We start from the raw sequence: 1,153,433 nt of genomic DNA, 5'->3' as shown, positions 1-1,153,433 counted from the left end.
ACAGATAGTTTTGACCTTCACTCGACTATTTGCTAATAGTATTTTGAATTATAACAAGATTTTTTTCCCTCCTCTTTTTGTTATCTGTCCATGGGGGCAAACGAAGAGATGCCTACTGTTTAGAGGTTTATAGACTAAAATTTCACTTTAAAAAGCCTGTATCTATTATGGAAGATTTAAGGATGGCAATCTGAATGTTTGGAGGAGCTCACCTGTAAATTACTAAATACTACTTGTGAATATAGTATACCACAGTGTCAATGGTAGTAGGTGACTTTTTGTCTGCCTGTGAAAGTCTGGCCAGTATTGTTCTTAGGAAGGAACAACAGCAATTAAAATCTGTCATAAAGTTTGTTTGGTATGGAAGTTATTTTTAAATGGAAAACAAAGAGTGGGTCTGGAAGGCAATATTGGACTCCCAGGTCTCTCTGACAGAGAGGTGGCTATGCACTGTGGAGGTGGTTATTAAAATCATATAGGGAGAAGGGATTTCTGGGAACTAAAAGACTTTGGTAAAACTTTTGCAGAGAGATTGATGCTTTCCATTTTGTCCACTGCCACCTTGTCCTATGAGCTCTCCAACTACATGCACTACGTACTTTTCCCTATGTTGCTGCTGTTTGTCCTTCATTCTTGAAGAGGGCCATGACATCAGGAAGGTGAAGTCATGACATGCAAGTGAATTGGATTTAAGTGAGGCAGGGCTATGCAAATTCACCAGCCTCACTTTCACCTCCAGAGCCATCTGGGTCCCGTGGCCAGATATAGATCAGGACAAATGGATTTGGCCCACAATCCAGTGGGGAACCTTGGTCTTTTGAAGCTAAGGTTTTTAACAGGTCTCAATTGTACTGGGTCAAAGCCTAGTCAGCGATTAAGGTTTAAGAAGAAAAGAGGCAAAGAATGGTGTCTTTAAAAAAATTGGACCTGGGAGGGGAAGATCCTTAGGATTTCTGGTCAAAACAGAAACAGGTGCTACCTACATTCATTCTGAGCCAATCAGAGCCCAAACAATGATCAAACATTGGTCTAGGATCTATTATTGTCCAGTCAACGAAAGCTAGAGTGATTTTGACAGCCCCGTGATTTGGGGTTAAGGCTAGTCTTTAAGAGAAAAAGGAAAAAAAAGTTTGAAAGATTAAAAATGTATATTCCCTTTGGGCAGAGCACCAGCAGGTAAGGGCCTGATACCCTGTGTGGGTAGAGGGAAAGAACTAAGAAAGAAAGAGAAGAAAGGAAGGAAGGAAGGAAGGAAGGAAGGAGGAAAGCTGTGCTGCCCAACTGGCCAGTTCCAGTTTGGTCCCCAGTGGGTAGCTCCTTTTCTACTCACAGAGGTTGCTGTTTGCCCTTTGTTCTCAAAGAGAACCATAACATCAGGAAGGTGATTCCATGACTTTTTTCCTATGTGTTTGAGAGGAAATGTGGTCTGGTGGGAAGATCTCTACACTAGGGGTCAAGAGAATGGGGTAATAGGGGCAGCAGGGTGGCGCAGTGAATAGAGCACCAGCCCTGGAGTCAGGAAGACCTGAGTTCAAATCCAGCCTCAGACATTTGACACACTTACTAGCTATGAGACCTTGGGCAAGTCGCTTAACCCCAATTGCCCTGCCTTCCCTCCTCCGAAAAAAAGGAGAATGGGGTTATAGTTGTGTGAACCCGAGTTTCAGTTTCTTTATCTGTCAAACAGGTATAATAATAGCTGCCTAGCAACCTCTCAGGATTGATGTGAGAGTCAAATGTGATATAACATTCCCCGTAAGGGCAAGCATGGAATAAGGAGGTGATAGTCCTGGCCTGGTCAGACCACATTGGTCTATATGGAATGTACATGAATTGCATGTGGTTTTGGGATTTCATTTTATACATATTGATAAAATGAAACATGAGCAAAGGTGAATGATCAGGATTGAGAGGGGATTGAGTTTTAAACTTAATTGGGGATTTTTAGATTAAGAAGAGGAGAGAACATGAGAGTTGTCCATATTTTTGGAGGATTGTCATGTAGATAAAGCACAGGGCCTGGAGTCAGGAAGACTCTTGTGGCTGAGGTCAAACCCAGCTTCAGACACTTACTAGCTGTGTGATCCCAGACAAGTCATTTAACCCTATTTGCCTCAGTTTACCTCATCTATAAAATAAGCTGGAGAAGGAAATGGCAAAACACCTCAGTATTTTGCCAAGAAAACTCCAAATGTGCTCACAAAGACAAATGACTGAAAAACAATAATCCTTACCAGGATTATATTCAAGAGCCTCTAAAGTTGGTTCAGTGCTCTAAATCTATGATCCTATGAGACTACAGTAAGCACCTCCAGATATCTCTAACAGATACATAATGACCCTTCTCTGATTTAATCCAGTCTCACTAAAATTATTTTAAATCTATTAAAAAACAACAACAACACATGCCACTACATTTTTTGTCAGTGTGTTTGTTAGAGAAATAGATCATTTCCTGAGGTGGAGCCAAGATGGCACAGTAAAGGCAGTGACTCTCCTGAGCTCTTCCTCAAACCCCTCCAAATACCTTTAAAAATGACTAAACAAATTCTAGAGCAGCAGAACGCACAAAAAGATGAAGTGAAACAAATTTCCAACCCAAGACAGGAAGGTTGGCAGGAAAGATCTGTTGTACCAGGGTAAGAGAACAGTACAGTTCAGTGCAGGCCATGTCAGCACAGCCCCAGCCCCAGCAAACCAGGAGCAGGAGTGACTGAATCAGCAATAGCAGCAGCAATTTCCTCCAGAATGTTCAGCCCACAGACAGTAAGGAGGTCGAACAACTGATCAGAAGGAGATTACAGAGGTCTTTTTACCAGCACTGAGGCAGGACTCTGTTGCTTTGCCCATATTTTAATCCAGGTCCTGGCTGGCAGTCCCAGGGCAAGGAGGAGCACTAGTATAGCAGAGCTTGCAACCACAGTGGAGGGGGAACCCTCTCACAGTTCTAGGGCACAAAAGAGTGCTTGTGGTCACTCACAGACCAGAGCACAGGACAGGAGAGTAGTACATATCTCTTCTTAAATCATGCCACCTTGAAAGAACTGAAAACTCACAGGTCCCTAGATGTATCTCTGAAAACAGCTGCACAAATCCCCTGAAACTTGGGACAGTGCACCCTCCACCCTGGAAGCAGATCCCTACTTTAACAAAGACTTAAAAGTCAACTAATAGTCTTGGAAAATGAGCAAACAATGAAAAAAAACTCTGACTATTGAAAGTTACTACGGTGAGAAGGAAGATCTGAACACACACTCAGAAGAAGACAACAAAGTCCAAACTCCTGCATCTGAAGTCTCCAAAAAATGAGTTGGTCTCAGGCCATAGAAGAACTCAAAAAGGATTTTGACAATGAAGTTAGAGAGGTAGAGGAAAAATTAGGAAGAGAAATGAGAGTGATGCAAGAAAGTCTGAAAAACAAATCAGCAGCTTGGTAAAGGAGACACAAAAAAGTACTGAATAAAATAACACCTTAAAAAACAGGCTAAACCAAATGACAAAAAAGGTACAAAAACCCAAAGAGGAGAAGAATGCCTTAAAAAGAAGAATTGGCCAAGTGGAAAAGGAGGTCCAAAAGCTCACTGAAGAAAATGGTTTCTTAAAAATTAGAATGGAGAAAATGGAAGCTAAGAACTTTATGAGAAATCAAGAAACAACAAAACAAAACAAAAAGAATGGAAAAATAGAAAACAATGTGAAATATCTTATTGGGAAAAAAAACAACCTGGAAAATAGATCCAGGAGAGAAAAATGAAAAATTATTGGACTACCTGCAAGCCACGATCAAAAAAAAAAAGCCTAGACATTATCTTTTAAGAAATTATCAAGGAAGAATGGCTTGATATTCTAAAACCAGAGAGTAAAAGAGAAATTGAAAGAATCTATCAATTACCTCCTGAAAGAGATCTCCAAAAGAAAATTATGAGGAACACTATAGTCAAATTGCAGAGCTCCCAAGTCAAGGTGAAAATATTACAAGCACCCAGAAAAAAACAATTCAAGTATCGTGGAGCCGCAGTCAGGATAACACAAGATTTATCAGCTTCTACATTAAAGGACAGGAGGACTTGGAATATGATATTCAGTAGGGTGAAGGAGCTAGGATTACAACCAAGAATCACCTACCCAGCAAAACTGAGCATAATCTTTCAGGGGAAAATTGGACATTCAATGAGACTGAGGACTGAAAGATGAAAAGACCAGAGCTGAATAGAAAATTTGACTTTCAAATACAAGACTCAAGAGAAGCATAAAAGGTAAACAGGAAAGGCAAATCACAAGGAACTTAATAAGGTTAAATTGTTTACATTCTTACATGGGAAGATTATAGCTGTAACTCCTAAGACCTTTCTCATCATTAGGGTAGTTAGAAAGAGCATATATATAGACAGAGGGCACAGGTGTCAGTTGCATATGAAAAAATGATATCTAAAAAATAAAATTAAGGGGTTGTAGTAGCAAATTAGATTTAAAGATCTTTCCCACCCATTAATAGGCCATGTGACCTGCTTATGTCACAGGAAGTCTATGTCACATGTGGTGGGAGGACCTTCCTGACAGGAAAAGGAAGTGATATCACAGGAAATGGAGACAGAGAGAGAGAGACAGAGAGAGAGAGAGAGAGAGAGAGAGAGAGAGAGAGAGAGACAGAGAGACAGAGAGACAGAGAGAGAGAGAACAGTTACGGATGCTGTCATGATAGTTAGAGTTGAACAGGCTGACTTAGCTGTACTGCAAGTTTGTTCAGCAGGGGGTCAGAGAGGTTTTGGGATGGAGAGGCTCCATGTTGTGATATTATGTATGGAATGTTTTACTGCTGTGATAGACTGGATAAATGTTTGGTGGGATGTGGTTCTCTGGTGTCTGAATAAATGGTTTACTTCTTCTGCCTTCTATGTGGAGAGTCTCGTATACTTTGTGATACAGAACCACATAGGTGTTTTGACAATTATCATCTACGTTGTTATTATTGCCTTACTGATACAGGGGTGAGAGAGAGGAATGTACTAGGAGAAAGAGAAAGGGAGAGATAGAATGGGGTAAAATATCTCACATAGAAGAGATAAGAAAAAGCTTTTACCGTGGAGAGGAAGAGTGGGGGAGGTGAGAGAGAGTAAGTGAACATTATTCTCATCAAAGTTGGCTCAAAGTGGGAATAACATACACATTTAATTGGATATAGGGATCTATCTTACTTACCCTACAGGAAAGTAGGTGGGGAAAGGGATAAGAGAAAGTGGATGATAGAAGGGAGGGCAGTTTGGGGAAAGGGGTAATCAGAAGCAAAACACTTTTGAGGAGGGACAGGGCAAAAAGGGAGAGAGAGAATAGAATAAACTGGGGAAGGATGGAGGTAAATACAATTAGCAATAATAACTGTGAAAAAAAAATTTTGAAGCAAGTTTCTCTGATAAAGGCCTCATGTCTGAAATACATGGAAAACTGAGTCAAATGTATCAAAATAAAAGCCATTCTCCAACTGATAAATGATTAAAAGATATGATCAATTTTCAGATGAAGTAATCAAAGTTATCTAGAAACATACAAAAAAATACTCTAACTCATTATTGATTGGAGAAATGCAAATTAAAACAATTCTGAGGTATTACCTCATACCTTTTAGATTGGCTAGTAGTACAGAAAAGGGGGAAAATGAGACTTTAATGCACTATGGGTAGAGTTGTGAACTGATTCAACCATTCTGTAGAGCAATTTTGAATTATGCCCAAAGGACTATAAAACTAAAACACCTTTGACCTAACAATACCACTACTAGGTCTTTATACCAAAAGAGATTAAAAAAAAAACAAAAAGGAAAAGAACCTTTATATACAAAAATATTTATAGCAGCTCTTTTCTTGGGGTAAAGAATTAGAAGAATTAGGGAATGGCTGAACAATTGTGGTATGTGATTTTGCTATTGTACTATAAGACACGATGAGCAGGATGTTCTCAGAAAAACCTGGAAAGACTTGTATGTGTTGATATAAAATGAAACGTACTGTGTACAAAGTAACCACAATATTGTAAGCTGATCATCCATGAATGACTTAGCTATTCTCAGCAAGATGCTTCAAAACAACTCTAAATGACTAAAGATGAAAAAATGCTATGCAAAGAAAGGACTGGTGGTGTCTGAATACAGATTAAAGCATACTTTTTTTTAAAAAAAAACACTTTTTCTTGATTTTTTTTCTTACCTATATTTTCTTTCACAACATGACTATTAAGAATATGTTTTGCATAACTAAACCTATACAGTATAAACTATAATCTATATGGAACTGCTTACCTTCTCAATGGGGGTGGGATGGGGAAGGAGGAAGGGAGAGAATTTGAAACTCAAAGTTTTAAAAACAAACATTAAATTTTGCTTTACACATAGCTGGGGAAAAATGAAATACTAAACAAAAGCTTTAAATAAAAGAATAAAAAAGAAATAAATCATATGGAAATGAAATCCCTTTCCAAGAAATCATAAAGCACATGAATTTATAGAATTCTAGGATTTAGAGAAGAAAAGGATCCTAATGACCCATCTAGTCCAATTCTCTTATTTTACACATAAGACACTGAGACACAAAGGGGGCCATGCTTGCTCAAGCTCAAGTAGGTAGTAAGAGGCAGAAGCAAGATTCAAACCCAAGTCTAGTAACAGCATCATGGTTAGTTCCTACCTTAATGTATTTCCCTACTCCCTACCCAGATCCCCTATTCCTGGGAAACACAGCAAGCCATAATTTTGCAAGCTTCTTGAGGGACACAGACAAGGCTAGGCCAGGTAGATGAATAATTGGAACGTTATGGATCTCCTTGACAAGTAGAAAGACATGGCAGCCAAGGGAAACATTGGTTTAGAATACAGACTCATTTGCAAACAGAACTGTAACTAGCAGTTTTTGAGTCATAGGAAAGAAAAGTAACAAAAAATCTGCCTAGGGCAAACACAACACAAAACACACATTCATATTCTGCTGGAGGATGGTGGGCCAACAGGCTAAATGAGAGCTCACTTGGGATATAGCTTCCAACATGCACAATCTGGTAGTTTCCTATCTTAACAAATTATTCTCGCTAACTAGGTGCTAATCTAAGTTTTTCCTGTGTTGATGGACCACATATTCTATCCATACTTTCTAAATTTCAGCATACTGGGATAAAGCCCCTCTCTTATTCTACCCTAGTTATGGCTCTTTTTGCAAAACCTTATTAGGAAAGATGCTGGATAATTATGAACAGAACAACCTTGTTTTATTTTGAAATTTTAATTTTATATTTTTAATGAACAAAATTTTTCTCTCCCTCTCACCTTTCTACTTCCACTGGAAAAAGAAAAAAAATAAAAACCCTTTAAAAATAAGCATTGTCTAACAAAACAAATTACCGTGTTGTCTGTGTCTAAAAATTGTCATGTCTCTTTCTGTAGCCTTGGTCTATCACCTCCTCTGGAATCATGGTTGGCCACTGTGTTGATCAGAGTTCTTAAGTCTTTCAAAGTTGTTTTTCTTTACAGTGTTCTTGTCATTATATAACTTGTTCTGATTCTGCTCTCTTTACTCCATATCAGTTATAGAAGTCTTCCCAGGTTTTTCTAAGTCATCCATTTTGTCATTTCTTATAGCACAACCTTTCATTACATTCACATACCATGGGACCACCTTGGTTTCTAGTTCATTGCCCTTACAAAAAGAACTGTGCTAAATATTCTTTGAATATAAGGATCTTTTCCCTCTTTCTTTGATCTCTTTGGGTATATAGGCCTAATATTTTTATTGCTAAGTCATATGGTATGCCTAATTTAGTAACTTTGGGGGCACAGTCCCAAATTGCTTTCCAGAGTGGCTAGAAAAATTCTCAGCTCCACCAATAGTGTATTTGCATGATTTCCCATAGCCCCTCTGAAATTTGTTGTAAGGTATGTGTTATCATGCAGATTATGTGTACGTCCACATAGGTTTATCAAAATGCAACTTACAGTGAGAGAAATGAATTACACACATCATCTTTTCATGTAGGAATGTAAACAAAACAGTTCAACTTTAGTAAGTCCCTTATGATTTCTCTTTCTTGTTTACCCTTTCATGCTTCTCTTGATTCTTTTTTTGATTTTTTTATTTAATTTATTTAATATATTTAGCTTTCAGCACTGATTTTCACAAGAATTTGAATTACGAATTTTCTCCCCATTTCTACCCTCCCACCCACTCCAAGATGGTGTATATTCTGGTTACCCCGTTCCCCAGTCAGCCCTCCCTTCTGTCACCCCACTCCCCTCCCATCCCGTTTTCCCTTCCTTTCTTGTAGGGCAAGATAAATTTCTATCCCCCATTGCCTGTGTATCTTATTTCCTAGGTGCATGCAAAAAGTTTTTTTTGTTTTTGAACATCTGTTTTTAAAACTTTGAGTTCCAAATTCTCTCCCCTCTTCCCTCCTCACCCACCCTCCCTAAGAAGGCAAGGAATTCAACATAGGCCACATGCGTATCATTATGTAAAACCATTCCACAATACTCATGTTGTGAAAGACTAACTATATTTTGCTCCTTCCTAACCTATTCCCCTTTATTGAATTTTCTCCCTTGACCCTGTCCCTTTTCGAAAGTATTTGTTTTTGATTACCTCCTCCCCCCGTCTGCCCTCCCTACTATCATCCCCCCTTTTTTATCTTCTTCCTCCTACTTTCCTGTGGGGTAAGATACCCAGTTGAGTGTGTATGGTATTCCCTCCTCAGGTCAAATCTGATGAAAGCAAGATTCACTCATTCCCCCTCTCACCTTCCCCTCTCTTCCCTTCCTACAAAACTGCTTTTTCTTGCCACTTTTATGTGAGATAATTTACCCCATTCTATCTCTCCCTTTCTCCCTCTCTCAATATATTCCTCTCTCATCCCTTAGTTTGATTTTATTTTTAGATATCATCCCTTCATATTCAACTCACCCTGTGCCCTTTGTGTATATGTATATACACGTACATATATACATACACACACACACACATATATACATACACACACACACACACACACACATATATATATATATGCATATTCCCTTCAGCTACCCTAATATTGAGGTCTCATGAATCATACACATCATCTTTCCAAGTAGGAATGTAAACAAAACAGTTCAACTTTAGTAAGTCCCTTGCAATTTCTTTTTCTTGTTCTTTTTCTTGATTACCCTTTCATGCTTCTCTTGATTCTTGTGTTTGAAAGTCAAATTTTCTATTCAGCTCTGGTCTTTTCACAGAGAAACCTTGAAAGCCCTCTATTTTACTGAAAATCCATTTTTTGCCTTGGAGCATGATACTCAGTTTTGCTGGGTAAGTGATTCTTGGTTTTAATCCTAGCTCCATTGACCTCGAATATAATATTCCAAGCCCTTTGATCCCTTAATGTAGAAGCTGCTAAATCTTCTGTTATTCTGATTGTGTTTCCACAACACTCAAATTGTTTCTTTCTGGCTACTTACAGTATTTTCTCCTTGACCTGGAAGCTCTGGAATTTGGCGACAATATTTCTAGGAGTTTTCTTTTTGGGATCTTTTTCAGGAAGTGATGAGTTGATTCTTTCAATTTCTATTTTACCCTCTGGCTCTAGAATATCAGGGCAGTTCTCCTCGATAATTTCCTTTAAGATGATGTCTAGGCTCTTTTATTTGATCATGGCTTTCAAGTAGTCCAATAATTTTTAAATTCTCTCTCCTGGAACTATTTTCCAGGTCAGTGGTTTTTCCAATGAGATATTTCACATTGTCTTCCATTTTTTCATTCCTTTGGTTCTGTTTTATAATATCTTGATTTCTCATAAAGTCACTAGTTCCACTTGCTCCAATCTAATTTTTAAGGTAGTATTTTCTTCCGTGGTCTTTTGGACCTCCTTTTCCATTTGGCTAATTCTGCCTTTCAAGGCATTCTTCACCGCATTGGCTTCTTGGAGCTCTTTCGACATTTGAGTTAGTCTGTTTTTAAGGTGTTATTTTCTTCAGCATTTTTTGGGTCTCCTTTAGTCAGTCATTGACTTGTTTTTCATGGTTTTCTCACATCACTCTCATTTCTCTTCCCAATTTTTCCTCTGCTTCTCTAACTTGCTTTTCCAAATCCTTTTTGAGCTCTTCCATGGCCTGAGACCAGTTCATGTTTTTCTTGGAGGCTTTTGATATAGGCTCTTTGACTTTGTTAACTTCTTCTCGCTGTATGTTTTGGTCTTCTTTGTCACCAAAGAAAAATTCCAAAGTCTGAGTCTGAATATGAGTCTGTTTTTGTTGCCTGGCCATGTTCCCAGCCAACTTACTTGACCCTTGAGTTTTTCGTCAGGGTATGACTGCTTATACAGTATAGAATACTTTGTCCCAAGCTTGAGGGGTTGTGCTGTTGTTTTCAGAGCTATTTCTACACAGCAAACTCTGCCACACCAGCACTCCTCCTCCCCCCAGAACCGTCAACGCAGACCAGACTCAGATCTAAGCTGGCTGCGCACTCCTGCTCAGATCTGCCACTTAATTCTTCCTACCAAGTGGGCCTGGGGCTGGAAGCAACTGCAGCTGTATCTGCATCACCTCTGCTGCCCTCAGGGCAGTGGCCAAACCAGGAACTCCTTTCACTCTGTCCCCAGCAGCTTTTCCCACTAACCTTCTCTGTTGTCTTTGGTGTTTGTGGGTTGAGAAGTCTGGTAACTGCCACAGCTCACTGATTCAGGGCTCTAGGGCCTGTTCTGTCTGGCTCCGGGTCTGGTTGGTCCAAGCTCAGCTCATGCTGGGCTCTGCTCCGCTCCCAGTTCCATGTGGTAGACCTTACCCCTCGACCAACCAGGCTGTCCTGGGCTGGAGTCCTGCTTCTGTCTGCTATTTCGTGGGTTCTGCAGTTCTAGAATTTGTTCTGAGCCATTTTTTATAGGTGTTTGGAGGGACCTGGTGGGGAGCTCATGCAAGTCCCTGCTTTCCAGCTGCCATCTTTGAAATGCTTGTTAAATTGGATTGAATACTGATCACAGAACAGGCATGATTATCTCTATTTTACAGATGAGGAAACTGAAGCTCAATGAAGCTCTGACTAGCCCAAGGTCACCCAGGTAGTCAGTGGCAAAGTTGGAACTAGAAGCAGGTGTCCTATCTCCTATCCCAAAGTTCTTTCCAATGTCATACATTGTCCCTCAAGCCCTAGCTATTTGGGGGAGATGGTGAAGGGACCAGTTTGAGTGAAGCAGAAGGTGTCTGTAGGAGAGTCCTTTCTGTTGTGGCCCCTCCTGGCTGTGGCCAATGGAGGGAGCAACTGACTACAGCTAGAAGATCTTGTCAGGTTCCAAACCCAAAGACCAGAATAAATGCTTTGGAACACAGCAAGTGGTAGTGAGATGATCCAAAGCCCAGAACAGCTGTAAGAGATAGGCTGCAAATAGGAAACACTGTTTACTCAAATGCACAGATCATAAGGGGAAGAGATAAAGGAGCAGAATTCCACTGGTATTAGAGACTTATTATTCATTGCATACAGGCAAGGCCTTTGTTGCCATGTGTGGGTCTCAGCATTACATTTCCCTGGTGTTATTCAAAACTTTTATGTACATTTCCTACTGGCTCTAACTGGGTTTGAGGGAAATAAATAAGGGGGAAAGTTCTTGAAGGTTCTTGAAATCTAAATGCCAATGAAAATACTAGCATCTGCAGAGAATTGGAATGACAGCCCTGGTACTCAGTAAACTGGTTAGTGTTGTTAGATAGAAACAGACAGTGAAAACTAGTAACTGAGTGCCTGCAGCTGGCTAACCTTCACCCAGAGCCTCCATGTCCATACTGACTTGTGAGTGGTCCAACTAAAGATTTGTTGGCCCCTCTGGCCATCTTATAAAGAGAGGCTCTCTGGCCTCCCCTCCTCCCTAATCCCGTTGCCACTACCCAATTATAGTCCCTAATTTCTACTGATTTATATTATTTCCTTCACTGTCTCCCTCTTGCAATCCATCCTTCACACCACTTATAGAATAATCTTTCTTGTGCATAAATCTGGTGATGTCATTCCTTTGTTCAAAAGTCATCAGTTAAGGCCCTGTTACCATGAGGCAACTAAGTGGTATAGGAGATAGAGCTCTGGACTTGGTTTCATGAATACCTAAGTTTGATATTCAGGGACTTAATGGCAATGTAACTCTAGATAAGTTGCTTAACCTCTCAGCCTCAGTGTCCTCATCTGTTAAAATGAAGATAATAATATCCACTCCATAGGGTTGTTGTAAGGATCAAATTAGATATAAGTAAAGCACCGTGTAGACTTTAGAGTAATATATAAATGTCATTTATTATTATTATCCCAATTGTTACCTATCAAGTAAAATTTGAACTCCTTTGCCAGGCACTCGAGACACTCTACAATCTAATACTAATTCACTTTGGAAATCTTAAAGCACTATAAAAATGTGAACCACTCTTACTACCACTGCTTCTGCTGCTGTTGCTGCTGCTGCTGCTGCTACTATTACTACTACTGCTACTACTACCACCACCACCACTATACTACTACTACTACTACTACTACTACTACCACCCACCACCACTACTATACTACCACCACCACCACCACTATTATATGACTATTCCTGCTACTTCCATCTTTCTGGTCTTATTAGTCACATCTGTGACACTGCACTGTAGCCAAAGGGGTCTGCTTTGCCTCTCAAAGTAGCCGTTCTTTCCAATCTTTATGACTTTGCTCAAACTGTTCTCTCTGCCTGGAAAGTGTTATACCCCCCTCTTAGTCTTCTAAACCCATTCTGAAAAGTCTAACTTGAATGTCACATATTCTGGAAAGCCTTCAATGATCTCTCCATCAGGAATAACCAAAATTTCCCTCTGTGTCTTGCATGTCTCAATGGCTCTAATCACATTTAAAAGAATTAGAAGACCCACTTTGCATTGAAAGAGACCGCTAGGACCTTCTTGTCAAACCTGGATAAAATCCTCTTTACAACATTCCTGAAAAGTGAATGCCCAGATTTCATTGAAAGCTCAAGAGTAGCAACCCATTACAATATGAAACAGTCTATTATACTTTTGGTCAAATCTAGTTGTCAGGAAGTTTTTATTTTTATCCGGTCTGATTTTTTTCTCTCTAATACAGTACCTAGTATAAGTGCTTAATAAACATTTGCTGACCAATAGAATTGCAATATTACAAAAGAAGCAGGGGCAGCTAGGTGGCACAGTGAACAGAGCACCTGCCCTGGATTCAGGAGGACCTGAGTTCACATCCAGGCTCAGACACTTGACACTTACTAGCTGTGTGACCTTGGGCAAATCACTTAACCTTAATTGCCTTGCCTTCCCCACCTCCAAAAACAAAATAAAACAGAACAGAAAACCAAAAGAAGCAAATGTAATATATTACAGCAGAAAGGGCCCCGGCATTGTAGTCAGAAGACTTAGGTTTAAATCCCACTACTAGTTGAATTAATTTCAATAATTAACATATATGTGCCAAAAGGGTATAACATCTAAACACTTGAAGGAAAATAAAATAAATTGCAAGCAGAAATAGACAATAAAATTTATAGTAGGGGACCTCAGTATACCCCTTTCAGTCCTAGATAAATCTAACAACAACAACATCAACATACCCAAGAAATAAATGAATAGAATAGAATTTTTTTAAAAAATCACACATGATAGTCCTCTGGCAATAACTGAATGGTAAGAGAAAGGAGTTTGCATATTTCTTGGCTATACATTACATCTTTACAAAAACTGATTGTGTCTTAGGACATAAAAACTTCAGAAAGTTCCAGAAAAGCAGAAATATTATCCACATCATTTACTGACAACAATGCAATAAATTTTTTTGTTGTTCTTGTTCAGTCATGTGTGAATCTTCATGATCCCATTTTGGGGTTTTCTTGGCAAAGATACTGGAATGATTTGCCATATCCTTCTCCAACTCATTTTACAGATGTGGAACTGAGGCAAACAGGGTTAAGTGACTTGTCCAGGGTCACACAGCTAGAAAGTTTCTGATGCCAGATTTGAACTCAGGAAGATGAGTCTTCCTGACTCCAGGCCCAGCACTCTATCCACTGCCCCACCTAGCTGCACTGACAATAAGAATTATAAGTAAACGATGACTGAAAAAAAGTATTTTAAAAAATCAACTGGAGACCAAATAATTTAATCCTAAATAATTGGTACATCAAAAAACAAATCAAAGAAATGATAGATCATTTGATTTAAGGTAATGACAATAATGAGACAACATACCAAATTTTTGGGATACAGCCAAAACAGTCCTTACAGGGAAAAGGACCTCAGAGATAATTTCTAAAATTCCTTGCAGATCTATGGCCCTAGTACTAATCCTGACTTCCAGGAAAGATGGCCCTAATCTGAAAGAGGGTTTGATTTTAAAGAAGATGGAAGAAAACAAAGAAAATAATGGAGGAGGTCTGCTTATTACCATTGGCCAGACAAAGATGGACAAAATAGAAAATTTGACAGAAAATAATTATTTTCAAATAAATCACTGTTGACAAGTTTTCAAGGTGCTAGTGGCTGTCCTCTAAGTATTTTCTCCATCTTCTTCCTTCATGCACTGTCTATGAGCCCCAGGGGAAGCATAGACGACCACCTCCTATAAAGGCCTCTTCTGCCTCATATATTTCATTCCCTGCTATAATAGCTCAGTGTTTGTTCAGTCTTTTAGTCAGCTCTGATATGTTCCATAGTCACATTTTAATATGGAAATTTGTACTGAATAGAAGACAACATTATAAAAAATTATTCTTTGCCTTTTAAAAGCAGGGAGGGCTGCTTGAATCACAAAAGGAAGCAAATTAGGATAGGATTTCTTTAAGTAATCCAGTAAACTCCAATTTCCAGTGTTTTAATATGAACATCCCCAAAAATAAACTAGAATGTTGTGAATGTCAAGGTTCTTCTGTAGTACATTGTGGAGATGATACCCCTAACACTTCATTTGAATTTTCTTATTTGGAAAGAACAATAATGAGTGAGCTTGCTCCAATTATACATTCAAGAACATTCCCCCAGACGTAAAAGGAAGATCTCAATGCCAAAGTGATTGTTATTGATTTATTTTATTTTGTTCATCATGCTCTAATATCACCTGAAGGAAGAAAGGGCGCATTAACTTAATTTAGAAATGTGTAATAAACGGTCTCTAGAATAAATCTCTTGATTTTCAGGGAGAACAAGGAAACACGTGGCTATGTGCAAATAGCACTGGATTTGGTGTTAAAGGATCTGGGTTCAAATCCCAGTTCAGTTACCAGCTCAGCTATTCTGCTACCCATGTAAACTTCAACAATTAGTTCATTATCTCTAAGCCTCAGGTTCCTCTTTTATAAAATGAGGATAAATTCATGTGAGCTCTGTCACAGGAAAATTCCAGCCTGATTCAATGAGTACTTATTAAGCACGTTTTATGAATAATAGCTCTATGACTAAGCTATAGACTCAAAATCCTAAAAGTCCTCATTTTGGAACCTCTAGTGGGAGTCAAATTAAGTCAACAAGCATGTATTAAGTACTCTTTATGTGCCAAGCATTTCACCGAGTCAATAGACAGACCTTAGCCTCAAAGGATCACAATCTAACGGTGGAGACAAAATGCAAGCTTTCACAGGCATCTGACAAACTGTATCTATGTATAAACAAGCTATATACAGAATAACCTGGAGGTAATCTAAGAGGAAAAGCACTAGCATTGAGGAGGAAGGGCTTCTTACAAAAGGTGGGATTTAAGCTAAATCTTGAAGTAAGCCAGGGAAGCAAGTGGATATGAGAAGGGAGAATATTCCTGGCATGGTAGAGAACCAATGAAAATGCTCAGAGTGAGGAGGTACAGTATCTTGTATGAGGAACAGCAAGAAAGCCAATGTCATTGGATTCCAGAGTATTTGGAGGAGAATAAACAGTAAGAAAACTAAAAAAGTAGGAAAGAGCCAGGTTGCAAAGAGCTTTAAAATCCAAACAGGATTTTAAATTTGATTCTCTGGGATATTACCTATTATAATGTAATATATTACCTGTAGGTCATAGAAAGTGTCTGGAGTTTATGAATAGGGGTTGACATGGTGACACGTATGAGTAAAATCAGCTTGACAGCTGTGTGGAGAACAGATGGGAGTAGGGAAGAATTGAGGCAGAGAGAAAAAACCAGTAGGCTATTACAACAGTCCAATCATATGGTAAAGAGGGCACCAGAATAGAGAAATGGAGGTGTTGTGAAGGTAAAAGTGACAAGACTTAGCAACAGATTTTATATAGGGGATATGATAGAATGAGGAGTCAAGGTGATGAGGGCACAGTCTCTGGGAACTCCCTTGAATCTGGAATACAGTCTCTGGGAGCCCTCTTGAACTGTCTTTGAATCTTCCAACTAGATCTGGCCTTCCCCTAAGGCCACAAGCCTCACATTATCATTAGGCCCAAATCTCTACCTAAACCTTGCCCTCTATTGTTACTATAGATATGCATGCCTTCAGCTACTTCCAACCCTTAATTCCATTCTCTTGGTTCCTAGACTCTGACCTCACCTGGTCCTCCTTAGACTCCTTCTCAAGACCCTCCCTAAACCTCTCCTCTAGTCACCCCTCAATCCCTCCTACAATCTTTGTGTATATAATCTCCATCTTGCCTCCATGAAGGTGCTCAGGTTCAATCTAGCTCAGCTCAGATTCAATCTAGCTCAGCTCAGATTGAATCTGGCCCGCTTGTGAAAACAGGTGTCACAAAGGGTGGGATTTCTTAAGAAATTATTCATTATGGTGAATCCCTAATAAACCTTGTCTTTTCCCTTGGCTGAGAAGGCTTGAGTCGAATTCTTTCAGCAGGACCTGGTGTGTTGATATTTTGGGGTCACGAGCACCCCCAGAAACCTATGGTTCCCTTAACCATCATCATTTTTTTCTTTTTTTTTTAAAATTATTTAATATATTTAGTTTTCAGCATTGATTTTCATGAAAGTTTGAATTACAAATTTTTTCCCCATTTCTATCCTCCCCCCACTCCAAGATGGCATATATTCTGGTTGCCCCATTCTCCAGTCAGCCCTCCCATCTGTCACCCCACTCTCTTCCCATCCCCCTTTCCCTTCTTCTCTTGCAGGGCAAGATAAATTTCTATGCCCCATTGCCTGTGTATCATATTTCCTAGTTGCATGCAAAAACTTTTTTGTTGTTGTTGTTGTTTTAGAACGTCTGTTTTTAAAACTTTGAGTTCCAAATTCTCTCCCCTCTTCCCTCCTCACCCACCCTCCCTAAGAAGGCAAGGAATTCAACATAGGCCACATGTGTATCATTATGTAAAACCCTTCCATAATACTCATGTTGTGAAAGATTAACTATGTTTTGCTCCTTCCTAACCTATACCCCTTTATTGAATTTTCTCCCTTGACCCTGTCCCTTTTCGAAAGTATTTGTTTTTGATTACCTCCTCCCCCCATCTGCCCTCCCTACTATCATCCCCCCTTTTTTATCTTCTTCCTCCTTCTTTCTTGTGGGGTAAGATACCCAATTGAGTGTGTATGGTATTCCCTCCTCAGGTCAAATCCAATGAGAGCAAGATTTATTCATTCTCCCTCACCTGCCCCCTCTTCCCTTCCTACAGAACCACTTTTTCTTGCCACTTTGATGCGAGATAATTTACCCCATTCTATCTCTTCCTTTCTCCCTCTCTCAATATATTCCTCTCTCATCCCTTAAATTGATTTTATTTTTTTAGATATCATCCCTTCATATTCAACTCACCCTGTGCGTGTGTGTGTGTGTGTATATATATATATATATATACACATACATATATATATATATATATATATATATATACACACACACATATATATATACATCTATACATACATAGACACACACATATGTATATATATGTATACACACACATATATATGCATATTCCTTTCAGCTACTATGATATTGAGGTCTCATGAATCATACACATCATCTTTCCATGTAGGAATGTAAACAAAACAGTTCAACATTAGTAAGTCCCTTATGATTTCTCTTTCTTGTTTACCTTTTCATGCTTCTCTTGATTCTTATGTTTGAAAGTCAAATTTTCTATTCAGCTCTGGTCTTTTCACTGAGAAAGCTTGAAAGTCCTCTATTTTCTTGAAAATCCATATTTTGCCTTGGAGCATGATACTCAGGTTTGCTGGATAGGTGATTCTTGGTTTTAATCCTAGCTCCATTGACCTCCAGAATATCATATTCCAAGCCCTTTGGTCCCTTAATGTGTAAGCTGCCAGATCCTGTATTATCCTGATTGTTTTTCCACAATATTCAAATTGTTTCTTTCTGGCTGCTTGCAGTATTTTCTCCTTGACCTGGGAGCTCTGGACTTTGACGACAATGTTCCTAGGAGTTTTCTTTTTGGGATCTATTTGAGGAGGCAATCTGTGGATTCTTTCAATTTCTATTTTACCCTCTGGCTCTAGAATATCAGGGCAATTCTCCTTGATAATTTCTTGAAAGATGATATCTAGGCTCTTTTTTTGATCATGGCTTTCAGGTAGTCCAATAATTTTTAAATTATCTCTCCTGGATCTATTTTCCAGGTCAGTGGTTTTTTCAATGAGATATTTCACATTGTCTTCCATTTTTTCATTCCTTTGGCTCTGTTTTATAATATCTTGATTTCTCATAAAGTTGCTAGCTTCCACTTGCTCCAATCTCATTTTTAGGGTAGTATTTTCTTCAGTGGTCTTTTGGACCTCCTTTTCCATTTGGCTAATTCTGCCTTTCGATGCATTCTTCTCCTCATTGGCTTTTTGGAGCTCTTTTGCCATTTGAGTTAGTCTATTTTTTAAAGTGTTGTTTTCTTCAATATTTTTTTCAGTATTTTTTTTGGGTCTCCTTTAGCAAGTCATTGACTTGTTTTTCATGGTTTTCTTGCATCATTCTCATTCCTCATCCCAATTTTTCCTCTACTTCCCTAACTTGCTTTTCCAACTCCTTTTTGAGCTCTTCCATGGCCCGAGACCAGTTCATGTTTTTCTTGGAGGCTTTTGGTGTAGGCTCTTGCACTTTGTTGACTTCTTCAGGCCATATGTTTTGGTCTTCTTTGTCACCAAAGAAACAATCCAAAGTCTGAGACTGAATCTGGGTGCGTTTTCACTGCCTGGTCATGTTCCCAGCCAACTTACTTGGCCCTTGAGTTTTTCGTCAGGGTATGACTGCTTGTAGAGCAAAGAGTACTTTGTTCCAAACTTGAGGGGATGCGCTGTTGATTTCAGAGCTATTTCTATATAGCCAGCTCTGCCACCCCAGCACTCCTCCTTCCTCAAAAACAACCAACCTGGACCTGATGCAAATCTTCAGCAGGCTCTTCACTCCTGCTCTGACCTGCCACTTAATTCCTCCCACCACATGGGCCTGGGGCTGGAAGTAACTGCAGCTGTAGTTCTGTAGCTGCACCTCCCCCACTGCCCCTGGGGCAGTGACTGAACTGTGAACTCTATCCCCCACAGCTTTTCCCACTAACCTTCTCTGTTGTCTTTGGTGTTTGTGGGTTGAGAAGTCTGGTAAGTGCCACAGCTCTCTGATTCAGGGTGCTAGGTCCTGTTCTGCCCGGCTCCTGGTCTGGCTGGTCCTGTTGCCTCCCATGCTGAGCTCTGCTCCCCTCCACTCTGGGTGCGATAGATCTCATCCAGCAACCATCCAGGCTGTCCTGGGTTGGATCCCTGCTTCCCTCTGCTATTTTGTGGGTTCTGCAGTTCTAGAATTTGTTCAGAGCCATTTTTTATAGGTGTTTGGAGGGACGTGGTGGGGAGCTCATGCAAGTCCCTGCTTTCCAGCCGCCATCTTGGCTCCACCCATGTTTTTCTTTTAACCTCTTCAAAGGAAGACATCTAGGCTGTGAGTATCAGTGACTGGGATTATGTTGATGCCCTTGACAGTAAGACAAAAGTTATGAAGAGAGATGAGTTCTGGAGGAAAGCTAATTGATTCAATTTGGAACATGTTGAGCTTAAGATGGCTATAGGACATCCAGTCTAAGATATCCAATAAGAAATTGGAGATAGGACACTAGAGTTTGTAAGAGAAGTTAGGGCTGGACAAATAGATCTCAGAATCACTTGCACAGAGATGATAGTTAGCATCACCATCATGACATCACCAAATGAAATAGTATAGTGAGGGAAGTGGGCTCAGGACAGAAACTTGTGGCACTCCCAGGATTAGTTAGCATGACCTGGTTGAAGATCCAGAAAAGGAGACTGAGAAAGATCAATCAGGCAGTTAGAAGGAAAACCAGAAGAAAGAAATGTCACAAAATGTCACAAAAATCTAGAAAGAAAAGAGTTTCAAGGAGACAAGAGTGATTGATGGTGTCCAAGCCTGTAGAGTCAAGAAGGATGAGAATTGAGAAAAGGTTATTACGTTTAGCAATTAAATGATTAATGATAACTTTGGAGAGAATATTTTCACTGGAATGATAAAACTGGAAGCCAGACTTCAGAGAGTTAAGAAAAAAGTGAGAGGAAAAGAAATTAAAGACATCAGTTCTAGATGGCTTTCTCAAAGAGTTTATCCAGGAAGAGGAGGAAGGATATATAGGATGACAGTTAGTAAGATGAAAGGATCAAGTAAGGTTTTTTTTAGGGTGAAGAAGACATGGATATGTATGTAGGCAGCAAGGAAGAAGCCAGTAAACAGGGAGAAATTGAAGATGAATGAGAGAATAGGGATGATAGAGGCAGCTAGTTGGCTCAGTGTATAGAGCAATAGGCTTGGAGTCAGGAAGACCTGAGTTCAAAACTAGCCTCAGCCCACTTAAAAGCTGTGTTCCTGGGCAAGTCACTTAACTTCTGTTTGCTTTAATACACTGGAGAAAGAAGTGGAGAACCACCCCAATATCTTTGCCAAAAAAACCCCATAGACAGTATGGTCCATGAGGTCATGAAGAGTCAGACACTACTGACAAACAAGAAGGGATGATTGAGGGGGCCATCTGTGGAGAAGACAGAAAGTAATAGAATCATTTGTGCATGTAGTGAGATTTGCTATGGCAAGGTGAAGGGCCAGTTTTTCATGTAAGACAGGGATGAAGGATCAGATGGGGGTGGGAGAAAGAGAACTGAGTGATTTGAGATGGGAAAGAGAAAAGAGTAAGCTGTCAGCAAAAGGAATCAATTTGTGTATGTGGGTGCATGCCTGTGCATGTGTGTGTGTGTGTGTGTGTGTGTGTGTGTGTGTGTGTGTGTAATAGAAGTCAAGGTTTTTAGCTTAGAGGGTGGGGAAAGGTGGAGGCATGGGAGTTTTGATGGAGAATGAAAAGGTTTGAAAAGGCTGCTGAGGTGAGAAAGACAGACAATAGATTAGTAAAGTATAAAAGGATTGCCTTTAGGACTGTTAGAACTGAAATGAGATTACATAACATACATTTGTAGTGAACTAGGCAGGATGGTTTTGTGATTATCTACAACTTCCTTCAGCAGCAGGAGAACAGGAGGGAAGGTCAGAATAACCCAAGGTGAGGGCTCGCACTCCAATAAACAAAAACAATGGCTGTGCTACTTAAAATCCTCAAAGGTCTCATTCTTGAATCTACAATAAGAGGAAATGGCCTGCCTGTTCCGGATCTCTGAAAAAAACAAGATGCCTGCAGGGACCTTCCCAGAGATCTAGAAACAAGTCTAGAAATCCTTGCACTGAAAGAGACCTGAAGAGCTTATCACACTCCTCCTACTATCTTTAGGCAAGTGGCCAATCTCAAGAAAGTGAAACCATACTTATGGGGCACATGAAACCTCAAAGAGGACAACCTGCCTTCCCCTCCCCACCCAAAAAAAACCGGTGCCCTTTCTTGGGATTATAAAGGCAGGTGTTTAATAAGCTTTAGAAAAATATGGGGGAGAGACTTCCAGGAGCCAAGATAGCAGAGTAAGCACTAAGTCACTATTACTTTCATTTTTTGATTTCTTAAAACAACAAGAAGAAGCAGAAAATAATGCCCCAGGAAAAATTCTGGAACAGCAGAGCCAGCAGAAAGATGGAGTGGAGCAGTCTCTTAGCCCAGGAAATTTGGAGGATCAGTAATAAAGGTCTATTTCACTAAGGGAAAAGGGGAGCACATTTCAGGGCAGGAAGTAACCCAATAAACCAGCGGCAAACCCCACCTCAGCAAACTAGTGGGAGATTCTAAGGTCCTGGGTGGTGGAGCAGGCAAATGTCAATACCTTAGCATAGCCAGGGGAACTGGCAGATTCTAGCTCAGAGTGTGCCAGCACAGCCCTGGGCTGGCAGGAGTCCTCCAACAGCAGACCTCCCCCTGCTTCAGCATAGCCCCAGGTGGGTGGGCAGGCATCCTCCAAAGCTGAACCTCCCAGTGCTTCAGCACAGAGTGGGGGAAACACAGAAAAACCCCACCTGGCCTCAGCACACAACAGACACACCACTAGAACACCAGCTTAGCACCAGGTAAACTGCCTGACCCATAGAGCCCCTAGCTGCCAGCACCTGAGGCTCCAATATTCCAGAAGGCAAAGGAGCGTGTATTACAACCAAGGATCAACTGCCCAGCAAAATTGGACATAATCTTTCAGGGGAGGAGATGGACATTCAGTGAAATAGGAGACTTGAAAAGACCAGAGCTCAACTGAAAATTTGATCTTCAAATACAAGATTCAAGAGAAGCATAAAAAGGTAAACAGGAAAGAAAAAAAAATAACATGCTATTCAATTAGGGTAAACTGCTTACATCCTTACATGGGAAGATGATATTTGTAACTCTTGAGAATTGTATCTTTATTATGATATTTAGAAGGGAGTGAAGAAGACAGAGGGTGTCGATATAAGTTGACTTAGATGTGATGATAAAAAAATTAATTAAGGATTGTACTGGGAGAAGAGGAAAGGAGGAGACGGAGAAAGGTAAATTACATTATATGAAGAGATGCAAAGACCTATTACAGTAGAAAGTAAGAAAGAAAGAAGGGAAGGAGGCGAGCATTGTTTGAAATTACTTTCAACAGATTTGGCTCAAAGATGGAATAACATACACACTCAGTTGGGTAGAGAAATCTATCTTACATTATACGAAGTAGGAGGGGAAAGGGGAAAGAAAAGGGAGGGGTGGATAGAAGAAAGGGAAGAAGTAGCAAGGGAAAGGGGGAAAAAGGGAGGGGGGCTGATAGAAGGGAAAGGTGATTGAGGGAGATGGTATTGATTGTAGCAAATGAGGTAAAGGGGAAAAAAAGAGAGAAAAGCATAAATGGGGATGAGGGAGAAATAGGATAGAGAGAAAGACATAGATAGTAATCAAAACTGTGAATGTGAATGGGATAAAGTCTCCCATAAAAGGGAGCAGATAGCAGAATGGATCAAAAATATAATCCTACAATATGGTGTTTACAAGAAATACATTTGAAGCAGAAAAATAGACACAGAGTAGGGTGGGAGCAAAATATACTATGCTTCAGCTGAAGTAAAAAAAACAGGGTTAGCAATCCTGATCTCAGACAAAGTTAAAGCAAAAATAGATCTAATTAAAAGAGAAGAAAGGAAACTACATCCTGCTAAAAGGTACCAAAGACAATAAAGTAATTTGAACACTAAATATATATCCACCAAGTGGTACAGCATCCAAATTCTTAGGGGAGATGTTAAGTGAGTTACAGGAAGAAACAGACAGCAAAACTTTCCTAGTAGAAGACCTCAACCTCCCCCTCTCAGAATTAGATAAATCTAACCACAAAATAAACAAGAAAAAAGTTAAGGAGATGAATAGAATTTTAGAAAAGCTAGATATGGTAGACCTCTGGAGAAAACTGAATGGAGATAGAAAGAAATATACCTTTTTCTCAGTGGGACATGGCACATACACAAAAATTGTCCATATACTAGGACATAAAAACCTCACAATTCAGTGCAGAAAGGCATAAATATTAAATGGATCTTTTCGGATCACAGTACAATAAAAATTACATGTAATAAAGGGCCATGGAAAGATAGAGCAAAGATGAGTTGGAAACTAAATAATATAATCCCCCAAAATAAGTGGGTCAAACAACAAATCACAGAAACAATCAATAAATTCATCCAAGAGAATGACAATAATGAGACATTATACCAAAACTTATGAGATGCAGCCAAAGCAGTTCTTAGAGGAAATTTTATATCTCTAAATGCTTATATGAATAAAATAGAGAAAGAGAAGACCAATGAATTGGGCATGCAACTGAAAAAACTAGAGAAAGAACAAATAGAAAACCCACAATTAAATTAGAAATACTGAAAACCGAAGGAGAAATTAACAAAATTGAATCAAGTAAACTATTGGACTAATAAATAAAACTAAGAGGTGGTTTTATGAAAAAATCAATAAAATTGATAAAACTTTGGTCAATTTGATTTAAAAAAAAAAAGAAGAAAACCAAATTACCAGTATCAAAAATGAAAAGGATAAGTTCACCTCCAATGAAGAGGAAATTAAAACAATAATTATGAATTATTTTGCCCAATTGTATGCCCATAAATTTGACAATCTTTGGGAAATGGGTGAATATTTACAAAAATATAAATTGCCCAGGTTAACAGAAGGGGAAACAAAAAACCTAAATAACCCCATCTGAGAAAAAAAAGAAATTGAGCAAGCTATCAATGAACTCCTTAGGAAAAAATCTCCAGGGCCACATGGTTTTACATGTGAATTCTATCAAACATTTAAAGAACAATTAATTCCCATACTTTATAAATTATTTGGGAAAATAGGCAAAGGAGTCCTACCAAATTCTTTTTATGACACAAATATGGAACTAATACCTAAACCAGGAAGAGTCAGAACAGAGAAAGAAAATTATAGACCAATTTCCCTAATGAATATTGATGCAAAAATTTTAATAAAATAGTAGCAAAAAGATTGCAGCAACTTATCATGAGAATAATACACTATGACCAGGCAGGATTTATTCCAGAAATGCAAGGCTGGTTCAATATTAGGGAAACCATCAGTCTAATTGATCATATCAACAACAAAACTAGCAGAAATTATATGATTATCTCAATAGATGCAGAAAAAACTTTTGATAAAATACAACACCCATTCCTATTAAAAACACTAGAAAACACAGGAATAAACAGAGTCTTCCTTAAAATCATAAGTATCATCTACCTAAAACCATCAGCAAGCATTATTTGTAATGGGGATAAGCTACATGTATTTCCAATAAGATTGGGGTTGAAACAAGGTGTAGTATTCATGTGATAGAAGAACTTCCACACCCATTCAATAAGACTCAGGTGGGCCTAGATGGGAAAATATGATTATATCTTTGTTTGCAGGTAGGCCTAATGCCCCTACTTACTAGGTGCTAAGCCAATGTGGGTGTGAAGCCCTCAGGACCATAAGGGGAGTTGCTAAGACAAGAGCCAATGATATGTGCACTGAGTTCTAGCCAATCGGATGTTGGCTAGGACTGTATGAAAGGAGAGAGCAGAATTGAAGAAGAGAATTGAAGAGGAGAAGAGAATTGAAGAGGAACAGAACTGAGAGCAGCAGAACAAAGAGTAGCAGAACTGAGAGCAGCAGGACTGAGAGCAGCAGGACTGAGAGGCACAGAACTGAGAGGAAGGCAGTGAGGCAGCAGACATCAGGAGAGCAATGAAGAACAGACATTGAAAGAACCAGCATCAGCAGAGCTGCAGAAGAGAGTGCTCAGCAGAGAGTTAGGATTCATGTGTGATTGTTTACAGGAAGGCCCTAGCAGGGAGAAGGTTACAGGATGACTTGGTTCCTTGTTATAATACTGTGTTATAATTTCCATGTCACTACATTGAGGTGGGTTTACTGGTTTTGGAATATAATTGCTATTATATTGATTTGGGGGTATCGGTTCTCAGATTTTATCTTCTGGAGTCTAAATAAATGTTATACTTCCTCTGCCTTCTACATAGAAAGTTTTTCATACTTTGCAATTCCAAACCATTTAGGGATGTTCATGGTCACCTGCAAGGTCATGAATCTTGCCTTAATGATATATAAGGATGTCCATTATCACTCCTATTATTCAATTTGGTCCTAGAAATGTTAGCTTTAGCAATAAGAGAAGAAAAAGAAATTGAAGGAATTAGAACAGGCAAAGAAGAAACTAAGTTATCACTCTTTGCAGATGATATGATGATTTACTTAGAGAATCCTAGAGAATCGAGTAAAAAACTACTTGAAATAATAAATAACTTTAGCAAAGTTGCAGGATAGAAAATAAACTCACTTAAATCCTTGGCATTCCCATGTATTACTAACAAAGCTCAACAGCAAGAGATAGAAAGAGAAATTCAATTTAAAGTTACTGTAGACACTATAAAATATTTGGGAGTCTACCTGCCAAGACAAACCCAGGACCTATATGAACACAATTACAAAACACTTTTCACAAAAATAAAGTCAGATCTAAATATATGGAAAACCATCAGTGTCTCATGGTTAGGCTGAGCTAATATAATAAAATGACAATTTTACCAAAATTAATTTACTTATTCAGTGCCATACCAAACAAGCTACCAAAAATATTTTACAGAGATGGATAAAATAATAGCAAAATTCATCTGGAAGAACAAAAGTTCCAGAATATCAAGGGGATTAATGGAAAGAAATGCTAGGGAAGGTGGCCTAGCCATACCATATATTAAACTGTATTACAATGCAGCAGTCATCAAAACTACTTGGTACTGGCTAAGAAACAGAGTGGTGAATCAGTGGAATAGGATAGGTACACAAGATGCAGTAGTCAATGACTATGGCAATCTACCCTTTGATGAACCCAAACAGTCCAGCTTCTGGGTTAAGAATTCACTATTCCACAAAAACTGCTGGGAGAATTGGAAAATAGTATGGCAGAAACTGGGTATAAACCAACATTTTACACCACATACCAAAATAAAGTCAAAATGGGGTCATGATTTAGGAATAAAGGCTGATACTATAAGCAATTTGGGAGCCCAAGGAATAGTTTACCTGTCAGGTTTATGGAGAAGAGAAGAATTCATGACCAAACCAATAGAGAGTGTTACAAAATGTAAAATGGATAATTTTGAATGTTAAAGTGAAAAGTTCTTGTACAAACAAAGCCAATGCAACAAAGTTTGGGAAGGAAGCAAAAAACTGGGAATCTTTACAACCAGTGTCTCTGACAAAGGCCTCATATCTAAAATATACAGGGAACTGAGTCAAATTTGTAGGAATACAAGTCATCTTCCAATTGAGAAATGATCAAAGGATATGAACAGGCAGCTTTCAGAGGAAGAAATTAAAGATGTCCATAGTCACATGAAAAAATGCTCTAAATCACTATTGATTAGAGAAAGCAAATCAAAACAACTCTTAAGTACCACATCTCTCCTGTCAGATTGGCTAACATGACAAAACAGAAAATCATAAATGCTGGAGAGGATGTAGGAAAATTAGAACATTGTTACATTGTTGGTGGAGTTGTGAACTGATCCAGCCATTCTGGAGAGCAATTTGGAATTATGCCCAGCTATAAAAATATGCTTACCCTTTGAGCCAGCAATACCACTTCTAGGGCTATATGCCAAAGAGATCACACAAATGGGAAACGGACCAGTATATACAAAAATATTTATAGCAGCTCTTTTTGTGGTAGCAAAGAACTGGAAATCAAGGGGATGCCCATCAATTGGGGAATGCCTAAACAAATTGTGATATGTGAAATGTGGTGGAATACAATTGTGCTATAAGAAATGAGGAGTAGAAGGACTTCATGATAACCTGGAAAGACATATATGAAGTGATTCTTAGTGAGGGAAGCAGAACCAGGAGAACATTATGCACAATTACAGATACATGGTATCTTTAAGGACTAACTTTGATAGACTTGACTCCTCTCATCAATGCAAGGTTCAAAGACAGCTCCAAAAGACTCATGATGGAAAAAAGCTATACACACCCAAAGAAAGAATTACAGAGTCTGAATGCAGACTGAGACAAACTATTTGCTCTCTTTTTTCCTTCTTTTATACTCAAAGACAAACATTTCAATGTAGAATCACAGAATATTAGAGCTGGAATAGAACATCTACTCCAACTTCCTTATGACAGATGAGGAAACTGAGCTCAAGGTTAATTGATTTGCCTGAGGTCACACAGATAATAAATAGGAGAAGTAGGATTTTTAACTCTGACCCTTGAACTCTAAATCCAGTGCTCCCTTTCCATAAAATGTTGCCTCAGTGAACACAAGACTTTGGAATCATCGATTAAATATATGCCTAGCAATGAGTAAGTACTTAATAGATTCTTAACCATTCATTTATTCCTACTTACCCACTGGCCACTTAATTGCAGTTGGGATAGTGGGGCAGAATTGGAATATTGAAGACAGGTTCTTATAACCAACCAACACAGAGATAATCCAGGCAATCTTCATTATTTGATCATCTTTGCTATTGAGTGTTAATTAATATGCTAATGATTTATCAGTAAGGCATTATAGAAAGAACATTATGCTTGAAGTTAGGAGACCTGCCTTTCACTGCTAGTGCAAACTTTGACAAGTCACTTAATCTCTCTGAGCTATAATTTACTTGTCTATAAAATGGGAATAGTATTTTCATGACCCCAGGTAATTGTGGCTGCTTTTGGAAGGTAGAGGAATATTTCACAGAAATGCCATATTGGTCTGATGTTCAAAACAATAGGCCTTGATTACAGGCACACTTTAACTAGTAACAAGGAGGACACATGGTCCAAAAAGACATCTAGGCATGGGCAGGAGCAATCACAGACAACCAAAGATGGGTCCATCAAGGATATATCTAAGGAAGTTATCACTGAAGTTTTAGGCTCAAAAATCTTAGGTTACAATAAGTAGGGGAAAGTAGTCCTAGGAGAGACAGGCCTCTGGGCAGTATCTCAGTCTGAGCCCTCTGTAGGGCTGTGGAAAGCTCTTATTATTCTTTCTAGTTGGTATGCAGGTACATAGGTCCTTTGTCCTTCACATATCAGGGCAGCTCATCAATACAGGTGTGGCCCAAAGGCGGATCTATAGGGTCTTGAATAAACATGTCCTATTAGTTTCCCACCTCTGATCTTATAGGCAGGAAAGTGCCATGGATTGGCTAATGAGGCCTCTGTGGTACCCTGGGAGTGGGAAATTATTAAATATTAAATTTCAGCTCACATTTTGTTCAGGAAGAGAAAATAACATCTACATCTAAAAGGGTATATAAGTCTTCTGAACTTATAAAGAAATAAGAGGACTAGGGGACAGGATGAAGGAGGGACTTTTAGAAAGGTGTGTAGATTAAGAGTTAGGAAAGTGGAGAGAGAGAATGAAGGAGGGCCTCATAGGGGGTAGGTAGAATAATGAATAGGAAGGTAAGGGGAAAGGATAACATACTAGAGATAGAATAAAAAGAAGGGCTGAAAAGGATAATAGTGAATAAAAATAAGATGGAGGGAAATTCACAAACAGTAGTTATAACTTTGAATGTGAATGGGATGAACTCACCCATAAAATGGAAATGGATAACAGAATGGATTAAAAATCAGAATCCAAAAATATATTTATTACAAGAAACACATTTAAGAATGAGAGACATTAAGTTTTCTAGAAAAAGGGCAGGCTGGAGGAAGTATAGTATAGGGAAATAAAGGTTGAGTTTGGAGTCAGAGGACCTGGGTTCTAATCCTGACTCTGTGACTTATTGTATCACTTGGGGCAACTTTATTTAACCTCTCTAAGCTTCGTTCTTTTTATTTGTCCAATGAAGGGGTTGGACTAGATGACTTTTAAGATGTCTTACAGCTCTAAATCTGTTATCTTATGGGATATGTCTAGAACAGCAGCAGCCTATCACACATTTGTTTCATGCAGTCAATCAAACTATCAGCTAGCATTTATTAAGTACCTACTATGTACCAGGCACCATATTTAGGAAAAGGAACATCTACATCTAAAAGGGTGTAAAAGTCTTCTAAACTTATAAAGAAATAAGAGGACTAGGGGACAGGATAACAGAGGGACTTTTAGAAAGGTGTGTAGATTAAGATTTAGGAAAGTGGGGAGAGAGAATAAGGGAGGGACTCATAGGGGGTGGGTAGAATAAGGAGTAGGGGGGGGGGGTAAGGGGAAAGGATAACATACCAGAGATAGGATAAAAAGAAAGGCTGAAAAGGATAATAGTGAATAAAAATAAGATGGAGGGAAATTCACAAAGAGTAGTTCTAAGCACTAGGGATACAAAAGAAGGCAAAAGTCTACTTCCTGCTCTCATGGAGCTCATGGTCTAATGATGGAAACAACATGCAAACAACTATCGCTAACAAGAAATAGAGAGGATAAATTGGGGTAGTCTCAGAGGGGGGCACTAAGACTAAGAAGGACTAGTAAAGGTTTCTTGCAGAAGTTAGGAATTTAGTTGAAACTTGAAGGGAGCCCAGGAAGCCAGGAAGAGGAAAGAAGGAGAGAGAGCATTTCAGGTCAGGCATGGAGTACAGTCAGTTAAAATGCTTAGAGTTCGGAAATGGAGTTCCAAGGCATCGGGATATGGAATGTCCAATGCAAGCAATGATGAAGAGGCTAGTGTCACTGGATCACAGAGGATGTGGAGTAAAGTGTAAGAAAATTAGAAAAGTAGGAAGGAATCAGATTATGAAGGTCTTCAAAAGACAGAGGATTTTATATTCAATCTTGGAGGCAAAAAGAAGCCAGTGGAATTTTTGAATAGAGAGACAACATGGCCAGATCTTTGCTTCAGGAAGATCACTTTGACAACAAGTGGAGGCTGGACTTGGAGTGGGGCAGGAAGTATTATTGCGAGAGAAGTGCTTTTTAAATCTTTTACCTTTTATCTTTTTAAAATAATTGTGAAGTAGAATCATCATCCTAATTATCACCACTAAAATTTACATTCCTTTGGGCAGAGAACCTGCAAATAAGGGTATGATGCCCTATGTGGACAGAGGGAAGAGAAGGGAAAAAAAAGACAGGAAGGAAGATAGAAAGGAAGGAAGGAAAGAAGATGAAGGAAGGAAGGAAGGAAGAAGGAAGAAACAAACTGTGTTGTCCAATTGGCCAGTCCCAGTTGGGTCGTCAGTGGGGCAGCTCACACAGAGGTTGTTGTTTGTCCCTTGTTCTGGAAGAAGACCGTGACATCAGGGAGGTGATGCCATGACATGCAAGTGAATTGGCTAAAACGTCATAAGATATCTTGGGGTTTACTGGATAGATTTTTTTTCTTAAGGACCATGCCTTAAACTCAAATCACTCCGACTCTCATTGATTGGTCAAAAACAGGTCCCAAGCCAAGCCCCACTTGGTCACTGTTTGGGCCTTGATTGGCCCAGAGTGAATGTAAATAGCAATTGTTTCTGTTTTGGCCAGAAACCTTGAGCTACTTCCCCTCCCAGATTGATTGGTTTTTTGACTAGGTAAAAAAGACCATTCTCTGCCTCATTTCTTCCCTAGCCTTAATCACCGAATGGGTGTTATCTCAGTCAAACCTGTTAAAGACCTTAGCTTCAAAAGGCCAACGTCTCCCACCTCATCCAGGGCCATCTCCAGTTGTCTTGACTTATATCTGGCCACTGGACCCAGATGGCTCTGGAGGAGAGAGTGAGGCTGGTGACACTGCACAGTCCTCCCTCACTTAAATCCAATTCACTTGCAAGTCATAGCACCACCTTCCCAATGTCATGGTCCTTTTTGAGAATGAAGGACAAACAAGAATATCATCACTATAACAATCTCATGCCTCCACAGCAGGGACTGCAGGGGGATTTAGAGGAAAAGATAAAATAAATGACATCCTTATATAAGATGTTTCATCTCAGTCTAAGCTCAGGCTCTCATCTATGTTTCTGGTCTAGACTCTCCTCCCTTGATGACTTTCTCAGTGTGTCTCCACCTTGCCAAACAAATGGCTGAAAACTATAGTATTCCATTCCCTGTGAGTTGATGCTTATGATGCAGAACAGCTGAATAGCCTGATTTTTTTCATAACTTTGACCTGTTATGCTGCCATCATCTTGACCCAGACTCAAACTCAAACAGCCATGTACTATCTCTCTCTCCTGTTCAGCTCTTCCTTATGGAAGGAGGTTATTAATCACAATTCCTCTCACTTTGACTTTTCTAAAATGCTTTCACACTGATTCTCTCATTAGAGCATCTCAGTAGCCCTGTGAAGCAGGGATTATTATCTACTTATCAAATCAAAATGAAACCAAGGTTCAAAGAAGTAAGTATCTCATCCAGCAGCATCTGACTAGTTAAACACAAAAGGACAAGCACCCAGCCTCCTGACTCCCAAGGCAGGACTCTTTTCTATAGAGCTTGTGTTTCTGCTTATTATCAGGCTTTGAAAATATATGTCTTGATCATTTAGCCCTAACCAGAAACTGAGATTTGATCCAGGCCATAGACAGAGAGCTCACTCTAGTCATAGACTGAACTATGGCCCGAAGCTGAACTCTGACCATGATGCTAGACTGATCCCTGGACATAGGCAAGCCTCTGACCTCAGTCCAATACTGACCACCACTCTCTTCAGCCCTCTTGTGATCATATTGGACATAGGGAACTTGGATGAAAAAATATGAATACACCATGGAAACAATTTTTCATGGATTTAGAGCTAGAAGGGACATTAGAAGCAATCTTGACCATTTTACAGATGAAGAAACTGAGGTCTGTTGAAGTGAAGTGACCTACCCACACTCCCACAGGCAGTAAGCGATAGTGGCAGGATTTGAACCCAGAGTCAGTACACTCTCTACTGTACCACACATATTAACCAGGTAGTTGTCAAATATTCACTAAGGCTTCCTCAAGTTCTCAGGCTGAGTGCCATAGGTTTAGAAGGAAAGGAGAAAAGGCAGTTTCTGCGTCTTAGCAGCTACATAATGAAACACACACTCTCTCTCTCTCTCTCTCTCTCTCTCTCTCTCTCTCTCTCTCTGTCTGTCTGTCTCTGTCTGTCTCTCTCAATACATACCACCACTGTGGAGCACCACCAGCTTTGCCTCCAGTCACAGGCTGGATAGCTCCCATATACCCACTGGTGTCATTCAGTGTCCAGCCCAAAGTGCCCTACAATCCTCTAAGAAGATCGATAGCCACAAAGACTATCATCATGTCCTTTAATCTCCATGAATAAGCCAAAATGAGCAAGAGGCAGGCTTTTCATTCCTAGTGGGCATTTCTTTAAGCTGCAGGATTTAACATATTTCAGCACTGCATCCTGCCAGAAACCATGGAAAGAGATGTGAAAGGGGCAGAGTGGTCAATTCAGAACAGAATATATTGTGCAGGGAAGGGGAAGCCGTTGAATAATATTCACATCTGTCTTCAAAAAGTATGGAATGATTCCATTTGTAAAACCAATCAGACTTCAAATATTGAAAACAAAGCCAGTTGGAATAATTTCTTCTTATAGTCTTGTCCTGGACTGAAATGAAATGAAGAAAGGCAAAGCAGTACTTCACATGCCAGATAAAACATTACTTTGTGAAAGTAGTTTCATTTTTCAAAGTCCAAGAGCCTCCCATGTTCATGTTTGAATTATTCTCAAGCTGTAAATTAAACCCCAAAGACGAGTACAGCATAGCTATGTATTTTACAGAGCTGCAGGTCAGAAGCCTGGGAGCAGGCTGGGAAGTGGGGTTGTATTCTCAATCAATTCTTCACCCTGGAAAAGCCATTCTTCAAGATAAAGCAAAGCACACCCCAAACCAAGGAGAAATCTGAGCCTTTGGAGAGCTGGCCCCTCTTAGCTATTACAAGCTTTCTGGTAAAAAGGAAAGGCATGGTCAAAGAAGAACTGAGAAAATGTACCCCCTGCTCCTCTTTGCAGAGACGAGGAACTGTAGGAGTGGAATTGCATATACTGTCAGACAAGTTTAATATGCTTTTCCATCTTTCTTTTTAGCTGCCTTTTTATTCTTATTTTAAAATTATTGTTAAAAGAGATGGTCTTCTGGGTAAATACGAGGGGACTGATATATTTGGAAATGACAGTGATATAAAAAGTAAAAGATATCAATACAAATTTTTGGACCAAATTTGTGATTTCAATGTTGTAGGAAACTCAGGTAAGGATACCTCCTTTGGCAATGTATATTTCTTTCTATTCTGTGGCTTATAGTTTTAGGTGCCTGGGATAGTGAAAAGTTAACTGACTTGCCAAAATTTACCCCAGGAAATCTTAATATCTTATTTTTCAAAACTTTAATTTTTGAGATTTACTTATTTTAAAATAAATGCGATCTGAATTTTTTTTAAAGAAAAGGATGGCAGACTAGATATTTTCTCTGATCCCCGTGACTCCTCACCCTCTCCAAAACAGAAATTATTCACCAAAGAAGAAGCAACTTCAGCTGTTTTCATGTCCTAGGACATTTGGATTCCAAAAGGAGGTTACATTTTTTTTAAGCAACCTACCCAGGAACTGAAGCTCCCTGACCTTGAGCTCACTGAAAACTCTTCTTTCACCTTCCATGCAAGTGACATCAAAACCATATTCACAGACCCAAGGACACAACAGCATCGGCTTATGTCAAAACCCACCCTTGTACCCTGCTCCCCCCACCCCACCCCACCTCTTTCCAGGGCCATAAAGATCCCACTTTCAGGATGCAGGAGTTTGCTTAGGTCTTGGCAGCCAGTTTGGCCACAGCCCTTCAGGAGCAAAAGTCTGTTGGGGCTGTATCCTAGAAGCACCAGCTCTGCAAAGCTCTGAATTGTGGGTACTGGAGAAAGCATGCTCTGAACTGCTAATGCCAGGCCAGAGAACTAAGGAACAGAGGGAGTGGAATAGATCACCAGGACAGGACACCCTGCATGTAGGCAATATTGTAGTACTCCACCAAACCTGAAGGAAGGAGCATGGAATCCAGCTGGATTCTGATCACCCAAAAGTCAACTGGGGCAGAGACCTCAGCTGGTGAATTTGAATTGCTCAGTGTTGAAGGAAGCTGAGACACTTTGAGATCTAGCCCCCAAGGAAACCACAATTAGAGAAGAGGGAGTCAGGAAGTAAATGATAAAGAAAATAAGGGGAAGACTGGAAATCCCAAAGATTTTAGGATGAAGAAATTTCGAAGACTTTGAACATAAACAGATAAATCAGTGGTAAAAACAGTAATAACTGAAGGAAATATGGCCTCCAGACCTAGTAAATGAGTTCAGACATCTATGAATTAACACTGCAGAATAAAAGAAAACAATGTGACAGTGGATGAGACAGAGGACCCTGTAGAATTTGAGGAGAACTTGGAACAACACCATAATATTTATGAGTGGTTTAAAAGCGAATAAAAACAATGAGACCATAATTTGTGTCCTGCACAGCAAAAACAATGAGCAGAATGGGAAAACTTGAACCTGCAAAGGCAAACCTCACTAAAGAAACGAGAGAGAGAGAGAGAGAGAGAGAGAGAGAGAGAGAGAGAGCGCGAGAGAGCGCAACAGTTTGAGAATGCAAATATCTAGAAGTCAAGGACAACCTAGAAGAAGAGAAGCAAAAAAAAAATAAATAAATAAAAACATTTTGCAAACAAAAATTCAGATTCAAAGACAGGATTGGAAGAGACAATCCAGTGATTATAGGTCTCCTAGGAGAACATGACAAGACAAAGAATCTTAACACGACGATGAAGGAAATAACGGAAGAAAACTGCCTAGAATTTGTGAATGTAGGAAATGAAATCCAAATTAAGAGAACTGACAGATAACCTCTAAGTGGGGCAGGGTGGTGGTGGGGGAGAGACAAGGCTGCAAACAGCAAGACACATGGTGGTTAAATTTTACAATTCAATTCAGAAGCAACAAATTCTGTAAGCCATCAGGAGAAAGACCATCAAATATAAAGGAAAGAATATTCAAATAATCCAAGACTATTCCACACTCATTAGAAAGAGGAGGAGGGAATGGAACCACATGTTTAGAAGAGTATTAGAACTCAGGATACTGCCTAAGGTAACCTATCCTGCAAATCTGAGCTTAGCCATATAGGACAAAAGATGGACATTCAATAATTAAGAAGTTTGAAATATAGTTAGAAATGTAGCCAGAACTGAAGAGGTTATTTGCTTCTTAAACACCCCAAACAACAGAATTGCAAGAGAAGTGAATAAATTCAGACAGCAATATCAACAGAGCAACAACTTCCCTTCTAGAAGGTGCTCAGTGTCTTCATCTGTACAATGGGAATCCCATTATAGAACTGCTGCAATAGCCTCTAGTTTGTCTCTGTGCCTCTACTCTCTCCAGCCTCCAATACATCCTCCACTCAACTACCCACATGATATTAGTAAAGCACAGCTCTGATTGTGTCGCTCCCTTGCTCAAACAACTTCAGTGGCACCCTACTTCCTCAAGGAAAAAAAATAAGAGCAAAACCTTGGCCATATGGCTCCGATCTATCTTTCCAAACAGATTTCAGACGTCTCCGCTCCTCTACCCCACCCACCATATACTCTCTGTTCTAGCCAAAGGGGGTACTTGCTATGCTCCAAACACTACACTCTATCTCCTTCCTTCATGTTTGGCTATCCTGCATGCCTGCAACCATCTCCCTTCTCACTTCTAATTCTTTATAATTCCTTTCATTCAAGGCTCATCTCAAGTACAACCTCTTACACTAGGACTTTACTAAGGGTTCCTCTCTCCACTCAGTAATCAGTGAGTAACCCATGACTATGTATTTGATTTTTATATACTGTATATTTGTCTTATTTGTGTACATGTCCCTTTCTGCCCCAGCAAAATAAAAGCTCCTTGAGGTCAGGGACTATTTCGTTTTTTTGCCTTGTTGTTGTTGTTTGTCCTTGATTCTCGAAGAGAACCGTGATCTCAGGAAGGCGATGCCATGACTTACAAGTGAATTGGATTTAAATGAGGGACAGCTGTGCAAAGTTACCAGCCTCACTCTCTCCTCCAGAGCCATCTGGGTCTAGTGTTAAGATAGAGATCAAAACATCTGGAGATGGCCCTGGATGCAGAGGTCAGGGGAGTTTAGCATTAGCTAAATCTCCCTCTTCTCTGAAATAAACAAAGGAGAGTCAAACATGCACACGTACACACAGTTTGTTTAAATTCAACAGGATATTAAGTGAGGATCAGAGGGGGTTAAGTTAGGAGAGAGAATAATTGAGGGGAGAGAACAATCTTGAGTAAGACGAACTTGCTGATCATGAAGGAGAGGATTAGAAGGGGGGAAGAAGAAAAAATGAAATAGAATCTAAGGGGGCACCTCAGATTGCCTCTCAGACAGCTGGGGAATAGCCAAACAAATCGTGGTATTAGAAGGTAATAGAATATTATTGAACTGTAAAAAATGAAAGGAAAAATTTCAGAGAATCCTTGGTAGAGTCGAAAAATAGTAACAGGAATAGTAATAATAAATTAACAACTGTTAGAGTTTATATGCTGCCCATTGTGTGCCAAGCACTGTGCCAAGTGCTTTACAAATACTATCTCATTTGATCCTTACAACAACCCCACGAGGTAGGCGCCATTATCATCCTCATTTTACCATTGAGCAAACTGAAGTAAACAAGTCTTCCTGACTGCAAGTCGAGTGCTAATATCCACTGTGCCATCTAGCTGCCCATAACTGATAATATAGATCAACACAGAGTGAAATGAGCAGAACCAGAACTATTTATGCACTATGCCTGGTACACAGGAGGTGCTAAATAAATGCTTACTGAGTGACTTTGAATTAAACTGTTATCTCATCTTTATTCACTCGGTTTTGTTTGTGTAGGTGGTTAGACTGACTTCTTCTGAGTGACTATAGATCTTGCAGGGGGTACCCTATAGCATTCCTGAGCTCAAGGCAGTCAGCACAATATCATTAACAAATTGTAATTTGCTCAGATTATGACATGATATTGTCCAGGTGGCCCATTGAGTTAGTCCATCAGCATATAAATCTTGGACAGGCCAAACAGATGGACAATGAGCAGGGTCCAGAATTGAATGAGAGGAAGAGAACAGGCTGGATTGCTGTTGGGAAATAGTAGAGTACTTTCAATGATCCCAATATGCTTCCTGCTACAAAAGCCCATTTTTAATGGCAATTTTCTTTCAATCATGATGTACACCTGTGAAATCAATTCAAATTCAATCTGTATTAAGCATCTGGTCTGTGCAAGGCACTGTGTTATATGTGAGGGGATGCTAAGGGAAAAATAAAATGATCCCTGCTCTGAAAGAGCTTACATTGTGCTGGGACAGAGGGTGCGATGTGGAAAGTGACAAAGAAAATAACAAGATATTTTGAGGAGGGAGTGAGAACTCACAAGTGGGAGGGATCAAGAAAAGGTTTGGTTTAAATGTGGCAATTGAACTAAACCCTGAAGTAAGTGAAGGCCTCTAAGAGGCAGAGGAAAGGAGAGCATGCATTCCAGGCCTGTAGTCTAGCCAGAATGCAGATGCTTTAATTCCAAGTCCAAGCTCCTTGTTATACCACACAAAATTCTATCCAGCTTTGTAGTTCTAGTCCACCAGCACACAAGGGAGAAAGAGTCAGTGTGGTACATGTGGGTAAATCTCTGAGATCCAGGCAGGCCTGTGCTGCTGCCACTAGAGATCAAAAGAAGTTGACAGAGGTTGCAACAAGTCCTTCAGCTGCCTCCTCCGCAGAGACCCTAGATTAAGCATGTATCTCATAAGACAAAGAGATGCCAGCAAACGTTATATTGTAGTCAAGGCTACTTGAAGTCCCAGGTGACTGTATTTAAAGTATTGACTAGGCCCTCATGGCCTGCCACTCAGTCACCATTGCAGAGGAAGAACATTGCAGAGATATAGGAGCTAAAACAAAACTTTTTCCTTTCCCCATCATATGCTCTAATTTTGACTCGTTTGAGAACACATCCACCTACGGATTACAATATCTTGGGAATATAGAGGATTGTGTACCTACTAAAGACTAGAACCCACAGAATTTAGAATGGTTTAAACGTCTGGACGTTCTGAAGGTGTTCTAAGCTCTCATGGTCAGAGCAGACAATGACAGAGACTCATACTATTTCTAGATGATGTTTCCATCCCTCAAATGAGGCTTTGCCTGTAAGCAACTCTCCCTTTCCTATCATATAGGTTGGTTTGGTAGGGAGGGAATGTGCATCAGTCAGCTCACAAGAGATATGTATCCAGAACAGCAATCTCCATGGTAACACTGGATGTACCCATCTCTGAGATTAATGATTTTGTGGACCCAGTTACATCAATCAATAAACCAATAAACATCCATTTATTAAGCCTCTACTATGTTCCAGGAGCTAAGAATATAAAGGATACAAGAAAAGAAAAAAAGAAACAGTCCATTCCCTCAGGAAGTTTATATTCTATCATGGTAGATAATATGTGAGTATATACAAAATAAATATATTCAAAAATTGGGGTGGGCCTAGGAACTGTGGGGATAAGAAGGGACATCGGATTGTCAGTAGCATTTGAACTTAGCTTTGAAGAAATCTAGGAATTCCCAGAAGCAAATGTGAGGAGGAAATACATTTTAGGTAGAGGGGACAGCCCGAAGGTAGGGACATAGGAGATGGACCGTTGTGTATGAGAAACAGCAAGATGGCCAGCTCAGCTGTATCAAAGCATTTGCCACAATGAGTATGATAAGGCTGGAGGGGTAGGGAGGAGCCAGGTTGTGAAAAGCTTTCAATGCCAAATAGAGGATTTTGTATTTGATTCCAGAGGTGATAGGGGCAGCTGGAATTTCTTCAGAATGAGAATGACAGGGCCAGACCTTTGCTTTGAAAATATCACTTTGGCAGCCATGTGGAGGATGTACTCAACAGAGTAGAGGCTTGAGGTAGGGAAAGCAATTAGGGGCTATTGTCGTAATCCATGTGAATGATGATAAAGACTCTAATTAAGGTGGTGGCCATGTGTGAGTGGAAAGAAAGTGATAAATGAGAAAGATGTTGTGGAGATAGAAACAACAAGATTTGGCCACTGACTATATATGGCAGGTGAGGAAGAGTAAAGAGTTGAGGATGACTCTGGTTTTGAACCTGGGTAACTAGAAGGACAATGGTACCCTCAACAGGAATAGGTAAGTGTTTGAAAGATGGTTGGTTTTGGGGAGAGGGAAAGATACTGGTAAAGTTCGATATGGGATATTCAGCTAGAAATGTCCAGTAGGCAGCTAGTGATGCAGTACTGAAGAATGGATACATGACTTTGGGAGTCATCTGCTTAGAAATGATGAGGTTATTAAAAAGGGAAAGGGAGAGAAAAGGAGTTGGCCCAGGGCAGGGCCTTTGGGTACACTTGAATTGAGAGGGGAGGAAGGAGGAAGTGAGTGATGGATGGTAAAGGAGACCAATGAACAAGTGGCCAAACAGATGAGAGAAGTGAGAATGAACAGTGTCATGAACACTGACAGGAGATGATAAAATTGCCCAAACAATCTTCCCAAGGCACAAGACTGACAATATCACTCCTCTACTCAAAAAAATTTCAATGATTCCCCATTGCGTCTATGAAATCCAATTAAAGGGTGTTGACCACGGAGGGTTCTACCTAAGGGGTTTGGGGCCTTGCTTTTCCTCCTCCTTTTCATTTCCATGAGAGACCACATGGCCTTGGGAGTTTCTACTCCAGGCTCATGATACTCTGTGTGTCTGGATCCACTCAGAAGCATAGTTCGTTAGTGCCTCCCCACCCCCCACCACTTCTACTAGTCAGCCAAAGGAATACAGTTCAAAATAAAGCAGTTAAAAAAATAACAGCATTATTCAGGAGTCTATAAGGGCATATAAATAGATAGATACACAGATACATAGATACATAGGTAGATACATAGATATACACATGCACATATACACACATATACACATATATTTATATAGATATATACATTTCTATATATATACACGCACACATACACATACACACATACGCACACATACATATACACACACACATATAATAAAGGCACTATTAAACCCCAGCAGAGTGCTGCATGGGGATTCCACAAAGGGAGAAAATCTGTTCTCTAATTTTAAGTCCATTCTTGCCAGGAATCTGGTATGTGCAAGAGGAAAGCATGCCCCCTGTTTAGAGACATATTTTATACTAACTCTTCTTACCATACAACCTTGGTAAATATCCTTTAAAAAAGAGAATTCAGTCTGGCTGTCTAATCATTAATGAGGAACATACCAGATTGGGGCTTCTGAGTGACAGTACAAAAATTCTAACCCTTCATTGTTATTTGTAGAATCCTGAGGCAATGGTCCAGTAGTCAGACTTCTGTTGACCCAGTCTTCCATTGCTTGTGGAAGTTGAGGCAATATCCCCAGAAGGGCCGGTACCCAAGTATTATTATCCCTTATTTATAGATGAAGAAAGGAAAGCATTCCATAGGTCACATAGCAACAAATTCTAGAGCTGTATTCATACCCAATTCTCCTGACTCCCAGTACAATGTTTCTTTCACTATACTATGAAACATCTCCAAGCTTTCTTAGATATGTCCTTCTAATAAGCACGTATTTTATGCATATGGATAAACAAACAGACTGTGGGCTTGTTACTTTACAGGGATGGGGCATTGGGTTCTATTTTTATACTGTCTATTGAGAATACTATTAAAAAACTGTGATGGGGGAAGGAATTAATAAAACATGACAAAAGAAACTACCAATACAACACGATCACCACCAATTTACACCCCAATCCCACAGGCAGTGCAGCCTGAAGCTGACCCCAGGAGAAAGAAAAATGGGGCTATTATCTGTAGTTAGTACATGCTGTTTTTCTTCAGATATAGAGGAGAGTTAACACTTGCCCAGAAATAATAGCGTTTTCTAATTGCAAATAAAATCACTGCTGCTTGTGCCCTCCTATTCTCCCTTCCTCCCTCTTCCTTCTTCTCAAACAACATGTGAAAGCTCAGGCTCTGACTACTGTCAAAACTAAGGCCCTTTATCAGGAGCAGACTAGAAGGCTTGTTCCATCCATCCATCCAACCAACAACAGAGTAACTGGGGTGTTTTTTAAACCAGACCCATTATTTCATTACTATAAGGAACTCCTGGCAAGTAAACTCCATCTACCAATGTAGAAATGCCTATTCTGCAAGGTGCAGAAAGACTGAGAACCTAATTGACTTGCCCAGGGTGAAACGGTCAGTGTGAGCCAGAGGTGCTTGAACCCAGGAATTCCTGACTCTCATTGACTTTTTCTGTCTTTTGAAGTAAAAATAGCTTCCATTATAGAATATAGACTATATAGACATAGATATAGAATATAGAGTAGCTGACAATATAGAACTTCAAAGTTTGTGACATACTTTATAAGTATTTTGTCATTTGATCCTTGCCACAGTCTAAGAGGTAGGTATTACAAGTCATATCATCCCCATTTTACAGATAAGGCTACTGACCCTCAGAGAAATTAAGTGACTTTTCCATGGGAGAGGCAGCGGATAGAGCATGGGGCTTGGAGACAGCAAGACCTGGGCTTAAATCTGGCCTTGTGACCCTGGGTAAGTCATTAACCTCTGCATGCCTCATTTTCCTCAATTGAAAATGGGAATAATAGTAGCACTACCCTCCAAGGGTTGTTGTGAGGATTAAATGAGATAATATTTATAGAGTGTGTAGCATAGTGCCTGGAACATAGTAGGTGCTTAATAAATCTTTGTTCTCTCTCCCTCTCCCTCTCCCTCTCTTTCCCCACCCTCTCTGTCTCTCTCCCCACCCCTCCTTCCCTCTCTCTCTTTCTCCCTCCCTCATTCCCATGGTAACACGACCAGTAAATAAGCATCAGAGGTGAGATGTGAGCACAAGTTTTGTTGTTGTTGCTGCTCAGTTGTTTCATCATGTCTGATTCTCCATGACCCCATTTGGGGTTTTCTTGGTAAAGATAGTGGAGCAGTTTACCATTGCCTTCTACAACTCATTTTACAGATGAGGAAACTGAGGCAAATAGGGTTAAGTTACTTAATGTTACGGCAATCAGACTTTTCCCTGTTCTTCCCTTCAGGGATGCTAAGACTGTCAAATCTCTCCTTTGTTTCAATTGATGGGAAACGTTTTGCTCTCTTTGTTTTGGAGTATTTCTCAGCACTGAGGCAATCAGGAGTCATTGACTTGTCTATGATGTGATGCTGGGGATGGGAACTTTCTCACACCCAGCATGGGTGAGGTCAGAGCCCTCAGAGCTCCGAACAGGATATAATTGAGGGGAGCTTTGTGTTTGACTTTTGGGGCTCACTCTTGGTAGGAGTGTAGGAGTGTTGAGACTCTGGGCAAGCTGTTGTAACCGCCCCCCGGCTTTGATAACCCAGATATTGGTGCTTCTCTGGTCACTACGAATTGTGATTTGGATCAGACAAGGTCTGTCTTTTGTTGTTTGTAATTTCTGTTTGCATTTGCCTTGAAGTTCAGGGGGCTGATCTTTTCCCCCTGAACTAAGTGAATGATATAAGTACGTTTGATTAAACTGAAATTGTTAACCCCTTAAAGTTGCTTTCCTTAGAAAAGCAGATCGAAGAATCTGTGTTAGCAGCCCTTCTGTGTGCTGGTTGTTATTGGTCTTACACAGACACAGAAGCTGCTACCTGAATTGTTGCTACACTTGCCCAGGGTGGATCACACAGCTAGTAAGTATCTGAGACCACATTTGAACTCAGGGAGATGAACTTTCCTGATTCTAAACCCAGTGCTCTATCCACTGCACCACCTACCTGCTTCGTCCCTACCCTTGAACATAAGTTTTATAGATTTGCAATCCAGAATTCCATGCACTATGCCCTTATGCATAGGAGGTAAGTACAGCACTGCAGAGAGTGATCTGACTACAAATCTAGCACCTACCCACTAACAAACGTCTAGCAATTGGCCACATTGAGGCAGGGAAATCAAAGAACAGAATATTGTTCAATAAGATGCTAAGAGACCCTGGATGGCTACATCAGCGTAGAAATTGGTTGTTAAGGATATTTGATTCAGTAGCCATCTGGAGATGTGGGTTTAAGACTATGCCTACATATAATTATGATAAAAGGTGACATATACAGTTAGATTTCCATCTAACTTCACCCCTGCATTAAAAATCTGAGCCTTGTTCAAGGAGCTGATGCTAACACAGTGTCACAGGGGCAACTTCCAAGGCTCAGTATACTGAAGGGAGGAGGGACGTGATTGATGGTGATGGGGGGGGAGTTCCCATTATTCAAGGCCCAGGGAGTTGGAGAGTTTGCATGAGGATGAACAAATAAATATCTCTAGTGTCCTTTCTCCGACAATTCCCTGCATCTCTAAACATGAAGAATGTTTACTCTGGGCAGGTCAGCAACAACTCACTGACAAAAAAATAGGGAGAGGCCTTTAAAAGCTGAGTCAGAGAAGAGAAATGGATAATGTAGGTATCCATGAAGCATTCCCTGATGTTCTAAGTCAGTAAGAACCTTTTCCCTTTAACTTCAAATAGCACTTTGTCATCCTTCTCTAAAATTGTTACTCTGTATAGTATTTATTTGTATTTATATCTTCTCTTACTAGACTATAAACTTGGTGAGGTTTAATATGTATAAATTTTGTTATTTTAATATATACAAATATACACACGCATGTACTTTGTGTCTTTCAAAACCCAATAATGTGCTCTGTATACATTAGGCCCTTAATAAGAATAATTTGAAATTTTAGCCAACTCTGGGGCATTTTGCATTGACTTTCTCAAATGAAGGAAAGAATGTTAATTCTATGTGGTTCAGCTATGCGAAAGAAGGAGGTGATATGAGAGTGTAGAGAGGAGAAACATTCTTCATACTGTCTTCGAGAAGCACTTGTGGTGTCAGATTTTCTTGGGGACCTTCAGCAGACATGAGAAGAGAAACATACGGACTCTGGAAGCAGCAGACACAAAGGGGAAGTCAACTCAACATGACCCTATTATCTCAGCTCTTCTGCCTATTGACTTCAGGGAATTTATATTTAGGTAAGATTGGGACTCCTTTCTCTTGGTTTGAGCACAGAGATCTCACTCTTGGCAGAAGAGCTTACTTACTTTGTGTGTTTTCTTGTATATTGTAATCTGTATAAATTATCTGATTTCTGTTTGCTATTTGTTCAGATAATGGGATTGTTATATTCACTATTTGTGATGGACTTTTGTGTGATTTGCATTTGGTGGGAAGTGTCAAAGGTGAGTAAAAATTAAGAGCTACCCCTTAAAAGGATAGCAACAAGGAAAGCTAATAGCTTGTTATTTTGAACCTAAAAATCATGCCTCTAGATGAGCAATATTTTTGGGGTGCAGATATAATTTCTGTTTAATACACCTCTCTCAAAGGAAAGCCTCATGCTTTCCCCTTCTCCTGCTTTCCTCAAGACAGGAAGCTCAGTGTTTGTTGGAGAGGGGTAGAAAAGATTCCAGAGATATCTACCAATTCCTACATTTATCATAAAATCTTATATGATCTTACTGGAAAGTACTATCCCGTTCTTATATTGATATTTAATTCATTGAAAGGGACAAGAAAAGAAAAATTTGGGGAATTTGGGGGAAAATACATAGAGAAAAGCAGCTAGAGACAGTTCAGAGGACCTGAGAGGAAAATAGTCCCTTAGATAAAAGTAATGACAGAACCAAAGTTAATACTTTTGCTTGAAGGCAAAAACACTGACTGAGAGTAGAGATGATTGAAGTGTATTGTTTTCCACTAGCTAATTTGACTAAGATTGTTTTTAAAACTTGAAAGCTTAATTACTGGGAAACTCTGAATCAAAGAACTCCTCTGGAACTATATAACTATTGTATAATAACTAGTTGTGACAGATATCTGACAAATCTGTGAATTTTAGGTTTTTCAACCTAAGTTGGGGATAGAACACTACTAATAAAGAGACTCTGATTTAAGGCATTAGACAATATAGAGAATAAAAAGTCCAATATCAGAAGCCAGATTAGAATATAGAGTCAAAAAAATTTTTTAAAGAAGATTGAGTTAGTGATGAAAAAAACCGAGTGGAGGAGAAACAAATAAGAAAAACCACTTACAGAAGGCAGGACATTGAAGACCAAAAAACAAAACACAGAAGCCCCAAAGCTGAGAAACCTAGGAGCTGGGGAACTAGCAGCAGCTGGGACCAGCTTCCTGCTGATAGGCAGGCTCTGTGGTTGATGTGGGGAACTGATGTGATTGGAGGACAGCACTGCTATCTGAAAGAGCTGATTAAAGAAAAGGAGAATCCTCTGCTATGGGTAAAGAGCTGACTAGGAAAAGATTGTCTTGCACTCTGGTATCATCTGTAGTGTCAAAGAGGGAAACCCTCTCAGAAGCTTGCCTACATTTTATCCTTTACTGCCTTCTGTGTCTCAAGAGAGGGAGATTCTCTAAAGCCTATAGAGAGCAAAACCTAAATAGCATTACAGATCCCAGGATTAAAGGGAACTGTTTTTCACTTAATGCTATGCTGCCTCAGCATTTAGCCAAGGGAGAAGACCCAGGAAGCTCTGTATACTTTTGGCTTAAGTTGGCCATTAGCTAAAAGAGCTTTAACACTGTTTCAGTAGCCCAAGAGTAGGAAAGAAGTAGCTTCAGTCAGCAGGAAACCTGAGAGGTCCATGAAACAGGTGGCATGTGACACATATGGTTCTCTAAAGGACCCATACGCATCTAGTCCAGAGCAGTGGGTTACCCTGAGTACATGAATTTCCCTACACGTATTCCTCACTGCTAGGTTTCTGTGTGTGCCCACTCTCCCCACCCCACCCTCATGGACCCTATGTTCTTGTGGGAGAGAATGGCCCAGGTTTATGGCTAGACTGTTATTCTGATTATTTCTGTTTTTGCCTTCTACCAAGTAAATACTATGTTGTGATTATTATTGCTTTTTTCCTTCTCATTCAGTAAATATTTCATGGCATTATCATAAGTGATTTTTGTAAATAGCAAAAACATGTATGAAGCTACAATTGTGAGTGTAGATACATAATTCTCCCATGCCAGAGTTATCCCTATGAACCTGACAGCATATGTAGAGAGACAAGAAATCATTGCAAATGATGTCAGATATTGCATAGCAATCCAAATACTATCGTTCCTCAGGCTGTAGGAAGTATAAACAAGAGAGCATTCCATGGTATTGGTAGTACTGATTTCATGGGCTAGTGGGGGTAGAGAGTGGAAAATGGCAGTGGACATGGAAGGCTTCCTCTGGGAGGGACATTTAGACAGTGAAGGGTGAGCAGAATTTGGATTTTATAATGTAAGTCCCCTAAGAAACAGGGACTATGTTCAGGAATGGAAGACTTGATGGACACTGAGAGACCGTGTGATGCAGTAAGAAGTAAGTCAGAAGACCTCATTTTTTCCCCAAATTTTCTTCCAGCACTCTCATTGATAGGGAGAATTATAGAAAGCAAAAGGTGATAGATTTGGAATCAGAGGATCTAGGTATGAGTCCTGCCTCTCCCACTACCTGTGTTGTTTCTGTTCTGTCATTTTCATCATGTCTGACTCTTTGTAACTCCTTTTTGGAGGTTTTCTTGGCAAAGATCCTGGAGTGGTTTGCCATTTCCTTCTCCAGCTCATTTTACAGGTGAGGGACTGAGGCAAACAGGGTTGAATGACTTGCCCAGGATCACACAACCAGTAAGCATCTGAGGCCAGTTTTAAACTCATGAAGATAAGTCTTCCTGATTCTAAGCGCAGTGCTCTATCCACTGGACCACCTAGCTGCTCTCACTACCTGCGTGGTCTTAGGTAAATTACTTAACTCTCTGTGTTGTATCTTCCTCTTCTGTAAAATGAGGAGGTTGGAATAGATGACATTCAAAGTCCTTTCCATCTCTAAATTTCTGATTCTACAATCCTATGAACTGATTTCAAATCATAGCTCTACTTCTTTCTACCTATATGACCTTGAATAAATCAATTTACCTCTCTGGGCCTCAATTTCCTCATATAAATTAAGGGCTTAGATGAAATAGCCTTGAAGTTTATGGTTTTTGGAATTGAGATGTGACCAAAGAATTGTGACAAAGACCATCAAGTGTGTAGCATTTGGATGGTGTATGTCCTTTAAGGGTTTTCAGCTCAAGGATAGCTATGTCAGGGTAATCAAGCTGTGTAAGTCTGCCTTAAGACAAAGTCCTGGGAAGTACACATCACAGAAAGAGAAAAACTCATTTTTTACAAAATGGCATTCCTGGAACTCAGCGTCCTACAGGTCCTCAAACCGATAGACTCAGAGGAAAATACATGTTACTTTCTACAAACTGACTGTGACACATCAAAACCTTCTAATCTCCCAACTAGTAAAAGCGAAATTAAGTAACCACATAAAAGTGATGAGATTGCTGTCCTTTCAGCTCTTGGAACAACTTTAAAGCTTCCTGCAAGTGAGGAGCAAGATTGGCTGAGTCTTGAATACATTTTGCAGCTACATCTGCGGCTCTTGGGCTCATGTGAAACAGACCAGCATTTCCTTGGCCACAGAAAGAGAGGTGAGGGCAGCTAGTTGGTGTCAGCACTAGTCAGTCTCTTTGTGAATCTATCAATAAGGGTCCGGTTCTGACCTGAAAAAGCTGGGAATTAACAAACTGATTTGCCTTATGAAGCAAAAACACTTCAATATAACATATTGCTTTGGGGAAAAAATGTTTTAAAAGGTGTTTCTCCTTCTTCTGAATTCTACATTACTTCTTGGGAAAATCCATTGGTGCTAAGAGCATTTTAAAAAAAACAAAACGTGATTTTAAAAAAAATCTCAAGCATGTACAATGGAGAATTCATGTGTAAGCATAATGAAATAATTTCTGTGGAAACATCATAAAGATTCTACAGGACTTCTACAGGACTTCTACAGGACACAGATACCACTCCCTGAAGATCACCCTCATTTTGGTACTATGCTGGTGTATTAGAGGCAAAATGGAAAGAGAGCCAACCTTAGAACTAGAAAGATCTGGGTACACGTATGTCATGTGCTATTGTGTGATCCTGGGTAGCTCACTTAATATCTCAGTCAGTGAACACTTTATTTTTTCCCCACTTAATAGTATTTTATTTTTTCCAATTATATGTAAAGATAGTTTTCAACATTCACTTTTACAAGATTTTGAGTTCCAAATTTTTTCTCCCTCCCTTCCTCCCCAAGAGGGCAAGTAATCTGATGTACGCTATACATGTGTAACAACAATGTGGCTAGCAGCTACTGTGGCTATGTAAGACCAACAACAAAAGCACATGGAAGGGCTGCCAATACAAGTTCTTTGATCTGCTTCTCTAAGGAAAGCAACTTTTAAGGGGTTAACAATCTCACTTTGATCAAATGTACATATATCATTCACTTAGTTCAGGAGGAAAAGCCAGCACCCTAAACTTCAGGCCAAACACAAACAGAAACAATATAAACAGAGCAAATAACACAATTCAACAGACAGGCTTTGTCTGATCAAGACTTCACATACATAGTTACCAAAAAGAGAAGCACCAACATCTGGGTTTTTTCAAACCTGGGGAGGGGCACTCCAGTGGCTACCCAGAGTCTCCACATCAACAGTCTTACAGTGAGTGAAAGCCCCAAACAAAATGCTAACCTCTGAGTTTGTATACCCTTCTTAGGGCCTGAAGGCTTCACACCTAATCAGCAAAAGAATGTGGGCCTGGGGCTTTGCACCTAGTAAGACTTAATCAAAGGCACTTGATTACTTTAGCATTCTAAAAGAGAAAACAGTAAAAAAGAAAAGTCCCACCTTAATTAATATTGCAATATGTACAATCATGTTAAACATATTTCCACTTTAGTCATGTTGTGAAAGAAGAATCAGAACAAAAGGGGAAAACCGTGAGGAAGAAAAAAAAGAGAGAAAATGGGATGCTTTGATCTGGATTCAGACTCTGTAGTTCTTTCTCTGGATGTAGACAGCATTTTTCATCACAAGTCTTCTGGAATTGTCATAGGGAAAGACAGAATGATAAAATATTATAATAAAATAATTTCAGAGTTCATGATCATGGAAGTGGAACAATTGTGGGCAATGATAGCAAGATCAAGGGTATGGCCATCTCTGGATGAAGCTAAAGAAAAAAAAAGAAGAGTAGGTCATGTGTGTTGTTTAGGCAGAGTAGAAGAGCAGGTCATGGGAATTGATCAGATTGTGGAACTAGAAGTTAGGGTAGTTGAGGAAGCATTAATATATATGTCAAAGTCCCCCAGTATGATAGCAGGAGTTGGAATGGAGAGAAAGCTCTGTAAACTCAAATAAACCAAGCACTGAATTCATTGAGGAAGAAAGGAGAATGTCTTGGGGGTCCATAGGTAATGCACATCAGGATCTGGATTCTTTGATTAATTTGGACAGCAGGAATCTCAAAGGAAGAGAGGTTGCCGAGTAACAATGGTAGAGAGAGAATCTGGAAATGGCAATGAGGAGAAAGGAGTATTCTGACCGCCCTACCACAACTGATGAGTTGTGAGCAACCATCACTAGAAAGAGTCACAAGGAATGCAGTGTGATCAGAAATAATCTAGGTCCAAATGAAAGCCAGAGGATGGAAGGAGTGAGAAGAAAAGTTTTAAAATTGGAAAGAAGTGAATGGGAAGGATTTAACAGGTAGATGGGGGTGCAGATAAGGGTTTATAATTGGCAGGTGGGGTTCAGAATCACTGGGATGGGGAGAATATGAGACTCTTGGGAGTATGTTAACAATTAAGGAATGAATCTAGGGTATTGGCATAGATAAAGGTCCATTGACGGATGCATAGGATTAGATTGCTCAAGCTCCTTCTTTAAGGTCTAACTTCAGGCAGATAGTGATGTGATGTCCTATGAGGTCCCAGAAAGGTCATTTCACTGGAAGCAAGAGTAGGCATTTGACCTAGGGACAACCAGTAAGAGGCACGAAGTGTCATCGTGAGGTGGGCTGGCTGAAGAAGAGTTTGAGTGGTCTGGTCAAGAAATGGCCTCTGGACTTCTGGAGAAGGTCCTGATTTGGACTGGAACAGAAGCCATGTGTCAGGTAACTGGAATACTGGGTGCTAGGAAAGCCCCCACTGTGAAGTCTGTGCCAGGGCTAGTTCAGTGTACTGGGAGGGCCCTAGGTTGAAGACAGAGATCTCTAAGAAGGTGTCTGGGATGCTGATGACACAAGGTACTAGGCAACTGAGTTCTCTGATGAACAGTACAACTGGTCCCTCGTTTTATGGGATTCATTGGTCTAGTAGTTCTGGGACTAGGAAGGGACTTTGATCAAAGAGGTTAGGCTAGACATTAGAAACATTAGCTGTGAAAATATGTTTAATATGAACGTATATGTAAAGCCTATATCAGACTGCATGCACACACAGAAGCAATTCTGCTCTAATGTGATATATCTTTGGTATGCAAAATTGACCAATAAAAAGCACAGAACTTACCGGGAAAATGGGTTTAGCTACATGATGCTCAGAAACTTGGTCAGTGACACACTTTTTAAAGATAGAAAAATAATAACAATTGTAGCATTTTTAATACATGTTAAATGGTTAAGACACACATAAATACTGTAGAAAATAGTAGTTGATAATCAGAGTGGACTAAAAGAGGAAGTTTGGCAAGCTAAAACTCTTGGCCTTGGGCTGGAGGCACTGGTTGAAGCAAATGTTGAAAACTAAAAATTAATTAATTAATAGTTTTTAAAAAGAAACATTAGCTTGCTAGATATAGAAAGACACATTAGCATGCCTTGAACTGAAGGTTCAGGGATGATCTTGGTCAGAGTCTTGCCTCAGATTTTGGGCAGTAACTCCTCACCTGAGAAGTGTGGCTGTGAACCTTCCAGTGTAAGAAAAGAAAAAGAAGTTTGGCTCCCCACAGCCTGTATTTGACACCTTGGGTCTGAGAATCTTTTCTGCTATTGCCTCTTTGATGTGACTGTGAGCCATATCCCAGTCTGCCCAGAGAGGACAAAGCATCTTGAAAATTCCATCAGCACTTGGTAGGTCACCTGAAGGTTTGAGGAATAACCAGTGTTCCTAGCTCAGAACGTGAGGCTTGTGGAGGTAATTGAGATGTATTTACAAAGCCTATCTGGGAAATGATACTTACCAAATGCCTAGTTTTATTTAATGCCTTCCTCCCTGAATTAGGGCAAAGACAAATTCAAAGGGCAAGGGGAAGCTAGAATAGAGAGACTGGCAAAGATAAAATGTGGCATTTTCAAGAGATCATGGTTAATGGGCCAGCTGTGAGCATTAATCGAGCCCAAAATTTCATCATAAACCCAACTCATGCAGAGGGCTCAGCAAGCTTTAGTTATCCTCCCTCACCATTCCCCAGCTCCCTATTCAAAGCCTAGGATCTAGGGAATAGAACTAGATCTAGCTATGAGAAACTCTGAAATATGTTTTCATTAATTCAATTCCAATCTAATGCAAAAAGAATTTTTAGGTGCCTACTATGAGCAAGACACTGACACCCAACAACCATTTATTATTTTAAAATTTAGTTCATCTTGTTTCGACATTTTTCAACAAACACCCATAAAGTAAAGACTGAATTGAATTTCACCCAAAGGACAATGGAAAGCCACATTATAAATAAAGAATTATGATGGAGAAGTGCACTAAAGGATACCACCAGTGAAATGTATTACACACACGTGCGCGCGCGCACACACACGCACACAGAGAAGCAATTCTGCTCTAATGTGATATATCTTTGGTATGCAAAATTGACCAGTAAAAAGCACAGAACCTACCAGGAAAACGGGTTTAGCTACACGATGCTCAGAAATTTGGTCAGTGACACATTTTTTAAAAGATAGGAAAATAATAAAAATGGTAGCATTTTTTATACATGTTATAAGGTTATATGGTTATATGGTTAAGAAACACATAAATACTGTAGAAAATAGTAGTTGATAATCAGAGCGGACTACAAGGGGAAGTTTGGCAAGCTAAAACTCTTGGCCTTGGGCTGGAGGCACTGGTTGAAGTATGTGGGGGATGAAGTAGATATTTAGGAATGGCGGTGGTGCAGACCAGCCCTTCTCTATTCACAGCTCCTTCTGCACTAGGAGATACACAATAAATATAGCAATTTACCATGACACAAACTGAAGTTTTCTTGTAGAAGTGGGTGTTGGAAGGGTTGCAACTTATGATATATTGTGAAATGATGCATTTTCTTGATATTTCTTTCAGAAGAAATTGCACAGAAGCAAACTTGAAATTCAAATTATGCTCAAAATATTATATAATATATCAATCATGTTGGAATAAATTTACACTTCATAACAGAACTGACTTAGATAATCATAAGTAAAGAGGAAGGGGATGAACAATAAACAGTTTATATTCTTCATTTGTATCTTTAAGATCTCAAGTAGAAGTAAATGCAGCCTAGGGCACATTGCCCTGTTCCCCAAAGGGGAAGGAAGAATGGACAAGCATCCCACAAGATGGGCCGAGTGAAAAGGCCTTCACTGAGTCAAGCGTCTTTACTTCCTCTTTTCCCACTGGAAGAGTTATAGCCACATTCCTCAGATGAAGAGCAACTGGCAAAAATCCCTGGATGGGGGCAGCTAGGTGGCTCAGTGAATAGAGCACAGGCCTTGGAGTCAACAGGACCTGAGTTCAAATCCAACCTCAGACACTTGACACTTACTAGCTATGTGACCTTGGGCAAGTAACTTAACCCCAATTGCCTTGCCTCCCCCCTCCAAAAAAAGTCCTTGGATGGACAGTTTGGGATTTCTATCATGAGAGGGCAAACCCACATCCAAGTATTTGAGACTTGATTGTCAGTAAGAACATATCCTTTAGCTTTGATAAGGACAAACTTTTATGAGGATCTATTGTGCGCAAAGAGCTTGATGGCTAGGTACAGATAGATAGGCAGAGAGGAAAGTGAAATGAGAAAGTTTTCCTGCCTGAGGGGGCTCATAGACAAGCAGGGGATGGAATGTGGGAACTGACAGACTAAAAGTAATACGAAGTAGAAAGGCAAAGGGCAGAATGGTGCTGGTAAGTGTTTAACAACTGAATCTCCAGAAAAAAATTTACCCGCAAAACACATTTTAAAGTTTAATCTGTGTTGACATTTTTCCAGAACTTTCTAAAGTCTAGATAATTAACAAAACAATAAATCAAGCCCCAATTTATAGTGTTTCTCCTTTCCAAGGTGAAAAGAAAAATTGGATGAGTGGGCTCCAGCATACCATTGGATAAGGGCCTTAAGAAATGTAATATAAATTGTATTCTTTTCACACTCGACTCTGCCCTGATACTGTCTTCTAGTCCTGACCTTGTTCTCCCTCTCACCAAGTCTCTGTGCATCAGGGAGTCCAGGGCACTCATTCCCAGTATGTGTTCACCTCACACCCAGAAGTTCACCAGTTTATATCAATTTTTCCCAGTAGGCATATGAGTATCCTATTTGTGGGCCCTGGGTGGCAAGGGAATATCAGGGAGTGGAGAGAGTCAGCTTCCAAACTCTGTATATTTTTTTTAAAAAATGGAGAAACTGCTGACACTCTGTGGGGGGAGGGGAGGCCCTTGGGGTGAGACAAACTCAAAATAAACCAACTTATATTTTGCTTTCCAGCCCCAAAGGAGAAGAGAGAAAATTGCTACTCAATTATAATTATAATTTCACAGACCAGGACCCAACTGAACTCTCCCAACATTCCCTTCCAAACAACTTCTATAATTACACTGGTAGAAGAATTTTTAATCTATCAACAACACTGCCTTAAGTACCCATGGGGTGTCTAGCCCTGTGCTAGGTGCCTTTGGAAGAGGCCAAGAAAGAAGAGACTTTAAGAGGAAAATACTCATGAAAAAGCGGAGAGCGAGCAAATATGGGACAATGATCAAGTGATAAAACTTTCTGAGAAGTCAGAGATTAATAACAGTGTAATAATAGCTCACTTAACAGTATGATAATACTTTACAGTAGCACTTTACAGTTTGCGAAGCGCTGTTCTCTCATTACCTTTATATACACTGTAGGTATCTTGTGTTCACCTAGATAGTTATGTGTTACCGCCATTATTAGAAAGAACAGTCTGAAATCTAGGAGTCTGTTTTTGCCTTTCTTTTGTGTCTCTAGTGTTTAGCAGAGCACCTGAAACATAATAAGCACTCAAAGATGATGGTTGACTGATTCACTGAGAGACTGACTCTCACTAACCCTGTGAGAGGCACTTAGAGGCAAAATGGAGAGAGTGTTGGGTCTGGAGTCGGGAAGACTTGAGTTCAAATCCAGCCTTAAACACGTACTAGCTGGGTGACCCTGAGCGAGTCACTTAACCTTTGTACGCCTCAGTTTCCTCATCTATAAAATGGGACCAATAACGGCAGGTTGTTCTGAAGATCAAAGGAGATAATATTTGTGCTATGCTTAGCAAAGTGCCAGGCATGTAGATGCTCAATCAACACTTATTCCCTGTGAAGGAGTATGAATAGTATGATGACCATTTTACAGATTAATAAACTGAAGCTCAGAGAGGGAACTCTCCAAGGTCAGTCATGTGGCTATCGGGAAAGTTCTGAGAGAGGCAGAATTAGGATGACAGGGTGCAGGCTGAGACCCAACTGAACTCTCTCAATATTCCCCTCCGAATAACTTTAAGAAATGCCTCAAATCAAATTTTGGAGGAGCAGAGCCAATTAAAGGGCAAAGGGAGACATTTATGCAGCCTTGGACAACTAGGGAGATTTGTCAGGAGAGATCCATGGCACCGGGGTGGGTCCAGGTCCAGAGCTTGGTGGAGCCTTGGAGGAGGCCAGGACAGCAGCAGCTTTGGGAGCTCTCAGGCCAGAGACAGTAAGAGGGTCAGACACCTGGTCAGAAAGAGATTACAAGGGACTCTTTGCTGGCACTGGGTGCAGCTGGTGATGATTGACAATTGTATTGCCTGAGAGAAGTTCTGGGCTATAACCCAGTTCTAGAGTAGAGACTTGTAATTGTGATCAGTCACAAGGGAGAAAGGGCTCTGGCCACATTTCCAGGGCCAAAAGAAGTGCTAGCACTTGTGGCTGCAGGGAAACATGGGTCCTTCCTGGGTAAAGACCAGAGCACAGACCACACCTCTCCCAGAATAACACCACCTTGGAAGCATCCAAAACTTGCAGACCCCCAGAACTAACTCCAAAAACAGCAGCACAAAAAAACCTGAAGCTTGGGACATTGCCTCCCCATGCCCAGGTGGGCAGAGCCTAACTTTAACATAAATTTCAAAGTTAAGAACTAGGTTGGGGAAATGAACATACAACAACAACAACAAAAGAACTTGACCACAAAAAACCGTTGCTGTGGCAAGGAAGACGAAGATTTAAACTTAGAAGAAGACAACAACGTGAAAATAGCTACAACCAAAACCTCAAAGAAAAATGTTAATTGGACTCAAGGCCAGCAAGAATTCCTCAAAAAGTTAAAGAAAGAGATAAGAGTGGTAGAGGAAAAAAATGGAAAAAGTAGTAAGAGTGAGGCAAGAAAATTATGAAAAGAGAATTATCATCTCAGCAAAAGAGGTACAAAAATACTAAGAAAGTAACACCTTAAAAACAGAATTGACTAAAGGAAAAAAGAGGCTCAGTAAAGCTTGTAATGCCTTAAAAATTAGAACTGGGCAGTTCTAATTCCAGTGGAAGCTGATGATTCCATTAGACATCAAGAAAAATTAAAACAAAGTCAAAAGAATAAAAAAATAGAAGAAAATGTGAACTAACTCATTGGTAAAACAACTGACCTGGAAAATAGATCAAGTAGATATCATTTAAGAATTGTTAGACTACTTGAAAACCATGATCAAAAAAAGAGCCTAAACATCATATTTCAAGATATCATCAAGGAAATCTGCCCCAATATCTTAGTTCCAGAGGGTAAAATAGTAATAAAAAGGATCCACCAATCATGTCCCAAAAGACACCCCTCAGGAATATTATAGCCAAATTGCAGAGATCCCTGGTCAAGGAAGAAATATTGCAAACAGCCAGAAAGAAACATTTCAAATGTCATGGAGCTACAGTCAGAATCATGCAAGATTCAGCAGCTTGCATGTTAAAGGAACAGAGGACTTAAAATATGATATTCTAGAATAGAAAGAAGCTATAACCAAGAATAACCTACCCAGCAAAACTGAGTATAATTCTTCAAAGGAAAAAATGGATATCTAATGCAATAGAGGATTTTCAAGCATTCCTAATGAAAAGACAAGAGTTGAATAGAAAATCTGACATTCAAACAAAAGACTCAAGAGAAGCATAAAAAGGTAAATCAAAGATTAATCATAAGGGATTCAATAAAGTTAAACTGTTTAATTCCTGTATGGGAAGATGATACATGTAACTCCTAAGAATTTTGTCATCTTGAGGGCAGTTAGAAAGAGTCTACAGAGACAGGGAGTATGGGTATGAGTTGATTACGTTGGGATGATCTCTTTTTAAAAAAAGAAAAAAATGAAGGAGCGAGAAAGAGGGATGTACTGGGAGAAGGGGGAAAGGAGAAATAAAATGGGGAAATTTTTTTCACATGAAAGACATGTGTAAAGAAAAGCTTTTATAGTGGAGGGGGGAATGGGTTGGGGAGATGGTGGGCAATGCTTGAATCTCACTCTCATTGGAATTGGTTTAAAGAGGGAAGAACATATGTACACATTCAGCTGCATTTTACCTTGTCCTATAAGGAAGTAAAAAGAGAAGGGATAAGAGATGAGTGGAGGATAATAAAAGGGAAGACAAGGCAGAGGTCAGAAGCAAAACAGACTTTTAAGGAGGGACTGAAGAGAGAGAGAGAGAGAGAGAGAGAGAGAGAGAGAGAGAGAGAGAGAGAGGGAGGGAGAGAGAGAGAGAGAAGGATTAACAGAATGGAGAAAATACACAGTTAATAATCATAATTGTGGATGTGAATGTGACGAGCTAACCCATAAACCAAAAACAGATAGCAGAATGGATTAGAAATCAGACTCTAAGAGACACTTTGAGATTCAGGAATGTGTTTTTGGCTTTCTTTCATACCTCCAGGACTTAGCAGAGCACCTGGAACAAAACAAGTACTCAGAAATGATTGTTGACTGACTGACTCTCAATAACCTTGTGAGGGGCACCTAGGGCCAAAATGAAGGCAGTACTGGACCTGCTATTTACACCGACCAAATTCATAGATCAGTAACTACCCTTTCCCCTGGATGGACTGTGTATAAATGAAGAGAATATAGATGTTCTTTAATTGAAAAAAAATGTATTTTATTGAAATTGGGACCAGACTGTCCTGAAGAATTCAAGAAGGCTAGGAAGTATAAATACTGAAATTATGGGTCAATTACCTTTGACCTGGTAAATTTGCTTCCTTTTTAGTCAAATCTAAAATATGCCTAGAGCTGCCTCCACAGCACTGTCTATAGATAAAGTGACCATATTTTCCTCTGCCAAAATCTCTGGCCTGACAAAGACCTTTTGCAAAACCTTGTTAACAGTATACTTTCTTGAAAAATAAATTTGAAAGATTTAACTTTGGCCAATTCAGTGGCCAACAACAATTCCAGAGAATTGATGAGGAAACATGCTACCATCCCATGACAGAGAAGTGAGAGACTCAGGGTGCATAATGAGACATTTTTTAGACATGATCAACATTCAAATTTGTTTTGCTTCACTATGTCTATTTGTTATAAAGTTTTTCTTTTTCTTTTTTTTTAAATTGGGGGTAGAGGGAAGTGGGAAGGAAAGAAAATAGATTTTTCTTAATTGAAAAAAATTTAAATATACTTTCTATTCTTGAAATTGAGACCAGACTGTCCCAGAGAATTCAGGATGTGGGAGGTGTGTATACTGCAATTGTGGGTCTAGTTCCATTAGCCTTGTAAATTTCCATAGAAGTTCATCGCCTCATTGCTTTTTAGTCTCTCATCTGTACTTCATTCTTCTTCCCAATTTCCTTCTCTTTCCCCACTTCAATCATTAGTCAATGTTTGACTTTACTGTTGTCCATATACCCTGGGAGGTGATTATACTGCCTAAAGTAAAGTGACTGATTGACCTTTAGAAATGTCAGTAGCTGTAGGCAAGAGCTGTGTGGGCTCCATCACCAGGTGTCTCTGGGCCAAGAAAGCAAATCTTCTCCTTAATCCTATCATTAGCAAGACATAAACTTACAAAGGGGATCTCTGAGCTCAGCAGTGGCCACATGCAGCTGCCAAATATTGGCAGGACTCTGGAAGAATAAGGGTCCCAAACATCCCAGGCATTTTAACAAACTTTAGATGCAAAATAGTCTTGTTTTTATTGGAAAATAAGTTTTATTGATGAGAAACAGTGCAGCATTGTGTATTGAGGAAGGTTTACCTTGGAGTCTGAGAGACCCGCTTTCAAGTTCTGTCTCTGACTTATGTGATCCTGGGTAAGTCTCTTAAATTCTCTATTGTGCCAGATAAGTCTGTAACAGTTAAACCACAGAGCTGGTTTGCTTTAATAGAAAGTTTCCTCTACAAGAATTTCCTACTTAGACAAAAATCACTGTACTCAAGACAAAGAAAAATCACCAATATAATGCCTTTTGTTCTTATATCATTGAGCCTTTACTGGATGTATCTCTACTCTCCCCAGAATTGCAACTTCTCTAGTAACAAAGAAAAAAGTTTAGCAACAACAACAAATATAGTGACCCTCTGACATCTCTAGAACATTCTGGCCTCATAGTCCCTGACCTCTCAACCAAGGGGTTTTTTCACTCTCTTTTATAAGATCTTTTTCGGTGTTAATAGCTATGCAGAATTTAACTTCCTTTTCAGGATCTTTTCCTTTACATTGTGCTAATAATTCTCGTGACTATTGCTCTTCTGATACATCTTATTTTATTCTGTATCAGTTCGTACAAACCTCTGAATTTTTCATATTGGTCACTTATTATTGCAAAATAATATTCTATAACATTGTTATACCAGAGTTTTTCACCCATTTCTCCACTTTGTTTCTTGTTACAATTAGATTTTAAGTTCCATGTGGGCAAGGATTGTCCTTTGCCTCTTTTTATAACCTCAGTACATTGCCTGGCACAGTCAGCACTTAACAAATGTTAACAAATGTCCAGTTCCCTTGTAGCACAAAAAATGCTTCTATGAATATTTGAGGCCTACATCAGAACTTTCTGGGGTTTTCATTGTTGTTGGCTGTTGTTTTATTTCCTTGAGGTATAAACCTAGCAGTGGCATAATTGGGTTAAAGGATATGAGCAGTTTAATTTCTTTTCATTCATATTTACAAACTGTTTTCAGATGAATTGGTTAATTTAGAGGTTTGTCAACAGTGTATTCGTGTGCCTGTCTTTCCATATCCTCGCCATCATTGACAGGTTGGTTGTTTTTTGTTTCTTTTTTTTTTAAATCAAAAGTGAAATATGCAGTAGGATTTGGAATGGAAGTTCTTAAAAACACATTTCTTTGGTATCTTTTGTTTTTCTATCACTTAGATTTCCAAGTGTATCCTCCCTTCTGCCCAATTAAATAAATCCCTTTCAGAAAGCCTTCCATTTTGATAAAGAATTGTTAAAAGACAAAAAAAAAAAGTCTAGCAAAATGAACTAGCATATCAAAAGAAGTCTAATTTTATATTCAGTATTTTACACTTATTCCTTCTCCCTCTTATCACTACTTCTGAAAAGAAATCAAGAGAGGTATCTTCTACTTCTTTAGGGGCAAGCTTGCTCATAATTCACCACATTCAGCTTTTACTATTTTTGCTGTTGTGTTTTCCTGGTTCTGCTTATTCCTTTTGCATCAGTTTGTATGTTTTTCCATCCTTGGAATTCATCATTTTTTTGCTCCTTGATGTTCCTTTTGTTCCTTAATATTCTATTTGGTCCTCTTTGAGAACAAAGGATAAAAAACAACAACATATGGTACAACATTTGTGTACCATAATTTGTTGAAACACCCCCCAATCATCAGGTACTTACTTTATATCCAGACTTTTGTTACCACAAGAAGTGATGCCTTAAATATTTTGGTGGATATGGAGCCTTTCTTTGTCACTGACTTCTGGAGAGTATAAACCTAACAGTGGAGAATATAAACCTAACTCTAGATCAAAGGACTTGGAAATTTTTGTCACCCTATATTTCAAAACTGCTTTCTAGAATGGTTGGACCACCAACAAATAATGCATTGCTATGCACAACTTTAAGTACCCATAGGGGTTATTTCTATCCTATTATGGTTATGGCCTTGGGTGATCATATATGGAAAACTCTGAATTTACCATAGACCAACAATGGTTGTTGTCCTTCGTTCTTGAAGAGGACCAAAATGGCATCACTAAGCTTGAGTCAAGATTTAATGTGTCCAACTGTGGCTGATCAGGCCAATATGAGCTTGGAACGCTCTACCACAGGTTGGGCACAAATAGCCCATGTGAATATTTGGGGTGGATATTGCAAACTTGTACATCCTACATTTCCTTGGAGCTGTTTCAATTCTGCTTTGCTCATAGAGCACAGCACCTTCTCTGACATGGGCACGCCATGTTGAGCAGTCATGTGCCAATGTCTCCCATGTCATACGATCAATTCCAAAGCTCTTGAGAGAGACCTTGAGAGTATCCTTGTGTCACTTCTTCTCACCACCATGTGAATGCTTGCCCTGTGTGAGTTCTCCATAAAATAGTCTTTTTGGCAAGCATATGTTTTGCTTTCAAACAACTTGGCCAGCCCATCAGAGTTGCGCTCTCTGAAGCACAGTTCGAATACTTGGCAGTTTAGTTAAAGTAAGGACCTCAATGTCTGCTACCTTATCCTGCTAGGTGATCTTCTGAATCTTCTTAAAACAATTCAAATGGAAGCAGGTCAGTTTCCTGGCATGGTGCTGGTATGCTGTCCAGGTTTCACAGGCATACAGAGATGAGGTCAGCACCAAAGCTCAGTAGACCTTCAGTTTGTTAGTCAGTCTAATACCTCTTCTCTCCCATACTTTCCTTTGGAGTCTCCCAAACACTGAGCTAGCTCTGGCAATGTGTGTATCAACCTCATTATCAATCCTGGAAAGTACACTACCAAGGTAAGTGAACTTGTCCACAGCTCTCAATACTTCTCCATTTGCTGTAACTGATGTTTCCATGTATGGATGGTGTGGTGGTGGCTGCGGCAGCACTTGTATTTTCTTGGTGTTAATTGTTAAGCCAAAATTAGCACAAGCAGCAGAGAATTGATCCATACTTTGTTGCATCTGAGCTTCAGAGGCTGCATTGAGTGCACAATCATCTGCAAACAGAAAATCATGCATTGACACACCCTCCACTTTGGTCTTGGCTTGTAGCCTTTTCAAGCTGAAGAATTTACCATCAGTGCAGTAACTGACCTTGATGCTTTGTTCATCCTCATTGAAAGCATTACACAGCATGGCTGAAAACATCATGCTAAAAAGTGTGGGAGCAAGGACACACCTTGTTTCACTCCATTGGTGACTGGGAAGGCACAAGAGGATTGTCCGTTATCTAGAACCTGGGCAAGCACGCTGTCATGAAATTGATGTACAATGCTGATGAACTTCTCCCAGCAATCAAATTTTGACATAATTTTCCATCAGCCCTCATGACTAACGGTATTAAAGGCCTTGGTCAGATCTTCAACCATTGTGTACAGATCTCTGCTCTGCTCCTGGCATTTCTCCTGGAGCTGTTAGGCAGCAAACACCATTATCCTTGGCCCTTTCTGAAGCCACACTGGCTCTCAGGTAGATGACCAGCTTCCAGGTGAAGGATCAGCCTGTTAAGGAGGACTCTGGCAAGAATTTTGCCAGCAATGACTAACAGAGGGACTCCCCTGTGATTGTCACAAGATAATCTCTTTCCTTTTCCTTTACAGAGAGGGACAATGGAGGCATCCTTGAACTCCTGGGGGATAACCTCCTCTCGTCATACAACCTGGAAAATTTCTATTAGTTTTTATGTGAGCAATGAACTCCCTACCTTGTAAATCTCAGCTGGAATAGAATCAGCACCAGGTAGAAAGTAGAGCAACAATATATTATAGCCAAAAGAGGAGTGAATTTGATGACTTAAGCTCTGAAATTAAATTAACAATTTTTAGATTAGGAAAAGGCCCAAGCAAGTGCTATAGGAAAATCTGAAAATTTCAGCAAAGAGAATATCAATTTTATTTGGAGAGTCATGGAAAAGTGGCACCTGAGCAGGGACTTGAAGGAAGAGAAGAATTTCAACAGGCAACATGTTGCTCACAAGAACAAACTCCCCCAAATATTTAGCTGTTAAGCATTTATTAAAATAGTCATTTATGGGGGAATATGATGTAATACAGGACTGCTAGGTGGTGCAGTGGATACAGTGCCATGCCTGGAGTCAGGAAGACCTGAGTTCAAATCCAGCCTCACATACTTACTAGCTGTGTGACCCAGGGTAACTCACTTAACCTTGTTTGCCTTAGCTGCCTCATCTATAAAAAATGAGCTGGAGAAGGAAATGGCAAACCACCCCAGTATCTTTACCAAGAAAATCCCAAGTGGGGTCAGGAAGAGCTGGAAATGACTGAACAACAACAATGATGATACTATACAGAGGAAGGATGAGATTTTTGTTTGGTGGGGAGGGCTCATAACCATGACTTTATTGAAAACGTTTTCTACCAGTCTAGATTAGCCTCCAACCCTAAATTCACAGGATCTAGTGTTGCCTGGAACTCTGTGAGGTTGTGACTCGCCTGGGGTCACACAGTCTGTGTCAGAGGCGGGATGTGATCACAGGTCCTACTCAGATTAGGAAACAGGCTTTCTATCTTTTTTTTTCCCACTCTGCCTCTCAGGAAAAAGGAACTTAAGGTTAGAATCCCAGGGTTCAGAGCTGGAAGGGACTTCAGAGGTCATCCAAGTCCAACTCTCATGTTTTATACAGAAGAGAACTGAAGCAAAGAGAGTAGAAAAAACTTGCCCCAAGGTCACACAAGTAGTAAACCAAAAGACTGGGACAAAAATTCAGCTTTTCTGACTCTAAAGGCAAGTTTGATGCCTCTATTCCAAGTCTTTTATTTCAGAAAGATGAACAAATATGTTATCTCTCTATTGTGTTCCTTTTGAGTGAGTAGCAACTATTCAAACACATTAAAGAGGAATTGTAGCAATCTTTGGTTTCTAAGTAAATGCTATCTGTGATGAACAATGAAAATCAATTATATTTGCTGACTTCTCGTGTAGCATGACTACTGCACTTCTGAAAAGCTAGCTGTTGTAATAAAGAAAAAAATTTATTTATATATATACACACATATGTATGTATATAAATATATGTATTTATATATTTATATGTGTGTATATATGTATATATACACATATATGTGTATATATATATGTGTATATATATACATACATTATATATATATATATATATATATATATATATATATATATATATATATATATTTTTAAAGCCTTTCTCCAATAGGCTGAGTCTATCTCTAGTCATGGCCTCTCTTCTAGAGCATCACCCTCTCTCCTTCTTCTGGAACCTGCTAGGTTAAAAAATGTCCATACAACCTCCTCCTCCTCCTCTTCCTCCTCCTCCTTAGGAAGACCTAAGTTCAAACCGAATCTCAGATATTTAGTCGCTATAGGACCCAGGATGAGTCATTTAACCTGTTTGCCTCAGTTTCTTCAACTGTAAATGCGTAGAATAACAGTACCTACTTCCCAGGGTTGCTGTGAGGACCCAATGAGGTAATATTAGTAAGGTATTTATGACAGTGTTGTTTTATTACATTTATTACATGTTGTTGGTGTTGAGCTGTTTCAGTTGTGCGTGACTCTTCACGACCCCATTTGGAGTTTTCTTGGCAAAGACACTGGAGTGGTTTGCCATTTCCTTTTCCAGCTCATTTTTTATAGATGAGGAAGCTAAGGCAAACAAGGTTAAGTGAGTTACCCTGGGTCACACAGCTAGTAAGTATGTGAGGCCGGATTTGAACTCAGGTTCTCCTGACTCCAGGCCTGGCACTCTATCCGCTGTGCTACCTAGCTGCCCACCTGGCACATAATATGTACTTAATCAATGCCTGTTTGCTTTCTTTGTCAGCCTTTATGCATTAAATCAAAAGTCCTACTCATGAAATGAAATCTAGTCCTTCCTTGTGTGAGGCATGTTTTCCTCAGGCACTGAGCAGGGAAAAGTCAATATAACATAAGGTAAAAAAGTTTCACATGTGCCAGACAGCCTCTTGGTGAGGCATTGGGGTGTCTTCTTTCAGAAGGCTATTTACCTAGAGGTGTTCTTTTCCCCCAACCAGAGCACTAGGGCACTTCAGTCAATATATCATGAGGATGTATGGATTGAGATATTTAATTTTTTTTCCTTGGGGGTGGAGGTGGAAACCACCAGGATGGATAGGGGAAGGCTTCATCACTTTTATGCTCAAGGGAAAGATTGGTGGCTTAACTGGCATTTTATCAACCGTAATTCTCTATCCATCAACCCTTCTGGGATCCTTGAGTAAGAAAATGATTGATTTCCCTAATGATATTTCCCTGCAAGATTCTGTGCTCCTTCTAGTTTGTTATTTAGCATATTTTATTATATGCCAATTATTGGTAATTCCTATGCTCTCTGTTACCCAAAATATTTGATTAACTGCGCCATTCCCAGCACCCAGCATGGTGCCTCTCACAAAGTAGGTGTTTGCCTATGTGCTTATTTAATTAACTTGAATTGAATCCCCAACCGTGCCAGATGGCAAGAGACTTTAGTCAATTAGTTGCCTAACTAATATTTATTCAGCACCATTTACAATCTAGTGACACTGGCCTCCTTGTTGTTCCTCATGCAAGGTACTCCATCTTCCAATCCATGCCCTTTTACCCCCTGCCTGGGACTCTCTTCCTCTTTATCTCTCCCTCCAAACCTAATGTGCTTCCTTCTAGTCTCAACTAAAGTCTCACCTTTGGCAAAAAAAAAACCCTTTCCCCTTCCTCCTTAATCTTAGTGCCTTCCCTCTGAGATTACCCCCAAGTAATCCTGTATATATTTTGTTGTACATAGTTGCTTTCATGTGATTTTCTCCATTGGACCATGAGCTCCTTGAGAACAGGGGCTGTCTTTTGCCATTCTTAATATCTCTAGTGTTTAGTACACTGCTGGCACATAGTAGGCTCAGTAGAACCTAGGCTCTACATCATCTTTCATTTTCTTCTACTTCGCTCCTGGCTTTGAAGAAGAGATGGCCAATTGACCTTCCTTTTTGCCAAGGCTAATACCATATTTCCCCATGTATAAGACACACACTTTTTCCAAAAATTTGGAGTCTAAAAACTGGGTGCATCTTATACAGTGGTTGTAGATTTTTTTTTACTTGTATTTCCCACTTTTTTGTGCTTGTTTTTGCACTCATTGTAGATTTTTTCACTTGCATTTCTCGCTTTTTCACGCTTGTTGTCTGTGGGCTCATTGTTTTGCATTTGTTACTAGTATATTAGGTTACATTTTGCCACGTTCTGCCCAGAAATGGCTCAGAAAAGATTTTCATACAGTGCTAAATTCAAGTTCAAAGTGATCCAGTTTGCAAAAGTGAATGGAAATTGTGCTGCTGAATGTAAGTTTGGTCCTCTTCCAACTGAGAAAACAATCTGAGACTGGCTGCGAGAAGAAGAAACCCTACTGAAAACGCCATGGCAGAAGAAGGCCAACGAGAGGCAAGTCAGCAAAATGGCCTAATTTAGAGAGGGAATTGAAGATGTAGATTGAGGGGCAAAGGGCAATTGGAATTCCTGTGTCCACAAAGATGGTTCAGCATGAGGCAAGAATTGCGGATGAAAAAGAAGTTACTGATTGGCGCTTCAGGTTCATGAAACGGAATGGACTTAACATGCATACACACACCAGACTTGCCCAAAAGATGCTTGAAAGCTATGAGCAGGTGAATAAAACTTGAGTTCCATAACTTTATGTAATACATTTTTTTTTCAAATTTCAGGCCCCAAAATTAAGATGCATCTTATGTATGGGAGCATCTTACACACGGGGAAACACGATATATCTTACTTCTTCCCTACATCCTACACCCTCTCATCTCCTGAGGACAATCATGTCTTATCAATTACTATCTCTTATCATCTAATATCTCTTCTCCTTTCCATAGCAAAACTAGAAAATCACCTGCCTTTACCTCCGCCTTCCACTCACTTCTCAACCCCTTGTAAGCTGACTTTTGGACATTGAGAATGATCTGACCTTCTGGATTTGATCATGATCTCATGATCACCAGTAATACCTTGGGGCAGCTAAGTGGCACAGTGAATAGAGAACCAGCTGGAGGGAAGAGGACCTGATTTCAAATCTGGTCTCAGACACTAGCTATGTGACCTTGGGCAAGTCACTTATCCTCGATTGCCTCAAGAAACAAATAAATTACATTCTCAGTGCTACATCTGATGGCTTTTACCATGTTCATTTCTTAGATGTCTTCTTCATAGCTGTTGACAATGTGACCTTTTTTTCCCCTAGGTATCCTCTTCTCCCTCATCTCCCCTGACGCTGCTGTCTCCTCATTCTCCTCGTAGTTGTCAAATCAGTCCCCAGTCTCCTTTTCTAGCTTCTCATCAAGCTACTTAAGCTTGGATGTTGCCCAAGCCTCTATGCTGGGCTCTCTTCTTTGGTCTCCCTAGAGTCTTTCTTAGTGATGTGATTTGTTCCCAGTAGAGTTATCATCTCTATGCAGATAACTATAAAATCTAAACCCAGTTTCTCTCCTGAACTCTAGTTCAACATTTCTACCTGTATGTTTCATCCATATGCCAAATGTACTCACATCTAAAGTAGAACTCATTATCTTCTATAAATCCATTCTTTTAAATTTATCTTTTTTGGGCACTCTCCTCCTTCCAGTCAATCAGGCTCACAGCCTTGGTCATCCTTCATATTCCTTCTCTTTCATGCCTTATCTCCCATCTAATCAGTTGCCAGGTCTTGTCAATTATACCTCCAGAACAACTTTTGCATCTCGTCCCTTCTCCCTACTTTCAGAGCTGCTAGCCTAAACCAGGCCCTTACTGCCTCTAATCTGGATTACTGCAGAAGTCTCCTAATTGGCCTCCCTGATTTGGCTCTTTCCCCTCATGAATCGACCTTATACACAGCTGCCAGAGTGATCTTCCTACATCTGACCCTGCTAATCTCTAGCTTGAAGATCTTCAGTGGTTGCCTAATACCTCTAACATAAAACACAACCTCCTCAGTTTGGCATTTAAATTCCTTCACCATCAGGTTTCAAACTGCATTTCTGGACTTATTTCATATTATTGCCATTGAGATATAGAAGTCAAACAGGCCTACTAACTTCCACCAAAGTCATTCCTCATTCCGTAAATTCACTCCTTCCTTATTGCCATCTCTTGAGGCAGCCAGGTGGCATGGTGGATAGAGTGCTGGACTTGAATTCAAATCTGCCCACTAAGACATACTCAACTATGTGACCATAGGCAAGTCTTGTAACCACTCAGCCTCAATTTCCTTGTGTGTCAAATAGGAATTACAATAGCAGATACCTCACAAGGAGGTTCCGAGGACCAAATGAGATAACACAACTAGAGTGGTTTGCAAACCTTGAAGTTATGCACACATAGACACACATATCTATGTACACACACATATGTATTATATATATATATGTTATGTTTATCATATCATTTATAAGAATTCCAGTTTCAAAAGGGCAGAAATTTCTTTCCTTTTCATCCTCATATCCCTAGTGCCTAGTACAGCTCCTGAAGTGCAGTGTGCACTTAATTGATGTTGTGAAGTTGAGTTGATTTGAGTCGAGAGAGACATCTAGGTGGGGGAATGACATTAGCAGAGGTTTCTGTGATCCCTTTGAAAGCTGCTTTACCAAAAGGGAAGTTTCTAATCTTTAATGGAGGGGGATGAAAGGTGGCCCTTCTGGACCAGAGGGTGCATAAGTGGGGAGTAATGGGAAATAAGACTGAAATTGTGAGGTGAGACCTGATGGTTAATTTTCTATATCCATCCATACACAGACACACATTGCATACTCTAGATGTGACTAATGGATCTTCCCTCAGATATGTCCTTGTATTCTCAGAGCTATGCTAAAGACTGAAAAGGCTTGGGAAATGGGATAGTAAACTAAAAGTCAGTGATCCTTTATCTGGTACATAAGGTCTCCTGATTTCCTATTTCTAATAAAATTGGATCTCTAGGAGACTTTTATGGTCTCAGCCTACTGGTACTGAGCCAGTACTGGAAGAAAAGCCTGGCCAAGGGGCATATTGGAGCCTAGGGAGACTGAGCCTACTCTTCAAAGACTGTCAGAAGAAGCCATCTGGAAAAGGGGATAGTTTAAGGAAAGTACTTTTTTAGAAAAAATTCTTTATCAATCATTGTGCCAGTTAGTCACAGACATTTCTGCAGACTCTCACATCTCCAAGAACCTTAGGCAGTTTCGTTGATCTCAGAATGACTGCACAATTCAATCCTATAAAAAGAATGTGCTGTCATCAGAGCCTATAAATCCTCCATAAGTGGGCAAATGCCTTTTTCATGGGGTTGTAAGGGACTCCCCCAGGCCTCCTTTTTTGCTCTCTGTGTAGTGGATTAACCCCAACTCCTTTAACATGTGCATCATAAAAATAGCTTTGTATTCTGGTTCAAAACTTCTGCCCATTAGACTTAGGTACAACCGGCTTCCAGGGTAACAATTCAAGTCATCCAAGCCATCTATAGAGATACACCACTACAGGGCCAAGGAGAATGTTTGGAATAGGAATTGATTGAGATCAATCCAGGAAATTTCATGGAAGATGCAGCTTGCTATATGCTTTTGTATCAAAATTCACCTGTGTAATAAAGACATCTCCCCACATGAAGGATATATAAACAACTTGATAACATTCTTCATACATTCTTCAAATGTAGCAGAATTTGTACCATGGCCGGATCACATGAGAAAAGTCATCAGAGGGTTGGAGAGAAGAGGAACCAGGGTATAGGCTCCTTTCTTCAATAATTCAATGTTTGTTTTGCATTCTAGACTCATTAAAATGGTAATATTTATGTATAAGTTGTTTAGGGAGAAATTCGGGTTTGCTTATAACTATTTATCTCCTTGATATGTGGTCACATCCAGCTCTAGGGGTTGCTAAGTTCCCTGGGAAACTCCATCATTTGATGCCCTAGGCTAAGGCTTCTCAGCCCACCCAAGTGCTAGACGTTCTATTCTTTTATTCCAGACCAACTTTTCTTCTTTCTCACCTCCAGCATTCCCTAAATGATTGCATGGCCAAAAGTTTTATGTCAGGGAGGAAGAAGCTGGACATAAAAAGGGAAACAGTGGGGAAGGGAGCTTATCATTACAGGCAGTGGAAATTAGGCAGCCAGTAACTTTCTAACTGAAGGAAACGTGGAGGGCTTCCTCTTTAGAAATTGCAGAGACCTTCTCCCTCCTCTGGAGAGCCAAAGAAAAGGAGGAGCATCTCTGAAGTGGGTCATCTAACCTGAATCTCATTCAGTTCATAGTATAAGGATCACCTTCTCTAGCTGTATCAGTACCATTGTTAGTTCTCACAGTCTTTCTGGGTGCAAGGTCTGGGAAGGAAGAAGCAATAGCTAGCATTTATAGTAATTGATAGCATTTACATAGTGCTTTTACATTTGCAAAAACTTTACAAATATTGTCTCATTTGATCCTGGCAACAACCCTTGGATATAGGTGCTATTGATGAGGTTTGGGGTTGAGGGGTGCTCGAGACCCCAAAATACCTACTCGCTGGGTCCTGCCTAATGAATTTGACTCAAGCCTTCTCAGCCAAGGAAAAACAAAGTTTATTAAGGATTTACAATATTGGGCTGTCTTAAGAAATCTCACCGGGGCGGAGCCAAGATGGCGGCTGGAAAGCAGGGACTAGCATTCGCTCCCCACTGAGTCCCTCCAAAAACCTATAAAAAAATGGCTCTGAACCAATTCTAGAACTGCAGAACCCACAAAACAGCAGAGGGAAGCAGGGCTCCAGCCCAGGACAGCCTGGATGGTCTCCGGGTGAGGTCTATCCTGCATGGAGCTGGGAGCAGAGTGGAGCGGAGCAGAGCAGAGCCCAGCGTGAGCGGCGCAGACCAACCAGACCAGGAGCCGGGCAGAGTGTGCCCTAGCACCCTGAATCAGTGAGCTGCAGCAGTTACCAGACTTCTCAATCCACAAACACCAAAGACAACAGAGAAGGTTAGTGGGAAAAGCTGCAGGAGTGGAAGGAGTTCGCGGTTCGGCTACCACCCCAGGGGCAGCGGAGGTGGGGCAGCTACAGAAGTACAGCTGCAGTTGCTTCCGGCCCCAGGCCCACCTGGTGGGAGGAATTAAGTGGCGGATCAGAGCAGGAGTGCACAGCCTGCTGAAGACCTCAGCCCAGTCCGGGTTGGGGGTTCTTCGGGAAGGAGGAGTGCTAGTGTGGCACAGCTGGCGCATCCCCCTAAGCATGGAACATAGTTCTCTTAACTCCACAAGCAGTCATAACCCACTGAAAAACTCAAGGGTCAAGTTAGTTGGCTGGGAATATGGCCAGGCAGTGAAAACGCACCCAGATTCAGTCTCAGACTTTGGATTCTTTCTTTGGTGACAAAGAAGACCAAAACATACAGACAGAAGAAGTTAACAAAGTCAAAGAGCCTACAACGAAAGCCTCCAAAAAAACATGAACTGGTTCCAGGCCATGGAAGAGCTCAAAAAGGATTTGGAGAAGCAGGTTAGAGAAGTAGAGGAAAAATTGGGAAGAGAAATGAGAAGGATGTGAGAAAACCATGAAAAACAAGTCAATGATTTGCTAAAGGAGACCCAAAAAAATACTGAAAAATATACTGAAGAAAACAACACCTTAAAAAATAGACTAACTCAAACGGCAAAAGAGCTCCAAAAAGTCAATGAGCAGAAGAATGCCTTGAAAGGCAGAATTACCCAAATGGAAAAGGAGGTCCAAAAGACCACTGAAGAAAATACTACCTTAAAAATTAGATTGGAGCAAGTGGAAGCTAGTGACTTGATGAGAAATCAAGATATTATAAAACAGAACCAAAAGAATGAAAAAATGGAAGACAATGTGAAATATCTCACTGGAAAAACCACTGACCTGGAAAATAGATCCAGGAGAGAGAATTTAAAAATTATTGGACTACCTGAAAGCCATGATCAAAAAAAGAGCCTCGATATCATCTTTCAAGAAATTATCAGGGAGAATTGCCCTGAGATCCTAGAGCCACAGGGCAAAATAGAAATTGAAAGAATACATCGATCGCCTCCTCAAAAAGATCCCAAAAAGAAAACTCCTAGGAATATTGTTGCCAAATTCCAGAGCTCCCAGATCAAGGAGAAAATACTGCAAGCAGCCAGAAAGAAACAATTTGAGTATTGTGAAAACATAATTAGAATAATCCAAGATCTGGCAGCTTCTACATTAAGAGATCAAAGGGCTTGGAATACGATATTCCAGAGGTCAATGGAGCTAGGATTAAAACCAAGAATCACCTATCCAGCAAACCTGAGTATCATGCTCCAAGGCAAAATATGGATTTTCAATAAAATAGAGGACTTTCAAGGTTTCTCCGTGAAAAGACCAGAGCTTAATAGAAAATTTTACTTTCAAACACAAGAATCAAGAGAAGCATGAAAAGGTAATCAAGAAAAAGAACAAGAAAAAGAAATTGCAAGGGACTTACTAAAGTTGAACTGTTTTGTTTACATTCCTACATGGAAAGATGATGTGTATGATTCATGAGACCTCAGTATTAGGGTAGTTGAAGGGAATATGCATATATATATGTTTATGTATATATATGGGTGAATGTGTATGTATGTATATATCTATGTGTGTATGTATATATATATGTATGTATATATATATATATATAGAGAGAGAGAGAGAGAGAGAGACAGAGAGAGAGAGAGAGAGAGAGAGAGAGAGAGAGAGAGTGGGCATAGAGTGAGTTGAAGAGGAAGGGAAGATATCTAAAAGAAATAAAATCAAATTAAGGGATGAGAGAGGAATATATTGAGAGAGGGAGATAGGGAGAGATAGAACGGGGTGGACTATCTCGCATAAAGGTGGCAAGAGGAAGCAGTTCTGTGGGAGGAGGGGAGAGGGCAGGTGAGGGGGGAATGAGTGAATCTTGCTCTCATCAGATTTGGCCTGAGGAGGGAATACCATACATACTCACTTGGGTATCTTGCCCCACAGGAAAGAAGAGGGAAGAAGATTAAAAAAAAGGGGGGATGATGGAGAAGAGGACAGATGGGAGTAGAGATAATCTAAAACAAACAGTTTCGAAAGGGGACAGGGTCAAGGGAGAAAATTCAATAAAGGGGGATGGGTTGGGAAGGGGCAAAACATAGTTAGTCTTTCACAACATGAGTATTGTGGAAGGGTTATACATAGTGATACACATGTGGCCTATGTTGAATTGCTTGACTTCTTAAGGAGGGTGGGTGGGAAGGGAAGAGGGGAGAGAATTTGGAACTCAAAGTTTTAAAAACAGATGTTCAAAAACAAAAAAAAAAGTTTTTGCATGCAACTAGAAAATAAGATACACAGGCAATGGGGCATAGAAATTTATCTTGCCCTACAAGAAAGGAAGGGAGAAAGGGATGGGATGGGAGTGGGGTGACAGAAGGGAGGGCTGACTGGGGAAAAGGGCAACCAGAATATACGCCATCTTGGAGTAGGGGGGAGGGTAGAAATGGGGAGAAAATTTGTAATTCAAACTCTTGTGAAAATCAATGCTGAAAACTAAATATATTAAATAAATAAATTAAAAAAAAGAAATCTCACCATTTGTGATGCTTGTTTTCACAAGCAGACCACATTCAATCTACTGAGCCAGATTGAATCTGAGCACCTTCATGGAGGCAAGATGAGACTTATATACAGAAAGATTGTGGAAAGGATCGAGGGTGATCTTGAGTAGTCTGGAATGACTAGAGGAGGGGTTTAGAGTGGACTGGAAGTGACTGGGGTGAGGTCAGACTCCAGGGTGGGAAATGGCTTGAAGGCTACCTGTAGATGACAGACAGTAAGAGAGCTAGGGTAACAGAACTAGGGTATAGACATTTTGATCAGGATCAAGGGTGGGAGACAGCCAGAAGGCAATCCAGAGTTAACCAGTCAGTGGAAGGCTAGGCTAGGCTATTTGGGTCTGAAAAGTCAAATCAAGTGGGAAGATTCAGGGTGGAGTTTAAGGGGGTTCCCACAGTCTAAACCTCATCATTCCCCCCCCTCAAATGAAAGGGACCCAAATTCTTTTGGCGTCCAAGGGGGTTCCCACAGTCTAAATCCCATCACTATTATTGTCCTCATTTTACAAATGAGGAAACCAAGGCTGAGTGGATGTTAGGTGACTTGATCAGGGTCACTTAGCTAGTTATAAATACCTGAGGTTGGATTTGAACTCATCTTTCCAGTTTCCCATTTCTCTTCATTTATCATGCCATCCAGCTGCCTCACAGGAAACGTGTTGCTAAAGGAGAAACAAAATACAGACTTCACATGTTTCTCTCCCTTAACATGGGGAATATGCCTGTTCCTCTCAAAATTTGCTCTTCTCTCTTGGCTTCCTCTTTTTTTCTCTCTAGAAAGTTCCTGAAACCCATCCCAGTCACCTATACATGCAGCCTCTCACATTTTCTCTCCAAAATATCCAATGCTGGGTATCCTGGAATTGTTGTACCTCACAGGGCAGGGGTTATACCAGGGGCATTTACCATAAAGGTTTCCTCTCAGAACTTTACTTTCCATTAAGATATTTGGCATCAGAGAAAGAGTACTAGATTGGGATTCAGAAGAACTGGGTTCTAGTCTTGATTCTGCCAATGATTCATTGTGTTTCCTTTGCCAAGTTGAAAACTCAAAGATGAATTCTTATCTGTCAGAGCTAGAAGCTACCACAGAGAAAATCTAGTTCAATCCCCTCCTTTTATGGATGGGGAGGTCATTTGCTCAAGATCAGATAGTGAATTTGTGACAGTGTTAGAGAGTAGATCTCAGGCCACCCAGTTTAAAATTCAGTTGTTGTTTTTTGTTTTTCTGGTTTGGACTTCAGCTTTCCAAGGTGCATTGTCTTAGCCATTTTTGTTGTTAATTTTCTTTTGTATTTAATCAAGCTCTAAATCAGTTTTCTCAGACTCCACCCCTTTGGACCTGCTTACTAAACAAAGGGTCCCCTTTCCCATCCTACTTGTGTTTTACCCTTTCCCTCATCCTGGAGATTTTGTTTTTAAATAACCTCTCAGTGGGACAAAAGAGTTTGACTTGAATAGAATGAAAACAGGGTCTAGTATTGCTGCCCAATGTGTTATTAGCCATCAAGTCTAAAAAAGCCCTAAAGGAATGAGAAGCTATGTAAGGGGAAAAGTCAGTCTTCCTATCCCACTTTAGTTCCTCCAGGAAGGTCAGGAAGCTTCTTTTATCAAGGAAATCCTGAAACTAAGACTTCACTTCAAATGGTCTAGTACCATAGATCCATTACTCAGGCCTGCTGGCCATCCTCCCTTTTCTGTATTATTCTGTTATGTGGAAGTTCCTTCTTTCCTCCCTGAGTGAGAGGGATATAATCTGTGAAGACTTCACAGGGTAAAAATATACTGGCTACTCTCTTCTCATACTTCTGGAGTGCTAAAGGAGTAGGAGAGGCTTGGAATTTAACCTTGTAGTGACTTATCTAACTTCTGGAAAGTCAGGGCCTGAAGCTGTAGGTGCCCCTCCCTTTCCCCTCTCTTGGTGCTAGAACAAGAATTTTACCAAATAGGGAGATAATGGACTACCTGTGAGCTGTTTGTTCTCTGCTCCAGGAAGCCCCCCCCCCCCCCCCGACTTCCTCATTCCTTCTCTATAGCCATATCATCACCACACGAGTAACCAAATAAAGAAAGTATGTATGGATTGGTTCAGTATTTTTCCACCTAGATTGTAAGCCTACCTCCCAGCCAATGACAAGAAGGGATAGAGGTGGGCAGGAATCTTTGCATTAAGGGTATATCTACTGCTGCATTTCCTGTGATCCTTGCCTCCCCTCACTAGTTCATCCTAGTGGAGGTGACGCCCAAATCTCGCAAGGTTTGTAAAATAATTTGTTTTGCTTCTGCCTAAAGATGCCTCTCCAATTATTTGATTTTTCTGTCTCACACATCCCTATGTCATGGATCTGGAGCTAGAATGGACCTCAGAGGTAATTTACTCCAAACTGAAGTCTGGAAGATTAAGTGACTTAGTCAAAGTCAGGCAAGTGTTAAGTTGCAAAGACAGAGTTCAAACCCAGGTCTTCCAACTTAAAAACCATGGCTTTTCTCAATACCATGTTTTCCAGCCAGTTTTCCTTTTCAGCAAGGACATTGGTTGTTACTGTGTTATACCAAGTTTTGGGAATTTGCAAAAAAGAGAATCTCAGGGTAACCTATTTGAGATTGAGTAGTGGTGGTGGTGTGGTGGTGGTGGTGGTGGTGTAGGCAATGAAGTATAAAGGATAGAGAGTAAACCAGGAAGAGTTGGGTTTGAGTCCCTCCTTTGACACATACTGACAATATTGCTCTCTCTAGATCATTTAAATCTCTCCTTGCTCTACTAGGTAGCTCTCTAAGACTCTTAAATTGCAGATAAAGTGATGAGCTTTATTAGTAGGGGGAATTTTTCACCTAGGAGTTTCCTATACTAATAAAATCCCAGGTCAGGTCCCTATCACCTAATTTTCTTTCTTTTCTGTTTTACTATTGCTTCTTTTCCTAGCTAAAAGTTTCTTTAAACCAGTGATGTCATTCTTAAATATAAAAAGAGACCACTAGACTAAATATAAGGATCCCTGCAGCTATATATTGACTTAGAACAGCACATATTAATATTGTCCATATTTTGTTGTATTGTTATTTATTTTGTTAGATATCCAAATTACATTTTAATCTGGTTGTGTACACACTTGGGAATGTGCATGGTGGCATGTTTAGCACCTCCACTTTAAATATAAGACATATCCTCCCTTGAGAGATAGTGAAGTATAATATAAAGAAGTCTGGATTTCAAGTCAGAAAACCTGGGCTCAGAAACTCTTTTTCTTATAACTAATGTAACCTTGAGCAAGTCAGCTAACCTCTGGACCTTCATTTGCTCATTCTTAGAATGAATGGGATTGACTAGATTATCTCTAAGGTACATTCTAGCTTTCAATCTATGATCCTTCCTGACAAGTTCCTTTAGCAGTTTGGATGTAAAAGTGCTCAATAGAGGAAATAAAGAAAGGAATAACAGTCATTTTTTAATCATTTAAAGGACAAAGAAAACTTGTTACAAAGAAAGCTTTGCCAAGCCTAAGGTTGGATGTATGTAAGTCTATCGGCAGGTACTCAGAAGACTTCTATGAAAGATAACTCAGTTTGTATCCGGCCGTGGTCTAAGCGACAGGTCTGTCAAGTAGAGAGATAGGAAACATGAGCCTGAAGCCATTTTGTCACATGTTTTCCTTGCCTTGTCCCATATAAAAGCCACTCTTTATAATGTGAATGCCATTGGAATGAGCTAATTGGACTGCTAACTGATGTAGCATTCTGACCCAGCTAATAGCAAGATTGAAATTTTCAGAGACATTGGGACAAATTACCTTTGGATTCTCCTGAAGCCATAAAAGCTTTTACTGTTTTGTAATTTTCCATTTTTGCTGCTGGCATATTTGCATATTGCTTAACAATTTATCTCTAGTTATTTGTCAGATATTATCCGTCTCTTGTTAATAAGTTAAGACAGCTTACATTAAGGCTTTGTAGTTCCCCTGCTTTGTTTCTGTCACTTTCAGCTCTTTGTTAGGCAGTACCTCTCCGGCAGTCATAACCCTGACTAACACTTTCAGAGAGGACACATACAAGGGTCTGCTTATCATATCTGAACTGGTATCTGAACATGCTTTTGCTGCTAGCTTCCTCCTCTTTAAAAAGAAAACAGAGCCCTAGAAACAAATGGACATAGAGTCAAGCTCCTACAGTGAAAATTATTTCAATAGGAAATCCTGGTTATATGTAAAATATGCCCTGTGGTATACTAGAGTACACAGTGTGGTATCAATAACAGTCCTGGCTCCGCCACTAACTAAGGTCACTATCAATCTATGGGTCTTAATTCCTTCCTCAGTAAATGGGAGGGTGGAACTAGAGGAACTCTAAGGTTTGTCCAGTGCTAAGTTGTATAAGTCTCTATCATTCCTATACTGGGAATCAGGACACCGAGGTTCTCATCTCACCTTTGCCACTAATTCAATCTGTGACTTTGGGAAAAGTCACACTACTTCCTCACTACGTACCTCAGTTTCCTTCTTTATAAAATGAAAGGGTTGGACTAGACAGTATCCAAAGTCTATTTCTATAGTCCTATGATTCTTTTCTCAATAGACTTATTAATTGGAGTCTAGTATTACCATAAGTTATTTGGACAATGTAGGCCAAGTTTATTTGTCTTCTGGGAGAGTATATATCCACAATATCATGAGGCTAGATATCTATATTGGTCTTTAGGATGAAAGAGGAATGCAATAAAAAGTCAGGGGGCTTGCTCGTTGAGTAACTCCAAATATATTTCCCTTCCGGGTTAACCCTCAGGTTAATATCATAAGCCCAGAAGCCTATATGGATGGGTGGGACTCACCAGAATGTCAAAAGGTTGCCCTACTAGTACCTTTAGGTTTGGTTACTTTCTGAGGGGAATCCAAACTCCTGGATGATATTAGTCCATAAGATTCTGGGGAAAGGTGAGACTTGATGGAGATAAAGGAAAATATGTTGATGGTTTAGGAGATATTGTGAATCCTTTATGTGTTTTCTACATTTTCTGTGAGGTAGAATAGAGACTGATGTATGAACCTGATATATGGATTGTCACTTTGAGTGCTGGTACAAGATATGAGATCCTTGTTACTCATGTAGATCATATTTAAAATCTCTTTCTTGGTTTCTCTGGAAATATTTAAAAAATACTATTTATCTGATCCAAACATCCTTACCAAACTTTTATGCTTCAAGGTTGGTTAGGAAGAGGACAAAAGACTTGTTTTTAGAGAAATGGATTAAGTATGTTAATCAAAACTTAGAACAAAAAGTACAAAAAGAACAAAAAGTCAAGCATATTGCCTTCCACACTCCTAAAATGATTAGGCTATTGACCCATCTATTGGCAGTTTCCTCTTTGTCCATGCCCCAGAAAAGACTGACTCAGTGACTCACTTTGTTTTTTAAAATATTGTGAAAGTATTAAGATAGTGAGCTCAGGAAATCGTTTCTTAGTTTACTCCAGAAGAATGCATGAGTGGAGTGAATAAAGAAATGGAGTACTCACCGTTAGTCAAGTCCGCAAAAATTTACTATATGTCAGGCACTGTGCTAAGCACTAGAGATAGAAAGAAAGAGAGAAAAAGAGAAAGAAAGAAAGAAAGAAAGAAGGTGAAAGAAAGAAAGAAAGGGAGAGAGAGAATGAAAGAAATTAAGGAAGGAAGGAGGAAAGAAAGGAAGGAAGGAAGGTAGGAAGGAAGGAAGGAAGGAAGGAAGGAAGGAAGGAAGAAGGAAGGAAGGAAGGAAGGAAAGAAGAAACAAAAAGTGAGCCCCTGATCTCAAGGAGCTCACAATCAAACGGGGGGATTCAACATGCAAACAAAGGTGCACAAACAAGATCTATACAGGAGGTGAGCTCAGAGTGAAGGAACTTGTATTAAGAGAGACATAGCTTCTTGAAGGAGGTAAGATTTTAACTAAGACCTGAAAGAAGCCTGGAAGTAGAAATGAGGAGGGAGAGAATTCCAAGCATGAGGGACAGCCAATGAAAAGGCATGGAATTGGGAGATTGAGTATCATGTGTAAGGAACAGCAAGAAGACCAGTGTCACCAAATTTTAGGGTATGTGAAGGAGAATAAAGTCTAAGGAGACTGAAAAGGTAAGAAGGGGCCAGGTTATGAAGGACTTTAAAAGACAAAGAGGATTTTACATTTGATCCTAGAAGCAATTGAGAGCTACTGAAGTTTATTGAAGAGGTGATATGGTTATTTTAAGAAGATAACTTTTTAAGAATGCATTTTAAGAAGATAACTTTGAGTAAAGGATGGACTGCAGTAGGGAGAAACTTGTGGCAAGGAGAACAACCAGCAGGCTATTGCAAAAGTACAGGCGTAAGGTAACTAAGGACCAGTACCAGGGTGGTGGCAGTGTCAAAGAAGAGAAGAGGGCACATACAAGAGATGTCACAAAGTTAAAATCAATCAGATTCAATAATAAATTCTATATGGGAGGTGAAAGAGAGTGAGGAGTGGAGGATGACAACTAGTTATCTTCCTGGGTAACTAGGAAGATGGTGGTAGCCTTGACAGTAATAGGGAAGATAAGAAGAAGGGAAGGTTTGAGGGGAGAGATGAGTTCACTTTGGGATGATTGAGTTGCAGATGTTTATGAGACATCCAGTCCAACAGGCAGTTGCAGGTGCAAGACTGGATGTCAAGAGAGATCTGAGAATCATCTGCACAGAGATCATAATTGAAACCATGAAAGCTAGTGTGATCACCAAGCTAAATAATCTAGAGGGAGAAAAGAGGAAGGCACTGGAAAGAGTCTTGGGTGACACCCCTAGTGAGCAGCTTTGACTTAGATGAAGATCCAGGAAAGAAGACTGAGGAGCAGTCAGATGGGTAGGAGGAGAACTGGGATTGTCCCTCTTCCCCACTCCCCCACCAAAAGAACCCCAACACAAAGTGAGAAAAGAATATCAAGGAAAAGAGTGTGGTCTATAGTGTCTAAAGCTGCAGAGAGATCAAGAAGGATGAAGACTGAGAAGAGGCCATTTGATTTGGCAAACTTAGAGATCATTGGTAAATCTGGAGAGAGCATTTTCAGTTTAATGATGAGGTTGGGAGCTAGACTATGGAGTTAAGAGGAGAGTGAGAGGAAACAAAGTAGAGGCACCAATTGTAAGTGGCTCTCAAGCCAGAAAAGCAGGGAGAGATATCTGACTATAGCTAGGGGAACCAATGCATAAAGTGAAGGTTTTTAAAGAATAGGAAAAACATGGGCTTGTTTGTAGGTATCAGGGAAGCAGCCAGTAGACAGAGAAAGGCTAAAGATTTGTGTGAGAGTGGAGTGTTGAAGCCGGCAATCTGCTGGAGAATACGGGATAGAATGGGATCAGTTGTACATGTAGAGGGGTTTATGGCTTCAGTTTTTTCAGTGAAATATGAGGCAAGGTTCTTGGTTGGGAGGGTGGAAGAAGGAAGGAAATGGCAATTTTGGAGAGAGAAAAAGAGATTTGGATAAGTTGCTCTTGTGAGTGGGATAATGAATTGATTAGGGAAGTCTAATAGATTTACTTTGCCATGGTAAGGATCCAGTTGAGATTTTGTAATATAAATTTGTAGTGGATCCAGTCAGCACAGTTTCATGATTTTCTCCAGCTTGATTCAGCAGCTCATGAATGGAAGTAAAGATAGAGGATGATGGGAGTAATCCAAAACCGAGGCTTGGCAGGACAAGATCAGCGATAGGATAAGGAAGTAAAGCTCTGGAGGGAAGAATATAGTGTCAAGTTCAACCTGTTCACCAAGTGGTCACACTAGAGAAGGGAGGAGAGTACAACCAGTGCAAGAATGATGACCTGGGAAAGAACTGAAGGGTGGAAGAATTTTGGGCCATGATGAGGACAAAGAACATTGTTAGTGCTTGTAAGGCAGAGGGAAAGATAGAATGATAAAATATTATAATCACATAAAGGAATTTCAGAACTAACGAACTTGGAAGCAGAACACTTGTGAGTGATGGTAAGAGTAAGCATGTGACCATCCCTGTATGTAGCTGAGGTAGATGGAGGAGTAGGTCATGGGAAATGAGCAAATTGAGAACCTGGGGGAATTATGGTGTTTGGGGGAAATTTATTAATATGGAATATTAACCCTGAACTTCATTTCAACATATTTTAAACTTTTCTTTGTTCCACATAAATATTATCCTATACCATCTTAGATTAAGAAGAAGTTTAGAAAGGTATGGAGAAACTATGGCAATTTGGACCTACTCTCTTTGTTAGAAATTGCTTAAATAAAAAAAATGATAAATCAAATGAAATTGTTTCTGGCAGTCATGCCTAAAATGCAGAGCACAGTAGTAATATTTTTTCCTTCAACACTCACATCTGTAGAGACCTAGACACATAGACTACATTTAGTTATCCTCTAAAAGGAAGGATTTGGGGATGGAATAGCTCCCATTATTAGGTAAGTTCTGTTCTGGGTAAGTCCAGGGATAGAGCTCTGGGTGCTGGGCCATAGGTTATTTGTAAAATGATAGTGTTTGGATTAGGTGATTTCTAATGGCTCTTCAAACTCTAAATCCTATGATTCCAAGATTTGTCCAGCTTCTATCTATTCAAGCACCTGACCACACAATTTATGCTTCAAGCACAGTGGTAGTAATTCCTTCCTGTAATAGCAGTCAGGTAGTGTACCTCAAGGGAGTACATCCCTCCTGGCTGGGCAATGAGCCATGTATTGATCCAAGGACACAGAAAGACTGGTTCTATAGTAATGAAAACACCACAATGAAAGCCAAGCTGGGGAGTCGGAACACCTGGCTCTAATGTTCACTCTATTCTTTGTCTCTTTCATAAAGCTATTTTGAAAATCAAATGAGATAAGAGATGTCTAAGTACTTTGGAAAGCATGGCTCCACTATCTCAGTCGAGGACTGGCATTATTATCATTATGCAGTTTGCATATGATGAAACCTATCGTTAGACGAGGGAATGAGAGACTGGTGAAGCGGCAGGGAGAATGCCTTGAAGCTGAGTGTTTTAGAGCTGCACAACAGAGCCATACTCAAGTTAAAGAGTTATGTTTTCAAGCATAGATGTCTAAATTCAAACTGCAGTGATGTAGTTATGGAGAATGGGTTATCGAAGGAAAAACTTGGAGCTCCTCAGAAGCTGCTTAAGAACATACTAAATTTATTCAAATCAATAAACATTTATTAAGCTCCTGCTATACTTGGGCTCTAAAGCATATGCATAAATGAACAAGATATAGTCTGTGCCCTAAAGGAGCCTATAGTTTAATGGGGATGGAATGTTGGGGAGTTTTGTTCTTAAGGAAACTTGCTTTTTTCATGAAGCTTTAGGACTGAGCTCACTAGCGATCCTACTGACTTTACTATCCTGGCCTCTTCTTTCAAACAGAGTTCAAAGTCACCCAACTTAAGTTACACGTTAAATTACTCTCTTCCCAAAAAGAATGCGTGACTCATGTTTACACTTTATGAAGGGTGTATTTGGCTTGTGAGTAGTGATTACACTATGCTGAGAATAATCATTATGTTCAGTCCTTGCCTGAGTGGGATAAGTTGGGTAGGGTGACCACACACACACACACACACACACACACACACACACTCTTTACTTCTCCTAGTCTACATTAATTCAACAACACACAAAGAATAGTTACCCACAGCTGGCTGGCTCTTAATTAAGGTGAAACTGGATTGCCATCTCCTAGTGTTCCCTACCTCGAGTTTCCCCAGGGGCACCTTTGCCAACTTTGTGTCATTCTTCCTAGATACAAAGCATAAATCTTGTGAGCAGAGCATCAGACATAGTGCCTCAGTGTTTGTGCCTTTTTATTGTAGTCTTCCTGGATTTTCAGGGGTTTATCTCTGGTCCTTACCATCTCAGGCTCTGCTACAGACTTCCTGGAGTTTTCATTGATAAGGAGCCTTTGTCTCTACTACTAGACAAATGCCTTCAAGTACTGGGACTTTTCATTTAGCTGAGGGGGCAAAAAGGATTGACCTGGTGAGTGGCAAGACTTGAACAGTATCATACTCAGCACACCTAAGACTCCCTCAACAATGCCTAAGTTTACATGGCCTTGCATCTGCAGATGGCAATTTGTTTTTTATATATACATGTATAAAATGGAGTTAGGCTCTAATAATGGGGCTGGAAAGGAGTCTCTTCAGGAATGCAAAAAGCAAATGACATCACTGCAATTTTTCTATCTATGTGTATTGGGAATCAAGATGGGTTCTTAGCACTTATTCAACCAAGTGCCCTTGAAGAGTTTGGCCTTTGTTTCCTTGATTAAATTAGGAGTCTTTGATGACCTCCTCGCCTCAAGGGAAAGCCTAGTTTACATGGGTTTGAGTGACATGTTTGTGACATCAGAGGCTTTTAGACCACATGGGTTTAAGTCACATTTTTGTGACGATTTTAGGTCACGTGGGTAAGTCACATGTGTGACTCACCTTTGACCCTGAACAAGATATATAAAGCTAGGGGTTGGCTTTCTTTTTTTGGAGCTCTGAGCCACAGTAGGAGTGGTGCGCGTGCCTCTGGGCCAGCCTTTGTCAAGCTCCTGGCTGAACTCAGATGCTGATGGTTCCTTGGTAACTATGAATTGTATTTGGTCTGTTTATAAATGTATGTTTGTAATTTGTTTGTATTTCTCTGAAGTTCAGGGTGCTGGCTTTTCCCCCTGAACTAACTGAATGATATTTGTATGTTGGATTAAAGTAAAATTGTTAACCCCTTAATACCGCTTTCCTTAGTAAAGTAGATCAAAAGAACCTGAGCTGGCAGCATTCTGTGTGCTGGTTGTTGTTGGTTTTACACAGCCACAATAGCTGTTAGCTGAATTGTTGAAACACTATGTATCTGCCATCTATTGTTGTTCAGTTGTTTCAGTCTTGTTTGACCCTTTGTGACCCAATTTGGGGTTTTCTTGGCAAAGATACTCAAGTGATTTGCCATTTCCTTCTCCAGGTCGTTCTACAGATGAGGAAGCTGAGGCAAACAGGGTTAAGTGACTTGCACAGGGTCACACAGCTAGTAAATGTCTGAGACCAGATTTGAATTCAGGAAGATGAGTCTTGCCAGGCCTGGCACTCTATCTACTGTACCATCTAGCTTCCCCATCTGCTATCTATTACAAACCCCTTTTCCTTTTATGAGAAGTCTCCAATAAAGTGGAATTTTTTTGCAGATACACACACAGGTATATGATTATGACCAACATAATGGTTATTCATGTGACCTATGGTTTTGCCACCATCTTACAAAAGTGTTTACAGCCACATACTGTGTGCAAGGGTCATACAGTAAAAGATTAAAAAGGAAGTTTACAAGGTAGCATCAGCTTTAGAGTTGAATTTTCTCCCCACGTGCCAACCTCAGGGACCTAGACTTATCTTTCTTAGCTATCTCTTCTCTCTAACTGATTGATCCATCACTCAAGAATCATTTATTGTTTTCATCTTGATGGTAGCCCATTCTGGCTCAGACTGTGGACCACAGTAAAGCAATACTTTTGAGGGTCTCAGCCTTTTTGAGTTTGCTACCTCAACTTTAATCTCTGAGTTTGGAAGGTGTTGGAGGCCAGGGTCCTTGAAAGATTGCTTCTCCTCTATTATGCCCTAGCATTCCCTCATTGATGAATCCATTCCCCTTAGTTTCAAGTATTCTTTGCTAACTTCAAAGTATTTCTCTTTTCCCAGACTCACTGACCAGGATACGGGAACATAATATTACTGCTCTCTGGATGTCTGTATAAATGAACCTTTTTTTTCATCTAGTCTCTAAGCTGTATCCTCAGGATTTAAGGCCTCTGCCTCCTTCACCCTTGTTTGAAAATCTCTGCTTGAGAGAAGGAACTATCTTGTAGAGAGAGCCTAAGAGAAATATTCTCTTTAATTCTTTCTTCTTTCTCTGTGATATTCTATTCCAGCTTAACCTGGCTGAAGAAATCTCCACCCTTTATATCCTCCCTGCCCATCCTCCTCTGGACAATCAGGATTGATTCTGTCTCTTCTACCTAGCAGACTGAAAAGAGCACTAGATTTGGTGTGATGGAAACATCAGCAGTGTTTGAGTCAGAGGACCAGAATTCAAGAAATCCACTCTGATGTTTATAAACTACTCTGATCCACAGTTTCCGTACCTACAAAATGAGGATGATAATGCACGTACTGGTCACCTCACAAAGGTGCAGTGAAGTTTCCTGGCATGCTGCTGATAGACCGTACAGGTTTCAGAGGCATACAACAGTGAAGTCAACAGAGTGGCTCTGTAGACCTTCAGCTTGGTAGGCAGCCTAATACCTCTCCTCTCTCACACTTTTCTTTGGAGCCTCCCAAATACTGAGCTAGCTCCAGCAATGCATGTGTCAACCTCATCATCTATGTGTACATTCCTGGAAAGTATACTGCCAAGCTAAGTGAACTTATTCATGGCACTCAAAATTTCTCCATTTGCTGTAACTGATGGTTCCACATATGGATGGTGTGGTTGCTGGCTGGTAAAGAATCTGTTTTCTTGGTGTTAATCATCAGACCAAAATTAGCACAAGCAGCTGAAAACCAATTCATGCTCTCTTGCGTCTCAGCTTCAGAGGCTGCACTGAATGCATAATCATCGGCAAACAGAAAGTCATGTACCAACTCTCCCTCTATTTTTGTTTTAGCCTGTAGCCTTTTCAAGTTAAATAGTTTATGGTTAGTGAGGTAGCCAACCCTGCTACTGTTTTCATCCTCATTGAAGGCATCTGAAAACATCACTGAAAACAGCATGTTAAAAAGCATGGAAGCAAGCACACAGCTTTGCTTCACTCCACTGGTGACTGGGAAAGCATAAGAGCATTATCCAGAACCCATGCAAACATGCTATTGTGAAACGATACAGATGAACTTCTCTAGGTAACCAAATTTTGCCATGCTCTTCCAGAAGCACTCACAGCCTTGGTCAGGTTGACAAACATTGTGTACAGACCTCTATTCTGCTCTCGGCATTTCTTTTGGAGTTGTTGGGAAGTAAACACGATGTTGACCATTCCTGGACCCTTTCTGAAGCTATACAGGGTGCATCCACAAAGTTTTATTGCGTTTAGGTAAGTGGAAGTCAGTGTTGGTGATAAGGAGGTCATGAGACACAGAAGTCTTCAGTAGTAAGTGGCCGTTGCTGTTGCTGTTTCTGACTCCATTCCTCCCAGCGACTCCTTGCCATGTCTGATAGTCTGTGTCTACTCTGGCATTAAAGTCACCCAGAATTACAAGCTTGTCTTCTTTCAGCACCTTGGTGATAAGAGTCTCCAGTTCTTCATAAACTTTTTCTTTGACCTTATCAGTGTTCATCACAGTGGGAGCACGTACGCTGATGATGGTGGCATGGCACTTTCCTGCAAGTGGCAATGGCATTGTCATGAGCCTGTCATTCTCTCCTTTTGGTTGGCACACAGTTTGTTGACTAGATTAGATTTCATTGTGAAACCTATGCCAGCTTCACAGCACCCCCCATCATTTCAGCCATTCCAAAAAACTGTGTATCCAGTTCTGACTCTGGCAAGCTGGCTTTACTTCGCCAGCCTTGTTTCACTCAGGGCTGCAAAACCTGATGAATTCTATCAGGACAAGAGCTGTTTATCTTTCGGGTCTCCTGGATCTCACGTTATATATAAGCATTCACACATTCCATATACCAATGGTGAGCAGAATCATCTTTGCAAAAGTTTTTTTTAATTACATTTTTTTGTGTGTGTTTCAACCACAGGTTAGGATCTCTACCTGCCAGGTAGAGGGACAGGGTTGGGTGATGCAATTTTTAGGGCGTCTTTTCTAGCCCCTTCCTCATGCCAGGAAGTGAGGAGTGTGGTCTTTCAAAAGAACTGCTCATAAACCCAGGGGCTGCTGAATCCTACTTCTGTTTCAATCCAGTGAGAAGACAATCCTATGGTCTGGGTCACCTGTGTGCAGGATTGTTACTACAGCTTCCACTGTATTCACACTTGCTGCTTTGTCACTTGCCTGTTGCCATAGGACTTTGAGGTAGATAAAAAATGGCAAAATGGTATGGGTCTTTTGATTTACACATAAATTGAATTTAAGTGAAGCAGATTTGCATGAAGTCATTGGCCTCACACTTTCTTCCAGAGTCATCAGAGTCTAGTGGAAAGACAAAAGTCAAGATGACTGATGATGGCTCGGCATGCAGTGGAACGACCTTGACATCTTCAATGTCTAACCAAGCTCTAAGTGCTCCACAGCACTTGCTTCAGTTGCCTACATGACTGTAGCACCACCCGGGAAAGCCTTCACGTGCTTGGGGTAGATACCTCCGTAACTCACTTGGTTTAAGATGCCTTGGTTACCCTCAATGTGGTTTCACCCATCTGCCAAAGCAGTTTACTGAGGTTTGGACATTATGCATGTTATAGCTTCCTGGAGCCATAGGTGAGAGTTGGGTGGCAGGTGGACACCAAAGATAGACAGCAGCCCTGAATAAGGCTCAGCAGCCCTCACACCAGAGGTACAAGACTTTCCTGAAAACTCATGTATCCCTCCATCAAAAATAAAGTTTTTGTTTCTTTGATCTGTATTTTCTTTTGCAGCTTGGCTAATATGGAAAAGTTTTCCATGACTGCAAATGTATAATCTATAACAAATTGCTTACATTTGTGGTGGGTGAAAGACAAAATGAAAGGGGTGAGGAAGGAGGGAGAGAACTAGGAACTCAAAATAAAAAAAAACATGTTAAAAATGTTTGTTTACATGTAACTGAGAAAAATATAATAAAAATTAAATGTAAAAACCAAAAAACAATAAAGTGCAAGTGAAGCTTAGAGAGATGCAGGATTCTTGGCTCTGTAGGAAGGCAGATGAGATTCAGTTTTATGCTAATAAAAACAATCCAAAGCACTTTTATGATGCTATGAAGGCTATTTATGGGTCAAAAACCTATGGTGCATCACAATTACTGAGTGCTGCTGGAACCACACTGATCCTGGAGAGATAGGCTAAGTACTTTCATAGTGTTCTCAACAGACTATCGTCAACCAATGCTGAAGCCATTGGCTGTTTAGCTCAGGTTGAAGCCAAACTCTCTCCAGCCAAAATTCTAATTGAAGAAGACATATGCAATGCCACAAGGCTTCTCTCATGTGGCAAAGTATCTGGTGTTGATTCCATCCCAGCAGAGATCTACAAGGCAGGGATCCACTGCTCATATAGAAGCCGACTGAAGGGATGGAGCCAAGATAGCAGCTGGAAAGCAGGGACTTGCATGAGCTCCCACAAGGTGCCTCCAAAAACCTATAAAAATGGCTCTGAACAAATTCTAGAACTGCAGAACCCACAAAATAGCAGAGGGAAGTAGGGATCCAGCCTAGGACAGCCTGGATGGTGGCTGGATGAGGTCTATCGCATACTGAGTGCAAGGGAGCAGAGCCCAGTGTGGGCGGCAGCAGGACCAACCAGACCAGGAGCCGGGTGGAACAGGCCCTAGAGCCCTGAATCAGTGAGCTGTGGCAGTTACCAGACTTCTCAACCCACAAACACCAAAGACAACAGAGAAGGTTAGTGGGAACAGCTGCAGGAACAGAGTGAAAAGAGTTCGTGGTTCGGCCACCACCCAGGAGGCAGTGGGGCTGGTGCAGCTATAGAACTACAGCTGCAGTTGCTTCCAGCCCCAGGCACACCTGGTGGGAGTAATTAAGTGGCGGATCAGAGTAGGAGTGCAGAGCCTGCTTAAGATTTGCGTCAGGTCCAGGTTGGTGGTTCTTGGGGAAGGAGGAATGCTGGTGTGGCAGAGCTGGCTGTATAGAAATAGCTCTGAAATCAATGGCACATCCCCTCAAGCTTGAAACAAAGTACTCTTTACTCTACAAGCAGTCATACCCCGCTGAAAAACTCAAGGGTCAAGTAAGTTGGCAGGGAACATGGCCAGGTAGCAAAAATGGACTCAGATTCAGTCTCAGACTTTGGAATCTTTCTCTGATGACAAAGAAGACCAAAACATACAGCCAGAAGAAGTCAACAAAGTCAAAAAGCCTACATCAAAAGCCTCCAAGAAAAACATGAAGTGGTCTCAGGCCATGGAAGAGCTCAAAAAGGATTTGGAAAAGCAAGTTAAAGAAGTAGAGGAAAGATTGGGATGAGAAATGAGAAGGATGTGAGAAAACCATGAAAAACAAGTCAATGACTTGCTAAAGGAGACCCAAAAAATACTGAAGAAAATATTGAAGAAAACAACACCTTAAAAAATAGACTAACTCAAATGGAAAAAGAGCTCCAAAAAGCCAATGAGGAGAAGAATGCCTTGAAAAGCAGAATTAGCCAAATGGAAAAGGAGGTCCAAAACAACACTGAAGTAAATAATACCTTAAAAATTAGATTGGAGCAAGTGGAAGCTAGTGACTTTATGAGAAATCAAGATATTATAAAACACAACCAAAGGAATGAAAAAATGGAAGACAATGTGAAATATCTCATTGGAAAAACCTCTGACCTGGAAAATAGATCCAGGAGAGATAATTAGAAATTATTGGACTACCTGAAAGCCATGATCAAAAAAAGAGCCTAGATATCATCTTTCAAGAAATTATCAAGGAGAACTGCCCTGATATTCTAGAGCCAGAGGGTAAAATAGAAATTGAAAGAATCCATAGATTGCCTCCTCAAAAAGATCCCAAAAAGAAAACTCCTAGGAATATTGTCACCAAATTCCAGAGCTCCCAGATCAAGGAGAAAATACTGCAAGCAGCCAGAAAGAAACAATTTGAGTATTGTGGAAACATAATCAGAATAACACAGGATCTAGCAGCTTCCACATTAAGGGACCGAAGGGTTTGGAATATGATATTCTGGAGGTCAATGGAGCTAGGATTAAAACCAAGAATCACCTATCCAGCAAAACTGAGTATCATGCTCCAAGGCAAAATATGGATTTTCAATAAAATAGAGGGCTTTCAAGGTTTCTCCGTGAAAAGACAAGAGCTGAATAGAAAATTTGACTTTCAAACACAAGAATCAAGAGAAGCATGAAAAGGTAATCAAGAAAAAGAACAAGAAAAAGAAATTGCAAGAGACTTACTAAAGTTGAACTGTTTTGTTTACATTCCTACTTGGAAAAATGATGTGTATGATTCATGAGACCTCAGTATCATAGTAGCTGGAAGGAATATGCATATATATGTGTATGTCTATATATACATATGTATGTCTATGTATGTATATATATATATATGTATATATATATATATAGACATAGGGCACAGGGTGAGTTGAATATGAAGGGATGATATCTAAGAAAATCAAATCAAATCAAGGGATAAGAGAGGAATATATTGAGAGAGGGAGAAAGGGAGAGATAGAATGGGGTAAATTATCTCGCATAAAAGTAGCAAGAAAAAGTGGTTCTCTGGGAAGGGGAGAGGGAGCAGGTGAGGAGGAATGAGTAAATCTTGCTCTTGTCAGATTTGACCTGAGGAGGGAATACCATACACACTCAATTGGGTATCTTACCCCACAGGAAAGGAGGAAGAAGATAAAAAAGGGGGGACGATAGAAAGGAGGGCAGACAGGGGGAGGAGTAAATCAAAAGCAAACACTTTTGAAAAGGGACAGGGTCAAGGGAGAAATTTCATTAAAGGGGGATAGCTTAGGAAGGAGCAAAACATAGTCTTTCACAACATGAGTATTGTGGAAGGGTTTTACATAATGACATGCATGTGGCCTATGTTGAATTGCTTGACTTCTTAGGGATGGTAAGCAGGGAAGGGAAAAGGGGAGAGAATATGGAACTCAAAATTTTAAAAACAGATGTTCAAAAACAAAAAACAAGTTTTTGCATGCAACTAGGAAATAAGATACACAGGCAATGGGACATGGAAATTTATCTTGCCCTACAAGAGAGGAAGGGAAAGGGGGATGGGATGGGAGTAGGGTGACAAAAGGGAGGGCTGACTGAGGAATGGGGCAACCAGAATATACTCCATCTTGGAGTGGGTGGGAGGGTAGAAATGGGGAGAAAATTCGTAATTCAAACTCTTGTGAAAATCAATGCTGAAAAGTAAATATATTAAATAAATTAAATAAAAACCAAAAAACAAACAAACAAAAAAAAGCTGACTGAAATCTTCCAGCAAGAGGAGGTTATTCCCCAAGAAATCAAAGATTTCTGCATTGTCCATCTCTACAAAGGAAAAGGAAATGGATTGTTCTGTGACAATCATGGTGGGGGGGTTCTGTCTCTTAGTCATTGCTGAAGCTTCTTGCCAGAATCTTCCTTAATAGGCTGATCCTTCACCTGGAAGCTGGTCATCTACCCAAGAGTCAGTATGGCTTCAGAAAGGACTGAGGAACAATCAACATGGCATTTGTTTCCCAACAACTCCAAAAGAAATGCCAGGAGCAGAATAGAGGTCTGTACACAATATTCATCAAACTGACCAAGATCTTTGATACTGTAAGTTGTGAGGGCTTCTGGAAGATCATGGTGAAATTTGGTTGCCTGGAGAAATTCATCAGTATTGCGTACCAGTTTCATGATGACATGCTTCCATAGGTTCTGAATAAAGGATGATCCCCTCATGCTTCCCCAGTCACTAATGCAGTGAAATAGGGCTGTGTGCTTGTTTCTATGGTTTTTAGCATGCTGTTGTAAGATGCCTTCAATGAGGATGAAAACAGCATCAAGCTCAGCTACCTCACTAACCATAAACTATTTAACTTGAAAAGGCTACAGGCTAAAACAAAAATAGAGGGAGAGTTGGTACATGACTTTCTGTTCACAGATGATTGTGCACTCATTGCAGCCTCTGAAGCTGAGACACAAGAGAGTATGAATTGGTTCTCAGCTGCTTGTGCTAATTTTGGTCTGATGATTAACATCAAGGAAACAGATTCTTTACCAGCCAGCACCACACCATCCATATGTGGAACCATCAGTTATAGCAAATGGAGAAATTTTGAATTCCGTGAATAAGTTCACTTAGCTTGGCAGTATACTTTCCAGGAATGCACACATAGATGATGAGGTTGACACATGCATTGCCAGAGTTGGCTCAGTATTTGGGAGTCTCCAAAGAAAAGTGTGAGAGGGATAGAGGTAATAGGCTGCCTACCAAGCTGAAGGTCTACAGAGCCACTGTGCTGACTTCACTGTTGTATGTCTCTGAAACCTGTACGTTCTACCAGTGGCAAACCAGAAAATTGAACCACATATACTTGAATTGTCTTCAAAAGATTTTGAAGATCACCTTGCAAGATAAGGCACCAGATACCAAAGTTCTTCATCAAGTTGTTCTGCCAAGCGTTCAAACTCTACTGCAAAGCGTGAAACCTGATGGGCTGGTCATGTAGCCTGATTGCCAAATGCATGTTTGCCTAGAAGTCTGTTTTACGCTCACACTAGGCAAGTGCTCACACAGAGGTCAGAAGAAGTGATACAAGGACCCTCTCAAGATCTCTCTGAAGAACTTTGGAATCAATTGTGAGACAAGGGAGACACTGGTCATAGGGCTGCCCAGCATGGCATACCTGTGTCAAAGAAGGCGCTGTGCTCTATGAGCAAAGCAGAATCGAAGAAGCTCAAAGGAAACATGAGATGTGCTAATCTAGGGATATCTCCATCCCAAATTTCAAATGGGTTATTTGTGCCTGACCTGCGTCTTCTGAATCTTCTGAGCTCATACTGGACTAATCAGCCACAGCTGTACAAAGTACAGCCACTGTACTTTGATCCCAATGTCACGATGTTGTTTTGGTCCTCTTCAAGTATGAAGGACAAACCACAACACAAAGAATGAAACAATCCCTAGTCACAAGAAGTTTACATTATAAGGGAGGAGACCACAAGGTGCCCAGGACTTGTAATTCTGCTCTACTCTGCCCTGATCACGATCATATCTGAACTACTATATTCAATTCTGGACCACAAATTTTAGGAAGGGCACTGCTAAGTTGGGGAAGGGTCAAAGGAAGGGCAACATAATAGTTAAGCACCTAAACATTGTCATGTAAGTATTGGTTAAAGGAATTGTAGATATTTGTTTAGCCTTAAAAAAGAGATTTATAAGGAACATGATAGCTGTCTGAAGCATTCACAGGGCTGACATGGAGAAGAGGGATTAGCCTTTTCTGCTTGGCCTCAGAGGATGGAAGTAGGAGCTGTGGGTAACCACAGCGGAGAGGCACAATTAGGCTTGATGTAATTAAGAGATTCTCAGCAATTAGAGTGTACACAACTGGAATTCCTTGCCTCAGGAATTAGCCAGTTTCTCTCAGTTGTTGCTAAGGCTGGAATTGGTTTTGTGTGTTTTGTTTTTGGTCTTTGTAGCTCAAGGCAGGGGTGTGCTAGCGTCAGCTCTGTCAGTTAAATTTTCTCTGTGAGTATTTACACCTCAGAAAGCTACAATTCAGGGCTCAGTTTACTGCCTTGTTGATTGTCTAGGCTTAAGAAAATGAAATTAAATGTTAATAGTGCAGATTAAGCTTAAAGTATGATGCTATATTCACCCACTGCACCCCTCCCAGAACTCTGGTGGTTCAATATTTACTAGTTCAAGCTGAACAAAGACTTAACAGAGAGCCTAGCATATGAACAGGGGCTTAACAAATTTTTATTAAATAGAATTGAATTGAAAGGCGAACGTCCACTTGTTGAGAACATAACAGAAGGGATTCTCTGGCAGGAGTAGATTAGACTAGATAGCCTCAGGTTCTTTCCAACCTTGAGATTCTGTGATTATGCTGCTATCATCTAGAGTGGAAAATTTCTGCCCATGGCCTTGAATGAATCCTTTAACCACAGTGTTAAGATCAGAGCTGTGGATAATTAGCACCTTAAAATTGTGAATAAAAGGTATGAGACCTCCCGTATGCACCAAAATATTTATAACAGCCTTTTTGTGACCACAAAGAATTGGAAACAAAGCAGATGTCCATTGATTGGGATATGGCTAAACAAATTACGGTCCATGAATGTAATGGAATATTACTGTGCTATAAGAAATGACTAATGTGATAAATACAGAGATGGACAGAGAGATCTACATGAAATGACACAGAGTAAAGTGAACTGAGTCAAGAAAACTATAAATGCAATAATTATAAAATATAAACAGAAAGAACAACCACAAATACAAAAAAAAGTTCAAAACCAAGCATTGCAAAATTATAGAGAACAGACATAGGTCCAAAGAAATAAGAAGGCAAATCTTCCTCCCTTCCCTTTCAACCTAACCTCTTTGATGATATCTATGATCCATGAATGTGGCACATTGCACGTATTTTCCAACTTAAAAAAATCAATTTTGCTTATTTTCCTCTTTTTCTTTTGTCTTTAAAAATATTATTTGTTATTTAGGATGGTTCTCTGGGAGGGGGAGGAGAAGGGATGCTAGAGAAAATTTTGGGTGATGTGAAAAAAAGTAAGAATTTACTTTTTAAAACAGATGGAAACACACCTCAGCCCCTAATATCTGGGACCCTTTTATTGCTGTTTCATTTCCAAGTGAAGGCAAAGAGACTGCACGCTTTGGGAATATGTACTGAGTTGTTTCAGTTAGACACCCAGAAGGAAAGCTTGCTGCCATGATGTCTCCCTCCAGGCTGTTCAGCTTCAGGAGGTCTTTCATTCCATGGCGAAGGTGGAAGGATGAGAATGTCCTCCTGGGGCATCATCTCTCAGGGCTATTCCCTTTCAGAGAGGTGCACTCCCCAGAGCCAGCTGTGTCCTACTGCTGTGATTACTAAGCACTGTCTGTCTCTAGGGAGGTTCCTACCACCCTAGAACAGGAATCTTTAGAATGAGTTTATGTATTCAGCTGGTTAAAATGACAGAGATACTGACAAGCAAGATTCCAATTTTCATTCCTCATTAGCTGCTGATGTGCCTTGGGTTTTTCCTAAGCGACTCATGCAGATCCGATGGAGGCTGATGAATGAATTTTCTGTTAGTATAAGATTAAGAGCAGGTGTGCAAATGTGTGTATGTCTACAATATTGATTCCTAAGAAATAGGTGTGGTGAATCCTGCTACAGAGGCACTCTATTCAAACAATAAAGACCCTAACACATGAAAAGGTTGTCCCTTGATAGAGCATGAAGTACCTAGCTTCTGCTTGGGGGTGGGGATGGGATGTCTCCTCTGGGCCTTGAAAATCCACAGGGCAGCACTTTTTCTAGATAAAGTGGATTTGCTCTAGTTCATTCCAGAATTTCCCCAATAGAAGAGGCTTCAGAGGCCATCTAGTCCAGCTAGGGCCTGACCCTCTAAGATATCTCCAACAAATGATCATCCAGCCTTTGCTTTAAGACCTCCAGGGAGGGGGAGACCCATACTCAGCAGCCTTTTGGAGTACTCTCATTTTCAGGAACATCAAAAGTAAATCTATCTCAGCAATTTCGACACATTAATCTTAGTTCTGTTTTTAGAAGCTGGGAAAAAACAGGTCTAAAACCCTTTCCCAATGGCAGGCCTTCAAATACTGATAGCTATAATGTCTTCCCCCTCCCCACTCTCTTCTCCAAACTAAACATCGTCACTTCTTCCAACTTCTATTCATACAGCATAATTTCCTATCCTCTCATTGATCTCCTTCCTAAAATTTGACACTAAGAACTGAATATAATACTGCAGTCGTGGGGCCCGACCACATTAGTGAAGAAGAGGACAACAAGCATTCTTTTAACGCATCCCAAAATTACATTAGCATTTTTGGGGGGTCTGCCACATTACACTGTTGATTCATTGAATTTACAATCAATCAATGGGACTTTGTTAGTTTCATTGATCGGTAAGATAGTTCCAACATGGGGAGGGAGGGCCTGTGGTTGATGTAGCGAGACTTGCCCCTTTTTAGTTATATTTTATCTGAGCATCTTTCAAGTCTGCCTGCATTTGTCATGGCCAGATGGGAAGAGGTCAGTTGTGGCCACTAAGCAAAAGCTGACAGCATTTTCCTATTATATACATAAAACAAACCTATTTATAGGATCATACAGAGGCTATCATATTACTAAGATTATGTATGATTATAACTCACATTGATTTAGAATGAGAAGAGACTTCAAACTCCTCTAATTCAACACCCATCGTTTTAGGGAACTGAATCCCAGAGAATTAAATGACTGCACAAGTAGTAAGCGACAGAACTGGGATTTGAACTCAGGTCTTCAGATTCTAATCTACTGCTTCTTCCATTACATGCCTAATGTCATCACATTTCCTTAGGAAAAACTTGAAAGATGTTCTCGTAATTAATACGATGGTCACAGAGCTCCTCACTGTAATTCTTTTAATTTCTCAGCTTTTCAGTCCCATCATTTTATATATGGGGAAAATAAGGTTCCTAAGACGTAAGTGACTTCCAAGTTCATCTAGGTAACTAGCAGCAAAGCTGAGATTTGAACATAGGTTTTAACTTGGTCGTACGATACTTGTTTAAGTGATCAAAAAAAAAACCCCGAAGGACAAGATTTTACATTTATACCTATTGAGTTTCCTCTCTGTTTAAACTCATTAAGGCTTTAAGATAGGATCATCTTTGATGATCTGTGGCAATTAGAAGATGGAAACACCTGGGGTAGAAGGAATGTCTGATAATTATCTGCTTCCATGTGCTGAACCTTTTAAGTATGATTATGTGTTGTGGAGCCCCACTGGGTTTGTAAAAGTCCAGAGGTGCTGAATTCCATTTATTATTTCTCTTCTCATTTTCTAGTTTTGTGACATAGTAGCCCTATTGAGGGGGCAGCTAGGTGGAACCAGGCCTGGAGTCAGGAATGCTTGAGTTCAGATCTGGCCTCAGACACGTACTGGCTGTGTGACCCTGGGCAAGTCACTTCACCCCGTTGCCTCAGTTTCCTCATCTGTAAATGACCTAGCTTCAGAAGGAAATGATGAACTCCAGTATCATTATGAAGAACACCCCAAAGAGGGTCACAAAGAGTCTGACATGACTGAAACCACTGAACAACAACAAGCCCTATTAAGATACAGTATGCCAAAAGTGAGGGAAGCTATAGTTCAAATGTATTCTGCCCTGGTCAGATCTCATCTGGAAGTATCACTCTCAGTTCTGAGCATGAGATTTTATAAAAGACATGGACGAGTAACAGCTCATCCAGAGAAAGATGACCAGAATCATGAAGGGAGGAGAGAGTATGCCTTAAGAGAAGCGATAGATGGACCTATGGGAACTGGCCTACAGTGAAGTTTCCTCAGACATACTAAGTTTCCATTTCTTTAAATCCACATCAGCAGTGTTAGTTCCTGATTACTAGACTTAAGTTTCAGGTTCTTCTAAATCAGGTGATTTCCCCAAAATGAGGAAACGAAACTTAAGCTGTGGGGCTCAGGATTGGTGGTTTCCCTACATGGACACAGGATATACAGATCATAAGATTGAGGCCATTACAATTTTGATTGGAAGATGCTTTCTCTGCATAATTGAGAAAATGAGCATTTGCAAACTGCACCATGGTTAGTGTATAGAGCGTAAGCTTATTGACCCAGCCAGTGGGGAAACCAAATAAGAGTGTGGTCCTGACAAGAGGGCTTAGGAATAAGAAGGGCCTGTGAGCTCTGATCAGGCGCACTCCTGGTTGCCTCTGTTTGAGCGACAGGGACTGTGCCCTTTCTCATGAGAAAGAATAAAGACCTTTTCTGATCTCTGATTCAGACCCTGGACTTTTCATTCTGGTGGTCATTGTCCCATGCAGACCTGGAGACATTTAGCCAAAACATGAGAACAAATGGCGGGTATAGGATCTTCAAGTACTTGAAAGGTTGCTAGGAATAAAATATATTAGACTTATTCTGGTTGGTCCCAGAGAGCAGAATTAGGATGAATTGAAAGAAGTTGGAGAAAAGCAGATTTGGGGGCTGCTAGATGGTGCAGTGGGAAGAGTACAGGCCCTGGAGTCAGGAGGACCTGAGTTCAAAATCAGTCTCAGACAATTGCTAGCTGTGTGACCCTGGACAAGTCACTTAACCGTGAAGGCCTTCAAAACAAAGAAAAGAAAAAGAAAGAAAAAGAAAGGAAGGAAGGAAGGAAAAAAAAAGAAAAAAGGAAGGAAGAAGGAGGGAAGGAAATAAAGAAAAAGAAAGAAAAAGAAAGAAAGAAAGAAAGGAAGAAAGGAAAGAAAGAAGGAAAGAAAAAAAGAAGGAAGGAAAGAAAAGCAGATTGGTGTAAGGAAACACCAATTAGGCCATCCAAAAGTGTAATGGGCTTCTTCTGGAGCTAGTGGGGATTCCACCGGTATAGGTCTTCCAATAAAGGCTGGATGACAACTTTTCATGATACTGTAGAAGGAATTTCTTCTTACATGTGGAAAAGGCTGAATGAACTCAGTAATCTCCTCCAACTCTAAGAATTTGTTTTTCTTTTTTTTTCTTAATTTGATTATTATTTATTTATTTAATATTTTCAGTTTTCAGCATTGATTTTCACAAGAGTTTGAATTACAAATTTTTTCCCCATTTCTACCCTCCCCCCACTCCAAGATAGCATATATTCTGATTGCCCCATTCCCCAGCCAGTCCTGCCTTCTGTCACCCCACTTCCTCCTCCCTATCCCCTTTTCCCTTACTTTCTTGTAGGGCAAAATAAATTTCTGTGCCCCATTGCCTGTATATCTTATTTCCTAGTTGCATGCAAAAACTTTTTTTTTTAACCATCTGCTTTTAAAACTTTATTTCAACAATCCGGCTAGCAGCTTCTGTGGGGGTGTAAGATCCACCCACAGCCAGCATCCAGAAAGCTGCTGGCACGCTGGGAAAGCACAGGTTCTTTTGATCTGCTTAACCAAGGAAAGCAAGGTGAAGGGATTGACAAGTTTACTTTAATCCAGCATACAGACAGTATTCAGTTAGTTCAGGGGGAAAAGTCAGCACCCTGAACTTCAGAATAAATACAAACAAATTACAAGCATCAACAGACAGACCAAATATAGATTCATTCATTTACTTCAGGGGAAGAGACCAGCACCCTGAACTTCAGAACATTCATTTAGTTCAGGGGAAAAATCCAGCACCCTGAACTTCAGAACAAAATACAAACAGATTACAAATATCAACAGACAGATCCAATACAATTCATAGTTACGAACATCTAGGTTCAGCCCCAGGAGCTCAGAACAAGGCTGGCCCAGAGTCACACACCACCACTGCTGCTGCAAAGAGCTCCAACAGAAAAGGGACTTTCAGGCTGTCTTCTCTCCTCTTATAGCGTTTTTGACATCATCAAGTGTCATCTGAATGGCCAGAGCCCAGGCTCTGGTGATTGGTTCTTGAGTTGGCCCCTCCCCTTAGGACCCTGGGAAGTTCACATCCACATAGAGTAGGTTAACACCCAATAGGGCATGGCTCTGGGGTTAACATCTTCCCTTAGCCAGCCCCATCTTGGGCCCCACCCCAGTCACCAATCTGCACCCACATAGGTTCCACACCTAATAGGGCTCTGGGCCTGGGGCCCAGCACCTAGCAAGGCTCAATGAAATACACTGAGTTACTCAAAGACAACAAAGGCCATTTTGCTTACCAACACAAACTTTGACTTCCAAATTCTCTCCCCTCTTCCCTCCACACCTACCCTCCCTAGGAAGGCAAACAATTCAACATAGGTCAGACATGTATCATGTAAAACACTTCCACAATACTCATGTGGAACTATATTTCTAACTATATTATATAACTAACTATATTTCCTTCTATCCTATCCTGTCTCCTTTTATTCAATTTTCTCCCTTGACCCTGTCCCTTTTTGAAAGTGTTTCCTTTTGATTACCTCCCCCCCCCCGATCTGCCCTCCCTGCTATCATCCCCCCTTTTTATCTCCTTCTTCCTTCTTTCCTATGGGGTAAGATACCCAATTGAGTGTGTATGTTATTCCCTCCTCAAGCCAAATCCAATGAGAGCAAGATTCACTCATTCCCCCTCACCTGCCCCCTCTTCCCTTCCTACAGAACTGCTTTTTCTTGCCACTTTTATGGGAGATAATTTACCCCATTCTATGTCTCCCTTTCTTCCTCTCTCAATATATTCCTTTCTCATCCCTTAATTTGATTTCATTTTTTTAGATATCATCCCTTCATATTCAACTCACCCTGTGCCCTCTGTCTATATATATATATATATGAATGTATGTATATTCCCTTTGGCTACCCTAATACTGAGGTCTCATGAATTATAAATATCATCTTTTCATGTAGGAAGTAGACCAAACAATTCAACTTTAGTTAAGTCCCTTATGATTTATCTTTCTTGTTTACCTTTTCATGCTTCTCTTGATTCTTGTGCTTGAAAGTCAAATTTTCTATTCAGCTCTGGTCTTTTCATGGAGAAACCTTGAAAGCCCTCTATTTTATTGAAAATCCATATTTTGCCTTGGAGCATGGTCCTCAGTTTTTCTGGGTAGGTGATTCTTGGTTTTAATCCTAGCTCCATTGACCTCGAATATCATATTCCAAGCCCTTTGATCCCTTAATGTAGAAGCTGCTAGATCTTGTGTTATCATGATTGTGTTCCACAGTACTCAAATTGTTTCTTTCTGGCTGCTTGCAGTATTTTCTCCTTGATCTGGGAGCTCTGGAATTTGGTGACAATATTCCTAAGAGTTTTCTTTTGGGGATCTTTTTGAAGAGGTGATTGGTGGATTCTTTCAATTTCTATTTTGCCGTCTGGCTCTAGAATATCAGGGCAGTTCTCCTTGATAATTTCTTGAAAGATGATATCTAGGCTCTTTTTTTGATCATGACTTTCAGGTAGTCCAATAATTTTTAAATTCTCTCTCCTGGATCTATTTTCCAGGTCAGTGGTTTTTCCAATGAGATATTTCACATTGTCTTCCATTTTTTCCATTCCTTTGGTTGTGCTTTATAATATCTTGATTTCTCATAAAGTCACCAGCTTCCACTTGCTCCACTCTAATTTTTAAGGCAGTATTTTCTTCAGTGGTCTTTTGGACCTCCTTTTCCATTTGACTAATTCTGCCTCATCGGCTTTTTGGTGCTCTTTTGCATTTGAGTTAGTCTATTTTTTAAGGTGTCATTTTCTTCAGTATATTTTTGGGGTCTCCTTTAGCCAGTCATTGACTTGTTTTTCATGGTTTTCTCACATCACTCTCATTTCTCTTCCCAATTTTTCCTCTACTTCTCTAACTTGCTTTTCTAAATCCTTTTTGAGCTCTTCCATGGCCTGAGACCAGTTCATGTTTTTCTTGGAGGCTTTTGTTGTAGGCTCTTTGACTTTGTTGACTTCTTCTGGCTGTATGTTTTGGTCTTCTTTGTCACCAAAGAAAGATTCCAAAGTCTGAGTCTGAATCTGAGTCTGTTTTCCCTGCCTGGCCATGTTCCCAGCCAACTACTTGACCCTTGAGTTTTTCGTTGGGGTGTGACTGCTTGTAGAGTAGAGAGTACTTTGTCCCAAGCTTGAGGGGTTGTGCTGTTGTTTTCAGAACTATTTCTACACAGCAAACTCTGCCACACCAATGCTCTTCCTCCCCCAAGAACCACCAACCTAGACTGTGACTCAGATCTAAGCAGGCTCTGCACTCCTGCTCTGATGCGCCACTTAATTCCTCCCACCAGGTGGGCCTCAGGCCAGAAGCAACTACAACTATAGTTCTGTAGCTGCACCACCTCTGCCGCCTCCAGGGCCGTGGCCAAACATTGAACTCTTTTCTCTCCGTCCCTGCAGTTTTTCCCATTAACCTTCTCTGTTGTCTTTGGTTTTTGTGGGTTGAGAAGTCTGATAACTGCCACAGCCCACCAATTCAGGGTGTGGTTGGTCCAGGCGCGGCCCATGCTGGGCTCAGCTCTGCTCCCCTCCCAGTTCCATGTGTGATAGACCTTACCCAGCAACCATCCAGGCTGTCCTGGGCTGAAGCCCTGCTTCCCTCTGCTGTTTCGTGGGTTCTGCAGTTTTAGAATTTGTTCAGAGCCATTTTTATAGGTGTTTGGAGGGTCCTGGGGGAGAGCTTTAGGCAAGTCCCTGCTTTGCAGCTGCCATCTTGTCTCTGTCCCCCAAGAATTTGTATTTCTATAAACTATTCATCATGCTTTGTGACTGTACTTGAATCAATGTCTCTTATTCAGATCCATAGTTATGATAAAAATGATAATAATTAATAGTTATTTAGCACTTTATGTTTTACAAAGCACTGTGTATGCATGTATATGTGATATTTAAGTGTTTATAGGCCTTTATATAAGTGTACATATTTAAAATCTCTTTAGATCCTCCTGACAACTCTGAGATAGGTGTTACTGGCATTGTTATGCCCCACTTTCCTTATGAGGTACCTGAGGCTGAGGTTAAGGATCACAGGGTAATGGAAAGGACACTGAATTTAGAGGGAGAGAACCTGGGTTCAAATCCCATCTCTGTTACTGTGTGACCTTAGACAAATTACCACTTCTCTAGACCTCAGTTTCTCATCTATAAAATGAGAGGATTACACTACGTAACCACTAGGCTCCTTGAATGGAAAACCATTTATAAATCCTCCTTTGCTATTTCATATTGCTTATGGAAATCCTCGTGTTATTTGTTTTTACATTTCAGAATAAAAATAAAACAAAAGGCTTTTATTAAGCACTTATAGTATACCAGGTACAAGGCTCAACTCTAGGAATATAAAGACAAAAGTGAGATACTATTCTTAAGGAGCTTAAGTCTGAATAGAAGGATACAACCTGGATTGGGGTTAGGAGGAGTGGCCAGAGAAGGGAGTTTTTGTCTCAGAGTCTTAGGAATGTTGAATGTGGCGCCTGCTGCTTTGGAGCTCCTGTGATCTCTTGGTCACAGGGCTGATAAATAGGGAGCTTAAGGGGGCTTCCAACCTGATTCTCACCTGGTTCAAAGTTCAACATGAGGTGATGGTAAGGTGGTATGCACCCATGATACCTGGTTAGTCCTGAGTATTTTGGAAACTTTGTCTCCTGAGGACAAAGAAATATGACTTCGGATCTCATGGTTGGAAACTAGAATTCCTGGCACTGCACTCTCCCTGTGAGAGCTTCCTGCAGCAAATGCCTGGTCCTAGTCACTGTCACATTCATGACAGATGTGCTAATGGAGAAATGAAAATACTCTTTATTCACATCTTACACATTGGAAATAAACCAGATGTGAATCTCATCTATAGGACAGAGAATTCCAGTGGGAGGCATTGGATGCACCTTCTTGCCATCAGCTTTAATAGTGTGTGTGTCTAGTTACTTTCTACTTCTGACCCACTTCAATGTGCTTTGGCATGGAAAAAACAGATTAGCACTAAAATTGCAATATAATCAAATTGCATTTTTATGGAAAGAACAGCATTTTCCTCCAAAATTCAATTTGTGTTTTTAAAAATTGCATTTGCTTTTCAAAGACTGCCTCCTCACCAAATTGATTCTTAAAAGAAATGTTGAAAGGCAATGTCATTGAAGGGAAGAAATCCTTATTCAGAGATTCCCAATCCAGCTAACTTCATAACTATGATTGACTACTCTAAGATACTTTCTCCCAAGCCAAGAACACATTTTTCTAATTGGTTCCTATTTCTTTTTTTAAAATTTTATTTCTTTTACTTTAATTTATGAAATAAAAAAGAATTTCTGTAACATAGTAGAATAATAAAAAAGATGATTGCACATGAAACTGCAAATCTATTATAATGTTAGGGAAACTAACATTGGTCTTAAATGCTGCTGCTGCTTAAGACAACAGCAAAACATGGCCCACTCCTTCTTAGTTATCCTGAGCCAATGACATAGGAAGCAGATATTCTCCACCAGATTATAAATTCCTCACTAGATTATAAACTCCTTAAAGGCACGCATTGTCTTTTGGATCTCCAGTGCTGGCACATGGAAGATGCTTAATAAATGTTTATTGATTGAGTTGTTGATATTTGGGGGACAATCTGTTAGGACAGACCTGTACAACTTGGCAGTAGGTGGGGGCCAAAATTAAAATAGGCTAAACTTCTTCGGGCAGCAGATAGGTTAGATTAGAGACAGACTGCAATGGTTGGTTGCTGCAGGTCACGTGACAAACAGGAGAATGCGCAGTGACAACCCTACATTTTTCACAAGACATCCAAAATCCTTTGGCCAGTCACAAATGACCCACAGGCCATAGGTTGTGTAGGCCCATATTAGAAGAAACACATTAGGTTCAGGTTTTGAAACTATGCAGAGAAGGGCATATGGAAACCTATGTTTCTTATGGAAAGAATCCTTGTGGGGAAGAGTCTGAGATTTATAAAACATACAGGTTGATAATGGAAGGAAATGCTAAATTTCATTTGGAGGTTAATGACAATAAAAATATGATGTCTCCCACCCAATTTCGTGGACTCCCTGAAATCTGTCCATGTACTCTTTGAGGGTCTGTGTGCACAAGGTAAGAACCCCTGAGTCCTAGGTCAATAAAGGCATATGCCATGTAGTGGACAGAGCACTGTCCTTTGAGTCAGAAAGACCAAGGTTCAAGTTTTACCTCTGATACACATTGGCTGTTTTACCCTGGACAAGTCATCTTAGGAAACTTGCAGATCTACCATTGGTAAAGGCATTGGATTGTTTAACCTATTCACATTTAAAATTATAAGAATTAGGTTTATATTTTCTCCCATCTAACTCTAAAATTGAATTTTTTTCAAGTTATTATTTTTCCTCTTTTCTGCTGTGAACATAACATTATGTTCCTCAAGTTATTTTCATCTCTTTTTTAAGGTGGCTCTCTTCCCACTGGATCTCTTCCCCTCACCCCTGATTCCCTCTTCTCATTTGTTAGCCCTTTCCCTTTAGGGTTTTGTTTATTAGTTCCCCTCTCTTGCTTTTCTCTGGCTATATATTTCTACCTCCTCTTTCTCCCTCTCAAATAGTCAGATTTTGCCTTCCTCTCCTGCAGCTGGTCCTGTTCATTAGGGTTTTTTGTTTATTTTGTTTTGTTTTTTAGTTTCATTTTTTTGGTGCCTCCTCTCCTCCCAAACAGCATTTCCTTTACTTTCTTCATTTTCCATCTTCTGTATACTCTAAACCCTCATTCTGGGATTCCTGGCTCCAATAACCATCTGGTCTCTCTCTCTTCTCTATATTCTTTATACAATCAAAGCTTCCAAGGCATCCTATTAAGGCTCTGTTCTCTAGGCACTTTCTGCCACCGCCTCTTAGAACTTATTCCATAGGATCCCCCTTCCCCCTGTGACTTACTCTTGAGGTCAATGCCAGTTATTGTAAGTGTCAGAGAAGACACTGACTGCCATGACAAGGTACCTCCCTCCTCCCCTCCTGATGAGGTTAAAGAAAAATGATGATGGTAGGGAACCATAGGTTTTTAAGGGTGCTGAAGACCCCAAAACACCAACACACTGGGTCCTCCCAAATTCATCGACTCAAGCCTTCTCAGCTAAGGAAAAAGACAAAGTTTATTAAGGATTCACCATAATGGGTTGGCTTAAGAAATCTTACCATTTGTGATGCTTGTTTTCACAAGCAGGCCACATTCAATCTGATCTAGATTGAATCTGAGTGCCTTCATGGAGGCAAGATGAGACTTCTATACAGAAAGATTGTGGGAGGGATTGAGGGGTGGTCTTGAGTAGTCTGGGATGACTAGAGGAGGGGTTTAGAGTGGACTGGGGTGACTGGGGTGAGGTCAGACTCCAGAGTGGGAAATAGCTGAAGGCTACCTGGAGATGAAAGACAACAGAAGGCTAGGGTAACCCAGCCAGAGCTAGGGTATAGATATTTTGATCAGGATCAAGGGTGGGAAGCAGGTGGACAATAGAGGACTAGGCTAGGTAGAGATTTGGGCCTAGTGATAGGGAAAGGCTTATGGTCTCGGGTGAGACCAGATCTAGTGGGAAGATTCAAGGAGAGTTGAAGGGGGTTCCCAGAGACTGTATTCCAGATTCAAGGGGGTTCCCAGAGACTGTACCCTCATCACTCCCACTGCTCTATACCTTCTCTTGTTGACCTTTTCTTCCCCCTTAAATTTGCCTGGAAATTTCTTCCTCAAGTCCATATTCTCCTACTCTTCCAGGTGCCAGATGCCCCTAAGGGTTTCAAGTCCTCCCCACTGCCCTCCCAGGACAAGTAGACTTTTCAGGCACTGAAGCCTTCAGGCCTCATCCAGTGTAAAGTCCTCATCTCCCTTCACCCATAGGAGCTTTCATCAGAAGAACCTCGTCCCACTTCCAACATAAGGCCTCCTTCATTTCTTTCCCTTTTCAATCCTTGCCTCATCTTCCTCATCCATTGAAGCCCTTGTAGGCTCTTTCTGAGCCCAGAGAGGTTACCTTCCCCTCATTGCTAGCCCTTGATTTGACCCTGGTGCATCACTCGTGTACCCTCCCAAATTGTAATACAGTCCCACAAAAATGTATTCCCCTTTAGGAAGTCCCGGGTTCTGTCAATAATGCCCCTATCCACCTTTTCACTGATGCCTTTCCCAGATTTCTGCCTTCACCCCTGTCTTGTATAAATTTAGAAAGAAATTTCTTACTGATCTTTCTGTTGTCACTGTTGATGTCTGCACTCATCCGGCTTTTCTATTATTTGGGGTGTTCAAGACATAAATATTCTCTTCAGTTATGATTTTCTTTCTTAGAAGGGCTTCAAACTCTTAATGTCCATCTTTTGTAATACATTATTCCATCCCCTCCTTATTCTACTGGGTGCAGAATAGTCTTGAATTATTTGAATCTCCTTTCCTTTGTATTTGAAGGTCTTTCTCCTGATGGATTGCAGAAATGGTTGTTTCTGAATTGAATTGTTAAATTTAACAACTATATGTCTTGGAGTTTGTAGCCTTGGGCTTTTTTCTGGTGCAATCTATAAATTCTTTCGATTGAGATTTCATTTTCTATGTTCACAAGTTCTGGGGAGCTCTATTATATTATTTCCTTCATTTTGTTAAAGTTTTTTATCTTGTCATGTTCTTCTGGTAGACCTATGATCCATAGGTTGTCTCTGTACATCCTGTCTTGAGATCTGTATGTTTTGCTTGCACATCAAACATATTTTCTTTTAATATTATTGTTTTTTGTTTCTCTTCTTCTATATGGACTTTCACTTTTGTTCATTTGCATTCCCAAACATTTGTTCTCTTTTTGTTTCTTTGGTGAGGCTTGCCATTGAAGATTCAAATTTTTCTATTCTGTTCATTATTTTTGCTATACAGGACATAAATTCTGCTCCCATAATTTTCCTTTCTCTCTTAAGTCACTTAGGAACAGCATGTTGTGGTTCCAAATTCTCTTCAACTTTCACAGGGCCCTCTGACTCATCAAGTGTTAGATAATTTTCCTTTGTTTTGTAGTATCTATTCACTGGTGCTTGCACTCATTTACTAGATCTGAAGGCCATATTTCCTTCCATTATTACTGTTTTCCCCATTGATTTATCCATTTATGTTCAAGGTCTTTGAGATTTCTTCTTTCTGAAATACTTAGTACTTTCAGTCTCTCTCCCTCTCCTTATTTTCCTTATCACTCACTTCTTGACTCTCTCCCCTCTGATTGTGGTTTCCTTGGAGGGGTGTATCTCAGAGTGTCTCAGGCACCTCCTGCATTGGATAATTTCACAGTTCACCAGGCTAGATCTCTGCCCCCACTGACTTTTGGGTGATCAGAATTGGACCTACATGAATTCTGTGCCCTTCCCTCAGGCTTGGCGTAGCACTGCTCAGCTCCCCACATGCAGAGTATCCTGTCCTGTTGACCTGTCCCACTCCCTCTATTCTTTAGTTCTTTGACCCAGCACTAACAATTCAGAACCCGCTTTCCCTGGCACCTGTAGTGCTGGTGCATCTGAATGATAGCATCTGGCAGGCTTTTGATCCTGAAGGGCTGTGGCCAAGTTGGCTATTGAGGTCCAAGAAAACTTCTATGGCACTGGAAAGAGAGAGGGGCAGAGCTGGGGTGTTGGAGTTGGTTTTGATGTAACCCTCTGTTGTGTCCTTGCATCTGCTAGTAGTCTGGGAGATGCAAGAGTAGTGCTCATTGACTCCAGGGTCAGTGATCATCAGTTTCTGGATTTGGTGGGGTTTTTTTAACCTGGCTTTGAATTGTCAATGTCCTAGACTAGGAAACAGTTGAAGTCATTTTGTCTTAGGTACATCATTTCTGTTTTAAGGAGGTTTGAGAGGTCATGGGGATCAGAGAAAATGTCTATTCCACCATCTTCTCAGGTAACGTTCGTAAGAATCTTGAACAATGAAAAGATATTATTGCAGCCTCCTGTCCCATTAGATTTTTCACTTTCTCATCAAACTTTTGGTTTACATTGTCAAACCTGGAAATAGAGACACCAAGTGAGACACTGTTGGAGAGTTTCATTTTCTTGGTGATAGGATTAATTACCTTCCTAATGCATCCAGCCTTCTTTTCTAGATCTGTACAGGTGTGTCCAGCTGGTAGGTCAGAGACTTCAAGCAGTGAAAGGTAAACTTCATAACTCTGCTATTCTACCAGGGTTTTAGCTGAAAAAGGAAGTAATAGCTGGGAGCCAGAACCAAGTTAGTTAAATAAGAGTTTCTAGGCCTTTTTCTTATGAGAACCATTCCCTCGTAAGAGTTCTTAACAAAAACACATTTTTACTGAGTGAGTCACAGGGCAAAGTGCAATAATTGAATTTTGAGTAAATGAGTCCCTAGCTGGATGGAAACACATTTGCATTCCTTTTCTTTGAAGGTTAAATTTAGTTGTCTCACACTTGTGGTGTGAGACATTGTCAAAGGCTGCTTTATGTCTGCAGAGTGCGTGAAACTAAGAAGAAGGAAGGAAGGAAGGAAGGCAGGAAGATAAAAAGCATTTTTGTATCATCTACCACATGGTAGAAGCAGCTAGGTGGTACAGTGAATAGAGTGCCAGGCCTAAAATCAGGAAGACTCATCTTTTTGAGTTCAAATCTGGCCTCAGACATTTTCTAGTTGTGTGACCCTGGGCAAGTGACTTTACCCTGTTTGCCTCAGTTCCTCATCTGTAAAACAAGCTGGTGGAGGAATCACTCCAGTATCTTTGCTAAGAAAACCCCAAATGGGGTGACGAAGAGTTAAAAATGACTGAACGATTAAACCACAACCACCACGGGCCAGGTACTGGGCTAAGTGCTTCACAATGATCTCATTTGATCTTTACAACAACTCTATGAGGTAATTACTGTTATTATCCCCATTTTACAGATAAAGAAACTGAGAAAAACAGAGGTTAAATGACTTGTGCAGGGTCCCACAGTTAGGAAGCCAGATTTGAACTCAGATTTTCCTGACTCCAGGCCCAGGCCCTGCACCATTTAGTTACTTCTGAGGACTGAGGAGCATTTAGGATCCTCAGGTCAGGGGGCCACAAGTCTTGGTGTTGATGGCCCAGAGTATCTCTAACTTTTCTTGAGAGGTGCTACAAAATTCTTAATTAAGCTACTAAACAAAAATAATGTAGGTTCACTATAATATGAAAGTAAGACACATGCCACAATGTACTCTAGGAAAGCCAATGGGCAGATTTACAGAATCATACAGTGACAGGATGGTGAAAGCTTCAAAAAGGTTGGAAATCATTGTTTTCCACATGGATGCACCCAAATCAAGGGCTTTGAAAAAGCATTGCAGTTGGAAGGGGCTTTAGAATGTGAGTTAGGAGGCCTTGGTTCTTATCACAGCTTTGTAACTAATTTGCTGTGTGACCCTGGGTAAGACACTTTCCTGTGCTGAGCCTGACTTTTCCTATCTGGAAAATGAGGACTGGATGAGAGACAATCTCTAAGGTCCCTTCCAGCTATAACACTTTGAGTTAATGAAATACCAGTGGTGGGATCTCAGAGAATGATAGAGACCCAATGAGGGAGATATTTGGGGTGAGATAAGGGGACCTATTTAGCACCTAATGAGGCAGCAGCCTGTGTCCAAGGCCATATCTAACACCAGATCACAGTGACTTCAAATGGCCCTCATGCCTGACACTCAACTTTTATATAGTTCTCTTTTATTGTTGCATAAAACATTTCTGACAGGAGGGACCCAGTGAGCTACAAGGGCATACTTCATATTGTACGTGAGAAATTTCCTAGAAGCTAACATGGACAGGAACTCCTTGCAACTGTAGACTTGTCAGAATGCATATTCCAAATGCCCATGATTCATCATTGGCATTAGAGGAAGAAATGGAAGTAAGCAAACAGAGCCCTGGGTATAGGAGAATGCTGATTAGAGGTGGCCAGTGAGCTCCTTAATGACTTCCAAGGCTGGTTTCATGGCAATGAAAAGAGACCTCTTAATCAGGTGATCTGACAACTAGGCCATTTGTCGGAGAACTTTTACTCAATCAGAAATAACTGTGGGAATAATGAAGACAAGGACTAAGGAGGGAGAATAGTATGGGATTGTGGAAAGCATTTGAGTCTAAGGATCAGCAGATCTGAGTTCAAGTTCAGTCTCTGCCATTTACTTAGTAGCTGTATGACCTTAGACACATTGTTTCCAATCTCTGGTACTCAATTTTATATAGAAAATGACAGAATTGAAATAAGTGATTGGGAGGGGGGGCAGTTGGGATTAAGTGACTTGCCCAGGGTCACACAGCTAGTATGTGTCTGAGGCTAGATTTGAACTTAGCTCTTCTTGACTCCAGGCTCAGTGATCTATCTGCTAAGCCACCTAGATGTCAGCTAACAGGAGAGGTACCACACTAGGAAGGGCAAATGTTCTAGTTTAAGAAAAAGAGAGATAACGCAGTCTACAAACTATAATCCAGTTAGTTTGACTTTGATTCCTGGGAAAATTCTAGAACAGGTCATTAAAGAGATAGCTAACAAATATCGAGAGGAAAACAGTGATTATAAAAAGCCAGCATGATTTCATCAAGAATCATTTTTACCATAAGAATAAATGGACCTTTCCTCATTGTGCTAAGTTGTTTTCATCTAAAACCAAGAGCTAGAATTATATATGATAGAGATAAACTAGAGGGTTAAGCAAAGATATCCATTCTTAACACTATTATTTGGTATATTGTGAACTATAGTATCAGGATCCAAACCATTTAAAGGAATGGTCCCACCATAACAGGAAGGTACTGAGATACCAAAGAAAGAAGCAGCATGGTTATATATGTGTATATATATATATATATATATATATACATATATATATATATATATAATATATATAAATGTGAGTGTGTGTGTGTGTGTGTACATAGATTTATTAGGATTTATTGGGGTATTTGAGGTTGTTTAGTCACAAGACCAGTCTTTGGCAGCAGAACAGTGGTAGATCTCCTTACCACTGTTAGGCCAAGCCAGATAATGTATATAAAACAGAACAAAGAAGGCATAATGCCAAGGATGGCCCAAGGTCACATTTAAGTTTTCTCATGGAATAGTTAGAGCTCTTTTGCTGTTTGCATTAAAGGTAATTTATATTAACTGTGGAGTCATAGGCCACCTTCTCATACCCTGGCCCAATCATACATATAGCAATAAGAGAAGAAAGATAAATTTTGGGAATAAGAATAGCAAAGAGAAAACAAAATTATTACTTTTTTGCACAGTTTTTGTTGAGTCGTCTAAAAATTAATTAAAGAACAGGTAATGTCACACTAACCTTGTTCCATTTTTTTACAGGATAATTAAACTCCTAGACAAGAAGAATTCTGTGGATACAATTTACCTGGAGCTAGTCAAGTTTTTAATAATGTATGCCATGCTATTCTTGTGAAGAATATGGATGGATTCATCCAGATGGCTTCCTAACTGGTTGAATGGTCAATCCCAAGGAGTAGTTGTTAATGGTTCAATTTCAATGTGGCAAAGTATCTCTGGTAGTCTATCACAGGGGTATGTGCTTAGCCCTCTGATGCTTGCCATTTTCATCAATGACTTACATAAAGGCAAACGTTGTATGACCACCAATTTGCATGTGACATAAAGCTGGGAGAGATTTTGGTAGACATAATCAAGATCCAAGAAATCAGAGCATTGGGCTGAATCTAATAAAATGAAATTTAATAGAAATATCTGTAATAGGAATTGCAGCTGGGTACAAAAATAAAGTTCGTAAGTACAAGATGGGGGCATAGATACATAACAATTGTTCTGAAAAAGATTTGAGGGATTTAGTAGATTATAAGTTTAATATGACTCGGCAGTGTGGTGTGGCAGCTAACGAAATCTTGCACTGCTTAAAGAAGAGCATAAATCCTAGGAAGAGTAAAGCGATAGTCCCTCTGTACCTCTGCCCTTGTTGGACCTAATCTGGTATGTCATGTCCATTTCTGTGTGCAAGAGTTTAAGAAAGAAATTGACAAATCAGAATGTCCAGAGAAAAACGGCTGGGATGGTGAAAAGCCTTGAGTAAAGGTTGAAGGAAATCATCATCTTTTGCCTAGATAGGGGAAGATTTCTGTGAGACATGATAGCTACCATCAAGTATTTGAAGGACTATCATGTGGATAAGCGACTGAATTGTTCTACTTGACCCCAGAGGGCAGAATTAAGAGCAATGGATAGATGTTATGAAGGGACAAATTTAAGTTTGATATCAGGGAAAGAAAACAGCAAACTTCCCAACAATTAGAGCTGTTCAGGAGTGGAATGGGCTGCCTCAAGGGCGTGATGGGTTTCCCCCTCCTTGGAGCTCTTCAAGCAAAGGCAGGATGACCAGTTGTCAGGTGTATTATAGTGGGGATTCCTTTTGGGTATAATTTGGGGGCTCTTCCATACTCAAATTCCTTGATTCTGTGATTCTGCTATTTGCTAATTCTACCATTCTAATACACAGAATATGTTATCATAATAAATATTACTAATATACTTGGGTATACTAATGGATCTGGGATCTCTATATGAATGTTTCTTCCCATGGTGTAGCCTGCAAACCATCTATCTATTCCCGCTCCTCCTGAGTGCCTCTTGTCTATTCTTTCCTCTAAATCTTCCCCAGTGTGGCCACCCAATGGGTAGAGAGACTTTCTTTGTATCTCTGACTATTGTATGGGTACCAGTGAAACATGTGAGCTGTCCATTGATTAAACAACCCATAACTACTTTAATAATGTAATAACAAAGATATGATATAATGATAAGGATAAGGAAGTTTCATTCATATGGTACATTCCTACCCATTATCTTAAGTGATCTCCACAACAGTGAGGGTGACAGGAAAGAGATCATTATTTGCATGTTACACATGGAGAAACTGAGACTCAGAAAAGGGAAGTCCAAATTTACACAGTGCAACATCAGTGGCAAACCCGAATTTAGAACCCAAGTCTTTTCACCCTCAATTTAACACTCTCCCCATTATCATGCATTGTCTTGTTAAATGGGAAGGTTACAGAGTGTAACAGGGGCCTGACCGATGGAGCCTCATCCTCTGAGTAGGAACACCATGATCTTCCTGCTGCAAGACACTGGAGAACTAGCTTCCAATGCTTGTCTCCAGTTTCCAAAGCCTTTTTCTTTCTCTGCCCTGGAGTGTCTTCTTTTCACATGTCCCAAGAATTTCTGAAACCACAACATCTCTCTTCCCCAAAGCCCTGGCACCTGGCCTTTCCCTTACTCTAGTAGGCAGCACCACCTGACCATTCAATTACCTTTACATCATCTCTCCCTCAATCTGGAGTCAGGAACACACAAAATGCTCCAGACTTGGTTGGAAGCCCAGTTACCAGAGCACTTAGAGATCTTGGAGAGACAAAACCTGGGGGATGAGAGATGTTTTTCACATGCTCTATATCATTTAGAAAAGAAAGCATGGGAAAGGGGTCCTTAACCTTTTTTTGAGATTCAATTTCTCTTCCTCTCTCCTAGTCCCTAACAGCATGTGTGTATTGCAGAGAGCTTTCCAGCATGGAGCTTTCTTGAGATGAATTCTTCTGTTCTAAACTGAATGTTACATTTAGATAATTGGCACAAAGTAAAAAACTGATGGCCACTCTTGGAAATAGCAAGAGGAGCTGGAAGAACATGCTTCCTTAGGGGAGAGAGACAAAGCTGGAGCAGAAAAAAGCATCAGAGTGCTTGCAATGCTAGAGAGAATCTATATTCTTGTTAATTATCTCAGTTTCAAGGGGGTGACCATTTCAACCTTCCCTCTGCCTTCACCTGGGGTGATCAGACAGAGAGGCAGCAGACACTTAGGGAAATGATTCAGGCTTTTGAAGGGCAAAGCATACAGCAGTCTGACTGACAAGACTGATGATGGCCAGCCATATTTCTGGGCAGGAAGAGCCACTATCAGCATTCCTGCTGTGCTAGGGAGAAAAAAGCAGGTAATTTAACTTCTGGGCAGTGCCAGGCTAGATCCTGCAGTTTTGCATTGCTTGGGTTATGTTAGCGGAGGAGGAAGCAGGGAGGGAAATTGGACATAGGATTATAGGTTCATATATTTTGAACTGGAAAGGACATTAGAAGCTTTTTAGCCTGACTTCTTTATTTTACAGATGTGGAAACTGAAGCCTGGGGAGGTGAGATGATGTGCCCAGGGTCACATAGGTAGTAAGTGGCAAAGGAAAAATTTGGAACCCCCATTATTTGACTCTCAATCGGGTGCTTTTTTACTCTACTGCCAATCTGCTTCCCCCAACCCACCCACCCCCACCCCCATCAACATACGCACACACATACACACACGCGCGCGCGCACACACACACACGCATTATCCTTTTCATATAGGAGGCTCTGTGTTAGAGAAGGAAATTTAAATTTTTCCCCTCTAGAAAGGATAGATTAGTAGATTTTTCTTCTCTGGACTTTTCCTTCTCCTGGTAGGCAACCTTCTCACACTAGGGATGCCTTCTCTTTACTCTGATTATTGTCTTTGGTCCAGACCATCACTTCACCATCATCTCCATGCTATCTCCTTTCCTGACTCTCTAGACTTCCCCACATCCGTTACAGTAGCCCTATACCCTTCACCCTCCCTACTTTCAAGTTTCCTTTTATGTGAGCTCTTCGAGGACAGAGGCTATCTTTTTGCTTGTATTTTTATTGCCATTGCTCAGCACCCTGCTTGATACCTCTCTGTCTGTCTGTCTGTCTCTCTCTCTTCTCTCTCTGTCTCTCTGTCTCTGTCTCTGTCTCTCTCTTCTCTCTCTCTCTCTTCTCTCTCTGTCTCTCTGTCTGTCTTTCTGTCTCTCTGTCTCTGTTTCTGTCTCTCTTTCTCTTTCTCTCTCTCTGTCTCTCTCTCTTCTCTCTCTCTCTCTTCTCTCTCTGTCTCTCTCTCTCTCTGTCTCCCAGGTCTTTATTTCTGAAAACAAGACTACCAGCTGAACATGGATATCTTGAAGGGACCTATTAAATTGTTTCAAACTAAGTTTGTCTTCCTCCTACACTTACTATTCCCACTAATTTTTCTCTTTCTATTGAAGACACAAGCATCTTCCCATTCTCCCAGGTTCATTACTTTTGGATTCATCTTTGACTGGGAAGTATAGAATATTTGGAAGTTAAAAACCAAGATAAGAGAGGAGATAAAAAAGTTAACACCTACCTTCTCTCAGTAAATTTAGGTTACAAGGCCTGGATGAGCTATATCCGAACGTAATGAACAACCTAGCAGATGTGACTCTGAGCTGCTATTATCAATTTGCGAAAGATTTTGGAAAATGAGAGAGGAGCTTTAGGACTAAAGAAAAGCAAATATTGTCCCAATTTTTAGAAATGAGAAGAGAATGAAGTCTACAGAGAGGCAAGCTTAACTTTGCAGTCCTGAGAGAGCCTAAAGGCCAGGACAGTATAAGAAGATGTCTGGAGATCAGTGACAAAATGAAATGAGGTAGTTAGATCTAATTAAATATTTGTATTGTGTTGTGTATGTTTTTTTCCTGTCAGCTAATTAATTTTAGGGAGAACCTAGTGGCCAGAAAAATATAAGGACATATCTGGGCATCAACAGCAAAGTGGTACAAGGTTAGTAGACCTAATAATTGTGTCTGCTTCTATCTGTAAAATAAAGGAATATTTGTCCTTTCATGAGTGGAGTTAGGTAGCCTAATGGTCAGGGAAGTATGATATTTGAGAGATCAGGTGATATTTGGAGATGGAAAGTAAAAGAAACAAGGTAGGATCAGAATCTGTTTGTGCCAACATGAGATGATTGTAAAGCACCTGGCAGAAAACTTAGTACACAGAAGGAGCCTGATAAATTCTTTGTCTTCCTCCCCCCTTCTCCCACGCCCCTTTACCTCCTCTTCCCACAACAGGTAGTAGCAGGGAATTGCTAACTACCAATTAAGGACAACTGATCAGATTAGATTTTCTTAAAGCCAAAAAGGCAAAATGAATTAGGCCTTATCTAGAAACCCCCTGCTAGACCCAGAAGGCAGTTAAACACAGATAAAGTGAATAGGAAGTTAGCCATATGGGTGAGCAAAGAGGGCCCCCAAATAGAAAACAACAAATTTATGAATATTGCTTGTAACAAATATGGACAACAGCAGAATTTTGACCTGAAGATGTGCTATGTTTCTGCTTCTCCTGGTACCACATAAAACCTCCATATGAACAAAATGCAAATTGATTTCTACCTGAGAAGAAAAAGAGGAAAGGCCAAAGAAGCACATCTCTGCTCTCTAGTTCTTCAGGAGAATGGCCAATTTTCTTTATTATTCCCAGTGTAGCATTCCCACGCTGGGACTACTCCTTCAACTTGTACTCATAGGTTGGGGCCCACAGGGGCCCAGTTAAGGAAGGCTGCTACTTCCAGATTCTAGGGTACCTCATAGATCTGTACTGTACAATAAATAAAATGTCATAATAATAAATAAACAAAACAAAAGCCAGTAGATATAAGTAGGTTAAAGCAATGATATTTACCTAGATGGTACAGTGAAAATAGTAGTTACAAAACACTACCTCCATAAGCCCAGAATGGAAACATTCTGCTCTTTGGAATGCCTATCCCATACATAACAAATCTACTTTCATCTTAAACCTTTTTCTTCCTCATTCCTCCCGTCTTCTTGTACTCACCAAGACAAAGTTTCACCATGAATCCCATTACCCCTGCCCACTCTTTCCAATACTTACCACACATTTACTCATCCCCCTGAATTGTGGTGTGGAATCCAAATACTCTTTGTTTCCCCGTTGCCACTTCCTCCAGAGGAAAACTTCTCCTCCTCTGAGGTCATTCAATCCATATTTATGAACCAATTAAGATTCTAGTAGCTGTTATCTACAGATGTCTAGGACATTCTCCTTCTCTCCACAATGAATTCAGTGCCTGGCTCACAATCTTTTTCTCCTCCCCAACTCCTGCCCTCATACTAAGGAACTTCAACATAGATATTGATTTTCCCTCAAACACCTTAATGCCTCAGTTCTTCAACTGATTTAATTCCCGTGGCTTCCTCCTCAACCTCACCTCAGCTACAGAGAGATAGTTATACCCTTGATCTTCCCATTACCCCAAAGTATCCCATTTGCATGTTCATGAACTCTGAAATTCCTTCATCTAATCACATTTTGTCATTTCCTCTTTCTCTCTGCCTTGCCTGTTCTTTGTCCTCATATTGATCTCTAATCCTTCCAACACTGAGTTTTTCCCCAGATCATCACTCTTTTCCATCTTGACCCCCAGTTGAATTTTATACCATCCTCTTCTCTTGTTTCCCTTCCCCCTTATCCTAGCACTGATCTTGTCCTGCCTTGGCAGGGCCTTCCCAGCCTTGGATTACTTCTAGCATCTGCTGCCTTCTTTCTATTCATGCGATGCTGAACAAAGCTGGAGAAAATTATGAAACTGCTGATGGCTTTCACTACAAATTTATGTTACATAATCTAAGCTGGTTCCTTATTCTTGCAAAGCAATCCTTTTAGATCTCCCTAATCAACTCACTTTTCTACTCACCACAACCATTTTTTAGACCTTTTCATCCCTCTTCAATGCCATCATGAGTACCCCTACCTTCACACTCTCAGCTGAGAATCATGTCTTGTATTTCAAAATGTGAGACCATTTGCTGAGAACTCACTCTTCTTCCCTCCTCCTCACTTCACATCTCACATCATGTCTTCTGACACTATCTCCTCCTCCATTCCTCTCTCACATAAAAAGTTGTTCCCCTCCTTGCTAAGGCAAACCACTCTACATTCACAAGTGGTCCAATTCCATCCTGTCCTCTCCAGTAGAATGCCCCATCTACCATCCCTACTGTCTCACTAATCGTCATTCTTTACCTGTCTATTGGCTCCTTTTCTAATGCCTACAAGCATGCTCTTATCTTCCCCATTGCCCCAAAACCACCACTTGATCCATTTTCACTAGCTAAAGACCTATGTCTCCTCTCTCCTAACTAGTTAAACTCCTTGAGAAGGCCATCTACAGTGGGCACCTCCACTTGCTTTCCTCTCCCTCTCTTAACTCTCTGCAGTCTGGTTTCAAGCTTCATTATTCACCTGAAAATACTCTCTCCAAAGCTACCAATGATTTCTTATTTGTCAAATCTAATAACCTTCTCAATTTTTATGCCTCTTGACCTCTTGGTAGTCTTTGAAACTTTTCAATCACCCTCTTCTCTTTGATACTCTCTTCTGTCTAGGTCTTTGTGACCTCCTTTGAGACCTCCTTCGTTCTCCTCCTCCACGTCTGACTGCTACTTCTTTATTTCCTTTTCTGGATCTTCATCTCAGCTCACTTGCTAACTATGAGTGAGTTCCTCTAATACTGTGCTCTGGGTATTCTCTTTTCTGTATATACTATTTTGCTCGGTGATTTCATTATCTCCCATGGGCTTAATTATCATATCTATGCAAATAACTTTCCAAATTACTCACCCAGCCCTGACAATTCTCCTGAATTCCAGTCTTGGACCTCCAACTGCCTATTAGAAAACTTGAATTGGATGTCCCATAGAAATCCTAAACTCAGTGCATCCCAAACTGAAACCATTACATTTTCCACCCAATCTTCCTCTCTTCCTACCTTTCCTATTATTATCAAAGGTACCACCATCCTCCCAGTTACCCAGATTCACAACCTAAGTGTCATCTTCAACGTCTCACTCTCTCTCACCCCTATATGAAAATCAGTTGTCAGTCCTGTTATTTCTACCTTTGAGATCTCTTTGGTATATACAGCCCTCTTCTCTCCTCTGACTCTGCCACTATCCTGGTGCAGACCCTCACTTGCCTCACGCCCGGACTATTGCAAAAACCTGCTTGGTTGGTCTCCCTGCCTCGCGTCTCTCCCTTCTCCAGTCCATCCTCCATTCAAAGTGATCTTTCTAAAGTTCGGGTCTGACCACATCATTCATCCTTCCTATTAATAAACTCCAATGCCTCCCTCTCACCCCCTCTTTGGTTTCTAAAGCTTTTCATAACGCGGCTTCCTCCTACCTTCTCCCCCTCCATTTTTCTTATATCTTACTCCCCTGTACATATTTTACGACCCAGTGACACTGAACTCCTTGCTTTTCCTTGTATAAGATACTCTATCTCCCAACTACGTGCCTTTTCCCTGGCTGTCCCCCCACGCTGGTAACCCTCTCCCTCCTCCTATCTACTGCCTGGTTTCCTTGGCTTCCTTGAAGACTTAGCAGAAATCCCAACTTTATAACAATCCCTCCTTCATCTTCCTTAGCATCAATGTCTTTTCTCTGAGATTATCTCCAATTTATCCTGTCCATATCTTGTTTGTACATTGTTGTTTGTATGTTGTTTACCCCCGTTAAAATGTGAGCTCCTTAAGGGCAGGAGAGATTTTTGCCTTCTTTGTATTCCCAGTGCTTAGTGTGGTCCCTGACACATAGTAGGAACTTCATAAATCCTCTTTTCCTCTGCCGTGAGTTATATTTTTTGAAGCCACTTCTGTCCTCAGACGACTGAGTTTCTGTGCCTGTGTCTGTCTAGAGAGTGTCTGTGCTCCTTCATTTATGCCTCAGACTCTCTTGAACTGACCGAGTAGCTTTGCTTCAAAGCACTATGATCACTAGAGAAAGGAGGAAAAAAAATTACTGCCCTCTGGCCTATGCACAGGAATTACCCTTCTCAAAGTTTCTTCTAGCCTGGACTTACTGTGAGTTGGTAAATCTTGCCTCTTCCAGCTCAATCAAGGAGAAACTTGTTTACATTTCATAACGTGATAAATATAGCCACATTTTTGTAATTAGTTTAACATCTCATCTGTCCTTAAGTCTTTGTGATCACATAGAGAGCAACTATCCCCCCTGCATTATGATATTCAGACTACTTTTGGTCATGTTCTATTTAAAGTCACTATCGTAAAGTGAGAAGAATACAGGCATCAGAGTCAAAAACCTGGGTTTTAAATCCTACCTCTGTTGTTTACTATCTGTGATAGTCAAGTAACTGAAATTCTCTGGGTCTGAGTTTCCTCACCTATAAAATGAAAGGTTTGACTAAATAGACTTTAAGACATCTTTCAGATCCAAATATTATCCTATGACTTATTATTTCTATACATCTTGTACTCAAGGTCAGTTGCTTTGTGTTTTACGGAATTAAGGTATTCTTTAAACGTTGCTTTTTGCTTTTCTTCTGACAAGTTTTCCTATACTTTAGCTTTTTTATAGTCCAAATCCATTATTCTTTGGAGAGATTCTTCATCATATATTCAATTTTTCCTACTTGGCAATTTATGTTTTTAAATTCTGCATTGAGAACTCTGATTTCTGTCTTAAGTTCTTAACTAATCTCTCCTTTTAACTGTGGCAATAACTCTGGCCTCATTCTTTCAGATTAAGGGTGGCTATATCTCCCTCTCAAAGTTCTAGCAGCATCCCTGAGGAGTTTGGGATATCTTTCTCTAATGTTATAGGTTCAACTCCTCATTCCAGTGTATCTCCACCCCCACTTCCACCGCTTGTCACCAATGACTAGAACCTTGGTTTGATTTAACCGATTCATATCAATTAGATTTTACAGGGTGATATTCACATTGAGGGGCAGCTAAATGGCAGAGTGAATAAAGTGCCAGACCTGGAGTCAGGAAGACTTGAGTTCAAATCCAGCCTCAGACATTTACTAGCTGTGTGACCCTGGACAAATCACTTAATCCTGTTTGCCTCAGTTTCTTCATCCGTAAAATGAGCTTGACAAGGAAATGGAGAAACATTCTGGTATTTTTGTGAAGAGAAACCTAAATGGGGTCACAAGGGGTCAAACACAACTGAAACGACTGAAGAGCAACAATTTACATTGACTATTCAGTAAGTATAGAAGTGCAAACAATTTCTCCCCAATATCTGGGTGCTGCCCCTGTACCATTGCAGGCTTAATACACTTTCTACATAGCACTGGTTCCATTTTCAGGTTCAAATTTAAGATCACTGAGGGATGAGTGCCTGTCTCAGCTGCCAGTGGACTTGGTCCTGAAGGCTTCTTGTCAATCCTTGAGGCATTGATGAACTTGCTGCAAAACCCGGCGTGGATCCCACTCCCAGACCTCCATCTCTGATCTCTTTAACCCAAAACCAAAGTACAAGTGCTGAGGCAAAGAACCGAAGCCCATCCAATATGACGCAAGCTTTGAGTTGTGCCATCAGGGGAACTGGGCTCAGTATGTGAGCAGGGTGCGGGCTGGGTTTGGGGATCAAGGTGAAATATGAGGCTAAAGTCAGGACTTACAGCTCAATCTGGACGTGGTTAACACTGGCTTTCTCTGTGAAAAGGGTCCTGGCCATATAGGGATTGGATTTTTAACTTTGGCCTCCTTACCAATAGGAACTTCTTAACTTATTGAGCTAATTGGCTCAGGTTACCTTTGGTTTGGGGGAGATCCAGATTTGCTTGACTTTGAGCTCCTGGGATATCTATACTGAGCAGTCAGATTACCTCCAATTCTTCTTAATCTCCGTGATTCCTTCATTGGCATAGCAGAGTAACAGGTCTGCTATTGAACTCTGACAACAAATATATCTTAATCTCTGGAGTTTTTTTTCTTTTTCTGGAATAAGCGGGACACCTAATGAAACAACGAACAATAATTCTAGGCTGTTCATTATTTACAGTTGCCAGGGGTCATCATTAAATTATTCATCCCTCAGTAACACGCAGTTTCTCCCTTTATTCCCAGTGCTATTTCTCCAGATGGTGCTGGCTGCCATCACTTGGGGCAATACCCATGCAGCAATTAATTGTAGCATCAGAGCAATTTCTTGTTTCTTGAAATGCACCAGCTCTCCTAGTTGAATGGTTGATTATGTTCAATAAACTCCATCACCCATGTATGGATCCCAGGATAGTATTTAAGGAAATGGAAGGGTGGGATTGAATGGAGAAGGAAACCCAAAGCCTGACTATGATGAAAATCAAAACCAGATCTTTAGATTTTGGAGGTGAAAGAGTTTCTGGGCCTCACCTAGGCAATAGATCCAATCTGTAATGGATATTAGAAGGTGGGGATGAGGTGAGCTGACATTTTTGAAGAGCTGTTTGTTTATAATTCTGGCAAGTACTCTGTCTGCCAGAGTCCAAAGTGCCAAGGGTCATCTACTCCCATCTCAGAAAGCCTAGGTCCATGGAAATACCCAGGAGTCTTTGCCTTTCTCTTCACGTTCATGATTTGACCCTGTGATCTACCTCCTCTGGCTCCCATTGTTCTGTTGATTACAAAGACAAAAGTGAAAATGGCTTCTTCCCGAGCTAGAGGCTGGGAAACAGAGCCAAGAACTAGGCTGTCCCTGTCCTCAAGGAGCTTACATCGTATTGGGTGAAAACATATGTAACATTGGTTACATTGGCCCCTATGGCCTAAAGGCCAGGGATGTTACACGTCACCACCCCAGGGTTCTCTAGGACCCTTTTAGAGATGCCATTTACTACAGTCCCCACCAATGGTGTTTCTTAAGTGTGGAGGATGAATCCCCTACAGCCTAGCTCTGTTTAACAACTATAGATTAGCTTTTGCAAAAGAAAATGAACTTCAATGCTATATCAACAAATACGTAGGGCTTAATTCTCCCTCCTATACTACGTTAGCCTCTGGGGAGAAGAAGGGTATTCGTTTCACAGCTTAGCTCAGTTCTTATAGAACACAGTCCCAGTTCCAAGACCAAAACCCACCTTAGGCTCTAGTTCCAGGCACTCTGGCTTCTCAGGGATTCCCTGCCAGGCAGGCTAACTGCAACCTCCACCTGGCGTCCTAGCTCTAAGGTTACCATGGCTCCCTGGTCTGATGCACTGGGTGGAGATAACTGCCTGGAACCTGAAAATGAGAAATTGAGAAGGATAAAAGACGCAAAAACATTCCCAGGCCTAGAGAAACCTGACAGCCACGGGTTAAAGGTAAAGACGTTCTGGGGAAGCCTCTTACACATAAGTAGGTAAATAAATACAAAGTATGTACAAAGTAATTCTAGGGCGGAAGTTCCTGAACTTATTTGGCCTGCCATGACCTTTATAAAACAACATTACTCAACAACCCCCTGGCATTCTTTAACCCTTTAATTGGGTTTTTTTTTGAAATTCAGGTAATTTAATATATTTTTTAAAAGCCATGCATCTTAAATTTAATGATTTATTGTAAATTTGTGGGGTTTTTCTGGCATTGAAATTTTGATGATACAATATTACATCAGGTAGCTATATCTTATCTTATTGTAAATAAGTCATTACACATACATATTCCTGCCCATTCATGCTGGACTTTCCAACAATGTATAACACACACACCTGCCAACATTTACTTGTTAAGACCTGTTGGTGGACTTGACTATTGATGAGTTATAACTTGGATTTTATGTGTTTGTTTGGAAAACAATGTAATCGCTCTGACTTTAACTCTGTTATACAACAGATGACACATGTATGAATGGTTTTTCAAAATTTTCTTATCTTCTCTTCTTTCCTTATGCTTCCCACTACCCCCTTATTTTTATTCAACATCCCCTAATTGCACCCGAGGCTACTACTACCCCCTTGGATTGTTCCAGAGCCACCCATGGGGCAGTATCACCCACTTTGGGAATTTATATAGGGGAATCAGGAAAGAGGGACCTGAACTGAGTTTTTTTGGAATCTATGGATTCTAAAAGGTAAAGAAGAAGAGGGAGTGCTTTCCCAGAATGGGATGAGTCTGTGCAGAGGCAAGTGGGCCTGTGTGGCTAGAACACAGATTCTGTTAAGGGGAGTAAGCCTGTGAAGGTAAGCTGGAGCCAGGTTGTGAAGTTTTCAGTTCTGGATAGAGGAGTCTGTATTTTGTCCTAGAGGCAAGAGAAGGTCACAGATGCTACTGGAGTCAGGGTGTGATATGGTCAGAACTGTTCTTCAGGAAAATCACTTTAGTTGCTAAATAGAAGGTGGCATTAGAGAGGGGAGAGGCTGGAGGCAGAGAAGAAGTGATGAGGACCTAAACCAGGATGGTCATGTCATCAGTGGAGACAGAAGGACAGGTACAAGGCAACTCGTAACAAGATGCAGTAATTGATTGAATATTGGGGAGAGGGCAAATGAGAGAGAGAGAGAGTAAGGAATCAAGGATAAAACCAATGCTGCGGGTTACTTATCAATGACCTGGGTTTCTTGAAAGATCATGGCACTTTTGAGAGTAATAGAGAAGTTAGGAAGAGGGGTAGATTTGGGGGGAAAGATATTGAAGTCCAGGAATATCTAAAGGACCTTCTTGCTCGAGTATTCTATAGTATGGATAGTTTTATTTCAGGGGAATCAGCTCTAAGGCATTTTTAGGGTTGTTTGGCTATAGGTATACATGATAAAACATTTCTCTTACCAGCAGACACTTCCAGGGATCAGGGGAATCATAGCTTCCCTAATAAGTCTTGGGACGGTCATCCTGAAATGAAACAACAAAGAACGAGTCTAGCACCACCTACCCCGCAAGGCCTTTCGTGAAGCCCATCTCCATAAAATGACTTGTATATAATTGTATGTTGCATATATTTTATATCTACTTTTATGTGTGCGTGTTGTTTCCTACAATAGAATGTAAGGTCCTCGAGGGCAGGGAGCGTTTCATTTTTGGTTTTGTATCTGCAGCTCCTAGCACAGTGCTTGATTATGATAGATACTCAATAATGTTTTGCTGATGGATTTAATTCAGGCAATGCATGAAAGCAGGAGTTTTTAACCTGGGGTCTATGAATTAGTTTAATTTTTGTTTTTATAATTGTATTTCCACTTCCTTTGTAATCATATGTATTTTAATTTTGCATTTAAAACATTATTCTGAAAATAGGTCCATAGATTTCACCAGATTGCTTAAGGTGACCATGTCACAAAAAGGCTTAAGAGGCTTTATCTTAGGAATTTTAGAGAAAGACACATCTCTGTGAGCTGAAGAGGGCAGAAAAGGTGTAACTGAAAAGATGGAGCTGGGCCTGGGCAGATAGGAGGTAGCATAGTACAGTGGGAAGAAGGCTGGATTTGCAATCCAAGGACTTGGGTGAGAATGCCAGCTATGCCACTCTATTGACTATGTGACTTTGGGCCTCAGTTTCCTCATCTGTAAAGTAAGTAGCAAATGATCCCTGAGATTCTTTCCACTTCTAAATCTCTATAATTCTATCCGTGTCCTAGAACATGGTGAAGCTAGCTAGATCCTACCCGTCACATTTTGTGTTATGCAGAAATGATGCCTTGAATCACATCCTACTAGCATTCCCTGGTCCAGGGATGACCACACAATGAAGACTCACTGATGAATCTCATCCATGCCCATGTTGAGAACATTGCCATGTGCTTGCAGTACTAAAGGAAGGGATGTGCTCAGTGACCTCTTCTGTCTCAAAGTGGGAGGGGGCAGGGTAGGGGGCAGGGTTTAAACTTCTCTAGGGTGCTCAGTGCTCAGCCTTCTCTTGTCTGCCTCTTGCTTACATTTCATTTTCAGTTGAGAGCTTTGAATATAACTGAAAACAAGACCTTTCCTGAATCCTGTGCTTAATGGCCCCTTTAATGCCAGCAAAAGTGGCCCTTCTCCTCTCTCTGTGCTGTTTCCTGTCAGCCATGGAGCATTAAACAGGTGATAAAAATTCCTTTTCAGTATGGACCACAAATTTGCCCAGAGGTGCCCAGAAGCACTTTAGCCATCCAGCATGAAATAAAAAGCTAATCAGGGAAGATTGGGCTAGATGAGCTAAGCAGGTAAACAATTAGCAGAGTTAATGTTACCTGTCTTGTCCTTCAGCACTCTGTGTTACTGAACTCAGAGGAACAGGACACCTCCTCTCCCTCCTTCACTGCCTTTTCTCCCTTCTTTTCCTCTTCTCTTTTTCTTTCCCCCCTCCCTTCCCTTCTCCCCTTCTCTATCACCCTCTCCTTTCTTTCCTCTTCCATACTCTCCTCCTCCTCTTCTCTTCCTCTTCCTTTTCTTCTCACTCCTTCTCTTTCTCCTCCCTCTCTCCCTCCTCTTCCAATCCCTATGGATTTAAGGATTAGTTAATGGACCCATCTGTGGAATCCACATAAATGGTCCAGTTTCAGGTGAATGGTTTGCCTTCTCTGTTTTTGCAAGGATGAGAAGCAGGTTACTCAGCCCACTCATTATTTCTTATAAACAGAGCCTCTCCCCCTTCCTCTCCCCTACAGTCACTTGGGAGGGAGCAGAAACTTTTTTTGTTATATTTTATTAAGATTCATTGATGGGATTAAAATAGGGCTTCACGGAATAATTAGATGGCCAAGCAAAGCTGAAAGCATTGATCTGTTTATGGGAAAGCCCCAAAGAGAAGGTCAGAACTGATACATTCACCCTAGGGCAGTCAGTCCATCAACCCCTCTGACACAAGAGTCAGGTCTGATACCTCCAAAGCAGAGCAAGGAGGGAACAAGGATGGCCTACACTCAAGAATGTAGCCAGGGAGCCTCCAGCAAAATGGTCTTCAGGCTTGTCGGGAAGGAGCTCCTTATGGTCTATTAAGAGGCTGCTCCCATCTCTTACTTGGACTTCTGAAGCCTTGTTTCAGGGAAGATCAGATAGCAATATAGTCAGGGCAGCTTTCTTAGCTGGGTAGGGAGAGGGGCATGACAGATTCTGAAGCAGAGATGGCTGCGGGGAGGGGGGATTCGTGAGGAGGGGAAAGAGGAAGGGGTTTTCCAGCCAGCCCTGAGGTCACAGACAACAACCAAATAATCAACTAGGAAACAGGGAGTTTTTAACTTGTATAAGATTCTTGATTAAGGGGAGGAGGGTGAAATAGGTGAGGAGGGTGCACTAGGTGAGGAGAGTGCACCAGGTGGCAGAGCAGAGGCGGGGCAGCAAAAGGAAGGATTAACAGGTAGGTGGAGAAGGTATGGCTAAAGATAGCCTGTTGGACAGAAAAAGATCAAGACCAAAAAGCCAGGAATTTTATGTTAGGTGTTTCCTTGGAGGTTTGTTTTTTTTTTTTACCTTTTTCCCTCCCCCCACCCCCAAACTAAAATGCATTTCAAACCAGAAGGAAATGAAAGAAACTGTAGGTACGGAGAACCAGCACTGGGATTGGAATCTCTAGCTAGGTATTGAAACCATTCATTTTCAGCCAATCTGATTTGAGATGCATGGAACGTAAATGTGCAGACTTCTCTATCATGCAACTGTGCTAGGCAAGTTTGATTTATATGTTGAGGCTGTGAGGTTTTTTTCAATTAAAAACAACCCAAGAAAAATCGTTAATTTAACTACTGTGTATTAAATTTGCATTAAAATGTCCGTTTGTCTACATTTGTATGTGAGATGTCCAAAATGTGAGCCCATGAATTCTAATTTTGAAGATCACATGCCAAATATTGCAGATAAATTTTATTTATTTGTACAATTAATTCTATGAGAACAAATAGCTCCAATTTCCATAATGGCAGATGAAACTGTCCATTGGTACCCTGGCTGCATAACAAATATCACATTCATCCTTTATCATTATGGTTTTCCATGTCATCAGAGCTGCTTTCCTGCTGTGCAGATCCACTGTGAGTTGTTCCCAGCCACTCTCCACTGGCACACCCAAGAAATTCTGAGGAAAAGATGGACCATGTCAGAATTGCTCTCCCTCTGCTGTTACACATAATGCCAAGCACTCAATCATACACCAGAGCCACCTCTTAGAAAGACAGCTTTTTAAAAATGTTTATTAATGTTCCTTTTGAACATCACTGATTTTTCAAATATTCTCCTACTAGAATTCTCCTCTGTAACAAGAAACAGAGCTAAGCAAAACAAACGATGTCAGATGGTGTATGTATGACTCATTCCATACAGATACTGCCTACACCATATCATATACATACCCCTCTCTCTACCTGTGCTTCTTTAACAGCCTATTGGTATCAATATTAGTCAATACATTGATCAGAATTCTTTTATCTTTTGGTGTTGTTTTCTTTGACATTACTAAAGTCAATACACATATATGTGCATATATATGTTTGTGTATATTTTCATAAATAAACATATACATATATAGTTCCTTTGATTCTGTTTACTTCTTTGTGCATCAGTTCATACAAGTCTTCCCAAAGTTTTCTTAATTCTTTATATTCATTATTTCTTTTGACACAATAATTTTTACATATCACAATTCATTTAGACATTAGACTCTAGTCAGTGGACACAGACTTTATTTCTAGTTTGTTTGGTTTTTTGCTACTGCGAAAAGTGCCACTATAACTATTTTGGTTTATATGGGTTAGAAAGATAGTTAGCAGTAGATATTAATTCTCTACTACTGGTTTTCTTGTCCAACTTGCATAGTCAATACCATGAAACATTTCTGAGAGCAAAGTTTTAGGGGCTGTTGGGTTGTGGAATATCTGTAGTTAGAACAAACAGCTCTGCAAATACAAGATTTGTACAGGGTAGATTAGAAAGTAAACTCAGGGGGGTGGGGCCAAGATGACCGCATGAAGACAGCGTCTTACCGGAGCTCTCTCACAAGGTCTGTCAGATTCCTATAAAAAAGTGAATTTGAGCAGATTTGAGAGAGTCAGAAACCGCGAGGAGTCTGCGTGGGGCAAATTTCCGAGCCAGGAGAGTCTGAAAGGCCAGAGGCACGAACCTGTAGGCTCGGAGAGTGCTTGGTGCGGAGCTGCTCCAGACCAAAGCGGAAGCGGCCAGCCGGGAAATCCACGTGGGAGACAGGCTGGAAGAAAGCTGGGTGCCCAAAACCGGTGGAGATCCCCAGGCCTCCCAACACAGGACGGCAGTCTGTGGAAGCGACGAGAGGCAGCGCAACGCCACTGGCCATGAAAACACTGACTACCGAGGCTTGCAGCCCAAACGTATGTAAGGCGGCTTCTTGCACTTCCAGGATACACAATGGCCAGGTAAAGAGCTCTAATCCCTCCCCTCCCCACCCAGAGAATTCCTCAGGGAAAAAAAAAAAAAAGAACTCTGGAACTGAGCAGAAAGTAGTGGGGCTTCAGTGGTCAAATAGTAGAAGTTCATTAGTCCCAGAGGGGCAGAGTCGGCAGGGGTCAACGCCAGGAGCCCAGACGTAACCTTGCTCCCCCAGGGGAAGTGCCAGACATCAGCTCAAACAACAAACAGCTGAGACCGTTGCTGAAAAGCAAGTGCTGGAGAGCACCCATAGGGAGTGAGAAGCCAGGGAACCAGACCCCTCCCCCACACCTCAGGAAACTGAGGGCTATAATTCTAGACTCACAACCCCCAGAATAAGAAAGCTGGGACAGAAAGCCCTGAGGCCCAAAGGTAGAAATTCGTTGTAAAGCCAGCAAAAGGCAAACCAACATGAAGAAGAACACAAAAAAACCGAGGACAATAGATTCTTTTTATGGAGACAGGCAGGATCAAAATACCAATATGGAAGAGAAAAGTAATGATACTATAGATCCATCTGATACCTCAAAAGATAATGTGAACTGTTCTCCAGTCCAAAAAGCATTGCTGGAAGAGCTAAAGGAGGATTTTAAAAACCAAATTAGGGAGGTAAAAGAAAACATGGAAAAAATGGAAAAGTCCCTAAAGATTAAGATTGGCAAAATGGCTACAGAGATTCAGAATCTAGAGAGAGAAAATGACACCCTGAGAGATAAAATCAACCAATTGGAAAAGGAGACTCAAAAGCAAAATGAAAACACTAACTCATTTAAAATTAGACTTGAGCAAGTGGAAGCTAATGAATCTATGAGGCATCAAGAAGTAGTAAAACAAAACATAAAGAATGAAAAAATAGAAAAAAATGTGAAATATCTGATTGGCAAAACAACTGACCTGGAAAATAGATCCAGGAGAGACAATTTAAGAGTTATTGGTCTACCGGAAATCCACGATGAAAAAAAGAGCCTTGACAGTATCTTCGATGAAATTATCAAAGACAACTGCCCAGAGGTCCTAGAACCAGAGGGCAAAATAGTCATTGAAAGAATTCACTGATCACCCCCTGAAAGAGATCTCAAACTGAAAACACCAAGAAATGTTATAGCCAAATTTCAGAGATATAAACTCAAGGAGAAAATACTGCAAGCAGCCAAAAAGAAGCACTTCAAATATCGTGGAACTACAGTCAGGATCACGCAGGATCTCTCAGCTTCCACATTAAAAGACAGGAGAAATTGGAATATGATATTCTGAAGGGCAAAGGAGCTGGGACTACAACCAAGGATCAACTACCCAGCAAAACTAAGCATAATTTTCCAGGCAAGGCGATGGACATTCAGTGAAATCAGGGAATTCCAGACCTTCCTGATGAAAAGGCCAGAACTCAATGGAAAATTTGATCTCCAAATACAAAACTCAAGAGAGACATAAAAAGGTAACCAGGGGGAAAAACCCCACAAATCTTATTAACCAATAAGGGCAGGTTGTTTACATCTTTAAGTGGGATTATATCATCTTATGTATGTTTAATACATATACATATATATATATATATATATATATATATATATATATATATATATATATAAGTCAGTCTTGAGAATGGTACAGCTATTATGACAATTGAAAGGGATATACATAGGTTGTGAATGCCTGTATAAATTAACAGATGTAAAGATATAAAATATAAGTAAGAGATGTAAAGAGAGGGCTATGAGAGAAGTGGTAAGGAGGTAGTAGAAAAGGGTAAATTACACCAATTGAAGTGGCACAAAAACATATTATAGTAAAGGGAAAGAAGGGAGGGAGAAGAGCAGTATTTGAGCTTTACTGTCATCTGATCTAGTTCAAGAAGGGAATAACATACCCTGATAAGTTTAGAAATCTAACTTGTCCTATGGGAAGTAGGAGGGGAAGGGGGGAAAAAGGGAGGGGGGTGGTCAGAAGGGAGAGGAGAAGTAACAAGTGGGAAACGGTAAGATAAGAGAGGGGAATAAAGAGGGAGGGTTAACTGAGGAAGGCGGCGGTCAAAAGCAAAACTTTGTTGAGGAGGAGAAGGGGAAAGGGAGAAATAAAAGCATAAACAGGGGGAATTAGGATGGAGAAAAAGACACAGATAGAAATCATAACCTTGAACGTGCAGGGGATGAACATTCTCACAAAACAGAAGCAGATAGCAGAATGGATTAAAAACCATAATCCTACAATATGCTGTTTACAAGAAATGCATTTGAAACAGGGGGATACACATAGGGTAAAGGTAAAAGGCTGGAGTAAAATATATTGTGCCTCAGCTAAAGTAAAAAAAAGCAGGTGTAGCAATCCTAATCTCAAACAAAGCAAAAGTAAAGATAGATTTAATTAAAAGAGATAAGAAAGGACATTATATCCTGCTAAAAGGCACCATAAACAATGAAGCAATATCATTGCTTAACATATATGCACCAAGTGGTAAGGCATACAAATTCCTAGAGGAGAGGTTAAGGGAGTTACAGGAAGAAATAGACAGCAAAATTATAATATTGGGAGACTTCAACCTCCCCCTTTCTGAACTTGATAAATCTAACCTCAAAATAAATAAGAAAAAAGTTAAGGAGGTAAACAGAATTTTAGAGAAGGCACATATGATAGACCTCTGGAGAAAACTGAATGGGGATAAAAAGGAATATACTTTCTTCCCAAAAGTACATGGCACATACTCAAAAATTGACCATGTACTAGGGCATAAAAACCTCACAATCCAGTGCAGAAAAGCAGAAGTAGTCGAAGCATCCTTTTCAGATCATGATGCAATAAGAATCATTTTTAATAAAGAACCATGGAAAAATAATCTAAAAACTAATTGGAAACTAAATAATTTAATTCTAAAGAATGAGTGGGCCAAAGAACAAATCAGAGAAACAATTAATAACTTCATTCAAGAGAATGACAATAATGAAACAACATACCAAAACTTATGGGATGCAGCAAAAGCAGTTCTTAGGGGAAGTATTATATCCCTAAATGCCTACATGAATAAAATAGGGAAAAAGGAGATCAATGATCTGGGCATAGAGTTGAAAAAGCTAGAAAAAGAACAAATTGAAAACCCCCAATTAAATACCAAATTAGAAATACTGAAAATCAAAGGAGAGATTAATAAAATTGAAACCAAGAAAACTATTGAATTAATAAATAAAACAAAGAGCTGGTTTTATGAAAAAACCAATAAAATTGACAAACCTTTGGCCAATTTGATTAAAAAAAAGAAAGAAGAAAATCAAATTACCAGTATAAAAAATGAAAAGGGTGAGGTCACCTCTAATGAAAAGGAAATCAAAAGAATAATTAGGAATTATTTTGCCCAACTGTATGCCCATAAATTTGACAACCTTAGAGATATGGATGAATATCTAAAAACATAAACTGCCCAGGCTAACAGAAAAGGAAGTGAAATTTCTTAATAACCCCATCTCAGAAAAAAGAAATTGAGCATGCCATCAATGAACTCCCTAGGAAAAAATCTCCAGGGCCAGATGGTTTTACATGTGAATTCTATCAAACATTTAAAGAACAACTAATTCCAATACTTTGTAGACTATTTGGGAAAATAGGTGAAGAAGGAGTCCTACCAAATTCTTTTTATGACACAAATATGGTACTAATACCCAAACCAGGGAGAGTCAAAACAGAGAAAGAAAGTTATAGACCAATTTCTCTAATGAATATTGATGCAAAAATTTTAAATAAAATATTAGCAAAAAGATTGCAGCAACTCATCACGAGAATAATACACTTTGACCAGGTAGGATTTATTCCAGGAATGCAAGGCTGGTTCAATATTAGGAAAACTATTAGCATAATTGACCATATCAACAACAAAACTAGCAGAAACCATATGATCATCTCAATAGACGCAGAAAAAGCCTTTGACAAAGTACAACACCCATTCCTATTAAAAACACTAGAAAGCATAGGAATAAGTGGAACCTTCCTCAAAATTATAAATAGCATCTACCCAAAACCTTTGACAAGCATTATTTGTAATGGGGATAAACTAGATGCATTCCCAATAAGATCAGGGGTGAAACAAGGATGACCATTATCACCCCTATTATTCAATTTGGTACTAGAAACATTAGCTGTAGCAATAAGAGAAGAAAAAGAAATTGAAGGAATTAGAATAGGAAAAGAAGAAACTAAATTATCACTTTTTGCAGATGATATGATGATTTATTTAGAGAATCCTAGAGAATCAAGTAAAAAACTACTTGAAATAATAAACAACTTTAGCAAAGTTGCAGGATATAAAATAAACCCACATAAATCCTCAGCATTCCTATACATTACTGACAAAGCCCAACAGCAAGAGATAGAAAGAGAAATTCCATTCAAAATTACTGAAGGCACTATAAAATATTTGGGAGTCTATTTGCCAAGACAAACCCAGGGCCTATATGAATATAACTATGAAACACTTTTCACGTGAATAAAATCAGATCTAAATAAATGGAAAAATGTCAGTTGCTCATGGTTAGGCTGAGCTAATACGATAAAAATGACAATTTTACCTAAATTAATCTATCTATTCAGTGCCATACCAATGGAACTACCAAAAATTATTTTACTGAGCTGGACAAAATAATAACAAAATTCATCTGGAAAAACAAGAGGTCTAGAATATCTAGGGTATTAATGAAAAGACATGCTAGAGAAGGTGGCTTAGCCATACCAGATATTAAACTGTACTACAGAGGAGCAGTCATCAAAACTGCCTGGTACTGGTTAAGAAACAGGGGTGTGGATCAGTGGAATAGGATAGGTACACAAGTAGGAGAAATCAACAAGTTTAGCAATCTACTCTTTGATAAGCCCAAAGAGGCCAGCTTCTGGGCTAATAATTCACTATTTCACAAAAACTGTTGGGAAAATTGGAAAATGATAGGGCAAAAACTGGGCATAGACCAATATCTTACACCATATACCAAAATAAAGTCAAAATGGGTTCATGATTTAGGAGTAAAAGCTGATACTATAAGTAATTTGGGAAAGCAAGGAATAGTTTACTTATCAGATTTATGGAAAAGTAAAGAATTCATGACCCAACAAGAGATAGAGAGCATTACAAAATGCAAAATGGATAATTTTGATTATGTCAAATTGAAATGTTTTTGTACAAAAAAAGCCAATGCAACAAAAATTAGGAGGGAAGCAGAAAATTGGGAGAAAATCTTTGCAACTAGTATCTCTGATAAAGGCCTCATTTCTAAAATATACAGGGAACTGAGCCAAATACATAGGAATACAAGTCATTCCCCAATTGAGAAATGGTCAAAGGATATGAACAGGCAGTTTTCAGAGGAAGAAATTAAAGTTATCTATAGGCATATGAAAAAATGCTCTGGATCACTACTGATTAGAGAAATGCAAATCAAAACAACTCTTAGATACCACATCTGTCCTGTCAGATTGGCTAAAATAACAAAACAGGAAAATGATAAATGCTGGAAAGGATGTGGGGAAATTGGAACATTGTTACATTGCTGGTGGAGTTGTGAGCTGATCCAGCCATTTTGGAGAGCAATTTGGAACTATGCCCAAAGGGCTATAGATATGTTCATACCCTTTGACCCAGCAATACCACTTCTAGGGTTGTATCCCAAAGAAATCACACAAGCGGGAAAAGGACCCATATGTACAAGGATATTTATAGTGGCTCTTTTTGTGGTAGCCAAGAATTGGAAATCAAAGGGATGCCCATCAATTGGGAAATGGCTGAACAAGCTGTGGTATATGAAGGTGATGGAATACTATTGTGACATAAGAAATGGGGATGATGCAGACTTCATAACAACCTGGAAAAACCTACACGACATAATGCTGAGTGAGCGGAGCAGAGCCAGGAGAACATTGTGCACAGCCACAGATATATGGATTCTGTGAGGACCAACCCTGACATACTTCACTCTTCTCAGCAACCTAAGGTGCAAGGACAACTTCAGGGGACTCACGATGGAGAATGCTATCTTCATCCAGAGAAAGAACTGTGAAGTTTGAATACAGATTGAGGCACACTACATGCTCGCCTTTTTTGCTTCTCTTTTGTTTTTATTTTTGGGTTGTTTTTTTTTTCTGGTTCTGTTTCTTCTTTCTCATGATTCATTCTATTGGTCATAATTCTTCTCCACAACTTGACTAGTGTATAAATTAATTCAATGGGAAGTTATACGTGATAGTTACATGAGATTCCATGCCATCTTGGGGTGGGAGGGGGGAGGGAGGGGAGAAAATCTGGAACTCAAAATTATGTAGAACCGTGTGTGGTAAACTAAAAATAAATAAATAAATTTAAAAAAAGAAAGTAAACTCAGAGGGAAGGCAGTATCAGTCTGGGGGAGGCATGGGGGACTAGAAGAACTTTCTTGCAGAAGATGAAATCTGATCTGAGTATTGAAAGAAGACGTGAGGAGGAGGTGAGGAAGTAACAAATTGCATGCAGTTGAGAGATGGAGTGTTGTGAGAAAGGAATAGCAAGAAAACTAGTGTAGTTGGATTGTAAAGTACATGGAGAGTGAAGGACTAGAAAGACAGGAAGGGGCTAGGTTGTTGTGAGAGATATGACTGTGGGGATTACAGGACTTCCCAGGCAGGGTCAGACCCTGAGGAAGACCCATGTGATAGCCTCTTAACACAGCTGTGGGGATAACAAGACTCCTTAGGCAGGGTCAGGAAGTAAGCCTGAGATGTACTTCCACAGCTCATAGCTTTCTTGGTTGCATAACCTTAGGAAGATCCATGTGATAGCCCACTCTCACCCAAAGAACTCAGAAACAGACTGGGCAGAGGATGGAGTTTATTACACTTCTGGCCACAGAGTGGGTGTGGTGCTCACTAGGAACAGCCACATTGCTACAGAAGCAGGAGTGAGGTTAACCAGTTCTACCCTCCTTGTCTGAGTTAAGATTAGTTTACATTCTTTATTTCCCTACATTTCCTTCTTAACTTATGTAGATTATGCAGATTACTAGGCATGGTAGTGAGGTTGCTTAACCAGGGCATGTCCCCTCAGGCTTGAACTGGTTGTCCTAGCCTACTCTTCCTCATCCCCCTGACACCAGGATGAGCATTGTCTTAGTAAGCGAGCTTCCCCACAACTACTGATTATCTCCCAATAACTTCTGTGAGAGCAAAACAAGATGCCATAATATCCCTTTTTACAGTTGTGATGGGCATTAAAAGGTAAGCGGAAGATTTTAAATTTGATCCTGGAGATAATAGGTAGTCACTGGAGTTTATGGAGTAGGGGATTGAGTAGGGACATGCTCAGATATATAAGGTGGGTTTTGTGTCCCTCTGCTTCCTTCCCTTTGCTGTACGTAACTAGGGGAACCTGAAAGACTTGGGTTGGAGTTGAAGGGATCAGTTGAAGAATTAATGTGTAATTGGACTGTCATTCACTAATTCTGAGACAATTTTTAAACATTAATATTAATTACCTACTATGTGCCAGGCACTGTACTGAAGGCTTTGCAATATTATGTCATTTGATCTTCACAACACCCCACAAGCGTACTTTCATTATCACCGTTTTATAGTCCAGGAAATTAAGACAAAAAGAGGTGAAATAGCTTGTCCAGAGTCACACAGCCAAGAAGTGTCTAAGACTGGATTTGAATTCAGGTCTTCCTGTCTCCAGGCGCAGTGCTCTCAATGGTACCTCAATGGTACCACCTCAATTCCTCTAGAGTGTTTAAAAATAAGAAAAGTCCATTGTTATTATTGGTAAGTATAAGATTGGCCTTGCAAGTGGGGATTGTTTCATTTATTTTATGCAGCACATATCCTCAGAGTTACTCTTACAGCTCCATGTTGGCTTCTCAGTACATAGTTGTCTTTCACCACTCTGAGGATCTGAAGGGGGGTGGTTTTTAGTGCTATTATTCATGAGCTCTCATCCATTGTGTTCCCCCCAACATCATCTCCTCACTATTACTTAATCAGAAGCATGCTCTCCTCTACCTGGTCCCTGGGGAGAATAGACTTCAAATTTAAAGTGGTGATTACCAAATATTCGCCTTGCCCAAGATGACTTCTAGGTGTGGCATAGCTAATAGGCAAGTCAATCTCTTACTTAAAGGATATCATAAGACAATTTTTTCCCTTCTCCCCTCCCACCTACAACATGGAGAGGCTTTACCTAAAAGAAGACAAAGTTGCCCCCAGAATCTGATGCTGTTTTGTGTTAACTACAATGGGATGGTTTGGGTAACTTTAAGTGGTTCCATTTGGACTTACCCACAATAACACAGCTACTGAAAGTCCCCACAGATACTAAGCCCATAATAACCCCTCCCTCTATGAACTGATCTGTGTAGCCTCCCATGAACGGTCCAAGGCCATAGGGTATTTTGAGGATACATCAAGCTTGGATGGCGCCGAAGGGTCTCTAGTTCCCTGGTGAAGAATTTCCTTGTACAGTCTTACTAGCACTGCCGTGGGCTGACCATCAATTGCTTTCTTGTCAACTTCATGTTTCAAGGGCCATAGCTATCCCAAACTTCTGTTCATATGTCAACAGTTGATCAATGCCCACCAGTATGATTGTGTGGAGGCAGAGACCCACAGCCAAAATCTGAAGCCATTCAGGTAGGGAATCACCTAAAAGATAGGATGTAATTGCCCCTGAGACAGGCTAAGTATAGAATATGGTAATGTTTCTTGGGTGGGAGGAAGTATGAATAAGTCCAGTCTATCAAAACCATTCCCCATTTCCTTTTGGAACTTCATCTCCTCTTTTGCAGATCCCCATCAGAAGCTGACTGCAAAGGGAATTCATCTTTATGAGGCCCTGTGGGAATAATTCCCCATCTCAGCCATCTAAAAAGGGACAAAGAGCATTCTCCATCTGGAGGGTCTAATAAATTTAGTTGACTGTAAAAAATAGGTCCTCAGAGAGTTCCCTCAGACTATGAAAGTTAGCCACTTAGAGCCTATCAGAATTGATGCAGTTAGGCCACACCCTTAGGAACTATAGCTTCTTGGTGGGGAGGGCTGGGAGTTAGCTTCCTCCTCCTGAGATAAGCCTAGAGCTTTCTTATCTTAGAGTTCCCCAATTTCTGCCCCGAGTCTGCTCTCATTCACCTGTTTCATGGCTCCAGCATCAACAGGAATAGAATCTCCGGGTCAAAGACCATAGGGTGGATGACTTGCTGGGGCTCCTCTGTCCTCGCCTCTATCAACAGAGATCAATCAATCATCAAAAAGCACTTATTAAGCAAATACTGTATACCAGACACTGTGCTAAGTGCTAGAGATAGAAAAAGAAGAGAACAGTCCTGGCCCTCAAGAAGCTTACAACTTAATGAGAGAGACAACATGAAAACAAATATATATATATATATTATATGTGTATATAATATATATATATACATACACAAATACACACACACACACACACACACACACACACACACACACATATATATATATATACACAAAGAAGCTATATTCTGAATAAAAAGGAGATAACTAACACAGGGTACCTAGGTGATGTAGTAAATAGAGCACTAGGCCTGGAGTCAGGAAGACCTGAGTTCAAATCCAACCTCAGACACTTACTAGCTGTGTGACTCTGGACCAGTTAATTTGCTCTATTTGCCTCAGTTTCCTCATCTGTAAAATGAACTAGGGAAGGAAATGGCAAACTACTCCAGTATCTTTGCCAAGAAAACCCCAAATGGGGTCACCAAGAGTCAGACACAACTGAAATGACTGAAAAATAACCACAATTAATAGAGAGAATTATGAGGAGTTAAGAAAGGCTTCCTGTAGAACAGGCCTGCATAACATATGGCCTGCCAAGAGATTTTGGGTGGCCCGTGAAAAATGTAGAGGACGTAAAAGAAAATAAAGATGTAGTGAGTGCTTTGTCTGTGTGCTGTTTAACCCACCTTCCTCTAGTCACCATTGTGCCCATCACCTAACTTGTTGGGTGGGTGGCCGCCACTGGCTCTCTCCTGTTTGTCGTATGGCCCACAGCAACCAACCATCATCAGTCTGTCTCTAGTGACGAGACCATGCCTGCACAACGGGCACCCTGTGGCTGCTGACAGCCCACAGGCTGGTTGTGGCATGCCAAAGGATTTCCTCTACTTACAAAGGATGTTTTCCTCTACATTTTTCCTGGGTTGCCTGAAATCCTTTGGCATGCTGCAAACTGCCAGAGGGCTGTAAGCGGCCCACCCTCTGCAAGTCCTGCAGGGCTGGACTAGACTGCAGCCAGAAGAAGTTTAGCCTATTTTAACTTTGGCTACTGCCTACTGCCAATTGGTGCAGGTCTTCTGTAGAAGATGGGATTTTAGTTAGGACCTAAAGAAATCCAGGGAAGCCAGTAGGTGGAGTTGAGGAGAGAAAGCATTCCAGACATAGGAGATAACCAGAGAAAATGCCTGGAGCTGAGAGATGGAGTGTCTTGTTAGTTGAATAGCCAGGTTGCTTCCCTTCACTTACATTCCTTCACAGTCATCAGCTCCATTAGTTGCCCCTTGGCTTTCATTGCAAGGTCACTAAAAGCAGAAAGCTCAGTCTCTAAATTGCTGAATGTGAGGCCCCATGCTTACACTGGCAGCTCAATTTCTGTGGGACAGTCAACAACCACCAAGGAATGCTTGACTCAGTGCTTTCTTTACTCTCCCAGGCAGCCTTCTCCATCATCCTATGAGCTTATCCCTCCATACATGATCTGGACAACCCTTACAACAGGGAGTCATGCGGTGTCCTGCTATCTGAACACTCCACTCTCATTCACAGGGCTCTTCCCACAACTCAACCATGATGTGAGCTGGGAGGCCACCTCGTCTCATTCTACAATAACTCCAAATGTTGTTTGAGAGACTTGACTCTCTTTGTTCGGGTTTGATGTTGGGAAGAAATGAGGCACTCACAATACACCATTATGCTATAGGAAATAAAGGGGATAGCTTCAGAAATATCCAGCAAGTCATGTATGAACTGATGAACAGAGAAATGAGCAGAAGGAGGAAAACAATTTATACAATAACAACAATATTGTAAAGATAAACAATTTAGAAAGACTCAGGACCTTTAATCAACACAATGACCCATCACAATTGCAAAGGACAAATGATGAAACATGCTGTCTACCTCTGGATAGAAAGTTGATGGACTGAGTGTAGATGGAAGTGACTTGGTTACACAGCTAGTAAGTGTCTGAGGCTGGATTTGAATTCAGATCTTCTAGACCCACTTCTACCCACTGTGCCACCTACCTGCCTCATTTTAGGATTTTTAAATTTTTCCTTTTGACTCCTGTAGAACTTTGGCTCTGGAGCCCTTAGTTACTTCTAGGCAAGAGACAAGAGAAAACTTGCCTCTTATTTTCCACACATTTTTCCTTCTCAAAAGTCCCTTCCCTCCATAAACAATTGCCATGTTCCCTTAAAGGTTTCAGTATTTTTCACTTTCCACACTCCTTTGGGAATCCTGTTATGAGCAGCAATAAATAGCTGTGTGAATACAGTATGTAAATAGGTGATTTGTCTTGCTGGTCTCTTCAAGCACAATTAAGGCATTCAAGTGTCTGTCCCAAGCATTCTAGGGCAGGATATGTCTAGTCAGCAGATGGAGACTTTCTCTTTTACCTTTCAAAGTCCGCATCTTTTAGCCTCTGCAGACTTCTAGCTTCTGCTGAAGGCTCTCTTGGGCACCCCCTTACAAGATCTTAGAGATCAATAGACCATAGATTCCCAAAGTGGGTGATATCACTCCACAGGGGGACTTCGGTGCAATTCGGGGAGCCTTGAATAAAAATAAGGGGTCAGTGGAGGCATAATGAAAGAAGAGAAGAAAATTTTGAAACCATCTGTACATGCTTCAGCTGTTGTGTAACAGAGTTAAAGTCAGGGTGATTACATTATTTTCCAAATAAATGCACAATATGCAAGTTATAGTCGATCAATTGTCAAGTCTGACAATAGGTCTAAACAAGCAAGTGTTGGTAGGAGAGTGTATAGCACATTGTCGGGAAGTCCAGCATGCATCGGCAGGAATATGGGAGTGTAATGACTTGTTTATAATTTGATACTATATGGTTAGGCGCAGCAATATTGAGTCATCAAAATTTCAATGCAGGAACCCCCCCCCCACAAATTTACAATAAATTATTAAATTTAAGATGCATCATTAAAAAATATATATTTCATGTTTTTTTAAATGCACAAATAAAAAAATGTCAAAGGATTAAAGAAAGTCGATTTCCAGGGATTGCTGAGTAATTTTTTTTGAAAAGGGAGTGGTAAGTCAAATCAATTTGGGAAGCTCCGATCTAGACCAACCTTACTATTTTATAAATGAGGGAATCAGGGACAAAAGAGAGGGGAAGTGACTTGCCCAAGGTCACACAGATGATACATAGTAGTGTTAGAATTCTAACCCAGCTCTTCTGACTCTAAAACCAGTGTTCTTTCTACCAAATCCATGCTGCCTAGACTACATGTCTATGCAAATGGGTTGATGTAGTTTATATCTCTAGATTTTACTCTATGTAAAATTCTAGAGTCCTAGATATTGATTAGTTTAACTTAATTTAATTTTTAGGCAGCGTAGAGGAGGGGACAAAGCACTGGATTTGGAGTCAGAAAGACTCGGGTCCAAATCCTACCCAGACACTAGCTGTGTGACCCTGACCAAATCAACATAATCTCTCTCAGGCTCACTTGCTTCTTCATCTGTAAAGTGAAGGGAATGAACATGATGGCTTCTAAGGTCCCTCCCAGCTCTAAACCTACAGCCCTATGATCCTTGAACTTCTATCTCCAAGGTGGTAAACTCTCTTTGTCTAATCATTTGTTAACCTGCTCACTCACTCACTAATCCATTCCTGAATTTATTCACTAATCTAATGTTTCATCCATTCACTCAATAAACATTTGCCAAGTACCTACTATGTGCAAAGTTTTGTTTGAGGCATTGAATCAAAAGTGTTAATCTAGCTAGAAAAGGTTGGACAACCAGACCATTAAGGTCTCTGCCAACTCCAAGATTCTGTGGTGCCACATTTGGGATTGGAGATGGAAGTCATGTCATCACTTCCCTGTTGTCATGGTCCTCTTCAAGAATGAAGGACAAACACAAATCTTAGAGAAATCATCTCTATGGGGGCTACAACTGAAACACTGTCTTCTCTTGACTTTCTCCCTATAGCAGTCCATAGGCTGATGAGTTGGAATAGATTACTTTGTGAAGTAAATGCTATCCTATTTCACTATACAGCATAGAGACCTCTGTTTAAGGGTCAAAAGAGAATTTTAAGCATAAAACTGCATAATTTTAGAGTCAGGTGCCTATGACCTATCTCGACTGGACGTTATTGTGAGATAATGTATGCAGAGGCTGAATGGCCCCATGGATAGTGTGTTGGACTTTGAGTCAGGTTCCAATCCTGTCTCTTTAGGATGTATGTTATTGTGGGTAAGTCTTAATAACACCCAGTGTACTTGTCTTCTGGGATTGTTGTGAAGCTCAAATGAACTAACATATATTAGACACTTTATAGATTTGAAAACACTGTCACAATAATCATTAGCTCTAAGAAGTCCCAGGCTAGTATGGTGCATTATCCGTGGCAGCTATCATTTTGTGGATGTGATCCAATAATGAGATCAGATATTATTTTCCCCTTTGATTTTCAAAGTGGAAAACACTTTTGCAATTTGGCATTGGGATGAAGCTAGAAAATCAGTCACAGACCCATGGGATGCTGCAGCCAAGTCCTTTTGGTGTTTCCAAATGACAACAGATAACTAAGGACTCTCAAAGTCAGAACAGGGCTTAATGGTCCCTTTTAAGCTCTCCTGGATGGAAAAGTAAATGAATGGGCTGTGTAGGAATGGAACAGTTCATTTCAAGCTTCCTGGTCTCCTCACTTGAAGTTCGATGGGGAAAAAAACACATACAACAAAAAGCTTTGAAGAGACCTGACCATCACTGGGAGAAGCCCTTTCACTGAGATCTGGAAGCATGAACCTCTACCATTGTCCCTAGACAACTTATCTACTCTGGAGACTGTTGGGCACTGCACAGAGTAATAGCTTAATAAATGTTTGTTGAATTGAATAAATTTAATTTGTACTGTGAACACAGCAAAAAAAAAACAATAAATCCTCATTCACTCATTCATTCTTTATATTAAACTAAAATCTGCTTCTATTTAACTTTAGTCTGTTGGTCCTAAATCTCTTCTTTGGACACTTGTTTCTTGAGCTACAGCATCACTTGTAGTGTCTTTTCTCCCTTTCTTTGTAAAGTGTTCCCAAGAAGCTACATATCTTCTTCCTCCACACCCCCATCTCCAACTCCTGGGCTTTGCAAATCAAGGAAGACATCATGGTAGAGGTGGTCTTTGAACTGGGCCTTGAAGAGTAGGTAGAATTTCAGTAGGTAGACCTGGGAGAATGATATTCATCTAAGAAATTATATGAACCAAAGCAAAGATTTTTTAGGGCCTCAAACGCTGCGCTCAAGAATGTGCATTTAATACTATGGCCAATGATGGTTTTTGAGCAGGGAAGTCATGTGATCTTTGTTTTGGTAAGATTAATCCGGCAGTAGGTGCAAGATGAAATCACAGAAGGAGAAGCTGGACTCAGGGAGATTGTTTAGGAAGCTATTACCACAGTTCAGATGAAGAAAGGAAGGGGAAAGAAACATTTATTAAGTACCTACTAGGTGCCAGGAACTATACTAAGTCCTCTGCAAATATTATCTCATTTGATCCTCATTACCCTGGGAGGTAGGTGCTATTATTATCCCTATTTTACAGCTGAGGAAACTGAGGCAGAGCGCAGTTAAGTGATTTGCCCAGCTTTACACAGTTAGTGTCTGAGGTCTGAACTCCAGGCCCAGTACTCCGTTTATTGTGATACCTAACTGCCTCTGATGAGAGAAAGTGAGAACCAAACCAGAGTAATGAAGAACTGAAAAGTGAGAGAGTAGGCTAAATGTCAAATCAATGAGGAACATTCCTGAAGAGAGGGACTGTAATATTTTACATCCTTTTATCCCCAGAGCAGTACACAAGCCATTCAATACCTCAATAATCCATAATTTGTTGATGTGATGATTCCTCCAATAAGGCAGACTGCAGTCCTTTTGGCAGGTGGTTGGTTGCCTTTGAGAGCTCCTCGGGATAGAAAATCCATCATCTCGCAGCCAACCTGTTGATGAGCTTAGCTAGGCTGGTCCTTGGACGAGAGAGACACAATCTGTTCCTGGGCTCTATTCAAAGCCTTCTCAGTTTGGTGGAACCCACGAGGACTTTCTTTTTTTCTTGCTTAGCCTCTGAGAAGCCAGTCATAGGATGTGAGAGGGACTGCAATAGTTTCTAGGCCAATCTACAGCCTTCTCTGGAATCCAGGATGGTCCTTACGTTGATCAGAGTTCTTAGGCTTTTCAAAGTTGTTTGTCTTTATAGTGTTAATGTGTAAAGGATTATCCTGCTTACCTCACTAATCATCAGTTCATACAATCTTACCAGTTTTCTCTGAAATGATCCCTTTCATCATTAATCCTTTCCAGCTCCAAGTCTATGAGAAAGGCAGAGAGGAGAGTAAGGCAGTGTGGTACATTAGCTGGAGTTAGATTTGGAAGTCAGGGGTATCCCAGCCTGGCCTTTGACACCTATTGGCTGTGAAACCCCTCAGTGCCCTCAAGCAACTCTTTAAGAGAGCACAATGCAGAACAATTGCTCACCTGCATAGATGGAAGGGATAACTTTGGTTTCCTAAGCCAATTAAATCATGACTACACAATCAGCACCTCCATTTCCTTTCCTCTCCCTCTTTTCTAACCTCTCTGTGGTTTACCTTCAGCCATCATCTTTCTGCTGAAAATGCCCTCTCCAAAATTACCAGTCATCTCCTGATTGCCAAATGTAATGGCCTCTTTTCAATCATCATCCTTCTTGACCTCTCTTCAGCCTTTGAAGCTGCCGATCGCTCTCTTCTATTTGATGCTTTCTTCTCTCTAAGTTTTCAGCTCTCTGATGGTTCACCTACCTGTCTGACTGTTCCTTTTCAGTCTCACCAGCTCACCTGCTAACCCTGGGCATCTCCCAAAGCTCTTTGGAGAGCACTCTTCTCTTTCCTCTATATACTTGGTGAAATCATTAACTCCCATGGATTCAATTATCATTTCTATAAAGATGATTCTGAGGTCTATTTATCCAGCCCTAGCCTCTCCAAACCTTATTTCTTGTACCTCAGACTACCTATTCGAGATCTTGAATGGTATATCCCACAGATATCTTAAACTCAATATCTCCAAAACAGAACTCATCATTTTCTCCCTTCCAACTGTGTAGGGCACCACCATCTTCTCAGTCACCCAGGCTTACAACCCAAGTGCCATCATCAAGTCCTCATCCTCTCTCACTCCTACGTCCAGTCAGTTGCCATGAACTATCATTTCTACCTTCCAAATATCTGCTGCATACATGACCTTCTCTCCTCTGACATTGTCATCACCCTGGTGCAGAACCTCATCACCCCACGCCTGGACTATTTCAATGGCCTCCTAGTCTCAAGTCTTTCTCTACCCCAGCGTACCTTCCACTCAGCTACCAAAGTGATCTTCTAAAGATTAGATCAGACCACATCATCTTTCCTACCAAAAAGACTCCAGAGGCTTCCTATTACCTTTAGGCTCCAATAAAAAAATTCTCTGCTTGGTTTTTGAAGCCCTTTATAATCTGGCCCTTCCAACTTTTCCAGTCTTACATTTTACTCCTCTCTCTGTACTCTACAATTAGGGGTGTACTGGTACCAGTTACACCAGTTCAGAGAAGCTGATTGTTAAATTTTCAGTGACAGCATTTACATCTCAGATATTAGATAAGTCAGGACTTGATTTACTGTTTTCTTGATTACTTAGACTTAAGCAAGTAGTGGAGAAAATGTTAAATTCAGATTAAACTTTTAAGTGAGTTGTGCATGTTTGTTTTTGTTTGTTTGAGAGCTGGTTAAACATTTACCAACATAAGCCTGTCTATAATCCAGTGACACCAGCCTCCTTGCAATTGCTTGCACATGACACTCCAAATCTCAGGGCCTTTTCACGGGCTATCACCCATGCCTAGAACCTCCTTCTTTTCACCTCAGCCTAGTGGCTTCCCTGACTTCCTTCAAGTCTTAGCCAAAATTCTACCTTTTGCTAGAAGCCTTTCTTAATCTTGCTGAATGTTAGTGTCTTCTCTCTGGGATTACCTCAATATTCTACACATCTTGTTTGTGTACGTGTTGTCTCTCCCATTAGAATGTGGGCTTCTTGAGAACAGGAGCTATTTAACCTTCATTTTTATCCCCAGTGCCTGGCACACAACAGGCACGCACACGTGCGCGCGCGCACACACACACACGCACACACACACACACACATACACACACACACACACACACACACACACACACACACACACACATACTCTGAAGTACTCTGCAGGTATTACTTAGATTTCACTGGTCTGTATAGGCCATATTTAGACAATCCAAGGGCATGAAGGAAGAGAGGGAATAAGCATTTTTATAGTGCCTATGTGCCATGCACTGTGCTAAGCACTTTATACATACTATAGAATTTGTTTCTCATAACTATTCTAGGAAGTAAATGCTGTTATTATCCCTATTTTACAGTTGAGGAAACTGAGGCAAATGGAAGTTAAATGATTTGACCAGGGTCATATGGTTAAGCAAACAGCCAAGGCTTGATTTTAACCCAGGTCTTCCTGACTCCAGGCCCAGCACCCTATCCATTAGGCCACTTTAAATACCTTCCTGTGAAATGCAGCAGGTCCAAAGGTGATCCTTGAGCTAGTTCTGCCTTGCAGATGTTTTGTGGTCCATAGTCTCCCCCTAACTCTCCTGAATGAGCTGGATCATTGGGTCATAGATTTAGACTGTGAAAGGATTTTAAAGGCCAGCTAGTCCAACCCCCTTATTTCGTAGGGGGAGAAACACGGATATAAACATGAAGTAAAATGTCTCAATCAAGGTCATACAGGTAGCAGGTTTTAAGAGCCAGGATTAGAACCCAGTTGATCTGACCAAGTCTCAAACTTGCCCTCTTTCTACTGCGTTGATTTGCCTTAGTAAAGAAAAGCTTGGTTTGTTTGCCATGAGGAGGAGCGCAAGTAAGCTGACTGTTTCCTGGCTGGGAGGGTCTACAAAGAGATTCTCACACTTCGAACTTCACTCCTTAGCTCCTATGATTGAATGGCTGAGCTCACACTTGAATGCTCTATACTATTCACCTTTAGGGTGTATTTTGCATTCTTGTTTGCTACTATTTCAAGAAAAAATTAATCTGGCTATATCCTACACCTAGAATGTCTTTTTATAAGACTCTTTTGTAGCTACTTAGTAAAAGGAAAAGTGTGACTGGGGCATCAGATTTGATTCAAGCTGTTCTGCTAAGTACTTGGTATGGTAAGTAAAGAGAAAAGGCTTTCCCTTCGTTCAACCACCAAAATCTGGGACTATGATTTGCCCGTCACTGGGTAATTCTAGACTGCAACTTCCCACTGCCCCAAAGGTCATTGTCCTATCATTTTCCTGATATTATGGCAGAAAAGGTAGTTTTCAGGGGGGACACATGTTTTATGGATTCCAGATGTGATATCTTTAGGACATGTCTTTTGTATTTTAAGATGCCAGCTTTTAAATGTAAGCACAATTTGTCGACTTGGGCTCCAGTTTTACAAGCACTATCTTTTCAGAGACCAAATTTGTGCAAAAAGCGATTACCCTAATGAAATACGACATTTCCTTCTATTAAATGCACATTCTCCCGGGAGAGATGCTAAAAAAAGTTAATAAAACGTCTCATGACATTTTGGGGAAGCACACCATCACATCTATAGATATTTGAAAGCAGGAGCAAAACCCCCGTGGGGTGAAAGCACTCAAGATAATTGAAACTATTAAAACTCAAAGGCAAAATGGAATACTGACTCAGCAAGGGGAGTGAGGGGAAATCCAGACTCCCCAAATACTGGTAAAGTACTTAGCTCATCTCTATGAAGAAGCAAAGGGTCATAGGATTTAGAGCTTGAGGGTACCTTAGAGATCATCTAGTCCAATGCCTCATTTTACAGATGAGAAAACTAAGGCCCTAAAAGCAGGAGTCACATGCCCAAGTTGAAGAGTAAACAGCTGAGTTTTGAATCCAGGTCTTCTAACATACTGTGGAACAGTTGAAAAAGTATTAGATGCAAAATCAAAAGACCTTGATTCAAATCTTGTCTTTAATGCTTACCATCTATATAATTGTGAGGCACAGTTGGAGAGAGTGATGGGCTTCAAGTCAGGAAAATTGGGGTTTAAATACTGCCACAGATAACTTGCAAACTGAGTGACCCTGGGCAAGTCAATAAAACTTTCTCAGCTTCATTTTCCTCCTCTGTAAAGTGAAGGGCTTAGACAAGATGATTTCAAAAGGTCAAAATCCTATGAATACCTATCCAGTTCTCCTTCTAATAAATTCAAATAATATTCACAGTTTAATTTTTAAAATGGGTTTTTATTGGTCTTTGTTGAAGTTTTTTTTCAGTTATTTTTCAGTCACATCTCACTCTTCATGACTCCATTTGGGTTTTCTTGGCAAAGATACTGGAGTGGTTTGCTATTTCCTTCTCCAGCTCATTTTACAGATGAGGAAACTGAGGCAAACAGGGTTAAGTGACTTGCCCAGGATCACACAGCTAGTAAGTAAATAAGGCTGGATTAGAATTTGGGTCTTCCTGACTCCAGGACAAGTTTCTATCTACTTTACCACCTAGCTGCTAATGTCTTTGTTTTTTTACATACTAAAATTTTCCCCGGCATTCCTTCTGTCTCTCTCCCAGAGAATCATGCCACATAACAAGAAATTTTTTTAAAGACAAAGAAAAAGAAGAAAAATTCAGCATAACATCAATACAATGAATAAGGCTGAAAATATATATAATGAAGTCATTACTTGTGTATAACCAACCATTTCAGAATGATGTGGTGGTGTCATCTACTCATAGCTTTTCAGTCAATACTTGTTCTTTGAAATTTTGAAACATTCACTTTTGATTTTATGTGTGTTGTCCTTTTCCTAATCATTGTGTATTTTATTTCCTTGCTCCTCTTACTTCATTTTGCATCAGTTCATGTAGATTTTTCCATGTTTCTCTGCATTCATCACATTCATCATTTCTTACAGCATAGTTATTTTTAAATAGTATCTTATTTTTTCCCAATTAATGTCAAGACAATTTTTAGCATTCATTTTCACAAGGTTTTGAGTTCCAAGTTTTTCTTCCTCCCCTCCCCTTTTCCAAAAATGGTAGAGAATTTGATATGTTATACATGTGCTATCATGTAAAACATATTTCCATATTAGTCACAGTTGTGAAAAAAGAAACATAAAAAGGAAAAAAATGCAAAAACAAATAAGTGAAAAAAATATACTTCAGCCCTTACATTACAGTTGTATTCCATTATATTCATATACCACAAATTATTTAGCCCATTCCCAGTGAATGGACATCTACTTTGTTTCCAATTCCTTGCTATCACAAAAAGTCACAGCTTAATTTTTCAAATTAAATTGTATTTTTTCAATTAACATGCATTTGTTTTTCTCTCCTTCCTGTTTGATTAGTGGGGATACCCCGAAGAAAAAGAAAAAAAAGGAAAACAAAACTTTCATAAGAAATATGCACAGTCAAATAAAGCAAATCCCCATACTGGACATATTTGAAAAGGTGCCTCATTCTTCATATTTAGTCTATCACTTCCTTGTCAGTAGGTGTATATAATTTTTCATCATTGATCTTCTGGAATCATGATTGATCATTTCATGGATCAGAGTTCTTAAATCTTTCAATGTTCTTGTCATTATATAAATCATTCTCCTGGTTCTGTTTACTTCAGTCTGCCTCAATTCATTTAAGTCTTTCAAGGTTTCTCTGGAACCATTTCTTTTGTAATTTCTTACAGCACAGTATTATTCCATTAGATTCATATGCCATAATTTGTTCAACGACTCCCATACTGACTAGCACCAATACTATTGGCCACATGAAAAAAATCACCGATAATTAATAAATGCAAACTGAACAACTCTGAGGGTTCTTCTCCTACCCTTCAGATTGATGTTGATTTTAAAAAAGTGGAAAATGATAAATGATTGAGGGACTGTGGGAAAATGGGTCCATTAATGTATGATTGTTGGAGCTGGGAACTGGTCCAACTGTTCTAGAAATCAATTTAGAACTATTCCCCCAAAGTTACTAAGCTGTGCATTCCCTGTGATGCAGTGATACCATCACTTACATCTACACCCCAAAGAGATTAAAGAAAGAAGACAATGACTTATATTTATAGAAATATTTATTGCAGTTCTCATGTGGTGGCATAGCTTAGTGTTTGTAGTTGGATACAAATGGGACTTGAATTTGTTAGAGAAATTCAAAAAGTAATACCCTTTCTGAACATCTGAATCTGTAGCTTTAAGCCTCTTGTTATCCTTGCTTTCTTCTTTACCTTGAGAGTTGGAAATACAGCACTGATGTTTCCACTGGAAAGCTATAAATGGACATCATCAGACTTGCTGATATTATGGAGAAATCTTCACTGTAACAGAAGTCCCACTGAGAGAGCAGCTTAGTTTCAAAGCATCTTTGGGAATCTGAAATCTTACAAAAAGAAACTAATTAATAAAGGCATGTAAAAACCATGATTGCTTTTCAATGAGCTAAGAATACCATGGTATTTTAACTGCTCTTAACAAAGGGTATTGTTTAAAAATTTCTCTCATCCATCTTAATGTAATTGGGAAGTAGTTCTGTAGAAAAATTACTGGTTCGTGATAAGTAGCATTGTTAAGTTTCATGATAGAAAAGAAATCTCAAAGAGCAAAAAGTTTTGGGAAAGCAGGGCTCATACAGCTCACTGGAAATATATTTTTTAACTGTTTAAAAACCTGACAATCTCCTAGAAAGGAACAGAAGGGCAAGCAACATGGTACAGTGGAGTAAGCAACAGAAATCACCCCAGAGTCTTTCCCTGCTGTAATCCCTCATGTTTCCCTCAGCTTTAGCATTAGCAACAAGCTCCATGGCCACGCCTGACAGTACCCATACCCCAGAATTGAGGCTTAAGGCAATGGCATTGTGAAGAACCCTTCAGTCCCTCAGGGGAGCCCCTTGGACCCCTTAAGTGGAGCATCAGTGTCAGTGGAAGCTGTGATGAGGACCCCCAGAACTTAGGAAAAGACCCTGAAGAGATCACTAAGGTTCAGACCAGTTCATTAGCTTTTGCAACCACAGTAGAAAGAAAAGCTAACCACATAAAAAGAAAGGTGAATGTTTGGCTCAACGGAGAGGACCAGGGAAGGCTCATAGTCCCTCTGTGCTATGGTCAGACCATGTGTGCCTGGACTATCGTGTTCAGGTTATACTGGAGCACCCAGTTAGAATCAGAGGACATGGGCATTTATCTGGTCTCCGCCACTTGCTCAATTTTGAATCAGAGCTCTGATACTTACTACCTCTGTGACCTCCAGCAAGTCACTGACCTTTTCTCTGCCTCATTATCTTCATCTGTAAAATGAAGGAGTTGAACTAGATGGCCTCTATTGTCCTGTCTAGCTCTATATCTACGAATGGAGAGAACAGAGGAAAAGGGTTTTGAAGGCAGACAGAAAGCATATGGATCTGGGAGAGGATGTGGGAAAGCTGAAACAAAGTTACATAGTTGGTGGAGTTGTGAACTGATCCAGCCATTCTAGAGAGCAATTTGGAACTATGCCCAAAGGGCTATAAAAAAGAGCATACCCTTTGACCCAGCAATACCACTTCTAGGGCTGTATCCCAAAGAGATCACATGAGTGGGAAAGGGACCTGTATGTACAAAAATATTTATAGCAGCTCTTTTTCGTGGTGGCAAAGAATTGGAAATCAAGGGGATGCCCATCAATTGGGGAATGGCTAAACAAGTTGTGGTATATGAATGTAATGGAATACTATTGTGCTATAAGAAATGAGGAGCAGGCGGACTTCATAATAACCTGGAAAGACATACGTGATCTAATGCTGAGTAAGGGGAGCAGAACCAGGAGAACACTATACACGATTACAGACACACGGTGTCTGTGATGACTAACATTGATAGACTTGGCTCCTCTCATCAATGCAAGGTTCTAAGACAGCTCCAAAAGACTCATTATGGAAAAAGCTATCCACATCCAGGGAAAGAATTACGGAGTCTGAATGCAGATTGAGGCAAACTATTTGCTCTCTTTTTTTTCTTTCTTTTTTGGCTCTGTTTCTTCTTTCTCATGATTCATTCCATTGGATATAATTCTTCTTTACAACTTGACTATTGTGTAAATAAGTTTAATGCAAAGGTGTATGTAGAACCTATATAGGATTACATGCTGCCTTGAAGGGGAGGGGGAGGGGGAGAAAATCTGGAACTCAAAAACTTGTGGAACTGAGTGTTGTAAACTAAAAAAAAAGAATTAAAAACATACCAAAAAAAGAAAGCATAAGGGTCAAGAAGAGTTACTCTGATTGTGAATATATTTGTAGGGAGAGGAAGAACTCTCCCTCTTTTCTCTTAGCCAACGATTTTGGAGTGGCAAAACCCAAAAAAGGATGGGGTAAAACAATTTTCCAGCTCAAGACAATTTAGAAGGTTGGCAGGAAAGGTCTTTGGCACCAGGATGAGAGTGGAGTACAATCTAGCAGAGGCTGTAATAGCAAAGACCAGGCCCCAATAAACTAGCAATAGGCCTGGGAAGCAACTGAATCAGTGGCGGCAGACCTCTCAGACCACAGATGGTAAGGAGGTTGAGCAACTGGTCCAAAGAATTTTACAAGGGGCCCTTTGCTGACACCAAGGGCAAGCCTCTGTTGCATTGCCATTAATCCAATCCAGGTTGCAGTCCTGGGTCTCAGTCCCAGGGCAAGGAGGAGCACTAGCACACAAGAGCTTGCGGCTGCAGGGGAACAGAGACCCTGGTCACTGTTGCAGTGCAGAAAAGCTTGTGGTCACTTATAGACCAGAAATAGGCCAGGAAAATAGTAAACACATCTCTAGAGCCCTAGATCGTAACACTTTGAAGAACCAAAAACTTACAAATCCCCAGAATTATCTCTGAAAACAGCTGACAAAATGGCTGAAGCTTGGGACAATGACCGCTACACCCCAGAAGCAGAGCCCCACTTTAGCATAGAGTTAAAAGTCAAAAAATAGGCTGGAAAAATGAGTGAACAACATAAAAAGATACTGACTATAGAAGGTTACTATGGTGACAGGAAAGACCAAAATACAAAGTCAGAAGAAGACAACAAAATCAAAACTGCTATATCCAAAGCCTCAAAGAAATATATGAATTGGAGGCAAGGAGGCAATGTCATTATTCTCTCAGGCCATAGAAGAGATGAAAAAGGATTTTAAAAATTAATTAAGGGAGGTAGCGGAAAAATTGGGAAGAGAAGTAGGAGTGATATAAGAAAAATCATTAAAAAAGTCAATAGTGTGATAAAGAAGGCACAAAAATTACTGAAAAACATAACACCTTAAATTACAGAGTAGGTCAAATGGTAAAAGAAGCACAAACATCCTTGAAAAGCAGAATTGGCCAAATGGAAAAAAAAACTATGCAAAAATTGAATGAAAAAAAGAACTCTTTAAAACGCAGAATTGGCCAAATGGAAAAGGAAGCACAAAAGCTCACAGAAGAAAATAATTATTTAAAAATTATAATTGGGCAAGTGGAAGCTAAGAACTTTATGAGACACCAAGAAACAATAAAGCAAAATCAAAAGACCAAAAAATTAAAGAAAATATGAATTATCTTACTGGAAAAAACAACTGACCTGGAAAATAGACCAAGTAGAGATCCTTTAAAAATTATTGGACTACCTGAAAACCATGATCAGAAAAAAAGCCTAGATATCATATTTCAAGAAATTACCAAGGAAAACTGCATTGATATTCTAGAACTGGAGACCAAAATAGAAATTGAAAGAATCTACCAATCACCTCCTGAAAGAAATCCCAAAATGACAATTCTCAGGTATTTTATAGCCAAATTTCAGAGCTCCCAGGTCAAGGAGAAAATATTGCAAGCAGCCAAAAATACCCAATTCAAATATCAAGGAGCCACAGTTAGGATAATGCAAGATTTAGCAGTTTCTACATTAAAGTATCAGATGGACTTAGAATATAATATTCTGAAAGACAAAAGGCAAAAGAGCTAGGATTACAACCATGAAGCAAAACAGTATAATCCTTCGGGGGAAAAATGGATATTCAAGGAAATAGAGGACTTTCAAGCATTCCTGATGAGAAGACAAGAACTGAATGGAAGATTTGACATTCAAATACAAGACTAAAGAGAAGCATAAAAAGGTAAATAAGAAAAAGAAATTATAAGAGATTCAATAAGGTTAAACTGTTTACATTCATACATGGCAAAAATGATACTTGTAGCTCGTAAAAACTTTCTCATTACTAAGGCAGTTAGAAGGAGTATACATAGAGTGCATACATATGAGTTGAATGTGACGGTATGATTACTAAAAAAAAAATTAAGGGGTGAGAAAGACGAATGCACTGAGAGAAAGGGAAAGGGAAAGGTTGAATGGAGAAAAGTGTCTGACACAAAAGAGGCACAAAAGAGCTTTTACAGTGAGGAGAAAAGGGTGGGGGGAAGTAAGGGGAAGTGTGTGAACCTAACCCTCATTGGAATTGGTTCAAAGAGGGATTAACATACACACTCCTGTATAGAAATCTATCTTACCCTACAGGAAATTAGAAGGGATAAAAGAAAGGGGAGTGATAGAAGGAGGGCAGATTGGGGGAGGTAAAAGTCAGAAGCAAAACACTTTTGAGGATGGAAGGAGAGAGAGTAGGATAAGCATGGAAAATAGTACGGAGGGAAATACATAGTAATCATAACCATGAAAAAAAATTTACAGCAGCTTTCTCTGATAAAGAACTCATTTCTTAAATATATAGAGAACTAACTAGAATTTATAAAAATAAGAGTCATTCCTCACTTGATAAATTGTCAAAAGATATGAACAGGCAGTTTTCAGATGAAGTAATCCAAGCTATCTATAGTTGTATGAAAAAATGCTCTATATCACTATTGATTAAAGAAATGCAAATTAAACTTACTCTGAGCTACCACCCCTACTTATCAAAGTGGCCAATATGACAGAATAGGAAAATGACAAATATTGGAGGGGATGTGGGAGTTGTGAACTGATTCAACCATTCTGGAGAACAATTCAGAACTATGCTCAAAGAGCTATAAAAATGTGCATACCCTTTGACCAAGCAATACCACTAGTAGGTCTGTATCACAAAGAGATAAAAAAAACTAAAAGGAAAATTACCTGTATCTATAGTACCTCTTTTACTAGTGGCAAAGAATTGGAAATTGAGGGAATTACTATCAATTAGGGAATGGCTGAACAAGTTGTTGTATATGATTGTGATGGAATATTATTGTGCTATAACAAATGAGCAGGATGCTTTCAGAGAAACCTGGAAAGATGTACATGAACTGATGCAAAGTGGAATGAGCAGAACCAGGAGAATATTATATACTGTAACAGCAATATTGTACAATAATCAACTGTGAGTGACTTAGCTATTCTCAGCAATACAATGATCCAAGACAATTCTGAAGGACTTATGATGAAAAATGCTGACCTTCTCTACAGAAAAAAATTGATGGAGTCTAAATGCAGATCAAAGCATACTTTTCTTTATTTTTCTTGGAGTTTTTTTGGTCAGTATTTTCTTTCATAATATGACTAACATGGAAATGTGTTTTGCATGACTACACATGTATAACCTATATCAAATTGCTTGCCTTCCCAACGAGGCAGGAAGGAGAAGGACGGAGGGAGTAAATTTGAAACTCAAAATTTTAAATGAATGTTAAAATTTGCTTTTACATATAATTGGGTTAAAGTAAAATATTAAATTAAAACAATGTTGTGGGTTCTCCCATCTTCCATACCTACTAGCTGAGTGACTTCAAGTAAGTCACTTAATCCCTTTGAGTATGTCTTTTTATCTATAAAATAGAGATAGGAATGCCTCTAGTACCTATCTCACAGGGTTGTTATAAGGAAAATTCTTTGTAAACATTAAAAATTATCTATATGATTATAATTGTTATCATCATTATTATTCTCTTACAAATATCTGAAAAGCAAAAAATCCCACTTAAACAAAATTGTAAAAATCCTGTAGTTCCAAGAGTGACAACAACAACGAGAAAAGCAGTAACACACCACACAGCTCATCTACCACTCTGCTCCTTCCTTATCTGAGGATCAGTCAGACTTCCATCATCCTCACCATCCCGAACACAAAGTTACTCAGGAGGGAAGGAGGAAAAGGACATCATAGGAATATAGACTCTGAGAGTTGAAAGGGAGTTTAGCCGCCATATAATCCAACCCCTATATTTTATAGATGTGTGAACTGATGACCAGAGAAGAAAAGTGATTTGCCCACGTTCACAGAGTGGATTAGCAGCAGGGGCAGAATTTGAATTTTGGTCTCCTAGTTCAATGGTTATCTCGTACACCAGGTTGTCATCATTGCCACTCCTTCACTTAGAAACCTGTGGTGATTTGTAGAAAGACTTGAGAGATGAAATGGGTTGCCTGTGCTGTTACAGAAAATTCATCGTTTCAACATGTGACTCCCCTTGAAGCCACAATTTACAGTGGATAGAAAAAGACACCAATTCTTAAACTCTGCTGCCAAATTTGTTATGCAACGCGGCTGGAGTGACCTCATTCTCTAGCCTCAATCCTAACTTTTCCAAGGTTAATTCACTTTAAACTTTGGAAGGAATTTTTTTTCTCTGCCTCAAATTGCTCTTGTTGCATTGACTTGTTATTCTCTGTTCTTTATTGATTTCTATAACTGGCACACTGCTAGGCCTGCAAGTCCTTTCCCCCAAGAAGCAAACCTAGAAAGATGGTATAGGATGATTGTCTCTACGGAGTTTACTTCCCATCACCTGGCAGGATGAGCCAAAAAAGACACTATTCCACTCCATTATTCAAACATATCCAATTTTCTTGGAAACTGATGATGACCTGGCTATGTTTTTGGAAATAGCAATACTCTGAACCATCTGCATGGGAAACTTGCTTTGTAGACCATCACAATGGCTGAACCGGGAATTTGCTCAGAAAATATTTCATATGATCAGTTCCAGTAGCTGTTTTGAGCTCTGAAATTGTCCAAAATCCATGTTAGGTCATAGGATTTTTAGAGCTAGGAGGAACCTTAGAGAGCCTCTATTCATACTCTCTCATTTTACAGATGAGGAAGTGAAGTCCCATAAAAGGAAAAGGATTCGTTCAAGGCCATAACAAATGGTGAGTGTGAAAACCAGGATTTGAACTCCTATACTATGCTTGCTGACTGACTTCAAAGCCAGTGCCATTCCTACTACCCAATGCGAATTGCATTTAAAACCCAGGGAGGTACGCTTTTGTATCGCCAAGGCAATATTCACAATGGTTGCTATTGTTACGAGTATGCTGGTGTGGTTCTGAATCACAAAATATAACAGACTTTCCATATAGAAGATGGAAACAAAACATTTGTTCAGATACCAGAGAACCAAATCCCCAAACCAGGAAGTCCAATCTATTCAAGCGGCAAAGAAGTTAATATACATTATCACAGCAGGGAGCACTGCCATTCCAAAGCCTTCCCCCTGCACCCCTTGCTGGGGCCTTCCCACAAACACTCACAAATCCTACCTGACTCCTTGCCTGCATCTGCTCTTTCTCTCAGCTCTAACTGCTCTGACTTCTGTTCCTTCCTGCTCTACCCTTTCCTGTTCCACTGGTTCAGCAAGTGCCTCCTACCACATGTGACTTAGGCTTCCTGTGATGTAAGCAGGTCGCATGGGCCTATTAATGGATGGGGAAGATCTTCAAATTAAGCAAAAATACATTATCAATACAGTGTCAAAAGTATTATTATCCCTGTTTTTCAGTGAAGAAAACTGAGGCTCAGACATATTAACTAACTTGCTTAGGGTCATACATCTGGTAAGTGTTGGAGTTAAGACTTGAAGACAGACCTTCCTGCTTTCAAGACCAGAGCTTTTCCGCTACAGTCAGTTGCCCAGAGTTGTAATGAAAAGAACTAAACTAAAATGGCTTTGCCCATTCTCCCATCTGTTTTCTGTTGCTTGAGATAACTTTAAAAGAAAAAAAAAACTTGAAGGACTGTTGTTCCCTTCAGGTTATAATCCATCCAGCTTTGTTCTGAGACATTCAGCCCAGAAATTGTCTGTTATCCTACCTTCCGCCGAGATGGCATATTAGGTTTTGTGACAACTCAGACACACCTCCTAACTTGTGAGTGAGCAGTCTTATATACAATGTTCTGGTGCACACTGCAAGGCTTCCCCAGGTTTAACAAGTTAGTCAATGACATCCATTTATATTTAAATGCCAGTCATCTCACACTACTTTCCCCATCACATACCATCCAAAATACAATACTTGCCATTGCCTCTACGTACCCAGTATTTCTTTATCTCCATGCTCTTACACATACTGTTCTCTAGAATGGTCATAATAGCTCGTTTCTGTGTTACTTTCCTCCCGTGAGTCATGTGACATAAGAATTGGAAGGATTATCATTTTACATTTTACAAGAGAGGAAACTGAAGTTCAGAGGGAAAGTGAATTGGCAGGACTAGAAGTGAGATCTTCTAGCTCTCTAAATCCCATGCTCTTCCTGGACCTATTGTGCTTTCCTGAAATTCCCTGTGCCTCTGTTGGAGGATTCCTCAACCCAGAGGTCCCAAGATCCTCCCAGAGAGTAATTTCTCCCACCTTGGTCCATTTGATTTAAGATAAAAAAAAAAAACAAGGGGCAAGATTAGAAGATGGAAAGTTCCATTAGAATCAGCTGATGGGGCAGTTATTTGCCAAGTGGCTTGCAATGCCAAAACCAAAAGCACACGCACACATACATGCATAGTGTTTTACACAGGCTTAGGGCTATATTACTGGCATCAAAGAGGAACATATCAGTCGAGGCTTTACTTATTTGCGAGGTTGAGTTGGAGGGATTGGACGTCAAGTGATTTGAGGGAGAATATTTTAACCAAGAGGTTAGAATATGTTTAACCCTGGGGTCTTTGGAGTTGCCAAAGATCAGGTTTATTTCAGTAGAGATATTTTCTCTATAGTTAATCTCATCAGAATATCCTGATGGGGTCAGAAATCTCAAGACAATGGAGGCCTCCTTCAACCTAGAATCAGTGGGCTTATGCTGTTATTGAATAAAATACAGACTGAGGGTCTGCCTCTGTTGACACAACTCTGTAAATCCATTTCTTTGACCTCTAAGGTTATTTTTTTTTCCAAAGAGAAAGTGTTTCCCCCAAATTCAGAGCAGACAAATTTTATCCATTTCCTCTGTATTGGGAATGCCCCTAATGGAAGAAATCTTGTCCATCCTTCAATCCTGTTCCTACCTCCTCCACCAGGGAGCCTACCCTGACATGGAAATTATCATTGGTCTTCACTTAGTATCCCTACCTATCTTATTATAATCTGTTCTGTAGTTACACAAGTATTTCACACTTGATATATCTCTACCAGATGGTAAGCTCCATGGTGTCAGGTACTGGTGCTTAACTATCTTTTTATTTTCCTCAGTGCCTGCTGGAGCACTCCACATGTTGTTGTCCAGTCATTTTTTCAGTCATGTTTGACTCTTTGTGACCCTATTTGGGGTGTTCTTGACAAAGATACTGGAATGATTTGCCATTTCCTCTTTCAGCTCATTTTACAGTTCAAGAAACTGGGACTTAAGTTGAGGGATAAGTGACTTGCCCAGGGTCGCACAGCTGGTACGTGTCTGAAGGCCAGATTTGAACTAAGGAATGATTTGTTTCTATCCACCCTGCCACCAAGCTGTCCCACTCTACACATAGTTTGAATGATTAAATGATTGAAAAGAGACTATGGAAACTAGGTGTGGAATTAAAAACTGCTACTACTGTGGGAAGCAATGTTTAACCAACCTGTCTCAGCAGGAACTCAATAAGTGATCATTATTCTGACAGTGAGAAGTCACCGCAAGCTTGGAAAGAGAGGGGCAGCAATTAGCTGACCATTACTGATATAAAGAGTAAATACAAGAGGAGAGAAGTAATCACTGAACTGAATACATTCTGAGCAATGCTCCCAACAGGTGAAAGAAAAACTTTTCAGAGTTTTAAAACTTTAACTGGCTCCTTCTTAATTTCTGTATAGCTCCCTAGTCCAATTGTATTTTTTGATTCTGAATAAAGGGGGAAAAGTTTTCATTATTTTGAAAAAGCTATTAACATATAGCTGCCTCCAAATTGAGGCTCAGACTGTGGTTACCATTTGAAGTGTTTTGAAGACAAGAATAACCCTGGAGAATAGGAAACATGAGAAACAACCTTTTTGCATTGGTGAAAGGAGAAAACCCCATATTAGAGGTGCTGTGTCTCTGGAAATGGATTTTTTTAAGTGAACAGCTGAGAAAAAGCTTTTAACATTTTAAGTATCCTTTAACCAAGTGCGCTTTTGATTTCTGTGAACTAATTTGCATATAATTAGAATACCTACAGTTCTGAAGGAAAAATATAACTCTGGTTCAGTGCTATAGAAACTCAGTACTCTGTTAGAGAGGTTCCAGGGAATGCGGCACAATGAATTAACTGGGAGAAGCCATATCAGGCATTAAAATCCACCAATATTGCACAAATCCTCTTATACATTAAAAAACAAAATAGAACAAAACGGGTATAGATAATTGGTTCTCTAGTATTCTTTATCGATAATCTAATTAGAACAAAACTTGTGAAGCAAAAAAAAATGTAAATAGCCTTCCTAAGCGAACATATTATAGCACTGACAACATGCCATCATACTAGCTTTCTTATATTTAGTGAATACAATGTATTGATGGAGTGGCACCAAGCCTCAGTGTGAGGCAGGGTGGCTCATTGAATGAAGTGGGCTCTGGTCCCAGATCTGCCACTCGCTCATTGTGTGGCCCTTCCCCTTTCTGGGCCTCAGTTTCTCATCCACAAAATATGGAGATTGTTCTAGATAATCTTTAAGGTCCCTTACAGTTCTGACAACCTAAGAATAGGTTTCTTTGTGTCTTGTGATTTTTTTTCTCTTTTGGTGATTCTCCAATGACCACTGTTAATATCTAGACGGTACAGAAATATTCTATTGAGGCACAAAAATAAATGCCTTGGAGAACTGGGGAGTGAAGAGGTTGGCTAGGCCAACCCCAATTTGTCTAAGCCATGTCTAATCCCCTAAAGGCACTGGCATATCTGGGATTATAGCAACTGGTCACATGCTGGTGAACCAGAGAGTCTTTATCTCCAGGGATGGCCCCAGAACTGAGTTGTCCTCCTTAGAAGCATCCATTCCATGGTTTGTCCCAAAGTGTAACAGGCATTCATGCAGAGGCAGTCCTGTAAGACCTGATTTGAAGTCCAGGTATAGATAGATACTTTGGAATTTTGTCACGGACAGAAATAATTTCCATAAAGTTGAGGAAGAAGGCAGATGACATAATGTTAATGACTTGCAGTGTCTTGAGAAGCACACTATAGTGTCCAAGTACAATACATCAAAATGCATCTCTCAGAGTTTACAGAGGGGGTGGTACCAAAGCTGAGTTTTGAAGGGAAGACAGTGTTCATGAGATAAGTAAGACAGAGATATTCAGACAAGAAAGTACGGGAAAATGGAGGAGGAGAGAAGAGAGAGTCAGCGGATGCTTTCCTAGAGTAAGTAGCATCTGAGTGGGGCCTTGAAGAGAGGGAAAGACTTTAAGAGACAGATGTGGGAAAAGATATGGGACAAGAAGAGTCAATTTCAGGCTCAGGAATGGCATATACACAGGCATGGAGAGGAAGAAGCCAGGATGAAGTATGAGAGATGGGAAGCAGTCTAACATGATTGGACCATGATATATGTAAGGTAGAGAAATATGAGATAAAATCACAAAGACACGTTAGAGTTAGATATGGACAACTTTAAATGCCAGAGTAAAGAGTTTATACTTTATTCACTAGGCAATGGAGAACCACCAAAAGGTTTTTTTTTAGTAGAACAGTGATGCCTATATAGAATTTAAATGGTTTCTTACACTAGCCAAGGAGAAAAGGTTTAAAAAATAAATAAATAAGCCTACCTTTGTGCTTTGGGTCATCTTTCAACCTTAGAAGTGATTCATGATTATACAAGCTAGTAAAACATCTCACAGAAATAAAAGGGCATTCCAAACCAAACCTTGTCTGAGTAACTGTGTGGCATTTTCTGGGGAGCTGTAACTATTATAGCTGGTTCATGTGAACTAAGGAGGTTCTGAGGGAAACTGACAGAAGGTTCTGAGGGAAAATGAATCATGGTGGGGAAGGAAATATACCAGGATATGCTCTATTCAAAACCACAAAAAATACAGATCCCTTAAGCGGAAAGGCACCTGAAGAGGTCATTTAGGTTAGCCCCTTGCCTTCCTTCGTGTCTGAATGATCTTTTGTTCGGTTCACAAATATTTATAGATACCTCTGAGAGGCCCAGCCCTATGCCAAGTGCTGTGGAGGCCTTTCAGTGCTCAATTAGTAGGTGCTGTTCATTGAAGTAAGAGAATATAGTGAAGAAAGAAAGGAAGGAGATAGGTCAGGGTAGTGGCATTTGGGGTTTATGGAGTTTGGGCATTTGAGAAATCATCGAACTGTGGGTCAGGTCTGAGGAGGCTGAAGCTGAGAGGAGGGAGAGGGGCTCTGGCCTAGACTTAGGGGAAATTTTCCTTAGCAAGATGGCAGAACAGGGCAGAAGCAGAGGGGCAGGTGTGGGGAAAAGATAAACTGGTTTAGGCTTGATATGTCTTTCTGAAGTTGATGACAAGTACTAGAAGGTCCTACACCCCAAAGAGTGCAAAAAAAGAAGAAAAGGACCCATATTAAATATATAGGGTATCTGAAAAGTTTTAGTACAGTTTAAGTTAAAATTACAGTAAGACTTTTGGGATGTCCTGTTTGTATATGCAGACATACATACATGTATACATGCATACATATATGTATTTTATATTTGTGTATATGTATTGTTGTATACATGTGTATACATGTATTCATATATATAGACGTATTTACATGTGTGTTGTTGTTCAGTTGTCCCATTTCTGTCTGATTCTTCATGACCCTATTTGGAGTTTTCTTTTCTTTTTTTAATTAATTTATTTTTAGTTTTTAACATCCACTTCCATAAGCTTTTGAGTTTTAAATTTTTTCCACCTCCCTCCCCTCACCCCTCCCCAAGACAGCATGCAATCTGATATAGGCTCTACATATACATTCTCATTAAACATATTTTCACATTAGTCATGTTGTATAGAAGAATTAGAACAAATAAGAGGAACAAAGAGAAAGAAAAAACAAAACAAACAAAACAAAACAAAAAAGAGAGAGCAAAGAGTATTCTTCAGTCTGCATTCAGACTCCATGGTTCTTTCACTGGATATGGATAGCATTTTCCATCATGAGTCTTTTGGAGTTGTCTTATATCCTTGCATTGCTGAGAAGAGTGAAGTCTATCAAACGTAGTCATCACACAAAATAGCTGTTATGGTGTACAAGGTTCTCTCTGTTCTGCCCGTTTCACTCAGCATCAGTTCATATAAGTCTTTCCAGGTTTTCCTGAAGTCCACCTGCTCATCATTTCTTATAGCACAATAGTATTCCATTACATTCATATACCACAACTTCTTTAGCCATTCCCCAATTGATGGGCATACCTTCAATTCCCAATTCTTGACCACCAAAAAAGAGCTACTACGAATATTTTTGTACATGTAGGTCCTTTTCCCATTTGTATGATCTCTTTGGAATATAGCCCTAGAAGTGGTATTGCTGTGTCAAAGGGTATGCACATTTTTATAGCCCTTTGGTCACAGTTTGGAGTTTTCTTGGCAAAGATATTGGAATAGTTTGCCATTTACTTCTCCAGCTCATTTTACGGATGAGGAAAGTGAAGCAAACAGGGTTAAGTGACTTATTCAGGGTCACACAGTTAGTAAGTATCTGACACCAGATTTTTAATTCAGTCTTCCTGGTTCCAGGTCCAGTGCTCTATCCACTGCACCATTTAGCTGCCCTGTATATATGTGTATGTTATATTAAAATATATATATATATATATACATATATATAGGTACATACATTATATTGCGTACATGTATAAATATAAACATATGTTATTAGTTCATTCAAGTTTTTCTGCTTTCTTTAAAATCATCCCTTTTGAGATTTCTTATGGTATAATGATATTTCATTACATTCACATGCCATAATTTATTTAGCCATTGTCCAATTGTTGGGATCCCTTTCATTTTCAGGTCTTTGCTCCCACAAGAAGAGTATACATATGTGTTTACATATCTATAAGTGCGTGTGTGTGTGTGTACACACACACACACACACACACACACACGCGCGTGTGCACGCGCTCACGCATAAAAGCAGAGTCCCCTATGCAAGGACCCTTAGAGTATGTGTTTAAGATTAAATAACTCATGATGTGCGGCAGCTCAAAATTCCCAGAAGAGTCCAGTCAGTTCAATATTTAAGGGTTCCTGGAATAATGACATATTTGCTATGGGATAGGGAATCTACCGCACTGAAATGGAATAAGGACTGACCTCAAACTGCTTGTATTTCACTGAGTGGATACAACATGAACACAGATGAGTAAGTAAAGGTAATTTGAAGGGGAGAGAGCACTAATGACGGGGAAGATCAGGAAAAGCTTCTGGGAGGACAAGGCACCTCTATCGAACCTTGAAGTACCATGAGAATGAAGAGAGTTGATTCCAGCTAAGGAAAAGGATTTATATCAAGACTAGTTTTACACAAGTCTAGTAAGACATAGTGAGTAAAGAAGAGAAATGTGAAGTAAAAGATGGGAGCCTGATTGTATAGAGGGTTTCAAATTTCAGATGTCTAGAGGTGATGAGAAGCCACTGAAACTTTGGGGCAGGGGAAGCATATTGGTCAGACTTTTACCTCAGGAAATTCGTTTTGGCAGCTATGTGAAGGATGTATGCAGTAAGGAACAAATTGGAAAGAAAAAAAAAACTAATTATAGATTAATTCAATAGTTCAAGAGATAGATGATAGAAGCCTGAGCTAAAGTGTTGGTGAGAGTGGAGAGGAGGTAGATGGATGAATGATGTTGGGCGTGTAGAATATACAAAAGTTGGTAATGGGACGCTTGGAATCAAGGATGACTCTGAAGTTATGAATCAAGCTAATGGAGAATAGTAGTGCCCTTAGTAGAAATGACAAAGTTGGGAGTTAGGGGAAAAGTCAACAGTTCTTATAATAATATTTTAACAAGGTGTCACCATTGTCACTAGCCTGGTCCTAAGTTCATAATAAGACTTAACACTAGAAAGGCTTAATTCTCCGTCCGCTCTCAACTCTCAACTCGCCTCATACATCACTAAAAAAAATGAGACCCTAAGCTAGAGGGAGGTGGGGTAGGGAGTCGTTCTTCTCCTTGCCTCTTCATATCACATCATTTAAATGCCTTCTGTACTGTCTCCTCCTTCACTCATCTTACAGAATGAGGTAGCCCTTCTCCTTGTCAACGCAACCCTCCTAGGTACACAAGGGATCTATTCTCTCTGATCTCTTCCAACAGACTACCCCCTCTGTCATTCCCTATCACACGCCTCCCTCACTTATCTTCAATCTCTCCCTGTCTACTGGAAGGCATTGGGTCCCGTTGTTGTTCAGTCTTTCGGTTGTGTTCAACTCTTCATGACCCTGCGGACAGACAGCGCACCAATACTGGGGCCTACAGCCCAGGAACACGCCTGTGTCTTTCCCATCCTCAGATGTCTCTCCTCCATTTTGTGACTAAGCTGCTTAAGAAAGCTATCTATGATTGAAGCTTCACTTCCTTGGCTCTCCCTAACTTCTGACCTTTTTATTCAACTAAAACTGCTCTCTCCAAGGTTGCTAAGATCTGCTAATTGCCAAGTCTAACAGCTTTTCCTCAATTCTTATCCCTCTTGACCTTTCCACAACCTTTGAAACTGTTGACGCTGACTCTCTTCTCTCCAGATTTCTGTGGTCACTCTGTCCTGGTTCTCCTCCTACCTCTCTGATTGCTCCTCAGTCTCTTTTGCTCTATCTCCATCCACGTCACAATGGTGAGTGTCTCCCAGGCTCTCTCTCTTGAGGCCTCTTTCCTCTCTTATTCCTCAATACCATTTCATTTATTGATCTCATCAGCTCCCATCGATTTAATTATCCTCTTTATGCTGATCATTCTCATCTACTTATCCAGTTTTAGCCTCTCTACTGACTTTTAGTCATACATCTCCACCTACTCGTTGATGTCCAAAATGGAACGTCCTATGGACATCTTGAACTCAATACATCTAAAACTGGTATTCTGGATTCGAAAAGCAAGAAAATGGCTGCTGAGGTGAAAATGATGGGGAGTTTGGAGGAAAAATGCTCCCCCTTACATTTTATGATAGAGGAGAAGAAAGCTGGCATCATCTGACATACTCCCTAGATTTCAATAGAGCAGATTTTAGAAGACTGAGAAAAATACTGGTGGAATCAAAAAGCTCTGGATTTGGCCTTGGAAGTGATTTAATAGCTGGAGTTCAGGGATTGGAGTCAGGAAGATAAGTTCAAATCCTGACTCACGCACTTGCTTACTAGAAACTAGAGTGTTGGAGGAGGGAGGGGAAATCTCCAGCATTTATAACTCATGTCAGGGTCAACTATCCCCAGTCATCTATCAGAGACAGGGCTAGAGGAATCATGGGCTCACCTTGCATAGCCTCTGATAATCTGAAGTGAGATGGCGATCAAGGGAGCGCTATAATTATGATGATACTATGTTGTAATGTTGGTGTGAGGACTTCTTAAAAGATTTCCCCATTCTAGAAGATTTGGTATCTGTAATGATGTTTGAGGGAGGAAAGAAGGAAGCAAGCAAGTATCTATTAAGCACTTAAATGTGCCAGGAACCGTGCCTAGCGCTTTACAATTATTACTTCGTTTGATCCTGACAAGAACCCTGGGAGGCAGGCGCTATTATTATTCCTTTTTTTATAGTTGAGGAAACTGGCACAAACGGAGGTGAAGTGACTTGCCCAGGGTCGTCCAGCTAATATGTTTCTTGAGGCCAGATTTGAACTCAAGTCTTTCTGACTCCAGGGCTCTCACTCTTTCTACTGTGCTTCCCAACTATGATTTGAATCATGTCATTCCTGTACATGGGCTTCCACTGTAACACTATCTAAATGCACCCTGCAGTCCAGGGGACTCCCCTCCCATAAGAGACTCTGTCACTCATTGGCTCTTCCTCTACCCTAAAGTAAACCTCTCCAATATAGCTCAGGTATGGCTCATGTCTAGACACCCTCCAAATGTGGATTTCAATGTCTTTTTTAGAAAAGGTAGTTAATGTACATATTGTATAAAAATGTAAAGCATAGAGTGACTGTTAATTTTTTCCACCATGGAAACTCCATAAGACAAAAATGGCTAACACTTGTGCATTAATATTAAAACGTAAAACATCTCAGCCCATCACACTCATCGTCCTTCCCTTGAATGGTGAAGGTCCTTTGGGTGACTGTTGAATAGATAGTTTGTAATTATCCTAGAAATTGCACAGAGACTCAAAAGGGCCAGATCTCCTAGCCAGCCAGGCATGGCCTACTCTAGCTTTTCAGAGGCAGTTTCCTCTTGGTGGTAGTCTTCTTCTCAAGGTGTGAGCTGTAATCTCCTGCTTACCATCTAGCACCCAGCTGAAGAACTGTCAAGCTGACAAGGCAGCTACCTGGGCTGAAAAAGTCCATTTCTCATGATTGATTGTCACTGAGCTATTATCAGAGAAAGAATCAGAAAGAGAGTAAGATGCTGTCTCAGCCATATCTTATCACACACAGGCTAATTGTCATTGCCGTGAGCTTCTCAGGCGCGTAACAGTTAATGCTGTCCCTCAGTCTCCTCCTTTCACACTTATTGTTGGTAATCCTGGAGAGAGAAAACTTGCATTAAGAAGAAGGGGCCAAAAGAGAAGGCTGGATAAGAGTGGGAAGCTTCTGATTTTCAGCCACCAATCATCTTTGATGTAATATAATGTAATCCCAATATAATCAAGAGTTTCTATGTCATTCCAGCAAGGTGTATTTTCCTCATTAAGGATGTGTCTACAGAATGCATACCTATCTCCTTGGAGGTGGCCCAGTCTAGCACATGAATGGTTCCTGTAATCACATCCCTATCCATGTACATCTATGTTCTAACCCAAACTCATCCTCTTTAACATTTGGAATACTTTTGTGGATGTGAGTTGAGTCATTGAACAAACTGTGGCACAAGAACCAGCACAATGAACACTGGATTGTCCAAGAAGCTAATATGAATAAATGAAACATTTGTTAAATGCTTACTATAGACAAAACATTGTGCTAAGTGTGGGAATACAATTGAAAATACATGGGCTTCCACTGTAACACTATCTAAATGTCCCCTGCGGTTCAGGGGTCCCCTATTCTTAAGAAGCTAACATTCTAATGAGGGAAACAAGACATTTAGGAGGTTTCTGAGTTTTATATAGCACATTAGAATTTGCAAAGCTTTTTGCAAATATGATCTCATTTGAGGCCCATAGGAACTTACTGAATTATGGGTCTCTATCTTACAGATGAGGAACAAAGGCTTATGAAGATTATATGACTTGCTCTTTCTCACAGAGCTAGAAAATGCTGGAGGTCTTCCTGACTTCAAGTCCAGCGGTCTTTTGACTAACAAAGCATAAGTTCAGATACCATGTCAGTAAAAAGTTCCAGAAAACTTAAATTCCTCAGTGGATTTCAGGGGTGTGTGTGTGTGTGTAAGAGAGAGAGAAAGAGAGAGAGAGGGAGGGAGAGAGAGGAAGAAAGAGAAAGAGAGAGGCAGAGGAGGGGGGAGAGGGAAGAACCGAAGGAACTTTATAAAACTTTTTTTGGGGGGGCCAAAAGCAATTACAAGAAGAACATGGTTGCACAGATTTCAATTTTAGAAATCCAGTATGTTTCTCAATTTGATTCAATTCAACAAGCATTTAATTAACATTACTGGAGCCTGTGCTAGATACCAGAGACAAAGACAATATCAAACAGTCCTTGCCCTCAAGTAGCTTTTGTTCTCAATTGGAGGGGGGAGGCATTCATACATATATATGTGTGTATGTGTGTGTATACATGCTAAAATCAGGGAAGGCATGAGCCTATTATGAAATGCAGTTTGTTAGTAATAAAGTAGGTATTTCAGAGGATATAATGTATACAGGGCATTAAACTTTGGATTAATTTTCCACTTTGTTCTTTGAAAATACATCTTTGCACTCTGAAGAGACTATATTTCAACCCACATAAATAATCATGTTTTTCACCTGGGTTTGATAAAAATTTGTATGTTGAAATGACTACTAAAGCTGTTACCGAGTATAATCTAGCCCTTGCAATGAATGAAAGGGAGAAAAGTTTTGCAATATTATTGAAGTTGTTTTGGTTTCTGAAATAGACTTGTTTTGGTCGATGCAACATTTCAGCCTCTTCTTAAAACCTTTCTTCATCACTCATTCAGGCTGACTCCCCATTTAGATTCCTGCAAGGCTGCATCAACCACCTCTCATTAGGAAACATAGGATTCACAGGCCTGAGTCTTTTCCCTGAGTAGCCTTGGGGAGACTAGAACTGTCTACATCTAAATTTAAGTCTCCTTTCCCTTAAGCCTAATGCAGCAATCCATGCTACCATCCCTCTTGACATTTCTTCTTTTTTTTCTTTCTTTCATATGACTGAGCAGAATCATTAAGTGCTGACTATTGCAGGAGATAGGGGGTTGGGCAGAGTCACTAAGCAGTGGCTATCCCTACTCTAGACTGCAATCCAGTCAAAAGCAGCACTTGTTCAGTCAACTTGATTCCTTACCTGTTCTCTTCTTTATGGAAATTGGCAAAATGAGTGTCTGCCACTTCTTGAAGGGTGGCAATGGGGTCAGAGATGTTCAATTATAGTCACTTACTAAACCTGTGGGTTTAGACCCTACATAAGTCTGTGACATTGTTTGTATTCCTGCTGAGGACACATGAAGGTTGTTGAAGGAAAGGCAGAGAGTGAGCACTTTAACTATTAAAGTTCCTTGTTGTTAATTGATATTTTACTTTTTGAATGGGAATTCATACTTTATTCACATTTTATTCTATGTTAGGAATTCTGTCTTCTGCAGATTTAGTTCTAATTACTCTATATCCAGCATATATTTCCTTGTGGGAGAGGGGTGTTGGAGGATTGTGAAGAGATTTGGAGAAAATGATTCATTTGACATCTTGCTGGTAAGTAAAACTATAAAGTGTACAGCACATGTGGTAGCTGGTATGACTCCAAGCTTGAGAATATATATTTTTAAACATGATTAAATACAGAAAAGTAGGTGTTAACATCTGGAGGAAGGGAAAGCAAGGGTTGTAGGATCATAAAATCTTTGATATAGAGCTGGATGGGAACCTTGAAGATTATCTAGTCAAATTCCCTTATTTTATAGTTGAGGAAATTCAGAGAGGTTAATTGACTAGTCCAAAATCACATAGATTATGTCTTTTACTTCTTTCATCTCTTTCAATTGATTACGAAGCACACCCCATTTCTCCTTCAGAGCACTAATGCAGAACGGTGACAGGCGTTAAGTACATAAGAAATGGATCTTGAGCTCGGTGACATTTTACATTCTAAACTCTGCCCAGTGGCTGTTGGTTCCTTCCTCCAAGTGACACATTGATTGTAGGTACATGTGGGGTGAGTATGATTGTGTTCCATATTTTGAGCTCATCATCTGTTATCACATTCTTATTGTCATCCCAGGTCCAGACAGTATCAAATTGGAACCAGTAGTGTAGAAAATATGAAGAAATCAAAAAAGACCATAGCTGTGAAATGAATCCAGCCATTACTTCCATGTTTGGTATTTCCCATCCACCCCCTCCCTCACCCTGTAAAGATTCCTTTCTCCTCCACCCGAATCCTTTGTTCAGAGGTATCCAAAACAGGAATATATCCTTTTTAAATCAGAGATGAGCTTTGATACATTTTGCTAAGTACTGATATATAGCTGGGAGTACCTCCTACTCAGAAGATGTATCTAGACACCAGTGCTGTGGGGTTGGTCATGGGGTGTGGCAGGAAGGAAGAGTGGAGGGTGATACAGACTGAGTTATATGAATACAAATGGCCATTTCATTCTTAATAGGCACTGTGTTAATATCTGTTCTTTAATATTTCAAGAGTCTCTTGCCAAGCTACAATTGTTTCCCAGCGGTTTGTGACTAATGAATGAACAAATGAATAAAAAAGTATTTAATAGTGTTACTATGTGCAAAGCAATGTGTTAAACACTAGTGATTCAAGTAGTAATATAAGATAGTCCTTACTCTCAAGGAGCTCACAGTCTGATTGGGGAGATGATTATCTATCTATCTATCTATCTATCTGTCTATCTATCTGTCTAAACACCTATTGATCGGGTTTCAGTTTCAAATCCTTGAAGGAAAGTTCTAGTAGTTTTTAAGGTGCAAAGAAGATGATAATGAATCTTCTTTAATGTCATTAACATGGATAAACTAACATGATGGTGAAACACTTGACAGCAACAGGGTCTTTGTTGGCTTCCAAGGAGATGGTGGTGGTGAGGCATATAAAATCTTTGCCAGATTTGCCAGATCTCATCTCTAAAAAGGTTGATTTCCCAGGTGCTGAGCTGGAAACAGGACTGGTTATATGGAGGACATTTCTATTCCTGCAGCTCTTGAGTTTGCCCTCCTATTGATGGCATTTCATCATCAGTCGATGGTGGTGGCAAGGATGATAGGTCCTTTCTCCACAGGGTTGTTCCCCTTGATGATATGTGTACAGACCAAGCTGGCAACACAAGAAGTAGCCTGAGGGGCACTGCTATTCCCAGGGATCTTGTGCTGGGCTATCTCCAGCAGGGTCTGAAAGATAGTGGTAATCAAGGTGGTGGCTTAATTCACCTGGCACATGCTGCCTTCTATTTCTTTTTAAAAATACCTTGCTCTATCAGCTGGGCTAGCATGCCTGTTTTGTGTGTGGCAGTTGGTGAGCAAAGGGGGTGATAGAAAGGCACCATGGTCTCAGTGGGAAGAAAATTAAGAGGAATGTAGCCAGTGTGGTTGTTTCATGTGCCAAAAACTAGTGTCATCTTAACTAAATGTATATGAATAAAGTACATAGCATAGCAATAAAAACTGTGGATTTTCCCTTGAATAATGGTCTCAAGTCTTTCTTTACTCAGCTTTTGTTCCATTCTCCTGTGACTTGATTATTATAAGAGCACCTGCATGTTAATTTTAATCAGAATAAGTAGCGATCCTTGTTTCTAGTTTTTTAAAAGTACTGAGTTCTTTTTCCGTGCTACACAAGGCATTATTTTATCCCCTGATTTTGTGCAATTGAGAAAGAAAAGCTATGATTATATTCTGAGGTCATGCTTGAAAAAAAAAACAAAACACATGCACCAGACAATAAAGAAATCACAGTTTTAAAACAAGCCATTAGATGCTTTCTTTAAAAGTTTTGAGTAAATAAAAATTATGTCATTGGAACACCTTCAGTTACAAAATGGATTCAAACAAGCTACCCCAGGTTCTAGGAAATCTGTGGGTCCAGGTATTTAACACCATAATTTATGAACCTCCACCAATACGTTTACTTTTGCCAGTGAGCCAGAAGACACAATTACTTCAAAGTAAAGGCATTTAATGAAATACCGTAGAAAGAAAAGAATAGAACACTTCCCCCATATGCCTGAGGAACATTTACACAAAAACACAAGCAACAATATGAAGAATGTACCAGGGAGTGAATTAAATATGTTGGATGGACATACACAAAGGTAATAGATATGATCAGAGTACATAGCTGGACACAAATGGGGCTAGGGCAGAAGTATCACACACGGCCCCTCAGTAGCAGAACCAGAAGAAAATGTAATTAGGAAAGATTTAAAAAAAACAAATAGAAATACAATAGAACAGAGATAATGTTAATGTGGTTTTCTTATGTATGGTTTAATGGACCTCTTTCTATTTGAGTTTGACACCACTGGGCTAGAGGACATGAGCATCCAGGACTCACATATGTAGGGACAACTCATGGCTGATACTGCTAGTGTCTTCGTTACAGTAACACCTGGTGACTTTATAATGCTCCAGCTGTGGGTGAAATATAGTCTCTACCAGGCTCATAGTCTTTTCTGGATGACATTTTGCAGTTTTATGGTGACCGCTGGGCTTCTCAGTTCATATGGTTACTTCAAGGAATTGTTTCATCAAGCACAAAGCCATGGAGCATCTTTTTACTCCTCTCTGGAGTTTCCATAGAGGAAGGAGTGGGCTATGCTATCTCTCCTTTGAGATAAAATATTACTATAGTTCTTTCAATGAAATAGCCCCTTCATATACCCAGTAGTCTGCCTAGAGAAGTCCCCTTGGCTGCTTTCGTAAAGAGAAGAATCTTAGTTGCCAGGGGTGTGAGGAAGGGAGCCTTGGCTTCTAAAAGCCATCCTCTTGGAAAATAAAACGGTCAGCCTTCTAAGTAAGTCAAGCCTACAGGCATTTAGACACATTCCCTTCTCGAAGTGGAAAAGGCAGATGAGAACAATTTGTTTCAATGGCCATAAAAGCAGCTGAAGAAAGTGCTATGGAGCACTTAGAGCTTGGTCAGATATTAAAGATAGCAAGGTCATCCACTGCATCCAGGGCTTATGCCAGTCATCCCAACTTTTATCTTGCCACCGGACTTTGATGACTCTGGAAGAGAGAGTGAGACAGATGACTTTGTGCTACTCCATCTCACTTAAATCCAATTCCCTCACAAGTCAAGATATTACCTGGTGATGTCATTTGTTCTCTTCAAAAAAAAGGAGGAACAACAGGCATTTAATTTGTCTATGAACCTAATTGTCCGCATCCTTGATTTAAGGTTAGAAAGATCCCTTTAATTTCCTTCAATTTTTAATTGCAAGTGTTGAAACCTTCAAATATCATTCTTAGGGGTCATCTTTTAGCAGACTGCCTAAGGCTGTCTACCCCATAAGGTCTTTTGGGTCTCTCAATGCAAATGTAAGAGCAGGGGAAAGGCAAAAACACCCAGGTTTAATTGTTAGGAGGTAGTGCTGTCTACTTCAATCCTGAGTCTCAAATTCTCGCCTTTGTTATGTATATGTGGCTGGTAAAAAGTCTCCCAAGCTTTGAGCCGTCCTATGTCAAATAAATCTTATTTTACCTGAAGTAATGAAAGAATAATGGGGCAATATTGCCAGTGTAAGTATTTTACCTTCATTATCTACATTATCTCATTGAATCTTTAAAGAAAAAAAAAACCAGTGAATCCTATTAGAATGATAATAGCAGACTGTTCTTTGAGGTTTGCTAAGCACTTTATAAAGGATCTCATTTTAACATTACAGCTGCTCTGTGAGGCAGGTACTGGTGGTATAATTATCTCTATTTTATAGGTGAGAAGACTGAATCTAGGAGGTTTTGTGACTTGCCCATGGTCATTCACAGAGCTATTAAGTATTCGAGGCAGGATCCAAACTCAGGACTTTTTTAAAATTATTTTTAAAATTTTATTTTGTATTTTACTTTGCCCCAGTTACAAGTAAAAACAATTTTTAACATTCATTTTTAAAACTTTCAGTTCCAAATTCTCTCCCTTCTTCCTTCCCTGACCTTCCTCATTGAGAAGGCAAGCATATGCAGTCATGTAAAACATTTCCATGTTAGTCATGTCGTGAAAGAAAACACAGACAATCCCCTCTCCAAAAAAGATAAAACCTCAAGAAAAATAAAGTAAAAAAAGTATATTTCAATCTGTATTCAGACACCATCAGTTCTTTCTTTGGGGATGGATAGCATTTTTTGTCATAAGTCCTTCAGAGTTTCTTGGATCATTGTGTTGCTGAGAATAGCTAAGTCATTCACAGCTGATCATCTTATAATATTGCTGTTACTTTGTACACAGTACATTTCACTTTGCATCAGTCTATGCAAGCCTTTCCAGGTTTTTCTGAGAGCATCCTGCTCATCATTTCTTATAGTACAATAGTATTCCACCATAATCATATTTCACAATTTGCTTAGTCATTCCCCAATTGATGAGCATCACCTCTACTTCCAGTTCTTTGCCACCAGAGAACTGCTATAAATATTTTTGTATATGTAGGTCCTTTGTTTTTTGTCTCTTTTGGGATATGGACCTAGTAGTGGTATTGCTAGGTCAAAGGGTTTCATAGCCCTTTGGGCATAGTTCCAAATTGCTCTGCAGAATGGTTAAATCAGATCACAATTCCACCAACAATGCATTAATGTCTCATTTTTCTCACATCCCCTTCAACATTTGTCATTTTTCTTTTCTACCCTATTAGCCAATCTAAGAGGTATGAGGTAGTACCTTAGAATTGTTTTAATTTGCATTTCTCCAAACAATAGTGAGTTAGAGCATTTTTTCACATGGCTATAGATAGCTTTGATTATATCATGTAAAACTGATCATATCTTTTGATTATTTATCAATTGGGGAATGGCTCTTATTTTTAAAAATTTGAATCAGTTCTCTATATACTTGAGAAATGAGACCTTTATCAGAGAAATTTGTTTAAATTTTTTTTTTTGCAGTTACTATTGCTAAGTGTACTTCCCTCCATCCTATTCTCCCTCCCCGTTTATTTTATTCTCTCTCCTTTCACTCTTTCCCTCCTCAAAAGTGTTTTGCTTCTGACTACTCCCTCCCCCAATCTGCCCTGCCTTCTATCATTCCCTCTTTTCTTATGCCCTCCCCTCTTACTTTCCTCCTACTCCTGTTCATCCGGTAGTGTAAGACAGATTTCTATACCCAATTGAGCAAGTATGTCATTCCCTCTTTGAGCCAATTCTGATGAGAATAAGGTTTACTCACTACCTCTCACTTCCTTCCTCTTTCCCTCACCATAAAAGCTTTTTGTTTTATATGAAATAATTTATCCCATTCTGCCTCTCCCTTTCCCTTTCTCCCAGTATATTCCTCTCTCATCCTTTAATTTTTTTTAGCTATCATCCCTTCCTATTCAACTCATACCTGTGCCCTATGTCTATATATACTCCTTGTAACTGCCCTAATAATGAGAAAGTTCTTATGAGTTACAAGTATCATCTTCCCGTGTAGGAACGAAACAGTTTAATCTTATTAAGTCCCTTATGATTATCCTTTCTTGTTTACCTTTCCATGATTCTCTTTTTTTTTTGCAGTTTCTTATTGATTTATTTATTTTAAGTTTTCAACATTCATTTCCACAAGATTTTGAGTTACAAATTTTCTCCCCATTTCTTCCCTCCCCCCACCCCAAGATGGCATGTTTTCTAATTGCCCCTTTCCCCAGTCTGCCCTCCCTTCTATCACCTCACACCCCCTCCCTAATTCCCTTTCTCCTTACTTTCTTGCAGGGCAAGATAGATTTCTATATCCCATTGCCTGTATATCTTATTTTCCAGTTGCATGTAAAACCAGTTTTTAACATTTGTTTTTAGAACTTTGAGTTCCAAATTTTCTCCCTTCTTTCCTCCTCACCCTCCCTCCTTGAGAAAGCAAGCAATCTGATATAGGTTATACATGTATCATCATGCAAAACACTTCCATAATAGTCATGTGATGAAAGACTAATTGTGTTTCCCTCCATCCTATCCTGTCCCCCATTAATGCAAATTTCTCCTTTGATCCTGTCCCTTTTCAAAAGTGTTTGCTTTTGACTGTGTGCTCCCCCAATCTGTCCTCCCTTCTATTGTCCCCCACTCTTGTCCCCTTCCCCCCGCTTTCCTGAGGGGTAAGATACCCAATAGAGTGCATATGTTATTCCCTCCTTAAGCCAAATTCGATGAGAGTAAGGTTCAATCGTTCTCTTTTACCTACCCCCTCTTCCCTTCCATTATAACAGTTTTTTCTTGCTTCTTTTTTGTGAGATAATTTATCCCATTCTATCTCTCCCTTTCTTCTTCTCCCAATATATTCCTCTCTCACCCCTTAATTTTATTTTTTAGGTATCATCTCTTCATATTCAACTCACCTGTGCCCTTTGTCTATATATACGTATATTCCCTTCAACTACCCTAATATTGAGAAAGGTCTCATGAGTTACAAATATCATCTTTCCATGTAGGAATATAAACAGCTTAACTTTAATAAGTCCCTTATGATTTTTCTTTCCTGTTTACCTTTTCATGCTTCTCTTGATTCTTGTATTTGAAAGTCAAATTTTCTATTCCGCTCTGGTCTTTTCATCAAGAATGCTTGAAAGTCCTTTATTTCACTGAAAATCCATTTTACCCCCAAAGTATTTGTTTCAACAATCCGACTAGCAGCTGCTGTGGGGATGTAAGATCCACCAACAACCAGCACCCAGAAAGCTGCCAGCATGCTGCAAAAGCACAGGTTCTTTTGATCTGCTTAACTAAGGAAAGCAAGGTTAAAGGGTTGACAAGCTTACTTTAATTCAGCACACAAATATCATTCACTTAGTTTGGGAGAAAAGAACAGCACACTGAACTTCAGAGCAAATTACAAATTACAAACATCAACAGACAGACCCAATACAATTCGTAGTTACCAACATCTAGGTTCAGCCCGGGAGCTCAGAACAAGGGCTGACCCAGAGTCATGCACTCCACCACTGCTGTGGGAAAGAGCTTCAAAGAAGAGAAAGCCAACCCCTGGTTTTATATCTTTTTCAGGGTCCAGGGTGAGTCACATGACCTAGAATTGTCACAAAGAGGCCACTTAAACCCACGTGGTCTAAAAGCCTCTGATGTCCCAAACATGTCACTCAAACTCATGTGTAAACTAGGCCCTCCCCTGAGTTAGCCCCACCTTGGGCCCCACCTTAGTTACCAATCCACACCCACATAGGTTTTACACCTAATAGGGATTTGGGCCTGGGGCTTAGAACCTAGTAAGGCTCAATGAAATACACAGAATTACTCAAAGGAAACAAAAGCCAACTAAGTGCTAAGAGCCCATTTTGCTTACCAATACAGTATTGTACTCAGTTTTGCTGGGTAGGCAATTCTTGATTTTAATCCTAGCTCCTTTGACCTCCAGAATATAATATTCCAAGCCGTATGATCCCTTAATGTAGAAACTTCTAGATCATGTGTTATCCTGATTGTGTTTCACAACACTCAAATTGTTCCTTTCTGGCTGCTTGCAATATTTTCTCCTTGACCTGGGAACTCTGGAATTAGGCTACAATATTCCTAGAAGTTTTCCTTTTGGGATCTTTTTCAAGAGGTAATTGGTGGATTCTTTCAATTTCTATTTGACCCTCTGGTTCTAGAATATCAGGGAAGTTTTCCTTGATAATTTCTTGAAAGATGATATCTAGGCTCTTTTTTTGATCATGGCTTTCAGGTTCTTTTATTGATCATGGCTTTCAGGCAGTCCAATAATTTTGGAATTATCTCTCCTTGGTCTATTTTCCAGGTCAGTGTTTTTTCCAATGAGATATTTCACATTGCCTTCTATTTTTTCACTCTTTTGGTTCTGTTTTATAATTTCTTGATTTCTCATAAAGGCGTTAGCTTCCATTTGCTCCATTCTAATTTTTAAGGAATTATTTTCTTCAGTGAGTTTTTGGACCTCCTTTTCCATTTGGCCAATTCTGTTTTTTAAGGCATTCTTCTCGTTATTGGCTTTTTGGACCTCTTTTGCCATTTGGGTTAGTCTATTTTTTAAGGTGTTATTTCCTTCAGTATTTTTGGGTCTCCTTTTAGCAAGCTGTTGACTAGTTTTTCATGATTTTCTTGCATCCCTTTCATTTCTTTCCCCATTTCTTATCTCTACTTTTTCTTCATTTTCAAAATCCTTTTTGAGCTCTTGCTTAGCCTGTGACCAATTCATATTTTTCTTGGAGGCTTTTGATGTAGCATCTTTGACTTTGTTGTCTTCTTCTAGCTGTATGTTTTGATCTTCTTTGTCACCAAAGTAAAATTCTATACTCTGAATATTTTTATGCTGTCTGCTCACTTTGCCAGCCATTTACTTGACTTTGGAGCTCTTTGTCAAGGTATGACTCTCCTTCCAGAGTAGAGAGTGTTCTGTTCCAAGCTTCAGGGGTTTTGTGCTGCTGTTTTCCAAGCTATTTGTAGGCACCTGTAAATTTTTAGTTCTTCTGAAGTGGTATGATCCAAGGAGAGGCATTGACTCCTCTACTGGCCTGTGCTTTGATCTCTGAGTGACCTCAAACACTCTCGTCTGCCTTGGAACTGCTAGGAGGACTCCCTCTCCACAGTCATGACAAGCTCTGCCACACCAGTGCTCCTCCTCACCCCAGGACCACCAACCAGAACTACAACCTAGATCCAAGCAGGACAAAGCAAGAGAATCTTGCCTCAGCACCAGCAAAGAGATTCCTGCACTCCTGCTCTGATCAGCCACTTGATTCCCCCCACAGTCTGTGGGCCTGGAGCTTCAGAAGCAGCTGCTGCTGTTGCTGCACCCACCTCTACAGCCCCAGGACTGGGGCTGGACCACTCCCTTCTCTCACCTAGGTCCAACAGAATTTTCCCACTGACCTGCTAAGTTGTCTTTGGCATTTGTGGGCTGAGAAGTCTGGGAACCACCACAGCTCAGTGATTCAGTGCCCTGAGCCCTGCTCCGCCAGGTTTGCTCCTGCCCGGTCTGTCTTTATATGCTTCTCCTAAGTCTTGTATTTGAAAGTCAAATTGTCTATTTAGCTCTGGTCTTTTCATCAAAAATGTTTGAAAGTCTTCTATTTCATTGAAGATCCATTTTTTCCCCTAAAGTATTTTACTCAGTTTTGCTGGGTAGGTGATTCTTGGTTATAAGTCTAGCTCCTTTGCCCTCCTGAATATCATATTTCAAGTTCTCCAATCCTTTAATGTAGAAGCAGCTAAATCTTGTGTTATCCTGACTGTAGCTTCACACTATTTGAATTGTTTCTTTCTGTCAGCTTGAAATATTTTCTCCTTGACCTAGGAACTCTGGGATTTGGCTACGATATTCCTGGCAGTTTTCATTTTGAAATCTCTTTCAGGAAGTGATAGATAGATTCTTTTAATTTCTATTTTGTCTTCTTGTTCTGGGATATCAGGGCATTTTTACTTAATAATTTCTTGAAATATGATGTCTAAGGTCTTCCTTTTCCATTTAGTCAATTCTACTTTCTAAAGAGTTGTTTTCTTCAGTGAATTTTTCTGACTCTTTTTTTCTTTTGGCCAATTCTGCTTCTTTAAGGCATTTTCCTCCTCTTTTGCTTTTTGTACCTCTTTTACCATTTGGCCTAGTCTCTTTCTTAAGGTGTTGTTTTCTTCAGTATTTTTTTGTGTCTCCTTTACCAAGATGTTGACTCATTTTTCACAATTTTATTGAATCACTCTCATTTCTCTTCCCAATTTTTCCTCCATGTCTCTTACTTGATTTTTAAAATCCTTTTTGTGCTGTTACATGGCCTGACACCAATTCATATTTTTCTTGGAGGCTTTGGATGTCGGAGCTTTGACTTCGTCTATCTTCTTCTTAGTGCGTGTTTTGATCTTCCTTGTCACTACAGTAACTTTCTATGGTCAGAATTTTTTTCTGTTTTTTACTCATTTTTCTAACCTATTTCTTGAGTTTTAACTCTTTGTTAAAGTGGGGCTGTGCTTCCAGGGTGGAGGGTGCACACTCTCAAGCTTCAGAGGTTTTATACATCTGTTTTCAGGGATACTTCTAGGGACCTGAAAGCTTTCAGTTCTTCCAAGGTGGTATGATCTCAGAAGAGGTGTGTTTACTACTCTTCTGGCCTGTGCTGTGGGCTGTGAGCAACCATAAGCACTCTTTTCTGCCTTTGAACTGTGCCAAGGGTCCCCACTCCACTGTGGCAGCAAGCTCTGGTGTGTTAGGGGACCGGGACTGCCACCCAGGACTGTGATCTCAATCCAAATTTGAGCAAAGCAACAGAGTCCTTCCTCCCTCAGTGCTAGCAAAGAGACTCCTGTAATCTCCTTCTGACCAGTTGTTTGATCCCCTTACCATCTGTGGGCTGAGAGCTCTAGAAGAAGCTGCTGTTGATGATTCAGTGACTCCCAAGGCCTGCTTCTTGGTCAGTGCTGGAGTGGCTTGAGCTGGACTATGCTTCACTCTCACCTAGTTGTGAAAGATCTTTCTTGTTAATCTTTTAAGATGTCTTTGGCTGGAAAATTATTTTACCCTGTCTTTTTCTGGGTTCTGTTGCTCCAGGAATTGTTTTAAAGGTGTTCAGATGGGTTTTGGGAAGAGTTCAGGTGAGTAGCTGCCTTTTCTCTAACACCTTGGCTCCACCTCCTCCAAACTCGTTTTGATGGAGTTTCTGCCACACTATTCAGCATTCCTATGTGGTGCAGATATTCACCTATTAATTCATTTTTAGCTTGCATTTTTGAGTATTAGATTTTCTTAAAGCATATCTTAAAGTCAAAGAAAATCTCATCACCACCACATTTACAACTTTATTAAAGACTGTGTTAAAACTAATAACTTTAGGAGTCTCTAAATTCAGGATGCAGTAATGAAGACAAACTTGTTACCATCAACAATTTACTAAGAATTTACCTCCAATAAGTTGCCATAATACCTACCCTCTTAGGTCATCTTTTGAGCAGTGGCATAAGAAGACAAGTCACAGGGAAATTGTGCTAGATGGGACTCAGATCCAAGACTGTATTCATTTTGGCTTCCCATGCCTGTTGACATTTTCTGATCATCATATGCTCACCTGGGTTTTATCCTTATCCTGTTTTCCATAGCCAGAATTAAGCATAAGATCTATGAAGGCAGAGACTTCCTCAAAATTAATTTGTAGCATCTAAAATATCCTGCATACAGTAAGGACACTAAATATTTGCTGGAGGAAAAAAAAAAGATGAAGTTCTACCTCGCCTAGCTTCCACGGTATTGTGAAAATCTAATAAGATCCTCTATGAAAAAGGTACCAGGGGTGGGGAACCTGTGGCCTCAAGGCCACATATGGCCCTGTAGGTCCTCAAGTGTGACTCTTTAATTGAATCCAAACTTCACAGAACAAATCCCAATAATAAAAGGATTTATTTTATGGAGTTTGGATTCAAAGGGCTGCATTTGAGGACCTAGAGGGCCACATGTGGCCTTGAGGCTGCAGGTTCCCCACCTCTGGTTAGACACTTGGAAGGTGATATAAGATAAGATAGTGCACTGCTTAATTTCCTCATTCTAAACATAGCAGTGCTCAATGAATCATTGGACTTAGCATTATTATTATCATTAAAGTTGCCTAAGGAATGCTTGAGAATAGTCGTTTTTCTTTTGTTTTCTTCTGCAAAGAGAGGCAGCTACATGTGGTAGAAATCATGCTAGACATAAAATCAGGACACCTGGATTCCAATCTGGCCCCTGACACATATTAGTTATGTGAACACAAGCAGATTCACTTACAGTCTCTAAGCTTGGGGTTTCTCATTTGAAAAGCAGGGGTGAGAATATCTGTGAGAAAAGTATTTTCTTAGCTTTTAAATGCCATATTAATGTGTGCTTTAATCATTCTGCACATTTAGGAAGGAAGAGATGGCATCTCATCTCTTCTAGTAGATTTCTGTCAGCACTCAGTATTTAAGTCTTAGATTGCCCATCCTTTCCCCACTCCAGCTTGGAAGGGCTCTGCTTGCTTCACAGCATGCCTTCGGACATGAACCATGAAAACGTTCCTATCTGTGTGAGGCATTTCATTTGCTGGATCACATAGTCTTACATTCCCAGCTTTGCCAATCTCTCTGGGCAATGAAAAACCTCTGAGAAAATCATGAATCTGGAACATCCTCAGAGAATCTCAGTATTAGTAAAACAGTTCAAGGTAACCATAGGAAAAACGGCCAATTTAGAGTCACAGGATCATTCATTTGTAGAGTCTCAGAATTAGATTCAGTTATCATGTAGTGAAGTCAGTACTTGAACAGAAGCACTTTTTACAACACCCCTCACATGTGGTCATCTAGATTCTGCTTAAAGATTTCTTGGAATAGGCAGCTCACCACCATCCCAAGTTCTCCAGTTGTTAAGAGGCTGTTCCTTATATCGAGGAGAAATCTACCCCTCTGCCCCTTCCACCCATAGCTCTGCCTTCTGTGGCTAAGCAGATGGCTCTTCCATATGATGGCTTTCAAAATACTTGAAGATAGTTATGTTGTCCCTCTAAATCTTCCCTTCTCCAGGTTACAACCAATTCACTAATTCTAGTTGCTCTCTTTTAGGGTATTCCCTAGCTTCATAGGATCATAGATTTAGAAGTGGAAAGGATTTTAGAGGTGCCATGATACTATTTAGAGGTGTCAAGCCTCCTAACAGCATCTTGAAAGAGGCCGTTGAATCCAATGTCATCATTTTACATAAGAGGAAATTGAATCCCCAGGGAGATTAAATGCTTTGCCCAGAGTCACATAGCTAGTAAGTGTTTGAAACAGAATCCCCAACTCTGAATCCAGCATTCTATCCACTGTACCCTGTAGGAAGGAGAGAAAAAAAGAAATAAATACGCAAGGAAGGAAATAAGCATTTATTTGTTGTTCACTTGTCTTAGCTGTGTCTGCCTCTTTGTGACCCCACTTGAGGGTTTCTTGGGAAAGATGCTGGAGTGATTTGCCATTCCTTCTCCAGCTTACTTTACAGATGAGGAAACTGAAGCAAACAGGGCTAAGCCACTTGCCCAGGATCACACAGTCAGTAAGTGTCTGAGGCTGGATTTGAACTCAGGTCTTGCTGACTCCAAGACCTGGTACTCTACCCATCGTGCCACCTAACTGCCCCTAAACGTATAGTAAAGTGCCTACTAAGTGCTTGGTGCTATGCTAAGCATGTTACATTGGATCCTCACAACTACCCTGGCAGTTTATTATTATTACCATTACCTTAAATTTGCAGAAGAGGAAATGGAGGCAGTCAGAGGGTAAGTGACTTGTCTGAGATCACACAGCTAATGTCCAAAGGTACATTTGAACTCAAGTCTTCTTGCCTCCAGGCTCAGTATCTGCTGTGGCCATCTAACTAAAGACTCCTAAGGGTTTGATAAACAAAAGACAGGATTTACTATCATTGCTGGCCAAATACATAGAAGAATATGTAAGATACTCTGCCTTTCCAGGATGTCAGTCATCTTTCTCAGCTTGTTTATAGCAAGGACTCATTGCAGAAGACCAGGGCCAGTCCTCGGAACATTAGGAAGGAGGCAAAGTCTGTCTTAGTTATTCCTCACTTGTCCTTTCTTTGTCTCCTTTGCCCTTTCTGTGTCCTGTCTCCTCTCACCTCCTACTGAGTCAATAGGATACCTCTCAGCAGAGTTAAATTTCCTCCTTTCAAAGCTTTTCTGAGATTCCCAAGAGGAAGCTGGTTTAACACTTGACCCCCTTTGAGTTTTATGACACTTTTTGTTAGTGGAGACAACTCTGCCCTAAGAACCAACCTAGAGACCTGCATTTTAATCCCAACACTTCCACTAATTTGATACATACTTGGGATGAGATCCCTTCCTTCTCTGGGTCTTAGTATTCCTTTATATCAAATTAGCAAGCTTGGCAAAATGACTTGAATGTTCCCTTCAAACTGTGGCTGTTTGGAATTCTGTGCAACAATAACAAGAAGGCCAGAATGTTACCCCAACACTGAACACGAGAAAAATGGGAGAGACAAAAGAGTGCTTGATGTGGAGGCAGAGAACTTGGGGTTGAAATCGATGCCTTCCTACCTGGGCAAATTGTTTAACTTCTTTGGACCTAGGATTCCTTGTCTATAAAATGAAGGGGCTGGGTTAAACGGCCTCAAAGTTCCCCAGACCATAATTCTATGAACCGCCTTCCTGAACCTTCCCTGTAGTTCCTTTAGTCCAGTAGCAAACGCTTCTTGACATCAACCACAAAGATTAAGGGCATGCCCTAAATATCTTGATCTTAAAATCAGTAACCTACTGACTTAATTACCCATTTGATAATGATGTTTGGTTCAAGATTTGAACAGAGACTTGACTGGTCTCTGATATTCCATTTCTGTGTGAAAGTTGGTGAAGAATATCTAGATGGAACACAGGGTCTATGTCAAAGGAAGCTGAGAATACTGACATTAGGACTCTGAGCTGAGGTCAAATAGCTGTTTTAAATTCCAATTGCATTCTGAAGCAACAGTTTACAGACACACATAGAGACAAATATACACTGATCAATCACTAAAGTCCTCCTCAGAAACTTCATCAAGGCATGGAGGAATACTTGGAATTCATAGGGGTCCTGCCAGGAAAGGGGAAGTTTTCCCAGGTCTTACCAAGCTTGAAAGACATTGAGAACTGGACAAGGGAAGGAATGTGCATCTGTAACTACATTTCCATTAGTTCATTTGCAATTTTGTTTTTTCTGAAATTGTGGTATTCCATGGTTCACAGCCATTTAACATTACTAGAATAATATGTGTGGGTTTTTTTTTTTTAAATAGGGTTGTATAGGATAAGGCAACTTGGGATGATTGAAAGTCCTGGAAAAAGATATCCCTTCTCACCAGGCCAATCCCTCTTGTGTCATACTGTGTCTTGCACTCCAGGAGTTTGCCATTTTCATCATTCCCTCTGCCTTTGATCTTAAACTTATCTCTATTCATCTACTCCTTCTCCACAAATATATCCAGCTCTCCTCAATCCCTAAAATTTTCATTTGGCCTGGTTATCCCCTCAAATTATCTTTCTATATCTCTTCTCCATTTCATGGCCAAACTTCTAGAAAAAACAGAGTTGATACTTCCATTTTGTCTTTTCCCACTCATTTATCAGTCTCTTGTAATCTGTCTTTTGAAACATATCATTAAATTGAAATTTATCTCTCTAAGGGAGTAAGGACACATTTATTAAGTCCTTACCGTGTACCACTCACCACTGCTTTGCTAAATGCTAGGAATTGCTGTTTTGTTGTTTTTTGTCTTTGGTTTTTAAAGAGGACCAGTGATATTAGGAAAGTGATCCCATGACTTGCAAGTGAATTAGATTTAAATGAGGTAGGGCTGTGCAAAGTCACCAGCCTCACTCTCTCTTCCAAAGCTGTCTGGGTCCAGTGGCAAGATATAGGTCAGGATGATTGGAGATGGCCCTGGATGCAGTGGGAGACCTTCAACTTTTTAAGCTAAGATCTTTAACAGGTCTCAGTTTCTCCAAGGCAACACCCATTCAGTGATTAAGGTTAGGTAAGAAATGAGGTAAAAAATGTCCTCTTTTACCTAGTAAAAAAAAATCAGTGTGCGAGGCGAAGTCCCTCAGGGTTTCTGGACAAAATAGAAATAATTGCTATCCATACGCACTCTGAACCATCAAAACCCAAATAATGACCAAGTGAGGCTTGCGCTGGGACCTACTGTTGGCCCATCAGTGAGAGCCAGAGAAATTTGAGTTAAAGTCATGTTCAAGTAGCTCTGTTTGAATCCCAATGGGCTTTACCAAAGCCTGGGTTTCCAATGCTTATTTCAAGAAATTGTAAATGAAACTATATGGGGCAAAAGAGTTAATTGTCCTAGTTTTTTTTAATGATAGAATAAATAAGTAGAGAAAAGGAAAAAACTCTAATCCATAAACCTCAAGATATCTTGTAAGGTTTCAGTGATCAAAATTTATATTCCTTTGGGCACAGTACCCACAGGTATGGGGTATATGGACAGAGGGAGAGGAGGGAATGGAGGGAGAAAAAGGAAGAAAGGAAGGAAGGAAGGAGGGAAGGAGAGAGGGAGGAGTGAGCAGCACTGCCCAACTGGAATTGGCCATTTGGGTCCCCAGGGGGGCAGCTCCTACTCCCCACAGATTGTTGTTTGTCCTTCCTTCTTGAAGAGGACCAATAACACCAGGAAGGTGTTGCCTTGCAAGTGAATTGGATTTAATTGAGGCAGGGCTGTGCAAAGTCACCAGCCTCACTTTCTCCTCTGGAGCCACCTGGATTCAGGACAACTGGAGATTGCCCCTGCTGGGAATACAGATACAAGTAAAAAAAAAGTCCCTGTTCTCAAAGGGTTGAACCGGGGAGGTGAAGAATGAAGGAACAATCATGGTGGCATGACTTGGAAGTCCAGTCAGGAATAGGGCCTGAGAGGTATGTGAAAGCAGACTTGTCTGGCCTCCTTCACAAAATGGGGGCTATAGGAGGAGCTCACCAAAGGGAGAAGAGGGAGGCAAATATTGCAGAAGGATATTCCAGGGTGAACAAACCTTAGGTGTCCTTTTTTTAAAATTCCTCATCTTTTGTGATCCCTCCCCCCATGACCAAAAGCATCCTAGCCCAAAAGTTTATTCATTTTGAAGCCCAACTCATTGTCCATCCACTCCACCTGTCCTAGATATATAGAATAGTTCAACTTCCATCTAATGGAATGTAGTAATCTGAGCATTATTTATGCTTCATGCACTTTTTTTTCTTCACCATGGATGATGGGGCCTATCTTTTTTTCTCTTCCCAAGGGGATACTAAGTATTTTTTTGAGGAGTTCTTTTAGTTTTCTTACCTCTGATATACAATGTGTACACTGTCTTCCGTAAAAAAGGTAGATGTGAAGAATCTGTCCGATGATAGAGAATCCCTCTGCCATTTGGACTCAGCAAAAGATGATTTTCTTGATATTGATGAATATCTTTCTGTTTTGTGTCATGCTTCATGTTGATACTGAATAGATTATTGAACAAAACTACCTCCACGATCTATTTGCCATCGGGTCTTTTGTCATTATAACATGCACATGGGAAATATTTTGTTAGAAGGCCTTTTAGTCTGTGTTTTGTTCTATCATATTTCAAAGATTTTATAAAAATCAGCAAACTGTAGATACAGGTAGTGTCATCATTACAAATGTTTACTTTAAATTCAATTCAACACACATTGATTAAGTGATCAAGGACCTACTATGTACGAGGTGCTTAATAAGACTGGGAAAATATTGGTCATTCATTTGAGCTTCCGGGTGCCTTGGATTCTGGCTATATGGTTGTTCATGTTGGATATGTTTATGTAAGTGTATTTGTTCCTGATTACACGAATCCGTTTGCATATTAAAATCACTTATGTACATGCGGACACAAACTTGGTTAAATTATAATGGTGGTTGCTGAACTTGACCACATGATACATTCTTCTTGTGTTTACATTTTGGTCAAGAAGGGCTAGTTATTCAGCTTGATGTGTATCCTTTCGGTTTTTTTTTAAATTTTTTTGGAGGCTGTGAGAGAGGAAGAATCATCAGTACAAATGAGAGCTAGTCTCAGAACCTGAGAGATATGGGTTCCACCTCTGACACATACTGGATGTGTGAGATTAGGCAAGTTACAACCTCTCAGTGCTCTAGGCAACTCTTTAAAGGTATAATTTGCAGGGAATCAACTGTACCAACCTACAGTGATATCTAAGGTTATTTCTTGATCTGGGAGTTCCCAATACTAATGAAATTACAAGCCCACTCCGTAAGTCTGTGATGTACTAAGAACCTTTCATAAGATTAGTTAAATAGGCAGGCCAGTAATTTAAGAACCATTTATTGTATCTTTCGATACCCCTCATTTCTGTTCCCAGTACCTTCCTAGTGTAGATAGTTCTTCATTATTACTACTTGAACTACTATGATAGCCTTCTAATTGGTCTTCTAAATCTCCACTTTATTCTTCCAATTCAACTTTTATGCCATTGCCAGAGTAATCTTCAAGCAGGAATCTAATCAACCCATTCCTCTGCTCAAAACTTTTTAGTGATTCCTACTTGTTTACCAAATCAACTTCATACTCTTTAGCCTGGCATTCAAGGCCGTCTAAGATTTACTGCCATTCTGTCTTTCCAGACTTATATCTTATGGTTCCCTCTCATGTCCATTATACTCCAGCCAAACTAGACTTTTCATCATGACTCATGTATGTCTTGAACTATCTCACTTCCTTGCCTCTTTTTAGTTTCTTCTCCATATTGCTTTGAGCTCCTTTGTCCCCTATATCTCTACCTGTTGAAATCTTCCCCATCTTTTAATAAACAGATCAAATACCACATCATCCATTAAGTCCTCCTAGATTCCCTTAGGTAGTATTGATCCTTCCTGGGAACTTGTATAATGCTTTATTTGCCCTTCTCATATATCTTTTAACATAGAAGTTTTCTATGCATTTGTGTATTATCTCCCTACTAGACTATAAGCTCTATGAAAGCAATGATTATGATATATCTGAAGTTTTCATCCCTCCTAGGATCTAGCATAGGGATTTGCACAAAGTAGGTGCTTAATAAATGTTTCTTGAAGTGGAAGAATGAAAGGGTCAATACAATCAAAGCTTATGTGTTAGATATTAGTTCCCAGATACATATTAGCTTATGTATGAATGCATATATTTAACTGGCAATGGATTTGACTTGATATTGTACTCACAACCTTTTTCAGATTGACAAATTATTAAAACATTTCAATTTGATGGGAAGCTTAGTTTGAATACATGGTTTTATTAAACATTGGTGATGGGTTACTTTTTTCCTTCAAAGAAAAGAAAGTCAATTCCACATTTTTCTCTGCTCTGATTTCCGATTCACATCTCATCACCCCTTCTGTCATTCCTTACCTCTCCCTCTCCACTCATTTGTTCTTGACTATTAGCAAAGTCTGACCTTATCATGTCCTCAAAAATCTCTCCTTGCTCTCATTTACTCATGGAATCATAAATCTAGAGCTGAAAGGGATGCCAGGGGCCCTCTAGTCTAATCTCCTTATTTTGTAGGTGAGGAAAATGAAGCTCAAGGAAAGTAAGTGACTTGTCCAGGGTCTCAAAGTAAGTACGTGTCAGAGATGATATTTTTGACTTCAGAGCCAGTGTTCTGTCCATTGTGCCACAGATCTTAGGTTGGCCTTAATTTCCCCCCTTTTATTAGTCTTTTTCTAGTCTGATTATGGTGCTGATTTAAATACACACACCCTAGTTGATTTGAAGCAACTTGTTTCTGTATCATTTAGGCCAAGGATTTCATTACTGATTCTTCTCTTTTCCATTCACAACTACTTTCCTAACTCCATGACTTCAAATGCACACTAATTTCATTATATTCCCTTGTATGTTCCTTTAACTTCATGGCCTTGGGAAATGTCTAGAGGCATGAATATTTTAATCATTCATATATTAACCACTTCCTCTGTGGAAAACATTGCTATCTTCTGGAAAACTACAAAACAATTTTTTTTTTTAAGATTTACAGAATGCTGCCCCAACAACAGCCTGGTGAGATAAGAACTGCAAGGACTAGGATCTCCATTTTACAGATGAGGAAACTGAGGCTTTGAGAGACATCAAGTGACTTGCCCAAAGTGGCAGCACCCAGATTTGAATCCTGCTCTCCTGATTCTGAAGTTTGGTACTCTTATACTATACCCTGTTACTTCTCCTAATCATTTGAATGCCTCATCTGTAAATTGGATAGCCTTCCCCTTAGAAATCAAAGCTTAAAATAATGATTTCAGATAAGTGTGTTGGGTGTGTAAACAGAAAATTTGCTGCCTGTCTAATGCGATTTGACTTTGCCTCTTACAGGATTAAATGAGTGCAAAAAAAATCTGCTGTTAATATTAGACTTGGAGCAAATCTTCTGTCACTTCACAGATCTTTTTAACTTAGCATAAACTTGAGCGCTATAAATACTAATAAGATGCACTGCTCTGTTGGAAGATTTACCAAAATGTTACTTGGGCAGAAAGAGGAATACTGAGTTACATGAGGTTTCAGGAAGTGTTCCTACTGCATTTCTTCCAACCTTTCACAACATCTCCTGATTTAAAGAGATTTAAGGGTGTAGTCATGAAAATTGACAGAAACCCACAGAGCCTAGCTTATAGGAGAATGCTCTGAATGAATGTTCTGAGGATACTGATGCACTGATGTCAATGTCTCCAGATTCCCTATGGGTGCCAGAAAGGGGCAGGAGAGCTGTAGGAAAACAAAAATGACCATTAGGGGACTGAACTTTCTTCTGCTGTCCTAAACTCCACATCCAATTGAATTAAAAAGTCAGGATCAGTGTTGAGGGCAGCCAGAAACCCAATGCTGGATTTTAGTCATTTTTTTTTTTTATCATCACTGCAGAGCTGGGGGGAAGGACTGAAAGATGGACCAATGAAAATTCTGCAGCTTTTTTTAAAAAGCATTGTTTGTGGATATTGATTCTACTTTATCTTAGAAACTTGTGTTTCTAGGTCACCTTTTGTAATTCATACTATCACTGTATGCATGACTTAAGAGAAGTGGTAGCTGACTTAAGCATTTGAAAGGGTAGTGGGAGAGGGAAGAGACTTGCCCCAGAAGGCAGAAGTAGGAGAAAGGAGTAGAAGTTGCAAAAAAGGAAAATTTAGGCATGGAGTTTGGACAAACTTCCTGCCAATTAGAGTTGTTCAGGGTGGAGCAGGTTACCTCATGAAGTAATGGTTTCTTCCTCACTAAAAGTCTCTGATTAAAGGCCAGATGGTCACTAGTTGGGTCCGTTGTAGAGAAGGCTCATGGTTTAGGCTGGATGCTGTCTAAGGTCTCTTCCAATGCTATGATACTTCAGACCTAGGTTTTCTGACTAAATTTAGTGCTAGTGGACTGAGCAGAGCTGTGTAAACATGTGCCAAAGGCTTCTTAAGTCTTACTCTGAGTTAGAGAGTAACCACCGGCTTCTTAACTACAGGAATCCCTGTGAACATGGGCTTTCCATTTTGATTTTCTCTTTGATGTCCTTCAGTTCAATCTTATCATTGGTTTGAGACCAAAGGCTTCAGAGGTTTTGCTCCAGAGTTCTGAGAGGAAGTTGTAGCAAACCCTACAGATTGTTCAATTCCTGATGCAGTTTCTAATTTGGGGTGTGTCTTTAAACCAATAACTGTCCAAAGAAGAAAGAAGGTAGTGTGCCTCTAAGGGTTGTCAACATACACTAGCATCTGATGAATCTTCAGAAAGGCTTGTTATCCTCACTTCATCTTTTTTTTTTCCATTCCAAGGTGACTTTTAACTCCACTTTTCCAGACCATCAAAGTCAGGCAATATCCCACTCCTGGTATTCACACCACCTCAGAGAAACATTTCCCACATATGGTTTTCAGCAAATACATTTCTGTGTGTTCTTTGGAAAGAGGAATTGAAAGGTGTAACAACAACATAGCTAGCAGCTGCTGTAGGGGTGTAAGAACCAACAAGACCAGCAACAAGAGCTGCTAGCACAGGTTCTTTGATCTGCTTTTCTAAGGAAAGCAATTTTAAGGGATTAACAATCTTACTTTAATTAAACATACATATACCATTAACTTAGGGGGAAAAGCCAGCACCCTGAACTTCAGAGCAAATACAAACAGAAATTACAAACATACACTATATAAAAAGAGCAAATAACACAAACCAATCTATCCATAGCAATACATAGTTACCAGAGAAGCACCAACATCTGGGTTTTTCCAAAGCCAGGGGACTCTTAAGAAAGGCTGCCCAGAGTCTCCTCCAGTCAAATCACACAACACTCTTCCAGTGAGTGACAGCCCCAAACATATACCCTTCTTAGGGGCAGAAAGCTTCACATCTAATCAGCAAAAGGGTGTGGGCCTGGGGCTTTGCATCTAGTAAGACTTAATCAAAAGCACTTGATCATTCTAATATTCTAAAAGAGAAAACAGTGAAAAAGCCGCACCTTAATTAATATTACAAAAGGGGATTGTTCTTTTAATTCTAATCCTCACTCACCTCTTTAAGCAGTGTAGTCTCCAGGCCTTTATTGGTCTCTGGCCCTTAATTTACATATATAGCCTTGAATCATGATTTCGAAATAAAAGGCAGAGATTTTTTTTTATGTCATTGAAATTGAATCTGGAAATAGGAGCTGTGCTCAAATGTAGGAAACAATCCTAAAACTCAGAATGATTTTTCAGACAAACCTGATCCTGATAGTGGTGACTGACTGAGTCTTATCCTCCCAGCTTTAGCCTTTGGATCTCACTCCTTCTATGAGATCTTAAGTAGAAATTCAGGAGTAAGAATAAAAACTGTCCAAAACACCTTTTTTTTCCCCACAGCTTCTCTTCCCCTTCCTTCCTCAAGTTCTTATCCTCATCTCATCTTTGGCCAACTCAGGTCTCATTTCTTACCAAAGATGAATTTGTAATGTCTTCCTCAAAAACAGCTGAAGAAAATGTCTTGTCTTGGGCCTCAGTCATTAGTCCTAGAAAAGTAAATAGTAGCAAAAGACAGAGGCTTACTCAATTTTTGTATGCCATTTGACCACTGAGGGTGGAGCAGTATAGGTCAGAGCAGTTAGAGATCATCTAATTCAACCTCTCATTTTATATGTGGGAAACTGAGGCTCAGAGAAATAAAGAGATTTGCACAAAATCACAGAGTAAGTCAGTGGAAGGGTTATGAGAACCTAGTCTCCTGACTTCTACCTAAAGCTACCTTTTTCTATGTTTTTTTCTTCAACCTGTACTTCCTTTTTCCTCTCTCAGGTCTGGCTAGGTGTCTTCAGTCTTCAGACATACCTCCCCATAAACCTGTTTCTTCCTGCAAGGGAAAGGTGGTCCAGTGGTGAGGCTCTGTTGCTAGATGGGGCAAACCCAAGGAGTCTCACTTAGCCTTATAATTTGAGGGATATTGAAAAACAGAAGCTGTTCAAGATGTTGCCCAAAGTCATTCCTCTAGGATAGACAGTGGAGGCAGCACAATGTCCCAAGAAGACCTTTGGGAAAATGCTCATTGGAAGATCTGGTAGAGCTGGTCAGATTAGCTAATTGTGACCTTGGAATGTGTAAAGATCCTGGCCTGAGGCAATCTTATTTGGGGCAGATAATTAAATGTAGAGCTGGGGAGGGCAGGGTCTGGAAGTTGAGAGACTCCAGGTGAATCCCTGAGGGGATCTCAACAGAAGATCAGAAGTGTGGTCATTTCACACTTTCCTGCTCTCAATCAGTACTTTTCCTTGGGGCCATTAAAGCTTAAAGTAGTGGAAAGAACAGTAGACTTTGAAATTATAGTTATTGGAATCCTTGTCAATTTAAAATTCAGTCTAATTTGATTCAACAAATGCTCATTAAGTACCGAAATATGGAGCAGTAGAATACATACTGGGTTTGCAGTCTGAACACTTGAGTTCAAATCCTACCTACTTCCACCACTGTTAATCATTGTGACTGCTCAAGTGACCATTTTAAAAGAAAGAAAAAACAGAAAAAAGAATCCCTGGAGTCAGAGAGTTCGTCAGGTTAACTAGACTGAGTACTACTCAAATACATCTTTTATTGATTAATTGTCCAGTAGAATTAGAAACAGGGAAAGTGGAGGATGGGAATCAAAGCAGAATAAAAGGGGAGGGGGTGAATGGATTGTATCCAAGGAAGATTTTTTTTTTAAATGTATGTATTTGTGAGGAAATCCCTTCTCTGTAGCCTGTAGATGTTTAGGAGTGCTCCTGGCCTAAGCAAGGGCCTTCCTAGAGCAGTGAAGAAGTATTCTCCTAACTTTGGTAACATCTCTCAGCAGAGGGTTTTGCAGTTAATTCAATATTTCTAAGGGTTTCATCCATATGGGTGTTTCTTCCTAGAACACAGGCTGCAATCTTTCTACTATTTTCCTGAGTCACTATAGGTGAAAAATTCATCACCTCATGGCTACCCTTCAGCTAAGAAATGCTTGACTTCTGTACTCCAAGCCTTTCTGGACTTGGTTGGTTTTGCAGAGTTTGCATGGGTCAGAGACACATAGCCTTTGGGAACCCAGAGTCGCCTCCAGACCCTGATGAGGCATTTGGTCATCCAGGGTCACCTCTAGGCCGTTGTTAAGTCATAGGAAACTCAGGGTCATCTCTAGGCCACGGTAAACAGTTGGGAATTCAGAGTCACCTCTAGGCCACGGTGAGGCATCTGAGGTCTTTAGTGGAGGTTTGAACAAAACAGGTGCTTAAAAGATACAGGATTGTTGTACTGCTGTTGGAGGACTTCAGAAGAACTGCATTGTGGTTTTGACTGAGCCATATTTACCACAGGGTCTTGAGCCAGTCCCTTCCCTTCTCTTGGACTCAATTTCCTCATATGTATAGTAGTGTGTGGAGAAAGTGGGTAGGGGGGAAGGAGTGAGGTGAGGAGAGAACTCTGGGGTCTAAGGCCCTGTTGCGGTTTTCTGATTCAGGGCGGTGGTTCACCCAGGACAGCACAACATGGGGAAACTATGCCCCAGTAGTCAATTCACACTGATGTTAGGGCAGCCACAGAGCCGAGGTACGAGTTGAACGAAACCAGAGGGCACCCAGAGAGGCACAAAGTCCGGGGGCCAGTGGACAGCGTGTAGTTCAGCTCCTGGCGAGGGGGCGGGCCTGGCCCAAGGGGCTCTTAGAAAGCTCTCTCTTCTTGCGATGCCTTTCCAAGGGAATGCTCCTGGAAATTTCTGTTCCATTCCAAGTGGCCAGGGTTTGAGGCGGGGGATTCATCGGTGTGCTTGCTTGTTGATCCAGCCGCAGGACAGCCCCCGGGTACCAGCATAGTGTACAGGTGTCAGCCGTTGGGCGGGGCCTGTTCACGGTGACGTCACGCTGCTCTGGGCCCGCCAGCAGAAATAGGGCAGCCGTCAAGCCGCGGCAGCGGCATTTTCCTCTCCAGTCGGTTTTCTGTCAGTCGACTGGCCGAGGTGAGCACCATCCTGTCTTCCTCTCCCAGCCACTGCGGGCAGCGGGTCGCGGCTCCCTGCCCAGGAGAAGCGAACCACAACAAACCCGACGCGTGCTGGAGGTGGTTCTCCTCTTCCACCTCTCTCCTCCTCTTTCTCCTCGGTCCCTCCTCCTCTCTCCCTGCTGCACATTCGTCCCGCGGCTCCTCCAGCCCTGGACGTTCCAGGTAAGAGGGGCCGCCGTGCGCGCTGCGGCTCAGCCTGGCCGAGGATTGGGGGGCTTGGAGCCGGGGCAGGAGCCAGGGCTGGGGTTTGAAAGTGCGCTTGGCTCAGCTAACGTTTTGGTTCTGCGCTCAGAGGATGCCCTCTCCCGAGTTGGGTCCTCAAGGATCAGAACCCGCCACAGGAGCCAGCTGGAGGCCACCCCCAGTCCGAGAGCGCCTTTCCTGTTAGCACCTTTGCCCTGTTAGGTGTGCGCTGGGGAGGGGGAGGGCAGGTCCGACTAGATGACCTGGCCGTGGAGCTGGGCTTACACTAAAGAGAGACTCGGAGTGGCGCCAGAGGGCTTGATCTCAGGGGTCTGGAGGCAGACGAACCCCGCGCCTGCCTGTCGCAGAGCGGCGGGAGCAATGCAATGCCCTGCAGCACCAGCTGAGTCCAGAGGCGGCTGCAGACATCGAGATCTGCTCTCCGGTCCCGGGCAGGAGGCTGATTCCGACGGGGTGGGGAGCACTAGCTGCAGAGCAGCTAAGAGACGGGATCTGGAGCTAGCAGCAGTCCCTGTATCTCCGCGGGCTTGGAGTTGCTTTAGGGTTGCTCTTTTCCTCTTTGTCCAGCGCTCTTTCCGCTTACAACTTCTCTTTGGTCTCTGTTGCTTGCTCGGAGGTAAGCAAGACTGAAAAAAGTCAGTGTAAGCCCAAGCAGGGCAGGCTCTGATTCCGCCGCGTTAGCGGTCCAGCAGAGTTTCCTCTTTAAGGCTACCTTGCAAATCTTTGCCCCAAGGTTCAGCATCCTGTTATATGGCTTCAAATCTCCCTTTTTGCCCCCTCTCTTCTCTAACCTGAGCTGGACGCCCTGTTGGGGCTAACGTGGTGTGGCGCATTAAGGGTGCCCCTCAGCTCTTCTATCAGGGCACATTCAGGGTGCCCCTCAGCTCTTTTATCAGGCTTAAGTGCAGGAAGTTTGACCTCAGAGAACAGGGATGATGTTCTCCTACCTGAGGGCCCAGGGATGCTCCTGAACCTTTTCTGAGCAGCCCAGACTAGAGCTCAGCCAAGCTAAAAGTGAGAGCTCTGAAGCACACCAGCCTTAGACCCCTGCACAACTAGCAAAAAATGGGCTTGTTTTCAGGACTATGGACTAGTATAGACTAGGACTAGGACTATAGGACTCAGGACTATAGACTAGGACTGCACACTGACCCCCCACCCCCACCCCAAGCAAACCGTTTGTTGACAAAGCCTTTAAATTGTTTGCTTGGCTTTGCATGGTTTGGTTAGTTCTAGGTACCTGAGAGGAAAGTAAAGGCAGAAGAATCGAACCTTCAAGACCTAGGTTGGGTGGCTGAGAGCTAGCTGCTGGAAATGAGCTGTCCAGATGACCTGGTGCTGGGATGCATCTGAAGCTAAGTTCCCTGCGTTTTGAACCTCTAGATGTCGCTTCTGGTGTGATTTTTTTTTTCTTCCCTCTTGGTTTACCGAAGCAAGAAGCCTGTTGCTTTAAGAAAACTTCAGAAATGACCGAAGTTCTTTCTGTATTTGCTTCTCATGCTTTTTCGCATGACTTAATTTTTGCATAAATGCTCTCCAGTTAAGTCTCCTTGTTGGAAGGGGGTTCCCTCTTGCATTTTTGCCCTTAGAAACTAGAATTTTTTTGAGATGAAAGCGATCTTAAATATTACTGTCAATAAGAAATCAAAGAAGAAATCAATAGTATAATAGTTCCTCTAAGACTTGATAGTTGTATGATCGAGGAAGGTCATTTAATCTGTCTAAGCCTCAGCTCCCCATGACATAAAATGAGAGATAATAATAATTGTAATACTTTTCATACAGGGTTGTTGTGAGGAGGAAATTAGATGACCTAAAAAAGTGCCTTGCTAACCTTAAAATGCTATATGAATGTAAGATAATATGCTGTCGAACCTAGGGCGCAGAGTGTACAAGGGACTTGCCGAAGATCCCAGAGTAGTGTTTTGTGTAGGTGACACCACATAATGGAGAGGGTTTGAATTTAGAAAACCTGTGAATTATTATCGTGGGAACTTGGGCAAGTCACTTAATCTCTCAAGGCATGGGTTTCCTCCTCTTCAAAATGACTTAGTGCCTTTAAGATCCTTTCCAGTTCTAAATTCTACAAGGTTTCCTGAGAGATGACACTGATAACACTTCAAGCCATAGAGGACCAAATGTATCTTGCCCCTCAGTTTGATCCCTCAGTTCCTAGTTGAGCTTTTAATGACTTTGAATTGGCTATCTTAATAAACTTTCTACTTAAAATGATTACTTTTAAGTATATATCTAGCTTTTTACAGATTGGTGGATGGATATCACTGCCATCCTGTATGATTCTCATAATACTCTTATGAGGTGAGCAGAAAGGGATTATGGTCTCATCATGGAGGGAAGAAAATGGGAGAGTGGAAATGACTTACATTATGTATCCAGTTTGTGATAGTCACAAGTAATAGGATTCCAGGTTAGTTCTACTAGACCACCCCCTTAGAAGCAGAATTAAGTCAAATGAAAATTTCTTGCTTTCCTTATCCATTCTTTCCCCCCAAAATCATAAAACTTCAAACCATTCTGTGCACTTGGTGAACTGTGGCTTCTAGATACTCTTTCTACTGGTTTTAAATGCAACCTTTTCCCAATCAATCCTCACAGACTCTCTCTCTCTCTCTCTTTCTCTCTCTCTCTCTCTCTCTCTCTCTGTGTGTGTGTGTGTGTGTGTGTGTGTGTGTGTGTGATTTCCATAACTCCCCCATAGAGAATTCACTCTGGGTGCTTGGTAATTCACCTTCATTCTTTTAGGAAAATGGGGTACCCAAAAAGTAACGCAAAAATGTTGACTAAGCATAATATCTTACACTGCTTATATAAGATTTTGTGATTATTTTTTGCTATTGAAAATCAATCATTTTCTTTCTGTTTTGCAAAATTAACCTTGCCTCTAGAATTAGAACATTTCTGTATGTCAATCCCACAAATTCTTCTTGGATTGAGAAAAGCTTTTACTTTCTTCCTATGCCTATGATATACAGGGAAAGCATTTTTGGGTCTTATTTTAAACTCTTACAATCATTTGCCATTCCTTTCTGCTTTCCACCTAAAGAAGGAAGGAAGAACTTCATTCTGGTCTTCTTGCAAAAATCTTTTACAAAGATCATAAGGAGAAAGTAAGCAGATTGTTCTTCCTGCTGTATTATTAGTAGGCAAGGAATCAACAGCTCTAGCTTCATAGAGTTGAAGATTCAGAACTTGGAAGCTTTCTCTTTTTGCCTAGTCCATCCCTCATCTAGATGATAAGTGAACTGAAGCCTATCAAGATGAATTATTAATCAAATATTAAAGGAAGGGCTCAAAATCAAGTTTTCTTGACTCCCTCTCCTTTGCCACCATGCCTTTCAATGGGAAGCTGAGGTTCAGAATTGTGATATCATTTTAATTGTTTAAGGCTCAAACTCTAAGTTGGAAAAGAGAGATAAGCCAAAAGTCATTCTCAAGATGTGGGGATGAGGTGGAGCCCCTCTCCACAGTGTAACCTCAGCATAATTGGAATGTCGTAGACTTAAATATTATGCATAGAATCATTTAGGCACCTCATTTATCAAATGTTGGAAGTATTAATCAAAGATTGAGTAGATAATTACTAGGAAATGCAATTTAACTTCATTATGGTTTGCTGCAAGGTTAGTCTGAAACTCTTGCCATACTTAATTTCTTTGGGATGGTATAATCATTAGAAACTTCCTGTGAAGATCGAAGGTGGAAACTAGAGGTCACTATTAGAGATTTTATTTAGCCCACATATTCCTCATTTTCTTTCCTCCTAAATAAAAATAAAAGTTGCCAGCAGTTCATCAAAATAGTGAGAAGACACCCCAACTTTCCAATTTGTGGTAGAATTGAGAAGTAAATATGGAAGAGGGAGTGGAGTCTGTTTTGGAGTGACCTTAAGTAGTAGTATCTGATTTTGGGGTATATGATGGTCTTAATTTCATGAAAAGAGCAACAAGAATATAAATTCTCAGGAACAGGTAAACTAAACTTGAAATGGAACTCTTTAAAATTTATTTTATATAAATCATTCCTAGTGCTGTGTATCATAAAAAAAGAGCATTGTACTTTGAGCCAGACAGTATAGGCTTTATTCCTGGACCTGCTCCTTTGGCTTTGGTCGCTTGTTTCCCTTCTCTGGGTCAGTTTCCCCATAAACAAAATAAGGGGGTTGAATCTTCTAACTCTAAAGCCTGTGAAAAATCTAATTGTATGGAGTCAAACTGTGGTAGCCGGTAACCCATTTTCTTGTCAGGAGCAAAATCAGTAGGGAATAGTAACATTGAGGTTTCTTTGGCTTTCTAATATAAACTCCTTGATGGCAAAGATTATTTCTTTTTGTCTGTGTATCCCCCTCACCAAGGACAATGCCTAATAAGGTACTCAATGCACATTTTGTTAAATATGGGTGCTTGTGGGTGTACGTGGTGGTATTAGAATATAAAGATTCTCACTTACCCAATGAAGGGGGGAATTAAGATAGATAGAAGAGGCTCTTTTTAAAGCTAACTCCTGAGTTTCCTCTGTGACCTCAGTTGATATCTGTTCCCTAGCTCAACACAAAGCATAAAAATGAAGGGCTGTATGAAAAACTGCTGTGGAGCACTCTGGGAGATGATGGTCCACAAATCTCAAGTGGCAGTATTTTCCTTTTATGAGTTGTCTATCATTGAGAACTTTATAGTTGTCTCGAAGAAGAAGGAACTATAAGTGTTCAATGGCTTGGGAAATAATTCTGCCTAGAATTATCATGAATCTTATTTATAATATATAATATATAGTATGGCTTAAATGTAGCATTAAAAACCCAAATTGCTTTTTGAAGGTGTTCTAGGATGTAAGGGATTACATGGGACATGATTGATGGCAGAATATCTATAGTATATATTGTTCGTTATATAGCTAAGTTGTAACAGCTAACCATATGTTAGTACATAGTGTATACTTTGTTCTTTCAGAACAACAAAAGCTCTCTGAAGGACAGTGACTTATTTCTGTCCACAGTGCCTAGTACCTTTTTTTTCTTTTTTGGTCTAGCCCTATATTTCATCTATATAATAAAAATACTTCTCCCCCAGCCCCCACCCTCATGTGAAACTACTTTTACCATATTACATTCGTACTCCATCTGTAATTTAAAGTCTTAGAGAATTTCATGGAAAACTTGAGTTTTGCCCATGGCCACACAACTAATTTGTGTTACAGGTAGGATTTTAATCCAGTCCAATAATCCCACATGCCACTTTGCATTGTCCATAATAAATACTTAATAAAAATATCTGTTGAATTGAAGCTAGGGAAAAAGAAATCAAACTTGTGATCTGGCATTTCATTGCTCTCTAGATTTTGGCTTTATGAATTTAATTTCTCCTAGGAATCTAAAAACATTTCTGGTACAAGACAGTTTTAAATCAGGTACTGGCAAACAGCTTTATCTGGGCTGGGTAGGGATTGAGAAGAAACTTCAAAGAGGCCACAAGGAGTAGATCTATTTTATGCGAACTGTATGTGACACCCAGTTGAACATAAAGACTAACCAAAGTTTTTGACGATTGTATTAAGAGGCGGAATGGATCTCTTCTGCTGAGCCATGTCAACTAAACAGTGGTCTGGCTTCTATCACATAGGGATGGGGGGTAGGGACTGAATCTGTGATTTTATTAATCTAGAGAACTCTAGGATGAGATAACATCTTGACTAATGCAGGTCAGCACCTCCTCCAATTTATATAGTAAAAGAGAATTGTGCCCCTAAAGCAATGAGAGATTAAGTAACTTGTCCTGGTTCATACAACAAATATGTCAAAGGTGCAGGTGTTTCTGGTCTGAGACCAACTCTACCCACTATGCTATGCTGTCTCTTACATATAGCTTATACATAGGAGGCATTTTAAAATGATCTGTTTGAATTGCAATGGAAAAAAATCTTGGCTTTTTAAATGAAGAAATAGAGCAAATGTTCTCGTGCCTAAAGGATACCCTTTTTCTGAGCTGGGTACTGGGACAGTTGACTTATAAGACATGATCCCTCCTCTCATGGAGCTAGGAACATGCAAGAAACAGTGTAGTCCTTAATAACATACTGTTTCAGATCTTTTTCTGCATGTTATCCAAGGACATGATTAATTAACATGCTAGTTTTATCACATTCACATGGATTTTGAACTTTGAAATTAGAATGTTTTTGATGCTAATAGTTTGTAAGGACTCTACTAACAGGAAGACTCTGCTTTAAGCCTCTGCCCCCATGCTCCATTCTCTGTCTCTTTCAATATGTCATGGTAGCCTTATCTTGTGCATCAAACCTGTTTTATGTTATGGTAATGTTTGATCATCCTGAGAAAAAAGGAAGTGAATCATTATGTTATGGAGTTAGCTTCAGGGAATGGAGGTTAAATTATTATTATTGGTCTTTTGGGGATCGATTGTAAGGTCTCCCAGTATCATTTGCAGAGGATGGCAGGCTGGAAAATTGTTCTTGAATTTTTTTCAATCACAATGCAGCCATTTTATACATTTTACCATGTAAATTAAGACATTTATAGCTTACTTCCAGTATTTGGTCACTTAGTATGTGGCAGGCACTTTTTGTATATTTTAAAAATGCCTTTAGCTTTTTAAAGCACTCTTAACACACTTTCCTTATTCTGCCCTAAAAATCATCTTGTGACTTAGTTAAAGGCAGGCATAATCATCCACTTTTACAGACGAGGAAATTGAGGAGGCCTCCAATAAAGGAAGTATCTTGCCTAAGGTTTTCTAGGTCCTCGATCCCCAGGTATCGTATGGTTATAAAATGCTCTGTTTGGCTTTTAAAGCCTTTATAACTTGACCCCTTCTGTTTTTTCTAGTCTTATACTTCATTCCCTTCCAGACACTCAATAATCCAGCAACTCTGGCCTATTCTTCTGAGTTGACCTCCTTCAAGACTTCTGCAAACAGCCTTTCCTGGTCCCTCCTCACCACCTGCTTATCCCTGCCCTTGCTGCTAGAGTCTTCCTCTGGGTTTGCATTCTATTTACACCATATATATTTTGCATCTACATAATTATTTGCATATTGTCCTCCTCTTTGGAATGTGAAGTCCTTGAGGGTAGGGACCATGTTTTTGCAATTGTGTGTAACAATGTTTTTTCCTCTGTGTGTGTGTGTGTATCCCCAGTGCTTGGTATACAGTAAGTGCTTAAGAAATGCTTGTTGACTTTGTGATTATGATTTATTCATGATTATTAGTTGAAGCTACAATATGACCACTGAGTAAGTGACCTGTTTCCCTTTCTTCAAGTGACGTGGCTTAATGGCTCTCTTATTCCTCACAGATTCAAGATAATGAAATCGAGAAGCCTTGGATCATTCTTCTTACTGCTTGAGATTTACTTGTCAACCACCCTGGGATGGATGCGCTCGGAGACAAGCAGAAGTGCTCCCCCAGATGTGGGAGGGCTGCAAAAGAAGGTATTTTGACTCAGTTACTGATTGGGAAATATTTCAAATTCTGAAATCTTTTTAGAGCTACTTTCAAATGATGTGTTTTTAGAATTGAGCAAATGGCAGAGTGACTTTTAAGCTTTCTCATCATCTTTTCCTTAGGAGGTTGGAGGCAGGGTAGATTTGAAGAGCAAACATTATAGGATAAATCCTCTTTCCCTACACCAGTTTTGAACCCTCAAAGGTGCTCAGCTTATAGATTGCATACTAGTTTTTACTCTAAACCAAAACTTTCATTCATTAATCTTTTTTTTCCTCCCACAGATAAACAAAGACCAGCTATATTAATATCAAAAAAGCCTTGAAGTGTCAGATTAATTAGAGAAACAGTCTGAATTAGTAAAGCCATTAAGGTTGTAATTCTTTTTTTAAAAAGGATATGTAGTAAAAAGAAATATCAAGAACTAACTGTACAATTGGACCTAGAGTCATAAAGACTTGACTTCACATGTAACCTCAGACACTTACCTAGCTATGTGACTGACCCTGGGCAAGTCAATTAACCTCTTCCTGCTTCAGTTTCTTCAACTGTAAAATAGGAGTAACATAGCATCTACCTCACAGGATTGTTTTGAGGATCAAATGAGATAATGTGTGTAAAGTGCTTCTTACAGTACGCAGAACATTTAGGAGGTTAATAAATGCTTATTTCCTTCCTAATCTACTTTTGATAATTAGGGAACTTGCTTTAATTAATAAATAAAATTATTAATAATTTATACATTTAACATTTTTGTGAAACACTTGAAGAGCTTATTAACAAATACTCCACTAAAACAGCTTTTACTGGGAATCCTTCCCTTCTTCAAATGATCATGAATCCCAAATTATGCAGTAAAATGTCATTGATTTGGAGACTACTCAAGGCTGTGGTGAGAGTCATCATAGTCTGAAGAACAGATCTAGCCTCAGTGAGGAAGATCTGGATTCAGGCTCTGCTTCTGACACCTACTGAGTGACCCTTGACAAATTGTTTAACTTTTTATTGCCTTAGGCAATTCTTAAGACTGTAAGTTGCCAAATAGTTGTATTTCTGCACACTTGGAATTCCTTAATACCAGTGAAATTGCAAGTCTAGGTTAAAAATTAGCATTTCTGAAGATTATAATTTAATGCCTACTTATCTATGTCAATGACTTTATAAAGGCCAAATGAAACCTTTACAACTTCAGCATGCATCTTCTTTCCTTGGTATGTGTGTCTTTTCACATGGAACACAAACCAAAAATGACTCTCCAAGGTAGTCATTCCTCCTAGGCAGAGTTAATAATGAAATAGCTAGGTCAGAAAGACTTCTGACAGAGCAGGGAGTACTCTGACAAATCTCAGGGAATACCAATTCTCCAGAAACTGAGCTTTTTAGATCCTTAGTCCTCTGGGCTAACCAAATCCTAAGGATAGCCTCCTTGCCTCCTTAAAGAGAAACAAACCAGTCTACATTAAATGAATGCTTTTTTTCCTTACAACAATGTATGGCAGGATTGTTGAATTATTTAATAAAAAGGGATGATTCTTCATTCATTATTACTTAATTGTAATATAATCCTGAACCTACAAGACTTAATCTTTGGGGAGCTTTAGGAATAATTTAATGCATACCTTCGCTGTTGAAGTTTGCATTAAATTCCTTTGTAGTGACATTAAGATTAAATAGAAATACTATGCCTTCCATTTAACTCCATGCATGTTACTTACTTAAAACTCTTTTGGAAGAATCTAGAACAATGACTTTTAATAATCATAACTCCCTCCTTCCACTCTTCCCCCTAACATGGCTTATGACTTTCAATCATAGGCTATCAAAAATCATTCATGTTTAGTGTGTAATAGTAAAGTAACAACCATAAATCTTCTGCCTGTAGGGTCTTATTAGGGCCTTATATTAAAATCACTTTTAATTAAAACATCAAAGCAGACTTTGAGTCAGGTATTAACTAGGAGTGAACTAACTGCAGTCAAGTTAATACTGTATGAATTTTTTGTTTTCTAACTTACTGTTAATGTTTTGTATCCTGAAAAGAAGGGAGGATAACTGTTCCTAAATGAGGAATTTAATAAAATTCCTCTTCTCTTGGGGGCAGCCTAATGGCCCAATGGAAAGATTACTGGGTTTGGGATAAGAAGGCTGTATGGAAGAGTATTGAAGAATAAGAAGACTTATTCTCGGGCAAATCACTTTACCTCTTATAGACTATTTTCTTAATCAAGAATTTTTAAAAATCTTTTGTGATTCCATAATCTTATTTCTTTGAATGTAGTTCATAAGACATATCCATGTAGATCTTCATTGTTTTTTTAAGGAAGAATTTTGAAAACAAATCATTTCTGAGCTGGTAAATGAAGGTTTTGGGACATGCCCCCATGTGGATTTCATGTTCAATTTACGAAAGTGTTTACCTTTCTGACTACTTATAACTACTCTTTACTAAAATGCTTTGCTTCAGCTAGATGTCAACTCAACCTCTCAAACATCTCATGAATTCCTGCTTTTGTGTCCCCTGTTTTTGCTCCCCACGTGGAATGCCTTCTCTTACTCTCTTCTCTTCTCTTTATCTTTTGTTATCTTTTAACCTATCTTTACCATTTTTGTTAAAAGCCCAGCATAGTGCTCATCTCTTCCATTCAGCCCACCTCTTCATACCCCTCTCCTTATGGCCCTAAGTCACAATGATAGGACCTTCCTTTTAATTTTTGCCACCCTTATGGAAGTGAAAGAATATATTGAACTTATACGTTTCTCCGTTAAACTGAGAGTTAGTTCCTTTAAGGCAGGAGCTAGGTGTTATATAACTTGACCTACTCTATAATACATAGTATGAAGTCCTATTTATAGCTTTTGGCCAAGTATTTAATTAATAATTATTAAGAACCAATCTCCCACTATTTGGTCATCCCTCTCCACTGTGGCAGACTATTCCTGATGTATGACCTAATTTGACGACACTGAGAATTGCAATAATGAGGAATCATTTCTTTTTGTTAAATAATTCACTGCTCCTTCTGAGCCCCCCATTGTGTTAGGAAATGCACTAATTTTACACAGACTGGGTTGGTTTTCTTTTAGGTAGGCAAGCAAGCTATCTTTGGAATTTGGTTGGGTCAGAGAGCTAGGGGTATAAAAAAGTGAAACTTGGGGAAAGTTGGTATTTTGAAGTTTGGCAGAGTTCTCATTGCCCTGGAGATTGTCTTTGTGCCCCAGTATAGCTGCCATTGGGAAACCATAGTTGTCAATGCACTGCCCAACCTGATCCAGAGGACTGATAATGAAGCATCCTATCTACCTCCTGATCAAGAGGTGAGATACACACACACACACACACTCACACACACACACACACACACACACACACACGAGAGAGAGAACAGCTAATCAGAGAATTTGGGTTTTTTTGTACTATACATATTCATTGCAAGGAATTTCTTTTCCTTTTTTTCATTGGAGGTGTGAGGAATAGAAAAAGATTTCCATTAATTAAAAAAAAAAACTTAAAAAAGAGAAAGCCTAAGTAGAGGGGAACAATACCTCTTTTGGATAATTATATTGTTTTAATCCTTTGTTTTAAGTAAAATTGTATTTATTGCATTTTAAAGACCATGAGTGTTTTATTGTATTCCATTTCTCAAGCCTGAATCACTGGATTGATCCAGAATAATTACTGAGTGAAGAGTACTGGGAGGATCAGTAGAAAGGGCAATGTATGACAGCAGTTGATTCTCCCATGCCCTATAAACAAGTATAAAACACCAACCAGTAAGCAACTAGATTAAAATGTAATTTGAAAATATTTAATGCATACCTTCGCTGTTGAAGTTTGCACTAAATTCCTTTGTAGTGACACTATGATTAAATAGAAATACTATGCCTTCCATTTAACTCCATGCATGTTACTTACTTAAACTAATGTTAGTTTAAGGTTTTCTCAGACAGTATGCATCAGGAGGGATCCTTCCTGTAAGGTTTATTGGCCCCATTGTCTATTTGAGTTTGACACCACTGCCCTATAGCATGTTCAGGCCAAGCCCTCCCTTAATTTCTTCCTTTTTTTTCTGGAGGGGGGAGGGCAGGGCAATTGGGGTTAAGTGACTTGCCCAAGGTCACACAGCTAGTAAGTGCCTCAAGTGTCTGAGGGTGCATTTGAACTCAGGTCCTCCTGACTCCAGGGCCGGTGTTCTACTCACTGCGCTACCCAGCTGCCCCAACTCCTTCCTTTTCTACGGTTCTCTCTGGAATCCTCCTCTGTTGTTAACAAACTCTTCTTCTTTCTAGATTTCTATCTTTCATATTCTTTTCCTCTGATAGTCCTCAATGAAAACTGTTTTTTTTTCCCTAAAGACCTCAATCTCTTGTCATCCGCTCTTAAGTCTGACTGCTCCTTCTCTTATCCCCTTCTAGACACACAGGGCCAGGAGCACAAATTGGCATCTTCTTTGTTTTCCACTGCCACCTTCTGACCCTCTTTTGCCATCATCACTAAGTACTCACTTATTTTAAAGTTTAATCCATCCTGCTCAGATCCTTGTTGCCATCATCCAAGGACCTCCGGCTTATACTTCTTGTACCCAGTAAATCCAGCCCTTGACTAACAATCTTCTTTCTCTATCTCTACTCCACTCCCCTTTGAATACCCTGACCTCCCAGTTCCCTAGTCTCTTCAAATCCCATTACCCCTGACCTTCTCCTACCTCAGCCATAAGCAGCAGAGATCATATCTGGTACTCTCCTTATTCCACTTCCTAACTAAATTTGCCCCAGGCACCAAAATTTCTAGTTTTGTTTGGCCAATAAAATATTCTGTAGCCAGACTGCTTTGAGAAACCCTAATCTATATTTCTGAGAATCAACAAAAAACCCTTGGAAGGATAAGCCTTCCTGAAAAACCTTCCTCTCATAGATCCTTATCTTCACTCACAGATAAATATCTTACATAGACAAACCTGTGCATAAATACATGTATAACTTCAAAAATATGATTTCCCCAGGGTGGGTATTCTTTTAACTGAAGCAAATCACAAATAGAATAATCCTCTGAGCTCATCTAGTCTAGCAAAATCTGCAGTGAAAACCTTAGCAGCTTGGTCTAGAAAATGCCATAACTTGGTCTTCACTGGCATGGTCTTTGCTTGCAAATCCAGTGTTGCCCCCACTTCATTGTGAGGTGAGGCAGGACGTAGGAGGAGGAGAGCTGTTGTAGAAGGTAGGTGAGTGAGTGTGTGCATGTGTGTATGTAGATAGGCTGGAAAATAGCTCCCAGGAACGTCTACAAATGTTGATTTACTTTGACTTATTTTCCCCTGGTAGCAATATTTTAAAAAATAATCCATTGACTAACCATCATTTTTATTTGAAAATACTTGGAAGGGATTAATAAGATTTGACTTAGCTTTTAAAGTTATTATACCAATTACTTGCATATCCTTAGGGTAAAAATGATTTAAATGACCAGTGTATTTATTCAAAGATTTGTAAAGCAATTATAGAAAATGTGAATTTTATTAAATGAATGTTTTATGTGCAAAGAGAACAGTTGAAATAGCTTGCAGGAATTTAACATTTTGATAAACACAGAGTAACAGGAATAGGACTTGTAGAAGTCCTTTTCCTTGCAGGATGTGTGTGGTATATCATGTCTTAGAATACTAATGTAGGTACAAAGAAAATGAGGTAACAACACAGAGTGCAAGACAATGGAATTTACTTGGAATTTTGCAAGATGGGTCTATGCCTGTCTCTGTGGGTATGTTGCTTAAAAAATGACACCTACCATGGCTTATTGTCAGCTTAGAATTAAGACTGTAAATGGCTTTTGATTGAGGAAAAAAACTATACCACTCTTCCCAGCTTCTTACTCTGTCCAGCTTCTTGTTCTAGCTCTACTGGGAAGAAATGTGTACTTTTGAGAGGGCTCCTCAAGTACTTTGTTTTAAGTTGCTGATGTGTGCGTGCCTGCGTGCATTGTGTGTGTGTGTGTGTGTGTGTGTGTGTGTATGTGTGTATTCATGTACCATATGAACCTATCATTTAATAGTCATTTAGGCAATATTTCTAATAGAGCACCTTTTAGAATCACAAAATTATAGAGGGGCATGTGAGAATATGTTTTAAAATGTCTTCCAAGTCTTTGAGTGATCTATTCTGTTTAATGTCCTTTGGGTGTACAGCAATATGTAATAAATATTTATTAAATATTTGCTATCCCAAGTCAAGATGTTACTTAAATTTGAAATGGAAAGCACTTAAAGTAGAGCTGTGCTCTGGATTTGCAAAGATAGAAAGGATGACTGGAGCCTCATCAGAGACTCTTAAGATGGGAGGGGCATAACCCAAATTGCCATCCAAAACAGGAATAATCTGTATGGTATCCTGGGCAGAGTATTTGATCTCTGATTCTTAAGAAAAATGCTTCAAAGGGACACAAATTTAAGTGTGTGTGTGTGTGTGTGTGTGTGTGTGTGTGTGTGTGTGTGTGTGTGCACGTGTCTTTAAGATGACTAGTAAGTTGACTATGAGTAAGCTTAGAGCATTCAAAGATTCTGAGTAGGAGAAAAAAGAAACCTTTCGTGTTCTTAAAAAGAGAAAGGGAGTCAATCTGTTATCTTTATTTATTCCTCCTACTTTGTATGTATAGAACTGGCTTTGCTGTTGGATAGATCATTAAATAACTTGCCTTTAACAGATTCTCCTCACCCATTAATCAATATATCAAATCAACATGATATCAATATCTTCTCCTCAGAGTAGTAACGGGAGTGGGTGGTATGGAGAGCAGACAGCCTGCTGTGGTGGACAAAAGGGATGGAGACAAAGACTGTAGGATACTATTGTCAGGCAGCTTCTGGGGAAGATTATTATGGGGCAGAGTAGGGGTGGGGGAAAAGAAGTGGGGGAATGAGGTAGAAGAAATTTCAGACTCCTTTATTTCTTTCCATAGCATGGAATACTTTCTCAGCTTGGTCCTCAGCCTACCACATACGCAAAAAAGGAAAAGAGCTGCGTCTCCTTTCAGACCAAGTCAGGCCATTACAATTTCATGGCATTCAGTTTCAGTTATGTTTTTGTCTTTTACATGTATACTGTAGTACTTACTGTGTCTTGTTTCCCTGGTCCTGCTTATGTCTCTTTGTTCTAGTTCATATAAGTTAGTTCACATATAGTTCATATAAGTCTGTGGTTATGTATATATATATATATATATATACACACACACACACATCATTTCTTATAGTACAGGAATAGTCCATTACATTCATGTACCATTTTTTAGTCATTTCTCAAACAATATCATCTCGCGCTAATTACAGCTCTGTCTATCTTACAAGCAGAGAGACTTATTCATTAACTTGGGAGTCTCTCCATCATATATCTTTATCCTTAGGTAGGGCCGGAATGAACAGGACTGCTTATATTTTTTTTATCTTGCTCTTTCCACTGCCTTTCCTGAAGGGCAAACTTTGCCTTTCATAGTTCCAGACTTATCTTTTCTCACAGACTGTGGTACCTGGGAGTTAGGCAGATATGACCAGGAGGTAGCTCTGGGTATCATGTCTACATATTTAATCAAGGAGGTTAAGAGTATTTCAACAATTATACAGAAAGTAACAAATATATGGAAGTAATGCATTTAAGCTCCTCCTTTCTGAAGTTGCCCACCAGTCATGACTTTAGAACTCCAGTTCCAAATGGATAAGATATCAGCATATGGGAATGTGGATATTATTCATTAACTTGAGCATGGAAGTAAATCTCTTTAAGTACATACTTAGCTCTCTGTGATTACTGTTAATTCTATGTCAGATGATACTACATTAGCTTTAATTCTGGTTTCTTAGGAAAGATAGCCATCTTATAAATGATTACGTTGCTTTGTTTCACATTGGAGGGTCTTCTTCTAGCAAAGACATGAAATTATGATGAGCGAATGCTGACTTTTAGGGTTGTAACATTGCATACAATTCAGTTCAATATAGTTTTAATGAGTTCTTGTATTCCCAGCCTTAATCTGTCTGCTGGTGTGGATGCAAGAGCGGGTGGTTGCCCTATCATAAAGTGAGCTTTTCCCTCCTGGACAGAGACAGCATTTTACAAGTACTTATTTTGTTTATGTCTTCCTTGCTCTTTCGCTTCTCTCTTCCCTCGACTAGCTTATAAATTGCCTGATGGGGCAGTAGGTAACGCACTGGACTGAAAGTCAGGAAGACTTGAGTTTGAACTGTCATTTCAATAGTTGTTTATCAGTTGTATGACCTTAGGCATATCTCATAAACTCTCATCCTCAGTTTCCTCACCTGTAAAATGACGTTAATTAAAGCACTAACCTCACAGAACTTTTATGTGATATACACACACTTATGTGTATACACACAATATATAAAAACACTTTGCAAATCTTAAAATGCTACGCAAATATTAATCTACTATTATTATTGCCTTTCCCTAGCATAGGACCTTGTGGAAAGAAATAAAAACGTTTGATGAATGAAGACATTCACAGTCCCGCCAGGAAGAGCCCTTTCTCCACTCACACGTTCCTATTAAGGCAATAGAAGACTATAAGATATTGTATATTCAAGTGTAAATAGAATATTATTACAAACTAGCCTGCAGTAAGTTCTGTTATGGGAGTGGCTATTTAAGGTTTCCAGGAATGATAGAGTTTAGATACTAAGCCAGAATTAGCAGGAATGTTAAATTTCCTGCCTCATGCAATCAGATAGGGAAGGTATGAACTACAGACACACCCACAGAAATGACCACAATATATTTAATGTAGCCTGTGTTTTAATCCTGTACCAAGTTATTCCAGTCACCAATTCCTTGTCCACAATGCCCACCCCTCCAGGGTTCACCATATCAGAGCCAGACTTCCCAGTGGATGGGCAATCAATCAAATATTTATTAAGCACTTGGGGATACAAAATGAGGCAAAGGATAGTCTTGCCCTCCAGGAGCTGCTCTCTATATTACTTGAAATAAGCAATTGGTTGAATCAAGTGATCCCTTAGCTTCAGACTCCGCTCTGGATGGGAGTCTTACATTTCCAGCCTTGTGCTAACTGCTGGTTGTGTATACAAGAGCTGGTGGTAACTGCCTTACCTCAGAGGGAGCTTTTCCCTCCTCTGGACCTAGATAGCATTTTATAAGTGCTTTTTTTGTTTGTGTCCTCCTTACTTGAGTGTTTTATTTCCCACCTCCCTCAACTAGTCTTTAAGCTGCCTGATGGCTAAAAACACTGGACTTGGAATCAGAAAGACAAGCATGAATCCTTACCCAGTTATTATTAGCTTTTCCACCCTTTATAGCTAAGAAAATATTTCATTAGAAGACCTTCTTATATACTGCTTAACCCTCTGGATGGGCTTTTCTCCTCTATTTTGAAAAATAACTCATTTAAGTTACCACCATCTCTATTCTAGTAGGCAAATAATTTACCTTTCATCAGCTGTGTAGAGATATTATGAAAACCTCTTTTGGACATCTAGAATAGGTGAGAGGTTTTGCTTTGGGGAGGTTTGTTTTAAATAGTCTCTAAGATAGTTTTGGTATTAGGCCAACTTGGGATCAGGTCTCTCTCTGGTTGGGTGACTCCCAAAATAAGTTCTCTAACTCCCAGACAAGTCCATTGTTGCAAAATATAGTTGCTGACTGACTGAATTGGTAGAAGGCATTACTTGACCAAAGATTCTCTACACTGTTGAAGTCACAGATCATACCTCTCCTCCCTATCGCTTCCCCCACAGGAAAAACTCTTATTCTGAGGGGTATATGCTGCAGTATATTCTATCTGTAATAGTAATTAACTCTAAAAGAAGTAAATAAAATTAGATATAGCAAGCTGATTCAAATGCTATTTATGTGAAGCAATGATTCAATATGACAAACTTGTAGAACGTTTTACATGTTATGCAAGAAGACTGGGTAAGTCAACTCTTCTGTTCTGGGTCTCAGTTTTCTATGTCTAGGAAAGACATAGAAAAGGAAAGAGGTGAAAAACAAAGACAGATAGATTGAATCTAAAAGAATCAAGAAGAATATACCTCTTGTTCCCTCAAGAACTTGAGGGAACAGAAACACACATAACTCAGGAACATACTTGTGGGGGGGGGGTTTGCATTTAAAATTTTTTATTTTCTTCTTTTCAATATCCTTTGAATTCAAAAGGGAGGGTAGAACTGGAAGGGATATGGGAAATGATCCATACATAATATAGGCAACATAATATAGTTGTATATCCTGTATTGAATTTCGGTATTCAGAACTTCTAATGAAACACTCTAGAAACAACCATTATCTCACTGTTTTTAGTTAAATACCCAAAACATTCATACAAGTATTTTTAAACCTTTTTTCTGAAAATATTTTATTAACTGTGCAAAATACAGATTTTGCAAAACTACTGTTGACAAGGATTTTTTTTTAACTGATAAAAGAAGGATCTCTCCTAGGCTTTTATATTCACTTTGGATGAGGATCAGCCTCTGAAAAAGGCCTTTACTTAATTTCCAGTATTGTGAATAGAGACAAATAGCAGTAGGCTGAGGGTTATCTCTTGCCCAGGCCTTTCAGATGGCTTGGATCCAGATAGCTCCCTTAGCTGTAGCTGTTAGATTTGACAGCTTTTGTTTTTAATTGAGTTTGGTCAAGATTAGGAAAAACTAATAGAATAAATAAAGTAGAAGAATCCTCTCAGCTATTCTTTGAAAACACATTCTAAAGAGGTAGTTGTGTTTATCACGGAGAAGAGAAGATTCAGGGGAGATGACAGCTGTCTTCAAGAAGGTAAAACTCAGAAATAAGTCAGTTTCAGTACTTTGAATGGAGGGGAGGGGAGCTTCCCTAGATCATCTTGGGAAGAAGTGAGTTTCCCCTCGTTGAAGAAAGGCTGGATGACCACTTGGCCATGTATATTGTAGAGGGGATTCTCATTCAGGTATGGGTTTACTTGGAATGTCTGAGGCACCTTCCTGTTCTGAGATTTAATCATTTTATGATATTATGCATTACTAGTCTTGGGTTTTTTTCCTAGTCCTTAATAGCAACTTTAAAGATAAATGTCTCCTCTACTTCTACCAGTTGTCAGGCAGAAGTGTGTATGGTTTAAAAAGGAACACGAATAACATATTTCATAACCTGCTTCAGCCATACACTGTTGACTGTCAGACTTTCCAACTTAAGTTATTCTGATAGGTCATCTCTTCCTCCTCAGATGGAAAATTCTCTATGTGTATGGTTGTCTGCTGAACAAAAGTATGTTCCTGATTTACATTGTTTCTGTTCCCTCAGGTTCTTGAGAGAGAGCAAGAGGTATAATTCTTCTGGCCTTGACTCTTTTAGCCTCAACCTGTCTGTCCTTGCTTTTCATCTCGCTCCTTTTCAGATTATTAAAAATGTGACTATTAACCCAATACTTCTCCAACTGATTGTTCTTTTATCAATCTTTCTTTGAATTACCTCTGCTTTTTCATACGTCACTTCTAAATTCCATTTTCCCCTTCTGTGGTCTTAAGAACCATTTATAGTCTCATAGCTTCAAAGCTGGAGTAGATGTTTTCTACTCCAGCTTCCTCATTTTAAATATAAGGAAACCTACTTTACCTGAGGACTCACAGGAAACAAATAGAAGAGCCAGGATTTGAATCCAGATAGTCTGAGTCCAAATCCAGTGCTCTCTTTTTTTTAACATTTAAGAAAATATTTAATTTCAATTACATGTGAATTTTTTAGCCATTGGTTTTTTAAAAATGTTTAGTTCCAAATTTTCTCCCTCCTCTCCCCTCTCGCTGAAAAGGCAAACAATTTGATATAGATAATACACGTGTGGTTATGCAAAACACATTTCCATATTAGTCATATTGTGAAAGAAAACACAGACAAAAAACCCTAAGAAAAATAAAGTTAAAAGAAAAGAGTGCTTCAATCTGCATTCAGGTTCTATCAGCTCTTTCTCTGGAGGTGGATAGCGTTTTTCAATGTGAGTCCTTCAGAATTGTCTCAGATCATTGTATTTCTGAGAACAGCTAAGTCATTCACAGTTGATCATTGCACTCTTTGTACCCATCTTTAAATAAACTTCTTTAAGTAAAATATAAATTCAGCTTGTAAGGCCCTTCGAAACCTGGACCCAGTATGTCATTTCCAGCCTAATTATATATTACTTGCCTTGTGCTCTGCAATCTAGTCAAACTATCTTTTTTTCTCTTCCCCACCAGGATAATCCATCTTTTATAAAACTCCATGCTTTTGTTCCAGCTGTCCTCATGCCTAGAAAGCATTTTCACCTCTGCCTTACAAAATCCTCTTTTTTTTTTTTTTTTTGGCTGCAAGACTTTGCTCAAGAGCTAGCTTCTAAATGAAGTCTTCACTATTTTTTTAATCTCTGAAAACTACCTTGTATTTATTTTGCATGTATTTGTTTTGCATATATTCTTTATTTACATTTATATCTGTACATATTATTTACCCTGATAGAATGTATGCTTGTTGAGGGCAGGAATTGTTTCCTTTTGTCTTTGTATCCTCGGTGCCTACACAGGCATGTAACAAACATTCACAGATAATCATTGTTAACGATGGTGTAGAGAAGATTCTTGTTCAGGGAAAGGTTGGACTAAATTTAGGCTTTTAAGGCATCTGATTCTAGATGTTCTATGCATAGGCCATAAGTAGTAACAGACAGAAGACAGTTGGCCTAAAGCACAAAGAGAAGTTCCTAGCAGGATAGAGAGCTTCTCGGTTACCTAAAAATAGGTAAAAAGTTAAATAGGGTCAGTTTTAATCAGGGTAAAATCTGGTTTTAAAATAAACATAATGTTATGTATATTCTGTCTCAAATATATATGAAATATATAGAAATATCTTCTATATGTATACATATATACATATACACATTTGTATATGCGTTGTTTTTTAGTCTTTTTCAGTCACGGTCAACTCTTCATGACCCCAATTGGGGTTTTCTTGGTAGAAATATTAGAGTGGTTTGCTGTTTCCTTCTCCAGCTTATTTTACAAATGAGGAAACTGAGGCAAACAGGGTTAAGTGACTTGAGCAGGGCCACATAAGTGTCTGAGGTGAGATTTGAACTCAGGAAGATGAATCTTCCTGTCTCTAGGCCTGACACTCTCTATCCAATGCACCACCTAGCTGCCCTTGTCAGGGTAAAATTTGATTTTAAAATTATGTAATGTTATGCATATATATGAAATAGATGAAATATCTTGTATGTGTACATATGTACACATTGTATAAATATATGTATATGTGTATATATACATAAAGGAAGAGTAAAGTAAGATTACATAAATATATATGTATGTGTATATATATATGTGTATATATGTATGTATACACACACATAAATAAAATCTTCCTTTACTCACATATCTGGTTAAATTTGCATTAAAAAAGAAAATGAAAATGTCTTCTTTAGAAAGACCCCCAGGTTTCTGTGGTATAAGATAACACTAGAATTTTAAAATTATTTTTGTGATGAAAGTTCTTTCATATAGAAATGGTGGGATATCATTGACTGTCATTCTGTCAATAAAAATTTTCTAGTGCCTAGTATGGGGCAGGCACTGTGCGAAGTGCTGGAGATACAATGAAAGGTAAAAGACAGTCTTTGCTCTTAGGGAGTTCACAGTCTAATGAGGGAGAAAACATGCCAACAACTATGTACAAATATGCACTGAATAATTTGGGAATAATCAACCAAGAAAAGGAATTAGAAAAAATAGGGACTAGAAAAGGCTTCCTGTAGAAGATGGGAGTTTAGCTGAGACTTGAAGGAATCTATGGAAGCCAAGAAGCAGAGATGAGGCGGGAGAACAGGAAGAGATTTATCACAGACCAACTAGCAGGCTATTGCAATAGTCCAGGTGTGAACTGATGAGGACCTGGATCAGTTAGCATTGTTATAGGAGAGAAGGGGGTATACAAGAGATGTTAAAATCAATAGACATATGCAACAAACAGATTGGGTGTAAGGAGTGAGAGTGAGAAGTGGACGATACCTAGGTTACAAGCTTTGGTGCCTGAGGTGTTGACTGTGTCCTTAACGGTAATAGGGAAACTTGAAGTGGAAAGTCTTTGGGGGGGAGGAGATAATGAGTGACTTTAGCGTTGGATATATTGTTTGAGATGTCTGTAGGACATCCAATTCAAGATGTCCAATGGGCAGATGGAGATGGGAGAATGGAGGTCAGCAGAATGGTTAAATCCAGATAAGCAGACTTGGGAATTCATTCTAATAAGCATTCATTAAGAGTCTAAGACAGGGGTGAGGAGCTTGTGGCCTCGAGGCCACAAGTGACCTTCTAGGTCCTTGGGTGAAGCATTTTAACTAAGTCCCAAGTTTCACAGAACAAATCCTTTTATTAAGAGAATTTGTTTTGTGAAGTTTGGATTCGGTCAAAGGCTGCACTTGAGGACCTAGAGGGCCACATGTGGCATGGAGGCCACAGGTTCCTCACCCCTAGTCCAAGAAGAATAAATAAAATGGCTTCTATCCTCAAGGAGCTTACATTTTATTGACCATGCCTCTGACATCTATTCACTTTCTTTGCCTTAACATGTCTATTCTTGAGTACTAGGTACTGGGGAGACAAAGATAAGATGAAAAATAGCACTTGCTTCCAGGGAGTTTACATTCATGTTTTCCTGCAGTTTTTGTCTGCAAACAGACAATATCTATTTTTCAAACCTAATGTTCTTAGATTTGGTTCCAACTTTACCTGATTTCAGAGTCTATCAGAGGTGTTAACTCTTTAAGGGGCCATACAGAACAAGTTCCATCCAACTCTTACCACCAAAGCATCAGGGGGTATGAGAAACATGCCTGTGGGGATCACAGGACTTCCCAGGCAGGGTCAGACTCTTAGGAAGACCCATGTAATAGCCCCTTAACATGGCTATGGAGATCACAGGACTCCCTAGGCTGGGCCAGAAAGTAAGCCTAAGATGTGTTTCCGTAGCTCATTGCTTTCTTGGTTGCATAACCATAGGAAGATCCATGTGATACCCTACTCTCACCCAAAGAACTCAGAAACAGAATGGGCAGAGGAAGGCATTTATTACACTTCTTGCCAGAGAGTGGGTGTGGCTCACTAGGAACACCCACATTGCTACAGAAGCACGAGTGAGGTTAACCAGTTAACCTCCTTGTCTGAGTTAGGGTTAGTTGACATTCTTCATTTCCCTACATTCCCTTCTTAATTTATGTGGATTATGCAGATTATGTAGGAATGGTAGGAAGGATACTTGACTGGGACCTGACCCCTCAGGTTTGAACTGGTTGTCCCAGCCTAGCCTTTCTAATCCTCCTGATGCCAGGATGGACATTGTCTTAGTAGGCAAGCTTCCCCACAGCTATTGATTATTTCCCAATAACTTCTGTGTGAGCAAAACAAGATGCCATAATATTCCTTCTTACAGGGGGCAACTAGATCTGGGCATTCTAAAACCAGGAAATACAGCAACTTGTATGGAGGTCATGATGCAACATATCCCAGGGAAGTCGTTTGGGAGCAATGACAAACTTCTTTTAGAAGGGATGGAGCTTCCAGGGTTAGACAGAACCTACAAGGTCAACCTAGAATATTGTCCAGGAAAGTACAAGGGGAAAAGGGAAGGTGAGTGGTAAGCGAGGAAGAGCCATGAGAAAGTTGGAAAGGTACTTTGGGGACCACAAATGCCAGTCTGAGAAGTATGAAATTCCTTGCCTGGAGTTCATGGTGGGGGTTGGGGGTTGTGGAGAGAAGAGAAGGAAGGATTAGAGATTTTTGAACATGGGAGGAACATGACCAGACATGAGCAAAGAAGTGGTTAGTGTGTCACTAAGGATTCCGAATGTATCTGAAAATGCAAGAAGGTGATGTGATTTAGACATCACTGTGCTCATCTCTCTCCTTAATGGAAAGAGAAGCTAGAGCTGTCAGGACCATCCTTTAGGGTTCATTACATCTCTGCTGGTAGAGACATATCTGTGCTGCCCAGCAGTCTTTCTGTACTTCCATCCCAGGTGCATCCCATCAAGGCTACTATGATGCGTTGTTGCAACCCAAACACCTGTTTGAGACCATGACATTGTCAGAGTGGCAGTGTATTTTCCTGCCACCTTGAATTATGATGAGAAGTGATGACAGACTGATGATTGTAACAGGATGAGAAGTGCAATAAAGAAGAAAGTGAAGGTTTACCTACTGAGAGAGAATTGGTAAAATGTTATATTAGCCCACAAAAGGATGAAGATTTTTTTTAAATGAAACTTGTCCAGTTCTCTTGCTAAGTCTCATTTTTAGCATTCACTGCTGGAGTAGAGAATTGATTCAGGGTATCATGGATAAAGTCATGTTTAGAGAATTACAAAGCTCTAATGGCTAATTTTCTCACCAGCAGTTGCCCAATGTATGGAAGAGAGACTGAGTGAAAGTGGGGAGAATGATTGGCTGGCTGAAGCCAGACTCTTGGTAGGGGGTTACTCTGCACTCAGACATTGTAGATTCCCTTTCCATCTATAATGTACAACATTATTCAGATACCATCCCTCCTTCCTGTGGATTGTCATGAAGCAAGGTGTACCTGTTAGGCTCTTAAACACCATTGTTGTTCAGTAATTGCATCATATGGACCATAGCACACCAGTACTGTCCATGGGGTTTTCTTGGCAAAGATACTGGAATGGTTTGCCATTTCCTTCTTGAGTGGATTAAGGCAAACAGAGGTTAAGTGACTTGCCCTAGGGTCACACAGCTAGTAAGTGTTTAATGTCTGATTTGAGCTTAGGTCTTCCTGACTTTAGGCAAAGTGCTCTATCCACTGAATCATGTAGCTGCCTCACTTTAAACACCCTATTTCCTGTTTTGTTTGGTACATGACTTAATTCTCTCTTACTAGACTTTGAGTTCTTTGAGTATTAGAATCCTACCTTCTTCATCTTTCTCACCATTTTCTCCCTATGGTGCCTAGCACAGAGGTTTCCATATAGGTTACTCAGGAAAATTTTGTTAGCTGGAGATATCTGGATAAAAGAAGCCTTCTTATAGTTTAACTATATAAAAATAACTTCTGAAATTAAATCTTAATTTAAAAAATTACTTAAAATTTTTAAATGTTTCATTTTATATTGTGTTAAGTACCTTCTCTTTATAGTAATGCATTTCTATAATTTCTTGGTGCAGAAACTCATAGTCCTGTGATATTATCAACAAACATCTACCTATTTATATCATATCCTCCAAATTGGATACTACAGAGAACAGCTACAGAGAAGGACAAAGCATTAGCCATCGAAGCATTCTGAAGTTCAAAGGACATAAAATTTATTGGAGAATTCAATAGTGGGAATCTATGGCCTTGTGTGACTACACACATAAATGTCTGAAATTTTGCTGTTGTTCAGTTGTTTCAGTCCTGTCCTGTCTTCCTGATCTCATTTGGGGTTTTCTTGGCAAAGATACTGGAGTGGTTTGCCATTTCCTTCTTCAGCTCATTTTACAGATGAGGAAACTGAGGCAAATGGGGTTAAGTGACTTACCCAGGATCACACAGCTAATAAGAATCTGCGGCTGGACTTGAACTCAGGTATTCCTGACTCCAGACCCAGCTTTCTGTCCATTATAACACCTAGCTGCCTGAAGTTTAAGTAACAAACATGAAGAACAAGGTGGTAAATTTGACCTTATAGGCATCCCTGAGATTTAGTGGGATTAAACCCATGGTTAGACTATGTCATAGCCTTTAATGATATACCTTATTCAAAACAGAACAGGTAAAATGGGTGAGGGGGAATGGTGTAGTGTATTAATAGCATGTACTAGGCTGGGTGTGGTAGCACATGCCTGTAGTACCTGCTGCTTGGAGACTGTGGATGACTTTAGGAGTTCTGAGATGCAGTGGGACTAAATTGGATCAGGGGGTCTATACCGTCTGGCACCAATATGGAGAGCTCCCGGGAATGGAAGGCCTTTAGGATGCCTAAGGAGGGATGAATCCAGGTTGGAAAAGTGGAGCAAGTTAAAGCTTCCATGCCATTGGGATCAGGCCTGGACCAGCTGCTGCATTTCCAGCCTAACTGAGGATAGGAAGACTCGGTCTCCAAGAAATAAGAAAAACAAATTGAGTATAGTTATATGAGGAAATCCAGGAACCAGAGAAGTAATTGGTTGAAGGAAAAACAGAAGTGATTTTATCATTTGGAGTATACTGTCACCCCTGAACAGAAAGAAAAACTAGATGAGAAGTGTGAAAAATAAAATACAAGCCTGGCCCCAAGGTATCATTTAATAGTGAAGGGAGACTTCAGTCATTCAGGCACACCCCTTCCCTTTCTCTCCTCCCTCTCTCCTTCTCTGTCTCCCTCTCTCTCTTCACTCTTTTTTCTTTCTTTGTCTCTGTCTCTCTTCTCTTTCTGTTTCTCTTTTTCCTTCTCTCTCTCTCTCTGTCTCTCTCTCTCTCTGTCTCTCTCTCTCTCTGTCTCTCTCTTTCTCTCTCTCTCTCTCACACACACACACACACACACACACACACACACACACACACAAGCAGAGTAGCTAATAACTTCTGGACTTGCCTTAGTGGTAATTTTTATCCTTCTAAAGGTAGAAGAAGCTACAAAGGGTTAATTCTATTATGGAACCAATTCTAAAAGGAAAAAACTGGTTGCTGAAGGGGAAATATTGGGAACCCTAGGGAAAAGTAAAAACTTTCCTCTTGGAGTTTGTGATAATCTGACATATACTCTAGGTTTCGAAAAAGCAGATTTTAAAGGGTTCAAAGGAAAGATATCTAGGAACCCATGACTAAAATGCTACAGGGATCAATCATCTAAGTAGGAATGGGAAATATGCTGCAGAGTAAAATTATGAAGATATAAAGGTAAACTGCTTCAGTTAGGTGGGGAAATAGAATTTGTCTGAAGATATAAATGTGGATGCACAGAGAACTCACTGACCAACATAGATTTTAAGAAGAAATGTGCTTAAGTGGGAAACAAAGAGGATAAATAAAAGTATGTGGTGAAATCCTATAAAAATAGTTAGAAATACCAAAGCTGGCAAAAGAAAATAAGGATAATAATATTTTTAAAGCTCTATTGGGAGATAAAAGAGGTTCAGAGAAATGGGGATACGATCTTTGCATGGGGTAGATGGAACTATGATAATTGGCAACAAAGAGAAAGCAAAACTATTCAGATATTTTATTGTTTGTCTCTTCTGCCAAGAAGGGTAAACTTTGCACTGCAAATGACAGAACAAAAATTAATAGTGGGGAATTGATCTCAAAGATGAGTACGGGTATAGTAAGAAAACATCTAGCTTTGCTTTGTTGGTTCAAATCCCTTCACCCAAATGGGAATGAAACAACTGGCTACTGTGGTTGGTAAGAACAATATCACTTTCAGTGATATTTGAAAGATCATGGAAAACAGGAAAAGTATCACAGGTTTAGAGAAGAGCAAAATATGTCGATTTTCAAAAATGAGAGAAAACAGAATCTTTACGCTAGAGGCCAGCAAATTTGGCACCAATTTCTAGGGTAAATCTAAAACAGATCATTGAAATGATGGATGGCAAATATCCAAAAAAAGAAGTGGTGGGTACAAAGAGCCAGTACAGCTTCATCAAGAACAGGTTATACCAGTTAAATCTCAGTTTCTCTTTTTGTCAGGATTACTAAATTATGAGTTGAGGAGAATACTATTTACTCAGAATATAGCAAGTTTTTAATAAAGAATTTCCAAGTTTTTGTCAAACGTAATACATATATACATACACACATATACATACATAATTAGAAAGCATTTCTTTTCTCTTCCTCCTACTCTTCATTGGGAGAAAAAAGAAAAATGGAAACCATTGCAACAAATACATTTAACCCAGCAAAACAAATTCCCACATTGGCCATGTGAGCATGAATAAATGCTCTGACTTGGCTTGGCATATTTTTGAGAATAGTGTCTAAATGTAGAGGAAAAAGGTTCTTTGCAGCGGAGCAATGGGAGCCAAACTGCAGAGAACCTGATGTGCCAAGCTAACAAGTTTGAAACTTTATGCTATAGACAATGGAATTGTTGGAATAATTTTTTATCAAGGGGATAATTTTAGAGTTGAGTTTTCAGAATATTAAACAAGGCAGCCTATGTAACTTGGATTGAAGAGTGGGGAGGAGAGAGAGACTAAAAGAAGAGGAGACTAGTTAGATGATTAGATTATAAGGGGTGCAGGCAAACTATGGCCTGAAGTCCTGTTCTTGTTTTCGTATGTGCCCAGGAGCTAAGAATGGTTTTTACATTTTAAAATGCATTAAAAATGATCAAATTTAAATTCATTAAAATTTTATCCAAACTGGTGCCTGGCCTGCTTTAGATAATAAGGGTCTGAGACTTTGAAAAAGAACAATGAACGAAAAGGACTTATCAGTTGATTAGATCTAAGATTAGAGTTAAGATCAGTGTATCCATTAAAGCATTTATTAAGCACTTGCCTTATATCAGCTACTGTGCTAACTCCTAGGGATATAAAGAAAAAGCAAAAACAGTCCCTTCCTTCAAAGAGCTTATATTGTAAAGGGAAGTAGTAGTGGTGGTCAGCGGAGAGGTTTTATGGACTGAGCAGTCACAGAGTTAAAGATGATCTTGAGTAACTAGGAAAATGTGCCATTAATGGAAACTGGGAAGTCAGGGGAATATCTGAGAGTTTATTATTCTATAAAGATGGGGTGATAGGAATGAAGGATCAGAATGTTTTTCTCACCATCTCTCACTGGGCTTTTTGTTGTCATCTCCCAACAACATCTCTTCATTATTGGCCTTCTTCCCTTCCTACTTTAAGCTCCTTTTCCCTTGTTCATCTCTAAAATTTGAAAAATAATACTCCTAGTGCTTACATGAAAGGGATGTTGACATATTTGATATCTTGAGGGAGGTTTGTAAATATTAGAATCTGTCATCATCCTCATTGTTATCCCCACCCTACTGTGTCTACTATGGGTATTTTGATGTGAGCCCATGGTGGAGGTAGGTGTTTGCGAAAGTCTTCATGTGGCAATTAGTTGACAGAAGGAAGTGACGCAAATGAACGAAATCCTCATATTGACCTCTTGGGTTGATACTGAGCCAAATACACATAATTTCCCCCTCTAGAATGCAAGCTCCTGGAGGGTAAGGAGAATTTCATTTTCATCTCTGTAGTCCCAATATTGATGACTGTGGCACTTGGAAAAGGATTAGATTTTATTGGTATAAGAAACCCTTGAATGAAGAAACATCCTCCACCAAACACAAGTGGGCACCTTCCCTGTGATTTAAAGTCTTAGAGAGTTACCTAGAGCTCTGAGAGGTTGAGTGATTAGTGGCAAGGACTTAACCAGTTCTTCTTTGCTTCAAGGCCAGCTCTCTATTGCCTAGGTCTCACTTCCCCAGGATACAGTAGGGGATTAATAAGAGTTTATTGATAGGTACCTCATAATACCAAAAATTCTATCCCCTTTTCTCCTCCTCCCGGGACACTACCTGTCTTAACCCCTTTCTCTCTTTTTCCTAAGTCTATCTTTATCAAATGTTCTTGTTTTCTTTGCATAGTAACACATAATGGCTGACATTAATGTAAGACTTGGTGGTTACACAAACATTTGACATGCATTCGCTTCATTTGATTACCCCTAGAACGATCCTATGAGGCAGGTATTAAGTGTACTGGAGAAACCTGTATAGACCATGACACTGTCCCTGTCCTCACAGAGCATGTATTCCATTGGTGGAGATTGAACATGTGCACAGATATGTCTAGCATAAGATAAGAAAAGAGCCATACAAATGGAGGAAATTTCAAGGGGGTAGAGATCAATTTTTGCTAGAATTTCTGGAATTTTGTACCTGGTACAAATTTATTTGGTGGACAGGGTAGTTTCGGTATGGTAATTCCCCTTTAAGTTTGAATTAGACTAGAGGTAGAGGACAATAGATTTGAGAAGGTTAAGGAGTTATGAGGCCAGCATGTTCAAAGGGAGAAGAGGTCTGGGTGAGAAGAACGTGAACCAAAAGGACTGAACTTCATCAGAAGTAAGGAGAGTGACCTGGAGGTCCACAGAAGACAGCAGCAAGGATGTGATTAATTCTCAGAAGAGGGCTATCTGTTGATTGGTTGTGGAAGAAGGTGGGGAGCAAATGCATTCAATGCTGTTTCTAATTCTGGGTATCAGGAAGGCTCAGCACTGAGCCTTGAAGGAAGGATTCTGAGAAGAGAATACATCTTAGATATTTTCAGAAGACCAATATATACCCCGTGTCTCTTACTTCGTTCCAAATGCATCCCATTGAAGATTCTACTTGCCTCTATTTTCCCCTGAACATCAAATCTTGAGATCTTACCTACCTTCTCCACCCTACCCCCACCCCCAACCTCCTTAGCAGGTTTTTTGCTATGGCAACAAAGATAGCTTGGAACAGTGGGCTGAAGTTAAAGAGGTGACAATGAAGAGGGATAATTCCAAATATAGATAGAAGCATGACTAGACAGCAATTCCTTTTGCAAAAAGATCCAAGGGTTTTAGTGGACTCCAAGTTCAATACTGTGAGTCACAGAAAAACAAATATAGTCTTCTACTCAGTATTTCAAGAATTGGTAATTTCATAAATATATAATTCTTAATTGACATATATAATATGTAATTCTTAATTTTTTGTTTATTAGTTTTTAATGAGTTGCTGTGATGAAGAAATCATTTGGTGACCGAACTTCTGGCAACCAACCTCTGTACTTAGGAGTCAAGCAGGTCTTTGGTTGATAGAAATAGCTCATCTCCAGGTCTGTGCTTGAATGATAAGAGACTCTATTAGAGCTCATACTCATCTAGCATAGCCTGTAAGGGCTAAGAATTGATCCTGTCATGATAAAGGCATCAGAGAAAGACTGATGGATCCTTCATTTATAGAAAGTGTCTGAACTAAGGAAGGTAATAGTGATGATGTTCTCTACCTTGGACCCACTACGTCTGCATCCGGTTTGGGCAACAACTGACAAGGTGGTTTCTTACCAGAGTGGGGCAACCAGATTGGCAACAAGATTTGGGAACCATTGTTTGAAACAACTTGGGATATTTAGTTTGGAGAAAAGAAGACTCAAAAGGGAACATGGATATATGTCTTCAGGTACTTGACTATCGTGTGGAAGAGGGATTAAACTTACTTTGCTTAGCCTCACAGGGGTCAAGTTTGATTTAAAAAAAAACAATTTATTTTATTCTGAATTTAAGAAATAAAACAAGCCTTTCCATAACATAGTAGAATAGAAAAAAGATGATTGCGCATGAAGATGCAAATCTATTATGTACGCCTTGCTATTCCGTTTAAATGTGCAATAAAGTTATCATGTAACTTCTCCCCCCCCCTTTTTTTTTCTTCAAGGAAAACCTTCCCAATGACTGGAGCCAGGGAAAAGTGAAATAGATTATATCCAATCCAATTGGGCTACTGGGTGCTCCCCATGGAGACATTCCACTTCCTCTCCTGTCTCTTTGTTCAGGCTGCCCCTTATCTCTATAATGCATTCCCTGTTCCTCTTATTATCCCTACTTTCCCTTGAAGCACAGCTCAGGTACCACCTTCTCTATGAGGGATTTCCTGATCTCTTGAAATTATTTGGAATTATTGTTGTATTTGTTTAGGGAGCTGATTTTGACAGAACAAAACCTGGATTCAGCTCCTCCTGCCTTTGGCACATACTGTGACCCTTGGCAATTCACTTATCCCCTCAGTTCTCTAGGCAAATCTAAACACTACAAATAATAGAGAAGGAACTGATTTACATTGATAGGAGTTTGCTCATCAAGAGTATTCTGTCTCAGTGAAATCACAGGTCTAGCCTATCTCCTATTACTATCTGTGTAAATATTGTATACCCACAACCGGGAGTGAGTGAGCTCTCTGAAGGCAGTCTGTTCCTGCATTCCTTCTTTCCTTTGTTCCTTCCTTCGTTCCTTCATTCCTTTGTTCATTCGTTCCTTCTTTCCTTCTTTCCTTCCTTCCTTCCTTCCTTCCTACCTTCTTCCTTGAATTGAGTATAAGGTTCTTTGTCACTAGAGGTCATCATGTAGAAACTAAATAATAATTTTTTGGCACATCAGGGGTTAAGATTTCATGACCTCTGAATTTACTCTCAAATCTACTCTTGTATAAATTTATGACAAATAGAATTTCAGATTCCAGGAGGACTTTGCTCTCTTTGGTATCCTCATGGATGGATCTTTCACAGCAGAAATATTGCTTTGTGTAGTTAAGTAGCTCTTCTCATAATAGTCTCACTTCATCAAGCTGTTGGATGGAAATGAAGGCATTAATGGAGAACCCCCTCAGGGCCTAATGTTAGATCTACTAGTTGTTAACAATTATGACACTCTGGGACATGATGATTGCTTGTTCAGAGGGAGGGAGCATGAATTCCCTCCCAAATCAAGAAGTTAATTAGTTTTTAATTCATTAGTTTATCAGACATAAAAAAACTGTAGAGTGTCTCTCTTTCATGGTATGGCTTGTGTGCAGAAAATTCTGCCTCACGAGATGAATTAATTGACTAGATGTTGATAAGGGTGTTTATTTTACTGGATGTAATTTAAGATTTAGTTGTATTCAGAACCACAACTTGGGAGCATGGAATGACTAGTGCTTTGTTCCAGGCTGCAGATCTTTCCCCTTTGTCGGCACCTTTCCACAATGTCAGGGGGAACTTTCTCCCTCCAGTGTCCATGCACTAGGTGAGCCTACTGCTACCCTGCACTTTACCCAACTCCATCCCACTGGCTTTAGGTATAGAAATAACTCTTTATCTGCTTGTATTGTAATTTTTATTGGATTTCAACATAAGTTGTCTTTTTGCTTTTTGGTGCCTTTCTATGGGCAGAGAATAACCTACCAATCAGCAAATAAACATTCATTAAGCATTATTGGGCAGTTTACAAGAACTGATGAACAGCTAGGTGGTGTAGTCTGTGAATAGAGTATTGGACTTGGATTCAGGAAGACCTGAGTTTGAATCTTGCCTCACTCATTAGCTTTGTGACCCCATGGCAAATCACTTACCCTTTCTTAGCCTCCCATTTTCTCCTCTATCAAATGGGGATGACAGTGATACCTACCTTACAAGGTTGTTATGAGAATTAAATGAGATAACACGCAGAGTGTTTTGCAAACCTTAGAGTGCTATTAAAAATGCTTGCTGGGCCTACTCTTAAGCATGAAATAGTCTTTGCCCTCAACTAGCTTATATTTTATTGACAGACAATATTTGCATATATGCAAGATAAGTATAAAATAAATACAAGGTAGTTAGAGAACAGCTGAGGGATAAGGAAAAGCTTTTTGTAGGAGTTGGGGCTTGAGATTAGTCTTGGAGGAAGTAAAGGATTATCCAAGGCAAATGAGAAGAAGCGAGTACAGCCCAGGTACTAGGGGTGGCCGCTGTGAAGACATTAAATGAAGATGGGAAATGGAATGTCTTATGAGGAATAGCAGGAGGACTTACTTGTATGGACAGTATGGGAAATGGAGCAGTATAGGGAAAAGCTAAATAGATAAAGGGCCCAATTGTGAAAGGCTTTAAAAAACCAGCAGTTTAAACTTTATCTTAAGAAAGGCAATAGAGAGCTTTTGGAATATATTTACTAGTCAGTCTATAAGGAAGAAAAGCTATGGCAAACCTGGATAGCATACTAAAAAGCAGAGACATCACCTTGTTGACAAAGGGTCCATATAGTCACAGCTATGGTTTTTCCGGTAGCAGTGTATGTCTGCGAGAGTTACACTATAAGGAAAGCTGAGTCCCACAGAATAGACACTTTCAAATTGTGGTTCTGGAGAAGACTTTTGAGAGTCCCTTGGACAGCAAGGAGGTCAAATCAATTAATATTTAGAAAAAAAATAATTGAGGCTATTTGCTGGAAAATCAAACACTGAAGCTGAAGCCTAAATACTTTGGCTACATAATGAGAAGGAGGGATTCTATGGAAAAGACCCTGGTATTGGGAAAGATTGAAGGCAAAAGGAAAAGGGGACAGCAGAGCATGAGGTGGATAGATAACGTCATGGAAACAACAAACATGAACTTGGACAGATTTTGGGAGATAGTGGAAGACAGAATGTGCTATGGTCCACAGGGTCAGAAAGAGCTGGATATGACTGAATGACTGAACAACAACCACAACAACAGTCTACAAGTGTTTTTTTTAAATGCTTACTACGTGCCAAGCACTGGGATGAGAAAGGAAGGCAAAAATAGTCCCTGCCATCAAGGAGCTCACATTCTAATGAGAGAGACAGCACATAAATGGCCCAGTACTAGGGCAGTGATATACAAACATTTTTGGTCATGCATCCCTATTAGTAAAAAATTTTGTGTGCATATTCCCAATATGTGTATGTTTACTTAGTTTTAAATTATGTACTAATACTATACGAATAGTTTTGGATATTTTAAGAAATGTTAAAAATATGAGAGAAAAATAAAATAATATTCCTCTAGTCTGTAGGGAGCCACTGCAGTTTGAGCAGGGGAGTGAAATGATCAGACTTGTCCTTTGGTCAAGTGTGATTCTGTGGAAGATGGATAAGAGAGGAAAGAAACTGAAGACAGGGAAGCCAATTAGGACCCCATTATGCAGTAGTCCCAGGGAAGAGGTGAGGAATGACTGAACTGGAGTGGTGACCATGGAAGTGGAGAGATGGAGAAGGAGTGTGAGTGAAGGGAAAACACCATGGTTGTGAACCTGTATGACTGGATGGATGGTCCTGACACAAAATGCAAAACAGTCTGTTTTGGGGAAAAGGAAATGTAATCACAATGTGTACATGCATGCTTATTCTGTGTTCCTCATGCTTTCCCACTGTAGGGAGGGCACAAGACATGGCTTACTGGTCACTGTCCTGGAGCACAGAGCCTACCGGCCACTGAGGATTATTTACCACTGAGGGATGGAGGTGATTGAATGGGGGTGAAGGTGAAGGGATAGGTTATAACTACACTGAGGGACCTACAGATTGACGATAAGATTAGAGGCAGAATATGAGTGAAGAGGAGAACTGGCACAAGTGGTTTTGTAGTTGTGTTGGGGACAAGACTACGTTGCCTTTTGGGGTGAGAATGTAGCCCATCTTCCCACTCTCTCATTGACTGATCACTTAACTCTCAGAGGTCATGCCACAGCCCTCTTACCTTTACTCCACAATTGCCAATTTGGAAATCACAGAAATGAAGGTATGACATAGTCAGATCTGTGCTTAATGAAAATGACTTTGGCAGTTTGGAGGGTCGACTGGAATTGGGAGAGGTTTGAAGAGGGAAGATCAATCGGGAGGTTGATGCCTCCAGGACGGTGTGATGAGAACTACAGCAAGGTAATACCTGTGTAAGTAATGAAAAGGGGAAAGATGCAAGAGCTGGGGAGGTAGAAACTATGGGATTTGGCAATTGACTGGATATCATTTAAAAAATCAGCATTGCTGGGGATAAAAAGAAAGGTAAAAGACAGTCCTTGCTCCTTGAGGAGCTCACAAGTTAATGGTGGCAACAATATGCAAATAATTATGTGTACAAACAAACTATACACAACAGAGTGAGGACACTAGAATTAGAGACAGATTAAGAAAGGTTTTCTATAGAAGGTATGATTTTAGCTGGGAATTGAAGGAAATCAGGGAAGCAGGAAATGGAGATGAGGAGAGCATTCCAGGAATGGGGGACAAACTGTGAAAATACCCTCAGTGGGGTGATGGAGTATCTTGTTCAAGGGACATAAAAAAGGTCAATGTGTCGCTGGATTGGTCACCCCACATGGTGAGATATAAAGTATAAGAATCCTGGAAAAGTGGAGGTGGGACTAGGTTATGGAAGGCTTTGAATGTCAAACCAGATGATTTTATATTTAATCCTGGAGATATTAGGGAACCATTAGAGTTTAATTTATTTAGTGTGTGTGGGTGACACGCTTGGACCTGCACTTTGGTGGCTAAATTGGCAATGAACTAGAGTTGAGAGATTTGTGGCAAGATGACTCACCAGCAGATGATTGCAAATAGTCCAGGAATGACTAGGCCTACAACAGGGTGGTTGCAATATCCAAGAGATGTTGCAAAGGTGAATAAAAGGCCTTGGCAAGATGTATGGTAAATCAGCCTACAAAGATTTATTATGTAGTGGGAACAGTGTCAGGCATTGGTGATACAATAAAAAGCTTAGAGAAGGTTTCTGCTCTTAAAGCGCTCACAGGCTAATGGAGAAAACAATATTCAAACTACTAAATATAAACAAGATAGATGGTTAGTGGTAAAGTGGACAGAGTTCCAGCAAAAGCTACCCTGGAGTCCCCCTGGTTTTGCCCTGGGACTTCTCTTGTTACTCTATGCTATTTTTGCTTGGTTATCTCAATAGTTACAATGGATTTAATTTTATCTTCTCAGTGTCAGTGATTCTCAGATCTATTTGTTCAGCCATAAGTTTTATCCTGACTTCCGTTCTTGCATTTCTGGCTGCTTTTGTTGGACACTTCAAAGTAGATGTTTCATAGACATCTTGAGTTCCACATGCACAAACCAGAACTCATTTCTTCTCCCTGCCAAACTTTCTCCCATTTTCTAATTTCCCCATTATTGTAATACAATCCCAGTCACCCAGGCTCACAATCATAGTGTCATCCTTGATTCCTCACACACTCTTTCCCCCTCCCCCCGCCATATCCACTTAGTTGTCAAATCCTGTCATTTCTGTCTTCATAATATCTCTACAAACCTTCCTTCCTTTAACACTGATGCTCCCCTGATGCAATCTTCAACGTTGTGCTCCTGGAGTATTACAAGAGCCTCTTGATTGGTCTCCCTGACACACATGTCCTCAGTCCACTTGGTTGTCAAGTTTACCTTCCTTAATTCCATGTCTGACCATATCATCCCACTCCAGTAGTCCCTTCCTCCCTATTATGACCAGAATCAAATATAAAGTCTGCCATTTATTTTTTTTAAATGCCTTCTTAACCTGGCCTCCTATTACTTTTCCAGGCATCTTTCACCATCATCCTCTTTATTTAGTCAAGTTAACTAGCATTTGTTAAGCACCTACTATGTATCAAGCACTATTCTAGACCTGACAAAGACAACATATAAACAATTATGTACAAACAAGATATATTCAGGATAAATCGGGTTGTCTCAGAGGGAGAAGGCAGGACTGGGAAAGGCTTCTTGCAGAAATAGGACATTAGCTGAGACTTGAAAGAAGCTGGGGAAGCCAGGAAGTAGAGATGTAGACTCAGAGCATTCCAAGCATGGGGGACAGCCAAAAAAATTCTCAAGAGTCAGGAGGTGGAGTTGAAGAGCAAGGAGGCCAGAGTCATTGGAATGCAGAGCAAACACATTGAAAGGGGAGTAAGATGTAAGAAAGTATGCCTTGGAAAGGTTGGGAGGTAGCCTGTTTTGAAACAAACAGGATTTCATATTTGATCCCGAAGCCTAAGTAACCTGAAGTCCTCAATAGTAATAGGGAAATTAGGAAGAGAGAAGGATTTGGAGGGTGGGGGATAATTGATAATTTGGACACACTGAACTTAAGATATCTGTGGGACATCTAATTTGAGATGTCTGAGATAGTTGGAGATGCAAGATTGGAAGTGCTGAGAGGGGTTTAGGGCTGGACAAGTCATTCTTAGAATCAGCCGCATAGACATAATAATTGAAACCATGAGAGCTAATGAGATCAACAGTGAAATCACCTAGACAGAAAGAAGAAGAGGTCTCATGACAGAGCCTTGGAGGACATCCATAGAAGAAGACATAGGGAGGAATATCCATCAAAAAAGCCAGAAAAAGAATAGACAGACAGGCTTCTGAAGAACCAAGAGATGGCAATGTCATGAAGTCCTCCTGAAAGTAGTATCAAGGAGAAGCGATGATCGACAGTGTCAAAGGCTCAAGAGAAAGGTGTCTATGATAATGCTGAGCTTACAAATCTGGGAAATTGGGAAGGAGTTGCCACCTTTGTCAGAAATCGGGAAATTCAGAAAAGGGGTAGATTTTTTTTTGTTTGTTTTTTTGAAAGATAATGAGAAGTGTTTTGGGTATGTTGAATTTGAGGTATCTATGACATAACCAGCTTGCAATGTCCAGTAGGCTGTTGTTGTGGACTGAAGCTCAGTAAAGACTAGGACCAAATATGTAGATATGGGACTTATCTGCATATAGATAATAATGAAGGTGATGAGTGCACCAAATGAGAGAGTATAGAGACAAAAGAATCTAAGATTTAGAGGGAGGAAGAATGGTTAGACATTTAAAAAGAGAAACAGGAAAAAGGTTCTATCATGAAACTTAGACAAGAGAGAATGCCCTGGAGGAGAGAAGATGGTTAGCCATCTGAAGGCATATACGAAGTTTCTTTAGAAAAAATTTAGTCCTTAGTCACTCTTCTTGATGCTACCCTATCCCACATTTTATTCAAGTCTGTGCTTGCCAAAAGAAGAGATTGCACAAGAAAATTATTTTGAGATCTGAATGTGAAAATGTTGAAAAAAATTCACCACACCTTTTTGTTGTTCCTCTTGACTAATTTAACTTTAAGGGGAAAAGGCATATTACAGCATCCTACTTCTCTAATTAGAGTCTATCTATATCCCCTTCTTTCCTTCATTCTTCAAGAAAATTCCTACTCATTAATTATCCAAGACATCTGGTGATTTGGTCATATTTTTTTTTTCTGGGGGCCTCTTTATTTGTTCCTAGGCCTGATGTAATTCTTTCTAGTCTTTACGACTTGTAGAGTAACACCATTTTGTCAAATGAGGTAGAAAGAGGTGATTTATTTAAGGTCACCCTTATGACCAATGATTGAGCAAATATAAAATCCAGTAAGCTGTTCAGTAGAAGTCTGAAGATAGTTTATAGCTACACAGATTTTTTTTACTTTATTTCACATTCTGCATCTGTGGATTTACGATTGTGGGTTTTGTTGTTGTTTTTTAAGTAAGGTGCTCTGTGCATCAGAGGGATAGTGTTAGAGCAGTAGAAATGATTCAGCTGCTATAAAAAAGCCCTAAGAAATCTTCCCTTTGTCCTCATAAAAATCTCTCAATTTAAAAATCTCTGGCTCGGTTATTTTAGACTTTTCCACAACATTGTGTTCTTCCAACCCCATTCATTATTAGATGGGAGAACATAAGGAGGCCAGAACTTTTTAGCTAAATCTGTCCATGCTTTAGGACCAAGATAATGAATACTGGAGCACTGCTTGTTCCTTCTCTGCAGCAGGAAATGATCTGTCCCCCGCCTTCACCTTCATATTTTTTTGTCCACTTTGCAAAGAAACAAATTGCACAGCTGTGTTAGAGGAGGCATAACTATACACAGTGTGCCTGTACTATGCACCCCATACCAACTGCTTTCTACTAGTTAATTTAGGGGAAAAGACATTAATTAAAGATGATGGCAAAGGTCGTATCACTTTGTTTGGTAGGAGCTGTGCCAGATAATGAAAGAACCAGGTTAGTGTGTGAAGCTTGTTGCAGCCTAAGTCTCAGAATTTTGTGGTTTAGTAGACATGCTGACTATCCCTGTCCCTAATTTGATGCATATTAAAACACATATTCCCATATGCAAACACATATAGCCCAAAAGTGTTCGGTTTTCTCTTTCTGTCTAGGATACAGCATCCAATTTGAATTGAATCCTCTAGGAGGTATCATTTTGCCAAAGCCAGTGGTCTCATTGGCTAATGGCTCTGGCCAGAAACTCTGGGAGTCTTCCCAGATTGGTTCTTTTGTGAAGTAAAACTAAGCCATCTTTTGCCTCAGTTTTTACCTTCTTCTTACTTAGCCTTTAATCACTGAAAGGGTGTTACCTCAGACAAACTGAGACCTGGGAAAGAACTCAGCTTCAAAAGGCCAAGGTCTCCCACTGCATCAAGGGCCATCACCAATCATACTGCCCTATGGCTCACCACTGGACTCTAATGACTCTGGAAGAGAGAGTGGGGCTGATTACTTTGCACAGCCTCGTCTTACTTAAACCCAATGCACTTGCAAGTCAAGATATCCCCCTCCTTATTTCACTGGTCCCCTTCAAGAATGAAGGATGAACAGCAACATTGGCTAGTATTTACCCAGTTTTTGTATGGTAGATCTGTGAGGCTGGAGGGGACCAGGCATCTCTATCTCCAAATTCTCTATGTCTACCTCCAAGCCCTGCTGCCTCCTGGATAATTTATTTGAGCACTTGGTTAAAGCACAGTGTCTAGAAAAGACATATTAACTTGTTACATATTAACATATTAACATGGGTCGATTTTGAATTCTTTTGTGAAGTCTCCAGACCCCTTCGCAGAATAGTGTTTTTAAACAATTGTAAACTTAAAGTTAGGAGTTAGTGAAATTTTTTTATCATTCAAGTTCATAGATGCCTTGAAATTAATCTACCTACATATAGCTCTATGGATCCTAGGTGAAGAACCTCAAGTCTAGAAAGGGAGGTGACAGTGGCAGTGTCCTTTGCCTTGGTCAGACCTCATCTGGAGCTCTGTTTCATATGGGGTACAACCTTTCGGGAAAGATATTGACAAGCTAAATATCTGCAAATACTCTGATTATGAGGGGCTTAAAGGCACTGATATTTGAGGATCAATTGGAAGATTTGGGGGTGTGGAGTCTGAAAGACTTAGGCGGACATGACAACTGTCTTTATTTAAAATACTGATGAGGGTTAATAATGTTAGCTTATATGTTTGTAGCAGCTCTTCTGAGCTCACTCTCTCAGCCTTCCATTTGCATTGCCAAGTTGAGTCCCCAAAGGGTGGCTGACAACTTCCTCTCAAGATTTTAGGGATAATTCCCAATGAATGGTAGTTTACAATTGTGTTACTCAGAGCCCTTTTGCAGTATGTTCTTCCTTAATATCAGTCCAGCCAAGTGATATCTCCTTTACGTCAATCAACCAGTTGATTTCCTCTCCTTGCTCTGCTTCCTATGCTCTAGACTTTGCTACCATTCCCCAGCTTCTCACCCTAGAAATTAGCTCAGGCCTTCTGAACTTCCCTCTACCCCGAAATTGCTCTTTGTCCATTGGTGAGTTTCTGCCAGACCCTCCATGTTGAGGGAGGTCCTAGGCCTTCATTCCTTTCCCAGCTCTGTTTCTGACCCTCTAGACTTCTTTCCCATGCCTGAGCTGCTTTCTCACGCTGGAAGTGACCTCAGTTCTGTGAATCTCCACTGTGGAACATCTCTCCACCTCTGCATCCCTCTTTTCCCATTGGTGAGTTCCTCCTTAGAACTTCAACTTTGAGGAAAAACCTTAGGCCCACCATTTTAAATTCCTCTCCCAGCTCTGTGTCTGACTGCAGATTATACCGCCATACCTTTCTCCCTTCCTTTTCAGTTTCCTTTTATGTGTTATCTTCCACTATTAGAATGTAAGTTCCCTGAGGGCCTGTCTTTCCTTTTTCATATACCTCTATCTCCGCATATATATAGACAGAGATCTATCAGTAGATATCTATAGATATAGATTTATCTCCCCTTCACTTAGCATAGTACCTGGTACATAATGCTTAATAAATGCTTGTTCATTTAAATGCCTGCTCATATTAATTACCCTTCAAAAAATATTCACTAAGAAGATATAGCAAGTACAGAAGTACAAAATATTCTCCTGAAAAACATGTGGCAGAGGTGGCTTTCACCTCTTCACAGTGGTCGGTTCAAATTATACAACAATACTGAAGCTTAATCTTTATCATGTTAAGCAGGGTGGGACTTTTTTGTTGTCTTCTCTTTTGGAATGCTAAGACAATCAAGTGCCTTTGATCAAGTCTTGCCTTTGTTTGAGTCAGAAGTCTTTGATTGGATCAAGAGTCTTTGACCTGCTTAAGCCATAGGAAGGCTTAAGTCCCATGGGTTTGAGGCCCATGTTTGTGGCACATGGTTGTGATGCTCTCTGACCCTGAACAGGGTATATAAACTCCGAGGTTAGCATTTTGCTTTGGGGCTCTCACTCACTGGAAGAGTGTTCTGTGATTTGGCCAGAAGAGACTCTGGGTAATAGATGTCAGAGCTCCCTAGCTTTGAAAACCCAGATGTTGGTGCCTCTCTCTCTGCTAACTGTTGTGACTTGGTCAGACAGATAAGAGGCCTGTCTGTTGACCTCTGTGTGTTATTTGCTCTATTTATATAACGTATGCTTGTAATTTCTGTTCATATTTTCTCTGAAGTTCAGGGTGCTGGCTTTTCCTCCTGAACCAAGTGAATGATATATGTATGTTTGACTAAGGTGAGACCTTAAAGTTTCTTTCCTTAGAAAAGCACATCAAAGAACCTGTGCTAGCAGCCCTCCTGTGTGCTGGTGTTGTTGGTCTTTCACCCCCCACAACAACTGTTAGCAACATTGTGATTACACTCTCCATTAGGGAAAGTGGGCTCAATTTCAACACAGAGGTATTGAGGCACCTGCATAGGGAATCTATTGGGCTGAGGGATACCTCCTGATCTTGCGAGTCGTTTTCTCCCTTTTCAGAATTCCCTAGCAAGTTTATTTCTGAGTATGGTCTAGCTTGTTAGAAGTCACTCCCTTGATTGTCGGGAATAGATCTTTGTTCAGCTGTTTCTAACAGGTCCTCTCAGCTGCCACGCTGGCTCTTTAAACAAAGCCAGCAGTTGCTTCCACTGGCTCTTATCTGTCTGGTGGTGGGACTTCTTCGATGGTGCTTCTGATTTCACTCAGTCACCTGGGTGGATTCAGTTTCAGAATGTTTATTCACCTAAAATCAAGAAATACGAAATTCCAAAGAAACAGTGCCACCAGTCTCAGGAGGGGCTCTCCTATCTGCAACTCAGCAATTCTTTCTTAATTAAAAGCCATTGAAGAAAACTCTGATTGAACTTTTCATATATACTCAGGTTCAACTCAGCCCTTCCTGAATCATTTGAGCTCAGCTAACCAGATGATTTTTATCATCACATAGTTACTAATGGCTCCTCAGTAAGTCTTGGCCAGAGATTGACTTCTCAAAGTTCCACAGTTTGGATTTTCAACAGGCAAATGATATGTAGCCTAAGGACTAGGACCTTATTGGTCAGTTCTCTCTTAACACTGTACATCAAGATAGAACTGAGGTTAGATTTGTCCTGCTTGGTCTCAGAGGGCAAAACTAGAACCCATGCTTGGAAGTTGCAGAGAAGTAAATTTTGGTTTTATTATTAGGAAAAACTGTCTAAAAATTAGAAGTGTCCAATAGTTGGATGGTCTGCTCTGGAGGAAATGGGTCCCCAGTTGTTGTGGATATTTTATTTTATTTCATTTTTATTTTATTAAATTTATTTATTTTTAGGTTTCAACATTCATTTCCTTAAGGTTTTGAGTTCCAAATTTTCTCCCCATCTCTCCCCTCCCCTCACCCCAAGACAGCATATAATTTAATGTAGGCTCTACATATGCATTCATATTAAACCTATTTTCACATTAGTCATGTCGTAAAAAAGAATTAGAACCAATGGGAGAAATCACAAGAAAAAAGAAACAAAGAAAAAAAAAGAGAGCAAATAGTGTGCTTCTATCTGCATTCAGACCGCATAGTTCTTCTGGATATGAACAGCATTTTCCATCATGAGTCTTTTGGAGTTGTCTTAGAACTTTGCTTTGCTAAGAAGAGACAAGTCTGTCAAAGTTAGTCATCACATGATGTGGCTGTTACTGTGTACAATGTTCTCCTGGTTCTGCTCACTTCACTCAGCATCAGTTCACATAGGTCTTTCTAGGTTTTTCTGACGTCTGCCTGCTCATCATTTCTTATAGCATATTCTAGTGCATTCAACTTGTTCAGCCATTCCCCAACTGATGGACATCCCCTCAATTTCTAATTCTTTGCCCCAACAAAAAGAGCTGCTATAAATAGTTTTATGCATGTAGGTCCTTTTCCTATTTGTATGATCTCTTTGGGATACAAACTGAGGTGTGGCATTGCCGGGTCAAAGGGTATGCACATTTTTTTTTTTAAAGGACAGCACTGAAAATTGATTTTTAATGATAAATTACAACTCGGACACAGGGTGGGTAATGGGACAAAAGCTAGATTGTCTGCGGGCTTGCATTACATTGATGGTCTGCTCAGGGTCTGGGGCTTCCAGCCCAATGCCAGGTCTTGCCAAGAAGCTCTCGGCCTTGGGTACTGGCGATCTGGGAGGGCAGCAGGGGAAGCAGCAGGGTGACTGCTTTAAAGACAGCGTTGCTGTTGTTGCTGCTGCTGCTTCTTGGTGGCGGCCTTGCTGGCCAGGCCCTTGGCCTTCTTGGTAGCTGCCAGAGCAGTTTCCTTCACCTTCTCAGCTGCTTCCTTAGCTGTTTCAACAAGTGTTTTAGAAGGAGCTCCACCCTGAAGCTTGGCCAAGGTGCACTCGAAGCCTTTGATGGTCTTGGTCACATTACTTTTGAATCTAGCTAGGCCAAATTCCTGCACAGCTCTCGAGACCCTGAACAAACTGGAGGAAACCCGGGCCTCTCATCAGATTTCAGTCCAGGGTTCACACAGTAAACACAGCTTTCCTCCACCACCATCAGCGGGGCATGTTTGATGTTCCAAGTGAAAGTGGTCATGGTCTGGTTCTGTGGTCCATGATAGAGTCTTCGAGGACGTACACTGAGTGAGCTACATTAGCAGTAAAAAAGCGTTCTGCCCAGCGGGGCATCCTGTTGGTCTTTGTTAAAAGCCACCTGGACAGCAGCTTCCGATCAGGAGTCACCTCTCGGTGCATGATGTCCTCCGTCAGCACATGCTTGCTGTAGGGGTTGGGGTAAGGCTGCCAGAGGGCAGCAAACACATGGTCCCGGGAGCTCCAGAGCGCACTCTGCCCCAGGAAATACTTCACCATCAGCCCAGTGGGGGTCGGGGTCGGGGCAATGGCATAGCATGGGGAGTAGGGGAGAGATGGGTCGCTGGGCTTGCGCTTGCTCTCCGTCACCATCCCAGAGCTACCACCGCTGTTGCCACCGCCACCATGAGGGGGTGTCCAGCCGGCCTCTTGGCTGTGTATGCACATTTTCATAGCCTTTTGGGCATAGTTCCAATTTGCTCTTCAGAAAGGTTGGATCAGTTCACAACTCCATCAACAATGCATTAGTGTTCTAATTTCCCCACATCTTCTCCAGGGTGTATCATTTTCCTGTTTTGTCATGTTAGTCAATATGATAAGTGTGAGGTGGTACCTCAAAGTTGTTTTGATTTGCATTTGTCTAATCAATAGTGATGTGAGCATTTTTTTTCATATGACTATAGATAGCTTTAATTTCTTCCTCTGAAAATTACCTGTTCATATCCTTTGACCATTTATCACTTGGGGAATGACTTATATCTTATAAATTTGACCCAATTGTCTATATATTGCTGTGGATATTTTAAGTGAAGGCTCATCACCACTTGTTAGAGAGTTTCCCCAGTACCCAGTACAGTGCCACACACTTAGTCATTGGTCAGTAAATGCTTGCTGGTTGATGTTGTAAAATGAATGCCTGCTTAAATGGATTCTGGACTGAATAAATAATCAACTCTGAAGTCCCATAATTCTGTTTATATGATCCTGATTCATTTTGTTTAATTTCATTTGCATCCCTTAATTGTGAATGTGAAGAAATTATGTTATAATTACCAACTATAAAGCCTGAGTCTAAGGTGAGTAAATAGTCACTGAACTTTGTCCTAGCAGCCCAAGTTTCAGACCATCTCAAGGCTGTAGAAATGTAAGATTTGTTTGCTAAGTGGGTTTAGATTTAGAAATGTTTGCAAGCTTCCCATTTTACCAGCATGAAACTATAGTATGTCTGCAAAGTTATGCTGTATTTGTGTTCTTATGCATAATTTTGGCATTTCGAGGCCAAGGTACTGGGATGATAAGCTGACTTACACGAGTTCTTTATACAATGTTAGAAAAGTAAGAGGTTATGTAGTCAGTCAATAAATATTTGTTAAGCTCTTACTACGTGCCGGGCACTGTAGTATAAATATAAAAAGATGTAAAAGACAGTCTCTGCCCTCAAGGAGCTCACAATCTGATGGAGAAGACAAGAAGAAAACAAAACTATACAAATAAGCTATACACAGGAGGAAGAGGAAAAAGATAAAAGAGGGAAGGTACCAGAATTAAGAGGAACACTGTCTCTATTCTTGTGCTTTTTGACTTATCGAATGCTAGCATATTTAATGTATTTCACCTTTTCTTCCTAGTTACTGGCACTCTGATCATTACTTTAACCTTCATAGTATGAGTGCCTCTTTGAGATGTCATTGAGTCCCATGCTGCTTCTGAATATCATCATCAAAGTACCATTCATTGAGGAACTCTTGACTCTTGCTGCAGGAATCCAAAGGGTGACCACACCAATGTCTTCATAGAATAGCTCTAGGTCTCTGCCCATTTTTTCCCTTACGGTGGAAGACCTCGTAGTTGAGGAGGAAGGCTGGCACACAATTCAAGAATACTCTCTCAATTATTGTCCTACCAACTGCCAACCTTGTTTCTTGGTAGTTGAAAATCTATAATAGTGTTTTGGATCATGAAGACATATTACTCAGCATTCACATTATATTGATTTAAAAATGAAGATTTTGCAGTTGAAGTATACAATAAAATTCAGTTTTATTGGACGGTAATTTTGTACTTGTTTCCCTAATATCGTAATGAATAAATAATAGATTTAGGAAGGCCGTAATGAGGAATAAAGATGTTGTATTGGTTAAATGACATTTAAAATGATTTAGCTGTCACATTCATAGAAAGGTGAATGAAAAATTTGAAATTAATTCCCTACTTCAGAAAAAACCTGATTTCTGCCATGATAAAATTAGATATTTAGTTAAAGAAATTTATAGTCATTAAGTCCTGTCTATGCACTAACTCTCATTTATAACCATCCAGTTTAAGACTTCTGCAAAAAAATGATTTCTTCCTTAGGCAGTGCATTTGAATCTTAGAGTAACTTGTTTCAGCGTACCTTAGTCAGCCACTTTCCAGCCGTGTTTTCATAGCATACTGTGAAGGCCGCACTAATTTGTATTTTGTATCAGTAACTTGCAGAACTATAGGACCCAGAGTTATTTGTGAAAGGTGTTCTTACCTTTTTTCTATTTTTCCAAAAGCATTCATTCGCTCAACTTAAAGCACAATGCAGTATCAATGGAAGATACTAATAAAAAGTTCATAGAATTTGACTTTTGTTAAATTTATTTATTCAATGCATGTTCCTTTGTTTTGGAGGGGGGAAGGCAGGGCAATTAGGGTTAAGTGACTTGCCCAAGGTCACACAGCTAGTAGTAAGTGTGTCAAGTGTCTTGAGGCTGCATTTGAACTCAGGACCCTCCTGACTCCAGGGCTGGTACTCTACTCACTGCGCCACCTAGCTACCCCCCTCAATAAATGTTTCTTGAATATCCATACTGAGTCTATATGCCAGGCAGTCATTAAGGGGTGAGCTGGGAACTGAAACAATATAAATCACCTATAGGATGATAACATATCCCATGTTTGTTGCCATTATGTTCCTTGTCTAACACAGAATACCATCTCTTTGTTCAGTCACTTCAGTGGAGCAAAAGTCTCTATTGCTTCTGTTTTTGAGTGTTTAAAACAAAAAGAAAAAACCATCTCACCGAAGTTAAGATAAAGGTCTGTTCCGTGTAGTTATAGGGGACACCCCTAAAGTATATTGTGATATTTGTGGTCAGAAACAAAAGCAAAGATGTTGGTTTATTACCATTCAATAAGCATCCTTCATCTAGTCAACCATTACTTAAAATGTAGACACCTGGTACCCGCTGCCCCTTCTGTGAGTAGCTTCTTTGTTCCACTAAGGGGGATGAGTTGCCTCCATTGTGCTATCATGTTGCATCCTCCATTGCCTCATTGTGTGTCTTGTTCTCCACACACATTTGGCCCTACAGAGTACACATTGTGAGTGCTTAGGGATTGTTGATGGTGAGAAGGAGGATTCTTTCCACATATCTTACGTAGACTTCTATGGAGGGGTAGGTATGCTGTGGAACTGTGCTGTAGTGCAGGGCTTCTTAAACATTTTCCACTTGACCCCTTGTATCAGTAATGCAATAATAACAATGTAGATGATAATTGCCAAAATGTCTATGTGGTTCTGTATCACAAACTATACGAGACTCTCCCCATAGAAGGTAGAAGAAGTAAACCATTTATTCGGACACCAGAGAACCAGATCCCACAAGCCATTTATCCAATCCATCAGAGCAGGAAAACATTCCGTACACAGTATCACAACCTGGAGCCTTGTCATCTCAAAACTCCTCTGACCCCCTGCTGGGGTCTTCCCAAAGACAAACTCACAGTGAAGCTAAGTCAGCCTGTTCAGCTCTAACTATCATGATATCATGACAGTGGCCATTAGCAGCCATAACTGCTCTCCCCTCTCTCTCTCTCTCTCTCTCTCTCTCTCTCTCTCTCTTTCTCTCTCTCTCTCTCTCTCTCTCTCTCTCTCTCTCTCTCTCTCTCAGCATTTCCTGTGACATAACTTCCTTTTCCTGTCAGGAAGCAACTCCAACCACATGGGACTTAGGCTTCCTGTGGTATAAACAGGTCACATGGCCTATTAACGGATGGAAAAGATCTTCAAATCTAAATTGCTACTACACCCCTTTTCAGTTTCAGTAACATTTGTTGGTGTTGCATGGTCTGATGGCATGCGTGGTGTAAAGTGCACATGCCTTGTGTTCAGAACCAAGGGTGCAGTGAAGTTGTGCAATACAACACTGGCAAGCACTGCCAGAAACACCTCAGATTTATTCCATTTGATTTTGAATTTATTTTTGCTTATTACTCATTCAGAAACCTTTTACTGTTGCCAGATTTTTTGCATTCCCAATATGGGGTCGTGATCCATAGTTTAAGAAGCGCTGCATGAGTGTAGAGGATTCTGGTACTGGGAGTCAGGAATCCTGAGATCTAGCCTTGGCTAATTAACTCATTTGACAAAGATGTATTAAGCACCTTCCTCATTGCAAACTCTGCAGGGGATAAAGAGATATGTAAGGTGAATCTTTGCCTAAAGGCGCTTACAGTTTGGTTTCACATTAATTAGGCTTGTGATCTGATCCTTACCACTGATCTCACCTATATCTTTTCACCTTCTTCAGGAGATTAATACCTGCTTCACTTTTCTCCAACCTTCTCATATTCAGTTGTCATCTTTGATGACTTCAATATACATGCAGAGGACCCTTTTAACATCTCTCTGTTCATCCTCTTGCCAGGAATCCTCCTTGGAAGCTTTCCCTGCTCATCCCAGCCCTGTCTTTTCCTCATAACATTCTTTACTATATTAGGTACTTGGGTGTTTCTCTTCTCCCCCAAATTAGACTATAAGCCCCTTGAGACCAGGGGCAAGATTTATAAATTTTTGTATACTCGTCTAGTACACAGTGCCTATACATAATAGGTTATTTATAAGTATGTATATGTTTATGTGTATGTGCATGCGTATATGTGTTTATATATAATACAAAGTATTATCTATCAAGCTATCTATTTATTTATTTGGATGGCGAGCTGGGAACCACCAACATACAGGGTAAATCACAGGAAAAGCTTCATTTAGTAGATGGTGTATCAACTGAGTGGGGAAGGATTTTCCTCTCACTTGGGACCAAAATGCATTTAAGTAGAGAAGGCTTTGCGGTAGAAGGTTAGGCTCAAGTGTAGAAGGGAAAAGAGAAAGCAAAGCTGTAGCTTTGCTGGGGACAGGGGTGGAGGAGAAACAGAAAGAAAGAACACCTTACTTCTCTGGAGCAAAGTAAGTTGGCGGAAAAGTAGTTTGTTTCTTTCTCTTGACAATTTCAGAGTTTATTTGTTGATCGCATGACAGCTGCTAGCCTGTGCCATAAGAGCTAATTGTGTTTGAACTGACACTGTACTTGGATATAAGCAACTTCTTAAAACACTTAGACAGCAATCTTGGCCTGTGGACTCAGGGGTCTATTCTCTGTATGGAGAGTTAATACCTCCCTAGAGCTTGTGTGAGAAACAAATGAAATGTCTAGGTTTTCCATTCTCCAACATATTAAACTGGGTCTTGCTAGGAAATCAGGAAAGGTGCTTCAAGCCTAGGGCATAACATGAGTTCTGCTTGGTGATTGGGAATTAGATCATGTGCCTCAGATTTCCCAGGGTTCTGAGAACCAAGGATGTAAGGGAGATCTGAAGATATCAGGTTCTGTAGAATCCAGGGAGAATTAAAGAGGCATTCTGGAAGTTGGCATAGCACCGTGCCCATGGAGTAAAAACAAAATGGATGAAAACAAGAATGGAGGACCTGTTCTGATGGTAGAAATGGCCATCTGCTATTAGTTTATCTAAGCTCACAAGATCAAAGGTCATTCAGTCTGTGGGACAAGGGAAGCTGAGAGACCTAGAAGACTAGGCATAGTTTATCCCAATAATACTAATTATTTATGCCAATAATACCAATTTTAAAGACAATATTGATTTTTGTAGTAACTGTTAAATTAACCTGAACCCCTAAGAAATTATAGCATGTACGATTGGATGTTTCTTAGTCTTCCATATATTATCATGTTTCTACTTGGTATAGCAGAAAGAACCATGAATTTGCAGTCAGAGTTTGGGTTTGTTTCCTGGTTCTCCAATATACAGCAGTTAGGTAACACAATGATTAGAGTCCTGGGTTCTGGAGTCAGGAAGACCTGAGTTCAAATGTGACCTCAGACACTGTCTAGCTATGTGATCCCGAGCAAGTCTCTTAATGTCTGCCTTAACATCGGTTTCCTCAATAGCACACTACCTCCCAAGGTTGTTGTGATGATCAGATGAAATATACGTAAAGTACTTAGCACAGTGCCTGGCACGTAGTAAGCACTTAATGCATGTTTGTTTCCTTCCTTACAGTATCATCTTGGATGGCTTCTTTTACTCTTTTAATTTTCTCATCTGTAAAACAAGGGGACAAGCCCCACTATGTTCAGATCTTGTGATGTAGTCAGACCATATCTGTGATTATTGCCTTCAGTTGTGAGTGTCATCGACCAGATAGAGCATGTCTACAAAAACACTGACAAGTTAAAACTAGGAAAAAATTCATCTTAGGAAAAAAAAGTGGTTTTTGTAGTTCTGTAAACATAAATACAGTCCAGGAAGACCTGAGTTGAAATCCACCTTCACTTACTAGCTGTGTGACTCTGGGAAAGTCACTTTGCCTCAGTTTCCTCAACTGCTAAATGAGGATAGTAACAGTATCTACCTCCCAAGGTTGTTGTGAGACTCAAATGAGAAAAGATTTATAAAGTGCTTAGTACAGCATCTCATGTATAGTAGGCACTATTTAATGCTCCTTCCCTGCCCTGCCCTATGCTAGATGTGGGTAGATAAAAGACAAATGACACACAGTCCCTACAGTTCAAAGGGATGGGAATAATGACAACAAGAAGCAGATGGGGCTTAAGAGAAGTACAGAGTATTGGAGTGTTGGTATGAAGAGAAAGGTATCACTTCTGGCCAGAGAAAACTTCAGGGAGAACATCATATGTCATCTGAGCCTTGAAGGATGGGTAGAATGTTAGCAAGTTAGAGAGTGAGAGATGGTGGGGAGATCTGGAAACATGTCATTCCAAGTATAATGTGAGCAGAAGCAGAGAAATAAGAAAATCTGAGTTGTGTTCAGAGAATGGCAAGTCATCTAGTTTGGATGGACCAAAGGAAATTAAGCTGTATGAACTAAAACTATAGGAGGTGGTACCCTAAGCTTCCTAAACCTTCCTTAACCTGGTCCCCTCATGTCATCTGCCAGCTGGAAAACAGCTCAAGGGCAGATTAGGCAGTTGATGTACGATCCATCTTTACTATTCTTGGTTTCCATTTTTGAGAATTTGCCTGTTTGATTTTTGTTACCTCCAAATCAATACCACAGAGCCATGCCTGATGCACACATTCCCAGCTAAGGCCAAGGTCAAACAAAGCAGCAGTTTGCCTTGTTTCACCACTCGTAATGGAAATTAGTGTCTTTTTGGCCATCTATTTAGTGCTATATTTTTCACATTTTTGTATTTTTGTTTGTAATTTTGATGTTTAAAATGGCCCCCAAGAATAGAGCTGAAATACTCTCTAGTGTTCCTAGACATAAGAAGGCTACAGTGGACTTTACAGAGAAGATATCTGTGTTAGATGAGCTTCATTCAGTCATGAGTTATAGTGCTGTTGGCCTTGAGTTCAGTGTTAATGAATGAACACTATGGAACATCGAGAATAGGAAGAGGAAAGTTGTTTGGCTGGAAAGTGCTAGAGTAAATGCCATGACCAGAGTGTTGCAGGCCCTCAACCCTGTGTTTCCTTATTTTCCTTAAGGCAGTGTTCCCAGGGATTTTATAGTACATACATACTGGAAATGAAAAAAATAATTGCTTGTAAATGTGTTGATGCTCTAAAGGAAAGGATCACCTAAGTGGCTTTCTAGAAGTAGGTCATGTCAAACCCATACATTGCCTGAACTGTTTGCCACTTTAATCATAGGGATTTAGGACATAGCACTGGGCTAGGTGAGAGCATGACTTTGCTCAGATACAATTTTCCTTAAGGTTGGAAGTTTTAATCAGTGATTAAGTCTAGGTGATGGCAGGAAGAAATTTTGATTTGTTACAGTCCCTCCAATCTATCTTCCATCTCAGCCTTTGCATTATTTTCCCCAATGCCTGGAATCCACTTCCACATCTCCCCTGCCTCTTAGAATCCCTTGTTTCCTTCAAAACTACTGCAACACGTTCTATATGAAACCTTTCTTCCCTCAATTTTGCTTTATATTTATTTTGAATATATTTTGTACACCCTTATTTATATGCATGTTTTTTCTCCTGATAGACTATAACTTGCCTTAAAGGCAAGAACTGCTTCTTTATTGTATTCCTAGCCTCAACTCTTAGCACAGTGCCTGAGTCATAGTATTTAATAAAGGCTTGTTTATTTGTTGACAAAATTATATATGTTTAATAAAAGTGAAAACATACGTTTTTTTAATCCTTTTATTTTTAATGGAATAAATATTTCCTGGTATATTCCTTGCCCTTCCCCCACCAAGAGAATATTCTAGTATGTATTTTTGTTACATGCTCAGTAGTTCAAATTTTGTTAGATGACTTGTTATAGTGTCTTAAGCTATTCACAGTTAGTGAACAGCTGAGGTCAGATATTTTCAGGGATATGGATATATGTATTATTCTTGTAGATTTCAAAACCATAAGCTCTTTTTTTCTTGCCTTGCAGGAATTTAGAAGCCTTGAAGTCACAAGAAGAAAAGGTAAGGAAGCATTTTTTTTCAGCTGTTGTGATTAGGAAGTTTTTTTCTCCAGCTAAAGACTTCAGATTTGCTGGTTGCCTCTTGTTTGAATGTCACTTAACTTTTTTGGGTAGTGCTGGTGAGCTTATGGCATTGATCTCTATAATTCTGTAAGAACTGATCTCTTGTTTGAATGTCACAACTTTTTTTGCGGGGGGGCTGGTGAGTTTATGGCATTAATCTCTATAATTCTGTAAGAACTGATCTCTTGTTTGAATGTCACATGACTTTTTTTGGGGGGCAGTGCTGGTGAACTTATGGCAGCAATCTCTATAATTCTGTAAGAACTGATCTCCAGGAGTTTTCTTTAACAATCATACTCTCTTGCCCATATTTCTAGAAACTGAACTGAGGTCTAAGGAGTCACTATTTCTGAGCAAGTTCTAGCATTGCTTGATTAGAAATTTCCTTAGTGAGTAAAGTGTCAAGCTTAACCTAGGGAGAATATTCTTGCCACGAATTTCCAGTTTGCAATTTAAGATATTTCAGTTGCTAGGAAGGTTAGGAAGCTACCACAGAAAATCTTTGTACTGAGGCTTGATGAAGCTTCTAGAAAAAAGTCAATTGAACCGGAAGGGGAGAGTTAATTGACTCTAAATTAATTTATTTTACCTCTTAAGAAAGCACAATAATGTCCTCTTTTACCCTCTATTATTGCTTCCAGGAGGACTTATTTCTCAAGGAGGAAATCACATGAGTGTTAATCCTATGCAATCTTCTGGTTGTACAAGAGGATTATTCTTGTTCATTTTAAAAAAATCCTTTTAGTCAGCAGAGAGAGAGAGAGAGAGAGTCTTACCATCATCTGTGGATTACCAGTGCATCACCCCCACTTCTTAAGCATTATGGTTATTGTGTGTGATTGTTTCTTATTATATAAGGTGTCCCAAAAGTCTTAGTACCCTAAGACAATATATAGATGTTGTGGCACAGTGGGGGAAAGTGCTAGATTTAGAGTTCAAGGACCTGGATTCAGATCCCAGCTCTGACAATCACTACTTGTAGGACCTGGAGGAAATCATTTAAATTCTTGTATCTAGAGAAAGAGAGGGTTGCACTACATGACCTAAATGCTCTTCCATCCAGCTCTGTGTGTGTGTGTGTGTGTGTGTGTGTGTGTGTGTGTGTGTGAGAGAGAGAGAGAGAGAGAGAGAGAGAGAGAGAGAGAGAGAGAAAGATAGATGAAGATTTTCCTGTTTCATTAGTTTGGATCTGTTGGTACTTGTTCTACCTCTATCCTGGGCAGTTTGGCTAGTGGCCTGTATACAGCCTTTGATTTTAACTAAAATCCATCTCTGCCTGCCATATAGCAATTGGGATCTTTTGTGGGGATCCACTGTACCTCCTGTAAAATTTCTGTCCTTCTGCTTTTAGCTCTCAAAGTTATTCTTTTTTCTAGACCTCCTCTCACTTGTATCTTGGCATGTAATACTATTTGGGTGAAGTAAAAATTGACTGGCAAAAGTAAGAGAACTGAGGCACCTCTTAGTGAGCTTTGTCCATACTACCGTACTTGCATGTCAGTAGAGTTTTTGAAATAGAAAGAAGTGGGTTATGCTTTGGTGATATCCCTACTTTCTCTTGATTCTCTTCTTCTAGCACAGTCTTAACCTCCAGGTGACACATCAGCTTGGATAATTTAGCTAAAGAATGAGAGACACTGAAAGAAGCATTCCTTGTTGGGGATGACATTTTATGGTCGAGTCCCCGACACAATAGTTGGACATAGCGATCTCGCTGGAGCAGTATCTCCTATTGGTCTTCCATTGTATAGGGCCCTGAGATAGGTCATGAGGGAGGAAAGAACATTCACAGGATTACTTTTCTAAGTTCCATCCCATAATGATCAAGAGGGGACATGGCTTACTAAGTTTGAGAAACTGACAATCATTTTTTAATTGATATTTACATTTCTATATACGTTGACACATTTTTAAAAAAAGATACAGTGAGGACATGTGTATATCCATGAAGTAGCTACCCAACCTTTTGTCTTGATCCAAGGATATTCTACAGTACAGATGAGGTGCAGCCAGGACCTGGCCATATCCTAGAGGATAAATTACTTTATATTCTGAGAGTATTCGAATGTCTAACTGCAACACTTATAAGTAAGTTTAAATAAAAATGCAAACCAAGGTTGGTACAATTCCGTTGGTACTTAGTGGTTACATTTTTATGGACTTGCCACTTACACTGGCTGTTTCTAATGACATATATTTTCCTTCTCCCTTTTTGCAGGGAAGAGGTAAAATCTGACTAACCTGAGCTGATTCGGCATTTTCCATAGTGATCCTGGATACACTTGATGTGTCACAGGAACAGCATTTGTGGTCAGACTAGTAGGCTACAAATAACTGTGAACTATCCTTTGAGGAAAGAGGTTGGGCCGTATTACTCATGGCATAGTACTGTAACTAGAGGAGCATTGTCCAAAGGGCTCCAAGCTAAAGGGATTGTATAAGGTAGAAGTAAGAAGACATACACAACAAGGGAGATGTATGACTGCTGTTATTGGTCTGATATAATTGAGTGTGTCTTTAATTTGCATCTTGTACACTGAGTGTGAAAAGCAGCATGACAGTGCACTGAGAGCAATCTTAGCAATGGAAAATACCTGGGTTCTAGTCTAACCTCTATCACATACTATGTGACCTTGGGCCAGTCACTTAACCCTATTAGTGTTCTGGGTAATTCAAAAACTAAAAGTTGCAGAGAAGTGGCTGACCTCCATTTGAGGAGGGAGATCCTTCATCTAGTGGTTCTTGCTATCAACGAAATCACAGGTCCCATCCCTATCTCTCTTTTAAGTGTAAGTTTAATCTCTTCTGAGTTCCTAAATCTTGAAGTAGAAACTTGTCTTGAATGATAGGGATCTCACAGCTGTCCTAGGAGAGAGAACACCCAGTTCCATCACTCAGGGACGCCTAAGAGGCAAGGAAGGGACCAAGCACACTTGCTGTCTTTGTCACCAAAACTCTTAAAAGAATGAGATTCAAAGGAAAATTCAGAGCTTCCAAGTCAAATCATCCTGCTTTTATGGCGTACCAACTCTCAGCACAGATTTTCAGCAAAGGGGGCCTGATGTTATATAACAGTTCCTCCTACCTGTTCCAGAGAGCATCTTTCATCTACTACTTGTTTCTGTCATGAACGTGGGAATAGACAAATCTCTCCCTTAATGTCACCAAGTCATACCATAGGCATTCTATCTAAGGTGTGTGTGAGTCTCAGAGTTCAAGGCCTTAGTTTGTGAATCTTCTCAAGTTCACAGTGCGTACTAAGAGGGGGAAAAAGTGGAGGGATGGAAGCATGAACGCATTTTCTGCCATCAAATAAAAGTAAATCATTGCAGTTTAGCAGCAAATGCCTTAGGTTAGAGGCAAATTTTATGTTTAAACTGTTCTTTCCCTAGGGTTTTGGGTTTTCTGGAGGCAGTATGATGCAGTGGAAAGTTCACTGGCCTGTGGAGTCAGGGGACCTGGGTTCAAACTCTCCCTCCATCACTTACTGCCAGTGTGGCCTTGGGTAAATCATTTGAACTCTCTGGTCCTCTGATTCCTTGTCTGTATAATCAGGGGATTGACCTAGGTGAGCCATTCTAAGTCTTCGATCCTATCATCTTCATTCTGAATTGACCCAGACCCTAAAGCGACCATGAAGCTAGGACTGAATGTCTTTGAGTATTCCAATCCACTTCCTCTTCCAGACTCCTTCAAGGGTCATCTGCAAACTTTAGAGACCCTCTCTGACCAGGGAAGTCGTTGGTTAGCTACAGAATTTCTACGTTTTTTTCACTTCTGACTTTCATAGAATGACAGAACTGTAGGTGCAGGTGGTGGACGTTCTCTTGTGAGTCATTCAAAGATGCTTCATGAGGTTGTGTGAAACATGAGTGGGTACCATTCGCAGTGGAGGAATGGTTGGTGGTGAGTCCCCAAGAAAATCTGGTAGTAGTAGTATTAGCAGGCTATTTTTCCTGTTGCTATGTTGACATGCTAGATCAATTGACAAACATTATTCAGCACCTCCTGTGCGTCAGGCACAGTGCTAGGTACGGGGGACACAGGTAGCAATCAAACAGTCTCTGCCCTCAAGGAGCTTGTATTCATTCTGTGAAGAGCACTCCTTTTCCATCTGCAGGTGTTCTTTCAGTTCAGTGCCTGACTTGTCACGAGAAGCTGTTGCTCCAAGATTTGCTGCTTTGAATAACTGGTTAACCTGGGGTATCAAGAGCTTCATTAGCACTGACAGGACGAGAGCAGCAAGAGGAGTTGAAATATTTGCCTTCTAGGGGCTTGACTTATTGCTGTAGGAACAAGAGTTTTCTCTGAGATGATAGTTGCAAGGTTCATTAAACCTTTAATTGATGGAAGTTGTTTAACAACTCTGCTCTTTCTTCATCTCATCTAAATGGCTTCTCTGCACACAAATGCAACCCAACAGACCTGTCTGGTAGGAGCCTCTCCTAATGCTGTCCAGAGTTTTTTGTTTGTTTGTTTGGGTGTTTTTTTTTAGCTTTGGAAGGTTTTCTAGGGTCTGGTAAAGGAATCTGAGAGAAAAATGAGAAATCTGCGAGATGGTAAGTAGGATGAAAGGGGTATGAAACAGGAACTGCATTTAAAAGCCTTATGTAATCTGATTATAACCTCTCTCCATACTGATTTCCTATTATTTTCCCACATATACTCTTTTTTGAGGTAATTGGGGATAAGTGACTTGCCCAGGGGCACACAGTTAGTAATTGTCTGAAGCTGAATTTGAACTCAGATCTTCCGTCCAGGGCCTGTGCTCTATCCAATTTATGACCTAGCTGCCCCTCCATATATGCTCTTTAAATTCTACCCACACTCTAGGTACCAGAGATTGAAATTCTGACATGGATCTTTCAAAGACATGCCATTAGGCTCTATGTACTCTTTATTCCCAGTAACTTCTCTGCCTTTGCCTAGGCTGTCCTCCATACCTGGGATGCTATCCTTCCTCGTCTATTCCCTCAAGACTCAAATCCATCTCCCTACTTGGGACCTCTCCTGGGGTCAACTCCAAACTACATTATTAATTAATTAATTAGTTAATAATTAATGTGAATAGACATAGTTTCCCCTCAGTAGAATGCCAGCTCTTTGAGTGCTGGGACTGCTTTATTTTTGGCTTTGTACCTTATATACTTACTAAATTTTGTCAAGGTTAATTGAGAAGCTCAATAGTTAGTTCCTTTCACAAGCAGCTGGAATCTTGTCCTTTAAGGTATTGTCTCTAAACCTCTAGTACCACCCCTCCCCCGCCCCCTACCTTCTCCAGATGTGATGAACAGTTGTGTTCTTTCTATTGCCTATTATTTTCATACCTTCTTCAACTAGCCCTAAAATCGACTCTCCTTCCCTTCTGGAGATTTGACCAAAGTCAGGGAAGCCAAGGTGAGCTTCTCCTTGTCTTAGAGCATCAGAAGTGAGAGGCCAATAGTGATTGTAATTGCCAGAAACCATCTGCCTGAAACCAATACTTTCCTCTAACTGATTCCCATCCCCCTCAATTACAGCGGCAGGGAGCCCTGCAAGCAACTGAGCAAGTGGTTACTTCAATTTTAGTTCTTGTCACCTGCCTCTCAGGAATGAGGGGTTATCTCTGAGCTATCTTGGCTGATTTTCTCTGTGATTAGGGCCTGAAAGTGTGTGGGCAGGCACCAATGCCATGTTGTTTGACCCAGCATTCCAGGAAGCTGTTCAATGTGCCATTACAGGTAGGTGCAGCCTCTGCCTTATGGTCATGCAGATCACAGCTGGGGGAGGGGTGCTGTCTCAGTTAAAGGAGAAAGGCAGAGAGTGATAGACGGGTGCAGCCAGGGTAGTTATAAGGTTTGTTCAGAGGTGTGTAAGTGCTAAACCAACCTGGCATAGCAGTACATGGGAACGTGGGAACAGAGCTCAAACCTTCCTTTCTGAAAGCACTTGGAATTAGTCTCTAATTGGCAGCTGTCTCTAATAGCCCTTTTATTGTTCTCTGCATCTGGATGAGCTGAAGCCATTAAGAATCCCATTCTGTTTACCATTAATTTTGATTTTGTTTAGCAGATGTTTCCTGGATCTCACAGTTGCTTACCTAATCTATCTTAGTATAATGTGAAGTGGCTAACTATCTTCCATGAAACAGATTAATAAACTCCCTAATTCTTCATGGGTAACATCTTTTGCTGCTGCAAATGTATGGCATTTTAAGAAGGAGGTTGTAAAATGTCCAGATTTGATGGTGCCTGGGGTGATCGAAGGACCTTTTTCAATCAAGGTTACCATCTGGGAAAATAGACTACAGCTCATTTCTGTTCCTCACTCTTACTCATTGGAACAATGCAGATACCCCCCTGTGGTCTCTGCACTAGAGTAAGTTGTGGTAGACTTCTCTCACTCCACCTTGATGTCCCCCAACCCCTAAATTCACTTAAAAAAATTTACCCTCAGTGAGTAGAGCACTGACCCTGTAGTCAGGAGGACCTGAGTTCAAATCTGGCCTCAGACACTTGACACACTTACTAACTGTGTGACCTTGGGCAAGTCACTTAACCCCAATCGCCCTGCCTCCCCCACCAAAAAAAAACACTTTACCCTCATTTCCCAGCTGACTGCTCCAGAAGCAAAGTTGTGTTCATAACCAGTTGTTACAGAATGAATCAACTAACCATATAACCCTAAAATGCTGAAGAAAAGAGGGTTTAGAGATTATCATCTAGTCCAATCTCTTTTTTTTCAGGTGGGGAAACAACATGGTATAGTGGAATGGCACTAAATTTGCTGGTGGAAAAACGAATTGCATTTATTGCAATCAGAGGACAAGGGCTTGAGTCCTATCACTTACTAACTGTGATCTTAGGAAACTCACTTATGTGAGCCTCAGTTTCTTCACCTGTAAAGTAGGCATAATAGTACTTTCACTATCTCCCTCACAGGCCCTACTGTAATGACCAAATAAGATTACAATTTATAAAGTGATGTGAATGTATTCATATACGTAAACGTTACAATAGGATTGCAAACTGTTTTTTTTACTACAGAAGAAAAGTCTCTGAGAAGTTACATTGCTTCTTTTCACCCTAGCTAGCTTACCCAGATATTTAGTAGCCAAGCATGAACTTGAACTTAGGTCACCAGACTTCCAGCCTTATAATTCTAACTATAGATAATTTGATTGGAGAATGACATTGTGGGTCCTCTTGACAAGTATTGGTAGCTGCCTATATCAGACAAACAGTATTGATATAGACCCTTTGGGCTGATTTTTGATCAATACTGGTAATGATTTTCCTCAATTCTTAAGGCATTCAAAATTATTTGGTTGATGTGTTTTGTGTGTTTAGGTATGGTTTTTGAAAGACCAGGAATGGATGGGAGTTAAAAGATAGTTCCATTGAACTCCCTCCTATTTGGACCATTTCTGGACTATGATGCCCTGCTCTGGGTGTCATGTGTTAGGGAGGATAATGACAAGTGATAGCCTATTCAGAGGAGGTTGGCCTGGATAATCAGGGAAATTGATATGTTCCCCATACCAGCACTAAGTAAAAAGACTTGGGCATATTTTTTTCCTAGAGAAGAAACAAGTCTAGGTGAGAGTACATGACAACAATATTTAAATGTCTGAGAGGCAGTTCTGAAAGTACAATTATCAGGAATAAGTATGTAAGGGATTTTAAATTGTTTGATGACTATAGAACTATAAATCAAAAAAATTCTGTTTGGCTATTGTACAGCTATCATATTGGAAAAGATGGTTTGAAAATGAAACTCAAAGCTAGTGTGACTGAGAAAAAAGTTATGCAATGCATCTCCCTGTTGGAGGTATGAGTTGGTGTAGCCTTTTTGGAAAGTAATATTGAGTTAAATGATAAGTGTTGGGGCAGCTAGGTGGCACAGTGAGTAGAGCACCGGCCCTGGAGTCAGGAGGACCTGAGTTCAAATCTGGCCTCAGACACCTGACACATGTACTAGCTGTGTGACCTTGGGCAAGTCACTTAACCTCAATTGCCCTGCCAAAAAACAAAAAAATGATAAGCGTTACAAAGCTGCTCATGTCCTTTGATCTCATTATTTCATTATTGGAACTATAGTCTAAGGATGTTTTTGAAAGGGGAAAATTCTGTTTGTATAAAAATAATTTCAGCTGCATTATTTATAGTAGTAATAATTTGGAAACAGTCCTACCGTCCAATGATTGAGGAATGGCTGGACAAATTGTGGTATTAACATGATAAAATATTTTTGTACCATTTTAAGTGACAAATATGAGGAACATGAAATTTAGAAAGATGTATGAAATGAAAAAAAAGCAAAGTTAGAAAAACAATGTACATATAGTTTCCAGCTATGTAAATAAGAGCAATAAATTCTGGAGAATTTACAGAAAACAATAGGACAAGTTTGACATTAGTCAGTATATATATATATATATATATATATATATATACATATATTTATATATTTTTTAGACTGTGATTGAGAAATTTATTTTTAGACTATCTCTTTCTGCTTCTTTTTGTGTGTTTGAAGGTTATGTTTTAGAGTAATCAAGTTTATGGTAAAAATATTTTATTGAAAGAATTGCAGTATCTGAGGGGTTGTCATGATGAAGAATGATTGGCCATGAATTAGCATTTCAGTTTTTTAAAAAGCCTATTCTCCTATGACTTCTACCCCTACTTACCCTCGTGGCAGATGGTCATGTCTAATTCATGGTTTCTGCCTACCTTTCTCTAATTTAGTATTTTTTTTTTTGCTTGGAAAATAAAAGCTTAAATGGAGGATGAATCACTATATATCATAGATGTAGAGCTAGAAGAGATGTCAGAGGCCATCTTGTCTAAACCCTTCATCTTACAGATGAGCAAATGGAGGTCTAAAAGTTAAAACACACAGTAAGCAGTAGAGGTGGCTTTTGTACCCATAAGATAGGTCAATCCAGGTGACCAATTTGTGAGTAAGGAAAGGAACTGTGGAATCACACACTTATCTTTTATTTTTTTATTTTTTAATTTAATTTAATTTAATTTTTTTTATTTTTGGTTTACAACACTTGGTTCTACATAATTTTGAGTTCCAGATTTTCTTCTCTCTCTCTCACTCTCCCTCCCCAAGACGGCACAGAATCCTGTATAACTTCCACATATAACTTCGCATTGAATTAATTTACACACTAGTCAAGTTATGGAGAAGAATTATGAGCAATGGAATGAATCATGAGAAATAAGAAACAGAACCAAAAAAAAACCCAACCCAGAAACAAAAACAAAAGAGAGAAAAAGAGAAAAGGGGAGGGGGAAGGCAAGCATGAAGTGTGCCTCAATCTGCATTCATACTTCATAGTTCTTTCTCTGGATGTAGATAGCATTCTCCATCATGAGTCCTTTGGAGTTGTCTTTGCACATTGTGTTGCTGAGAAGAGCAAAGTCTATCGGGGTTAGTCCTCACAGAATCCATATATCTGTGGTTGTGTATAGTGTTCTCCTGGCTCTGCTCTGCTCACTCAGCATTATGTCATGTAGGTTTTTCCAGGTTGTTATGAAGTCCGTATCATCCCCATTTCTTATAGCACAATAGTATTCCATTACCTTAATATACCACAGCTTGTTCAGCCATTCCCCAATTGATGGGCATCCCTTTGATTTCCAAATCTTAGCTACCACAAAAAGAGCCTCTATAAATATTTTTGTACACATGGGTCCTTTTCCCACTTGTGTGATCTCTTTGGGATATAATCCTAGAAGTGGTATTGCTGGGTCAAAGGGTATGCACATTTTTATAGCCCTTTGGGCATAGTTCCAAATTGCTCTCCAAAATGGCTGGGTCAGTTCGCAACTCCACCAGCAATGTAACAGTGTTCCAATTTTCCCACATCCTCTCCAGCATTTCTCATTTCCCTGTTTTGTTATTTTAGCCAATCTGACAGGAGAGATGGAATCACACACTTATCATAAGACTTAACTCTAATGTTGAAAACAAAGAGATACGCCGATTTTTGAGCCATGTGATTTCCACTTCCTTAGATGGCCAGCTACAGGGTATGTCAAATGAAGCTTGTCTACCCTGGAAGGTTCTATGTAAGGGGCCTAAAGTCAGATTTAAGTGGCTTAATTCTCTTTGTTGTTCTCCTCTCATCTCAGTGGAGAGAGATTGTCCACACAGATCATTTATTGAGATGATGTTTCCATAGTCTCCAAGTCAGTTGACTAGTCAATAGTCTCCAATAGTCAACTGAGAGCAAATGTTCCTAGTACTGACTCTACATTATTAAGCCAGTGCCATATGAAGGTAGATCAAGAGACGTGGTATTATAGATCTTAGGTGACCTAGTCCAACTCTCTTATTTTATAGAGGAGGAACCCCATGCTTGAGAAAGATGAAGTAACTTACCCAAGGTGGCATAGGTAATAAGTAGCTGAACTAGAATTTAAGCTCTGGTCCTAAAACTCCACGTTCAGCCACATTTTCCTACTATACCATGTTGCTTTCCTCTAGCATGTACAATGGTATCTGAACCAAGGAAGAAGAATAGGCTTTTTCTAATCTATGTTTTTGGGGCAGTGGTCACATGTGTGAATCAGTAGCAGGTGGTGGTTGTTAAAATGAAGCTGTATTAATGCAGTTATGATTCTGTTCTATGGTTATTGTCATAAAGAGTTTCCTGGGGCTTAGAGAGGTTTAAGCGACTGGCTCAGTATCAGTGAATCAGTATGTGTAAGAGATAGGTTTTCCCATCTCTAAGGATGACCCTTTGTCCACTATGCTATATTTCTTAATGGGAAGTAAGAAGTATTCATGGAGGACTAGCACTTGCTGAGCCCTTTTCAGGGCTACTCAGCTACCTTTGGTGTCTACTTGGCACCCAATTCTCACATGTGGCTCCAAGAAGCTATAGTATGCACAATGGTCACACCCCAGTAAAACCTTCTCAGCAGACAAGCTAAGCCAGGTTGAGGATGACTGGCAGGTCTCAAACCTGTCAGTGAGGTAGGGGGATGTCTGTCTACCCAAGCATGTAAAGATTTCCCCCAGGGGAATGGGTGGATGAGAACAATTTGTTCCAATATCCGTGAAGTTGGCTGAAGCAGACACTGTAGAGCACTTAGAGATGATTAAGTATCAAAGGTGCCAAAGTCATCCATTGCATCCTGACCCATTGCTGATTGTCTTGACTTTTGTCCTGCCACTGCACACTGACTGGATCTCTTTCAGAGTGAGGTTGACAACTTTGTGCAACTCTGCCTCACTTTAATGCAACTCACAGGCAAGTCAAGACACCACCCTGTGATGTCATTGGTCCTCGTTGAGAATGAACAACAGAAATTTCCTCTCCTTTCCATAGTTTTTCTGGTCTTGAATAGCTGGATATATGCATCTGCTTATGTTATAGGATATAACATTGGCGGTTTGACCCGGTGCCTCCAGACAATAAATTTAAGTGTCAGGGAGAAGAACAAAGCCTCACTGATCACTTGTTTGCCCAGTATAATGTGCCAGTAATTCTACCCTCTGATAGTTGTATGAGAGACCTTATACTTTTCATAGACTCTTAAATTTTAAATCTTCATTATCATTAGTAGTTTTTTAATCCCCATTCTACACTTCAATATATTCATCCTTGGCTACTACTCCCACTGGTACAAATAGTAGTAATGCATTATGTTTTATAATCTTGTACAAATATTTTTATAAATCCTACATAGAGGGTTTCTTCAGCTATCTGTGGTTCAAAAGGCTTCCGCTCTGAGTCTCTTGATATTTCATAGACACCAGATTAACACCTGAACTTGTTAACTTATTATTACTCATTTTTTCTCTATGCCTGGCTGACCTACTTCTCTGATCATGTTCATCCTCGTTCCTGGACTGTCCCTTCTCTGATTGTGATAGGAAGGATTATTTTTGTATTTAGGTTGGACTCCATGGCTACCAAGCACCCTTTTCAACTCTCAAATTCTGTGATATATCCTTGTCATCTCTCACATGTAAGTCATCATTAGTAAGAATCTGTAACCTACTTACCCTCACATGCATTGTTCCACTGTTCTTTGGGTGAAATTTTGATTCTTTGTTGACTCTTAGATATAGAGCATTACTGGGAAAATATTTATGCTAAAGATACATATTTGTGGGGAAAGAAAAAAGGAAAAAGAAATTTACATGGTAACTTTATTAAATTTAAAAGAAATAGCAAGTTCTATACAATAGATTTGTAGTTTCATGTACAATCATCTTTTAAAAATTATACTATGTTATGGAAATGCTTGTTTTATTCCATAAGTTTAAAATGAAATAAATAACAATTTTTTTAAAGATAGATAATTTTTGGGTGTGATAGATCAAGTTGGGTCTTTTAAAGTGCTTTTGAACTTCCCAAATGAACAACCATCAATAAATAAGCATTTGTTAAGTGTCTGTCATGTGCCAGGTGGTGTGCTAGATTCTCGGGTTAAAAGTGTTAAAGTGAGACGGTCCCTGCTTTCAAGAAGGTTACATTCTATAAAATGTGAGCCATCCTGCTCTTCTCTTCACATGATATGGGGTGTATATGGCTTGCAGTCTCTACCATTGGAAAGATAAAGAACATTGATGAGATCCAAGATTTATTTATTAAAGTATTTATTCTTGTTCTGGATGGACCTACCTCTTTTCTGGCCATGTATGCCCTGTGCAATTTCTTTTCCCTTAACAAAATAAATAGCAATATGCAATACACAATATACAATAACAAAATGCTAGCCTTTGAGTCAGGAAGAGCTAGCTTCAAGTTCAGCCTCTGACAGATGCTGTTTGTGTTAACTCTGGACAAGTTACTGAACCTCCTAGTTCCTCCAGCCAGCTCTCTTATCTTAAGTCCATGTTTGCGGAGAAAGTGCCAACCTAACTTGGTAGAGTTCTTATCCGGAAGCTGCCTACACCTACAAAATTCCAGGAGCAATCCATATCCTTGCCTTTTATCTTACCTGGACCAATAGTTAGATTCCTATGTAAGTAGGTAATTGACTTCATGCATAATTGTTCCTCATTTTAATTTTCCCATGTTTGATAAGGCTTAGTCCATTTTATCCAGAATGGTCAGAGAATGTTGTGGTTCATTAGAGTTCGTGTATATATTCTCTATGGAGTTAGAATGTCTAAAGAACTAGTATATAATATCTAGTTTTTTTCCAGTGTATGGATTATTTCATATTTTTTGCAAAGAATATATTCTCCTCCTCTAAAATTATATGATTTTATTTCATTTAATCATCACTACAACCTGAGGAGGTAGAAGAGGTTAGTATTAGTTAGATAGATAACTTTCCTTTTTAGGATCTCTGTTTCCTCATCTGTAAATGAGGGGTTAGAGTAAACGACCTCAGAGATCACCATTGTCTCTAAATCCTACAACATCTTATGATTATCCTCATTTTAAAAATTAAGAAACCCAAGTCTCAAAGGTGATACTTGGCCAGCACAGGATCTCCCAGTTACTCAGTGGCAAATCTAGTCCTTCACAATGTAACATAGGCTCCACATAAAATATACTGAATACTATGTAATGGTTTTTTAATGATTCCCCAATTTTTTCAGGACCTTATAGCAGCTCAAGGGTATTGTTACAGCTTGATTTTTTTTTCTTAGTGCTATACCTGGAAGAGGAAAATGGGCCTTTGATGTCAACATTTGGACTAAATACTCACTCACCCCATATCCCTTCTTGTCCCTGCCTCTTGCTTCACCATTCTCCCATAGTGCTGTGGGCACTCTCTTTTATAGATATATTTCTTAATTTTACATTTCTTTTGCACCACAATACTTTGTCTATACAACTAGACTGAGGTCTTTCTGAAGGCAAAGACTTGTGTTCTCTTTCTTTTTCTCATAGCATAGTGAAATCCAATATAGAATTGGGCATCCAGAAGCCCAGAAACTCATTTGTTGGTTGAAAGATATGCTTTAGGCACTTGCTTTTATAGCAAATTTCTGTTCTTTGTTTATTTGATATTTTCTTCTTTGACATAAATGTGATTACAGGGCTTTTGAGATTTGTAGTTAAGATTATGGTTAAACGGAATTTCTGAAATATTGCGGATGCTATTTTTGGCTGTTCTTTCTATTACACTTTGTTTTCCTACAAAGACTTAACTTATCTTATACCATTGTCATTGAGGTTCAGTATATCCATATCTATATTTTTGTCTATATCTCCATCTCCAACTCCATCTCTGTCACTGCCTCTGTCTCCGTCTCCATTTCTATATCTATCTCTGTCTCTATCTCTATCTCTATATCCATATCCATATCCGTATCTATTTATATCTATATTCAGATCTATATCTATATCTAGATATAGATAGATATATAAATGTGTAAAGATACATACCCACATGTATATGTAGGTAGATATAAGTGTGTATGTGTGTGCATATATATACATATGCATATACATACATATGTATATATAATATATATGTGTGTATGTATGTATGTATGGGTGTATGGGTGTGTTTGTGTGTGTGTGTATATATATAAAATCTTGCAAATCTCTCCCAAATTTTGCAATCCAGAGAAGTAGTTATAAAATTGTTTTAGACCTGGGTGTGGTGGAGTACTATGGGCAGAATACTGGGGAGAAAGTTTCTTCTTAGATTACAAGCTCCTTGAGGGCAGAGGATGTCTCATGTTTTGTTTGTATCTCTAGCACCTAGTTTAAGTAGTAAGTGCTGGCAAGGAGTACGTGCTTCATAAATTCTTGATTGATTGCAACTGGACACAGTACTTATTGGATTTGTGTATGGAAAACCACCAAGCTACCATTACACACAATGAGCTCTGAGAAAGCTTATCCTCTGTCTCCAGGGAAAAAAAAAGAGAAAAATGCGAATAATAGAAATCATCATCATCCAGGTGCCAAATTAATTTGCAACTCGAAAACCTACAGAACTCGATCAATGTCACGGGAAGAAGCTCATAGACTAGATCAGGACTTGGCAAACAAACACTGCCTGTTTTTTGATACAGCTCTAGGAGATAATTATATATACATATATATATATATATATATATATATATATATATATATATATATATATTTTTTTTTTTTTTAAATCAAATTTGTTTAATAATTTAAAACAATCGTTTTTACCTGAGTAGGCCAAATTCTGGACTAGAGTTATAGAATTTGAAGTTGGAAGAAGCCTTTTAAAATATCTACTCCATTCCTAGGGGAAGCTAAGATTGCGATGCATTGTCCTTGCCTCTGTTGTTATTTTTGTTGTTGAAGACAGAAGATGTTTGCCCCTGCAGCACACAATAGATTCTCTACTTCTTAGAAATGCAGAAACCCTGTCTTCCAACCTCGTTAAGCTGTTTGCACTGTGTGATATTCACTTGGCCTTGGCAAACTTCTGAGGTTAATTATCTAGGTTATGAAAACCATTTGTTTCTGTCTCTGCTTTGATGAATTACTTTTTACCAACTTTTCTTTATTAAGAGATGAAGTGAAGAATCTGGCTGACTTTCACTGGCCATTATTTTCTAATCCCTTTTCACTCCTTAAGAATAAATTTATCTTTCAAAGATTCAAAAGGGAATGAAAATCTCAAACAGTCTCTTCTCTACCTTTCTGTTATTGCCCATGTCAGAGTTTCTCAATGAAAGCTTTGGTCCATCTGTCTGTTCTGAGAGAAGCTAAAATGCCTGCTGGAGGCAGCAGGTGGAGGAATAAGCAGCGCTTGATGCCTCTTTTTCTCCATAATCAGTCTATACCCTGCCACCTTTCTCGGTTTGAATAGGGAAACCAAGTGCATGAGATGTGAAATCGGAGTACCAGGATTTGAATGGTGACCTCCACAAGTCTATATCCTATTCTGAAGATTGCTTTTCTGCTCTGCAAATGATGGTTTGGTTTAAATCGCCTTAAATCCCTAGATCTTTGAGCTACCTTTTCAGATAGGTGCTATGTGTAAATGGTTTTGGAATCATTTGGTGTATTTTTCCCATTATCATAAGAGTTTAACTTTTAGTGTCTTTGTCCTGTATAAACTTGTACTCGTAGAAAGTACTTTCATGTACATTGTTCCATTTTTCTGCTCCTGGTGAGCCATTGCAACCTCATGTGCTATATACACATATATATGTATATATGTATACATATATATACATATACATATACACATATATACATACATACATATACATACATACATATATATATATATATATATATATATATATATATATATATATATATATACACACTGTGAAGCTGGGTATTTTATGTACTCGGTATTGTGATGATCGGCTCTTTCCTGTCAGACACTTCCAAGAAGATGTAAGAGGTATGTGGGAATTGAAGTTCCATTTGAGGCATGGAATTACCATAGCTTCTGCTCACTGCTTAGTTTTTGTATTGAAAAATTCCTATCTTCTCTTCAGTTTCCAGAAAAGTTGTATGGGACAACACTAATCTACTCTTGATTTCTACTTGTTTGATCATGTTTGCTAAGAACATTTGCCATTTTCTAAAAGGCATACTGAGTAATAGGATGAATAAATTCCCGAAGCTGGTTAGCTCAGGTTTTTGGCGCAAGGTTTTAATTCAATTCGATAACAATAACCACAAGAAGAAGGGATATTTATATAATACTTAAATTTTGCAAAGCCCTTTACATGCATTTTCTCATTTACATAGTACTTTAGTTATCTACCTTATAACCTGTGAAATAGAAATTATAGATGTTATTGTCCACATTTTACAGATAAGTAAAGCAAAGGTCAAAGTGGTCCCAAAAGTAGTAAATGTTAAACATAGGATTCAAATCTATGTTTCCTGACTCCATGTCTAAAACAATACATTTAATATTAAGGAAGTAGAAAACACTAGCAGTGGTCTAGGCACCAAGAGAACTACTGGTTCACAAGAAATGATAAAGGAAGAATTCTGAAAGAATGTGACATGGAATTTAGCATATGATTGCACATTGTGCCAGCCAAATAGAGATAAGCAAGGATGAACTAGTAAGAGATAGGCTAATGAAGCAATAGCATCCCTAATTTTGCTAAGCACAAGGGTAAAAACAAATTGTGAAAATAATCCTTGCCCTCGAAGCGCTCACATCCTAATAGGCAGAAAATGTGTAAATTGGTACCTATAAATAGAGTAGATGAATTGTAATTTGATAGAGGTGGGCACTAGCAGCTGATGGGGAGAGAGAAAGGCCACCTGCTGAAGATAGAATTTGATCCTAGCCTTGAAGGGAGCTAGAGAAAGTAAGAGGCAGAGATAAGAAGCAAGAGTATTCCTAACCATGGGGACAACTACTTTAAAAGGCATTGAAATGGGAGATGAGGTATTATGTGAGCAATAGCAAATAGGCCGCTATAGCTGTGGTGTATGAAGGTGTCTTTCTCTGATAGGGAGGCTCTGGGAGACCATGGGTGGTATACCTAGAAAGGAAGAAGTTAAGAAGCAGGTAGCAGCAGCATTTTGGCTCAGATCCCAGGAGCAAAGTGTGATCTCGCTTCCAGCTACTAGCTCAGCATGCAAAGGAATAACCAGGGCAGAAATCCAGGACCTTAGCATGGAGTTCTGTCACGCTTTACCAGCAAAACTTCCTATCTGCCTGAGAGTGACTGTCTATTAGCAGTCTATTGTTGTTCTGACTGAAAAACAGGTTATGAACTTGCAGAGCTAGGGGTTGGGGACAGGAGCAGTCAGACTTTGCCCCAGAGTAGACAATTTTAGGAGCGCTGAAAGTTTTCTGGTCCCCAGCCTGTCCCTCACATCCTAAAATAACTCAACACTCAATAATACTTAAAGAAAGCAGCAATAGGACCAGCCTAGACCTTCCTTTCACAAGTGCTACATAGTTCAGCTCTAGAATCAAATCTGAAGTTAAGGAAGTAGGCTAAGAAGAATGAGCAAATATAAAAAAATCCCATTGTAATGAGCTACTGTGAGGTCAGGAATATTTGAGGCACAATTATAAAGGAAGAGAATGACTTCAAAACATCTACAATTTGGGCACAAACTCAACTAGAATTTCAGGAAGATATAAAGCAAGTGGAGTTAAAATATTTTGATTAATGAAATAAGGAAGGCTTGAGGAAAAATTGGAAAATAAGTGAGAACTATGGAAAAAAGAATTGGAAAAAAATTAATAGAATGGTATAAGAGGTAAAAAAAAAACTTGCTTAAGCAACAAAGGCCTTGAAAATCAGAATGGACAAAATAGAAGCAAATGGCTCTATGAGACAAATAAGCAGTATTAAAATAAGGTAAAAACACTGAAAAATTGAAGATAAAAGGAATCTCATAGCAGAAACAAATGACCTGGAAAATAGAGTTGAAAAAATAATTTAGAATCATTGCACAATAAAGAAAATCTTAGACATTCTATTTCAAGAAATCTTAAAAGAAAACTTACCAGATCTCTTAGAAGCAGAGGGCAAAGAGGAAATAGAAAGAATCTACTAGTCGTCTCCTGAAAGAAATCTCCAAAAGAAAAGTCCTGGAAATATCCTCGTCAAAATCCTCTGCGAAAGTTTCCCAGTCAAAGGAAAAATGACCAACTATGATTCCAAAGGACTGATGATGAAATATTCCTCTGATAGAAAGATGAAGGACTTCAAAATGAGACAGTTTTATTTGGACATGGCTAATGTGGGAATTTTTTTTTCCTTGACTATTCTTTGATTTGTTTTTTCTTTAGTTCTCAAGTTTGGGAGGTATTAGAGTTACTTGTGTGTGAGAACACAGATTTTTGCTGATTAAAAAAAATTAAAAAATAAAGATTTATTTTAAAAAGCCATAAAATTTGGCAAGTAAGAAATAATTGTTACCTTTGGAGAGGCAAGTTGTAGTGGAAAAATGAGGTTTGAAGCCATACTACAAAGGATTGGGAATGGGAGGATAGGAAGATGAGGACAAACTAGCGTAGACTAGTTTTATTGAGGAGTTTTGTCAGAGAAGTACAGGAGTTACATAAGCTGGTTAGAGCAAATGAGAATTATTTTTAATATTGGCAGACATAAGTACATTGGTAAGCAGCAGAAAAAGATCTGATAGATTGGGGGAGAGTAGGGATAATGGTGGGGACAATTTGCTGAAGAAGATGGGAGAGTACAGAATTAAAAGTCTATATAGAGGTATTAGCTTTAATGAGGGAGTACCACTACCTCTTTACTTCACAAAGAAGTGAAGGACGACTCTCTGGGGGGAAGATGTCTAAGTTGATTTAGGATGAGGAGTAAAGAAGAGGGAGCTGAAAATGGTGAATTTTTTTCATTGAATTATGATGGGAGTACCTTAGCAAAGTGTGTGTAGAGCTGGCGATCTGTGGGAGGCTTGAAGAGACAGGATGTAGTAGGATGAAGAGTCAATGAAGAATCAGTAGAACCATTGCTTTGCAGTACTGAGAATCCAGTTGAAATAAAAGCCAAAAATTTATGGTCAACTAAACCAATAATTTTTCTCCAGCTCCATTTAGCATCATATGAATATGAACAAAGGAAGTAGATGGTGAGAGCCGGAATTTGGTATCTGTAAATCCATATCAGGTCTGGAAATCCAAGTAATTCGGTGTCTATTATGTTTTGATGGTGATTCTGGTGTCATCTTTTCACATGAAGAACACAATTTCATACAAACTCATTTCTTCCTGCAATCCTTATTTGGTTGTAGATTTCAGAAAGTTATAGTAATAGGATAGAAAAGAAACTTGACTTAGGAACTAAAGATTTAGATGCAGCCTCTGTCATTTGCTACTGGTGTGACTGATGAGAGTTCCTTTATCTGTAGAATATGTATAATGATATTATTAAATGTGGGGAGAACTCAAAGGATTCAAGAGTAGGGTCATCCAGCAAGAAGTACCTTCAGAGATCACTTGGTCCAGTGCCTTCATTCTACAGATCAATAAACTGTGGTGTAAAGAAATCCTAAAGTATTTGCTCAGTTTATACAGGTAATTCAGTATTCTTTCTGCAGCACCACAGTATTTCCCTATTACTTCTAACATTCTTTCATCTGTGATTTACTTCTTTGTGTTAAGCTTTGTCTAGTATTTTGCTCATCATGCATATTTCTTTCCCTGCCTTGCCAGAAGTGGGAACATATGAATTTCCCAGCACCTTGTTGTAAATCTGTTTTTATCAGATCCTTTCCTCTGGGGCCAGCAAAAGGGTCTCCTGGGCACAGACCTATTTAGAACTGATACATCATGCTGGCATTTTGTGGGTAACACCCTGTAATCCAGGTGATTTTTTTTCAGTCCTAGCCAGTCTCAAATTTTTCTAGGCCTTAATATCTTGAGCCTAGGAGACTCTCCAGGTCTTCCAGTATTCTACTTGTAGCTGCTGTTACATAGAAACGTAGACATAAAGATAAGGGAAAAGCAGGCTTCAAGATAAATCCTGAACATGAAAGTTAGCGGTGGGAGGAAAATACATTTTAAACTGTTTATATTTGCTAATTTTGGCAATTATTTGCCCTCCTTTTTTGCTAGAAGTTAGAATTCAGATTGCTGTAGCTCTCCAGCTGTTCATCTGTTCTGTTTGATTTTGCCTCTCTCCTGTGAGTCATCACATATTTGGGCACGTAATGGGAGTCTTGTAGCTTAGAGAAGACTTTGATTTGATGGGGTCAGACCTAATCTCATGTTTAGAAATTTAGTTGAAAAACAGAATGAGTGGAGATTTTGAAGCCTACAAAGCTGTTATATCCCTTCTGAAGGATTTTGAATAATGATCCCTTATATTTGCATAGCATTTTAAATTTCCTCCCACTAAAGCACTTTCAAATACAATGTCTCACAACACCATTGTGAGGAGAGGCAAAGCAGGGGTTATCTCCATTGTGCAGATGAGGAAATTGAGGTTCACAGAAAAGTGACCTATGACTAGTCAGTGATATCTCTTAAACTCAAATCCAAATCTGATTTTTAGCCCTGCCCTCCTCGGGTTAAACTTTGAATCTTCTCTAAGAATAAGTTTATATTTCCAGTTTCCAAATTAAAGTTGAATGAAATCCTAAAATTCAGAGCTCTTCATTTCTCCCTTCTCACTTTCCCTCTTCAAAAAAATTAATGTGAAAGCAACTTTTTTCAGTTGTCAGTGTAATGACCCAACACCTCCTGGACTCAGAATCCTCTCAATGTGGGGGGAAATGGTAGAAGTTAATCATTTTCACACAACCTGTCTGCAGTGAGATTTAATTATCACTTGACATATTTCTTGGTTTAAAATGATGACAGCTTTAAAAAGAGAGCCAGAGAGAGATAGAGAATCAATTCATTAGCTGGTGTCAGGTACCATATTAAAGTAACCCAGAAATACAGATGATCCTAGACAGCTGACAGCATGGTGCTTCCTGACACATACAGATGTCTAAGCATCTGGACTGAGAAAAAAGAGCTGTGGTCAGGTTCTGAGAATGCCAACTTCTACCCCTCTTAGACCTTCCAGAAGGTGCTGGAGGAAATTTAATCATATCATTGGATTCTCAGATCCTATTCTAGATGCAGAAATGCTCATTCATTCTAAAGAATTTTTAATGAACACAGTAATTCGCTATGATTTTTGCTTTGAAAGCCTGAAATATCTAGATAAACTAAAGGCAATGGGAAATGTTTCTCTGTTTCTTGTGAAAATGAATGTTTTCTTTAAAATAGGGATACTGGAAAAGCAAATGTTTGATATAGGATTACTATGATATAGCTTCAGAAAATATTCTTTTCTTCTCTAGCAGTGCGGTATAGGGGAAAGTGACTGGGGAGAGAGAGGGCCTTAGTTCAAATCTCCTGTCTTGATGCTTACTGCCTAGGTGACCTTGGACAAGTCATTTAACATTCCAGGTCTCTATTTAATCCTCTGAAAAATGATGGCCCTGAGCTCCCTTCCAGCTTGAGGTTTACAGTATTTTGTCCAAAACAGCCTGGATCTCTCCTTCATCCCTAAGAAATTCTATCCTGTATCATACTGAGTGACCCCTTCAACATAAATCACATCTTATAGATTTTTAGCTATGAACTATTTTAGCCCCAGGGTAAGACAATCATAAGCAAGCTACTGATAGAGGGATATTCCTCAATAGAAATTCCTTACACCAGAGATGTCAAACATGTGACCTCCCCACCCCGAGTGTTTGCCAGAACCAGGTTAAAATGTAATTGGGAAATATCAAAATAAACAACAACACAATAACACATAGGTAATGGTAATTTGTTGTTCTCTCCATCAAAATGTTCCCACAGAACCTACAGAGAACCTTACATACAGTTTAGGGAACCCCATTTCTATTTCAGTTTGACCCCCCCTGCCCTACACCAATGGAAAAAAGTAAGCCAAATGATAATACACATAAAGGTTGAAATATAGTAAAATTTTTGGTATGCCTTAGGTATAAATAAAGAACAGTAGTATTGGAAGTAACCTGTTTCTATTTAGCCGTACCTATATTTGGACAAGGATTCCCCTCCTTGCTTAAATAGTTCTCCAATCTTTGCTTAAAGACCTCTATTGAGAAGAAAACTTCTAACCCTGTTGGCAACTCATTCCATTTTTAGATGCTTTCAATTGTTAGGAAACTTTGCCTTACTTTGAAAATTAATTTTCCTCTCTACAACTTCTACCCCATTATTCCTAGTTCTTCTCCTCTACAGAAGAAATCTAATCCCTCTTTCATATGACTTCAAATACTTGAAGACAACTGTCATTCTTCTCTTCCCTTCAGTCTTTTTTTCAAAAAAGCCCTTAACCATTCTGGACACTTCCATTTCTCTTCAGCTTATAATTTCTTTCCTAAAAATGTGGAATTCAATATAGAACTGAATATTATATCCCAAATGTGGTTAGGAGTAGGCCAGAGAAATGCAGCATGATGATCAATCCCTCAGTTCTCAACACTGTTGAGTTTCTTCCTGGGTTACACACAAGCGAGGTTGTTGGGCTCTAATTTTTACCCTCAGTAGGGGAACAATTGCAGCCTCTTACTCACACTGGAACATCCAAAGGAGGGACCAGCACTGAAGCTCAGGATATTTTGCTTTACCTTCAACTTGTACCTATTACCAAACTCAAATCCTAGAGGAGGGGATTAAGTGCCCACGATGCATTAGATCATTGCAGAGTACATAGGTAATCTCCAGAAGGTGAAACTAAGTACTTCATTGAGTACTGTAAGTCCCAATTCTATTTTTTTTTTGAATTGTTTGCTAATTCCTTAGCCCTGTCTATTAGTACCTCCACAGTCATTGCTGGGATGATTTATCTTTTTGTTTTTTGTTTTCATGGCATAGTTCTATTCTGTCACCATGTAGACATTTGTTGTCTCTACATATGCAGGGTATTCTGAGCCTCTGTCCATTCTACTTTGCAGGATACACTCAACTTGGTCCAAGTGCCTTTCCTAGCTGAATTTATACATTCTGGAAATGTTATGTCTCCTACTATATGGCCACTCTCATGATTGCTTAGCCTGATATGCCACCTGGGGGCAATTCAACTGTGCTTAGATTAGCTGGACAGGCATCATCTCATCAAACAACATAGACCTTCTGCCATCTTTCTAAATTCCATATCACAATCCAAGCTCTCCAATTTGGATTGAAAAATCACTGTTCTGAATTTTATAAACCCTTGTCTAAACTGTGCTTAAAACTAGAACTTTTATCCAGTGACTATTTCCGTAGCTCAAAATACAGAACACTCCTTTGTGCTAAAGATAAATATTTTTTAGCCTGATACAAATGTGCCCTAGCAGTCTTTTGAATCATTTCTGAAAAGCTCAAGTTTCTACCCCAAATTTTCATTTAGTAGACTCGCCTCTCATTCAGCCTTTTCTCACTCCAATAAAGAGCAGAGACAGTGTGCTCCACTATGAAAGATAAATGATTCCCTCCTCAGTGTCAATCTGAAATAAAGAAAATTGTAAAAACAGCAAAGACTATGGTCTTTTAATGGAGCCAAGGGAATTGCAATCTGGGGTTATCATGTAGCACCAAAGTGCTAGAGTGCCCAAGAGGGGATCCTCATAGGAGGCCCAAGAGGGGATCCTCATAGGAGGCCAACTGTTACTTAAGTTGTTTTACCTAACAAAGTCCATAGAGAAGACTGGGGGAAGCTGGGAGGGTGGAGGAGGAGTGACCTCTGGTCAGAGCTACAGACTTGGATTCTAGGAGCAGCAACTGGTAACTAATTGTAGGGTCAGCTGGGATCAAAGTCAGGTAGCCCCTTCTGATATCTGCATTCAACATTCTTTTTTTAAACTGGTTTTGATAGCCCTCAGAGAAGTCATAACTCTAGGACCAGGCTAGGTCAGCAGTTTCATTCAACATCAGAACATGAATATAGTGTCTAGTAACATTCCTGTGTTGTCCGGTGACTGAATTGAACAGGTACCCTTATGTTTAATGTTAAGTATACACTTATTGTGGGAGGCCATATGGTACTTAGCACCTATTTTCATATTTATGTATTGGACCTGAAGGGACCACCTTCCCCACGCCCAAGTTCCCTGCCCTCTTAGTATGCCTAATGGTATCCTTTCACATAATCATAGAATCTCAGTGATGGAGGGGCCCTCATAGGCCACGTAGTCGAATCTGTGCCTGAACAAGAATAATTCCCTCTACCATATAGCCCTAAGGTGGTTTTCCCACCTTTTCCTGAAGACCACCAATGAGAGGGTACAAATGAAATGCTCAGGCCACTTATTCTACTTTGAGATACCCCCAGTTGTTAGGAATATTTTTGTTAATATGCTACCATATAAGGCTGTGTTCTCTAAGTACCAAACAATGTACTTTTATAATATTTGGAGTGAGGAATTTGGAAGAATCTTGATTAAAGATGAAAATGGTTCTCGTAACAGCTTCTTGAGAAGTGTGTGTAAGGCATGAACTGATGCTGAGTGAAGTGAGCAGAACCAAGGGAACATTGTAACAACAACATTGTACAATAAACAACTATGATTGACTTAGCTCTTCTCAGCAATACCATTACAAGACAAAAAAAGACTCATGACTGGAGAATGTTACCTACATCCAGAGGAAGAGCTATGGAGTCTGAATAAAGATCAAAGCATACTGTTTCCACTTTTTCGTGTGTGGCTTTTCCCTTTTCTGTTTTTTTCACAACATGACTGATGTGGAAATATGTTTAACATGATTGCACATGTATAACTACATCAGATTACTTGCCACCTTGAGGAAGGGGGATGGGAGAGTGGGAGAAAAATGTGGAACTCGAAGTCTTATAAAAATGAATGTTGAAAACTATCTTTACATTTAATTAGAAAAAATAAAATACTATTTACTAAAAAAAGCATGTGTGTGTGTGTGTGTGTGCATGTATGTGTGAAAGATATCCATGATGCCTGTCCACAGAAATGTGATGATGGGTTTGATAGCTTCACCTCTCTTTGTGCATCAAACTTGATTTTCTAGGTTTATGTTTTATCTGTAAACACTCATTTGAGTTTGTCAACAAGCTTCCAACTAGGTAATTAATATTTGTGTATTATGCTCAGTTATGTCTTTAAAATTATTCGGTTGCTTTAAGCATTAAAATTATTTTAAAAGAACATTCCCATGTTTCCCTTTGAACATATGTTTGCTATATTCCATAAACCAGAATAGCTCTACTTTAGACAGTTTGGCCCCTCAGATATTAAAAAAAAAGTGGGGATAAAAAAAACACTTACTACATACTGTAAATGTGGGTTTGTTGTATATATGCACCTGACTTATCTATATCTAGTCCAGGTGGGAGGCAGGTTAGTGTAGTGGTTAGAGTGGTGGACTTAGAGGGAAGAAGATTGGGGCTCACATCCTGCCTCTGACCGGCACTTTGAGGCTATATGACTGGACAAGTTATTTAACCTATTTGCCTTCATAGTTTCCTCATCTGCCAAATATAAATATAAGAGATTTGTACTAGGTGTCCTCTAAATCACAACTCTAAATTTATCATCTTATGATCCTAACATAGAAAAAGATAGAATATAGAAAAGTAGTTAACCTATCTCATCCATGACAGAAAACTCTAAAGAGCTGATGAATGGTAGATTAGCAGTCTGTGACTGCATTATCAAGGGTGGCTAATTTTGAATTTAGACTCTGATGATAGTTTTAAGGAAAGAAATAACTCATAGATTACAGCAAGTCAGGAGTCTGAAAGTCCCTTGAATACAACTCTCTAATTTTACAAATGGGAGAACTGAGGCTGAGTAAAGTAAAAGGACTTGCCAAAAGGCATCAAACCTTGCTGCATTTGTTTTGTGATGTGTGAAATTTAGAGGCTTTGCATAGCTACTAAGCTTGTATTGTGGGAATTAATGTGTGTTGAATGACAAGTATTATTTTAACAAAATCATGGTAATTGTTTACTTTGTACATTCATTCCCCTGCCTGATTGTTTTCATGATTTCTCTGGGCTTCTCTAATTATTGCTTATTTAGTTCCCATTATTTTTTTATTAGCCTTTTCATAAAACCCATCTTTATGTTTTTCTCCTCTTGTGTTCCAGACTTGGTTAGCAGAAGCAAATGCATTGGCAAAGATTCCTTGTTTGTCATAGAGTCAATGATGCTTTGAATAGATTGTTGTGACTCTTTACTTGTTTTCTGAATGGCCAGCCCTGATAACTTGGCGGCTTTTCAAGAGAAGGATTGACTTAATGGGGCAAAGTTTTTTAAGGAAATCAGAAAATCCAAAAGTACAGAAAGAGATTGCAGCCTAAGCAGATGCTCTGTCTTGGGGGAAAGTGGGAGGGGAGCTTTTTATTCACTGTGAGGTAAATATAGGATAGTGTACTTATCTAGGCTTATACTTGGTTTGTAGAGCACAGTAAAGCTAATAACATTTAAATCACTAAAACTGTTCAGCTTCAGAAGTCTTCCAAAGTGTTTTTTTTTATTCTAAAAGTAGCCTTGTTCTAGTCAAGATGACTCCTGATTCAGTTATCCAGTGTATTATATGTACCATAATAAGAATCAGGATTCCAAAATGATCTTGGCAGTCTTAAACATTAGGCACAATAAAATCAAATTAAATTTAATTGGAATGAATGTTAAATCATAGATATACATCCAATAAATGGAATTCTGAAGAACAAGATGAGGAGGTTAGTAAACAATTCGTCTGAAAAAGACTTGAAGGTTTTGGTGGATTCCAAGCACAATGTGAATCAATAGTGTAATGTTACCACCAAAAAAACAAGTAGTGAGATATTAAGATGCGTTAAAAAAGGCACAACTTCCAGACACAAGAATATGATACTCTGTCCTGGTTAGACCACATGTTAATATTGTGTTCAACTCTGGGCAACATACAGTGTATCTAATAGAGAGTAACCAAAATAGGAAAAATGTTAGGTCCATGCCATATGAGCATTTCTTGAACTGTGGATGTTTATTTAACCTGGATAGGAGAAACTGGGGATTTCAGTATTAGCCAAATACTTCGAAAGCTGATATTTGGATGATGGATCAGATTAGTTTTGCCCTATAGAACACAACTAGGAACTGGGAATAAAAGAGTTTTTTAAAGTTTATTTAAAAAAAAAAATTTAGTTAAGGGCAGTTATTTCGCCAATATTCTACTACCCACAAACTGAACTGAAAAAAAGAAAAAATTTAAACAAATGTACTTAATTAAGCAAAGAAAATTCTCATGTCATCTGTGCCCAGAATTGTATGTATTTTGTGTTTTGTGTCTCCTCTCTGTTAACAGAAGTAGGTAGCGTACTTCATCATCATTTCCTTGGAACTGTGATTGGACATTATATTGATCAGAATTCTCAGGTTCATTATTATATAAATGGTTCTTGTTCTGCTCTCTTCATAAAATCTTCTCAGTTTTGCCTGAAACCACCCATTTCATTATTTCTTATGATGCCATGGTATTTCATTACATTTATATACCATACTTGTTTAGCCATTCTCCGATTAATGGGTACCCACTTAGTTATTAGTTTTTGGTTACTACAGAAAGAGCTGCTATAAATGTTTTTGTACATGTGAATATTTTTGCTCCCTTTTTACAATCAATTTTAGGCCTAGTATTGATATTTCTGGGTCAAAGAATATGTACAATTTATTGATATTTTGAGCATAGTTCACATTTTTTCCCAGAATAACTGGATGAATTTACAATTCTATCATAAGAGCACTAATCCTCCCCCCCCCAAAAAAATATTTATAATTTAACTTTTTTTGGTCATCTTTGCCAATCTTACTATGAGGTAGAACCTCAGAGTTGCCTTAATTTGCATTTTTCTAATTATTAGTGCTTCAAACCATTTTTATATGGTATTGATAAAGCATTTCTTCTCTTGAAAACTGCCTGTTTATATAAAACTGCATACTCTTTGACCTAGGAACATCACTATTAGACTTGTACACAGAGATCAACGAAAGCAGAAAATAACTCCTACATACAAAAATGTTTTTAACAGCTGTTTTTGTAGTTGTGAAAAATTAGAAACAGTAAAGGGATGCAAATCACCCCCCCCAATAGCTAAACATATTGTGGCATATGAACAAAATGGAATACTAGTATGCTATGAGAGATGACAAAACAGACAGTTTCGTCAAAATGGGAAAACTTATGGACAAATATTAAGTGAAATAAAAAGAAAAAATTATATAGTAACAAAATTGTAAAGTCAAATAATTTGGATGACTAAAAAATTCCAGTCAATTCAATGACCAATTATGATTCTAGAAATCTGATGAAGAAGAATGTTAATCCACTTTCTGACAGAAATGGGGTAGACTCAAGATGCAGAATAAGACACACCTTTTTGGAGCTGGCCAATGTGGGATTTTTTTTTTTTTGGCTTGACAATGCATATTTGTTATAAGGGTTTCTTTTTCACTTGCAGTGGGAGAAGAGAGATGTAGAAGGGAGGAAGTAAAAGGAATGCTTTTTAATTGGAAACAAAAGTCTTTCAGAGCATCAAAGTTGTTATAAATTTGAATAGGTTCCTTGGACTTTCATCAGAGAAATACTGCAAAGATTTTCTCTGAGTTATGTTTCCCTTCTAATTTTGACAGCACTGATTTTTTTGTCAAACCTTTTAAATTTTATATAATCCAATTAAGTCCATTTTCTATCTTATGATACTCTCTCTCTTGTTTCGTCATGAGCTTGCAGTTGATAAGTTCCAAAGAAATTAATTTAAGTTTTGATTGAAGGAAAAAAAACTTGCTAATAATTAGAACTATGCCAAAGTAGAAAGGACTATCCTAGAAGGCAGTGGCAGCTGAGTGGTGCAGTATACAGAGTGCTGTGCCTGGAGTCAGGAAGACCTGAGTTCAAATGTGGCCTAAAACATTTAGTAGCCTTGTAACTCTTGGTTGCTTCACTTTTCTCAACTGTAAAAATGGGGCTAATAAAAGCACCTACTTGTCCAGCCCTGTTGTTCCTATCACACTACGTAAATTACTTAATCCCTTTGGGTCACAGTTTCCTGTCTCTGAAATGAGAGTCTTGGATGAGATGATCTGATCATCTTAAAAGTCTCTTCCAGATCTTAATTGTAATACTATGATCATTACTGATAGCAATGCCAGTATTAGGAGATAAGTATTATGGAAAGTTGATTTTGTACTCTTTTCCTCCAGTGCTACCAGTGGATCCCTGTATGTGTTAGGAACCAGCACCCACTAGGGAGGTATGGCAGCTCATGTTGATGCACTCAAGTGGCTTAGAGCTGGAAAAGTCTTTAAAGATCATCTGGTCCAACCAACTCTTTCATTATACAGATAATGAAATTGTGAGTCACAGAGAACACAAAAAGGTAATAATTGTGAGAAACCGGGTTTTGGGGATCACTGGACTTCCCCAAATTGTGAGAACATGTGGCTTTGGGGATCACTGGACTTCCTAGGCAGGGCCAAAGTCCTGAGGAAGAAACCCGTGATAATCCCTAAGAAGGCTGTGCAAACCACAGGACTCCCAGGGGAAGGCCAAGTGGTAGCATCCCCTCTTAATCTGTGGGGATCACAGAGCTTCCTAGGGTCAGACCCTAAGAGGACCCAAGTGATGTCCCCTTAAGAAGGCTATGCAGACCACAAGGTTTCCCAAGGGAATCCAGAGTGGTAGCCCTCTTAACACCACAGTGGGGATCACAAGACACCCCAAGGCTAGATCCAGGAGTAAGCCCAGGAGGAGCTGCCGTTGCCCATTGCTTCCCTTCACTTGATCTTAGGGAGGTCCATGTGGTATGCCCCCTTCTCACCCAAAGAACTCAGGACCAGAGTGGGCAGAGGAAGGCGTTTATTACACTTCTCGCGAGAGTGGGTGTAGTGCTCATGGGAATACTCACACTGATACAGCTGCAGGAGCAGGGGTAACCATTCCCTCCACTCCTGCTAGAGTTATGGTTAGTTTACAGTCTTTGTTTTTTACATAGTTTTCCTAGGTTATACAGTTTATACAGGTAGGATAATAAGGATACAGAAGCAAAAGTGAAGTTAATTAGATTTTCCTTGTCTTAATTTAGGATTAAACGATATTCTTTTTCTTCCCCTACTTTCCCTTTTTAACATATGCAAATCAGTAGGCCGGGACTCTTGACCAAGGCCAGACCCTAGATAAGCTTGAACTGGTTCAGCCTGCTTCCTCTGACTGCCTTCTCAAAAAGCATGAGTATAAGCCTCTAACCCTCACCTGACTGACCCTGAGGCCTGATTTATGCTAAAGCTAGGGTAGAGGAGGAGGGGGAAGTATACCTTCAGTTCTGTGGAAAAAAAACTCCTCCTCCCATTTCTTACAATTATCAACTGAATCAAAAAGTTTTCAAGCTTCAACAATCCTGTGTCCTGCAGGAGAATAGAAAAGTCCTGCCAGCAGTGATTTGGGGGGAGGGTCAGGCATATCTGAGACATTCTTATCTGAAACAGTATGGTCTTGTTCAAGCCACTCCATTTTCTGGGGCCTTAGTTTCTTAATCTTTCTTCTGGGAACATTTATTTAAACAATTTATTTCAGGTATTATGAAGAAGCATTTTGCAAACCAAAAAGCACTATAGAAACATGAGCTATTAATATTATCTATTATTGTTATCCATGCCAGGGAGCAGTCAGTTGAAAAGGAGATGTGGGAGTAGTGAAGTGGGGACAGATTACTAGAGGGAGACACTGATTCTCAATAGGTATCACTGTGGAGATAGGTGGGTTTTGTAGCACCTTGAATTCCAGGTAACTGGCTGGGCTTTTAACCTTTTCCTCACCAAAAGATTCTAAATCTATCTCTGATGTGTGAAAGATTAAAAGGTTCTTTGTTGTTGTTTTTGTAAAAGTTTGCTTTAGAGAGGTCTTTGCCAGAAGCTTCTCTGGAACTTTCTCTGCTGTAAAGGGAGAGATTATGCATAGGAATACATATGCAGTTGTTGAATTCAGAAGTTAGTTCCCTATGGTAATAAGACTTTAAGTGCTAGTTTTTATTTTCCTGATAGAAAAACTGCAGACTGTTAAAGTGCTCTGTAAGTACTGTGATTAACAGCTCACTGGAATGCATTTCAATATCATTCATTGACAATGACACTATAACAAAAGAGGCTAATGGTTTTCAATTTGATCACTGAAGTTGTTTTGCAGCAAAGGGAAAGCTTCCTGGCTATGTGAAAGTGCTCTACTTTCTCTTCCCAGTTTTTCATTTTTCACTTTGATTTATTTCAAGTGTGAGTCGTAGATCTTACCTAAGTAAACCTTAGTGTTCATTCTAGCACTGTGTTCCCTGGAGACCAAAAGGCCTACTTAGAATGAAATTTCTTTTAGGTAACTCATTCAAAATGGAAACATTTCTTATCTGTCTAGGCTTGGCTGAAGAACTGACCTGGAATCCGTTTTCTAATGGTTTCAGGTCCATCCTCATTATTTTCCAGCTGTTTTGCAAACAGGAAGTGAAAGGCAACATTTATTGGGTCTATATATTAACTTAAATATGGTCTTTTCAGTGCTCTTTTCCCCTCCCCCATCCATATTCTCTGCTTATCCAGATTATATGTCTTCCTTGAAGACTAACTTGGCTATTTTAGCAGTGGAAAGAGTACAAATATTTGGAGTCAGGAGTGTGAGAAATAATCATCTTACCAAAAAAGTCCACATGGCCATCAGTGAATTAAATAAAGATTTTATTTATCATTCTCTTGGCAGAATCCACAAGAGACCAGGTGACCCAGAAGGAGACACACCCTTTCAGAGAATTACAAAGCCTTTTATCTCTTATCCTGATTCCCATTTCCCTCCCAGGTTCTCCATTGGCAGCATACAACTTCCTGAACCGCCTATTCCATGTTCTTCTCCTAGATGTGTTCCTCCTCCCCTTGTCATGCGTTGCATGTGCATTTAATTTAAGCTAGCTGCACCCTGGGGGTGTGTGGGTTAATATTAATCAGCCCATTAAGCGTGGGTACAAGTTTTTGACCTTTTACTTGATCAGAAGCTTGGTTTCTGCTAGGTCACAGCTCCAGTTGGAACTAGTTATTTCTGACTTACATTCTGTTATCTTTCCTGCAAAGCTGGAAGTGTGTGTAGATGTCACTCTTGTGGAAACAGAACTCCTCCTTCTGTTTCTCACAGGAGTATGTGGGTTTGATTTACTTCTAGGCTTGCTATTTGTGTGACAATGGAGGGCACTTCCTCTCTTCTGTACTTCACTTTGCTCACCTATGAAATGAGGATTTGCACTAATTTACTTGTTAAGATCCCTTTCTACTGAGCCTGTAAATATCAGAATTCTTGTAGTGCTACTGTTGGTTGGCTACATTCATTTTGGCATCTCCTTTATATTCCCTCTAGCCATAGAATCTCAGACCTAGAAGACTGTTTCTCAGTGCATCTCATTCATTCTTTGCTTTGATGCTCCCAGCAACAAGAAAGTGCACCATTTTGTAATTATTCTTCATGTTGTGTGTGTTAGGAAACATTCCTCGACAATGTATTGAAATAGTCCTCTTTGTAACTTCCACACATTGATCTTAGTGCTTCCTTTGCAAACCATAGATTAAAGCTAACTAACCTCTTTTCTTCAAGTTGTCACTGTAGATAGTTGAAGATGGCAATCATGTGCCCCAAGGCTTTTCTTTTCCTAGGGCATAAAATACCTTTAAACATGTTTATTGTGACAAAGTCTAGATCTTTTACTGCCCAGCTTAATTTTTCATACACTTTTTAATTTCTCAGATCCTCTCTCTGTTCAAAACTGTATAACCTAGAGATCTCTAAATAGGTCTGATTATTGCAGGATTATTACCTCTTCATTCAAAATAGTAGAATATTTATATGTACATATCACTAACTAAATACTTCCAGAGAGTCCATTAAGCCAGAGGTATGAACTAGGTATGATGAAGTCCTAAACACCTTGTTTGAATTAATTAAGTCTAATACTAGGTATAAAAAGCCTAGATCAACTTTTCAAGAAATTCTTCAAAGATAACAGATGAAAGATATCACAAGAAAGTCTATTTGGAATAGATAAAGGACTTGGTCATGCCCTCTGGGACCAGGAAGCTAGTTTGGAATTGAAGATGTGAGCAGGTGAGGATAAAAGCCTCCAGCCAAGCCCTTGAGAAGGAATTCCTTTTGAAGAGAGAGATTCAAGCTTGGCAAAGAGCCCAGTAGCTAAGTTATACTATTTCCAAGGGCAACATCATGAGGGCTCCAGGAAAACAACTTCTAGGTGCTGTGAGTCTCCCTATCCCTTGTCATGTGTGCTCTTAGGTTGAGCCCACTTTTCCTGAATTTTATGTAATTACAAGAGAGAATATTATAGATGTATGTGTATGTGTGTGTATGTTTTGTGCCAACTGCTCTTATTATAGCAACTTAGTAAATAAACTTTCCTAAAAGTTTCTTAAAAACTAGGTGACTAAAATGTATCAACTAATAATTTGAGAACCACAACATTGAGAGTTCATGCCCACTCCTTAGAGAAGAAGTACCAATCATACTTTGAAGAAGCAGCTTGCCAATGTGAACAAGGGTTGGGGGAGCAGCTTTGCAACATGCCTTATATAATCAAGATTTCATTAGTTTTTGTTTCTTCTTAGAAGTCATTTCACATTGTTGGTTCATATTGAATTTTGTTTTGCTTTTAGACATAGGGTTACTTTACATTGTGGTCTCCCTCATCTTCTTGGTGATCAATTTTAGAGCCAAAGTGCAGGAATTTATTCTAATTTTATAAAATTGGTTTTGCTTCTGGGTTTCATTCTGTTCAGATTTTTTTGGAAATATTGTTGGGGAAAGCCTGAGGAATGTGACTAATAATGGTCACCCTCTGTCAAAAAGCAGAATAATAGGAAGAGGAAGAGAAGCGAATATTCTGAAAAAGTAGGAAAGGGAAATTAGCTATATGGGATAGGCAGGGGGAGCATAAGTTAACTGTCTTGGGAGGAACTTGAGGTAATTGCTGTGTGGGATATTTGACCCTCACCAAATAATATTATTAGGAGCCATCTCAAGGTAGGAACAAAAATTGAATTTTATTCAATTCTCACAAGAATAGGGAGTCCTCTGCCAGCACAGAACAGAACCAGCAAGGGAGGCAAAGTACAAGGGACAAAGCACCAAAAATTATACCTAACACAAGAGAATTACCACCCACCTCTGACCCTTCTCACCATTGGCTGGGAGGCAGGCTTACAATCTAAGCATGAAAGCTAGACAAAGAACCAGGAAATCGAGGCACAGAAACTCCAATTCCCATTCCTTTAGTTAATGATTACAACTGAGGCGACATCTACAAATCTAAAGAAGGAGAATAGAATAGGGGGAGGGGGAGACCCTCCCCATTCTTTTACAGTACTTTTACAGTAAAGGAAAGCAGGTCACAATGACCCTATTCTTACTGAGCAAATCTTTAAGCCAGAACCAGAAGAAAGAACATAAAGTTTCAGGGTAAACTTTCCCAGAAGCTGAGCCATCAGACTCTCATGGCCTCAGAATTTTTCCACTTCCCTATTTCCCTATTTCTTGATTTTTAAACATTTCTTAGTATAGATTTAGATATATATTTATACATGTCTTCCCTGTGAAGTCTTCACATTTTATTTACCTCACACATTGCTATCGTGAGGATAACAAAGAACTCTGGTATAAGCCCTCCTTGTTAGTTAATGAGATTTTTAAAAATAGTATAGTATGGGCACTATACTGTGCCCACTTGGATAATTTTTTTCTTAATTTTTAAAGTTTTTATTTTTTTGCTGGTAATATGAACACAAAAAGAACATTTTCATATATACAGCAGAATACAAAAATAAGATTCTGTATGAAATGGTGAATCCCCATTCCATACTGCTTGCTTAGTAAAAATAAAATAAAAGTTTGTAATAGATTTTATCAATTACTTTCCAAAGGGTTTGTGTTTCCTTATGTGCACTTACCCCCTCATAATGTGTGTTATTAAAATTTTTCTAAAGTCTTTCAAAATTATTCTTTACAATATAATTGCATCAAATTTTCTCCTAGTATAGCTACTTCATTGTTGTATTTGTTATTTAAATTTAAATTTTTTTTTTAGTTCCAACTTGCATTGTAGAATACTTTAACCAATTCATAGCTCCATGATCAATTCATTATGGTAACTTTTCCACATTGTCCATTTCCATTTGTTAATTAACTTATTTTTTTTTCATTTTTTTGCAAATCTTATTGATTAGTGCTAGGTGGAACATCATAGTTGCCTTAATTTTCTTTTTTCTACTTATTAGTGATTTAGAACATTTTTTTATACACTTATTGACAGGTTGTATTTCTCTCTTTGAAAACTTGTTTTTCATATCCTTTAGTTATGTTTTCTGTTGAGAAATGGCTCTTAACATTACATTCTGAATCATTTCTTTATACATATGAAACCTTTATGCGAGAAAATTACAGCAAAGATTTCCCCAATTGCATATTTCCCTTCTAATTCTAACTGCATTAGAAAGGGCAGGATGTGATAATAAAATGGAAAGTGGATTAAAGCAGGCAGTAATGGTCAGGAGCAAAACACCCTTTTGAGAAGGGACAGGATGAAAAGAGAGAAGGGTAAACAGAAGAAAGTGCGATAGAGGTAAACATGCAGTACAACTGTGAATGTGATTGGGATGAGTTCACCTATAAACCTGAAGTGGATAGCAGAATTAACTGAAATTGCAATCCAACAACATGTTGCTTACAGGAGATACACTTGAAGCAGAAAAACACAGTGAGTTAAAATAAGAGGCTGGAGTAGAATGGATTATAGTTCAGCTGAAGTAAAAAAGTCTAGGGTAGCAATAATCTCAGACAAAGCAAAAGCAAAAAATAGACCTAATTAAAAGAAAAAATCAGGGAAACTTTTGTTCTATTGTGTCTTTCAGTCGTGTCTGACTCATCATGGCCCCATTTGGGGTTTTCTTGGCAAAGATACTGGAGTGGTTTGCCATTTCCTTCTCCAGCTCATTTTACAGATGAGGAAACTGGGGCAAACAGGGTTAAGTGGCTTGCCCAGGGTCATACAGCTAGTGGGTATCCAAGGCCAGGTTTGAACTCAGGAAGATGAGTCTTCCTGACTTCGGGTCTGGCACTCTATACACGGTAACACCCAGCTGCCCTTTCGGGGAAACTACCTTTTGGTAAAAGGTACCATAGATGACGAAATAACATCAAAAATGTTATAGCAAGTTCCTCTGATAAAGGCCTCATCTCTCATATAGGAGTTGAGTTAAATTTACAAAACTAAGAGCCAGGTTCCAATTGATAAATGGTCAAAGTATGTGAACAGACAGTTTTTGGAAGAAGAAATTAAAGATGTTGAGTCATTTCAGACTCTTCATGACAACATTTGGGGTTTTCTCAGTGAAGATACAGGAACAGTTAGCCATTTCCTTCTGCAGCTCATTTTACAGATGAGGAACTGAGGCAAACAGGGTTAAATGACTTGCCCAGGGTCACACAGCTAGCAAATTTGAACTCAAGTCCTCCTGACTCCAGGCCTGATACCCTATACCCTGCCACCTAGCTTCCCCTAAAAATAACTATTATTATATGAAAAAGTGATCTAAATCACTAACTATTAGAGAAATGAACTCTAAAACAACTCTTAACTGTCAGAAATGACAAATGCTAGAGAGGATGAAAGAAAATGAATATACTATTAATGGTTGGTAGAGTTGTGAACTGCTCCAATCATTCTCAAGAACAATTTGGAACTGCACCCAAAGGGCTGTAAAACTATGCATGGTCTTTGACCCAGTAATACCACTACTAGGTCTGTACACCAAAAAGATCAAAGAAAAAGGAGAAGGACCCATAGGTACAAAAATATTTATAACAGCTCTTTCAGTGGTAGCACAAAGAATTGGAAACAGAGGGCAAAGCCACCAAATGGGGAATGGCGGAACAAGCTATGGCCATATGAATGTGATAGAGTACTATTGTACTATAAGATATGATGAGGGAGATGGTTTTAGAAAAACAGGGGAAGACCTATATAGGAAGATGGAGAATGAAGCAAGCAGAACTAGATCACTGTATGTAGCACCTACAATATTGTAATGATCAATCCAGTATGAAAGATTTCATATGGTCAATGCAATAATCTTATCGATGCAGTGATCTGAGCCTGTTTCAAAGAAATCATGATGAAAAATGCTATTCCCCTTCATAGAGAGAACTGATGAACTCTGAGTACAAATTGAAGTATACTTTTCTCACTTTATTTTTCTTGATTTTGGGGATATGACTAATATGGAAGTATATTTTTTATGATTTCACACATATAAGTGATATAATTTTGTTTGCCTTATCAGTGAGTTGGGGAAAGGGCAGGGGGGAGGGAGAGAATTTGGAACTCGAAATTTTTAAAAAGTCTTATAAATTAAAAAAAATTAATTTCATTTAACCCAAATTATTCATTTTATCTTCTGTTATCCTGTCATTTGTTTAGTCATAATTTTTTTGTCCAAAAATATTAAGTTAATTTCTTTATAATTCCATTAATTTTGTTTATGTTGTTTTAACTTTTATGTCTAGATAATCTCTAGGTCAGCCTTTTGGAACCTATCCTGGTAAATATGCACGTTGGTAAATAAAGCATGAACTAAGCACTAAAGTGTAGCTGTTTTCCCATACCTCTGCCAGCAATTGCCATTTTCCTTTTCTGTCATCTTAGCCAGTCTGATGGTTGAGAAGTGGTGGTAACTCATTTTAATGTGCATTTCTCTAATTTTTAGTTATTTCAATATTTTTGCATATGACTATAAGATAATTTGATTTCTTTCTCTGGAAATTGCCTCATATCCTTTAACCATTTGACATTTGGGGAATGGATCCTATTTTTGTAAATTTGGTTTTATTGGTCCATGTATTTGAGAAATATGGTATCTAAGTTCTTTTTACACTGGCTGTTGGGTAATTGCCCAATAATTATTAAATTATTTTTCTTTCAGCTATTTTTCAGTTTTTTTCTCTGAAATATTTCACACTTCTATTTTTTCATTCTTTTAGTTTTGATTTTTTTTTTAATGCTTCATGGAGTCATTAGCTTGCACTTGACCAATTCTATTTTTTAAGGAGTTATTGTCTTCAGTGAGATTTTCTACATTTTTTACCATTTGGCCAATTCTGATTTTAAGGAGGTTTTTTTCAATTTTTTTCTCTCTTTTACCAAACTATTAATTCTCTTTTCATAGTTTTTTTGTATTGTTCTTATTTCTGTTCCCAGTTTTTCCTCTGCTGCTCTTATTTGTTTTTTAAAAATTATTTTTGCTCTTATCTCTCTAATTCTTTTGAGAAGTCTTGTTGAACTTGTGTCCAATATGCATTTTAATTTCAGAATTTGCTTGTAAACGTTTTCAAGTTGTCTTCTGACTTTGTCTTGGGCTTCCTTGTCAACACAGTATTTTTTTTTTTTTTGGTATGGCCAGGTTCTTTCTTTGGTTTGCTCATTTTCCCATCCTATTTTTTACTTTAGACTTGATTTTAGAATTTTGCTCTGCCCACCTCTGTCGATGGTCAGAAGATCTACCTTGATCTTCTGACTTTTATTTCCTGTTCTTTTCACAGTGAGGTATGGAGCCCTGTAAGTTTTCAGTGCTTCCAAAGTAGTATGATCTGGATAGTTGTTTTGTCACTGCTGTTTTGGTCTGCCTTCTGCTCCTTACCTAGCTAGAGCCTCTGGTCCCTTGTGACTGTAACCACTCTTTTCCTTCCTGGAACTGGTACCTGTACCTGGCTAATGGACTCTAATGCTGCCAAATGTCATCTGATCCTATATCCGGTGCTAGCACAGGGATCTCCTGAAATCTTCTTCTGATGGGGCATTTAGTCTTCTTACTATCTATGGGTGTTGGGAGCCCCCCGCTGCTGCTGCTCCATAGCTTGTGCTTTACTGTCAGCCATTCCTACCCCATAGTCTACAGACCTCTCAGAAACTGCTCAGCACTGGAAAAAGAAATGAATCATTATGAATTCTTGTAGGTTTTCTCATTGATGTCCTTATAAAAAAAGGATATGTTTACTCCACTATGCCTCACTCCCTCTTCGCTGTAAGAAAGTTGTTGAAGAGAGGAAGTTTACCTGATCCTTTTGATCTTATAAGTGAAATATGATCTTTCCTTTCAATTGTAGCTTTTCTCTTACCCTTATCTCTCCCATGATTATAGCTTTTTATTCTTTTTTCCCCCATTCCTTGTAATCTCCCTTCTTGTTCCAACATTCATGTTTGTTTTGCTTATAACTGTGTGTATATATTTTGGTGGGGATATAATAGTGTTGCATTTTCCTTTATCCTCCTCAGATTTAAGCAGGTTCATGAGATGCTTCTCTCCCCACCCCACCTTTCAACTATTTGCCTCTCTTTTCTCCACCTTTCTCCCTTTTTTATAATCCCCTGTACCTCCCACTTTGGTCTTCTAACAAACTTTGTGATTTTTACCTTTTTCTGACCCTTACAGATATGAGTGTTGTGTGAAGATATTTCTTTCTGTTTGTTACTAACATATAAATAATTGATCATCACATTCCCTTCCAAGTAAACAAATGTGTTCCTTTCTATGGGTCCTGTGTTTCCATGTCAAAATATTTGCTCAGTTCTTACTGTCATAACCAAAGTAGTCTTTTCACCTTAGAGCTTCCCTCACACCTGTAGCCTTCTCATTCTCCACTATGTGAGGGTCTTCCTCTCCCATTGATGAATTCTTCCTGTCAGGAGACTCAGTTTTGAAGATAATCTAGCCAGACTGGCCATGCCATATTCTCCTCCTGCCTATTCTTCTGATTCTCTATGGACTTTGCCTTCCTGCTTGTTCGTGGGTACTTTCTTCTCCCCGCCTCCACTTTCCAAATACCTTTTATGTCTTTTATTAGGATGTGAACTACTTGTGAGTGGGGACTTTTATTTTTCCTTAGGTTTTATCCCTAGTGCTTAGTACAAAGCTTGATACTCAGTAAGTACCTTGCTTTATCTTACCTTTTCATTTGAAATGCTTAGAAATCCTCTTCCATTAAAGGTCCACTCCCCCCCTCCCCTATTATACTTACTTTTTCCAGCTAGGGTATTGTTTGTTGTAATCTTTTACCTCTTACCTTTTGTTAATTTCCTGTTGCAAGCTCGCCTCTCTTTACTAGTACTTGCTAAGTCCTATTTGACCCTTATTGGGCCTTCTTCACACTTGAACTCCCTCTTTTTGGTTCCTTTGATCCTCCTTTGGTAATGCTGTATTTTTAGTTTTCATTTTAGAATTCCTTTTGAGTCAGATGACAGATTTGTCCTATGTTAACTAGGCATTTTTCATGTATATATTTTTGAAATATCATATCTATACTTTAAAAATAAATTTTCAGATAGTTTGATAATTCTTCGATTATCCAACATTGACTTGCTTTCCAGGTTAGTTGTTTTTATTTATCTTTCAAATATGAAAAAAAATTTATCTTTTAAAAAAATTGTTTGTTTTAATGAAAATCCATTTTGTCTCTATCCCACCCCCATTTAGAAATCAAGTAACAAAAGACTCCTTACAAACTGAGTATAACTATGGAAAATCAGCTGCCCATGTTGCAATCTGCATTGTTAGTTGTTTTTACATAATATTAATTTTCTTACATTTTTTCAATCACTTGAAATCTTTCTTATTGAGTAATTGTTTTCTCATTGGCCTCTTCTAATTTTCAGGGCATTTAGTGCCACTACCACTACTGCCACCACCACCACCACCCCCAGCTCAGTGAAGTTTTGCACTAGTTTAACTTACCAATTTTCATTACCAATCTTTTTTCCCTTGCTTCTTTTCCATTCTATATTTCTTACTTCATTTCTTTCTATAGGCTCTGGAGCCAGGTCATTTTTTTTTCCTATGAGGTTTTACTTGGACTTATTGGCATCTTCCTAACTTATGGAACTGGGGTATTTACTCCCTTCTTGTCTCTCAAAGCAAGGTATTTCCTCATGATATTGATTTGGTCAACTCATGCACCTTTGTATTTAGGTCTGGTCGTCTATGCTGACTTAGACTGACCTAAGTCTATACAATTGGATGCTGTGGCCAACCTCTCCTGGATCTTGAGTATGGTGATCCTCCTTCAAGGGACTCTGGCAATTACCTGGGACTGGGCAATGCCTGACCAATCCTACTCCAACCCCTGCCATAGGAATGTGGTATCTCCCTCTGATAAAGGCTGCCCTTGAGATTCTTCTCCCTTTCCTCTGGGCTTAAGGGCTACTTCTCCACTAGGTCTCTGACATGGGCTTCAAGTACTTCTTGGCCTTCATTTAATCTAAGAGATTGATTTTGGCTAGGCCTGTGCTAGGCCAGACCCACCTCCAGTGGATTGGTAAACTTTAGAGGCTTCTTAGTACTGTCAGTATCAAATAAACTCTTTGGGTCAAAATCTCCTCACAACCTGGCCCCTTTTTCGCTTTCTATTCTTCTTGTACATAACTTTCTTCCACTGAATCTATGGCCTAATCATATTGGCCTATTTGCTGTTTCTTGTTTTGCTTCCTCTCCATGCCTTTGTTTGGACTATGCCCCATACCTAGAATTCTCTCACTCCTAATCTCTACCTCTCTGTATCCCTTGTTTCCTTTAAGACTCAGCTAGAACATGATTTCCTATCAGAGGCTTTCCTCATTCTCCACCAGCTACTGCTAGTGTTTTGCTCTCTCAGGCTTCCTTCTATCTATTCTCTACGTAGATTTTAGGTTCCAGCTTCTGTCAGCTTTTTTTTGGGTGGGGAATGTTCTTGCTTACACATCCTACTTAGTGCAATGCCTACCATAGAATGAATTCTTAATAAATGTTAACTTATTGATTCAATAGGCCTGGAAAACAAGCTTGGAGTCAAGTTATAAAGGACTTTAAATGTCAGAGGAGAATGGCAGTAGGGAGGCACTGTTTTTTATCGAACAGGTGACATGTTCAGACCTATGTAACAATATTCCTTTTGTATCCTTACGGAGGCTTAGTTGGAGAAGGAGAGGGACAATTTAAGTCAGGTTAGAGAGGCACATTCCCCTGTCTTGTAAGGGTCAATAAAATTTTCAGGCACAGAAACAATGTGAGAAAAGATCTGAAGGAAAGACAGTTGAAGGCGTGTTCTGATGACATCAATTCCTCTATGGCTCCAGCAAACCGTAGCAACAGCCTCTGATAAATCAGGCCATGGAGAGCCTTGACCTGCTGCAGTAACACTGCTAAAGCCATTTCATTGTGTTAGATGTTACCTCAGAGAGAATTTAGGGCACTTTAAATGAAGCCTAAATACTGATGTGGTAATTAATGAGAGAAAGAGGTGCAATATTGTTTGGTAAGGGCCTTGGATAGTCAATGAGCCTCATCACCTAAGTGTTAGTCACTGACATTCTCATTAGATGATGCAATATTTAAAACTCCTCCAGGATGGTGGTTGCCTTACAGGTATTTTTTATTTCAACAATATTTTGTGCTTGTGTCTTTAAATTTTTAAAGAGTTGCAGAGAAACTGGAGAGGATACAAATAGAGAAACAAAGGCGGCAAAGGGATGGAAAATGTCTCTTGAAAGGAAAAGAGAAAAAGAATGTTAGAATTGTTTTTTTTGTTTTAAATTAAAACATTCAGGTAAAAGGAAAATTTAGTAACTGTCTTCTTGAAATAGTACCAGCAGGAACAGATGATCTCCATCTCCAAAAAAGGCTTAACAAGAGGAATTGGGTTCAGATGGCAATGATAAATGTGTTGTCAGATAGCAAAAACCATGGACAAGCTTAGGAAGGGGAATCTCGTATTCTCCCTCAGATGTGGTATGCACAAAAAATGATTACTGGTCTTAAATGGTTAATTAATTCACTTGTATAGACCCAGGCAATTGAATCAGAGGACCTCTTAAAGTATATAATAATACAGGGCCTAGTTTTCTGGTGAGATATGCCCAGGTAACAAAAGTTTTCCTATAGCTTTCGTAGGAATCTGTTTTTTTTCTGGTGATTTCATCGCTATAGGAAATTCCCTTTACCAATGCAACTTAGAAAAAAAGTGCACAGAGTGATTGTGGCTGGCCCAGGGAGACCCAGGCAGTAGGTGGAAAAACCTAGGCTTGACCCATCTCTTCCAGCATTTGCCACCAGCTCTCTATCCCATATCATGTTGGCTCTTAGAACCTTTGTGACAGTGGTTGGAATATAGGTGAAAACTATGAAACTGAATTAATTTCTCATCTGTATTTGGCCAGGATTTACTCACTTATCAGACTTTGTATACATGGTTGCTTTCCATACCACACAATGTGATACCTTTTCTTTAAAAAATAAAATCTTCCACTCTATAACCACTGATTCATGCCCTTTTCACTTTTATAAACTTTTTAAAAAACATATATGTAATTTTTTTTGATTAACATATTTTGGCATTGTTTCTCTATCTAAAGTGTCAGGAATTTTTAAACAAGACTTTGTCTAATTCACTGCACAAGAAATTTTCTATGGAGGGGTAGAGCCAAGATGGTAGAGAAGAGGCAGTGACTCCCCAAGCTTTCCCCAAATCCTCTATGAAAACCTTTAAATAATGCCATAAATAATTCCTGGAGCAGCAGAACACACAAAAGGACAGGGTGAGATAATTTTCCAGTCAAAGACAAATTAAAAGGTCAGTAGGAAACATCTGTCACACTTGGGTGAGAGTGGAGTGCAGTCCAGCACAGACCAGGGCCCTTCAAACCAGGAGCAGGTCTTGGGAGCCACTGAATCGGCAGGGGCAGTCCCTGCTTCCATAGATCTCAGCCCACAGACAGTAAGGCGGTAGAGCAACTGGTCTGAAGAACATTATAAGGGTCTCTTTGCTAGCACCTTTGCAGGACTCTGGTGCTTTGCCCATTCTCAGATTCAGGTGGCAGTCTGGGTTGCAGTCCCAGGGCAAAGAGGGGCACTAGCACACCAGAGTTTGTGGCAGCAGTGGAGAGGGAGTCCTCCTCACAGTTTCAGGGCAAAAAAGAGTGCTTGTGGTCACTCACAGACCAGAACACAGACCAGGACAATAGTAAACACATCTCACACCACCTTGGAAGAACTGAAAGCTTATAGTTCCCTAGAAGTATCTCTGAAAGCAGCTGCACAAAACTCCCAAAGCTTGAGAGCATGCACCCTCTACCCTGGAAGCAGAGTCCCACTTTAACAAAGAGTTAAAATTCCATGAAAAGGCTAGGAAAAATGACCAAATAACAGAAAAAATTCTGACCATGGAAAGTTACTATGGTGACAAGGAAAGTGAAAATGCACACTTGGAAGAAGATAACAAAGTCAAAGCTCCTACATCCAGAGCCTCCAAGAAAAATAGGAATTGGTCTCAGGCCATGGAAGAGCTCAAAGAAGATTTTGAAAATCAAGTAAGAGAGGTAGAGGAAAAATTGGAAAGAGAAGTGAGAGTGATACAGGAAAATCATGAGAAAAGATTCAACAGCTTGGTAAAAGAGACATAAAAAAATACTGAAGAAAATAACACCTTAAAAAAGAGACTAAGCCAAATGGTAAAAGAGGTACAAAAAGCCAATGAGGAGAAGAATACCTTAAAAAGCAGAATTGGCCAAGTGGAAAAATGGGAACAAAAATTCACTGAAAGAAAAACCTCCTTAAAAAGTAGAATTGGCCAAATGGAAAATGAAGTACAAAAACTCACAGAGGAAAATTCCTTAAAAATTAGAATTGAGCAAATAGAAGCTAATGACTGTATGAGAGATCAAGAAACAATAAAGCAAAAACCAAAGGATGAAAAAAATAGAAGATATGAAATATCTCATTGGAAAGAACAACTGACCTGGAAAATTGATCCAGGAACTATAATTTTAAAATTATTGGACTACCTGAAAGCAATGATCAAAAAGAGAGCTTAGGTATCATCTTTCAAGAAATTGTCAAGGAAAACTTGCCATGATATTCTAGAACCAAAGGGTAAAGTGGAATTTGAAAGGATCTACCAATCACCTCCTTTAAAAGAGATCCCAAAATGAAAACTGCAAAAGAATATTGTAGCAAAATTCCAGAGTTATCAAGTCAAGGAGAAAATACTTCAAGCAGCCAGAAAGAAACTATTCAAATATAGTGAAGCCACAGTCAGAACAACACAAAAGATTTAGCAGATTCTACATTAAAGGATCAGACGGCTTTGCAATGCGATATGCAGGAGGACAAAAGGGTTAGGATTATAACAAAGAATCACCTATCCAGAAAAACTGAGTGCAATACTTCAGGGCAAAAAATCGATATTCAACGAAATAGAGGACTTTCAAGAATTCTTTAATGAAAAGACCAGAGCTGAATTGAAAATTTGACTGTCAAATACAAGACTCAAGAGAAGCATAAAAAGGTAAACAGCAAAAGGAAATCATAAGAGACTTAATAAGGCTAAACTGTTTACATTCCTACATGGGAAGATGATACTTGTAACCTCTAAGAACTTTCCCATTATTAAGGTGGTTAGAGGGAGTGTATACAGACAGAGGGCACAGGTTTGAGTTGAATAGGAAGGGAAGATATCTAAAGTTAAAGGTTGAGAGACGAATGTACTGGGAGAAAGGGAAAAGTAGAATGGGTTAAATTATCTCATGTAGAAGAGGCAAGAAAAAGCTTTTTACAGAGGAGGGGAAAGTGAGAAGGTGAGGGAGAGCAAGTAAACTTTACTCTCATCAAAATTGACTCAAAAAAGGAGTAAGATACACACTCAAGTGGGTATAGAAATCTATCTTACCCTACAGGAAAGTAGGAGGGGAACAACGATAAGAGAAGGGGGAGGGGGTTGATAGTAGGGAGGGCAGATTGGGAGAGTTAGAACTAAAATTTTTGAGGAGGGATGGAGTAAAAGGAGAGAGATAATAGGATAAATGGTGGGCAATGGGATGGAGGGAAATATAGTTAGCAATAGTAACTGTGAATGAAATTCTGAAGGAAGTTTCTCTAACAAAGGCCTCTTTGTGTCTCAAACATATAGAGAACTGAGTCAAATTTATAAAAATGAGGCATTCCTCAATTGATAAATTATTAAAAGATAAGATCAGTTTTCAAATGAAGTAATCAAAGCTATCTATAGCCATTTGAAAAATATTCTAACTCATTATTGATTGGAAAAATGCAAACTAAACCAATTCTGAGCTTCTACCTCATACTTATTAGATTGGCTAATAGAACAGAAAAGGAAAATGACAAATGTTGGAGGGGATGTGGGGGAAATAAGACATTGATGCACTGTTGGTAGAGTTGTGAACTGATTCAGCCAGTCTGTAGAGCAATTTGGAACTATGCCCAAAGGACTATAAAACCATGCCTACCCTTTGACCTAGCAATACTGGTAGTACGTCTATATGCCAGAAAAGATCAACAAAAAAAGAAGGGAAATGGACCCTTATATGCAAAAATATTCATAGCAGCTCTTTTCTGGTGGCAAACAATTGGAAATTGAAGAGATGCTTATCAATTGGGGAATGGCTAAACAAATCGTGATATTTGATTATGATGGAAAACTATTGTGCTGTAAGAAATAATGATCAGGGTGGACTAAGAAAAACCTAGAAAGACTTCCATGAGCTGATGAGAAGTGAAATGTACTGTGTACAAAGGATCAGCAATATTGTAAGATGATTAACTGTGCATGACTTCGCTATTTTCAGCAATACAATGATCCAAGACAACTCCCAAGGGCCTGTGATGAAAAATGCTATCCATCCCCAGAGATAGTAGGGAGGGCAGATTGGGAGAAGGAGTAGTGATATGGAAAGAGACTACTGGGTTTGAAAAGTAGGTCAAGTTATTGGATAAAAAATCTGTTTGTGAACTGATTGTGTCTCAATACAGATTGAAGCATACTTTTTTTCCTTGGTTTTTTTTTTTTTTTGCTTCTCTGTTTTTTCACAACATGATCAATATGGAAATGTTTTGCATGACTACACATGTGTAACCTATGTAGAATTGCTTGCTTTCTCAATGTGGGTGTGGGAAGGGAGGAAGGGACAGAATTTGCAGCTCAAAGTTTTAAAGATGAATGTTAAAATTCATTTTTACATGTAAGTGGGGGAAAAATAAAAGTACTAAATAAAAAGCGAAATTCTAAAACAAAAATCAAAAAGTAATTTTCTGTGATCTTCCCTCTCCTGTCTTTCCCTAACCTAAAAGCAATCTTCCTCTGAACCCACTTAGCACTTTTACTTACAAAGTATTTATCTCCATCTTTGCGGTGCTATAATTATTTAATATAGAAGCAGGTCTATTAGAAGAGACCTTTGATGTTATCTAATCCAATCCTTTAATTTTTGCAAACAGGAAACTGAAGCCCAGGCAGTTGAAGAGACTTGCCTCAGGTCACGTGGCAAATTAATGGCAGGGCCAGGACTAGATTCTAGGATAATGAACTTCCCAGTTTAGGATTCTTTCCACCAAACTAGGCTGTATCGCTATGATTTCAGTGAAGTTTAAACTGATAACGTACAATAGCTACATTTTGAATTTATTGATCTTGTCATATAAAGTGAACCTCAGTCCTTCATTCACTCTGCACTTTGTGAATCATAGATTTAGACTTGGAAGTGACTTTAGAGGTTACCTAATCCAATCACCTTATTTGATGACACCATGGCTTGGATAGGTTAACAGATTTATCCAAGATCACGTACATGGTGAACTTGGATTTAAACTGAGGTCCTCTGACTCCAAATTCAGCCTTTCAACTTTACCTCACACTATGCTTGGTACTGTGGTGGTGATATAAATTAGTAAAATCTCAGGTAGTTCATAGCCCAGGAACTGAGCTGTACCGAGACCATGTACATATATCAGCTTCTTGTTTACTCTTAAGTGCTTTTATGGTCTTTTCTGTTAGCTGTGACAATTTTACTTGAGGCTTCTCTGTTACACATTCTTGCTGCTAACACCTACCTCTTCTATCTTAAGTATTCTAATTAGATCGAAAATCATATGCTCCTGACTTGTCAGGTCAAAGGAATTGTGACCCTTTTCTCTGATTGCAGGAGCCTTGGAGGAGGCTTATTCTGAATATGAATGCTTGTGTTTGCTTCTCAGGAGAAATGATTTATGTCATGTCATAAAATTCCCCATAATAAGCTCCTTTGATAGAGGGAGAAAGAAATGAGGAGGAAGTGGTGTGGAAGAGACTACGGGGTTTGAAAAGTGGTTCAAGTTATTGGATGAAAAATACTAGATAGGTGCAAAGAATTCTTATTTGCACCATTTTCTAAGAGACTGGTAAGAGGCTAGCTTAACTGGAGCAATTGGCATGTGGCTTGAGTGCAGGTAGGATTTATTTTTATTGCTAATATTAATGGAGCAAAAAAGATAGAGAAATATATGCTGGCTCCAGGAGAAGAAAGGTGGAAAGGTCAGATAAGCTGGGAGGAGGGGAAGGGGAGAAGCCAGAAAGTGAAAATGTTTGTGGCAGATAATCCTCCCTATTCACAGCACTCTTGGTCTGGACAACAAAAAAAATAATGGTTCATAACATTTCATTAAACATTAATTGACAATCAGCAGCAGTGTAGCATGATATGATGAAGTAATCCTAGGCTGAAAGTCAGAATTGAATTTTAGTGCCATCCCACAAATTACATCCTATGTGACCTTGGACAGATCTCTTCTTATTTCCTATACCTATTTTTCCTCATCTATAAAATGCAGGATGAAATATATGAGGAAAGTCACTAAAATATTAATATTGGTTGGACTACAAGTCACACTATTGAGCACGTACCCCAAGAAAATCAAAAATAGTAAAACTCCCATGTACCCTAAAATATAGCAGTATTTAAAATGAATTTTTCTACTAATACTTTTTTGTTTTTTTAATATAACCTTCATTTTTGAATATATCTCCTCTTCTTTCCCACCTAATGAGCCATTTCCTGTAACAAAGAATAAAAGAGAAAGATATATCAGTTAAGTATGAGAGCCTAAGTAGTACTATGTGCTTATATTCTCCTGTCCTCCAACCTCTGCAAAGAAAGAAGGGAGACCCATCTTCTCACAGAAGTACTTTGTGATAGATAGCAAAGAAATGGAAATTTATTGGTTTCCTGGCAGTTGGCAAGTGGTCAAAAACTTGTGCTATACAAATTGCTAATTGCAATGAAATATTACTCTGGCTTTTAAAAAGTAAGAAAAATGAAGAATTCAAGTGGGAAAACAGATTTGGGTGTATGAACTGATTCAGAGTGAAGTGGACAGAACCAACATTACAATTTACCTAATGAGAACGGAAGTGTTAATGAAAAGAACAATGGAAAGAAGCCAAACTCTTACTATGGGCAGCTAGGTAGCATTTTGGATAGAGACCTTGACCAGAATCAGGAAGACTCGAGTTCAAATGTGGTCTCATAAACTTACTAGCTATCTGACCCTGGCCAAATGACTTAACATCTGTTTGCTTCAGTTTCCTCATGTGTAAAATGTGGATAATATTAGCACCTGCCTCCCTGGGTGAAGACAGAATGAAATGATATTTGTAAAACACACTGCAAACGTTTAAGTGCTATGTAAAAGCTATGAGATAATATGTGTAAAACATATTGCAAACATTTAAGTGCCATATAAAAGCTAGCTATTGTTATCATTATTATAATATTCATTAATCTTTGCCCCAGATGACAGATGAAGAATTGCACCTCCATTCTTCCAGTAACTAGGGAATGGGGTACCATGGGTGCTGAATGTTGAACACACTGTAAGTCAAAGGTTGCTATGTTAATTAATTTTACTTCATTGTTTTATAAGAGAAGAATCAATGATGGTAGATGGGGGTATTTTTGGAAATAAGTTTGATGTAAAAATGATCAACAAGCCTCTTATTTTTTACATGAAAGCATTTAGCTGGGTGAGAGGTGAGGGTCTTTTAGCTCCAATATTCTGTGTTCTGTCATTCTGTCTCCAACCCCAAACTTCATTTAAAATATGATGCCCAATAAGACTAGCATTTTATTATCCATAGTGTCCTATTGGGGATTCTATATAAGCATTATGTACAACACAACACTGTTCCAGGCTCTGTATCTTGACAGGTACATAGTAGATAATATGTACTTGCTTGAAAAATGGATAATATTTAGAAGATTTTAGGCTTGATTTTTTTTCTTCTTCTTTACTCCTGGCTAATAAGAGATATACATAATTTTCCCCTGTCCATTTGTTCATTCCTCCTTGTCCTGAATGCAGTCAGCTAACTCTGTGCTATATAGGGATAGGCAGCAATAGCAACTTCACCTACTGTCATCTGTGGAGGGTTACAGGACAATTAATAAGAGCTGTAGATAAGTAACTACAGGAAGATTATCAAAATGGAGTAGCAATGACTCCATCTGCTGTGGCCTGGGAAGCCTGTAGGCATAGCCAACGTGGAGGACACTACAAAAAGGGAATTGGGGAAATGCAGAACTATTACTGAGGGAGATTTTCATTCAAGGAAGGTTCAGAGCATAAGTGGTCTATTCAAAGGGACAGAAATATGTTAAACTGCTAATACAAAGACCTAATACATCACAGTCTGAGGTGGGGAGATGGAGATTATTGCTAGGCATACTCACTATTAGAGGAATCTTGGTGGAGCCAAGCTGAGGCACTTGGAAACCTCTGGAAGTTCTAGGGCAGGAAGTCAGTACCATCTAGCAATTTATTTGTAATAAGTAATCTTACCAGGTGCTAAAGTCATTTGTTTCTGTAGGCTGATGAAATATAAATTCTTTAAGCACTTTCTGTATTTCTTCACTGTGAAGTTGAGTTCTAGTTGACCTCCTAGTTACCCATTAGTTTCTAGGAAGTCATACTTAACATTAATTAAAATGACGGAATCTCATTAGGATATCTGGTGAAAGTTGGTGGCTGTCACTATTTCCTGTGATAGTCTTCTCTCTGTTAATAGAATTTAAATTTCACACCCCCCATCTCTTTAGGGATGAGGTGTTCTTCTCTGTGCACCCCCTCCCCCCAATACCCTTCCCTGAACCCTCCCCCTCTACAGAAGAAGAATTACTAGAGCTCATTGTGGGACATTTTGGGTTCCAGTCATGTTATAATGTGGGGTGCACACTGACATATGAACACACAAATGCACACACATACAGCCTAATAGATACCAGGGAATATCAGAAGTGGTTGGAATTAAGTGTGTCTAATCTCAGAAGGCTTCACTGAGGAGTTCTGTTGTGGGTAGAGTACTGAAGAAGAGAATGTTAAGTGAGGAGAATACCTCAGGTGTAGATTGCAGATGTCTGGAAGATGTGTTAAAAAAAATCAGACCAGGCATGTAAGTAGCAAGGAGAAGAGATAAATTAAGTGAGAACATAGGAAGGATGTGGTCTGTCTTGTGTAATTGTTTTAGTTTAGTTGGCTTCATGGAAGGGGACTGATTGGTCTTCCCTGACATTTGAGGAGGATAATTGCTCCCACTTATTTCAGTGGCTCTTTGTAGTTTACAAGGCATTTTCCTCACAACAACTCCACGAGCTGGATCAGGGGTGGAGAACCTCAAGTTTTACAGAACAAGTCCTAATAAGAGGATTTGTTCTGTGAAGTTTGGATTTAGTCAAAGGGCTACACTTGAGGACCTAGAAGGCCACATGTGGCCTTGAGGACACAGGTTCCACACTCCTAAGCTAGCTAAATATGCCAATTTTACAGAGCTGGAGGTTGAGCTTCAGAGAAATTAAAGTTATTTGCCCAGGGTAACAAAGCTAGTAAGTAGCAGAACTGAGGCTTGAACCTAGGTCTTCTAGTTTCAGACCTAGTTATTCTTTCCACTGTTTCATGATATGATCTATTGTGGATGCCAACCAAGATGTATCATGTCTAGCTTCATTTCAGTCCCAATGTTCGTGCAGCACTTTTTTATGTAAGGAACTTTTTAAAAATTGTTGCATGTATTGATTTCCCTAAAGGTAACGCTAGCTTCTGTCTCTGCAGATACTTGAATTTGGAACCTCAGGGGCTAACCCTCATATTGTCAAGGTCATACAGAAAGTTAATGGCGGAAGGAAGACTGAAACCTTATAGTCTCTTGACTCTTGGACCCATTGCTCTTTTCTCTATATGGAAAGTATATCTCAAAGGGAAGGAAAAAATGGCCCCAGTGGACCTAATGGGCCATCTAGTCCAACCCATAACCAAAAGAGAGATGCTGGTAAGGGCCACCCAACAACTCTATTTCAATAGTCTATTTCAAGACCTCCAATAAAGGCAAAAGCACTGTCTTCCCAGTTAGTCCATTTTACTGTGGCACAGCTCTAATTGCTAGAAAGTTTTTCCTGATTCCAAGGCTAAATTTGCCCTCTGCAAAATCTACCCACTGTGCCCTACTTCTCTCCTCTAGAGACAAACAGAACAAGTGTCTCCTCTACATGATGGTCCTTTCAATATTTGAAGACATCTATAATTTTTCCCATGAGTCTTTTCTTTTCCGGGCTAAACACCTCTAATTTCTTCAGTTCATAGACTCCAAGCCCTCCATCATTTTGATTTCTTTCCTTTGGATCCACTATAATGACTTCCTTCTAAGTTGCTCAAAGCATTGGCCAGGAAGCTTATGCATTAACCCTTGTGAAATGTTCACATTGCAAACAGATGATGTAGTTGTGGTAGAAGAAGAAAATCACATCTGATTGGGTGCAGAGGATAGCTGTGTTTCTCTACATGTTTGCCGACATTCGTGTTTCCAAAAAGGACAGGTGGGTCATTTTCGGTAGATTTAGAAAGAATGACCAAATTTCTAGCTTAACAATTCCTTCTATGTGTTTTTGAACTAGCAAAAAAGCACTCCTTGTGGGCCTATGAAGACAATACTCTTAGCGACACACAGACTATCAATTTTGTCCCAATTTGCCTTTACAATGTTTTGTTTTCTCCCAACTCCCTTAGAGCAGATGATAATATCAGCACAGGGAGCTGAGTCTGTGGTTTTTCTTTTGGGGTGAAATCTATCTTTCTGAAAGGCTGTATAGCCTGTTCTGTTAGAGGAATTGGGGTATTGGTTAGGTAGTTCTAGGAATAGATTCAAGGATAATAAATTAATTGGGGGAGCTGGTAGGGATTGTCCTTTGGTAAGCATAGCCCTCCCTAGGAATATTCATGGACCTGCCAAGGGATTTTGATAGGTAATTTCTTACCATGTAACAGGTGAGGACCTTGCTCTATGTTTCCTCCCCACTTGTTCTTTCTGGGTCAGTGCCTTTAGCAAATACTCGCAGTTGTGTGCAGAATCATGGATGAAGAGTCATTTGGCAACCATTCTGATTTTTCTAGTAAGTTATTGGATAAGGTAACCACTTAGTCCTTCCCCTTAATGATTAGCTGACGTTCTTGGTTCAAAAGAGATATAGTCCATTGCTTTTATTTTATTGAGATCATCATAAGTGTTCTTATCATCAAAGCTTCTGAGACACAGGTAATAGCGCCTCTGCTCATCTGTTTTTATAAATGGACAAAGAGGGGCCTGAAAGGTTATACTACAGCTCAGCAACAAAGCAAAGGTCAATCTTTTGCCTCCCACTTCTCATAAACTGTAGAGCCCTCTCCAACCGTCTCATTGACAGCTCTCCTGAGGCTTTGAAAATCAAAAATACCCATGAACCAAGCAGTAATAGAATTGGCCCATTATTATGGCAATTGATAATAATGATAAAAATAATTATGATAATTTATCAGTTCTAGAGGGAACCTAGTATTAGCAACAGAGATGATATTTATTTCAGTCCTCCTGTGGGGAACTTTGTTAGGAAGAATGAGTTCTTTCCCAGAGGAATCTGGAATATCCATTTTCTCAGTGTGAAAGTAATAGCCTTTTGTGCAATAAGATCAAGCATTAAGTTGAACTAACCTTTTGAAAAAAAGATTTGCTTGGGACAGGTTGGTACCTTCCACCAGGAGTTTTGCTCCCTATCTGTTAGGGGATTTGTGCAGTCTATGTCAATCCAATGGAAAAAAAGAAAGTTCTGAGGTTTTTTAATGAGCCAAAAATAAAACCAAATGAATAGCAATGAATGAAGCCTGAACCCATGAAAGTAAATATTAGAGCCTGAAATGGAAAAATTGTTTGTGGTAGGGGAAAGAAAAAATTTAGTAGCAGCAGAGTTCACCTGCTTATGATACCTGGGTCCTACCTCTTTGTGCCTCTTACATTCATGGTAGAAGTGAGTCGAGATCAAATAGATTCTAAGGCAGACCTTCACAACTTGGCAGTAGGTAGGGGCCAAAATTGAAAGAAACTAAACTTCTTTGGGCCACAGATAGTTTTTAGTGCCTTACTTTCCAATTAAAGGTATAATTAATGATTAAACTATTTTGTAAATAAACCATATTCTTTAAAAAGGGAAATTTCAATTAATATCAATTAATTACACTTATTACTTAAGATTTTTATGTATCATGAAATTGCTCCTCTCAGACTAGAGACAGCCTGCCAGTGATTGGTTGCCATAGATCTGTGACAAACAGGGGAGCTTGCATAGTGTCAACCCACCCACCAAATTACATGACAGGCACAATAGTGACTAGTGGAAGGTGAGTTAAGCAGAGCATGGACAAAGCACTCATTATATCTTTACTTTCTCTCACATCCTCTACATTTTTCACAGGCCACCCAAAATCCTTTGGTGAGCGGCAAGCAGCCAGTGAGTTGTATGTTGTGCAGACCTGTTTTAAGGCAAAGAAGAAATCTAGCTGCAAAAAATCTGGTGGGTTTCTGGGTACTTGCAGGCCAGGGGAGAATGGGGCACTGTCTCATGCAGAGGACCAGTGGAATTGAGGATGGGGGTTCCTAAAGGTTTTATGGTAAGCACTTAATTAATTTTCTCTACTAAAAAGATTGTCTGATCTTTCAATTTGGATGTCTTTTCTTTGAAATCCTTATAAAATCAAATTAAAAACTTTGTCCTTGGTACTGTCAATCCCCCTTCTTGTCATTTCTTTTTTTAAAAAGAAAATTTGGAGGGAGGAAGGCAGGGAAATTGGGCTTAAGTGACTTGCCCCAGGTCACACAGCTAGTAAGTGTGTCAAATGTCTGAGGCTGGATTTGAACTCAGGTTCTCCTGACTCCAGGGCTGGTGCACTACTCACTGCACCACCTAGCTGCCCTCCCTGCCTGCCCCCCGGCCACTTCTTGTCATTTTCTAAGCATGTATCCAATAGCTTCATGGTCCCTCCCTTATTTTTACCCTCGTGCCTTCCCTGAATCTTCTCTTCTACCTAACCCATCCACTCTCCCACTTCCTTACATCTTGTGGTGGATTTTCCTATGATAGCAACTAGTAAAAGTGATAAGCTAAATCAAACAAAGGGTTCATTGGATCATACCATTTTGGAACTAGAAGCTATTTTAGAGATTATGTAAACTACCCTCCCCCTCATTGTATATGATGAATTAGAGGCTCAAGGAGAAATTATTTGTGTAAGATAACATTGGTCTTTAATTCAAGAAACATTTGTTAAGTGTCTCCTATGAGTATAGCAATTTGACTGGTGCTGGAAATACAAAACTAAAAATTGATCGATCCTCAAGTATTTTAAGTGCATACTAACCTAAGTCCAAAGAAATAGACAATCCCTATTACCAAGGAACCTGTGTTCTATTGAGGAACAGTATATCTAAAACATATAGAAGACATATGAGCTCAAATATATGCAAAGTAGTTAAATATAAGGTGCATCAAACTTTGCTAAGGATTTTAAAGAGAGTGTCTTTCTGGAGCTTCACTATGAGCCTGTGAAGTAGATAATACTCATAAAATAAACTGAAACTGAGAGAAATAAAGTGATGTGCTTAGGGTCACAGATTTAGTAAGTGCCAGAGGTGGTTTTGAACCCCAGTTTTCTGTCTTCCAAGTTTAGTGCCTTCTCCTCTACACCACACATACGGTGATGGTCTCCACAATGAAGCCAGTCCTTAAACATAAACTCACTTTGTCACTGCATCTTTAACTCAGGCTTTGAGGGCTCAGTGCTGTTTCCATACCAGAAACAGAGTAAGAGAGATTGCCAACATGTATGTTCATAAATTGGTCACTAAACGAGGTGCACTAAACACAATTATAATGATGGGGGTGATCATAAAAATAACTCCTTATGTGAGTAGATTGGGCTTTTAGTTGTTTAAAGCACTTTCCTACTGGGCTAGAGGCTAGCCCAGTGAAATTGGATTAACTACCTCTCAGCACTCAGCCTTCCATGCTCATTGGATAGCTTTGACTGGTGGATGATGATCTGTAAATACGTCAAGTAGTCATTTTTTTTCACCAGCATTAGTATTCATTCTATCGATGCTGATTGCAGATAGTTGTAGATGATTTTTTATGAGCTGTAGTAAAAATCATTTTTAGCAGTAAATTTTGTAGCAAAAAATCATTTCCCAGTGTTCCCAGTTGAACTACTTAGACACAGGTGAATGACTATGGGTGAGTAACGACAACCTTTTCCTGGCTTTTTCCCCTTTAAAATAAGGGCATTGGACTCAGTGACTTTCTAATGTTCCTTCTAGTTCTAAATTTTTGATCCTATGATTGCAAAGTGCTTAACTGCATCACTCTAACTCCTGCTGAACCATACAATCATGTAATGAAATGCTAAAAGGACTGGATTTGAAATCATATTGGTCCTATGTTCAAATCCTGCCTCTCCTACCAGTGTGCTTGTGGGGAAGGTTCTTTAACTCTTTGAAGTTAGTTCCTCATCCGTAAGACAAGGAAATTGAACTGTGTGTTCCTGAAAGTCCCTTCCCTGTCCTATGTCTACCGTCTTGTAATGTGCTGTATATGCTTATTATGCTAATTTTGCTTTTCTAATTAAACACCATGAAGGCAGAGTAGAGCTCATATGTATCTACATTGTATCTAGCTTCCCCATCTTCCCATATGTGACCAGTGTTACATATGTATAATTTTGTCAATAAACATTTTAAAAGCGATACCTTTATATATTCTGAATCCTCCCTCTACCCCATATTTTACTTATTCTTCTCTACATCTGCCCTGTTACACTGTGAGCTGCCCCTGATCATGACCCTCATCCTGTTCTTTATATTTGTTCCCCGTGTTGATCTATGGTGAGCTGTGTGCAGTAGGTAAGTATTTGAATAAGTTTGATTGAGATAGATTGGTGGATTCAAATTTCACATCACCCCAGTGGCCTGAAAGAGAGGCTTCACTCACAGAATATTATCCATTCACTTTCTTTATTACTAGCCGAACGAGGCATAATCAAATTTATTTTAACTTTCCCTTACCCCTTTTTTAAAGTTATAAAGAACAGGCAGTGTCACCTTTGAACCAGGAAGACCTGAATTAAAAGCCCACTTTTGACATATGCTGACTGTATACAGGCTCATAAATCATTTAATCTTTTGGTGTTTTATGCCAATGGTATCAAATTCAAATAGAAGTGGATACTTACAGACCACAGTGACTTAGAAAACTACAAATTAACATTTACTTGGTTGCATTTTATTATTTATTGGGTTGAACATTTTCTAATTAGATTTTAATCTGTTTTGGGGAGCTTGATGTCTATTCTAGGCGGTTCTCTGAAACCATTAGTTTCATTGGTAAAGGAATTTTTCTCATCTGAGGGTTTCTTAGACCAATAAAATCACACATCCAGGCACTATCTCTAAGGCAGGAAATCCTCTTACCTCCATTATTCCTTTTCTTGTCACATCAGTTGAGGGAAATTTGTTTCTCCTCTTCTATCCATATATTTCTGTTACCTACCCCAGGAGGTGTTTGTCCAATTTCAAGTTATGGCCTTTCCTATCTGTTTGCTTTCTGTCCTTCTTGCTTTTTATCTTGTGCCCTGGGAGAGTCTTTCATGCTGAGAATGATGGTTATGTTCCATCTGTAACTTGAGGAAATTATATGGTAGTTAAATCTCTTTTTTATCTCTACCTTCGTGAGGCACCAAGCGAATTCAGTCAAAAGTTAAAACACGTTTTTATGATGAAAATACTGTTCTTGTCAGTATTATATTTGCAGCTGATTACATAATTCCATGTTTTCCCCTGTTTAATTGCTCTTGGGGAATCTCTGCATCTGGAAATCATGGCAATTTATGGAAATTATGGAATTATGGCAAATTGTCATGTGATTATTTATATGAATTTTAAGTATAGAATGATTAAACAATGAAACTTATCGCTAGAAAAATCTTTTTTTTGAAATCCATTTCCTTAATGCATTCATATTTTATATACTGAAGGTTGAATGAGTGCTACATTTTAGTATTTGGTTGTTTCTTTAAATATGGTGCTTTATAGAATCACCCTATATTAAGAGTAGGGAAAGTTTAAGTAGGGAAAATTTGCTTACACTTCAAGAAGGTGATTCTAATATCACCGGTGCTGTTGGAGAAGGCAGTCCTCTTCTCATCTTAAGTAATTCTTGACCATCTTTTTGCTATTAGGCAATAGAGAGTGTACTCATTATGTATGTTAGAGGTCTTTCTATTATTAATTTCACATTATATGGCTATCTTTCACTACACAAATGACACATCTTTTTTTTTCTTTTTCTTCTTCATCACCATCATCGTCATCATCGTCATGATCATGGGTATCATCCTAATCACTTTAAATTTTGCAAAGTGCTTTATGTACTTTATCACTTCTGCTTCACAAAAACCCTGTTAATAGGTACTAATATTCCCATTTTGCAGATAAAGGAAAGTTTCTTTTAAATGACTTCACTAGTATGAAACAGCTAGTAGAAGTCAGAGGTAGGATTAAAATTCACTCTTTCTCTTGTAGTCCAAAATTTGAAGCATTATATTATTTTGACTCTTTTAATGATATCTCTTTTGCCACCTTCCCCTCAGAAGTGTTAATTGGCAATATTTAATAGATCACTTATACACATTGTATACCTTTCTATTGCTCCTTCATTCATCTGCAATTTTGATTCTTTTGTCTTCATCATGTTCCTTACTTAGACCTGCGAAATATCATTTTTGGTTATGGAAACTCATGAAATTGATAAAAATTCAAAGAGTTCTTCCTTTGAAATGCAAAGATGATCTTGTTCATATGAAGATGAGTAGGTCTTGAATTGTGTCTTTGACTATAACGGCAGAATACCCTGAGTCATCCACACTCTTGAAGAACAATGCTTTTGCCAATGCAGCTTTATGCTCAAGGGGCAGCATTTTCCCTTGAGGGAATTCTAAATGGTGCATACTAAAAACTGCACTTTTCCCAAATGGGTTATGAAATTCTGTGATGTAAGCAATTTAGCTGTATGGCCTCTGCCTCATACCAGAATACCATTGTAACAGAATGACCCCAAATATGGTTCAGAGGCAGCTTTACTCTGGGAAATAAAATATTAGGCAACAGAAAGAGGCCCTTCATTGTCATATCAGTAGTTAAATAAAGTAAACTCTCAACTTCAAGGCTAAAGTAAAAAAGAGTTTCTGACTTCAAAGTATAGTAGGAAAAGCACTAGACTGGAGGCACACTGGCACTGTGTGGTCATGGGAATATCCCTTCTCCCTTCTTGCCCTCGGTTTCCCCATCTGTTGAACAAGGAGTAGGAGTTGCAGGATTAAATGTCCTCTAAGGTCCTTTAAAGTTCAAAATCTGTAGTGGTCTCGTTCCTGTTCTCTGAAGCTTTTGCTTTAAGCCACAAGATATGAGTACGGTGTTTCAGGGAGCGTGATGCAGTGGAAAAGAAACTACATTTAGAATGACGGCACCTGGGCTCAAAGACTGGATTTGTTTGAAATACTGGAAACAAGCTATTTAATTTCCATGGACCTCATTTCCCTTTCCCTTATCTGTGAAATGAGGGGGTGAGCTAGGTGACTTCCTACAGAAACATGATGCAATGATTTTCTTGCTCTCTTTCTCCTCATCTCACATCATTCAGACAACTTTCTGCCCTTTTTCTTTGCCGAGGCAAAGACCTCTAAATTTATCTTTGCTGTTCTATCCTTTCCTAACTTTTTGAGAAAACTACACCTACTGCCATCTCCGCTGTTCCTCTTAATTTCTCTCTCTCCATATCTACTGGCTCTATCCCTGCATATCTCCCTTTATTTTTTTTTAAAAAGGCTCTTTTGAACCAACCAGCTCTGCAACTATTATTCAATGTCTCAACTTCTAGTTGATAACTAATAAGACAAGAATATCCTCTGACTCCACTTACACTCTTCTCACTTCTAAAATGCCTTTAACCTGGTTTTTGACTTAATCCTGCAAATAAAACTATCCTTTCAAAAGTTTCCAATGATTTATTTTTTAATTTATTGATTTTTGTCACTAAAATTTTCCATCATTATGTTCTTTTTATCCCCTCCTATAGAGCCAGCCCATATAATAACATTTTAAAGGTTGTTGTTTGTCCTTCATTCTTAAAGTGGACCATGACACCAGGGAAGTGATGCCATGATGTGCAAATGAATTGGATTTAAGGGAGGGAGGGCTGTGCAAAGTTTTAGAGATAAAAGATGAAGAAGAGAAGTCAGCAAAATTGAATAATACATTGAAGAATTCTGAAAATATTTGGATTTCAGCAAAATTGTGGACCTCCGATCTCTACAAAGGAATAATGTGAGGGTATGTTCTCATATCTACTTTGGAGTCATAATTATTCTTTGTAATTTGCAACATTCAATTTTGATTATTGCTATATTATTATTATTTCTTTGCTTATATCACTCTGCATCAGATCATATGAAATCTTTCCATGCTTCTCTATACTCATCATATTTACAATCTCTTATAGCACAGTAATATTCCATTACATTCATGTACCAAAATTCATTTAGCAAATGTCAATCAATGACATTTACTTTATTTTCAATTATTTGCTACCACAAAAAGTACTGCTAAAGATATTTTGGGGTACATGGTGAATTTCTTATCAGTGACCTCCTTTGGGGTATATGTCCAGTAACGGATTCTACAGGGCACATGGTATAGACATTTTAGTCAATTTATTTTCATTAATCTGGATAGTTTTCTGAAATTTTTTTTAGTAATTCGCAGTTCCATAAACGTTGTATTCATGTTTCTGTTTTTCCACAACCCCGCTTAGCATTGATTATTCTCATCCTTTGTGTTCTTTTTTAAATTGCAGAATGTGAGGTGAAATCTCTTTGATTTGTGTGTTTCTCTTATTTGTCATTTTTGTCAACGTGTCTTTTACATGTTTGTTAAAAGTTTGCAATTCTTCCTTTGAGAATTCTTTTCATTTATTTAGATCTCTTGGGAAATGGCTTTTGGTCATAAGTATATGTGAAGAGGCAGCTAGATGGCTCAGTGAATAGAATGCTGGGCCTGGAGTCAGGAGTACCTGAGTTCAAATTTGGCCTCAGACACTTACTAGCTGGGTGACCCTGGGCAAGTTACCTAACCCTTGTTTATCTTGCAGGCAGCTGGGTGGCTCAGTGGATAGAGGCCTGGAGTCAAAAAGATCTGAGCTCTAATCAGATCTCAGACACTTACTAGCTATGTGAACCTCGGGAAGTAAGTTAATCTGTTCTTGCTTTCATCCGCTGGAGAAGGGAATGGCAAACCTCTAGCACCTTTGTCAAGAAAACCCCATGGACAGTGTTGGTATGCTTTGGTCTACAGGATCATGAAGCATCAGCTATGGCTAAATGACTGAACCATGACGACATAATATAATGATATTATATGATGGTATGATGAGAAGTGATAATATAATGATAATAGAAAATATTAATCTCAAAGTATTATAATATATTTTGGAAACCAAGTCCTTATCTGTGAAGTATGGTGTAAATATCCACCCCCTCTTCCCTGCTTATCATGGCCATATTATTTATGTTTGTGTAGAAGCTTTTCTATTTCATATAATCAAGTTACCCATTTTATCTGTTGCAATTCCCTCTGTCCCTTATTTGGTGAAGAATATATTTCCTGCTTGTAGCTGTGAAAGGCATAGGATCTGCTTTTAATTGTTTTTAGTAGGATGATCAGGTGATATATCCATTGAGAATGTATTCTGGTGCATGGTCTAAGTTTCTGGATGAAACCTAATTTCTGCCTGCCTGTTTTGTAGTCATTTTTGCTATCATAAATAATTTATGTTCTCTGTTTTGTAAAACACTGGATTTCATTGTTTCTGATTCTCCTTTGTCTATTCTGTTCCATTCATCTATTTTACTATTTTCAAACTAGTATCAGATGGTTTTGATAACTTGATATTATTGTTCAGTCGCTCTTGACTCTTCATGACCCTGTGGACCATAGATAGTGTGCCATTACTGTCCATAAGGTTTTCTTGGCAAAGATACTGGAATGGTTTGCCATTTCCTTCTCCAGTAGATTAAAGCAAGCAAAGGTTAATGGCCGGCCCAGGGTCACACAGCCAGTAAGTATCTGAGGCCAGACTGGAACTCAGGTCTTTATGACTCCAGGCCCTGCACTCTATCCACTGAACCACCTTGCTGCTTTGCTTCTTAGCTTAGCATAGTGCCTGGCAAATGGTAAATGCTTACCAAATATTTATTTCCTTCCTCCTTCATTTATATGGTTGTCACCTATGCCTAGAATGCTTTGCCTTTTCACCTCTGCTTTTTAGTTTTCCTGACTACATTCTAAGAGAAGCTCTTCTTAGTCTTACTATTCAATAATACTTTCTCTCTGCCCCTCCCCCCTGACCCCATATTATCTGTCTGTATAAAACAAAACTAATGTGTTTCATGCTGTCTTCGCCCATTAAGAGTGTATGCTTCTTGAGACCAGAGACGCCTTTCCCCACCTTTCTTTGTTATCCACTGTGCTCATCACAATTCCTGGTACAAATAAATATTTGTTCATTGACTAATTCAAGTTTTGTAAAGAAACTTTTTACCTCTTAATCATAAATCCATTTCACAAGTGAATGTTTAGATTGATAGATGAATCAAAGAATCTCATATTCAAACTAAGAAGTGTTCCTTAGAGACCATCCAATCCAATGCCCGCATTTTCCTTATGAGGAAACCGAAGCCCATAGAATGTAAGTTATTTGCTTAGGTTTACACATGTAGTAATTCACAGAAACAGGATTTGAATTGTAGGTCTCTTGTACTGCAAAGCCTATTTTCTATTTGCAGCTGTACCAAGCTGCTTCCTTTGGGAGTCAACCAAGAGATCAGTTTCTGTTCCTTTCCCAATCTTTTGTCTGATTGTTCAATGTCTTATTCCATTTTTCATAAATCAGTTAGTTTTCCTTAGATACATTCTGTAATTTATCCTCTGGGAAACAAATCTCCAATCATATCAGCCCAGCCATTCCTTGGGGAAGCAGTCCCCATGGAATAGTGAAGAAGACTTCATTTTGTGTCAGGATCAAGCTCAGTGGAAGATGGACAGGAAGGCAGGACTGTTTGTAATTTCCAGAAGCCCCAGGAGCCCCCAGCAGGACCCAGCATATGGATATATTGGCAAGCCACATATCTTTTAAACCTGGAAACATGATTCATTTGAAACTGTTGGCACCTGCTGTAGCCCAGGAGAGATTCCGAAGCATCTGCTTTGCACTTTCTTTCTTTAAGTATTTAGTGTGTTTCCTAATATCTATTCAAAGTGACAGCCTAGTAAAATACCACTGTAGAATATGTATATCTGTATGTGTGTGTATATATGTATATACACACACATATATGTATGTATGTGTGTGTGTATTCATTCTATAGCTGTGTTCCACTTGGCTGTCTCTTTGAAGAGATTAGGAAATACGAAAAATACTTGCAGAAAAGAAGGTACAAAGAGGTGCTTTGGAATCCCTCCTGGGTTGTAGCAGGTGTCAACAGTTTAAAATAAATCATGTTCCACTTTTTTCTATCTTTGTCTCTATCTCCATATACTTATCTGTATCATTATGCCTATGTGTATACACACACACACACACACACTCTCAAACTTGCAAAAATACTCCCTGGAATAGAAAGGCAGTATGTTAGCTAGCTCAGGTTGAGTCAGAAAGGTCAGTGGAAAGGAGAGTTGTGTGTAAATATTTATTTACTCAAGCAGTGACCTCTCCAAACATTAAATGACCAAAGCAACCTTTGGTTCAAATTGATGTCCTGAGTCTTCTTTAATTTAACATCTTTGTGACTTGAAGTTTCATTTTCAAATGGTAATGTTTGACATACATTCTAATTGTGTACTCTCTTATTTTATAATTATTATGTCATCAATTTCTCTCTAATTATTTTTGAAGACAATCTGACTTGTAAGTATTTTTTACATCTCCAAAATTTCTTCCCTTAAATATCTCTCTCCCTTTTCCAGAGAGACATCTCAGATAACAAACACTATATTTAAAGAGAAAGAAGAGAAAAAGTTTTAAAAATTATCCATATAAAAAAGTCAGAAAATTTGTGAAATGGCATCACGTATTTGTGATTGAACCTGCCAGTTTTCTGAAGGAATGGGTTAGAGGTGTCTTCTCATCTATTCTTTGGATCAATTCCTGTTCTTTGTAATTTTGTAGTTTTTACTTTTGAATATTTTACGGTTATTGTTTCTATTAAACTGTTATAGTCACTGTGTATTTTTTTTTTACTTTGCTCTGCTTACTTCAGTCTGTATCAGATCATGTAAATCTTTTCAATGTTTCTCTGTATTCATCATTAATTATTTTTGAGAATGCTTTTATTTATATGTAAAAGCTATTTTAATATTCATTCTTTGTAATTCTTGAGTTCTGAATTCCTTTCCTCTTTCCCTCCCCTCCCCCATTCTTGAGAAGGCAAGTATTTTGATATGGATTGTTAATATGCAGTTATACAAAACTTTTCCATATTAACCATGTTGCAGAAGAGAACACAGAACAAAACAAAATAGGAAAAATAAAGAAAGATGTGTACTTTAATCTGCATTCAGATTCTATCAGGTCTTTTGTTGGAGGTAGATAACATTTTTCATCACAAATTGTAATATCAATTAAGTTGAGTGTCTTTAATTGAGTCTTACTAGGTGCTAAACCCCAGGCCCAAACCACTATCTACTGGGTGCTAAGCCTGTGTGGACATGAAGCCCTCAGGGTCCTAAGGAGAGGTGCTAAGACCAAAGCCAATCGTAACAGCCTAAGTTCTGGTCGCTCAGATGATGTTTGATGATGTCTGAAGCTGTATAAAAAGAGAGAACAGAATTATTTGCTTAGGGCTCTCACTCTTGGCAGTGTGCTGATGTGGAGACTCTGGGCAGCTGTAGTTGAGTCCTCCATCTTGTAAACCTGGGATGTTCAGACTTTGTTAAACTCTGGTAACTATGTATTAAGATTTGAATCAGAAAAGGTCTGTCTGTTGATGTTTGTAATTTGTTTGTATTTGCTCTGAAGCTCAGGGTTCTGGCTTTTCCCCCTGAGCTGAGTGAATGATATTTATATGTTAGATTAAAGTAAGATTTATAACCCCTTAACATTGCTTTCCTTAGTATAGCAGATGAAAAGAACCTGGGCTTGCAGCATTCTTGTTGTTGGCCTTGTATTGGTTTTTCACCCTCACAGCAGCTGCTAGCTGAATTGTTGAAACACAAGTCCAACAAGTCCCCTCCAGCATTTGTCATTTTCCTTTTCTATCATATTAGCAAATTTGTTAAGTATGAGTTGGTATCTCAGAGCTGTTTTAATTCACTTTTCTCTAATCAATAGTGATTTAGAGTATTTTATTGTGATTACAGATAGCTTGATTTCTTCTGAAAACCACCTGTTCATATCCTTTGACCATTTGGTAACTGGTCAATGCCTGTATCAGTAAGGCAAGTGTCATAATATTGATGATGACCATGAATATGCCTGTTTAGTTCTGTATTGCAGAATATAAGGCATTCTCCACATAGAAGGCAGAAGTAAAATATTTATTCGGACACCAGAGGATCAAATCCCCAAACCAAAAACTCCAATTCGATATAACAGCAATTATATACCAAAACCAATAAGCCCACTCTACCATAATAGCAAGAAACTTAAAACACAATATCATGGCAGGGAGCCAAGCCATCCCATAACCTTCCCCTCTGTTGGGGCCTTCCTGTAAACACTCACTCACAAATTCTAGCTATCTGCTTGCCTCTGTACTCTCCTCCCACAGTTCTGAGAGAGTTTGCTACCCTCAGAGTATATATATATCCTTTTTAGACCCTGAGTGATCTAATTAGCAAAAGGGTATGGGCCTTCCAGAAACAAGCCTCTCCTAATCAAGCTTCCCTTAACTAGTTCCATTTGAGACCCGTTAATGGGATTAATGGGTGGGGGAAGATCTTTAATCACATTAACACCATAATGACTTGTAGTCTTTTAATCAATTTTACTCAGTTCTCTATACATTGGAGAAATGTGGCCTTTATCACAGAAACTTGCTATAAAAATTTCCTTTAGTTTCCTGCTTTCCTCATTCATTATTTTTTAAAATAACAGTATCCCATTACATTCATGTATCACAATTTGTTTAGCTGCTCCCCAATCCTTGGACATCTACTTTGTTTCCAGTTCCTGCTTTACTACTGTGAAATTCTTTTCCTAAGAATATTCTTGGGTATATGTGGTATATATATCTTCTTATCAAAGGTCTCTTTAGTATATATGTCCAACAGTGGAATTTTGGAGTCAAAGGTAAGGATGTTTTTGTTTATTTGTAAGAGTCCGTGTGTGTGTGTGTGTCTAACTAAAATTTGTCTGTGGATCTTCCTACAACCTGTCAACACTAATTATTTAAATCTTTTTTTCATGTTTCTGAATTTGTAGGGTATACAGTACAACCTTACAGTTACTTTGATTTGCACTTCTCTTATTAGTTATTTGAAGAATTTTTCATATATGTGTGTGTATACATCATATAAATATGCTATTTCTTTATAAATCTTGTATATCAAAAAATGTTTCCCCATTTGACCACTACTGTTGCTGTCTTAAACGTATCATTTTTGTGTGAAAACATTCGCCGTTTCACAAAATCAAAGTTATCCATTTTATCTTTTGCGGTTGCTTCTCTTCATTGTTTACTTAAGAATAAATACCCACATATGATCTGCTTTTCTTCTAAGTTCTCCATTGTATAATTCTTAGTATTCATGTTCATTTGTAATCTGTTGTTACATGCTAGATAAGTTTGATCTAAGCCCAATTTCTGCTACACCGTTTTGAACTTTTTCCAGAAGTTAGAATTCTTTCCTATGTAATTTGTATTTTTAAGTTTATCAAACACTGTTATTGAATTTTGTTGTTTTCATTTTTCCCAGCTTGACTATTTCGTAAGTCTACCTTTAATTTAACCAATAACAAATGGTTTGAAAACTCCTGATTTATAATACAGTTGCAGATCTTCAGGTTCTTTCCCTCCCTCCATCTCTGTGCATTTTCCTTGTTTCCCACTTATAATCTAAATCTTTCATTTCTTCATAGGTTTTTGTCATTATTCCACCAAATTCTGTCCCGTATCCACTGGTATGTCATTAAAACTGTAAATCCTGTTTGGTAGTATTGCCCTTTTAATTTTATTGAGTTGGATGAGCCATCTCAGTCTTGAATATTCAACTAGCTATTTAAGTTCTTCATTTACTCCTTTAGGGAACACTGCAATTGATTCAACACAAGTATTTTCTGCCCTTTGATAGATTGCCGACCAAATAGTCTATGCATTTTATACTTCTTCAGAGTGATTTTTCCTTTCTAATTCCTTTAAAATTATTATTCATACAAATGCTTTTCATGTTTTGGGGTTTATTTTGTAGTCTGCAACCTTGCTGAAGTTATTAAATATTGCTTCAATTACTGTCTTTACTGATTCCATAAGGCTTTTTTGAGGCTGTCTCCCTATCTTGCTCAGACTGCAAGTGCAGCAGCCCTTCTTGTACCAAAAATTCCTCTAGTGATTGACAGCCAAGCATTGACTTGCCACACTTTTGAGCCTGGATTAGTTGCCCCAACCTAGGCATTTTGGTGGCCTCCCACTCTAGACAGGCTCAGCTTACTAGTATTGGATTTTGTGTAGATAGGCATTTGGTTTTAGACATGCCGCATGGAATGCAGACGTACTGAGCTCAGACTCTGCAATATCTGGAATTACAAGTATGTACCAGCAATTTCTCTGGGATTTTCTAATAAAACCATCATGTCATCTAATAGGGCTAGCTTTATCTAGACATAAACCATTTTATGCATTTATGTTTATATTTGCCATTGCTGGCATTTCTAGAATTATACAATAGTGATAAGAGTAAGCATTATCCCATTGCATAGGATAGTTTCTTTTTGGTTTAGGCAGATATTTTTTATGATACAAAAAGAAGAGTGTTGTGTTGGTTTTTTTTTAAGTACAGATGACTTTTCCATTTTGTTAAAGTCTTTTTGTATCCATGAATACAATCAGTTAGTTTTGCATTTTTTGTTTTTCAAATGATTAATCATATTGGTCTTAAAATATTGTAGCTTCTCTGCATCTCTCACATAAATCCAACTTAGTTATAACAAATTATTCCTTAGATATACTGTTGTCATTTCTTTGGTAGGATTTTCTTTTTAAATTTTGAATTCATATTCATTAAGGATTTTGATATTTCTTTGCTTTATCCTTTTCTGGTTTGGGCATTAGGACTGTGTTTGTATCATAAAAGGAGCTTGCTATGGTGATATCTTAATTTTTAAAAATAATTTTTGTCATATGCTATCTTTTTTGAATGACTGACAATAATAAATGACATGGCAATTTAAATTTTCAGAAAGGGAGCTAGGTGGCACAGAGAGGCAGCTTGATGCCACAGTGGGTAAGATCTGGATTTGGTGTCAAGAAGACTCAAATTTGAATCTTGCCCCCAATAAACAGTAGAGTTATGTGACAACGGGCTCTCTCAGTAACATTTGTCTTCTCTGTAAAATGAGGGAATTGGCCTTTGACTCAAAGTTCTCTTCAAGCTCTAAATCAGTGATCACATCATGCATGCTCCATTTACATTTTCTCATTAGAATCTCATAACAATTCTGTGAGGTAGAGATTAAAGGCATTATTATCCCTATTTTTATAGATGATATAACTACAACCCGAAAGGACTTCAATGTCTTGCCTATTGTTCACAACAGTTAGTAAACAAGAAGAGTGGGATTTGAACTCAGGTCTTCCTCACTCCCACATCCTGTAATGCAACCATTATGGTAATATTTATCTTTTGTCCATAATGACTAAAATGATGATATCTCTTGATCATGAGTGTATAGTCAAGTGCCCAGTTATCTAGCAACATAATTTGTTGTAAAGTAGCCAAGAATTAAGACTGAAAGAAGACTTGGAGCAGCAAAGTGTGCCCTAAATAGCACATTCTTGTCTCATCAAGTTGCTCCTTAGTCCCTCACTCCTACCTACTTAATTTTATTTTAGTTGCTAGTGTACCAAATCTGGTTCTTTTGCAGCTAGAACCATCAAAATGAAGGGTGTGTGGAGTTCTAAAAGTAGACACCTTCTGCAGTGAGAAATAAAATTCCTTTGCTGTTCTCCCTCCCCAGTGAAAAGCCATACAGAACCCATATTGTCACTCAAGAAGATATTGGCTGTCAGCTACACTGCCCTCTATATCTTTCCCCCAAGGCTGCTACTTGATTATTCAGATCAACAAATCTGACAGTTTATTTATTAAGCATCTACAATGTATAAGACACTTGGCTTCTACATCAGTGATACTCTAAATTATTGTTTTGGGGACTCCTTTACCCTCTTAAAATTTACTGTGTGACCTCAAAGTGTTTGTTTATATGGCTTATATATGTAGATATTTATCATATCAGAAATTAAAACTGATATCTTTTGAAGATACTTATTAATTCATTTAAAATAATATTAAACCCATTAATTTTACAATAAAAATTTTGTGGAAATAACTTTTCTCAACCACTATTGTGGCACTTTTTATATATTTTTGCAAATCTCTTTAATGTCTGGCTTAATACAGGACAGCTGGATTTTCTTATGTTTTTCCCTCATTTAATCTGTTGCAATGAATCTTTTGGTTGAAGTATATGAAGCAATTTTGTTCTCACATAGATATTTGGAAAAGGGGAGGAATATTTTAATAGATAAATAACACCTTACTGTTGTTAGGAAAATATTTTTGATCTCATGGCTTCTCTGTGGGAGGATGCCTCAGGAGTGTATGGATCACACATTGAGAATACTTAGTCTATATCTTAGTGCTTTTATTTCTGTCCTTTGAAATTAATGTTCAACATTATTTCATGTGTAATTTTTATTTACTTCCTTATTGTTGCTGCTCAGATAAAGATGTACCCCTTCAAAGGAGGACTTCTGTTCTTGTGTTTGTAGCACAGCACTTCCCATAGTACCTGGCACCTTGGAGGTTTGTAACTGGTGTTGCTGGTTGAATTGAATTGAATTCTAATGTAGAATGTTAATGTATCTTCATAATGGTGACTATAACAATCACAAGGCAATTATATGAATTTCTATATCCTATATGTAAAATAGAACTGAGGACTTCACATGGCAGAAACACTTTTAAAATTAGGTCTAAAAGGACAGATTCACTGAAGATAATTTATATTTAAGACTATTCACTCATTTGAAAATGCTTGTCAACATACAGGTATTTTGATCCTCTTTATCTATCTTATCCCTCTCTATCTTCTTAAATTGTCTTTGTCCCATCAAACCTATCTTTATGTCTATATCTATGCCAGATACATTTAATGTTTATTTTGCAGTTTGATGGGTATTTGGTATTGTCTACATGTATGTAGTATTCCAGTTCAGCTTTGTCCATTTGTTTTTTGGATGAGATAATCCATTAGGCTGCTTCATCAATTCTCTATTTTCAGCATGTTCTGGTAAGCTGGACTTGACAGCAGCTATAGTATCCATCACTTCCAGCTTCAGGATTAATCATGCCTTCAGATGAAATAATGTTATACTCTTTTAAGAAAAGGCAATGAGTATTATCCTTTTAAAAAAAATAAATGGGGCAGTGATGGCCAGAGGTGGCAGTGGCTGGAGATGAGCCACCAGGGCCCTCCTCCCCTGCCTCCATGGTGGCAGAAAGATGTAAGGAAAATGAAATCTCCAAAGAATTCTTCTGTTCTTGCAGCAACTTGACAGATCTAGAGGAGAGAACCTATCAGCTGTAACTGACTGCAGAGGGCCACCCACAGCAGTGAAGATGGATCTAAAGGGAAAGATGATGAATAACCGAAGTCTTTTCGAAGGGAACTGTGTACAGGTTCCCTAAACTTCATGCCATGGCAGTTTCTGTAGTTCTTCCTTTTAATGGCTTCTGTACCATTTAGAGGCAGGGTATTTTAGCTTTTGGGAATTTTGAAGAGGAAAAGAATCTGAAATCAGGAAGAAACAGCAGAATTTTTATCATTTTACAGATTTGGGGGAAAACTTCTTGGACTTCAATGGCAGCTCTACTTTAGTGCTTCATTGTGATGTGAAGGTGACCCAGGATTCTTGAAGGCTGTATGTCAGCATACCATAAGCTTTGTCCAAGTCCTACCAAGTCTGAAAGACTTTGAATATGGCCTTGTTTACATACTTAAATCTAATCTCTTCTACCTTAACTAAACTCATTGGGGCTTATTGGGGAGTTTAAGGTTCTTCAGCAACAGCAACTTTCAAAGATCATTTAGTGAAGAGCAGAGGCCATTACTGTCTTTATTGGTAGAAGGATTTGCATTGCCACAATTTGTGACTCCTTGAACTGTCTTTAGAAGAGCTTTTTCATTTCTTGGAGTTTTAAAAAATATGTCTCCAAGGAGTTAAAATTAAGTCTTTATTTTTGTCTTAAGTAATTTACAGCAATAATCTATTCGTTTAATTGATCTCTAGCAGTGATACTAAATCCTCACATTTATTTGGTACTTTAAGATGTAAGAAGCACTTTCACAACAGAGCTGTAAGGTTGGTATGGTATGAGTATTATTATTCTGCTTTGTTTGAGGAAACAGACTTAGAGCTGAACCTAGGTGTCCTGAGTCCGTGGTGTCCTGAGTCCATGACCAATGCTATTCTTACTATACCACTATATCTCTGAAGTGGTATAATGGAAACAAATGAGAAGAGTGAGTAATGAAGCTTATGTTCTGGTTCTGGCTCTACCACAAATTAGCTAAGTGATCTAGAATTCAAAAGCAAAACCTCATCTCTCTAGGTATCAGTTTCCTCTTTCGTAAAGTGAAGATTTTGGACTAAATGATGGCTATCCCTTCCAGATGAAAAATTATGTGATTTAAATGGTTCAAAATAAAGCAACTTTGAGTCACTGTCTCACAGCCATCAAACTGGCAAAAATAATTAAAAGCAATATAACTCAATGTTGGAAGTATTCTCATAGAACACTTTTGACAGCATTTTATTAATATGAAGTAGAAGTTACCAAAATAATTGTACTCTTTGACACAGTTATTTCATTGTTGAATATTGTACCCTGAAAGTGTTATAGAAAAACAATACACAAAAAGCTATTTTCATAGTATTATTATAAATCATTGCAAAAAACTCGAGAAACAAATATCAAACAATAAGAGAATAGTTAAATAAATTGTGGTACACAAATGTAGGAATTTGGTTAAGTCTCACAAGTATAAGGAGTACAAAGAAATCCATTGTGAAATAAGGCAAAATGAAAAAAGTTAAAGTAAAAATGAATGGGTGAAAAATTCTGATTTGTGGGGCCTTAGAGGGAATGACTGAAAAAAGCTCTATTTTCTGCATTGAAATTAATTTAAATGTAAACAGTTGCTAAGCAATTTAATTAGTTGTATTGTTTAATATTGTTTTTAACAAATCATTTAATTAAAAAAGTTTAAAAACTCTTTAACAATAAATTTGTTTTTTTACTTTTAGCATTCTTTTTTTTTAAAAAAAATTGAGTTCTAATTTCTTTTTCTTTCTATAGTCTTTCCCTTGATCATTTGAGAAGGCAAGCGATATGATATCAATTATACATGTATATTCTCATATTAACCAATGAGCATTATCCTAAAGTTGGCAAAAACTCTATGTACAATTCTGCTCCTTTGTGAATCTTTTCTTTCTCCATTTCTCATTAACAACAGATGGAAATTAAGAATATCTCTTTGTCTTCTGTTCTTTTTTCTTTCCTTTCTCAGTTCTGCTGTCCATATTTCTCCAGTTCTTAACCTAAAAGTTCCCCAATTAATCATATGCATATTGAAATGAACTGTTTTTTCCATTCTTTCTGAAGTTCTAGAATCTGACTATGCAAATGAACCACTGGTGCTTCAAAACAGAAGCTAGAGCAGACTTAAATTAGCAACTGTTTTCTTAGAACCCTGCAATATGTTGTTTACAAGAAACACACTTGACCCAGAAAGACACACTCAGAGCATTAAAATAATGTATTGTAGCAGAATCTATTATGATTCAGGTCTAGTAAAAAAAAAAGCGGGAGTGGCATTCGTGGTCTTAGATAAAGCAAAAACAAAAATAGTTGTAATTAAAAGAAACAGGGAAGCTACATTTTGCTAAAAGTTGTGATAGAAAATGAAGTAATGTCAATACTAAGCATATATACACCAAATGACATAACATTCAAATTGTTAAAAGAAAATTCAAATGAATTACAGAAGGAAATAGATAGTTTAACTGTTACTACTTGAAGACCTCAACTTTGCCCTCTTAGAACATGAAAAATCTAATGAATAAGATAGAGATAAATAAGAAAGGAGTTAAAAAATGAATAGAATTTTAGAGAAGTTAGATATGACAGACTTCTGGAGAAAAATCAAATGGGAATAGAAAGGAGCATACTTTTTTTGTCTCAGCTGTTTACAGCACCTTCATCTGTCTTTCCATCTATCTATCTATCTATCCACATCCATAAACATTTATTAGGGCATAAAATCCTCACAATCAAATGCAGACAAGCAGAAGTATTAAATGCACACTTTTCAGATTACAATACAATAAAAATATACCCAATTAAGGGTCACGGATACATAAATAAAAAATTAATGGAAAACCAAATAATCCTAAAGGATGAGAGGGTCAAAGAACAGGTCATATAAACATCCAGTGATTTCTTTAATGAGAATGTCCTCAATGAGACAACATACTAAATTTTATGGGATGAAGCAGTACTTAAGAGAAAATGTATATATGTAAATGTATATGTCAATAAAAGGGAGAAAAAGCAGATAAAGGAATTATGCATTAGCATGTAACTAAAAAAAACTAGAAAAAGAACAAATGAAAATTCTCCAATTAAATACCAAAATAAAATATGTTCAGGAGCTGGTTTTATTGGGAGGGGGGAGAATAAAATAAATAACCATTGGTTAATTTGATTAAAAAAAGAAACAAAATTAATAGTATCAAAAATAAAAAGGATGAATGCACCACCAATGAAGATGAAATTAAGCAATTATTTGGATGGATTTTACTAAATTATATGCCACTAAAACTGACAATCTGAGGGAAATGGGTGAAAATTTAGAAAATACAAACTACCAGATTAACAGAAGAGGAAATCTTTGAAAATCTTTGAAAAAAGAAATTGAATAAGCCATAAATGAACTCTCTAAGAAAAAATCCCCAGGACCAGTTAGATTCACAAGACAATTCTACCTAACATTTAAAAAGTTATTAATCTCAATACTGTATAAACTCTTTGATGGGACTCTTCCAAACTCCTTTTATGACAGAAATATGATTTTGATTCTAAGCCAAAGAGAGCAAAAACAGAAAAAGAACACTATAGGCCAATTTCATTAATAAAGAATGATGCAAAAAGTTTAAATTAAATACTATCCAAGGAGATTAAGGCAATATATCACCAAGATCATATACTATGTCCCAGTGGAATTTATGCCAGGAATGCAGGTTTGGTTCGTTGTTGGAAAAACTATCAGCATAACAGACCACAAAGAACAAAAACAACAAAAGTAGAGTGACTATATTAAGAGACGTAGAATAAGGTTTTCTTTTTCCTCCAAAAATACAACATTCTTTCCTATTAAGAACACTAGAAAACAGGGGCTGCTAGGTGGTGCAGTGGATAGAGAACTGGGCTTGAAGTCAGGAGGACCTGAATTCAAATACATAGTTAAACACTTACACTTACTAGCTCTTTGACCCAGAGCAAATCACTTAACTCTGATTGCTTCCCCAAAACAAACAAACAAACAAAAAACCCAAAGCAAAAAAAACCTAAAGGAAACACTAGAAAACAAAGGAATCAATAGAGCTTTCCTTAAAATGATAAGTAGTATCTATTGAAAACCAAGAGCAAGCATTTTCTGTAATGAGGATAAGCCCAAAACCTTCCCAGTAAGATCTAGGGTGGAGAAATGAGGGTCCCTTAACACTGCTATTACTCAACATTGTATTACAAATGCTAGCTATCCTGCAACTTTGCTAAAGTTGTTTATTATTTCAAGAATTTTTTTACTTGATTCTCTAAGTAAATCATCATATCATCTGCAAAAAGTCATAATTTAGTTTCTTCTTTGCCTATTCTGATTCCTTCAATTTCTTTTTCTTCTCTTATTGCTACAGCTAACATTTCTTGTACCATATTGAATAGTAGCAGTGATAATGGACATCCTTGTTTCACCCCTGATCTTATTGGGAATGCATGTAGCTTATCCCCGTTACAAATAATGCTTGTTGATGGTTTTAGGTAGATGCTATTTATAATTTTAAGGAAGGCTCCATTTATTCCTATGCTTTCTAGTGTTTTTAATAGGAACGGGTGTTGTATTTTGTCAAAGGCTTTTTCTGCACCTATTGATATAAAATAAACCCACAGAAATCCTCAGCATTCCTATACATTACTAACAAAGCCCAACAGCGAGAGATAGAAAGAGAAATTCCATTCAAAGTTACTGTAGACACTATAAAATATTTGGGAGTCTATCTGCCAAGACAAACCCAGGGCCCATATGAACATAATTATGAAACACTTTCCATGCAAATAAAGTCAGATCTAAATAAATGGAAAAATATCAGTTGCTCATGGTTAGGCTGAGCTAATATAATAAAAATGACAATTTTACCTAAATTTATCTATTCAGTGCCATGCCAATTGAACTACGAAAAAATTATTTTACATAGCTGGGTAAACAATAACAAAATTCATCTGGAAGAACAAGAGGTCTAGAATATCTAGGGTATTAATGAAAAGACATGCTAGGGAAGGTGGCCTAGCCATGCGAGATATTAAACTGTACTATAAAGCAGCAGTCATCAAAACTACCTGGTACTGGCTAAGAAACAGAGTCGTGGATCAGTAGAATAGGATAGGTACACAAGACACAGAAGTCAATGACTATAGCAATCTACTCTTTGATAAACCCAAAGAAGCCAGCTTCTGAGCTAAGAATTCACTATTTCACAAAAACTGCTGGGAAAATTGGAAAATGGTAGGGCAGAAAGTGGGCATAGACCAGTACCTTACACCATATACCAAAATAAAGTCAAAATGAGTTCACGATTTAGGAATAAAGGCTGATACTATAAGCAATTTGGGAGACCAAGGAATAGTTTATCTATCAGATTTATGGAAAAGAAAAGAATTCATAACACAAGAGATAAGAGAGCATTACAAAATGCAAAATAGATAATTTTGATTATGTAAAATTGAAATGTTTTTGTATTAAAAAAAGCCAATGCAACAAAGATTAAGAGGGAAGCAGAAAATTGGGAGAAAATCCTTACAACCAGTGTCTCTGATAAAGGCCCTATGTCTAAAATATACAGGGAACTGAGCCAAATTTATAGGAATACAAGTCATTCCCCAATTTAGAAATGGTCAAAGGATATGAACAGGCAGTTTTCAGAGGAAAAAATTAAAGATATCTATAAGCATATGAAAAAATGTTCTAAATCACTACTGATTAGAGAAATGTAAATCAAAACAACTCTTAGGTACCATGTCTCTCCTGTCAGATTGGCTAAAATGATGAAACAGAAAATGATAAGTACTGGAGAGGATGTGAGAAAATTGGAACATTGGTACATTGCTGGTGGAGTTGTGAACTGATCCAGCCATTCTGGAGAGCAATTTGGAACTATGCCCAAAGGGCTATAAAAATGTTCATACCCTTTGACCCAGCAACACCACTTCCAGGGTTGTATCCTAAAGAGATCACACAAGTGGGCAAAGGACCCATATGTACAAAGATATTTATAGCGGCTCTTTTTGTAGTAGCAAAGAATTGGAAATCAAGGGGATGCCCATCAATTGGGGAATGGCTGAACAAGTTGTGGTATATGAAGGTAATGGAATACTATTGTGCTATAAGAAAGGGGGATGATACAGACTTCATAATAAACTGGAAAAACCTACACGACATAATGCTGAGTGAGCAGAGCAGAACCAGGAAAACATTATAACAGATAGATGAATTCTGTGGTGACTAACCCTGATAGACTTTGCTCTTCTCAGCAATACAAGGTGTAAAGACAACTCCAAAGGACTCACAATAGAGAATGCTATCTACATCCAGAGAAAGAACTATGAAGTATGAATGCAGATTGAGGCACACTTCATGCTTGCCTTCCCCCCACCCTGCCTTTTTTTCTTTTTCTCTCTTTTGTTTTTGTTTCTGGGTTGGGGTTTTTTTTTTTTTTTGGTTCTGTTTCTTCTTTCTCATGATTCATTCCATTGGTCATAATTCTCCATAACTTGACTAGTGTGTAAATTAATTCAATACGAAGTTATATGTGGAAGTTATATGGGATTCCATGCCATATTGAGGAGGGAGGGGGGGAGGGAGGGAAGAAAATCTGGAACTCAAAATTATGTAGAACCAAGTGTTGTAAACTAAAAATAAAAAAAATTAAATTAAATTAGGAAAATTGTCTAATATAACAGAAAAGAGAAATGAGAAATGCCAAGGGGATGTGCAAAAATTGGGATGGTAAAGCACTTTTGGTAGAGTTGTGAAGTAATCCAACCATTCTGGGGAACAATGTAGATGTATGCCCAAAGGTTTCTAAAACTGTATACCCTTTGACTAGGCAATACCACTACTAACTCTGTATTCCAGAGATCAAAGAAAAGCTAAAAGGACCTATTAGTACAAAAATATTTATAGCAGCTCTTTTTTGTAATGGCAAAGAATTGGAAACTGAGGGAATGCCCATCAACTAGGGAATGGCTGAACAAGACATGGTATATGATTGTGATGAAATACTATTGTGCTATAGGAAATGATGAGCAGGAAGGTTTCAGAAAAACCCCGGAAGTCTTATGTGAACTGGTGTAAAGTGAAATGAACAGAAGAAGGTGAATGTTGTACCTGGTAACAACAATACTGTAGTGATTATCAACTGTGAAAGACCTGGCCATAAAATGATCCAAGATAATTCCAAAGTACTCATGTTGAAAAATGCTGTCCACTTGCCTAGCAAGAACTGATGAACTCAGAATACAAATTAACCATATTTCTTTTAAAATTTTCTTTATTATTATTATTTTATTTTGTTTGTTTTCATTTGCAATGTGGCTAACATGGAAATATAGTTTACTTGATCTCATATGTACAATCAGAATCAAATTTCTTGCCTTCTCAAGGAGGGAGGAAGTATAAGAGGAAGTGAGAGCATTTGAAACTCAAATTTTAAAAAATGATAATTAAAAATTTTACATGTAATTAGGAAACATTTAATGAAGCAGATTTTTTTTAAATGAATGTTAAATTTTAAAACATTCTAATTGGGGAGTAATTAAAGAAATATGGAATTAAAAAGTTTAAAAAAGATTTTATATTAAATATGACAGGACTTAGCACTACTTGGAAATGGATGTGATTGAAAATTGATGAGACTAAGGTGATTTAATCAAAGGATCCCTGACTTCAAGGATCTCACAAATTGGTGAGACTGTGCAGACAGCTATGTAATGTCAGAAAAATACAGTCTAAAATGAGAGAGATGATATTAACAGAAAGGCTCTAAGAGAAGCTTGGTTAGGAGTGATAAGGAAAGGCTATGAAGAGGATGGACTGGAGCAGAGAGATCTGAGACAAGCCAGAAGTCTAGGAATGAGACAATGAGGGCTTATGTCCTGCAGGTACTGTTTAGATAGAAGGGGACATATGTCAAGATTTGGTAATAAACTGCATATGTATAATGAATGAGAGTGAACAGTCAAGGAAGATATCAAGCTTCTGAGCCTGAGTCTTTTGAGGATGGTGGTATTCTTGATAGCAATTGGAAAATTGGGAAGAAAGGTGGAAGTTTTGGTAATAAGTTGTAGACATGTTGAATTTTAGATTTTTAAAATTTTGTATATTTTTCATATATATTGCCTATTATATAAAAATTATTTTAATTATGGGACATCCATTTTGAGATGTTCAATAGGCACTTCTACTTCCAAGACTGGACATCAGAAGAGAAATTAAGGCTGATAAGTAAATCTGAGAATCATCTACAAAGGGAGTACAGTATAACTCTTAGAAGAGGATAAAAAATTTTAATAAGATATTATTGAGGTAGAAATAAGAGGAAGAAGGACAGTCAATTGAGGAACACCCATTAGTGTTAGTGGGCATGAAGAGGAAGCTATAGCAAAGGAGCTTAGTCAGACAAGGTAAGAGGAGAGCCAGATGAAAGCAATTTTATAAAAATGTAGAGAGGAGAGAGTGTCTAGGAGAAGAACATGATTGACAGTGTCAAAAATATGGAGACAGCAAGAAGGATGAGTATTAAGAAGACACCATTAGATTTGACCATTAGGTCTGGCAATTAATAGATCATCAGGGGAAAACAGTTTCAGTTGAATGTTGAAGTCAGAAACTTAACTGCAGAAAGTTAAGGACCAAGTGAAAGCAGAAGTGGAAGCAAGCATTGTAGATGCTTGAGTTTTTCTTGAGTTTAGATACAAAGGATTGGAGAGGTATAGAAAGAAATAGAAAGATAAGGTAAAAGTATTTTATCTTCTCATGTTTTCTCTCTCTTATCTTCCTAGCACCTCACCTTGTGTCATAAGTCTTCATTTACGTTTTATGTCTCACCACCATCTCATTCAGTAGGATTTGAGCTTCTAGAGAGATGTAATTCTTTTCTAACCTCAGTGCCTAGCACAGTGGCTTTTTCTAATCAAATTTTTATTCAGTGAACCAAAAGCTACACACACTCTCTCTCTCTGACCTTGCTCAGAAGTGAATTTTGCAACCAGGTACTCTTGCCTTCTAAGCTACAGTTCTTTTTAACCACGGTTAGCTCCTACTGCCTTTAAAGCAAAGCCTTTGTGATTGTTTACATGGCATAAAGAAGGAAAGATTAGTTCAAATCAAAAGAATTAGTATGGACTGTGGCCTAATAGCCTCCAGCTATCAAAACTTGGAACACATGCATAATTTAACAAACATTTATTAAATACTTCTCTGTAAGGACCTATACTTGGTAAATAAAACTAATATCTAAAATTAGTAAAATATCAGGTAAATGAGTAAAAAAAAAGTCATTGGAGAAGTTTCCTCTGAGATCGTTCTCATTTCTAAGGTTCTATGTAAGAATAAGAGCCACTCCCCAGTTGATAAATGGTTATAGGCTATGAAAAGTCAGTTTTCAGAGAAAAAGATACAAACTGTTAAGTCATGTGAATCTAAATGTGATCTAAATCGCTAATAGAAAAATGAAAATGGAGGGGGGCGGAGCCAAGATGGCGGCTGGTAAGCACGGACTAGAGTGAGCTCCGTACCCGAGTCCCTCCAAAAACCTATAAAAATGGCTCTGAACCAATTCTAGAACGGCAGAACCCACAGAACAGCAGAGGGAAGCAGGGCTCCAGCCCAGGACAGCCCGGATGGTCTCTGGGTGAGCTCTATTCCACACGGAGCTGGGAGCTGGGAGCTGGGAGCTGGGAACGGAGTGGAGCAGAGCCCAGCCTGAGCAGCGTGGACGATCCAGACCAGAAACCGGGCGGAGGGGGCCCTAGCGCCCTGAATACGTGAGCGGTTACCAGACCCCTCGACCCACAAACACCAAAGACTGCGGAGAAGGTTAGTGGGAAAAGCTGCGGGAGTGGAAGGAGTTCGCGGTTCGGCTTCCAGCCCCGGGGGCAGCGGAGGTGGGGCAGCTACAGCTGTTGTTACTTCCGGCTCCAGGCCCACCTGGTGGGGGGAAATAAGTGGCGGATCACAGCAGGGGTGCACAGCCTGCCGAAGATCTGAGCCCAGTCTGGACTGGGGGTCCTTGGGGAAGGAGGAGTGCGGCTCTGACAGAGCTGGCACCTCCCCCCCAAACGTAGAACATAGAACTCTGTAATCTACAAGCAGTCATACCCCACTGAAAAACTCAAGGGTCAAGTTAGTTGGTTGGGAATATGGCCAGGACGCGAAAATGCGCCCAGATTCAGTCTCAGACTTTGGATTCTTTCTTTGGTGACAAAGAAGACCAAAACATACAGCCTAAAGAAGACAGCAAAGTCATAGAGCCTACAACCAAAGCCTCCAAGAAAAACATGAACTGGCCCCAGACCATAGAAGAACTCAAAAAGGATTTGGAAAAGCAAGTTAGAGAAGTAGAGGAAAAATTGGGAAGAGAAATAAGAAGGATGCGAGAAAACCATGAAAAACAAGTCAATGACTTGCTAAAGGAGACCCAAAAAAATACTGAAAAATACACTGAAGAAAACAACACCTTAAAAAATAGACTAACTCAAATGGCAAAAGAGCTCCAAAAAGCCAATGAGGAGAAGAATGCCTTGAAAGGCAGAATTAGCCAAATGGAAAAGGAGGTCCAAAAGGCCACTGAAGAAAATACTACTTTAAAAATTAGATTGGAGCAAGTGGAAGCTAGTGACTTTATGAGAAATCAGGATATTATAAAACAGAACCAGAGGAATGAAAAAATGGAAGACAATGTGAAATATCTCCTTGGAAAAACCACTGACCTGGAAAATAGATCCAGGAGAGATAATTTAAAAATTATTGGACTACCTGAAAGCCATGATCAAAAAAAGAGCCTAGATACCATCTTTCAGGAAATTATCAAGGAGAACTGCCCTGATATTCTAGAGCCACAGGGCAAAATAGAAATTGAAAGAATCCATCGATCGCCTCCGCAAATAGATCCCAAAAAGAAATCTCCTAGGAATATTGTTGCCAAATTCCAGAGCTCCCAGATCAAGGAGAAAATACTGCAAGCAGCCAGAAAGAAACAATTTGAATATTGTGGAAACCCAATCAGAATAACCCAAGACCTGGCAGCTTCTACATTAAGAGATCGAAGGGCTTGGAATGCGATATTCCGGAGGTCAATGGAGCTAGGATTAAAACCTAGAATCACCTGCCCAGCAAAACTGAGTATCATGTTCCAAGGCAAAATATGGATTTTCAATAAAATGGAGGACTTTCAAGCTTTCTCAGTGAAAAGACCAGAACTGAATAGAAAATTTGACTTTCAAACACAAGAATCAAGAGAAGCATGAAAAGGTAATCAAGAAACGGAAATTGCAAGGGACTTACTAAAGTTGAACTGTTTTGTTTACATTCCTACATGGAAAGATGATGAGTATGATTCATGAGACCTCAGTATTAGGGTAGTTGAAGGGAATATGCATATATATATGCATATATATATGTTTATGTATATATATAAGTGAATGTGTATGTATGCATGTATCTATGTGTATATGTATGTATGTGTATGTATGTGTATATATATATATATATATATGTAAAAGAAAGAGAGCAGACACAGGGTGAGTTGAGGATGAAGGGAAGATAGCTAAAAGAAATAAAATGAAATTAAGGGATGAGAGAGTAACTTACTGAGAGAGGGAGATAGGGAGAGATAGAATGGGGTGGATTATCTCCCATAAAGGTGGCAAGAGGAAGCAGTTCTAGGAGAGGAGGGGAGTGGGCAGGTGAGGGGGGAATGAGTGAACCTTGCTCTCATCAGATTTGGCCTGAGGGGGAATACCATACATACTCAGTTGGGTATCTTACCCCACAGGAAAGAAGAGGGAGGAAGATAAAAAAAAAATATAAAAGGCAGGGGGATGATGGAGTGGAGGGCAGATGGGGGTGGAGGTAATCAAAACAAACACTTTGGAAAGGGGACAGGGTCAAGGAAGAAAATTCAATAAAGCGGGATGGGTTGGGAAGGAGCAAAATGTAGTTAGCCTTTCACAACATGAATATTGTGGAAGGGTTATACATAATAATACATGTGTGGCCTAGGTTGAATTGCTCAACTTCTTAGGGAGGGTGGGTGGGAAGGGAAGAGGGAAGGGAATTTGGAACTCAAAGTTTTAAAATCAGATGTTCAAAAACGAAAAAACTTTTTGTATGCAACTAAAAAATAAGATACACAGGCAATGGGTCGTAGAAATGTATCTTGCCCTACAAGAAAGGAAGGGAAAAGGGAATGAGAGGGGAGGGGGGTGATAGAGGGGAGGGCTGACTGGGGAACAGGGCAACCAGAATATACGCCATCTTGGAGTGGGGGGGGAGGGCAGAAATGGGGAGAAAATTTGTAATTCAAACTGTTGTGAAAATCAATGCTGAAAACCAAATATGTTAAATAAATAAATTGCATTAAAAAAAAAAAGAAAGAAAGAAAAATGAAAATGAAAACTCAAGAGTTTCGACCGTACACCTATATTTTTTGCAAAATTTGTGAAAAGGGAGAATAACAAATTCTGGAGCGGTTGTGGGAAAACAAGTAGATTGCCGTGGTCGTGGCACTATGAATTGATCCAGCCATTCTGGAAAGCAACTTGCAACTTTAGTGAAAAAATTAATTTAATTGGGCATACCTTTTGACTCAGCAATACCTCTTCAAGGCCTATGCCATATTGTCAAATGAAGTTAAATACTCATGTGTACAAAAATGTTGATAGCAGCTCTTTTGTGGTGGCAAACAACTGAAAACTGAGGATCAATTAGGGAATAGCTGAATATGAATATGATGGAATACTATTATATTGTTAGAAGTGATGAAGGGGATGATTTCAAAAGAACCTAGGAATATTTGTATAAACTGACATAGTGAATTAGGAGAACAAATTATATGATAATGATATTGTAAATTTTTTTAAAGAGGCAGCTAGGTGATGGAGGATATAGATGCTTAACTCTGTGGTCACAAAGACCTGAATTCAAACCCAACTTTAGCTACATTGGGCAAGTCATTTAACCTTTCTCTTCTTCATTGTTTTCAACTGTAAAAAGGAGATTAATATCCACCTGTCCAGATTGTTGTGAAGGGGAAAAGGGGGATAATAATTTTTTTTCCATTGTGTGCAAACTTTAAAGCACTGTAACTGTTTAACCTTGGCAAATTACTTAACCTTGCTAAGCCTTAATCATATGTAAAATCAGGAAGATGAATTATATGACCTCTAAGATTCCTTCCAGCACTAAATCTATACTGTGAACCTATGAAATCAAATTCAGAAAAAAAACAACTTGCGAGTTTTTGTTTTTCCTAGCTTTTATGGCAACATTCTTAGTGGAGAAGAAATTCAATAGCCATCAGAAATCTTGAGTTCACAGAATCATAGAATCTTAAGTGTAAAGGACTTCATAATTCATCTAGTCCAACGTATCGTTGACCAAGAATCCTCCCTTCTAGCTTTCTTGAAAAGTGGTCTTCTAGTCTCTACTTTTTATGGTATCTATATTAATTTTTTTTATCATATTATCCTATATTCTTTTTAATAATATTTTCCCCAATTACATGTCAAGACAATTTTTAGCATTCATTTTTACAAGATTTTCAGTTCCAAATTTTCCTCCTCTCTTCCTCCCCTCCTGTTTTCTAAAAATGGTAAGCAATTTGAAATACAAGTGCTATCATGTAAAACACATTTCTCTATTAGTCTGAGTTGTAAAAGAAGAATCCTTTTCAAAAGCAAAAAAACAGAAAAAATGAATAAAATAGGTGAAAAAAAGTATGCTTCAGTCTGCATCTAGAGTTCATTAGTTCTTTCTCTGGATATGGATAGCATTTTCCTTCACGAGTCCTTTGTACTTGTCTTGGATCATTCTGTTACTGAGAAGAGCCGTCATTTATAGGTGATCATCATTGCAGTGTTGCTTATGCTGTGTACAATGTTTTCCTGGTTCTGCTCATTTCACTTTGCAGCACTCCATGCAAGTCTTTCCAGGTTTTTCTGAAATCTGCCTGTTAATCATTTCTTATTGCACAATAGTATTCCATTACATTCCTATACCACAGCTCGTTCAGCCATTCTCCAGTTGATGGGCATTCCCGCATTTTGCAATATTTTGTCACCATGAAAAGGGCTGCCATAAGTATTTTTGCACATGTAGGTCCTTTTCTCCTTTTTATGATCTTTTGGGATACAGACCTGGTAGTGGTATTGCTGGATCAAAAGGTATATGCAGTTTAGTTGTCCTTTGGTTGGGCATAGTTCCAAATTGCTCTTCAGAATGGTTGGATCAGTTCACAACTCTACTAACAGTCCATTTTGTTCCACTTTTCCCACATCCTTTCCAACATTTATCATTTTCCTTTTTTTTTTGTCATAGCCAATCTGATAGGTGTGAGGTGGTACCTCAAAGTTGTTTTAATTTGCATTTCTCTAATCAAAAATGATTTAGAGCACTTCTTCATTTGTCCACAGATAGCTTTGATTTCTTCATATGAAAACTGCCTGTTCATATCCTTTGCTAGTCTCTACTTTAAAATCTTAAATGAGGAAGAACCCACTACCTCCTGAGCTAGCCAATTTCTCTTTGAATAGCTCTAATTGTTATATATCTTTCCCCTACACCAACCTATCGGCAACTTCCCCTCACACCTAAATCTGTTTTCTGAGATTTTGACTGGCGCTAGAAGCATAATCCCACTTTAAATGATAGCCATTCAAATGCTTGAAATTAACTTTCATGGTCTCTTTCTTTTTATTTTCCAGACTCAACACTTGTACTTCCTTTATCTAATTTCATATAAGACGGTCTCTTGTAACCTCCCGTCTTTTTTGCACTTTGGACATTGTTCAGTTTACAACATCTCTTTAAAAATGCTTAGAATTGATTGCAATACTACAGAGCATGAACAACAAAAAGACCTGATCAGAATAAAAAAAACATGTAGGACTAAAAATGCTTTCACTGGGAACGCCATGCTTCTCGATGCAGCATTAGAAAATGTTAGTTGTGTTTGTGTGTGTGTATGTGGGGGTGATGACTATCATATCATATTGTTGACACATTGAGCTTTCTGATCATTAACCTCCCCCCCATTCTTTTTCAAATGCGCTTGTCTAATACTGTCTTGTAATCCAGGTACATTATGTCTGTAATATTCTCAATATTCTCCTTATCTTGCAATCTTGTAACATGTCAAAAAGTAAATTGTATTAGTCTGTAGAGACCTGGCCTGAAACCATATTGAGCTTTTTATTCCAGCATTACTCTGGACTCCTGGTAATATTTGTGTCCAGACATTTCTCTCTTCTGGGTTTACCTTTATTCCTCTAACAAGTGAAGGTGATAGATGGCATGAAGTAGGGGAGAGAGCACTCACTTATTAACCTAAAGAACTAGGTTCCAGTTCTGGAAGTGTCACTTACTTGACTTTGTGCCTTTGGTCAAGTCACTTTCTATTTTGGGATCAGAGTTTCTGAATCTGTAAAATGGGAGGGTGTTATTCCATTACTCCTCTCTACCATCTTATAAATCTCTACTTGTAGGATCATAGATTTATAGCTGAAAATCACCTAGAAGTCATGGTAATCCAACAACCACCATTTTACAAATAAGGAAACTGAAGCCCAAAGAAGTGAAGTCACAATCTACAATCAAGCTATAATGACCTCCGAGCTGTTCCATAAACGACATTACTCACCCCATCTCCATTTCTTTGAACAGATTGTCTTCCTTGTCTGGAACACAGTCCTTCCCTACCTACCTCTTAGAATCTGTAGATCTCTTCAACTCTCAGTTCAAATGCCACTTATTATATAAAACATTTTTGTGATGCCCTCAGTCTACTAGCTTCCCTATTACTTAATATGGATTTTATATTTTGCGAATGTTTTCTTTGTTTAGGGACTATTTACATTTCTAAACTTTGTTTTCCCAACGCTTATCACAGTACTTGGAACATAGTAGATGCCTATTGAATATTTATTTAATTGAATTGGGCTGTGCTTGTTATCTAGATTTTCTGACTCCAAAAGCAGGATTCTGTACATGGATATGCTGATGTGTGTACTATGTACACATATAATCATAATGCTTGGTCCATAGTTGAAACAATAAATCTCATTGCAATTCAATCAAAAGGATTCAAATCATCTTTGTTTTTATTTGTACTCTCCTGCCTATCCTATCGATGTTATGTTGTAACAACAATGTTGCTAGCAGCTGTTGTGGGAGTGAAAGACCAACAACACCAGCACACAGGAAGGCTGCTAGCACAAGTTCTTTGATCTGCTTTTCTAAGGAAAGCAACTTTAAGGGGTTCACAATCTCACTTCAATCAAACATACATATATCATTCCCTTAGTTCAGGTTCAAAGCAAATATAAACAGAAATTACAAACAGAGACAATATAAACACAGCAACCATGCACAGTTATCAACAGACAGGCCTCTAGCTGTCTGACCAAAGAATTACATAGTTACAAGAGAGAGAGGTACGCACAGCTGAGTTTTCAAAGCCAGTGGGGTCCAGTGGGTCCCCAAAGTCTCATCTGGTCAAATCATACGACACTCTTCCAATGAGTGAGAGCCCCAAGCAAAAGACTAACCTCTGAGTTTATATACCCTGTTCAGGGCGAAAGGATGTCACAACCTTACAACTCAAACCTATATGAACTAGGCTTTGCCTTGACAAAGCAGGTCATCAAAGACTCCTGATTTAATCAAAGAAACAAAGGCCAGACTCATCGAAAGCACTTGATTACCTAAGTGCTCCAAAAGAGAGAACAGTAAAAAAAAGGCCCACTTTAATTACTATTACATATGTATATTAATGAGAGAAACTCACAAGTCTTTTTGTCCTCCTCTACTAAAAGGAGACATGAGGTTCATTTTTTCACGTGCAATAATGGTCATTATAATTCTGCAGAATTTGTTTCCTTTTTCCCATTTATTTATGCTATTGTCATCATGTGAATTGTTTTCCTGGTTCACTTAACTTCAATGTTGCATCATACAAGTCTTCACGTGTTTCTCTATATTCATGGTGATGATTTTCCCCACAATTTCTTTTTTTTTGTATTTGTTCTGAACTTAAACTCCAAATACAATGAGCATTTCTATATCCATGATGAAACAGAAAAGGAATATTGTATATGAAACTGTGAGCTTCTATTAAGAGTTTTCTTTTCAAGTACATAATAAATTCAATATATAACTTATAAAAGCTGTCCTGTTGGTTTATGGTTCTTTCTTGTCTTTTATTATCTTTTCATTTGGAGTGGTAACTCTTATCCTTCACCCTCTCCCCCAACTCTCCCCGCCCTTCTCTTCTCCAAACTGATATTAATCACTTCCTACATCACAGTAATATTCAATTAGTGTCCTGTACTACAAGTCATTTAGCCATTCCCCAATCAAAGAGCTTCTATTTTCTTTTCAATTATTTGCTACTATAATAATTGCTACTATAAATAGTTGGATGTATATGGAGTCTTTTTTTCTATATTGAATCTCCTTCTTCTAACTTTGTACTTGACAGACAAGGGAACTGAGTCCCAGAATAATGAAACATTTTTGGAGCTACAGCTAGAACCCGGGTATTCTAATACCTAGGTCAGGGTTCTTTCTACTTCCCCATGTTGGCTTTTCTGCTGTTGGTTTAATTTCATTCTTTATTCCAGATTGGACTAGATGATCAATCTTTTTTTTTTTTTTGGCAAGGCAACTGAGGTTAAGTGACTTGCCCAAGGTCACACAGGTAGTACATGTGTCAAGTGTCTGAGGCCAAATTTGAACTCAGGTCCTCCTGACTACAGGGCTGGTGCTCTAATCACTGCACCACCTAGCTGCCCAGATCAATCTTTTTTTTATGTCTGACATCAAGATGACATCAAATGTCAACATAGCAGACTTTCAGGGCAATTTAAAATTGACTATATGACAAAGGCTATCTTTAGTAAATTGAGGATATAGTATTTTTCAAAGTTCTGGTGACATTGACTTTAAAATGGTCTTTAATTGTCCCAGGCAAAAAAAAATACAAATCAAAAGTTCAATAGAGAAGATATCACAATGGAAAAGTTATGTCAAGTGTGGACTCATTCTGACCTAGTCTATTTTTAAAAATGTACTCTATTTGGAGGAAGGAAACTTGGTTCAACTTATGGTTCTTTTACTTATATATGTGACCATGGACAAGTAACTTTACCCATTTCTGCAAAATGCAAATAAAAGTATTTGTGTTACTTGTCTCACAAGGATGATGGGAAGAAAATACTTTTAAAGTTTTAAAGCACTATGTAGATGTGATTTATAGGGAATAGTAATTTAATAGGGAAGAAAAAATAAAAGAAAGAAATTTACATGATAATTTTGTGTATTTGAAATGAATAGCAAGTTGTGCACAATAGATTTGCAGTTTCATGTGCAAATCATCTTTTTTATTGTACTATGTTGTGGAAATGCTTATTTTATTCCATAAATTAAATAAATTAAATTTAAAAAGAAGTTTAATTTCTTTTAGTCTCAGGCTTAGCTCTTTAGCTTTATAGTTTAGTACATCCTTTATCAGAATCTCAATTCCCACATATTTCAAATGGTGGACTTGAGTTGTATGCTTTCTGAGGTTTCATCAAGTGCTACTGTTTTTTAATTCTCTTACTCGGATTTCTAAGTCTTCAGAGATTGAAGATTGAATTCAATTGAAGATTGAAAACTTCCATGGTTAAGTCCTACATAGATTATCTTAATATATGTATGTGTTCATTTCTTCTAGGAAGGACGATTGGGATGTTTTTAGCATTTGCCTCCACATCTCAGTTTTAAAGTACACTTACATTGATAAGCCTCTTTTACAATTTAAATTAAAATGCTGGTTTCCTACACCATAGGTGGTAGGAAAGTCATAATAATAATAAATATATATATATATACATGGTACTTTTTCCCAGGAAAAAGCCTGGAGTCTGTTCACACCTATTATCTCATTTAGCCTCAGCATTTTAAATATAAAAATTTTCTGAACAGTGTCATTCAAAATAAGCAATCTGGAGCTCTTCTTAAACTATATTTACAGTTGGTGTTAAACTTTCCATTTTGGCTTTATATATAGAACTGGATTTCATTCTGTTCTTCATGCTACCCTAAGAGATCTTTCATAAAGTCCTTATCTCTATTGTACCAAAATTTGCCCATCTATACAATGATTGAATTGGATTTTGTGGTCTCTAGGGCCCCTCTGAGGTCTGATACCTATGGTTTTAAATAGTACTATCTTCTTAAGAGATAGAGATAGGAACTTGACATTTCTTTTCTTTAGGGAATTCTATTGTCAATGCAGCTTTCTACCTTCTTTGCATCTTGTGGTCTTAAGAGAGTTCCTGAGGACACTGAGGTCAAATAACTCACCCAGGGTCACATGTCAGGTGGTATTAGGGGTGGGACTTGAACACAGTTCTTCCTGAATCAACTCAGATAATATTTGTAAAGTGCTTAGCACAATTTCTGGCACAAAGTAGGTACTTAACAAATGCTTGTTTGCCTCTATTCCTTCCTTCCTTCCTACCCCCACCCCCATCCCTCACCCCCTCCTTGGCCAGCTCTTCATCATTCTATTCTGTCTCTATTATGTTTTAACATTACAGAAATTGAGACCCAGAGAAGCCGATTGTCTTGCCCTTGATAACACAGCCAAAAATCAGAAGGGATACAATGTTAATAATCTAGAACTGTTCCATCCAAGTCCTGTTAGTGTTTTACATTGAAACTGGAATCTAGGCCTCTCCCGAATCTTCCCTGTGCCTTCTTTTCTGCAGATGATGCCAGCTCAGAAGGAAGGGAGAGAGGTTAATCACATAGACCTTCCCTTGAAAGATGTTTCATGTTGGAATGATCTTTATTCCTTCCCTTAGATGGCAAGATTGCAATGTATCAGATTTCAGAATAAGGTGAATAAAAGCAAGAAGTGACCTAAATTTATCATCTTGTACTCTTTACTGTGGATAATTGTTTCTGCATACCTAATGTTTGGAGTAGGGAAAAAGCTAAGGATCATTTCTTTATATTTAGTATTGGGTGTTGTATACCGCCTGACATGGTCAGTGAAAGCCAGGAGCTATGCACTAGTGCCTGTAAAGTAGTTAAAATAATAAAAGGCGTCTAAAACCATGTCTCTTTGATAAATGGTTCAGTAACTCACAGTATGCTTCTAAATTGTTTCAAGGATATTTCTGTGCCTTAATGTCAATGAATCTTTACCTAACCTCAGTCAAGATTGCTTCACTTTTAACTTACATACATGCTTTCTGCTCTTCCCTAAATGGAGAGTCTGGAGGGCCTTTGCTGGCTCAGCTGTTTTTTTTCTTTTTTCCTTTTTTTTACATATGGCCTTGGATTCAGGTCTAGCTCTGTCAAATGAAGGGACGGGATTTCTTGTTCAGTCATTTTTCACTCATATCTAACTCTTCATGACTCCATTTGGCATTATCTTGGCAAAGTACTAGATTGCTTTGCCATTTCCTTTTCCAGTTTATTTTACAGATGAGGAACTAAGGCAAACAGAATTAAGTGACTTACCCAGGGTCACATGGCTAGTAAGCATCTGAAGCTGGATTTGGACTTGGGAAGAGTCTTCCTAATTCCCAGCCCAGTGCTCTATCCACTGTGCCACCTAGCTTCCCCAGGAATTAGACTAGATCGTCTCTATGGCCCTTCCAGTCTCTGATGTTGTGTTCTTCCATGCACCTGTCTAGGTGGAATTAAGAGATTGGATTTGGAGTCAATAATATCTAAATTCAAATCATACTTAAGCCACTTGCTACCTCTGTGTCCAAGGCAAGTCATTTAATCTCCATCTGCCTCAGTTTCCTCTTCTGTAAAATGGGGATCATAGTACTTATTTCAGGGGGTTGTTATGAGAAATCTCTGGAAATCCCAGAATGCTATGTCAACTCGCTTGTAGAAATGATAGTTGTCATCTAGTACAATTCTTCATATTTCATGTTTGATGTTTTAGTGTTCTTTCAGTCTCTGTTATCTCTTGTTCTAATGTCCCTACTTGCTCTTATTTTCTACATTTTGAGCTTTCTTTAGCTCTAACATTTTCTTGCTCAATGTTCTTAAATTCCTTTCTAGCTTTTATATGCCATGCTCTGTCTCCTCTAGCTCTAACATACTGCATTCTATGATCTCTGTTCTCTTGTAACTAGAATTCTCCTAGAATTCTTTGAATTTCTGAGAGAGATCTTCGACTTGGAAGCATCCTGAAATTCAGAGCAAAAGGGTTCCTTCCCTAACCCTCACTTGGGATTTTAGACTGTATATTGCAGATTTCCAGAATTCTTTGATTCTGTCATTATTTTTTGTCTACCTGCCTCCTGACAAAGTTTTCATGCAGTTCAAATGGATGCACAAGGAATCTTACCAGGCTTTGCTGTATCTCAGTCATCTATTTCTCACATTAAATATTTTTCTGCATACATGCTCATATACTTGTGTTATGCATTTGCTAAAGATGATAGAAGAGTCTCTTTTGTGTGACATATTAGGATCATGCCAGAATTGTGGAATTGCATTTATGTTCTAAATGACAGGCACACTGCTACCAGACCAAGGAATAGTTGAAATTGTTTAGTAGAAAAAATGCCTTCAGTTATATCAACAATAGAGGTGAAAAACCTGGCAAGTTGTTATTTGAAATGAATTTCAATTTCAGGTCCAGGCTATTCTACAGGGAGACTTGATTGAGTAATGAGGATGTTATCCTTATAATCATGGGAGTTCATGATAAAATTGTTTTGTTATAAAGCCAATTGCAAATTATCAACTACCTACTGTATTCAGTAAAAAACATTATTGATTCAGATTCAAACAAACCATACATTGTGTCAGGCATGGACTGGACATTTTCTATGGAAAAGAAGTTTGCTTGGCCAATCAATTGCAAAATCCCAGAGAGCGAAGTCTTATCTACCAATATTATTTTCTGTCATTGTGACAGCACAGTACAAAGAATGTTAGATTTGGATCAGAATATTTGGTACAGTTCTGTTATTAGCTATATCAACTTGGACATATCTCATCCTCTCTTTGAGCTGCAGTTCATTCAGTCAATCAGTTAATAAGAATTTATTTTGTGCATGCTATGTACTATACACTATGATAGGTGTTGGTCATTCAAATACAAAGAGTGATCCAATCAAAAAGAATTCTTACATCCTGTGTCCTTCTCACCATCCTGAAACTATGTCTTTATTTTTCCAGTTTATATATTGTAGTTAGTTCTCTGTAGTTACTCAAACTTCATGCTTTTTCCCCACAGTTTAATATTTTTTTTTGTCTTTTAACCCCAGCACTTAGCACAGGTGCACAAAGCAGTCCCTTAGTAAATACTAATTGATTTGAATTGTAAAGGGAGGGATGTGTATCTGTGACTGTGTCTGTGTGTAGGTGTGTGTAGGGGCATCTTAAGACATCATATTGGAAATGGAGAAATAATAAAATTGTACTTATTTTTCTCCCTAAAATTTGGCTTTGGACCTTAACCATTCATTCCAACCATAACTGCCGTCTCCAAAGTTCCTAAAGATTTCTGAGTTGCTAAATCCAATGGCCTTTTCTCAAACTTCATTCTCTTTTACCTCTGCAGCCTTTGACAGTTTTGATCTCAGTCTCTTCCTTAATGCTCTTTTCTTTACAGTTTTCTGGGACAGTGTTGTCACCTTGTTTTCCTCCTCCCTAGCTGACTAAGCTTTCTCTGTGTCTTTTCCTCATTCTTCCTCAACATCCTGACTTCTAACTGTAGGTGTCCCTCAGAGTTCTGTCCTGGGCCCTCATCTTTTCCCCCTCCATGCTACTTCACTTGGTGATATCATCAGCTCCCATGGATTTATTGCCTGCCATCACTAGGCTGATGATTCTCAAATCTACCTTACCTGCCCCAATCTCTTTCCTGACCTTCAATCTCAGATCTCCTAATGCCTTTCAGATATCTCAAACTGGATGTCTAATAGACATCTTAAGCTCAGTATGTTGAAAAGAGAAGTAATTATTGTTCCCTCTAAACCTTCTACCCCTCTCCTCCCTTGCCTACAGCGGTAGAGGGCAACACCATTCTCCCACTCCCTCAATCTCCCAACCTAGCAGTCATCCTGGATTCCTCACTATCTCTCACCTTCCATTGCCAATGACTGTTGATTTTGCATTTGCATCATCTCTCCAACGCTCCCCCATGTCTCCTCTGACACTGCCACCACTCTAATGTAGGCCCTCTGTGTTGGTAAGCAAAAATGGGCTCCTTAGCACTTAGTTCAACAAGTGCCCTTGAATAGTTTGGCTTTTGTTCCCTTTGAGTAATTCATTGAGCCTTACTAGGTGCTAAGCCCCAAGCCCAAACCCCTATTAGGTGTAAAACCTTGGTGGGTGTGGATTGGCAACTAAGGTGGGGCCCAAGGTGGGGCTAACTCCAGGGAGGGCCTAGTTTACATGTCTGGGAGAGCAGAGGCTTTTAGACCACATGGGTTTAAGTCCACCTCTTTGTGACGATTCTAGGTCACGTGGGTGAGTCGCATGTGTGACTCACCCCTGACACTGAAAAAGATATAAACCAGGGGTTGGCTGTCTGTTCTTTGAAGCTCTCTTACCCACAGTAGTGGTGGCGAGCGTGACTCTGGGCCAGCCCTTGTTCTGAGCTCCCGGGCTGAACCTAGATGTTGGTAACTATGAATCTATATATGGTCTGTCTGTTAATGTTTGTAATTTGTTTGTAATTTGCTCTCAAGTTCAGTGTGCTGGTCTCTTCCCCTGAACTAAGGGAATGATATTTGTATGCTGAATTAAAGTAAGCTTGTCAACCCCTTCACCTTGCTTTCCTTAGTTAAGCAGATCAAAAGAAGCTGTGCCATTGGCAGCTTTCTGGGTGCTGGCTGTGGGTGGATCTTACACCCCCACAGAAGCTGCTAGCCAGATTGTTGAAACACCCTCATCACCTCATACCTGGATTATTGCAGTAGTCCATTGGTGTCTGTACCTCCCTCAAGTCTCTCCCTATTGCAACCCATCAATGATGCCACCCCACAACCCCTACTCAGTAAACTGCAGTGGCTTCCTGTTGCCTCCAGGAGTAGATACAGAATATCCTTTTTAGCATTCAAAGCTCTTTATAACCTCCCCGCTCTTACCTTTCCAGCCTTCTTACACATTACTCTTTAACAGGTACTGTGTGATCCAGTGACGTTCTCAGCCTGTTCGTGCTTGGGAAAATACACTCTCCTTGGCTCTGAGCATTTTCTCAGGCTGTCCCAAATTCCTGGAAGCTCTCTTTTGTCCCCTCCTACTACTGATCTTCCTGGCTTCCATTAAGTCCCAACTAAATTCCCTCTTTGTACAGGAAGCCTTCTCCAGCCTCTTAATTCTAGTGCCTTACTTCTGTTCATTATTTTCTGTTTGTCTTCTGTAACTTACTCGATATGTTAGTTTGCGTGTTTTCTACTATATTAGATTTTAAAGTCCTGGAAGGCATGGGGATTGTCTTTTGCCTCCCCCCCACCACACCCCACCCCAAACCACCCCCCCCCCCGCCCCCACCATCTGCAGTGCTTAGCAAAGTGTCTGACATAGAACTAAATAAATGCTTATTGATATGATTGTTTGCAGCCACTACAAATTTGTTATTTTCTCTCCATTAGGCCCCCACTGCTACAGTTCAAGCATTTTATTCCTCCCTAATTAGTTTACAAATGCACTCCCCATAGCAATTGTATGAAACCTTCTTAACTTTCTGGTGTCTTCCTACAAGCACCATCCTCAGTCCCTTTCAGCCAAGAACTTTTACTGCTATTAATAAAATTGAGGACTTTCTCAAAGAGCTCCTCCTCTGCTCCTAACATTGGGATAAATACCCACACTATCTCCTCCTTGACCCCGGCCTCTGATGAAGAGCTGGTCTTCCTCCTTACCAAAATCAATTCCTCTACATGCATTTATTTTTTTCCAGTTCTTAATTCTCCTCCTTCCTTCCACACCCACTGAGACAGGCAAAAAAAAATCTGATGGCCATCAGACATATGAAGTCACGCAAAACGTTTCACATTCTCCTTGTTACATGAATTACCTGACGAATTCAGCAGATCATCCCCACTGTTATCCTTAGTCTTCTCTCTTATCACTGCAATGAGCCCTAGACAATAAACCCTGTGAACTAACCTCTAGGTCCCATTTCTTTCCCTGTTGGCTGAAAATATATCCATATTTTTAAAAAAATTTTCACTTAGTCTGACCATCCTCTCTAGCTATTTGAGAAAATCATCTAAACAATTCCTCTCTCCTTATTGTTTTGTATATGTAATTTTTATTCTCAATTTTCAATTCTTTCTCTCCTAGAATGCAAGAAAAATGATACCCATTACAAATATGTATAGTCACATAAAAAATATCCTGTATTAACCATATCCAAAAAAAATATGATTCAATTTGTTGTTGAGTCTATTGGCTCTTTTTCTGTTAGGTGAATAACATTTTTCATCATAGGATTGTTGTAGTTGCTCTCGGTTATTATGTTGATCAGTGTTACTAAGTATCCCAAAGTAATTCTCTACATGATATTGCTATATTATTGTTGTTCTCCTGTTTCTTTTTACTTTACTCTGCATCAGTTCATACATGTCTTCCCCGCTTTTGTTATTTCTTCTAGCACAATACTATTCATATACCACAACTTATTCAGCCATTTCTCAGTTGATAAACATACCCTCAGTTTCAAATTCTTTGCCATAAAAAAACAGCTGAGATAAAAAATTTTTATACATATATGTCCTTTTCCTCCTTCTCTGATCTCTTTGGAGGTGGGGGCAGGGTATAGAGCTAGTAATAGTATTGCTGAGTCAAAAGGTTATCTACCATTTAATACTTTTTGTTCATAGTCCCAAATTGCTCTCAAGAATGCTTGAACTAGTTCACAACTCCACTAACAGTACATGTGGATATCTATTTTTTTCATAGCTGCTCTGGGTTTTGTCATTTTCATTTTTTGTCATCTTGTGTAATTTGCTGGGTGTCTTACTCACCTCTAAATTATCTGTGATCTGGCTTTCAACCTGAACATTCTCAAGTCAACTAGCAATTATTAAACAGCAAGTCTGTGCCGGACATGGATGAAATATATGGGATGCAAGGAAAGGTAAACAGACCTACTCTTAACCTCAAAGCTGAATGAGTGAAGGTGCAGCCAATACTGGACAGGGTGGTCAGGTGTCCTTAGGGGGGAGCCAGGTTTTGCTAAGAGCGAGTAGATGGAAGAAGTGGAAGAGAAATAGATTTAAGAGGAAGAGACATTTGTTCCCTTTGGAAGAGGCATCCCAGAGGACACGGTGGAAGGGCTGTGTAGAGTTCACATGTATATTTGAGGTTGGAGGATTGAGGGGATGGAAATGAGGAGTCATGGGTTTGAGGTTTTCTCTCTTCAATAAGGGTGACTTCGATTTTTATATCACCTTGATCTCCCCTCTCTATCTCTTCCCCTCATCCTCACAGTCTTATATTGTATAACAAATAAAAAATTAAAGAAAAAGGAAGATGAGAAAAATTTAGAAAAGTAGTCAATATGTTGAAAAAATATGACAAACCAGGTTATATGTATGTAGACAGCTTCTCTCCCCCACTCATATACTCCTCCTAAGTTGTACTAGTGTGTTCTTTTCTTCTTGGTGACCAAATTTGTTTATAGTTTCATTCAATTCATTCATTTTTATTGCTTTGCCATCTTTAATCTTTCCATTTATATGTTTATACTCATTCATTATATTGTTTCCTGACTCTTCTCATTTTAAGTTGTATCAGTTCACGTAGGTCTCTCCAAGTTTCCCTTTAATCATCTTGTTCATTGTTGCTTATGGCACAATGATATTCTGTTATATTCAGGTACAACAATTTGTTTAGCTATTTTGCAGCATCTACTTTCCAGTTCATTACTACTCACAAAACGTGCTGTTAAAGTTATTTTAGTTTATATGGAGCCTTTCTTTCCATCATTGACTTCCAATATGCTTAGCCAAGAAATCTTTAGATCAAATGATATGGACATTTTAGTTAGTTTATATTATTCCATATTACTTTCAAAAATGGTGGCACTGATTCACAGCTCTTCTAATAAAATAGCATATATGTGCCTGTCTTTCCAAAACCCCTCCAAAATTGATTGTTCTCATCTTTTGACCTCTTTGCCATTTTAAGTATATGAAATGAATTTTCAGGATTGTTTTGATTCCTATTTATCTTATTGTTAGAGATATAAATGCTCTCTTAATAGATAAATTGCCAAGTCTTTTTATTTGTGCTTATTCTTTTTAACTTCTACAGCATCTAATACTCTTGATCATCTTTTTCTGGGTACTCTTTCCTAACTAGGTTTTCATGAAACTATTCTTTCCTAGTTTTCTTCCTCTCTACTGACCATTTTTTACCAGTTAATTTTGCTGGTTCTTTATACATGTCATGCCTTCTAACCATGGGTGAACCCCACCCCCAGCTCCTGCCAAGGCTTTCTCCTGGTCCCCCTTCAATCTATATTATTGCACTTGATGATTCCATTAGCAACCACAGCTTTAATTATTATTGGTACACATATGCTCACTGGAGCTATTTATGGAGCTCCACATCCAGCTAGAGACTAGCTATAATCTTTTTCTTGAGCTCCAGCCCTATTATCATTTCAAATTCAACATGTCTATGTCTAAAGCAGAACCTCTTGTCTTCCACCTAAAGCCCTCATGCCTCCCATCTTTCCTGTTGCTTTAGTAGGGCACCATCATATTCCCAGTCACCCAGCCTCACAACTTTCATGTAATGCTCAACTCTTAACTCTTTCTCTTTTCCACACATTGGATGCATTGCCCCATCTTCTTATTTTTGCCTTTGCAACGTATCTTCTACACTTCTCTCTCTCTCTCTCTCTCTCTCTCTCTCTCTCTCTCTCTCTCTCTCTCTCTCTTCTCTCTCTCTCATTCAGCCACAACCCTTGTTTAAGCAATAGTGTTCTAACCTGTCTTTCTTCTTTAAGTCACTCCTCACTCTAATCCATCATCCTCCCTACAACCATGGTTATTGTTCTAAAGAATAGCTTGGACCAAGTCATCTCCCTGCTCAATAAGCTCCTATTACCTCCAGAATTAAATGGTAAAAGCTCTTCATAAACTTATTTATCATAAATTTATTCCTTTTATCTATTTTAATCTATTATATCTATTCTTTTACACTTTATTCTCCTCCATGCACCTCTAAAATCTAGCTACACTTGCCTACTTGTAGCTTACTCTAGCCTGAGACACCATACTTTATTTCTGCCATTTTGTTTATTGTCTGTTATGCTGGAATACTTTACCCCTTCGATTCTTCCTTTTAGTTTCCTTGACTTTCTTCATTTCAGTGCAAATACGGAAGGAATTTTTTTCAGGTCCTCCCATCCCCAACATTTTCCTCTCTTCAATTCCGTTTAATCAACTCTCTATATCTTGTATCTCAAAGTTGTTTACATGTTATCTTCCTCCATTGGAATGTAACTTTCTTGGTTTAAAAAAAAAGACCTAAGTTTTTGTATTTATTTAATAAATGTTTGTGGTTTGACTAATGATTATCATTAAGCTCACATTCACAGCTTTTTCCAAAATGGCAGAATATTCTAGAACCTATGCTCTATTCCCTCAGGATCACCTCTGTGCCACAATTAAGTATCAGAGCAGAATTTTCAGAATGTTTTAGGAAGAACTCTTTTCTTTTGTGTTTCACTTTTAACAGGAAAACAAATCAAAAGTTATTTAGTAATCATTTTTCCTCTGTGAAGCATTTCCTGATCCTCTCAATGTTTTAATATTTTAAAAATCTGATGCCCTTTTTTACCCATCATATTCATTTCCAGATATATCATCACCCAGTAAGTCCTCTTTATAGCAATTTTTAACATTTAAAAATTCCATTTGACAGAATAGTGAAGTGTATAGAATAGACCTCATGTCAGAATACTGTTTTTTTCAAACACATACAATAATTTAGTGAGAATTACTGAGGAAGCCAATTATATTGAAATGTTATTATGCAAATATTTTTTAAAGTTTATGGATATCAAGTTAATCACTTGTGTCTTATGAGAAATTTTTTAAAGGAAAAATAATTCAATACAACTATTCACTACATCAGTCTTGTCTGACAGTATATATGAAATATTCTATATCCATACACCTCCTCCCCCAAATCTCTGCAATAACAGGAGGGACATATTGAGTCAAACTTTAGCATTACAATCTTACAACATTCAGTTTTGTTGTATTCTTTATTTACATTGTTGTATTTTATGGTATTTCACTGATAACACGCTGGATTCCAGTGGATTCCAGCTTCTAACAGGTTCACTCTTGATGTAGTCAGGAATGACAGCTTCAGAGGGGTTAATAATAAGCTTTATTCTAATTTCTCTAACACAGTATTGCTGATAATGGGCACAAATTCCTACAGCATTCCCTAATCACCCTTCTCACATGGGCCCGATGAGAAGTGGGGGCAACTACCCCGATGTTTCGATGGGGTCAATTGAGACAGACATGTCTTGTACATCCCCTAAATCCCCTCAAGCCTTGATGGTGGCTGGTCAAGGCACACACAGATTCCCCTGTGGATTTCCCATCTTGCCAACATTAAGCTCACAAGCTAACTTTAGCAATATCATCATTCTGCACAAGCGTAGAAAATATCAATTATGTCACCCCTATATCTCACAGCGCAGCCTCAGTAGAAATGTCTCTCACTACAGTTCTAAGAATTACTATCTAGGATCCTTGAAACTACTCTGGAAGTTATTATCTAACACCTGGAAACTAGACATTCTCATGGCCATGGAGCCCGAGAAACTAAACTCTAAAAGGATAACAAAATCCTCCTTACTAACAGATGGGTACATTTTATTTCTTCTGCTGCTTATTTCACTTTCCATCATTTCCCAGAAATCTTTTCACCTTTCTTTGAATTCTTAATATTCATAATTTCTTTCAGCATAATAATACTCCTATACCCATGTATCATAATTTGTTTAGCTATTTTCCAATTTATAGAGCAGTTAATTTAGTTCTTTGTTTCCACTATAAAAACACACCTATTTTCTTATAAACAATGAATGTGTTGAGAGACAGAACTTGTGATATGATGGAAACAAGGTTATGTTTGGAGCTAGAAGAGCCCGGTTTGATTCTCACCTGACATGTAGTTCTGTGGCCAAGGGTAAGTAACTTCATCTCCCCAAGTCCATTCCTGCTTGATAAATTGGGATAATAATACATGTAAGCCTCTTTCACATGGCTATTTTGTGACTCAAATAAGATAATGTATGAAAAAGATTTTGTGTAAACTTTTATTTTATTATAGGTCATTTATTATTATTTTTGAAAAAATTATTGGCTATGGATTAAATTTAAAAATGAGTGCAAAATTCACTACTTCATTGTTGCACTACATTGTTGCAATACTTTTCTTTACATTTCAGCTTATACTCCTATTGGATTGCATTTCTTTTAAGACATTCTAGAATTTGGCAGTCAATTCAACCTAACGTTTTTTTCTATCAGTCTAAAGACTATTGGCTCTAGGAAAAGCAAAAATCACTGCTTAGAAAAAGCCCCTATGCAGATTTCTGTGGGTCTAAAGATACCATTCTTTTCCTGTTTCTATTCAATTAGTGCAGATATATATTTGAATTAATGGGGAGCTGGCCCTGAGTTGAGACAGGCCTCGGTTCAAATCCAGCCTTCATAGTTGTTTTACGGGTGAAATCACCTCACCCCTCTGACCCTCCATTTGCTTACCTGTAAATTGGGAACAGTAATTCCTGCAGATCCTAAATCACAGTGTTGATAGGAAAAGGATATGAGTTAATACATGTAACGTACTTTGAAAATCTTAAAGTGTTACAACATGTTAGCTATTATTAATAATAGTATGAGTGATGATGATGATGATAGTACACAAGTGCAAACTTAAACATTCCATACTCTTTGTTTCAAGGAAGACTCCTAAATCCTTTCCATGGTCCCAAGGACAAGGTGAACTATTGTTGTAGAATTTCTTATAAATTCTGCTTTCTGGTCAGAGGGAAGGCATGAAACTGCCTAACCTGTCAGATTTTATTTGGCATCAGACTTCAATTCGACCATCAAGGGTAATATAAATGTATTGAAACTCTCAAGAAAAAGATGAAAGTAGAAGACAGCCTAAGATCCTTCTCTTGAGGAATTTGCCCTTTATGTCTTATTTGAATTGTTTTGTTTTTTTTTTTCCAAACTCTCCATTCATGGCTTTTATAACAATATTGAATAATATCTTGCATTTATTTAGTATGTTTAACACTCCTGCCCCCTTTTTTTGTCGCTCTGCAATCATCACTACAGAATAAAAAGGTTGTCTTGAATAGGACCATACAAGGACCATTTTTGCATTTTTCCTTTTTTTTAAATGGGTCACAATTGCCAAAAAATCTTATCACCAAATGACTTTTCTACTGTTGATAACCTCCTTCATTGCTTAGCCGAACTAATCTAGGTAAATAATTATGACTCTGTTGGTCGGACCATGCTCAAAGCCTTTCCAGAATAGTAGAATCTCCTTGAGCTTGTGCTCTACTGGGATAGCACTCCAACAGAGAACTGCAACACTACTTTAACAACCCTGTTTCCTATGGAAACATTTTTTGTTTGTTTTTAATCATATCTTTAATAGTAACATGCTACCATGGTTGCTATATGGCATCATAAACCTGGGAAAACAACAATCTTCAAAAAATTTAAAATAAGTATTACATAGGGGGAAGTGGAGAAGAATATGGTGGGTGTGAGAAGGCTGTAACATATGACCAATGTGGAACTAAGAAGTGAATCAGAAGTAAAATGTGTCATTAAGGAAATGTAAGGTAAATAAGAAGAAGGGTTATTCATGTGCTGAAGGCAAGGGATGAAAGAAAGACCACCACACCATTGACTAGTATATCCTAGGATGGTGTGGTCTCAGGTACTGTTACTATACTTAACACCAGGATTAGAACACTAGACATGGATGTCTCCTGGTTCAGACAGAAATATCTCACCAGCCTCTTCTTACCCCACCATTTTTGCTCTTCCTTTGGTATTAGCTAAAATTCTATTCAAGTAACAAGTTCCTTTGCCTCCACCCTTGTACTTGTGAGATGATGAAAAGCTATGAATCTCTTTGAGCCTGAGCAGGCAGAAATGAGTGAGGTATAGCGGCTATACCTTAGAAATCCTTTCATTAAGGGGATCCGTTCTGTAAAGCTTGAATTCAGTCAAAGGGCCACACTTGAGGACCTAGGGGGCCACATGTGAACTTGAGGCCACAGGTTCCCCACCCCTGGTATAGCCACTAGGAGTGGACATATATTGCAGGAGGTGCATGGGAGCAGATGAATGCCTCAGTTGCAGCCTAGGTATAAGTGCTCAGTCACTCTTGCTTACTCAGCCCAAAGAAACCCCATAAATGTATTCTCTCTGCCCAGGAAATTCAGAAAAATTAATCAATAATTCTGTGCACATTAGTGTTCCCTTCCAAAAATCTCTTTTAGCCCAATTTATCTCCCTCACTTGGCTGTTCCCAGTTCCTTCTTCTTAAGATGAATTCAAATAATAGCACACACAGTTTAGTAATCCTACCAGTTAACAACTTTATCATATTTTGCTGTTTAAGAAGAACATTTTGAAATACATAAAGGTAAAAAAAGTTTTTAAAATACAAAGGTAAGCTGTGAAGCCCTGAACCTGTCTTCTCTGGAGAGAAAGGTGTAGGAGAAAATGAGGAATCACCTGTGTGATTTGATTGCAGAAATTGTAAAAATTTTCCCAACACATTTTAATCTCAGGGCAAGTTCCTCATGGAGACTTTGCCTTAACCACTCTACCTCTTCCAACTCCACATTTTTTTTTTTCGTTTTTTCTGCTTCTCTTCTCCCTGTAAGTCCAATGTGGTCATTGAGGGAAGGGAAGCTTGTCAGCCTAAGTTATCATCTCCACCTGTCTCCAGATCAGGCCTAAACTCTTTAGGTTTGGTACTGCGGAAACACATAACACCATTTAGGAGTCAGTCAATAGTCATTCAGGGCTCAGGCATTCACTACTAGACTGTTATTCAAATGTAGCCTATACAGTCAGGAAGGTGAGCAAAGTCCCTAAGTTCAGCACAGGTTTGGTTGCCAGGATAGAAGAGTCTAGTTGCAATTCCTCTCCTATCTCTTCTGTTTGCCCTTGTCTTCTGGCATCATTCGAAAATTATATATATGTATATATATGCATATATATATATATATATATATATAGATGAATGTAGCTTTTCTAGAGTATGAAGATTCAAATTTAAATTCTCTCTCAGCTTTTATTGTTCCTTTGATATCATCTTGTGCTTGCTAAAAGACTGTTTTGCTAGGGAATACCAGCAGATGGGAACCCTTGATCCAGACCTGTTGTGGCTTGGACTTCACCTGTCTTCCAATAGGCACCATATAAGTCCACATTTTATTTTTAAATTGCCAACTTGCATAGTCTCCCATTCCAGGTAATGGTGCACACACACAGAAGGAAACTGGCTTGTTTTTCTTTTATCTAGCCAACTTCCTGCATTGTAACTCCTTTGAGTAGAACAAATAAGGTCAGATATCTTCTTCCCAGCTGAGGCATGGGAGGAGCAAATTGTCTTTAGAGTTAGGAATCACCTTGGTCCCTCAGGTTCAAGGCTCACAGAGTACAAAGTCATTGTCATCTCTCCTTGGCTTACTTGTTCCCCATGGAAGTTCTTTTACAATAGCCACTTCTCCCAGGGCTTTTGAAGAGGAGACCAGAAAAACATAAATCCCATGTTGAATATTTTACTCTGCATATACCATATGTCTCCAAAATGGAGATGGCATATTCTTCTTCTACTCTAGACCCTGGCTCTCGTGTCTGTCAGTTTCTCCTGAAACCTTTCATAAAAATAATTAATCTTAGCCTCCTTCATATACCTTTCCTAGAACCTTTGTTTCCAAACCCCATAATGGGTTTGGTATGGCTCCCAAAGTTTTAATTCCATGGAATAAAAACTTGGACAGGTATATTACTGAAGATTGCTTTTGAAGAAGGTAACATGATATGGAAGGAAATTATTTAATATGAAGTCAGAGGAGTTGAGTTGATATCCTGATGGTTAACCTTGGACAATTCACTTCATGCCCCAGGATTCCATTTTTGTCATTAGTAAATTGAGAGGTTTGTGCATGGTGACCTCAAAGGACCTTTACAGTGCTAAGTCTTTCATCCTATTATCTGTCTTACGATGGAATCACTGGGTCAAGGTCTTTGCTGTTACATTCAGCACCCTTCAAATTCAAGATACTAACAATCTAACACTTATTTTTTTCCCTCATTCCATTCTCCTCACTTTCATTAATGTCTAAAAGGGAAGAATGAATGCTTTTTTTTTAGTGTGGAATCCCATATTGTTTGCACTGTGTGAAAATAGCAAATGTAATACTGCAAAGAACAAACTCAACAAAAATACCAGCCTATGATCTGCATTTTACTTTGTTTCTTGGATTTGAAGTGCCTGGGCTGTTCTTTTTCAAATACAACTGAAGGCTTTTTCTTTGAGGAAAAGTCCAGGCATTGTTCATTAAATAGACTTCATTGAGGTCAGGAAAGTCTGCCCTCTCTGTGCTCATGCTCTATGGATTTCCAAGAACACATCCACTTTCTGTTAAGTCACCCTCTTGCTATTTCACAATTCTTAAATGAACAAGGATACTTCTCACTTTCCCATCTTAAATACCCGCCACAAATCCATCCATTACCACCGTCCTTTCTTTGCTTTTAGTCAATTAATAAATATGTGCTGTTAGTCAGTCAACAAATATGTCTCTTAGTATGTGCCAATCACTGTGGTAGGCCTTTGGATAGAATTTTTAAAATGATGCCGTCTGCATTTTACATCTGGAGTCAATCTCTTTCCTTTATATTGCTAGTCAGCTCATGGAAAATATATCCAATTCAACACCCTGACCTCTCTTATCCCTCTCTCCAGTGAGTTATTTTTACCTTAAGGTTCTGTCTTAGATATTCAGGGATGCAGTGAATAAAGCTTTATTGTTATTTCTTTTTCTCTTCTTTCCTTTTTTTTTTTTTGCTCCCAATCATCTTGAATGCCACCACACAGTGTTTTTCACTTAATTCTGTACAGTGCCAGGGCAATTTCATACAATGGAAAGGGGTTGGCTAACCATTATTGGTAAACTCCTTTAGTGGAAATTGTTACCTCAAGAGGAAATGACAGGTCTGTTACCCTCTCCAGGCCTTATTAACCTGTTCTTGAAATTCTCCTTGGCACCTTAGGTCTTGCCAACTCTATGGTCTAGCAAAATAACCACCCAAATCCCCAGATAATTTTCACTAGCTAACACCAGAGCAACAAAGGATAAAGTATTTATTTCAACAACAATATTATATTGAATTCTTTCTAATCATGTGAGAGCTGCATTATTTATGTAAAAGTCGAGGCCTGAAATATCAGAAAACAATTTGATGTCAGTGAAAATTAGCAGAAGTCTAATGATCAGATTAAATTATATATGCCCTTCTCAGACCACATCTGGAGTGTTTTCTGAAGTTCTAAACCTTTTAAGAAGGGATTTGACAAACTACAGCACATCCTAAGGAGAGCAAACAGAATGCTGACAAGACCAGATACCACACCATATGAGGATTAGTTGAAAGAATTTAACGTGGTTTCCCATGGTGAAGAGTTGGGAGAAAGGGAAAATGACATGATCACCTGCTTCAAATACCTAGAATCTCTTCCTGTGGAAGAGCATGGACATCCTCACTTGCTCAATTCAGTAGAATCAAGGTAGATTTTTGCATAGTGCCACTTTGGTAAGTGAAGTTTTCATATCCAGGTTGAAAGTTTTTGGAGCTCTTGAAATATTTTTTCAAAGTCATTCCAGTGTCTCATTCAAACAATGAGATATATCCCCACAATAGGGATAGAAATGATGTTTCTAGGGTTGCTCTTGGGATGTCGAGCTTAAAAAAATCATTGAACCCTGTTAAGCTTTCTTTGATGCCAGAATACTTGACCGGAATGAAACAAAACATTTTTGATTGGAGATTTGAAAAATTTGTTATCTCTTATGCTGGTAGATATGATCAAACATCAAAGTAGTTCTAATTTTAGTTGAATACAGATTTAATGGGGAAAGGGAAGCTTGCCAATATAATACATCATAGACTGTACTCCAAACAATATGTGAATGACTTTCTTGAGTTGTTTCCTATTATTTTCTGCTAGCATTTAGAGACAACTGTATTAAGGAATTTGTTGTTTTTAAGTGTCTTTATATTCAGTTTGAATGTGAAAGTAACATGAAAGATGTTAGTGCAATCAGCAGATCTTATTTTTGAATGGATGTACAATAATTCCTCAGGTTTCTAGCATTATAGTTTAATTACAAGCTGGATATGGCAAAATTTTGTACCTTAAAAAGCCCTTTTCTTTTTGTTCTATCTTTTCATCCTCCAGGCAAGGAATGCTGTCCTTATTTTAGAGCCTAAAACAATAAGGCAAAAAAGGGATGAGATTTCCTCCTTAATTTACTGATATAGCCAGAATTTGAATCCAGACCTCTTTTAGGTGTTCTTATCTTGCAATATAAGAATAGATCCATATTATTCAGTGGTTTCTCTTTTTTAATACTTTGTAGAAAAATATTTTCCCTATTTTTTTCCTTTTAATGCATTTATTTCTTCTTTACTTAGTAAACCTTGGCAATGGAATGGAGAAATAAAGGGGATGAACCACAAGATGATGTCTCATATCCACTGTGGAAAAATCACTTTGTATTCTTATTCAGCACTACTGAAAATTGAGAGAGCAACAGGCACATCTTTCTATATGACCTCTGAGCCCCGTGCAGCTTTTAATGAAGGCTCACCCTTTGCATCTGGTTATTCACAAACCCTGATCTTACAGCCCCAAGAGAAAAGATGGTATTGGATAGAGAGGTCACAGGCCATCTTCTAATTAGGAAGCCTCTCTCCATACCTAGACATAGGGTTAAGTTTGAAGGGACTGGTTAGTCACCAGCTGAAACAATATTAATGTTGAAGAGCAAATTACCCTAGTTATCTAACCATGTAGAAAGACACAGTTTTGCTCTGCATGAAAAATTAAAGGCTAGTCTTAATCTGATGGAAAAGTCGTTAAAAAAAAAAGATGAAACAACTTGGATGAGCTCAGCCATTGTTGATAAGGCAGATGATAAACTGCACATTTTCCAGAGTCAGAGGATCTAAATACAATCTCAAAGGGAGAACCTTAGGGAAAAAATATATGATTTCAATTGTAAGCACATTTTTGGGAATTTATCTGAGCTGCAATGAAATGGGGTTACCTTATGAAAATGCATTCTGTATTGATGCCCTTCTCTGTTAACATGCAATAGATTACTCTGTTTAGAGGCAAAGTCATCCAGGTAAGCAGACTAAGAAGCACTGATGCTACAAGGTGTCCCTAAAGTCTGGACACAGAGGAAAATTGACAGCACTGTGGAGTTATTGCATTGAGTTCATGTGAATCTTGCAAAGCACATCAACCTTTGCATCACAAATGATGGAAATCATATTGAAGATGTTATTTGCTAATGCTCCAATTAAGTAAAATGTGGTTGAAAATTTCATTCATTTCATTTCTTGAAAATATGCATTTTTGCCTATATGTCCAGACTTTGGGAACACCCTGTACATCCCCAGTAGCAACAGGATTCCAAATGAATCTAGTGTGGCCATTTGTACAGTGTCTCCATGTGTTGGCATTAAAGTAAGGGAGACAATACCTGTGGTGATGGTGGAGATATTGAAATGGTACAAAAACATGTGCCTTTCACTGCAGAAATGTAATTCCAAGAAGGAAAAATGTCAAAATTGGTGATGCAATTTAATTCTCATGTATATTAGCAAACTATCTGGGGGAAAGAACAAATGTATTTTGGCTCACGGGAATTAGAGGGAGGTACCCTGGTTCTAAGAACGTGGTCTGCAAACTGATTAAGTAAAGTTGCATGATTAGATTTGTGAAGTGAAGATCAGAAAGTGGAAACTGAGCAAGTAGTATGTTAATCCATCACTTTGTTCCTCAAGTGTCATCTCCACTGAAGTCACACAGGTACAATAATAGGAACTTTGCAGTAAGTGAAGCATGCAGTAATTTGATTTGCCTTCAGAGAGAGTTGTGATTCATGGAAACACAGAATTTTATGGTTGGAAGGGACCTAAGCAACCATTTAATCCAATCTATTATTGAAAAAGAATCCACACTAGAAAAAACCCAGCATGTACTTACCCATCCCCTGCTTGAAGCTCTCCAATGAAGGGAATTCACTAATTCCTGATCCATTCCATTCCACTTTTGTATAGCTCCAATTGCTAGGAATTTTTTTTTCTTGATACCAAGTTTTAGTAGCAAGGTCTCCAGATTCACTAGTAAGATAGCAAAGTTTATTAGTTATGTTAACTAATTTCAATCTTTTCCTCTGATAAACAGGCAATTCTCAGAAAAGGAAAGTCAGGTGCTATTGTGAACACAGGGATAGTTTGAAGAGACAATTCTGATGAACATAGATGGCCCCCTCCCTACCATTTTTGCATAGGTGGAGATACAACACTGAGTATAATGTCTTTTTTATGTTTAAGTTACTTTTGCTGACCTTTTTAAAATTATTTTAACATTTTTATGAGGGATGTCTCTGGGAATTTAAGGAATGAGAAATATATTAGGAGATAGGGGTGATTTAAGAGAAGATAATAATAGAATTTCAAGGGAAAAAGCAATGAATAGCCCAACCCATCTAGGAGAATTCAAATGGTAGTAGGTATAGTTACAGAGGATCCACACTCCATATCAGCTTAAACAACTAATGCACATCCAGTTAAAGAAGGTGACAGCAAGAAGAGTAACATTTTACGGCAGACTTTATTATAAAAAAGCTATAGCTGCTTTTGTACCAATTGAAGCTTCTCCACTCATTTATTTCAAATTCAATTAAGTTCAATAAAGAATAAGTGCTAAGGACTGGAGATACAAAGAAGAGGCAAAACAGGGTCCTTGCCCTCAAGGAGTTTACAGTCTCATAGGGGAGACAACACACAAACAAATACATACAAAGTGAGCTATATACAAGATGAACAGAGAATTACTGAAAAAAGTCACTGGAATTAATACAAGTTAGAGAAGGATTCTTATAGAAGTTGACATTATATTTGACACTTAAAGTCAGGGAGGTTAGTAGTCAGAACATATGAGTGAGAGCATTCCAGGCTTGAGAGATAGCCAGAGAAAATGCTCACAGCTGAGAGATGGGTGGTCTTCTTTGTGAAACAGCCTGTAGGCCAGTGTCACTGAATTGAAGTTTTGGTGTTTTGGAATAAGGTGAAAGAATGTATTGGAGTGGGGGGAGACCCATCAGCTTGCTATTGCAGTAATCACAATGTAACTTTATGAGGACGTGCTTTAGAATGGTGGCAGTGTCAGAGGATAAATGGGGCCATATTTAAGTGATGTTGCAAAGGTGAAATCAATGGGCCTTGGCAATAGCTTGGATATGGGGGTGGGGTGGGGAGGTTAGAGGTAATCAGAAATCCAGGATGACTTCTAGGTTAGGAGCCTAAGGGACTGGGAAGATGATATTTTTCTCTGTAGTAATAATGATGGCAGGAGGAGGGAATGGGAGTGTTTAAGTGGAATGATAATCAGTTCTGTTTGGGGCATATTTTGTTTAAGATGTCTATTAGATATTCAGTTCAAAATTTCTGAAAGGCATTTGGTATTGTGAGATTGTAGGTCAGGAGAGAGACTGGGACAGGAAAGTAGATTTGAGAATCATCTGCATAGAAACAGTAATTAAATCCACGGAAGTTGATGTGATCACCAAGTGTTGAGGACAGAATCTTGAGGGACACCCACAGTTAGAAGGTGTGATCTGGCGGATAATCTAGTGAGGCAGAGAAGGCATGTTCTGATAGGTGAGAGAGAGAGAGAGAGAGAGAGAGAGAGAGAGAGAGAGAGAGAAGAGAGAGAGAGAGAGAGAGAGAGAGAGAGAGAGAGAGAGAGACAGAGAGAGACAGAGAGAGAGAGAGGAGTATCAAGGAATTGAATGTACAGAGACATAAAGAAGAATGAGGATTGAGAAAAACCATTGGATTTAACCACTATGAGGTCGTTAATACCTTTAGAGAGAATAGTTTTAGTAGAATGATAAGATTAGAAGCCAGACTGTAAGGGTTTAAGAGAATGAGAGAAGAGAAAGTGGAAGCATCTATTTTAGTTACCCATTTTTTGGAATTTAGCTATAGAGAGCAGTGTGGTAGTTACCTGGAGTTACCTGCCCTTGTATTTTAGTAACATTTTCATGCTTTTTATTAAGAAAGAAGTTGGAGACTTGTATCTGAGAGGAAGATAGTAAAATGTTAGTAACTCATGTGCCTCTGCAAAGAATCTGACAATAATTAATGGATATTTTCTGACCTTAAGGTTTCCCAGTTTCAAAGAAAAGCTATAGTTTATAAAAAAAAAACAAGTCCTAGCTGTCATGTAATGTACAAGCTCTGCCTTCCTTATTTGATCTAACTTACCTATTTGTTAATGATTGTGTTATTGTGACCATGTAGAGTCAAAAACTATTTTTTATCTTCTCCAGGCGTTCTCTTACCTCTCTTTACCTTTTGTAAAGTTTTTGACTGATGTCGAATTATTTATTTATTTTGTTCTTTGCATACATTTGACACATTATATCACTTTAACCATTTAACTTGAGATTTCATTTGCTAATATAGGGAATATAAAATTTCTGATGTCTCTGTTTGTTGGATTACATTCTTTTTTTCATTGCCATCCATTGAGTAATGTGGATTTCAGATTTTCGGCTGCATGTACCATCTAATTATGGTTTTCTAATGACTTTGCAATGATCTTCAATATCATCATTAGCATCATTACCACCACCACTATTGTCATTATCATTTCCTACTCTTTTTCAGTGGTGTTCAAGTAGAAATCGTTTAAGCACAAGTTGTTACCTTATTTTATATAAATTTACGGATATATAAATTTATGGATCATGTGGATAAAATGGCTATTTTTCAAATTCAATAAAAATTGGGGATGTAAGATCATCTATTGTAGAGTTACTGAAAAGATCTTTGAGACAACTCTAGTAACTGCCAGAACGACAGAGATGAGATGTACCATTTGTTGTTCTCTCACATTCTTCACCTTGGTCTCTATATCTTGAATACTTTTCATGTCATATACTCTGGAAATATGAATATTTGGTGTGAAAATATCCATTAAAATTTTCTTAAATTTTGTATGGAGCAGTCGTGGGCAGCTAACATCTGTTTAATGATGCTCTGGTTGCATTGTAGTTTATTTTTTGAATTCTCAAGGATACTTTTAGTTCTGTATTTACACTGTAGGTATTTGTCATCTGTTCCTTTATAAAGGTTAGCAAACTTCTGGTACGTGTTTATGTCTATCTGATAGTGTCTTTTTAAGTATCTGGCCGCTACTGACTTTTGCTACCTTCAGTGACATATTGTGCAGTTTTCACCCCATTATTGCATAATCTACTTGGCTCAATAAATCAGGGCTCCTTAAAGATTCTATTTTTACAATTTCAGATCATAGTAACCCGATCCTTCATTGGTGTTGTAAATCACTAAAAATGAACCAACTTCTAAGGCTCAGATTTCTTTTCAACATACTGTTGTTTAAAGCTATGTGAATGTAGCCCACAGAGTAACTTGTGATTACATTCTAGTATCTTAACCCTTTCATGTGCTCTATGTTGAGATAAACCATTTTCATTTATATGGAAATTCTAGTTTCTTGAGGGCAAGGACTCTCTCTGTCTCCCTCTCTCTGTCTCTATCTCTGCCTCTGACTCTGTCTGTCTGTCTGTCTCTCTGTGCCTGTGTGTATCTGTCTGTCTCAGTCTCTGTCTCTCTCTCTCTATGAGCATTTAACCATGTCAAGTGAAAGTAAAAAGCGTTTATTAAGTATTTACTATGGCTCAGGCAATATGTTAAACACTGGGATTTCAAATGCAGGTAGAAAGAAAGAGAGTCATTCCCTCTAGGAACTTTCCAGAAGGCAGGTTCTTGGGGCTGGTAGGGCTGGACATTGCCTAGAAAAGGCTGTGCAGATGAGTCAGCAGTGCAACTTAGAGAGGAATGAAGACATAGTTGTCCTTGGCTTTTTCCTTAAAAGTGGAGGTTCTGTGAGAAACCAGCCAATTAGAGGGAGAAAATGCAAAGGAGGACCAGGGGATATCCAAGGGCAGAGGTGGAATATGCTTCCCAAGTGAAGAGTTTCTGTGCCGTGTTAGAGGACAGTCATATGGAGAAGAGTTCCCAGGGCAGCTTAGACAAGGACGTAGGCAGGGAAATATTTCATTTTTATCTTCTATCCCCATTGCCTAGAACCTAGTAAATACTTGATAAATGCTTGCTTCAAGGATTTATTGATCCATTAGGATAAACCTGTTATCAGTCTTTATGCTCGTGTTGTTTGTTGTCTTTGTTATTATCTTTTTCTCTTTTTTTTAGATGGACTTTAGATAGAAATAGTCCCAGAATTAGTTACTCTTCTGATATTTGATAGTGTTAATGATGGTGATGATTATGTTGACAACTGTGCTTGGGAGAAACATTGTTCTCAGTGGCAAAGTTTTTTGAAAGGTATAAAACCAGCAGTGTCAGTTCCTATTGTACCATTTTACTGTATTTTCAGAACTTTAATTCATTCAATCCCCCAGGCCCAGTGTGTGCAAAAACTAAATTGCAATAAGGTGTAATCTGAGCTAAGGAATTTAAGGTGGGATTTAAGCATTTTCTCCAGGTGTATTGGTCATAGCTTTTATCTCTTGCCTCGCAATTGAACTTAATATTTTCTTAAGCTAAATGATAGGAAAATTCAAGTTTGTTTGGCTTGAATTCATTTCCTAATTTATTTTAACTATTCTTATATACTTTATCTTTCCCCTCATCAAATCACTCTCTTTTCTGTTTCTTGTCAACCTATTTCCTGGTGACTTACTTTTAGGTGGTGGTGGAGGCCAGAATGATATTCTGCTTTTTCCTGTTCTCCTACTTAGAGGGTTGAAAGGTTCATTCTCAAGTAATAGTCATTTATTAATCCTTTAATATGTATCAGGAACTGGAGATACAAGGTAAAAATGGAATAGTGTCTGCCTTCAAGGAGTATACAATATATTAAAAGATGTAATATGTGCACATATATTGAATTTATAGCTATATTTCTACATAAATGTATATGGTACAAAAAAGGTGGTTTTGGAAGGTGGTAGACTCTTAAAAATTGGGAAGAGAAGGAAAGGCTTTTGTTCTGATTCTTGAAAAATACCAGGGATTCTAAGAGGTTCTAAAGGAATGTATTCCAGGCAGGGATTATTGTGCAAATGCACAGAGATAGGAAATGGGAGCTCGAGATAGGAGGAATGATAAAGGTCAGTTTCATTGTATTACTGGGAAAACGAAAGGAAATAATGTGTAATAAGGATAGAAAAGTAGAAGCTTTTAAATGCCCCCCACCCCCCACCCACCCAAGAGGAGGTTTTTATTTTACTAGAGGTGATAGAGAGCCACTGTCATTTACTGAGTATGGGAAAGGACATTGGCAGTCAATATACTTGGAATTATGGGCTAGGAGGAAGTAGCCACAGATTGTATCATTCCTAGCTCTACCAACCAAATTACATGTATGGCAATGAACAAATCTCTACTTTCTGGATATCAGTTTTCCAAATGATCAGTCAGTTCCCTTTCATGCTAAATATGTAGGATTCACTGGTTCTAAATCCAGAGTTTGCAGATAGCTCTCCTAGCCTTCTACCAGGAATGAATACTAAAGGAAATATTTACCACTTTTATTTTCTAGAAAGCAGAATCTCACAGTAAAAACTTGAAGCAGATGTGGTTCAGGAATGCAGATCCATTCCCAGGCATATTTTTTGAAGTGAAGAAGAAAAAACTGATTATGCAAACCACTCCAAATTTAATCTTCAGGTTTGTATTATCACTAGAAACCTGGGATGGAAGCATCCACAGATAATTCACACTGGCCTATTACTTATTCTTTATCTCAGTGGAATAAAGAGAAATAATTACTTTGGTGTGTCATACAAAAAGCTCCTTGTCCCTGAGACTTTGCCAGTAGCAGAAGTAAATGCTTTGAATTTCATAGAGACTAGCAGAACCCTCAAAAAATTGGCATTAAAGTTCATCACTTAGTTTGGTCCTCTACTAAGAGAACTAAATTATTTAGAGGTAAAAAAAGAGAATACCAGTAAGCCAAGACATAGAGGGGGAAAACAAAAGTAACCTGTTTTACCTACATTATAACCACTAGCATGGGTGGGTGGTTTTGTGATTTGACCTTAGAAATAGTTCCTATTGCAAAGCCTCTTTAAAGAACTAATTTTAGCAAGTAAACTATTTACAATGTTAGGCCACTCTGGAATAAACATCTTCCACTTTTTTGTAGTTTTGTATTTTAAAAAAATGATATTTCTATTAGGAAAACAGAGCAACTTCCCAATAACGTTTCCTAGAATGGGTCTGGATTGATTTATTTACTTTCTGGATTTTGCCCCTGCAATCCTCCTCCAAGTTTTGATGATGTCTGTTCCTTAGGAATCCTAATGTGGAACTAGAAGGGATGTTATTAGAAGCCATTTAGTCCAACTTCCGCATTTTTACAGATGAGGAAACTAAGGCAGATAATGGTTAAGGCATTCACCTCAGGGTTTGCATCTGGTAGGTTTCAGAGGCAGGGTTTGAATCCAGGTGTTCTTGACTCCAAAATGAGTACCGTATTTCCTCATGTATAAGATGCATACTTTTTCAAAAAATTTGGGGTCTAAAAACTGGGTGCATCTTATACAGTAGTTGTAGATTTTTTTACTTGCATTTCCCGCTTTTTCACGCTTGTTTTTCTGCTCATTGTTGCAGATTTTTTTACTTGCATTTCCTGCTTTTTTGTGCTTGTCATCTTTGCACTCATTGTTTCACATTTGTTACCAGTATATTAGCTTATGTTTTGCCACGTTCTGCCCAGAAATGGCTCAGAAAAGATTTTCATACAGTGCTGAGTTCAAGTTAAAAATGATCCAGTTTGCAAAAGTGAATGGAAGTTGTGCTGCCAAATGTAAGTTTGGTCCTCCTCCAACTGAGAAAGCAATCTGAAACTGGCTATGGGAAGAAGAAACCCTACTGAAAATGCCATGGCAGAAGAAGGCCATGAGAGGCAAGTCAGCAAAATGGCCTGATTTAGAGAGGGAATTGAAGATATGGATTGAAGAGCAAAGGACAATTGGAATTCCTGTGTCCACAAAGATGGTTCAGCATGAGGCAAGAAGAATCACTGATGGAAAAGAAGTTACTGATTTCAAAGGAGGACACAATTGGTGCTTCACGTTCATGAAACAGAATGGACTAAGCATGCGTACAAGCACCGGACTTGCCCAAAAGATTCCTGAAAGCTATGAGCAGATGAATAAAACTTGAGTTCAATAACTTTAGGTAATACATTTTTTTTTTCAAATTTTGGGCCCCAGAATTAAGGTGTGTTTTATACATGGGTATATGTGGTAATTTGTTGTTTATGGTGCTTTTCTTTGCTTTGTTCTGTACCACTCTTAGATAGTTACACTGAGAGTCCTAAAAAACCAAAGATATTAATGATGGCTATCATTGATATAATGTTTCATTATATATAAATATTACCACATTTCATTGTTGAAACAATGTGAGATATATTATTATCCTCATTTCATAGAAGAGGAAGCTAAGTCAAATGAAATGATTTGCCCAGAATTATGAGTTGGAAATGGGATTTTAACTTGGGTTTTCCTGAATCCAGATCTTCACTGACTGTGACACCTAGATACTTCTAGATTGTATGGTTTAAAGGAACCTTATAAATTTTCAATTTTTTTTCAATCCTCTTTATTTTACAGATAAAGAAAGTGAGGCACAGAAAAGTCTTGGTTCAAAGGAAATTTTGTAGAAATTAACTAACATGTAAAATGCAGGCACTTTGTCAGAACCCTTGTGTCTTCCAAGCAAGCATATGGAGGAAAATAGTGCATGGTTTCATGGCTGTGGGGTTGACCTTTTAAGGCCAGTCTTTTCCCCCAGGGTGGTAGGAGACTCCACATTAAGTAGTTCTGTAAATGTTGACTGCAGGATTGATTCTTTTAAGATAATGATCAGCCACAGTGAATAGGAACTTATTATTTGTTTACTATCCTCTAAGGAAGCTAATGAAATAGAGAACAAGTAATTTTTGAAAAACAGTCTATGCATCAGACCTTTTCATTGACCCAAGAGTCTAGAATTTTCTTTCATTATATCAACTGTTCATGGCAATTAGCTTTGTTTTCTACATTTAATAGCAGGATTGAAGAACAGGCAACAAAATTATCTGTCATGGTTTCTCTCTCCCACAAAAAAAGCCACTTAGTGTTGTGAGCCAGTTAGAAAAAAAACATCCTAGTTTCTCATTATTGTATATAGAATGTCCTTGAAAGTGATGGACAGATGAATAATAATACTTAGCTGTAAGGCATAACCAATAGCTGGGATATTCAGTTAGAAATGTAAAAACATATCAACATATGTTTGCTGGCAACAGGTCATATATGATACTTGGTAAAACTGTTAAAGCTGATTCAATTATTCAGTCAATAAATATTTATGAGGTGCCAACTATGTGCCTTTCACTGTACTTAGTTGTAGTGATAGAAGGAAAGGCAAAGGACAGTCCCTGCCCTCGAGGAGATCATCATGTAATTAATGAGACAACATACAGATAACTGTCAAAAATTTATTTATAGGATAAATTTAAGATAATCAACTGAGCAAAGGCACTAGAATTAATAGGGATAGAGGTGTAATTTTTACTCAGACTTGAATGATGCCAGGAAAGTCTTTGGGTGGTGATAAGGAATGAGGGCATTTATGGTCCACATACTGAGAGAGCTCCCAGAAGTTAATTCAATAACCATTTCTAAAATATCTACTAAATGTATATTGGCATGGAGTACTGTCACAGGTCCCAGGAATACAGAGTTAAATATGACATAGTCTTTACCCTTATGTAGCTTAAGCTATATAGTTTTATGACACTCATAGAAATAAGTGTGCTAGAAAATGGAATAGATAAATTAATTTGGGGCAGGGGAAGTTGAGTGTCAGGTTGTCTATAATCTGTAGTCATAAGAGAGTTGCCATGGGTACTGGTAGGCTAAGTGATTTCCTTATAGTATGTGTTCAAGTTAGAACATTAGCCTTTCTTACTGGGAAGTCAGCCCTTAATCTGTTATTCTATGTCTGCTTCCTTAAGTACAAAAGAGTCATACGATTGTGCAGTGTCTAATAGGGAAGGATCCCTCCTATAGCAGAAGCTGGGGAGTTTTCATGGAGTAGTTTCTACCTGTGTCTTGAAATATGAGTATAAGATCAATAGGTAGGATGAGGAGGAAGACATTTCTAAATGTAATAAAATTTCTATCCAGAAGTCCAACTAAGTACGCATTGCCTCCATGAAACCTTCCTTGAACCTCCCCACTATGCAGGAAAAATGATCTCTCCCTCCAAAAATTTCTCATTGTACTTTGGACTAGTATGCTTGTCTTTCTCTCCCATTTATTATATTTATTTGTAGGTTTATCTGCCACCCTCTGATCCTACCCATAAAATTATAACTCCCTTGAGAGTAGGACTTGTTTGTTACTTATCATATATATTCAGTATATAAGCCCAAGGTTTTGCAATTTAGATGCTGCCAAATGTTTGACAAATTGAATTTTAAAAGGGAGATTTGGGAAACTGCTAGAAGCATGTGGTATGTTTCAACTTGGGCTGGTGAATAGAATGCATGAAGGAAAGGATTAACATTGTGCAGAACGTTGATGATCTTGAATAGTATAGATACAATAGAAAAAAAAAACCCTGCTCGGAAAAAAGTTAAAGAAGTAAAGAACTTCCATTGAAGAGTTAAATGAAACAAGTATGGAAAATCAGATTTTTCAGTGGCTTCATCACAAACATGGCAAGCTGGTAGTAGATGTGCATTACTTTGGACAACCTGGAATCTTTAGGAGTCATTACCCAAATGGACAGCTATCCTGCTTTGGAGCCATATGCCCAAGAGATTTCCCTCCTCATGACAGACAATTATTGAGCACTTTGCCACTCGGGCCCCATCTGGCATAATGAATTAAGGTCTGATTCATCAGAGTTGTAAAAATGAATACTATATTAGTAATAATCAGCCTCTCTCTCCCTACTCCTTCTTTCCCCTCTGCCCATAAACATGCTTGAGCATCCTTGATTTCTGTTGTTTAGTAAGTGATGGAACCATAAGATATCATATTATGGTGAGATGTGAAAAAATATGCCTTGTGATGTTGGGGAAGATTGTAAGAACATGGCAGATTTTCTATATTAATTAAATTTCCAAAAGCTTTTTTCTTAGGATGATAGTTTTTTTCATTAGGATGATAGTTTCAGTTGGTAGGGAATTTAGAGGTCATTTTGTCTAATACATAATTTTTCCAATGTCAGAGGAATAAGTGGTAGAACTATGATTTAAATTCTGACTCCCTCTCCAGTGCTTTATTCAAGTTGTACAGAATGAACAGTGTAATTAAGTCTTAATACAGGGATGCTTAACCTTTTTTGTGTCATCAGCCCCTTTGGCAATCTAACAGAACCTGTGGCTCTCTTTATCAAAATCATGTTTTTAAATGCACAAAAGACTTAGTATCATGAAGGAAACTATGTTGTAATACAGTTGACCAAATATTTTCAAAATCAAATTCATTGACTCCATGGACACCAGGTTAAGAATCCATGGTTAGAGATTATCCTTTTGTAGGCATCAGAGGGGTTCTTCAGGTCCCTTTTAATTTGATAAAATGGTTTCCTCATTGGGGTGGTAAGAGCGGGGGCAATGGCCTACCCATAAACTTTGTTTGGTAGTTGGCAGTATGTGTGATGACCCGTGAAATCTGGAATGAGATTTTATGAATTTTGAAGGAAGAAATTTTATATGTAATTTATGCAGCCACTGCTTGTCCTTATTTGAATAAATACCCATGTGTATAATACACTTTACAGTGTGGTGTGGAATGGTCCTTCATGTGATTCAGTGAGTGACAATATCACTGGCATGTTTCATTTGCTGTGTTACCTCTCTACAGTGTAACATTGATTTTTACTTTTGAGTCTAGTCTCAATCAATAGCATTTTCCCCAAAAATGTATAAATTAAATTAGATTGACCGGGAAAGGTGATTTTTCTCAAGAAAAAAAAAATGAGAGGTCAGTCCTCTAGAGCAGGGAAAGGAATTTTGGGAGGAAACTCGGGAAGGGAAAAAGACTTTTCAGAATCTGAACTGGACAACAAACTCTACAAAATGAATGAAGAGGTTAAACTGGGTATATTTCATGAAAAGTCTTCAAGTACTTCCATGAAATTAATAAGTTTACAAAATTAAATTGCTGTGAGGGAGCAGGATAGGATTACACTCACCATACATCCAATACAATATACAGTCTTTCCCTGTAAACCCTAAAGTTTGTTAAACATATGGTCATCATCATTCCATTGATCTAGGAGCTTGAAGACCTCAAGAGTTTCCCTTGACTTCTCCTTTTTCTTTATTGCTGTTTTCAATTAGTTTCTGTCTCTCTTTGCCTCTGTCTCTCTCTGTCACTTTCTCTCCTGTACAATTGTATTATCCTCCAAATTAATGTCTCCATTTCTATTCTCACCATTTTCTTTTTTTTTAATTTAATTTATTTAATATATTTAGTTTTCAGCATTGATTTTCACAAGAGTTTGAATTACAAATTTTCTCCCCATTTCTACCCTCCTGCCCACTCCAAGATGATGTATATTCTGGTTGCCCCATTCCCCAGTCAGCCATCCCTTCTGTCACCTTCCCTCCCCACTCCCCTCAAATCCCCCTTTCCCTTCTTCTCTTGCAGGGCAAGATAAATTTCTATGCTCCATTGCCTGTGCATCTTATTTCCTAGTTGCATGCAAAAACCTTTTTTGTTTGTTTGTTTTTGAACGTCTGTTTTTAAAACTTTGAGTTCCAAATTCTCTCCTCTCTTCCCTCCCCACCCACCCTCCCTAAGAAGACAAGCAATTCAACATAGGCCACATGCGTATCATTATGTAAAACCCTTCCACAATACTCATGTTGTGAAAGACTAACTATATTTTGCTCCTTCCTAACCCATCCCCCTTTATTGAATTTTCTTCCTTGACCCTGTCCCTTTTTGAAAGTGTTTGGTTTTGTTTACCTCCTCCCCCTATCTGCCCTCCCTTCTATCATCCCCCCTTTTTTATCTTCTTCCTCCTTCTTTCCTGTGGGGTAAGATACCCAATTGAGTGTGTATGGTATTCCCTCCTCAGGTCAAATCTGATGAGAGCAAGATCCACTCATTTCTCCTCACCTGCCTGCTCTTCCCTTCCTACAGAACTGCTTTTTCTTGCCACTTTTATGCTAGATAATTTGCCCCATTCTATCTCTCCCTTTCTCCCTCTTTCAATATATTCCTGTCTCATTCCTTAATTTGATTTTATTTCTTTTAGATATCTTCCCTTCATCTTCAACTCTCCCTGTGCCCTCTCTCTCTCTCTCTCTCTCTCTCTCTCTCTCTCTCTCTCTCTCTATATATATATATATATATATATATATATATATATATGTATATATATATATATATATATATATATATGTATATATATATATATACACATATATATGTACATACACACATATATGTATATATATATACATACCCATATATATATATGCATATTCCTTTCAGCTACCCTAATACTGAGGTCTCATGAATTATACACATCATCTTTCCATGTAGGAATGTAAACAAAACAGTTCAACTTCAGTAAGTCCCTTATGATTTCTCTTTCTTGTTTACCTTCTCGTGCTTCTCTTGATTCTTGTGTTCAAAAGTCAAATTTTCTATTCAACTCTGGTTTTTTCACGGAGAAAGCTTGAAAGTCCTCTATTTTATTGAAAATCTATATTTTGCCTTGGAGCATGATACTCAGTTTTGCTGGGTAAGTGATTCTTGGTTTTAATCCTAGCTCCATTGACCTCTGGAATATCGTATTCCAAGCCCTTTGATCCCTTAATGTAGAAGCTGCTAGGTCCTGTGTTATCCTGATTGTTTTTCCACAATACTCAACTTGTTTCTTTCTGACTGCTTGCAGTATTTTCTCCTTGACCTGGGAGCTCTGGAATTTGGCGACAATATTCCTAGGAGTTTTCTTTTTGGGATCTTTTTGAGGAGGCGATCTGTGGATTCTTTCAATTTCTATTTTGCCCTCTGGCTCTAGAATATCAAGGCAGTTCTCCTTGATAATTTCTTGAAAGATGCTATCTAGGCTATTTTTTTGATCATAGCTTTCAGGTAGTCCAATAATTTTTAAATATCTCTCCTGGATCTATTTTCCAGGTCAGTGGTTTTTCCAATGAGATATTTGTCTTCCATTTTTTCATTCCTTTGGTTCTATTTTATAATATCTTGGTTTCTCATAAAGTCCCTAGCTTCCACTTGCTCCAATCTTATTTTTAAGGTCGTATTTTCTTCAGTGGTCTTTTGAACCTCCTTTTCCATTTGGGTAATTCTGCCTTTCAAGACATTTTTCTCCTCATTGGCTTTTTGGAGCTCTTCTGCCATTTGAGTTAGTCTATTTTTTAAGGTGTTGTTTTCTTCAATATTTTTTTCAGTATTTTTGGGTCTCCTTTAGCAAGTCCTTGACTTGTTTTTCATGGTTTTCTTGCATCATTCTCATTTCTCTTCTCAATCTTTCCTCTACTTCTCTAACTTGATTTTCCAAATCCTTTTTGAGCTCTTCCATGGCCTAAGACCAGTTCATGTTTTTCTTGGAGACTTTTGATGTAAGCTCTTTGACTTTGTTGACTTCTTCAGGCTGTATATTTTGATCTTATTTGTCACCAAAGAAAGATCCCAAAGTCTGAGACTGAATCTGAGTGCATTTTCGCTGCCTGGCCATGTCCCAGCCAACTTACTTGACCCTTGAGTTTTTCATGGGCATATGACTTCTTGTAGAGTAAAGAGTTCTTTGTTCCAAGCTTGAGGGGATGTGCTGTTGTTTTCCAAGCTATTTCTATACAGCCAGCTCTGGCACAGTAGCACTCCTCCTTCCCCAAGAACACCAGCCAGGACCTGACTGGGATCTTAAGCAGCCTCTGCACTCCTGCTCTGATCCGCCACTTAATTACTCCCACCATGTGGCCCTGGGGCCAGAAGCAACTGCAGCTGTAGTTCTGTAGCTGCACCACTGCAGCTTCCCCCATGGTGGTGGCTGAACTGCGAGCTCTTTTCACTCTGTGCCCCGCAGCTTTTCCCGCTAACCATCTCTTGTCTTTGGTGTTTGTGGGTTGAGAAGTCTGGTAACTCCCACAGCTCACTGATTCAGGGTGCTAGGGCCCATTCTGCCAAGCTCCTGGTCTGGTTGGTCCTGCCGCTGCCCACGCTGGGCTCCGCTGTCCTCTGCCCCTAGTTCCGTGCGCGATAGACCTCATCCAGCGACCATCCAGGCTGTCTTGGGCTGGATCCCTGCTTGCCTCTGCTATTTTGTGGGTTCTGCAGTTCTAGAATTTGTTCAGAGCCATTTTTTACAGGTTTTTGGAGGGACCTGGTGGGGAGCTTACTCAAGTCCATGCTTTCCAGTCACCATCTTGTCTCCGCCCCCTATTCTCACCCTTTTCAAACATGTTTTCCACACAACTGCCAAAACAACCTTTCAGAAGTATAGGCCTAACCATGTCATTTCCCTAGTCTAGTAGATTCACTGGTTTTCTGTTGCTTTTATTAGACAAGACCAATGATAACACAACAACACCAATAACTATCATTTATATAGTGTTTATATAAGTGGTGTACAAAGCACTTTATAAATATCATTTCATTTTGTCCTCAAACAATCCATCTTATTTGTATGAAAACTGAGGTTAAGTACCTTCCCACTGCTACTAAGTGTTTGAGACTGAATTTAAACTGCATGTAGGTCTTCTTGACTTCAAGTAGCACACTCCATCCTCTATGCCTCCTAGCTATTTACTAAACATAAACTCACTATTAAAAATCTTTAAGAATCTGCCTGTAGTCTGCCTTTTCTGATTTCTTTCACATCATTCCCTTACAAATATTCTAAATACCAGTCCAGCTGGCCTGTTTGCTTTCTTTCTCTTCCCTATTACCTCTACCTCCACTATGCCTTTGTATAAACTAGTCCATTTAATTCCTGGAATGTTTTTAACTCTTCACCTCCACTTCTTGGTATCTTTGCCACCTTTCTAGGCTCAAGATGGTGCTGCCCCTTGCATGAAGCCTTTACTGATCTTGCCAGAAGTAGTTCAATAGTACTTATTTCACATGAGCCCCTTCAAACTAAAGTAGTTTTCATTCCTGTGCATTTCAGTCTTTAGACTTAATATTCCTCTTTGCCATCTTCTTCTCTTATAAAATTTGAACTTCTAGATTCAATTTTTTGTATCACCGTTCACTTTTTTGGTCACCATTGTAGTCGTGTGTGTGAAAAAGGAGAAGCACATTTTTTCATAAATAATAAATCTGGACTGTGTATGCTGTATGTGTGTCATTGAGCCTGCTTCCTGTTAGGTCCTTATTTGAAGGCATTTAGTCTAATTGCTTCTGTTATTTTGGGAAACAAAAATGTTTTGTGTTTAGTTCACAGTGGGACGTGATTGAATGAAAGACCGTAAAACAGCACTAATTATGAGTTTTACTGGGACGTAATTCAGAGCTTTATTGATGAGACTATGACTTTTTTTATTGATCGATCCCTAGAGAATACTGCTTGGGTGCTTACTTTAATCTAATAGCTGTCAGTCTGAACAATTGATTAATAGCTTTTCCTCTAAGAGACTTATCAAATGAGATACTTTTAGTCTTCTACTCTTATTATAAATTGAGTGCTACCATTATTACCACTAGCTTACTGTTTTGGAAGACTTTAGTTTTTCTTCCCAGTTTCCCTTTGATGGCTAGAGAACCTTATTTCTAGAAAGGCATTTTAAAGAATATCTAGGTCAATGGAGTCAAACTCCAAAATGGAAACTTAAAAAAAAACACAAATTAACACTTTGTTGCACTATGTTACATATTTATTTTGTTAAAGATTTCCTGATTCCAGCCCTAAGTGGAGTTTTATAGCAAATTTGACACCTCTGATCTGGATAGTACAAGTTGTAAATATTTCCATTTTACCAATGAGGAAACCAATGATCAGATGGGTTTTATGACTTTCCTAAGGTAATATAGATGGCCAATGCCAGAGCTGAGATTCTAGGTCTTCTCGTATTAAATCTAGTGCTGTTCCTCTCTTTCATACAGCTGCTTCTAAAAGGTGGCTGCTTGATTCCTGCTTTCCCTTTCACCCTTTTCTAGTTACAGATTTGCTCCTGCCTCTTAAAACTAATTCTCTCATTCCTAGTTTCCTCATTTGGCATTTTGACTCTAAACTTTTAAATAGAATCACTCATTTTGTCTATTTGCCCTTTTTATTCTTCCTTAATGATCTCCCAAGGTTATAACAATCTTGAAAGGTTCTTGAGTTTTCTAGTTGTCCCTTTAATATTGTACTTTAAAACAAACATCCTTCCAGTAAGTGGACAGATATTAACAGGTTTCATCTGCTGTTTACTTACTCCTCCCACCCAGTTTTTAATGATATGGGAACCATCTCTTGATCTGTAGATTTGGAATAGAAAAAACCCTCATTGACATCTCCAGGTACAACATAAGGATATGTGACTGGGTAGAAGGAGATACACACATACATACGTACATGTGTGTGTGTGACCTCATTTTCCCATCTTTCTAAGAAGATTGCAGCTACATTTTGAGAGTACCTGGATCTAAATATATTTAAAACATAGTTTATACATTAAGTTATTTTTGTTGAATAGAATCAGATTGGGAGTCATGTTAGCTGGTTAACTTTAACCTGTTAATGAGGGCGCAGAAAGTCAACAGCTATGAGATTCTGAAAGTAGCTGGAAGTCTCTCTTTGGATTATTTGTTGTAGCATTGTTCAGGAACTGATTCTGTTTTTATGTTTCATTTCATTAGCATTTCTCTAATATTATCTCATTTAATTCTTATAAAACCTGTGGGAGGTAAATACTACCAATATCCTTATTTTATAGACAAAAATTCTTTGAATATTGTGGTAGGTGACAGTTATAAATTTCTCATGGTGCTCAGTCTATGTGCAATTCCAAATAGCCCTCGTGACAGCCAGATTCTTTTGTTTTCCCAGATAATCTATTTTGCTTTCTTAAATATTTATTATTTTTATTTTCCCACACAATTTAACGTTAACATTAACTTTTCCAAATGTTTTAATTACTATGATAAAATTATTTGAAGCTGATTCACATTACTTTCCCCACTTGCTATGAAATAATTGATAGGTAATTTCTAATGGCTTGTTTGTGATTGGCTTATGCTTCTGTTTTGAGTTGGACTTCACTGAGATCAGCTCTAGCTGAATTTTGGTATTGGGTGCAAATCCTCGATCTCTTGTCACTAATAATGGAAGAACGTGATCTGATTTATGAGTTCAGAAAATTAGAAATGTGAAAATTGGATTTATGTATGGTAGTCTAATAAGAAAATTAATGGTGTGTGACATAATTAAAGGAATCAGGCACATACATATGGAACACTATGGGAGTAAGACAATACATGGACAATATATATGAATAAAGATAATTATTTTTGCTCATAACATCAGATCACAATATCTTGGTTTCTTCTAATTAATAATCAAGTACCTGTTGATCTTTTATGAGGATAGTCTAGGATTTGTCTTTATTGTTTTCACATTCTGTGGTTGTTGTCAAATAAGTATTAAATATTTTTTCTTTAGTTTCAATTTTTCATTTATTATTATTTCTTATATTCAGAATGTTGTTTTTGTTTGAATTAAAGTTTTGAGCTTTTAAAAATGTTGACTAAATAAAGCAATAATATCATATTTGATATCAAAATATTCAATCTGTGTTTTAGAGAGGTAACATTAGATAAGAGTTTAGAGCCCTGAAATCAGAGTTAGCAAGCACTGCATTTAAGTCTTGCTTCTGGCATATACTGGTCTTTTCACTCTATATATGTCACTTCAACTCACAGTAATCTTTGGAAAAAAATTAAAGATTTAAAGTTGTTTAATACATCCCAAAGCTGTATTGACAAAAGGTTGTTGCTCAACAGTTGCTGTTTATACCCATGAAATCACTGTTCTGGTGGGGATAAAAAAAGAATAACCATTATATTTGCACTTCCTTTATAGTTTACAGTATACTTCCATATACATGAACCCATTTCATCCTTACTGCAGAGAGCCAACACAACATGTTAGATGCATAGTGTTGTGAAAGAGCTTAATTGCCTTACAACATGTCCAATGTATGCTTGCTGTATGACCTAGAACCGGGTGTAATGTTTCAATATTTCTCCATATTCTTCCTCAAGAAGTTCTTCTTTAATTATCTGTCTCTGAGTCTTTTGTATTAATACCAAATAGACACATTCTATCTTTTTCTGTGTTTATGAATGAGGGCGAAAATATGAGAGGTAGCCCCCTAGATGTTCTGATTAAGGTTTAGAATTATCATAAAGATACTAGAAACATCCTCCCAAATTATTATTTTTTTCCTAATTAAAAGTGAAAAGAGGGCATGATGTACTCTGTCCTCAATTTCTCAACCAAGAGAACCAGGTGGCTTGGAGAAAAATGCAAAAATTTGGCTCGACATCTAAACAATACCTGTCAGAGGCCATATATTTGCACATTCTTCTACTATCTCTCTGTTCCTTTGAGCTCCTTCATATTGACCTCCAGACATGTGACAGCAGATTCAGCAGAGGTGAGCATTCTCCTTGTGAGAAGCCTCAGACCCTTCCGAGATTCATTACCACTTCCCTTTGATCTACTTTTCTTGTCATTAGCATCCCTGGCACTGCCTTACACCTTCAAACAGACACATAATTATTTTTGAAGGCTATTATCCATGTTCAGATTTTTTGTCTCAAATATTTCCATTTTGCTTTGTCACAGACCTATTTTATGCTTTCCTTTTTTACTTACATCAGGCAGCTTTATCCATTTGCATGCATGAACTTCAGTTGTGTCTTGTGTCTAATCCATACATATCCATTATTTATCTAATTCCATTTTTTAATCCCAGACTATTGTCTGTGCCCTGATGGCTCACCAGTAGTAATGATGCTTTACATTTGTATACTCCCCTTCAATTTACAGAATTCTTCTTCCTTTGCCTTAATAGACTCCAATGAAGAACAAAAAAAGTGATATTATTTATTAGAGTCCACAATTCCTAAACCCCAATCCAAGGTTCTTATGACCGGACTAAACAGTTGAACAATAACGTAAACAACAGTTCTATATTTCTATTGTCTCATTTTCCCATTCTAATTAATCACATTGTAACTACTCCAAATTCATCAGTATAATGCAATGTTCTATAAATTAGAATAGAAGATAGGTTCCCCCCACTCATGGAAATTTTATCCTAGATGGGGAGAGAAGACTCATACATGTAAAATAATTGTGAATTATTCAAGACTGCATCCAATTGAATGTTAATTTTTGCATCAGAGTTAGATGTGATTTCACGCAGTATGAAATGGGAGTCAGAAAACTCTGGATTAAACCTTAGTCAGTGGTGAGGAACCTTGTGGCCTCTAGGCCACATTTGACCCTCTCCTCAAGTGTGGCCCTTTGACTGAATCCAAATTTCACATAAGAAATCCTTTTATTAAGAGTATTTGTTCTGTGAAGTTTGGATTCAGTCAAAGTGCTATACTTGAGGACCTAGGGAGTCTCTTCTGGCTTCCAGGCTGCAGGTTCTCCACCCCTGCTTTAAACCCTAGAGATATGCCTCTTAGAGATGAGTGGAAAGATAATTTCCATTGCTCTGCTCAGATAACTCTTTGGTTGAATGAGTTATGTTTAATTATATAATCTTTGAGGACCTTTCTAGTTCTAATGGTCTTACATGACTGTGAGTACTTTCTAGATGTAAAGGAATGGGAAGTTGTTGAATACTGGGGTAGTGAGGTATGGATTCAGGGAGGCGTGATATATCTTAATCTGGTGCTTGAAGGCTGAGGCAGAATTAGGACAGTCTAAGGGAAGAGGAGCAAAGAAAGCTTTCCAGACAAGGGGAATAACTTTAAGAAAAGCAGTGGAAGTAAGATAACTTGCCTAAAGCTAGCTATTCTCTGGAATTCTCTTTTCGTGGAATTTCTCTTATGCTGCTAATTTTTTGGTGAATTCCCAGTTACTAGAAGTCTTTTAGCAGATTGGACTACTCCCTGTCTGAGATGATGGTAAGGAATAATTTTTCAGGTATTCCTTAGATTAAGATGACCTTTGAAGTATATTTCTGATGATATAGATTCTAGGAATCTCTTTATATTATCTATCTCAATCCTGTAAGGAAAGCATAATTACTGTAACTCTTTTGCTGTAGGCTTTCTTGTGAGAAAGGTATAGGCATCTTTGGGGATTTTCTCTCTTCTTTCATTGCCTCCATTTAGAAAATCTGAGAAACTTAGTGTTTTATTCCACCAATATACTGTTACTGACTTTCCTACAAGCACACAGCTCAAAAAACCAGAGGAACGTTTTTATTTCTATGTTAAAGAAAACAACTACATCTAGTGTTGCTTAGAGAACATAATGAATGAGGAACCCTTCTATGAAAATGTGTTCCCCGTTTCACTATTCAAAACCTTCTTTACATTGGCAGGTGGCAATGCCCCCCACCCCACCACTTTTTTTAACAATTTAAACACCTAGAAAAACAAATGTCTCTCCTCTGTCAAATCTATTTTTTTCTAGGTTTGATTTATTTTTTCACTCACTTTGAGTGAAATCAGAAACTCACTCTATGTGCTTCTGGTCCAGGCAAGGCTGCCATTTGACGTTGAGACATGGTATCTCCAAAATCCAATATCCTTTCTTCCCCATGTAACTAGGAAGTCTGCTTCCCACTGGAGTGAATGCACCAGTTTTGAAACTTAAAATATGTTAATATTTCTCCCTGATAACATCTCAAGTCCCCTGTGTCTTCCTTTAGACGACTGATAGGTTTTCATTCAAATTATACTGAGCTAATTCTTTCCAGGGAATCTATGGGAAGTTGTTTTCTCCTCTAGCATTAGTGTACCCTAGGACAGTGGAGATAAAGGAAAAACAAAATTATCCCACTACATAAAATGACTTTAGAGTTTTTACCAGCTTATTCAATTTTTTTCCCTCATGCCTGTTGTGATACAGGTTATAGTACCCTATGCCATACCAGGAGTCTGAGACTCCTTAACCTTGGTTATAATGACAATGCATAACCACATGTCTTGGTTGTTGGAATGAATAGAAGACATGTCTTCTTTCTCCCCAACATTTCCATTACAATGTGGTCCATAGGAAGCTTTTCTTTACTTCTACCTGGATGACAGGTTTATCTCCTAGTACAGTGAACCACTTAGACAAAGGAATGGCAGTAAGGTGTAGAAACATAGGCTTGTGTTTTATGCTGGGCAGGGAGCATATGAAGTGTTTTCTCATTTTGCTGGGTCCTTTGATGGTAGTGAAAAGCACTTTTGCAGGTGACATTTATCTGTGGAAAACTGGCTTTGTTGCAGAAATAGTGAAATTTCTCTGAAAGGGAAAGCAATTTCTCTTGAGCAAATTGACAATTTTGACCCAAGCTGACTTTTAGTTTATTTTTTCATCCTCTGTCTTAGTACAGAAAACTCGTTGCACTGTCAGCAGAAATCAAAACCGTTTTGTTAAAGGTGAAAGGCAGAGATCCAAAACTAAATAACTCAGTTTTTAGGGCATATCTACATTATAGAATTAATACTATTACTAATAATCATACTTTAATATGTAGTGGTTTTGACATCACAATAGGGATGGCAGACAAAGTTATCACAGAGTACAGTTCTTCGTCTGACACCAGGAGATGTCGAGGGACAGTGTATCAGCCAAAGAGTCTTATGAGTGCTACGAACTTTAAAGGATTGTGAGGCATGCCTAGGATCTTTGGTTGTATGAAAAATGGATTTCCAGAAAAGTAAGCATGCCTCACCATCTTGGTATCCTGGGACAAAGCTCTATTCAACCTATGCTAATATGGCTCTCCTGAATTCCTTTGAAGGTCTTAAAAATATCAGTTTGGTTAATAATGTGGACTTCCAAAGTAGTATTATGGAATGCCATTAGCTGTTTTGGTGTTGCTGATTGAGGAAGAGGTATCTTTCATTTGTGGCTAAATCCTCAGGAGAATCTTAATGTTAGGGTTACATATTTCCCAGGGCAGTCTCTCCTTTGTACGATATGGCCTTAATAAACACCATCAATGTGAACAGGCTCCCACAACAGATCATGGACTAATAATATGCTGATTTTATAAGACCCATCAGTCTAATCTGTTGATTATTTTGATTATCAACCAGTATGGTTCCTCTTCCTCTTGGTTTCATATCATCTACAAATCTGCTAAATTTGCCTTCTTACGTAGTTTTATCTGAGCCATTGATAAAAATGTTCAACCAAGGGGCAGATAAGTGTCTCCTACCCAGTTAGTTATTTCATTCGCAAGTACTCTTTTGATCCAATCATTCAATGACTCCTGAATGAACTTGACTGTAGGATCTTTATTTCTCTACCTCACATAGTTCTATCTTGCAGATAAGAATAGATGAGGAACTTTCTCAAATGTTTTTGGCAAAATATAGGTATACTATATCCAGGGCACACACATACGAAAACATTCATAGCATCATTTGAAGTGATAGCAAGGAAAGGGAAATAAAGAAGATGCCCATCAATTTGGTGGTGGCTGAATAAACTCTGATACATTAATGTCTTATAATATTATTAAACAGTTTAAAATGGTTAATGAGAAATTCAAAAAAAGGGCAAATTTTGTGAATAGAATCTTAGGAAAATGAACAGAACCAAGAAAACAATGTACACCATAATTAAGCAAGACCAAAAAACAGCTGAAAGACTAATTAAAAATAAAGAAGGTTGATTGCAGAGTAGAGGGGAGAAAATGGACTCTCATCTTTTCTCTAGAGGTCAAAGGTATACCATTATATATGCATGACCAGTTAGTTTTAGGTAATGTGCTAGTTATTTTGCCTTTGGAAAAATATCTTTTGGAAGGGTCAGTCATCTAGGTAGGTAAGGGGGAAGGATTTTTATTTCAAAATAAGGCAGATGGAAAAACAGAAAGCATAAAAATTTTAAAGGTTTTAGGCCATGGGCAGAATAGATTTTTGAAAAAAGAATATTTGCTTGTTTTTCCCCAAGGTTCCTGCTCCACGCTGGTATAGCAGTTCCCTTGATTACAATTGTGATAAGCCACCAAAGGAGAAAATGAAGTAAACTTTGTAGACATTTCCACTGAGGTCATGCCAGTATTGTTTCTTTCTCATTGAGAACTGAAAGTATGTTGAGATAAGGTTATGAATTGTTATCGCCTTACTTCAAAAGTGCTAGGTCCCTGGGTCATTCATCCCAAGAAAATAATATTGTACTCATCATGGTCTACCTGATTTATTTCTTTTGCCTGATCAAATGACACAATAAATAATTAGTTTTCTGAAATACTTAGGTAGCAACAACATAATGTGGAGTAATGATTAAGCATATGATTGTTTATAAAAATGCCTCTATTAGAAATGCTTCTATAAATCCTAGAGGTGGCAGTTGGGTCATTAGTATGATGATGAGGTTAGGAATACAGTCCTCTTTCTTTTGTCATTGCATGGTTCCTTTTTTGGAACCTGAAACTTGATACCTAAGCCAAATGAGAGAATGAGAATGAAAACTCAAGACATATGGATCTCATTTCGAGCAGGAAGAGCAAGAGAAAGGAAATAGTGGAAGTTCATGGAGTATATGTCAAACCCCAGATGACTCAGTTGTAGCATAACACAGAATGAACACTGTCTTTGGAGACAGGTGATCTGGGTTCTAATCCTATATCTGATGATAAGATCATCTGTATTACCTTGAGGTAGGCATTTAACTAATTACTTTATTTGGAAACTGGTAGTCCTGGACCTGACAGTCTCTGAAGGCTCTTATTAATTCTAGTTGAATATTTTATTACACTTATAAATCACATAAATGGGCTTGAGTAGCAGAAAAATGGTCAGAATTGGACAATTGACCAGTTGTCAACATGAAATAGGAGCATGGTTCATGAAAAATCTGTGAGATTTAGTCTTAGAGAAACTGAGTTTGAATCCCAATTCTGCCAGGATGTAATCTCTTTTACTTTGTGTAAGTCACACAACCTATATGATCCTTAGTTTGCTCATTAATAAAATGAAGAGTTCATATTTGATAACCTCTAAGATCTAACCCAGCCCTAGGTTTACAATCTTATAATCCTATAGATCTTAAACTAATTATTTTGTTGATCATTCTTTTTAAAATAGCATTTGACTCCTTAGTGCAATGTGTTGATTTAAAGGTTTTCATCTACAAAAGATGCATGACATAAAGAGACTGATATTAAGATTATATATTTTCTAATGTATCTACTTTTAAATACATACATATATATAACCATGTATAGATACATATTTATATAACATACAGGTAAACATGTATCTATATATATATATATATCTGTATGTACATGTGTGTATGAATGTACATATATTGACACACACATACATATGTGGCAGATTTCCCCTAAAGAATTTCTACTTTACAAAATACTTCCGTATATTTGACTGAAAATATGTATCACTGTCTCTTTAACATTGCTGTTCCTCCAGTGATGGAATATGGCTACAAATAACTTTCTAATATTTCTCCAAAGCAGAAAAAGGAAAATTAGTGAAATTCACTGAGAACAACATCCATTACTAAAAGTATATGCAATCTTTCATATACACAGTCTCTCAACTCTACAAGGAAGGTAGGGAGATAAATTTTCTCACCTCATTTATTACTATAATTAGAAAACATTCATTTTCTTTCTCCTTTTTTGCATTTTGTTTCAATATTTGAATAATTCTCTTTAATTAAAAAAAAGGGTTTTTTCCTGCATTTTTCACTAATGGGGTCCTGATTCTACTGCTTCAAGTTTTCATGTGTTCTGTCATCTCCCATTAGTAATATTTATTTTCCTGATATGTAGACAATAAAATAGATTTTAAAAATAAAAATCAGTAATTTTAAAATTAAATTTAATTTTAGACAACTACAGTGTCTTTAGAGATCTATGCCTGTAGTTGTAATATCAGTTCGTGTATCACTTTTATAAGACTTATTAATCACAAGTAGCATGCTTTTTAAAAATTTTCTTTTGCTTTTGAATTTTTCTTGGCTTGCAAATTGAACAAACTGCTGAGACACTAGGAGGGGAGTATAGATGAAGAAGAGAGATTTTCGGGGCAGCTAGGTGGTGCAGTGAGTAGAGCACTGGCCCAGGAGTCAGGTGGACCTCAGTTCAAATTTGGCCTCAGACACTTGACACATTTACTAGCTGTGTGACCTTGGCCAAGTCACTTAACCCCAATAGCCTTACCTTCTCCCCTCCAAAAAAAGAAGAGAGATTTTCCTAATCTCATACGGAATGCATTATAAGAAAGAGGACAATAAGAAAACAGTGCAAATATGGAGGATGTCTGTGTCTATGAGAAGTTAGGTGGTACTGTCTGAGTTACAAGGGATGAAAGAGAAAGACATATGTACAGCTTTTCTGAGGGGAAAGAAAGTAGGTAGCTGAATGCCATATTTGGATGGAGTGTTCTCTATACAGCCCTCAGAATAAGGAATTTCTGTTATTATAGAGCTGAGTGTAGAACAGGGTATTTGATGGTGAGGAACAATAATTAGGGTCTTACCAAAATAAGAATGGAAATTTATATGAAATTAACCAATGATATGTATAGGATTTTAAGATGTTAGCTGTTTGAGAGAAGAGATAATAATAATAGAGAAACTTACTTTTTTTAAGAACACTTGGCCAATATAGAAAATGAACAGATTGTTTTCAAAGAAACAAGGAAATCTGAAGTTAGCTCAGCAAGAAAGCCAACACAAAAGCAGAGTAAGATGGAGAGAATTTTACCATTGTGTTTCACAGGAGACAGGCAATATCCTTTTCATTTCTTACTTCTAAGTGTATGGTCAAGGACAAAGCTGCTATATTGTGAAGATTCTAGGTCTTGCATCTGCTCTGTATGGGCCACCTTACTTCCAGGATACCTTATCCTCACCTAATGACCTTAATTACCTCCACTCAGATTTTTGTCTTCCTCTTTTCCTCCAAGATGAAAGGTCAGATGATACTTTGTCCTTATACTCAGAGTCACTCAGTTCCCATAGCTTCCAGACCTTTTATAGACATGTGTCAAGACATTTATATATGCCCACAGATATTGTCTCTAATCTCTGACTATACAGAGGAATTGAAAGTCATGTAATAGCATATCATTCTGAGTGTTAAAAGTGGGGACATTGCAATACACCACTTTAGGTTATGACAATTCATCAATTACAAATATCTTGTAAGACATGAATCAGGTTAGAATCAGAATCTTAATATTTTTCTTGGACTCTCTGATGACAAATCCCTATGCTACAAAAAGAGCCATCAAAGTATCCTGTAAAACTCAGCCATTAATCTTTGACTAAAGTAATACTTTTGTTTCAATAGATATCACTATTTCAAATACTTATCTCTAAGCAACTTCGAATGAAAATCTTTCAAAATGTAGAGGACATCATAAAAATATTAAGAAGGAATGATATATTAATGATGTTTTACATGAACCTACAGAGAATTGTGTTAAACCCAATGCTTTCACTGAACCACAAAAAGCAATTATTTCACTCACCTACATTATATAGGGATAAAAACTGGACCTATTAGTTGATTATTAATAGGAGTGAGTTTCAGAAAAGATATGAACCTGTATTTGTAATGAAAGTGCATTTAATATAAATGAATGACAGTGGGAAAGTGACTTCCAACTATTTCTCTTTCAAGAAAACTTTTAAACATGAGATAATAATGTTTAAATAGTTATTAAAATAATGCACAGAGAAAGAGGACTACAAGAAGTCATGATTTCATGTTGTTTGAATGATTTGCAACAGCCCTTTTGGGGGAGAAGTACAGGTGTAATTAGAGCATCGACATGTCAAATGACTTATCTAGGATCTCAGATGTGTAGTTAAAATGTCTTAGAGGTAGGATTCTAGTCAATTACTCAGGTCATTTTCAGTAAATGCTTTGACTATTTTCTCCTTAACCAGAATGGTAGCCACTCGCTCAGTAGTTTTTTTTTTTTGGATCAGTTAGGAAACTTAAGAATAAAATGGTACATCTAGAAATCTAATGTCTTCATCCCAGAGTGGATCTATCAGGGACCTGCTGCTCTCCTGTTTCTACTGGCCCTTAAGACCCAATAATTAGATTTTCATCTTGTGCATTTACATCTTGGGATTTGACTAATGCTATAAATCAGAGTCATCTGGATTTTTAAAAGTGATAGAGAAAAAGTTAATATAAATGAAAATTAAGTTTGTCATGCACATTTGTGTGTGTGTATGTGTGTGTGTGTGTGTGTGTGTGCGCGCGCGCACAGGAGGAGAGCAGATTGTAAAACATTTACTTTTAGACTGTTTTTTTAGTAGTAGGAGGCTATTGTCCATATAAGGAAAATCCCAATGATCATCTGTCAGAAAATAGGGAAGAAGTATGGTACAGAGGAAAGAACATTGGCTTTGGATTGAGAGGAACTATGTTCAATTCCCTATTCTAATGATTATGTATTTTTTGTGATTGTCCAATTTATTACCTATAAAATAAGAAATTTTGGCTCCATGATCTTGATGGTTCCTTCTAGCTCTAGACTTATGATTTTATCACCTGAAATTTAAATGCTGGTGGTGGTTAATTCCTTAACCTGAATTCAAAGTAAGCAAAATGAGACCCTCATCTACTGGTAAGTCTAGGAGTCGAAAGGGCAAATAAAGTCATATAGCCATACTGAAGGGAAAATAAATTTATTTGTGTGCTATTGTAATAGCAATTTCCTGCACTACCTACTGCTGACCTGATTTTCTTCATATAACTTATCATGCCCCCTTTAAATGCAAAGCCAATGCACAGTATTCTGTAGCATTTAACCAGACCAGTAGGAGTGCTATTTATCCATAGAAGGGATACTGATTACTGAATTTTCATTATTGGGAGGCTCAATAGTTTGTAATCTTCTTGCTCTTCAAGGCTGCTAATATGCCAGAAAATCATCCTGTTCCCTGCCTCCCAGTAACAAAGAACAACATTGACATTTAATTCATGCAATATGCCTCTAAAATGGCATGTTTTTTCCCTCCACATAGTTACAGAGTTAGTTCTCTTGTCAGCTCTCTTATGGTGGCTTTTTGCACTAAACATAGGACAGTATTCCAGATTTTGCTTCACTATACTACTTTAGCATACTGATATTGAATTGAAAAAATAAGGAAATTTCAGTTCCCTGATTTGCAGGAGGGAAGGTGGGATGGTATGAGACGAACTTGAAGATTTGTGGGCTTGGCTACCTGGTAGGAGTCGGTGGTCAGTGAACCAGAGGAATAGTTATTTTATATGAGACCAACTTGAAGATTTGTGGGCTTGGCTACCTGGTAGGAGTTGGTGGTCAGTGAACCACAGGAATAGTTATTTTGATTTTTTTGTCACACACACCCTGAGATCCCTCATCTTCTATCATGTGTGTTGCTTTGGGACTTTAGAGTTCAAAGCTTGCTTTCTCTGCTCTGGATCATAGGATCACAGGTTTAGAGGTGAACGAGATCTTAGATTATCAGCCCATTCACTCAGGTGAGTATTTTCTTAAAGTATTCACCTTTGAAAAAAATCATTATACATAATTTTTCTTCAGGAGAAAAAAGCTCAGAAATGTTCAACATGATCTGTTTCCTCTCTGAGGTTTTTATTTGGGGCAGAATTCATTCCACACCTTTCTCTTCTCTTCCCCTCACTTTGTTTACTTTTCCACCATTTCCTAGGAACCTTCTCACAATGGAAGGTTACTCTTCCCTTGTGGCCTTCTTGCCTTACAAGATCATCCTGTCCTTCTGACCCTTCCTTCTGATTGTTGAGTTTTTCCTAGAACCTCTTTTTGAGAAAATGCCCTGCATGAGTAGTCTTACTTTTTCTTTTCTTTCCCACCTCCTCTCCTGACTCTCGAGACTTCTTTTCCATCAGCCTTTTTTTTCACCCAGGGAGATGGCTTCAACCCTTTAGCCCCTACCTCCAATTTATGAGTTCCTCCTGAAATCTCCAACTTGAGGAAGTATGCAATTCAACTGTTCACTAGCATGGATTTTTCTTCCCCACCTCCTTTGAGTCCTTTTAATGGGTTGTTATTTCCCATTTGAACATAATGTCTTTGAGTGCAGGGATGTCTTTCTGTTTGCTTGTATTTGTATTCTATGTGCTTAGCATAGTGCCTGACACATAGTAAGCACTTAATGAATGCTTGTTGAATTTTGGTACCTATTCTGATAGGTATAATAACATTTTCTTGTTCTTGCATTACATTTTTCATATCTCTCCTGCAAAGGGTGATTGCTATTTAGACTTTTTAAAATAATGACCATTGTGTAAAGAGAAGACTCCATGCCTCTTTCTGCTGAAGCATGAACAAGGTGATTTTTTTTCCTCTTTGATCTTTGCTTTTGTTCCCCTTTTGCTAGTCCTATTTTGGGTGGGCTGGGGGAATGAGGGTGCAGGTGTAAAGATGGGGGAGACTAGAAATGTGATTTTATTGGCCTGTGGTATTGAACTTAACTTGTCAACCTCGAGAGTTTAGTCTAAGAAAAAGAAATTAATTAGGTTGTCCAAGTCCATGTTTTTATTTTTCTCAAGCTGATGGCATGCATGTGAAGCTGAGTCAGAGAATAAACCCATTTTTGGGTTAAGGTGCATGGACCTTTTTAACAGTGGTTGATATCACTCCCAACATCATTTTACCTCTGGACAGAGGAATCTTATCAGACCATTTCCCAACCATACCAGACTACTCCCAGTCTTATGCTATCTAGACAGAAGACTCTGTCTCCACCCAACCCTGAGCAGAACACTATGGAGCTTCTGGTACCTTTGATTAAATTACTTCTGAGCTTGTGTTGGGGTTTGACCAGGATAAAGAGACTCAATGCAGTCTCATTATTAGCAATATCATTCTGAGGAAGAAACTGAACGTTGGAAGAAGAGGGATGGGGTGAAGCTCTGAGTCTTCAAGATAATGATTACTAAGAAAAATAATTTTTCACAACCTATATGTGATTTGTTAAAGAACTAACTCAACCAAAAACAACCCCCATTGAACAGGGATCTCTCATTCTTCTGAACTACTTTTCCCAAACATACAGTTCTGTACTATTAAAATCAGAAGTTCTTTCTGCATTCTGATTTAATGTACAAGGTTGATGTGATGGTTGGTTTTTGTAGTTTTAATGAAAGTGATCATCTTTTCTGGATTCACTAAAAACAACTTTTATATCATTTCAAAGCAACATGTAAAGTTTGTGCTGTGAGTTTTGTTAGGTAAGGTGGGGGTAAGAATAAAGAACTACAGAATAAAATTAGGTACAACGCATTGCTTATCCTCAAGGAATTTATAATTTAATGAATAGTTAAGAGATTAATACAAACAAGTATCCTATAAGCCAAAATGTGTTAGGGTTAAAGGAGGAGAGAACTACATAAAGCTTTCTAGGAAAATATGATGTGGAATGGATTAATTTCATTTCTGGGAAAATCAAGGGAGGTTTTCTGGAGGAACTTGAACCTATACTTTGTATTGAACTTCAACACAGTTCCTGATACATCAAAAGCCCTTAATAAATATTTGTTTATTTCACTTGATGAGAAAGTATGAGAGAGTACATTCCCTTTACGTATTCTGCTTAAACAAATGCATAGAAGCTGGAGATGACAGTAAGAATAGAGAATGGCTGGTCTTTCTCTTTCCTAAGAACATAAAATGGGAAAGAATAACTTAAAAAGATTTTGAATGTTATGTTTAAGCCTGATTGTGTAGCTCTTTAAATGCCAGATTAAATTGACTGCATGGGATTTCATACTTTAGGAAATAGTCAGGCATTGACAACTTTTCAGCAGGGAGGTAACACCCTTGTGTTAACTTTTTTCCTCTTTGTTCCGAATTCAATTCCCAACTGGGACCTTGCATTGTGAATTGCATCATAGGTATCTGTTCCATAGGTTTCCCCTATTTTTCCATACATTTAATATAGGAGTTAATTGATTAATAGTATTGATTAATATTGTTTTGCTGCTTTTTAATGCCAGTGATTCTCCTTCTTCTTGAGACCAAAGGAATCATTGAGGAAATAGATGAAAATGTTATCTTGGTTAAGTGCACTCTCCTTTAAGTTGAAGTGCTATTGAAAAAAATATTGATAGTTGGCATCCCTATTTTGGCTCACCTAGTATCACAATGAACTTTTGAAAGGCTTTCTTTGTTTTTTCTAGTCCTCTTAAAAGTACCTCATTTCTACCTCATTTCAGAGATAGAATATTAAATAAAAGGCCAGGAACACAAAGGAAAAGTTTACACAAATGAAAGCTAGTTCTTGTGGTTTTTGGCCCCAGTGCTTTTTTCTGATGTGCTATGGGACTCTCTCCACACCAGACAGGGCCACCTGCAATCACAGAGATGTTTGTGATACCCTGGTGTTCTATGGATTTAATGAAGTCAGGTCAATTGGCAGCTGATTATAGTGGTGGTTGAGTTGCTGTCAGCAGAGAGGTTAAAAATGCTTTCTCCTTGATGCCATACCCTCCCCATGTAGTATTGCATGCAGCTAGCTACCCCTTTTTACAATCCTTTTAAAAGCTACACTTCACTCCAGGAGAGAGTGATAAATCATGAAAAAAATTGAAATTATATTTCCTCCTCTTAGCATGTCTTTCCATCCTCAAAAGTGTTATGGAAAAATGTAAGCTATAAATTCCACCTGATGCATTAATCCAGGTATTTTATTTCAAGCTTTTTACAATGGAATTTCTAGTCATATTTCTAGAGCCTTGTCATCTTATGTCCATGCTGTTCTCAGTCTGGAAGGGCACAATAGAAAGCAGATAAAGCAAAACAAGTGAACAGCGTATTCATCATTGTTTCTGAGATGCAGAACTCAACAACTACCTCAATTTCTCCCTTACCTTTGACCATGTCAATGTATTTAATGTTGTGGCTAATGTAATTTAAATCTTCAAATCAACAGATCAAAAATGGTTTTATAATTCTCTGACCCCTTTATCAGATAGTTACTAAACTAACAAATAAAATGTAACCTCCTTGAAGTCAGGGGTCTTTTTCTTTCTGTCTTTGAATCCCCTTTGTCCAGGATCTCATGGGCATTTAAGTTGAATAGAATAAATAAGGTTGAATGTCTCTAGGATTTCTCTTCTGTGAGTTATTGCAGTGAGGTTCCTAAGTCTCAGATTTTGAAACTAGAAAACCTTTTGTAAGTATGAGTACAAAATAAAAAAAAAGTGCTTTAGGCTGTAGGCTGTCAGTGTAGAAGCTGTTCTATGATATTTCATGAAGATTTGGCAATGGGAAAAGTGGAGGATCTTGGTCTGTGAATGAATTGCTTTTCTAAATGGATTTCCTGAAATTATTGTTCCATAAGTAGAAGTTGCCTTGCTCCAATCTGAAACATTGTCTATCTGTGTGTAGGAACTGGAAACATATTCCTTTTGATTAAGACCCCCTCTATATTCCTTCCATGAATCTCCCTCAGTGTCTGTTTGTGTGCTTGACACAGATTATTTTCATTTGTAGCTCTTTCTGAACTTGTTTTTGTCTCCCTAAGCATCATATGAGATTTTGGAAGGCAGGGTCTAGCCCTGTGGTCTTTTCTGTATGCCCTCAGGCTGGTCTTTGTGTGTAGTAAGAATTTAATAGATGTTTTCTTAGAATTGAACCACATTCTATGTGCCTTTCACAAGGCCATTATCTTTCCCAGAGAAAGATTGTCCAATCCCAGCCATGTTTCAATGTCTAGTTCATATGCTACCTACTCCATGCAGCTTTCCCCAATTCTCCCAAGGCTTAAGAGTGTTTTGCTCCTTTAAGCTCCCCTTTAACTTTTGTGGTCTCTTATCCTCATATAATATTATGCATACTTGTATGCCCCTGTTACTTTTGAAGCTCCCTGAGTCCAGGGATTGCACCTTAATTATGTATGGATCTATCTCATTGCCTGGCAAAATGATATGTTCATAATAGATTTTTAATAAATATGTGTTTGAATGAATAGTCAAGTTAAGAATCATGTACTAAGGGGCAGCTAGGTGGTTCAGTGAGTAGAGCACTGGCCCTGGAGTCAGGATGACCTGAGCTCAAATCCAGCCTTAGACACTGGACACACTAGCTGTGTGACCTTGGGCAAGTCACTTAACCCCAATTGCCCTGCCTTCCCCCCCTCCAAAAAACCAAACCAAAACAAAAAAAGAATCATGTACTAAAATGAGAGACTCAATGGAAATATACTCCCTTTTCACTTCTTGAATGCCCCTTTGTATTATTCCGTTTATGTGTTTTATCCCATATCCCAACCCACTCTCTGGAATGTAAAGTCCTTGAAGACAGGAACATTTTTTTTCCTTTGAATTTTGATCTTTGTGTTTCCAATACATAGCATGAGGGCCTTATCACCACATTGTTGGCGTATAATACATGTTTTTTGAATTGTTGAATATTTTGAATAGGGAAAAGATTACAAAATAATTGGAAATGATTATGGTTATCATCAATGAAAAATATAATCATTGGTAACAACCAACTCATGTAGTTCTTTACTTATATTTTAATATAAGAAAAAATAGATAAGCATTTGTAAATCATTCTCTATATCAGGTCATATTTTCCATGTTACAATTAATTGAAAGGTGTAGGGATTTTTGTTGTTCTTCAGTTGTATCTGACTCCTTATGACCTTATTTGGTGTTTTCTTGACAAAGACACTGGAATGGTTTATCATTTCTTTCTCCAGCTCATTTTATAGATGAAGAAACAGAGGAAAACAGGCTTAAGTGACTTGCCCAGGGTCACACAGCTAGTACATATCTGAGGCCAGATTTGAACTCAGGAAGATGTCTTCCTGATTCCAGGTCCAACAATCTGTCCACTGCACCACCTAGACAATATGGGATCATTTTTCTTTAAACTTTTTGTTCTTCTCCCCCTGCGCAAAAAGAGTCCCATTTATTTAAATAAATTGCGTCTTTAGTGTCTCATGTTCTCTCAAAGGTTTTTCATGTTTATTTAAGACTATATAAGATTCTTTAATTGCTGGGTACAAGTGAATAACTGAATTCTTTTTTTTTAATTTTATTTATTTAAATTTTTTTTTTATTTTGGAGGGGGGAAGTCAGGGCAATTGGGGTTAAGTGACTTGCCCAAGCTCACACAGCTAGTAAGTGTGTCAAGAGTCTGAGGCCAGATTTGAACTCAAGTCCTTCTGACTCCAGGGCTGGTGCTCTACGCCCTGTACCACCTAGCTGCCCCAATAACTTAATTCTTTGACTCTTCAGTATCAATATAAAGTAAAATCGAGGAGTTACATACTCACCAATCATGTTTGCCACTGTCATGGGAAATTTCTTATGCAAATGTCAAATGGAAGAAGGATATCTTTTAGTTGGTGAGGTTTTCAAAATCCCAGTGTGGCTGTTTTTAGAAGACTAGTATTGGTTAAAATTAGCTGAAAATTAGTATCATGCCATCTAAATGAGATCCATAGCCACTCAAAAAGAATGACCTAGCACTTCACATGAGAATAAAATGGGGGCCATAGGCAAGCATCTTGGTAAGACAACTATTTACAATTGGATGGACTCCTTATTGAAGTAGACCATCCATGTATATATCTTACTTAGCTTTCTATTAAAGATGTATTCTCTGCTTGGCCCAAAATGGAAAAGGATTGTGAGAAGGGCCTTGTCCGTATTTGTTTGTTATTTTCAAGCATCCTAAATGATCTCTCCTGTCAAGGCATATCTTTCCAAAAAGTTTTTTTTTTTCCTGAAAAGAGTCATACCTACACTGACCCAACAGGCAATTAATAGACAGATATGTAATGGCTTTTATAAGTAGTGATTTTGGAATCATTCCAGGAACGAATTGTATGCAAGATGACAAATAAACAGATACTCTCAGTGCCTGGATGAGGTACTGTACTTGTCATGTAGATATATTAAATAATGACAGATTGATATTCTTTTGTACCATTTCCCATGAAGTGCTTAAAATTCAAAGGATGGCCTCTCCTATTTTTTGATAAGCTCCATGTAGCATTTCTGGAAGAAGTTAACTAGAATTGTATGATTTGAGAAGGGCTGACTGTCTGGCTTACAATCAGCATGCGAAGAGGGTGTACCTCATCAATGAGATCATGGATCTATCAGGATATCTAAGCAATCAAATTTCATAGCACTGATGTAATTACAATACATGTTTTATTGCAAACCAATTCCAGAAAGTATTATAGGTGGAATGTGATTTTTATTTTTTAGTTGGATTTATGTTGGTTGCTAAGGTACCATATATTTTTCAGTAAATAGCTTGATAGTATCTACAATATAGTGTTTTCTATATAAGAAATTGCATTATCCTGATATAATATATTTGGGAAGACTGTATCTATTTTAGCTCTGCTTTATAAATAAGTTGGATCTTGTTGATTGAGGAAGAAATGTGAAATGTATATTGATGTGAATGATTGCTGTTTCATTCCCAACTCTGGCTGTTTTTCTACCTTGGGTCATCTCGAGGTTACTTGTAGAACTTAGTCACTTCTGCTTTCAATGAATGACAGATTTGCATCTGTCACATGTAATAATGAGAAGATTGTAGTGAAGCCTAATTGTCCTATGAACATTTTAACTTGCCCCAATTAGCCTTTGTCCTTTTTCTTTAATCATACTAATTTATTCCTGATTTGTCATTCAATGACTTGACAAGTGTTTATTTGGCTTCTACTCACAATGTAATCTGAAAAAAGTGACTTGTTAAAAAATTTATTGCCCAGATTATGATAGACTGATGTTTTAATATCGGGAGCCTGACACTGGCTGATTACAGTAGGGGTAGAGTCTTCTATTTACAGTGCCCCTTAGCTGCATATGCTGCCAGGAAACATTAACTAGAAAAAGATGGAGTGAAGGATTAGGAAAACACTTCATTATTTTCTCCCTCTATCCTTTTTCCATCTCTGTTCTCCTTATCAACAAATCCTGCTGATAAGCAGTATAGATATGCTGCTTGGAACTTTGATGCTAATTGGAACATTTGTGCTGGTCAAGCTTTCTTCCACAAATGTGTCCAGTGTGGTTAGATCAAAAAGACAATAGAAGGAAGACAGTAATCTTCTTTGGGTCCTTTTGGGAATATAGTTTCTTAAAACCTGAAAGAGCATTATCTTTGAAGTTGTATTTGATGTCATTTAGTCTCATGGATGGTAGCTAGGTGGCTCAATGAATAGAGGTACTAGGCCTGGAGTCAGCAAGACTCATCCTCCTGAGTTCAAATCTTGCCTCAGACATTTACTATAGCTGCGTTACTCTGGACAAGTAACTTAACCCTGTTTTCCTTAGTTTCTCATCTATAAAATGGCCTGGAGAAAGAAATGGCAAGCCATGCTAATATCTTTGCCAAGAAAACCCCTGAATGGGGTCATGAAGAGTCAGACATGACTGAAATCACTGAACACAAAGAGTCAGACACGACTACAAAACGACTTAACACACACCTTGTTTCATGGATCTAAATATCTTTCTCATGTGGGAACTGAGGAAAAACTTAATAACTATCTAACTAAAGTGTTCAGAACACTATCATAAGATTGTAAGAGAGATACAAACTTTAAATAAGAAATGGTTCTTAACCTATTTGACTTAGTGTCTATATTCATTTTAGATGAGTGCAGGAGGGGAGAGGAAGAGAACATCAATTTTTCTGTTGATTAAAAAAAATAAACTTAGAAACAAACCAAAAAAAGAACACAATGATTCATGTTTATTGCAGGGGAATATACCATGCATAGGCAAATACACTAAATCAGAATTCCTCATCCTCAAAAACCTGAAGAACATGGCATATATATGTAACCAGTATTATTGCTTGTCCTTTTTTCTCAAAGAGGACCATGACGTCAGGAAGGTGATGCCATGACTTGCAAGTGAATTAGATTTAAATGAGGCACAGCCATGCAAAGTCACCAGCCTCACTTTCTCCTCCAGAGCCACCTGGGTCCAGCGGCAAGATATAGATCAGGATAACTGAAGATGGGCCTGGATATATAGTGGGAGACCTTGGCCTTCTTAAGTTTAAAGTCTTTCTCAGGTCTCAGTCTGACTGAAACAATGCCAATTCCATGATTTAAGGCTAGGTAAGAAATGTGGCAAAGAACAGCCTCTTTTACCTGCAGTTGTGGTTGTAGTTTATCCTTCATTCTCAAAAAGGACCATGACATCAGGGAGATGATGACATGACTTGCAATTTACTTTGATTTGAGTGATGGAGGGCTGTGCAAAGTCACCAGCCTTACCTTCTCCTCCAAAGTCATCTGGGTCCTGTGGCCAGATAATTGATCAGGAAAATGGGCCAGCTAAATTGCTAGGTAATTTTTACCTAGCAAAAAAAAATTGACTTTTGGTGGAACATTTGAAAAGAGCAGGAGCAGATACAGGTCAGAAGTGAATGGAATCTCAAGGGATCACTGCTGGGAGACATTTGAATTTCATAAAAATCTTCCCAGCTGAGAGTGAAGCCAAGATGGTGGAGTGAAAGCAGCAACTCACCAGAGCTCTCCCATAAATTCCTTCTGGTACCTCTAAGAAGTGAATTTGAACAAATTTTAAGGTGGTGGAATCCCCTAGGAAACAGAGCATGGCAGATTTCCAGCCCAGTACAGGCCTCGAAGGTTGATGGGAAGCATCTATTCTGCTGGGATGGGAGATTGCAGATTACGCGGGCTGCGCCAGCACAGACTCTGCCATACTGGAGTTGAAGTGGGTCCAGCCCCTGTGAACTCAATCACTGATAGTTGTATTGATCCCCAAACCTCTCAGCACAGGATGAGAAAGAACTGGGTGAGACAGAAAGTGCAAGCCCTGCAGCAATGGCAACAGCTACTCCTAGGGGTATCACCCTACAGACAAGTCACATACTTGAACTTCCAGGAGCCATGATGGCAGAGTAAACTGTAAGTGCTCTCATTCCCCCCATATTGACCTTGAAAAACCTAGAGAATATTGCCGCAAGAAAAATCCTACAATAGTGGAACCCAGGGGTACAGCAGTCTTTTAGGTCAGGAGGCTAGGGAGTTCAAAGGGAAGGGTCCCTCCTATGGTGGCTAAACAGGTCCTTTGCAGAACCAGAGGTGTTCCAGCAAGTTCCCCCTCAGCAGACCAGCAGGAGATCCTGAGCCCCAGGGGGTGCAGCTGGCAAGTGCCAACACCAGGACCCCAGGCATGCCTGTGCCCAGCCAGGGGAATAGGCATGTGTGCCCACTAGTGGCTGAGCCTATCCAGACCTAGGGGAGGAGGTGACCTCCAGGGGCCAGACCACCCCTCCCCCACACCTCACTCAGCAAGCTTCAGTGTAACTCCTAGGAAACTCAGGAAGACCTGGTCTTGGCACACACCCGCCAACTCCAGCTCAGCACCAGGTGAGCTGCAGCATGATATAATTTCTGCCTGACAGAACCAGTGACTACAGCACACAAAACCAGTAACCAGGATCCTAGCTCCCACCACAAGAGGCATGGAACAGAGGCCCCTGTGCCCCAGAAGTAGAGGTCCACTTTAAAAATCAGGAAAAAGGCAACCACCATGAGTGAGAAGCAAACTAGAAAAGTAACGAACATAGAACCCTACTATGGGGACAGGGAAGATCAAAATATGAGCACAGAAGAGGACAGCATTGACACTATACACACATCTGAAAGCTCAAAAGGGAATATGAACTGGTCTCAAGGCCAAAAAGTGTTCTTGGAAGAGCTCAAGAAGGAATTTAAAAGCCAAATTAGAGAGGTAGGGAAAAAATGACCAATGATTTTAAAAATACAATTCACAAAATAAAAAAAAAATTAACTGAAGAGAACAACTTCTTAAAAAGTAAAATTGGCCAAATGGAAAAGGAGGTACAAAACATATCTGGAGAAAACAAGTGCTTAAAAGGAAAAAATTGCCAAATGGAAAAGGAGGTACAAATGATAACTGAAGAAAATGATTCATTAAAAATTAGAATTGGGCAAGTAGAAGTTAATGACTCTATGAGGCATCAAGAATTAGTCAAACAAAATCTAAAGAAAGAAAAAAATAGAATAAAATGTAAAATATCTCATTGGAAAAACAACTCACCGGGAAAAAAGATCCAGGAGAGAAAATCTAAGAATTATTGGTCTACCGGAAAGCCATGATGAAAAAAGGAGCCTGCACAGTATTTTCCAAGAAATCAGCAAGGAAAACTTCCTCGAGGTCCTAGAACCAAAGGGTAAAATAGTCATTGAAAGGATCCACCAATCACCTCCTGAAAGAGATACCAAATTAACGACACCAAGGAATATTGTAGTCAAATTCCAGAATTATCAGGTCAAGTAGAAAATTCTGCAAACAGCTAAAAAAATTTCAAATATCGAGGAACTACAGTCACGGTCGCACAGGATCTAGCAGCTTCTACATTAAAAGATCAGAAGGGTTGAAATATGATATTCCATAATGCAAGGGAGCTTGGACTACAACTGAGGATCAGTTACCCAGCAAAACTGAGAATAATCCTTCAGGCAAGGAGATGGATATTCAATGAAATAAGGGATTACCAGACCTTCCTGATGATAAGACTAGAGCTCTACAGAAAATTTTATCTTCAAATACAAGACTCAAGAAAGGCATAAAAAATTTAAACAGGAAAAAGTAGAAAAAAAAAACCTTGTTATTGAATGGGGCCAAAATGTATGGGAGGATGATACTTTTTAATTTTGATAATTGTATATTTATTACTACATGTAAAAGAGATTTACATAGATAGAGAGTGTGAGTATAAATTAACTGATGTGATGATAAATAAACTAACTAAGGGGTACAAAAGGGATTGTAATGGGAGAAGAAGAAAGGAGGAGTCAGAAAAGGGTAAATTACATCATATGAAAAGGCGCAAAAACATATTGTAATAAAGGTGAAGAAAGGAGGGAGATGAGCATTGTTTCAGCTTAGTACTAAAACACAAAAACCTCACAATCCATTGCAAAAAAGGAAGAAATAATCAGTACAACCTTTTCAGATCATGATGCAATAAAAATTATTTGTAATAAAGGGCCATGGAAAGATAGACTAAAAATTAACTGGAAACTAAATAATCTAATCCTAAAGAATGAGTAGGACAAACAAGAAATCATAGAAACAATCAATGACTTCATTCAAGAGAATGACAATAATAAGACAACATCCCAAAGCTTATGGGATGCAGAGAAAGCAGTTTTAGGGGAAATTTTGTATCTCTGAATGCTTACATGAATAAAATAAAGTGGAGACCAATAAATTGGGCATGCAATTGAAAAAGCTAGAAAAAGAACCAATTGAAAATCCCCAAATGAATACCAAATTAGAAATACTGAAAACCAAAGGAATCTTTGTTAATCTCTAATAAAATTGAAATAAAGGAAACTATTGAACTAATAAATAAAACTAAGAGCTGGTTTTATGAAAAAAAAAACCAGTAAAAATGATAAACCTTTGGTCAATTTGATTTAATAAAAGAAAGAAGAAAACCAAATTATCAGTATCAAAAATGAAAAGAGTGAATTCACCTCCAATGAAGAAGAAATTAAAACAATAATGAGGAATTATTTTGCCCAATTTTACGCTAATCTTAAGAAAAATGGATGAATATTCACAAAAACATAAATTCCCCAGATTAACAGAAGAGGAAGTAAAATACTTAAATAATCCCATCTCAGAAAAAGAAATTGAACAAACCATCAGTGGACTCCCTAGGAAAAAATCTCCAGGGCCAGATGGATTTACAAGTGAAATCAGTCAAATATTTAAAGAAGAATTAGTTCCAATACTTCCTAGACTATTTGGGAAAATAGGGGAAGAAGGAGTCCTACCAAATTTTTAGGACACAACTATGGTATTGATACCTTAACCAGGAAGAGTCAAAATAGAGAAAGAAAATGATAGACCAATTTCCCTAATGAATATAGATGCAGAAATTTTTAAATAAGACATTATCAAAAAGATTACAGCAATTTATCATGAGAATAACACACTATGACCTGGTAGATTTATTTCAGGAATGCAAGGCTGGTTCAATATTAGGAAAACTATCAGCATAATTAATCATATCAACAACAAAACTCATAGAAACCATATGATTATCTCAATAGATGAAGAGAAAGCTATTGACAAATTACAACACTCATTCCTATTAAAAACCCTAGAAATCACAGGAATAAATAGAACCTTCCTTAAACAATAAGCAGCATCTACCTAAAACCATGAGCAAGCATTATATGTAATGGGGATAAGCTAAGTGCATTTCTAATAAGATTGATTGTGAGACAAGGATATCAATTTTCACCCTTGTTATTCAATATCACACTAGTAATGTTAGCTTTAGCAATAAGAAAACAAAATTGAAGGAATTAGAATAGGCATAGAAGAAACTAAGTTATCACTTTGTGCAGATGATATGATGATATACTTAGAGAATCTGGGAGAATGAAGTAAAAAACTACGTGAAATAATAAATAACTCTAGCAAAGTTGTAGCATATAAAATAAACCCACATAAATCCTTGGCATTCCTGTATATTATTAACAAAGCCCAACAAGAGATAAAAAGAGAAATTCCATTTAAAGTTATTGTAGACATTATAAAATATTTGGGAGTCTGCCTGCCAAAATAAACCCAGGAACTATATGAACACAATTAAAAAACCCTTTTCATTCAAATAAAGTCAGATCTAAATAATTGGAAAAATATCAATTGCTCATGGTTCGGCCTGAGCTAATACAATAAAAATGATAATTTTACCTAAATTAATTTGTTTATTTAGTGCCATACCAGTTAAACCCAAAAATTATTATATAGAGCTAGAAAAAATTATAATGACATCCATCTGGAAGAACCAAAGGTCCAGAATATCAAGGTAATTAATGAAAAGAAATGCTAGGGAAGGTGTCCTGGCCATACCACATCTTAAACTGTATTATGAAGCAGCAGTCATCAAAATTACTTGGTACTGGCTAAGAAGCAGAGTGCTGGATCAGTAGAATAGGTTAGGTATACAAGACACAGTAGTCAATGACTATAGTAATCTACTGTTTGATAAACCCAATCCAGCTTCTGGGATAAGAACTCACTATTTGACAAAACTGCTGGGAAAACTGGAAAATAGCAGGGCACAGACTTGGCATAGACCAATACCTTATACCCTATACCAAAATAAAGTCAAAATGGGTTCATGATTTAGATATAAAGGCTGATTATTATTAGCAATCTGGGAAAGCAAGGAATAGTTGAACTGTCAGATTTATGGAGAAGAAAGGAATTTCTGACCAAACAAGAGATAGAGAGCGTTATGAAATGTAAATTGGACAATTTTTATTACAATAAATTGAAAAGTTTTTGTGCAAACAAAGCCAATGCAATGAAGATTAGGAGGGAAGAAGAAAATTGAGAATTTTTACAAGCAGTGTCACTGATAAAGTCCTCATTTCTAAAATATATAGAGAACTGAGTCAAATTTACAGGAATACAAGTCATTCCCCAATTGATAAATGGTTAAAGGATATGAACAGGCAGTTTTCAGAGGAAGAAATTAAAGCTATCTATAGGCATATGAAAATGCTCTAAGGCACTATTGATTTGAGAAATGCAAATCAAAACAACTCTGAGGTACCACATCTCACCTGTCAGATTGGCTAACACGACAAAACAGGAAAATTATAATGCTGGAGAAGACATGAGAAAATTGGAACACTAATGCTTTGTTGGTGGAGTTATGGACTGAACCAACCTTTCTGGAAAGCAATTTGCAACCTTGCCCAAAGGGCTATAAAAATGTGCATACCCTTTGAGCCCTTCTAGGGCTATATCCCAAAGAGATCATAGAAGTGGGAAAAGGACATTTATGTATAAAAATATTTATAGTAGCTCTTTTTGTGGTGGCAAAGAATTGGAAATCAAGTGAATGCCCATTAATTGGGGAATAACTGAACAAGTTGTGGTATATGAATGTAATGGAATGCTATTGATCTTTAAGAAACGAGGAGCTGACAGACTTCATAATAATCTAGAATGACTTATATGAACCGATGCTGAGTGAGGGGAGCAGAACAAGGAGAGCACTATACACAATTACAGACGCATTGTATCTGTGATGACTAACTTTGATAGACTTGGTTACTCTCAGCAATGAAAGGTTCTAAGACAACTCAAAAATATGCATGATGGAAAAAGTGATTCACTTATAGAAAAAGAATTAAGGAGTCTGAATGCAAATTGAAGCAAACTATTTGCTTTTTTGTTTTGTTTTTGTTTTTGTTTCTGTTTTGTTTCTTCTTTCTCCTGGTTCCTTCCATTGGTTGTAGTTCTTCTTTGCAACTTGACTTTGGGAAAACATGTTTAGTGTTAAGGTATATGTAGAGCCTATATGTGATTGCATGCCATCTTGGGTGGTGAGGGGGGAGAAGAAAGAGGGAGGGAAAATTTGAAACTCAGAAACTTGAGGAACTCAATGTTGTAAACTAAAAATAAATAAATTTAAAAGGAAAAAAAATCAATCTGGGAGGGGAAGACCCTCAGGATTTCTGGCCACAACAGAAGAAACAGTTACTAGTTACACTCCGTTATCTCCATTTGGTCCAAACAATGACTAAATGAGGTTTGGGTTGAGATCTATTGCTGGCCATTCAGTGAGAAGCAGAGTGATTTGGGTTTAAGGTATGATGCTTAAGAAAGAAATCTTGCCTGTAATCTCTGTGTGCGGTGAGACCACCCTCCAGCAATTAATTAAAAGAGTCAGAGGTTTCTCAAGGTAGAAACTGAAAACTTCTTTATTATGATCTCCCAAGAAAGGGCGTTATCACTACCGACAGCAAGTAAGTAGGGGAGGCGCAGTACAGGAAGTAAAGCATGATTATATACCATAGCATGTTTGAGCCTCCTCCCACCACTGACTTTCACCCTCATTGGTGGAGTTCAGGCTCACAATCTTGAGAGAAATCTAACCCAGGAACAAGCCAATGCAAGCTCATAAAAACATCTTTATCCTCATTTGGCGAGGCTCGTGCTGAGGTGGTAGTGGGGAGGAAGTAGGTCTGCTACCTATAAGTCAGGTGACTTCTCAGTAACTCAAGACTTAGGCCTAGCTGTCAATCAAAAGCCCCAAGCCATACTGATCCCATTCGATTTACGGAAAGGTTGAGATTTAGATTTCATGATTTCATGAGAGGTCCTCACTACTCCACTCAATTCAAAGATATCTTCTGAGATTTCAGATATCAAAATTTAGCTTCCTTTGGGCAGAGAACCCATAGTAAGGTATGATAAGTACATGGAGAGCAAAATTTGTCCTCTTCCCTTCAATTTATACCCTTCCTCTTCTGCCCCTCCACTCCTTTGCTCTAGTTGGAGTGAGAGATTTAATCAGGCACAATATTCTCCTACTCAGGAGTGAAGCAATCCTCTACCATACCCCTATTCTATTTGCATTTAGAATTCCAGTGATTGGGAAATGAATACAATTACTTATTTTTTTTAAATAGTTCAAGTCCGCCCCCCCACCCTATTCAGAGATTTCCTAAATTCCTAAACAACTCTTGAGAAGGGATTGGAATGTCTGCATTATTACCATCTTGTGGGAATTTATCTTCATCTCTTTTGTTTCCCACTACCCTCCTCTGTTTTTCTACCAGTGTACAAATATGCATTACACAATACAACATAAGAAAACAAGAGAAAGAAATCCTATGAAAATGCCTGGTGGTAATCAAGCTTAGGGAGGGCCTGTAGACTTATGTGAGAAAATGTCATTCAGTTTCCTCAGCCTCTCAGAGAGGAGCATTTGCATTGAGCCACCTTCCTTTCAGAGGTGTGATTGGAAGGAGCCACTGCTCAATTCTCAGTTCTGGCCCTTTACACAGATTAGTTGAGAAAGCTTTTTCACAGGCTGGCCAAATTCTCCTCCATACCTATTGAGGACTGGAAGGTAATTCAATTTCACGTTTCATCTCCTTCCAGGTTCAGAAGAGGGGGAAAATATCTTAGCCCTGTTATTCTCAGTGTGGAGTCCAAAGCCCCCTTCTTTCTGTATTTGTCCATGACATTTTCACTACAGTGGATGGGGATTCTACATATTGTTCCTCCCAATACCTTCTTATATTTACAAATAGTTGTACCATAAGTTTAAATAGTTTGTTATACTCACAAATATTTATAATATGAATCATCACGGGATACATTCACAGCAGAAGATCTTGTGAAAAGACTACAGGGATAAAGATTTCATGGAAAAAGTGTCATATGAGATGGTTCCTGATTTCTTGATATTACTACTTTTCTTTGTGGTACTAAAGGGTTTTCCCCCCCTAAAAATGTATTAATAAGATAGGAAAATTGAATCATTCATGTTAACATTTATACTCTGTACTTTTGAAAAAAAAATTTTCATGGCTCCTAATTATCTTTGTTTTTACTAATCTTCCCTCCCCAATGTGTTTGGCAAGCACATTAGGACTATCTAGCATTTATTTATTTCTATAAGTATTCAAGTGCCTTCCATTGGCTTGTTCACTCAAAGAAGAGCAATTTCCATTTAAATGGGATATGTTGGAAGACATGTCCTGTGAAATCTGGAAAAGCTTCCCTTGGCAGGAAATTCTATGGAATTTTTTTCATACATTGCTAAGTGCCATGTAAATGTCTTAAAAAATAAAAAAAAAAAACTCCTAAGGATGTCTAATGCCAAGACAAACAATCCATATTCTTCAACAAAGCCTCCTCAGTTAGACTCCTTGGAGGGGAGGTGGGGGAACTAGCACACATGCTTAGAATAGCTTTTGACACATACCTAATAAGCACTAAATTTTTTTTATTTGTTGTCGTCTTTGGACAGGAGGTAATGGTTTTGAGATGGACTCCCTGTTTGAAAAAAAGGACCTCTGTTTTACTTGATTACACAAAGTAAAGTCAATGCTTTCCCCACAGTGGAGAAGCTAAAAAAAAGACAGCTTGAAAAGGTAAACAGGCAAAGGGAAATTTTATATGATAGATGTGATCATACTTTTGTGAAAGTTTTAAAATTTTGATGCTTTTTGTTTTTCCATTGCACTTGTATTGAAAACAATCCTTTCCCCTTACCTACCCAGGTTGCTGTCACTTCTCAAAAGATATTTTTCCAAGAGGAAAATAACTAACATATTACCTGCAACTAACTGATCACACATATAGAATTATATACCCTTGACCCTATCTCTGTAGAGAAAACATGGAAGTCCATTTTTTATTAGATTATTTATTTTTATTTTTCAACATTCATTTTCACAAGATTTTGAGTTACAAATTTTCTAACCATCTCTCCCCTCCCCCAGCCCCAAGATGGCATGAATTCTGATTAGCCCTTTTCCCAGTCTGCCTTCCCTTCTATTGCCCTACCACCACCCCCCTTATCCTCTTCCTCCTTACTTTCTTGTAGGGCAAGATAGATTTCTATACCCCATTGCCTGTATATCATTTTGCAGGTGCATGTAAAAACAGTTTTTGACATTTGTTTTAAAACTTTGAGTTTCAAATTTTCTCTCTTCTTCCCTCCCCATGCACCCTCATTGAAGAGGCAAACAATTCCATATAGGTTATACATGTTTTGATATGCAAAACACTTCCATAATAGTCATGTTGTGAAAGACTAACTATATTTCCCTCCATCCTTTCTGGTCCCCCATTTATTCAATTTTCTCCTTTGGCCCTCTTTTCAAAAGCATTTGCTTCTGAGTACCCCCTCCCCCAATCTAACCTCCCTTCTATCTTTTAAACCCCCGTTTATCCCCTTCCCCCTACTTTTCTGAGGGGTAAGATACCCAATGAGAGTAAGGTTCACACATTGCCTTTCACCTCCCCCCTCTTCCCTTACATTATAACAGCTTTTCCTTGCCTCTTTTATGTGAGATAATTTATCCCATTCTATCTCTCCCTCTCCCCTTCTCCCAATATATTCCTCTCTCACCCCTTAATTTTATATTTAGACATTGTCCTTTCCTATTCAACTCACCCTGTACCCTCTGTCTGTATATATGTATATTACCTAAACTACCCCAATACTGAGAAAGATCTCATGAGTTATAAATATCATCTTTCCATGTAGGAATGTAAACAGTTTAACTTTAATAAGTCCCTTACGATTTCTCTTTCCTGTTTATCTTTTCATTCTTCTCTAGATTCTTTTATTTGAAAGTCAAATTTTCTATTCAGCTCTGTTCTTTTCACCGAGAATACTTGAAAGTCCTCTATTTCATTGAAAATCCATATTATGCTCTGAAGTATTATACTCAGTTTTGCCGAGTAAGTGATTCTTGGTTTTAATCCTAGCTCCTTTGACCTCCTCAATAATAGATTCCAAGCCCTTTGATCCCTTAATGTAGAAGTTGCTAGATGTTGTGTTATCCTGATAGTGTTTCCACAATACTTGAAGTGTTCTTTCTGGCTGCTTATAATATTTTCTTCTTGACCTGGAAACTCTGGAATTTGACTACACTATTCCTAGGAGTTTTTCTTTTCAGTTCTTTTTCAAGAGGCAATCGGTGGATTCTTTCAATTTCTATTTGACCCTTTGGTTCTAGAATATCAGGGCTAGTTGAAAGGTGATGTCTAGGATCTTTTTTGATCATGGCTTTCAGGTAGTCCAATAATTTTTAAATTGTCTGTCCTGAATCAGTGGTTTTTCCAATGAGATATTTCACATTGGCTATAATTTTTTCACGCTTTTTGTTCTGTTTTATAGTTTCTTGATTTCTTATAAAGTCATTAGAATCCATTTGCTCCATTCCAATTTTTAAGGAAGTATTTTCTTCAGTGATCTTTTGGAACTCCTTTTCCATTTGGCTAATTCTGCTTTCTAAGGCATTCTCCTCATTGGCCCTTTGGACCTCTTTTGCCATTTGGGTTAGCCTATTTTAAGTTGTTATTTTCTTTAGTATTTTTGGGGGGTCTCCTTTAGCAAGCTATTGACTTGTTTTTCATGATTTTCTTGCATCACTCTCATTTCTCTTTCCAATTTTTCCTTTACTTCTCTTACTTGCTTTTCCAAATCCTTTTTGAGCTCTGACATGACCTGAGACTAATTCATATTTTTCTTGGAGGCTTTTGATGTGGGTTCTTTGACTTTGTTGACTTCTCACTGTATGCTTTGATTCTCTTTGTCACCAAAGTAAGATTCTATAGTCTGAGTTTTTTACACCGTCTGCTCATAAAGTCACTAGCTTCCACTTGCTCCAATCTAATTTTTAAAGTAGTATTTTCTTCAGTGATCTTTTGGACCTCCTTTTCCATTTGGCTAATTCTGCCTTTCAAGGCATTCTTCTCCTCATTGGCTTTTTGGAGCTCTTTTGCCATTTGAGTTAGTCTATTTTTTAAGGTGTTGTTTTCTTCAGTGTATTTTTCAGTATTTTTTTGGGTCTCCTTTAGCAAGTCCTTGACTTGTTTTTCATGGTTTTCTTGCATCCTTCTCATTTCTTTTCCCAATTTTTCCTCTACTTCTCTAACTTGCTTTTCCAAATCCTTTTTGAGCTCTTCCATGGCCTGGGACCAGTTCATGTTTTTCTTGGAGGCTTTTGGTATAGGCTCTTGCACTTTGTTGACTTCTTTAGGCTGTATGTTTTGGTCTTCTTTGTCAGCAAAGAAAGAATGCAAAGTCTGAGACTGACTCTCGGTGCGTTTTCGCTGCCTGGCCATATTCCCAGCCAACTAACTCGGCCTTTGAGTTTTTCAGTGGGGTATGACTGCTTGTAGACTACAGAGTTCTATGTTCCACATTTGGGGGGGAGGGGCCCGCTCTGCCACACCAGCACTGCTCCTTCCCCAACCCCCAACCCGAACTGGGCTTAGATCTTCGGCAGGCTGTGCACCCCTGCTCTGATCCGCCACTTAATTCCTCCCACCAAGTGGGCCTGGAGCCGGAAGTAACAACAGCTGTAGCTGCCCCACCTCCGCTGCCCCCCGGGCTGGAAGCAGAACCACGAACTCCTTCTACTCCCGCAGCTTATCCCACTGACCTTCTCCGCAGTCTTTGGTGTTTGTGGGTTGAGGGGTCTGGTAACTGCCTCAGCTCACTGATCCAGGGCGCTAGGGCCCCCTCCGCCCAGCTTCTGGTCTAGATGTTCCACGCCGCTCAGACTGGGCTCTGCTCCACTCCGTTCCCAGCTCCCAGCTCCCAGCTCCGTGTGGGATAGACCTCACCCAGAAACCATCCAGGCTGTCCTGGGCTGGAGCCCTGCTTCCCTCTGCTGTTTTGTGGGTTCTGCCGTTCTAGAATTGGTTCAGAGCCATTTTTTATAGGTTTTTGGAGGGACTCGGTACCGAGCTCACTCCAGTCCCTGCTTACCAGCTGCCATCTTGGGTCCGCCCCCCAAGCACTTTTTTCTGCCTTGGAACTGTGAGGAGGACTCCCTCTCCACAGCCACTAAAAGCTCTTCCACACCAGCACTTGTCCTCACACCAGGACTGCCACCCAGGCGCAGGGCAAAGCAAGAGTATCCTGCCTCAGCACCAGCAAAGAGATCCCTGCCCCCTCATTCTGATCAGTCAGTTTATGAGCCTGGAGCTAGGGAAGCAGCCACTGCTGCTGCCACCTGGCCCAGGGCTGGGACCAGACCACACTCTTCTTTCATCTGGGTCCAACAGAGTTTTTCCATTGACCTGCTCAGTTGTCTTTGGTGTTTATGGGTTGAGAAGTCTGGAAACTGCCACAGTTGCCAGTGATTCAGTGCCCTGAGGCTTGTTCTGCCTGGTCTGCTCCAGCCTGATCTGTGCTGGCCTGATTCACACTGGTCTGTGCTCCACTCCCATGGGGAAAAAATGGGAGTCCATTTTCCCCCTCTATTCTGCAACCAGCCCTTGTCAGTAAGGTTACACAATGTTTAGCTTCTTATTAGTCTTTCAGTTTTCCTGTTTAATAATGGTGTACATTGTTTTCCTGGTTCTATTTGTTTTCCTTAGATTCTATTCATAAAAAAGTTTTCTATTTTTCTTTGAATTTCTCATTATCCATTTTAATTGTTTAATAATAGTATAATATATTAAGGTATCAAAGCTTATGTAGCCATCACCAAACTGATGAGCTTCTTCTTTATTTCCCTTTCTTTGCTATCACTTCAAATGTTTCTGTGAAATTTTTTGTACATGAATGCCCTAGGCATAGTCTATCTCTACTTTGGTGAGGCATTTGAGAAAGTTCCTCATCTATCCTTTCCTATAAGACAGAACATAGTGAGGTGGTAAAATGAGGATCCTAAAGTCAAATTCATTCAGAAGTCATTAAATGTATCAAAAGTGCTTGGGAATGAAACAACTAACTGGGAAGGAGATACTGATCTGCCCCTTTGTTTAACATTTTTATCAGTGTCTCCGAGAAAACTATGTAAGAAGGCAAATTTAACAGATTTGTAGATGATAGGAAGCCAAGAGGAGGAGGAACCATACTGGGTGATAGAATTCAAAAAGATCAACAGACTGGAATGATGGGTTTTATAAAATTAGATGAAATTCAATGTAGATAAATATTAGGCTCTATTTTGGATTAAATAAATGGTCAAATACAAAATAAGATGTTTGAAGTGATCAGATGAGATGCTAGTTCCTTAGTGAACAGCAAACTCAAAGTGAGACAGTAGCTTAACATGGATGGAACCTAACAAAATTAGTGCTGTTCTAGTCTTTAAAAGCTTTGTATTTATGAGAAGAGAGGTGAGCGTTTCTTCAGTACTCTGCTCTAGTCAGACCTAATTTTGATAACTATGTCCAATTTAAAGCTCAACATTTTAGGAGGAACATAAAGCTGCAGTATAAAAAAGGGATACAGGGTAGTGAGAGAATTAGAGAGCATACTGTGAGACTGGACATGTTTAAGTAAGAGAAATGAGGACTTTGAAGGATTTATGAGAAACATGAGAGAACTTTCTAGGCTGTCCTGGACAAGAAGGTTTAGACTTGTTTCACTTGCAGCCTTAGGGTAGAAAGATGTCTAGAAGCTGCGTTGTTGGATTTGGTGAAAGGAAGAACTCTTTCGCATTTTGTAGTGGTCAAAGGTAGAATAGGGTACCTTCAGCCCATTATAAACACATAGATGGTAAAGTTAACTTTAATTGCACATAGATAGTGACAGGTTCTCTTCCACTAGAGTACATCCAGGAGAGGGTGGATGGGACTTCTCAACACTGTTGGAGAGAAGAATGGAAGGTAAGGTCTAATTCAGAGATACTTGTCCTACCAAGTAAATCTTGGCCTTTTTTTAACCTTTCTGTACCTCCTCCAAATCAGCATGAAAGTAAATGTAATTCTAGCAATTAGCATAAATCACTTTGGGCTGAGATTGAGATCTTTGAAAAATTAATCCTTAGCAAAGAAAGAAGGTGACATAGCTTTTAAGTAAAGCACTTGGGTACTCTGGCCTCAAAGAGGAAGGATTTATGAAGTTAGAGAGGAAATTATCATCCAAAGACTCCCGTTACCAAAGATCTTAGGCTCCCCTTGCCCCCTCCCCCAAATCATTCAAAAACCAAACATTTAGCCAAGCAGATAATCAATAGAGAACATGTTGATAACACTGGAGTAGCAAAAACCTCTCAGACACCTTAAAGAAGTCTAAATATCTCTGAACAAACATCTGGTTTTTTTATAAGATTTCAAATTCTATATTTTTCTCCCTTCCTCCCTCCCTCCCTTTCCCTTTTCTGAAAATGTTAGGCAGTTTTTGATATAGTTTATACATGTGCTGTCATAGAAAAATATTTCCATATTACTCACAGTTGTCAAAAAAAGATACAGATAAAAAGGGAAAAAACATGAGAAAGAATAAAGTAAGTGAAAAAAATATACTTCAATGTGCATTCAGAGTTAATCAGCTCTTTATCTGGATATAAATAGTGTTTTCCTTCATGAGTCCTTTTTAATTGTTTTGGATCGTTGTATTGCTGGGAAGAACTGAGTCATTCACAGTTGATCATTACACCATGTTGCTGATGCTGTGTATAATGTTTTCCTGGTTCTGCTCATTTCACTTCGCATCACTTCATAAAAGTCTTTTCAAATTATTTCTGGAACAATCTGCCTGTTAATCAATTCTTATTGCACAATAGTATTCTGTTACATTCATATACTACAGCTTGTTCAGTCATTCCCCAACTGATCAACATTCACTCAGTTTGCAATATTTTGCCTCCATGAAAAGGGCTGCTATAAATGTTTTTGCACATGTAGATCCTTTCTTCTTTTTTATGATCTCATTGGGATACACACCTAGTAGTGGCATTGCTGGATCAAAGGGTATGCACAGTTTGGTTGCCCTATGGGCATAGTTCCAAACCGCGCTCCAGAATGGTTGTATCAGTTCTCACCTCTATCAACAATGCATTAATGTCCGAATTTTCCCACATTTTCTCCCACATTCATCATTTTCCTTTTCTATCACTTTAGCCAATCCGATAGGTGTGAGGTGTACCTTAGAGTTGTTTTAATTTGCATTTCTCTGATCAAAAGTGATTTAGAGACCTACTTCATATGCCTATAGATAGTTTAGATATCTTCATCTGAAAACTGCCTGTTCCTATCCTTTGATCAGTTTTCAATTGGGGAATGGCTTGTCTTTTTACAGATTGGAATCAGTTCTCTCTATATTTGAGAAATGAGGCCTTTTATCTGAGACACTTGCTGTAAAGATTGTTTCCAATCTTTCTGGTTTCCTTCTAATTTTAATTACATTTGTTTTGTTTTTACAAAAGCTTTTTAATTTTAAAAATCAATATTTTACACTTGTAATGATCTCTATCTATTGTATGGTCTTGAACTCTTCCTCTCCCCATAGATCTGAGGTAGACTATTGTTTGCTCTCCAAATTCGCTTATGGTGTCACCCTTTATGTCTAAATCATGCCAGTGGTCTGTCATAATCTAACTTTTTTAATGTTCTATTTAACTCCTTAGTTTCTTTATTTTTTGGTTAGATTTATCGAGTTCTGAGAGGGGACAGTTGAGGTCGCCCACCAGTGTAGTTTTCATATCTATTTTTTTTCTGTAACTCACTTAACTTCTCCTTTATGAATTTAGATTCTATATCACTTTGTATGTATATGTTTAGTATTGATATTGTTTCATTGACTATGGTACCTTTTAGCAAGATGCGGTGTCCTTCCTTATCTCTTTTAATTTGGTCTATTTTTGCTTTTGCTTTTTCTAAGATCAGGATTGCTACCCTTGCTTTTTTTTAAACATCAGTTGAAGCACAGTAGATTCTGCTCCAGCCCCTTCCTGTTATTCTGTATGTGTCCCTGCTTCAAGTGTATTTCCTGTAAACAACATACTTTAGGATTCTGGTTTTTGATTCACTCTGCTATCTGCTCCTGTTTTATGGGAGAATTCATCCCATTCACATTACAGTTATGGTTACTACCTGTGTATTTCCTTCCATCCTATTTTTTCTCCTGTTTGTCCTTTCTTTCTTTTCACCCTTTCCCTTTGCGCCAGTGTTTTGCTTCTGTCTACTACCTCCCCTGATCTGCCCTCCCTTCTGACAGTCCCCATTCCCTCTTCCCCCTTTCCTTGATCTCCTCCCCTCCTACTTCCCTGTTGGGTATGATAGATTTCTATATTCAACTGATTATTTATATGATTCCCTCTTTGAGCCAATACTGATAAGAGTAAGGTTCAAGCAATGCTTGGCACCCACCTTCCTATCTTCCACTCTACTGTAATATGTCTTTCCTTCCTCTTCATGTGAAATAATTTAACCCGTTCTATCCTTTCACTCCTTCTGTACCCAGTGTACTCCTCTTTCTCATCCTTTATTTTTTATGTTATTCCTTCTTATTCACCTTAATACCATAACCTGTCCATTTGTATTCCTTCTAGCTGTACTATTGTATTGCCAAGGCAATATTCACAACAGATGCTATAGCTGTGAATATAGTGACTTGGTTCTGTATAGCAAAATATAACAGACTCTCCACATAGAAGACAAAAGAAAAACAGTTATTCAGACACCAGCAAGCCCAATCCCAAAACCAGTAAGTCCAATCCATCCAAGCAGCAAAGAAGTTAATATACATTATCACAGCAGAGAATGCTTGCATTCTATAGTCTTCCTCTCCACCCCCACCCCCACTGGGGCCTTTCCACAAACATGCTCACAGCACAGCTAGCTTGCCTTTGTGTACTCCCTCCCTCAGCTCTAACTGGTCTGATCTCATTTCCTCTCAGTTCCAATAACCTCCTTCCTGCTCCACGCTTTCCTGTTCTACTTGTTCAGCAAGCTCCTCCCACCATATATGACGTAATCTTCCTGTGACATAAGCAGGTCACATAGGCCTATTAAAGGATAGGAAGATCTTCAAATATGTATTACCAATTCGCCTATTAGTGACAGAATTTTTAAGAATTACAGGTATCATCTTCCCATGTAGGGATGTAGTTTTGCTCTATTGAATCCCTTATTTTTTCCCTTTTTTATCTGTTTATGCTTCTCTTGGGTCCTGATATTGGAGGTCAAATTTTTGGTTTAGCCCTGGTCTTCTCCTTATAAAAGTTTGAAATCCTTCTATTCTATTGAATGACTATTTTTCTCTTTTACATATTATATTTAATTTTGCAAGATAGGTGACTTTTGGTTGTAGTCCTAGCTCTCTTGCCAGAGTATTGTGTTTCATGACCTCTGATCCTTTAATGTTACAGCTGCTAAGTCCTGTGTAATCCTGATTGTGGCTCATGGATATTTGAATTGTTTCTTTCTAGCCAGTTGTAGTAATTTTTCCCCTTCACCTGACAGTTCTGAAATTTAGCTATAATATTCTTTGGAGTTTTTATTTTGGAGTCTCTTTCCTGAGGTGATAGGTGGATTCTTTCAATGCCTATTTTGCCTTCTGGCTTCAGGAAATCAGGGTACTTTTCCTTGATAATTTCTTGATAGTTGCTATCCAGGTCATCCTTTTGATTATGGCTTTAGGGTAGTCCAATGATTCTGATATTGTCTCTCCTGGATCTATTTTCCAGGCCAGTTGTTTTCCCCATGAGGTCTTTTACATTTTCTCCCATTTTTTTTATTCTTTGGAATTTGTTTGATTGATTCTAAATGTCTCACAGAATCATTAGCTTCCATCTATCCAATTCTAACTTTTAAGATGTTGTTTTCTTCAATTAGCTCTTGTACTTTCTTTTCCATTTGGCCAATTGTACTCTTTAAGGAGTTGTTTTCTTCAGTATATTTTTTGCATATCCTTTTCCATTTGGCCAATTCTACATTTTAAGCAGCTTTCCAAGCTGTTGACTCTTTTGTTCATAATTCCTTTGCATCACTCTCATTTCTCTTCCCGTTTTTCTTCTACCTCTCTTATATGATTTTTAAGCTCCCTTTTTAGCTCTTCCATAAGTTCTTTCTGGTCTTGAGACTACTTCCAATTATTCTTTGTGGTTTTGCACATTGGTGTTTTGACATTGTTATCCTCTTCTGAGTTTGTGTCTTGATCTTCCTGTCACCACAATAACTTTCCATGGTCAGATTCTTTTTGCCGTTGTTGTTTTTGTTCATCTTTTAAAATTTTTTAGTCTTATTCCTTTTTAAAAAAATTTGAGCTCTGTACCAGGGTTAAAAGGGGCACTGTCTTAGGATTTTTTTTGTGCTATTTACCTGGTGTTGCCCTGAGGCCCTGGGGTACTCTCATATATGGTGCTGTGATGAGGGGCTAGGGGGTGGCTGGCACTGCTGGAGACCACAGGGATCTGGCAGCTCACCTGGTGTTGAACTGGGGTCCTAGAGGTGGTATCTGGTGTTTGCTGAGGCCTGGTGGGGTGTTTCTGCATTTCCCCAGGGCTACACAGAAGCACTGGTAGGTCTGGCCTCTGGAGGATGTCTTTTTTGCCTGGGGCTGTGCTGAAGCACATGGGGTCTGGCTGTTGAAGGATGTCTGTTTGCCCACAGCTACACTGAAGCATAAACTGGAATAATCTGCCAGTTTCCCTCCATTGATCTCAATGATAGGATGTGTCATGAAATTAAACTAACAAAACAACAACGAAAACCTCCACAGAAATTTTCAGCATAGATAACAAAGTACCTGTTGAAAGAATCTACACATCATATGGTGAGGTTCAACATGTTGCAAATTGCAAGAGATATAGAGGATTAATGTAACAATTCTAATTACAAATTATGCAAATGACTGGTCGAAAACCCTTCTAATATAAAGGAAAGAAAATTCATTTAACACAATACCATTCTACACTCATCAGAAATTGCAGAAGATAACAGAATAATGTCAGTTGCTCTATGAAACTCAATATAACCATTCATTTAAAAAATTATAGACATACAATAAAAGGCCATTGAAGCATTCCTACATGTGTGCCTTGCCCCACCATACTCCCCACACTGGACAGCAGATTATATGTTTTACAAATACCTCACACAATGAAGACCATCAAAGTTAAAGAAATACTGCAAGCAAGATGTCTCTTGTAACAATGTATTACCCTATGGAATGAGGTGGGAACCTTACAAAGAGAAATAAATCTGTGGGTTCCACTCAGAATACCACCACAGGTACCATTAAGTGACATTTTTTCTGAAACTGTATAAGAAGTTAAGGGAAAAACAGAAATTGAATGGAAAAATTGAAAGCGGAAATTTTATATTGTAACAACAAAATTGTAAAAAGTAACAACTTAGAACCTGCCAGGACAAGATAAATACAATGGCAATTAATAATTCCAGAAAACAGATGATAATCAATGAAGGTAGGAAGGGGGGAAAGCATTTATTACGAAACTATTATGTGCATGACACTGTCCTCAGTATACTGTGAATATTATCTAATTTGATCCTCATAGCAACCCTGTGATATAGGGGCTATTTTTAATCCAATTTTACATGTAAGAAAACTTTGGTTGTTGGCAAACTGAATCTCACACATTCCTAACTCCAAACCCTGAACTTGATCAATTGTACCACCAATATGTACCATGAACTGTACTATTCTTTATAGACTGGTGATTTATTAATGTTGCAAATTGGTGTTTTTTATATACCAATAAAATATAGAGAATTTACTTTGCTTGACTACGTATATGTTACAAGGAATTTTTTTTTCTTTTTTATCCAGTGAAGTGATTTCTTTTTTAATATAGAAAGGTTGCAATAATACAGTTGTGAAGTTGTGTATGCACTTTCAGATTAAGTCACTGTGTAATTGATTCTACTTAATTGGTTTACTTTTTTTTGAGACCTCATTATGTGGTAATAATTTGTAAATGTTTGTGATCTAAAATCAAAATGCATCAATAAAACTTTTAAAAATTAAGAAACAAATAAAGATGTGATGGTAGAAGAATAGACCTGAAACACCACAGACTATGATTTCTTCTTTGACCCACTCATTCTTTAAAATCAGTATATTGAGTTTCCAATTTTTAATCTGTGTTTGCATGGTCCTTTATTAAATGTAATATTTATTGCATTATGGTCTGAAAAGGAAGAATTTAATATTTCTGCTTTTCTGCATTTGACTATAAGGCTTTTATGCCCTGAAGTTGCCATGTGCTGCTGAGAAGATGGAACTTTTTAATATCAGCAAAAGTGTCTATCTAAATACAAAGTATGGTGTCATATTCATATACTAAAAGATTTCCTTATAAATAACATTAACCAGTCTCCCCAATTTCTACACAAGCTTAATATTGTTTTTTACATTCCTTTTAGCAATAAGACAAGCGAAAGAAATTAAAAGAGTAATAATATGCTGTTGAAAGGAAAATTCTTCATTTCAGCTTTCACCCCAGTTATTGAAGCAAAACTCAACACAAATAGAATTAAAAGGATTTTATTCTAAGTTTGCCAAGGCATTGAAGGGCTGATCACTGAAGATCAGCAATGGCTTCAAGATGGAGTCAGTCTTAATAGGTAGCTTTAAGACAATTCAGGTGGGTCCATCTCAGCAGAAGAGGTTGGGCCATTGCATCTCAGTTCCTCCTCAAGGTAGCAAGACAATTTCAGGTAGTGGTAGGTGACAAAGAGCAGATGATATAAAAAGCTGCAAACTTGGTGTCCCCGTCCCCACCACAACCTCCCCAACAGGAATTGATAAGTAGGGCTGGGAACAATGGAATGCTGAACCAACATAACTTTCCGCAATGCAATGATAAATGATTTACTTTGAAAGTCCTAAATAAGAAAATTAATAGATACAAAAATTAATATTTCTATATGTTTATTAAAAAATCAAAAGCCATTAATAGGAAAAGAAATCACCCTCAAAATACATATTGAATGCTTAAAATGTTTGGGCATCAATCTACCAATTCTACCAAAGGACATAATGTATTTAGGAAAACTAAATCACAAAAGTGCTACATAAAGGAATAGAGTAACTGAGATAAGAGAGCTGTAACAATATTTAGTGCTCACAGTTGAGTGGTGTATATATAATAAGACAAGAGTACCATTTTAATGTGTAATTTTTAATGTTATATAAATCTACATTCAAAAGAACTAATTTCCAGACTCAGAAAAGAATATCATAAAATTCAGTTTAAGAAATACATGATTTAGAATATCAAGTGAAATGATGGGAAAAGGTAGATTTCAAGAGGGAATAGCACTTGTGAGATTTCAAACTGTGCCACAAAGAAGAAATCATCAAAATCAGTTGTTATTGGTTAAAACATGGACAGATAATTCAAGGGCACTGAACACACTCCTCCCCTGCCAATATCACTAACATATATGTAGTCCTTACAATGTATCTTTGACTGTGCTAAGAACTTTGTAATTATCTTATATAATTATCTTATATACATATAATCTATAAGTATCTTTATATATAACATATATAATTATCTTATATAATCTTATAATTATCTATTATATATAATTATGTCTAATCATCTCATTTGATCCTCACAAGACCCTAGGGGCTATCTTTAGTGTCATTTTACAGATGAGAATATTGAAGCATACAGAGGTTGAATGACTTGCCCTTGGCTCCAGTGTTGCCTCTCTTAGGGGTGCAGGGCTCACCACCTATGTTCTACCTCCCATGTAGAGTACAGTCTGTTGGGGCCCTGCCTCTTGGGGACCAGGCCTACCTGGATTCTTCACCTGAATAAATGCCTTTCTCTAAATTGGAGGTTTCTAGGAATTCATGTGCATCTGTGAAAATGTCTAAGACCCTAGTGCCTCCTTTTCTCCTGCGTGTAATGACCTACAGTTCTGCTGCTTTGATGTTCTAATCGTTGTAGCCTGTGCATTTTCTGACATCCCATTGCATTTTAGGCAAAGCTACCTCTCTCCCTCCTACTGAATACATACTGTCTCTTCTTTCTCTCCCATATTGAAAGGAAAATTTCTTTATTTGGGCTTTTCACCATTATTAAGGAGGGAAAAATCAGAACAAAGGGAATTAAAAGGAGTTTATTATAAGCGCCTCAACGTAGGGCTGATCACTGAAGATCAGCAATACCTTCAAGGTGGGCCCAGCTTTTTAGGTAACTAACTTTAAGGCAATTCACATAGGTTCAGGTCAGCAGAAGAGGCTTAGTCCTTGCTAAGTCCTTGCACCTCACTTCCTCCCCAAGGTAGTAAGAACATGACAATGTCAGTTAGGGGTAGGTGACAAAGAGCAGGTAATTCAAAAAAGGCAACATACTTGGTGTCTCCTTCCCTTCCAGAGCCTCCACCTATACTGATTGATAAGCCAGGCTGGGAACAATGGAATGCTGAATCAACATAACTTTCAACTCCCCAGTCCTGTAAGTGTCTCTGCTCTTTAAGCTAGTCTTAAAAGCTATTGACTAAAATCTTGCATTAAGTTGGTTGTTCGTGGAGTTGAGCTGACAGGTGTGATGTTTTCCTGGTGATACTGAGCTAGGAAAAGTACTACTTCATGCTGTAATAGAGCTAATGGTGTTACACTCAGGACAGCTGCAGTTACATCTGCTGTGAAACTACCATCAATGAAACTTTATGATGCAAGAGACTGCCAACTCTTCCACTTTCAGCATATAAATGATGGCCATTGCTCATGCACTTTTTTTAACCCTGATTCTTTTGAATTATGGATGATGGACAAGGCTGGCACTGGCTTTTAGTGCTCCCCTGGGCCTGTCTTTGCTCCAAGTATATGGGGAGGCATCTGCAGGTGGGTAATGCATTGCGCATCCCTTCTATGAAGGAAATTCTCTGAGCTGTAATGCCAAATTATGGAGGTTGAGTACACCTCCCTTTTGTAGAGAGACTCAATGGAAAGGACATTTACACGTTCAGAATAGAATTACAGGCTGGTAGAGTTAGAAACAACCTTAACCACCATCTATCTTGAATCCCTTAATTTTTACTTGAAAAAGATTTTGCTCAGAGATAAGTGTGACCTGCCTAAGGTCATCCTGTGAATTAGAGGCTGAGATCAAACCTGGACCAAATGTCTTCTCAGCCCAGACAATACTTTATCTACTGTGCTGCAGGATTGCTTTTTATTGTTTCTCCAGAGGTAAAATTTAGCTAGCTATGTAGTGTTGGCCTTTTATCCTTGAGGGATCCACATATTGTTATAAGTAGAACGAAATCAACATCGGGTTTATAAAATCCACTGTGGTTCATTTTTTAGAGCTTATGTTTTGCTAAGATAGACACAGTTTGTTAATAGTGTCAGCTGCTTAAAATAGTTTATAGCTTCTAACAGTCAGCATCAGTGTCTTATCTTAGCATTGTTTCCAAGGAAAGGCATGTGTGTTGGTTCCTCCCATTAAAAGAACACTGTATTTTTTCAGTGGTTTCTTTTTTTTCCAATTGATTTTTTAAAATTTATTTTTAGTTTTCAACATTTTCACTAGTTTCTGTTGCATGACAGGGAGATAGGGTTAGCCTGAAGGGCTGCTTATCACAAATGCCTTTTCTCTCTTTTTCCCCATTAATCTGTGTGGAGGAAGTTTTTGAAGATCAGTTGTTACAAATTTTCATCGGTGAACATGAGATCAGATGAGACATATTAAAATTACTGCCTCTCTTGGCACACCCCATTACTGCAGGCGTAACATATCTTATTAATCTTTTACTATTGAATAGGCTGAAGTTGGTGTATTACTTGAGTTTAAGAGCTCTGAGCTGTAGTAGGCCTGAGGTAGATTGAGTGCCTAAAATAAGTATGGTGACAATATCATTAAGGCTTTGGAGCCAGGGTCCACCAGTTAAACAAAGGAGTGGTGACCTGGCCCAGGCCAGAAAGTTGACCGAGTAGGTAAAGCTTTCATGCTGATTAAGTTGCTTACTCTGTCCTGTGATGGACTCATGAACTTCCAGAGGTAAGCTAGGGAAACCTAATATCCTGCCTCATTCCTCCCCATCCCCTGTGAACTCTAAAATGGAAGAAAGCTCATATCCCAAAAGGGATCCTGCAATGAACTAGAATCTGATCATAGTTTACCTGCATTTATTGCCTGAGAAGAAGCTGGCAAGCTGGAGCAGTGAGACAATGTTCTCGTCTGCTCAAAAGGGAGTGGGAAAAGCTGAGGTATTTATACTTTATGGCTAAGTCAGGATTAAGGGAGAAACACAATAAATTGGGAAGTCAAGGGGTAAGTGGGAACCTAGGGAGGAGATATCTGTAAATACAATAAGTCACAAAGCAGGATATTTGCTGCTCTTTAGATAAGTCAGGAACAAAGAAGTTGACTTTTCTGTCTGAGCTGGTCAAGGCTGCTTTCAACAGTTGCAGGCATCTCTGAGCTCAGCTAAAGTTTACTTCGCAAAGGATCATTTGTATGTTAAGTGGCCCAAGGCATCAGAAGTCCGCCCGATTGGCTAGTTGTTGTGCCACTCCATTGTCTGGTTTAAGGAATCTCTAGCATATTTAATCAGTTAGTACAAGCATTACAAAGCCCATGTTCACACTCCCAATTTAAAAAAAAAAGACCCAAATTTTCATTTACTTTTAAAGCTATTTCTCAAGTATATCCAATTCTAAGGGAATTTCAAAGGATACTTGAATTAGCAACCATTTTAAGTATGATATCCAATGAAAAGCTAGGCATACAGGATCTGGCTTCAGATTCAGCAAGATCTGATTTTGTTTCTGCTTCTCATACATATGTGACCCTACAAAAGTCACAACTTCCTAATCCCCTACCCCACTCTCTTAAGACTTCCCAAGTTGCAGAACTGGTTTCCATATGCACTGATAAAGTGAATTTCCTCATTGAGAATTCCTCATAAATAATGGAATCCTAAATGTTCTCCAAAAACAAAAATCTGCCAGAAATATTAGGAAATGTGACATGATGAAAAACTATATAAATAGAAATAACATAATAGCAAAAAAAATAAGGAAAATTAAGGGGTATATTATGTTAATTCAATAATTTGAAATGATGAAAAATTTATATTTTCCCTTTGTATCCTTTTTTCCTGGGGGAATATATCACAGATTGTCCTAATTTTATACAGGTTCTCAAGCAAGTCTTATTTCCTCTTTACTAAATTTATTAATTAATTTATTGATTCAATTTATTATTATATAAAAGAAATTATAAATAATTAAATTAATTTATTTCCTAAAATTATTATTTCTATTATTATTATTATTATTTGATGTAGATATAGAAATGAGGATGGTATGGAGAAAATGGCCACTTTGGAAGAAATAGAAAGAACTATTGTCAAGCTAAGGAAGGAATTCTTCTCAGATCAATGTGGCCTGTGTACCAGCCCCAGGTCTACCCCTGACTTGCTCTATGACCAAAACTTGACCCTTTCTGGGCCTTACATCCTCTCATAGGAGAGTGTTGGTCAAGCTGGTGACTAAAGGACCTCCCAGCTTTAATGGCCAAATTTCTTTTGTTTGACTCAAGTAACAAATACCTGCTATTACCTCAGAGAGTTTAACAAATGCTTTTAAAGTCATTACGCTCCTCTGAGCCCAAGTAAACACAATTTAAGGAGTTCTTTGAAAAGCTAGAAGCAACATATGGTTTCAGCAGGAGCAAATTAGGAGAATGATATCTTTATGCTTCTTTATAATTACTGTTTACTGATAGAGATTAATTTAAAGTGCCTTCTCTCCTTGCATTTGAAGTGTGAACAAAGATAACACATTGTGCCATTGAATATCTGGAAAACAGGGTATTCTTGCCCTCACTCTGACACCTTTTCACTCAAATAGGATTTTCTCATTATCTATGGCCGGAAGGGTATGTGTGAAAAATTCTTCAATAAAAACAAATTAAAAAAAAAACAAAAGGAAGGTTTTGTAGGAATTATCTTTTTTTAAAATTTTCCACCAGATCACAAGGAATTAATAAGTCATAAAGAATATATATAGCCTTTCTGGGTCATGTAATTTTTGAAGGAAAAATACCTATATTTCTAAAAGTCTGTATGCCCTTTCACATAAATTCTCATTTAAGTCTAGATAAATGTAGGTTTCCTTGTTAATGGCTTCCCGTTTGTGTAAGAGGATTGTAAAATAATGCCTCATACCAGCTACATTGACATTTCAATAGATCCATTGCAGTTGTTGAGGAAAGTAGTGATATCAATTGGCCTTCTCAGGCTTTTGTAAAAATAAATCTTTTGTACTTTTTGTCAAGAATGAAATCAGAAAAGGAGGTATTTGCTCAGGATGGGGACATCTTTAGTGTCTCAGGTACCTATGTAAAAGAAAATACTCTCCAAGCAACTGTAGTTATTTCAAACTTCTCTGCCCTCCCTCGCCTCCCCTGCAGTGCACCCCCTTCCCCCCATTGACTCCCTGGTTGGGATGAGACTTGGTAAATTTATTGGGCAGAACTCAACCTCAATAAATACTGTTGTTATTATCCCTTTCTGACTATAAGGAAATGCAGTTAAAAAGTTTTTACAAGCCTTGTATAAATCTTTACTATAAATAAAAAACTGCCTAAAGACATATGTAATTGGGGAATAGAGCAGTACCATGGCAGCCATCTGCTCTCTTATGTAAATTATACATATTTTATAACCTTTCATCATAGGAGTTGTTTAAAGAGGTGCTTTCTCACTCCCGTTTCTTTGAAATAGTGGTGAATTAAGCAAACTTCTCTGTTAATACTAAGGTTGTGACATAATATGCATCACTTTGGGGAGTCTAAAGGAGGGCTGCATGTTTTATTAATCATTTCTTTCCAAGGAAAGGATATAAACACTTTAAATATACTCATATATCAAAGTATATGTACATCTACTTAAGTCCCATGTCAATGCCTCAAAATGCTTAATAGATAACCTTTGGTTTTTAATAGGTATTACAATCATCATACAGTCTCTGGCAAATCCAAACAAGTTGGAATAGTTTTTGACTATGGAATATTGATGCAGGGTAACTGGGCCTTCAAAGAACCAGCCTAGGTAAATTCTCAGTGCCTCACCAAAATATTTTGTGTGTTAAGGAATTTCTCAGCCTCTGTTTCTTAAGAGCCCAGGGAGAATTTTCACTAACGGCTGATTAACATGTCAGGAGATCAAATAAAATAATGTATCAAACTGAAACAAATAGACATTTCTCTGTGTGCTAAAGAACAGTGCTTAGTGGTAGGAGCTTCAGCTTCCAGAGGATACAGATTTGTCTTACATAGCTTTTTCAGGCTTCCTTAGAGTACACAGTCCATTTGCCACATTTGAATGGGCTAATGGTTTCCAGTCAGTTCCTTCAATGAAGTGTCTAGTTTCATGTCGCAAGGAGTATACATGGGGTATGTTTTTTAAAGAGTACCTTGTTCTAACCTGTTTTATTTATTCAGTATAAGGTGAATGGAAGTAATTGAGTTAGGTTTTGTTATTCAGTATATAGAAGAAAGTAGATTAGGGTCATATCACTTATTCGGCAGCAAGATAGGAGTTAATTCAGTCAAACATTACCAGGTTACTTCCTTTTCCTCCATAGAAGGAAGTTTGCTTAGATATCTCTATCCACAGCCAGGTTCCTATTTGTCTTGAGTCTGGGATGTTTGGGGAGAACTCTTCAGGCCTTATCTCAAAGATCTAGAGGGAATTCAGTTCAGTTTATTAGCTATCTATTAAGGGCCTGACATTGTGCTGAATACAGGCAACTGGCGAATGTAGTGGATAAAGTGCCAAGCCTGGAGTCAGTAATATTTGAGTTCAAAGCTGGCCTCAGACACTTGCTAGCTTGTGACACTGGGGAAGTCACTTAGCCCCTGCTGTATTTCATGGCATAATTGTCGCAGATTTTAGGCAAAATATTTTTGTGAAAAATGGAGTATGACAGTTTCGTGAAGCTATTTTTTTTTAAAAAATTGTACCGTTATTACTTAAAAATCATTTATTACTAAACCATTTTTCATGCAAGATTAGGATTCATGGAATACTTGTGAATATACATTAAAATTGGGAAGATGCAAGTCTTACCATATTGTATGACCTACTCACGGCAGCTTCTCCTGGCTGCTGGCTGGCACCCCTTGCACCTAAGGCTCTTCATTGGGTTGAGTGACAATACTGTTAGTACTGCAGAACTCTAACCAAACCATGAAAATCAGCTTTCAGAAATATATTGATAACGTGCATGTACTGAGAATTCTAGGCTCCCAGCTCACCTTGAGGGAAAGATAAATGCATATCCATATGCCATTGGGGAATATGTTGCCACTCTGTTTTCCTTTTAAGTGGCATCAGGAACAGAATTACACCACAAGACAATTACACAATGAAAGGTAATAAACTGAATTTTGGACTGGAAAAAAAACCCAAACCCCAGGGTGTGACAATTATGCGGTGAAACATGGTATTTGACTCAGTTCTTCATTTGTAAAAATGGAGACACCCTAGAGTAGGAAATGATGAACCACTCTAGTGTCATTGCCAAAGAAGAATCTGCCTTTGTAGTTTCATTGTCTTTAGTTCTCAAAGAGGACCAAGATGATATCATCATACTAGAGTCATGTTGCAGTGTGTCCAACTGGATGATCAGACCAATATGAGCTTCGAAGCCTCTACCATAGGTTGGGCACAAATAAGAAGAATCTGACATGGCTGAAAAACAAGAATTTTGCTCGATGCACTTCATAGAAAGTTTGGGAAAAATTAGATTCTCCTTGTACTTAGGAAGCTCTGAATCTTGTTGGTTAAAAAAAAGTTCACAGAAAAAAAGAAAACTAAAAAATAGCAACTGAAGTATTAATTCAAATACAATCAAGGGCAAGCATATTTGTTTTAGGGGCAGTTTGGTGGCACAGTGGATAGAGTGCTAGGCATAGAGTCAGGAAGACTCATTTTCAGGGATCAAATCTGCCTTCAGACCCTTACTAGCTTATAACCCTGGGCAAGTCATTTAACCCTGCTTGTCTCAGTTTCCTTGTCTGCAAAATGAGCTGGAGAAGGAAAGGGCAAACCACTCCATTATCTCTGCCAACAAAACCCCAAATGGGGTCATAAAGAAGAACTCTAGCTCACTTAGCCAGACACTATTAAGTAACATTTTATTTCAGTTTCTTTTTTTAAAAATTTATTTAACATATTTAGTTTTCAGCATTGATTTTTACAAGAGTTTGAATTACAAATTTTCTTCCCATTTCTACCTTCCCCTCCCACTCCAAGACGGCATATATTCTGGTTGCCTTGTTCCCCAGTCAGCCCTCCCTTCTGTCACCCCACTCCCCTCCCATCCCCTTTTCCCTTCCTTTCTTGTAGGGCAAGATAAATTTCTACGCCCCATTGCCTGTGTATCTTATTTTCTAGTTGCATGCAAAACCTTTTTTTTTGTTTTTGAACATCTGATTTTAAAACTTTGAGTTCCAAATTCTCTCCCCTCTTCCCTTCCCACCCACCCTCCCTATGAAGTCAAGCAATTCAACATAAGCCACATGTGTATCATTATGTATAACACTTCTACAATACTCATGTTGTGAAAGACTAACTATATTTTGCTCCTTCCCAACCCATCCCCCTTTATTGAATTTTCTCCGTTGACCCTGTCCGCTTTCCAAAGTGTTTGTTTTTGATTACCTCCACCCCCATCTGCCCTCCCCTCCATCATTCCCCCCCTTTTTTATCTTCTTCCCTCTTCTTTCCTGTGGGGTAAGATACCCAATTGAGTATGTATGGTATTCCCTCCTCAGGCCAAATCTGATGAGAGCAAGATTCACTCATTCCCCCCTCACCTCACCTGCCCTCTCCCCTCCTCCCACAGAACTGTTTGCTCTTGCCACATTTATGCGAGATAATCCACCCCATTCTATCTCTCCCTGTCTCCTTCTCTCAATATATTTCTCTCTCATCCCTTAATTTGAATTTATTTCTTTTAGATATCTTCCCTTCATCTTCAATTCACCCTGTGTCCGCTCTCTCTCTCTCTCTTTATGTATATATATACATATATATATATATACACACATACATATATACATACATGCACATTCACTTATATATATAAACATAAACATATATATATATACATATATATGCATATTCCTTTCAGCTACTATGATATTGAGGTCTCATGAATCATACGCATCATCTTTCTATGTAGGAATGTAAACAAAACAGTTCAACTTTAGTAAGTCCCTATGATTTCTCTTTCTTGTTTACCTTTTCATGCTTCTCTTGATTCTTGTGTTTGAAAGTCAAATTTTCTATTCAGCTCTGGTCTTTTCACTGAGAAAGCTTGAAAGTCCTTTATTTTATTGAAAATCCATATTTTGCCTTGGAGCATGATACTCAGTTTTGCTGGGTAGGTGATTCTAGGTTTTAATCCTAGCTCCATTGACCTCCGGAATATCGTATTCCAAGCCCTTTGATCTCTTAATGTAGAAGCTGCCAGATATTGGGTTATTCTGATTGTGTTTCCACAATACTCAAATTGTTTCTTTCTGGCTGCTTGCAGGATTTTCTCCTTGATCTGGGAGCTCTGGAATTTGGAGACAATATTCCTAGGAGATTTCTTTTTGAGATCTATTTGGGGAGGCGATTGGTGAATTCTTTCAATTTCTGTTTTGCCCTGTGACTCTAGAATATCAGGGCAGTTTTCCTTGATAATTTCTTGAAAGATGATATCTAAGCTCTTTTTTTGATCATGGCTTTCAGGTAGTCCAATAATTTTTAAATTATCTCTCCTGGAACTATTTTCCAGGTCAGTGGTTTTTCCAAGGAGATATTTCACATTGTCTTCCATTTTTTCATTCCTTTGGTTCTATTTTATAATATCTTGATTTCTCATAAAGTCACTAGCTTCCACTTGCTCCAATCTAATTTTTAAGGTAGTATTTTCTTCAGTGGTCCGTTGGACCTCCTTTTGCATTTGGCTAGTTCTGCCTTTCAAGGCATTCTTCTCCTCATTGGCTTTTTGGAGCTCTTTTGCCATTTGAGTTAGTCTATTTTTTAAGGTGTTGTTTTCTTCAGTGTATTTTTCAGTATTTTTTTGGATCTCCTTTAGCAAGTCATTGACTTGTTTTTCATGGTTTTCTCACATCCTTCTCATTTCTTTTCCCAATTTTTCCTCTACTTCTCTAACTTGCTTTTCCAAATCCTTTTTGAGCTCTTCCATGGCCTGGGACCAGTTCATGTTTTTCTTGGAGGCTTTTGGTGTAGGCTCTTGCACTTTGTTGACCTCTTTAGGCTGTGTGTTTTGGTCTTCTTTGTCACCAAAGAAAGAATCCAAAGTCTGAGACTGAATCTGGGTGTGTTTTCGCTGCCTGGCCATATTCCCAGCCAGCTAACTTGACCCTTGAGTTTTTCAGTGGGGTATGACTGCTTGTAGACTAAAGAGTTCTATGTTGCGCGTTTGGGGGGGATGCACCAGCTCTACCACACCAGCACTCCTCCTTCCCCAAGAACCCCCAACCTGGACTGGGCTTAGATCTTCAGCAGGCTGTGCACTCCTGCTCTGATCTGCCACTTAATTCCTCCTACCAGGTGGGCCTGGGGCCAGAAGCAACAGCAGCTGTAGCTGCCCCACCTCTGCTGACTTGGGGTTGGTGGCCGAACTGTGAACTCCTTCCACTCCCGCAGCTTTTCCCACTAACCTTCTCTGCTGTCTTTGGTGTTTGTGGGTTGAGAAGTCTGGTAACTGCTGCAGCTCACTGATTCAGGGTACTAGGGCCCGCTCCGCCAGGCTCCTGGTCTGGTTGGTCTGAGCAGCTCACGCTGGGCTCTGCTCTGCTCCACTCCCAGCTCCCAGCTCCCAGCTCCGTGTGTGATAGACCTCACCCAGAGACCATCCAGGCTGTCCTGGGCTGGAGCCCTGCTTCCCTGTGCCATTTTGTGGGTTCCGCAGTTTTAGAATTAGTTCAGAGCCATTTTTTATAGGTTTTTGGAGGAACTCGGCAGGGAGCTCACTGCTTTCCAGCTGCCATCTTGGCTCTGCCTGATTATTTCAGTTTCTAATTTTATAAGTTTGTCCAATTTGTAGAATGTTTCTCTTATGAGTTTGATACAAGAAATACACTCATGGATAGGGAACTGGACAGGATCTTAGAGACCATTTTGTCAAAGCCTCTTCTGAGGAACTGAGGCCCAGAGAGTTGAAGTGATTTTTGAAATGCCACATATGTAGTAAGTGGAAGAACCAAGACTGAAACTCACATAATTCTTAGTTCAGTTCAGTGCCCTTTCTATCCTTTCTCTGAAGGAGCCAGTGACATGTTCAAAGCATAAAATAGGTATAAATTTCCTGTGAAATCTGAGGAGTTCCTTTTGTTTTCCTCTAGGCAGTCATTTGATTTTCATTAAGAGTTATGTGTGAAGGGGCAGTGGATAGAGCACCAGCCCTGGAGTCAGGAAGACCTGAGTTCAAATCTAGTCTCAGACACTTACTAGCTATGTGACCTTGGGCAAGTCACTTAAACCTGATTACCTCCCAGGGGAGAGAGAGAGAGAGACAGAGAGAGAGAGAGAGAGAGAGAGAGAGAGAGAGAGAGAGAGAGAGAGAGAGAAAGAATGAGAGAGAATGAGTTATGTTTGATAGAAGACTGAATCACATTTTTGGTAATGCCAACATTAACAAGTCACACAATGTAGGAATGACTTGGAACATCTCTGCACCAAGGTGTAGAAGGCATGTAAAAAACCCTTTTTTTTTTTAAAAAAAATTAATTTCTTTATTAGGTAGTAAAAAAACTGATTTAAAAACAAGAGTGAAAAGCATTCAAAACTTTCCTCTTTTCACATTCCTCCCACTTGCACCCTCATACATGTCTTGGCAGTTCTCAGGATGATGGCAGATATGTACGGAAAGACCTGGGGAAGAGAGAATAAGATATTAGCTGTCATTTTCAAATCTCCTTTTTGTCTTGCGTTTCTCATTCATCACATAGCCCCAGCTCCTTCTCGCTTTCCTTCTTGTGTTCCCTTTTCTCCCCAAAACTGAGATCAATATCTTCTTGAAAAACAACCTAAATAGTCAGATACCAAGTCTGATAGAAAAATGGAAAAGAGGCAGGAGATTTGGTGTCAAGTCTTTTCAAAAGCATTGCCTGACTTCCATTAAAGTGGAAGGCTATTTTTTAAAATTTAGCATTTTGTTTTTCCTCAGTTACACGTAAAAACAATTTCTTAGATTTGTTTTTTTTTAATTTTGAATTCCAAAGTATCTCCCTCCCTTCTCATCCCCCTCATTGAGAAGGAGAAGCAATTTAATATAGTTTATACATGTGTAGTCATGCAAGATATATTTCTGTATTAGTTGTGTCATAAAAGAAAACAGAGAAAAAGAACAAGAAAAATAAAGTTAAAAAAGTATGCTTTGATCTGTAGTTAGACTCTGTCAGTTCTTTCTATGTGAATTAATAACATTTTTCATCATAAGTCCTTCACTGGATGATTATATTGCTGTGAATAGCTAATTCATCCACAATTCATCATTTTATAATATTTTAAAAAGTATTTTACTTTTCCCCAATTACATATCAAGACAATTTTTAGCAATCAATGTTACAAGATTTTGAGTTGCAAATTTTTCTCCCTCCCTCCCTCCACTCTCCTGAAAATGATAGGCAATGTGATGTGGGTTTAGTCACAGAAACAAAAGAAGAAACAGATCAAAAGGAAAAACACAAAAAAGAATGAAGTAAGTGAAAAAGTATGCTTTGATCTGTATTCAGAGTCCATCAGTTCATCATTTGGATGTGGATAGCTTTTCTTTTGTGAATCCTTTGTACTTGTCTTGGATCATTGTGTTGCTGAGAAGAGCCGAGTCATTCATAACTGATCATCACCCCATGTTGCTGATACTGTGTACAATATTTTTCTGGTTCTGCTCATTTCACTTTGCATCAGTTCATACAAGAATTTCCAGGTTTTTCTGAAATCTGCCTGTTCATCATTTCTTATTGCACAATAGTATTCTATTACACTAATATACCATAGCTTGTTCAGCCATACCCCAATTGATGGGCATCCCCTCAATTTCCAATATTTTGCCACCATGAAAAGGGCTGCTGTAAATGTTTCTGCGTATGTAGGTCCTTTTCCCTTTTTTATGATCTCTTCGGGATACAGACCTAGTAGTGGTATTGCTGGATCAAAGGTTATGCATACACATTACTTGCCCTTTGGTCATACTTCCAAAGTGCTTTCCAGAATGGTTGTATCAGTTCACAACTCCACCAATAGTGCATTGGAGTCCCAATTTTCCCACATTCTCTCCGTTCTTGTAATATTAGCCAATCTGATAGGTGTAAGGTGATGCCTCAGACTTGCTTTAATTTGCATTTCTCTATTCAAAGGTGATTTAGAGCACTTTTTTAATCATTATTTGTTTATTTAATATTTTAGTTTTCAGCATTAATTTTCACAAGAGTTTGAATTACAAATTTTCTCCCCATTTCTACCCTCCCCCCCACTTCAAGATGGCATATATTCTGATTGCCCTGTTCCCCAGTCAGCCCTCCCTTCTCTCACCCCACCCCCGCCCATGCCCATTTCCCTTACTTTCTTGTAGGGCAAGATAGATTTCTATGCCCCATTAAATGTATATCTTATTTCCTAGTTGCATGCAAAAACTTCTTTTTGAACATCTGCTTTTAAAACTTTGAGTTCCAAATTCTCTCCCCTCTTTCCTCCTCACCCACCCTCCCTAAGAAGGCAAGCAATCACACATAGGCCACATGTGTATCATTATGCAAAACCCTTCCACAATACTCATGTTGTGAAAGAGTAACTATATTTTGCTCCTTCCTATCCTATCCCCCTTTATCCAATTTTCTCCCTTGACCCTGTCCCTTTTCAAAAGTGTTTGCTTTTGATTGCCTCTTCCCCTATCTGCCCTCCCTTCTATTGTCCCCCCTTTTTATCTTATTTCCTGTGGAGTAAGATACCCAATTGAGTGTGTATGGTATTCCATCCTCAGGTCAAATCCAATGAGAGCAATATTCACGCATTCCCCCTCACCTACCCCCTCTTCCCTCCCAACAGAACTGCTTTTTTTGCCACTTTTATGCAGGATAATTTACTCCATTCTATCTCTCCTTTTCTCCCTCTCTCAATATATTCCTCTCTCCTTAGTTTAATTTTATTTTTTTTAGATATCATCCCTTCATATTCATCTCACCCTGTGCCTTCTGTCTACCCTAATACTGAGGTCTCATGAATTATACACATCATCTTTCCATGTAGGAATGTAAACAAAACAGGTCAACTTCAGTAAGTCCCTTATCATTTCACTTTCTTGTTTACCTTCTCATGCTTCTCTTGATTCTTGTGTTTGAAAGTCAAATTTTCTATTCAGCTCTGGTCTTTTCACTGAGAAAGCTTGAAAGTCCTCTATTTTACTGAAAATCCATATTTTGCTTTGGAGCATGATACTCAGTTTTGCTGGGTAGGTGATTTTTGGTTTGAATCCTAGCTCCATTGACCTCCAGCATATCATATTCCAAGCCCTTTGATCCCTCAATGTAGAAGCTGCTAGATCTCATGTTATTCTGATTGTGTTTCCACAATACTCAAATGGTTTCTTTCTGGTTGCTTACAGTATTTTCTCCTTGATCTGGGAGCTCTGGAATTTGGCAACAATATTCCTAGGAGATTTCTTTTTGGATCTTTTTCAGGAGGCGATCAGTGGATTCTTTCAATTTCTCTTTTACCCTCTGGTTCTAGAATATCAGGGCAGTTTTCCTTGATAATTTCTTGAAAGATGACATCTAGGCTCTTTTTGATCATGGCTTTCAGGTAGTCCAATAATTTTAAAATTATCACTCCTGTATCTATTTTCCAGGTCAGTGGTTTTTCCAATGAGATATTTGACATCATCTTCCATTTTTTCATTCCTTTGGTTCTGTTTTATAATATCTTAATTTCTCATAAAGTCACTAGCTTCCACTTGCTCCAATCTCATTTTTAAGGTAGTATTTTCTTCAGTGGTCTTTTGGACCTCCTTTTGCATTTGGTTAATTCTGCCTTTCAAGGCATTCTTCTCCTCAGTGGCTTTTTGGAGCTCTTTTGTTATTTGAGTTAGTCTATTTTTTAAGGTATTATTTTTTCAGTATTTTTTGGGTCTCCTTTAGCAAGCCATTGACTTGTTTTTCATGGTTTTCCCACATCACTCTCATTTCTCTTCCCAATTTTCCCTCTGCTTCTCTAACTTTCTTTTCCAAATCCTTTGTGAGCTCTTCCATGTCCTGAGACCAGTTCATGTTTTTCTTGGAGGCTTTTTTGTAGGCTCTTTGATTTTGTTGACTTCTTCTGGCTGTATGTTTTGGTCTTCTTTGTCACCAAAGAAAGATTCCAAAGTCTGAGTCTGAATCTGAGTCCATTTTCACTCCCTGGCCATGTTCCCAGCCATCTACTTGACCCTTGAGTTTTTCGTTGGGGTATGACTGCTTGTAGAGAGTCCTTTGTCCCAAGCTTGAGGGGATTCACTGTTGTTTTCAGAGCTATTTCAATACAGCAAGCTCTGCCACACCAGTGCTCCTCCTCCCTCAAGAACTGCCAACCAGGACCACGACTCAGATCTTAAGCAGGCTCTGTACTCCTGCTCTGATCAGCCACTTAATTCCTCCTACCATTTGGGCCTGGGGCCTGAAGCAACTGCAGCTGTAGTTCTGTCCTTAGAGCTGTACCACCTCCACTGCCCCTGGGCCAGTGGACAAACTGCGAACTCTTTTCACTCTGTCCCTTGCAGCTTTTCCCACTAACCTTCTTTGTTGTCTTTGGTGTTTGTGGGTTGAGATGTCTGGTAACTACCACAGCTCACTGATTCAGGGTGCTATGGCCTGTTCCACCCAGCTCCCAGTCTGGTTGGTCCTGGTGCAGCCCATGCTGGGCTCTGCTCTGCTCCCAGCTCCATGCGATAGACCCTTCCCAGTGACCATCCAGGCTTTCCTGGGCTGGAGTCCTGCTTCCCTCTGTTACTTTCTGGGTTGTGCAGCTCAGAATTTGTTCAGAGACATTTTTATAGGTTTTTGGAAGGACCTGGGGGAGAGCTCACGCAAGTTCCTGCTTTCCAGCCACCATCTTGGCTCCACGTCCCCTCTCCCCCTCCCCACCCCCGCAGAGCACTTCTTAATATGCCTGTAGATAGCTTTGATTTCTTCATTTGAAAACTGCCTGTTCATATCCTTTGACCATTTATCATTTGGGAATGGCTTGTAATCTCATGAATTTGACTCAGTTCTCTACATATTTGAGAAATAAGGCCTTTATCAGCAACACTTGCTGTAGATTTCTTCTCATCTTTCTGCTTTCCTTCTAATCTTGGCTGCATTTATTCTGTTCATACAAAAGCTTTTTAATTTCATATGATCAAAATAATCTATTTTACATTTTATAATGCTTTCTATCTCTTGTTTTTCATAAGCCTGTAATTCACTTAACTTATCCTTATGAATCTGAATGCTATACCACTTGTTGCATTAGTTTTAGTATTGACATTACTTCATTGTCTATGGTACTTTTTAGCAAGGTGTAGTTTCTTTATCTCTTTTAATTTGGTCTATTTTTGTTTTTGCTTTGTCTGAGACCAGGATTGCTACCCCTGCTTTTTTATTTCATCTTATGCATAATAAATTCTGCTCCAGCCCCTTACCTTTACTCTCTGTATGTCTCTCTGCTATGTACTTTTATTTTATGGGAGAGTTCATCCCATTCACATTCACAGTTATGATTACTAACTGTGTATTTCCCTCCATCCTATTTTTCCTTTTGTTTTTCCTTTCTCTCCTTTCACCCTTTTTCTCTTTGACAGTGTTTTGCTTCTGTCTACCACCTCCCCTGATTTGTCCTCTCTTCTGTCGGTTCCTTCCCCTTTCACTTATTCTCCATTCTTCCTACTTTCCTGTTGGGTAAGATAGATTTCTATATTCAATTGATTGTGTGTATGATTCCCTCTTTGAGCCAATACTGATGAGAGTAAGGTTTAAGCAATGCTTGTCACCTACCCTTTCATCTTCCCCTCTATTATAATATGTCTTTCCTTCCTCTTCATGTGAAGTAATTTACACCATTGTACCTCTCCCTTCCTTCTGCTCTGTATACTCCTCTTTCTCATCCCTTAATTATTTTTAAGTCCTTTCCTCCAATTTACCTTATACCCTTAACCTGTGTCTATGTATACTTCTTCTAGTTGTACTATTAGTTGTACGATTTTTAAGAATTTTAAATATCATCTTGCCATGTAAGGATGTAAACAATTCAGCTCCATTGAATCCCTTATATTTTCTTTTCCCTTTTTCCCTTTTTAGACTTCTCTTGGGTTTTGGTATTACAGATCAATTTTTTTTGTTCAATTCTGGTCTTCTTCTTATGAAAGCTTGAAATCCTTCTACTTCGTTGAATGATCATTTTTCCCTTGAAGTATCATACTTACTTGAAGTATTATACTTATATTCTTGGTTTTAGTCCTAGCTCCTTTGCCTTCCAGAATATCATGTTCTATGGCCTATGATCAGTGGTGGGATTCAAATAAACTAACAACCAGTTCTTCACGGAATTGAGCTGAGGTGCTGTCACTGACTTGGAAGGTGCGGGCCTTGCCCCCACTAACAAACTTTGCTGAACTCAACCTTAAATTAGGAACCGGTTTTCTCCAACTGGTGGGAATCAGCTGTATCCCACCAATGCCTATGATCTTTTAGTGGTGTAGCTGCTAAATCCTGTGTAATCCTGACTGTGGCTCCCTGATAGTTGAGTTGTTGCTTTCTGGCCACTAGCAGAATTTTCCTTGACCTTATAATTCTGTAATTTTGCTTTAATGTTCCTTGTAGTTTTATTTTGGGATCTCTTTCCTGAGGTGATCAATGGATTCTTTCAATGCCTATTTTGCCCTCTGGTTCCAGGATATCAAGGCAGTTTTCCTTGATAATTTCTTGAAAAATGCTGCCCAGGTCCTCATTTTGATTATGGCTTTCAGGTAGTCCAGTAATTCTCACATTGTCTCTCCTGGATTTATTTTCCAGGTCAGTTGTTTTTCCAATGAGATATTTCATATTCTCTTCTCTTTCTTCATCCTTTTGAATTTGTTTGATTGACTTTTAATGTGTCATAGAGTCATCAGCTTCCATTTGCCCAATTCAAAATTTTAAGATGTTGTTTTCCTAAGTTAGTTTTGTACTCCTTTTTCCATTTGGCCAATTGTACTTCTTAATGAGTTATTTTCTTCAGTGGATTTTTGCATCTCCTTTTCCATTTGGTCAATTCTACTTTTAAAACAGTTGTTTTTTTTTCTAAGCTATTAACTCTTTTTCATAATTCTCTTGCATCACTCTAATTTCTTTTCCCAATTTTTTCTTCTACTTCTCTCATGATTTTTAAGCTCCTTTTTGAGTTCTTCCATGAATTCTTTCAGGGCTTGAGACTGCTTCCTGTTTTTCTTTGCTGTTTTGCCCTTAGATGTTTTAACATTGTTGTCCTCTTCTGAGTTTGTGTCTTGATATTCCCTGTCACATCATAACTTTCAATTGTCAGATTCTTTTTGTTTATTTGTTTGCTTTGTTTTTGCTCATCTTTTTTGGCCTGTTTCCTTTCTTTTAAATTTGGACTTTGCATCCAGGGTGGAAAGGACACTGTCTCAGATTTTTTTGTGCCAAGGGCTATAGGCCCTGGCTGTCTACCTAGTGCTGCATTAAAATTTCCCCGAGGCCCATGGGGGACCCTTTTGCCTGTTGCTGCACTGAGGGGGTAGGCTGGGGGGGCTAGCACCACTGGAGCCTATAAGGGTCTGGCAGCTTGCCTGGTCCTGAGCTGTGGTCCTGGTGGTGGTGTCTGGTGTGTGTTGAGGCCAGTGGGGTGTTTCTGCATCTCCCCAGGCTACACTGGAGCATGTGGTGGTTTGTCTACTGGCTGATGTCTTTTTTCCTGGGGCTACGCTAAAGCAGGTGACAGTTCTCCCAGCTGGAGTCTGTCTGTTCCCCAGACTATGCTGAGGCACATGGCGGGGTCCTGGTGTTGGTCTTTGCGTGCTCCACCGCTCTAGGGCTCAGGATTTTTTTGCTGGTTTGCTGAAGTGGAGTTTTCTGCTGTCTTCCTGGGGTGCTTCCTTTCCTGGACTGTGTTTCCTTTTTACCCAAGTGAGACAGATCTTTCTTGCTGTTCTTTGAAATTCCTTTGGCTAAAACTTTGTTTCATCCCATATTTTGCTGGTTCTACTGTTCCAGGATTTGTTTGGGGCGACTGTTTTATATTTTTGGGGGAGATAAATATGGGAGGGTTATGACAATTTACTGCTTACTCCACTGTCTTGGCTCATGGAAGTTATCTCTATCACACTCTTAAGAATGACTGTTTCTTGCCACATGTTTGACAATATGCACATTAATTTTGCCCCTGGAGAAATTATAGGGTTATAAGAACAAATATGGGAAATACATGTCCCTCCTTTAGTTAAAGAGGTACAGGACTATGTGTAATGTTGCCTATCCCATCTGACTGAGCCACATGTAATATGATTGGTTTTATTAACTGTTGGGTTGGCTTTTTTGCTTTGTTGTTATTATTACCTCATTGGGCATAGATAATGGTGCTGGGTGGCAGAAAATATATCTAAAAGTGGGTCATCAGAGAACTTTTATGTCCAGAATTATAATTTTTTAAAAATACTAATAAAACTAAGAAATAGAAAGTTAATTGTGATTTCTGTCCTATCTTACACTAGGGGAAAATGAGGTTATATATCTAGGGCATTGGGGTATGGGTAGAGAATCACTCATACAATGATCATATAGTGCATAAGTCATTATGAACAAGGTCATGTTTTCCTTAGGTGAAGGAATTGGAGGTGAATGGCTCAGGAAGTGCTGTGTGCTGTGATCTAATTGAGAATTCATGCCTTTTATTTTGCTTGAACTCTCAGACAACATCCCTCTAGGCCAGGAGAGTACATGTAGATCACTCAATCCTTTCTCCATTTTTTAAAAGCAGATGTCGCTTCTTCTGTCAAAGTAAAACTGAATTGACATTTGTTTTACACACAAAAGCTTAATTGTATCAGTAAACTCCCTGGATTCTGACTCTTTGATTCTTTTCAAGAATACTAACTCTTCCTTGCTTCTATTGTAGCTCTGAGGTCGAATAGCTGGTTAGCCCTTCGGTAAGCTAGAAAGGATCACAGAGCTTGGGAATATGGAAACTAAGATTCATATGACTTTCAGACGCTTGATCCAAACCTTTGTAAGTTGATGATGAGATGTCATAATTGGTTTATAACCAGAAAATATCATTTCCCTGTTTATACAGACTCAGTGATTGACTCCATTACTTTCAAGCCACGTGACTTGAAATAAGTCAATTTGCCTATGTAGAACTTGTTTTACTAATATATAAGACAGAGATTATGTTACCTGCCTCATCTGTAAGTCACAAGCAGTTTTTAAGGTGAAGGGAAATAATTTTTGAAAGCTTTTTGTATGTGATAAACTATTTTGCCAAATTATGCACGTTTCTGTTCAGGACTCTATTTCTCAGGTTTTTTGTTTTATTTTGTTTTATTTCTTCAGTGGGATTTGTGATGAGTGGTGGTAGGCACAGGAGTAACTTGTTGAAAAACTAAACAGAATAAAGTGGTGATATCAGTCACAAAGTATTTTGAAGCCACAGTTAAAAGAATGGCCCAGGCTAGTTTACCACTCATTTTCCACTAGGAAAATGTCACTCATATAATACTGATCTAAAATGAGTATGCTTTAATATTAACAAATGTTTGTACACTTTTGTGTATCTTGGGATTTTCTCTTACATTTAGTATATATTAATGTTGTCTCAGATACTCGGTGGCTAGCACAGTAGGACTGTGTCTATTGTATCTAATTTACTTGCTTTATGTATAACTCAGCAAATTATGTGAGTATGACTACTTAATAAAATTTTCTGAAGCTTTAAAAAAATCCATTTCCACATGAAATGAAAATAAAGTTTAAAAAAGGAAGAAACCTTTCTGTATCTGAAAGACACTTTATATACAGTCTTCATATAATTAAAGCCAAAGTACTGGTCTAGTATTAGGTCAGCTAGGTGACATGGTGGATAGAATGATGGTACCTGGAGTCAGAAAGACTCATATACCTGAGTCCAAATCTGGCTGAGGCCATATTGTTTCTGAGGAAACTTAATAGCTGTGTGACCCTGGGCAAGTCACTTAACCCTGTTTGCCTCAGTTTCTTCATCTAAAATGAAATGGAGAAGGACATGGCAAACCACTCCAGTATCTTTGTCAAGAAAACCCCAAAGGTTGTCATGAAGAGTCAGACACAACTGAAAATGACTTAACAACAACAGCAGCAACAAGTTGGCTTAGAGTTATGAAACCGTCTATCTATCTTATCTTCTTTCCTTGCCACCTATACTGACTTGTTGTGGAATTCCCTCCAATTGTTGTTATGTCAACAATACTGATGATCATTATTTCATCTGTTTAGAGTTAGGATAGGTATCGGAGGTAATCTAGTCCAGGGGAGTCCAAACATTTTTGCTCATGTACTTTTATCAGTTAAAATAAAGTTGAGAGAGGAAAGGCACTAACATTAAGGGCAACTGGGAAAGGCTTCCTACAGAGGATGCTTCCTTCAAGGTAAAGAGACTGAGGCTAGAAGATTGCAGCTGGAAAGCAGGGACTTGCTTAAACTCTCTGCCAGTTCCTTCCAAACTGTAAAAAATGTCTCTGAACAAATTTTAGAGCTACAGAACCCACAAAATAACAGAGGGAAGCAGGGCTCCAGCCCGGAAAGCCTGGATGGTCCCTGGGAAGGGTTTATCGCACAGAGCTGGGAGCGGAATTGAGCACAGCCCAGCGTGGGCCATGCCAGGATCAACCAGACCGGGAGCTGGGCAGAACAGGAGTAGCACCCTGAATCGGTGAGCTGTGGCAGTTACCAGACTTCTCAACCCACAAACACCAAAGACAACAGAGAAGGTTAATGGGAAAAGCTGCAGGGACAGAGTGAAAGGAATTCACTGTAGGCTACTGCCCCAGGGGCGTAGAGGTGATGCCACTCTGGGGCTGCTTCCAGAGCTCCAGCTGCAATTGCTTCAGGCCCCAGGCCCACCTGGTGGGAGGAATTAAGGGGTGGTTCAGAGCAAGAGTGCAGAGCCTGCTTTGATCTGAATCATGGTCCCAGTGTTGGGGGGGGGGGGAAGAAATGATAAGCTTTGGCAACTGATTGGGTAAGTCAGTGAATGAAAACTCTTAGAATATGAACTTTGGACATGGGAAGGTAGTGGTACTTGTTGAATGAACTCTCTATTCAGGCCTTTGACTTGATTAAAGAGACACACTCAGCAAGGTAAAAGGATTTTATTCCACTTGCTCAGGGAGAAAAGTATTGTGAGGGCCTGCTTGATTCCAGCTGTGACCTGATTTTTATAGACAACAGTAAGTGTCTTCCATCTCCTCCTGCATCACTGATGTTTTTTGTGGCAGAGGGATTGTGAAGTTCCGTGAAAATATAAGCTGTGCTGTGCAGGGTTGTCCACGATGGCCAGGTTCTGACAAAACATGATCCACTGGAGAAGGAAATAGCAAACCACTCCAGTATCTTTGCCAAGAAAACACAATGAACAGTATTAAAATGATAAAAGATATGACACCAAAAGGTGAATTGCTCAGGTTGGAAGATGTCCAACACACTACTGGGGAAGGGTGGATGATAGACACAAGTACCTCCCATGCTAATGAAGCAACTGAACCATAGTGTGAAGGAAGCTCAGCTGCAGATGTGTCTAGAGATGAAAGGAAAGACCATGCCACGAAGATCAATATTTCATAGGAACTTGAAATGTAAGTTCTATGAACTAAGATAACCTGGATGTGGTAAAAAAGGAGATGGAAAGATTAAACATTGACATCTTGTGTGTCAGTGAACTTAAATTGATGGGAATGAGTGAATTGAATTCAGATAATGGCTACATATACTACTGTGGGTGAGAATCCCTTAGAAGAAATGTTGTAGCCCTCATAGATAATAAAAGGATGAGAAAAGCAGTAGTAGGGTATAATCTCAAAAATGACCAAATGTTATCTGTTTGAATCCAAGGCAAACCATGTAACAATATAATAATACAAGTCTACATTCCAACCATTGATGCAAAAGAGGTGACTTTTTCCTCTGTAGGTCTAAGACCTACAACAAATTTTAGAAATAATACCAAAAAAGATGTCACATTCTTCATAGGGGCTTGGAATGCTAAAGTAGTAAATCTAAGGATAATTGCAATAAAAGGAAAGTTTGGCCTTGGAATACAGAATGAGGTAGGGCAGAAGCTAATAGAATTTTGTCGTGATGACTCTTTGCTCATAGCAAATACTCCTTTTCAACAACCCAATAGGCAACTCTATATGTGGAAATCAAAAGATGGTCGATAGTAAAATCAGATTGATAACATGCTTTGCAAGAGTGGAGAAGCTCTATACGGTCAAGTAAAAGAAGACTTGGAGCTTACTATTCCTCAGATCATGAGCTTCTTCATTGCAAAATTCAGACTTAAATTGAATAAAGTAGGGAAAACCCACCATGCCATACCTATATATATATATATACCTATATGGCCTAAATAAAATCACTTATGATTATGAAGTGGAAGTGATGAATAGTTAGAGATCTGAGGAACATCTGAATCTGAATCTGAAGAACTATGTGAAGATACAAGTTTACAGTATTGTACAGAACGCAGAAACAACGAGTCATCCCAAAGAAAAGTAAGAGCAAGAAAGCAAAATGGCTATCATAGTTTATAAATAGCTGAGGAAAAGAAGGAAAGTGGAAGAAAGATTAAGGAGAAATGGAAAGATCTACCCAACTGAGTGCAGAGTACCAGAGAATAACAAGGCAAGATAAGAAGTATTTCTTAAATGAGCAATGCAAAGAAATAGAAGAAAATAGCGTAATAGGAAAGACAATATCTCTTTAACAAAATTATGTATACCAACACGGAGACATTACAAGGGGGAGGAGGGCTGTTAGTTCTGGAAACCTACTTTCATTGGGAATGGGTTCAAGAGGGAATTACATGTGTGTGTGTGTGTGTGTGTGTATACATATATATATATATATGTGTGTGTGTGTGTGTGTGTGTGTGTGTGTGTGTGTATGTCTAAAAGAGTACAAAAGTCTTCTAAATTCAGAAAGAAATAAAATGCTAGGGGAATAGGGAGAGGGGAGAGAACAAGGGTGGGATCTGTAGAGGGGAGGGTGAGGGAATAGGTTAAAAGGGGGTATAGAAGGGTGTTTAGATTTATGGGAATGGGATGATAAAGGAAGGATCCTGGGGGGTTGGTTAAGTAATAGGAGGGCAAGGTAGTGGGTAGAAGTAAAATAGAGGAGTCAGGAAGGATAGGAAATAAGAGATAAGTGCAAACATAAGAGAAAAGATCAGGAGTAGAATTTGTTAGGAAAAGTATATGTTCATATATGCATGTATGTATATATGTATGTATATATGTGTATCTATATTTATATATAAATATATCCATACTTAATTGTAACCTTGAGGGGTGGAAATGTTTGAAAAAGAACAAAGTTAAACCATGCACAGCGGACAATAAAAGAAAACTTACAAGGAAGCAAAGAAAAGATGGATAGCTCTTAACATGAGGTATAGTAATTATTATATAGGCTTTCTTGAAATGGAAATTTATTGCTATATATTTTGAATCCTCTCTTACATCCTGCTGTGCACATGACATTTTTTTTCTTTTTTAGTTTTGTATTCAAGATTTAATATTTAATTTTATATTTCTTTTCCTTTTCTTATTGTATATTTAAGTTTTAGTATTTAAGTCTGAAGTAAAAAAGATAAAAAATTATGTTTATCGAGGGAATGTTCCATGCCAAAATGGCAAAATAAAAAAACAAAAATTGTAGCAACTTACCAGAAATAGAAGAGATTAAGAAGTGGCAAGAATGCACAGAGCTATGCAAGGAAGATCTTAGCAACACTGATAAAGAGGATGGTGTAGTCACTGCGCTAGAGTCAGATGTCCTATAGAATGATGTCAAGTGTGCTTTAGGAAATGTTGTTAACAATAAAACTAGTGAATGTGCTGGAATTCCAGTTAGTTTTTTTTTTTTAAATCCTAAAAGATGCTACTGTTAAAGTGCTGTACTCAATATGCCAGAAAATTTGAAAAACTCAGCAGTGGCCACTGGATTGGAAAAAATCAATTAATGTCCCAATTTTAAAGAAAGGCAATGCCAAAGAATGTTCAAATTGCTGAACAATTGTGCTCATTTCACATGTCAGCAAGATTATGTTTAAGATTGTGGAAACCAGGCTGTGCAAACTAGGCTTCAGCAATATGTGAATGAAGAATTACCAGAGGAGAAGGCTGGTTTTTGAAGAGATGGGGAGTTAGAGACCAAATTGCCAGTATTTTGTGAATCATGGAGAAAGCAGAGAGTTTCTAGAAAAACATTTATTTCTGCTCCATTGACTACACCAAAGTCTTTGTGTGAATCACCAAAAAATGTGGCAAGTCCTTAAAGAGATAGAAGTACTAGATAATCTTACTTGTTTCCTGGGGAACCACGTGTGGGCCAAGAAGCAACAATTAGAACATGGAACAATTTACTGGTTTAAGATTGAAAAAGGAGTATGAATATAACAAAGTTGCATGTTGTCACTTTAATGCAGAGTACATCACGTGAAATGTCAAGCTGTATAAATCAAAAGCTAGAATTAAGGTTACCGGGAGAATTATCAACAGTCTCAGATATGCAGATGATACCACTCTGATGGCAGGAAGGGAAGAGGCATGAAGATGCCTCTTGATGAGGGTCAAAGAAGAGAGTATGAAATCTGGCTTGAAGCTTACATATAAAAAACACAGTTTTGGCAACTGGTCTCATTACTTCCTGGCAAATAGGAGAAGAAATGGAAGCACTGCCAGATTTTATATTCTTGGTCTCCAAGACCATTGCAGAGAGTAACTACAGCCATGAAATCAAAAGACACTTGCCTCTTGGAAAGAAAGGTGTGGCAAATTAGGAGAGTATACTAAAAAGCAGAGACATCGCTTTGCAGACAAAGATTTAGATAGTCAAAGCTATGCTTTTTCCAGTAGCAATGTAAGTCTGTGAGCTTTGGATTGTAAGGGAACCTAAGTGCCACAGAATTGACACTTTCAAATTATGGTGCTACACTTTTTCAGCAGCAAGGAGGCCAAATCAGTTGATATTGAAAGAAATTAATTCAGACTATTCACTGAAAGATCAAATACTGAAGCTGAAGCTTCTCTTTGGACACACAATGAGAGGGAGGGACTCTATGGAAAAGACCCTGATGTTTGGAAAGATTGAAGGCAAAAGGAATTAAAGGATTAGATGAATAGATGGTGTCATGGAGGTAAGGAACATGAGCTTGGAAAAACTTTAGAAGATAGCAGAGGGTAACAGGCCATGTCCTACAACAGTTTACTATTCACTCGTGAAGAATCAGAACTCAAGGCTGAACAACAAAAGTGCATCCCGTAAAGGCAAATATATTTTGATTCAATCATGCAATCATGATTAGATCAGATTATTTCAACCTTGTTGTTGTTCAGGTGTCCAAATTTCTCTAACCTATGTAGGGTTTTCTTGGCAAAGATGATGGAATTGTTTTGCCATTTCCTTCTCCATCTCATTTTACAGATGAGGGAATTTTGGCAAAGAGGGCTAAATGACTTACCCCGTGTCACACTGCTATTAAGTGTTTGAGGCTAGACTTAAACTCATGTTTTCCTGACTCCAGACCTGGCACTCTACCCACCGCACTAACTAGCTGCCCCTCGTGCTACCTCAGCTGTTTCCTAAGTGTTTCGACTGGTCTTCCTTCCACATAAAGAGATGGGGTTAGTAAGCTTGGGCTGCCACCATCTTATGCAGGCTACCTTCTTCATTTTCAAGGTTAAAAACAGGGTTTTTAAGTGGAGTTTCCTAGAGTGCTTCTGCACAATAGCTGACTTCCCACATATCCTTTACAATAATAAGGAAAGTTTGGAAGAAGGGTAAGTTTGGGGGTACAGATGATGCATTAAGATCTGTAGTACGTATTATATTCTATTAATGCCTTCTCCTTTATCTCATGCTGTCATACCCTACAACAATAAGTTCGGAGCTGTTCCTCTTATTCACTGATCCCTGCCCTGGAGAATGTTACCCTTTCTTTAAGAAAGACCTGCTAAATCAAAAAGGTTATCTAAGGGAAAGAGAAATGCAATTGAAGCAATCAATGGGTTTGGGTGAATGAATCACAGTGAAGGAATGTTGAGGTTTAAGGGCCTCCGGTGCTTTATGCTGGATACCAGTCCTATAATTGTCTGTCTAGGGAGAGGTGCGATTATAATGCAGCCTATCCTCTCCTCACCCTGATTGGGTCAGGCCCTTGTCACCCACTGATCTATTCTAACTTCTTCATTTTACAATTGAAGAAATTGATGGGTACAATAAGGCTTAGGGACTAATGTACCTAATTATCAAGCAACAGAGGTGGATCCTTTGATTTCCAATGTGACCCTCTTACCTCCATAACTGGCATCTTTTAAAAGTTATGAATATTTAACAAGGGAGAGAATAATGCCAACTTTCTGTCCTTTTCCCTCCCTTTTAGGAAAGAAAATAGAGCAAAAATCCAAAAAACAACTCTCCTCTATGAGACAGAGAGAGAGAGAGATAGAGAGAGAGAGATAGAGAGAGAGAGAGAGAGAGAGAGAGAGAGAGAGAGAGAGAGAGAGAGAGAGAGAGAGGGAGAGAGAGAAAGAGAGAGAGAGAGAGAGAGAGAGAGAGAGAGAGAGAGAGAGAGAGAGAGAGAACACAAGCTTAAGACTTTTGCCTCTCTGGTTACATAATGGATGACTAAAATCCCAAGACTTACAGAAACTTTCCAAAACACAAGGTATAATGCTTTAGAGAAAAAAAAACCAGCTTTTAAAGCTGTGCAAGTGCTTTCTACTCCCCGTGAAAGGTCACTTATTCATCCAATTGATGAATGGTTTTCTGGTGCACAGGATATAGAAGCAACAGTGGGAAAAATCACCTTTCAAAAGAAAGATAGAAATAAATGCATTTTAAAAGCAGTCATTTATTAATTACACCTAGGCAAGAAAACAGTCAGGAAATTCTCCTGGTATAAGATCCTTTGAGAGAGAAGTTAAATAAAAAGATTAGAGAATGTTATTACAAGGTAGCTGGTGCATTATGGGTAAAGGGGGGAGGAGACTAGGCATTTATTAGACACCTACTATGTGTCAGATACCATATTGAGCATTTTACAAGTGTAAGCTTATTTTACCCTCTCATCCCTGTCTGCATATCAATGCTACTCATTTTACATTTTAGGAAACTGAGTTAGAACAAATCACTTGCCCTAGGTCACACAGCTAATAATTGTCTGAGCCTATACTTGAACTCAAGTATTATCGATTCCTAGTACATCACTGTTCACTGGTGAAATGATATTTGCTGTTTAGGAACCTTTCCATGATTTTATTCTGTAGCAAATCTATGACCACAAGGCCAAGTTCTGTGGCTGGTTTCTTGGAATCTCTTGTTCATTATTTAAGATAAGTGCTAGAGGTTATATAGTGATCATCTGAGGTAAGTAAAGTTGAAACCTCAGGGCCCCTGAGTATCCAGTCTAGTGCTCTTACCGCTGCAACTGTGAGCCTCGTGTTGTATACCCACGGATTTGTACTTAGAAAGTGAAGAAGGCTTAGCTGGTGATGAGCAGCAAGGTGAAGTTATGTTCAGAATAAATGACAAACAACCAGGATGTCTCTAGTTTAATACCGGTTTCCTAGGATAATCTTCATTTTACAAGCCCCACTCTTCCCCTTTTTGGAAGAGGGAAATTTATGTCTGATTGAGCAGGGAAATGCCACAGGATTTCTCTCTTTGGGTCCTCTTGGATAAGATGGAGAAATAGAACCTGAAATGATAGTATCATTACATAGATAGTATCATTATATATAGATAAGAATTTAATGGAATGACCCAGTTAAATTCATTAATGGGTGTTCTTTAACGTAGAGTTAGGTGTCTAGGGTCTGGTCCCGTCGTGTTCAACCATTTTATCCATGTCTTTGACAAAAGAATAGAGGGGGATGGTTATCTTTTGTTTTGGGGAGGGTGAGATAATTGGGGTTAAGTGATTTGCCCAGGGTCACACAACTAGTAAGTGTCAAGTGTCTAAGGTCAGATTTGAACTCCAGGATTGGTGCTTTATCCACTGTGCCAACTAGCTGATCCTTATGGGTATCAAATTTGCAGAGGATACCAACCTTGAAATAATAGTTTTACAACTCTGGATTTCAGAGTTAGACTCCAAAAATATATACAGAAGCCAGAAGAGTGTGCTCAGTAAGAAGACAGCCTCTGAGTGCTTGTTAAGAAGATGTAACAGCAGTATTTATTTTTGGTGGCCTACACTAAACAAGAATTTAACATTTTCATAGTCAAGTCGATGTTTTGAGGTTAATTTCAAGTTAATTGAATTTTGAAATGGATTACTCTTTTAAAAAATCATCCAATTTACTTTAATAGCCCTTGTTCATCCTTGAATAAGAAACATAGGCCATCAATTAATACTACAGGATATCTACCATCTGTGCAACTGAATCAACGCAGGAAATGGAGCAGTTGTTAGATGTAAAATATGGAAATGTCGGTTCTTTTGAACCAACTGTGTAATTCAAGTTTAATCGTTAGGCAATTGTTTTTTTGTCCTGGTGACAAAATCAGCAACTTCTTTGAAAGTATGTATGTCAGAAAAAAGGTACTAAATGTAGTTAGGATCTGCCTAAGCCACAGAAAATATTCTTGGAAGACCCACATTCTATTCCCAAACTGTGTGCCCTCAACAAAACCCTTTCCCTCTTTGGACCTTTCTCATCGTTTTTATTATAAAGGTTGGACTAAGTATACTCTCGTACTTCTGAATTTTGGTGTTGTATTCCAAGTCCCCATTCCTCTTCTAGCTAAGATTTCAGTTCCAAGTTTTACCAGCTCTTTAGGAATATCAGTTAGTCATTCAATAAGCATCAATTATGAACTTTCTATGTTCCTTGCATTGTGTTAATTGCTAGGGATATAAAGAAAGGCAGAAGAACTGTCATTGTCCTTGAGGAATAATACGGTGGCGCTAATAATTAAACAGTGATATTTACTGACTGTAATGGATGACTGTTTAGCTCCCTAAACATTATTACATCCTGTCTTGAGGTCTCTTCCCTCTCTTGGCTCATAACTTTGTTGTGTTTTCTTTCTTATTTTTGCCAGTGATCAGGATGTGGTTTTTGATATTATAAAAAACAGTTCAGGATACCTGTATCGACTCTGGCTTTAAATACACAGGAATATTTTTTCTTGCTTATCATGATGAATGAAGGCAGATAGAAAACCATCAACCCAAGGTCTCAAGGGGAAGGCAATAGAAGAAGTTCAATAAAAATAAATGCCTAAGTCGAGGCAAATGAAAAACTGCAAGTCTGCAGTTATAAATATAGAAGAACTATTGGGACTGGATACTTGTATATCAATACCTCTTGGTGTACTTCCCTTCTAAAAGGGGTAGTGTTGGCCCAAATAGAGGAAAATTCTGATTTTGTCACTCATACAGAAACACTCCATCTCAATCAAATACACCGGGTGTTCCTAAAGTCTGGACACATAGGCAAAAATGCATATTTTCAAGAAATAAAATGAATGAAATTTTAACAATATTTCATTTAATTGGAATATTAACAAATAACACCTTCAATATGATTTCTACTATGAAAATGTTGATGCGCTTTGCAAGATTCATGTGAACTCAATGCAATAACTCCACATTGCCATCAATTTTAGCACATTTACTCTTCATGCATTCAATCAAGTGTGTTGCATCCGTGATTTTCATTGAGTACACCTTCTCCTTTAGCATGCCCCAGAAAAAGAAGTCAAGGGGGCTAAGGTCTGTTAATATTCCAAATATTTCAAAATATGCATTTCCTGTGTGTCCAGACTTAGGGATACCCTGTACAATGAAAAGATGATCACTGCATCAGTATCAGACTAGAGTATTATATACAGTCTTTTCCACCTAGATATCATGCTCTTCATTTTTTTAATCAGTGCCACCATCTTGGCAAAGAACTTGGATCCATGCTGTTCTGTCCTTGAACTGCACCCTTCACTCAGAGAAAATGAGGTGGCAGGGATTTTCAAGTATCTCTTCAAGAAGATGGAAGTTCTTTTCATCAGTCATGTCTGGACAACCTAAGTTACAATCTGTCTTCAGCTGGGCAGCCCAGGGCCAGTCACTTAAAATGTCCCTGAGGAAGAGGACTTCCTCACCTGTAAATCAAGGATAATATCCGGGTCATAGTGAGGATACGGTGACATAATACTTGCAAAGCATGCTGCAAACCTTTAAGCGCCATATAGATGGTAGCTGTTTTGTCTGATTTAATGCAAATAAAGACTGTGTTCAAATTTTGGTTCTATTCAGTTTTCTTATCAACAAAACCAAAGAGTTAAACTAGATGATTTATGGTGATGATTATGATGATAATAATAATGATAGCTATTTATTAGTAGCTTACTATATTCTAGGTACTTTGTTAAGTGCTTTGCCATTATTATCTCAGTAATAGAATATTTAGAAAGATCTATAGCATGGTTCAGCTGTTCAGTCATATAAGGTTGCAACTACACCATCCATTCCCCCGGGCTGTTCCCTGATGATACCCTGTTTTCAATCTCAGTTATTGTCTTTTTCCTCTTCCAATAATTTTTTCTTTTTGTACAATATTCTTTTTTATTTTTTAGTTTACAACACTCGGTTCTACATAATTTTGAGTTCCAGATTTTCTTCCCTCCTTCCCCCCCTCCCTCCCCAAGACGGCATGGAATCTGATATATCTTCTATGAATAACTTCGCATTGAACTTATTTACACACTAGTCAAGTTGTGAAGAAGAATTATGACCAATGGAATGAATCATGAGAAAGAAGAAACAAAACCAAAAAAACCCCAAAAACAGAAGAGAGGAGAAAAGTGGGAAAAAAGGCAAGCATAAAGTGTTCCTCAATCTGCATTCATACTTCATAGTTCTTTCTCTGCATGTAAATATCATACTCCATTGTGAGTCCTTTGGAGTTGTCTTTGCACCTTGTGTTGCTGAGAAGAGCAAAGTCTATCAGGGTTAGTCCTCACAGAGTCCATATATATGTGGTTGTGTATAATGTTCTCCTGGTTCTGCTCCGCTCACTCAGCGTTATAGTGTGTAGGTTTTTCCAGGTTGTTATGAAGTCCGTATCATCCCCATTTCTTACAGCACAATAGTATTCCATTACCTTCAAATACCACAACTTGTTCAGCCATTCCCCAATTGATGGGCATCTCCTTGATTTCCAATTCTTTACTACTACAAAAAGCGCGGCTATAAATATTTTTGTACATATGGGTCCCTTTCCCACTTGCGTGATCTCTTTGGGATACAGCCCTAGAAGTGGTATTGCTGGGTCAAAGGTTATGAACATTTTTGTAGCCCTTTGGGCATAGTTCAAAATTGCTCTCCAGAATGGATGGATCAGTTCACAACTTCACCAGCAATGTAACAATATTACAATTTTCCCACATCCTCTCCAGCATTTAACAATTTCCTATTTCGTCATGTTAGCCAATCTGACAGGAGAGATGTGGCACCTAAGAGTTGTTTTGATTTGCATTTCTCTAATCTGTACAATATTCTTTAGGTAACTACTGTGAGGTGGGTCACTTTTCTGCCTCTTCACTAATCTGACACTAGTAATTAACTTGATTATTTGAAGAAATGAAATAATTTCCTAACATCATTTTAATGATATATTAAGGAATGGACATTAAGAGTGACCCATAGTTTCTGTGCTTCCATTTGAAATTACTGAATTGCTCAATGTTATTTCTACAATATCAAGAACAATCCATCATGTTCTAAACTTCCCCCAAATCATTCAAATAGTTCATTTCTGTAGGGAATGATGACAATATCTGACATTTTTTCAACATAAAGGTCTGCCTGAGCCATTTATAGTTCTAGCCTAATTGAGTTTTGAAAATATAGTGTTTGAAGGGTGTAATGGTAAGCAAAGTAGGACTTTTTGCTGTTTTTTTTTCTTTTGGAGTGCTTCTCAGCACTAAGACAATCAGGTGCCTTTGATTGAATCTTGCCTTTGATTAATCAAGAGTCTTGGATGACCTGCTTAAGTCACAAGAAAGCCCAAGTAACATGAGTTTGAGTCACATGGTTGTGATTCCCTATGACCCTGAAGAAGTGTATTTATACTCTGAGGTTAGTATTTTCCTTTGGGGTTCACTCATTGGAAGGGTGTCCATGTGATTTGGCCAGAGGAGACTCTGGGTAGCCATTAAGGAGCACCCCCCCCCAGCTTTGTAAACCCAGATGTTGGTGCTACGTATGTATTGCTATGGACAGACAGAAGCCCTGTCTGCTGATTTGTATTATTTGCTCTGTTTATATAATTTCTGCGTGTAATTTCTGTTTGAGTTTTCTCTGAAGTTCAGGGTGCTGACTTTTCCCCCTCAACTAAGTGAAAGATATATGTATGTTTAATTAAAGTGAGATTGTAAACCTCTTAAAGTTGCTTTCCTTAGAAAAGCAGATCAAAAAACGTATGCTAGCAGCCCTCCTGTGTGCTAGTGTTATTGGCCTTACACTTCCACAGCAGCTACTTATAGTGAGAGTAGATTGAAAATGTCTGGATTCTAATCTCAGTTCCATCTCTTACAAGGTGTTTGATCTTAGGCTTATCATTTCACTACTTTCAGCCTCAATTTTCTAATTTCTAAAGTAGCAACAGTAATTCACTATTTACTGTACATCCCAAGGACTTTATGAAGATCAAATAAAAATATTCTATAATTAATACATATTACTTCCTTTGGGGCAAGTAAAAATATAGCATTGCAGATCGACCTAGCCCTCAGATGAACTTTGAAATTAGTGAAGTATGTCAGTAGTGCCTTAGCACTTTTTTAGATTCATGTCCTATTGAATATTCTCTCAATCTTCACGAATGGGCTATGCTGTCTTGGCCTACTTGTGCCATATTCAATTATTGATAAACATTATGATCATCACATTTTCCTACTTGTTCATTAATCATAGGGTGGATAACAAAGAATTTACAATTAAAGTCTATTATCATTGCAAAATTGTACATATATATGTATATATAAATATGTATTAGTTCTTTCAAATGAGCTTATTTGCTGTTTAAGAAACATCACAGAATCTGTGATTTCCATGCCTTTATACCCTACATATCTGCACAACCACATCCATGCTTTGCTTTTCTGATGGATAAGCTCGTGTGCAATTTCATTTCAAAAGCCTTTCTTGATGTTCCTAGTTATTAGTCTTCTAAACCTATTGAAATTGTAATGCCTATTCACACATATATACACATTATATACACATAGTAAACTATAAGGTTTTTGAGGCCATGAATTATTATTTGTTTTGATTTTGTATGCAAATTGGTACTTAAAAATACTTCTTGCTTTCCTATTGAGATTTTCAACTCATTATTCTTGAGTAATGTTCATTATCACTACAAATAAAGTATTTTCTTTGTAATTGCAGATGCCTGTCAATCATATCTTTTTTATATTTCCAGCCAGCCAGTATGATCTTTTCTCCAGTATCTTTGTACCTCCTGTTTTTGATGGCTTCAAGGGATTTTCAATCAATTGGCATGTTTTGTTAAGTGTTATCTTCAGTTGATCTTTCTCTCCTTGCCATGGGTTGTACCACTGGATGGGCTTCCACCTGCCCTGTACAGTGCCCTAGTAGTACGTGTCAGAATGTTTCCTCTAGAACTTTGTAAAAAATCAATATCCTAAAATATACTATATGTGCTCTTTTGAAAAGTTTGCATTATTTTATAGCATCTCAATACCTGCTTGTATGGGGAGTGAATGCCTGTATCTAACAACCAAAACCATGAAGTGGCATTGATTTAGATAGACAGGTAGAATAATTTTCACAGTGTCCCTTGCTTTTAAATTAAATTTGTGCAGCTATTGCAAACCTCTGAAGAAATAATCTAGGAATTGGTGAATAATATGCAAAAATGTAATTTCCAACGTGTTTCTATTTCAGACTTAGAATGTAAAGGTACAAATGCTAGTCTCCAGTTTTTAATGTACATTTAACACATTAGATTAGTCATTTTCAGGATAGCACATCCAAGGGTCTTTCTTGTTCATTACTTAAAAGGAAGAATCTGGAGTGCAACCTTTTTTATCAAAACTGATCATAATGATTAGTTAGAGAGATTGACAGCCACTCTCCTGTACCATTCAGCCATCTTCTAAAGAGTTGGATTTCTAGAACCATGTTCTCTCTTCTCCTTTTCATAGTGACATCTATTAAAGTGTGTTAATGGGAAGGGTATGATGCAGTCACAGCTACAGGGAGAAATGTATTCTTCGTATGCATGTCAAAATAGTAGAAATTCTTTGAATTTTGTATTTACTCATCTGTGTGTTTATTTGTTTCCTCATAATAGGGTGGAAAATCTTTGAGGATAGACTGCTTTGTTCTGAATATTCTAAACATTTAACAAAATTCCTGCATTGAAGTAGGCTTTTTATAAGTACTTCATGATTTAATTTTTTTTCAGTACTAAGTGGGGACTGGGAAGCCCATTTCTATTTTATTTTTTAATAATTTATTTTTTCTTAATGATATGTGAAGACTTTTTTTGATGATCATTTTGTAAAATTGTGAGTTCCCAATTCCCTTCCTCCCTTCTCCCTTCCCTGTCTTCCCCCTCCCTTGGATGGTAAGGAGTTTGACTATAGGTTGTACATGTTACGTTATGAAAAAAATATTTCCATATTAGTCACGTTGTGAAAGAAGAAATAGACCCCCCAAAAAACCATGAAAAAATAAAGTGAGAAGTAATATGCTTTGATTTGCATTCAGACTCCATTGGTTTTTTATCTAGATATGATAGCATTTTGCATCATGAGTCCTTTGGAATTGTCTGAGATCATTGTGTTGCTGAGAATAACTGAGTAATTCACAGCTGATCATCATAAAATACTGCTGTTACTGTGTACAATGTTCTTGTAGTTCTGCTCACTTCACTCTGCATCAGTTCATGTGAGTCTTTACAGGTTTTTCTGAAATCATCTTGTTCATCTTTTCTTATAGCACAATAGTATTCCATTATACGCCTATTAGCATAACTTATTCAGCCATTCCCCAATTGATGGGCATCCTGTCAATTTCCAGTTCTTTACCACTACGAAAAACGTGCTATGAACATTTATGTACAAAAAAATTCTTTTCCCATCTTTAATCTCTTTGGCTGCAGAATCAAAGGGTATGCATAGTTTTATAGCCCTTTGGGCATAGGTCCAAATTGCCCTCCAGAATGGCTGAATCAGTTCACAACTCCACCAACAGTGCATTAGTGCCTCAATTTTCCCACATCCCCTCTAACAATTATCATTTTCCTTTTCTGTCATTTTAGCCAATCTGATAGATATGAGGTGGTGTCTCAGAGTTATTTAAATTTGCATTTCTCTAATCAATAATGATTTAGAGTATTTTTCATATGACTATAGATAGCTTTGATTTCTTCATCTGAAAGTTATCTGTTCATATCCTTTGACCATTTATCAGTTGGGGAATGACTTGTATTCTTATAAATTTGACTCAGTTCTCTATATATTTGACTTGAACTCAGTTGAATGACACAGAGAGCAGAGGAAATTTTGGCAAGTCTATAGAAGATCACGATTTAAAACTGGAAGAGATCTTAAGAGTAGTGTAAACTCTCCATTTTACAGATGAGAAAACTGAGGTGTAAAGATATTGAAAGAGTTATGTAAGTTCATGCAGAAAGCAATTTTCAGAACTAGGATTTGAACCCAGGTCCTCAGATTATCAATTCATCTGTGCTATAAAGTTTTTAGGTGAGTTGTGTGCCTAGACTTATGGTACCATTAGTAGTAGGCAACTTTTCTTTAAGCTATGGTGACCAATTACTATCGTATACTTTTAAATTTTATAAATATTGGCTTGGTAGATTGAGACTTGATTTAGGCATGATCACCTTGCTAATATGTGTCAGAAACAGGACTAAAACTCCTGTTCTCCTTGATTCTTAAGGCTAACTCTGTAGCCACTTCATGGAAGCTTGTCAAATTTTTGGTCTCAGGCTGAGGAATCCCCCAAAGTGCTTTTGTTTTTGTGTATTTTGTTGGTAGATATTTACCTTATTAGAAATTGAATCTTCTTTGAATAATCTCCAAATAGTTGTGACATTGTTCCTCTGAAAGTGTCTCTGGTGCCTCCAGTGTTCCTTAGACCACAGTTTGCGAACCATTGTCCTAAATCATGTTTCCCATCCTGCATTTTAGGATGTATTTTTGATAGTATAATATGAATTCCTGATCTTGGAATTAAAAAACTCTCCATTCTGGCTCTATTGCTACCTTTTTAGCTAGGTTTTTGTTGTTTAGTCATTTTTCAGCTATGTCTGACTCTCCCTGACCCCATTTGGTGTTTTCTTGGCAAAGATACTGGAGTGGCTTGCTATTTTTTTTCTCCAGCTCATTTTTATAGATGAGGAAATTGAGGGAAACAGGGTTAAATGACTTGTCCAGAGTCACACAGCTAACAAATGTCTGAGGCTGGATTTGAACTCATGAAGATGAGTCTTTCTGATTTTAAGAGAGTGCTCTTTACTGTGCTGCCTAACTGCCCTTATTTTGTACTAATCTAGTTCGTGTAGTCCATGTTTCTGAGAAACTGGACTACACTCCATTCCTGCTCTCTCTAACCTCTGTGCCTTTCCTGTGAATTTCCCCCATGCTAGAGTGACCCATACTACCTCTTAAAAATCACTCCATCCATTCAAGGCTCCTCATGGGTACCACCTCTTCTATGTTCTTTCAAACTGAAAGTGACTCTTCTATTTGCAAATGTTCTTAGAGAAATTTATTTTAGAATTCTACTTTGGTCACTTGTCACTGTTATAGCCCAGTTACTTGTGTTTTTGTTTTTTACGTCTTTAGATTTACAGAACATACACACCAAATGTTCTTTAAATGAATGAAAGAACAAGTAATGGGTACTGATTTTTCCTTGTAGATCATAGTCATACCTTTCATAGGAACCCTAGATCTGGAAGAATCTAATATTATAGCAACTTAACATACTTAATACTGTATTTGAACTTGAGCATACTCTGTTTCTCCTTATAGGTGTGCTGGAATTTTCTAGTGTATGTTTCTCTGAGAGATTGGATGTTAGCAGCATTTTAGTAAATAGCATCATATGTTAGTGGACTTTCTTTAAGGTTTCTATTTTGTACCAGAAATACTTTGATTTAATCCTTTGTCAAAAACAATACTAAGTCTCAGGGATAGAGCACTAAACAGGGAGTTGGGAGGCCTAATTTCAAATCCCTCCCTGGATACTTACTAGCAGTATTACATAAAATAAGTAAAAATATTTTCAGTACCAGTTTCTTCATTTGTAAAATGACAATAACACACTCACCAGGTTGTTGTGAGAATCAAATTTGATTGCATATTCAAAGCACTTTTCAAACTTGAAAACAATATAGAAATATTAGCTATTATTTTTATGAATGAATAAATGCAGTAGTGCTCTCTAAGTACCTACTATGTGTCAGACATTTGGCAAACACTTGAGTAAATAAATACAAAAGTAAGATACTAACTACTCTCATTTACATTTCTAATAAGCAATTATAATAAATGTGAGTGGAAAAAATATTGCCAGTGAATGGAGAGCCACAAGGATGCTGTTTGGTGATGATCATGCCCTTTCTATTAGTAATGATTCTACTAATTGTTTTATTGCTCTTAAAACCAATCAGAAGAGTAGTAGAGAAGCGATGAAGTTGGAAAAAGGTAGTGGTACGCAGGGCAGATGACAAGATTCCTAGGTAGGTGCTGATTTCCTGGTAGATGGCAAGATGAGTTGTGGACAGTGATTTTGGGTCCTGCTATATAAAGTTAGGTGACCTTGTCCTCACTCAGTGACTTGGACAGCTCCATCCCAGGAAAGAGTCCTATTGCAAGGGTAATTATATCCCCCAGGGTGAGTATTAATAGTAGCTATTCCCAGTGGATAAAAAGGGAGCAATAAATGGCAGATGCAAATATAACTAAGTTGCCTCTGTTATCCTTGTCAATGGCAGAATAGGAATGATTTGTACTAGGTAGATAGTAATAGGACATCATATGCCAAAATCAGGACATACCAGTCTTTCTCTCTACCATAATCATATTGCGAGTATTTGGCAGATTATAATATACTGGATTAGTTTAAAATCAGGCTTGCCAATTAGGTAGTTCCATCTTATAGGTGAGTACTTTCTATTATTTAGTCATTTTCCAATCATGTCTGCCTCTTCATGACCCCATTTTAGGGGTTTTCTTGGCAAAGATACTGGCATGATTTACCATTTCCTTCTCCAACTCATTTTACAGATGAGGACCTGAGGAAGCAGGGTTATGTGGCTTTCCTAGGATCATGCAGCTTGTAAGTGTTTGAGGCTGGATCTGAACCCAGGAAGATGAGTCTTCCTGATTCCAAGCCCAGTGTACTATACACTGTGCCACCTAGCTGCTCTTGAGTACTATCTACATTTCCAAATTCAGGACTCTCTTGGCTATCTCTGTCTTTTGGGTCTCAGTGAGTAGATAGTGAGGAGTCAAGATTTGCTTATTCATTCCTACTGCTACAGACATCACTGGCCTTTGGCCATTTTGTGCAGCCTTTACAAAAGGCCCATTTTTTGTTTATGAGAACTCATCAGACATGTCTAATTCTAAGTATTAGAAGTATGAATTTAAGTATAATCTTTGTCAGGATCAGGAGAAAAAGAGTGATTGTCTGATTGGAAAATACTTTGCAGAGTGTGCAAGACAAAAAATAATAGAATAAATCTGTTATCCTGAAGTGTTCTCCAAATTTCCCTCACCCCCATGTTAATTGGAAAACTTTTCTTCCAATATATTGTCCATAGCTAGGTTACTTTGGAATCAAGTTTTGCTAGTGCATTGTTGTTGTGGTTTTTCTTTTGTTTTTTCAATTTCCTATATTAGAAATTCATTGTTTCAAATTGTGGTGTTTTGCTGCTTGTAATTGAGATCAATGACTAACAGTTAGTCAATAATGGGAAAACTAGCATGTGTGAAGTGTGAGGTGAATGCAATTAACCTGAAAAGGAAGAAATGGGAATTTATCATCTAATTGAGTTACGTTTGGGTATAATATGTGCTTAATGGATTCTACAAGGGTTTTTTAGCAATCATGACCTCACATGGTAAGAGGTATTACCTAATCAAGAATAGAGAGTCTGTGTCCTCACCACTCTAAATGTGTCCTTTGCATAGGAATTCCAGAAAATATAAAGCTCCCCTCCACAGATAAGTAAAAATGAGATTATTCTCTGAGCTAGGGTGAGTGGAAAAGTATAAAATTGTAGAATTTTATAGCAATAATCCATTTCTACATAATCTGGTCAAGGCCATTTGTAGGTTTTGGGAATGATGTGAAGAAGTCACTTGCTGAAGGTCACACAGGTAATATATGAAAGAGATAGGAGTTAAACCCAGGTCCTCTGATTTCCAGTCTTACACCCTTTCCACTACACAAAGTTGCCTTCACATGTTTCCTAGATACTGAAAAATGCTCTGTTTTAATTTGGGCAGCTTCTGGGTCAAGAATAAATTTAGATTTACTCTCTAGGGATTTGCCCTTTTTTATATACTTTTAAATCTAGTACTCATGTTCATCCACAGTCATTACTACTATCACTACCACTCTTACTAGTAGTTGCTTCCCCAGTCTCCATGTTGACTTTTTGATAGGCGCTTAGCCTAAGTGCCTTCCTATCTTGGATGGTTTCAATCTAGGCATAGATTCCTTAAAATGTCCAAACCTCTATCCAGAAGGCTGCATTTAAATTGAAGCAGACAGTGCAGATTACCCCCATTTTATAGGTTAGTTGCAATGGAAAGGAAGAAATGTAAAAAAAAAAACAGAAGAGAAATAAAATGAAAAAATAAGGAAAAAAGTACATAATTTCCTGTACTGCCTTCTGGTGATAATTTACCCCAATCTTAGGGAATCTGGGCCTTCAATGACAGATACACAACCCCTCATCAAATACGTATTTGAAGATTTTCCAGCTTGATATAGATTTTTTTGATCCCTTTGACTGCAAGTTGCACTGACCTTACTCAGGTCCTGTGCTCTAAGCCTATTCTCTCTTCCATCCCCAACCTTTCAACTTCTTGGGAGACTAATCAGATTTCAATAGCTTGACATTCAGATATGATATATGACTTATTTGTAGATCATGACTATTTTAGATCATAGACCTCTAGCCTCCCACTCCACCAGGTTTCATTTTTCAGGTTGTCAGGTAGAGTTAGAATCACAATACAGTCCAACCTCTCCTTGGATATACTATCACAAGAGTTGCCACACACATTCTGGGCTATAGACCTCAGCCTTAAATGTAACTAAATGACCCTTTTATGATAACTGACCCAACTGACGGTTTTAACTCATTCCTTTTTAACAGACTCATCGATCCTCCTCATACCAGTCTGCTAACTTCTATGGTGTCTTAGCTTTGGGCACTTCTTTTTTATACGCGTACAAACTAATGTACTCCATACATGTTCTATTCTCCACGCTGAATGTTATTTTGACAGCAATCCCAGTTCTCAGTCCAAACTCTCTCCTTTACCTCTTACCCTATCTTCAGATTTCTGTAATCATACCTATCAGAAACACTAGCTTTAGGTCTATCTTTGCTTCTTTTTTTCCTCCATAGTCTAAAACATTACCATTTTTTCCAGTTTTATTTAAGAGCATCAGTTGATATCCTGATGCTTCTTGAATAGTCCTTAGTACTCAATGGCAGCTGTAAGAAGCTGTATAACCTTATGACTTGTCAGACACTTGTCCTTTTGCTTACATTCCCAGACTTGATCCAAGGTTGTGCCAAAGTTTTAATTCCACTAGCATAGCTTTCAAGAAGCCAGCATTACCTCTATAATAACATGACCTTTTGGAGGAGCAGCAATATTCGACCCAGATAGTCAGTGCTCCTAGTCTGTGGCTTATCAGGCATGAAAGATGGGAAAAACTTTAGTCAGTATTTAATTTCTTGATGTACATGGTACATGGCTTAAGTACATGGTATGTAAAGCCTACATCTCTTAAGTAGAGAGGGAGAGACTTGGGAGTTCAAAATGTGTACAGGTAGATAAACTCACTCCCTTGTTTAATACAGTGTATTTGAAATGCTAGTAAGGTGCTTACAGAAAATAGTTTTTACAACCTAATTTGAATATAAATGATACCTCCTCTGGTTCCTATCAAAAGTTCCTCTAGGCCATATGTTTCTTCTCTTTTAACCAGAAAGGAAGCAAAGAGAGTGGGGGGGGGCAGGGATCTGCATTAAAGTAATTTTAAAGTTAATGGATAGAAACAAAGAACTGTTGAAATTAAAAGTCTCCTCAGTTCTCCATGGTTGTTTGGAAACCCAGCACTGGGACAAAAACTTTATAAAAAGCTATATTCAGTCAACTGTTATGTCCAAGTTCAACTCTCATTAGAATTTCTTTGTGATAACCCAGTTAGACATGGTCATCTATTAGAAGGGAATCACATTACCTGATTTCAACTCCTTATTGTTATGTACTACCTGTGTTGAGTTGGCCCAATCATTTAGTGAATTTTTGACTCAGTTTCCTCAAATATCAATGAGAATTAAATTAGTTGGATTGTAAATTTCCTTCTACCTCTAGATGTTGTATTCTGCACTGGATTCATGTACAAACCAGTGGTGCTCCCAACTTTTTCTGAACTCTCTTACTCTTTCATTCAGATCATACTCCTATTAACTAATGCAGTCCTCCAAAATCACTCTTTTTCTCTTAAACATACTCACAACTCATTCTCAAGCCAGTTTTCTACTACATTTTTTTCTAACATCATCTTTAAGTTTTCTTTTAATTGGAAGTATCTGGGAGAGTTATTGTCCTAAAGGACAGCTCTGACCATGTTAATACTGTAACTTCAAGTGGCTCCCTATTACCTCTGAGATCAACAAGTAAATCCCTCGTTTGCTATTGAAAGTCCTTTACAACCTCTCCCTATTTTAACATACAGCCTTGTTACTGGTTCTTCCATCTTGTGTGCTTTTTTGTGTGGCTGAACAGGAATCGTTAAAGTTCCTCCCAGTAAATAGTCCAGTTTCCATCTCTGAGACTTTGTACTCATTACCTTCCACCCCCATGTCTGAAAAGCATTCTCTCTTCGTCTTGGCCCCTTTAAATCTTATATTATGTGAGATCTTTCTTGAAAATATTTGGCATTTAAATACCATTTTATATATTTACTTCTGTGTCTATTTCTTTGTCTATGTTTCTTTCTGTCTTATCTTTCTGTCTCCTTTAAATCATCTCGTTATACTTACCCATATCTTCCAATATCTTATCCCTGAAATTTTAAAATATTTTGCTTGTACTTCTATGTTTATTAGTAGAACCACAGTGATATCCCATTCATATTATTTACCTGTGCAAGATAATAACATTGTGTAGTTAAAATTGTGAAATACGTGCTGACTCTAGAAAGAATAATACTCATTGTGAAGCCAGGAAAGTTCTCACTTTATTTTACATTGATTTTACATTCCTGGGGAATGAGTACCTCCAAAATAGAGAGTAAGCTTGTTCAGACAAATGCAACTATGCTGTTCCCAATTCAAATTTTTCACCTTGTTCTCCATTGGCTAGATGCAACCTCCCAAACTGCCCACTTCATGTCCTCCTAAAATAACTCATTAAGCATGCATACAAGTGTCTAATCTTTTACCTGAGCAGAAGCCTGGTTCCACTAGGTCACAGCTCTGATTAGAACCAGTCACCTCTGATTTACATTCTGCTATCACTCAAAGCTGGGAGTACTTTTGATCCTGTGGAGATAGAATTCCTTCTTTGTTTCCCACAAATAGGACCTGTAAATATTTTTTAATTAATCAGATCCATTGTGTGAGAGTATCGATCTTTCCCTCAGAAACTTGTATGAAACCTTCTATCAGAACAAAAGAGAGAATCTAGGATTTGAGAACCCTGACATTCTAGTAACTCTAAGGAGTGATGTGAGTACCCTGTTCTAGGAAAGCATTGTGGAGCAGTAAATCCTCGTGCCTCCTGCCCTTGGGGCACCTTATTATCTCTTATCAGAAGCTGCAGGGTTGAGGATAGAGCACAGGTATGGAACCTGCAGCATAGAGGCCCCATATGGCCTTATAGGTCCTTGGGTGTGCCTTTTGAGTGAATGCAAGTTTCACAGAGCAAATCCTTTTATTAAGGGGATTTGTTCTATGAAGTTTGGATTCAGTCAAAGGGCCACACTTGAGGATCTGGGAGGCCACAGGTTCCCCACCCTTGGGATAGAGCTTCTCCCAGATTATTCTTTAAGGACATGGGCCCATGTTAGCCATCTCTTTGTTCCCCACCTGGCAATTCTCCTCTGGATTTCCATCATCCCTTTCCTAGCACCTTTCCTGCCCTTTTCAGTTTTTTTGTCATGTGTTTTCTTCCTTCATTAGATTGTGAGCTCTTTGAGAGTAGAGAGTGTTTTTTGCCTTTCTTTCAATCCTTAGAGCTTAGCACTGTGCCTGAAACACACAAGTCAGTGCTTGATAAATGTTTACTGAGTTTCCCAAATCAGTGAAGCGAAGTCCTGAAAATAGGGTGCCCTTTTCCATAACTTCTTTTCCAGTTCTACAGAGAGATAAACCTTTTCCTAAATGTTAGGAATTTTCCTAATTGTTCAGTCTTATGAAATAAACTTCCTTAAAATAGAAGAGAGCCACACGATGGGAGGATACAATTTTATTGCCTTAGAATTAACCTGAGCTAACAATTGTAAAAGCTTTTCAATAATTACATGTTATCTTCTTTAATGGAATCCAAGTTTCTTGAGACTATTACATTTTTTTACTTTGCATTCTCATTGTATGCATGGTATAGTGCATAGAGAGTTATCCTAAGAGTCACATAGAGCTGTGTTAAAGTCTCACCCATGACACAATACTTGCAGCATGACCTTTGGTAAGTCATTTTTATCTCAGTTTTCCAAGAAATTTTCTTATGATAATAACTAACATTTGTATAACATTTGCTACATGGCAGGCACTGCACCAGGCACTTTACATTTATCTCATGGAATCCTCACAACAGCCCTCCAAGGTACGTAGCCTCATTTTCTAGACGAGAACACTGAGGAAAATTGGTCAATTGACTTACCCAGGGCTATACAGCTAGCAAGTGTCTGAAGGTAGATTTGAACTCAGGTCTTCCTGACTCCAGGCCCAGTGTTCCATCCACTGCACCACCTAGCCACCCCCCTGCTTATTTAGACTAATGCTGCCAACTTATACCAGTAGAGTTTTCTCACCCAGAAGTTCCATCTGTTAATGAAATTGCCTGTTTAGTCCCTACCCCAGTGTCTAGAACAGTGCTTGGCACATGCTAGATGCTTCATAAATGTTTTTTGATTGATAACTGGCCATTATAGGCAGTCATATTCCTCCGTTACCTCCTGCAAACAGCTGTTCCCCCTTGAGATATTCTCAGTTATTTCCTCTTTGTTCTTTACTCCCCTTTCACCTAAAGCAGGAGTGAATACAAAATTGGGACTTTTTAGTGGGATTGCTGGGTACCTTTCTTAGATCCATCATGTTTTTCTTTGCATATATTTTTAAATCCCTTAGCTTTCTCAGCCTATTAAGATTTTCTCATTCAGTTCATTCCTAGGGCTCCCTATTTTTCTTTGAAAGAAGCATGCACCTACTTTTTGCACTTCTCTTTCTGCACCTGCTCCTCATCCTGTTTTCTCTTGGTATCTCCCACCCCTATCTTTGTTGGCTGATAATTTTTGTTTCTGCTTTTTTTTCCCTTTGTCAGCTGTTCCATGCATATTCTCGATATCTCTCCTTTTCCTTATTTTCCTTAACAGCTATTCCTTCCCGTAATTCTTCGGTTCTTTGTGTGGACTTTGCAACGCCACTTTATACCACAGTATGCTCTGCTGTACCTTATCGGCTTCAATCTTGACCATCATTTTTGTTGGTGTCATCATTGTTCTATTTTATCCTGTTTTTAAGTCAGCCCCTGCATTTCTTCACAGTTTCTCTACATTCCTAGTCCCTACACTCATACACATTGAAACTGAGTGGGCCCCTCCCGTTCTCCATGTTTCCTGTTATATCTTTGATCCACCTAACACTCTATGGAATTCACAGGGAAAGGTGTTGATAACTACCTTCTCTATCTCATTACTGTTACTCTTCGTATTCTGTTACATCCAAATTACTCTTCTCCTCAATGTCTGAATGGGACTCAAAAAAAAAGTGAAGTTTGCCTTTGTCCTCCCATTCTTTCAAGTTTTATTCAGTGACTTTTCCACAGTCATCATAAATGCTTCCCCTAGTCTCCTCTTTTTGAGATTGCAGGATATATATCTATTCTTATCCATGCCTCAACTTTCTGTTGGGTGTTATAAGCTTCCTTTCTATGTATGCTTCCACTTTTATTTAGAATGCTAGCTCCTTTCACTTCTATATTAGAGTTGTTAGCACCTTATGTTAGAGTTTTTAGCACATAGCAAGAACTTGATAGTTTTTACTTTCCTATTTATCCCTTTCTCATTTGCCTTTTTAACATGGGATCTAGTTAGAATGAGTAAATCATAGTGGACATTTCACCACTATGACTTCTCATTCTAATATCTCATTCACTCCTAATTGAATAAAAATGCTCAGATTTTCTCTTGAGACCATGGTCAGATTACGTATACCTGAGGGTTAGGCAATTCAGGTCTGCTTGTCAGAAACCTAGGACCAAGATGATTTTAACTTTGGATCAGGGGATTATGTCTTCAAATCTCCTTGTTCCATCCCATATCCCCTCCTGACTTTTCAGAAATTCACATTTATTAGCTGGAACCTACCTTTCAAATGACCTTGGGCTCCATAGTATAAAGCCTAGGCATCATTCTACAAGGTAGCCCCCAAATGCAAGAGCTCTAGACATGTCCTCCTACCCTTCCCTAATGCTCATCATTGGGTTCCCTTACTCATCCTTCTCTGTAGTAATTTGTCATCCTCACCGATGGTACATTAGGAAGGACACTGTCTCTGTAGTTGAGTTGGTATTCACGTTCTAGTCAATATGACTAATGTCATACTAACATTATGTATCTGAGGAAACACTTGAATCCAGGCCTCCCTGACTCCAATTATAGAGCTTTATCCAAATAAGAAAAATAATTTGCAGTGGGAGTTCATTTGCCACCCCTCTGATTTAGCCTCTTTGGAAACTGAGGAGTCAGAGGAGATGACAGCTATATACTTTCCAGTTCCATCTGATTTTCCTTGAGGATAGGTCTGATCATGTCCCGCCAAACCACCATCACCCCCCACCTCACACATGCATGCACAAGCATACTCCAAAAATGTAAGTGGCTCCTAATTACCTTTGACATTTAATATAAAATCCTTTTATTTTCAATTGAAGGCCGTTAAACACTAGCTTTTTCCAGCCTTTTTATGGATTCGTCAATCCAGCTACACTGGCCTATTTGGTGTTCCTCAGAAGGAACACTCACATCTTTCCCTCTCTGATCTCCTAGTCTGCAAAGATCTCCCTTCCTGATTCTACCCCTTCCACTTTGTATTCTTCTTCAATGATCAGTTAAAATCCCACCTTCTCAAGGAAGGTTTCTTTGTTTCCTGCAACTGCTAGTGCCTTCCCTTTACTCTGGTCTCTTCCACCATACAATTATTTACATGTTTTCTCCCCTACCAGAGTTTGAGTTCCTTGAGGGCTGATATTTTTTGGCTTTTATTTATTTCCTCTCTGTTCACACAGTGACTGGCATATAGTATTTACTTAAGAAATACTTGATGATCAATTAAACAAGTGAGGAATCCAATGTATTCCATCAAATCTATTAGATAGTTAGGGGCATGGTGACCTCTAGGCCAGGCTTGGAACTCATTGCTGAAACACCATTTAAAAGTTTTCAGTAAGACCACATTTTCCCAACCCCCAAAATAGCTTTCCCATACAAATACTTAGTTAAGTACTGTGGTATGTGGTTCTTGTCTCCTGCTTGATGCTAAGGATCTAATGTTCAGTGAGGAATTATATTATAAATAAATATACTACCTTCAGAAACTATTTTTAGAATTGCCCTCTCAAAATCATTCCCCTTCAGTATTAAGGACACCACCAACTCCAAGACGGTCCCTTCCAATTTCACTAGTAATACAGCTTCCAAAGCTTTCCTCAATGAAAAATGTGTTATTGGGTATTGAATGCCAGGTGCTGTTTTCTGCCAGGCATAAAAGCCTCTTCCTCCAAAATACAGTCAAGGAGGTCATTGTGGTGTTAAAGGACCACAGATTTAACATAGGAAGTGGACCTTGGAGCACATCAAGTCCAACTTTCTCATTTTATTTATGAGTCAACTAGGGCAGAGATAGGTTAAATGACTGCTCTAGCATTTCTTCTTAGAAAGAATCTGGGGAAGCATTTGAACCTGACTCAAATTGTAGATTTCTATTCCTATAGGCAAAACAACTTGCAGTGTTTGATCTTGTATATCCAAAATTCTTGTAATTAGCATTATGAGACAATGTGATTATTTCCTTAAATTCCTAACAGCATTTATTCTTAGCATACTCTGGTAATCCCCCTCATGCCGACTCCCTCCTCGAGCTCTGGTTCATCATCCTTCTTCCTGGGCAATATCTTACATAGTAATTGCAGGGAGTTCAGAGAACAATGATCCAAGTAAGAGACCAAATTTTATTAACGGCCACTGATCATTGCTTCCCAAACTGACCCCTGATTTTCCTTACAGAATTAAGAGAATTTAATGCATGAGTAGAAGGTATGCCATCTTCCACACTTGCTGTAGGACCCACTGTCCCATCTTACTTCCTATTAAACGTCCTTCCTTTCCGAAGGCTGCCTCTTTCTGATTCACACCTAGAAGCCCAACTCCTAACAGATTCACACTTTCTCACATCCTAAATTCTCTTATTTCCTCAATGATTCTTTCTTTCACATATAATCCATCTGGAGTCAGGTTATCAATAATTTCCACAAAATCATTTCTTATCTCTTGTTAGTCTTACTATTTATTTGCCATCCTTTTCAATCTGATTTTTCACAGGTATCATCCTTACTGATACAATCTATAGAAAGCATTTCTTCCTTTCAAGCATATTCTCACCATGTCACTTCCCCTGGGCTAGATTCTATCACCACTACTATTCTGATACCAGCACTGTGGACATAAATGTTTGCTACTTTTAAATAAGCCAAAGTATAGTTGGTAGCTGCCTGCCTCTGTCTGCTTTGCCACCTCTTGTCTCCAAGTGCTTTCCCCTGAGTCTTTAACACAGACGAAAACTGAGATTACCTGTCAAATGAAATAGGAAGTGATTATTTCATTTATAAATAGATTCTTTACTTTACCCAGGTTTTCAATGGATGATTTCATTAGGACTCTCCTAGTACTTTTTGAATGAGTTTTGATTTGTAGAAATTCAATAAGCTGTCTAATGTGACAAAAAGAATTCTGGATTTAGTATCAAAGGACATAGGTTCAGGTCCCAGACTTGAGCCTTACTACTTTCAGCTAGTTTTCTCTCTTTAAAATGAGTGAGCTTGTTCCCATGCATGACCTCTGAATTCCTTTCCTCCTTTTCATTCATGATCTTATTTGCCTATTTATAGATATCCCAGACTATCTCTTCTATGAAAATGTCTTCTCTATATTCTTAACTTACAGAAGTACAGTTTAATGACTAGTTTCCATTTGTTGTCTAATCCTTAACTCCTTCCTCAGTGCTTGTCATGTTGTAGGTACTTTACAAAGTCTCCTTCATTGAGTAAAATTTGATCCAGCATTTGAGGGTAGCTTTTATGACCTTTCTTGTGTCACATACATCTCATAATCTCCTTTACAGAATGCATTTCATCTGTCTTTCTCTTTGTTTGTTTATTTGTTTGCTTTTTACTTTCTCTCTCCTTCCTACCAAGGAAGACTAGAGAATCCCTCCTTTCACCTTCCCAAACCCTTTGTCAAGCAGCGGGTGGAGTCAATCTTAATACATGGTGATGAGCATTGGCACTTACTCCCTCACTGTGCACTGTGAAGACAGGAACAAAGGCAAAAGGACTGGAGGTCAGGACAGTAGGATATTGGCATATTCTTCATATTCATATTATTCATATTCTTCAAAACTGGCCTGCCTTGGGGGTGTAAATCTTCTAGCTTTTGATCTCTTTCCAACAAGCTTGCAAAAATATTTCTCTATGTACCTGTATTATCTGAATTCCTCTTCCAGATTGTACCTGTGCAGGTGGACAAGAATTTTTTTAATCTTTGAGCATTAATTAAGTACATACCATGTACTAGGAAATGTGTCAGGCACTTGTGATATTAAAAAAAAATTAATGGAATGAGTTCTTACAATCAGTGAGTTTGTCATAATAGAGGAATAGGCAAAATGTAGATGTGTAGAAAATATATACAAAAAAGACTCAAGATAGTTGTAGAGATTTGGAGAAAGGTCCTAACCTTAAATTCCTCCAACTCTAACCCTCCAACTCCTAGGATTACCAGAAAACCGCTGTTATAGAAGGAAGCACCTAAGATATATTCTTGTAGACTCCATGCATTCTAAGACTCTAAGATAATGAGGAAGTACATTCCAGTTTTCAGGAATAGCTAGTGCAAAAATACAGAGATGAGAGATGCTGTGTCATGAATGAAGGACAGCTTTAATGCTATGAATAGTGTTAGTGTGTGGGAGTGAAGCATAAGAATGTTGGAACAATAAGATGGGGCTAGATTGGGAAGAGCTATAGGTTCTCAGAACTTAAATTTCTCCCATGGGACAAAGAAATGTATTTAGCACTTTTGATAGTACACCCTTCCCATTTCCTTGTCCAGATAGAAAGAAAAATCACAAAGGTGAGTGAAGTAGAGAGAAAATGTGATCTTATGGAAAAGGATGAGTTTAATGGGAAAGAACCAGAGACCAGAGAAATAGGCAAAGAAGAAAATTCCTGGAATCCCACATTAAGACAGTAAGTAGACCTGCTTTCTCATTAAAGTTAGATTGGTCTAATAATTTTTCTCTCTACTCACCTTGATCCATGATTTCCTACACATTGATTCCATTTTCTAATATGGCATTCCCTGCTGTTGTCTTGACCTAACTAAATTTGATCATTCTTTCAAGGCCTAAAGTCTCAGGTCACTTAAACCAAAATGAGGATTTCTTTATACAATGTAAATAAAAATCCTTATTTTACATGAAATCATGAATCTATTATATAACCAACTTACTTTTTACATATACAAGAAATTTAATGCAGGTTTTCAAGCTATCCTGCTATTCCATGTTTTCTTCTGTCTTTCCTTCTTTCTTTTCTGTGTCCTTCTGAAAAATGATTCAATGATCCCTTTTTTCCCCACAAGGCTTCAGTTTCTCCTTTCTATCTCTACAAACACATGCGCCCGCGCGCGCGCGCACACACACACACACACACACACACAAACACACCCCTTACCTTCAAAAGGAAATCCTTGTAATATCCACTGCATGTGGATGTATATAAATAAAGATATGGAAAGAAAAAAACCTGCAGGTAGGTATGTTTGAGAAGCAACGAACACTATGGAAAGTAGCCTGAAAAAAAATGTTTATGGCTGTGAAGAATCTCGGATGGCGCCTTAATGTGTCTATGGATATCTAGCAATGTGTCATTGTGATTAAAGTCACCTATCAGAATGATCAATCTGATGCACTGACTTTCCTATTCATCTAAATGCCAGTTATGATTTAAGTTGGATAACAGTAAAAAGAGAAGGTAGTTCCTCAAGGGCTAAGAGGAAAACCCATGACTTTAAATATTCAAGTAATATTTTTGGATTTTTCGGTTAGAAGATTGGGCTTCAAGTCCTGGCTCTTCTATTTAGGAGCTTTCTGATCTTACGTAATTCTATTCACTTCTCCATGCCTCAATTTCCTCAGATTGGAAATATGGATAATAATTTTTGTACATTTCATCCTGTCAATTTCCATTGTAGGAAGTTCTATTGGACAGTATGATATAAATCAGCATTGCTGTTATTATCCTTCCCCTTGAAAATACTACAATAGAGGTGTGGGCAGTGATTTGCCCTCAAAGAAAGAGCTGATGTCTATGAGGAGGATCAGGTATTGATCTGAATCTAAACAAGAGTCCAGCCTGGCCTGTTTCATGGGCTGTTAAATTGGCATAGGGTACATTATTATGAGGGGTCAGAACCATCAGGCTGTTCCAGGAAGATTTGTAACACAAGTTCCTGTCTCTATTCCAATTAGAGAGAGAGAGACTAGGGCCAGGAGGGGAGAGCCAGGGCAGGATACTGTTCATTTAGATGGTGTTACAAATGAGGAATCAGCTATGGTACGTGATTCTCATTCCACAGGGAAAATGTCAGATTGGCCTCTTCCTCCTTATTTCTTAAGGTCATGTTTTTGTAGTGAGAAAGGACCACGAAACAGAGAATGTTACATATGGAATGGTAGCTCAGAAATACCTAACCCAGCACCTCATTTGATAGATTTGGGAAACTTGAGGATTAGAATAGAAAAAGGACTTGATTGGATCAATAGGTAAGTCAGTGGTTGAATGGGAACTAGAACCAGCCCTTCTCCTAGCCAAGCATATCATTAAGTTATCTTGTATTTAATAAGTACCTCCAGGCATTAGGACAGTCTATGAAAAGTTTATAAATTCAGGAATTTCAGGATCTTGTTGAAGAAGTAACAGAAGTTCCTATGTGACAGGTTTATAGAGGATGCCTAGTTTAGCAATGTCTCAGAAGATTATAAAGGTTGAAAAGTTTCATGTTAATAAATTTGATTTAAAAACCGAAGAGACCATAGTATACATGATACTAGACTTAATAAAAAGTCACTTGAATTAATTCAATGGACAGTTGGGGGAAGTATGTGTAAAAGCTGAGCTTTCTGAACATCAATTTGATAACTGAGTTAAAGATGGATTGGAGTGGACAGAGAACTGAGACAGGTAGAACAACCAGAATGTTATTGTAATAGTCATCATATGAAGTGATTGAGGGCCTTAAGTACTTTGATGGCAGTATCAGATAATGGGTTGTACGTCATCAATGTTGCAAAAGTAGAAATGCCAGGGCTTGGAAGCTGATTAGAAATGAAAAGGGGGTGAGGCAATGAGAACTTAAGGACGCTATCTTGTTTGTAGGTATAGATGACAGAGGGTATCATGGCACCCTTGAGTGTGATCATGATGTTACAAAGATTGGAAACTGTAGGGAAGAAGAAATGGATTCCATTTTGGTTACATTGAATTTAAGATGTGTACAGGATATCTGGTTTGACTTTAGCCCATTGGAGAAAGGTTACAGATAGACATGTTATTTTAACAATAATTTATAAAAAAGGATAACTTAAAGAATTAAAAGTATGCCTTCAGGCATCCCCACAATTACCACGTGTTATTTAGTTGGTTGATTGTTGTCATCCTTCATTCTGAAAGAGAACCAAAACGACATGACTATGTCAAGGTCAAGATCCAGTATGTCCTATGGTTCTATGGCTGATCAGACCAATATAAGCGCAGAAGGCTCTACCACAGATTGGATACAAATAGTGCATATTGATATTTGGAAGGGAGCTGTTTCTTAATCTGTGTCTCATGTTTCTTCTGAGCTCTGAACTTTGCTCCTAGACCAGTGACTTATTTGATGTGGGTATGCCATGCTGTGTGGTTCTGTGCAAGTGAAGTTCTTCAGAGAGACCCTGAGAAGGTCTTCTGACCTCCATGTGAGTGCTTGCTTTGTGTGAGTTCTCCATAGCATAGTCTTTTAGGCAAATGTGGATTTGCCACTAGAACATGACCAGCCCATTGGAATTGTACTCTCTGCAGCAGTATCTAACTGCTTGGTAGTTCAACTTGAGGAAGGACCTCAGTGTCCAGTACCTTATCCTGCCAGGTGATCTTCAGAATCTTCCTAAGACAATTCTTTTTTTTTTTTGGAGGGAGGAAGGCAGGGCAATTGGGGTTAAGGGACTTGCCCAAGGTCACACAGCTAGTAGGTGTGTCAAGTGTCTGAGGCCAGATTTGAACTCAGGTCCTCCTGACTCCAGGGCCAGTGCTCTACTCACTGCACCACCTATCTGCTGCCTAAGACAATTCTAATGGAAGTAGTTCAGTCCCCTGGCATAGCACTGGTAGACTGTCCAGGTTTCCCAGGCATACAACAAAGAGGTCAGCACAATGGCTCTGTAGACTTTCAGTTTGTTAGGAAGCCTAATACCTCTTGTCACCCATACTTTACTTAAGAGCATCCCAAACACTGAGCTAGCTCTGGCAATTTGTACATGTCTATCATCTTTGTGTACATCCCTGAAAAGTATACTGCCAAGGTAAGTGAACTTTTCACAGCATTCAAAATCTCTTCATTTGCTGTAACTGGTGGTTCCCCATATTGGTGGTAACACATATGGGTGATAGAGTGCTGGCTCATGGAGAACTTCTACTTTCTTGGTGTTGTCAGGCCAAAATTAACACAAGTGGGAGAAAATTGATCCATGCTCTGTTGCATCCCAGCCTCAGAGGCAGCATTGAGTGCACAGTCATCTGCGAACAAAAATTCACGAACTCTCTCTCTCTCCACTTTAGTCTTACCTTGTAGCCTTTTCATGTTAAATACTTTACCATCAGTGCAATAGATAACCTTGATAGCATTTTGATCGTTGTTGAAGGCATCTGATAATATTTCTGAAACCATCTTGCTAAAAAGCATTGGAGCAAGCACCTACCCCTGCTTCACTCCGTTGGTGACTGAGACATCGTGAGAGCATCAACAGAACCCACAAAAGCTGCTATTGTGAAACTGGCATACAATACTGATGTATTCTCTGGGCAACCAAATTTTGCCTTGATCTTCCACAAACTCTCACAAATGACAATATCAAAGGCTTTGATCACGTTGATGAATGTTGCGTATGGACCCCTGTTCTTCTCCTGGCATTTCTCCTGGAGTTGTCCGGCAGCAAACACCAGATCCTCATCCCTTTCTGGTCATACTAGCTCTTGGGCAGATGACTGTCTTCCAGGTGAAGGATCAGCCTATTAAGAAATACTCTGGGAAAAATCTTTCCAGGAGTGACTAAAACAGAGACCACCCTATAGAACACCTATTTTCTTTACCTTTATGGAGATGGATACTAGAGGCATCCTTGACCTACTGTGGGATAACCTCCTCTTGTGATATAACTTAGAACATAGCAGTCAGCTTTTGGATGAGCAGTGTATCCTCTGGAATCAACACCAGGTGCTTTGCTATACTAGAGGAACTTAACAGCATTCAAAACCTCTTCTTCAGTTGAAAGTTGGGCTAGAGAGGGATTGATATCAATCTGAGGTAAATGGTTAATGGCTTGTAATTGTAATTAAGGTGGGCTTTTAGTATTTATTTATTCAGGTGCCCTTGAAGAGTTTGGCCTTTGTTTCTTTGATTAAATTAAGAGTCTTTGATGACCTCCTTGCCTCAAGGGAAAGCCTGGTTTATGTGGGTTTGAGTGACATGTTTGTGATGCCAGAGGCTTTTTGTCCACATGGATTTAAGTCACATGTTTATGATGCTTTTAGGTCTTGTGGGTGAGTCTCATGTGGTGACACCCTTTTACCCTAAACAGAATATATAAACTCAAGAGGTTGATGTTTTTTTCTTGGGGGCTCTCAGTCATTGGAAGAGTGGCATAGGATTCTGGATGGTTGCTCTAAGAGCCCCCGTCTTGTCAACCCAGATGTTGATGCATTTCTGGTGACTATGAATCATGATTTGATCTGTTTATATTGTGTATGTTTGTAATTTGTTTGTATTTGCTCTGAAGTTCAGGTTGTTGGCCTTTCCTCCTGAACTAAGTGAATGATATTTGTATGTTGGATTAAAGTAAGATTATTAACCCCTTAATGTTGCTTTCCTTAGTAAAGCAGATCAAAAGATCTTGTGTTAGAGGCCTTCTGTGTGCTGGTTGCTGTTGGTTTTACACAGCCACAGTAGCTGCTAGCCAAATTGTTGCTACATGGCTTCAGAATTGGTTGATGACAGTCTGTTGAGAACACTATGGAAGTGTTAGTCCATCCCCTCATGACAACATCCTCATCACTAATCATTGTGCCTCCATAAGTGCTGAGTAATTAATATGTACTATAGGTTTTAGGCCCATGAATAGCCTTCAGAACATCACAAAACCATTTTGGATTGTTACTATAAGAGTCAACTTTCATGTCCCTTCTTACTGAGCTGAGAATCCTGCATGACTCTAAGCTTCACTTGCATTTTGCTTTTGAAGGAGTTAATTTTGATGTATTTACTTTTGATGCCTTCTTAGAGATGGCTGAGCTATCTTGCTGATAAACCCTGTGGAATTCTCCTTTCCTGTTTAGGAGCTTCTGAATTTCTCCATCATTTTCATCAAACCAATCTTAATGTTTGTGTGTGTTCTGGACCAGATGAGTAAATACAGTGCTACACACCAAATCTCTGAAAACTGCTCCCTCCTTTTCTGCTCTACTGTTGTCAACCATGTGTTGCCTCAGCTTTACTTCTAAGTTAGAAGCAAACTGAGAAGCACTTTAATTGTTGACATTAAGTCTTCTGGTAGTGATCTTGCTTTTGTGGCCTCCAGTTTTGTTTTGTGAATTTGGTGTGAAGTTTAGCTTGGAGAGGATAAGTGTGTGATAATTCTAGCACTCTGCACCACAGATCACCTTTGTCACTCTCACATCTTATCTATCTCTTCTCCATACAATAACATCTCTTTAAAATGAAATAGTTTACTAAATGCCAATTTTTGCCATGAAGATGCATCCTTAATGTTTTATTGGATTTAGGTAAACAGAAGACAGAGTTGGTGATGAGAAAGTCATGAATCTTCAGTATACACAGAGGGAAAAGTGCTCTAATTTGTTGACATTGTCTTATGGTAGTCATATTACTCTGGAGTCTCTGCTTTTGCTGAATGTGAATGTTTTGCTTGGAGAAGATAAGTCTGTGACTGGTCCAGCCCTTGTCACCACAAATTGCCTTCACCACTCTCACATCCTGTCTGTCTCTTCTCCTTACAATGACATAGTCTATTAAATCCCAGTGTTTGCTGCAAAGATGCAGTTTTACTGTGTTGAGGTAAATGGAAGACAGCATTAGTAGTGAGAACATCATGAGACGCACAAGTCTTTGGTAGTAAGTGACTGTTGCTGTTGCTTTTTGTGACTCCATTCCTCCCAAGGATTCCTTGCCATGTCTGATATAGTCTGTGGCATTAAAGTCACTCAGAATTATAAGCTTGTGCTCTGTCAGCACATTGATGATGAGAGTGTCAGGTTTTCATAAAATTTTTCTTTGACCTCATCAGGGTTCATCATGTAGGAGCATATGCACTGATCATGGTGACATGGCACTTTCCCACAAGTAGCAAGGTTGTTGTCATAAGCCTGTCATTCATTGCCTTTGGGAGGCATGGAAGCTTGCTGACTAGATTGGATTTCTTTGTGGAACCTATGCCAGCTTCACAGTGTTCCTCATCATGGCAACCACTCTGGAAAAACATGTATCCAGCTCTAACTTCAGCAAGCTGATCTTCATTTGCCAGCCTTGTTTCACTTATGGCTGCTATTTGGATGATACCTACTGAGTTCTATTGGAACAAGAGCTGTTCATCTTTCAGGTCTACTAGATTTTGTATTGTTCGTAAGTATGCACACATTCTGTGTACCAATGGTGAGTGAAATCATCTTTGCAAAACTTTTTGTACATTTGTGTGTGTGTGTGTGTGTGTGTGTGTGTGTGTGTGTGTATGTGGTGTTTAACTACAGGATAGAATCCCTGCCTGCTGCAGTAAGCAGACTAGGGTTAGGTTAGGTGAAGCAGACAATTTTGGTAGCACCTTTTCTAGCCCCTTCCTCACACTAGGAAATGAACTGTGCAGTCCTTAAAAAAAGCTGGTCAGATACCTAGGAGGCTGCTCCCACTGCTGCTTCAGTCTAGTGAGTGTTTCCATGGTTATAACTACAGCTCCCAGTGTATTGGAACCTGCTGCTTGGTCACTTGCCCATTGCTACAGGTCTTTAGCTAAGTAGAAATGTTAAAATGGTATAAATGATGTATTTTGACTCATGCATAAATTGGATTTAAGTGAAGCAGAGTAACTGGCAATGGCTTGGGATGCAGTGGATGATTTTGACGTCTTTGATGTCTTTCCAACTCTAAGCACTTCATAGTGCCTGCTTTGGTCACCTTCATAGCCTGCTTGAACAAAGTGTTTACATCTGCCTTTTCTAGCGGGAAAGTCTTTACATACTTTGGGTAGATATCCCCGCCCCCAGCCAACTCACCAGTCAGTTTGAGACCCTTTGGTTACCCTCAACTGGTTTAGCCCATCTGCCAGAATGGTTTACTCCAATGTAGCTGCTAAACATGCTACTGCTTCTTGGAGCCACAGGTGAGAGTTGGGTGGCAGGTGTACATTGAAGGTGGAAACCTTCCCTGAAAAGGGCTTGGCAGTCCTCACACCAGAGGCGCTAATCTTCACTGAACACCTGTACAACCTATGCAGTGGATGGGTGTTGGGGGGTAGGGGAGCAGGGTGAAGAGGTATATGAGCAGGTGTATAATGTAGATAAAGACCTACTAAAGAAGACAGCACAGAAATGGTCAAACTTATCACAGATATTGGAAGGCTACACACAATGCTTCTACAGCCCAATGATACTGGATTCCAAACATCAAAGGCACACATTGATGAGGGCTTCTTTTTCATGCAAGCATTCTTCACACTATGAACTTCTTATTTGATAGATAATACCTCATGTAGTTTAAAGGACAATTGTATATTTTTAGACAGCATCCTGAATATTTTGGATATTATTAAACTGGAAAGATAAACATGGTGGTAGTAGATAGAGTGGTAGGCCTGGATTCTGGAAGACTCATATCCATGAGTTCATATATGGCCTCTTACATTTGCTAATTGTGTGACCCTGGGCAAGTCACTTAACTCTGTTTGCCTTAGTTCCTCATATGTCAAATGAGCCGGAGAAGGAAATTTCAAACCACTTTAGTATCTTTGTCAAGAAAACCCAAACTGGGGTCATGAAGAGTTGACCACAACTGAAATGACTGAACAACAAAACTTCTTTGTTGCCTCGGCCCTTGATATGATTCTTAGGTGTGATCTTAGAGTCTGGCATTTAGTTAGTAATTTAGAAGTCATAAGGTTCAAAGATGACCTAATTAAGAAGTAACTAAATGCTTTGAATGTTATTACACTGTGCATTTCCATTTTAACCACGTCTACAAATACTACTCTTACTATGCAAAGAAAGAGGAAATTGATTTATATTTATCAAAAATATAGTATTTCTTTTCTTGATAGCCAAAAAACTTGCAAATGGATATAGAATGGCTAAACAAAGTGTGATAAATGAATATGAGAGACCTTGTCAAGTTATAGGACGAGACAAAGTAGACAGTTTCAAATGGAACTAGAAAATTCATGAACTGATGCAAAACAAAGTAACGAGAACCAGATGTCTGATCATCAGAACTATAAACCAGGATGCTAAAAGAATGATGGTGAAATATGCCACTTACTTGTTAGAAAGGTAATCAACTTAAAATCAAATTTATAAAAACATGTATTTTTGCACACAGCCAATGTTAGTATTTGTTTTACCTATCTGCAGCTATGTATTGATGTCTTTCTTGAGGTCACTCATTCTTTTTGTTTTCTGTTTGGGCATTAGGATAATAGAATAGAGAACTTAATCCTTAAAATACAATCCAGAAAAAAAGATTAATGAAATCCATGAAAAATAATTAAAAATGTGAAATAAACAGCAGGTGCATTCTGAACAAGGAAATACTTTATTATTATATTGTTACTGATTGAGTAAGTACCCTATATTCTTCCCTCCAGTACAGCTCCCTCTGTGCATGTCATGTATGAATGAACTCCCTCTGAACCCCATGAATGGTCAACTCATCTCAGTTAGTAGCTTCAATCATGTTGACACGATTAGCTCATAACATTTCCTGACATTATGCAATGCTCACATCCATAGTTGAAGTAGCATGTAATTGAATCAATCTGAATGAATGGTTGGATGTGTCCTCTTTTACAGTCATCTGAATTTCAGTCTGCATCGTATGCCAACACTAAGTCACAGCCCCCCTAGAGCTGAAGCATGATTTCGGATAAGAGTTAGCATCACAAAGCCAAAGGGCATTAATTCATTCCTGATGTGTAATGAGGTAATGATTGACATGTTGACCATATTACATTTATTTCTGAAAGTGTTTTCCCTGGAGGCTGCAATGAGGGAGGTATTTTGTGTCCCATGCCTTATGTACTCATTGCTTTAAAATTTTACTCTCTTCTTTTGCCCTGAAAAATATTTCTTCTCCCCTAGTACTTACTGTTCCCAAAATTACAGGTGATTCATTGTAGAAATTTAGCTTCCAAGAGTGGGAAGTTTGGCCTTAGGTCATCTACTCCAACCAGATTTATACCAAGAATATCCTGTACATATCACCTGTAATCCAACCTTTGTTTGAAGACCTCTAGTGAAAGTGAAGCTATTACCTCCGTGAATATAGCCCAATAAATGAAACTTCTGTAATTTTTTTTTAAAAAAATCATTATTTCTGTTGAATATACTGTCATCTTGGCTGTACAAGTTCTAATGTGTTTTAGATGTTTCTCTTTGGGGAATGAGAAAAGGGCAGTTTCGAATTTTTCTACCCTCTGCTCTGTAGATAGCGTGCTATAGTGTACAAAGAGCACAGATCAAGTATAAAGATACATGAATTTTTGTTCCATAGGAAGTTTTTATTTGACTCATGATCTTATACCACATTTCAATATTTTCCTGTTTCTACAGTGGGCGTTATGGTTAGGATGTGTTGAGAGAGATGATCTGTTATGATACCATTTATTAACCTTTTTCTTCCCTTTCTATGCTTTTCTCCAAATGTTCAATTTCTTAGGATTGGTTGTATGATTAGAACCCTACTTCAAGAGTGCTTGGCTTTCATCTTCTTTCATTATTACAGTTAAGAAAGCTTTTGAGAGGCTTTTTTTCAATTTGTTTTGCTGATGTAAGATGTATAGAGAGTTTTGGTTCCAAAGCTCTGGTAACTTGAAAACTTGAGGGCAAGTTTTCTTGAGAAGGTTGTAGAATGATATAAAATTCTACAATACGAGAGGCTGGAAACTATGGAAATGCTGATTTTGAAAGTTGTATTTTTAAGGATTTCATAAGGACAACTTTCATTAGATGTTTCAGCTTTGATTTGATAATACCATTTGAGGTAACACCTTGGCAACTCATGTTCCTTACCCCGTTTATTCTAACCACATTATACAATATCAAAAACAGTTAGGCAGGCAATGAGCATTTATTTCATTTTTACTATGTGCCTGGCAGTGGGCTAAAATTTAAAAAAAAAATTGGGGCAGCTAGGTGGCACAGTGAATAGAGCATCAGACCTGGAGTCAGGAAGACCTGAGTTCAAATCTGGCCTCAGACACTTGATGCACTTACTAGCTGTGTGACCTTGGGCAAGTCACTTAACCCCAATTGCCCTGCCTTCCTCTCTCCAAAAAAAAGAAAAAAAAACAAAAAAAAATTTAAAAGATATGGTATATAATAAGGAAGTACATACACATTTATTATAAGTATCTATTGTGTTCTAGGATTTGTTTTGAGTGCGTTATAAATATAATTTCATTTGATCCCTACAAAAATCCCTGGGGGTATAAATAGGTGGCATTTTTGGCAGTCCAAACTCAAGTGACTGGGACAATGACAAAGAATGGGTAATATCTGAGCCTGAGATGGAACTCAGGTTTTCCATCACTCCAAGCCCAGTGCTCAATCTACTAGCGCACCTAGCTGCCACTAAGATTATTGAGTAATGGAATTATTCTTTCTCCTGAATACAAACGGATTCAACCCTTCAGTGGCTTTTGGTCAATCATAGGCTAATTTCCATATAATTTCCACTAATTAATCCAACATAGCAGGACAGTGACATAGTCTCTTCAGCATTTATGGCTCTGGAGGTAAAGCTTAATGTTTGTGTTACTTGCTGCTTAAGAGATTTGAGAGATTCTTTTGGGTGGCCAAAGCAGTAATTTCTGTGTCTGAGGATACCTTGGCCTCACTGGGTCTTGTCCTCTTTTTCTTTCCTATATGTTTCTAATTGAACAGCAGCTTTGTCTCAATTTCTTTTTCTTAATGGATTTTTATTAAGGTCTGTGGGCTTCGTATCTTCTACTTTTCCCACAACACTTCTCTTTCTTTTTCTCCTACTGTTGTGTCAGGTAACTAATGATTCCACAACATTTTCAGCTAAGAAACTGCCTGAGAATTCCTTTCAGTAGGAATCCTCACCAGAAGATTTCACCACTGTTGTCAACCATTTAACCTTTCAGGGAATGTAGTGCAGTGGAAAAAAAATTCTCCCATTCTTCTTTCAGCCTCAGGTATTAAAGGAAATGACTCCCTAAAGACTCTTCTCCTTTTTTGTGCCAATTGTTGTTGTCACTGAGTATTTACAGGGATTTCAGCAGGAAGATGGGATGAGTTATTTTGCTTGGGCCCAGAATATCACCTAGGAGTAATGGGAGATATTTAAGAAAGACAAATGTAAGCTGAATTTATGGATAAAATTGAAAATAGAAGTCTCCAAAGGGTATGTAATACTTCAGGAGGTAGTTCCCAGAATGCTAGCGAGGACTTTTATTCTCAGGTATCATTTAGACTGGATGGTATCTGAAGCCTAAGACTAGGTAGATAAAGAGACTAATTCTGAAAATCTGTCCTCTTCAGGCCAGTCATACTTTCATTCCCAATCCTCCATTTCAGTCATGGCATTGACAAATATAACATGGTAAAGAAAATTCTGGCCCACAAGGTAAGAGGACTAAAGACTAGCATATATAAAAATCAATTCCAAGAATTGGAGTTATTTAACATGGGAAATATGGTGGGACATGCTATCTGTCTTCAAGTGTTTGGAGCACTATCATGAGGAAGGATTAGACTTGATCTCTCAGTTTCCAGAGGCCACAAGAAAGGGGAAGGAGTAGAAGTTGTCAAGATAATAAGAACAGCGGCTGATAGCTAACATTTATATAGTTTTTACTATCTGCCAGACGTTATGCTAAATGCTTTGTGTTGTTACCCTGCTCGATCCACACAGCAGTCTTGAAGAGTAAGACCTTTTATAAAAGCACTCCCCATTTTACAGATGAGGAAACTAAGACAAAGAGTGGTAAAATAACTTGCTCAGTGTCATACGGCTAGTAATTGTCTGAGCTCAGAATTGAAATCCTGTCTTCCTGACTCCCCATCCAGCTGTGAGATTCCATTCACTGTGCTACCTATCTTCCCCTTGAGACTGATTCAAGTATTTAAATACCATGTTCCAGGTAAATCTGCTTTGTCATTCGCTGATCTGTTCGTGCTAGATCTTCAACCCATTGTCGTGAATGTTTTTAGTAAGATTTATTTGGCAGGTATGTGTTCAAGTATATACTACGCAGGGACCAGTTTCAGACATTTTCTTGGTTGATAGCTATCTGTACTCTACATCAGATGTGCCAAACTGGTGGCCTTTACACAGTAAATACTAAAAAATCACATTAAAGTGTATGCGGGAAATACTCAACAAAATGAAGCAAAATATAATAGTACAAGGATAATGTTAATTTCAGGTGTTTTTATAATATAATTTAACATTCATATTAAAATTTTGAGTTTAAAAATTCTCTCCATTCCTCTATCCCCTCCATCAACCATTGAAAAGGCAAGCAAAATGTGATGTCATGCAAAAAAATTCCATATTACTCATGCTGCGAAAAGGCATGAAAAATAGAGAAAGAGAAAACAGTATCCTTCAATCTGCACTAACAGTTCAGGTGGTCTTTCTCTGGAGGTAGATACTACTTTTCATCTTGATTCCTTTGGAATTGTCATGGATGAGAATTGCTGAATCTTTCTTAGTTTATTATCAATATAATATTTCTTTTAATGTGTACAAAGATATTCTAGTTCTAATAATTTTATACTGTATCAAAACATGCAAGTCTTCCCTGATTTTTAGGCGACCACTCCATTTATCATTTCTTATAGCACAATAGGATTCCATCACAATCATATGCCTCAATTTGTTCAGCCATTCTACAATTCAGCATCTTCCTTATTTTCTATTCATTGTCACCACAGAAAGAAACTTCTATAAACATTTTTGTACTTAAATAGGTCTGTTCCATTTTTATTTTGATCTCTTTGGGATACATCCTCTAGTAGTAGTTTTGATGGATTAAAGGGTATGCACTGTTTTAAAGCCCTTTGGATATACTTCTAAATTGTTCTCCAAAATGGTTGATCCAATTCAGCGCATAAATATTCTAATTTTTTCACATCCTCTCAGTATTTGTCATTTTCTATTTTTGTCATGTTAGCCAATATAGTCATTTAGATTGATAGCTTTGACTACTTCTGGTAACTGCCTGTTTATATCCTAGTTCATTTCTCAGTTCAGGAATGGCTCTTTATTTTTTTTATAAATTGACTCAATTTTCCTATATATTTAATAAATATAGGCCTTAGAGAAACTTGTTATTATGCTTTTCCTATTTTTCTGCTATTATTCTTATTTTGGCTGCATTGATTTTGTTTGTATAAAAAATTTAAATTTCTTGTAATCAAATTTTTTTATTTTATTTCATGTGATGCTCTCTATCTCTGGTTTGGTCATAAAATCTTCCCTTGAATCATCCCTTATTCATAGATCTGACAAGTATTTTTTTCTCAAACATCGCTAATTCACTGATGATATAACCCTTTATGTTTAAATCATGTAATTATTTTTACCTTATCTTTGTATGTGGTGTGAGATGTTGGTTGATGCCCAGTTTCTGCCATACTACTTTCCAGGCTTTTTTTTTTTTTAGCAATTTTTGTCTAATGATAACATCTTGTCCAAAAGGTTTGGGTCTTTGAGTGTTTGAAAAACTAGATTATTATCATCATTTGCTTCTGTATATTGTATACATAATCTATCCAACTGATCCACTACTCTGTTTCTTAGCCAATAAGATGGCTTTGATGATTACCACTTTGTAATATAGTTTGTAGTCTGGTGCTGCTCATCTACCTTCCTTAACTTTTTTCATTGATTCCCTTGATATTCTTAACTTTTTGTTCTTGCAGATTGATAATTTTTAGCTTCATAAGATAATTCTTTTGGTAGTTTGATTGGTATAGTACTGAATAAGTAACAGGTAGAATTTCCATTTTTATTATATTGCTTCAGCCTACCCATCATCAATAATTTTTTCTCTAATTGTTCAAATCTGTATTTATTTGTGTGCACAGTATTTTATAATTGTGTTAATATTGTTCCTCTGCCTGCCTTTCTACCTACACTCTCAAGTATTTTATGATGTCTACATTTATTTTAAAAGAAATTTCTCTTGCTATCTCTTCCTCTTGAGTTTTGTTGGTAATATACAAAAATTATGATAATTTAAGTTAGTTTATTTTATATCCTGCAAATTTGCTTAAAGTTAATTGTTTCAACTAGTTTTTATCTCTTCAATTCTCTAAGTATAACATCATATCATCTCCATAAAATGATATGTTTTACTCATTCCTTACTATTCCTTCAATTTCTTTCTCATGTGTTCTTTATAACTAGAAATTTTAATACGATATTCAATAATAGTGGTGATACTGATTATCATTGCTTCATATCTGATCCTATTGAAAGCTTTCTAGTTTACCTCCATTATAAACAATGCTTACTCTTGTTTACAGATAGGTATTCTTTATCATCTTAAAAAAACTTTATTCCTATGCTTTCTAATGTTTTATAGAAATGGTTGTTGTATATTGTCAAAGGCATTTTCTACATCCATTGATATGTTATATAATTTTATTGCTCTTTTTGTTTTTATGATCAATTAATTGTCCTTTAAATTTTTCTAATACTGAACTGGCCTTTCATTCTTTATACAAATCCTACCTTGTCACAAGCATATGAACTTAGTGATATTTACTGTAGGTTATATTTTTAGTATTTTATTTAAGATTTTTCCTTTGATATTCTTCTTATAATTCTGTTGTCAATAGGATCAACTCCTTAGTGTTTGAGCTAGTTTCTACACATGAACTACTTATTGGAAAATGAAATTTAGAAAGTTATATTTAATTGTGTTGTCTTTATTACCGGCAGATTTTAGCAACTTTAAATAGGAAATCTACCCAAGTGACTTGGAACCAGAGAAGCAGATTTTCTAGGAGAAACATCCTCCAGAGTTGTCCTGAGAAAAAATGCCTTTTGCACAATTTTCAAAGGTAGATATTTTCAGGTACCAGATGACTAGATGTGACAACTGGGAATTAAGATGATAATGAAATGGACATTGATAATGGGTTACAAGACTTGATGTTATTTAGCATTGATGACCATTGGTATGGTGATCTTACTTTTGTTTCATGTTGTTTGTGTTTGCCTGGAAAACACATGTTTCCTGATTCTTTTTGTGAATCAGGGCAATTCTTCCTACAAACTTTGGTCAAATAACAGGCTGTCTTCTATTTTATCAACTTCACTACAATATGATTTAAGGAATAATAATATAAAACTCTTTGACATTCCTTAGCTAGAAGCCAAAAGAAATTTTGACCTCACCAAAATGATTTAATCATTCCATTAGCTGACTTTGTAAGGAAAGATTTTTCTATCATTGTATTTTCTTGGTTATTTTGGTGATATGTTAATTTCCCCCAATGAATCCACTAAATGTAGTTTAATCCATAAACTTAGTTTACCTATACAGTCTGTTTAATTATTTTTTTTCTTTAATAGATTTATGAGTTTATTGCTCTGGTGATCTACGTTTGTTCAACTTTTGTGATATTGAAAGAAACAGATTTATGATTTTTTGGGATATTCCTGACTGCAGTATACTCAGTCCCAGAGATCAACATCTATGGATCCCTCTGACCACTGGACATTGGCAAAAGTTTGTAAACAATTTGGCCACTACCCCTCCTTAAGAGAGTTCTGTTGATTGGTGCAGCAACAATCTGCTAGCAGCTGCTGTAAGGGTGTAAGACCTGCCAACAACCAGCATACAGAAAGCTGCCAACACAGATTCTTTTGATCTGCTATACTAAGGGAAGTAACGTTAAGGGGTTAATAATCTCAATTTAATTGAATATACAAATATCATTCACTTAGTTTAGGGAAAAAAGCCAGCACCCTGAACTTCAGAGCAAATGCAAACAAATTACAAATATCAACAGACAGACCTTGTCTGATTCAAATCTCAATGTATAGTTACCAGGGTTTAACAAAGTCCCAACATCTGGGTTTACAAGCTGGAGGGCTCTTACCTATAGCTGCCCAGAGTCTCCACATCAACACACCTCCAGGAGTGAGAGCCCCAAGGGAGAACGCCAACCTCTGAGTGTACATATCTTGTTGAGGGTCAAAGGTGAGTCATACATGCAGCTCACCCATGTGACCTAAAAGCATCACAAAAATGAGACTTAAACAGACGTAGTCTAAAAGCCTCTTATGTCACAAACACATCACTCAAACCCGTGTAAACTAGGCTTTCCCTTGAGGCAAGGAGGTCATCAAAGACTCCTAATTTAATCAGGGAAACAAAGGTCAAACTCTTCAAGGGCACTTTATTAATTAAGTGCTAAAAGCCCATCTTAAATACCAACACAATTGGTTGTTGTTCTTTTTTTTCTAAGACAACCCAAATGACCCATCACCTTGTTGGAGTCAAAGTACAGTGTGTCCTACTGTGGCTGATCAGAACAATATGAATGTAGCAGGTCGGGTACAAATAGTCCCCATGAACATTTGGGGAGGAGATGTCTAAATTTGTACACCTCACATTTCTCTTGAGCTAGCTGCAATTCTGTTTCACTCATAGCGCACAGCACCTTCTTTAATGAGGTCACGCGATGCTGGGTGGTATTTTGACAGCATCTCCCATGTCATTCAATCAATTCCAAAGTTCTTCAGAGAGGCCTTGAGAATGTCCTTTTATTGCTCCTTCTGACCACCCAGTTAGTGCCTTCCTTGCATGAGTTCTCTGAAAAAGTCTTTTGCACAAACATACATTTGGTATTTGAACAGCGTAAGCCAGCGGATTGGAGTTGTGCTCCATTCAGTAGAGTTTGAATGCTTGTCAGTTCTGGTTGAGGAAGGACTTAAGTGTCCAGTACCTTATCTTGATTCTCAGAATCTTCCTAAGACAATTCAAATGGAAGTGATTCAGTTTCCTATCACCACATTGGTATACTATCCAGGTTTCACAGCCATACAATAATGAGGTCAGCACAGCAGCTCTGTAAATCCTCAGTTTGGTAGGTAGCCTAATACCTCTTCTCTCCGACGCTTTCCTTCAGAGCATCCCAAACACCAAGCTAGCTCTTGCAATGTATGCATCAACCTCAATTATTTATGTAGACATCCCTGAAAAGTATGCTGGTAAGTAAACCTTTCCACAGCATTCAGAATTTCTCTATTTGCTGTAACTGATGGTTCCCCATATGGATGGTATAACATATGAATGGTTATAATGCTGGCTGATGGAGAACTTCTATTTTCTTGGTGTTGTCAGAACAAAATTAGCACAAGCAGCATAGGATTGGTCCAACTCTCCCTCCACCTCATTCTTGATTTGTAGCCCTTTTATGTTAAATAGTTTACCATTAGTGCAGTAGCTGACCATTTTGATCATTGTTGAAGGCATCTGACAACATTGTTGAAAATATCATGCTAAAAAGCATTACAGCAAACACATAGCCCCGCTTCACTCCATTGGTGACTGGGAAAATGTGAGAGAATCATCCATTATCTAGACTCTGGGTAAGCATAATGTCATGAAATTGACATACAATGCTCATGACCTTCTCCAGGCAATCAAATTTTGACATAACTTTCCATAAGCCTTCATGACTGACAGTCTTAAAGGCCTGGTCAGATTGATGAATGTTGTGTACAGACCTATTTTCTGCTCCTGGCATTATTCCTGAAGTTTCCAGGAAGCAAACCCCATATTCAGCATTCCTCAGCCCTTTGTAAAATCACACTGGTTCTTGGGCAGATGACCATCTTCTAGATGAAGGATTAGTCTGTTAAGGAAGATTCTGACAAGAATCTTAAAATCTTGAAAAGAGATATATGGTGAGGAAAAATCACCTGAGTTGTGTCATTTTAATTAATCTCTTTGAAAGCATAACCCCCACTACTTTCTGTGGAACCAAGATGGAAGAATACACACAGCAACCCTGCTGAAGTCTCCTAACATTTCCCTCCAAACAACTTTAACATAACTATACAAATCAAAGTTTTGAGCAGCAGAGCCAAGAAAATGTCAGAGTGAGACATTTTCGTAGGCTAAGAGAATTTAGAAACTCAGCAGAAGTCCATGACACCAGGGTGGGTTTAGCCCTGGAATATGTGGCTTGTGGAGTACCAGCAGTGGGCCTTTGAGGCAGCTTCAACAGCTGCAGCAGCAACAGTAGCAACTTGAGGAGCTTTCAGCATATAGTCAGAAATGAGGTCAGACAAATGGTCAGCAAGAGATTTCAGTGGATATTTTGTTGGCACTGAGTGCAACTGGCACTGATTGCCAACTCTATAGACCATACACAATTCTTTGTTCCAGGGTGATGAACAGTGCTAGCACTTATCCTTAAAGGGGAGCAATGTCTTTCCAGAGAAAAGACCCAAGGGCAGGTCATGAGAGCAATGACCATACTTCTCCCTAGATCACAACCTGAAAGTACCAACAACTTGTAGACAGACCTCCAGAATTAGCTATGGTAAAAGCTGAAGTGCCTGCTCACCACCAGGTGAGCAGAACTGAACTTTAACATAAAATTCAAAGTCAAGAAATAAACTTGAAAAATGAGTAAACGGAAAATTGAACTTGATAAAAAAAATAACGCTGCTAATGTGTCAGGGAAGACAAGAAATAAACTCAAAAGAAGACAACAGTGTGAAAATCAGCTTTAATGAAAGACTTGAAGAAAAATGGTAATTATATCCAAACCCAACAAGAATTCTTGGAAGAGATAAAGAAACAAATAATGGTGATAGAGGAAAAATTGGGAAAAGAAATGAGAGTAACGCAAGAAAATTTTAAAAATGAACAACTTGGTCAAAGAGGAAAAAAATATATACTGAATAAAATAACACCTTAAAAAGCATAATTTGCCTAATGGTAAAATGGCAATCATTCAAGGGATAAAAATGTATATTAAATGAAATAGAACACTTTCAAGCATTCCTGATGAAAAGACCAGAGCTGAATGGAAGATTTGACATTCAACCACTAGACTCAAGAGAAACGTAAAAAAGGTAAATCTGTAAATATAATCAGAAGAGACTAAATGAAGTTGGACTTTTCATATGCCTACATGGGAAGATGATACATTAATTTCTGCAAACTTTATCATTATTATGGCAGTTAAAAGGAGTCTTCATAGACAGAGTGCATGAATCTGCATTGATTATTTTTGGGATCCTACCCACAAAAAAAGTATGAAAAAGAAGTATTCCTATTATTCAATTTGGTCCTAGAAATGTTAGATTTTGCAATAAGAGAAGAAAAAGAAATTGAAGGAATTAGAATAGGCAAGAAGAAACTAAGTTTTGCAGATAATATGATGATTTACTTAGAGAATCCTAGAGAATCAAGTAAAAATCTACTTGAAAGAATAAAAAACTTTGGTAAATTTGCAGGATATAAAGTAAACCTACATAAATCCTCGGCATTCCTATTTATTTCTAACAAAGCCCAACAGCAAGAGATAGAAACATAAATTCCTTTTAAAGTTACTGTAGACACTATAAAATATTTGGGAGTCTACCTGCCAAGACAAACCCAAGGCCTATATGAACACAATTACAAAACACTTTTCACAGAAATAAAGTTGGATCTAAATAAATGGAAAAACATCAGTTGCTCATGGTTAGGCTGAGCTAATATAATAAAAATGATGATTTTACGTAAACTAATTTGCTCATTCAGTGCCATGCCAATCAAACTGCCAAAAATTCTTTTACAGAGCTGGATAAAATAATGACAATATTCCTCTGGAAGAACAAAAGGTTTGGATTATCAAGAGAATTAATGAAAAGAAATTCTAGGGAAGGAGGCCTAGCCATATCAGATATTAAACTGTATTATAAAGCAGCAGTTATCAAAACTACTTGCTACTGGGTAAGAAACAGAGTGGTGGATCGGTGGAATAGTTTAGGTAGTCAATGACTATAGCAATGTACTCTTTGATAAACCCAAAGAATCCAGTTTGTGGGTAAAAAATTCACTATTTCACAAAAACTACTGGGAAAATTGGAAAGCAATGTGCCAGAAACTGGGCATAGACCAATATATTTTACCACATACAAAAATAAAGTCAAAATGGGTTCATGATTTAGGAATAAAGACTGATACTATAAGCACTTTGGGAGAGCAAGGAACAGTTTACCTGTCAGATTTATGGGAAAAGGAAGAATTCATGACCCAACAAGATATAGAGACTGTTACAAAATGGATAATTTTGACTATATTAAATTGAAAAGTTTTGTGTAAACAAAGTCAATGCAACAAAGATTAGGAGGAAAGCAGAAAATTGGGAAAAAATCTTTACAACCAATGTCTCTGATAAAGGCCTCATATCTAAAATATAGAGGGAAATGAGTCAAATTTAAAGGAATACAAGTCTTTCCCCAATTGAGAAATGGTCAAAGGATATGCACAGGCAGCTTTCAGAGGACAAAATTAAAGATACCTATCACCATATGAAAAATTCGTCTAAATCACTACTGATGAGAAAAATGCAAATCAAAACAACTCTTAGATACCACATCTCTCCTGTCAGGTTAGGTAACATGACAAAACAGGAAAATGATAAATGCTGGAGAGGATGTGGGAAAATTGGAACACTGTTACATTGTTGGTGGAGTTGTAAAGTGATCCAGCCATTCTGGAGAGCAATTTGGAGCTCTGCCCAAAGGTCTATAAAAATGTGCATACCCTTTGACCCAGCAATACCACTTGTAGAGCGATATCCCAAAGAGATCATATAAATGGGAAATGGACCCCATTGTACAAAAATATTTATAGCAGCTCCCCTTGTGGTGGCAGAGAATTGGAAATCAAAGGGAAGCCCATCAATTGGGGAATGGCTAAACAAATTGTGGTATATGAATGTAATGAAATACTATTGTGCAATAAGATATGAGGAAAAGATGGACTTCATTACAACCTGGAAAGACTTATATTAACTAATGCTGAGTGAGGGGAGCAGAACCAGGAGATCATTATGCATGATTACAGATGCTGTCTCTGTAAGGACTGAGTTTGATAGACTTGAATCCTCTCATCAATACAAGGTTCAAAGACAACTCCAAAAGACTCATTATGGAAAAAGCTATGCACATCCACAGAAAGAATGATGGAGGCTAAATGCAGATTGAGGCAAAATATTTGTTTTCTTTTTTTTCCTCCTTTTGTAGTTTCTCTTCTCCTTGCTCATGATTCATTCGATTATAATTCTTTATAACTGGTCTATTAATGTAAATAAGTTCAATGTGAAGGTAAATGTAGAACCTACATTGGATTACATGCCATCTTGGGGGGAAGGGGAAAGGAGAGAAAGGAAGAGAAAATTTGGAACCCAAAAACCTGTGGAGCTGAATGTTATAAACTAAAAATAAAAAATAAATTAAAAAATAAATGATAAAAGAATATGAACAGACAGTTTTCAGAAGAAGAAATCAAACCTGTCTGTATTCATATAAAAATGCCCCACATCACTATTGATTAAATGAATGCAAATTTAAAAATTTGGTGGTACCATGACAAATGCAGAAGGGAAAGAAGAAAAACAAACACAGTAGTAGACAGTTACTGAAATTGTGAACTGGTCCAATGATTGTTAAGAACAATTTAGAACTATGCCCAAAGGTCTACTAAATTATGCCATGCCCTTTCTTCCAGCAATACTACTACTAAGTCTGTACCCACAAAGATATCAAAATAAAAGGAAAAGGATCTATATGTAAAGACATTTATAAAAGCAGCTCTTTTGTAGTGCTAAACATTGGAAATTGAGTGAACTCTTAAGAGTTAGAGAATGGGGGGTGGAGCCAAGATGGTGGCTGGAAAGCAGGGACTTGCTTAAGCTCTCCCCCAGGTCCCTCCAAACACCTGTAAAAATGGCTCTGAACAAATTCTAGAGCTGCAGAACCCACAAAATAGCAGAGGGAAGCAGGGTTCCTGCCCAGGAAAGCTTGGATTGTCACTGGGAAGGGTCTATCGCACGGAGCTGGGAGCAGAGTGGAACACAGTCCAGAGTGGGCTGCACCAGGACCTACCAGACTGGAAGCCAGGTGGAACAGGTGGTAGGGCCCTGAATCATTCAGCTGTGACAGTTACCAGACTTCTCAACCCACAAACACCAATGACAATGGAACAGGTTAGTGGAAAAACTCCTAGATTGGAATGAGAGGAGTGAGCAGTTGGCCCCAATCCCAGGGGAAGCAGAAGTGGTGCAGCTCTGGGGCTGCTTCCAGAGCTCCAGCTGCAGTTACCTCTGGCCCTAGGCCCACCTGGTGTGAGAAATTTAGGACCGGATCACAGCGGGAATGCAGAGCCTGCTTGGATCTGGGTCATGGTCCTGACTGGCTGTTCTTGGGGGAAGGAGGAGTGCTGGTGTGGCAGAGCTTACTACATAGAAGTAGCTCTGAAAAGAGCAGCACAGCCCCTAAAGCTTGGGACAAAGTACTCTGTACTCTACAAGCAGTCACACCCCAACAAAAAGCTCAAGGGTCAAGTAACTGGCTGGTATCATGAATAGGCAGTGAAAATGAATGCAAATTCAGACTCAGATTTTGGAATCTTTTTTTTGGTGATAAAGAAGATCAAAACATACAGCCAGAAGAAGTCCACAAAGTCAAAGAGCCTACACCAAATGCCTCCAAGAAAAATATGAATTGGTCTCAGGCCATGGAGGAGCTCAAAAAGGATTTGGAAAAGCAAGTAAGAGAAATAGAAGAAAAATTGGGAAAAGAAATGAGAGCGATGCAAGAAAATCATGAAAAACAAGTCAACAACTTGCTAAAGGAGACCCAAAAAAATACTGAAGGAAATAACACCTTAAAAATGGACTAACCCAAATGTCAAAAGTGCTCCAAAAAGCCAATGAGGAGAAGAATGCCTTGAAAGGCAGAATTAGCCAAATGGAAAAGGAGGTCCAAAAGGCCACTGGAGAAAATACTACCTTAAAAATTAGATTGGAGCAAGTGGAAGCTAGTGACTTTATGAGAAATCAAGATATCATAAAACAGAACCAAAGGAATGAAAAAGTGGAATACAATGTGAAATGTAAAATATCTCCTTGGAAAAACCACTGATTTGGAAAATAGATCCAGGAGAGATAATTTAAAATTATTGGACTCCCTGAAAGCCATGATCAAAAAAAAGCTTAGACATCATCTTTCAAGAAGTTGTCAAGGAAAATTGCCCTGATATTCTAGAACTACTGGGTAAAATAGAAATTGAAAGAATCCACCAGTCGCCTCCTGAAAAAGATCCCCAAAAGTAAACTCCTAGGAATATTTTCGCCAAATTCCAGAACTCTCAGATCAAGGAGAAAATACTGCAAGCAACCAGAAAGAAACAATTTGAATATTGTGGAAACACAATCAGGATAACACAAGATCTAGCAGGTTCTACATTAAGGGATCTAAAGGCTTGGAATATGATATTCCGGAGGTTAATGGAGCTAGGATTAAAACCAAGAATCACCTACCCAGCAGTGTTTATTGTTGTAAACGTTCAGAGATATAAATTTTCCCCTAATTACAGTATTGGCTGCATCTCAAAAATTTTAGTATATTGTTCCTTTGTTGTCATTATCTTTAATGAAAAGGTTGATTACTTGTCTAATTTGTCCTTTTATCCATTCATTTTTTAGAATTCAATTAATTTCTAATTAATTTTAATCTACATATCCACATCCCTTTCTTGAATTTAATTTTTATTGAATTATCATCTAATAAGGGTTAATTTAATATTTGTCTTCCTCTTCATCTGTTTGAGGGGTTTCTATGTCATAAATCATGTTAGACTTAGTGAAGTTGCCATGTCCATTGGACAAAACGATATGCTCTTTTCTATTCCAATTCCATTTCTCCACAGGTCTTTCATTTCTGAATTTTCTAAAATTATATCAATCTCCTTAACTTCTTTCTTATTTATTTTATGTTTATATTTACTATAGTCTGAAAGCAGTTAGTTGAGGAGCCCTGGTAGTTTGAGGTTGAGTGCTACCTCTCTTTTTTACTTCAGCTAAAACATCTTCAGTGAAGTTTTCTATCTTTTTTCTGTTTGGCAAAATCTGTTTTTTAAAAGATTTATTTTCTTCATTTTTGTGCTTCTTTTACCAAACTTGATTCTATTTTGATAGTTTTCTTGAATTTTTCTCATTTCCATTTTTTTCTTCTACTGCTCTTTATATTTTTAATATTTTTTCTGCTTTCTCCTCTGCTCTTTTTCAATTTTATTTTGTACTTTTGTCCAATCTGTAGTTTTATTTGCTGTCTTCTGAATTTATTTCTTGAGCTTAACTATTATGACAGAATAGTTTCATCATCAGGTTCTTTTTTATTGTTCTTTTATTAATTTTGAATTTAAATATCAAAAACCTTCCATCTACACAGCACAACACAAAAAGAGGATCCAATATGAAACCATGAATTTCTATTTCACACCATTTGCTTTTTTTTTTTTTTGGAGAACTATGTAATAGATACTGCACATCATTTTCAAAGCTGTCCTTTTCTGTGCTTCTTTCTGAGTTCGGTTTTGTTTTCTGCTGTGCACTTTTAATTTTTTCTCATTCCCCCCTCACCCCATAATAGGGAAGGTCACCATTAGACATAAATATGTATGCATGTATGTGTATGTAAGTTCATATTATAAATACTTACATTGATCAGTTCTTTCTCTTGAGATGGATAGCATCTTCTTCATGTGGCATTTGTAGTTGATTTGATTATTTCTAATATTCAAAATAGCTTAGTCATTCACAGCTGGCTGTCAATATTGTTGTTACTGTATACAGTGTTCTCTTGGTTCTGTTCATTTCAGTTTTCATTTTTATACCATAAGTCTTTCCTTTATTTTCTAAAATCAACCTGATCATCATTTCTTATCACACAGTAGTATTCTGTCACAACTATATACCACCATATAGCCATTCCCCTATTGATGGGCAGCCCCTCAATTTCCAGTTCTTTGTTATCATAGAGAGAGTGGCTATTAGTATTTTAGAACATATAAAGTTCTTTTACTTTTTCTGTAACCACCTTGGGAAAGAGACCTAATAGTGGTACACTGTTTTCTAACTTTTGGGCATAATTCCAGATTGCTCTCTAAAACGGTTGGATCAGTGCACAGTTTCACCAGTAGCGTCTTAAAATCCCAGTTTTTGCATATCCCCTCCAACATTTGTCAGTTTACTCTTCTATCATTTTTGCCAATCTGATAGGTTTGAGCTGATATCTCACAGTTGTTTTGATTAGCAATTCTCTAATCAATAATGATTTAGAGTATTTTTTCATATGACTATATAGTTTTGATTTCTTTATCAAAAATTCACTTTCTCTCCTTTGACCATTCATCACTTGAAGAATGATTCATTCTTATAAATCTGACAAAGTTCTCTATATATTTTAGATATATAGAGAACTGTCTATAAAAACTTCTCCAATTTTTTGTTTTCCTTCTAATATTGAGTACTTTTTCATTTGTAATAACCTTTTAATTTGATGTAATTGAAATTATTTTAAATGTTACAATAATTTCTGTATCTTATTTAGTCATAATTTTTCTCTCATCCATAAATCTGATAGGTGATATATTCTATATTTTCCTAATTTTCATATGATACCTTCCGTTATATCTGGGACTTGTATTTCTTTTGACCTTATCTTATTAAGTGGTATTGATTTATGCCAATTTCTGCCAGATTACTTCTTGGTCTTCCCAAAAATTTTTAGCAAATAATGAGCAAAAAGTTATCCCAAAAACTTAAAATTTTATATCTGCCAAATACAAGGTTATTGTTATTTACTACTGTGTATTGTAGGTCTAGTTTGTTCCACTGATCTACCTTTCTATTTCTTAATCGCTACCATATAGTTTTGATAATTGCTTCCTTATAATACAGTTTTAGATCTGATACTGCTAAACCTTCTTTCTTTACACTTTTACATTCTCTTTCGTTGTTTTCCCCTTTTCCCAGCCTGTTTCTTGACTTTGAACTTTATTTCAGAGTTGGACTTCACTCATATTTAGGTGGAGCTGTCAGTTACTGTCCCAAGCTTCATTTTTTTTTTGCTCTGCTGTTGTTATGTATAGTTTTGAGGTCAGACATTTAAGAACAGTTGTGGTACCTGCTTTCCGTGTCTCTTTTCTGGTTATTCATCAAGAAATCCCCCTGCTTATTTAAGGTCCTAAGCAATAGTTCTCTTCTCCACCTTATAATTTGCCATCAGGATCTATTGATCTGTTCCTTTGGGACAACAAGTGTTCCACTCTGTACTGAAATTTCCAATGGGGAATTAGGGCCCCTGCCCCCTTAGGATGTCAAATCCTTCTCTCATCCTTGGAACTGTTACCTGAAACTGGGAAATGGGCCATGAGGTTTATAACCTTTACCAACTCATTTCAGTAAGAATTACACATACTATAGCAGGTATCCCTGAGCTCCAGGCCAGCCTTAACCCGGTGTAACAGACCACTCCTCCTGACCTCCCCAGTTACATTTGGCTGGAAAAGTATGTCTTATCTGGGACTTTTGTTGTTTGTGTCACTTGAATTTAATGTCTACTTGATTAGTTTTATTTCAATTTTTTTTTTTGCAAGGAAGTATTCTGAGAATTCAAATAGAATGTTTCCTCTACTCCGCTATCTTGGCTCCACTCCCTCCAATATGTGGCTTTCTTAGTCAAAATGCCAACTACAGAGATTCTTACCTGTGCCTTGGTTGCCCTGTTCCTAGTTGAATTTAAGTACCCTTCTCTGGAACACAAAAAATTCAATGTGTCCAGCTTGTGCCTGTAGAAGACATTGTGTGACTTATAAAATTTTCACTGGAATGTTTCTGACTGTACAGTGGTTAGCCTTCTTTATGTGTATTTCTAATGTCACATGATAGTTATGGTCTTTATTGTGTTCTACTGTGGTGTGTAATCTGAAACATGTAGTCAAATAAAATAGGGAAAGCATATTAATCTTTGAAGCTCAGATTAGTTACTGACATGCTCGCTCAATTCTGTTCTAACTAGTTTGACATTTCCTTTTTCATTCATTTCTCTAAAAAAAAGGCAGCAATAAAGTTGAAATTGTTTGGTCTGAAAGAGCAGCCATGGGGATCATAAGCTTTGCCGTGCTCTGAGCTCCCTTTATGTACACTGAGCATGAGGCTAAAAGCATCATTGATTAAAGACATCTCTTGAGCACCGCAGTGCAAACATACTCTCACCAAACTATAATAATTTTTAGTCCAGAAAAATGAAATTAAATAAACTCAACAATGACTTTTTTTTAAAAATTTGCTTTTGAAAGCTCATTAATCCAACTGTTTTAAAGTCTAATACAAAGTTTGAACTTGAGTGAGAAATGTTTAATTTAAATTAATTTAATGGTATTTCTACATTGGCTAATCTGCTATAAAGAATATTTATTTTTTTAAATCATGAAACTTTTATTAGGTGCCTGTGAGATGTTGAAAGAATTCATTGCAAAAGTTAGGATTGGAAAACTGAAATCACTGTGCCTACTTGAAAGTGTTTAACGATCTATACCTGTGTAGATAATGATAGATTGAATCTGTGGGAAGTATTATTCTAAATCAACCCAGCAAACATTTATTAAACATTCTTTGAGAAAACTATCATGTGCCAGAGACTTTGCCTTTGTGGTGATGATTAAATAGACAAGACAGATAAAATGGCCAAAAATTCTTCTGCTAAACTAAGTACCTCTCAAGGAGCTCAGTTATATAAAGATGGACCCCAATATATTCCTAAATATTTATAGTAATATTTCTTCTTGTATCAAAGAAACAGAAAGGCAAAAAGATTCCCATGAATAGGTTAATATCTTAACAAATTATTATACATTGATGTAATAGAATAGTACAATCATGGTAGAAGAAAACTTAATAAAACATAATAGCATGGAAAAGGTTGAGAATGGATGAAAAACAAAGAAGACCAGGAAAACAATATGACAGCAACAATATAAATAGAAACAACAATAATAAAACAAATATACTGAATTCTCAAAAAATCACCACATTTGTTCCCATAAAAGTGGTATGACCAGATTTTAACCTGCACTTCTTCACAGACATGGGTCTGAGTCCATCATTTTCAAATAGTTCATTTATCTTCTTTCCCTCCATTTTTTTTATTCTTGAAGATGCATCAAGGTGAAGTATATCATTTTGGAACTTTAGGTGATATTGAAACAAAAGAAAATAATTAAAATTTATAATTAAAATTGATATAGCCCCCCATCTTATCACAGAGTGACTTCTAATTGGTGTACACAGAAATTAATCACCCTGCATTTTTAAGTGACTACAATGAAGCAAGCACTGTACAAGGCACTGTATATAACAAACCAAAAAAGAAAGTCTTTGACTTCATTGAGCTAGCATTTATTTGCACAGGAGTGCTAAAGAATTGAGAAGAAAATACTTTTAAAATATTAAGACCAGTTCAAAACTGAAGCATGCTTCCTTTGAAATCTTGGCTTTTCCCTCACTGGAGCCCTTAAAGGCAAGGATGATTGTATACTTATTGGTGATGGTATAAATGTAATTTGTTTTCATGTTTCCATTCAATTCCTAATTAGAAATGACATTTATTAATATTTTAATGTTTATGATAATGTTTTGCATAAAAATGTCATTTCAGCCTCATAACAACCCTCCAGTTATACATATGAAAGCACCCAAAGTGCTTCAGTATGAGATATTACCATAATCCACATAATAACCTTCTGAGTAAATCACTGAACAATAGGGTCCCATTTATTTAACATATTTAGTTTTCAGGATTGATTTTCACAAGAGTTTGAATTACAAATTTTCTCCCCATTTCTACCCTCCCCCCCACTCCAAGATGGCATATATTCTGGTTGCCCTGTTTCCCAGTCAGCCCTCCCCACTATCACCCCACTCCCCTCCCATCCCCTTTTCCCTTCCTTTCTTGTAGGGCAAGATAAATTTCTATGCCCCATTGCCTGTGTATCTTATTTTCCAGTTGCATGCAAAAACTTTTTTTTTGTTTTGAACATCTGTTTTTAAAACTTTGAGTTCCAAATTCTCTCCCCTCTTCCCTTCTCCCCCACCCTCCCTAAGAAGTCAAGCAATTCAACATAGGCCACATGTGTATCATTATGTATACCCCTTCCACAATACTCACGTTGTGAAAGATTTAACTATATTTTGCTCCTTCCCAACCCATCCTGCTTTATTGAATTTTCTCCCTTGACCCTGTCCCCTTTCGAAAGTGTTTGTTTTTGATTACTTCCACCCCCATCTACCCTCCCCTCCATCATCCCCCCCTTTTTTTGGATTTTCAGTAAAATAGAGGACTTTCAAGCTTTCTCAGTGAAAAGACCAGAACTGAATAGAAAATTTGACTTTCAAACACAAGAATCAAGAGAAGCATGAAAAGGTAATCAAGAAACAGAAATTGCAAGGGACTTACTAAAGTTGAACTGTTTTGTTTACATTCCTACATGGAAAGATGATGTGTATGATTCATGAGACCTCAGTATTAGGGTAGCTGAAGGGAATATGCATATATATATATATGTTTATGTATATATATATAAGTGAATGTGTATGTATGTATATATATATATGTGTGTATATATATATAAAAGAGAGAGAGCAGACACAGGGTGAGTTGAAGATGAAGGGAAGATATCTAAAAGAAATAAAATCAAATTAAGGGATGAGAGAGGAGCATACTGAGAGAGGGAGATAGGGAGAGATAGAATGGGGTGGATTATCTCACATAAAGGTGGCAAGAGGAAGCAGTTCTGTTGGAGGAGGGGAGAGGGCAGGTGAGGGGGGAATGAGTGAACCTTGCTCTCATCAGATTTGGCCTGAGGAGGGAATATCATACATACCCAATTGGGTATCTTACCCCACAGGAAAGAAGAGGGAGGAAGAAAAAAAACATATATTCTTTATATCACATTCATATAGTCTATACATGGTATAGAACCTTTGGCATATGGCAAAAAATCAAACAGCCCAGGAATATTTTGTTTCGTGTATGTCTCGTTCTTTAAGAGGGTATAAGGAATATTGAAATCCATAGTCTCTGCCCCCTATGGTCTAGTCATTGTGACAGTTACGTAGCCAAGAAATTCTCAGAGAATGTGAGAAAATAATCCTATAGGACATACTATAGGACAGGCAGCAATCTCATCATCAGTCATCATTCAGTCATTTCCCTTGTTTCATTGCAAAGTAGAGCCACTGCGCTGTTTCTCATTTGAACTGGATTTGTAACCCTGCTTACATGCTTACAAAGTTCCATGTTGGTTTCTATCCTTTGTACTACATGTATCAAACCCAAACCCAGGAACACCACAGGATCCCACTATGAATTGCCCTGCCTTCTAGCCCTTTTCCTTGAAGGTACTGTAGCCAAACAGGGAATACCTTCTCCTGCAGGGGGAACACTGAATCCCCACTCTCACTAAAGAGTTGAAATAATACAGAAACAATCCTGGATGTTATAAGTCTTTCCTTAATAAATCTCATTGTAGTTAGAATTGTAATGATCCCATTTGGGGATAACATGAGTATTCAAACATTATTAATACCATCAAATGATGTCCGAACAACAGTTAAAAACAGTTTTTTGTTATGTATTGTCATATTTATGGAATTTGTGATATGCTGCCTTCTGGTAAATCACTGTGGTAGTTTCATGCAATTTGGGTCAATTTATAATGAGAATTTCTTTTTAAAATTAAATGAAATTTTTAGGAGGTGATAGTAATATAACCTTCACTTATGCCTTTATTGAGCAAACATTTATTATTGCATGTGGTAGGCATGTTCTTGTGTTGTAAACTTTGGAGGTTGATTGCACAGTGGGTAGAATGCTGGCCTTGGAGTCAGGAGGACCCAGGTTCAAATCTGGCCTCAGATACTTACTAGCTGTGTGACTCTACCCAAGTCACTTAAGCATTTTGGCTGCAGTTTTCTCATCTATAAAAGAGAAGGAAATGGCAAAGCACTCTAGTATCTTTGCCATGAACATTCCGAATAGGTTCATGAAAGTCAGCCTGTGACTAAACAACTAAAAAACAGCAACAATATAAATGAAGGAAGAAAGTTGTTTCTCCTCTTGTTACTTATAGTGTAGTACAGGAAAATTAGATTTGGACACAAAACAATAAAAATAGACATGGAATTCACATAAAGAATATGAGATTTCCAAATAAATGATATTTACCCTCACGAGGTAGAGTATTAAATTGTTCTCAAAAGGAAGAATTCTGAACTAATAACAGATATTTATAATATTCTTATATGTCAATGAAAAAGAAAACATCAAATCAAAATAACTGAGGCACAGCCTCATGCCCAACAAATTGGAAAAGATAATAAAAAATGAAAAAAAAAGATTTGTTCTGGCAAGACAAGCAAGTACCTCCTTTGAATTTATACAACCAGTTGTATAAAGGAATTTTGAATTATGAGAGCAAAGTGTGAAAAATATCCTCTTAAACTTTGACCCAATATCCTAGTTCAACAAATGTACCAAAAAGACAGAAAATTCATCAATTAACAAACATCTATTAGATTTTTTCTCTGTATCTGGCTCTTTGCAGACAAAGAAGAAGGAGGAATTCCATCCTTGAATGACTTTATATTTTATGCTGTGAGAGCAAGTGCACAAATACACATACACAGATATAATATATAATAAAACTAGTTTTTGGATTGGTTATTAGCAGCCGGGCAGATCCTCAGAAGAGGCTCTTGCTGGAAGCAGAATTTGAGTTTAGTTTTCAAGTAAACTAGGAATAAGATGCAGAGGTGAGGAGAAAACTAATTTAGGCAAAGAGATAAGTAAAAGCAAAGATATGGGAAATGGAATATCATGTGTGAGGAATAGTAAGAATTTCCCTTTGGCTGGAACATAGACTGCAGGAAATCATGTATTTATCACAATACTGGAAAACAGGTTAGAATCAGAATGTAAAGGGCTTGGAATATGAGACTACTTTGCATTAAATCCTAGAGGTAATAGATCAGGGCTGTTTTTAGAATCTCATTTTGGAAGTTGTTTGGAGGTTAGATCTGGGTGCAAGAAGCCTTCTTCAGGAAGACCTACTAGGTGAGAAGAGATTCAGCTTTAATTAGGTAAAAGCCAGGTAAGTAGAGAGAATGTGAGAGAATGTGATGGATGAGAAGTAGAATTGACAAGACAAAGAAGTAATCAGACTGTGTGGAAGGAAGAGTCGATGTAAAAGAAGATTGTGTGTTTGTGTACTGCTGTCATTGTATGTGTCAGCTGCAACAGATTTTTGAAAAGGGGGATCATTTTAAGAAGATAAATAGTTATGATTTGTTTCACATTGATTTTTTTGTTTTCTGTGCTACATCTAAGCAAAACTGTTTAGTAAGTGGTTGTTTATTTCCATCTGAGCTTAGGATACACTCTAGGGGTTAATACATAGAACTGGGAATCATGTATTCATTGTTTACTGAGTGCATGTGAACTGATAAAGTCATAAAAGGAGAGTAAAGACACAAGATGGCTGAGGTCAGAATGTTATCCTATATGCCAAAATTTTCGTAGACATACGGAATGAATGGCTCGTTAGAAAGTAGAGAAGATATGAAATGAAAATTATTTAGGAAAAAGATGCAAATAAAATATTTTTATAATCAATTTACTCTCACCTACTTGGTTCAATGTATTTGTCCCCTGTCTCTTTCCAGTGGTATCATCTACCAAGAATGTAATTAAAGGAGAAAACATTTCATGAAACAAATCAAAAACCTGAAAAATTCTAATATTACTTGTAGTGTTTTCATTGTCTCACATCTCCACAAAGAACATAGGGATTTTTCTTCTCTTCTTTTGAACCAAATCACTTTTCAGAATTTAGTTTTGATATTTTGTTCTATTTATATTTTTATAATCATTTATTTTGTACTTTTTCCTGGTTTTCCTTTCTTGATTTTGCACTATTTTATAAAAGTCATTTTCAGTATTTACAACCCATTCTTTTTTATTTGTAGAGTATGCCATCATGTTTATGTACTACATTGTTTACTCATTCCCTAATTAATGATTATGAATTATATTTGAGGGTTGGTTTTTTTTTTGTTTTCACTAAATAATATGGTCCTTTTATATATGTCGGCTTACGTAGGCATTTCTTTTTGTAATTTCTATAATTTGCATTATATGTATAGTAGTTGACTCTCTATGTCACAGAGTATCAAAGTACTTCCTCTTCATAATTCTAAATTACTTTTGCTAATGTTGGGAATTGGTCCCCATTGCAAGGATTGAATTAGTGTCCATGCCTATTGATTTTTAAAAGATGTCATAATTACTCCTAATTAGGAGGCAAATGGTCATTCATTGAAAAGGCCCATTCTTTTTTTTAATGTACATTATAATTTTATTATACATTTATTATTTTTTAATTTGATTTTTTATTTTTAGTTTACAACTCTTAGTTTTACATGTTCTTGAGTTTCAAATTTTCTTCCCTTCCCTCCCCTCCCCACTACCTCCCAAGACAGCATGCCATCCAATATAGATTTTACACAGACCTTCACATTAAACTTATTTACACGATAGTCAAGTTGCAAAGAAGAATTATGACCAATGGAATGAATCATGAGAGAGAAGAAACAAAAGCAAAATCAAAAAGAGAGAGCAAATAGTTTGCCTCAATCTTCATTCAGACTCCACAATTCTTTCTCTGGATGGAGCTTGCTTTTTCCATCATGAGTCCTTTGGAGCTGTCTTTGAGCCTTGTATTGCTGAGGAGAGCCAAGTCTATCAAAGTTAGTCGTCACAGAATCAATATGTCCATGGTTGTGGATGATGTTCTCCTAGTTCTGCTCCTTTCATTTAGCATCCAATCATGTAGGTCTTTCCACGTTATTATGATGTCCGTATCTTCCCCATTTCTTATAGCACAATAGTATTCCATTACATTCATATACCACAACTTGTTCAGCCATTCCCCAATTGAGGGGTATCCCCTTAATTTCCAATTTTTGTCACCACAAAAAAAAGCAGTTATAAATATTTTTGTACATACAGGTCCCTTTCCCACTTGTTTGATCTCTTTGGGATATAGCCCTAGGAGTGGTATTGCTGGGTCAAAGTGTAGGCACATTTTTATAGCCCTTTGGGCATAGTTCCAAATTACTCTCCAAAATGGCTGGATCTGTTCACAACTCCACCAACAATGTGTCAATGTTCCAATTTTCTCACATCCTCTCCAGCATTTATCATTTTCCTGTTTTGTTATTTTAGCCAATCTGACAGGAGAGATGTGGTACCTAAGAGTTGTTCTGATTTGCATTTCTCTAATCAATAGTGATTTAGAGCATTTTTTTTTGTTTGCCTATAGATATCTTTAATTTCTTCCTCTGAAAACTGCTTATTCATATCCTTTGACCACTTCTCAATTGGGGAATGACTTGTATTCCTATAAATCTGGCTCAGTTCCCTGTATAGAAAAGGCCCCATTCTTAATGTGCCTTGAAAGATGAATGTGATTTCACCAAATATAAAGTTATACAGTGCATAGGGAAAGATGTGACTAATGTCGAAAACAATGGGGAAGGTTGAGAAGTTCAATTTCTTTGTCTGGCCAAAGACCCTTGGGACCATTTAGTGTAGGCCCCTCCTTGAAGGTTACATAGTTTGAACTTCATTCTTTAGGCTATTAGGGAACATTGAAGTGTCTCAAATACATAGATGATCATGACTGTCTTTTCGAACATTTAAGTTGTTTTCAGTATGTACAACAGATATAGGGGAGGACTGTATGGAGGTCAGGGGAGCATTTAATATGTGAGTAAGACTATTGAAGTATTCTTAAATCTAAGCAAAAGGTTATGAGCACCTGAAGTCAGATTGTGGTAGTAAGGATAACTAGCTGGGGCGTCTGGGAATGAATTATTGGAATTGAAATGAGACAATTGAACTGCATGGTCCCTAAAGTTCTTTTTACTTCTAATATATGATTCTAGGTTAATTTTGCAACCTGATTTAGCAACTGACTTGGATGGGAAAGAAAAAACAATTTTTATTTTGGCATGAAGAAAAGCATTATGGCATTGATAGAAATAGGGATGTCAGAAAGGTAAACAGAACTTTTAGCCAGTACATAATCCTAAATGTGTAGTACAATCATATGACATGTTGTTCTACCATTGCTTCCTAGTAGAGATCTGGCCCCAAAGTTTCTAGGACAGGCATCCCGTAAATCAACAAAATTGAGGCTCGTTGTGAAAGCACAGTCTTTTGTGCTTATCTACGTGACATCAACCTAATGGTTAATTTGCCTATCTGATGTCTGAACCCTTGACTCTACCCTATCTAGCAGATTGCTTGGCACATTTTAAATCCTGAATAAATGCTTATTGGTTGGTCAAATAAATGATATGTTTCCTCTCTTGACCTCAGTTTCATAAAGCATAAAATGAGATAAATAATTCTATCAGTGAATACTTAATTTCCTGAGTATAGAACACTACACTAGGCCTAGACGAAGCTGGGCTCAGAAAAACATTGCCTCTCCTTCTTTATTTTTTTAATTAATTTATTTTTAGTTTTCACATTCACTTTTATAAGATTTTGAGTTCTGAATTTTCCCCCTCCTTCCTCTTGCCCCTCCCCAAAATGGCATGCAGTCTGATATAGGCTATATATGTACAATTATATTAAACATATTTCCACATTAGTCATGTTGTGAAAGAAGTATCAGAACAAATGTAAAAAACCATGAGAAAGAAAAAAAACAAGAGAGGAGGGAGGGAGGGAGGGAGAGAGAGAGAAGGAGAGAGGCATAGAGAGAGAGAGAGAGAGAGAGAGAGAGAGAGAGAGAGAGAGAGAGAGAGAGAGAATAGTATGCATTCTCTAGATATAAATAGCATTGTCCATCACGAGTCTTTTGGAATTATCTTAGATCATTGCATTGTTGAGAAGAATTAAGTCTATCAAAGTTGGTCATTACACAGTGTTGCTGTTTCTGTACAAGGTTCTCCTGGTTCTTCTCAATTCACTCAGTGTCAGGTCATGTAAGTCTTTCTAGGTTTTTTTTTGAAATCCACCTGCTCATCATTTCTTATGGAAATCTCTCCTTCTTAGAATATGTAGTTTAATGAGAATTAAGATTCAAAAACAGATAACATGATAGTACATAAAGAGATGGAATAAACAATATTTTATGAAGTTTGATGTTGAAAATCATTACTATTGATTGCAGAATCAAGAATTATTCGTGGAGGATGTTTTCTTATTCATCAAGGAAATAAATGTAGTTTACAAATAGGGAACAAAGTGAAGGAAATTCGGTAGATCATCAAAGTAAGTAGCCTGATGAATGGGTTAGAAAATAGCTGAATTTAGTTGGAGTATAAAGTACAAAGAAGGCAGTGTTTTGAGATGATTTTGGAAAAGGAAGGAGGCTTTGGGAAATACTCATTTTTAATAGAGAACACTAGAGAAGTACTGAAGGATTCTGAGAAATGACATTATCAAAATCATAAATTTGATTATATAAACTTCTCACTTTTTCTTTTGCACAACTGAATCTATTGTAGTTAAAGTTGGATATTGTTCAGTTGTTTTAGTCATATTTGAATCTTCATGACCCCATTTGGGGTATTCTTGGCAAAGATATTGGAGTGGTTTGCCATTTCTTTCTCTAATTTATTTACTGTCAAGAAAACTCAGCCAAACAAAGTAAGTGATTTATCCAGTGCCACACCGCTACTAAGTGTTGAAATGCTGGATTTTAACTTATATTTACTTTACTACAGGCTTAGTGTTCTATCTGCTTCACCATCTAGCTGCTAAAATTGGGTAGGAAACGTAAATTGGAAACAAGAATCTTTCAGCCAGGATATATATGAAAGTGATACATATTTATAAAACTTAAAACCATTTTTCTTGGTCTAATGTTACAACTTACTCCTTACCACTTATAATATAATGGCTTTGCCTAAAGGTTTCCTTGAACATACAGTGATCAAACTACATACAAGCCCTATCATATTTTGCAGAAAGCGGGAACAGGGGAACCCCTAGTTGATCCTTGAAGATCCCACTCCTTAGTTGGGTTATAATATTCATTAATGGAAGAAGCACCCACATCAATGAAATAACGGTTGCTGAACTGAAGTAATTATAAAAAGAATAGTTTTGATAGTTCAAAGTATTATAAATATAGTAAAACAACATAGTAAAAACAGTAAAAAATACTATAACAATAATATTAATAAGAATAATGATGACTGATATTTATATTAACCTTTAAACTTTACAAGAGATGATCCCTCAAGGAAATGTCAATGATCACAATGAATATCAGTGAAGGTTCACTTGAAGAACTATTTTTGTGGGACTTTAAGGAATGGTTAAGAATTTAACAAAGAAAATATTAATTCCAGGCATGTGAAATAGCCCAAAAAAGGAATGGAGGCACCTGGGACTGTGAGTGTGTTGTGGTTGGGTGGTGGTTGTGAGTACTGAGTGGGAGTCATCTGGAATGGAGAAGAGAAAAGATATTTGTACATTTTGGTGACAAAATTGAGTTTATTCATGGAGGTAATATGTAATATGTCTTGGAAATAATAAGTAATATATCTTGGAAAGTAGGACTTAGCTGGTTTTTTAGAGGATGAAAGTTTGCCAAATGAGAGACAAGATGTCAAATGGGTTAATAATGAGAATAAAGACCCAGGAAAGGATTCCTGAAAATCCAGGATAGATGTATAAGAGAATAAAAACAGTGTCCCATGTATGAAACTGAAAGAGTAAAAGACAATATAGTAGGAGTGGCCTCTTAATGTTACAAAATTGTTAAAAAAGAGAAGAACTAAACATTTTCCACTGATTATCAAAATGTTTAAGGTGACTTTTGACTGTGGTATGTTAGTTTGTTGGAACTATAATCATTAAGTTGAAGGAACTGAATGATTAGAAAACTAGCATTTATAATATTTAAATCAAATCATACCACTACTTGGTCTATTTCTGAAAATAATTAGGGAAAAAGGGAAAGAACCCATATGTACTAAAATGTTCATAGCAGCTCTCTTCATGGTAGCAAAGAACTGGAAATTGCAGGGATGTCCATCAATTGGAGAATGGTTGAACAAGTTGTGGTGTATGATTACGATGGAAAATTACTGTGCTATAAGAAAATGATAGGCTTAATAATTTTAGGAGAAAAAATGGAGAGACTTAATAGTGAAGAGCAAAATGAGCAGAGCCAAGAGAACACTGTATACAGTAACAGTCATATTGTTTTAAAATGACTTTGAGCAAGTAAGTTATTTTGACTGCTATGAATACCCAAATTAACTATAAAGAGCATATGAAAAAGATGCTATTACATTCAGAGAAAAAATTGGTAAATAGAAATATGCTTTTTTCTGTGTAATGGTAATCATATGTAGAGTGGGGGATGGGGGAAGGAAGAAAAAATAAATTTACATGATGACTTTGTTGTATATTTGGAAGGAATAGCAAATTCTGCATAGTATATTTATAGGTTTATGTGCAATCATGTTTTTGATTGTACTATGTTATGGAAATGCTTGTTTTATTCCATAAATTAAAAACAAAATAAAAACAAAAAAAACAAAAATGAGGTCATCTTTTCATTTGAAATATGGAACCAACATGTTTACTCCCACATGATGATACCACAAGAGCCACTAAATATGACTTCATCAACTTCTTTGTGTTCATCCACTCCAGGTTGGGATGGGGACCTCTATGTGAAAAATACGTGTTTTCCCAACAAAGGAAATTGCATTCTGGTGATGGAAGCAAGAGTCACACATATGAATCAACTAGAAAACCAACCAGAATTAGTCTCAGTAGTGTAGATCAGTAGTGTCAAATACATGATACCCACTAAACTTTACATAAAAATCCCTGCTGGCTGCTAATTGATGTTGTTTTAAAATGCAATCATTTTTTATTATATTTTTAATTATTTTGTGAAGTATATCCCAATTACATTTTTATATGTTTCTGGTCACAGTCAGTAGTATTCTGTAACCTGGGTCCAAGTGTCTGATATCTATCGTGTAGAATATTAAGTACAGTAATATAAAACGTAATGTATTTTTAATCACTACACTGACTTTTCTTCATGACATAAGCAATGCCATTAAAATGTAATAAAAAGCTTAAGAACTTGGAGGATTTTTTTCCATTTATGTTCATTGTATAACAGGTACTTTAAGTACCCAAAACTTTAAAACAAAGATGCTCTTCATTGATAATATATGCGTGTTTGTTGTTGTTGCTGTTGAGTCATTTCTTATTCTTTGTGATCCCACTTGGGTTTTTTTTGGCAAAGATACTTGAGGGATTTCCTCTTCCTTCTCTAGCTCATCTTATAGATGAAGAAAGTGAGACAAACAGGGTTAAGTGACTTGCCCAGAGTCACACAGCTAGTAAGTGTCTGAAGGTCGGATTTGAACTCAGGAATATGAGTCCTCCTCCCTCCAGGTCTGGCATTTTATCCTTTGCACCACCTAGCTGTCCCAAATATCTATCTAGTGTTTTCCAACATCTTGATCAGGTAGGAAGATACTCTTTTAGAGTCTAATCACAGATTTCTCTCAGGGATCTATCTGGCTTTGTATTGCTCTGAGAAACTTTGACCTTTAAGTTTATTATGATTCCAAGAAAAAGTCAATATTTCTTAGCCTGCTAAGGTTTGAGGAATTTAAATGAGTCATTGAGTTGAGTAGTTAATCTACCAATAATGGATTCTTTTCCTTTCAAGTTTAAGGTGATTACAATCAATGGGTTTAAGTCCAAATAAGCCAGCCATATTTTGAGCCCTGGGAGTTATATACAGCATATCATTTATTGTGAAAGTACTGCTTCCTGTATGATTTCATATTGCTCAGTATTTAGAGGCTTTGGGAATTAAAGAATGAGGACAATGAATTAAAACTTAAGGGAAAAATCCCTTAGCTTTGAAATGTACATTTTTGCTTAATTATCCTTTCCCTAATATCCCTAATACTCTTATTTTATACATATTGCAATTATCACTGTACTGTACTCTCATTTGAGGGGAAACCCTGTAATTCATATAATCCAGCTTATTACTATTTGTCTAGAAACTTTCTTGGCAATCTCCCATTTGAAGGGAATTGTCACATGAGCTCCTGGACCTTTTTCTCTTACAGAAGCTGTTCATTGTGTATGCTCCACCTGAAGCTCACTTTTCCAGATAGATTTTTAAAGATCACAGACATCTACATTCTCACCTATACCCTATGCCTATCATTCTCTTAGATGTAATCAGATACTCAAACAGTCAAACACTATGTATTAAGCCAGTGCTATTTGTCAGACACTTTGTTAAGTTCTGGACTTCTAAAGAAAGACAAAAACAGTACTCTGTTTTTAATGAATTCTCATTCTTATAAGGTATGCAACTTGTGAATGAATAGATTTATTGAAGACATATACAGAGCAGATGGAAGTCAGTCTTTAAGGAGAAGGCACTAGCAGTTGAGGGAGAAATAGAAAGACCTCCTGATGAGGTTGGGTTCTAGCTTACCTGGCATAAGTCAGATTGGCAGTTTTATGTTGAGTGTATTCTCAGAATTCATCATGAGAAGCAGTGTATCCTAGTGTATTGAATCCTGACCTTCTGATTCAGTGAAATCTTGATTTGAACCACACCTCACACATTGGATAATCCTGCGCCTCAGTTTCTTCATGTATATAATGAAGATAGTAATAGTACTTACCTTGCAAGGTTGTTGAGAGGGTCAAATGAGAAAAAGTAAGTCCCTTCATAAATAAAGTGCTTAGTATAAATGGAAATCTGTATTCATATTATCATTGCTTCTTTTGGTTCATCTCAGCTATGAGATCTCTTCAGCATGAGAACCCCTCAGTATGAGAACACTGTGAGAGGAAACCCAGATATTTGAATCTCCATTGGTTCTTCCAGTCTAAAGATACCTTTCCACTGCAATCAGTCTCATCACATATTCTTTATCACCTCCATTGGTAAAACCCTCATTCTGTTACTTGGCTCCCTTAAATTCCCTTTAAGAAGAATCATTGTAGTCCTTTGCCCCTGGGTCTAGTAAGTTCAATCTTCTTTCATGTTGTTTGAGGGTTTGAGGTATCCCCAGGATGCTCAGTGATTCACAGAGGACCCACCCTATGTGTCCTCTCATTTGCTATTCTTTTAGGTGTACTATCATGCAACCTCCTGTGTCAGGTATAATATCATATAAAAATGGAATGTTTGGTATCAATAAACTCCCAGCAGTGCATTGATAAATTTGATATAGCTCACAGGCCTGAGATGTTCTTGCTTTTATTGAGCCATTTAAGCCTTCTGATGGTTAAAGAATCTTGCTTAAATGGACATAGCTTTGAGAAAAATGTGCTCATGTTGATATAGGATTTCTTAAAAATTCCTGCCCTTGGTTTTTCGGTCTCACCTCTTCTAAGCCATCTTCAAATCATTGCTAGTCTCATGTTCCTTAACCTTCTCCTCATGGACCTTCTATCCTACCTGTTTACTACCACAAGAGCTGAGTACTCTATATTCTATTCAGTACTTGTCTCTGCTTTGATGTCTCTCTGTGCTGTTTCACTTGATCACCACCTCTTTCACTATAACTTCTCCCCTTAGTATTCCCCCATCATCCTCAACAACTCTTTTCCTTTATTTTTATATAGCTAGGGGTCTCATCAACTGGAGTCTCTTTTCTTGCTCATACTTTAGAGTTTACCTCAAGTCTGGATTTTCTGTGAATTATAGGATTTGGATTAATCCACACAGTTGACCCCAGTGATGGACAGAATTAGTCCTTATTATCTGTCAGTTACTACCTTTCCTGTAGACTTAAAAAGTCTATAGTTTTTTAAAAAACTTCATCTTATTTGACTCCCCACTTTTCTTGTCATTTTGAGTCTCCTTTCCATCCTGCACATATTCCTAGAGTTATCTTTCTCAAACATCATCTCCATCATTTAATTCTATCTACAACCTTCAAGGATTTTTCTTGGTCTACTTGTTAAGAGGAAAATATCATAGGCTAGGACTCCACAGCCCCCACATAGTCTGATCCTCCTGGTGCTTGAATATTCTAGTCAAAATGGTCTTTTTCCCACTCCCTTTATTCTACAGTTCAAGACAATTCCTCAGATTTTAAAAAAATGCTAGAGCAAGGATTTGATCTGTGAGCCCCTGTATCCAGCACTGCTATTCTATCTACTGTACCAGTTATGATGCTATCTATTTTTTTCAGATTTAAATATTTTATTGGTTTTATATACAATAAATTATTTTCTGTCAATTTTTCCTTAGGAAATTAATGCCAAGAGAACTTTAATTTTCTCATTGTTACTCAGCGAGAGTAATTCAGATTACTTTAAACTGTTCTCTTCTATTTTATACAAGATTTTTCAAAAAAATCTACAATCTATTCCCTTAGCACTGATAGGGACTGAAGACAGAGTCTAATTAGTAGTGGTGGAGATGCTGTATGGAATTCAGGGAATTAGTGTATTTATGTGGAGAAAGTTATGTATCACACTATTTCTATCCATGGATGGATGACATGGCATCATAGTATTTGGAGTAGGGTATGATATGACTTAATACCTAGTAGACATGTTCATAATTTTGCTGGGTATTTCCCTTTCCCAGAGTTCAATATGTCAATTCTAAAGTGTCCCAAAGAAAGAGAGTCACCTAGGAAAGATGAAGAGAAGCTAAAGGGGAGCTAAAGAAGGGAGGAATCAAAGTGAAGGTAGAAAGTATGAGAGGGAAAAACTGATAAAAATGGCTCTGAACAAATACTAGAACTGCATAACCCATGGAATAGCAGAGGGAAGCAGGGCTTCAGCCCAGGACAGCCTGGATGGTCCCTGGGTAAGGTCTATGGCTCACAGAGCTGGGAACAGAGCAGAGGGAGCAGAGACCAGCATGGGCCACACCCAGACCAACCAGACTGGGAGCCAGGCTGAACAGGCCCTAGCACTCTGAATCAGTGAGCTGTGGCAGTTATCAGACTTCTCAACCCACAAACACCAAAGACAACAGAGAAGGTTACTGGGAAAAGCAGTGGGCACACAGTGAAAGGAGTTCGCAGTTCGGCCACCACCCCAGGGGCTAGCAGGGGTGGTGCAGCTACAGAACTAAAGCTGCAGTTGCTTCTAGCCCCAGGTCCACCTGGTAGGAGGAATTAAGTGGCAGATCAGAGCAGGAGTGCAGAGCCTGCTTAAGATCTGAGTCGCAGTCCTGGTTGGTGATTCTTGGGGAAGGAAGAGTGCTGGTGTGGCAGAGCTTGCTGTGTAGAAATAGCTCAGAAAACAACAGTGCATCCTGTCAATGTTGGAACAAAGTACTCTCTACTCCACAAGCAGTCACACCCCAACAAAAAACTCAAGGGTCAAGTAGTTGGCTGGGAACATGGCCAGGCAGTGAAAATGGACTCAGATTCAGACTTAGACTTTGGAATCTTTCTTTGGTGACAAAGAAGACCAAAACATACAGCCAGAAGAAATCAACAAAGTCAAATAGCCTACCACAAAAGCCTCCAAGAAAAATATGAACTGGTCTCAGGCCATGGAAGAGCTCAAAAAGGATTTGGAAAACCAAGTTAGAGAAGTAGATGAAGAATTGGGAAGAGAAATGAGAATGATGCGAGAGAACCATGAAAAACAACACAATGACTTGCTTAAAGGAGACCCAAAAAATGCTGAAGAAAACAACACCTTAAAAAATTGACTAACTCAAATGGCAAAAGAGCTCCAAAAAGCCAATGAGGAGAAGATGCCTTGTAAGGCAGAATTCAAGGCATTCTGCCTTGAAAGGCAGAATTACACAAATGGAAAAGGAGGTCCAAAAGACCACTGAAGAAAATACTACCTTAAAAATGAGATTGGAGCCAATGGAAGCTAGTGACTTTATGAGAAATCAAGATATTATAAAACAGAGCCAAAGGAATGAAAAAGTGGAAGATGATGTGAACTATTTCACTGGAAAAACCACTGACCTGGAAATTAGATCTGGGAGAGATAATTTAAAAATTATTGGACTACCTGAAAGCCATGATCAAAAAAAAGAGCCTAGATATCATCTTTCAAGAAGTTATCAAGGAGAACCACCCTGATATTCTAGAGCCAGAGGGTAAAATGGAAATTGATCGAATCCATAGATTGCCTCCTCTAAAAGATCCCCAAAGGAAAACTCCTAGGAATATTGTTGCCAAATTCCAGTGCTGCCAGATCAAGGAGAAAATACTGCAAGCAGCCAGAAAGAAACAATTTGAGTATTGTGGAAACACAATCAGAATAATAAAAGATCTAGCAGCTTCTACCTTAAGGGACTGAAGGGCTTGGAATATGATATTCCAGAGGTCGATGGAGCTAGGATTAAAACCAAGAATCACCTACCCAGCAAAACTGAGTATCATGCTCCAAGGCAAAATGTTGATTTTCAATAAAATAGAGGACTTTCAAGCTTTCTCAGTGAAAAGACCAGAGCTGAATAGAAAATTTGACTTTCAAAAACAAAAGTCAAGAGAAGCATGAAAAGGTAAACAAGAAAGAGAAATCACAAGGGACTTACTAAAGTTGAACTGTTTTGTTTACATTCCTACATGGAAAGATGATGTGTATAATTCATGAGACCTCAGCATTAGGGTAGCTGAATATATACATATATGTATGGACAGAAGGCACAGGGTGAGTTGAATATGAAGGGATGATATCTAAAAAAATCAAATCAAATTAAGGGATGATAGAGGAATATATTGAGAGAGGGAGAAAGAGACAGATAGAATGGGGTAAATTATCTCACATAACAGTTGCAAGAAAAATCATTTCTGTTGGGAGGGAAGAGGGGGCAGGTGAGGGAGAATGAGTGAATCTTTCTCTCATTGGATTTGACCTGAGAAGGGAATAACATACACACTCAATTGGGTATCTTACCCCACAGGAAAGAAGGAGGAAGGAGATAAAATAGGGAGGACAATAGAAGGGAGGGCAGATGGGGGAAGTGGTTATCAAAAACAAACACTTTTGAAAGGGGACAGGGTCAAGGGAGAAAATTGAATAAAGCGGGATAGGATAGGAAGGAGCAAAATAGAGTTAGTCTTTCACAACATAAGTATTATGGAAGGGTTTTACATAATGATACACATGTGGCCTATGTTGGATTGCTTGCCTTCTTGGGGAGGGTGGATGGGGAGGAAAGAGGGGAGAGAATTTAGAACGCAAAATTTTAAAAGCAAATGTTCAAAAAAAAAGTTTTTGCATGCAACTAGGAAATAAGATATACAGGCAGTGGGGCATAAACATCTATCTTGCCATACAAAAAAGTAAGGGAAAAACGGATGGGGGGCAGTATGGCGACAGAAGGGAGGGCTGACTGGGGAATGGGGCAATCAGAATATATGCCATCTTGGAATGGGGGGGAGGGTAGAAATGGGGAGAAAATTTGTGATTCAAACTCTTGTGAAAATTAATGCTCAAAACTAAAATATTAAAGAAATAAATAAATGATTTTATATATACATTTACGTATATATACATATATACACATATATATGTATGTATGTGTGTGTGTATATATATATATATATATATATATATACACATATATATATATATATATATATATATAGTATGGGAGGGAGTGAAGGAGGATGTGAGAAAAAGCTTGTTTGTTCTGCAAAGGTGAGTTTCTCTCATGGTGCATAAAGTACATAGACCAGTAGTCAGGGAAAAGATTTGGGAGGAATGTTTGCATTGATAAAATGGGTAGCTAGGCACCTCCTCTGTGGTCATTGCAGTTCACTGTACTTGACAAAGGTAAATTGATTCTCTGTCTGGCTTTAGTACTAGGGCTTCTCTCCTGTGTGGACCCTAAGAGAGATCTTGATTTCCGATATTTGCTGTGCTCTTTCCCATGGACTTGAACCTCTCAAGGGTGAAGGAACTCTGTAGAGACTGACTTCTTTCATTTGACCTGCTGCAGCTACAGCTGCAGTTCCCTTGGTCTCTCAACCTTTTAGTGTGTCTAGGAATTATTGGTGGTTCACCTTCAGATCTGATCCTGCCACATCAGGCCAAAGAAATCTGTCTATAAATGACTTCATAGATTGTTCAAGCCAGGAAGGCCAAGGGCAGCTCAATTTGTGGTGTCACAGACACATAGGGCTTATAGCAGTGTTTCAGGTTACAGAGGTATGTGACTGAGTTTGTATCCTGAGAATACTACCTCTGCTCTTCATGTTTAGAAGTCTCTCGGATGGGGCAGCTAGGTGGCACAGTCAGTAGAGCACCGGCCCTGGAGTCAGGAGGACCTGAGTTCAAATCCGGCCTCAGACACTTGACACATGTACTAGCTGTGTGACCTTGGGCAAGTCACTTAACCCCAACTGCCCTGCCAAAAAAAAAGCAAAAAAAAAAAAAAAAAAAGAAGTCTCTCGGATACCATGGCCCATGTAGAAGCTCTGTAAATGTCAAGACCAAAGGTCAGGGATTGGTAAGCTCTGTCAAGGAATGTTCTGTCTAACAGTTACTCTAATTGCTCAGATTATAGCCTTGTCCACACTTGGATCATCATTCTGACCTCATTGTTCCATTCTATCTCTCTCTGTCTCTCCCTCCCTTTCTTTCTTTCTCTGTCACTCCTCCTCCTCCTCCTTTCTCCTTCTCCTTCTCCTCCTCCTTCTCTTTCTTCTCTTTCTCCTTCTTCTCCTTCTCCTTCTTCTCCTCCTCCTCCTTCTTCTTCATCATCATCTTCTTCTTCTCTTTTTCCTCCTTCTCCGTCTTCTCCTTCTCCTTCTTCTGCTTCTTCTCCTTCTCTTTCTCCTCCTCCTGCTCCTTGTCCTGGTCCTCCTCTCACTGCTGTTGCTCTTTCTCCTCCTTTTCCTGTTTTTCCTCTTCCTCCTCCTCTTCCTTCTTCCAAATCATTCACAAACATTATTAAGCACCTACTATGTGTTAGGCACTATGGTAAGTAATCAGGCTATACATAAAGGAAAAGACAGACTGTGCTCTTAAAAGGCTCACTAGGGTTGGTTACTTGGAAACAATTATGCATAAACAATGTACATAGAGGATCAATTGTAGATAATCTCTTAGTTAAGAGACTGGAATCAACAAAAATTAGGAAAGTCTTCATATCATAGGTGGGATTTTAATTGGGCCTTGAAGAAAGCAGAAGTTAGGAGATAGAGAAGAGAAAGAAGAGAGCTCCAGCTATGCGATCCAATGAGTTAAGATGCCCAGAGTTTAAATTTTTTTTTTCCTCTGAGGAATAGCAATGAAGCCAATTTCAATGGATCTTAGAATAGTAGAAGGGGAATAATGTGTAAGAAATTGTTTCTTTTTTCAGTGTAAGATGACAAGATGTTAAATTGAGGGTTTTATGTTTATTCTGTAAGAGATAGTGAGTTTCTGGAGTTTTTTAGAATAGACATGGGGGCATGGCCAGACCTGTACTCTGGGAAGATCAGCCTGTTACCTGCTTTGAGGAGGTACTACAGTGTGGAGAGACTTCAGACAGGGTTACCAAGCAGCTGACTAGTTCAATAATCCAGTGAGGTGACAGGGAATAATTTACATAAAAATGAAATTGTAGAGATATTCATCCCTCTCTGCCCCAGCTGCTGGGTTTAAGGGAAAAACATTTTTCGTAATCATTGTCTGTTTTCCAGGCTAGGATTGACAGAAACAGAAACCTTTTGATTCCCTGCAATTTTGTGGTAGACTCTTCTTTGTATCCCCTTATGCAGTAGGGAAGCAGTGCCCATCTCTCTATTTTGAAAGTGATCAAACATAAAAGTCTTTGAACTAGCCTCAGTGAGTAGTATTTAAACCTTTCTGCTTTTTTGTCTCCATTTTAGTGTATTTTGGCCATGACAGCCTACATGCATCATGTGAAAACAAGCATTGTGGTCGAGGGAGTCGTTGTATTGTAAATGAAGAGACCCAGATGCCAGAATGTCAATGTTTGGAAGGCTGCAAGTCTACTTACATGCCAATATGTGGATCTGATGGCAAATTTTATGAAAACCATTGTGAGCTCCATCGAGCTTCGTGTCTGCAGAAAAAGAAAATCTACATTGTCCATAGCAAGGACTGTTTCTTCAAAGGTAAGGAAATGTTTATTTTAGTTCCTCTTTTTATTTGGGTACAAATAGAGTGCTTTGCCTGACTATCCCAATGTTATTTTAAAAAACCTAAACTTTCCCATGATCTTCGACCAAGTCAGTCTTGAATCCAGGATATATCCATTCGATGATAGGGTATTTCAAAATTGTATTGAAGGGCTAATATTTTTTATTGTTGCATGTATATACTGGAAAAGAAGGAAATGTTGGTTGGACTTAATCTTTAGAAGTCTAAAAAATAGTTCTGTGAAATTGGGTCATTCTTTGAGCAGGCTTGGACTGAATGAAGTATGTGGAATGGGAATAATTACCCATATCAGTGAGAACAAAAATCCATTAGAGAACTGAACAGTTCATTTTATGAGCCTGTATTGTTTGCAAATATTTCTTTCATTTAGTTTTGTAATTGTTAGGTTTATGTTTTCTACATCTTATCTGTGGAAAGGAAATATAAATATTTTATTCTTATGATCATTTTTCTTAATACTGACCTCAGCATAATAGAATCACTCTAAACAGACTTTTTTTCTCATACCGATCATTATGTACATTATCTTAGTTGCACTTCCTCTACCCAGAGACAGGACCCTAACTTTGGAATTAACTTGCTTCTTTTTTCTTTAGCAGGTCTATTGTTTCCTATTTTGAATAATTTGGTGATTTTGTCAATAAAATATAGCAGAGGTTTTTACATCTTCTTAATTATTTTCTTCTTCCTAGAGCAATATGAATTTTAAAAAATATTTAATTTTTGTCTGGGGCTCCTTATTACAATTGAAGGATTACAGTTGAAGCATCTATTTCTCTTTAAATCCTAAGAAATCTGTTTGCATCTCAAATACCCAACTCTTTTTATTTTCATGGTGCATATAGTTATTTTCTTGGCTGAAAATTCTGGATACATCACCTCTATGTATTAATTTTATAAATGTTTTCTGAAAATATCTGAGATTGAACTTTCCCTTCATTAATTAATGTGTTGTGGCCCTAACTATTGTTCCTTTATTTGTGATTTCTTATAACATATTAAGAGAGTAGAGGTCTTTAGGAAGTGCTTTGAATCTTGAATCAGAAGACTTCTGTTCAAATCCTACCTCTGTGTGATTTATTTCTTGTGTGATTCTGAACAAATCATTTTTGTCCCTTTAATGCCTGTCATCAGTTAAGTGGCTTAAATTCAATGACCTTTAAGATTTCTTCTAGGTCTAAATATATGTTTCTGCAGTGCTAGGGATTTAGTTAGATAATGGCTCAGCACTTTTGAAGCAAGTAATACAATTTGCTTGTCTAATGCCCTACTCTGTTGAAAATCCATCTAGACTGTTTATCAGGTTTTGTCCCCACCTGGACATTTCCATGAGCTTTAGAAGAAATTTAGGAAAAGTCCTAGATCAATTTAAGTGTTGTAGAAAGCAACTGGATGAACTGGAGTAGGATTGAACAAGAACATACTTACTATGGTTGGAGGAAACTTCATGAAGTCCACTGGGGTATACATCATTTTGTATTTAACAGAATAGGACATTCTACTTTGTTAGTACTTAAAAGCCTTCAGCCAAGCCTCTGAACATTAATTACTTTGTCATAGCAGTCAGGAGAGGAGAAAGCATCAACTTTGCTCTCCTCTTTACTGACCTCAATATGGAGAAGAATCATACGAACTTTCGAGGATTGGAGGTTTCAGACTTCTTTCTCATCAGTTTACTTTTATCTTGTACTCGCAGCAGTAGAGGCTCTGATTGGAATGATCATATCTACCTTCAGAGCTAAGAAAAAAATAAGTGTCAAATGGCAACTTCATGACTGTACAAAGAACCCATCAGAAAATTTATACCTTGCATAAGGGAAATTTCACAAATAATGCCAAAATATCAAAACATGATTTCTAGAAGTTGTGGATTCTCCCTTTGCTCATGTATCCACTAAGCTTGAACCTACTTTCCTCTCAATTTCTTATGCACTGGTTGGAGATTTTGGGTGGAATGTTCTTAATTATGTTTGTTCAAAAAAGTAATTCTGACTGAGTTATAATCTATGGAGGACATATATTGGTCAATGTCTCTGAGATATGACATTGCATAGATAGCATCCAAACTCTCAGAATCATCTGCTTTCTGTCACTACTTAATAACTGTCCTGTGGGGAATCCTACCTGTCATTCCAGTAAGATTTCAGAGAGTATCACCTAGGCATGTACCATGAATGATAATATGATCTCATATTCTTTAGCTTAAAAAAAAATTGTTGTAACTTTGGAGTTCCACTACGATATGTCTGGGCGTGATGAATGTCAGATTCTTGCATATTACTATCTCATGGTTTCTGTTTTTTACTTCTTAGAAGATTTTTTTGACAATTTCCTGATTAATGGTGTCCTGCTTTTATTGTAGTTCTAGCTCCTTTCTGTCATAACCCTAAAATGGCTTTTTTAATGATCTGTCATCAGTGTTATTACACAGAAATCTTTCATCACTCCATAAGAATGTGAATAATTAAGTTATTGCTGAGCCTTTTTTTCAGCTATTCACTCCTATGTGCTGTGCAGTTGCATTTTCTAGAGTGGGAACTTTATCCTTATTTATTTGTTATGTCCTTAATTTTTCTACCCTCTTTATCTTATTTATTTTCTTCTTATTATCTTATTTATTTATCTTTATTTTCTTCATGTTTCCTTTCATTCATTTTAAAAATAAATTTTTTCTGGATTAATTTCTTTTTAACTTCAAGTTATTTTTTCAGTTCTATGATTTTATTATAATTGCAAATTCTTGCCAATTTTTATTAAGCATGGAAGATCTCTAAACTTCTTTCGGTACACATTTTTTCTTTCTTTTTTTCCCTTTTTGTTTTTATGGGGCAGGGAAGCAAGGCAATTGGGGTTAAATGACTTGCCCGATGTCTCACAGCTGGTAAGTGTCAAGTGTCTGAGGTCAGATATGAACTTGGGTCCTCTTGACTCCAGGGCCTATTCACTGCACCATCTAGCTGCTCCTTGGTATATTTTTTGCTGTTCTTTTGGTAGCCGGGTGGAATAGCAGATAGAGTGCTAGGCCTGGAGTCAGCAGATCTAAGTTCAGATCCAGCCTCCAACATTTACTAGTTGTGTGACTGTGGGCAAGTCACTTCACCCTGTTTTCCTCAGTACCTCATCTGTAAAATGAGTTGGAGAAGGAAAGGGCAAACTACTCTAGTATCTTTGCCAAGAAAACCCCAAATTGGGTCACAAAAAGTCAGGTATAAATGAAACAACTGAATAACAGAACTTCACTACTTCCCCTTTAGCTGATTCAGTTTGTTTATAGTATTATTCAATTTAATTGAATTTTTGCTCATATGAAACTATTATTTGTTTTTATTTTCCTTAATTTTTCCCTGTTTTTCTTCTCTTACTAGATTCTGATTGTTGTGTTATTGAAGTATGTTCAAGAAGCTTGGTTCTCTTTGTTCCTTGTACTCTTCTTTCTTTGAGTATTTTTATCAATTGGATTTTATATTACTAAATACTTGTTTGCCTAAAGGCATCCATCCTGGAGATGAGTTTAATAACCAAAATTGAAACCCATAATGTCAGTGTTGTAGGTAGAGAAAAGAAACCTCCAATACAGATTCCAAATACCTGGTTTTATCTAGAGATATTTGCCTCCTGTTATGTGCATTAAATGTTTGGTTTTTTGTTTGTTTCTTTGTAATCTATCAATGTAAGGATGTATCAAGTTTCAAAATTTCATTTTCTGTTACCTAAAAACATTCTGGTTTTTATAGTCTCTTTTTTATTCTAAATATTCTCTGTAAAAGATGAAGTTGATATTAATTGTTTTGGATGATACTTATGAGCTATCAATTATTTACACTGATATTGGGATAACAATATCTTAGTAAATTAATGACATAGAAAGGATTCTAAGTATAATTGATGATTTCTGTAAGGGGGATAATACTGAAATTTGGTTTTTCATCTATTGGGATTAAAAGGCAATCTGATCTCTTGACATGATAACTAGAATCCTGAGTGTGAGATATAGAAAGCCATGCTCCATGTTCCCAATCTGCTAGTGCTTATATGACTTGGTAGAACAGGCCTAGAGTGTTAATTATTATCTATGTATCCCCCTTAAGTAATCACTGTATTTTTCTACTCTTCCTTCTCAGGGTATTTTATAAAATAGAGAGTTCATGTTTTATGGGAAGGAATGTTCTGTTGTTATATTTATCAACTGGTTATTTCCTATTGTTTCTTTGGGTGCACTTAGAAGAGTGAAAAGTTGTAAGGGGTTGGTGCCGACCCCAGGGCTGTTAGGACCCTAGTACTTGGCCTGTTTCCTGAGTAAAACCAGGCAGGCTTAGAGGGAGTTGGAATGGCAGGTTCCCGGAGGGATGGCCTCTGCCCTTAACAGCCCCTGTAGTCGTCCTACACATGCAGGCAGAGTCTGTCCACAAGGGACTCACAAGCCCAGAAGGAGGGACCCAGCTGGCCATTACCTAATGCTCTTGAACCAGTGCCTAACACCATGCCTGACACAATGCTTTGTTGCTTTACTTACTGGAACATCTTTGATACTTTATGGGGGCATCCTGCCTCGTTTCTCACGTAGCTCATATGGCTCTGATACCATCTTGCAACATGCCCGAGCATTCCCATGCCTCCAAAGATACTGTAGGGCAACATCCCCCCTTGTTCCCATACCCCTACAGAGAACATCTTGCAACAGTAGACACCATAGTGTACTATACATTGCAACAATCCAGATCCTTCCCATGCCTATATCGATACCCATACCGGATCAAGGTGCAACAATATAACCGTACTGCAACATTTCTATCCTGTCCCTCTGCAACATTTCTGTTCCTTCCCATCCCCCTACCCATTGGACACCTGCTTCTGCTCATGTAGTGCAAACCCTATAAAACTGGATGATATCTCCCAATAAATCGGAGTTCCTTCCATTCTGACTCCCGCCTTATCCATTGCATCCTGAGATTGGGGTCCTTGCTGGTCAAGGACCCCCAACAAAAGGTTAAGCAGGAGGCATTTTGCTATGATGAGGAAAGCACTTTGTAAGTGGCTTATTTAGGATTTACTCAAGGTATTCCAAATCCAGTTTTATTTCTATTATAACAGGTATTATTTTAATATATTTTTATTTTGTTAAGTATTTTCCAATTACATTTAGAATTTTTTTAGCATTTCCCTGAAAAAAACTTAAGTTCCAAATTCTCTCTGTCCCTCAGACCCCTCCCACACCCATTGGTTAAGCAAGTAGTATGATATCAATTACACGTGTAAAGTTATGCAAAACATTTTCATACTATCCATGGTGCCAAAGAAAACACACAAAAAAGAAGAAAAGTAAAGTGCAAAATATAAGCTTTGATCTTCACTCAGAGGTAATCAATTCCCTCTCTGAACATGGACAGCATTTTTCATCGTGGATCTTTTTGAATTATCTTGGATAATTCTTCAAAATAGCTGAGTCTCTTTCACAGTTGATCATCCTTACAATACTATTTATGTTGTTCTCTTCGTTCTACTTACTTCACTTTGCATCAGTTCATATAAGACTTCCCAGGTTTTTCTGAAAAATGTCCAGTTCAAAAATTCTTAATAGCATAGTAGTATTCCATTACATTCATATACCACAACTTGTTCAGCCATTCTCCAATTGATGGGCATCCCCTCAATTTCTAATTCTTTTCCACCACAAAAAGAACCATTATAAATATTTTGGTATGCATGGGTCTTTTTCCCTTTTTTGCTTCTCTTTGGAGTACAAACCTAATAGTAATATTCCTATCAAAAGGTGTGCATGGTTTTGTATCTTTCTGACCATTGTTCCAATGTGTTTTCCAGAATTGTTGGACTAGTTCAGGGCTCCACCAACAATGCATTTGTCTCCATCTCCCCTCTGGGTTTAATTTTTCCTTTTCTGTCATGTTAGCTGCTCTGTTAGGTATGAACAGGTACTTCAGAATTGTTTCAACTTTATTGCTCTAATCAGCAGATTTAGAATGTTTTCATGTGATTATAGATAGCTTTCATTTCTTCTTTTGAAAACTGCTCGTTCATATCTTTTAACCATGTATCAATTGGAAAATGGCTTTTATTTTAATAAATTTGGTTCAGTTCCCTATACATTTGACATGAGGCCTTTATCAGAGAAACTTATTTTTCAATTTCTTCCAAGTTTAATATGGAATGCTTCATAAATTTTCATGTCATCCTTACACGGGCCCCATGCTAATCTTTGTATTTTTCTAATTTTAGTATATGTGCTGCCAAAGCAAACCCTGTCATGTACTTTTTTAAGGTTTTTTTTTTTTTTGCAGGGGGGAAGGCAGGGCAATTGGGGTTAAGTGACTTTCCCAAGGTCACACAGCTAGTGTGTCAAGTGTCTGAGGCCAGATTTGAGCTCAGGTCCTCCTGACTCAAGGTCCAGTGCTTTATTCATGTATTATTAAGGTTAGAATTGTCTAATCAGTGCACAGGGTTTGTTACTTTATCTTGAAACTTGAGGCAATATCAATTATGATCACAAAGGATGTTCTAAGCATATATAATCACGACAGCAATAAAATCAATAGCTCATAATTACTTTGATGTTTGCAAAACCCTTCTCCCACTTCCACTACAACTAATTTACAACTTATTGAAACCATGTGAGGTAGCAATGGTTAATACCCCCTTTGAACACATGAGGAACCTGAGTCGTAAACAACTTAAGTGACTTTCTCAAAATCACGCAGCCAGTAAGCGTATATAGGAAGATTCAAATCGAGGTCTTCCTGCTTTCAAATATTCCATGCTATTGATTATGTTAGGGCCCAAAGTTTCTTGTTGAGGAGGTGCACCTGGCATCAATAATAACCTGACATTGTTAATGTGATTACACTTGAATGGATACAATTGTATCTAGGTGATTTCTTGGTAACATAGTGGATGCAGAACAACCAATTTTTTCTGGAGTTATCTGAAATTACTTCTTAAGGTTTGAAAACGAAATGTAGTAGGATCTGGGCACTGTGAGTAAAGGGGCTATTTCAGGAGAGCACAAATGGCCTACTTTATCTCCATTACATTTTGGGAGAATTACTGTTTTCACCACCATAATATTTCTGGTAAAAGTAAATTTGGGGAAAAATGAGTATTGTCTCAGAATTGAGAGAAATAAAAACTCCTTCTACCACAAGGCGACTGTTACAAAATCATTTCCAGATCCCTCCCCTCAACATTTTCTATATATTAGATTATGGCAGCATATTACCAACTTGAGTTTTAGGGCAATATTTTCCAAATTCTATTTCATGCTCATTTACCTCTCACACATAATAAGACTTTGTGGAAGGAAGCTTTGCGTGTTTTCAGTTGACAGACTGTACCTATTTTCGGTAATGAAATTAAGGATCTAGACCATGTTTATAGGCTTTTAAATCTGAAATCTGCGTGAAACCGAGATTTACATTTTTATTTATATTTATATTTTTGAGGAGTTCAAACCCATGGACTTGTGAGAATGTAATTTTCTTTATGGTATTTTGCACTGGTAGAAAAACCATTGGATATAAAAGTAAAGAACGAGTATTTGAGTACTGCCTTTGTTGCTTACAACTCACGTGAGTGATCTATTACTCAGAAAACTCCAGTCTTCTGTTCTCTCTAGGAAAAAAAAATATAAATTTCTAAAACTGGCTTTTAAATCTATGTTCCTGGCACCAACTAGTCTTTACAGACTCAGTTCTTCTTTGTTCTCCTTCACAATCCCTATGCTCTAACCAGTCTGCCCATCTCTCTGTTCCATTCCCTTATTTATAGTGCCTTGGGTGCTATTAGAACAATTTGTAGAATTTTGGGCTGGGAGTCAGGAAGATCTCAGTTCAAATCTTCTGATATACAGGAACTACCTATGTTACCCCAGTGTAACAACAACGCTGCTTGCAGCTACTGTGGCTGTGTAAGGCCAATAACACCAGCAGAAGGGAGAGTTGCCCTTTCAGGTCCTTTGATCTGCTTTTCTAAGGAAAGCAACTTTAAAGGGTTAACAATCTTATTTTAATTAAACATACACATACCATTCACTTAGTTGGGGGGGGGGAAGCAAATACAAACAGAAATTACAAACAGATACAATATAAACAGATCAACATTTCTCTCTAACCAAATCACAGTACATAGTTAGTAGAGAAGCACCAACATCTGGGTTTTCAAAGCCAGGAGGCTCCTTACCGGCTTACCCAGAGTCTTGTCTTTCAATGAGCGTGCCCCCACAGGCAAAACACCAACCCCAGATCTTATATCCAAGTCTCAGGATCAAAGGGCATCACAATCATGCAACTCAAACTCATGTGATCTAGGCCTCCAGATTCAACCAAAGATTCCTTAGGGCTAAGAAGCACTCCAAAAACAAAGACAATGAAAAGTTCACTTTCCTTGCCATTACATTTGAAAGGCAAAACTCATCAAAGGTACTTGATTAGCTACCGAAAGAGAAAGCAAAAAAAGTCCCACCCTAATTACCATAACACCCAGAAAAGTCACTTAACCCCCCCCCCCCTTTGCCTTAGTTTCCTCATTTGGTAAGTGGTGATAGTAATTGCAGTCTCTTTTCAGAGTTGCCCAGTAGTAAAAGTTCTTTGTTAAAATTTGTAGAAAAGAGTTATCTGTCCAGTAATTTAAAGTGCTACGTAAATTATATTATCTATGGTTATATGTAGGTGTGTATATTTGTCTGTGTGTAGTTACCTCTGATGTATGTTCCTTAAAAACAAGAATAGTTTCTTTGTATTCTCAATCCTAAACATAGAGCTATATAGGTTTGTAATAAATGTTTGTTGATGACCATCGTAATTGTATTCTGTGGCCCTCAATTTCCTTGCTTGGAAACTAACTGAGAGATTTAATCTCAGTCTTCTCTTTTCCACTCCAGATCTATACCTATGTTCCTATATATTTTACTTGTGTTTGAGATGATGATAACAGAAAGCAGAATGTATTTATGTAAGAATAATCAGTCATAAAGATGTGCTCCCAAGTGGAGAGAATTACAGTGAAATCTCATTTACTCACTGATGAGAGTAACCAGAGACATGTTCATGATTGTATTCATAACATCTACACAGCAGTCCTTCAGAAATCATTCTGACCATTAAGGAAACAATTGAAAAACGAACAAGGAACAATGACAGTTATCTAGAGTCATTGTAGGGGAACAGTCTTTGCTGTTTGCAGATGGAAGGTGTAGAACTGTTGATCTGTTGTTTTGCTTCTGCCGGCTGTGTTTAGCTTTATAAACTAATATCTTGTGTTCTAGTTTTCACCTTCCAGAAAATTATCAGAACTCTACTCCCAGAAATCAATCAGTTAGACTCTCAGGACAGCAGAATTTCCCCTCAACTTGATGCAAAAAAGTGAATTGTGAATACAGAAGAGCTTTTCAAACAGGCAGAGTCTGTGATGCAGGATCCTGGCAGCTCAAGGGGCATGTTGGAAATTCAGTATGAGAATGAAGTTGGTACAAGTCTTGGGCCTACACTGGAATTTTACACACTTGTATCTCAGGAAGTAAAAAAGTCTAGAGAGCTGACTCAGGCCTCTGGAGAGGCAAAGAAGTAACAAAAAGAAGCCAGAAAGGGACTAAGTTATATTCAAAACCTCCAAGGCCCATTTGCACTTCTCTTTGGCTAAACAGCTAAAAAAGCACATATCGCCAAAGTTAAAATTAAGTTTCGCTTTTTAGGAAAATTAATGGCCAAAGTTATCATGAATTTCAGATTGGTGGACCCTCCCTTGGCTTGCATTTTTATAAATGGATGTTTCGACAAGAAACTTCACTTACATCACATGATTTGTTTGATATTGACCCAGCATGTCATTTAGAAGATATTGTCAGACAAAAGGAAAGACTTGAACAAGATAAATCACAGACCAAAGAGCATCTACAGTATGTGTTGGAGACCTTAAATATGAATGGCTGCTCAGTGGAAGACCTAGTACTGGATTTCACACTACCAAGGCTTCCCAACATAGAACTAAAGAAAGGGGGAAAGGCTATACCTGACACCATTCACAATTTACAAAAGTATCTATGACTAGTGATATTCTGGGTGCCAAATGAAGGTGTTGCTCAGTAGTTTGATTCATTAGAGATGGATTTGAACCATTCTACCAACTCAGCATCTTCAGTACTTCTATCCTGAGGAACTGGATCAGCTTCTGTAAGGCAGTAAAACAGACTTGGGATGCAAAGACACTGATGGAATGCTGCAGGCGGAATCATGGCTATACACATGACAGTTGAGCTGGGAAGTAACTGTTTGAAATTCTCTGTGGTTTTGATAATGAGCAACAGAGATTATTTCTTCAGTTTGTGCCTGGTAGCCCAACATTGCCCATAGGAGGCTTCCAAATTTGAATCCTCCTTTGACAATTGTCCGCAGGACCTTTTATTCAACAGAAAATCCATTCGATTTCCTGCCCTCAGTAATGACTTTTGTGAACTATCTCAAGTTGCCTGACTATTCAAGTATTGAGATAACACATGAAAAATATTGATGGCTGCCAAGAGAGGCAGCAGTCATTCCATCTTTCCTATTCATGAAGAAAAATGCAATGTCTGCCTGTTACAGGAAAAAAGAAAAAAATCATGATTTCTTTTCTAAATGTATCACCTAAGTCAAAGAAACATTTTACTCCTTCTTTTAGAAAAATGGCTTGCAGATAATAAAAGAGACACTTGGTTGATATTTCAGAATGTCTCCATGGACCCTAAAAAGTTGTTGTAACATGGTTTCTTTAGCAAGTTGTTTAAATTATCACTTATTTGATGAGTAAAGTTTTTAAACTTGCTTTGCTCTGTGAAATTTAGAAAGGGATGTTTTTGCAGGCTGGAACAATAAATTGCTGTGCAGTTTAATACCAGGATGTGTGTATCCCTCTAGCTACCTCTGCAGTTTTATTTCCTCCAAAGACAATTTTTGTACGTAAGTATGGAAATTAAAACTCATATGTATTTGACATATAGTTTAGTAAACTAGCTTTCTGTTCCTTCGCTTGCCTCTGATTTTCCTCCCTTCCTCCATTCTGCCCGATGTGCAATTCACATGTTTCTTTTTTGTGCACACACTCACAACAATTGTTACATTTTCATTGGCATGGGCGTATACCATTCCATGTTTTTTTCTCAAATTAAGATATAATTTAAATTTTGCTAAATTAAAATACATTGTCAATATAACTCAGCCTTTGTTCCAGGGAAGATTGTTTCATATAGTTTAGTTTTAATGTAGTTGTAGGCCCTATTGGTACTACAGCTTTTGTCACGTGACACACTAGCACTGTTGACATAGTTATTTCAGGCAACAAAAGCCTCCAAAATAGAGGTGAGGAAGAAATCGTTTCTTTGCGTATGTGTAGTTGAAAAATTGAACAATTTGGGCTGGCCGTTACTTATTATTATATGGCCAGAGCATTTTGAAGTGAAGTAAAGTTTTAAAAGTAAATTAGCAGTTTTCATTCCCTGCTTTATGAAAATGTTTTTTACCCTTGTTCTTCAGTTCTTGCTTTTCTTTCATGGTTTTGCTTTCATTCCTTTCTCTTAACCCTTATTTCCTTCCCCCTGCGCCCCCCCCCAAGTGCTGGAACAAACCGTTCAGCCTTTGCCTTGAACATAGATAAAATGCCTGTAAGCAATGCTCTGTCCAACTGTTTTATATGCTGATTTCTCAAATCTGCAATAATTTACTTCTTCAGGTTAACGTTTTTACCTGAATATAAATAAAGTTTGCTTCAAAAAAAATCTATGGAACATTCCCTTTCAAAAGTTTTTCTTTCAGCTTCAGAGAAAGAATGTGCATAGACTGTATACCATCATGAAATTTTTTGATGATTGGAGTGTTTGTTTTTGATTTGAAAAACATAAATTTTGGCTGTGACTTTTTTGTGCATTTTCTTTTAGCAAGAAATGGCTGAGGACTTTAGTAAATCTTCTTACTTTTCATTTATGATTTTTGAAATAAGCTACCCTACGGTACTGTGTGCTTTTGGGTTTTTTATCACTTTCTAGTAGTCTGATTTTTTTTGTAAATAAATAGTATTTTATTTTTTTCCAACATGTAAAGATAGGTTTCTACATTCATTTTTATAAGATTTTTTTTATTTTTTTACTTTTATTTTTATTTTTTTTAATTTATTTATTTATTTTTAGTTTACCACACACGGGTCTACATAGTTTTGAGTTCCAGATTTTCTCCCCTCCCTCCTCCCTTCCTCCCCAAGACGGCATGGAGTCTCATATAACTATCATGTATAATTTCGCATTGAATTAATTTATACACTAGTCAAGTTGTAGAGAAGAATTATGACCAATGGAATGAATAATGAGAAAGAAGAAACAGAACCAAAAAAAAAAAAACAACCCAAAAACAAAAACAAAAGAGAAGCAAAAAAGGCGAGCATGTAGTGCACCTTGATCTGTATTCAAACTTCACAGTTCTTTCTCTGGATGAAGATAGTATTCTCCATCGTGAGTCCCCTGGAGTTCTCCTTGCACCTTAGGTTGCTGAGAAGAGCGCAGTATGTCAGGGTTGGTCCTCACGGAATCCATATATCTGTGGCTGTGCACAACGTTCTCCTGGCTCTGCTCTGCTCACTCAGCATTATGTCGTGTAGGTTTTTCCAGGTTGTTATGAAGTCTGCATCATCCCCGTTTCTTATGGCACAATAGTATTCCATCACCTTCATATACCACAGCTTGTTCAGCCATTCCCCAATTGATGGGCATCCCTTTGATTTCCAATTTTTGGCTACCACAAAAAGAGCTGCTATAAATATCCTTGTACATATGGGTCCTTTTCCCACTTCTGTGATTTTTTTGGGATACAACCCTAGAAGTGGTATTGCTGGGTCAAAGGGTATGAACATATCTATAGCCCTTTGGGCATAGTTCCAAACTGCTCTCCAAAATGGCTGGATCAGCTCACAACTCCACCAGCAATGCAACAATGTTCCAATTTCCCCACATCCTTTCCAGCATTTATCATTTTCCTGTTTTGTTATTTTAGCCAATCTGACAGGAGAGATGTGGTATCTAAGAGTTGTTTTGATTTGCGTTTCTCTAATCAGTAGTGATCCAGAGCATTTTTTCATATGCCTGTAGATAGCTTTAATTTCTTCCTCTGAAAACTGCCTGTTCATATCCTTTGACCATTTTTCAATTGGGGAATGGCTTGTATTCCTATATATTTGGCTCAGTTCCCTGTATATTTTAGAAATGAGGCCTTTATCAGAGATACTAGTTGCAAAGATTTTCTCCCAATTTTCTGCTTCCCTCCTAATTCTTGTTGCATTGGCTTTTTTTGTACAAAAACATTTCAATTTGACATAATCAAAATTATCCATTTTGCATTTTGTAATGCTTTCTATCTCTTGTTGGGTCATGAATTCTTTACTTTTCCATAAATCTGAGAAGTAAACTATTCCTTGCTTTCCCAAATTACTTATAGTATCAGCTTTTACTCCTAAGTCATGAACCCATTTTGACTTTATTTTGGTATATGGTGTAAGATATTGGTCTATGCCCAGTTTTTGCCCTACCATTTTCCAATTTTCCCAACAGTTTTTGTGAAATAGTGAATTATTAGCCCAGAAGCTGGCCTCTTTGGGTTTATCAAAGAGTAGATTTCTAAACTTGTTGATTTCTCCTACTTGTGTACCTATCCTATTCCACTGATCCACACCCCTATTTCTTAACCAGTACCAGGCAGTTTTGATGACTACTGCTGTGTAGTACAGTTTAATATCTGGTATGGCTAAGCCACCTTCTCTAGCATGTTTTTTCATTAATACCCTAGATACTCTAGACCTCTTGTTTTTCCAAATGAATTTTGTTATTATTTTGTCCAGCTCAGTAAAATAATTTTTTGGTAGTTCGATTGGTATGACACTGAATAGATAGAGTACTTTAGGTAAAATTGTCATTTTTATTATATTAGCTCGGCCTAACCATGAGCAACTGATATTTTTCCATTTATTTAGATCTGATTTTATTCACGTGAAAAGTGTTTCATAGTTATGTTCATATAGGCCCTGGGTTTGTCTTGGCAAATAGACTCCCAAATATTTTATAGTGCCTTCAGTAACTTTGTATGGAATTTCTCTTTCTATCTCTTGCTGTTGGGCTTTGTCAGTAATGTATAGGAATGCTGAGGATTTATGTGGGTTTATTTTATATCCTGCAACTTTGCTAAAGTTGTTTATTATTTCAAGTAGTTTTTTACTTGATTCTCTAGGATTCTCTAGATAAATCATCATATCATCTGCAAAAAGTGATAATTTAGTTTCTTCTTTTCCTATTCTAATTCCTTCAATTTCTTTTTCTTCTCTTATTGCTGCAGCTAATGTTTCTAGTACCAAATTGAATAGTAGGGGTGATAATGGACATCCTTGTTTCACCCCTGATCTTATTGGGAATGCATCTAGTTTATCCCCATTAAAAATAATGCTTGCCGATGGTTTTAGGTAGATGCTATTTAAAATTTTGAGGAAGGTTCCACTTATTCCTATGCTTTCTAGTGTTTTTAATAGGAATGGGTGTTGTACTTTGTCAAAGGCTTTTTCTGCGTCTATTGAGATGATCATATGGTTTCTGCTAGTTTTGTTGTTGATATGGTCAATTATGCTAATAATTTTCCTAATATTGAACCAGCCTTGCATTCCTGGAATAAATCCTACCTGGTCATAGTGTATTATTCTCGTGATGAGTTGCTGCAATCTTTTTGTTAATATTTTATTTAAAATTTTTGCATCAATATTCATTAGAGAAATTGGTCTATAATTTTCTTTCTCTGTTTTAACTCTCCCTGGTTTGGGTATTAGTACCATATCTGCATCATAAAAAGAATTTGGTAGGACTCCTTCTTTACCTATTTTCCCAAATAGTCTACAAAGTATTGGAATTAGTTGTTCTTTAAATGTTTGATAGAATTCACATGTAAAACCATCTGGCCCTGGAGATTTTTTCCTAGGGAGTTCATTGATGGCGTGCTCAGTTTCTTCTTCTGATATGGGGTTATTAAGAAATTTCACTTCCTTTTTTTGTCATACTAGCCAATCTGATTGTGTGATGTAGTACCTCAGAGTTGTTTTAATTTGCATTTCTCTAATCAAAGCAATTTAGTGCATTTCTTCATATGCCAATATATAGTTTTGATTTCTTCATCTGAAAAATGCCTGTTCACATCTTTTGACCATTTATCAATTGGGGAATGGCTTGTGTTCTTCTAAATTTGAATCAGTTCTCTATATATTTGGGAAATCAGGCCTTAATCAGGGTCATTTGCTATAAAGATTGTTTCCCAGCTATTTGCTTTCATTCTAATATTGGTTGCATTTGTTTTGTTTTTACAAATCTTTTCAATTTAATGTGATCAAAATTATCTCTTCTACATTTCACAGTGCTTTCTATCTCTTGTTTGGTCATGAATTCTTCCTGTCCCCATAGATCTGGCAGGTAGAGTATTCCTTGCTCTTCTTATTTCTTTGCTTCATTGTCTATGGTGCCTTTTAACAAGAGGTAGTTTCCTTCCTTATCTCTTTTAATTAGGTCTATTTTTGTTTTTGCTTTTTCTTTTTGCTTTTACTTTGTCTAAATCAATATTTCTACCCCTCAATTATTTTCACTTTAAATGAAACATGCTCCAGCCCCTTACATTTACTCTGTGTTTGTCTCTCTGCTTCAGGTATGTTTCTTGTATGCAATATATTTTAAGATTCTGGTTTTTGATCCACTCTGCTATCAGCTTCCATTTTATAGGAGAGTTTATTCCATTCACATTCACAGTTATGATTACTCCTTATGTATTTCCCTCCATTTTATTCTTGTTCCTGTTTGTCCACTCTCTCCTTTCACCCTTTCCCACCTCACTAGTGTTTTGCTTCTATCTACAACCTTTCCTGATCTGCCCTCCCTTCTCTCAGTCTCCCTGCCCTTTACTTAATCTCTTCCCCTCCCACTTCCCTTTCAGGTAAGATATTTCTATATTCAACTGATTGTGTGTATTATTCATTCTTTGAGCCACCACTGATGAAAGCAGGGTTCAAGCAATGCCCCTGACCGGCCCCCCCCATTTCCTCCCATTTTCCCCTCCACTATAATAGATTTTTCTCACCTATTCATGTGCAATAATTTACCCCATTCTACCTCTCCCTTCCTTCTTCACCCATTGTACTCCTCTTTCTCATCCCTTAATATTTTTGTCATTCCCTTAAATTCAACTTATTTTCTATGTATAGTCTATCTGTACAGTTAATGATTCAGTTTTTAAGAGTTATGAGTATCATCTTCCTGTGTAGGATCTAAGCAGTTTAGCTCTGTTGAATCCCTTATGTTTTCTTTTCACTTTTTACCTGTTTTTGCTTCTCCTGGGTCTTGATATTGGAGGTCAAATTTTTGGTTTAGTTCTGGTACTCTCCTTATGAAGGCTTGAAATCCTTTTATCTCATTGAATGACCATTTTCCCCTTGATGTACTGTGCTTCATTTGCTGGGGAAGTGATTCTTAGGTATAGTCCTAGCTCTTTTGCCTTGCAGAATATCATACTTCATGACCTCTGATCCTTTAATGTTGCAGCTGCCAAGTCCTTTGTGATCCTGACTATGACTCCCTGATATTTGAATTGTTCTTGCTAGCTATTTTTCATTTACCTGATAGTTCTGAAATTTGGCTACAATTTTCCTTGGGGTTTTTATGTAGCAATCTCTTTCCTGAGATTATCGGTGGATTCTTCCAAAGCCTATTTTGTTCTCTGGGTTCAAGACATTAGGGAAGTTTTCCATGATAATTTCTTGAAAGATGCTATCCAGTTCCTCCTTTTGTTTGTGGCTTTCAGGCAGTCCAATGATAAATGTTGGAGAGGATGTGGGAAAATTGGGAGACTAATGTAATGTTGGTGGAGTTCAGAACTGATCCAACCATTCTGGAGAGCAATTTGGAACTATGCCCAAAGGGCAACCAAACTGTGTATACCCTTTGATCCAGAAATAACACTATTAGGTCTGTATCCCAACGAGATCATAAAAAAGGGAAAAGGACCTGCATATGCAAAATGCACACTATTTGTGGTGGCGAAATTTTGGAATTGGAGGGTTTGCCCATCAATTGGGAAATGGCTGAAAAAGCTGTGGCAAATGAATGTAATGGAACACTGTTGTGAAATGAGAAATGATGAAGAGGCTTATTTCAAGAAAACCTGGAAAGATTTGTATAAACTAATAAAATAAACTAATACAAAGTGAAATGAGCAGAACCAGGAAGACACCGTACACAGCATTAGCAACATCATGCGATGATCAGCTATGAATGACAACTCTTCTCAGCAACACAATGATCCAAGACAAATACAAAGGGCTCATGAAGGAAAATATGCGGATAAAGAACTAATAGATCCTGAATGCAGATTGAAGTATATTTCTTCACTTATTTTACTCTTTCTTGTATTTTTTTTCTTTTGCTCTGTTTCTTCTTACACAGCTGTGATGGATATGGAACTGTTTTGCAAAGTAGTTTATGTATACAAATTATATCAAACTGCCTACCATTTTCAGAAAAGAAGAGAGGAAAGAGTGAGGCAGAAAAAAAAATGGAACTCAAAAACTTATAAAAAGTGAATGATAAAAATTTTTTGACATATAGTTGTGGGAAAAATAAAATGCTATTTAAAGCAAAAAAAAAAAGAAATTTCACTTCCTTCTCTGTTAGCCTGGGCAGTATATGTTTTTGTAGATATTCATCCATATCTCTAAGGTTGTCAAATTTATGGGCATACAGTTGGGCAAAATAATTCCTAATTATTGTTTTGATTTCCTCTTCATTAGAGGTGACCTCACCCTTTTCATTTTTGATACTGGTAATTTGATTTTCTTCTTTCTTTTTTTTAATCAAATTGACCAGAGGTTTATCAATTTTATTGGTTTTTTCATAAAACCAGCTTTGTTTTATTTATTAATTCAATAGTTTTCTTGGTTTCAATTTTATTAATCTCTCCTTTGATTTTCATTATTTCTAATTTGGTATTTAATTGGGGATTTTCTATTTGCTCTTTTTCTAGCTTTTTCAGCTGTATGCCCAGATCATTGATCTCCTTTTCCCCTATTTTATTCATGTAGGCGTTTAGGGATATAAAACTTCCCCTAAGAACTGCTTTTGCTGCATCCCATAAGTTTTGGTATGTTGTTTCATTATTGTCATTCTCTTGAATGAAGTTATTAATTGTTTCTCTGATTTGTTCTTTGGCCCACTCATTCTTTAGAATTAAATTATTTAGTTTCCAATTAGTTTTTAGCTTATTTTTCCATGGCTCTTTATTAAAAAGGATTCTTATTGCATCATGATCTGAAAAGGATGCTTCAACTACTTCTGCTTTTCTGCACTGGATTGTGAGGTTTTTATGCCCTAGTACATGGTCAGTTTTTGAGTATGTGCCATGTACTTTTGAGAAGAAAGTATATTCCTTTTTATCCCCATTCAGTTTTCTCCAGAGGTCTATCATATGTGCCTTTTCTAAAATTCTGTTTACCTCCTTAACTTTTTTCTTATTTATTTTGAGGTTAGATTTATTAAGTTCAGAAAGGGGGAGGTTGAGGTCTCCCAATATTATAGTTTTGCTGTCTATTTCTTCCTGTAACTCTCTTAACCTCTCCTCTAAGAATTTGTATGCCTTACCACTTGGTGCATAAATGTTAAGCAATGATATTGCTTCATTGTTTATGGTGCCTTTTAGCAGGATATAATGTCCTTCCTTATCTCTTTTAATTAAATGTATCTTTACATTTGCTTTGTCTGAGATTAGGATTGCTACACCTGCTTTTTTTACTTTAGCTGAGGCACAATATATTTTACTCCAGCCTTTTACCTTTACCCTATGTGTATCCCCCCGTTTCAAATGCGTTTCTTGTAAACAGCATATTGTAGGATTATGGTTTTTAATCCATTCTGCTATCTGCTTCTGTTTTATGAGAATGTTCGTCCCCTGCACGTTCAGGGTTATGATTTCTATCTGTGTCTTTTTCTCCATCTTAATTCCCCCTGTTTATGCTTTTATTTCTCCCTTTCCCCTTCTCCTCCTCAACAAAATTTTGCTTTTGACCGCCGCTTTCTTCAGTTAACCCTCCCTCTTTATTCCCCTCCCTTATCTTACCATTACCCACTTGCTACTTCTCCTCTCCCTTCTGACCACCCCCCTCCCTTTTTCTCCCCTTACCCTCCCACTTCCCATAGGACAAGTTAGATTTCTAAACTTATCAGAGTATGTTATTCCCTTCTTGAACTAGATCAGATGACAGTAAAGCTCAAATACTGCTCTTCTCCCTCCCTTCTTTCCCTCTACTATAATATGTTTTTGTGCCACTTCATTTGGTGTAATTTACCCTTTTCTACTACCTCCTTACCGCTTCCCTCATAGCCCTCCCTTTATATCTCTTACTTATATTTTATATCTTTACATCAGTTAATTTATACAGGCATTCACAACCTATGTATATCTCTTTCAATTGTCATAATAGCTGTACCATTCTCAAGAATGACTTATATATGTGTATATATATAAACATACATAAGATGATATAACCCCACATAAAGATGTAAACAACCTGCCCTTATTGGTGAATAAGGTTTGTGGGGTTTTTCCCCTGGTTACCTTTTTATGTCTCTCTTGAGTTTTGTATTTGGAGATCAAATTTTCCATTGAGTTCTGGCCTTTTCATCAGGAAGGTCTGGAATTCCCTTATTTCATTGAATGTCCATGACCTTGCCTGGAAAAGTATGCTTAGTTTTGTTGGGTATTGATTATATTAGCTCGGCCTAACCATGAGCAACTGATATTTCTCCATTTATTTAGATCTGATTTTATTCGCGTGAAAAGTGTTTCATAGTTATGTTCATATAGGCCCTGGGTTTGTCTTGGCAAATAGACTCCCAAATATTTTATAGTGCCTTCAGTAACTTTGAATGGAATTTCTCTTTCTATCTCCAGATATATTCCAATTTCTCCTGTCTTTTAATGTGGAAGCTGAGAGATCCTGCATGATCCTGACTGTAGTTCCACAATATTTGAATTGCTTCTTTTTAGCTGCATGCAGTATTTTCTCCTTGAGTTTATAGCTCTGAAATTTGGCTATAATATTTCTTGGTGTTTTCAATTTGGGATCTCTTTCAGGGGGTGATCGGTGAATTCTTTCAATGACTATTTTGCCCTCTGGTTCTAGGACATCTGGGCAGTTGTCTTTGATAATTTCTTCGAAGATACTGTCAAGGCTCTTTTTTTCATCGTGGATTTCCGGTAGACCAATAACTCTTAAATTGTCTCTCCTGGATCTATTTTCCAGGTCAGTTGTTTTCCCAATCAGATATTTCACATTTTTTTCTATTTTTTCATTCTTTACGTTTTGTTTTATTACTTCTTGGTGCCTCATAGATTCATTAGCTTCCACTTGCTCAAGTCTAATTTTTAATGAGTTAGTGTTTACATTTTGCTTTTGAGTCTCTTTTTCCAATTGGTTGATTTTGCCTCTCAGGGTGTGCTTTTCTCTCTCTAGATTCTGAATCTCCGTAGCCATTTCGCCAATCTTATTCTTTAGGGACTTGATTTCATCAGTGGATTTTTCCCTTTTTTCCATTTTTTCCATATTTTCTTTTAGCTCCCTAATTTGGTTTTTAAAATCCTCCTTTAGCTCTTCCAGCAGTGCTTTTTGGGCTGGAGACCAGTTCATATTACCTTTTGAGGTGTCTGATGTATCTACAGTATTGTTACTTCCCTCTTCCATATTTGTATTTTGATCCTGCCTATCTCCATAAAAAGAATCTATTGTCCTCGGTTTTTTTGTGTTCTTCTTCATGTTGGTTTGCCTTTTGCTGGCTTTACAACGAATTTCTATCTGTGGGCCTCAGGGCTTTCTGTCCCAGCTTTCTTATTCTGGGGGTTGTGAGTCTAGAATTAGAACCTTCAGTTTCCTGAGGTGTGGGGGAGGGGTCTGGCTCCCTGGCGTCTCACTCCCTGTGGGTGCTCTCCAGCACTTGCTTTTCAGCAATGGTCTCAGCTGTTTGTTGTTTGAGCTGATGTCTGGCACTTCCCCTGGGGGAGCAAGGTTACGTCTGGACTCCTGGCGTTGACCCCTGCTGACTCTGCCCCTGTGGGACTAATGAACTTCTGCTATTTGACCACTGAAGCCCCACTACTTTCTGCTCAGTTCCAGCGTTCTTTTTTTTTTCCCGAGGGATTCTCTGGGTAGGGACGGGAGGGATTAGAGCTATTTACCTGGACATTAAGAACTCCTGGATGATCAAGAAGCCGCGTTTAATACGTTTGGGCTGCAAACTTCTGGAGACGGTGATTCATGGGTGGCCTTGCGCTGCCTCTTGTTGCTTCCACAGACTGCCATCCTGTGTTGGGAGGCCTGGGGATCTCCGCCGGTTTCGGGCGCCCAGCTTTCTCCCAGCCCATCTCCCACGTGGATTTCCCGGGCAGCCGCTTCCGCCTTGGTCTGGAGCCGCTCCGCACAGAGCACTCTCCGAGCCTACAGGTTCGTGCTTCCGGCCTTTCAGACTCTCCCGGTTCGTAAATTTGCCCCACGCAGACTGCTCGCGGTTTCTGACTCCATTTTTATAAGATTTTGAGTTCCAAATTTTTCCCCTTTCTCCTTCCCTTACCTCCTCCCCAAGATGGCAAACAAGCTGATATTGGTAATACACATATTGATCTTCATTCAGACTTGATAGTTTGTTCTCTGGATGTGAATAGCATTTTTCATCATGAGTCTTTTGGAATTGTTTTGGGTCTTGTATTGCGAGAACAGCTAAGTCTATCATAATTGATCATTGCATGATGTTGCTGTTACTAGGTACGGTGTTCTCCTGGTTCTGCTCACTTCACTCAGCATCAGTTCATGTAAGTCTTTCCCGGTTTTTCTGAAATCTGACTGCTCATCATTTCTTATAGGACACAGTAATATTCCATTACTTTTATGTACCACAACTTGTTTAGCCATTCTTCAACTGATGGACAGTCCTTCAATTTCCAATTCTTTGCCAACATAGAGCTGCTTTAAACATTTTTGTACAGGTAGGTCCTTTTCCCTTTTGCATGACCTCTTTGAGATACAGACGTAGTAGTGGGATTTCTTCATCAACTTTTTTTTTAAATATTTTTTTTATTTAATATATTTAGTTTTCAGCATTGATTTTCACAGGAGTTTGAATTACAAATTTTCTTCCCATTTCTACCCCCACCCACTCCAAGATGTTGTATATTCTGGTTGTCCTGTTTCCCCGTCAGCCCTCCCTTCTGTCACCCCACTCCCCTCCCATCCCCTTTCCCTTTCCTTTCTTGTAGGGCAAGATAAATTTCTATTCCCCATTGCCTGTGTATCTTATTTTCTACTTGCATGCAAAAACTTTTTTGTTTTTGTTTTTGAACATCTATTTTTGAAAACTTTGAATTCCAAATTCTCTCCCCTCTTCCCTTCCCACCCACCCTCCCTAAGAAGTCAAGCAATTCTACATGAGCAACATACGTATCAATATGTATAACCCTTCCACAATACTCATATGTTGTGAAAGACTAACTATATTTTGCTTCTTCCTAACTTATCCCCCTTTATTGAATTTTCTCCCTTGACCCTGTCCCTTTTCGAAAGTGTTTTTGATTACCTCCACCCCCATCTGCCCTCCATTCTATCATCCCCCCTTTTTTATCTTTTTCCTCCTTCTTTCCTGTGGGGTAAGATACTCAATTGAGTATGTATGGTATTCCCTCTTCAGGTCAAATCTGATGAGGGCAAGATTCACTCATTCCCCCTCACCTGCCTTCTCTTCTCTTCCTACAGAAGTGCTTTTTCTTGCCACTTTTATGTGAGATAATTTACCCCATTCTATTTCTCCCTGTCTCCCTCTCTCAATATATTCCTCTCTCATCCCTTATTCATCTTCAACTCACCCTGTGCCCTCTCTCTCTCTCTCTCTCTCTCTCTCTCTCTCTCTCTATATATATATATATATATATATATATATATATATATATATATATGTATATATATATATATATTTATATACACACACACACATACACATGCACACATACATACATACACACTCACATATACATATATATACACATACATACATGCATAATCCCTTCAGCTACCCTAATACTGAGGTCTCATGAATCATACACCTCATCTTTCCATGTAGGAATGTAAACAAAACAGTTCAACTTTAGTAAGTCCCTTGCAATTTCTTTTTCTTGTTCTTTTTCTTGATTACCTTTTCATGCTTCTCTTGATTCTTGTGTTTGAAAGTCAAATTTTCTATTCAGCTCTGGCCTTTTCACTGAGAAAGCTTGAAAGTCCTCTATTTTATTGAAAATCCATATTATGCCTTGGAGCATGATACTCAGTTTTGCTGGGTAGGTGATTCTTGGTTTTAATCCTAGCTCCATTGACCTCCAGAATATCATATTCCAAGCCCTTCGATCTCTTAATGTAGAAGCTGCTAGATCTTGGATTATTCTGATTATGTTTCCACAGTACTCAAATTGTTTCTTTCTTGCTGCTTGCAGCATTTTCTCTTTGACCTGGAAACTCTGGAATTTGGTGACAATATTGCTAGGAGATTTCTTTTTGGGATCTATTTCAGGAGGCGATCAGTGGATTCTTTCAATTTCTATTTTGCCCTGTGGCTCTAAAATATCAGGGCAGTTCTCCTTGATAATTTCTTGAAATATGATATCTAGGCTCTTTTTTTTGTTCATGGCTTTCAGGTAGTCCAATAATTTTTATATTGTCTCTCCTGGATCTATTTTCCAGGTCAGTGGTTTTTCTAATGAGATATTTCACATTGTCTTCCATTTTTTCATTCCTTTGGTTCTGTTTTATAATATCTTGATTTCTCATCAAGTCACTAGCTTCCACTTGCTCCAATCTAATTTTTAAGGTAGTATTTTCTTCAGTGGTCTTTTGGACTTCCTTTTCCATTTGTGTAATTCTGCCTTTCAAGGCATTCTTCTCCTCATTGGCTTTTGGGAGCTCTTTTGCCATTTGAGTTAGTCAATTTTTTAAGGTGTTGTTTTCTTCAGTATATTTTTCAGTATTTTTGGGGGTCTCCTTTAGCAAGTCATTGACTTGTTTTTCACAGTTTTCTCGCATCCTTCTCATTTCTCTTCCCAATTTTTCCTCTACTTCTCTAACTTGCTTTTCCAAATCCCTTTTGATCTCTTCCATGGCCTGAGACCAGTTCATATTTTTCTTGGAGGCTTTTGGTGTAGGCTCTTTTACTTTGTTGACTTCTTCTGGCTGTATGTTTTGGTCTTCTTTGTCACCAAAGAAGGATTCCAGAGTCTGAGACTGAATCTGGGTGCGTTTTGGCTGCCTGGCCATATTCCCAGCCAACTTACTTGTCTGTTGAGTTTTTCAGTGGGGTATGACTGCCTGTAGACTAAAGAGTTCTATTTTCCACGCTTGGTCGGATGTGCTGCCCCATCAGCACTCCTCCTTCCCCAAGAACCCCCAACCCGGACTGGACTTAGATCTTCAGCAGGCTCTTCACTCCTGCTCTGATCTGCCACTTAATTCCTCCCACCAGGTGGGCCTGGGGCCGGAAGCAACTGCAGCTGTAGTTCTGTAGCTGCCCCACCTCTGCTGCCCCTGGGGTGGTAGCCGAACTGTGAACTCCTTCCACTCCCGCAGCTTTTCCCACTAACCTTCTCTGTTGTCTTTGGTGTTTGTGGTTTGAGAAGTGTGGTAAGTGCTGCAGCTCACTGATTCAGGGCACTAGGGCATGCTCCACACAGCTCCTGGTCCAGTTGGTCTGCCTGCCCACGCTGGGCTCTGCTGTGCTCAGCTCCGCTCCCCTCTGCTCCCAGCTCCGTGAGGGATAGACCTTACCCAGAGACTATCCAGGCTGTCTTGGGCTAGAGCCCTGCTTCCCTCTGCCACTTTGTGGGTTCTGCAGTTCTAGAATTGGTTCAGAGCCATTTTTTATAGGTTTTTTGGAGGGACTTGGCGAGGAGCTCATGCTAGTCCCTGCTTTCCAGCCGCCATCTTGGCTCCACCCCCTGCATCAACTGTTTGACTGCCCTTTGGGCTAATCTGATGATTCTTAAATGGTCTTTGAATGATATTTTGAAATTAGTTGTTGATCAACATTTACATTTAAATTTTTTTCTGTTATCGTGTTTTAAAAACATTTGTAACATTGTCAATCTATCTTTCCTACCTTCCGATTTTCATAGAGATAATACTTTTTCAAGATTTTATACCTTTTTGAACAACTTATTCATTTTCTTCTCAATTCTTTTCACTTATTTCTTAAATTTAACCTACATTTCCTCTTTTTTTAATCTCTCTTATTTTCCAAGTACTCTTATTGTTATTTCAGCCAGGATAATCCTTTTTCTCTGAGAATTTCCTCATTGTTTTTGTAGATTTTTCTCTTTTCTGGTTTTAACATTCAGGTAATTCTTAACCAATAATATTTCTTGATTATATTCATTGTCTTCTTCTGTTTGCTTGTATTTCACCTTGAGGTCCCCATTTTGGATTTTATACGAGTGGTATAAGCTTTGCAACTTTCCTCTAGGTGGCTCAGACCATGTTTGATCCTAACTTGGTTTTGTGTGATCTTAACCTTGGTTTATTTCATACCTCATATGTTTAAACAGAAATTGGTGTCAGTCAGAATTCTGTGGTCTCCTAGGCCATCACTAAAAGCTCCTGTTCAGAGTCTTTCTCTGGGTTCTTTTCTTTACTGGAGCATTTCTAGTCATGTTTCTGGGGCAATCTTCTGACCTGTTCATCTGTTACTGCTCATTCCCTACCTAACCATTTCAGTGGTAATTGTTTTATGGCTGCAAGTTTGACCACTCTTGTGCTAGATGGACATATTTAATAATGTTTCACTTCGCATTTCTTGGACATTGATGGTGTACTCGCTTGATATTATTTCTATATTAATATGTGTGATAGTTGGTTTCCATTACGGCCTTTTGGTCATCTGAATGGGAATCCTAATAGCAATAATGGATTATAATAAATTACAATTTACTATTGTAATGTAATACCAGTATTAATAATAATAATATTGGTCTTTGTGGAGCAGAGTTTCTGTATGGTTGTTTTAATCTTTGTTGAGGAGAGTTACTGTATGATTGTAAAGTGTGGTTGGTATCATGTAGGGCCAGAAGCAATGGTTCTTTTAAGAAAAAGTAGTTTATGTTTAAGTCTTTAAATTTCATCCCTGACAGATGCAATGAGCCTCTGTATGTGTTTTCGTACCACTAGAGGACTATGTGATACTTTCAGTTCTACTTTTCCCTTTCCTAAATCCCATGCCCCCAAATAATGGTGTGATCTTCAGTAACCAACATGAGATTTTTTTTATTGATTCATTGAATAGTATATATCTATTGTAACTTTCTGGACCCCAGAATTATGGCGTGTTTTTTAGCATTGAATATAATTTCATTATATTGAGAATTCATGACCTCCAAGTTGGTCTGGATACATTAAACAGCTTCTTTTTTTAGCAACAACATCCTTTTTGAGTGATCTCATTAAAATTTTCTTCTCCTTTACAATCCCGAAGCAGCCATGGCCAAATTTAGAGGTGGTGCCAATAAATTTCAAATCAATCTTCTCCAGGGTAGAAAATTTAGTCTGTACCAGTGGAGACTTTCTCAGGGTGAGGGCATGTTTTTGTGTCCCAATGACAAAAGCTTTGAATATGATAATGTCATTGGTTACTTCACCATAGTGTACATAGCCTCCTAGTAGACTGATGCTCTTTTCAGACAGGTCATAACTGTTGCATGCTTTGTTAGGGAGTAACATGCAAGAAGAATTGGAAGGTAGAAAGGGATTAGGTTATGATGGGTTTTGAATGCCAAATAGAGTATTTCGTATTTTATCTTGGAGAAGCCAAAGGCTAATTCAGTTTTATTTGTGTGTGTGTGTGTGTGTGTGTGTGTGTGTCTGTAGATTAGGCCTGAACTTTAATCTATTACAGTATTTCAGGTTTGTAGTGATAAGGACCAGGACTAGAGTGGTTGCACTATCAGAGGAGAGAAGGAGTCACCATTCTACAGATGTTGTAAAGGTAAAATCCACAGACCTTGCATACTGATTGAATGTAGCAGGTGAGAGATAATGAGAATTTTAGGTTTGAGCCTGCAGTTTTGGGAACATGGTGTTGCTCTCTATGATAATATGTTATTTGGAATGGTAGGACTGTTTATGAGGAAAGAAAATGAGTTCTCTTTTGGGTATATTGAATTTACCATGACGACTGGACATCTAGTTTGAGATGTACATCATTAAAAAGTTTTCCAGTCTTTCTCCCCACCCCATCCCACCAACTCATCCTATATAACAAATGATATTTCTTTTTTTAAAAATGTACATTTGGTAGAAGAGGAAAAAAACAGATTAATGTATAGAAGAATTCTGAGTATATACAATATATAACTCCAAATAGCAATGTTGATTTTTTTCTTGTTTCTACTATTTGGAGCTCTGCTTGTTCTTTTTATTTTTTCCAGCATTCATTTTGATTGTTTTGTTTATTCTTCCAATTTATACTGTAATTTTCTCAGATGTTTTATTTCTCTCTGTCTCAGATTATTTTTGGTAGCATGATTACAACTCATGCTTTTTTGGTATACATCAAAAATTTTATAAATTTTCTAATCTCTCTTTTTTTTCTGTGCATTTGCTTTCTATGTGTGTTATAGGGAAGTAAATGATTGTGGGATGTGTTTTTTTATGCAGTTTTTCACTATGTTCCATTGTAAAGGATTGATTGATGTTTATTTAAGTCTTTTCAGACCTAAATTCCATTTGTTCTTATGCGGTCTTTTCTCCACGCCATTTGTCTCTAATATTATGCTTTCTCTAATTATATATTCTGTCGTCCTCTTCCTCAGTGTGATGCCAATCAGTGATTAAAGATCTTTCCCACCCATTCAACAGGCCTCAGATGGGGCCAGTAAAGGGAAGCTTGATTAGAGGTTTGTTTGTAGGCAGGCCTACACTCGTTACTTACTACTAAGACCCAGGCCTACACCCTTTCACTGATTGGGTGTGAAGCCCTTGGGCCCTAAAAAGGTTTTTGTGTGTGTGTGTGTGTGTGTGTGTGTGTGTGTGTATATACATCCAGAAGGTAGCCATCATAAAGTCAGAATTCAGCCCAAGAAAGAGCAAGAACTATGAGTCAATAGACCTGCAGAGAGAGTGCAGTGCAGAAAGTGGAAACCAGGAAGCTGGGGAGACCAGAGAACTGAGTGGGGAGACAATGCAGGCAAGCAGACAGTTGGAATTTTCGAGTGTTTATCGGAAAGCCCAGCAGGGTGGAAGGTTACAGGATGACTTGGTTCCATGCTGTAATACTGTGTTATAATTTCCTTGTTGTTATATTGAGGTAGACTTACTGGCTTGGGAATACAATTAGTGCTATATCAAATTGGAATTACTGGTTCTGGGATTTGATCCTCTGGTGTCTAAATAAATGTTACACTTCCTTTGCCTTCTACCTAGAGAATATCTTATACTTTGAGATTCCAAACTATACAGACATGTTCATTGTCATCCTCGAGATCATGAGTTTTGCCTTAATTGATACACTCGGTAAAGACAGTACTTTGTCTCTTCAGTTATTTCTGCTATATCCTCTTTATAATATTGTTATTCACATATGCTCTTTTCCCTACTTCCTTAACCCCTGCCTCCACTCTCCTTTTGTAATGGCAAGCAAAGTGGGACTTTTTGCTGTTTTTTCTTTTGGAACACTTCTTTTATTTTTTTGTTTGTTTGTTTGTTTTACTCAATGGAACATCCCCTTTTAATGCAGTGTTTTATTGTACACCAAATAGGCCAAAAGAAATTTCTGCAGAGAAAGCGGTGAGGAAGAGAGAGTGCTTTACACATCATTGTCCACATAATCACTCCATGAAGAGGGAAGGGGGGAGGGAGGGAGCAGAGGGGGACCCTCTCCCCTCACCACAAAACATTCAGACATTGGGACTAAAATAAATTGAAGAAAGACATTCTGTCAGCAGGAGGAGCGAATGGGATCCGAAAGCAGGCAGGGGGCAGAAACCCTGCCCCTGCCCCACAACGGGATTTGTGAGGGGCTGGACACAACTTCTTCAGGCTCTCTCTCTCTAAAACTCCCAAGTCAAGACGGAAGGAAGGCCCCTGATGCCCTTTCTACCCAGCCCACCATGGGGGAAATCTCCATTTGCTCCCTCTGCTGCAGAAAGCCAACAATCTAGGCCTGGGAAGAAGGAAAGGGGGCCTAATTGCAGAGGAAGACCGGGGACAGCATCTCCTTGGATGAGTCTGAGGAAAGGAAGAGAAAAGGAAATACAAAAGAAAAGGAAGAAAAACAAATAATAAAAAATTCACGATATGGAGCCAGCGTGTTCCGATTCCGTCCACAAAAATAAGTCAGGCTGCCTTGCCGAACGATCCTGTCCACCAGGGGCGCTGCTGAGGCTGTCTCCCCGGAAGGGTCGCCAGTGGGGGTGGAAAGTCCTCACTTGCATGGCGTGGGCCACTGCCGCGGGGATGGATCCTGGCGGCCCGTTTTGGGAGGGGCAAGGGGAGTTGGGTGAGGAGAGAGAAGACAAAGAAGAGACTCGATGCTACGGGGTGCCAGGAGAGCCCAAGCTGGCACCCCTACTATCACTTGCCTGCTTCCCAAGCGAGTCCTCAGTCGCCCGGGACAGGCTTCCTCGCACAGCCCAGCCCTGTGCATGCACACACACACAACATGCGTGCGTCCCAATGTCTTGCTCCATATGGTGAGGTTCCGCGTGTGTTTTAACGAGACCAATTATATATATATAATATTATATATATATAATATCATATATATATTAATATAATTATATATATAGAGAGAGATAGATATAGGTATAGATATATATAGATATATAGATATAGATACAGATATATTTTTTTTTCTTAAAAAAAATCCAGTCTAGTTCTGTGGTGGAGGCGGTGGGGGAGCTGGAGGCATCCCGAAGGGTGGCATGCCCGCCACCCCCATGCCCATCATGGTGACAAAGTTAGAAGGGTCCATGGGAGGCGGAGGAGGAGGGGGTGGGGCGTACATCATGCTGGTGGAACCAGGCGGCGGAGGCGGCGGGGGCGGAGGGGGCGGCGGGGGCCCGGGCGGCAGAGGTGGCTGGACCCCGGGGGGCAGGGGCACCATAGTGGGGTTGCCTTGCATCTGAGGGGCTCCTGGAGAAGCTGCGGCAGCTGCCTGCTGCTGTTGCCATGGCGGGATGGACACTGTGCCAGCGCTCGTGGTGGTAGTCGTCGTATTTTGCTGCCATGGCAAGGGGGTACTGGAAGCCATACTGCTGCTGGGCGGCGGGGGAGGCGGAGGCTGCTGCTGCTGCTGCTGCTGCCATGGGGGAAGAGGGCCAGAGGGAGGGGGTGGGGGCTGCCCACTAGGAGGCGGCGGCGGCGGCATCATGCCCATAGGCGGAGGCGGCATCATACCTTTTCCTTGATGTAGGCGATAGACCCCAGAGCCCACAGGCGTACTTCCCAGGTACTGATCCATTGGAGGAGGGCCATGGTGCCCAGGTGGGTGGGGCCCCTGGTTCATCGGTGGCGGTGGTGGCTGCATCCAGGGGGGTGGAGGCCCATTAGGGTTGTGGTGCATAGGATGACCGCCATGCCCACCTGTCAGTCTGGGCAGCGGATGGGGAAAGTTGTGAGGTCCACCGCCAGGCCCACCAGGTCCTCCGCCATGCATTCCATGGTATGGACGATTCTCTGAGGGCCCCGAGTTCATCCATGGTGGGCGGCTCTGGGTAGTGGACATAAGAGATGGCGGTGGCGGGTTGTTGGCAGGGGCAGCAGGTTGAGGAGCACTGGCCAGGGGTGTGGTGGCAGGCCCAGAGGCAGAGCCAGCAGAAGCTGGGACAGGAGCTTCACCCAACTCTGCCATGAGGGACAGGTATTCTTTATCCATGCGGGCTTTGTCCTGGGCTGACTGTGGGTCGCCAGGCCTTTGGAATTTGCAGTCAGAAGCGATGTGGCCGGCCCCTCCACACTTGGTGCAGACGGTGGTATTTGTGATGCTTCGGGTCTCTGAACTCTGCCATGGTCTTAAAATCCTGTTGTCATCCTCCCGGAGAGTCCCATTCAAGCGGGCTAACTCTCGAAGCTGCATCTTCCGTAGGTCATTCTGGTCCTCTGGGGTTTCAATGCCCTGTTTCAGAATGTTCCGGATCTGCTCTACTGCCTTTTTGACATTCTCCATGGTGTTGGCAGTAACTAGGGCATGGAGAGGCTCGTCTTCCCCTGGCAGCATCTGCCCATCCTTGCGCCCCACCTTGCCTTCCTTAACAGACCCTTTTCCCCGGATCATAATCTTGGCATTGCACTCTTTCTCGATATTCTTCAAAGTGTTGCCCCTGGGCCCAATGAGAAGTCCCAGGAAGTTGATTTCTGGATGCTCATCTTGCGGTATCCTCACCTTGTCGCTCACCCGGGTTGCTGGAGGTTTGTAATCTGCAGGTGGTTTGAAGTCGGGGTTGAGCGCCACCATCTCAGTCATGAGGTTGTGTCTTTCTTCCTCCAGCTTCTTCTGGGTCCGAAATTCCCTCGTGTTGAGCCGCTTCCCCTCGCTATTGTAAATGGGCTCAGGGGAAGGGGACCTGTCCTCAGGGTTAGGGGGGATGCCCAGGTCTCCTGTGCGCAGTTTGCGAGTCAGGTCTTCTATCTGCAGTTGCACTATATAAGCTCTTTCTTGCTCCCGAGTAAGTCCAGTGGGGATGACCGTGGGCATTCCCGGAATCACCGTCTTCTGTTCCATCGTATCCTGGTTCCATCGGCTCCTCTTCCGCTTCTTATTTGGGAAATCCAGCGGCCTGGCGTTCGCTCCGGTCGACATGGCACCCCTGGGGACCGGCGCCGGCGGCGGCGGCGGCTGGGGCGGTGAGGGCGGCTCCGGGGGGCGGCGACTTGGGCTTCGCGAACCTTCGCGGGGCCCGGCGGGCAGCGAGCCTCCTCCGAGCCGACCGGACAGCACCGTACCGTGGAGCGAGCCCGAGTTCCTTCCTCTCACGGGGCGGGCGCGGGGGCTACGAGGGCTGGAGCACTTCTTAGCAGCAAGGCAACCAAGTGCCTTTGATTGAGCCTTGCCTCTTTTTATAGGAAAACCCACACCCTTTTACTAATTAGGTCATGAGAGATGTGAATCCCTGGAGAAGTGTGAAGCTCTCTGACCCTGAACAACAACAGACATACTTTGAGGTTAGCCTTTTCTTTGGGGCTCTCACTCACTGGAAGAATGTTGTGTTATTTAACTAGAGGAGACTCTGGGTAGCCATTGTTAAGGAGACACCTAGCTTTGCAAAACCCAGATGTTGTTGCTTCTCTCCCTGGTAACTATGTATTGTGATGTGGTCAGATAGATAGAAGCCTGTCTGTTTGTCTGTTGTTTTGTGTTATTTTGCTCTGTTTATAATTCCTGTTTGTAATTTCTGTTTCTATTTGCTCTGAAAGTTCAGAGTGCTGACTTTTTCCCCTGAACTAAGTGAATGATATATGTATTCTTAATTAAAGTGAGATTGTAAACCCCTTAAACTTGCTTTCCTTAGAAAAGCAGATCAAAGAACCTGTGCTAATAGCCTTCCTGTGTGCTGGTGTTGTTGGTCTTACACAGCCACAGTAGCTGCAAGTAACATTGTTGTTACATCTTTTTATCCTTTCCCTCAGTTTTTGAGCTTTATACAAATTACTTCTTCCTTTTTGTTTCTACTTTCTTATTGAGTTACTGAAATATTCCCCTCTTTTTCCCTAGTTAAGTACTTAATTAAAATCATGCCACCTTTCCTTACCTTCAGCTTCTTTTTTTTTTAAACTTTCTTCACCTTTTTGAAAAAAAATGTTTTCCTACATTTTCTTCATTCTTTCTCTTCTATTTCTCAGGGCACATTTGAGTATGACCCTCACTTGTCACTCAAATGAGATTTTAGTCCCTTTCTTTTCCAACCTCTCCCAACCTATGTTTTTCTGAGGGACTCTTAAGCGCCATTTTCTCTTCATTATTAACGTTGAGTTATTTAGGGTACATCCCATATCCCACCCCATATCCCCCCTCTATATTCTTCCTCTCATCAGTTAGTTAATCAAAAAGCATTTATTAAGTGGCTCACTCAGCATTGAAAATACAAAGAAAAATAAGAAGAAAAGCCATTCTCTCAAGATCTTATAGTCTAATGTGGGAGACAACATTCAGATAATTATAGACAGAAAATACATGCAGGAGAAATTTTAGAAAAAAAAAAAACCAGTAGGTTATAGGCATTAACATACTGCCAGATCTCTGTAATTTCTTGCCTCATGTGCACATACACGTGTACGCACATATGTGCACAGACACAAATGGTGTATCTGTAGGCAGCAGGTTTTAAGGTTGAATCTACCCATATTTTTAGTCAGTTGCTCCACCAATACTTCTTTCATTTAAGATTCACTTTCACTATATTTTCTTGGTGTCCTTTTAGAAAGAAATCCCTTACTTGTCTCTATTGTTATTTTGCTGTTGCTTTAATCCCAACATGTGTCTTGTTCTTCTAGTTTTTCCATCCTTTTGTTTCTCCTGCTATAATTTAATTGTTACTTGTGCCTTCTTTTGTTGTGCTCTTTCTTTACTTTTCTTGTATTTCTTCTTTCTTGGCCATTTAATTCCATGTTGCTTTTTAATGCTTCAAATGACATTATTTTATCTATTATCCATCTTTTCCTCCCTACAATCAGGTAAAGTTTTGTCAGATATTTTACCTTCAGTTTTATCTTTAGTTTCTTGGTTGCTAAGAACTTGGTTTTTTTAAATTCAATACTGTGTTTTTATGGGAGTAAACTATTCCTGTTCTTTTAATTTATTTTTCTTTTATTTGAAAATGTTTGTCTTGATTACTTGAAGAATTTTTTGTCTACCACTGCAATTGTTGACTTTAACCACTGTCTTGTAGTTTGCAGTATAGTTTTTTTTTCTATTTTTATTTTTTAGGCTGTGATCTTTGGATTAATTGGCGGTGTTTTCTGTGTTCAGAAGTTCTACATTGTTATTGTTGTTGTCTGTGTGTGTATGTTGTGGGTGTGTATCATTTTGTACATTATGGTATTTGGGTTTTTGGTTTGTCTTTTGCTTCTGGAAGAACAATGATCATTAACTTGCCTCTTTCCTGATTAATCTATTTTATTTCCCCAGTGTCATGTTTTCTTTTAACGTTATTGTGTTGAGTTTTCTTTTCCCAATTTGTTCATCCCTTCTGGGTATTTCCATTCCCTATCTGTCTCCCTTTTGTTTCCTCAGAAATATTTGTCATTGGGTACTCAAATGTGTCTATTCTGCCAATTATTTCTGTTGTACAGACCTCTAATTCTCCATTCATGATTCTTATTTCTCCCTTGGGAACACCTTCATCTTTTCCACATTTTTGAGGAATTCTTGGGATCCTCTGCCTCTTCAGATATTCTTCTATTTTCCTTTTCCTTTTAACTTCCTTAGTGTAGGATGGAACTAGGTGATCAGTAAATAGAGCTCTCTCTATCTCTCTCTCCCTGAATACTGAAACACTTGAAGTCAAATCTTGCCTCAGTCACTAATTGTATACCTCTTGGGGATTTCACCAACTTTTGTGTCAGTCTGTTTCCTCATCTGTAAAATGCTGATAATAATGACACCCACCTTGTAGTGTTGTTGCAATGATAAAGTGAGATGAAAAATCCAAGAAACTTCTGCCTGATATATATCAAATACTATGTATACAGCCTTGAAAAGTACACTACCAAGGTAAGTGAACTTATGCACAGCATTCAAAACTTCTCCATTTGCTGTAACCGATGGTTCCATGTATGGATAGTGTGGTGGTGTCTGATGGATCACCTGTGTTTTCTTGGTGTTAATTGTTAGGCCAAAATTAGCACAAGCAGCAGAGAATTAATCCATATTTTGTTGCATTGAGGTTGATGCGCATATTGCCAGAGCTAGCTCAGTGTTTGGGATGCTCAGAAGGAAAGTTTGAGAGAGAAGAGGTCTTAGACTCACAACCAAACTGAAGGTCTACAGAGCTGTTGTGCTGATCTCATTGTTGTATGCCTGTAAAACATGGAAAATCTGCCAGTGCCATGCCAGGAAACTGAATTGCTTCAATTTGAATTGTCTTAGGAAGATTCTGAAGATCACCTGGCAGGATAAGGTACCTGACAATGAGATCCTTACTCAAAGTAAACTAACAAGCATTCAAACTCTACTTTGGAGAGCACAACTCCAATGGGCTGGCCATGTTGGTCGAATGCAAAACAAACTCTTGCCAAAAGACTTTTAATGAGAATTCACACAGGGCAAGTGCTCACATGATGGTCAGAAGAAGCAATACAAGGACACTCTAAAGGTCTCTATTGAGAGCTTTGGAATTGGTTGTGTGACATGGGAGACACTTGCACAGGACCACTCAGCATGGCGTGCCTACATCAGAGAAGGTGCTATGCTCTATGAGCAAAGCAGAATTGAAGCAGCTCAAAGGAAATGCAGGATGTGCACATTTAGAGAAACTCCTCCAAATGTTCACACGGACTATTTGTGCCTTACATGTAGTAGAGAATTTTGAGCCTATATTGGTCTGATCAGTCACAGTCAAAGACATTGAATCTTGACTCTAGCAGAGTGACGTACTTTTGGTCCTGTTAGAGAACAAAGAACAACCAACCAATCAAATGCTATATAATTGTTAGCTGTTATTATTAATTATTTTAAAATGTTTATAGTGTATCTTCAAGGCAGTACTGAATCAAAATAGTGAATCCGTGGGACACTCTCTTTTTCCCCCTCTGCTGAGTTAACAGATGAATATTTAGGGTATTGTTCAGCTCATAGTCTGACAATTATTTTATAAAATTGTCCTGGAATAGGATGTTTTCTTGGGTGTGTTTTAGATAGAAATTGAAAAACATTTTTGTTTCTTGCAAAAGGAAATGTTAGTATGCTATATAACTTCCTCTCCTATCCTTCATATCCTATCTTATAACCTCCTCCACCCCTACCCCCACCCCCTAAAAAATTGGGACTTGTCATTATGGAGAACTTGATTTGGCTAGCATAGAAATCTACTGATTTAATATAGAATTCAGTCATCCCTTATAAATTTTGTTTTCATTTAGGGAGTAAGCTTATTTTTTATGGCAGTAAAGGTTGATGCTTTTAAAACCTAAGAAAATATAGAAAAATATCTTACTTTCAGTGTATTAGATTGAAATATTAATTAACAAGAACATTTTTTTGTTGTTCTCAAAGTTTTCTATATTTCCTCAGTTTTTAATGCCTTAATCAGTGCTTTCTTTGGGAAACATGCTTTGAGATTAATAGGATTCACATAGGTTTCTACATTTCAGCATTCTGCAAAAAACAGGATACCCTTTTGAGTTTTATTGATCACATTCCCAATATCACATACCAGTTGCTTCAGCAATAATGTACAACATTCGTACAGCATAATATATGTCATTCGTGGATTATTAACACTCAAAAAAACTAAAACCTAAATATGGTGAAATGACATTGACGTAAATTGGGAATTTTCATAATGATATTTCCAACATCATGTAAGTTTTCTATGTCATGTACTAAATAGATTGCTGCACATTAAATCTTGATGCATAGCTTCAAGTTTAGACATAAGAAATGTGACTGTTGGAAAGACATTTAAAATCTGTTTTTCAAAATGCAGCAAAGAAAATTATATTTTAACTACCCCAAAAATTATTGTGAGGAAGTATCTTCTAAACGTTAAATCATGATAGAAATGTGAATTGTTTTATGAGACAATATGAATAATGAAGAGAGAAGCAGAGTTAGGAAGTATTTTAATCAAATGTTATTGCTTATATTTATTTGCTATGTGACTATCTCAGTGCCTTAGTCTATTTCCTAAAAGCATCTTGTAGTATATTTGCATATATCCATGAGTAAATGGAACTTTGTGAAAGGGAATGATTGAATTTTGTATGTGAAATAACATTGACCTGCCTCTGCCAAAAACAAACAAAAACCCAAAAAATCACAAACTAACATGGTTAATCATACTGGTAGAAAAGTTTCATAAAAGCTTTCATTTATTTCAACAGAAACTTCTCTAGATAATCAAATGGCATTTTTTCAGATTCATTATGACTTCTTTCTAACAAGAATTGTGTTTTTTAAAATAAAAAAAGAAAGAAGCTTGACAGACTTAAGTAATGTTTCATTTGACACTCAAAAATTATTTTTCTGACTTTGTTTCTTGCATCATTTTTAGTCTTGTCTATCATCCACACAAATAAGCTCATATTTTGCTAATACTGTGGCTGTATTATCTTGAGTGTGATACTCGAATTGCTTTCCAAACAAACCAAGAAATTATGGAAGACAGGAGCTTTTTAGTAGCTCAGTTTTAAACAAATCCTGAAATTCACTACTGTCTGAACAATGTGGAAATGATGCCAGTCAGTCATTAGATGAAGAAAGAGGTCCCTGAGCTAATGAAAAATCACAAAAAGCAACATAAATGAACAAAAAGTCTCAGAAATGGCTCCATTTAGAATTAATAATAACCATAATTGTATTGGCAGCATGGTCTATTGCACAGAGAGCCAGATGTCAAGTCAGAGAAATCTGGGTGTGAAGCTCACTTCAAATACATGCTAGCTGTGTGAATGTGGCTTGGGCAATTCTCTTTACATCAGTGCCCGAGAAAACTTTTGAGGACTATATATTCTAAATATATATCCACAAGCCAGCATTGATCTAAATACTGAGGATTTCATGACAAAAGTGAATGCATCTGAGCAGTTAAGGAGCTGCCATTCTATTGGAGAAAACAACATCTACCATTATAGCTAAATACAGATAGGTTGCAAGATGATTTGTTGGTATAGGACACTATTGGCTTCAGTGCTTGAGTTTCCTCTCCAATAACTTCCTACACCTATGAGTTCATAAGTCTAGACCAAAAGTGAATAATGAAACATAATATATTTTAGAAAGAAAATAACTATTTTTTTTTAATTTAAGAAAATTAAAATTTGTGAGCAACATTTCAAGCATGGTGTATCTTTTGTTTATCCAGAGTCTTTTTCAATATAATATTGGATTTCTCCTCTTTAGACTTTATAGTAATCTATGGAAATTTCTTTTCATATATATATATAGGCATCTGGAATCGCATTTGAACAGGCAATTTCTGCCTAAACTACAATCGTCTCTACCACAGGGTCTGCTAGTTGCTCATCTCTTGCCCATTCTGTGCCTTCCATTGATAAGGAAGTTTTTACTTATGGAAACACCCAGTTCCTATTGTGGATAGCTCTTATTGCTGAGACACTTACTGTTTCATCAATTCATTTCCTTTTCTACAACTTCCACTTCTATGTACTAGTTCTGTCTTCTTGGATTGTTAGGCAAATGTCATCTTTCTTCCCAACAGAAGTAATCCTCCAAATACTTAAAGACATATTATTACTAGAAAGACTCCTCAAATTAGAGTATGGATACCAGGATAAAATGTTGTCTTCAGTGTTACCAAGGTCTGTGAAATAATTTAACTTTTATCACCATCAGGTTCCTTGTCTGGAAAGTGTGGAATACTACCTGCACTTACTGCAGATCTTGGAGGGTGTGTGTTAAGAAATTACCTTATAAAATTTGATGTACAGTTGTAATCTTAAGTTATTCTTGTTTCATTTACTCAGAGATTCTGTAGTACAGAGGAAAAAAGTATTGAATCCAGATTCATCAGGCCACCCTTCAGATTAAGTCTTAGGTACTTGCCGACTCTTTTATGTTAGGAAAGACAGTTAAATTCTCTGCATCTCCATTTCATCTTTTTTAAAACAAAGTATTAGTACTAGATAGCCTTTGAGGTCTTTTCCAAATCTAGATAACTGAAACCTTGATCCTAATTTCTGTTTTGAGTAGAGTTTGAATGTGATGTAATGTGTCATCTAGCAAAAAAAGAGGTATTTTTAAAATTAACTCACCCCAAAATTCTAAAGTCCCTTCGTACCACTAAATCTTTGTTCTATTTTACATTTAGCATTAATTATGCTTTAAAAATCATTCATCAATCGATAGATTCAGAAATCATCCAATAAGTATTTAATAAACATTTACTATTTGCCAGACACCATGCTAGCCATTAGAAATGCAAAGAAAAAGCAGAAATTTTCACTGCGCTAAAGGGACTTAAATTCTCATTAGGGATAAAAGATGATATTTACTACCCTTCTACTGAAACTGCCTTTTCAAAGCTCAGCTTTCACTTCCTAGCACTAAATCTATTATCTTCTTGGCTGTTTTATCTTTTCTTCACTTTTCTTAATTTTTTGAAAACATCAACTGCACCTTCTTCCTCTTTGCTTTCTTCTCCTTCACCATCAGATAGTAGTCTTTCCATTCTACTTCCTTTTATTATTACTTATCTCTGTTCTTCATTCTCTTCTCAATCATTCAAGGAGGGTTTACTCCAAGGGTTGGTATTTGATATTCTCTCTGGTTCTATGCCCTCTGCTTTAACAATCTCTTTATTGTCATGTTTTCAATTTTACTTATTTGGAGATGACTCAGTTACTGACTTCTGTTCTTTTATTAGATATTGCACATATCTCAAATTCAACATTACTAAAACCAATACCATTTTCTTTTCCTTTCAACCTGCTTCTACTTCTGAATTCACATGTGCTTTTCATTTGTTTGTTTGTTTTTTTGGCTGTTTTTGCCAATGTCGCTGCCATTCTTTTGGTCTTTCATTTTCAGAACCCTTTTGTTATCTTTTTATTCTTCACTCCACATCACTCCTTCTATCCTTTATAGCAATGAGCTCTGCCAGTTCAACCTCCATAACATTTCTAATATCCCCCTTCTCTTTATTCTTTCTTTATCACTGTCATCACCCTATGATAGGCCCTCATTACCTCTTTTGGAAATCATCATACCCTCCTAAGAGGTCTTTTGTCCACGTTTTTCTACCTCTGTGTCATGCTTGATAAGAGACTATACCTTATTATGTGTGGACCTAGTCATGTCACTTCTTTCCATAAAAATGGTTCATGTCACTATAGTGCCCAAAATGTTGAAACTCCTCTGCCGTTAATTCAAGGCCCTCAGTTCTACACACCTTGTCTTTCTAGTTTTATTTCACATTACTTATCTACATGCCTTGTATTCTTAAATCAAAATAGATTCTTGCCTACTTTATAAACTTTCTCACAGCACAATTTGAGTACACTAGATGGTGCTTAATAAATGCTAGTTGGTGAAATGCTAAAAGCCCAATTGAAGTTCTACCTCTTGTTCACTGTCTTTCAGAGTTCTTCCTCCTCTTTCCTTTCTTCCAATCCCCAATGACCTGTTCTCCTAGACATAATAGTAACTTGTCATTTCCTAATTTTAATGCCTTGAAAAATTAATATTATATGTCTACTCATCCTGATATTTTATTACTATACCATACTGCAACCACTTTTTTTAACCAGGACATTTTTTCATTTTAATTTTTCTTCTCCTGCAGTGTCTAGTTCAAAGTTCTTTTTTGTTGTTGTTTTTGTTTTAGTACTATTTTCCACTTAATAGTATTTTTTTCAAATTACATGTAGAGATAATTTTCAACATTGATTTTTATAAGAATTTGAGTTCAAGTTTTTCTTCTTCCCTTCTTCCTCCTCAAGACAACAAGCAATCTCATATAGGTTATACATGTCTTAGTTCATAGTTCTGCACGCATTAAGTGCTTAAATAAATGTCAATTATATTTTATTAGTCCAACTGATTAAGAATTGAACATATAAAAACCTCCAGCAATTCAAATAAATATTGTATTATGGGATTTAGAATAAGAACACACCCTTGTATTCAACAATTTTTAGAAGAGAAAAGTGTGTCCCAGAGGCATTAAATGTCTTGTATATGGAATCACAATCCATATGTAAGAGATCCAGAGCATATTCCCAGATCTTTAGGGGCTCCCAATCCAAAGTTCATACCTCAAACACTTCTTTGAGGCTCAGCCCAAGTCCTTTCACACCTCTGTTTGCCACCTATTAAGAGAAGCTTTTTACAAGCCTCTTTTCCTTAGTGCATTGCATTTGAGAATATTTCCAGCTTATTGTTTCTGTCTCATTTTTACATATTATTCTAAATGTTGCCTCCACCATTTTATTGTGCACTCCTTGAAGGCAGACACTGTTTTTTACCTTCTTTGTATCCCAGCTCTTAACGCAGTCCCTGGCACATGGTTCATATGTTGACTTGACTCATCTTAGAGAATCTGAATGTTGGAAAAAGTATAATTGCCTAGAAGAGATGGTTGTTTTCTTGAATATTTCTTTCAGGTCTGGAATATCACAATGTGAACATGCGGCAAATATGTGAGAATGTTATCTGTACAGCATATATGCCATTCTACAATCAAAACTATGTGCCTTAAATGCATTAATTGTGTCTTAGTAATTTACAAAGTGTTAGCAAGTTATAAAACTGAGAAAATTTCACATTGCAGTTGTTTTACTTACTGAAATTTTCCTGTATCATAAACAGTATTATAAATATAGGTTGTTTTATTGTTTTCCTTTTACAAACTAAAGCAGGTGTTGAGAGCTTCCACTGATGTCAGGCTGCCTGTTCTCCAGGTGATTAAGAGTGACAGAACTCTTTCTAACTGTTATATGGATATATAATTAGACTGCGAAGAACATTTTGCTCAGCAGGGAAATATGTAATTATCGGGTATTTAATTTCAGATGAAAATACTGTCTGGTGACAAAATATAGAAGCCATGAAAAAGAATTATAATGTCAATTCTAAAAAGATGAAGAGTTAGAGAAAAATTTTCCATGTGGGTTCATTGGAATAAAGAGAAATAGTTCTTGGCCTCTTGGCTGATGATTGCAGCATTTTACCCATCAGAGTCTCAAGAGATTCAGGTCTTTGTGTATAGTGCTGGTAAGGGGAATATTTTTGTGCTGGAATTAGTCTTTACATCTTGGTAAAGAAAAAACAAGGTAGAAAGATTAGCAGAGAAAGAAAATGATATAAGGTCATTATGAAAATTGCAATATGTACTATTTTCTTTTTTAATTCTAGTGCCTGTAATTAGAGCATCCATGATAAAATATTAGAGTTCAGCAAAATTAAGTACAAACTTTATTCAAAAAATGGTCCATGCTAAAGCAGTTTTTATTCTTCTCTAATTTGTGGTTTCATTGGTTTAAGTGAATATTTGTGTAATGTTTAGAAAAGCTCTTGACACATATTAATACAATGAATGCTTTTGCTGACATCTATTCATTCATTCATTCATTCATATAAGATCTGCAGTCACATGAAATTTGTTCCGTCCCTAGAATTTTCCTTTCCAAAACATTACATACTACTTTGACAATCTTTGTAAGTGTAATATCTAATATCTTCCTTAACTTTAAAACTATCATAGTGTAATTCTATGAGGGAAATCAGTCTGTTTAAACTATAAGGTTTCATAGACACAGTGGTTCCACTTTGCAATGTAGCCACCCTTTCTCAATGATTTAGTAAAAACAACAGGATGTCTGATTCACGATCCAGCTAGTCCAGTCTTTTACATTTTACCATATTTCCCATTTGGATATCATCTTATGATCTCAACAGGGTGATTTTGTCAGGGATTGTATTTGTTGAATCCTTTTTTCTTCCTCAACACCATCATTATTTAATAAATCTTGGTTATATATTGGCATGGTACATAGTTTTCCTGCTGCTTAAGAGAAGCAGTCTGTCTTAAAGGTTGTAAACTTGTTCTGGGATTGTTTCTATTTAGGGAAAGTTGATGTTGGTTCTTTTCATGGTAGCTGGTTTGGCTGCAGATATAGAGCTCCTGAGAAGTGGGCTATGTACTTCTCCACTAATACAAGTTTATATCAAAAATATCAAATATCAAAAACTTTGGAACCACACATAAGAGCCTACATTAATATCCGTGATGAGAATTTGTCTCTAGCTGTTCACATAATAAGGGGAGAGTAAGACAGACAAGGGTATCAGACAAAATTCTATTTAATTTCACAATAATTTCTTAAGCACTTATTCTTTTCCATGCATGCTGCTAGGTTTTAGGGTTACAGAGACACAATCAAAATAGTTCTTATCCTCTAAGATCCAATATTCAACCCTGTCAGCAGAAGGATTTAAAATATTGATGTGAAAATGAAAAGGTTTTTTTTGTCTTGTTTTAATTCAGAACCATGATTTCATCAGTGTGTACAAGTCCAATGTATGAATTGCCCTCCACCAAAGCCTTTGATAATGAAAAATTAAGTGAAACTAGGCCTAGTGTCATGACTCACAATCATCTCAAAAGTAGAACTTGAACAGACCTCTCTCTATGATTACCTCTCATTATTTGCCTCTTTATATTAAAAACACATACAGAATAATTACAATTAATAAGTGCAGGATTCAACCAAATGGATGGACAACATTGTACATGTTCCCTTCAGCTCTGTTACTCCAACTCCTTACTGCCCTTTAACACTCTTATTAGAAGATCTAGCCATGAACTCCAAACCTGCCTTTTACAGAAAGCACTCAGCTCAATCATCTCATTTTTCACTTGGACATTTTTCACTCTGGGACTTCTCTGACTTCTTCATCATCGAGAACAAGAGAACTTCTTCCCCTTTTCCTTACTTTTAGCTTCCTTTTGTATGTTATCTTCTCCATTTAGAAGGTTAGTTCCTTGAAGCACTGTTTTTTTTTCTTTTTTGCATCCCAAATACTTGGAATTTATTAAATGTTTCATGATTATTTACTCTCAGGAAATGCAACTAGTAAAGTTGACCTCTCATCCATGCATTGGAGAAATTGAAAGCATCTGTGAACCTGAGGCAAGCAAATAAAGTTCTAAAATCTACCTTTTTGAGCAAAACAGGACTGCACAAGATCCTCATTAGGTCACCTCTCATCTTGGGATCATGGGCACATGCTCACATGCTCATTTGGCTGGTGTCTTTTTTTTTCAAGGGGGAAGGCAGGGCAATTGGGGTTAAGAGACTTGCCCAAGGTCACACAGCTAGTAAGTGTGTCAAGTGTCTGAGGTCAGATTTGAACTCAGGTCTTTCTGACTCCAGGGCTGGTGCTCTACTCACTGTGCCACCTAGCTGCCCCTGGCTTGTGTCTTCTTGGTCTCCAAGAGCAAAGAAGAAACTTTAATGATTGGCCCAGAACGTGCCAACAGCTCATTTTGCTTAAGTCAGCACATGTCATATTTGTTTTACTCAATTAACAGGAACAGATTTTTAATTACTTCAACAAGATTGTGTTGATGTTGGACTTTAGGTTTATCCTTGGTGCTCTTTCAATTAAGATGAAGGTCCCCATGTAGCACTACCTAAATGACATTGCCTGCAGAATCTCTGAGTTCAAGCAGCTTTATATATCCATGTGACAAACTGAATCATGTCAGATCAAAAAGTGTTATGATTCTAGGCATATTCCTTTTGATGTTCTCTGCCTACTAATAGTCTTTTAAAACAGACAAACTGAAATAATTTTCTATTTCATCAGTTGTTTTGGGTTAAGAGGTACATTGTTTATTGACAGTTCTCTATTAAAATATAATGAATATATATATATACATACATCTATATATACACACACATCTCTATCTCTATACATATGTGTATGTGTCTATATATATATACATATATGTATACATATAGCTCTGTATATACATATTTTATACATATATATATTTATAGCTCTCTATATACATATTTTATATATAAGATCTCTTAAAACTTTGTACATGCACTTTGAACCCAATTCAATATTGATCCAGTCTCTCATAACATTTTTGTCCAAAGATCACAAAGGAATATATAGTTTGCTAGCTGAAAGAACCCTGGTCCTGACATATCAGATATGGACTTGAGCCCTGGTGGTACCATTAATTTACTATGTATCATTGACCAAAGCACTATCTATGATCTCTACCCATTGTACAAAATAAATGGACTGCATTTTTTGATTTCTAAGGACTCTTCTAGCAATGATGTCCTGTTGTTTTCTTGCCTACTTTCATAGACAGTGTAAAATGTAGATACTAGAACTACACCAGATAAGCAGAACATGAAAGTCAAATTACTAGTTGTTGTTCATATTTAAAATATAGCACCTGAATACTATGCCCAAGTCTAGGTCCTGAATGTTCTGGTTCAATTATCTTTCATTTTCCTCACATTTTTGCCATTAAAACTTTTTTATATAAATTTATTTATTTCAGTTTTCAGCATTCACTTCCATAAGATTTTGAGTTCGAAATTCTCTCCCCATCTGTCCCCTCCCCTCTGCCTCAAGATGATGTGTAATTTGATATAGGTTCTACATATACATTCATATTAAACCTATTTTCACATTAATCATGTTGTAAAGGAGAATTAGAACCAATGGGAGAAACCACAAGAAAGAAGAAATGGAGAGAGGGAGGGAGGGAGGGAGAGGGAGAGAGAGCAAATAATATGCTTCAATCTGCATTCAGACTCTATAGTTCTTTTTCTGAATGTGGACAGCATTTTCTATCATAAGCCTTTTGGAATTGTCTTAGATCCTTGCATTGCTAAGAAGAGATATATCTATCAAAGTTACTACTCATCACACAGTGTGGCTGTTACTGTGTACAATATTCTCCTGGTTCTACTTAGTCAGCATCAGTTCCTATAAGTCTTTTCAGGTTTTTCAAAAATCAGCCTGCTCATCATTTCTTGTAGCACAATAATATTCCATTATATTCATATAGCACTTCTCATTCACCCATTCTCAAACTGATGGGCATCCCCTCAATTTCCAATTCTTGACCACCATAAAAATAGCTATTATAAATATTTTGTACATGTGGGTGCTTTTTCCATCTGTATAATCTCTTTGGGATGCACACCTAGAAGTGGTATTGCTGGGTCAAAGGGTATTCACATCTTTATAGCCTTGCCATGGAAGTTTGTATTCAGGTTTTAAGAAATACCATGAAAGTTTTGACTTGGATTCATGGCCAGGAGGTTTGATTTCAGCCTTTTTTTTAATTCCATAAGAAAACTCTTGCTGTAGGAAACTGTTCTAAGATATCTGACCATCTCATCATATGCATATACCCTTTCACCATCTGCCCCAGTCTATCACTTTAGCAATGATGTGAGCCATGATCCCTTTTGCATTTGATCCTGTTGGTTATATCAAAATATTTTAGTCCATGCTTAATTCAAGCCGGCACTGTAGTTCAGTTGCAACATTGGAGTGAAATGAAATACTCAATACTATCTAATAGGAGATTAAAAGGGGATTTTCTTAGCAATAGCATAGAAGAGACACTGAACAAGAATGTAACACTCCTTGAGATATCGTTGCCCCCTTCATCTCTATATTGATACTGTCTAATAGACACAGTCCACTTTAGTTTCATTTAGAAACAGTCTGCTAAGCAGCACAGTATATGGTAATTAGCACAAAAACCAGACATTCACCAAGTTTCTGTAGCACTGATCCTTCAAGGGCTGACATTTTTCCATGACCAGGAAGCTGTATTGAGCACTCCAGACTTAACTCCTGTTATGGTTAAGTCTTAGATACTATTTCCTTCCTTTTTAGGGAGGAGTAGGAAATAAGTAACCTAGATTATTTGAATGACACTCAGGTAGATATTGTTCTTGCCACATATTCAGCAAATGTCAAGTTTTGTGAGGTTTATGGATACTTTTCTCTTTAAACTCAAATGAGCTCACCCTTTCAGTATTTTCTTATAACAAAAAAACCAAGAATTGTAAGAAATGTTATTATGTTCAATACATTTATCAGAAGAAAGTATGGCATTATGGTGACATGGTAGAGTACATACTAACAAACTAAGCTACCTGAAATTGTAAGATAGAAGAAAAATGTGTCAATCTGTGTCAATGAGTATGATTTATTAGTGGACAAATAGATTGGAAAAAGATCAGTCAACAAACTTATTAAAAAACAGCTACTATGATCAAGGAACTGTACTATGTGCTAAGGATACAAAACAAAGGCAAAAAACAGTCTATACCCTCAAAGAATTTACAATCTGAGGAAGAAAAAAATGTAAATAAAATTATAATAGAAGCTATATGCAAAGTAATTTGAGAATAATTAGCATAGCAGACTCACTGCAATGAAGAGGAGTTTGTAAAGCCTTCCTGAACAGGATGGGATTTTAGTTTTGACTTACTGAAAAACAGAAAGTTTAGTAGTCATAGCAGAGGAAGGAGAGTATTACAAGATAGAGAAAATGCTTAAACTAGAGATTATGTTGGGGGGGGTGGAGCCAAGATGGCAGCTGGAAAACAGGGACTTAATTAAGCTCTCCCCCATATCCCTCCAAACACCTATAAAAAATGGCTCTGAACAAATTCTAAAACTACAGAACCAACTAAATAACAGAGGGAAACAAATCTCTAGCCCAAGAAGTCCTAGATGGTCACTGGGAAGGGTCTATCACTCTGTGCTGGGAGCGGAACTCAGCCCAGCATGGGCTGTGCCAAGACCAACCAGACTGGGAGTCAGGCGGAGGAAGCCTCAGGGCCATGAATCACTGAGCTGTAGCAGTTACTAGACTTCTCAACCCACAAACACCAAAGACAACAGAGCAGGTTAGTGGGAAAACTGCTGGATCTGGGTGAGAGAAGTGTGCAGTCCAGCCCCAGCCCCGGAGATGGTGGAGGAGGTGTGGCAGCAGCATCAGGAAGCTCCAATGGCTGCTTCCAGAGCTCCAGCAGGACCTGCTTCTGGCCCAGGCCCCCCACACTATGGGAGGAATGAAGCCATGGATCAGAGTGGGAATGCAGGAAGCACTTTGCTGGCACAGAGGCAGGGTTCTCTTGCTTTACCCTGCTTGGATCTGGGTCATAGTGCTGGTTGGCAGTTCTTGGAGGTGGAGGAGTTCTGGTGTAGCAGAGCTTGTGGTGACTGTGAAGTAGAAGTAGCTCTGAAGACATCAGCACAAGGCCCCTAAAGCTTGGGACAAAGTACTCTCTACTCTACAAGCAGTTATACATTTACAAAAAGCTCAAGGGTCAGGTAGTTGACTGGGAACATGAACAGGCAGCAAAAATGGACCCAGATTCAGAATCAGACTTTGAAATCTTTTTTTGGTGACAAAGAAGACCAAAACATACAGCCAGAAGAAGTCAACAAAGTCAAAGAGCCTACATCAAAAGCCTCCAAGAAAAAATATGAATTGGTCTCAGGCCATGGGGGAGCTCAAAAAGGACTTGAAAAGCAAGTAAAAGAAGTAGAGGAAAAACTGGGAAGAGAAATGAGAGGGATGCAAGAAAGTCATGAAAAACAAGTCAATGACTTGCTAAAGGAGACCCAAAAACATACTGCAGAAAATAGCACATTAAAAATATGTTAATCCAAATGGCAATAGAGCTCCAAAAAGCCAATGGAGAAAAGAATGCCTTAAAAGGCAGAATTAGCAAAGTGGAAAAGGAGGTCCAAAAGACCACTGAAGAAAATACCACCTTAAAAATTAGCTTGGAGCAAATGGAAGCTAATGATGTTTTGAGCAATCAAGAAATTATAAAACGGAACCAAAAGAATGAAAAAAATAGAAGACAATGTAAAATATGTCATAGAAAAAACCACTGACCTGGAGAATGGATCCAGGAGGGATAATTTAAAAATTATTGGACTACCTGAAAACCATCATCCAAAAAAGAGCCTAGATATCATCTTTCAAGAAATCATCAAGGAGAACTGCCCTGATATTCTAGAGCCAGAGGGTAAAATAGAAATTGGAAGAATCCACTGATTGCCTCTGAGGCAGGAAATCCAATAGCAGACTATTGCAATAATCAAGGCATGAGAGGATGAATGTCTCTACTGATATGGTAGCAGTGTCATAGGAGAGAAAGGGCCATATTCGACAGATGTCTCAAAGATAAAATTGAAAAGCCTTAGTAAAAGTTTAGACTGGGTGTTGAGAGGTAATTAGGAAACCAATATGATTCCTAGCTTGGGCTGTAGATTCCTAGCCTGCAGGATGGGGTGGATAGTATTGTCCTTTTCAGCAATAGAGAAAGTAGGAGGTAGGGAGGTTTTATGAAGAGAGATGATGAGTTCTGTATTAGACATATTGAGTTGATGTCTATTGATGTCTATAAATCTGATGTCCTTCAGCTAGTCTTCAAAAAAATTTTACAGTTTAAAGCCCTATTCTTAGGATACAAAAATTGAACCCAGTCCTTCTTAGAGAAAATAAAAATCTATTCAGATAAATGGATTATACACAGATAACTAGTGTTAGAAAATAAGGTAAAATAAATTTGCAAAGTATCTAGCTTTTACTTCTGAGGGGCCGGCAGGGGAGGGTTGGTCAGGTAAAGTTAGTATTGGAGGAGCTATCACAGACATGAGTGAGAGAATTTCCATTGAATATATGGAAAGAGAGCATAAGTAAAGGCATAGAGATTCAAGAAAAGTATTTTTGGGAGACAAAGTGATCTAAATGATATTCATAGAGTCATACAGGTAATAAATAGTACGATTTTAACCCAAATTTGCAACCTGTGGAAATGCTCTTTTCTGTTTATACATGGTTGCTTCTGAGTGATAGAGTTCATGTCTCACTTGAGAAGCATGGATCTGACCACCTAACGTCCCTGGTCAAGAAGATATAATGGCTCCATATTGCCTCTATAATAAAATAAAATGTTCTCCATTAAGCATTTTAAAGATTTTCAAAATTTGATTTCAAACTACTTGCTGTAAAAGTTAGATCAGGCCTGCACAACATATGGCCTAGGGGCTACTTGCAGTCCACCAAAGGATTTCAGGCAGTCTGAGAAATGTAGGATTGCCACTGTGTACTCTCCTGTTTGTCACATGACCTGTGGCAATCAACCATCATCAGTCTGTCTCTAGTCTAACCTATCTGTGGCCAGAAGAAGTTTACAAGGTGTGTATTAGATGTTTGGTATAGTATTTTTTCTCCATCCTCTGCCTTTGGCTAGTCTCTCAAATATGCATGTAACATTATTCTCCGTATCTCCATCTACTGTTTTCCATTGATTCCTTCAAGTCAATCTTTTTTTTCTCCACTGCTCTTTGCATATTGTCTTTGCCCTTCAACTTTGAGTTCTTTGAGATCAGCAACTGGTTCAGTTTTATTTTTATTTTTATCCTCAGTCCTACGCACATTGCTTGCCTTATGCTAGGAACATAAGAAATATTAGTAGATTGACTATAATACCCATCCATCTCTCATCTCTCTGCCTTTTTAAAGGTTGTACCACATCCTTGGAATACATTTGTTTTTTTTTTTCCTCTTGCTCTTAAAATTCTTATCTTCCTTCAAAGCTATCAACAATAGATGCTTTCCTCAATAGGGATGTCTTTTTATTAACTTCTAAATTATACTGTATGAAAGTACATGATTAATCAGCCCAAGTATCTTAAGATCAACTACATTTTATTTTACCCATTCCAATTTCAATGGAGGTAACTGGAGAACTATAAAATGTGTTCTCCTTCCTATAAGACATCACAGTCTGACTTGGAACATAATAAAAACACAAATAATTAGAGAATGTCATCCGTTGCTAGATATCTGTTATTTATTGGAAGTATCAGAGGAATTCCAAGATCGATAAGGCCTACTATGGAAAGGGAAGAAATTTCTGAGGACAGGAGGTATAAGCTGGGCCCAAATGATAGTTAGGTTTTTTTTAGGTTATGGGGGGGGGGAAGATTTTCTTGTAAATCCCAAGGTGACTACACCTCACTGAAACTCACTGTCTCTCATCTGCTTTCATACTTCAGGCACCTGTAATTTAATCGGTTTGTCAACTGCCTTGACAGATGTATCCCCCTTGTGCCTTCGAAGATTATTTTACAGAGATTTTTTGCCTATCATGGATAGAATTTTAAAAAGACCTTACCTGCAAGTACTACTCCCAAGAGATATATAGGAGATGGCAGATGCTTTTAGGGAATGAGAGCCATGAATGAATACTGTTTAATTTAACCCTAGGTTGTTTTCCCAGCATTTTATGTTAGACAAATGTTGTTTAGCCTTTAAAAACTCGTTATGAGTTATAAAACTCTGTTATGATGAGTTTCTCCTCTCTCCCTCATGCAGCTTCTTGAATGATAACTGTGGATTCGAATACTGGACATATAATAAAAGTCTTTCTTTACTATCTGATAGAATTTATGCTCTGCTGGAATAGTTTTAACCTAAAAATCTGATGGTGAGTTATCAGAACAGCCCTTTAGTGAGGGCTGAAGTATCAGAGCTAGGACATTTACCTTTCAAAGGAAAAAGCTCCAAGTCTTAATGTCTATGCAACCCTGATAACTCTCTTATCTCATGACCTGAATTTGTTCATATGTAAAGTTAGTGATTCAATTCATGTAGTAGAGCCCTCTTACAAGTCTACATCCATGATCTTATGAGATGAATAAAGGTACTTTGAATTAATTATGGGCAGAAAGTCGACAACTTCGTAGCCAAAAATATCCATTACCTGATAATAAGCTTACTACTGATGATTGTCTCTACTCTTAAGCTGACTATCAGATAAAAAGAACATAATCCATCACAAATTCATAGTAGAAGCATACTTTAATGAGGAAGGAATAAGGAGGTTATTTATGACCAAAATAACTAAGTGGAAATGGAGAGAAATGCTACTCTTCAGAAGGATTTTACCAAATAGTCAAAGCCTTTGACCTTTCAATACCACTGTTACAAGTGTATCTCAAAAAGATCAAAGAAAAATAGAAAAGAACCTAGAGGTACAAAAATATTTATAACAGCTTTTTTGTGGTCACAAAGATTTTGAATTTGCAAAATATCTATTAATTGGGGAATGGAAGAACAAGTTGTGGTATATGATGGTGATAGAATATCATTTTGCTATAAGCAATGATGAGCAGGATGGTTTAAAAAAAAACTGGGAAGACTTGTATGAACTGATGCAGAGGGAAATGAGCAAAACCAGGAGAGCATTGTATACATTAAGAACAAAATTGTAATGATAGTCAAATGTAAAGGACATAGCTACTTTGATCAATACAGTTACCCAAGATGACTGAAGAAATTAGGATGTAAAATGCTATCCAGCTTTAGAGAGAGAAAAGATGAACTCTGAGTGTAGACTGAAGTATCATTTTTTAAACTTTCTATATTTCTATGCTTTTTACTTGCAAAATAGATAACATTAAAGTTTTACACAATTTACATATATAATTGCTACATTTCTTGCCCTCTCAATTGGTGGAGAGAATTTAAAAAGCAAAATTTCTTTTACATCAATGTGAAAAAGAAATAGATTGATTAAGGGAATAAAAACAATCAGTGAACATATAGATTATACTTTATGAGACCTGTCTATGGTTCAAGGCTCCCATTGATACATATTCAATATGTAGTTTCTGTGAGACTATCGTAGAGACAGGTTCCAGTAAATTGTTCTCATAGGGAAGGACTTTATCCACAGACAGTGGAATGTAGTAATTGTGGCTAACTTTTATCTATGTTTACCTGTTGTAGAGACCAAAACTTGGCTGTCATAACAGGAAGTGCCACTTGATTCTAAGAACATTCACGGTATAAACTTTAAATGAAATCCTTCAAAGTCATTAAATTTTTGATGCTAACTCATTTACATAGTTTAAATGTGCTATACATATTATTTCATATGGTCCTTAAAGCTACCTTTTACAGAGCATAGTGAAGGTGGTATTATGACAAATTTTCTAAATGAATGTACCAACAATTAATACATCCATAGTTTGATACCACTCTGAAAGTTCTGTACTCTCCATATTTATTTGTGTATTTGCCCAAAGGGTCTCATCCTCATTAAAAGCAGCTGTCTCCTTTAAGGAGCATTGTAAACTGGAACTCTTCCTGTGTTTGGAGTCTAAAGACCTTTCTTTAAATCCCAGCTTTGGAAATTACTTTCCCGTAGTGAACATTTCTATGTCTAATATTCTCAAGTTTTAATTGGGGAGATAGCTCTTATGTTCCATTATAGCCCTAAGTCTCTATTAGTGTAAAAGTAAAATATCTGCCTATAGAACCATGTAGTTCTAGCCATAATCACAATATATTACCTTGCCAGGCTCAACTGGATTTATTAATACAAATCCTTATTTGTATGTATAATCAACGAGAAGGAGTCTTGAAAATAGTTAGGAATTTAACCTGGAGTCAAGGAGCCCTGGATTCAAGTTCTACATCTTGACACATGGTTTCTGTATTATCTTGGTTATCAATTAACCTTTTGGTGCTCTAGGTAACTCTTGAGGATTGTAGGTTATAAAGAAGGCCATGATCTGTATTACCAGAAGAAGCTTCTTCATTAAGGGTTATCTTTAATACCATAAGAAATTTTACTGTCCGTATGTATGTAAGCATATATGTTTATAAATCATTGTGTATCATCTGTATGTGTTTATGTGTATGAGAATATATGATATTAACTGATTTCCATGTGGCTAAAAAGCAAAATTATATTTTCTTACCAAACATTTAACTTGAAACTTTATTCTCATTTGTACACTGCGAATTAGTTATTAATCTAATACACAGTAGGTACTTAATAATTATCTTGACTCTTTTACAGTTCAAGAAGGAAAAAGATAGTTTCTAGGGATAAGGGAGAATACTTATCTCCTTAGAAATTTGACCTGATAACAGGGAAAATTAAGGAAATAGCAAAATGGAAGCCATTCTCTTTTGTCCCTCTTCTTGATCATGCCAGGGAACACATATACCACAGAACAGCCTCATTAGGCCAATCTTATTACTAATCTTACACAAGAAGCTATTAACCCAATAGGTGGTAAATGATATATATATGGAGAAGAGAGGAATAATTTCCTCTTGTCAGCTTTGAAGCTTCCATCTATTTTAACTTCTCTCTGAATCTCTTCTAGTGTGATGTGTTTAGATGAAATGCTGGATTTGGAGTTACAACACCACCAGATGTTGCTTTAATACCTGTGTGGACTTGGTGAATGCCCACAATCTCTCAGAATCTCAGTTCCTTCTTTGTAAAAAATGTAATGATTGGTGTAGATCTCCACTGAGATTCATTGCAGCTCCACACTTATAAAGTTTAGAGAATATATTTAAGATACTGGTTTTGAAGGTCATCTTGCATTTTTCAGTGAGCTCATATCTTCTCCTATGAAACTTAGTTCCAATTTCTTTTGAAATTAGAACATGGCATTAATCAGATGCACTTAAAGTATAGCTATGGGTACAACCAGTATAATGGTATAATTCTAGTCAGGAAGCGATGACCTTAAATCTTGCCTCAGATACATAATAACTTTGTAAACTTGTGTAAGCTTTTTAAACTCAATGTTTTCACCTGTAAAATGGGGATAAGACTAGCATTTGATTTGCCATTGTTGTTAGAATCAAATGAAATATGTGAAGTAGCTAGTCAATGTTTTAACACTTTATTAACAATAGAAGTTATTAATACTTCTCATTTTGATAAACTAAATGTTTAGTGATGTGTATAAAGTTTGGTAATTCATTTGTTGCACGTTATCTTGCACCAAGGTGTCATGAAAAGAAGACACAGGATTTTCTTTCATTGTATCCCAACCTCAGAGTTAGAGGGTAGGTTCAGAGAGATGCTCTGAGGGCCTCCCTCGACACTTCCTTCACATTGCCAATATTTCACCACTGACTCCTTTGCTAGCAAAATTTTTCTTTTTTAATTTCTCTCCATATTACTTTGGATGGTACTAAAAAGTCTGAAATGTTTTAAAAGTTAATAATTGTCTTAAATGTCATAAATTACAAACTTTGAGGGAGAATATCAAAGTCAGATGATTTTGAAACAGAAATGGTGTGCAGAGTATGGATCTCTCTGATGCATACCTAGATTTCTGGGGTGGAGCCAACATGGCAGAGTAGAGGTAGAACTTCAGCTAAGCTCTCCAACATTCCCCTCCAAATGACTTTAAAACAATGTCCAAATCAAATTCTGGGGCAGCAAACTCAACAAAATATTGAAGTGATACTTTTTTCCAGTCCAAACAACTTAGGAGTTACCACATCCCTCATCAGATCCCATCACCTTGGAAGCACCAAAAACTTCCAAAATATATATAAACAAACAAATAAAACAAACAAACATGATCACCAGAAGGTACTGTGGTGACAGGTACAATCAAAACACAAACTCAGAAGAAGACATTGATGTTTGAAATAGGTACAAGCAAAAATCTAAAAATTAACTTGTAAGAAGTCTCAAGAGTGTATGAAAAATTGGGAGAAAAAAATGAGAGCAATGAAAGAAAATCTTGAAAAGACAAGCTTTAAAGACAAGCTTTAAAAGAGGCACAAAAATATGAAGAAAAACTTCAAAAAACAGAATTTGTCAAATTGTAAAATTGGCTTAACCCTTCACTGAAGAAAATAACACCGTAAAAATGGAATTGGTGTAATGACAATTTAGATGTGAAGATTTTTCCCACCCATTAATAAGCCACGTAAACTGCCTAAGTCACATGTGCTGGGAGGAGCTAGCTGAGAGGAAAAAGAAGTTGTGTCACAAGAAATGAGAGGAGAGCAGTTAGAGTTGAGGGAGAGAGCAGACATGTGCTGTGCTGTGAGTGTATTTGTGCGAGGGACCCAGCAGGTGGGTGGATGGTCATAGAAGGGAGTGGTTCTCTGCTGTGGTATTGTGTATTGAATTCTTTGCTGCTATGATAAATTGGATGTATTGGTTTTAGGATCTGGTTCTCTGGTGTCTGAATAAATGGTTTACTTTTCTACCTTCTATGTGGATAGTCTCTTATATTTTGCAATACAGAACCACATAAGGAATTTTGAAAATTATCATCTATATTATGATTGTTGCCTTGCTAATACAATTGGTCAAATGGAAGTTTCAGGAGATCACTGAAGAAATAATTTCTTGAAAATCAGAATGGGGTAAATGGAACCTAATGACCCTGAAACATCCCAAAACAATAAAACAAAGTCCAAAGAATTTTTTAAAATATAAGAAAATGTGAAATATTTCATTGGCAAAGACAACTAACTTGGAAAATAGATCAAGCAGAAACAATTTAAGAATTATTGGATTACTTGAAAGACATGATTTAAATAAAGCCTATACATCATATTTTGGGAAATTGTAAAGAAAAACTGTTCCAATGTACTAGAATAAAAAAGTTAAATAGAAATAGAATCCACTGAAACTTCCTTGAAGAAATTCCAAAAAGAAAACTGCCACAAATATTATGGCCAAATTCTAGAGCTTCCAGGTCAAAGAGAAAATACTGAATGCAGCCATAAAGGAAATATTTCAAATAGAACAGTGCCACAGACAGGATCACACAAGATTTAATAGGATTTAAAGGAGAAGAGAGCCTGACATATGATTCTGGAAGGCAAAGAACCTAGGATTACAATCAGGAATAACCCAGCATAACCAAGTATAATCCTTTGAGGGGGGAAAAATGGATATTTAACGAGAGAGAACTTTTCACTCTTTTTGGTTTTTTCTGGCTTTTTGTTTTTGCAATGTGACTAATCTGTAAATAAACTTTTAAAAAGAATCTAATTCCTATTCCGTCCCAACATTGCAACTTTTATCTAGAAGTGTAAACCTTTTGGAACTGGAATTAATGTATCTAATGTAATAAGAACACACTAAAACAGAAAAGGAAAATTTTGTATTCAATTTCTCCTGGAAATGTATATATGTTCCTTTTAATGCCCCCTGCCCCTCCATAGCTAAACAGAGACCATGGTTAAAAACTTCCTCATCAAGTTTGAATTCAAAATTAATCATCCGGGCCCTGCTAGGATCAGAGGAAACGCTAATCTCACCTACCAGGATGTGAGTACAAGCTAATTTCAGATTTAAAATGGGGGAATAGGTGATATGAGAATAGTTGCATCAAGCAAGTCTTATATGCATATAATGGAATGATTTCAAAGAGTTAATGAATATGTCCAGCTGTATGTTAGGGTACTTTTCTACTGAGACAAACAGTATCTCACTTTCCACCTTCTGGGAGGTAGGTACATGATAAAACTGTTGGAGAGAACCTACTAAAGGACTGATTTTTTTTGATCCATGGTGGTTTCACAGAAGAGGGGAGAATAGAATTAAACCTTTAACAGAAATCAAATAATCAGAAGGTAGAAAGGAAATCATTTCCAGTTAAGGAAGATGGAATAAGTAGAGGCATAAAGTAGAGAATGTGTTTGGCCATTTTTATTATGTTGCCCAGCTATGGGTCCTGAATAACTATAATTACATTGTTCTTCACTTTTTTAATGAACCTGTTATAATTGTATCTCCCTAAGTATTGTGTGGTTTTATAGTTTGACTCATCACAAAATGCATGTATTATATGCTTTTTCTCCCAAATGGGGACTTCTCTTTTTATTGATTCCCTCAGCATTTTGTTGTTACTACATGGATATTCTACTGATTTGCATTTCTCTTATAGTTTGATCTTCCCTAAAAGCAGTTTCCATTTCTTATTGATCACGTATCTCTTCTGAACCTTTCTTTAAATTTCTATTTTTCTGCTATTTGGTGATCCACAGGATTTCATATTTCATCAGGCATTGTTTCATTTTCCTTTGTCTTATAACATTAATTAATCAAATATTGAATTTTCTTGTAGAATTTAGCACTCATTCTTCCTTTGAGATTTTTCTCTCCTTGTTTATGTATATACCGGTGCTCTGCTATTTGGAGTTCCTTGAAACTTTTGGTGTTTTACTCTTTTTCTTTTATTCTATTTCTCACTCCTTTTTTGATGACTCTTTGCTGTTGAAGTCACCCCCAAGGCTAATCATTAAATCTTCTTTATGCCACTTCTTCATTTGGGGAGTTGGCATTGACTATCTTAAATACCTCTCCCAAATTTTCTTTTGGAGTATAAGGATTAAATCTCACTGAGGTTTATTCCCTTCCTCATTAGACATCGTGCATTCATGAATGTTGTTTTTCCCCTTCAATTTCACCCTTGGCTCTCTTTCTATTAAACTGAATTATCTTCCACCACTTTTTTGTATTGTAGGGGTAGGGTTAGAAGTGTGCTTTCGTCAGATTCTTTACAACCTTAGAGGCTTCTGAATTGATGTCATTTTTTTCTCCCCAAAGGCATCTTGCTTTTAGCACCTACCTTTTCTTATCTCTTTTCATCTCTTTTACAGATTTAAGGGGATCCCTTGATGGGATTCTGGAATAAGCCTGTGTGTCATTTTGTGCATGCTTCATGGAAACTGCTGGTAGGGAAGCAAGCCTTCCAGAATGAATGTTTTAAGGATAACAATCCTTTAATGTTAATTCATAAGGCTATTATTTCTCCAGAATTCTCGATTCTTTTTGTCTAATTTCAGATGTAATTATTTAGCATATGTCACATAATTCTTCTATTTTTGAGGCTTATATAGTGAATGATATCTTGATATAGTGTCTAATATTCCATTGTGTATTAGTTGCTAGTTTCAGAACTTTTGAAATTCTTGCGCATTTTGTTAGCAGTAGAATAAAATGTTTTTATTGCTATGTTATATAAAATATAAATTAAGTGGATGCATGTAAATGTGAAATAAAATTTGAATGTGAAAAAAAATTGAACCAGGTCCCTTTCCACCTTTTTCTCCTAAACCCCCACCCTTCCTCCAAACTTCCCTATTTTTGATGAAGACACAGCAATTTCAAATGTGGAGACACATTTGCCTCATCCCTTTCTTCTCTCACATCCCCACCCCATATTTATTATTACTCAATCCATATTTCTAACATCCCTTACCCTTACCTGCTTATTTCCATTACTCTAAATCAGGGTCTCATTAATTCTTACATACAGTCCTGGAATAGAATACAAATTGATCTATTTGCTTCCAATATCTCACTTCTTCAATGCTTCCTAAATCCAGCTGACAAAATGATATTTTGAAGCAACAGGTTTGATCATTTTACTGATCTGCTCAGTAAACTTCAGTTTTTCCCTATGGCCTCTAAGATAAGATTGCAGTTCTGCAGAACGGTATATAAAGCTTTCCACATTGTGGTTCCAACATAGCTTTTCATCCATTTTTCACATAAATCCTTTCTTATATTTTACATCCCTGCCAAGTTGGACAACTAGCTCTTCTTCTCACATATCTCTTGCCTTTCTGCAGACACCAGCCATCTCCCATGACTACAAAGCACTTTTTGCTCAATTGTCCCTCTTAATCCTTATGTTTGTTGATAGCTTCAATCAGCTTTAAGTGTTGCATGAAGCCTCACAGCCCACACTTCCTAGTGCTCTCTTACTTGTCAAATGATCTTGTATTTCCCCATCTGGGTACATGTTGTGTCTCCAAGTAAAATGAGAGACCTTGGAGAGCTGTGGTTATTTTATTTCTCTTTATATTTTCACTTCCTAACATAGTTACTGGCACGTAGTAAGGAAGCATTAATGTTCATTCATTTGAATTGAGAAATTGAGATAGAATTCATGTAATTCTCTGCTGCTTCCAAGTAAGGGAAATAGGAAAATATTTTTAAACCACCGCACCTAAATCCAATGAAATTGTCCAACTCCATCACAAGATTTTTATTGTAGAGGTTTCATCATAAAATAATTAATTGAAATCCTCCAAGATGTCCAAGTCAGTCCCTGGTACTAAGTAAAGCACCAGAGAAGTGAGGAAGATCTATAAACAATTTTCTCTGAATATGGGAGTTCATGAGGTTAGGTATAAAATGTGATTATTTCTGAGGAAAATTATTTTGTCGTTAAGAGTTTCAGGCCCTATTGATTATAGACAAATTTAAATTTGCCCCATATTGTAATGTATGCTGAACTGGCAAAGCAGATTGAGGGGTCCATTAAGAGATGTAACTTCTTTAAGCTCTGAACTATAGCAATTTGAAAGATTTGCATAAGAAAAGCAGATGCATCTTTAAATGTATCAGAGAAAAGCTTGTTTTTTTCTTAAGATGTTCCATTTATGAAATAGTCAGGTGTTAAAAAATCTTTAAATTATTACTTTATGTTCAAGCTCAGAAATCATAGTATTTCCTAAAATTTCTGGAGCAAGATCTTCTTAGTTCCTGAATTTTACCAGTACTTATAAAAGTATGTAATGCTTCTCATAATATTAATGCACAAAATCAGTTGTATATTTTCATCATATCTTTTAATTTATAAAATTCAAAAGGGAAACTACTTTCTCCTAAGATTTCCTTCACCAACCAAAATCTGGTGGAGCATAAAATGGAAAAATTAATTAGGCCTGCCATCCCAGAATCAGAGATTCCACAGCAGAGGGCAAGAGGTTTCAAAGTGTAGAACCTTATGATCACCAGAAGGGAATATGAGCTGACACTGTTTCCTGAGAGATTCATTATTATACAAGACATACTTATAACTATATATGTTTCTCTAGGTTCCCCAGGGATTCTATGCAGTAATGTGATTTGTTTGCATTTTCTGTTATCGCCCCTACAACGTCTCTATTGCCTTGTTTAAAAGTTGTGACCTTTTGGTGTACATTATGGAGATATCCTCATACATAAGGGCGTATATGAAAATGGGGAGTCTTCACATTAAAATATTTGCCTTTTTGAAGAAAACCTTTGAATACCAATCACTCATTTGATAACTGAAAAACAACCATAAATATAGCCACAAACTATATTCCTGGGCTGAGTTACTGGAGATCTTTCAGAAACAGGAAGAAACCTGCCCTTTTCACACTTTGCTCAAAAGGAATGATAACAACTTACATTGTGTTCCACTTGAAAAATGCATTATCTCCTAGAATCTTTTGACATTGTTTCTCTAGTTGCTTTAAAATTCTACCTGATTTTAGTGTTTTAAAAATTCTTTAGTTTATTCTCAAAAATTTTTGACAATAAACACTTGCAAGTCATTTGGAAGCCCATTTCTTTGAAAGCAAGAAAAAATTGATTCATTTGCTTTTATTAATAAGGTGTGTGCTTGAAGGAGATGAAGAGAAGATTAACACATAGTCCCTCTTCTCAATAAGGTTGACATACTTTTTTCAGAAATTAGACAGACAAAGCACCAAAACACAGAGCCCTTGTGATCAGAATCACAGTATTTGTTAATTGAATGTAACCTGAAAGGACAATTAGACCAAAGTGAAATTTAAAAAGAATCACTTTCCCATCAATATAAGATCATAGATTTAGATTCAATTTGTCTAATTCTACAAGTCATTTGTGATTCTTATGGTAGGGCAAAGAGTAAGTGCTAGACTTGGGGAATCAATCCTAGGTCCTCTAAATGTAAATGAAGTTATCACTAACATGTTATTTCATAAAATAGATTTCCCTTTGTCTGTCAGTAATATGATGTGCTGTGCAAAAAAAAATATGCTGTTGAAAATATTATTGTCAGTGTCCTAATTGACAAAATTGACGAATGTTTATCAACCTTTCTATCATCATCAAGCATATTAATCTACTAATGATTGAGTAAGTTAAAAACTTCTTACACTGTAAGTAGTCTGACACAGTAATTGCTCAAGTTCAATTAATGTAGAAAGGAAAAATTTTTTTCACCATTAATATAATGAACAAAAACAATTACACCAAGGTAGACGTTTGAGATTCTAGCAACTCTGTGTAACTGGAAACAAGAAATCAAGATACATTCCATAATGACTGACTCAAACAATTATTCATAAATTAATTGCAAATTGTAGTTGTTTTTGCAAGATTCATTTCTCTTTGTCTGATTTTCTGTTCTTAAATGAATGTCTATTACAAAAGGGTAAAAATACTAGTCACCCTTTAAAATAGAGATCAAGTTTGTTTATATCCTTTATACCAAGCACTCATAACTTATAAAATGAAAACTATTGAACAGCCCTTATAAGATAATAGTATATTGGCTAAGCAAGGAAAAGGGTGGGCCATAAAGTACCAAGCACATGAAGAAAAACTTATCATTGAATTACTAATTATTGAGAAGCTGCCACACAGTATATGACAAATGTTGTCTTTATTGATTATGACATGGCCTTTTACCCAATTCTCCCCTTATGCAACATACTGCAAATAAATAAAATGGACTCAATAATAGTCAATTTCAAGAATATTTGATGCACACAAAAATATTCTTTTTAAAAACATCTTCAATTTAATAATGTATAAGAATAATTCATAAAAAGCCTAAGATTTTTGAAGGATATATTTTACGTCCTTGTGACTTAGCCTAGGCTTAAACTTTTATCATCGTATGTTTAGAAAAAGTGTGATTTGTGAATGAAGGAAATTATATCAAAATATAATATTGAATATCTTATTTAACATATCATTTATACCAATGACAATAATCTCTCTTGATCCATTAAAAATGACATGCATCATTTATTTCACATAATTTGACTACAATAATATCAGTATTTGACTTGACAAGTACAAGCACATAATTATGATCATGTCAATTCACTGAAGATTTATATTTATTCTTCAGGTCATGTTAAAACAATGATCAAGGATGACAGCCCACTAGGCAAGAGTGCTAAATATGTCTAGCATGCTACAATAAAATATTGGAAGACAGAAGTTTAAAGCAATTAATAGACTTAATTTATAAATTTGTATATTTCTAAGTATCTCAATAAATTTGGAAATCATGCTTAGGAAAAATCCATGGTGGTTTCACGGAAGAGGGGAGAATAGAATTAACCTTTAACAGAAATCAAATAATCAGAAGGTAGAAAGGAAATCATTTCCAGTTAAGGAAGATGGAATAAGTAGAGGCATAAGGTAGAGAATGTGTTTGACCATTTTTATTATGTTGCCCAGCTATGGGTCCTGAATAACTATAATTACATTGTTCTTCACTTTTTTAATGAACCTATTATAATTGTATCTCCCTAAGTATTGTGTGGTTTTATAGTTTGACTCATCACAAAATGCATGTATTTTATGCTTTTTCTCCCAAATGGGGACTTCTCTTTTTATTGATTCCCTCAGCATTTTGTTGTTACTACATGGATATTCTACTGATTTGCATTTCTCTTATAGTTTGATCTTCCCTAAAAGCAGTTTCCATTTCTTATTGATCACATATCTATAAAATGAACTGGAGAAAGAAGTGGCAAAGCACTCCAGTATCTTTGTAAAAAAAAACCCAAAACACAACCCAAATGGGGTCATGAAGAGTCAGACCCAACTAAATTGACTGAATAATGAATAATAATAGTAGAATAGGGTCTTTTCCCCATGAATTTTCTGTTTGGACCTCATTGTAAAAGATGATAACTAAATTATAATAATAATATGAAAATCAATAATAATGTTATTTATGTAGCACTTTAAGATTTATATATTTTTTACAATATAATATCATTAAAATGGATTATTTCAAATGGTTGTTAATCTCTCTAAGATTCTATCCTTTCCAAAAGTAAAAGTTGCTTCTACTTTGAGTATATGTGGCCAAACATATTTGTTAATGTAAAATAGTGTCTTACCAACGTATTTTTTATTATCTCCATTTTTGTATTTTGTAAAAAACATGAATTTTAATTTTCTTTTTAGCACTAGCATTCTATGACTCATTTCCCCTTGTTTCCCCTTTAGTCCCTTCAGCTAAAATATTGCTGAGTTACCCTACTATTATCCATGTTTCTGAAATAAGTGAAAGTGATTTAAAATAAGTATATTATCATACTGCTATAGAGCTAGAATGGACTTCCAAGATTATCTAGTTAAATTCTCATAGTTTTATGAAGGAAGAAACATAGGTTCTGAGAAGTTAAGTGACTTGACTTAGCCAGAAGAAGTCATAATTTTCAGTCAGGATTTTTATTAAGGCCATCTGAGTCTACATATCCTTCTTCACAGTACTATACATCCAAAAAATATTTATTAATTTTTTTAAAATTTATTTTTTTATTTTTAGTTTACAACACTCAGTTCCACAAGTTTTTGAGTTCCAAATTTTCTCCCCCTCCTTCTCCTCCCTTTCCCCCCAGTATGACATGTAATCAGATATAGGTTCAACATATACTTTCACATTAAACTTATTTACACAACAGTCAAGTTGAAAAGAAGAATTAAAACCAATGGAATTAACCATAAGAAAGAAGAAAGAAAACCAAAAAAGAGGAAAAAAAGAGAGAGAGAGCAAATAGTTTGCCTCAATCTGCATTCAGATTCCATAATTCTTTCTCTGTATGTGGATAGTTTTTTTCATCATGAGTCTTTTGGAGTTGTCCTAGAACCTTGCATTTTTGAGAAAACCCAAGTCTAGCAAAGTTAGTCATCACAGATACCATGTGTCTATAATCATGCATAATGTTCTCCTGCTTCTGCTCTCCTCACTCAACATCAGATCAAGTAGGTCTTTTCAGGTTCTTATGAAGTCCATCTGCTCCCTATTTCTTATAACACAGTGGTATTCCATTACATTCATATACCACAACTTGTTTAGCCATTCCCCAATTGACTGGCATCCCCTTGATTTCCAATTCTTTGCCCACCACAAAAAGAGCTGCTATAAATATTTTTTGTACATATGGGCCCATTTCCCACTTGTATGATCTCTTTGGGATATTGGCCTGGAAGTGGTATTGCTGGGTCAAAGGGTATACATATTTTTATAGCCCTTTGGGCATATAGCTCCCAATTGCTCTCCGGAATGGCTGGATCATTTCACAACTCCACCAATGTAACAGGGTTCCTATTTTCCCACATTATCTCCAGCATTTATCATTTTCCTGTTTTGTAATGTTAGCCAATCTGACAGAAGAGATGTGGTACCTAAGAATTGTTTTGATTTGCATTTCTCTAATTAATAGTGATTTAGAACATTTTTATATGACTATAAATATCTTTAATTTCTTCCTCTGAAAACTGCCTGTTCATATCCTTTGACCATTTATCAACTGGGGAATGAGTTGTATTCCTATAAATTTGACTCAGTTCCCTCTATATTTTAGATATGAGGCCTTTATCAGAGATACTGGTTGCAAAAATTCTTCCCAGCTTTCTGCTTCCCTCCTAATCTTGGTTGCGTTGGCTTTGTTTGTACAAAAAGCTTTCAATCTAACATAATCAAAATTGTCCGTTTTTCATTTTGTAACCCTCTCAATCTCTTGTTTGGTCATGAATTCTTCCCTTCTCCATTAATCTGACAGGTAAACTATTCCTTGCTCTCCCAAATTGCTTATAGTATCAGCTTTTTTCCTAAATCATGTACACATTTTGACTTTATTTTGGTATATGGTGTACGATATTGGTCTATGCCCAGTTTCCACTATACTATTTTCCAGTTATCCCAAAAGTTTTTGTGCAGTAGTGAATTCTTAACCCAGAAGCTGGACTCTTTGGGTTTATCAAAGAGTAGATTGCTATAGTCATTGACTACTGTGTCTTGGGTACCTAACCTATTCCACTTATCTACCATGCCATTTCTCATCCAGTCCCAAGGAGTTTTGATGATTGCTGCTTTATAATACAGTTTAACATCTGGTATGGCTAGGCCTCCTTCCCTAGAATTTCTTTTCATTAATTCCCTTGATATTCTGGATCTTTTGTTCTGCCAGATGAATTTTGTTATTCTTTTAACCAGCTCTGTAAAATAATTTTTGGTAGTTTGATTGGTATGGCACTAAGTAATAAATTTTAGGTAAAATTTTCATTTTTATTATATTAGCTCACCTAACCACAAATGATAGATGTTTTTACATTTATTTAGATATGACTCTATTTGTGTGAAAAGTGTTTTGTAATTGTGTTCAAATAGGTCCTAGGTTTGTCCTGGCAGGTAGACTCCCAAATATTTTATAGTGTCTACAATAGCTTTACATGGACTTTCTCTTTCTATCTCTTCCTGTTGGGCTTTGTTAGTAATTATAGGAATGCTGGGGATTTATGTGGATTTATTTTATATCCTGCAACTTTGCTAAAGTTATTTATTATTTCAAGTAGTTTTTTACTTGATTCTCTAAGTAAATCATTGTATCATCTGCAAAGAGTGATAGCTTGCTTTCTTCTTTGCCTATTCTAATTCCTTCAATTTCTTTTTCTTCTCTTGTTGCTAAAGATAACATTTCTAGTACCAGGAGGGATGATAATGGACATCTTTGTTTCACACCCGATTTATTGGAAATGCATCTAGCTTATCCCCATTACATAGAATGTTTGGTAATGGTTTTATGTAGATGCTACGTATCATTTTAAGAAAGATTCCATTTATTCCTATGCTTTCTACTGTTTTTAATAGGAATGGCTGTTGTATTTTACCATAAGCTCTTTCTGCATATATTGAGATAATCGTATGGTTTCTGCTAGTTTTGTTGTTGATATGATTAACTATGCTGATGGTTTTCCTAATATTGAACCAGCCTTGAATTCCTGGAATAAATCCTAGCTGGTGATAGTGTATTATTTTCATGACAAGTTGTCAATGCTGTCCTCTTCTGAATTCATATTTTGATCTTCTCTGTCCCCATAATACAATTCAACAGACATTTTTTTTTTACTTTTCTAGTTTCCTTCTTCATGGTGGTTGCCTTTTTTCTTGCTTTTAAAGTGGATCTCTGCTTCTGGGGCCCAGGGGGCTCTGTCCAAGTTTCTTCTGTTGGGAGCTAGCATCCTGGTTATTGGCTTTGTGTGCTGTGGCCTCTGGTTTTGTCAGCTTGAAACTGTATACTGCTGGAGCTCACCTGGTGCTGAGCTGGATTTGGCTGGTGTGTGCCAAGGATGAAGGCCCAGTGAAATCTTTGTGAGTTTCCCTTGGGTTACACTGAAGCTCACAGCATTAGGGGTGTGGGAGGGGTAGTCTGGCTGCTGGGGGTTTCTCCTTCCCCAGTGCTGAACTATATAGCATGGGTGGCCTCAGCCTTTGGTCTGTGCTGGTGTCTGCCAATTCCCCTGGCTATGTAAAGGCACACCTGGGGTCCTGCTGTTGGCACTTGCTGACTCTACCCTCCCTGGGGCTCAGGAACTCCCACTGGTCTGCTAAGGTGAGGCTTGCTCAGGTTCCTCTTTTCCTGTACTGGTCTCCTTCCATCACCACAATAGGGGCCCATCTCCCTTGCTTCCTGAGCTAAAAGATTGGTGAACCTCTATTTCTGGCTCCTCTATTCCAGGGTTTTCCTAGGGCAGTATTCTTTGAGTTATTCAGGGTCAGCAAGGGAGAGATGAGAGCTCTTAGAGTTTACTAGGTCATCATGGCTCCAGGAAGTTCAATAAGGTGAGTTTCAAACCTTTAGACTCTGGGCTGATAGCCCCAGGAGTAGCTGCTGCTGTCACCACAGGCTCAGCGCTTCTGTGTCTCCTACCTCTGACAGACTCCCATCCTACATTGAGAGGCCTGGGGATCTCCACCACAGCAGGTGGGCTGGGCCTGCTCCTGTTATGGTATGGTGCTTCTGTATGGTCAATGTAGTTCCACGTGCTCAGCATTCTTCCCACCCAGTGGAACAGATCCCTCCTGTTGACTTTCTGGACTCTCCTGGGTTGGAAATTGGCCACTCTGTCTCCTAGTGGATTCTACCTCTCTCAAATTTGTTCAGATTCACTTTTTAAGAGGTATCTGAAAGAATTTGTGAGAGAGCTTGCATATATCCCTGCTTTCACTCCACCATCTTGCCCCCCCCCATTTATTGAAACTTTACTGTATAAAAGGGCACTCATCTATAGGACATATATCCTGCTCTCATAGAGCTTATAATCTAAATGTAATGGAAATAAGGTAGGTGATGAAGAAATGAGATAGTCATTAAATAAGAGATGGTTTTCAATTTTTTGAGACATTGAGGAGAGTCTCATTTTATGTTAGCCTGTTACAATAACAAAAAGCAGAAAAAGTCAGGCTAGGTTTTGATATGGTGAATAGTACAATTAGGTTATAAAAGATTTAGAAGTGCTGAAAAGTTAAAAATTAATCCTCTCTACCCTTAGAAGCTCCTTTATTTCCCATCTGGCTACCAACTTCCTTCCTTGAAGTAACTACAGCCCTTATCTCCTGTCAGAAATGTCTCTAAGGAAACATAACATTGTTCAGTGACATCTCAGTGGCTGTTAGCTCTGTTCTTGTCTTCTTTACCAAAGCTAGTCTAGTCACACTCATATATCTAACTGTGGAGTTAGAATACTTGTGTCCAATTTACAGTGCCAATACCTACTCATATTTATGTGGTTATTAAACATTTTTTAAAACTGTTTTCTTACTGGCGATTCCTATGACAGTAATCAAAGCCATCATTAGGAGGTAAAACTATTTTAGTTGGCCTAGCAAGACCATGGAAATCTCACATTATACATATATATGTATATATGTATATGTGTATGTAAATGTGTATGTGTGTATGTATGTATGTGTATATGTATATGTAAATATGTATGTAAGGCTGGCTCTTCTTGAAAAAAAATTCAGTCTCTTAATTTTAATTTAGTTTTGTTTCACCATTGACAATAATGGGAGCTATAGTCAGAATGAATTAAAACCATTCAATCATCTCTGATGTTCCATGAATGCTTAAAGGAAGAATGTGTATATACGAGTAGAAACAGCATGTATAGAGTGACTAGCATATGTGTCAGGCCATTGTTTGCTTGCTGCTGTTTGTCATTGGTTCTTGAAAAGAACCCCATATCAGGGAGGTCATGCAATGACATGCAAGTAAATAGAATTTAAGTGAGGGAAGCTAGTGTAAAGTCACCAGCCTCACTTTCTCCTCCAGAGCCATCTGGGTCTAGTGGCCAGATGTAGCTCAGGACCACAGGAGATAGTCCTGTATGCAAGGGAAACCATTGCTTTTTCAAGCTAAGGTCTTTAATAGCTCTCATTTTTACTGAGGCAAAACCCATTCTGTGGCAAAGGCTTAATAAGAAATGAGGCAAAGAATGGCCTCTTTGAAAAAATTAGATCTGAGGGGGAAGGCCTTCAGGATTTCTTGCCAAAACAAGAAAAAAAAATCTATTTGCATCCATTCTGAGCCAATCAGGGCCCAAACAATGACCAAGTAGGGCTTGGCCTGGAACCTATTGTTAGCCAATCAATGAGAACCAGAATAATTTGGGGTTAAAAGGCTGCTCTTTAAGAGAAAAATAAATTTCAGAGATTAAAATTTACATTCTCTTTGGACATAGAACCCACAAGTGTTTAATACTCTATGTGGACAGAGGGAATGAGAGAAAAGAGGAGAGAGAGAGAGAGAGAGAGAGAGAGAGAGAGAGAGAGAGAGAGGGAGAGAGAGAGAGAGAGAGGGAGGGAGAGAGAGAGAGAGAGAGAGGGAGGGAGGGAGGAAATAGAAATAGAGCCACGTTGTCCAACTGGAAGTTTGGACTCCAGTGGGCAGCTCCTTTTCTACTCAGAGAGGTTGGACCACAGTATCAGGAAGGGGATGCTATGACATGCAAGTGAATTGGATTTAAGTGAGGGAGGGCTGTGCATTTACCAGTCTCACTTTCTCCTCTGGAGCCATCTGATCCAGTTACAAGATATAGATTAGGATGACTGGATATGACCCCAGATGCAATGGGAGACCCTGGTTTTTTAAAGCCAAGGTCTTTCCCAGGTCTCAGTTTTTCTGAGGCAATGGCCATTCAGTGATTAAGTCTGGGTAAAAAATAAGGCCAAAATATGGCCTCTTTTAACTGGTCAAAAAACCCAAAATCATTCAGGCAGGGGAAGACGCTTAGGATTTCTAGTCAATATAGAAACAGTTGCTATTTACAAGCCTGAAAAGAAACAGTCCTTGTCCTCAAAGATCATGAGGGTAAACAATATGGATGCAGATTAGTATATGGAAAATATATAGAAAATACATAAAAGGTGGCTTTAAGTGTACTGGAATAAGTAGTTGGCAGAGTTACTAAAGGCTTCATGTAGGAGGTAGCCTTGAGCTTTGCTTTGAAGAAAGGATTGTAAAGCAAACAGTGGGGAGGGAATGTGGGGAAGTCTATACAAAGCATTAGAGAGAAGGGATAGGAATGGTGAGTTTGTGGAACAGAAAGTAAGTCAGTTTGATTGTGCCAAAAAGTGTGGGACGTGAGGAAGGGAAGTAGGAAAAAAAAGCATTTATTAAGCATTTCCTATGTGTCAGGCACTGTACTAAACATTTTAAAATTATTATCTTGTTTGACCTTTACAACAACCCTAGGAGGTAGGTACTATCTTATCTCTATTTTACTGCTGAGGAAACTAAGGCAGACAAAAGACTTCTTTGGAGTCATACAATTAGTTTCTGCCAGATTAGAACTCAAGTTTTCCTGAAAATAATTCAAATTCAAAAGAGTGAAAAATAGAAATTAATGTTAAATATCTCATGGGAAAAACAACTTTCCTGGAAAATAGATCCAAGAGAGAAAATATCAAAAATCGTTGAACTACTTGAAAGCCATAATCAAAAGGAGCACCTAGACATAATCTTTCAAGTAATTAGCAAGGAAAATTGCCCTGATATCCTGGAACCAATGGGCAAAATAGATGTTGAAAGAATCCACCAATTACCTAAAGAGAGAAATCCAAAAATAACAATTCCAAGGAAAACACTGTAGCCAAATTTCAGAAGTATCAAGGTTAAAGTAAAAATATTGCAAGTGACTGGAAAATTAAGCAAAGTACATCAAGGGAAAAAAGAATCCATTAATAATCTATTGCATTATAAAATGAGTAACTGAATTTCTATATTTACATTACATCTCTATATAAAGCAAACCAGTGCAACCAGTTTTATCATTTGAGCTTATAAGAATTTTTTTCATGAACCCATAAGGAAGATTTCTCCATTCATGCATTTTTTTCCTTGTACATGCTTACTCTGTCATAATCAATTCTCTTTCCAATAGAAAACTTCATTATGCTGCTCAACTAAGATAAGGCTATTACTTTAAATTTATATCACTTTTATGTCAGGAAATGAAGGGAGCCCTTTAAAAGTCAGTTTTTAAAAATATGCTTTTTTTTAGAATCATAAAAACGTTGCTTGCTTTATACTCCTGAAATTGTAGAGAACTATGTGAAGAGTCATAGTAATGAGTGCACTGATGATAATACTTTTTCTCTTTGAGGGTTCACTATCTCCTGGGTGCCTTACTCCCTCCTTCTATTCACCCTCCAGCCCTTATTTAGTATTATTGCTGTACATGTTCTTTCATAAATCCTTCATAGAGCATCAATTCACTGTCCTGGAGACCTCCTAATGTCTCTTGGATATCGGTGCAATATTTATAGTGTCCATCTATTGTGTATGCCTCAGTCTGACTAGGGACCAGTGCTCTTCTTTTATTTAACCATTTCAGAGAAGGCATCTTTTCATTGTTTCTGGAACACAAGGTGGAATTACTATAAGTGACTGCCAATTTGGACTTTGGCTCAGCGGATAGAGCACTAATTTGGGAGTCAGGAAGACCTGAGTTGAAATTTGGCCAAATTCACTCTGGATCTCATTGACTGGGCAACAATAGGTCCCTGCCTAAGCACCACTTAGTAGTTATTTTTTTGCGCCCTCTTGGCTTGTAGTGAATGTAAATAGTGACAGTTTCTCTTTTGGCCAGCAACCCTGAGGGTTATCCCCTCCCAGTCTGATTTTTTAGTTTAATTAAAGAGGTCACCCTTTGACTTACTTCTTAAAGAGGCCTATTCACTGAATGGGCATCATCTCACTCAAAGTGAGAACCTGAAAAGAACTTAGCTTAAAAAGCCAAATTCTCCCACTGCATCCTGGTCCATCTCCAGTTGTTCTGATAGATGTCTGGCCACTGGACCCAGGTAGCTCTGGAGGAGAAAGTGGAACTGGTGACTTTGCACAGCCCTCCCTCACTCAGATCCAAGTCAGTTGCAAGTCTTGTCATCATCTTCTTGATGTCATGATTCTCTTTGAGAATGAAGGATAAACTACACAATCCTGGGTAAGTCAATTAAACTTTTTTCCGTTTATCCATTAGAGAAATAAATGGTAAAGTACTCTGGTATCTTTGCCATGAATACCCACCATGGAGTCGTTGTGGTTTAGTGTGCTAAGAACCTGGAAATGTAAGGGTACAGGGGGTCTGCCTGGAAAGAAGTTGACCACTCAAGCCTTCTTTTAGTCAAAGTAATGAGGTTTATTTGTGAAGCCAATAGAAGCTGGCTAGATTCTAAGTAAATCTGCACAGTTGAAATAGGGGTAAGGCTTGTATTTATATATAAGAAAAGACTGCATGAAGATCTAGATGGGATTAAGGAGTGGTAAATTGCCTGGGGTGTGCCAGGTGGAGATAATGAAATGAGTTAAGTGATCAGGTGCCACAGTGAAAGGATAGTTAAAAGGATTATTGAGTATCTAGGTGGGTTGGAGTGTGACAGATGCCTCAGGTGAAATGCCAGGGACCTGGTTTTATAGGAAAGTCCAATCATCCCATCAGAGTCATGAAGAGTTGAACATGACTCAAAGGGGAAATTGCAATTGTCAGTTTGTACTTACTGCAAATCTTTGCATTGATTCCCTGGTCACTTTAATTATTATTCTGAATTTATGTAATTCTATGATTTGCAGCCCTATAGGAAAAATGTAAGTAAGACATTCTTTGGTAGCTGGTATTAATAGTTTCCAAATTGTGATTTTAGTTTTTGTGCTTCCCAAACCATCATCTATATATTGTTAGTGCCCATTATAAACATATATATATATATACACACACATATATATGCACATTTTTGTATATTTGTATGTATATGTGTGTGTGTGTGCGCGCGCGCGTGTGTGTGTGTGTACACACATATGCACCATTGGACTAATTCAATATCCTGTAATATTAAATAATTAAGGTGGGATGTCTTTACTGTTTTAGAATGGTAAATTAATTAAGTGTCTTTGATTGAGCTTTACTCAGTGCAAAGCCCCAGGCCCAAACCCCTAATTACTAGGTGCTAAGCCATGTGGGCGTGAAGCTTCCAGGGCCCTAAGGGGAGTTGCTAAGACCAGAGCCAATAGTATGTGACTAAGTTCTGGTAGCTCAGATGACATTTGATGATGTCTAAAGACTGTATAAAAAGAGATAACAGAGTTGTTTGCTTGGGGCTCTCACTCCTGGAGGAGTGTCGATGTGGAGACTCTGGGCAGCCACTCTAAGAGCCTCCTGGTTCATCAACCCAGATGTTGATGTTTTTCTGGTAACTATGAATTGTGATTTGGTCTGTTTAAATTGTGTATTTCTGTTATTTGTACTTGCTCCAAATTTCAGGCTGCTGGATTTTCCTCCTGAACTAAGGGGATGATATTTGTATATTGGATTAAAATAAGATTGTTAAGCCCTTAACGTTACTTTCCTTAATAAAGTATATCCAAAAAACCTGTCCTGGCAGCATTCTTATTGTTGGGCTTGTGTTGGTCTTTCACCCCCACAAGTGCTGTTAGCCAAATTGTTGCTACATAACCTAAGCTTAAAACTGCATGCCATACAATGATCAATTAATAATCTTTATTCCTCTGCATTTTCTATATGCATTACTAATCAGACTTCTTTTTCATTGACCACTGATCTTATTAAGGAGACACTGTTATTGTCCAGGTCTTGGTTTTAGCAGAACATGTTGTATAAACAAGAGCATCTTGAGATCTTTACCGTCTTTATCACTCTTATATTTTAATATCACACAAAATATTCATTTTAGTAACCATTTACTAAGAGCATATGACTTTTTATGTATTATACTGGTATCTTCAGACACAAAAATAAAATCAAAATGGATTTTTTTTACCTCAAGATACTTGCATTCTATTTGAGGAAAATAATATTTAAATATAGTATGAAATAGAGGAAATAATTATTTGTTTGCAATAAAATCATTAAGTTTCCAAAACTGACATTGCCTCTTATGACCTAAGGGACCGAGGTTTCATGATTTACCTTACTGGCCCATGCTTCTTCAAATAAAAATTGAGGTAATTGGGTACAGTGATCATGTGATTTGAAGTATGTAGAGAACTAAATATCAAATTTGTAGAAAGTTTTCTTCAGGGGAAAGGGGACTAGAAACTGATTCAAAGAGCCTTTTGGTAGAGGTGATACTTTATCTAAACTTTGAGAGAACCTCAGTTTTCTCTGTGGGTGAAGAAACAAAGTCAATTCCAGGTTTAGAGAAAAGCATCTAGAAATATATAGAAAGAAAAATACTATGTATTTATTAATTACCTATTATGTGCCAAGAATTGTGATACACACTTTACCAAAATAATCTTACTTGATACTTTGAAAACTTAGTGAATTAGGTACTATTATCATCTATATTTTACAGTTAAGAAAACTGAGGCTAAAAGAAATTAAGAGATTTCCTCAGGATTACACAGCTATTAAGTGCCTGAGACATAATGTGAATTCTGTTCTTCCTTAGTCTAGGCCCATGACTCTTAATCTGCTTTGTCATGTACCATCATGATAGATGGATCATTATATGTAATGATCAACTTTTAGCACAGTTTCTCTGGAAAACACTGTGCAGGAAAGAGTATAATACAAAGTAAATCAGAAAATCTAATTTGTAAACACATTATGATAGGCTTTAAAGCCAGCATAATTTTTTTAACAATCCGGCTAGCAGCTTCTGTGGGAGTGTAAGATCCACCCACAGCCAGCACCCAGAAAGCTGCCAACAGCACAGGTTCTTTTGATCTGCTTAACTAAGGAAAGCAAGGTGAAGGGGATGACAAGCTTACTTTAATTCAGCATACAAATATCATTCACTTAGTTCATAGTAAAAAGCCAGGACCCTGAACTTCAGAGCAAAATACAAACAAATTACAAACATCAACAGACAGACCTTGTCTGATTCAAATCCCAATACATAGTTACCAGAGTTCAACAAAGTCTCAGCATCCGGGTTTACCAGCTGGAGGGCTCCTTAGCTACAGCTGCCCGGAGTCTCCTCATCAACAAAATCTCGAGAGCCCCGCACAAATGGCTCTGTCCTCCCTTCTTATAGGGCTTCAGATGTCATCAAACATCATCTGAATGACCAGAGCTTAGGCTTTGGTGATTGGTTCTTGAGTTGGCCCCTCCCCTTAGGACTCTGGGAGGTTCACATCCACATAGATTAGGTTAACACCTAATAGGGCATGGCTCTGGAGTTAACACCTCCCCTTAGCCAGCCCCACCTTGGGCCCCACCCCAGTCACCAAACCACACCCATATAGGTTCCACACCTAATAGGGGTTTGGGCCTGGGGCTTAGCACCTAGTAATTACTCAAAGGAGACAAAGGCCAACTATTCAAGGGTGCTTGGTTGAACTAAGTGCTAAGGAGCTCATTTTGCTTACCAACACACCTATGTCTTATGAATATCAATTTGGCAACTGTGTGGAAGAAAGTCATGGTAGGAAGATATGATGGTCTTTTGATATGGCAAAAGCAGTGGATGACCAGTAGACAGACAGCTTGCTCCATGAACATAATACTTAGTTTGTCAAAAGGAGATCAAAGAGGTCCTCCAGCACATTTGGAAGACCCAGGCATGTGTTTGAGTTAGCATGATTCAGCTGGACAGAACTGATTGTTAGAATTTCAATGTATTTAGACCTCTGAAACCAGCAGTTACTAGAAATCCGGCTTTGATTAACTTTTTCTTTGATTGTCTGGAAGAAAGAAAGTGATGAAGAAAACATTATTTCAGATTTGACTTAAATGTGTGTCATTTTCTTTTCCTTACATGTCATTTTCCCCCTCAGTTATGTGTAAACATTTAGCATTCATTTTTTTAAAAATTGGAATTCTAAATTTACATAATAGTTATTTTTTCCTAGGATTTCAAGGAAGCCAGGGAAACTAGGAAGAGGAGAGGTTTATAGTGAGCATTGGAGCCAGGGCTATTTGAAAACTGTTGAGTCTTCATCAAACTGCAGGGAATCAAACATCACTAGTTCCCAAACAACATGAGCTAGAGTAAGGTTTCAGAAGACTGGAAGGCATATTTGTAGGAAGGTATGTTATGAATAGCTTTAGGCATCAAAAGTTTTTTTTTTTATTTCACCCTAGATGTTACAGGAATGCTTTATCTCTTTATTCACAATAATATACAAAATGTAAAATGGAAAGACGTTCTTGTTTTCAAAAGCATCACTACTTTAATAAAATATCTATCCATTAAGCATACATATATGTATACATACACTTATATATCTGTGTGTTTATATACATACACATATATAAATTGATGAAAATATATGTGTATGTGTGTGTGTATTTGCTCAATGATGGAGTACACATCTTTGTGAAATCAAAGATCTGTTAAAGTGGTATAATGGTATTTGGTCAAATCTGGCTTATTCTTCATTGTCTTGTTTCCTTTTACACTTCATTATTTAGAACATTGAATATTGTGGTTTCAGATTATGATAGATTTTTAAAAAATTATCAGTCTTGCAACTGGAAGACTAGTGAAATATTTTCATATCTATGCCATTTCATGTATCTATGTTGCCTTTCTTCCAGTTTTATATATAAGTACTCAAAGTATGATCAAGTTTAGTGTTGAGCATCATTCTAAGCTTCCTTCAAGTTCATTACCTCCTTAAAAAAATTCCATCATTTTATGAGAATTACCTGTGTAATTGGCTTAGTTGGGTCTAAATCCAAACTTTCTTCTAGCTCATTTTCCCTTTTACTTATTTCTGATTTATTCTTCCACGAAACACATTTCAGAGTTCCTTCATGTTATGTATGTAATACTGCATTATTAATCTAGTAATACTGAAAAGTAAATTCCCTTATATTAGAAGGATTTCAAGTATGATGGGGAGAGACTGTGTCATCTGAGGACCAGACTACTATTGTATGGGGAAAATTTTCATAGTCACAATCCTTTTGTTCAGGGATTAATTAACATAGCTACAGCATGGTGAATTCTTTTGCCTTCATGATCCATTAAGCACAGAAAAATGCAAAATGGTGTATGCAACCCATTTGTCAATATTTGTTATGAAAGATAAAATAGGAAAATTTGAAGAATATAACATGATATTCTAAAATAAGCCAGTATGCCTTTGTCTCACAGAGTCAAATTATACTTACTCCCCATGGATAAAAACTTCAAAAAATGTTTGATTGAATAAATCATATCAAATGAAATCTAATTAATGACGAATCATCAGTATTCACAATACTACATGGTGAGCCAATTAACCTAAGAGCTACTACACCCAAGGTAAAATTCAAGCACAAAGCCTCCCAATCTCCTTACTTACTCTCCACATTCCTCCAGATCAGTATCTTTGTTTGAACCTCAACTTTCTTGTCCTGTTCAACATCCATTAAAATCTAATCTTCTCATAATCTTTAATATTTTTGAACTCTTTCTTTAGACATAACAACTATATATAAATTTCTCCACAAAGGGATTTCGTGCTTCTACTATGTGTTCTCCAAGAACAGTGTATTGATCCATATATAGGTCTCAGATATCATTTGCAGCTAGTAACTACTGAGTATTTTTGTTGCCTTCTTTACTCCACTCTTCTACTTTTATGCTTTTAATCATTTTGACTTTTTTCTATTGAGTATGGAACCAGATAACAGGTCACACAGCAAAAAAAGAAATATTTTAGAGAATATGGTGTAGGATTATGACACTGAAGTGGTCAAAAACTTCTAGATTACTTGGGATCCTCATTCATGTAAATTGCTAATAGATGACTTTTATCTGGCCCACCACTATTTAAAAAAAAAATAATATTTACAACAGCCCATGAGATTTCTATATCAAACCTGGAAACATAATTGATTTTTTTAGCTTTAAGAAAATTGTCATTCCCTATTTAGTTTTATTAATGTGTTTTCATATTGCATTACATTTCAAGGTTATTCCAATTTTGTGAGAGGACTTAAAACAAAGTAAAAGTGTAAACTAATTCAGTGACCTCATATGATCGTTCATACCACCTTATACATCTTTCATACTTCCTAACCCCTATATTTAAAAAAAGTAAAGTAATTTATTTTATCTTCCTCCAACTTTCCACCTCATTTTTTTTAAAAAGAGAAAAAAGATCAAATTACTTAGAAAATATTCACAGTCATGCAAATCAAATCCCCATTGTGGCTGTATTTTTAAAACCATATCTTCCCTGGTTCATGACAAGGTAGTTTGAATATCTCTACCAAAGTATATTTCACTTCCGTGGTTAATCTATTTGTTTTCAGAAAGAGCTCTTAGGTATACATTCAATATATAGTTTCTCTGAACTTAACTTTTCTTGTCCATATACCACTGATAAATAGTCTAGTACTAGGTCAATACCTCTCTAGTTTTTCTAACTTCTTGTAGGACCTGCACTTCCCTCATACTGACAATCAACACCAAATGGCCCCTGAAGACCAGATGTTATCAGAACAGGACTTATATAAAAATAGATATTATTATCATTCAGTACCCCTGCCCTTTAAACCATGGGAAAGCTATAGATTAGAGAATTAGCAAAATGAAGTTGCTTTTCCAAGACTGGGTAAGTAGGAATTCCTGCCATTTGTACTGGAGCAATTTTTATTGCATGTAAGTCCATTATTCTTTATAGAGTGCTATATGATCTTTAGTGGTGTCACATAAAGAAAGAACAGCTAAGAAAAAATTCAATTTAACCCTTTCTCTTCATTCATATTTTATAAGAACCCTTCGATTTTCATTTCAATTAAGTAGGATGTTTGTGCAATAGAATATCCAGATGCCTCTATATCAGAAATCCTCATAATTAAATGAAAGGGCCAACCCCTCTCAGCCATCTGTTGTAAGTGACTACAGCCCAGTTGACATCTCCATGGGAATGTAAATACAACACAGTTATTGTCCCTGTGTTAGAACAGGCTCTGTCTGATAAGTTCAAGTACTTTTCAGAAATGTCCTTTACAAGAAATGAAACACGGCATTCAGCAGATGTAGAAGCTGATGTGAAATGCAGATGTTATTGGAGGGAGCAGAGATCCTGGTAGACTAGACTGTTACATGGAAACTACTCTCCCTTTGGGCACAATTAGACCAAAAGGCCACACTTGTCACTGCGATAAGAATCTCAATTCCTCTACAGTGGAACAGGTTTTGTTTTTTATTTTTTTTGCCATAAAACACTACATTTGTAATTCAGATTTTAGAACCCACCAGAGATACAAGTAGTTGATGAATAGCTTGTTCAGGAGTTACTGAAACACTTGAAAATGCGTCACACATGTCAATGACTAACACTATCACATCTGACTTTCATTCTTAAAGGTTTTATCATCCCCATTCTAAATGCTGCCCAAAACTGGCTTAGTAGTCTAAGGAATTTTTGCAGCTGCCTGGGATGCCTTTTCCCTTGAAGGGCTTTCTGAAAAAATACTGGCTTTTTTGTTGATATTTGTACATGTTTTTTGTTTGTTTGTTTGCCATGGCAGATCAGAGCAATAGAAATCATTCTGGATCTGGAATCAGGAAGGAACTGGAGGCGCTGTCTAGATCTCCAACACCATGGCATTTCAGATAGGCAAATGTAAAACCTTTCACATTAGTTTAAAAATCATATTGCTTTGGGAAAATGGTATGAAGAACTAGTTCCGTTCAGTTGATATGAAAAAGAACGGTGTTGCTTCCATGACCTCAAGCTTAACATGGATCCATTAATGTGTGGTGTTACCCAAAAGAAATAACTAACAGAAGTCTGGTGTGTGGAGGGAAGGGGGATATATAATACTATGGTATTCTGACTTGATCAGATCTATCTGGGACATTCTGTGAAGTTCTGACCACCACATTTTGAAAGCATCATTGCCTTTATGTAATTTTAGAGGTGGGTGTAAACCATGTCATCTGAAGACCCAGCAGGATGACCAGAAACCATGTTATATGAGGATATATTATCAAAATTGAAGGTGTCTGCATCAAAGGAGTAAACAGAATAAACAGGGGGTGGGATAGGATGAAAGAAAATATGGCTAGTCTTTCACAATATGACTATTATGGAAATATTTTGCATAACTACACATGTATAACTTATATCAAATTGCCTGCCTTCTCAATGAGTGTGGGTGGGGAGGGAAGAAGGGAGAGAATCTGGAACTCAAAGTTTTTAAAACAGATGTTAACAATTGTTTTTATATGCAACTAGGAAATACGATATACAGGCAATGGGATATAGAAATCCATCTGCAAGAAAGTAAGGAGGAAGGGGATTATGGGGGGTGATAGAAAAGAGACAGACTGGGGGAAGGGGTAATCACAATGCATGCCATCTTGTGGTGGGGGTGGGAGGGGAGATATAGGAAGAAAATTTGGAACTCAAAATCTTGTGAAAATGAACATTGAAAACTAAAAATTAATTAAAAAATAAAATGGGAAAAAATTAAGGGTATGTATGATGCAGTAGAATTAGAAACATTCTGTCAGTTATCTTCAAATATTTGAATTATTTGTTTGCAGGGAAAATATTAGTTTATCTTTTTACAATTCCAGAGGGAAAAGTTAACATCATTAAGTAAAAGTTAGAGGGAGAAAACTATGACTTCAGATAAGAATGATTTCCCTCATAGAGCAGTGTCATAGAGCTTTGGATCATCAGGCAGAGGATCTGAATTGTAGTCTCAGCTATTCCACTCCCAGTCTATGTGATCTTGAGTATTTCACTTCACATCCCTGCATCTTACCTTCCTTGCTGGCAAAAGTATGGGCAAGTTGATCTCTGAGGTTCTTTCTACCTTTAAATCTATGATCTCAATAACAGATTTCAAAAAATGGAGTAGTATTACAATAGGGTAGTGTCCTACTGGGAGGTTTCAAAAAGCTTTCATAGAGGGAAATATCCTATCTGCCTTAACAAATCGAATAAAATTACTATTATGGTCTCATATTTTTGTGACTGTGTATATTCCATAGGCACTGAATCTTATCAAAACATTTGCCTTGCTGAGTTTCTAGTTACATGTTTGTTTGTAGTGTGTAGCATGGAGTATAGAGAGCTGCCCTTGAAGGTATAAAGATCCAGGTCCATGTCCTATTTGACACAGACTTGCTCATACAACTAACTGTATTGGGGATCCTTGAAGAGTTTGGCCTTTGTTTCCTCTGACTAATTCAGTGTCTTTGATTGAGTCTTACTAGGTGCTAAGCCCCAGGCCCAAACCCATATCTATTAGGTGCTAAGCCTATGTGGGTGTGAATTGGTAACTAAGGTGGGGCTCCAGGTGGGACCAGTGAAGGGAGGTGCTAAGACCAGAACCAATCATAAGAGCCTAAGTTCTGGTTGTTCAGATGATGTTTGATGACATCTGAAACTGTATAAAAATAGTAAACAGAGTTATTTGCTTAGGGCTCTCACTCTTGGTGGTGTGCTGATGTGGAGACTCTGGGCTGCTGTAGCTAAGAGCCCTCCAGCTCGTAAACCCGGATGTTGGGACTTTGTTAAACTCTTGTAACTATGTATTGGGATTTGAATCAGACAAGGTCTGTCTGTTGATGCTGGTTTTTCCCCCTGAACTAAGTGAATGATATTTGTATGCTGGATTAAAGTAATATTGCTAACCCCTTAATGTTGCTTTCCTTAGTAAAGCAGATCAAAAGAACCTGGGCTTGCAGTATTCTGTGAGCTGGTTGTTGTTGGTTTTTCACCTCCACAGCGCTGCTAGCTAGATTGTTGAAACAACAATACATACTGCTTTCACCCCGGGTAAGTCTTGAATCACTCAGTCCTCCAACAAGTCCCCAGAACTACAAAATACAAAATAATTACTGCCCTACATTGGTTAAAAAGCTTCCGCACTGACTTCCTTATATCAGTGAAATTACAGATCTTGACACTCTGTCTACCTATCTATCAGTCTCTCTCTGTTTCTGTTGAAAACTATTAAAAATTGTATTTCTCAAGAAATGGAGAACAATGTCACAGATTTCCTTTTGATAATTCACTCTATATTTATTTACATTAATTAGTAGCTAGATTCTACATTTTGATCTGTGTGTGTGTGTGTATGTAAATAACTATATGAATTTGAATTGGGCATGAATACTTTCCCTTCCAGGTAGAATGAATGGATATATTCCCCAGGATACATTATCTTAACTGGAGCAAGTAGAAATTCTGCTACAAAAATAACTAAGGCGTGTTTTCCTTTCCCAGGACATCTTATTTATATCTCTTTATACTTTCCATTATGTTGTATGTGTAATGAGGAATTTAGTATCAACTCTCAAAATAAAACAGCCCTCTTTACATTTGATGTTTAAAACATCACTATTATATTTGAAAATCTGACATTACTTATGTATTCTGATCTCCTTGAGGGCAGGCACTGGGTGCTATGTTTTCTGTTCCTTTCTTAGTTATCAATAGTATGGTGATATAATTTGTTTTCAGTGTAAGTCCTTGTGAATTGATTCATTGATTTAAGAAAGATGAGTATTTGTGTGGCCCTTGGGTCAGATAGATAAATAATTTGTTTTCTTTAGGTTGACTTTATAGGGTGTCATACTTGTTTAGTCCTAGGGTCACCTGCTTAGTAGCTCCGTGCTATTCTCCTAAATGCTGCTTTCCTTTTCCCTTTTCTGTTCTTAACATCAGCACATAGCCTTGTTTTGGGGATCATAAATCTAGAGCTAGTAGGAATATAAGAGTATATTTTATTCTTACCACCTCATTTGTAAGTGAAAAAACATTCCTCCCAGTCAGGTCAAGTGTCTTCCCCATAAGCATCAAAGGCAAGATTTTGATTTGGGTTCTCTGATTATACCCATGAAAGTGATATTTTCAGAGTGTGTGTGTGTGTGTGTGTGTGTGTGTGTGTGTGTGTTTCATTTCACTGCAGGTCAATACAGTGAAATAGTCACAGTTTAGCTTGAGAAAGAAGGAAATGTTACAGTATTTTCAAAGACTTCAAATTATCTCAGGCCTCCATGCTGTTGTAGACTGAATTAGTCTGTGTTATCTCACATCCTTTCTTATATCTGACTTAACTTTTTTTTCCAGATTTTGCCCTCTAGGACAAGTTACAGAATCATTGAACTTTGGAGGTGGAAGGGATCACATACATTGTTTACTCTGACCTAATATACTTTATAAAGAAGGAAAGAAACTAAGGCCCTGATCAGTGACAGAATCAAAACATAGTCGTTATCCTCTGACTTACTAAACATCCTCACAAATTCTCGCTTTTCTCGTGGCATTGTGTAATGCCAGCCATTATATGTGATAGGATAAAACTATGAGGATTTGGAGGTATGACCAATCCCCACCTTGAGTAAAATGGGTAAGGCCCAACTTCAGGGAAGAATAAACATAAATTGATAAAACTAGATTGCATCGCTTTCAAAGTCATAAGATCATGTAGTTAGACATATAAAGGGATTTTATCAATCATGTACTTCAACTCCATCTTTTCACATATGAGAAAACTGAAGTCCATAGAGAAGTAACCTTTCAAAGGTGATCCATATGATTGAAAGACTTGTTCTCTGACTAGAAATTAGGATACTTTCCTCTACACCACTCTGTCTCTGCAGACCTGAGATCCAAGGCCTGACATGATGAGGAACGATGTTGATCTGAATGTAAAATTAAGGTGGGGGAATATTACTTTAGATTTAAGAGCTTAAAATGAGCAGCATATCAGAGAGATGTGTACCATGCATGTAGCTGACTAATCCTAAATTCCCATAGTTTCAGTCCTTCCATTTTAACTCCTTACTTTATTCACTCTTCTATGGTAATAAAGGACTTGATCATTTACAGCCTCTTTCCATCTCCTGACTTAACTCACTTTGTTAATTTCATGGCCTCATAAATTAATTTCTTCATAGTAATATCCACTGTTTTGTGATAATCAACAGTGATTCTGTTGATCTTTGCATCTGGATAGGGATTGGATATGTAACTAGACAGGTGATTTCATTAGTATTTGGAAATTCTATGACAGGAAACTCCCTCTTTACTTTGCAAACTGGAAGCTTTTTGGTGAGCTAGTCTTAGAGAGACATATAGAAGATTGAAAGTTCTTTACTACCTTGGGGTAGCACAACCAGTATTTATCAGAGATGCAATTTTAAATCTGGTTTTTGTTACTTAGAGGCCAACTTTCCTTCTCCTATGGCAAGATGACCCTCAGGTCTCTGGATACAATGAGGAATGTATTGCTTTTAATTTTATTAGTGTGCTTGTACATTTTTGGCTTTTCATCTCATATTCTATTGAATTAAAAGCACAACTAACTTCAGTCAGGTAATTAACATACCCAACAGGCAAGTCTGTGGTAAGAACAAGCTCCTTCTGTATTTACTCCTGTATTAACTTCTTTTCTCTTACAAGTATGAGAGAAAATTTATGTAATATATTGGGTTGTTTTTTAAATAGCCATATTTCTCTTCTTCAAATATTCATATGCCATCTGGGAATTCAGCTCTTGAAGATATTAAGAGATTAACATTAACAAGAAAAGTGCATTACATGTAACTTCAAAGGGCTTTGGCATCTTCTATAGCTGTACTGTGGAGTCTGCCAGCAGTGGTGTCTTTGTAGAGTCCAAATCCATCCTTGCATGCCAGATCTGTTGGCACCTTCTAATCATACTTCACTATCGTTTACTATGGTCACTCCAATTTTGGCATTTACCTTTCCCACCATCCAAGTAATAAGCTAACAACCATCTGCTAGCAAATCCCTTCTTTGTGGAAAAAGGCAGGCTTAGCACTGATACATTTATTAAATGTATAACCTGAATTCTGCTTTTTAACAAAAATAGACCAGAACAGGTTAATTAAAGATGGAATACATTTTCCATAGATAATAAACAAGCAACAGATTGTCAAGCACTTGAGTAAGTTGTGGAAAGTTTGTACATTGAAGTTAGTGCTAGCCTCCCCCAATAGTCAAATGCTTTAGACTCACTTCAGTAGGACAGAGACATTCAACCCATAGTCAGAGACAAGTTTTGAATGTATGACTTCCCTTCCCCTCAAGAGGTGACATGGTTTATTTTTGGACCTGAACTTATAATATTTGAATTTGTTTCCCATTTCTGGTATTCATTGTGTTACCTTATGCATGTCTCCATCTCTCTCTGGCTCTCAGTTTCTTCTCCAATTATTTGAGTTAGCTGAACTAATTGGAAAGATGCTTTTGACTCTATCTAGATATCTATGAATTACATTAATGAGAATTAATGAATTTTCCCAAAAACTACTTTCATTGGGAGACAACAGAGATATGAAGAGCACTGGGAACCTTCAACATAATAGGGATATTGGAGAAGGGTCCTGGATTTAGAATTGTCAGGGATCTTTTAGATCATCTATTTTGAACTCTACAGTTTTCACTTCTGGAAACTGAGGCTCAGCGAAATTAATTGACTTGTCCTTGTTCATGCTTGCTGGCCTGTCTTCTTAACTCCAGGCTCCTATCTCCAACTGATTATTTAGAATTGGATGTCCCATAAGCCTTTCTAATTCAACATATATGAGACAAGTTATTATCTATTTCCCCTAAACCTAACACATTCTGAACTTCTTTATTACCGTTGAGAGCAATAGCATGATTCCAGTCACCCAGTGTTGAAACTCTGGTGTCATTCTCAGTTCCTCAATATCATTTACCCTTATATTCAAATAAGTTGACAAATCTTACTGTTTTTATCCATATTTTAGCTGTATTTTCACCTGCTTTTGGATATTTTATTTTTGCCAATTACTTAGTGACCCTATATTTTAGGTGATTATCACATTTCAAGTGTGCCATTGAAGTAGCATTCTAATCCCTCTCTGAAGTATCTCCATTCCACTCCAATCTATCCTTGACAAAACAGTCAAAATGATTTTCTTAAAATGTTATTGAATCTTGCATTCATGTTATATTTTAACATGTGACTATCCCTTCTGTTTGTAGCCTTAGATTCAGGTCACATCCTTGAACAAATCTATACTTCAATGATCTAAATAAAATGGAGAACAAGAGAACATTGAGATCTTATCTTTCCCAAACGATAAGATATTTTATTTGGGGGGTGGAATTCTAAAGTAGACGAGAAGGTCCTAATGTTTCGAAATGTTCTATATAGGAATGCATTCTTGCATGGGCTAGAGTTCTTTCCCATCACACTACAGTTTGTCCTTTAGAAGCTGTATGTCCAGGTTCCAAGGATTCTTACCCATTATTCTTGTGTTGGTTCATATGGTAGACTAGAACAGGATTTTCAATACTAAACTCATGAGTGCTGAGAGATGCAGAGAGACCTCCAATTTAGATGGATAATGTAGCTGTTTGTTCCATTATTTAGGTTCCTAAGTTATCAAGGATGAAATCTTCCTGAAGAAAAACCAAGATTGTTTCATGTAGCAATAGTAAAGATGAGTGTCATAATTTCACACAGGTAATATGAATTTGAGAGTATTGTACTAGGTGTTCTACAGTATCTTGTCTAACTTGAACATCTGATCTTTGGTTTTACAAATTTTTTTCAGTGTTTTGGAAATAACAACCTGTTCGAAATTTTCCTCATAGAACAGATTCTCATACTTGTTTATATTGCAAATAAATAATCTCAGTGAATAGATAATTAGAATTTTTTCTATGACTCTTTCATGTTTGTAAAAAATCTTATTTGTGAAAATAGTAAAGATGAGGGCATGGAGAGACTTGTAATCTTAAAGTAATTTGTGAAAGATCTAAATTATTGAGTTTGAAAAAGAAATTCAGTCTTGTAACTCAATCATTAGGTACATTTAGTTGGTGCTGTAAATAAAGGATCAGGCCTAAGGTCAGGAAGACCTGACTTCAAATCTAGCCTCAGACTCTTACCAGCTGTGAGACCTTGGGCAAGTCCCTTAACCCTGTTTGCCTCAGTTTCCTCACCTGTAAAATATACAGGAGAAGGAAATGGTAAGACTACGCAAGTATCTGCAAAGAAAACCACAAATGGAATCATGAAGAGTCAGACACAACTGAAGCAACTGAACAACAGCAACAAGCTCAACCATTAGAGTCACCAAAAACTCTAGATAACCCTTTTTCTTCCCAAACCATTTGTGCTCACTCTTTCCTACCTCTCTAACTTCTATATGAATCCTTCATGTGGTAATCCCTAAAACGCTTACCCTTATTTGATTGCTTTCACAATCGTCCTATTCTTATCATTTCAAGGTCATTTTCTCATTGGAGCCTCGGTTACTGCCTCTGTGGTAATGATCTCTAAATCTTAATTTCTCATTATCATCTTTCTTAGCCAGCTAACCATTTTGGCAACTCCACAGCAGGGCAGTTATTCTACTGGGCTATACCAGTATCCCAAACTTTACTCAGCTAATTCCTTTTTTTTCCACAATCTTTTTCTAGTTCTAATTTCACTATTTCTTGCTGTGGAAACAGCATTTACTGTTTTCCCATGCTCAAATCCTTGATGTTATTGTATCTCCATCACCTCTCCTATGTAATCAATTCCTAGATCTTATTGATTTTATCTCATAACTTTTTCAGTCATTGTTATCAAGGAACTTATAGTTCTAAATATAAACTCCTCATTCTACTTATGTAAGTTCTAATCCTAACCAGAACCCTCCACTAGGAGGAACATAGTATAGAGTCATTCTGCAAAAGCAACGTCTTTTTGTATTTTATGAAGTTTCTTGGAGGTTACCAGTGTGTCAATAGCTCAAGTTCTACCTCATGATTCTTAATCTGTCCAGAAAGGTTGTGACCTCTCATGGAATTTGCTGACTGCTTTGCAATCAATGTATAGATTCATGGTTTTAGCATCTCTGTAGTAACAAAAGTGGTTTTTCCCCATCAGATCTCATATAAATTAATACAATGACTTTCAGTGATACTTTGCAATCTTTTTATGTAATAAAGACTCTGGGTCCTTTTCAGTTATCTATTTCTAGTGTCACAATTTATCTGATCTACATTATCACTCCTTTTCCTGATTTTGCCATATTACTTTCTCTCTAGTTACAAAGTCTACCTCTCAATGGATGTTCCCTTGTAAAAAGTATGGTATATTCCATAGTCCCTGCTCATTATTCCAAAATAATCCCTTTAAAAAGGAATGTAGGTAAGTAACTATTTGGAAAGAAATGGACAGCAATGCCTTTACTAGCCTCATCTACTTTCTCAACAATGAGAATCATCTCAATGAAATTATAGAAATTTGAAGTTGTAAAAAGGAGACAACTATTGGTAGTATTATAACCCATAACTGCCTTTCCCCTCCCTCACTTGATGCTTTGTTTGTTTTGTTTGTTTGTTTTCTGCTGTGCATGCTGGATCTATTTAACCAGATGCAGTTTTCCCAGATTCACATTAGCCCTAAAATCACAGAATCCCCAAACCTTAAGTTGCAGGAATGCAGAAGGCAGAAAGGTGTTCTGCAGATGTCACTACCAAGAGTGGAACAGTGGAGATCTTTTGCAAAGTTGAAATGTGTTGCACAGTTCATGGCATGTTTAGACTACTTTACATTTAAGTTTCTTCCCTGTTATAAGTGTAGGGTTATTGTCATTCTAAATTTCAATAGCTTAATAAGTATGACCTTCTATACTCCTAAAAATCTTCCAAAATACTACCAAAATAATAATTTTTGTGGATTAGATCCATTCACCTGCTTTCATTCATCAGTGGCTCCCAGTTCCCTTCTGCCAATCATTTAATGCCTTCCACAACATAGCACTTTGTCCTTTCTGCCCTATATTCTACTTTTCATTTCCATGTATTTTATACTACAATGAATCTATAAGACATTGTGGTGCCAAAAATTGTGGTATTCTCCTTCCTCCATTCTTTTGCTCCACTTCTTGCCTCAGATTACCATCTTTTCTTATTTTTTGATTATTTAATAGCTCTCCATCCTTTGAAGACCATGTCTGATATTAATTAGTCAATTAGGTTCTAGAATCTAATTTCTAGATTCTACAATCAATTAGATTCTACACAAACCCTTTCCTATGCTATTTAGTGTGTGTTGCTGTGTATTATAGCTATGCATGTTTCTATATTTTCCCCTCACAAGGAGCATTCCTTAAGTCAGTTTTGTACATCTCTGACACCTATCACTAGACCAACATGGAATATGTGTTGTGTTTGTTGGAAACATTCTTTTTTGTGATCTCTTTGGTATAGGTACTCCCTTTGCTGTTGCAAATGATGATTCAATCAAATCTCATAATTATGTGTGAAACTTATCCTTCTTTCCTGAATTTTTAAGTGTAGTAAAACACATTCTTTTGTGGATTTTATGCTTAATTTGAAATAAGACTGTACTTGGTTTCAAATCTCACCTTTAATATTTGCAAGCTTTGTGATGTTAAGAAGTCACTTCACTTTCTCATTGTCAGTTTCCTCATCTGAAAGGAGAGAAAATAGTACTTTTATTTACTATATCATATGATTGTTTTGAGATACCAATGGATAATACTTTAAAATCTTAAAACACTCTGGAAATGGATATTCCTATTATTATGCTACATGCTGGAGACCTTTCTCTTATTCTCTTAGTATGCAAGGATATCCATAAGTTTACTATTCTTATTTTTTTATCCTCATTTTATAATATCCTTCTTTTTTATTAATTTATTTATTCAATGTATTTACTTTTCAGCATTGATTTTCACAAGAGTTTGAATTACAAATTTTCTCCCCATTTCTACCTTCCCCTCCCACTCCAAGACGGCATATATTCTGGTTGCCTTGTTCCCCAGTCAGACCTCCCTTCTGTAGGGTAAGATAAATTTCTACACCCCATTGCCTGTGTATCTCATTTTCTAGTTGCATGCAAAAACTTTTTATTTTTGGTTTTGAACATCTGTTTTTAAAACTTTGAGTTCCAAATTCTCTCCCCTCTTCCCTTCCCACCCACCCTCCCTAAGAAGTCAAGCAATTCAACATAGGCCACATGTGTATCATTATGTATAACCCTTCCACAATACTCGTTGTGAAAGACCAACTATATTTTGCTCCTTCCCAACCCATCCCCCTTTATTGAATTTTCTCCCTTGACCCTGTCCCCTTTCGAAAGTGTTTGTTTTTGATTACCTCCACCCCCATCTGCCCTCCCCTCCATCATCTCCCCCTTTTTTATCTTCTTCCCTCTTCTTTCCCATGGGGTAAGATACCCAATTGAGTATGTATGGTATTCCCTCCTCAGGCCAAATCTGATGAGATCAACATTCACTCATTCCCCCCTCACCTGCTCTCTCCCCTCCTCCCACAGAACTGCTTCCTCTTGCCACCTTTATGCAAGATAATCTGCCCCATTCTATCTCTCCCTATCTCCCTCTCTCAATATATTCTTCTCTCATCCCTTAATTTGATTTTATTTCTTTTAGATATCTTCCCTTCATCTTCAACTCAGCCTGTGCTCTCTCTCTCTCTCTCTCTCTCTCTCTCTCTCTCTCTATATATATATATATATATATATATATATACACACACACACATAGATATATACATACATACACATTCACTTATCTATATATATATACATATACATAAACATATATATATATATGCATATTCCCTTCAGCTACCCTAATACTGAGGTCTCATGAATCATACACATCGTCTTTCCATGTAGGAAAGTAAACAAAACAGTTCAACTTTAGTAAGTCCCTTGCAATTTCTGTTTCTTGTTCTTTTCCTTGTTTACCTTTTCATGCTTCTCTTGATTCTTATGTTTGAAAGTCAAATTTTCTATTCAGCTCTGGTCTTTTCACTGAGAAAGGTTGAAAGTCCTCTATTTTATTGAAAATCCATATGTTGCCTTGGAGCATGATACTCAGTTTTGCTAGGTAGGTGATTCTTGGTTTGAATCCTAGCTCCATTGACCTCCGGAATATCGTATTCCAAGCCCTTCGATCACTTAATGTAGAAGCTGCCAGATCTTGTGTTAGTCTGACTGTGTTTCCACAATACTCAAATTGTTTCTTTCTGGCTGCTTGCAGTATTTTCTCCTTGATCTGGGAGCTCTGGAATTTGGCGACAATATTCCTAGGAGATTTCTTTTGGGGATCTATTTCAGGAAGTGATAGGTGGATTTTTTCAATTTCTATTTTGCCCTGTGGCTCTAGAATTTCAGGGCAGTTCTCCTTGATAATTTCTTGAAAGATGATATCTAGGCTCTTATTTTGATCATGGCTTTCAAGTAGTCCAATAATTTTTAAATTCTCTCTCCTTTATCTATTTTCCAGGTCAGTGGTTTTTCCAATGAGATATTTCACATTGTCTTCCATTTTTTTCATTCTTTTGGTTCTGTTTTATAATATCTTGATTTCTCATAAAGTCACTAGCTTCCACTTGCTCCAACCTAATTTTTAAGGTAGTATTTTCTTCAGTGGTCTTTTGGACCTCCTTTTCCATTTGGCTAATTCTGCCTTTCAAGACATTCTTCTCCTCATTGGCTTTTTGGAGCTCTTTTGCCATTTGAGTTAGTCTATTTTTTAAGGTGTTGTTTTCTTCAGTGTATTTTCAGTATTTTTTTGGGTCTCCTTTAGCAAGTCATTGACTTGTTTTTCATGGTTTTCTTGCATCCTTCTCATTTCTCTTCCCAATTTTTCCTCTACTTCTCTAACTTGCTTTTCCAAATCCTTTTTGAGTTCTTCTATGGCCTGGGGCCAGTTCATATTTTTCTTGGAGGCTTTTGGTGTAGGCTCTGTGACTTTGTTGACTTCTTTAGGCTGTATGTTTTGGTCTTCTTTGTCACCAGAGAAAGAATCCAAAGTCTGAGACTGAATCTGGGTGTGCTTTCGCTGCCTGGCCATATTCCCAGCCAACTAATTTGACCCTTGAGTTTTTCAGTGTGGTATGACTGCTTATAGAGTTTAGAGAACTATGTTCCACGCTTGGGGGGATGCACCAGCTCTGCCACACCAGCACTCCTCCTTCCCCAAGAACCCCAGACTGGACTTAGATCTTCAGCAGGCTCTTCACTCCTGCTCTGATCTGCCACTTAATTCCTCCCACCAGGTGGGCCTGGGGCCAGAAGCAACTGCAACTGTACTTCTGTAGCTGCCCCACCTCCACTGTCCCTGGGGTGGTAGCCAAACTGTGAACTCCTTCCACTCCCGCAGCATTTCCCACTAACCTTCTCTGTTGTCTTTGGTATTTGTGGGTTCAGAAGTCTGGTAACTGCTGCAGCTCACTGATTCAGGGCACTAAGGCACACTCCGCCCGGCTCCTGGTCTGGTTGGTCCGCACTGCTCACACTGGGCTCTGCTCCGCACTGCTCTGCTCCCAGCTCCGTGAGGGATAAACTTCACCCAGAGACCGTCCAAGCTGTCCTGGGCTGGAGCCCTGCTTCCCTCTGCTGTTTTGTGGGTTCTGCAGTTCTAGAATTGGTTCAGAGCCATTTTTATAGGTTTTTGGAGGGACTCCGTGGGGAGCTCATGCTAGTCCCTGCTTTGCTGCTGCCATCTTGGCTCCGCCCCCAAGAATCCAATCTCCTTTTAATATCCTTCTAAAGTGCTATCTAGATCAATTATTTTAATAGTATTCAATTTTTGCAATTACATGTAAAGGCAATTTTTAACATTCCTTGTTAATAAAATTTTGAGTTCCAAATTTTCTCCCTCCCTCCATTTCTAAGATGGTGAGCAACTTGATACAGGTTATATATGTTTTCTCATGTAACACTTCTTTCCATATTAGTCATGTGGTGAAAAAGAAGCAATTTGTAGAAAAAAATAATTTGGAAAAGGAAAAAAACATAAAAAAGTGAATAGTATGCTTCAATCTGCATTTAGACTCCATATTTCTTTCTCTGAATGTGGATAGTATTTCCATCATGAGGTTTTTGGAATTATCTTGAATCATTGTATTTCTGAAAAGAGCTAAATCTATCATAGTTGATCATTGCACAATGTTGCTGTTACTGTGTACAATGCTCAGTTCAGGTAAATCTTTCCAGGTTCTTCTGAAATCTGCCTGCTCATGATTTCTTACAGCCCAAAAGTATTTCATTACATTCATATACTACAACTTGTGCAGCGGCTCCCCACCTGACAGGCATTCCCTCAATTTCCAATTCTTTGCCACCACAAAATCAGGTATTATAAACATTTTTTGTACATGTGGACCCTTTTCACTTTTTTATGATCTCTTTGGGATACAGACCAGTAGTGGTTTTGCTGGATCAAAGGGTATGCACAGTTCTACAGACCTTTGGGCTTAGTTCCAAATTGCTCTCCCGAATGGTTGAATCAATTTACAACATCAACAATGCATTAGTGTACCAATTTTCCCATATCCCCTCAAACAATTACCATTTTCCTTTTCTGTCATATTAGCCAGTCTGATATATGTGAAATGGTACCTCAGAGTTGATTTAATTGGTCTGATCAATTCTTAATCATGGAATTGTTGATTTAGATCCAGGAGAGAACTTAGCAGAAATCCAAGTCAACCCTTACATTTTTAAAATCAGCAAGTGATTCCCCATCAAGTTAAGTTTTTCATTGTCATCTAAACTGTAATTAGTAGAGTTGGAATTTCTTCTTGGACTTCTTTTTCCAAATTCAGCTCACTTTTTTCATGTATGACAACTTCTCCACTATCAATCTGGCAGTATTCCTTAAATAGGTAGATTTGGGATATATATGTGATCTATTTCTCTAAATAAATGCTCTGCATTTATACTGATTAAGTCTGACATATCAGCTATATGCTTAACTATGTTTTAAGTTAAATTTTATTTACATAGTTTAGTCACCGTTTTAATTAGAAAATGTAATCTTAAGTTTAGCTTTTGTCACGCAAATATTTATGAATTTGAAATTACCGATTTATTTTTATTTTTTAAAAGGTCAATTTATCTTATCATATTCAGTTTTCATTTTAGTCTGGATATAGTAGTTTTGATTGTTTCCTAAAGTATAATATGACTATTGTCTTCAGTCCAGTAGTGTCTGAATGTGTCATTATCTCGGTGGAGAGTGCTCAGCATGGCATCAGATCGATCCTTAGTGAGCACTGAAGTATTGAGCAGCTTGAGGTGTAAAGGATGACAGTGATCATCAGAATCACACACCCTCCCTTCTGTCCTTTTATCCTGTGCTCTTGGATCCAAAGTGCTTGAATGTTAATGTGGCTTATGGAGGCTAATACTGTGCTACACTGGTTTGACCTTTTCAGTATTCTATGTTCTGATTAACTGCCCATCTTGCCCCTTCACTACCACTCTGGATAGGAGGAAGTTGAAATGGCCAACCAATCTAATACCAGCATATTGAAAAGGTCAGGCTGGTAAAGTTGAGTTCTCCAAATTGCAAATCATAGTAAGCCCTGTAATTTAGACATCTCATTGTCCTGACATATCAACGTGCAAGAACCGAAAGCAGCAAAACAGATTAGATTCATTTGGAATCGGAAGAATGAGAAGAAATCAATAAAACAAATGTCAATAAGGTCTTAAGCAGAGAAGAAGGCAAGGGGGAAGTCATTAGCAGATCTCACCCCAGTTAGGGTGGAATCCAGAAATGCAGAGGGATATGTATATCCCCAGCCCAAGCTCTGATGGGGTTGGTGAACTACAGAAGTCACAAGATGTCTCAGTTATTGACCAAAATATTCCCTTTTTCATTCAGTTGTGGAGTCTTTAGTTTTGACATCCATGCCCATTGCACATCACAAGGAGAGAAGAAATTTCTCTCCCCTGCCCCACTACTTCCCATTAGAGTATCATATAAATCAAAATAGTCCATCAGGTCTTTTTTGTTGTCCTAAGAAATGTCAGGAAAATGAAAAATTCTTGGCCCCTATATCACCACTTAATGAAAAGTTCATTACTAAGTCTTGGCAACATCAGACTTTTCTTTTTTTCTGCATGTGAAGTTGGTATTGGAGGTGCCAGGTGGTTTATTTGTTAGTTCCTCTTCTTTTCATTGTGGAATTCATTCTTTGGAAATCACTGTCTCTGAGATAACAATGAATATCTTCAATTTTTCATTAAATGAAATCTACTTTTTATTTTAATTTCTTATGTAATTCCATAAACTACAATCAAGAAAAATGACTGATTTAATTAAAGAATTGTCAATTAAACTATGTGCTAAATGAGTAGTTTTGACAGGGAGCTTTCCATATAATATCTTGTTCTATAAAAATTGATCTATAGGGAATCTTAATAGATTATTGATGGCAGATAAAAATTGGGAGTTGACTTTTAAAAGAAAACCAAGAAGATTAAGGGAGAGAGAGAGGGAGAGAGAGAGAGAGAGAGAGAGAGAGAGAGAGAGAGAGAGAGAGAGAGATTAGTGTCAAAAAATGAATATGATTAGCTCCTATCAAGGATGTCAGAAAGCAAAGGAATGAAACGGTTGTGGAAAAATTCATTTGAAAGCTGCTGAGACCTCTTAGGCCTGGGGACTTTTATGTACCTGGGAGATAAGAAAGAGACACATTGGAGAGCAGTTTGATTACAAACTATTCAGGACAAATGCTAATTTTTCCTGGGTGCTGGATGAAAAAAACATCCATGGAGCAAATTGAAATTCTAAGTGCTATGAGAGGACAGAAAGATTGGCTGCCATAGATTCAATTAAGTAGCTAAAAAATGTGCTATTTCTATCAGGAATCATTTAGTCTCCTGCCTCTAACTGTGTAATTTCCCAAATGCTGTTTGCTAATGTGCATTAGAAAGGATTGTATCTGCAGTAGTGTCACAGGGTTCAGAGAAGAACACTGGAAATTAAAACTCAGCATGAGTCGAGCCCATACAAAGCCTGTGCAATCCACTCTAATTCTTCAACTTCTCTTCTGCCTTGGACTTGGGAACTGTATTTTAGTTTGAAGTACAGTGGCATTTTCTTTAAGGTTATCTGCTTTAACAGGACTTGTGGAGTGAATCCTCATTCTGCCTCCCAGGCACATCCAAACCTGACATTCACAGGTAATGTGCTAGCTGTGGCTCTGAACTCCCTGAGTAGGATCCTAATTTAAAACTAGATTTTGGTATAGGTTTTTTTTTTTTGCCCTGAGTAGTTGAGCAATGTTGGAAAGTTTCTGTCCCAAGGCCAATATTTTGTTAGTTGTTTAGATGCAGCTTCATTTGCATATTGATTTCATGCTGGTAGTATCCCCTTAGACTCTTTGCAGGGAATATGAAATGTCCCTGAAAAAGAGAGAGCAAATTCATATTAATTCACAGATCCATTTTGTACAACAAATTTAACATGTTAGTGGGGAATAAGTGGCGGGGAGGGAGAGGAGGGAGCATAGTATTTTTGTGTGGGAATGGACCTTGGAAATCATCCAATATCTTTTTTTTTTTGGTATGCATATGGAAAAAGAGGCACAAACATGGGAAGGGATTTGCCTAAGTTCACGTAGGCAAATTTCTGAAGTTCAGGCTAAGTAGTAAGGCTCCAACAGAATACATCAATTTCATATGTGATATAGCATTATCTATGACCTTCCAGTTATAAGCACCCTTGATTAAGTAATTGTTTATCTTCTGCTGATAGCGATCAAATTTTTGCACCACCTCACTATTTAAAGTGTACTTTTTGACTATCCAATTGTGAGGTAGATATTATAATTAATAATACTTCTTTTTTACGGAGAAGAATATTCAATCTGAAAGAGAAGTGATTTGTCTAATATCACAGAGGAGTCATGATTTAGACATTAAGCATCCTGGTCATATCGGGCACCCAGATCCCTCAATTCTAAGCCCTGGACTCTTGCTGTTATACTTCATTACTGTCCATATGTCACTCTAAGTAATTTGATAGGACAACATCAGTGGAAACAAAGTCAATATGCCCTTTCTCGGTTTTACAATATGGGTCAAGGTGAAAAGGTGAATAGTTCTTATTCCCTCATGAAAAACATCATAGTTCCTTTCTCCAAGTTATTATCTTGACTCTATCCTTACCTTATTTTATTTCCTTCAGGAAAACTTTCATTTTAGCCTTTAATTTTTATTTAAAGCAAGATATCTTTCCTCTCAAGAAGTTCATATTCTACTAGAAGAACAAAACACATATATTATTTAGCTACAAAGCAGGTGGAATGGCCCAATGCCCTTTATGATAGTTGCAAATATAAAGATGAAGGTAACACAATCATATCGGAAATATTTTTTATTTCCTTTTGTATCTCCCCAATTGTGACACATAGATATGGACATAAATACTCAAGAAATATTTGTTCGATATCAAACACATTTACTAAAACAGCCAGATATGAGGCTGAGAACATACTTCTCCATTTACCACACAAAAAATTTTTGCTTTTAAAAAAAATCCAAATCAGGATGCAATATTATTGGGGGTTTGTGGGTAAGAGAGGGAGGCGCATGATCTTGAATTCAATTCACATTTACAAAACTTTCAATCTTTATAATTATGATCTCCAAAATTATCTATTTTTTTCTACTTTTTTCATTTTGAACAAAAACACCAAATTAAAGGCACATATATATACATATACATATATATATATTTAGATCAGAAAAAGAGAATTGTGTATGAATCTAAATGTGTTAAGGCAGCTAGATGGCACTGTGAATATTTTGCTGGATCTGAAATCTGGAAGACTCATTGTCCTGAGTTCAAATGTAGCCTCAGACACTTACTAGCTATGTGACCATTGGCAAATCACTTAACCCTATTTGCCTGAGTTTCCTTATCTGTAAAGTGAACTGGAGAAAGAAATGGCAAATCACTCCAGTATCGTTGCCAACAAAACCTCAAAATGGGGTCACAAAAAGTCAGGAATGACTAAAACAACTGAATTTAATGTCTTATGACATTTTCTTTTTCTCTTTATGTATATGAGAAATTCAATGGCTAACTTTCAAAGCTATTTTGTTTTTTTCCTTCTATTCTTCCTTCTGTTCTCTATTAATTTTTGAGAGGGCACATTCCTAGCCTACCTTTATCTTCCATCTCTCCTACTATATTAAAAAATACTGCATAATAATGCATATTCATGTAAAACAAATCCATTGATTGGCCATATCTAAAAATAGAGGTCTCATTCTGGATGTTATGTACATACGTACATACATAGATGTAGATACACATATATATTATATGGCAGCCCACTTTCTTTGGGAGGACAAAGATTGGCATAAAAATAATAACTATTGTATGAGCATGGTGGTTCCCCTAACTTTTTAAACTAATATTTTGAAAGTTGAGACCAACTTTGGGCCTGGAAGAGTAATCCAGGCCTTGTTCTGAAAGCAAAATAAAATAATAAGTGTGGATGTTCTTTGATAATCAAGTCTCTAAACAAAGAAAAATGATTTTTAAAGGCATTTATAAAATTTTGGTTAGGAGCATTAGATACAGAAGTGTTTCTGATATCAGGAGAAAAAAACCCAATAAGATCTAGACTGAGATTTGTGAACTGTCCCTCTTCCCCATACCATCATGAAAAGCTTTTCACAGTAAGGAGTGTCAGCTCCCTTCTCAAAGAGAAATGTGCCTGTTATTTTTAAAAATTATTTTAATGTCATTTGGTTCTAAATTATGTATCATATATATAGGTATACACACATATATATACACTTACCTCTACAGACATATATAATGTTTAGAGCAAAATTACAAAATATTTTATGTTTTATCTCCATTTTTTTGCCTATTCCTGAAGTTTCATCTGGATGACCATAGGATTTCACCATCATATGTATAGAAACAGAATAGTGTTTATGGCATATTTGCTCTAACTTCCTCATTTTAGAAATGAGCAACATGACCCTAAGGAGATCAAGTTTCTCAGGGTTACACAATTAACCAGTTGGCTTTGAAAGCTTGGCTAGTGAGTGTTGTGGGATTTTACTTGAGGTCTTTGTGACACCAAGTCAAATTCTGTACCAACACCTCCACATTATCTTTTGAAGTCGAGGAAATATGAGGAACTCTTTGTAAGAAAACTTCTTCTTCTGATACTTTTAAGACCCTTTTCTGTAACTTAATTATTTAGTTCCCTGTATTATTAAATGGCTAATTGATTTGCCTGTGGGCACATAGTCATTATTTATCAAAGGGAGGACCTAGATTCAAATTTTATCACTCCGAAGCTCTCCCAGTCCCTCCACCATGTCAAGCTGCCTTTGCATTTATGATTCTGCAATTCTTATTCTGTCTGTCAAAGGAGGAATTATTGCACATTTTTGTTGATGAGTATATGGCTTTATCAGCGATGGTGATAGCCCCATTCAGAAGGAGTTCTTCTGCTTAGAGATTGGGAAGCAAACTAAGAGGTAGATCTGTTCACTTTCAGAGGAATCACATTACTTCAGCTCTGTGGGAATCTTAACTGAAATCAACAAGTTTCAAATCATATGTCTTCCATTTAGCTCATTTTACCTGAATGTATTAAATTTAGCTTGATAATGTAAATAAAATTTGACCTTTCTATTCAAGGGTTATTAATTTTGTCTTCACAGATTGCTATGGATCTCATAAATAAAATTTCAGGTTGTTTGTTGAACTTGAAAAGGAAAAACATTGCATTTTTCCCTCTAACCTCTAACTGAAATTTAGCATATCAGTGATTTAAAATCATTATTCTGTTAAAGTTTCCATATGCTTCTTTAGAATGTCAATGAGATTCATTGCCTACAAATAGGTTTCCAAACCTCTGTTTGAATGTTATTCATCATTAACAATAATATCTCTGCAAAACAGTCTCTTTTCTCATCATAAACATTTTGCCCATCAGATTAAGTCATGAGATCTATTTACAACATTCTCATGATGTTCCTGATATAATTTCTGCTTTTTAAATTGAAGTTTATTCCAAACTATCTTGTATATTATAAAACTGTAGCATAGAATCCTTGTTTTTTTTAATGAGAAGGTAACTTATACATCATAGCATCCAGTGATCTCTTTCACTGATGAAAAAAATAAAGGAGGTTCAGTGACTTGTCCATAGTCTCTAATCTAATAAGCATCTTAGTGATGGTTTGGTCATCATATTGGAGCTTGTTTGAGCCTTTTATCTATGTTTACATAATGTAATTTTCACCTAAATACTAAAATTCCTTTATAGGAAGCACAGTGGCTAGGAATCTGGACATGAAGTCAAGATAGCTTGAGTTCAAATCTGCCCTCATACATTTTCAAAATGTGTGACCCTGGATATATTATTTAACATGTCTGCCTCCATTTTCTCAAAAAGTAAATTGGGATAATAATAGTACATGCTTCTTAGTCTTTTGTGATGAAAAAGTGATCCATTGCAGTATGTTATGATAGGCTTCATAAAAGTTAAAGTGCTTTATAAATGTTACCAATGGTGGTTATTAGTATTATGATGTTCTCTCTGTACAAAGTTAAGTTCACACAATATTGTACTTAACTCCCTATCCCCCTTTTTCTAGTAGTTTTTTCAAAACCTTATTGGAAGGTACATTAAGCCCTTGGCCCCGTTTTCCTTTACCTTCTTAGAAAATAATTGTGGATGTGCATTGAGAGCTATTCATTCTCCTTTCCTCATCTCACATCATTTATTCATATTCCACCAAACTCTGCTCTTCTGCTCCAGTCTTGGATTGAATGGCCTTTCCTAGCCCTTGACAACTATGAATAGACTTGACTTAATTATGTTCTATTAAATATGAATAGATTCATTATTTTTACTTTATGTTTTTGGAAAATTTAGAGTTTCTACTGAAAGAATTGTAGAATTATGTGAACCAAAATGACTCCATCTTGTGTTGCCACTTGTATTATCCTGTATCATGCTGTTTTTCTGTAAATCATTCATGGTAAAATATATAAGTCATCTGTTTAACAGGTGGGTGCAATTAATCAGCATCTCCCAATTCTGGTAAAGGAAGGACCTTGAAATCTACTTACCACCTCCCAACTTAGCAGAAACTACTCTTCTTCCCTCACAATGCAAAAAATTCATCATTTTTCCTCCAATGAAAAATCATATTACCTAATTTGATATCCTGGTTTATTTCCTGTTGATTGTTTTCTTTTAATGAATAAAAATCTATCTCCCTCTGTATTTAGCATCCAATTCCAAGCTGAAGAGGCCTGGTCCCAATTTTTATTGTAATTAACATGAATTGCTTTATAAATCTAAATGCTCTGAAGTGCAAGTCTTTATTTCTTGTTATTTTGGATTTTACCTGTCATACTCCTTAGGGTTGGAGGTCATATCTTGTGAATTAAGAAGAAATGATCGCTGCATGTGCACATGTATGATTAATGTTTCTATAAAATTTGGGAGAAAGCATGGCAGACTTGAATGTATTAAAAACAAAGAACAGTGAAAAAGACTCATCTTTTCAGGGAAATTATGTCAAAAATACCCATATCCAAGAAATACTAAGTATTTTTGATATCCTATTTAAAGAATCTATTCTTCTGAATTTACCAGATGATTGAAAACAAGGTTTTTCTATTAAATATAAATGGAACTTTGAATTCAAGTTGCAAATTTCCAATTACCACAGCAGGTAACTATTTTGTACTTTTAAAACAAATTGCAAATTTTCATTTGGCCTGCGAAAGGGAAGGCATGATTATTGTCTTTATATGTTTGAAGTTATATAACTTAGATGAGATATAAGAGTTGCTTTGTTTAAGAGAATAAAATTAAAAGCAGTGTGTAGAGGTTTGAGAGAGAAGAATTTCATTATTTTTTTAATTGAATTTTTTTTTTCTAAAAAACAAGTGCTTTCCATAAGTAGAATCTTTTACTTTGCTGGTCAAAACTACAAACACTTTAAATACTTTCAACACTGAAGCAACAAAATTCCTTTTGGATCCTATTTTTTTCATTTTAAATTAATTAACTATTTTTAGTTTTCAACGTTCACCTCCACAAGATTCTGAGTCTTGGATAATATTGAGATTAGAGGACGTGGTCTTCCTTTTTACTAATGTTCAATAAGCAATAAGAGATTAAAAATGACATTATTCCAGACATACTCATGCTTCTGTATGCTATTACTTAACCATTGTTTTGGGAGTATTTGTTTTTAAAACTTAGATGGTTTCTTTTAAAGGATCTATGGTCTAGAAACAATATGTAGATTTTAATTTTTTAATGACTCCCTTGAAAGGACTTCAAGTGGAGGCTTCATTACTACTGGTCAGAAATTGATAGAATTACTGCTTAGGTATAGATTGCATAACTATTCTCTGGGGTTCTTTTCCATTTTGATATTCTGTAATTCTTCAAAGTAGCTCTTCTATGTTTTCCATCTATCTACGGATTTCAAGCATTCTGCTGTGTGTGAAGGGCTTGGGACAATGGGGGAGAGGGGACTGAGCAGTTGAACTTTTTAAACTATGATGCCTTAAGTCTGCCTTAAGTCTCTCCCCACCTGAATCTATACTTCCTTCTTCCAACTTTGTCCTCTAGAATACCATAATCCAATCCTCTCCAGTACGTTATAATGGTAGCTGCTAAATCTCATGTGACGTTGACCATGGCTGCATAGAATTTCAGTTCTTTCTTTCTGTCAGCTTGCAGTATCTTCTCTTACATCTGGGAACTCTGAAATTTGGCTATAATATTCCAGGGAGTTTTTATCTTGGAATCTCTTTCTGAGGTTGTTTGGTGGTACTACTTTACCTTCACATTCTATGTTATCTTTTCATCCATAAACTGGGAAGTACCATGAGTATTCTTGCAAATGTTTACTATGTGGAAAAAAGATGAAGTGCTTCTTAGATTACCTGTTGAGTGTCTCAAGATGTCCTCAAAGATCAGTTATTTCAGAAAAGGGAACTTACCAATTTACTGCCAGATAACTCAGTGATATTTCCCTTTAAAAGGCCCCTTTGCTCTATTAACCACCTCATTTTCTCAATTCAGCCCCATTCTTTTCTTTTTTGTTTGTGTCTATGATAAACACAAATTCCAGCTTCAGATGATTTTTATTCTTTCTAGAAATGACATGGCAAAAGATAATAATTATTTCTTTATGAAGACAGGCCAATTTTAGAGCTTCTTTTAAACTGAGCAGCATGGTGTCACAAAGCATAATACAAAAGAGCTGCTGGTGGTTCAACATCCTGCTTCTTATCACTGATTACTCCTCTTCCCATTTGAGATCTCAACCAACCTTGCTAAGCTAATCATATACTGTCCTTGGATACAAGAACTGATACATTTTTAAGCAGTACAATGTAGTAGGAAGAAAACTGCGTTTAGATCTAGTGAGAAAGGTTTAAATCCTTGCTTTACGTCTTTGAAATTTGTCTGAATATCAGAAACCATTTTTGCTTTCTGGTTCTCAGTTTCCTCATTTGTGTAAGTGATCTAAATCCTGTCAGTATTTAATTGCTGTTAGTGACTTTAAGGAAAAAAAATTTGAACAAATTGTATTGTAGAGTGTGTAATGAATTGATGGAATAGCTGTCCACTGTTCTTTATAACCTTTTGAGAATTAATGTCATAACACAGGACAGTGATTGGGAAACATCTGGATTTTCAAAAAAGAGAAGTATATAGAACTTCATGATATAGACTGGTGAATTTCAGCCACATTCTTGATAAAACTCTGGAATGATAGTTTGGGGAGCCATCATAAAGTAAAACAGTGATTATTTAAAACCATGATGACCGTGAAAAAGAGGGCATGCTCATCTAACTTCATTGTCCGTTTTGCTGATATTTTATATCAAGGTTCTCTGTCCACTAGAGATCTTCAAATCAACCTATCCATAACAGAATTCAATATCTGAATAGAGGGCTAACGTTTAACCCTATACCCACTGTGACCTTCTTTATTACTATTAAGTCATTCAGGCTTACAACCTAAGAATTATCCTTAATGTCACAGTGTTACCTCTCATTTCTGAGATGTTGTCAAAGCCTCTTCACATGGTCTCTCCAATATCTCTCTTATCAGCTGCCATCTCTTCTCTGACTCTGCTACCAGTCTAGTGCACACTCTTGTCACCTAACAGATGGAATATGACAATAATCTGACAGTACCTCTGGCTGCCTTAAGTCTCTCCCCACCTGAATCTATACTTCCTTCTTCCAACTTTGTCCTCTAGAATACCATAATCCAATCCTCTCCAGTACGTTATAATGGTAGCTGCTAAATCTCATGTGATGTTGATCATGGCTGCATAGAATTTCAGTTCTTTCTTTCTGTCAGCTTGCAGTATCTTCTCTTACATCTGGGAACTCTGAAGTTTGGCTATAATATTCCAGGGAGTTTTTATCTTGGAATCTCTTTCTGAGGTTGTTTGGTGGTACTACTATACATTCACATTCTATGTTATCTTTTCATCCATAATTTCTTGAAATTTGATGACTAGGCTTTTGGGTTTTTTTTTTAAATTCTGACTTTCAAGTAGTGTAATAATTCTTAAATTATCACACCTTGATCTGTTCTCCTGGCCAGTTCATTTCCCTATGAGATTTTTCCCATTTTTTTCTTTTTCTTTTTTTAATTGTTTGATAAATAATTTCCTGATGTCTATGTACTCATTAGCTTCCATTTGACCAATTCCATTTGTTTTTGGAGTTGTTTCTTCAGTGAAATATCTATATCTTTTGCTGTTTGGTCCTTTCTGATTTTTAAATCGTTATAACCTCCTGCATTTTTGTACTTTTATGAATTGACCAATTCTGATTCTGAAATTGATTCTAAAAGTGTTATTTTCTAAAGTATTATTTTGTGCCACTTTAAGTAAACCATTAATTCTCTTTGTATAATTTGCTTACATTACTCTCAGTTTCTCTCATTTTTTCCTCTTCTGCTCTTATTTGATTTTTAAAATAATTTTTGCACCATTTTTAATCTCTTTCTTTACCTCTTTTCAGAATTATTTGGGCATAATTTAATTTCTTCTTTGAGTGTTTTTAGCTATTTTCCAAGTCATTATTTCCTTCTGATTTTCCAGTTTGAGCTTCCTTCATACCATAGTAGCATTTTATGGCTAACATTTTTTTTATTGAATTATTTTCCTGCCTTTTTCTTTACTTTGGAATCTATGATACAGTTGTGCTCTGCTCTGTCTGCCTTGATCTTCTAACTTGATATCCTTCTGTTTAGTAGCTCAAACTGGAGGCTTGTAAGTTTTTAATGCCTCCAAGGTGGTATGATCAAGATATAGCTTTGTTTTCTACTTTCCTTCTCTGCACTCTTATCCTTTCTCAGGCCTCCTCCTCCTTGTGGACCAATATGGCTCCTCTCTACCCCAGACCTAGTTAAAGAGCAATGGTATTGCCACAAGGTTCTAATATTGTACCTAATGTTATTACAGGGCTTCCCTGGGATCACTTTCTGAGCAGGCATTCAGTCCTCTTACAATTCCTAAATGTTCTTGCAGTGTTGGGAGCTCCCTGTGTTGTTACTACAGTCTCCATTATTCATAGTCTGTAGTGCTTCAGCTTTGCCAGCTCTGGCCCACCATAGTGTCTTCAGACCATTTTTTATCCTTTTAAGCTTATCTGGAATGGAGAAAAATGACTCATACCTTTTTGTTTGTTTGTTTTCATGCTCAGAATTCATTTTTAATACTTTTGAAATTGGATTAAATGGGTATGTTGGAATCACTGGCAAAAATCGGTAACCTAGTTTTGAATTCCAACTATGCCATTTAATATTTCTGTAGTAAGCCTAGGTTTAATGATCCACATATGTATTGTTCTAAATGCTCTCTCAGTTTTCTTTCTCCAATAATCCTCTAACTTTCAGTAAAATATACTTTGGAATAGAAGAACTTTCTTGATGGAAATGTTGATACTGTTCACATTTCCTTTTATCTCAGTGAGACTCTCTTCTATGTTGTAAAATGGGGATAATAATATTTTCTCTACTTTCTTCATAGGTTTTTCTTTTGTGAAGATTAAATGATATCATTTGTGTAAAATGTTTTGAACATCTGGTATTATTCCCTCCCGGATGTCACACATTATCTCTCTCTCTGTCTCTCTCTCTGTCTGTCTCACACCCATGCGGAAACAGAGAGAGAGAGACAGAGAGACAGAGAGAGAGAGAGAGAGAGAGAGAGAGAGAGAGAGAGAGAGAACTAAGGTAGTTAAAAAGTAAAGAAACTCACATTGCAATCCATAAATAATCTCTAAAAATTTAAACCAAATCCTCTAAGGATTCTGTCTCTTTGGCCTCCTTTATTGCTTTCCATGCATTGACTTTGGAAGCCTGTATTTTCCCATTATCTTCCTCTTCAAAAAAACTAATCCAGCTTAGTCCTAGTAAAGCCATTCCCATGATGAAACCACCGGACTTTGGCCATAGAGGTAAGATTGCCTGTAGGTATCCCTCAGTTGATTTCAGTTTAAGATTTTCTCCCACATTGACATGAAAGATTTCTCTAACATTGAACTCATGCGCCATTAAAAACTGACCATGTTATGACTCTCACACTCAGATGAAATATTATAGATACTGTTCAATGACCAATGGACATTGGTCATCTACCAAAATAGCCACAGAAATGGAAATGTCAGAAGGCAGCTAGATCAATTTAAACTAAAACCATGAATTCTGACTTCAGAAAACTTAATAAAATGACACCCAGCCTTTTTGTTTAAAGAGCTCTAGGCGTGAAGATCTCAGTAACTAGGAAGAGAAACCTGGAAATACGTAGTTCAGAGAATTGTCCCAAGTAAGTGAGGCTTTCACAGACCTTTTAATTTAGTGACATGAAAGTTAACAAGCATTTTCTCAATGTTATTATAATTAAGAGTTAATAGTAAATATCTTTCTTAATTCAATCCCACAAATGCTTCTGGAATGTGAGTCTTTTATGTGCTGGTCATGGAATAGGCTAGTGTGTGTGTGTGTGTGTGTGTTTCTCTTTGATAGGGAAATGTGATTGGAAAAAAAGAATTCTAGAGTGTTCTTATTGGAAATATTCATTCCTTTCCATTTCTTCCTTCTTTTGTCTATTCAATAATTTAATTATTAAGCATTCAAAGTGAGCAGTGTCCTATGTATGATAGTTCCCAGAGGTAATTCACCATAGCCTTTGTCATCATGGAAGTTTTAATTTACTTTAGAGCAAAAATACATTATATACACAAAAAAAGCATTTGCACTATACATTGTACTATAATTGTTTAGAGTTTTCTTGGCCAAGATAGTAACTTTTTTCCTTCTCCAGGTCATTTTACAGGTGAGGAAGCTGAGGCAAACTGAAGGTTAAGTGACTTGCCTAGGATCATATAGCTAGTGTCTGTGATCAGATTTGAACTCAGGTCTTCCTGACTCCAGTCTAGGCACTTGACTCACTGTGCCACCTAGCTGCCCCATACTATAATTATTGTGCTGCAAAGAATATTGTCGTTGTTTTGAGAGGTTCAATGTCCTATGTAGTAAAGAATATTTCTGAACTCAGCTTATCAAAAAAGGGTTCAGGTAGGATGTAACATTTCTGCTTATTGTTTAAGGATATTGACATAAGTTATCTATCATGAATTTGTAGTTTTCCTCTTCAGAAATATTAACTCCATCATTCACCTGGTTTTTTTTGGGGGGTGGGGAGGATGTGGAAGGGGAAGGAGGCGAGCTGGTCTGGAGAGGTTTTGGTGCATTGTTACCTTACATTTTGCCTGCTTAAAGGCAAAGATATTTTTTCCCTAGACTATCAAAGGATGGCATCAGTCCCAGAATGAAAATCAGCTAAGTTTCTGAATCATCTATTTGTGGGTCAGTCAGTGACCTCGGTTTGGAATATGGTCAAACCTGCTTTCATTTACTTTAACAGAGAAGTCTAGGCTGTATTTTAGCTAAATGAGCCAGAATTCTGCAAGTGTATATAATGGACAACAGTAAACTCCTTTTTATCTAGAACCCAAACATCTGAAAACTGAAATGAATTGGAATTTTTCAGTAAGTTTTAAAAATGAGAAACTGCCCTTAATCATGATTTCTCTCATGCTCCTATAGGATGTCAACATGTATTCAAAAAAATCCAAACAGGATTCCATATTTGGCAGTTTAATCATAAGTTGATAACTTTGGAATTCTAATTCATGTTGCTTCCCCATCCAATATTGCTGATGACATTTGTTTCTATGAGTCTTTATTCTGTGTAATTATTTTCTGTGTCCACCTATAAATCTTGTGTCGAGGAGATACCCAATATGGTAGAGGCCTTCCTCTGGGTCTTTTAATGTTTCTTAAATAACATAGCAACACAGCCCACCTCATTTTCTGGTCATGTAGTTCCAAGATAGTTTATACACCCCTTCTTGAGCAATGAAGTCTTTGTAACTCTCAAGCTTCAGCCTTTCTAAACTTTCACTTATCTTTCCATTACCCTTCCATTCATTTGTAATGTTGGTTCAGTTGAGATTGTAGCATTCCATGAATCTTCAATATATAGTAACATTCAGAGATAGGTTATTAATACTTGTTGTATATAATTAATATCTATTCTTTAAAAAACAAAAATATGAGGAATATGTGCACATATTCCAAAATGAATGTTTCTGACCTTGAAGATATATCCACGAAGTACATCCTTAGATGTCAGCACATTTATGACTTTGTCACTGAATCTACTTCTTGTCCTGGCTCAGTTCTTTCCTGTGTTCTTCCCTCAGGCCTTTGCTTGTGAGGAGTACATTCTCCTTTGAATTTGAATATTATGTGGTTACCAGTACAACACTCATACTTTCTATGTATTTTCCCTTCTTTCTGCATGTCTGAACACACTCTTCTCTGTCTCCTGATTGAGATATTATTTGTTTGATGTTGATCCTTTTTTTTCACCCACCATTTGTCTCTCTGATGGCCTCTAGGTCATCAAAAATTTTGATTCTTTAGAGATTGCAGTATCCCATAATTCATACTGTATCTGCCAAAATAATTCATCATTACAATGTTGATTATAATCACTTTAGAGTATAATAGACTAAAATGTTGACAAATTTTTTACAATTATAAATCTATAAGGCTTTTAGATTATTTCAGGAATTGGGTTTTATTTATCTCTATTTCCTTCAGTAGCCGGTATGTTTCACTGATGCTGACCATACAATGCAACCTCTTCATACTGTTAGCCATTCTTTATTACTGTAAGTTTCAGAGAGGATGCCAATCTGCAGTACTAGGAGGACTTTCTTCATTGGTATTTCTTTATATCAATGAAATCACAGGTCAAATCTATATTCCTGTCCAACCACACATAGAGCAGACATTCAGTCAAGGATTTGTTGAACTGCATAGATATCTCTGCAGTTCCCAGATTACAGCTGTCAGAACCAGTCATTTAATTCACTTTCCATGCCTTTTGGCTATTTTTAACCTGTGGTCAATGAACATTTTTATTAAAATATTCTGAAAAGTTTTTAAATTCAATTGTTTTCCTTTATAATGCCATGTGTTTTATCTCATGCATTTAAAAATATTTTTCTTAGAATGGGTCCATAAGTTCTGCTTGCTTGCCAAAGGTATCTATGAGATAAAAATGGTTAATAACTCCAGATTAACTGATGAGATTCTAAATTCTTCTCATCAGAAACAACATATCTATGAAATTGAACCTTCTTTTGTTCTCTAATTAAAATATTAAGTTTAGCCTCTGCTTTCAAATGTTCACTTACTAAGCACAGGAATCCCTTCACTGATTCAGTGGTAAACCCTTGTATAAATTTCATACCTAGCCTGCTCATTTCCTTCTATTCTTACAGAATACCTTTTATAGCACTGTACCAAATCCCCCAAGTCGTACCCCACCCCATCACTACTATTCTTTGGCCCTATATGATAATTCTTGGAATCAAAATCTGTCCCATACAGTTATTTTGTCATTGAGGGTAAATGCCTACATGGGATCTCTGCAACTTAGGTTGAAGGAATTTTTGTTGAACAGACTTTATGCCCAATATATGGTATATCTTAAAAGTCTTCATGGAGTCCTGAGATAAGCCAAGCATAAAATGAAAATGCTTTTGATACAGCATTTTAAGGTTCTCATTTTACTCACCTTGGTCAGGTGGTATGAGAGTTGTATGAGAGTTGTGAAGTTCACAGTAGGAAAAGACTTTGATTTATATAGTTCCTCTTTTTTTTCTGGAATATGTTAATGTGGTTAGACAGCCTGTGTGGTGAGATGTTGTGCTAGAGATAGTCTCCTATTAATAAGCATCCTTATACATATTAGATCCTAGAAAAAAGAAGTCACATACCCCAAAATATACTCTGCATTTTGCTAATACAAAGACCATTCTTGGCCTTCTTTAATATTATTTATTTGCCTGTTTTATCTCTCTATTAGACTGTGGGTTCTAATAACACATGAAATTGCATTTTTTATCATTGAATCCAGTTTAGTATCCTCTATAATACCTTGTGCCTCATGTGTGCTCAATGATTATTTCTTGAAGTGAAATGACAGATCTGGGTTTCCCATAATGATGTTGGGTGCTTTAAGAGCAATAGTTTCTTGCACTTCAGCATTGTAACAACAATGTGGCTAGCAGCTAATGTGGGGGTGAATGATCAACACAAGACTAACAACAGGAAGGCTGCCAACACAGGTTCTTTGATCTGCTTTTCTAAGGAAAGCAACTTTAAGGGGTTAATAATCTCAGTTTAATTAAACATACATATATCATTCACTTAGTTCAGGAGGAAAAGATCAGCCCCCTGAACTTCAGGGCAAATACAAACAGAAATTACAAACATCAACAGACAGACCCTTGTCTGATTCAAATCACAAATGATAGTTACCAGAGAAGCACCAATATCTATCTGTATGGGTTACAAAGCTGGATGGGGAGGGCAGGTTCAACAGCTTGCCCAGAGTCTCATCACCCATAGTCTTTCAATGAGTGTACCCCCAAAACGGGTAGGGCTTTTTTGCTGTTCATCTCTTAAGTGTCGTTAATGATTCTGGCCTTTGTTTTAATGGGGCAGGTAAAGTGGGATGTTGTCTTGGAATGTTTCTCAGCACTAAGACAATTAGGAGTCATCGATTAGTATGGTGGTACTGGGGATTAACTAACTTTCCCACACCCTGAATGGTGTTCTTTGTTTGAGTGCTTCTCAGCACTGAGGTAATCAAGTGCCTCAGGGCCCTGAGACAGGTATATAATATCCAAAGTTGGCATTTGACTTTTGGGGATACACTTATTGAAAGCATATGGGTGATGAGATTCTGGGCAAACCTGACCCCCACACCCCAGCTTTGATAACCCAGACAGATGTTTGTGCTTCTCTGGTAACGGTGAATTGTGATTTGAACCAGACAAGGTCTGTCTGTTGATGTTGGTAATTTCTGTTCATATTTGCCCTGAAGTTCAGGAGGCTGATCTTTTCCCCCTGAACTAAGTGAATGATATATGTATGTTTAATTAAACTGAGATTGTTAACCCCTTAACGTTGCTTTCCTTAGAAAAGCAGATCAAAGAACCTGTGTTAGCAGCCCTTCTGTGTGCTGGTGGTTGTTGGTCTTACACAGCCACAATAGCTGCTAGCTACATGTTGTTACAAACATTTTATTGTGTAAACAACTAAATTAAATTACACCTAAGAATGAGAGGATAATATGACCATATGGAATTAAGTATTATATGAGTCCAGAGGTAAGAGATATCTATGAAGGTTGGGATAGCATGGATTATAAGACACTTGAGTTAGGACTGGATGAAAAGGGTAAAATTTATTTGGTGGTGCAGAATGGACCAAGTATTTCAGATGGGAAAGATAAGTCTAGACATGTGTAATTGTGGAATATTAGAACAGGTCTTTAGATATAGAAATCAACCAAAATAAGATGAGGTAATTAGATTCCATATAGAAGTAAAATAAGAATTCATGCCATGTGTTCCAGGTTAGGAAGGACATAAGGATGCTGTCCTTGACATAGCCATTTGGGTCTGTAAAGAGTCAGTAAGTCAGTGAGAAACTAATTATATGTTTTCTATGTCTAGTAAATTATAATCTTGGAAAAAAAAGAAAAAAGAGGGAAGATAATAAGAATTGTTACTTTTGGCAGCAAATATCTTATCCTATTTCCACAAAAACACAATTGATTTTATCTTTAGGCCTAACACAATATAACATTCAATAAATGTTCATTGAATTAAAAAAATTATAATCTTAAATGCCACAGTAACTGAGTTTAGAAATTTATATTGATTTCTCCTTACATCTGTTGGTTTTATTGTATTTCTTGGGTAGTGGGGATTTAACTTTAAGGGATCTAGGAAGGCCTTTGGTAATATTACACCTGGTGCTAGCTGGTCATCCTCGGCAAGCAACTTAAATATCTCTGTGCTTCAAGCCACTGAATAGGACTTAATAGATTAGTCATATAAACAGTTTGTGATCTGTATTTGTTGAAAATATATTGAAGTTTTCCAAGTCTTACCAGAGGTGCATATTAGCCTCTTTAAAGTACCACTCTCAACAGCAACAGAAGATACTTCTTCAGAATTATAATGTGATTTAATTTTTAATTCCCTAATTAACATCAGTATAGCCATATTCATTCTATATATCTTTTTCCCTTGTTCTCCCTACGTAATTGGTTAGGCTTCATTTCTGGTCTTACATATCCTTGCTTATTTATTTTTTTCCATCTTACAAAAATGTCATTGCTGATAATATGCAGCAGCCTACATAACCATAGTATGCTTTTTTTAGATATCTATATATCAATATATTTCAAAAATCTCTGATTTTTATTTTTTAGATTTGCCATCTTCAGTGCACCCAGTTTTCCATTTTAATTCAAAATCCATTTATAATGTTTCTATTTACTTGGTGCCACACACTGTGCTATGTACTAGGAATTAACAAACAAAAATGAAAAATTGCTTGCCTCCAAGTTCATATTTCATGGAGATAAAATCAGGTACGCCAATAGAAACACTAAAGTGTATATATACTACAAGCACAGAATAATATTAGGTTAGGAGAAGAATGACTAAAAAGCTAGGGAGAGAACACTAAAATTTAGGAGTTTGGGATAAATCGTGTGTAGAATGTTGCTCCTGAGGTGAACATGCTTTGGTAGGCGGGGGTGGGGGGAGAGTGGTGGAGAAATGAGACACCTTAGGATTTCCAAAATTTAGAGTTCAACAAGGCGAAAATCCCAGGACTCAGGGGAAATTGTGTCATAATGGTATCAAGACTTTCAACATTAAAAAATGGATTTTTGGGTAAGAAAGCAGTTTGAAATCACTGAAACAGGTACAGTTTTCCGCATGCAATCTAGCCACATCTCCTTTTATTTTTCTCAATCATATTCAACATCAATCTATAGTCCTTTGCACAACATCTGTACTATGATGGACTAATCGAATGCTCTTTCCATCCAAGTAGTGGGATAGTCTGGAACATACATCTTCTTCATTCTATTGTTGGTTTGTTTTTTGATTTAGGTATAGGCCGATTCCTTTCACCATATAATTTTGTAGTTATGTACTTTCTTGTTCTATAATTGTCCATACCACACAAAGGTAAAGTTTATTGTACAATATTGTGAAATGTGTAAGTGCTCTTAGAGGTCACATAGTCCAGTCTTTTTATCTGGCAGATGAGAAAGAATATACTATTCAATTTTCCCCCAGTTTTTGAAATTTTCTCTATGCTTACTTCAACCTCTTGGAACACCTACTTACTTCACTTCCAGCCTCAGTTTATGTCCCTTCCTATAATAGCCCTTTACAGATTTTCCCAGCTTGTTAGTGTTCTCTCTTTATTATCCTCAAAGTTGAAGTGAGTTGCTTAATCAAATAAAGTAATTATCTTTCTCCAAGTAAACACTGGCCATACAATGACAGAAGAAAAATAGCCATGCCTAGCTTTAAATAAGGGATCACACACACACACACACACACACATGCATACATTCAAATGTAAGCAATATTTTTTTTGAAAAAAAAATATTTTTGTCCTAGGAAAAGATAGTAGGACTTAGGAGTAATCAAGAAATACTCTGTGTTAAAGTGTTTCTTCACTTAAGTCTCAGAGTTAACCATGAGTTATAGAAATAGAGGTGCAATGGGAGTGAAGCCCAGTCATGAGGTCTATAAACAGAGCAACTGGAATTTATTTAATTAGAGGAGTTAAAAAGGAGGACCTGTGTTTTACCAAAATCACTTTGGTGCCTTGCAAATGATGGGTTGTTTGTGAGAAGCTTTTTGAGTTAGGAAGCTCAAAGCTAACACTGTTGAAGTAGTCTATATGGGAGGTGGTGAAGGCCTAAATGGAATAGTAGCTGTGTGACTGAAAAAGGGAATTCTTTTATCGAATACTGTCAGACTAGAAAGCATAAGATTCAACTACTTGTCTGATATTTGGAGTCAGTTAGTCTAAGAAGTCCAGGATAGTATTGAGATTGATACAGATAGCCTGGGTGATATCATCAGCAACATTGGTAAAGTCAGTTGAATTTGAAGTAAATGAAAAGGAATTTTGCTTTGAACATGTTGAATTTGAGTTACAAATGTGAATTCTTTTCCAATGGTCTAATAAGTAATTCATGACATACACTAGAATCAAATAGACAGACTGTGGACATGTATATACATACAGAAAATATTTTTATTTTCTTAGAAATATTATTGAGCCAAGGGGAACTAATGAGGTGCCAATTGACCAAGAACCAATATCTTATAATTCTCGGGCTTCTGTACATTTATTTCCATTTAATCATTCTTAAATTTTGAAGCAATTGCATGTATCTTCTAGTTTTTCATTTATCCCATGAACTCTTCTCAGAATTCCCATAGAAATCTTGCTAAGAATGAAGAGCAATTTCTCTCAATATCATTGCTTTATGTGTCATTTGTGAGTAACCTTCATAGTTGTTGGCAATAGTGTATTGAGTACTAGACTTCACATCAAGAAAATATGAGGTTTAAATCTCATCTGAGACTTGGTTTGTGACCATGCACAAATCCTTTGGCTTCATAGCATAAAGATTCAAGGCTAGATGGGAAATTTAGTATGTCCCGCTCAACATCCTTATTGTATAGATGAAGAAACTGAGGCCACTGATGGTGAGATTCCTTTTCCTAAAACATGCTTTTCTGTCAGATCAGAATCTTAAAATTGATAATCTCTCAAGTCTCATCTGGCACTAAAAAGAGAAGATTCTATTATAAAAACTGGGATATAGACACTTAGAGAACAAGGAAGTTCATAATGCAGTGCTAAACATTTGGAGGGGAAAACAAAGTGACCTAAAAAGCTACATAGGAAAAGCAAATAAATGAGGAACTCATGTTGTCTAAAATATATCTTGCAGAGTTCAATATAGGTGCATTGAGCATGAGCTGCATTGAGTTCTTCCACTGAAGTGGAAAAGGAGGGAAAGAGAGACATGGCTCAATTGTATTTGAGGAAACATATGTATTTCTTAGCCTATCATATCATTAATTTCTTCATTTTTAAAATGAAAATAATAACACCTACCAAGAGGGTTCTTACTAAGATTAAATATGTTAGTGTAACTTAAGCCTTTTATACTACAAAAATTAATTCATGAAGACAATCTTTTTCTCACTTTTCTCTTCTCCCCCTCTCTTCTCTCTCTATCTTTTCATTTCTCCTTTACCAACTCTCTTTAGCCCTCTTGTCCCTCCTCCCTCCCTGCCTTCCCTTATTCTTTCTTTCTTTCCTTCCTTCCTTCTTTTCTTCCTTCCATATTTCCTTAATTGGGATACTACTTCTAATAATAATGATCCTTGTTATATATGAGTTTAAAGTATAATTGTGTAGATAATATAAACATAGCTATTTATAACTAGGTTAAATATGTAATAAATTTGATATTATAACAAAGACAAAGGACTACAATACATATTCTATCAGTGCACTGCATAAAAAAGTTATAAATTCAGAACAGTAGAGTTTGAGGGGACATGGAAAGCTCTAAGGTAAGCTTAGCTTGATGGTTGCAAGTTCATTTTCTATGACTCAAGATTTAAAGTTTCTTAAAGTAGTTGAAATTTCCTTCTCTTCTTTCCAGGGTGAGGGTACAAGGGTGGCAGCCTATGGATATGGAACACAGTATATCCCATTTAACTTATCCAATGTTTAGTTTTGCTGAACTTTTTAAACATCTTTTTTATTTTTTATTTAATGACTAATTTAGTAATTTTTATTAAAGAGAGGTTGATCAGTGAAATAGATTAAATATAAAATAGACCAAAGAAATGAACCTACTTTCTCTCATGTTTTACAATCCCCAATACCTCATATACTGGAATATGGACTCAATATTTGACATTGACTTCTCTAGAAATAGACCACATTCTGACACAAATTATTTTTATTATTTCTTACTCCTAAAGAATATATGACCTATATATATAAGCTCAAAAAATAAACAAATTCAAGGAATAATAAAATTACCTTTCTCATCTATGGAAAGGGGATGCATTCATGACCAAATAAGGAAAAGAGAATATCACATAAAATAAATAACTCTGAAAACTGAAAATTAAAATGTTTTCACATGAAACAAATCGAGTAGCTAAGATTAAATAGGAAACAATTCATTTGGGAAAATCTGCATTCAATATTTCTCTGATAAAGACCTCCATTCCAAAATATGTAAGGAAAGAATACAAATAAAAAATGAGTCATTCCTCCATTCATTAATGATTTGCATTAATATGCAAAGATAAATTTCAAGGGGAGAAATTCAGTCTACCAATAGCCAAATTAAAAAATGGCCCAAATTACTAATAATTACAGAAGTTCAAGTTAAAGCAATCCTGAAATTCTACCTCATACTAACCAGATTAGGAAATTTGTCCAAAGAATAAAGATGAAATACATTGGAGGGCCTCTGGAAAAATAGTCACCTTAATTCACTACTAGTAGATTATGGATTTGTGCAGCCATACTAGCCAGCAAAATGTAATGAGACTAAAATCATTGATCTTTTGACCCAAATACAATAGTAATAGTACTTTGTCAAGGAGATCAAAGTGGACAGCACCTCATACACACAAAAAAATATTTATAGATGTTTTTTGTTTGGTGGGAAAGTAAAAAGTAAGGTGATTGTTCATAACTGGAGGTATAATTGAATAGATTACAGTAATAAATATAATGTAATGCTATTATTCCCAAAGTGATAAATAAAAATTAATCTAGAAAAAGGTGGCAATACTTGTATAGATTTATGCAGAATGAAATGAGGAGAAACAGAAAAGCACCATATACTATACCATTAATATTAAAAAAATGAAAAAAAAATTTTGAATGACTTCAAAATTCTGATCAATGCCATCATCACTGGTGATTTCAAAGGACCTATAATAAAGAATATTTAACCTCCTATTTATGGAGAAATGATGTATTAATATGCATAATGAGCCAGTAATATTTGAATATGGCCAGTACAAGTACCTGTTTTACTTGAATATTTTTTTGTTACGAGGGTTACATTCTTCTTCATTTTTCTATTTTGGGCAGAGAGTGGTAGTAGGAAAAAATAAATGCTTGACAACTGAAAACTAATAAAGTATTAATTTAAAAATGTGTTCACTTAATTGGCGGAGGAAAATAGGGATGTATTCAAAGATGAAGGCCATACAAAATCAAAGATCGGATTAAATCTACAAAACAATCTCATCTATGGAGAGGTAGATCTGGAGCACTTTGATATCAGACATTATGTCTTAGTTGATTTTGCCCAACTGCTTTTTCTTCCTCTGCAGGGCAGCAAGCAAGGATGTATTTGTTAATACAGATGTGTTTTAGAAATGCACACATATGATTACATGTATACAACTTTATGAAATAATAAAAATACAGGTAAAAATCAATTCTTTTACACCTATTCAAGAGTTATAAACACTAGAAAATAGTTCTGATACAAAAGGAATCATATAGTGAATTATTAAATTGATTATCTCCCCCTTTATAATGTCAGAAAAAGAGCACCAGATGGACTCATAAGACCCAAGTTTCCAGGCACATTTTGCCCCCAACCTTAGTATTTGATTTTGGAGATAACTTCTTTCTGTAGGTCTCAGTTCCATCATTTGTAAAATGAGCTGCTTGGATTAGATCAATTATAAAATCTATTTGAACTCCAACAGTGTCATTCTACCTTTTGATTTTCCTTTGTTGCTTTTCCCTTCATGCAGGCCCACTTGTTGTTCAAGCAAGAACCAGAGCAACTTACGAGGGAGAAAAGCATTTTGCTCTAAAGCTCAGTAAGCTTGCCTTTCAGCTCCAGTGGGAAGGAACATATAACGATCATCAAGGCTTAGCTTTGCTTAGGAAAAAAAAATACCTTGCAAAAGCCTTGTTTGAGAGGGATATAGAAGGGTAAGAGAAAGAAGGTAGGAATAGTCAATGTGAGGGAATGTTGACACAAAGTATTTTACCCTTCAGAAGGAGGCCTGTATTCAGCCTGGAAGTTAAATGAAAGACCTACCCTGAGCAGTCAAAAAACTGAAGGAATGACAGAAGGCAGCTGACTGAAGGATTAGAAAGAAAGAAATTTTGACTGCAAAACAGCCAAGGTCAGACTTACACTGATTAACCACAAGTGAGTGAAGAATGAATACTTTCTACCATGAGGGTCTATGTATCACTTCTACTAAGAGTATCAATGCTTTATAAATGCAAAACCTTTTACCTGGAGAATTATAGAAAGAAACTCTTCCATTATAGCAAGATAAGAAAAAAGAGTCACTATGTTCTCTGGCTTGATGTCCCCTTCCACTGAATCTGGAAACATTACAGCCACCTTATCTCCACACAGAGAAGGGAAATTGGTTTTGATCACAGTTACCTTGGCTCAGCTCCTCTCTACTGGGCTTTTCCAAGCCTTTTATGATTAGCTGGCTGGCAGCCATATACCCACTCATTACCTCCCTCAACCTCTGCTTAGGCTTCTTCCTCTGATGGAAAGTACTTTGGAGAGAGATGGCTTCAGTGAAGATCAAGGTAGTTTTACAGGACTTGGAAGGGTAGAAAACTCATGGTTTTAGAAAATTAGAATGTTTTCTTCCTCAACAATCTCTTCTGCACTTCTACTTTTATCTGAAAATTATGGTCACAGTCATGCCCATGCCTATCCCATTATATAGAATGAGGAGAAGTGAATTCTTACAATTATGTTTCATTTCTACAGCCACCAAACCATAAAAAAATGTACCTTAGAAGAAAGAATTCTGTGCTGTGCTTTAGCCCTTCCTCTATCTCTGTTTTAAGGTCTGATTCTGAGCAAGTCACTTCAATGTGGGCAAAATGATAAAAGTATCTGATCCCTCTCATCACTAAAGGTGCTTAAGAATAATACCAATAATCTTCATCAGTGATTTGCTAGGAAGAGATTCTTGTGGCCTCTATGTGGGATCCCTTCCAAAGGAGATTTTGCACATTTTTATTTTAAAATTTTACTGAATTTTGGAGGGCGGTTTGGAACTACGCCCAAAGGGCTATAGAAAAGTTCATACCCTTTGACCCAGCAATTCCACTTCTAGGGTTGTATCCCAAAGAAATCACACAAGCGGGAAAAGGACCCATATGTACAAGAATATTTATAGCGGCTCTCTTTGTGGTAGCCAAGAATTGGAAATCAAAGGGATGCCCATCAATTGGGGAATGGCTGAACAAACTGTGGTACATGAAGGTAATGGAATACTATTGTGCCATAAGAAATGGGGATGATGCAGACTTCATAACAACCTGGAAAAACCTACATGACATAATGCTGAGTGAGCGGAGCAGAGCCAGGAGAACGTTGTGCACAGCCACAGATATACGGATTCCGTGAGGACCAACCCTGACAAACTGTGCTTTTCTCAGCAACCTAAGGGGCAAGGACAACTCCAGGGGACTCACAATGGAGAATGCTATCTTCATCAAGACAAAGAACTGCGAAGTTTGAATACAGACTGAGGCACACTACATGCTCGCCCTTTCTGCTTCTCTTTTGTTTTTGTTTTTGGGGTTTTTTTTTTTGTTTTTTTTTTTGGTTCTGTTTCTTCTTTCTCATGATTCATTCCATTGGTCAAAATTCTTCTCCACGACTTGACTAGTGCATAAATTAATTCAATGTGAAGTTATACATGACAGTTATATGAGACTTCATGCCGTCTTGGGGAGGGAGGGGGGAGGGAGGGGAGAAAAACTGGAACTCAAAACTATGTAGAACCGTGCGTGGTAAACTAAAAATAAATAAAGAAATTTATTAAAAAAAAATTTTACTGAATGCCCTTGAAAATGCGAAGGATTTTTGGGGGCCTAATTTTAGAGTGACAATTATTGCAAAGGGTATGATTAATTAGATGTTTTTATTAGCCTGTCCTCTGCTTTTGATTAACTCATCTAATTTCTATGTGCTCCTTGTCTGCATGGTTTCTCCTTCAAAGCCAACAGGATATTATTATTGTTAGCAAAGGATGTTTGATAGCTAATTGTGTAATTTGGAGAGATCAGGATATGAAATCCCACCTTAATCACATTTTTTTCCTTCTCTGTCTTCAGAACCAACATATTAAGAAATCTCTTTTTAGTTCTAGGGTGGATTGGTAATGGCCATTCAGGATTAAACAGTTTAAAAGTCTTTTTTTCTTTTTCTTTTTTATTTAGTATATTTAGTTTTTAGCATTGATTTTCACAAGAGTTTGAATTACAAATTTTCTCCCCATTTCTACCCTCCCCTCCACTCCAAGATGGCATATATTCTGGTTGCCCTGTTCCCCAGTCAGCCCTCCCTTCTGTCACCCCACTCCACTCCCATCCTCTTTTCCCTTCCTTTCTTGTAGGGCAAGATAAATTTCTATGCCCCATTGCCTGTATATCTTATTTTCTAGTTGTATGCAAAAACTTTTTTTTGTTTTTGAACATCTGTTTTTAAAACTTTGAGTTCCAAATTCTCTCCCCTCTTCCCTTCCCACCAACGCTCCCTAAGAAGTCAAGCAATTCAACAATGTCCACATGCATATCATTATGTATAACCCTTCCACAATACTCATGTTGTGAAAAACTAACTATATTTTGCTCCTTCTTAACCTATCCCCCTTTATTGAATTTTCTCCCTTGACCCTGTCCCTTTTTGAAAGTGTTTCTTTTTGATTACATCCACCCCCATCTGCCCTCCCTTCTATCATCCCCCCTTTTTTTAAATCTTCTTCCTCCTTCTTTCCTGTGGGGTAAGATACCCAATTGAATATGTATGGTATTCCCTCCTCAAGTCAAATCTGATGAGAGCAAGATTCACTCATTCCCCCTCGCCTGCCTTCTCTTCTCTTCCTACAGAACTGCTTTTTCTTGCCAATTTTATGCAAGATAATTTACCCCATTCTATCTCTCCCTTTCTCCTTCTCTCAATATATTCCTCTCTCATCCTTTAATTTTATTTTATTTATTTTAGAGATCTTCCCTTCATCTTCAACTCAACCTGTGCTCGCTCTCTCTCTCTCTCTCTCCATATATATATATATATAGATAGATAGATAGATAGATAGATAGATATAGATATATACACATACATACATATATACATACATACACATATACATATATATATACATAAACATGTATGTGTGTGTGTATATATATATATATATATATATATATATATATATATATATATATATATATATATATGCATATTCCCTTCAGCTACCCTGATACTGAGGTCTCATGAATCATACAAATCATCTTTCCATGTAGGAATGTAAACATAGCAGTTCAACTTTAGTAAGTCCCTTGCAATTTCTTTTTCTTGTTCTTTTCCTTGTTTACCTTTTCATGCTTCTCTTGATTCTTGTGTTTGAAAGTCAAATTTTCTATCCAGCTCTGGTCTTTTCACTGAGAAAGCTTGAAAGTCCTCTATTTTATTGAAAGTCCATATTTTGGTGGGAGACAGGCTGGGAGAAAGCTGGGTGCCCGAAACCGGCGGAGATCCCCAGGCCTCCCAACACAGGACGGCAGTCTGTGGAAGTGACGAGAGGCAGTGCAACACCACTGGTGGTGAAACTCCGACTCCTGAGGCTTGCAGCCCGAAGGAATGAAACCCGGGTTCTTGAACTTCTGGGAGACATAATGGCCAGGTAAACAGCTCTAATCCCTCCCCCCCCCTCACCCAGAGAATACCTCGGGGGGGAAAAAAGAAAACTGGAACAGAGGAGAAAGAAGTGGGGCTTCAGTGGTCAAATAGTAGAAGTTCATTAGTCCCAGAGGGGCAGAGCTGGCAGGGGTCAACACCAGGAGCCCAGACGTAATCTTGCTCCCCCAGGGGAAGTGCCAGACATCAGCTCAAACAACAAATACCTGAGACCATTGCTGAAGAGCAACAGTGCTGGAGAGCACCCAGAGGGAGTGAGACGTCAGGGAGCCAGACCCCTCCCCCACACCTCAGGAAACTAAAGGCTAGACTCCCAATCCCCAGGATAAGAAAGCTGGGACAGAGAGCCCTGAGCCCCAGAGGCAGAAATTTGTCATAAAGCCAGGAAAATGCAAACCAACATGAAGAAGAACACAAAAAAAACCTAGAACAATAGATTCTTTATGGAGACAGGCATGATCAAAATACCAATTTGGAAGAGGACAGCAATGACATTATAGATCCATCTGATACCTCAAAAGATAATGTGAACTGGTCTCCAGCCCAAAAAGCATTGCTGGAAGACCTAAAGGAGGATTTTAAAAACCAAATTAGAGAGGTAAAAGAAAACATGGAAAAAAATGGAAAAGTCCCTAAAGAATAAGATTGGTGAAATGGCCACGGAGATTCAGAATCTAAATAGAGAAAATGACACCCTGAGAGGTAAAATCAACCAATTGGAAAAGGAGACTCAAAAGCATAATGAAAACACTAACTCATTAAAAATTAGAGTTGATTATGCTAATAGTTTTCCTAATATTGAACCAGCCTTGCATTCCTGGAATAAATCCTACCTGGTCATGGTGTATTATTCTCGTAATGAGTTGCTGCAATCTTTTTGCTAATATTTTATTTAAAATTTTTTTTTGCATCAATATTCATTAGAGAAATTGGTCTATAATTTTCTTTCTCTGTTTTAACTCTTCATGCCGTCTTGGGGAGGGAGGGGGGAAGGAGGGGAGAAAAACTGGAACTCAAAACTATGTAGAACCGTGTGTGGTAAACTAAAAATAAATAAAGGAAAGAAAAAAAAAAAGAATATCACTTTGAAAAAAAAAATTAGAGTTGAGCAATTGGAAGCTAATTAATGTATGAGGCATCAAGAAGTAGTAAAACAAAATGTAAAGAATGAAAAAAAAAAAACTGTGAAATATCTGATTGGGAAAACAATGGACCTGGAAAATAGATCCAGGAGAGACAATTTAAGAGTTATTGGTCTACTGGAAATCCACGATGAAAAAAAGAGCCTTGACAGTATCTTCGATCATACCCTGATCTCTCCAAATTACACAATTAGATACCAGAGGTCCTAGAACCAGAGGGCAAAATAGTCATTGAAAGAATTCACTGATCACCCCCTGAAAGAGATCCCAAATTGAAAACACCAAGAAATATTATAGCCAAATTTCAGAACTATAAACTCAAGGAGGAAATACTGCAAGCAGCCAAAAAGAAGCAATTCAAATATCGTGGAACTACAGTCAGGATCACGCAGGATCTCTCAGCTTCCACATTAAAAGACAGGAGAAATTGGAATATGATATTTCGAAGGGCAAGGGAGCTGGGACTACAACTAAGCATCAACTACCCAGCCAAACTAAGCATAAGTTTTCAAGCAAGGAGATGGACATTCAATGATATAAGGGTATTACAGACTTTCCTGATGAAAAGGCCAGAACTCAATGGAAAATTTGATCTCCAAATACAAAACTCAAGAGAGGCATAAAAAGGTAACCAGGGGAAAAACCACCACAAACCTTATTAACCAATAAGGGCAGGTTGTTTGCATCTTTATGTGAGATTATATCATCTTAAGTATGATATATATATATATATATATATATATATATATATATATATATATATATATATATATATATATATATATATATATATGCATATATATGTCAGTCTTGAGAATGGTACAGCTATTATGACAATTGAAAGGGATACACATAGATTGTGAACGCCTGTATAAATTAACTGATGTAAGGATAAAAAACATAAATAAGACATGTAAAGGGAGGGCTATGAGAGAAGAGGTAAGGAGGTAGTAGAAAAGGGTAAATTACACCAAATGAAGAGGCACAAAAACATATTATAGTAGAGGGAAAGAAGGGAGGGAGAAGAGCACTATTTGAGCTTTACTGTAATCTGATCTGGTTCAAGAAGGGAATAACATACCCTGATAAGTTTAGAAATCTAACTTGTTGTATTAGGAGGGCAGAGTTTATAATCTCAAATAGGATCATAAACATGTCTGAAGGGTTCGGAACCGCCAGATATAAGAAACTCTCAATGTACAAGGCAGAAGAATCAAAACATATATTTAGGCTCCACAGTAACCAACCCATGAACCAGCAACCCCATTTTGATATATTGATCAAAAGTTTCCAGGCCCAATAAGTACGCCTTGAAAGAGTAACCAGGAGGCTACAGAGAAGCATGATTGCGTAAAGCAAAATCATGCTTCCCCCTCTATGGTAAAAAGATTACCCACTGGCCTGAAGTCTTTGTTCAGCTTCCTCCCGTAGGTCAGCTCTGCTACTGGCAGCTCCTGCTTCAGCTGTGGCTGTGGCTGCGGCTGCGGCTGCGGCTGTAGCAGCCTCTGGCTCCAACAGGAGCTGCTTTTAACCATCCAGCTTCTGCGGGGGTGTAAGGTACGCCGGGGAAAGCACAGGTTCTTTCAATCTGCTTAAGCAAGGTGAAGGGGTTGACCGGGAAAGCACAGGTTCTTTCCATCAGCTTAAGCAAGGGAAGCAAGGTGAAGGGGCCGACAAGCTTACTCCAGTCCAACATACAAACAGCATTCAGTTCAGGGGAAAAAGCCAAACTAATCAAGGGCACTTGTTGACTAAGTGCTAAGGAGCCCATTTTTGGTTGCCAATACACTTGTCCTATGGGAAGTAGGAGGGGAAGGGGGGAAAAAAGGGAGGGGGTGGTCAGAAGGGAGGGGAGAAATAGCAAGTGGGAAATGGTAAGATAAGGGAAGGGAATAAAGAGGGAGGGTAAACTGAGGAAGGCAGCAGTCAAAAGAAAAACTTTGTTGAGGAGGAGAAGGGGAAAGGGAGAAATAAAAGCATAAACGGGGGGGGGGGAAATAGGATGGAGAAAAAGACACAGATAGAAATCATAACTGTGAACATGAATGGGATGAACTCTCCCATAAAACAGAAGCAGATAGCAGAATGGATTACAAACCATAATCCTACAATATGCTGTTTACAAGAAACATATTTGAAACAGGGGGATACACACAGGGTAAAGGTAAAAGGCTGGAGTAAAACATATTGCGCCTCAGCTAAAGTAAAAAAAGCAGGTGTAGCAATCCTAATCTCAGACAAAGCAAAACTAAAGATAGATTTAATTAAAAGAGATAAGGAAGGACGTTATATCCTGCTAAAAGGCACCATAAACAATGAAGCAATATCGTTATTTAACATTTATGCACCAAGTGGAAAGGCACACAAATTCTTAGAGGAGAGGTTAAGGGAGTTACAGGAAGAAATAGACAGCAAAACTATAATATTGGGAGACCTCAACCTCCCCTTTTCTGAATTTGATAAATCTAACCTCAAAATAAATAAGAAAGAAGTTAAGGAGGTAAACAGAATTTTAGAAAAGGAAGATATGATACACCTCTGGAGAAAGCTGAATGGAGATAAAAAGGAATATACTTTCTTCTCAGCAGTACATTGCGCATACTCAAAAATTGACCATGTACTAGGGCATAAAAACCTTACAATCCAGTGCAGAAAGGCACAAGTAGTCAAAGCACACTTTTCAGATCATGATGAAATAAGAATTATTTGTAACAAAGAACCATGGAAAAATAAGCTAAAAATTAATTGGAAACTAAATAATCTAATTCTAAAGAGTGAGTGGGCCAAAGAATAAATCAGAGAAACAATTAATAATTTCATTCAAGAGAATGACAATAATGAAACAACATACCAAAACTTATGGGATGTAGCAAAAGCAGTTCTTAGGGGAAGTTTTATATCCCTAAATGCTTACATGAATAAAATAGGGAAAAAGGAAATCAATGATCTGGGCATACAGCTGAAAAAGCTAGAAAAAGAGCAAATTGAAAACCCCCAATTAAATACCAAATTAGAAATACTGAAAATCAAAGGAGAGATTGATAAAATGGAAACCAAGTGAACTATTGAATTAATAAATAAAAGAAAGAGCTGGTTTTATGAAAAAAACAATAAAATTGATAAACCTTTGGTCAATTTGATTAAAAAAGAAAGAAAGAAGAAAATCAAATTACCAGTATCAAAAATGAAAAGGGTGAGTTCACCTCTAATGAAGAGGAAATCAAAACAATAATTAGGAATTATTTTGCACAATTGTATGCCCATAAATTTGACAACCTTAGGGATATGGATGAATATCTACAAAAACACCAACTGCCCAGGTTAACAGAAAAGGAAGTAAAATTTCTAAATAACCCCATCTCAGAAAAAGAAACTGAGCATGCCATCAATGAAGTCCCTAGGAAAAAATCTCCAGGGCCAGATGGTTTTACATGTGAATTCTATCAAACACTTAAAGAACAACTAATTCCAATACTTTGTAGACTATTTGGGAAAATAGGTGAAGAAAGAGTCCTACCAAATTCTTTTTATGACACAAATATGGTACTAATTCCCAAACCAGGGAGAGTCAAAACAGAGAAAGAAAATTATAAACCAATTTCTCTAATGAATATTGATGTGAAAATTTTAAATAAAATATTAGCAAAAAGATTGCAGCAACTTATCATGAGAATAATACACTATGACCAGGTAGGATTTATTCCAGGAATGCAAGGCTGGTTCAATATTAGGAAAACTATTAGCATAATTGACCATATCAACAACAAAACTAGCAGAAACCATATGATCATCTCAATAGACGCAGAAAAAGCCTTTGACAAAATACAACACCCATTCCTATTAAAAATACTAGGAAGCATAGGAATAAATGGAACCTTCCTTAAAATTATAAAAAGCATCTACCTAAAACCATCAACAAGGGGATAAGCTAGAAGCATTCCCAGTAAGATCAGGGGTGAAACAAGGATGTCCATTATCACCCTACTATTCAATTTGGTACTAGAAATGTTAGCTGTAGCAATAAGAAAAGAAAAAGAAATTGAAGGAATTAGAATAGGAAAAGAAGAAACTAAATTATCACTTTTTGCAGATGATATGATGATTTATTTAGAGAATCCTAGAGAATCTAGTAAAAAAAAACTACTTGAAATAATAAACAACTTTAGCAAAGGTGCAGGATATAAAATAAACCCACAAAAATCCTCAGCATTCCTATACATTACTGACAAATCCCAACAGCATGAGATAGAAAGAGAAATTCCATTCAAAGTTACTGTAGACACTATAAAATATTTGGGAGTCTATTTGCCAAGACAAACCCAAGGCCTATATGAACATAACTATGAAACACTTTTCACACGAATAAAGTCAGATCTAAATAAATGGAAAAATATCAGTTGCTCATGGTTAGGCCGAGCTAATATACTAAAAATGATAATTTTACCTAAATTAATCTATCTATTCAGTGCCATACCAATTGAGCTACCAAAAAATTATTTTACTGAGCTGGACAAAATAATAACAAAATTCATCTGGAAAAAAAAGAGGTCTAGAATATCTAGGGTATTAATGAAAAGAAATACTAGAGAAGGTGGCCTAGCCATTACCAGATATTAAACTGTACTACAGAACAGCAGTCATCAAAACTACCTGGTACTGGCTAAGAAACAGAGGTGTGGATCAGTGGAATAGGATAGGAATACAAGATGGAGAAGTCAACAACTATAGCAATCTACTCTTTGATAAACCCAAAGAGGCCAGCTTCTGGCTAATAATTCACTATTTCACAAAAACTGTTGGAAAAATTGGAAAATGGTAGGACAGAAACTGGGCATAGACCAATATCTTACACCATATACCAAAATAAAGTCAAAATGAATTCATGATTTAGGGGTAAAGGCTGATAGTATAAGTAATTTGGGAGAGCAAGGAATAGTTTACTTATCAGAATTATGGAAAAGAAAAGAATTCATGACCCGACAAGAGATAGAAAGCACTACAAAATGCAAAATGGATAATTTTGATTATGTTAAATTGAAATGTTTTTGTACAAAAAAAGCCAGTGCAACAAAAATTAAGCGGGAAGCAGAAAATTGGGAGAATATCTTTACAACTAGTATATCTGATAAAGGCCTCATTTCTAAAATATACAGGCAACTGAGCCAAGTATATACGAATACAAGCCATTTCCCAATTGAGAAATGGTCAAAGGATATGAACAGGCAGTTTTCAGAGGAAGAAATTAAAGCTATCTACAGGCATATGAAAGAATGCTCTAAATCACTACTGATTAGAGAAATGCAAATCAAAACAATACCACATCTCTCCTGTCAGATTGGCTAAAATAACAAAACAGAAAAATGATAAATGCTGGAGAGGATGTGGGAAAATTGGAACATTGTTACATTGCTGGTGGAGTTGTGAGATGATCCGGCCATTTGGGAGAGTAATTTGGAACTACGCCCAAAGGGCCATAAGAATGTTCATACCCTTTGACCCAGCAATACCACTTCTAGGGTTGTATCCCAAAGAAATCACACAAGCAGGAAAAGGACGCATATGTACAAAAATCTTTATAGCGGCTCTTTTTGTGGTAGCCAAGAAATAGAAATCAAAGGGATGCCCATCAATTGGGGAATGGCTGAACAAGCTGTGGTATATGAAGGTAACAGAATACTATTGTGGCATAAGAAATGGGGATGATACGGACTTCGTAACAATCTGGAAAAACCTACACGATATAATGCTGAGTGAGCGGAGTAGAGCCAGGAGAACATTATACACAACCACAGATATATAGATTCCGTGAGGATCAACCCTGACAGACTCCGCTCTTCTCAGCAACACAAAGTACACAGACAACTCCAGAGGACTCGCGATGGAGAATGCTATCTACATCTAGAGAAAGAACTATGAAGTTTGAATGCAGATTGAGGCACACTTCATGCTCACCTTTTTTTCTTCTCTTTTGTTTTTGTTTTTGGGTTTTGTTTTGTTTCTTTTTTTTTTGGTTCTGTTTCTTCTTTCTCATGATTCATTCCATTGGTCATAATTCTTCTCCACAACTTGACTGGTATATAAATTAATTCAATGCGACGTTATATGTGGTAGTTATATGAGATTCCGTGCCGCCTTGGGGAGGGAGTGGGGAGGGAGGGGAGAAAATCTGGAACTCCAAATTATGTAGAACCGTGTGTTGTAAACTAAAATAAAAATTAAAATAAATAACAAAAAGAGTTTAAAAAAAAGGAAGTCCATATTTTGCCTTGGAGCATGATACTCAGTTTTGCTGGGTAGGTGATTCTTCGTTTTAATCCTAGCTCCATTGACCTCCGGAATATCATAGTCCAAGCCCTTCGATCTCTTAATGTAGAAGCTGCTAGATCTTGGATTATTCTGATTGTGTTTCCACAATACTCAGATTGTTTCTTTCTGGCTACTTGCAGTATTTTCTCCTTGATCTGGGAGCTCTGGAATTTGGCGACAATATTCCTAGGAGATTTCTTTTTGGGATCTATTTGAGGAGGTGATCAGTGGATTCTTTCAATTTCTATTTTGCCCTGTGGCTCTAGAATATCAGGGCAGTTCTCCTTGATAATTTCTTGAAAGATGATATCTAGGTTATTTTTTTGATCATGGCTTTCAGGTAGTCCAATAATTTTTAAATTCTCTCTCCTGGATCTATTTTCCAGGTCAGTGGTTTTTCTAATGAGATATTTCATTGTCTTCCATTTTTTCATTCCTTTGGTTCTGTTTTATAATATCTTGATTTCTCATAAAGTCACTAGCTTCCACTTGCTCCAATCTAATTTTTAAGGTAGTATTTTCTTCAGTGGTCTTTTGGACCTTCTTTTTCATTTGGCTAATTCTGCCTTTCAAGGCATTCTTCTCCTCATTGGCTTTTTGGAGCTCTTTTGCCATTTGAGTTAGTCTATTATTTAATGTGTTGTTTTCTTCAGTATATTTTTCAGTATTTTGGGGGGGGTCTCCTTTAGCAAGTCATTGACTTGTTTTTCATGGTTTTCTCACATCCTTCTCATTTCTCTTCCCAATTTTTCCTCTACTTCCCTAACTTGCTTTTCCATGGCCTGAGACCAGTTCATGTTTTTCTTGGAGGATTTTGTTGTAGGCTCTTTGACTTTGTTGACTTCTTCTGGGTGTATATTTTGGTCTTTTTAGTCACCAAAGAAAGGTTCCAACGTCTGAGACTCAATATGGGTGCGTTTTCGCTGCCTGGCCATGTTCCCAGCCAACTTACTTGACCCTTGAGATTTTCAGAGGGGTATGACTGCTTGTAGAGTAAAGAGTACCATGTTCCAAGCTCAGCATTCCTCCTTCCCCAAGAACCCCCAACCCGGACTGGACTTAGATCTTCAGCAGGCTCTGCCCTCCTGCTCTGATCCACCACTTAATTCCCCTCACCAGGTGGGCCTGGGGCTGGAAGCAACTGCAGCTGTAGTTCTGTAGCTGCCCCACCTCCACTGCCCCTGGGACGGTGGCCAAACCGCAAACTCCTTCGTTCACTCTGTCCATAGCAGCTTTTCCCACTAACCTTCTCTGTTGTCTTTGGTGTTTGTGGGTTGAGAAGTCTGGCAACTGCCACAGCTCACTGATTCAGGGCACTAGGGCCCACTCCACCTGGCTCCTGGTCTAGTTGGTCTGTGTGGCCCACTCTGGGCTCTGCTTCGCTCCCAGCTCCGTGCACGAAAGACCTCACCCAAGAACCATCCAGGCTGTCCTGGGCTGGAGTCCTGCTTCCCTCTGCTATTTTGTGGGTTCTGCAGTTCTAGAATTGGTTCAGAGCCATTTTTATAGGTTTTTGGAGGGTCTTGGCGGGGAGCTTACGCTAGTCCCTGCTTTCCAGCCATCATTTTGGCTCCACCCCCCCAAAAGTCTTAAAATAATAATAATTAAAGACTACATTTGAGTTAATGACAACATAAAAATGAAATCAGACCTAAACACTAACAGGGATTGACAGTAGAGGACTAATTACGTGAAGCTATATTTTGTCGTTGTTATTGATTCCTTTCAATTGTGTCCAAACTCTTCTGGCACCACCTAGGATTTTCTTTGCAGAGTCATTTGCCAGTTCTTTTTCCACCTCATTTTACAGATGAGGAAACTGAGGTAAACAAGATTAAGTTACTTGCCGAGGGTCCCATAGCTGGTGTCTGAGGTGAGATTTGTACTTAGGAAGATGAGTCTTCCTGACTCCAGGGCCAGCACTTTGTGCACTATGGCGCCCCCTAGCTGCCCCAATGCCATGGTTACTTTGTAATTTCCTGTAGGTTCCACATAGACCTGGAGACCTGAAGACAGAATGAAGCAGTATTCTAATTACAAGGACCTTTTCTCTGAATAAGAATAAATAAGCTTGTGTAGAATATATATATAAAGAAATTAAATCCAAATAAGTAGCAAGTTTAATGGTTCATGGAGGGTTCACTAAATGCTAGAGGAATCACAAACATCTTTATGTAGAATGTGGACCTCTGTTGTGCCAGGTTGACATAGTAACAGTAAGAAATACAGCCAAGTCCTAGCCTCACAACCCCTTCAAACAGATCTAATCTTCCATGGGGAATCCAACAAAAAATCTTAGTGAACCATTTCACAATTCTTTCATAGTACAAGAAGAAACAATGAAAGATCTGTGAATTTGGTTTGATCTGATAGCACTTCATAGAGAATTCCTGCACAGGAGGAAGTTGTCTTCATGGACAAAAAGACAATAAATTCATCCTACAGGCACCTAAGTTTGTGCAAGGAACAGGAATGTAGGACAATTTTTGGCTTTGTTGCATACTACCTAGTTCTTCATCATAGATCCAGCATTGATGGAAGATGGGTGATGCTGCTTGATATGGTGATTAAAGTTAACGTGAGTTCACCATCCCTGGGATGTTAGTGTCATACTTAGAGTATCTGATCTTAATATTGGAAATCTTCATCTGGTCTCCACTACCAAAGAAAAACCAAAATGCTTTTTTAGGTAAGAAGAAATGAAGAAAAGAGGAAAGGCAAGAGGTTTTAAGAAAGGAATCTATAAATAAAATTATACTCAAGACTACAGCCCATGAATTTCATATCCCTACCTCCTATCACTTTCCTGGCATCTCTTAGGGTTTTATGATGATATAGCAATTGTTGTGTATTGTCATCTCGTATTGGTAACAATATATGGCAGACATGTAAGTTGGATTCAGCATATTAGAAAATGAATAAAATAAGAAGGTGGCTACATATGACCTGTTTAATGGAATGGGAACCATTATGCCATGGAAGTAGAGGTCTATGGTGCAGCGGTGAGGAATAACCTTGAAATATGTGAGTAGCATCCAGAAGGACTACTTTGTAGTGGAAAGCTTATAATACATTATTTATGTGCCCTAGTCCAAAATTTTCATCATCTCCTTGTAGTTACTACTCTTCTTATTTCTCTTTCTAACATTAAACCTGAAGCTTTGAATTGGCTAGTAGCAAGTAGTATTTACTTTCTTCACTTACTTGCATCATCATTTCTATTTAGCAAATTTTCCTACCTAATGCTTAATAATATAAAGCTGAACAGCATTGAGAAAGAGCACCCTGAGAATTACAATGGGTATATTATCAAGGGACAGATTCTAAAAAAATTATGCCCCATGAATAATGGTTTTGAAAATCTCCTTTTTTCATTCTGCCATCTAATCGAATGAAATAAAGAAGTATTTATTTTTAATAGATTTTACAACATCCCTTTGTTTTTCCTTTGCCTTTATTTCTCCCCCTATGTTCCCCATAAAAAGAGTATTTTCTCAAAACCAACTCTGTTTAAATTTTTTTAAAAAGACATTTGACTAAGAATAGAAAAGTTTAGTAGTGTAGACTGATACATCGAAAAAACTAATCTTTTTTGAGATGTTCTAAATTTGTGGACCTCCTAATATTTTGAAGTAGTGTGGGCATAGTTATCTTATTCTATTTCTTCTTTGGAATGGACTCATTTATTATTGCCAACTTCCTTGATACATACTTGGCTTATGAGGATAAGACAAAATAGTCCCTGCCTTTAAGCAGTATTTGAAACCCTACAAATATCAATGGGGGAAGTTCAATATCTATGAAGTCTTAGAATCCATTCCCTAGAATGGTAACATATGAATATAATTTCAGTTTTATGGGGAAATGATTATAAAATTTATTGCTGCCTTATGAATGCATTTAGCATATTTTATTTTGTCTTTCTAGAATAGTTAATTTCATATCCTCAAAATTTGAAAGCCAAAGTTGTACTCAGTGTAGAGATGTGAGAACATAGACATGCTGTGAAAGGTGATAATCCTTTCTAAGCTGTTAACCTAGTTAAATACTGTGGGGTAATTTAATTCACGTGAAAGATCCCCTTATGTCTTTGTTGGTAAAATCCCCAACAATATCTCAAGCTATGATGCAAGGGAGCCTAGGGAGAATCTTATCTGCAAGATATTTCTGCTTACTAAAAGTGATCAAAATCTTCAGACTGAATGAAAAGGAAATAAGTCTTTTGAAAGGTAATATAGGAGCCACTTGCTAAAAAAAATGGCTTCCTCATCTCAGTGATTTGCTGCCTTATATACATTATAGCTTATATATTAGCTCAGATCCTTACTAGCTATGTGACTCTGGGCAAGTCACTTAACTCTGTTTGCCTCAGTTTCCTCATCTGTAAAAGGAACCAGAGAATGAAATGGTATATCACTCCAGTATCTCTTCCTAGAAAACCCCAAATGGGATCATGAAGATTCAGATATGACTGAAAAATAAGGGAACAACATTTTTGCCTTATACTCACTTGCAACAGTTACTGGGCCAACACACAAAATTCCTGAGGTATTTAGAACCTGTTAACATCTACATGGTATGGTGAATAGAGTGCTGGGTTTGGAGTAATTTATCTTCCTGAGTTGAAATCTGGCTTCAGACACTTACTAATTGTGCGACTCTAGGCAAGCCACATAACCCCATTTTCTTCAGTTTCTCATATATAAAATGAGGTGAAGAAGGAAATTATAAACCTCTCCAGTATCTTTGCCAAGAAAACCTTAAACAGTATTATGAAGAATCAAACACAAGTGAAGAAGAAGAAATGTGTGTGGGTTAAGTTCTCTAAAGAACTGAGTAGTAAATGTATAACTGGACCTAGGTCTAGATGACCTACAGGTAGAGTGGCAATTAACTTGCTATGTTGGAATTGGTATAGGAATGATGGCACTGTTTGTAAAAAAAAATTATTATTTAATATTTTTAGTTTTCAACATTGATTTTCACAAAATTTTGAGTTACAAATTTTCTCACTATTTCTCCACTCTCCCTACCCTAAAATGGCATAAATTCTGATTGCCCCTTTTCCCAGTCTGCCTTCCCTTCTATCGCTCCACTTCCCCTCCCCTTTATCCCCTTTCCTCTCACTTTCTTGTAGGTCAAGATAGATTTCTATAACCCATTGCCTGTCTATCTTATTTCCCAGTTGCATGTAAAAACAACTTTTTAAAAACATTTGTTTTTAGAACTTTGAGTTCCAAATTCTCTCTCTTCTTCCCTCCCCACCAACCCTCCTTGAGAAGGCAAGCAATGCAACATAGGACACACATGTATCACTATGCAAGACAATTCCATAATAGTCATGTTGTGAAAGACTAACTATATTTCCCTCCATCCTATCCTGTCCCCCTTTATTCACTTTTCTCCCTTGAGCCTGTCCATTTTCAAAAGTGTTTGCTTTTGACTACCTCCTCCCCAAATCTGCCCTCCCTTCTATCATCATCACCCTGTTCTTACCCCTTCCCCTCTATTTTCCTGTAGGGCAAGATACCCAATTGAGTGTGTATGTTATTCCCTCCTTAAGTGAAATCTGATGAGAGCAAGATTCATTCATTCTTTTTCACCTACCCCCTCTTCCCTTCCATTACAACAGCTTTTTCTTGCCACTTTTATGTGAGATAATTTACCCCATTTTATCTCTCCCTTTCTCCTTTTCCCAATATACTCCTGTCTCACCCCTTATTTTTACTTTTTAGATATCATCCTTTCATATTCTCTCTCCATGCCATATATATATATGTATATATATATATATATATGTATATGTATATGTATATGTATATGTATATGTATATGTATATGTATGTATACTCCCTTAAACTACTCTATTACTGAAAAAGGTCTCATGAGTTACAAATATCATCTTTCCATGTAGGAATGTAAACAAAACACTTCAACTTTATTGAGTCCTTTATGATTTCTCTTTCCTGTTTACCTTTTCATGCTTCTCTTGATTCTTGTATTTGAAAGTCAAATTTTGTATTCAGCTCTGGTCTTTTCATCGAGAATGCTTGAAAGTCCTCTATTTTCTTGAAAATCCATATTTTGCCTTGGAGCATTATACTCAGTTTTGCTGGTTAGGTGATTCTTGGTTTTAATCCTAACTTCTTTGACTCTGGAATATCATATTCTAAGCCCTTCAATCCCTTAATGTAGAAGCTGCTACATCTTGTGTTATCCTGATTGTGTTTCCACAATACTCAAATTGTTTCTTTCAAGCACCTTGAAACACTTCCTCCTTGACCTGGGAACTCTGGAATTTGGCTATAATATTCCTAGGAGTTTTCTTTTGGGGATCTTTTTCAGGAGGTGATCAATGGATTCTTTCAATTTCTATTTTACCCTCTGGCTCTAGAATATCAGGGCAGTTCTTGACAATTTCTTGTAAGATGATGTCTAGGCACTTTTTTTGATCATGGCTTTCAGGTAGTCCAATAATTTTTGAATTATCTCTCCTGGATCTATTCTCCAGGTCAGTGTTTTTCCAATGAGATATTTCATGTTGTCTTCCATTTTTTCATTCCTTTGGATCTGTTTTATAATATCTTGATTTCTCATCAAGTCACTAGCTTCCACGTGCTCTAATCTAATTTTTAAGGTAGTATTTTCTTCAGTGGTCTTTTGGACCTCCTTTTCCATTTGGCTAATTCTGCCTTTCAAGGCATTCTTCTCCTCCTTGGCTTTTTGGAGCTCTTTTGTCATTTGAGTTAGTCTATTTTTAAGATGTTATTTTCTTCAGTATTTTTTGGGTCTCCTTTAGCAAGTCATTGACTTGCTTTCATGATTTTCTTGTATCACTCTCACTTCTTTTCTTAATTTTTCTCTACTGCTCTTACTTGCTTTTCCAAATCCTTTTTGAGCTTTTCCACGTCTTGAGACCAATTCCTTTTTTTTTTCTTGGAGGCTTTTGATGTATTTTCTTTGATTTTGTTCACTTTCTCTGGCTGTATGTTTTGATATTCTTTGTCACCAAAGAAAGGTTCTATAGTCTGAGTTCTTTTACACTGCTTGTTTATTTTCCCATTCAATTACTTGACTTTGGAGCTGTTTGTCAAGGTATGACTGCTTTAAGAGTGTAGAGTGCTTTGTCCCAAGCCTCAAGGGTTTTGTGCTGCTGCTTTCAGAGCTACTGCTTTTTTTATATAGCATTTTTTTTTATTTTTAGTTTACAACACTCGGTTCTACATAATTTTGAGTTCCAGATTTTCTTCCCTCCCTACCCCACTTCTCCCTCCCCAAGACAGCATGGAATCCCATACAGCTTCCACGTATAACTTTGCATTGAATTAATTTACACACAAGTCAAGTTATGGAGAAGAACTGTGATCAATGAAATGAATCATGTGAAAGAAGAAACAGGACCAAAATAAAAACCAACTCAAAAACAAAAACAAAAGAGAGAAAAAGAAAAAAGGGGGGGGTGAGGAAGGCTAGCATGAAATGTGCCTCAATCTGCATTCATACTTCATAGTTCTTTCTCTGGATGTAGATAGCATTCTTCATGCTCAAAAATACTTCATGGTCAGTGATTGAAACTAGTTCAGATTCAGTGTTGTTGTATTTGATGTATAAGAGATATGACACAAGAATTTTGTATTCTCCTGAAATTCCCAAACATTAATACCAGAATTGTGAATGCAGCTAATAGCCATCTGCCCATAATTCTGCAATGGGGCAGAGGCAAGATGGTGACTGGAAAGCAGGGACTTGTTAAGCTGTCCCACACGTCCCTCCAAACACCTGTTAAAAATGGCTCTGAACAAATTCTAGAGCTGTAGAACCCACAAAATAGCAGAGGGAAGCAGGGCTCCAGCCCAGGAAAGCTTGGATGGTTGCTGGGAAGGGTCTATCACATGGAGCAGGGAGTAGAGCAGAGCACAGCCCAGTGTAGGCCACGCCACGACCAACCAGACCAGGAGCTGGGCGGAACAGGCGGTAGGGCCCTGAATCATTGAGCTGTGGCAGTTACCAGACTTCTCAACCCACAAACACCAAAGACAACAGAAAAGATTAGTAGAAAAACTACTAGATTGGAGTGAAAGGAGTGCATGGTCAGCCCTAGCCCTGGGTCTGCAGAAGTGGTGCAGCTCTGGGGCTGCTTCCAGAGCTCCAGCTGCCATTGCTTCTGGCCCCAGCCCCACCCTGTGGGAGGAATTAAGTGGCGGATCAGAGCGGGAATGCACAGGCTGCTTGGATCTGGGTCGAGGTCCTGGCTGGCGGTTCTTGGGGAAGGAAGAGAGCTGGTGTGGCAGAGTTTGCTGTGTAGAAGTAGCTCTGAAAACAGCAGTACCGCCCCTAAAGCTTCGGACAAAGTACTCTCTACTCTACAAGCAGTCATACTCTGACAAAGAGCTCAAGGGTCAAGTAGTTGCCTGGGAACGTGAACAGGCAGCAAAAAGGAACTCAGACTCACACTCAGATTTTGGAATATTTTTTTGGTGACAAAGAAGACAAAAACATACAGCCAGAAGAAGTCAACAAAGTCAAAGGGCCTACATCACAAGCCTCCAAGAAAAATATGAATTGGTCTCAGGCCATGGAAGAGCTCAAAAAGGATTTGGAAAAGCAAGTAAGAGAAGTACAGGAAAAATTGGGAAGAGAAATGAGAGTGATACAAGAAAATTATAATTCTGCAATGGCATATAGGGCATTGTAAATTACAGAGGAACATTTAATTATGTTCCTTATTATTAAGTATATTTTCTGATATCTTGACTCTGAGAAAATTATCTCTCTACATGTAACATGATTAAACATTGTGTGTTTTGTATATCTTATATCTTTATACTGTATATACTGTATACTTTATACTATATATCTGTATATCTTTATACTCACACCTCATACAGTGTGATGTTCTTGTAGCTCATATATTACATGTCTTCACCAAAATGAGCTTCTCCTTCTTCTATGTATGTTATTGAATGGATTTCTGGCAAGCTCTTATAAAATAAAGACCTGATCAAAAAAACTGACATTTTTTCATCCTTTGTTAAGTATTGATTAAGTGCCTACTATTTGTCAGGCACTCTGCTAGTTGTTAGGAATATAAAAACTAACTGCAAATAGTCCCTAACCTCCAAGAATTCAAATTCACTTATGATTTCTCAATTTTGTTTTTACTTTGTTATATAAGCTACGCTAATAAAAATGTAAAAGTATGCAAAGTTATCATGGTTGGCAGTAGAGCTTGAAGAATTCATTAGTGCAATTAAGAGATGTTTGAACCGATCCTTAAAGGATGCAAGGAATAGTATAAGATGCATGTGAGTAGTAAAGTATTGCAGTTATGGGAGAAAGTCTGAACCCCTGCATTGATGTGGGAGTTATATAAGATAATATATATATAGGATCCAGTAAAATGAACAGTTCCTATAAAATATCAAGTACGTCAACAAGTATAATGTCTAGTAATGCCAGAATGGTTGGTGGGATCCAGATTGTAAAGGCATTTTAGTGTCATACAGAAATGTTTACATTTCCTTCCAGAACTCAAAGGGGTGGACCACAGTCTTACAAATATCATTTTGGCAGCTGTGCAAGTATTTGCGAGGGCAAATACTGGAATCACTGAAACTGAAACTGAAACTCTTTAGGAAAGTATTCTAATAATCCATGTATGAGAAGATGGAATTTTGAATTAAAGAGTCAACTCAATGAGTGACAAAAATTGTGCGGATAGAAAATATGTTGTAAAGATAGAATTAATGACACATGGCAAGTGGTTCTGTATCAGGTGTGAGGGAAATGGAGGCATCAAAGATGAATCTAAGGTTGTCAGGCAGAATTACTAACAGGATGTGGGTATCCTCAATCAAAAAAAGATACTTAGTGAGAGATTGAAACTTATAGAAAATGTGTGTAGGGGAAGTTATAAAGTGAGTTGAGTTCACAACTTACACATAGGATTTCCAGTCTGAAATTTCCATCCATTAAGGTTAGAGATATAGAACTGGGGGTCAGATAAGAGAGTAGGCTTTGATTTTTAAATCTAGGTGTTCAAGAAATATACCTAAAGTTAAGCAACATAGCACGGACACTGAAGCAATTAAGTACATTGTCAAGTAGGTAGATGGAAAGGATGAAGATTAACAAAAAATAGAATCATGGACATCTAAAAATGAGAAAGCATCCAGGAGGGTAATATGGTTAACAATATCAAATATTAAAGAAAATTCAAGAAAATGATAAAGTTATCGAATTTATCATTTAAGAGAAAATTTATAATTTTGCCTTGATTATTTTTTGCTGTGAAGAAGCCAAAATATTCATTGTGTAGATTGAGGAGAAAGTGGAAATTAGTTCAAGGAAATTGCACTGACAGGGAGGAGATGGATAAGTTAATAGTGTCATAGGACCACAGCATGAAGTAAAGGTTTTGTTGTTGTTAAGGATTGTGAACACATTATTTATGTAGGCAAAAGGAAAGAAAAGAGGAAATTCATAGGGATTTAAAACTAAAGAGAATAGGCATGATTGAGGGGGCATGGTCCTAGAAAAAGTAGATGTCATAAGATTGATTTCAAGTAGAATTGTAGGATTTACGTCATAAAGAATCAGTCAAGTAAGGTCTCAAAGCTGCCTTGTTTCTGGTAGAAAAATTTGGAAAGAAAGTGCCTATCAAATAACAGTTCTAGAAACTGTTATGTAAGGCTATAACAGAATATTAATCCTTTGTAATAAATAAACATGTGAAATTATGAGAAATATGATAAATTATTTCAAAAACTTATATGATGTGCAGCAAGCAATAGCTGAAGAACAATACGTCTTAATCATCAAGTGATGTAAATGAAAAATAACACTTAAAATGTAACTGAATTCACATAAATGGCTGTGATACATCTCATTCCTGTAATACAGATGATAGGACACATTTCCCTTTCCTTGGTAGCAAATTGCAGAACCACAGATACACATTATTTCCTTTCAAATCAAATATAGTCATTTTCAGGGTTGGTTTTACATAAGTATTTTTCTTCCTTATGTAGAGAGTTTGGTATGAGGAGAGAGAATGTTGAAAATTATGAAATGATTATTGTGTAAAAATGATTATGTATTAAGACTTTATTTTTAAGAAAGGATACAAAATGGAATTTTATCAAAAATTTTCATATTCCATTTTCAGTTGGTGTCATCTTGCTATCACTTCTTGAAGTCTCACCTTCTTTACATTTTGAAATTCAGCTCTGTCAAACGGATATGAATTCACCTTTACCTTGCAAAATGTTCAGAATGTTGTAAAATGGTGATTACCTATAGATTTCTAAAACCACCTTAGTACCACATTGCAAATAAGATGAGAGCTCATTTCAAAGTGCTGCTGTCAGCCTTGAAGATTGTGCTGTAACTACTTCCCTTTGCCTTTATTGATTTGATCTTTATTTATCTGATGTTATCTAGATTTCATTTTGAATTTTCAATATATTTTCTCAGTTGGAAATATCAATACAAGGAATAAAAATGTCGATATTTATGTGTATGCAGTGAATTAGCTCTGGAAATAATTGCTCATGGAGTTCCAATGCTTAGCCATGATCAATTTTACTATTTGATCTAGGCTTTCTTTGTTTTCTAAGAATCATTGGGTGCTTTGTTAATTCTTATCACTCCTCACATTTTGAGCACTGACAAAATGAAACATACTTGGGGTAATTTACTTTGGAAAGATTGAATTTGAGTAATAGAGCTGAGATATGATAGAGATTTAGAGGTTTCACAGTGTGGAGAAATCAAGTTAGGAAGAATATATCTTTAATGGTATCTTCCATCACTGTTTTAAACATTCAGAAAAAAAATTCAGTATGCTGAGATAGTGTTTAAAGTTAAAAAAAAACTAAGGGGGCAGCTAGGTGGAGCAGTGAGTAGAGCACTGGCCCTGGAGTCAGGAGGACCTGAGTTCAAATCCGGCCTCAGACACTTGACACACTTGCTGGCTGTGCTACCTTGGACAAGTCACTTAACTCCAATTGCCCAGCATTCCCCACTCCAAAAGAAACAAATTAAAAAAAAAAAAACTAAGTACACCTTCATTTGGTAGATTCATATGGCTTCTTGTATTAATTCAACATTATGAATGGTTATTGAATGAAATGTGATGAAACCACTTTTCCATAATAATATTTTTCTTTTTATTTTAAGTTATTGTATGTGTTGCTATAAATTTCTTTTGTTTATAGGGTTTTCAAAAGCATATAGTAACTTTTCCAAGGTAGTAGCGTAAACATCCTGTTTGTTTCCAAGCACTCTTCTGAAATTAATTTCCATTTATTTATTCAGACTTTTTTCCAGATATATTATTATTTCTACTGTTGTAGACAGTGAATTTATTTTTCTTTTGGGCTTGATTTCTTCACTCTGTATTACTTTATAACCCTCAAATTGATTGTTTTCCATCCCATTCTTATGTTGGAATTTATTTGCCCATTCTCCAGTCACTTGACTTTTAGTTTCATTTTTGTTTTTAATTTTTAATTAGGAATATTGTTTTAGGGATATTTAAAAAAAATAAGTTGTTTGGTCCCATCCAGAACACCTTAGCTACATTTTTTTTTCTTCTGGCCCCATTCAGCTACATTCCCCATTGTATATACAGTTGCCAAAATACTCTTTCTAAAGCACAGGTCTGAGCAGAGGTGGTCAAGTGCTCAAAGATTTTCATTTGTTCTCTCTTGCCTCTAGGAAAAAATTAAAAATCCAAAAACCATATTCTTCAACCTGGCATTCAAAGCCATTTATTTTCTGATTCTACCTTTTGTTTTCAGAGTAATTCCACATTCTTCCCTTTCAACCCCTATAGTTCTTCCAAAATGGCATATTTTCTCATCTTTGAATTTTATCTTCCATGTCCCTGTCTTTGTGCAGATTGTTCTACTCAGGCATAATGCTTTTCTATTCACCCCTATGTATTAGAATCCTCGATCTTCAAATTTTGTCTTGGTTGCCACTTTGGAGTTGTTAGTGTTTTGTCCCTACGTTCTTTACCATGTATTTTTTTTATTAAAATACCGTATAAACTAGAATAAGGTGAACCACTCAAGACAAAGATCTTTTTTTATGGAATCATTAAAGTCGAGGGTCCAAAGGTTCTCTGCAGTCAATCCAGATCAATCAGTGCTCTAAAGGAATCTCCACTATAACATATTCAATAGTTGAACAGTGCTTTCCCCTTTAGTAAGTGCTTAGATTATTTGAATTGCCTTTTTCAATTGGATTGAACAAAATAATTGTGTCACAAGGCATGAATAGTTTTGTAGCCCTTACTAAATATTTTCTTACTACTTCCCTAAAGGATTTAACCAATGAAAACTCTTTTGGGTACTAAAAAGCAGACCAATTGTTTTCCTTTGCCAGTCAGAATTTAGTTTTAGTATTCTAAAGTTTTTACAATTTAACTTTCTTCTTTGAACTTGGTTTTAAACAATTATTTGATTACTTTTAATATGATTCTTTTTTTTCAATCTGATGTATTCTGTCTTATGCATTTAAAAGTGTTATTCTGAGACACCATTCATAGATGTCACCAAAGTACCAATGGGATTCAAGATACAAATGTGTGCAATGACATAATAAAGAGTTTGGAGACTGAGCCCAAAATCAGAAAAGGCATTTATTATTCTTTATCATGAGAAAGGACGCCACTCAAGCAGTAGAGGCTGGGGGCACTTTAATTATATTTTACATTTATTCAGTCTGAATAAATGGGAACATTCCCTTAACAGAGTACAGGAGAGTACAAAGGACTCAGATGGATGCCAGTCCTTTTATAGACCCTCCCTTCAAATCTCCTGCCAGGCTCTTCATTGGCTGGATGCAAACCGCTGACTCCCTATGTCATGCCCTCCTCAAATGGCTTGTTTAAACATGCATACAAGCCTCTGAAATTTCACCCTAGAGCTTTGATTAGAGCTAGTTCTAACCAGTCACCTGACATACATTCTGGTAAAGCTGAGGGGGGAGGGAGACACAGAGGAATCCTTTCAACTCTGTGGAAACAAAACTGCTCTCCCCGTTTCTTACAATTCCCCCTCTTCTTTTATTCAAATTTTTGTTTCCACATCTTTAATACTCCCTTACTTTCTTTTTCATCTGAATTTTTCCCCTTAACTATCACCCCTTTAAGTAAATATGGGAAGAGGTATGGACAAATGTATTGACAAACCAAAGGGGGCAGTCTCCTTTATAAATACGGATACAGAGACCCAAAAGAAAACAATAATGCAATTGTCCCTTTAAGATTCAGAAGTCTCTTTCCATACATCTGGTCCTGGGTATTTGTTCTAGCCATCTCCAGCATGGCATCTCAGCATTTTATTCTTCTTGTCTCCTTGTAGGAATCAGCTTTCTTTCTATTCTCCTACAAAAAGGACTTTAGCAAAATTTTTAGTTACCATTTCTAATCCTTATACATTGATCATTTTTTTTTACAAATTCAAAATTGGAACCTTGACCAATTGTCATGTTTAAGAAATTCACATCAGGGGGCGGAGCCAAGATGTTGGCTGGAAAGCAGGGACTTGCCTAAAGCACTCCCCCAGGACCCTCCACCTATAAAAAATGTCTCTGAACAAATTCTAGAACTGCAGAACCCAAGAAATAGCAGAGGGAAGTAGGGCTCCAGCCCAGGACAGCCTGAATGGTCACTGGGTAAGGTCTATCACACATAGCTGGGAGCAGAGTGCAGCAGAGCCCAGCATGGGCTGCACCTGGACCAACCAGACCAGGAGCTGGGAGGAACAGGCTGTAGTGCCCTGAATCAGTGAGCTATGGCAGATACCAGACTTCTCAACCCAGAAAAGCCAAAGACAACAGAGAAGGTTAGTGGGAAAAAGCTACTGGGACAGAGTGAAAAGAGTTAGCAGTTGGCCACCACCCCAAGGACTGCGGGGGTGGTGCTGCTCTGAGGCTGCTTCCAGAGCTACAGCTGCAGTTGCTTCTGGCCTCGGGCCCACCTGGTGGGAGGAATTAAGTGGTGGATCAGAGCGGGAGTGCAGAGCTTGCTTAAGATCTGATCTGCAATCTGGGTTGGCAGTTCTTGGGGGAGGAGGAGCACTGGTGTGGCAGAGCTTGCTGTGTGGAAATAGCTCTGAAAACAACAGCGCAGCCTGTCAAGCTTGGGACAAAATATTCTCTACTCTACAAGCAGTCATACCCTGACAAAAAACTCAAGGGTCAAGTAGTTGGCTGGGAACATGGCCAGGCAGCGAATATAGACTCAAATTCAGACTTGGACTTTGGAATCTTTCTTTGGTGACAAAGAAGACAAAAACATAAAGCCAGAAGAAGTCAACAAAGTCAAACAGCCTACATCAAAAGCCTCCAAGAAAAACATGAACTGTTCTCAGGCCATGAAAGGACTCAAAAAGGATTTGGAAAAGCAAGTTAGAGAAGTAGAGGAAAAAATGAGAAGATAAATTAGAGTGATGCCAGAAAACCATGAAAAATAAGTCAATGACTTGCTAAAGGAGACCCAAAAAATACTGAAGAAAATAACACCTTAAAAATAGACTCACTCAAATGACAAAAGAGCTCCAAAAAAGCCAATGAGGAGAAGAATGTCTTGAAAGGCAGAATTAGCCAAATGGAAAAAGGAGGTCCAAAAGACCACTGAAGAAAATACTACCTTAAAATTTAGATTGGAGCAAGTGGAAGTTAATGACTTTATGAGAAATCAAGATATTATAAAACAGAACCAAAGGAATGAAAAAATGGAAGACAATGTCAACTATCTCATTGGAAAAACCACTGACCTGGAGAATAGGTCCAGGACAGATCAATAAAAACATTATTGGACTACCTGAAAGCCATGATCAAAAAAAAAGAGCCTAGATACCATCTTTCAAGAAATTATCAAGGAGAACTGCCCTGATATTCTAGAGCCAGAGGGTAAAATAGAAATTGAAAGAATTCACCAATTGCCTCCTGAAAGAGATCCCAAAAAGAAAATTGCTAGGAATATCTTGGGTTATTCTGATTGGGTTTCCACAATACTCAAATTGTTTCTTTCTGGTTGCTTGCAGTATTTTCTCCTTGATCTGGGAGCTCTGGAATTTGGCAACAATATTCCTAGGAGATTTCTTTTTGGGATCTATTTGAGGAGGCAATCGATGGATTCTTTCAATTTCTATTTTGCCCTGTGGCTCTAGAATATCAGGGCAGTTCTCCCTGATAATTTCCTGAAAGATGGTATCTAGGCTCTTTTTTTGATCATGGCTTTCAGGTAGTCCAATAATTTTTAAATTATCTCTCCTGGATCTATTTTCCAGGTCAGTGGTTTTTCCAAGGAGATATTTCACATTGTCTTCCATTTTTTCATTCCTCTGGTTCTGTTTTATAATATCCTGATTTCTCATAAAGTCACTAGCTTCCACTTGCTCCAATCTAATTTTTAAAGTAGTATTTTCTTCAGTGGTCTTTTGGACCTCCTTTTCCATTTGGCTAATTCTGCCTTTCAATTCATTCTTCTCCTCATTGGCTTTTTGGAGCTCTTTTGCCATTTGAGTTAGTCTGTTTTTTAAGGTGTTGTTTTCTTCAGTGTATTTTTCAGTATTTTTTTGGGTCTCCTTTAGCAAGTCATTGACTTGTTTTTCATGGTTTTCTCGCATCCTTCTTATTTCTCTTCCCAATTTTTCCTCTACTTCTCTAACTTGCTTTTCCAAATCCTTTTTGAGTTCTTCTATGGCCTGGGGCCAGTTCATGTTTTTCTTGGAGGCTTTTGTTGTAGGCTCTATGACTTTGTTGTCTTCTTTAGGCTGTATGTTTTGGTCTTCTTTGTCACCAAAGAAAGAATCCAAAGTCTGAGACCGAATCTGGGCGCGTTTTCGCTGCCTGGCCATATTCCCAACCAACTAACTTGACCCTTGAGTTTTTCAGTGAGGTATGACTGCTTGTAGACTAACGAGTTCTATGTTCTACGTTTGGGGGGGGAGGTGCCAGCTCTGTCAGAGCCTCACTCCTCCTTCCCCAAGGACCCCCAGTCCAGACTGGGCTTAGATCATCCACAGGCTGTTGCACTCCTGCTCTGATCCGCCACTTGATTCCTCCCACCAGGTGGGCCTGGGGCCGGAAGTAACAACAGCTGTAGCTGCCCCACCTCCGCTGCCCCCGGGGCTGGAAGCCGAACCGCGAACTCCTTCCACTCTCGCAGCTTTTCCCACTAACCTTCTCCACAGTCTTTGGTGTTTGTGGGTCGAGGGGTCTGGTAACCGCTGCAGCTCACATATTCAGGGCGCTAGGGCCCCCTCCGCCCGGCTTCTGGTCTGGATCGTCCACGCTGCTCAGGCTGGGCTCTGCTCCACTCCGTTCCCAGCTCCCAGCTCCCAGCTCCGTGTGGAATAGACCTCACCCAGAGACCATCCAGGCTGTCCTGGGCTGGAGCCCTGCTTCCCCCTGCTGTTCTGTGGGTTCTGCTGTTCTAGAATTGGTTCAGAGCCATTTTTATAGGTTTTTGGAGGGACTCGGGTACGGAGCTCACTCTAGTCCGTGCTTACCAGCCGCCATCTTGGCTCCGCCCCCATGATGCAAAAATTTTAAATAAAATATTAACAAAAATATTGCAGCACCTTATCAGGAGAATAGTACACTATGATCAGGTAGGATTTCTTCCAGGAATGCAAGTCTGGTTCAATATTAGGAAAACTATCAGCATAATTGATCATATCAACAACAAAACTAGCAGAAACCATATGGTTATTTCAATAGATGCAGAAAAAGCTTTTGACAAAATACAACATCCATTCCTATTAAAAACACTAGAAAGCATAGGAATAAATGGAGTCTTCCTTAAAAGTATAAGTAGCATCTACCTAAAACCAACAGCAAACATTATATGTAATGAGGATAAGCTAGATCCATTCCCAATAAGATCGGGGATGAAACAAGGATGTCCATTATCTCCCCTCTTATACAATTGGACACTAGAAATGTTCACTTCAGTAATAAAGGGAGAAAAAGAAATTGAAGGATCTAGAATAGGCAAAGAAGAAACTAAGTTATCATTCTTTGCAGATGATATGGTGATTCTTAGAGAATCCTAGAGAATCAAAAAAAAAACTACTTGAAATAATAAAACAACTTTAGCAAAGTTTCAGGATATTAAATAAACCCACATAAATCCTCAGGATTCCTACATATTACTAACAAAGCCCAACAGCAAGAAATAGAAAGAGAAATTCCATTTAAAGTTACTGTAGACACTTTAAAGTATTTGGGAGTCTACCTGCCAAGATAAACTCAGTAACTATATGAACATAATTATGAAACATTTTTCATACAAAGTCAGATCTAAACAAATGGAAAAACATTAGTTGCTCATAATTAGGCTGAGATAACATAACATAACATAACATAAATGACAATTTTATCTAAATTAATTTACTTATTCGGTGCTATACCAATTGAACTTCCAAAAATATTTTACAGAGTTGGATAAAATAATAGCAAAACTCATCTGGAAGAACAAATTGTTTAGAATATCAAGAGACTTAATGAAAATAAATGCTAGGGAAGGTGGCCTAGCCAAACTACATATTAAACTGTACTATAACGCAGCAGTCATCAAAACTATTTGGCACTGGCTAATAAGCAGAGTGGTGGATCAGTGGAATAGGTTATGTACAGAAGTTGCAGTAGTCAATGCCTGTAGCAATCTAATCTTTGATAAACACAAAGAATCCAGCTTCTGGGCTAAGAACTCACTATTTCACAGAAACTGCTCGGAAAATTGGAAAATGGTATGGCAAAAACTGGGCATAGACCAATATCTTACACTGTATACCAAAATAAAGTCAAAATGGGTTTATGATTTAGGAGTAAAGACTGATACTATAAGTAATTTGGGAGAGCAAGGAATAGTTTACCTATCAGATTTATGGAAAAGAAAAGAATTCATGACCCAACAAGTGATAGAGAGCATTACAAAATGCAAAATGGATAATTTTGATTATGTTAAATTGAAAAGTTTTTGTACAAACAAAGCCAATGCAACAAAGATTAGGCCAGAAGCAGAAAATTAGGAGAAAATCTTTATAAGTGGTGTCTCTGATAAAGGCCTCATATCTAAAATATAGAGGGAACTGTGCCAAATCTGTAAGACTACAAGTCATTTCCCAATTGAGAAATGGTCAAAGGATATGACCCAGGCAGCTTTCAGAGGAAGAAATTAAAGCTATCTATGGTCATGAAAAAATGCTCTGAATCACTATTGATTAGAGAAATGCAAATCAAAACAACTCTGAGGTACCACATCTCTCCTGTCAGATTGGCTAACATAACAAAATAGGAAAATGATAAATGCTGGAGAGGATGTGGGAAAATTGGAACATTGTTAAATTGTTGGTGGACTTGTGAATAGATCCAGCCATTCTGGACAGCAATTTGGAACTATGCCCAAAGGGCTATAAAAGTGTGCATACCCTTTGACCCAGCAAAACCACTTCTAGGGCTGTATCCCCAAAAAAATCACACAATGGGGAAAGGGACCCATATGTACAAAAATATTTATAGCAGCTCTTTTTGTGGTAGTAAAGAATTGGAAATCAAGGAGATGCCCATCAATTGGGGAATGGCTAAACAAGTTGTGGTATATGAATGTAATGGAATACTATTTTGCTGTAAGAAATTGGGAACATATGGACTTCATAATAACCTCGAAAGAACTACATGATATGATGCTGAGTGAACAGAGCAGAACCAGGAGAACATTGTACACAACCACAGACATATTGATTCTGTGATGACTAACTTTTGATAAACTTGGCTCTTCCCAGCAATACAAGGTTCAAAGACAGCCCCAAAGGTCTCATGATGGAAAGAGCTTTCTACATCCAGATAAAGAACTATGGAGTCTGAATGTGGATTGAAGGAAACTATCTGCTCTCTTTTTATATCTTTTTTCTGTTTTGTTTCTTCTTTCTTATGATTCACTCCATTGATCATGGTTCTTCTTTGTGACTTGACTGTTGTGTAAATAGGTTAATGTGAATGTATATGTTCCACACCAACTTGGGGGGAGGGGGGAGGAAAGGGAGGGAGGGAAGGGAAGAAAATTTAGAACTCAAAAACCTGTGGAACTGAGTGTTGTAACCTAAAAATAAAAAAAAATCTTAAAAAAAGAAGGTCATGCAGAAAAATTTAAAGTGGTACTGAAACAGGAAGACAGAGAGGTAGATTATGCACCTTTATCTGTAAAAAACAATTTTTAGCATGCATTCCCAATATACCGTTATTTAAGCTACCAAAACTAAGCACTGCATTAAGACTTTGGTATACATTGCATGCATATTTATAAATTAACGTACTATTGTATTAATATATTATGTACATAAAACATGGCAAATAAAATAGAAATTAAAAAAATGAAAAAATAATGAATTTAAGTGTCTGCAGGTACACTTACACTTTACAGGCCCTATGACATTCAGCTTGTTAATGTAATGATGTTAGACAGAAAAAATTCTCTAGAAATTGATGGGATTTTAAATGTTTTATTGATCAGCCTCTTCTTTAGCAACCTAGGTTTCTAGCCATCAGAGAGTTTAATTTTATCTTTAATTTTTTTTGTGATTCCATTAGTACTATTATGTCATTTAAAAGCCATGATAAGTGCAATTTCTTCAGGTAGTCTGGGATTCAGATGTATGCAGAATAGTACCAGCTTTCTTAAAAGAAATGTGCTCACTTACATGTAATCAGACTTACATGTAGTTAGATAGGCATATCAAAGCAATGAATTTTACTTAATAACTTTATCTCAAATTAGGTTTTATGAATTATTTTTCAGATTATTTATGGACAATTTTTAACTCTCTGCATTAGTTACAAATGTACCTTTGACTTCTCAGCCCAGAAGTTTATATCCATTGATTTGCCATATATATAGGAAAGCATACCTTTATGCCAAATACCATTTTATATTTGCCCATTAAAACTAAATGGCCCTGGTATCCCTGGGCTGAGGCCTGAGTGCCCAGGCAAGTGACCACAGGGGTCATGGGTCAGCTGCTGGAGCTTCTGACAGCACCTGGCTTCTGTGGAGCATTGGAGGTTGGGTGAGTGAGGCCCCAGCTGGCACATCAGCTGCTGCAACTACAGGGTGGTAAACTGCACTCTCCATGCCCGCCTGGAAAAGGCACAGAAAAGTGACATGTTCAGCTCAAGGACTGTGGCCTGACATAGTTCCCCAAGAAACTGCAGAGGCTGAGGAGCAACCTCTGGACCAATCAATCTGTCGAACAAGACAGAGGATCTCCTACCTGCCCTCATCAGCAAGTTCAAGTCATTCAAGAGCCTATCTCTGAACCACAACAAAGTGACTGTTCTGCCAGAGGCACTGTGCAAGTTGATAAAGCTAGAGACCCTACACCATGACAGCAATCACCTGATACAGCTGCCAGTTGACATTGGTAATTGTCTTTCCTCAAGTCTGTGATCCTCTCTGGGAACCAGCTTGGAGCAGCACCGTCTCAGCTCTGTAGCCTGCAACTCTTGGATGTGGTCGATCTCTCCAAGAACCAGATTCAGTGTACCTGACACAGTAGAACTGCAGGCTTTGAGCTGAACTTCAACCAGAATCAGATTTCTCAGATCTCACCACAGATAGCTCGCTCTCCAGGCCTCAAGATCTCAAGAAGGGAAGAAAACTGCCTAGAGCTCAACATGCTTTCATGAAGCATCCTCCCAATTCCCAGATTGCTCTACTTGTAGCAGGAGGTAATCTTTTTATATAAAGAAATTCTACAAACTGGAAGGCTATGAAAAGCACATGGAGAGGTTCACAGACACCAAGAAGTTTGCGTGACGTTCTCTGGAAGCAAGGCACTTCTCCGGAAACACATATTGAACCTAAGTTGGGAAGTCTGGCTGAATGACTCATGTCATTGCCAAAGAGATCTGCAGAGAGGAAATGATTTAAGGAGTAATGAGTACTTGAGTACCAAATGGAGTCTCCCAAGAGCAGATTATGATGAATCTAACTTTCTCTCCCCTTGCTATAAATAAAACTGAAGGGAAAGGGAAGGGGTGGAAGAGAACATATGAGAGAAGAAGAAAGGCCAAGTCCTCCGTCTGAGGGATAATGAAGGCCTATATTTTCACGATTGTTGCCAATTTCACTTTAAGAAACAAGTAGGTAGCTAAGTAGGTAATGAAGGTACACTAGGTGGTGGTGTGCCTGGTAAGTGCCCCGAGGTTCTGTCACTAGAATAGCTCCACACCACAGCTTGAAAGTCTATATTTAATTCTGGTATGTGAGCTGCCATAACAACAACTACAGATCCACCTCTGCATTTAACACTTTTTGTATTTTTGTGGAACAAAAAGTAGTTCATGAGAGGCTGCTATGATTAATCACAGCATTCGGGGCTTTGTTTATTCCAACACATCAGTTCAGTTGAAAGTTAAAATTCTGCTGCTTTGAAAAAAGGGCTTATTTTGCTTGGAACTCAATGTATGATAGGTGGCAAATGTATCAATTTAAAATGTGCTTTGCTGGTTTAAAAAATAAAAAAACACTTAGGAGATGAGCCCCAAGCTGTAGCAAATTCATTATTTCTATTGTAGGCATCTTACTGGTGAAGGTACTTGTATGCAAAACATGTAAGACAAAAAGAATTGTAGTACCCAAGATTTTCTAAAGCTTCTTTAGAAATACCTAATTTCCTATAACCTTTTACCCCTCCTGTATTATAATTTTACAAATCAAATTACCTATCCAAAAACTATTGCTACAACAGATTTTCACAACATCCCTTTATGTATATTAGGTGTGCTCTCTGCATAAGATGGAAAAAAGGATTTGAAAAATAAATAACTTTTTCAAAAGAAAACAGTAAATGGAAAAATGTATTTGTCATGTGTTGACATCAGGTAAATAGTGTAGTTAACTCTGGAGGGAATGGGCTGCCCTTTCTTCCCAAAGGTATACTATCTTGGATCAGGATTAGAAATTTTAATTATCTGAAGTCTGAGGGAAAATCAAATGTTTTACTGATAACAGCTACACCAGTATTCAAAACCTACTTCTGTCTCACTCAATAGAATTTAAACTCCTTGAGGGCATGCAGTGTCTAGATTTTGTTGCTGAATCCTCATTTCCTACTACAGTTGTTGTCACCTTATGGGATTAATAAATGCTTTCTGAGCAAACAAAACAAAACAAACTAACAAAAAAAAATTGAATTCTGTGTCCCAGTGGAATGAGCTTCCTTCGCTTCCAGAGTTAACCCCACTAAATTACCTGATGAACTAGTCAACATGGAAAAAATACAATTTTTTATTTGATCTTTAATGACAGAAAGTGAAATGTTATTCACCATTATAGTGCATATAGTAGAAAATTAATTCCATTTCATTGGAAATATTCAAGTAAAGACTGGATGGTTATTTGCAAGGGATTTATGGATGTTAAGTCATGACATAGAGTGAAGATAAGATTATAGGCCTTCTGAAATTTCTTCTATCAAAAGTTTTTTTTTTTCCTAAATGAGTATTTGCAGAGAAAGGAAGTATGAGAGATCCTGCCCCTTTTATTCCAGCACAAAATGATACCTCCCTCTTCCATTGTCATTTTATGAATCAATTAAATAGAAAGTGATTCCATCTATTCCTGTTTTCTATTGTTCTGTTAATGTCTTTCTTCAAATAGTCCAATTTCAATTCTATCATCCATCTTCCATGTCTAATATGTCTGTTACCTCTTTCAGGGCAAGAATGACCATGCTTTCTCTTTTCCACAGTTTGAATACAGATATGTACACATAGAGGAGTTCAGAAAAACCCAATTAAATTCAGTTTAACAAAAAGGTTATTAAACAGTTAATATGTACCCATTATTGTACTAGGCTGTGAACAGAAAAACAAAAGTGAATATAGTTTTCACTGCATTTAAAATGTTTATATTCTACTGAGGAGAAAAGTAGATATGCAGGAAATCACTGAATGTCATGTCAGAGATATGAAGCAATGGCTGCCAGAAGCACAAAAGATTCTTTTAGGAGTTCACACCTGAACTCAACTATTAATTAAATTAAATTTTATTTGTTTATTTATTTTTAGTTTACAAAATTCAGTTCCACAGGCTTTTGAGTTTTAAATTTTCTCCCTGCCCCTACCCTTCCCCCTCCACAACATGGCATACAATCTGACGTAGGCTCTACATATGCATTCACTTTAAACATATTTTCACATTAGTCATGTTGCAAATAAGAATTATAACCAATGGAATGAACTATGAGAAAGAAGAAGCAATCCAAACAAAGCAAAAAAGAGGGACAGCAAATAGTATGCTTCTATCTGCATTCAGACTCTAGTTCTTTCTCTGGATATGGATAGCATTTTCCCAAATGAACCTTTTGGAGTGGGCTTAGAACCTTGCATTGCAGAGAAAAGCCAATTCTATCAGTTAGTCATCACACAATGTGGCTATTACTATGTACAGAGTTGTCCTGGTTCTGCTCCCCTCATTCAGCATCAGTTCATAGAAGTCTTTCCAGGTTTTTCTGAAATCTGCTTACTCATCATTTCTTGTAGCACAATAGTATTCTATTACATTCATATACCACAACTTATTCACCTATTCTGTAATAGATGGGTATCCCCTCATTTTCCAATTCTTTGCTATCACAAAAAGAGCTGCTATAAATATTTTTATACATATGGGTCTTTTTCCCATGTGTATCATCTCTTTAGGATATAGCCCTGGAAGTGTTATTGCTGGTCAAAGGGTATGCACATGTTTATAGCCCTTTGGTCATAGTTCCAAATTGCTCTCCAAAATAGTTGGATCAATTCAGAACTCCACCAACAATGCATTAGTGTTCCAATTTTCTCACATCTTCTCCAGCATTTGTAATTTCCTGTTTTGTCTTGTTAACCACTCTAACAGGTATGATGTCATACCTCAGAGTTGTTTTGATTTGCATTTCTCTAATCAATAGTGACTTAGAGCATTTTTTCATATGACTATAGATATCATTAATTTCTTCTTTTGAAAACTGCCTGTTCACATCCTTTGACCACTTATCAATTGGGGAATGACTTGTATTCTTATAAATTTGACTCAGTTCTCTATATTTTAGAAATGAGACCTTTACCAGAGACACTGTGAACTATTTTTTTTGACAGGAACCTTTGAATAGTTTTCTAAACATCAAGTTTTGTCTGCCAGCACTCTGCCTTGAGAGTCTTACAATAATATGGTTTTTCTGTTTGTCCAGCTGTGTAGAAAGGTAAACACCACACTGGTTTGGGATCTGTTGTCTGGTTTGCTGTTCATGCGAGATAAAGGCTATGTTGATTGTGTTCCGTAATGAAGAAATGTGGAGAAATAAGGGATGGTGTTGTTCCTGTACTTTTTCTCTTTTTCCTCTCACAGCCTTGAGGTAAAGACATTTTACAACATTTTGTCCCAGCTATTTCCACTTTCCAGTACTTAATCTTAAATTATAGGAGGACTAAAACCATACAAATAAATTACAGCATCCAGTGGCTCCCAGGACAGGAAAGGATGCCTCCAAGGCACCTTATTGAAGGAGATCTTCACTGAAATGATAATGCTAATTATTGTTTTCTCCCAGAGGATCTCATCACTTATGTACCAATCTAATGGTGGCTTTCTGCTGTATGCCTGCTATTTAGATAAATTTTACTAAGTATGCCCATATCTGGAGGATTTTTCATGTACATATAATCTAGGATAATATTTTCACATTTCAAAAGCCAAAATCTTCTCCAGTGGGTAGCACTAAAAGCAGACCCCTCCCTCTCTTACAAAAGCCTTTTTAAAAATTGTTTTCTCTTATTAAAGGAGAGGAGCTGAGAATATCTGGGAGCAATTCAGCATCTTATAATGACTAGTTCTTTTTCTGTCTTTCATAAAACATCTTCATACTACTTTGCTCTTTCATTTATTCACCACAGCTATATCTACACACTTCTACCTTCTCTGCTTGGCATTCTCCATTTCTATTTGTGTAATGGGCAATTAGCATCTGTTCTCCTGGAATAGATGTTTGTGGTTCCTGTCAGCTATGGAAACCAGGCATCTCTCCTGGGTTTTCAAAGGCAGGGCCAAGAAAGAGTCATTCACTGATGAGCTCTCTCTCAATTGAAATATGTCATTTAAAATTGATAGCTTATTTTGACTTTCTCTTTTTTATTTATGAATATAAATAGAATTGTATTTAGAAAACATCCTGGGAAGTATTACTAAGCTTCTTCAGTAGAGGGTATTCAGGACAGCACCTTAATTCTACCCAAGTCACCCTTTCCAGCTTTGCCTCTACCACCAGTTCTATACTCATAGCCTCTGTGGTGACCCATACACACTCTTCGCTATTCTTAGACAGTGTACACCATGATTTTATATTCCTCTTGATACATGTAAGGACCTCTTAGAATTCTCTTTCTCTCAGATTCATTTTCCAATTCACATTAAAATTGATTGTATGTGTCCATTCTCCATTATCTTTTTTAATATAATTTTCCTGTCCTTCAAGGTCTCTTTTCTTTTCCAGTCACCTAACCTTAGCCTTATAATGATAATCAGCAGTACTGTGGTGCTTTTACCAACTTTTACCAACTTCTTTTCTCATATTGTTTTCCAGTAGAGAATAAAGCAATTATACTCCACTTTTCTGAAGATAGCAAATAGGCTTTGTGAGAGAAATGACAGAAATGCTGCTCATTGCTTGTACATTCAGCCCAAGACCAAGTTTCCTGACTCCTAGTCTTAACTCTCTAGCTTTCTAGGTTCTATTTAGGTTCTACCACATAAAAGTAGACACAACACCCAGCAGCAGATGTTAGTGCTGTTTTGGGAAGAGTGATCAACTTGTCTATTTTCATTCTTGTCCTCTTATGAGGAAGCTTGCAGCACTTTTCCACAAATTTTTGAGTTCCAAATTTTCTCCTCCTCCTTCTCCTCCTCCCTCCCCCCAAGACAGCATATAATCTGATATAGGTTCTACATATACCTTCATATTAAAGTTAGTTACACAATAGTCAAGTTTTAAAGATGAATTATATCCAATGGAATAAATCATGAGAAAGAAGAAACAAAATCAAAAAAGGAAAAAGAGAGAGCAAATAGTTTGTCTCAATTCGCATTCAGACCCCGTAATTCTTTCTCTCAATATGGATAGCTTTTTCTATCATCAGTCTTTTGGAGCTGTCTTTGAACCTTGTATTGCTGAGAAAAGCCAAGTCTACCAAAGTTAGTCATCATAGATAACGTGTGTCTGTAATCGTGTATAATGTTCTCCTGGTTGTGCTGCCCTCACTAAGCATCAGATCAAGTAGGTCTTTTCAGGTTCTTATGAAGTCCATCTGCTCCCCATTTCTTATAACACAATGGTATTCCATTATATTCATATACCACAACTTGTTTAGCCATTCCCCAATTGATGGGCATCCCCTTGATTTCCAGTTCTTTGCCCTACACAAAAAGAGCTGCTATAAATATTTTTTGTACATACGGGTCCATTTCCCACCTCTATGATCTCTTTGGGATACAGCCCTAGAAGTGGTAGGTCAAAGGGCATTCACATCTTTATAGCTCTTTGGGCATAGTTCCAAATTGCTCTCCAGAATGGCTGGATCAGTTTACAATGCCACCAACAATGTAACAGTATTCCAATTTTCACACATCCTCTCCAGGATTTATCATTTTCCTGTTTTGTCATGTTGGCCAATCTGACAGGAGAGATGTGGCACCTAAGAGTTGTTTTGATTTGCATTTCCCTAATCAACAGTGATTTAGAGCACTTTTTCATATTTCTGTAGATAGCTTTAATTTCTTCCTCTGAAAACTGCCTGCTCATATCATTTGACAATTTATTAATTGGGGAATGACTTGTATTCCTATAATTTTGACTCAGTTCCCTCTATATTTTAGATATGAGGCCTTTATCAGAGACACTGGTTGTAAAAAATCTTTCCCAATTTTCTGCTTCCCTCCTAATCTTGGTTTCATTGGCTTTGTTTGTATTAAAACTTCAATTTGAGATAATCAAAATTATCCATTTTTCATTTCATAATGCTCTCTATGTCTTGTTTGGTCAGAAATTCTTCCCTTCTGCATAAATTTGACAGGTAAATTATTCCTTGCTCTCCCAAACTACTTATAGTATCAGCCATTATATCTAAATCATGAACCCATTTTGATTTTATTTTGGTACACAGTGTAAGATATTGGTCTATGCCCAGTTTCTGCCATAATATTTTCTAGTTTTCCCAGCAGTTTTTGTGAAATAATGAGTTCTTAACCCTGAAGCTGGACTCTTTGGGTTTATCTAAGAGTAGATTGCTATAGTCATTGAATACTGCAACTTCCGTACATAACCTATTCCATTGATCCACCACTCTATATCTTAGCCAGCACCAAGTAGTTTTGATGACTGTTGCTTTATAATACAGTTTAATATCTGGTATAGGTAGTCCTCCTTCCCTAGCATTTCTTTTCATTAATGCCATTGATATTCTGGACCTTTTGTTCTTCCAGATGAATTTTGTTATTATTTTATCCATTTCTGTAAAATAATTTTTGGTAGTTTGATTGGTATGGCACTGAATAAGGAAATTAACTTAAGCAAAATTGTCATTTTTATTATATTAGCTCGGCCTAAACACAAATAAGCAACTGTTGTTTTTCCATTTATTTAGGTATGATTTTGTGTGTAAAGTGTTTTGTAATTATGCTCATATAGGTCCCGGGTTTGTCTTAGCAGGTAGACTCCCAAATATTTTATAGTGTCTATAGTAGCTTTAAAGGGAATTTCTCTTTCTATCTCTTGCCATTGGGCTTTGTTAGTATTACATAGGAATGCCATGGATTTATGTTGGTTTATTTCATATCCTGCAACTTTGCTCAAGTTATTTATTATTTCAAGTAGTTTTTTACTTGATTCTCTAAGTAAATCACCATATCACCTGCAAAGAGTGATAACTTAGTTTTTTCTTTGCCTATTCTAATTCCTTCAATTTCTTTTTCTTCCCTTATTGCTAAAGCTAACATTTTGAGTACAAAATTGAATAATAGCGATGATAATGGACATCCTTGTTTCACTCCCAATCTTATTAGAAATGCATCTAACTTATCCCCATTACACACAATGCTCGCTTATGGTTTTAGGTAGATGCTATTTATGATTTTAAGGAAGACTCCGTTTGTGTCTGTGCTTTCTAGTAGCTGTTATATTTTGTCAAAAGCCTTTTCTGTATCTATTGTGATAATCACATGCTTTCTGCTAGTTTTGTTGTTGATATGATCAATTATGCTGATAGTTTTCCTAATATTGAACCAGCCTTGCATTCCTGGAATAAATTCTACCTGGCAATAGTGTCTTATTGCTGCAATTTTTTTGCTAATATTTTATTTAAAATTTTTGCCTCTATATTCATTAGGGAAATTGGTCTATAGTTTTCTTTCTCTGTTTTGATTCTTCCTGGTTTAGGTATTAGTACCATATCTGTGTCATAAAAAGAATTTGGTATGACTCCTTCTTTGTCTATTTTCGCAAATAGTCTATAAAGTATGGGAATTGTTCTTTAAATGTTTTAGAGAATTCACTTGTAAATCCATCTGGCCCTGGAGATTTTATCCTAGGGAGTTCATTGATGGCTTGCTTAATTTCTTTTTCTGAGATGCGGTTATTTAGGTATTTTACTTCCTCTTCTGTTAATCTGGGCAATTTATATTTTTGTAAATGTTCATCCATTTTCCTAAGATTATCAACATTATGGACATACAATTGGGCAAAATAATTCCTACTTATTGTTTTAATTTCTTCTTCATTGGAGGTGAATTCCCCCTTTTCATTTTTGATACTGGTAATTTGCTTTTCTTTTTTTGTAATCAAATTGACCAAAGGTTCATCAATTATATTGTTTTTTTCATAAAACCAGCTCTTAGTTTTGTTTATTAGTTAGTTTTCTGAATTTCAATTTTATTCATCTCTCCTTTGGTTTTCAATATTTTCAATTGGGTATTTTCAATTTGTTCTTTTTCTAGCTTTTTCAGTTGCATGCCCAATTGATTGATCTCCTTTTTCTCTATTTTATTCATGTAAGCATTCAGAGATATAAAACTGCCCCTAAGAACTGCTTTTGCTGCATCCCATAAGGTTTGGTACATTGTCTCATTATTGTCATTCTCTTGAATGAAGTTATTGATTGTTTCTTTGATTTGTTGTTTGACCCACTCATTCTTTAGGATTAGATTATTTGGTTTCCAATTGGTTTTTAGTCTGGCTTTCCATGGTCCTTTATTACAAATAATTGTTATTGCATCATGATCTAAAAAGGATGCATTGGATTGTGAGATTTTTATGTCCTAGTACATGGTCAATTTACGTCTGTGTGCCATGTACCACTGAGAAAAAGTGTATGCCTTTCTATCCCCATATAATAGTTCAATTTTGTATATTTAAAATTCTACCACAGTTTTCAAACATCATCAGAATTGAGCCTCACAACAGTACTTATAGGTAGTTATGATATGTAACTATACCATAGCATACCATAGGTATTATTATTCCCATTTAAAAAAATTATGAAAGTGAGACTCAGATAGTTTAGGTTATCTAAATTGGGTTGCTCTGATTGTAAGTATGGGAGGCAAAATTCAAATGGAGATCTCATTTAAATCAGAATCCAGTGCTTTTCATGCTATAGCTTATACTATGCTCTGTCTCATACCTAAAGCACACATTGTTTTATTGAATTCCCCTTGGCATGCATAACTTTTGAGTTGTATATGTTTGTATTGTTCTATACATTGATCTATGTATGCGTATGTGTATTATAGTTTTATTTTCCCATCTTGATTTTGAAGTCTTTAGAACAGGGACCATTATTTACAGTTTTAAAAAGCTAACTCCTGTTGGACTTTTGTGAATAATATGATTTCTGTAAAGTGTGGATTGATTGATGAATCACTAACTCAAGATTTAGAAAAAAAATACTTTAGGGAACTGAAGGGAAATTTTCTGCTCAATAAGAAAAATGTTTTCTTTCTATCATTCATCTTGCTTGATTTTTAGTAATTCCATCATTCACTCTCACCCTCTAAATTGCCATGTCAATTTAGTTACCATATATACTACTAGTAATTTCACACTCATGGCTGAGTATTGGCCAAGGTATAGTGGATCTTGTTCAGGACTTTAAATCCTCCTTACCTGCCAGATTTTCCAATTCCCCACACTTCCTAAAATAACACTTGTCTCTAAAGTCATCAGCTTGAGCTGTGGCCATTCTCAGGTTTCTCAGATTGAAAGTTGGCACATCTAGGTAAGAGTCAGCCAACTAGAAGCTGCCTGAGGGTATAAAAATGAATCAACTCTGCTGTTCCCAATAAGTCCTCATTGATTGAATGTTTTCTAAGCAACCAATCTTAATTGATGGTGAACAAGCTAATGTCTATGTCCACATTCCAGATAATGAGAGAAAACACACAACTTACAATAAAGCAACTTACAACTGCAATACATGATAACTACAAAAAGGATATGAAAATATATTCTGTTTAATGTAAGAGCAGAAAAATATCATTGTAGATTATATGTTGTCCAGAGGAAGGAAAAGTGACAGAAATCATGGAAGATTCCTTTAGTTGGGGAGAAAGAATTTATACTACTTGTTTGAATCACTGTGTTCTCAGGGAAACTGAGACCTGGGAGAGATCTCAATTTAGAAAGGCCAATGTCACCCATTGCATCCTGGGCCATCAGTCATCTTGACCTTTGTCTTGCCACTAGACTCCAAAGACTTTGGAGGAAAGATCAAGGCTGACAACTTTGTGCAGCTCTGTGTCACTTAAATCCCATTCACACTGCTAGTTAAGACATTACCCTCATGATGTCTTTGGTCACCTTAGAGAATGAAGGATCAACAACAAAGACTGGCAGGGGTTGTTCTTCAGGGGTCCTTGGGACTTGTTTTTTAAATATTTTCAATAGTATTTAAATATGATTTTTTTCCTTTATAAAGCCTTATGTATTTTTTCTTCTGTGTGCACAAACAGTATTCTGACTAGGCTTTCTGTAAACTTCATCACACTGCAGAAACAGTGTATGAAACAAAAAAAATTTAAGAATCCTGCCTTTAAGGAAGGAAATACATATTAATTAAATTTTTTACTGTATACCAGTTATTGGGCTATGTTCTTTACAGACATTGGGAGGGGGTGCTATTGTTATATCAATTTCATGGTCAGGCAAACTGAGGTAAACAGGAGTTAAGTGACTGCCTCTAGTCACACAGCTATTAAGTGTCAGAGGCTGTATTTGAACTAAGGTCTTCCTAACTTTTGGCCTAGAACTTGATATGATTTCTGCTTTAAATGATTTACACAGGTATTGACAATATATGAAGGATTTATCTGCTATAAAGAATGCCTCCCTGGAGATTCCTCACAGTAAATGCTTTATTTGCCCCTCTTGCAAGTAGTTTGTTTTTTTTTAATGTTTTTCTCAACACCACCACCCACTCCCCAAGACAAGCTCCTTGTGGGCTTTGTGGTCATTCATTCATTCATTGATTATTTATTTATCCCAGTACAATGAATTGTGCTTATTATCAGGTATTTAGTAAACATTTGATTAAATAAATATTTACTAATTTAGAATAACTAAAGTAAATAGGTAGCAAACTCCAGGCAGAAATTAAATATCTCAAGATGGTTTTGTAACCACTTTTAGCAGCAAGTTATATATTGAGGGTCAAGTATCAGCTTGATGTGTAGGAAAACTTCCTTGTCTATTAGTGTCAAAACAGAATAGGGGTACCTCTGTTGAGCCAGAAATTCCCTATCACTCCAAGGTAACTGGCTGCCCATTTTTTTCTGGGTATGTTTTAGCAGGCTTCCCTATTCTAGCAAGTCTCGACAATATCCCTCTGATGGCCCTTCCAGTTCTGAGTTTCTGTGATTGGAAAAGAAAATATTTCCTTTTCATCCCATGTCCTTATTCCTTCCTCTGGATATCAGGAAGATTGGGAATAGAAATTACAGATTTACAGGGACAGGATCAAGTCCCTTTTTTTCTCTGTATATTGAAGATCCTTGAACCATGCCTTCTCTCTCTCTCTCTCTCTCTCTCTCTCTCTCTCTCTCTCTCTCTCTCTCTCAGTACAAGCTAAATAGTTGTTGAAGAAATGAAAGACAGAATGAATCAATCAGTCATTGAATACATGGTATAGAAATGGTACCCATTGTGTCTGTGTTTTTATATATACCGTATTTCTGTTGCCTATGAGATGTGTATCACCAAAATCCATCATTGCCCTTCCTAGCACCTGGCTTTGAGTAACATGTCCCCTCCCTAAAATCACTCCATGTGGAGTGTAAAATGAGGAATCATGGCAAATAAGAAGAATATGTTTTAAAATTAATGTAGCAATTGCAGAGAGTAGTTAGGTTCCTTTTTTCTTTGTTACCATTCATTTTCTTGGTAAGCAGAGGGACACAGAAATTAAAAGCAAATGAAGTGTAATCATTTTCTCACTGTGCTTTTTGGGGAGATAATTTCAAAACTAGACATCTGTAATCATTTATTTCCAGGTAAATTGCAGTGTTAGTGATTACTTTCCCACAACCAATAATAGCAATCATTATTTATTACTTTAGGGATGGCAAAGAAATTTAAATTCATTCTCTCATTTAATCTGAATTTTAACTCAGTAGAGGGGCTGCTTGCCATTTTGCTTTGAGAACTGGCCTTGGGGGCAGAAAGATCTGTGTTCAAGAACTCTCTTTCACATGTGTTGACTGGCTGACCCTATGCAGGTCACTTAATATCTCAGCTGTCTAGGCAATTAAGAATGTAATTTGTAGGTGAGATTTAAATCATTACCAATAGAGGGAGTCATCATACGTGAGTTACAAACTGATTAAATTACAGATCTGAACCAACAGAAATAACCCGGTGAAATACTTTTTTCCTAAAAGTCCATATTTTAAGAAGAAACTTCCATTCAGAGATGCGATATGAGTTTTTCTCAAGTATTTATATCAAAGGCTCGTTATATCACCCATTCTTTCTTGATCCCAAGCCTAGCAGTCTTTCCACTGGAGTGCCTAGCCTCACTCCTTAATGAACAGAGATAGATTCTAAATTTCTAGATACCTTTTCCACTAGAAAGCCTGCACATACTACTTGAGAGTGAGTCTGATTTTCTTTTCATGGCTAATATTCCATGAATGCAGTGCTCATTTTCTAAGCATTCCAGGAAAAAAAGGCTGAGTTCTGTAAATATTTACTTATGGTCATATATCTAGAGGGGTCCTTGAAACCCTCTAATATCCTGCTTTCAAACACAAATAATACAAATATGTTAATCTGTACATAAGGATCCCTTCAGGTCACATATTGTCTTCATTTTTAGAAGTAATATCATTTTTATTTTGTTGTATTTTTATTTATCTTGATAAATATTTACCAATTGCATTCTTATCAGATTTCAGCTATACTCTAGAATGTTATGGGTCAGTGTTTTTGAGACTTCTGCGGCATACCAATCTCCTTTTACAAATAAGGAAATTGTAGCTCAGAAAAGTTAAGTTACTTGCCCAGGGTCATAGTTTCTCAGAATTCCTCTATAAGTTTAAATGAGGTAATGAATTAAATGTCCTTTTATTAGTAGTATAAAATGTGTGGATGTATAAACTGGAAAAGAGTTGGCTTCCATAGGTAGAGGAGGTGCTTCACTTCGACCTCCGATTAGCAATTAAATCACAGGTCCTGTTCCTTGCCCTGTGTATTTTTAAATAGGTCAGGATTCATAATTGGTCTTCTGATTTAGTATCTCTTTCCCACATTTACTGAGAGCATAGCATCTGCTAGATATAAAAGAACATGCAAAGCTTAAGTAGAATCCTTTCCTGGACCTGAATGAACTTTTGGTTATATTTTATCAATTCTTAACCTCTCTCTGTCTCTCTCTGTCTCACTCTGTCTCACTCTCTCTCTCTCTCTCTCTCTCTCTCTCTCTCTCTCTCTCTCTCTCTCTCTCTCTCTCTCTCTCTCTGTCACACACACACACATCTCCCCAAAGGTGCCAGAGTAGAAGTGATGGGTAGGTCATTACTAAGACTCTGTGTTAAACATTTCCTTGGTGCTTAGTAATGTGAACAATTTAAGGAGATTCTAGGTGAACCTATCAAATACGTTATAAATGGGATTCCTCCATTGATAGAGGTTTGTCAGTACACCTTGTCAAAGTCAGCTGACTGAACCTTAGTCGCCATTCTCAGATCCATGAATTGCCTGGGGCTTAGCAGAAATTATCATTCCCAGCCTCCATTTTGTATATGTCCCAAACTCTCAACTCCAGAGATTTCCAAACTTTCTCCTTGAACTTTCACTTGTTAAGCAAAAAAATTTATCTTGTGAAACTATGGGACCCCTAACCTTTTCCCACCTGAAGCTGGGACATTCCTTCTGTCTTAGTACCCCATATAAACACTTTTCCTGGACCCCTCCTTGGGTACCTCAGCACTTGCTATCTGGCACTCTGAGCTACAACTTACTTGCCCTGATTAAAGACCTTAATTTTGCCATATTTTCTCTTTTCTCTTAAATTCAGGTTGACAGTCTCTCAGCATAACCTATATAAGATACAGGTTTTGATTAGATAACCTCTAAAATCCCTTAAAAATAAAATTCTCTTGTTTTATAAATACTTCTCATGGGATAACAGATTTGTGATGGAGTGCAGGGATGGGAAATGGACTTGCTTCCCCACAAATGGACTACCAAGCAAATGATATCTAAACTCTTTGCCTCACTTTTGTCTCTGCTCACTTATTTTTCAGTTTGGTCTGATCTATCTCTTTACTCTATTTGGTCTGTGTTGGTTTCCTTGCTTCACTCTTCACTTAATGTATTTTTCTCATAATGCCACAACACCCTGTCCCTGTAATTTCACTTTACCCTTGCCCTTCATATCCTTGATTTTACTGCCCCCTTCAGCACCTTTTTATTGTTCAGTGTCTCCCAGAATTGCCATTTTGAGGAAATTGCCCAGACTTGCTTTGTCTTCATTTTTCTCTGAACTCCACTCCTGACTCTTCCGTCTTTATCCATCATTCTCCCTTCTTGAGCATCTTCTTCTGTCACCCAATCTGTTTTCAAATTTAAAATTCTATGTGTTGTTTTTTCTAATTAGAAAGTCACCTTTTTATCAGGGACTTTCTTTTTCCTGCTTGTATTCCTATTCCCTGTTTTATCACAAATAGGCATTTAGTAAATGCTTGTTGACTTGCCTACCAGTCAATGGAAAATTCTGCAATTTCTACTTAACATTCTTAATCTCTTTGCAGAATTTTCCATTGTTAATCCCTTTCTTCTCTTCTCCCTGCCTATGTACTGCCCCTCCACTCAGATGGTCTTCTCCTGGATATATTTTCTTCCTTTGATTTTCATGACATTGTTCTCATTTTCCTGACAGGTTTTCAAACATCTCTCACCTTTCTTCCTCTGTCTCCATTGACAGATAAATAGCCTAATTTTCACCTTAAGGAATCCTGCTCTTTTGGGTGCTGTTTTCTTCATTCCTTTCACTGCTAATTTCACGTGCACTCATTCATTCAGATTTTTATCTCTTTGTAGGTAATTCCAACATTTATATAACTACTTCTATTTTTTCCAAACTTCAGTATTTCTTCGCCAATTGATTATTGGAAATCTTCTCCTGGATGACTCATAAGCCTCCATTTCAAAATTAACATATCCTAAGGGGTGCTTCTTACTTTCCAAAATAAAACTCATTACCTGCAATAATCTGTAACTTAAGCTCCATCTTCATCTAAACATCTCTTATTTCTTTTGAAGATAAGGCTGGTATTCAAGTCACTCATGTCTAGAACCTTAGTCACCTCTTGATGCTTCCTTCTCCCTCATTCTTCCCATATCCATTTATTTTCCAAGTCATATCACTTCTTTTTAATGTTTCATATTTTTCCCTTATGATTTAAAAATAAATTTATTTACTTAATCCAATGAAGCTTACAAGTTTTAAGTCTATCAAAACATTCAATTGACATAGAATAAAACTTACAAAATTTTGAGTATCTAAATTGGATATGAAATACGAATACATTGAATATGTAATATGTACTCCTTTTCTAAAATAACTATATGTTTACATGATGTGTAAGCATAATTTTTGCACATTCTTTAATATTTTTTAAGAGAAATCATACTTTTGTCACTTTGGATATTAGGCATTCCTTTGAAGAAAGTGTAGATTTTTCTCAGGCTAGCCTGGAAAAGGCTAAAGCCATTAAGGTTTTTTTTCTTCACAATACTGTATTTTCAAAGGAAAACCTACCTTTTCTTTTTCTTTTTCCTACATTTCTCATTTTGAAGGCAAGAAAAATAATGTTCCCCCTTAAAAATGCTTGTTAAAGCAGACATTCCCTTTTTATCCATGTCCAATATGTACTTTCAGCCCCTCACCTTTCTTCTGTGATTTGGATAGCATGTTTCATGTTTTGTCCATTAGAATTGTGGTTGATCACGGCATAGAAATGAATCCATATGATTTTCAATGTTAATTGTTTATGTAGTATCATTTTTATCATGCAAATTGCTCTCCTCTCCACTTTACTTAGTTTATACAAATCTTCCTAGCTTCTCTGATAGCATCACTTCATCATTTCTTATTGAGTAATAGTATTTCATCAAATTTATTTCTCTTTTCTTAGCCATTTCCTAATGATGGGCATCCCCTCAATTTCCAATTCTTTTCCAAGGCAAACAGGACTGCTGTCAATATCTTTGTAACTATATGTCTGGGTCTTCGATTTCTTTCAGGTACTGATATGGTAGTTGCGACATTGGTTTAAAGAGTACTTAATATCTTTTCATGTATAGTTCAAAATTGCATTCCAGGGTAGCTGAATGAGCTCAGAGATCCACTAATTTATGGGGTTTGTCCCCCAAGTTTTGTCTGCACTTAGCATTAAAAGGCTGAAGTGATATACCTTTTTTCGTGAATCTAATTAGAGTAGATGAATTTAAAATATCAGGTGTTTTTACCATTCATGTTGATTTTCTTGAATAAATGGAAGAGATGACAATATGGCCTTCTTATTCAAGTAAGTGACTTTTGACCCTTATGAAATGACACTATCACCATCTCTATTATATTTTCCATCCTTAACATTTCAACAATTAACCCTCTCAAAATAGAAATTACAATATTACCACTTCCTTGTAAACATCACTGACTTCTACTGTCCTTCGGTTAGTCAAAGAACTTCCTTCTTAGTGCAATCTCTAATTCCTTCCCCCACCCAGCCTGGGTTTAAGAACATGGAACCCAAGAAGACAGTTTCTTGAATCTTCCAAATTTACTGCCTGAAGTTACATCTTGCAAAAGGAAAAGAAGTCAGATATTTGTTTGATGGTGCTCTTCTATAAAAGTACAAACTTTGTAACCTAAAGTGATCACCAGTTTCAGACATATGGATATCCCCTGTCCTAATGAAACTCAAGATCCCAAAGTACTTTTCAACCTCTGAGAGAATCAAGGAATCTTAAAGTTCAAAAGTAAAATTGGAGGCCATTAACATAACTGGTATCTGAATTTGAATCCAAGGTGATCTCCATCTCCAGATGCCATGCTAGAAATAGACTTTGAATGATGATGCCAGGTAGGGCTCTTTACTTAAATGATCCTCTACACCACAAGTCAAGCCTCTCAGTTCAGTGGTTCCTTCTTATAGGTCCATCTTTTTCCCCCAGCCAACTTCTTCAAACAAGTCCTCTTGGTATCCCATCCTACCCTATCCTCACTCCTTCTCTAGTTCAGGAAATAAATGCCTCCACCGCCTCTCTTCCACCCTTGCTATTCACCTTACCTGCTATGAGCCCCTTTGGCTCTTCAAAGATACAATATCACTTCCCACCATGAGGACGAAACTCAACAGGTGACATCAAATAGTGTAATCTCATTCTTCCCTTAACCAATCTTCCCCCACCCAGCCTGCAAACAATTCCTCAGTATATAGCATATTCTCACCCGCATCAGTCATATACAGCCCCTTCTCTCCATTCACATGGGCAAAACTCTCATTTGTGTTATCTCCTCACATCTGTATTATTACAATAACCTTCTAACTTATTTACCAGCATCTAATGTCTCACCACTCACATCTAACCTCAACATAGCTGCTAAATTGAGGTTTATTTAATGTTGGTGAGGCCATGTGACCTCCAAATCAGTGATCTTGATTGGTTGCCTATGACTTTCAGCATTAAATATAAATTTCTGCCTATGGCATTTAAAGCTCAACGTAGCCTGCCCCTATTACACTTTTCTAACTTTCCTACAATTTACTCCTGTCCATAAATTGTGTAATCCAACCACACTGAATATTAAACACAATATCAAGCCCCCTTAACCTTTATACTGACTGTCTCCCATTCTTGGAAAGTTATTCCTCTCTTTTCTTCTCATTAGTTTTCTTAAGTCTAGGCTCAATTCCAATATTCTGCAAGAGATCATTATCTGTCCCCCCTTTTAGATTAATTTTATCTAATATGTATAAATCTTGTATATACCTAGTTATTTATATGATATCTCTACTCCAATATGAGATCTTTCAGGAAATGAAAGATTTTTACCTTAATTTGTATCTCTAGAGCTAAAGACAGTAAACTTGCTATAAGGGGGATACATTATTTTCTCATAAATACCCCAGAAAATGATTTATGCACTTGAGGCCATATATTTTATTCCTTTAGAATGCCAGGGGTTCTAATGTACTACTCAAGGTATCCATCTTTCCTCCTGTCATTTTATGTATGATACCAGCCTATATTCTCCAATTATTCATTCAATATCATTCATCTTTCCATTTGCTTACACAAGCACTTTCATTTTTCTTTTTATTTCATATATAATTTAAATCAATTAATGTTAGCCCTTACTTTATTTCAAGCACTAGTTTAAAACCTAGGAAAATGAAGATAAATAAATAATAGTCACACCTCCAAATAAATTACATTCTAATTCGGAATATATATATATGTATATGTATACACATACATATATATGTATACACATACTATATATATATATATATATACACACACACACACATACATACATATATAATATATGTACAACTGTTAAACAAGCTACCTTCTGCCTTGTTCATCATACTAAAGAGTTCCCAGTCATGTCACATCCACAGAAGTATATTAATAATTAAGAATTTAGGCTTTTTAGGAGTGTTCAGCCTCAGATTTTAAAAATAACCATCATGTCCCAATTGTCATTCAGCCCAATGCCATTCTTCCTCCTACATTTCTGCTCCAGGTAATTGTTCTTTTTTTAGTCAATCACCAAGTATTTAGTCAGCACCTTCTTATGTTCCAGCTACCATTCTAGCTTTTGCGGATGAGACCAAAATAAAAAAAAATCATTGCTCTCAGAAAGTTTCTTCAATATCCTTCATTTCATCCTCTATTCTCTTTGTTCCTCCAAGATCATTAAAATAGCGATGAAATCTGATCAAAAGAGATATAAAAAGTGCTTTGCAAGTATTAATATTTTATGTAAATTTTTACTTTCATAGTCATGTTGATCATCATCATATCATAATAACTAAGTTGATCATATAAGTATGCACTCCAAAATGAATCGTTCGTAGGCACGTAGCAATTGGTGTTTTTGAAATGAAGAGGTGAACAAAAATGTGGGAAAATAGACAGAGACAATACTCTTTTGACCACTCTCTCTTTCCATCCATGAGTTTTGATTTTGAATGCTCCCTTGAATTTGTTTCACCTCTAAAGCAGTTTTGTTTGCCTATAACCTAAATCTATATTGATTTAGCACAATGAGTTGCTATTCTTCCTATATTCCATAAAGACACTTTAAAATGTTCAATGAACAAGAGATTCTATTTTTGTATTTTTTTCATGATGTGGATTTCACTGAAAAGATTTTTGCACACCAAGGAGCTATATGAAGTTAATATATTGTCTTTTGTATAAGTACATTTGTATACTCTTTTTGTGTTTTGTGGGGAGAGAGATTGGGAATATGCTTGTAATATCATTGGTTTTATGATAAAACTCCTTCTGTCACCTATAGGCTTTGTTGCTTAGAGTTCTGAGAATTTGGTCGATAGATATAGATATAGACATAGACATAGATATATGTGTGTATATATATACACTATATACCAATAGTAGTATTTGAACCCACTTCTTCCTGGTTCCCAGACTAGCTCTATTTGCTATATTATCCTGTCTCTACAAGTGCATGGGTATATATAGAAAAGATCTAGATTTTCTAAGAAAAATAAAGTCATTGCTATGTCCCATCTTTACAAACAATGGAAATAATTGAACACTGCTAATGAGGTATCTTTTTTTCTAAGTTATGCTGACAATTGTGTGAGACCAAAAGATTAATATCCTATTTTTCCCATGTAGAGTAGAGCAAAGAGTAACAGTATTCCCTTAGGAATCAAATTAGGTTAGATACATTCCAACCTAATGACATTAAGTATAGGAAAAATTAGATTTCCTCAGTTCTAGAATTCTTAGATTTCCTATTAATTACTAGTTTTCTGTTACACTCTTCCCACTCCATGCCCAGAGGACAATTTTGTGACAAGATGAATTCATCCTCTCCAAATATGACTTAGCTATCTTTAAATATAATGAAGTTTATTTTCTAGATACCACAGTTCAATTACACTGATTTATAGTCCAGTTCATGCCTTTTTCAGGCCCAATTTGATCAGGATATCATTTTGCCTTCTATATTTGGGGTGAAAAATGCACCGTAGCTCAGAAAAAGGAGATTGCTGTATTTGTGATAATGTTTATAAGATAAGAAAAGAGAAGACATAGTTCTGGGAGCCAAGATGGCAGAGTCAGCAGTAAATCTCTGTAACCCTCCCATAACCACCTCTGAAGAACCATAAAGTAGCAGCCCCAAATAAATCCTGAAACAGCAGAAACAACAAAAAAAAACAGGGTGAAAGAGTCTTTTAGCCCAAGAAACTTGGAAGATTGGCAAGAAAGATCCATCTCACTCAGGTAAAAGGAAATGTATTCCAGGACAAGAAGCATCTCAGCAAGCCAGTAGCAAACCCCACCTCAGCAAATGAAAGAGGGAATCATATACACAACCATTTAAATATAGAAATCTATCCTGTCTAATGGAAGTAGGAGAGAAGGAGATCAAGTAAAGGCTGGGGGATTAATAGAAGGGAGGGCAGATCAGGGAAGCTGGTATACAGAAGCAAAACACTGGTGAGGAGGAAAAATAAGAAGGAAGATAAAGGACAGAAAGGAGGAAGAATTGGATGGAGGGAAATACACAGATATTAATCATAACTGTGAATGTGAATGGGCTGAACTCTCCCATAAAATGGAAGTAGATAGCATAATGGATTTAAAACCAGAATCCTACAATATGTTGTTCACAAAAAACACACTTGAAGCAGAGAGAGATACACAGAGTAAAGCTAAGGGGCTGGAGCAGAGTCTATTATGCTTCAGAGGAAGTAAAAAGAAACAGAGGTAGCCATCCTGATCTCAGAAAAAGGAAAAGGAAAAATAGACCTAATTGAAAGAGATAAAGAAGGAAACTACATGTTGCTAAAAGGTGCCATAGACAATGAAGCAATACCAATACTAAATATATATATATATATATGCAGCAAGTGGCATAGCATCCAAATTCTTAAAGAAGTTAAGTGAGTTAGAGAAAGAAATAAACAACAAAACTATATTAGTGGGGGACCTCAACTGTCCCCTCTCAAAACTTGATAAATCCAATGAAAAAATAAACAAGAAAGAATCTAAGGAGGTAAATAGAATATTAGGAAAGTTAGATATCACAGATTTTTCTCATGATTTAGATATAAAGGGTGACGTGATAAGCAAATTAGAAGAGCAAGGAATAGTCTACCTGTCAGATCTGTGATGAGGGGAAAAATTCATGACTGAATAAGAGATAGAGAGCATTACAAAATGTAAAATAGATAATTTTGATTATATTAAATTAAAAGGATTTGTACAGACAAAACCAATGGAACTAAGATTAGACAGAAGTCAGAAATCTGGGAAACAATCTTTGCAGCAAATGTCTCTGACAAAGGCCTCCATTCTCAAATATATGGGTAACTGAGTGAAATTTATAAGGATACAAGCCATTCCCCAATTGATAAATGGTCAAAGGGTATAAGCAGGCAGTTTTCAGATGAAGAAATCAAAGCTACCTACAGGCATATGAAGAAGTGCTCTAAATCACTTTTGATTAAATAAATACAGATTAAAACAGGGGTGAGGTAACATGACAAAAAAGGAAAATGATAAATGTTGGAAAGGATGTGGAAAAATTAGGACACTAAGGTAATGTTGGTGGAGGTATGAACTGATCCAACTATTCTGGAGCACAATTTGGAACTATGCCCAAAGGGCAGCCAAACTGTGTGATATCCTTTGATCCAGCGATACCACTGCTAGGTCTATATCCCAAAGACATCATTAAAAAGGGGAAATGAGCTACATGTGCAAAAATATCAATTGGGGAATGCCTGAACAAACTCTGGTATATGAATGTTAATGAATACTAAGGTGTAATATGAAATGATGAATAGGTAGATTCCAGAAAAATCTAGAAAGACTTGTAGGAACTGAGGCAAAGTGAAATGAGCAGAACCAGGGAAACATTTTACACAATATCAGCAATGCTGTGTGATAATCAGCTATGAACTACTCAGTTCTTCTCAGAAACACAATGATCCAAGACAAGTATAAAGGACTCATAGAGGAAAATGCTATCCATATGCAGATAAAGAAATGATGGGCTCTGAAATGCAGATCGAAGCATATTTTTTTACTTACTTTTTATTTCCCATTTTTTTCTTTTGATCCATTTCTTCTTTCACAACTGTGACTAATATGGAAATATTTTTGCATGATAGCACATGTATAAGATATATTAAAGTGCCTACCATTTTCAGAAGAAGAGTAGGAAATGAGGGAGGGAGAAAACTTGTAAAAATGAATGCTAAAAATTTTCTTGACATGTAGCTGGGGAAAAAATAAAGTATCATTAAAAAACAAAAAGGGGGAAGGAATTAAAAGAGAAGACATAAAAACAGACAAAGAGACCCCTTTGTCAATCTTTTCCATAGTAGACATCACAGCTTATGACACATCTCTCTGAATCATAATTTTATCTAAACCTCATCCAATCCAGGCAACATTTAGAAATGTAATATACTATACACTTTTCAGAATACTTACCAAGATGTAATTATTTTAGGTAAATAGGTTGATTCTCTACTTTTTTCTGTAAAAACCACCTTTTTTTTACATTTATGATGGATATAGGTGTGGGGCTTCACTCTTTTCCTACATCTTAATATAGAGCTTTTTTAATATTCATAATCTCAAATGCATCGAAAATGATAGCATGTGCTTCCCAAGCCGTTGAAGCAATTTTGGCATTTCAGTTTCTCCACATTTAGTTATGAGATCTGTTTGTCTTATCACATGATTATTTAATGTTCTTGGATGAGCAAATAAATTCTCTACCAAAAAGACAATTCCCCTTTCTCCCCACCAGGGAGATACACACATTGTCATCAACATTGTCATCAACAGAATGTTTCCCATACTTTGACCCAAATTTCTTTTAGGAAATAGGAAAGGATGATCAGGAAGAATTCAGGTTTATATTGTAAAGTACATTCTCAGTCTCTCATTGGAAAGAATAGTTTTGGGACATTGGGCTGTTCACTTCCCCTCCCTGAATCCCAAGTTTCGCATTTATAAAATGTGAAGGTTGAACTAGATGTCCTCTAAGGTCAATTCCGTTATTTCCCTCTTTATAATCCCATTATCTATAAAATACTTGTGAGTTTTTGATAAATGGGTTTACTAATTGCAAAGTTCTGTCATTGAGCATTTAACTGGAAAAGCAAGAGACAGAGGGAAAATGTATAAACTATCTAAGATTGAATAGTAGAAAAAGCAGGACAATAAACCTCTTGTACATGAAAAGAGACTGAATGCTTGCTTCCCAATAGACCTGACATTCACAGAAAATGAAGTCATAGAAAGAATGTAGAAAAACTCATGGAAGACAAGACCAAAGAGAAGAACAATAGCCTCATTATAGATCTGACATGAAATTCCATCGGTCTTTATTAAAGCACCTATTCACTTGCAAGGTATTGCCCTGGGCAATAGAGGCATAAGCATGAAAATGAAATGGTGATTTTAAAATAAATATATTTAAAATATGTACCCAGTAATATAAATGAGCATTATTTTATATTAGTATTACTTTGCCATTTATATCAATGAAAATAAATTTAAATTTCAAAAGGGAGATAGCATTAACAACTAGGATTACAGGATTTGGAAGAGCTTTGTGGATTAGATGATAACTTAGTCAAACCTGCAAGAAATCTGAAATAAAATGTGATAAATAATAATCCTCAATGCATAGGAATAGCAATGGGAACATACTTTGTCAAAAATGGAGGAGATGTAATGCTTTATTATAAAAAATTAGCAAGCAGCACTTCCAGGGGGCAGAGTCAAGTTGGCAGCTGGAAAGCAGGGACTAGCGTGAGCTCCCCACTGAGTCCCTCCAAAGACCTATAAAAATGGCTCTGAACCAATTCTAGAACTGCAGAACCCACAAAACAGCAGAGGGAAGTAGGGTTCCAGCCCAGGACAGCCTGGATGGTCTCAGGGTGAGGTCTGTCCCACACAGAGCTGGGAGCTGGGAGCTGGGAGCAGAGCGGAGCAGAACAACCAGACCAGGAGCCGGGCAGAGTGGGCCCTAGTGCCCTGAATCAGTGAGCTTCGGCAGTTACCAGACTTCTGAACCCATAAACACCAAAGACAGTGGAGAAGGTTAGTGGGAAAAGCTGCAGGAGTGCAAGGAGTTTGCTGTTTGGCCACTACCCCCAGGGCAGTGGAGGTGGGGCAGCTACAGCTGCAGTTGCTTCCGGCCCCAGGGCCACCTGGTGGGAGGAATTAAGTGGCGGATCAGAGCAGGAGTGCACAGCCTGCTGAGGATCTAAGCCCAGTCCAGGTTGGGGGTTCTTGGGGAAGGAGGAGTGCTGGTGTGGCAGAGCTGGTGCATCCCCCCCAAACGTGGACCATAGAACTCTTTAGTCTACAAGCGGTCGTACCTCGCTGAAAAACTCAAGAGTCAAGTTAGTTGATTGGGAATATGGCCAGGCAGTGAAAACACACCCAGATTCAGTCTCAGACTTTGCATTCTTTCTTTGGTGACAAAGAAGACCAAAACATCCAGCCTAAAGAAGTCAACAAAGTGCAAGAGCCTACACCAAAAGCCTTCAAGAAAAACATGAACTGGTCCCAGGCCATGGAAGAGCTCAAAAAGGATTTGGAAAAGCAAGTTAGAGAAGTAGAGGAAAAATTGGGAAGAGAAATGAGAAGGATGAGAGAAAACCATGAAAAACAAGTCAAGGACTTGCTAAAGGAGACCCAAAAAATACTGAAAAATACACTGAAGAAAACAACACCTTAAAAAATAGACTAACTCAAATGGCAAAAGAGCTCCAAAAAGCCAATGAGGAGAAGAATGCCTTGAAAGGTAGAATTAGACAAATGGAAAAGGAGGTCCAAAAGACCACTGAAGAAAATACTACCTTAAAAAATAGATTGGAGCAAGTGGAAGCTAGTGATTTTATGAGAAATCAAGATATTATAAAACAGAACCAAAGGAATGAAAAAATGGAAGACAATATGAAATATGTCATTGGAAAAACCACTGACCTGGAAAATAGATCCAGGAGAGATCATTTAAAAATTGTTGGACTACCTGAAAGCCATGATCAAAAAAAGAGCCTAGATATCATCTTTCAAGAAATTATCAAGGAGAACTGCCCTGATATTCTAGAGCCACAGGGCAAAATAGAAATTGAAAGAATCCATCGATCGCCTCCTCAAAGAGATCCCAAAAAGAAATCTCCTAGGAATATTGTTGCCAAATTCCAGAGCTCCCAGATCAAGGAGAAAATCCTGCAAGCAGCCAGAAAGAAACAATTTGAGTATTGTGGAAATACAATCAGAATAACACATGATCTGGCAGTTTCTACATTATGAGATCAAAGGGCTTGGAATACGATATTCCGGAGGTCAATGGAGGTAGGATTAAAACCTAGAATCACCTACCCAGCAAAACTGAGTATCATGCTCCAAGGCAAAATATGGATTTTCAATAAAATAGAGGACTTTCAAGCTTTCTCAGTGAAAAGACCAGAGTGGAATAGAAAATTTGACTTTCAAACGCAAGAATCAAGAGAAGCATGATAAGGTAGTCAAGAAAAAGAACAAGAAAAAGAAATTGCAAGGGACTTACTAAACTTGAACTGTTTTGTTTACATTCCTAAATGGAAAGATGACGTGTATGATTCATGAGACCTCAGTATTAGGGTAGCTGAAGGGAATATGCATATATATATATGTTTATATATATATATATATATATATGTATATATATATGTGAATGTGTATGTATATATGTATGTGTATGTGTGTGTATGTACATATACATATACATATATATATATATATATACATATATATATATATATATAAAGAGAGAGAGAGAGAGAGCAGACACAGGGTGAGTTGAAGATTAAGGGAAGATATCTAAAAGAAATAAAATCAAATTAATGGATGAGAGAGGAATATATTGAGAGAGGGAGATAGGGAGGGATAGAATGGGTTGGATTATCTCGCATAAAGGTGGCAAGAGGAAGCAGTTCTGTGGGAGGAGGGGAGAGGGCAGGTGAGGAGGGAATGAGTGAATCTTGCTCTCATCAAATTTGGCCTGAGGAGGGAATACCATACATACTCAATTGGGTATCTTACCCCACAGGAAAGAAGAGGGAAGAAGATAAAAAAGGGAGGGATGTTGGAGGGGAGGGCAGATGGGGGTGGAGGTAATCAAAAACAAACACTTTGTAAAGGGGAAAGGGTCAAGGGAGAAAATTCAATAAAGGGGGATGGGTTGGGAAGGAGAAAAATATAGTTAGTCTTTCACAACATGAGTATTGTGGAAGGGTTATACATAATGATACACATGTGGCCTATGTTGAATTACTTGACTTCTTAGGGAGGGTGGGTGGGAAGGGAAGAGGGGAGAGAATTTGGAACTCAAAGTTTTAAAAACATATGTTCAAAAACAAGAAAAAAAGTTTCTGCGTGCAACTAGAAAATAAGATACACAGGCAACGGGGTGTAGAAATTTATATTGCCCTACAAGAAAGGAAGGGAAAAGGGGATGGGAGGGGAGTGGGGTGACAGAAGGGAGGGCTGACTGGGGAACAGGGCAACCAGAATATACATCATCTTGGAGTGGGGGGGAGGGTGGAAATGGGGAGAAAATTTGTAATTCAAATTCTTGTGAAAATCAATGCTGAAAACTAAATGTGTTAAATAAATAATTTTAAAATTAAAATTAGAAAAAGCTAAAAAAAATAGCAAGGTGGTCACTTTTCCTGCAATGCAAATTGTGAAGAAGAGAAAGAAAAATAGGTTCGAACCAGCTTATGAATATTTCTCAGTGTCAAGTAGGGACTTTCTATTTTAGAGGCAAAAGGGAGGCACCCATGATTCCTGAATAGGAGAGTCCCATGGTGAGCCGAAAAAGGAATAAAGCTTGTTAAAGGAGAAGAGGTAGATTTGGGAGATCCATCAGAAAAAAGAGTGGACAGCATTCAATGGATGACATGAAGATTTAAGTTAAATGACACAATTATGTGTAAGAGAAAAAAGACAATAAGACAGGAATGAATAATAGAGGTAGATAAAAGTTTAATAACTAAGTTTCACTTCTTAAATATGTATATATATATATATATATTCACATCATCCATATATAAATTTAATCATTATTAGCCACATTTGCTTTAGTTTTTTGTTTTTTTCTTAATTTTGAATATCTTATTTTCCCATTACACGTAAAAACAATTTTCACCATTCATCTAAAAAAACTGAGTTCCAAATTCTCTCCTTCCTATCCTCCCCTCCTTCTTTCCTGAGACAGTAAACACTTTGGTATAGGTTATATATGTACCATCATGCCAAACTTATTTGCATTTTAGCCATGTTGTGAAAGAAAACACAGACCAAGAAAAAAAAGCCATAAAAAATAAAGTGAAAAATAGTATGTTGCAATCTGCATTCAGACTCCTTCATTTCTTTCTCTGGTGGTGGATAGCATTTTTCATCATGAGTCCTCTGGAACTGTCTGAGATCATCGTATTGCTGAGAATAGCTAAGTCATTCAAAGTTGATCATCATACAATATTGTGGTTAACTATGTACGACATTCTCCTCTTTCTGCTGACTTTACTCTGCATCAGTTTATGTAAGTCTTTCAGGATTTTTCTGAAAGCATCCTATGCATCATTTCTTATAGCTCAATAGTATTATATTACAATGATATATCACAACTTGCTCAGCCATATCCCAATTAATGAGAATCCCCTCAATTACCAATTCTTTGCCACCACAACAGAGCTGCTATAAATATTTTTATACAAATAAGTATTTTCCCCTTTTATATCTGTTTAAGATACAGACATAGTAGTGGTATTGCTGGATCAAAGGGTGTATACATTTTGATAGACCTTTGGGCATACTTCTGAATTGCTCTCCAAAATGGTTGTATTAGTTCACAATTCCACAAACAATGCATTAGTGTCTCAATTTTCCCATATCCCTTGTCATTTTCCTTTTCTGTTACTTTAGCTAATCTGAAAGTTGTGAAGTGGTACCTCAGAGTTGTTTCAATTTGCATTTCTCTAATCAACAGTGACTTAGAGCATTTTTCACATGACTATAGGGAGCTTTGTTTTCTTTGTCTGAAAACTGCTTGTTCATATCTTTTGACCATCTGTCAATTGCTCAATGACTCATATTCTTATCAATTCAATTTAGGTGTTTATATATTTGAAAAATAAGTCCTTTATCAGAGAAACTTGCTGTAAATTTTCCCCCCAGTTTTCTGTTTTCTTCTAATCTTGGCTGAATTAGTTTTGTTCGTGTAAAACCTTTTTAATTTAATATAGTCAAAATCATCCATTTTACATCTCATAATGCTCTTTTTTCTCTCATTCATGAATTCTTCCCTTCTCCATATATCTGACAGGGAAATTATTCTGCACTTTCCTAATTTGCTTATTGTATCATCTTTTCTGTACACATTTTGACCTAATCTTGGTATATGGTGTGAGCTGTTGGGTCTATACTTTTTTTTTATGCCAAATTGTTTCGCAGTTTTCCCAGAAGTTTTTTTGAGTTCTTGTCCCAGAAGCTGGGATCTTTGGGTTTATCAAAAACTAGGTTACTATGGAAATTTACTACTGCATCACTTTCTTTCATGCATACTATCAACAAAACAATAAATCAAACCTTAATTTGTGGTGTTTGGATATTTCTGAAGCAATTAATGTTCACTCTGCAAATTTCGTTTTAAAATCAAAGAACATTTATGAGAAAGGAACAAAGGAGCATGGTGCAGGAGAGAGACTGCTGGATCTAGAATCAGAAGACTTGCTTTCAAACACCTCCTCTTTCTCTACATGTTTATGCGACATTAAACAAGTTACTTACTTTTACATCTCCAATGTAAACTTATGATCACAATTCTATGAGACTTGGTTTGAACAATCAGCTCATTTCACTAAGCATATATTAAATGATTCATATGTGTCAAGTATTGTGTGAATTCCACTGAATATAGTGGCAAAAATGAAAAAAAAAAGTCATTTCCGTATTGGAACGCAGATGCATGAATTCCTCTCATAGTATACATTGAAATTTGTCTGATACGAACATGATGGTCATGGATATTAACTGAAGGAGAAAAAAATCATCTGTATTTTAAATATAATTCCCTCCTCTCCACCCAAATGAAATGTGCTTGGGAAAAATTTTGAGTTAATGGACAGTACATATTGGAAGGCATATTAGATGATGATAGCGAAAAGTAATTATGAAGCCTACACAGGTTGTTGGAAAGGGGTAGAAGAATGGAATCTTAATAACCATTTAAGTTTTAAGCCTGTCATTGTATGGCTTCCACTGAATTCCTTCTCAGATACCTCATTGTTATGAGCACAGCCTGTGTTCTTGCAGGCTATTTCAAATGAGCATAAGTTCTATCAAGCTGCATATTCAATGACTATCCATCTCATGGTGATCTGAATTTTTTTTTTGATCTGAGGAACATCCTAGCTAAATCTTCAGCATCTTATTATCAAGGTAGCATTCTGTGGTCTCAGTAATTCTCTGACTCCATTTTACATTACAGTGGTGTAACATCATAACTATTATGATGCTATATACAGGTTCTTTAAAGTATTTCAGTTTGTCACAACCTGAGAAATGTTTCCACATGTAAATACTATTTACTCTATCCCCTGTCTGAACTGAAATGTAATCACTTCTCACAATAGCCTGGATTTCCACCTTAGCCCACTACTGAGTCCCAGCCAGTCTGCTAAGCCTTTTCTGGATGATTTGAGAATACAAACCAGGTTATCCCAACCAAGCTTGGACATCAGCTATTTTACCTGAATGAGCTCATTTATGTTCTTTTCCTTTCAACTCCTAAATGAATGGCTTGTCTTTCCTTTCAGGTGAAAGCAAGTGGGAGGGGAAGTTGTCAGTATAGTATAATAGCCACATTTTCATGTAGAGTTTGATATCATTTAGAGCTGGAAGGGACCTTAGTCACCATGTAGTATCATACCCTCATCTTATCACTGAGAAAATTCATCTGAGGCTTTGAAAGTTGTAATTTCCTTTCGAAGGTCACCACATCAGTGATTTTCAGAACTGGGACTCACTCATGTCCTCTGACTACAAATCGAGCCCTCTTTCCACTTTACCATGAGATGAGTGACAGGTTGTTGTTTCGTCTCTAAATTGTTTACGAATAATAGAGAATATGAGGGATATAGAAAAGCCATATATGTTAAGAGAATTCACTGTCAGGAATGCATCTGGCAAAAACAAAAGTAAGTGAGAAAAATCAGGTTGCAGAAAATAGAAAGTAAAAGATATCATCTTTGTGATCATAGCATGGTAATAATATAAATTAATTTTAAAAAAGCTATGGAAGTGGACGTAGTTATGAGGAGCTTGAAAACAACCGATTTGAAACTGATAGAAATGAAAAAACATGATAGAAGGAAAGATGAAAGGTTTTTAAAAGTCCTACACTTAATTTTAAGGATTTGCTAATGTAGTGTCCTCAGTTTCCTTTTCTCAACTTTTCTCTTTGTGCATCATCTTAATCATTTCCAATATTTTAGCCTGTATTCCTATTCATATAAGTTCTATATCCATATTTTACATACTGTGTGCTTTTCTTTTCTCTCTCTCTCTCCCTCCCCGCCTAACACAGTGTTATTTATTATTATTTCCTTATATCAGTTAATTTTATTATTATTCTCCTAGCTACCTTGAAATTTACCAGGAGGACCACTGATTCCTTGCCTTCCTTTGGCTCCAACATCTGCCCAGTCATTGCTGACTTTCAATTCTATCTCCTCATTCATTCCTAGAGATCCCTATCTCGCTTCCAATTTATATTTACCCTTTTCTGATTTGAGTTCAGGTCCACATTTATCCTCTGTACTGTCCTCCATTTTCTTTCCCTGTCCTATCCATCTTACTCTTTATTATGCCGTTATTCTTCTTATTTCATATAGCTCTCACCCCCTCCTGCAATGTCTAAAAAGACTTGTATTGCAACCCAATGTCCAGGCTCCACAGGTTGACATTCAAGATTCTTTCTATTCTTCCTTCATTATGTCTTTCCAGTCTTTTTTTTCTCCAAATTCTTCCTCTTCACTTCACTTGTTCTGAATCTAGACTGGCTTATCCACCATTCCCTGCACATAGGCTGAACTTTTTAAAAAATACCTTTCAGTATTCCCTTCTTTATACATTATGGAATTTTTTTTTCAAATGTCTACCTTCAAAACACTGACCCATCTTTCACTATCTAGTGGATATGCCATCTCTAATTGATACCTTTAGTGTAGGTCCTTAGGCAGACATAATGGTTCACCAAACTGTATATTCTGGTGGCACTTCTGTGATATCTCTGTTTCAATATTTAATTAGCACCTTCTGCCTTTTAAAATAATTGTTTACATCCCTGACATATCTCCCTTTCTGAACCGAGATCTTGTTCAGCATGGTATTTTAACTCTAATGTCTCAATATCTTGTACAACTAAACATTTCTTTAAAGAATGAACATCAAAGTAAAATAATAACATTTGTAGAAACAAATTTGAAGAATTCTCAGAACACCAACAAAAGCAGGGAAAAGTCATGATTCAGAACTGTCGTGTTGAAACGAACCCACCATTTCTTGGAAGAGAAATGATTGGCTAGAGGTATACTTTCAGCATTGAATCTTCAGACACGATCAATATGTTGATTTTTCTTTTTTTGCTGAAGTGTACATATTTCTTGCCAGTGATAGCTTCTGCCCCAATCAGTTTGGCAGGTGAATTAGTGGATAATGAAGTTACTAGCCCAAAGAATACGTGAAGTTTTATAACTCCAGGGGCATAGTTCTCAAATACTTTCCAGAATTCCCAGTGCATCTCTAGTGCATTAATGTACCTGTTTTTCTGTAACCTGTTTAATATTTCCTATTTTCCTTTTTGATAAATTTGCCCTTCTCATTGGGCTGAAATAGGACCTCATAAAGTTGTTTTAATATGTGTTTCTTCACTCCAAAAAGAAGTTCTTTTTCTTGTAGCAATTAACCATTTGGATTTCTTCTTCTGAAAGCTGTCCATTCATATCCTGAGTTTGTGAATTGATGAATAAATTTTATTTTTACAAATTTGAATGTTACCTATATATTTTGTAAAGATAGCTCTGATCAATTAAACTGGCTGCTATGTTTTGTTTTCTTTTTTCACCTGGTTACTTTCTTCCCCTCTAGTTTTAGGTTCATTGGTTTTATTTGTGTAAATCCCTGTATGTGTGTGTGTGTGTGTGTGTGTGTGTGTGTGTGTGTGTGTGTAATCAAATCTGTCATTTTTATCTACTATGAACTTCTCTACACCTGAAACATTCCATGATTTTGAAAGGTAATTTCTTTGCTGCTCCTCTAAATTGCTTATCTTGTCACCTTTTATAGCTATGTCACATATCTATTTGAAAATTATTATATGAAAACCAAGCCAGCTGCAGCCTCCAGGAGACGCCGAGGCCTTGGGGCAGCGGCCAGTCCAGAGTTGCAGGTCATTGGTGGGGCAGCCAGGAGCCAAGGAGGATGAGAAGGTTCTTGAGAGCTGGACATGACCAGGTCCAGGAGCGACTGAAACAGGATCTCTTTAAATTTAACAAGACTGTGGAACATGGGTTCCCCCACCAGCCCAGTGCCCTGGGCTACAGCCCCTGCCTCCGGATCATGGCTATTGGGACCCGGTCTGGAGCCATCAAGCTCTATGGTGCCCCCGGCGTGGAGTTCATGGGTCTTCACCGGGAGAACAATGCTGTGGTATAAATCCACTTCCTCCCTGGCCAGTGCCAACTGATCACCTTACTGGATGAAAATTATTATATGACACGAAGTGTTGTTTTATATCTAAGATCTTCCAAACAGGTTTCCACCTTTCAAAATGGTCTTTCTTGGGGCAGCTAGCTGATGCAGTGAGTAAAGCACCAGCCCTGGAGTCAGGAAGACCTGAGTTCAAATCTGGCCTCAGACACTTGACACACTTACTAGCTGTGTGACCTTGGGCAAGTCACTTGAGCCCAATTGCCCTGTCCCCCCCAAAAAACAAAAACAAACAAAATGGTTTTTCTTGAATAGTGAGGTATTCATTACCACAGTGTATGAGAACTTTGTGTTTATCTTAGTCATTTCTTTCCTTTTGTTATATTCTTAATCAATTCCATATATTATCTTCCTTATTACTTAAGCATTACTAAATTGTTTTGATTTTGATTATGACTTTATACTATTCTTTAAAATCTGGTACTGATAGTTCCCTTTCTTCTTCCTCACTCTTTTTTCGTTATTTCTTGTGAGATTCTTATTTTCCCCATCAGATGAATTTCATTTTTTTATCTCTTTAAGTAATATTTTGAGTATTTCATTTGCATGACACTCAGTAACTAAATTATTTTAGGTAGTATTCTCATTTTTATTATATTGTCATACCTTGACCATGGGTAATTAATATTTCTTCAATTATTTAGTTCTGTCTTAATTTTTAATGAATGTTTTGTGTTTGTATTGATATAATTCCTGTGTTCTACTTGAATTGTTGTCTCCCAAGTATTTTATTTTTTATAATTATTTTAAGGAGCATTTCTTTAGATCCTTTCCCTGGGCTTTTTTAAAAAAATATACAATAATATTTTCTTGGATTTGTTTTTTTATCCTTCTATGTTGCTAAAGTTGTTAATTGTATCAATTAATTTATAGTTTATTCTATAAGGTTCTCAAAGTAATCTATCTTAAGTTCTATGTTTTTATTTCTTCTTTGCATCTGCTTATTACTTCAATTTCTTTTTTCTTATTGCTATGCTTACTTATTTATTCCACAATATCAACTTTTAATCATGAAAATGGAAATGTTTCTTTTATTCCTGTTTTTATTGCAAAAGCTGCTTGAATATCTCTTTTATATATATTGCTGTTTCTTAGTTTTAGATTTATCTAACAACTTTTTAGGAAACAGTCATTTTTTCCCTTTCTGTACTATTGTTTTTAATAGGGATTGGTATTGTATCTCATCAAAAACTTTTTGTGCATATAATAATGTAATTATATTACTTTATCTATGAATTGGTGCAGCTGTTTTAAAAAGCCACTTGAAAGCATGCCCTTAAATTCACTCACCTATATATTCCATTGTCATTTTATACTCATACTAAATCTTTAGCCTAAAGAAATAAACGAATAAGAAAAAAAGATGCATATGTACAAAAATATTTATAGAAGCTCTTTTTATTGTAGTCAAAAATGCAAACTAATCTAGTACCTTCAAAATGGAGAATCATTAAACATATCATTGGACATTAATGTAATGTAATTGTATTGTGGCATTAAAATTATGAAATGGGTAGTTTTAGAGGAAATTTAGAATTCTATGAAGTGATGTCAAGTCACGTGTGAAGATTAATACAATGATAATGCCTTCTATATGAAAAAGCTTTGTAAGGCTTTTGAACTCTAATCAGTGTAATGATTACCATGAGGCCCAAAGGCTGCATATGAAATATGTTACTCCCCTCCTCCTACACAGGTGATCTGCTTAAAATGGGGGACAAATCTTGGTGTTTTATATGTTGCCAATGTATGAATTTCTTTTCTTCAACTTTGCAATGGGTTTGAGGTAATGATTTTTTCCTCTTTTTTTCTTCTTTCCTTTTTTTCTGGGAGGGAAATAGGATGGATAAATCAGAAATTCTTATAGCATAAATTAATGTTATATAATAAAATCAAAGTCAAGTTTAAATAAAGATTCTGGCTAAAGGATTTGCATGTATGTAAGTTCTGGTTAGGTGTAGCCTACCCATCAGAGATAAATGGGGAGGCAGATAGAATGACTACCCTGAGCTAGAGTTAGGTCCGCTAGGATAAAATCAAGTCTCCTAATGACCAGTGTCTGGGAGCTAGGTGTGTGCAATGGATAGAGTACTGGGTCTGAAATCAGGAAGACTCATATTCATGAGTTCAAATCTGTCTTTGGGCAAGTCACTTAACCCTGTTTGTCTCAGTTCTTCATCTGTAAAATAAGCTAGTGAAGGAAATGACAAACTATTCCTGTATCTTTGCCCAAAAAACTACATATGGGTCACAGAGAGTTAGACATGACTGAACAACAACAAGTACTGGTGGAAAGGGTAAGGGTTACCTAAGTTTAAAAAAAATTTCCACATGAAATTAATGTTGAAAAAGAAACTGGGCATTTGGGGAAGGCTCAGGCAATTATTTCTGGAATCTGAATATTTCCAAGGGAAAAAGAAATGTTTGTAATCTTATAGCTCATATCAACTAATGGAAAATTAAACAAGTGTGTATAGACCTTGAAGGATTTTATATCTTCTGTTGATATTTTATACTGAATTTGTATTCCTCTGTCTTCCTGCTGTATTCATTTGATAATACAGAGAAATGTAGGTGATTTCAGTAGACACCTGAAGATAGGTTGAGAATAAGCATCAAGTTGTTGGGAAGATTTTGCCTTTCCCATTAATTCCCTTTCCCAAATCAGAAGACTGAGAATTGAGCACACTTTTTTGCACTTTTACAAAATTGTAAAGTGGGGGGGGGATACCAGTTTAATGTCAGCAAAACCTGAAACATTTTAGAGACTGAAAGACAGATATAGAAAGTTAAAAAGAGAAAGTTCATTTGCAAAATTGACCTTCCTAACCCTATAAGGGAAAATGGGCTTGAATGCCTTAATTTCATATGAAAGGGCCAATAAGTAAATGGGTTCCAGTGCATAGACTCACTTCATATGATTTTCTCTACTCCCTGGTCTACTTGGGTTTCCTGAGGGGTTTCAGGGGTCAAAAATACTGCACTGAAACCAGTCAACTAAAGGAAATATTAAGTGCTTTAAGGAGTGAGTGAACTTTTGAAAAAGAAGGAACTTATTGAAGGAAGAGAAGAAATCCTTTTACCCTCTCTTATTGGGATTTACAAAGAGCTTTAAAATTGGAGATCTGAGGAAGTCAAATGGAAATTTCTTCTTTTTCCTAACCCAAGGGTCATTGCCCTGGCTATAATGGCTTCGTATTATGTCAGTTGAAAAGAGCACAGTAAAAGGCTAGCTGAGAAAAGAGCAATACTGGTTAGCCCAGGCAGTGCCTGAAATATGTTAGAGATTGTGCTTACCACTGAAGAGGTAACCCAGAAGATCGGCTGATTGCCACATTAACCAGGATGATACCAGAGAAGACAGGCCTGTAGCCAAGCATCTTGCAGCCTCTAATCTAGCAACAGCTGCCCAGTGGCAGAGAAAGCTGCTTAGCTTCAACCAGTAGCTACATCTTAGCATTCGAATGTCATCCTTTGTTCTGTTCCAAAGTCTTAGCCTAGTAGCTGCCTAGCTCAGTGCAAGAGCTGCAAAGCCTGGTGGAATCTTCTTTTCCACTTTTGAAATTGATTACATAGTAGCACATTGGCTTATCCAGTTGTAACACCATTAATCCTTTTAAGTGTAGTTTTCCAATTGAGTTTCTTGTCCATTGGAAACAATATCCTAGATCCTAGATGAACAGGAAAGGTAATGGTAGTCAACTTTGTGAAGATCTCTTGGAGCTAGAAAAGGCAACATAATTTACTAGTTCCCTCTGCCATATGTTTCCTCTTCATGTATCATCATTGGACCCTAAATTAATTCACCTTAAATTCATACCACTCTTCCACCACCCAATTCTGGGTATGTTTATTGGAAAGTATGTCTCTCATATTGACGGAAATAATTTACAACTATTGTTTTTGGTATGGCAGAAATTAAATATAGACTGACATTCCCCTCTGTATACCAAGATATGGTCAAAATAAGTATATTATTTAGACAGAACACCCTAAACAAATGAAGAGAACATGGAAGAGTTTAGCTGTCAGATCTATGGAGAAGGGAAGAATTTAGGACCAAATAAGATATAGGGAGCATTATGAAATGTAAAACGGATAATTTTGATTATATAAAATTTAAAAGGTTTTTGCACAAACAAAACCAATGCAACCAAAATTAGAAGGAAAGCAGAAAACTAATGGAAAATTTTATAAGAGGTATCTCTGATAAAGGACTGATTTTTCAAATATGGAGAGAACCAAGTCAAATTTATAAGAACATGAGTAATTCCCCCATGGATAAATGGACTAAGGATATAAACAGGCAGTTTTCAGATTGAAAAAAATCAAAGCTATCTATAGTAATATTTAAAAATGCTCTAAATCACTATTGATTAGAGAAATGCAAATTAAAACAATGCTGAGGTACCACCTCACACTTATCTAATAGGTTAATATGACAAAAAAGGAAAATGACAAATGTGGGAGGGGATTGGAAAAACTGAGACACTAATGTACTGTTGGTGTAGTTGTGAACTGATCCATTCTGGAGAGCAATTTGGAACTATAACCAAAGGGCTATAAAATTGTGCATATCCTTTGATCCAGCAATGCTACTACTAGGTGTGTATCCCAAGGAGAGTTTTTAAAAAGAACCTATTTATATGAAAATACATGTAGCAGTTCTTTTTTGTGATTGAAAGAATTGGAAATTGAGGGGATACTCATCGGCTGGGGAATTGCTTAACAAGTTGTTGTCTATGATTGTAGTTGAATATTGTTGTTCTATAAGAAATAACAAGTACAATGGTTTTAGAAAATCTTTGAAAGACTTACATGATCTGATACAAAGTGAAGTGAGCAAACCCAGGAGAACATTGTATACAGTATTGGCAGTATTGTATGATGAACAAACGTAAATGACTTAGCTTTCTCAGCAAACAATGATCCAAGGTAATCTTAAAAGACTCGTGATGAAAAATGCTGTCCCCCTCCAGAGAAAGAACTGATGTCATCTGAAGACAGACCAAAGCATACTATTTTTTCTCCCTTCCTTCTTTCCTTCTTTCATTTCTTTCTTGCTTTTTGTTTTCTTACACAAAATGACTAATATGGAAATGTTTTACAAGACTGCACGTGTGTAACATATCAGATTGCTTACAGTCTCATGGAGGGAGGAAAATAAAGGAGGATCATGTAGAATTTTTAACTCAAAAACTTTTTAAAAAATGAATATTAAAATTGTTTCATATGTAATTGGGGGAGAAATAAATATTATTTTTAAATAAATTAATTGAACCTGCTTTTATTCCCTCAAAAAACTTGTTTCTGGCGAAAGCAACTGCCTAAGAACTAAGTGATTCTGTAGCTTATTTTTAGAGGAAGCACATGGGTTATTATTCGTGAACTAGTGTCAAAGTGAAAATCTATTGCCAGATATAGCCTACAACTCTTAGAAGTAATATAAGTCACCCATTTAGAGACCCCTACAGTCAATGCCTTTGTGAGTTGTGCCAGTTATCTCTAGAGGGGACAAAGAGGTGGTGGGGAATGACAAGATCAGATTGGACAATAATGAAATTATTGGTATAATGCAATTCATAGTTGAACACAGGCATTTCCAAAGGAAAATACAAACTGGAGGCTACTCCCATTTTTGAGTACTCACCAAAGGAGTCTTATAGTGTCAGTCATTAAAGACAACAAAAAGTGCTATGATTTCTGTGCCATATAAAATATTTCAGTCTTGTGCAATGGAAATAGATTCAGTTTTAGACAAAGAGGAACTCCTTTTTAAAATCTCAGCTGAGAATGTTATACCCATGTAATTTCGAGCGTATCACTTAATCCATCTTATCTCATCTACAAAATGTGGGAGTTTGTCTGCTTAATGCCCAAGGTACCTTTTAGCTTTAAGCCTGTGATCTTATAACTGAGCTGATTTTTTTAGTGATATAATCAATGGTGGCCTAGTAGAATATATTAATTATGCTTGCATCTGTAAAATTCTTTTAATCAGACAAAACATTTTAATCTGCCTTCTACTTTTATGTTTTGATCTATTTGCCAGAGATGGTGGTAGATTGTGCCAACATGGCTCATACTCAGTTAGTGTTTTGGGTAGGTAGTGTAATTTTAGTGACTAGTGAGTCATGTCAAGGTTGACCTGTAATCTTGTTCTGTTCCTATGGTTACATTTCTGCCCAATGGAAGAGAGAAGCAAGAAGTAAAGGAGAGCAGACATTTAATTCATCTAGCTATAGAACGTCAGAAGTTGAAGAAACATTATTCATCACCCAGTCCCCAATCTTTAAGATATTTCAAATAGGAGAGATGAGGCTTTAAGCAGTCACTTGAGAAATGTTTTTTGATTTACCATGAACATGATGTAAGTGAGCTCCACAAAAGCCCAATGACTAGATTTTGTTAAAGCAGAACTGGGGTTTTTGTTGTCTTGAATTCCAAGCCAGTGTAGCAAGCTCACTGTACAATGTATAAAGCCTCACACAAGCAGAGCTCATCAAAGATGAATTAGTGACTTTTAGGAAAGGCAAGTCTCTGTTGCTTTAACAAACAGCACTATAAAGAAATGTACCTAATTCCTGAGGTCTTTTGCATTTATTAAAGCTTTCAAACATACTTTCCCTCCAGACTGCAAGAGGAATATGCCAGCCAACCATGAAAGGTATGCGCTAACTGCTTCTCTCAGGATTTTGAGCAATTTTCCCTCTTTCAGTAAAGTACTGTAAATGTCAAACAGTAGATTGTAGTGTGACATCAGCTGAATCTGGTAGATGAAGAAATGCTCAGACTAAGAAACAAAAAGTCTGTTGTAGTTACACTAATCAAAACTACATAATATTAGGATGAAATGTATTGGTTCAATTATTATCCAAGATTTCAGTAACAAGGAGTGATTTCAACATGGATAGGAAGATCCCATATGTGTTAATATACTGACAACAAGACATCTGGCATGATATCACCCAGTTCAGGTAACAAAGCATTAAAATTATTGTAAATTTTGAAACTCGTGGTCTTTGGATTAGCATTTCAATGCTTCAAATGCCCGTGATTTTTTATTATAGATCTTGCCCATAATCCATACTGTGACTCTTATGGTGTCAATCAAAGGTCATTAAATGTTCAAGCAAACAACAGCATTGAACACCAGATATTTCATGTGATTTTCACTAAATCCCAACATTTCCCCTAAAAGAAAAGTTATATGGCAATGCCAAAGGAATTCTAGCAGTCTGCAGGCTAAGACACCAAGAAATCTACCAAAGTAACAGGCTTGGCATTTACGTTCGCCATTTCTGAACTCACATCATCTGCACTCTGCTTCTTCCCCTCCTCTTTCCCCTATTCCCTGTAGGAGTGCATAATCAAATACACTGAATTTTGTTCTACAATCCACTTAGAAATTTCCACTCTGATGATTTTAGCTCTTCTAGCCTATCCTCCAGATGCCCTTTTGGTACCATTCTTTCACAATAATCAGTAGTTTACAACTTTCCCAACCTACTTGATTAACATAGAAAGATATATGAAAGCAGAACATGTTCTGTCCTGCTTGACAGTATGCTCTGTTTACAGCATCAATACACCCCTGGTGATGATAGAGCTGAACTAAATAACAGATAACTGGAGCGTCAGGTTGACATGTACACAGGTACTTGTGTTAGAAAGGGGCATGAATCCTATTGAGGCAAGCCTTGTGTTCCGGGAGCTAATTGCCCATGAAAAGTGAATTCCTAAATTGAGGTAGCTCCAAGATCCAACCTCTGAGGGAATCCCTGAAAGTGAAAGTGCCAGAAAGTAAGTGAGAAAGGAATATGAGGTGAACATGTTCTGATCAGGAAGAAGAAAACTTTGTTCAAAATGTAGAGCACAAGAAGGTAAATTAATAGTGAAGAGATTAAAATGGAAGGGAATATGGTTACCAAGTTATCTAAATGACTTCACATGTCACTAAACAAATATTCTATGATAATGGAACCTGAATTTAAACCAAATGAGACCATGAACCAGTTAAGTACCCAAGAAAATGTTGAAACAGAGCAGCATATTCCTGAATGGTTCAAGTAGAATTTATGAAAGAGAAAACAGAAAAAATAGGAACTCTCCAAACTCTGTTGGAAAATGTTTCAAAGAAAGTAAATCTTAAAGAACTTATTGGAAGTACAAATAAAATAACTGAAGATTAATGTGGACGAAGAGAAGCAAAATGAAATAATATCAAAAGAACATGTGTTCTCTTTAAGGAAATCATATTGTCTAAGTTGCGTTCTCTGAAAATTGCAATAATCAAAAATCTGAGAATCATCATACATAAAATAATAGAAAATTCCCTTGAACATTTAAAGAATTTTTTCACTGTATTTTTCATTACAATTATTTCTCCTAGAATCCTTTTTTCTTATTCATCTAGATTGCTGTCCTATATAAAAATATTCTTAAGACATAAAAATAAGAAGAAAAATTAGTATGTGCAAACACCATTTCTTAAAAAAACAAAATATCAATTCAAGAAAATATTAACATTTTAGAGCCAAGTATAAGAATCCTTTAAATCAGAATAAGAGAAATGCACATCAAGTCACACAGTTGTTCTACCTTCATACCTTACATATTGAATGAAAAATAATGAAAATTGCCAATATTGTTTTGGCTTTGAGAAGATACCCCAGTGCATTGTTTTTTGTTTTATTTTGGGGCATTTGCACATGAAACCATAAATCTATTATGTACAGTTTGCTTTTCCTTTTAAATATATAATAAAGTTATCATGTAACTTTCTTTTTTTCCCCTCCCTCCCTTCCACTCTAGAGATGGCTAACATTAGACACAAATGTGTGTGTGTGTGTGTGTGTGTGTGTGTGTGTGTGTGTGTGTGTGTAACCATACTACACATACTGCTATTTATCCATTCTTTCTCTGGATGCAGACAGCATCTTCCTTCATAGGTCCTTTGTAGTTAAGACTCTAGTGTATTGTTAATGGAATTATGAATTAGTACAAACATTTTGGAAAGCAATTTGGAACAATGAAAATAATTTGTCATAAATGTTCATACTCCCTTTTCCCCTGAGATCTTGTGTCTAGTCATAGAGTCTCACAAGGTCATTGATAAATAAAATTTCTACTTACACCTAAACATGTATACCCTTTTTATAGCAAAGAATTGCAAAGAAAGGAGATGCTCATCATTTGGAGAATAGTTAAATATTGTGATATAGGTAGGCAATGTACAAAATGAATGTAGTGTACTTAAATATGAATTCACAATATTTAAAATTTAACTCATTGTCTTCCTCCTGAAAATCCTACTACCCTAATGCCTCTCCTATTATTGTGGAGGCCATCATCATCCTCCCAGTCCTTCAGACATATAGCCCCGGAGTTATCCTTGCACTCCTCACTGTCTCTCACTAACCCCACCCCACTATCCAATCTGTTTCTAAGATACGTAAATTTCTCCTTTGCCACCCCTTTCTAATATCCTCCTTTCTCCCCTCTGACACTGCCTTCAATATGGTGCACGTCCTCATCACTTCCGCCCTGTACTATTACAATATACTGCTGGTGGGTCCTTTCCCCACTCCAATCCATCCTTCATTCAGTCCAACCACAATAAAGTGATTTTCTTAAAGCACAGTTTAGATCATCATCACACACACACACACACACACACACACACACACACACACACAGCTGCAAACTCCGTTGTCTCCATATCACCTCCCATTAAATAAACAGCATTCCACATGGTGTTTAAAGTCCTTTACAATCTAGCCTCCCTATATATTTTCAGTCCTTTTACATCTTACTTTTCAATACTGTGACCCTGCTCCTCCAGATGTTCCAGGAATGAGACCTTTCATCTCTTAAATATGGGCATTTTCTCTTCTGTTTCCCATGTCTGAAATGTTCTCCTTCCTTACCTCTGCCTATTGACATTTCATGCTTCCTTTAGGTATCAACTAAAATTCCATTTTTACAAGAAACTTTTTCTAATTTCTTTATCCCCAGCATCATCCACAGTGCTTGATACATAGTAGGTAATTAATAAATGTTTATCGATTGATTTTAAGGGTATATCTCTTTGAGGAATGTAGCAATAAATGCATACAATACAGAGAGAAATATGGAAAGACATAACTTTTGCAGAGCAACGTATCTATTGCTATAAACACAATGTATAGGATGGGTATATTAATGTGTATGAAATGAATAAAAAGACAAAACATTCAAAATTGAATATTGCAAAATTATGAAGAACAAACATGACACTTAAGGACAGGTATTATTAGAAGACACATTTTTTGCATTGAATAGTTTCTTTAGGTGTGGAATGTTGCATTCATTTTTAGATTTTTAAAGATGAATTCACCAGTTTTTTTCAAATTTTTTTTCTCTTTTTTTATTATTTTCTTTAAAAGATATTCTTTGCTATATGGAATGCCTTTCTATGAGGCAGAATAGGGAAGGAAACATTGAGGAAATGTAATTGATATTACAACAAGTGATATCAACAAAATTTTATTTCAAAGCAAAGATTTCACAACAAAAAATTCCGTCACCTTCTGCCTCACTGTAAGGGATTATCCACTATGTAGTTAGATTGATTGATTCTTGTATTAGCATTTGTCATTTGCCCTATAGCTGAAGCCTTTCTAGAACTGTATGACCTGTTACATTTAGATCCAGTATGATACCCTACCATTACCAAGGCTTCCCTTCTTACCTTATTGAGGTATTCTGGCCCAAGTCATATTTACTTTTTTAAAAAATTGAAGTGGCATTTTTCTACCTTACAAGTAGGGAATTCTTTTTCTACAAAATGGCTGCTACTGAAACTGAAAAAACAAGCATCCCCTGGCAGGTAATGATTAAAAACCTTAGAAAACTATTTAATAGATTATTGTATTGCTGAAGTAAGACGACACATTAGAGACCATCTAGAAATACCCTCTTTGGAAAGAAAACAAAATTAAGTTTTAACTTTTATTGTTACATCACAGACATTTTTGTTATGCATTAGCTCCCTCTCACTTCAATCACAACAAATAAACTGACACTTATGACAACAAAAACCACCCAAGGAAAGCAAAGTGACTAATTTCATCTGATTCTATATGTAATGGACACAGTTATATATGTATTTGAGCACTTTCAGTGCCCATAGATTGCGTTATGTCTAAAGAATGGATTAAGTTGTTCCTTTATCTCATCTCTGAATAAGACAGGTCATCATTACATTTCCTTGTGACTTTGTTAACATCTCTCTCTTTCCTGAGCCTCTTGTTTCTCAGGTTTAACTTGCTTGTCCATTAATGAGCAAGATAAAGCTATCAGTTTCATTTAATAGTTAATACACCATTTACTTCTATTCGGTTAAATGCAAAAAAAAATTATTAAGTCTCTATTGTTTCCAAAATGCCTGTAGATGCTTAAAATTTAGATATATCTTGTCCCTTTTATCATTAAATTCAATGTCTCATAAAGGGATAAGATATAAATGTAGATAATTATGCTACATAATACAAAAAGATAAGAACATTGAGAGTAAAGATATATAATGTCCTTACAGATTAGGGAATTCTAGAAAGCTTCATTCAATTACTTTGCTCTTGAGTAGGCTTTCATAAGATGGCTACATATATGCCAAGGGCATTCTGTTATCAGAAAATCATTAAAACTTATTAAAATTTATTTAATAGCTATTAAGCTACTAAAGCTTCACTAGTATTTTTGGGACAATGAATAAACATGGTCTCTACAATAGGATAGTAAAGTGTAGGGTGTCTGCATCAACCTCTTTGAATGGAATTTAACAAACATGGATTGATGTCATTTGAGATATATGATGTTGTGCCGAGTAGTGTGAGATCAATAAGTTTTCTGTGAGTGACTTTCTCATCAACGATGGAGTTAAATTAGTATTTTGTTTTAAAAAATCAAATTCTGTTGAACCCTTTCATCACTGATTTAGATACTTTTGTAGATTACATCCTTATCAAATTTACAAGAAGTACACATTTAAAAGGCATTCCTAACTCGTTGAATGACTATATCAGGGTCCCAAGTGGTCTCAAGAGGATTTAGTTAAATTTGGTTAACTTTAGTAAAGGTGGAGCTTATGTTTTAAGATGAACAAGATAAGACTCAGAGGGTTTTCGATGACAGACTTTCACAGCCATATTTAATAATATGAAATTCTGTCATCTGGAATTAAATTTTTGTTCCTTTTGCCACTACTGTGCCTAATTAGATACTATTGGTGATAGTTTCTCCTTTCACTGTACATATTGCTGATGTTGTCCTGTTTCAAATCCAATGAGTGGAAGAACATTCTGGTGACTACAGCAGAAACAATCATTCCATTTAAAAAATTTCTATTCGTCTTTTACCCTCCCACTTTCTATCACCATTCTCCTTCTGCAAAAAAGGGTTTTGAACAAGTTTCATTTAACACCGAAGTATTTGCTATGATAACTTTCATATTCCAGTTTGTCATTTCTCCAATTAGCACATATTATCATGATTTAAAACCTGCTTCAACTTGGTAACCTACTCCACATCTTACATGCTTATCCTGCAGATAACAAGTGATATAATCAGCAGTTAGATTCTTTTATCTCTATGTTTAAACCCTTAGTAGACTGAACATGGAAAAAACTCTGGCAGAAATCTTAGCTCTCATTACAGCTCTCTCTCATTGTTCATCAGCTTCTGCAGCTAACCCCAATGATGCCCCATCCAACCTGAGAAGCCCAAAGTGTAAACCCTTAGAAAGTTAATTGTGTCATATTCTAGTGGAAAATCTTAATTTAAAAAAATGAGAGTGCTGGATACAGGATTTTGGTGCACAGTCCATTTGTGTTATCATTACTATCATTCAATCATCTACTCAATTGCCCCCACCTCTGTGAAATCTTTCTCAACTTGAAATGATCATTTATGGCTCTGTGGTTTCTTCAGGGCACATAAGAATATCTTAAATTAAGATTATTTGTCCCAATGACCCCAGCCTATATCATAAGAACTCACTATTTGACAAAAACTCCTAGGAAAACTGGAAAACAATATGGCACAAACTAGGTATAGATCATCTTACACCAGATACCAAAATAAGAACAAAATGGGTACGTGATCCACACATAAAATGTGTTACCACAAGCAAATTAGAAGAGGAAGGAACAGTCCACCTTTCAGATCTATGGAGAGTTAAAGAATTTAGGACCAAAGAAGAAATAGAGAGCATTATGAAATGTAAAAGAGATAATTTTCATCATATTAAATTAAAAAATTTTTCACAAGCAAAACCAATGCAACCAAGATTAGAAGGAAAGCAGAAATCTGAGACACAATCTTTATAGCAAGTGACTCTGAAAAAGGTCTCATTTCTCAGATATATAGAGAATTAAGTCAAATATATAAGAACACAAGCAATTCCCCAATTGATAAATGGTCAAAGGACATGAACAGGCAATTTTCTGATGAAGAAATCAAAGCTATCTATAGGCATATGAAGAACTGAATGAAATCACCTTTGATTAAAGAAATGCAAATTAAATCATCTCTAAGTTACCACCTCACACCTATCAGATTGGCTGATATGACAAAAAAGGAAAATGATAAATGTTGGAGAGGATATGGGAAAATTGGGACACAAATACACTATTGGTGGAGTTGTAAACTGATCTGTCATTCTGGAGAGGAATTTGGAGCTATGTCCAAAGGGCAATCAAACTGTGAATACCCTTTGAAATCCATCACTACCACTACTAGGTCTATATCCCAAAGAGATTGTAAAAAGGGGGAAAGGATCTACAAAAACATATTTGTATCAGCTCATTTTGTGGTAGCAAAACAAAATGTAAGTTGAGGGAATGCCCATCAATTGGGGAATGGCTGAACAAGTTGTGGTATGGTGGTATGTGAATGTAATGGATACTATTGTGCAGTAAGAAACAGGCTGGCAGATTTCAGAAAAACCTGGAAGGATTTGTATGAACTGTTGCAAAGTGAAATGAGCAGAAGCAAAAATACATTGGACATAATAACAACAATATTGTTATGAATGACATAGCTCTTCTCATAAATACAGTGATCCAAGACAATTACGAAGGACTCACGATGGAAAATACTGTCCATATCCAGATAAACAACAGATGGGGGGCAGCTAGGTGGTGCAGTGAGTGAAACGCCAGCCCTGGAGACAGGAGGACCTGAGTTCAAATCCATCCTTGGACACTTGACATACTTACTAGCTGTGTGACCTTGGGCAAGTCACTTAACCCAATTGCCCTGTCTTCACCCCTCCAAAAAAAAAGAGTTTGAAAAACAACTGATGGATCCTAAATGCATATTTTAGCGTACTATTTTCAATTACTTTATTTTTTTCCTTTTTTTCCTTTGGTGTATTTCCTCTTTCACAACTATGACTAATATGGAAATGTGTTTTACGTGATTACACATATATAACCTATATCAAATTACTTACCCTTTTAGGAAGAAGGGGAGAGGGGAAAAATTTGGAACTCAATCTTCTAAAAATGAATGTTCAAAATTGTCTTTACATAAAATTGAGTGGAAAATAAAATACTATTGAAAAAGAAAGTGTAAAAAAGATTTTTTGTAACACAATTAACCTTATCATTGAGGAGATTGTGAGCCTTTGAAAAGCAAGAATTTAGTTCTTTTTCTTCATGTCTCCCACTATCTGTAGATGCAGGTACTCCAGAAATGCTTTCTGAATGATATAATTAATGAGGAAATGTGTCAGTGAATGAATGAATGAATCAGAAAGATAAATTCAGTCCCAAAAAGAAAGCATCTTTCTAAGTGTTGCTAAAGGAATTGCATGCAACTCCTTGATGTGAGTTCAAAATAAGACCCCAGAGAATCACATTTAGCTATCTGTTTACTCTATATACCTTTTAGAACACTGACTTCTCAATCATCGACAGCTAATCCACATTGTCTCTGAGGAACCCATTCCAGGACTATAGGATTTTAGATGCATGACAAAGCAAATGAGAACAGAATTAAAATATTCCCCGAATAGCACTGAGATGGCCCCACCGTAAATGGTTGATGGAATATTCATAATGTCTGCTTTCCTTTTCTTTGTTTGAAAATGGATACTGTTCCTTTGATGGACATTTAATTCCAGAGGTTGCTACCTGCTTCCTATCTCTCTTTGCTCAGAAATTAAATGAGTATGTGCCTGAGCTCCTGCTATAATAATCTCCTTAAATGCAGAGAGAGTTAGTGTTGGAATAGTAGAATATTAGAATCTTCAAAGAGGGACAATTATTGAGGGAACTAGATTAATGAGATGTCATAACAACTTAGCTAGATTCACCGCTGACCTTTCTCCTAGAGAATGGGTTTGATAAATGTAGTTCATTACTAAGTTCTGACATGAAAATAGGAACACACTCTATGTTTCTTGGCAGGCTGATCAATATTTTATCTGCCAAAGCATATACAAAGGTTGAGTAAAAGGTCCAGAAGTTGCCTGATCTGGTCAGGAACAGATCCCCGCCCCTGTGATAATCTCAACCTTAAGGACAGTAGAGACACTTCTTCTGTGAGCTATTTGTCAAATATATTACTGCTTTCCATGTCCTAAGGGAATAAAAGGATGACTAAAGAGGTGTTTCAGGGGAGAAGACTTATTTTCACATATATCCCTGAAAGCAGGGAAAGAAAGGTTGTGGATTTCTTTGTATCTCTCTGCTTTTTTGATTTTTGTATACCCACAAAGCAGGCCAACCAAATCTTTTCAAAAAAGAATTAGCCCTTTAGGAATGAAATTTGTGAAGTTTCTTAGCAGGTAAATCTTTCAATCTGGTAAATATGAAATCGTTTATCTGGTGCCACTAGGAGGGAATTCACCTTCAAAATTCTCTCATGCCACAAAGCCTGTGATAGGTTGTGAAGGGATTTTCTAATTCTTTCTTCATCTAACCTTGGAAACATATTAAGATCTTTGTTATACTTAGACTAGTTGCCATCTTCTAATCATTAAGTTTCTAGGGATCCTTATAGGAACTGAACCAGTGATTTCATCAGTAAAGGGAACTCCTAAGGCAGCATATTCCTTCCTCTGCTAATGCAGGTCTCTGCACCTCTTCTGAAACTAAGAGACTTTGAAATTTGCCCATAGCACTAAGTCATTAAGTGACTGGCCCAGTACCCCATGACTAGTATTTCTCAGAGGCAAGTCTTTAATCTAGGAGTTCTGGATTGCAGGACAGTTTTCTATCCTCTGGACTATGCTACATCATGAATTAATGTAATATAATAAAGATTTTTTATAAACTAGTGTAAAACAAAATAATGAGTCTTAGAATGAACCATGCCAATCCCAAAGGGCCCAACAAAAATTATTTTTGGCTTTACAGTTCCCTCTAGCTCAAAGAGGGATGGGTACCATTGATGGCATTTTCATTTGTCCTTTCCTCTTCCTTCAGGTCTCTCTTAGCTCACAATCTGTTTGTTTCTGAGTTCATGGAGGCTGTCATTGTTTATATATCATCCTCCAATTACTTATATTGAGTTCTCCAATCTATATACCATTTTGAAGTATACTTTACATATGCTATCTTTGCAATCAGACACTTGCACTTCATATACATTGTCTATATTGTGACTCAGAACAAGCCTATGAGCTAAAGACAGCAGGAATTTTCTCCCCCTTTTACAGGTGAGGAAACTAATGCTCGGAATAATCAATTGATTTGCCCATGGTCTCACAACTCAGAATTTTCAAAGGAGGGTGTGAACCAAGGTGTAAGAATCTCAGTTACTTTTCACTGTACCACATGCTTTTGTTCGACTTTTCCAAGGTGATACTGATAAGAATATGACATTTGCCAACTAATTGAATATCCATTGATTACTTTCATATATTTAGTTTATAATGATATGACTAGGATAATCTCTCAAGTTAAGCTTTTTAGGATCAGAACCATCTTCCACATCATTCATTAATTCAACAAAGATTTAACGACCTTATATATGCTTAAAATGGAACAATTTCTCCTTCTGACCTGGTGTTTGAAAAAATTTCTTCAATTTTATAAGACTTGAGTTACGCTATAAGGATGGGCAGACTTTTGATTAATGGAAAAGGGGGGCCATCTGGAAGACAGGGGCATTCCAGGGAGAGGGAATGGTGTGAGTGAAGGCATAGAAAAAACATGTGTGTGTGTGTATGATTAATGATCATTATATAATATACATTATGTATGTGTATGTACATGTACATACACACACATACATACAGATGATGTTTGGGGCAGGGGAAAGAGGTAATGACTTAATATACTCATAAAGACCTTCAGTAAAGAACTCAATGTCAGCATAAGGTAGTTGGGTGGCACAGTCGATAAAATGCTGGGCCTGTACTCAAGACAACCTGAGTTCAAATCTGCTTTCCAACACTTGGTAGCTGTGTTAGCCTGGGCTCATCATTTAACATCTAGCTTCCTTTACTTTCCTTACTCATAGAATGTGAAAAATAATAGTCCCTACTTCCCAGAGTTGTTGAGAGACTCAAACAAGGTATTTATAAATTGCTTAGCACAGTTTCTGGTTCATAATTGATACTTAATGAATTCTTGTACCTTTTCTCTTCTTGTCTCTGTGTTGCTATGCAAAAACCATTCATTTAGACTCCACTAATGTAAAATTTGTGGCTTTTCAGCAAATAACATAATAAAATGCACAAAGACTATTTAATTTTCATAAAATAATAGGCCTTTCAAGTTCTGTCAAACATTTATGAAGCTCACATTTATATATACACATACACAGATATAGATACAGATATGTATGTGTGTATATATATTAGTTTTGCTGTAAAAAGGCTATAGTTGGCCAGATATCCAGTGCTTTAATCATACAGACACACACGCTATTAGAATAATTTACCATCTCTTCCTAACTTCAAAGAAATATAATAACCCCTCAATTGTATGTATCATTTCTCGTCTCTTCTTTTCTGTTGTGTACATCAGACAAAAGTTAATATTACAATCACAGTAGCTCAAAGACCCCGCTAAGGAAAATTCCTCACATTCATACAGAAGTTGGGTCTTTTATTCTAAATAAAATAGTAAATTTATCTCTAGATAATCCCTGTCCTTTTAGCATTTGAGAAAAAAATCAGGATATAAGAAACTTTTAATTATAATAAACCAGCCACATGTATTTGAGTGTCTATTATTGGATGTGGGAGAATTGGCTAAAAAGCAGATTTTTTTGGAATTTCCCTCATCATTGAAGAAATTGGTATACCTTATAATTTTATATTTCTACTCTGAAATGCCTCCAGGTCAAGGCCAATGTATATCCTTTCACATTTTCCCTTTGTCTTTTCCCCCTCTGATGTCAATTCTTTTTTTCCTCTGCTCCCTGATTTCTTGTTGGGGCTATACTGACTGTTCCCCACTCCTGCTACTCAATGCTTGAGTTCCTTACTGGTTTTTTTCCACATCTCTTGCAGAGTTTATTTCTCACTTAAGAACATCAGTGCCTGACTGAATTATGCCTTTTGCTTCAAAGATGATGTGAAAATATTCCCATGACAAAGAGGGCAATGACCTCCATATTATAAATACTAACATGCCGAGAAGTATTCAAATCCCTGTAATATCTATAAAAAATTGATAGATGTCTATGTCATACTTGCCTGTCCCTTGAAACAGCTTCTCTAAGAAGCCCAAGTTGGGAATTTTTCCTTAACCTTAGTAGTTACTATGTATAATGGAAGATAATAGAAATTCATTAAAAATCTTTTTATTTCAATTTCAAACTGGCTTCCCCATCTTTTTCCTGAACTCATAAATGAGTCTTTACTATTTTCACTCATTTTCACTTGAGGGTTGCTTGATGATCTCAGAAAAGGAAACATTCTTCCTTGTAGCCATCTGCCTTTTGTTTTCAACTTGCCAATATGCCAGTCAAGCAAGGGGCTTTTGAGACCTGTGATTTCCAGGATAAATATAGAGCCATTGCTTTACTGAAAATTTGTACTTCCTCTTGATTTTGCCCTAAAGTTAGTCACTAATAATTATTTAGTAATTTTTTTAAAACTTTACTATGTGTCCCTCACTGTGATAAGAAATAAGAACGGAAATAAAATTTGAAAGGTAGTACCTGCCCTCAAGCGGCTTATATTCTCGAAGAAAACAGCACGTGACAGAGAATTCAAAACAGGAGGTTGATATGGGAGTGGCATTAAACTACCTCCTGGAGGCGTGTCAGAGAAAATGTCATAGATATAAGTGATCAATGCAGACTGGAGGAAAACAAATATCTTACTGGCCTGGTCCTCCTCATTAATTTGAAGTAAAGGCAGGAGCTATCCTGTCAGAAGTAGAACATTAAGGATAGGTTACTTCCATTCTTAGAAGTAACAGAAGGGGTACTGTTGGCTTTGAGGGTGAAGAGGTTTTTATGGCACTGTCTTAATGAGAAAGTCCTAATGAGATTGAAGTAACGGTGCAGCCTGTAGAAGAATGACCCAATTTCTTTATTCTTTATTGAATTTAATTATATCTCTTTTTTCTTACTTACCTATCACAGAATTCTTCTAAAGCGTTTTGATTATATCTTTATGTGTCATGGACTTTAATCTGGCCTCATTTCCAGGACCTAATTCTCTTAGAGAAAGCAATTCAACCTTGCTAGCTTAATATCAGTTGATTATTACAAATATCCCACTATTCCATCTTTTCCCCATATTCATTCAAGATTATTTCCCTACTTCATAGAAGGTCCTATACTAGTGTGCCGTAAGATGGGGGCAGCTGGGTTGTGCAGTGGATAGTGACAGTTCTGAAGTGAGGAAGACTCATCTTCCTGAGTTCAAATCTGGCCTCAGCTACTTACTAGCTATGTGATGCTGGGCAAATCACTTAACTCAGTTTGCATCAATTCCTCATATATAAAATTAGCTGGAGAAAGATATGGCAACCATTCCAGCATCTTTGGCAAGTAAACCCCAGCTAGGGTCATGAATAGTCATACATGATGGAACAACAACCAAAAGATATAGTCCTGTGCCTCACAGAGCTTACAGGATAGCAATTTTCATGTCTTTTTACAGTAATTGCTCAAATTTCTAAGGAATTTTATAGCTTATAAATTACATTTCTCAAAATAATATTAATGAAGTATGAAGTAATTGATATCCTTATTTTAATAGATAAGAAATCCAAAACACCAGGAATTTAAGTGACTTGGTGAATTCTTAATGCTAAGTACCAAATTCCAAATTTTCTATCATCAAATCCAATGCTTTGTCACCTATGTTAAATGGATAATGCCCAGTCCCGTACTTGTTGGTATTTACTGGTGGTGATATTGATCTTTTAAAGCAATATCTATACTTTTTCCTTCTATTGTCAGGGATACTGAAATTGAGTTTTGCACTTGGGTGCTTTGCCCCATGTAATAGATTTGAGAAAAAAAGAAAACAAATTATAGCCTGTTAAAACCACTGGGAATCAGTATGGTATAGGATACCAAAGTCAGAAGACATGGATTCATAATGTGTTTCTGGCACTTGCTACTCACTTGGCCTTGGGGGAAAAAACATAACCATCCTAGCATTTGGGTTCCATATCTCTAAAGTCCTTTCTTGCTTCAAAATTATAATCCTATTTCATACACCTAGAAAACACTCTTTCCTTATCGCCACCTCAAAGAATCTCCCCTCTTCCTTTCAGAAGAACCTTGACCAACATATTGTGCATGAAGATTTCACTCTCCCTCCCAAACTAACATGTATTTATCTACATTGTGTCTATTTACTTCACATTTTTTTCTGTATAGACTTTCATATGTTCTTATTGTCTACACCATTAAGATTCTAACTCCTTTTTAGTAGGGATTTGTTTCATTCTTTGCAATTATATTATCAGTTCCTGACACATGGTTAGTATTTCAGAAATGGTTGTTGATTGTTTTTTCAGTGATCTTATGCCATCATCCCATGACCCTTTCCCCATCTCATACACTTCAGGCATGAGTCAAGTGGTAGACAAAAGAGGAAAAGAGCTTGTGTGGTATTTTCTGGTGCTCCTTTGTGTGGCGATGATGATGACGATATTCATTCACATAGTATTTTATGATTGGTAAAGTACTTTGCCAATATCTAATTTGATCCTCCTAACAGCCGTGTAAGGCAGGTGCCATTATCCATATTTTGTAGATGAGGAAATTGAGGCCAACTCAGTTAACCAATTTCTCTAGGGTCACTCAACTAGTAAGTGTCAGAGGTGATATTTGATCTCATCTTCATGATTCCAGGGCCAGTTCATGTGTCACCAACTGCTTTGAGACAGAAGTTAAAGTAACTTGCCCAGGTGGGAATAGTGACACAAAGTGGTTTTAAAAATCTACCTGTGTGTATGCAATATAAATTCAAAAGAAAAAAGTGAGAGAATTATTGTGAAAAATCTTTTCCCTCAGCATTGTCCCTTCTAACTTAAAAAAAATTAATTTTGCAGTCACTTATTATTTCTTCCTCCCATTGACCTACCCGCTTCCCAATTAAATTCTTTTTAACAAAAATAAAACTCTCAGAACAATGCATTTTTGTTTATCATTTTAAAAAATTCCTTCTTAACACATCCAAAAGTATGCCTCTCATTCTTTTTTTAAATCTATTATCCCTGAGGCACCTTTTTGCTTTTACACAGCCAACAAAGAGCAATGAATCCTTAGTAAATGAACTCAAAATTATCTTAGGCCATAAAGAGAAGATTAGAATAAATCTTTGCTTAGATCAGAAGATCAATGGAAAATTCAGCTCTGCCAATGTTTTCATCCTTTCTTAGGAAAATATTTTCTTGGTGAAAAGTTCTGTGCCTTCCGTGTAGGTAGGGCTTTTTACTCTATTTAGAGTTATCAAGTCCAAATTTCCCATTCCAGAACTCATATACCATTCATTAAATTTTAACTGTTTTGAATCTCTTTTTCTTTTCCTCATTCCAATCATGATAACTACAAACATAATGTATAAAGCAGTTTTTAATATGTGAATTATGAGGTCCTTCAGTTGAGAACATTCTCAGAATCGATGATCAAATTCAATTGTTTGCTTAAACGTCCTTTTCCTTCTCTGAAATTGCCTGTTGTAGCTTTACAACACATTATAGTTAATATTCTACAGTCATTGAACAATATGAGGAAATTCTAAAAACATAGTTATAGATTTTTCTTCATTAGGATTTATACAAAATATCTACCTATTCACAATTTATTGTTTTCTAGGTTTCTTCAGTTTTTGTTTTTCCTCAGTTTTGTATATGTACAAAGTACAGTTGCATAAGTTTCACTTACCTGAATAAATCACTTCTTCTCTGCCTTATTTTCTTTAAATCTAAAGTTTATTCATTGGACTAAATGAAATCTTAAAGGTTCTTCTTTTCACATTTATGATTGTGTACTGATGATCTAAAACATACTTTTATTGATTCTGTAGTTGTCTGTGGTATGCTTAGTGATCCCTTAGGTATTAACAATATATTTATAAATAATTTGAATGTCTATAGCATACTTTTAAGATGTCATACATTTTCTTATTACAATGTTGTATTCAATTGCAAATACAAGGAAAGTGAAAAGCATTATAAAGATGTACCATCAATGCAAACAACTTTTTACATTGGCAGTTTTCTTCCAAATCCCCACCACCACCACCAAAAAAAAAGATTTATTCAATTTGCATGCAGAGTCTTTTATCCCTTTATTAGTTGGAGACCATGTTAGAGACAGAGACAGAGACATAGAAGTTATCAGTCCTCCGCAATCCTGTTTGGTCATTATTCTGATAAGGATTGAGGATAATAATATTCTATTACAATTATATAACTTTTTTACATTTTTTTTACATTTTCTTATAAACTTATGTTTATATAACTTTTTCATGTGTTTCTCACTTTATGGGCAGTCCCACCCACATTTGTCTTCCTTTCTCCTTCCATCTTTTTCATAAGATCATGAATACATAACAGAACCCTTTCCAAGGTTTGTCTAAATAGACTCCCTCTGTGACCACTGGTGATGTAAGGGATTTTCCCATATTTGAATGGAACCAGTTTATCTTTGTTTAATTCTTTATCATTGTTTATTCATGTTTAGTTTATTTCTCATCACACTTGTGCTTGAATCTTAATGTTTCTACCTAACTCCTGCCTTTTCATAAAGAATGCCTGGATGGGGGGCAGAGCCAAGATGGCAGAGTAAAAGCAGAGACTTGCTTGAGCTCTCCCCCAAATCCCTCCAAATACCTATTAAAATGCCTCTAAACAAATTCTAGAGCAGCAGAACCCATGAAATAAAAGAATGAAACAAATTTCCAGTCCAAGACAACCTGGGAGGTCGACAGGAAATGTCCGTTACACCAGTCTGAAAGAAGAGTGCTGTCCAGCATGAGACATACCAGCACAGACTGGGTCCCCCAGAAAACCTGGAGCAGACCTCAGAGGACTGAATCATTGGTAGCTGTGGTGGTTTCCAAGACATCTTAACCCACAAACATCAAAGAAAACTTAAAATATCAGTAAGGAAGGTCTGTTGGACCTGGGTGAGAGATGAGCATGTTCTGGCCACAGCCCCAGGGTGTTAGTGATGGTGGTGGCAGCAGCGGTGGCAGTGGCTGTTTCTGGAATTGTCAGGTGACAGACCACATGGGGACCGAGCAGTTTATTGTGGGGGGGGTGGTGTTGAAGGGATCTCTTTCCTGATACTGAAGCAGGATTCTCTTGCTTTGCCTATGCCTTAATTTGGGTCACAGTCCTGGGTAGCAGTCCTGGGGCAAGGAGGAGAACTGGTGTGGCAGAGCTTGTGGCAGTATTGGATAGGGAATGCTCCTCACAGTTCCAAGGTAGAAAAGAGTGCTTTTTGTCACCCTCAGATAAAAGCACAGACCAGGAGGGGAGTAAACACCTCTCCTTTGATCATATAACCTTGGAAGAACTCAAAATTTACAGGTCTCTAGAAATATCTCTGAAAACAGCTGCACAAAACCCCTGAAGCTTGGGACAGTACACCTTCCATCCTGGCAACAGAGGCCTACCTTAACAAAGGGATTAAAAAGTCAAGTAATTGGCTGGGGAAATGAGCAAGTAGCAGGAGAAAAATCAGGCTATAGAATCTTACTTTGGTGACAAAGAAGATCAAAATATACAATCAGAAGAAGACAACAAAGTCGAAGCTCCTACATCCAAAGCCTCCATGAAAAATATGAATTGGTTGCAACATGTGGAAAAGCTCAAAAAGGATTTTGAAAATCAAGTAAGAGAAGTAGAGGAAAAATTGGGAGAAGAAATGAGAGTGAGGCAAATAAATCATGAAAAATGAGTCAACAGCTTGCTAAAGGGGACCACAAAAGTGCTGAAGAATATGACACCTTAAAAAATAGACTAAACCCTTTAACAACATGATTGTTGGGGAAGTGTTTTTCATAGTGATACATCTGTGGCCTATGTTGAATTGCTTGCCTTCTTAGGGAGGGTGGGTGGGAAGGGAAGAGGGAAGAAAATTTAGAACTCACTGTTTTAAAAGCAGATGCTCAAAAAAAATTATTTTTGCATGCAACTGGGAAATAAGATATATATGAAATGGGGCATAGAAATCTATCCTGCCCTACAAGAAAATAAGGGGAAAGGGGATGGGGGGGAGTGGGGTAACAGAAGGGAGGGCTGACTGGGGAACAGGGCAAATGGAATGTATACCATCTTGGAGTGGGGGCGGGGTAGAAATGGGGAGAAAATTTGTAACTCAAAATCTTGTGGAAATCAATGTTGAAAACTAAAATATTAAATAATAAAATATGAAAAAATAGGCTAACCCAAAAGGCAAAAAAGATGCCCAAAAAACCAATGAAGAGAAGAATGCCTTAAAAAGCAGAATTGACCAAATGGAAAATGAGGTCCAAAAGTTCACTGAAGAAAATAATTCCTTAAAAATTAGAATGGAGCAAATAGAAGCTAATGACTTTATGAGAAATTAAGAAATTATAAAACAGAACCAAAAGAATGAAAAATAGAAAACAATGCGAAATATCTCATTGGAAAAACAACTGACTTGGAAAATAGATACAGGACAGATAATTTAAAAATTATTGGACTACCTGAAAGCCACAATCACAAAAAGAAAAGAGACCCTAGACATCATCTTTCAAGAAATTATCAAAGAAAACCTCCCTGATATTCTAGAATCAGAAGGGAAAATAGGAATTGAAAGAATCCACCAATCACCTCCTGAAAGATATCTCAAAAGAAAACTCCTAGGGATATTGTAGCCAAATTCCAGAGCTCCCAGGTCAAAGAGAAAATATTGCAAGCAGTCAGAAAGAAACAATTCAACTATTGTGGAAAGACAATCAGGATAATGCAAGATTTAACAGCTTCTACATTAAGGGATCGAAGGGCTTGGAATATGATATTCCGGAGGTCAATGGAGCTAGGATTAAAATCAAAAATCACCTACCCAGCAAAACTGAGTATCATACTCCAAGGCAAAATATGGATTTTCAATAAAATAGAGGACTTTCAAGCTTTCTCAGTGAAAAGACCACAGCTGAATAGAAAATTTGACTTTCAAATACAAGAATCAAGAGAAGCATGGAAAGGTAAAGAGGAAAGAGAAATCATAAGGGACTTATTAAAGTTGAACTGTTTACATTCCTACATGGAAAGATGATGTTTGTAACTCATGAGACCCCCTCAGTATTAAGGTAGTTGGAGAGAAGAGAAAGAGAGAGAGAGAGAGAGAGAGAGAGAGAGAGAGAGAGAGAGAGAGATAAAGGGCACAGGGTGAGTTGAATACGGAGGAATGATATCCAAAAAATAAAATTAAGGGATGAGAGAGGAATGTACCGGGAAGAGAAAGGTTGAGGTAGAATACAGTAAATTATCTCATATAAAATAGTCAAGAAAAAGCTTTTACAGTGGAGAGGAAGAGGGGTGAGGTGAGAGGGAATGAGTGAACCGTACTCTCATCAGATTTGGCTTAAGGAGGAAATAATATGCTCAATTGGGTGTGAAAATCTATCTTACCCTACAGGAAAGAAATGGGGAAGAGGATTAGAGAAGGGGCGATGACAGAAAGGAGGGCAAATGGAAGGAGGGGGTAATCAGAAGCAAACACTTTTGAGGAGGGACAGGGTCAAAGGAGAGAATAGAATAAATGGGGGGGCAAGATAGGATGGAGGGAAATATTGTTAGCCTTTCACAACATGACTGTTACAGAAGTGATTTGCATGATTGCACATGTATAACCTATAACGAATTGTTTGCCTTCTCAGTGAGGGTAGGTGGGGAGGGAGGGAGGGTAAGAATGTGCAACTCAAAGTTTTAAAAAGGAATGTTAAAAATTGTTTTTACATGCAATCTGGAAATAAGATATACAGGCAATGAGGTATAGAAGTCTTTCTTGCCCTAAGGAAAATGGAAGGAAAGGGTATAAGAGAAGGGGGTGGGGGTGATGATAAGAGGGAGTGCAGATTGGGGGAAGGGGTAATCAGAATGGATGGAGATGTAGAGAAAATTTTGAATTCAAAATCTTCTGGAAGTGAATGTTGAAAGCCAAAAATAAATTAATTACTATCTCTAAAAAAAGAGAGAAAGAGAGAAACAAACAAATAAACTCTTAAAAAAAGAATGCCTGGATGTCTTCTATTTTGTTAAATGTCATTTTATCACCTTTAGTATTATATATAGTTTTACTGACTGAGTTATTCTTGGTTATAAGCCTTTATCCTTTACTTTTTATAATATTTTATTCTAGGTTCTCAGCTTTGGTATAGTGGTGTGATGGCTCTTTTTTTAATACTTTCTTTTTCTCTGTAGAATTTTTTTTCTTCGACCTGCTACCTCTGGAATTTAGCTATGATGTTCCTGGGAGGTTTTATTTTAGGGATTTTTCTAGGTCAATATTATGAATTCTTTCCATTTCTACTCTATGCTCTGATTTCATCTAGATAGTTTTAAGTTTTCTTGAAATCAGATTTCCAGACTCTGGTTTTGGTCATAGCATTTCAATAATAAAATGATTTCTAAATGTTATCTCTCATCTGTTTTCCAGGTCATTTTTTTGCTTTGAAATATCATTTTGTGTATATTTTTCAATCTTTTTACATTTAAGAAATTTCTTATGGTCTCATGGATTCATTGGCTTAATTTTTAAGGAGTTTTTTGCTTTGGGAAGGTTTACGAACTTTTCCCTTTCCAATTCTTTCTTTCATAGCTCTCATTTTTTGGGTGAGGGAAGGGACAAGGCAGTCAGAGTTAAGCAACTTGCCCAAGGTCACCATGTCTGAGGCTGACTTTGAACTCACATCCTCCTGGCTCCACAGCTGATGCTCTATACTGTACCACCTAGCTGCCCCAGCTCCCATTTCTTTTATAATTGCTTCCTCAAGCACACTCAATTTAGGAAAAAAATTCTTACCTTTTTTTTGTTAAACTCTTGATTTATCTCTTTCAGACATTCTAGTTAAGTTTTTCTTCAGACTGTTTTTTCTTTTTTTTTTTGTTTTTATGTGTTTTGAAGTCATTCTGTTCTTTAGCATTTGAGTTTTGAGCTACCTTTCACCATAATGACTATTTTTTATGAGATTGGTTTTTTGTTATTGTTTTTTCTTCTCATTCTTACAGATTAATTCCTGACTTTAAACAATGGGATGGTTTGACTCTGGAGCACTTCTAAACTGGTCCTATTAGTGCATTCTTTGTATGTGATGTTGTGCTATTCTAAGGCCTTAGGAATAGGCTTGGGACATGCAAGGTTTCAAATGTTGCCAGAGTGTCCCAATCCAGGGCAAGGTCTGATTGTTCTACACCACCACCACCACCCCTACCCACTTTTGAACCATGTAATGTCTTGACCAAAATTTTGGATAGGAGGAAAGGTGTTTGCTGCTTGATTCAGACCCTGTCAGCTGCCTTGATGCTCTATCCTTTCAGAGTGGCAGAATGTTGGGCTCCATTTTGGTTTAGAATTGTTCCCTCTTTATTCCTTTATAGACTTGTCTAGATGGTCGGAAATTAGATGTCCTCTTCCTCAATCCTCAATCCCTTGGACCCTTCTAAGGCCTTTGAGAGTACTGAACATCCTCTCTTCCTTTATACTTTCTTTTCACAATTTTTTTATGGACAGTACTCTCTTCTGCCTAACTATTTCTACCTCCACCCTATTTGACTTCTTCTTAGTCTCCTTTTCTCAGTCCTCATCTACATCATGCCTTCTATACTATTTTAGATATTGACCATATTACCTACCATAGTTTTGCTTACCATCTATGCTGATGCTTTGCAAATATCCTAATCCTGGGGCATCTAGGTGGTGCAGTGAGTAGAGCATTGGCCCTGGAGTCAGGAGAACCTGAGTTCAAATCTGGCCTCAGACACCTGACACATGTACTAGCTGTGTGACCTTGGGCAAGTTACTTAACCCCAATTGCCCTGCCCAAAAACAAACAAAAAAAAATCCTAATCCTACTGTAATCTCTCTACTTACCTCCAATCTTATATCTTCAATTGCTCTTTTAACATCTCAAAGCAGATATCCAGTAGATATCTTAAACTCAATATCACTAAAGTCAAATTCATTATCTTACAGAATGGTACCATATTGCCTGTTCCTCAGGCTAGTAGTTATCTTCAACTTCCTACTATCTCTCACCTTTATTCCCTCTCCCCCTGCCATATCCAATCTATTACCAAGCCCTCTTGATTATCTTTTCAAAATATCTCTAAGATACCCGCTTTTCTCCTATGACACAGCCACCACTCTGCCATAGACCCTCATCACTTCATGCCTGGACTATTGTAATACAGTACCATTGAGTCTGTTTCAGATCTCTTCCTATTCTAATTGTTCCCTGAATTCAGGCACTAAAGTGATTGTCCAAAATGCAGTCTTACTTTGTCAGCACTAAACACACACACACACATACACACACACACATACACACACACACCCTCAATAAGTCCAATAAACTAGATTTTGTTTTGCAATATTTGCTAGTAAATGATATGATGGATCTAAGGAACTTTATCACAAGTATTACCATTATGATTTTGCCACAATTTCAGATACTTCAGCGAGTGGCAGCTAGGTGGCTCAGTAGACAGAGCATCAGGCCTGGAGTGAAGACATGAGTTCAAATCCAGTCTCAGACATTAATTAGCTCTGTCACCCTTAGCCAGTCTCTTAACCCTGTTTGCCTCTGTTTCCTCATCTGTAAAAATGAGCCAGAGAAGGAAATGGTAAACCATTCTAATATTTTTGCTAAGAAAACTCCAGATGGGGTCACAAAGAGTTGGACATAACTGAAAACAACTGAATAAGAACAATAATAGAAAGTTATAAAAACCATTTTAGATAATGCAGCTACATATATGAGGTACTTCAAATATTGTGGCTGTTTACCTCTCAGCATGATTAAGAATTTTGAACATTTTTCTTCCATCACTAGAGGAAAACTGTATCATATTATGAAGGCAGTAGATGATTGAAGAAAAGGTGAAAATTATTGCACTGGTTTTCATACTTCCATCAGTTTCTTTGCTTTGCTGTTCTGACAAGCAATAAAGACATACCCTGAGATGCTGTCTCTACCAACTTGTAATAAAATTTTGATGGTGGCACAGTTTTTCTTCAGTATCTATGTTCTTACCTTCCTGTTTTCTTTGTTTTTTAATGCCTGGACTTATTTGTTTGCACCATGTGGTGTCCGTGGGAAAAAGCCCTTGTGCCCAACCTCAAGCAGCCCAGTCTCCTTAATTCTGTTCAGATGCCTCAATCCCTCTGATGAATTTATGTCTGGGAACAGATTAGTTTGTCAAACCTGCTAGAGCCAGTTACAATTAATGTGTATAACATAAACCTTTACTGAGTAAAGGCCATTTTCAAGGTGCTATGATGCAAGATGCTATGGTTTGAAGGAGCAGATTGAATTAAAGAAAGGGCAGACATTGTCCCTAGCTTTGTCAAGTTTACAATTCTGTAGGTGAATAAAACACATAGAATATGTGTAAATAACTCTACCATGAAGCAGGCTATAATGATTTCTGGAGGATTATTTGATTTTGAATCATACATTGACACGGTATTTCAGAGAATACTTCAATGAAATTTCTCAGATCCAATCAAGTAAGTAACATTTATTAAGCCCTTACTATTTGTCCTTCACTGTGGTTAGCATTGGGAATACAAATATAAGCGCAATGAAGGATTGTCCCTTCCCACAAGGTACTTGTATTCTAAAGGGATAAGAAAACCCTTAAAAAGTATCTGAACAGTATAATGAACCTGGGAAAGTACACATGTAGGGGCATGGCAGATTCCAAGGCCTGAGGTAGACCATCTGCAGAGTAACTTAGAAGAGAATTAAAACATGGTTGGTGTGGACATTTTCTTTAAAATATACATTCTGAGAAGAACAAATGAATTAGTCAAAAGGTCGAGAATATCAGAGAGTACTTTCTGGTTGTCAGAAGTCCAGGATTAGAATGAGCTGACTGACTTAGGAAGCTTCTCTGTCATAGGAGGAAACATTGGGGTCAAAAGTGGATCAGTAATGCATCCTCTGTGATAGTTCCAAGTTTGTTCCTGCTAGTTTTTCGAATAGCCCTACTGCCACAGGATTCTCAGATCTCTGCAGAACCATTCCACCCCATGGCAGAGAATCCCCATGTCCAAACTATGTGATCTAGGATCCAGATTTCTAAGCACAAGATAAAGTTTTTGGCCAATGGTAATTCATATCTTTTTTGGACCTTCCATGTTTTTTTATATATGAGGTCACTGAATGTGCAGTGGGGGACTTAGATCTTGAACAAAGTTCTCTAAATGAAATAGAAAAAAATATTGAGAGTTAGATCTATTATGATGGTGAGGCTTCCATGGATCCAGGCAGCCTAGAGACACAAGATGCTGCTTCCTGAGCAGAGTTTATAATTCACATTCCCAATTAGCTCCCAAATGCTCGGCAGGTGCATTTTGCCAGCTGTTTCATGTCTATATGCAAATACTACTTCCTAGGAAGGCCTGCTGAGCTCCTCCGGTGTTGTGACAAAACAAGTCCTCTGTGGGAGTGAACATTTACAATTGAGTCTTGCCTTTTAATACTCTAATCAAGGAAGAATTAGCAGCTGGAACTCCAACCCCTCTTAAAAATCCTAGGGTTTGATCATCAGACACTGCTATGAGAATTAATTCTGGAAGTGAGGAGTCAACCACCGCATGCAAAAATCACACCTGCAGTATTGTTCTCCATCATCTCTGGGACCCATTTGTCTTCAGTGGCAATGTGGTAGCCTGTTCTTTTGGAAAAGCAGGAATGCTTCACACAAGATCCAAGGTACTTATGGAAATTTCATTTTGGAATATTCCCTTAGTGGTACTTGGTGAAATTACATCTAATGGCAATCCTAAATTTCCAGTCCAGTTAATCATCTCCCAGGGTTCAGTTGCCCCTCAGGATTAGACAGGTAATGTAGGTAGGGAAAAGCAATAATTAGGAATTTGGACCTTTAACATTCTCATAACAAACTAAAGCTGGGAGAATGCCACAGGATTCTCCCTCTGCTCAGCAGAGGTGAGAGAAGAGAGGGGCATTAGGATGTGAAGGAAAAGTCAGTACTTACAGTACTGGGGATTGTGGAAGATAATGGGTCAAGACTTTCGGAGTAGAGCCCCAATCACTGTTATTAAGTACCTTATTACTTTAAAGGACTATTGTTGCTAATTAGGTGCTGAACTCCTGTTTCTAATGCTCTTTGTCTTGGGCCCTGTTTTCTTCTCTCTCTGTATTACTTCTACTTGTGATTTCATCAGCTCTGATGGATTTGATTGCCACCTTTATTCTGCTGGCCTCAAATGTTTCATATCCCAATATTCCTGCTGACCTGCAATCTGGAATCTCCAACTCCTTCTCAGACCTCTTGACCTGGATGTCGAGTAAACATATTAAACAAAATATGTACAAAACAGGACTCATTATCTTCCCCTCTAAACCTTACCCCACACACCTTACCTTCCTTATTATGATAGTGGATATCACCTTCCTCCCTATTTCTCAGGCCTAGAACATAGGCGTTTTCCTGGATTATTTACTGTCTCTCACTATCCACATCGAAGTTGTTGCAAAGATCTGCTGATTTCACCTTTTCAACAGCTCTTGAATATTCAACCCTCTATCTTCTGACTCTGCCCCCACTCTTGTTCAGACCTCATCACCACGGATCAATTATTGCAATAGCCTGTTGGGTGGTTTACTTGCCTCAAGTCTCTCCCCATGCCAATCCATCCTCAATTCAGCCATTAACCTGATTTTCCTAAAGTGCACTTCCAATTATGTCACCCCCTACTCAATAAACTCCAGTGGCTTTCTATTGCCTCTATTACCCCATTTGTCACATTCAAACCCCTTCATAACCTAGCCTGCTCCTACATTTTAAGTCATTTTATTCCTTACTCCCAGACAAGTACTCTTTGATCCAGCGACACTGGCCTTCTGCCTAATTTTTGAACCACGATACTCCATCTCTCAGCTCCAAACATTTTCTACTGGTCTTCCCCCATTTCTGGAAAGGTTTCCCTCCCCTGCTCTGACTCCAGACCCCCATTGACTTCTCTTAGGACCCAACTAAAATCCCACCTTCCACAGGAAACCTTCCATAAACCTTGTTAATTCTGGTGCCTTCCCTTTATTATTTATTTCCTATTTGTCTAATATATAGCTATATTTGTTTACATCCTCTCTCCCTCATTAGGTTGCAAGTCCCTTGATGGCTTGGAATGACTTTTGTTTCTTTTTTTAATCGCAGGGGCATAGTGTAATGTCTGGAACATAATCTGCACTTAATAAATATTAACTGCATGCCCACTAATTTCAGTATCCTGTCCTATTCGAATCCTGCTTATCTTCTCCTGGTGTGCTTCTCGGTGGAGTTAATGGAAATGCAAGATTAACCTCTATCATCACCTCTGAACTACCTTTTCAGGAGACACGGTGGCTATTTTCCAACATTATATATTTTACCTCTCTAAATATGGAATATACAAGCTAAGTGCCTTTAATATGTAGAGTATCAAAATTGTGCTGGCCAAAATAGGCCTTTTGAATATGCAGGATGAAAAAAGTCACATCTTTGTGAGAGGCAGAAGCATTTGAAGGTGTCAGATAGGCACAATTCTATCAAATGAGGGAAATGATTTCATATATTTATTTAAATATATAACTTGTCCTGGTCACCTTTTTCTCAGGAATTTGTAGTAACACTGTATCCTGCAGAGTGTACATAGAGTGGGTACAGTCTTTGCTGAGCAGGGGAACTGAAATTTCTCTGGTATTCAGATTTATCTGTAGTGGATACTGTCATAACAAAGCTCTCATTACTGCCTAATACCCAGGAAATATAAATCGACAAACTTTTGTGGTTCAATTTACGGCCGAAAATCTTGCTGAAAGAACTTGCTTTTTCTGCCAAGCTTTAAAGAAGGACCTTGATGAAACTCAGGTAGTAATAGTGTTTGGTGTGAAGACTTACACAAAAATGCCCAGTGGCACCTCTATAACAGGGCAAGTGGGAACGTTTCCAGTCTCCTGAAGTTCAGATGGTCTTAACAGTCATAAACTCCTCCAGGAGCTTATACATGTCTGAAGTTAGCACCTATTTCTAAAGGATAGTAGGATAACACTATTTGTCAGCCTTTTTCACTTCCTCCTACTTCCCAAGGGTTGCACTCTGGTTGATCTCATCTATGGTCCAATCCCACCATATTTTCCCTCCTTCACCCCTGTTAATAATTTTGTCAGTAGAAGCTTAACACTTTTCTAGGGTCTTCATCCATGGAAATCTGATTCCCCAGCATCTTTACCCTCATGAATCAATTTGTCTTTTAAAGTTTATTTGAGAGTAAGATGTTGCTTGACCTGAGGTGAATTTTTGGAAGCTATAAAAGGGTTCCACAATTTATAATTGTTGCTTTTATACAGCAAAAATTTATACTTCTCCATATTTTCCCTTTCAAAAATCAGTATAAATTCTCACTAGATCAAATGCACTTATCTGATACAGGCCATAATAGTCTCATGTAGATTGATTCATTGGTCAAGAGGCTTTTGCCTTACTAAACTTCATTGCAGAGCTCATGTTTCCCAGATCAAAATCCTTGGCTCTACATTTCATGATTAAAAAAACAAAACAAAACAACCAAAAAACGACCCAAGTCAACAAAATAGTCAAGTCCCCAGTTTGTCACTGATGTTACGGCTCTATCAGAAATCCACCTGTACAGGAGGCGGCCCTGGATTCATCATTCTCTTTTAGTGTGACTCCATCACTCTATTAGTGTGCCGAGAATAATTTATCCTCCTGTACCTGATTCAGGGTTCCCTCTGGAATGCATCAGAAATGAGAAAAAAACACCACGTGTCATTGTCTGTTTCATGCTCCATTTGCCAAAATGCCTCATGATTCTAACAATATTCACTGGGCAAGTCACTGATAGAAACAGCCGGTGATGGATACAGGGTGTCATTTTTCACTTTTCTGGAGCAAAGAGGTGGCCCAGAGATTTCTATCTGTATCCCGATCATAATTATGTATACCCTTTTCTATTTTTATGTAATCCTACACCAAAAACTAACCTGTTGTATTTACAGAAGTCCAACTTACTATTGTTAATAAAAAATTGCTCTCCTTTCTGGAAATGTGTATGCATGCTTCTAAACCTTTAGGTTAAAGTAAAGAGATCTCATGATTTTATAAAACATAACTGTAATGTTTCCTCAAGTCTTTCAGCAGCTGAAGCTATGAGTTCCTTTAAGTCACTCCAGGCGCACTAATTGAGTATTTTCTTACAGGTGACACATGCACCATGGCTGACTACAACCGTCTAAAGCATATCCTCCTAGACCTACAAGCCCAACGTCATATGCAGAACAATGTCCCTGGTCCAGACTCATCACAGAAGCATTTTCTTGTGGAATCCCTGTTTAAGTACTTAGATTACAACGGCAACGGATACCTCAGCAGTTCTGAACTAAATCAGGTCAGTATGTTGTTTAGCTCAGGAAAACAATTGAATTATAAAGGAAATAACATTTTTTTTATTCAATGTGTAAATTAAATATAACACAGTTGAATTCTTCTGTGAATGATAAATATTGACTATGTGTCTCATTAGTGTTAAGCAGATATAGAAATCCATCTTGGAAATGGTGTTCCTTCTATTTTTGCTCCCAGATGTTGGCAATCTTTCATTTAGATCAGTTCAAAATATTATCAAAAACAAAATTATGTCTGTTGCTTCATTCTACCAGCCACCCAAAATTGTTATTTGTAAACATGCTCTAAAGTCTTCCCTGCTAGCTGGCAAAATAGACACTTCAGAGTAGTTCTCAAGTGTTTTAATTAGGAAAGAAACTCCTTTTCTTCCTCAAGTGCTTTCTTCCTTATGGAAATAATGCTAGAATAAATAATAGCTTGGTTCCTTCTCCTCTACTTTGTACTTATTGACAGGTACTTTGTCAGAGAAGTCAAATATGATAAACTGCAGAACTCTCACCTTTAATTACCAATTCCTGACCTTTTGAATTCATTGTGGTAGTAGTACTAGAGACAGCAAAGCAAAGAACAGTAGAATGACCTTCCCTGGTGCAGAGATTAAGCTGTATCTGAATTTGTTTTGGTAGTATGGTACACTGGAAATATCACTGCATACAGACTGCAGAGTTCTGGCTCTGTCACAATTTCAATATGGTATCCTCTCTTCAAACTTAATTTCCTTTTTAATATAATCACAGGACTATTGACCTAGAGGTAGGTCAGAACTTAGAGGTCATTAATCCAAAACTCTCATTTTACAGGGGAGGAAACTAAGTCACAGAGAAATTAAAATAGTATTAAAAGAGTAATAATACTAATTAATATTCATATAAGGCTTATTATATTCTGGGTAATATTATAGATCTTTTAGAAATATTATATTATTTGGCCCTCACTAGAGACCTGGGAATAGGTGCTATTTGTTGTTGTTGCTCAGTCAGTCATGTCCAGTGCCTTGTGACCCCGTGGACCATAATACACCAGGCCCTTCTACCTTCCACCATCTCCTGAAGTCTCTCTGAGCTCATATTTGATGTTTCCATGACACTATCTATCCATCTCATCCTCTGTCATCTCCTTCTTTTGCCTTCAATATTTCCCCAAATCTGGGTCTTTTCCAATGCTTCCTGTTTTTTTTTACTATGTAGCCCAAGCATTTAGGCTTCAGCTTTAATATTTGATCCTCTAATGAATATTCTGAATTAATTTTTTTCTGAAATACTTGATTGCTTGATCTCCTTGCTGTCCAAGGAACTCTGAAAAGTCTTCTCCAGCACCACAATTCAAAAGCTTCGATTGTGAAGTGCTCAGCTTTCTTTACAGTCTAACACTCACACCTACACATTGCTACTAGAAAAACTGTAGTTTTTGCTATATGGACCTTTGTTTGCAAGGTCACGTCTCTGCTTTTAAGGATGCTACTCAGTTGCCATAACTTTCCTTCCAATAATAAGTGCTATTTTTATCCCTAATTTACAGTTGAGGAAACTGAGACAAAAAATGATTATGTAATTTTCTCATAGTAGCACCATGAGTTAGAATCTGATTTCATATTTGAACTCAGGTCTTCCTGCCTCCCAGCCAAGTGTTCTATCCACTGCACCTCTTTGCTGCCCTGAGTCCAAACATCTAATAAATTTCTAAGGTAGAATTTGATATCAGATCATCTCAATTCCCAATTGCCTTAGGCACTATATCACACTTTCTTTGACCGTAGGGTGATAATATGGGGTGGTGGGGGGGAACTTTCAGTCAATTTAGACAATTATGAAACAGAGTTATGTCTTGAAAACTATCCCTGAGTGTCCTTGAACCTTCACTGACATTTCTAAATCTGTGTGCAGTGGACAGGATATGATCCTTGAATGGTGGCTCACAATTGTCTCTCACTGGGCAGTTTTCTAAGGAGTTACATTCATTGTCTCATCTGCTATCTCACAGTGAGATAGGGAATGAGTCAGAGTGGCATTTTGCAAATTAGGAATCCAAGCACCAGAGAGCCAGAGAGGAAAAGTGACTTGCCCTTGTCAGGTCTTAGAAGTTTACTGAATATCATGCATACTCATTTTTTTTTGTAGGGAATATGAGTAAAATTTCACTAACAGCTGATTCTCAATTTGTCCATTATCTGAGCTTGTTTCCTTAAAAAAAAAAAAAGAATTGTTCCTCTAGTTTCTACATTTCCATTCAGAGTTAAGAGTTCCTATTGATCTAATGAGGAGAGACAGGCTATTTCTTGCTCAAAATAAATGACCCCCAAGAATGAGGAGCCAGGAAAGTCCGATTTCGATTCCAACAAGAGAGATGTCTTCAATGAGCAGCTCACCCTACAGAATCAAAGAAATTTCCTCCTTGTGGAAAGAAGATTCCATGTACAAGTGTGGTCACTGGAATGTTATTTACTCTTTAAAATTTAACATATTGAAAGCCACTTTTATAAATGTCTAGAATATCATGCAGCTAAATTATATTACACCAGTTGGGCTTCTCTTAATAATAAATCAAGCAACCCAGTAAAAATGTGTCAGTCTTATGGATAGTAAATCAATTCTCAATAAAAATTATATTTCCCTCTGTCCAGGATTGATCTTTAAACTTATGGTTGATTTCACTTTCATAGAAACCTTTTTACTTGCTGAATAAAGGCATGTTTATTTGTTTACTTATTTAACTTCATTACTTTAAATAGTCTTTAATGTAAATGGCTGAGATGAGAATGATAAATACATTTTTAAAAAGTTTCCCTGTTGCTAACAATTGGAGTTCTTCCCAAAATTTTTCCTGATACCATTTTTCTTATGTTTCCTAGCCATTTGCTGGGCTTGTGGTTCATGATGTAGGCTAGTTTTCTAGCAATTCTTTCAAAATCCTTTTCCTAAGTCTTATTTTTTCATTTTATGAAAGTCTGAATACACCAACAAGTGATCATGCTTCTCAGCCATTTGTATGTTCTTAGAGTCAGAGCAACAAAGCATAAGCCCAAAGTTCATCTACTCCTTAGTGTTAGAAACCAACATAAATACATCCAGAACAGAGATAACTATCAGGTTGTAGGCTCTTTAGCTGACCTGCCAGTAAGGAACATGAACAGCATGAGCCATACTCTAATTCCACTCGCTGATCTGAACCCCCAGTCCCTGGGTACCTTAGGACTAAGGTTACATACATTGACAAATGTGGTTATCTAGCTCATTGTCACCTATTTTGGAGTCCTTATGTGTTTCCTTTGAAGATAGTGATCAACTTTGACCTCACCAGCCACTGACACATTCTCAGACCTAGAATGAATCATCGAATTTATTTAGTTCAGTTCTTCCCAATAGTCCAGTATAGCTGACTATCATCATTTAACCACTCTTGGTAACTATCAGGTAATGGGTACCTCATAATAGTATAAGGGGTCATAACAGTTTAGTCCCTCATTTCTCATGACTTAATATTTACTCTTCTGACTATACTGTACTGTCCCCATTATAATTTATTTTATGACTAGGGTATCTAGGTGTTATAGTTTATAGAAAAGTATAGGAATGTATAGTAATCAAAAAAAATTGAATTCAAATCTTATCTTTGGTGTTTATAAGTTATCTGAACACTGGCAGTTTGGTTTATTTTTCATAAAACTCCATTTATAAATTTGTTGTGAGGGTCAAATGAAATACCACATAAAACTCTTTGAAAATCTAAATTCCTGATATAATTTCTCTTTATTATATTATATATTATTTTAATATATTTCCATATTATTCCCAAGGCTATCTTAAAATATTTTTAAACTATTTTGCTATAATCCAGTTATACTATGTCTATACTATCATAATGAAACAGAAAACACTAAAAATTGAGGCCCAATGCTGGTATTTATTTCATGTGTTCTCTTACACTTCCCTTTTCATTTTGGGGCTTCAGTTTCTTAACCTATAAAATGAATGGAGGAGTATTAAGTGATCTCTAATGTCCTTTCCAGCTCCACCTTCTGTCTATTAGCCATTTAGTCAATGAAAAGTCCATTTTCTTCCCACATACCGCATTGATTTTTTTAAAGGAAAATCACAAACAAGAAATTCAGTTACATATTGGAGTCAAGTTAAACTAACTGTCAAGTACGTAAGCATTTATACTTCCTAAATCAGTAAATTATTTCAGTCAGTGCTTGATTAATTGTTTTCATGATATCTAGACCTAAGAAAACCACGAAGAAAATTTTCAGTATGTAAATTATACTTTAAAATGTGTTGAACATATTTATATTAACCTGGAGAGCTTGTTGTGAAATGTTTATAATCACTCTACTGACAAGAAAGACATATAATACATACAACATCAAAGGAGGGAGAATCTTCCTAATTAATTATGAATTTTTGACTGACTGAAAATATGCTGGTTTTGGCACCTAATTCAATATTTCCTATTACACAGAACTCATTACATAAGAAAAAAAATCTTTATTCTCTTCCTAAATTCTCACACCAAACAACCTCATTTCCATCTCTTACCTTTTACTATTCCTACTAACTCTGAGCTTTAACCTCTTCTTAAAGTATGTGTTTAATTTGCTTTTTAGGTCAAATTCACATCCTTCAATTTCTAGTTATAGAATAACTAGGGGCTCGATGAGCCCCAAAAGTAATACATATTTTGGGAAGGTACAGCCTAAGCCCTATAATAGGTCTTTATGTCTCAAGATTTACAGCTGAAAATAAGACCAACAAAACCTCTATTAGAACATTTTTGTTTTAACAAGCTGGAAAGATGAGCCCCAGAGCATTGCCAAGACTGTCTTAGGACCAAACAGATGGCAGATCCAGAATCTGAAATCTCATCTACCAGAAAGGCTGATGTGCAGATTTCCGTTGTACAATAGCAAAATACCTATCCCACTTCCACCCCAATGGTATTCTTTTTTTATTATTATTATTTCCATTATGAATCATCTATTTTCTCTTTCCCACTTTCCTTTTTCCTCCTCATGAATAATTGAATAAAAGTGAAGAAAATGAAAACCCTCAGAAAAATAAGCATATCTAATCAAATAATGTTTCCTCATTGGCCATGTCTACAAATATAAATTTTATTCTTCATTTTAAGTTCATCACCTCTCTGGCATGAAACAGGAACCCTGCTCTATCTTTCATCCTCTTCAGTGGGCAGTCACTTAAATTTCCAGTGAAATTTTCCCCCAGGAAAATTGTTATAATATGTACAGCCAGGTGATGATGAATTCAAAAATGTTAAGTGATCAAGGATTAAAGTAAGGGATTTGCTCTGACAAGAATTCTTGATATTTTTATGTGTTATTCTTTCAGTAAACATTCATTAAGTCCCCAGTTTCATCCCATCCAGCTGTGTTTCAGATTTGTATCTCCCTACGCTTTTGTGAGGAAAGCACAAAATTAGATAAGCTCCTGATTCTGCTCTCTTAGAGAAAACTTTTATAATGAAATATATTCTATTTGGGGGCTGTGACCCAAAACCAAATGGCTATAATTCATAATATGATAGTGTAAATGTAGAATTATGGTAAACAACAAATAGTGTTATAAAGGAAGAGGACTATTCCTTCTTCAGTGACAGTAGCTTGGGTAAGAGATGTATGTGGTGCCACTGAGAATGTTTGACACCTTCAGGACTAGAGCCGATCAAGTTCATACCAAGTGGGCTTCATCCAATTCTTGCAGATGAAGTTATAGTACCTGCTCTAAGAGTTCTTTGCATAGAGAATGATTTGCACTTTAAGTTTGGTGTCTCAAATTCTATTTCTTAGATAGGTATCACAGTGTAGTGGAAAAAAGACCTTGCTTAGCATTTGAGAGATCAGGGTTTAATCTCTGCACTTCCTCTAACAAAATGTCTAGCTTCATACAAATCCCTATCTCTGAAATTTTTCTTCCTACACAACCTAACCCTGGGCTGACTTCTATTCTGATATACTAGTATCATAAGGCTTTATAAGGGACCTTCAGAGAGATCCTTGAAATACTTATGAGGAAATGGGCTTGGAGATGCTTGCCATTTTGTAGGTGGACCATTTATGTGTGTAATGTTGCTTTTCTTGGTTTAATATTTAATTGTCTGTTTCCCATGATATTTCTTATCTCTCTGAGATATGCTCTAAACCTATGTATATTTGTCTTCTGTTTCATATAGCTTATGAAGGAGGGACCCCTGGAAAATGACTTCCTTGGTTGTTCGCTAGAAGACCTACTCCGATTTGACGACTACAACAATGATGGTTCCCTCAGTTTGCAGGAGTTCTACACCACCTTCCGTAAGTCAAACACTATTCTGGGGGCATGATCAGAGTCAATAGTGAATTATTACCATCCCTTAATTCCAACACTAACAACAACTTGCCTAAGTGCAATGAGTTGTGCTTAATATCTTCCTTTGTGGTTGAGTGATTATTCTTTTTATTAGTGTCCATAAAAGTGGCTGAATTGACCTTTCACACAGGAAAATCTTCAAGAAATGTCTCTATATTACAGAAGCATAGCCTGCTATGACTTGTCGTACCTTGATCTCTTGCCACTCGGAAGTTCTTACTTGTGATTTTTTTAATGCTTCCTATAGAATGGCTTTAAGTGTCATGCTGGGGTGAGTTTACTATGATGTCCTGGGAAGGTTATCACTGTCTCTTTTCATACATTGAAACTGCACTCATCTTGTCAGTGGGGAATATCTGTGATTGAGCAGAAAAGGCAGAGCATTATTTCTATTTAGCTCTCTAAAATGAGCCACGAAAAGGCACTCAAATGCCTTTTCATGTCCTAAGCCTAAGGTGGAGATTCCTGAACAAGATGAGTTAGTCTATTTTGGGTTTAAAGATATTTCTATTTGGTAAAATCCTGAAGAATTTTCTATTATGGCTGAAGCCTTTCACAAGGAGTCAAGGGGGAAATTAGCAGAGTGATTTCTATTACATCCACGAGCACCAGTAAATATGGGACGTGAATGTAAAACACAGCAATTTTTTATTTACTTGACCTGAGTAAAACAGTTAGTGTCACCCCTTTCCTTTCTCAGCTTTCCCTTCTACCTACCTCTTCCTTGTGTATCCCTATACACACCCACCCTGACATATTGAAAGCTTCTCTTGCAGAAAAATGTTGATTTCTTTCTGAGCCATTATTATTCCAATCATTCATAATGAGACTGGTAAGAATTCAGAAAGAATGAAATGCTAACAATAAACTACTGCAGAAAATAAAAATTCTAATTACCTGAAAGAAGCAAAACAGAAACTAATATTCTTTTGTGAGACTGGGATAAGTTTCTGATCTTGTTTTATTATGAATCTTTGAGAATATAGGAATTTTATAAATGCTTGAGAGAGAACTTCATGTGGCTAATAAAGCACAATTTATGATTGATTGAGGAATATTTGGGTTTAAACCCTCCCTCTAACATATGCTGGTGGATCATGGTCAAAGCTCCTTAACCTCTTGCTCGCCTAGGCAATTCTTTATAAATTACAAATGAGTTTCTGATCTGCACTGGTAGGTGGCATCCCCAAACTCTCAGTTCTGCATGGGTTTGAAACACAGATCTGGAGTAAAAAATTCCAAATGCCTATACGGAGATAATGTTTTTCAAGTTCATAAAATATCCATAAGCTTTTCTTATTGATTCCTCAGTTTCTAATGTTCACATTATGTTGTGCTAATCTGCTCCTGGTTTGACCATTTCTGGATAAATCTATATTTCATAGGGTATCCTTTATTGGTGTATGTATGTGTATGTATGTGCGTGTGCGTGTGTGTGTGTGTGTGTGTGCACATGTACACACACACACAGATAGATTCTTGTTATTCAGTCATTTCGGTCATGTCCAATTCTTCATGGCCACATTTGGGGTCTTCTTGGCAAAGACACTGGAGTAGTTTGCTATTTCCTTTTCCAGCTCATTGGACAGATGAGGAAACTGAGGCCAACAGGATTAAATGACTCACCTAGGGTCGCACAGCTAGTGTCTGAGGCCAGATCTGAGCTCAGGAAAATGAGTCTTTCTGACTCCAACTCCAGAACTCTCTATCCACTGTGCCACCTAGCTGCATATGTATATGTGTGTATGTATACACACACACACACACACACACACACACACACACAAATATTTATATTTATTTATGATTTTATTTTTTCAGCTACTATATCTTCAAGTAGCTTGAATACCTTTCCATGTACGTTCTTGTAATGCTTTATATTCTCTTCACCACCTAGCCACACCCTCACATTGTCCAGTCATTACTAATGTTTGACCATGATTTGCACTGCTTGACACCTTTGGCTACTCACCAGAAGTGAGAAATCATACCTTTCCTCCATAAACTCTGTCTACATGAGGAGGGATTTCTGAAGGAGCAGCCTTGTTTTAAAATGGAAATGGCACTATGTAAGAAGGTGAATATGCTTGAATAAATCCTCTTTTTTAGTTTTATTGATGTCTTTTAATTTTATACCACTTTAACATCTGAGTAGTCCTTCACCCAATGAACCAATTCTTTAAAGAAAGAAAAATTACATGGTAAAACTGATCTATACAGTGACTTTTTAAAAATAAATATATTATAAGAGGTATTGCTCAACTGATACTTGGTCAAGGTATTGGAATCAAAGCAATCAACAGTCATATGATAATATGCTCTGTCTTCTCTGCAAGTAAATGTCCAAACTTCTTAAAGAACCCATATATATTAAAGTGACCCATATGTATTAACATATTTAAAAAATATTTTTGTGGTGTCAAAGAATGGGAAACTGAGGAGTTGCCTATCAATTGGAAAATGACTGAACAAATTGTAGCATGTATTTGTGATGAAGTACTTTTATGAGAGTAGGAGGCAGGTAGGTTGCTCAGTGGATAGAGCACCAAGGCTGGAGTTAGGAAGAAACATCTTCCTGAGTTCGATTCTGGCCTCAGACTAGCCGTGTAGGCGTGGGCAAGTTACTTTACCCTGTTTGGCTCAGTTTCCTCATCTGTAAAATGAGCTGGAGAAAGAAATGCCAAACCACTCCAGCATCGTTGCCAAGAAAACTCCAAATGAAGTCACAAAGAGTCAGGCGTGACTGAAACAATTTAACAACTACTGTGATATTTGAAAGTACAAAGGCAATTTTTTTTTCAGAAAAACCTGGGAAGACTTATGTTAATTGATACAAAGTAAAGTGAGGAGAACCAGGAGAATTATTTACGTAGCAACAGCAACATTATAAATATTTCAGCTATGAAAGAGTAATTGGTGACTCACTTCAATGCCAATGGACTCGTGGTGAAAATTGCTATCCACCTCCAAAAGAGTACAGACTGAGGGGTCATTTTTCCTTCCTAATTTGTCTTTTTTTTTTAAACTTCATATGTCTAATGCAGAAATATGTTTTGTATGGTTTAATATGTATAATAGGTATAGCATTTGCTGAATGGGGCATGGTGGCAAGGGAGTGAGAAAATCTGGAGCTGAAAAGGAAAAGAAAATTTCAAAAAAGAACGTAAATACTGAATTCTATAGCTTTGCTCCCAATAGCTTCTATTAAGAGTACTGAGGAGATGTGTTTCATCCTGTTTTCCCAGACTGACATTGGCTATTATGAGAAATCAGATTTGACCTCCCATGTACTGTTGGTATTCACATTATTGGACTTACCGTATGCTATTCTCCTAAGTCTACAATTCACTCTTCATCAATTCGTATATAGGTCTTATTTAGAATTCGTAGGAATTGCTGTCATTTCTTTATTGCTTTCATTTCCTTAGTCATCAATTCTCATGGCGTGATAATATTCAAATAACTTTGTATGCTACAACTCTTTTAGCCATTCCCTAAATAATAAGTAGTTGTATTGCATCTAGTTTTTTCAATGAATACAATGTATTGTCATGGTTTTCATCATTTGGACCTTTCTGTCTTTTACCTTCTTAGGGCTTTGGCCTAATGTGATTTCTGGGTAAAGAGGTATAAATTAGGATCGCTATTCAAATATAAGTAATGGAGAAGGGTTCAGAATGTCTTCCTTGCCTGTACTTATAGGTAATGTACCAAGAATCTATCTTAAATGTTCCCATAATGGTAGCTTCTGGAGAGAACATCACTTAGGAATGACAATCACGATATCTCTGCCAGGGAGGCCTTCTGATTTTCAAATTAACACTTTAACTCATGGAGATTTTCTGGAGAACCAATAAGACTTCCCTATCATAAACAAAAAAAGGTCGAGAAGGGAATACATTTTTTACAGTCAATCTGATAGTTTTTAAAATTATATCTCAAGGCTGTTTCAGTATGCATTTCTCTAATCAATAATGATTTGGAGAATTTTTCATATGACTATAAATTGTTTTGATTTCTTCATTGGAAAATCACCTATTTATATCCTTTGGCCATTCATCATTTGGAGAATGACTCACGTTCCCACACATTTGACTATGTTCTCCATGTATCTGACACATGAGACCCCCATCTGAGAAATTTTCTATAAAAATTCTTTTCCCAATTTTCTGTATCTCCAGGGCAGGAGGGAGGGAGGAGGAGAAAAAAGAAAGTTACACGATAACTTTATTATATATTTAAAAGAAATAACAAGTTGTACATAATAGATTTGCATCTTTTTTATTTCACTACGTTATGGAAATGCTTGTGTTATTTCACAAATTAAAAATAAATTTAAAAAAGGGAATGTGTCCCTTCCCAAACAGGAGTAACATTTGACTAGATATAAAATTGAAAATCAAATAATTCTTTGATAAATAAATTTTTATTAAGTCTCTAACCAATATCAGACATAATTCTCAGTCTTCTAAATAAAAACATAATTATTAAATCATACTTTTTCCAATCATTTTACCATTTAAAAAATAGAGAAATAAGGCAATGAAATGAGCATTGGGGGGTGGTCAGGACAAAACAAAGGAAGGATGGATGGATAAGTTAAATACCTATTATCTTCAAAGAACTTTAGAAAAACTGTCTGATTTGTTTCTAATACCATCCCTTTGAGAAAGGTGCTCATTATTAGCTGCTTTTCATGCTGAGGAAAATGAGGCAGATATTGTTTAATTGGCTTGCCCTGGTCAAGCTGATAATAAGTGTCTGAGGCCATATTAGAACTGAGGTTGTCCTGAGTGTTCTCTCCAATGTAACACCTTCTAAAAGTGGTAGTATGTGGAACCCTCAGTAATGATTTGAAGAGCTTTAGAATAAAATGATTTTAAAGCATAGTGTGTTATATATTTCCTTGAACTTGTTTTGCACTAAGAAATCATGTCATTTATCATGTCCTAACCCCATTAATAGACATGCAATACCTTTGGAAATCATATACATTATGGAAGCTGTAAAATGAATTAACTGAGTTGTAAAGATCTGATGTGCAGTTCATTCAAGGACATGGATCAATGGATTTCAAAGTCATAGGAATCCTAAATTCCATTCTTATAGCTCTTTGAATAGATTTATGTTGCTATACATTTTAAGTAGGTGATTGAAATGAGATATATAGATACAAAACTATTACCCAGCAATCAATGTGCATTTTCAAAATCTTATTATTACTCAGATGGTCATGTTTAAAATGTTTCAGTGGCAACCTTTAGAATTTTACTTCCAAAAAGTGAACCAGCCATCTGTCTAGAAAATGGGAAGTATTTCATAATTATGTTTTCTACTATCCACTTTGCTGGTATCTTACTCCTAAAGCATAATATAATATAATATACTTTGTAGCTTAGCAACTTGGTAGGTTCTTAAAATGGAGAACTCTTTATTAAAACCCTAGTTATAATCCTCTTCCTACCCTTAAAAACTGATATTATCAACATCTTCTTCACATGATTTTTCAAAAAGCCTCTCCTGAAATGGTTGTATTGTGTGGGATATAGTAGATGTGTGTTCTTCATAGTCTCCAACTGGTTCTGAATTCTGTATTAGTGGCATTATCTTGTTGTCATTTGCCAGGAATCCTGTAATCATGGTAAGGACAGAATGCTTTCCTGGCCATAAAACCAGCTTTGACAAAGTATGAGGTATAATATTTGCCCCCCTGAGCCAATGGAAGGGCTGGCAGTCAATACACAAGCCACAATGCCAGGTAATTGAAGGTGAATTGTAATATGGAACAGAATTTTAAAGTATAATTCAATCCAATGGTTATTGGTTATTAAGTACCTACTCCATGCCAGGCACTGTACTTAGAGCTAGGGGTATAATTAATGAAAAGAAAGATATCCCCAACCCTCAAGGAGCTTAGAATCTAATTGGGGGATACAACACACAAAAGGAATTAGGAAAGTGGATGGGGAGAGAAGGGGCACCCAACCTAAAGGTATCTTGTTCTATGGATTAGGAACTAGCCAAAACAGGTGAGGAACAGGTGAGTAAGTCCTGAAAAGTCCAATTTCTGGCCCTTATAAAAGAAGATATTGGGAGGAATTTGGTACACCACCCTATTATCTGCCATTCAGTGGGCAAAGGAAGCTGATGGAGGTGGTGTAAATCAAGGCTTGAATTAGCAGCATGGTGATGAGATTAGAAGAGATGAGCTTGCCCTGAGAGGAGCATCTTTTGCCCTGAGAGGAGCATCTTTTGCCCTGAGAGGAGCATCTTTTTCCTTGCCTTGACAAGAGGTCTTTAAGTAACATTTTAATGAGAACTTCTTGAGTATGGTATAATAGGGTTTGTCTTTCATTTAGAGGACCTTTTGTATCTTTTCTAATTCTCAAGTTTTTCGTAGCTACGTAGTAATTCTTATTTTTTGTATTTGTGAAAGACTCTTTCTCAGGTGTCTGAATATTTTTTATTAGTCATTGCACTAAAAGAAATCTATAAGGGACCACAGAATACATCTAACTCAAACCCCTAATTTTATGCATTAGTTAACTGAGGTTGGTAAGAATGAATTTTCATAAGGAAACATGGGGAGTATAGATGAAAGAGTAGAATTTAAAACCTGGTGATCTGACTCCAAAAGCATTGGCTTTTTTAAATTAAATTTTATGTATTTTAAATAATGAGCCTTCTTTTTTCATGTTCCTATTTTCTGTCCTCACTGGAAAAAAGGGAATCCCCATATTGGTCTCATCTAAAAACGTGTGTCCTATTATGAACATTGTTTGGTTATTCCTTTGTTGCATTTAGCATTGATCTCTATATTCAACAGTGATCATTGCTTTTATTAGAGTCTTTAAATATTTAAAAATTGTTTATTTTTAAAATGTTGAAGTTATAAGTTATTTTACTCATTCTACTCATTTCAGTTCACATCAGTTCATGATAACTCATCTCCCTATAGCATCATTTTTTCTTAATTTATTAAAATATAATTTTATTCCATATTATTCATATGACATAATTTTTTGAGCCAGCCCCCATTTGATAGACCCTCCCTTGCTTTCCAGTTGGTTGTTAGTAGATGTAGCACTTGTTCCTCTCAATGATCTCTTTTGGTTAAAGTATAGGCCAGTAATACATTTTCATTACTTCATCAGTATCTTTCCAAGCTAGTGTGTCTTCCATAATACCACACTGCCTCCATTATGCTATCTGTCCTGGGAAGCCCCTGAATATTAGTTTTCCCATCATTGCCAGTTTGAGTTTGCCAATTACATATTTTCATTAGACTTAGACAAACAGATTTTAGTTTTAGAGATTTTGAGAGTGTTAGAAACTTCTTAGCTTTGGTTTGGTCCCTCTTTCAAACAATGAAGATTGACATCTCTCCATAAATTATTAGGAGGAATAGTCCTTATTAACTTCTTTCTAAAATATACATTACCCTGATGATGACATACCCTGGGGTGTTTGGTATCAGAGGACCTACATTCAATTCCTTTGCTCTGATTCTTACTATGTTTGTTGCATTGGGAAAGTCATTTAATCTCTCAGGGCCTCCGTTCTCTTGTGTTAAGGTAGATTATGCATTTTTTCTAACTCTAAATCCAAGATCAATTCTGTACTTAGCTATGTCATTCCTCAAACACATAGTCTGTCTTTAGCTTTTATGTACATTTTTCCTGGCTTTCTTGGATTTGTCAAATTTTATGCTCAAAACAAATCCCTTTGAAGAACCCAAAATCTGCTCAATGCATAGTCCTGCTAACTGGAGTCAATTGTTAAATTTTCAGTGTGACCCTTTATACTTCAGAAATCAATTGCTACAGGTCAAGGCCTTATTTCTTGTTTTGTTCATTAGCCCTATGGAACTGTTACTAATGTAGATTAAACTTAAAAGTTTTTGTGAATATATTCCCACTCACCCACCACACTTCATTAGCCTGATTGGGAAACATTTATTTACCCTTACAATCTGGAATGTCTGTATAAACATTACTTGAGCTTAACAGAAGTGAAGTAGAAGACTCAGAGAATGAAATCTTCAGAAAACTCAATTCCTCATGACTGCGTAATATGTAATATAACTGGCATTTATATAGGGCATTAAGGTATTCAAAATACATCAATCATCTCCATCAAGCCTCCCATCATGTCTCCTTGAGATCTCAGGGCAACAATTCAGTTTCCAATCTTTGCAAATATTGTAACTTGATTATCTCAGGAAATTATGTTTTCCACCAAGTCTCTCCTACTAGTCCAGTTTCAGTTTTCTTCATTGGCATCCATTTATCTAAAAGTTGATCATTTAAGAGATTTTTAAGTAATATTTTATCCTACAATGAACTGAATCCTCTAGATAGGCTCATAGGGAAAGCATTCTTTCTCCTTTTCTGCATTCATTATGAATTTCCTCTGATTATTTTTTATAAAAGATAATTTGTCCTTTTAATCCTATGAGTACAATCCCAGTGAGTGAATTTGTACACTTGGGAAACCCTCTAAGTGGTGATTAGCTTAGTAAAAGGGCTTAATATTCTAATGCTTTCTGATCCCAAATAAATAGCATGTCAAGGTGAATTAATATTTTCTAGGTAGTCCTTAAAGAAAGCTGATTGTGGCTGTCTCTAGACTGTGCTTCATTAACCTTATTAGACTTTCAAACTCAAGAGAACATGATAATGAAACATAGTTTTAATTTGATTATTTCCAGATCTTTTATACCCAGGGAAATAAGTGTAACTAGATCAGGAGATAAGTAAATGAGCTCAAGGATTTGCTTTCCTTTGCTTTGCCATTAAATTAGTGGCATGATTTTATTCATTGTGTTTGCTATAAACCATTGTTATTTGGCCTTAAAGATTTATGCCATTCTGTTTTGATAATTTTCATATTTTAAATTTAGGTGGCAATACAATGTCTTCTGGTGTCCACTGGTTTCCTTCTATTAGATGTTGGTGAGTTTATTTAAGACGAAAAGCTTTGTGCTTAATTACAATCGCTTTTAGCTCCTGACTAGGGGAAATTCCTAACGTCGGAGTAGAGTTTAATTCCTCTTCCTAACCCTGAATGTGTTTTTGTCTCTGTGTGTATACACTATATATAATGGTGTGTGTGTGTGTGTGTGTGTGTGTGTGTGTGTGTTTACTAGGTATATTTATAAAATCTTCTTTATTCCTGTCCTCTTTGTGGTTCAGTCAAAATTTGTTTTACTGAAATTAGCAGATTATTTTATAGAGTCTATAAATAGACATTCTGAATGGAAAGTATGGAAAGATTTAATCTTTTCACAGAAGTGTTGTTGTTGAGTCATTTTCAGTCATTTCTGACACTCTGTTACTCCATGTGGAGTTTTCTTTGCAAAGATACAGAAGTGGTTTTCCATTTCCTTCTCCAGCTCATCGTACTGGTGAGGAAACTGAGGCAAAATAGGGTTAAGCTTATTTCTGGGGTCACATTGCTAATAACTATCAAAGGCATGATTCAAACTCAGAAAGATGAATCTTCCTGACTCTAGAAGAGTACTCTATCCCCTGTGGATTATCTTTTTTTGGAGGGGGGAAGGCAGGACAATTGGGGTTAAGTGACTTGCCCAAGGTCGCACAGCTAGTAAGCATGTCAAGTGTCTTAGGCCAGATTTGAACTCAGGTCCTCCTGACTCCAGGGCTGGTGCTCTACCCACTGCACCACCTACCTGCTCCTACTGTGGATTACTCTTAATATGTATTCTCTTTTTCGTGATACTAAAATTGCCAAGGACTTTTTTTGATAACTTCTTTCTCTGTCATAATGAAGTTCAAAGTTTCAAATCTAGACACACAGAATTTCTTCCTCCCTTGTTCTGACATAGTTTCTCTCTTCTATAATAAGTAATTTGAATCATCCACTGTTCTTACTCAGTAGATTTGACTGACTCCAGAATGTATATAAGTTCTGTTCAACCTTAGTTCTGAATGTTTGATTTAAGAAGAAGACAAAAGAAAAAAAAAGTAATTATACCTTGTTAAGTCACTAGAATCAATCAGGGTCCTTTTCACTCCATTCTTTCACTTTTCCTTCAATTTCAATACAGGTAATCCACAGCAAAGCTACTGGATTGTGCTTGGGAATGGTCACATTTTCAATATTTCTTTAGTGACATGTATCAGATTTAAAAGAAATTGTGTATTCCACACTTCTTCCTCATATCCATTAAGTAGCATTTTTAACTCCCATTGTGACACATATCTGCTTACTAATGACGCTGTTTATACCTATTTGTCAGATGCCAATAATAAGAGTTTCTGCAAAGTTAAACATTCTGATGTTTGAGCATATGCCCTAAAGACAATATCATAAAGACATGTTGTGAATGCTGATGCTGGCACTAAGCTACTGTGTGGTCTTGGCTATACCACTTTCCTTTCCTTGGACTTAATTTCTTTATCTGGAAGATAGTAGGTTGAAATATGTGGCCTCTGAGTTTTCCTCCAACTTTGATATTTAACTAAATCGTCACCTTATATAACTTAACCACACCCATTTTCTCATGCCCTTTCTCCAGATGAATCATGCACAGAAAGAGACAAAATTCCATTTGTTCATCCCATTAACCTCACTTGCCACTACCTAAGACCTTTTTTCTATTTAAAAAGTTCTTTTCCCCCAATTATATATACAAGCCATTTTTAACATTCATCTTTTAAGATTTTTGAGTTCATATATATATATATATATATATATATATATATATATATATATATATGTGTGTGTGTGTGTGTGTGTGTGTGTGTGTATGTATGCATATCTTTATGTATGTGTATATATGTATACATGTATGTTTATATCAACATCTACGTATAAATATATCCACACTTAGTTGTATCCTGGGGGATGAAGGGGGCAAGAACGGGGAAACAAGAGAAAAGTAAAAAATATATAGCAAAGAACAAAAGAAAACCTACAAGGAAGCAAAGAAAAGATTGCAGCTTTCAACACAACCCATGATATTTAATATATAAGCTTTCTTCAAATGGAAATTTGTTCCTATACAAAAAATTAAAAACAATATAAAAAAGAAAATAATTTGAGTTCCAAATTCTCTCCTTCCTTCCTCCCTCTCCCCTTCATTGAGAAGGCAAGCAATTTTATTTAGGTTACATACATATAGTAATAAAAAACTTAGTTCCATGGTAGTCATGCGGTGAAAGAAAACACAGACAAAAAAATTCAAGAAAAAGAAAATAAAGGAAAAGTATGCTTGGATCTGCATTCAAGACTCCATCAGTACTTTCTCTTAAGTTGTATACCATTTTTCATCCTAAGTCCTTCTGAATTGTCTTGGATCAGTGTATTGCTGAGAATAGCTAAATTGTTCACAGTTGATCATCATATAATAGTGTATTCAATGTTCTCCAGGTTTTGCACATTTCACTTTGCATCAGTTCACATAAGCCTAAGACCTTCTTTCAGCATGGAATCCTCTTCACCACTTCCTTCTTTCCTCATTCATACCATATGACTTTGCACAAAAGAATCAGATATAAGGCAGATCATATAATGATGTTACACAACAAATTCCGTATTGAACTTCAAGGCATGTTAGAGTACCCACACGTGTGTGGGCATGTACACACACACACACATACACACACACATACACACACCATTAAATTATATCTACACAGATTTATCACACAGTAGAGATTTGTCCATCCAATATAATACATATCATTAAGCCTCTGATGATTCTCAGTTCCAATTTTTTCTATCTAGATCCCTAAGCTTTGTTTTCATCCCTGCAAGATCTCATTTAAATCCTGTCAGTTCCCAGGGATTCTGAGAAAATTGGTAGCTCTAGATCTAGTCTATCGGTTTCTGCCTTCCTCAGGCAGAATATCTCTAGTCTAAAGCTTTCCCCTTCCTTTTGATCCTTCTGCCACACCCATTTCCTTCTATTTCCTCCCTGTCCATCCTTCCTTTTAGCTCATTTTTATTTTCTCTCTGTATCCTGTTTCTCCCTGTCTTTCTCTTATAATTCATTCCCCCATTTTGTTAAACAGCATTTCAATTCATCTTCCTGTTTTTATTTTTCCTTCCTTTTTATACTTATCTTAATTCACTTTTTATTTTAATTTTTTTATTAATGAATCTTTTTCAACTCAACAAAGATGAACATTTCTATGTACAAAGGGATCAGAAAAACAACTTGTAAGAAAAATGTTAATTTTGATTATGTATAGTTTTTAAAGTATATATTAAATTCAGTATGTTGGGATTGAAATTATTTTTATATATGTGTCCTCTTCTAAACTTGAATTTTGTAAAATCTCTCATTCACACTGTTTTGATTTTTTTATTTACTATATCACTACTTACTCACTCTAGATCTCTCCCCACCCCAACCCCACAAATAAAAACCCTCCATTACAATAAATATGTATAGTTAAGTAAATCAAATTCATTCATTTGCCACTTTGGAAAATGTACGTCCCATTTTGTACGTGTAGCCCATTACCTCTCTTCATGAGATGGGAAGCACACACATTCACTTTTGGAAACATTTCTATCTATGGAGGGTATGGGTAAGCTGAATCTTATATACATGTCCTCCTGTTTTTATTTATCTCCCAATGCCATACAAGTAGAATGCAAAGTCCTTGACCTCAGTGATTGGTTGACTTTTGTATTCATATTTACAGAGCCTCTGGCATATTAACAATTTAATAAAGGCTTGCTGATTGATTGGTTGCAGTAGTGCAGTAGGAGGAAGGAATGACCCACCTAGCCCAGTCCTTCCTCGCTCTTTCCCCTGAGTTGACCTTTTTCCTTTTCTCTTAGCCCATGTGACAAATTATATCAGTCAACCTTGTATTGAATAGCTACTATACATTCAGTGCTGTCAGAGATACAAAAGAGATAAAATATATACTTCTTGGAAACCCAGGGGGTCTCTATCATTTAGAGGATAGCCAAACAAATTATAATAAATGAAGGTAATGGAACATTTTGCAGCATATAAAATACCAAAAAGATCATTTCAACCATAGCTGGAAAGATTGCATGAACTTAGGCAGATCAGAGTAAGCAGAATCAAGAGAACAGTTTGTTCAATGACAATTTTGTTAATTTGGAAAAAAGAAACATTTTGAAAGATTTAAGTTCTGTGATTCTTAAAATGACTAACCATGGTACCAGAGTTAATATGACTGTGGAATCATGCTGCTCACATCTGACAGAGTTGTGATGGAGTAATGATACAGAACATGCTATGTATTTTTCTACATTGCCAATTTTAGTATTTATTATCCTGAAAAATACATGTTTCTAACAAGGTTTTTTTTTTCCCTTTTACTTTTAATTTGTTCAGGTGAAGGGAGCACCATTAGAGCTAGGGATATCATAGCCTCTTTCCCAACCCATCTCCACTACAAAAATAAAGACTAGAAATGTAGGTCATTCAAGTATTTGAAAAAAATAATAGAAGAAAACAGAAAGAGAACCAGAAAGAATCATAGATATGCAAGTAAGCTTTGAAAGTTAGATGTTGCATTTAATATATATTTTTCAAGAAAAATAACCCCACTACCCAGAGAAAGCATTTATTAAGAAATTAACATTCACAGTTCTTTATATAATAGTGATTTTTAGGGTTTTTTTAATCCTCTTATTTTATTCTACTGTGTACATGGAGAATCTCATGATATTTAATGTTTTTAATTTCAAAATAAACAAAATGCAACACACATGTATGTATGTTTTCTTTACATTATTCTATATATGACCTCAGGAGAAATAGGGTATGATCAGTCAGCAAGTCAGAAAGATTTCTTCCATATATGCTATGTCCCAGCCACTGTATTAAGTCCTCAGAATCCTTGCAAAAAATCAAAGAAAATGTTATCCCTGTCCTTAAGGAGCTCACAATCTAATAGAATAAAACAGACAAAAGGAAGCTGAAAAGTACGGAGTCTTGGGGCAGATAAGGTGTTTTTTTTTTCCCAGCGCATGATGGAAAAGTTCAATACTTCTTCAGCATGTGGGAAATAGCAAGAAATCTGTGCTCAGCTTCCTCCCTAAATGAATTGTGGAACTCATATTTCCTCACTCCAGTCAAAGTGTCCAACCAGAGGGATAGAGAATACTAATACACCTGAATTGCAATCCAAACCAATGTTTCCCAAAAGGCTTGGACCAAACCAATATTTACCAGAGTTTCTCCAGAACAATCACAAATGCTACAAGCTAATTTAAACCCTTTAAATTCAAACTGGTGGGACAGTACCAGAAGAAGAGGTAGGTCACAGGAAGTGTTTGGGAATTGACTCTTTATTCAAATCATTGTCTTACCCTCCCTCTTCCATTAATATGTTCCTGTGATTATCAGGTGTGACATAATCTCCCTTGATTTACCTCTGCCAAGTATGTCCATGGGCTCAGTCAGGAGGTAGTTGACATTTTTTAAATTATCCGTGGTAGTCTTAGTTGGAAAAAAATGGCTTCTGAATGGGAGCTCACATGGTCTTTGCTTGCTGCTTCTTGTTGCTGCTTTTCTAAGCAGATGGGGTATATCTGAGACCCCATGGATCAGGCAGGATTTCACCAATACTAAGAGTTATAATACTGCCTTAATAAGATGATGTTACCTTTTTTTTCATTCAGTGTGGAGAATTAATATCTTCACATCTTAATTTTCTCCCCTGTTAATTAGCAAAAATACTACTGGTTGCAACTACCCAGGATTGTTTTAAGATTATCTTCATTTTTCTAGTTGAAAATCCAGATTTTCAACATTGGAGTCATATTTGAATCTTTCTTCTCTTGCTTCCAAATAGTCTTGTAAATTCTACTCCATGACATCTATATACCCTTCTCTCCACTCTCGCAGTCAGCATCCCAGGTCAGGCACTCAATATCTCTTGCTTGCAATACGGTAATGGGCCCAAAATTTTTCTTTCTACCTCTTCTCTGTCTCTCTACTTTATTCCATAATTCCAGAGAGCTGCCACAGTTATTTTTCTAAAGAAAGATCACTTCTCCCTCATGCTTAAAAAAAATTCCCTTGGATCCCTGTTTCCTCTATTGTAAAAATTTTAATTACCTTATTGTCTTTTAAATACATTCACAAACTGGTTACAGCCTACTTTTTATTTGTTACACTGTCCTCTTTTAGTAGGAATTTAACAAAAATTAGCAAACAGGAACATTTTTGTCTACCAAAAAATCCCCCAAATGTAAATGTTTATTACTGTTTTATGTGTCTATTAAATTTAACAAAATAGTCATAAAACTTCCGTGCTCTTCTGTGTCCCCTTCAGAACTTCCTTCTGTTCTCTTCTGTGTATTTTAAAATTTTCTTTGATACTCTTTTCTTTGAATTTTAGTATCTCTGTCTATGCACATTAACCTAACAATAAAAACCCACAGATGTAACAAAAATAAGTATAGTCAAAAAATTAAAACAGTGACCCTATCTGAAATCATATGTGTCATTCTACAATAACCGTTGTAGAATTCTATTTCTAGACCAATCAGTCAACCAACACTCAGTAACCCCCTGTTATATACTAGGCACTGATTTTGTATGTATATACAAACACACATAATACATATACATATATATGTACATAGTTCCCATCCTATTGTAACAAGGTAATGGAACATATGTAAAAAGTTCCATAAAGTCTATAATATAACCTCATATTAAACTTTTAAAAATATTTTTCTTTGTTATTTCGCATGAAATTTTCATTTCCATTCAGTAAACATTAAATTCCTGCTATATTTGAGGTACTAGATTATAACCATGAACAAAAATGAAAAGTTGTATTGACTCTTCCCTCAAGGACCTTATAATTATATACCCTAATTATGATTTCACTCCACTTTCTCCTGAGGGCATCAGCTCTCCAAAAAGTTACTGCTGAACTAAATCTTATAACCTGTGATAAAATAGACAGTGATGATTGCAAAGAAGTTGAGAAGGGATTGTGTGAGAATTTTGAAGAGAAGACAGAAAGGTCATTTGTATGTAGTAGCTCTGAGTAAAGGAGAGGGGATGAATAATAATGTATATATGATTGGTTTGAAATGGATGTAGTACACTGCAGGGATTAATAGCCCATCTTGCTTATTAGAGCAATATCTTTATCCAGGAGCTAGAAATTGTCAAATATTCCCCAAACTCAAAGGACCTTGAGAAGTAGCTATGAAAACTTTTCTCAAAATGTAAGATCTCAATGTCCTAGTGATTCTGAAGGTTTCTCTTCATCTCTGAGATTTAAAATGTCTGGCAGGTGGAGCAAAGATGGTAGAGAAAAGGCAGGAACTTGCCTAAGTTGTCCCAAATTCCCCTCCAATCAACTTTAACCTAGACCTTAAAACAAATTCTGGAGCCAACGAACCCAGAAAAGGAGAGGTTGAAACAATTTTCCAGCCCAAAATAACTTAGAAGGACTGCAGGGAAGGTCTGTCTTACTTGGGTTAAGGGGGAGTACAGCCCAGTGCAGGCAGTAACCAGACAAGCCAGTGGGAGGCCCCTACCCTTAGCACAGATCAGCAACGGAGAACACACAGCCCCAGCCCAGCAGGCCAGCTACACAGGATATCAGCTGTGAGGCCTCCAGGCCCTGGCATAACAAGTGAGAGGACAGACCCAACCCCAGGAGTGGAGCTCAACATCAAAAGTCATGAAATAGGATGGAAAATGAGAAAAGAAGGGAAAAAAAACCTGACCTTAGAAAGCTATTATGTCATCAGGAAAAATTGAAACACAAACTCAGAAGACAACAATGTCAAAATTCCCACATGCAAAGTCTCAAAAAGAAATAGGAATTTTTCTTGGGCCCCAAAAGAACTCCAAAATGATGAATCAAATAAGAGAATTAGAACAAAAATGGGGGGAAAATGATAGGGATGCAAAAGAATATTGAAAAAAGATTCAATAGTTTGGTCAAGGATGATCAAAAAATGGAAAAAGATGTACAAAAATCCAATGAAGAAAACAACTCCTTAAAAAGTAGAATTGGTCAAATAGAAAAGGAGATACAAAAGCTAATTGAAGAAAACAATTCCTTAAAAATTGGAATTGGACAAGTGGAAGCTAATGTCTCCAAGAGACATCAAGCATCAATCAAACAAAATCAAAAGAATAAAAAAATAGAAGAAAATGTAAAATATCTCATTGGAAAAACAACTGACCTGGAAAATGAACCCAGAAGAAATTATGTAAGAATCATTGGACTACCTAAAAGCCTTGAAAAAAAATATCCTAGACAGTATCTTTAAGGAAATTATAAAGGCAACTGCCCTGATATCCTAGAATCAGCAGGTAAAGTAGTAATTGAAAGAATCTACAAATCACTTCTTGAAAGAGACAAATCAAGACTCCCAGAAATATTATTGCCAAATTCCAGAATTATCAGGTCAAGGAGAAAATGCTGCAGGCATTTAGAAAGAAACAATCCAAATATCATGGGGTCACAATTAGAATTACAAAGGATTTAGTAATTACCATTTTAGAGAAGTAGAGAGCTTGGAATATAATATTCTGGAGGACAAAAGACCTAGGATTACAACCAAGAATCACCTGCCTAGCAAAACTGAGTATAATCCTTCAGGGGGGAAAATGGATATTCAGTGAGATAGAGTACTTTCAAGTATTCCTGATGAAAAGACCAGAGTTAATTAGGGGGGGAAAGGGGAATGGTAGAAGACCTATTTGTACAAACATTTTCATAGCAGCTCTTTTTGTAGTGGCAAAGAATTGGAAAATGAGGCTATACCTATCACTGTGCTGTAAGAAATGACAAGCAGGCTGATTTCAGAAAAAGCTGGAAAGATTTATGTGAAGTTATGCGAAGTAAATTGTACAGAACTTGGAGAATATTGTAGACAGGAACAGCAATACTATGCAATAATTAACTGTGAATGACAGTTATCCTCATCAATACAATGATCAAAGACAATCCCAAAGAACTCATAAAGAAAAATGTTGTCCACCTCCAGAGAAAGAACTGATGAAGTGTGAATGTAGATTAAAATATGCTATTTTTCACTTTCTGTATTTTTTGGTTTTTTCCTTTGAGTCTGTGTCTTCTTTCACAACATGACTATGTTTTGCATGATTGAACAAGTATAACCTGTATCAAGTTGCTTACAACTCAAGGGGATAGTGTGGAGAAAAGGAGAGAGAAAATTTGAAACTCAAATTTTTTTAAATGAATTTTAAATTTTTTCTTTACATGTTACTGAGGATAAATGAAATATTTTTAAAAATGAAAGACAAAAATGTCTGGCGGAGCTTTATAATGAATACAAGTCCTTGCTCAAAATCAAGAAAACACTTGAACATCTGCCAAGTTAGTAGAAATAGGTATATGTTGTTCCAAAGAGGCACTACCCCCAGACTCCTAAAACTCTCTAAGAAATCTGTGGTGTTATCCCTGTTTTCCCCATAAGTGAGCATAGATAATTTTTTTTTAAATGGGAATGTTTAATGTTGTGAATAAATATCGTTTGAAAGTAATTTCTTACTCTTTTACTACTCAGCTCTCCTTTACTGATTTTTCTTTTATCTCTAAATTTTCTTTTGGCTATTTTTGTCAGTCATTTTGTTTGTATCCAATTCTTTCATGGCAATGATTACTGGAGTAGTTTGCCAGTTCCTTCTCCAGCTCATTTTATGCAAGAGGAAATTGAGGCAAACAGGACTAAATCACTTACCCAAGGTCACACAGCTATTCAGTGTCTGAAGCCAGATTTGAACTCTGAAAAATAAGTCTTCCTGACTTCAAGCCTGGCATTCTTTCCACTGAGCCACCTACCTGCCCCCTAAATTTTCTTACTTAGTCTTTAAGTCAGAGATAAATTTAGCTTCTTCTTTATAAATATGATCATCTACCACCAGAGCCCAAAGATGCCAACAATTCCAGTCCCATATTTATCTAATCCCTGACTCTCATCTGGTCCTTGTGTGGTCTTCCTTGATGTTTCTTCAGATATCTGAAAATCTAGAAATTATTCATGAACATAACAGCCTTTATTTCTCTTATAAAATTTGTATTTTTAAATTTCAAACATTCTAGAAAATGACCAGCAACCAACCACAGTTTTTTGTATTCCAATCTCTGTTTGAATATGATATCAAGGAAAATGAAATTTCTTCTAATTTGACTAGTATGCATTATTTTCAGCTTCATTCTGAGATGGTAAGTATGTGAAACAGATTCCGTGTAAGATAGGGTAACCTGAAGTTTGAGTTACTATAAGATACAACAGATACTTCTTTTATTGGCAAATATTCCACAAAGAGGTTTAAATTCTGTGATTTCTGCAAATGTGAGATATGGAACATCTACTCCAGAAACATTCTAAATTGGTCTCCTTCTTTGAACAGTGTTATGTCACCATTGTCTTAGAGGTTTCGGTACTAATTTCAAAATCACATCATTTAACAGAGGCCATAGCATTATACTCAAATTAATCAGCTATCCCTATGTCAGGCACTGTGCTGGGTGTTGACAAAAGACATACAAAAAATGAAATAATACATACATTAAAGGAGTTCAAGACATGTCAATGTATAAAATATATGCAAAGATTTTACATGTATACATGATAATTTCTGAAAAAGACAGAAGCCTCTCAGGCAATCAGCACAGTCCTCGTATAGAATGTGGTGTTTTCCTTGAGTTTTGATGGAAACTTGACACTTAATAGATCAGGGTCAGAAGCATATTTTCAGTATTTGGGAGAGGTAGTACCAAAGCACAAAGATGATGTTTTAACAACCCAGTGAGCAGCTCCTGCTAGCAGCTCCTGTGGGGGCATAAGATTCCCCCACAGCCAGCACCCAGGAGGCTACCAGGAAAGCACAGGTTCTTTTTATCTGCTTAAACAAGGAAAGCATGGTGGAGGGGTTGACCAGCTTACTTTAATCCAGCATTCAGTTAGCATACAGACAACATTCATTTAGTTCAGGGGAAAATGCCAGCATTCAGTTAGTATTCAGTTAGTTCAGGGGAGTAAAGATAGATACAAGCATCAAGAGACAGACCAAATACAGATTCATTCTCTTACTTCAGGGGAAAAAACCAGCACCCTGAGGTTCAGAACATTCATTTAGTTCAGGGGAAATGAACCAGCACCCCAAACCTCAAAACCAAAATACAAACAAATTACAAATATCAACAGACAGACCCAATACAACTCATAGTTACCAACATCTGGGCTCAGCCCGAGAGCAAGGGCTGGCCCAGAGTCATGCTTGCCACTGCTCCCACACCAACTGGAAAAGGAAAGAGGGCTCTTCAAGCTGTCCTCTCCCCTCTTATAGAGTTTTTGACATCATCAAGTGTTGCCTGAATGACCAGGGCCAATTGGTTCTTGAGTTGGCCCCTTCCCCTAGGTTAACACCCAATAGGGTGTGGCTCTGGAGTCAACACCTCCCCTCAGCCAACCCCATGACTCATCACACAGGAAGTTCTCTGCTTCCAGGCATGGTGTCTGGGCTTCCTGCCCCAGAAGAGAAGCCCCAGCACCCCACAAAGCTCAATGAGGTAAGCTGAGTCATTCAAAGAAAACAAAGGCCATTCTGGTCACAGATGACATAGAGCAATAGCAAAAATGACTGTCTTTCTGATCAGTGATTTAGATGTGGCCATTGAAATTATATTATCTAAAAACCTTCATTTTACACTTGAGGAAACCAAGTCCTTCCTAAATGAATTAATTTGACTAAGGCCTGATAAGTAATGAGAGGAAATCCCCAAGTCCAGGTCAGGTAATTCCAAAACCAGCACTATTTTAATTGGAGCATGATATCACTAATATTATACGTGAATGAATTTGTAGCATTTTACAGGCACAATTTCTGATTTCTGCATGATGGTCGGTGCCTCCGGGTGAACATCATTTTAAATGATACTCTTTTCCTGTCTCACTGTCACATTTTTATTCAAAGCACAAAAGTTAAAGAGACCCAAAGATTATTTCTCAGGGAGAGCTGCTTTGCCCATTACACTTGCCACTTTAATAAGGTGAGCCATACACTGTTTGATGAGCAGTAGCTTTGTACAGTAGAAAGCTTTAGGAGACAGGACTGGGAGACAGATTGCCTGAGTTTGAGTCAAGTTTTTGCCTTTACGTCATCATGTCACACATCAGTTGTGTTGCAAAGATAGTCTGATTCAGGAAAATGGCTTCGAACCCTCTCTCTGAAGTTTACTAAACTATTTGAATTTTGAAAAATCACTTCAGATTTTTACAACCTTCCTTAATTTCTTCCTTCATAAAATTTGGATGTGTTACATGGTTTCTGATATCCCTTCTCACCATAATAGCCTTTTACTTGCCTCTGGAAGCACTCCAGGCTTCCACCTGATTGTTTAATGAGGCTCCAAAGTTTGCTGCAGATGTTGGAGTGTCTATTATGAATGCTTTGTGCTAAAGAGGCTTTTATCCTTGACCCAATTGCTTCGAAGAGTCTCAATCTCAGCTTATGTCATCATTTTCTATTTCTTCAGCTTAAATTTGTTGGAAAAATAACTTCTCCAGTACATTGTTTCTCCTGGCCATTCCTTTTCCTTTAATCACTTTTATCAGTTGGAACTAGGTTTTCTCTTCAGATGCCAGTAGGAAGCCATGTTTTGCCTCATATTTTTTATTTCTAAAGACAGTAGCTAGAATATGTCAGTGGCCTTAGTGTGGAACAATTGAATAGTACAAAATGAAATAATTACAAGTTGTTATTGAAAATCTCTTATGTACAAATTACAAAGAAAACTTATTAAAATAGGGTGGCTTTGTAATTTTCACAAGCTATGGAGAAAGGCTCAAAGGGAACTGATGTTTTTTTTGCTTTTTATGTCTGTTTCCAGGGTTGTAATTCCTTGCCCTAGAAAAAAAGTGAAGTTGGTTCAATGCCCAGAGTCCGCTTTGATTAGGCACCCTACAAAACAAATTGATGTTTGTTTTTGTTTTTTTTTTTTCTGAATGGGTGTCCAAATGTTAGTAAATACTCAGAAATGATTGCTGAGGAAACAAAAGTTGTTATTGTCTTTACTCATCATAAAAAACATTTAAATGTGAGATTTTCTCTCAACAAGTATTGTAATACATCCATAATTCTCAGAGTTTTTCAAAGCTTTTGAGGGGATTTCAGCAGTTTAATCTTGAAGTTAAAGTTGCTGACTTCTAACCTTTCTGTTTCCATTGAGTAAATAATTTGTGATTCATAAACCAGACATCTTCTGCATCCTAAGAGTTGTCACTGAGATTTTAAATGGGGTCTTCTCTAAGGGCTCTATGAATTAGCCCTGTCTTTTGAGATTTTCTTACATTATTTGCTAAAAGAATGAGGTTCTTTTTATTATAAAAGTCCAAAAATGAGACAGAGAGTGTAAGGAAGATCTGTGTTTGTCTATAATGATTTTGAGATGTTTGCAACATATCACTAGGGTAAAAGATGTCATAAAAGAAATAGAAGATAGGAGAACAAAGGAATAAATTAATTGATCAATGATGAATAAATATTTAAGTACTTTCTATGTTCCAAGCACCCTTGTTCCTACTGAGTATTCCAAAAGAAAAGTAATAACACTTCTGATTTTAAGTTTACATTCTAATGTCATTGATGGAAAAAAAGCATTTATTAAACACCTACTATGTGTCCAGCATCATACTAACTACTTTACAAATATAATCTTATTTGATCCTCGTATCGTCCCTAGGACATATGTGTTCTTATTATTCTCATTTTACCATAAAGGAAACTGAGTCAGGGAGAGGTTAAGTAATTTGCCCTACCTCACACAGCCAAGTGTTTGAGGCTGGATCTGAACTCAGACCTTCCTGTCACCAATCCCAGCATTCTTATCAGTTGCGTCATATGGCTAGCTCTCTGCTAGATAAGTGGATGACCAAAGTGTTTCATTTCTACCTTCTTCATAGTGGTGAAAAAGCAAGGGAGCCTCCAGCACACTGATCCAACTCTCTGTGCCAACATTTTAAAAGTATCCTTGCATACAATGAATTGGCAAGTTTGGGTTGTTACTTGTCTATGTTAAAGTGGGTAACTTTTGACTCAGTGAGATATAAGATCCATTTTATTATTATATAAATATAAATAGGGGCAGCTGGGTGGTACAGTGAATAGAGAACCAGCCCCAGAGTCAAGAGAACCTGAGTTCAAATCTGGCCTGATACTTGACATTTACTAGCTATGTGGCTCTGGGCAAGTCACTTAACCCTATTGCTTCACAAAAAAAGAATAAATATTCAGAAATGTTCTAAATTAGTGTCTCATCATGACATCAAGATGACTTTGGTTTCTCAAAAACTATTCCCCCAGTACCACCTTTTGGCAGCTCTTACCAATTTAGAAAGGCTTTGTATGTGGTGGCAATTCTAGTATCCCTGACATACAAATACCAGTTTAGATAAATACTGAGTAGTTCATCACTGGAAGGTTTTCAGTGAGGTTATAAATTTTGATGAAGATTAATCTCACGAAAGAATGAAAAAGCTAGACCCTGGTGCCATGTTCTTCACCTCACTCTAGAATTACAGCAATCTTCTAATTATTTTTGACATATTTATTATACTCCGGTAATTTGCAGATTGCTCCATTGAACCCTAGAAGAGATAACCATTTTATATCATGAATTTTACAATTACACCATTGAATTTGAGGTGCCAACAGCATATTCAGATTTCTCACAGGCAGTTAGAAAGACAACTCCTACCATCACAAAGCTTACAGTCTAGTAGGAAATATGAAAATTGCATGAATATCATCGTGAACCCTGTTGAGTGATAAAATACATTCAGAAAGTACTAAAACAACACCCCAGTCTGAATATAGTAATTTGTTAGCTATTGAGGAATGAAGGCTGAAATATTTCAGGGAATAGTCGCTATTTCAATTTGGGATTAAGAAAAAAGCAGAACTTTTCCATTTGAATAAAACATTGGTATTGGCACTAACAAAAGTCTGATTAAGACGCACAGGCTTGCCATCCTTCTGCATGTATTTAGATGGCAGAGCATTGTTTACTTTTCTTAGTGTTTGACAGGAATGCACAGCTCTTGTAGAATACAAGATTAAGTGGAAACAAAGGCATGATAATAAATTTTTCAGGGCTTCAAATCCAAGGGTCATTGTTCAGATTATTCACCAGGCAAAAGGAAGCCATTGAGTTTTTTTGAGCACAGCAGTGGTATGTTAATGAAAGTCCAGTCATTCACATGAATTTGTTTTTTATGCTGTCCTTTGCTGAATTATACAGGATGTGGGTGTATGAATATACACCTATGCATATATATGCATTGAAATGATTACATCTAAGGGAGTCTTCCTCCTCCTTAATTCTTGACAATCTACTAATACTATCTAAGCACTGATTCATATTAGATTCATTTTTCACAACCACGGTAGACTTACTTACCATGAGATTTTGCAAAGGACAGCAACTGATGATACTACCTTAAAGCAAGCTCTTGTTGAATGGGAGTGTTCAAGGAATGCCTGGTGTCAGGCTAAAAATGGTAACTGGAGAAGGGAAATATCAAAAGATTTGAATGAGTAAAAGGAGAAAGGAAAAAAGAAGATAGCAGGTTTACCTTGAGGTCCGGTATCTCATCTGGATCCTCATTATAAAGATAAGATGTAGCACTTATCACATGCTAGTGTTTTGGTAATTATTCCATTACTATTATACACAGAAGGCTATTTCCCCCTATGCTGCTAGAGCCATCTATGTGGCACAGTGTAGTTCACTTGACCTGATTTAGGAAGACCTGAGCTCAAATCCAACTCCAGATATGTGTTAACTGTGTGACCTTGGGCATGTCACTAAACCTGTCTACCTCAGTTTTCTCATATGTAAAATGAGAATGATATTGGTAACCAAATTACAGGGTATTTGAGGATTCATTCTAGTAACATGTAAATTAAGTTGCATATCCTGAAACTGTATATAAATGCCAGTTGTTATTATAAATATCTTCTTGCTAATTATGTATTTTCTCTGTTCCTCACTCATAATGCTATATCCCTTACCTCCCTGAGCTTCCACCAACTATCTCTCATAACCGAAATGTTCCTATTATTCATTTCTGCCTTAGAGAATTCATTATCTTCTTCAAAATCCAGCTCAAATTCAGCTTTATACATGATACCTTTATACACTTCCCCACACACTAATGTTTGCCCTTTGCCTCTCTAAACAAAATATTATTGTGGTATTATTTTGCATATACTTACATATATTTTCTCCATCCTTCCCCTAGTAAAAATGTAAGTTCTGAGTCCATGTGCTGCTTTTGTCTTTTTGTCATTTTTGTCATTGAATCCTCAGCTCTGAAAATAGTGCCTGGCAATAGGGTAGGTGGTTACTAAAACTTATTAAATGACTGAGTAAATACATGGCACTGTACTAAGTAGTGGGGAAAATAAAGCATTTTGAAAACAACTTGTAGCTCACTGAAATCCTTACATCTTTTTACATGTATATCTCTAATACTATATGTGTGCAATTAATTCTTTTTTTGCCCAAGTAAATTAAGCCTTTTTTCCTGTCATTTTCATCTATTAAAGGCTTCCCTTCGGCCTCATTGTGGCATTATTTATCCTGTATTCCAAAAGGCTAAGTCAGTTCAACAGTAGCGTCAGCCAGTCTTTCCAAGGAAGAAAATTTTCCCTCAAGTCTTCCGGAAAGGACCAGCCTAGTTTATTTCAGAGTGACTTTTTCTTTTATCAATTTGCCCACTAGTTGAGTGATAGTTTTTCCTGAAACCATCTTAAAAACCACACTACCAACTATAATGGCTACTCCTATTGTCAAATCTTGGTCATTTGTTGTAGTGCAACGTCTCAGCCATCCCCAAAGTAGATGGATATTGCTTCTAAACCATTATTCAGATCATTGACATCAGTTTTGAACAGTGCAAGACTGTTAGTTGTTTTACTAGAGACTGCATTGAAATGTACAGAACCTTAAGAGTTGGGGAAAAAAACCTGAAAATCCACATCCAGAGCTATATTTGTCCAGGTATTATTTCCCTAGTATCTCTGATCAGAGTTCCTTTAGCCTTCTCTTGAAAATCTTTGACAAGGGAAGAGAACCCACTATCTTCCTAAGAATTCCCTTCTACTGTTGAGTCACTCTCTTATTAGGACAAGTTCCCTAGTGTTTGATCCTAAGTCTGATTCCATTCATAACAAGCCTCATTCCTCTTGTATGTGAAAGCTCTCCAGAATAAGTTAGCGAATGGAACAAAATGAGTTAGCATGAAGATGTGGGCTGTTTTGGTGGGAGCTCTTTAGCCTTTGTCAATTACATGCTCACTGTGTATTTAAGTGGCTAAAGTTGAACTTGTATCCTCAAATGTCTGCATGTTGTAGTGTTGCTTATTGGAAATGCCTTTGGCTCAGTCAGGGACCATGTGTCTTTAAGCTGACAATTTGGGAAGAGAACCATATCTCTTTGATGGCTTATTTGATCTATACATGCCAGGGTCTCTAGTTCTTTCCTCATACTAGTTTGCCTGTAGATAACATACTGAAGCTTTGTCAATGTACTTCCTGATATTTTGCATCCAGAGCCTTCCACAATATTGCAGACATAGGCTGACCAGAACAGAATACAGTGGTCCTATCACCTCCATTGTTGTGAACTCTTTGACTCTCTTAATCCAGTGTAATCCAGTTCTTCCTCCACCACCACCCTGCAGCACTCCCACCCTCCCAAACCCAATCCAATGCTTATTATTGTCCCACACTCAAAACAGCTTCTCGGTTCTTGTTGAATGTTTAACTGTACTATTTGTTCTATCACCCTCAGCTTCTTCCTACCAGAATATTGTGAGGTTTTGTCAAATATCTTGCTAATATCTAGGCAAATCATGTCTGTACCACTTTCCTGGCATGCAAATCCAATGAACGTTTGTTAAGCACCTACTATGTGCCAGGCACCGGGCTTAGCGCTGTGGATACAATTAAAATCGTCTAAATAATAAAATAATCTAAAGTTGGAAACAGAACACAAAAGGAGGCAGGAAAGGGGATGGAGCTGAAGGGGAAGGGAGTGGACACCAGGGAGTACTTGGCAGTGTGCAGGCATCTTGTTTCATGGAATTAAAACCAGGCAATGCAGCAGATGCCAAGTGGAATGAGCAGAGTCCAATTTCTGCCCTCCATAAAGGAAGGCATTTTGTGGATTTTAGTACTCAGTCCTCCATTCAGAAGGGCATCTTTTTCTATGGAGCTGAAACCAGGCAGAGCAACAGATGCAAAGTGGAGAATGTGCCACTTTCCTGACAGTCTAATAACCATGTACCCAAAGAAAATGAGCTTATTCTGGCATGACACATTATTGATGGCAACATGCTGATTTATAATGATTCCCTCTTCCCCTTTAAGTGCTCACAAACTATTCTTTCAGTAATAATTTCTGGAAGTATGCCAGAATTAGAGAGGAAACTCATTTTGATTGTGCCCAGATATTCTGTTTAATATCTGACTATTAGTGAATTACCCTAGATGAGGCATGAGTAGAAGACATGGGAAAATTACATGTCAGATCTGATTTTATTAATGATTTTAAACAGTATTTTTTTCTAATAGAGCTTGCATTCTAGTAAAAGTTTTAACTCATGTTTATGTAATATCTTATTGTTACAGCATTAAAATACCTTATCTTACTGGACCCTCCAAATAATCCTATGAGGTTGGTCTTCATGGTGATTAGAATGGAACAGAATAAATTAGCAAATAGAACAGAATGAGTTAACATGAAGATGAGGGCTGTTTTGGCGGGGGCTCTTTAGCCTCTGTCAATTACATGCTCACTGTGTATTTAAGTGGCTAAAGTTGAACTTCCTTGTTATATTTTTGGAGTATCCTCAAATGTCTGCATGTTGTAGTGTTGCTTATTTGAAATGCCTTTGGCTCAGTCAGGGACCATATGTCTTTAAGCTGACAATTTGAGAAGAGAACCATTTGGCTTCAACCCTTTTAACCCTCCCATAAAAAGATACGACAATCAGAAAAATGTACATCTGCCTTTACAGATGCTGACACTTTCATGAATTACTCAGAAACTTCATCAAAGAATTTTTTCCTGCAATGCAAAATCTATCAATTGTATGTTTTTGTTTCCTACAAACTCTTATTTTAAGCTGTGTTAATTCCATAGCTTTCATTTTTCATTAAAAAAAAAACAAATCTGACATCTATACTAAATGACTGTGAACTGTGTTAGTTGTCAGGTGCATTTAAAGTCATTGAAATGCTGTTTTCAAAATGGATGTGATATGCCTTGCCTTTAAAATGTCCTTTATCCCATTACATGAATTAGATGCTTGTTCTGAAAGGAAACTCAGGTGTTCTTATAAATGCAGCCAATTTCAACTAGCTCTTAATAAAGCACCACTGTTCTTCCATAGAACTTGGTACAATAGAATGAATACTAAATTTGGAGTAAAAGGACCCAGTTTCAAATTTTGACTCCAATACTTACTATCTACATGCCTTTAGGCAATTCATTTAACTTTTCTGGACCTGAATTTCCTCCCTTTGAAGCAGTTGGACTTTATAATCTCTCAGGGTCCTTCTGTCTCTGCATCCTATGGTTTTCTGTGACTTGAGAGCTGTGAAGAAAGCTAGTATAAAACTCTACATAATTAAGAATTGTCATCATTATTTATCCTTCAGTTCATGTGATGGAAATTAGAATATGTACTCTGAATACAGCAGCCATTCACTGAGAGGGTTAAGAGGTAGGAAGATGGGTAAAGAGAGATAACCAATGACATGGAGCAGTTTCTCCATGATTTATGGGCTTAGAGGTTTACATAAGCATTGACAGCTTATGTAACTTTTCCAGATTCAATAGTCACATGTCACAGGGAACAGTTGAAACCAGATCTCCTTGGTTTTGAAGCCAGATCTGTAATCATTATCTTATTTATTGTACGTACAATAAATTATAAGTACCTGAGTTCTAAGCAAAAGAGTAAGGTACAGTTTATTAACCCGAGGTATATGAAGATACCATGAGGTACCCTCCAAGAATGAGATCCATGAACTTGCTAGAGAAAAAAAATTGCATATTTAGTTTAATATAATTGGTGTCCTATGTAATCCTATATATTTTATGCATTTACAAATATTCTGATAACGGACTTAGAGAATTTCACCAGACTACCAAAGAAGTCCATGTTACAAAAAAGTTAAGAATCCCATGACTAACCTACAGTTAACAATTTTGACAGGAGCATAAAGGAAAGATTTATTACTTCTGGCATCTGACCTGGCTCTTTCAGGTTATGGCAGAAGTTCAATAGACAGAAATTATGGTTGGACAACATTTAAGTATCAATAAAATGATGAGTAAAGACTTTTCTTTGTATTGTCCATTTGGGTAACAGGAAGTAGTCCATATTGGCTATATTGAAGATTCTTGTATGGTTTTCATCTTGGTTCAGTATAACTAGTGCTGCATTTGTTTTCAGAAAGTCTATTTTAAGTCCTGGCCCTACCATTTAATAACTGTATGACCATAAGCAAGTAATTTAAACTCTCAGAGCCTTGCTTTCCTCACCTATAAAATAAAAGAATGGAATGTGATCTCTTTCCCAGCTATCTGGGATTCTACTGAAAAACACTAATTTAATTATATTTAGATCAGGCCATCTTTTCTTTTTCTCCTCTTCCTTTCCAGGAAATAATTTTCCTCATATCCACTACATCCTAGCTTTGAAGTATTTCTGTTCTGGCTCTTATGGATTGCAATCCCAGTGATTTTACTGTACTGACTCTTGCTCTTTGAATTCCATTCTCTTTTCAAGGGCTATTGATCTGAGTAGCACTCTACTGGGCTTACAGGAGAATGGAAGAATGGCGGTGTGAGGGAGGGAGGCATCATTTCCGCCAGGAAAATTCAGGGCCTGCATCCTGTGCCCTTAGCAATTTGAGTAGTGAAACTGCTGCCCTCTGAGCTCCTGCCCAGACTTAATATTGTTATCATGGCCTGTGTTAGCTAATCTATCTCTATTAGCACAGGCCTTTCCAAACCTCTTAAAGAAGTTTGTGACCGCAGGGAGGCACAAATGGTGATAGTTTATGGGCTGAAACCCAGCAATGACGACACCTCCTTGTGGTCTACAGGCCAGTGATTTGTGCAGCTGACCTTTTAGATCTGCCTTCAATATTTGTCTAATATATATCTTAGTGAGCCAAATGAAGATCTTGCCAAAACCTCCTTTATAAAATTATTCTTTATGAGCTTACATGGTTCAATAAAATTAGAGGCTTTGGAAAATTACAATGTAATATTTGACCCAAATAATTACCATACAGTTCACAGCCAAGTTTAGGAGGTTTTTTTCACACCACGTGACCCAAGGTGTCAGTTTATATAGGCTCAGATTTTGTCCTGGCACATCTTGACCCCAATGTAAAGGGCTCTATTAAACTTTTCTCAGATCTCTTCCGCATCACACTCCACAATCCACAGTAGAATTTTTTGGAAAATTCTTAACATTCAGGCTTAACACATGTCTAGGGTCTCTGCTAAAGGCATTACCAAGGTCCCTTTTAGAAAGGTCTTTAATATACCAAGGAGATCAGGAAAAGTACTTATATTTATTGCCCCATCACAAAAAAAGATACTCATTAACAAATATTGCCTAATACTTAAACCATGAAACAGTAACCTATACCTGTAAACACTCTACACAGGATTATATTGAAAACATTAAAACTTGAGATGCTTTATAGGACTTTGAAGTGGCATCTCATTTCCCCTTGTACCTTCTAACTAGACATACTTTGTCTAGCTTAGAATTTTTAGAGCCCCCTTCTTATTTACTAATCTCCTGGAGGTGACTGGATTCTTTGAGTAGTATATGTTGTAAAAATCACCTCCTGCTAATTAATCTACACTCAGATCTAGAAGACTCAGACCTGTTGTATTAATAAAGTTACTGGTAGGCTAGGAAATCCATGGTTCTTGAAAGAAACTGCATTGGAGATAGCTAAGACCTTAGATCCAATTTGAGTATCACCAAGAAAAGCACATGCCCTTGATGTCTTGTTTTAGCAGCTACCAAAACTGTCCAGGATAGGAGAGAGGATCAATGGAAGAGAAAATGGAGGGAAAAAATCTCCCAAACCTCACTAGGGTGTAAGCAAGGGCTGAAAATGTCCTGATATTCTTTACAGACAGAAAAAAAAGAGAGCAATAATGGAAGATTTCTTTACTTCTAAAGTTTACTCAGTGGCCCTCCTGGTCCTGTCTCTCTAGCCAGTCTTCTTTGACAACACCCTTATTCCTATCCCAGCAATCAACAAACCAGTAACAGATTTCTGAGTCATCACAAAGGATAAGTTCAACTGGGACAATCAGGAGTTCTTTGATCAGCCCAAAACAATGTCTATGGGGAACAATAAGGGCTTACTCTGTTATCTGAAAGCATAAGTCCCTCTACACTTAGACAGACCACATATCTGTGAAAAAATCCCAGCATGTTCTATGAACACTCCATAGGGTGGCCACTTCTAACCACTGGGTACATTCCAATCCAACTCTCTCCCTCCCTCACTATGTTAACAAAAAAAAGAAAATGTGACTGAAAATTAATGAGAGAGAGAGAAGAAGCGGAGGCTTTGTAAGACAGACCATGACTGCAATGAGGCTAAAATCAGTGTATCAGAAAACCAATTTGTGGTATTTCTGTGCAAATTAGCTAGGTAGCTGAGTATGAAGACAGAGGATACAGAGGAAATAAGGGAGCATGTTAGAGCTGTCTAAGCCATCCCTGTTAGAATCTATAGTTAGGCTTATAGTGCAATGGGGACAACATTTTCCTTTGTTATTAATAAAATAATGTAGTATGTTCAGAAGTTCTATGTTAAAGAAACTGAGTCACAAGTGTCAGTTGTTGTTAGGGACTTTAGCTGCCATTTAATTCAACCTATATTTGAAAGAAATCCCCACTAAAGAGCATGCTCAGCAAGTTCAAGATCCTACATGAAGACTTCCAAGGAGGGAGAACTCATCGCCCCTCAAGCAAGTGTATTCCACTTTTGTACAGCTCTAGTTGTTAAGAAGCTAGTCCTGACTTCAACCCTAAATTATTCTCTTTGCAAATTCCATCAGAGCTGTTGATTTTGTCCTCTGGCATCAAATAGCAGAAGTCCAATCCCTCCCCTGCTTGACACCCTTTAGACACTTAAAGTCCACCACGATGTTCTCTGGTGTATTCTCTTATCTAGCCTCAATATCCAGTTTTTCAATTTACCTTCGTATGATATGAACTTAAGGCTCTTCACCATCTTTATTGACCTTCTCATGTCACTTCATGGTATCTACATTCTTCTTAAACTGCTACCCTGAAGTAAACATGACACTTTAGATAAGGTCTATAAAGGACAAAATGCAATGGAACTATCACTTCCACTATTCCTGCAAGCAAAGTCATACTTCATCCCCAAATCTCATTAGTTTTTTTGGCTGCCATATCATACTGGTGGTAACATAATGAAAATGAACTAAGCAAAAATCTCAATATCTTTTTTTTTTCAGAATATCGATGACTTAAACATGCCTCCCTGATTTTGTATTTCTGAAGTTTATTTTTTTCTGTCCAAGTGTAAGATTTTACTTTTTTTCCACTGAATTTGCCCAATGCCCTTGCTTGTCCTGATGATTTGGAATATTTCTTTTTCTTACATAGGATGTGTTGGCTGTCAGTCCTACCTTTGTGTAGTCTCAAAATGTGATGTGTGCCATCTAAGTTTTCATCCAAGTCCTTAATAAAAATGTCAGATCGCATAGGGGCAAGGAGAGATCACTAGGATACTCCAGTGGAGTCCCCCTCCTGCTAATATTGAAACATTAAGGACTATTTATTAAATCTGGCCACTTAGCTATTTCTGAATCTACCTAATTATATTAACATCTGATACATATCTTTTGACTTTTCCACAAGAGTTATTTGACATCATCTTATCAAAAGTTTTCTTAAAATCTAGGCTATCACTATATAAAGCCTTCTCCATATCAAGGAAGGAAGGAAGGAATCCCTTGAACCATTGTTCCACAAGTCAGTATTGTAATCAAAGTTGCCATTCCTAGATATTCACCAAATATGTCGTTATTGATATTCACAAAATATGTCTTTATTGATCTATATCTTGCCACTGGACTCAGATGGCTCTGGAGGAAAAAGTGAGGCTGGTAACTTTGCACATCCCTCCCTCACTTAAATCTGATTCACTTGCATGTCATGGCATCACCTACCTGATGCCATGGTCCTTTTCGAGAATGAAAGACAAACAACCTACTGATCCATCATCTAATTTTCCCAGCAATTCATACAGCACTCACTGTTTTAAAATTTCCAGACTCCTCCTTTCCCTTTTTTGAATACTATGAAAACCAAAATTTTAATTAGTATTTCCAGACATACTGTTCCCTTCCTAGCCTATGGATTGGAAATATTTGTGGGTCTAAGTTCTATCCCTTTTCTAAGTAATTTTCTTTGGAATATGTATACTATAGTTTCACTGAAATTTCTTCATGATTCTATATACCATAATCCTCATGATACATAAACCCTTGGCTGGACGTCCAAAGATCTAGGATCTAGTTCTGACTGTAACCTCCACCAAATGTTTGTTTTTGAAGAAATAAAATATAATCTCATTGTGGGTAGGAACTATTGTTTTATTTTCCATTTTTTTCTTTGTATATACACTTGTTAATACCTTTTCTTCCAAATAACAAACACTTAATACATGATTGCTGAATTGAAGTAATTCGATTTTTAGTTCAGAGTGCCTGAATTGCAATACCAATTATGCCACCTACTACGTTTGTGTCCTTGAGAGAGTAACTTCCCTGTCCTTATCCATAGGCTCCTCAACTTTACAATGAGAGGTTTCAATTCTATCACCTTTCACACTGATGATCCTATGATACTGTTTTAAGATATGCTTCCTTGTCCATAATATAGTGATTATAATCCTGTCTCTGCTTCTTCCTCTGTGTTGATATCTCAATTGACATTTAATTACTTCATAAAACTGAATGCACATTTGAGAAATGATTTATCCTAACCATCATCATCATTTTAGCATGTCATTCAATGAGACAATTAAGAAAGGAAAAAGCTTATTAATAATAAATTTTTATGTAATAAGTTTGCAGGTTGAGGAAAATTTTTCCTTAAAGAATAATGAGAGAAATGGAACCGAGGCTTCTTTAAAAACCTAGATAGAACTTTGAGAGAATTTGAGAAGACCAATTTAGAATAAAAATAATGTTCAGATAAAGAGGTGGCCTATTGTTTTAGTAGTGTTTTTCAAGGGGACCTTGAAAGGTCATAGAGTTCTTTCATTAATTTAGGCCAAGGCAGTTAAATTTTCCCAGTGAGATCACCTGATCCTGACAGATAAGCCAAGAAACAAAAATTCTGCAGTGTTTGCTAGTTTGTATGGAGGGTATAGCTGTGGAGTTCACTAACAGTTTGAATTCTCATAAACATAACACCTATGTGATCCTAGAGAAGCTTTTAACTTCTCAGCCTGTTTTCTCAGAAATGGGAATAATAATGGTACCTACCCCATAAGGTTGTCGTGAGGCTCAAATGACATAACACATAAAGTGTTTTGCAAATCTTAAAATGCTGTATAAATACTCATGGACTAACTAAATTTCTTGGCTCAAGCCAAATCCAAAGAGATGACAATTTAATTTTATTCTAACCATACTTCATACTACTGTCTTTCAAGATTCTTGAATATATCCCTGTCCTCCTCTCAGTGTATCCTTCTCTGTTTCAAACAGAGTTGGTAATGTAAGAGATGGGGGGAGGGGTTTTGTTTCCACAGAGTTGAAGGTGTCTTTCTACCCCTCCCCGACCCCAGCTTTAGCAAAATGTAAGTCAGGTGACTGATTGGAACTACTTCCAATCAGATCTCTGATCTAGCAGAAACCAGGCCTCAGGTTGGTTGGGTGAAAGGTCAGAGGCCTGTACATATGATTAAATGAGCCATCTGAGGACAGCATGACATAGGCAGTCACGGGGTTTTATCTGGCCAATGAAGAGCCTGGTGAGAGATTCAAAGGGAAAGTCAATAAAAGGACTAGCATCCATCTGAGTCCTTGATATGCCTATTTATTCAGACCGAATAAATGCAAGACATAATTAAAACACCCCCGCTGGGGGGGGGACCCTTTCCCGTGAGAAAGCAATAAAATTCCTTTCTACTTTCTACCTTGAGAAGCCTCTAACTTTAATTTGGGGAAGTGTCACTGTCCCACACAGTAAGAACACCTGTTATTAATTATCATCCTTGCATTTAATTTCCTTTGATTAGTCGGCAATGAGTAAGCACTTAGGATTATTAAGGCAAATAAGTCAATTGTGGCTTTATGTTCAAGCTCAGCACCCACTGGAATTTAATTCCTCAAATATTTATTAAATATCTACTATGTATGCATTGTGTTTCACCCTAGAAGAGATACAAAGGTTATATAAGTCATGGTCCTTGACCTCATGAAGCCTTACATTCAAAATGGGTATGAGACAAAAACAGATGAATGAATTACAAGTTTTGAATTTTGTATTGGTAACGGGGGGTTTGAGGAGGAGACGGCTTTTAGTCAATAGCTGTGATTTTGGTGGTATTATGAATTCCCACTGTGGAAATTATCTCTCTCAATGCCTTTCAACATTTATTCTGTAACTCAGAGTTGTAGGGAATTCCCTAGGGCACTGCAAATCTAAGTATATTACCCAGGATCATAAAAACAGCATGTGGCAAAGGCAAGGCTTGCACCCAAGGCCTAATCTTTGTAAGGAAGGAATCACTTCCAGCTAAAGGAACTGGGGACAGATTAATTTATGAGATCACCCAGGAAGTGGAATTTTTGAATTGGAAGGAAACAGAGTCAAAAGCCCAATAACAAAACTGAGGCACAGGATAATTTTCAAATGCTTTGTTCAATACCCAACTCTTAAAAAAACAGGCCAATTTTGAAACCATAGCATTCTGATTCCAAATCTGGTGCTCCTAGTCCAGAATCTCTACAGTTTAAGATATCCTGCTGTTGCAAACAATGCAGGGTGGGGATTTGGAGCAGTGAGCACTGGGATTATGGCCATAAACTAGACATGAGAAATTGTATTGCGAATCTACTGTCTTTAATAACGCTCTTTCTTTCATTAAGGGCAAAATGCTAATAATAGATCTTGTAATGAAGTAAAATATTTCCAAAACTGACGTGCCTTGCATAGCATTTCCTGCATGGCCCAGCTCACCTTTACCATCCAAGCTACTTTGGTCCTCATTACTCTTGTTTTGTGCCCAGGGGTATCTAATTGTGTTTGTGTATATGTTTGTGTCCTAGGTGTATACCAGGGTACAACTGCTAAGTTGTACAAATGTAAGTAATGCATGAGGCAACCTCAAAGAGAAAAGAGACATCCAATAAATGAAAAGCACTATGGAAATTTGCCACTAATTGGAAAGACTTGGTCTGTTTTACATTCAGGCTAGCAGAGAGCAATATAGATTTAGGATATGTTCTGAACTTATGAGCCCATTGGTGATAACGGTTCCACCATCTCCCAGTTATGCGGCATATTCTGCTTCTATGCTTTGTGATTATACGTAGTCTTTATTTCTTTATTCCCTCCCTATTTTAGATATTTTGTTACGTTTTGTCCCTATCAGCAATACTACAGCCAGACAAGCTACTTGGGGTCAGGAATAACTTGCTGTCTTTTACTTTGTTTCCCCAGAACTCAGCACAATGTCTGGCACTAAGTCGATGTTTAATAAATGTGAATTTGAACTTGGTTTTATAGGCCGTCAGAGGTTTTGGTGTAAGCTTTCAAGTCTGTGGTCATTCCCTGATGACAGAGAAATCTCCGTATTACAGGGCAAATTGGTTGGATTAATCATACCTGATAGAGAAATCCTTGAAACGACATGTGAATGGTAGATCATACAGGATCTCCAGGACCATTCCAATCCTTTGGTTGTAGAAAAGAGGAAATTGAGGACCAACAAGTTTTTGACTTTTATCAATCAACCAGCAGTCATTTATAAAATGTGTACTACATGCCAAGTATGTTAGGCCAGGTTCCTGGCATAAAAAACAATAAAATGCAATAAACCTTGTTCTCATAGGCCTTTCATTCTATCCTATGATTTCTTGAAAAAAGATTTTTCTCTGGAAAACCAGGCTTTGATAAAGTCCACTGGAATTCAAATGGACTTGACTGTGCCTTTAAACCTAAATCACTCTAGCTCTCACTCATTGGCCCAGAGGTCCCAGCCCAAGCCTTTCTTACTCATTGTTTGGGTTTAAATGGCTCAGAGTGAGTGTAAATCCTCTGAGAGTCTCGCCCTCCCTGATTGATTCTTTTGTGAAGGCTAAGTGCGCCATCTTTTGCCTCAATTCTTACCTAGCCTTTATTACTGAATAGGTGTTGCTTTAGACAAATTGAGATCTGGAAAAGACCTTAGCTTAAAAAGGCTAAGGTCTCCCACTACATCCCCAGCCATCGTCAGGCCAGTCATACTGACCTGTTTTGCCTCTGGACTCTGATGACTTTGGAGGAGAGAGTGGGACTGATGACTTTGCACCGCTCTGCCTCACTTGAATCCAACTCAGTTGCAAGTTAAGACATGGCCCTCTTTGAGAACAAAGGATAAACAACAACAAGAAGACAAAATGTGTATTTATAATTATATTCAGAATAAATATAAGGTATTTGTGATTGGAGAGGATTAGCAATTGATGTGATCAGGAATAACTTTATTTAGAAGGTGGTCTTTGCACCATATCTTGAAGGAAATGAAGGAGGCCTAGTAGAGGAGGGAATGCATTCTAAAAATATGTGAGCCATCAAAGTAAATATACAGGGAAAGAAAATGGAATGTCATTTGTGGAGAACAAAGGCCAGTTTGAACGGACCATAGAGAAAGACAGTTTATAATGTATTACAGAAGACACTGTTATAAAGAAACCATTCATTGCCTCTCTGGAAAGGAAGACAGAAGGTATTCAGAGTCCAGCAATTCAGTATTGGTCACTTGGGGACCTTCATAAAGTAGCAATGCTTTCTGTCACCCCTAAAACTGGTAATAATGCCTGTCTCCCAATCCAACTACTTTAACGTACTTGTGTGTGTGTGTTTAATTTTTTTATATAGCCAAAGTATGTGGGATATTTTAGAATCATCATTGGTCTAGAAGTAGAAGAGGTTACCAAGCTCATATGTTATAAACCCTACATTTCTGAGACAGTCAGTATGGCCCCAATATGTTAAATACCTTACTTATTGTCACTCAGGTAGTAAATGAAGTCAGAGTTCTAATTTATACTAACACTTTTTTTTCCATACTCCAATTTGAGTACTCTTTTCCCTTCCCCACTTGCCTCTCTTAGATACAAGAAAACTAGCTGAATTTCATGGGACCACTGCCTGAGATGAAGTCTGCTTAGATGGTAGGGTTGTAGTTAAGAAAAACTGAGGCTTCTGCAAACATGATTTTGAGTATTTTAAGAGTCTGTATCATTTTGGGATCTCTCAGGAGGTGATTGGTCGATTCTTTTTTTCTTTTGAATTTATTTATTCTTATTTTTGTTACATTTTTTAAAGTCTTCCTTCCAACCCTGCACTAAAGAACTTTGAACAATATTTCTATTACTATAAACCACATTCTCTTGTTTTTCTTCATTTCATTATTTGTTATTTCAAGCAGTCTTTCCTTGTTTTTCTTTTTTTTTTTAAAGCAATTTATTTATTTAACATATTTGGTTTTCAGCATTGATTTTCACAACATTTTGAATTACAAATTTTCTCCCCATTTCTAACCTCCCCCCCCAATCCAAGATGGCTTATATTCTGGTTGCCCTGTTCCCCAGTCAGCCCTCCCCTCTATCACCCCCCTCCCCTCTCATCCCCTTTTCCCTTCCTTTCTTGTAGGGCAAGATAAATTTCTACGCCCCATTGCCTGTGTATCTTATTTTTTAGTTGCATGCAAAAACTTTTTTTTGTTTTTGAACATCTGATTTTAAAACTTTGAGTTCCAAATTCTCTTCCCTCTTCCCTTCCCACCCACCCTCCCTAAGAAGTTGAGCAATTCAACCTAGGCCACACATGTATTATTATGTATAACCCTTCCACAATACTCATGTTGTGAAAGGCTAACTACATTTTGCTCCTTCCCAACCCATCCCGCTTTATTGAATTTTCTCCCTTGACCCTGTCCCCTTTCCAAAGTGTTTGTTTTGATTACCTCCACCCCCATCTGCCCTCCCCTCCATCATCCCCCCCCTTTTATTTATTTTTTTTATGTTCTTCCCTCTTCTTTCCTGTGGGGTAAGATACCCAACTGAGTATGTATGGTATTCCCCCTCAGGCCAAATCTGATGAGAGCAAGGTTCACTCATTCCCCCCTCACCTGCCCTCTCCCCTCCTCCCATAGAACTGCTTCCTCTTGCCACCTTTATTCGAGATAATCCACCCCATTCTATCTCTCCCTATCTCCCTCTCTCAGTATGTTACTCTCTCATCCCTTAATTTCATTTTATTTCTTTTAGCTATCTTCCCTTCATCTTCAACTCACCCTGTGTCTGCTCTCTCTCTTTTACATATATATATATATATATATATATATATATATATATATATAAACACATATATATATACACACACATACATACTCATACATACATATACACATAGATATATACATACATACACATTCACTTATATATACATAAACATATATATATATATATGCATATTCCCTTCAACTACCCTAATACTGAGGTCTCATGAATCATACTCATCATCTTTCCATGTAGGAATGTAAACAAAACAGTTCAACTTTAGTAAGTCCCTTGCAATTTCCATTTCTTGATTACCTTTTCATGCTTCTCTTGATTCTTGTGTTTGAAAGTCAAATTTTCTATTCAGTTCTGGTCTTTTCACTGAGAAGGCTTGAAAGTCCTCTATTTTATTGAAACTCCATATTTTGCCTTGGAACATGATACTCAGTTTTGCTGGGTAGGTGATTCTAGGTTTTAATCCTAGCTCCATTGACCTCCGGAATATCGCATTCCAAGCCCTTCGATCTCTTAATGTAGAAGCTGCCAGATCTTGGGTTATTCTGATTGGGTTTCCACAATACTCAAATTGTTTCTTTCTGGCTGCTTGCAGGATTTTCTCCTTGATCTGGGAGCTCTGGAATTTGGCAACAATATTCCTAGGAGATTTCTTTTTGGGATCTATTTGCGAAGGCGATCGATGGATTCTTTCAATTTCTATTTTGCCCTGTGGCTCTAGAATATCAGGGCAGTTCTCCTTGATAATTTCCTGAAAGATGGTATCTAGGCTCTTTTTTTGATCATGGCTTTCAGGTAGTCCAATAATTTTTAAATTCTCTCTCCTGGATCTATTTTCCAGGTCAGTGGTTTTTCCAAGGAGATATTTCACATTGTCTTCCATTTTTTCATTCCTCTGGTTCTGTTTTATAATATCTTGATTTCTCATAAAGTCACTAGCTTCCACTTGCTCCAATCTAATTTTTAAAGTAGTATTTTCTTCAGTGGTCTTTTGGACCTCCTTTTCCATTTGGCTAATTCTGCCTTTCAAGGCATTCTTCTCCTCATTGGCTTTTTGGAGCTCTTTTGCCATTTGAGTTAGTCTGTTTTTTAAGGTGTTGTTTTCTTCAGTGTATTTTTCAGTATTTTTTTGGGTCTCCTTTAGCAAGTCATTGACTTGTTTTTCATGGTTTTCTTGCATCCTTCTCATTTCTCTTCCCAATTTTTCCTCTACTTCTCTAACTTGCTTTTCCAAATCCTTTTTGAGTTCTTCTATGGCCTGGGGCCAGTTCATGTTTTTCTTGGAGGCTTTGGTTGTAGGCTCTATGACTTTGTTGTCTTCTTTAGGCTGTATGTTTTGGTCTTCTTTGTCACCAAAGAAAGAATGCAAAGTCTGAGACTGAATCTCGGTGTGTTTTCGCTGCCTGGCCATATTCCCAACCAACTAACTTGACCCTTGAGTTTTTCAGTGGGGTATGACTGCTTGTAGACTTACGAGTTCTATGTTCTACATTTGGGGGGGAGGTGCCAGCTCTGTCAGAGCCTCACTCCTCCTTCCCCAAGGACCCCCAGTCCAGACTGGGCTTAGATCTTCAGCAGGCTGTTGCACTCCTGCTCTGATCCGCCACTTAATTCCTCCCACCAGGTGGGCCTGGAGCCGGAAGTAACAACAGCTGTAGCTGCCCCACCTCCGCTGCCCCCGGGGCTGGAAGCCGAACCGTGAACTCCTTCTACTCCCGCAGCTTTTCCCACTAACCTTCTCCGCAGTCTTTGGTGTTTGTGGGTTGAGAAGTCTCGTAGCCGCCGCAGCTCACATATTCAGGGCGCTAGGGCCCCCTCCGCCCGGCCTCTGCTCCGGACGGTCCACGCCGCTCAGGCTGGGCTCTGCTCCACTCGGTTCCCAGCTCCCAGCTCCGTGTGGAATAGACCTCACCCAGAGACCATCCAGGCTGTCCTGGGCTGGGAGCCCTGCTTCCCTCTGCTGTTCTGTGGGTTCTGCCGTTCTAGAATTGGTTCAGAGCCATTTTTATAGGTTTTTGGAGGGACTCGGGTACGGAGCTCACTCTAGACCGTGCTTACCAGCCGCCATCTTGGCTCCGCCCCCCCTCCTTGTTTTTCTAAAATCAACCTTTTGTCATTTCTTATACCACAGTAGTATCCTATCATAAATCCTCCCTGACACACCTCTGATGTGAGGGCTCCAAGACCTTTTCAGGGCTACTTATCCACCTTTGGTGTCCACCTGTCATCCAACTCTCACCTGTGGCTCAGAGAAACTGCATCATGTGCAGCGGTCATATCCTAGTACAACCATTTCAGCAGATAAGATAAACTATGTTGGGGATAACTTACAAGACTCAAACCCTCAGACCCAAAAATGGCCACAAAGAGTTGGACCTGAATGAACAACAAAAGAAAGTGATGGAGAAAGTGTTAATGCAGATTAAACTTAAGTTAAACTTAAAAAAACTCATGTCAGTGAGTTAGGGTATCTACTCCAACCATGGGAAGACTTCCACTAGTAAAATGAACAGATGAGAACCATTTGTTCCAATGGCCATGAAGGTATCTGAAGCAGGTGCTGTGGAGAGTTTGGTCAGATATCAGAAGCCAAGGCATCCACTGCATCCTAGGCCACCACCAATTATTCTTACTTTTGTCCCACCACTGGACTTCAATGATTCTGGAAGAGAGAAGGAGGCTGATGACTTTGTGGAGCTCTGCCTCACTTAAATCTAATTCACAGGCAAGTCTTAACCTCACCTATGATTTCATTGGTCCTCATCAAAACAAAGGACAAACAACAAGAGTCAGATGAGATGATTGCTGGACTTTGAGTCTGTTTCATAGTTTTTATTCTCTTCTTGGCTGTCATTGTGACCCTAGTCATGTTCATTCTCATCTCTAAACCTCAGATACCTTCCCCAAATAATGAAGGATTTGGACTCACCAATATCTAAGAGCCTTCCAAGATCTGACATTATATAATTTTATTATTCTGTTGGCCCTATTACTTAAGCAGAGTCTTAAAGAATGTACAGTAGATTGAGAGTTGTTCTACTTGTGTTCACTGTCTTGTAGGGGGCTGTGTGCACAGTAGCGGTATGCCTTCTTGATTAGAAAATAGACAATCAAATGTCATTCAGAGAAATGTTGAGAAAACCAGTTGAAACTCAACTACCAGTTTTCTTAACCTTGAGAAAAAACTACTTTTTGATTTAGAGAGTTAAAGATTCCCAGACTCTTCATACATAACACAATTTCAAAAATGAAAACTTTGGGAAACAAATGAAAAGAAGCAGAAACCAATAGTATATATAAGAATTACCATAATAAAAACAATATTACCACTAAAAGTTTGCTTTACTTACTTAATTTTAATGACGACTCTGTAGAAAGAAGAATAGAGATGATAAAATATATTTCCCTAGTTATGGTAGAAAGATGGGTGACTAGAGATATGGATCATTCATAGTCTATCAGAGATACTCATTTATTTGGTTGTAGTTAATTATTAAATTACTTAATTTATTATTTTTTTAAAATTCCAGTTTATTTTTTATTTTTAAAATTTATTAAAAAGTAGGGCTCATGGGGGAAGAGAACTTATCATGAAATAACTGGCATGATAAAGCAATTATCAATAGCAAGAAAATTTTACTTTAGAACTTTGTTCTCTCTTGAATTATTAGTGGTATCCACCTCTTAGACATCTCAGAGGAGACCTAGGCTCACTAGAATCTAGCTTGATTTCAGCTATAGGTCCTCCTTCTCTGGTGTTGTCAACGAAATTTTGCCACTGCAAGAAACCATAAAGATTTTCCATCCCAACATTTCTCAAAATTTATCCTTCATAGCATGACTAAGGGATTCAAGAGAAAATTTCACTCCTAGAAAAAAATTTTCTCCTTGAAAATGAAAACTCATGTTGTTCTTTTCAGTTTACAAAGGGTCTACTATATTTTTATTATCCAATGGAAACTTCAAAACAAATGAGCCATTAAATAAAAAGTTTGCCAACAAATAAATTGTAAAATTTAGTAGATTCAATGTAGAAAATGAAATTAACACCAGGAAACAATTTGAGCCACAGGGCAAATAGAGCCACAGGGCAAAATAGAAATTGAAAGAATCCATCGATCGCCTCCTCAAATAGATCCCAAAAAGAAATCTCCTAGGAATATTGTTGCCAAATTCCAGAGCTCCCAGATCAAGGAAAAAATACTGCAAGCAGCCAGAAAGAAACAATTTGAGTATTGTGGAAACCCAATCAGAATAACCCAAGATCTGGCAGCTTCTACATTAAGAGATCGAAGGGCTTGGAATGTGATATTCCGGAGGTCAATGGAGCTAGGATTAAAACCTAGAATCACCTACCCAGCAAAACTGAGTATCTTGTTCCAAGGCAAAATATGGACTTTCAATAAAATAGAGGACTTTCAAGCTTTCTCAGTGAAAAGACCAGAACTGAATAGAAAATTTGACTTTCAAACACAAGAATCAAGAGAAGCATGAAAAGGTAATCAAGAAACGGAAATTGCAAGGGACTTACTAAAGTTGAACTGTTTTGTTTACATTCCTACATGGAAAGATGATGAGTATGATTCATGAGACCTCAGTATTAGGGTAGTTGAAGGGAATATGCATATATATATATATATATATATATATATATATATATATGCATATATATATATGTTTATGTATATATATATAAGTGAATGTGTATGTATGTATGTATCTATGTGTGTATGTATGTGTATGTATGTGCATATATATATATGTAAAAGAGAGAGAGCAGACACAGGGTGAGTTGAGGATGAAGGGAAGATAGCTAAAAGAAATAAAATGAAATTAAGGGATGAGAGAGTAACATACTGAGAGAGGGAGATAGGGAGAGATAGAATGGGGTGGATTATCTCGAATAAAGGTGGCAAGAGGAAGCAGTTCTATGGGAGGAGGGGAGAGGGCAGGTGAGGGGGGAATGAGTGAACCTTGCTCTCATCAGATTTGGCCTGAGGGGGAATACCATACATACTCAGTTGGGTATCTTACCCCACAGGAAAGAAGAGGGAGGAAGATAAAAAAAAAAAAGGCGGGGGGGGGGGGGGGATGATGGAGTGGAGGGCAGATAGGGGTGGAGGCAATCAAAACAAACACTTTGGAAAGGGGACAGGGTCAAGGGAGAAAATTCAATAAAGCGGGATGGGTTGGGAAGGAGCAAAATGTAGTTAGCCTTTCACAACATGAGTATTGTGGAAGGGTTATACATAATAATACATGTGTGGCCTAGGTTGAATTGCTCAACTTCTTAGGGAGGGTGGGTGGGAAGGGAAGAGGGAAGGGAATTTGGAACTCAAAGTTTTAAAATCAGATGTTCAAAAACAAAAAAAAGTTTTTGTATGCAACTAAAAAATAAGATACACAGGCAATGGGGCGTAGAAATTTATCTTGCCCTACAAGAAAGGAAGGGAAAAGGGGATGAGAGGGGAGGGGGGTGATAGAGGGGAGGGCTGACTGGGGAACAGGGCAACCAGAATATAAGCCATCTTGGAGTGGGGGGGGGGGCAGAAATGGGGAGAAAATTTGTAATTCAAACTGTTGTGAAAATCAATGCTGAAAACCAAATATGTTAAATAAATAAATTGCATTTAAAAAAAAAATTAGGAGGAAAACAGGAAACTCGGGGCAGGGGGAGGAGATTACAGCAAGTTACTCTGATAAAGGCCTCATTTCTCAAAAACAGAGAACTGAGTCAAATTTATAAAAATCAAAGCCAACCACCCAATTGATAGTCAAAGGATATAAACAGTCTTCAGAAGAAGAAATCAAAGTTACCAATAATCACATGAAAAAAATTTCCTAAATCAATACTGATTAGAAAAATGCAAATTGAAATAACCCTGAGGTACCACCTCATACCTATCAGATTAGCTAACATGACAGAAAAGGAAAATGATGGATGATGGAAGGAATGTGGAAAAACCTGGACATTAATGCATTGTTGGTATAGTTGAGAACTAGTCCAACCATTCTGGAGAACAATTTGGAACTACACCCAAAGGGCTATAAAACTGTACATACCCTTTGACCTAGCAATACCACTACTAGGTCTGTATCCCAAAGAGATCAAAGAAAAAGAAAAAGGACCTATTTGTACAAAAATGGTTTATAGCAGCTATTTTTTGCAGTGACAAAGAATTGGAAATTGGGATGCCCATGAATTGGGAAATGGCTGAACAAGTTGTGGTATATGATTATGATGGAACACTATTGTGGAGTGAGCAGAACCAGGAGAACATTATACAAAATAACAGCACTATTGGAACGGTGACCAACTGTGAAAGATTTAGCTACTCTAATGAGGACAACAATCCAAGACAATTACAAAGGACCCATCACGAAAAATGTTATCTACCTCCAGAGAGAGAACTGATAAACTCTGAATGCAGACTGAAGTATACTTTTTTTTACTTCAAAAAAAAAAAATTTAGTAGATTCAATGTAGAAAATGAAATTAACACCAGGAAACAATTTGATGGGAAACACAATTAATAAGTATTTTATGAAAACACATGCCATATTCATAAAAATATTTCACATTCATGGTCATGAAACAGTTAAAGATAAATTTAGAGAAGTAGGAATGTTAAACAAGAAATGTATAGCTCACAAGGCAATTAAAATGAAATAAACAAAGAAAATATCATCAAAAGATATTGATAGAAACTAAAATAAAACATCTTATTGAATTATGTCACTCAAAGAAATTACATAAAGAGTACTTTTATATTAAACATAAATATAATAAGAATAGCATGTTAACATATCTGGAATGCACTCAAAGCAGGAGTCAGAGTTGAGTTTGTGTCCCAGAATGTATATAGATAGAACAAAGGCAAAAAGGGAAAAATCAATGAACGTTTGTCATTAATGATATTAGAAATTGAACAAATTAATAGACCATAAGTAAAACTAAAATTAAAGAAGTCAGTAAAATGGAAAATAAAAACCCACATAATTGATAAATAAAGCAAACACCTATTTTTTTAAGACATGAGTCAATAAACCCACTATCAAACTTATTGAAAAAGGCAAGGAAAACCAATAGTCAATATGAGTAATGAATAAGCTAAGCTCAAGATAAACACAAAAGAAAATAAAAGTGTAATGGATTAATCAGGTTTGTCAATCTCAGATTAAATGAGGGGTCACAAAGCCAATTCATCAAGATTTTCTGGCTTTTAATTGACCTAGAAACTCACATATTAATATTATTTATGTTCCATTTTATTTTTATTTATTTTGTTGATCATTTATTAATTGTATTTTAATCTGGTTTGTGCCTCCCACTTTTTGCTAACTATTGAAAATGTTTCATTCTTTTGGAAGGAAATACAATGTAATACACACAAAAAATGGATTCTTAGAACCTGGTTTTATATGCTCATTCTGCTACTTATTTTTTTTAAACTTCTGTGACCTTGCTCATGTAAAATCACTATCTTAGTTTTTATTTCTCTTACTTCTCTCATGAAATATCCCTTTCAATTTTAGAAATAGGAAAGCCAGAAAAAATGGAAATTATCAGAAGTCCCTAAAATAATATTTGGGGGAAAAAACAAAAAAGCCCAATGAAAATGGGAAATGAAAGAAGGCTCTGAATGAACAAACACATATACACACGTGTATAATGACGTGTATGTATACATGTGTGTAATGGACTAAAAGAAGCTGAGTTTAAAATACTCAAAGGTAAATTTTGAAACAACACTGTTTTGTTATGACCATTGCTTTAGTATTTCGGCAACTAGTAAAGGTCCCTAGTACTGAATAAGCATTTGGATGTGTTAGATGGTTGTGGTCAGAGATTAGCATTTTATAACTAAATAACCCAGATAGAATTAGAGGTTTTTCCCTGGCTAATTAGATATTCAATTGCATTGCATGCTACCAAAGAATGGCTTGAGAGTATTTAGAAAGGAATATAGTGATCAAGAAAAGCTGTCCTGGTTTTATGAAAACACAGGTAATGCCATAATAATTTTATTTCCTTATTTGATATGGTTACTATAATGGATGATCCCTTAGTGGAATGCAGTAAAGATAGCATGCCTAGATTTCAAAAAATCATTTTAAAATATCTCATTCTGCCATATTGGAAAGACAGATGTGTAGGGGTTAGAATACAGCACAGTTAGGTGGATTACGAATTAGTTTAATTGATTCAAAGTATAGTCATTAATGAGTTCATGTCAACTTGGCATGAGTACTATAATAAAATGCTTGCAAGATCTGCTATGATCTTTTGCTATTAAACATCATTTGTCCGAGATTTGTATAAAAGTATAGATGGCATAGTTATCAAACTTTCAATTGGCATAAAGCTAGGATGGCTGGGTCAGAATCCAAAAAGATCTTGAGAGAATAATGATCAAATTAGATGAAAGTTAATGACCATAGGTGTAACAATCTATATTTGGTTCAATAAATTAACTTTAGAAAGGAGAAGTCCTAGCAAAGCAATGTGTATAGGAATTATTTGGTTTTATTTAATCAGAAATCAGCATCAGTCAGCAGAGTATAAAATGGCAGAGCAAAATATTATTGCTCTCTTAAGGTTTATAGCAAGAAAAATGTAATGGTAAGAATGATGGAAAGATAGTTCTATTTTACTCTCACTTGCATCAAACCACTTCTAAAGTTCTATGTGTCTCTTTCAGATGCCACACATTAGTAATTACTGGGTACCAGCCAAAGCCCAGTGGGAAGTAACTGAAGGCTACCTGCAGATAAGAGACAACGGTGGGCTAGGCTAGTTTAAGGGTAAGAGATTTGGACATAGGTAATCCCAAGGTAATCAGACAATGGAGGGCTAGGCTTGGTTAACAGATTTGGGCATGAAAAGCCAGAACAAATGGGAAGATTCAGGGAGAATTCAAGGTGGGGGGCTCCCAAGGGCTATGGAAAAGTGGGACTCAAATTCTTTATGGAGTAGAGGAAAAAGTCTTGGCTTGGTCCCGCACTCCATCAGAATGGCCCGCCCTAGGATGCTATGGCCTTCCCCTTCTGGAGTTCTTTAAGCTCTTGCTACTTTTGGGGGATGATTTTATAATTTATTATATTTTTTAATTTTTCTGCCTATGAAGGATGACTACCACACCAAATCCAACCCTCATCTGTTGGTTCAGTTCTAGGCCATTTCTATCACCTGACAGCAAGGCTTTCCAACTTGATGTTCATTACACATTTTAAATTCAACACATCCAAAAGAGAATTCCTTATCACGTTATCTCCTCCTCCACCTCTGCTCCCACTTACAGTCCTTATTTCAGTCAAGGGCCACAACTAGCTTTCCAGTCACCCATGGTCACAATAAATGTGACTCTTCCTTCTTCCTCACTCTTATATTCAATCATATGCCAAAAGTCTTTTTGACTCTATCTCACTAATGTCTCACTCCCATCTTCTTCTTCACAGTTACCATTGTAGATCTGACCCTCATTAACACTCACCTGAACCATTGTAAAAACCTCCCAACTATACTCCCTGCCTCAAGTCTTCCCTTTCCAAACTGTCCTGCAGGTACCTCAAATTTAACATCACTAAAGGACAAACCTGACCTAAAGAGTCCTCAGATCAAAAGGCTACAGTATCTTCCTTTCTCTTATAAGATCAAATCTGAAATCCTCTATTCAGCAGTGGAAGCTCTTAACAACCTGGCTCTGCATCATATTTCTAGGCTTATTATCCCTTATTTCCCTTTCTATTCTATATGATCTCATAAAACTAATATTTTATTTTTCTTCATATGTAACATTCTCTTTCTGATCTTTGTGCTTTTGTCCTATCTGTCCCCTCTGCCTGAAATGCAACCAACTGTGGCCTCTGCTTCCTAAAAAGTTTTCTTTTAAACTTTGAATCAAGTGCTTTCTCTTACATCAGAACCTTCCTTGTTCTTCCCATTTGCCAATAGCGTCAAACTACCTCACTGAATTTATAATTTAGTTGCCCCTTTATATAATTTATTCATATTAATGTGCATGTATCTTATGTCTCCTGACAGAATCTAGGTGGCTTAAGAACAGAAACTGATGGACTTTTGTTTGATTTTAATATCCACCATGCCTAGCGTATTGCCTGCCTCAAAAGGAGATACCTACAAAATGCTTAGTGATTAATCGATGCTGTGAAGTAGATTTTTGTGAGGTCTTTCATTTCTGAGATTTCATGTTTTGTAAAATTCATTTTAATATGACCAAATACAGCACCTTACTGACCCCAAATTATGACAGCAGTCTGTCTTTATAATTACTGTAGATGGAAGTCACTTTTAAATGACAGAATTATGAACTTTAAATTGTATGCCTTAGGGTTTTCTCCAAGGACCCAGTGTTGTTATTCTTCTAGAACAGTAATTCTTTTAGTCTCGTTACTCTGTAATAAAAGTATCAATCATACCATGTAAATGAAGGGTATTGATGTGAACATCGTTTCTGAAAATAAAGGTATTTTGCTAATGGGAAATATTTCATTCAGGAAGATCCGAGAGCTTCTGATTATGGGCTGAGAACTTATCTTCAAAGAGGTTTCTACAGTGTCAGGAGATTGTCTCCTGGTCCCTAATGAGGTGGAGAACTGTTAGAATTAATTGTAATTAAATCATGCTAGAAAATGTATGACATTCTATTTGCTGCTACCTTCCTTCCTAGGCATCCCAAACCAGCATCTAACCCTGATACTTTTCTTCACCTTGAAAGTGATAAAACATCTTCATACATGCCTTCTATAATCAAGTGGTACTATAACTCATGATGGAAAAAGCTATCCACATCCAGGGAAAGAATTATGGAGTTTAAATGCAGACCGAGGCAAACTATTTGCTCTCTTTTTTTCTTCTTTTTTTGGTTTTGTTTCTTCTTTCTCATGGTTCATTCCATTGGTTATAATTCTTCTTTACAACTTGACTATTGTGTAAATAAGCTTAGTGTGAAGAAATACATAGAACCTGTATTGGATTACATGCTGTCTTGGTGGGGGAGGGGGAAGGAGAGGGAGGGGAAAAAATTTGGAACTCAAAAACTTGTGGAACTGAATGTTGTAAACTAAAAATAAAAAATAAATTTTTAAAAAAAGTAGTACTATAGAAGAGTCCTGTCCCCTGACAAAATTACTATTTAGAAAAGATTACTTTCTAAGAAGCAAGAGAAAACCTAACACCTGGAAATTGAGTGGGATAATGAGGACCTCTGATGGAATCTGGGTCTCAGCCTTTCTGTGAATTGAGTGGCATAAATAGAGGTGGGGGCTTTTCGACATGGCTCAGGGCTTCTGATTGACAGCTAGGCCTAAGTTTCGAGTTACTAAAAATCCCCTGAACTGTGTCCTCGACAAATAAGGATAAAAGTGTTCTTAAGAGTTGTTATTGATTGAGTGATATGGATTGAAGGCTTCCCAAAAGGGACACCCTACTAAAGTAGCTCAGACCCTAGGTCCAAGTTTCTATTCATCATTGACACTTGACTTATGGGAACCCTAGGGCTGCCTTTCCCCTTTCGCTAACTGCCACCTTAGCACTAGCTTTGCCAAATAAGGAATAGAATGCTTACATGAGTTTACATTGGCTGGAAATGTATTTCCTTGTTCCTCATATCTGGGGTAGATTTCTGCGCTTAGACCATACGGCCAAACCCTCAGCCAATGAAAGTGAAGGTCAGTGGTGGAAGGGGGATGGAATGCACTGGGGTATATAATCATGCTTTACTTCCTGTGCTGTGCCTCTCCTACTAGCTCGCTGGTGATGGTGATGACGCCCTTTCTTGCGAGATCATAATAAAGAAGTTTTCTGTTTCTACCTTGAGAGACCTCTGACTCTTTTAATTTATTGCTGGCAGGTGGTCACACCCCACACAAAATAAAAGGAAGTTGTTGTTTTCCAATTTGTAAGAGAGTTAGTAATACAGGAGTCATTTAGAAAGTAACTTAATTTTACATAAATTTTCATGCTCCAGTCTTAACAAGTTAAAAATTATCTTCCATGATCCCTGATTTATAGAGTGAGGAGTGCAATACAGAGGAAAGAACTCATGCTTAGAGTCAGGAGATCTAGTTGTAAAGCTCCCTTTGCAGACCTTTGTAAATCTGAACAAGTCCATTTCTTCCCTTGATAGGTCTCATTTTATCACCTGCAAAATGAAGGCCTTTGAATAGAAGGTCCCTGTTCACTCTAAGTCATATGCATTTGGTACCTCAATTTTCTGTGCAAAAGAGATAATGATAGGGGGGAAGACAAGTAGGAGAAGAAGTAAGAAAATGGTGTCATGAAACCCTAATGAGAAGAGTTTATCCAGGAAAGAGAGTGATTGATGTTGTCAGATGCTATAGAGAGTTCAAGAAGGATGAAGACTGAGACAGAGGCATTAGATTTTCTAATTAAGAAGTCACTTATTACTTGGAACAGAGTAATTTCTGTTGAAAGATGTCAGAAAAACCCAAGTTGTAGTAAGTTAAGAATGGAGTGAGAGAAAAGGAATTGGAAGCATTAGTTGTAGGTACCTTGTTTTGTTATTAGTATTCTTGCCACTTGTGATTGGGGCGTGTGTGTGTGTGTGTGTGTGTGTGATACATATATATATATATATATATATATATATATATATATATATATATATACACATTGAGAATATTGGTTTACGAGCTCTGCTTAATTTCTTTTGCAAACTTTACTAACATCCATTTCAAGTCTTCGGCAGCTCCTCTGTATTCATCACATTCCTGATTTTTTATGAGACAATAATACTCCATTATATTCACTTATCCTAAATTGTTTAGCTATTCTGTCTATTGGAACCAAGAGTATCCTTGAAGATAAGATGCATAGAATTATTTTTATAAGGATGGCAAGGCACTGATACTGTCCTTTACCTTGGTTGAAGTCTGCCATCCATGCAATAAAGAGGAACCAAAGAGCACAGTGCTTCTTTCTTTCTCCCAGGAAGAGAATAACAAAGAAATTTAAAATATTATTTTCCTTAGTAATGATGATAATAACAATAGCAATTTATTCACATACAATTATAAAGCAAAAACTTTTATAAACATTGATTTTATCCCAAATGCAATCTTAAATGCAAAGACCTTTATAAGTATTTATTTTATTCTTTAAAAAATCCCCCCAAATTCAGTACTATTATTAGTACATAAGGAAACTGAACAGCAAACAAAAGTTGTGTCTTTCCCAGCATAACACACTTAGTAAGTATTCTGTATCTCAGGTCCAGTCCTCTATCCTGCATCAGCCAGTTACCAAGGCTCTGTTTTGTTCTGCAACCAGGAGGATATGAGTAAAGTGAGAGAAGAGTGAGGAAGACCTACATCTCTAACTTTCACTCACTACTTCTACTCTAGGCTGGCCACATTCTCCTACTCATCTCACTTATTGCTTACTCCTTATCTCCTACCTCTTGTGGATAAGAAATTATATCATGCATTTCAAGCTCTACTAGATTTTGAAGGGTATTGGGAGATCCCCCCCAACCTTTTTTTTTCCAAAAAAATAAGTCATTTTAAAGGAAAAGATTCAGAAAGCTCTCTCTTCACACTGTCATGATGCATTCAAGGCCGTGGCTCTGAAGTAAGAGAATACAACTCTGTTCAAAGACAGCATTCTCCTCGATGTGGTCTCCATGAAGGTTTGAAGATTATTTTTCTTGAAATCTTTTTTTTCTGCCAAGGTTAAATTTAAACCATTATCTATTTTAATTATTATTTTATTATCATTATTTTATTTTTATTTCAAAAAACTTGAATTTATTCACTCAATTTCAGTTCATTATAGTATTTTCAAAAGTGCCTGAAATGACAAGTACCCCATCTATGGTGGTGAGTTGATACCGTTCCAGACATCAATGTGACCCTGGATGGGTTGGTTGGGGGGGGGGGGTTCTATTTGAATATCAATTATCTTTATTCTGAAATCAGAGTAAAAACACTTGTTTTCGTTTCACTCAGATAGTTATTCTAGGAATATATTTTGTAAACGTTTAAATCCTACAGAAAATTCTGCCAGTAAGACTTTTCTTATTGTAATTGAATCAATGAACATTCATTGAATGTTTGACTAAGTAGAGGATGCAAATTATAAGCCTTCAGGGTACTTATAGTTTAATGAGGGAGATAAGATGTATAGAAATGGTTATAATACATGTTAACAATGCCTTGAGCTTAGGGAAAAAAGGGGAGAGAGGAGGGCATGAAAGTAGGGAAAGATCACTTTTGTCTGAGGGGATCAGGAAAAATTTCATGGAGAAGCTCATTGGAGCTGGTCCCTGAAGGACAAATAAAACCAGGAGAGGGGGCTGAGGACTGTGAGGGAAAATAGATTTTCCTCTAAGAAGCAGCAGTACAAGCATCAAGTGATTCAAAAGACAGCAATATATTGATATGTTCTTAGGTTACTTCAGCTTGATTTTGAGCTCACTGAGGACAAGACCTCTTTTTCTTTTGTCTTTGTACTCAGGCACAGCTCCTGACACATAGTAACTACTCAATTAAATCTTTTTTCATTGGTTTATTGATGTGCTTATTTTCTTCCCCCCCCCCCATCACATTCCTATTTACTCATTGTAACTAATCTACTCAATTATTTTTGCAGAAGAAAAAGATTACAGATATTTTGCCTGTTTTCTTATTGTGTGGCAATGAGTATTTCACCTTTCAGTGCATTGGTTGCTTGTTCAAAAATAGTAATAAAAAAAAACTTCCCCGTTTGAAGTATTGCAGTTCTGTTGAGCCAATCACTGAGGTTCCTTCCAGTTCTGAAGCCTGTGGTTTATTATATGTCATCAGCAACATCCATGTTCCTCAGTTTCTTTATAAATTGTCAAAAATTATAACCTTTGTTTTTCTCCAAAACAAATTACAAAGTAGAATGCAATCTTAAAACACTTTTGAGTACTAGAGGGAAGGTATATCTGACAGCACTGATTTGTACAACAGAACTCATCTTTTCTCACTATTATTCCTTACATGAATAGCTCCTGCTTTATGTCTCCTGTAGCATTTTCTTTTTTGTCATCATATTCATAACACGAGGCTTTCATTTTTCAAAGCTATTTTTAATGTCACTCATTGACATATATTGACCTCCAGTCAACCATCTAGCCCTGAGATCCATGATTTTATGTTTCAGTTCTTCTTACATGTCAAGCATCCTTTGGATACACCTCTTTGCCACATGTTAGTATCAGGATCCTTGAAGTCCCAGTGCCCAAGGCCTTGTAGGAGTTAGTAGGGAACTTGGAAAGTCTTTTGTTTTCTGCATGGTCTTTGTACCACTTTTGCTTGTGCTCAGAAGTTTCCTTTCCTTCCTATCCCTTCCCTCCTTTATTTACCGATATAAATTGTTAAAATTAAGTTGAGATCTCAAATTCAATATTAAACTACATAAATTTTGATTTAAATAACTCTTTTATTGTATGTTACTACATATGTTTCTCTGAGTGAGTATATCATAACTGAGACTAGGAAAATATAACAGAAAGATCACTGTACTTGAAAGCAGAGATTTGAATTCTGATGTTGATACTTAATACCTGTGTGACCTTGACAAAATCATTTAACTTCTGTGGCCTTCAGTTTTCTCATATGTAAAATAAGAATTGAGATAGGTATCCTCTGGGGTCTCTTCACATACTACTTTGTATGATGTGAAGATTCAGGAGGCAATAATGGAGAATTAAAAGGAAAAACACTGTGGAATTTGTGGACAGATAGTTTTCTATTATCTGGTCAGCTCAAAGTCTTGGACTGCATTTGACTCCATTTTAAATTGTCTTGGTTTTACTCGTACTATTAGGTTGCCAAGGAGTGAGGAGTTAAATCATCAGTTAGGAGATAGAAGGAAGATGGCATCTGATTGATTAGCCTTGAAATACTCTGTTCATTTAAAATGGCAAACAGAACAAGGCACTTCTCAGCAGCCAAGAACCAGAGATAAAATTCTATTTTATTCCTTTGGTCTCTTTATATTCGCACACGCTAATATAAAATAATTAATCATTGTGCAGCCTTGGCGGGAGGATACAAATCTTCCTGGGATGGTTTGGCTGCATCCAGCTCCAAGAAAAGAGCCTGTGTGCTGTTTGACAAATTGACTGCTGATGGTTTGTTCAGAGTCCTCGTTATTCATCTTGGTTTTCATCTTGGAACGATGAGGATTATTCTGTATGCTAGGCACACTCAAGCAGGTAACGACAAATCAAGAAAGGGCCTAGGATTTATTTTACCCCATTTGAATACAAATGCAATTGAGACGAAATATTTTTTTTTGTTTCAGAAGATGCTGCTACATTACCCCTTTTCATCAACTGGGCAGACCAACAAAGAGTAGAAATAAACAAACCTGTGGCTGAATTGTGCTGGATGGGATTACTTGCTCTCATTCCCTGGATGTAGTGCAAGTTCTTAGCATTATGTAATGCAAAGTCTATCCTTGCATCATTAGGAGCTGGAGGAAATAGTGACCTTTGCAACAATGAAAGGCTGTCTTTTCAATGAAGGCTGTTATGTTGGTCTTTTTCAAGACATAATAGTGTCACCAAGTGGCATGATGTCATTAGCAAGGTAGCCTCCTCTTTTTTGGTTTCATAGGTAGAGTGAGGCATATTGAGTCAGGAAAACATGGATGAAGTTTTTCCTCTGCTAGTTCACCATATGGCCGCTGACAAGTCACTTGAAGTCTTTGAACCTCTGTTGCATCATTTATAAAATAGCCATAACAATTCTTATGATTCCCACTTGACACAATCAATGTGAGCCTCCAATGACAATGTCTGTAAAGTACTTTGTAATCCTCCATGAACTAGAGAATGTTCAGCTCTCATTCTCCCCAAGACAAGTCATTGTCACCAAGAATTACAATATTAGTCATCAATCCCTTGGGCTTAATTCATTTGAGATTTCTTTTTTAACAATGCAAAAACATCCGAGATGAGGTTTTCAGGGAGGATTAGCACTTTTGGTGTGAAGGCTTGCTGAACCCTTTTCAGGGCTATTCATTCACCTCTGGTGTCCATCTTTACCCAGTTCTCACCTATTGGTCCAAAAAGGTATAGCATGCACAGTGGCCACATGCCCATAAATTCATCTTGGCAGATGGGCTAAACCAGGTTGAGGGTAAGTGACAGGTCTCAAGCTCATCATTGAGTTAGAAGGATGTCTACCCCCAAGGACTTATCTCAGGGAAGTTAGGGGAAGTTAGAGTTAGGAGGATGTCTGCCCCCACAACTTATCTCAGGGAAATGGACGGAGGAGAACAGTTTATTCTACCAGTCATGAAAGCAGCTGAAACAGGTACTACGGAGCACTTAGAGCTTGGTCAGACATCAGTGACATCAAGGTCATCCGCTGCATCTTGGGCAACGTCTTTACTCTTGTTTTGCCACTGAACTTTAATGACTTTGGGAGAGAAAGTGAGACTGATGACTTTGTGCAACCCTTCCTCACTTAAATCCAATTCACAAGCAAGTCAAGACATCACCCTGTGATGTCATTGTGTTGAGATTTGGGATTGAGGGGTGCTCAAGACCCCAAAATACTGACGTGCCGGGTCCTGCCAAATGAATCCAACTCAAGTCTTCTCAGCCAAAGAAAAACAAAGTTTATTAAAGATTCACCATATTGGGTAGCCTGTTAGGGAGCCTGAGCATTTGTAAGGCTAATGCCAGCGGGCCAGATTAATCTGACCTGAGCTAGATTGAATCTGAATGCCTTCATGGAGGGAAGATGAGACTTATATACAGAAAAATTGTGGGAGGGATTTAGGGGTGGTCAAGTAGGCTGGGGTGACTAGAGGAAGGGTTTAGGGAGGGTCCTGAAGAGGAGTCTAAGGAGAATCTTGATGGGACTGGGGTGATTAGAAGTCAAGTCTCAAGATTAAGGGTGGGAAAGAGCCAGAAGGCAATCCAGAGGTATCCAAACAAGGGAAGGCTAGGCTAGGCTAGGCTATTTGGGCAGGAAAAGCCACATCAAGTGGGAATATTCAGGGTCAGATTCAAGGGGCTTCCCACAGTCTAAACTCCATCAATTGGTCCTCTTCAAAAATAAAAGATGAACAATGGCTGAGATGAGGCAGAAAGTGGTTATTAATTCCAGTATCAAGTACTTGCTGATCCTTGAATGATCTATAGGAAAGATGGCAAGAATTACAGGAAGGAAATAAATAGTTGTACGTACAATCCTCTTTTTCAATCCTGTGTTGTATATGGTAATGATCTTTTTTTTTAGACTGATTAAATTCAGAACAAAAAAAAAAGTTTTAACAAGGAAGATTTCCAGTTTAAAGGGACTTCTGGGTTATATGACCAACAAGATTGAGTACTATCCAGTGTCTCCAGGATCATTAAATGACAGTAACTCCCTCAATTAGGAATTATTGCAAAAGGTAGAGCAGTGGCAATTATCTCTGCCAGCCCAAACACTAGGAATCATAATGGCAAATAACCCTAATCCCTAAATCTCTAACTCACCAGCACCCAAGTGCAGGCCAGGTGCATACCCCAACTTACCGCTTTGCATGCTCTGTTATCCAATTAGCTGCTGCCATAATTTTTCATTACATACCCTGCCCTTTCACTCACCCCACCATTGTCTGCCAACAAGCAGCAGATCTCTATTCTTCCTTCCCTCTAATTGCATAGGGAAAGCCATAGAAGTTGGAATGTTCTGCCTGGGAAGCAGTAAAAGAACAGATGAAAATGAGACAAGTTTCCACTTGAGGGGACAGCTTCATCAGGAAACAATGAATGAATGCTGGGAGCAGTCTTGTTCCACAGGTGACTGAACTACCCAGATCTGGGAGCTGGGTGAGGCAGCTTTGAATTCCACCTCCTCTTGGACCAGTCATCAAAGGGGATAGAATAAGCTCATGAGCAATAGGGGAATATGAGGGAAACAGACTAAAAGGACCAGATATACGTAGACAACAAAACCCTGTTTAAAATCTGTCACAGATTTTAAAAGTGACGAAATTTAAACAGAATGATAGAGGGACATCAAAGCATCTAAATGACTCAGGTTTTTGAAAATCAAATATCTGCTCACAAATTTGTATTCTGTTTAGTAATCCTTGAAATGCAAATTTATTTTGAAACATCCTTTTTTATCAATGATTAGAATCAGGTTTGTAAGGCATGTTACCTTCATTCGCATCTTGAGTTCATTTACTTTTCAGAACACTTGGTTCCATTCTCTTTTGTAGTTTCTAGTTTTTTTGTGTGCTTTAACTTTCCTTTATGTTTAAAACTCTTTCGCATTGTAACTTGCAGCCTTTATTGTTTGTCATTGCAAATGTTAAACTTAATCACTGTGTCCTGGAGTTTGCATTATAGACTTTTGAAAATTGATTCTATCTGTGACTTCTATTGATTTTGATTTTTGTGTTCAAAAATTCTGGGCATGATTCTTCTATTATTTATTGCATTTTAGTGTTCAGGTTTTTTCCCATCATGTTCCTCTAGAATACCTTTAAGCCATCAGTTGCCTCAACTTCTCTTTCAATATGTTTTGCTCATATATAGATCACATGTTCTTTTAACATCATTAGTTTTGTTTTTCTTTTTCCAAATTGCTATCTACTTCTGTTTATTTGTTTTCCTATTCATTTTTTTGTTTGTTGAAATTTGTCATGGCAGATTCCAGGTTTTTTGTTTTGGTTTGTTTTTGTTTGTTTGTCTTTGTTTTTTGATAATTATGCTTCCAAAATTCTTATTTCTTTCTTCAATTCAGTATTACATTATTATTTCTTTTTATGCTGTCCTGGGAATCTAGTAATCTCTGGCTCATCGAGGTATTGATACATTTTGTGTCAATATTGTATTTTGTAAATATCTTTAGAGATATTTGAGCTTGTTTAGATGTAATGTCCATCTTCCTCTCTGTTTCAATTTCTTTATGCACTTATTCTCATGGTTTTTAAGGAATATTATTTGTTTTGAAATCTTGGATAATTTGCTTTTTATTTCCTTATATTCATCTCTTGTTCAGTTTCTTACTTCTTCTCTTCTGATGGCAGATCCCCTAAGGACTAAGCCTGAAAACTGACTTTCCCCTCACTGGGGAAATCTCCATGTACTAGTCTCAGTCTTTGCCCAAAATATAATTTTTGGTGATGTTAGTTGCTTGCTATGCCTGCTTTTTTATTCAAACTTCTTGAAGAAAGTATTCATTAAATACATGGCTGGGATTTCTGAATAATCATTATGTATTTGGCTCCTTTCATTTCTTTTTGAGCCATATTTCTAGATCCTATTTTTTTGTCATCCTCTTCCATGTTCTCCTTCACATTAAAGTCTCCACCAGCCAAGTTATATGCTTACTTGATTTGGCTTTTCCAGCTATCTTTTAATTTCCCAACCATCTACATTCCTTTGGCCTGCAATCCAACATGCCTCTCTGTTAGATAGCTTTTTTCTCTTCATCCTTTTTAGTTTCCTTTTGGGGGTATTGTGTTCCCACATTATAAGTTCCTAGAGGTCTGGGACTGTCTTTTTTTCTAATTGTGTTTCCTCAGCGTTTAACATAGTGCTTAGCATACAGTTGGCACTCAACTAATTATTATTGCCTGATTCTGACTGGAGGGTCTCCTTATGAATTTTATAGAATTTATTTCTACATTCTCTGTAACATATCTTGGTTTATACATTGCAACCACCTTCAATGTAGTCTCCTTCTCTATAGCCAGCAAGGCCAAGTGTACAATGAAGTATTTTTTCTTCTTGTACTGTAAAGCCTATTCCTCCATTTACCTTTTAGAGACTAATCTGGGAGATGTCCTATTTACCTATATCATCCTTATGGCTTTTTGTTTCATTTCTGCCAAAAATGTTAACATGAAAATAGTTTAATTCCACTATCAATATATTAATTTATTAGTTAACTAATTATCATAGAGTAACAATGATTATGCTAATATTGATATGCAATATAAAACAGTAATTATCTGTTCTCTAAGGCCTTTTCTAACTATAACTCTATCATTCCTGCATAAAAATAAGGGGACCACACCACCGTAAAGACCATTTTATATTTTTAATCTGTTTCCTGAAATACCATGGCTAAAAGATTAATTGTTTATTCGACAATGCCTGCTTGGCTAGGCTGGTACTCAGACAATACACAAGGGATGTTACTAGAACTACCCTTGAAGCCTTTCCAATGGTAGACCTTGCCAGAGTTTACATTATGCTGACAGTATTAAAAAAATGAAAATGACTTACAGACTTCATTGAATCTTTTGATCAATCATGTAGGATCATAACTTATCCAACCTCCTCTTTTTTTAATTATGTAATTTATTTATTTTTAGTTTATTACATTCACTTTTATAACCTTTTGAGTTCTAAATTTTTCCCCATCCATCCTTTCCCCCCTCCCCAAGACGGCATGCAACCTGAGATAGGCTATATATGTAAAATCATATTAAACATATTTCCACATTAGTCATGTTGTGAAAGAAGAATCAGAATAAAAGAGAAAAACCACAAGAAAGAAAAAACAGAAAAAAAGAAAGGGAAGAGTATACTTCAGTGTACATTCGGACTCCATAGTTCTTTCTCTGGGTGTGAATAGCATTTAGAATTGTCTTAGATCATTGCATTGCTGAGTATAGCTAAGTCTATCAAAGTCAGTCATCACACGATGTTGCTGTTACTGTGTACGATGTCTTCCTGGTTCTGCTCACTTCACTGAGCATCAGTTCACGTTACCCTTTCCAGGTTTTTCTGAAATCTTCCTTCTCATCATTTCTTATGGAATAATAGTATTCCATTACATCCATATACATTTGAATGTTCAGCCATTTCCCAATTGATGGGCATCCCCTCAATTTCCAATTCCTGGCCACCACAAAAAGGCTGATACAAATATTTTTTATATATGTGGGTCTTTTCCCCTTTTTTATGATCCCCTTGGGATACAGACCTAGTAGTGGTATTGTTGGATCAAAGACCAACCTCATCTTGACAAGGAAAATCTCAGTATATAATAGATTAAACCAAAAAACTGAAATAATAAAGCCATCTTGCCATATTAGTGGACTGAAAATTCAATATGACTGAAGATTATGACATTAAAGTTCTATCACTTATTTTCACCACTTTATGCCTCCAGTATCTATCCGGATGGTAGTGACATCTCTCTTGCGCTTTTTGTCCCCTTTTCAGACCAATTCTGGACTAGTGTTTTCAGTCCTCCACACCACATTTTAGGAAAGATATTGACAAACTGATGGACAATTAGTATAGTAGTATCCATTCCATGAAAGAATTGGTGGAAGTAACTGCCAACTTTAAGCCAGGATTAGAGAAGACTTATAGGGGATATGATTGTTGTATTCACATGGCTGAAGGAGTGTCATATATGAGTTAGACTTGTTCTCCTTTACGCTACAGGCAAAAATAAAAATAGTAGGCAAAAATTTCTGGGAGGCAAAATTTATCTCTAATGTAAACATATAATTCCTAACAATTAGAGCTATCTATATATGAAATAGTTTTCTTTGGGTGCTAGTTGCTTCCCCATTAACATGAATGTTTTAAGTGGGATCCTCGTACCAGATGATCTCCTAAAATCTTTCCACATCTGTCTGCCCATATCTGAGATATCCTTTGGTCTCAGGGCCCAGCAAGGTAAGTAAAAGCTGAAATATGTTTTGCTTTGTTTATAGGCTCCTTTAGCAGTATGCCATATGTAGTCACTTGTCTGTCCCATTCTAATTAGAAAGGCTTACGGAGATTTTGTATGTGTAGAAGAGAGATAAATATGGACAGTAAGGAGTTTTAGTAAATGCATATGCTCATCTAGTTTCAGGGTTATATGGGAGATTAGAACAATAAGGATTATGATTAGAATAGTTCATACAAAGCCCTCATCTAACAACAATCCTGTATGTTAAATCTGAGCTATTATCACTACCTATAAAATCAACCATAATCCAATTGACCTGCAGACTAAGAGAATTTACTTGCCCATTTCTACATTGACAACATATGGCAGAGCTCAGAGGATACCCCAGCTCTATTTAGCCTTAGTCAAGTTTCCTTTCTGCCCCACCATACTTCTTCCCTTCATATTATATTTGAGAAATTGCTTGGGTCACTCTTCCCAATCCCTCATTGGATTTGGAATCTGGGGAACCTGCATTCAGTTCTTGGCTCTGTCACTTGTCTGTGACTTTGAGAAAGTCACTTAGCTATTCTAACCTTTGATTTCACCATCTGTAGCAAGGAGGCTTTGCATTAGATGGCCTTCAAGGTCACTCTTGGCTGTAAGTCTAGAATCCTATGTGTGGTATGAGCTGAAAACATTGAAATTTCAGCATAGATTCAACCCACCCACTTGAAAGAGGTTAATGACTCCAGGGAGTCCTGGGAAATATCATCATTATGTATGGGAAAGGCAGAGATTTTAAGAAGGTGACCACCACAAGGCTCCTTAGCCTGCCTTGGAGAGGGTTCAGCATTAGGGATTGCATTCTGTCTCTTTGGGAATGTATTTGCCTATAGATGGTACATTACAGCAAGTTAAGGACTGAACTCTTTGATCTACTTGGCCTATGACAGTACATTAAAGTGTAAGAGATATTTTGTGGTGGTGTCATTGGAGGGATCAATTGCTATTATCACTATCATAATGAGGAAAATAGTAAAGGCTTGTCAATTAGGTTAAGGTAACCATTTTCAATTGAATATAAACTCCTTGAAGATTGAGACTATTTTTTTTCATCTATCTCCTGGATGCCTAGAGTAGTGCCTTTCCTACAGCTAGTACTCAATAAATTCCTCCTTAGTCGACTTTAAACAAATTTAGACTCCATCAAAAAAGCATTCCTGATAGAGAAACCAGTTCCATAAACCCTCTTTCAGAAAATATATAATATTAAGGAATGTTAATCCTTCCTCTAAACCTAGACATGCAGGATAAATAGGTTAGAATATTTTTTGGGAAATTGAATTAATTTGAGAAGCTGAATTTTCCTTCAATTTATTTTTCCCCATAAGTAGTTGTAATTTAACTAAGAAAGTGGCTAGCATCATTAAATCACTTGTTCTGAATATGTTGTTTAAAATGATCTGGACAGGTTTTTTTTTAATTTTTTTTCAAGTTTGGAAATACTTTAATGTAACCTTAGGGGGGAATTTCTTTATAAGCCTGGGAATTTTTTTTCACTTTTCTTGTAAGAACCTTGATTTACTAGACTTTCAAACATTTTAAAAGAATATATTTAAAATATATAATATTTTAATTAATAATATAATATTTTAATTTAAATATTTAAAATATATTTAAAAGAATATGATTTATGGGATGGCTTTCTTGGAGGGGTACAGGAAGATATTTCAGCCACTTGCAAAGAAAAAAATCACTAAAAGTTTCATTTAAAAATTATAGCAATCCTAGTTTTCTCCTCTACAAATGTGATATCAGTAAATATTTATTATGTACCTACTAAATGTCAGGTACTTTGCTAACCACTAGGGATAGAAATGAGGCAAAAGACCCTCCCTACCCTCAGTGAACCCATAGTCTAATCAGGGAGATAATTTGCAAACAAATACATATAAAGTAAACTATAGGATAAAAAGGAAGGCAGTAGACTTCAACGTGATTATAGAAGGCTTGCAATAAAAGAAAAAAAATGAATTTCAGTTGGGATTTAAAGGATGCATGGATCATCAGTAGTTGTAGTTGAGGCATAGCCAGTTGTTAGGGATAGCCAGAGACAATGCCAAGATCTGAGAGAGAGTAACTTTTTCATGGAGCAGTCGAGAGGCCAGTGTCATTGGATGTAAAAGTATATGGTGGGGTAGTTAAGGTTTAAGGATCTAGAAAGGTAGGTGAGGTTTATGTGATGAAGGGCTTTGAATGCCAAACTGAGTGTTTTATATTTGATCCTGCAGACAATAAATAGCTGCTGATTTTTGTATATTATAGGTGGGACATGATCACACATTCACTTAAGGAAAATCACTTTAGAAGCTGAACATAAGATGGATTTGAGTGTGGAGAGACTTAAGGCAGACTCATCAACAAGTTACTGCGATAGTCACAGTGAGAGGTAGAGACATCTCACATTCAAGTTGGGCAGTGTCAGTGGAGAAAATGGGGCATATGTGAGAATTTCTGCAAAAGACTGGATATCAGGATTGAGAGAATGTGAACACAGGAGGATAACTCTCTGGTTGTGAGCTTCGGGTCTTGGAGGATAGTTTTGCCCTCTACAGTAATAGAAAAGGCAGAAGTGTGTATGTGTGTGTGAGGGTGGGAGTGTGTGAGAGGGAGGATATAATCCATTCTGTTCTGAACATGTTTAGATCCAGATGTCTACAGGATGTCCTTTTGAGTTGCGTGAATCACAATGGGAAAGGGGAGATTGAATGTCAGCACAGGGTTTGGGGTAGGTTAAGTACATTTGAGAATCATTATCATTGTGATGGTAATTAAATCCATGGGAGCCAATAAGATCACCAAGTGAAATACTCTAGAGTATTGGTGAACTGAGATGGAGCAGTTATCTAGCTTAGGAGGAAGACATTGGTGAATGACAGACATGAAGTGTTTTGTTTATCACTAAGGACTTTCTCTCTAATTATGTGGGCTTGTTGTTAGTCTCTGAGGAAGGCCCCCTCAAAAGGCAGGCAGCATCCTACCTAAAAGTGAGTTTCAAACTGCTTAGTGTAGTACACGATTACTTCCTTACCCACTGTCCTAACTCTAGTCTTTGGTGGAGTTGGTCATATTTGTAACCCAGCCCCTGGACAGTTCTTATAAGATGTATTATCAGTAATTTGTTGCTTATTGTATGTCAGTCTTATTTTGCGGGAGGATTAGTGCATATATCAATGAAGTGTGTTCAGTTATCATACAGAAATTTGAGGGTACGTTTAGGTCTTTGGATATTGATCTCCAGAAAATTAGTAACAGTGAGAAAGTGTATGCTGAAGGTATTCATAATTTGCTGGTGTTTTGTTGTATTCCTAGTGGAGTAATTTCAGCCTTTAGGGGCTATAATTAGTTTATTTAATGATGTGAAGAAAGTAAAGAAAAATTTATTAAGTGCCTACCACGTCTGAACCAGTGTGCTAAATGCGTTATAAATATTATCTCATTTAATCCTTATAACAAACCTATAAATTTGGTTTAATGTAAGGTCGTCATTTCATGTTGGAGGGAACTGAGACAATATTAAGTGACTTGACCAGGATCATACAGCTAGAAATTCTCTGAGGCTGGATTTGAACTCTGGCCTTACTGATGAATGCAAAATTTGTATTAAATCCTACCAGACAAAGGTACTATGCTAGGTGGTAGAGACATCATGAAAAAACCAAACTGTTCCTGACCTCAGGAAACCTACATAAGACCTACATATAAAAGTTTCAAGAAGGGAGTGAATGCTAATAACCAGGTGTATCAAAAGTCATGCTTTGTAAGTATTGGTACTTGAGCTATGCCTTCATGAATCTAGGAATTTTACTTGGCTGTAAGAGATGGTGAACAGAATACTTTCAAAAAACCTGGAAAGACATGAACTGATACAAAGTAAAGTGAGCAGAACCAGGACAACATTGCACACAGTAACCACTATATCATAGGGCAATCAACTGTGAAGGACAGTTATTCTTAGCAATACAATAATCTAAGACAGAAGACTCATGAGGAAAAATGCCATCCACCTTCAGAGAAAGAACTGATGGAGTCTGAATGCAAATCAAAGCATCCTTTTTTTGTACCTTACCTGTCTTGAGGGGTTTTTTTGTCTGTTTTCTTTAACAACACGACTAATTTGGAAATATGTTTTGTGTGATTGCACATGTATAACCTATATCAAATTGCTTGCCTTCTCAGTGGGGGTGGGGGGGGGAGGGAGGGAAGGAATTTGGAACACAAATTTTTTAAAAAATTTACAATTAATTAGAAAAAAAAGCAACTGCTGACTGGCACCATAACTGAAATAATCTTACATAGTTCAAAGTTCTTTTTTATCTGTTGTATCATTGGATTTGATGACATACCCATGAGGGAAGCAGAGGATATTCTTTACTTTCCCCATTAGAAAACTGCAGTATAGAGAGGGAAAATTATTAATTTAAGGCCATACAGCAGTTTACTTTCAGAGCTAATGAGAAGGTCCAAGTCCTCTTGTTGTCGCACAGTTTCCGAACGGTAATGAAAATATTTTCATACTATAATCTCACACGTGCAGGTATTTCTCCCAACTATCTGGCTCAAAAACCTTTCCACACCTTCTCACTGTGTAATACCCTTGAATATCTTCCCCTGTAAATCCATTTTAAAGGGGAGCCTCCTCTAGATATCAGTATATTACCATGAAAATGCATTTGACCTTAATCTGTACATCCCTGCCATTAATATTTATTTTCTCTGTGAATCTGTCCACCCTCCAAAATATTGATCACATTTCAGCAAAGGGGTGGTACCATAAGAAATTCTGATGTTTCGCCTTGTAGATTTAAAAATGTGTTCTCCAGGCACTTTTTTCTATGTGGGACATGAGCCACCCCTAGCCCAGAGATTGTTTTTAAGTGAGAAAGATGAAAAGTTATCTAGAATCAATACTGCTCAAATTAGATTTCCCTTTTATGGGATTAAAAATGTTTTATTTGAGCCCTGGGAGGAATGTGCTCCAAGGACAGAATGGAGATGATTACCGTATCTGATAACTTCCATGCGCTCACAGATTCTGTGAGTCAAATGCAAAATGGCTCAAAAATAATTTCCAATCACAATGTGCTGGACTGCCCTCCTCTGCCTTCTTCACCTGTCAAAATCATTTTCCTTTTTCACCTTTTACTCCACAGTCTTTTGCATCAATGAGTCCACTATACTAACTAGACCAGGGGTGGGGAACCTGCAGCCTTGAGGCAAAGTGTGGCCCTCTAGTTCCTCAAGTGCAGCCGTTGGACTGAATCCAAACTTCACAGAATAAATCCCCTTAATAAAATGAGTTATCCCGTAAAACTCAGTCAAAAGGCCATACACAAGGACCTAGAAGGCCTTATGTGGCCTTGAAGCCACAGGTTCCCCACTCCTGGACTAGATGCTATCTCTTCCCTCTGTAAACCCTCCCAAAACAATTTGTTCGTCCTCAGATTACACAAAGTTACAAATTTGGATCATATTTCTTATGTTCTTCGTGGGGCTATAAATCCAGGGATCGTGTCTTATTCTCCATAGCATACTTGGTTCATAGACATAGACCATCATAGACGTAGAGCTTAAGTGGACGTTAAAGGTTATGTAGTTCTAAAAGTCTATCGTGTCCGTTGCATTCAGTTTTATTTAATCTGCCTTTTATGGAATGCCGTTGACCCACAACCTTTGGGAAAAATTCAATAACAGCGCCATTTAATAGCTACTGTATACACATCTTTCTAACCCAGCCCTCCCATCCTGTCCTGTACTTTGGGATTTTAGTTTCCTAGCCATCAATCAAGTATTGATTAAAAACTGCTGTAAATTTGTTCCTGCCTTAGCAATGAGGGTGAGCCTGAAATATAAATCCAGCTCTAGGCACTGCTCTCAGAGTATTCACAGTGTGATCAGGCAAATGAGTCATCCATGTGACAAAACTATTTGTTAGCAGTAGAAGACGTGGAATCCGAATTAGGATGCACGATTCACAGTGGAAATGCAATAGAAATTCTCATATGATGGTTAGACCCTTATGATCAAGTAAGGCTTTACAGAGGAAGAGTGACTTTACTTGTATCTGGTAGGATACTTTAAAATGATTCCTCTCAGAAAAATAAAAAATGTTGAGAAAAAGAGAAAAATTTTGAAGTTTGTATGTTTTCTCATCAGCATTCATCTATTTATATCATTGGTAGTTATTTTTCGAAGATTCTCTAAAACATATGAGCTGAGTTTATATTAGGACCAAATCAATTCAGAATCTACTCCCTTCTGTCATCAGATGAATCAACATGATCCAGAAACCTAATTTCTAATCCTGGCTCTAGCACTTATTACTAATATGAAAGTAAACAAGTATCTGTATTCTCTCAACTTGATTCCTTCTCTTTTTTTCCTAGATTATTCTTTAGGGATGAAGGGATGGCTTTGACCATGATGTAAGTCACTGTATGTATATGAAGGATGTGTTTATTATTCTGGTATCAAGTCTACAGACAAAAATGTTCCCAACTCTGAGGGCTGGCAGCCCATAGTTTCTCCTGCTCTGTATAAAGCCCCTATGGCTTAGTACTGACTAGCAAGCTCAAGGTCTACAGAACCGTTGTGCTAACCTCATTCTTCTATGCCTGTGAAACCTGGACAATATTCTAGTGCCATGCCAGGAAACTGAATTGCTTCCATTTGAATTGTCTTAGGAAGATTCTAAAGATCACCTGGCAGGATAAAATAACAGACACTGAGGTCCTTTATCGAACTAAAGGGCCAAGCATTCAGACTGTGCTGTAGAGAGTGCAATTCCAATTGGCTGGCCACATTGTTCTAATACAAAACATACTCTTGCCAAAAAGACTATTATATGGAGAACTCAGACAGGGTTAGTGTTCACGTAGTGGTCAGAAGAAGCGATACAAAGACACTCTTGAGGTCTCTCTTACGCACTTAGGAATTGATTGTGTGATATGGGAGACACTGGCACAGGACTACCCAGCATGGTGTGCTCTCATAAGAGAAGGTGCTGTGCTCTATGAGCATAGCAGAATTGAAGTAGCTTAAAAGAAACATAAGAAGTACAAATGTAAAGAATCTATCCCAAATGTTCACATGAACTATTTGTGCCCCACCCATGGTAGACTCTTCCGAGCTCATGTTGGTCCGACACAGTCAGACGTACTATAACTTGAATCTAATGAAGTGATGTCACTTTGGTCTTCTTCAAGAACAAAGGACAACAACCAACCAACTAACTTGGTCCATTAGTAGGGGATGCCTATACAGAAGTAGTAGGCTCCCACTTCCCAGATTCATTGATTTATAGTAGCCATTTTGTACTCTGGGAAAAGGTGCCAATATTGACTCTAATTTAGTATTTTATGAAAATGGAGGGAAGGTAAAAGAGATATCCAATGTACAAGATGAACTGGAATAGCCCAAATCATTTATTCCCACGAAGAAAGCAATGATCCATATATGAGAGTTAGTATGCAGTAACAGAATTATTTATACAACATACAGTAACTTAACTGATTACTATTAATACTGTCTGCTTATACTGAGGAGTTAATATTCAGGCATTTTTGCAACATAAAATAATTTTTTGAAAGACTTCTAATTAGTTATTTTATATCCCCTCCATTGGCATTATTTAGTCAAGTGGCCATGTTTGATATTTCTAGTGTTCTTTGTCCAATATTAATTCTTTGTATCAGATCAGCTGTTGCTTGAGTATTCATCCCCCAGTGCTTGCATGCTCTTAAAAGGGAAGATGTTTGCTGCCAAAACTGCGGACCCTTCAGTATATACAAAGTTGATGCTAAACGAGGAAAACACATGAGATGTTGAAGTGCAAACCAGACTAATTGAGTCTGTGTTCCCCTTGGCAAGTGATAATGCTACCTGCCATTACGTCAGGATAGAGGAAGGACATTCTTCACTTTCCTTCATTGAAATTACATATTATCTCCTGGTGGTCTGTAAACAAGAGGTCCATCAGATTGGAAATTGGCTCTTCTACCAAGTCTCGCACCCCAAGTCATTATCTATTCTAGCTCAGCAGCTTCCTGGCAGACTCTCAGCTGATGCAACATATATGTTGAAATGCTTACAACCCCAAACTCTTACATGTTCCTTTTAATATAAGTAGAAAATATTTGCATATTCTTCAGCATGTGTTTGGGCAGACTGCACATGCCCTCATTATATTAGACTGCATTATGATTAAGGTTAGGAAGTCAAGAAACCTTGGTATTCCAAATAGTGTCTCTGCTTTAGGGAACTCCACTTAATCAGCTGTCCATAAATGTTGTCATGACACTCTTCAAATCTGAAATATCATGCTCATTAACTATTTTTTAATCTTCTTTACCTCCATATTGAATATCTTTATTTTCTCTCTCATCAGCCAAAGTAAATATCTTAAACTTCTCTGTTCTTTTCTTGATTTCAAATTGGCTAAAAATTTTGTGAGTAAACTTTTATCTCCTAGGATGTCATCAACAAGGGCTTTCAACAAATTGGCTGTTGTATGGGATCACTCATGCCCATGCTTCATGTTAAACAATAGCAACTGCACCCCCATGCCAGATTTTTCTGCACACATGATGATGGTGCAAATGAGCATCCCAATAAATGTATAATAATAAAATAATGTTATAATTATTATAATTAATTTAAAAATAAAAAATATAATTATGTTATAAAATAATTCATAAGTTCATTATAAATGTAGGTAATATCTAGTGTTTGCATGGGATTATGGGAGATTGGGAGAAGTGGGAGCAGATCATTACCAATTCTAGAATCAAGGAAGGCATATTAAGGAGGTAGTATTTTAATTGTACCTAAAAGATGAACAAGATTTGACCAGATAAGGAAGAGGTAGAGGTCATCAGTTATAGTTAAAAGTCCAAGCTTTGGAGATTTAAGAACATTGATATGTTGGGGGAACAAAACATCATAGGTCTAGATCTGAAGGCCTCTATTTCAACCCCTACTTTACATAGTTGAGGAAACTGAGATCTATTTTGATAAAGCAACTTCACCAAAGTTACCAGAGGAAATGAGTAGGAAGGTCCAGCTTTGAACCTCAGGTTTTCCCACTCCAGATTGCCATCCTTTCTATTATACCATATTCCTCTTTAGAGAGGCGGTCCAGTTTGGAGAACAGCCCAATTTGGCTCAAGTGTAGAACACATGGAGTGGAATTAGGTGAAATGATGCAGAACAGGTTTTATTTGGCAGATTGCAGTGCGGTTAAACTTGTTCTGCTTGACTCTACTGTCTGAGCTAGGAATGATAGGTCTAAGCTTCAATGGCAGATTCTGATATAAGGCAAGACATGCTAGCTATTTCAACATAAAGTGGGTCATTTTAGAAGATAATGGGTTGCATGACTGGAAGACTTAAGTAGAAGATGGAGATGTAGAAGATATTTGTGTTTAGAGTTCAATTCAATGACTTCTGACGCCCATCTGCAGCTTTGCAATTCTGTGATTCAGTGAACTAAACTGTTGAATACGGTGTCCTGAAAAATATTTATATTTATTGTTTTGGAATACAAGAAAATTAGAGGTAGGGAAAGACTAAAGGTACAATGCAAACCTGTGTAGCAGTGACTAACCCGACCCTGACTGCTTGAGAGTCAGGTCTGTTACCTGACTCCCCTAGAGTTCTCTGCTACCCTAATGGGCATTTCAACGCCATTGGCTCATATCCTTCCCTGATTAAGCTCCCCTAATTTAAGACCCTAAATTAGTTCCCCCTGCATCCTAGTTCAGTTTAAGCTCTTAACAGAATACTTTTTACAAGAGACCACTTCAAAGGTATAGCAAGAATAAGTATACAAGCATCATTCAGTGTTTAATGGTGTCATCATTCCTAGCTCACATGACCTCAGTCACTATGAAAGAGAGTGGGATTAGGTGCATAGTTTACCTCATTTCCTATATTGAATAATATAATCCCACCCAGGTCCATGTTGAAACCTCTAAGTCTTGAATACCAACACACTGACTTCTCTGTCCTTCCCTCTTAGTCTTTTGGCAACATCCAACCTGGAATCTTAACTCCAGTGTCACCATATCTCTGCCTCCCAGGTTCAGGAACTCTGCTGCCTAAGCCTAGACCTATAAATGACAAGTGAACTAAACCCAAACCCCAATTCTCATGGTCATAGTGCTTTCTATTTTAGGAAATGGGTGATAAGACATCCTTTCCCTTGAAATGCGCTCAGTTCGTAGAGCCTATAATGTGGGTGAAAAGGGCCTTCAACCATTTACCATTGCCAGAAAGAAAGCAAGACTACCCCAGTCTTACAGCTTTAAAAACAGTCTGTTTCCACTATGTAACCATAGGAAAGAGAATTTTTATACCCACATGTAGAAACACATAGAATGCCTTCATTCAGAAGCAGTTTGCTGGCACATTTGACATGGTTCCTTCTTCTTCAGTGATCTAAGCATGGATAGCCCCTTTACAAATGAAATTCTAATCCTGTTTCGCTGATTCCAAATTTAGTGATGTCTATATTATGTTATTTACTTTGTTTAGTGATCCTAATATTAACTTGATGTGAACTTGATCACGATGCTCAGAGTAAGCTTGCTAGATTCCGTCCCTTGCTAAACATCTCCCGTGTGGTCAGTCTGGTTCATTTCTGATCATTTTGTAAAATGATGGCTGTTTTTATGTACCTGTTAGGATGCACTATAGAAATGGCACCTCCTTGCTCCATGTTCTCTAGGGACAACCTCCAAACTTTCTAGAATTGGTGTGACTTTTATTTAATAATGTGATTAGGAATTGAATGCCCTTGGTGGGTTGACTCAGAACCCATCAATGTGATTTCCCTTCAGTAGCGTGAAAGTCATAATCAAAAAAGGAGAAAGAAATACATGCTTCTTAAGCATACTATGTGGCAGGTACTATGGTACTGTACTTTGCAATTTGTTATCATTATTTCATTCGATTTTCACAACCTTTGCATTAATGTGCTATTATTAGGCAGCTAGGAGGCACAGTGGATAAAGTGCTAGGCCTTTAGTCAGAAAGACTCATCTTCCTGAGTTCAAATCTGGCCTCAGACATTTACCATCTGCGTTACCCTGGGCAAGTCACTTAACCTTGTTTACCTCAGTTTCCTCATCTGTGAAATGAGCTGGAGAAGGAAATGGCAAACCACATCAGTGTCTCTGCCAAGAAAACCCCAAAAGGGTTCACAAAGAGTCAGATGTGACTGAACTATAATAACATCGCTATTTTACAGCTAAGGAAAATGAGATATTCAGCTAGTATTTGTCTAAGGCCAGATTTGAAATCAAGTCTTCTTCACTTTAACCCCAGCTTTTGACACACTGAACAATTTAACTATTCATTTTCTAATACCAAGGCTTATAACAAAAATAATACAGCCTAGATTGACTGTAAATCTCTCTTCCCCTATTTTTTGTTACTTTTGAATAATAATAGATGGAAATTATATGGGACACTTCTTATTCCCAATTCCAATATAAGCATTTTCCTTAAATGTCTGAGAAATAAAAGGATAGTTTCATTACTATTTCTCCAACTTAAAAAGAAATATAGCCAATTCATTGACAGGGAGGTACTGTCCTCTTTTAACTTGTGGTCTCTGCATGAGTTTATGAGGCACTCAGTGATCATCTGTCACCAAACTATTTCACATAGTCTGATGAGCATCCATTGAAGTCATTTTGAAAAGAGACAAAATGTCAGATGAGTTCCACAGAACTTTGTTCCCTGTTTAGAGAAAATGATCTTCTTTGCACAGGGATTGTTAATTCCTTTTGTTGAACAGATCAACACAAAGTGTTTCAGAGGTAGATGGCCTAACCAGCTTTGTAAACACATAATAAATTCCAACAAACAACACTGATTTAATGAGGGAAAAATGATTAAATGAGTTAGATAAAGTCCTGAGGAATTGGTTCGAACAGAGTGGCAACACAGGACAGAAGGAAGCTACCATGCTAATGATATAGAGAAGTATACACTTATTTTCTGTGTGCTTTAGGGCTTTGTTTTGCTAGATGTACAATTACCTGGAGTGGGGAGGAGGACATTTAGCCTGAGTACCTCTATGGTCACTTCTACATATGACAGTTCTGATTCCAAAATGGAAAAAATGAATGGCTTATGCATATTTTTAGTGAGAGAAGCTGTTTAAAGGTCAGTATTTTGTTCCTCATAGGGAAGTCTAGTTTGGGGGCAGATAGCTAGACAGGTTAACCCCTTTATCTAATGGCTTTTGGAAACTGAGATGCAGATATGGCAGGACACCACTGAATAATTGGAGTTTCATCCAATGTAAATGCGACTGTGGCATAAGACAGTTTTCATTGCCATCCATCAGAATCATTACAGTTCATTTTATAACAGTTTGATGTGTGATTAGCTATAATCAGGAGGAAGAAGTATGAGAAAATGAGATGGCAGGAAAAAGGATGCAGCTTGGCCTCCATGAGGGAAAAAGCTTCATTAGCTTTAAATCACTTAAGCCAATGTAGATCTGGGCCAGAGGAGTGATCAAGAGGACTTCTGGAACTTCTAAAATTACTATGAAGTCCCTGCCCAGTGGAAAGGCTTTTTCTGCTGCCTCCTATGGCCCCCTTTGAGTGCTCTTTCTGCTGTCTTCCCTGCTGGTGCTCCAGGAAGGACACCCCTCCCATCCCCCAAACAAACGCACACTGTATCTTTTGTCCTTGACCAGGACCTTGTTCCCTGTAGATGTTAACTAATATGTTAATAGTAATAATTATAGCTCATATGCAATACTTAGGTTCTGTAAATGACTTTATGTATGTCATCTCATTTGGTCTTCCAAGTAACCATGTGCAGTGTTAATGGAATAGGAAGATCTTCCTCATCCATGAATAGGCCTATGTGACCACATGTGTTCAATCACAACTGAGATATATCCTGTGTCACATAGAGCCAATTGGGAGAGGAACTTGCCAAAGGAGGAGCATGCTTAGGAGGAGGTTTGCTTGCAGGAAGGCTTTCACACCTGTTGATACAAAGCTAATTCACCACTGACTCACAAGGATTGTGATGCCTTCTGGCTCTGAGAAGTGTACATATATTCTAAGGTTGGCATTTTGTTTTGGGGGTTCACTTATGAGAAGGCCCCTTTGATTCCCTAGATGGGACTCTGAGTAGCCATTTGTTCAGAGTCCCCCAACTACTCAGATGTATCTGTGCTCCCCTGATCCAGTGGTATATGTAGGTAGTTGTATTACTTTGATCAGACAGCTAGAGCCCTGTCTGTTGGTCTTTGCACTAATTTCTCTGCTTGTATTTTCTCCACATTCAGGGTGCTGACCTTTCCCCTGAACTAGTGAATGTAATTAAAAGAAGATTGCTAGACTCCTTAAAAACAGATCAAAGAACCTGTGCTAGCAGGCCATCCTAGGTATGCTAGGGTGCTTACTGTCACACCATGTAAGAAAGTTGTCTCCATTATACTCATTTTATAGATTATTTTTCTCAGCCTCAGAATCCTTAATTGATCTTCCAATATTCAAAAAAAGTATTAATCAGTAAATCAAAATTTATTTATCACCTATTATGTGTCAGATACTCTGCTAAGTGCTAGTGATAAAAAGAAGCAAAAAACAATCCCTGCTCTCAAAGTACTTATAATTTAATAGGGTAGACAACATGTAAACAAATATATCCAAACAAGCTATATTCAGCATAAAGAGCGCTTAATTAGCAGAGGGAAGCCACTAGAAATTAAGAGAGGTTGGGGAAGGCTTCATGCAAAAGTTGGTATTTAGGTGACACTTAGGGTAAGCTAACATGATCTGTAGTCTGAGCCGAGGAGGAAGAACATTCCATCCATATGGGATAGCCAAAGAAAATACTGGGAGCTGAGAGATAGAACGTTGGCTCTTAATGGTGGAATAATCCCTAGTCAAAGACTTCATGTCAGGGAGCAAGGTGTAGGAAGATTGTAAATGTAAGTGTTCCCAAGATGCAAATCTTGCTTGAACTTGCTTCTCAAGTCTTAAAAATGACTGTGGTTTTCAACTCAGAGGATGTATTTTCAAATTCTGCCTCCAAAGCTGTGATCTTGGGCAAGTTAATCATGCTAAAATGAAGAGATAGACATGATGGCCCTGCTCTAGTCCTGTGATTTTGCAACAATCCTCCCGTCAGTAATAAATGTTGATAATGACCTAGGCCTTCATGTATTGACTTGTTCCTGATGCCCCTCTTTTTTTTCTTTTTTTTTTGAATTCCATACTTTCTTATTTAATATTTTTAGTTTTCAGCATTGATTTCCACAAGATTTTGAGTTACAAATTTTCTCCCCATTTCTACCCTCCCCCCGCTACCCTTCTTTCTAGATGGTAATGTACTGATCACTATAATCCCTGCCCCAGATCAACACTGAACCTCTGAAATACATTCCAGGTTCATTCAAAAAAATCTTTCCAACAATTTATAGGAAAAAATAAGTGAAAAAAAACGTTTGTTGTCCAAGCAGCTGGATGGACAACCCCTTGTACTGATCCATCAATGCATAGATAATGGACAAACACTGAAGATTGATAGCGAGCTCTGTCCAGAATTGAATATGAGGAAGAAAGCATATTATATTGTATTTAGAGAACTGCATCACACTTTTTTTTAAAAAAAAAAGCCAAGCTTCTTCTTGGCAAAAAATAAAACAGAAAACATTCATTTGACACCCACATACTGTGAATGATGTATATAAGCATAAATCATCAAACACCATAATCCAGAAGAATCAAGATTGAAGGTGACTCGAAGAGCAACGGAGAGACGCATTGTGAGCAAAGACATATTGCAGTAGATTACAAATGAAAAATTGCCCATAACAAGCAGCATAAAAGTTATCATGGCTATGTACATCAAAGTAAGTAATGATGGTTAAATAGCCTTAGATAGCACCAATGTGCTACACTGGGACCCATATCATGGGAGACATCTGGTAGAACCATTGCAGCATGATGTTTGAGCCTGTTCTAAGGAATTGATGGGAGAATGTGAACAAGAACCACACACTATGAGAAGCCTGGGTTACAATCTACAATGTTGGAAAACCCATAGCATTAGAGATTTTGGGCTGGAAAGAATATCAGCACAATCTCAACAAAATTTCATTGTAAAATAAAGGAACTGATAGTAAAAAAGCTCTAATTTTCCCTTCATGATAGGATCTTCATATAGAAGATAGCTGCATACACCAACATCCTGAATGTCTAGGCTAACAATTTCAATCACTTCTCTAAGGCTATTGTTTTCAATGTGGAACTGAATTACTTTTATGTGTCAAGATGCCATGGCTAAGGCCTTCCATGTAATGAAAGAAATTCCCAGTTCTTTCTAATTTCCATTCAGGCAGTGATGCAAACAGTGTAGGAAGTGTTTTGATGCCTGATTAAACTGGCCGCTGCTTTCCCGAGTGACTGGCAACTTAGAATCAGAGTGGCTCTGATAATAATGTAGCCACCTGTCCATGAAACTGTCCATGACTTCCCCTTTTAGTCTCCCCATGTGTGGAAAAGAGTCAAAGGTTTTTTATCAGGTGATGGTGCCATCTGTAGCACAGCCTTACCTAGTTCTAGAAATATAAAATCCCTAAAAGAGAATAGTAGGTTAAATCCAATTTGGAATCCACAGAAAGAAAAGGGAGAGGGGAAAGGTCCCTGCACAGGCCTTTATTTTCTTTTAAATAAAATTCTGTGTGTCATAGCTACATAAAGTTCTGTGACCATGCCTCCTGGTTACTTCTTGCAAGGAACAGCTCTCAGTTAATAGCCTCTATCTTCTCCTTGCCTTTCCTGTCCTCTTTATTGACTCACCAAGGTTTTAAGTCAGCTGAAACAAATGGAATGATTATCAAATGCCCAGTCTATGACATGTACTACGTATTGGGAAAATGCAGAGATGCGTAAAGCATTATCCCTGCTTCAATTCTAGCACACCTCACCCCATACTACCTACCTCTATGCTTTGATATGCCATTTCTTTTCATGTAGTGTGAATTACCTTCTATTTTTCTTCCTCAGAGAATTTAAACTTTAAAATATACTTAATAGAAAGGAATTAAGCTCTACTGGCAGAATTTTACAGTCTTTGAACATGGTGGATTCAAAAATCTGATTAGTAATGTCTTAAAAGAAGGCCCTATGAAGCTGGGGAAACCAGTATTGGTTTTCAAGAAAATCGGCCGGAAGATCATTGATTAGGCAAGAACTGACTTTAGATGTCATCTAGTCCAATTGTCTCATTTTCAAAATTAGGAAGCAAAGCCTCAGAAAAGTTATGTGAGTTGACCCGGCTCTCACAGCTATTATGTGTTGGAGGTATGATTCAAACCTCCTTGTTTCTTTAACCAAGTCCAGACTTCTATCTACTACATCTTGTCTTAGTAACATCCTACTTATGGGTCACTAAAACTCTCTGCTCCTCAGCATCTCTTCATGTGGGAGCTTTATTCATTGAACTCAAATATTACTGCCAATTTTAAATCCTAGGAAATCTTCAGTTCCTGCAAAGTCACACATTATATAGTCCTCTCGCCTCATGTGAGCATGCCCTTGAGTGTCCATATGAGAAATGTCACCTTCTCTTGCAGGCACCTGAGAGGAGACCAAATGTTGTAGCAATGTAGGAGGTTTGTTTTACATTTGAGTTGTTGGTTTGCTGTGAGTGCCTCACTAAACATATCTGCAGTAGCGAAAGATTTGGGTGAGATAATCTTTAATTTCTCTTCAAGTTTTAATAGTCAACGAAAGATGCTGAAATGATTATGCTAGTAGATGTCTGCCAAAATTTATATTTATTTTGTTTAACATTCTTTATTTTGAATTGAGTCCTCACACTAGCCCTTCCATCATCCATTGAGAAGGCACACAGTACAGTACCCATTATTCATATAAACTCATGTAAAATATTTTTATTAGCAATATCTGTTTACTCTAATTTAAAGGAATCAATGTTCCTAAAGTCTGAGTAAAGAGTATCCTGTCTACAGACTCTGCACAAGGCTACTCATCATTTCCTTTATTACTTAAGACCTCAAACTGTGGACAGTTTCTCAGGCCTGAAATCCCATTGTCATAATGGTCTCTTAATCAGGACTCTCATTCTCAGCCCCACGTGGCATTGCTGCCATTTGCTTCTACATTTAGCCACCCGCCATTGTGGTGTGGAACTTTACCTCTGATTCACAGCATTGGGAGCCCTGCATACCCAGCTTTCCCTTTAGGCAGCCAGTGCTTCCACTCACCCCATAGACGAGTAGTAGTTTCACAGCCTATACTTTAACTCACACCTCTGATAAGTACTAGTTTCAGATATTATTGCCATTATGAAAACAGAGTTCTTAACTTCTTATTCTGTGATCCTCTCTCTCTTTCCATTTTAATTATAAAATCCTTCTGAACATCATCGTGACTACAGGGGTATTGCATATGCTGCTTATCTCACAAAAGTGCAATAATTGTGAGGCTGTTATTTTGCCATTAATAGGCTTAAATATTTTCCTTGAAGTTTTCCAATTATATATTTCAATTATTTCATGAATGTTAAATGAAACCGGAATGAGTAAAAAAAAACAAGTTGGCATATCTATAGAAATGGAGGTTGAGCATTTGTATTATTTTATTTAAACATTTGAAATGAATGACAATACTGTTAGTTATTTTCATTTCCTATGAAATGCCATACAGTTTTTACCCTGCTCCTTCACCATCTGTATAAGGTAGGTAGATGGCATGGTGGTGGCATGCTCAGCTTGGAACCAGCAAAGTTTGTGTTCAAATTTGGCCACACTTACTGGCCACGTGATGCAAGATAATTCACTTAACCTCTGCCTGACTCAGGCTCCTCCGTTGTAAAATGGAAACATTAATGGCACCTAACAATCAGAGAGGTTATGAAGATCAAATGACATTGTACTTGTAAAATATATAGCTCATAGCCCGCAACATAGTAGGTTCTTAATAAGTGCTTATTCTCATCCGTGTCCTTAGAGGAGGAGGAGGAGGATAATAATATTAGTAATAATAATATCACGAATAATAGCTAGCATTTGTATGGTGCTTTATGGTTTGCTAGGCACTGTTAAAAATATTACTTCCTTTGGTCCTTACAAGAGCCTCATGCTGTACGTGCTATTATTAGCCTCATTTTGCAGAATAGGAAAGGCAGGCAAATAAATGTTAAGTGACTTGAATTTGTTTACACAACCTGTATGTGTCTGAGGACAGATTTTAACTTAAGCGTCTTTCTAGGCACAATCATCCATCAAAATCCATCTATCTCTCAGGACCTCAGCTTCATCATTCGTAAAATGAGGGTGTTCTCTTAGTTGGTTTCTATGATCCCTTCATGCTCTAAATCTATTATTCTATAATGTATAAAATGTGGTAGCAAAAAAAAAAAGAAGAAAATAAATAAATAAACAAATGAATAAATGAATGAATAAATGAATACATAAATGAATGAATAAGTAAATAAATGAAAATGAATGAATGAATAAATGAATAGATAGATAGGTAAATAAAAAAAAAAAAACAAAAAATGTGGGTAGCAACATTCACATTACCTATCCCCTTGTGCTTATGTATAAGAACGTGCTTTGTAAAGTCTAAAAGACTCAAATTGTGAATAGTAATTGCAATCGATCATTTCCAAATTGCAACAAGCTGTAATATGGACATTTTAAGGCAAGAACCATTTTGTGTAGTTACACATAAGGAAGTTTCTGAGGCCAGATTTGAATTCAGGAAGATGAGTCTTCCTGATTCCACCCTGACCCTATACGCTATGGCGCCACCTAGCTACCCAATTTTTTTGTTATCAAACCTAAATTGGCCTGTTTACATCTTCCCCTCAATAAGCCTGCTTCCTGTTAGAATGTAAAATCATTGTGAGTTCTTTGAAGTTGTTTCATTCCTTATATCTGCATCCCCACTGCCTGGCATATACATAGTTGACATTAAATAAATGCTTGTTGATTGATTCATTCTCACCTATTGAAGCAGGTAGTATACCTAAAATTCCTCTTCTACAAGACATTCCTTCCAATACCTGAAGACATTTATCATACTCTCCCTCCTCACCCCAGTTCTCTTCTCCAAATCACTTTCTGAATTCCTTTAATCTGTCCACATGCTCCATGATGTCAACACCCTTCACACGTCTTGTTGGCCTTCTCTGTGCACTCTCCAACTTCTCGATGTCAATTTTTTATAATGTGGTTTCTCATACTGAATGCAAAAGTCCAGATGTGGTATGAACAGATCAGAATATAGCAGCCTTATAGACACTTCACTTAATAAAGCTTAATGTTGTATTACTTCTCTTCCTGGTTATATCATTTATTAATTAAGTTTGTGCCTAGAATGTATCAAAACCTCTGAATTTTTTCAGAACTATCATCTACCATTTCTTCCCCCTACCATGAACTTGTGAGTTGCTGCATTTTTTAATTATTCAAGTGTTATTGCCAGTTTATTATATCCTGTCTGATGTTCTAAGCTGTTGAAATATTTTGGATCCTCAATCTGTCATACAACATGTTAACTCTTTCCCAGATCTGTGTAATAGTTTGAATATAAATACCATCTATGCCATTTGGAAAAAGGAAAAATCAGTTTGAACCAAGTAGAGTTCCCTGTGGCAGTCCCCCAAATCCAAATAGCTTTCTAAATTTATATTGACCAATTATTAACTATTCTGTGGCTTCAGGATATTCAGAAAATTACATATCTACTCAAGTGAGTATATCTGTAGCCCCCTCCTATTAGTTCATGAGAACCGATTGCTTATGAGCATCATTTGCATCTCAGAAATTGGAAAATGATTCAAACTAGCACTTAATTTATTATTTTGTGGGTTATTTAGACTTAAAAAACTAATAGAGAAAATGTTAGTAATTCATGTTAAACTTATAAGCATGTTGTGTGTACATTTTCCCTCTGAATGACCTGCTTGTTAAATGTTTACTAGGACACTGCTGAATCCAACTCATGTAGATATACTCTGATGTAGGCCACACTTGTCCATCTTTTTACAAAGATAAGTTGAGAAATTTTGGTACAAGTTTTGCTAACAATATAAGTAAAATAGCAATAGAGTTCCTCAGATCTACTCCATCAGTCCAATTACTTTATCAGGCAAGGAAACTATGTTTTCCTGGCATGACTCATTCTTTCTCTTTGTAATCATTCAGTAGACAATCTTGTCCTAGTGCATTCTATCATTTTGACAGAAATCAAAATTAAATTCATCATCCTATGTACTTTAGGCATTGTTTTCTTCCTTTTTTGGAAATGCAGGATGTAGCACTTCTTCACTCTTGTAATACCTTCCCTAGTACCTTAAACTGATAGATGGCACAGAGAGAGACCACTGAGGCTTGGTTCAGGAAGACCTGAGTTCAAAAATGGCCTCCAACACTTACTAAATTTGTGACCATGGGTATGTCACTTAACTAATGTGTGCCACAGATTCCTTATCTATAAAATAATAATAATTATAATTACAGTTATTTTAGAATTAATTAAGAACTGATAAATAGAAGTATATATAGTATGGTTTTACATATATGTGTATACATATGTATTTTACATATGTGTATACGTGTGTGTGCATATATATGCACACATGTATATAAATATTATATATATCTGTGTGTGTCTAATGGTAGCCTTCTCTAGGGTGGGATGAGGAGGGAGAAGAAAAATTAAAAGTGCACAGCAGAACACAAAAGAAAACTTAGAAGGAAGCACAGAAAGCTTAGTAGCTTTGAAAATTATGTGCAGCATTTATTACATAGTTTTTCAAAAAAGGAAACAAATGGAAATTTATGATTTTATATTGAATCCTTTTTCATGTTGTGCTGTATACATGGAAATACTCTTTTTTGTATTTCAGCTCAAAATTAATAAAAACATTTTAAAAAAGTATGATCTGTAAACCATTTAACACATTGCCTGGCGTGTAGCATATGTTCAATAAGTGCTTGTTCCCTTCCTTTCTCCCTTCCTTCCTTCTTTGCTTCCTTCCTTCCTTCATCCCTCCATGCTCTTTCATTTTAATGTGTTTTATTTATTTCATTAAATACTTCCAATGACATGTTTTTAAAAATTGTAACCTTTATTGAAAAAAAAAATTGAGTTCCAAATTCTCTCCCTCCTTCTCATCCCTCCCCTCTTCTTGAGAAGACAAGCATTTTGGTACCCACTGTACATGTGAAGTCAGACAAAATCTATCTCCATATTAGCAATATTGCAGAGAGAGAGAGAGCGAGAGAGAGAGAGAGAGAGAGAGAGAGAGAGAGAAAAGGAAGGAAGGAAGGAAGGAAGGAAGGAAGGAAGGAAGGAAGGAAGGAAGGAAGGAAGGAAGGAAGGAAGGAAGTTTAAAAAATATGCTTCAATCTTCATTCAGGGCTCATCACTTTTCCTTCTGGAAGTCTATAGCATTTTTCAACATGAGTCCTTTGGAACTGTTTTGGATCATTGTCTTGAACAGAGTAGCTAAGTCTTTCACAGTTGATCATCCTTACAATATTTCTGTAGCTGTATACAATGGTCTCCTGGTTTTGCTCACTTCACTTTGCATCAGTTCGTATAAGACTTCCCAGGCTATTGGGTTTTTTTTTTCTTAAACCAACCTACTTGTCATTTCTTATAATACAATAGTAATCCATCACAATCAAATACCACAACTTGTCCAGACATTTCCCAATTGATGGTCATCCCCTCAATTTGAAATTCTTTGCTATTATGAATACTCAAGTACAAATAGGTCTTTTTTCCCCTTCTTTGATCTCTTTGTGATACAAACCTAGTACTGGATCAAAGAATATGCAGAGTTATATAGCCCTTTGGATGTAGTGCAAAATTGTTCTTGAGAATGTTTGGATGAGTTCACAACTCTACCAGCCTTGCATTAATGTCCCAATTTTCCCACATCCCCTCCAGCATTTGTCATTTTCCTTTTCTGTCTTGTTATCTAATCTGATCAGTGTGAGGTGGTATCTCAGAGCTCTTTTTATTTGCATTTCTCTAATCAATAATGATTTAGAGCACTTTTATCATATGATCATAGATAGCTTTGATGTCTGCTTTTGAAAACTACTCATTCATATCCTTCGAGCATTTGTCAACTGGCAAATGGCTGTTATTTTTATGAATTTGGCTCAATTCCCTATATATTTGAGAAATAAAGCCTTTGTCAAAGAAATTTGGTGTAAAATTTTTCTGCTTTCCTTCTAATTTTTTTTGCATTTGTTTCATTTGTGCAAAGCCTTTTTAATTTCATGTAATCAAAATTACACATTTTGCTTCCAAATATCCTATCTCTTGTTTGGCCATAAACTCTTCCTTCATCCATAGGTCTGGCAGGTACATTTTCCCATGCTCACTTAATTTACTGAAGATATCACCATTTATGTCTAAATCATTTATCCATATTTTCCTTATCTTGGCATGGGTGTGAGATGTTCATCTAGGCCTGGTTTCTGCCAAACTACTTTCCATTTTCCCAACAATTTTTGTCAAATGGAGAATTCTTACCCCCATAGCTTCAGTCTTTGGTTGAATCAAACACTAGATTACTGTGGTGATTTAGTGCTGTATACTGTATTCCTAATCTATTCCACTGATCCACCACTCTATTTCTTAGTCAGTACCAGATTATTTTGATGATTATCATTTTGTAATTTTGTTTGAAATCTGGCAATGTTAGCCTACCTTCCTTCACATTTTTTAAATTGATTTCCTTGATATTCTGGATATTTTGTTCTTCCAGATCAATTTTGTTATTACTTTTAATAGCTCTATAAAGCAATTCTGTGGTACTTTGGTTGATAGGGTGCTGAATAAATTAAATTAACTTAGGTAGAATTGTCATTTTATTATACCCATGAGCAATCATTTCTTGAATTGCTTTTTTATTTTTCTTTATTTGTGTGAAATGTGTCTTATAGTTGTGTTCATACAGTCCTTGGGTTTGGCTTGGCAGGTAGAGTCCCAAGGTATTGTCTACAGTTATTTTAAATGGTATTTCTCCTTCTGTCTCTATTTCACTGGTAGTATACATAAATGCTGATGGTTTATTTGGCTTTCTTTTCTATTCTGCAACTTCAGTAGAGTTGTTAATTGCTTCAACATTTTTAAAATTTGATTCTCTAGTGTTCTCTATGTATAACATCATATCATCTGCAAAGAATGAGTTTTATTTCCTCTTTGCCCAATTTTATTCCTTCAATTTCTGCTTCTTGTCCTACTGCTATAACTCGTATTTCTAGTACAATATTCAGTAATATTGGTGATAATGGACATCCTTGCTGATCTTATTGGGAAAGCTTCAAGTTTATCCCTGATACGGATAATGCTTGCTCTTGCTTTTAAATAGATACTACGTATCAATTTAAGAAAGCCTCTATTGATTCCTATGCTTTCTAATCTTTTCAATACAAATAAGTGTGATATCTTGATATAATAATATTATTTTGGTAATTTTTATTGATATAGTCTATTATGCTGGTAGCAATGTAATACTGCTAGTATAAATCCCACCTGTTCATAGTATATGATCTTTATGATATTACTGCTGTAATCTCTTTGTTATTTAAAATTTTTTAAAGCCAAAATTAATAAAGGAAACAGTTCTATGGTTTTCTTTCTCTGTCTTTGCCCTCAACAATTTAGGTATCAAAATTATATTTGTGTCATTTGCAAGACTCCTTCTTTACTTTTTGTAATAATTATCTTGTATAGTTTTGGTGTTAATCACTCCTTAAATGTTTTAAAACATTCACTTGTCAATCCATCTTGTCCTGGATATTTTTTTTTTCTTATGAAGTTCACCAATGGTTTGTTCAGTTCCTTTTTCTAAAATAGGGTTATTTAGATATTCTGTTTCCTCATCTGATAATCTGGGTGATTAATATTTTTGTAAATATTCATTTATTTCACTTAAATTGCTAGCATTATTGGCATTTAACTGAACAGAATAACTCCCAGTAATTGTTCTAATTTCAACTTCATTGGTGGTACATTCACCCTTTTCAAATTTGATACTGATAATTTGGTTTTCTTCTTTCTTTTTTAAAAATCAAACAATCTTTTATTTGTTTTGTTCTAGTTTTTTTTTCATAAAACTAGATCCTAATTTTATTTATTAACTTAATGGTTTTCTTTTTACTTTCAATTTTACTAATATTTCCTTTGATTTTCAGTATTTCCAATGGTGTTTAATTGGGGGTTTTAAATTTATTCTTTTTCTAGTGTTTTTTAAGCTGTGTTCCCAATTCATTGATCTGCTCTTACTGTCTTTTATTAATGTACATGTTTAGATCAATAAATTTTCCCTTAAGTACTTCTTTGGCAGCATCCCACAAATTTTGGAATATTGTCTCATTGTAATTCTCTTTAATGAAATTATTTATTGTTTCTATGATTTGTTCTGTGGCCCAATTATACTTTAGGATTAGATTATTTTGTTTCCAATTCATTTTTTTATCTCTGTATCCATGACCCTTTATTGAAGATGATTTTTATTACATTATGATTTAAAATGTTTCATTTAGTATTTCTACTTTCCTACATTTGTTTGTGGAGTTTTATGTCCTAATAAATGGTAAATTTTTTGTGAAAGTGCCGTGAACAGTAAAGAAAAAGGTATGCTCTTTCTATTCCCATCCAGTTTTTTTTCTAAAGGTCTATCATGTCTAACTTTTCTAAAATTCTATCCATGTACTTAACTTCTTTCCTAATTATTTTATGGTTAGATTTGTCTAGCTCTGAGAGGAGAAGGCTGAGGTGCCCCCATTAGTATAATTTTTTTTTGTTTATTTGCCATTTGGTGTATATATATTTAGTATCGATATTACTTCATTATCTATGGTGCCTTTTAGCACCTACTTATCCTTTTTAATTTTGTTTTTACTTCATCTGAGATCATGATTATTACCACTGACTTTTTTTTTAACTTCAGCTTAAGCGTAACAGATTCTACTCTGTCACCTTATTTTAACTTTTGCTGTGTTTCTCTGTTACAAGTGTGTTTCTGGTAAATAACATATCATTGGATTCTGATTTTTGATCCATCCATTCTACTATCCCCTTCCATTTTATGAGTGAGTTCAGCCCCTTCACATTCACAGTTTTGATTGCTAACTGTACAATTCTTTCCATCCTCTTTTCTTCACTTTATCCTTTTCTCTCTCTTTCTATGCTGCCCCTCCTCTAAATCCCATTTTTCTTCAGACCACTGACTTTTTATCTACCCTCTCTTTTCTTTTAACATCTCCTCCCTTTCTCTTATTCTCTTCCCCTCCTACTTCCCTGTTAGGTGAGAGAGAGAAAGAGAAAAAGAGAGAGAGAGAGAGAGAGAGAGAGAGAGAGAGAGAGAGAGAGAGAGAGAGAGAATTCTCTCTTTGAACAAATTTCAATGTGAGTGAAGTTCAAGCATTGACCATTCTCACCCTCTCCTGTTATTGTAAAAGCTTTTCCTAATACACCTATTTTATGTGAGATAATTTTTCCATTCTTCCTCTTCCTACCTTCTTATCCCAGGCCATCCTTCTTTCTCACCTATCAATTTTTTTTTACATTATCCCAACATAATCAACTCTTTCTGACAGGTAAGACTAAGGAGCATATGCCTTGAGGGCTAGGAGAACCTCATCAATCACTCATGCCCTTCATAGGCTGACTAACCTTTTCAGAAGTTGGACCTTAACATAAATAGGAAGAAAAGGTTAGATCACAAATTAATAAGTAGTTATTAATATAATCATATAATATTAATTTCTCTTAACATTAAAAGAGAAGATGGCAGAGTGAAAGCAGGGATATAAATGAGCTCTCTTACAAATTCTTTCAGATACCAGTAAAAAAGTGAACAATTATATAATAAAAATGACAATTTTGCCTTAATTAATTTACTTATTCCATGCCATACCAATCAAACTACCAAAAACTTATTTGATAGAGCAAGATATAACAATAACAAAATTCATCTGGAGAAACAAAAGGTCCAGAATATCAAGAGAATTAATGAAAAGAAATGCTAGGGAAGGTGGCCTAACCATATCAGATCTTAAACTGTATTATAAAGCAGCAATCATCAAACTGCTTGGTACTGGCTAAGAAATAGAGTGGTGGATCAGTGAAATAGGTTAGGTACACAAGACACAGTAGTCAATGACTGTAGTAATCTACTATTTGATAAACATAAAGAGTCCAGCTTCTGGGATAAGAACACACTTTTTTCACAAAAACTGCTGGGGAAACTGGAAAATAATATGGCAGAAACTGGGCATAGACCAATATCTTACACTGTATACAGAAATAAAGTCAAAATGAGTTCACGATTTAGATATAAAGGCTGATACTATAAACAATTTGAGAAGACAAGGAATAGTGTACCTGTTGATTTATGGAGAAGGGAAGAATTTATGACCAAACAAGATAGAGAGCATTACAAAATGCAAAATGGATAGTTTTCATTGTCTTAAATTGAAAAGTTTTTGTACAAACAAAGCCAGTGCAACCAAGATTAGGAGGGAAGCAGAAAATTGAGAAATAATTTTTATAACCAGTGTCTCTGCTAAAGGCTTCATATCTAAAATATACAGGGAACTGAGTCAAATGTATGAGAATACAAGTCATTCCCCAATTGAGAAATGCTCAAAGGATATGAACAGGAAGCTTTCAGAGGAAGAAATTAAAGATGTCTATAGTCATATGACAAAATATTCTAAATTACTATTGATTAGAGAAATGTAAATCAAATCAACTCTTATGTACTATACCTTTCCTGTCAGATTGGCTAACATGACAAAACAGGAAAATGATAAATGCTGGAGAAGATGTGGGAAAATTGGAACATTGTTGGTGCAGTTGTGAACTGATCTAACCATTGTGGAGAACAATTTGAAATTGTGCCCAATGGGCTATGAAAATGTGCATACCCTTTGACCCAGCAATACCACTTCTAGAGCTGCATCCCAAAGAGATCATAGAAGTGGGAAAAAGACCTGTATGTACAAAAATATTTATAGCAGTTCTTTTTGAGGTGGCAAAGAATTGGAAATGAAGGAGATACCTATCAATTGGAGAATGGCTAAACAAGTTGTTGTATATGAATGTAATGGAATACTATTGTGCTATAAGAAATGAGGACCAGACACACTTCATAATAACCTGGAAAGACTTACATGATCTGGGGGTGGGGGGTGGGCAGAGCCAAGATGGTGTCATAAAAACAGGGACTTGCTTGAGCTCTCTTCCAGATCCCTCCAAATGCCTGTAAAAAAAATGACTCTAAACAGAGCGACAGAACCCACGAAATGACAGAGTGAAACAAGTCTCCAGCCCAAGATGGCCTGGATGGTCACTGGGAAGGGTCTATCACACCATGCTAGGAGCGGAGCACAGCCCAGCATTGGCCATTCTGGAAGAGACCAGGTTGGAGTAGACCTGACAGAGCAAGCCTCAGGGCACTGAATCACTGGCAGCTGTGGCAGTTTCCATACTTCTTAACCCACAAACACCAAAGACAATGGAGCAAGTCAATGGGAGAACTGTTTGGACCTGGATGAAAGAAGTGCATGGTCTGTCCCCAGCCCTGGAGTGGTGGAGGCAGCTGCAGCAGCAGGGGCTGCTTCTGCAGCTCCAGGAACACTGACGGTGGGGGGAATCAAGCAGCTGAGAAGAGCAGGAGTACAGTCATCTCTTTGCGGGTGCTGAGGCAGTGGTCTCTTGCTTTACCCTGCTTGGATCTGGGTCCAAGTCCAGGTTGGCAGTCCTTGGGGGAGGAGGAGCATTGGTGTGGCAGAGCTTGTGATGGCTGTGAAGAGGGAGTCTTCCTGATAGTTACACAGCAGAAAGGAGTGTTTGAGATTACTCACAGACCAGAGCACAGGCCAGGAGAGTAGTATCATACCACCTCAAAATAAAGTAGATCTGAAAACCCCTGAAGCTTGGAACATAGCACTCTCCACTCTGAAAGCAGTCATACCCTGATAAAGAGCCCAAAAGTCAAGTAACTGGCTGGAAAAGGACTCAGACTATAGAATCCTTCTTTGGTAACAAAGATCAAAACATACAGCCAGAAGTCAACAAAATCAAAGTTCCTACATCAAAAGCCTCCACGAAAAATACAAATTGGTCTCAGGCCATGGAAGAGCTCAAAAGGGATTTGGAAAAGCAAGTAAGAGAAGTAAGGGAAAAATTGTGAAGAGAAATGAGAGTGATGCAAGAAAATCATGAAAAGTGAGTCAACAACTTGCTAAAGGAGACCCAAAAAAATACTAAAGAAAATGACACCTTAAAAAATAGACTAACCCAAATGGCAAAAGAGCTCCAGAAAGCCAATGAGGAGAAGAATGCCTTAAAAGGCAGAATTAGCCAAATGGAAAAGGAGGTCCAAAAGACCAATGAAGAAAATACTGCCTTAAAAATTAAATTGGAGCAAGTGGAAGCTAGTGACTTTATGAGAAATCAAGATATTATAAAATAGAACCAAAGGAATGAAAAAATGGAAGACAATGTGAAATATCTCATTGGAAAAACCACTGACCTGGAGAATAGATCCAGGAGAGATCATTTAAAAATTATTGGACTACCTGAAAGCCTAGACATCATCTTCCAAGAAATTATCAAGGAAAGCTGCCCTGATATTCTAGACAGGGTAAAATAGAAATTGAAAGAACCCAACGATCGCCTCTTGAAAAAGATCTCAAAAAGAAAACTCCTAGGAATATCTTTGCCAAATTCCAGAGTTCCCAGGTCAAGGAGAAAATATTGCCAGCAGCCAGAAAGAAACAATTTGAGTGTTGTGGAAACACAATCAGCATAAAACAAGATCTAGCAGCTTCTACGTTAAGGGATCAGAGGGCTTGGAATATGATATTCCAGCAGTCAAAGGAGCTAGGATTAAAACCAAGAATTACTTACCCAGCAAAACTGAGTATAATACTTCAGGGCAAAATATGGATTTTCAATGAAATAGAGGACTTTCAAGAATTCTTAATGAAAATACCAGAGCTGAATAGAAAATTTGACTTTCAAGTACAAGAATCAAGAGAAGCCTGAAAAGATAAACAGGAAAGAGAAGTCATAAGGGACTTACTACCATTGAACTATTTTGTTTACATTCCTACGTGGAAAAATTATATTTGTAACTTATGAGACCTTTCTCAGTATTAGGATAGGTGAAGGGAATATACATATATACATATATATGTAGAGACAGAGACAGAGAGAGACAGAAAGAGAGCACAGGGTGAACTGAATATGAAAGGATGATATCTGAAAAATAAAATTAAGGAGTGAGAGAGGAACATATTGGAAGAAGGAGAAAGGGAGAGATAGAATGGGGTAAATTATCTCACATTAAAGTGGCAAGAAAAAGCTGTTGTAATGGAAGGGAAGAGGGATTAGGTGAAAGGGAATTAGTGAATCTTGCTCTCATCAGATTTGGCTTAAGGAGGGAATAACATACCGACTCAACTGAGTATGGAAAGCTATCTTACCCTACAGGAAAGCAGGGGGGAAAGGGATGGGGGGTTAATAGAAGGGAGGGTAGATTGGGGGAGGAGGTAGTCAAAAGCAAATACTTTTGAAAATGGATAGGGTCAAGGGAGAAAATTGAATAAAGGATGGCAGGATAGGATTGAGAAAAATATAGTTAGTCTTTTACAACATGACTATTATGGAAGTGTTTTGCATAATGATACGTGTATAACCTATATTGAATTGCTTTCCTTCTCAAGGAGGGTGGGTGGGGAGGAAAGAAGGGAGAGAATTTGGAACTCAAAGTTCTAAAAACAAATGTTTAAAAAGGTTGTTTTTACATGCAACTGGGAAATAAGATAGGCAATGAGGTATAGAAATCTATCTTGCCCTACAAGAAAGTAAGGGGAAAGGGGATGGGGGGGAGGGTAAGGGGGGTGATAGAAGAGAGGACAGACTGGGGAAAAGGGCAATCAAAATACATGCCACCTGGGGGGCAGGTAGAGATAGGGAGAAAATTTGTAACTCAAAACCTTGTGGAAATGAACGTTGAAAACTAAAAATAAATTTTAAAAAAGACTTACATGATCTGATGTTGAGTGAGGGGAGCAGAACCAGGAGAACATTATACATGATTATACACACAGTATCTGTGATGACCAACTTTGATAGACTTGGCTCTTCTCAGCAATGCAAGGTTCTAAGACAGCTCATGATGGAAAAAAGCTATACATATCCAGAGAAAGGATTATGGAGTCTGAATGCAGATTAAAGCAAACTATTTGCTCTCTCTTTTTTTTCTTCCATTTATTTTTTCTTTTCTGGTTTTGTTTCTTCTTTCTCACGGTTCATTCCATTGGTTGTAATTCTTCTCTACAACTTGGCTATTGGGAAAATAAGTTTAATGTGAAGCTATATGTAGAACCTATATCAGATTACATGCGACCTTGGAGGAGAGGAGGGAGGAAGGAGAGAAGGGGGAGGAGAGGGAGAGGGAGAGAATTTGGAGCTCAAAAACCTGTGGAACTTAGTTGCAAACTAAAAATTAAAAATAAATTCTTTCCCCTGCCATCTTTCTATGCAAAAAATCTACTAGGTACCCCAATAATGATAACATTTTTAGAAGTTACATGAATCATCTTCTCATATAGAAAGGTAAACAGTTTAACCTTACTGAGTCCTTTATGATTTCTCTGTCATGTTTACCTTTTTATGTTTCTCTTGAGTTTTGAAAGTTAAATTTTCTATTCAGCTGTGATCTTTTCATTAGGAATGCTTGAAAGTCCTCTTCATTAAATATCCATTTTTTCCTTGAAGGATTATACTCAGTTTTGTGGAGAACATTATTCTTCGGCTTAATCCCTGCTCTATTGCCTTCTCAAATAACATATTTCAAGCCCTCTGCTCTTTTAACATGGAATCTGCTAAGTCTTGTGAGCCTGACTATTGTTCTATGATATTTGAATGATTTCTTTCTGACTGCTTGAAGTATTTTCTCTTTGACTTGGGAGTTCTGGAATTTTACTACAACATTCCTGGGACTTTTAATTTCAGGATATCTTTCAGATGGTGATAAGTGAATTCTTTCAATTCCCTTTTTACCCTTGTTCTCAAGTATTGGGACAGCTGAGTGGTACAATGGATAGACTTTTAAGCACAGAGGCAGGAAGACCTGAGTTCAAATTCAACCTCAGACACTTACAAGGCTGTTCGACCAAGTCACACATTAAGTACAGGTCACTTAGTCCTATTTGCCTCAGTTTTCTCATCGGTAAGATGAGGTAGAGAAGGGAAATGGTAAATTACTTCAATATCTTTATCAAGAAAATCCCAAATGGGGTCACAAAGAGTCAGACATGAGTGAAATGACTGAACAAAAACAAGCAGAAGAACAAAGGATATCACCACAGTTTTTCTTGATGATTTCCTGAAATACAATGTCTAGGTTCTTTTTGTATCATGGCTTCCAGGAAGTCCAGTAATTCTTAAATTATCTCTCCTCAATCTGTTTTCCAGGTCTGTTGTTCATCTGATGAGATTTCACATTTTGCTCTATTTTTTTTTCCAGACTTTATTTTATTTTTTCTTGATGTCTTATGTAGTCTTTAGCTTCCATTTGCCCAATTCTTTAAGGAATTATGAGCTTTTGTCTCTCTTTTTCCATTTGGCAAATTCTGATTTTTTTTAAGGCGCAAGTTATTTTAATTGGTGAATGTTTGTACCTCATTTTCCATTTGGTCAATTCTGTTTTTTAAGGTTTTGTTTTCTTCATCATTTTTTGTGCCTCTTTTTACCAATTTTTAACTGTCTTTTTATAATTTTCTTCTTTTGCTCTCATTTCTTTACCTATTTTTTCCTTTACTACTCTTTTTTATTTTGAATATAATTTTTCAGGTCTTCAAGGAATTCTTGTTGGGCTTGTATCCAGTTCATTTTTTTCTCCCTTATAGTCTTTTCTTGTAACGTTTTTTTACTTTACTATCTTTTTCTGAGTTTTTGCCATGGTCTTCCCTGTCATCACTGTAGATTTTTCTGGTCAGGTTATTCTTATTGCTATTTGCTCACTTTTCCATACTATTTCTTGATTTTCATTTTTGTGTTAAAATTGCACTTTGTTCCCAGCATGGCAGGAGGGAGAGGAAGAAGTAGGAGGAGAAACACACTTTCTCAAGCTTCAGGCTTTTTTACACTGCTGTTTTCAGAGCTTGTTCAGGTGGGGGGGGGGGTGTAAATTTTCAGTGCTTCCAAGGTGGTGTAATCTAGAAAGAAGTGTAGTCACTGCTCCCCTGTTCTTCACTCTGATCCTTGTGCAGGAAGAGCCCCTGATCTCTTAGGATTTCAAGCAGTACTGCTCCTCAGGGTCCCTATTCCCTTGAGGCTCAAAACAATACTGTTCCTCAGGGTCCCTGATCCCTAGTGACCAAAATCGCTAATGCTACTCAGGGTTCCCACTGCCTCTTGACCAAAAGTGTTCCTTTCTGCTCTTGAACTATGGTGCAGAAATAGGTATAGGCAATGCATTTGCCAAATAGCATCTGGTCCTGCCTCCAGTGCCAGTACAGAGGTCCCCTGTAATCTCTTTCTGATCAAGTGCTAGGACCCCTTATTGTCTCTGGTTTGAGAACCCTCAAAACTGCTGTTGCTTCTGTTGCTACCACCTAGGCCCACCACCTGGAGTTCATCCACATGGGCTCTAGGCCAGCCTCTGCCCCATGTCACCGATCCCTCTTTCTGACCTCCTAAGTTGGCTTGGGGTGGAAGAATGACCTATTATTGAATGACCTATTATGGAATCTGCCACTCTAGAATTTGATTTGAGACGTTATTTTAAAGGTGTTTGGAGGGAAGTGTTGGGAAGAGCTGGCCTGAGTGCTTTCTCTATACCACCTTCTTGTCTCTGCATCTGTAAGTCCCTCCATTCCCTTTCAAAGACTGATTACAAGAGCTTTAGAGCTGACCAGCCTTCCTTCAAATCTCTCTGTATCCAAGATGGACATTGACCCTATATACTGTTATAAAAACCATCTTTCTAAAGCATAGTTCTGACCATGCCACTTTTTATTCCATAAACTCCTGTTGTTTTCTGAAGCCTTCTCAATCAAATAATAATTCGTCTCTTTGCCTTTTTAAACCCTTCATCACCTTGCACCCTCTGACCTTTCTTGTTTTCTTGACACTATACCCCCCTCCCTGTAGTCTGTGACCTAGTATCACTCCATCTCCTGACTCCAGGCATTTTCCTAGACTGTGCCCCCCCCCTGCCTAAAATACTCCCTCTTCACTACCTCCTACCTTCCCTGACTTCCTCTAAGTCAGCTGTTTTACGTAATAACCCTTTCCCAAGCCTTCTTAATGCCAGGGCCTTCCCTCAGCAATCACTTCCAGTCTACATCGAATCTATCTTATATGTTCACAATTGTTTACCTTTTGTCCCCTATATTAAAATGTGAGCTCCTTGAGATCAAAGACGTTTCTTTTTTCTTTTTTCCTTTTCCCTTTTACTTTGTCACAGTCCAAGACACTTAACGTAACATAACAACAACATTGGTGCTTTAAGGTTTGTTAACTGTTTTGCCTAGGTTCCTTAATGACTTGCTGACTTGGTTATCTAGTATCTGCTTGAAGATAACTAAGCAAGGCATATCACCACCTCTTTAGGAATTCCTGTCACTTTCTGAACCTAATTACTAGAACATTTTCTTGTTTTCTGACATCAACTCCAAATTTGTCACTTCGTAACCATTGTGCTGTTATTTACTTTGGACCTTTATGTGAATAAGACTCACCTCTCCTCCACATTTATGTCTCCTGTGAGTCTTCTCTTCTCTGAACTATGTAGTGCTGGTTCCTTTTTGGGGGGGAGGGGGGAGAAGGGAAGGCAGGGCAATTGGGGTTAAGTTTCTTGCTGAAGATCACATAGCTAGTAAGTGTCTCAAGTGTCTGAGGCCAGATTTGGACTCAGGTCCTCCTGACTCCAAGGCCAGTGCTCTACTCACTGCGCCACCTATGTGCCCCATGATGGTTCCTTTTAACCAGTCTTCATCTCTTACAGACTCAGAGCCTCCAATTGCTCATGTGATGAGGTTGCCCTCACCTGCACACTCTCTGACTCATCGAGGTCACTCTGCAATACCTTCTACTAAACAATTCAAAAGACATTTGATGAGGTCGGGCTGTAGCGTTCATTGTTGTTTAGTTGTGTCCAACACTTCATGACCCCATGTGAGCTTTTCTTGGCAAAGATACTGTAGTGGTTTGCCATTTCCTTCACCAGCTTATTTTATAGATGAGGAAACTGAGGCAAATAGGGTTAAGTGACTTGCCCAGGGTCACAAAGCTAGTATGTGTCTGGGGCCAGATTTGAACTCAGGAAGAGGAGTCTTCTTGACTCCAGGCCCAGCACTCTATCCACTGTGCCATACTAGGGTGTAATGGGACCTCCTTATTCCAGGAAATTATGCTTCATTTAATGCAATCCAAGAGCATCTTAGCTTTTTTGGCCGTCGTATCACAGTGGTAATTCATAGTGAGCGTAGTTGTTGTAAAAATCACAGCTCAATTTCTTCTTCAGAATAACTGCTTTTTAACTGGGCTTCTCTCATGTTATATTTATAAAGTCAATTTTCTTATAACTCACATGTTACATATTTATCTCTATTGAATTTAATTTTATTAAATTCACTACAGTGCTCTAGCTCTGAGTTGTCAGCTGCATGGCTCCTGCCCCTCATGGGTCCCACAAGATTCTCAAGTGGCAGAACTACTTTAAAATGTCATTAAAATACTTAACAAAACAAATAAAAATAAAATAACACATTGACAATATTAATATATGGTTTTTTAAGTCAACATGTGGCCTACAAGCATACTTATGTACAGTTTAGGAGCTTCTGTTTCTACTTGAGTTTGACTCCACTGCTCTCCCCTTTGTCAGAATCTTTCAGGATCTTTATTATAGTACATTGCATTAGCTTTCCTCTCACTTTTATTTCATCTGCAAATTTGATGAATATATTTCCATATGAGAATTTTTTTTCTTTTTATGACTTAAGAATTTCATTCTTAGTAGCTTCCTGTCTTTCCTGGACTAATTTTTCCCGTAGAATTTTAATCCATTGGATCTTACCTACCATTTTTGTTCTCCTGAATGTAATAATTTCACTTCCTTATTAGGTGGGGCCCAAGGGTGTAGAATATTGTATCTACATTCAGACTCAGTTAAGGTTTTGATTACTTTTTGCACAGCTGCTTTTTTCTTTTCCTTTTTAATTTTTTGTTACAATCAATTGTCCACTGTGTAGTTGAGAGGGAAGGCTCTCTATGGAAATTAAGGTGATGTTAACAACATAAGATACTAATGAGAAACTGAAAATTTAGAAATCCTCTTCTGTTCAGACCTATAGGGCATATCCAATTATTTCTATCTGTACTCTCCTCTTATATTACACATTCTATGGCAGGTTAGGCACTTTGGTCCAAGATTTCTGTCATTTTTCCAACCAGAATTAGTTCCCTTTTCTTAATGAGAATCGAAGCCAAATAATAAAATATCTCACCTTTTGAAGAATGAAAATATCATTAAGGAAAGACAAAAGTAATTATTATCTTTAATTCTTTTGTTAGAGTGCTCCAGCTATTGCCTTCTAGCTCTAGTTATATGAATCTACAATCTTAGGTCCAAATAATTTAAGTACTCAGTCATTACTATATTGTGCCTCTGTGTCAGATGAGATCTCTTTCATGCACACCTCATCTATTTCCTCTGCCTGTCCCGGTGGTATGTTACCTGCAACTATTTTTTCTCTTTCGATTTATATCTAAATGCTCTCTATATTGCTTCCTCTGAGTCCTGGCTTTATGCACACAAATATAATGGAATTCTGTTCTCTACCATCTTTTTTGACTATCTTTTACACACACACATACACACACACACCTCATCACCATCACCACCACCATTAGCAGTAGCAACAGCATATTGCCAGTATTTCCCTGCTAAGCTTCAGTGTTGGATTCTTCCCATATCTATTGCCCTTACTCCTACTGAAATTCTTCTGAATCTAGTTGGAGAAAATCATGAAAATAAGTTGACTGAGTCCAGTATATAACTATTTTGCATAATCTCAATGCAGCCCTGACTACAGCCAGGCAATAGTTTTAGACCTTACTATTAAATTTTCTATTCCAGTTACCATAGTGTCTTTTCCAAAACTTTTCATCCTTCTTCAAATGTCCTATTGTTCTCTCACTCCCATATACCCAGCTGAGAACCTCATATATCACTGAAAAAATTGAGGCTACTCAAAGAGACCTCCCTCTTATCCATTCCTTTTCATTTTAATTTGACCTAGATTCCTTTTTGCCCTTGCACACTTCTCTACAGGCACAAGTGATCCCTTTCCATTCCATCTTTCTAGTAGATGGTCCCATCTATCATCCCCATTGTCTCACTTATCTTCAGTCTCTGCCTGTATAGTGTCTGCTTCCCTACTGCATCCAAACACTGCATTCTCAAAAACTCCTCAATGATCAATCCTCCCCCCCAGTTATCGTCATATCTCTTTTCTCTTTTTTGCCTAAATTCCTAGTGTTGCCCATTTCTATTAGATGCTTCCATTTCCTTTCCTATCACTCTGTTCTACAGTCTGGCTTCCAGCTCCATCATTTAACCTGAATCAGCTCTTCCCACAGTTTCTAACATCTCTTACTTTCCAAATTTTATGGTCTTTCTTCAATCATCACCTTTCTTGATTTTTCTGCAGTGTTTGATACACTTCTCCCTCAGATCCACACAGCCAGGTCTTGTATGAATACATTCCAGCCTTTTCAGTCCTTCATCTCCAAAATACATGAATCAAAACTTGTTGGCTTCCATGTTTCTCTTAGAACAATAGTCACAGAAAAGGAGTAGTATAAAGAAGCATAAAGATAATTTAAACCGTATCCACTCTGTTTTAGATGAGGGCACTCATGTCTTTGGAGTAAAAGGATTTTCACCACATTTAAGCTTTTGTATTTTAAACACAAAGTGTTTAAAGTGCCACTAATACTTTTTTATCCTTGTGGAGACTGTTAGTCCCCAGGTCAAAGCGGAGATGTGATCCTTCGGGCTTTCCGTCAAGGGAACTGGACTAATGAGGATTAAACTTCCCTTTTTTACCTTCTAATTTCTCTTCTCCATGCCAATAATTAATAGTAATAATAATAGTATTAATTAATTAATCATATACACATACACTACTCATTCAATTCCCTCCCATCCCTCAGACCCTAATGGGAAATAAAAGCAACTTTTAGAATACTTTTGATTTGAATCTCAGAATGTTTGAATTGGATCACATCTTGTCTTTGGAGGTCTGTAAATAACACTAAAACAAGCCATTTTGATGTTTTAATTTCATACTATTTCTCAACAAAGAAAGTTTAATTATATGGCAGAACAGAATTACAGAGTTTAGGTGAAAGTTCACATAAAAGGATTTGTATATCAGGAATCATATAATGTTCAGCGACAGCTTCTCCTTGTTATGGATAACACTGAGAAATGTCACCAAGTGAAGTCATTTTGCCTCAGGCTGCCAATGACTCTTTTTCTGCCAGCATAGTTTGGCACAGACTTGACTCCAGGTTGGAGTGATAACCAACAGACCATATGGAGATGTTCAGTCAGAAGCCGCCAGCAGCATCCCAGGGGTTACATTGCCATCCCTGACAGAATGCACAGCTTTTATTCTGAGTTTCTACCATCTTTGCAGATGATTATCATTTTGTCTGTTTTAATTAAATGCTATCTGGATTTTGTTCCACAAATCCAGTTTTAAAGTAAAGTAAATTGGATTAGAGGCAGTGTAGAAGAGGCCCACATGTTATAAATAATAATTTTCTTTTTTGCATGTGGGTAGCATGAATTGTGTAAGCATTACCCCTCAGCATAGTGGGATATTAGAGAGACTGGCACACAGCCCTGAAATATTACTCCAGTCAAAAAATAACAACAGTAACTGTCCTCTGGGTTTGGGTCACAAAATAGTCAGAAACAACTTCATTAATTGAGCCATTCTTTTGAAAACGTTCTGGTTAATGAGAGAAGAAGCCAAAACTGACCCAAATCTTCTGTCATTTTGAAAATTGCTCTCAAACAAGCCATTTTGTTGTTATTATTTATAGTATTTCTTAACAAAGAAAGTATCTCTACATGATAGATCATAGTTATGAAGTTTTGATTAAAGTTCACTTAAAAGTATTCATTCAGCAAATTGGACAAATATCACTTGAAAAGATGGCTTGTCTTAGAAAATCATCATAAGCCATTCAATCCAATCAAAGATAGAGATAGTCAATTATCTTAAATAGGTTAAGATATTCCTTTCCCATCTTTTAAACACCTTTAATCCATTTCATGTAGACATTTTTGTTAATTTATTTATTTTTAGTTTTCAACATTCTGTTCCATAAGTTTTAAATTTTCTCTCCTTCCCTACCCAAAACAGCCTTCAATCTTACATTCCTATTAAACATTTTCATATTAGTTATGTTGTAGAGAAGAATTATAACAAATGGGAGAAGCCATAAGAAAGAAAAAAAAGCAAAAAAAGAAAATAGTCTGCTTCTCTCTGCATTCAGACTCCATAGTTCTTCTCTGGATGGCATTTTCCATCATTAGTCCTTTGGAATTGTTTTAGGTCCTTGCATTGCTTAGAATGATTATGCTGTCAAAATCAATCATCACACACTGTGACTGTTACTGTGTACCATGATCTCTTGGTTCTGCTCACTTCACTCAGGATCAGTTCAGATAAGTCTTTCCAGGTTTTTCTGAAGTCTGTTCATCATGTCTTGTAGCACAATAGTATTCCATTACATTCACACACCACAATTTGTTTAGCCATTCCCCAATTGATGGGCATCCTCATGATTTCCAATTCTTCTCCACCTCAAAAAGAGCCACTATAAAAATTTTTGTACATGGGATCCTTTTCCCATTTTTATGATCTCTTTGGGATACAGCCCTAAAAACAGTATTGCTGGGTCAAATGGTATGCACATTTTTATAGCCCTTTGGACATAGTTCCAGATTGCTTTCCGGAATGGTTGGATCGGCTCACAGCTCCACCAACAATGAATTAGTGTTCCAACTTTCCCACATCTTCTCCAACATTTATCATTTTCCTGTTTTGTCATGTTAACCAATCTTATAGGTATGATGTGGTACTTCAGAGTTGTTTTGGTTTGCATTTCTTTAATCAATGGTGATTTAGAGCTTTTAAATACCTTTAATCCATTTCATATAGACTTTTTATTTTTAAATATTATGTATGTCTTTTTTTTTTACATCCATACTTTCTACTAGTATTCCTTCATTCCCCACACAAAGAGACATTCCTTATAACAATCAAGTTTTTAAAAATCATAAGGGGAAGAAAATTCCAGTTTCCAGGGAATCCTTTTGAAAAGGAGGAAAAGGGGTTTAGTGGTGAGTGTTGTTTTCCTATAAGTTTGACTAGATGCTGATATGGCATGCTTCTTACAAATATATCTATAAGGCACTTTTTCTTGGAGAAATATTTATTTCTTAACTGGGGACCTTAAAAAGAAGACCTTAACATGCTTCCACAGTACCTCTATGATCTTAGACAAGTCACCTATCCTCTTTAAGCATCAGTTAATTTATAAAATGTAGTCTTTTAATTAGATGATATCTTAATGCCCCTTTGAATTTGCAGTCCTATTATGGCAAATGTCCCTTTTACCTTCTCTGTAATTACCCTCAACTCCCAAATAAAAATGTTGAATTTGCATAGTGGTTCTCACTTTTTCAAATATAAAGACTTTTAAAACATTTTATGTTAACAAACATTTATTTTTCCGCATCCTGTCTGTTGGAAATTAGAAAATTGAAAAAGAAGTACTCATAGTCATGGAAAACAAATTCCCACACTGACCACTACAAAATTTATGCCACATTCTGCGTCTTGAGTTTATTACTTCTTTATGAGGCCATGCATAGTAGCATTGTCCATCACTCAGTTTCTGAAATCATGGTTGTGGAGTTCTTTAATCTTTCAAAGTTGTTGTCTTTACAATATTATTATTATGATATCAATTGTTCTCTAGGTTCATCCACTTTATTCTGTATTACTTCATATAGTTCTTCTCAGATTTTTCTGTAATTATCCCTTTTTTTCATTTTTCATGGTATAATGATGTTCCATTATATTTATATACCATAATTTGTTCAGCCATTGATCAGTACCTCATTAGTTTCTAATTCAACTCAACAACAACGTTATTTTCCTCTTTATTTGAGATATTTGTTGTACCACCCTAGTACCACAGATATCGTAGTGTCAAAAGAAATGTACAGTTTTACAACTCTTTGAACATAGTTCCAAATTGCTCTCAAGGATGACTGAACCAATTGATAGCTTATTAACAATTCATTCATGTGCCTGGTTTTCCCCAGCCCCTCCAACATCGATCATTTTCCTTTTTTTGCCAACTTTGAAAATATGTGAGATATAAAGTAGAACCTCAGATTTACCTAAATTTGCACTTTCTTAATTATTAGTTATTTGAATCATTTCTTATTGCTGTGGATAGTTCGGATTTCCTCCTGCGAGACCTGTGTGTTCGTATCATTTGAACCTTTATCAACTGGGTAATTACTCATATTCTTATACATTTGAATCAGCCTCTAATGCAATGAAATGAGATCTTTATTTTTCTAAAAAAAACTTGATTCAAAGTTTTTTCAGTTCTTTTTCTTTTGTAAACAGTTGCACTCATTTATGTCCTTTTTTATTTAACTTAAAATTGTTTTGTTCGATAATGATAATTCACCTTCTCTACTTCCCTTTTACACACCCCCTTGAAAAATGAATAAAAATATAACCCTTGTAAGATACATAGTTAAGCAAAAATAGGAATAATAATAGTGACTTCTACTAGCCATATCCATTTATACAAATATACACATATGTGTGTATGGGTATATAGATAGATATATCAATCTGCACTCTGAGTCAATCAACACTCTGTAAGAGCTGAATGATAAGCTTTATGATAAGAGCTCTGTAATCATGGTTGTCTGTTGTGTTGATCAATGTTCCTGACTTCCCTCTCTTTAAAGAAGATGGTAATGAGAGTGGATTCTGTTGATAAGTAATGCTCTAGGTTGATTCAGTGTGCTTCTGCTTCCCTGACCCACTCATTTTTCTCTCTCCTAGGGCCCAATAACAGGTTTTTATCCTTGCTTTCTTTCCATTTAAGTCATTCTTTGTGATCTTTTCTCTTCAGTTAAAATTTGTTTTATTTAGGATGAATCCTCCCTCCCTCTTATTTGCCCCCTTTCCTTTCTATTTCCTTGAGTGGAATGTATTTCTACCCCTAATAGTGTGTTTATATATTGTTCATCCCTTTGATTTGTTGCAATGAAAGTCAGATTCTAATGTTACCTGCTCCATCTACCTCTTTATCTTATACTTGTTTACCTCAGTTATTTGAGATAATTTTCCCTACTCTTCCTTTTCCTGTTTCCTCCCTTCCCCCAGTATATTCCTTGTCCCTTCCATTTCTTTTCTTCCTTTAAGATCATCAAAACATTACAAGTATTCCCAAGCAATCATCAGTGTTGGAGGGATTGTAGAATAATAGGCACCTTAATACATGATTGGTCCAGCTGTGAATTTGCACAACTAGTTTGAAAAACAATTTGGAATTATGCAAGTAAAGTGAATAAAATTTCTATGCCCTTGGAATCAGACTCCATTTCTCATAACACAAGGAACCCATCAATAAGAAGAAAATCCTCAAAGACCCCAACATATTCATAATTTCACTTTCTGTGATAGCAATGAATTGGAAATATAGTAGATGCTTATTAATTGGGACATGGATAAACAGATAATGTTATTGGAATGTAATGTAATATTACTGTCCTATAAGATGTATGTAATAATTACAGAGAATCGTGGAAATATTTGCATAGTAAAATGAGCAAAGCTGTGGGGGGGGGGGGGTGAATACTAACTGCAACAATATAAATAGAACTACACTCCAAAAAAATCAAAAGTTAATGTCATAAAATTATAAAGAACACTCATGATTTGAACCAAGAGATAGGAGAAGACAGACCATTCCAACCCTTTGTGTAGGTGAAAGTTTTACAGGTATTTAACATTGCACAGAGTTTCTAGAGGGGTAGGGGTAGAAACTAGTAGTTTTGTAGTTATGGCTTAGCCAATTAATCTCTCAATGCCTCAGTTTCCTCACATGTAAATTTAGAATGACAAGACTTGAATTACAGATAAGACCCAATTAGTACAAAAAGAAGTCAATCCCATGAAGTTGTTACATGTATTTGAATTAGAACCATCATCACTATTGCTAAGGACTCCATTGCACATTAACCAAAAGGCAATGGAAAGTAATACATTTAGCGTAAATAGACAGTACCACATGACCAAAAATGAATTGCATGGCAAAATATTATAAAAAGTATCATCAAGGAGATAAAGTAGATTGGCAGTGCCTATGGAGATGAAAATCCTGGATTCAAATCCCTCCCCTGACTGCTTATGATCCACATAACCATTAGCAAGTCACATATCCTGCTTGTACCTGTTTCCTCTTCAGAACAGTGAGGGAGTTGGACCACTCATGTCCCATCTAGCTCCAGATCTATTAGCCCATATTTGATGATAAAACAAGGTGAGCTAGCCTTAGAGAGCATGTGGACAGCATTTGTGCTGATTGGTTCCAATGCATTGTTTAAATCCAAAGAAAGTCAACCATAATATTGGATGGATCCAAATTATAGGAGGACAGGAACAAAAATAATGCAGGATAATAAGACTTGAATGAACAGTTGGAGAATTGTAGTATCCACACCGGTGTTCTTCAAAGTATTCAGTGACCAAAAAATCATGGAAAAGTGCTTTCCAAGCATTTTTTTGGGTTCTGAGATCTTCAATATTAGATGCCCCAGTTCTCCTCCCCTACGCTATTGCCCTACCATAACTAGTATGTCACTGATTAATAGTCACTACTCAGTGATGTAATAGAATCTATATAGCAATAAATTCATTTTCCTGATAGAAGAAATGTTTTCATATTTATATAAATCAAAACAGCGACAAAAATTGTTCAGAGTTTTGCCCACAAAATATGTTCTATTTACCCATGGACTGGACCATGCTCAAATGGCAAGATATGTCTTTAATCTCCTCATTTCTTTAAATAATCCTTTACAAGGTCAGCTTTCTGAAACCATTTCAAAATGCAGCTTTGGGGTATAGATTTGAATTTCTAATATTACTTTAACATCTTACAGTAATTATACATATTTCTCCCCAAAGATCATTCAACATCCCCAGAAGAATATTTTCCACTGGAGAAGAAGATTTAATGGGGGTAGGTGTGGTAGATAGGAAGCACAGCTAAATGTGCTGCCTGCAGGACAAAAGGGTGGAAAACTTTAATGTAAGTTGTCTCCAAAATATCTTTCTCTTCCTAATCTGTATACACTTCACACTTAGAACTGGGCACTTAGAAACTATATACTTTATAAGCACAGTTTGGAAAACCCTTATGAAATGAATTTCCTGTTTCCTCCCCACAAAATCTACTTTCTGGAGCACACATCTTTCCCACTTTTTACTGAAACTGAAAGTGCTTTTTCTATTACTCTGCTTCCATGAGTATTCAGATAAGTATCCTCACACCCAAAATGTAAACAACTCATGTTCTTCGAATCTGAATTTTCAAAAGAGATGTTCATTTATAGCACTTACCTCCCTGTTTCCTGACATTGTGTTCAAGGAGCAATAATAAGTAGTCAGCGGATAAACATTTGTTAAGCACCTACTATATACCCTGCCCTGTATACCCTAAGTGCTAGGGATGCAGAAATAGAATAAGTCACTCCCCACTTTCATTTTCACAGTATAAAAGGGAAGACAATATGCAAATAACTATATGAAAACAGCTATATCCAAGATTAATTGAAAATAACCATGGAGGGAAGGCACTAGTATTAAGGGGCATTGGGAAAAGATTCAGTAATAGATAGGATTCTAGCTGTTTCTTGAAGGAAACCAGAGAGACTGTGAGGTCGAGATGAGGAGAAAGAGGATTTCAAGCATGGCAGACTGGCCAGTAAAAAACAGCCAAAGGGAGGATACGGGGAGGTTCCTATAAGAAACAGAATGGAAGCCAGCATCACTGGATTACAGAATACATGGAGGGGAATAAAATGTGCAAAGCCTAGGATAGTACTTAGGGCACAGGCTCTAAGAGTCAATCTGTGCATATAAAATTTGATCCAGGAGGTGGTAGAGTCCCACTAGTGCTTGTTGAATTCTGAGGAGGGTAGAGAGTGATATGGTCAGACCCAATGGTGGGATTCAAATGAATTAACAACCAGTTCTCCACAGAATTGAGCCGAGATGCCACCCCTGCTGCTGATGTGGTGAGTGCAGGCCCCACCTCCCCTAACAACCCTTTTACAGAACTAAACCTAAAATTAGGTGTGGGTTCTGCTGAACCAGTGCGAACCGGCTAAATCCTACCACTGGCCAGACCTATGCTTTAGTAAGATTATTTTGTCAGCTAAGTAGACAATAGACTGCAGTGTATCTGGTAGAGGAGATGGGTTGGACCTGACTTTTGGAATATCTGAGTTCAAATCGTCTCTTGGTCACTTAACTAGCTGTGTGATTGAACAAAGCACTAAAACTCTGTATCATTTTTCTCATTTGCAAATTAGGGATAATATTAACAACTTCTTTGAAAGGTTGCTGTGAAGATCAAATAAAACAATATTTGTAAATCCCTTGGCACATAGTAGATGCTATATAAATGCTATGCTCCTGATGTTGGCGGTGATGGTGGTGATGGTGATGATGAGGGACATTTGTCAGGGAGATGGGCCAGAATGTTATTGCTATAGTTCTTGTGTGTAGTGATGAACTCCTGTGCCAGGATCGTGTCACTGTTAGAGTGGAGAACAGATATATATGAGAGATCTTACAAAGGTAAAATGAGCGGCCCTTGGCAACAGATTGTATATAGGTTGGAGTAAAGAATGTAAGAAGAAGATAACTGCTAGGTTGTGAGCCTAGTTGACTGGACAGGGAAGTAAATGGAATGTTTTCCAACGGAAAGATTCTAAGTTTGTTTTGGACGTGTTGAGTTCATGGTGTCCAAGAGACATCCAGTTCAAGATGTTCAATAGGCAGGTAGAGATAGGAGACTTCAGGTCAGCGTAGAAATTAGGGCTAGTTAAGTAGGTTCGATAATCATCATCATAAAGATTATAATTGGATTTATGGGACCTCGTGAGGTTACTGAGTGAAATAGACTAGACAGAGAAGAGAAGAGTGCCCAAAGCAGAGGCCTGGGATACACTCATGATCAACAGGCATGAGCTCCATGAAGAGCCAACAAAAAAGGACTAATTAGGAATGGTCATGCATGTATGAGGAAATTCAACAGCAAATAATGTCATGAAAATCTAAAGAGACAAAGGAGAACCAAAGAAACAAGGTTGATCAACTGTTTCAAAGGCTTTGGAGAGGTCATTAAGGATTAGGATTGAGAAAATGTCATTCATTTGATTTAGCAAAAAGATCATGAGATTTCACAATTAAGACTGCTAGTACCTTTTGGGACAGGTTGTGTGGAAACCAGAGAATTAAGAAAATAGTGAGAGGAAAGAAAACGGAGTTACCTGTTATGTAGACAGATTGTTGTACAGAGTTAGGAATAAAAGAGAGGAGAAATATAGGGTGGTAGCTAATGGGGACTGGTGGATCAAGTGAGTTTTTATGGATTTTGTGAACATGAACATTTTTTTTTTATGCAGTAGGGAAGCAATCAGTGTTTAGGAAGAGATTTAAGGTAAGTGTGAGGATTGGGATGATAGTGTGACTGCTGAAATCTGAAATAATTGAGGAAACAAATGTTTGTGCTTCTGAGCATATCAATATATTAAGCAATGCATGCCAATTGCACAACAAATTGGGATCAGGCACCCTCAGCTTGGCACTAGCCTCTTAATATGGGGGAGGGGGAGCAGATTTTTAGGCATTAAATAAAAACAATTAAGAGGATATAAACCAGGATACAAGATTAGGTAATCTAATTTCCAATTGCAGGAAAGATAAAGGTCTTTCCAGGTTGGGAGAAGGAAAGAAAACAGATATAATTACCTGAAATCAGAAAAAGAGGTATCCCACTCCCCTGCCCCGAGTGACTGTATTCAATCAAAGCAACGAGGAAACAGTAACTGATTGACCAGTACGAAGCCAGTGTTCAGATAAGACAAGGGTTGCTTGAGATACATAATTGGGAGAAAACTCCTTGAATCAGTCTTTAGATTTGACTGTGTTTCTGGTCAGCATAACATAGGTCCTTAGTTAAGGGTCTTTAAGCAACAGGTAGAGATGGTGCAGCTTCCCTGCCCAAAGGACTAGGTTCAAACAGTGCAATAAAGTTTTCTCACAATTCTTACAATAGAAAAAAAAAAGTTTTCTCACAAGATAGAAATTGGACTAGACCTATAATTGAACAGAAAAGGAACTAATTGAGTTACAAGATGGCATCAGTATGGTTCACTCAATTGAAAAGGCAATCCACAATGAAAACCAGGTGAAAAGGGATGGCATCATCATTTATGCAGCACTTTAAGATTTCCAAAGTACTTTACCAATATTTTCTCATTTAATCTCTGTATCAGTACTGTGAGCTAGGTCTTATTATCTGCATTTGACCAATGAGGAAAGAGCTTCAATAGTTACAAATCTAATGTGAAAGACAAGGGTGAATCCAATGCTCCCATTCTCCAAGTCTAATATCTGTTAGCTATGCCATTATGATGACTTCCTACATGTGGAGCTCAAGAGATAGTGATGGGGTTTGGACTGTGGGAACCCCTTTGAATCCCACTCTGAATCTTCCCACTTGATCTGCCTTTTCATGCCCAAATAGCCTAGCCTAGTCTTCCATTGTCTGACTACCTCTGGATTGCCTTCTGGCTGTTTCCCACTCTTGATCCTGATCAAAATATCTATACCCTACCTCTGTTACCCCAGGTCTCTTATTGTCTGTCATCTCCAGGTAGCCTTCAGTTACTTCCCACCCTTAATCCCATTCTCTTGGTTCCTGGAGTCTGACCTCATCCCACTCCCATCAAGCTCCTCCTTAGACTCCTCCTCAAGACCTTCCCTAAGCCCCTCCTCCCATCACCCAGGACCACCCTAGATCCCTCCTACAATCTTTGTCTATATAAGTCTTATCTTGCCTCCATGAAAGTGCTCAGATTCAATCTAGCTCAGTAGATTGGATCTTGCCCACTTGTGAAAACAAGCATCACAAAGGGTGAGTTTTCTTAAGACAACCCATTATGGCAAATCCTTAATAAACTTTGTCTTTTTCCTTGGCTGAGAAGGCTTGGGTCAAATTCTTTCGGCAGGACCTGGAATGTCGGTATTTTGGGGTCTCAAGCACCCCTCAACCCCAAACCTCATCAATAGAACAATTCTTTGCCTAAAAAAAAATCCTTTCTTGTTTTCTGGCCAACACTTGAAATTCATCCACTAAAATGTTTTCCCTTCATCATCATTCTAACTAGACAAGCACAGACAGAGCTGGATGAAACCTTAGACCTCATATAGTTCAAATCATTCCTCCTCCCCATTGTCCTTAACTTGAGTCATCAAACTCCCCTAAACTGCATATTAATAACATCTGTCAGGGAGAAGAGAGAATAGTTGTAGAAGGAAAGAGATTACATAATTTTATGTCTAAGGATTCCTTCAAGTATCATTATCGATGCAATTTTGGTGCTCAGTATGACTATTAATTTTTTAAAGCTATATTAATTTGGGGGTGGTCAGAAATCCCATGGGTATAGTCTTGGTCCCAGTGCATCTTTCTATTCAATCAAATTGCGGTTTTTTTTTTTCTGACCTGTTGCTAATCTCAGTTGTTTCAACCTAATTTAAAAAAAATTAAAGTTCAATATTTAAATTTCAGCACCTTTAGGCAAAGTTGTCTTCCCTATTTTTATCTATGCCTTCAAAATCTGATTGTCTAAAAATCCATGACCCCTTCAGGGGATGAAGATCACTACCCAGAGAACTCCTTGTTATATCATTTCTCAATCAGTAAATCATTGCTGAAGAAGTTTTGGTAAAAGTTTATGGTAAAAGCAATGCTAATAATAACCAATTACATTTCTTTTGTGTTTTACAGTTCACAAAATTCTTTGGTCATAAAAGACACCCTGTGAGGTAGTAGTAGGGATGGGTACTAGACTTGTGATTTCATTGGTATAAGGAACTCTCAGGTGATGAAACTCTGTCAATGTAAGATAGCAACTTAGAGTTGAAGAGTATTCCCTTGAACACTGAGAGTTCATATGACTTTCCCATCGTCTTGAATGAAGTAATTTTGGATATCCAGAGTGGAAAAACATAATGAATTCACAATAACCCATAAACAGTTGCTAAAATTGTTCCCTCCCTATTGAGTTCCACCTTCACCTCTACCCCCCTTCCATCCCCAGATTCAGTCCCCATCACTCATAGTACAACCCTAAGGGATGAAACTCACCAAATAGGGAATAAAGCATTGAGGTTCAATTCAAAGTCAACATCTCACCCTTTGAATCTGCAAGATAAAAGTCAGGGTAGCAGTGGAGACCATGTAGTTTCACCTCTTCTCAGTAAATGCTATCAAGAAATTGATGCTGAAACTTAAACAAATGGGGCACGTGCACACACACAATACACATATGCAAACACATAAATGTATGTATGCATGCAAGCATGCATGTACATATGTATGTACTCCATGTATGGACATCATATGTTATCTATACACAGACCTATGTGTGAAAATAAGTTAATGTAAAGCAATATTGACTTAGAGCTTTTCTGGGATTGATATAAATATACTACAAAAAATATATAAATGCCTAACCTTTAGGAATCCACAAATACAAATGCACTTCTTCACTTTATAGTTATATTAGCAATGAATGAAAAGAAGAGGGACGACTTACATGACTTTTTAAAGTAATTTCTTTAGAATATATTACATATAACCTTCAGATTATATTATAGAAGTCCATATATACATATGTACACATATTAACACATGCACAAATATACAATACATGTTGTTAAGTGACTTGACCAGGATCACACAGCCAGCACGTGTCAGAAGTGGGAATAGAATCTAGGTAGGTCTCCATGCCTCTGCCATGCTGCCGCCTATGTACATATATGCAAAATCCATATATTCACATATACTTTAATTCATACATATATTGCGTATATGATTGTATAATGTATATGTGCCCTCAAAGTTCCCAAATTAATACTGCTTTACATTGCTATATTCTCCCAGCCATTATATATTAATATGTCAATTATTTATCTTCCCCTACCATTTTGGCCAACATAAGATATCACCACAAAGTACTTTAACATAAAATCTGTAAAAGAGTCCCTCAGAGTAATTCACTACCATAGGTGCGTTTATGTGTAAATGTGCTTAATATAAAGAACACACATTTTCAGCAAAAAGAAAGAAAGGGAGGAAGGGAAGAAGGGAGGGAGGTAGGAAAGAGAGAGAGAGAAAGGAAGGAAGGAAGGAAGGAGAGAGAAAGAGAGAGAGAAAGAGAGAGAGAGAGAGAGAGAGGAAGGAAGGAAGGGAGGAAGGGAGGGAAGGGAGGGAAGAAGGAAGGAAGGAAGGGAGGGAGGGAGGAAGAGAAAGGAAGAAAGAAAAAGAAATTGGTGCTGTCCAAAATTCACTACTCGAAGTCCTTGTAGGCTGCTTTCAAAATCCACTTCTTCCTGTGCCATATATTTTCCTCTCTGGTTCCTGGTATCCATCAAGTCTCAACTGAAATACTACATGCTTTAAGGACCTTTCTGTTACTGTGGACCTTCCCTTCCTCTCTGCCCTTCCCCAAAAGAACACTATCACTTTGTATTTATTTTGTATATAACCTTTCCTTGCTCTTGGCCCTTTTCAAATACTAAATTGCAAAGACAGTGTTGACCTATTTTGGAAGAGGGTATATTCTCATCTAGGAGTTCTTTATATCAATGACATTATTGGTCTAGTTCTTGTATCTTTGGACAGTATTGATGTTGTTAGTCTGAATGCTCCCATGGAATCTGGAACCCTTTTACGTACATTGTAAAAGCCCTTAGCAGAAGTTGTATATTTTGTGATGTCTAGTAGAACTACTATGTAAAGATGTGATCCAAAAAAAGAATAGGGCAATCCCTCCAATTTTCAACCTAACTTTTTAAAACCTAGAGCTCAAAGTTCTTATCAATGACTTTTAGAAGGAAGATCTTCTATGTAATCTTCCCTATAGTGACCTGACATTAATTACCTATTTCATATTTGTTAAGTCTTTTCCCCTCCCTAGTATACATTGGTCTCATCTATAAAATAAGGAAATTGATGTAGATGGTGTTATAAGACCTTTTCTACCTTAAAAACATATAAGGAAGAAAAAATGCATCTTACCAACATCTGCTTTCCTGTAGCTGCCCCTCCCAGAATACCCAGTGAAACCTCAACACCTTGGGTATGAGCTGTCTGTTGATTTGATTGAATTAGTCAATCAAACAAAAACAGTAAGTAGTGAAAACTTGAGGTTGTTCAGCATTCAGCTGGGCCTTTTTGGAATGTGATAACTGCTCTCAATGTAAAACCTTGGTGCTCAGAGATTTATTGTTTTCTCAGCTTCAGAGTAAAAAGGAGAATTAAAATTCTTTGTTGGCAGCCAGAGTATAAAAATGGGAACACTGTAAAAATTCATCGAGATGTTTGGTTAGGTTTTTTTTTCCCCCTGAACTCATGAAAAGAATGGGAAGGAGGGGAAATGCTTTCTATATAGAATAATAATGTTCAGTTAAATCAGTCACCAAGGATGTAATGAATGATTACTGTGTTCTAAATCTATATAAGTATGTGAGGGATGTCAGATTTTCCAATTTAGCTGTCATATTGAGTACATAGACTGGGAAGCCAGAGGAAATCTGGGTTGAAAGGTTGGGTAGCATCAGATTGTCAAGAATCTTAATGTTAGGCAAGGGGGTTTGGTCTTTATCCTTTTGGAATTGGAAATCATTGAAAGTTTTTTAAATAAATAAATGAAGGAATTAAATTCTTAATATATGCCAAGTTATGTGCTGTATTTTGGGAATATAAATATAATAGCAAACCAATCACTGCCTTCTGTATTCTAATGAGCACACCTATAGGGGTGTTGCCAAATACGGGGCTTTATGGGTATGGTGAAATGGAGTCATATAGAAAGTTTTTGATACACACCTTTCTAGAATAAATGACAGGGTTGATCCATACATAGTTCCTTAAGTCAATAAGGAATTGGGAGTGTATGGCTAGGATCGTCTTATCTCATCTGCTTAACGAGATAGTCATCAAGTTGGATAGGGAGGGAGGTCTTGTGCTTTATGAAAATTAATCTGGTTGCTTATATTTTATACAATAGAGAGGGGAGAATTTAGAGTCAAGGATTCGAGGAGACTATTGCAATATTCTTGTACTGAAGGCCTGACCCAGCATGGTAGGTCGTACTAATTCAAAGACAGGGAAGAAAAATACATGGGAATGACACTGGAGAAATTGAATCAACAGATATGCTATGTACCTTAGCATTTGTGGGCTCCAGCATTGTGTGAATAAATATGTATTGCCAATTCCCTCAAACTGGAAGTAATGAAATTGCTACTTGGGAACCCATATTTAATAGAACACACTATCTATTCCAAATCACATCTCTGAAGTAATTGATATCCTTATGTGCCTGTCAGTGAAATTACACCCGCACTCTCTAAATAAAACTCAACACTTTCCGAGCAATCTCAGCCCAGGACTTGGTAGGACTTCTACTTTATCAGTAAGGAATGAATGTAATGTTTCCACAGAATCTGGAGAGGCATTCTCTGTTTCCCTCACGTATAACCCTGAGTCCTCAAAAGCCCACCCAGCCCTGGATGAAGCCCTTTCTCCATTCAAACATAGCAAGACATTTATCATCTACCGAGTGACTATCCTTCCTTTGCCCTGTGTTGTCCTCCAATTATTTCGCAGAAACAGATCCTTACCCCCAGGGAGACTGATCATTAAAAACTGAGAGCCGGCCAGGATCGTGTCTTCTATGCCTTCTCTGCTCTTTTGCCATGGCATCGCCTAGCATTTCTTCAGAAAAACCATCTTAGAATACTTGGCTGCCTTCAAGTCTCAACCTAAGTGTCACTCCTGACTGGGGACCTTTCCTGATTCACTTAATTTTTAGTGTTCTCTTTCTCAACAAATTGTATTGTTTTTTTAACAGTTTGTGCATTATAGCTTCCTTCCCCACCAAGAGAAATCTGTAGCTCCCAGTAGACTGTAAGCACCTTGAGAAGAAGGACTATCTTTTTGTGTTTTTATCCCCAAGGGCTTATGCATGGCAAACATTTCTATCCTTGTCAAATGTCTGAAGCCAAGAAGGGTTAAGCTTAATTTTTTTTTCTTGAGAGCTTTCGTAGATTTTCTAGATTAAGCAACAAAAGGAAGATGCTAGGACTTCAGGGCACTACTTGATATTCTTCTGAACTATGTATAAAAGCTTAAAAAAAGAAAAGAAACCCCTGAAAGTAAGATGGCCCTTAGTCACTGCCTCCATTCGCCTCCATCATTTGCTTTGTAACTATTCCTTTCTCTACTCTCAGCAGGCATATTCTCCCAACCCTGAAAGACCCTAGAAGGTGAAAGCAGACTTCCTAATAAAAGGCCTGCCGATACTGTGGTTTGTGCTGTGAAAATCAGATATGAAAACCATAGGCCAGAGCAACCTGTCAATTTTTTACATTAAGTTCCCAAGAACAACATTCTCAACATTCAGCCTTACAAAAGGAAACTATTTTAAGGTTTGGGGTTTTATGAATGAATCATGAAGGAATTTTTCGATGTGGAGTCCAGAAAACTTGAGTTCAAATGTAGCCTCTGGCACTTATTAGATAAGTGACCAAGGCCGAGTGACAACCTCTGTCTATCTCAGTTTCCTCATCTGTAAAATGAAGCTGATAATAATAGCATGTAGGTAGATCAGTGGATAGAGCACTGGACTTGGAGTCAGGGAGATCTATCTTCATGAGTTCAAATCCAGCCTCCGACACTTAGTAGTTGTAGGACCCTGGGCAACTCACTGAGCTCCTCATCTGTAAAACGATTGGGAGAAGGAAATCACTCCAGTCAGTATCTTTACCAAAAAAACCCCCAGATGGAGTCATGAAGAGTTGGATGGAATAATAACGGTGTCACATATCCCTCAGGGTTTTTAGTGAGGATAAAATGAGACAATGTTTGTTAAATCCTTTATAAAGCTTAGAATGCTAGAAATGCCAGGAAATACTTTTTGTTGTTTTTTTATTATTATGTGTTGAATAAATTCTCAACCTTGTTTCCTCAAGAGCCCACAGAGAATCTAGCATGCCAATAGGTACTTAAGACTTCAGGTCAAATTAAGTGAGTAGCCAAACCCCCCCAAATAGAAATGTATTAGCACACAAAGGGAACCACCCTGCTCCTGCTGTATACTCTTGTTTATATGGCTTTTTAAGCCTCACTTCAAATGCTCCAACAACCAGTAACACTCTTTGCCCCAAAACTGATCCTATGAGGTATGTTCTGCCATACAAGACAGTCTGATTCCTGGATCTGATCAGATTGTCTATAGTTTGTTGTATCACTGTTTACTCTCCTTATTCACTATTTGTTTGAGCCAAACAGACCTACTGCCTACTCTCCATTTCTTTGCTGTTTCTCTATTCTTAACTTTTAAACAAGCTTTCCTCCATGCCTGGAATAAAATCCCTTCCTATCTCTATTTCTCAGAATTCCTAGCACCCTGCAGCCCAAGTGCCTCCTCCTGCAGAAATCCTATCTTGATTCCTCCCGTCCTGGTCCTTCAGTTGCTAGTGCTTTGCCTCTCCCCCCCTCGCCTCCCCAAAAACTGTTCTACATTCTCTTTGTACGTATTTGCTATTTCATGTTGTGCATGCATGTTATGCCCCTGTACCCTTAGAATATAACTTCCATGAGGGTAGTCACTATTTCATTGTCGTCTGGGGGTATTCCTAGCCTACTTCCTAGGCAGTAGCACTAGGCAGCACTGAGCCCGCTGTCTGAAATTTTTGTTGAATGAGTGAAATATTTCAATGTCCCATTTTGCATAAAAGGAAGTGGACCTGATGAGGTTAAAGAAAAATGATGATGGCAGGGAACCATGTGTTTCTAGGGGTGCTCGAGACCCCAAAACACCAACACACCGGGTCCTGCTGAATGAATTCAACTCAAGACTTCTCAGCCAAGGAAAAAGACAAAGGTTATTAAAGATTTGCTATAATGGGTTGTCTTAAGAAATCTCACCTTTCGTGACACTTGTTTTCACAAGTGGGCCAGATTCAATCTACTGAGCTAGATTGAATCTGAGCGCCTTCATGGAGGCAAGATGGCAAAAGATTGTGGGAGGGATTGAGGTGTGGTCAAGTAGTCTGGGGTGACTAGAGGAGGGGTTTAGGGAGGGGTTTGAGGAGGAGTCTAAGGAGAATCTTGATGGGACTGGGGTGACTAGAGGTCAAGACTCCAGAAAACAAGAGAATGGGATTTTGATAGGACTAAGGGTGGGAAGCAGCTGGGGTAGGCCAGGTAGAGATTTAGGCCTAGTGATAAGGAAAGGCTTAGGGCCTCAGGCAAGGCCAGATCTAGTGGGAAGACTCAAGGAGAGTTCAAGGGGGTTCCCAGAGACTTGCACCCTCATCAGACCCATATCATTTATGAGACTTGTCTGATTCACTCAAATACTGACAAAATCAGAAGTGGAATCCCCTTTTCTTCACCCTCTGTCATGTCTGCCAACATGTAAGTACCCAGTCTTTAACCATTTTCCCCAATCGATGAAGTCCCCAGAATGCCACATTTTCTTGACTACTCCTATCTCCCTCTTCTACCATAAAGCCTCCTCATCTGCTCCTCAGCCCTGCCAGCCTCTCCTCTTTGATATACTATTCCCTACCAATATGTTGAATGGGAGACTGATTGTTTTAGTAAGATCCTTCTAGAGATGATGTTTAGTCAAGAGGTGTCATTGAAAACTATTAAATGTAACTGAGCCTTTTAGCTAATAACATATGCCAACCTCAACCTAGTAAATACTGATATGGGCAGAAATCAATTGAGTCAGACATCAATCAACTCAGATATAGGATACAATTTGAACCTTTGTCTTTTGACTCCTTGTCCAAAGCTTCCCCTCTGTTAGAAATATACTTACATTGTCTAGGAATAAACAATACTCATTGGGAAGCCAGGAACATTTTAATTATATTTTACATTTATTCAGTCTGAATAAATGGGTACACACCCTGAACAGAGTACTGGAGAAAGTACAAAGGACTCAGATGGACCTCAGTCCTTTTATAGACCCTCCTTTCAGATTTCCCTCCAGGCTCTACATTGGCCAGATACAACCCCCTGACTGCCTATGTCATGCCCTCCTCAAATGACTTGTTTAAGCATACCTTACCAGAGGCTGCAGCCTCTGACCTTTTACCCAACCCACATGAGGCCAGATCAGAGTTCTGATTGGAAGTAGTTCCAATCAATCACCTGACTTACATTCAGCTAACGCTGGGGGGAAGGTGGAGGAAGAATGTTTTTAACCCTGTAGAAACAAAATGGCTCCCCCATCTCTTACACCCTCCATGTCATGTCAACTTACAGAAAAGGAAAGGTTTAGAAGAAAATTGTGTGTGAAGTGTGAGGAGAAAGGTCATTCAGTAATTCCAAGGCTTCAGGCTTTAAATTCTTGAAGGAAGTAATTTTTTAACTGAGTACAACTTATACAGTGCAATTTATGAGTCAAACACAGGAAGATAGGGCATTCCCAGTGGGTTTTGTTCATACCCACCCGCCCAATCCAAAAGTAGAATATTATTTCCTTGAAAGAAAAGTCTTTTTCATTTCTGTCTTCCAATCCCTACTACATAGCAGAGGGCCTAGGACATAGCCAGTGATTAGCAAATGCACATGAACATGGCCAGTGATTAACAAATGCACACCAAATTGTGCTGAATTCCAGATTTAGGCAGAAAAATTCAGGGTGTATTTAGGAGACAGAATATATTAGTCCAGTTTGAGAAGAATAGAGAGTATATATGCCAGGGAGGATTATAAAATAACTCAATTTAGGAGCATCATGGGGAAAGCATTGGCCTAGTAGTTAGAAAAGCTAAATTCACTACTGATATTCCAGGTGATTTTAGCCAAATAACTCAAGTTCTCTTTGTGGCAGAGAAACATTTGCCAATCTGAATTGAATGAATACATGAATGTGAATGAATGTCTCAGTTTTCCCCACTTTTAATGGGCATATGAATTTGTGCCCTGAATACTACTCCTATTGTTAGGAATGGTTTCATAAGATTAGTAAAAGTGGAAGTTTTTGGCAAGTCTAAAGCCCAGTAGGAATGCAGGGTAATATTCTTCTCAGTCTTCCCCAGCCATCAAGAGTAATGTCTCCCTCTGTTCCTTAATCTGAGCAAGTCTCTTTTTGCAAATAAAAGGAGACAGATGGTTCAATGTCCTTTGTTTTATAAGGACTTTGCTGTCCTCAGTCACACTCCTATAAAATTCCCACTCCTATTTCAACATTTCCCTCTTTCATCTTGTTAGTCATAGTCAGGTATCAAAATTCCACCTCTGGGAATGTCCTTTGTTTTCTAAAAATGTGGCAATGACTTCCTACCAATATCAATAGTGAGCAAGAGAGTTCTAGTTCTTAGTTAGGTCTCAGTCACGGTGACATTATCAACCAGGGAGTATTCAGCAAAAGTGGCTCACTGAGGCCCAAGTAGGGGGTTGCCCCTGCATGACTAATCAATCTGACTTGCAGAGTGGAATCAATTCAGTGCTGAAAGGGCCAGACAGTCTCTCACTTGGGGGAGTTATACTGTCTGGCTTGAGGTCTGTGTGGAGGAAAAAGTTAACTATCCAAAGTCTTCATCATATTTATTCTATCTTACTTTTTGCCTTCTTCATGTTTTGGGGTAATAGGGCAGATCCAATAGCACTAGGAGTCTATTAACCTTCCCTCTGAAAAAGTCATATGTATGTCAAGGAAGGCCCTTCCAAAACTCTTGCCAGTGTATAGGGATGAGAAAAGAGCCTCACTTACCATCTGGCTACAGTCTAGTGTGGGGAACCAATAGTTCAATCATCAGTTCAAGAGAGCATTCTGAAGTTGTAGTCAAATTCCAGACTTTGAATTTGAAGGTCAAGGTGCGGGAGGGAATTGTCCCCAACAGCTTGTGAGCTTGCCAACACTGCAGAGGAAAAGAGTAGCAGGAAGCAAGTTTGCTATATCAAAGTCAACAAATCCAGAGAGCCTTTTCTGGGGCAGGAGACAAAGAGATACAGTTTGTTTCAGCATAAAATTGTACAGGCTACCAGATCTTGGGAAAAGAGGAGAGGGTTCTTCTGACCTTGGTTCACAGATTTCCCTTGCTTTTATGCCTTTGTTGATGAGAGTTTTAAAAATATGTTTGTATTCAGATGATCAGAAGATGCTGGGAAATTGTCCCACTATCATAAAAGAAACACAAATGAAAAGTTTGATAAATATCAAACTGTAGTAGCTCCCTGCGAAGTGAGATTCATCAAAGGAGGCTTCAGGAGAAAGAGGTTCATATTCTTTTCCTCTAGGAGCAAAGTCTCTGGTCTTCCTTAGAAAGAGATTTCAACCATCAGTGAGTAAAAAGCTAAGGAAACTTCCTGTGGGTTCTGAAATTTTACAATTAGACCCTGGTAAAGAGCAACAAGAACTGAGTGTTCTACACATACTCAGAAACGCGTTGTTTCCTTCTGGAATTCCCATCCCAAGGGGGATATCTCTACTTGCTTTCAATTGTCTCTAAGAGGCTAAAATGAGATTTTGAAATAGAGACAAGCTGTTGTAAATGGAGGGAAAGTGTGAAGAGGAAGGAACACCGGACTTTCTTGTTATGTCCCACCTCCGACATTTATCAGCTATGCCAATATGAGAGAAAGTAATGTAAATTTGGGGTGCTTTTACTTCTGTTACTTCACAGATTTCTTTTAAAGAGGGGGCTTTGTAAACCTTTCAGCATTACACAAATTGGAAATATTATTGTTATTTTAAGAAAACATTTGCCAAGATTCGTATGAAATAGAAGCCATTTGATTTTTGTGCTACCCATGGCTTCTTCCCCCAAAGATAGGGAGAGAGCATCAGACCAGGTTGGGCTGTCCTGTCAGGGACAGAATCTCCTCACAAATTTTCTATGTCTTTAAATTACTCTTATGATAGTAATGATTTTGTGCACTCCTTATTACAGATGGCATTACTTAGTGCAGCTCCAAGTGCTACCGATTTCACACGGGGATTCCGTACAACTAACCATGAAATGGTGTTTTTATTATCCTTGAGAGAATAAGCAAATAAGCCTTGCAAAAGACTGGACTAGAAAGGTCACCCCCATTAATGGCAGAATGGTTGCTCCGTTGAAGGGAAAGAAAGGGAGACACCTGCTGTGTAAAGAGAACAAAAGCCCTCTTCCCTGCCAACGATGTTCTGATCAAAGTCAGAAATGGTCATTAATAAATGTGCTTCCTTAGAGAGTCCTTCCCATGTTCCTGCCATGCTACTGCTACTGGATCCACTATAGCAGCCAACCAAAGCCAGTTACTTGATTCATTCACACAAATCTCATAGTAAAGGTGTAAATAACTTTTAAGTTAACCCGTTGGTACGATGGGTATTTACATTCCAAAAAAAATTTCAACACTGTCAAAGTAAAATTATGTTATATTTCTATTTCTGGAAATAGTTTTCAGTAGTCTTCTTGGAGACATTAAAGTTGTAACAGTAGTTAGGAATACCAAGTCATCAAATTCTCCTTCTGAATGTCTCGTTTTCTTCCAGTTCTGTAAATTGGTCCTCATATAGCACATTTTGTTGATTTTCTGGATTCTGTGTCCCGTCTTCTCAATATTTTCCAGGCAAAGAGGTTGTCTTCTAGTGCAGCTATCCATCTGCATCCTGATACCTCCTAGGCTGGCCTTGCAAGGGATTCCTAACTATAACTAATAATACCTTATTCAAAGCAATTCAAGAAATATTTTCCTAAGTGGCTACTAACTGCTAAACATTGTGCAAAGCGATAGAGTTAAAGAGATAAAAAATGAAATAATTCCTTATTTCAAGGAGCTCACATTTTCATGAAGGTGTGACAAAAGTAAGCAGTCAATCATTTAATCACTATTTATTAATCCCTTACTATGTGCCAGATACTTTGCTAAGTACTGCAAATATAAAAGGAGGCAAATGATAGTCTTTGCCCTCAAGGAGCTTACATTCTAATCAGAGACAATATTCAAACAAATAAATACAAAGCAAGCTATATAGTAGATAAATATAGTAGAAGAAAGACACTAGATTTAAGAAGAGCTGGACAGAACTTCCTATAAATGATGGGGGTTTTGTTAAGATTTAAAGGGATCCCGGAATATCAGTATTCAAATCGGAGGAGATAGCACATTTCAGACAATAGGGGATAGCCAGAAAAAAAATGCTCAATGCCAAAAGATGCAATACTTTACTTCGTGTAACAGCTAGCAGACTGCTGTTACTGAATCAAACAGCAAGTTACAGGTAGTAAGGTATAAGCAGACAAAAGGTAATAGGAGGCTAGGTTATAAAGGTTTTTGAATGCCAAACATAGTATTTTGTATTTGATCCTTTGAGTTGATTGAGTATGGGGATGACATGATCTGATCTTTGCATGAGGAAAATCTCTTTGGTGGCTGAATGGAAGATGAATTGGAGTGGAGGGAGGCTTGAAGCAAGCAGAGCCACAAGTAATTCCAATAATCCAGATATGACTTGAAGAGAGCCTACAGAGGCAAAAAGGAGGCATATTAGAGAAATATGGCAAATTTGAAATTGAGAGTCCATGGCAACAGCTTCAATATTGGGGAGGGGTGTTGGTGGGATAAGAGATGGTGAACAATCCAGGATGACTCCTAGGTTGCAATCCTGAGGGACTAAGCCACATCCTGAGAGGATGCTGTTCCCCTTTATAGTAATTTGGAGGGTAGAGAGATGGGGATTGGACAGAAATATAATGGTTTCAGTTTTGAATGTGCTGAATTTAAGATGTCTACTGGATATCCCAATAAAGACATCATTTGAAAAGCAGTTGGAGACTTAAGATTGGAGAGCAGTAGAGAGTTTGGCTCCTTTTTTTATTAATATTTGTTACCTTGATGGGTGTGTAATCCATCTATTGAGCTGACTTCTCTCACACAGGAATTTGTATCTTTCAGATTATATTAATCTTAATTTCAAACCCGACTCATTGATACAATATCTGCACCCTAGATCATAAGGGATCTTGGGAGAGGGTTGTGTTGAGGGGTGAAGGGGGGGATAAGGGCAATGTGTTCTGATTTGGACCCGATGACTTTAAAACGTCTCCTGGTAACCCAGTTCAAGACGACAAAAATGCAGCGAGAAATGGAAACCTCAGACTCTCCTGGGAGTTAAGGGCCGTATATGTAGATAGGAGAATCATCAGTATATGCATGGTAATTGAATTAATGGTAGCTAATGGGATCACCTAGTGACGTAGTATAGAGAGTCAGGAAGGGGGCCCAACAGAGTGCCTGAGGGACACCTATGGTCGGACAGTGAGACTTTCAAAGGGAATGAGACAGAGCTGTCTTCTAAGTAGGAAGAGAGTGGTATCCTGAAAATCTAGAGAGAAGAGGTTCTCAAAGAGAAAGAGGGTAAGCAACAATATTAAAGAGTGCAGCAAGACCAAGCAGAATGTGGATTTGGAAATTAATAGTCATTCTTAACTTTGGAGAAGTTTCTGTGAAATAAGAATTCCAGATTGTAAAGGGTCATGAAGAAAGAGAAGGGAGAGAAAGAGGAACACCTATCTTTCATATGGACTTATCATGAAATATAAGTATGTAAGTGTGGGAAGCGAGCCTGCCTTTGGGGGCTAGTTCTTGAAGAATGGTTAGATGTTCCCTGCCTGCTTTCAGTCCCAAGAACAACATGGAATTTTGGGGTAAGCATGCTTTTCCTGTTGCTGGACCTCCATTTGGATTGAAATACTGGCTCTGCTTCTCACTTTCTGATCATAAACACTATACCCCTGCCAGATTTTCTTCCCTTACTACCTGTGGCGTCCTCACCTTGTAACATCCATCAACTCCTGCAGCCTTCTAACCCTCATATATCCCTCTTTCATTCCAGCCTCTTCTCCCAAGGAGGCATTCTTCCCCGGGCCTCCCTTTTGGGGTAGGTATAGCCTCCCACCACACATTTCCTTTCTGGCTCTACTTTTGGTTTTCTGGACTTCAACACCATGTCTCCACTGATACCTCTTGTGAAAATTCCCTCATTTTCTTGGGGCCTATCCCTGAAATATTCCTCTGCCATAGCAGACCCATTTTTCCATTCATATTTTCCTATTAGGGTCTCCATTTTGGGAAAGGGCCTAGACTGGCCAAGCTTCTTTTCCCTCACAGTCTCTGCATGTGACTCTCTGGACATCAAACTCATACCCCAGAGTAAGTACCTTTTACACTCTGGAGTATTTTTCAGTTCTCTTTTGAGTGTTATATTCTCTCCTACCAATACCAACAGTCCCTTGATGTCAAAGACTATCTTTTTACTTGTATTTGTACCTCTACCACTTAGCAGTGTCTGACTCATTGTAATTGCTTAACAAAAGTTTTTTGGCATTGCCTTACCTTTCTTGTCCATCAGTAGGAAATATTTGCGTATACTTCAAGGACTGGTCCACAGAGGACCAGTTACATGTATTATAGTGTCAACCTGTAAGTTTGGTTAAAAGAGGCAAATAGGCTAAGTGATATATAAATGTATATTGTTTACTCCCTTAAAGCTAGCAGATACTTGTAAATGAAGTTAAAGCTTAAATTCTCACTGTCTGATAAAAAGAATACATTTTAGAACAATCTCAACTCAGGATGTCCGTGTAACTCAAATTTATGATCTCCATATATGTTAACCATAGTATGAGAAAAGAATTTTCTTAATTGAATAGGTTGTAAATATAATAAGATATGAGAGTTGACAAAGTGCCAATTAAAATTACAACCCAGGATATCTGTGTTTCCTTTACCATTAACATGACATAGCATATAGGTTCATAAAATATTAAGATAAGAAAAGTCTGATTATTCAGGATAGTATATTGGGTTAAGGAGCTGTGTTGGCAAACAAAATGGGCTCTTAGCACTTAATTCAACCAAGTGTCCTTGAAGAGTTTGGCCTTTATTTCCTTGATTAAATTAAGAGTCCTTGGTGAACTCCTTATCTCAAGGGAAAGCCTAGTTTACATGGGTTTGAGTGACATGTTTGTGACCTCAGAGGCTTTTAGACCATGTGGGTTTAAGTCACAACTTCGTGACAATTTTACGTCACGTGGGTGAGCCGCATGTGTAACTCACCCTTGACCCTGAAAAAGATATAAAACCAGGGGTTGGCTTTCTCTTTTTCAGAGCTCTGACCCACAGCTATGGTGGTGTGCATAACTCTGGGCCAGGCCTTGTTATGAGCTCCCGGGCTGAACTTAGATGTTAGTAACTATGAATTGTATTTGGCCTGTCAATGTTTATAGTTTGTTTGTATTTGCTCTGAAGTTCAGGGTGCTGGCTTTTCCCCCTGAACTAAGTGAATGGTATTTGTGTGCTGAATTAAAGTTGGCTTGTTAACACCTTAATGTTGCTTTCCTTAGTAAAGCAGATCAAAAGAACCTAGGCTTTTGCAGCATTCTGTCAGGTGGTTGTTGTTGATTTTACACCCACCACAGCAGCTGCTAGCCAGATTGTTGAAACAGGAGCCACATCCTTAATGGCCACAAACATAGGAATGCTCTTAGTTTCATCTGGCCTTGTAGTTGTTGACAGAGGCAGAGGCACCCTCTGGGTTTACTCAGAGAACAAAAAAGGGCATGTCTCTTAGGTTGAGATTTTTCTTCCGGTTGATTAGTTCAAGCTTTGGCCATTTTGGCCATGATCTTAAATTATTATCAATAGCTAGATTTGTATCTCATCTGCCTTAAGGTGTGAATTCCCTGAGGGCAGGGGCCATGTCTTACCTAACTTTTGAATCTTCTCTGGTGCATGGCCTTATCTGTACAAAAAATGACTCAACAAATATTTGTTGTAATAGTATTTGTATTAAGGGCCCATAACTGTGTTGGTGGCTTGGAGGAAGACAGGAGGATGAAATTTTATCGTTGATCTCAAGGAGGTTACAATCTAGTCAAGAAGTCCATCAGTAAGAATATATTCAGTGAGTACTATATGTCAAGCATTATCTTAAGCTGAGGGTACATAAAGAAAGGCAAAAATCCTATTTTTCCTAACAAGGAAAAATATACAAATAACTATGTGCAAGCAAGATATAGGTAGTATATTTGGAGATGACCAACCCAGGGGGGTTATTACTATGAAAGTGGATGAAGACAGGATTCCTATAGGTGAGATTTTTTTACCCGGGACTGGAAAGAAATCAGGGAGACCAATACAGATAGAGATAAGAGGCCAACAGAAATAGAGATAAGAAGGGAAAACTTCCAGGCATGGGGGTCATTCAGTGAAATTGCTTTAAGTACAGATATCTAGTTTCCTGCTAAGGAAGAGCAAGGAAGATAACATCACTAACTTAAAGAAGATATAAGGGGAAAGAATGTAGAGGGGGGAGGGAGGGTAAAATGGAAAAGTGGGAGGGATCAAAAATAAGAAGGGCTTTGAACTCCAAACAGAAGATTTCACATTCAATTCTGTTTTTGTCCTTCATTCTCGAAGAGGACCATGACACCAGAGAAATGATGACATGACTTTCAGTTGACTTTGATTTGAGTAAGGGAGGGCTGTGCAAGGTCACCAGCCTCACTTTCTCCTCCAGAGCCATCTGGGTCCAGTGGCCTGATATTCATCATGATGACTGGAAATGCAATGGGAGACCCTGGCCCTTTTAGGTTGAGGTCTTTTCAGGTTCTCACTTTGAGTGAGGTAATGCCCATTCAGTGAATAGGCCTCTTTAAGAAGTAGATCAAGGGATGGCCCAGGTTGACCCTCTCCTCTCCTCTCCTTTCCTCCCCTCTCCTCCCTGCTCATAGTAAATATAAATAGCAATTGTTTCTGTTTTGACCAGAAACCCTGAGGGTCTTCTCTCAATTTTTTTTAAACTAGGTGAAAGAGGCCATTCTTTGCTTCATTTCTTACCTAACCTTAATCACTGAATGGGTGTTGCCTCAGTCAAACCAAGACCTGGGATAGACCTTAACATAAAAAGGCCAAAGTCCCCCACTGCATCTGGGGCCATCTCCAGTCTTCCTGATCCATATCTTGTCACTGGATTGGGATGGCTCTAGAGGAGAAAGTGAGGCCGGTGACTTTATACAGCCCTCCCTCACTTAAATTCAATTTATTTGCAAGTCATGGCATCACCTGGTGTCCTGGTATCATGGTTCTCTTCAAGAATGAAAGACAACAACAGGTACCAGTTGGTAAGGAATGGAGGAATGAAATTTTAAACATAATGACCAGTAGTTCAGAATTACTGGGATAAAAATCTCATGATGGAAAATTCTATCCATATCCAGAGAAAGAACTATGGAGTCTGAATGCAAATCGAAGCATACTATTTTCTCTCTCTCTCTCTCTTTCTTTTTCTTTTGGTTTCTTTTTCCTCGTGGTTTGTCCCTTTGCTTCTAATTCTTCTTTACAACATGGCTAATGTGGAAATATATTTAATATGATTATACATGTATAGCCTATACCAGATTGCATGCCATCTTGGGGAAGGGGGAGCAGAGGGAAGGGGAGAAAATTTAGAACTCAAAATCTTATAGAAATGAATATTGAAAACTAAAAAACAAACAAATTTATAAAAAATTTTAAAAAGAATTAATGATATAAAGAATGTATGATGGGGTCAGTGTTTGTCAATCATTAAGAAATGAGTTCAGGTAGGATTCCTGCCTCATGGTAGAGACTTCGGGTCATTAGATAGCAGTGTCTAGCATGATAGAGTGGCATATCCCTCTTTGCCCTGAGGATTACTATGATAATGATGATAAATGTTGAATGCTAAGAGCCCTTAACAGTTTAAAAATTGCCTTCATACCCTTCTCTTCCCAGTACCCCCAATGATTTAATGATCTCTCCCTCCCTCCTTCTCCTTCTCCTTCTCTCTCTCTCTCTCTCTCTCCCTCCCTCCCCCTCTCTCTCTCTCTCTCTCTCTCTCTCTCTCTCTCTCTCTCTCTCTCTCTCTCTCTCTCTCTCTCTCTCTCTCTCTCTCTCTCCTCTCTCTCTCTCTCTCTCTCTCTCTCTCCCTCCCTCCCTCCCTCTCTCTCATCAGATCCTGCTTATATTGTAACTATCTATGTATTTGTCTCATGCTCTTTTCAGGTCTGTGGCAGGAGCCGCTCCTCACTATTCTCTATGTCATGCTTAGGCTAAAAGCGCGCGCTCCAACACGTAACAGACATCCAAGAAGTACTCATTGAATTGAATGGAATTGAATTTATACACATTTTCTTGTATTGCCTTCTCAAAAAACCTTCCTTATCAACAGACTGGGCGGCACTGTCTCATACATTCCCAAAGAGGTAAACTATCTTTATCTACATCATACAGAGAACGCTGGAGAGGATTCAGAATGAAATCTGTGTCTCTATAGTCCCAGTCTATTACAATTTCCATAACATACAACACACCCTGTTGTATTAATTGGGTAGGTTTTCACGGCTCTTTACAAGTTCCTTTATTAGCGCCCTGAGAACTTTCAAGGTGTGCGAAGCTTCTGGATTCCGCGTACTTTCTGGAAAATTCAATTTTGAAAGGTAGATGTGTTTTTAAAATTGAGAATGGCCTCATTTAGAGCTTGAATCCAGTTTTGTGAAGTCTTTCAATGGGAAGTTGGAACACGTTATCCATCACCTGGACCCGCATCTGTACTGAAGAGAATCACTTTTCTCAGGGAACTCACCATGAAAGGCAGTACCAAGGTCTTCCAGATTGCTCTGAGAGACAGTTTTCTATTGACATTTTTAAATGGATGTGGGTTTGTCTTTCCATTATTTAATTGGAAGCTTAGTAACCTAATTTCAGTGAGTAAATATATTTGAATAATACTAGGAGTTGAAGATGTAAAGTCTCACTGAGTATTTACAGAAGAAGAAAGTGTCTCCAGTCATCTATGGCAGGCTATGTACACAGTCTTTCAAGACCTCTCACATTAGTTCCTTATGAATGCCAGCCCTGGTTGCTGACCTCTAATGTTATTTATTAGAGCTTTTATAAAATGGAGCCAGATGTGATTTTTTTTATTGTTGTGAAACTACTTTGATGAAAAAAGGTTCAGTTTGGTATCCAAAGACACTTTTGTATATCACTTGCTCATAGAGATTTGCTAATTTAATTCCTTTTTTTAATTACAACTCTCTTAAAACAGCACGCATAGCCTTTTCCATGAAGGGTGACATTAATAATAATAAAACCACAGTGAGCAAGGAAATTAACATTAAGATTTTATGTGGTCTCCCTATAACTCCCTGGCTAGGCACTTTCAAGGATCCACAGCTGCCCCAAATGGATGGCATGGACACAGGAAATTGATTGCTTAAAGTTCTATGAAACCAGAATTGCACTTCACATGGTTGTAAAACCATAGCCGACATCTTCCCATCTTCCCAGAGCTCACACACTTCCTGCATAAAGGAATCTATCAGCCTGTAGTTGATTTGGATAATTGCCAGTGAAAAATGAACACCTGTACCTTCGAGTGCTTATAATTTCATTGGCTCATAGGATCACAGATTTTAAATTAAAAGAGACTACAGAGGCCATCTAACCCAACCTCTTAATTTTACAGAAGTTGAAACTGAGTCTCAGCATTTGCACAATATGGCAGTGGGTCTAGATCTCATCTGATGAAGACTGAATGTGTTGGGAAAGAGCAGCAGGATAATGAAACTTCCTTAGTCTTCTAAGCCCAATTCATCTAATATTATGGGGGACAAAATAGGGTGTTAAGCCAGCATAATGATGCTTACCCAGAGCCCACTGTGTGCCCAGCGGTCAGACTGCTACATAGTAGTAGAATCCGAAGTCCTTGGCTACCTCTAAGTAGCTGATAATGTTTATAGTCTGTGGATTTTTTAAGTTACTTGCCCAGGGTGCCATAGCTAGTACAGTTCATCTGAGGTAGCATTTGAACTTGGGGCTTCCAGATTGCAGGAATCATGCTCTATCCACTGAGCTATCTAGCTGCTTCCTAGGCAGAAGTATGTAGCTACTAGGTGTCTAAGGTCATCTTAGCTCCATCTTACCCAGAAATCTGGAAAGAGTTTATCTTGACCCACCAACAGGAGAAGGAGAAGGACGAGTGAGCCAGTCAGAATCTCCCTCCATACTCAGCACTCACACTATGCAGGTTATCTTACTTCTTCTCAGTTTACTGCGCACACACCTGTATTCTCCTACACAAAAAGCTGCTCTGGGATGCAAAGGAGAGCCAAATATTGTATTGGGAGTGGTAGAGTCTCATTCAGGCATGTTTGATTGGTTTTCACTCCTCAAATTATTCTGAGCCAATTAGCGGGGATATTTGAAATTTCCCATGTGGAAAAGGAATATGAAAGATGATATAAATGGAAAGTGCAGGAATGAGCTCAACATTTTATATAGACTCAGTGCAGCCTGTTGCAGAAATAGCTAAGAACTCAAATCTTCCAATTTGTTCAGACTTCCACACAGGCTAAGGAGTTTATATTTTATCCCAAAGAAATGAGTGGTTCATAAGATGCCATCCAAGCCTAGTTCCCCCACGCAGCACTCTAGCAATGTTATAAAAAGGACTCAGAGGAGAGGAGGTTTAGAGGGGAATATAAACAATCAGGTCAGCTTTGGAAATAATGTATTGAATTTAGGGTATAGCATATGTTTGTGTATTTTATGTACATATTCATATATGTATATATACTATATTTGGTATTCATTATAAAGCAAGCTTTTCCTATTGGAGATTTCTGTTTTTATCTACAATCCTTTTTCTGTTCTTCTTTGTGAAAACAGGAACATTTGATCATGTTTGTGAAGTTCAGAATAACAAAATATTTAAAAGTTTGGAAACTTAGACCTTGAGCAGCAATGGAAGGTGTTTTGTTTGGACAGGAGAGTGATATGATACGAACTATGTCTTAGTCAGATTTAGATTTATCTAGGAATTTATCCACAAAAGGGACAAGAGATATAAGAAAGGAGATTACTACAGAGATGGAAAGGATAAGCTTTGTTCTTTTAAAAGGATTTAGTAGATCCAAGCATATTTGTAGGTATCAGACAAGAACTAGTATATAAAAAGAGATTTGCAGGTAAAAGGGACAAGGTCAATCTTGGGCATATCTGCCTTGTGCTCTCTGTGGCTTTATGCCAGGAGGCATTATTATTCTATTATTATTATCATTATTATTATTATTATTAGTCCATGATGCAAATCAAAGAAGATCAGAGTGGGGTGGGTTACTCTGAATCATCTAGTCTTTTTGCAAATAACATTTGTTTTGAGAATTTACAAAGGGACATGAGCCCATGGTTTTAACATTTTTTGCATATAAGTTGATGCCCAATGATCATAACAGGTTTATCAAATCTTAAGATTAGAAGTGACTTCAAAGTTTATCTAGTCAAACTTCCTTTCAGTGGGTGCCTCCTCCCCTATCTCCCAACTTTCCTCTGTGCCATTTTGGAGATTGTCATCCATCACCACCTATGAGCATGGTCTATGGAAAAGGGTCCCAGACTTCATCAGAAGGCCTAGACTTGACCTTTACTGACTTCCCCTATGAACCTGGATTTCCTCTTTCATAGAATCAAAATGGTGGCAGAACTAATTATTTCACAAAGTTGTTTAACAGGAAGCAGTTTTCAAACATTAAAACACTATCAAACGTTTCACTATTTATAAAATGTAATTAGGATTATTTTTAATTGTTTAGGATTTTCAATCTTATGTTAATCCCCAAATATGTCCCCCTGTAACTACCACCCATTCATTCTATTTCTGTTTTCCCTGACAAACCAGAAGAAACTTTCCACATGGCAGCCTTTTATATATGGGATCATGATGTCATAATCAAAGAGCTAAAAGGAGCTTTAGAAAGAATTTATTACCATTTATTCTCATTTTACAGTTAGGGCAAATAAGGCAGAGGTAGTTGATGTGACTCGCTGAAGGTTTTATAGGTCATAAGTATCAGAATGAGGTCTTTTATTTCGAATCTAGAATTCTTATTACTCCACACTGTCCTTGTGAAGACAGTTATCATATCCCACTAAAATCATTTCTCCAGGTTAAACATTCCCAGGTCTTTCTATTCATCTATATACATCATGGTTTCATGTTCTCCCTACTATACTGGTTGACCAGTTGTTTACCCTTTTCTGGACATGTGCAAATTTGTTAATATTGATTTTTGCCTTTATCATCATCATTTTCATAGCTAACATATAATTTTATGTTTTTTGAATCACTGTGTGTTCATTATCTCACTTGATCCTTACCATAACCCTGACATTAAGGTGGTATTATTATCCCCCTTTTTCTTCTGATTGGAAAATTGAGGCTTACAAAGTTTAAATGATTTGCCGAGCATCCATTGCTACTGATTTTCTGAGGCAGAATGTGAAATCAGGTTTTTCAGACTCCGTTTGCAATCTTAGCCTCTTTTCATTGTAACATGCTACCTACTGAATGATGTCATTATTGTGCCACTGGAGACAGCTCAGTGATGCAGTCGATAAAGTAACGGACATGGAGTTGGAAAGACTTGAGTTGAAATCTAACTACCTCTATCTGCCTCAGTTTACTTAGTGTAAAATGAGGATGATATTAAAAGCATCTAACTACCAGGGTGGTTATGAAGATCAGGTGGGTTAAATTTTTTAAGTTCTTAGCATATTGCTTGACACGTAATAACTACTTAGGAAATGCAAGCATTTCCTTTCTTCTTTCTTTTTCTGTTGGTTAGCTTTGAAAGACCTTGGACAACAAGAGAAGTGTCATCCTAAGAAAAGAAAAGTTCAATTATTGTCCTGATATTTTTTTTAAATCAGAAGCGAATGCAGTCTGCAAACTATAGGCCCACGAATTTGATTTGTGTTCCTGACAAACTTGTAAAAGACATTACTGAAGGGATGATTTATAAGCATTTAGAAATTGAAGCAGTTCTTAGTTACAGATAATATGGGCTCATCAAAAAAAGATCATGGCAGACAGACTTCATTTCCCTTTTTGACAGAGTAACTAGGTCAAGGGAAGCTCATAGATCTACTATAATTAATTTTCCTGAAAGTTTTTTTTAATATTATGGTATGCTATGTGTAATGCTAGACATTATGGAGAGATGTGGACTACATCACAGTGTGTTAGGCAAATTTAGAGTCCACTTAATACTTAAATATGCATCTATGTCAACTTTACATAGGGATTTGTTTCAACAATTCAGCTAGCAGCTACTGTGGCTGTGTAAAACCAACAACAACCAGCACGCAGAATGCTGCAAGCCTAGGTTCTTTTGACCTGCTTTAGTAAGGAAAGCAACATTAAGGGGTTAAAATCTTACTTTAATCCAACATATCATTCAGTTAGCTCAGGGGGAAAAGCCAGCACCCTGAACTTCAGAGCAAATGCAAACAAATTACAAACATACATTTATGAACAGACTAAATACAATTCATAGTTACCAAGGAACCATCAACATCTGAGTTCAGCCAGGAACTCGACAAGGCTGGCTCAGAGTCATGCGCCACTCCTGCTGTGGCTGAGAGCTCTTGTTCAGGGTCAAAGGGAGTCACACATGTGACTCACTCACATGACCTAAAATCATCACAAAAATGCGACTTAAATCTATGTGGTCTAACAGCCTCTGATGTCACAAACATGTCACTCAAACCCATGTAAACTAGGCTTTCCCTTGAGGCAAGGAGGTCATCAAAGACTCCTCATTTAATCAAGGAAACAAAGGCTAAACTCTTTAAGGGCACTTAGTTGAATAAGTGCTAAGAGCCCATCTTGATTCTCAATACCAGATTCTAGTTGCCTATGCCTTAATACATTTATCACCAATGCTGAAGACATAGAACACATGATTATTAATAGCACAAATTTGGGAGGGACAGCTTGCAAAATGGTTGGCAGTCAGGGTTCAACCGGATAGAACAAGGGGTTACTTCTAACTGTAGATTAAATTTGTAAAGATAAGTATAAAGTTCTATACTTGGGTTCAACTTAATGAGTAAAAGATGAGACATTATATATGGATAGAGTGATATAGATACAAATTTAGATAAATATGTTTGTGTTTATTTCTAAGTTTAATATGTCAATTCACCCCTGCTACTCTCTACGCTTAGAATTTATTTTCAGATATAGTTGTTTAAAGAAAAAAAAACTAACAGTGAACAACTGCCTGAGCCATAAGTTAAGGTGGACCTCTTCTTTTTCTCCATTCTTTGCTATGGCCGGGTAACTGACTGGCCTTCACAAATCCTTAAGTATTTTTCCCAGAAAAGTCATAATGTTAAACAAATGTGTTGAAATCTTATTGCCTGTGGGCAAGGTGATGTTTTTTTTTTTTTCCCTCAGTTTTTGTTGTGTTACCTAAACTTATATTTGTTGGGTTGTTTTTTTTTAAGACCAGACCCGTGATTTCACTGGTATTGGGAAAGCACAGTAAGGAAACTCCTCCTATGTAGATCACCAATGTAGATCCCCATCATTGTTTCTGGTCTTAGAGAGTTGCCTGGGGACACTGAGAAAGTAATTAATTTAGCTGCTATTGAACCAATATGAGCTAAGGAAGGTTGGACTTGAACCCAGGTTTTCCTGAAGTCTGCATTCTATCCTCCTTGCCATACTGCCTCTCTTTACCTATATAGCGCCTATTCAGTGTAGTAGTTCCTGAAAAAAAGACCTGATAAAGCTACAAGTTGATTTTTATTTTGTATTTATATATATATACATATATGTATAATATAGATATATACAGATAGATATTAAAAAGTGAACTTTAGAAAACAGAACCCTAGCTTTTCACATAAAGCCTTTTTTTCTTATATTTACAGGGAATTGCCCATTCTATTTGCCGGTTACATTCAGAATAAATATAAAAATTCATTTTAAAAGTAAATGTAGTTGTTTTTATTTGTACTTCTTTGGCTAGCAAATAAGATTTAGAGCAAAGTTATATCAATTTCCATATTACTGCTAATGCACAGGAAATGTGTTTTGAATTCCTTATTTTATAATGAAGTTTTTAAGAGAGAATCTTTTACTGTAGAACTATTTAATGTTCATGTTCAAGGTTCATGTACAGATCATAATAGAAAAAGCATAGGGCAATTTTTGCCTTCTTTAACCTCAACATTTAATGAAGCTGTTTATTTTGAGAGAAAGGTGGGGAGAAAGCAAGACTTCCAATGGAATGCATCTAAAGTCAGAATCAAAGTACCTGAGTTCTGGGCTTCCCTTGGCACTCATGAATGTCTCTCTCTGGGTCTCTTTCCTGTTCCTTCCAAATCAGCAGCTTGGAAGAGATGCCCTTTATGTTTCTTTTCAGTTTTAGGACTCTGATTTCTCAGATAGTTCATACCCTCTAAATAAAAAGGAATTGCAGCTCAGATTTTTGTGTAATTATTTGATATTATTTGAATAAAACCAAAGGTTGAGGAAAAGGATTTTGCCCACAATTCCATCCTCTTAATTATTTATTGTAGCTCCTTAGATCATATTTCTTGTTTAAGCTTTAACTCATAAAATCTCAAAGTTGGATGTACTATCTAATATTAACTTGTTTATTTTAAAAAGAATTCAACGTAGGCCCAGATTGGTCAAAGGGGTTTTCTCAGATCACAGATATATTAAATTGTGAAGGCAGGAGTCTTGATTCCATTCTCAGGGCTATTTCCTCGTGAAAATGGAACCATCTCCATTCCCAAAATCTAGGTCAGGTTGAATCCATGGATTTGAGCACATTGAACAGCAACCATGATTCGTGTAATATTTTTATGGCACTATGGGTAGTCAATTGTGTGTGGTGGCAGAAGCCTATTATCCCAGAGGCTGGAGAAACTGGGCCTGGTGAATCTCTTGAGCTCTGTAATTATGAGTGGGTTATACCAATCAAATGTCTATACTGTTTGGAATTAATATTATGGTGAGCCCATGAGGGCAACTAGGTGGCGCAGTGAGTAGAGCACCGGCCCTGGAGTCAGGAGGACCTGAGTTCAAATCCGGCCTCAGACACTTGACACTTGTACTAGCTGTGTGACCTTGGGCAAGTCACTTAACCCCAATTGCCCTGCCAAAAAGCAAAAAAAAAAACTATTATGGTAAGCCCAGAGTAAGGGAGACAGGGAGGCAACAAGTACCCTAAGGAATGGTGAACTGACCTCAATCACAGATGGACTAGGTCAGAGCTTTCATGATGATCTTAATAGGATTGGCCCCCACAGTTCTAGCCTTGATGAGATAGGAATGTTTAAGAAAAAAAAAGAGAAAGCAGAAGAGCTAACCAAGCTTAGAACATCAACATATGTCCAGTGAAGATCCAGTGGAGAGATTTTAATGTAAAGATATTAAGAATATGTCCTGCACAAAAATCCTAAGCTAGGTATTTTGCGACTATGGGCCATCCTAAGTTTTCCTTCTTTCCAGAAGATGTCATTGCTCATCGAGATATTTCCTTCAGTATTTTGGCCATTCTTTCACTAGTCCAATTGGAAGAGTTATTGTTATCCTAAAATGCAGACCTTTCTGTACTATCCGCTTAATGCTGCTCATGGAATAAATTACTTCCAGATGACACTTTTTAATTGAATTGAACTAACAGCTCAGTAATATGTTGTAATAAGAAGAATATTAGAATGATTAAAAGATCTGAAGACTCTTGCAAAATTAAATGATTAAACATAACACTGGGTAAATGAACAAGCTCTGTGTATATTAATCAGTTGTGGGTTTTAGCAAATGGCCTTGGAACTAAATGTATGTCTACATGATAACCCTAAACACCCAGGAGTTGCCACCATTTGGGTTCCTGCAGTCAATCAGTACCTCCTTACTGGCATGAGCCATCAACTCCATTTTATCGTTAAACAATGCTCTCGTGATTTATTAAGTACAAGCAACAAAAGCAATTGCTTCTTGGCAAACATTCATTCTATTTGTCGAGGGTTTCTAGCTAAGACTATGTAGTTTCCGTTTTCTTCGTTTCCCACCCCCCCCATTTTCAGCTTCTGGTAACAGCAGTGGATAGGACTGTATAGGATGCTGTTATTGAAAGTACACAGTGAGGAGAAATATCAAGCCAAATGGAAGTATACCTACTTAGAGTGTATCTGTGTTTTTGATGGTTTTTAGTTTTTTCTGTGGTTATTATGACCATGAAAGCAGAGAAATAGAAGCATTCAATCCAATCAGTAAGCATGCATTAAAGACCTTTGTGCCAGATGCTATACTAGGGGCCATCTATGCATGAAGGGAAAATAATTAATTCTTGCCCTCCCAGAGCTTACATTCTAATAGTGAAGGTAAATATATACATGTATATAGCAAAATGAATATGGAGTAGTTTGGGCAGGGAGGCCATGAGCCACCTAAACAGATCAGGAGATAGTGAACTTGGTGCTTACTCTGACTAAGGAAGAAGCAAGTCCTGAATGCAGTCTGAATCCTGAGTCTTCCCTGAAACAAATAGATAGCATTGCTGGGCCAGTCTCCTATACATCTTTGACTTGACCTCGAGAATTGATTAGCAGTCTTAGCAGCCTCCTTTCCTGCCCATAGATAACAGAGGTAATTTCTCATTGGACTATATAAATCGTTCATGCCCATGTTAGAGTAGTAACTAGTTGCATAAAAATTCAGGCTGGCAATTTATGACTCAAGCCATTCTTATGAAAATAATGAAACTCAGGGAAAGTTCTGTTTAAAGCTTTCCCATCAGTTGCATGAAACATGAGGAACTTAAAGTCTTATTTTGAGAATCCGCTTTTCCTGACCTGACTTCAGAGTATTCTTACCAGGAATCGCTATAGAATTCAGTTCTAGAAGATACCAGACAATGGGGTTTCTGTAACTGAAAGCTCATTCCCAAACCTAAATATTACTAAATGTTCTTTACTAGCAACAAACCACCAGAAATTCAATATAGTTAAATGTAATTTGGTGTCTCATAAAGATGGGAAAAGATGGCATAGTAAGTAAGAGATCTTTCCTTAGAACCAAGAGGTCCTGGGCCAGTCACCCTATCTCTCAGTGTAATAGCTTTCAGGAAATTCTCTTCTCTTATTAGTTGCAAAGAGGCCAACCTGCTTGTGTGGAGGAAGTTTTCTCTCTTGAGCAGTAAAATAGATTCTGTCCCTATCCACATTCCCAGTCCTCTGATGAACATTTCAGCTTTCTTTGAAGTTCAAGATAAGGTATAGCTGAAATTTAAACAGCTTAGTTTAATAATCCATTAGGATATGTTAGATTCCTCTACCACAACTTAGCAAATTCCAACCCATAGAAACAAATCATTGTTCAAATAATTAACAAGGAAATGTAGTAGACACTTCAAAGCCAGTATTTCTAGTGGGTTTCCCAATTACTATAACTGGTTTCCAGTCAGTCTGATCCAGCAAGCTGCCTTTATAAGTAGTCATTGCCAGGATTCCAAATTAAAACATAATGTCAGTGGATCAGAACCTTCAAGTTTATGGAATCATACTCAAGTTATTCACTCTCCCAGAAACCCCCCTTTGACCTTTCACCTACCTCTCCCCCCAGGAAATTATGAATAACCATTTAACTTCCTGAATGAACAAAGCCTTACATCTGCTGTGAAGCCTGGACTCATAAAAAATGGTTATTTTCATTCCTACTAGTGATTTTATGAGATTTACCATCATGCCAAGTTCTCATTCTATTCCCTTCGATGTGAGAGCAATGGGCGATGGTTGGAGGTACTTCCCTAGTAGTAGAAAATTATCAGCATGTACTACACAAAATCCTACTGTGTGCATGGTTACAATCAGGTGCTTTGACTCAATGTGTTTCTCAAGGGAAAAGAATTCTCAAAACATTAATTTTCAAAAAGCCCAAGAGCTATGTTACCTTTTGTTATCTCTCCCCTACTCTGCCCCCCCCAAAAGGAGAGGCAATCATTCCCCTGTCCCCCAAGGAGGAGAAGACTGGCTCTTGTGTCTTCTCACATTTTGGCCTAAATGTATTTTACCATCGCAGTAACTACACCCTTCAGCTGCAGCCTCTGCTCCTGAGCTGGTGAGCTAATTCATTCTGCAGGGCTGATTCTGGGAAAGTGAGAGCTGAGCCTGGCCGCCCCTTGACAGAGATAGAATAAGTTGAATACAGTAGAACATTTTTGAAATCCTAATGCATGCTGCTCGCAACTTAATTTTATTTTTTTTCTTATTGGCTTTTTTTAATATGACATTTCACAGTCATATAGCCTCAATAGCTAGATCTGTATCATAAAAATGACACCGGCATATGATTGAAGGAGGAAAGTCAGTCAGAGCAAAATGAATGGCACGCTTTTAAAGTGGCAGTTTAGCACCCATTACATGAGGTCAGTGTGTGTTCTCACCCCATCATTAAAGCCTCCTGTGAAATTGCGCTTGCTCCTCGCACTCATGGTTCCCTTTCTGGGCCCCAGCATTAGATTATGAAGATAATGGAGTAGAACTTTTGATCCATCACACGGGCATGGTATGCTGTTTCGTGGGCCCTGTCGGAGTCGAGCCTTAATTCCAAACATGGTGCATGTGCATGAAAATGAAGGAGAGGAAAAGCTATGGGATGATTCTGTTGGTGATAATTCCTCTATGTAAATTTTCAGTGAACTGCCAACTCCATCAAATCCACTATCCACTCAAGTTACTTCCCCACTCTATCAATTTTATAATATGCACTGTTCACTAAACTAATATCAATAAAAATCCAAAACCAGGCAGTGTGGTAGCTAGTTTCTAAATTATATTAGAGATGATGATGCCTTGTTCTTCATATATCTCTAGAAGCCAGTTATTTTGGTACATGCATTTTCTCAAGGTTGACTCAAGTTCAAAGCAGTATTGGCCAGTCCCATTGTTATTAACCCAGCAAAGCCTCAGAAGAGCTTTACCCTTTATTGAGTACCAAGTAGTACTATTCTCAATGAAGTGAGACCAGAGAGTTCATGTCAGATATATCCAAAAGAAACGTTCGTGGAGTAAACAGCCCAGTTCCAAATTAAAACTTCAGCTCATTATAACTCAATTCAGCAAAAAGTTTATTAAGTGCCTACTATGCCCAAGGAAGAGACTTAGAATGCAATAGCAGATGTAGAAGAGGCCTCCAAATCAGGAAAAGTCCCACCTCTGACATATACAAGGTCTTTTAGTGCTTCCCAGGAACTGTACTTTTCATTGCCCCACAACTTTAAAAGACTATTTTATATTTCACCTACTAATCTGCACAAGTCCAGTGATTTTCTTCACTCATGGTTTCCTACTAAAATGAAATTTTGGCCCAGAGGTCCCAAGCATAAGCTTTAGCTCTCCAATAGATTGTTCTTAGATTACAATGCTGTCAGTGAGTAGTAATTCCTTCAAAGGTTATGGGATCATGACCCTACATATTCTCTTCTCAAGGTAGAATGGAACATCCGTGGAGGTCCCCTTTCATGGGCCTGGAGCAGTTGGGTGATGGAGATGTGTTCTGAGTCAGCCTTCTCCTCTTGTTGAATTCCTCTGGTTCCTGTCAAGTATTCAATGGTTTAGGTTCTTCCAAATCAGTTTAGCTGCTTAAGCCAGAAGGATACCAGGAAATGCCTCATAAAATGTCTTTGTTTAGCCATTAGTGGAAATAGAACAGTAAGTTGTTCAGTTTCTTCTTGGATTGTCAACATCTTTCCTATTTTAGAGCCCCATGTAGGTGGCCCAGTGGATAGAGTGCCAGGCCTGGAATCAGGAAGACTCAACTTTCTGAGTTCAAATCTGGCCTCAATCACTTAATAGTTGTGTGACCCTAGATAAGTCATTTAATCCTATCTCTGTTTCTTCATCTGTAAAACGAGCTAGAGAAAGAAATGGCAAACCACTCCTGTATCTTGCCAAATGTGGTCATGAAGAGTTGGACATGACTGAAACAACTGAACAAGTAACAACAAAAATGTTATGGTGTAGGTGCCCATGATAGTTCCAAAGAAACACTACCTTTCTTTGCCTTTTTATCAAATCTCTCTGAACTTCATATTGACATCCGTGGACATAGTGATGTGTCAGGGCTATGTATTTCATGTAGATTTAGGTTTTCAGAAAAGCTGTTGAAAATGTTCCCATGCTTCAGCTCTGGTTAACAGCAATGATTCTAGTGAATGAGCACTCCGTAGTGCTGTGATGAGCTGCTTCAATAAATACATCACGTCTTTCAAGGTTTCTCTTCATTGATTACCCATCATGAACAGAACTCTGTCACTATGATTTCTGCATTTTTTTCCAAGGGGAACTCCTTTTTAAGCTCTAAAATTTCACAAATGGGGAATGTCAAGGACTATTTCACCATCTTTTTAAAACTTTTACTTAACTCAGCTGCCTCCCATTTCCTTCTTTCCTTCTGTGATGCAAAATAGCTCTTTCCAATAGACTGACAATTAATCTATAGCTAAGCCTATAGGAGGCTTAAAAACCTGGATGAAAACTAAAATCATTACAGCTAACATCTAATATTTCAGTCTATATCCCAGCCACACGATAATACTTAGATAATGATAAACACAGTTTTAGTTTTCATTTAGATGTTTCATGGTGCATTAGAAATAACTCTGGTCTTAGTGTCAGAAGTATGTTGTGATACAAGGATCATTGATCATGGTATCACTAGACCAGAGTCTGAATGATGGCCACACCATTTACTCCCTTGGTGAGTTTGGCCAAGTAATTTCATTTCCCTAGACCTCAGTTTGGATATCTCTATAATGACAGTGTTGGACTAGATGACTTCTAAGGTCTATTTCAGCTCTAGATCTATGATTCTAAAACCTCTGTTCAAGTTTCAGCTTTGTCACTTGCTGGTCTTGTGACCTGGTCCAAGCCACTTCCTCCTATATGGCATTCTTGTTATTAAAAAACAGATGGGGGAATGGGGAAAGAAAAAGTAAGTTTTCTAGTCACCATTCTCTCAGTTGACACTCTTCCCCAGCAGATTTTGCTATTCTAGGATATTTTTACCAATTAAGAAAAACATAGTACTCTTCTTTGCATTCTGTTCCCCTCCCTCCAAACTTTCTCCTCATCTCTAACTCCCAAGATCAGTGCATCCAGTAAACACTGTCCTGAGTCTGCAAGGGGTGGAGACATTTTATACATATGCAAACAACATCACATATATATAGGAGAATTTGAATACTGAACCATAGAATAGTTTAGGTTAGAAAATCCTGGTCTCCGTGTGCTCTTCCAGCTCTAAAAACCCTTGATCCTATTGAGAATTGTATATTTCCTATTGTTGTCTTTTAGTCTTGGAAGATTTAGAGCATGGAATCTGAACCTCCTGTAAGCTGGACTCTCAAGCTGAACTGGTGACTGAATGTTAATTAGAATGCCTGCCCAAAAGTTGCCCTTGTTTCATGGGCCATAAATTCACAGCTCTTTAGACTTCTTAGCAAGTATCGTTCCACATCAGTTTGCACAGTGGCATCTTGGGGTAAGTTCGCTCCTAGTGAGAAAGAATTGGCAGGGCAGTGAATTAGAAAGTACAGACTAACATGACCTTTAAAAATGGTCATTAAACTAGAGAACTTCTCAGACAAATGCAACTGAAGAGTCTAAGTGTTACCTTGAGGATTACTCTACCATTTTATATAATTTTTCTGGCATTTCAATCAGTTGGTTTGCTGACAATTTGCAGACCGAAGTGTTTTTCTCAAAGTGAAGGTACACTTCCAAGACGCTCTGCCTGATTCCAAAATTTGATTGGCTCATAATCTTTATATCACCCTTGTGGCACCAACTCTTTTATGACAGTATAGAAGTAGGAAATTTGGGGGGAATAATTTTTACCTTGAAGATCCCCACACAAAAGGTTCAGGATAATCAAGTATGCATGATACCCTCAGTACACGGGGACTGATTTCCCCCTTACAGGCACATATTTGAAATACAATTTCATTAAAATAAATCCTGTAATGAACTACCATATTGCAAGTAAAAAAGTTTCTTTAAATCCCCAGTCACTATCTCTGAAATGCAGGCTCCTCTGGTGGAAACCCCCTAATAAACTATGTCTCAACTCCCTACTATTCATCAGGGTTAGTGTACTGCTTTCTCCTTTAACTTATACTTTCTTTCTTCTACCTTTTTTTTTCCATTTTCTTCCTCTACCCTCAACCATTTTGCTCCATCCCTCCCTTCTCCTTCCTTATCCTCTCCCACGCTATGACTCTTTAGTATCTTAGGCTGCTGCCTTCCTCTCGGCTATATTTTTATCAAAAGCCATTCTCACAGTTAGAATGGAGTTTGTATACTAGTTTTCACTGATGTGCTAACTAGTATTTTTGGCAGTCTTTGCTGGAGAAAGCATTGAATTTGGAGTCAAAAACCTTGAATTCGAGTCCAATCTCTGATTATTTCTAACTGTGTAATCTTGTGCAAGTCATCCAATCTTTCTGGGCCTCTATTTTCCTATTTTTCTCTATTTCCCTGTAGTCTTCTGTTTCCTTATTTTTATAAAATGGAATTAGACTCAGATATTCTCTGGATCTGTAATCCTATGAGTAGGGGGTTGTTGATGGAATTTTTTGATCAGTTTGATAAGGTTAGAGGTAAATTAGTCTTTTTGGTCAGGAGTTTCATTATGTCTGGCTTTAGGAAATGTCTTTTGGTATTTTATTAATGGAGTGTAATACATGCCCCCAGGAAACATTCCCATTTCATTAAGAATTAGAGATGGAGTCTCAACATTTGGTTTTCTTTTGTTTTGTTTTGATATGTTTATCTCAGACAATTGTGTCTGGTACCTAACTTCCATGAAGCTGGGATTATAAAAGTTAGCTCAGAGACCTTTGGCAGATCTTTACAAACATATCTTGACTGAAAGGAATACAAATCAGAGACCAGAAACATGCAAGCCTACTTAGGCCCTAGGAGATGCCTCAAGGTAGCATATCACTGGGGACTACTACCCTCTCCCTCCCCTCCAGCCCAAGAGATAGTGACTGTGTTGACTCAACCGAGATAGCAGTCACCAGGGGCAGGGATGGAATACAAAGAGTTTCTGTATGTCAGATTTCCTGAACAGCTATGGAGATGTAGCAACTGAAACAAACTGCAATTCTATATGTTCGCAAGCACATGTTCCCAAGAGCGAACTGTGTGACCAAGAGACAAGTGTTGGTCAGGGGTATGCTGGTAAATATTTAACAACCAGCTTCCCCACCATAAAAAGGATACATGGCACTTTTGAATTTAGTGGGCATTATTAATTATTAATTAAAGTCGTTCAGGGGGATGATCTTATCTATTGACATTCCTTGGAGGAGTCACGGGGCCCCAGGGACATTTGCTAAATGCCAAAGAGGTCTGAGTCCATTCTTTCTGGGGGTGTTGTCAGAGGCTAGGGGTTTTCTCAGGGTCTCCTTAGCAGTAACTGGTTTTCCAGTACCACAGTAGAAGGGGCAGAAGTTTCCTGCACTGCACTAGACTCTTAGGGAGAAGAGGATCACATGAAAGTCCTAAGTCTGACTTACAAGAGGCCAAACCATAATATATGAAAGAGCAAAACCTCTGCATTTTCTGCTCCATAACTATAGTGAGTTACTTTAATAAGGTAGCTCTAACAGGAAAGTGTGTTGCCACTGTAGCCACCCCGAGTGTATTTCCTTCCAGGAGGATCCACAGGACCACCAATTTAGAGATATAAATGAATTTTAAAATTATCTGATTCGAACTATTCATTTTACAGATAAAAGAATGTTGAAGCCCAAATAATTTAAAATAACCTGCCTAAAGTCAACGAGTAACACCTGAGCCTAGATTCATTCCTTTTTTCATTTGTACTATAATAGTTCTTTAGGAAGGATCATGAGGCCAGAGGCTCTTATGTGTCCCTGGAGTGATGAAGTAGTTCTTGACAAGGTCTGGATGCTTCCTTCCCTCAGGGTAGTTAGAGCCCTTAGTACCTCAGGACCGTAAGACAAGACTACATGCTTGTAGGTCCTAGAGGTACAGATGATGCTCACTTATATATCAGAGGGTCGCCTTCCTAGTCCCTCTCTGTTCCAAGAAGAGTCTCAAGTTTAGAGTCACTCTAAACCACAGAGAGGAACTATAAGTCTGGAAGCATGTCAACATCCCCAGGGGAAGTTTGATTCACTGGAAAGGGAAGAAAATTATATCAACACTTTATGTGTTACTGTGAGCCTTTTGCATTTTCAGTATTCTGTATGGAGTATAAAACAAAAACTGGTTCTTAATATGTTTTTAACTTACAGGCTTGGACAGAAATTGAGGATACTTTTATTCAGATCTACAGAGACCTTGACATGAACCATATTATGAGCTTCCTAAAGGAAAATGTATGAGGGCATAAGGAGTCAAATACTTTCCATTTGAATTAAAGCCTTCTTGATTAAACCAAACCACCATAATCCCAGACTTTAGGGTGCTAAGCCTCAATTTACATCAGTAATGGCTTAATCTATTGATCCTTCCTCACCTCCCCCTCAAAAAATAGACTTTAATGGTGGCATTTCAGTAATAGTCAACAGGCTGCCAGAAGGAGATATTTTGCTACAGTGGGTACCAATCAATCACACTAAAAGCCCACAACCTCCCCCTTCAAGTAGTTTTGACTCATAAGGCAGAGGGTAATGTGAAATAAAGAATATGTGGGTGCAACTACAGAGACTTGGTGCAAGGATGGGGAACCTGTGGCTTTGAGGCTGCATGTGGCCCCAAAAGGATTTGTTCACTGAAGTTTGGGTTCTAGCAAAGGGCCACACTTGAAGAATTAGAGGACCACATATGGTCTTCTAGGTCCTCTGGTGCAACCTTTTAACTGAGTCCAAGTTTTACAGAACAAATTCTCTTATTAAGGGGATTTCTTCTGTGAAGTTTGCATTCAGTCAAAGGGCCACACTTGAGAACCTAGAGGACCATATGTGGCCTCAAGCCTGCAGGCTCCTCACCCTTGGTGGGTTTGAGTCCCAGCTCCCCCCATAACCAACCACATAACTTCCAGGAAGTTATTTCCCTCCTGACCTCCTATTTTCCCTGAGTGGAATATGGGGAGTAATCATGTTTTCCCATCCTGATCCACATGAGTTTTCTGAGAATCAGATGTGACAATTAATATGAAAACACTTTAAAAGTGTTTACATGCCATACAAATATGAAGTAGGACTATATTCATGAAGATAGTCCATTTTAGAAACTGCTAGGTGGCACTGTGCAGAAAACACCAGGAAGATTTCATTCAAAATTAGCCTCAGACACTTAATACCTATGTGACATCACTTAATCTCTGTCTGCCTCAGTTTCTTCAACTCTATAATGAGGATAGCACACTATCTCCCAGGATTGTTGTAAGGATCCAGTGCAATGATATTTATAAAGCATTTAGTCCAATGTCTGCCACATAGAACCTATTCAGTAAATGTTTGTTTCCTCCTATAAACCCTTCAGTCAGATTGCTCTAAGTGGTCCAGTCATTGTAGAATTCTTTCTTCAGGATATATGGTGAGTGCATTTGAATGTGCATCTTGGTGTCCTTCTGGTTGGCATTGCTTCAACACCAGGCTCAGGTGTTAAGAATACCCCCCACATACTCTTGATTTCCCAAAGTGACCTATTATGTGTCTGTGGTCTGTGATTTTTTTTCTGGTCCATATTTTTGAGGAAGCTGTTTTATATTGTCAGCCTGTAAAAATAGTTCCCATTTGAATAGCGTTTTGTGGCTGACAAAGTGTTTTTCTCACCGTACTCCTGTGTAGGTGGTAGGGCAAGTCTATTTCTAAGTGAAAAAAGAGAATCTCAGGGAAAGAAAGTGATCCAAGAAAGTGATCCAAGGTCACACTGTTTGCGAAGGTCACAACCCTCAAAGCTTATGTTGATGAAATTTCACTCAAAGGTATTTTCTCCTTTAACCTCCAAATATCTATAGTCCCTGCAAAACTAAGCTCTTCTTCCTCTGCTAGAAATGAGCTGGATCTATTGAAATCTAATCTTTCACGGCACATCTTCCTCCTTTTTCCTGTTATTCTCCTGAAGAATGATCCTTAGAAATAAATCCCCCACTGACTAATGGTAATAGTAAAAAAGTTATGATCTAAGCATACACAATAGCGCCTGTGGAGATGTACCATTTGTCTCAATGACTTATTGATGACCACATCGCTCAAGGGCAGTGCCCTGAAGCTGATACAACAGCTGTAAAAGAGCTTGGATAAAAAGAAGCAAGAAAAGCTGGTCCCTGGCAACATCCATTCTCTTTTCAGCCTCTCTCGGAGCTGTTTTCAGTAGATGGCAGAGAAAAGATCTTGAATTGATGAATTGCTTGCATAGAGACTCTAACCTGCCTGGTGTCAGAGAGAAGCAATATCCCTCAGCAAAGTGACTGGTGGGAGGGAAGAGGATAGTAGGGAGAGGAAAGGAGGGGAGAGAGGGCAGTCTTTTAGCTGTGTCTTTTCTGCTCTTAGGACACTACTGCTTTGTCTTTCTTAGAGCTGCCACAGCACAAGTCTACTAGACCCAGAATCCAAGCTTTGCCACTGCCATATTGTGGACCTTCACAACCACATGGCCAAACTTGGGAAGTGGTCACCTAAGTGGTCTTCCAACTTCCACCCTCTTTCCGCAGTAATCCTTCCTTCATACTAATGCCAGAGGAGTCTTTCCTCTGTATAGTTTTGGACATGTCATATTTGTGCTCAAAATATCTAGGATCCTATATCTCGAGATGTAAAGGATCTCAGAGACCTTCTTGTACCATGGTTCTTTACCTAGGGTCTGTGAACATTTTTAAAAAAATATTTTGATAACAATTTCAAAATAATTGTTTTACTGTATTATTCTATGTATTTTATTTTATACACTTAAAACTGTTATTCTGGGAAATGGTCCATTTTTCTGAGAGAAGGATCACCAGACAGATAGCCAAAAGGTAATCTAACCTTACTCATGTTAAAGATGATGAAACTAAGAAGACCCAGGGAGACCATGACTTACTCAAGATTAAACAGGATGTAAACATCAGGAGCAAGATTTGAACTCATGTCCTTTGACTCCAGAGAAACATTTTGTACTTTACCTATAATACCTCCATTGTTCTCTTTTACCTACCATATAAGGTTCAGTCCCCTTAGTCTGTCATTCAAGGCCCTCTACAATTTGATTCTACTTTATCTTTACAGTCTTGTCTCATAGAACTGCTTTCCAAGTATTATATATCCCATTTATATGGAAATTGTGAATTCCCTGTGCAATCCCTGTGCTTCACTATTCTGTGTCTTTACTCACACCATTTGCTAGGCCTGGATTATCCACCATCTCATTTCTTCATACCTCCAATGTTCCCAATAATCAGTTCATCCACTACCTCCTAGAAGTCTTTCTTGGTATCCCCACTCAGTAATGATCTTTCCTTAAACTTCATAACACTTTCTATGTACTTCTCCTTTTCTTAAATCTTAAATGGCTATCGATCATCTTTGCCAAGTTCAAACTCCTTTACCTAACATTTAAAAATCTTCATCATCTGTCACAAACCTGAGTTTCAGGGGCAGAGCCAAGATGGTGGAGTAAAAGCAATGACTCGCTTGAGCTTTCCCCACAAATCCATCCAAATACCTGTAAAAAATGACTCAGAGCAGCAGAACCCACAAAAAGACAGTGAAATAAATTTCCAGCCCAAGACAACCTGGATGGTTGATGAGAAAGGTCTGTTGCACTCAGCTAGGAGAGGAGCACAGTCAAGCATGGGCTACATGGGCATGGAACAGGTCCCAACAAACCTGGAGCAGGCCTCAGGGCACTGAATCACTGGCAGCTGAGGTGGTTTCCAGAATTCTCAACCCACAAACCCCAGAGACAGCTTAGAAGGTCTGTAAGAGAGGTCTGTCAGACCTGGGTGAAAGACGAATGCAGGCCAGCCCTGGTCCCAGCACAACTCTAAGGTGGTAGCAGCAGCAAGGATGGTGGCAGTGGCTGTTTCCAGAGCTCTCAGCCCACAGACAATAAGGGGATCAAACAACTGATCTGAAGGAGATTACAGGGATCTCTTTGCTAGCACTGAGGCAGGATTCTGTTGGTTTGCCCATACTTGGATCTGAGCTGCAGCCCTGGGTGGCAGTTCTGGGGCAAGGAGGAGCACTGGCATAGTGGAGCTTGTGGCAACAGGGGAGATGGTACCCTCCTCACAGTTCCAGGGCAGAAAAGAGTGCTTGTGGTCACTCACAGATCAGACCACAGGCCAGGAGAGGAGTAAATACCTCCCCTTTGATCACACAACCTTAAAACAACTGAAAACTTACAAGTCCCTAGAAGTGTCTCTGATGACAATTGCACAGAACCCCTGAAGCTTACAACAGTACATCCTCCACACTGGAAGCAGAGCTCTACCTTAACAAAGCGTTAAAAAGTCAAGTGATTGGCTGGGAAAATGACCCAACAGCAGAAATAAACTCAAACTATGGAATCTTATTTTGGTGACAAAGAAGATCAAAACATACACTCAGAAGAAAACAACAAAATCAAAGCCTCCAAGAAAAATATGAATTGGTCTCAGGCCATGAAAGAGCTTAAAAAGCATTTTTAAAATCAAGAGAAGTAGAGGAAAATAGATCCAAGAGAGATAATTTTAAAATTATTGGAGTACCTGAAAGCCATGATATAAAAAAAAAGAGCCTAGACATTATCTTTCAAGAAATTCCAGAGTTCCCAGGTCAAGGAGGAAAATATTGCAAGCAACCAGAAACAATTCAAATAGTGTGGAAATACAATCAGGATAACACAAGATTTAGCAGCTTCTACATTAAGGGATTAGAATATGATATTCTGGAGGTCAAAAGAGCTAGAATTAAGACCAAGAATCACCTCCCCAGCAAAAAATTGATATTCAATGATGTAGAGGAATTTAGTGCATTCTTAATAAGCCAGAACTAAATAGAAAAATTGACTTTCAAAAACAAAACTCAAGAGAAGCATAAAATGGTAAACAGGAAAGAGAAATCATAAGGGACTTATTAAAGTTGAACTGTTTACATTCCTACATGGAAGGATGATATTTGTAACTCATGAGGCCTTTGTCATTTTCAGGGTAGTTGCAGGGAATATGTGTGTGTGTGTGTGTGTGTGTGTGTGTGTGTGTGTGCATATATATATATATATATATTAGAGGGCACAGGGTGAATTGAATATAAAGGGATGATATCTAAAAAATAAAATTAAGAGGTGAGAGAGGAATATAGTGGGAGAAAGAGAAAGGAAGAGGTAGAATGGGGTAAATTATCTCCAATAAAAGAGGCAAGAAAAAACTTTTACAGTGGAGGGGAAGAGGGGGTAGGTGAGAGAAAACGAGTGAAGATTCTCATCAGAATTGGCTTAAGGAAGGAATAACATACACACGCAATTGGGTATGGAAATCTATCTTACCCTATAGTAAAGTGGGGGGAAGGGGATAAGAGAGGGGAGGCAACAAAAGGGAGGGCAGATTGGGGGAGGGTTAATCAGAAGCAAATACTTTTGAGGAGGGACAGGGTCAAAGGAGAGAAAAGAATGGAGGGGGCAGGAGGAATGGAGGGAAATATAGTTAGTCTTTCACAACATGACTACTGTGGAAGTGTTTTGCATGACTATACATGTATAATTTATATTGAATTGCTTGCCCTCTTAGTAAATGTGGGTGGGAAGGGAGGAAGGGAGAGAATTTGGAACTCAAAGTTTTAAAAATGAATGTTAAAAACTTTTTACAAGCAACTTGGAAATAAGATACACAGGCAATGAGGTATAGAAATCTATCTTACCCTATAGGAAAATAGAAGGGGAAGAGGATAATAGAAGGGAGGGCAGATTGCGGGAAGGAATAACCAGAATGTACCCATCTTGGAGTGGGAGAGATGAGGAGAAACTTTGGAACTCAAAATCTTGTGGAAGCGAATGTTGAAAACTAAACTAAATAAATAAATAAAAGGAAAAAATAAACATTTTAAAAACCTACATTTCTAGCCTCATCTTATGTCATTCTCTAGAACATTCTTCATTCAATCAAACTGTATTGATCACCTTTCCCGAAACAATGTTCTATATTTTTCTGTTTCTACATTTCTCTCCCTTGATGCTTTTGTCCACACCATTTATTATGCCCCAAGTATCTTTCCCTCCTCCCCTTTCTATCCTCCACTTTTTGAATTTCTTCTCAGCTTTCAAGGGCCAACTCAAATGTTTCTTCCTCCACGAAGCCTCCTTTGATCTCTATCTCCTATCTCACACAACACTTCGTTTTGCAGCTTGTGTTGGATCCATCATACAGTACTCTGAATTCTTATTATTGATTTTGTTTCACATTCCATGAGTTCCTTCAGGGCTCATAGCTTATTTAACCTTCTGTCTCCCAATAGGCTTTGAACATAGTAGATAATAAATGTTCTTTGAATTAAAAAGTGAGTGCGAAAGCAGAGGCTGCTCCTACTCCTGGCTGATGGTAATTGAAGTAGGCAATACCAAGGGAGAAAAAAGGGAATTTAGGAGACTTTCAAATGCAGGAGGTGAAGTTGAATACCTCAAAATCTCATCATTCATTAAGTAGGTACTGTATCCAGGCCTTCACGTATAGATGTGGGTTGTACTTAGACTGTGGAAAACATCTTCTCTATTTTATTTGTATAAACTCTGCCCAGGTCAGATTTATTGCCTGAACTTAATAATGCCTGTGTAAGTATGAATGAGAACTATTCTCAGTATTGGAGAAGAAAGACTTTGGGCCAGGAAAAACAGGGCTGAAAATGCCCAGTTAGACAAAATTTTCTTCTAAGTGTCTAGTTTTCTATTCCTAGAAATGGTTGTTACATAATAGTTATATAGTTATATATAGATATGTGTAACACAGATATATATCTGTGTATCATATACAGTATGTGATTATATATGATATATAGTTAGATAACATCACTAAAAATAGCTGACATTTCCGTAGCACTTTAATGTATTCAAAGGAACTTAGAAGCATTGACTCTTTTGATAGCTCGATCAGGCCAATGCCATAAGGACCATGGCCCAAGATATAGATGGTTCTCAATTCCTATCATCCTCTTCCTGTTCCTCCTCTTTCTCATCCTTCTCTGTTCTTCTCTTCCGCTCTTTCTCTTCCTCCTCTCTTCTCTTCTGATTCTGCCTTTCATTCTTCCCCCTCTTCATTTTCTTACCCCCTGTCCCTTCAGCACCCGTATGTTATGGTAACTTCAAGTGGTTTGGAATGAAGCAACCCAAGAATCATTCTACAGCTAGTTACTTTTAATGACACATGAAACTTAGAAGGAAACTTCTGGTGAGATGAGCTCATTTAGTCAGACTGAGGTTTCTAAGTAACGTTAATTCATGTTCTCTGCATCTTTCTTGTTCTGTTTGTTTAAATTATGGGGAAAAAGAAAATTCATTTTCTAATCTTCCATTTCCTTTGGTTATGATTTGCCAAAGGCTTTCTATGAGTGTTTGACCGGGGATAGTGTTCAAATATGAGGCTACAGATCAAAAGGGACATTCCCAGAACTCTGGGACCCCCTACTTTCATGATTAAGATTTTCTTGACAGCTTTAATATGAATATCATTAGATATCCAACCTACTATAAAAGCTATCATCTGGGGCCTTCCCCATTGAAAACTGTCTGAACAAGCTACTTTTTGGATGCCTTATCCCTGCTTTGCGTGGTTCTTCTTCAAGTTCCTAATGACTTCATGCTATGCCCTCAAGTGTCTACAGGCCCACTCCTACCTGTCCCCCTCCCTATTATTGGGAAGTCATGGTCCTCTGCAGGTCAACCTATTTTTAGGCATTGAAGACTTTCTTGTACCCAAATCCTAAGCTTTCCTTCTATCCCATATATCCCCTACTTTCTTATCATAGTGCATTTTATTCTACCATTAGAGCCTCATTCTTTTGGCTTGGGCAGCTCCTATTTTAAAAGCTTTGGGTTGGGAAGGGAATTCTTCAACCACAATTAAATTATTAGTACCCTACTGTGATGTGGTATATTGAAAGCTTTTCTTCAGAGTTTCAGAGTTCTTAGGGAATATGAGATTTTCCTGTGGGTATTGAGTGTAATAAACCTTTATTAAGCACCTACTACATACCAGCCACTGTGCTAAGTATTTAATATATTATCTCATTTGATCTTCACAACAACCCTAGAATATGATTGCTGTTACTTTCCCCATTTTACGTTTGAGGCAACTGAGGCAGTCAGGTTAACTCACTTACCCAGGATAATAATAATGATAGTCATAACAGCTACCATTTATGTAGCACTTACTGTATGCCAAGAATTGTGCTAAGTACTTTGAGATTGTTATTTCAATGGATCCTCGCAACAGCCCTGCAAGATAAGTGCTATTAATTTTACAACTGAGGAAACTGAAGCAGAGATTAAGTGACTTTTCCAAGGTCGCACAGCTAATAAGTATCTGAGGCTGGATTTGAACTAATACCTCTCTGACTCCAGCCCTTGTGTTCTATCCACTGTACCTCTTAGATGCCCCTAAGGAAAGACTGAGTGTCCTTCTGAATCCAGGGGAAGTTATGCCTGAATGTTGCTGCAATGTGTAGCTCTCTACAACCTGGGCAGGGTCTGAGGTGCCTGGGTGCAAGCAGGATAGAGAGGTATCTGGTTGAAAGCTGGTCTTGCTGATAAATGATATCAGAAAACATTGATTTTTTTTTTGCCCTGTCACTATTTGGCAGAGTCCCCTATGACTAGCACAGTACATGTATAAACACTAAGGGGTATTTAGAAATTAACTACAGTCTCCTAGCTCTGAATAGAGATGTTTATTTCAATCGAAATATTCCTGCCACATTTTAATATAAGGAAATCAAATTTTATGACATAGATGAAATAAAAATAAATTCTGCCCCCATCTACAGCTGGCCCTGGAAGTATACATTAGTTTGCTCAGTGGCAACCAGGCGTTGAGCCATAAATGCCTTGTTGCAGAAAGCAGCAGATTCCTTCATGTCGTTATCATTTTTATCCATCATTTCTTGTTTATTTGGGTTTCATATGTAACTGACATCTATCCTACAGAAACACACAACCAACTATTATCCCACCTTTTTACAATATAATTCTAAATTTAAAAAATAAAGATATTATCTAAACACTTATTGAAGTATGAATGTACCCTAAATAAAGTAGTCCTCTTGAGTAATCAGAAACAAATGTGTTATGTGTGTGTATATATACAGCACTCCTCTAGCTTGGACTAGCATTTATACCACAAGCCCCTACTTGTACTTCCCAGTATCAGTCTGCCAGTAGACATAACTGGTTCTTAACAATTGCATTTTATAAGGTGGCATAATTAAAAATAGTAGCTATCCCTATACTAAGATGATGTCAAAATGGGTACATGATTTAGACATAAGGGATGATGCCATAAGCAAATTAGGAGAGCAAGGAATAGTTTACCTATGGTGAAGGGAAGAATTTATGACCAAACAACAGATAGAGAACATTATGAAATGCAAAATGATAATTTTCATCCCTTTAAATTTAAGTTTTTGCACAAACAAAGCCAATGCAACCAAGATTAGAAGGAAAGTAGAAAGGTGGGAAATAATTCTTGCAGCCAGTGTCTCTGATAAAGGCCTCATTTCCCAAATATATGGAAAACTGAGTCAAATTTATAAGAATACAAATCGTTCCCCAATTGATAAATGGTCAAGTGTTATGAACGGTAATTTTCAGATGAAGAAATTAAAGCTATCTATAATCATTTGGAAAAATGCTCTAACTCACTGCTGATTAGAGAAATTCAAAATAAAACAACTCTAAGGTACCACCTCATACCTATCAGGTTGGCTAAAATAACAAAACAGGAAAATGATAAATGTTGGATAAGATGTGGGAATATTAAAACTCTAATGAATTGTTGGTAGAGTTTTAAACTGATCCAACCATTCTGGAGAGCAATTTAGAACTATGCCCAAAGGGCTATAAAAATGTGCATATCCTTTGATTCAGCAATTCCACTACTAGTCCTATATCACAAAGAGATCATTGAAAAATGGAAAAGGACCCACATGTACAAAAATATTTATAGCAGCTCTTTTTGTGGTAGCCAAGAATTAGAAATTGAGGGGATACCCATCAATTGGGGAATGGCTGAACAAGTTATGGTATATGAATGCAATGGAATGCTACTGTTCTATAAGAATTGATGAGCAAGCAGATTTCAGAAAAACCTGGAAAGACTTAGATGAATTGATACTGAGTGAAGTGACCAGAACCAGGAGAACATTGTATACGGCAACAGCAACATTGTATGATTATTAACTATGATAGACTTAGCTCTTCTCATCAATATAATGATCCAAGACAATTCCAAAAGACACATCCAAAGAAAAGGCTATGGAGTCTGAATGCAGATCAAAGCATATTATTTTAACTTTTTTTCTTTTTTGTTTTTTCTTCTCATGTTTTTTTTTCTTTTTGTTCTGATTCTTCTTTCACAACCTCACTAACGTGGAGATATGTTTAACATGATTGTACATGTATAGCCTATATCAGATTGTTTGCTGTCTTGGGGAGGAAGGAGAGAAATTTGGAACTCAAAATTTTTCAAAATGAATGTTGAAAACTACCTTTACATGTAATTGGAAAAAAATAAAATACTACTAAGGAAAAAATAATAGCCTTAAAACATTTTACATACACATATACCTGTGGTGCATAGTATCCAAGGGTGTTCTCTAATTTAAAGTGTAATGTTGTTTAGGCATCTGTATACGATGTACTGTGTTTCCCCATGTATAAGATGCACCTTAATTTTGGGGCCTGAAATTTGAAAAAAAAGTATTATGCAAACTTATTGAACTCAAGTTTTATTCACTTGCTCATAGCTTTCAGGCATCTTTTGGGCAAGTCTAGTGCATGTACGCATGCTTAGTCCATTGCATTTCATGAACCTGAAGCACCAATTGTGTCCTCCTTTGAAATCAGTAACTTCTTTTCCATCAACAATTCTTCTTGCCTCATGCTGAACCATCTTTGCAGACCCAGGAATTCCAATCGCCCTTTGTTCTTCAATCCATATCTTCAATTCCCTCTCTAAATCAGGCCATTTTGCTGACTTGCCTCTCATGGCCTTCTTCTGCCTTGGCATTTTCAGTAGGGTTTCTTCTTCCTGTAGCCAGTCTCGGATTGTTTTCTCAGTTGGAGGAGGACCAAACTTACATTCAGCAGCACGACTTCCATTCACTTTTGCAAACTGGATCACTTTTAACTTGAATTCAGCACTGTATGAAAATCTTTTCTGAGCCATTTCTGGGCAGAATGTGGCAAAACGTAACCTAACACACTGGTAACAAATGCAAAACATTGAGCACAAAGACAACAAGCACGAAAAAGTGGGAAATGCAAGTAAAAAAATCTACAACCACTGTATAAGACGCACCTAGTTTTTAGACCTCAAATTTTTCGAAAAAGGTATGTCTTATACATGGGGAAATATGTTAAGTCTTGCAAAGGTAATTCACAGCTCCAGCTTCTGCAGGGACTGAAAGTTCTCTCTGTAGAATCTTCTCAAAGCTCTCCTTCTCTTCAGGTTCTCTGCTAGGCTTGTTTTTCAGGTCAGTTCCCAGATTCTTGTTCCTTTCTGTTAGAAACATACTCACATTGTCTGGGAATAAGCAAGACTCATTGGGAAGTCAGGAACATTTTAATTATAATTTACACTTATTCCCCCTGAATAAATGGGTACCTCCCCTGAACAGAGTACAGGAGAAAGTACAAAGGACTCAGATGGGATGCCAGGCCTTTAATAGACCCTCACCTTGAATCTCCCGCCAGGCTCTTCATTGGCCAGATACAACCCCATGACTGCCTACGTCATGCTCTCCTCAAATGGCTCATTTAAGCATGCGTACAAGCCTCTGACCTTTCACCTGACTGACTTGAGGCCTGGTTTCTGCTAAAGCTGGGGTGGGGGGGGGGAAGTACACCTTCAGTTCTGTGGAAACAAAACTCCTCCTCCCATTTCTTACACTTTCTATAGCTTGATTCTCAGTTGTCAGAGGCAGCTGTCTCCAGAGCCCACTCTTGTCTACTGTCAGCTATATTCTCTGCATTGTTTCTCAGAACTGCTGCCTCCTGCCTTTAACTACATTTGTCTGCATTGTGTGATTCTGCTCCCTCCATTGTGCCTCTTGAACTCATTAACACTTGGACTGCTACACTGGCAGTCTCCCTCCAGGCAAGTCACTAACAGATAGCATGGCCAATGGGGAGAGGTGAGAGAGAGAGATTCTCTTTTTTGCCCATGCAAGAGTCTCCTTCACAAAGTACTCGTGAGCCTGCTTTTCCATCTTGGAACTCCCTCTAGGACTTAACTGTTTAATACCTGGCAATGACAATATTTGATCCAATGAAGCATCTTATTTTGTTTCTAAATGATGGAGGGGTAGTACCTGGACCCCAAAAAGCAAAGACATGCTTCTGGAAGCAACCCAGGATCCCATCAAGCCCCACGCCCTCCTGTGAGAAAATCTTTCCCTGTTACAGACACACATTCCGACCTAACCCTGTAATTCCTTTGATAAAAGGCTATCAGTGCAGGCACGGTGGTGCCTGGCCCAAGGACTCTTTCCTTGGCACCAGATACTTAAGGACCATACTGTGGCAACCCTTCTATCTTGTCCCCTCAACAAAGTTGTCTGTTGACTTCCTGAGTTTTCCTAAACATTCCAGCAGCTCAGCACCCAGACTACTTCCATTTGTTGACTACTCCCTAATCCTTCCACCACCCACACCCCCGCATCACCTAATTGTCATACTTGGCATCTTTTCAGTGTCCCTTTTCCACATGAGCATTAACATCACCCTCATTAAGTTTCAAGTTCCGTAAGCAACTTCACTGGCTTCTCTTGGCATCACAACTAACTTTTCCACTTGACTGAAATACGGTTTGAGTGCATGAATTCATTCTAGGTAACTTTACCTTATACCCTGACATTTTGGGATCCCAGTACCCCTAAACCATATCAGCATCCCTAAACCACATCATATTGGTGGCCCATACAGGGACCTGTCTGAAACCCTCAAACCATCCTTCAGTGAAGAAGGGTGAGATTAGGAAGTGGTTAGCATATGCAAATAGTCTGGGTGCTGGGTTGCTGGAATGTATGGGAAAACTTAGGGAGTCAACAGAGATAATAACTTTAATAATAATTAATAATTAACTTTGTTGAGGAGACAAGAGAGAAAGGTTGCTAGAGCATGGTTCTTGGGGATCTGGGCCAGCCACCATTGTGCCTGGACTGATAGCCTTTTGTCAAAGGAATTACAGGGTTAGATCTGCAACAGGGAAAGATTTTCTCATGGGGACAGAGCAGGGGAAGCTTGCTGGGATTCTGGGTTGCTTCCAGAGGCATGGTCTTTACCTTTTAGGGTCCAGGTCCCACCACCCCATCAATGGGATCATTGGTTGCAGCTGAAATTTTCAGTTATTTAATTCTTATCTATGGCTATTCCCTTTGACTAGGTCAAAGGAGTTGGGGAGAGGGGAAAATCACATCTTCTATCCTTTACATGTACATTGCAGAAATAATCTATATCAAATATCAAGCTACTTGCCCAACAGGCTCAGGTATTTCTGTTTAGAGAGTCAAATATAGCTCATGATACTGGTAGCAGTATTTGTAATATTTTCAGGGCAGTTACCAGGGCTGAAGGTGACTTTGGTGTGGTGTCTTTACTTATAGATAGGAAGCAGAGACTTAGGTCTCTTTCCCAGACTCCTCTACCCAACCATCCCAGGTAGCAACCAACATACTGGGTTTTTCCCGTTTTATCTTTCTCTTGTCTTACCCTGTCAGAAATTGGCAATCCAAAGAAACATTATTAAGCACCTATTAGATACAAGTTGCTGTGTTAGGTACTGGGGATATAAAGGTAAAATTAAATATAGTAGCTCCCCATAAGGAAGTACAATCTACTGGGGGATACGTATGTATACTTATAATAAAATGCTTTTCTATTTTAGGCATAGCCCTGTGTTATATTGGGAGACCATAGAGTGAGGATGAGTGTATTTGAGCCTTTGAGAGGATGAATGTAAAAAGATCTGGTCATAATAATATGGATGAGAACAAATAGGAATAAATGTAACCTCTGAGTAAAGATTGAAGCATATTTTTTCTCTTTATTTTTCTTGGGTTTTTTTTCCAATATTGCTAATGTGGGAAAATGTTTTGCATGACTTCATATTGTAATGACTATTGTGTTTCTTTGCCTTCTCAGTGGTTGTGGGGAGGGTGAGGGAGAGAATTTGAAACTGAAAATAAAAGTAAAATTAACTCCAAAAAAGAGGCCTCCCGCATCATAAATAAATAAGCCAACAATAGTTAATAGGAATATGTTCTGGATTCATCTATCCCTATCATTGAACACTGATTCAACCAGTGTGGGGGATCAACATCGGCCCAACAAGGCAAGTAGATCTTACCAGAAGCAATTTCTCCACTGTCAAGATCTGAAGATTTCTGAGCTAAGTAAGGGTATCTAAGGATGCAGAGAAAAAAATCCATCGACATTTTTCCTACAATGATCTATTAAGAATCTCACCATCATAAAGAGAGCAAGAAATATCCAGATTCACGAGAAGAGACTTTTCGTATGATAGGACCTGAAAACTGTTCTCTATTTGGCAAGATTGTCTGACTGCAGAAAGTCATCAAGGATAAAGTGCTTGGTTTCTATGTAGAAACGATAATGAAGGTGCTGTGTTATAAACCATATAACAACATTGCCATGAGTTGATTGTCTCTCATTTATCTCTCTCCCCTCTTCGTTGGTAGCATCTTCTTTACTACCTCCAGGGAGATCCCTATTTGTGCTTGAATCTATCAGATCTTTGTTGGTACCTGTGATCAACCCTGGTGCCGCCAAATCCTTGGATATTTGCATTTGAATGATGGTGCTCAGAGATAATGACACCGTAGCCACCACTTGATCACAGAAATATGATTCTGCTCTATCTTGGTTATCCTTCTTACTTGTCTGATTGGTCTTTTTTTTCTAGTTTTTCATCCCTAGGATGCCTTTCAATTGTGGTTATTTCTCAAAACTGTCTTTGGTTCTATTCTCTATTCTGCCCTCTTAGTGATACTAAGAGCTCCCAAAGGTCTATTCATTTCCTTCTCTTTCTTACTTATCTAGACACTGCTAAGTAGTTGACACTCCAAATCAATTTATTCACCCTCAGATCTCTATTGAGCTCCAATTTTCTACTTGATACTCTCCCTGGTGTCCTTTTGGTATCTCAAACTTAACATGACTAGGACAGAACTCATTTTTTTAGCCTAAACCACCCCCTGTTCTTGAACTTCCTCATCAAACATGTGAGTGGGAGTAATCTGTAATGAGACTTCAAAAATAGACTGGCAATAGAATGTAAATGTATTTTGTCCTAAAGGCAATAAGGAGCCCCAGAGCAGGGGAGTGTTATGGTCAAATTTGTCCCTTAGTTATATTAATTTTGTAGCTGTATGGAAGGTAGATTAGAGACTAAAGTGATTGGCGGCCGAGGATACAAATTACAAAGACATTGCAGTCATCTGGGGTAGCATGATGACAGCCCAAAATAGGCTAGTGATTGTGAGTGTAAGTAGATGTGATTGATATTCTGGAAGACCGATCTGTAGACTTAGAATCTGATTGGATGTCTCTGGAAGAGCAAAAGTAAAAGGTCGGGAATGACTGAGATTGCAAACCTGGATATCTAGCAGGATGCCAGTTCCCTTGACAGAAATAAGGAGGCTAAGAAAACTGATGGGTTTAGAGAGAAAAGCAAATGTTGAGTTTGAGATAGACAAGGGAAATAAACCTGGAAATATCCAATAGATAATTGATGATGCAGGACTAATGCTCAATAGGATTAAGCCTAGGGATGGACATATACATCTGTTAAGTCATCTGCATAAATATGACCATTGAACCAATGAAACCAGATGAAAACACATTGCAAAAGGACTCAGACAATTGCCTTTGAGTATACCTACATCATCTACACTATATGGCTGATGATCAGCAAAGCAGACTGGGAAAGAATAATGGGTAGGAGAAGAAACAAAAAAGTCACTGTCATGAAAAATTAGAATGCAGCAGGGCATCGACACCATCAAATGCTAGACTGTTCAAGAAGGTTAAGGACTGAAAATAGTCTATGGGATTTGGTAACTAAGAGATCACTAAGATCTTTGGAGGGAGCATTTTCAATTGAATAATGAGGTCAGAGGCCCAATTTCTTGAGGTTGAGAATCAAGTACATGGAGAAGAAATGTAGGCAATAAGTGGAGATAATTTTTCCTAAGATTTTTGCTGTGAAAAGGAAGATACATATAGAACAACAAAGCTTGAGATGGTTACAGGGTCAAGTGAAGGGTTTTTATTGCTGTTGTTAGTGTTGTAATGATGGGGGAAACCTATGCAAGTTTGTAGGCAATAGGGAAGGAGCCAGAAGGTGGAAAAGATTGAAAATGTAAAAAGCGATGCTCGTTGGGCAGTGGGTAGGAGTTAGGGTATATATGAGGAAAGATTGGCATTTTCATGAAGAAGATAGGAGGTAGAATGAGGTGAAGATTTATGTTAAGGGCATTGTAAAGGGAAAACTCTTCGTTATATATTCCAGTAAATGGGGAGGTTAATGGGTTGTGATGTCAAGGGGTTTTGAGATAAAGCTGAAGCAGAAAAGGGGCTCACTTTATTTCCTCAGTAAAGTAGTGAATGATGTTCTTAGCAGAGGGAGAGGGCAGAGAGGGTAGTTTTGAGGATTTGAAGAGAGAATAGAAAATATGAAACAGTCATTGCAAGGAATGTAGTAGGGAATGAATTATAGAAAAATTAACAGATTTGCCTTGTGGTACTGAGGATCCAATTGAGAGTAGGCAACATCATTTTCTAGTGAACCCAGTCAGTAAACTTTTTTGACTTCCTCCAGTGTGGTTCAGCTGTTTGTGAGTAGGAGTGGAGGAGGTAAATACTAAAGTTATTCCAGGGTTGGGATTTGGCAAGTTATAAGTCATTATAGGACAAGGCAACAAGGAATTTGAGAGTAGAAAAGAATGCAAATTGGACTATTTCCTGTAGTACCCTTTCTGTCATTCATGCTGTAGAATAAGAAACTAAACATTCACTCTGAAGAGATTTCTCTTTCTCTTTGCCTCGTGGGTTGCTATAACTCTGCTGCTAACTCAGGAGATAACTCCCAAGTTCTCATAGAATCAAATAAAGAATTTGCATCAGTCTTATCACCTATACAATTCCTGGAAGAAAAATCATTTCATGGGACACTTGGCCTTCCTTGGAGTATTCATGAAAAGCAAAAGACCTACCAATGAAAATGACTTCAGCTTGTGCATCAATATCTTTCAAAGAGTGACGAAATAACATGTCACAGACAAAAGAGCAAAGGATTGAAAGTCATAGGACCTGAGTTCAAATCCCACCTCTGATACTTTCTATTTATGTGAACAAGTTCCTCATCCTCATCCCCATACACTCTCCTCAAGTGTAAAATGAGGATATTGGCCTTGATAGCCTCTCAGATCTCTTATCATTCAAAATCCATGTCCCTATGGTCCTGACCCAATAAATCTCCAACAATTCAAAAAGATCTTCTTCTCCAAGTCCACATATGCCCTGATACATTGTGTCTTCATGTGAAAGTGGTAATAGTGGAAGAACATTAAAAACATGCTGGAAAACATGGGTGGGCATCAAAATGTGAAATATTTCAGGCCTTATCCATTCCTCAGAAGCTTTGGGCCAGTAACAGTGTTTCCCAAAAGACAATAAACATCAGATTATGCAGTAAAGGACACGCAACCTGTAGCAGGTCAGAGGTATGAGTTCAACCAGGGCCAGAGCAGTTCGGTGTATCAGCATAAAGTAGTTGAGACTCGGTTTTCCTGCACACGTGGAAGGTACATGTGGTGATATTAATTATTCCCCAGCCAGACTGTGAGTCAAGTGCCCCTGTGGCACATTGGGGGAGAAGTAATTAGAAAGAGCTGTTGCTCCCTTACTAAGCTCATCTCATCAATGAATAACTTAACCAGAAAAGCATGTGCTCCTTGTTACACATGCAGGGCACTGTTGGCACAACCAGGGAGCTCCTCATCAGGAATTAATCAGAATAACAGCACTCTGAGAACGAGAAGGCGATTGGAATTGAAAATAAAAGCAAATAGATTTCTGGAAGCAGTTCTCCCAAACAGTCTACTTACGCTTGTTTACATAATGAATCCATCACTTAACACCCTCAAGAGATTGGATAATTAAGCAGGAAACAAGTTATACTTATTAATGTACTTTCAAGATCCATTAAATTATCCCCTCTGCAGACACTAAACCTGGGATTGCAGATTACGGGCTGCGGTTTGACATGGAAAAATTACTCGGCACTCTCATACCATGTAGGTAAGGGAATAAAAAGGGCTGGCATGTTTATCCCTGATGACTTAATTCCTTGATGTCTTTCTTGATGAAATTTGAACACCAGTGTCTCGATGAGTCATTGCTTCTGGGGGTGAGATGATGTATAACCAAAATAAACAGAGTGCTCCTGTGCCTGGAATCTATAAGGCCCAAGTTCATACCTAACCTAAGACACTTCTTAGTTGCGTGTTCCTGGCCAAGGCATTTATCCCATTCAGTCTATATTTCCTCACAGGTAAAATAGGAATAACTATGGCATCTACCAAGAAAAACACATGTAACAAAATAATTTAGCCTGTTATCTAGAGCTTATTAAAAGGGATAGGTGAGGGCAGGGGAAGAACTAGAAAGAAAAGAAAATCTGTATAAGTTAAATTATCGATTTTCAAGTAAGTAAACAACACAGGAATAATTAGAGATTTCTTTCTAAAAATAGAGGGCAGATTAAAATGAAAATAAACTTAATGAAATCAGAGAAGTGTCACTGTTTATATTCTCAACCCTTCTCTATAGGAGAACCAAGCTATTTTGTGTGACTGACATACAGAATGGGAAGATATATAAAAAGGTAGGGGGAAGTAGAAGATCATGTGTGATAATAAAAAACAACTAAATGACTGAACAACTAAAGAAGACAGCGCACAGAGCCAAGTCAAGGAGACCTGAGTTCAAATTCAGCCCCAGACATTTACTACATGTGGTACACTAGGCAAGTCACTTAATCACTGTCTCCCTCAGTTTTCTCGACAATAGTACGGGGATAATAATAGCACCTGTCTCCTAGAGTTGTTTGTGATGGTCCAAAGAAATGATTGCCTGACTCTTTGCAAATTTTAAAATGCTACATTAATTCTAAACATTATTGTGATTATTATGTGATATATATATGTTTTTTCATCTTCACGTTCTTAAGAACATGAACATAATTTCTCAGAGCTCTCTAAATCAGAGTGACTGATAGGATCCAGAAAGTGGTTCTATTGGAATGTCCACATGATCCAGCAGGCTAGCATTTCTTCATCAATGATGCCCAGGGACATTCTGTCCAGATGATAGATGAGGAATGGGGGGGTACAGTTCTAGAAAAACAGAACTGGGTGCGCCATGTGAAGAGAGAGATTGACACGTAGGAACTTGTCCAATGGAAGGTGACACATCTAGAGGCAATTCAATAGCAAACATGTCCCAGCACTTAAAACAAGCAGGTTCTGACGCCCATCTTGATTCACAAAGAAACGAAGGTGAATAAGATGACCAATCACATTTATTAAATACCTCCTTGTGTCAGATGCCATGTTGGGCAGTATAGATACAAAGAAAGAGATAAATAGTGCTTGCCCTCAGTGAGCTTATGTTGAAGTCTCTTTCCTGCACTGCTGCCTCCTGTGGGAAGAGCGAAATGCCATTCTATGGTTCACCAGTCATGGGCTTTTGGGGTAAGGGTACACCATTCCATCCCACCAGGTTTTCTCTTATTCTCCTACTTCCCACTGGAAGCAAAGAAAAACCATCACCTCCCAACATTTGGTCCTTCGCCTAAATTGCCTAGACCAGACTCCTGTGGAAAATGAAAACCTACCTGAACTCCTTCCTCAATTCCTTCATACCCTCTTCATCCCAGTGATTTTTAACCCCCAGCTATCATCATTGAAATCATCTTGTCTATCACCCATTGCCTATTTCCCCTACTTCCGCTCTTCCTCATCTCACATCACCAAACACCCTTATTTCCTTCCTGACCCTTGTCCCATATGAAGAGGTGGCTCTTCTTGACAAAGTAAATCCCTCTACATGTAAAAGCAATCCCACTTTCTCTATTATATTGTCCCTTCTATCATCCCCATTTTCTTAATTATCTTCAGTCTCTTTCTACCTAGCTGCTTCCCTCCTGCCTACAAACGTAACTATGTCCTCTCCATCCTCAAAAAAACAAACAAACCCAAACCTCTTTTGATCTATCAGTCTCATAGCTCTTCTTTCTCTCTCTGTCACTGCGTCTCTGCTCTCTCTCTCTCTCTCTCTCTCTCTCTCTCTCTCTCTCTCTCTCTCCGCTAAACTAGAGAAGGCCTTCTACGATAGGTACCTGTACTTCTTTTCCTCTTTTTTTTAAACTTTCTACAATCCTTTTTTTATCCTTTGACTGAAACCGCTCTTTCCAAAGTTACCACTGACCTCTTAATTACCAAGTCTAAGAGACTTTTTAAAAATTTTTATCCTTGCCCTCTTAGCTGCCTTTGACTTGTTGATCACACTCTTCCTCTTCATATTCTCTTCTCTCTAGGTTTCCATGACACTGCTATATCCTGGGTCTCATATCTGTCTGACTTCCTTCTTAGACTCCTTTGCTGGACCTTTGTCCAGATAAATCCTGCTAATCATCGGTGTTCCCCAGCTCCCTATCCTGTCCTTTCTCTTCACTCTATGTACTATTTTACTTGGTTAGCCCTTCAGCTCCCATGGATTCAATTATTATCTCTATCCTGATGATTCTCACAGCTTCTTATCTAGTCCTTACCTCTCTCCTAACCATCAGACTTGAAACTCCGAGCACCAAAGAGATGTCTTAAACTAGATGTAATACGCAGGCATCTTAAACTCGTTATGTCTAAAACCAAACTCATTATTTTTCAGTCCAAATTCTCTCCCCAATCACTATCAAAGGCACCACTATCATCTCAAGCCAGTCACTCATACTCACAATTCAGGTATCATCCTCAACTCTACTCTCTCACACACCCCCTCCATATCCACCTCTTGTCAATACCTGCTGATTTTACCTTCATAAAACTTTCCATGATGCCCTTCTGTACTGACTCTGCTATAACCCTGTTATATCCCTCATCACCTCACACCTGTACTAATTGTTGCTCCAGACAACTTTTCATCTACCTGCTTCAAGTTTCTCTCCATACCAGTTCATCCTTCACTCACTTGCCAAAGTAATTTTCCTAAAGTTTAGGTCTGACCATGTTACCCTCCTACTCAATAAACTCCGGTGAAGTCTTTTGTTTGGCATTCAAAGCCTTCCTCCCCTACCTTTCCAATCTTCTTATTCATTACTCCTTTTTCCCGGACTCTTTGATCCAGTGACACCCATTTCCTTCCTATTCCTCAAATAAAACACTCCATCTTCTTACTCTGTGTATTTTCTCTGACTGTTCCCCACGCCTAAAATGTTCCCTCCTCATTTCTACCTCCTGGCTTCCTTCCAATCTCAGCTAAAATCCCACCTTCCACAGGAAACCTTTCACAATTCCTTTTAATCATACTAGTTTTCCTCTATTGAATATCTGGCATGATCTGGTACATTACAGATGATTAATAAATGCTTATTAGCTAATCGACTAGATATTTCCTGAGGCCCTTTCAAACTTTGACACTGTGATTTTAGCACTCACTTTCTGGGACATTTATTTCATAATTTGATTATACCCTATGTATAATATAGCATATATATCCTATATGTGATTATGTCCCATTTTCTAATTGTTTCACACATACATGGCTCATTTATCCAGCCAAACTGAGCTCCCCAGGCACAGAAACAATGTATACTTTCTCCTCAACACTACAGCCCAACACTGTACTAGGTACTCAGTAGATAATCAGTCAATGCTCCTTTTTTTGAAATTCCTTCTATGTCTCTCCTTAGGAACACATTTTCTCATTTTCATGGAGTATTTTGATATCAATCTGCTAAAATTGTTCACAGGCTAATGTCACACAAAAAGAGAAGAGAAGATATGCCTTTGATTGTCCGTTCCACGTATCTCTCTGACTTCTACAGGCTCATATAGAGAGCCAAAGACTAAACTCTTTCACTTACTATTTGAAGCAGAAATGCAAAAGGAAATATCAGTGGTCTTTTCACTCCTGGTTACACTTGGGCCCACTTTACCTGACAGCACCTCATCTAGATAGGTGATCTATGCCAAGACGAGCCTGAGGAGACCCCCTTATTTAAAAAAAATGCTCCCATTTCTCCTCCTAGCCTGCCAACATGTCAACACTATACTTTTATTCTAATGAAGGTACCTCTGTAGGCTTATCTTTTAAGAGGCATACAGTCTTTTGAAGATTCAAACCTTTGTGTGGATTTTCAGTCTTTTACTCCTGAGTCTGAATGGGAGGGTGGTTAGGAAGTCGTGTGGGCCCTGAGGCTCTAGAAGAGAAAAGAGCTGAAAGTGGGGAGAGTGGTGTACAAAAAGAAATTGTCGAGAGGAAGCATGAAAATCTGATTTTACCCACTTCACAATTTGGCCAGCATCACATCCTAGGTAAGGAACCGAGTCCGAAACAAGTGTCATTTAGAGAGTTGGGGTAGATAAACCCTTAAGATAGCCTGTCCTGAGTGCCCCAAATCCTGGGTTTTGTTAGTATTAACCGCTGCATTCATGATGTATTCAGCGCCTACCATTAGATCGTGAACAGCCCTTCCTTTCTTTGTGGATTCCCTAGGGATCCAGCAATCTTTAAGGTATTAAATTGCTTCCCAGAGTTAAACACAGCCCTTTCTCTCACTTAGAAAGCATTGCTGCTGACTTATTAGGGGATTTACAGAGAAAGGTTTCTTGAAGTTCCCAGCACGTAATGCTGAGGATTTACAAATTGCATTAATATTAAAGTCAAAGCATAAATTTTTATGTGGCCTCAGAAATCACTTTCCTGTGCAGCCTGTGCAGTGTCATTGCTGATCCAGGCCAAAGGCAAACCCAATGAAGTTGTGTTGGAAAACACCCACCCCACCCGCAGGTGAGAGTTCACTCCCCAGTGCAAGGGGCTGCCTCAATGTCTTCCCTGCAGTGGATGATAAATAGTCTGATTTTCTGAAATATTGAAGGCAATAGTGGCCAATTAAAAGGAAATAACTGTTATTGAATTCCTCTTGGAGTTTAGCCGGTAATTAGTTGTGAAGCTACTTGGTGCAAGGAAAATTGAACTGAATCTGTAGCTGCAGGATCTGGGTTTGAAACCCAACTCTGTCACTTGCTCCCTATTTCAATGAGGTCAGACGAGTCACGTAAACTCCCTGTGCCTCAGTTTCCTCACCTATAAATGAGAGAGGTGGAATTATCCTCTAAATTCTCTTCTAATCTTTAAATCTACAGTCCTATGATTTTTAAAAAATTTTAAAGATATTCTCAGAGATCATATATATATTTGGGGAATTAAATATTAAGTATCCGTCCTATAGCAACCAGTAGATTACTTTGATAATATGTTCCAAGTGGTATGTTCTAGTGAATAGTGTTGGATTTCAAGTCAAGAGGCCTGGGTCTGAATCCTGTCTCAGAAGTTTTCTAACTTTATACCTGTGGGTAAGCCACTTAAATTTTGCACACCTTAGTCTCCCCATCTTCAAAATGGGATTAATAAAAACCTGGACTCCCCACTTCACAAGATTGTTTTGAAGAATGTTTGTTACCGGTGTTTATAAGGTCTACCATGTTGAGTTGTTCTTTGTCTAGTGCCCTCATGACCTCTGTCATCCCTCTCTCCTTCCCTCCATCTGTGAGTCCGGGGCCACTTGAGCTTCAGCCTGGGAAGGGAAAGAGGAATGGTAGTGAATGGGATGGATAATTGTGAAGACTTCACAGGGTATGTCTAAAGGAGTAGGAGAGGTTTGGGATTTGGCCTTGTGATTCTGGAAGGTCAGGGCCTGGAGCTGTGGGCATGCCCTTCCCCCTCTCTCTTAGATGTTAGAAGATAATGAACTTCCTGTGAGCTATTTGTTCTCTGCTCCAGGAAGGTCTCTTCTCCCCCCTACCCCATTTCTTCTCCTAGACTTTCAGACACCACCTCAGCAGTTGAGTTCTGATAGGGAAAACCTGAATGGACCAGATCAACCTTGGTCCTGTCTAGTTTTCGCGCCTAGACTGTAAGCCCACCTCCCAGCCAATGGTGAGAAAGGATAGAGGTGGGTGGGAATCTTTTCATTAAAGAGTATAAATTAAGGCAGGTTCCCTTTTACCTCACCTCCTCCATTATGGAGGTGTGCCCAAATCTTGCAAGGTTCGTAAAATAAATTTACTTTGTTTCTCCTAAAGATGTCTCTCCTATTACTTAAAAATCCTGTCCCACACAGTAGTCAGTTCTATGGAGGCACCATCACATTGGGGTATCACTGAGGACAAAGAGACAGAAAGAAGGGGTACTTGCCTCTGGAACTCAGAACTGCTAGAAGAACTCACAGGGGAAAGAAAAGGTTAAATGATTAGCAACGTTTCTCTCTGGTCCTGGTCTGGCCTTACCTATACCTTTACTCTGCAAGAATGAAACAGCTACTATAGGAAGCAGCTGAACATAGCTGCCAGGGAAAAGACACTGAATGACAAAGTATTGGCTTCTTGTTGTTCAGTCACGTCCAACTCTTTGCAAACCCATTTGAGGTTTTCTTGGCAAAGATACTGGAGTGGTTCGCTATTTCCTTTGTCAGCTCATTTTACAGATGAAGAAACTGAGGCAAATAAGGTTAAGTGGCCCACCCTAGATCACACAGCTAATAAGTATCTAAGGTTTGATTTGAACTCAAATCCTCAACTAGGTGCTGTAGTGGTTAAAGCATCATGCCTGGCATCAGAAAGACCTGATTTCAGTGGCCTCAAGACACTTGCTAGCTCTGTGACCCGGGGCAAGTCACTTAAACCTGTTTGCCTCAGTTTCATCATCAATAAAAGGAACTGGAGAAGGAAATGGCAAATCATTTCAGTATCTTTGCCAAAAAAAAAACCCCAAAACCCAAAGAGGTCACCAATAGTCAGATACTACTAAAAATGGCCAAACAACAGTAACCTCCAGATCCCAGGTCAGGCTCTCTATCCACTGGGCTACTTACTGCCCTAAAGTACTGGCTGTCCAGCCCATACCAGATTCCAAGTCTATGCTCTCTGGTCCAGTCCCTGGAGAAATGTTTTTATGCCTACCAAAGTTGTCCAGTACTCTTCTGGAGTACCTCTCTAAATACAAACCTACTGAATTTAGGCCCAGGGGATTTTGCATTTTACCATTTTTTCTCCCTCAATCACATTCATTGCAGTTAGACCTCACTTTACCCAAGGTAAGAAAAAAGATGACCGCTTTGAACAGGAATGTGTCCTTCATCTAGAAGTCACTTTATATTATGTAAGAGTCTGCAAAATTAATGGGATCTTCGATTTAGAGCTGAATGGCTCCTTGGAGTCTTATTCCCTTATTTTATAGATGAGTAAGTTGAAGACCAAGGAGATTAGATAATAAGCCCAAGGAGTAGAGGTAGTAAAGTTGAGAAGTTCCATTTGAATCTACATCTTTTAACACCAGAAACAGTGCTCTCTTCACTTGACCACACGGGCTCCAATTGTTTCTCCTAAATGTTACTAAAAGTTGAATATTTAATTCAACTTGAGGTCATAGATTTTACGAAAGGGACATCACAGCCCATCTTGGTTTGTTTACTTGGATTTAAAAGGGACACCTCCATGACCATCTGGCCCAATTACCTCATTCAATAGATGAGGAATCTGAGTGGTCAGGGAAGGTGTGACTTGCCCAAGATTAAATAGACACTGTTCTTAAAGACTGGATTTTAACTTAAGCCATTTGACACCAGAGACACTGAGCTATCCACTGGACCTATTGAGTGTCTGAGTCATTGGGCTGTAATCTCTTCACTGGTTCATATTGTGTTCCAATTTTGCTCCACTACTCACTACCTGTTCATATCCCCTCTCTTGGTTTTGGTGTCTTCATGTTATGGGCTAGTGTTAGGCCAGTTGACTTTTAAGGTCTTTTCCATTAAAATCCATGGTTTTATGATCCAACATCCATCACTGAACCAGAGTTCAGTTGGAAAGGACCTCAAGGAGTATCTAAGAGGACTTAGATAGGACTCCTTGTTACAACATGCCCTCCCCTCCCCCTCCCCCCCCTCCTCCTTGATGTCCTGATGAACCTGTGATTTCACTGGTGGATAGAGATCTCAGGGAAGAACTTCCTTGATCAGAGCAGGTCAGAATCTTTTCTGCAAATTCTAGTCTTAGAGCCTAGCAATCTAGAGCACTGAGGTTAGATCACTTGTCCAGTTTCACAGAGGTATTAAATTATCAAAAGTGGGGACTTCCACATGTGTCTTTGGGGGGGGGGGGTCCCAAGGCCAAAGTTCTACCTATTGTACTATGCTGCCTCCTGTAAATTTCCTCTTTAAAACATGACAACTGACTGGCATTGAACATGATATTTCAGATGTGTTATCAGCTGTATAGACTATAATTTCCTTTGGGTCATTTGTTCGGTTGTTTTCAGTTACGTGTTGGCTAAGCTTTCCTTCCAAGTTAGCAACAAACTCTTCAGGCGGGGAGAAGTGCTCTACTCTGTTAAAATTAAGTCTTCTGGTAGTCATCTTGCCTTGAGGCCATCTCTTTTGTTGAATATGGACATTTAGCTTGGAGAGAATAAGTCTATGATTGGTCCAGCACTCAGTGCTATAGATCATCCTCATCATTCTCACATCCTGCCTGTCTCTCATCCTTACAATGATATCGTCTATTAAATGCCAATGTTTGCTGTGAGGGTGCATCCACAAAGTGCACCCAATCTCTTAGAAGCATTTCAAATGCCATATACCCCAGCCCCCTTCTTCTCACAACTCATGTTGCACCAAGCACTGGATCTGGCATCAAAAGACATCACTTCAAATCACATCTGTCTCTTATGTGCTGCTTGTTTGACCTTACTCCAATCACCTAACTTCTTTGGGCCTCAGTTTCTTTTTCTGAAAAATGAAATTACACTAGATGATCTTTTAGGTTCCTCCCACCTCAGAACCTTTGATCCTATTATACTAATGCATCATATAATATTGGTTATCATTAACCTTGTTTACCTTAACCCCTTACTAGCCTATAAACTATAAAGGTGGTGGTGGGGCTGTGCCAAGATAGCTGCTGGAAAGCAGGAACTTACTTAAGCTCTCCCCCAAATCCCTCCAAACACCTGTAAAAATGGCTCTGAACAAATTCTAGAGCTCCAGAACCCACAAAATAGCAGAGGGAAGCAGGTCTCCAGCCTAGGACAGCCTGGATGGTCACTGCTGTAATGGGTGAAAGTGGTCTGGCCCCAGCCCTGGGGGTGGCAGAGGTGGCATGGAAGTGGCGGCAGCAGCAGCAGTAGGAAGCTTCTGTGACTGCTTCCAGAGCTCCAGCATCAGCTGCTTCCTGAGTCCCTGGCTCACAAGGAGGTAGGAATGAAGAGGCAGATCAGAGTGGGAGTCCAAGGAGCACTTTGCTGGTGCAGAGGCAGGTTCTCTTGCTTTGCCCTACTTGGATCTGGATCACAGTCCTGGTTGGCTGGTTCTTGGGAGAAGAGGAGAGTTGCTGTGGCAGAGCTTCCTGTGTAGAAGTAGCTCTTAAGACATCGGCACAGCCCCTAAAGTTTGGGATAACGTGGTCTCTACTCTACAAGCAGTCATACCCTGACAAAAAGCTCAAGGGCCAAGTAGTTGGCTGGGAACATGAACAGGCAGCAAAAACAGACTCAGACTTCAGAATCTTCTTCTGATGACAAAGAAGATCAAAACATACAGCCAGAAGAAGTCAACAAGTCAAAGAGCCTACATCAAAAGCCTCCAAGAAAATTATGCATTGGTCTCAGGCCATGGAAGAGCTCAAAAAGGATTTGGAAAAGCAAGTAAGACAAATAGACAAATTGGGAAGAGAAATGAGAGTGATGCAAGAAAGTCATGAAAAATAAGTCAATGACTTGCTAAAGGAGACCCCAAAAATACTGATGAAAATAACACTTTAAAAAACAGATTAACCCAAATGTCAAAAGAGCTCCAAGAAAGCAAATGAGGAGAAGAATGCCTTAAAAGGCAGAATTAGCCAAATGGAAAAGGAGGTCCAAAAGACCACTGAAGAAAATACTACCTTAAAAATTAGATTGGAGCAAGTGGAAGCTAATGACTTTATGAGAAATCAAGATATTATAAAACAGAACCAAAGGAATGAAAAAGTGGAAGACAATGGGAAATATCTCATTGGAAAAACCACTGACCTGGAAAATAGATCCAGGAGAGAGAATTTAAAAATTATTGGACTACCTGAAAGCCATGATCAGAAAAAGAGCCTAGATATCATCTTTGAAGAAATTATCAAGGAGAACTGCCTTGATATTCTAGAGCCACGGGGCAAAATAGAAATTGAAAGAATCCATCCATCGCCTCCTCAAATAGATCCCAAAAAGAAATCTCCTAGGAATATTGTCGCCAAATTCCAGAGCTCCCAGATCAAGGAGAAAATACTGCAAGCAGCCAGAAAGAAACAATTTGAGTATTGTGGAAACATAATCAGAATAATCCAAGATCTGGCAGCTTCTACATTAAGAGATAGAAGGGCTTGGAATATGATATTCCGGAGGTCAATGGAGCTAGGATTAAAACCAAGAATCACCTACCCAGCATGCTCCAAGTATCATGCTCCAAGGCAAAATATGGATTTTCAATAAAATAGAGGACTTTCAAGCTTTCTCAGTGAAAAGACCTGAATAGAAATTTGACTTTCAAACACAAGAATCAAGAGAAGCATGGAAAGGTAACCAAGAAAGAGAAATCGTTAAGGGACTTACTAAAGTTGAACTGTTTTGTTTACATTCCTACATGGAAAGATGATGTGTGTAATTCATGAGACCTTTCTCAGTATTAGGGTAGTTGTAGGGAATATATATATATAGATATATATATATATATAATATATAGATATAGACAGAGGGCACAGGGTGAGTTGAATATGAAGGGATGATATCTAAAAAAATAAAATAAAATTAAGAGGGGAGAGAGGAATATATTGAGAGAGGGAAAAAGGGAGAGGTAGAATGGGGTAAATTATCTTACATAAAAGTGGCAAGAAAAGGCAGTTCTGTTGGAAGGGAAGAGGGGGCAGGTGAGGGGGAATAAGTGAATCTTGCTCTGATCAGATTTGACTTGAGAAGGGAGTAACAAAAACACTCAATTGGGTATCTTATACCACAGGAAAGTAGGGAAAGGGGACAAAAAGGGGGGATGATAGAAAGGAGGTCAGATGGGGAGAGGAGATAATCAAAAGCAAATACTTTTGAAAAAGGACAGGGTCAAGGGAGAAAATTGAATAAAGGGGGACAGGATAGGATGGAAGGAGTTATGGTTAGTCTTTCACAACATGATTGTTGTGGAAGTGTTTTGCATAGTGATACATGTGGCCTGTGTTGAGTTGCTTGCCTTCTTAGGGAGGGTAGGTGGGGAGGGAAGAGGGGAGAGAATTTGGAACTCAAAATTTTAAAAGCAGATGCTCCAACAAAAAGTTGTTTTTGCATGCAACTGGGAAATAAGATATATAGGGAATGGGGCATAGAAATCTATCCTGCCCTACAAGAAAGTAAGGGGAAAGGGGATAGGGGGGAGTGGGGTGACAGAAAGGAAGGCTGAGTGCAGAATGGGGCAATCAGAATATATGCCATCTTGGAGTGGGGGGGAGGGTAGAAATGGGGAGAAAATTTGTAACTCAAAATCTTGTTGAAATCAATGTTGAAAAATAAAATATTGAATAATAAAATATGAAAAGTTAAAAAAATTATGAAGGCATGAAGTAAGGATAGGACGTAAACCATATCATATCTAAATTTGTGATATCCTCCTCCTCTGCACACAGTTGGCATTTAGTAAATGTTTCCTTCATTGAATCCTGTATGAACACTCACTATATATTTTGGGACAGGGGTAATGAGAGAGGTTGAGTTTGGAGTATGTCACTTATTTACCAGTTTTACATCCCACATTTTGTTAGAGCCTTGCAATGGCAATCAGGAGACTTGAGTTCTCTTTCCAATGATTGCATTAAATCACCATATACCCTACAATAAAGTCCTTTCCTCTTTTTCTGGGCCTCAATTTCTTCCTCTCTCTGATGAATGAGATTCCTATCAGCGTTGATGATCCATGACAATTATGATGTTGTCTCTTTCTGCTCCTAAAAGGGGACATCAGAGATTCCTACCATAAACTTATTTCAAGGCTTAGAGATGAAGAATGGGGAGTAAGATGCTTATATACACAAAGCTTTCCAAGAGAGAAACTATGTTCTTTTTCATTTTGATGTTACAACTGCATTTGTTGAGTATAAAGAGGACTTTATAGAGAACTTGCCTTTTATCAGGATGGTAAATTCTACCCTGCACAGTTTCACTTCTTATTATTTCTCTGGTTGTTATTAAGTCAAAATAAGTTTTAAAAATACATGGTCCATACTATGACTTTATTTCTCTATTCATTAGCTGTCCTGATAACTATTGCCTCGCTAGACACTATTCCCAGAAAAGGAAGAACCATGGTGGCATTGTGTAAAGAATGCTAGATTTGAAGTTAGAGGATGTAGGTTTGAATCCTGCTTCTGCTACTTACTGACTGTGTAACCTTGAGCAATTCACTTCTTGTTGACCTAGAGTTTCCTTTTCTCTAACACCCCTTCCATCTCTAAATTCTATGGCTAAAATATGGGAGGCAACTTGTTAAGTGACTGCTTCATCCCCTTCGGAACCAAGGTGGATACTAGCCAAGGCAATTTACTGTTGCTCTCATCACCCATCCGAATTCTAGGTCTTGTGCCCCTTCCCCCACCCCCTTGTGGGAGTAGCAATGATGGCAGCAGATTGTTAAGATACCCCGGTGTGTCATGTACAAACATTTTCTGAGCCTCCCTTAAAGCTTTCTTCGTGCTCTCAAACAGCTAAAACACTTAATTTTATAATCCTTCTACAATTGCCTCCCCAAAAGTGATGTGTTTGTGGGGAAGCAGTTGGAATTTGAATCAAATTCCCTTCCCAACCACTCTCATCATCGAATGGCAAGCCAACTCCTAGTATTTTTATTCCTGTTTTTTAGTCTTAGAATGTCAAGCCTTTGAGAGAGAGATGGGTTTTGGGCCAGAGGGTGGCAAGCAAAATTGGTGCCCAATTCTGTTTTTCTTCTTCTGCTTTTCTTTCTATTATAAGAAGATTTATGTATTTAAATGAAAGGTACTATGCCCTAGAAAGGCAAGAACTCTATATCCCTAGACTGTAGGCCTTAGTGGATATAAAGCACTTAGAAACTTACACAGGGGCAGAGACCGTATTCTAACCAGTCTAGCAATGAATTGTCTGAGCATATGGGGGAGGGGGTTTGGAGGAAGTGGGAATTGTTGTCATAGACAGTATAAAACCCCTACCTGGAATTAGAGGGAAGATATGAAGAAGGGAAGATAAGATTACACAAGCACAATAGGGATATATTGTAGTGCACCTTAAATGGCAAGCAGAGAAATAATACATTATCCAATAGACATATGAGTGAATAGGTAATGGGGAACTGCTGGGTGTTTTTGAGCAGACATGTGACATGTTCATTATAATACTTTAGAAAATTTGATTTGAGGGTGCTGAATAGTTTAATTTTGACAAACTATTTGGCAGAGGCGGAGGGTAAGGAATGTAAGGTCAGGATTCTGTGAATTCTGAGTTTTGGTTCCAGTTTAATATCCTCATAAAGGTGTTTGGCAGGTGATTAAAGGTACCATCTACCTTGCACATAGCAAACAGGTGTTAAGTTTCAGACTAAGACAGGAAATGGTGTAATATTAATTAAGTTGGGACTTTTTTACTGTTTTAGAATGCTAAATTAGTTGTGTCTTTGATTGAGCCTTACTAGGTGCAAAGCCCCAGGCCCAAACCCCTAATTAATAGGTGATAAGCCCATGTTGGCATGAAGCCCTCAGGGCCCTAAGGGGAGTGGCTAAGACCAGAGCCAATAGTATACACTTAAGTTCTGGTCGCTCAGATGGCGTTTGATGACATCCAAAGACTATATAAAAAGAGAGAACAGAGCTATTTGCTTGAGGCTTTCACTCCTGGAGGAGTGTTGGTGTGGGACTCTGGGCAGCTGCTCTAAGGGCCTCCCGGCTTGTCAACCCAGATATTGATGGTTTCTTGGTTACTAGGAATTGTGATCTGGTCTGTTTATATTGTGTATGTTTGTAACTTGTTTGTATTTGCTCTGAAGTTCAGGTTGCTGGCTTTTCCTCCTGAACTAAGTGATTTTATATGTGTATGTTGGATTAAAGTAAGATTGTTAACCCCTTAATGTTGCTTTCCTTAGTAAAGCAGATCAAAAGAGCCTGTGCTGGCAGCGTTCTTGTTGTTGGGCTTGTGTTGGTCTTTCACCACCTCAACAGCTACTAGTCAAATTGTTGCAACAAAAGGTCATGGGAAAGAATTTGACAAAGAAGCAGGAGGGAGTGACTATAAAGGGCTGATGGTGAGAGGAGCATGAGGGTAAAATTATAATGCTACTTCTGACAGAAGTCCTTCTCCCTGATTGTTGTTGTTGTTATTCAGTTGTTTTCAGTTGTGCCCAACTCTCCATGATCTTATTTGGCATTTTCTTGGCAAAGATACTGGAGTAGTTTGCCATTCCTTCTCCAACTCCTTTTACATATGACGAAACTGAGACAAACTGGTTAAGTGACTCACTCAGGATCACACGGCTAATAAGTGTCTGAGGTCACATTTGAACTCAAGACGATGAATTTTCCTGACTCCAGACCGACCTGGATCTCTATCTACTGTGCCACCTAGCTGCCCTCCTCCATAATGGACTACTCATATTGAGAATCTGTTTGCATCCCCTGCTATCAAACGGACAGCTAAGACTGGGAAAAGCACTGACCTTCATGAGCTCTTGGGTCCTCAATTTCATTCTCCATGCCTAAGTCTTAGCTCCAAATTTAGTCCATCTTCACTTGATAACTAGCCCTGAGTCACTCAGATCAGTTTTGAAGTGTGGTATTGAACTGTTTTTCCATCCAACTGGGACTCACCATACATTTCCTAAATGTCTTTCATTCAAAGCAGATTATTTGCTTTCTAATTCTTGAAAGAACCTGCGCCCTACATCCTCTACTTTCCCCCTCAGCAGTAGATTTCTTTATTCCTTGTTTCATTACTATTATGTATTATTCATTCCTTTCACTGACTGTATGCCAAGAATAAATACTTAGTGCAGCTAAGCATGATTTGTTCATTGCAATGATTGTTGACTTCATTACTCCAATGTCATGTCATTAGGACTTAGGAAACATAGCAGTTGAGGGAGGAGGAAGACTTTGTAGAGGTGCTGGCTCCAGTACTGTTTTCTGACTGGGAAAATCCAAAATAATTCACAAACCCTTAATAACAAGTTGTCACCATCCACTAAAACTTCAGAGACAGAATTTGGAAGACAGATGATCATCGGTTCTCTGAGAACCATAGACAGTGGCACTTCTTGGCACTTCTGCTTGTCAGGGATCATGCCCACACCTGCCCTACTGTGAAATTTCCCACTACCAGATTCTTTCTACTTTAAATAAGATCATGATGGAAGATAGCAGTAACACTTGGGGGTTAAACAGTATTGACCCTTTGGAAAGAGGTGGAATCTGGAAATAGGAGATTTAGAAACAATCTTTGTACATAGATGGATTAATGGAAAACAAAATAATGATTTGTTGCTGCTATGAAGAGACCATAGAAAGGGAAGAACAAAGGAAAAAGTTTAAGAATGAGAAAGTTTATATGAGCAAGTGAAATATGAACATTCAGAGAAGGACGGATTGGAGAGTATAGTGTCTTGGAAGCAAAAATAGTATTTCAAGAAGAGGGTGACCAACAGTATAGAATGCTGAAGATAAAAATAGGAACCAGAGATTTTAGAGCTGAAATGAACCATATAGATAATCTAGTCCTTATTTTCCAGTTGAGGGAACTGGAGCTCTCTCTGGGTTCTGAGGCCCAGAAAGATTAGATGAGATGACACACTAAGGTCATAAATGCAATGGGGGAAGAAGTTAGTGAAGTTAACAAGAGGAAGAATAAAGTTTGCATAGAATGATGGGGAACAAAAGCCTGCTCTTACCAACCCTGTTTCTATTTATCCTCCTTTCTCTAAATCTATTGTCTAAGCCACCACTTTTATCATTTAATAATAATGGGTCATATTCAATTCCTCTCTCATAGTTTACTTTGTGAGAAAATCTTATCTCCTCCCAACAATAAGGGCTTCTTTCCCTGGATGAGAACAGAGTGGCTAAGCACAGGTCCAGACACTAGGTAGGTCAGTAGTACTTAATTGTAGAATTGAATTGATCTGAATAAATTAAAGTGGGTATTCAGGATTTCCCTGATGAATCTAAGTTCTCAGAGGCAAGGAATGTTTAGGTCCTCGAAAGAGAGAGAAATAAACATAATGCTATTCAGTCAACCAAGTATTTACTAAGTACCTGCTATTAATATATTTTGAATAAAGCTGAAATCAGATTAGGTTAAAAGAAGGGGAAATGTCCTTCATCTATTCAGTACAGCATCAGAAGTATTAATAATAATACTAAAATAATTAATAATATCTTACTCTTCTGTGACATTTTACATTCATAAAGGATTAGGATCTTGGATGATCCCACCTGAATGGGACCTTTGAGGTCATCCAGGCCCACACGGTGTCTCCCACCACAAATTCCCCCAGGGATTTGGGGAGGATAGAGTAATACCTGATATTCCAGCTTCCTTTAAACAAGAACAATCCCAAAACCTTACTATCTAATATGCTTTACTAGTTCCTCACTGGCACAACCTCCCTTCCATTTCCTGATTTAATAAATACCTAATTAATGACATGTTTCTTTCTTTGCTCTTTCACTCATCTTCCTTAATTCCCTAAGTAGTTTACTCCTCTTGCCCTATAATAAAAAGTTTTAGGGGCAGGCCTAACTTAGGTCTAACCAATTTTGGTTCAAATCGAGGTTCTCTTAGGTCATTCAACAGTTAACAACAAGAGGTTTACTTATTCATAGCAAAGAAAGGCTACTTAATGGATATTCATTTTTCCTTTTTGTTCTGATTCTTCTTTTACAACATGACTAATGTGGAAATATGGTAATATAATTTTACACGTATAGCCTATATCAGATTGCAGGCCATCTTTGGGGAGAGGGAAAATTTAGAACCCAAAATCTTATAAAAATGAATGTTAAAAGTAAAACTAAATAAATAAATAAATTTAAAACAAAAAACACATGAACGTTTATAAAATATTTTACATACATTTTCATTTGAGACCGTATATATAAATAAATGCATATTTGCATACATATTTCTACATATAAACATTTATTTGTAATTTGCTTCTTTAGAAACAAAACTGTATTGTGCCCCCCCCAAAAAAAATTAAGGAATTTCAAGCACTTAGCTGATTTAGATTCTCCTCCTCACCCTTATTTACATAGGATAGAAAGGGGTCAGGTCAGCCAAGCAAGGTGGGATGATTTTAACATATCTACTATGACTTAAAGCCCTGAGTCATGGTGTATGCCTTTTAATGCTCTTCAGTGACCATAAAGCTACATCAGTATGGTCAGAGGCTGTCAGAAAACTTCAATGCACTTTGAGCCTTGGCCAATCAACTTTCAGCATAATTTTGTCATCTTTTAAGGAAAAACTAGCCTCACCCATGTTAAGGTTGTTGGGGAACCCTGCCAAAAAGAGATTTACTGTAAATGAGTACTGACAGAAGCTGGTGTGGCGGGGAGATACTAACATAAAAACCACAAAGTTTACGTATTACAATGGTTTTTCTGGTTCAGTCTTCCCTAACAGTAAACTACAAGGAACTTGGCCTTGATCTTTCTCAGTTACCTATTCCTTTCTGAATGACCCACTTCTGGCAGGTCTCATTCATATTATAGCCAAGTTTTATCACTGAACTGGAAACTCAACAAATCAGCCTCACCAAATCTGTTTCTCTCCCCATTTGGTTAAGCCACCAAACCTGGAGTCATAACTAGGGCAGGGCATTTCTTCCCCAGGCTTATGAGGAAGTATCTAGGCTTATGGTCCTCCACTCACCTGAGATAGGTAACACCCTGCTTCCTTGCTTACTCCCAGGTGGCTACTCTTGGTGTCCCCTCTGTGTCACCCCTCCTTCAAGGGCCTCCTTCAATCCCAGCCCTAATGGGGTCATCAGCTGTCCTGGCCACCTCCATCTACATCAGTCCCCATCTCTCAAATGGTTTTGCTCCAGTTGAATGAATTCCAGGTAAAGACTCCTCCTAACAGACCTAGGAAACATCAGTTGGTAGTTCAGAACAATGTCAATCTCAAATGATTCAACCATTTTTATCTGTAACTTGGATAATCACATCGAGATTTGACCTTTTATATCTCCTCCTCTTCGTGTTTCTAGTTTCTCTTTCTCATCATTAATGTTAGCACTTTATCGCTGGGGCTAGAAAGGCCCCTGTGGCTGACGGGCAAGAGATATAATGCACTGACTACTATGGTCTCCAGAGGTAGTTTCCAATTACACATTCTCACTAGAGATTAAGCATCTCAATGTGGTTTCATTCCCCATCTTAGTGTAATCTTCCTAGCCAGTCAGTAAGCCTATATCTTCCCACTGTTTTGAGGTACAGAGCTCAATTATTGAAGATTATTTAATGGTAAATATTTAGGGATAAGGAGGAGAAGGAGATAGTTCTGTTAACACAAATCCCTTTAGAATTTTAAAAGGTCCTTGGGAATATTGATAGGAATGCATTTGATAAAATATTCATTTAATTAAACTTTAAGTGATTCTGTTGTTTACTTTTTGGCTAATATTTATAGAGCTAGCAGGAACAGAATTCTGATCATTCTTTCAGTATTCATGCCTTTATATTTGGCATCTTTTCCTACATCAAATAAAACTCCTTATATACAGATTATCAGAAATATATTCAAAAGTTTTAAATGTGAATAATGATTACAAAAAAAGAAAAAATACAGTCCTCCCACTTCCTAGGAGGAACCCATTGAGGTCAGAGTCCTTATTTAATGTCTTTCTATGAGGCTGGTTTTATAAGTTCCTAGAGAGAGTACTCCCAATACTGTCCTTGAAAGGTTCTCCTATCACCTCCTACCTCAAATGATTGTCCTAATTTATTAGCTTTTCATTCATAGTCACCTTGGTATGACCTCATTACAACGCTCTAAGCTTTTCTATTCCTATCCATTACACTCCCTGTCCTTCATTCAAGCTGATCTATTGAGAGTCCCCTGAACGATCCTGGACTTTAGCAAGAAGAGCCCTTAGACATCTGGTCCAATCCCTGCATGTTACAAATTAGGATCACAGGAGTAGAAATCAAAGCTAAAGTGACCTCTGATATCATCTATCCAACTGTGACATTTAACAAAGCAGGCAACTAAAGATAAGAAGCTTTAGACTGTTGGCTTCTAATCACATAGGAAATAAAGCAGACCTGAGATTCAGACACAGTTCCCTCTTTATATTTACTTGTGATTTTCTAGCCTCATTGAAGGGGAAGATGCCTTCCTTTCACCTCTTTGCCTCCCTAGACTACAGTTTAAGAGGAAGTAGATGCTTCCTTTAATGCTCATATCTTCCGTGAGACTTTCCTTGGCAATTCCAAATCACAAAGATCTCTCCTTTTTCTAGAATTCCAACATAAGAATTATAGACTTTATATCATAAAGCCTACAAATATAAGAATTATAGGCATCAACTCTTTGGGTACTCACTGTAGAATATGATGTATCTTATATTGTTATCTTTTTCTTAACTTTGTGTGTTAAATTTAAATACATTACATGATTGCACATATATAACCTATATCTGACTGCACCTTCTCAGGGAGGAGGGAGGGGAGGAAAGGATAGAATTTAGAATTCAGATTTTTTTAATGTTTTAAAATTGTGTTAACATGTAATTGGGGAAAAATAAAATAGTATATATTAAAAACACACACACATATGTTTCATCTCAACTGATTTATAATAGATGCTTAATTAGTGTTCACCAAATGAAAAAATGATTGAATGAATCCTATCCTGGGAGAAATCCCACTGAGTCAGTGACTCTTTGGGAAGACCCAGTAATGTTGAAATACTCTCAGGAAATGTGGGACCCTTGTTGATCCACTTCTGTCAGTGTTTCCTTAAGGGAAGAAAAGGAGAGAGAATTTTCAAAGCTAACACAGAAGCTATTTTTTCCCATTCATTCATTTTATCTACAAAATTATTCAGCTGGCTATCTGATTGTGCCACATCCTGGATTATGATCCTACAAACTCTATTTAATTCCTCATTTGCCTGTTAAATATATGCTGAGACCAGAATATTGTGCTAGGTACCAGCAGAGAAATGAACTCTAAATAAAGCAGGTTTCCTCTGTTACAGAAATAAGACACAAACACAAATAACCATAAAAAATAATATATAAATATATTGAAGAGGCAAAAACAAAATGTGCTTTCATTTATTCAGACAGATTTTTCCGTCAATGAGGTTGACTGAATCACAGACAGTAATAGAGTACTCCCTTTTGTGTAATGACAAGCAGGTTAGGACTTTTTTGTTATCTTTTTTTGGAGTGCTTCTCAGCACTAAGGCAATCAAGTGCCTTTGAGTCTTGCCTTTGTTTCAATCAAGAGTCTTTGATTAGATCAAGAGTCTTTGATCTGCTTAAGTCACAAGAAAGCATAAATCACATGAGTTTGAGTCACATGGTTGTGACACCCTCTGACCCTGAAGAAGGGGGTGTGTGTGTGTGTGTATGTATATATATATATTTGGAGGTTAGCATTTTGCTTTGGGGCTCACTCATTGGAAGAGCGTTCCTGTGATTTCACCAGATGAGACTCTAGGTAGCCATTAAGGAGCTCCCCAGCTTTGAAAACCCGGATGTTGGTGCTTTCTCTCTCTGGTAACCATGTATGTATGTATTCTCATGGACAGACAGTTAGAAACCCTTTCTGCTGATTAATGTTATTTTGCTCTGTTTATATAATTTCCGCTTGTAATTTCTGTTTGTGTTTTCTCTGAAGCTCGGGTTGCTGACTTTTTTCCCTGAATTAAGTGCATGATATATGTATGTTTAGTTAAAGTGAAATTGTAAACCCCTTAAAGTTGCCTTTCTTAGAAAAGCAGATCAAAGAATCTGTGCTCGCAGCCCTCCTGTGTGCTGGTGTTATTGGCCTTACACAGCCACAGCAGCTGCAAGTAACGTTGTTTCACTCAGGTGGCAGGGAACTGGGCTTTATGTGTCCCTACGGACTGTAGTTCCTGCAGCTCTCCAGAGCTGACTCATAATCTCCAATGCCAAACATTAAGGCTTATTGATCCACAAGCCCTATTTCTATAAACTTCTATCATTTTATACTTACTTGAATGCCTAGGAAAATTCAAAAAGGTATATTTCCAGATGATTCCAAAAGTGAAGCTTTCTCATTGTGTTTGATGAGGCGAGAGATTTCATAACCCAGGATTTAGGCAGGAGGATCTCTTAATTGGCTTATGGATTGGTAAATGGATTAGAGCTCTATCAGCTTTATGTAGCAAAGTGAGATTTCTCCTTGCCCATCAAGATTAGACCATAACTTGGATAATGCCAGCATCCAAATTTTTTATCTGACCTGTTTATAGCCCTTGGTCCTTTAGCACAGTGCTCTGTTTGCAAGAATCACTTAATAAATGTTGAAAATTACTATTTCAATCAATAATGACTAAATATATGAATGAAACAAACTTGTTTAGAATCTGTGCCTAAGGCATAAACATGAGCATAGATTTGAAGTTCATATACTTACCTGTCCCCTAGGGTTAGAAGGAAGAGGTGTCTAAACAGATTCCTTGACCTCATCCTTTCCTGTTCTTCATTCTTAGGCAGCATCACCACTTACTTCAGTTGCACTCCAGACAACCACAGTGGCGGTTCAGATCTTAAGTCCAAATGCACTGTTTATAAAAAACTTGACCCTGACCTTGACTTTCTTTTCTGTTTCTCCCATAGAAGTAGTTCATCTGAGTCTTCCTGAGGAGCAAAGGATCATCGTCACTACAGTGACCGTCGGGCTCAGCACAGTATTAACTTGTGGCATCCAAGGGGCCCTCAGGCCACCCATCATATGGGAGCGCAATGGAATCACCCTAAACTTCTTGGATTTGGAAGATATCAATGTAAGTCTTCATCTTTTTTTCTTAAAAATTAATAAATAAACCTCTACCTCTAATATCTTTTTCCAGTGTGCTGTGCCTCCTGGCAAATATATTGGATTTAGTTGGCATTACCTAATTACATACTTTCCAGACAGAAGCAGAGACTTCGTGTGTTCAGGATAAATGGGACTATAGGTTGGGCTTGAATGCTAGATTGCAGAGAGCCCTGAATGATGAGCTACTAAGACATTTGAATTGGGTGTGGTAAATAGCAGAAGGAATCATTGGTGGTTTCTGAGCACAGGAGTGATGTTACGCAGCTTAAAAAAATGATACGATCTTTTTTTTTTTTACCAGCCTTGTACTTTATTCTAATAAGAAATTCCTGTTGAAGAAATTTATTCTACCAAAGCAAAGCAGCACATTTTCTGCAGTTTATTGTCTGGGAGAGCTGCATGGTACACTGAGAGGTTAAATGTCCTGCCCAGGGTCACGAAAGCAATATGTGTTAAGTTCAGCATTTGATTTCAGGACTCCCAGGTCACCTCTCTGTTCAGTATGCCATGTTCCCTCTCTAAGTCATCAGTAGACTGAATTAATAGTTGTCTAATGACCTAAACAAGCAGCTAGATGGCACAGTGGATAGTGTCAGGCCTGGAGTTAGAAAGACTCATTTTCCCTGAGTTCCAATCTAGCCTCAAACAGTTACTAGGTATGTGACCCTGGGCAAGTCACTTAACCCTGCTTGCCTTAGTTTCCAAATCTGTACAATGAACTAGAGAAGGAAATGCCAAATCATTACAGTATCTTTGCCAAGAAAACCCCAAACTGGGTCATGAAGAGTCAGACATGACTGAAAATGACTGAACAAATGACCCAAACAAAGGAAATAATAGTCTATACAGTTGATAACACATCTGAAATACCATGTTCAGTGCCAGTCAGTTGCCATGTTTTAAAGAGGAAATTTATAAGAGGCAGCATAGTATAATAGGTAGAATGTTGGCCTTGGGACCACCCCCCCCCCCAAGACACATGTTGAAGTCCCCAGCTTTGATTATTTAATACCTCTGTGAAACTGGACAAGTCATCTAACCTCAGTGCTCCAGATTGCTAGTCTCTAAGACTAGAAATTGCAGAAAAGATTCTGACCTGCTCTGATCAAGGAAGTTCTTCCTTGAGATTTCCATCTACCAGTGAAATCACAGGTTCATCAGGACATCAAGGGGGAGGAGGAGGAGGGGGTGGGGAAGGGGTAGGGGAGGGCATGTTGTAACAAGGAGTCCTATCTAAGTCCTCTTAGATACTCTGAAGTCCCTTCCAATCATCATAACTCTGGTTCAGTGATGGATGTTGGATCATAAAACCATGGATTTTAATGGAAAAGACCTTAAAAGTCAACTGGCCTAACACTAGCCCATAACAGATGAAGAAACTAAAACCAAGAGAGGGGATATGAACGGGTAGTGAGTGGTAGAGCAAAATTGGAACACAAGATTACAGACCTCCCAAATCCATTGCTTTTTTTGAGGCATTTAGGGTTGAGTGACTTGCACAGGGTCACACAGTCAGTAAATATCTGAGGCTGCATTTGAATTCTAGTCTTCTTGACTCCAGGGCCAGTGTCCTCTATCCACTGCACCACCTAGCTACCCCCAAATCCATTGCTTTTAAAAAGAGCAGCAGTTAATGGTTTTGTGCTCATTTTTTTGTTTTAATTTTCTTAAACAAAGACTGAGAGGCAGTATGGTGTAGTGGATAGTTACTAGTCCTAGAGTCAGAAAGTACTGAGTTCAAGTCCTGCCTAAGTAAATCACTTAATCTCTTAAGACTATAAATTGCAGGAGAACTACCTTTCTCCTTTGGTAGTGTTTCCTCACTAGGAGTTCCCACAAATCCACAGATAGGCATGAAATCTATGAGTTTAACTCATGTTCAACACTAGAATTATTCTTGCATGAATGCTGGTTCAATTAGAAGGCACTGCTGGTTTGAAATGTTATTGCTGTTGTTTCTAAAGTCAAGTGTAACTATAATTATTGTTGTTATGATTATCACTGCAATAAGAACAGGAAAATAACTCCAATTTCTATAGAGCTTTAAATTTTACAAAGCTTTCCTCAATGTGGCTTTGTGAGGTATGCAGTGAAAGTGTTTCTATGCCTATTTTCTGATGAGGAAACTGAGGTTTAATGAAGTCAAGTGACTTGCCCAGGGTCAAACTTGAATAATGGATCTAAGAACCAAAGTCTAACTCTAAAACCAGAACTATATAAGACCAATATTGGAAGCCTAGGGTAGAGGAGGTGTACCCACTCTGTATTTGACCATGTTTGGAAGGAATGTCCCCTTCCTTGGAATACCTCAGAGCCAGGTAGTAATTTCTCAACAGGATGCCTATATTTTATGTAATCTCTGATACCTTCTTCCTTTCTTTACTGTGGCAGTAATCTTCAAAGCAAGAGGTATGGGGGATTCACTCAACAACTATAATGAATTTTCATTATTCATAAGCAGCATTTACCAGAATGTACCCAGTACCGCACGTCCTTACTCTGAAGGTGCCTTTCAAAGTGTCACTCAGTGTATCACATAATGTCATTTGGTATTCCATATAAGGCTTCTGTGAAGGAAAAGCTTGAACTGGGCACATGGAGGTGTGGATGCCAGGGGTGTTCTGAGGTGAGGGTCTCCTTCAACTGAGAGGGAAATATAAATTGTAAGCGAAGTGGAGGAAAAAATCCAGGAATTGAAATCACAGGTGGAGAGCAGGAAGAGCTTGAGCTAGTCACAGAACTTTGAGAAACAGGAGAAGGAAGTAACAGAAGTCTAGAATCATCATAGTCCTCATGAATTCCATGTGGCCACATGCTTAGTCTTGCATAAGCATATTACAGGACAGCCCTACTGATGAGAATTCATTACAAAGAGGCACATAAATTCAGTTTCATTCCACAAACTTATATTAAGTGCCTACTTCATGCAAGACAACCGAGGAATTCATGATTCAGTCAGTATCTGTTAAGCACCAATTAAACTTCATTGGCTCACATTGACTTGTATTAGATGGGCAGCTACCATAGTGTATCAGTAAGGCAAGTGTCACAATATCCATGGTGACCATGAGTATGCCTGTATAGTTCTGTATCGCAGAATATAAGAGACTCTCCATATAGAAGACAGAAGAAGTAAAATATTTATTCAGAAATGAGAGGATCAAATCCCAAAACCAATATCTCAAATTCAACATAGCAGCAATTATATCCCAAAACCAGTAAGCCCAATTTATCATAACAGCAAGGAACTTAAAACATAATATCACAGCAGAGAGTCAAGCCATCCCATAACCTTCCCAACTGCTGGGGCATTCCCATAAACACTCACAAATCCTAGCTATTGGCTTGCCTTCATCCTCTACTTCTGCAGTGCTGAGAGAGAGCTTCAGGGCTACCCTCAGAGTATATATACCCTTTGTAGAGCCCAAGGGCTTCACAGCCCTAGTGACCTAATTAGCAAAAGGGTGTGGGCCTTCCTATGAACAAGCCTCTCCTAATCAAGCTTCCCTCAATTAGCTCCATCTGAGACCTATTAATGGGATTAATGGGCAGAGAAGAACTTTAATTACATTAACACCACATATAGGTAAGCCAATGGAATAATATATGGTCCCAGTATTCAGTTTACATGGCAATGTTGAGGAAATTACAAGAACACAGTGAGATCATTTGTTGTTATTATTATTATCAGATAGCAAAGGGCAGCAAAGGATGACACAAGCAATGCGGCATAATGGTTACAGAGCTGGCCTTGAATTCAAGAAGATCTATTTTCAAGTACCAGCTCTGTCATGTAATGATGAAGTAACCATGGGAAAATCAGTGCTTTACACCTTAAGTTTCAAAGAACCTTCCTACCTGCATTGGTCAAGAGAATTTACTCATCCTAGAGTTCTCTATGTCAACCAAAACATAAACCCAGTCTCTATCTTCATGGTCTGGACAGACAGTAAGTGCTATAAAAGTTCTGAGAAGTGTGCCAAGTTCATTCTCCAGAGGTTCATGGAGAAACTGTGACCTCAGTTTAACCTTGATGATTGAGTTAGATTTAGATGGGTCAAGAAGAAAAGAAGAGTCATTCAGGGGAGTGCTAAGAGGAACACAGAGACCCATGTCCTATTTTAGGGTTGGCAATGACAGGGACTTGATTGGAACAGGTGTTTTTTTGATGGCAGAATCAGGTAGCTAAGTAGATCCAGTTCAAATTGAGGAAGGCCCTTAAGATGCCATACTGAAGAGTTTGTACTTTATCCAGAGAGTTATTCAAAGTTCTTGAGTAGGGTTATGAAACTGTCTGAGTTGGGCTGTACAAAAATGCCTCTCACTTTAAGAAGGAACAGATAGGCCAAGCTTGACCCCATCTAAGGAAGAGTCTAATGCCACTGACAAAAAGTATTCAAAGTCAGGGGCGGAGCCAAGATGGCAGCTGGAAAGCAGGGACTTGCTTAAGCTCTCTCCCAGGTCCCTCCAAACACCTGTAAAAAATGGCTCTGAACAAATTCTAGAGCTGCAGAACCCATGAAATAGCAGAGGGAAGCAGGGCTCTAACCCAGGACAGCCTGGATGGTCACTGAAAAGGGCCTATCACACAGAGTTGGGAGCAGAGCAGAGCACAGCCCAGAGTGGGCCACACCAGAACCAACCACACTGGGAGCCAGACAGAACAATCCGTAAGACCCTGAATCATTGAGCTGTGGCAGTTACTAGACTTCTCAACCCACAAATGCTAAAGACAGCAGAGCAGGTTAGTAGAAAAACTGCTGGATCTGAGTGAGAGGAGTGCGTGGTCAGCCCCAGCCCCATGGGAGGCAGAGATGGTGCAGCTCTGCAGCTGCTTCCAGAGCTCCAGCTGTGGTTGCTTCTGGCCCCAGGCCCACCCAATAGGAGGAATTAAGAGGTACATCAGATCACGAGTGCAGTGATTTGCCCTGCTTGGATCTGGGTCAAGGTCCTGGTCAGTGGTTGGTCCTTGCGAGAGGAGGGGAGCTTGCTGTGTAGAAGTAGCTCTGAAAACAGCTGTGCAAGACCCCTGAAGCTTGGGACAAAGAATGCACCACTTTGAAGGCACTCATGCCCAGAAAAAAGCTCAAGGGTCAAGTAGTTGGCTGGGAACATGAACAGGCAGCAAAAACAAACTCAGACTCAGACTTTAGAATCTTCTCTTGGTGACAAAGAAGATCTAAACATACAGCCAGAAGAAGTCAACAAAGTCAAAGAGCCTACATCAAAAGCCTCCAAGAAAAATATGAATTGGTCTCAGGCCATGGAAGAGCTCAAAAAGGATTTGGAAAAGCAAGTAAGAGAAGTAGAGGAAAAATTGGGAAGAGAAATGAGAGTAACGCAAGAAAATCATGAAAAACAAGTCAACGACTTGCTAAAGGAGACCCAAAAAATACCGAAGATAATAACACCTTAAAAAATAGACTAACTCAAATGGCAAAAGAGCTCCAAGAAAGCAAATGAGGAGAAGAATGCCTTAAAAGGCAGAATTAGCCCAATGGAAAAAGAGGTCCAAAAGACCACTGGAGAAAATACCACCTTAAAAATTAGATTGGAGCAAGTGGAAGCTGGTGACTTTATGAGAAATCAAGATATTATAAAACAGAACCAAAGGAATGAAAAAATAGAAGACAATGTGAAATAGATCATTGGAAAAACCACTGACCTGGAGAATAGATCTAGGAGAGATAATTTTAAAATTATTGGACTACCTGAAAGCCATGATCAAAAAAAAAAAGAGCCTAGATATCATCTTTCAAGAAATTATCAAGGAAAACTGCCCTAATATTCTAGAATCAGAAGGTAAAACAGAAATTGAAAGAATCCACCAATCGCCTCCTGATAAAGATCCCAAAAAGAAAACTCCTAGGAATATTGTTGCCAAATTCCAGAGTTCCCAGAACAAGGAGAAAATACTGCAAGCAGCCAGAAAGAAACAATTTGAGTATTGTGCAAACACAATCAGGATAACACAAGATCTAGCAGCTTCTACATTAAGAGATCAAAGGGCTTTGAATATGATATTCTGAAGGTCAAAGGAGCCAGGATTAAAATCAAGAATCAGCTACCCAGCAAAGTTGAGTATAATGCTCCAAGGCAAAATATGGATTTTCAATAAAATAGAGGACTTTCAAGCTTCCTCAATGAAAAGACTGGAGCTGAAGGGGTAGCTAGGTGGTGCAGTGAGTAGAGCACCAGCCCTGGAGTCAGGAGGACCTGAGTTCAAATCCGGCCTCAGACACTTGACACATGTACTAGCTGTGTGACCTTGGGCAAGACACTTAACCCCAACTGCCCTGCCAAAAGAAACAAAAAAAAAAAGAAAGAAAAGACTGGAGCTGAATAGAAAATTTGACTTTCAAATACAAGAATCAAGAGAAGCATGAAGAGGTAAACAAGAAAGAGAAATCATAAGGGCCTTACTAAAGTTGAACTTACTAAAGTTGAAGGGAATATACATATATATATATATATATATATATATATATATATATATATATAGATAGATAGATAGATATATACACACATACATGCATACATATATACATATATATGTACACATATCGACAGAGGGCACAGGGTGACTTGAACATGAAGGGATAATATCTAAAAAATTAAATTAAATTAAGGGATGGGAGAGGAATATATTGAGAGAGGGAGAAAGGGAGAAAATGGGGTAAAGTATCTCACATAAAAGTGGCAAGAAAAAGCAGTTCTGTTGGTAGGGAAGAAGGAGCAGGGCAGGGGGAATTAGTGACTCTTGCTGTCATCTGATTTGACTTGAGGAGGGAATAACATACACACTCAATTGGGTATCTTATCCCACAGGAAAGTAGGGGGAAGGGGATCAAAAAGGGGAGATGACAGAAGGGAGGGCAGATGGGGGAGGAGGTAATCAAAAGCAAACACTTTTGAAAAGAGACAGGGTCAGGGGAGAAAATTGAATAAAGGGGGGCAGGATAGGATGGAGGGAAATATAGTTAGTCTTTTACAACATGACTATTATGGAAGTGTTTTGCATAATGATATATGTGTGTCCTATGTTGAAATGCTTGCCTTCTTAGGGAGGGTGGATGGGGAGGGAAGAGGGCAGAGAATTTGGAACTCAAAGTTTTAAAAGCAGATGCTCCAACAAAAAGTTGTTTTTGCATGCATCTGGGAAACAAGATATACAGGCAATGGGGCATAGAAATCGATCTTGCCCTACAAGAAAGTAAAGGGAAAGGGGATGGGGGGGTGTGGGGTGACAGAAGGTGGGGCTTACTGGGGAATGACGCAATCAGAATACATGCTATCTTGGAGTCAGGGGGAGGGTAGAAATGGGGAGAAAATTTGTAACTCAAAATCTCATAGAAAATCAATGTTGAAAACTAAAAAATATTAAATAATAAAATATGGAATTAAAAAAAATAGCATTCAAAGTGCTGAGGACCCTGTAGTTCCTGTGCTAGGAATTAGGTAGGAAATCAGGGGAAGAGAAGCCTGGGGCAGCCCTGTGTTATCCAAGTGAAATAAACTCAGCAAACCCTGGTCGCCCCTCATACAGTACCAAGGAGCACAGAACTATGGACTTAGAGCTTGGATTGAACTTAAAAATAGTCTAGACCGGCCTCCTCAATTTGCTGATGAAGTGACTTAGGCCCAGAGACATCAAATGACTACGTCATATATTAGTAAGTAGAGGACTTTAAACTTGATCCCATGTCCTCTCAGTCAAAATTCATGACTTTTCCCCGTCTGTTGCAGAGACTTGTCCATACCTCTGCTTTACTGTCATGTTCTATCTCAACTTCAGATAAACACATTCATCTAAAAAAGTTCAAAATTGGACATGAAAGATCCTCTACATTCTCATTTGAAGCTGAAAACTGGCAGGGGCGGCGGGGGGAGGTAGCGACAGAATTTATTACAAAAACCAAGGTAGAAAAATGAAGATGGCGGTTTGACTTATCCACCTCCTTTCTTTATCATTTTTATGAGACATCTTGATTGGCAACAAAATATTAATCACTTTTCACTGCTCCTTTAATGAGAAGCTTTCACGAACAACACAATAGTAATTTGTCTTGTCTGATATGTTAAGAATCCCATTAATGAATTCAGTTACACAGCCATTACAGAACGCCATTTTAATGACACATGTAATTAAACTTTTCTGATTTTCAAACATCAAGGATGCTGTGAGCACCAGAACAGTATTTGATCAGAAAGCAATGAAACACACATACCCCCCCCCCCAGCCTGAAACCAAATTGAAAGGTTCCGCATGAACTTCGTAGAAGGAAGACATTACTGTCAGAAAGCATTTATTGTTTCCCTCCTTGAGTGAAGTGCCATGCCAAGGGCCTGGCCAAGAAACCTGAGCCAGACTGTCAAGGGGCCTCTCCTTGAAGATTTCTTTAGAGACTCAACAAAATTACATAGATTCCCGTGAAAAGGATAAAATATCTTGCATGTGCCAATGTTGGGAGAGACTTCAGAGCTGTAGGCAACCCAGATGTGAGCTGGACGTTTAACTAGATCCTCAGAGTCTCTTTCTTATGGAAACCTCAGCTCCTCGGTGAAGCACATGCTTAGACCTTGGCTCGCTTTCTCTACTGCACTCCATGGCGCACTCCGTGAGTTCTTGGCACTATTAACAATACTAATGACAATTATAGCAATTAGCACTTATATAGCTGGCTCTCTTGCGAATATTATCCTTATAACAACTCTAGGAGGCAAATTCTCCTATTATCTCCACTTTACAGATGAGGAAACTGAGTCAGAGAGAGGTTAGGTTACTTGCCCAGAGTCACACAGCTAGTATCTGAGGCAGGATTTGAATCTGGGTCTTGTCTCGTGGTCCAACACTGTAACTGCTGTGCCATTGGCTGCCTCTCTCACATATCATGCCAAATATCTGGCTGGTTTTCATAAAATTAGGGAATGTTAGATCTACAAAAGACAGTAATGATCTCAGAATCTAACCCGTTCGTTTTGTAAATGAGGAAACTGAAGCCAAAGTAAGGTGAGGCTAGTGATATAGGTAGTGTTTCAATAGGACGTTAAAGCCTGAAAGGCACTTATATATTTTATATAATTACTTCTAAGTGTTCTTATTATTAGCATATTTTACAGTTTTGGAAACTGATGACTGGAACAGATAAGTGACTCGTCCAAGGTCGCACAGCTAGTAAGTGTCCAAAATGGGATACAAGCCTAGGATTTCCTGACTCCAAGGCTAACTCACAGCTCTGCCACACAAGTTAGTAGCAGAGCTAGGACGAACCAAGAGTCAGAACCAAACTGGGCTTCTTCCTACCATCATTCTTCTTAATTTCACTCCATTGCTAGAGAACTGATAGCCCTGTGTTTAAAAACACAGAGACTAAGCATAAATCCCCAAGGAGACCAATCATTATCCCTGCTTATACTTGCAGACTCCCTGATGCTGACATAGGATCATCATAAACTTAGCACTGAACAGGATTTTAGCAGTCACCTGGTTCAAATCCATTATTTTACAAATGAAACAAACTGAGGTCCAGATTGGTTTAATGGTTTTTCATTTGTTGCAAGAGGCTAGTAAGTCGAAGAACCTTGACCTGATTCACTTACTCACTAGACCTACGTAATCCAACCAGGCCTTGCCAAACTGCTGGGACTATATTTGTTTGAATCTGAATCAGGTACTCTGGACCAATATATCATGTTTCCAGAGGGGTGCGAATGAGAGGTAGCTGTTCCCCAGAAGGTGCAGGCAGCCTAGAATTCTGAGGACCCATCTGAGAGAATCAGCACGTAACCACACGGCTGATTTTTGGTCAGTACATGTTTGGAAACTGGCTTTAAGATAGTGTGAAGAGTGAGAGTATGACTCAGTCAGGGAATTCCAGGGTAACCCTGACTGAGTATCAACAAGCATTTATTGAATACCCACCACATGCCAGGCTTTGTGCTGGGTGCAAGATGTACAAATACAGTAAGTGAAACCATCTCAACTTGTAAGGAGTTTACACTCTAATAGGTTCAATAAGTAGAATTTATGTTACTATCTAATAAGACAAATATGTAGAAGCTAAGTACAAATAAATACGGGGTAGATTGAGAGAGGGGCAGCTAGGTGGCGCAGTGAATAGATTGTCCGGCCTTGAGTCAGGAAGACTCATCTTCCGTGAGTTCAAATCTGGCCTCAGACACTTATTAGCTATGTGACCCTGGGCAAGTCATCTAACCCTGTTTGCCTCAGTTTCCTTGTCTGTAAAATGATCTAGAGAAAGAAATGGCAAACTACTCCATTGTCTCTGCCAAGAAATCCCCAAATGGGGTCTCATGATATGAGGTGCCCATGATACGAGTGCATCAGGAAACATTTCACATAGAAAGTGGTATTTGAGTCAACTCTTGAACAAAGAAGAGGGATTGCTTTAGGTGGAGTAGAAGAAGATGTGTATCCCATCCATGGGGGTGGCCAGAATAAAGTAACAGAGATAGAAGATGGAGTTTTGTGTATTAGGACAGAGACAAGGCCAGCTTAGCTGAATCAGAGAGCATGAAAAGGGGAGTAATGTTCATCATGACTAGAGCTGGATAGAGAGATTGGAGCTAGGTTGTAAAGTGATTAAATAGAGGAATTTATAAGTTTAATTTCAAAAATTTTCAGTTAGCAAGTATTTTCTCTCTGTCTCTCCTACCTTCTCCTGCCGATGTGGGGGGTGGGGGGTGGGGATAAAGACTAAGAAAAGTCTTATAACTAATATGCACAATCAAGCCAAGCAAATTCCCACATTCTATATAATTAGTCCATCACCTCTCTGTCAGAGGGTACGTGCTATTCCTCATCTCCAGTCCTCCGTAATCATGGTTGGTCATTGAATTAATTAGTCACATCATAAATTAGAGAATCAAGGAAGAAATTACCCTTCATATCAATGGAAAGGGCTTAGAGGTACAGAAAATCACAGGTGGAAAAGGGACAATTTTGTTTAAACAAAATTCAAAAAGTTTTGTGCAAATAAAACCAAAGCAACTAAGCATAGAAGATAAAGATTTAATTTGAAATAAAATCTTTATAGCATATTTTTCCCTCATTTTTGAGATACATAAGAACTAATTAAAATTTATAAAAATATGAGCCATTACATAGTGGTCAAAGCAGATGAACAAGCAGTTCTCAAGAGAAGATATCCAAACCATTAGTAGCCATATGGGAAAAAAATTGTTATAAATTACTGATAATTAGAGAAATGCCAATTTAAATCAACTCTGAAGTTCTACCTCACAACTACCAGATTTTAAAAATTGATTAAAATGGAAATATGACAAATGCTGGAGGGGCTACAGGAAAACACTCGCATTGATAATGCTTTTGGTGGAGCTATGAATTGGTCCATCCATTCTGAAAAGCAATTTGAACCTTTGCCCCAAAAGTTATTAAACTACTCATTCACTTTAAACAGAACATACCACTAATAGCCCCCTACCTTCAAAGAATCCATATAAAGTAGGCTACTACCTTTATGTGAAGAAATATTTGTTGTAGCTCCTTCTCTGGTGGCGATTGCCTAAACAAATTATGGGATCTGGATGTAATGTAATGCTCTTGTTTTAGAACAAACGTAAAGGGATCAGTTTCAGAAAAACCTGGGAAGACTTGTATTAGCAGATAAAGGCCAAAGAGAGCAGAACCAGGAAAGCGATTTATAGTATGACAATAGTATAAAAGCAACCAATTTTTTTTAAAAAACTATGACTTTTTAAAGTTTTTGTGCCTATTTTATTTTTTTAGTTAGTTAATTTATTTTTAGTTTTCAAAAAGTAACCAATTCTTAAAGGAGTTTATATTTTGCTGTCAAGTTAATAGGAAGCCACAAGGATTTATTGAGTGTTTGTGGAGAGAACTGGCAAGGTGAGGACAAGGGCAGATCTATGCTTACGAAAATCACAAAGATAAGAGAGGTCCTGAGCACCTCTATGGGATACAATATGTGAGCACATAATGCTGTGATGAAAAACTTCCAATATCAGGTTCCATCTTAATGATCATGTAACTTTGTCCATAGGCAAGTCACTTAACCCTGTTTGCCTCAGTTTCCTCATCTGTACAATGAACTGGAGAAGGTAATGGTAAACAACTCCAGTATCTTTGCCAAGAAAACTCAAAATGGGATCACAGAGTCAAACACAACTGAAAACCCAGCAGCAGCTTTGGGAGCTCCTTCTACGTCTGTTTTGGGAGCAGATTGCTCAGTAGGCCCCCTAGGGCAAGAGATTTGCATTCCAGTAGCATGATCCTTGCATGGTGACCCAATGTTCATTGTGCATCATTACCTAGGAGGGATTTTCTTGCTCATCAATGTTGGATGAAATAAAAACATTGCAGCTATGCTATGCTGTAATTTATGAAAGAATTCAAACCTCTCCCCAAAGTCAATTCCTGACATATAAAAGATACCTGAAGGAATTAGTTGGTGGGGTAGGGGGGTGAATATTTTCCTAGTAGTTTATACTTCATCTTTTTTTTTAATGAAAAATCAATAGTATCCACACAAGAGCATACTCCCAGGACCTACCAAGGGACTGCTTGTCATTTGTTTATACCTTGCCTGGGGGTGCGCCTGTTTTATTTGCTGTAGCCTGATAAATGTGAGAGCAGAAGTAATTGTCATACAATATTGTCCAGCACGCTCCCAAGCCTTGTTTTGACTTCTGATGTTAGGCTCGGGAGGCTATGGCCCTGCCCCTGGAAAGACCCCCAGTTTTTCTTGGGATCCAACTGTCATCCCCAAATATTGTCATGGAAGCTGGTTCTGAGATCTGCAAGGGTTCAGGGACATTCATTCAAGTGTTTATATTTAATGGAACCCATAAAACTCATAGGTTAGGTGGATGAGAGAGAACAAAAGTCACACACAGGTCTCTTGGTTCCAGTTACGAGAGCTAGTAGTAATGAATGCAAGTTACTGAGAGGAAGATATAGGCTTGATGTAAGGAAAAACTTCCCAACAATTTTTTTGTTGCTGTCCAGTCATCTCAGTCATGTCTGACCCTTCATGACCCTGTTTGGGATTTTCTTGGCAAAGATACTAGAGAGGTTTGCTGTTTCCTTCTCCAGCTCATTTTATAGATAAGGAAATGGAGGCAAACAGCGTTAAGTGACTTGCCCAGGGTCTCACAGCTAGCAAGTGTCTGAGGCTGGATTTGAACTCAGGTCTTCCTGACTCTAGGCCTGGCACTCTATCTACTGTGCCACCTAGTTGCCCCTTCCAGCCAATCAACATCTCAAAGAGGAATGAACTGCCTCCGGAGATTCTCATATCCCCCTCCCTACAGGTATTTACACACAATTTGGATGAGTACTTATCAGAAGGATTGTCAAGGAGATTCTAGGTCAGGGACTAGTCAGACTAGATGGTCTCTGAGGCCCCTTCCAATCCACAGATTCTGTGAACCTATGATTAGGCGTCTCCACTTGTACCACAAGCAAGGTTTGCCCAAGTGATAGAAATGGACACAAAAATTGCCCATAGAAAGAGCATACTCTTCTAGTACTTTGAGATAACTGTCTCACTGGTTTAGGCCCCCAGTGCTCCATTTCTCACCTTTTGCATTGGTATTGACTGTCTTCAATTACTGGAATGCAGTACCTCTTATTCTCTGCCTCTTAGAATGACTTGTTTCCTCCCAAACTCATCTGAAGGATCACTCAGTACATGAAGCCCTTCCTGACCACTCCTCCCAGGCCATGATTGTATCTTCCTCCCCCATCCCCCCAAATCATCTTGTACTTATTTTTGTATATGCTTATTCACGTATGTGTTGACTCCTTTAAGAGAATATTGGCATGGACTATTTCATTTGTCTTTTTTATCCACAGTACCTGAATATATAAGTAGGTGCTCAAAGCATGCTTGTTGACATTTTGAAGCACCAAGTAAGCCTTTCTTTGAAAAGGTTAGTAGATATAATTTCATGATTCACTGTAATGAGTGTGGGAAGGATTTGTCCCTGTTGAAGCTAATGAAAGTTCTAAGCTAGAGAAGGTCCTGAAATAGATGAAGTTTATTGCTATAAATACTATGAAATAGTCAATATCCTCCAGTGGAATCTGGGTCCTCCTCAAATGTGGGTATTTTCTCCCATTGCAACCCATCTGTGCCTGCCCAATCCTCTGTAACTCTTGTTCATGTCTTCCCATAAGCTCACCTCAGGTGACTTACCCCCAATGCAGAGGACATTTCCCAAGTTTTGGTGACATCCCAAGGCTATCAGTGGAACATGAACCATACAAGGTTGAGAAGCTTTGAATATGAACTGACTGTATTTTATGTCTGTCATCTAAGGAAACTAGCCCAGTTGTGTTCATCTGTGAGGTTCCTCATCCAGTTGCCAACAGAGTAATGAACTTTTTCAGACATTGCCACTCTCAAAGTCCATCTACCAATGTGTAAAGAGATAGAGTAGTAATTGCCTGATAAACACTTCATGTTGACTAACTGGTGAACAAAGTTAGGAATCCTTGACATATTGATATAAATGCATTTTTTATTTCTAAATATTAATAGGCATGTTTGATTAAGCTTCATTAATGCCTGTACTGGGGAAATTGAGTTCACTACAACAAACAAAGCTTTCTCTTCTTAAGGTTATTGTATTCATAAGGCAATATGGATTGATTATAGTTTCTCTTCCTCCCACCCACTCCAAAAGGGGAGGGCTCTTAGAGCAAATGAGTAGATGAATAAGTTAATAAGTGAACAAAAAACATTTTATTAAGCACTTACTATCTGTCAGGCACTGAGGATACAAGTACAAAATTAAGATTATCCCTATCCTCTAGAAATTTACATTTTAATCAGGGAAAGAAACACAGAGAAGGGAGCAGTGATAAGGGAAGGGTGTTTTGATTTGGGAAGTCATAAGGGATCATGAGTAGAATCTGAAAGGACAAGTTGATAAATACTTTCCAGAATCAATTTTGGTGTTGATTTTATTGTAGTTCCTAAGAATAAAAGAAGTAGCATAAATGGTGGAGGGAGAATTATGTGTTAGAAAGCAAGTAATTGAGTAGAAAGATGGCTGACATGGATAACTGAATGGCATGTGAAGCATAGATTGGCACCATCTAGGCACAGTGAGCTGCGTGAACATATGTACTCACTCAAAATCAATTCATTTCACCTTGAGCACAAGAGTTCCAAAGCCAAATAGATTAAGTCCCCTATGGCATGGTCTGTTTAGGTTCAGTGACCTAGAAGATACAGTCACAGGTAGAATTTAATCAGATGGCCAGGCTGAATGTTGGAAGATTTGTGAATGGGAGGCTTTGACATCTGGGCTCTCGAAAGAACTATCAGCATGACCTTCCTTGTGTGATTCACTCTGGCATCTCAGTTTCCCCATGTATAAAAGAGGGATGGTAATAGCAGACTCATCTACCATACATAGTTAGAAGGATCAGTTGAGATCATTCATGGTTAAAGTCTTCTTCATGGTCACATAAGCTCTTAACCTCAGGGTAAGATTAGACTTTTCTCTTATTCATTTATATTTAATTACCCAGCCTTTTTTAGTCTGTCTCTACATCATCTCTTTAGTCTTTCCTTTTCTCTCAAGGCCACCAGTCTAATTTCAGTCCTTTATTACCTCTTGTCTGGGCTATTGCCATAGGCTCTTAATTTTGCTCCGTGCTTCTAGGATCCCTCCTCTCCATTCCTTCCTCCCCCCCCCCATAGCCATAAGAATAATCTTAATAAGTCACTGGTCTGTCTAATGCTCAAAAGCATTCTGACTTTGAAAAGTAACTGAATAAGCAAAATTAGGAGAGAATGCAATAAGGTCTGTTTCACAGCTATCCCCGGGAGAAGTATCCAAACAAGGAGTAGAGATAATCACAAAATATAAACTAAATCATGAAAGTGAAAAGTCTTTACATGAACATAATTAACAAGAAGGGGTCATGTCAATTGGGATGAGATCTTTAGGTGAAACATCTCTGATTAAATTCTATTTCCAAGAGATGCAATTTATTTACACAATTATAGTAGATCAAGAGCCATTTTGTAATGGGTAAATTGTCAAAGGAAAAGAAACAGTTTTTAAAGAATTGTAAACAATTAATAATGACATAAAATATTGTTCTCAGTCACTAATAATAAAACATATTATATATAAATAAAATAGAAGTCAAAATTAATGAGCTTTCACCTTATTCCCAATAAACAGGTAAAACTGAAAAAGATGGAACAGTCAATGTTTTGAGGCAGACTGTGGAAAGAGACACTAATATATCATTGGTGGAGAACTCAATTAGTCCAACCAGTCTAGAAGACAATTTGGAATTATATAAAGAAAATACCTAAAATGTTGATCACCTTTGATCCAGGGATCCCTCTATCAGGTTTATATGACAGGTTAGTCAAAGACAGAATGAAAGATCCCATAACATCAGTTTTGTTGTTAGTAATGAACTGGAAACAATGTAGATTGCCAGGGATTTTGGAATGATTGAAGAAACTGGCAAGTGAAAATATTTTTATTTTATTTATTAAATATTTATTAAAATATTTATTATTAAAATATTATTTATTAAAATATTTATTAAAATATTTTTATGCCATAAGAAATTATCGATATGAAAAATTCAGAGAATTGTATAAAGATGTAAAAACTGATACCCAACTAAGCAGAACCAGAAAAAGATATATACACAATAGGTACTGAAATGTCAGGAGAAAGAATTCAAAACAATGACAAAAATCCAAATGTACTTTAATTATGAAGAACAAATTTTTCTCCAGAGAGGAGCTGAAAGAATACATATCCCTATCTCTTCTTTCAGAGGTGGTGGACTACATGTTTGGAATATTACATATATTGTCAGATTTTTGTTGATTTATTGGTTAAATTTTCCAATCTGCTTTTTTCTCCTTCTTTGTCTTTTTTTATTCTTTTGCTACAAGGAATGGCTCAGTTGATAAATGTAGAGGGGAGAGACATATTTGAAAATTAAGGTGATATAAAAACAAGATAAAAAAGTTTAATAAAAAATTAAAGAGAAATGAGTGAAGTAAGGAATTGGAAAACTACCAGTTAGATTCCAGAAGATGGACTAAAATATATAGTCTCCTTTGCCAATGACTTTAGTATATATTCACTGACAGATTCTCTCTAGAATTAAATGGGACAGTGATAAGGTCCCATGTTACCATGAGTACGACTGTCATAGAGTTTGAGAATATAAAGCTGATGAATAAGCCTTTTGACTCTTCAGTCTCACTGGAGTTAGTCATTCTTTTATTTACTCTGAATCTTTCAATTGGACACTTAATGTCTAATTAATGTAAGCACATGTACAGGGATAATAAACTATAGGCCATGGAAACCTACATTATCAGGCTCTCCAGAGGGAGAAAAAAACTCAATATAATGAAAACTGTGTTGGTAATTTTAAAAGCTATTGTAAATTCCGGGGTCTAGCTGGCTGCTTTGTTGCTGAGTAAGCTTTTTGCTCAGGTCCTCATAATATTCTGTTATTAAATACTCAACTCAATTTCAAAAAGACAGCGTGTCATACCGGAAAGAGTGCTGTACCAGAAGTTCAAATCTCATTTCAGACAATTCCTCGCTGTGTGAAATAAGGTGATATGATCACAGACTTAGGATTGGAAGATCACTTAATCCTACTTCCTCATTTTATAGATAAGGGAACTGAGACCCAGAGGCTAAAGTCATACCAGTTACAAATAGCATATGTGAATTTTGCACCAAATCCTTTCACTTCAGTTTTCCCGACTTTCTGATGTCCTTTAAACTCTCTAATTCCTAATTCTTTTATTTCTAAAATGGGGTTGATTTCTGTAGGCCTTGCCTAGGCGGATTGTTATAAGACTCAAATAAGTAAAAGCATAAAGCACTTTTCAAATTTTAAAGTGCTTTATAAAGATCACTTCTTATCATTAGTCTTTATTTCCCAAGTTGCCATGCTTTGTCTGTGATTGGCTGGGATTGCTACCTCTCTGTGAGTGATATCCATGATGCCCTGAATGATACACTTGTCATGAGTGAGGATTGCTGGACAATTTTGATTGATGTTACCTTGGGGCAACAAGCTAAAATATCCAATCAGACCTTATGGTTCCCCTTTTACTTTGAATGCTTATCTTCCAAGGGCCAAAAAATGTGCCACATCCCAGGTGCTGGCTTCTTTTTTTTCTGAACCTGACCTAGACTCCTAATAGCAAACAGAACACAACCTAGACATAGAAAAAGGGTGTAATGTTTAGCGATGAAATGCTTCTTATCGAACCTCAATCATTTACAAATGTAGCGTGATACCCTAAAGCCTAAGGACTACATACATCCTCTGTTTCTGTGTATTCTTGGCAATATGATGCACTCTTATTTTTATTGAAAATACCACAGTGACATAAAAAAAAATTCTGACTAGAGGCACAACAAACGCTTTCTCACTCCAGCCTGTTTCCATTCCTTTGAAAGAGATCTAGTTGCATATTTGCCCAGGTCTCCATATTTGGTACTTTCTGAGCTTGGCAGTGCAAGTGCAGTGATAAAAGCTGCAAAACAAAACCCAACACAAGTATTTGTGGAAGCATTTTGAAGGATTTGTTAAGAGCATCACATTCCTCTCAATGCTTAAACAGTATAAAACCAAGAGCAAATAGTTTTAATGAAGCGTATGTTCTCAGCCAACTTGTCTTTGGAAGTGAGTCATTAAAGGGGCTTAGAAGAAAGTGATTTAGGAGCTCATGACTCATTTAACTTTTATTGTCTTTCTGCGAATCAGTCATGAATCCATTGTAAAAGGAAGAGAGGCATTTGATTAGTGTAGAGAAACCTTTTTCAAAATGATCTCCCTGTTGTTGGGTCTGCATTATAATAATCTCATTAAATGCTTCAATACATTTTGTTTTAAAATCTTAGAAAACACTATACTTGAAGGACTCCATAGCTATGGGTCTTCCCTTCCATGGACTAGTTTCAAAATTCATATTCACATTGAAATAACTATATTTTGAAACTGGGCAGAATTCAAAGCACTATTTTCAAAGTACGGTTTATGAACACAAGAGTTGACATCATGGAAACTCAGTGAACATTTCCTAATTAAGATCCCAGAATTTACCCCAGAGACTAACTGACAACAACACCAACTACCATTATTATTACTAATATCTGACATATAGCACCTTTTAAGAGTTGTGAAGTACTTTATACATACCATCTTGTCTGAGCCTCTTGGCAGCCTAGTGAGGTACATGCTATTTTCCCCATGAGGAAACTGGCTGATAGAGCTTAAATGTCTGAGGCAAGATTCAAATTCACATCTTCCTTTTTCTACATTTCATACTTTACTGAGCCAACTCTCCTCCCAACCAAACCATATTAGTGTCATCCACAGATAGCCCCCACTTTGTTCTTTTGCCTAGTTTGGTCCCCACACCTGAAGTACTCTTTCCACCATCAAACCATTTCCATTATCTCTGAGGTCAACATAGCTCAAAATTCACCTTTCCTAGGAACCCACCTTCCTTTTTTGCTACCATATGGCTCCTTTCTGTTTTCTAACCACTTATCTTTATTGCTGAGTTTGGACTAAAATATTTTGCACACGGTCATATATTACTTTTGAAATCACCTCCCTTGTGTTACTGTTTAACTAGCCTTTGAGCTCTGTGAGGTCAGGACACAAGAATCTCTTTCTGTCTCTTTGGTGTGTAACAACAATGTCGCTAGCAGCTACTGTGGCTGCGTAAGACCAACAACAAAGGCACACAGAAGGGTTGCCAACACAGGCTCTTTGATCTGCTTTTCTAAGGAAAGCAACTTTAAGGGGTTAACAACCTCAGTTTAATTAAACATACATATATCATTCACTTAGTTCAGGAGGAAAAGATCAGCCCCCTGAAGTTCAGGGCAAATACAAACAGAAATTACAAGCATACATTATAAACAGAGCAAATAACACAAACCGGTCTATCCATAGCAATACATAGTTACCAGAGAAGCACCAACATCTGGGTTATCAAAGCCAAGGTGGGCTGCTTCAACAGCTTGCCCAGAGTCTCATCACATTTTCAATGAGTGTACCCCCAAAAGTCAAACACTAACCTTTCAGTACACATACCTGTTCAGGGCCCTGAAGGCTGGGGCCAACTTAGCATTTAGGGTGTGGGAAACCAGGGTATGGGAAAGTTCCTCAACCACCAACACCACATCATATACAAATCAACGACTTCCTATTGCCTTAATGCTGAGAAACACTCCAAGACAAAAAAAAGTCCCACTTTACCTGCCCCATTCAAACAAAGGCCAGACTCATTAAAGGCACTTGATAGCCTTAGTATCCCAAAAGAGAACAGCAAAAAATCCCGCCCTGATTATTACTACATGGTGTCAGAGAAAGCATGCTGATGTTCTGAAGTTGAGCAGAACACAAGGTCCTAGCTGTAGTATGTGCATGGTAAGGAAAGAGAGGGAGATCTCCAAGATATTTCTGTCCCTCTTGGATTGCAGAAAATTCATGGGTCAAATTGGAAACTGATTGTGTCAGTACTTTGATTAAGAGCTCCATTTAACTATGGCATTTAAAGGAGGGAGAAAGGAATAGAGGCCATTTATCACTTTTCAGACTGACTTGTACATACTGGTGGGTGGAGAGAATATCTTGAGAATATAAGCAAACATGCCAGGTAAGGTTGGGAAGCAGCTTCTGTGTTCTGTATTTTTGCATTTTATGAAAAGCATAATGTGCTCCTGGGTGCCTATTAGCATTCAAATTAATTGTTTATCTGCTCCAGAGCATAAATATGCCCCAGAATAGAGGGAATAATGAAGGTAGGAGTGACAATTAAGTGTGATGCAGGAGTGAAGGGTGAAATCCACTGGATTTGAAGTCAAAGATCCATATTCCTGACTGTCACACGTTATGTAATCTTGGACAAATATAAAATAGAAGTTTCTGACTACATCACTTCAGAAGTTTCTTTCAACTCTAAAATCTTTGATCTGAAATCTATAACCGGTCTAAGGTCCATGGATATACTCCAGGGCATCCATGAACTTGGATGGAAAATAAATTATATCTTTAGTGATTTTTAAATGGAATTTACCATTTCCCTCAGTTATTTAAAAACATTATTTGAAGAAGGGGTCTATAGGTTTCTCCAGACTGCCAAAGGGGCCTATGGCACACAAAAAGGTTAACAACCCTTGTTCTATGGCAGTGGAAAAAGCACCAGGTCTGGGGTTAGGAAGACCTGAATTCAAATCTGGCCTCAGACACTTATAATCCAAGTGACCCTGTACAAGTAACTTAACCCTGTTTGCCTCGGTTTCTTCATCTATAAAAGAAACTGGAGAATGAAAAGGCAAACCACTCCAGTATCTTTGCCATGAAAACCCCGAATGGGGTCATGAAAAGTTGAATATAACCAAAACGACTGAACAACAACAACAAGGACCCTTCTTTGACCTCATGATCTCAAGGAAGACTTGATGGACATTGCATCCTGACCACAGGGCACAGAGTATCCGAGCAGAGTTCAGCATGTGGTTTACGCAAATGATCTCTGCCACTCACCCGCTCACCCTTGGAGTTTATTCTTATCATTGAGGATGGAATAGTAGGAGAAAGTCTTAAATACCACTAGGTACATTCTGAATATGATGTGCTATAGAAAGGTATCTTGGTCTCTGACATGGAGGCATAAAAACTAAGACCCCAGAGTAAATTATCTTCTTTTTTTAACAACTTAATTTATTTATTTTTAGTTTGCAACATTCACTTCCATAAATTTTAAGTTTTCTCCACCTCCCTCCCCTCTCCTCTCCCCAAGATGGCATTCAGTCCAATATAGGCTCTATGTATACATTCTTATTAAACATATTTTCACAGTAGTCATGTTGTATAGAAGAATTAGAACATATAGGAGGAACCATGAGAAAGAAAAAACAAAACAAAACAAAAAAAAGAGAGCAAATAGTATGCTTCAATCTGCATTCAAACACCATATTTCTTTGTCTGGTTGTGGATAACATTTTCTATCATGAGTCTTTTGGAGTTGTTTTAGGTCCTTACATTGCTGAAAAGAGCTAAGTCTATCAAAGTCAGTCATTGTACAATGCGGCTGTTACTGTGTACGGTGTTCTCCTGGTTCTGTTCACTTCACTCAGCATCAGTTCATATAAGTCTTTCCAGGTTTTTTTGAAGTCTGCTTGCTCATCATTTCTTTTTTTAAATTAATTTATTTATTTTTAGTTTACAACATTCAGTTCCACAAGCTTTTGAGTTCCAAATTTTCTCCACCTCCCTCCCTTTCCTCCTCTCCACCCCCTCCCCAAGACAGCATGCAATCTGATATAGGCTCCATGTATACATTTACATTAAACATATTTTCACATTAGTCATGTTGCAAAGAAGAATTAGAACCAATGGAATGAACTACAAGAAAGAATAAACAAAACAAAAAAGAGAGAGAGCAAATCACGTGCTTCGATCTGCATTCAGACTCTGCAATTCTTTCTTGGGATGTGGGTAGCATCTTCCATCATGAGCCTTTTGGAGTTGTCTTAGAACCTTGCATTGCTGCGAAGAACCAAGTCTATCAAAGTTAGTCATCACACAATGTGGCTGTAACTATGTACAATGTTCTCCCAGTCCTGCTCCCCTCAATCAGCCTCAGTTCATATAAGTATTTCCAAGTTTTTCTGAAGTCCGCTATCTCATCATTTCTTATAGCACAATAGTATTCCATTACATCAATATACCATAACTTATTCAGCCACTCCCCAATTAATGGGCATTCAGTTTAAATTATCTTCTTTAAATGCAAAAGAGAAAGCTATGTCATTGGTTTAGGAGACTAAAGGACCTCACTGACATCCTATTTGAACCAGTTTCTTCTTATTCAATGTCTCAGGCAGACTTTTCACTTCTGATGAGGATAATACGGATTAGGCTGTTTCTGAGAGAGCTTGAATATTGCTTGTGTTCTCTTTGGAGTGAAAAGGTGATTGATTGCAGAATGCAAAGATGTGTAACGCTTAACATCCTTATTCCTAGCAGGCATGAGGTGACTGATTAAAGTAAAAAGTAGAATAGATTCTGAGGGTCTTCTCTTAGGGTCACTTTTGTCTCCTATAGCTGCCAAGAACCACATAGAACAGTAAACATCTGTGATTTTTTGGGTAGCAAGCTGCAGTCCCTCCCTCCTCAGATGTTAGTTAAGAGTTGTTTGGCTGTCTTGGCACTGAGTAGCAGCAGCATTGTGCCCCAGTTTGAGGGCAAGAGTGATTCATTAGAAGAGAAACAAGAGTATTCCCCAAGAAAGGAGTTGGAGACTTTGGCCATCAACATGTTCTCCTTGTCCCTTCTCCTCATTTCTTAACCTCTTTACACCAGTCCCCACTATCTCTTTCCTACAGTCCCTAATAAAGAGGTACCTTCTCCTTTTATAAGCTTTATATATGCCTTGTACATACTCTCTGCATATACTCTTGTACAGGCCGGTGTTGTCTCCTCATTTAGAATATAAGCTCCTTCAGGTCAGCTATTTCAGTTTTTATTTGTATCCCCAGTACAGAAGATAGTATATGGCACATAGTAAATGCTTGTGTATTGATTGATTGATCAACTAATAAGTCAGTTTATTGACAGACTAAACATAGAAAATGAGGCCCAAAGAGGTCACATGAATTGTCCAAGATCGCAAAGTGAGTTAATGATACTTCCCAGACTATAACTCACTTGTCTCACCTTCTAAGCTTAGGAAGGTAAGGTTTTCCTTCTCATCACTTTTTCATAACAAATGTCTGTTCTCCAAACACCTTCCTCCCAGGTTTCCTGGTGCAAGACTATCACATTCCCCCAGGGGAGGGTATGTTAGCCCTCATCTAACCAATCTAACCAATCCAAACCAATCACTTTGGAGACAGGCAACCCAATATGCCTAGTTATGCCATGGACATGTTAGCTTTGGTCTATAGGAAGATCTGTGAACCAAAGGCTCATCCCTTGATTGTAATATTTTTGGAGAGCCTGTATGGTAAAGAGGCAGTATTCATATCCCTAGAACAGATACAGATATCTGGAGATGGCATTAATGGATAAGTAAAGTCAACCAAAATACCAGACTGTTAGTTAAACTATGAATCACCTTAAACTGCTCCCTTGCTGAAGGACCATTCTGGATAAATCTAAAGCTATTTAATTTGTAACAGTATAGTGATTTAAAACTCTATGAGGTCAGAATGTAATCTTTGGAAAATGTCCACTTTAGGCCCTCACTGAAGTTCTAAATCCATTTCTCAATGAATTAATCTGTCCTCTATTGCCAGGGGGAATGCAAACTGTGAGGGTTTGAGCTCTGTGAGGCAGAGCTTAAAGTCTTATAGGAGGCTGAAAATGCAAGAGAGCTGTCAGAACCACTTGACAATTAATAGGGCATAGATGAGATCAGAGAAGAAGGCAAGCTAACTGAACAAAATTGTCATGGGAGCCTCTACCTTTCCTGAGGTGTGGATTAAAGTTATGGGCTTTAATGTGGGCTAGCATTTGGGAAGAGCAGCCCCCTCATACATAGTAGATGTCAGTGTATGTGAACCCCTTCAACCTCACAAATATAGGTGGTCTTGAAACGCATGTGACTAACAGTGGTACTTGGGTAAGGGCAAACAAACATCTTATGTATTGTAGAAATTGCTCTATATATTTTTCTTTTAAGTATACTATACATCCTCTGACTCAGTGACCCTTGCCAAGTACGTTAGTTGAAATACTTGGCCTGAAGAATTTTTTGCTTCGATATGGGGTGAGGTGGGGAGGATCTTTGCTGACAAATGCTACTGACTTAAATATTTCAAGCAACTGGACTTCAAATACACATGTTTTCATTGGCACCTGAAATGTTTTTTTTATTTTTATTTGTTAATTGCAATTGTAAATTATAATTGAGCATTGCTATAATGGACTTTGTATCAATCAGTATCTTATTAAGTTTGATCCAGCTCTGGCCCTAATGAATACAGTTGCCGTTATTTGACTCTGTCTTCCACTCTTTGAACAAGTCTTAGGGACACTACCCTTTTCCCCTCACAACTTTCAATACTTTCTAAATCTTTTCCTCATTATCTACCCCATTTCTTCTTCTTCTCCTCTCATACATTTCTACATTTAAAAAATATTTATTAGGTATCTATTGTGCACAGAATATTGTGTTAGGTGCTAGGGATTCATAACATCTCAGTGCTTCATTGGAAGGTCTTTCTTCACAAGTTGCTCTAGCCCCAAATAATTCATTTCTTGGCGTCCAGACCTCCAATGATGAGCCTCCCTATAATTGGCTAGGCTATTTCTGTTAGCCAGACACATTGGGCCTGACCTTGAAAACTTTCCACACCTTGAACTCTTTTGACATTGCCTTTGGGGACATGTGGTAATTATGAATGGGTGACAAGAAACTAAAGACATGGGTTGGCAGTATTCTTTTGAAGTTAGAGGCTGCACTGATGGATGTTCACCAGTCACTCCAGTTATTGCTATCTACATGTCCTCCCTCCTCTTCCCAGGAGAAGGCGACAGGTTTTAACCAGCCTGCATCAAAATGGATGGCCCCTTGTCACATATGTTATAGAAAAAATCCTTGTTCATGTGAAGCTTGGAGAAGATAGAAACCAAGGTTCTTCTTAGGCCCCCAAGTTACATGATTTTTGTTCTTAAATAATATGTCAGCTCCTTTTTTCACCAAGGCATCAGAGAAGCATTTTAGAGGCAACCACCAATAGGCTAGATGTGCTGATATAATAGCATATATTAGAAATATCTATGGATGCCATATACGATTTTAGAGTTGGAAGGAATGTTAGAAATAAGACAATCATCATCATAGCTAGCGTTTTTATAGTACTTTAAGATTTGCAAAGTGCTTTACAAATATTATCTAATAGCTGACAACAATCCTAGGAGATAAATACTACTATTATTCCATTTTCCAGATGAAGAAACCGAGGCAGATAATGATTAAGTGACTTGCCACTAGTGTCTATGGGCAGACTGAACTCAAGTTTTCCTGACTCTAGGTCCAGCACTCTAACCACCACACCACTTAAAGGGGTAAGGGGAATTGTCAGTGTTGACAAAAAGCCCAAGTATCTCTCACTGATTCTCAGTAGAAAGAGCTTTAAACAAGGAGTCAAGAGAGTTGGGCTCTAGCTTGATCTCTGCCCCCTAACAAGTTATGTGATCTGGAACAAATCATCTCCTCTCTGGTCCTCAGCCTTCTCATCCATAAAATGAGAGAGTTGGAATAAATGGTCTCTAAGTTCCTTTATAGCACTAACATTCTTTGACTGGGTTTGAGGTATTTGTGGTTCAGTGGAAAGAATGCAAGATTTGGACTCAGAAAAAATTGAATTTGAATCTTATCTCTGCCACTTATGGCATAAACCTCCCTCAGCTTAAGTTCCCTTTACTCTAAACTGAAAGGTCTGGCCTAGGTTACATCAAAGCTCCCTTCTAGCTTCACATATGTGCTACTCTTGTCTATGGTCAAATTTTTATGTATGGCATTGTGTTGTTTGTATCTATGGGTGTTCCTCCATGTTTAGAGCTTGACTCTAAACTCAAAGTGTGACATAGAATTTTCTATAATGGTTTATGCAAACAGGCTATTTTAGTTTATTAGATACTGAACATCTGGGTAGTGATTAAGAAAGAGAAAGCATTAATGCTGGCACAGTGCCTTCCCTGCACATAATAGCTACCTAATAAATGTTTGCTGGATTGACTTGAAATCTATTTAGTCAGAACTGGCTTCATGGAAGAGGCAAGGTTTTAGGAGGTCTGCACAGAAAGGACAGACAGATGAACATTTCTGAACCCAGTTTTAACTTTCAACATTAACTGTGCTATTAGCCTATACTAGGCCCATAAATCATTCTGAATGCCTTCTACTAGCTTGAATTTGATCATGTGACCATGTGCCCATTTTCATATAACATACCTAGCTGTGTATTATTTCATATGACCTGCCTTGCTATGCTTCAACAGCACCTAGACTTTCCTTTATTTAAATATCTGTTATTACTTACATCCCATGTAATTACTTTGTTTATTAGGGCTATTGCTTAGAAAATAGATTTTTGGGAAAGGTATAAGCCATATCTTTAAGCAAATTTTCTTCTTTCTACAAAATGAATGTGCCTAACTATGAAAATGGCCTAATCTGGCATCTGTTTATTTCTGAAAGGAACCTTGCTTTTCCTAATACATTTCTATGCATCAGAGAAAAAAGCCATCCATAAAAAGACAATTACAGAGAGGCAATCAAGCATTGATGGAATTATTCAGACACATTTCAGAGAACATTCAGGAGAGAAAAGATTTCACGTTTCATTTTTATGTAGCTTCTTATGAATCAATTTTTAAAGTAATTTTCTCACATCCACTGAAGTGGATTTGATTTCTGTAGCTAGCGTTCATGTCTCAATAAATAATATGCATTTTGTTCTTTAATTATAAAGTGCCTATTGTTTTAGCCCAAAGACATTTCACCTTATTATTTTATTTATGGCAAAGGGAGCTCATCCCCAGGGCTGAAGTTACTGCCTGAAATTACTTAGTGCTTTAAGCAGTTCAGCAATGCACTGAACAGCCCCCATGTGTCCTTGAAGAGCTAATTCAGGTCTAAGAGCAGGTTTCTAGTTATCGGCAGTGTTGCCCCCTGACTCACCTCCCCTTCACTCCTGACAACAACCTTTGGAATGAAGAAGCTACTTCTCTTGTCAAAATGTAGAAACTGAAGAATGGGTTCAAAGTCTTTTCAGAGTTTGAACCAAAGGTCATCAATAGTGTCAGGAGTGAAATGCCTGAATTTTGCACTCTTTGTCTCTGAATTATATTATGCCTCCTGTAGAATCCATCCTTTGGTTTTAGAGCATAGCCACTAAAAAAAGTTCTCAGATTTCCTTCGTGATACGGTAAGATGAAAGTCCCCGAGACAAAAAACAAAGCACTGGGAAACAAGAGACCCCAGGAAGTTTTGTGGAAAAAGTTATGATTTGGCATACTTGCTTAAGTCTATTTCAGTGACCAGATTTTTGAAAACACACTTGTTCATGTGAAAGACTCTGGCACATTTATAGGAAGGTTATCACTTCTCTTGGCTCATTACCTCAACCTAGGAAAAGTGTAAGTGGATGCCCCAAGATGCTGAGGCTACATGACATGAAAATCAATACCTACAACCAATTCATACATGCAAACTTCCAAGCAACATTACCAAATAAAGTTTCATTGAAAGATAGAAAATAAAAATGGAGGCTCAGAGACCTTTAAGTGAGTGATCAACCATTATCACCAAAGGGAAATATAAATTTGCACTTCTCCAACAGAGCAACTATACTGCCCCTGCAAATCCTATCCTCACTACCACATTGAGAGACAGACAGACAGAGACAGACAGAGACACTGGGGTGCTGTAGGGCTCAAATGAGACAATTGTTATAAAGCACCTTGCAAACCTGAAAGTCTTATATAAATTGCAATTACTATTATTTTTCTGTTCTCGAATCATCAAGCTTCCATACTGGTGATGAGTTCAAACCCTGAGCCTTCTACTACATTCCTACTAAACTCAAGCAATGTTTACAAAACAATATAAGTTTGTCCTGGTACATTTTTAAATTCTAACAATAACTCTGGTTCTATTTTTTAAAAATATATGCATATCTACTTTTAATCTTCATTATTAGCCTTTTTAAGTCTAAACAACAAACAAAACAATAAATCAACCCCTGATTTATAATGTTTTCATATTTCTGAAGTGTAGATGGCTCATGCACAACCCTGGATAGATAGCGACATAAAAACAGACAGACATGAAGGCAGGCACATGTACATATGTACATACACGTGTGTGTTACATTCTAGAGCAGTTGATCAAGAACATTAATAAATACTGACCTATACGTCTACTTTTTTCATCTATACAAAATCTCTATGAGAATGGCCTACACACATACTGGTTAGATTCTTGAAGAAAAGATGAGAAGGAACTGGCAGGCTTTCATAAACTCTTTTCAATTGTAGATATTTTCTTCACCATCACAAAGTGGTTTAATGTATGATTAGTGGGGAGATGAGCCAATCATGTAGGAAGAGTAAGGAATCACAGCAGGATGGCCTGAGTTTTTCCCTGGTGCCTACAGAATAATAAAAAGAACCAGCAGACAGACTTGATTGCTTTCAGTAAACCCTTCATGTCAGATTTATAGGAGAATATTGACAATAATCACACATGATAGGGCACAAATAGTTTGCAACGTGCACCCGTGCAGGCAGGCATTGATAAGATCATAGATTCAATGAAATATTGAAGAAGTATTTTCTTACCTCCAGTATTAACCAATGAACCTTTTCTGTGACTCTATAACCCTTCTTTTCTTTTGAATTTATATTCAAAAGGTAAACTGACAAGAAATGATTAAATATTTAAATGCATACTGTGTAACACAGGGATTGTTTCATTTCTTTTCCTTTGTGTGTCCAGTGCCTGGCAGGTAGAGGGTACTTAAACGCTCGGTGATTGATTGATTAATATTTAACAATACTAATTGTAATATTTACTTGTCATGCTCACTGGGGCACTTTTGAGGACTTTGAAACCCTCAGGTCTTCCGGTCAGTAACCCAAGTAATGAGACTTGATTAATAGATCGTAAATGTATTTTACTACTTAAGTGGGCAGTTAGGTGGTTCAGCGGATAGAACCCCAGGCCTAGAGTCAGGAAGACCTGAGATGAAATCTGGCCTTAGACACTCACTAGCTATGTAACCCTGGGCAAGTCACTTAACCCTATTTGCCCCAGTTTCCTAATCTGTAAAATGAGCTGGAGAAAGAAATGGGAAACCATTCCTATATGTTTGCCAAGAAAACCTCAAATGGGGTCACAAAGAGTTAGACAGGGCTGAACTGACCAACAGCAACAAAATTTAAGAGCTGGGAAGAAAAAATGTCCAACACATCTGGATGATAGAGAAAGCCACTGGAAGAAGCAATCAGGATGAATAAATATGTTTTCATTGCTTCCTTTGTGTCTTTGCATCCCTTGTACTTAATATAGTCCCTGAAATTTAGGGTATTCCTAAGAAATGCTTGTATTCAGCATTCCTTTATTAAGCCGCTGGCTTACAGAAGGCAAAGGGTCATTGAGGGCTAGGCCTGGGAATATAGGCTCATTGACATCTTTCTGATGACTCCACGATACCTCCTCTTTATTCCTGTGAGGGATAGTGCTCTCACCAGGGAACTGGCCAGAGAGTTTGAGGCAGGAAGGCCGCCTGAGTCATGCTGTGTAGAATCTCCTACTTGGTAGCAGTTGACTAGATGAAGTTCTAGTACCCTTGTTGCCCTATAGGAAAATCTGTTTTCCTCATAACTTAGATTTTGACACAGGAAATAGCTTGGACCAGAAATATGTTAAGTTCAAGAATTGGCTCGACATTAACTTTTCATAAGCAGCTCTAGTCTCTACTCAGGTATATACGGATCTTTCATCATTCAGGACAAATTGAGCTGCCTGCAGGTTTATTTTTATTACTGGGGCTTAATACCCATTTTTAGTATCAGCTGCCTTTCAGCATTTCAGTGCAAATACTGCAAGCCCTTGCATTTAGCACAGATACTTTATTCAGTTAGACAAGTTTTTCTATATATATATGACCCCAAAAGCAATTTGCATTCTCTGTTGTTCATTATTCATCTATCTAAAAAAAAAACAAAAAAGACTCCCCTACCGTGAAGAGTGTCCATAGCCCAAGGAAAATCCCTTTTGGTGATATATCAGAACACTTCAGATTCTGAGCTAATTAAACTTCCCCCCCAATCCTTTAAGCAGCAAGAGTTCTTAACCTGGGGGTGGTAAACTTGAATTTTTAATGCTTTTATTACTATGTTGTTGTCGTTCATTTGTTTCAATAGTTTTCAACTCTTCATGACCCCATTTAGAGTTTTTTTTTTTGACAAAGATGCTGAAGTGGCTTGCCATTTCCTTTTCCAGTTCATGTTACAGATGAGGGAACAGAGTTAAACAGGGTTAAGTGACTTGCCCAGAGTCACACAGCAAGTGTCTGAGGTCAAATTCGAACTCAGGTCCTCCTGACTCCAGGCCTGGCCCTCCATGTCCTGTGTCACCTAGCTGCCTTTTGTACCATTATATTTCAATGTAATTGATTTCCTTTCTCATCCTGTTGTATTTTGTGATATATATTTGTAAACTTCGTTCTTAGAAAGGATCCACAAGCTGCTAAATGGAGTCCATGATATGAAACACCTGCTTTAAGGTATTTCGCTATGGTTTTGGATGTGTTCTTTCAGGCCCTGAACAGAAGCCTAATCTGTCCAGCTCACAGGAGACAGAAAGGACCTGATCTTCAGCCCCCCAGTTGCTAATGTAATGCCTCCTTCCTGTCCTCCCTCTCCAAGGAAATAGCATTTGTGTGTTGAGGATGAGCCAGAACATGTGAATAAATAGATTGCAGACAGCCCTATGCAGACAGTGGGCTTGAGGGAGGAAGTTTTGTGGATGACAAGGAAGCTCCTTTAGATGTCAATTAATAATCATTTCTTATGGGCCTACTGTGTTCCAGTCACTGGGGTTGCAAATACAAAGAATGAAATAATCCCTAGCAACAATCTGTTCTCATTCCAATGGGAAGACAAGGATATATATGTTCCTTCCCTAATCCTTCAATTGTTAACAGTCTCCTTCTCTAACCCCTCATTCTGCATTATATATACATAAATGTGTATATATAGATACATATATGCATACATATATACACCCATGTGTGTATATATGTATGTATTTTATATATGCCCACTATATATATAAATACATATATACATATATAATGAGCAGTGATTTCTCTCCATAACCAGAGACCCAAAGGGAGGCTCTGGATCACCTTAAATCCCTTCTGAAGGGCAACTCTCCTGACAAGTGAAAGTTAACCCTGATTGGTGGACATGTAATTAGGAGGTGAGCTAAACATCTTCAGCTCTTCCTGCTAAGAACATGGCTTGATCATGAGACTCAGTAGACTCAAAGCATCTGGGCAGGGGAAACCATCTCCATCCAGATCTCTCTAGCTAGGTTTCTCCTTTACTCCAAAACTTTAATGGAGGGGATCCTCCTCCAGGCAAAGGCTTGCTGAGACTTGATTCTGTTTATACTCTAAGCAGAAGTTAGGTCTCCCTGTTCTGTGGGGTTCTACCCAATCTAGTTAACAGCATGTGCCTTGGGAGCTAGAAGCAATCTCATCACTCAGCCATGCCCTTCAGAGACTGACTGACCTTTTCAGGAGCTGGGCTTTAACACAAAAGAAAAAGGATGGATCACAAATTAATAATTGGTTATTAATAGAATAGTAAAATAGTTTCTCTCAAGGTCAAGGTACAGTGTGTCTGACTGTGGTTGATCAGGCCAACATGAGCTCAGAAGGCTCTAGTATAGTTTGAGCACAAATAGTCCATATGACCATTTGGGGTGGAGCTGTCTCTAAATTCGTACATTTCACGTTTCTTTTGAGCTACTGACATAAATGTGTAGCACAGTGGATAGAGTATCAGGCCTAGAGTCAGAAGGACCTGAGTTTAAATCTGACCTTAAACACTTGCTAAGTGACCATGGGCAAGTCACTCAACCCTGTTGGCCTCAGTTTACTCATCTGTAAAATAAGTTACCCATCTTTGCAGGGCAAAGGATGTGTTTAATGGTGTTTGTTATGTTCTGTACTACTTAGAACAGTATCCAAATGGTAGGTGCTTAATAAATGGTGCTCAATTTGCAATCAAGGTTTAGCTATAGAACTACCTCATGTGAGCACTGGAGTCTTTTTTGATTACCCACCCTGACCTGTCCATCTTTGGAGCTCTTCCAATATTCATGATCAGTGCCACACATTTTGGCACTTTGTTCTGGCCAAGCTAGCACTTTATTATAAACTCTCTCTTATTTGCCTATTATTTAATGTTTGAAAGTTCAGAGATCATTCAGGCAAGGAAGCAGGAAGAGGTATCTAAAATATCTTTGGAAGGCAAAGAAAATAGGATAAAAGTAGGTAATTAGATAAAATCTTGCAAGTAATTAAATTTCTGTTTAAAACTTTCATACCTAGGACAGCTGAGGGCAGCTTCTGTTTGCATTAGCTCTTGGCAAGAATCTACTAATTGCCAATCAAAGGCAGCTTAGCGAGCAAATTATCAGAAAAGACAGGAAACTTCCCATAAATAACACCCTGACTTAGGAGCCATCCCAGGCTGAACAGGTAAGACAAAAAAGCAATTGGCCTCAGTGGCTGGCCTTAGGAGTTAGCAACAGGAATACAGAAGTATCCAGCACATTGCTTCCATCAAGCCCAGAGGAATTCTGGAATTCTGCCCCTTGTAGGATTTTGTGGCAAAGAGAATATGACTAGGAAAGCACTCACTAATTTGATTTTCCAACAATGCCACATGACAGCCATGTTTCTACAAAGTGTCTTTTGGTTTTGCTCCTCAAGGACTAGGTGAAATAAAGGGCTGGTCTAATAATGCCTCTCACTTTGCCAGCTAAGCGTTCCTTGAAATATTGGATGTAAAAGGTATGCTGTAAGTAGCTCAAACCAGCTTGAGAACTGTTAAATTTTCAGTGTGAGCATTTACAACTCTGAAATCTACAATGCTACAAATCAAGGATTGATTTATTGTTTTGTTGATTGTCTAGACTTAAAGTGTTAATAAGACAGATTAAACTTAAAAAGTTTGTGTGCATTCCCGTGCCCCTCAACTCCTTCTCATTTTGTTAATTGTTTACCAGCACATGCTAGCATTGCTCTATTAACCTTGCTTGAACTCACCAGGAGAGTAGTAGAAGGTTGAAGAAATGAAGTTATCATCAGTCAGGAAGTTCAGAAACTATAGACTAATAGTAATGACCACAACAATAAAAATAACTGGCATTTATATAACACTAAGGATGGCAAAGATCTTATCTGAGCCTTAACACACTTGGTTACAGTGGTTCAAGATGGAAACAAAAAAAAGGAAAAAAATGCAAAGGGGTAAAGAAAAATAATAACCAAGGTGAGCACATTAAATGGAAGAATGAGGAGAAGGGCCATTGAACGGTAATTGAAGGGTAATAGCTCTTTCTTTAGAGGGGGTAATAGGGCTGGAATTTCTCAGAAGAAAACAGTTTATTGTGCTCCAAGGAATCATGATGTGGATCCACAGATGCCATCATGATACAGGGCAAAGAAGGGCAAAGGAGAAAGAAGAGATGGGTCATTGTGGGTTGTGATTCTCTCATGGAGGCTTCCAAGGCAGGCACAACCAAAAGAGTGTTCTATCATCTTCCCTGGGGTATCTGTCTAGTGATATATAACATGCAGAAAATTTCCAAATGTGATCATTATTACTCACTCATGATAATCCAAATGGTACTTTAAAAGGAACCTCAAAAGAGGTAGTAAGAATTATGAAATTCTGAGCTAGAAATTGAACCCCTTAGGGTCAAAAGCATTATTTTCATCACTTTTTCCAGCTGAAGATAGTAGATTCACCAACAAAAAATGGATTGGAGGGGAGACTAGTAGGCTAAGATGATGTTATTTGAGAATTGAATTTGGATTCCTGGGTGACAGCTTGAAATGTCCATCAATTAATCAACAAGTATTTATTACTTGATTCTCTAGGATTCTCTAAGTAAATCATCCTATCATCTGCAAAGAGTGATAACTTAGTTTTTTCTTTGCCTATTCTAATTCCTTCAATTTCTTTTTCTTCTCTTAGTGCTAAAGCTAACATTTCTAGTACTACATTGAATAATAGTGGTGATAATGGACCTCCTTGTTTCACCTCCATTCCTATTGGAAATGGGTCTAGCTTATTCCCATTACATATAATGCTTGCTGATGGTTTTAGGTAGATGCTACTTATCATTTTAAGGAAGACTCCATTTATACTGTGCTTTCCAGTGTTTTTAATAGGAATGGGTGTTGTGTTTTGTCAATTTCTGCATCTATGGAGATAATCATATGGTTTCTGCTAGTTTTGTTGTTAATATGATCAATTATGCTGATAGATTTCCTAATATCGAACCATCCTTGCATTCCTGGAATAAATCCTACCTGTTCATAGTATATTATTCTTATTATCATACTGTAATCTTTTGGCTAATATTTTATTTAAAATTTTTGCATCTATATTCATTAGGGAAATTGGTCTATCATTTTCTTTCTGTTTTGACTCTTCCTGGTTTAGGTATTAGTACCATATTTGTATCATAAAAAGAATTTGGTAGGACTCCTTCTTTGCCTATTTTCCCAAATAGTATGGGAATTAATTGTTCTTTAAATATTTGATAGAATTCACTTGCAAATACATCTGGCTCTGGAGATTTTTTCCTAGGGAGTACATTGATGGCTTGTTCATTTTCTTTTTCTGAGATAGGGTTATTTATGTATTTTACTTCCTCTTCTGTTAATCTGGGCAATTTATATTTTTGTAAATATTCATCTATTTCCCTAAGATTATCAAATTTATGGGCACGCAATTGGGCAAAATAATTCCTAATTATTGTTTTAATTTCTTCTTCATTGGAGGTGACTTCATCCTTTCATTTTTTGATACTGGTAATTTGGTTTTCTTCTTTTTTTAATCAAATTGACCAAAGGTTTATCCATTTTATTGTTTTTTTTTTTCATAAAACCAGCTCTTAGTTTTATTTATTAGTTCAATAGTTGTCCTGATTTCAATTTTATTAATCTCTCCTTTAGTTTTCAGTATTTCTAATGTGGTATTTAATTGGGGATTTTCAATTTGTTCTTTTTCTAGCTTTTTCAGTTGCATGCCCAATTGATTGATCTCCTTTTTCTCTATTTTATTCATGTAAGCATTTAGAGATATAAAACTCCCCCTAAGAACTGCTTTTGCTGCATCCCATAAGTTTTGGTATGTTGTCTCATTATTGTCATTCTCTTGAATGAAGTTATTGATTGTTTCTATGGTTTAACAAGTACTTATTAAATAATACTATGTTCTAGGCATTATGCCAGGCCCCTGGGATACAAAGAAAGAAGTTTAAGAGTCCCTGACCTCAAAGAGCTTACATTTTTTCAGGGAAATGATGATCTTTGCCAGGTTCTATAATCAATTACTAAGCATTGATGTAGTACCCATAATGTTCCAAGCACTCTGCTAGGTTGTGGGGATAGGGGAAAAAGTCAAAACATCCCTCTTCTAAGAAGACAGCGTGTCTATTTATATATAAGGTAATAGAACGAGTAGATGCAAGATGAATGAGATGGGGCACTAGTAGTTCAGGAGATTAGCAATGGCCTCCTGTACAAGGTGGGCTTGAGCTGAAGAAGATGAGCATTTTAGCTATGGGGATAACCAGTGAAAAGGGTTGCAGGCAAAATATTTAATGCTGTGTATCGGGAATGGCAAGGTCATTTTGGCTGTAATGCAAGTGTACATGGAGGGCAGTGATGTGATTAGGGTAGAGATATAGTTTGAGTCCAGCTTGTAAAGTGTTTTTTATATACCAAAAGAGTATATGGGGGGAGTTATATTTCCTCCTGAAATCAATAAGGAGCTACTCAAGTTTATTAATAGAGGAGTAACATAGACCTTCATTTAGTAAAATCACTTTGGCAGCTCTGTGGAAGATGAATTGGAGTGGGGAAAGACTTGAGACAAGAAACCATTTCACAAAGCACTGACATTGCCCAGGTAAGAGATGATGTGGGTCTGAACTAAGCCATTAATTGTGTAAGTAGAAAAAAAAGTGATGGATGGAAAAGATATTAGAAAGTGAGAAAGGACAAGATCTGACCTGAGGCACTGACTATGATGGAATCTTCAAATGTAAGATTTCTGGTGTTCTGTGTGTGAACTATAACCACAGAAATTGAACCTTTCCCCAAAGCTGAAATCATTTGTTCACTAATGAGACAGCTCTGTTCTCTTGTGTTAAATGCAGGATTTTGGAGAAGATGATTCCCTCTACATTACCAAGGTGACAACTATTCACATGGGCAATTACACCTGTCATGCCCACGGCTATGAGGAGCTGTACCAGACTCACGTCCTTCAGGTGAATGGTTAGTAAATGGTACACCTGCAGCCCTTACCCCTCTGACAGTCTTCCTCTAAGCAATGCTGTATGTCACTCTTGTTATATGTTACTTGTGTACACACTCATGGGCCCACTCATGTGAGCACACGCACACACTCCAAAATATGGAAATTACACCCTTTATACACAAATGGAAAGAAAACCTAAGTCCTTAAGACTTTGCTTCTCATATACCTTATCAGTCAGAAAGTTGGAACTGAACATTTGTTTATACTGTAAAAATAATAATGTTTCCCATTGGTATATTAGGAAGGCAGAATTTATGATTTCAAAGAGAATCTCATATGTGCCTAAAAGGTCCAGAACCACAGGATATAAGGAATTCTCTAGGCAGAAGGCAGGAGAACTAAAGCATGTATTTACACTCCACAGTAACAAGCCCACAAACTAGCGTCCCCATTTTGATATTTTCATCAAAAGCTTCCAGGCCCAATAAGTCCGCCTCACAAGGGTAACCAGGAGGCCACAGAGAAGCGAGATGGTATAAGGCAAAATCGTACACATGCTTCCCCTCTACGGTAAGAAGATTACCCACTAGCCTCCAGTCAGCTCTGCTACCGGCAGCTCAGCTTTGGCTGTAGGCGTCTCTGGCTCCAACCGGAAAAGGAAGAGAGGATCTTCAAGCTGTCCTCTCCCCTCTTATAGAGTTTTTGACATCATCAAGCGCTGCCTGAACGACCAGGGCCGATTGGTTCTTGACTTGGCCCCTCGCCCTAGCGTAGACCAGGTTAACACACCTCCCCTCAGCCAGCCCCATGACTCATCACACAGGAAGTTCTCTGATTCCCGGCATGGTCGCTGGGCTTCCTGCCCTGGAAGAGCAAGCCCCAGTGTCCAGGGAAGCTCAATGAGGTAAGCTGAGTCATTCAAAGAAAACAAAGTCCATTCTGGTTACAATTGGTCTACAGTTCTTCCCCAAATTTATATTGCTCCCCATGCATAATTGCATGGGTGAGGCAGGAGTGGAGGTGGCATCATACTGTCCCTTATTTGGGTAGGCTCATGTCATGTACGTGCTAGAATGTGGCAGGTTTTGGCACCAATGAAGAGAACAGAGGGAATGTTAAAATACAATCTGTAAATCTAAAGCAGCATCTAAAAAAGGCAGAATTACCTTCCTTGCTAGCAGCAGTGATGCAAATATCAAACACATTTGTTTTTCAGAGAGTTTTCCCTCAGGCAAGGTCTTAGAAGTCAGATCTTGTATGTATCTCTGCTTACTGAAGGCCATTCCTTCTATCCCTCTTCTCCTAGCTAGAAACTCCCCTGGCATGTCCACGAGCAGCTTGGGTTTTAGCAGAGTTTAGGGAGAAGCTAAGCAAGCTGCAAAGATTTTAACATATTCATGACCGTATTAGCACTATTCCTTTACCTGGAAGAGGTAAACGCCAAATGGCAACTTGACATCTGAAAAGATTAGTTCCTCTTTCCTGTAACCCAAACATGGCAGTGTTTTTCTCCTAGCATTGAGACTCAGTTGCCTCACATTATCCTCCCTCACCAAATAAATTAAATAAATAAATAAAATAAATAAGAATAATACTTTTATTCATTCCTAAGAACGCTTAAACTCTTATCTGATGGTAGAATTAATCCACCTAAAGATAGACACCAAGGCAAATTTAACTTATTGACCATCCTAAAATGGTACATGTTTGTGCCCCTGACCTAGACGTTTGACCTTGGATAAGTCCCTTTATCTATCTCACACCCTGTTCATCTGTCTACAAAACATGGTGGTTAGACTTGAGGTCAGCATCCTGGGTTTGTTTTCGGAAGACTACGCTTTCAAGTAATAACTCTAGTGCTTCCTACCTGGGTGATGTCTTTGGACCTCATCTATAAAAAGAAAAGGTTGGACTAACTAGTCTCTGTTGAGAAATTTCTCAGCCTTGGTTCCTGGAGAATCCAGTGAGAATTTCACCCATCATTGGGTCCAAAGACAAGAGATCAGATAAAGTGAGGAGCTAAACAAAAAGGAAAAGCAATTTATTAGTGCACTAAGGAAGAGTGACTACCAGTAGCAGCTTTGGTTTCTAAAGGTTTCAGCTTTGGTTTGCATGGCTTTTTAGATCCACTTAGAGTACACAGCCAATCACACTGTGGTAGCAACATGCCATGATAATTTAAGAAGGGGAAGTGACATCTTTTAGAGGTAAGAGTAGAAGAAAGGTGAACCAAAAGAGAAGGAGTGTTTTGCGGCAAAACATTTGACATGCAGCTGGAAGTATTTATTATTTATAATTTGGGAGCATACTTACTTACACTCCTTGTTCAAGAGGACAGAAAATAGTGGGTGACCAGATTTTTTTTTACAATTGCTAAAGAGGTCCATTTGTTCTATGAGATCAGGAACAACATTGGTGACAAAGAAAGCAAGCTAGGCTTCTAACCCCTAGGAGATGTCTTCCATCCACAAACACTAAATGGTTTTTATAATAGTGGATGAGGTTAAACACACACATAGACAGATACACTTATGTGTGTCCGAATATGTATATACACACATGCATATGTGTGTGTTTATAGATTAATAAGTAAATACAAACTATATTCAAAATAAGTACAAGGTAATTGTTTTTGCAGGGAAAGGGTAGTCAATAAAGACTTTATGCAGAGGGTATGACTTCAGCAGAACTTTGAAGGAAAAAAAGCATTCTAATAGGTGCAGGTGAAACAGAAGTACCTTTCAGAAATAAGTGATAGCCAATATAAAAGGCCAAAGACTTAGAGATAAGAGATGAAGTATCATATGTAGGAAAAGCAAGAAGGGCAATCTAGCTGGATTATAGAATATGAGAAGAGGGGTAATGGATAATTAAGTTGGAATGGTGGGAAGAGCTGTTCAATGGAGAAATGCTATGGGACAATTGTATGAAAGAAACGACAGATGTTTAACCTGAATAAGAGAAGTCTTAGGACGAGACGTAATAACTGACTTCAACTATTTCAGGGGCTGGCATGTGGGTGAATTAAGTTTGCTTTATTTGAGGCCACAATTCAGAATGTAGAACAATAGAAGGCAGCTAAAGAAGGAAAAATCTGGACTTCATATATAGGGTAAACTTCCTAACAATTAGAGATGTCTAAAAGTCAAATGGGCTGTTATAGGAGGTGGTGAATTGTCCATTACTGGGTATCTTTAAGCAGAGGAGAGATAAATACTTGCCTGAGATGTTGTGGAAGGGTCTTCTGCTTAGGTTTGGGGAAAGGTTCCATGATTCTAAATGCTTTAAAAATAAATTTACAAAAAATTAAGCTATAATAGTGGATGAGGCTTTTTGCTATGCTAGACCTTTGTACAATTTATTATATTTTATTTCTTCTTTATCTCTAAGGCCCTTTCCACTTCCAAATCCTATGAAACATGGTAGTAGACAGGGGCACAGTGGCTCTGAGTACTCCAAATCCTTTAAGGGCACTCCAACATATTTCAAAATTTAAGGGGATACCTTAACTATTAACCCTCTGTAACATTTACTACGGGTTGTTTTAAGCATACAGTAACAGGAAAGGTCCTGAACTTTCCTAGATCCAAACCCAAAATCTGTTCACAAATACTATATAATTTCCTTCCTTGCCAATCTGGGAAACATCAATTCTCAACTGATAACTTTCTATATCCTCCTAGTCCTTCTTAGGACTGAATTCCATGCATCACATTGGAAAATATGAATTATTTCTCAGGGTCATTGTAGCAAGTAGTGTCACTCCCATCTAGTTAATGGAAAAACTGAGGCTTGGTCTTAAATGGTCTTCCTGAGATCACATGCAGACAAACCATGTAACTTGGTCAAATTTTCACTTAACCTTCAAAGGTCCCATTTTCTTTTCTCTGTTAAATAAGGGATTTTGGCCTGATGACCTTTAAGGTCTCTGTGAGCACTGGAATCCTATTATGACTAAGATTCACTGTGCACCAGCTTAGTGTTAGGCACTGAATATAATTTCTCACTAAGTATCAAGTACTATGATAGGTCAAAGAAGAGGGAAATCATCTTGGACCAGAGTAATGAACAAACCCTACAAAGAAGGGGAAAGATTTGAACGAATAGAAAGAGAGTAGGGAAAAGGGCATTTCTGTCAGTGGGAACAGTATGAATAAGATATAGAGGCCAAAATCAGAACAGCATGATATTGAAAAGACTGGCTTGGCTCAAGCAGAGATTTAATGAGAAGAAATAGTGGGACATAAATTTGCCATTCCTACCTGACAGTTCAGGAAAACACCTCATTTGGGAAATGTTTTAATTTGCTATTCCTTTGACAATAAAATGAAGCCCCACTTCACAATTTGGGTAAGATAAAGAAAAGTAAGAAATGATCAAGTGTTCTTTTGGTCTCCGTTTCTATCTGACTTTCAGGTAGGCTGAGACAGCCAGTCCCTTCCACACAATGGAGCCCCCTCTCTTCAAGAAATCAATAGCCTAAAAAAAATCTCTGTTGTAGTTCTTATTTTCAGTGAGCAATAATGTGTGTCTCTCTACAATCTGATTGCCTTGAGAATGTCAAAAAGAAAGGAATGAATGAATAAACATTTAGTAAGCACTTATTATTTACAAAGCATTGTGCTAAGTAAGTACAATACAAACAGAGGAGTTAGATGGTCCTTGCCCTTAAGTAGTTCACATGTTAATAATCAAGGAAGCAACACTGAGACACAGACTGGAGGTTTCAGATTCAAGTAGGATGCAAGGTTCCAGCCAACCAATGTGCCCACTATCTGCCTCTCAGCATCCTGGAAAGAGCTGGGAATACAAAAAGAGACAGAAGACACTCCCTGCCCTCTAGGAGCTTATGATCTAAAGGGGCAGACAACAATCAAACAAACATGCCAATCAATGAACATTTAAGTTCCCCCTGTGTGTTAGAGGGGCAACTAGGAGGCACAGTAGATAGAATGCCAGGCCTGAAGTCTGAAAGACTCATCTTCCTGAATTCAAATCCAACCTCTGATGTTAACTGGACAAGTCACTTCATCCTGTTTGCCTCAGTTTCTTCATCTATAAAATGAGGTAGGGAAGGAAATGGCAAACCACTATCTTTGCCAAGAAAACCCCAAATGGGGTCACCAAGAATCAGACAAAACTGAAATGACTGAACAACAAAAAATGTGCCAGGCACCATTAATTTCTGGGGATACAAAAAGAGTCACAAAAGATAGACCCTGCCCTCCAGGAACTTAAAATCTAATTAAGAAGACAATATGCAAACAAATATTCAAAGCAAATCATATATTGGATAAATAGGAAATAGTTACCAAAGTGAAGGCACTACAATTAAGAGGGGTTTGGAAAGGCTTCTTGTGGAAAGTGGGATTTTAGTTGGGACTTAATAGTCAGAGAATAGGCAGGAGAGCTTTCCAGGCCTAGAGGACAGGCAGAGAGAATGCCCATAGCTGAAAAATGGAGTGTCTTTTAAGTTAGGTCTAAGAGCATTTTGTATGTGATCCTGGAGGCAATAGGGAGTCATTGAAATGTATTGGCAGGGGGTGGAGGGAGGGAAGGGGGTGACATGACTAGACCTACTCTTTAGGAAAGTCATTTTAGTGGCTGAATGGAGCATGGATTAGAGTGGGGACAGAGCTGAGACACCAGACTATGCCCAGCTTCAGTCTATTGCAATAATCCAAGTGACAAGGGAGTAGTGGCAGGATCAGAGCAGAGAAGGAAGCACATTCAAGAATGTTGTAAAGGTGAAATCAACAGTCCTTGGCAATAGATTGGACATGTGGGATCAGATATAGTGAGGATCCAGGATAAGTCCTGGTTTGCAAGCCTGAGGGATTAGGAGGATCATCTCGTACTCTCCTGTAATAAGGAATGTGGGGGTGCAGGGAGAGTTGGAGGGAACAATAATGAATTCCATTTTGGACATATTGAGTTTAAGATGTCTGTTGGATGTCTGGTGTGAAATGTCTGAATGGTACTCAGAAATATGAGACTGGAGGTCAGCAGAGAGATTGAGGCAGGACAGGTAGATTTGGGAATCATAAGCATAAAAATAGGAGCTGATGAGATAACCAAATGAAATTGTATAGAGGGAGAAGAGAAGAGGACCCAGGACAGAACCAACCCTGAGGACACCTAGAGCAAGAGGATGTGATCTAGAGAATCCAGCAAAGGAAACTGAGAAGGAGTAGTCCTATAGGTAGGAGGAGAATCAGGAGTGATTGAGTAATATCCCAAAAATTTAGATAGAAGGGATTATCAGGGAGGAGAGAGAGATCAACTGGGTCCAAGGCTGCAGACCTGTCAAGGAGAATGAGGACTGAGAAAAAGAAACTGGAGTTGGCAACTAAGAGAGCTTTGGAGATAGTAGCTTCAGTGGAACAAGGTTGGAAGCCACCATCGTAAGGGGTTAATAAGGGAGTCAAAGCAGAGAAAGTGGAGATGCCTATTGTAGACCTCCATTTTTAATTTAGCTAGATTTAGAAGAGATTTGCAATGGTAGTTAATAAGGGATTGAAGCATCAAATAAGGGTCTTTTCAAGATTGGGGGTATAGGGGATGTGGACATGTTTATAGGTAGCAAGGAATGAGCCTGTAGACAGAGATTGAAAATAAGTGAAACGGTGAGAATGATAGGGGATGGGGAGAGAACTGTTAGAGTAGACCGGATGGAAAGAAGATGGATCACTTGAACAAGTAGAGGGGTTAGCTTTAGTAAAAGCATTGGTAAGGAATAGGCCACTTCATCATGTGAAACAGGGATGGAGAAGGAGATGGAGACAGAAGTCATCTAAGTGATAAGAGATGAGGAAGAGGGGAAAAGAGGGAGCTCTTGGCTAATGGCCTTAGGTTTTACTCTCAAATATTGGCAAGGTTCTCAGTGGAGAGTGTCAGAGCTGGGCAGCCATGGTAGCTTTGAGGAAGGATAAAATGTTTTAAAAGAGCCACTGTGGAGAGTGACAATGAATTGTTATGGGAGGTATTACCTAGGAGCAGTGAGGTCCTAGTTAAGGTTGCATAACATAAATCTGTAGAGGACCCTGTCAAAATGATAACATGATTTTCTCCATCTTCATCAGCAATATGTGCATAGGAGCAAAAGTGATGAATGGTTAGAGAAATCCAAGGCTGAGGCTTGACTGGGCATAATTGGGAATATGACAAGGAGGATAGGAATTCAAGAAAGGAGAGCAATGTAGAGCTGAATTTGTTCTCCAAGGAGTCAAGATAGTGAAAAGAGGTGAAAGTGGCTAATGTAGGGCAGATTGCCTGGGAGAGAATGAATGGGGAAGGAACTGGAGGTTACAGTGTGGACAAAATATAGGGTTTTGTAAAGGAAGAAAAGGGGAAAGGTATAAAGCCAATAAATTATGGTCAGATAAGGAGATTTCAGAATTCTTGAGCATAGAGGAGGTGCATTTGTGGGTGATGGCAAGGTCACAGGACTGACTATCTTTGTGTGTGAACAAGTTTGGGCAGACGTTTAGCCTATTTGAAGTAAGTAGATTGAAGAACTGAGTAGTTCGGGTGTTTATGGGAGAGTCAGTATGTATGTGGAAGTCCCCTCATATGAGGGCTGGAGCTGAGGAGAGAAAAATTGTGACTCAGTCACTGAGCTCATTGAGGAAAAAAGGGGAGTGACCTGGTGATCTCTAGACAGTAACTATCAGTCTATTGATTGGGTGATAAATATGAATAAGTAGCGTACACCCCCAAGGAAGGGATGATACTGAGTGATGGAGTTAGCAGAGGAACGCAGAAGTAACAATAGGAAGCAAAATCCCAATTCCTCCATCTCTCCTAGTTAGGGAAGGACAATGAATGAAGGTACAGCCATTACTGGAAAGGGTGGCCAGGAAGGCTATGTTATCAGGTGGCAGCTGGGCTTCAGAAAGAACTAGTAGAGAAAATGAATTAGAGTTCAAGATGAAGGCAAGTTTGTCACCTGTGGAATAGGCATTCCAGAGAGCACAGTGGAAAGGCTGGGTGGGGTTAGGTTGAATCTTTGGGGTGTAAGGGTTAAGGGGATGGTGCGAATGGGGAATTGATTAGTTGGGAGTGGGAAATAGGATTTTGTTTATGATCTACAGGAGTCCAGAGTCACTGGAATGTATAAGAATAAGACCAGGTTTGAGAATATTCATCATTGAGTTGAGGATGCCACTCCTCTTCCCAACAGGGGTTGGAAACTTGACTGAAGGGAAGTGAAATATGAGATGTTTGTCATATGGTCAGATGGGAGGCCCCACTTCACAATTCCTTATCCTTCCAAAGGCTGGAGATTAGGTAGGAAAAGGGCGAAGGTACAGATTGAAGTTAGGAGAAAGGAGTCTCTTTTACCACCAACTTTCCTCTTCCTGTTCCCTCAGTGGACAGGAGCAGAAGGTGATGGAAGGCCAGAAGTGAAAGGGAGAGTTTCTCTTCTTTGTACTGGAGGTACTCCAAATCCAAGTTGAGAAATTGGGCTGGCACCAGGAAATGGAATCGGTCCGCTCACCTGAGGAGGCTGAAGGAATTGGTATATTCCCTGCATAGAGGGAAGCACTTTGTAGCAGGTAGAAGACACCTAGCAGGAACCCTTGAGGAACCTCCTATACCTTAGGGTATAGGAAATGGAAAGCATGAGGCACTACCTCAGTCTGAGGAGCTTGGCTCCTCCTCTCAACTGAGAGATCTGGCAATGAGGGCCCAGCCAGTCACAGCAAAGTGATGATAATGCATCTTTATTAATGTTGGTTTTCTTGATAAAACCTAGGACTTTCTGGGCAAGAGCTTTCTTTGCTGAATCTTCAGGAGATATAGCTACTGAGAAGGGGGACATGGTTATAGCCCGTGCAAAGGCAGTTGATAGGTTGCATCCTCCACAAAATTTGCTACCTGGGTCATCCCTGCGGGAGCAATAATGAGAGGGGGACTGATGGTAGGGGATGGGAGCAGAAAGCGAGGAGGGCACTGCTATTCCTAGGATTCTTGCATTCTGTACCCTGGTTGCCTCCAGTGGTATCTGCTGGGAGGTGGTGGTGGTGTGCTTGCCAAGTCAGAATGGACAGAATTACTGAAGCACAACATGGTATAGGGCAAAGGTTACTTGCTTTGGGGTTAGAGGACCTGAATTTAGAATGTAATGCTGATCAACAACTCTACCACTATTTACTGTCTTAGCTGCCTGGGGCACCAGGAGGTTAAGAGACTTAATGGCGATTATGCAGCCAGTACATTTCTGCTCTTATGCCAGCTTTCTATACATAATACTGTAGTCTGTGTAGCTATTACCCATTGAAAAATTACCAGAAGGTTGGAAGTCAGAGACTATAACCTTTTCTGTGTCATGAACCCCTTTGGCAGCCTGGTAAAACTTACGGACCTCTTTTCAGAATAATGTTTTAAAGTACATAAAATAACTGAGAATATAAAGGAAAACAATTCAAGTGAAATATAGTCATCAAAAAATTAAAACATTCAGGGACCCCAGGTTAAAAACCTCTGCATGCCTCCTTTTGACCTGTGAGGGTGAATTATGGGAGGACAGCTCTAATTTGTCTCTGCCTGTCGAGTTGTTTTTCATTTTTCTCCTCATTTACAGGGACAGTTGGTAGCACAGTGGATAAAGTGCCAGGCTTAGAGTCAGGAAGACCTGAGCTCAGTCTGGCCTCAGATACTTACCGGCTGTGCGACTCTAAGCAAGTCACTTAACCTCTGTTTTCCTTTAAATAGGGAAATGTAGAATGAAGGTGCTAGCACCTACCTCCTAGGGTTGCTGTGAGGGTCCAATAAGATAACAACTTTAAAGTGTTTAGCACAGCATCTGGCACATAGTAAGCTCTATATACATTTTAGGTGTTATTACTATCATTATAAGCCTACCTGCTTACAGGCCTGTAACCCACCCTCCTGTCCATTCCTCCGATACACTGTATACAGAGATTGCTGAACTGCTTCCTCACACATACAAGGTCCTGTCCCCCATTCTCATAATATATGAGTCCTGGATTCTAGGTCCAGGGACCCCTAGAAATGACCTCACAGTTGATGGTTCTTGATTTTGTCCTTATATATTTATCTTTTGTTCACATCAGGGAGGGCCAGAGAAGAAGGTTAGTGGGGAATGGAATTTAGCCTGAATATCTCTAACTAGGGTTAATCTAAACTGGCTCCTTCCCTATCAAACAAGATGTAAAGCCCTAATCCTTTTCTTATCTGTGAGCTACCTTAGAAACTCAGTAGAAACCAGTGTAATGGGAGATAAAAGCAGTTCAACTCTTCTTAGAAAATTTATTTCCCAACACTACTAACCTCAGGCCTGAGATTTGGAAAAGCAGAATATCTGCCCTGTGAAAAGTAATCTGCACCTTCAGAATTCTAAGTCCCATGGGAATTTTTGGAGTCCACACAAAGGAGCTGCCCCTAGAGGCTTGAAGTCTCTACTTGGCCAAAGGAGCATGACCTGGACAGACAGAATCTTTGAATTTTAGAGTTGGAAGACAGCTCATTAGCCATCTGGTCCATCCTATACCCAGAAAACAATGCACACTGTAACTTAACAGACAAATGCTATTCTATCCTTTTCTCAAAAAACTCCACTGATGGGGCACCTATCACCTCCCAAGAGAACGATTCTACTGATGGACCACCATAATTGTTGGGAATTTTCTCCTGGCATCAAAAGTAAATTTGTTTCTTTGTGTCTTCCACCCTTCCCTTCCTTCCTGCCACTGTTCTACCCCCTCTGACCTAGAGTCTATGCTTAATCCCATTCCACATGAAAGCCCTTCAAATAGTAGGAATTCCTTGCATTGCTAAGAAGCAACTTTAGAAGTCATTTAGTCTAATTTCCTCATTTTATGGATAAGTGATGAAGTTACATGCCCAATGTTATTCTGGTATTGTTATATGCCTACTGTATGCTCCAGTCATGCTAAATCCTGTAGAGGATGTAAGACATGCTTGTATACAGCCTTTGAGAAGTCTGATGGGACAAGGCTACCTCACAGAAATATGACAGTATTGTATTCAAGGCTTGATTGTAAAGTATAGATATACGAGGAAAGAACATAAACCCTCAAAAGATCACAAGTTAGGAAGTTTGTTGCTTTACATGCTTTATTGCACACAAGCATATGGCTTCCCAGCTCTTCAGTCCCAAAGGCTTAAACATGGGCCAAGGTGCAGGTGTGCAGTTTAACAGGCTCTCAGATTGAAAGGCCAAAGCTCTAGGTCTCTAACTACACCCATCTGATGATTGTTGCTGGGCAGATTAATGGGACTGAATAGAAGGTTCCCCCACCCTAAAGTCAGTCAATCAGCAGGTAGCCTGGACTGTGGACACCTCTCCCCACCCCATCCCCCATTTATCAAAAAGGCATTGTAATTAGGAAAGTTTCCTCACCTTTTGTACCTTTGTTAGCTGAATTTTGCTCAACTGATTATAATCAGGAGCTGAGTAAACCAGTCTTTGGGTACATAGGAACTTTCCCTTATATGGAGGAGTCCATCAGTGGTAAAGCATGGAGTCACTGTTTTCAGCTAGAGTCTAGCTGAAGATTCTCACTGCTTGGGAAATTCAGAGAGGGAAGAATTCAATAAGATCTGGAGTACAGTAACCAAGGAATGCTTCAGAGAAGATGTAGACTTGGGCCATGCCTTTAAAGCTGAGAGGGATCAGGTGACAGTATAGAAAAGAAATTCAAAACTAACAAGCATTTACCGAGTAAAATGTACTTGCAAGACAACCCTGCTAAATATTATATAGATAAAAAGATGAGTACAGGACTTAGTTCCTGCCCTCAAAGCTTGGTAGGGTACAGAAGACAGGAACACAAATTAATTTAGAGGAGACAATATGATGAAATGGAAAGTGTACTTAACTTGGTAGTCAAAAGGTCTGGGTTCAAGTCCATCTCAACTCTTCCAAAGCTGTGTGACATTAAAGTGCATCATTTTTCTCATTGGAAAGGCCATACAGAATAATGGAAAAAGCCTTAGACTTGTCAAAAGACACCAAGTTTTAAGTCCCTACTCTAGGACTTGCTATTTGATAATGGGTATGTCACTTAACCTCTTTATAGATGAGCAAAGGGAGGTTCTGAGAGTTGGGAGACAGCCTTGTGAATCTGGGAATCTGAGGGGACAGGAAGCCAAAGGTCTGGAGTTGAATTTTAACTTTTCTGTGCCTCCATCTCCTCATCTGTAAAATGAAGGAATTCTACTTAATACCAGCTCTAACATCTGTATTCCTATGATCAGGGGAGTGACTTTCCCAAAGCACAAGAATCAAGTTCTAAAACACAAATTCAAACCCAGATTCTCTGGCTCTCAGTATCCCCAGCTTTAAAATGAAGGCATTGGATTCAATGGTCTCTAATGTACCTTCCCAGCCCAACTTTGCCTCTCACCATGGGCAGAAAAAAAAAGTGACTCCATCACTGATTGACTCTGTTTTAAAAGAGAAAGTTCCTATGTACCCAATGACTGATTTACTCAGCTCCTGATTACAAAATTCATTTAGCAAAATTCATTTATTAAAGGTACAAAAGGTGAGGAAACTTTTCCGCTTTTCACTTTGCAAATCCACACACGCCCCTCCCCCAGGTTTTCATTAGTTCTGTGCTTGAGTACAGTGTGGGTAGGGCATGTCTTCTAAGTGACAAAGGAATAACTAACATTTGTTCTCTTCCCCTCCAACATGGTGACTGTTCAACTACTATATATGAGCCACTTATTCCTTTCATTTTCCTTTATGTTAATAATGCCACTAAAAATCCTCTTTGTAATTAACGTGTTACAAGGAAACATATTTGTTTTCTCTTAAACTTACAAAACCTTCAGGTTAAAAGAGGCAAACCTATATAAGGCACAAGTCTCTTTTCTTGGCAATGCATTCCTCGTTCCCCAATGTGAAGCTTGCAAGGTGAAAGGCAGCATAAATATGTCACCCAGTAAGAACTACAGTCGACAAAGCCCGGGCCAGGGTAATAAACAGATTTGGTAGATTAGCCTGTTGTTTAGGGGATGAATGGCTGCTCATCTGAGCTGTGGGGAGGTCATGGGTCTTTTAAATTTAATAGATTAATCATATAGGTCTAACTTTTCAGTTCCTTCCTCTGCAAGGCCGGCAGAAGGTTTGCTCAAATGGTTATGAATCATGCCACTGTCTCAGTCTCATATTGGGGGAACCTCTTCTATTGAACCAACTATGCCAAGTCATTCCCATAATTGGAACAACGTAATAATGATAGTGGAGCAGTACCCAGGAGATTGGCAATGGCAGTAACTCACTTTGGACCAACTGAGTGAAATAATTCTGTCATAGTCAGCACTGCTACAGTCTGGGAGTTGGTATCCCAAACTCAATGAGATGAGAAAGTCAGTGAAGGAGAAGTCCCCATCCCCGCCAAACTAAAACCACAGGACCACATTTCTCTCCTTTGTGACTCTCTGCAACTGATGATTAAGTGGATTGGCTCATAACTGTTGTTTCATGTTAACAGCCACATAGGTTTCGTCCTTGTCTCTCTTTTCATCTTTAATGTCCCCTGAGTACTCCACCAGCCTGGATTTTTCCTATTGGCTCTAGATATCTTCAATCTTCTCCCCTTCCTCTGGCTTCCTTACTTCTCCTGTTCTACCTCTCTGCACCTATCCCCAAACTGTCCAGAGTAACAGACTGAATTTGTTGCCCCACAGTCATCATCCACACAAGTACCTTCTGAATTATGATACTACTCCCTGCTCTGTGTTCTAGAGTACATTCCTTACCCCTAGGTGCACTAATTAGAAGAGGGCATACTTGCACAGGTTTCCCACAGTGGGAAAGAAGCTTCCTATGCAATCATTGACCACAGAATGAAACATCTCCAGTTTATTCAGACAAGCCTGAAATTTGCAGACACTTGTGATTTTGGTCTGGGCATCTTCTTCTCCCCTAGCATCAGGAAAGATTTAACTGCATTTGCAGGGCTGCCCCTCAGAATACTAGATAAATGTGTCTTCAGTGACTTTGATACACCTGCAGCATCACAGAGCCCAGAGAACACAGCAGCCCTTGGCTCCTGTCTCACATTGCCAGCTGCCTATTTGAACTTGAAGCAAGGGAATCATGTTAATAGCTGGAGAAATGGTGACAAATTCAGCAATGGAGGACAGCACACAAGAGGCACAGAGATGGTAAATAATATGACAAAAACAAAATGGTAAGTGGTCCAGTTGGCTAGAATTAGAGTGAAGTAGGGCTACAAGGTTTGTATGTTGGAGCAGTTTGATGAAGGGCCTTGAAAGCTTGGGTATTGATTTTATATCTCACTTAAGAAGCAAAAGAACCAGTGGTGTCTTCTGAGCAAGGGAGCTTTGGAGAAAATTATTTGACTGAGTGTATGAAGGGTAGATTGTGGAGGACTGAATCCAGAGACAGGAAAAGCAGCCCGGAGGCTGTTATTGTTATCTAAGAAAACTTTGGAAACCTCAAGAACTCTGAACAGTACAATGACTTACCATGATCCCGGAAGACTGATGATGAACACCTGCTGACAGAGAATTAATGTACATGAAATGCAGAATGAGACAAACATTTTTACGTGGCAGATATGTACATTTATTTGCTTCACTATGCTTATTTTCACTATTACTTATTAGGTCCATACTGTATACAAGGCATATATCTTTAAATAGATTTAAAGCATAGTTAGCTTTCTACAACTACACACCTGAGAGTTAACTTCTATTTTTTACTTTTTCAGGTACTAGACACATTGAGCCATGGGACTATTAGGTTGTATATAATGAGATTTTCTTTGTAATTAAAGTCATCTCTAAGAATGCATTTATAGATATTTTTGGAGGCAGTTGATGATACAGGGTTGGTGATCAGGGTAGGGCTAGATAAACTGATCTGAGGGAAGGCTTCTAGGGGCCAGCCTGGGTGTCTTCCATCTGCCGCACAGCAACCATTCCCATCTGTACCAGCATAAGGCATCTCCCATCTCCTGCTGCCATCCCAATGTCCCAGTTACCTGCAGGCCTCCCATCTCCTGTTGTGCCTGTCTTTTGAGGGTAGAGGCACCCTCTACTCAGTGATAAATATTTTCATTCATTTCACCCGGTCATTCTCTTCACATCTCAATGACTGAGCTCCTGTAGATCATCATCCAAAGCTCGTTGCACACTCCCATTGCATTTCTCACTCTCAGCCCCCTTAACCCTCCCATCTTAAATTCTCATCCCAATTCCACCCAACCCTTCCACTGTACTCTCTGGAATGCCTGTTGCATAAGCAACAAACTTCCCTTCATCTTAAATCTAATCCTCTACCACTCCTTCCATCTACTAGCTCTTATTGAAACTTGGCTTCACCCCGATGACACAGCCTCCCTGGACACCCTTTCCAACACTGGCTGCACTTTCACTCATTCTCCTTGGCTAACTGGTCATGGCAGGGGAATTAGAACACTCCCTGCTTCCTAATGTTACTTCAAGATTCCACCCTTACCTCTATCACTCAGTAATCTCTCTTCCTCTGAGGGCCATGCTATTCAATCAAAATCCTGGTAGCAATTGTCCGCACATTCCCAGTCATTCCTCTTCCTTCCTTAATGAGTTTGACACCAAGCTTACTATTTTACCCTTGCTCCCCTTTGCAACATCTCTCCATCACATCCCCTTCTCTCTTGTGACACTGCCACCACTCTGGTGCAAGTCCTTATCACCTCACACCTGAACTACTACAATAGCCTATTGGTGGGTCTGCCTGCCTCAAGTCACTCCCCAACTCCAAGCCAGTGTCAGCTACTAAAGTGATTTTCCTAAAGTGCAGATCCAATTACATCATGCACACCACCACCACCCCTTCCCCTCCCAGTCCCACACATACACAAACTCAATAACTCCTTTGGCTTCTATTGCCTCTAGGAACAAATACAAAATACTCTGGCATTCAAAGCCTTTCATAACCTAGCCCTCTCCTACCTTTCCAGTCTTCTTATACCTTGCTCCCCAAAATGTACACTTTAATCCAATAACACTGGCCTCCTGGCTGTCTCAAGAACAAGATGCTCTATTTCTCAGCTCCTAGAATTTACTCTGCCTATGCCCCATTCCTGGAATGCTCTCCTTCCTCAAATCAGACTACAGACCTCCCAGCTGCCTTTAAGTTCCAATTAAAATCCCATCTTCTTACAGTAAGCCTTCACCAACTCCTCCTAATTACAGTGTCTTCTCTCTGTTATTTCCTATTTAACCTGTAAATAGCTTACTTTGTATATATCCGTTTGAGTGTTGTCTCCACTATTATATTATAAACTCCTTGAGGGCAGAGACTGTCTTTTGCTTCTTTTTATATCCCCCCAGGTTTAACAGAGTGCCTGGCTCATTGCTGGTACTTAATAAGTATTGATTGATTGCATGTAGATAGTAATTGAATCTTCCTAGAGATGATAATTGAATGCTTTGGGCCATATGAGATCACTAAATCAAATATTGAATGAGAAGAGAAAAGGACCCAGGATAGACTCCTATGGGTTACCCACATTTATTAAGCATGACCTAGCTGAAAGTTCAGCAAAGAAGACTGAAGAGGAGCAGTCAGTCAGGTAGAAGGAGGATCAGGAGAGCCCTATCAAAAAACCTAGGGAAGAGATTATCCAAGAGAAGATGTGATCCATTGTGTCAAAAGCTGCAGAGGATCCAGAAAAAAAGATTAGATTAGGTAATCAAAAGATCATTGTTAACTTTGGAGAGAGCAAATTTAGATTAATGAAAAGATAGGATTCAAAACTGGACAAGATTTAGAAAAGAATGAAAAGAGACATATATTGTAGACAACTTTCCTGAGGAGTTTAATCTTGAAAGGGAAGAGTGATGTGGGATAATGGTTATCAGAGATGGTTGGATCAACTGCAGTAAATTGGGAGACATGGAGGATTAGTGAAGACTGGTGATGATGGGGTGGAGGGGAGGAGCAATAAGCTTGAGAATAGGCTTCAGAAAAAAAAAATACGCCTTGAGACTTCCTGTGGAAAGATCAGAAAGTCCCAAATCTTTATGATGATGATATCGACCTTTTTACCCTGGAAGCCAATGTAGAGCCAGAGTTCTTTCTGGTTTTGTATTTTCAGTTTTATTAAGGCGTTTGTTTTTACCTGAACAAGAATTTACAGATTACTCAGATTATGTGAGAGATCTCTTGTAACAAAGTGCAATTGATAATTTGAACTAATAATACAGTGACCTCGTCTAAATGTTCATGCAACATTTCACATCCAAAATTCCTCTGCAAATGTCTATTTTTTTTTAAATAAACAAATCTATGCACAAAACTTCCAGGAGCCAAGATGGCAGTATAAGTAGTAAATTGCCATAACACTACCGTATTCACCTCCAAACAACCATAAAATAGGCAAAACAGATCTAGAACAGCAGAACCAGTAAAAAGATGGGGTGAAACAATCTTTTAGCCCAAGAAACTTGGAAGATAAGCAAGAAAGGTCTGTCTTGCTCAGGTAAAAGGGAAACGCAGTCCAGTACAGGAAGCATTCTAGTAAGATAGCAACAAGCTCCACCTCAGCAAACCAATGGGAAAGCCTGAGCCCAGTATGGTTAAGCAGGCAAAAAACAACACCAGGAGCCACCCCTCCTTACCCCTCCCCCCCATGGGCCTCAGCATAGCCAGAAGAATAGGCAGGCTGCATCTCTGAGAATCATCATATGCTTCAGCAATGCCCCAGGAAAACAAGCAACCTCCAGTGGCCAGAATCAGTGTAGCCCTAGGGAAATGCAGAAATACCCCACCATGCCAAACACCAGCACTAGGACCCCTGCTCAGCACCAGGTCAGCTGTCAGACTCCTACAGCCTACAGCAGTGCCAGCTACCTCCCATCCATTCTGTCAGCACAGCACAGACACAAGGTCAGGGCACCATCAGTGCAGCACTGGATAAATAACCAGGGCCTATAGCCTCTGGCACAAGAAGCCTGAGATAGCGCCTCTTCCATCCTGGGAGCAGAGCTCAAATTTGAAAGAAAGGAAAAAGGCTGAAAAAGATAAGCAAAAAACAACAATAAAAGAATCTGACCATAGAAATTTATTATGGTGACAGAGAAGATCAAGACTACAAACTCAGAAGAGGACGATATTGTCAAAACACCTATGCGGGAAACCCCAAATCGAAACAGGAAGTGGTCTCAAGCCCAGATTTCTTCTCATGGAAGAGCTCAAAAAGGAGCCTAAAAATCATGTAAAACAGGTAGAAGAGAAACTGGGAAAAGAAATGAGAGTGATACAAGAAAATCATGAAAAAGGAGTCAGCAGCTTGGAAAAAGAAAGTAGAATTGGCCAAATGGAAAAGGAAGTACAAAAGCTACCTGAGGAAAACAACTCCTTTAAAGTTAGAATTGGGCAAGTGGAAGCTAATGACTCTACGAGACATCAAGAATCAATCAAACAAATTCAAAAGAATGAAAAAATAGAAGATGTAAAATACCTCATTGGAAAAACAATTGACCTGGAAAATAGATCCAGGAGAGACAATGTCAGAATGGTTGGACTACCTGAAAGTCATAATCAAAAGGTGGAACTGGATATCATCTTTCAAGAAATTATCATGGAAAACTGCCCTGTCCTAGACCCAAAGAGCAAAGTAGGTATTGAAAGAATCCATTGATCACCTCAGGAAAGAGATCCTAAAATTAAAACTCCAAGAAACATTATAGCCAAATTACAGAACTATCAAGTCAAGGATAAAATACTTTAAATGGCCAACAAGAAACAATCCAAATACTGGGGAGCCACAATCAGGATTACACAAGACTTAGCAGTTGCAACATTAAAGGATTGGAGGTCATAGAACATGATATTCCAGAAGGCAAAGTAGCTAGGGCTACAATCAAAAATCACCTACCCAGTGAAATTAAGCATAATACTTCAAAGGAATAAATGGTCATCCTATGAAATAGAAGGATTTCAAGCTTTTGTAAGGAGAAGACCAGAATTGAACAAAAAATCCTGTATCAAGACCCAAAATAGGTCTACAAAGGGAAAAGAAAACTTATGGGAATCATTGGAGCTAAATTGTTTATGTCCCTATATGGAAAGATGATACTTGCAGTTCTTAAAAATTGTACCACCAATGGTACAGCTAGAAGGAATATATGTAGAGGATACAGATATAAGGTAAATTTAAGGGAATGGCATAAAAAAAATTAAGGGATGAGAAAGAGAAGTACACTGGTTACAGAAGGAAGGAGAGGTAAAATGGGGCAAATTATTTAACATGAAGAGGAGCAAAAAACCTATTAGAGTAGAAGGAAAAATGGGAGGGTGGGCAAGGGGCATTGCTTGAACCTTACTCTCATCAGTATTGGCTCAAAGAGGGAATAATATACACAGTAAATTGAATATAGAAATCTATCCTACATGACAGGAAAGTAAGAAGGGAAATCAAGTAAAGGTGGGGCAGGGGGGACTGACAGAAGGGAGTACAGATCAAGGGAGTCAGTAGACAGAAGCAAAACGCTCAAGGAGGAAAAGGGTAAAAGGAGAAAGAAGACAAATAGAAGGAAAAATAGAATGAAGAGAAATACAGAGTAATAGTAACTGTGAATGTGAATACCTCTCCCATAAAACAGAAGCAGATAGCAGAGGCGAACAAAAACTTGAAGCAGAAAGACACACATACAGAATAAAGGTAAGGGGCTAGAGCAAAATCTATTATACTTCAGCTGAAAAAAACCCAGGTGTAGCAATTCTATCTCAGACAAAATAAAAGCAAAAATAGACCTAATTACAAGAGATAAGAAAGGACACTACATCTTGCTAAAAAGTACCATAGACAATGAAGTAATACCAATATTAAACATATGCACCAAGTGTTATAGCAACCAAATTCTTAAAGAATGACCAGGTCTATGACCAAACAAGAGAGAGAGAGGATTACAAAATGTAAAATAAATAATTTTGATTATATTAAATTAAAAAGCTTTTGAACAAACAAAACCAATGCAATCAAGATTAGAAGGAAAGCATAAAGCTGGTAAACAATCACAGCAAGTGTCTCTTTTAAAGGCCTCATTTCTCAAATATATAGAGAATTGAGTCAAATTTATAAGAACACAAGCCATTCCCCAATTGATAAATGGTCAAAGGATATGAACAGATAGTTTTCAGATGAAGAAATCAAAATTATCTATAGTCATAAGGAGAAGTGTTTTAAATCACTTTTGATTAGAAAAATGCAAATTTAAATAACCCTGAGGTACCACCTCACAGCTATCAGATTGACCATGATTTAAAAAAAGGAAAATGATAAATGTTGCAGATGATGTGGGGAAATGAGGACCCTAATGCATTGTTTGTGGTGTTGTAAACTGATCCAAACATTCTGGAGAACAATTTGGAACTATGCCCAAAGAGCAACCAAACTGTGTATGTCCTTTGATCCTGCAATACCACTACTAGTTCTGTATCCCAAAGAGATCATAAAAAGGGGAAAGGACCTACATGTGTAAAAATATTTATAGCAGCCCTTTTTGTAGTGGCAAAATATTAGAAATTGAAGGGATACCCATTAACTAAGGAATGGCTGGACAAGCTGTGGTATATGAAAGTAATGGAATACTATTGTGCAATAAGAAATGAACAGGCAGATTTCAGAAAAACTTGGAAAGACTTGTAAGAAGTGATGCAAGTGAAATGAGCAGGGCCAGGAAAAAATTTATACAGTATCAGCAATATTGTGTGGATGATCAGCTATGAATGACCCAGCTTTTCTCAGAAAGACAATGATCCAAGACAAATACAAAGGACTCACAAAGGCAAATGCTGTCCACATCCAGACAAAGAACTGTTGGACTCTGAATACATATCATAGCATACTTTTTTCATTTACTTTATTCTTTTTCATGTTTTTATTTCCTTTTTTATCTGTTTCTTCGTTCACAACTGTGACTAATATGGAAATATGTTTTACATGATAGCACATGAATAACCTATATCAAATTGCCTACCATTTTCAGAAGAGAGGAGGGGAGGGAAGGAAGGAGAGAAAATTTGGAACATGAAATCTTGTAAAAACAAATGCTAAAATTATCTTGACACGTAATTGGAGGAAAAATTTAAAAATAAGCAAATCCATGCATGATAATGCAGGCTTAATTTGCATTATTAATATTTTCTCTATCATTTTCTTAAGCCTAGACTATCAACAAAGTAATAAACCAAGAAAAAATAAAATAAACCATTCTTTTTTCTTCCCCTTCCATCCCTAGTCCATTTTAAAAAAAAAGAAAGCAAATTTCTTGCACTAAATGTACACAGTAAAGTAAAACATTCCCCCAATATCTGTACACAAAAATATACATGTCTCATTCTGAGCCCTAAATCCATCATCCCTTTTACAGACAGCATGTTTCATCATCAGTACTTTGGAATCATGAATGGTCATCGTGCTGATCCTAGTTCCTATAGCTTTCTAAGTTGTTCATCTCTATAATGCTACAACATCATATAAATTGTTCTAGTCCTGCTCATTTCATTCTTCATTAGTCCTTGAAAAGTTCATTTGTCTAATATTAATAATATAGTATATATGCGTCTTTTGTTCCTGCTCACTTCACTCTGGCTGAAGTCCTAGCCCCATTCTACCCATATGGGTGAGAAACAGATACTTTTCCAATGGGAGTAGGCCAGAGGTCAGAGTTTATGCATCATCTATAGGCATGACTCCAATTTCTAGCTCACCTGTGAGAGAGACCAGGATTTTCTTTCTAGATCCTGAATTATTTCCAAATGCCAGTGGAGCTTCTCAGGAAAAGACAAGACAAGAAAAGACAAGACAAGAAAGAGAAAGAGATTGTGGATTAATGTCAGGTTGTTCCATGTTTACACTCATTCCTGCTCTCATTTGGTGCTCCATATCCAATTGTGTCAGATGGAAGACAACTCAACTAACTAAGCATTCATTAAATGCTTACTGTGTGCCACATACTGGGGATACAAAAACCAAAATAAAATATTCCCTGCCTGGGAGTTTATGGAGGGACAGATGGTAGAGAGAGCAATATTTTCAAAAGCAGAGTAGCAAGGGATAGATTTTTCTCATAACAAAATGAATGAATGCTTTAATGATTAAAAAATCAATGAATTCATTTGAGGTAATAATACCACCGTAGCAGTACGTCTGACCTCTTGCCTCCTTGCATGGAAAAGGTACCTGTTTTCCACCATTTTGATAGTATGGGGTTAGAACTTCAGCCAGCCTGAAGTGAGCAGAAACAGAAGACCAATTTAACCTACAGCATCAATATTAGAAAAATGAACTTTTCAAGGACTAATGAAGAATGAAATGAGAAGAACTAGAACAATTTATACGATGTCACAGTGCGGTAAAAATGAACAACTTGGAAAGCTATAAGTACTAGAATCAGTACCGTGACCACTAATGACTCCAAAATACTGAAGATGAAACATGCTGTCTATAACAGGGATGATGGAGTTAAGGTTCACAATGAGACATATATATTTTTGTGTACAGACATTGGAGGAATCTGTTTTTCTTGAACTTCTGTTACAAGAAATTTGCTTCATTAAGAAGGTCCTGGGAGAAATTAAACCCCCCTCCAATTGCTTTCCCATAACAAATAATTCATCTGTATTTGATACATTCAGAAGAAATACATTTCAGTTGTTCTTACTCTTTCTCCCTGAGAGATGAGCAGTATTAAATATTTAGAGGTATGGAAGTATTTTGTCTTTATGGATAGAGTAATGAAGTCAGCTAGGAATAGTGTAGATACCAAAACTGCCGAATTTACTTCCTGTAATCCAGTTAACTTTCACTATGGAAGAGTGGAAAAAGTGCTGGATTTAGCATACTAGGGCCTGCGCTGAAATCCAAGTTGTATTGCTCTTCATAGATTTTATGATGGTTTACTTAGAGAACCCTAGAGAATCAACTAAAAAAATAAGCTGAAATAAATTGGAATAAGCTGAAAAAAGTTGCAGGACAGAAAATGATTCCACATACAACATCAGCATTTCTGTATGTTACTAACAAAACCAAGCAGGAGGAAGGAGAAAAAAATCCATTTAAAATAACTTCAAAAATATGAAACACTTGGGAGTGTTCCTTCCAAGACACGCAGCAGCTACATGAATACAACAAAAAGCACTTTAATGAAACAGAGATCTAAATAATTGGAGAAATATTAATTAGTCATGGGTAAACTTAGCCAATATAATAAAAATGGCAATGTTGCCTATATTAATGTACTTATTCAGTGCCATAAAAATCATGCTACCAAAGATCTGCTTTATATAGTTAGAAAACATAATAACAAATTTCACCTGAGGGTACAGAAGGTCAAGGATCTGAAGGCAAATAATGAAAAATGTTAGAAGGAAGCAAAAGTAATTCCATATCTCAAATTACACTACAAAGAAGTAGTTATCAAAACAATTCAGGTGATCAGAATGATAGGACATTTGATCAGTGGAACAGATTAGGAATATAATATATGGAAGCAAATGACTCTAGTAGTCTAGTGTTCAATAAACCTAAAACTTCCAAATACAACCGTAAAGATTACTAGGGAAAAAAATGGAATCTGGCAACAATTAGGTTTAAATTGATCAACACCGCCCACCAAATACATCAAATACAACTCACACCAAAGTAAGCTCCCAACGGATATGAGGCTTAGATATAAAAGGCCACAACATAAACATATAAAAAGAAATTAACTCTCAAATCTGTGAGTAGAAGTTGTTTGTGTCTACAGAGGAGACAGAGAAAAGGATTATAGAAGAGAAAATGGACAATTGTAATGATATGAAATTTAAAAGGTTCATGCAACCCCCCCCAAAAAAAAGCAATGATAGGATTAGAAGGAAAACAGTTAAAGAGGGGAAAAATATTTTTAGCAAATTTCTCAGATGAAGATCTCATTTCCAAGATATATAAGAACTGATTCAAATTTATAAGAAAATACCATTTCCCAATTAATGACTAATCCAAGGATATGAACAGACAGTTCCCAAGGGGAGAAATCCAAGTTATCAATAGTCATGTGAAAAAAAAAAGATCCAACCCACTTATCATTAGAAAAATGAAAATTAAAGCAACTCTGAGGTTCCTATCAGATTGACAAAGTTGATTAGAAGAAAAAAAGAAAGAAAGAGAAAAGGACAAATGTTGGAGGGACTTCAAGAAAACAAGCATATTAATTCATCATTAATATAATTGTGAATTGGTACAGTGATTCTGGAAAGTGATTTGGAACTGTGCCCAAAAGTGTTCTCCATTTTTAAAATACAGGGGTTGAAGTACGTGATTTTTGAGGTTCCTTCCAACCCTACATTTATGAACCTATAAATTTAAATCCTTCTTCCAGATAATAAACATTCAAATACTTGAAAGCCAAGCCAAGTTCCCCTTGAGTCTTCTCTTCAAGATGCTGAAACCAATCTTTATCTGGCTTCAGTTCAAGGTCTTTCTCCACTCTGCTTGCCCTCCTTTGTAAATTCTCCAGCTACGCATTGTCCTTTAACAGTGGATCTCAGATCCCAGTATAATCATCTGGATGTGATCTGATCAAAACAGAGTACACAAGGACTATATCCTCCTTATTCTTTGAAGGCTTGGACCTCAATGCACCTCAGGATTTCATTAGCATTTTCAGCTGCCACGTATCTTCCAGTTCAGGTTTGGGTTCTGAAGTGAGTAGGGGGTGGAGAAAATGATTACTAGGCCACAGAGTTGTTACTAGTGCTGGGAGCTTCTATTCCAGGAGCCTTCCAGTTGATGAGCCTAGTAAGCCTTTTCTGAAGGATTCTGGGAGACCTGACTTTAGAGATTTGGTGACCCTGATTTTGATATCTGTAAGGTTGTGAACCAATGCCCCTCCCACTACATGTTAGCATGTCTTAACATCTTCCCTTGAAAGATATGTATCTAAATCTGAAGATTTTATGCTGTCTTCTGGAATCAAAGTAGTTTGTCTAGTTGTCTTTTTAGCTTCATAATAAAATTCTTATATTGCTTTTCACATACGCCCTGCAAGACCAGGAGGGTTAGACAGTGTATCAAAATTAAAAAGCCACATGAGAGCATGTCCCTGACCAGTTGGCTCATTAAGATCCCATGTTTATCTTCCACAGTGCCTCCAGTCATCCGTGTTTACCCAGAAACTCAGGCCCAGGAACCTGGAGTCTCAGCCAGTCTGAAATGCCATGCAGAAGGCATTCCTACCCCAAGAATTACCTGGCTAAAAAATGGCATGGATGTTGGACCTAAACTGTCTAAGCAGCTCTCTCTCATTGGTAAGAACCAGCCAAGGCTTGTGTATGTCCTTTATGGTTGGGTACAAGCTACAGTACCCTCTACGTAGGAAAAAACCTTTTTTTAAAGTTCATAAGTTCGAAATGAATAAATGTCAGGCCTTCCAATTTTTTACGAAGTCCAGGCTAGATAACAATCTCAGCTGTACTGTTGGGAAGTTTTCTTGGTCATTCCCAGATAAATTGGGGAAAGGGTCTATGTCACAGGGTGAGAGTAAGATAGTGGAAAAGCTTCTGCTTCATTAGCAAATATTTCATAACCGAGCTATTAAAAAACACTCCAATGGATTCCCCTACCATTATGCCTGTGTTTCCCTTACCTAAATTTCAAGTTTCCTGTTGCAAAAAAAAAAAAACCCAATACTTTGTAACAATATGTAAAACAATTTTAAAGAAAAGCTTTTGCTTTTTTTGTTGGAAAAAAATTGATCTTAAACAGTATGGTTTTCTCTTACATAGGAAAATAACTAGATGGCAGATGGCTACACCTCATGCTTCTGGTGAGGTTAAGCTTGACTCCCCAGAAGAGTTGAGTAAATGCATCCCCCAAACTCTCTATAAAGAGATAGAAGACTAGGGATATGGAATATTCTTTTACTGTCATACACCATTGGTGTACTGGTTGGTTTTGCTGAACAATTTTTTTTTCTCTTTTTAAAATATTTATTGCAAGGGATGGTGGCTGGGTACAGAAGTATGCAAATGAGATTTAAAAGAATATCTTCTAATAGCACAGGATAACAGCTAGCACCTCTGAAAAGAGGAAGACACCTTCTAATGTGACCCTGTATTTGAATAAGAATGTGTGAGCATGATTTGCCACATTGTTTACCATATTCCTCTGGCTAACATCTGAAAACTACCTTCTGTAAATGTCTGTTGGCAAGTTGAGCTGGTGCATCCTTGTAGTTCCCAGCCATAATGATTTTGAATAACTAATAGCCAAATTGAGAGGCCAATCTTGAATTTTCAAATGTGACATAATAAGGCCATGTGGTACAGTGGAAGGACCAGACCTGAGGACCTGGTTTAAAATTTCAAATCTGATGCTTACTACCTATGTGACCTTGGGCAAGTCACTTTTAACCTCCATGAGCTCAGTTGTGTGATTTTTAAATGACTCCTCTGAGGTCCCCTTTAGTTCTAGCTACAATCTTATGAGGGCAGCTAGGTGGCACAGTGGATAGAATGCCAGACCTGGAGCCAGGAAGACTCATTTTCCTGAGTTCAAATCTGGCATCAGATACTTACTAGGCAAGTCACTTAACCTTGCTCTTCAGTATCTTTGCCAAGAAAACCCCAAATGGGTCACAGAGTCTGCATGACTGGAGAGTTGTTGAGGTAGCAAGAAGTAATCAACCCTCGTCTCACAGTCCTGGCTAAGTGCAAGGAGCCTTTTAGAAATGCAGACTTAAGTAGGGTAAGATCAGGGCTAAAAGTCTTGGGTTAGTTTAAATCTTTTTTTTTTTTGATAGCCAATGGAAGTGAACTTCACATCAACAGTGTGCGTTATGAAGATACAGGAGCCTACACATGCATTGCTAAGAATGAAGTAGGGGTTGATGAAGATATTTCTTCTCTCTTTATTGAAGATTCAGCCAGAAAGACCCGTAAGTTGGAGAAGGGCGGGGGGTCATATTTAAATTTCTTTAGAAATTGTATATGTTCACAAGATGTAGTTTCTTCCTTGCTTTTAATCCAGAGTGCTTGTCTTGGTTGGGACAATAGAGGCCAGCCTTTATAGTTGTGGGAAAACAGATGTTTGGGGGACTAACCATGGTTGTCTCACCACAAAAGGTAAATAGGACTGACTTAGACTTGATAATCATCTTATAAAAAACAAAGAAGGTTAAAGGGAGAGGAGTAAGTGACTTTAGTACAAAAATTCTACATACGGTTTACTACGAGGGGCAGCAACCTATCTTTTCAAGGAAGATAATTAGAAAACAAGAAAAGAAAGTCCAACAGATGTTTGCAACATTTAATTCCTCTGGGCTGTTATCTTCCTGAGGAGGTTCTCCTCATGGCCATTTCCGGGCTGGCCAAACTTGGAGTGATTTTAGCCTTACTCTCTTGTACACCAGGGAATTTTTAATTTTTTACGTGTCAGGAACCTGTGGACCCCTTCTCAGAATAATATTTTATGTATAAAATAAAATACATAGGATTACAATTGAAACCAATTGTATTGAAATGCAATTATCAAATTTTTTTTAAAAATTAAAATTAAAACAAGTTCTCTGATTCAAGGTTAAGAATTCATGAATAAATAGATTAAGCAATGTAAAGTTGCAAATCTAAGGTTATCACGGAATAAAATTAATCAAATGAGCACTTTGTTACCCATAAGGCACTGCATAAATGTCAGCTAGTGGTGATCATTAGCATTACTTTCCACTGACTTGGCTGCCCCACATATTTTTGGCCTCGATACCCCCATCCAGGATCAGGCCTAGCATTGCCATTCTTCACCCTTGTGAAGGTGAATTTGATGTCTGCCCAATGAAAGTTTACTGTGAGTGCCTCTGGTCTCCCATTTCTGTGCCTTCTCCCCACTGGGTTGCACCTCCCCTCTCTAGCTCCTCATATCTTTATCTTCTGTCTCGGTAAAAATTGATCTGAAAATAAGTCACCCTGAAGGGTTATTGACTCAGAATAATATAGACCTTGCTACTACTTTGTCCTCTTCCCCCTACAGTCAGAATTTGCATTTTAATGGGGAGAGTGTATACTAATGGTAGAATTTCAAGTATCAGCAATCCTTGGGGAAATGGGAAGCCAAGGGGGCCAAGGTTGGATTCTGTGACCTCTAAGATCTTTCATAGCTCATGCTCTCTATTCCTATGTTTGAGGTTAGGAGGTGGGAAGGGGAAAAAGAGAACTCCTTAGGCATCCCCATATTTATTCCCAGCTGTCCATTCTGCATGTGCCTCAGGACAAACTCAAGAGTATTGGTCCATAAGGCTCAATCTGGATTCCATATTTGGGTGACACCATCTTTGTGTATACGAGGCACTGTGCAGCACCCAGTTGAATAATACTGAATAATTATTCAGTACAAAGTGGAATAAGACGATCTCCATGCTCCCAAGCAGCTCATCATCTACTATAGCTATTCAGATATACGTACAATCAAAATACAAATTCGTATGCAGTCATTGGTAGGTCAAGATGGGCCCAAACACATTGAACTCTAAGGAGGGGAGACTTTTCACTGGGATGATGAGGATTCCTAAATCTGATTCCTTCCTGCATGGTCAAGCATTGCAATTTGACTCCTGCATAGACAAGCATCTTACTTTAATCTTGTCCACCCCAGGATCAAGTCCTGCCTCAGACACTTCCTAGCAGTTCAACCCTGGCTGAATTGCTTAGCCTTTCTTTGATTCAGTTTTCTCATCTGTAAAATGGGGATGGCAATAATAGCATCTAATTCCCAGAGTTGTTGTATCAGATGAGATATTTGTAAAGCACTTTGTAAACATTAACATTCCATAAAAATGCTAGCTGCTATTGTCATTAATTATTATTACTAAGTGATTAATTAAATTAAATTATATATTATTAAATTATATTATAATTATATATATTACATATTATATAATACAACTATATAAAGTATAATTGTATATATTATATTATAAACTATGTATATTAAAAAATAATTAAATTAATATTATTACTAAATTACTATTGCTATAAACTGCTTGAGTTTCTATAAAGATGACTTCCTTCATCATCAGCCATTCTCTCTTTAACTTTGCCAAGTTAGAAATGTTACAAATGTCTCAGAGCAAGCAAGCATCCTTAAAGAATATAGGATCCTAAATAAAAGTACGATGTTCAGCTCTTGGGAGATCAGTAAAATCATGGAATAGCTTCAGGAATCAGTTCCTGACTTTAACCAGATGTTCCTCACTCTCTGTTAGATTTAAAAAAAAAAATAAAAGAAACTGCTGAATTACTGGGAATACTGTTACCTTAAAAATCAAAATGGCATGTTCTCAAGATACAATTCTATACCCAGAAGGTAATTTGGGTACTTATGGGGGTATGAGTTCTTTCCTGTAAAGGCACTTGCACCATAAGCAGAAAGATCTAATGCCGTAGTTTTTATGAGAAGTCATTACTTGATACTAAAATAGCTATTTTAATGAAGTTGTTCTAATGAAAGTTTTGATATGGCTTTGGTTTTTTTGTTTTCCTCCTCTCAATGACTTCCTGGCTCTCACAATGCTGGTGTGCTGCAGTTGCAAACATACTTTGGCGAGAAGAAGGTACTGAATTCCCACGTTTGGTTTTGCTTTTGTTCCAATGTGCTCATTGAAACTAACAATTTCATAACAGGCCATCTTTCACTGAAACACTCCCACCTCTGCCAGCCTCAGTGGCCCCAACATCTATCTGCCTGTGAATTGAAGGACTAGCTGCCCCAAAGATTATAATCTGGGAAGGAACAGCTATTGATTCTGGGGCTGGGGGAACCATTAAAACTTAGGACATTGTGCATGTCAGGGAATTTGCATTAAAATGCATTAGCTTGAATACCATTGAGTCCTATTTTTCTGAAAGTAGATGGTCCCCAGAGAATGCCTAGCATTCAGTTCCCATTCTCCCTAGCACCTACCATATTTTAAATGTGGTAGCACTTTTTTCTTTTTTATTAATTTTAGTATTTTTTAATCCTCTCTGTTTTAAGATATATCCCCCCTTCTCCTCCCCTCTGAGCCATTTCTCATGACAAAATAAAGGGAAGAAAAAATCAATTCAACAAAGCTAAACAATATGTCAACCAAATGGAACACAATATGCTGTGTTCCACACCTATAGTCCCCCCACGTAGGCCTTTCCAAAGAAGCAGAGAGGACATGCATTTTCTCATCTGTCCTTGGGGAATAAACTTAATCACCATAACTACACAGCATTCAGTTGGAGCTTTTTTGTTCTCTCCATGTATATTATCATAGTTATTGGATATATTGTTTTCCAGATTCTGTTTACTTCTCTGTATGTGTTCATATGTCCTCCCAAGTTTCCAGAGAAAAATTTCATATTCATCATTTTTATGACACAACAATACTCCATTACACTCATTTACCACTACTGCAATTTATTTAGACATTCCTCGTTTGACCGACATCTACTTTATTCCTTTTCTATGTGATCAAATTTTATAAAAAGCATTTAAAACATTTTAATACATTTAAGTAGCAATAGATGGCCATTTTCCATCATTAACTGTGCTTTGGCTTATTTCTCTTTTGGATTCCATTTGTGAAGTACTTACCAAAAAAATAATTCCATTTCATTTGACAGATATTTGTTAAATGTTGACTATGTTAAAAGAAAAGATATCAGTTAAAAACATTTTAGTGTCTACTATATTCAAGGCCCTGTGCTGGGCACTAGAGATACACAGATGAATATGACATGGTCTCAAGGAACTTAGAAGCTAATAGGTTTTGGGGGTAAGGGGAGATAGTATGCCCACACACACACACACACACACACACACACACACACATGATCATAATCACATATGATGGGGATAAAGTGAAAGCCTGAAAAAAATTTTCCCCACTGTTTCCCAAAAACAAAATTAGGCCAGTACAATGTGGTTTTGTGCTTTGCTTCTCCTAACTCAGAAGATTAAGAAAAAGACTAAGGAAACATTTTCTAAAATAATCCCATAAATGCTAATCACTGCAGGGAGCTGACAGACACAAAATAGCCTTGTAATAAAGGTCAGAGAAATTTGAGAGCAAAATGGAGAAAACTAAGCCTATTTTCATACCACAAAATTGTTATACATAATTAGTTTTTCTGATTTATACGTAATTTCACATCTGATATTTCATAGGGTAAAGTTTTTTTTTTATTTTTTCACCAAATCCATCCTACAATATCCTATAGAATGTCGAGTTTCCATGAAACACTAACAAAGCCTTATCCCATGGTAGGTGCAGGAGTAAGAGCTCTGGTTCTAGGATCAGGTGACTTGAGTTCAACTCTTGGCTTTGCCTTTTACTTTGTTGATGGACCCCAGGTTTTTCATGTGTAAAATGAGGAGGTTAAATTAAATGGTTTCTGGGACCCCTTCCAGTTCTAAGTCTATGATTCAGTGATTTGAAGGGTCAGTATTTGGCCAAAATAAAGAACTCCTGCAGGTTTAGAGGGGAAAAGAAGGCTTTCTAAGAAAAGGCTGCATCCAAATGCCTCCAGCAATAAGCAAAACACTTTAAACAGAAGCAAACCTTCAGGCTATTTCATGAATCATATTTCCTAGAGTGGTTTATTTACTGAACCCTCAAGCACATGCAGAAATTTCCCTCAAAATTTCAAGCATTACCTTTGTGAAGATTTAATTTGAAAATCCACTCTAGAGTCAGTGAAAACAAATATTGTTTCAAGAAAATAGGACTGGTCTTTCCTTGAGAGGTTAACCTTGTCACTTAAAGCAAAAAGCTTCCATGAAAAGTTTTGTTGGGTATAGACTGATAGGCCTTTGGCTGTACCAGGGGTGGGAAACCTGCAGCCTTGAGGCCACCAGATCCTTAAGTGCAGCCTTTTGACTAAATCCAAACTTTGAAGTTTGTCAGAGTGCTGCACTTGTGGACCTAGAGGCTGCAGGTTCCCTGCTATATAGCCTGGCTAGATCTCCTGTCCTCAGGGCTGGGGTGTAAACTGTCAAGATTATCCGGTGGATGCCAGGAGAAAGATGTGTTTGTGAGAGAGAAGAGATGGAGAAATAGCAGAGATTTGTGGGATTGGAGAAGGAAGGGGAGTGGAAAGGAGGGAAGGAAGGGAGGAAGAGATAGAGGGAGAAACTGGGCAGGGAGAGAGAGAGAGAGAGAGAGAGAGAGACAGAAGAATAGACTCATCCTTTGCATGGCAACCACTAATGGAGAATTAAAAAGTCCCACACACAAAATTATGATTTGTTTATGATAAGCAAATAAATATGCATATAGTAGCTAAGTTAAGTGTAAGTAAAGTGAATTTTAGTGTAGGTAAGGTGGATTTTAGTGTGTGTAAAGTGGATTTTTGTCATTATTTCTTAGAGTTCAGTTTCCCAGGCTCTATGGCCATAACAACCTCAGTTTCCCAGGATCCGTGGCCATAACAATCTCTGTTTCCCAGGCATTAGATATGAGTTACCAGGCTCATGGTTCAAAACATCTCCACATCTCCACTACGCTTGCACAGCATTACATAAGGACAAATAATATAAACATGCGTGCTGAAACTGTAAACATCCACTGCTACTGAACAGCGAGATATAAGGATGAGGTGATGTAACTTGTGAGGCTATTGCTGGCATTATGCCTTCTTTGTCTGTTGCCCTATAAAACAGGTGGTCAGTGGTCAGTGAGCTGGGGAACCTTTATGGTTGAACGCACAAGCTGGGATGCTGTGTGCCTTGATCGGCCCCCGTCAAGGCTGGGAAGGGGGGGAATCTGTATTTGCCTCAACAGGCCCCCATGGAGGCTTGAGGGGATTTAGGGGAACTCTTTAGGGTTGAATGTCTCAACTGGCCCCATCAAGGCATAGGGGTAGTTGCCCCCATTTCTCGCCAGCCCCTGTGAGAAGAGTGATTAGGGAATACTGTAGGAGTTTGTAGTGCTTCCATTATTAGCAATACTGTGTTAGAGAAAACTAGACTAGAATAAAGCTTATTATTAATCCCTTTGAAGCTCTCTTTCCTGTCTGATCAGATCAAGAACGAAACTGTTAGAGGCTGGAGTCCAAGCCTCCAGTGCCTCCTGTGTATTATCTAACAGTAAGTCAATGGCGACCATCTTATTAAGATCAGATTTGTCTCAAAACCAGTTGTTGCCCTCTGCAAGGAAATACTCTGGAAGTAATTTCAGAGAGAGAGACAGAGACAGAGAGAGAGGGAGGGAATAAGAGAGAGAGAGAGAGAGAGAGAGAGAGAAAGAGAGAGAGAGAGAGTTGAGTGAGTAAACAAGTGGCACTGTCACTTAATGTGTAAGTACTGGGCCTGAAGTCAGGAAGACCTCTGATAGTGACTGTGACCCTGGGCAAGTTACTTGACCACTGTTTGCCTCAATTTCCTCAACTAAAAATGGGGATAATGATATTACCTACCTCCCAGGACTGGCTTGTAGATCAAATAAGCTAATATTTGTGATATTTGTGATGATCACTAGGAACATAAATACAAGCAAGAGGTAGAGTTCCTACCCTTAAGGAACTTACATTATTATAATCTAGAAAGACCACACAGAAAGGGAATGGATACACCCCACCCCCTCATAGGTCTGGGTGACTGCCAGAGTTTGGATGTGGTGGGCAATATTCTATTAGCTGTAGATTTTATTAATGAAGGTAGTTGGTGATTTTATTGTAATAGGGAATTCCCTCTTGATGCAGATCTATAATTTGCTGGTACAGAGGGTTGCCTTGGTCACTGAGAGGTAAAGTGAAGAGATCACATCGCATTGTGAAGCAGGCAGGGTACTGTCAAAAGAGAATTGAATTTGGAGTCAGAGGAACTGGTTTCAGATACCAACTCTACCAGTAAGCCGTGTTACCTTGAAAGAGTCGCTTAACATCTCTCAGCTTCAGTTTCCTCATCTGAAAAAATGAGTGGTTTGAACCAGATGACCTCTATGGTTGCTTCCAACTTTAAAAATCAATGAAACTCCCCATTTTAGAAGAAGACTGGCTCGTGAGACTGAGTTTGAGCTGTTAGAGAAATTGTACCTGTAGACTAGTGAGATCTGACAGAGTATGATGTAGTTTCCCAGGCTGCTAGAGAAGGAGGCTCTATTCCCATGAGCTCTCTCCACTCTCTCAAGCATTGTCTGGCCTGAGTTGCATTAGGAAGATGGGGCATGAGGGCCATTCTCAGCCATTCCCAGGGTCACACTGACATCCAGCTCTTCATTCTTTAACTATCTTTTCTTTTCTTCAGCAAAGCCCTACAGCAAAGTCTCTTATGCCCCACCATCATTGACATTAAGGGCTTTTCACATAATGGGCACCATGGTGATTTGATTTGAAATGAGCACAACCAGGCAGAAGATTTATATAATGCCAACAATACTGCATAAACAAACAATTTTGAAAGCTGTAATAACTAGGAGCACCGTACACAATGGCCATTCATGATTCCGGAGGATTGATGATGAAACATACTATCCATTAAAGAGGGTTTATTATATGGACTTGGGGCACTGAATGAGAAATACACATTTTTATGTATAGCCGTCGAGGGGAATTATTTTGATTGACTCTGAGTATTTATTATAAATTTTTTTCTTCTTTCTAATGGGGCTAGTAGCAGAGAAGGAACATTAATTTGTGTTGATTTTTTTAAAATAGAGAGGTAGAGGGTGCTACAAAGGTGAAATACTGAGTGTACTTTCAGATGAGATTATTATATTATTAATTTTACTTAATATTTTTACTTTGTTATAAGAGACCTCTCAAGAAGTGGGAGTAATTTGTAAATGTTTGAAAGTAAAAATTAAATACATCATTACAACTTCTTTTAAAAGATAATTTTACCCAGTAAAGAAATGTTTCGGCTATATGACTTATCCAAGGTCACACAGCTATTATGTTTCACAAGCTGAACTTGATCCCCAGTCTCCACTAACTCCAGGGCTGGCTCTCTATCCACTACTGATGCCGCCCTGCCTCTTCTCGAGGTGAATAAAAGTGCAATTACTAAAATTCCACATAAGTATGTATGTGTGTATGTGTATTTGTGCGTATATTATATGTATATAATATGTGTACACACATATATACATACATATATATATATATGTCTATATACACATACATACATACAAGAGGGTCACCAGGTGCCTTAAGTAAGCAATTGGTGGACCATAGGCAAAAATTCAACCCTCCAAATGGAGCACAGAATGACTTGAGTATATCATGCCTGGTACAAGAATGGCCAGTCATAGAGACCAATTATACAAGTTCTCACTGCTCTTATCGTAAGAAGATGTCATGATAGACTTGCTGCTTTGCCAGCTAGCTACATATTTACATCTCCCAATGGCATTTTAATTCCAAAGGACTCAAAGATGACAGCTCTCCTGCCTTGTACAAACTTTCCAAAGTTTCAGGCACATATGGTTGTCAGGATTCATACAGTATGGGGATCAGCAACTTACCTACCTGTTTTTCTGAGAAGCTAAAATCTGGTGGTGGTGCTACTACTGAATAAATGCATAATTTTTTCCCATGCCATCCTATTGTCCTTGAATCCCTCCCCTATTCAGTCCCGTGGCACGGGCATTGGCATGGTAGCATCATTCAAAGAGTCAGTGTTCAGGGTCACCATTCTCAGAACAAGCAGCAACAAAGTTCATACAGTGAAGTCTTCACGTACAACATAATCTGGAGCTCTCACACAATTTACAATAGATTATGTGCTATGGTATTCCTTCCTATCACCAGAATGCTCTAATAGTTGACCCTTCTGCAACCAGAATGAAAATTCATAATTGTGACTCTAGAGTCCTGGTAGAAGCTTACAGTGCCTTCTGAACCATCAGAGCCAACATAATGTTAAGCAGAGCATAAACATGGATCATATTTTATTGCCCCTTAAGAGATTTCAGACAAGGCCCCTTTCCTGCCCTCAGTTTCTTCACCTGTAAAATCAGGGACATTTATTCTTAGGGATATTTATGGTACTATGTGTCTATAACTGAGGTCTTCTCTAGGGTCTCTTCTAGTCTAATTCCTATGATTCTATTTACTAATCCAATTCAGCTCATTTCAGTTTAACAAATATATACTACCTCTGTCGTATCTCTTGGAAGTATTTCCTTCTCTCCACTCCCAGATCTGCCCCCATAAGTCAGGCCCTCATTTACACTCATCTGCACCATTGTAATAACTTCCTAATTGATCTCCTGTCTAAAGTCTCATCCCTCTCTAATCTATCCTCCCCAAAGCTGCCAAATCAATGAACCTAAAACCAAGGTCTGACCAAGTCATGCTCTAGCCTTCCTCCTTCCTCTAGGATAAAATACATACTCTTCTGTTTGGCTTTTAAAGCCTTTCACAACTTGACTCCAGATTTATTTTTCCAGGCTTACTTCTCAAACATTTCTTCCCCTCACACACTCTGCTTTCCAGCCCAGCAGGCCTGATTTCTATTTCTGGCTCATAACATTTCAGCTCTGGGCCTTTGCAGACATAGTCCCCTATACCCAGAATGTGCCCCTTTCCCCCTCATTCCTTTAAGATCCTTTGTTTTCTTCAAGGCCTAGATCAAGTACCACTACTACTTTTCAGTTCTTCAGAGTTATTAATGCCCTTCCTGGACTAAAATGACTTTGTATTTAATCAGTCAACAACCATTTATTAAACACCTACTTCATGTTGGGCACCTTGGTAGGAACTAGGTGGATATAAAGGCAATATCTGCCCTCAAAGAGCTCACATCCCATTTCTTTTAAATTTTTTGTTATTCTGAAGTTGACAAACACCAATATGAGCAATTCCATAAATAAAAAACAAAAAATAGGATTCCACATGAAACCATGAAATTCTATCACACAAAACTTCGTTAAAAATTATGTGATAAATTCAACATATTAGTTTCAAAACTATTGCACTCATCTATGATTCCCTTTTAACCTCTTTCTGTCCTCTTCTGTGCATTTGTTTCTTTGATGCTTAGCATTGTTTTCTTTTATTGTATTCCTACCCCTCTTACCTCCACCCCAATTCTGTCCCTCTCAAAAATATTCCAAAACTCTCCCTTTTAACCAGTGACTGTAATCATGCAAAAACAAAAATACACATTGACCTTGTGTGCAAATATATACATATGTGTATATATATATATACACACACACACACACATACACACACACACACACCATATTTCCCCATGTATAAGATGCACCTTAATTTTAGGGCCTGAAATTTGAAAAAAAAATGTATTACATAAAGTTAAGTTGTTGAACTCAAGTTTTATTCATCTGCTCATAGTTTCAGGCATCTTTTGGGCAAGTCTGGTACGTGTACGCATGCTTAGTCCATTCCATTTCATGAACCTGAAGCACCAATTGTGTCCTCCTTTGAAATCAGTAGCTTCTTTTTCATCAGCAGTTCTTCTTGCCTCATTGCTGAACCATCCTTGTGGACACAGAAATTCCAATTGCCCTTTGCTCTTCAATCCGTATCTTCAATTCCCTCTCTAAATCAGGCCATTTTGCTGACTTGCCTCTCATGGCCTTCTGCCTTGGCGTTTTCGGTAGGGTTTCTTCTTCCCGTAGCCAGTCTCGGATTGTTTTCTCAGTTGGAGGAGGACCAAACTTATGTTCAGCAGCACGATTTCCATTCACTTTTGCAAACTGGATCACTTTTAACTTGAATTCAGCACTGTACGAAAATCTTTTCTGAGCCATTTCTGGGCAGAACACGGCAAAATGTAACCTAATATACCAGTAACAAATGTGAAACAATGAGCACAAAGACAACAAGTGCAAAAAAGTGGGAAATGCAAATAAAAAAATCTACAACAATGAGCGCAAAAACAAGTGCAAAAAAGTGGGAAATGCAAGTAAAAAATCTACAGCCACTGTATAAGATGCACCTAGTTTTTAGACCCCAAGTTTTTCAAAAAAGGATATGTCTTCTACATGGGGAAATATGGTATGTATATATATGTATATGTGCGTGTGGGTGTGTATATATATATGTGTGTGTGTGTGTGTGTGTGTGTATATATATATACTATATATATATATATAGTTCTATACCTTCAGTCCTTCACCTTTTTGTCAAGACATGGATAGCGTACTTCATCATCTGAAAAGTGGGTGGTCATTTTACTGATTACAGTGCTTAAGCTTTCAAAATAGCTGTTTTTGTTATTGTTTTACAACATAATAATAGCATAAATTTTCCCGGGGCTCTCCTCAATTCACTTTTTTTTAGTGACTTGGAACATTTTTGATATGACTGTTGTTTGTTTGTTTTTATTCTTTTGAGAAATGCCTCTTATATCCTCTGACCATTTATCTGTTTGGGATTGTTTCTTGTCCTTTAATATTTTGATTAGATTCCTATATATTACGGATTTAAGGCCTTTATCAGCACTTGCTGCAAAGATTTTTTTTTCCTAATACACTTTCCCTTATAAGTTTAACTGCATTGTCTTTTTTGAGTGTAAAAATTTTTCAATTTTATACAAGTAAAATTGTTTGTTTTCTTAATGTGTTCTATTTGGAAAGACAACATACATACGTTCACGTATGAATGTATGGATGTAGAAAACACACACAAAGCAGATGTAAAGGTGCATTAGAAGGGAAGGCCCTAGTTATTTAGGGGACCAAGAAAGGTCTCATGCAGAAGGTAGAACTTGAAATATTCTGAAAGGAAACCAGGGACTCTTAGAGATGGAGGTGAGAAAAAAAGAGCTTTCCGAGCATGGGAGATCACTAGTACAAATGCATGGAGTTGGAAAATGGGGCACCATATGTGAGGGAAAAAAGTAAGTCAACATGGCTGGATTTGTAGAGTTTGTGGAGGGTAATATAAAATAGATCTGGAAAGATGGGATGGGGTCAGGTTATGAGGGGGCTTTAAATGCAAGGCGGAGGAGTTGATATTTAATCCTAGAAGTGATAGACTAGTATTGGGGAAATGATTATCAAATCTGACAAATAAGAGATTAGTGGTTGACTTTAGAAAGAGTAATTTCAGGTGAGTAATAAATGAGGTTAGAAGTTAGATTGCAGAAGGTTTAGAAAAAAGTGAGAGAAGAGGAAGTGAAAGTACTGAATAAATATTTTTCTCAAAAATGAATGAAAAGAGAGAAAAATAATAATTAGTGAGAATGGTAAAAGCTAGTGAGAGATTTTCAATGTGTATTTTGTATGTGTTTATATTCGTTATCTGTGTTCATATTGTTTCCCCCTAATTTAATGGAAGCTCCTTGCCAGCAGAGACTTTCATTGTGGGGTTTGTGTTTCTAGAATCTGGCACATAACAGTCACTTAATAAATGATTATTGAATTCAATGTGCAAATTTCCGCGTATTAAAGGTAAAAAACAATTCTGCTATCATAACTATCTAGTGACAAGAATATCATTCCCCAGTTTTATCAAATAATAGAAATTTTCTATTTTAAAAATATAGAAATGTCAAGCATGGCTCTTTCTTTTAAAAAATTCCTCGGATGAAGAATTTTTATTTGTCTACATTTATTCAACATTCTTTCAAACCCAGAAGGCCTCTGGTTTTTAATGTTTTATTTTCATAGTGATAATGATATTATTGCAAAGCAATATAGTGCAGTGGAATTTGTATTAAGTGGCTTTGATTAAAGTGCTGGCTCTGCCACTTACTGCCTCTGTGACTTTGAACAAGTCATTTTCATTCTAAGCATCTATTTCCTCATCTGTAAAATGAGGGTATTGAACTAGATTAGCTCTTGCCTTCCCCCTAAATCTCTTTTCTGATGACTTTTAAACAGAAGTAATGAGGTGCAATAGATAGAAGTTCAAGTTCAAAATCAGCACACTTGGCTTTTAGACCCACCAAGGCCAGAGTCACTGTGTGAACTTGGACCAATTGGGACTTCATTTCTTCATCTGTATATTAGGAAGGTGGACTTTGTTGTTCATTCATTTCAATCATGAAATTTTCACACTCTTCATAACCTCATTTGCGGTTTTCTTGACAAAGATATTAGAGTGGTTTGACATTTTCTTCTCTAGATCATTCACAGATGATGAAACTGACGCAAACAGGGTTAAGTGACTTGCCCAAGGTCACACAGCTAGTAAGTGTGTGTGAGGCCAGATTTGAACTCAGGAAGATGAGTCTTCCTAACTCCAAGCCCAGTATTCTCTCCATTGTGCCAAATGGCTTGGACTAGATGTTGGATGCTGGACTAGATATTCTCTAAGGTACCTTCCTGATCTAGATCTAAGAGCTTATCATTCTTCTACCTCTGTCACTCCATGATTCTATGTTTCTCCCTGCTTTGACTAGAACATTTGGCAGATAAGGACAAGACCAGCTGTGTCCTTTGGAATTGGGAACAAGGCTCTTTCTTACTGCATTGCTGCAAAAAGATCTTAAATGTAATGGAAAACATAAACAACTTTATTGCTCTTGCATGTATTCTTCATTAAGAGCCAGAGAAGTTAGGTTTCAGCTTTTCAGGTATAAACTCCAAGAAACATACAGAAAAAATAAAATGTCTCCCTTAATAGAAGATTCAGCTGTAAAACGGCATTTCTGAAACTCTGGAATGCCCTAGTTTGATTGGAGCATTGTATAGCATTGTATACCTGCCATGCCAAGAACCTACTTTATAAAGATTTAGTTCATTTCATTGAGTATTTATTAAGCCCTTACTGTATAAACAGGCAGTTGTGGTTGAGTAGGTGGAATACTTGGGTTTCATTCCAGTCGTTGAGACTTATTAGCTATGTGACTCTAACCCAAATAGTTTAACCTCTTGGCACCTCAGATAACTCCTTAAGACTAAATCATAGACAGGAGTACAATCTTTGTTGTTGGGAAGAGTTCCCAAATTAGGAATTTTCTGCACAGATGGAATCAGAACCTTTATGAGGCATTAGTGATGCAAAAGAAAAAAATGAAGGGAGTAGGGGGTAAAATATGCCCCTTGCCACATCCTACAGCGTTTAAACATTGTTTACTCAAACACGTTCAGCTTTGGTGAAAGGAGCTATTTCCTTCTATACCAAGAAAGGTCAGATGTATATAAAGGCCTATTTCTCACTGGAAAAGTAATAGGAGAAGCCACTGATGCTGAAGCAGGAGAGAAATAATTTTTGATGGAAGAGGCCTCTTGTCATAAGAACCCCTCAGATTCCAAATTTTCGGATTCATGAGACTTCCAAAATGCTTTATGACTTCCTGCCATACACAGCACTAAGCCAATGCATCTTCTTCCCTACCTCTCCCCCCTCCCCTTCTCATGCCACAAAGTTTCATTTTGTGACTATACCAGCTACATCGTAACAGCCAGTTTTATTCTAGGCAATATCTTTGATGGTCCATGGGAAACTGGCTGAAAGGCCATAATGATTATTCTGTTTTTCTCGTCCTGTTTTTCTGAAAGGTCTCAGTGTGGGAAACGTGTTTTACGTCTTTTCGGATGATGGGATCACAATCATTCAACCAACTGACTGTGAGATCAGGAGACACATCAAGCCCGGTGAAAAGATTTTTGCAAGCTATGTAAGTTTCTCTGCTGGAAGCAGCATATATGGGACACCATGGGAAATGAAGGGCTAAAAATCAATTCATCAGCAGCTTTGTACAAACAAAGCCCTGGACTCAATTTGACTGGGTTTTCATTCAACTCAAATAATTTCTTTTAAACATTGAAATAAACCATGTTGAAGGGAGCTAGCAGTGTGATAGATAGTGCAGGGATACAAAAGGCAATCAAGTAACATTATCCTTCCCTGGCTTGAGAGGGAACATTAGGTGTTAAGGTGATAAGAGACAACTAAAACATATGAAACCATTAGAGAAAGATTCAAGACCGTGCATAAGAATCAGATACAGACAGTATCAGAGGAATCCTTCACTTATCAAAATGCATGAATTAAGTACTTACTATATGCCAGTAAAGTCAACATGTGAATAATTACATACATAAAGAGAAAATGGAATGTAACCTTGCAGGGGAAGACTCTAGCAACTGTGGGGACTAAGAAAAGCAGAAAATGAATGAGCTCTTGGAGTAGTCAGGCAAGGAAGACCTGCTGGAGGAGGCGGAACATAAGCTGGGCCTTGAAGGAACAATGGGTCACTCTTAAGAGGAGAAAAATAGGAGAGGCCTTCCCAAAAAGCAGAACAGCTTGAACAGGATAGACATAGGAAAGAGCCTCCCATGTTGGGATGGGTCATTGTATTGAAAGAAAAAAGGGAATGACTTGGCAAGAGTAAAAAGTGCGTGTCCAGGGGGAAGGAGGCCAGACACTGGTGAAGGAAGATTAAGGAAGGCTTTGAAAACCAAGTTTGGACAGAATTATATTCAGTGGTGGATTCTCATCGTCTAATGTAGAAGCTTCCTACTACCCCCAGTGTAACGGTTTATTGTGTTTTTGTTTATTCTCTTTCCCTTTTAAATTTCTTCATGGGTGGGCCCTGCTTGAAGAAAACCTGATAAAAGATAAGTGGAACTCACTGTATAAAATGGATATAAGGGCATGGAGTGGGAAAGCGGGAGAAGACAAAGGAATAAGTCATTCCCACGGTAAAAGCATTCCCATTTGTGGTTCCCTTAAAGAAAAAAAATGCGCCTCAAGTATTTTAAACTGATATAGAGACAAATCTCAGGAATGTGGCTACTTTTAAAAATGAGATATTGCCAATTTTGCCCAAACTGAGGTCTAAAAGAAGAAATCAACCATCCCAAAGTCATACCAAGAATTAGGAGACAGAGACAGAACTAGAAGCCAGATACAACAGTAATAATAAAAATAAAAAACCCAGGCTATTAAGGTTTGCTAAGCACTTTACATATTTTATCTTATTTGAGCCTCACAATAAGCCTGTGAGGTGGAAACTAAGACCTTAGTGTCAAAAGTTAAAGGACTTCCCACGACTCCTAGACCAATACTCTTTATATTACACCACATTGCCTCTTATTTATGTTCCCTGTTCTTTTCCATTCCCAAGACAAGTATCTTTCTCTTTCCTGTGCCTCAGTTTTACTTTGGAAAACATGAGAAATACAAACCCAACTACTGTGCATGAAGACAGTAAAAAAAAATGACATGAGTTAGGCCGAAGGGCTTGGAGCTCCGTAGAGAAGTGACTTCATTAGGATTGTGTCATTATTAACAGTTCGTTCTTATTATCTCCCTCATTTTGCATTTCTACATTCTGCGATTCAGAATTCAATTAAAAGGCAGTTTTCCAGACTATTTAATTTGAAGTAATCATAAAAAAGGACACTAAATTCCACTAACACTTTTCCTCTACTTAAGTACTGTGAGATCATTTGGAGATTCGTGTATCTAGTCAATTTTTATCAGTTAATTTTAAGTCATTATATGGAGCCTTTGTTGGTATAAATTCTGTATTTTAGCAAGAACTAAACCTGTCCCTTCACAGAAGTCAACTGACTTACAGTTGAAAGACCAACTGCAGAACCACTGCCAAGTTGTACTGGTGGGGGGCAATTATTCACCAAAAGTTCCCTTTAGTGATGCCATCATCTCAGGTCTAGACAAAAAAAAATCAAACAAGTAGGGTAGAAGAAAACCAGGGTGGGGCCACCAGAGGTTCTTTGAGTAGAGTCATAAAATCAGAGCAATGCATTAGGAACATGACTCAGACATCATATCAGATATTAAGTGGAGAAAGGAAAATGGATTGGAAGTAATAGCCAACATACTAGATGGCAGCCTCAGGACAAGATGCTAGGCTAGAATATTGGGCCATGTCTAACAAGATACAATGTAAATGTGAAGTCCAGTGCTTCATTTCAAAAATTAATTTCACAAGTACAAGGTGGGCAAGGTATGACTAGGCAGCAGTTTGTCTTTAAAACAATAAGGGAGGTTTTTTTTTGGTTTTTTAAATTTTTTTTTACATCCTTAGAGTTTTTTGTTTTGTTTTTTGTTTTGTTTTTTTTTTTTTTGCAGGGGGAAGGCAGGGCAATTGGGGTTAAATGACTTGTCCAAGGTCACACATCCAGTAAGTGTGTCAAGTGTCTGAGGCCGGATTTGAACTCAGGTCCTCCTGACTCCAGGGCTGGTGCTCTACTCACTGCACCACCTAGCTTCCCCAGATAAGGTAGTTTTAATGGACTACAAGTTCAATATGAGCCATTATGATATGGCAGCCAAGCAAATTAATGCAATACTATTAGGTTATATTAAGAGAAACAGAGTGTTCAGGATTACCATCATCAGATCCCATCTGGAGTATGTGGGCACCATATTTTAGGAAGGATTTTGGTAAGCTAGAGAGTATCTGGGAGAAAGGTAACCAGAATGGTGAAGGGCCTTCAGTTCTAGTCATAGAATGATCTATAGAAGGAACTTGGTACCTTTAGCCTAGAGAAGAGAGAATTGTGGGGACACATGATAACTGCACTGATGTATTTAAAGGGATGTCATGTGGAATAGGAATAACATAAAGATAGTAATTATAACTTATATTTATAGAGTCCTTATTATGTGCCAAGTACTACAATTAGTGCGCTTTACAATTATCATTTCATTTGATCCTTACAACCGCCTGGGAGATAGGTTATTATCCCCATTTTACAGATGAGAAAACTGAGGCAAACAAGTGAAATGACTTGTCCAGGGTCACATAGCTAGTAAGTATCTGAGATCAGATTTGAACTCAGGTCTTCCTGACTTTAGACTTGGTTCTCTACCCTCTATACTAGCTGCCCCAAACAGTACTCAATGAGCACTGGATCTGTGGGAGGTGGCTCTAGCAAAAGCACTCTGTTAGTACAGATTTCATGTTAGAACAAAATGAGACACTCCCAAGTCATTGGACACTTAACAAAATGAGGTTCACTCTGCCCTGATACAGCAAGGATATACTAGCACTTAGCTTCTCCCAATGCAGTCCCTCATCTCCATGTGAAAATTAATCTGGCCAAGATGTGGTGAAGGACATGGTGACTTGCATGGTCTTCAGAAATCCACCCAAGTGGAGTGACTCAGACTGCCTGTGCTTAGGGTTTTAGTTGATCAGGAGGCTGTATTGGGTAAGCTTAAGCCAGTCACATCCCAGGGACCTCTTTGTCACCTTTTAGGTAATGTTAGCCCCTGTCAAAAGAGGGAAGGAGGTATGGTCTGGTCTCAGCTCATGTTGTGGGTGAAAGAAGCCATATCTGAGAAAAAAGCAGGTAAATATTAGTCCTATCAGGATGGAAATTGCAAAGAGGCAAATCTAGGCTTTATGTAAAGAAAAATGTCATATAATTAGAACTGTCCGAAAGTAGGGTAGGCTGTCTCTGAGGATAGTGAGCTTTTCACGGGAAGCCTTCATCAGGAAGCTGAATGAGTCCTCATGGAGTATGCTGTAAAGAAGATTCTTGTTGATCTGTGGGTTATACTAGTTGGCATCTGAAGACTCTTCCAAAATTGAGATTCTGTAATTCTAGGAATGTAAGGGAAAAGATCGTTTAAGAAACAGTTACAGCAGCTTCAATGGGAAGACACAACAAGGTGACCTAAGATGATGACAGTACAAGTGGAAAGGAGGACGCCCAAGGAAGCCATGCTGAAAAGTTCAATGTGTGTAAAGTTAGACTTGACAGCTTGATTGGATGTGGGAATGTGAAAGATAGAAGCATCAAAGTTAACTCCAAGTTTATGAGCCTGAGTTATTGAGAAGGTAGTGGTGTCGTTAACACTAATAGAAAACTTGGGAGGGCCAGCAGCTTTATGGAAAAGGTGATAATTTCCATTTTAAACATGTTGAATTTAATATAAAAAATCCAGGTGCAAACATCCAATGGAAAGTTGGGAATATGGGCCTGGGGCTCTAAGGATTTATTTCTAACGTGTAAGCCTTCTACTCAGGGAGTCTAAGCTCCTCTAAGCTTAGAGTCTATTCATCTTCTATAGCTTCCTTCATTAGGTAGTGAGCTTCTTGAGGACAGTAACTGGTTTTTTCCCCTTTCTTTGTATCTTCAATGCTTAACATAGAGCCTGGCACATAGTGCAATCTTAATAAAAACTTATGTATTGACTGTATCTCAGGTTAGCAGCGATAGTAATAATATCACATTTTTAAAGGTTCATAAAGTGCTATCTTCAAAAACACCCCTGTAAGATAAATAGCTTAAGTATTCTTATCGGTGCTGTTCTGAAGCCTGCTAAAGAGAGCCAGATGTTCAATTTTCAATGTGCCTACTTAGACCTTAGAAATCAGCATTTGCTTCCAATCAGGGCTTTGTTTATTGTATTTAGATTTTTTTAGACTTAAGAAAGTGATGGAAAAAATGCTAATGCAGATTCAATTTAAAAGAATGCCATAAATTTTCAAAAACCCAGTTGCTAAACATTTACAAGCACATACCCTGATTCTGATTTTCATGTTATTAATGAGAGTGAAAAAGAGTTACAAAGATTTATACCCAGTAAGTGCTGGAGCCCACCCTTGAACACAGACCTCCTGATTCCAAGCCTATTGTTTTTCTGTTATACCATTCTGCCTCTGCTACCATTTTAAATGTATTCTGTGCCAGACGCACAGTAGGTACTCTGGAAACATTTAGAATCTTAGAATTTCAGGCGGGTCTCAGAGGTCACCCCCGCTTTTGTTGGCACGTCTTCTGCCTCTACCTTTTGTCTGATTTTCATGCTCCAAATTCTTTCCAGTATATCTCTCAATTCCTAAGTCCCCTTCTCTACTGGCTTCCTCCAAAAGAACAAATGAGAAGTAAAAAGGTAGCATAAAGTATATCACATGTCAAACATCAGCTGCAGCTGAACCCTGAGACTCAGCAGGGAATGTGTTACAGACAGATGGTGTACTGTGAAGGCGTTAGGAGGCTGGAGGTGAATGAAGCTGCTTGTTCCCATGACAATGTGATGGGTTGGTTTTTTTTTCAGCTCCCTATAGCTCATACTTTATACACTATCTCATGCATGATTAAAATGGTTCCAAATATTAACATAGCTACGAAATGTTTTCCTGTCTTTCTCTTCTTTGTTTTCTGATTTAAGACAGGGAAATGATCGAACTCCTGCCAAAATCATGGAAACCACAAGGTTACCATTCTTTTGCCAGTCATGATTGTAATAGGTCCTAGGTCAAGGCCTGCTACCCCCAGAGCTGGCTCCGCAGGACACCCCCCTGTTCATTCTATTCAATGTCCAACCAGAATGCCCTTTTACATCTTCTAAATATCAAAACATGGGGGCAAAGACTACTTCAAAGGTAGCATGGTGCCAATGGTTTGGTTTGTGTCTTTTGGGGGGGCGGGCGGTGTTATGAGTTCTCTCCGGCATTCAGCTTGGTCAAAAGCCCTAGGTTATTTGTTGTATGACCAATCAATCTATATGAATAAAAGAATGTCCAAAAGGCAATCTGATTGGGCCATGATTGAGTGATTTTCATATCTCTTTTTAGGAAATCTTATTATTAAGACAAGATTCACATAATCAATAGACCTAAAAATGGAAGGAACCTTAGAGGCCATCTACTCAGAACCTTTCATTTTATTTCTTTTTTCCTTTTTCAAAAATTTTATTTTAGACTCAAGAGCCAGAACACAAATACAGAATAGAGAAAAGAAACAAAAACATATCATAAACTTAAATATTGAAACTTAAATGCACAATAAGAAAGAAAAAAGAAAAGCACGTTGTGTGCATTGCAGAACGTAAGAGAGGATTCAGAATGTGTAACAATGAATTTTCATTTCAAGAAAGGCTGTATGATAAATCACACACCTTGTGTTAAGAACTGTCCATCTTTTCTTTTCTTCTTTGTGAATTTTCTTTTGTTCTCTGCTGTACACTTTTTTACTTTGTTCTTTTTTTCCTATCTTTCATTTTATAAATGAGGAAAATGAGGCCCATGGAGTTACAAGGCCCACTGTCTCGCATAAGTGTCAAACATCGATGTGAATCCCGGAATGACTCTGATGCCAGGAATCTTTCTGCTGTGCCACAGATTCACAAACTAAACCAGTAGGAGTACTTGAGGGGTGAAGAAAATGTCAGTATCTATGTTATCAACTTCTTAAAATCTAATGAGCATTATAACAAACATTTTTCTTTTACTTGGTAATTATTTATGCTGCCACAAAATGCATTTTATAGCTTTTGGGCTTCCAGTTTGCTCACATCTAATGTGTTTATAAAAGTAAGAGAGACACAGAGAGAGAGAGACAGGGAGAGAGACAGAGAGACAGAGAGAGAGGGAGAATCCATAGGCTATCTATCCAACAGTGTATCATAGTCTGTGTAGTCTCTTTCTCTCCCACAATCTGATTTGTGTCTGTGTACATATATACACTAGTGACAATAGATGCAGATGAAAATCAGTGAGGCCAGGAATTGAACAGAATGGAAAAAATTAGTTATATTTCATTTGGGGAATTGTAATGATGTCAGTGATACCAAGCTAAACATACACAAACAAATCTCTAAAGAATCCAAATTACAGGTGTATGATAGCCAGATGAATGTTGAGTAGAAATTCTCTGCAGCATAATGCCAGCAATGACTTGTATATGAGAAGTGGCATAAAATGGAAATTTATAATCAGTTAAGGAGGTTGACTGGCAAATAAGTTATTTCAGATAGACAGCTTGAATACTGCACTGGTCTCAGTGAAAAGCTCTCGAAGAAGGCCTATAGTGTCCTGGGTGAGTCCTCTACAGATTCGTGGGAGTATAAAGAAGAATCACTTAACATGAGTTGTTTTGAATATATCCCACCCAATCTGTACCAGTGGAAAAAAGATGATATTGATTAAATTACTGATATATTGAAGTACTGAATATTCCTTTTAATCAGCTGAAAAATCAGAGACTATTTATGATTAAAAATTGTGGTTTTTTAAAATAAAAATGCAGATGGTGGCTAGAAAGCAGGGAGCTCCCCCCCCCAGGACCCTCCAAACACCTATAAAAATGGCTCTGAACAAATTCTAGAACTGCAGAATCCACAAAATAGCAGAGGGAAGCAGGGCTCCAGCCCAGGACAGCCTGGATGGTCACAGGGTGAGGTCTATCATGCACAGAGCTGGGAGCGGAGCACAGCAGAGCAGAGCCCAGTGTGGGCCATGTGGACCAACCAGAACAGGAGCTGGGTGGAACAGGCCCTAGCGCCCTGAATCAGTGAGCTGTGGCAGTTACCAGACTTCTCAACCCACAAACACCAAAGACAATAGAGAAGTGGGAAAAGCTGTTGGGACAGAGTGAAAGGGGTTTGGGTTTGGGCAGCGGAGGTGATACAACTCTGAGGCTGCTTACAGAGCTACAGCTGCAGTTGCTTCTGGCCCCAGGCCCACTTGGTAGGAGGAATTAAGTGGTGGTTCTGAGCAAGAGTGAAGACCCAGCTTAGATCTGAGGCCATTCCGGGTTGGCAGTTCCTGGGGGAGGAGTAGTGCTGGTGTGGCAGAGCTTGCTGTGTAGAAATAGCTCTGAAAACAATAGTGCAGCCCCTCAAGCTTGGGACAAAGTACTCTATACTCTACAAGCAGTCATACCCCACTGAAAAACTCAAGGGTCAAGTAAGTTGGCTCAGACTTTAGAATCTTTCTTTGGTGACAAAGAAGACCAAAACATACAGCCAGAAGAAGTCAACAAAGTCAAAGAGCCTACATCAAAAGCCTCCAAGAAAAACATGAACTGTTCTCAGGCCATGGAAGAGCTCAAAAAGGATTTGGAAAAGCAAGTTAGAGAAGTAGAGGAAAAATTGGGAAGAGAAATGAGAGTGATGCAAGAAAACCATGAAAATAAAATAAAATAAAATAAAAATGCAATAGAGCCTTTGGCCTGGAATCAGGAAGGCCTGAGTTCAAATCTGGCCTCAGATACTTACTAGCTATGTGGCCCTGGGCAAGTCACAAACCTCCATTTGCCTCAGTTTCCTCTTCTGTAAAATGTGGGTGCTAATAATAATAATAAACCTATCTCCCAGACTTTTTGTGAAAATAAAACAAGATAATATTCTTAAAACCCCTAGTACAGTGCCTGACACATAATAAATGTTTGCTAGTGGTAGTAGTAGTAGTAGTAGTAGTAGTGGTAGTGGTGGTAGTAGAAGTAAATAGTAAATGGCATATTTGTATTAAACAACTTTCTTTTGGTAAATATGCTTATGACTTTTTTGTACTCTGCTCAAACACGCTTTGATCATATAATTTTAATAGATTTTCTTGCTACATCTTATTCTTAAATTGCTTACATTTCCCACTTCCAGAGAACCATCCCTTACAATACTTTTTTTAAAGGAAGAGAAAAAATACAGCATAATTAATCAACAAATTTTTAAAAGTTTGATATTATACAATGCTCCATACCTGAGAATCCCAGCAATTGCAAAATAGCAGAGGGGAGATATCATATCAAATCTTATTTTGGACTATTGTATTTGTACTATTTTACCACATTCAATTTCAGTTGTTTTGTGGTTGTCATCCTTTACATTTATAGTGTTGTAGTCATTGTGATGCTTTCCTGGGTCTATTTGCTTCTCTTTGCATCATTTCACGTGATTCTTTCCAGGCTTCTACATGTTCCTTATGTTTGTAATTTCTTATAGAGCCTTAATATTCCATTAGGCTCACATTTCACAATTTATTTTATTAGTGAAAACTTCATCTTTGTTAGAAGATTAAATAAACATTCAAGGCGAGGAAGGAAAGAAGGCCAGGCAGGCTGGCTTTGAAAACTGTCCTAGCTGCAGACTAGTTCTGCTTTTTGAGGACCAGCCTAGTTAAGTACAAAGAGGCTCATCACCAGCAGACTGAATACTTGATAATGCAGTCTTTGGTCATGGAAGCTCATGGAAGAAAAGAAGATTTAAAAAATGGCCCTCAGTTATGAGTTGTTCCCTTCTACTTCTGCAGTGACAGTGGCAGGGTAAGAAAAAGAAGACAAAATGTACCAAGAATCCCACAGGTTTTTGACCATCCATAAGTGTTACCTTAACTGCTGGTACTCATCAAAGAGTAGACATACTATGATAAAAAACAGCACCAATATTGGCATTCCTATATTAAACAAAATCATAATATGTAGATATATTGTAGCTATATGTAAGAATGATTTCTAGGTTCTCTTTAGAGAGATGTTTAAAGTTATTAGCCCAGACAGCAAGAAAACAATGTCCTAGCATTTAATGGGACATTGAGTGATCTCACATTGCCATACATGTGATAAGAATAGGCAAAAAGACCACCATGAAGGTAAGTGAAGCTTGTGCACCATCCCCCATTACAGAAAAATAATTTGTTGTTTTTCAGTCATGTCTGACTCTTCATGACCTCATTTGGGATTTTCTTGGCAGAGATACTGGACATTTGATGATAGAGATACTGGTTTGATATCTCCTTTTTCAGCTCATTTACAGATGAGGAAACTGAGTGTATCAGTAATGTAATAATAACAATGTAGATGATGATTGTGAATACGCCTATGTAGTTCTGTATCGCAAAGTATACGAGACTCTCCATGTAGAAGGTAGAAGAAGTAAACCATTTGTTCAGACACCAGAGAACCATATCCAACAAGTCATTTATCCAATCTATCAACACAACATAACAACCTGGAGCCTCGCCATCCCAAAACCTCTCCAACCCCCTGCTGGGGTCTTCCCCAAAAACAAACTGACAGTACAGTTAAGTCAGCCTGTTCAGCTCTAACTATCACAATGGCCATTAGCAGCCATTGGCAGCCATAACTGCTCTCTCTCTCTCTCTCTCTCTCTCTCTCTCTCTCTCTCCCTCTCTCTCTCTCTCTCTCAGCATTTCCTGTGACATAACTTCCTTTTCCTGTCAGGAAGCTCCTCTTACCGCATGTGACTTATGCTTCCTATGATATAAGCAGGGTGGGAATGGGTGGGAAAGATCTTCAAATCTAAATTGCTACTACTCTGAGGCAAATAGAATTAAATGACTTCCCCTGGCTTACACAACTAATGTCTAAGGCCACATTTGAACTTCAAGAAGATGAGTCTTCCTGCCTCCAAGCCTGGGATTCTACACTGCGCCACCCCGCTGCTAACAGAGAATAAAGAATTGCCTTATTGGTGATTTCATATTTCAGAAGGGGGTAAATGACCAGCAAGATGCTGAATTTGATTGTCATCAGTAAGGAAAAACTGGATGCTGGCATAGAAATGTTGAGAACCAAAGGGGATAAATGACCACTCAATCTTAGATTTGTGATAGAGAATGAGAGGCAAGCCAAATACAGTCTGGCATGCACTCTGAATTTCAGAAGAGCAGATTTCAAAGGGTTTTGAAAAAGGATTGGTAGAGTCCCACGGGTCAAAATTTTGCAGGAGGAGTTAGTATAGAATGTACAGGAAATGCTAAAGTATAAAATTCTAGATGCCAAAAGAAACAATTCCACTGAAGAAGAAAAAGGGTAGTTATCTAAAGAGATTGATGTGAATGCATCAAAAACTCATCAACCAATTTAGATTTTAGAAGGCATGCACAAAAGTTGGAAGCAAGGACAGGTAATAAAGGATGAATACAAATCTATGGTGTGATCTTGGAAGAACTGTGTGAGCAGTACTAAAACTCAGAATGAATGAAGTCTAATTAAGAAGACTAAAGACAAAAAAAAGTGTGTTGTTTCTTGCTATGTTGGAGGAACGAGGACAATCAAAGAAGAAAGAGTACCACTGCATGTTTGGATAAAGTCCATGTTTGGAGACAGTTGACTTTTATTTTGATTGTTTTTTTTTCCTCTAAGGGAACTAAACTTTGTATTATAAAGGCAATGATAAATAGCCATTAGGGAATTATAATCCATAATAACTATGGAGATGATAAGAGAGAACCTAGCTACCCTTCATGAGATAAATCAACAGGCCCAAATAAACTCTATAGGAAAAGATCAAAAGAGCTGGCAAGTATGATTACTGAATCATTGTCAAATAAGTTTTAAAGATCATGGGGAATAAGAGAGGTATCATAAAACTAGAAAAGAAAAAGAAAAAGAAGGAAAGATAATGGAAACTATAGGCTTGTGATCTTGAATTTGATCGCTGGAACATTCTAGAACAGGGGTGGGGAACCTGTGGCCTCAAGGCCACATATGGCCCTCTAGGTCCTCAAGTGCATCCCCTTCGCTGAATTGTTTTTATTCAATCAAAGGGCCACACTTGAGGACCTAGAGGGCCACATGTGGCCTCCAGGCTGCAGATTCCCCACCCCTGTTCTAGAACTTATTATTACATGGCTAGCTAATGAATATCTAGAAGAGGAAGTATTGATCAGAAAGAGTCATCATGGGCCCATCAAGAATAGATGATGCCGACCAAACCTCATTTCTTGGCAAGTTATTACATGAGTGGTTAAGGGTAATCTTGTAAATAGAATTTGTCTGCATTTTAGCTAAGCACTAACAAAATTTCTTAAGATTTCAAAGAAATAGTATAGAGGCAAGTAAGCTGTTTGAATGGCTGTACTAAAAGAATCATCATGAAGAGTTGTGCTTGACCCTATTGCCATTTAACATTGTTAGTGACTTGGAGAAAGGCATAGATGTCGTGTTTTCAGATGACAGAGAGCTAGGAGTTATTTTATAGTCTTCCTGGAAGACTAATCATACTGGAATACAAAATCCAAAATGACCTTTACAGGTTAGAGCACTGGGGCAAATATAATTCAATAAAGTTGAATGGGAATAAATGTAAAAGTTATGCATTTGAATTCAAAAAATCAGTTTCACAAGTACAAGATAACTGGACATTTCCATGTATGTGTGACTAGATAACAGTTTTTCTGAGAAAGTTTTGAGGCTTTTAATAGAATTCAAGCTTAATATGAGTCAATAGTGTAATAGAGTAGATAACTGGCAAAGAAAGAGAAGTGTGGTGTCCGTCATAGGTTCTCAAAGTGGGCAATATCACCCCCTAGGGGTGAGAGCTGGAAGTAGCCTTGGGTGCAATTAGAAAGCATTAAATAAAAATAAGGGGGTGGTGGAAGCATAAGGAAAAAAGAGAAGATAAGAAAATTTTGCAAACCTGTTCATGCATGTTTCATCTGTTGTGTAATAGAATTAAAGTCATACTGAATGCATTATTTTCCAAATAAACACACAAAATGAAAGTTATAATCCATCAGTGGTCAAGCACACTGACAGATCTTAACAAGCAAGTGTTGGCAGGTGAGGGTGTCATGCATTGTCAGAAAGTCCAACTTGCATGGGCGGCAACATGTGCATGTGATGACTTGTTTACAATACGATACTATACAGGTACATGATGCAATATTGCATCATCAAAATTTCAATGCAGGAAAAAACCCACAAATTTGCAATAAGTAATTAAATTTAAGATGTGTATTTTTTAATATTTTATATTTTTGAAATGATGCAAATTTAAAAAAAAACATTAAAGTATTAAAGAAAATAGATTTCCCTGGGAGGGAGTGCTGAGTAATTTTTTTTAAAGGGCCAAATAAGTTTGGGAACCTCTGGTCTAGATAATCCCACTATTCTGCTTTATTGTGACTATGGTGTTCTGTTCAGCTCCTGGCATAATATTTTTGGAAAGACATTGGTAAGCTAAAGAGAGTATTTTAAGGGGAGTACTCAATAATATGAAAGGTTTGGGGACCATGCCACATAAGACTTAGTTGAAGAAATTACAGGGTTTTAGCTTAGAAAAGAGAAGGCTTAGGGGAATGTAATAGTTTCCTTCTAGTATTCAAAGAGTTGTCATGTCAAGTAAGTATTAAATTTGTTCTGGTTGGTCTCACAGAATAGAACTAAGTTTAATTGGTTGAAATTTCAAAGAAGCAATTTTAGGCCTAACTGATATATAGGAAAACTTTCTAACAATTATAACTACCTCAAAATGGAATAGACTGTCCTAGGAAATAGTAGGTTTCCCTTCTCTGGAGGTCTTCAAAAAAAGGCTGAATGGTTTCTTGTCTGGTATATGTTAGAGAAGATTCTTCCATTACATTATGATTTGGATTCATTGGTCCTTCCAACTCTCAGATTATGAGGTATAGAAATTCAATGAAGAATTTTATAAAATCCTCCAAATTAAATAAAGATCTGCCTTAATACTCCATGATTTCAATGGAAAAGTTATCATAATGAAGAATGCCAAAAATTATTACTGAAAAATATGACTCAGACATGGAAAAATGTACATGTCAGATCTTTGAATAAGGGAAGAGTTTATGGCCAAACAAAAATTAGAGGAGATTACAGGAAATTAAATAGGTAATTTTAGTTACATGAAATTAAAAAGCTTTTGTACAAACAAACAAAATCAATGCAACCAAAATTGTACAGAAAACAGGAAGGGGGGGCAGCAAATTTCTCTTATAAAGGCCTCATTTCTCAAATATATAAGCCAAATTTATAAAAAATAAAAATAAGGGCCATTCTCCAGTTGATAAATGGTCAAAGGATAGTAACAGGCAGTTTTCAGAAGCAAAAAAACCAAAGCTATCAATAGTCACATGAAAAGATACTCCAAAGCACTGCTGATTACAGAAATGCAAATTATAACAGTACCAAGATACCACCACATACCTATCAGACTGGCTAACTTTGACAGAAAAGGAAAATGGCAAATGCTGGGGAGGATGTGAAAAAATTGTGACCCTAATGAATTGTTGGTGGAGTTGTGAACTGGTCCACCTCTTCTGGAGGACAATTTGAAATTACACCCAAAAGGCTATGAAACTGTGTATACCCTTTGACCCAGCAATACCACTACTAGGTCTATATCCTGAAGAAATCAAAGAAAAGCAAAAGGGACATGTTTGTACAAAAGTATTTATAGCAGCTCTTTTTGTGGTGGCAAAGAATTAGAAATTGAGAGGATGCCAAGTAATTGGGGTATTGCTGACCAACTTGTACAATGAGTAGAGGGGTTTCAAAAAAACCTGGGCAAACTTATATGAACTGATGCAAAGTGAAGTGAGCAGACCCAGAAGAACACTGTACAAAGTAACAGCAATATCATAATGTTGATCCACTGTGAAAGACTTAGCTAATCTGATCAAGACAATGGTCCAAGACAATTCCAAACCCATGACGAAAAATGCTAAGTGCTTCCAGAGAGAGAAATGATGAACTCTGAATGCGGATTGAAGCAAACTTTTTAAAAAACTTTCTTTATTTTTATTGGCTTATTTGGTTTATGTTTTGCAATATGGCTAATATGGAAATATTTTGTATGCCCTCACATATATAATCAAAATCAAATTGCTTGCCTTCTCAAGGATGGGGAAGGGAGGGAAGGAGAGAATTTGAAGCTCAAAATTTTTAAAAATAATTGTTCAAAAATTGTACATGCAATTGTGAAATATTTAACAATATCAACAAAGAATAATTTTTCAAAAAAGAAATAAAAATCTGGTTCAGGATTAAGAAATAAGAGGCCAAAAGTTTGTAGATAATAAAGTCTCATGATTATATATCATGAATATTTTCTTCAACAAGAAAGCTAGATATATTAGATATGATGAGTAGTAAATAATATTTTTCTTTTGTCCAGATCTTTGTTGTGTTTTTTTTCTTCAGAGAGCTCTATACAGTAAACATACCTTCCACCAATGCAGATTGTCAGTTCCTTACAGTTTTAGATTGTTGCCTGGGTCACTGGGAGATTAATTGACTTGTTCATGGACGCAGAGCTTATGTCTGATAGATTTAAAGCTAGGTTTTCCTGACTTCAAGGCCAACCCTCTTATCTATTGGGCCTGTGGCCATCAAATGCAACACTAAAAACAAAATTGACAGAAATGTCTGCTTATTGATGCGGAAGTAATTTCTGAGTCCACTAGACCTTCCCCCTCTCCTGACTTATTACAGCAAAGATCAAAATCCGTACCTCTTTGGAAGAATAAAAAATGAGTTATAGGATCAATCCGTAAAGTTACAGTGTGAACTATTTAAACATCTATTGATAGAGAAAAATGGGGGATGTGTAGAGGAATAGACAGCCATGGGCACTATTACCATCTCCTACAGTGGCTTATCTTCAGTAAACCAATCCCTCCAACAAAAAGCCTGCAAACCCCCAGTCTTCTTGCAAGACAGAGAGATATAGTAGCCAAGAACATCGCTGGGTAGGAATAAGCTAATAGGTGAAAATATACAGAGGAGGAGGATGGATTATGAGCAGTTTGGTCTCATAAAACAGTGAGAAGTAGTGGAGGGGAAAACACGTATACAGAGTCGGTCACGGGGTCAATGCACCAGATCCCCCAAAGAGCACTTGAAGATGAAACTAGAAGGAAGACAGCCAGTAGATAAAAAAATAGAGAGATGATCTCTCAAGATAACTAATCATTTCTGCTCTTCTCCAATGACAGTGGAGCTACTACATTTGGACTGTAACACCGCAGTTGCCAGTGTTTTGCATTAAAAAGTAGACAGAATACTAAAGAAAACAAAGGTAGTAAGTGAAGCTGGACCCGATTAAGTAGACACAGTGATGGCCTATGCCAGTAACAACAAAATCCTAAGAACATCAATTTTCAAATTATATGAATAAGGAAAAGATAAGGAACAATTAGGAAAAATAACAGATGTTGCTAGCCAAAAAAGGATAACTACCAACCTGTATACCTACTTCCTCATTTCTACTTATCTCTTTTTCACTATGCAGATAATGCATGTACAAAATGATGGTAAAAATGTTAAACGTAACAGTCAAGCCTTCACAAATAACATTCAAGAGACAGCCACTAAAGTCTCACAAGTGACTGAAAGATCTGGAGAACCCCATTATTTTTTGCTTGCTTACTGTTATAAAAGAACTGGATTCGGAAGAGCAAGTACATAATAAAGGGCTTCCTTCCAAGTAGGTCACTGTGTTCCTTGAAAACTTTTTGTTTTTGTTTTTGTTACACTAACCCTCCCACCCCCCACCATCTAGCTTAATGTGTGTTACATAAGTAGTTCTTTAATAAATGCTTGATTGATGTTAGTATTATATAAGATTCTTTAACAGAAGCAACAACAGATATATTTCTGTTTATACTGATTATTAATTATTGGTGATGATTATTAGATTATTAATATAATTTATTATTAATATCACTGATTAATAGTCAGTGATGATTATTAATGATTATTAATATCATTTAACTGATTATTAATATCATTATTATTATTAATATCATTTAAGGCATAAAACAGAGGTATGCTCACCCAAGTTATCTGACTGTGTCATAAAGGATGATGAGGTACATACAATTTAAATACAGAGTAACTACAGCATAATCCCAGAGGGGAAAACATTAGCTACTGAGGAGGGAAGAGGGACATGAGGAAAAGCTTCTTGGCAAAAGTGGGATCTGAGATAAGTCTAGAAAAAAGCCAGGGAAACTACAAGGTCAATGGAGGTGAGGAGGGAAAGCATTCCAGAATTAAGGGCAGCCAGTTAAAAGTCCAGAAGGCAAAAATGAAGTATTTCTATGGGAGGAACTGCAAGTAAGCCAGTGTTACTGGATCATAGAGTACATGGAAGAGAGTAAATTTTAAAAAGGTTGAAAGGTAGGAAAAGGCCAGCTTATGAACATTTTAAATGCCAAGTAGAGGTCGTTACATGTGATCTTGGTGGTAATAGGGAACCACTAGTGCTCGCTAAGAAGCATTGGGAGATATGCTCACTGTGACAGATCACTCTGACAGCTGTGTAGATGATGGATTGGAGATGGGAGAAAAGTCAGGCATGGAGACCATAGAGAAGGTCTTAGTGCAAAACTCCAGGTGAGAGGTGATGAGGTTTGAATGATGGTTATTATATGAGTGGAGAGAACAGGAGATATAAGAGAGATGTTGTGAAGCTAGAAACAAGATCTGCCATATATGTAAGTGTGCCTTCCCGCAGGTTGGCCATATTGAACCATCTATTCCATTACTCCTCTTCCTCATGCCCATTTTTGGAGAGAAACGGAGAGGGTGGGGATACTCTCTGCCACGTCTCAGCTTCCTTATTTCATTTACCTCACTTGATAGGAATAGAATGTCTGATATTATAGTTATGGATACAATTCCCTCATAGACTATAAGCTTTCAAAGGACGGAAACATGTCTATTTCATCTTTGTAATTCCCTTAATGCCTAGTGTAGCCTACAGGAGGTAGTAAATGTTTGTGGGATTAAACAGATGAATGCATGGGAAGTGTACCACAAACTTTCCACCACAGTATATTATAAAGAAAGATTCTGTATATGGAGGGCTTATCTTAAAACCTAATTCAAGGGCTCTTAATTTTCCATATACCGCAGCTCTTTGCTTTAAAGACAATAACCTGACATGTGACCTAAGGAGGAAATTAGTAATCATGAGTATCCCACACAACATGCCCCAGAAGGCCACACATTTTTGTATGTCCTATCAGTGAGACACCAATACCCATGCTCTTGCAGATAAGCAATACAATCCATTCCCATGCAGCAGGACTTTCTACAGAGCTGGACAACCCCAAGACCCAGGTTTTTCTGTTCTAATATTCTCCTAAAGTTACCATCTCTGCAAATTTAGAAGCATCAAATGGCACCTTTTCAAGTAAATGGATTTTCTTTGCTATAAAAGTATCTATGCCTCAGAGAAACTGCTTAGACCATGATGATCAGAAAATAAATCCTGATGGCATCCTGTAGGCCCATAACTCACCACACTGAGATAGTTTGCTACATTAAGTGTGTCCAAAGTAAGCCATTAGCTCTGCCAACATAGAACTCTCCCAAATGATTTTTACCACAAATTTAACCTAAACTAGCACATGATGGGCCTAAGTGGGCACTAGTTAAATGAAACTGACTATCTTTCTCAATTCCAGGAAGAAATCTGCCCTCAGACAGAAGGAGACACCACTCAGTCCTGCCAGTGGGCATCTGCAGTCAATGTCAGGAACCGATATATCTACGTGGCCCAGCCAGTACTGAGCAGAATTCTCATAATAGATGTACAAACCCAGAAAGTCCAGCAGGTAGGTATAACTTCATAGTGGTCCCTGAGAACCTTCAAGTATACCAAGATCTTTCAAAGTACACACAGTAGGCACTATGTCAACATGTGTTCTCTTGCTCTTCCCTCCCTTCTCATCATTGTCCACTGTGGAAGAGAATTCTCTATCTCGAGTCAACTTCCATCCCCATCCAGTAGAGCTTCCCAACCTAGACAGACATGTTATATTTATCGGTAGCTGGAGGCAAAGGTTATGTTCTGAGAAGTTGTGAGTATTTAAGAGTTAACACCTTCTCTGTCTGCTCTATAATCACTGGCTCTTTAGGGGAGAGGCCCTACTTCATCATGGACCCCAACATGATGATACACAAGTAGTCCTACAGTGTCAGTAAGTGGTCAGAGGAGGGAAGGGCAGAGGAAGTGGGACGTAGACCTGGGCCTCAAAAAGTGTTTTATATGATGGTCATCAGACCAATCCAAGAAAAATCCAATCTATGAGGATTTCTCATTCAGCTCCTAAGTACAGAAAATCACATGTATTGATCCCTGTAATATAATTGTTTGCTGAACAATCCCAGCCTGCCAATATATATATAATATTAGATGTAAAATATCACGTTCAATGTTCTAACATGCTTAGCTGAGTTGTTTTCATATCCTGGTAGGTGCCCAGAGTGATTAATCCAGACTCTATAAATTTTGTAAACTGAGAAATCCTCTGAAACAGAGAGCTATACAGGACTTATGTACACACACACACATATGTATATGTATGTACATATATACATTATATGTGTGTATATGTATGTATATGTCTGTGTGTATATGTGTGTATGTATATATCTGTATGTATATGTGTGTGTATGTATATATATACATACATTAGATATACATATATATATATATATATATATATACACACACACATCAGATCATTGAACTGAGCTTGGGCTCAGGATGGATAGATACTTCGTGCTGTGGCTATTGTATTCAGGGACTGAGGCCTCTGATCATCAACATAGTCACCTATGTTGCAGAGACTTGTGCAGCTCCAAGCTTGGCCCAAATCCAGATATTGCTAGAAGTAGTAAGGCCTCCCTCCTCTCTCACTAAATCAGGTATGAGAATGCAACATTTCCATTTGAAAAGCCATAATCTTAACCGGGCAACCTGAGGTGAATGGCCACCTGGGATAGCTATTATGCTGAGCCTGCTTAGTATAAATTTATTCATAATTTGAATGAAGATGTTCTGCCTTTTAGGACATGCCCAAACAGGGAAATCTTAGCTCCCCTGTATCCTAAGGCCTGTCCTCCAATTTTCACTGGCAGGGATTAAGGAGAAGTTTTTCCCACCAGATTCAATAATGCAGTCTGGGAGAAATCAAATCCTGAAATGAGACATGTTGATATATGTAATCCCTGTGGCTCAGGTCCTTCTCAATTCCCTCATTCCCTCCCTAGCAACTCTGGATCAGCATAAGGAAGAATTTCCTTATAACTAGAGCTGTTCATTAATGGCATGACTGATTTCTCTATTAGTAGAAGAGTTTGGATGAATGACCACCTCTCAGGGACACCAAAGTAGGGATTCTCCCTTCACGGAGAAGCAGATTGGACTAAAGTCCTTGCCAGCTCTGAGGTTACAGGAGCATGCATATGGTATAATAGAAAGCAGATATGGAATCAGATGAGCTGGGTTCAAATACTTAACCTTGGACAGTTTGCTTCATCCCAGCTCTGCTACTTACAACCTACGTGACTCTGGACAAGTCACTCACCTTCTCCAAGTTCCACTTTTCTCATCTGTGAAATGAAGTCATTGAATGTTCCCTACCAGCTCTGAATTTATGATGCTGTGATTCTTCAAACTTCCATGATCCCGATGCTCCTCATCTATAAAATCAGAGGGTCAGATTTCCTAAGCTCCCTTTAGCTCTAGATCCTATGATTCCCTTTCAGCCAAAGTAGAGGGACGTCTCTAGGAGAATAAGTTCCCTCACACAGAAGCATTCTTATATCTGAGTAATGCTGCCTGCTCCATGCAGCCTATGCTGAACCAGTGCTAGTCTCCCCAAAGAAATACTGACTCGAAACAAGCTGAGCCAGTGAAAATGTTACAATCTAAATTCATGAGTTTATGTCAATTGAAGGAAACCCCAAAATTATTAAAAATCAGAGCTGGAAAGTACATTAGAAATTCTCTTTCAGGGGCAGCTAGGTGGCACAATAAATAGATCACTGGCCCTGGAGTTAGGAGGACCTGAGTTCAAATCCAGCCTCAGACACTTGACCCACTTACTAGCTGTGTGACCTTGGGCAAGTCACTTAACCCCAATTGCCCTGCCTTCCCCCCTCAAAAAAAAATAAGAAATTCTCTCTCATTTATAGAAAAATATTCTGATGTACAAATAAAGAGTGGTTAGTCTATCTTTATATTATAATTTAAAGTTTATAAAGTGTTACCCATATAACAATCCTATGACATAGTAATATTGCCCCCATTCTACAAATAGGAAAACTGAGTCTCAGAGAGGGGTCGTCACTTGCCCACAGTCTCACGGCCACTCAGTGGCACAAATGAGAACAGAACACCTTCCTTCTGACTCCTGCTTTGCTGCTCTTTCTCCTACATCATTATGCCCGTCACTAGGGAGACTTCACTGGGTTTCTAAAGTTGATTTCTTAGTAAGCAGTGACCAGAATGTTGCCTCGTTTTTTTCAAGGCCATAGGTGTGGATTCTGTACCAGCTAAGCTGCTCTATGACAAGTCACATGATCAAGTCTGGGTTCTAAGCTGGGGGAATATGCAGAAGTCCCAGCCAAGTCTTCAGGTACATTTATGAAATCCCTATATATTTGCATGGAAAGATAATGCAATTCTTTATTTGTGTTTCAAAAGAGAAATAGCCACATTACTTCCTGTCTTCTCTTTCTCTTTTCCTTCCTCCTTCCTCCTCTATTTCTTTCCTGCTTTTGCTTTTCCTCACTCTTCTTCATTTCTCCTTTTGTCCCCAATCTTATTTTTCCCCTCTATTCCCCTTGCTCCTGTTATTTCTCCCTCTCTCCCTTTATTTTCCCCCCATCTCACTTTCTTCTGCTCTCCAGATTCCTATTTCTTTCTTTTGCCACCATGTTCTATTCTATTAAACATTTCTTTCTCCAGCTCCAGTAGGCCTGGATATAGGCCTCACAATTGTACCACATTTAATCCCTATGTCCTCCATTCTACTAGACTGAGTCACCTAAAATTCCATAGTAAGATGACTTCTGGTTAGGACCGTCTGTTCTTTTGTCATCTGACCATGGTTCTACATTGTTTAGAATTGACTCTGGGGAATTATCACCCTCTGAACAGATGGTCTCCTTAGGCAGTCAGGCCAGGTCCAAGTGGCCTCTTTCAAATAGCTCTCAGCTTCTAATGGTCCGAATGGACACTTCTCATTTATTTCTCAGCTTAGCCTTGAAGTTAGTGACAACAGAATCTTTCTTTTCTCTTTTAAATTATTGGGTTATTCATGCAGGGTCAGCCTTGTGGAAAATCATTCACTGGCACAGAACATTAAATCCAAATGTATCAGCATGGGAAAAGGGCCTCTTTTTATATCCTGCTTAAGTATATTTGTAAAGAATAATAACGTGAAGCCCCATCTATTCCAGATGACAGAACTAGCAGCAGAAAGTTTCAGAGAAGAATATTCAGGCTTCATGTAATAAAAAAAATCCCAATTTTAAGAGGCAGTCAACAAGCATTTATTAAGCAGTTATTGTGTGCCAGGGGATGCAAAGAGAGGCAAAAGCTCATAGTGTAGCAGGATAGACAGCATGCAAACATCTATGTCCAGAAAAGTGTATACAGGGTAAATTAGTGATAATCTACAGAGGGAAAGCACTAGCATTAAGCAGGATCAGGAAAGGCTTCTTGTAGGGATGGGGTTTTACCTGGGACTTGAAGGAAACCAGGGAAACTAAGAGGTGGAGTTTTGGAGAGAAAGCATTCCAGGCATGAGGGACTTCCAGAAGAAAATGCCTAAAATCAGGAGATGACATGCAAGGAAGAACAAGAAGGCTGATATCACCGGATCACGGGGAATGTGGACTGAGTAAGATATAAAAAGACCGGAAAGTTAGGAGGGGTCATGTTATAAAGGGCTTAAACACCAAACAGTGCATTTTATATTTGATTCTGGGTGTGATAAAGAACCGTTAGGGTTTATTCAACAGAGGAGTAAAATGGTCCGAACCTGTGCTTTGGGAAGATCACTTTGGCAGCTAAGTGGAAGATGGACTGAATGAGGGAGAAACTTCTGAGAAGGAGAATAACTTACAGGCTATTGCAATTGTCCAGGTCCTAGATGATGAGGGCCTGCACCAGAGTGAGGACAGTTTCAGTGGAAAGAGGGAACGTATGAAAGATGTTATGAAGGTAAAATTAACAAGACTTTGCAACAGATTGTATAAAAAAGAGTTGAGAGTTACTGAGGAATCAGGGATGATACCAATGTTGCAAGCCTGGGTGAATGGAAGGACGTTGGTGTTCCCACAGTAATAGGGACATTAGGAAGGGAAGCAGATAAAGGGCTGAAAGATGCGTTCAGTTTGGGACATGTCGAGTTTAAGATGTCTGTAGGATTTGAGTTTCCCAATAAATAGTTGGATATGTGAGTGAGAGGGTTGGGAGACAGGTTAGGGTTATATAAATAGATCTAAAGATCATCTTAATAGAGATGATAGTTGAATCCAAGGTAGCTGATGAGATTCTCAAGTAAAACTCATATAGTAGGAAGAGAGAAGAGAGCCACATGGTACACCCACTGTTAGCAGGCATGACCTAGATCAGGGCTGTCCAAAATGCAGCCCACAGTGAGATTTATGTGGCCCGCCTACAAGCATAGAAATTTACATAAATGCTTTAGTGACTGAAGCCAAGCTACCACAGAGCTCTCACTAAAATGGCAAATCAGCATATATTTTCCATTGTTTCAATAAAAACCTAAGGTTGGACAGCCCTATCCTAGATGAAGAGCAAGTAAATGAGGAGTTGTCAGACAGGTCGGATGAGGACAAGGAGAAAATAGCATCACAAAAACCTAAAAAGAAAGTATCAAAGAGAAATGTTGAAGGTTGCAGAGAGTCCACGAAGGATGAGGATTTAGGAAAGGCCATTAGATTTGTCACAAGATCATAGGTATCTTTGGAAAGAGCTATCATATTAGAGTGATGAGTTTGAAAACCAGACTAGAGAATTGAGAAGAGAATGAGAGGAAAAGAAGTGAAAGCATTGATTGCAGACAGCCTTCTCAAGGAGAATGCCTACACATATGAGGAGAGGCTATGGGACAACAGTTTGCAGGAATGAATAGATCAAGTGAGTGTTTTTTAATAATGAGTAAGACATAGGTGTGTTTGTAGGCAGTAGGGAAACATTCAGTATAGAGAGGAAGAGACTGAAGGTAAGGGAATCGGTGGGGATGATTGTGGAGACATCTACTGGAGAAGACATTTGGGAATAGAATCATGCATTTAGAAGGTTTTGTGTTGACAAGGAATGGGTCCACCTCTTCTCTGAGACAATGAAGAGAGGAAAATTTGGTGGGCTTGTTGAGCAGCCTCAATTTTTTTAGTGAAATATGAAGCAACGTTCTCATTTGAAAGGGCATAGAGAGGCGGAGCTGTGAGTGTTTTGAAGAAGGATGAAAAGGCCTGGAAAAGCCACTGGGGTGAGGGAGATTTTAGTCAATTAGGGAAATTAAAAATAAAAAAGATAGCCATGCCAAAGTCAGGGCCCAGTTAGGATTATGTAACATAAATTTGTAGTGTATCCTGTCAACATGGTTTTATGATTGTTTCCAGGGGTGTATGAGGTGTTCAGGGAGGATCAGTACCTCTGATAAGAACACTTGCCAAGCCCTTGAGGGCTGTTCACCCACCAAAATATCACCTGTGGCTCTAAGAAGCTTTAGCATTGCAGCTGCCAAACCCCAGGAAAACCTTCTTGGCAGATATGCCAAACCAGGTTGAGAGTACTTACAGGCCTCATATCTGTCAGTAAGTTAGGAGGATGCCTATCCAAGCATGCGAAGACTTCTCCCAGCAGAATGGGTAGACAAAAACAATTTTGTTGCGACAACCATGAAGGTGGCTGAAGCAGGTGCTGTGGAATGTCCAGAGCTTCATCAGACATAGAAGGCACCAAGGTCATTCACTGCATTCTGGGCCATCACCAGTCATCTCGACATCTTTCTTCTACTGGACACTGATGAGTCTGGGGAAAAAAGTGAGGCTGATGACTGCATAGCTCTGCCTCACTTAAAATAAATTCACACATAAGTCAAGATATCACCCATCATCCACTACTTCATCCACCTTTAAGTCCTGTGGCAATGGATGAGTGATGAAGCATCAGGTGTGCATATACTGGGAACTGTCGCCACAACCCTGCACACAGGCAGCCTGGGGTATTGGGTCATCTTTTCACTAGATTAAAGAGCAGTGGGTTTTGGCAGCCTTCTGGGTCTCTGAGCAGACACCCAGGGCCACACTGCTCCTCCTGGCAGGAGAAAAGGGCTAGAAAAGGTACCTTAAAATGACCTGCTTCTCAAATCAGACAGGATTCACCATACTGATCAAAACACACGCAAAAAAGTTTTGCAAAGATGATTCCATTCGTCATTGGTAGATGGAATGTGTACACACTTAGGAACAACATGAAATCCAGTAGACCTGAAAGACAAATAGCTCTTGGTGTGAGAGAACTCAGTAGGTACCACATTCAATTAGCAGCCCTGTGTGAAACAAGGTTGGCAAACAGAGGCCAGCTTACTAAAGTTGGAGCTGGAAGCATGTTTTTCTGGAGTGGCTGCTGTGATGAAGAGCACTGTGGAGCAGGCGTAGGTTTCAAAATTAAAACTAATCTAGTCAACAGGCTTGTATGCCTCCCAAAAGGAGTGAATCATAGGCTCATGACAATGTAATTGTCACTTGAAGGAAAGTGTCATGCTGCTATTATTGGCGCATATGCTCCCACCATGCTGAATCCTGATGAAGTCAAAGAAATATTCTGTGAAGATTTGGAGATTGTCATCTTCAGTGTGCCAAAAGAGGATAAGCTTATAATTCTGGATGACTTTAGAACCAAAGTAGGCACAGACTATCAGACATGTCAGGGAATCCTTAGGAAGGATGAAGACAGAAACATCAATACCAACAGTCACTTACTGCTGAAGACTTGTGTGTCTCATGATCTCATCACCAACAGTCTTCCATTTACCTAAATGCAGTAAAACATCATAGTTGCACCCTTGTAGCAAACATTGACATTTATTACACTATGTCATTGTCCGGAGAAGAGACAAGCAGAATGTGAGACTGACAAAGACAATGTGTGGTGCAGAGTGTTGGGCCAATCACAGACTCATCCTCTCCAAGCTAAACATTTGCATTCGGCAAAAGTGGGGGCTCAAAAGCAAGATGACTATCAGGAGACTCAACATCAACAGATTAGAATGTTTCTCCATGAATGAAGAGTTTATTGCTGACCTGGAGAGAAATCTGAGTTACCCCATAGTCAGCAACAGTGGAACAGAAGAGGATTGGGCACTTTTCAGAGAGTTGGCATCCAGCACCACATTTGCTTATCTGGGCCAGAACACCCATAAACATCAGGACTGGTTTGACAAAAATGATGAGGAAATTCAGAAACTGCTAAACAAGAAGTGAGAACTTCACAGGACTTATCAGCAGAGTAGTCTGTCCATCTCCAAGAAGGCAGGTTCCAACTCCATCAAAAGCAAAGTGCAAGTGATGCTTAGAGAGATGCAGGATTCTTGGCTCTGCAAGAAAACAGATGAGATTCAATTCTATGTTGATAGCAAAAATCTCAAGCATTTCTGTAATGCCCTGAAGACTTTGTGGGACAAATCCTCTGGTGCATTTCAATTACTCAGTGCTGATGGAACCACACTAATCAGTAACAAGGACATGATGCTGGAGAGACTGGCTTTCATAGTGTTCTCAACAGACCATCAACAACAAATGCTGAAGCCATTGATTGTATGCCTCAGGTTGTAATCACTTCCTCTCTAACCAAACCTTTAACTGAAAAAGAGGTACTAAATGCTCTCAAGCCCCTCTGGAGTGGCAAAGTGACTGGCATTGATTCCATCTCAGCAGAGATCTACAAGGCAGGGATTCCACTGCTCATACAGAAGCTGACTGAAATCTTCTGAGTTATATGGCAAGAGGAAGTCATTCCCCAGGAGCTTAAGAATGCCTCCATTGTCCATCTCTATAGAAGAAAAGGAAACAGGCTGTCCTGCAACAACCATAGTGGTATCTGTCTCCTACTTATTTCTGGCAAGATCCTTGCCAGAATCCTCCTTAATCAGCTGATTAATCTGGAAGATGGTCACCTGACTGAGAGGCAGTGTGGCTTCAGAAAGGTCTGAGCGATCTACATGGTGCTTGCTGCCTGACAACTCCCAGGGAAATGCTAGGAGTAAAACAGAAGTCTCGGTACATTTGTTGACCTGACCAGGGCCTTTGATATTGTCAGTTGTGAGGGTCTGTGAAAGATCGTGGTGAAATTAGGTTGCCCAGGAAAGTTTATCAGCATTATACACCAGTCTCATCATGGCATGCTCATATGGGTTCTGGATTAAGGACAATGTTCTCATGCTTCCCCAGTCACCAAGAGAGTGAAGCAAGATTGTGTGTTCGCTTCCGTGCTGTTCAGCATGATGTTTTCCAATCTGTCGGATACTTTCAATAAGGACAAAAATGGCGTCAAGATCAGCTTCTGCACTGATGGTAAGCTATTTAACTCAAAAAAGCTACAAGCCAAGACCAAAGTGGAGGAGGAGTTGGTGAGTGACTTTTGTTCAAAGATAACTATACACTCAAGGCAGCTTCTGAGGCTGAGAAGCAACAGAATACGGATCAATTCTCTGCCTTCTGTGCTAATTTTGGCCTGACAATCAACACCAAGAAAACAGAGGTCCTCCATGAGCCAATACCACTCCATCCACATGTGGAACCATCAGTTACAACAAATGGAGAAATTTGGAACGCTCTAAGTTTGCTTACCTTACCAGTACACCATCCAGGGCTATCCATATAGAGGATGAGGTTGATTCATTTATTGCTATAGCTAGCCAAGCATGTCAGAGGTTGAAAAAAAAAGTGTGAGATGGAAGAGATATTAGGTTACATACCGACTGAAGGTTGACAGAGTCATCATGCTGAAACCTGGGCAGTCTATCAGTGCCATGCCAGAAGACTGAACTTCTTCCACTTGAATTGTCTCAGGAAGATCCTGAAAATTACCCGACAAGACAAGGTACTGGACACTGAAGTCCTTTCTCAGGCTGAACTGCCAAGTGTTCAAACTCTATTGCAGAGAGTGCAACTCCATGGGCTGGCCATGTAGTTCAAATGCCAAGTACACATTTACCTAAAAGACTTTTTTAAAAAGTTCATACAAGATAAATGCTTGTCAGAAGAATTAGTTTAAGGACACTCTCAAGGTCTCTCTGAAGAACTTTAGTATTGACTGTGAGACATGCAAAATGCTGGGACAGGACCCTCTAGCATGGCATATCCCCATCCAAGAAGGCACTGTGCTATATGAGCAAAGCTGAATCATAGAAGTACAAAGGCAACATGAGCTGGACAAATCCAGAGCCACGTCCACTCTAAATGCTCTGATGGACCACTTGTGCCTGATCTGTGGTAGGGTCATCCAAGCTTGTATTGGTCTGATGCGCCACAGCCAGACACGCCGTCCCCTGACTGCAAAGTTGTGATGTCATTGGACTTCTTCACAAAAAAAGGACCAAAAACAACATGATCGTCTCCATCTTGGCCCATGAGTTAGGAGCAAAGATTCCTAGCACTAACCATTACATAGCACCTACTGTGTGCCGTGCACTGTTCTAAGCCCTTCACAAATATCTGATCCTCAATGACAAAGGGAAGTAAGTGCCGTTATTTTCCCCATTTTATAGATGGGGAAACTGAGACAAGCAAAGGTTAAGCAACTTGCTTGAAGTCGAACAGCTAGTTAGCATCTAAGGTCAAATTTGAACTCACATCTTCCCAACTCCGGGTCTAGCACTGTATGTACTGTGCCACCTAGCTGCCCTTAATAGGGGTATTCCATGACTGAGGCTTGGCAAGTCAAGGTTGGCGATACAATAAGGGGACAAGGGACTCGAGAGAAAAGGACATTAAGGATTTGAGCGGGTTCACCAAGGTGACAAGATAGGCATGGGGGGAAACTGTAGTCAGTGCAGGGGCACTGGCCCAGGAAAGAGCTGAGGGTGGAACGATTAGAGAACAAAGAACAGGATTTGGGGTTACAAGGCAGAGGGAAAAAATGCAGCAACAATAGATTATGATCAGATAAGGGAATGTCAGAGTTCATGAACTTCATGAAAGTGATGTACTTATGCGTGATGTCAAAATTAAGGGTATGGCCATCTCCGTGTAACTAAGGTAAGACCCTCAGTTGCCTATTAGACATTGCAAACTGGTTGTCCCACATGAGGAGTAAGTTGCAAAAAATGAGGAAGTTGAGAAACTGTGAGGTTAAGGTTTTTAATGGAGTATCTATCAGTATGTATGTTGAAGTGCTCTAGTATGAGGGCCAGAAGTAGGATGGAGAGAGAGAGAAACTATAAACCAGGTGCTGAACTCATCAAGGAAAAAAGGAGAGTGAGATCTACCAAAATCCATCTCTCTTCCTAGGTTACCGCTTTCTAACAGAGTCAAGATAGTGGAATGAAAGCAGCATTTTGCCAAGCTTTCACAATATGCCTCCTCCAAAACAAACTCAAAAACATGTCAAAACAATTCTGGGCAGAAAAGCTCATTAAAAGTCACAGTGAGTCATTTCTCTAGCTCAGGACAGCTTAGGAAAACAGAAAAAGAGACATATGAAGACGCTGAAGTGGGCCTGGCCAGGAGCACAGTGGGCAGCAGAAGTAGCACCATTGATGATAGTGGCATTGGACTGTAACAGTGGCAGAAGCAGGGAGTACTCATTGCCCAAGAACTATAACAGTACTGAATACCTGTTCACAAAGAGATTCCCAGGGACTTCTGTACTAGTAACGGATGCAGGGACAAGTAGTATCTGGGAGTTCTGTCACCCACTTCACAGTTTCAAGGTAGCAAGAGGAGAAGGCAGAATTTTAAGGTAGCAACAGTCCTACCCGAGTAAAGACTAGAGTACAGACTAAGATAACAGTGAAGAGATTTCTCCGTCTACCAAACCTCATCTGAAGCCCCCAAAACTTACAGGACCCCACTGAGCTGTGAAAGCAGCAAAAGTCCATAAAGACAGAAGCTGCAGCCAAACATCCTCCCACCCCCATAAATGAGCAGAACTGGATTCTAATTTATTAAGTCCAAAGTCAAGAAATAGACTGGAAAAATGAGCAAAGAACAAAAAAAAAAAGAACCCAATTATAAAATATTTCTATGGTGACAGGAGAGCTCAAGAAACAAACTCAAAAGAAAATAATAACTTGAAAATATCTACAAGAAATGCCTCAAAGGAAAAAATGCATATTGAACACAAGCCCTACAAGAACTCCTAAAAGAATCAAAGAAAGACCTTCTTTTTTAAAAGAGAAAAAAAATTATTTTAAAAATCAAGTAAGAGTTATAGAGGAAAATTGGGAAAATAAATGAGAGCCAGGAAAGAAAATTATGAAAAGGAAATAAACAACTTCATAAAAGAAGCACAGAAAACTACTGGTGAAAATTAATTCCTTAAAAATCAAAATTGGGGGGACAGAGCCAAGATGGCAGCAGGGAAGCAGGGACATGCTTAAGCTCTCCCCCAAATCCCTCCAAACACCTGTAAAAATGGCTCTGAACAAATTCTAGAGCTGCCAGGACCCACAAAATAGCAGAGGGGAACAGATCTCCAGCCCAGGAGAGCCTGGATGGTCACTGGGAAGAGTCTATCACATGGTGCTGAGAGCAGGGGAAACCCAGTGTGGGCCATGCCAGGGCAAACCAGACCCGGAGTCAGCCAGCTGGAAGAGGCCTTGGGGCCATGAAACAGTGAGCTGTGGCAGTTACCAGACTTATCAACCCACAAACGCCAAAGAGCAAGTTAGGGGGAAACTGCAGGATCAAGTTCAGAGCGGTCCAGCTGCCAGCTCTGGGGGTGGAGGAGGTCATGCAGTGGTGGAGGTATCAGCAACAGGAAGCTCCTGAGGCTGCCTCCAGAATGCCAACATCAGCGGCTTCCCCAGTCCCTGGCTCACACGGTGAGAGGAATCTGACAGCAAATCAGAGTGGAAATGCAAGGAGAGCTTTGTGGGCACAAAGGTAGATTCTCTTGCTGTGCCCTGCTTGGATCTGAATTACGGTCCTGGCTGGCAGTTCTTGGGGGAGGAAGAGTGCTGCTGTGACAGAACCTGGGGTGATGGTGGAGTAGAAGTAGCTCTGAAAACAGCAGTGCTTGGACTCTAAAGCTTGGGACAAAATACTTTCTATTCCACAAGCAGTCATATCCTGGCAAAAAGCTCAAGGGTCAAGTAGTTGGCTGGAAACATGAACAGGCAGCAAAAATGAACTCAGACTCAAACGCAGACTCAAACTCAAACTCTAGATTCCTTTTTTGGTGACAAAGAAGAACAAATCATACAGCCAGAAGAAGTTAACAAAGTCAAAGAGCCTACATCAAAATCCTCCAAGAAAGATATGAATTGGGTTCAGGCCAAGAAAGAGCTCAAAAAGCATTTGGAAAAGCAAGTAAGAGAAGTAGAGGAAAAATTGGGAAGAGAAATGAGAGTGATGCAAGAAAACCATGAAAAACAAGTCAATGACTTGCTAGAGGAGACCCAAAAAAATACAGAAGAAAATAACACCTTAAAGAATAGACTAACCCAAATGTCAAAATAGCTCCAAAAAGCCAATGAGGAGAAAAATGCCTTGAAAGGCAGAATTAGCCAAATGGAAAAGGAGGTGCAAAAGACCACTGAAGAAAATGCCACCTTAAAAATTAGTTTGAAACAAGTGGAAGCTAGTGACTTTATGAGAAATCAAGAAATTATAAAACAGAACCAAAAGAATGAAAAAATGGAAGACAATGTGAAATATCTCATTGGAAAAACCACTGACCTGGAGAATAGATCCAGGAGAGATAATTTAAAAGTTATTGGACTACTTGAAAGCCATGATTAAAAAAAGAGGTAGACATCATCTTTCAAGAAATTATCAAGGAAAACTGCCCTGATATTATAGAACCAGAGGGTAAAATAGAAATTGAAAGAACCCACCAATTGCCTCTTGAAAAAGATCCCTAAAAGAAAACTCCTAGGAATATTGTCACCAAATCCCAGAGTTTCCAGGTCAAGGAGAAAATACTGCAAGCAGCCAGAAAGAAGCAATTTGAATATTGTGGAAACATAATCAGAATAACACAGGATCTAGCAGCTTCCACATTAAGGGATCGGGGCTTGGAATATAATATTCTGGAGGTCAAAGGAGTTAGGATTAAAACCAAGAATCACCTGCCCAGCAAAACTGAGTATCATACTCCAAGGCAAAATATGGATTTTCAATAAAATAGAGGACTTTCAAGCTTTCTCAGTGAAAAGACCACAGCTGAATAGAAAATTTGACTTTCAAATACAAGAATCAAGAGAAGCATGAAAAGGTAAACAAGAAAGAGAATTCATATGGGACTTACTAAAGTTGAACTGTTATGTTTACATTCCTACATGAAAAGATGATGTGGGTAATTCATGAGACCTTTCTCAGTATTAGAGGAATTGAAGGGAATATAGACAGAGGGCACAGGATTAGTTGAATATGAAGGGATGATATCTTAAAAAATGAAATGATTTAAGGGATGAGAGAGGAATATATTGAGAGAGGGAGAAAGGGAGAGATAGAATGGGGTAAATCATCTCACACAAAAGTGGCAAGAAAAAGCAGTTCTGTTGGAAGGGAAGAGAGGGCAGGTGAGGAATGAGTGACTCTTACTCTAATCAGATTCAACTTGAGGAGGAAATAACATACACACTCAACTGGGTATCTTACCCCACAGGAAAGTAAGGGGAAGGGGATAAAAAAAGGGGGAATGTTAGAAGGGAGGGCAGATAGGGAGAGAAGGTAATCAAAAGCAAACACATTTGAAAAGGGACAGGGTCAAGGGAGAAAATTGAATAAAGGGGGACAGAACAGGATGGAAGGAAATATGGTTAGCCTTTCACAACATGAGCATAGTGGAAGTGTTTTGCACAATGATACATGTGTGATCTGTGTTGCATTGCTTGCCTTCCTAGGGCAGGTGGGTGAGAAGGGAAGAGGGGAGAGAATTTGGAACTCAAAGTTTTGAAAGAAGATGCTTAAAAAAATTTTTGCATGCAACTAGGAAACAAGATACATAGGGAATGGGGCATAGAAATCTATCCTGCCCTACAAGAAAGTAAGGGGAAAGGGGATGGGGACAGGGAATGAGGTGAAAAAGAGGAGGGCTGACTGGGGAACAAAGCAATCAGAATATATGCCATCTTGGAATGGGGGGGAGGGTAGAAATAGGGAGAAAATTTATAACTCAAAATCTTGTGGAAATCAATGTTGAAAACTAAAATATTAAATAAAATATACACAGAAAAAATGAGGTCCAGAGAGATATACATGACAGATACAAGAATACCGAATTCTCAATCCAGTATCCTGTTCAACTTCTTTGAGTCTCATAAACTGTAAATATAAACAAAAAATAAATTTTACAAATAAAATAACAAAATTAAAGATTTGGAAAAAAAATCAAAATTGGTCAAATGGTAAAAAGAGATGCAAACATTCAATGAGGAACATAACTCCTCAAAAACTAAGTTACTAGCTATTCTCATAAGTACAGTGGTCTAAAACAATTCCTAAGGACTTATGATGAAAATGAGTTTTTTAAACATTATTTTTCCTTTGGGTGGGGCAGGGTCTGTGTTTTCTTTCACAACATGACTAATACAGAAATATGTTTTGCATAACTGCACATGTATAACCTGTGTCAAATTGCCTTCTCAGTGAGGAGGGAGGGAGGAAGATAATTTGGAACTTAAAGTTTTAAGAAACGAATATCAAAAATTGCTTTTATATATAATTTGAGAAAAAAATCAAATCAAATCAAAGATTAAAAATGAAGTTACCTGTTCCTCTGACAGACACAATTTTCCAGTTAGCCAGATTTGCAATGTTGGCATCATTCTTGACTTTTCCCTCTCCCTCACTCAGTTGCCAAGTTTTACTGATTCTTTACACTCATACCCTTCTTTCCACTCACCCTTTTTCAGGTCCTCTTCACCTCTCCCCTGGACTACTGCCAAAAACCCCTAATTGATTTTTCTACCTCCAATCTCTCTCCTCTTCAAACCAACTTCCACACAGCTGTACTTATAAAGCATAGATCTATCTGAGTCACTTCTCTGCCACTGCCACTAGGATCAAAAACAAACAAACAATGCTATGGTTTGGCTTTCAAAGTCCATCAGAACCTTGATTTAGCCTGTCTTTCCGCACTAATATATGTTAATCCCTAGCTAGGTGGTTCTGTGCACGTAGCACAAAACCTAGAATCAGGAAAACTTGAGTTCTAATCCGGCCTCAGACACTAGTTATATGACCCTGAAGAAGTCCCCTAACTTCTGTCTGCCTCAGTTTCCTCAGCTGTGAAATAGAGATAAGAATAGCACCTACCTCCTAGGGTTGTTGTGAAAGTCAAACAAGATAATATTTTTAACATGTTTAGCACAGTGCCTGACGCATAAGAGATGCTTAATAAACGCATTTTTTCCTTCCTCCCTTCCTTATGTCCCACACTTTTTGACACAATCAAACTGATTTACATATACTCATCATTCTATGTCTTCCCTCTAATCCTTTGTATAGACTTCCCCACAGTCCTCTAATGCACCGCCTCTGCTCAACTCCTTTACAATCCTTTCTTCAAAACTCCACTCAAGGCCACCTCCTACACGAGGCCTTTCATGACTCTCCCCCATAATTATTCTAGTGTACTTAAAGTCACCTTATATTTACTTTCTACATATTTTCTATATACTTATGTTTCCATATGGTTTCCCCTCATGCTCTTTTCTTTTCTGTTTTTGTAAGTAACAATTGTTTTTGTTTTGGCCAGAAACCCTGAGGGTCTTCCCCTCCCAGACTGATTTTTTTTAAAACTAGGTAAAAGAGGCCATTCTTTGCCTCATTTCTTACCTAGCCCTAATCACTGAATGGGTGTCGCCTCAGAAAAACTGAGACCTGGGAAAGAACTTGGTTTAAAAAGGTCAAGGTCTCCCACTGCATCTGGGCCATTTCCAGTTATTCTGAGCTATATCTTGCCACTTTGGAGGAGACAATGAGGCTGGTGACTTTGCATAGCCCTCCCTCTCTTAAATCCAATTCACTTGCAAATCAAGACATCCCCTTTCTGCTGTTACCAGTCTTCTTTGGGAACAAAGGACAAACAACAACATCCCCTTCAGTTAGCACAGGACCTGGCACAGAGTAGGTACTCAATACTGTTTGCTGACCTATTTTCTCTACTCACAATACCAACTTTACTGGGCTGTTGGGAATGAAATGCTTTGCAAAAATTAAGTTATATAATTGTGAGATTTTACTTATTTTTATTAATTTTATTGCTATGCTATTATGCAGGCAGAGTGACACAGTAGACAGAGTACTCAGCTTGGAGTCAGAAAGGCTCCATGTCCATGAGTTCAAATCTGGCCTCAAATAATCACTACCTGTGTGACTCTCGACAGATCACTTAACCTTGTTTGCATCAGTTGGCCCTGTAAGATGGGCTGGAGAAGGAAATGGCAAACCACTCCAGTATCTTGCCAGGAAAATCCTAAATGAGTCATGAAGAGTCAGACATGACTGAGCAACAATAACACACTAAAATACAAGAATAACTTCAGGGATAGTGATGTGTGTGAGCCTGTTAGTCATTGCCCAAATGGCTGCTCCCGGCAATATTTTGGGAGCACAGTCTGCTCTGTATACTTCTTCTCTCTCTTCCCTTGCTGCCACCTATCATCTCTCTATGCAGCCTCAAGCAACCCACATGGTCCTCTAATTTGCCATTTCTAATCTGCTACAACCAGATTAGAAAGCTCATTAGTTTTGGATAAAATCAAATTCTGTGAGTCTAAGGGTTAGAGTCTGAGAAGGATCTCCTGTGGGTCTAATGCCTGAGGCTCTCTGTATGATCTCAGTGACGTTTATATTTCTGATTTTAGAAGTAAACTCCTTTGTAGTTCAGGAAACTGAGGCAAACAGAGTTTAAATGACTCCCCCCCCCTTTTGCAGTGGCTCTGTCAGGGCATTGGAAAGTGCTTTTAATAGCAAGGGGGCTCGATGAATGGCCCCTGGGGTCAGCACATGTACTTGTAGTCAGTTCCAAAGGGTAAGAAGTATAGGAGACAACAACAGGAGAGAGAAACACCTGAAATCTAGAATTCTTGGATACCCTCTTTTGAATCATGACAGAGGGAGGTTAAGAAGGGGAGCATACTGAAAGGCAGCTGAGAAATGGATCTTGGGGCCTCCTCTGCTGAGCCACATTGTGACTGCTGACATATATACAGCTCCATCCACTTTGGCGATGGCACTTGGGCATCCCCTGGTTGGCTCTGATTCAGTACATTATAAATATACTTAGGCTGTCTAGGAATAAACAATACTTGTTAGAAAGCCAGGAAGGTTTTAATTATATTTTACATCTATTCGTTCTGAATAAATGGGTACATTCCCTGAACAGACTACAGGAGAGTACAAGGACTCAGACAAATGCCAGTCCTTTTACTGACTCCCAATTGAATCTCTCGCCTGGCTCTTCATTGGCCAGATGCAACCCCCTGACTACCTACCTTATGCCCTCCTCAAATGGCCCCTTAAGCACATGTACAAGCCTCTAACCTTTCACCCGATCAGAAGCCTGGTGTCTGCTAGATCACAGCTCTGATTAGAACCAGTCACCTCCAACTTACAATCTACTATCGCTCCCCCGTGGAAACAAAACTCCTCCCACCATTTCTCACAAGTAGGGAGCAGCATGGTACAGGAACGAGGACCAGCCCTGGAGTTGGAGGACCTTGGTTCTATTCCCACCTTTGACACTTGCTAAACACTGCTTCTGTGGCCTTGGGAAAAGCACATCATCATAAAGTAATAATAATATCAGTGATAGGAACTAGCATTTATATAGAACCTAAAGGTTGTCACCATGGTTTACAAATATTTGTAAACAGATCATTTGATCCTTACACCAGCCCTAGGAGGTAGGTGCTATTATCATCCCAATTTTTTTAAATAGATGAGCAAACTGAGAGAAATAGAGGTTAAATCACTTGCCCAGGGTCATATAGTTAGTTCAGTGTCTTCAAGCCTGATCTGAACTAAGGTCTTCCTGACTCTGGATCGAGGACCCTATCCTGCCTTAACCTTCTTGGCCCTCAGTTTCCTCATCTCTAAAATGGAGGGATTGGAATAGATGATGCCCAAGGTCCCTTTCAGAGCGAGAGCCGTGATCCTTCTAGCCAGCCCCTGCAGGGACTCAGTTGCAATGGGAACCCCCAAGGATGCTTCTCAAGTCTGGTCCCTACCTTCTTTCTCCACAATGCCCAGGGAATAGAGCTCCTGCTCTCCTGCTTCTGGCCCACCCGTTCAGGGTTTTCTCAGAAGCCCCTATCTGGTAATGCTTTCTCCATGATGCTTTATTTGTACCTCTCTGGTTGTCTCTGTTGCACCTTATCTTATACTGTGGGTCATCTGGGCACACGTGTTACTCTCCCAAATTAGTTATATCTTTGAGGACAGTAGTCAGGAGTCCTTTTCATGGAGGCAGAGACTGGCTCTGCTGCTTACTACCTGTATGACTTTAGCCAAGTCATTTAATCTCTTTATTTAATTTAAATTTAATTTTAATCACCTTATTTTCCGAATCTGAAAAATGAGGATGTTAACACCTACTCTTGGGTCCCTTCTAACACTAAATCTATGGTGATAATATCTTTTTGAGATGTCAAAGTACACTAGAAATAATATCCTAGCTCTGCTACTTATTACTTATTACCGACCTTGAACGAATCATTTAAATTTTCTGGTTTCATTCCCATTTTATGTAAAATGAGAAGGGTTGGGCTAGAGAGTTCTTACTTCCCCCTCCACCCCTATATCTACGATCCTATTTTCCCTACAGCATAATGCGTCCAACTCAAGGCCAGAATAAAATAAGACCTTCTTAAAAGTTTGACCTCAGAGTAAACCAATTTGTTTTCCTGTCCCTCTGCTTTGAGAGAGAAATGTGGAAGCTCAGGCCTCACAGACTTCCCACCTACCCACCCACGCCAGTCTCCTGCAGCCAGGTGATATGGTGGTAGAGCTCTGGGCTTGGAGTCAGTCAGACCTGGGCTCAGATATGGCTGTAAGATACTTCCTAACTGTGTGAACTTTGGTAAGTCATTTAACCTCTGTTTGCCTCAATTTCCCAAACTACAATGGTGCCTACTTCACAGGGTTGTTGTGAGAATCAGATGGGATAATGTTTGTAAAGTACTCACCATAGTGCCTGACATAAATGCTTGTTTCCTTCCTTTTTATGTTTTTGTTTGTTTTCCTTCCTTCCTTTCCTCCCTCACTCGCCTCCTTTCCTTCCTTTCTGGTTTTGCTCTTCTCTCTAGCTTATCATTCTAAGAACTTCTCCTCTGGCTCAGAGATTGGGCTAAACGGTCTGTGGTCCCTTCCAGCTCTGAGGTGTTTTGACCCTCTGGTTTTAATGTCTCTTCATCTGTTTGCCTCTACCCAGCCCCCTAGACTTAAGCAGCCTGACCAAAAAAGCAGTGAAATAATTTCCCACCAATATATTCTGATCCCCACTGAAAACCTCCATCAAGCCCTCCCTGTGGAATGGAGGTCATCTTGGGTTATTAAAGGTTGTGCCAGCAGGATACAAACCTTGGCAAGTCCTACGAGACTAGAAAGGTTTCAAGGAAAGCTTGCATGAAGAAAGGCAATTTATCATAGTGGAAAGAATGCTAGATTTGGATCCCACCTATACAGTTTACTAGCTATGTGACCTTTGGCAATTCGCTTACTCATCTATAAACTAAGGGGATTGGATTTAATGACCTGTAAGATCCTCTCCATCTTTTAAAAATCTATGCTCCATTACCTTGTGCATAGGCATTTAACTAATATTTTTGAATTGAATTAAATTGTAGACATAATACTAACTTACGATAATAATAAATGGAAATTTGGATGTAGTAAAAAAAAAATCTATGCTCCTACTGTGGACTACCCCTAGGGATATAAAGACACAAATGGCTAAGCATGATGGCACTCACCTCTAATCCCAGGTAACACAGTGCTTGACATAAGGGAGTCTGAGGTTACTGAGGCCCTTTAGCTTGCAAGTTCTGAGAAGTATTGGGCTATGCAGATCGAGTGTCTGTACTAAACTCCACTTCAATATGATGCATTCCCAGTATGGGGTGGGGGGCACCAGGGCACATAAGGATGGGCAAACTGGCCAATGTCTTAAACAGAACAGGTCAAAATTCCTATACCAATCAGTAGTGGAATCAGGCTTGTAAGTAGGTCCCCAACTTCTAGCCTAGATGAGATGGGGGAACCCAGTCTTTTAAAAATGAAAAAAGGTTAAAATGAAAAAGGCCCTCCCTGCCCACAAGGAGCTGGTATTCTACTGGGGGATACAACATATACTCAAATAAGTATGGGACAAAGGAATTTGAGCATGAAGCCTGGGGAGGATCTGAGAAGGCTTTATTTATGGAGGAGCTGGCACAGGAGGATTCTGGGAAGAGGCAGAAGTACATTTCAGTAATTTGAGCAGGAAGCCTGGGGATGATCTGAGAGGGTTTTATTTATGGAGGACCTAGCACAGGAGGATTCTGGGAAGAGGCGGAAGTACATTTCAGTCACAAGGAATGACTTTTGTGAGAGCATGGAGTTGGAAGCAAGAAAAGGGCTACTAAAGCAGAATTGATATAAATCGATGAGACGCTAGCTGAACAAGTTGTGGCGTGTGACTGTAAAGAAATACTAATGTACTGTAAGAAATAATGAACATGACAAATTAGATGCAGTGGGGTCAGTCTATACCCCTGAATAGTTAATTTCCCTTCCTTTCTTCCTAGCTCAGGTGAGGCTTGTGACCTGTAGATTTAGAAACTCAGAGATTAGATTTGAACCTGTAGCACTAGGTGCTCTACAAGACTCGGTCTTGAGCGTAGGTGAGCAACTTTTTGAGGGGGCACTACACAGAAAAGTATGGACTTCCTATATGAACCAATGCAAAGTAAAGAAGAGACATTGAGGAAAGCAACATGTATAATTAGCAATAAAATAAAAATAAAAGAAATCAACAACTAAATAAAACTGAATTCTGGGACATTAAAATGATCAGCATTAGTCTCCCCCCACCCCAAAAAAATATAAGAAGGAATCTTTCTTCCTTCCCTGCAGAAGCATGGAGACAATAGGTGTGGTCCATATTGTGTGGGATGAAAGACCCTCACCAATTAAAAGGTAATAAGGAGCCATCTCAGGATGGGAACAGAAATAAATTTTATTCAATTCTCGAGAATTCGGCATCCCCCACTAGAACAAATCCAGCAAGGGAGGTGCTTTACAAGGGGCAAAGCACCCATAATTGTACCTAACACAAGAGAATTCCTGCCCACCTCTGACCCTTCTCACCATTGGCTGGGAGGAGGGCTTACAATCTGAACACAAAAGCTAGACAAAGAACCAGGAAATTGAGGCACAGAAACTCCAATTCCCATTCCCTTAGTTAATGATTACAACTAAGGTGACATCTATAAATCTAAAGAAGGAGAATAGGCTAAGGGGAGGGGGAGACCCTCTCCATTCTCTTACAGTACTTTTACAGTAAAGGAAAGCAGGTCACAGTGACCCTATTCTTACTGAGCAAATCTTTAAACCAGATCCAGAACCAGAAGAAAGAACAGAAAGTTTCAGGGTAAACTTTCCCAGAGGCTGAGCCATCAGATGCTCATGGCCTCAGAATTTTCCACTTCCCTATTTCTTGATTTTTAAACATTTCTTAGTATGTATGTGTGTGTGTGTGTATATATATATATATATATATATATATATACATGTATACATGTATATATATACATACACACATATATACACACAAACACACATATATATGTATATGTATGTGTATATATATACATATATGTATGTATGTATACATATATAATATATTTATACATATCTTCCCTGTGGAGTCTTCACATTTTATTTACCTCACACAATATATAGCAACAGGCTTTTCAAATGATTTCTATCTTTTGTTGACCAGTTTCACTATTTTCTATTTTTGTTCTTTGTTCGAAAGGATGGCTTCTTGGGAGGGAGAAGTGAAAGCTGTACAGTAAAATGTAGGTGATGAAAAATATATCAATATAATTATCTTAAAAATAAAATGCATTATAAGTGTGCTTTATTAAACAAAAGAAAAGGGCTACCAAGTTCAAGGAATTACTAGTAGGCCAGTGTGGTTCAACGTAGAGTTCAAGAGAGAAGTTTGGGCTACATATGTATAGATCTGGGAGTCATTTGTTTAGAGATGATATTTGAACTTATGGAAGCTAATCAGATCTCTGAGAGTATAGCAATTCAGTTCAGTTCCACAAGCATTTAAATACCTACTGTGTGCCAGGGACCATGTCAGTTATACAAAGACAAAAACAAAATTTCTCTTGCCCACAAAGAATTTATTGAGGCAAAAACCACACATGCGCAGTTAGATAAGTGCTAAATCTACATTCTGCTACGTGTAATAGCAATGATACATTCACATGTTATATAAAGTAAATTCAAAGTAACTGGGAGGGGAGAAGAATTCTAACAACTGGTAGACATTTGGAAAGGCTTGTGGGAGGCAGCATTTAACCTGAATTTTGAAGGGAGCTAGCATTTCCTAGAGGCTGAGATGAGGTTAAGAGCACATTCCCAGAATGTAATTAATGTAATTAAGAGCACATTCGCAGAGCTTGTGTAAGTGGATGGAAGCAGGAGATCTGTACAGAGAATAAGAAGTCCAGTTTGTCTGGAATGTCAGATGCATGATGGGGAATAATGTGAAATAGACCAGAAAGGGAGGCTGAAGCCAGATTGTGAATAGCTTTAGATACAAAACAGAGGAGTTTGGTTTTTATCCTAAGAGACAATAGGGAGCAAATTAAACTGCTTGAGCAGGGGAATTTCATTGTCAGTTGTGCCTTAAGAATATCAATTTTTGACTAATATTTCCCTAAACATTTACTTTTCTGCCAACTAATTCTACCAGGGTAGTAACATTGCAGTGTGAATGAGTAATCATTTTTATAAATAATAATGACTCACATTTACATATAGCATTTTTAGGTTTATAAAGCCCTTTGTAAATCATACTTCGGGTCATATGATCTTTAAAATGGCCAGATTAGGCAGATAGTATAACTGTGATTATTCCCTTTCTAATAATAAGTCCAGTAATCTTTTCCCTATATGATACTGTTTCTAGCTTAAGATACGCCTTCCCACCTACTAAACTCTTGAAAAGCCTTCAAAACCAAAAGGAAATAATATCTACCATTATCCCTTTCGTATTGTGACTTTCCCCATAGTGGTTTTGGATATATCGCAGGTCAGCATAAGAAATTTAATGGAGATTTAGGGGAAGTTTTGCGGAAGTCACAGACGAAGGCAGCAGATGGCACAGAAAAAGTTTAGAAACTCAGAAGTCCATAAAATATATGTATAGTTTTATATTATATCAACGTATTTTATCTTTTATACCAATAATTCAGACTTCTTCTCTGGTACAAAGGGAGCACCAGAAAATTTTATGCGGATTTTCCAGATCCTGGGGCATCATGCCCATAACCCCTGCAATGTGGAGGGGATAACTGTAATGATGAATTTTCAGATATCGTAGGAGGTGAAAAGGAAAACTTGAAGGAACAGAAGCTGCTCCCTCTTTCCATGCAAAGTGCTCCCTAATGAACCTATGGCTAGCACAGCTTCCCCTGTTAAAACACTCAGATTCTCAGTCAAGGAAATGAGCTGAGGTCTGAAGCAAAAGGACCCTAAGACCTTTCTCCAAAAAGCAGAAAACATTAGCTTCCATAGGTACCAATATGCCTGCTTTTCCTTCCAGAGACTCAATCAGATTCGTGGAGCAAGGCCATTTCTGGATTTATCCCAAATAATAATCCTATCTAACATTTATCATGGTTCTGTAGGGCTCACAAAGTACAGTGCATACATTAGCCCATTGGATCTGGGTAACAGCCCTCTGAGAAAAACATGGAGCTTAAACACAGAGATGGTCCCATTTTGGAGGTGAAGATACTGAAGCCCAGGGAGGCAGAGTAACTTCCCCAGATTCACACAGCTAATAAGTGGTAGAGATATGTATTGTAAACCATAGCTTTTAAAGCCAAGTGTTTTTTACTATACCACCTTAGCAGCTAACAATAGCACTTAAAGGTTTATGAAGTATTTTACTATTTTTTTTTAAATTTTATCCACATCACAACCCTGGGAAGTAGGCGATACTATATCCAGTGGTGGGATTCAGCTGGCTCACACTGGTTCAGTACCTAGTTTTAGGTTTAGTTCTGGGAACCGGTTATTAGTAGGGGTGAGGCCTGCACTCCCCACCTCAGAGGCAGGGGCAGGGCCTCAGCCTCAACTCGGTTCTGTAGAGAACCAGTTATTAATTCATTTGAATCCTTATGTCCCCATTTTACAGTACAGGAAATTGAGGCAAGCAGAGGTTAAGTGACTCACCCATAGTCACATATCTTGTCTAAAGCTGGATTTGAACCCAAATCTTCCTGACCCCAGGTACGGCGCTCTCTATGGATTGCGCCACCTCTGGGGCAAATCTGCTATTGTTTCCAGACGGGCATTTCCCCATCTCTAGAATGAAAGGGTTGTTCTGTTTACAAGAGCTTTTTCAGCTCTAATTTTTCTCACTCCACTGCTGCAAACCTATCAGCCCGACTCACCTGTCCTGTGGCCACTTCACCAGGAGCCTTGACGTTCTGCCCCTTGCTCCAACTGAAAAGTGTAGGCCTCTCTCTGCTCCCTGTCCCTATTAGAGAGCTTTTCTTCAAGAGTGGAGCCTGCCTCCTATCTAAATTATCTTCCTCCTACCCTGGCCTTGTATACAGAAAACCTTATTTGTTTTGGTCTGGTGTTTGGTGACGGACTGATCGAGAATGACTTCAAGGGAAATCTCTAGTAAAGTGGTTAATTGGTCTGTAGTCCTGCAATTACACCAGTAATTGGCCTGCCAGTAATTTTCTTGAATTTGCAAATTGGCTTGTTAAACATAAAAGGGGTTCTGCAAGAAGGTTAGGAGCTAGGACTGACTCTTTAATTAAGAGCTGCCAGGATGTGAGTTGGTTATGGAGGGGACAATAGTTTCAGGGCAGAAATGTCACGAGGCTTCCGCTCTTCCCTGTCTCCCTTCCTGCCTTCTGATGTCCCTTCACTGCATATTATCTGCCATCACTGGCTTCTTCTTCCCCCAATGGACACACAAGGGATTTTGTCATTGTCTCTGGTGTGGACAATGTAAAAAACTATAGCCAGGGGAGCCCAGGTTCTCTCCCACCACCCCCCCACACCCCCGCACCTTCCCCCCCCACCCTTGATGATACTGTGTTCTGGTAGTGGCCTTCACATCACCCTACTGATCTGATTCAAGGGGCTTAATTCTTCCTGCTTGCTCAGGGGAGGGGTGGTGGCTGTTTTGGGGAGGTGGGGTTGCTGAATGAATAGTGGTCTCTCTCCAGCAAACTTCCTGACAGATCTCATGGTGGCAAGGCAAGAATCTTGGGATTATAGCCTTATACATTTTCCCTAAGTGGCCAAATTTGTGAAATAATGATTCTGAGAACAGCATATGGCTGAAAACCCCTGCTGTGCTGACTAGGAACCCCTTGCGTCAAAAGAAAAGAGAGTTCCAGTTAATAGTTTCAACCTTTTTATAGCCCAAATCCCTTACTCCCTTACCCCTCCATTTTCTCACCAAGCAACTTGCTTCCTCCTCATTTCCTTTCCATTTCCTAAAACATGATCAGATTAACTCTACACTTGTTCCCAGAAAGGGTTTTTATGTCATTCTATTTCCATCCATCAGGCCAAAGTTTCCTTCCCTGGACATTATTTTCTTACGTGCATTGACTCTCCTAATAGTCTCCTAATCCCCCTGGGGGATAGGGACTATCTTTGCTTTTGTATTTACATCCCAAAGGATTAGTACAAGGTCTGCTACATAGTAAATACTTAACAAATGCTTTTTCTGTTCATTCACTTTATACTTCTCAGGTGTGAAGGAAGGGAGGTTTCCATGGCAGGCAGAGGGGTGTATTATCCTTGGACACTTCCAGCATATTAGGAAAATGCCTTGGGTTCTTCCCCTGGTTTACTGCTGTGCCAGCCTAGGCCAAGAGTTGGTTGGTTCAGAGCAAGGGCAGGTAGCCAATTTTTGTGCATCCAGGCCAAGTCAGGGACATGCAAGTAAGATCAATAAGCCAGAGAGTGAGAAAATTCCTGGCCGAACAGGAAGGAATTAGGTAAGTACATTTAGTCCTGTCACACTGTTATCCCTCCTATATGATTGATCTGTATTGTGGTGCCGAGGGCAGCCTCTGAAATCACAGAGCCAGGAAGCTGCAAGTCGACCAGCCTTGAAATGTGCCAAAATGCCAGATTATACCTGCTTTCTTCTTCAACAGCCACTCAAAAATAATCAAATATTTTCTGCCTAAATACATTTCCACCCCAGAGCCCAGGAGGGTGCCTTTCGATGCCTGCTTCCAATTGTTGTCATGCCCAGGGAAGCCAATTATCCGCTTGTCTTTCAGCAAGGAGCCCTGGGCACCTTTCCGGGATTTTTGCTGTCCTTTCCTCAGTTCTGTGGCCTAAATTCCCTATCACTAGCTCAGGTGTCAAAGGGAAACTATAGTTTTCTCTTTCTTCTGTTGTCCTGTTTCCTGTAAATAGCACAGATCTCTTGAACCTGGTTCTGTTGGCAAATGACAGGGACTTGACCTTGGCTTTTCTTGGCTGGCTCTTCCCCTAGTTTTCCTTCTGCTGGGTCTTTGAGTTCATGCACAGTTCTGGCCCTGTCTGGAAGACTCACTAGGCAAAAATGTGCCTGTTTCAAGTTCTCCTTCAATCTGTTTCCCGTTCCTTCAAGTCTAGAGTCCTGAGAGGGTATTCCTCTGCTATGTGTCCCTTCCCCTTCCCACTTCGGATGAGTCTTTTCCCTGGGCTCCCTGACCTTGGCTCACTAGCTGTCTCCTGACTTTCCTTCCCTCCATGTACATCTCCATTTTTCCTTGGCCTGTCTAAAGCTAATCCCTAGCGGGATTGGAAGTACTGTATAGGTTTGCCATGATCATAGTGAAATTGCGATGGTGATGGTGATGGTGATGGTGATGGTGGTGGTGGTGATGATGATGGTGATGATGATGATGGTGATGATGGTGATGATAGTGATGGTGGTGATGGTGATGATGATGATGATGATGGTGGTGATGATGGTGATGATGTTAGCTCATATTTATATAGCACTTTAAGGTTTGCAAAGTGCTTCAAAAATAGCTCATTTATCCTCACCACAACCCAAGGAGGTAGGTGCTATTATTCCCATTTTATAGATAAGGAAACTGAGGCAGACAGAAGTCAAGTGACTTGCGCAGGGTCACACAGATAATAAATAACAGGTCAGGTTTGACCTCAGGTTTGCCCGATTCCGGATCCTTCACTCCCTAGCTGATGATGGTGGTGGTGGTGGTGGTGGTCGTGATGATGGTGGTAGTGGTGTCTTTACCATTGTTGTTAGTATGCAATGAGGAAAGGATGAAAATTAGGTCATTCCATCCACAGATGATATTTCAAACAGAAGGAACAACTATTCCAACTCCATGTCAAAGTAGCCCCCTCTACATACCCAGTTGATCCCATTCCATCCCTTTTTCTACAATAGATTGCCCCCTCTCTCGTCCCTGCTGTCTCACTGATACTCTTCAGTCTCTTTCTTTTCTCCTGGCTGCTTCTCTACAGTCTACAAGCATGTCTATATTGTCCCCATTCTCAAAAACCCCTCACTTGATCCACCAATCCCTGTTGGCTAATCATCCCATATTCCAGCCCATATCCCAGATTCCTCCCTTTGGGGGCTAAAATATTTGCAAAAGCTTTCTACAGCAGACACCTCTACTTTTTAACTCTCTACAGTCTGGTTTTTGATGTCTATCATTCAACCAAAACTCCTCTCCAAAGTGACCGATGATCACTCAATTGCCATGTTTAATGTTCCTTTTTCAAGTCTCATCACTCTTGATCTCTTTGCAGTCTTTGACACCATCGATCATGCTCTTCTCAGTACTCTCTCCTCTCTAGGTTTTCATGCTAGCACTCTCTCTTTGTCCTCCTACCTATCTGACTACTTCTCAGCCCCCTTAACTGGATATTCATTCAGATTGTGCCTACTAAATAAATGTAGGTGTCTATCATAAGGCTCTGTCTGTTCCCTCTTTTCTTCTCCCTCTACTTGGTATTCCTTCTGCTCTTTCATCAAATGATCATTTTTATGCTTATCATTTTCAAATCTCCTTATCTAAGCCTAACATCCTAACCTTCAGACTTGTATCTCCCCCTGCCTATTGGATATCTCAAACTGAATGTCTTATGGATAGCTTAAACTCAACATGCCCAAAACTGAACTCATTATCTTTCTCCCCAAGTTCTCCCCTCTTCCAAACTTTCCTATTACTGTTGAGGTACCACAATACTCCCAGTCACACAGGCTTAAAACCTAGAAGTCATCTTTGATGCTTCATTCTTTTTCACCCTAAAACCAAGGCTCGTTGATGTTACCTTTGTAATACATTTCATATTCTCCCTTCTCTCCTTTGACACTTCTACTACCTTGGTACAGGCCCTCATCACCTCTCATTTGGACTATTGCAATAGTTAGATAGTTGTTCATCCTTCATTTTCAAAGAAGACCAATGGCATCATGGGTAATGTCTCTTGACTTGTGCATGAATTGGATTTAAGTGAGACAGAGCTGCCCAAAGTCATCGGCCTCACTCTCTCTTCCTGAGTCATCAAAGTCCGGTGACAGGACAAAAGTCAGGATGACTGGCAATGACCCAGACTGTAGAGGATGACCTTGGCATCTTGGGTAGATGTTACAAAAAGGAAGATTTAGACTTGATCTAAGGCAAAATTTCTAACAGAGCTATCCAAAAGTGACATGAGCCGCCTGTAAAATCAGTCTGTTCCTCCTTACTCAAGATATTTGAGTAAAAGCTAGAAGACTATTTGTCAGATGTGTCATAAAGAAGATCCTAACACAGAAAAAGAGAAACACAAGATTACAGAGTAGCACAAGGCTGATCAGAAAACAGTGGACTCTAAGATACATAGGGAATGGGGCATAGAAATCTATCCTGCCCTACAAGAAAGTAAGGGGAAAGGGGATGGATGGGGGGGGGGGTGACAGAAGGGAGGACTGACTGGTGAATGGGGCAATCAGAATATATGCCATCTTGGAGTGGGAAGAAAATTTGTAACTCAAAATCTTGTGGAAATTAATGTTGAAAACTAAAATATTAAATAATAAAATGTTAAAAAACAAAAAAAAATAAGAGAATTTTTTAAAAAAGGAAAAAAAAAACAGTGGACTCTCACATCCTGCCCCAAATCAAGAAAATTCCTCAGCTCTTTGGCTACCTGTGTTCTGTATTCTCTCAATAGAGTTTATCCTCACAAACTGGTGTTTTAAATGTCTTGCAGAGAACTCTTATTGAAATATTTGGAATAGCAAAAAAGAAGAATAAGAAAAAGATCCTAGATAGCCTAAAATCCCTTCCGATTTTGAAACCCTATGATATACAGGATGTCCCAGCCAAAGAGGAGACAGAGAAGAGAATTATAGAAGGGGGAAAGGACAATTGGAATTAAATAAAATTAAAAAGGTTCATGCACTCTTAAAAAAATTAGAAGGGAAACGGTAACCTTCTGTTTGTTCTTCCTGCCACAAGTCTCTTTCTACTTCAGTCCATCCTTCAATCAGCGTTAAAGGGATCTTCATAAAACACACGTCACCCCCCCCACCCCTCACTCAATAAATTCCAGCAGCTCCCTATAAAATCCACTATTTGATGTCCAGGCCTCTGATAACTTGCCCCCTGAACCTTCCCACTCTTCATATACATTACACAAATACCCCTCAAACTTCACTCTCCAGTGACACTGGCTTCCTGGTTGTTCCTCATACAAGATACTCCATCTACCAACTCTAGACATGTTCACTAACTGTCCCCATGCTTGGGATGCTCTCTTTTATCTCCGACTCCTTACTTCCCTGTCTTCCTTCATTCCTAGCTAAAATTTCATCTTCTATGTGAAGCCTTTTCCAATCCCCCTTGATTCTGATGTCTTCCCTTTGCTAATTATCTCTTTATGCTATACATAGCTGGTTTGTACAAAGTCATTTGTGTGACTTTTACACAGTGAGTTCCTTGAAGAAGAAACTGTTTTTTACCTTTCCTTGTATCTGGAACACAGTACAGTGCCTGACATGTAGTAGGTGCTTAATAAGTGTTTATTGGACTGACTGCATAGTGTGGCCTTCAAAATCTTTTCCCCACAAACTGTTCCCAGCTCAGGGACTCCACACAGTGGTCATCTGTTGTGCCCCTGTTACCTTCTTACTTCCCAAGTTGAGATGACAGCTATGCTTTGTAGTCAATGGATACCAGACTGTCCTACTCACTTCAGGGACTTACCTCAGGGGCCTTCTAGTTCATCCCTTCCTTGTATAGCAATCTAAGTTATGTGCTAGGGCTAAGCTAATTAGAGCTGATTGTTAAATTTCAATACAAGTACTTGTACCCCACAAATCAGCAAACATGACAAATCAGGCCTTGATTTATTATTTTCTTGATTATCTAGTCTTAAGAGATAGAAAATATTAGGCAGCTAGGTGGCACAGTGAGTAGAGCACCAGCTCTGGAGTCAGGAGGACCTGAGTTCAAATCTGGCCTCAGACACTTGACATGCATACTAGCTGTGTGACCTTGGGCAAATCACTTAACCCCAATTGCCCTGCCCCAAAAAAGATTATTTAAAAAAAAGAGATAGACAATATTAATAACCCAGATTAATCTTAAAAGTGTGTTATTTGTACTTTTTTATTTTCAGGGTGGCAGTCAAACATTTACCCCTTCTAAATATGATCATACATCTGTCATTTAAAGAACTCAAGTGAGAGGGAATACATTACTTCCCAAGAAAGTCCAACTCACTGTTTACTAGCTCTCCTTATAAAAAAAAGCTTTCATTATATCATTGCTAATGTCAGAGCCTGAAAATAATTTACCAAAAAGCCATAGTAACAGGTTATGCAACCACTGTTAATTTTGAAAAATACCAAAAAGTTCATAGAGGTAATACCTCAACTGCTAATTCTGAAAAACAAAATAAAATATAATAAAACCAAAGCTCTAACAGTGGTTATAAGCAAAAAACTTTCTTTATTCCATTGGAGGAAGGAAACTAGACGTGTGTGCTGGGGTCTGCTCTAATTCCGAGGAGACTACTGCAAAGAGGCTGAGCACTGATACATTACACTAGTGACTGCGAAGGGAGCTGTAGCTGTGACAATGAGGGGGTAACAGCAACAACGAGGCATTTGATTCATAGCAGGGCTTCATGACCAGAACGTGGTCTGGACAAGCAGGTGCTTGTTGGAGCTCAGGGACCACCTGGGGCTGGAGTGAAACAATTCTGGGATTTTGATGCCACAGAGTTCATCCAGAGGGGGAGTGCAAAGGATTGTTGTGCTGAGCTCAGGGCACAGCTTGCTTTTTTGGGCCTCAGCTCTATAAAACAGAATGTCTCCTAAAAGTAGAGAGGAGTCCAAGACGGGGGTGGTCTCGGCATGGGGATCCTGACGCTAAATCTTTATCTCTACCATTTTCCCTGTTGCTCCTAATTCTGCTTTCTCCACCCAAAAGGTGAAAACTCTTCAAGTACTTGAAGGTTGTGACTCTCTTTTCTTCTCCAGGCTAAACCTCCTCAGTTTATTCAAGCCATATTTTATAATATTGAGATTCTCCCCCCAGTGCTCTCCAGCCGGTCAATGTCTTCTCCCAGATTTGGTGTCCAGAACTGAACACCACACTCCATCTAGATGATCTGACTTGGCCAGACTCCTTCCTCACTCCCAGCTCCATGAACAAGCTCACGTCCTTCCTTCTTCCTCAGGGTAGCGGTTTACTACATCTTTGCTTGCCATGCACAAATCCTTGAGAACACAGTTATATTCTCTCCTCACTCATGGTCTCTAATGGGGCTAGCCCTGGCACATTATGCAAAGGTAATGAGTATGATCTGACCTCCCTAGTTATAGAAAGTCTATACTTGATCCAAGTCCTCTCTAGGACACTTCCATTGCACATCATCATGATTCTCCAGAAAGCAGGCTCCTCAGCCTCTCCACATGGGGTGATGCCATCAGAAGTACTTTTGGTTTGTACCATACTCTGGTTATCCATACATTCAAAATAATCTCTCCTTTTTCCTGCAGGTAATACCTGAAGCAAGTGCAGGTGAAAGCCAACAACACATCATCCGAGTACCATACGAAGGAGTGGATGATTTCTTCATTCCACCTACAAACCTGGTTATTAATCACATCCGGTAAGATACACTTTCCAGAAAATTCTGTATGTGTCATCTGAAAGGCAAATACCATAATGCTCCTAGGGAGATCTGTGATTTGAGTTCCTATGCTGTTGCAATAATTAAATACCTATTCATCCTTTGTCTTCGAAGAGGACCAATGACTTGCACGTGAATTGATTTAAGTGAGACAGAGTTGTATAAAGTCATCAGCCTCACTCTCTCCTCCAGTCATCAAAGTCCAGTGGCAAGACCAAAGTCAAGAAAACTGGCGATGGCCCTGGAAACAGTGGATGATGTTGGCCTTTCCAATTTCTGATCTTTCCCATGCCTTAGTTTGTCTAAGGCAATGCCCTTAGTCATAAATACAAAAGCACTGGGGGTAGGGAGGTGTGAAGGACTGAAAACATAATGGTTAAACAATCAACAAACGACCACAATTAATCAATTAATCCCAGCTTTTTGCTCAGGAATGAAGGAAGAGCAGTTTTTCCCAACATTTGAGAGGAGGGGAATGGGATGATGGGGGAAAAGTGTCCCATTGAGAAAGGACCAAATGAATTTGTGTCAGTCATTCTTTGTAGTGAAATTTACTCCCTCCTCAACTCTGCCTCTTAAAATCCCTGCCTTCCTCCAAAGCTCATACCTCGCCTTTCCTAACCTCTTCTCTACCAACCTAATTTTGCTCACTCCAATCTTACCTCGTTGGTTAAGGGCGCCATCCCTTAGAGGTACAGAATCTCCCAAACGTGTAATTACCATTTAAAGAAGCATCTAAGCAAAATAGAAATATTAATCACTTTGAGGATTATGGAAGAATGATGGAGCAAAGAGGCAAATAATAGGAGGAAGCATTGAAAGAAATAGTCACTCATTACACTGTCTTTGTTATCAGACAGAAGTTGTAAAGTTGGATGTGTTAGTGGGATGAACAGTAGTTGTCATTCCAGCTTATCTCCAACTCTGATCTCAGTGTCCTTCTTCCTTTTCTAGGTTTGGCTTCATCTTTAACAAGTCAAATTTGACAGTTCACAAAATTGACCTTGAAACAATGATGCTTGTCAAAACCATAAGCTTCCATAACTACAGTTGCATCCCCCATGCCATGGCTTACACCCACTTAGGAGGCTATTTTTTTGTCCAGTGCAAAAAGAATCGAACCACACCTGCATCATCACAGCTTGTGATCGACAGTGTTACAGACACAGTGATTGGCCCCAATGGTGACATCAAAGGGGTGCCCCATGTGTCTCCTGATGGGCACTTCTTGGTGAGCACAGATGAGGACAGTGGCCGGCTCCAAGTGCAGGCCATAACCACCCGAGGAGAAATCCAATTGTTGTATGACTTACAGACAGATGTGCACCTCTGTGATCTGGCATTTCAGCCATCTTTTACCGAGAGCAACCAATATTATATCTACACCACATCACTTTTTCAAACAGACTTACTTTTTATGGAGTTGTCAACAGGGAGAGTAGATATGCTGAAGAACTTAAAGGAACCTATTTTAGCCCAGGACTGGCCATGGGACAGTAACACAAGGATTGTGAAAGATAGTGGATTATTTGGACAGTACCTCATCACATCGGCCAAGGAGTCTCTGTTTCTCATCAATGGGTGGCAAAAAACATTACGCTGTGAGGTATCAGGCATCAAGAGAGGTAACACAGTGGTTTGGATTGGAGAGGTATGAAAAGGTCTCAAAGCCTAGAAATGATGGGACCCTGACACTGCAATGAATAAGCAGTAGCATTGTATATTTTTACACTGATGAAAGAAAAAATCCTGTATAAGCTTTGTGGTGCAACACTGGTCTCCTTGCAAATTTTCTAGTATAAAGTATGCTCTGCTAACAAGAATGGGGTTTCCTAGGGGCTTTTCATTAGGAAGTATGATTTATGCCTTGAGCTGTGACGAGAATATATGCTGCATAAAGGACTCATTTCTGTGCCGAGGTACAAGCCACTTGGTGATGCCATGCAACTGAAAACTTGTGCTTTTCTGGGCTGATAAACTTGTCAATTGTGCTCAAGTGGTCAGTCTCTTTTCCCTTCTGACTCAGTCCAGCTCCCCTTAACTTCAGGCTTTAAAACCTATGGGCAGAATCCTTATAATAGAGGGAGTATGGAAGAAATGAAGAAGCTGATGGAATATGGACTTTGAGATGGAGTGATCTAGGGAAACGTGACTATCTTCTGCCCCAAGTGGTCCTAACTCTTAGAAATGGTTCTCAGAGTGTAGGTGGCAGTGAGACTATTTCCCTCCTCAAATTGTAGTAGAAGCTTCTGTGCATACCCTCTATGGGGATTTCTCTAGGTCTCCTCATCAGGTATTGTTTTCCCCCCTTAGCATTTGACTTTTTGGTTTTCTTCTTATTTCTTTATTTCTGCTGCTGTGGGCCTTAAAATCAGCATGGCTACAATACCTGTCCCATCCATATTGTATCTCAGAGGGACAGGAGATTTCATTCCCTTGACTTACTGAAATTATTAGAATTGTACACTCTAGTGAACTAGGGTCTTTCCTAAGGTACAGCAACATTTTTCCATGCCTTATACCAGATTCCTGGCAGCCTCAAGGGCATCCAAATGCCACACCATACAACCAGCATGAAGATGCCCTGGACTGTTACTATTAGCAAAGAATGACACTCTGTGGAAGTAGCTTTGAAAAACTATGGTTCTCCACCGAAGACACACATATTTTTCAAACACCTGATAGACACGCCATATTGGGAAGGTGAGTATCACTTCACCAAGATCTTCCAAAAGAATCTGGCAAAGGGTTGCTGTATTCAGTTGCCGTTTGTAACTTAACTACTGGTGTTTGAAAGGGAAGGTCTTCATGGCAAGTTTAGTTAGGATCTGAGCATCTCCTTATATTAGAGGGTGCCTAGGCATAGCCTGGGACTCTTTCAGAGGGGTAGATAGCAGTAAGATTGACATTTCTGCAGGCAACCTACTAGGATAAGTGAAGTGTGACCACACGTGGAGAAAGGGCACGAGGTTGGATGCTATATGTGATGTGGGTGAGACAACAATCCTTAAAGCTATTCTTTGCAAATTTCCCTGTGGCAATCCCATGGATACATAGTAAGATCATTCATTCTTAGGGTACCTCAGGATCATTAAAATACTTTATTTTGCTCCAGGTTTATGTCATGATTTGACACTTCATGACCTTTATTACACCAATCCCAATGAAAGCAGATTATCATGTTATACAGATACAAAGTTCTCTCACTCAGATGCTTATAGATGTTTGTTAACCTCATCGTGTGACCCCAAGGAAGTCAGAATCAAAGGATACCAGCTAGCAGTGAGGTATGATTTCCTGAAAATTGCATCTCTTTAAGGAGGGGCAGGTGATAATGTTAATTATGATTTACATCAAAGACAAGTCTGGAACAGTCCCCAAATGCACTGCTAAGAAAGTGTTGTTGCAATTCTCTGTAAAGATCCTAAGTTAAACATACTCAGTGAGGAAGGAGAGACCCCTAATGCTTGAGCAGAACCTGCGATTCATTTAATGTCAATGGGATGAAACTTGCCTACTATACACTTTTAGTCTTGAACAAGAATATTTGATCTTCTGAGCCATAGGAGGTTGGATGAGTCCCTGCCCTCATCCCTGTGTGGCCATAAAAGCCTGACCATGGCCTTCACCGTTGACCGTGTCCTCTGTTCTGCCTCATCACTGCAAGGAATCATGTCTTTCAGGGAAAGGAAGGGATGGACTTTGTAAGTACTCTTTAAATATGCACAAGTCCTTTCTAAGCCCTATGTGTGTCTATCCATTATGTCCATTGCCCAGGTGTTCGTGAGCCCCAGCCATTCTCCTGTCTCACCACCTCCCGTAGCCCTGTTCTTTAGTGCGTTTACTTAGAAAAGGTTAGTGTGGTCGGGAGGAAACTAGAAAGGACTTTTTGCTCTTATTTTTTATAAATGTAAAATTTGTAAATATCTGTTGATGTCAATAACTTTGAGAAAGGAAGATGTATTCTTTGGACAACTTGGAAAATAGATCTCCCTTGTTTTTCTTTGTCTAAAGTTTTTGACAGGATGTCATTTTTGACTCCAAAGGACTTTTATCATGTAGGGTGTCATTCCTATGCCGTCACATTCTCCTCCAAAAGACAGGAGGCTTCCAGCCTCCCTCCTTGGGTGATGTCTTCTAAACAGAAAGATTCAAGGCATGACAAAATGCTTATTCACTTTACAGTAGGATACATTGTAGTATTCCTTTAAATAATGAGTTCCCTTGATACTCTTAATACAGCTCTGCATCTAGAAAATCCACGTGTTCACACACATACACACATGCACATATGCACACATGCACAAATTTTCAAGACTACATCTGTTGTATAAAGTCAGTTACATCCGCGTTCACTCTAAATGGCAGGATAACCTCGAAATGAGTAGTCTGCAAAACAAAACCCTATCATCAAGCTTCACTGAGCTGGCTCCCTCTGCACGGTCCTGAGGTGCTGTCCAGCTCTGTAGGATAGAGGCAGGAAGGATCCCTCATCATCTTTCCTCCTTTTAAACAACGTGAGTTGTTTCCCACTTTCTCCGTATGTGAAATCTGTAAGTCATTCAGTCTGAAATGAGAACCTGTAAATTGGTCCAGCCAGCCTAGACTTGGGTCTATGCCATCCATTGCATTGCTTAGTTTGAGTGTATAGCAAATTTCTTAGTGAAGTAAATAGAATTTGACATTTAGAATCAGGAAGATTCCACTCTAGCCTCAGACACTTTCTGTCTATGCGACCTTAGAGAAGTCACCTAACCTCTCAGCCTCAGTTTCCTCACATGTGAAATTAGAATAATAATACCTGTAACACTTAACATATACAATTGTTGTAGGGATCAAATTAGATGATGTATATAAAATGCTTTACAAACCTCAGAGTACTAATTAATTAACATTAATTAACAATAAAAAATTAACAATTTTTGTTATTATCAGTTCAAGCAGAGACAACATGGAATAGTTGTTAGAGAGCTAGCCTTGAGGCCAGGAAGATCTTGGCTCCAGTCTTGCCTTTGATAACACATACTGGTGTGTGGCCTTCGCAAGTCACTTAACATTTCACTGCTCTAGGAAACCCTCTAAGACCCTTAAGTTGTAGAGAAGGTATCCATTTGCATTGGTCAAGGGAGTTCCCTCATCTCAGAGCTCCCTATGTCAATGAAATGATAGATACAGTCCTTATCCCTATTCCTGTTAATCCAACAACTCAACAGACATGTGTTCCCCCTCTCCTAGGTGTACAGCACAGTGTTGGTTAATGACAAGCCCCAGCACCAACCCGGCAGCAATTGAGATCCTTAGCAAGTCTGGTTCTTTACAAGGGGTTCCTTTGGAAATAAGTGAAGCCAACCTCAGAATACTTTGATCTAGAGAACGGAGCCCTAAATGTTCCCTATCCTTTCTACTTCTTCCTTTTGTCATTTGCTCATCTGTCCAGAAAATGGCTAGCGCTTCAGACACTCGATGCTCTGTTCTGTCCCTGTTGAGAGAAGGTAGAAAGTGGAAAGATAGGAAGCAGATAGTGCCCTCTGCACTCTGACCATCATCTCACTGACACCCATGCTCAGCTAACACGGTCCTTCCCTCCTTTAAGGATAAGCTATTTTATAACAAATACCCATTATAGAGGTATGAGAAGTAAGGAGTAAGATGGGCTCTGACCATGGCAATTTCTTGGGAAGGTTTGGGCCTCAGAGCTCAGGACAAGATTGTTAAAGATACTGTGTCTGGTCTCCGATGTGAAAAAAAAAGTTGTTCCCTGCTACTAGGGCATTGAAATTTCCATGATTCAAGAATGTAGTGAGTTCTGTGGGTGTATATATATATATATGTATATATATATATATATGTATATATATATATACATATATATATATATATCCTAAGCCAGCCTTCCTACCAACTTCCCATGCCCAGCCCCATCAATGGGTAACTATATCACAGAATTACCAACATAGAGATGAAAGTGACCTGATAGGCTGTTTAGTCCGACTCCTTCGATGAGGAAACTTGAGTCCAGTGAAATTTAATTGTCTAAGGTCACACAGATAAGAGAATTTGAAACTGTTTCCATAGTACTGTGCTGTCCCCCTGTCCTCTAAGATCTATATGAAAATTCATTTCTCTTCTTGCCATTAAAGATTCCTCACCCCACCCCACCCACCAGATCCCTGACCTTGGGCTTAAGGACTATGACTTCTCTAAGCCAAAGAGGGAACAAATCAAAGGGTGAGAAGAGGGAACTGCTGAGGAGTAGGTCTAGCTTTCCACCTCCAAACTCCTGGTTACAGCCTATGGACTTCTGCCCTTTGTATTCTCCATCTTGGATTTATTTGGGAAGCTATCCATTATACTCATAGAAATCTGGTTGCCATTGATTTTTTAAAATGAATTTTATTGATAACTTTGGTCTTTAATATCACCAAAATTTGTCTCACCATCTTTTCCCCTCCCTCCCTAGAGCCATTATAACAAATAGTTTTAAAAGAAAAAAAAGAGAAAATAAACAAAACTGATTAATACATTGAAAAAGTCTGAAAGTATGTCCAATATACTGCACCTGTGGAATGCTCATCTTTGCAAAGGCATGGGATGGAGGTGTTCTCTCCTTTCTCTTCTTGGGCCCCAATGCTTGTTCTTTGAAATTTCACAATGTCCTTCTTGATTGTTTGACGGTTTTCTTTCTGTTTAGATTGTTGTAGTCGTTGTATATAGTTTTCTTGGCGCTGCTTACTGAAGTAAGCATCAGATTGCGTAAATCTTTCCATGTTTCTTTATATTCATCATATTCGTAATTTCTTACAATAATGTTCCACTTTTTTCATGTACCACAGTTGTTTAGTCATTCCCCAGTTGATGGGCATCTATTTCCTTAACAATTCTTGGCTATCACCAAAAAGAAGTGCTGTTATAAATATTTTAGTGTATATGAGGACTTTCTTCTTACCAATAACCCCTGTGGCAGGTAGGAGGTCAGTAGTAGTCTACTGGTGGAATCTTTGGGTTTCAAAGGGTATGAATATTTTAGTCACTTTATTTGCATAATTAGAAATTACTTTCCAAAATGGTTGTACTGATTCACAGCTCCACCAACAATGAATCCACGTGCCTATTTTCCCACAACTCCTCCAATATGAACTATTCCTACCTTTGTCATCTTTGCCAATTAGCTAAGTGACAGGTAAACATCAGGGTTGTTTTGATTTGCATTTCTCTTATCAATGATTTGGAGCATTCTTTTTTATATAGTTGTTCACAGTTTTCATTTCTTCTTTTGAGAACTGGCTGTTCATATCCTTGACCATTTATGTAATGGGGAATGGCTTTAGGATGTATGTGTGTGTGTGCATGTGCATGTGTATACACAAGTATATATATTTTATTAGTTTGTATCTCTCAGATACTAAATCCTTATCAAAGAAATCTGACACAAAGATTACTTCCCATTCAATCTGGTCTTCATTTCTAAATGCTTGCCTTTGGCTTCAAATTACTCCATGGAGCTTTTTCTCCCTTGCTTCTTCTTTCCATCTCCCTTTCTCATATGGACGTGCTCATTCCTCCTGCTTGGTTCATTGCGACACTTTGCAGACTGCCTGGCATGAAGCTGCTTGGTATCCCACTTCTGCTATTTTCAAACCTCCCTTCCTGTTTCTTATCTATTACTTCCCAGCTTTTGTGGCTCGTTTCATGCTTATATTATCTCAGGTCCCAGAACCTCAGCTAAGTTGCCCCTAAAAAGCAAAGGACAAAACATCCTGTATCCCTGGAAAAGGGGATGGAGAAACAAAAGCCTCAGTTTTTTTTTAAACAAGGATTACACATCCCAAGCAACTGATATCTAGCCACCACTACAATGTATTCAGAGACTGAGAAACCTTAATTTGATCTCCTGAGAAGGATGGAGAAGGACAGCTGCCACAAAGGGGGAATTTTCTTGTTTTAGTCAGGATAATTCAAAGCTTATCAATGGTAGCCAACCACCCAAGCAAAGCGAAAGGGCCTGCTATCGTACTGAAGGTGTATAAGCTGCAGATGAGGAGGCCTTATGGAATCACTGTGGAGACCTAGGGTCAATAAATTTTCATGTTAGGAATAATGGCAGTATCCAATGTGTCTATATACCACTTCTCTGTTCTTGCTTTGTGACTGCTATTTTCTATTGACCAAAAACCTGTGAACTAAAGGACTCTGAAAAACTGCAATGGCCAAAGCGGGGTTGTGAAGGTTCTGATTCATTCGCCAGTTTTCATTCGGTCCAAATGTCATCAGATAGTTTAAATTTCAGTGTTTAATACTGAAGTCCCATTTTCCTCTATTGACAATGAATACACATGCAAACACACCCCCACCTGCTAGCACATCATGGCCTCCTGCATTTACATCTATGTATCTACCTCGTGTTTTCAGCCACATCTCAGCCAGCTCCATGCATCCTCCATGTCTACATTAGTGCCTTTGGAAACAGAAACAGCTGAGGTCAGATGACAGTCCCTCTGTCTTCGTGTCTTCCCTGACCCAGGGCCCCTGAACAGAGTAACTCACTGCATTGGAAATTCAGTTTAACATGGCTTTATGAGACCCAGAATTGGATAAACTGTAACATGCATCAGGCTGTATCCCCAGAAATTCTTCATGGCACCCGCTGAAATTATCATATGTCCTGTCCCCTGTGTCATAAGGGTGTTTCTTTGGGTCTAACATATAAAACAGTCCCACAGGATCTATAGACACTCATAATAGGAGTTTAATAGTTTTTAAACATGGACACTTGTATGATTTTGCCATCTATACCCAAATGTGTCAGTTCCCAGGAGTCCATATGGAAATTACTTTTCTTTTTTTTAAAGATTGAGGGCTTACTTTTTTTCCCAGGGATATCAACAGTACAAGGCGGTATGTGAATTCAGGGACCTGATGCTCAGATCACAAGGTCAGGTTGTTTCTGAAATGCAGATGAACTCCCATTTTCCAATCACACAGAAAGAAGTAACATTTGTACAAATGATGCTCCCGGACTTAGAGGCACTAGGAAGTGCCCTTGTCATGGTGACTCCTTGTCATAGTGACCCCTATCAGGACTAAATGCCTCTCTGGCCCCAAAGGAACCCCTGGAAGAGGGTAGAGGTGTATGTGTCACAGGCACACAACTTCCTGTAGACATTCTGTGTATAAGGTCAGACTAGCTCCTATTCTCACAAGCGATTTTTATTTTTTTCATTTTTAAAATGTATTTATGTCATAGCTCTGCCTGATTTGAGAAGTACAGCGTTTTTAAGGTCAACTTTTCAAGTGATGGGAAAGGCCATGTTCAGGGTCCAAATGCTACTAGGACAGGGATTTCCCCAAAATATGCCCTCTTGTCTCAATTTAATTCTAGTACCCACTACAGTATGTACCCAAAATGGCATATGGGTACTAAGAACTGGGAATACAAATGCAAAAATGAAGTGGTGGCTTGCCCTCGAGGAGTTTATAGTCTACCACAGCTTACAATCCTGGTCAGATGGGATGCATGAGAAGAAAGGGAATGAACTTCCCTCTGTGTCACTGTGCTCATTATGGAGATAGCATTGTAAAGCATAGCACGGCCCAGTCTGATCTAGTCAGTGTTCTGGCCATGGCGGTGAGGGAAGCTCAGCGATCCTAGGATCCCTAGAAAAGCTTTCGGCAATTGTTTACCCTTGGAAGCATCGCCACCTCTCCTCCTCACTCCCTGTGAAAGATGTTTCTCTTTTTTCTTACTGTCTGCTTTTCTTAGCCTGGTTTTCTTTCACTTCTCCATTTTTATTTGAATTCCTTTCCATCCTTTTTCCCTCTTTCCTTTTCTTCTATTTCTTCTCTTTCAACTTTTGCTTTTGAGGGACCCAGGAGACCTTCCTAGCATTAACCAGAGCTCCCAGAGGCAGCCTTGACCTCCCCATGTGGTCCCCTGGGTTCAGGCTTTATCACATAGCTGCCACAACACACACTTGATGGATTCTTCCATGTTTGTGCCAGGCTGATGGTTATGGAGCAAAAGACTTTTGCCTTATTCTATTGAAGTTTCTACAGTCAGGCCACAGAGAGTATGCCTAGCTACTTGTATAGTAGCAACGAGGCCAGAATATTCTTAAATCCCCTGGCATTAGCTGATTGCCTTTATGTAAAAGGATCACTTTTCTCAAAATTCTCAAAAACAAACTCCCTAGGGGAAAAATAAACTTGGGCAAAAATTATACAAACTAGTGTTTGTGCCCTGGATCTAATCAATATTACAGCAAAAAGAATCAGGTGAAAAGTGATCTTTCTGGCCACTATCAAGTGGTTGTCTACACTTGCATTATGTGTCATAATCTTCTTAGTAATTTCACAGGATCCACTATATACTTCTGTCCTGTCTCTGTCTATTTCTATTTCTATTAGGTCTAGGGATCTAATCAACATCTAGGAACTAAAATGAAATGTGTCTATGGCCTCTTATGTTGGGATTACAGAAGGAAAAGGGAACCATTTAGTCAAATTTGGTTTCCGTTAAGAAAGAGAGTGGTATGATTATTCACTTTTCAGAAGCATTATCAGTGGATTCCCCTCCTTTGTTCTCCAACCCACAGCATAGAAAATGTATTTACATTGACAAAGCGGTGGCTTATACACACTGGGTCTGCAGGCGCCAAAGTGTGGTGCAAAATGAGCACCCCTTCTGTATTTCTTAAACACCCCCTCCTCAGGGTCCTGGTGGCCTCCCACTGGAGCCTGTCTACCCAATGAGCTCAACTGTCCTTACTTGATGGGAGTTTCCCCCTCAGTCATATCGTCCCTTTCCTTTCTTAGAGTCGATGGAGTGGCCCTGGTTTTACAGGGCTTGTCCTGTACTCTGCCAAGCAATAACTGTCCTCAGAGTCACCTAGAATGCCAGCTGTCCCTTGTCCCCAATTCCATGACCTCATCAGAGTTTTTCCTACCATGACAGATGTCCTACATCCTCTACTTGGAGAGAGGGGAGTGTCAGGATCTCTTGGAACATAATGCAGAAGCCACAGGGAGATTCTGAAAATGTTGAAAAGCAGAATCATCAACCCCTACCTCCACACAAACACATTAACCTTCATTCATGGCAGCTGAAATAGACTTTGGTCAGTGATTAAAGGGGGAGCCCCACCCAAGAAGATTTTGAGCAAGGGGAGCTCAGCTCAAAGTTGGGTTGCTTTGGTATTGATAAGTTTTACAAAGAGGTTTCCTAAAAATAAAATATCTCTTTGGGGGCCATCAGTGGGTCAGTTCTCATTTCAATGACTGTCTTTTATTCGTTCCTCATAGCTAATAGTATAGATGACACACACGAAATAGTTATCAAACACTGCATTTATATATTTTGATTTTGACTCTCCCCATCTTTCTTTCTCTTCTCTGTTCTTCCCCTTCTCCTGCTTCCCCATCTGCTCCTTCATTTTTGGCTGTGGTTGACCTCCCACCATTTTCCATGCAGTTTCCCTTAATGCATCCGATTTCCCTCTCTTTTTGTTTTTAGTCTTTAGTCTTTTTAGTCTCTAGTCTTTATTCATATTAGTACTAGTCTTTAGTCTTAGCACATTGTGTTGCTTTTATATTATGTTTCCTGAAGTCACTGAGTTTTACAATTTGAAGGCAGAACTCAGGCTTGGAGTTTTGCTGGAGTGACTGGTCTCATAACTTCTTAGTGTCATTTAGTTGAACGATCCCTGAACATGTGAACCCTGACATACCATGTCTCCAGTTAACATTTGTCCCGTCCCTCACTTCAGAAATCTTTCAACTATTTTGTGTCATTATTTTGAACAGTTGTGTAGACTCCAAAATATATATTTCTGTAATCACCAGTACTTCTCAAAAGGCCTCCTGTAATTACTATACATGTAATTTTTTTCCTTATTTATAAAATATATAAATTATTTTTAATACATCAACTTTAGTAGAACTTTGTACCAACACAATATCAGTATGTGGCATTTGAGCTGTTTGTGTTTCCTTTGCTGTATTCTATGGTATTGAACACACATTGTATTTGCAGAAACACTTGGTATAAAGAAGACGAATCATAAACTCTCATAAAGTATTGTCATTGTAATGCTCTTTTTCTGAGAATTTTACAATAAAATTGGTCAAGATTTTACCTTTACCTTGTATAAGTGCATTCCTGTTTATCTGAAGTGTGGACTGATTAAGATAAAGTTTTTATGCAGGGAAAAGAATCTTTCTTTTAGGATCAATAGAAAGCTATTGATTTTCTTTACCACCATTGTTTGGGGCAGCTAGGTGACACAGTGTGAGAGAGTGCCAGTCCTGGAATCAGGGGGAGCTGAGTTCAAATCAGGTCTCAGACATTTACTGTGTCTGTGTTTGGGTTGCAGAAGGAAATGGCAAACCATTCCAGTATCCTTGCCAAGAAAACCCCAAATGGGATCACAAAGTCAAATGCAACACCACCATTGTTTATAGTCATCAACATGAAAATGGCAGACCACGGCCAATGCCGTGCCAATATTAAAGTGAGTCCTGACATAGTCAATGAAAACAGAATTCAGAATCAAATGACCTCTGTACAAATCCAGCTGAGCCACTTACTACCTATGAGACCTTGAGCAAGTTATTTAATCTGTCTTGGCCTTCAGTTCCCTCACCTGTAAAATGAATAGAGGGTCAGTCTAAATCAGGGGTGGAGAATGAGCAGGCAGCAGGTTCCCCACCATGGTCTAGATGATCTTAAAGGTCCCTTCCATTGCTAAATTCTGTGATCCTTCCATAATTGTTTCTGTGCTGAATCGAGACAGGAAGTCAAACCAGTTACCCCAAAACTATGTATAAGTTTCTGTAACTGTGACTATTTTTTCCTTCTCCCTATAGTCTTTAAAATATTTAAATGCACTGACCATTTAACTCCTAAAATGTCCTGCATTTTTTTTATTTGTCACTGGGACAACTGACTGAAGGGTTCTAGCCTCAGGTTCAGCTGTCAAGAGAGACAGATAGCCTGGTGTGATGGAAGGAGCTCTGAAAACTGGGTCAAGACTGAGACCCAGGTTTGGATCCCAATATCAATACTTACTGTCTCTGTGACCATGGGCAAGTCACTTAACCCCTCCAAGGCTCTGTTTTCTCGTCTGTGAACATGTATGTATATACCGATGATGCTTAAACTTTAATAAATGCTTATTAATGGACTACCTTACAAATTATTGGGCACAAAGAAATCTTGAAAAGCTTTGGAAATTCAAGTTATTATTTTTATTACTTATTAGATGAGAAGCAGTGACCATTAAAACAATTAAAGTTTAGTACTAAAGATACAATTACAGTGACCCATTTTGCTCTGACCCATTCCAGAAGAATGAACAAGTCTGTCAGTGTTACCAATCTTCATAAAGGAGACAGAGTGATAGCCTTCAAAGTGCACAGGATTCTTTCTGAAGCCTTTGAAATGAGGAGTCATGACCCTCAACACCCATGCCAGCTTCTTGGGCTAAATCTCCTCTACTCTGGTACCATAGAGGAAACTACCACCATTAAGCAGACAGAATGAACATGCTTCCATGGTGTTTTCCCTCTGCATCTTGGGAGCTCTAAGGAAGCCATCCTGGGCTAAAATGATGCAAAGCAAACTTCTGCACCAAATACTGGAGTACCTGTTGTCTCTGAGCTTCCAAGATCTGTTACTGTCAGAGAGAGTTGGATTGGGCGGGGGGGGGGGGGCAGTGTGGAGATAGAGAGGCTCTTTCTTAAGGTTGGTAATGATCTTGAGTGTCTTTGTTGAAACAAGGAAATTCATTTAGCAATAAGCAGCAGAGAAATGTTCCTTTCCCCCTTGGGATGAATTTGTTATATGAAGATCATAGGGGTGTGTGTGTGTGTGTGTGTGTGTGTGTGTGTGTGTGTGTGTGTGTATGTGTGTGTGTGTGTGTGTGTCAGGCCTATCAGTTCTCTGTAAGTACAGGAAACTGGGGGAAAGTGGTAAGTATAGAATAGAATGTAGAAATCTGCAGGAGAGACTGGGGCAGAAAAAAACTTCACTGTTCAGATCAATTCCACAAAGTTCTAAGCTCTAGATTAGATCTCCAAATGACAAGAGATTGCCATGATAGCACAGTGCCTGATACATAGTGAGCACTTATGTCTTGTTACGCCCTGGTCATGGATAGAACACCATAGAACCATGTTGTTCTACATGGTTGTGTTTGTTCTACCAGGGCTGTGATTACCTTATTTGACATATGGACAGTTTGTGGCACCAGGCTACAGTTGACACCAAAGTTGACACCTGAAGAGTGTGTTTTTGGGGGGAAGGAAGGGGTAAAGCCCTTTTTCCTAGAAGGCCTTCATATACTTGCTTCCTGATGCCTGAAATCCCATTTATGGTGGGATAAAAGATGACAGAGTCTTTCCTCCACTCGTTAGACCGGGTCCTAGCAGCAGATCTCCTTGGAAGGTCAAAAGTACTAATGCTCCTCATTGAGCTGTAAATGATGAATCACAGAATCCTCCCAGAGAGTGGTCTAGGGGGAAAGCACAAAGACCCTGGGTGTTTGCAAAGGCCAATGGAAAGACAGGTGGCTACAGGTGAAGAACAGGACATTGAGTAAACCAATCATCTCTGAACATTCAACTAATATACCTGCAGCTACCGAGCCCTGACTAAGTGGCTAGGTAAATATGAGAATTTCACACTGATTCCAATGATGAGGGCTTTTCTACCTATGCATCCTGGTGGACAGGATCTAAATGTGATGGGATGTTTTGGTGGCTGATAGGGGAGATGCACCCCAAACTATTCATAATCCTCTCTTTGAGAGGGCATCATTTTTTGTCCTACAGACTTGGCAACCGACATCAAAAACAAACATTCAAATATATAAATAAGAATAAACTACATTGTTCAAATTCTTTGGGCTGGGCCTGACTCACGCCACTCCCCTGGTAGTTCAGATGTACTGAACAAAATGTGCTGCTCCTAGATCATCCAATAAATATTTTTAAAAAGAAATTTACGTGAATAAAGGGAAAGATATTAACAGTATATTCATCAAGGACATGGCAAATTGGTCCAGCTAATCAACACCTTTCTGCCTCTGAATTTCCCATCACAGTGGAACAGCCATGCCTCAGAGAGCCACCTGAGCTCCTAGGGGATGTTTTGTACTCAGGTGAGCAAGAAGTGATATTACAACCCAAGCCTTTAGTCCCCTGAACTAATCAAATCTCAAGGATATTTAAAGGAAAAGTTAGCATAACTTGCTTAGAGGAAAAGGGGTTAGGATATTATTTCTATCATAAGAAATTGCAAAAGGCCATTCACGTTTTTGTTTGTTTGTTTTTAATGTGTCCGTTAACTTTACACTTGGATTGGAAAGCAGTTTTCCCAATGTTGTTGAATGGCTGCAAATCACAGAATTGCTCTGAAGAATCTCAATTTTAAACAACCCAAAGGGCAAGGGAGAGCGTACGTAAGTTGTGGCATATTAACGAGTGACACAAAAAGTGACAGAAATGATACAATCCAGGAAATAAACAAACGAATAAGGAGGTTGGTTGGTCATGGAGCAAGAGCTGAAAGGCAGTGATTTCCCAGGGGTTGTGCTGGTGACCTTGAAATATTGAAGAAACCAGAGGAGCCCTTCTAAACAGTACTGCTAAATCCATGACGGATTGATGAGAGAAAATGTACAAGAGTCACAAAGGATGAGAAGGTATGGGTGAATTTCAGTCTTTACTTTGGAATAAGTAATCAAACAAAATATATAGTTGATGGGGATAAAGATAACAGCAGCTGACATTTGGACAGTACTTTAATTTTACAAAGTCCTTTACATACATTTCCCTTGTGATAGGACCGGTGTTTACCAGGATTTTCCTCAGCCCCCTGCAATGTGGGTTAGGCTAGTTTTCCTCTAAAAGGCAGTAAACCTGTCCCCAGGATTTGATTTGGGGAGGAGGGGATAAAGTTTAAGCTGTACCTCACCAGAAGACAGCCAGCCTTTGGCTGAATTGACTGGCTTCCTGGTCACCTAAGGGCACCGGAGAGAGGTCACTCATGGTTCACCATGGGATTCTATAGAAATTGCTCCTGACTACTGTGGGGGGCGGTGTCCCAATCAATGCTGTAGGGGCAGGTAGGGAGATGTCTGATAGTCACTGTCATATGCATGGGGGAAGGAGGTAAAAGCCAAAGGGATATTAATTGTAGGATGCAAGTAATTCCTCAAAGAGGGCTCATCCTTAGCCCCTGCTGCAAAGGCCTGAATGACAGGAAGCCTTGAAAGTCACTGCTGGGGATGAAAGATGAAGCCATTACTTATATGTGTCTTAATAGTCTAAACAGCAGAGAGGTAGGGACCTTGTCTGTGTCACAGCTCTGCTGGACACTCAGAAAATGATGACCTGGGTCAGACCAGCCCCCTAGACCCTTTCTGCCTGCCTTGGAGTGGAGAGGACAGGAAATTCAGTGCTATTTGTGTTCACTGCCAGTGATGGGGGGAAGGGGTGGAGAAGGGGAAAGATTGGGGGAGTGGAGTGTCATACCTTCATTAGAGGCCCATAAAGTGATCAAAACTAGAGCTGGACCCAAAAGCTAGAAGACTTCCCCAGAGTCCAGAAGGCTAATCCAGCATTCCCAGGAGCGGACTTTCAGCACTGGAAAGCGTTGGATTTGGAACCAGAGGGGCAGCCATGTGGTGCAGTAGGTAGAGTACAAGGCCTGGAGTCAGGAAGACCTGAATTCAAATCCAGCCTCAAACATTTACTATACTGGCTGTGTGATCGTGGGCAAGTCACTTAAGGCTGTTTGCCTCAGTTTCCTCATCTCTAAAATGAGCTGGAGAAGGAAATGGCAAACTCCTCCAGGGTCTTTGCCAAGAAAACCACAAATGGGGTCAGGAAGAGTTAGAAATGACTGAAATGACCAAACCACAGCATCTATGCTAAGTTCAGATCTCAGATGACACATTTGTGAGCTGTGTGACCATATATTTTCTCAACCTCAGTTTCTTTATCTGTAAATAAGAAGCTAGGATGAGCTGATCCGAGGTCCCTTCAGTCCTAAATCTATGAGATTTTGAACCTCTGTCTGGTGGCTTTCAAGGCCCTAGATGCCTTTAATTCGTAGCTTTTAAAATGCCAAATGGATCGCTCCCTAGACCATAGGCTAAAGAAGTGGCTATAAATAGATAAGGGATTTTCTCAATTCAAAGTCCTCATTCTAAAGCCACTTTAGCTTTGAAATGGACACCTAATTTCATTTTATTGGTCAACAGTTATTTATAAATTATAACAGTTATATTATTTATTATAACAATTATAATAAATTTCATTTATTTAGTCAGCAGTTGATGAGCGACCTCTTGAGAGGCAGCATGTATGGTACATATGGTATGTAAGAGCAGCTAGATGGGGCAGTGGATAGAGCACCAATCCTGGATTCGGGAGGACCTGAGTTCAAATTTGGCCTCAGACATATGACACTTACTAGCTGTGTGACCCTGGGTAAGTCACTTAGCTTGATCACTAGAGAGAGAGACAGAACACTAGCTCTGTATCTGAAGGACCTCTATTCAAATTCTGCCAGTTATGCAACACTGGGCAAGTCACTCAATCTCCTAGATCTCAGTTTCCCAATTTTTAAATGGACAGAATGGTTTCTGAAGCTCCATTCAGTTCTAGATCCTGTGATTCTCTACACGTCATGGACTGACTTAAAGGAAGCAGAAAAGGGGCCTGATTCCAGGTATCCTTGGCTGGTGAATGTCAAGTAAATGGGGGAATATGAACCATTTGGGAAGGCAATTATAAGGTAAATGCTAGAAATGACATAGTCACCACCAAAAAAAAAAAAAATAAAGGAAAACCTGTTTCCAAAATGGAAAGAAACTCAAATCTTGGTTTTCCAGAGAAGACCATGAACTCCAGGTTCATGAACTCCATTGTCATTGCTAAGGCTAAACAGCTCAAGTCTTTAGGACTCAGGAAAAGCAGTGAAGATTATATAATTCATTATAACATCTGGACTTAGGGATGGTTCTGTGAGACACAACCATAACTATGCATAGAAAGTCTCAGAGTATGGACATGAATAGTCAGAGACAGCAAGGAATCTCTTTTAGCACCATTGGTGACGTATAGAGCACTGTTTACTGGTTCTTCCAATCTCATCCCCGAAGTGCAGGACTGAAATCCTGGTTCCTGAAGGACTGCTTCCGCCTGTGGGATGAAACAGGGAGACAGTTGTGATGATTAGAAACATCAAATGGGGACACCTACCAGATCTGTTGTGCAGAGTCACTTGAAGGAAGTGGTGGGTTGGGTGGAAGAAGATCGGATACATTCAAGCCATTTCAGATTTGAAAAGCACTAAAACTGTGCATAGATTTCAATCTGGAAGAGGACCGAAGAGATCCCCCTAGTATAAACTACTCATTTGATAATGGAAGAAATCAGAGTCCAGAGAGATCAAATTATTTGCCCAAGGTCATATAAGGGATCAATGGCAGAGCCTAGATTTGAACCCAAGCCTTCTAATTCACAACCCAACACCCTTTCCACTGCATCACACCTACCATTGCAGAATCTGGTGGTGACTGTTTTGCCCTATTAAGTCATTCGCAAAAGGAAATAATTTGAGTGGACGAGGAGGAGATCTGCTCCCAAAAGTCAAGTTAAGAAATCACAGTGCCTCATACTGAGGAATGACAGATTTTTTTTCTCTTCTGCCTATGGATCCACAAAAAACAATTAGAGTTATTACCCCAAACTACCTTGCATTCATTTTGTACCATATAAGTTTCCTCTCTGATAGAATATAAGCTCCTTGCCTTGAGGGCAACACTTTTTTTCATTTTTATCTTTGTTTCACTAGCACCAAACACAGTGCCTAAGACATACAAGGTATTTAATTGTGAATTGAGTGATTAATTGATTGAACTATGGAGGGGAACAAATTTCTTCCAATATGGCCCCTAGATCTTCCCCTCCAGAACACGGCTGCCCACAAAAGCTGTGGATATGTAGATGAGGGAGAGACAGCTTATTCTAGCAAGCAAACCAGACCTGCTGTGACCATGAAGGTAAATTACTACCCTGGTAAAGCCATCCTTCCCGTGAGCTTTAAATGAGTATGAAGCGTATGCTGTCAATGACGATGATTCGAGTTAGCGCTGCATGTCTTCAACACAAGACATCATTTGGTGGCGTTGGCAGGAGGGGGTCCTTAAATCCTCATCTAATATGTCAGCGTCATAATGAATATTCAAAAGCTAATAAATAATCCCCAGGAAAACATGGCTCTTTGGGCTTCTACCAGCTGTCATACCGTCAGTAAGACATAAGTACTGGTTTTTTAAAGGCTGAAGAACCATCATGAGAGAGAGAGAGTAATTGATTCTACAAAGCCAAAGCAGGTGGGCTCCATTAGGTAATCATCGGGTCTTTCTGGATGTAACAAACCCTTTAGAAGTGACTGTGGAGTCAAATGGGCCCCACAGTATCAGATCCATTTGTCCCTGTGCAACCAGCACAGACCCCCCCATTCTGAGCTACCTGGCTAGAATTGAACATATGGGTGTTTGGTGATGGTAAGCTCACTACTATACAATAAGCTTGTGCAGGGAGTGTGGAAAACAACATGGGAGTAACTGCAGAGAAAAAGGTAAATGATGCGTGTGTGTTCTGCCACATGGTAAAGGCATGGTTGGACACACAGCTGGCCCTGCCTTGCGGCTCCATAAAACTCAGAGAGTGGAGCTGACTCTTCAAAATCCAGCAGAAATGGGACTGATATCTCACATTATAGGAAACGTGCTCAAATGCATGCCTGTGGTTCATGACTTTTGACTAGAGCCTAGGAGAGGCTTTTGGGTGATACTGCATGTCACAAATACAAAGAAAGATTGTGATATGGGAATTATTTCATGGCTGGGATTGTTTGTTTGCTTTTCTCTTCCCTCCATTCTCCAGGGAATAGTGATGCCAATGAGTGACTAGATTACCCAGGAAGCAGCGTCGAGTAATCTGAATAACCCTACCCAGTGAGGATGGGAGGGATGGGGCATACGAGAGGACTGGGAGAAAGAGCATCAGAGTCAGCTTTGGAGTCTGCATATATTTACCAGGGGTCCATGTCAGAGATCTCCCTCCTCTAGTTGAAAAGGGGAGGGTATATTCCTGACTTCTGGGTAAACTCTTGTGAGATTGTGGCTGTTTTTCCTTCATCCTTGAAGTGGACCGATGACATCAGGAAGGTGATGTCTTGACTTGCACGTGAATGGATCTAAGTGAGTCAGGGCTGTGTAAAGTCACCAGCCTCATTCTTCCCTCCCCCTTCCAGATGGATTGTGAGATCAGAGATCGGTAGGAAGGAGAGCTCGAGAGAGAAATTGCAGACTGGGAATCCCCTTTCTGAGACTGCATTTGAACCCTAACACAACTATCCCCAGCAAGACAGGAAAATTCAAAGTTACTACCTCTCTGCAGTACGGAGACAGGGACTATGATTTTCAGCGCTTTCCTTAGGCAAAAGCTAGCAATACTTGAGGACAGAGAGGAAGGAGGAGTAGCCACAAGGAGAGAGAAAAAAATTCAGAGGTTTGATTCAACATGGCCTGCTGAGAACTGTTAAACTGCAAGAAGGGACAGTGAGGAGAGCACCAGCCCTGGAGTCAGGAGGACCTGAGTTCAAATCCGACCTCAGACACTTGACACACTTACCATCTGTGTGACCTTGGGCAAATCACTTCACCTCAATTGCGCTGCCTTCCCCCCTCAAAAAAACTACAAGAAGAATCAGGCAGTAAGTCAGTACCTGCTTGAAGCCTAGTAGACTAGGATAGACCAGTCTCTAGGGAAGAGCTGCTCATTGGTAAGTGCCATTACTTTCCAACTCCATTTGTTTTCTTTGGCTGTAAATAAAACTTTTCTTTGAGTTTTGTGACCTGGGTGCAGGCAAGGGGTGTTAGCATCAGTGAACTATACAGCACACAGTGAGTTTCCCAGATATTCAGAATGGAAGCAAAGAGCTAGAGAGATGAGGAATCCTCCAGAGTGTTCCTGGGCCCTTTCAAAGAACCACAGTCTCTGGTATTAGAGCGTTATCTGGAACAGAGAGGTTAAAGAACTTGGCCAGGGTCTCCTACCCAGTATATGCCAGAGGCAGCACTTGAATGCAAACCTTCCTGACTGAGAGGCTGGCTTTCCATCCCCCAAAGACTCTAATGTGTTAAAATGCAGTCTTTGGGCCTAAGGCACTACTGGAGGCGGTGGAGGATGGAAAGGATATGGCCAAGGAGTTGGATTTGTGCTGTTTATTTGGAGCTGGTGGTGGCAAGAGAGAAATGCTTTATTTCTTGCATTGCAAACTAACCATGAAATTTGTTTTTCTCCCATCTGTCTTCTCCTGTAGAAAGTCTGTCTTCCATTCCCCTTGCACCAGCAAAGGTTCATGTTTTATCAGAAGTAGGAGACTGAATATAATTTCAACAGAGAAACAGGAAGAGAAGCTGTGTGTTTGGAAATTGGAAAATCAAAGGGAGAAACAATGATGTCTTTCTCAGTGTGTAACGACAACCACACTGGCACACCCAGGATGGCTGCTAGCACAGGTTCTTAGATCTGCTTTACTAGGAAAGATAGCTGTTTCAGGGGTCAATAATCTTCTTTAATTACATAAAATACAAACAGAGAAAATACAGAGCAGAGACATAAAGACCAACAGAAGAGGCTCTACTGCCTGAATCAAAGCAAAACTGCTATATATTTTACATCCACCACTGAATCGAGAGAGCCTTTACTTCTGAGCAGTCGGGGAGCTCTGAACATATGGCTACTCAGAGTCTTGACCAGGGAATCACAAGGTCCTTCTCATAAGTAAGGCCCCAAAGCAAAAGCTCACCTCTCAGAGTATATACTCTTTCAGCTAAAAAGCTCAGAGCCAGAAGGCATCACAATCCTCCTGACTCAGTGCCTAGTTAGAAATTAGCAAAAGGTGTGTAAGCCTTCCTACAAGCAAGCAAGCTTCCCTTAATGGGCTCCCCATGAGTGCTATTGATGGGTGGGGAAGATCTTATTCCCCATTAACCTTACACAGTGACTGGTGCTCTGAGGCCAGACAGAAGAGATGAGCACGTAGAGGCCACTGCTGCAGTGAAGGTGATATTTCAGTACCTTTGTGGAAGCCAGGCATTGGGTAAGTCCATTGGGAGGTTGTTTTATTTGTCTCTGGGTTAATGTATGATCCATGGACACAAAATGTCCCTTTGTAGACACTCCCATGCTCTCTCTTCTCATTCCAAACCATGATTAGAAAAACAATCCCAGCATTTTGAGCTAAAAGAGACCCTACAGGTGACACTGTCTAACTCCTTAAGTTTCTAGATGAGGAGACCGAGGCCCAGTACAGTAGGGCGAATGTGAGACTTGAAATCAGAAAGACACGTTTGGATCCTACCTCAGATACTTGTCTTGGGACCCTGAGCAGGTGATTTAGTTCTTTGATCTATAAAATGAAGGGTTTGAACTAGATGACCTCCAGGGTCCCATCCAGCTCTGGATCTATGCTCCTGTGATGATCAAATCTAGCATGGGGGTCATGACAGTGGAGCAGCTCCCTAGGCCCAGAGGCAGTTCTGGGCAGATTTGCCTGTTGGGCCTGGAATTCAAACAGGACTCAGTCTTCCAAATCAGGACAGTGTTCAGGCTCCAGGTCTCCCTAGAGAGGCAGACTATGGTATAGTCAGAAGGCCAAGGTTCAAAGCAATAAAGGAATGAATGAATGAAAGGATACTTACATGGATGAAAACATACTTTGTGCAAAGCACCTACATTGAACAATGAGTGATACAGATAGAAGAACAAGACAGTCCCTGCTCTCAAGAAGCACATATTCTAACAGGAGATCCCCCATATAGGAGGTCTGAGCTGCCAGTCAGATAGAAAGGCCCAATAGGCCTTAAGGTACAGATGGTAATTTCCATTAATAAATCATATCAATTTCAGATGTAGAAGCATTTGGTGGTGCCAGGAATTCTGGCACAAAGAATTTCATTTTTCCTGTGTTTCCTTGGCTGTGATACCTGCTGAGGGGGAGGGGCCAGCAACACCTGCAGAGAAAGTCACCAAGGAAACTCACAAGGGTCACTTCTCTGGTTGATCGGGTTTGGGAGGGCGAATGGAGTGGTGTGGAGGAATCAAGTAGTGATGCTGCTGATCCCAAAGCCCTTGGTAAGCCCTTACTGCTCATTGGTGGCCAATGATGTCACTGGGAGCAAGGATTGTTGTTCTCTTCTTTGAGGGGTTTCTGGATTTTCTGCCTTCAAGATCAAGGCTAGATACAAATAAACAACAATAAAACCCAACATATTATCCTCATTTTGTTTTTATTTTGTTAAGTGCAATGAGCAGTATAGGGGAAAAGTGCCAGCAAAGGGCCAGGAAACGCCAGAGCCTGGCTAGCTTGAGAATTTCATCTCTGCTGCCAAGACCTTGGGTGGCCACTTAATTTCTCTGGACTTCAGTTTCCTTTTCTATAAATAGGCATTAGACTGGGTGATCTCTAGGAATCCTTTAACTTCTTACTCCAAACTGTTGTCTTGCGAGTAGATTCTTTCTACGCTAGTACAGAAACACCACAGTGCCATGAAGAATTTTGAGGCATGAGTGTGGGCTGGGCCAAGAACAGTATTTATCAAAGGAATTGGGAGGGAAGGAAGGCCATGGCAGAGGGCAAGAGCTGAGGAAGTGAAATTATGGCTTAGTAATTTAGCCCATCCCATGTTCCTATTTGTAGAGCACCCCTCCCATCCTCAACATGTAGGAATCAGGTATTCATGCTCATAGTCCCCCTCTCCTCGCCCCCACAAATATGCCACATATTTAGTAAGAAGTGAGAATCACACCCCCTGGCATACTCCCCTGATAAAGACATCTATATATAGATATATAGGTTTATAGGCTGAATCTTAATTACACATTAAAACCTCTTCTAGTGTAACTACAGTCTGTGCTCATATCTATTGATCTGGAGGGAAGAGAGAATCACACCCCCTGTCCTCATATGGTAAATATATAGTACACACACAAAAAAATATAAAGTAAATTTGGGAGAGGCGGAAATCAAACAATTGATGAAATCGGGAAAGACCTCTATAGGACCTCTATACAAAAGCACCTATAGGAGGTGGGGAGGTGGGAATATTAAGATTGTTAAGTCACAAAATAGGGCTCAGATCTGTAACGGTCATCTCAGCAAATGTTGTCTTTAGCGGTCTTTTTGCTCTATAATATGCCCCTGCCTTAGCCTTGTCAGCCCCTTCTATAAGAGTGGTGGTGAAAAAAGAAGTGACAGTGGAATATTAGAATCAGAGGGGACAAGCATCTCTATTACCCATCTCTACTAGGCAAGGAGGCCCAAAGCAGAGGAGGGACTTGACCAAGATTACATGGTAGTTGTCAACAGCTCACAACTTAACTCAGGCTTCTCGAATCTAGGGCTATTAACAAGCTTTGAGGTGAAAAAAAATTCTTTCTGGTCTTGACATTGTACTTTCTGATATCCCTTTCCTTTTAGAGACAGGCTTTAAGACATCCTATTTTTTTGGAGGGGGGAAGGCAGGGCAATTGGGGTTAAGTGACTTGCCCAAGGTCACACAGCTAGTGAGTGTGTCAAGTGTCTGAGGCCGGATTTGAACTCAGGTCCTCCTGACTCCAGGGCCAGTACTCTACTCAATGCTCCACCTAGCTGCCCTTAAGGCATTCTTTGAAATGAACTGATTCAATTGTTCATTGAAGACATTGTAGGAGGGATTGAAATAGAGGGATGGACCAAATAACCTTTAAGGGTTTTGCTAAAATTAAACTATTGCATATTATGTTATAGATATATATATAATATATGATTACATATGTAATCTATTATTATAATAGTATATATTTCTGTGTCATATTATTAAACTATATACATATTATATATTATTATATATGTAATTATTTATGCATTGTTTGTATATGTGTATGAATATATGTGTGTAAAATAGCTTAATGTTAGAAAGACCCTTAAAGGCCATTTGTCTGTCCTTCTATTTCATTCCCCTCTACAACATTTTCAACGAACATTTAAATCAGTTCATTCCAAAGGATGTTTTAAAGCCTGGCCCTAAAGGGAAAAGGATACTAGAAAGTATAATGTCAAGACCAGAAATAAACTTTTGTTTTTCTTGTTTTTTCACATTAAAGCTTAGACTCAGATCCAGAACAGTAGCTTAAGCCATGAGCTGTTGCCAACTGCCATGTGACCTTGGGTGAGTTACTTGCCTGATTTGGGCCTCCTTTCCCAATAAAGATAGAATAACCAAAAAAATGCTTTATAATCATGGGTTATATAAAAACATAATGTAACATGGGACTTAATGCTAAAGAATTAAGTTCTAATAGTAGATAAAGAGTTTACAGGCATGAGGCCTTCTTGGTGAAGCTTTTTACCAAATACATTCCACTTTGAGGTAGCTACCGAAGCTATTTACTTGTTGACAATGAGCCCTAGGCTCTAGACATATTGAAGAATGGGCCAGTCAGGCTTATAAGAAGGGCAAAACAAACTAATTCATGGGCTCCCCTTTCTTTCAAGGTCTTTGGAGTCACCAGCTATTTGGAACAGAAGGCATAGTATTTAGTGAGTAAAGTGTCAAACACGGAACCAAGAAGACTTAGATTCATCTCCTTTCTGACACTTAGTTGTTATATAGCCTCTAAATCTATGCTGACTATAACTCTAAATCTATTATTCTATGATCATCTAGAATAGGCAAGATGCCCATGTATTTATTTCATGGAAGAAGCAGCAACTGGGGGTAACAAGTTGCTGAACTTCCAGAATGTTCTCAAGAGACCTGAGCATGAGGTGAGGCTACAGAAACTAGGGTCCTGGGGGGCAGGGACAGGGATATATGTTCTTATGTAACTTGTGCAGTTTGTCTTTGCAAATGTATAGCTATACTTCTCCCCTCAAATTTAATAGGCGGACAACTCTAGGCCCTGATAATTCAAATTTCATTTTTTAATCCAGTCAGATGTGACACAGAAAGGAGTGCCTGTGGCCACTGGGAGATTGAGTACCAAGACCTTCGGTTCTACTTTCCTGGAGCTCATCACACTATGCTGACTTGATATATGGCTGTACAAGCCCAAGGGAGCAGAAATAAGGACAGGGGAATGGGTTTGTTTTCTTAGTCAATTTTGGCTTTCTGTTTGCTGACTGGCCAGATAATTTATGAATCTTTCTCAGAGATAAATTAGACAATTTTTTTAAAAGCTGGCTAAAGGACCCTCTGCTCAGGGAGAGAGAACTTTTCTATAGCTTTGCTGAATTCTTTGAAGAATTACAACCAAAAGGAGATGGGGGCAGGGGAACAATTTTAGCTACTGACCCACAAACTTAGAAGAGGGATCCTGTGGCTCTGATGGAAGTGGGGGCCACAATTGCAGGACTATGTTAACAATTGTCAATTTATTTGACAAATGAACAATTTATTGCCTAGGGATTCTCTATGGGTGTGAGGGGAAGGAAAGGAAGACTGGAAAGGGAGGGAGGAATGGGGGGAGAGGGAAAGGAAGGAAAAAAGGAGGTAGGGAGAGAAGGGAAGGAGGAAGAGAAAGAAGGAGGGAAATAAGGAAGAAAGGAAGGAAGGAAGAAGGAAAGAAGGAAGGAAGGAAGGATGGAGCGGAAGGAAGGAGGGAAGGAAGGAAGGGAAGGAAGGAAGGAATTTGGAACAGAAAAAAAATATTTTCTGAGTAAGTATGTAGTCAGACTTCTCTTTAGTGAAGGAATCCTGGTGATAAGTATCTTGAACTATGGGGATGATGGATTTAGATCTAGAAGGTCATCTAGTCTAATGCCCTTATTTCACAGATTTAAAAGGAAACTAAGGGCCTGAGACTGAGCCTGGAGTCAAGAAGACCAAGTTCAAATCCAGCCTCAGATTTACCAGCTGTATGACCCTGGGCAAATCACTTAATCTCTATCTACCTTGATTTCCTCAACTATATAGTGAGGATAATAATAGCGCTGACCTCCCAGGATTGTTTTGAGGATTAAATAAGAAAATGCTTGTGTATTGTGCCTGGTGCAGAACAGCACTTGATAAATGCTTGTTTCCTTCATTTGATTCGGTGCACAGAAAAATGAGTTGAGAGAAAATCTCTTCTCAATTTTTCTCCATTCCTTCAAACACATATTAAGATTTGCCGCACAGTGACCCATGTTATGGGTGATGGTCAATGAGGGAAACCTTTTACAGAACCAAGGCTAGAGTTGCCTGCTGAATATGGAGTTTCATGTGACTGATGATTTCCGAGCAACCAACAATATGGATGAAACACCTCCAGATAGTGAGAATAATTCCCAGGCTCAGATAGTTAAGTTCAGGGTAGTATAGGTCACTCAGATAATGGCCATAACCAGGACTGATAGGCCTAACTACTAACAAAACTGATTTCTCTACTCATTATCTAGCTGTGTAACTACCTGCATCCTTCTATCAATTATCTGTTAATGAGGCTGTAATAACCCAGGTCAACTAAGGGCCAATGTTCTTTTCTTAGGGATCTCTGATGGTGGTGTCCTATAGTTCATTTAGTGAGTTGAAACACACAAATAAATGTGTGCTTTTGCTTGAGAAATGAAAACAATCAAGCACATGAACAGAAGGGGAACATTCCTTGCTTAATAATGACTATGTAAACCCAGTTTAAGTCAAGAATATAACTCTTTAAAAATTAGTATTGATTCTTTTTATTTTTATATGTAGCAACAATGCTACTTGCCACTGCTGGGGCTGCGTAAGGCCAATAACACCAGCACACAGGAGGGCTGCTAGCACAGGCTCCTTTATCGGTTTTTCTAAGGAAAGCAACTTTAAGGGGTTTATAATCTCACTTTAATTAAACATACATATATCATTCAGTTAGTTCAGGGGAAAAGTCAGCACCCTGAACTTCGGAGAAAAAACAAACAGAATTACAAGCAGAAATTATATAAACAGAGCAAAATAACACAAATCAGCAGACAGGCTTCTAGCTGTCTGTCCAAGACATTACATACATAGTTACCAGAGAGAGAAGCACCAACATCTGGGTTTTTCAAAATCGGGGGCTCCTTAACTGCTGCCCAGAGTCTCATCTAGTCAAATCACATGATACCCTTCCAGTGAGTAAGCCCCCACAGTTCTGAGAGTTCTAGCTTAATGGCTACCCTCAAAGTATATATAGCCCTTTTCAGGGCCTGAGGGCTTCACACCTCTCAAGGGCTTCACACCTCTCATAACCTAATTAGCAAAAGGGTGTGGGCCTTCCTACAAAGGAAGGTGAGACTCAATCAAAGTCACTTGATTGCCTTCCAAAAGAAAAAAAAACAGTAAAAAGTCCCACTTTGCTTGCCCTTACATTATATCACAGTCATTTGCAGATATGACCCTTTAACCCTTGCTCCCTGTAAACTTTCCTTTGTAAAAAGAAAAAAAAGTTAAGTAAAACCTACTGACAAATCATCCATATCTGACAGTATATACAACATTCCGTATCCATAGTTCCTGATTTCTGGCCATGCAAGAAAAGAAGTACATTTCCTCATCCCTTTAGGATTGGTCACTACAATTAGTTTCATTTTATTGAAGAATACATATGTGTGTGTGTGTGTGTGTGTGTGTGTGTGTGTGTGTGTGTTGTGTGTTATATACGCAAAGAAATTTCATTGGATGAGAATGCTAATAACTGTAGGAATCGGGAAAGTTTCCATACAGAAAGTGACACCTGATCTGGGCTTTGAAGGAAGTTATGGATTTTAATAGAATAGGTATGAGGTAACAATCCAGATACAATGTGTGCCAGGCACAATGTGTGTAAAGGCATAAATGTAGATGATAGAATGTAATATATGAGGAATACTTAGTAGGAAATCTGATCAAAGCAGAAAATAATGAAAAGGAATAATATGAAATTTACCAGGAAAGGTAGATGGGAACTAGACTATGAATTTGGAATGCTCCAAATCACTAATAGCAACAAAAATGCAGATAAAACTGCCCTGAAGTTTCATCTCAAACATTACAATTGGCAAAGAGGACAAAAGATGGGAATAGTCCAATGTTGGAGGGGTTGTGAGAAGATGGCCATATCCACTGTCTGGTGGAGCTGTATGAATCAGTATAACCATTTTGGAAAACAGTTTGGAATTATACATATAAAGTGATGAAAATATCCATACTCTTTGGCCCAGAGATTCCAATACTAGGTTTTAACATCAAGGAGGCCACTGATTAAAAATAAAAGTTCTCATATAGACCAAAATATTTATAGCAGCATTTTTTGTGATAACAAAAAATGGGAAACAAAGTGGATGGCCATCAATTAGGGAACAGTTAAATTGTTGTACAAAAATATAATGGAATATTAATATGTTGTAAGAAATTATAAATGTAATGAGTACAGAAAAGCATGGAAAGAAGTACATAAACTGATGCAGAATGAAATAAGCAGAGCTAGGAAAACAATGTACATGATGACTATAACAATATAAATGGAAACAACCCCAAAATAATCAAAAGTGAATGTTTCAAAATTTTAGAAGAACAAGCATCAATCCAAAGAAGAAATATGAGAAGACATTCCCCTTACTCCTTTGTAGTTGTAGGAGGTACAGAGATGTAGCATAGTGCACATATTTTCTGACCTGTCACTGATCAGTTATAATGATTTTTTTCTCTTTTTTTCTACCAATTTTTAGGAAATGGACTCTAGCAGTACTAGATCTCAAACTATATTACAAAGCAATAGTCATCAAAAGGCTAAGAGGTAAAGTAGTGGTAGATCACTGGAATAGATTAGATACACAATACACAGTGATAAATGTGTTTGATAAATACTACAATCCAGGCTTTTGGGACAAGAGCTCATTATTTGACAAAAATTGCTGGGATAGCTTGGAAAGAAGTTTGGCAGAGACAAGCATCTCATACCATACAAAGTCAAAATGGTACATGATTTAAGCATAAAGAGTGTTATCATAAGCAAATCAGGGGAACCTGGAATATTTTACCTGTCAGATCTATGGATAAGTGAAGAATTTATGACCAAACAAGTGAAAGAGAATTGTGGGAAGCAATATGGATATGACCAAGGAAAAAATAATGCTCTTGCAGTACAGGACATAAAATGGATAATTTTGATTACACTAAATCAAAAAGGTTTTTCACAAACAAAACCAATGCAGCCAAGATTGGAAGGAAATCAGGAAACTGAGGAAATAAATTTGCAGGCAATGTCTCAAATATATAAATGAGTCAAATTTATAATAATACAAGTCATTCTGTAATTGATAAATGGTAAGAGGGTAAGAAAAGGCAGTTTTCAGAAGAAGAAAAATCAAAGCTATTTGCAGTCATATAAAAAATGCTTCAAATCACTCTAAATCACAATTAGAGAGTTCTGAGGTATCACCACACACCTATCATATTGGCTAACATGACAGAAAAAGGAAAAATGACAAATATTGGAGGGGATGTGGAAAAATTGGGACACTAATGCACTATTGGTGGAATTGTGAACTGATCCAACCATTCTGGAGAGCACTTTGGTACTATGCCCAAAGGGCTATAAAACTATGCGTATCTTTTGATTCAACAATTCTGTTACTAGATCTGTTTCCCAAATATTTTTTAAATTTAATTTAATTTTTATTGTTTTATTTAATATTTTTTAGTTTTCAACATTGATTTCCACAAGATTTTGAGTAACAAATTTTCTCCCAATTTCTACCCTCCCCCCACCCCAAGGTGGCACATATTCTGATTGCCCCATTCCCCAGTCTGCCCTCCTTTCTGTCACCCCACTCCTTCCCTGCTTATCCTCTTTCCTCTTACTTTCTTGTAGGGCAAGATAGATTTCTATGCCCCATTGCTTGTATATCTTATTTCCCAGTTACGTGTAAAAACAGCTTTTTTGAGCATTTGTTTTAGAACTTTGAGTTCCAAATTCTCTCCCTTTTTTTGTTTTCTTGCAGGGTAATTGGGGTTAAGTGACTTGCCCAAGGACATACAGCTAGTACATGTGTCAAGTGTCTGAGACCGGATTTGAACTCGGGTCCTCCTGACTCCAGGACCAGTGTTCTACTCACTGCACGACCTAGCTGCCCCTAAATTCTCTCCCTTCTTCCCTCCCTACCCACCCTCCTTGAGAAGGTAAGCAATCCAACATAGGCCACATGTGTATCATTATGCAAAACACTTCCATAACAGTCATGTTGTAAAACACTAATAATATTTCCCTCCAACTTATACTGTCCCCCTTTATTCAATTTTGTCCCTTGACCCTGTCCCTTTTCAAGAGAGTTTGCTTTTGATTACCTCCTCCCCTTATCTGCCCTCCCTTCTATCATCCCCCCTCTCTTATCCCGTTCCCCCCTACTTTCCTGTAGAGTAAGATACCCAATTGAGTGTGTATGCTATTCCCTCCTCAGGTCAAATCCGATGAGAGCAAGATTCACTAATTTCCCCTCACTTGCCCCCTCTTCCCTTCCTACAGAACTGCTTTTTCTTGCCACTTTTATGTGAGATAATTTACCCCATTCTATCTCTCCCTTTCTCCCTCTCTCAATATATTCCTCTCTCATCCCCTAATTTTATTTTTTAGATAGCATCCCTTCATATTCAACTCACCCTGTGCCCTTTGTCCATATATATATGTATATCAACTACCCTAATACTGAGAAAGGTTTCATAAGTTACAAATATCATCTTTCCAAGTAAGAATGTAAACAAAACAGCTCAACTTTAGTAAGTCCCTTATGATTTCTCTTTCTTGTTTACCTTTTCATGCTTCTCTTGATTCTTGTATTTGAAAGTCAAATTTTCAATTCAGCTGTGGTCTTTTCATCAAGAAAGCTTGAAAGTCCTCTATTTTACTGAAAATCCATATTTTGCCTTGGAGCATTATAATCAGTTTTGCTGGGTAGGTGATTCTTGGTTTTAAAGCTAGCTCTTTTGACCTCCAGAATATCATATTCCAAGCCCTTTGATCCCTTAACATAGAAGCTGCTAAATCTTGTGTTATCCTGATTGTGTTTCCACAATACTCAAATTGTTTCTTTCTGGCTACTTGCAATATTTTCTCCTTGACCTTGAAACTCTGGAATTTGGCAGCAATATTCCTAGGAGTTTGCTTTTTGGGATCTTTTTCAAGAGGCAATTGGTGGATTCTTTCAATTTCTATTTTACCCTCTGGTTCTAGAATATCGGGGAAGTTTTCCTTGATAATTTCTTGAAAGATGATGTCTAGTCTCTTTTTTTGATTATGGTTTTCAAGTAGTCCAATAATTTTTAAATTATCTCTCCTGGATCTATTCTCCAGGTCAGTGGTTTTTCCAATGAGATATTTCATATTGTCTCATTTTTTCATTCTTTTGATTCTGTTTTATAATTTTTTGATTTCTCATAAAGTCACTACCTTCTACTTGCTCCATTCTAATTTTTAAGATAGTATTTTCTTCAGTGGTCTTTTGAACCTCCTTTTCCATTTGGCTAATTCTGCCCTTTAAGGCATTCTTCTCCTCATTGGCTTTCTGGAGCTCTTTTGCCATTTGCATTAATCTATTTTAAGGTGTTATTTTCTTCAGTATTTTTGGGTCTCTTTTAGCAAGTCATTGACTTGTTTTTCATGATTTTCTTTCATCACTCTCATTTCTCTTCCCAATTTTTCCTTTACTTCTCTTACTTACTTTTCCAAATCCTTTTTGAACTCTTCCATGGCCTGAGATCAATTCATATTTTTCTTGGAGGCTTTTGATGTGGGCTCTTTGACTTTGTTGACTTCTTCTGGTTGTATGTTTTGATCTTCTTTGTCACCCAAAAAAGATTCTGTAGTCTGAGTCCTTTTCCGCTGCTTGTTCACATTCCCAGCCAACTACTTGACCCTTGCGCTTTTTGTCAGGGTATGACTGCCTTCAGAGAGGCGAGTGCTTTGTCCCAAGCTTCAGGGGTCTTGCATTGCTGTTTTCAGAGCTAGTTCTATGTAGCAAGCTCTGCCACACCAGGGCTCCTCCTTCCCCAAGAACTGCCAACCAGGATCATGACCCAGATCCAAGCAGGGCAAAGCAAGAGAACCCTGCCTCTGCACCAGCAAAGTGTTCCCTGAACTCCCTCTCTGATCCACTACTTGATTCCTCCCACCAGGTGGGCCTGGGGCTGGAAGTAGCCACACCTGGAGCTCTGGAAGCATCCCCTGGAGCTTCCTCCTGCTCCTGCCATACCACCTCCACTGCCCGGGGACTGGGTCCAGACCACACACTTCTCTCACCCAGATCCAGCCGTTGTCCCACTGACCTGCTAAGCTGTCTTTGGCATTTGTGGTTTGAGAAGTCTGGTAACTGCTACAGCTCAGTGATTCATGGCCCTAAGGCCTGCTCTGCTAGATCTATTCCTGGCCTGGTCATTCCTGGCACAGTCCATGCTGGGCTGTGCTCTGCTCCCAGTACGGTGTGATAGACCCTTCCCAGCAACCATCCAGGCCGTCCTGGGCTGGAGACCTGCTTCCCTATGTTATTTCATGGATTCTATAGCTCTAGAATTTGTTCAGAACCATTTTTTACAGGTGTTTGGAGGAATTTGGGGGAGAGCTTAAGCAAGTCCCTATTTTCCATCCACCATCTTATCTCCGCCCCCTCCAAAGATTTTTTTTTAAAAAGTAAAAAGATATATATATATATATATATATATATATATATATATCTTATATAGAAGATCTATACTTTCCTTTATAAATATATACATTTATATCTTATATTAGAATTATATTATATATAATACATATATAAATATATATGTATGTGTATATGTATGTATGTATCAGCTCTTTTTGTGCTGGGAAAGAATTAGAAATTAAGGGGATGGCCATCAATTGGGGAATGGCTGAACACATTGTGGTATATAATTGTGATGATATGATGATTCAGTTGTTCAGTCACGTCCAATTCTTTGTGATCCCATGCACTATAGCATGTCAAGATCTTCTATCCTCCACCATCTCTTGAAGTCTGTTCGATTTCATGTTCATGGTTTCCATGACACTATCCATCTCGTCCTCTGCTATCCCCTTTTCCTTTTGCCTTCAATCTTTTCCAACATCAAGGTCTTTTCTCATGAGTCCTTTCTTCTTGTTAAGTGACCAAAGTATAAGCTTTAGCTTCAGTATCCAACCTTCCAGTGAATAGTCTGAATTTTTTAAATTATTGACTGATTTGATCTCCTTGCTGTCTGAGGGACTCTCAAACGTCTTCTCCAGCCCCACAATTTGAAAGTGTGAATTCTGTGCACTCAGCTTTCCTTATAGTCCAACTCTCACAGCCATATGTTTCTATTGGAATGACCAATAGCTTTGACTATAGGACCTTTGTCTCTACTTTTTAGTATACTCTCCAGATTTATCATAGCTTTCCTTCCAAGGAGCACCTTTTTAATTTTGTGGCTACCATTGCTGTCTGCAACGATCTTTGAGCCCACGAATATAAAATTTGACACTGCTTCCATTTCTTCTCTTTCTATTTGCCAGGAATGAGACCATTTGCCAAGATCTTAGTTTTTCGTTGTTGTTCTATGTTAAGCTGCAAAGCAGCTTTCATACTCTCCTCTTTCACCCTCATCAAGAAGCTTCTTCATTCCTCTCCACTTTCTGCCATTGCGCTATCATCTGCGTATCTGAGATTGTTGATATTTCTCTCAGCAACCTTAACTCCATCTTTTGATCCATCCAGCCTAACATTTCACATGATGTACTCTACATATAAGTGAAATAAAGTACAGCCTTGTCGTGCTCCTTTTCCAATCAAATCCAATGGTTGTTCCATGTTCCTGCATATGGGTTCCTCAGGAGACAAATAAGAAGTTCTGGTACTCCCATCTATTTCAAGACTTGCCACATTTTGTGGTGATCCACACAGTCAAAAGCCTAGTGTCGTCAATGAAGCAGAAGTAGATGTTTTTCTGGAACTCCCTCCAGGAAACGTTGACAATTTGGTCCCCTCTGACTCTTTAAAAACCAGCCTGCTCTTCTGGTAATTCTCGATTCACATATTTCTGAAGCCTAGCGTGCAGGCTTTTGAAATGAGCGCACTTGTTTGGTAATTTGAACGTTCTTTGGCATTCCCCTTCTTTAGGATTGGGACATAAACTGATCATTTCCAATCCAGCATTTTCCAATCCAAATTTGCTGGCAAAGTGCTGAGAGCAGCGCTTAAACAGCATCGTCTTTTAGGATTTTAAATAGCTAACAGGAATTCCATTGCCTTATCATTAGCAATGTTTCCAAAGTCCACTTGACTTCATTCCCCAGGATCTCTGGCTCTAAATCAATAACCACATCATCATGGTTATTGGTTATATTAAGATGTAAACTTTCTTTGTGTATTCTTGCCACCTCTTCTTAATCTCTTCTGCTTCTGTTAAGTCCCTACCATTTTTATCTTTTACCATGCCCCTTTTTGCATGAAACATTCCATTGATATCTCTAATTTTTTTGATGAGATCTCTTGTCTTTCCCATGCTATTGTTTTCTTCTATTTCTTTGCATTGTTCATTTAAGAAAACCTTCTTACCTCTCCTGACTATTCTCTGGCATTCTGTATTCAGTTGGGTAGATCTTTCCATTTCTCCTTTACCTTTCACTTTCCTTCTAGCCTTATCTATTTATAAAGTTTCATTAGAAAGCCATTTTGCTTTCTTGCTCTTCTTTTTCTTTTGAATGTTTTCTATTGCTGCCTCTTGTACAATATTGTGAACTTCTCACCATAGTTCTTCAGATACTCTGCTAAATCTCATCTCTTAAACCTATTCATCACCTCCATTTCATATTTGTAAAGGATTTCATTTAGGTAATACCTCTATGATCTGATGGTTTTCCCTACTTTTTTCAATTTATGTTTGAATTTTGCTATAAGAAGCCCATGATCTGAACCACAGTCAGCTCTAGCTCTTGTTTTAACTAAATGTCTAGCTTCTTCAACTTTGGATTCAAAGTTTATAATCAATCTGATTTCTACATTGTCCATGCATAGAGTCACTTTTAGGGTTATTGAAAAAAGAATGTTTGCTATAACCACTGAGATATCTTGACAAAACTCTATTAGTCTCTGTTACACTTTCCTTTGTACTCCAAGGCCAAATGTGTGGTTATTCCAATCATCTTTTGATTTTTTACTATAGCATTCCAATCCCTTATGATGAATGTGACATCTTTTTTGGTATTATTTCTAGAAGATGTTGCAGGTCTTCATGTAACTGATCAACTTTGGCCTCTTTGGCATCAGTGGTTGGAGAGTAGGCTTGTATTACTGTGATGTTGAACAGTTTGCCTTGGATTTGAATTGATATCATACTGTCATTTTTGAGATTATGTCCTAGTACTGTTTTTCTCACCCTTTTATTGACTATGGGGCTACTCCATTTCTTCTATGGGATTCTTGCCCACAGTAGACTAGGTAGTGATCACCTGAATTGTGATGGAACACTATCGAGCTATAAGAATTTATGAGCAGGATGGTTTCAGAAAAACCTGGAAAGGCATATATGAACTGATGCAAAGTGAAATGAACAGAACCAGGAGAACACTGTATACAGTAATAGCAGTGTTGTATGTACAATAATCAACTGTGAATGATTTAGCTATTCTCAAAAATACAGTGATCCAAGACAAGTCTGAAGAACTTATGATGAAAAATGCTATCCACCTCCAGAGAAAGAGCTAATGTAGTCTGAATGCAGATTGAAGCATACATTTTTTAAACTTTCTTAATTCTTTTTTTTTCCAATTGGTCTATGTTTTCTTTCACAACATTGCTAATATGGAAATATGTTTTGCATGACTGTACATGTATAATCTATATCAAATGGGGAAGAAAGAAGAAGAATTTGGAACTCAAAAATTTTAAAAATGAATGTTAAAATTGTTTTACATGTAATCAGAAAAAATAGAATATAAAAAATTTCCCAAAAAGGTGGGGGAGGAATAAGCATTTATATGGTATCTACTATGCTCCAGGCACTATGATAAGTGCTTTACAAATACATAGGTTCTATAATTATCCTCATTTTATAGTTAAGGAAATTGAAGCAAACAGGGGTTAAATGACTTGTCTAGTGTCACACAATTACTAAGCATCTGAGGTCAGATTTTAACTCAGGTCTTGACTCCAGACCCAGCAATTCATCTACTTGCCCTCCTAACTGCCTGGGGGAAAAATGGTCAAAGAGGGAGAAAATAAATGCCTGAAGGTTGAAAAAAAGTTAAATGCAAAGAATAGAAAAAGAGGAAGTTCAGAGGGAAATAGAGAAACACAACAGTTTTGAAAGTGAGAAGATTAAGATTAGACCTTTATCATTTTCTTGTTGATCCTATTTAAAATTAATTGATTTTGTCCTGTAGCTGCTTTTGTCATGTGAAGGTCTGTCATGGTTCTTTATCTCTCAACTTGGTTTAGAGATTCAACTGTCCTGTAATGGGTTCTGTCTAAAGATCCAGGTCTTCTTGCCTCAAGAAATTTTACTGACCTTGGAGAATGCATGTGAACACAAGTTAGTTTGGGCCTGATTTCTTTACTCCACCAAACATCTTTCAAGGATGTCTGGTTTGCTGTCCAAAAGTCTGGGCTGCTATCTTGCATCTGGACTCAAACAATGTGCACTCTTAGTCTCATGAGAGAAGAAAGAGGGGAGGGCTGTCATTGCTAGCCCACATTACCAAACTTCCAATCAATCATTTGTTCCCTGCACCTCAGCTTTGTAAGCAATCATGTTGCCCCCAATCCCATGATGTCATCTACCTTGTTCTGTTCTTTGTTCCGTACTCCCCAAAACCTATTTTAAAAAAAAGCAACTGTCCTTTTGTTTGAGGTCTTTGGCATTCATGGAGGCAAGTCATTGACTTATTCATCAGCAGGTAGCATGCCCCTCTTAATAAATGCTATCTTGTTCAGAGATTTGCCTCAGTTTACCTTTTTGTCAAATTTCACTCAAGACAAAAGTAACATGTAGAATTTATATTCACTTGTTTTTAAAAAGCAAGTGGTATGAAATGTATGTGCCCAGTTTCATATAGAATCCTTCCTTTGGGCTCTATATTTATGAAAATGCTCTTCTGGTGTTCAAAACAAAAAAAAATTGAAACATATAATGACAATAATGGGACAATAGGCCAACATTTGGGGGATATAGCCCAAGTAATTCTTCACAGAAAATTTGTATCTCTACACACTTTCATTAAAATGCAAATATAAAAATTAGAAAACCAAAAAATTTTTAAATCCAAATTAAACTCTAAAATAGAAAATGTGAAAATCAAAGAATAGTTTATGAAAATTAAAGTAAAAAAATATTGAAGTGATAAATAAAATGAGAAGCCATGTTTCTGTGGGAGTGGAGGAATAATAAAATAAACCATTAAAGAATTTGATTTAAAAAAAAGAAAGACCAAGTTACCAGTATCTCAAAATTGAAAACAGTAAGTTCACAACAAATGAAGAAGAATAAAGGAAATTATTATTAGAAATTATTTTGCTAAGTTATATGCAAATAAAACTGACAACCTAAATGAAATGGATGAATATATACAAAAATAGAAAATTCCCATATAAGAGATTAAGAAATAGAGGACTTATATAACCCAATTTCAGAAAAAGAAATAGAATGAGCTATAAATAAGCTCTCAAAGAGAAAACTACAGGAAAGCAAATTCTATCAAACATTCAAAAAGTAATCAATTCTAATATTATATGTTTTTAAAAATAGAGGGGAAAGATCCAAGATAATAGAGACAAGTACAGCATAGCCCCCCACAACCCCTACAAAAAATCGTGGAAAACTTACCAGATCAAGTCCCAATCAAGAAATTCAAGAAGAAAATTACAGTGAGTCCTTTTCTAGCCTAGGCCAGAATAGAGACAGTCAGAAAAGTCTATAAACACTGGGGGCTAGGTTTAGCCAGCATCAGGCTAGATGTCACAGCATAGCAATTAAAAGAACTATGTGCCAGGGCAAGAAGAGGTCCCAGACTCACACAAAGGGACCTGACTATATGCATCATGGCTAAACAGATGCCAACTGGCAGCTCTGTCACTCACTATGAAATTCCCAATCCCACATCCAAGGAAGACTGGAAAGGACACCTGTGCCTAAGAATGGCATTCTAGGGTAAGGAGCAATCATGGACCTCAAGAAGAATATTCTTCAAGGAGCAAGTTCTAGAAGCAAGCAGCAGCCATGTGACTGACTCCAGGAGCAGAGTAGAGTCTCAGTTCCAGCCCCTAGCCCAGTAGGAAGGCTCCAGAAGAAGAACCAAGACAGGAATCCCTAACCAATGGGAAGCCTGTATTTCTGTCACTCTGAAATTGGAGAACTTTCCAGCTGACTAATAATGAGTGAGTTCAGGAGCCTACTGGAACTGCAGCCAGGACAAGTCCAAAGGTATATTGCTCAGACCCAAACCTAGGCCAGGAACTTGCAGAATTCAGACAAGAAGAGTAGTGATCAGCCTTTACCCTTTACCACGTTGGGAACTTGCAGGACTCCCACCTGAGTTGTCCTGAGACATCACTCAATACCCCAAAGAAAGCAGTAGAAAAAAACAAGAGGATACAAGCTCAGCCTAGAAATTGCCTCCAAAAGTGTGCAGAGCCTGGTTCTAATACAAAATCTGAAGTTGAAGAATGAACAAACAAACAAAAGTCCCACCATAAAGAGCTATCATGGTGACAAAGATGATCATGACATAATCCTAGAAGAAGAGAATGACTCTAAAACACTGAAAAGCAAAACCTGAAATAAAAACAGCTTGGGCAAAAGTGCAACTAGAATTTCTGGAAGAGATGAAGCAAAAGTTTTCTTTTAAAAGTTAAAATTATTTTAGCCCTTGAGATTCACCTCTGTTGATGGTTTAAATATCCAGAACATCCATCTACTGATAATGGAACTGGATTTTGTGTGCTGCCTTTATCCAGCAATATGTCTGAGAATGAGGCATCACATGGTACCTAAATGCGGTTGGGATAATTAAATAATGGAATGGCTAGTTAAAAGCCAAGCCAGTGGAAAGAATGGCTAGATTGCCTTCTCTGTGCAGTCTTTACCTTAAACTCCACCATAACCTCATATTCTGAGCATATATTTCCGAGGGGACGGAGAAGAGGGAATGTGAGTAGCTTTGACAGTGACTAATACTGGCACTCAAACTGACTCTCTCTTTTTTACCCTAAAGCCAAGCCCAAGTGGGAAGTGGTTTCTTTTCTCAAAATGTCCCACAGTGGTACTAGGTGAGGGAGGCATGGACTCCAACCTCATAGCTCACCTGCCATTCTCCTGGGTAAAAGCTCTTTTACCCTCTTGAGGAGGGAAAGAGAAAACTTTCTCAGGTCACTCCATTCCCCTGTGTTTTCCTATGCCCACTTGGAAGGCTTTCCCCAGCAAACTCATAGGAGGGCTTTATTTTGATCTCCTTCTCCCCCTTTTTGAAACTTTCATAAATAGAGTCAGGTGTGAAGGGGAAATAAGTGGATTATACACATATACACACATATTATGCATACACATGTGTGTGTTTGTGTGTATACACATACGTAGATGTATGTATATGTATATTTGTATATGGCATATATACATAGATATATATCTATATAGATATAGATTTAGACATAGATATATTAGCAGCAAACACCAGAAACATGGTGTAGGCTACAGAGGAAGTGAAAATGGACTATCATTTAATGGGACATGGACACAAAAGACAAGAAAAGGTAGAAGGGAAGAATCTAACCTGTCCATTATACTTCTAGGTAACCCTGAGACCGTCTTATTGTCCTGAGCCACATTCCTCTGGCTCACACTCGTCACACTGCCAGGTCTCTTCTACTCCTGTTTCCAACTCTACCATTGTGAAATCCAACAACATCTCAACTGCTCTCTATTGGAGTACACTGAGGCTGTCATTAATGTGGCTATTCTGACTCTTGCTGACTGTACCACTCAGCCCGCCCCCCCACACACACACCACACACACACACACACACACACACACACACACACGCATGCACGTACGCAAGGGCAATTTTTTTAGTGTTCAAGACAAGAATATAAGAACATAGTCAAAATAACTCTTGCTCCATACACATTAGGTACCCACCAACTCCCCCAATCACAATGCCTCCCATGTTTGTAACTGTGCCCAACTCACTGTTACAGCGTCTACCCAGAATGGATTATCATGAGTTATCAAGATTCTCAACAGTTATAATGACGCACGGCCGCCTTCCTCCTCCAATGTTCATCTCATATATGTCCTAAGAAGGAGAAGATACAAGTCTCAGGGACGGGGAGGTAGCAGGAATTTTCAAACGCCACAAGCAGATGAGTGTCAATTAAGGCTGTATTTTATTCACATACAATCACATGAAATCAAAACTGGTAGACTGCCATCAGACACAATGTCCTCTTGTGTTGGAGAAACATCACCTCGACCTCTCCTGACCAAACATGTTTCCTAGCATCTGTGTTCAGTACTTTTCAGTACACATCAAGCTAGCCCCTGAATTTGCAGAGTTACATTGCATGAGGCAAGAATTATCAGGGAGATATTCCAACAATTGGTTTTCTTGCTTCTTTGTTTATCCACCTACTCCCCAGTCACAATGTCTCTCATATATGTAACTGTACCCAGGCATAAAATTTTCGTACCTTGGGAATGATTAGGAATTTATTCCACACCGTAGAAATCGAAGCCAGTGAAATAGCCCAAGCCATTATGAATAGACCGAGAGGCCAACTTCTTTGGCCTGAATGATGTTAGGCCACTGAGCGCCCTAGACTATTTGTTAGCCAATGCTTTTGGTTGAATACCACTAGGAAAGTAAGATAATCATTAGTCAAGTGGCCAGAATCAAGGAGCAGGCTGCCTGACCTTTTGGGATATGTGAGATCGATCTCCCCTCAAAAAAAAAAGAAAGAAAAGAAAAAATAGGGCAGCTAGGTGGCACAGTGAGTAGAGTACCGGCTCTGGAGTTCAAATCTAGCCTCAGACACTCGACACACTCACTAGCTGTGTGACCTTGGGCAAGTCACTTAACCCCAATTGCCTTGCCTTCCTCCCTCAAAAAAAAAAAAAAAGAAAAGAAAAGAGATAGATCCTTTCCTAGATATATTCTACTGGCTTTATTTGGGATTATGGTCAGAGTGGTACAGGCCTATATTCCAAAGCTTGATTATCATCCTTGCTGGAGCCACCTTTTGCATGAGCAAAAGTAGATGTCAAGGCTCCATGGGTCACATCGGCACTCCCAATGGGAAAGCATACTGAGACCCATACTGAGAATTCCCTGAAACAGAATAGTGAAATCAAGGCAGTGAATGGCAAGAACTGGTCTAATATTAGTTAGGCCTTGGGTGGCAGGAGTGATTCCATGTTTGAACAATGATTGTCCTGCCTACATACTGGGAAGTTCCCATGTGCTCAACACTGGTTGATTAGCTGTTCTAATCAAAATCAGTTTAGAAAACTTCATCTAATGCAGGTATGCAAGGTTAGCAAACTTTCCTAATCACAACGCTCTTACGGTAGAACAGTCCAGAACACCTATTGATTAGCTGCCCCTAAGGTCTCCTTCCCATTAGTGCCTGCGAATCTTCCCAGCAACAACGATCAGATATAAGAGCAGAGAAGGAGTTCTTGGCTCTTGATAATGGCAGGCAACCCACTGTACATCTGACTCACAATTTATTCAAGGACCTATGGGACTGTAGGGCTGAGGATTTGTACACTTGCATGCCTGTGCCTAATAAACTGACTGATTTAGACTCACGTTCCTTGTTGGTACCTAACTACCCCAATCTCCTGACAGGATGCAGGAAAATAGGTACTCAGCCATTCTGGAAAGTAATTTGGAACAATTTCCCAAAAATATCAAATTATGCATAATTCTTTGACCTAGCAATATCATAATACTACAACCATACTCTAAAGAAATCAAAGAAAGAGGGAAAGGATCCAAAGAGAAAAGGACAAAAATATTTATAGCAGCTCTTTTTGTGGTGGCAAAAAAACTAGAAACCAATGGCACATCCATCAATTGGGGACTGGCTAAATAAGTTATGGCATATAAATGTTATGGAATACTGGCCTTACAGATTATATGAATTTCTCCCAGGCATATTGGATCCTTTAATGGAGCAAAAAAGTGTAAACAAAGTTCATTAGTGACCAACAATAGCTGCACAACACAGATGCTTGTTGCAAGGTTGGAGGAACCCTTGAGTGAAAGTGGTGCACATGGCAAGGGAGAATGATGCAATTTTTTCTTGGGTTTCACACATGGAACCCCTTTTAGTTTTGAGCAATCACTTAATTCTTAATTCTGGGGTTGGGGCTAGAAACTTAATTTCTTGAGTCTACAGAAAAGCTGATACCCTTTTGTGCCATGGGGGATAGCCAAGTATTTTGATGGCTTTTAGAAGAAATCAGCATTGCTCTCTTTGACTTCCTCACATTTTCTCTAACAAGGTATTTTGTTTTGCTTTGTTATTTCACCATATGCAAAGTTGGCCTCTGGGGTGCAGACGGGTATTGAGTTTTTGAAGAAAGTACAGATAGAAGTAAGGTGCCATCTGGCTGGTTACAGGAGTTATAGGATAATGATTTAGATTATAATTATAAGATTATTTATGGTTTAAAACTGCAAGAGACTTTAGAGGTCATTTGGCATAACCCTCTCATTTCTGATTAGATTCATAACTGAAACCACCTCTTGGTTAAATCTTCCCTATGGTTACCACTATGGTACATCATTCCATGGCCTCAACTCTGAACCTATATCATGAATGTGACACCTAAATTTAGTTTTCTTTGACTACATCTTTTGTTGTTAAGGTCCTTGGGTTGTGATTTTAAATAAATATCTAAAGAAAGGATGAGAATTTAAAAATATGCTTTTATGTTTAAAAACATCTTTGGGGGAGGATGGAGGTAGTTGGTTACTGGCCCAATATTGCTGATTAGTGGAGAGAGAGATTGTAGAAGTAGAAGTCATGAAGGGAGGAGACCAATGAAATATATACAGCTTAAGATTTAGAGCCGGATTCTTTGCTAGCTAAGAATTGGAAATAAAATAGATATCCATCAATTCCAGAATGGCCAAACAGATTGTGGTACATGAATATAAAGGAGTATTATTGTACCATAAGAAAGAACAAATGCAAAGAACACAGAGAAATATGGGGAGGCTAATATAGACCAATGTAGCATGAAGTATGCAGAAGCAGGAAAACAATATACAAAGTAATTACAATAATGTAAACGAAAAGAACAACAAAGACCAAAAAAAACCCAAACCCTGAATGCGCTATAATTCTGCTAACCAAGCTTGGTGCCAATGAAGAGGTGAGAAATGCATTTCTCTCCCTTCCTTAAGAGATAGGGGACTATGAATCTTCTACATATACTGTCAGATTCATTTGATGAGTTGGTGGATTCTGACTGTTTTTTCCCTCTTTTATTCTGACTGTTTTTTCCCTCTTTTTTTCTTTTATTCTGTGTTTCAAGGGATGGTCAATGGATAGGGGAAGTGGGAAGAATACAATGGGGAAGAGAACAAGCATTTGTTAAGAGGCCAACATGTGCCAGGCACTGCGCTAAGCATTTAACAAATATTATTGATCCTCACAGTGACCCTGTGAGGTCAATAATAGGTGCTATTATTATCCCCACTTTTACAGTTGAGGAAACTGAGGCAGATAGAAGTTAAGTGACTCTACCAGGGTCACATTGCTAGAAAGTGTCTGGGGCTACATTTGAACTCAGATCATCTTGACTGCAGGCCCTGTGCTCTATCCACTGTACCATCTAAATAATTCTAGGCATTGGAAATGAAAGTGATTCAAAAACAGAGGTCAATAAAAATGTTTTTAAGAAGAAAAAACACCTCCCTCCTTTCCTTCAAGAGATTGGAGACTATGGATTTAGGGTACTGCATAAACTCTCAAACACGGTGGATATGCAGGTTGTGTTGGGGTTTTTTTTCCCTTTCTTTTTAAACTTTTGTTACAATCCTAGTAATGGCTCACTGGGTGGAGTTGAGGGAGTGACACATGCAGAAATGTAGATGATGTAATAACAAAGCATATCAATGCAAATAGGATTATAAGGATTTCCATCTGGAAGTGATCTTAGAGATCCTAGTCCAACTGCCTGGAAGTCTTTGAGAATGTAGGATCCCTTGAGAAAAAAAAGCTCATCTACCTTCCAAGGAGAGTTCTCACAAAGTTGTTTCTTGTGGGAAAATAGCTAGTGAAGTCAAGACCTGCCAAGGCTTCGTAACCTTGTTTGTTTCATGGAGCCCTTTGACAGCCTGGTGAAGCCTATGGACCCTTTCTCACAATAATGTATTTAGGTACATAAAAATAAAATACATAGGATTACAAAAAGCCAGTTATACTGAAATACACTTATTAAAATATTTTTTTTAATAATTTCAAAGACTCCAGCTTAAGAATCCCTGGTCAAGGTCAGTATATATTTTTCTCCTTCAGAGAGAAGCTTCAGTGTGCGGTAGGATCTCCTTGTGGCTTCACATGGAGTATATTATTTCCTAGTTCCCGGAGAGTTAAATTTCTCACAATGCCTACATCATGTAGTTAAAGGTAGCATATGCCTATTAGGGATGAGTATGCTATTAATCTACATTATTTTCTCTTGTGGAAATTTCCCCATTGAAAAATTTTTCCCCAAATATTCCAGGTATTCTATCAAGCAGCTATCATCAGTCACTTACTTGAAAGGTCATAAGCAAGAGGGTCTAGAAATTTTGAAGGGAATCATACATTTTCCCTCTGCTGAGACATTTTGGGGTAACTATTGTAAATGACTCCCAGTTTTTACAAGTCTGGCAAAAGCCTGATTTTGCACAGCTTGCAGCACCTTTAGCTTAAGGTGAGTCCTAGATTAGAGATATGTCTTCATAAGCACAAAATTTTATAACAATTGATTAAAATATGTGTAGTACCCTTTATGATGACTGGGTCATTTTAGAAGTCTATTTGGTTTTCTTCTCTTTGGCTTTAAAGAGTTTCTTTTTGATGAAAAGTTCTGAGCTCAGTCACAACTGCTTTGGAAAAAATTCCTAAAACTTCAGCAGAGGTTGGGTTCTCTGTCTCACCTTCCATTAATATCGATCTCTATCTATCTGGCCTCTTTGTGGTTGAGGCAAAATTCAGTTTACTGGAAATATTTGGGTAATAAAACAGCAGATTATATTATAGTGTCTGTGAATAGATAGACATCAGGAGATGAAGTTGGAGGAAGAGCCAATCTTTCCTTGAGATTTCCCTCAGCTTAAATCTTCCTCTTTGTGATACCCATGGAAGTAAGGACTCTTCTCAATATTTCCTTTCTCTCCCACAGTTGGTCCTCCTTTTGCTTTATGCTTGCTCTAGACTCTCAAATGCTCAGAGTCTCTCCATCCCTAATTCTGAGAAAGCTTCTTCCTTTTATACAAAGACATGATCCACACAATGGCTTTGATTGATTCAAGGAGGTGTACAGGCCCAGTTTGTTTCAGTTTTGAAGGTTTGATTCACTCCAATGAGTCAAGACCCCAGAATCAAATGGGGTTGAGTTTGATTCCATTCTTACATATGGCTACTTTTCAAACCTCCACAAATATAGTTCTATACCAATACCTCCTGGCATGTAGCTGACTCTGGGTTCTCCATGCTAATTCTTTGGTACAATCCCTGGCAATCATACCAAGCAGGAAGGGTCATGAGGATGGTCCTAGTGGTCAACTATATCTTCTATTTAAGGACTGTAAAGAATGAGGAAGCTCATGCTGGTCTATCAAAGGAGACCATCAGATTAGTCACTTAGAAACAGCATAATTAGTTATAATTGCCACTGGGGCAAATTTAATTGGCAGGTTAATCTTTCCAGGCTAGTGAACAACCTCAGTGTGAACACTACAAGTCTGGGCTTACTGTATTTTACTGCATAATTGTCACAGATTTTATGCCAATTTTTTTTTGCAAATATAGGATATGACCATTATATGAAGTTTTTAAAAAATGATGCTGGTGTTTATTACTAAGCTGTATTTGGTGCAAGATTAGGATGCATGGAATACTCACGAATATATGTTAAAATTGAATACTGACAATGCATGCTCTCTGAGAATTCTAGGCTCTCAGCTCACAACATGCAAGAGATAAATGCATATTTATATGCCACTGGTGAATATATTGCTGCTCTGTTTACCTTTTAAGCAGCACAATGAACAGAATTATACCATGTGAAGATTACATGATGAATGGTGATAAACCAGTTTTTGGTCCAAAACAACAGGGAGCGATGATTATGTGGCAGTGATGATTACGCAGTGAAATGTGGTAATTTTTTATTGATTGTCTAGACCTAAGAAAATGATGGAGTAAATTTAAAAGTGTGTCCTAAGTACTTTTTTTTCATAGAGCTGGTTATTAAACATTTACTAGCATATCCCTGTATTGACCAGTAAGTAGGCTACTCAGTCTTAGAGAAGTTGCAAACTACAAGAGTCTCTCTTCCAAGGTCACAGAACCACTATAGGCAGTCCATGACCATAAGACTTCTACAATTATTCAGAACACCTGACCATCTGATGTCTCATCTACCTCTCTGTTTAATTTAGAAATTTCTCCAATGATTCTAAGATCTTTCCCTATTTCTCCTCTTAGTAGTTTGTGTATGAATGATTTAGAAAACATGTCAATATAGAGTGTGACCCAGAAAGGTTTTAGTAAAGAAAGAAGTTTTTTAATAGTCTCAATATTGAATATTGAAAAGTCTGCCTGGATTTAAGTGCCTTTCAGCTCTTGTATTTTAATTACCTTAGTGCCTCAGATAACTCTCTATGGCAAGCATTTTATTGAAAATTTGAATCTTGACAAAATATTTTTTGTGAAAGATTTTAATGGGATTTTTGTGGGTTTTTTCCTGGAAAAAAAGGAAATGGAAAGTTTAAACAGAAAATTTATTAGCTAAAAGGAAAGTAATTTCCCTGATTTTGGATTATAAGGGGAGAAAGTTTATTCAAAGAATTAACTTTCTTTGAAATTTTAAGTTTTATATTTCTGTTTATAAGAGGTAATTTATGTCAATGCTAATTCATTAATCCATAACCCAATAAAATTAGGAAAAAATATATATTCCATATTTCAAAATAAATACAGAACCAAGAAAAGGCAGTGGAGTCCAGTGGATAAAAGGTTGGTGTAGGAATTAGGCAGACCCAAGTTTGAGACCTGCCTCTGATTCATGCTAGCTGTGTGACCTTCCACGGGTGAGACACATTGCTGCTCAGTTACTCCAGGAGCAAGAGTGACAGAACTTCAATTCCCTGCTTGCCACTTACTTCCTGTTTGACATTGAGCAAATGGTTTCATCACTGTGGTCCTGAGTTATTTCATTTGTATATAACCAGGGGTTGAACATGGCTGCCTTTCCTGAATCTGGCCAACCACGTGCACTAGCTTTAGCGCTGGGACCCACGTGGCCAGAAGCATCGGACTTCATTATCCCCAAAGCGCCCCAGCGCGCTAAGTCAGGACGAGTGGTTGACTAGAATAAGGAAGGGCAGTTTTATGCATGTCCTGTACAACCCCCAGTTACATTTAAAATGAATTGTTTGGACTAAATGACCTATTAGGTATCTTCCAGATTTAAATATATTATCTTCTAATTTTGCCCTGTAGACCTGCATAGCTTCATTTATTTATATTAATACACACTAGACAGTGCTCCCAACAGGCAATGGTTTTTTCTTGGGTAACTAGCAGGTATTACTCTCTGTCAAGGTTTAGAGGTGGAAAGTAAGAGTGAAAAGAAAAGATGTGTGCTCTTCCAGAGAGGCTCCCATCATAGGAATGAGGGCAGGAAAGATTCCTTCCAAGCCACACCTTTCTACTCCCAGGAGGTGAGGAGTGGGTCTGACCTTCCTTTGGTCAATGCCTCTATCCTGATCCCTTACTTCAGAGCTTGACGCTTCCTTGAGTGGCTTAAACATTAAGCCACTTAAATTCAATTTACTCCATTAGCCAGAAGAAGGCATGATCACGATTCATGTGGTTTACAAAAGTTATTAATAAAATAAAAAATCCCAGCATTCTGGATGGAGGTTTAAACCTCTGACCTGTTTAGTTATGGGTATACTGAGCTAGCCACTGGCATCATCTATTGCACTCTCTCCAACATATGAGATTAACAGGTGTGAGTCACAGACAGGAGTATGCTGGAGCCAGCTAGACCAGCTCTGGAGAGCTAACTATTAAATTTTAGTGTGAAAATTTACACCACAGGAGTATATACGTGCTACAAATCAGGGCTTGATTCTGTTGCTGTTGTTGATAAGTCTAAACTTAAGAGACTGATAGACATAATAAAGTAGATTAAACTTAAACGTGTGTTGGGCATACTTTTTTTTTTTGAAGAGCTTGTTGTCAAACATTTATCAGCACAACCCTGCTTACAAATTGCTTAGAACCAGTCATAATTTATAGGTCACAAAAATCAGAAAATAGAAACAGCTTAAAGAAACAAGAAAAATGATGTACAAAGTACCTGCCAGTGACAGACGCTGAGAAGGGATATAATCTTTACCAAGGAGTGGCCATTGATAGCAAAGTCAGTCCACTCTAGGGACCCTCGTCTGAGTATTTAGTGGAGGCTTGCCACTGGAGCCCAGCCTGCAAGTCTTTGATTCTAGTCTCAGACCTTGCATTGCAAAGTACCCGAAGAGACATTTCCCTCTCTCTCTTTGTCTCTGCTCTGTGTCTGTCTCTCTGTCTTGCTCTCTCTGTCTCTTTGTCTCTCTCTCTGTGTCTGTCCCTGTCTGTAAGTCCATCTCTCTGTCTCTTTCTCTTTCTGTCTCTGTCCATATTTCTGTCTCTCCCTTCCTCCTTCCATCCTTTCCTGCCTCTCTTTCTCTGTCTCTCTCTCTTTCTCTCTGTCTCTGTCACTGTGTCTGTTTCTATCTGTCTCTGTCTGTCTGTCTGTCTGTCTCTCTCTTTTTCCTGTTTCCCTCCCTGTCTCTCTCTCTCTGTCTCTGTCTCTGTCTCTGTCTCTCTCTCTCTCTCTCTCTCTCTCTCTCTCTCTGTCTCTCTCTCTCTCTCCCTCCCTTTCTGTCTTTCTGTTTCCCTCTCTGTCTGTCTCTCTGTGTCTCTGTCTCTGTCTCTCTCTGCCTCTCTCTCTTTCTCTCTGTCTCTCTGTTTCTGTCTCTCTCTTTGTCTCTGTCTCTGTCTCTTTCTGTCCGTCTTTCTCTGTGTCCCTCTCTGTCTCTGACTCTCTGTATGTCTCTCTGTGTCTCTGTGTGTCAGTCTCTGTCTCTGTCTCTCTCTACCTCTGTCTCTCTGCTTCTCTGTCTCTGTCTGTCTCTCTGTGTCTCTGTGTCTCTGTCTCTCTATTTCTCTCTCTTTCTCTCTCTCTCTCCCTCCCATTATTCTGTAATTGCCTGCCTTACTTATTCTAAACCCAGACTCCTGTCTGTGGAATATGCTTCAGGCACCTCTGCAAACTGCAACTCTGGCTCTTGCACCTGCCTGAGGAAGCTCACTGTCTTCTCTGGAGTCATGGTGCCCAATCTCATGTCACAATGCTATCCATAGATTGTATTCTTACTGGTAGAACTTCAACTCCCATCACACATTTCTCGTGGTTGGTCCCTGAGGTACTCAAGTTATGTTTGTAACTTCTGGGCTGCCTCCTGTAGCTCTTGTCATAGCTCCTGCCAGTCGATCCCAGCTCTCAGAAGGAGAAGGCTGTTTCCTAAAGAATAAGCTACCTGACCACATCACACTTATCAGATTGTCTAACATGACAAAACAGGAAAATGACAAATGTTGGAGAAAATGTGGGAGAATTGGAATGCTAATGCATTGTTGGTGGAGTTGTGAACTGATCCAACCATTCTGGAGAACAATTTAGAACTATGCCTAAAGGGCTATAAAATTGTGCATACCTTTGACCCAGCAAGACCACTTCTAGGGCTGTATTCCAAAGAGATAATACAAATGGGAAAAGGACCTACCTGTACAAAAATATTCATAGCAGCTCTTTTTGTGGTGACAAAGAATTGGAATTTGAGGGGATGCCAATCAATGGGGAATGGCTGAACAAGTTGTGGTGTATGAATATCAGATTGCATGCCATCTTGGGGAGGGGGGAGGGAAGGGAAGGGAAAAATGTAAGACTCAAAATCTTATGGAAGTGAATGTTGAAAACTAAAACTAAATTAATTAATTGTATATATATATATATATATATATATATATATATATATTTTATAAAAGAATAAGCTACCTGTTGTAGGTTCCATCTCAGTGGGTCATGGCAAGAGATGCTGGCTCTCTTTCCTCATGATAAGTCCACAAAAAGGCACTGTATCATGCTACAGTGGAAAGAGGACAAGCTCTGGAGTCAGAAGTCCTGGATTCAAGTCCTGTTTCTAACACTTACTGTGTGACCTTGGACAAGTCACTTAACCTCCAGGAATCCCATATAGAAAATGAGGAGATCAGACTATGACTCTAAGGGCCCTTCTAGTTCTAAAACAATGATTTTGTCATCTTACGATCATGGTTCTTCCATTCCAGAACCTTCGTTCGCTTGACACTTCCCCCCACCTCCAATCCCACCCTCACTTCTGACCTTACGTAAAGGTTCACCCCAGAGTCAGGACCAAATTTGAATCATCTCATTTCTAAACTAGTCAAGCTGTGGACACCGCGTTGAAACAAGGTGACTTTGTGGGATATTCCTTGCTGATGTGTGCATTTCCCTTAGGTTTAGAAGCTTGAAAAAAAATCCTAGTTTTCCTAAAAATTCCCTAGAACCTCACGAATCTTTTTCAGGCTAACTAGGTGGGGCTGAATTTCCAGGGCAGAGAAATAAAAGGAGAAAGACAAAAAGTATCCCCAGTATGATTGTGGCTGGCAGGAAAGGGAGAAAAAGCCAATCCCCGATCCCCGATCCATATATAGCATAAAACATGAATGATTCTCATTTTGCTTAACTAACTTGGCATCACTTCTTGTAAGTCTTTCCATATTTCCTTCTATATTTTTATGGTGCTATAATATTCCATTGTATTAAAATACCATAATTTATTTAGCCATTGTGAATGGCTAATTTTTTCAATTTCTTTGATTGTAAAAAATGTTTCTCCTCCCCATAATGGAAACAAATATATAATTCTTTTTTCTTCTCTTTTTTATGATTTAAAAAAATATCTATATCACCGATCTAGTTAGAGGGTATTGTAGGGTATGGTATGAGGCAGGAATCTAAAACCATTTTTCACCATGCAGTCATCCAATTTTCTAAACAGTTTTTATTGAATAAAACGATTCCATCCCCTGGTGCTTTTTAGGCATTGGTTTATCAAGCACTAACCTATTGTATATCTAAATATAGATATGTATATATGATACAGAATATAGAGCATTTATTATACACACATATAACACAATAAATATCATGTTTATTATGTAATTTTTTATATGCTGGGCTCTATTTTGGGGATTTCTCTCTGATTCCACTGATTTTCTATTTTCCCACTACTAGGTCATTTTTATAATTAGGGTTTTTTAAGCCACTTTAAAATTGAATGGGGGGTGTCTTCCTTAACTTTTTCCTAGGTCTTCTTGATATTCCAGCTTTTCCATATGAATTTGATTATTACTTATCTCTATTGACATGAAGTAGCCTTGTGGTATTTTGAGGTTTTAGATAGGAGAATCGATTTGTTTGGTGCCAGACTTTGTTCCTGGGGGCAGTACCATGAGAAGCTGACAGGTTTGAACCTAGTCCAGACTGTTTGTTGAGGATTTGAGGCTTAATCCTTGTTAGAGAACCAGCTGCGCTTAACGTGAGGAGTCTGTTACTCTCTACCATAAGCTACTAGAGACCTGCCTCAAATAAACATCGAACTCATTCTTTTTACCTGGGATCTTTCAGTCCCTCTTATCAAATCACCTGTCTCTAAGTTGGCTAAGTCACTGTTCAAAGGCCCCAGTTTATTTATAGATCTCTGAAGCCTTGGTTTTTGTTGTTCACTTGTTTCAGTGGTGTCCAACTCTTTGCAATCCTATTTGGGGGGTTTTGAAAAAAATATTGAAGTGGTTTGCCATTTCCTTCTCTAGCTCATTTTACAGATGAGGAAACTGAGGCAAATAGAGTTAAATGACTTGCCCAAGGTCACATAGCTAGTAACCGTCTTGAGTTTGGATTTGAACTCAGCACTCTATCCACTGCATTACCTAGCTGCCTGAAGCCTTGGTTACCATCTCTTTAAATAATCTCTGATCCATTTAGAGGTTCTATGAAGAAGGCTGGGGAAAAGGTCATGAAAGAGACTAGTTCTTTTAATGAATCCTTTGATTTCATCAGCATAAAGAACTTCAAGTGAGGAAATTCCTTCTGCCAGTGTAGACTAGAAACTGTTGAGTGATTTATAGTTCCAGAGCCTTGAGCACTGAGGAATTGAGTAACTTGCCTTTGGTTACACAGCCAATATGTGTCAGAGGCAAGACTTGAACCCAGGTCTTCTCAGCTTTCAAATTAATGGCAATAAATTTCAGTCCTTCAAAATTCTTAGTAACATTTTCTGGTGGTATCATTTTTTTCCTTATGAATCACCAGAAATGGGGATTATTTGGTTTGAAAAGTCAGGAGTAATTGTGATCACAAAAAAAAAAAGATTGAAGAAGTCTCTGCATGAACAAAATCAATACAGTCAGAATTAGTAGAGAGTGGGGCAGGAGGTGGCGCAGTGAATAGAGCACCGACCCTGGATTCAGGAGGACGTGAGTTCAAATCCAGCCTCAGACACTTGCCAGCTGTCTGACACCTTGAGCAACTCACTTAAACCTGTTTGCCTCAGTTTCCTTATCTGTAAAATGAGCTAGAGAAGAAAATGACAAACCACTCTAGTATTTTTGCCAAGAAAACACCAAACAAGGTCACAAAGAGTCATACACGACTGAAACACAACTAAACAAGAAAACTGGGCATACCCTTTGACCCAGCAATACCATCACTAGACCTATACCTAAAGAAATCAAAGACAGAGGGAAAGGCCCTATATATACCAAAATATTTATAAAAGCACTTTTTATTGTAACAAAGAACTGGAAATAAAGTATGTGTCCAGCATTTGGGGAATGGCTGAACAAATTATGGTATATGAATGTGATGGAATATTATTACATCCTGAAAAAACATTGAAACCCAGGAGAGCTTATATGAATTAACTCGGAGTGAAGTGAACAGAGCCAAGAGAACAATTTATATGACTACAGTGTTGTAAAGGAAAACAACTGTGAAAGACTTAAGAATTCTGTCCAACACAATGAATGAGGAACCATGAGGAGCAGCAAATAGGCACTAGGTTTAGAGGCAGGAATTCAAATCCTGTCTCGGACACTGACACTACCTGTGTAACCCTGGGCAAGGCCCTCTTGGAGGCACAGTTTTCTTATATGTAAAATGAGGGGATTGAATTCAGGAGCCTCTACAGTCCCCTCTAACTCTGACTTCAAGAGACAGATCATGCATGCATCCCACTCTTGCAGTGAGGTGTTCAACTAGAGGTGAAAAATGAGACACACATTTTCTGACGCAAATAATATCCAAAATAAACTTCATTATCCCCCAGGCCCCCTGGCCATCTTTCCTCTTAACTTCCTTATTTCTGTAGAAGACAACTTAGCAGTGGCCACACTACTCATTTTCCTTCATTCCACCTTCCATATCCAATCAGTTGCTGATTTGATCTTCTCAACATCTCTTACATTTTCCTCTCTGCTTTTTCATTGTTTTTGTTGTTCTTCAGTCATTTCAGTCCTGTCCAACTCGTCATGACCCCATTTGGGGCTTTGTTGGCAAAGATACTGGAGCAGTTTGCCATTTCCTTTTCCAGTTCATTTTACAGATGAGGAAACTGAGGCAAACGGGGTTAAGTGACTTGCCCAAGGTCACCCAGCTAGTAAGTGTCTGAGATCAGATTTGAACTTAGAAGGATACTTCTTCCTGATTCCCAGCCCAGGGCTCTATCCACTGCTGTCACCTAGCTGCCTTCCTCTCTGTTTAACTTACACTTAGTCATCTCTTACCTAGACTGCTATAAGAGTCTCCTAATTGCCGTCTCCAAGTTATCTTCCACATAGCTACCAAATTGCTATTACTGTTATTCTGGCCTGGCCCAAGAAGCTTCAATGGATCTCCATTTCCTCTAGGATAAAATATGAACTCCTGTTTGGAACTTAAAATCCTTCACAGTCTGGCTCCAATCTATCTTCCAAGGATGATTAGATACTATCCCTGTACTCTTTCTTTTTTGTTGTTGTTGTTGTTTTTTTTTCTATCTCCTACAAAATTTTTATTAGAATAATCTAAACATATATCAAAAATACATATAAGGCATCCTTGACCTTGGCTAAGGTTTGTCAAAGGAACAGGAAGTACTTTGCACATGATATTAGATCGTACATCACATCTTTAGCATTACACAATTGACTGAGAAGTACAGAGAATGCAATGTTGATTCCCTTGTGTTTATTGTTGATTGATTGATTAATTTTATTAAAGGGGCCATCCCTTGACTTACTTCTTAAAGAGGCCTATTCATTGAATGGGGATTGCCTCACTCAAAGTGGGAACTTCAAAAGACAATAGGCTAAAAAAGCCAAGGTCTCCCACAGCTTCCTGGCCATCTCCAGTCTTCCTGATTGATATCTGGCCACTGGACCCAGATGGCTCTGGAAGAGAAAGTGAGGCTGGTGACTTTGCACAGCCCTCCCTCACTCAAATCAAATTCAATTACAAATCATGTCATTATTACCCTGATGTCATGGTTCTCTTCAGGAATGAAGGACAAACCACAACCTGTTGACTACTTAAAAAGGGCATTTGATTAAGTGGAGCCAAATTACATCTTAATGGCTTTCCTTCAATGAGGTATCTTCCATATATGTATTAAAATCATACAAAATCACTTGAAAGACACAACAGCCAAGGCTTTGTATGAGGACTCTCTGAGTATTAATAATAAGGATGACATAAAACAGGAAGACATATGTTCCCCAAAGAATGGGAGCTAGATGAAGATAGATGTTTGCTATTGTCATGAATGTCTAACACAAGGGTCCAAATGGAAGAAGGATTTCCTATGGATGAAGAGGTTATCCAGGTCTTTCTGTTTCTTTTATTTTTTCCTCTTTTTTCTCTCTTTTATTTTTTTTAATTATTATTTATTTATTTAATATTTTTAGTTTTCAGCATTGATTCCACAAGAGTTTGAAATTACAAATTTTCTCCCCATTTCTACCCCCCACTCCAAGATGGCATATATTCTGATTGCCCCATTCCCCAGTCAATCCTCCCTTCTGTCACCCCACTCCCCCCCATCCCCTTTTCCCTTACTTTCTTGTAGGGCAAAATAGATTTCTATGCCCCGTTGCCTATATATCTTATTTCCTAGTTGCATGCAAAAACTTTTTTTGATCATCTGCTTTTAAAACTTTGAGTTCCAAATTCTCTCCCCTCTTCCCTCACTACCCACCCTCCCTAAGAAGGCAAGCAATTCAACACAGGCCACATGTGTATCATTATGCAAAACCCTTCCACAATCCTCATGTTGTGAAAGACTAACTATATTTTGCTCCTTCCTATCGTAGCCCCGTTTTTTCCTCCCTTGACTCTGTACCTTTTCAAAAGTGTTTCCTTTTGATTACCTCCTCTCCCTATCAGCCCTCCCTTCTATCTTCCCCCTTTTTTATCTCCTTCCTCCTTCTTTCCTATGGGATGAGATACCCAATTGAGTGTGTATGTTATTCCCTCCTCAGGTCAAATCCAATGAGAGCAAGATTCACTCATTCCCCCTCACCTGCCCCCTCTTCCCTTCCAATGTACTGCTTTTTCTTGTCACTTTTATGCAAGATAATTTACCCCATTCTATCTCTCCCTTTCTCCCTCTCTCAATATATTCTTCTCTCATCCCTTAATTTGATTTTATTTCTTTTAGATATCATCCCTTCATATTCAACTCACCCTGTGCCCTCTGTCTATATATATATATATATGTATGTATGTATGTATGTATGTATGTATGTATGTATGTATATTCCCTTCAGCTACCCTAATATTGAGGTCTCATGAATTATACACATCATCTTTCCATGTAGGAATGTAAACAAAACAGTCCAACTTTAGTAAGTCCCTTGTGATTTCTCTTTCTTGTTTACCTTTTCATGCTTCTCTTGATTCTTGTATTTGAAAGTCAAATTTTCTATTCAGCTTTGGTCTTTTCACTGAGAAAGCTTGAAAGGCCTCTATTTTATTGAAAATCCATGTTTTGCCTTGGAGCATTATACTCAGTTTTTCTGGGTAGGTGATTCTTGGTTTTAATCCTAGCTCCATTGACCTCTGGAATTCGTATTCCAAGCCCTTTGGTCCCTTAATGCGGAAGCTGCCAGATCTTGGATTATTCTGATTATGTTTCCCCAATACTCAAATTGTTTCTTTCTGGCTGCTTGCAGTATTTTCTCCTTGATCTGGGAGCTCTGGAATTTGGCAACAATATTCCTAGGAGATTTCTTTTTGGGATTTTTTTCAGGAGGTGATTGGTGGATTCTTTCAATTTCTATTTTATCCTCTGGCTCTAGAATATCAGGGCAGTTCTCCTTGATAATTTCTTCAAAGATGATATCTAGGCTCTTTTTTTGATCATGGCTTTCAGGTAGTCAAATAATTTTTAAATTATCTCTCCTGGATCTATTCTCCAGGTTTTTTCCAATGAGATATTTCACATTGTCTCACTTTTTTCATTCCTTTGGTTCCATTTTATAATATCTTGATTTCTCATAAAGTCACTAGCCTCCACTTGCTCCAACCTAATTTTTAAGGTAGTATTTTCTTCAGTGGTCTTTTGGACCTCCTTTTCCATTTGGCTAATTCTGCCTTTCAAGGCATTCTTCTCCTCATTGGCTTTTTGGAGTTCTTTTGCCATTTGAGTTAGTCTATTTTTTAAGGTGTTGTTTTCTTCAGTATATTTTTCAGTATTTTTTGGGTCTCCTTTAGCAAGTCATTGACTTGTTTTTCATGGTTTTCTCACATCATTTTCATTTCTCTTCCCAATTTTTCCTGTACTTCTCTAATGTGCTTTTCCAAATCCTTTTTGAGTTCTTCCATGGCCTGAGACCAGTTCATGTTTTTTTTGGAGGCTTTTGTTGTAGGCTCTTTGACTTTGTTAACTTCTTCTGGCTGTATGTTTTGGTCTTCTTTGTCACCAAAGAAAGATTCCATTGTCTGAGTCTGAATCTGAGTCCGTTTTCTCTGCCTGGCCATGTTCCCAGACAACTACTTGACCCTTGAGTTTTTTGTCAGGGTATGACTGCTTGTAGAGTACAGAGTACTTTGTCCCAAGCTTAAGGGGCTGCGCTGTTGTTTTTGGAGCTATTTCTACACAGCCACCTCTGCCACACCAGCACTCCTCCTCCCCCAAGAACCACCAACCAGGACTGCGACTCAGATGTAAGCAGGATCTGCTCTCCAGCTCTGATCTGCCACTTAATTCCTCCCACCAGGTGGGCCTGGGGCCAGAAGCAACTGCAGCTGTAGCTCTGTAAACAGCCTCAGAGCTGCACCACCTCTGCCTCCCCTGGGGCAGTAGCCAACTGTGAGCTCCTTTCACTCTGTTCCCCACAGTTTTTCCTATTAACCTTCTCTGTTGTCTTTGGTGTTTGTGGGTTGAGAAGTCTGGTAACTGCCACAGCTCACTGGTCTGGTTGATCTGGGCATGGCCCATGCTGCTCTGCTCTGCTCCCCTCCCAGGACAGCGTGATAGACCTTACCCAGTGACCATCCAGGCTGTCCTGGGCTGGAGCCCTGCTTCCCTCTGCTATTTCGTGGGTTCTGCAGTTCTAGAATTTGTTCAAAGTCATTTTTATAGGTGTTTGGAGGGTCCTGGGGGAGGGCTTTAGGCAGGTCCCTGCTTTCCAGCTGCCATCTTGGCTTCGCCCCCTATCCCCATACTCTCATCCTAAACTCCAGCTTACCTGCCACTTCCTGTATGTGATATTCTGTCTTGCACCACTGTGCTTTTGTCCACGCTAGAATGTTCTTTCCTCACCTCTGCCTCTTGATAACCCTGGCTCCCTTGTAAGCTCAGCTCAAGAGCTATGTCCTTTGGGAGGTCTTTCCTGATTCCCGTAGTTGTTGGCAGCCACCCACCAAAACACTATGTCATCTTTGTGTGTCGTGTATTCTTCCCCTCAGAATATGAGGTCATTGAGGGCAGGGAAAACATCACTTTTCTATTTGTCTCCCAGCTGCTTTGCACAGCTCTTTGAACAAAGTAGGGGCTTAACCAATGTTCATTCATAGGATAATAGTTTAAAACCAGAAGTGAGGCCTTGGAGGCCATTAAGTCCAACATCTTCATTTTAAAGATAGGAAATTGAGTTCCAAAGGTTAACTTGTAACTTGCCCAGGCTAGAATTTGTTCAGATCTTTCTCACTTCAAGAGTAATTCTCCACCCACTAAACTATGCATTTGCGTGAGCCCTCTCATAGAATGTAAGCACCTGTAGGACCAGCACGTTTCATTTTTGCCTTGTATCCCCATGTAGGTGGGCAGCTAAGTGGTACAATAGAGACAGCACTGGGCCTGGAGTCAGGAAGACTCATCTTCCTGAATGTCAATCCTGCCTCAGATACTCTCTAGCTGTGTGACCCTGAGTAGGTCACTTAACCCTGTTTGCCTCAGTTTCTTCATGTACAAAGTGATCTGGAGAAGGAAACGGCAAACCGCTCCAGAATCTTTGCCAAAACAAACCAAAAAACCCAAATGGGGTCACAAAGAGTCAGACATGGCTGAAATGACTGAACAACAATCCCAGTACCTCATCCAGTAGATATTTAAAGAGTTTGGGTTTTCTTTAAATTGAATTGCCTTTTCACTCCCACCCCATCCTTCAGGTCAGAAGCTATCCCTTAGCTCCTGCCTTCGTTATCCCCCAGACTTCCCATCTAGGCAATCCCTGTCTTCTCTTCCCCTAGCACTGGGAAAATTCATTCCAGGACTAGAGTCCAGCATGTCCTCCTTGAATTCTGGAAGGAGAGGGAAGATCCTCACAATTCACATTTATTTTACCTTGTACCAAGACCTGTAAGGAGGGGGGAATGGGTATTATTTATCATGTGCTCTAGGAAACCGAAGGCCAGAGTCCATCTTGTTGATTATATCATCCCTCTGAGAGTCAGAAATTATCCTAAGGGTGGAATGGTAAGTCACTACTTTGTAATTTACTAAAACAAAACTAATACCCAAAGAAATGTGTCTTCCACAGTTTTTATGGCAACTTCACCATTAAACTGTCTGTGATTGCAATTCATAACAATGAATAAATAGAAGAGAAGAGTACATCTTTTGCCATGCAGAAAAATTTACTCTTCTTAGCACTAACGATGCTTTTTTTTCCCGACAGCCAAAAAACTGGACACCATTTCAAGAGAAACCATGACTCACCTGGGAGAGTGAGGGAGAACAACCAGGTGAGGGAGAGCCAGGGCTGTATTTTCAGTTCTATAATTTTATGATTCCATGGGAGTCGGGACTCTTCCCCGAGTGGACCAATACATTCCCACTCTCTCAGCCTCTGCTTTGGAGCTATGTATTGAGAAAGACACTATGGGGGGGCCTCCGGCTTGCTACCATTGGTACAGAGCAGCCACACAGAGACTGGTTTCAGCCTGTCATTCTCAAATTATATCTCTCATTCTCATCACAGGTCAGTCTTTCTTTGCCCATCAGAGTTGTTCCCAATAAACTAAAACATGAAATTGATTTGAATGATTTTCATGATTGTGTAGATAATAATGTAGAATCAAAGAATATCCCAAGCCCTGCCAGCAACTATTGTCTTCAGTAGTGCTGAAGTTGAAAGAGGTTTTGGTTTAATTATATATATATAATATATAATTTATATATATATATATAATTATATATATAATATATAATTTATATATAATATAATTTGTAGAAGGGTGAAAAACAGTTTAATGGTAGATTATATGTCAGGTTCAATGACAATAAATGTACTGAGAAAAGAGTTAGCAGGTTGGGATGCAACTGTATTCATCAAATCAGGATTGAATTACAACCTTGGGCTGGCCATAGATCCAAAGGCTTGGCAAAAAATCAATGAAAGCATTCTGTGAGGATCAATTAGTTACATGGCATTTACAATACAGAGTATTGCATACATTATTATTATTATTATTATTATTTATAAATTATGTGCAACACACCCTTTATGTCACTAAAATTAATAATAAACTTATGCATGTATTTATGCATACATTTGACCACCACCACTCCCAGAAAGCTGGTTGTTAAACATTTACCAGCACACCACTGCACAAAAGGAATTCATTAATTATAGGTTTCTGGTGGTAAAACTTTTACATCAAACAAGTATTAGCTCCCTGAGTTATTGTTGGAATACATTCATATTTTCATTATTGGTTTGCCTTAAGATTAAAGTATAACATATGTTTATGCCAATGTAAGATGTATATTTGCAAATGTGATGTCTAAACATATAGACAAGAGGCTTGAGGAGAAGTGTTGCTAGATGTGTTTGGAATATTGTTCACCACCTGCCAAAGGAAACGACTGTTCTTACCTTGAAGAGAGCAGGAGAAGGGCCACAAGTTTAAGCATTCTTTCATCCAGTCCTTGAGAGGAGTACTAGATCAGAATGATACATAAATATTGGTCCTTGAAGGATACGATTAGCTCAAATTAAAAGCTGCTACCTAGCCTTTATCCCTTAAACAAAGGAAGATAGCCCTTAGCTTAGAGGCAGGCAGGCAGGAAGGATTCTCTCCTTTCTAAAGCTCTTGTACCAGTCCCCTTGTCACACAGGCCCATAGCATCATGTCAGTATTCTCTCCTTCGATCAGAAGAGTCTCATACAAAATACCCCAGGCCTGGCTGGAAGCTCAAGTTACACTCTGATCACTGACTTAGAGCTGGAAGAGACTTTAGAAGCCATTGAATCCAACCCCCCACCATTTTATTTTTAAAATTTCATTATTGCTATATTATTTACCAATGGGCAAGTATTATTAAACATCCTCTTTTAAAATAAGAAAGAAAAGGAAAAACCTGGGAAACAGTTCATAGCTACACAGGGCAAAATTAAATTAAAATATCAAAGACAGAGGATTGAAAATGAAGCCATTAAATATATTGGGAGCCTAGGATCATTGAAACATAAATTTAGAGCAAGAAGGTATCTTAGAGCTCTTCTGCCTCATTTTACAGGTGATGAATTTGAGGCTCAGAAAAATTGAATTACTTGCCCAAGATAACCACCCAGCAAGGGAAAGAGATGGGATCCGAACCCATCTGAACTTCAACTCTCAATCTACTACTTTTTCATTATATGTACTCTGGCTCCCTTAAAGTAAGGAGAGTCCAACATCCCTGTTAGATACATATTATATATGTACATGTTTATATGTAACTATATAAGTCATTAAAGATTTGAACTGCACTAAGACTTTTGGGACACCGTGTATATATGTAAGGTAGATAAGCAGATAGATACATAGATACAAAGATAGATACATAGATCAATATGAATTGAACAAAATGGAATTAACACATGCTAATTTTCTTCTTTTTACAATAAGTAATCAATTGGAAATGTAGTAGGTTTTAGTTACTAAGAATTGGCTGAGGAACTAGATCTGCCACCCTCTCATTTAGCAGAGGAGGAAACTGAGTCCTAGAGACTTGTCCAAGGTCACACAGGCAATAAGTGGTAGCACTAGGGCTCAAACCCCATCACTCTGACTCTAAACCCTGAGCCTTTTCTGCTGTATCCCACTGCCCAAGGCACATTTATCTTCATTTCAAATTGTAGATTGGGAATGCCAAAACATCCTTTGGCGTTTCAGCTTTACAAAAACTGGGGAAACGTTTTCTTTTTGAAGTCTTTCTGATGTCTTACATTTTTGCACATTGTGATCTTTTCCCCATATTCCTCCTCCCCATTTAACCTTCCCTTCTGAAAAATAAAAATAGTCAAAACCAAATGACACAGATCCCATTTGACAGCATTTGCAACATTCCACACTTATAGTCCATCACCTCTCTACAGAAGGGAGGGAGACATAGTTCATTGTCTGTTCCCAGGGACTGAAATTAGTTATTACAATCCATTCAAGTCTGGCTACCTTTCAGTCAAGTCAATTAGCAAATTCTAGTAGGCTAAGTACCTACTCTGCGCCAGACACTTTGCTAAATGCTAAGGATGCAAACAAAGGTAAAAGTCCTTGCTCTCAAGAAGTTCACAGTCTAATGGGGGAGACAAAATGTAAACAACTGTGTGCATACACATACGTACACGTATGCACACAAACACACATGTATATACACATATATACATAAGACACGTATGTGCAGGATAAATTGGGGCTAGACTGAGAGGGAAGGCCTTAAGATTAAGGAGGATCAGGAAAGACTTCATGAAGTAGACAGGAATTTAGCAGAGACTTGAAGAAAGGCAGGGAAGGCAGGAGGCAGAGATGAAGGTGGTGAAGCATCGTTGAAGCTAGTGAAAAAGCTGGGAGTCAGGAGACAAAGTGTTCCAGGAAGAGTAAGAAGGCCAGCAGTGCCACTGGATTGAAGAGTAAGGATGGGGTGGGGAGGGAGGGGCCAGGTTATGAAGGAAGGGCTTTAAAAGCCACCCAAAGCATTTTATATTTGATCCTGAAGGTTTAGTTCACATTTTACAGTATTGTAGTTATTGTGGAAACTTATTTTCCATTGGATCCCTTTCCCCTTTCCATCTCCAGCTTGATAACCGATAATAACATTGCTGCTACCCCAGGACCCCTTCCTTCCTTGCCTAACTCCGTGAAAAAGTCTAAGCTGTTTTATTCTAGATTGCTAATGACCTTATTTGCAGTGGCTCAGTTCCCAGGGCATCTCTGAGATGAAATCCCCTCCCCTTCACAGACCTAGTATCCACTGGACCACTCAGAGGTGACTCCCACCCACCCTTCTGCTCTTTTTCCTTACTTCTCCCCTCAGCCCTCACAAGGCAGGAATATGTGAGAAGGTCACCTTCCTTAGAGCTAGTCGCAGCTTCATCAGAGAGCAAAATAAATCCAAACTAGCCTCTTTAGGAAATACATAAATATATATAGGCCAGGACAGATTTCAGACAAGCCAGTTATTTCAGAAAATTCATAAAATCAAAATGTTCCTTAGAGATTTAGACCTTGCAAATCCAAGCCTGGGGAGACAGGTTCATGGCTCATTATTAAACTGCTGAGAAAAGACATTAGCCAAGCAGAGTATTAGACATAAATCAGGCAAATGAGGCTGCAGCCACATTAGGAAGGAGAATGACTTAGCAGCAGCACCTATATGGAGAGTGTGCTTCTGTGGGCCCACAGTAAAGTAGTGGGCTTCCTGGACCTCACCCACCCCTCCTCCAGGAACTGGGAAGAATGGGAGTGAGGAATACTAAAATAGAAGGAGGTTCTACACCCACTTGGCACAGCCTAAAAGGACTGGCTTTAAATTTATGACTTTAGTGCTAAGGAGGAATAATCTCATGGTTTACCCAAAAACTAGGCAAGGAAACACATTGAGGGATGGGTCTGTAGCCCCAAGGGCACTTCTCAAGTTGGCTCCCATAAAGCTGCCCCACTAGGTTCACATCATGCCTACAACGTGTGTCAGGACCCATTCAAAAACACTGCTCACATGACCCCCACCTATGCATTTTTACTATAAGCCAATCAAGAGGATATCTTAGTTCAGAATAAAAGACATTAAACAAATAACTTGGAAAAATAACTAACTGGAAGCACTCTCCATCCACTCCCACTGGAGAGGTTCACACAGCCCCCAGGGAAGGAGGGAGGGAGGGAGGGAGCACACATCAGGTACCCAAGGCAAACATACATGGCCAGGGAAACTCCAGCCACAGGCTCTGCCCTTACTCCTCTGAGTGGGGCACTGATGTCCTCAGTTTAGGTCATCAAATAATCGGCTGACGGCTGACCTTAGTCATCTGCCCTGTTCTTTCCACCTTGTAGGGCTCTGCTGAAATCTCTGCTTCTGCTCTCTGGCGCCATCTGTTGGTCTTTAGCAGTTCTGAAGGCCCCTGCTGCTTTTTGTAACCTTCACCTGATTAATCTTCAGTCAGGCAGGCAGGCAGGCAGGCAATAAGCATTTATTAAGCGCCTACTGTGTACTAGGCATGGTGCCAGGCACTGAAAGACAAAAGACAGTCTCTTCTCTCAAAGACTTCACAGGCTAATGGTCGAGACAACATGCAAACAACTATGTTATTATAAATTATATACAAGTTATATACAGGATGAGTTGGAAAGAATCAACAGCAGGAAGGCCCCAGATTTGAGAGGGGTTGATAGAGGATTCCTGTAGAAGGTGGGATTTCATCTGGGACTTGAAGGAAACCAGGGAAGCCAGAAAAGGGAGAGCATTCTAGGAAAGAGAGACTGAAGTCAGTGCGGTTGGAAAAAACAGGTATCAAGATAAAGTCCAATCAAAACTCCGACTAAAATCTCCAGGAATGTTCTGAAAACCTGGCTGCCTAAGGAGAGGCAAACCAGCCCAAGTCAGAAATGAAGCAGGTCGAAGCGTCAGTGCAAAGCAACAGCAAGATCGGGCCTGTGAGTGGTCCCTGCACTTTCACTGTAGGCAAGATAGGGAGACCCAGTCCAAAAAAAAAAAAAAGGCAAAGTTTACCTCATTAGGAAACAATGGGGGAAAAAAGAAACACTGAGGCCTAATGGGGTAAGACCTACGACTGAGACATGAGTTTGGGAAATATAATTTATTCAAAAGAAAGAAAAAAGATAATGGGTTGGGAGTGGGGCAGGTAATATTTTATATTATGAATGCACCCTCATATAGGGAAACCTAGGAAATAGGTGGGAGAAACTGAGTAGAGAACATGTGGGAGAAGATTAACAGGTAGAAATGAAAATGAAATTGCCCATCAGTGTTTCCTACAGGCCACCCGGACAAAAGGAGGAAGTAGTTTGGGAAACAGATTAGAAACCTGGCATGGAGATGTGGTATAGTAATGAAGGGGGATTTCAATTATCCAGACATCTGTGGGAGCATTCTTGTCATCAAAAATGGAACAGCAAATCCAGTCTTGGCATGCGTTAATAATGTCATCCTTCATAAGAGGAAAGAACCAATGAGGGAGCAGTTCTTCCAACAAACATGGAAGTACTGGTCTATGATGTAGAAATGATGGAAGTCCTCAAGGTTAGAGGAGGAGATGTGGCCATTCTATCTTAGACTCTGATAGAGAGCAGAGAGGAGAAAAAGAAGAGAAGAGAAGGAGAAGAAAGCCAGGTATGTGCATCCTTGATTTGGAGGAGGAAGGCAGCCACAAAATGACCTGGAAGCAGGATGTGGGCACACTGGGTAGAGGGGATAGGGAATTTTGCATGCTCATATACAGTAGGTATATGAGCCTTTATTTTATTTTCCTTGAGAAGGGGAAGGCAGGGCAATTGGGGTTAAGTGTCAAGTGTCTGAGGTCAGATTTGAACTCAGGTACTCCTGACTCCAGGGCCGGTGCTCTACTCACTATGCCACCTAGCTGCCCCCTCCTTTATTTTATAACTATCCTCAAAAGCCAACTGTCAGGAGGCCAAAGGATTCAGCAAAATTATAGCTGGGACCCCATGGCCTAATATGCTGTAGGGAAAATGGGTCCAGGAGATGTGGGAAGCTTCCTAGAATGAAATACCAAAGTCACAAATAGAAATAATTTTACTGAAGAGGAAAGGAGGGAGTTTTCTAAAGTAACAGGTGTGGAAAAGAGATGAAAGCAAGGGTGTGATTGTAGAAGGAATGCTACGTAATTATAACAACCGTGGCTGGCCCCAAAGAATGGTTCAAAAATATTCCTCCTTGCCATCATTTCAGTTAGGGAACTATGGGTGTGGAATATTGCACGTGTTGTCAGTTTCAGTTGATGTTTTGGTTGGCTTTACAGAATTCTCACTTTCTTTTAAAATCTTTGTTATGGGTGATTTCAGGCTGGTTTGGCAAGAAGTAGGGAAATACACTCAGAAATGATGGTGATGTAAAAACAGAAGTTATTAAAGTATTTTTTTAAAAGCTATTGATCGATGAGAGAAAAAAAATAGTATAAGGTGTACTCAAAATAAGCCAAGGTTCATGAGGAATACCAGGACAACAAAATGAGAGATGCTTTTCCCTTTGGGGGGAGAAGAAGATGATCAAAGAAGCGTTAAGACCAATGCTTGGAGTCAGTGGGCCAATAAAAAATAACAACAGAGAGAAGGCAAAACTAATCAACTCCTGCTTTGTTTCTCTTTTGTTTGCCTTAAGAGGATGATCTTGAGATTAGACAGGGCAAAATAAAAAAGGGCTAAGGGGGAGCTGAAAAAAATCTCCAATAAATAAGGAGATACCGAGTAACTTCTAGCTGCCCTTGTTATATCATTAGTAGTATTTGTGAGAGAAATGTGATTGAGTAAGCTTCATTATTTTTTTAAATCCTGGTTTCAAAATTTTGATACAGCAATTCAAAGATCTGATTCTGAGTTATGTTAAATTTAATAATTGTTTTTCATGGCTGCCATTGCTGAAAAGATACCTCATAAAGATCCAAAGATCCAAATGAAAGACTTATCACCATTTCCACTTACTAAATGATGATATTCATTTGTTAGTGAGTACCACACCCCAGTTATTTGAGGCTTTTGCTGAAATTCAACTAGGAAATTTCTATCTTCCCTGATATCCATCGAATGAGTTGTTCTTACACATTCATCAGAAGGTGTTGCACTTTTATATTTTAAACAAATTGGTTCATTAATTACTGAAATTCTTCATTGGGAAGATTTAGCAAGTCAGGAAATCCAGTTTCCAAGTTTTTTAGGTGTAAAAATATGAGTTTTTATAGATGACCTATTTACATTGTTTTCAGTAACCCAGACAGAAAGAAGTGAGTATCAGGAAGAGAGAGTGGTCAGCAGCATCAAATGCTGCAGAAGTCAAAGATGAAGATTGGGGAAAGGTCATCAAATTTGGCAGGTGAGAGATCCTTGGGATTTTTTTCAATGTGTTGACTGGTTCTGCTGAACTTTTTTCTCTTCCTCTTATTTTAAAAAACTCTTTTTTATAAAAGCTGGCTTTCTGGAAGAAGAGAGAAGAGATACAGGAGGAAATGTGAGTGATGGAAGTACATAAGATCAGTAAAAATCTATTTTAAAGAACTCATTGAGAACTGTGGACCAAGAAGTTTTAGTTGAGTGAAGAGTTAAGAATAAAAAGGAGACTGAGAACCTGGGAGACTGGAAAGATAGTAGGGTCCTTGACAGAAATAGGGAAATTCAGAAGACCTAATGTAATTAAGTCAGCAATGCACATGGCAAGCAGGAGGGTCTTACTCATCTACCACTGCTGGAGCCCAACTGAGGAGGAATCCTGCGGCAGCCACAAAGTGACCTGGAAGCAAGATGTGGGCACACTGGGTGGAAGGAAGAAGGAATTTTGCATATCCTCCTATAGCAGGTACCTTGGTCTCCTTTATTTTATAACCATCCTCAGAGGCCAACTATCAGAACATCAGGAGGCCAGCTATAGGCAGAGTAGGGAAGTACTGAACTTGGACTTGTTGAAGTGAATCATGGGGTGCAGTTGTGTTGGAGATAAACCCACAATTGGCAAATGCAAAACAAGATGGGAGTAGAATGGTTCTGCTCCCAGGTTGAATGATCACAGTCCCTTTGGAGTCAGGCCTCCATTCCCATGTTGGAGACCACTGATCTAGAGGCAGACAGACTGCACAATGAAGGGCCTCTAGAAGGCATATGAATCAGTTGGAGGAACAGGGAATGTTTAAGATGGAGAGTGGGAGATTTAGGGAAGATGTGAGTTGGACAAGATGAACATTGAGATTTCAAGTTTATGGACAGCCTGTAGCTAAGATTATGGTATTTCAGATTAAAATTTCCATAACAGATGTAACAAAGTACCACCACAAAGACTTGACAATTTCAAAAGCCACAGCCACAACCCAACAGACCTTTGCTTTTTTCTCTAAACTCTGATGTCCCGTCTTTCATTCACCCTTAAAGGCTGAATCTGAGAACATCCATGAGTGTGCTTCCACTCTTAATCTTTGAAATTTAGGGGTGGTATTTCAGCATCCAGCCAAGGTCAGGGTGGGATTTCTGGGAGTATCGGGATTTTTTCAGATGTCCCTGAAATTGGCTCAAGACACTACACAACAAGCTACCCAGGGTTATTTTGGGGTTTTCTTGATTCCAGGGTTTTTAAGAAAACAAGACAGACTTCCTGGGACAGATTTGTTTGTGATGGGCAGATGGCAGTTCTCTCTCTGAAGGATAACATTTCCAGATGACCCAGGCCCCCTTCACTTCACCTTCAAAAATACACAGACCATAAAATGGACCCAAAGTGCTCAGAACCATTAGAAAGCCTCCCACACACAGGCTGCCGCCAGGTGGTTAGGGACCCTTCCAGGCAGGCTGTCTGGCTTCTAACCAGAGTATATTTCAGGGAAATACATATAGTGACAGGCTCTCTGCCCAAGAGCACGCTGGAGGGGTGGATGAAACCTATTGTGCCCTCATCTGGGATCTTGCTAACTCTGATCCTAATTCAGACCAATGCCAGTATCATCCATGACAGAAGGAGTTGTAAGGATTCAGAAAAGGAAGGTTCCTCCTGAATATTTCTCTACCCAGCTACCCAGTTCCTGAAATTCTACTCTTGGGTCTTCAGGTAGTTTGACTTAAGGTTTTGACCACTGTTTAAATGCAAATGCCTCAACTCCAGAGGGTATCCATCAAAAACACCCTGTAAAAAACATAGAGAGTACATAGAAGAAAGACACAAAGCCCTTAGTCTAGGATAGCTGACAGTCCAAGGAAACACAAATCAGGCCTACAAAATCAATTTTCAGAAATAGACTTATCAGGGATTGCCTTATTACAGCCTGGTGGATAGAGGGATGAACTCTGGGAGATGAGTTCACATCTTGCTGTGTGACCATAGGCAAGTCACTCAGGGTTCCCTAAGTCTTATTTTCTTCATCTGGAAAATGTGTTTAATAACAGCAGCATTTAGTACTTATCTCACAGAATTGTTAGGAGGATCAAATGACATAATTTATATAAAATACTTTGCAAACATTCAAGCAATATGTAAAGTTTAGTTACTATTGTCATCATTATTAAAACTATCATCTTGTCGTCGAAGGCTCTCTGTACCTGTTCCCCAGTATACAGCTGAGCCCTATTCTCTGTTGGACCCCATATTTTTGCAGAATAATCTCCTGACCAGCCAGAAAACTTAGTGCTGCCAGTTTCCAATCCTTGCTAGTTCTGAAAAGAGAAAAAAAACAAGTAAACTCATTAATGAAAAAAAGGGAGTCCTTAGCAAGATCCTTAGGAAGCTCCAGTATGAGCATTCCTTCCAAGTCTTAAGGAGGGTGGATTCAGAGAGATACTAACTGGCAAGCCTGAATACCGAGTACCAAACACCACCCCCCCCCAAAATAACAACAAATGGTGCGTCTTCTCACTTAAAACACCAGCGAGAAACATGAGTCTGTGAGGTAGATTGCCGAGGACCGGTATTGCTTCTTCTGTGATCTGTCCAGCACCACTGAGCAGCATTATGTTTTCAAGGTGGGGTGGGAGCTTTCAGAAAGAATCAGAAAATAACCAGACTTTATTTGGCAGCCTACCAGGCACACTTAGGTCAGTTCCCCATTTGTCATCCTAATAATGTCTCACCCTTGAGAGGGACTTTATTTTTTTCACATAAACTGTCTCATCAGCTCCTCATAACAACCCTATAGTCCAGTGTAAGATCAGGGCTTTCTTTCATCACCAACATTTGTACCTTTGGCTAAAGCATTTGGCTTACTGTGGATCTGCTGAGAAACTGCCTCTTTCCTTAAAAAAATAAATAACTGATACTTATCTAGCACTTTAAAATTTCTGACACATTTCTTCACAAGAACTCTGGGAGCTTGGTATTTCAGGTATCATCATCATCTTACAGCTGAGGCTTGAAGGAGCTAAGGGGTACGCAGCCGGCCAGTGTCCAAGCCAGGTTTGAAGGGAGGGCTCCTGTCTCCAAGTCATACTTTCTTTCCTCTATTTTCCATTGCCTCTAAAGAAGCCTTTGCTTTCCTTCCTTCTAGAGTAGGCAAGCAGAAGAAACTTCACACCTGGAAGGAGTAGGAGGCCTTCTACCTCTGAATCTCAGATCAAATGATCTGCCCCTAGGACCACCCTGAGCCTTCTTTTTTTTCTACCTTTACCCCTGTTTCACGTGATGAAGTGGTCTCACTCCTTGCCAAGGCTAACCCCTCTACTTGTTCAAGAAATCTCATTCCATCCTGTCTCCTCCAACAGATTGCTCCCCTCTGTCATCCCCACTCTATCACTTATTTTCAAACTCTTCCCTCTCTACTGGCTCATTCCCCGCTACCTACAACACACCCATATCTCCCCCATCCTAAAACAAAAAACCTCTCACTCCATCCTTCCATCCCTGCTAACTATTGCTCTATATTTCTATACTGCTCTTTGAAGCTAAACTCTCTGAAAAAGCCAGCTACATTCTATGCCTCCACTTTCTTTTCTCTTACTCATTCTTAACCCTTTACAATCCAGCTTCCAACCTTACTGTTCCACCAAAACTTTTCTCTCCAAAGTTGCCAATGATCTCTTAGTTGCTAAATCCAATGGCCTTTTTTCTCTAACGTCATTCTCCTTGACCTCCCTGCAGCCTTTGACACTGTTGATCACACTTTTCTCCTTGATACTCCCTTCTCTTTAGGTTTTTGGGACACCACTCACCCCCCTATCCCATATCTAATTTGTTGCCAAAGCCTGTCAATTGTATATGTCCCCTTCTCTCCTCTGATACTGCCACCACTCTAGCGGAGGGCCCCATTACCTCACACCTGTATTACTGTGACAGCCTGCAGGAGGGTCAGCCTGCCTCAAGTCTCTCCCCTCTCCAATCCATCCTCCATTCAACCACTACAGTGATTTTCCTAAAGTACAGGTCTGATTATTTCACTTCCCAACTCAATAAATTCCAGTGGTTCCCTATCACCTGGAGGATCAAATGCAAAAAGCCCTTTCTAATTTAGTCCCTTCCCAACAGTCCAGTCTTCCTTATTCCCGGTCACTTACTCTTTGAACTAGCAATACTGGCCTCCTTGCTGTTCCACAAACAAGACTCTTCATCTGTCAGCTTTGGGCATTTTCTCTGACTGTTCCTTGTGCCTGGAATGCTCTCTCTCCTCAATTCAGCCTACTGACTTCCTTGGCTTCCTTTATCTAAGTCCTAAATAAAATCCTCCCTTTTGCAGAAAGCCTTTCTTAGCCCCTTTTAATTCCAGTGCCTTCTCTCTGTTAATTATTTCCTATTTATCCGGTATATAGCTTATTTGTATACATTTGTTTACATGTTGTCTCCCCCATTAAACTGTAAGCTCCTTGAGGACAGGAACTGTCTTTTGTCTCTGTTAATCTCAGAGCTTAGCATAGTGCCTGGCACATAGTTGGGGCTTAATAAATGTTTATTCGTTGATGGTGAATGATGGGTATCGCCAATACTTTTTGCCTTCCTTCCATCCTTTCTTTCTTCCTCTGTCCTTTCCTTCTCCTCCCCCTGCTCCCCTTCTTTTCCTTCCTCCGCTTTCCTTCCTCCTTTCCTCTCCTTTCTTTTGTTCATTTCTCCCCTTCCATTCTTCTTTTTCTCCTTGCCTTCCTCGTGCCATGCCTATGTATCATTCCCTAGCCTTGTGCTAGCAGCTGCCTAAGGGCAGAAGCTGAGTCTACTATTTTTCTCTTTCCACTTCAAACTAAGATCTACAAGGCTATGACTCAGGTCCACCATAATTCCCCAGACTTGGAGCTCCCTAAAAGGAAAGCTCAGGTGTGCTTCTCTCCCTCTGAATAGCAAGCTCCCTCAGGACAGGACATGGGGCTGTCTCTTTTCTCTCCCAGTGCTTCTTAAACTGTGGGTCACAACGCCATATGGGGTCATGAGTAGAAAGAAGCCCTGCATGTAGTCAAGCATAGGTCTGGCCATGAGAGGGAAGAGGGAACCAAGAAAGATATGGCTGGTCATCAACAACCCCTTGAACTCCAGTGGATGCCTCACCTTCCTTCCTTCTGAGTCCCAGGACTGGCGCCATTCATGTCTGTACAAGGTGAAGTTCTGTTTTGTGTCAGTCTCTCTGGTTCGTTTCAACTCATCAACTATTCATTGAGTATCTACTATGAGGCTCAGCTGCTGTCTTTCCAACTAGGCTGTGAGCAAACCCATGCCAGGAGAAGAATCACCTCTTTCTTCTCAGCATAGAATAGCAAAAAGAGAACTGGACTTGGAATGGGGAAGACCTGAATTCAAATCCTGCCTCTGACCCTGACTGTGTGACTATGATGCAAGTCATTTTACCTCTCTGAGCCTCAGTTTCCTCATCTGTAAAATGGAGATAACAATATCCTCACAGGGTTATTTGGAAGACAAAATGAGATCATGTAAGTAAAATGTTTTGAAAAATCTCAAAGCGCTATAAAAACATCGTCTGCTGTTATCATTCTCCTTTATCCTCATGACCAACCAGCTCAGGGAACAGCACAAATCAGACTCATTAATTGAACCGAATAGTATAGTATTCATCTCTTGGCTTCTACTTCCAATCAATAAATAATAACTCACCATTCTGTAGATCATGAAAGTTTACACGAGGCAGCTAGGTGGTCAAGTGGATAGAGTGCCAGACCTGGAGTCAGGAAGACATGAATTCAAATCAGGACTCACTAGCTGGGTATTCATATGGGCAAGTCGCTTAGCCCTGTTTGCCTCAGTTTCCTCTTCTATTAAACGAGCTGGAGAAGCAAATGGCAAACCACTCTAGCATCTCTGCCAAGAAAAACCCAGATGGGGTCACAGAGAGTCAGACACGACTGAAACAACTGAACAACAAAGTTTAAAAATCTCACAACAATCCTAAGAGGGAAGCAATGCAAATATTATCCTCAATTTCTAGATGAGCACACTGTCTACTAAACGGTGGGCATAGCTTATTTGCTCATTTTTACTAGCCCTTTACCCTCATGAGACATGGCCTTGCATGGGAGAGACCCCAGGACACACTGAGGTCCTTCCCTCAAGGGAGAAGAGAGGTATGTTTGCAGTTTGCCTTCTGGGTTCTAAGACCTGCTTTCATTACTGTATAGAATGCAAAGTGTTAAAAGAAAATAACCCAATCAAGGAGAGTCAAACAGTGTGAACTCATTCAGCCTCGGGTCTCCAGCCTCAGGGACACAGAAGGACACTGCCATCTTTTGGACCAGCCTTCACCCTCCAAATAGCATCTCTGTGTGTGGCAGTTCTAGGGCCCGGGCCAGCCGGCTGAGAGGTCAGCCCTGCCTGGCTCTCCACATGAGAACGGCCTCACAGTCACTGCCTAATTAGACCAAAATTAACCCTGGCCACCTCCTAATTAACCCTGCTCAGAAAAGGCAATCTGGATCCAGCTCCAGGCCCCTGCCTGACAGGCAGGCAGCAGCCCCAAAGGGCCCCAATAAGCTTAGACAGTCAGGATAACAGAGCTGGGGTAGAAGTTTCCCTATCTTCTAACTGTGGTGTCCTTTTATCCTGCTCAGCTCCAGCTTCCAAAGTCTTTTCTCAAAGGAGATCATGGAATCATAGATTTTGAATCTGACCTTGAAGATCATCTAGTCCAAGCACCCTATCTTATAGATGGGGAAATTAAGGTTCTTAATTTAAGTGACTTACCCAAGGTCAAACCCAAGTCATCTGATCAAATCCAGCAGACTTTCTGCTATAACTGGAAATATAAGGTCCCTGTTTGAAATGTTCTTGGTTCTGGGATCTAGGACCAGCCATTCTTTTCTTCATCTCTGGAGTAGAAGCAGGACAGAAGGTTAGATATTCAATTCAACATAGGAACATCTATCAAGGGCCTACTGTGGACAGAACCCAGCATTAGACACCTAGCGATACAGAAATTAAATAAATCCCAGCCTCTGCCCTAAAGGAGTTTACCATCTATGAAGGTGACCAGACACACAGAGAGATAACCTTAATATTAAACCATAATATCTAACAAGTCACCCCACCAATCTTTGACAGTACTGCCACAAGAGATACCATCCTCTGGGCATCTAAGGCCTTTCAGTTCTGGAAGCATAATCAAATAGGTATTATCATTGTCGCTGGAAAAGGCAGCTTCCCAAAGGCTCTACTCACTATCTCAGTGACTTTCCAAACCACATTTCTTTCAGGCCATCACTCCACAACACATGTGTGATCTCCCTCTATTGGCAAACAAGCTCCCGAAGCTTCCTGACTTGTGGTTTTTTTTTTTTTTGTGTATCCTCAGTGCCTTAACACATAATAAAAATTAATTCATTCATTTACTCATTGAAAAAGTATGAGCAAATGTGCTCAGGGAGGCCCTGGGAAGGAAAGATCAGAAGGGACCAGGAATATGAGGGGAAGATTGCTCAAGAAGGTGACATCTGAGTGAGTCTTTAAAGTATGAATAGTATTAAATCATTCAAACACAGAGAGGGAGGTCAGGTCAGACACTGAAGAACAGTTGAGAAAGGTGCCGAGGCTGGAGGAAATGTGGAGGGGGTGCTGGCAAGTCGCACAAGATACTGATAGAAAGGGCTCATGGCACCAGATTGGGAAGGACCCTTTTGTTAAGCAAAGTATGAATTTGGCAAGCAACAGAATACACTGAAGGAGTAAGTAACACAACAAGATATTTATAGAAGGAAGTCGTTTGAAGGATAGATTGGAAGGAGCAGAGTAGCAGAGAAAATTCAGCTGAGTGGTAATCCTGTGGTGTCTCTACTACGTCCCAGGTACGGCGGGAATAAGAAGGAAATCATAGACAAAGTAGTATTATGTAGGTGTTGTTGCCGTAACGTGGTATGTAGAAAGCAGCTAGGTAGCACATTGGACTTGGAGTCAGGAAGCCCTGAATTCAAATATGACTCCAGATACTTATTAGATACGTGATCCTGCACAAGTCACCTACCCACCCTGTGTCTCAATTATTCCATCTATAAAATGGGGACAATAATACACCTACCTCCCAGGGTTGTGGTGAGGATAAAATGAGATATTTATGAAGCACTTTGCAAACCTTAAAGCACTATATAAATGCTAACTGTCATTACTGGGGTAGCTAGGCATCACAGTGGATAGAGCACTGGACTTGGAATGAGGAAGACTCGTCTTCATGAGGTCGAATCCAGCCTCAAACACGTAGTAGCTCTGTGACCCTGGACAGGTCACTTATCCCTGTTTGTCTCAGTTTCCTCCTCTATAAAATGAGCCGGAGAAGGAAATGGCAAAGGACTCCAGTTTCTCTGTCAAGAAAACCCCAAAATGGGATCACGGAGAGTCAGACACAAGTGAAACAATAAAACAAACAAAAATTATTGTTATCATTATCACGATTATTTAAGGTCGGATGTAGGAAATATTTCAATACCAGGAGCAGAGCATCCAGTTTTGCGGAGACTTCTGTTTTATAAGCAGAACTTAGATAACTGTATTTCCAATTACTATACACGTGCAATTAAAAATCACTAAAAGGAAGTTGATTCCAAGTAAGAGAGAACGGGGTCTGGGAGGAGAGGCCATTCAGATAGTCATTGTTGGGAACAGTTTCTGCACTTCAGGTTTTTACTCAATTGCTTTTCTTTGTCATTTTTCTTTGTTCAATCTGGAAATAGAGCAGGAAGTGACTATGATGTAAAGACAAAACAGGCATCAACAAAGTACATTTTTTAAAATTTTAATATACAGTTTGGCTTTTTTCCTGAATTACCTACTAAAACAATTTTAAAACTTTTATTTAAGTTTTGAGTTCCAAATTCTATCCTTCCCTCCCTATGGCTGCTGACAGTGGAATAGCCATGCTATTAAATCAATACTTATCAATTATCCCTTTCCTCTTCTTTGAGATGGTAAGCAGATATAGGTTATACATGTGCAACTATGTAAAACATTTCCATATTAGTCATTTCATATAAGAATACTCAAATAAAAGAAAAAGAATGAAAGAAAGAAAATGAAAATGACATGCTTCAGTCTGTATTCAAACAATATTGGTTCTTTCTCTGGAGGTGAATAGTATGCATCATCATTAATCTTTTGGGATTGTCTTGGATCTTTGTATTACTGAGAACAACTAAGTCGTTCACAGCTCTTCACTGAACAATATTGCTGCTACTGTGTATAATGTTCTCCTGGTTCTGTTCATTTCACTATGTATCAGTTCATGTAAGTCTTTCCAGATTTTTCTGAAATCATCTTGCTTGTCACTTCTTATAGCACAATAGTATTCGATTACATTCATATACCATTCAGCCATTCCCCAATTGATGGGCATCCCTTTGATTTCCAATTCTTAGCCACCACAAAAAGAGCTGGCATAAATATTTGTGTATAAATATTTTCTCTTTTTTTGAATGTCAACTTTTAATACGTTTATTGACTGCAAGGAGAAGGGGTCAGGAAGAAAATAGGTAGGAAGGGGTCTCTTAGTGAGGGACCGCCAAAGCATCTCAAGATGTATATAAATGTGAGTATGTGCACAATTTAATGTGTTGTAACTGAATTGTGTAAGTGAGTCTCTTTACATGTAGCTAAGAATATAGAATAGGATATAAGCTCCTTGAGGACAGCATCTGATTCACTTTTATTTTTATATCTCCACCACCGAGCAAAATATAAGAGGAGTTTAATAAATACTTGACAATTGATTAGTGATTTCATAATTGAGTGTTTGCCTGTTTATCTGTGTGTGTGTGTGTGTGTGTGTGTGTGTGTGTGTATGTGTGTGTGGCCAAGGATACCTCTGCTGTGCATGTCTGGTTTGCTGTTACCCATCACATTGTAACACAGGTGGGAAATTCAAGGAGATGCTGGGATTTATGGCTGCTGACAGTGGAACAGCCATGTTATTAAATCAATACTTATCAATTATCAATGACTCTCCCTACAATCTGCCAAGACTACAAACAGCACCAGGAACACTCCAGAGATACAGCCCTGGTTTAAGGGTCCCCTGCTGGACCTAGGGTAGGGGGCAGAAGGAGTGAGCATCACTTCATCCCCTATGTCCCAGCCAAATCAGATGCAGCCACTCACACATTAATGCAAAAGAGTAAATCCCAGGTGTGGTTTGTGCTGAGAAAACTGAGGAAGCTGCCAAAATGCTGGCCTGCATAAGATTTCTGCCAGTCCCTTGCCCAACCAGAAAAAGAAATGGAATCAGTCAGCCAGGTTTAAGATGCCCAACTAAATGATTTAATTGAAAACATTATTATGGTGTAGTGAACAGAGAGTCACACTTAGAACGAAGGAAGAGGATGGAAAGAACACCAGCTGTGGATCTAAAGGTCCTGGGTTCAAATTCTACCTTTGGTGCTTATTGCCTATATTACCTTGGGCAAGTCATTTAACCCCGTCAGACCTCAGTTTTCTCAGCCATAAAAGGAGGAGTTGGACTAGATGGCCTCTGAGGTGCTTTCCAGTTCTAAATTTGGTTGGAATCCTGCCTTAGATACTTACTAGCTGTGTTGAATCATTTGACATGGGACAAATAATTTAACCTGTCTGAATTGGTTTCTCATTGGCAAAATGGGGGAGGTAATACCTGTGTCACTGGGGTTTTTAAAGGATCAAATGAGATTATGTACACAGATTGCTTTGAAAATCCTATAATAATATATAAATATTAGTCATTGTTATTATATAACCAGCTGGCCCACACACTTTGTGAGCCTTGGGAAGAAAAGGGTTGCATCCATCCATGCAGGGGGACCTTTTGATATGCCCAACCCTGCCAGGACTCAGAACTGGAGGCACAAATCCCCAAGCCTAACACATCCTACATGGATGGAGTGGGTTCACAGTAGCAACAGCCACATCTCAAAGACATGGCAATGATGAAACCTAAGTCCCTGATCCCTCTCAGAGAAGTTTCCTTAATTTATGGTGTAACCTCTCTGGGCAGGCTTCCCGAGACTAATCCCAAAGCACTCTGGGAAACGTAGTTTTCTGTCAAAGAAGACATTTGAGATTGAGTAGCTCTGAAGGGTTTTTTGTTTATTTGTTTAATTTCAGAGGATATACCTGCTAATTTCAGAGGATATACCACATCCTGGCTTCATGGCCAAAGAGACCAGTAGGGAACCTTTCAAGATAATTTTGTTGTAATTTTTACAGTACTCTAAGCTTCCAAGGGGGCAGCCAGTAGATGGAGTACCAGGCCTGGAATCAGAAAGTCTTCTGGGATTCAAATCTGGCCACAAACTGTTACTAACTGTGTGACCCTAGGCAAGTTGCTTAACCATATTTGCCTCAGTTTCCTAATCTGTAAAACGAGCTGGAGAAGGAAATGGCAAACCACTCTAGTATCTTTGCCGAGAAAACCCCAAATGGGGTCATGAAGGCTCAGACACAACTGAAAATGATTGAACGATAACAACAAGCTTCCCAAAAGCAAAGAGAGAATTCCACATGGATCTGAGTCAGATATTTCTCCAATGACTAAAGGACACTATTCTTCCACTATCATTGTAACCACAAGTGGAGCTCCCAAGGAGGATAAGCCTGTGATTGGACCATAGCTAAGACTCCTCTTCTACCCTGGCCTTGGAGAAGGGTTGAGGATGAAGGGAGGGGGGAGCTAGGATGGACTATAAGAGGATCTCCCACAATGAGCCAATCAACCAGGAGAAGATAACAGCAATCTATGAAGATTTCAGCCTCATACCTTTCCCCAGAGGGAGAGGCATGAGGAGCAAGACTTCAGCCAGTCACTCATCAGAGCAACATCTAGAAGTTACGGGGTTGGGGAAGGGGACTGGAATTGAGTGAGTGAAAAGGCTGCGTTGAGAGAGAATAGGGCATGGGAAAAGGTCTTCTTTCTCACCTAGAGCTGACAGTGGAATGAGGAAACGCAACCTGACAGATGCATAACTATATGGCCATTGTGTCAGAGCACTGGTGGCAAAACTCATCATCTCCTAAAGATGACTTCCCCCTAAATTGACCCCTCCTCCAAACTTCCCCATTTCTGTTGAAGACACCAACAGTTTCTCAATCACCTATATTTAAAACCTCAAAGTCATCTTTGACTCTTCCTTCTCTTTCACCCTCACTGTCATCCAATCAGATGTTGAATCTTGCCGATTTTACTTCCACAACACCTTTCATATCTACCCACTCTTCTCTATTCATACAAATACCTTCCTACTAATATTTCATGGATATTCTAAAGTGGAGTGATTACCTCTTCTCTCTGCCTGCTACTTATCCAATTTCCTTATTCATTCTCTTCCAAGGTTCTAAGGTAATCAAGGAATATATTCCAATATTTCCAAATTAATTACTAAATTGCAACATTTCTTTCATTAATTAATCAATTACGTCTGCACTCCAGTTTATCAAATATTGTTTATTTAATAAACTGGAGCTCTTTTCCCCTGAGTGTTTGCTTATTACTCTTTATCTATCAACTCCCTAATTTCCTAAGCTTAAGTAAACATCAAAGTTACTAGCTACACTATTAGCAGTACAGCAAAAAATAGAACAAAGACATAATTAAAACATGTTAGCTATGAGAAAAACTGCAGCAAAATTCCCATTTGCCCATCACTTCAACTGCCCACTTTCCCTCAGTTCTGGAAACACAGTGTCCCGCCATCCATTTCTCTCCAGATAATAATTAAATTCTCTTTTCAAGAATTCTATTTTTTAAGAAGAATTCTATTTCTGTTTCTTCAAAAGATAAGGGTTAAACTCAGTTCTCTCAAGTATAAGTTCTCTTTTCTCTATCCTTTCTTGTTTTCCTCCTGGAACCACAGGTAAACAATCTTTTCACACACTCTTCTTAGAATAACCATTAAAGCGTAACTCCGAGATATTGTCTCTTAAAAATACAGCAGCTATCGACAGTCTTGGCAGGAGAGGCTGTTGAAGCTCATATTATCATTGCAGTAACCACTATCTGGTCTCCCCACCTCAAGCCTCTCCCTTCTCCAATCCAGCCTCCACTTAGCTGCCAAAATGATTTTTCCTAAAGAGCAGACTTGCTAATTCAACTCCAGGGACTCCCTCTTACCTCTAGGATCAAATATGCACTCCCCTATTTGGGATTTAATGCCCTTCATAAACTGACCCCAATTTATCTTTCCAGTTTTATTACAATCGCTCCACTTTACATACATTACAATCCAGTCAAACTGGCCCTCTTACTATTCCTCCCACATGATGCTCTATGTACAGTCTGTGCTATTGTACTAGTCATACCACATATGTGGAATACTCTCTCTTCTTACCTCTGCCTCTTAGAATTCCTTGTTTCCTTCAAGGCTCAGCTCAAGCACTAGCTTATACATAAAACCATTCCTCGTCCGCCAATTGCTAGTGCCTTTCCCATTCTCCACAAGTAGTCTTGTATTTATTATATGTCCATGAACATATCTTCTCCTTCCTATACTTTGTAAGTTCCTCAAGGGCAAAGACTATTCCATAGATGCCTTGTAATCTCAGTGCCTAGTATAGTCCCTGGAGTATAGTAGGCACATAATAAATGTTTTTTGATTGCTTGGTTGATTTTTTTCATCTGTATCCCCAGAGTGCTGTATATTGTAGGTACTTAATAAATGCATATTGGAGTAAAGATAAGTATTTCCTCTGCATGGTAACTGCCATCCTGGCCTCCCTTACTGTCTTCCATCTTCCTGTACCAGGTGGCATAACTATCACAGGGTGCCATCCCTGGGGTCACATTGCCATGGCACCCCCTCTTTTCTAGGACCTAACAACCCCCTTAATAATAACCCTTCATAGAGTAGATTCCAGATGGTGGCGAATAAAACTCCTTGTTTCTCAATGCGTCTATATAAGGGGGTCAGACTGTCCTCTGCAACCTACCATGACATTCTCCTCTGCTTCCATTCAATTAAATATGCCTTAGCAACAGGAATGCATAGTTACTATTCCTATAGTCACTCATTTAGCTCATTCAGAAGAGTCAAGAACACCTTCCCATTTCTCTAGTACAGCTTTGAGTAGTCTCTAGTACCATTAATATTGAAGACTAATGCAGCGGGCCTCTCTAAAGCCACCTGACATCCATATTCAGCCAGACATTGGCATTCAAGCTCCAGGCAGCCAAGCTCTAGGTAATACTTCAATTCCCCCACTGCCATTCAGCCATATTCCCACCTCCACCCAAGTGTTGTTGACGAATAAATCAGTTTGGATCCATAATAAAGTTGATGGTGCTTGACTGATAGATCTTAGGGAAAAAAAAGAAACCCAATTATCTGACACTCTCTACTTTCTTTCTGAAACAGATGTTTGAGAGGGTGAGTAAAGTATGTCATGTGGTTTGAAACAGCTATGATTATCCCCCTCACTTCCATTGCTGCTCATTAATGTTAAATGCACCTAGATCTGCATTGGAAATTCAGTGGTTTTGACCTCCTGTCTCCAAAACCAGGATTGACTTTCAAAATTGTTGTCCTGGAAATGATTCTGTTCCTCTGATGAATATATAGAAATGAGCTGAAATTGTGGGGCTCCCCTTTGTTTTCTGTTCACCTCATATATAATGAAAGAGGGAAGGCAGTGTGGGAGAGGGTCAAGAGAGCCAAGAGTTGGGAGACCCATGTTCTATTTAGCTTGACAAATACCCATTAAGAACTTACTATGTGCAAAGTCCTCTAGTCCCACCTCTGCCACAAATTTGCTGGGTGACCTTGGGGGGTTACCTTGACCTCTGAACCATAGTTTCCCCACCTGAAAGAAAGGGTTACTTTCAAATATGATCTGCCTTGGGAAATTGTAGACTCCCCCTCACTGAAGGTTGGCCTTCAAGTAAAAATTGAATGGACCACTTTTTAAATGTGATGTGCAAAAAATTCTCATTCAGGTAGGATTTAGGAGGAGATGACCTTTGAGGTCCCTACTAACTCTGAGATTCTGTGATTTCTATTGTAGACGCAAGTAGCAGAAGTAGGTCAGACAGGCCATTTGGTCTAGTGCCTTTCTGTAGCAACAATCCGGCTAGCAGCTGCTAGGGGCAGGGAGGTGAAAAACCAACACAAGCCCAACAACAAGGATGCTGCAAGCACAGGTTCTTTTGATCTGCTTCACTAAGGAAAGTAGCATTAAGGGGGTTAACAATCTTATTTCAACCCAACATACAAATATCATTCACTTAGTTCAGGGGGAAAAGTCAGCACCCTGAACTTCAGAGCAAATACAAACAAATTACAAACATCAACAGACAGACCTTGTCTGATTCAAATCTCAATGCATAGTTACCAGGGTTTAACAAAGTCCCAACATCCGGATTTACAAGCTGGAGGGCTCTTAACTACAGCTGCCCAGAGTATCCACATCAACACACCTCCAAGAGTGAGAGCCCCAAGGAAGAACACAAGAACGCCAGCCTCTGGGTTTATGTATCTTGTTCAGGGTCAAAGGTGAGTCACACATGCGACTCACCCACCTGACCTAAAAGCATCACAAAAATTTGACTTAAACCCACATGGTCTAAAAGCCTCTGATACCACAAACATGTCACTCAAACCCATGTAAACTAGGCTTTCCCTTGAGGCAAGGAGGTCATCAGGGACTCCTAATTTAATCAAGGAAACAAAGGCCAAACTCTACAAGGGCACTTGGTTGAATAAGTGCTAAAAGTCCATCAGAGCTACACTATCCTAGATAGCAGTCCAAAAATTGGACCCATAGAATCTTATCAGAGTGGGTATTATCCTCACCACTAATTCCATGGACAATGGTAGGTTATTTGCAGGTAACTCTAATTTTGCAGAGACTATGCCCCCTGGTCTCACGAATTTCCAGGTGAAAAGCTGTTCACAGTTCTCCAGAGGGTTATCATTGTCACTTTTCTCCTCCTTCTTTGATCTTAAACACCTACCATGACTGGTTTTAATTGCCTGAAAAGAAGCATGTAGACACATAAAGTTGGAAGAAAGATTAAAATAAGGTAGGTAATGATACTGAGGCCATACTGGGGCCCGGACCTCAAGAATTATAAGGGAACTAAGGCACGAACCTCTTTCCATTAAGCCTGAAAGTCTTACTGTCCTCTTCATTCAATGAGAGTAACAGAGGAAAACTTTTGGGCAAGGAAGGGAAATATGTGCTACACCTCCCCGCTCATGACCAATGCCTCACAGAAGAATTCTGAAAAAAATATTAGTTTATTTCTAGGACTTGGAGACCAATTCAGTTTCAAGATAATCCCTGGAGATAACAATATTCAGTTCTTCGTTATTGTTCAGTCATTTCAGTCATGTCCAACTCTTGGTGACCTTATTTGAGGTTTTCTTGGCAAAGATACTAGAGCGGTTCACCACTTCCTTCTCCAGCTCGTTTTACAGATGAGGAACTGAAGCATACAGGGTTAAGTGACTTGCCCAGGGTCACACAGCTAGTAAGTGCCTGAGGCCAGATTTGCACTTAGGAAGATGCCTCTTCTTGACTTCAGGCCCAGCACTCTATACTCTATGGCACCACGTAGCTGCCCTAGTTCTGGAAAGTGGAAAATGGGAGGCCCCAGCAGAATCAGTGGGCATGGGAAATTGTCAAAGCCAAACCGAAGATTTATGTTCTCTAAATCAAAAGGTTTGGGGTTGTTTGGGGGTTGTTGTTTTTGCTCTGTTTTGTTTCTGTGGAGTCTAGCAGTTTGTTTTATTTTTAATTACTCAAATAAATGTGTTCTCCCTTTCAGAGCTTATCTGGCACCCTATGTATTATTCAGTTCCTCTATCTCTGCTCTCATATCGACCTTTCTGGTCTTTTTATGCTGCCTAGAAAGGTCTTAGCTGATTACAAGCATTAAATCATTCATTAATCAATTCATTAATTAATTCATTAAATTATCCATCCAGGATAATTCCTGCCAGGAACACCCACCTTTAGGTAAATGGGTTGGACACTTGCTTTTCATAGGGAAAAAATGCCTTGCCCTTACATTCTGAAGTGACAGATAGCCCATCACTATGGAGTACAAATAGCTGTGTCTAGGCTTAAAACAACTTTATGTACCCAAGGCCAGACCTCCTTTGAGGTTCTGAAAATAGGATGAGATGTTCTTCACCCATGGTAAGCTAGTAACACCTGCCACAGGGTCTCCATCTCCATTCTCTGCAACCTCTCTGTTTTTTAGCTCTCTACCATTCTTATCAATGACTACTCTGGTCTCTTTCATTGTTGTTCAGTCATGTCGGACTCTTCATGACCCCATTCGGGGTTTTCTTGGCAAAGGCACTGGAGCGGTTCGCCACTTCCTTCTCCAGATAAGAAACTGAGGCACACAGGGTTAAGTGTCTTGCCCAGGGTCACACAGCTAAGTGTTTGAGGTCACATTTGAACTCAGGAAGATGAGTCTTCCTGATTCCACACCCGGCGCTCTATCTACTGCACCACCCGGCTGCTCAGACTCTTCTATAACTCATTATTAAATCAGTTCAATAGTTTTCTTAAAGGAAGAATTGAAGGTGCGTGACTAGTGAATGAATTCCTGGATTTGGAGTTATAGGACCGTGGTTCAGAGTCTAAGCTTGCTGCTGCTACCTATGCGACCCGGGGCAAATCCTTTAACCTCTCTGGATCTGTTTTGTAAATTGACTATCAATCAAACAACAAGCATTTCTTAAGCGCGTATTATATGCTAGAATCTGTCTTAGGCACTGGAGATACGGAGACAAAAATAAAATAGCCCTTGTCCTTGAGGAGCTTATATTTTACTGAGGGAGACAATACGTGTACAATGATGTATATATAATATATATACACACATATATACATATACATACATATATAATATACACACACACATATATACATACACATATGTGTGTGTGCGTGTGCGCACGTGTGTGTGCGCGCGTGCATGTGTGTGTGTGTGTAATTTTCCCAGGTAATTTGGAAGAGAAGTATTAGTAGCTAGGAAATCTAGATAAGCTTCATGTAGAAGGTAGCATGTGAGTTAAACTCTGAACAAAGCTATGGATTCTAGGAGGGGAGGGTGAGGAGTGAGTGCATTCCAGGCATTATTGTTTAGTCATTTTTTTCAGTCATTCTGGATTCTTCACTATCCCTTTCAAGGTTTTCTTGGCAAAGATACTGAAGCAGTTTGACATTTCCTTCTCCAGATTCCAGGCATGGGAGACAGTTTGTGCAGTGCCATGAAGGTAGGAGGTTCAGTGTAAGGTGATGGGATGTAGTGTGTGTGAGGAATAGCAAGGAGGCCATTTTGATCACAGAATACAAGAAGAGGATTAATAAACTTATAAAGGAAGACTTGACAATTTGTATCTTAACCTAAAGGGAAACAGTAGAGTTTATAAAATAGGGGAATAATATGGTAAGACTTGTGCTTTAGGAATATCACTTTGGACATTGTATGAAGGGTAGGTAGGAGAGGGAAGAGACTTGAGATAAGGATACCAATCGGGAGGCTATTGCAATAGTCCAGGCAAGAGGGGATGAGGGCCTGAACTAAGGTGGCAGCTATCTGAGTTGTTTGTTTGTTGTTGTTTGTCCTTCATTTTCTTACTTTCTTTTTAGCTTTTATTTAGCATTTTGTTTTTCCCCAGTTACAAGTGGAAATAATTTTAACCTTCATTTTTAAAACTTTGGGTTCCATATTCTCTCCCTTCCTCCCTCCTCATACTCCAAGCAATTCAATATAGGTTATACATATGTAGTCATGCAAAACACTTCCATAATAATCATGTTGTGAAACACAGAAAACTCAAGAAAAATAAAGTAAAAAAAAAGTATGCTTCAATGTGCATTCAGACACCATCAGTTCTTTCTCTGGGTATGGATAACATTTTTCATCATAAGCCATTCAGAGATGTCTTGGATCATTGTATTGCCAAAAGCTAAGTCATTCACAGCTGATCATCTTAGGCTACTGCTGTTACTGTGAATACAGTACATTTCACTTTGTATCAGCTCATTTAAGTCTTTCCAGGTTTTTCTGAGAGCATCCTGCACATCATTTGGTTTGCTTTTTTTAAAAGGAAATTATAATCTTTTATTAATTAAATTATTTTTAGTTTTCAACATTCACTTCTACAAGATTTTGAGTTATAATTCTCTCCCCATCTCTCCCCTCCCCCCACCCCAAGAGGGAGTACAGTCTGATGACCTCTTCCCCCAATGTGCCCTCCCTTCTATTTCCCCCCCTTCTCCTTTCCCCTTCCCTTTTATTTTCCTGTAGGACAAGATAAATATCTATATTCCATTGCCTGTATATCTTATTTCCCAGTTGCATGTAAATACAGTTTTTAACATTAATTTTTTAAAATTTGAGTTCCAAATTCTCTCCCTTCCTCTCTCCCCACCCATCCTCATTGAGAAGGCAAGCAATTTGATATAGGTTTTACATGTGTAGTCATGGAAAACACTTCCATAATAGTCATGTTGTGAAAGATTTCCCTCCAATATTTCCCTCCATCCTATCCTGTCCCCCATTTATTCTATTCTCTCTTAGACCTGTCCCTCCTCAAAAATGTTCACTTCTGATTACTCCCTTCCCCAATCTGCCCTCCCTTCTATCAACCCCCCTCTCTTATCCCTTTCCCCCCTCCTTTCCTGTATGGTAAGATAGATTTCCATACCCAAGTCAATGTGTGTGTTATTCCCTCTTTAATCTAATTTCAATGACAGTAAGGTTCATTTATTCTCTTTCACCTTCCCCCTCCCTTCAACTACCCTAATACTGAGAAAGGTCTCATGAGTAACAAATATCACTTTTCCATGTAGGAATGTAAGCAGTTCAACTTTAATAAGTCCCTTATGATTTCTCTTTCCTGCCTACCTTTTCATGCTTCTCTTGATTCTTGTACTTGAAAGTCAAATTTTCTATTTAGCGCTAGTCTTTTCATCAAGAATGCTTGAAAGTCCTCTATTTCATTGAATGTCCATTTTTTCCCCCTGAAGGATTATACTCAGTTTTGCTGGGTAGGTGATTCCTGGTTTTAATCCTAGCTCCTTTGCCCTCTGGAATATCCAAGCACTCCAATCCTTTAATGTGAAAGCTGCTGAATCTTGTGTTATCCTGATTGTGTTTCCACAATACTTGAATTGTTTCTTTCTGGCTGCTTGCAATATTTGCTCCTTGACCTGGGAAATCTGGAATTTGGCTACAATATTCCTAGGAGTTTTCCTTTTGGGATCTCTTTCAAGAAGTGTTCAGTGGATTCTTTCAATTTCTATTTTCCCTTATGGTTCTAGAATATCAGGTCAGTTTTCCTTGATAATTTCTTGAAGCTCTTTTTTTGATCATGGCTTTCCGGAAGTCCAATAATTTGTAAATGATCTCTCCTGGATCTATTTTCCAGGTCAGTTTTTTTTTGCAATGAGATATTTCACATTATCTTCTATTTTTTTCATTCTTTGGTTTTGTTTTATAATGTCTTCATTTCTCATAAAATCATTAATTTTGATTTGTTCCATTCTAGTTTTTAAGGAATTATTTTCTTCAGTGAGCTTTTGGACCTCCTTTTCCATTTGGTCAATTCTGCCTTTTAAAGCATTTAAATTGGCTTTTTGGACCTTTTTTACCATTTGGCCTAGTTTGTTTTTAAAGGTATTATTTTTTCAGTATTTTTTTTGTATCTCCTTTACCAAGCTGTTGACTCATTTTTCATGATTTTCTTGCATCATTCTCATTCATATTCCCAGTTTTTCCTCTACCTCTCTAACTTGATTTTCAAAATACTTTTGAGCTCTTCCATGCCCTGAGACCAATTCATATTTTTCTTGGAGGCTTTAGAAGCTTTGACTTTGTTTGCTTCTGAGTGTGCATTTTGATCTCCTTGTCACCAAAGTAAGATTCTATAGTCAGAGTTTTTTTCCTCTTGTTTGCTTATTTTCCCAGCCTATTAGTTGACTTTTAACTCTTTCTTAAAGTAGGGCTCTGCTCCTAGAGTGAAGGGCACATTGTCCCAAGGTTTGGTGGTTTTGTGTAGCTGTTTTCAGAGATATTTCTAGGGACCTGTGAGTTTTCAGTTCTTCTAAGGTGGCATGATCTAAGGAGAGGGGTTTCCTGCTCTTCTGGTCCATGCTCTGGTCTGTGAGGGACTACAAGTATTCTTTTCAGCCCTGGAACTGTGAGAAGGGTCCTCTCTCCATTGTGGTTCCAAGCTCTGCTATGCTGGTGCTCCTTCTTGCCCTGGGACTACCACCTGGGACTGGGACTCAGATCTGAGTATATCCAAAGCAACAGAGTCCTGCCTCAATGCTAGCAAAGAGACTGCTGTAATCTCCTTCTGACCAGTTGTTTGATCCTTTACCATCTGTGGGCTAAGACTCCGGGAGCAGCCACTACTGCTGCCACTGCTGATTCAGTCACTCTGAAGGCCTACTTCTGGTTTGCTGTGGCCAGAGATGTACTGGCCTCAGCCTCTACTGGACTATGCTCCAGTAGTGACAGACCTTTCCTGCTGACCTTCTAAGTTGTCATTGGTGTTTGTGGGCTGAGAGGTGTGGAAACCACCACTGCTGCCAGTGATTCAGTCACCCAGAGGCCTGCCCTGGCTTTGGTGGTGCCCTGTCTGTGCTGGCGCAGCCTGTGCTAGACTCTGTTCTTCTCTCACCCTGGTGTGACAGATCTTTAATGCCAACCTTCCACGTTTTCTTGGGCTGGAAATTTGTTTAACTATCTTTTTGTGGGTTCTGCTGCTCTGCAATTTGTTTAGAGTCATTTTTTTAAGTATTTGGAGAGGTTTGGGGGAGAGCTCAGGCAAGTCTCTGCCTTTACTCGACCATCTTGGCTCCAACATTTGTCTTTCATTTTCAGAGAGGATCAATGACATCATGGGGTGATGCCTTGACTTGCAAGTGAAGTGGATTTAATTCAGACAAAGTTGCACAAAGTCATCAGCCTCACCCTCTCCTCCACAGTCTTGAAGTCCAGTGGCAAGACAAAAGTCAAAGAGGAGACAAATGTGATAGGTATTGTAGAGGAATAATCAACGATTCACTGGACATGTAGGGTGAGAGAGAGGATGACACTCAGATTTTAAACCTGGGTGACTGGCGACTAGACAATTCCAACTCTGAATATTGTTAATCATTAGGCAGGGAATGTGCAGTGGCAGTAGATTATAAACTAAGCCATCATTACACAAACAAGTCTGACTTAGACATGAGAAGACAGTATGAGATCCCAATAGCAACCACAGGAACAGATTTCCATACCTTTTTCACCAACACAAATCCCTTCTTAGCTATGAAAGGTCAGGGAATGGAGAGAGAAGGAGAGAGAGAGAAAGAGAAGGATAATCCATAAGGGAACAGGGAGGGAGAGGGAGGGAGGGAGGGAAGGAAGGAAAAAGGGGGGGGGGAGAGAGAGAGAGAGAGAGAGAGAGAGAGAGAGAGAGAAACAGAGACAGAGAGAGACAGAAACAGAGAGAGACACACACAGAGACAGAGACAGAGAGACAGACAGACAGAAAATGAAAGCATTATTACACTATTAAAGGTGCTTGGGAGATGGGAGGAGGGTCATCCTGCATTTTCATACTTTGAAAATCACCATTATTGTTTTGTTTCTTCTTTCTCATGATTCACTCCATTGATCATGGTTCTTCTTTACGACTTGACTATTGTGTAAATATGTTTAATGCGAAGGTATATGTAGAACATATATCAGATTCCATGCCGTCTTGGGGAGAAGGGAAGGTGGGGAGGGGAGGGAGGGGAAGGAAAATTTGGAACTCAAATACTTGTGGAACTGAGTGTTGTAAACTAAAAATTTTTTTTAAAATCTTTAAAAAAATTAAATCTAGAAAAAATTCAGCATTATTAATAATCACCTTCCAAAGAGTACAGACTTGAATACAATAGGAAAGACATCAAAGAGACAGAATCTAAGAAGCACTTCTTTGGTATGATACAAAGTCAGCGAGCCTTTAACCTTAACTCAAGCAGCGCTGATCACTTTGAGAGAGCTGCACCCCACATAGGGATAATTTCAAGAGGAAATTGGGAGTGGTTATTCAGGATGGGAATCTGTTTACAACTCAGAGAAAAAGCAGGGAAACTAATATTTTACCTTTTTTCTTTGCTTTAGAAAGTAAAGCCATTCTATTTTCCCCAGTACTTAGCACAGTATCTGGCACAAAGTAGGTGCTTAATAAATGCTTGCTGATTGATTGTTTCTTAAGTGATTTAAGTTAAAAAATTGGGGCATGTGAATAATTTTCCCCAGGCAAAGCCAAAACCAATGTCCTTTCAGGCTGGAAGTCAGGAATTATTTGGGGCTCGACAATGGCTGCTGCAGAGAGTTTGAGGGTCTGAGAATCCAAAGTCGCAGCTTGCCACCCCCACCCACTCCACCATCTTGCCTATGGGTCCTCTTTATATCAAATACCCTAGCTCTTTTGACCTTGATCTGCTGGGGGAGTCATAGGATCTAGCTCCATAGCAGCTAACAGGGACCTTAAAGATTATCTTATCCCACTCCCTCATTTTCCAAATAAGGGAGTTGAGGTCTAGAAAGTTAAACAACTTTCCCAAGGTTGTGTAGCTAATAAGAGGCAGGATAAAACAGAGGCAAGATTTCAGCTGTCTTTCTTCAAGCCTAAGGGGACCATAGATTTAGATTTGGGAAGGATCTTAAAAGTTTTCTAGTTCAACCCCTCCCCTCCCAATTTTATAGAAACTGAGACCCAGGATACTAAGCATAAAAGTCAGGATTTGAACTCCAAATCCAATGTTCTTTCTACTATACCATGTTTTCCCACCTGTCAGCTGTGACAGGTCTTCTTCGTTCCAGATAACTGAAACAGTTGCTGGTCAGTCGTCTTTCAGCCATGTCCGATTCTTCATGACCCCATTTGGGATTTTCTTGGCTAAGATACTGGAGCAATTTCCCATTTCTTTCTCCAGCTCATTTTACAAATGAGGAAACTGAAGCAAGCAGGGTTAAATGACTTGGCCAAAGTCACACAGCTAGTAAGCATCTGAGGCCAGATCTGAACTCGGGAAGATGAGTCTTCCTGTCTCCAAGTCCAGCACTCTATCCACTGTGCCACCTTCAAAACTGATGGCTACTCTTCTTGTCTACTGTATTGCAGCTTCTACTCCTTTAACATTCTGAATCTCACTTAGATTCTTCCAAAGACACATAATTTAATGATGATGGGCAGGGGACCTGCCTCCATCAAGGAAATCACAACTCTCTCATTCTTTGGTAGGTGGTTCCATGAACAAGGAGGGAAAACTCATTAATATCCAGCCTTCTGGTAATGAAACTTTGCTGGGCTGGTCCTCAGTGGATTGACCCATGGGGACCATATTCAAAGGCTATCCAGCTTTGTAGACCCTATCATAAGGTTACTAGAGGCACTTACATGTTACCATGAAAGATCAGAAAAAGACTTTAATCATATCAAAAAGCAAGCAATATGGAATAGAACAGGATTAGTTAACTTTTACAGCGATGGCTAAGGAAAGAATTCTTAACTAATCAAGTGATAGAAGCAATCACAAAGAGAAAATGGATAATTTCGATTACATAAAATTGAAAAGCTTGTGCGCTAACAAAATCAACACAAGCAGGACTGTCGATTGGGAACAAAACTTTGCATCAAGTACCTCTGACGAGGGCTGGAAAGGCAGGTTATCTGAGGGGAACTAACACATATAGAAGATGGAGTCATTCCCTCAACGGATAAGCAGTCAAAGAATTGGAATAGTTCTCAAAAGGACTGCAAATATTAATAACCACAAGAAAGACTGCTCTGAATCTCTAAAAATAAGAGAGCTCTGAATTTAAAAAAACAAACAAAATTCAGGTTTCATCTCACAACCAACTAGCAAAAATAACAAAAGATAGGAATAATCATTGTTGGAGAGGCTGGGAAAAGACCCAGATATTCTAATGCAGTGCTGGCAGAGCTGTGGATTGGTCCAAGTAATCTGGAAAACAATTTGTAATTAAGCTAAGAAACTGTTCATATCATCCCCTTTGACAGTGATCCCATGGCCAGGCATTTACCATAAAAGGATTAAAGACAGAAGGGTCTCATATGCACTTAGATATTCCTAGTAGCACTTTATGTGGTTACAAAGATCTGCAAACAAAGTGTATACCCATAAATGGAGGAATGGTTAAACAAATTGTGGTACATGCATGTAATTAAATATTACTGTGCTGTAAAAATCAATGAGTATGAAGAATTCAGAAAATAGAAAATTTATATGGAAGGCTACAAGGTAAAGCAAACAGAAGGGAAAAAAGCAAAAATTTTAAATTAAAAAAGGAACTACAAGGATCTCTCCTGTCTCCCTCTCCCTATTAGTTATTTCATCTGTAAAATAAGTATAGTATGTACTGAACTAAAAATACTTCATTCATTCACTCATGGTTGCAAATTGGAGTAGAAACCAGATTGGAAAATGGAGCACAGGGCCTTACATACAGCTGGTTTCTACAACTACTGGTCACAATGAATTCCATTATGTAAAAGCACAAAAATATCTAACCTAAACCTCCAAATCATGATCTACTCAGCTAATACTTTAACTCTTTCTCTGGTCATAGAATCTCAAGATTGAATGGAACCCTTGAGGACATCTGCTCCAACACATAAATGAACAAGAACCCCTGCCACAACATATATAGGGCTTTGTTGGGCAATGGAAAGAAGGCAAAATTTGGAGCCAAAGAATCTGGGTTTGAATTCCTACTCTATCTCTTACTACTTGTATAACCTTGAAGAATTAATTTCTTTTCACTGGGACTTAATTTCTTCCCTCATGAAGGAGTTGAACTAGATGATGTTACTGTCCCTTCCAGTTCTGATTCTATGACCTATTTATCATCCCTGACAAATAGTCATCTAGTTCCCACTTAGAGGCCTCCAGTAAGAGGAGCTCATTACTTTCCAAGGTGGCCCATTCCACTTCCTGCAAAGAACACACTGAAGATGTTTCATCCTACATGCTACCTAAAAGGGGGATTCCCTGGCTGATAAATGGGCAAAAGATATGGACAGGAAGTTTTCAAAAGATGAAATTGAAGGTATGTATAATCATTTGAAAAAAAATTGAGTAATAGTGGTCTGATAAATAATTATTGATTAGTGAAATGCAAAT

The 1,153,433-nt window shown here is 38.3% G+C and overlaps 2 protein-coding genes and 3 pseudogenes across 2 annotated transcripts; 2 read left to right on the top strand and 3 right to left on the bottom strand.

Annotated features, from left to right (window-relative positions):
* The first annotated feature begins 204,446 nt into the window (after positions 1-204,446).
* FSTL4 (follistatin like 4) lies at positions 204,447-1,060,682 on the top strand. The gene is made up of 15 exons (XM_036752996.1): positions 204,447-204,572; positions 249,892-249,925; positions 517,980-518,228; positions 737,239-737,426; positions 743,630-743,750; positions 928,926-929,092; positions 966,153-966,273; positions 991,401-991,562; positions 993,056-993,190; positions 995,831-995,857; positions 1,007,690-1,007,808; positions 1,026,070-1,026,219; positions 1,028,923-1,029,030; positions 1,058,892-1,059,004; positions 1,059,980-1,060,682. The coding sequence occupies exons 1-15, from the start codon at positions 204,447-204,449 to the stop codon at positions 1,060,680-1,060,682; spliced, it is 2,523 nt and encodes an 840-aa protein (XP_036608891.1).
* On the bottom strand, positions 240,828-241,479 carry LOC118841112 (annotated as a pseudogene).
* Positions 524,429-524,528, bottom strand: LOC118845141 (annotated as a pseudogene).
* LOC118844978 (splicing factor 1-like) lies at positions 548,258-550,186 on the bottom strand. Its single transcript, XM_036752998.1, has one exon. The coding sequence runs from the start codon at positions 550,184-550,186 to the stop codon at positions 548,258-548,260; it is 1,929 nt and encodes a 642-aa protein (XP_036608893.1).
* On the top strand, positions 668,713-669,520 carry LOC118841109 (annotated as a pseudogene).
* Positions 1,060,683-1,153,433: the final 92,751 nt, after the last annotated feature.

This window comes from Trichosurus vulpecula, chromosome 3 (genome assembly GCF_011100635.1).
Source record: "Trichosurus vulpecula isolate mTriVul1 chromosome 3, mTriVul1.pri, whole genome shotgun sequence".
NCBI lineage: Eukaryota > Metazoa > Chordata > Mammalia > Diprotodontia > Phalangeridae > Trichosurus > Trichosurus vulpecula.
The sequence above is the reverse complement of the archived record's forward strand: the minus strand, read 5'-3'. Positions and strand labels throughout refer to the sequence as shown.

Bases quoted from the DNA above. Each gene is read 5' to 3' on its own strand.
- FSTL4 (XM_036752996.1), top strand. From the start codon at position 204,447: ATGAAATCGAGAAGCCTTGGATCATTCTTCTTACTGCTTGAGATTTAC. The intron at 249,926-517,979 runs GTAAGGAAGCAT...TCTCCATTTTAG, and splicing joins TGAAGTCACAAGAAGAAAAG to TGTATTTTGGCCATGACAGC. The intron at 1,026,220-1,028,922 runs GTAGGTATAACT...GTTTTTTTCAAG, and splicing joins AAACCCAGAAAGTCCAGCAG to GCCATAGGTGTGGATTCTGT.
- LOC118844978 (XM_036752998.1), bottom strand. From the start codon at position 550,186: ATGTCGACCGGAGCGAACGCCAGGCCGCTGGATTTCCCAAATAAGAAG.